Source organism: Chiloscyllium punctatum, chromosome 8, assembly GCF_047496795.1.
Source record: "Chiloscyllium punctatum isolate Juve2018m chromosome 8, sChiPun1.3, whole genome shotgun sequence".
NCBI classification, from domain to species: Eukaryota; Metazoa; Chordata; class Chondrichthyes; order Orectolobiformes; family Hemiscylliidae; genus Chiloscyllium; species Chiloscyllium punctatum.
This window is the reverse complement of record NC_092746.1, coordinates 84,574,654-85,728,086: the sequence shown is the minus strand read 5'-3', so window position 1 is coordinate 85,728,086 and position 1,153,433 is coordinate 84,574,654. Positions and strand designations below refer to the sequence as shown.

Here is a 1,153,433-nt window from a genome sequence, read left to right as displayed (position 1 = left end):
AATAGTGAACAACAGGAGGAGGAGGCTTCACAAATATCTCCATCCCCAATGGTAAAGATAAAATCATCATAATCACAGTGGACCGTAAGGCTATTTTGCCGTGTGAGAGAGAGAGAAAGAGAGAGAGAGAGAGACAACTCATGGTGAGTTTAACCTAAGTGTTATCACACGTCAGTGGGAAGCAACATTGGGAAGACAGGACCTTCATGGTGACCTCAGCTAGTGCATGAATTAAACCTGTGCTGTAGGCATCAGTCTGAATCACAAAGCAACCATCCACCCAACTGAGCTAACTGACCCCGAAGTGGTGCACACTTTACCATCCTCAAGAATGAGGAAGTCCAACGCATTAGTGCAAAAGTAAGGCTGAAGCATTACATTAATCGTCAGCTGGAAGTGCCAAGTGGATGATCCATCTCAGCCTCCTCAAAAGGTACCCAACATCACAGGTGCCAGTATTCAGACAGTTCAGTTCAACCTACATGATATCAAGAAATGGTTCAAGGCACTGGATACTGCAAAGACTATAGGCCTGCCAACATTCTAGCAATAGTACAAACAACTTGTGCTCCGGAAATTGTCACACCCCTAGTCAAGCTACAACATCTACCTGAAAATATAAAACATTGCACAAAAATGTCTCACACACAAGCAGTACGATAAACCAACCCAGCCTTTGACAGCCCATCAGTCTACACTGAATCATCAGTAAAGTGATGGAAGAGGTCACCAGTAGTGCTATCAAGTAGCACTTGCAAAGAAATAACACTGATGTTCAGTTTCACCCAACTCCTGGCTTTAGTATAGCCTTAGTCCAAACATGGGGGGAAAAAAGAATTGAATTCCAGAGGGGAAGTATGTGTGTCTGCCCTTGACATCAAAACCACATTTGACCACATCAAGGAGCTCAAAAAAAGCTTCAGTCAATGGGAAATGGGGAGAAAAGTCTTTGCTATGTGGAATGATTTCTGGCACAAGGAAGATAGCTACAATTGTAGGAGATCAGTCATCTCAGCTCCATGACATCTCTGCAGGAGTCCCTCAGGGTGATGTCTACACCCAGTCATCTTCAGCTGCTTCATCAATAACCTTCCCTCCAACATAAAGTCAGAAGTGGGGATGTTCACCAATGATTGTGCAATATTCAGCACCATTTGCAACTCCTCAGATAGCAAGAGTTGGACAATTTTCAGGTTTGTGCTGACAAGTAGCAATATTTTTGCCACACAGTGGCAGGCAATGACCATTTCCAATAAGAAAGATCCCTGTTATATGCATTCTGGCCCTGCCAGCAATACCACATGCTATGAATGAATAAAAATAAAATTCAATGAATTATTGCTAAGCCTCAGTTCTCACATTTCCTAGATGCTTTATTGATAAAGTTAATAGTTTATGTTTTAGGTGCTAAGGCAACATTATGCTCGTCCAGCAGAGCTCTTTCTCCAGAAAAAGAAAATGCTTTTGAAGTGAGTCCTTTTTTATTTACAGATGTTTGTGATTGAAAAAGGTTAGTCTTTTTAACATTTATTCAACATGTTTCAGTTGAGTGATCAAGAGCAATTAATTTATTTGGCTATTTATTCCCAAAGCATCTCACAGTAACATTATCAAGAAAAATATGACAGCAAGCTGCATAAGAAAACATTAAGTCAGATGATTGAAAGCTTAGTCAAAAGGTAGGTTTTAAGGAGTGCCTTAAAGGAGAAACGTGAGTTAGAGAGGGAAATGGGAATTAGGAATTTATTCCAGAGAGTTAAGAGCTGAGACAACTTCAGGCTTGGCCATCAATGGAGGAGAAATTATATCCAGGAATGTAAAAGAGACCAGAATTGGAGGAGCTTAGTTATCACAGCATGTTATGAGACTGGGGAGATCGCAGAGATATGGACATGTAAGGTTATGGATGACTTTGAAAACAAAGATGAAAATTTTAAAATCAAGACTTTCCTGATGTAGGTCAGCAAGAAATGGTTGATAGGGGAAATGAATCTTGCAGCAGGTTAAGGCATGAGTAGCAAAATTCTGGGTGTCCTCAAGTTAACAAAGGCAGGAATGTGACAAATCAGCTAGTAGTATATTGGAATAGTCCAACATGTTCAACCTTACTTCAGAAGATAAGCACTTTGTTCCAGGAATGAGTCGATCGAAACTTCTATGAATTGCTTCTGGACCTTTCACATCTTCTTTTTAAATTTGCTTGCCAAAACTATACACAATATTCCAGTTATACCCCAATGCCTTGTACAGCTGCAGTAAAATTTCCCATCTTTTATATTCCATTCGAATTATCATAAACATTTTTTTATTTACCTTCCTAATCACTGTATACTAACTTTGGGTGTTTCATGTACTAACAATTCCCTCTGTATCTCAAAGTTCTTCAGTCTCTTTCCATTTAAATAATCGACCGTTTTATTATATTTCCTGCCAAAATGGACAAATTCATATTTACCCTCGTATACTCCATTCGCCAATTTTTTGCCTGCTCGCTGAACTGTCCACATCCCTTTGCAGATTCCTGTATCCTCATGATAATCTATTTTTGTGCAATCAACAAATTTATTTACCATTTCTTCACTCTCTTCATCCAATTCATTCATACAAATTGTAAATAATTGGGGGCCCCAACATAAAACACTGGGGCGTACCATTCGTCATGACCTGCCAATACCAACGTGGACACAATTTATGCACGCACTCTGCTTCCTATCAGCCAACCAATTCTTTGTCCATTTTACTATGAAACAAGGTAAATGAGCTTATCGTGCAGATTGAAATTGGCAGGGACGAGGCTATTGGTATCACAGAGATATGGCTACAAGGGGATCAAGGCTGGAAACTGAAATTCCAAGGATATATGTCCTATTGAAAGGACAGGCAAATGGGCAGACTGGGGTGGAGGGGTGTTGCCCTGTTACTAAGAAATGAAATTAAATCAATAGAAAGAAGCAGTATAGGGTCTGGAGGGGCAGAATGTTTGTGGGTAGAGTTGAGGAATCACAAAAGAGAAAAGACCCCAATGAGCATTATGTATAGGTCTTCTAACAATAGTCAGGATGTGGGGCAGAAAATAAATCAGAAAATAGATAAGGCATGTCAGAAAGGCACAATTACAACAATAATGGGGGACTTCAATATGCAAGTGGACTGGGAAAATCAGGTTGTAGTGGATCCCATGAAAAGAATTTTTTGAGTAGCTTGCAGTAGACCCCACTATGAGAAGGGGCAGTTCTGGATTTGGTGATGTTATTGAGGCTGATTTGATTAGGGAGCTTCAGGTGAAGGAACCCTTAGGGGGCAGTGAACATAATATGAGCAGTTTGAGAAGGAGAAGCTTGAATCAGATGGAACAATAATAGAATTGAGTAAAGGTAACTGCAAAGACACGGGAGAGGAGCTGGCCATAGATGATTGTAAGGGAAGATGGGGCAGCTGCAATGGCAGGTATTTCTGGGGGTAATTCAGGGGGCACAGCAAAAATTCATCCCAAGGAAGAAGAAACATTCTCAGGGGAGGATGAGGCAACCATGGCTGACAAAGGAAGTCAGAAAAACAGGAAAAAAAGCATACAATGTGGTGAAGATCCTTGGGAAGCCAGAGGATTTGAAAGCCTTTAAAAACTAGCAGAGCTCACCTATAAAAAGCAAAAAAGGGGAATAAGATGACATATGAGGGTAAGCCAGCCATTAATATAAAAGAAGGTTGCAAGAGAATTTTTAGACATATATAAAAGGGAAGACAAAGGCGAGAGTGGGCTGATGGAAAATGAGGCTGAAGATATAGTATTGGGAAACAAAGGAACTGAGGAACTGAGTTGATACTTTGCATCAGTTTTCACAGTGGAAAACACCAGCAGCATACTAGGACTTTGAGAGCGTCATTGGGCAGAGGTCAGTGCAGTGGCCATCACCAAGGAGAAGGTGCTGGGGAAGCTGAAAAGCCAAATCCACGATGGAGCCAGTGTGTGCTGACATTTTGTGAGCTGTCTGCAGCAGATCTTATTCTTACACATTTTAATGATTCTGCTCATCTAAACCTCAATTATAAGTCTATCAGAATTACTAACAATGTTCTCTTAAACTTACTTTCAAGTTTGAGGATCTGCTGGCAGACGAGGCTTGATTACCGATGTTGGAATATAGAACATAGAATATAGAACATAGAAGAATACAACGCAGTACAGGCCCTTTGGCCCTCGATGTTGTGCCGATCCAAGCCCACCTAACCTACACTAGCCCACTGTCCTCCATATGCCTATCCAATGCCCGTTTAAATGCCCATAAAGAGGGAGAGTCCACCACTGCTACTGGCAGGGCATTCCATGAACTCACGACTCACTGAGTAAAGAACCTACCCCTAAAATCTGTCCTATACCTACCACCCCTTAATTTAAAGCTATGCCCCCTCATAATAGCTGACTCCATATGTGGAAAAAGGTTCTCATGGTCAACCCTATCTAAACCCCTAATCATCTTGTACACCTCTATCAAGTCACCCCTAAACCTTCTTTTCTCCAATGAAAACAGCCCCATCTCCAATGAAAACAGCCCAATGAAAAATGTTGCTGGAAACAAGCCTAGAGGGATCAGAGGCTTTCTGGCCTCTCGCAGGCCTAACTTCAAGATCCAGAACACAAAGCTTGACCAGCATGTGAACAAGACCTGACCCTATGGTGACCCAACATCAAAGGGGCCAGACCAGATAAATTACAAGGATCCCCTAGACCACGTGTGAATGCAACAGATCCCTCACACAGGCCTGACCTCCCCAAACCTGTGGAAACTAGGAACAAATTCCTACCCCATGGTGATCAGACATTGAGGAGGCCTGAACAAACTAGCCACAAGACCATCCAGAACACTCAAAGGTGGGACTAGTGTGCAGGACTCCATCGGGAGCATACACTTACCTCTTGGAGCAGCAAATGTCCCTCACTGATGCCCAGGATTGATTAGGGCAGCCACTACCTAGGAAACATGGGGGATGCACGGGAATTCAGATTAAACTGACACTTTAGGATTTCAAGTCCTCCCTCCCCAGCATTCTCCTGGCAAACATCCAAGCCATTGAAAACAAGATGGATAACCTCTTGATTTGTTAGACTCGCCTTCCAAAGAATTGAGAGACTGCTGTGTGCTCTGCTTCTCAGAGACATGGCTCACTCCTGCTACACTTGACTGTGTCTTACAATCTGAGGGTTTCTCAGTTCACTGAATGGATCACACAGTATCCTCGGGCAAGGCAAGGGGCAGTGGAGTCTTCTTCCTGATTAACACCCCCTGCAGCTCAGACATGGTAACCCTGGCAAGTTACTGTTCCCCAGATGTAAAATATCTTAGAATGAAATGCCATCTCCAATATCTACTGCATGAGTTCACTTCCACTATCCTGACCTCAGTCTACATCCCATCCCATGAAGAAGTGAGGAGTGTACTTGATGTCGTATACAACAATCTTGAGACAGAATGCCCTGAGGCCTTGTTCAGCATAGCTCATGACTTCAACAGGCCAATCTCAAGAACATCCTACCAAAATACCATCAAAACGTCTCCTGCCCCACCAGAAGTCCAAACATCTTTGACCGTTGCTCTACAACCATCAATGATGCCTACTACTCCATCCCCGTCCACATTTTGGAAAATCAGATCACAACGCTGTGTTCCTGCTCACAGCTTACAAACAGAAACTGAAACGTGAGGACCCAATACACAAAGTAGTACAGTATTGGTCTAAGACAATGGAAGGGCTTCTATGGGATTGCTTAGAGTCAATGATATTCAAGAACTCAGCAGCCAACCTAAATGAGTATGCCACTACCATTACAGACTTCATTCATAAGTGTGTAGATGACAATGTGCTGAAGAAGCTAATCCAAATGTTCCCCAACCGGAAACCATGGATGAACCAGGAGCTCCACTCCCTACTGAAGTCCAAGTCTGAGGCATTCAAGTCAGGCAAGCCCAACCTACATAGGAAATCCTGTAAGGCCATCAGCAAAACCAACAGACAAGACCAAACTCAGCTTGATTAGATTAGATTCCCTACCATGTGGAAACAGGCCCTTCTGCCCAACAAGTCCACACCGACCCTCTGAAGAGCAACCCACCCAGACCAATTCCCCTACATTACACCTGACTAATTCACCTAACACTACGTGCAATTTAGCATGGCCAATTCACCTGACCCGCACACCTTTAGAGTGTGGGAGGAAACTGGAGCACCCAGAGGAAACCCACACAGACACAGGGAAAATATGCAAACTCCACACAGACAGTTGCCTGAGGTGGAAATTGAACTCGGATCCCTGGCACTGTGAGGCAGTAGTGCTAACCACTGAGCCACCGTGCTGCCCCAGACTAACCACATGGACACCCATTGGTAGTGGCAAGGCTTACATGACATAACAGGTTACAAAGCAAAATCAAGCAGAATCATGGCCTACAGTACATCCCTACCAAAGAGCTCAATACATTTTGTGCTCACTCTTTGAATAGAAGGTCAGTGAAACAATGTTGCCTCTCCCAATAACCTCGGATGCATCTGTACCCACGGTCACCACTCAAGATCGGCTTTCTTGAGAGTGAACCCATGAAAAGCAACTGGCCCGGATGGAGGCCCTGGCCATGCACTCAGATCCTGTTCAGACTAGCTGGTGGAAGTATTTGCAGACATCTTTAACTTCTCCTTATTACGATCTGAAGTCCCCAACTGCTTCATGAAGACTACCATCATCGCACTGCCAAAGAAAAATCATGCAGCATGTTCAATGACCACCTCCTGGTGGCTCTGACCTCCATAATCATTCAAAAGTTTGAGAGGTCAATGCTCACATCTACTCCAGCCTGCCAAATTGCCTTGATCCTTTGCAATTCGTCTACCGGTGCAATAGGCCCATGGCAGATGCCATCTCCCTGGCTTTACATTAATCCCTGGAACATCTAGATAACAAGGATACCTACGCCAGACTCCTACTTATTGACTACAGCCCTGCCTTCAACACCATAATTCCAAACAAACTAATCTCTAATCTTGAAGACATAGGTCTCGGCTCCCCACTCTGGAACTGGATCCTCGACTTCCTTACCCACAGACTGCGATCAATAAGAGTAAGTGACAACACCTCCTCCACCATAAATCCTCAACATCAGTGCCCTACTGTATTCCTTATACACTCATATTCTATCCCAATCCCATTTACAAGTTTGCTGATGATACCACTCCCTTATCTTTTAACATGGATTGCTTAAACTTCTTCCACAGCCTTCTGTTTCTCTTTCTGACATTTTAATGAGGACAGTTTCCCTTTAACGGTAACCTTATATTAGATAAGTGCTCCAGGTAATCATTCTCTAATGCTACAGCTCATTGCTGCAGAGGACTGGGGAGGCCAAGTCATTGAGGGTAATTAAGACAGAAAGATAGGTTCTTGATTGGTAATAGGATCAAGAGTTATGGAGAAAAGACAGGAGAATGGGACTGAGAAACACATCAACTATAATCAAATGGCAGAGCAGACTCATTGGACCAACTTGTCTAATTCTGTTCCTATGTCCTATGGTTTTATGGTCTAAGTATTGTACATTTACTGGTCATGTTCATCATGTTTTAGATCCTCAAAGATCTATAATAAATAACATGGTCTGAATAAGAAAATGGAGGAGGAGGGAGGGCTGGGGCTTGAAAAGAAAAGAGATAGAAACTAGAAAAAGATGTGAATTCAGGTTTTGAGCCATTGGGGGCACTTTAAAGGAAGTTTTTTACAGTAGGCTAGTGGAAGTATGGTAAGTGACAGAGGTTACTGATCAAGTGGTCACACAGCCACAGAGTTCCCCACATCTTCTGTTGGACATGAGTGTGGGGAAAGTAGGGGCGATGGGTTTTTAAATCTCCAATGCCTCTCTTTAAACCTCCACTGGTAAGTGCAGAAAGTATACTGAAATACATAAAATAATGGGCCATGTTTTTCAGTCAAAATAACAATGTCTAACATGCCATTTGCTATTTATTTGTAAATGGTACAGGAACTTCAACTGAGGGATTAGAACAGAGGTACTTGCAAATATCCAGTTGTTGCTATCTGAACTTGATGGAAGCGACATTCCACATCCTGCCAAACTATTGAAATGAAATGAATTTCATAAAGTTGCAGTATTTTTGTTACAGGTAGTTACTAAACTAGCTTCAGAAAGTTAAGTCTTGCCATTACAAATACATGTACACTTCTAATAATTGGTAATCATTACAAGCAAGTGTCCATGTTGACTCTAGAAATTATTTAATAAATTAAGGTGCCTGGTCCTTCATGTCCCAAATGTTGTTGAAGATTTTTAAAACATTAAAGTTAAAATTATGTAAATGATTTACCTTTCCTGTCTCTTTTTCATCAACCCTTCATCAAATCTTTCTTTCCCTTTCTCTGTTTTACTTTCTGTATCAGATTTGATTCAAGTTTACCTTCAACGTAAATGTTCTTCTCCAACATTGTCTGCTTATTGCTCAATCTCACAGTCTGATTGATTAGGAAAATACACAGATACTTGCCTTCTCACTCAGGTCTAGATGTCCAGTACCTTTTCATTATTTCTAGGGCAACTAAGGATGGACAATAATTTCTGGCCCAACCAGAGATACTAATGTCCCAACAGTGAATCATAACATAATGTATTGCTATGAACCAGCTCATACTTTCAGCAACTTGCCACACATAAAATATGGAAACCTAAACATGCAAGAGCATGTCTAACTAATGACAGAACTGTGAATTGATATGCGATAGCAAAATCTGGACGAACAACATTCAAATCATTAAGGCATAGAGTGATGCAATTAATTAATAAAGTGGCCATACCTTTCTAGAACACAAATGGTCTAAATTGCCCAATATCTGCCACCTTGGAAATATTCCACATAAAATGAGGCTTATCATTCTCCACCTAGATTCTAATGAGTCTGTATTCACAAAAACCATCTGTCAATTTACCATGAATTGATGGCTTCTCTCAGTGATGTCAAATGTAATAAATAGAAAGGTTCACACTGATACATAGATACGCCTCTTATAGGGCTGGGACCACCTGAAGAAAACTGTGATATGGTGGCAAATTTGTATGTGACAAGAGCATATTTGTCTTATACGTGACATAACCATGTTTGTTCTCTATTTGATATGAATGTGTTTATTCTATACATCACACGGATGTGTTTTGTGCTGGACATGAGTTGCTGTATGCATGATATGAGTGTGTTTTTTTTCTACATGACACAGGCATGTTCATTCTGTACCTGATGTGATCCCAATTGTTCTTCACCCAATACGATGTGGTGCATCGGCCATATGTATTCAGTTCCAGAATTTCTTTATTCTTTCAGGGTGTGATGATCACTGGAATGCCTGCATTTATTGTCTTTCCCTAACTGTCGTTAAAAAGGAGGCTATGTACCACATTCCTAAATAAGAATAAGTGGCTTGCTAGGCCATTTCAGAAGACAGGGAAAAGCCACTTTACGTTGGGTCTGGAGCCGCAACCCGATAATAGTTTCACAGTTGTGCAGTGTTTCAGCCTCACCATTACTGATATTAGCTTCTTATTTGAGATGTATTTAGCTCGTGTTCCTGGCTAATTAGTTCCAGCTCTACATCATGAGTCCAGTAACATAAGCACTGTGCTTCCTTGTTGAGATGTACTTTATTTTGGTCTGATCATACCTCATACAGAAGGTGTTTTCTTTTGACAATGCCATTGAAGTGAGACCACTTTCTAGCTCACAACTTTGGCATAGCTGTTTATTGACACTAGCACTGGGGAACTTGTTAGGTTCACATTGAGGCTACCTCTGTCTGTGAAAGATCTGTAATTTGGGGAATCTGTGGTGCAAGCAGCCCTCAATGCTACAAAGCTGTTTAACTAATCCTGTGGTCTCACAGACCCTTAGGTTATCAGAGGTAATCACAGTTTTATCTAGAGTTAAAGCAAAAACAAAGCGCTGCAAAAGCTGTTTTCTAATCCATGTTTGAATTTTCCTTCAGCTAGACTCAGCTGTTACTAGTAACAATTACACTTCACTTAAATCATTTTAAGTTACCTCTGGAGCATTGTAAGTCTACCATCTGGGATCTTGGCATGCCAATACCATAGGTCTTTATTAAAATTATACTGAGACAATATTAGTGATGAATTGACAAATGGATCATGGAGGAGCCTCAATGAAGATTTCAACTTTGATTACTACTTCTAAGGAGATCCTGTCCTGGAAAGCATCTTGTAAATTGAAGGGATGAGAAATATGGTCATAGAAATGTGAATGAAACTTTGATAATTTAAAAAGATATCATCCCTCAATACAGTGATGACAATCCTGATAATGTTTATCCTAGTGAAGTAAATATTTTGCCTTTTATAATTTCACAAAGGACACATTTAACCATCTGTACATCAGTCACATTTTTACGGAAGCAGTTTTCTAGTGAAATAAATTACTTGCCTCAAGGTTACGGAATCCAGTATAACAACAGAGAGGAGGTCACTTCATTTGTTTACATTCACAGTGAAGTGAGGTAGCTTGCTTTACACAATTGTACTTTTCCCCAGAGACAATGTCCCACTATAATAAGATTAATATCGTAATAAACCTTGACATTAGTGTGGAGCAAAATTTCCTCTATTGTTAAATTAGAAATCCATTTATAAAGAACCTCCAACAGAGAGAAGGAATCAGGAATATGGTGAAAACATGGTACAATTGATTCATTTATCAGAAGAAGTTGAATTTTTTGGCATAATGATATTTTCATTTTTATAGAAAATAATAAACTACATACCTTTACAGAAAATGTTAGCATGACAATTCTAACCAACCAATTACACTGAATAGCAGTTAAAATCTACTGTATTTTGTGTAAAGATTTAACCACTTAAATTAAACTAAAACACATCTGGAATATCGTATAATCAAAATATTATAAAGGGAGCTATCATTCCTGTCATGGGTGTTTTTCGTTTGATTCTCTCTATAGTCCTTGAAAGCTGCTCATTAGAGACAGATTTATATGCATATTTTGTAAAGTTCCCTATGCAGTTATGTCATCAAGTTCCAGTCCAGTGACATTATGACAGGACAGAGGGATGTTCAGAATCTACCACCCTGTTCATGAAGTCATTGGAATAGAATGGAATTTAAGGTCACGGGAAAGAGACATTTTGCAGATTATCTGCTCCTGGAATGAGACCTCATCATGACATTTAAAATATATGAACACAAAAAGATAGGAAGACTGAGAGACTGATACCAGCCCAGATTTTCTACAATTAGCTTCTGGGTAAACCAAGCAGCTGGAAATGGAAATTTGTGAAGATTTAATTTCTAAACAACACCCAGTTTCAGGTGGACAAGGCCAGCAGCATTTCACTGCAGGCAAAGGAAATTCATGAGATTACAATCTGGCCAATAACAGTCTTACACAACATTCTGGCTTGCTGGACATCAAACATTAATCAGACTGGTGTCAAAGGAGAATCGTAAAGGAATAAAAATGACAACTTTGTTTCTTTCTCAACAAATGCTGTGAATCTGCTGTTTCTCCAGCACTTTCTGATTTTATATTAGGCAAGCAAGTATGAACTGACACGTGATTGCTAGAGAACACTTTTTTCTTAGCACCTCCTGAGATGATTCATTTCCACATTGGTTCAATGAATTCTGAAATATTGGTAAGTCCATTTGGTGATCTGTAGACCCTACCACGTGTAGGGCAGGTAGTACTTGGAAGGTTGGGTAGATGGTTTGGTTAGAGGCTTATGTCCTTAGTCTATGCCTTGGTTTTGCCTCTGTACATTCCTGATGAAGTGCCTTGTTCTATTTGTTTCCTTCCCAAATGAACCTTCTCCATATTTGTCATTCAGTAGCCAGGTGCTCCCATGAGTCAACACATGCCTTTGACATCTTCAAGGATTCTTTGAGGACATCCCTAAGTCATCCCTGCTGGCCTCCTGAGACCAGTTACCATCTACAGCAGTTGCTTTGAGGGCCTGGTGTCAGATCAATGAGCTACATATCGCATTCGGTAGAGTTGGGTTTAAGTGATTAGCACCTTAATGCTGGCCTTACTGGTTTAAGAGAGAACACTGCTGTTGTTCTTGCCAGTTGATTTGGAGGATCATGTGCTTTGAATTGCTTGCTGTGGTTATCCAAGTCTCTGAAGTAGATGGGTGGCAGTAAACCCCATGACCTTGGTCTATGTTTGAGATCCTGGATCTCAAATAAGCTTTTCCTCAGTTGACCAAAGACTGAACTTGTGCATTAATACCTGCTTTCATTGGGAAATATGGCCTAAGATATGGAAATGATCTGATCTTTTCAGGATGTCGCTATTTATTTAAGTTGATGCGGTGAATGCTGTGCTGTAGTTGCTAATTAGAAGAGCAATTTAACTTTCTGACTGTTTAGTGGAAGGCCCATTTTCTCATATGCTTCAGAGATGAAGTTAACAATGGCCTGGAGCTCAGTTTCTCTGTGAGTGGACACTGCAAGTGCCACCTGCATACTCGAGTTCAAAGACTGACGTTGCACAGATTGTACAGTTAGTGTGTTTTTCATCCACTGAGAGGCCCATAGACATGACCTTCACTCTGTAGGAAATTCAGAAAAAGTGCAAGAAACAGTGCCAAATGCTGAGCCTTTCCCAACCTCACAAAACCAGTCAAATATCATCTCAAACAAAAGAGATTTTAACCATTGTTCCCTGACGTTCAATTATTTCACCATTTCTATACCCACTAACTATCAACATCCTGGGGGGTTACCATTGAACAGAAATTGAACTGGACTTACCACATAAACACAGTGGCTACAAGAGCAGGTCAGAGGTTATGAGACCTACAGTGAATAACTCACAGCCCAACTCCCAAGGACCACCATCATTTACCAGACACAAGGCAGGAGAGTTATAGAATAGTCTCCACCTGCCTCATAGGTACAGCTCCAGCAACACTCCTGATGACATGTAAGCCATGATCCCTATCAACAGAACCACCCCAGATCCTTTCTCAGTGAAGAAATAAGACTGTCAATCCGATAACCCTTTTCTCCATATTCCTTATTACAAAGCTCCACCTGACAACCACCAAGTTATTGTGGGCATGGAGATAATCCACAGAACAAATGCTAAAAAATGCTAGCTATGCTGAAGGCACATGGTTTATATTGTTCAAGCTTTATATTATCTGTTTCCTTCAGCTTTTTCTTTATATCACAAAATGCATCAAGTTGCCTGAAGACTGGTATCTGAGATATTACAGACTCAGGAGAAGACTGAGATGAATCATACATTTCTTGCTGGAGATGATTGCAAATGCTTCATTCCAGTCCCTTGCACTAATGATTTGGGCTCCCCTGTCATTCACATTCAGGATATTTGTGCAGCATCCTCCTCTGAGTGATTGGTTAATTGCCCAACATTAATGACAACTGACTGGAGCAGAGCTTTGATCTGACCCACTGGTTGTGAGATTGCTAAGCTCTGTCTGTTCATTCAGTTTTCACTGTTTAGCATGCATGTAGTCCTGCATTGTAGCTTCATGAAATAAATTATTGCACCCATCAAACCACACACTTGCTCTGCACCCCCTGTTGAGAGTACAAGATTCTCCCTTCTCTCCAAATATCCATTTTTGTAGAAAAATGAAACTACATACCTCTACAAAAAAAATTTTAATGATAATTCTGACAAACCAACTCTACACTGAATAGCAGTATTTTGTGTAAGCATTTAATCACTTAACTTAAATGGTTAAGTGTCCAAAAGCCTTGGTGCATACTTTCTTCTATGGAGAATAACAATGTTTAGAATGCTCTCAACACTAGCTGTGTGGATGGGCAAAGGGATCTTGGAGTCCATGTACACAGATCCCTGAAAGTTGCTATTCAGGTTGATAGTGCTGTTAAGAAGGCATACGGTGTGTTAGGTTTCATTGGTAGAGAGATTGATTTCTGAAGTCACAATATCATGGTGCAAATATACAAAACTCTAGTGCGGCCACTCTTGAACTATGTACAGTTCTGGTTGCCGTATTTTGGGAAGGATGTGGAAGTATTGGAAAAGGTGCAAGAGGAAATTTACCAGGATGTTGCCTGGTCTGGAGGGAAGGTCTTATGAGGAAAGGCTGAGAGACTTGGGTCTGTTCTCATTGAAAAGAAGAAGCTAAGAGGGGATTTGATAGAGACATACAAGATGATCAGAGGATTAGATAGGGTAGACAGTGAAAGCCTTTTTCCTAGGATGTACTTGTACGAGAGGGCATAACTACAAATTGAGGGGTGATGGATTTAAGACAAATGTCAGAGGCAAGTTCTTTACTCAGAGTGGTAAGGGTGTGGAATGCCCTACCTGCCAATGAAGTTAACTCAGCCACATTAGAGAGATTTAAACAATCCTTAGCTAAGCACATGGATGATGATAGGATAGTGTAGGGGGATGAACTAAGAATAGTTCACAGGAAGGCGCAACCCAGATTTATACACATCTATCCCTCTGATTAGGTTTCCACTCTTATTGCAATACAGAAACTGTTCTTATCAAGTCACAATTGGCACCATGTGTTACTGTGACAGAGGTAAACTATTATTCCTTGACCCCTTTGACCTGACTTTGCTACAATTGATCAAACCGTCTCCCTCCAGCACCTTGCCACTGACATTTACCTCTGGTGCTCCCCTACCTCACGGATGTCATCCTGTGCCCCTTCTAATTTGTCACCTACAGCTCCTCCTCAGCAACATTGCCTGTAAACACAGTGGTTGATTTTCATGTTCACTCTAATAACAATACCTACTCTATCTTTATCACCACCTCGCTCAACTCCTCCACATTTTTTAAAATGATCAGATTGCCTTTCTGACCAGTATCAGGTGAGCTGAATTAATTAAGTACTGGGAAAGTTGAAACCATTATTCTCAGTTCCTGGCACAAACTCCACTCACTCGCCATTGATACCACACTTTAGCTTGGCTTGAGGCTGAACCAGACTTTTCACAAATTTGGTATCATTTTAACTTGAGAGAAGCTTCCAAACATATATCTGTGTCCTCAGTAAAACTGACTGTTTCCACATCAGCTGACTCAGTCACATCTCAGTTGCTGCTGAAAGTGACATCTTTGTTATTTTCAGACCATTCCAACATACACCAGGCCAACTTCTACCCTGTAGACCTGAGGAGATTTAAAACACATCTTGCAACAAGTTTCGTTCACTCATCTTCCATCTGACACACACCAGCCTCTTTTGTTAAACAATGGCTCCATTTTAAAGTTCTCGTAACTTTCTCCATGACCTTTCCTGTCACTAGATTAGTAACATTCTTCAGACTCAAAAAGTGTGGCGCTGGAAAAGCACAGCAGATCAGGCAGCATCCGGGGACCAGGACAGTCAACATTTCAAGTGTAAGCTCTTCACACAATCCTCTGAGGTATCTGTGCTCTTCTATTTCTGGCCTCTTAGATATCATTCCACCGTTGGTGGCCTCAGACCTCTCCACCACTCTACCCCACTTACATCCTTAATGTTTTTACATCAAACTTTCTTTCTTGACCAAACTTTTGATTATCTGCCTTAATATTTCCTTATGTGGCTTGAGGTCATATATTGTTTGATTATATGCCCTATAAAGTGATTTAGGTTTGTTTATTACTTTAAATGTGTTATATCAATATAAGTAGTTACTTCCATTGTTGTTGTATGTCCTTTTCAAGTGTTGGGCGTTGAAAAGCCCCTCTTGATTAAATGTTCGAAATCCCACTAAGGGTTAAATTGGATAATATCCAAAAATAGAAAGGGATAGATCTGTATAAACCTGGGTTGTGACACTATGTTCAAGGACCTTAGAGGGAAAAGGAAGGTTGTAAATAGGGCAAAGATTTGCAAGGAAGGAAAGGCCATGAAGTTTTATTTTTAGGTCAATGTTGATGACAGTAAATTTGAAGGGAAGAACAACAGTATTTGAGAAGAAAGAACTGTTATTATCTAAACAGAGAGAAACTTCAGAGTGCTTTGGTACACAGAGAATTGTGGAAAACTAGAATATAGATACAGCAAGTAATAAGAAGGGCAAATGCCTTGGTACTTATTATTCAAGGAATAGAGAATAAAAGTAAGGAAGTGTTGCTGCAACTGTACAAGGCATTAGTGAGACTGCATTTGGAGTACTGCACACAGTTATCATCGCTTTACTTGAGGAGGGATGTGGTTGTATTGGAGGCAGTTCAGAGAAGTTTCACGAGATTGATTCCAAAGCTGAAGGGTTTGTCTTATGAAGAGAAATTGAGCAGTTTAGGCCTATAGTCTGTGGAGTCTGTGAAGAATAAGAGGAAATATAATTTAGGTGTATAAGATGCTAAAATGGATTGAAACAGTAGACATAGAAAGATTGTTTCCTTATATGGGGCAATCTAGATTGAGAGGTCAGAGGTTCAAGACAATGGAACAGATTTAAAAACAGCAATGTGAAGAAATTACTTTTCTATAACAGTCATGAATCTGTGAAATTCTGTATTCCAGAGTCTGGTGGATGCCAGGACACTGAATAAATTTAACGAGGAGATAAAATTAATTGTAGGGTTATGGAGAGCGGACAGGAAAATGGAGTTGAGACCAAGATGAGATCAGCCACTATCCTATTGAATTGCAGAGCAGGGACAAGGAGCTAAATTACTTACTCCTGCTCCAGTTCTTATGCCCTTATGTGAGCAATATTCATGAACATGGGAGCTACGAAGGAAAGTTGGTGAACTGGCAGTTTGTTGGGAAGCAAATCAAGAGGTGGACTCATGAACAAGGTCATTGGGGGCATGACAGGAGATGGAAGAGAAAACAAAGAAATCTGAGCTCAGAGCTCAGTCAGTGAAGCCATCGAGGAAGTTTAGCCTATTGTGCTGGGGAAAGTAGAGCATGAGTGGAGGGGGATTTGGCAGGGGGATGGGATCCGGACTTGTAGTCCAGCAAGTAAGCTAGCTGTGTGTCAGGATGTCCAAGACTGTAGGGAGGCTGTGGAGAAGGTAGCACTGACAGGGACTACTTGCGGACACAGAGATGGGCTCAAGTGCGTATACTTCAATGCAAGGAGTATCAGAAATAAGGTGGGTGAACTTAAGGCGTGGATCGGTACCTGGGACTACGATGTTGTGGGCATCACGGAAACATGGATAGATGAGGGACAGGAATGGCTGTTGGAGGTTCCTGGTTACAGATGTTTCAGTAAGATTAGGGAGGGTGGTAAAAAAGGAGGGGGGGTGGCATTGCTAATTAGAAATGGTATAACGGCTGCAGAAAGGAAGTTTGAGGGGGATCTGCCTCTGGAGGTAGTATGGGCTGAAGTCAGAAATAGGAAAGGTGCATTCACCTTGTTGGGTGTTTATTATAGGCCCCCCAATAGCAGCAGAGATGTGGAGAAACAGATTGGGAAACAGATTTTGGAAAGGTGCAGAAGCCACAGGGTCGTAGTCATGGGCGACTTCAACTTCCCAAATATTGATTGGAAGCTCTTTAGATCAAGTAGATTGGATGGGGCGGTGTTTGTGCAGTGTGTCCAGGAAGCTTTTCTAACGCAGTATGTAGATTGTCCAACCAGAGGGGAGGCCATATTGGATTTGGTACTCGGTAATGAACCGGGACAAGTGGTGGGCTTGTTAGTGGGTGAACATTTTGGTGATGGCGACCACAATTCTGTGACTTTCACCTTGGTTATGGAGAGAGATAGGTGCGCACAACAAGGAAGTTTTTACAATTGGGGGAAGGGAAATTACGATGCTGTAAGACAGGATTTGAGGAGCATACGTTGGGAGCATAGGCTGTCAGGGAAGGATGTGGTGGAAATGTGGAACTTTTTCAAGGAGCAGATACGACGTGTCCTTGATATGTATGTACCGATCAGGCAGGAAAGAAATGGTCGTGTGAGGGAGCCTTGGTTGACGAGGGAGGTTGAATGTCTAGTAAAGAGGAAGAAGGAGGCTTACATAAGGTTGAGGAAACAAGGTTCAGACAGAGCAGTGGAGGGATACAGGATAGCCAGAAGGGACCTGAAGAAAGGGATTAGGAGAGCTAAGAGAGGGCATGAAAAATCCTTGGCGGATAGGATCAAGGATAACCCCAAGGCCTTTTATGCGTATGTGAGAAACCTGAGAATGACGAGAACGAGGGTAGATCCGATCAAGGACAGTGGTGGGAGACTGTGTATTGAGTCGGAAGAGATAGGAGCGGTCTTGAACAAGTACTTCTCTTCAGTATTTACGAACGAGAGGGACCGTATTGTTGAAGAGGAGAATGTGAAACGGACTGATAAGCTAGAAGAGATACCTGTTAGGAAGGAAGATGTGTTGGACATTTTGAACAACTTGAGGATAGACAAGTCCCCCGGGCCTGACGGGATATATCCTAGGATTATGTGGGAAGCAAGAGAGGAAATTGCAGTACCGTTGGCATTGATCTTCTCGTCTTCACTGGCAACTGGGGTGGTACCAGGGGACTGGAGAGTAGCGAATGTTGTGCCCCTGTTCAAAAAAGGGAATAGGGATAACCCCGGGAATTACAGGCCAGTTAGTCTTACTTCGGTGGTAGGCAAAGTAATGGAAAGGGTACTGAGGGATAGGATTTACGAGTATCTGGAAAGACACTGCTTGATTAGGGACAGCCAGCACGGATTTGTGAAGGGTAGGTCTTGCCTTACAAGTCTTATTGAATTCTTCGAGGAGGTGACCAAGCATGTGGATGATGGTAGAGCAGTGGATGTAGTGTACATGGATTTTAGTAAGGCATTTGATAAGGTTCCCCATGGTAGGCTTATGCGGAAAGTCAGGAGGCATGGGATAGAGGGAAATTTGGCCAATTGGATAGAAAACTGGCTAACCGGTCGAAGTCAGAGAGTGGTGGTAGATGGTAAATATTCAGCATGGAGTCCAGTTACAAGTGGAGTTCCGCAGGGATCAGTTCTGGGTCCTCTGCTGTTTGTAATTTTTATTAATGACTTAGATGAGGGAGTCGAAGGGTGGGTCAGTAAATTTGCAGATGATACAAAGATAGGTGGAGTTGTGGACAGTGAGGAGGGCTGTTGTCGGCTGCAGAGGGACTTAGATATGATGCAGAGCTGGGCTGAGGAGTGGCAGATGGAGTTCAACCCTGCCAAGTGTGAGGTTGTCCATTTTGGAAGAACAAATAAGAATGCGGAATACAGGGTTAATGGTAGGGTTCTTGGTCAGGTGGAGGAACAGAGGGATCTTGGGGTCTATGTACATAGATCTTTGAAGGTTGCCACTCAGGTGGATAGAGTTTGTAAGAAGGCCTATGGAGTATTATCGTTCATTAGCAGAGGGATTGAATTCAAGAGTCGTGAGGTGATGTTGCAGCTGTACAGGACTTTGGTTAGGCCACATTTGGAGTACTGTGTGCAGTTCTGGTCGCCTCACTTTAGGAAAGATGTGGAAGCTTTGGAGAGGGTGCAGAGAAGATTTACCAGGATGTTGCCTGGAATGGAGAGTAGGTCGTACGAGGATAGGTTGAGAGTTCTCGGCCTTTTCTCGTTGGAACGGCGAAGGATGAGGGGTGACTTGATAGCGGTCTATAAGATGATCAGAGGAATAGATAGAGTAGACAGTCAGAAACTTTTTCCCCGGGTACAACAGAGTGTTACAAGGGGACATAAATTTAAGGTGAAGGGTGGAAGGTATAGGGGAGATGTCAGGGGTGGGTTCTTTACCCAGAGAGTGGTGGGGGCATGGAATGCGCTGCCCGTGGGAGTGGTAGAGTCAGATTCATTGGCGACCTTTAAGCGGCATTTGGATAGGTACATGGATGGGTGCTTAATCTAGGATAGAAGTTCGGCACAACATCGTGGGCCGAAGGGCCTGTTCTGTGCTGTATTGTTCTATGTTCTATGTTCTATGAGTGGAAGCTACTGATCACATTGTCTCAATCTTAGTGAAAAAGAGATCTGTGAGATTCCTGTATTTGGTATTGGAGATGAACTTGGAGGAGATGATGACAAGTATTTACAAAGAGATGATTAAGAAATGGAAGGTTTTTATAGGACACTGAAAGCATCATGACAACATACTTTGAACATATATCCATCACAAATAATTAGGACAATTTATTGTTAGTATAAGGCAGATTAAGGCAATAACAGAAAGATACTGTTCTGAAGAAGGGTCACTGGACCCAAAACATTAATACTGTTTCTCTCCACAAAGGCTGCCAGTGCTGCTGAGTTTCTTGAGCATTTTCTGTTTTTGTTACAGAGAATACTCACTCTGGCAACTCATTCCATACGCTTTGCATGAAAATATTGCCCCTTTAGGTCCCATTTAAATCTTTCTCCTCTCACCCTAAACCTATGACCTCTAGTTCTGGACTCCCCCGCCCCAGAGAAAATACCTTGTCTTGTTACCCAATCCATGCCTCTCAAGATTTTGTAAACTTTTATAAGGTCACCCCTCAACCTTGGACACTCCAGAGAAAAATGCCCCAGACTATTTAGCCTCTCCTTATAGCTCAAACCCTCTGACCCTCTGACCCTTGTAAATCTTTTCTGAACATGTAGAAAGAACTGTTATAGTCTAGTTGGATTATGAAGTTAACTGACAGTGTTTTCTTTTAAAAAGGCTGCATTATCACAGTGGGTGATTGGTCACATATTTGCACAGAAGTGTCTTCTGGCTGTTAGTCCAGGTCATCCATGAATGGTAGATGCTTATTCCACAGCTTGTTCTATGTTAAAATCCTCTCATAGAGAGAAATCATTAAAATCACAATGGCATAATATAATTTGGAACATCTTTCATGACTGTGCTGCGACACTGCCCTAAATTTGGTGCAGGCATCTGAATCTTCAAGATACCATGCAAATATAAAAATAATATCCCTTCCCTTTACGGTACACAGCCATAATCTTAGTGTCTCTGTAAATATGTATTGAGTTTTCATGGCCCTTAAAATAATAGCAGAGTGATACATTGTTATGAAATTAATTATTCAATCCCATTGCCAGGTTAGCAAGCGGGAACACTTTTAGTCATGTTCCAGTTGCATAGTGTGTATGAGACATTATTATTACATTTTTTGAACAGTCATGTTTATCAGATTGTAGATAATGGGTCATTTGGAGTGCTGAAGTGGGTCATCAGGATTTTTAGTTTTTAAAGGCATTGCTAAAAGATCATTGGTTGGAAATCACATAGCTTAAGTCAATTGCTTGGACTTATTTACTAGAAATCAAATTCATGGGTTTATGGCTATTAAGAGTTAAGATTTCTTTTTCTCTTGTTTGTAATTCAGTGGAGATACAGCCTGCTAAGTGAGAGAAACTACCCAGTTAATCCTCTGCTGTTCTCAGCAAACCCTTTTTGAAGAGTCCTGTGTGAGACACGTAAAACCAATGCAGCTGTCCCAAAAAATTACGCAATTCTTGAGAATTTCTGACTAAAATGCATCAGCAGAATTCACAATGACAACTGTTTAGTGACACCCATTTATCTGTGCCAGCACACTTACTGAAAGTTGCCTGTAACTTATCGTTTTTTTCCATCAAAAGCTAACCATTATTAGCCAAAGTGTTTCATTGAAGTTAACCTCTGCAAAGAAAGTTAAAAATCACACAACACCAGGTTCTAGTCCAACAGGTTTAGTTGGAAGCACTAGCTTTCGGAGTGCCGCTCCTTCATCAGGTGGTTGTGGTGCTCTGAAAGCTAGTGCTTCCAATTAAACCTGTTGGACTATAACTTGGTGTTGTGTGATTTTTAGCTTTGTATACCCCAGTCCAACACCAGCATCTCCAAATCATGTCTGCAAAGAAAGTTCTTTCTTTCAAATTACTGTTTCAAACTGTGCATTAAACAGCTTTATATTGGGCAGTATAACTTATACTTTAACAATAAACCAATAATTTTATTATTTAGATGGACCTTTATATCTTAATTTGGTTTGGTATTTACATTGTGACTAGTTGAGTGGTGGATCTAGGAAAGGATAGTACCGTCCTCCAACCTCGGTCATAACAAGTGGAAGTCCTTTCTGAAAGGGTTGTCTCTGAGACAGAGGAATGCCTGACAGCACACGCTATCAGTAATATCAATCAAATTGTAAAAAAGCAGATCCAGTGCTGCATGTATTTTATGGGGAAGTCAGCGGACAGAGATGCTCAGGCAAGAAACACAAAAGTGAATTGATTGTAATACCAAGTATGTGATTGGAGGTGCATCCTGTTGTTACTTGTTACATTTCCATTCTGTGAAATTCCAAAGCTGCGTCCAGCTCTGAGTGCAGCCAGCAAAGATGTCCCAGTCCTGAAAATTAAGTTCTTTCCTGGTTTGGCTGCAGGAATATTCAAGGTTTAGTAATGGCCTTTTGAAGATGTTTTGAGGCAAATATTTATCTTCATGCTTTGAATGTGATCTTTTGAAGTGTTTTATTACTCCGCAATTCAACTCATGGAGGCAGCTCAATCCAACGTAATCTGAGAATTCAGAATACCACCCTACCTGCCAAACTTTATTCATCTAACTCAAAGAAAGTAAGGTAGATAAGTCCCCAGGGCCTGGTGGGATCTATCCCACATTACAAAGGGAGACAAGGGAGGAGATTCCTGGGAATTTGACAGAGATCTTTCTATCCTCTTTAGCCTCAGGTGAGGTCTCAGAACATTGGTGAACAGCCAAGAGATAATCCAGGAAATTATAGGCTAGTGAGCTTTACATCAGTGGTATGGACATTTTTGGATTAAATCCTTAGGATTGGAAAATTGCATTTGGAAAAGAATGGACTTAGAGTCATAGAGTCATGGAAGCAGACCCTTCGGTCCAACCCGTCCATGCCTGCCCATTGCTGATTAATTCCTGATGAAGGGCTTTTGCCCGAAACGTTGATTTTGCTGCCTGAACTGCTGTGATTTTCCAGTACCACTCTAATCTAGACTCTGGTTTTCAGCATCTGCAGTCATTGTTTTTACCTACCCAATCTAGTCCCACCTGTCAGCACGCGGCCCATATTCCTCCAAATCCTTCCTATTCATATACACATCCAAATGCCTCTTAAATGCTGCAATTGTACCAGCCTCCACCACTTCCTCTGGCAGCTCATTCCATACACGTACCACCCTCTGCATGAAAAGGTTACCCCGTAGGTCTCTTTTATATCTTTCCCCTCTCACTCTAAACCTATGCCATCTAGTTCTGGACTCCCCAACTCCAGGAAAAAGACTTTGTCTATTTATCCTATCAATGCCCCTCATAATTTTGTAAATCTCTATAAGGTCACCCCTCAGCCTCCAGTGCTCCAGGGAAAACAGCCCCAGCCTGTTCAACCTCTCCCTATAACTCAAATCCTCCAACGCTGGCAACATCCTTGTAAATCTTTTCTGAACCCTTTCAAGTTTCACTACATCCTTCCAATAGTAAGGAGACCAGAATTGTACGCAATATTCCAACAGTGGCCTAACCAATGTCCTGTACAGCCGCAAAATGACATCCCAACTCCTGTACTCAATACTCTGATCACTATTAGGGATAGTCAGCATAACATTGTGCAGGGGAGCTCTTCTCTCATAAATTTGATTGAGTTATTTGAGGAAGAGTCAAAGATGATTTATGGAGGAAGCGCAGTGGATGTATTCTACATGAACTTTACTAAAACATTTGACAAGGTCCTTCATTGTAGGCTGATCCAGAAAGTTAAGTCACATGAGATCTATGGTGAGTTAGTAAGTTGGTTACAAAATTGGTTTGACCATGGAAGACGGAGGTCCATGACCAATGGAATTTGACCAGGATCAATGCTGGAACCTCTGTTGTTTGTATAAATGATTTGGATGAAAATGTTGGTGATCTGATTATTAAGTTTGCTGATGCCACAAAAATTGTTGGAGTTGTGAATAGTGAGGAATGTTGTCAAAGGATAAAGCAGGATATATGTCAGCTGGAAAGTTGTGCAGAGAAGTGGCAAGTGAAGATTAATCAAGCCAAGTGTGAGGTGATGCATTTTGGGAGGTTAAATGCAAGAGGAAGGTATACAGTAAATGACAAGACCCTCGGGAGCATTGCTCTCAATGCCAGCAAAACCAAAGAACTTATTATTGACTTTCAGCGGGATGTTACTCATGCCCCTCTACACATTAACAGCACAGAGGTGGAACGAGTGGAGAGTGTCAAGCTCCTGGGAGTGGTCATCCACAACAAGCTTTCTTGGAGTCTTCATGTGGACGCACTGGTTACAAAGGCCCAACAATATCTCTTCTTCCTTAGGCAGCTGAGGAAATTTGGCATGACAGTGAATACCCTTGCCAACTTTTATAGGTGCACCATCAGGAGCATTCTGTCTGGATGTATCACTACCTGGTATGGCAACTGTACCATTCAAGATCAGAGACACTTACAGAAAGTGGTGAACTCGGCCCAGACAATCACAAAGGCCAACCTCTGATCTACAGAATCCATCTACCAGGCCCGCTGTCAAGGAAAGGCCGCCAGCATTCTCAAAGACACGCCGTGACATTGAACAATTCTTCCGTCGCCTCCTCCTCCGAGCTTACTTTCACAATCAGGACTCCCGCCCACCTTCCGAGGACCCCTTCGCCCACCTCCAACACACTGCATCCACCTGGACACTCCGCGCTGGCCTATTACCTGCCCTCGACCTCTTCATTTCCAACTGCCACCGGGACATTAACCGCCTCAACCTGTCGACCCCCCCTCCCCCACTCCAACCTCTCACCCTCACAACGCGCAGCCCTCCAATCCCTCTGCTCTAATCCCAACCTCACCATTAAGCCAGCGGATAAAGGGGGCGCAGTGGTAGTCTGGCGCACTGACCTCTACACCACTGAAGCCAAACGCCAACTCGAGGACACCTCTTCCTACTGCCCCCTCGACCATGACCCCACCCCCCATTACCAAACCATCATCTCCCAGACCATACAGAACCTCATCACCTCAGGAGATCTCCCACCCACAGCTTCCAACCTCATAGTCTGGGAACCCCGCACTGCCCGGTTCTACCACCTTCCCACGATCCACAAGCCTGACCAACCTGGCCGACCCATTGTCTCAGCATGCTCCTGCCCCACTGAACTCATCTCTACTTACCTCGACACTGTCCTATCCCCCCAGTCCAGAAACTCCCCACATATGTTCCAGATACCATCCACGTCCTCCGCCTCCTCCAAGACCTCCGTTCCCCGGCCCCCAACGCCTCATCATCACCATGGATATCCAATCCCTCTACACCTCCATCCGCCATGACTAGGGCCTCCAAGCCCTCCATTTTTTCCTCTCTCGACGTCCCCAACAGTACCCTTCCACTGACACTCTCATTCCTCACCCTTAACAATTTCTCCTTTGAATCCTCCCACTTCCTCCAGACCAAAGGGGTAGCCATGGGCACACGTATGGGCCCCAGCTATGCCTGTCTCTTTGTTGGCTATGTAGAACAGTTGATCTTCCGTAATTACACCAGCACAACTCCCCATCTCTTCCTCCACTACATTGATGACTGCATTGGCGCCACCTCATGCTCTCGCGAGGAGGTTGAGCAATTCATCAAATTCACCAACACATTTCACCCTGACCTTAAATTTACCTGGACCATCTCTGACACCTCACTCCCTTCCTGGACCTCTCCATCTCCATTAGTGATGACCGACTTGACACTGACATTTTTTACAAACCCACCGACTCCCATAGCTACCTGGATTACACCTCTTCCCACCCTATCTTTTGCAAAAATGCCATCCCGTATTCCCAATTTCTCCGCCTCCGCTGTATCTGCTCCCAGGAGAACCAGTTCCACCATAGAACACATCAGATGGCCTCCTTCTTTAGAGACCGCACTTTCCCTTCCCACGTGGTTAAAGATGCCCTCCAACGCATCTCGTCCACATCCCGCACCTCTGCCCTCAGACCCCACCCCTCCAACCGTAACAAGGACAGAACGCCCTGGTGCTCACCTTCCACCCTACAAACCTTCGCATAAACCAAATCATCCGCCGACATTTCCGCCACCTCCAAACAGACCCCACTACCAGGGATATATTTCCCTCCCCATCCCTTTCCGCCTTCTGCAAAGACCGTTCCCTCCGTGACTACCTGGTCAGGTCCACACCCCCCTACGACCCACCCTCCCATTCTGGCACTTTCTCCTGCCACCGCAGGAACTGTAAAACCTGTGCCCACACCTCCTCCCTCACCCCAATCCAAGGCCCTAAAGGAGCCTTCCACATCCATCAAAGTTTTACCTGCACATGCACTAATATCATTTATTGTATCCATTGTTCCCGATGCGGTCTCCTCTACATTGGGGAGACTGGGCGCATCCTAGCAGAGCGCTTTCGGGAACATCTCCAAGACACCCGCACCAATCAACCAAACCGCCCCGTGGCCCAACATTTCAACTCCCCCTCCCACTCTGCCGAGGACATGGAGGTCCTGGGCCTCCTTCACCGCCGCTCCCTCACCACCAGACGCCTGGAGGAAGAATGCCTCATCTTCCGCCTCAGAACACTTCAACCCCAGGGCATCAACGTGGACTTCAACAGCTTCCTCATTTCCCCTTCCCCCACCTCATCCTAGTTTCAAACTTCCAGCTCAGCACTGACTTCTTGACTTGTCCGGACTTGTCCGACCTGCCTATCTTCTTTTCCACCTATCCACTCCACCCTCTCCTCCTTGACCTATCACCTTCATCTCCTCCCCCACTCACCCATTGTACTCTATGCTACTCTCTCCCCAACCCCACCCTCCTCTAGCTTATCTCTCCACACTTCAGGCTCACTGCCTTTATTCCTGATGAAGGGCTTTTGCCCGAAACGTCGATTTCGCTGCTCGTTGGATGCTGCCTGAACTGCTGTGCTCTTCCAGCACCACTAATCCAGTATTCTCAAAGATCCATCCCACCCTGGCAATGTTTTTCTACAACCTCTACCATTGGGGAGGAAGTACAGAAGCCTGAACACATGCAGCAGCTGGTTTCGCAACAGTTTCTAGCCTACTGTTGTTAGAATACTGAATGGACTCACAAACTCTTTACATTCACCTGTAGCTGTGTTTTTGTTTTTGCCGCTGTTTGCCTATTATTTAATATCTATGCTACTTAACTATGTGATCTGCATGTATTGCTCTCAAGACAAAGCTTTTCACTGTGCCTCGGTACATGTGACAATAAATTCAATACAATTCAATTGATATACAGAGGGATCTTGGAGTGCAAGTCCATTGATCCCTGAAAGTGGCATCACAAGTGCATAAGGTGGTAATGAAGTTGTATACATACTTGCCTTCATCACTTGGGACATTGAGTATAAAAATTGGTATGTCGTGTTGGAGTTGGACTGCAGATGCTTGAGATCAGAATCAAGATTTAGAATGGTGCTGGAAAAGCACAGCAGGTCAGGCAGCATCCGAAGAGCAGGAAAATCGACGTTTCGGGCAAAAGTCCTTCATCAGGAATGCTGATGAAGGGCTCCTGCCCGAAACGTTGATTTTCCTGCTTCTTGGATGCTGCCTGACCTGCTGTACTTTTCCAGCACCATTCTAATCTTGTGTAAAACCTCAGTTTGCCCATACTTAAAGAATTCTGTGCAGTTCTTTTTACCATACTCTGGAAAGATTGCGGAGATTTTGGAAAGAATGCTAAGAGTTTAACTAGGATATTGCTTGGATTGGAGTGTATTAGCAATAAGGAGAGGTTGGACAAACTTGTATTGTTTTCACTAGAGCGTCAGAGGGTGAGGAGTGACCCGATAGAAGTTTATAAAACTATGAGAGGTATCGATAGGGCGGATAGTAGCCATCTTTTTCCTAGAGTAGAAATAAAATAGGTTTAAGGTAAGAGGGGGAAACGCCTAAAGGAGACAACGTTTTTTTTACACAGAGTGTGGTAGGTGCCTGGAATGTGCTGTCAGGGGAGGTGGTAACAGCAGATACAACAGCAATGTTTAAAGAGGCATTCTAATGATACACAAACAGACAGGGAATAGAGGGATATGAACTATATGGAAGCACATGGGTTCAATTTAAAATGGCATCATGGTTGGCAGAGATATGGCGGGCTGAAGGGCCTGTTCCTGTGCTATACTCTACATTCTACATTCTATATTCTAATATGGACAGGTGTGAATGACTAAGATAGCGGACTGAGGAATGACCCTCATTAATCTTACGAATTGTAAATGCACTTGACTGTCACCCCTCCTGTGATTCGTTTCCTTCTCCATAAAATACAAATAGTATTAACATAGGGCCATGGTCATATAGATATACAGCACAGAAACAGACTCTTCAGTCCAACATAATGATGGAAGCAGAGGAATACATTCAATAAACTTAAAGTTGTCAGTTTCTCCAATAAAATGACAAACCTCCCTCAGCTCATAATCACAATATCACACACAAGAGTGAACAACAAACAATGACACATCAATCTTACAATGGTAATGCAACTTTAGCAAGCACTTGACTGAAAGCTCCTTTTATAGCATTGCTGACTTGCAGCACAGCTCAAGATGCATCATGAAAGCATCCTGACATTAAAAAAATTGGCCTTGGTGAGCCCAACAAGCATTGTGTAACTTTATAATCTCCACATTGTGCATCAGGTATTTAGTTAGCCTCAAGCCTCAACTTCCCATCATGAAATAAACTGGGCTGCCACTTGCCAAAGATTGTATTTTCAGTTCCATGCCCCTCATGACATCTCTCAGGTACATTGTAAAGTATTTCAAATTTCAGAGAGAAGTGCTTTTCTTCCAATTCATTTTGTTGTAATATTGTACAGACCTGTGTGCATTCCAAAAAGTTGACATTTAATAAACAGTTCAACTTATAAAGTTTAATTGCAAGTAGACTTCAGCTAAAAATGGAAATCAAAGTTGAAATGGGTCTTTTAATATCAGGGAAAATAAAATTACGGATTAGTTTCCTTTAATTTTGTATTCTTAATATAGCAGCATAATATGGATCAATCTCATGTCCTAAATACAAGCTTGATTCGTATCATGCAATATGAAACATAATTAGATAATAGTGAAACTTGTTTTGCTGTTAATTTAGCCATTGTTGTCTGTGTTTTTGATTCTTTAACTAGCTTATGTATTTAAAACACTTTACCAGATTGGTGAGGCAGGCAAAAGATCATAGAGTGCAGTTTGCAGTTCAATTCAACTTTATGAACAAAACATTCCTCATTAAAACATTATATGTGGATCTTCCAAATTCTTACAACATATACTCTCTACCTAGCTCTATCCATCAGAGAATGTATATAACCCACAATAATTCATGTGTTCGAGTTGAGTCATTGAGTTTTCCTTCCTCTTCAAAGTACGACTGACTGTCTTCAACAAAGATGGTTTCGCATGTCAGGGCGGATCTTCTCCCTGGGTTTTCTTGTGTTGCTGAATGGTCTTCTGCCATGAATTTTCATGGAGTTTTCTTGAAAGGCTGGCTTCTAGGTGTGTGTGTTTTTATCCCCCCTTGCACCAGATCTTCCAGAATGTTCTGTGGCCTTTGTCCAACAGTGTCATGAGCTGGGTTCAAATCATCCAATGGGGTCATGCCAACACCCATCACTGTTGTCATGCTGGGAGGTGTAAAGTTCACATACTCAGGCAGTCAAGTTGCCAGAATGTCTGATCAATACCTTCAGGTTGGTTGCAACTGGTTTCCCTTAAACCTTTATAATATCTTTGATATTGGTTTCCACTGTTCTCTGTCAGCCGATAGCTGCTGGCTATTGTTTAAGTTAGTTTGTCCAATTTTCTGTTAGACCTTATTTCTCTGGCTGTGGATCAATTTAGAATGTCCAATTTTGGGCTCATGGTCAGTTCTTTTTAAGAATCTGCTTAGATGCTGCATTAATAATGGAGAAAACCAGTGACAAACAGTAGTGATTGACTATAATAATGAGTACAATGGGGTTAAATTTAAATTTAATTCATGTTGTTTTTGATTATCTGTCACTCACATATATGTATTGCAGCATTGAAGCAATGAGTTTTTGAGGCCTGGTAAAAATATAGCCAAACAGGGGTGATATTTTTACATCTTGCCAAGAGTCCGCTATTTTCATAAATCAATAACAGAATGTTGAATGTCACTAGGATCACTGCTGGATCCACTGCTTTTTGTCATTATATAAATGATTTCAATGTGAACATAGGAGATACAGTAGGTTCTGATATAACATTATAGGTTCGTTCTCGTGCCCTTGTAAGAAAATCACACAATAGTCACATCATTTAAACCAACAGTAAGGAAAGTTCAAGTTCTACAAATAACGGTCTATCTTCTTCAAGCATGTTAAAGAAACATGTAATAGCAGAACCAACTATACGGTTAGTAACTTTGCAGATGACACTAAAATTGGAGATGTAGTCAACAGCCAAGAAGATTACCTCAGAGTACAATGAGATCTTGGTCAGATGAGCTGATGGGACGAGGAGTGGCAAGTGGAGTGTACTTTAGATAATTGTGAGGTGCAGCATTTTGGAAAGACAAATCAGGGCAGGATGTATATACTTAATGGCAAGGTCCTGGGGCATGTTGCTGAATAAAGAGTTCTTGGAATGCAAGTTCATAGTTCCTTGAAAGTGGAGTCCCAGGTAGATAGGATAGTGAAGAAAGCGTTTGGTATGATTTCCTTTATTTAGGAGTTGGGAGGTCATGTTGCAGCTGTACAGAATATTAATTAGGGCCACAATTTAATATTGCATGCAATTCTGGCCTTTTTCCTATAGGAAGGATGTTGTGAAACTTGAAAGGATTCAGAAAAGATTTACAAGGACGTTGCCAGGTTTGGAGGATTGGAGCTACATGGTGAGGCTGAATAGACTGGTTCTATTTTCCCTGCAATGGTGAAGGCTGAGGGGTGATCTTATAGAGGTTTATAAAATCACGAGGGGCATGAATAGGGTAAATAGACAAGGTCTTTTCCATGTGGTGGAGGAATCCAAAACTAGTGGGCATACGTTTAAGGTGAGAAGGGAAAGATTTAAAAGGAACTTTGGGGCAAATTTTTTACGTAGAGGGTGATGAGTGTATGGAATGAGCTGCCAGAGAAAGTGGTAGAGGCTGGTATAATTACAACATTTAAAAGGCAACTGGACTGGAAGGGTTTAGAGAGATATGAGCCAAATGCTGGCAAATGGGACTAAATTAATCTTGGATATTTGGTCAGCATGGATGAGTTAGACCGAAGGGTGTATGTTCGTGCTGTAGACCTCTATGATGCTGTGATTCTAATGAAACAGGAACTTTGAGAGTAGCAAATGAAACAAAACAGATTTGGATGGCAACTGTGAAAATCAATCTCAGAGTGCCTCCCTCAACAAAGACAATTCTTGTCTAATTAATTAACCGCTAGACAGAATAAGGAAAGCACAGCTACTTTAAGATTTTCGCACTTTGGAACTGTTCAGCGTTACACAGATCGAGCAGCTATAATTTGTTGGTATTTGCTGAAGTTGCAAAAATTCTGAAATACAGTACACATATAATTCTATTTTCTCCTTTGGCAAGACAGGCAGGCCTTTCCTACACTTAGTTTTCGAAATTACTCATGTACTGTTTCAAGAGGAAGAATAACTGAATTGCTAGACATGGGTGATTACTGCACAATGTGATTTGGGAACATTGCAGGAAAATAACCACAGTATGAAGAATGGTTAATATATTCATAACATTTTAACCTCAGAATTCAGAAGCTATCTTTATGGAGGTGCATTGAACACAGCAAGAAAATCTGAAACAATACTCAGAATGATCCAGGACAAGAGAGCACTGGTTCAAGACAGCGAAAGGCCTGAAAGTGATTTCATCAACTCATTTCCAAAAATGTCAAGATTGGTGGGGCTGCAGCCACAGAATAAACATTACACCCAGATGTCCAGATGTATAGCTTGTGTGTCTAAGGTTAATGAAAATGACTTTGGTACCAACAAATCTTAACACAGCTTTTTTAAGAGGAAGAGTTATTGCAACAGTTGCATAGTTTGCATGTTTTCCTAGCTGGTTAACATACCAGTGCCTCTGTTTAAAATATAATACCTGGGTGTGGATTGTCACATGACTATGACTTTGCTAAGTGGTATATTTATTTTACTAGTGTCAACTTGGTCTGGTGATATCACTCCCACATTGGAGTCAGTTTGAATGCCACTCCAGAACTTCAGCACATTATCTAGGCTATCATTTCAGTTCAGTAAGGTAAATTTACCATACTCTTACCTGATGAAAGGGCTGCATGCTCATTAGAGAGAGTGGATTACTAATGGTGGGTGGTTTAAGCTGAGGGTCACCACAGCTCAAGCATGGGGGAAGGTTGAGAAGTAGAGACCTTCATAGTTACCTAAGCCAGTGCAGGAATTGAACCCACACTATTGCCATTACTCTACATTGCAACCCTGCCATCCAGTCAACTGAGTTAAATGTCCCAGTATATTGTGAATGGAGTAAGCTTGCATCACATGGGTTCCCTAGGTGATGGAACAAAATAGTCAAAAAGTGTAGCTCTGGAAAAGCACAGCAGGTCAGGCAGCATCCGAGGAGCAGGAGAGTCAACATTTCGAGCATAAGCTCTTTATCAGGAATGTGGGGGGAGGCCCAGGGGCTGGGAGATAAATGGGATGGAGCTGACGTTGGGGGAAGGTAGCTAGGAATGCGATAGGTAGCTGAAGGTGAGGGGTGATGGGGATAGGTTGGGGCGGAGGGTGAAGCGGATAGATGGGAAGGAAGATGGACAAGTAGAACAGTTCAAGAGGGTGGTGCCGAGCTGAGGGGTTGGATCTGGGTAAAGGTGGGGGGAGGGTGAGATGAGGAAACTGGTGAAATCCAAATTGATCCCATAAGGTTGGAGGATCCCAAGGCGGAAGTTCTTCCTCCAGTCATCGGGTGGCTAGTATTTGGCAGTGGAGGAATCCCAGGACTTGCATGTCCTTGGCAGCATGAGAGGCGGAGTTGAAGTGGTCAGCCACAGGGCACTGGGGTTGTTTAGTGTGTGTGTCAACAGTTCAAGATGGCAGTGTGGAGTTGGAGGATTGGATCTGGGATAAGGTGGGAGGAGGGGAAATGAGGAAACTGGTGAAATCGACATTGATTCTGTGTGGTTGGAGGGCTTCCTCCACCACCAAATCCAAGCCACCCGATGACTGAAGGAGGAGCACTTCATCTTCACCTTGGCACCCTTCAACCACATGGAATCAATGTCGATTTCACCAGTTTCCTCATTTCCCCTCCCCCTACCTTATCCCAGATCCAACCCTCCAATTCAGCACTATCCTCTTGAACTGTCGCACCTGTCCATCTTCCTTCCCACCTACCCGCTCCATCCTCCACTCTGACCAATCACCATCACCCCCCAACTTCACCTACCCATCGTATTCTCAGCTACCCTCCCCCCAGTCCTGTCCCCCTCTCATTTATCTCTCAATCCCCTTGGACAGCACATACACCCCCACCCCCACTCCCCAACATTCCTGATGAAGGGTTTCTGCTCGAAACATCGATTTTCCTGCTCCTCGGATGCTGCCTGACCTGCTGAAATACTTTATGACTCTGATCTCCAGCATCTGCAGAAATCATTTTCTCCCAGATGGAACATAATAGGCCAGGTAGAAGGGGTAACTCTTGAATCACTTCTGAAATCCTCAGCTTATCTGCTAATTTTAGTGAGGTGTGATCCTTAAACCCACAGGTACTTGTGGGCCATCACATTAGTTATCTGGCCAAAAGTCCAAACCTAAAAATAATTACTTCAATGAGATTCCTGAAAAACAAGTCTTGCTTAATCCTGCCTAGACTGTGTGTCTGAAGAAATAGATTAGTACAGACAGCATTGAGGAAGCAATCTCAACAATACCTGTTTCTCCAGACTCAGGTCTGCATATAACAATTAAAAATTGAATGGAATGCCAGTATGATTACATTACAAAAATCAGAAAGAAATTTAATTATCACTCATCTTATCAATGTGCGTAGTCATGAAAGGCTATCATAAAGTCATCAAGTCATGGAGTCATACAGCACGGAAACAGTCCTTCGGCCCAACTCATCCACGCCGACCAGGTTTCCTAAACTGAACTAGTCTCACTTGCCTGCATTTGGCCCATATCCCTTTAACCCTTTCCTATCCATGTACCTGTCAAAATATCTTTTAAATGTTGTAATTATACTCACCTCTACCACTTCCTCTGGCAACTCAGTTGCCACTCAGGTCCCTTTTAAATGTTATCCCTCTCACCATAAAACTACATCTTCCCTTAACCTGGCAAAAGACATTAGATATTCACTATTCATGTCCCTCATAACGTTATAAATGTCTATCGTGTTACTAGTAAAGGTTGCAATCAACAATTTCCTGTCATGCTTACAGTTTCTAAACATGCACCCTTGATGATGAAAAGGGGCAGATGGGATTTGGTAGTTGAAGGCTGTTCTTTCTTTCATATATAAAACAAATAACTACAGATTCGGGAGGTCTGAAACATAAATTTCTTACTGACATCTCTTTCCCTAAAAGACATTTGTGTCAGACATGAAGTACATTAGTGAGCTCTTCATTATCTCTCTTCATCCACGCTTTCTGTAAAATCATGTGGGCACTTAAAATATCCCATTCCCCACATCATCCCATCTAGAAAAGAACTACATTTTTCTACTTAGTTCCTTTTGCGGAATCTCATCAGGCAAAGAGCACGACTAAGTCCAGACACAAGCCAGGCATGATTACCCATGATCAGTCATAAAAATTCCATATCGCCCACCCCCCAATTTTGATAATGCACTCATAGTGGGTACTGTTCCACCTTGGAAGACTAAACATGGAAAGTAACACACAAAATTCAAGGTTTGTATCAGTCTTCCTGGTGCAGATTCTCTGAGCAAATATTAATTGACAATGAAGGGATTGAAGAGGCTGCAGACTCTGAGTGCATGCCATTTCTGCTCAAGTGCCATGCACTAACCAAGCATGATCACTCAACTCACCAAAGCTGCACAGCCTGTCCAACTGAAAACCAACAAGTTATTGATAGTGACAAATATCCTCTCAAACGATAATGCTGAGATCATGTTCAAATGGCTCCCAGCCCTTTATGGCACTATTGCGTTTTTTCAATGGTTTGTCTAACAAACATTGCAGAAAATTCCTTCTCTTGACCAAGAGACAGGAGGAGGAGTGAGTCCACCAGACCAAACAGGTCTGGATGAGATTGTAATGTCACAGAATCACAGAAATATTATGGTGCAGGAGGAGGCCATTCAGCCCACTGTGCCTGCACTAACTCTTCAAACAAGCATCATCAGCCGGTACTAATCTTCTGCTTTGTCCCCAGGGCCGTGCGCACATTTTGATCCAAATAATCATCAAATGCCTCTTGAATGTTTTAACAGAAACTGCCTCCACCAAACTTTCATGTGTTATGTTTGAAAGAGAGGCACTAGTATGTTAACCAGTTAGGAAAACATGTGAACTATGCAAGTTACTCAGTAAGTATTCCTCTTAAAAAGCTGTGTAAAGATTTTTTGATACCAAATCATTTTCATTAAACATTCACACACGTTGCACATTTGGGCATCTGGGTGTGATGCTTATCCTATACCTTAAATATTTTTTTCTCAAATCACCCTTGCATCTTTTGCACATCATTTTAAACCTTAAAATCTCTTGCCTTGTTCTTCTGAAATGAGGAAAAACGTTTCCCTATCTTCACTTTCCAGCCCACTCATGGTTTTGAAATTCTCTATCAGATCTCCGCTCAACTTTCTTCTATAGGAAGGATATAATTAATCTGAAGAGGGTTCAAAAGAGATTTACCAGGATGTTGCCAAGTATGGAAGATCTATATTATAAAGAAAAGCTGGATAGGCTGGGACTTTTTTCACTGGAGCATAGGAGGTTGAGAGGCGACCCGATAGTAATTTGTAAAATACCAAGGTTTAGATAGAGTTAATGGTAGCTGTCTTTTCACTAGATTAGAGGAATTTCAAGACTGTGGGGCACAGTTTTAAGGTGAGAGGAGAGAGATTTTAAAAAGACATAAGTGACCATTTTTTTACGCTGAAGGTACTTGGCATGTGGAATGAACTTCCTGAAGATGTGGTGGATGTGGGTATAATTGCAACATTTAAAAGACATTTGGATTGATAGGGGTATGGGCCAGGAGCAGGCAGGTGGGACTAGTTTAGTTTGAGATTATGTTCGGCTTGGACTGATTGGGCCAAAGAGTCTGTTTCCATGCTGTATGACTGTATGACTATTACTCTATAACAGTCTCAACTTTTTCAATCTATCCCCATGACTGAAGTTTCTCAGTTCCTAAACCATTCTCATAAATTGTTTCAACACTCTCCAATGTATTCACACCTCTGCTTTAATGTGGCACCTACAACTGCATACCATTCTCTGGTATGCTGAGGTCTAACCAGTGTCTTATATAAGTTCAGCGTCATCTCCTTGCTCTTGTACTCTATGCTGCTATGAATACCTTGAGGATACCTTATCCATTTATTATCTAGTTTTCCTGCCACCCTCAATGATCTGTGCACAGTTGATCAGCAGACTTGTGGCCACTCACTGCCTATACATTTAAAAGACATTTGCCCAGTTACATGAATAGGAAAGGTTTAAAGGGATATGGGCCAAATGCAGGTAAATGAGACTAATTTAGTTTCGGAAACTTGGTCAGCATGGATGAGTGGGACCAAATAGACTGTTTTCATGCTGTATGACTCTATGACACGGGACATGGCCACAAGCTGTTAATGATCTCCTTTGCTCCACTGAGTTGCCTTCATTTTTGAGGCTTCCATTAGGCAACGTGTGATGTTGCATTTGGTGGGGAGGGGCTCAGATCATGTCAGACAATTGCATGTTAGTGAAAGGCGGCCGATTGTCTTAGCGCATCTTGGTGAAACTCCATCATTGTGTTTGTGTTAGTCTTTATGGGGGAAAATTACTGTGTTTTCGTCTTTACAGGAGAAATGGACACACACTATAAAGAGATGCACAAAACCAATGGAGGCATCCCTGATGTGGACCTCGACAGAGGAGAAGGCCTTTCATAAGATGCTTTTCATAAAATTCAAGCTACTTGAAAACTATGTTCAAATTATTTTGATGTTCCACTGCATTGTAGCACTGTGCCCACTGATGAACGTAATCTTCAAAGACAATGGACTGTGTGTTATGATCCTTTGGATAAGTGGTGGTTCTATTGAATTTTACAGTGGCTTTCTTTCATCAGGCCTAGTGGGATATCTCACCGTATTATCTGGGACTTGCTTCATTAACCACCCATCATGCCCTCAGGTCTTTACTGTTTTCTGGTGCTAATCTGACTCTGCCATCTCTCCAGAGATAGATGAACTCGCCACTCATCTGAGATCCTGAAACAGAGCGGCATCCCTGGTACCCGCCATCTTTAAAATGCTGTTGCATACATGGACAAGCACTGGCATTCCAGCACTGCCCTGCACCATTTCTCACATTTCCCCCAGACATGGTAGACAAAAGAAAATTAGTGCCCTCCTGATAGACGTGGTGTTGCAAAGGAGGGACATCCTCTTCCCCAGGATTGACTGGGGGAGGTGGGGGGAACACAACTCCACATTGTGACAACCTGGTCTGAAGTTACTACCTGGGTCAGTGCAGTCTCAACTGTCCAGAAACATGCTCAGAAATGTAATAAGAAGATCAGTAACCTTCTCTGTTCCACCACAGTAAGCACCACCACCTTCACTTTACTACCTGGCCCCTATTTTATCTGTGTACCGGCCTCAGCCGCCCCTTTCCTTCCACTTGATTTCCCTCCACCTCCCCAAATATCAATCTCCCACATGACTAACCCTGCTTATCTTCTCCACTGCCTACTCATTCCCCGTGATACCTTGCTCCCACCTGCATCAGTATTATCAGCTCTGCCAGCTGCTTTCAAATCACACAATCCCTCCCTCGCTCCCATTCCAAGAGAAGACAGTCCACATGAGAGCAGAAAGAGCATGGACGGATGGTGGGATGCCAAGAAGGTGCAGGACTGCAGCCACACTGTGGGACCTGATTGCCATAAGTATGCAATCGTCTGGCTGTGCCCAAGGGGAGGTTATGGCTGTCATGAAGAACCAGGTCGAACACTCTCAGGATCTGATAGAGATGTGTACACTAGCCATTGGTCCTCACGATGATCAGCAATATGACAGAGGTGGTTGGGTCATCTTGTATATCATAAAGATGCAGGACACTGCCAGCTGCCAGCTAGCAGGAGGAGGAACCATGTACAGGCTCCTCGGAAGTCTCCTCTTGCATGGAATTGTCGTCAATAGTTGGATCTGGGCCTGAGAGGTGTGTAGCACACAGTGAGGTCTGGGAGTTCTGTAACACACAGTGAAGCCGAGGAGGTATGTAACATACAGTGGTGTCTGGGAAGTATGTAACATATAGTGAGGCCTGAGAGGTATGTAATAAATAGTGAGGCCTGGGGAAGTGTGTAGCACACAGTGAGGCCTGGGAAGTGTGTAGCACACATTAAGGTAAGGGAGGTATGTCACACACAGTGAGACCTGGGAGGTGTGTCACACACAGTGAGGTAAGAGAGATATGTCACACACAGTGAGATAAATGAGGTGTGTCACACAGTGAGGCCTGGGAGGTGTGACACACACAGTGAGGCCTGGGAGGTGTGTCACACACAGTGAGGCCTGGGAGGTGTGTCACACACAGTGAGGCCTGAGAGGTGTGACACACACAGTGAGGCCTGGGAGGTGTGTCACACACAGTGAGGCCTGAGAGGTGTGCAGCACACAGTGAGGCCTGGGAGGTGTGTCACACACGTGAGGCCTGGGAGGTATGTCACACACAGTGAGGCCTGAGAGGTGTGTCACACACAGTGAGGCCTGAGAGGTGTGACACACACAGTGAGGTCTGGGAGGTGCATCACACACAGTGAGGCCTGGGAGGTGTGTCACACACAGTGAGGCCTGAGAGGTGTGCAGCACACAGTGAGGCCTGGGAGGTGTGTCACACACAGTGAGGCCTGGGAGGTGTGTCACACACAGTGAGGCCTGAGAGGTGTGTCACACACAGTGAGGCCTGAGAGGTGTGACACACACAGTGAGGTCTGGGAGGTGCATCACACACAGTGAGGCCTGGGAGGTGTGTCACACACAGTGAGGCCTGAGAGGTGTGCAGCACACAGTGAGGCCTGGGAGGTGTGTCACAAACGTGAGGCCTGGGAGGTATGTCACACACAGTGAGGCCTGGGAGGTGTGTCACACACAGTGAGGCCTGAGAGGTGTGTCACACACGTGAGGCCTGGGAGGTGTGTCACACACGTGAGGCCTGGGAGGTATGTCACACACAGTGAGGCCTGGGAGGTATGTCACACACAGTGAGGCCTGGGAGGTGTGTCACACACAGTGAGGCCTGGGAGGTGTGACACACACAGTGAGAGCGGAGAGGTGTGTCACACCCAGTCAGGCCGGGGAGATGTGTAGCACACTGTGAGGTAATAGATAATGGTTGCTATTGTTGAAAGCCAGCAGGCATGTGTCCTCCGCAGTGAATGGGTCAATGTGGAGTGTTGTCACTCCATGAAGGGTCTTGCACCACTGGGTTTGCAGCCCCATCCCTACACAGGTCAAGGTACATGTCCTGTCCACTCTGGGTACGGTAGCGGTCAGTTCCTTTCTAACAGAAACAAAGGAGTAGAAGATGGCCATTCAACCGGTCGATCCTGCCCCATCATTTCAATAAGTTCATGGCTGATCGAACACTTCAGTGCCTTGTACACACTGAAATAACCCTTTGGAGTCTGGCATCCCATCACCTAGCACTCTTTATTTACAGTTTAATAACCTTTGACTGCCTTTCACTGAGTCAGGTATTCAGGGATTCAATATCATTGACATTCACCCTTTTATGTCAGCCAGGACTCCTGATTGGACGTGATTAACTGCACTAATCAGGGAACTCATATTCTATGAGGTCCAGCTGGCTGACCTCATTCCAATCACTACACACACCTCATTCCCTTAACCCCGTGTGCCACTAGTCATCACATTGTCTTCCTGCAAACTGCAAAGATGTGCTTATCTGAGCATTTGGGAAAGCTATTTGCTGAAAACCGGCAGGGTCCATCTTTAAGAAGCAGAGTAATGTATCCACAAGTTCAACCACGTAGTTACACCGTTAACTCATTCTGTCATTCCCTTCAAATCAAACAAATGAGGAGAGGCCAGAAGATTTCAAAAAAACTTCTGTTGAAGCCAGGAAGGGCCAAGTTAGGCCCTCCTGCTCTGTTCATCTCCCCACCCATGCCCAAACAATAAATAGGTCCTCCAGCAATCTTAGCCACCACCTTACCTTCAAGTAACACATTGCATTGCCTTTCTGTTGGTCCCAGGGTGACCAACTGAATGAGTGCATATTAATGAAACTTGTTTTAAAATGGTCTCGGCCTCATGCTGCTAAAGCCAGCAGTTTGATGCTGCGCACATGCCCAGTCCCATTTGCCTGATTCTTAACCCAAGGGAGAAAAAGATGGATTATGATGTCACTCTTTAGGAAATTCTTTTAATATTTTAAGACACATTTGTCAGTCATTAATAGTTGTTGTGGCAGATTGTGATGCTAATACTGTACAGGGGCAAAGTTGGGGCGAAGATTAGAAAAAACTAATGCAGTATTCAATTTTCTCCATTGACCTGAAACATTTAACCCTGTTTCCTTCTTCACACCTGCTGCTTGACCGCTGTGTATTTCCAGAATTTTCCATTTTTTTTGTTGGAGCTTGCCAATAACTGCAGCTTTTCATTTTTGATTAGTCTGACCTCATAACTGTTTGTAAATAAGTGGACAGTGTTAGAATGAATTTGCTGATTGACTGTCTTCTGATGGTGCTGCTGTTTGGGCCAGAATTGTGGAATCAGACCAATCAATATACCGAGGAAAAGCTGGATGCTTTCAACAGCAGATGCTCAAGAAAGGTTCCAGAAATTAATACACAATACAGAACAAAGAAATGGGAGGAATCAAATAACAGTGGAGTGGTAATATGTTCTGCATAGTTTAGCCATGTGATAATAGGGAACAAAAATTAGACTTGCAAAAAACACTTGGCAGAATACCAGGAGATATAAGATAAGGGTACGTTGACAGACACCTGGCTGAGAATAATATAAAACTCTCTCCATCGGGAGGATGATTCAAAGCTGATGCGCTGGTGTTTTGCAGCCAGATGTGATGGCACCCTACAATGGAATGTGTCTTAAGCAACTAAAACAGAAGAAATGTAGCTTAATCTTTAACTGTTGTAACTGCATATGGAAATCGTATAACCTCCTCTGGCCAAATATGCCTGAGAAATGTGAACGTCATTTTCTTAGTGTGATTGGTTAAACATTCACTTCTGGGACACCATATTTTCCTAATCTCGACCACACCTACTGGGGCCCTGTTCCCTAAATCCCCAATACTGTTTCACCTAAAAAAAAATGATTTAGGAACTTAGAAACATCGCAAATAGGAGCAGGCCTAGGCCATTTGACCCATCAAACCTGCTCCACTATTCCACATGATCATGGCTGGTACTCTAACTCAAAGCCATGCTATCACCCTCTCCCCATACTCCTCCATACCTTTACCTCTTGAAATCTGCTTCTTTCTTAAATATATGCAATTACTTCACCTTCGGAGGCTTCTGTGGTATAAAATTCCACCGATTCACCATCCACTAAGTGAAGGAATCTCTCCTCATCTCAGTCTGAATTGGTGTGCCATGTATCCTGAGACTGCGACCTGTAATTATGGACTCCTGGGCTAGGGGAAACATCATTTCTGAATCTTATCTGTCTGGCTGTGAAAAATATTATATGTTCCAATGAGATTTCCTCTCATTCTTCTAAACCCCAATGAATACAGGTCCTGACAATCCAACTTCTCCTCATAAACAAGCCTGTCTCTGAGCTATCAGTCTGGTGAACCTTTGCTGCATTCATTCTATAGCGACTACATCTTTTCTTAGGTATGGAGAACAAAACTGCATGTAATACCCCAGGGAAGATCTCACCAAAACCCTGTAGCTGCTGTAGTAAGATTCTTTGCTCCTGTATACAAACCTTCCAAGCAATGAAGGAGGAGAAAGTGAGGACTGCAGATGCTGGAGATCAGAGCTGAAAATGTGTTGCTGGAAAAGCGCAGCAGGTCAGGCAGCATCCAAGGAACAGGAGAATTGACGTTTCGGGCATAAGCCCTTCTTCATGAATCTTCCTGAAGAAGGGCTTATGCCCGAAACGTCGATTCTCCTGTTCCTGGATGCTGCCTGACCTGCTGCATTTTTCCAACAACACATTTTCAGTTCCAAGCAATGAAGGCCAAAGTACCATTTGCCTTCCTAGTTGCTTGCTGCACCTGTGTGTCAGATCTCTTTGTACACCAACCTTGCCAAATCCATCAACATTTAGTTACTAATCTACCATTTTGTTTTTCCAACTGAAAAAGACAACTTCACATTTATCCACTTCGAAAGCAAATGTGGATCTATATTACACTTGATTCCCACGTGCAAATCAGTAACATATATTGTGTATAGCTGGGACCTAAACACTAGCAGTACCCCATTTGCACTTGCTACTCCAAAAATGACCCATTTATTCCTACACTTTGGTTCCTGTCTGCAAATCAATTCTCAACCATGTTAGTAAACTGTTATCAATTCCATATATTAATACGCTTTGAAATTTTATTATGGCCTATTATGCAGGTCTTTGTCAAAAGCTTTCTGAAAATCCAAGTACACCACATCCACTAGATCACCCTCATCTCCCTCCATGAGTTATATCCTCAAAAACTCCAGTAGATTTGTCAAGCACATTTTCCTTTTCATAAACTCATTGTGGCTTTGTCTCATATCATTGGTATTTTCTAAGTGTCCTGTTGTTGCATTCTTTATAGTAGACTCCAGCATTTTCTCTGTCGCTGATATTCAGCTAAGCAGCCTGCAATTCCCAGTTTTCTCACTCCTTCCTTTTTTAAACAGTTGGGTTATATTCATCATGCTCTAAATTGCTAGGACAGTTCCAGAATCTATAGAATTTAGAAGGTGACAGCCAATGCATCTATTATTTCCATGGTCAACTCTTTTAACACCCTGGAATGTAAACGAACAGGCACAAGGGATCTGTTACTTTTCAGTCCCTTTAATTCAATGCCATTGTTTTCAATAATATTAATCTCCTTCAATTCCTCTGTCCCAGTGGATTCCTGTTTTCCTTGTGCTTCTGGGAGGTTATTTATTTTATTCCAAGAATACAGACCTAAAGTAATTGTTTAATTGCACTGCCATTTCTTGTTTACCATTACCATTTTTCCCATTTCAGACCGTAAAGGACCCACAATTGTCTGCACTAATCTTTTACATTTAATATACTTAATTTCTTACAATCTGCTTTTATGTTCCTTGCAAGTTTACTCTCAAATTCTATTCCCCACTTAACTAACTTTCAGGTCCTCCTTTCCTGAATTCTAAACTCCTCCCAGATCGCAAGCCTGATACTTTTTCGAGTAACATTATAGAACTCCCATTTGGATCTATTATGACTATTACTGTTAATTCTTTTGTTAGCCATTGTTGAGTCACCTTTCCTATTGTGTTCTTTTGGCTGGAAAGAATTTGTAACTATTGCAATGCAACTAGTCACTCCTTAAATACAAGCCATTGCTCATATATTGTTCTGCCTTTTAATGAAGTGACCTAATCTATCACAACCAAATTATCCCTCTTACCTTCCCAGTTCACTTTGTTTAAGTTTAGTATCCTACTTTCAGATCAGACTACTTCACTTTCTATCCAAACAAAGAATTCCAGTGTGTTATGCCGTCATAGTATAATACAGTTCAGAAACACACTTTTCAGTCCATTTCATCTGTGCCGATCAGATATTCTAAACTAATCAATCTCATTTGCCAGAATTTGGCCCATATCCCTCTAAACGTTTCAGATTCATATACCCATCCAAATACCTTTTAAATGCTGCAATTGTACCAGGCTCCACCAACTCCTCTGGCAGCATATTCCATACACGCACCACCCTTTGCATGAAGAAGTTGCTCCTCGGGTCCCTTGTAAATATTTTCACTCTCACCTTAAACCTATGCCCTCACATTTATCTCAATTAATCTCCATTTGCTACTCCTTGGCCTTTTGGCCCATCTGATCAATGTTCTGTTGTATTCTGAGTGGTCACATCTCACAACAAGATTAATAACTAACCCTGTCTTATTACACAATCCAAATCGCAGATAGCCTGTTTCCTATTTGGTTCATCAATGTACCATTGTAAAATAACATCTTGTAAGCATTCCAGGAATTCATCCACCACAGTTTCCCATATCTGAGTTGATAAAAGTCACTCATGACTACTATAGGGCCCTTACTACTTACTAATCTTCTGTTAAATGCCAGCCCCTACCCTTCCAGTAATATAAAGGACCATTGGTAATTCCCAATACTCTTTTCTGATCCTTTTTGCTACTCGGCACCACCCTAACTGAATCCACATCTAAATTTCTGCACCATATGCTTTTTCACTATCAATGCCACCCTACCTCCTTTCTGCCTGTTCTTCCTGAACAACAAAAGGTCGAATACCATTTGTTGTTCAGTTCCTAGACATGGTCACTTTGCATGTCTTAATGATCTCAATTATATTGTGCCCATTTTCGATATTTGTGCTGTTAATGCTTCTATTTTATTGCAAGCGCTTTGCGCATTCAGATAAAATACCTTTAGACTTGTCTTTTTGACATTTCACACATTTATTTGGTACAATGGCCCTAATGGCTGCTAGCCTTTCTTTCCCCTGTCATCCAATTGCTCTTTCTACTTTTCTATCTTACACTTCTACCTTTGTTTCCCTCAATCTTGTCTTTCTGCTTGTCATAGCTTCCTGCTACTCTACTTTAAATCATCTACCACAATACTAGTAAACATTCCTGTGAGAATATTGGAGTTTTTTTTCCTGTTGGAGTGCATCCTGGTCAATCTATATGGATCACATCTTCCCCAGAATTGGACCCAATTTCTCAAGAATCTAAATCAGGAATCTAAATCTCAAGAGTCATAGAGATGTACAGCATGGAAACAGACCCTTCAGTCTAACCTGTCCATGCCGACCAGATATCCCAACCCAATCTAGTCCCACCTGCCAGCACCTGGCCCATATCCCTCCAAACCCTTCCTATTCATATACCCATCCAAATGCCTCTTAAGTGTTGCAATTGTACCAGCCTCCACCACTTCCTCTGGCAACTCATTCCATGCCTGTACCACCCTCTGTGTGAAAACGTTGCCCCTTAGGTCTCTTTAATATCTTTCCCCTCTCATCTTAAACCAATGCCCTGGCAACATCCTTGTAAATCTTTTCTGAACCCTTTCAAGTTTCACAACAACTTTCTGATAGGAAGGAGACCAAAATTGCATGCAATATTCCAATAGTGGCCTAACCAATGTCCTGTACAGCCACATGATCTCCCACCTCCTGTACTCAATACTCTGACCAATTGGCCCATCTGGTCAAGATCCTGGTGTAATCTGAAGAAACCCTTTTCGCGATCCACTACACCTCCAATTTTGGTGTCATCTGCAAACTTACTAATTGTACCCTTTATGCTTGCATCTAAATCATTTATGTAAATGATAAAAAGTAGAGGGCCCAGCACTGATCCTTGTGGCACTCCACTGGTCACAGGCCTCCAGTCTGAAAAACAACCCTCCACCATCACCCTCTGTCTTCTACCTTTAAGCCAGTTCTGTATCCAAATGGCTAGTTCTCCCTGTATTCCATGAGATCGAACCTTGCTAATCAGTCTCCCATGGGGAACCTTGTTGAATGCTTTATTGAAGTCCATACAGAACACAACTACTGCTCTGCCCTCATCAATCCTCTTTGTTACTTCTTCAAAAAACTCAATCTAGTTTGTGAGAGATAATTTCACATGCACAAAGCCATGTTGACTATCCCGAATCAGTCCTTGCCTTTCCAAATACATGTACATCCTGGCCCTCAGGATTCCCTCCAACAATTTGCCCACCACCAACGTCAGACTTACCGATCTATAGTTCCCTGGCTTGTCCTTACCACTCTTCTTCAACAGTGGCACCACATTTGCCAACCTCCAGTCTTCCGGCACCTCACCTGTGACTATTAATGATAGAAATATCTCAGCAAGAGGCCCAGCAATCACTTCTCTAGCTTCCCATAGAGTTCTCGGGTACACCTGATCAGATCCTGGGGATTTATCCGCCTTTACCCATTTCAAGACATTCAGCACTTCCACCTCTGTATTATGTGCATTTTTCAAGATGTCACCATCTATTTCCCTACAATCTATATCATCCATATCATTTTCTACAGTAAATACTAATGCAAGATACTCAATAATATCTCCCCCATTTTCTGTGGCTCCACACAAAGGTCGTCTTGCTGATCTTTGAGGGGCCCTATTCTCTCCCTAGTTACCCTTTTGTCCTTAATGTGTTTGTAAAAACCCTTTGGATACTCCTTAATTCTATTTGCCAAAGCTATCTCATGTCCCCTTTTTGTCCTCCTGATTTCCCTCTTAAGTATACTCCTACTTCCTTTATATTCTTCTAAGGATTCACACGATCTATCCTGTCTATACCTTACATATGCTTCCTTTTTTTTCTTAATCAAACCCTCAATTTGTTTAGTCATCCAGCATTCCTTACACCTACCGGCCTTTCCTTTCACCCTGACAGGAATATATTTTCTCTGGACTCTCGTTATCTCATTTCTGAAGGCTTCCCATTTTCCAACTGTTCCTTTACCTGCGAACATCTGCCCCCAATCAGCTTTTGAAAGTTCTTGCCTAATACCGTCAAAATTGGCCTTTCTCCAATTTAGATCTTCAACTTTTAGATCTGGTCTATCCTTTTCCATCACTGTTTTTAATCTAATAGAATTATGGTCGCTTTCCCCTAAGTGCTCCCCCACTGACACCTCACTCACCTGCCCCTGTCTGATAGACTAGAACAGATTGAGGAAAGGCCTCAGGAACACTTTGGCTGAAGAACAGAATGCTGTTTTCATAGTTTTAATCAGATTGACATCTCCATACCAACAGTCAAAAAATGTGGTGCTGGAAAAGCATAGCTGGTCAGGCAGCATCTGAGGAGCAGGAGAGTTGACGTTTCAACCTTAAGCTCTTCATTAGGAATGGCATTTGTGGCTGTGCTTTTCCAGCTCCACTCTTTTTGACCCTTATCTCCAGCATATGCAGCCTTCACTTTTTCCATCTCCGTGCCAATAACCTGTTTTCCAATGATGTCAATGAACCAGCCTCAATTGCTATCGGTCATAATTTTTTTTTGTCTAATTAATAAATCTTTGCTATCTAAACCGCTGTTTCTTTGACATAATATTAAAATTAGAATTAGACCATTCAAGGATGACATCTGTATGGACATCTTTATAAATAGAGTATTGTGTATCTGGAACCATCTTCCTCTGAATGTCCTCATGGCTAAATGAATTAAAATTACAAAACTGAGACTGACAGACTTTGATGAGGCACAGATATTAAGACTTACAGAGCCAGAGAGGGCAGATGCAGTTGAGATGCAGATCAGTAATGACCTAATTGTTTGGCAGAATAGGCTCGAGGGGCTGAATGGCCTACTCTTCCTTCAAACTTAACAGGAGAGAAAGAAAAATTTGATCAAACTAGTATACATACTGCTTCCATTTTTCATACTGAGATTTTTTTTGCATCAGACTCACTCAAGCTAATTGCGCACTAAAAGGTTTATTTTTTAAGTTTTATTCATGCATTCACAAGTGTGCTTTGATCTATAATGTATCAGTTTCCATCTAAAGATATATTCACAAATCCTTTGAGGCACACATACACTTACATCAGAAAGTACTGCTTAATGCTGCACATTATTCTGGCAAAGGACATTCGCTAGGCTTGGGATGTGGTGTTTCCTTTCTTTCAAGTTAGTTTATGTATATGAAATGCAGTCGATATCAGGAAGCTGCCAGGTCCAGCAGATTTATTAAGGATTGAATGTTCTTTCAGTCCATCATGGGTTCGTTAGAAGTGTTTGGATAAGAGGCTTCTCTGAAACTCATATGTTACACATTACACATCTGGATATTACAACATGGTGGTGTCACTTGATGCCAGGAGGTTTTTTTTTTATTTTTTCCAGCTCCACATGTTTGCAAAGTCCTTCAGCTCTACTTTTGAGACAACATTTCATCTTTTAAAAAGTTAGCTCGTTTCCACGTCAGAGATTTTTTTCCTCAACAGCAACTTGGGCTAATTTTCTCCAAGATTTAATTTTGTGGAATACTCTTCCAGCTGCCAGGAAGCTCAGCAAAACACACTTTATTTTAGATGATGGAGACAGCCTGATGATCTGAATAAGATGTCCAGAAGGTTGTGTGAGGTTGCTGGGGAATTGTTTACATTAGGTTACTGGCAATGGAATTTCCTGAGAGTTTTTTGGAAAAGTTAGTGCAATTTTACATACTGCGAAAATTAGAGCAGCTGATTGGGTAGGTTCCAAGGAACTTCCTGGTGTTTGTCTGTGGAGTTTGTCTGATTGTTTTATCGAGGTAAATTCTAAGTGTTCTAAAGGAACATGCTTATGATTTTGACAGAAACAGCAAGTGGAGGAAATTCTTCCCAAAATATTTCTGGTGTCACTAACATATTGCGGTCAGGATACTTCTAACATGTACTTGTGTTGTGGCAATAGCAGCAGAGTATTAACTCTGGTGACCCCTGAGAGAATTAAAGTCAATCTATGTATGAGAAGGTGTCACATATTGGTCAGTCACTAATCGGGTTTGGGAATGTTGGTTTGATTTTGTTTTCAGTTGCTAGTTTGTGGATGAAGATCTTGTATCCAAGCCTCTAATCCAGAAGCTTTGGGTTCACGTCCCACGTGAGGACCGGATGACTAAGAAAGACACATTCACAACACATCCAAAGAGGTTGGCCCTCTCCAAGGTAGAACTCATGTCACTGCAGAGAATTGAATCACAGAAAAGTGCCAAAGGAATGCCATTTGGCCCATCATGTCAGCACTGGCTCTCCAAATGAGCATTACAACAGTGTCCTACATCTACCTTTTCTCCAAAACCCTGCACATTGTTTATTTTTAAATATCATCCAATCCCTAAGTGACTACATCAACTTAACTGCCTCCATCACACTTCCAGGCAGTGCACCCCTCAAACTTGTGGTGTGAATGTCTTTTCTCACATTACATTTACTTCTTCTGCAAATTACATTATATCTGCGCCGCCTCATTCTCGATCCATTTACAGTGGGGAAAGTTTCTCCTGATCTATTGAAATCCTTCATGATTTTGAAATCTATCAATTTTCCTCTTAACCTTCTGCTATACAAGGAAAACAGATCTAATTTCACCTATTCTTCCCCATAATTCATGTATCTTATTCCTTGAACCATTCTTGTAAAGCACTTTTACAATCCCTCCCATGCAGTTACTGTCTTCCTGAATTGTTGTACCCAAAACTGTACACAACACTCCAGCTGAGGTCAAACTAGTGTCGTATACATATGTTCAGCATGATCTCTTTGCTGTAATTCTCTCAGCCCCGAAGGCTGCTTATACAGAGCTTCCAAACCCACAATGACTGCCATTTGGAAGGACAATGTTGGTGCTTTAATGGGGCATGTCTTCACCTATGCACATGGGGTGAATATGGTCATTGTCAATAAACCATCCTCTGGGATGCTGGTGCTGAGTGTTGAAGATGGTAATCCAGAAAGGCAAGCAACCAGTTGGATTTGCCAGGTAGTAGCTCTGACTTTCATGTCAGGAATTCTCTATTTTCTATCTAGAATGGCATCCTGCATATTAATGAGGTGAAATTCATTGGGATTAAGGATAATCTCTGTTATTAGGCCTTTTGCTGCTCACTACCAAGACTCTATTCTTCATGCCTGGAACTCTTTTGGAAAAGAGACTTGTTGCTCCCAATGTCAAGTCTTGGTTCTAGATCTCGATGGGAACAGTTATAGAGTCATAGAGATGTACAGCACGAAAACAGACCCTTCGGTCAAACTCATCCATGCTGACCAGATATTCCAACCCAATTTAGTCCCACCTGCCAGCACCTGGCCTATATCCCTCCAAACCCTGCCTATTCATATACCCATCCAGATGATTTCTAAATGTTGCAATTATACCAGCCTCCACCACTTCATCTGGCAGCTCATTCCATACACATACCAACCACTGCTTGAAAAAGTTTCCCCTTAGGTCTCTTTTGTATCTTTCCCCTCTCACCCTAAACCTATGCCCTCTAGTTCTGAACTCCCCCAGGGGAAGAGAGACTTTGTCTATTCATCCTTTCCATGCCCATCATGATTTTATAAACCTCTGTAAGGTTACCCCTCAGCCTCCAATGCTCTGGGGAAAACAGACCCAGCCTACCCAACCTCTCCCTATAGCTCAAATTTTCCAACCCTGGCGACATCCTTGTAAATCTTTTCTGAACCCTTTCAAGCTTCACAACATCTTTCCGATAGGAAGGAGACCAGAATTGCATGCAATATTCCAAAAGTGGGCAAAAGTGAGGACTGCAGATGCTGGAAACTAGAGTTTGGGTCAGAGTGGTGTTGGAAAAGCACAGCAGGTCAGGCAGCATCCGAGCAGCAGGAAAATCGACGATTCAGGCAAAGGCCCTTCATCAGGAATGAAGGTTCCTGATGAAGAGCTTTTGCCCAAATTGTCTATTTTCCTGCTCCTCGGATGCTGCCTGACCTGCTGTGCTTTTCCAACACCACTCTGATCTATATTCCAAAAGTGGCCTAACCAATGTCCTGTACAGCTGCAACATGACCTCCCAAATCCTGTACTCAACACTCTGACCAATAAAGGAAAGCATACCAAACACCTTAGTCAGCTTTACTTACCATGTCCAACTAGTCAGTGCAACTGTGATCAATTTTTATCATACACTGATTACATCTTGCTGTTGGGAAAAGTGCCCCTTCTGGTAAAGACTTACATATGGTTTATCGTCTATTCCTATTAACTGAACAAGCTCTTCAGCTCAGTAGAAAGAAGAGTATCGGTGGCATTTTTCTAGCCTATTACAAGCAGTCAGTGGCTAGCTCTGAAAATATATGACATGGTGATCAGTGGTGTGTTCATTGCTTAAATATATCAAGGTAAAAATGAATAAAAATTAATTTGACCCAGGATGAAAATGGTCTAGAGGACAAATAATTTTACCACTTAAAAGCCATCAAGCTTTATGAATACTCAGTCAGCAGCAGCAATTACTTAAACAGAAATCAGTCTGCAGAACTTGAAAAGGAACAATAGCACAAAAATAATACTCTTGACAAAAACGTTCACCTCAGAGCTAGTATGAAATGTAGATAGTGCAGGCTATAAAAAGAATAAAATGACTAGAAGTGTTATGCAGTTACAAGGTCCTTAGAGGAGAGGGCATTGTGGGGGCAATCCCAATTAAAGGTTTGGCTGGGAAGCAATCATTTTCCTACTCCAGATATAAAGTTGAAGATCCGTATTGACAAACAGATAAAATCTTAAAATAACAGCCCAAATGGCCAGGCCATAAAGGATAAAACTAAAAGAGAAACATTTACTAGTTATCTTCAGCATTGTTACCTCGATGAGCACCCTTCACAGGTTACAGATGCAGCAATTAAGTCAAGGGCTATTATGTTTATTTATACCAAAGCCACAGCTTTGAGGATATTGTGAACATATTGGTAGTGTCAAATGGGTGATATAAAAGATTTGTAAGACCAAAGAGTAACTGAAGAAAATAAAAAGACTTTATATGTACAATAGAATTTTAAGATTTATAACTTAAACTGCAGATTTGGTGGGAAATGTATTAAGGCGACAGATATTACAATTTCTTTGAAAACCATGAAAAGACGCATACATTATGTTTGAACACCATGAAAGATGGAAAACCATCCACCTTAAACTGCAGAAGGTAGGAAAATTTCAGTTAGCCTGCAGAATGTGCAAGTCTACAGTTGCTCACAAAAAGGCAGAGAAATTCATAGTAAGCAGTACAGAAACACACAATTGTTATTTACTAGAAATGAAAGCCTTTAAAAAAGTAGAAAATAACAGCATTGTCAACAATACCATTTTTAAAGCTTTTGTTTAAAAGTAAAGAAATTATCATTGTGCAACACAGACTTTAAAAGCTTGAAGAAACGTCAATACAAGTGGGCTACAAACAGAAATGAAATACTGTAAGATTAAAATCTTGAAATCCAGCAGATCACAAGCAATATTTTGATGCTGCAAATTTAATCAGGTCTAAAGAACAATCACATTTGAAAGAAAGGGCATGAGAAATAATATTTCCATCAAGATTTAAAGTCAGAGATGGATCAAACAGAACACAGGAAGGGACATCTTAAAGAAAACAATTCCTAAGAAATGGGATTGCTTCAAAATTAAACTCAATACATGATGCTGAACAGACATTTTTGCTACTGTGTTTAGTAATCCTATAGTTTACATATTTAAATAGTCAAAATATTTAAAAGACAATAATGCATTGAGTACAATTTAACTGCTTTCAATATGACTTTGATCTGAGAAGAAGAGTATGAATTAAAGAAGAGTTCAGTATCCAAGGAAATCCATGGATAATTCCATAACAACATTTACAGGTTAGAAGCCGTCTGTGACAATGGAGCTTTGAAAGCAATATTCAAAAGAATTGGATTTTTTTTTGTAATTATTGATATAGTACAAGAATTAGAACAGAATCCCTACAGAGTGGAAGCAGGTCATTCTGCCCATCAAGTCCACACTGACCCTCCAAAAAGCATCCCACCTAGATCCACACCCCTACATTATCCCTATAACTCTGCATTTCCCATGGCTAATTCACCTAACCTGCACATCCCTGGACACTATGAGCAATGTAGCATAGCCAATCCACTTAACATACACATTCCTGGACACTATGGGCAATGTAGCATGGCCAATCCATCTAACCTGCACTTCTTTGGACTGTGGGAGGAAACTGGAGCACTTGGAGGAAACTCACACAGACACGAGGAGAATGTGCAAACTCCACATAGACAGTCACCCAAGGCTGGAATCAAACCCAGGTCCCTGGTACTGTGAGGCAGCAGTGCTAACCACTCAGCCACCCTGCTGTCCTACTGGGCAATTAATGGCAACCCAGGAACTTAACAGCAAGTTTACAGTGGTTGGTACATCAAACATATGGCAATTTATTTCAAAACTTAACAAGGTGCTTGAGGAAGTATGGTTCAAAGGTGTTAGGTAGATACTCAGGTATCAGACTTGAGAAATTCACCCAATTTTAGGATAAAAGAAAGCAGTAGATATGTTTGGAATAAATATATTTAATAGCTCTGAACTTTCTTATCATTGCCTTTCCCAAATATTTCTGAGGTACCTGGCTAACTAGATGAGGGATTGTTCATAAACCAATAGTGTGTAAAGAAGTGAAAACAAAGCTGTTTTGTCTAGGAACTATATGGTAAACAGGTTATATACAATTTATTTAATATAAACAAAGACAAACCCATTTCAGATGGAAATAATAGAAACTCTTTTGGAATTCACCTATTATTTACAAATGTGCTTATATGTTGTGAGCATCACTGATTGATCCAGTATTTATTGCTTTCTTGGGCTACTGCAATCCATGGGGCTAGGTACACTCACAATATTATTGGAAAGGAAGTCCCAGGATGTTGAGCCAACAACAATAGTTCCACGCAGAATAATTTGTGTCCTGGAACTTGCAAGTGCTGATATTTCCATGTATCTGCCACATAGGTGGTAATGATCACAGATTTGGAAGGTGCTGTCAAATGATCAGTGGTGAGTTGCACCCGCGCATCATGCAGATGATATATACTGCTACCACTATGTGTCTATGTGGAGCTAGTCAAACATATAGAGATAATATATAACAACTTTTATCATCAAAGATGCTATATGAACCTTGTTGTTAAATTTGAAAGGGTTCAGAAATATTTCCAAGATGTTGCCAGAGTTGGAGGGTTTGAACAATAGGGAGAGGCTGAATAGGCTGGGGTTATTTTCCCTGAAGCATCAGAGACTGAGGGGTGACCTGATCGAGGTTTGTAAAATCATGAGGGGACATCAATAGAGTAAATAAATAAGGTCTTTTCCCCAGGGTAGGGGAGTCCAAAATTAGAGGTGAAGGTGAGAGGGAAAGATTTAAAAGGGACCTGAGGGCCAACTTTTTCACACGGAGGGTGTTGCGTGTATGGAACAAGTCTTTTGAATGAGACATATAACAACTAGTAAGTCATTGAGTGTTTTGTAGTGGAAAGACACATTTCGTCTCTGATTCAGCCTCTCACAGCAGGGATTAGTTCCTGCCATATACCTTTACTATCAGAAAAATTAACTTGCTGGCCAGACAACAGATTCTGTCTCTTGGATTTGCTCTCTCAGGAGCAGGAACTCCTCTTTGCTGATGCACTTACAGCAGAGCCAAAACTGTGGTTTGTAAATGCTAATTTTCATTCACAAGCAGTCTACATGAACAGAGTCTGTGGTTCTGGTTTCCTTCCCATCTTGTTTACTGTGTATTTCTGTGTATTGTTTTACTTCAATGTCACAAGATGGATTTATTCTTCACTAAGAACACACGGCAATCCCAACAAAATAGAAACATACTTCTGTATTTAAATGATGACATGTAAACTCCAGTAAATGCACACAACTTTAAGGCTATCACCATTTTGTATTCTTTGAGGAATGTTTTAGTTCATCTAACTTTAATCGCAAGGGAAAAGCTGGAAGTCCAGTTTCTGGATTTCTACCATAAGTGATTCATTCGTCAGCCACCAGAGTAGACACAATACTTACATATGCTCAGTGCCTAAAACAAGGTTGTTTTAGAAAGCATCAATTGAAAAAGAAAGAACAAGCCTTCCTTGTGAGGATCACTATAAAAGAATAACATGCATACAACTGGAATTTAGGCAGGAGTCATGGAGGTGAAGTTTGGGGTTAGTTACAGCGTATAAACTAATACATTCATGGCGCAGTTGATCAGACGAATGGACAAACACTGGAGCTTCAAGCACAGTGAGGATATACCATTGATACATTTTTCTGAATTTCACAAGAAATAGGGTTTCACATAAAAAGCAAAAACCAATTTTGATGTATTAACATCCAAATGTTATTTTCAACTGTTTCATTTTTAAACTCAAAAATAGCGCAGCAGCCAAATCATGTCTAATAATGGATAAACTCCCAAATGAGAGATGAGGTACCAACTGCCAGGAACTTATATATATCACCCTGCCTAGCATCCATCTGAACTGACCCTCAGATAAAGATTGGACATTTTTAGTCGTGGGAGAGCACAGCAGCTCTTGGGTGTTAGCCTTGGCTTACCAATCATAGGAGAAAGTGAGGACTACAGATGCTGGAGATCAGAGCTGAAAATGTGGTGCTGGAAAAGTGCAGCAGGTCAGGCAGCATCCAAGGAGTAGGAGAATTGACATTTCGGGCATGAGCCCTTCTTCAGGAATGAGGAAAGTGTGTCCAGCAGGCTAAAATAAAAGGTAGGGAGGAGGGACTTGGGGATCCCTCCATGACTCTCTCGTCAGGTCCATACCCCCCACCAACCCAACCTCCACTCCCGGCACCTTCCCCTGCAACCGCAAGAAATGCAAAACTTGCACCCACACCTCCCCCCTTACTTCCCTCCAAGGCCCCAAGGGATCCTTCCATATCCGCCACAAATTCACATGCACCTCCACACACATCATTTACTGCATCTGCTGCACCCGATGTGGCCTCCTGTATATTGGGGAGACAGGCCGCCTACTTGCGGAACGTTTCAGAGAACACCTCTGGGACACCCGGACCAACCAACCCAACCACCCTGTGGCTCAACACTTCAACTCCCCCTCCCACTCCACCAAGGACATGCAGGTCCTTGGACTCCTCCATCACCACACCACAACAACACGACGGCTGGAGGAAGAGCGCCTCATCTTCCGCCTAGGAACCCTCCAACCATAAGGGATGAACTCAGGTTTCTCCAGTTTCCTCATTTCCCCTCCCCCCACCTTGTCTCAGTCCCAACCCTCGAACTCAGCACCACCTTCCTAACCTGCAATCTTCTTCCTGACCTCTCCGCCCCCACCCCCACTCCGGCCTATCACCCTCACCTTAACCTTCTTCCACCTATCGCATTTCCAACGCCCCTTCCCCCAAGTCCCTCCTCCTTTTATTTTAGCCTGCTAGACACACTTTCCTCATTCCTGAAGAAGGGCTCATGCCCGAAACATCGATTCTCCTACTCCTTGGATGCTGCCTGACCTGCTGCGCTTTTCCAGCAACACATTTTCATCGCTTACCAATCATACTCTAGCCTTTAACTCAGAAGATTTATGTTCAACTTCCACTCCAACGTCTTCACCAATAATCTGTGTCATATGAAGGAGTGAAGAAGTGCATTTCAAATTTAAAAGGTCAAACTGAAATACTTTCTGCCCTCAGGTGATCATAAAGAGTAATATTTGAAGACAAACAGGTAAGGTACTCTGGCTGATGCTTACTCTGAAAACATCAATCTTTAATTTCATTGTTATTTATGGGACACTGCTGTGAATAAATTGGCTGCTAATTTTCTGCATTGCAACAATAACTTCATTAGTTAATAGTAGTCATGATTTGGAGATGCCGGTGTTTGGAGATCAGAGCTGAAAACGTGTTGCTGGAAAAGCGCAGCAGGTCAGGCAGCATCCAAGGAGCAGGAGAATTGACGTTTTGGGCATGAGCCCTTCTTCAGGAATGAGGAAAGTGTGTCCAGCAGGCTAAGATAAAAGGTGCATAAAGTTAAAAATCACACAACACCAGGTTATAGTCCAACAGGTTTAATTGGAAGCACTAGCTTTCAGACTACCACCTGATGAAGGAGCGGTGCCCCAAAAGCTAGTGCTTCCAATTAAACCTGTTGGACTATAACCTGGTGTTGTGTGATTTTTAATTTCATTTGTTGAAGATGATCACTAGGCTGAAAAGGATGTATGTATAAATGCATGTCATCTGTTTCATTTTTTTAAAAGGAGGCTTCAGTTCATTTTTTATTCTTCTTCCTATCTGCAAAAGACAGATTTTATCATATTTTCTATTTTATATCAGGTTCAATTTATCAAATCATCCACATTCACGAAATAGATGTACCCGAGAACTCTGTGGGAAGCGAGAGAAGTGATTGCTGGGCCTCTTGCTGAGATATTTGTATCATCGATAGTCACAGGTGAGGTGCCAGAAGATTGGAGGTTGGCAAATGTGGTGCTACTGTTTAAGGGCAGTAAAGACTAGCCAGGGAACTATAGACCGGTGAGCCTGACCTCAGTGGTGGGCAAATTGCTGGAGGGAACCCTGAGGGACAAGATGTACACGTATTTGGAAAAGCAAGGACTGATTAGGGATAGTCAACATGGCTTTGTGCGTGGGAAATCATGTCTCACAAACTTAATTAAGTAGATGTGATCTGTATGGACTTCAGTAAGGCGTTCGACAAGGATCCCCATGGGAGACTGATTAGCAAGGTTAGATCTCATGGAATACAGGGAGAACTAGCCATTTGGATACAGAACTGGCTTAAAGGTAGAAGACAGAGGGTGGTGGTGGAGGGTTGTTTTTCAGACTGGAGGCCTGTGACCAGTGGAGTGCCACAAGGATCAGTGCTAGGTCCTTTACTTTTTGTCATTTACATAAATGATTTGGATGCGAGCATAGGAGGTACAGTTAGTAAGTTTGTAGATGACACCAAAATTGGAGGAGTAGTGGACAGCGAAGAGGGTTACCTCAGATTACAACAGAATCTGGACCAGATGGGTCAATGGACTGAGAAGTGCCAGATGGAGTTTAATTCAGATAAATGCGAGGTGCTGCATTTTGGGAAAGCAAATCTTAGCAGGACTTAATGGTAGGGTCCTAGGGAGTGTTGCTGAACAAAGAGATCTTGGAGTGCAGGTTCATAGCTCCTTGAAAGTGGTTAGATAGGAGAATGAAGAAGGCGTTTGGTATGCTTTCCTTTAATGGTCAGAGTATTGAGTACGCGAGTTGGGAGGTCATGTTGCGGCTGTACAGGAATTGGTTAGGCTATGTTGGAATATTGCGTGCAATTCTGGTCTCCTTCCTATCGGAAAGATGTAATGAAACTTAAAAGGGTTCAGAAAAGATTTACAAGGATGTTGCCAGGGTTGGAGGATTTGAGCTACAGGGAGAGGCTGAACAGGCTGGGGCTGTTTTCCATGGAGCATCGGAAGCTGAGGGGTGAACCTTATAGAGGTTTACAAAATTATGAGGGGCATAAATAGGATAAATAGACAAAGTCTATTCCCTGGGGTCAGGGAGTCCAGAACTAGAGGGCATAGGTTTAGGGTGAGAGGGGAAAGATATAAAAGAGACCTAAGGAGCAACATTTTCACGCAGAGGGTGGTATGTGTATGGAATGAGCTACCAGAGGATGTGGTGGAGGCTGGTACAACTGCAAATTTAAGAGGCATTTGGATGGGCATATCTATGACTCAATGACTCTATCTGATGGCACGCCATATATTCAGTCATTAGGTTTCAATTCCATCCAGGGTAATTGCTATTGAATTGAATTCTAGCTCTCAACTCAGAAAAATATCATCAAAGTATAGTCACACCCATGGTCAAATCACAATTGCTAGTACAGTAATTAGTCAAAGCATAAAAACAACAAACAGATTGGCTAAATGGAAAAATTGAAAAACATAAAAGCATGCATAAGAAGTCAAAAATGTTGCTGCAAATGTTACTGTAGAGCTTCTAAATGCAAATTCATTAGCAGCACTCATTAACAGCATTAGGTATTTGTTTATGTGATTGAGTAAAGGAGTGGTTGTTCTGAACACCCTGTAATTCTGTGCATACCTAAATTGCATTCCTGAGGATTCCTTTTAACATAAAGAGTTGGAAACTGTTTGGAACTTCCTTTATATAATTAAAGCAGAAAACGAAGTGTGAGGCCAAAAAAAATGTGAGTTTTTGAAAGAATGGATGGCCTTGATCAATGTAACGCCATGCCTCTTGGATTGAAAAATGCACCAGCAATTTGTTGATGATTAACCAACGAGGTCATTAAAAGATTATGCAACTGTGTGATATACTAGATGGCTTTGATGTAGTCAATTAAACCTGGGAGGAATGTATGCAACAATTGAATGAACTGCTTGATTTGTTACAAAGTGCCAATTTGGTCATAAATCTGGCCGAAAGTGAATTTGCCAACGGAAAAGTGACTTATTTCAGCCACACCATGGGATAAGGTCAGCTAGCACCTAGAGAAGCAAAACATAAGGGCTACCTTGGATTTTTTTTAAATGGATTCCCTACAGTGTGGAAATAGGCCCTTCAACCCAACAAGTCCACACCAACCCTCTGGAGTAACCCATCCAGACCCATTCCCCAACATTTACCCTTGATTATTGACCTAATCTATAGGTCTGTGAACGCTATGGACAATTTAGCATGGCCAATTAACCTAATCTGCACATATTTGGACTGTGGGAGGAAACCTGACCACCCAGAGGAAATCCACACAGACACAGGGAGAATGTGCAAACTCCACACAGACAGTTGCCCAAGGCTGGATTCAAACCCAGGTCCCTGGCACTGTGAGGCAGCAGTGCTAACCTCTGAGCCACCATGCCACCGACATTCTCCATGCTTCAAACAAAACAAAAAGTTTTGTGATCTATTGACATGAGCAGATTTTATTCAAAGTTTGTTCCTAATTTCAGTACTGTTGCAGATATCTTTGATAAATTTTTGACAGAAAGGCAAAAAAAGTGAATGGTGAAAAGAGTGTCAGAATGCCATTTTTTTATTCATTCGTGAGATATGGGTGTCACTGTCCAGGCCAGTATTTATTGACCATTCCTAATTGCCCAGAGGTCAGTTAAGAACCAACCACACTGTGGGTCTGGAGTCACTGTAGGCCAGGCCAGGTAAGGACAGCAGTTTGCATCCCTAAAGATGGGTTTCTTCTGACAATCAATAACATGATCATTATCAGATACTTAATTTCAGGTTTATTATTGAATTCAAATTCCACCATCTGCCACAGTTGGGATCCAAACCCAGGTCCCCAGAACATTACCTGGATCTACTGGATTAGTATTCTAGCAATAATACCACCAAGTCATTGATCCCCATTAAGTTGAAAGCTGTGCTGACTAACGCACTTGTTTTGACAGCACCAAATTATGTTAAGCCATTTACTGAATATGTTTGCAAGAGATATCACTGTTGGGACAATATTATTACAGGACAATGAGATGGGGGACAAATAGTCAGTTTTTCTTTTCTCACGGATTGAATGCATGTCAACAGAAATATTCAACTGTAATAAAAAATATGTTTGTCTGAATTTTCCCCAAATTTGGCTCAGTGTCAATTTTAGGGAGTTTCATGCAAGGTTTCTGCCTGTGAGCTCAAGTAGTTTTTCTTGCATAGTTTTACAATGCTCACTTCATTCCCAATGTACTCACTGTGCTACTCTTGCACTATCTTGTGCTCACCAGTAGTGGAAGTGTTCTCTGCTACCAAAGTGTTGTATTACCAGAGTTGTAGTTCTTCAGGCAATAAGAGTGTACAAGTTTCTTGATCAGCTAGAACTATGCAGTCGTTACCCATAAGAAAATTCTATGAACTGGCTTGTGTCATGAGTAGGTGTCATCTTCATTTTGACAGGCTTCCAGAAAGAGACAAAGTCAGGGAGACAAGAAAATAGAGTTTGTCTTGAGCAGCTATGATGGGCTGTTTGTAACAATTCTGTAATTGTTCGTGATCAAGAAACTAGTTGCAAAGAGGCAATAGCAAGATCAAGGGTTTGTTGAAAGATATCTCTACGGGAGTTTTAATGAATGGTAAAATTGTCTGAGTACTAAAGGCCAATGAAATCAATGAGGAAAGAGAATTAAGGGCCAAGTAGACATTACTGAGATGGAGAAAGTGAAGACTGCAGATGCTGGAGATCAGAGCTGAAAATGTGTTGCTGGAAAAGCACAGCAGGTCAGGCAGCATTCAAGGAGTAGGAGAATCGAAGTTTCGGGCATGAGCCCTTCTGAAGAAGAGCTCATGCCCAAAACGTCGATCCATTACTGAGGTGGAAAACTCATTGAATGTAAGCAAAGAAAAAATAATGGATATCTTGATCAGGAAACTGATATGGAAGAGCGCTCTCAGTTTCTACAATTATTTGATATATTCTTTTACATAAAGAAAGTAACCAGTGATTGTTTCCCTGGAGGTTTCCCAATCTCCATCTTCTATAAACTCAAATTATCTAATACAATGCTGCCTATCTTCTATACACCCCCCCCCCCAGTCCTAATTCAACCGTCACACCTGACCTCACTGTCTAATTAAGTATGCCAAACTTGTGCTTAAAATTCATCATTCATTTCCCTTCCCTATTTCTGCAGCACTCCCACACCCACAAAGCTGCCTTTTCCACAGCTCCCTCCTCTCCCCCCTACACTCCCTTCCACCACACAAACTTGTCATTCCTCTGACTCCGGTCTCATATTTCAGTCTATCGGCATCAGCTATTCTTTTAACTGCCTAAGTCCAACCCTCTGGAACTCTCTCTTTAAACACTTCTTCCATACTACATCCACTACTTCTTTCAGATCCTTCTTAAAACCTACTCTATTACCCGTAAAATCTCCTTCTTTTCATAGGCATGCATTTTGTCTTGAAAATCTCAATGTAGCAGTTTGGTAGTTTTTTTTGTACAAATCTACGTTGCTGCTGTAGGATCAGCAACAGAGTCTCATTAGATATCATGAATTTCAATCATCTATATTTATAGAGTGTGTACATTTTAGTGTCAGTTTTTGTGATGGTACAAGACCATTGACTTAGTTTTCATTAACAACAGCAACATATTATAAGCTCCTACATCTTCATAGTTTCTGGTGAAGATGTACGGCAATAATAGCTAGAAACAGCAAAGGGTTCATTTTGTAAGGGAGCAGCTGAGAGTTTGAGAATTGGGTGTCTGTTGTGCATAACTGATTTGCAGTGCACACAATGTTTTAATGAAAGGGCAAGTAATTAGATTCTGCTACAGCCCCGTGCATGGTTTCATTTTAGTATGAGAATGCTGCTAATTGCATGCTTGGGCAAGTTCTGTTCAAAATACAAACTTTGCCCATTAAAGTAAACATGGTTAACTATAAGATCAAGCTCATATTAATTCTACATAATTTGCTCCATTCTAATTTTGCTAGATATTCCTGTAGTTTTGCATTCTTTTTCCACAGCCATTTTCTTTACTCTACCATTTTTGGTTACTGTTGGTCTTCAATTGAATATATTTGTCCCTTCAAGGGAGTGAGATGGAGATAGGAGGAGCTCAAGAGGGCCAGGGATTTTAAGAAGCTGTGACCGACATTAATAAACCCCTCCACATGTACTTGCACAGACCATAGAACACTCTTTGACGAGATCTGTCTTTGCTGTCTGTGAACCTATAATAGACTGCCAAAGAGTTCTGCCATCTGCTGCACAATGACCTGCGAATGATTTTTGGATCAGAGACAACTCCTGCTGTGTAAGGTTTTCTGCAACATGAAGCTTTCATGCTAATGAAGCCTTTAAAGCCATCCAGAGACATGTGCCATAGCAGACAGTTTGCAATGTGAAGATATATCAAGCAGGTGCTTCGTCCTTTTTTAAACGTCAGGGCAACTTCATCATCACTTTTCCTGTGGAAAGGAAAGCCAGAGTTTCCAGGGATCTTAGTAGGGTGGGCAGGTGGAAAATATTCTGTTTCTTGACAGTGGGTTAAATAATTGGTATGAAGTTCTCAGAACATTTCAGGAGGGTCGGGTTTCCTATTTGACATTCATTGAAATGTTATGAATCCTAATTAACACCACAGTCTGCTGGAATTATGTTCATGGGTGCAACTTTGTTAGCCAAAAATGAGAAACACATGTATTCAGAAACTCAACTGTATATTCGGATACCTGGCAGGGTCAGCAGTTTTCTCAGCTCCGGTGAGTAAACCATTAATCATTACTTGGCTCCTTCAGAAACAAACTATTTCATTGAGCAAACACTTCTAGTTTCAGGGCTGAAGGCTGTTGATGTTTTCAGCAGCTTATTAGAAGACACTTTCACATACAGTTTATTCGTGAAGACTTTTCATGTGCAGTTGGTCATGAGATGACACATGCATAGGCTGTCAAGTTATTGCAATGAGCTTGTGACAGTGTTGGGTATGAAGGCTCTCCATCTTCAACAGCTATTGACAAAACAACAATAGAGAAAGCAATTTAAAGAATGTAGTTGTCAGGGGCCATGGAATGAATCCAAGGAATGGAGGCAGCAAACTCTGTTTGAGATGAGAGAGTGTAGGTATTAAGTGCAACAAGGACAACAAAGAAGGTTAGCACGTCGGCCATTAGGAGAGGAGGATTGCGGAATGGGGTTATTCTTGTGGGGAACAAGAAAGACCAATGGACTAAATGATTTAGACAAGTTAAATGAATGGGCTGATACATGGCAGCTGCAGCATGTACAAATATGAAGTAATTATTTCAATATATAAAAACCAAAATGGCGAAGTATTACTGAAATGATGGTAGATTTGAAAATGTTGGCAACTGGGAGTCCTTGTGCACAGGTCATTGAATGAAAGCATGCTGGTGCAGCAAGCAGTCAAGAAGGCAAGAGGCATGATGGCCTTTATTGGAAGAAGCTTTGAGTCCAGGAGCAAGGATGTCTTACTGCAGCTGCACAAAGCCTTTTATGACCACATCTGGAGTACGGCATGTAGTTTTACCTAAAAAGGGATATACTTGTAATGGAGGGAGTGCTGTGAAGGTTCACCAGATGAATTCCTGGAGTAGGATTATCACTTCAAGAAGGATTGGGTCAACATGGTCTAGATTCACTGGAGTTTAGAAGATTGAGAAGGGATCTCCTTGAAATGTTGACGATTCTAACAGGGCTGGCAAGGGGAATTATGGGAAATGGTAAAAGGGCCAATATTAAGTGGGGAAATTGCAGGAGAACAGAGGGGAAAAGACAAGGGCAATCACAGTAATGGGCACAGAGTGGGACAATGGGTACGGTGGATTTGTATTCAAATGGATGAGGGTGAAGGGGAAATAATCAAAGGAAAAGTGTACAAACACCATCTTTCCAAAGCTGAAATTCCAAACGATGGACCCTGTGAATTTGCAATGTAAAAGGAAAGGGGTCTGGATTTGTTTGCACCTGATACTGCAAAGTGAACACGCACAAAAAAAGAGCAATTGAAACCGAAACTGAAATACAGATTAATTTCCTCACATTGAGACAAAGCTATCAATGCACATTAAAGGCAAATAAGGTATAAAAGGTATACCATGTCCAGAAAGCCAAAAGTCTTTTACCTTTCAAAAACAAAATTAAGCTTGACCAGCTGTTGTGTTGGCGGGGTGTGGGAAGTGTGGGTTAATCACATAGGAAAGTTGTAATCACAAATCCCCTTCATATGAAAGTCGGCAACATAGCAAATGAAACAATGATGTTTCCTGATCCTTCCAATGTGCAAGGGCTGTATCAAATAAAGGGCAAATACCTTTATATTATGCTATTTGGTTTGTATGAAAAACAATGTTAAGGTAAAGAGCATAACTATATTTCATGTGGCAGCATCAGGAAGAGGGGAGAACCAATCACGAGTTATGGTAGTTGCACCTCTCCAGTACAAGTGAGGATAGGACAGGCTTTCGTCCAGGACAATGGCTGCCAAATAAAGGCCCAAATTTGCATTGAATATGACAGAGATGCCAAATGGAAAACAAACATCTAATTCTTATCATGAATTCACAGATAAATAATTCCATGCCACACGTTTGAACTACTGAATCCAACATTCTGAATTAGTGGTGCTGGAAGAGCACAGCAGTTCAGGCAGCATCCAAGGAGCAGTAAAATCGACGTTTCGGGCAAAAGCCCTTCATCAGAAATAAAGGCAGAGAGCCTGAAGGGTGGAGAGATAAGCTACAGGAGGGTGGGGGTGGGGAGAAAGTAGCATAGAGTACAATAGGTGAGTGGGGGGGGGGGGATGAAGTTGGTAGATCAAGAAGGAGGGTAGAGTGGATAGGTGGAAAAGAAGATAGGCAGGTAGGACAAGTCATGAGGACAGGGCTGAGCTGGAAGTTTGGAGCTAGGGTGAGGTGGAGGAAGGGGAAATGAGGAAGCTGTTGAAGTCCACATTGATGCCCTAGGGTTGAAGTGTTCCGAGGCAGAAGATGAGGCGTTCTTCCTCCAGGCATCTGGTGCTGAGGGAGCGGCGGCGAAGGAGGCCCAGGACCTCCATGTCCTCGGCAGAGTGGGAGGGGGATTGAAATGTTGGGCCACAGGGTGGTGTGATTGATTTGTGCGGGTGTCCTGGAGATGTTCCCTAAAGCACTCTGCTAGGAGGTGTCCAGTCTCCCCAATGTAGAGGAGACTGCATCAGGAGCAATGGATACAATAAATGATATTAGTGGATGTGCAGGTGAAACTTTGATGGATGTGGAAGGCTCCTTTAGGGCCTTGGGTGGAGGTGAGGGAGGAGGTGTGGGCACAGGTTTTACAGTTCCTGCGGTGGCAGGGGAAAGTGCCAGAATGGGAGGGTGGGTCGTAGGGGGGTGTGGACTTGACCAGGTAGTCACGGAGGGAACGGTCTTAGCAAGAGGCGGGAAGGGGTGGGGAGGGAAATATATCCCTGGTAGTGGGGTCTGTTTGGAGGTGGCAGAAATGTCGGCGGATGATTTGGTTATGCGGAGGTTGGTAGGGTGGAAGGTGACAACCAGGGGTGTTCTGATCTTGTTATGGTTGGAGGGGTGGGGTCTGAGGACAGAGGTGCAGGCTGTGGACGAGATGAATTGGAGGGCATCTTTAACCACGTGGGAAGGGAAATTGCGGTCTCTAAAGAAGGAGGCCATCTGGTGTGTTCTGTGGTGGAACTGGTCCTCCTGGGAGCAGATACGGCGGAGGCGGAGGAATTGGGAATACGGGTTGGCATTTTTGCAAGAGATAGGGTGGGAAGAGGTGTAATCCAGGTAGCTGTGGGAGTCGGTGGGTTTGTAAGAAATGTCAGTGTCAAGTCGGTCATCACTAATGTAGATGGAGAGGTCCAGGAAGGGGAGTGAGGTGTCAGAGATGGTCCAGGTAAATTTAAGGTCAGGGTGGAATGTGTTGGTGAAGTTGATGAATTGCTCAACCTCCTCGTGGGAGTACGAAGTGGCGCCAATGCAGTCATCAATGTAGCGGAGGAAGAGGTGGGGAGTGGTGCCGGTGTAATTACGGAAGATCGACTGTTCTACCTAGCCAACAAAGAGATGGGAAAAACAATGACTGCAGATGCTGAAAACCAAATACTGGATTAGTGGTGCTGGAAGAGTACAGCAGTTCAGGCAGCATCCAATTAGCAGCGAAATTTCGCTGCTCGTTGGATGCTGCCTGAACTGCTGTGCTCTTCCAGCACCACTAATCCAACAAAGAGATGGGCATAGCTGGGGCCCATACATGTGTCCATGGCTACCCCTTTGGTCTGGAGGAAGTGGGAGGATTCGAAGGAGAAATTGTTAAGGGTGAGGACCAGTTCGGCCAAACGAATGAGAGTGTCGGTGGAAGGGTACTGTTGGGGACGCGGGGAGAGGAAAAGACGGAGGGCTTCGAGGCCCTGGTCATGACGGATGGAGATGTAGAGGGATTGGATATCCATGGTGAAGATGAGGTGTTGGGGGCCGGGGAAACGGAAGTCTTGGAGGAGTTGGAGGGCGTGGGTGGTGTCTCGAACGTATGTGGGGAGTTCCTGGACTAGGGGGGATAGGACAGTGTCAAGGTAGGTAGAAATGAGTTCAGTGGGGCAGGAGCATGCTGAGAAAATGAGTCAGCCAGGGTGGTCAGACTTGTGGATCTTGGGAAGGAGGTAGAACCGGGCAGTGCGGAGTTCGCGGACTATGAGGTTGGAAGCTGTGGGTGGGAGATCTCCTGAGGTGATGAGGTTCTGTATGGTCTGGGAAATGATGGTTTGGTGATGGGGGGTGGGGTCATGGTCGAGGGGGCGGTAGGAAGAGGTGTCCTCGAGTTGGCGTTTGGCTTCAGCGGTGTAGAGGTCAGGGCAGGTAATAGGCCAGCGCGGGGTGTCCAGGTGGATGCAGAGTGTTGGACGTGGGCGAAGGGGTCCTCGGAAGGTGGGCGGGAATCCTGATTGTGAAAGTAAGCTTGGAGGCGGAGGTGGCAGAAGAAGTGTTCGACATCACGGCGTGTATTAAATTCATTGATGCGTGGATGGAGGGGGATGAAGGTGAGTCCTTTGCTGAGGACTGATCGTTCGTCCTCAGTGAGGTGGAGGTCTGGGGGAATGGTGAAAACTCGGCAGGGCTGGGAGCTGGGATCTGGTATGGGTGTGGAGCTGGGAGTGGGGGCGGAGCCTATAACTGGAGTGGGTGTGATGGTGGGGGGAATGGGGGTGGTGTCATGAGCAAGGGTGGTGTTCTCCTCAGGGTTCTAGGGGCCGGGAATGGTGACAGTGGGATCTGTGGGGGGTGTGTCAGCAGAATGCAGGTGAGTGGCATTGGTGGGGGCGGAAGTAGTGGCAGACACGGCAGTAGGGGTGGCGGAAATCACTGAGCGTGTGACATCAGCGATGATGTGAGGGGCAGAAGTGATGTCACGTGTGATGCATGAGAAATTGTGAGGGGCGGAAGTGGCTGTGGGAGTGGCCATAATGGGGGCGGAAGTGACATCATTAATCAGCGTGGGGGTGGCAGCTGCACCAGCTGCATGGCTAATGGCATCCGAGCAGTTCCAGAGGCTGGGGGAATCTTCTGGAATGCTTGAGGAGCGCTAGTTATGGAGGTGGGTAGATAAAAGTTTGTTGTACTTACAGTTTTTGATGTTTGAGATGGAATTGAAATACTGTTTGTTGAGAGTATGAATTCTCCTGAGGATGTAGTACAGAGTGGGTCCTTTGCAATTCTGAGAGAGTATGGCCCTCAGCTGAGGCAGGGCCGACTGTAGAGAGGTTAGGTGCCGGCGCATTGCTGCAAGCGTGGAGCGGAGGATCTTCAAGGAGAACCATTTCTGGTGTTTTTGAATTTGTAGTCTGTACTGAATCCAACAGCCCATCTAGTATTGCATATTCTAGTTATGGGTGAACAAGCAGTGTGTGAAGAGAGGGATCTCAGTGATGTGAAGCAACCTGCCTATAGAGAAAGACATTGCAACCACCTAAAGATGAATGAATGACAGTGCAGGAGATGCCACTGCAAGTCTAGGGACACTGTCGTTGATATCTGCCACTTTCTGCAGGAAGACCTTCAGCTTTTAGGTTTGATCACAGGCAATAATTCGTGGAGGCGTACACCCGCAATCCATGGAACTGTTATGACATGAACACTTCGCTCAACAGGCACGGTCATCAAATGAACTCTCCCCCACTCCGTTTTCTCCAAGGCTAGCTTGTGAACAGCAAGGTGCACCTATAGTTAGTATTGGTAACGAGCCCCAGACAGATGGCGAACAGCGCAACAATGCAGTATATCTATCCATTTTCAGTCTTGGATGCAGATAAAGCACTTCAGCACTCACTCGTCAGTTATTTCCAGGATAGCCATTGTTTGCTGTACCGTGCACAATTTCACCCAATAACAGGGTAAGAATTTAGAAGAGGAGAGAATGGAGAAACCATCTGAAATGATTCCAGACAGGCCAGTATCCCGTCACCAAGTCATCCTTTATTTATGTATGGAGAATCCTTGACAGTGGTCCAGTTCCGTCAGTGCCAACTCTCAGAGTGAACAGAGTGAACCTCTGTCATTCCTGTTTATATCTGTTAGCCAGGGCTTCCTGATTAGACCAGGTTAACAGCTCCAATCAGGGAACTCATGTTCTGTGAGGTTCACTTGGCTGACCTAGTTACAATCACCACATCCCTTCCCCTCTAAGTCCAGAGATGTAGGCCTCTTCTTTTTCTTGTAGCCTCTCCTGGGGGCATGTTCACAGTGGGTCCATTTCTTCTGACTCACACTCGGGTATGGAAGGTATCAACCAGGCCATAGCTCAACTCTTGCACCAAGAAGAAATTCATTCTTTTCGTCAGGCAGTAAAAGACTGCGACAGCCGCCGTGTCCATCTCAGCCTCTGAGGTTTCTTTGACACCAGAGGGAGGGGGAGCCGAGGAGTTCCATCAGCCTTTCAGGCTGTTCTGAGGGGCTGGGTATGTTTTGCTCCCGCCTCGTTTGTGAGTTTGCAGCTTTCATGTGGTCCATGTGTTTGTTCAGGACCACTTCAGGAACCTGAACTTTGTAAGTCATGGCATCTGATCTTGTGTCTAACATGCAACTTACGTATGCTGAGCCATTTCCACCGTTTTGGCACCGAACTTCATCCCCTGAAGTAAATTTTCTCGCGCACTTAGAGGAAGTATGTGGCTGGCACTGGCAATACTGATGTCACTTCATCCTCACTTCCCAGGTCTCAGAAGAATGGATTTAACTCCGTGCAGAGTCTTCTCCCCATTAGCAATTCTGCTGGAGCTATCCCCGTAGTTGCATATGGGGTGGATCTCTAATCAAAAAGGAACTGGAACATATTGGTATTTAGTCAAGCTGTAGCCAGTTTCCTTAAACCTGTCTTCAAAGTTTGGACTGCTCTCTCTGCCAGACCATTGGATGATGGATGGTATAGAGCTGTCCTTATATGTTGAATGCCATTCAACTTTAGGAAACACTTGAATTCCCTGCTGGTAAATGATGGCCTATTGTCTGTGACCAACACTTCCGGGAGTCCATGTATTGCAAAAGATGGTCGCAACTTTTCTAACGTTGTCCCCATGTTTGATTAATTAACTCTCTGCACATTGAACCCCTTTGAGTGGACATCCACAATGACAAAGAAAGTTGAGCCGATGAAAGGTCCAGCATAGTCCAGCATTGCAATAAGTCCAGTGTTTATCCAGCCATTCCCACGAACGTGGGGGAGCCGCTGGCAGTAATTTTGGTCCTTGTTGGCACTCTGGACACTGTCCAACCAACACACCTATGTCTACATTCAATCCTGGCCACCAGGCATAACTCCTCACAAACGTCTTCATTTAGACACCACTGGATAATCCGGGTAGAGTTCAGCCTGTATCTGACAGTGGCCTTTGCTTGGGACAATCACTGTTGCTCTCCATAATATTATGCCATCCACGACGGTGATCTGACCTTGGTGGGTACAGAAAGATTTTAATTCTAGTTGTGATGGCCCTTTTGTTTCCCCCATTACCACCAACTGTCATAATTTTGCCAGAACCAGATCTTGTTGCTTCCACAGACTGGTATTGTCAGCAGTAACTGGAAGGGTATCCAGAAACCAGAACGGACTCTTCCAGTGGTGGCACCACCGATGGTATATCTGCCAATGGGATGTGGCTCAAGGCATCCGCATTTGTGACTTAACCTCCCAGACGATGTTCCAACTTGTAATTGTACGCACTGAGAATGAGAGCCTACTGCTGAATTTGACCTGAAGCTATGGGCAGCACAACCTCCTTGCCTTGTCTTCTTTGAGTAGCCCTAGCTAGGATTTGGGGTCCATTATTATTACTAAATTATCATAAATTTATTGGTGGAACTTTCTCACACAAAGACAACCACCAAACCTTCCTTCCCAACGTGAGTGTACTAATGCTCTGCATTAGTGAATGACCTGGATGCATAGCAATTGGGTGTTTGTCTCCACTGGGCCATCTCTGTGTCAACATTACCCCAATTCCACAGGGGGAGGCTTTGCATGTCAGCACCAGATCTCACTTAGTATCATAATGTGCCAACACCTTAGACGATGATAGCTATTTCTTCACTTATCTGAAGGCTACGTCTTGGCTACGAGACTATTTCCAAGGTTGACCCTTTTTCAAAAGCAGATGCAAGGATGCCAGGATGGAAGTCAGATTACATATGAATTTTTCCATAATAATTCACCAATCTAAAGAAAGACCTAAACTCCAGTACAGATGTGGGAACCGGGGCACCATTGATCACCCTCCTCCACCGAGTGTAATCCAGTCTTGTTGACTCTATAGCCAAAATAAGTCACTTGAGGTGCATGGAACACTGATTTTTCCCTTCCAAGGCACACACCTGCCTTGGAAAAATGTCTAAGGACTATGTCCAAGTTCTTTGAGCACTCTTTATTGGTGTTACCTGTTATTAGCACATCATCCAGATAAATGGTGACCTAAGGTAGATACTGTAAAATGTTGTCCACTGTCCAATGAAAACTGGCACAGGCTGATGATATGATGATACCCCAAATGACAATCACATATATTGGTACAAACCCTTATGGGTATTAATTGTAGCATACAATTAGTATATGAGGTCTAGCTTTGTGAAGGACAGTACACCCCCCCCCCCACCTCCACCAGCTTTGTGTACAAGTCCGTCACGCAATGGATTGTGTATTTATCCAGCTGCAAGAAGTGGTTAACTGTTTGTTTAAGGTTCCCACAAAGGCGAACTGATCCATTGAGCTTCACAATCAGTATGACCAGTGCTGACTATTCTGCAAACTGTATCAGTTTGATGATTCCTTTGCTTTCAGCTTCCTGATCCCTGCCTCTACTTTTTTCATTTGGCAGGCCTTGCAGAATCATGGAATTGTTTCTTAGTCAGCATTCAAGTTGAGGAGAAAGTGAGGACTGCAGATGCTGGAGATCAGAGCTGAAAATGTGTTGCTGGAAAAGCGCAGCAGGTCAGGCAGCATCCAAGGAGCAGGAGAATCGACGTTTCAGGCATATGCTGCCTGACCTGCTGCGCTTTTCCAGCAACACATTTTCAGCAACATTCAAGTTGACCTTGGCTCATTTGATAGTCGCTAGACCTTCTGAAAAAGTCTGGATATTTAAATAGGACTTCAGTCAGGCAGCCATTTTCTAATTGAAAAATGTTCAGCCAATCAAGGTGAATTTTTCTCAACCAATTTCACCCCATCAGGCTTGAGCCTGGGCCTTTTACAATAATCAGTGGGAACTGAACCAGCTGCTTCTCATAAGAGACAGAACCGAAGTTGTACTCTTAAAGGTTTCCCAGTGTAGGTTCTCAGTCTAGCCGAGAACTTACACAGACTTAAGGGTTGGAGTCCAGAGCAAATCTTGTTAAAGACTACAATCACTGATAAAGCCAGGCTGGTATCAACCTCCATTAGAACTGGATGACCATTTAACCAGACGCTTAGTTTGATTGGTTCTGATTTGGGTGTTGTGAAGTAATTTAACTGTTCCAAGCCAGATGTGGACTCATCTGGATTCAGGCCTATGAGTTCTTTTACTCAATTTAGTACTCATGGGACTCTTTTGTTCTCCTGAGTCTGAATACCAGCAGAAACTACAATGGCTTGCTGGTCCAGATCCTGAAGAAAATGTTAACTGTTTGGCCACGACTTGGCTTTGTTTTGGGGTTTTGCTTGGGGCTGACCTGGAGTCTCTCTGTTAAGGATATAACCTGAGTGAGGCTTTGCAATTGCCTCCACTTAAGTAGTGTTCCCCAAGCTCAGTCAGACAAGTGATGGTGTCCACTTCCATTGGTATACACTATAACTCATATGTTCCACTTATTGCATTTTCTAAAGACAAAGCCAGTTGTAGTTGTAGGACCTGTTCAAAATCCAATTGGGCTTCAGCTAGTAGATGCTTTTGCATAGTTACATTATTAATCCCTCATACCAGACAGTCTCTTAGTATCTCACTCAAGGTTAAACCAAAATCCCATGCTTCTGCCAGTCATCTTAACCTCATCAAAAATCCCAATATGGATTCCCAGGTTCTTGAACTGCTAAGTAAAACTGATAGCATATCAGATTTAGTGGTGGCTTGGGGTCATAATATTCCTTAACTAAATCCATCAACTCTCAAAAGGCTTTAGTGTCTGGTGCCTCGGGAAATGTTAGGGTCCTAATAACCAAAACAGCTGTCAGGAGAATTTCTCATCGCTTTTCATCTGCCACAATGTCATTTGCCTGGAAAAACTAACATATTCTTTCCACATACTGGGCCCAATCAAGCTTCCCAAATAACAGCATGATGTCAGAAGTGTTACCCGAATTCAATGATGACTGTTGCATGCGAATTTCTGCAAGAGCATTTTTTTTCTCTCATCACCATTGAAATAACTCCACAGAAGCTCCCTGCTCGGACCAGGTTAACAGCCCCAATCAGGGAACTCATATTCTATGACGTCCACCTGTCTCCTTGGAAAAAGAAGAAGCAGGTCTGATGGAGACGCAAAGGGAGCCGATGCTGATGCTGAGGATGCTTAGGAAGCCAGGATAGTACTGAGAGGAGACACAGAGACCCATGAGAACTTGATAGCAATTAGTTTTGAGAACAAGTGACTTTAATGACCATTTAAGGATACTCAGGAATTAAAGGAAATTGTGATGCTGAGATGTTGTAGCTCTCAAGGAAATGTTTGTTTTCTGTGAAACATGTTCACACTCTTCCTGTCTTACATTTTGCGTTGTATTGCTCCTTTTGTACCAAGGAACCCCTTTTTGGTTTTCTGGCCAGCTCATTAGTATGGAGTTCAGCAGGGTTACTTGTGGGCTTCACATGGAAAACACAAAGTTTAGTTAACAAGGATCATTCATATATTAAGGCAAAGTAAAAAGCCAACACTGAACTATCACCATGTAGCTTATATTCTAGCTCACTCCCAGGTCACAGCCTCAAGGCTCTTCACAACACTGTACCTATTGCACATGTTGATGTCTAAGGTCTTCGTGACCACTCAAGGTCATTTACAATGAAATGATAACTGGTTAGAAATCTAACAGATAGAATGAGGCCAAAGGAGTGTAGGTTATATTTGTTATAAGGTCCTGCTGTTCAGATGGTTTATGTACATGCACCAAAGTGACTTTAATATGCTCTAATCTTTCTGATCCTTACATTACAATGTGGTGCCAGTTTGGCAGCTGCAGGTGAGCTTATGGAGGCCTGTTGACTACTTCGTTGACTTGTCTCAGATATCTTTGGCAGACGTGCTCTCGTGGCCTGGACCCCAGAGTGCTCTGGTCTGTTCGAAGTGTCCTGTATGGGTGAAGTTTCAACATCCTCAACCTCAGCTGATAGAGTAGTCTGAGTCACTGGCTGTGGGGAATTGGTGCACCAAGAACCACTGGACTGTCCCTAGAGGATGTTTTCTTTGCACCTGTCTACTGCTTCTCACTCCTGTTGGAGTGCAATGGCACTGGCCTTTCCTCCTGACCTCAGAGAGAGATCAAACTCCTGTAGCCCTTGTCACTGAGCCAACGAGTGAATGCATTCATGGCTCAAACAATGCAGTGAGGTTTACAATTCAAATGGCTGAAGTACCCCCCTCTTTCACCATGACCCGTACAACGTCTTCTTCAGGTAAAGACAAGTGCAAAGTATTCATTCAGTAGCTCAGCCATGCTCGGTACCTCCATGTGTAAATCCACTTTTCAGTCCATAATCAGCCCCAGTCCTCTTCTTATCACCTTGTTAATTCATGATACGTCTGCGGAATATTTCTTTTTCCCCTTTTCTCTTCCCACATAGACTCTCTTTGCTTCTCTTATTTTCTTGTCAATTCCCCTCTGAACACTGTGTATTCTGCCATTGTTCTGGGCTTTATTATCCATGTGACATATCTCATATGCACACTATATCTTTTTCATCTTGCTCTCCATCTCTTCTGTCATCCAGGGAGCGCTGCATTTCCTTTCATGGAAATATTTTTTGATTGTGGCCGTTCCCAATACAACTCATCACAACTGGAATATACCACCAATCTTTGATGCTCACTTCCACGTGCTACTAATGTAATCTAGAGATTATTACTTTTGAGCTCCTCTTTGATAATTTCCTACCTAACTTTCTAAACTCCAAAAGCAGAACCCCATCCCTGTGTCCAACGATATTTTTGATATTTGTAATGCACTGTGACCGCTAACTGTTCATACTCCTCACACAGGGGGCTCTGCAGCCATTCAGTAACATTTTTGCTCCCAGCATCAGAGAGGCAACATGCCATTCTGACTTCAAGTTTGCAAATGCAGAAATGCTTGTTTGTTGACCTAACTTTTGAATCTCTGTCTCATTGTTCCTCTTCTAGTCTTTTTCATGCACCCACCCTGCCCTGTACAACTGAAACATCTGTGGTATCATTTGTATGACTCATCTCCAGATAAGCGTGGTTTGGAAAAATGGTTCAGAACTGAATTCTGGAGAGTGGGATACACTCAGGGGAATTACGCACCATCTTGCCTGTTTCTTCTTGGCTGTTGGTGGTCATCAATTTCCTGTCTGCCTGTGTACATCTTCAACCTGTCCCTGCAGGCCACTGTCCCTGCCTGTTTCAAGAGGGCCATCAACATCCCTGTGCCTAAGAAGGCTCATGCAGCATGTCTCAATGACTACCACCCAGTGGTCCTAACTTCGGTGGTCATGAAGTGCTTTGAAAGGCTGGTCATGGCATTAATCAACTCCAGCCTCCCCACTACTCTTGACCCACTCCAGTTTGCCTATCGGACCAACAGATCCACATCAGATGCCATATCACTTTCCCTTCACTTCTCCCTCAAACATCTTGACACCTAGAACAGCTACGTAAGAATCCTACGCATTGACTACAGTTCCACCTTCAACACTATTATCGCCTCGAGACTGATTACCAAACTTAGTGATTTTGGACTAAGCCCCACTCTCTGCAACTGGATCCTCAGTTTCCTGACCCACCGGCCACAATCAGAGAAGACTGGGGACAATATTTCATCATCAATAACACTAAACACTGGAGACCCCCAGCGGTGCATACTCATTCCTTACTGTACTCACTGTATACCCATGACTGTGTCATCAAATACCAGACTAATGCCATTGACGAGTTCGTTGTTGACACTACCATAGTCAGTCAAATCTCAAATGACGATGAAACAGACTACAGACGGGAGGTGGAAGACCTGGAAAAGTTGTGCAACCTAGCTCTCAATACTGGCAAAACCAAATAACTCATTATTGACTTTCAGCGGGATGTTACTCATGTCCCCTACACATTAACAGCACAGAGGTGGAACGAGTGGAGAGCATCAAGCTCCTGGGAGTGGTTATCCACAACAAGCTTTCTTGGACTCTTCATGTGGACACACTGGTTACAAAGGCCCAACAACGTCTCTTCTTCCTCAGGCAGCTGAGGAAATTTGGCATGACGCCGAATACTCTTGCCAAGTTTTATAAATGCGCCATTGAGAGCATTCTGTCTGGATGTATCACTACCTGATATGGCAACTGTACTATTCAAGATCGGAGATGGTTACAGGGAGTGGTGAACTTTGCCCGAACAATCACAAAGGCCAACCTCCCATCTATAGAATCATCTATCAGGCCCACTGTCAAGGAAAGGCCGCCAGCATTCTCAAAGATTGATCCCACCCTGGCAATGTTTTTCTACAAACTCTACCATCAGGGAGAAGGTACAGAAACCTGAACACACGCATCAGCCGGTTTCACAACAGTTGTTAGCCTACTGTTGTTAGAATACTGAATGGACTCACAAACTCTTAGCATTCACCTGTACCTGTGTTTTTGTTTTGCCATTGTTTACCTGTTATGTACTATCTATGCTTCTTAACTATATGATTTGCCTGTCTTGCTTGCAAGACAAAGCTTTTCACTGTGCCTTGATACACGTGACAATAAGTTCAATTCAATTTAATGCTCTTCGGCTATGCTTTGATTACATCTACAGAGGTGCTAACTACAAAACTCGCAACCTCACAGATGCACTTCAATGGCTGCTCATCTCCAAATCAAGCACTTCCTACTCTTACACTTTGCATATGAAATGACCTGGAGTTCCCACATGTTACAGGAGTGCACTCAAGAGGTTCTTGTTCTCTGATTCCTGTACCTATTAGAAAAGTTAACTCCTTACTTAAAAAAGAAAAACTCATCTGTTGCACACTTCTCTCCTACTGACAACACTTAAAAATCACACAACACCAGGTTATAGTCCAACAGGTTTAATTGGAAGCACACTAGCTTTCGGAGCGACGCTCCTTCATCAGGTGATTGGAGTGTCGCTCCGAAAGCTAGTGTGCTTCCAATTAAACCTGTTGGACTATAACCTGGTGTTGTGTGATTTTTAACTTTGTATACCCCAGTCCAACACCGGCATCTCCGAATCATGCTTAAAATTTAAAGATGTTCACTGAACTGCTTTACTCAATCCTTATTATGTAAGAAGTTTTTAAAATTTTAGTTTTTTATTCCTTAGAATAACTTTAGAGAAAGGGAAACAAAACTGGAATATTGACCAACTAATCAATCACAGCCTGTGATGTCCCAATTTGATGTTCTTTACTCTCACTTTTCAGGCTCCAATGTGCCATGATCTTTTCTGCTGTCTCCAATGCCTCCTTCTCCTGCTCTTTCTCTTTGATCATCATCTGCTGCTGCTGTCTCCAATCAGGTCCTCTCTCAGTGGAAAGGCTTCCAGAAGTAATTATCCAGAATAAAATTAATAGTCACTTGGACGTATGCCTCTACTGTCAAGCATTGTACCACAAATCAACTGAATAGAGAGTGCAGTGTCCAAAATATAATTCTGTGGATGGTTGCACTGTGCCTGCAGTTAAAATATGATTCCTTTTACTTAATGCAACCTGTTATGTGGGTAATACTTAGCATAAAAATAAAATAAACTAGTTTTGCCAAAGGCTGTGATGGATTCATCGTGCTTTATAAAAACTGAAACCATGCATTAACAACAAAGCTGCGATTTTAACAACCTTACCTGGCAGAAACCAGATGATTAAAAGCAAGCCAGTCATTTGTGCACACTGACCCAATTTTGATATGCTCCTTTTCTGAGTCACAACTGATGCCGTTTAAAGAGGAAATTCTAGGAAGCAGGACATGCAGGTGATTAAGAATCTGCTGCACAAAAGGCTGGAGTTATGGTGTTGCACAAAAAGGGCTACAGGAAGTTAAACAAGAAATGCTGCAGCATGGTCCTAAAGGAAAAGGCGAAGATAAACATCTTAAACTTACCATTTTGGGAAATAAGGTAGAAAAATAGAGCAGTGAGATCAAAGGATGGCAGATGTTTAGGATTTAGAGTAGGATTTTTAGGCCCCATCAATGATGCCATGAGGTGGACAAGGTCTGAAAATAGTAACTGTGGCTTGTCAATTTCCCAACATCATTTCCAAGACAGTCATTATAAGACAGACAACCCATTGAATCTATCTGCACTAACACGAAGGCAAGTAGTTAATTAGGCTCATTCCACGTCCATTTCAGAATAATTAAAGGAGTTGAACTGGGATTTGTCAGATGGCCTTCAGTTTCCTGACACAGTGAGGTGTGTGTGGTTCTTCAACTGACTGGCAGCAAGCCACCCAGCTGGGGTTCCAGCTCTCCATGCAGGCCCAGAGGCCTTCCCTTCCCGCCTGACTGTATTTGCAGTCAGGCACATAGAATCATAGAGATGTACAGCATGGAAGCAGACCCTTTGATGCTGAACAGACATCCTAAACTAACCTAGCCCCATTTGAGAGAGATTCCTTCACTCCAGCTTCCAACAATGGTGGCCTGGCTAGGATAGATGGCCATTTCCTTTCAAATAAATCTTTCCTGTTTGAAGGCTCAAATCGCAAGTTTCTAGATAATGCAGGAGAACAAATGGAATCATTCAGATCACAAAAGCCACTGCAGTTACAACATCAAAAAGCTCACCACAATGATATACTTTGCAGCACTCCCACAACTAACCATTGATTTATTCATTATGGCAATAGACTACACTTCCTTCACTGACACCAACACCCCTGCAACTCTTCATCTCCTGCTGCCTCCTCTCCACTTTTCTAAAGATCTATTCTAGACTCTACCTTCCATTTCCACACCCACATTCAGCTCCTGGGTGTTGCCATCCACAAACATTGAATTACCTGCATGGGGTGGCACTACTTCTCTCAGTCCCTCAACTGCCTCTGAGCTTGCCTGGCATCCAGTCTTAGATGAATCATAACTTCCACTAACACAACATGGAAAAACACAACTATTCTCCTTGACCCCTATCCTTGTCCTTGTTCATAGTCTCAGATCCAGCCTATTTGCAATCTTCTTGTCCTCTTCCTCAAAAGGAGATCTAAATCCTTTTCAATTACTTCTATCTCTACATCACTGTCCTTCTACATAGAACACAGAACAGTACAGTATAAGAATAAGCCCTTTGATTCGCTATTTCTGCTAAATTAATCTCACCTGTAGATAGTCCATATCCCTCTATTCCCTGCCTATACATGTGCCTGTCTAAATATCTCTTAAATATTGCTATCTTATGCACTTCTACAACCTTCACTAGGAGCGCGTTCCAGGCATCTATCACCCAGTGTGTGAAAACATACCTCACACATCTCCTCTAGGCTTTCTCCCTCTCATGTTAAACCTATGCCCCCTAGTATTTGACACTTCCACCCTGGGAAAAAGAATCTAACTATCTTTCTTATCCATGTGTCTCATTATTTTATATATCTCAACTGGGTGAAAACAATGCCACCTCTAGTGAAAACAATGCCACCTCTCCTTACAGCTAATACAAATTAATCCAGATAACATCCTGGTAAAGCTCTTTTTCACCCTGTCCAAAACCTCCATATCCTTCTTACCATGTGGTGACCAGAACTGCATGCAGTACTCCAAACGTGGCCTCACTGAAGCTTTATACAGCTGCAACATAACCTGCCAAGTTTTAGCCTCAATGCCCCAACCGATGAAGCCATACATGCTATATCCCATCATCACCATGTCCATACTACGGCATTTCCCCTGCTGAAGCCCTTATCATCACCATAAAACACAACTACTCAAATGTACTCTACTTTGGCTGTCCATCTTCCAATCTCCACAAATTTCAATTTGTTCAAAGTTTTGCTAACCTATCCTGAACTAAGTCTTTCTCATCCATCATTCATCCACATGTTGACTGACATTTGCTTCCACCCTCAAAATATTAAATTTGAAATAAGTATCCACGTCTTTAAATCATTCCATGGTTCTATCCTATTTTACAATCTCTTTCAGCCTTTTTCCTTTCTTCCAAACACTGTTCTAACTTTTTGTACATTCTTTCTCCTTGCATCCTATCTTTAGTGATGTAGCTTTAGTCTCTGGAATTTATTCTTTAAACATCCTTGCATCTCCCCATCTCTCTTATTCTTTAAAAAGAAATTCCTCCTTATCTATGCCTTGAAATAAGTTTTTGGCTCAGTGTCTTTTAATGATAATATGCAAAGTATCCTGGGGTGCTTTTCTATATTAGATGTGCTTCATATGTAGAAGATGTCATTTTGGAACAATTTTGGAAGGTTCAGACATCTGACGTTCTTCAAAAGTGCTTGAAAGCATCATAATTGTGCATGTGTTGTAGAATCATACATCAAAAATATGAGTTGTATTTCTATTGTACATTTTGTGAATATTAGATTCACTGGTTTGAAGACTAGATTTTCACAATGATTTAATTATCACATCAAGATGACATTGAAGAAAGGAAGCAAACTGAGATACAAAACAAGAATGAATTAATAATCTGAACTGAATATTATAATTTTTATGCCAAATCTCCAATAGAATTGATCATAATTATCATTTGAAGTAATGTTGTGTATTTTGTTAAATGCCTATTAATAGGCTCATTGACTTCCTACAGCAGAGACTTGAGACAGTAAATAACATTAAAGCTTGCATTAAGTATAACTGCTGGTGCCAAATGCGTATATTCACAACTATGTGCCTGTCTGAAACAATTTTCATTTTTTTTAGCAATAATAACATTAAAAGTACAGATTCAACAATGTGCTAAGTTTTACATGCAGCAGAATTGAAGCACTGTTTTTAAAGCACTCTGCTAACAGATCAGTTTCGCTTTTCAATTACCTTAATGCGATGTTATAAACAGTGGTTCAATTGCCTGTTGAGTCAGCCCTATAAACAGTAACATAGGTGTGGTCCAAGGTTTCACAGTGAGGAATAATCCTCTGGGTTCATATGCTTTCATCCCATTATCCATAACAGAGTCATCCATTTATCCAAGGCAAATCAAAGTTGCCTTTTGAGTGAAGCAATGTTGATGTTTAGCACTGCATTTGGAAAGAAAGGTGACATATAAACAATTGCTCCACCCTCTGAAATTCATGTCTGTGTGATAGAGTGACTTTAAAAAAGAAGTGGAGTGTGATATTAATGTAAGGATTTGCAAGATGTTTGATACTCCAATATGAGCATTCCTATCAAACATAAAAATGATACGCAGCCAAAACATCTGCTACGTCTTCCAAATCATAGCTCGAACTTGAGGAATTCTCAATCAGCTCCAGGTGGATATTGATAAAATATACAGATAGTCCTTGATTAATGCAAAAATAATGTTCCTGAAAATCATTGCATTAATGAAAGCATGTTACTTGAACACATATTCCCATAGAGACACGTGTAAATGTTTGGATTATATTCTCGGAACATCAAGCAATTACAGTGTACAAGCAAAAGTTAATAGAAAACACCAAAAAAAGACATTAAAATATCCAAAAAGAATATTTTTCAATATTTCTTTTTTCAGGTACAGTATTCCTTATTCAGAGGTGTAATCGTGTAGACAGTTTTTAAAATCTTACCCAGCCTTCATTGAGGCATGCAATGGCTGAAACAGCTGAATGATAGGAATTTGCTCAGAAATGCTGAGGTTTGGCATACAGGTTTATTCCTTACTCTGCTGGGAATCAAATAAGCAACACGTTATCATGAATTAGATGGCATTATTGGAATGAGGAGTAGTAGATAAAATACCATGTTATGGAGAAACCACATTAATCGAAACGACATCAAACAATAACTACCTGTACACAAATCCCATAAGACTTTGTAATTTTAAGTTCAAGAAATATATCTTGACTACCACTACTTGAGCAAACAGTTCTGCTCAATGATAAGAGCAGTATCCCGTACCTCTCCCTTATCTATGTCTATAGGCCTTTCAGTTATTGTGCAACTCTGGACACTAGGTCATGGGAATTTATCATTTTCTATCAGCCAAGAACAAAGATTCCATTCTGGAAAAGAAAAGGTCCAGTTTATGTCTATTTCCTCCCATGCAGCTTGCAAAAGCAAATGGAGCCTTTGCGGGGATTCCTTTCATTTCTTGAAGGAATAATTGCTCAAACAGGTCAATGACCATGGCTAATGCTCGCCCAGGATGAATGTACTCATGACTAATTTCCTTAAGCAGATTACTCCACATGACTCTCCCTCACTTCTCTCGTCCAGCTCTCTAATGCAATCTTTTGAGGTACTGATGCTTTGATGGCAGCACGGAATGAAGGAACGTATATTAAGGTCCTTGTCAGGGTGCTTCATGGTGGCACAAGATCAAGTCCTCCATCTTGGACTTGGTTAGAGTTATGTGACCATTCCAAGGGACCCTAGTAGTCTTACCCAATCCTGCCTTCTTACCAAGAATTTGCTGCATTTGATAAAATTGCAAATACAGCCCTTTCTTCCACATGGCAAATACCAGAATTTCAAAACCAGATTTTGTGTTTCTTTTCTTCACTGGCAGTCTGACAGGATTGTTGACAACTTCCCTATTTTTTTCAAGGAGGTTTCATGGTTTGACTACTGTTTTTGATGTGCTAATGACAGAGATTTTTGCATTTCATAATTTGCACAGGGCACGAAGCTTGGAAGCATATTGAGCAGCAAGCAAGTTATCAATGGATGTCAAGAGGGGCTGGTGGAATCATTGGCACTTGGCAGATGATATTTAACATGGAGCAGAATGAGAAATGAAAGTAAATGCAAAATGGTGTAAAAGCAGATTTAGATGGATGCGGTTATGCACAATTCTTTGCAGGTGGAAGAATCTAACTTATAATTTAATAAAATAAATTAATTTTACAGTTTAAAAATCTGTTAATAAAATTTAAATAGAGGCATAGAGTACAAATGCTAAAATGTTAAACTAAAAGAAAGATAAAATATCCAGGACCTGGTCAAGTGTACCCTAGAACTCTGTGAGAAGATAAGGAAATGATTGCTAGGCCTCTTGCTGAGATAACCATAGGTGAGGTGCCATTAAGACTGAAAGTTGGCTAATGTGGTGCCATTACTTAAGAAAGGTTGTAAGGAAGGTCCCGGGAACTATAGACAAGTGAGGCTGATGTTGTTGGTGGGTAAGTTGTTGGACGAAATCCTGAGGGACAGGACTTACATGTATTTGTAAAAGCAAGGACTGATTAGGGGTAGGCAACATGGCTTTGTGCATGGGAAATCATGTCTCACAAACTTGATTGAGTTTTTTGAAGAAGTAACAAAGAGGATTGATGAGGGCGGAGTGGTGGATGTGATCTATACGGACTTCAGTAAGACATTCGACAAGATTCCTCATAGTAGACAGGTTAGCAAGGTTAGATCACATGGAATAGAGGGAGAACTAGCCAGCTGGATACAGCACTGGCTCGAAGGTAGAATACAGAGGGTGGTGGTGGAGGGTTGCTTTTCAGACTGGAGGCCTGTGACCAGTGGTGTGCTACAAGGATTGGTGCTGGGTTTACTGCTTTTCGTCATTTATATAAATGATTTGGATGAGGAGGTATAGTTAGTAAGTTTGCAGATGACACCAAAATTGGAGGTGTTCTGGACAGCCAAGAAGGTTACCTCAGAGTACAACAGGACCTTGATCAGATGGGCCAATGGGCCAGCGAGTGGCAGATGGAGTTTTGTTTAGATAATTGTGAGGTGCTGCATTTTGGAAAGGCAAATCAGGGCAGGACTTATACACTTAATGGTAAGATCCTAGAGAGTGTTGTCGAACAGAGAGACCTTGGACTGCAGGTTCATAGTTCCTTGAAAGTAGAGTCGCAGGTAGATAGGATAGTGAAGAAGGTGTTTGGTATGCTTTCCTTTATTGGTCAGTGCATTGAGTATAGGAGTTGGGAGGTCATGTTTCAGCTGTAAAGGAAATTGGTTAGGTCACTATTGGAGTACTATGTGCAATACTGGTCTCCCTGCTAGAGGAAGCATATTGTGAAACTTGAAGGGGTTCAGAAAAGATTTACAAAGATGTTGCCAGGGTTGGAGGGTTTGTGGTACAGGCTAAACAGGCAGACCTTATAGAGTTTTATAAAATCATTAGGGCCACGGATAGGGTAAATAGACAAGGTATTTTCCCAGTGGTGAGGAAATACAAAACTAGAGGGCATAGGTTTAAGGTGAGAGGGGAAAAATTTAAAAGGAATCCAAGGGGCAACCTTTTCATGCAGAGGGTGGTGCGTGTATGGAATGAGCTGCCAAAGGACTTGGTGGAGGTTGGTACAATCACAACACTTAAAAGGCATCTGGATGGGTACATGAATATGAAGGCTTGAGAGGGGTATGAGCCAAAGGCTGGAAAATGGGACTAGATTCATATAAGCTATTTGGTCAGCATGGATGAATTGGACCAAAGGGTCGGTTTCTCTCCTGTATATCTCTACAATTCTAAACCTATACTTATAAAATAATAGTGTATATAAAGAGAAACTGAGTTGCGAAATTGTGATGATTGGCAAAGAAACCAGAGGAAGGAAGAGGAAAATCTTTTTCACACAATGGACAATTAGGATTTGGAATGTAGGTAAGTGGATTTAGATTCATTAATAGCCTTTGCAAGGAAAAGAGATAAATACTGAAGGAGAAAAACATTTAAACATTATGAGGAAAGTGCAGAGGGACTATTTGAATCACTCTTTCAAAGAGCTCATGGAAACTTGATGGGCTGAGTAGTATCCTGCTGAGCTGTACTGTTTATGAATCCAAGAGAAGGAAGATTTATCTGAAAAGCTGAGTGAGTTTAGGAGCAGACAGCTGCTTCATTCAGCTAAAATTGACAGTGGGATTTAAATTTGGTTTCAATTCACCAGCATAGAACTAGTTTCAGTGAGGTCACCTGCAAAAGAAAAATCCCCTCAGAACCCTGGGTAACTAACTTTAATGATTTACAAAGTGATTAGCAATTGTTTGATTAGGCTCTTGGAATGTGACTCCAAGTGCACAGTTTCCCAGGCTTCCTGGAACTCACTGTTAAAGTTAAGACAGGAGGAGAGCAGGCACTAAGAGGCCTGAGCGATTGGCATGGGGATAAAAATCCTCCACGTATTCACTATTCACTACCTTTTTTTAAATTATCCCATGGGACATGAGCATCGCTGGCTGGCCAGAATTGTCTGTACCTAATTGTCCTTGAGAAGGTAGTGGTGAGCTAACTTCTTGAACTGTTGCAGTCCATGTACATTGATCCATAATTCTGTTCGGGAGGGAATTGCAGGATTTTGACCCGGCAACAGTGAAGGAACAGCAATATATTTCCAAGTCAGGACGGTGAGTGGCTTGGAGAGGAACTTGCAGGGTGTGGTGTTTTTGCATGTATCTGCTGCCATTGTCCTTCTAGATTGAAGTGTTTGTCAATCTGGAAGGTGTTGTCTAAGAACTTTGGGAAAATTTTTGTAGTGCATCTTGTAGATCATACACACTGCCATTATTTTTCATGGAGGGAATGATTATGAATGTTGTATCAATCAAGCAGGCTGCTTTATTCTCAATGATATCAAGCTTCTTGAGTGTTGTTGGAGCTGCACTTACCCAGGTAAGTGGGCAGTATTCCATTACACTCCTGATTTGTGTCTTGTAGATGGTGGGCAGGCTTTTGCAAATCTTGAGGTGAGTTACTTGCTGCAGTTTTCCTAGCCTCTGACCTGCACTTGTAGCCAAAGTATTATATGGTAAGTCCAGCTGAGTTTCTGGTCATTGGTAACCTCCAGGATGTTGAATGTCAAGAGGCAGTGGTTAGATTGTATCTTATTGAAGATGGTCATTGCCTGGCATTTGTGTGGTGTGAACGTTACTTGTCAGCCCAAGGCTGAACATTTTCCTAGTCTTGTTGTGTTTGAACTGTTTGTGTATCTGAGGAGTTGCAAATGGCACTGAACATTGCACAATCATCAGTGAACATTCCCATTTCTGACCTTATGATGGAAAGAAGGTCATTGCTGAAGCAGCTGAAGATGGTAACCTAGAACACTACCCAAAAGAACTTGATTAGATTTCCTACAGTGTGGAAACAGGCCCTTCAGCCCAACCAGTCCACACCCACCCTCCAAAGAGTAACCCACCCAGACCCATTGCCCTCTGACTAGTGCACCTAACATTATGGACAATTTAACCTGGCCAATTCACCTGACCTGCACATCTCTGGATTATGGGAGGAAATGGGAGACTGACCTTCAATGACCACATCATCTTCCTATGTGGCAGGTATGATTCCAACCAGCAGAGATTTCGCCCTCTATTCCCATTGATTCCAGTTTTGCTAGAGCTTCTTGATGCTGCATTTAGTTGAATGTGGCTTTGATATCAAGGGCTGCCACTCCTAACTCGCCTTTAGAATTCAACTCTTTTCTGCATGTTTGAACTAAGGCTGTAATGAAATTAGGGGTTAAGTGGCTGAGGCGGAACCCAAGATGGGTGTTGCTGAGCAGTTGCTGTTTGATAGTACTGTTGATCACCTCATCACTTCACTAATGATTGAGAGTAGACTGATGGGGTGGTAATTGCTTGGGTTGGATTTGTCCTGCTTTTTAGTGTTCAGGACATATCTTGGCAATTTTCCACATTGTCAGTTGATGCTAATGTTTGTAACAGTACTAGAAGAGTTCAGCTAGGCGTGCGGCAGGTCCTGAAGCACATGTATTGCTGAAATGTCAGGGCCCATAGCCTTTGCAGTATCCAGTGCCTCCAATCGTTTCTTGATATCATATGGAGTGAATCGAATTGATTGAAGATTGGCATCTGTGATGTGGGGGACTAGTGGAGGAGGCTGAGATGGATCATACACACAGCAAGTACAGCCGGAAATTGTTACAAATGCTTCAGCCTTATCTTTTGCACTGATGAATTGGGTTCTTCCAACATTGAGGATGGGAATACTTGTGGAGCCTCCTCCTCCAGTGAGTTGTTTAATTGAAAACCACCATTCACAATTGGATGTGGCAGGACTGCAGAGCTTAGTTCTGATCTGTTGGTTGTGGGATCATATAACTCTTCCTATCACTTGCTACTTATGCAATTTGGCATGCAAGTATTCCTGTTTGGTAGCCTCACCAGGTTGACACCTCATTTTAGATATCTTTGATGTTGCTCTTGGAATGCTATCCTGAGTTCTCTATAGAACCAGGGTTCATTCCCTGGCTGGATGATAATGGTTGAGTGGGGAAATACCAGGCCATTAGGTTGCAGATTATGTGAGAGTACAATTCTGCTGCCGTTGATAGCCCACAGTGCCTCATGGATGCCCAGTTTTGAGCTGCTGGGTCTGTTTGATGTCTGTCCCATTTAGCACAGTGACAGTACCACACAAAATGACAGATGCTGCCTGACTCGCTGCACTTTTCCAACACCACTCTAATCTTGACTCCAATCTCCAGCATCTGCAGAACCCACTTCTGCCTAGAAAACTGGAAGATGTTAAGTTCATGCTTGTTACTAATGAAATGAAATGAGAGATTAGAAAATAGTGTTTTTATCTGCAAGGGATTGTTAGGAGTAAAGAAAGCCTTATCAGAAGCTAATAAGGTAACCTTGATGCTATGGTAATGGATTGAATAAAATTTGCTCATTTGTGAATGAGCACCGGAAAATGGCCATGATAACTGTTGGTTTATAATAATGAATTGCTGACATCCTTCATGGAAGGGTTTCAATGTTCACCTCTAATTGATTTGAGGTCATTAAGCATTTGTCTTGTTTTACACAGCCAATCTTTTAATTGACACCCAAAGACTACATTTTTCATCTGCTATCCACGTAAATTCCTTTATTTTGTTTCTGTTGCTAGATCAAAATAATTTTTCACATAAAATGTACTAAATCAGAAAGCTATGGCATGACTGGGGGCAAGTTACAACTTCCAAAGAGAAAATCGATATGGCTTCCCCTTCCAATATCATGTGCTTATGTGATGCAGAAAAGCTCTTACTTTAGATATTGGTCAGTGCAGGTGCATTTATGAAGGAAGGACATTCAGACTAGCGATGGGGATGGCCCAAAGGTTCTATATACGAGTCTGGTCATATGGTGTAGAGTAGTGATGTTGTGAATTTGTGAAAGGAGTGGTAAGAGTTTTATATTTTCAGAGTTAATCTTAAGGGTAGAATCTAGGATTGCTTACCTGCAATTTAGCATTTTACTTCAAGATCCTGTTATAAAGTCTCTTAAAGAATTAAGGCAAGAATAATCAAGCAACAAACATATCTGCTGCACAGCAGGAGATAGCAGCCAATTAAATGACTGGATTAATTGGCTTTTCTAACTGCATGTTAAGTGACTGATTGGAATTCCAATAATTTAGAGAAGTTAAATGCTCTGGTACGGAGTTGTAACACTGTGAGTTTGATGAAAGGGGAGTTCAGTGAACAGGGGAGGAAGACACTCTTTCCTTGTCTCCCTGTAAGTTCAGCTTCAAGGAGACCAAGAGTCAGATAGTTGCAAAAAGGGGATGAGTTTGGAAATATTGAAGAGTGGCATCACAGAGAAACCATAAGCTCATCAAGTGGGACCAGGGGCCAGCATGGGAAGAGTAGGGTCTTGGTAAGTAAGCATAGGTCGATCTTTCTGCTATCCAGCATTTAAAGTAAAATTTAGTCTCAGGTATAATTTTACAATATAAGCAACAAAGTGAGGCCCCTGATTTTCATTTAAGATTTGTTCGACTAAATATATGGAAAGAGAGTCATTTAAGGGAAAGTCATAACAAGACATCTCAGCCTGTTGTGGTGTTCCCCCTGTGCAATGTGGAAAGTCAGGGGCACTTCCAGTGGCCCGGGTCAACACAAATGCAGGAAGTATCTCCAATTCTGTATCTTATGGTCTTGCTCTACAGGCACCTGGTGAAGGAGCAGCACTCCGAAAGCTAATGTTTCTAAATAAACCTGTTGGACTATAGCCTGGTGTTGTGTGATTTTTTTACTTTGTCCACCCAGTCCAACGCTGGTTCGTCCACATCATTTGTATTCCATGACCTGGCTAACGAAGGCAAACATCCCATACACCTTCACTATCCTGTCGACCTGTGCTAACACCATCAGGGATCTATTTACTTGACCCTTTGTTCCTCAGTATTTCCTATGGACCTAGTATTTTCTGTTATATCCTTCCAAAATGCATGACTTTATGCTTATTGAGATTAAATTCCATCTGCCATTGCTCTGCCCAATTTGCCAGCTGATCAATATCAGACTGCAGCCTGACACCATTCTCCTCACTATCAACAACAAGCACCAATTTTCATGCCACCTGCAAACTTTTTGATTATACCTTCTACATTCATATTCAAGTCATTAATATAGATGGCCAAGGTTCCAGCCCCATAGTACACTGCTGGTCACAGGCTTCCAATCACAAAAACACCCTCCTCTGTTGCCCTTTACCTTCTATGTGTATGCCAATTTTGGATCCAGTTTGCCAACTTGCCTTAGATCCCATGGGCTCTTATCTTCTGGATGAGCCTTCCATGTGGGTCTTGTCAAAGGCCTTACTGAGGTTCATATAAACCACATTAACTGCACTACCCTTGCCCATATATTTAGGCACCTTTTCAAAACACAAAATTAAAGTAGTCAGACAGGATCTCCCTATAACATGTCTGTGCTGACTATCCCTGATCAGTCCCTGCATTTGCAAGTGTTGATTAGTCCTATCCCTCAATAATTTCCCTACTACTGACATCAAACTAACTGGTCTGTAATTGCCTGCCTATCCCTTCTGCCCTTCTTGAACAACGCAACTACATTAACTATTCCTCCAGCCAATTGGCACTTCACCTGTGACCAGCAAAGTATTAAATACCTGCCAGGGCCCAAATAACCTCATCTCTTGCCTCTCATTACAGAATGGGATTCTTGGACAAAATAACACAACAAGAAAAGTAGCTCACCTGTGGTTAACAAAAGAAATGAAAGATCCAAAGAGATGTCATATAAAATTTCTAAGGAGCAATTTAAAATCCTACAAAGGAAGACCTAGATGTTGATAAAGAGGGAAAAATAGAGTAAGAGAGTAAAGCTGCAGGGAAGTTTTAAGCAGACGATAGGAGTGTCTACGAATATATAAAAATAAACATTAGTGCAGACAATTGTAAGTCATCAGAAACAGGAAAACAGAAAATAGAGAACAAGGAAATGTCATAGCAATTAAACAAATAAATACATGGCTGGAGAAACTCCGCAGGTCTGTCAGCACCTGTGGAGAGAAAAGAGTTAACTTCTTCAGTCCTGTGACCCTTATTTCAAACTCACTGGACTTGAAATATTAACTGTGCTTTCTCTCCACAGATGCTGCCATATCGGCTGAATTTCTCCAGCAATTACTGTTTTTGTGCGTTTCAGATTTCCAGAATCTACAGTTCTTAGTTTTATTTTCTCAATTAAACAATTACTTCATTTCTGTCTTCCCGAAGGAGACACAATAGCTTGCCAGAAATGCCAAGGATACGAGGATCTATTGGAAAGGAAAAATTGACAGACATTAACATTAGTTTTAGAAAGTGCTTTAGAAACTAATGAGACTGAAAACTGATAACTCCATGGCCTGATAATCTGTATTGAGGGCAAAGTCTAAATGTGTGGTGCTGGGAAAGCACAGCCGGTCAGGCAGCATCCGAGGAGCGGGAGAGTCAATGTTTTGAGCATAAGCTCTTCATCATCAATGTCAGTAGACTTCATGGTGGTTTTGGTAGGGGTGGTCCTTGCAGCAATCGTGAAGCTGTATAGTCAGCATTAGCTATTGTCTGTGGGGTGGTGGGGTGTAAGTGATGTTATCGTTTGCTGCGGTGGTGGTGGCTGGAGTGATCGTGTGGTTAATGGTGTCCGAGCTGTTCCAGAGGCCAGAAGAAGGTTCTGGGATGATTGAGGAATCCCAAGTTTGGAGGTAAGTACATGAAAGTTTGGTGTACTTACGTTCCTTGATGTCTGATATGCTGGAGAAAAAGCGGTTGTTGAGTGTATGGATTCTTTTAAGGATGAAGAACAACAAAGGTCCTTTGCAGGTCTGGGAGAGTGTGGCCTGAGCTGGGGCAGGGCTGACTGCAAGGAGAGTAGGTGGCAGAGCATGGCTGCAAGCATGGAGTGGAGGATCTGGAGAGAGAACTGTTTTTAGAGGATTTGGATTTGTTGTAGATAGTGGTTGTCTTAGTCAGGTCCAAATTGTGATATCTGAATGTAGTCTGGAGTCCATGCAGGATCAGTCAGTTCTATAGATGGGTGCTGAGGACGGAGATGCGGCTGTAGTAGCAGGTCTGCTTCAGGATGTGGCTGAAGAGCTTCAGGGCAGAAGAAATGACCTGGGGAGTGCAGTGCGAGGGACATCCTTGTAGAGGGAGGAGAAGAACTTCTTCAAGGTGGGCAGCCTTGGAAGACGTTTCACAATAAGGTTATAATCAACTATGAGAAGGTGAGGACCTGCAGATGCTAGAGATCAGAGTCAAAAAGTGTGGTGCTGGAAAAGCACAGCCATCAGGCAGCATCCATGGAGCAGAAGAGTTGATGTTTCAAGCATAAGCTCTTCATCAGGAGAGCTTATAAACTCTTCCTGTTGAAGAGCTTGTGCTCGAAATGTTGACTCTTCTGCTCCTTGGATGCTGCCTGACCTGCTGTACTTTACCAGCACCACACTTTTTGACTCTGATCTCTAGCATCTGCAGCCCTCACTTTCTCCTGTATTCAGGGCAATAAAGGGAGTGACCATGGAAATAGTGAATATGTTGATAATAAAAATTCTATGATTCTGGAACAGTCACAGAAATTTGCAGGGTGACAAATGCAATATTACTATTTAAATAACAAGGAGAGAAGAAAACCAAGAATTATAGACCTGTTAACCTAACATCAGTAGTAGGGATAATGTTGAAGACTATTATACACCATTTAATAACAGAATATTTAGAAAATACCAATGGGATTACACAAAGTCAACATAGATTTGTGTGAGGGAAATCATGTTTGACAAATTTTCAAAGAGTATCTTGAGGTTGTAATTTATGGAATAGATGAGGGAGAAACAGTGGATGTGATGTATTTGTACTTTCAGTAGGCTTTTGATAAAATGCCACATGAATTTATTGAGCAAAATAAAAGCACATGGGACTAATGGTAACAAATTGACACAATTGGTTAACAAACAGGAAAGAGTATGAATAAAATGGGTCATTAACAGCAGTAACAAGTTGGATAATGCAGGGTTTAAACAGATAATACTTCCATTGACTGTAGGGTCCAGAACAAGGAGTCATGTTCTTAGGATACACTGATACCAGTTTGAACTGAAAGGACAAATTTGTTCATTGTGGGTGGTGAACTGTAGAACTCTCTTACCACAGATGGCTGTGGAGGTAATGTCATCGCATATACTTAAGATCAAAATAGATTTCTAGAAGATAGAGGAGACAAGGGGTACGGAGAGAAGGGAATATGGTGTTGAAATAACGGTTCAGCCATGATATTGTTGAATAACAGAGCACGGTCAATGGGTTGAATGGCCCAATCCTGCTTCTTTTTTCTATGTTTCTATTTTCTATGGAAATGTTTAACTTGGAGCAAATAAAGAGGACTCCTCATCCTAATACTGTCACTGAGAGTGAAGAAAAAATTTTGGAGAAATTTGTTTCCTTGCTGAAAAAAAACAAAATTTGTAAGAATAAATTACAGAACATTTTCACTTAAAGAATTACAGAAATTGCAATGAAATTCAGCTTGTCTCTATAAAGCATGTTTCCCTCTTAAGTGGTTAAATACAACAGTAATAGTCTTAATATTTACAATATAAATTGTATGTTTCAAGGGCAAAATATTTCAAATTGAAAATTACAGAACATGTAACAGAAATAAACTTTTCTCTGCACACCATGTTCTACTCTGAGCTGCCTCAATACAATTTCAAGGTGCTTGACATTCTTGATGCATACTTTTTGTTAAGCATACAGCCCAACACGAAGTAATCTACACAGTTTGCAATTGTACTACGGCTGAAAAACATCAAATAGCAGCCTTTCACCATTGCATGGCAGCTGCTCTGAGCTTTAGTGTATCCCTCAACAGATCACCCTGGCCTTTTGAATGTGCCAGTCTGCAATTCTGAGTTCAGTTGCATTTGATTACCAGTCAGTTTCATATAGTGTCATTTGTAAAATTAATGGTCCATCAGATACAACTAATGTGTGTGGCAATCACCCAACCCATCTCCTTTCAACTTGGAGACTGAAAATGGACTTTGTTGCAAGAACACAATAACAAACTTTTAGATAAGGGGGGAACAACAGTGCCGTCATCATTAGGGCCACCTTTGTGTGCAGTTGCTAGAGCCTGTGCACAGACCTTCAACATATGAACACCAAGTATCACCATTTGTTGAATCTCTACCTGTTCCTTGCTTTGCAAACATTTGTTGTGAAATGGTCCTCTGTGCTGTATCATCTATTCCTCATGGTACAGTTTATGTTTGAACCACAAGTCCATGAGGCAGTAATGAACATGTTACAGAATTGCAGAATTGTTACTGTGCAGAAGGACGACATTTCACCCATCATGCCTGCACGAACTTTTCAAATGAGCATCATTACCCAGTGGCAATCTCCTACCTTTTTTGCTATGCCCTTGTACAATGTTTCTATCCAAATAACAATCTGCAGCCCAACTCAATTGAACATGCATCCTCCACATTTACCAGCAGTGCATTCCATATTCTAATTACTTATTGCGTGAAATAGACCTTTTCTCACATCACCCTTGCTTCTTTTACACATAATTTTAAATCAATGCCCTCAAATTCTTGTTCCTTTCACAAGCAAGAACAGCTTCTCCTATAATACATGAGCCTCAACAGCAATAAGACTGATTAGTATGATCTTTTGTGCAGCTCACTGGTCTTGGGACATTTCCACTGCAGCCTAGAACTTCTAACATATCTTTACATGCAAAGGTTACTCTGGTTCAATCAAAGGGCTGAAAAATTATCAAAAGTAACTATCTAAAATTGAGAAAGGTTGAGCAGTTCATGTGTCTTCCATATGTGTTTTGTTTCGAATGGAGCGTTATAGGGATGTGGTGGGAGATTGGCATTGTTGTGCAGGAATCCCTGATCATCGAATGAAATGGTACAAGATCAGAGGTCCAGCAGGCTTATTCCTGCTCATCTGCTTGTGTTATATCATAGTGGCAATCATGGTCTCATCCACCATTAAGACGTTAGTGTCATGTTATAGTGGCCCAGCGATCTAAGATGCTGGTGGTATTCCTCTGTCTTTATTATTTAAGCTAGTGGAAGCTGTGGATTTGGGAGGCACTGTTGAAGATGCCTTAGTGAAATTTCCTGGGCTTAAATGCTACATATTTGAAACAACTCTATGTATTAATGTGTCTTGTATCAGGGAATAGTGTTAGCCTATGCTGTACCTGTTGAAAACCTGGGACTAGTGGAAAAAAATCTCCAAAACCAAATTTCAGCTTTATTTCATTGCCATTGCACAGAAGTAGAATTTCTGTGTCCCATATTTGCTACATTATTTACAATGCTCAATTTCAGTTATTAGATCTTTTAAATATTATAAGTGCTGAAAACTATTTTGACACATCCAGAATTAACTGTAATGATCAGGTTTCTTTGTTTTGTGAATTTACAAAACAAAAGCACAATTATCCATTACGAAATGCATTACTATTTTGAATTGTTTTCTTTGCTTACTTGTTTAAACAGCAGAAGAAAAGATTTTCTGACTGCAGAACACAGGATTGTTGAAATCTGATGGAGTCAATGATGATGAAGAGGAAAGTAACAATGAAACAGAATGAGAAATGGAATTTTGATTAAAGAATATTAAGGTAATAATAATGGTCCCCACTGAAAGATTCTGCTGCTTTTTCTCAGACAATAAAGCGGTATTCAAAGCTTTAGTCAGTAATCCAACTAACTTTTAAAGCTTTTTCCAAATAAGCATTGAGCAACAGGGCATACAGCAGACACAACACAGTTCAGGAGACAAAATAACTACAATGCAAATCAATACAATATTGTATTTATGCTTGCAGTCATTAAGTTCAATGTCATTGTTGGGCGTCTGGTAATCATTTCAAGATCATATGTGGTCCCAAGATTTCAATATTTAAAATGCCCAAAATTCTACTGCATATTTATGATCAATTGTTTGATTTAATAATCCATATATTGCACAAGAGCACAGGTGCAAAGTATTGATGTTCTGCTGTTTTAAAGTTTTTACCAATGGCAAAGCTTAATTATCTTCTTGGCTATTTGCTAAGATTTAAGTTGCAACTAAGCCTTTGATGAGCATATATATGGATAATGCTTCATTGTCCTGACCAAATAATATTGTGGAATTCACAGAGTTACCCAACACAGTCAGCTCAGTATCAAAATTTAGAACAGGTATACCTACTTGCAATAAAGCAGAACAATTACTGGCAATAGTTTCAGTGTATTATTCAATGTAAGCGTGATTGTATTAGATCTAAATCTCACTATAATGTAGCTTTGAATTTCCTTTTCAGCAGGAGATTGACAAGCCTTCAGTGAAAATTGTGGAATGCCATTATTTCAAGAGTCATGATAAATTTACAAGGGGCAATCTGGTAAACCGTAGTGAAATTCCAAGTGTCTATGTGAATATATTGATTCAGCAATCGAGGCTGTGATGCTACATTGTAATATTCCCATAGGACTTTGTGCAACCTGCACACTATGCTAACTTATTCCTAGTTCAGTGAGGTTGTCCAAGTGGTATAGGAATGCACTTCTTATCGAGGTAGAAATTTCTGATTATCGAAGAACAGAACTTCTTCTGCAGAGCATTGCATGTTAAAGGGACACTGTTCCTGTTTCGAATTAGTTTGTTTTCTGAGTGAAACAAATTCGCAAGGCCTACAATGGAGGATTGCAATGAGTTCAGGCAGTACAGCCCCCTTTTAAAAGTTGTAATTGTACCAGCCTCCCCTACTTAAAGAGAGTTTGAATATTCCCTCAGAAGAAACTTTGGAACGTTGTACAGTTATCATGCAAATTACCATGTTTAAAGGCAGAAATGATCAGGATATCTGACCACCTCAGGCAAACCCTCTCACACATACTCTGAATTTCTTCGGGAACAGCTTAGATACATCCACTTCAGTATGATTTTAATAGATAGACTGCAAAAAAAAAAGTAATTGGTGAGGTGTACCACAAGGGAGAAAAAACAAATAAGTTAAAAGATCTGAGACTCCAATTTGCATGAAATTCTCAGTTGTGGATTGAACAATTAAATACTTGCAATTGGATTGAAGATTGATTTCACACGACAAAAATGATTGAGTTTTTTTGAGAAAGTAATGAAGAGGATTGATGTGGGCAGACCAGTGGACGTGATCTATCTGGACTTCAATAAGGCATTTGACAAGGCTCCTCATTGGTAGATTGTTAGTAAGGTTACATCACACAGAATAGAGGGAGAACTAGCTACTTGGATACAGAACTGGCTCAAGAGTAGAAGACAGAGGGTGGTGGTGGAGGGTTGCTTTTCAGACTGGAGGCTTGTGACCAGTGGTGTGCCACAAGGATCAGTGCTGGGCCCACTGTTTTTCATGTTTATGTAAATGATTTGGATGTAAACATAGGAGGTATGGTTAGTAAGTTAGCAATTTACACTAAAATTGGAGGTGTAGTGGACAGAGAAGATGGTTACCTCAGAGTACAACAGGACCTTGATCAGATGGGCCAATGGGCCAAGGAGTGGCAGATGGAGTTTAATTTGGACAAATGTGAGGTGCTGGAAAGGCAAATCAAAGCAGGCTCCCAAGCACTGAGGATGTCACCTGGACAGGGGAGGAAACGTTTGCAAGACAAATTCCCAGCTCGGTGAACAGAACCACAACAACGAGCACCCGAGCTACAAATCTTCTCCTAAACTTTGAATGACTTATACACTTAATGGTAAGGACCTGGGAAGTGTTGCTGAACAAAGAGACCTGGGAGTGCAGGTTCATAGCTCCTTCAAAGTGGAGTTAGATTAGATTAGATTAGATTAGATTACTTACAGTGTGGAAACAGGCCCTTCGGCCCAACAAGTCCACACCGCCCCGCCGAAGCGTAACCCACCCATACCCCTACATCTACATCTACATCTACCCCTTACCTAACACTACGGGCAATTTAGCATGGCCAATTCACCTGACCTGCACATCTTTTTGGAGTGTGGGAGGAAACCGGAGCACCCGGAGGAAACCCACGCAGACACGGGGAGAACGTGCAAACTCCACACAGTCAGTCGCCTGACTGGTTTCTGGTAGATAGGATAGTGAAGGAGGCATTTGGTATGCTTGCCTTTATTGGTTAGTGCATTGAGTATAGAAGTTAGGAAGTCATGTCGTGGCTTTACAGGACATTGGTTTGGCCAATTTTGGAATACTGTGTTTAATTCTTGCTTCCCTGCTATAGGAAGGATGTTGTGAAACTTAAAAGGGTTTGGAAAAGATTTACAAGCATGTTGCCAGGGTTGGAGGGTTTTTGTATCGGGAGACACTGAATAGACTGGGGCTATTTTCCCTAAAGCATTGGAGGCTGAGGTGTGACATTATAATGGTTTATACAGTCATGAGGGGCAGGATAGGGTAAATAGACAAGGTTTTTTCCCTGGCGTGGGGGAGTCTAAAGCTACAGGGCACAGGTTTAAGGTGAGAAGGGAAAGATTTAAAAGAGACCTAAGGGACAACTTCTTCACGCAGAGGGTGGTGAATGTATGGAACAAGCTGCCAGAAGAAGTGTTGGAGACTGGTACAATTATACATTTAAAAGACATCTGGATGGGTAAATGAATAGGAAGGCTTTAGAGGGATATGAGCCAAATGTTGGCAAATAAGACTAGATTAACATTGGATATCTAGTCAGCATGGGCAAGTTGGACCAACGGATCCGTTTCCTTGCTGTATATCTCTATGACTCTACGACTCTATGATGATCTGCAACTTGTGGTTCCCTAGTCATCCGATCTATGTCTGTGTGGGTTTCCTCCAGGTGCTCCAGTTTCCACCCACGGTCTAAAGAAGAGCAGGTTAGGTGGATTGGCCATGCTAAATTGCCCATAGTGTCCAGGAATGTACAGGCTAGGTGGATTAGGCATGGGAAATGCAGGGTTACAGGGATTATGTAGGGGGTTGGCGGTGCATGGGATGCTCTTCGGTTGGGGGGGCGGGGAGGTGGGCAATGTGGACTCAATAAGCTAGATGGCCTGCTTCCACACTGCAGGGATTCTATGATTCTATGATCCTGAAGGTACACTCAATGGTTTGGTCATGATAGATGGAGACAAGAATAATAACTCGCAATTGAATATTCTATCCAGCTGATCTCAAAGGGCCCTTAAACCGTCATATTGAAGAAAAGAGCAGTCAACCTGATCGAAATACAAAGTATTGACAATAACTAGGAGGCCACAGACAGAGATATATGAGGTTATAGCTCTATCTTTAGGCGTTCATTTATCAAGACGACAGGAAGATTGTTGATCAGTATGTGACCGCATTGATAGATTGAGCTAAATCAAAGGTAGGATTGTCCTGTCATGAAGGTGCATCTGCTAAAAAAGAAATATATTCTAAAGAACAAATGTAGAACATATGCAGAAGCTCTAAGATATTTGACAATCAGTATCTTTTTATTCACTTGTGGGACATGGACATCATTGGCTGGCCAACATTTTATTGCCCATGGAGAAAGTGACAACTACAGATGCTGGAGACCAGAGTTGAAAAGTATGGTGCTGGAAAAGCACAGCAGGCCAGGAATCCTGAAGAAGGGCTTATGCCCGAAACGTCACTTCTTCTGCTCCTCAGATGCTGCCTGGCCTGCTGCGCTTTTCCAGCACCACACTTTTCAATTTTATTGCCCATTCCTAGTTGCCCCTGAGAAGTGAGCTGCCTTCATGAACCACTGCAGTTCACATGCAGTAGGTTGAGCCGCAATGCCCTTAAGGAGAGAATTCAACAATTTTGATCGGGTCATAGTGAAAGATGTTGGGAAGGTGCTTGGTTTGGAGGAGAACTTGCAGTGGAAGGTGTTCCCATGTATCTGCTGCCCTTGTCCTTCTAGATGGAAATGGTCATGGGTTTGGAGGGTGTTGTCTAGGGATCTTTAGTGAGCTTGAGTATATTAAAGGGAGACTAAATGAGACTTTGTGTCAAGACATTTCAGGTCAGGCAAAGTAATATATTGGAAAAAAGGAAAGAAATATTTGCAGAGATGCATGCAGAGAGAACAAAGCAAGAGGCAAGTGAATATTGTCGAGGACAGCACACAAAAGAAAAGAAAACATGTACATTAATTTGCACATGAATTCTTCACTAGAAAGACAGAAAGCAAGCTTAAAATGGTGTCTGCTGGAGGGATGTCATTTGACGATTCTGACAACACCATACAACAATTTGGCAACATTAGATCTGAAGATGATAATGCATTTCTGATTGTTAGAATTGTCTGTGGAGGGAAAGCATCACGTGAACATGATGTTTCATGTACACACAGGTGGTTCATGCACCATCATGAGCTTCATGGACCTGTGCAAAGTGGCTCCAAGTGGTGGCCAAAAAATGAAGTCTTCAAAAGTAGGGCTGAAACTATGTAATGGAGTGATCCTGATGCCAAGAGAACAAATGAAACTGAGAGCCAAATACAATGGGAAGAATGACCATCTGGAGATCCATACGGTAAACATCAGGCAAAGTTCATTCATCTCAACTGAAGGAAGTCTCAATCTTGGACTCAATCCTAAGCATGAACTACGAAGCCATTGACTGCCAAGCAACCCTAGGAAAGTGCAAAGATATTTTAGCAGGTCTTGAACATCTTCCTGGTGATTATCACCTTGAATGTGTGAGACCAGCACAGCATCTGCCCTCAAGTCCAGCCTGAAAGAAAAGATAGAAGAACTGAAAAAGAATGATATAATCAGAAAAATGACTTATTTTATAAGGTGATAGTGTGAAAGGATTAATGCTCATGTTACATTGGCTTCATTCATTTTACTGATGTCGCGCACAGTCTGTGGGTGAAAACGATAGAGTTACAGAGATGTACAGCAAGGAAACAGACCCTTCGGTCCAACTCGTCCATGCTGACCAGTTATCCCAACCTAATATAACCCCATTTACCAGCACTTGGCTCATATCCCTATGAACCCTTCCTATTCATATACTCATCCAGATGCCTTTCAAATAATGCAATTGTGCCAGCCTCCACTACTTCCTCTGGCAGCTCATTCCGTACACGCACCTCCCTCTGTGTGAAAACGTTGCCCCTTAGGTCCCTTTTAGATCTTCCTCTCTCACCCTAAATCTATGCCCTCTTGTTCTGGACTCCCCCACCCAGGGAAGAGAGACTTTGTCTATTTATCCTATTCATGCTCCTCATGATTTTATGAGGTCACCTTTCAGCCTCCAATGTTCTAGGGAAACAGCCCGAGTCTATTCAGCCTCTCCCTATAGTTCAAATGAGTTTTGCTCTCGCTTTCAGAGGAGGAAGATGCATTTGTTCAATAGCCCTAAAGTTCTAGTAATTATGCCTCACCAAAAGTAGTTATACTTATTGCTATCATGGTATAAAAATTATTGTCATCAAAGAATAGTGACTCTCTTGCAAATGTTCTTTAATAACGTGCCTTCTTACCTCTAACAACATAAAGGTCCAAGAAAACAGAGGATTTGTGACAGTGCACTACCTCAAACAATCCTTCCCTAAATATCGTATGCTAACAAGTTAGGAACTAGTGCAAGGTACTGTATTATGGCTACTCCAAAAAGAATGTTCCTTAATTTGCAGAGATGTATCATCCAGACATGATATACAAGCAAGAGAAATGAAGTTAAAGTGCTGGCATGCTGTCAACAGCAGCACTAACTGTAAATGTCGATGATGCTAAGTCAGAGTGTGAAAAATTCGAGATTCAATTGGAAGCATTTTCAACATGCCCTTTAAGTCTGTAGAGAAATTTAATCTGAAAATCTTCATTTGTTCAAATGAAGCAAACTATGCAGGAAGAAGCAATAGTCTAAGTGTTGAAGGAAGTAGTGATAAAAAGATGGCATAAAAGCATCAAGAACATATCTGTTGCTATGAGAGTATATTGGACATCTGCAGGATTAGGGTGTCCCTAGAAAGGCCAGAATGTAATGCCCATCACTATTTACACAGAGGGCAGTTAAGAGTTAACCACATTACAATAGATCTGGAGTCACATGCCAGTCAGATTGGGTAAGGATAGCAGCTTTCTTCCCTAAAGGCCAAATGGATTTTCCCTGATAATTAGCAACAATTTTATGGTGATCATTCCAGATTTTTGTTGAATTCAAATTCCACAACTGCCATGGCAGGATTTGAACCAAGGCCCCAGAACCATTACCTGGATCTCTGGGTTAATAGTCCAATGATAATGTCACTAGGCCATCATCTCTCTCTCTCTCTCTCTCTCCTCCTTCCTCCCCCCACCCCCCCCCCACCACCCACCACCCCCCACCCCTCCAAACGTTAGTCTGATAAGGTTTTAAAAAGTGCTGTAGTTGCCAAATACAAGCAATGCGATTCAGAACTACATCATACCATGCAGTGTTTGTAATGAGTATCAAGCTAAAGAGTGTTTATATCACATAACATTACAGACAGATCATATGTGGAACTTGAAGTCAACATTTTCATACACACAGGAGAAATGGTTATCTCATCATTGTCAGTGACTAGTATTTTCTAATCTGCCAGTCTAACAATGATATAACACACCTCTGGAGCATTTGGGATTTGAACCTAGATGTCCTAGCTCAGGGGTAAGGACATTACCACTGCAACACTAGAACCTTCACTGCTGACTATTATTCTGATGACTGGAAGTTAGACCAGTTAACATCAATTATTACCAATAAGAGTGTTGAATGCCTGACGGTACACTTCAGTTATTACAATGTTCCAAACTTTGTAACAATGGCCCTGAATTCACAAGTGAAAATTTCAAACGCTTCATAAAAAATACTGTATGATATCTCCACACTACTCTCCTTTGAACTGAAAGACAGAGACTGCAGTGAAGATCACCAAATGGATAAAAAATGAGTTGAACAAGTATAGCACCAAATTGCCATAAGGCAATTCTTGAGTGGCAAAAGACAATTACTTAAGGCATGAAGAGTGGTTCAGTCCAAAGATGAATATCACAGTGCATTCAAACTATTGTTCCAAAAGTGAAACACTACAAAATTCAGAAATAGTAACCAGTAATAGTAACAGAAATAATTAATGACAGACTGTAAGGTTTAAAACAAACCTTTCTCCCTGTAAGCTGATTTGAAATATAACTTTTCAGCATTTTAAACAGTAGTCACTTATTTCCCTACTCCCTCTCTTGGTGGATTTGGACTATGTCAGGACTACAACAACATTGTTGTAAAGATGTATCAAAAGGAGGGTTTATTTCACACGTTCTTAGATGCTGAATGTGAATAATTTGCAACATAGCACATTCACAAACACAAAGAGAGATTGAATCAAAAAGTATAAAGAAATAATTAAATCAGGAACTTCTTATGTACAAGACAACTAAGGGATAAGAATTTTTTAAAGCTCTTCCTTTAAGATGGAGTCCAAAAGTCCAAAGATTGAATTAATCACCTGCAATTACTTTATGGGAATGATTGATTGGCTAGCCAAGGGTTCAAAAGTCACAGATTTTTCACTTTAAAATTCCTTCAATGATCTTCTGAGGAATATTGTCGAAATGTAATTCTGGCTTTGCTGTTTTGATGAAAGAAAGTTGATACTTGAAAAGAGCACAAATACAAATTGTTGGCTGCTTTTCACAGGCCAGAGGTATTTCTATTAATGCCTCTAATTAAGGGTTTTATATGATCAATAGATATTGTATGAAGCAGTACTGACCCTTTAAATCATTGCTATTTCAAAACTACCTGATTAAAAGGCAGTTGGGTTCAGCACTGTGTGTATCAGTGGTGTTAAAGCATTTACTATTTAGATAAATGTATACAATGCAAGTAAACAATTGTCTATGGTTAAGGTGGAGAGTCAATGATACATTTTGGAATAATGGTATCTTGCAATTCTATTGTGTAGGGATTTTTACTTAGAGAGAATTGGTCCCTTTGCAGTTTATAATATAATTGCTAGCATTCTGATCCTAATAGAAGGTACATGAGATGTTGATTGTGATTTCTGAGAACCTTCTGGAAGGTTGATGTTAAATCCAGTCACAGGATTATGTTAGTCAGATTATTTGAATGTTTAATGATATGTTTAAGACAGTTATGAAACTTATATTGATATGTATTAAAATTGCTTTTTAAAAATCTATTCATGATATGAGTGAAAAAATCAGGATGGAATGATAGAAAGCCAATTTCTCATTAATAAACTACAAAGTCATTGATAGAGCTAAGCACTTCAATGCAAACATTCAATATTAGACACATCACAACTTGGGACTTCTATTATGCAGTTATGACCTCAATCATACATGATGAGGATGATTGACCAGACTATCTTTGCAACAATAAATACCGATGTACAACTGTGCCTACTCTGCAGGATGAGGAATAACATCTCATCACCAAATGACCATCAGTCCCAGAAGTCCAGCATTACTTAGTGACAGAAGTGGATCAGTGACAAAAGTTACTGTGGCAGCAGCACTTGTCAAGGGAAGGAAGATCACAATTGGAATGGTACTAGAGAAACAACCAACAACAATGCATTCGCATGCCACTTAGAGATGTACATGGTTGAAAATCTATGCGTGCTGTACATCTGCAGATATTGTTTAAAGTAGAACAGATTAGTGTTTAAATGCTGTTTTAATGAATTATAATATCCTTTGTAATAATGTACATTGAGTAACTTATAGAATCATAGAGTCATAGAGATGTACAGCATGGAAACAGACCCTTCGGTCCAACCCGTCCATGCCGACCAGATATCCCAACCCAATCTAGTTCCACCTGCCAGCACCTGGCCCATATCCCTCCAAACCCTTCCTATTCATATACCCATCCAAATGCCTCTTAAATGTTGCAATTGTACCAGCAACCACCACACCCTCCGGCAGCTCATTCCATATACATAACACGCTCTGCATGAAAAAGTTGCCTCTTAGGTCTCTTTTATATCTTTCCCCTCTCACCCTAAACCTATGCCCTCTAGTTCTGAACTCCCCAACCCCAGGGAAAAGACTTTGTCTATTTATCCTATCAATGCCCCTCATAATTTTATAAATCTCTATAAGGTCACCCCTCAGCCTCCGACACTCCAGGGAAAACAGCCCCAGCCTGTTCAGCCTCTCCCTGTAGCTCAAACCCTCCAACCCTGGCAACATCCTTGTAAATCTTTTCTGAACCCTTTCAAGTTTCACAACATCTTTCCGATAGGAAGGAGTCCAGAATTGCACGCAATATTCCAACAGTGGCCTAACCAATGTCCTGTACAGCCGCAACATGACCGCCCAACTCCTGTACTTAATATTCTGACCAGTAAAGAAAAGCATACCAAACGCCGCCTTCACTATCCTATCTATCCACTTTCAAGGAGCTATGAATCTACACTCCAAGGTCTCTTTGTTCAGCAACACTCCCTAGGACCTTACCATTAACTGTATAAGTCCTGCTAAGATTTGCTTTCCCAAAATACAGCACCTCGCATTTATCTGAATTAAACTCCATCTGCCACTTCTCAGCCCATTGGCCCATCTGATCCAGATCCTGTTGTAATCTGAGGTAACCCTCATTCGCTGTCCACTATACCTCCAATTTTGGTGTCATCTGCAAACTTACTAACTGTACCTCTTATGCTCGCATCCAAATCATTTATGTAAATGACAAAACGTAGAGGGCCCAGCACCGATCCTTGTGGCACTCCACTGGTCACAGGCCTCCAGTCTGAAACCTGTCACAACCCTCCACCACCACCCTCTGTCTTCTACCTTTGAGCCAGTTCTGTATCCACGTGGCTAGTTCTCCCTGTAATCCATGAGATCTAACCTTGCTAATCAGTATCTCAAAGGGAACCTTGTCGAACGCCTTACTGAAGTCCATATAGATCACATCTACTGCTCTGCCCTCATCAATCTTCTTTGTTACCTCTTCAAAAAACTCAATCAAGTTTGTGAGACATGATTTCCCACGCACAAAGCCATGTTGACTATCCTTAATCAGTCCTTGTCTTTCCAAATACATGTACATCCTGTTCCTCAGGATTCCCTCCAACAACTTGCCCACCACTGAGATCAGGCTCACCGGTCTATACCACTCTTGTCTTTACCACCCTTCTTAATCAGTGGCACGACGTTTGCCAACCTCCAGTCTTCTGGCCCTCAACTGTGACTATCGATGATACAAATATCTCAGCAAGAGGCCCAGCAATCACTTCTCTAGCTTCCCACAGAGTTCTCGAGTACATCTGATCAGGTCCTGGGGATTTATCCACCTTTACCCGTTTCAAGACATCCAGCACTTCCTCCTCTGTAATCTGGACATTTTGCAAGATGTCACCATCTATTTCCCTACAGTCTACGTCTTCCATATCCTTTTCCACAGTAAATACTGATGCAAAATACTAATTTAGTATCTCTCCCATTTTCTGCAGCTCCACACAAAGACCACCTTGCTGATCTTTGAGAGGCCCTATTCTCTCCCTAGTTACCCTTTTGTCCTTAATGTATTTGTAAATACCTTTTGGATTCTCCTTAATTCTATTGCCAAAGCTATCTCATGTCCCCTTTTTGCCCTCCTGATTTCCCTCTTAAGTATACTCCTACTTCCTTTATACTCTTCTAAGGATTCACTCAATCTATCCTGTCTATACCTGACATATGCTTCCTTCTTTTTCTTAACCAAACCCTCAATTTCTTTTGTCATCTGGCATTCCCTATACCTACCAGCCTTCCCTTTCACCCTAACAGGAATATACTTTCTCTGGATTCTTGTTATCTCATTTCTGAAGGCTTCCCATTTTCCAGCCGTCCCTTTACCTGTGAACATCTGCTCCCAATCAGCTTTCGAAAATTCTTGCCTAATACTGTCAAAATTGGCCTTTCTCCAATTTAGAACTTCAACTTTTAGATCTGGTCTATCCTTTTCCATCACTATTTTAAAACAAATAGAATTATGGTCACTGGCCCCAAAGTGCTCCCCCACTGACACCTCAGTCACCTGCTCTGCCTTATTTCCCAAGAGTAGGTCAAGTTTTGAACCTTCTCTAGTAGGTACATCCACATACTGAATCAGAAAATTGTCTTGTACACACTCAAGAAATTCCTCTCCATCTAAACCTTTAACACTATGGCAGTCCCAGTCAATGTTTGGAAAGTTAAAATCCCCTCCCATAACTACCCTATTATTCTTACAGATAACTGAGATGTCCTTACAAGTTTGTTTCACAATTTCCCTCTGACTATTGGGGGGTCTATTATACAATCCCAATTAGGTGATCACCCCTTTCTTATTTCTCAGTTCCACCCAAATAACTTTCCTGGATGTATTTCCAGGAATATTCTCCCTCAGCACAGCTGTAATGCTATCCCTTCTCAAAAAATGCCACTCCCCCTCCTCTCTTACCTCCTTTTCTATCCTTCCTATAGCATTTGTATCCCAGAACATTAAGCTGCCAGTCCTGCCCATCCCTGATGAAGGGTTATCCCTGAAACATTGATTCTCCTGCACCTCAGATGCTGCCTGACCTGCTGTGCTTTTCCAGCACCACCCTCTCAACTTTGATCTCCAGCATCTGCAGTCCTCACTTTCTACTGGAAGAATCCCACTGTGAAGTAAGTCAGGGCCACAGTCCCCTTCACAGCCACTGGCAGTGCAATCAATGTCTTGTATTGAGACTAGAAGCCTCATTGTAAGAGGTTGCAAAGTTTGGTGAGCATTTCAATTGTGAAGCAAAAACATACACATTATCCAACTTAAGGAGGAGAAAAGATAAATGCTTCTACAAGACCATTGGCAGAAGGGCTGCCTCATATGTTTCAATTAGTGTGTGTTGCTACAGATTGCACACAAAGGCACTTAAAGCAGAGGTAGTGTTCACTTGACTATGGCAAGACAACCAGTTCACTAAACATTCTGCTTTTTACAAAAGATGAATGCAATATGTGCAATTTGTAAACAAGTGGCTGTGAAGGGGACTGTGGCCTCATCACTCATCAAAAGTACAGTTGGCTTATAACCATTGTAGACCCATTATGAAGGTGAGTGCACACTGTCCTGGCTGTCCTGGCTGCTTTAATTCTGCACCAATTCACTGTCCCTTGATTAGTTAAGTCAACTAGTCAAATCTGATGATGGCTGCTAGACAACAAAGACCATCCACCCGATGTTCATCACTCTGCTCTCCAAACCCAGGCACATGTGGGCAACATGAGAGTATTGAGAGCTGGACTACAACACAAAGCATCATAGAGCAGTCCACTGAAGCATGATTCCATCCTAGCCTGCAGGTACTAGCTGCAGCATGTATCCCAATTCATGATAGTCTGTTGCATCCTCCACAATCTAGCCATCATGAGGACACACCCCTTTTCACCAGGGATACAGTGAGGTGTTAAAGAGCAGGAAGTGAAAGAAGAAAAGAAGGAGTGGCAAGAGGGGAAAGAGGATCTGGAGGAAATGGGGAGGCAACCAGCATATCATCTTACTGGCTAGGATATCTGCAAAAATCTCATTCTACCACAGAACCATTGAACACAATCCAGAATCCAAATGTACACTTTATTCTGTCATTGTTGTAGGCCATCATAATGTCTTTGTGATCACAATTCTGAAATACAAGCCACCATAAAACAAGCATTCTGAAGCAGGTTTTGAAACAAGCCATCCAATATTCCATGCAAAGCTTCAAACAAGCATCTATGCATATTTCTTTAGTGTCTGCCTGCAGTGTGCCATTGCTCAGTGTGTGTCTAATGCTCCAATGCTGTTCTATCCCAATGGCTGCAACATGAACAGTCACAGATTTCAAAGGGGGAAGCTGCAGTTGGCCCTGAGCAGATAGTTGTAGTCTGAGGTATCTGATTAATGGACAAGAATAAAGACATTGGTGAAGTGGCAATGGTGAGAGCATTGGTTTTGCCAAGGGAAAAGACAACATGCTCATTTTCCACTAGCCACTGCCACTCTTTATAGGTGGCATCTAAGCAACCCTGCAATCTGCTGGAGCACAGGTTACTGGGCTGCAAGCCTAGTGAGGAAAATGTATCAATGAATGTGGTGTAAGAAAACTATGTAATGCTGCACCCTCAGATCCCTTCTTACCCATCAGAAGTGAAAGACTGCTCCACAGCAACAGAAGCTTTCTGTTCTTTTGGTAGGCTTCCATGAGATCATAGTGTTTGTTCCTTCCAAGCAGGAACCACCATAATTGATCAATGCATAAACAATTGAGTAAACAGGAACATCATCCCTTAGTAATACCTAAGGCTCCCTTGAGTCTGTTTCTGAGACGGTACACACTCATATCCAGACCTCTGCCTCACAGTGTGTGATGAAGCATCTGCCTTGCTGCCTTGTCATCTCAAGAGCTTCCCTTTCTTTGGGTGTCAGAATGGCTAGAAGTGGAACCCTGCCACTCATCTGGTTCTTTCCTTTGATATTATGGGCTCTATGTATCCTGAAGATAGAATGTACTATTAGATGCCTGACAAGAACAGGCATAATGTTTAAGTGGCTGGCTCCCAAGTTATTGAATTTGGGTTTCTGGAATGCATGTGACACTTGTCCACTCTGGAGTGGCTTAACAAGGATCTCCACTTTTATTTTTTTCACAGGAAATGCTACAGTCTCACCCCATTGTCAATGACACAGTGACTCACCTTCCCTAACAGTCATACCATCACAAGTATATGTGTTAACTCCCAAAGGACACAAGATGTGACACTACCTTGGGGTAATGGAGAAGGACACTAACATGATGGCAGCACTACACCCAGGATCTTCAAAGAACCCCTTGGCTTCTGACTTCTGCTGTGACCTCTGTCCAGCTTGTTTGGTTATTCAGAGCGATCTCCTCTTTATATTGCTCAGCTAAAGGATTTTCTTCCTTGCCCAATTGTCCAAAAGAAATCATGCAGGGAGTTATCATTCAACTGTGATGCCATCAGAGATTTTTCTTCTGCCATGTTGAGAACTGTTTCATTCCTCAGTCTTTATTATCCTTTCTATGGTGACTGTTTCCCCCCCTTTTCCCAATGACTGACAAAGGCTATTGGTTGAAGATCTGGAAAGACTTGACTGAAGCAGATGTGGAAGTGGGGCAGGAAGTAGGCCATTTTGCTAGAGACCCTTAATGTCAGCTGATGTCTTTTCAGCTCACATCTCCAGCCAATGAATGGACATCCACCTGCCCGGTAGATGCTAGTTGATCAGCTGGTACAAGACTCTAGAGAGATCAAGAATTAGAATGGAATCACTAGTACCACCCATTTCCGATCCTGCCTTCATCATTCTGCTGATTCTTGAAAATGTTTGGCCTGGAAATAGGATTTGAAACTGCAACTTCCTGACTTTAAGGCATCAGTGCTACCAATTGATGCATGGTTGACATTTAAATAGAAACACACACAAGTATAGTGCCACATTGAAACCAAAATAGGAGACTGGTGTCAGGAATAAGATTGAGCATGGTGTTGGAGGGAAATAAAGAATTTTACAAGGGGCTGATGGGTATGAGAAAAGTGACAACAGGTTTTTTTTTTGGAAATGAGTTGGTCATCTAGGTGATCAAGAAGCACAGAAAGGTCTGACCGGCTGTGTTTGAGGGACCCGAAAAACAAACACATTTTCAAACTGATATGAGATGCAGTAGCCAAACAAAACAGAGCATTATGTTCCAGTATTACTGATTGTATGCAAATGAGCAGTGCAAATGGATTGGACAGTTAGAATATATTTTTGATTTGATGTGGAACCAGTTTGAAAGAGCTGAATACAATTAAGAATAAAAATGTGGCTCTTGCTTCAAGACATCCAAAAATATGACTCATTGAATTAAGTGACTCACAAATTGAGCCCGTTGTTTACTCAGCTGAGTCAGTAAGGCGTGCTCTCTGAATGTCTGGTTATGCTCATGTTATTTATTCAGTATTGCAATGTAACAATTAAACAGTTCTGGATTATTTTAAAAGTCATTTTTTTATTATGTAATTCAAAGAATTAGTCCAAACACTAAGCTGCAGAATAGAATTCATGCAAGAATATGGAAGCAGACACAGCATCTTTTACTCAAACAAAATATTATTCTTGGAAGACAAGTCTTACATTTGAAAGGTTTATTAAATGTTTTTATTTTATTTGCCTCACAAAAGGTACTCACTAATATTGTATAAGTGATTAGTTTTTATTCTTTGCAAAGAAAGAATATCCTTTCAAAAATAGAGATTGCTGGAAGAGCTCAGCAGATCTGGCTGCATCTGTGGACAGAAATCACAGTTAACTCAGTTCTGAAGAAGGGTCAATTGACCCAAGACATTAACTGTGATTTATCTCCACAGAAAATGCCAGATCTGCTGTGCTTTTCCTACAATCTCTATTTTTGTTTCTGATTTACAGCACCTGCAATTCATTTGATTTTTATTAAGGATATCCAATCACTGCCTAATTGTGTTTATTTTTTGCTTTACTCATTCAGCGATAAACTGGATTCTGAAGGTAAGATGACAGTGATGGTCCTTAACATGTTCTTGCCCTACATTTGACTGTGTGTGGCAATAAGGGGACTGAGACAAACTAGAGTCCATGGAAATCAGGGGGAAATCTCTCCACTGGTTCAAGTCATACTTTGTATAAAGGAAGATAGCTGTGCCTATTGGAGGCTAGTCATATCAGTTCCAGTACATCTTTACAGAAGTTCATTAGACTATATTTAATAAGCAACCTGTTCAGAGATGTTATTTCACATCTTTGGAGCCGATGGAACTTGAACCTGGCTCTCCTGGGCTAGATGTAGGGACTCTACTAGTGGGCCACAAGAACCCTCCAGTTCCTCAGGCTAATGTCCAAGCCCCAAGCCCTCATTGACCCTCTTTCTATTCTAATATCAGAAACAGGTATGTTCATTGATGATTGCACAATATTCAGCATCATTCATGATTCCTCAGATTCTGGAGCAGTCTGTGTCCAAATTCAGCAAGACTTGGATGATATCTGGGGTCGGGGAATGACTGTCTCCAATAAGAGACAACCTAACCATTCATCCTTGACATTCAATGACATTACCATCACTGAAAGCCTCACTGTCAACATCCTGGTGGCAACCATTAACCAGAAACAGAACTGGACTGGACATACAAATGTTCTGGTTGCATAAGCAGAAATCTTGTAGTGAGCAATTTGTCTCCTGACTCCACCATCTAGAAGGCACACAGTTTTTAAACCTTCCTTCACTGGATATGGCTGCCACTTTTGGGCCAGCATTTATTGCCCACTATTGCGATTTTGCTGAGAGGTGCGAGGGAGGAGCGAAGGACTTTTGGGAAGTCATATATTTGTGTGGTTGCGTTACCCAAAATATAACTCGGGTAGTGTCTCCGACCCATCCTCCTCCTCTAACCAAAAAAAAGGTTCTATGCGCCAGATTGGTAAGGTAATGAGTTTATTTTTTATTCCTTATTTTTCAACAGTCTCTTTGGGAATTTAGAATAGTGGGAATGGAGGTTGGCAGTTGAATGTTCCTCCTGCAGAATGTGGGAGGTAAGGGTCACCACTAGTGTCCCTGCTGATTACATCTGCGGGAAGTGCACCCAACTCCAGCTCCTCGAAAACCGCGTTAGGGAACTGGAGCTGGAGATGGATGAACTTCGGATCATTCGGGAGGCAGAGGGGGTTATTGAGAGGAATCACAGGGAGGTAGTCACTCCTCAGGTACAAGAAAAAGGCAGATGGGTTACAGTCAGGGGACGGAAAGGGAACCGGCAGGCAGTGCAGGGATCCCTTGTAGCCATTCCCCTCAACAATAAGTATACCGGTTTGGATACTGTTGGGGGGGATGACTTACCAGGGGAAAGCAGTGGGGCACAGGGGTCTGGCTCAGAGTCTGTCCCTGCTGCTCAGAAGGGAAGGGGGAAGAGAAGCAGAGCAGTAGTCATTGGGGACTCCATAGTTAGGGGAACAGATAGGAGGTTCTGTCGGGATGGGAGAGACTCATGGTTGGTGTGTTGCCTCCCAGGAGCCAGGGTTCGTGATGTCTCTGATCGTGTTTTTGGGATCCTTAAAGGGGAGGGGGAGCAGCCCCAAGTCGTGGTCCACATAGGCACCAACGACATAGGTAGGAAGAGAGATGGGGATTTAGGGCAGAAATTCAGGGAGCTAGGATGGAAGCTTAGAGCTAGGATGAACAGAGTTGTTGTCTCTGGTTTGTTGCCCGTGCCATGTGCTAATGAGGCGAGGAATAGGGAGAGAGGGGAATTGAACATGTGGCTACAGGGATGATGCAGGAGGGAGGGTTTTGGATTCTTGGATAATTGGGGCTCTTTCTGGGGTAGGTGGGATCTCTACAAGCAGATGGCCTTCATCTGAACCAGATGGGTACCAATATCCTTGGGGGGGGGGCGAGGGGGGAGATTCGCTCAGGCGATTGGGGTGGGTTTAAACTAATCCAGCAGGGGGATGGGAACCAAAATTGTAGTTCGAGTAAAGAAAAGGTTGAGAGTAGAGAGGTCCTAAATCAAGTTTCAGGGACACAAGATGGCACCAGCAAGCAAGAAGTTGGTTTGAAGTGTATTGACTTCAATGCCAGGAGCATCCGGAATAAAGTGGGTGAACTTGCAGCATGGGTTGGTACCTGGGACTTCAATGTTGTGGCCATTTTGGAGACATGGATAGAGCAGGGACAGGAATGGTCGTTGCAGGTTCCAGGATTTAGATGTTTCAGTAAGAACATAGAAGATGGTAAAAGAGGAGAGGTGTGGCATTGTTGGTCAAGGACAGTATTACAGTTGCAGAAAGGATGGTTGGGGACTTGTCAACTGAGGTAGTATGGGCTGAGGTTAGAAACAGGAAAGGAGAGGTCACCCTGTTGGTGGTTTTCTATAGGCCTCCGAATAGTTCCAGAGATGTAGAGGAAAGGATAGCAAAGATGATTCTTGATAGGAGTGAGAGAGACAGGGTAGTTGTCATGGGGGACCTCAACTTTCCAAATATTGACTGGGAACACTATAGTACGAGTACTATAGATGGGTCAGTTTTTGTCCAGTGTGTGCAGGGGGGCTTCCTGACACAGTATGTATACAGGCCAACAAGGGGCGAAGCCACATTAGATTTGGAACTGGGTAATGAGCCCAGCCAGGTGTTAGACTTGGAAGTAGGTGAGCACTTTGGTGATAATGATCATTATTCTGTTATGTTTACTTTAGTGATAGAAAGGGATAGGTGTATACCACTGGGCAAGAGTTACAGCTGGGGGAAAGGCAATTACGATGTGATTAGGCAAGATTGAGGAAGCATAGGATGGGGAAGGAATCTGCAGGGGATGGCCACGTTAGAAATGTGGAGCTTATTCAAGGAAAAGCTCCTGTGTGTCTTGGATAAGTATGTACCTGTCAGGCAGGGAGGAAGCTGTAGAGCGCAGGAGCCGTGGTTTACGAAGGAAGTGGAATCTCTGGTCAAGAGGAAGAAGAAGGCTTATGTTAGGATGAGATGTGAAGGCTCAGTTAGGGTGCTTGAGGGTTACAAGGTAGTCAGGAAGCACCTGAAGAAAGAGTTCAGAAGAGCCAGGAGGAGACATGAGAAGTTGTTGGTGGATAGGATCAGGGTAAACCCCCTAAGGCTTTCTATAGGTATTTAAGGAATAAAAGAATGACGAGAGTAAGATTAGGGCCAATCAAGGATAGTAGTGGGAAGTTGTATGTGGAGTCAGAGGAGATAGGGGAAGCACTAAATGAATATTTTTCGACAGTATTCACTCTAGAAAACGACAATGTTGTCGAGGAGAATACTGAGATACAGGCTACTAGACTAGGTGGGATTGAGGTTCACAAAGAAGAGGCATTTGAAATCCTGCAGAGTGTGAAAATAGATAATTCCCCTGGGCAAGATGGGATTTATCCTAGGATCCTCTGGGAAGCCAGGGAGGAGATTGCCGACCCTTTGGCATTGATCTTTAAATCGTCATTGTCTACAGGAATAGTGCCAGAAGACTGGAGGATAGCAAATGTGGTTCCCCTGTTCAAGAAGGGGAGTAGAGACAATCCTGGTAATTATAGACCAGTGAGCCTTACTTCAGTTGTTGGTAAAGTGTTGGAAAAGGTTATAAGAGATAGGATTTATAATCATCTAGAAAAGAATAATTTGATTAGGGATAGTCAGCACAGTTTTGTGAAGGGTAGGTCGTGCCTAACAAACCTTATTGAGTTCTTTGAGAAGGTGACCAAACAGGTAGATGAGAGTAAACCGCTTGATGTGGTGTATATGGATTTTAGCAAGGCGCTCGATAAGGTTCCCCACAGTAGGCTATTGTATAAAATGCGGAGGAATGGGATTGTAGGAGATATAGCAGTTTGGATCAGTAATTGGCTTGCTGAAAGAAGACAGAGGGTGGTGGCTAATGGGAAATGTTCACCCTGGAGTCCAGTTACTAGTGATGTACCGCAAGGGTCGGTGCTGGGCCCACTGCTGTTCGTCATTTTTATAAATGACCTGGATGAGGGCATAGAAGGGTGGGTTAGTAAATTTGCGGACGACACTAAGGTTGGTGGAGTTGTGGATAGTGACGGAGGATGTTGTAGGTTACAGAGAGACATAGATAAGCTGCAGAGCTGGGCTGAGAGGTAGCAAATGGAGTTTAATACGGACAAGTGTGAGGTGATTCATTTTGGTCAGAGTAACCGGAATGCAAAGTACTGGGCAAATGGTAAGATTCTTGATAGTGTAGATGAGCAGAGAGATCTCGGTGTCCAGGTACACAGATCCTTGAAAGTTGCCACCCAGGTTGACAGGCTTGTTAAGAAGGCATACAATGTTTTAGCTTTTATTAATAGAGGGATTGAGTTCTGGAACCATGAGGTTATGCTACAGCTGTACAACTCTGATATGGCTATAATTGGAGTATTGTGTACATTCTGGTCACCACATTTTAAGAAGGATGTGGAAGCTTTGCAAAAGTTGCAGAGGAGATTTACTAGGATGTTGCCTGGTATGGAGGGACAGTCTTACGAGGAAAGGCTGAGGAACTTGAGGCCGTTTTCGTTAGAGAGAAGAAGGTTGAGAGGTGACTTAATAGAGACATATAAGAAAATCAGAGGATTAGATAGGGTGGACAGGGAGAGCCTTTTTCCAAGTATGGTGTCAGCGAGCATGAGAGGGCATAGCTTTAAATTGAAGGGTGATAGATATAGGACAGACGTCAGAGGTAGTTTCTTTACTCAGAGAGTAGTAAGGGTATGGAATGTTTTGCCTGCAACGGTAGTAGATTCACCAACTTTAAGTACATTTAAGTCGTCATTGGACAAGCATATGGATGTACATGGAATAGTGTAGGTTAGATGGGCTTCAGATTGGTGTGACAGGTCGACGCAACATCGAGGCCGAAGGGCCTGTACTGCGCTGTAATGTTCTATGTTCTATAAGGGCAGTTAAGAATCTACACCACTACCACCATCTCCCACATACTCCCCACTTTTTAGGGACCAGTGCAGCTCTGTGAAAACTTATACTCCTTGACACCATCCAAGACAAAGTAGCTCACTTGACTGGCACAACATCCACTCCCTCCATCACTGACACATTGTCGCAGCACTGTACATGATCTATAAGATGCACTGCAGAAATTCACCATGGCTCCTTAGACAGCACCTTCAAAACCCATGACCATTACCATCTAGAAGAACATGGGCAGCAGTGACATGGGAACACCACTGCCCGCAAGTTCCTTTCCAAAACATGTAAATAGAAAGCTGTTCTTTCAGTGGCACTAGATAAAAATCCTGGAACTCTCTCTCTAATGACATTGTGGGAGTGTCTATATCAAAGGGACTGCATCAGTTCAAGAAGGCAACTCATTATTTTTTTGAAGAGCATCTAAAGATGGGCAATAAATGCTGGCCCAGCCAGTGAGGTCCACAAACCCTTAATGAATTTTCTGTCTAAAAATCTGTGTTGTTCAGTGTTGGCTGCAGGAGGAATGCTGGGAAGGGCATTGCAAGAAATCCTGCTCTTCATAGAATGGTACTTAGGCATTTTAACTATCCATCTGACGAATTGTCCATGTAGGTACCAACAACATAGGTAGAAGGAGGGATAGGGATGTAAGGCAGGATTTCAGGGAGCTAGGGTGGAAGCTGAGAGCTAGAATAGAGTTGTTATCTCTGGTTTGTTACCCGTGCCACATGATAGCGAGGCAAGGAATAGAGAGAGATATCAGCTGAACACGTGGCTGCAGGGATGGTGCAGGAGGGAGGGTTTCAGGTTCTTGGATAATTGGGGCTCATTCTGGGGAAGGTGGGACTTGTGCGAACAGGACGGTCTTCACCTAAACCAGAGGGGTACTAATATCCGAGGTGGGAAATTTGCTGGTGCTTTTTGGGTAGGTTTAAACTTGCTCAGCAGTGGGATGGGAACCAGAGGTGTTGTTGCAGTGCTCAGGAGGATGAGAATAGGAAGCATAGGGACAGGATTTCAGGGTCACAGGAATGTGCTGGCAGACAGCGAAATGGTTTGAATTGTGTCTACTTCAACGCCAGAAGTATTCGAAATAAGGTAGGTGAGCTTGCAGCATGGATAGGTACCTGGGACTTCGATGTTGTGGTCATTTCGGAGACATGGGTAGAGCAGGGTGAGGAATGGATGTTGCAGGTTCCAGGGTTTTCCTGACACAGTATGTCGAAGGGCCGACAAGAGAGGAGGCCACACTAGATCTGGTGCTTAGTAATGAACCAGGCCTGATGTTTGATTTAGTGGTAGGTGAGCACTTTGGAGACAGTGACCATTATTCAGTTACTTTTAGTTTAGCGATGGAAAGGGATAGGTACATGCCGCAGGTCAAGAGTTATTGATGGGGCAAGGGCAATTATAATGCAATTAGGCAAGAATTAGGATGCATAGAATGGGGTAGTAAAATGCAGGGGATGCAGACAATGGAAATGTGGGGCTGGTTTAAGGAACAGATAGTGTGTGTCCTTGATAGGTATGTCCCTGTCCGGCAGGGAGGAAGTGATAAGGTAAGGGAACCATGGTTTACAACAGAAATTGCATCTCTTGTTACGAAGAAGAAGGAGGCTTATGTGTTGATGAGGCAAGATGGTTCAGATGCGGTGATGGAGAGTTACAGATCAGCTGGGAAGGATTTAAAGAGAGAGTTAAGAAGAGCAAAGAGAGGACAATAGCAGTCTTTAACAAATAGAATAAAGGAGCACCCTAAAGCTTTCTTTAGGTATGTGAGGAATAAAAGGATGACTAGGATAGGAATAGGGTCAATCAAAGACAGAAGTGAGTAGTAAGGATATGGAATGCATTGCCTGCAATGGTAGTAGATTCGCCAAGTTTAGGTTCATTTAAGTCTTCATTGGACAGGCATATGGATGCAAATGGAATAGTGTAGATGGATGGGCTTCAGATTAGTAAGACAGGGCGGCGCAACATCAAGGGCCGAAGGGCCTGTACTGCGCTGTAATGTTCTATGTTCTATGTTCTATGAGAAGTTGAGTGTGAACCCCGTGGAGATCGGAGAGGTGCTAAACGAATATTTCTCATCGGTTTTCACTCAGGAAAGGGAGAATATTGTAGAGGAGAAGAATGAGGAACGAGATTTTAGACTAGAAAGGATCTAGGTTAGTTACAAACAGGTGTTATCAATTCTAGAAGGAGTGAAAGTAGACAAGTCCCCTGGGCCGGATGGAATTTGTCTGAGGATTCTCTGGGAAGCTAGGGAGGAGATAGCAAGCCTTTGGCTTTGATATTTGAGTCATCATTGTCTACAGGTTTGGTACCAGAGGGCTAGAGGATTGCAAATGTTGTGCCTTTGTTCAAGAAGGGCAGTAGAGATGACCCAGGTAATTATAGACCAGTGATCTTTACTTCTGTTGTAGGAAAGGTTTTGGAAAGGATTATAAGAGATCAGATTTATAATCATCCAGCAAGCAACAATTTGAATTCAGATAGTCAACATGGTTTTGTCAAGGGCAGGTCATGTCTCACAAACCTCATTGAGTTTTTTGAGAAGGTGACCAAGCATGTAGATGAGGGTAGGGCAGTTGACGTGGTATACATGGACTTCAGTAAAGCCTTTGATAAGGTTCCATATGGTAGGCTGTTGGAGAAAATGCAGAGGCATGGAATTGAGGATAATTTAGCAGTTTGGATTAGAAACTGGCTTTCTGAAAGAAGTGGTGGTTGATGGAAAATATTCAGCCTGGAGTCTGGTTACTAGTGGTGTGCCACAAGGATCAGTTTTGGGATCAATGCTGTTTGTAATTTTTATAAATGACTTAGACGCAGGCATATGTGGATGGATTAGTAAATTTGCAGACGACACTAAAGTAGGTGGAGTAGTGGACAGTGTGGAAGAATGTTACAGGTTGCAGAGGGACTTGGATAAACTGCAGAATTGGGCTGACAGATGGCAAATGGAGTTCAATGCAGCTAAATGTGAGGTGAAGCACTTTGGGAAGAATAACAGGAAGGCAGAGTACTGGGTCAATGGAAAGATTCTTGGTAGTGTGGATGTGTAAAGGGATCTTGGAGTTCATGTACATAGATCTCTGAAAGTTGCCACCTATGTGCTGTTAAGAAGGCATACGGTGTGTTAGGTTTCATTCGTAGAGGGATTGAGTTCCGGAGCCGCAATATCATGCTGCAACTATACAGAACGCTAGTGCAGCCACATTTGGAATATTGTGTCCAGTTCTGGTTGCCATATTTTGAGAAGGATGTGGGAGCATTGGAAAAGGTGCAGAGGAGATTTACCAGGATGTTGTCTGATCTGAAGGGAAGGTCTTAGGAGGAAAGGCTAAGAGACTTGAACCTGTTGTCATTGGCAAGAAGAAGGCTAAGAGGGGATTTGATAGAGACATACAAGATGATCAGAGGATTAGATAGGGTAGACAGAGAAAGCCTTTTTCCAAGGATGATGACGTCAGCATGTACAAAGGGGCATAACTACAAATTGAGGGGTGATAGATTAAAGACAGATGTCAGAGGCAGGTTCTTTATGCAGAGAGTGGTAAGGGCGTGGAATGCCCTACCTGCTAATGTAGTCAACTCAGCCACATTAGGGAGATTTAAACAATCCTTAGATAAGCACATGGATGATTTGGAATAGTATTGGGGGACGAGCTGAGAATAGTTCACGGGTCAGCGCAACATTGAGGGCCAAAGGGCCTTTCTGCACTGTATTGTTCTATGTTCTATTCTATGAATGAAGAAAATAGTATGTTTAAATATTCCCAAAAAACACAAAATTATGGATTCTGAAATCTGAAAAACAAGGTGAAATTGCTAGAAATTCTCAGCTAGTCAGGTAACAATTGTGGTGAGGAAATCAGTTACCATTTCAAGTTGACAGCCTTCTGATGAAAGGTCATTGACCTAAATCATGAACTCTGTTTCCCCGTCCACCAGAGCTGCTGAGTATTATATTTATACATCTCACCTGCTAACAATACACCACTCCCTAAATCCTGCAATGGATTTTCAGCCTGGGTTATGTGGTGAAGTTTGGAGTATAAAGATAAAGCCTGACTCAGATAAATTTGTTGCACAACAGCCACCAGACTGGCAATTTATTCCTTCTCAGTGAAATCCTATGTGACCAGCCTTCTTGAGTGATACAATATAAAACTGATGTAGGTTTTCCAGAAGTTGTGAGATCAAAACCTGCTGAGGTAATTGATGAAAATCAGTTCAATAAGTCTGGTATTTTGTGGTGTGACATCAGAAACAACGGTTAAGAACACAGCTGACACCACAGCTTAGGATCAGCGAGTAGAATAGAATACAGAGGCAGAAGACATCATGTGTGTGGGACATTGACAAGAAGAAAAAATAAGTTCATATGAAAGGAAACAAGTATCATGAGTCAGGAACAGAATAAAGTAATAAATACACTGACTTCGTCTTGTGGCACTGCCCCATACATAGGCAGTAAGTGGCCACATAGAATCCTTACCATGTGGAAGCAGGCCATTCAGTCCATCAAGTCTACACCAACCGTCTGAAGAGCATCCACCCAGCCTGTACATCCTTGGACACTATGGGCAATTTAGCATGGCCAGTCCACCTAATCTTTACATCTTTGGGCTGTGAGAGGAAACCAGAGTGCCCAGAGGAAACCCGTGCAAACACAGGAAGAATGTGCAAACTCCACACATACATACATACACACACACACACACACACACACACACTTCCCTGGTGCTGTGAGTCAGCAGTGCTAACCACTGAACCACTGTGCTACCCCAGAGCAAAGCAACTATTCCTCTCAGTGTATTTTAACTAATCTGTTCTGCGGCATTATTATTTGAAACAGGTGAGACTTGAACCCATGTCTCCAAGCTCAGAGATAGGGACATTACCACAGTATCACCATAACCCTACTTAACTTCTCCTCTCCATGCATCCCCAACTAATACACACTATTAGAATGCAATTAAATACACAATTAACATATAATTAACAGCAGCAGCCTAGAAAGAGTTCCTGAGTCCATGGACCATGCATATATTAATTATGGGCAATTGCACCCCTTTTTAGTAATTTGAAAAATCTTTTGTTGTGTTGTTGGTTGCACTTCAGCCCATGCTCCTGATCTTTGGGCATCCGGTGCCAGGTGGGTGCAGGCAGATCAGAGGACCTTCTCATGACTCTGCTCCTGGGATTGGCCAAATTGGCTATTAGCAGGTCTAGGCAGTGGGCTGTGGAGGGCATCATAGCTACTGCATGTCTGCCCCTCTTCCATAGGCTACATTCATGCTCAGGTGTCCTTGGAGAGGGAGCACGAGGTGTCCGCCAATACTCTCGATGTCTTGAAAGAGAGGAGGGCACAGCAGTGAGTAAAGTGCTTTATCTCTCCCTCCAACTCCATTTAGATTCAGCCTACCCCCTCACCTTTAAGGGTCAGCATTGCCTTTTGTGTAAATTAATCAGTTGAAAAACACAAATGATTTACTAGTGGTGGTAAATAGGTGATAAAATAGCATGGGTGATTTGATGAGAGGGGAATTGGTGAGTTCTGTGCAAGAGTACTTTGGATATAAAGAAAGAAAGAAAAATGGTTCAAAGGAGAGTCTTTACTTATCATAGTAGGCTGAGGGAGTAGGATTTTACTATTACTGAATGCTGTAGCTGTTGATGCTAGCTCAATTGTTAATTTTAAATCTGAAATAGATTTTCTTTATTAAACAAAAGTATTAAGGAAGGCATATAGAGTCAGATCACAGATCAGCAATGATTTCATTAAATGCCAGAACAGGATTGAGGGGCTGAATGGCATACTCTTGTTCCTATGTGTGGATTTTAGGGAAATTTGCTGAGCGATTCAAAATGATGATGGCACTGGATATTTAGGTCAATTTATATTTAGGGCAATTATCTGAATCTGTTACATTAGGTGGAGAAACTATTAAAAAAAAGTTGTGTAAATGTAGAATCATTGACTTTTCAAATAGTTTGTCAGCTTGTGTAATAGGTGCAGATTTTGCTGCAAATATTTAAAATGGAATCAGACACATTTCCGGAGGAGGCTAACATAATTTCCCAAGCACTCAGCTAACCGTGCAATCTTGATACAACTACAAATTAAAAATGACAAAAATGACAATCAAAATCCTTGCAAACAGAAGGACCTGCAAGCAGCTCACATGTCTCCTATGCCCACTGCTGGTGGATGGTCTCAATTTCCAACATCCCCAAATGCTGTAGGACCCTCCTTGGAAATGCAAGCTAAGTTTTATGTTTCTTCTTTAGAATCAGTACAATGTATTTCCTTCCAACCTCTTCTTCAACAGGGAAATAGAATTTCTAAAGAATGAATTGTCACTTACCTTAAACATAACATTGCTGTTGAAGTAACCTTTAATCTTCAATCAATAAGCAATAAAAGATTTGTAAGTTAATGAAAACACACTAAAAGACTTGTTTTGAACTGGGTGGTACAGGGAGTTAGTACATAGTCCTCTGTCCTTTGAGAGCCTGGCTAAAATCCAGATCAGACAAGGGTTGCAAGTTTTTTCTTTCCTTTAATTATTGCAGTGCTGAAGTGAACAGAAACTGGCCTACTTCAGTCAGGAATGATTCCACATCAGAAAAGTGAACTTCACATTCTATGAAAGTTAGCACTGCTGCACCATGTTTTTTGCACAAACATTTACCACTCATTGTAGTATGTTACAACTGCAACTTTCAGGTATAACAGTCGGTCCACCTGATCTTTTTAATCATGATCACAGAAGAACAACATATACCGTAACTACAGAAACATCAACGAAAAGCAATTTTATTAGTGGATTTCATAAAACAAAGCTTATTGATTTTTTTGCATCATTAAAATGGCCTAATGAAAATAAATTTAATACAGTACATGCCACTCTGCAATACTGATGCGTGTAATGTATTCATTTTTTGTAAAAAGAAAGTTATGCCGTCGAGCCTAATTATCCTATAATACAATGTAACTTAAGAATATTCAAAATCCTTTTTTTATGCTAACTGACAGTTTTAATAAATGTCAGTACATAAAATTTAAAGGACCATAAATATTAACATCATTTCAATTTTTAATGAATATTCTATGGGAATAGAATTGATATCTAGAAAGAGATTTATTCAGAAAATCAATATCTTGAAGATGACACAGCACCAATTGCAAAACATTACAAATCCTGAAAAATGACATCTGATATGGAACTTTTCTATGTTATGTCTTTCCAAATTTTTGAATTTCAAATTAGCTAGGCCAATGTACATAATACTCATTTTCTGAATAAGGTTTTCACTAATCACACCAAATTTATTATCATCCTTTTCATAACAGTCATATACAATAAGCAATATAATATGTACTTGAAAACATTCACCAAAATTATTTCCTCTTATTAATATTATCAGTGGCCTTTTCAGTTGCTTTAAGATTTTGGGGGCGGAGGGAAGGGCTTTTTCTGTTAACTTAGTTGTGCTGTCACAAAAACGAATATCAGATCATCTGTTGGTTAAGGACCTTGCTATGCACAGCTTGGGTTCTGCTATGCTGTAATAATAACCACATAACAAAATTAGCGATGAAGTGTTTTGGGATAACCTGAGCTTGTGAAAGGTACTATTTCTATGCAAACTATTAACAGAAAAGTTGCCCATTCAGTCCATAAAGTTTATGAAGTGTTTATGCTCCATACAAACCAAGTCCAATCTTATGAAATTCTTCCTCCATCAGGTGTAATCATCCCCAGCCTCACCATCCCTTTAAGATAATAAAGAAGCTAAAACATTATTTAAACTTGTTTTTTTAAACAAACTTTATTGTCACTCATTACATAACTATGACAAAAATGAAACATTTTTATCTTGGAATTGGTTTGATACTGCAAGATAGCGCATAGGGGATTAAAACTGACCTCAAGAGATCTTATCAAACACTAACTTATGCAGTCATCCATTAAAGAGTCAATTTGTCTGAGAGAGATCCAAGAGAAGGGTTCAGGAATTAATTCAAACATAAATCTCCTTGAAAGTTCAACAATATTTTTGTATTTTTAATCTTATCAGTTTTTATTTAAGTTTACTCCATTCTGTCTTTTTCATGTGAGAGAGTCTGTTTGCCCTATTTCAAGAAAGTTTGTCCACAGAGCTTTCATTGACAATGAGAAAAGAAAAGAGCCATTAAGGAAATGATTTCATAGTTCAGCTCAGCAGTCGTGACCAATTTATTGTTTACTATGATGACGAGCCAGTTAAACTTGGTGAGTATCACAAAAAATATGCACTTTCTTATTGTTACACTCCTTGTTTACTTATTGTTTAATAAATTTGTTTATTTGTAAACCTTACTCAGTGGCTGCTCAACTAACTTCAAGTAATAAGAAAAATGTGACTTAAAAAGAAACTAAAATAAACTGGCTTCTTTCTGTTCTTTCCCTGTGAATTGTATGACTTTATCTATATGTTTGGCCAAGCGCCTGACAAAGAATTTCCACTGAGGTTGCACTGCCTCCTTGATATCATTCCAGAAGATCACAGAATTCTTTAGACATCATTCACTTTCTTCTCATGCTCAAACACGACTTTTGGACTTCTTACTGAAGAGGCAAAGATGCAGAAAATTTCAATCCAGTCAGTGTGGGCATATTCAAAGACAAAATAAATGACTGGAATGTATCATCTACTGTATTTCCTATAATTTGCTCTGTAACAATTTTGGGTGTGCGTTCACCTGTGTATTCCTGGTCTTCAGCATGGTTATAACCTGTGAATTGAGGGCAAATATTGAAGAGCAGCAAGACTCTTCCAAGACTTTATCATGACCATATCCATGCTGATCATGGCCAGGGCCCTTGGATAAATTCCACCTTCTCCCTTTGGTGGGTTGCTCTTCTGAAATAAGTGCTGATATTGAAACACCAGAATACTGGGACAAGTGGAAGCACAAAAGATGGCCTGTTCAATTTTGATCCCCGATTCTTTTCATTTCAATGTAAGAGTATAAGGTACAAGTATGAATATTGGCCAGTAAAATTAATGAATATTCAAGAATGTTTTGTCTCCATATTGAGAGCATGAGAATGACTAAGGAAAGAGTTGGTCCCTTCAGAAACGTACTTGGTAAATTGTGCCTGGATGCAGAAGATGTGGTCAGGGTTCTTACTGAATACATTATCTCTCTTTTCACAAAGAATAACAGCATTGTACAGTGCAGAAGGAGACTGTTCAGCCCATCATGTCTGTACCAGCTGTTGGACATTTTAACTTAATGCCAAATTCCTGACTTTTCCCCATAACTCTGCACTTTGTTTCTATTTCATGAATCATCAATGGCTCTCTCGAATGCTTCAGTTGAACTTATCTCCACTACAATTCCAGGGAGTATGTTGAAGATCCAGACCACTTGCCATGTGAAAAAGATTTTTATCACACAGCATTTGCTAATTTTACAAAGCACTGGTTCACAATCCATTTACAGGTGGAAAAAGCTTTTCCCTCTTTCTATCTAATTTCCCACAGCAAGAAAAACAGTCCCAACTTCTTAAATGTAACTTCATACAAATTTCTCATTCTTGGAGGCCTTCTTTTAGACCTTTTTGGCACCATTTCCAATGCATTCACATCTTTCCTCAAGGCACACAGATCTGTACATAACTGTGGCTGAGGATGAGGTCTAACCTATATCCTATATAGGTTCAGCCTAACTTATTCTTGTACTCTATGCACTTATCAATGAAGCCTCGAGTACTGAATGCTTTATTAAAGCTCTCTAGCTGTCCTACCACCATTAATGACTTATATATAGATCCACTTATGTCTCACTCTTCCTGGACACCTTTAGAATAGGACCTTTCATTTTCTACTGTCTGTTTATGTTATTTGTACCAAGATATATCACCTCACACTTCTCTTCATTGAAGTTCATCTGCCATCTCTGCGTTCACTCACTATTGTTTCAACATCTTTTTGAAGTTTTATATTATCACTAGTTTACAATCCTTCTAAGTTTTGTTTTATCCACAAGCACTGGAACGTTTCCCCTGCACATTATCTCGATCATTTTTATATACATAGATACACACATATACATAAAAGGAAAATCTAAGAGCCAATACAGACCACTGGGAAACTCCAATATAAATTTTTCTTCAGTCTAAAAATTACTCATTAACCATTACTGTCTATTACTCTATTATTTGTATCCATTCACCCTTTTATTCCAAGGCCTATCACTTTCCTCATAAGTCTGTTGTGTGGCATTGTATCAAACACCCTTTGGAAGTGCAAGTACATTACATCAATAGCCATACTCTCATCAGCCCTCTTTATTAGCTCTTCAAAAACTTGAACAATTTACTTACATTCAACTTATCCAAACAAATCCATACAGATTCTTCATCCCAATAACCTCTTTGAGCCCTCCAACTCACCTAGACCTTTGCATTTATCCAACTCTGGCCAAACATGCACTTACCCACTCCCTTTACTCCACCATTGTCAGCAGGGCTTTAAACATCTATCTCTTAAGAATTGAAATTTCTTCACTAAATTCCTACAACACTCTCTCTCCTCCTCTTTCAACAAAGTATTTGATCACTTCTAAGTTCCCTTTCCAGTCTTGGGAACAATACTAAGTTGTTTGATTGGGAGGCTCAGATGTTTTACCACATTAAAGGTGCTACATAAATGCATTTGGTTGCTTCATGGCAACTGTCGAGTCTGTTGAAATTGGGCTGCAACTCCTTTTGATGATGGTGTTTTTACTTTGAACTACATGCACTTAGGAAGGCAGCTCACCATCACTTTCTCCGGGGCAGTTTGGGTTGGGCAATTAATTCTAGCCTGGTCAGCTTTTCTCACATTCCCATGAATGAGTAAGAAAAAATATTGTTTCATCTGCATACATGTGTAAACATGTAAACTGTGTAAATTCACTAACAATGAAAGTGCAGCACGGAGAACAGATCTAGACCACTTCCAGTGCTGCCAAATACAAACAGATATTTACCCAATGCCTTAGAGCATTGAGATAAATTAACACTCTAACTGACCACCCTGGCATTCAAAGCTGATCCACTACAACACCCTGCATTGCAATATTCATTGTGCATAAGACTGGATATTGATAAATATCAGTTGCTTTGTGTTTGTTTTCAGAAGAGAGAAAGGGCAGCACAGTGGCTCAGTGGTTAACACTGCTGCCTAAGAGCAGCAGGGACCTGGTTTTGATTCCAGCCTCAGGTGCATGGAGTTTGCACATTCTCCCTGTGTCTGGGTTTCTTCTGGGTGCTCCGGTTTCCTTCCACAGTCCAAAGATGTGCAGATTAGGTGGATTGGTCATCCTAAATTGCTCATAGCATCTCGGGATGTGTAGGCTAGGTGAGTTAGCTGTGGGAAATGCAGGGGTAGGTTAGGGGGTAGGACTGGGTGGGATGAGCTTCAGACAGTCAGTGTGGACATGATGGGTTGAATGGCCTGATTCCATACTGTAGGGAAACTATGAAGTACTGTATTTCTAAAAATCAGAGAAATTTTGTATGAACGTGCTTATCCCAACAGAAATTTTTAGAATTAATTTACATTGCATCCTCATTATTCACCCTAACAGACAAGCTGCCCATTGCTCTGTATCTATGCTCAGAGTCCATTCCATACATAAACTCAAAAGTCATATAATATTTACCACATTAATAAATAATAACATTTTCAAACATTTAATATACCGCTACTGGCTCAGCAATTGCTTTATTTCTAATGTTTTAGACCTATATTTAGTAACTGGTAAAGCCTAATCCGCAACGGTTTATTTAATTTGATACACGCATCATAATTGATTCTGGCTGTTGTGCGACCACTGAAAGTACAATCAAGAGCTGAAAATCAGGCCACCTCCTTGTTATGTTTCCTTTCTCCTGTTTCCCCGCTCCAACAGCCAAAGCATTATAGTCCACTGTTTATATCTGCAGGATCATTATGATGTTTTGTTACTGTTAACAATTCTGGATAAAATGCCAAATGTTTTATGCCTCTTCCAATTAATTGAATTTCATTATTATTGTTTATCCTCATACTCACAATACAAATACTGTAGATGTTAACAGATTTTAATCAAGTCGCAGAAATTTTGATTCAGATAATTATCAAAATAAGAATAGCTTAGACATTATTAGTGACTGTAGCTGTACCACATTTTGTTTGGTTTCCCCATTAAAAGTAATTAAACAGGAGTACAGCAGTAATGTACTGATGAGACAGGATCTTGCTTTTCAGTACTGCAAGTTTAATTGTTGAGGTGGGTGAACCAGCTATTGTCTAGGTCAAACCGAGCTCAAACCAGAGTCTGGTTTGGCTTTCACAGTCGACACTTGTATTGAGCCAATTAAAAAAAAACAAAGAAAAGCAAATCCCTCTGGTAAAGAGGCTGTACTGAGACTCTGATTGGCCATGTTAAACCATGACTCATTCCTGGTGGGGAGAAAATATTAACCCTTTCAGAACTGCAGCACCACAACATTACAAAATGAAAAACAATTATTAAACTGCAAACAAATGGTGAGTCAAGTGTAGATTAAATCGGGAATCGATGACTGAACATACATAGGAGTGTACGAAAAAGATGGGGGAACGCCAGGTGGAATATAAATGCATTTTTGATTCGTTTAATCATTTTGGGTGGGAGATATTATTGGAATTCATGTTTATTGATTTTTGACCAAGCTTGGTATATTGGAGTTCTTTCAAATAGTTTTTAGGACTTGAGTTTTATTCTCTATCGACAAATTTCTGACCACAGTATATTGTTTTTTAACTGAGAGGTAGGGCCGTATCAGTTCTAGATCTGTGTTGCTGTTGTCAGTAGACTTCAAGGCAACTGAACAACCTCATGCTTTGGTATCAATGCTACTATGTTAGTAAGTAATTCAACATACCTCATGAATGTTTGCCTTAAGAATCATCATTTTTAGATTGACATCCCACACATATAGGCAAGTCATACAATTTTAAAACTCCTTTATGAGTCTTCACTTGATAAGCTTCCTTCATCTGTCAGGGAGTGTAACACACCATTTGGCCAATCAATAAAGAGATATGTATCATGATCTAATATACTAACCATGCAGTTGCAGTTTGATTTGACTGTTCTGTATTTATGGTGCCTTCTTCTGAAGTGGATACTTGCCCTAGTGACTTTGAGCTCATGTCCATTGCCAATTTCAAAATAATGCTTATTGAGCTGTCATAGAGTCACAGGGTAATAGAGCTGTACAGCATGGAAACAGACCCTTTGATCTAACAGGTCCATGCCGAACAGATATCTTATATAAATCTAGTCCCATTTGCCAGAATTTGGCCCATATCCCTCTAAACCCTTTCTATTCATATACCCATCCAGATGCCCTTTAAATGTTGTAATCCTACCTGCTTCCACCACTTCCTCTGGCAACTCATTCATACATGCATATGGAATCCTCTGTTTGAAAAAGTTGTCCTTAGGTCCTTTTCAATCTTTTCCCTCTCACCCTAAACCTTTACCATCCAGTTTTGGACCTCCCCATCCTAGGGAAAAGACCTTTTCTATTTACCATAGCCATGCTCCTCATAATTTTATAAACTTCAATAAGGTCACCCCTCAGCTTCTGATGCTCCAGAGAAAATAGCTCCAGTCTATTTAGTCTTATGGCATTATTCTTTCCTTATAATATGGACATTTTTCAAGATTTCACTATTTATTTTTCCACATTCTATATCTTCCATATCCTTCTCCACAGTAAACACTGATGCAAAATACTCATTTTATTATCTCCCCCATCTCCACACATAGGCGGCCTTGCAGATCTTTAAGGGGTCCTATTCTCTCTCTAGTTACCCTTTTGCCCTTAATGTATTTATAGAATCCCTTTGGATTCTCCTTAACCCAATTTGCCGAAGCAATTTCATGTCTCCTTTTGGCCTCCTGATTTCCCTCTTAAGTATACTCCTACTGCTTTTATGCTCTTCTAGGAATTCACTCAATCCCTGATGTCTATATCTGACATATGCTTCCTTCTTTTTCTTGACTAAAACCTCAATTTCATTAGTCATCCAGCATTCCCTACACCTCCCAACTTTGTCCTTCACCCTAACAGGAACAATCTGTCTTTGGACATTCGTTATCTCATTTTTGAAGACTTCCCATTTTCCAGCCATCCCTTTACCTACGAATATCGACACGCAATCATCATTTTGAAAGTTCTTGACTCATACCATAATAATTGGCCTTTCTCCAATTTAGGACTTTAACTTTTAGATCCAGCCTATCCTTTTCCATCACTATTTAAAAACTAATAGAATTATGGTTGCTGGCCCCAGAGTGCTCCCCCACTGATACCTCAGACATCTGCCCTGCCTTATTTCCCAAGAGTAGGTCAAGTTTTGTACCTTCTCTAGATGATACATCCACATACTGAGTCAGAAAATGTTCTTGTACACGCTTAACAAATTCCACTCCATCTAAACTCTTAACACTATGGCAGTCTCAGTCGATGTTTGGAAGTTAAAATCCCCTACCATAACCACTCTATTATTCTTACAGATGATTAAGTTCTCCTTTCAAATTAGTTTCTCAATTTCCCACTGACTATTGAAGGGTTTATAATACAATCCCAATAAGGTGAACCCTTTCTTATTTCTCAGTTCCACCCGAATAACTCTCCAGGACATATTCCCAAGAATATCCTTCCTAAGTACAGCAGTAATGTTATTCCTTATCAAAAATGACACTCCCCTTCCTCTCTTGCCCATCTTTCTATCCTCCTTCTAGCTCTATACCCAGGAAAACTAAGCTGCAGTCCTGTCCATCTCTGAGCCATGTCTCTGTAATTGCTATGATATCCCAGTTCCAAGTTCCCAAACATGCCCTCAATTCCTCTGCCTTCCCTGTTAGGCCTCTTGCATTGAAATAAATGCCGTTTAATTTATCAGTCCTACCTCATTCTCTGCTTTATTCCTGCCTGCCCTGACTGTTTGACTCGCTCCTTTTCCTAACCGTATCAGTCTCCAAATTATCATTTTCCTCACTATCTCCCTGCATCTCACAACCCCAGCTTACTAGTTTAAGTCCTCCCGAGCAGATTTAGCAAATCTCCCTGCCAGTATATTAGTCCCCTTCCAATTCAGGTGCAATCCATCCTTCTTACACAAGTTACTTCTACCCCAATGATCCAAAAATGTGAATCCTTCTACCCAGCAACAGCTCCTCATCCATGCTCTATCCTCCTATTCCTACCTTCACTAGCTCATAGCACTAGGAGTAATTCAGATGTTACTATGCTTGAGGATTTCCTTTTTAAATTCTTGCCTAACTTCCTATATTCTCTCCTCAGAATTTCATCCTTATATTTTCCTATGTTGTTAGTTTCAATGTGTACAACGACCTCCTGCTGGTCCCTCTCACCTTTGAAAACTTCTTCAGCCTGGATATCATTGATCCTGGATCTTGGGAGGCAACACACCATTTTGATATCTTGCTGTCGGCCAAAGAAATGTCTGTCTGTGCCTCTGACTGGAGAACCCCCATCACAATCAATCGCTTGGATTCTGGCATACCCTTAGAGCCAGACTCAGTACCAGAACTTGGCTGTTCATGCTACATTCCCCTGAGAGTCCATCACCCCCTACACTTTCCAAAACAACATACATGTTTAAGATGGGGATAGCCACAGGAGACTCCTGCCCTACCTGCCTCCCTCTCCTATCTTTCCTAGAGGTCACCCATCCACTTGACCGTATCTTCAATTTAACTCCCTCAGGAGATAAGGAACAGCTGTTACAGCCACAATTTCTTCCGATCCTCCATCTTGGATTACCTAGAATCCTATATCTGGGTCTGTTTCTGTGCTGTACGTCTCTATGACTCTAAGTGAAATACATGTCCAGAATGCCTCATCATAAAGAGACCCTTGGTGTAGACGTATAAATGGTCATTTTCAGACAATTGCTGGACCTACTCAAACCAATATAGCTTCATCTGTGACTTGTGAACATTCGTTCTTTCATTGATAAATATAAAGTCCGGTCTTGGCATTGATAAGAATCAGTATTTCCTCCCCACCTATGTGAATTTTTTCACATTCACATAGTATTTTAAATATTCACTAAGCTGAGAAACCTGATGCAAGTGACAGATAATTTTAAGACTTGAACTAGTAACTGATGGAATTAAAACTCACTATCCCTTGATTTAATCATCCAGAAAAAATTAATATAAATCAAACAACTGCATAGGCCGGAAACAAGAAAAACAGAAATTGCTGGCACCATCTGTGGAGACAGCAGAGTTAACATTCTGAGTCCAATGACTCGCCTTCAGAACTGTTAGTAGCTTGGAAAAGGTGGCATTTGTGGTGAAGACAGGGGGTGGGGTGGGGAAAGAATAAGCAAATAAGTGGAGATGGAGCCCAGAGAGTGGGAAAGACAATTAGGCAGACAAAAGGATGGATAGTGGTAAGCCAGGAAGAAAGAAAAGCGAAGAGAGGGAAATTTTGTCTCTTTTTAAGGAGTGTCCTGCCTGATTATCTGCAGAATGGTCAGTAACAAACGCCTGTCAACTTTGCCTACGGTAGCATAAAGCTGTGTTGAAAATCTAAAGACCGAAACTGTGAGCCGAAGAGGGAAGGTTGTTGCCAAAAAATTCAAAAGGAAAATGTTTGTACAAATAACAAAAAGTTAAAATTTAAGTAGAAAATGAACTTTAAAATAACACAGAAGTAGAGGAGAAAATAACAAATTAGAGCTGATGAACAAGAAATAACATATTTTTATTTTTAGCCATCAACTTCGATATCTGCCTTTGTCTTACTCTAATCTTCTGTACCTGTGTATGTGGATAGCTTCTTTGTTTTCTTTGTTTCTCTTTTCCTTTCTCTTCAAATTTTGCAAACTCGGACATACACAGATGTTGCTGGCAAAACATACAAACAAGCAATGCTGGCAGATTTGTAACAAATCGTCTTGAGACGGAGTCAGTTTCTGTTACTGGGTTACACCACCAGAGTAAGATAAAAAGTCTATTATAAATGTACACAATGGTTGAAATTTAAAATGCATTCCAACATCAAATTAATGATAATTTCCAAAGAAAATATTATCTTTAACATTTTACAAACCTTCAGTTTTAAATTTGGTTTCATTGGTCTTTTTCATACACGTGGTACAAGACTCAGATATTGCATGAAAGTAATGACTTCAATGTTTTAAATGTTTCAAGTGGTTTCATGGAATCCCTATAGGCACAGCTGGATATCAAGTTACATAATGTACTAATAAGATCGATGACCAACTACTGGCTTAAAGAGATAGGCTTTAAGGAGTTTGTTAAGGGAGAAAAGTGCTTTTGAAAGATGGAAAGTTTTAGGGGGGCAAATATAGTTTCAGGCTTTACCAGCTGAAGAGATGATTTCCAAGGTGGAGTGATTAAGATTATGTCCACACGAAGACAGGAACTCATGATATAAAGCTTGATTAAGCCATTTGGCTCCTCAAACCCTCCCAGTCATTTACCGGGATCATGGCTGAAAATCTGAACATGCTCAAGAGCTCAGAATAAGGTAAGGATAGATGTTTCAAAATGATTTGGGGTGTGCTGGAGAAGAAAATGGAGTGGAGAGGCAAGGCTATACAGGCTTGGTGGGGTGTGTGATTTGAAACTGGATGAGAATTTTAAAAGTACTGTACTGCTTGACCAGCAGATAGTGGATATCAGTAAATAGAAGAGTGAACAGAACTTCATGTGAGTTAGGACATGGAAAGTAATTTTGGAGTACCTCAAGTTTATGGAATGTTAAATGTGGGTCAGCCAGCAGAGTGTTGAAATAGTCAGATCAAAAGTTAAAAAGCAATGACGGAAGTTTCAGCAACAGATGAGCTGAGGCAGACGAGGGCAATGGTATGAAATGGGAATAGGCAGTCTTATTGATGGCATGAATATGTTCATGCCAGAAATTCATCTCAGCCTCAAGTATAACATCCATATTGCAAACAATATAGTTCAACTCTTAGCAATTTCCAGAAAGAGATAAAAAAAACTGCAGAAATTGGAATCCAAGGTAGACAAGCAAGAGGCTGGAAGGACACAGCAAGCCAGGCAGCATCAGGAGGTGGAGAAGTCAACATTTCGGGTGTGACCCTTCTTCAGGACCGGGCCCCAGTCCTGAAGAATGGTTATACCCAAAATGTTGACTTCTTCACCTCCTGATGCTGCCTGGCTTGCTGTGTTCTTCCAGCCTCTTGCTTGTCAATCCAAAAAGAGACAGGCAGAGTCGGTAGCCAAGGAAAGGAGATTGTAGTGGGAACCATTGTCTTTGCTTTTCTCAACATTTAATAGGGGAGATTTCTGCTTGTGCAGTACTGCATGTCAGCTAAGAGATCTGATAATTTAATAACAGTAGAGGGGTTAAGAAGGGCAGTGATAATGTAGATCTGCATGTTGTCAGTTTACATGTGAAATAACACTGTGGTTTTGGGATGATGTCATCAAGATGAGGTGGAAAATGTTTCCACCTTAAAAAAGGATGGGAAGTGATTTTTAATTTATGCAAACTTTTTTATTTCCTGTATTTGTGCAATTCCTGCACATGTTCAATGTTTTGATTTTAGCACATTCATTGGTATGACACTAGGCTGGAGGAGCTAAATTGTTGGAACAGATTGCATAAGCTAGACTTGTATTCCATCAAGAAAAGCATAACAAGTGCTTTAATAGGGTTATCAGAAAATACTCCTTTATAGAAAAATTTGTAGAAATCGGGAGCAATCCTTAGGCAGCTATTGGCTTTGATTGAAAATTTCAAAGCTGGGATTGGTGAAAGTGCAAGAGTAATAAAGATCACAGAACAAAAATGGGCAAATAGAATCAATGCACATTACAATCAGGATCAAAGTAAATGGCCAAGCAGGCTCGAAGGTTTGAGTAGTCTAGTTCTGTTCTAATGTAACCTGATAGAGATCATCCAAACAATTATCAGCTTAACATGACATTATTTCATATAGACAGTCAGAATAACTCAAATAGACATGTGTTTTAAATGGGTGATTGAAAATCAGGTTCAATTTAATGATCTGGAGATTGGATGCTTCTGTCCTGTAAATTGCATGTGAGCGTGTATGACAGACTTTCAAAACAGCATTCATAGCTAAATGATAAGTCCTAAAGGAAAGTGTTCCACAATATGAATTGCTATTTTATTGACTGTATGCTGACAGAACTATGAAAAAAAAATCAAACCTAAAGCTTAAGTTTTACATTCTAGTCACAAAAACGCCTTTACAAACTGCAAGGCTAAAGATGTACAAATTGAAAGGATATCAGTGTTTTCACTAAGTACATACAGTACAGCTGTTTGAATTATACTGGATCAACTCTGTGTCACTTGACAACAGCTGCATGAACACTGAAGTCATCCACAATTTAAATCATGAGTGTGATGCCCTGTTCACACTGTCTTTCGCAAACTGGAGTTCTTCCCATTTCCTGCATAAGGCAATTTGTGAAGCACAGTATAAATACGTGGACTCTTCACAAAGCTGTCCAGAATAATTTCTGTGAGACCTCTTTTTTTGCCTTAGTAGTTTACATATATGGGAGGAAATAAGATTCACTAAAACTGATTAATGCTCTTTGCATAGTTATTTGCAGCTGGATCGTTTACTTTAGAAATTGAATGTAGTTATATAACTTTGTGCTTCTATATTATACCTATACTCTAAGTAATAATATTAAATTATTACTATTAATAATTCTTTCAATACATTGAGTATACAAGTTCAGTTTTACCTTCTGCAATAAACCAAACAGTATGATTTTGGACAAGATTTGCGGTGTCTTATGACCAGTCCCTGGGCAAGGTTCCCAAATTCCCTAACTGGTTTAGTATCTGGGTAAGGAGGGATGGACTGGTTCCCCTTTATTCACCCAGCTCCTCTGTTGGTTGCAACAAGGTTAATTTAAGAAGGATTCCTTGTAGTTACTTTTCTCCCTGACTATGTTCAAGTTTGATATTCCAGAATTTCTGTCCAGAATTTATATTTGCAGTCATCTTGGCTGTATCCGTTCTCTTTCAAACACAGATTTTGGAATTTAAAGGTCAACATATCCATAGCTGATCCAGAATCATACAAAATGCATCAAATGGTTTATTCTCATTTCATTACAAAAAGAAAAGAAAAACAAAACATAAAATGACAGACACACTCATTATTCATTTTCATTCTCTTTGACTGGTCAATATTATTTCTTCAGTTCTGGACAGGGTGCCTACAGTTGTATTCAATTTCCTAGCAATGTGGGTGATTTTGATGTGATTGAAGGGATAAACCCCAATGGAATAAGCTGGCATTCTGGGTCTTAAACATTTCCACAAAAGTTATCACGCTATGGTCAATATAGACTGGAGTCTCTCTGTACCCATTTTGCATTTTGAACATATATCACAAAGTGTTTGAGAGCCAGTAATAAACCAGGGGTTCCTTCTCTATTGTGGTATACCATCTCTAATTCTTGTTTAAGTTTCTGGTGTGATGATGCTGTCGCTTCAAAAAGGTTATTTTGTCCTTGGATTTTTTTTCAAGAGAGGTCGTAAAGGCAGAGGTGCCAAAATGTCCACTTTAACAATGGCAGGGGAGTGGCCAGCCTCCCAGTTCAGTTTTTTTCTAGTTTGGTTTAACGGTAACAAGTGAGAAGCTGCTAGTTTAGCTGTAGCAGGAACTGCTGCAGTGCAAAAGTTTCCATGCTTCAGTAGGTGTTTCTTGACTGACTTTTCTCTCTGAAATCTCTCCTGCCTGCAAGAACCTGTATTTGAATTTACTTTTTGCCAAGGAGTGTGTTTGTGGGATGTTATGGGAATTGGAATAGCTCCTTAGTTAAGTTGCTGTGTGGGGTCAGTTAAGCTTTCCAATGATTAAGTTATTCTAAATTTGTCTTCTTATGTTTGTGTTTCAACAGTGGTGTTTAAATAAATTGTTTAGCTTAAAGCCCAGTGGTTTGACCAGGTGCATCAAACCTGGAATATCAGTTTCACGTCTGCCTTTAAAATAAGAAAACGTTAAGGTCTGGGCTACCTTCTTAAAATATTTTGAGGGGAGGTGGCCTAGTCACTAACATTGGAGAAGCACCTGATTGGTGTTCCTGTTCTGGTTTTGTCTTCCTGAAGCTTTTTGGTAGTTCTGAGTCAATATTATCATTTTGTTTCTGTAGTTAGTTTGACAGCACCACAGTTACTGTGCTGAAGTTTGGTAGAACCAACAAATCCCTAGGAACCTCAGGATTTGTAGCTTTTTGAGGAAATGGAAAACTTGTGCTACTGCCTCTAAACTTTGCAGACTTGGATAGGATTCAACTTAGATTAACTCAATGTTCGAAATAGGTCACTTGGGCCTCAGTGAACTTACTGTTTGCATGTGTGACCACCAGGTTTTAAATGCGTCTCCCAGGTGTCACTGTACACTAGGGGGTCATGTAGGTAAACAATATAATTATATAAACCTGCAACTATCTGGTTCATCAGCCTATGGAATATGGCTGGGATGGAAGCCAAATGCCATTACTTGACAGTGGTATAATCTGTCAGGAGTTATCAAGGCAAAGATTTGCTTTATGCATGCAGTCAAAGGAATCTGCCAGTAGCCCTTGAATAAACTACATCAGTAACATAGGCTATTCTACCTGTCCTATCTATGTAGTCTTCCAGCTGGGGTTATCAGAAATTGGCCCTGGTCACTGCATTAACTTCACGGTCTTCATTGCAGAGCATTGTGGAGCCATCTGGCTTAGGCAAAAAACACAACTGTGGAGCTTCTGCTACTGTTGCTCATCTTAATGAGGTGGTGTCCCAGCATGTAGTTAATCTCCTCCTGGACCAGGTTTTTCTGGGCCCAGCCGATTTGGATATTGCCTTATGGGAGTAGCCCCTCTCGCATCTTGTTTCTGCGTAAGTCCTTAAATGCTCTGAGTAAATTGTTATGATGGCTCACTGCATCTAGGTAGGTGAATAAGAAGCCTCAGTTTGCTAGTATTTATCTATTAATTAGTCATGTATTACAGTGTTCAATATAGGCCTTAACTACATCTCCTACCAATTTATTCCCATTGCTATCCTTGTCCACTAAGTCAGTGACAACATGATAGCTTATGAATAGTGATCCTTATAATGTTGTCTCATGTTGACAAGACTGAGCCTTTGCAATTTTCCCTGTTTGCGGGAAGGGGTTTGTTGATTCATTCAGCTTCCAATAGCTGACAAAAGCGGGGCTGGGGTAGTCTGGAGGTCAGACCTCTATGTTGCAGAGTCCAAACCCCAACTCTCCAATATCACATCCTATCTCCCCTTTGACCATGACTCCATTATGGCCCATCAGGCCAAAATCACTCACAATGCCTGTGATTTCATCATCTCCAGTGATCTCCTCTCCAATGCCTCCAACCTCATAATCCCCCAGCCCTGCAATATCCAGTTCTACTTGCTTCCCAAGATCCACAAGCCTCATCATCTCTGCATGCTCCCGCCCACCAAACTCATTTCTTCCTACCTTGACTCCATCTTCTCCCCCTTGGTCCAGATATTTCCCACCTACATCTGTGACACTAACCACACCCTCCACCTTTCCAGTAACTTCCAGTTCCCTAACCCCTAGTGCTTTATCTTCACTATGGATGTGCAGTCCTTTTACATATCCATACCCCACAAGGATGGCCCTCACCTTCTTCCTCTCCAACAGACCCATTCAGTCTCCCTCCACTAATGCTTTCCTCTGTCTTGCCGAATTAGTCCTCATCCTCAATAACGTTTCCTTTAACTCTTCCCATTTCCTTCAATACCAGGGTGTGGCCATGGGCACTTGCATTGGCCCTAGCTACGCCTGCTCCTATCTCCATTATGTCGAACAGTCCTTCTTCAGTACCTACACAGGCACTGTACCCCAACTCTTTGCTCTTACATCGATGACTGCATCTGTGCAGCATCTGCACTCGGGCTGAACTGGAGAAATTCATTGACTTCGCCAACAACTTCCACCCTGCCCTTAAATTCACTCAGTCTAGCTTGGAAATCTCCCTCCTCTTTCTTGAGCTCTTTGTTTTCATCTCCGGCTACAGTCTACAGACAGACATTTATTATAACCCACAGACTCGCATAACTACCAGGATTAGACCTCATCCTGTTCTCCCAAATCCTCCGCCTCTGTTGCCATCTGTTCAGGCTAGGAGACATTCCACTGCCAAGCATCCCAGATATCCACCAATTTTGAACAACATGCTTTTCCCCCCTCTGTCATCCAGACAGCCCTCCACTGCACCTTCTTCTTTCCCCGTTCCACTGCTCTAACCACCCCCTCCAAATGTAATAAAGGCAGAGTCCCCCTTGCCCTCACTTTTCACCCCACCAGTCTCCGCATCCAACGCATCATGCTTAAACACTTCTGCTAACTCCAACTAGACCCCACCACCAAGAACATCTTCCTCTCCCCATCCGTCTCTGCCTTCCGCAAGGACCATTCCTTTCACCAATCCTTGTTTGCGCCACTTTCTCCACCAACCATCCTTCACCCCCGAACCCCGTGGTACTTTGTCCTGCAACCATAAAAGATGCAAAACCTGCCCACACATTATCTCCCTCACCTCCATCCAGGGTCCCAAACAGTCCTTCCAGGTGATAGAGAGATTCACCTGCCTCTCCTCCAACCTAGCTTACTGTATCCAGTGCTCCCGATGTGGTCTTCTCAAAATTAGGAAGACCAAACATAAACTAAGGGCACATTTCACTGAGCATCCCACCTGGGCCAGGAAGGGCAACCTGACCTCCTGGTCACCACCCATTTCAATTCACCTTCCCATTCCCTTTCCGATATGACCATCGTCGGCCTTCTCCATTGGCACAACGAATCAGACTGCAAATTCGAGGAACGACACCTCATCTTCTGCCTGGGCAGCCTTCAGCCCAGAGGACTCAATATTGTTCTCCATTTTCAAATAACCTCCCTTCCCATCCCTCAACTCCCTATCCAGCCCCTCCCCCTCTCTTCCATTCCTTTGACTGACCCTTCCTTCCAGCCGCTGAAAATGTGTTGCTGGAAAAGCGCAGCAGGTCAGACAGCACTCAAGGAGCAGGAGAATCGATGTTTCGGGCATGAGCCCTTCTTTAGGAAGAAGGGCTCATGCCCGAAATGTCGATTCTCCTGCTTCTTGGATGCTGCCTGACCTGCTGCGCTTTTCCAGCAACACATCTTCAGCTCTGATCTCCAGCATCTGCAGTCCTCACTTTCTCCTTCCTTCCAGCACCAACCAAATTCATTCCAACCATCAACCAACCGGATCATACCCTCTACCTGTGTTCACCTATTACTACCTCACCACTTCGCCCCTCTCCCCACGCAAAACCCTCCCCAACTCCCACATTTCTATTTGCAGCTCCCCTTACCACCTCCCTCCCCCCACCCCAAAGTGCTGAAGTAGGGTTACACTCAAAAGGTTGACTTCTTCACCTCCTGATGCTGCCTGGCTTGCGGTATTCTTCCAGTCTCCTGCTTGTCTACCTCCAATAGCAGCACTGCTTTTCTTTCCCATTCATCTTTTTCATTGTGTCATTTCCTCTGAGAAACTCTGGCCCACTCTTCATGGAAAACAGAACAAAGAACAATACAGCACAGGAACAGTCCACCATGTCTGTGCCAATCATGATACCATTCTGAACTATCCCAGCTGCCTGCACATGGTCCGTATCCATCTATTCCTTGCTTGTTCATGTATCTGTCTTCAGTCAGCTCCAATACCTCAGATCATTACTAAAAAAAATCTCCTAATATAAGTACAAGCACTGCAATAATTTCTCTCTTATCTCCTCCCCATTATACAGGCCTCCAAATTGTCCATAATTATGGGGAGTTGGCCACATAGACCATCAAGTCTACTTCAAAATTCAATACATCATGGCTGATCAGATTGCTCCACATTACACCTACCTTGAAACTTTCATCCACTTATTATAAAAATATTCAATGACTCTGCCTCCATTGCCTTTTGAGGAAGAGTTCCAAAGTATCACCACCCTCCGTGTGAAAAGGTTTCTATTTATCTCTCCCCAAAAGGGGCAAGTCCTTATTTTTATAAAATGAACTTTAGTTCTAAATTCTCTCACTAGGGCAGATACATTTCTATTTTTACCTTGTCAAGATCCCTTAGGATCTTATATGTTTTGAACAAGGGACCACTTGCCCTTCTAAACACCAATGGACATAAACCGAGCCTGTCCATTCCTCATTAGGTAACCCCTCCATTCCCGGTATTAGTATACCTTCTCTGAACAGCTTCCAACACTTTGACATCCTTCTGTAAATACTGTACTTTACACAGTACTCTACATGTGCAGAGGGATTGAATTCAAGAGTCGTGAGGTGATGTTGCAGCTGTACAGGACTTTGGTTAGGCCACATTTGGAGTACTGTGTGCAGTTCTGGTCGCCTCACTTTAGGAAAGATGTGGAAGCTTTGGAGAGGGTGCAGAGAAGATTTACCAGGATGTTGCCTGGAATGGAGAGTAGGTCATACGAGGATAGGTTGAGAGTTCTCGGCCTTTTCTCGTTGGAACGGCGAAGGATGAGGGGTGACTTGATAGAGGTTTATAAGATGATCAGAGGAATAGATAGAGTAGACAGTCAGAAACTTTTTCCCCGGGTACAACAGAGTGTTACAAGGGGACATAAATTTAAGGTGAAGGGTGGAAGGTATAGGGGAGATGTCAGGGGTGGGTTCTTCACCCAGAGAGTGGTGGGGGCATGGAATGCGCTGCCCGTGGGAGTGGTAGAGTCAGATTCATTGGCGACCTTTAAGCGGCATTTGGATAGGTACATGGATGGGTGCTTAATCTAGGATAGAAGTTCGGCACAACATCGTGGGCCGAAGGGCCTGTTCTGTGCTGTATTGTTCTATGTTCTATGTTCTATGTGGTCTCACCATTGCCCTGCATAACAGAAGTATAACCTTCCGACTTTTGTATTCAAATCCCCTTGAAATAATGTGTAATTCCAATAGCTTTCCTAATTACTTGCTGTCCCTGCAAACAAACCTTTTGCAAATCATGCATGATACCTAAATCCTTTTGCATTTCAGAGCTCTGCAATCTTTCACTATGTAGATAATATGCCACTTTGTAACTAAACCTGCTGACAATTTCACATACTCCCATGTTGTATTCCTTTTGCCAGATCTTTGCCCACTCACTTCGCCTATATACATCCCTTTGTATCCACCTCGGGTCCTCTTCACAACTTATTCCAATTAAAAGATGTTGCTAAGGCAACCCTATAGGTCCTTGCTATGCCAATCTCTTTGTGAGATAAGTAGAACATTCCTTGTTCTATTATCCTTCTTTCATTTTGTGATTTAATCAGTCCTGTCTTCCACCCTATTAGAGACATTCCCTTTGAATCTTTTTTCTTCCCTTACCACTTCTGTACTGCTTAAAACAAATCTCTTGTGGCCATCAGCTTTAGAATTTTGGCTCTCTGTACACAAACGCTGCCTGACCCGCTGAGCACTTCCAACATTTTCTGCCTTCATTTCAGATGTCCAGTATCTGCATCACTTTGCTTCTTAATGTTATCCAAAGTGGGATATATTGTTTTTATGGGAGTCTGCTTCTACGTGATTGTTATAAGACCTACTTGAATCAGAATTAACTGCAAAATTAATTTGAATCTGAGGAATGTGACAGGATGCTGTACAAATGTAAATATTTCTTTAATTATTTGCCAAGTATTGTGCAATTATAAAATAATAATTTCAAACAATTTTTCATTGTGAATTTGTGAATTAGTTAATAAAAGGGCCATTAATTTTAATAATAGTCAATACAGTAAATGACTAACTAAGCATAAAATATTCTTCTTTTGAGCTATAACCATTCAATTGATTTGTAGAATGAACAAAGGCAAGGGAGTGGAACTAGCTGAGTTGATCTCATGGAAACACATCAGCGATATGATGGGCTGAAAATCCACCTTCTCTGCTGCAACCATTCCATGATTCTATAATGCCCATGTAGTCCAATAATGCATATTGTAAATGTATCTGTGGTCCATGAGACAATGATTAGTAACAAGACTGTGTGATAAACAAAATTAAATTATTCATGAATCATAGATACAAAATGAAATCATTCAGGAAATTATTCTTTTTCAGCACGTCTGTTTAGCAATGTTAATATGTTACTTTTTAATACAAATATCTGCATCATGCACAGGGTGGATGCTGTAGGATCTCATAATTCAATGTTTTCTTGTGAGGAAGTGAGCAAAAAGCATAAGTTTACGTCAATGAATTCTTAAGACGTCTCTGTGGAAACGAATGTGAAAAATCGCCATGTGTTGACTCCTTACTGAAACAAGAATTTCACAGCCAATCTGTAAGAAACAAGAACGTTTCATATCAACAATAAATATGAGATCATTTGTTTTATTTTAATAAGGGTAATTCCAAGATACAGTCTCTCCCTTAACCAGACACAAGTCCTAGTGGAGCTGCTTCTATGTCAATGCTGCGTCAAGTCAGGTGCTATGAAATGACCAGTGACGGCTCTCTGTGTGATTCCACTTCACCATAGTGACGAGCACCTGGTGTTGCTTGACATTTACTCGTAATAACTGAGATCAAAAACTTCTATATTTTGATGCTCCAAATTATTACATCACTGGCTTCATTTTGTGAAAAATGGTAGTGATTCCATCTTGCCTGAAATATATGTTGTCATGAAATTAAGGGAAGAGAAACACTAATGTTAGATTGTGGAAAGAAGTAATTATCAGAGCAAATCAAGAAACAAAAAAAGGCACTCATGGAATTTTGTTATAGGCAAAGTGATAATCATGTAGGAGAAAGAAAACATTGTCAAAATCAACACATTTATTGTAATTGGAAATTTCACAAAGATTTGTATTATGTTGACTAAGTATGAAGATTGGAGCAATGCTGCAGCTAAGTATTCAAAAAACTAAAAACTTACCACAAGAGAAAGCCTGTCAAAGTTAAAGTATAATGAATTAATTTTAAATATGAGGATTCGATTTATCTCCCTGGCTATGAGGTACATACACATTGCAACAAATTGGTCTAAGAGATCAATTCAAATCACTAAAACAACACGTGAGGATTTATACAGATATTTGTGAGAAATGCGTTCTAATTGTATTCCTTGACAAATAATATTCACTACGAATCTTATAAAAATATACAAATCACCCAATCTTAAAAGTTCACCCTCCCATGATGTACAGAAGAGGCTGGAATGACAGGTCTGAAGGGATATTAGAAATTAAAACGAGGAAAAGATTTCCAAACCATTTTAGTGGTGGTAGATTTCTTGGCATGCAAAGCTTTCACTGTTGAGAGGCCAGATGTTTCATTAGCATATTTAAATCTGGCTTCCATAGTGAAATTCAGAACCTGATTAAAATCTAACAGTTGCCACATACAACCACATCCTGGTACCAGTCAGGAAACAGAGTAATTTAATGCTAAGAGCTCCTGTCATTATATTCAACAGAGACTTACTTTCGCCAGCATTTCATTGATTCACTTGCTGGCTCAAAATCCTGGATTTCTGTTCCTTATAGCATTGTAGTTGTACCTCCACCAAACGGACCATAGTAGTTCTAGAAGGCAGTCACCACCCCCTTCTCAAGGGCGATCAGGGATGAATGACAAGTGCTGGCCTAGATACCAATGCCCACACCCAGGTAATGAATAAAAAATAAATAATTACTAGGTTTCCCTTGTCAAACACATGCTCCAATTCCCTCTCTGCAAGTATTAGGGTAGTTTACCTTGTTTCTCTCTCTCCAAAAATGCTCCTTGGCTTGCATAGATTTTATCGTATTTTCTGCTTAATTTCAAATGTGCAGCATTTGTTTTTGTTTAAAAAACTGCAGAACTGTACAAATGAGATTATTCTAAAAACAAAAGGTTGAATGTTGTTGTTGGAGGCCAATAATCTTAACCCTCGCTGTTGAAATTCTTTCGGCAAGTATTCTAGATATTTTAATCAAATTGCTCAGATTTGTTATGACTTGAATGCAGGCTTTCCAATCCTGAGGCAGGGACACTACCATTCTGCCACAAGAGTTCTTAGGTTAGTGTTGTAGGCCCATCCATCCTCAGTTGCTTCTTCATTAACCTCTCGCAATCAGAGGGTCAAAAGAGTGTTGTTTGCTGTTTATTGTATATAATGTATATATTGTTTACAGTATAAAATGTTATCGATTGCATAATGAGACATTCTACACACACATGAAACAAAACCTGGACCATACTGAGGCTCGGGCTATTAAAAGGCAAGTAACATATCATAGAATCCCTACAGAGTGGAAACAGGCCCTTTGGCCCAACACGTCCACACCTACCCTCCGAAGAGTATCTCACCTGGACCCATTCAGCTGTCCTATTACTCTGCATTTACCCTGACTAATGCACCTAACACATACATCCCTGAATACTATGGGCAATTTAGCATGGCCAATTTACCTAACCTGTACATCTTTGGACTGTGGGGGGAAACTGGAGCACCTGGAGGAAACCCACACAGACATGGGCAGAATGTGTGAACTCCCCACAGACAGTCGCCTGAGGGTGGAATTGAATCCGGGTTCCTGGTGCTGTGAGGCAGCAGTGCTAACCACTGAGCCATTGGACCATCGTGTAATGCTGATGTAGATTGCAGAGGAAAACAGAAATCAATGAAAATGTTGATAGTCCATTATTGAATTACTATTGTAAAATGGCTACATTCATCCTTGTATTGTCTGCACTGGCTTTCTGCAAGAACCACTCAACCTGTTCCATCATTGAATTGAATTGAATTTATTATCACGTGTACTGTGGCACAGTGAAAAACTTTGTCTTGTGAGCAATACAGGCAGATCACTGAGTAAAGGAGCATAGATAAGTAAATAATAGGTAAACAGCAGTAAAAACAAAAACACAGGTACAGGCGAATGTTAAGAGTTTGTGAGCTCATTCAGTATCATAAGTCACTCCATTAGATGATGTAAAAGATCCCATGGAACTATCTTGAAGGGCATGTAAGTTATTCCGTGTAGTCTGGCCACTGTTTAACCTTCAATCTGGTCACAAAACAAGATATATACCACATAAGTGCCAGATAATGACCATCTCAACAATTACAATTACTGAATTCCTAGCATCAACATCCTTGGTTACCATTGTCTAGAAACTTACCTGGACCAGCCATACCAAAGAGCATTACAAAGTGGATCAAGGTGCTGTGAATTCTTCAGACAATAATTCCCAGCCTAACTCCCCGAGCTCAAACTTCAAAACAAAAGGGGCAGACGTAAGATAGTTGTGAATAGAAAAGCCTTTTCATGCAGCAAGTGACTTAAGTCTGGAATGCACCATCTGAGAATGGTGGAGGAGGGTAAACTCAAAGCGCCAAAGAGGGAATTAGATGATTATTTGAAAAAGAACATCATGCAGGGCAATGATGAGAAGACAGGGAAGGGGCACTATTGCTCCTTGGGGATCTGGCACAGACATGATGGGCTGAATGGAATTTTTTTTTATAATAGAACTCTGCAATTCAAGTTTGAAGACATTTACTGTAACAAACTAAAATGACTAGCAGCTAAGCACTATTTTAGTTGTCACTTCAGACATAATACTTATAACCTAAACCACAAAGATCTCCATTTAATTTTTAAAATGACTGAAAATCACCAATGTTGTCCTTACCATGTCCTCTTAAGTAGAACCTTCGGCTGTGGGGGTAGAGTCCTTGTGTATATTTAAGACTGAGATAGATAGATTCATGATCAGTCGGGGAATCAAATGTTACAGGAAAAGGCAGGAAAGTGGATGTGAGGAGTGTTATCTGTACAGCCATGATCCTATTGAATGGCAGAGCAGATTCGAGGAGCTGAATGGCCTAATACTGTTCCCATTTCTTATGAATGAATCCAAAACTATTGTCAGCTCCCAATAGTTTGCTTACCTTTTCCTTTTGAGCCGAATAATTTCTTAAGCCCTCAATTGACTTTCATAACCAAAGCTACATAAATCTTCCAGACTGTTAAAATCAGCATAAGATTGATCTCTTCAATTTGATCTTCGTTTCCCACTCACATTCTTCTGGATGCTTCTATCCATAAGACCATAGACATTTCAGCCAAATTAGGTCATTCAGCCCATCAAACCTGCTCTGCTATTCAATGCTATTCATAGCTGACCCAATAAACCTCAAATCCATTTTGCTGACTTTTCCCCATGATCCTTGATTTCCTTATAGATTAAAAATGTCTCTCTCAGACTTGAATTTCATTCACAACCCAGCCACACCAGTCCTTTGCAGTAAACAATTCTACAGATTCACCATGCTCTGACAGAAGAAATTCCTCCTCACCTCTTTTAAAAGTGTGGCTCCTTATTCTGAGGTTACACCCTTTGGATCTAGACTTTCTCACAAGAGGAAACAACCTTTCAGCATCAACCCTGAAATATTGTCTCAGAATCTTATAGGTTTTAATTAATTCAGCTTTCATTTTTCTAAATTCTAATGAGTATAGGCCCAACCTACTCAATCTCTCTTCATAAGACAGTCCCTCCACACCCGGGATTAACCTAATGAATCTTCTTTGGACTGCTTCCGATGTCAAAATTGGAATTAACCTTTATTGTCACGTATACACAATGAGTATTGTGAAAAGTTTATAACGTTGTCACTTAGAGCACCAACTTAGGTACAAAGGTACCTAGGAACAGCTTCTTTAGTTACAAGATTTTAGGCAATAGAGAAATAAAATGTCCAGCAATACAGAAATAAAAGCTCAGAACAACAGACCACATTGGCACCTCGTTTCTATTCCGCACTGGGCCCTGGCTCCAGATCATGCTGGGCCTCAGCTAGAGGATCTTGAGATGAGAAAATCACTTCAGACCATCACGCTGGGCCGAGGGAATGCCATGCCATGCCATGAGGACTGCTGTACCAGATTGGGAGGTCGCCACACCAGGAGGTCACTGCGTCAGGCTGGAAGATCGCAACACCACACTGGAAGGAGCCTGCACCAAGTTGCGAGGTCACGATCCCACACCAGGAGGCTGCTACAGAAGGTCACCATGCCACACCAGGAGGCCACTATGGGACGTCACTACGCCACACTGGAAATTGCCACTGGAGGCCAGAAAAGAGAAGAAAAGGAACATTATGTGGAAACAAAGACAAGAAAAGAAGAACAGGCAGAGCAGACAAACTCCGGCTGGAGTGTCCTACTCCCATTGCCATCTTAGATCCAAGGCGTAATATATCTTTCCTTAGATAAGAGGCTTGAAAATGTTGACAGTATTCCAGTTCTGGTCTGACTAGTGCCTCATAAGGTTTTAGCAAAACCTTCCTACTTTTATACTGCATTCCCTTTTAAATAAAGGCCAACATGCTATTTATCTTCTCTATTACTGGCTAAACTCGGATGCTAGGTTTTTGTGATTCATGGACAAGGCCTCCCAATTCCTTCTGTCATTTAGCTTGCTGCAGACTTTCTTCATTTAAGTTATATTCAGCTCCTTTATTCTTCATGCCAAGGTGTACAATCTCAAACTTTCACACATTATTTCCATCTGCCAAGTTTTAGCTCAGTCATTTAATCTATCTCTATCCCTTTGTAGACTCTTTCTGTCATCTTCAACACTTGCCTTCCCACTTATTTTCTGATATCTGCAAACTTGGCTATAATATATTCATTTTCCTTAAGCAAGTCATTGTACATTGTAAATAATTATGGCCCCAGTGCTGATTCCTGTGGTTAGGTAGAGGTTGCTATTCTGAAAATGCCATCATTGTCCTAAATCTCTATCTTCTATTAACTAGCCAATTATTTATCCATCCTCTGTGGTCGTTCTCACTCAGACTTTTGTTTGTGAGTTTCAGTGATATTTTGTGAAATCCTGCAAACCAATGCATTGGCTTGCTATGGACTCTTTCTCTTCACAATACTCATCTCCATGGCAATGTGACTCACATTCTATTTAGTATCCAGATACAAATGCTAATTAACTAATCTCTTGAAACCCATATCAGTGTGTCAAAAAATCAGAAGTGAGTTTCAAGTAGAACCATTTATAAAACCTGTCATTCTTAACAGCTTCCTGTGGAAAATGGAGTGACTGTGTACTCAAAGTTAAACCAGATTTTCTTGCAAATATGAAGGTCATACTTATTCTCAGTAAAACAATCAGGGGCCCCTTTTATCTTTGCCAATCAATCAGCCAACCTTGGTGTCAGGCAAAATTCAGCCCAGTCCCATGAACCCCTTCTTTCCTTCTTTACAGTCCAAAATGTAACAAACGTAAACTTAAAATTTACAATAAATGCAAAAAGATATTTCAGCCTATCAGTTCTTTCTATGGATTTGTATTTACAAACCACTTCATACTACTTAATTTCTTCAGTTCTGATTCTCAAATATAAATAAGTACAGGCTCAGAATAGCCACCTAAAACACTTTTTAGCCACTGCTTGCTGCACTATACTGATAAATAACCATTATGCACAGTAGACTAAAAACAGAATGCACCACAGAAACTCATCAGGTCTAGCATCACCTGGGGAGAGCTAAACTTTGAGTCCAATAAAACTCTTTTTTGGAACTGAACAGAAGAAGGAAAATCATGAGTTTTATTTTGAAGTAAAAGGAAGTAGAACTGGAGTGATGGTCTAAGGAAGCTTAGAGTGAGGGAGATTACAGATGCTGTCTGACCTATTGAGTATTTCAAGAATTTTCTGCTTTTTTTTTAAATGGATGTAAGTTTGCTTGCTGAGCTTGAAGGTTTGTTTTCAAATGTTTCATCAGTATACTAGGTAACATAATCAGTGAAGCTCTGGTGAAGCACTGGTGTTAGTATATTACTTTCTATTTATGTATTTAGGTTGCCTTGAATTGATGTCATTTCCTGTGGTTGTGATTTGCTGTAATGTCATTTCCTGTTCTTTTTCTTAGAGGGTGGTGAATAAGGTTCAAGTCGATGTGTTTGTTGATACGATGTGTTTGTTGATAGAGGTCTAGTTGGAATGCCATGCTTCTAGGAATTCTCATGCATGTCTCTGTTTGGCTTGTCCTAGGATGGATGTGTTGTTCCAGTCGAAGTCGTGTCCTTCCTCATCTGTATGTAAGGACACTAGTGAAAATGGGTCATGTCTTTTTGAGGCTTGTTTACGTTCATGTATCCTGTTGGCTAGTTTTCTGCTTGCTTATCCAATGTGGTGTTTGTTGCAGTTCTTCCAAGGTATTTAGTAAATGACATTAGCTTTGCTTCTTGTCTGTATGGGTTATTTCAAGTTTGTTAGCTGCTGCTTTAGTGTGTTGGTGTGTTTGTTGGCTACTATGATGCCAAGACGTCTGAGTAGTCTAGCTGTCATTTCCAAGATGTCTTTCTTGTATGGTGACTAGGGTTTCTGTATGTGTTTTTTTTTGGGTTGTTGCTGAGCAATTGGCGGATTGTGTTCATTGGGTACCCATTCATTTTGGATACACTGTATAGGTGATTTTTGTCTGCTCTTCATAGTTTCTCTGTGCTGCAGTGTGTGGTGGCTAATTGAAATAATGTTCTAATGCAGCTTCTTTTGTGGGTTTTGGGATGATTACTTCTGTAATTCAGTATTTGGTCCATATGTGTTGTTTTACTGTAGACGCTGGTTTGAAGTTGCCCATTGACTGTTTGCTCTACTGTGACATCTAGGAATGGAAGTTTGTTGTTGTTTTTCTCCTCTTTAGTGAATTTTATGTCAGTAAGGATATTATTGATAATCTTGAAGGTTTCATTCTAACTTGTTTCATTTAGTGATGACAAAGATGTCATCCATGTAGCAGATCCAAAGTTTGGGTTGGATGGTTGGCAGAGCTGTTTGTTCGAGTCTCTGCATTACTGCCTCTGCTAAGAACCCTGATATCGGATATCCAATAGGCGTTCCATTGTTTTGTCTGTAGATTTTGTTATTGAAAGTGAAATGGATGTTAAGGCATGGGTCCACCAGCTTGACAATGTTGTCCTGGCGAACAAATTGGTGGTGTTTTGTGTATGTGTGTTTGCTTCAGCAGAGGCTCACTGATGATGTTACCTAGTATGGTGACAAAATGTCTGAAAATGAACCTTCCAACTCAGCAAGCAAACTTACATCCAGAACCTCAACATGAGCTACAAATCTTCTTAAAACTCGCTTTTTTTCAAATGTCAGATTTCGAGACATTGTTTTGCTTCTGAAATCGGATGAAGCAGGCCCTTGGATCATGGAATGAATCCAAGGATGAAACATTGCAATTGTATGTAAGGAGTTAGTGAATGTGACAAATATCAAAGATTAGGAATAATTCTTTGAGAAATTAGGACTTGCACTAGATTAATACAGAGAAAGTTCACAACTCTGTAAAGAACTAGAAAGAGTTTCACGACAAATTGTTCGAGTAATAAGCATTTGTTGGAAGAAATTTTTTCGGGAGATGTATAGCAAATAATAGAGGATTTGAAAATCGCTGAAAGGGGCAAAAACATAATAGTAATAAATAGAGGTGATGTAGTTCGACGAACGAGTAGAGGATATCTCATCAAATAATGACTTTTAAATAATTGTGAGGGATGGTTTCGAGAATGAGCTTCACCACGAATTACCGTCAGTACTTCAGGATCAATCGATTAAATGCTGCACAGCACTACCAAAGCTGCCTCTGTTCTGAACTATGATCGGATCGAAGTGGTTAGGGAGAAGCTCTCTAGATGACATGTGGCGGGGCCTTTTCAAGCTGTGTAATAATTTTCCTAACACCGCAAACCACAAGTTCGACAACGGAAATAAGCGATCAGCCAACTGGAGTGGCGGGCCAGCAACCCCTGCGTTTCATATCTGTGCAGTTCACATTCTACAGAAAATCATGGCATTGTACACATCCCACCACCCTCCAACAGCCTGTGTTGTTGTACCCTCGGCGTTTCCTATATATTCCTAAGAGAGAGTGTGATGTGATGGGGAGAGCAGAAGCACTGGGAGGGTATAATCCTGCACCGGGCCACCGCAAGCGAACTTGCAAAGACTGGGATACCGAAGCAGAGGAGCGCTCCCGCCACCGACGCTGCTCTCCTGGATGTAGCGGCCGTATGAATGGGCTCGTGGGGAGAGCGGCAGCGCCGACGGTGATTGGCTGGAGGCGCCTCGGCTTGACGGGGGTGGGGGGGTGGGGAGGAAAGCCGCTCGATCTCATTTCCGATTGGTCAAGAGTTGGGAACGATTGCGCGAGGGGGCGGGGCAGAGTGCGCAGTGGATGCAACGTTCGGTCCGATTGGCGGAGAGGCGCAGCCGTGATTGTAATCCGTCTCCGGATTGGTAAAGCGCTGCTGGCCGGCTGGGAGGAGAGGTTTTATTCCCTGTCTCGGGTTTTCCATGTCTTCTCCCCCACTCCTCCCTCCTCCACCTCCATTTTTCACGCGGCTTGTGCACTCGGAGAGAGAAAAAAAAATAACGACGGGAGATAGAGGGAGAATGATGTTGGCAGAGGCAGTACTGGGCCGGGCTTCGGAGTCCGGTTAACCCGGCGCAGGAGCCGGTGGGACTCGAAGGAGCGGCGACTGACAACTATCGAGCGGGAGAACGGGGGAGGCGGGGAGAGAGAGAGAGAAACCCCTGAGGAGGAGGAGGAGGGAGACATGGCGGTGGCGGTGGCGGCCGAGCGCGAGGAGTTGCTGCTGTTATTGTCGTTGTCGGAGAGAGTGCGGCCGAGACTGGGGGATAACAGCAGCCGGAGCCTCCGGGATTGAGGGAAAGCTAGGCCTCGGCTCGTTACCAGGTCTGTTTGAGGAATGTGAGGAGAAAAGGGTCCGATAATTATTTTTTTTGTGTTTAAAAACATCAGCCCGTTAACGGGGAGTGGCGGATGGCCGTGGTTCCTCCACTCCGTCCGTGTTGCTGACTGATGGGGAAGGGAATCCTGCCCAGAACTGGGAGATGGCAGACTGGTTCTGATTACTGTACGTGGGATCAGCTTATGTTTTTATTTTATCTTGGCGTTCTCTCTCTCTCTCTCTCTCTCTCTCCCCTTCTCCACCCCGCTTCCATACCTGGTAGGTTACAGTGAGGAGGGAGAGTGTACTGTATTTGTGAGTGTTTGGGATATAAGGAATAATTTCCACATCTCTCTCCACTCCTCGCTCTGCGACTCGATACTTGGGGTGATTCTATCAAACAGTGACACCCAGCCGCAAATTGTTAGTTGTCAGGAGCCATTCCCGGCACGTCGGGGAGCAGTGTTAAAACCTGCCTCCGGACGGGCAGCTGTCCCGTCGTCTTCCTTTTTTTTTGAAACAGTTCCCCCGCTCCGGATATTTTATTTCATTTTTTTTTGTTTAGTCGGGAAAGCATCGGCTTTATCGGGAAAGAAGACTGAAATAAACTCGGCAGAGAGGAGTCTCCGGTGCAGATTGCATAGGAAAAGCGAAGTAAGAGGAAAATATTTTTCTCTGAAAACGGGCGTTTCCTTGTGTGATGGAAGAAGGAGGTTGAAGCGCCTGTTGGGAGAATTGACTTGTGGTCTGTCGGTGCATTTTTTTGACCACTCTGTTTCAGGCGGGTTGATAATTTATATTATGGTACGAATGCGATTTATTTATCGGAAACTGACGCGCTCTATTCATTTATTTCCCAGTTTCATTGAGACACGATGAAGAAGAACGGGTAGACCGGCAAGTGGTGGCTGCGGTGTTTTGTTTTGTTTTGTTACTATTCATGACTGGATTTTTCAATGTACCGAATGGAGAGTGTGTTCTCCTGGTGTGGATTCGTTTTAAATTGAAATGAAATAATGGCGACACGAAGGACTTGTCCAAGTGAAGAGGAGGATGGAGATGCAAATGGGAAAAAACATCCATCTGCTAGAAAGGATGAGGTACGTTTAAGATCAGAATCGGTGTCTTTTTAAAATAAAATCGCTAGGAGGTTTAAACCTTTACATAACGCCGTGTACAAAGGGATCAGCAATTGATTTGTGGCTTTTGATTTATTGTCTGTCTTACTGTATTGGGCGCAATGCCCGGTAGGCTCAACAGATTATACCTCAGAGGTTTAGTCAGGGCTTGTGTATTACAGCTTTAAGCTTTTCCACGTAAGTTGTCTCAGCTGTAATTATGCACGAGGGTGATTTGCTGTCCTTGGATTCGTATTGCAGCAAATGCAAAAGCACATCTTTCCGACTTCCCTGTTTTTAATTTAGCAATGTGAAAATTTAATTAAGTACTAACTATGAAGTGGTTTTAGGCTGATTCTGGTTTAGTCGTTTATAGCAAGGAAAGTTTGAATTATAACATGATTTATGTAAAGTCGTTGAACAAGTATTCTGTAATGTCTGGCAAACGAAATCGATGACATTTAAAGTTAAAGACACCTTTTTGGGTTGTTTTAATTCTTAAATGGTCCAAGAACCTGAAGAATATCTACAGATAATGCTTATTTATGTATACAAGTAGTGTTCTGAGCAGTGTAGATAGTTCACTAAATGGGTTAATTATTTGTGGAGAAAATGGTACAGTAGGGTGTTACCTACTGTATTTTTTTACTTGAGGGTGTAATGCTGGTTAGAAATTGGATCGTTGAGGGAATTCATTCATTGTAAAATTTCTGTTAAGATCAATTTTTGTTACAGCTGTGTATGATACAATGATCATCTGTATGTTCCAGAAAAGATTTCTGTAGTAATGCAAAGGTTAACTGCATCTCAGAATATACACAGGTGAAAAGCTTTCATCATTGCCATTTCATGAAATATAAATAAGACTGAAAAATGTTTGGTTTGAAAGTTACTATATTTGACTTTTGATCATGTTGTATTGTTGAAATGTTTTTAATGTAAGGTGTACATGTACTGTACTGGAAAAGTTTAATGTGTAGGTAGTGCCAGTGAAATGTACCAAGTGTATTTTGTTTTGGTTTGGATATTTAATATTTGCTCAAAGTTTTTCTCAACTGTTTTTATCCTACTTCAATTACTTTTCCTCATTTTAATTGTTGAGGCTCAAGTAAGTTCATGCAGAGGTAGATGATATATAATCGGGAGATAGTGAGGACTGCGGATTCTGGAGACTCAGAATAGATAAGGGTCATGGAGACGTACAGACCCTTTGGTCCAACTCATCCACGCTGACCATATATCCCAACCTAATCTAGTCTCACTTGCCTGCACCTGGCCCATTATCCCTCTAAACCCTTCCTATTCATGTACCCATTGAGATGCCTTTTAAATGTTGCAATTGTACTAGCTGCCTCCACTTCCTCTGGTAGCTCATTCCATACCCGTACCACTCTCTGCTTGAAAAGTTGCCCCTTAGGTCTCTTTTGCATCTTTCCCCTCTCGCCCTAAACCTATGCCCTTTAGTTCTGGACTTCCCCCACCCCAGGAGAAAGGCCTTGTCTTATTTTTTTCTATCCATGCCACTCATGATTTTATAAACCTCTACAAGGTCACCCCTCAGCCTCTGACACTTCAGGCAAAGCAGCCCCAGCCTATTCAACCTCCCCCATAGCTCAAATCCTCCAACCGTAGCAACGTCCTTGTACATCTTTTCTGGACTCTTTCAAGTTTCATAACATCCTTCCAATAGGAAGGAGACCAGGATTGCACGCAGTATTTCAAAAGTGGCCTGACTAATGTCCTGTATAGCTGCAACATGACCTCCCAGCTTAATATTCTGACCAATAAAGGAAAGCATACCAAATGCTGCTGTCACTATCCTATCTACCTGTGATTTCTACTTTCAAGGAGATGTGTACCTGCACTCCAAGATCTTTGTTTAGCAACATTTTCTAGGAACTGACCGTTAAGTGTATAAGTCCTGCTAAGATTTGCTTTCCCAAAATATACCTAGCATTTTTTCTAAACTCTGTCTGCTACTCCTCAGCCCATTGGCCCATCTGATCAAGATCCTGTTGTAATCTGAGGTAACAGTCTTCGATGTCCACTGCACTTCCAATTTTGGTGTCCTCTGCAAACTTACTCAAAGTAACTATACCTATTATGATCACATCCAAATCATTTACTGTATATAAATGATGAAAAGTTGAGGACCCAGCACAGATCCTTGTGGCACTCCACTGGTCACAGGCCTTCAGTGTAAACAACAATCCTTCTACCTTCGAGCCAGTTCTGTATCCTCATGGCCAGTTCTGCCTTATTCCATGGGATCTAAGCTTGCCAACCATTCTCCCATGGGGAACCTTGTTAAGCACCTTGCTGAAGTCCATGTAGATCACATCCACTGCTCTGCCCTCATCAATCCTCTTTGCTTTTCTTCAAAAAACTCAATCAACTTCATGACATGTGATTTCCCACGCACAAAGCCATGTTGACTGTCCCTAATAAGTCTTTGCCTTTCCAAATATGTGTAAATCCTTTCCCTCCGGATTCCTTCCGATGAGTTGTCCACCACCGATGTCAAGCTCGCTGCTCTGTAGTTCCCTGCCTTGTCCTTACCACCTTTCTTAAATAGTGGTACTGCATTAGTCAACCGCCAGCCTTCTGGCACCTTACCTGTGACTATCGGTAATACAAATATCTCAGCTAGGGGTGCAGCAATCGCAGTGTCCTACAGAGTTCTAGGGTGCACCTGATCAGGTCCTGGGGATTTATCCACCTTGATGCATTTCAAGACATCCAGCACTTCCTCTTCTGTAATTTGGACATTTTCCAAGACAACGCCATCAATGTGCCTACATTCTATATTTTCCGTATACTCTATATATTGTCCTTGTGGCACTAGAAAAAGCACAGCAGGTCAGGTAGCATCTGAGGAGCAGGAGAGTCGACATTTCAGGCAGGACCCTTCTGTAAGATTTGACTTTTATGGTTATCATTGGGAAAATGTAGAATATCAAAATCATAAAATCTGTACAGTGTGGAAGGAGGCCATTCAGCTCATCTACATTTCACTGACCCCTGAAGAGCATCCCATTTTGTTTTTAAATTATTCGATGAAATAAGACATGCTCTTCTCATTCATTTTTAACGCAAGTGATATATTACATAAAGCTTTCTTAAAAGAACAAGAAATATAATCAGTTCACTCCAATTAATTATATTTTCCAGATTTAATATTATAAAATTGAGGTATAATCATATACCATTTGTGGATGAGGGTTTGAATTATTTAATATTTTGTTCCAATATTCAACTTTATATGTATTAGCTGCATATTTGCAATTATCCAAACACCAAAGTTTTTTAAGACCTACAGTTGTAAAACTGCAGCATGTAAAAGTTTTTGTGCTTAAGGCATGTAATGAAAGGTGGAGTTAAAGCAAATTACTGGGTGTGAAGTGACTCTTGATTTTGTAGAGAACTCCTGTTATCGGATAATTAGGTGGAATTACATGACTGAAATTTGAAGAGAAATGTTGTGGATGCTTAAAATGCTGGAAATACTCAAGACTAACAACCATCTATAGGTCAACAAAAAAAACGTTTTCAGGTTGATAGGATTTTTCTTTGAAATGTAGAGCTTAGTGGAAGTAGGCAGGGGGTGCCAATAGGGGCTGGAAGCTTGTGTCCACCACCACGGTGCAGGTTCCCTTGCTGTTTTCAGTGTACATTATTGACTGCTTCAGAGACACAGTATGGTTTATCAGTAAGCTGACACAAATTAGCACTATGGTAAAAAGCGAGGGTAAAAACATTCGATTACACAAAGATTGACTGGCTAGTCAGGTGCGCAGAACAGTGGCTGATAGAGCCTAATCATGAGAAGTGTGAAGTGATATATTTTGGGAGAACCAACAAGGCAAGTGAATACATGAATTATGGAACTCTGAGTAGTACTGAGGGTCAGTGAGACCTTAGTGTGCATGTTCATGGATCCATGGAAAGAATAGGACAGCTGGACATAGTGATTAAGAAGATTTAATGTGATTGTTAGTTGTTGAATTGAATATAAGGGTCAGGAGGTTATAATGGGCTTGTATAGGACATAGGTTAGGCAACAACTGGAGTATTGTGTGCATTTCTGATCACCATACTATAGGAATAATATGGTTATACTTGAGTACCCAGCAGATTCATGGTGTTAGGAGAAAGTGAGGACTGCAGATGCTGGAGATCAGAGCTTAAAAATGTTTTGCTGGAAAAGCGCAGCAGGTCAGGCAGCATCAAAGGAGCAGGAGAATCGACGTTTCGAACATAAGCCCTTCTTCAGGAATGAGGAGGGTGTGCCAAGCAGGCTAAGATAAAAGGTAGGGAGGAGGGACGTTGGGAATATGATAGGTGGAAGGAGGTTAAGGTGAGGGTGATACGCCGGAGAGGTCGGGAAGAAGATTGCAGGTAAAGGAGGCGGAGTGGAGTCTGAGGGTTAGGACTGAGAAAAGGTTGGCGGGGGAAATGAGAAAGCTGCAGAAATCTGCATTCATCCCTTGTGGTTGGAGGGTTTTTAGGCGGAAGATGAGGCGCTCTTCCTCCAGGCGTCGTGTTGCTATGGTCTGGCGATGGAGGAGGCCAAGGACTTGCATGTCCTTGGCAGAGTGGGAGGGGGAGTTAGTGTTCAGCCATGGGGCAGTTGGGTTGGTTGGTGCAGCTGTCCCAGAGGTGTTCTCTGAAACGTTCCGCAAGTAGGCGGCCTGTCTACCCAATGTATAGGAGGCCACATCGGGTGCAGCGGATGCAGTAAATGATGTGTGTGGAGGTGCAGGTGAATTTGTGACTGATATGGAAGGATCCCTTGGGGCCTTGGAGGGAAGTGAGGGGGGGAGGTGTGGGTGCAAATTTTGCATTTCTTGCGGTTGCAGGGAAGGTGCTGGGAGTGGAGATTGGGTTGGTGGGGGGTGTGGATCTGACGAGGGAGTCGCGGAGGGAATGGTCTTTCCGGGACTAGGAGAAAGTGAGGACTGGAGATCAGAGCTTAAACATGTGTTGCTGGAAAAGCGCAGCAGGTCAGGCAGCATCAAAGGAGCAAGAGAATCGACGTTTCGGGCATAAGCCCTTCAGGAATGAGGAGGGTGTGCCAAGCAGGCTAAGATAAAAGGTAGGGAGGAGGGACTTGGGGGAGGGACGTTTGGAATACGATAGATGGAAGGAGGTTAAGGTGAGGGTGATAGGCCGGAGAGGGGATGGGTTCATGGTGGGTTCAAGATTCATGGTGTTGCCTGTGCTGGAGTGTTTCAGCTGTGAAGAGAGATTGCATCGGCTAGGTTTGTCCTTGGATGAGAGAAGGTTGAGGGTTGGTTGACCTGATGAGATTTGCAAAGTTATACAAGGCCTAGCTATTGATGTTAGGAATAAACCTTTCGCCTTAGAGAGGTCAGTTACAAGATGGCAAAGATTTCATGTAAGGGGCTGGTGGTTTGAGATTCTTTACACTTACCAAGTGCTGGGTATCTGGGGTACCCTGCGCCACAAAAGGAACCATTACTCCAGTTAAGCATTTAGATGAGTATGTGAAATGGCATAGCCTATAAGGCTATGGACCAAGTGCGGTTGAGAAGGTGGATGCTGATGACTTTTGTGCATTATGATGGACCGAAGGGCCTCTTTCTGTGCTGTCAGGCTCTGAATCTATGACTCATGATTAAAATAGCTTTTGTTCTGATAATTCATTTAAAAATGTATAAATCAGTATGGCTGAAATATTTTGCATAAAGTGCAATTCTGTTTCTGGTTACTATTTCCTCTTGTTTTTACAAAAAGTAAATTGAATTCCTTTGCATTCTGATTAGTGTCTAATTAATAGCTTGTGTAGCATTTACTCAAAAGAAGTTGGTTGCTAAATATAATCTGGTAGTTTGAGAAATGGATTTTTTGTTTTTCCCAAGATTTGGGTTGCCAAACCATACAACAGAAACAAGTTTTTGTCTGTTTTAAGATGTGGTTTAAAATAATAACACTCGATAAGACTTGATTTGGAGTTTTGCACTTAGAAATTCATTAACCTGTGTCATTTGCTCATTAAAATTGATGAAGAGAAAATCTTTAGCTGGTGAGCATACCAGAGGAGGACTTTATTGGCTAACTATTATTAGCCTATACAGTGAGTGAAATTTGTATACTTTAAAATTTGAAATGTTCTTTAAAATTACCCTAGGTACTATGCAGTCATAGCATAAACTGAATGTTGAGAGAATTTCAGCATCATAACCTGTTTGTGCATAGAGTTTATTATGAATCGTTTGGCTGTAAGCATAATTTAAACACTTTTTGTTTGAAAGATCCACATCCTGCCTATGTTGTGAAATGAATTTCTTTTAAGGTATGTATTGTTTTGCAATCTATTTCATAATGAGGAACATTCTCATCAAACCGAGCATGGAATTATTACGGTGCAGAAGGAGGCTATCATGCCTGCGCTGGCTGTATTATCTAGTGCCAATCTCCTGCCTTTTCCTGTATCCCTGTGTACCATACAATCCAAAAAAAAAGCTAATATCGTCTTGAATGCTTCAATTGAACTTGCCTCGACCACATTTCCAGGCAATGCATTCCATATCCTAACAACTTGCTGTGTGAAAGTTTTTTGTTTACGCTAACCTTGCTTCATTTTGACATCACTCTAAATCTATGCCTTCCATTCTTCTTTCTTTTTCAAGTAGAGACTGATTTGCTCTGTCAACCTCTCCATCTAGCCTGCTCATGATTTTGTAAACCTCAATCAGATAATCAGATCTCCTCTCAGCAGCCTCCCCCCCGCCCCCGACAAGGGAGAACAGCCCCAACCATTCTAGTAAACTATCACCATTCTAGTAAACTGCTTTTACAGTGTCTCCAATACATTCAATTCTTTCTAATTAGTGGTGCCCACAACTGTACACTGCTCTAGCTAGATCTAGTTCAATGTAGTTGAATTGTTCAGTTTTGATACTAAATGAAAAAACTATACTGCAGATGCTGGAAACTCGTGACCAGACTCAAAACATTAACTCTGCTTTCTTTTCACAGATGTCAGATCTGAGTTTTTCCAGCAATTTCTGATTGTGTCCAGATTTGATGATTTTGTAGAATGAGCAGCTGAAACACTCTTGCTCATCTTTATTGGAAATGAGATGGTTTGTTTGTATGAACTATGTAATCATTTTGAAGCTACCATTACTGAAGCAACAGTTGCGTAAGTTATTTAGGCCAATGAGCTATTTTATGTCTGGAACTGAATTGGAGGATTTCAGATTTGATGATGACTATATTTTTAAGTATCTTTGCTTCATGTGATATTAATATTATCTGAAAAGTTACCTACTTCGCATGCGCACCTTTAAATGTGGAATTGTCAGTCTGATTTTAGAAATCTAGTTGTTCGATACTGGCAAGTAATATTATTCTTATTTTCCTGTGACTAGCCTCTTTCTGAAAAGATAGTTTCAGAACTTAGTCTTCCATCAATATTGGTTATTATTTAAGACTGTGTTTAATATGTGTATGATCGTGTAGTGTTTATGCTACTGGACTAGTAATGTAGAGGAAAGTGATTTCAGTCTTGCCATGCCAGTTTAAGAACTTGAATTCAGATTCTTTAGAAAAGAAAATTTGCAAAGCTCTTTTGGTAAAAGTGACAATGAAGCTATCAGATGGCTTTAAACTTGCTAATGCTCTTTAGTAAAAGAAACTTGCTACCTTTACTTCATCTCGGCACTATGTGATCCCAGGACCACAACAACATGGTCTTTTCATTGCCTTTAGAGGTGATCAGGCATGCTGATCATGTGCATCAAACCACTCCTGTTATTGGGCTATAAAGGTTTAAGAAAACAATCCACTCAACACTCTCTCTCTCTCAGGATATTTAGAAGTCGTCAATTAGTGCTAGCTTTACACACACACACACACACACACACACACACACACACACACACACACACACACACACACACCTTAATATCTGTAACTTTTCATCCCAGATGTTTGTGACAAAGTGGTTTAGATTCCAAAAATCACTGAACTGACATTTATAATTCCAGGGTACTTTTAGAAAACAGTTTTGCAATACTGGATCTGTACTTTCAAAGTTGTAGGTAGTTGTCCCTTCCCTCTTCGAGCAGAGCTTGCATTTCTTCCATAGTGGCTGAAACAGATGCACAGAGTCATGGAGTCATCAGGTCATAGATGCACAATATGGAAACAGATCCTTTGGTCCAACTCATCCACGCTGACCAGATATCCTAAATTAATCCCGTACCATTTGCCAGCACTTGGCCCATATCCCTCTTAATCCCTTCCTATTCGTATACCCACCCAGATGTCTCTTAAGAGTTGTATAATTGCAACATTACTACCTCTGGCAGCTCATTCCATACATGCATTACCTTTTCTGTGGAAAGGTTGCCTCTTGAATCGCTTTTTAGATCTTTGCCCCCTCGTTCTAGACTCTACCATCGCAGGGCAAAGACCTTGTCTATGTACCCTATCCTTATAAATCTTTATAAGGTCACCCTTCAGCCCATCGCTCCAGGGAAAACAGTCCCAGCCTTTCCCTATTGCTCAAACCCTCCAACCCTGGCAGCATTCTTGTAAATCTGAACCATTTCAAGTTTCACAACATCCTTCCTACAGGAAGGAGACCAGAATTGTACACAATATTCCAAACGTAGCCAAACCAGTTTTCTATATAGTTGCAACATGACCTCCCAACTTCTATACTCTGTGCTTTGACCAATAAAGGGAAGCATACTAAACGTAGTCTTCATTAACCTATCTAAATGCGTCTTCATTTCCAAGGAACTATGAACCTGTACTCCAAGGTCCCTCTCTGTTCAGCAACACTCCCCAGGACCTTACTGTTCTCCAGGAATGGCACAACTCTCTTGATGAAGTGGGCATGAGATAAGCACAACCAAAACCAACATGACTGACTCTACAGGGCGAAGTGAATGCTTCTGTTATTAAAGGAGATGTGTAACATCATATCTCTGTAGTATTTATGGTCTCTCACTCTATCCAGTATTAAGTTATGAACACAAGCACTGTAATTTTGTTTAAACTGTACATGTTGGTACCTTGCTGTGGCTATTTGAAAAAGATGCCCTTGAAAATTGCAAAAGGTGCAGCAACTCATTTATTAAAAGAGCCACAACGATTGGTCCCATGTTACATGATCTTCAAGTTAATCCAAATGTATCTTTCGCTACTTAAGTGCAATGCTGGTAAAGGAACAAGTGTTCCTAACTTATACTGTTACAATGAAAACATTTCCATTAGGAACTTAATACTGTATTGCTCAAAACGGATTTGAATTATGTTGAAGATTTATAGTGCATGTGAATAATACATAGAAAGTAAGTCTCGTGTATGCCATCCACCTTGTATTCTGGTTCTTGCCATTTTTGTGCTCTATTGTAACTGTCGTTGGTGTCTCCTGGTCTTGCTGCTTTACAAAGCAAAACATTCAGCCTACAGTGCAACATCTTAAATAGCGCTCACTCTGGATCTTAAGGCTTCCTACTCCCATGAGGTGTTCTTGTGACTTCAACCCCAACACATTATTCGTTCCTTCACCAACCTCTTCCACTGCACTGCTACTATTAGGGTTCATAAGGGTGGTACACTGGCACAGTGGTTAGCACTGTTGCCTCATGGTGCCAGAGACCTTGGTTTGATTCTAGCCATGGGTGACTATCTTTGTAGAGTTTACATGTTCTCCCAATGTCAGCATGAGTTTTCTCAGTGTGCTCCAGTTACCCCCACCTTAGTTCAAGATGTGCAGGTTAGGTAACTTGGCAATGTCAGTTTGCATCATGATGTTCAGTGCAGTGAGATGGATTAACTACCATTAATGCAGGGATGTGGGGATCCAGGTGGGTTATTTGGAGTGCTGAATGGCTTTTAGCTGCACTGCTGAGATTCTATAATTCTAATCTATTGGTATTAGTCAACCTATTCTTATTGATCTGTTATTCATTCTTTTGCATTTTGTGCCAACTTCAGTTCTGCAAATTTGATACTGGAGCTTCATAACTGCTTTCTTATTTTAAAAAAAAAGCTACTACATGTTGGTGACTGAATAGGACTGGGGAATGAACAGAGTTGTGTGGGGTGCTGGAAAAGCACAGCAGGTCAGGCAACATCTGAGGAGCAGGAGAAGCGACATTTTGAGCATAACTGTTCATTCCTGATGAAGAGCTTAAGTATCATAGAGCAAAACAGTGGATGATAGAGGGGCACACTCATTTGGCAACGGTAATGAGAGTTGAAGAGCAAGACAGAGGAGAGGCTGGCAACAGCAACTGTAGGAATTAGTCGGGTGACCCTGAAGGAAAATAACGTGTATTTGTGCAAGACATGTGAATTAGGGTGAAGTGGAAGATTTTAGAATCTGTAGTTGAACAGAGAGGGATGTTGAAGTCGTGGAAATGAAAGGGATATGTTATCGAACCCCTACAGTGTGGAAACTAGCCATTCGGCCTGTCATGTCCACACTGGCCCTCCGAGCATCCCACCCAGTTCCCTATCCTATCACTGCAACCCTACATTTCCCATGGCTAATCTACTAACCTGGATAATATTGGCAATTTAACATGGTCAATCCATCCAACTTACACATCTTTGGACTGGGAAGCAACCAGAGTACCTGGAGGAAATCCACGCAGACACTGAGAGAATGTGCAAACTTCATACAGTCTTCCCTGGGTGGAATTGAACCCAGGTCTCTGGTGCTGCTAGACAGCAGTGCTAACCACCGAGCTGAAAGTGAGGACTGCAGATGCTGGGGATCAAAGCTGAAAATCTGTTGCTGGAAAAGCACAGCAGGTCAGGCAGCATCCAAGGAACAGGAGAATCGACGTTTCGGGCATAAGTTTCTTGAACAAGGGCTTCTGCCTGAAACGTCGATTCTCCTGTTCCTTGGATGCTGCCTGACCTGCTGTGCTTTTCCAGCAACACATTTTCAGCGCTAACCACTGAGCTGTCCAATAATGAAGGCTGCAAAGGCATTGTTGAGGAAATTGTAAATTAATCTAAGTTGCAAACCAAATGCTACTGAGAGATGTCCACACCACAAAAAAGCACAGAATTAAACCATGAAGAATTTCAAGTAATAAATGAAGCATATCAAATTTCCCATGAATATATGCCAGAGGAATCGCTGAATGTCTTTCAATCATATGTTAAAGCTTTTGTTTTAATGGGCAGTTGTTAAGTAGCTCTCAATTACTTCGCTCATTCACTTTTTAGGGATAAATACCACTTATTACATTTGGTGGAATGTTTGGATTGTTACTTTTTCTATATACAAATAAATTCAGTCATCTATATGCAAATATTTAAAACTTTAATGAACTGCTTGGAAGAGTGAAACAAGCAGACCAGGAAATGGATTTGGCTGAAAGATGAGGTTTGGTGCAAAGAGGTCTGAATTAGTATGTTTTGGATAGAGAAAGAACAGTGTGGAGAAACCTTAAGATTAAAGAATTGCAATCCAGTGTTGTAGATAAGTCTTTCAAAATTGGAATGCAGGCTTTTTTTTAAACAAAGACTGGAATTCATTGTTTTTCTAATCCACTGAGTGCAGAAGAGGTGATGTTAAATTTGCTCACAATGTTAATTAGGTTGTGGTTGATGTATTGTAAACAATTTGTAACACCTCATTGCATTGAGAATATTGAAACTTTAGAAATGGCAATCTTATTATGAATAATTACGATCATGATCTTTCACGAGCAGAGAAGACTAAGAAGGAGTCTTATAACGGTTCTCAAAATTGTGAAATATTTTGAGAAGGTAATCTCTCTCAAACATTGTTTCTGATGTTTTGCAAGTTGCCAACACAAGACTTGGGACTGTCGGAAGAACGAAGATTGGGAATGATTTCATCCAGCTACTCGTTACAGCATGGACTGGAATAAACTTATTACAGTTAAAAAGGGCACTAGCATTTGTAAAACAACAGCATGCTAAGGTGCAATGGCAATAGGACTAAAGGCCAGCACTGTCATGATAAGTCAAGTTGCCTGTTTCTTTAATTTGATGATCCCTCTTGCTGTTATTTTTGTGATGATCTGTATGTATTTATTTTCAATATATTCACTTCAAATCAAATTTAGTTTTTACTAAATAATGCTGCAGGTAACGTTTTAAAACAAAAATAGTTGTGCTAATCTGAGTACACAACTCTCAGCCATCCCTCATACACCTCTTCAATAGTTTGAAGCTAATCTTTGTAAGCAACATGCTTCATGTGATTTATTATGCAACTTTAATTTTGGGAAATAAACTGTAGAAAATGGGAGAAATGCAATTGAAGCGTAGGAAAGCCTATGGCATTTAAAGTAACATGACTCTGCTTTGAAGAGGTTAACAGTTACAAAGGTAGAAAGGAAAGATTGAATTATTGAATTGAAGACATAGTGTCCATATTGCTTGCAGTAATAATAGTCCACAGAGATTTTGTTTGTTTGGATTTAAAGACATTCAGTGGACATTGAAGGGCTGAAAATCACATTGACTCTATCAAATCCAAAGTTTGAATTGTAAATAAGTGATGTGTAACCTGACTTAACCTAAAGGTCAGGTTAAGGATAAGTCAGAGGAAGCTATGAAGGATGGTGGAGCTTAAATTTCTATGGCTTCAGTGCATCTATATGTGTTCCTTGAGTGGAATTTAGTTGCAGTTTAAAACTGGAAAACTACAGGATTAGATTAGATTAGGTTAGATAGGGTAGACAGTGAAAGACCTTTTCCTAGGATGATGACATCAGCTTGTACGAAAGGGCGCAACTCCAAATTGAGGGGTTATGGATTTAAGGCAGGTGTTAGAGGCAAGTTCTTTACGCAGAGAGTCATAAGGGTGTGGAATGCCCTACCTGCTAAGGTAGTCAACTCAGCCACATTCGGGAGATTTAAACAATCCTTAGATAAGCACATGGATTTTGGGATAGTGTTGGGGGACGAGCTGAGAATAGTTCACAGGTCGGCGCAACATCGAGGGCCGAAGGGCCTGTTCTGTGCTGTATTGTTCTATGTTATAGAACATATGAATTAGCAACAAAAAGGGCTATTTGGTCCTCCATGCCTGCTCCGCCATTTAATAAAATCATGGCTGATTTTGTTTGTGTTCCAAAGTCCACAATCTAAAGCCCCAATTATTTTTCTTCCCTTGTCTTTACCAAGATTCTATCTACTCTTGCCTTCAGAAGGTCAAAGGCAAGGCTTAGGTGTAGGAAATGTTGGATGACCAGAGAAATTGAGGTTTTGGTCAAGAAAAGGAAGGAAGCATATGTCAGGTATACACAGCAGAGATTGAATGAATTCTTAGAATATAAAGGCAGTAAGAGGGAACTCGGGAGGGCCAAAAGAGGATGTGAGATCGCTTTGGCAAAAAGGGTTCAGGACAATCAAAGGGAATTTTATAAATACGTTAAGGATAAAAGGTAACTAGGGAGAGACTAGGACCTCTCAAAGATCTGCAAGGCAGCCTACGTGTGGAACTGCAGGAGATGGGGGCGATATCGAGGAGTATTTCGCATCAGTGTTTACTGTAGCGAAGGTAATGGAAGATTTAAGATGTGGGGAATACATGGTGACGTCTTGAAAAGCCTCTATAATACAGACGAGGTGGTGCTGGATGTTGTAAAATGCACAAATATGGATAAATCCCCAAGACCTCATCATGTGTCCCTGAGGTCTTTGAGGAGCTAGGGAAGTGATTTCTAGGCCCCTTGCTGAGATATTTGGATCAGTGATAGTCACAGTTGAGGTGCTTGTAGACTGGAGGTTGGCTAACGTGGTGCTACTACTAAGTAAGATTTGCAGGGAAAAGCCAAAAAGCTATAGGCTGGCAAGCATGACATTGGTGGGCAAGTTTGTCGGGATATGGACCAAGTGCTGGTCCATTGGAGGGAATCCGGAGGGACAGGATTTACATGTACTGTATTTGGAAAGACCAGGACTGATTCGGGATAGTCGACATGGCTTTGTGTGTGGGAAATCATGTTTCACTCATTTGATTTTTGTTGTGAAAGAGTAATAAAGAGGATTGAGGGCAGAGCGGTGGATGTGATCTTTATGGACTTCCGACAAGGTTCCTTATGGTAGAGTGGTTAGCAAGGTTAGGTCATGTGGAATAAGGCAGAACTAGCCATTTGGATACAGAACTGGCTCAAAGGTAGAAGACAGAGCGTGGTGGTGGAGGGTTGCTTTTCAGACTGGAGGCCTGTGACCAATGGTGTGCCGCAAGGATCGGTGCTGAGTGCATTGCTTTTTGTCATCTATATAAATGATTTGGATGTGAACATAGGAGGTATAGTTTATAAGTTTGCAGATGACACCAAAATTGGAAGTCTATAATGGACAGCAGAGAAGGTTACTTCAGAGTGCAACGGGATCTTGATCAAGTGCACCAACGGGCAGAGGAGTTGCAGATGGAGTTTAACTTGGATAAATGTGAGGTGCTGCCTTTTGGAAAGGTAAATGAAGGTAGAACTTATATACTTAATAGTAAGGTCCTCGGGAGTGTTGTTGAACAGAGACGTTGGAATGCAGGTTCATAGTTCCTTGGAAGTGGAGTCACAGGTAGATAGGATAGTGAAGAAGGTGTTTGGTATGCTTTCCTTTATTGGTCAGAGTATTGAGTATAGGTATTGGGAGGTCATGTTGCAGCTGTACAGGAAATTGGTTAGGTGATTTTTGGAATACTGTGTGCAATTCTGGTCTCTCTCCTATCAGAACGGTGGTGTGAAACTTGAAAGGGTTCAGAAAAGATTTACAAGGATGTTGACAGGTTGTGAACTACAGGGAGAGGTTGAATAGACTTCGGCTGTTTTCCCTGGAGTGTCGGAGGCAGAGAGGTGACCTTAGAGGTTTATAAAATCATGAAGGGCATGGATAGGGTAAATAGACAAAGTCTTTTCCCTGGGGTTGGGAGTCCAAAAATAGAGGGCATAGATTGTGTGAGAAGGGAAAGATAGAAAAGGGACCATGTTTCCACAGAGGGTGATGTGTGTATGGAATGAGCTGCCAGAGGAAATGGTGGAGGCTGGTACACTACCAACATTTAAAATGCATCTGGATGGGTAAATGAGTGAGAGGGGTTTGTCAGGATATGGACCAAGTGCTGGCAAATGGGACCAGATTAACCTAGGATATCTGGTCTGCAGGGATGAGTTGAACTAGTCTGTTTCTATGCTCTACATCTCTATGACTGTTCTAAAGCAGCCCCCCCTAATTTAAAAAGTACTCCGTTTTTCTGGACTCTGCCATAATAGCAGAATTAGTAGTGAAAGCAGAATTAGTGTAGGTTTGTCAGTGTAGATGTAGTGGACCAAAAGGCCTCTTCTGTGCTGTATGATTGAGTAAGCATCCTGTCCAACTTGTTAAAACCAGAAACTTCAAAAACCACCCCTTGCTCTTCTAAACTTCACTGAAAGTAAGTTGAACTTATCCAGTGTTTCCTCATGAGATAAGCTCCTTATTTCCGGTATCATGTAAATAAATCTTAAGGCAGAATAAATAGTTAAGCAGTATCACTACAGCTGTTTGCAGACTGCAGTTAAAGGCTCAAGTCCCAGTAAGTGGCATCCTCATGCAATGGAAAAATATTAGAGCTAAAAAGATGCTCTCGCAGCCATAGTTCAGGTAATCTGACCAGTAGTCTTAAGGAAGTCTATCAGTAATATTTGCAGTTGGAATAGCTGTGAGTCAAGAGGAACTCAGCAGCGACTTGGTGAAATTGTGCTGATAATTAAGGCATTTGGGAGCAGTCTTGAGTACTGGGGAGTTTGGTCTCAAAAGAGATTGCACTATCAAAACCTACCAATCTTTAATATGAACTTTTGGGATGTTTCCAAGGCTAAAAGTTAGGAATTGGAAACCCTTGCAAGGAAGATTTTTAATATTTGGTGATCCACTGTCTCTGACCAATTTTGGGATTTGTCTTAATCACATTAACCATTTAAGGTGCAGTCTCTGTGGTGGTTTCCACAGTTTGTCTGCTAACTCATTTGCCTCAAACTGTAGTAATTAGGATTAATATAAACTGAGTCATTCTCAAACATGTTCAATATGTCTATTTACCATTGTCACTTATGATTGAAAACCATATGAGCTCTAAGTTATAAGAAACTCTTGGCTAAACATCCAAATAAATTGAAACCAGAGAGCTTGTTCTGAACTATGCCGCACAACATAATTTGACTTGCTCCAGGATGTCTTTAAACTGTTCATTACATTATTTGCCCAGTATTTCTATTATTTCTTGTAATGAAATGGGTGTTTTATAACCTTTTTCATAATTCACTGAATGCTTTTTATATGGGTTTGCGTTTTTGGAAGTTAAAGCTGAAATTGACAGAGAGCAGTTGTCCTGTCTTCAGCTCTTCAAACCCATTTATAGCTTCAGCTTTTCTAATTTTTATTTAAGAAAAAGTGGGCATTTTTTTGAATTGCTTTATTTGTGTTCTGGCAATTTAGTGGGGAGATGAAAGTAGTGGTAAAGCCACTGGACCAGTAATCCAGAGCACAGGATAATGATCTGGGAATATGGGTTCCAATCCCACCATAGCAGCTGGTCAAATTTTAATTTAATAAATATCTAGAATTTAAAACTAGCCAATGACAACCATTTAATTATTGTCGATTGTTTGAAAAAATTTAATTAGTTCACTAATGTTCTTTATGGAAGGAAATTGTTGGTTTTATTCCATCATGGGAAATGGGCATCGTTTGCTGGCCAGCATTTTTGCCTGGCCCAGTTGTCCTTGAAGTGAGCTGCCTCTTTGAACTGTTGCAATCCATGTGCTGTAGATAGACCCACTTTGAGGGAATTCCAGAATTTTGACCCAATGACCGTGAGGGAATGTCAATATAATTCCAATGTGTAGGTTTGCTTGTTGGGCTGGAAGGTTCATTTCCAGACGTTTTGTTACCCTACTAGGTAACACCTTCAGTGGGCCTCCTGCAAAGCACTGTTGATAATTCCTACTTTCTACTTATATGTTTGGGTTGGTGATGTCATTTTCCGTTCTTTTTCTCCGGGGTTGGTAGATGAGGTCTAACTCGATGTGTTTGATAGAGTTCTGGTTGGAATGCCATGCTTCTAGGAATTCTTGTGTGTGTCTGTTTGGCTTGTCCGAGGATGTTGTCCCAGTCGAAGTGGTGTCCTTCCTCATCTGTATGTAAGGATATTAGTGAGAGCGGGTCATGTTATTTTGTGGCTAGTTGATGTTCATGTATCCTGGTGGCTAGTTTTCTGCTTGTTTGTCCAATGTAGTGTTTGTTACAGTCCTTGCATGGTATTTTATAAATGACATTAGTTTGCTTGTTGTCTGTATGAGGTCTATCAAGTTCATTAGCAGCTGTTTTAGTGTGTTGGTGGGTTTGTGGGCTGCCATGATGCCCATTAGTCTGACGGTCATTTCCGCGATGCCTTTGATGTAGGGGAGAGTGGCTAGGGTTTCTGGATGCACGTTTTCTGCTTGTTTGGATTTGTTGCTGAATAGGGTGATGAAATGTCTGGAAATGAATGTTTCAGCTCCACAAGCAAACCTACATGCATAACCTTAACCTGGGCTACAGATCTTCTCAAAACTCTCAATATAATTCCAAGTTTGGATGATGAGTGGCTTGGAGGGGAACTTGTTGACAGTGATGTTCTGACATTACCTGCTGTTCTTGTCCTTCTGAATGATAGTGGTTGAGAGTTTGGAAGGTGCAATCTAAAAATCTTTGAATCTCATAGTGCATACTGTTGCTACTGAGTCGGTGATGGTAGGAGTGGATTCTTGTAGATGTTTTGCCAATTAAGCAGACTACTTTTTCTTGGATGGTGTTAAGCTTAAGTTTCCTGTGTCCTTAATGTGCCTTAATATTTCTGAGGTTGATTTTTAAAAATAACTTTTTGATATATGTAGCCTTGTCCTTAACTGGACACTTTTTATTGATTTTTTTTTTCTGATTTGAGAACTGGTGCGGATGTGTGTTTTGCCCGACCTTTTAGATTCCTCTGAGTAGAGTTGAGTAAAACATGGCCACTGATGCATCAAAGTTTCCAATGGAAGCAGTTGTAGATACAATGATGATCAGAGACTGGAGATGGTTGGTTCGGTGGGGACTGCATTTGAAAGGGCATCAAGAGTAGTGTAAGGTGAGTGTGCATTCAAGATTACTGCAGTTTAGCTTTATATTGTGAATTTCCATATTCTTCACCTGAAATTGCTGATTCTTGTTGAGGTGTAATGTTATGGTTCTGGCAGTTATTCATTAGGAATGGCTGCTTGGCAAAGGAAATGTGCAGGCTTGTGCAATGAACATTAGCAGTTGGTTGACACTGTAGCCAGCTGTTATCTTATCCAGAGCTAATGCCTGCGTTCAAGCTTGTCTAACTACCATTCTGTTCTTTCCTGTCTCGTCTTGGTTTTGGTCAGATGTGCATCTCAGGCTCCCAAGTTGAAGCTGGAATATTCACGTTTCTGTTTCAGTATTACTATACTGAGAAATGTCATAACCCACTAAAACAATTATAGGTCTATATCTAAAATTTACATATAGTTGGAAGTTTTCTTATATCTCGCTAACCTTACACATCAATGTTTTGTAAATGCACTTATGATGATGCTAGGGATGAACAACTTCAAAGGATAAGTGAGAAGTTGCTCTCTTTAGAGCAGGGAAGGTTATGGATAGATTGAACACCTCTAATCAAAGTCATGAATATTGATTAGTGAATGAGGAGAGATTGCTTCTGATAGAAAATACTTCAGAGATGAGGACAATGATAGAGTGGTCAAGAAGGCATATGGTATGCTTGCCTCCCTCAGACGGGGTATTGAGTATAAAAGCTAGCAGGTAATGTTAAAATTATTCAAGACTTTGGTTTGGCCGCATTTAGAATACTCACCACATTATGAAAAGGATGTGGACGCTTTAGAGAGGGTGCCAAGAAGGTTTCCAAAAATGTTGCCTGGTATGGAAGGTGCTAGCTATGAAGAGAGGTTTAGTAGTTTAGGTCTGTTTTCATTAGAAAAAAGGAGATTTGGTGGGGGACCTGATTGAGGTCTACAAAATCATGAAGGGTATAGATAGGGTGGATAGAGATGAGCTTTTTCCCAGGGTGAGGGATTCAATAACGAGAGGTCACACGTTCAAGGTGAGAGGTGAAATGTTTAAAGGGGATACATTTCGAAAGTACTTTACACAGAGGGTGGTAAGTGCCTGGAACACGTTGCCAGTAGTTGCAGGCACGTAAATTCATTTTAAGTTGTCTGGAACAGATGCAGGAGTAGGTAGGGACCAGAGGGATACAGATGCTTCGGAGTTGGGCCATAGATTTAGACAATGGATTCGGATTGGCTCAGGCTTGGAGGGTCAGAAGGCCTGATCCTAGGTTGTAAAGTTTCTTTGTTCTCTGGCAAACAGATTTTGAGGTAATTGGTAGAGAACCTGAGAGTGGTAGATTTGTAGTTGCCTGGGAAAAACAGATGCTGGATAAGGAAGGATTGAAGTAAATAGTCTGAGTCCCAAGATAAGAATTCTCCACAAAAATTCTACAACTAGCCCTTTCACATTAATGTTTGGATCCCGGCAAACTACATTTTAAACATTTTTTGCATTCCCAAGATTTGGATTTTAAAAAAGAAACATATCTCCTAACAACTGTGTGGTTAAGTTAGTGTCACTGTTTTATCTTTGATTATAGTGTGGTTTAATTCGGTCTGCAATTTGAGAGGGAGAATCTTGAATCAGATGTAACAGTATTACAATTGAGTTAAAGTAATTACAAAGACATGAGGGAGGAGCTGACCAGTATTGATTGGAACAGGATCCTAGTAGGGAAAATGTTGGAACAGCAGTGATGGGAGTTTCTGGGTGTAACTCGAGATACAGCAGAAGTTCATCCTAAGGAAAAGAAAAATGCTAAGTGAAGGATGAGACAACCGTGGCCAACAAAGGAATTCAGGGACAGCATAAGAGCAAGAGAAAGTATGCAAAGTGGTGAAGATCTATGGGAATCCTTTAAAAGCCAGCAGCCGACAAGTCAACAAAAGGAGAAGATGAAGTTAGGAGGGTAAACTAGCAAGTTGTATTTAAAAAAAAATTGCAAGAGCTGCTTTAGATATATAAAAGGTAAGAGAGGCAAGAGTGGACATTGGGCTGCTGGAAAGTGAGGCTGGAAAAGTAGTTATTGGAAATAACAAAATGTCAGAGGAATTGAATCGGAACTTTGCATCAATCTTCATGGTGGAAGACACCAGAAGCAGACTAGAATTAAGTGAGTCGGAGGCAGTGTTGAGTGTAGTGACTACCACTAAAGAGAAAGCGCTGGGGAAGATGGATAAATCATCCAGACTGGATTGACTGAACCCCCTGAGTTCTGAAAGTGATAGTTGAGGAAGTTGTGGAGGCGTTAGTTATGATCTTTTAGGAATCACTGGAGTCTGTCAGGACTGGAAAATGAGTAATGTAACACCCCTATTTAAGAAAGGAGGAAAGTAGAAGACAGAAAACTATTGACCTGTTAACATGGTCTCAATTGTTGGTAAGTTTTGGAGTCCATTATTAAGGATGAGATTGTGGAGTATTTTGCTGTGCATTTGGAATGGTGCATGGTAAAAGAGGGCCAAGTGAGCATGGCTTCATCAAGGGGAGGTCATGCATGACAAATGTTAGAATTCTTTCGGGTAACAAGCAAGTTTAGATGAAGGAGAGCCAATGGGTGTGATCTATTTGGATTTCCAGAAGGCCTCTGACAAGGTGCCACATAGGAGACAGCTAAATAAGATAAGGGCCCATGTTAGGGGCAAGGCATTGACATAGGATTGGCTCACTGGTAGAGGGCAGAGCTTTGGGATAAAGGGGTCTTTTTCAGAATGGAAACTGGTGGCAAGCAAAGTTTCACAGCAATCGGTTTTTGGACAGCAGCTATTATACATTAATGATCTGCTCAAAGGAACTGAGGAGATTGTGGATATGTAGATGACACACTGATGAAATGACAGGCAGTACTGAAGAGGCAGGCAGACTGCAGAAGGATTTAGACAGGCCAGGAGAGTGGACAAAGAAGTGGCAGATAGAATGCAATGTGAGAAACTGGGGAAAGGAATCAGAAATCTGAAGCACAAAGTAACTTCATAGAATCATGGAATCCATGCAGTGTAGGTAGAGGTCATTTGGCTCAGTCTCCAGAGAGCATCCCATCCTAAACCTATAACCTCTCGTTTACCATATCTAATCCACCTAGCTTGCACGACCCTGGACACTTAACAGGCAATGTAGCTTGGCCAATCCACCTGACCTGTACATCTTTGGACTGTGGGAGGAAACTGAAGCATCTGATGGAAACCCACATAGATACTGAGTGTGTGAAACTTCACACAGATGGTCACCTAAAGCTGTAATTGAACCCAGGCCTCACTGCTGTCCGGCAGCAGTGCTAACCACTGTGCCACCCTGAGACTTAGGAGTCCAAGTTTAGGATTCTCTTCAGTTTAACATGCAGGTTCATTTGGCAGTTAGGAAGGTAAATGCAATGTTAGCATTCATTTCAAGAGGACTAGAATACAAGAGCAGAAATGTACTAGTAGAAGGGACCATGACCCCAGGAAACAGCTTCAGATGGCATTTCCTTTAGAACTGAGATGAGGAATTTCTTCAGCCAGAGGGAACTCCTTTCTGCAGAAAGCCAAATCATTGAGTGTGTTTAAAACTGAGAGATTCTTGGGTTGGTAAGGAATTAAAGGTTACAGGGAGAAAGTGGCATGATCGCATGACTGAGCTGACTTGGTGGCTCAAAGGCCTCGTTCTGCCCCTATGATATGGTCATGGGTTGGGTACTCTCCCCTCGCCCCCTTCACCCCTGTGCCCACTACTCCAGCTGTGGCTTTCTCTTGGGCTCTGAGAATCAAAAATCACATGACACTGAGTTATAGTCCAACAGGCTTATTTGAAATGGCACACTTTTGGAGTCCCCACTCCTTCCTTCATGCAGCTAGTGAGAGAGAATACACTAAACACAATTTATAATAAAAGATCAAAGGGTCATACAACTTGTGCGAGCATGTTGAACAAACCTAGATGGCTGTTACGTCCAATCAGTTAGAATGGAGGTGCAGGTTTTGATTTAATATGCAAATCCCTGCCCCAAGATAACTTCACGTTTTATCAGAAGAAAGGTGACACCATAGGTCAGACATGCAGTTTAGGTGTGAGGCCATGTTTCAAGTCTGTTTGAATGTCGACCTGAAGCCACATCATAGCTCTGTTACTCATGACCGTACATTACTTTTCTCTCTTGAATTTGAATTGAAGTTTTGGGCTCCATCTAGTGGCGGAAGTCAATAAGTGCAGTTTGTCCTGCAGGGGCTCAGTTGCACAGCCTTAGATGGAGCCTGGTCAGTTTAACAGTCTGTAGAATATAACATTGTAACTATTTTCTATTTTAAATGCTTTTTGTTTTAAGTTATTTCTTTTATAAGTGCAGAAATTTAGACATTTAAAGTGTTGGTTGTACTAATTCATCTTGGAGCATATAGGTCATAGAGTCATAGAGACGTACAGCATGGAAACAGACTTTTCAGTCCAACCAATCCATGCCGACCAGATATCCCAACCCAATCTAGTTCCACCTGCCAGCACCCGGCCCAAACCCTTCCTATTCACATATCCATCCAAATGCCTCTTAAATGTTGCAATTGTACCAGCCTCCACCATACCCTTTGGCAGCTCAATCCATACCCGTACTACCCTCTGCGTGAAAAAGTTGCCCCTTAGGTCTCTTCTATATCTTTCCCCTCTCACCCTAAACCTATGCCCTCTAGTTCTGGACTCCCCGGCCCCAGGGAAAAGACTTTGTCCATTTATCCTATCCATGCCCCTCATAATTTTGTAAACCTCTATAAGGTCACCCCTCAGCCTCCGATGCTCCAGGGAAAACAGCCCCAGCCTGTTCAGCCTCTCCCTGTAGCTCAGATCCTTCAACCCTGGCAACATCCTTGTAAATCTTTTCTGAACCCTTTCAAGTTTCACAACATCTTTCCGATAGGAAGGAGACCAGAATTGCACGCAACATTCCAACAGTGGCCTAATCAGTGTCCTGTACAGCCGCAACATGACCTCCCAACTCCTGTACTCAATACTCTGACCAATAAAGGAAAGCATACCAAACACTGCCTTCACTATCCTATCTACCTGTGACTCCACTTTCAAGGAGCTATGAACCTGCACTCTAAGGTCTTTGTTCAGCAACACTCCCTAGGACCTTACCCATTAAGTGTATAATTCCTCCTAATATTTGCTTTCCCAAAACACAGCACCTCTCATTTATCTGAATTCAACTCCATCTGCCACTTCTCAGCCCATTGGCCCATCTGGTCCAGATCCTGTTGTAATCTGAGGTAACCCTCATTCGCTGTCCACTATACCTCCAATTTTGGTGTCATCTGCAAACTTACTAACTGTACCTCTTATGCTCGCATCCAAATCATTTATGTAAATGACAAAACGTAGAGGGCCCAGCACCGATCCTTGTGGCACTCCACTGGTCACAGGCCTCCAGTCTGAAAAACAGCCCTCCTCCACCACCCTCTGTCTTCTACCTTTGAGCCAGTTCTGTATTCAAATGGCTAGTTCTCCCTGTATTCCATGAGATCTAACCTTGCTAATCAGTCTCCCATGGGGAACCTTGTTGAACGCCTTACTGAAGTCCATATAGATCACATCTACCATTCTGCCCTCATCAATCCTCTTTGTTACTTCTTCAAAAAACTCAATCATGTTTGAGAGACATGATTTCCCATGCACAAAGCCATGTTGACTATCCCTAATCAGTCCTTGCCTTTCCAAATACCTGTACATCCTGTCCCCCAGGATTCCCCCCAACAACTTGCCCATCACCGAGGTCCGGCTCACCGGCCTATGGTTCCGTGGCTTTGCTTTACCACCCTTCTTAAACAGTGGCACCACATTTGCCAACCTCTGGTATAATGTCTAATTTTTTTCTCACTAAGGAAAGCTCTATGGCATTTATAACCAACTTTAACATTAATTCCCATGGGAATCAGTGCTACCTTTTAGACTTTTCACTGAAAGTTGTTTTTATCAGGAACGCAGTCCCAACTTTGTGAGGTCACTCTGCTTGCTTCACTTAATTTGTTACAAAGTGGTGCAGGAAATCCCTGTTTTGTTTGACACCACTTGTATGCATTTGGACTTTTTTCTTACTGAAGTATAACAAGTGTTTCTGCAGGTCCCAGTTAACTGAATAGCAATGCATATCCTTATTGTCAGCTTCCACAACAGGATTGATCCCCTGTTGTCACATCTTGCTGGAGTAACATGCTGGAAATTTGAGGCCTGCTATTACCAGAGTCATCTGAAAAGTTAGATTTTTTTAAAAAAATACAGAATTCTTAGATTCACCTCGATTATTCAGACCTAGTTTGATAGACACCACAGGCCAGGTTTCTGGACTTAACAAGAAACACTTGCAAATAGTCAGACTGTAGCTACAAATAAACTTTGAGTTCGTTATTATTTAAAGCTCTAACCCCTTCAGTCTCCTCCTCCTTCAATTCCCCCCACCTCACAACCCACATTCTGCATATTTTCCCACAGCTTGTCATGATCTAAATCAGTTCCTTATTATTTTCCCCCTTACACAGACTGGCAAAAATGGTGATATAGATGGAGTGAAAATTGGAAAAGCAATACAATTTTCATACTCTGTCCTCTGACTGAAATATTTGCCCAGCCCTGCCTTAAAGCTGTAGAATCTAGGAGGCCAGCAGTCTGGTGTTGCAAAGTTCATGTGTATTGTAAGTTGGTTGCCAGTGTTGTAATTTTGGATGAAAATGCATTTTTATATATTCAGATGGTGTAAAATGTTTATTGAATGAGTGACACTGAATTAGTAGCATTAATTTTATTCGCTTTTCTCACTTTTTTTTCCCACATTGAGCCTATTTTTACACTTGCCAGGGCAAATATTGCACTTTTTTTTTCCCCCATACTTTCCCATATTTTATCGCTATCTAAATAATGCATAGCATAATACTGATTTCTTTTGTAAGTGCATGGTTGACTCATGGAAACTTTAACAATCCTGTAGCATCTTTTGTGTTCTCTCCCAGTTTTAATGACAGGCTTCCATTTAGTCCTAGCCATTTAATGAAGAAATTATCCCTACAGTGTATAGAGCTGGTAAAGATGTTGGTTATCATTAAAAATGAAATAATTGACTGTTTTCTTCAGAAGAAAATGTTGTAAGTGGTAGCCAAGGTCTTGTAAGCCTTTATTCTGCCCCCATATAGCCTACAGGCTAACAGTGAATTGATGTGTCTGGTTTATTTTTTCCCATGACACACCTGTAGAACAGTCATACAGTAAATGTGCCAGGGGAATAGTGAATGTGCATCCGTCCTTATATTATGGTTTTTGAGCCCTGAATTCATTTTATAGTATAAACAGTGCAGCTGCATAATGTACCAATTTTTTTTGTATCAATCTCCTAAATGATATTCAGTGTAATAGACCAAAACACATGCTCACTCATTGTCTCTCGACCTTCTTTTGCCTTAGTTGACTATTATCATCCTTCACCGTGTCTCCACTGTTATCACTGCACTTAAGCTGGTTCCATTCGTAGCTATCTAACACTGCCTGAGAATAACCATAATGGCTTATCTTCCTGCTGTGTCACAGTTACTTTTGGTGTCCCCTCTCAATTTCTCCATGCTGTCCTTTGATGGCATGAGAAAAAGGTATTTGTTTCCAAAAGTTCATAGACATCACTTACCACAACCTTGGTCAGCTATTCCGATATCTCTAACTTAACAGATTGCTTACAACATCCAATATGGAAGAGAGGAAAATTCCCTGTAATTGTGGAAAATCAAACCACTGTCTTCAGTCCCCAGTACAAACTCTGTTTTTCAGCCAATTGTTCGAGCTTATTTCACCTAACAGCCTTTCACGTTCTGAACTTTATGACACCTGAGCCCTTGCCCATATTGTTACTTAAAGTCAACCCCTGTGCCCAGTGACTTTATTGGTTACTGGTCAAACAAGTTCTTGATTTTTACATTCTCACGATGGATTCCAAATCCTCATTATGGCATTGATTGTCCATATCTTTATAATCTCTCCCAGCCTCTGACTGAGATACTGTATTTACAGTAATTCAGACCTCTTGCGTATCCCTGATGTCAATTCTCAACATTGATCATGCTTTCAGCCCTAAAATACTGAATTTCCTCCTTAAATCTCCCCCTCCCTTCCACTTTAAATTGTTTCTTTAAACTTATCTGTCTGATCAACCTTTAGTATTTGCTTTTGTGGTTTGTTGTCTAATTTTGATTTGTAATGTTGGTGTGAAACAGCATGGGATCATTTTTTTTATTCTGCTTCAGGTGATATCAGTGCATTGAACTAGTTTTGAAACAATCTGCTATATAACTGCGGTGTAAATATACAGATTCACATTGACTGTGAAGTTCAAGCTCAAATTTATCAAACTTGTTACGGTTGTGAAGCAAGTTGGGAAAATAACAGTATTCCTTCCAGCCTGAAAATGATTGTGTCACTACTTGTTGGAGCAATATTTCATCCTACAGCCCTTGCATGCTTGTAAGGAATGCAACTCATTTTCATAATGCAAATTGTGCATGAAACAATATTTTAGCTCTTGCTTATCTTGCACTTCATAGTGAGTGTTATGCACAGGAAACCCATGTAACAGTGCAGGATTATCTAATGACACACTTCCACTGGAATTGATTAATCAATAAACATCTCCATTTATTTTGAGGTCCAGTATAATATAGATGTCACTGGGTGTAGTCAGTAGTTGCATTGCAGCTGTGCAGCACTTGGAGCATTCCATCTTGGCAGGTTACCAGCCACAAAAAAAACACTATGGAGGTTAGAATATTGTACACAGTGTTCACTTTTATAGGAAATCACAACACAGATTGAAAACTTAAAATGAATGAATCATTCCACAAGTAAGTGTAGCTTCTTTCTTAAACAAAACACAAAAAACTACGGAGTGATGAAAAATTATGGATGTGAAAAGGTAGTTTCCTTTTTGTGGGAAAATCTAGGACTGAGGATTACTGTTGAAAATAAGGTGTAGCACATTTTAGGCACGAGAAATGTTTGGAACCCCCTCCCTCAAAAGATGTAAGAAGCAGAGCTTTTCAATATTTTTTGAGGTAGAATTCAATAGATTCTTGATGGACTAGGAGATGAAAGGTTCTTGATACGTTATTCTCACACATCAACTCTGACTTTCCAGCACCTGCAGTCCTCACTATCTCCAAGTTGCTGAAAACCATACTGTGAAGCCTCTGCCAAGAATGCCCACCTTGAAGAGGTTTTCCTCCTCTCTCCGCAAAGATCTCAGTGGGTGTCTCTTTCACTGTAATCCCCTGGTCATCTCCTCCTCCACTCTGAAGCTCTTCCAACACATCCTGAAACAATCCCACTACTACTCCTACCTGTATCCACTTATCACCATCCCACCTAATTTTCTCCCAGCCTCACCCCCTCCCTCTCTCTTTATTTCTCAGTCCCCTTCCCCCTCCCCAGTTTTGATGAAGGGTCCTGAAACATTAACTCTCCTGCTCCTTTGCTGTGCTTTTTCCAGCTCCACACTTTATCAACTCTGCTTTAGCAACTGGCCAACTCAATTGACAGAGTACTCAGTTGATGAATCCAGTCCTGAATGTTTGCACTTCTGCAATCATTGTCTTCGGTCTTGCTATACTTCATGGCCACAATCACTGGCTTGGGTGTGATGACCCATGGATTTTGTCGGCTGATCCCACAAGGGCTTGCAACCCACATTGTGAGAGCCGTGTTTGAGAGAGTGATAATGGGAGTTAACAGTAAGTAATAAGGAAATGGTTGTTTCTGTCTTCAATACACAGGAAACAAAAACCTCCAGTAATTCCTGTAAATTAGGAGACAAAAGGGAGAGGAGAACTTAAGCAAAATTACAACCAGAACGGAAGTAGTATTAAGCAAGCTGATGAAGCTGCAGGTTGATTAGTCTCTGGTGTAGATGGACTTCCACCTAGGGTCCTAAAAGATGTAACTACTGTGTAGTAGATCTGTTGGCTTTAATTTTCCAAAACTCCCTAGGTCCAGGAAATGTGGCACTGGGCAGTAGCCTCGGACAATTCCAGCCTCTGGTGACTGTCTGTGTGGAGTTTGCACATTCTCCCCGTGTCTGCGTGGGTTTCCTCCCACAGTCCAAAGCTGTGCAGGTCAGGTGAATTGGCCATATTAAATTACCCATAGTGTTAGATGCATCATTCAGAGGGAAATGGGTCTGGGTGGGTTACTTTTCGGAGAGTCGGTATGGATTGGTTGGGCTGAAGGTCCTGTTTCCACACTGTAGGGAATCCAATCTAATCTAATCTCAAGCAGGTGAACTTGAAACTTGGTCTCTGGCTCAGGTAGAGGCATTACCACTGTCTACAAGAATCATACGAGTATGGGCAATGGTCTCTGCAATGCCACATAGTCTGAGGTGAAAATCTAGCCCCACGGTTTTGCCATCTTGGGTTTTTGTCAAAGCAATAATTTATGTTCTTCCCATAGGTGTTTTTGGCAGGTTAACGTAAGATGTGTATTGTGGCGATATGTTCCCAATTGGACTCTGCCTGCAGCTTTATAATTGGTGACTTGATGTCCAAAAGAATAGTACTTCAAAATAAATTCTGTTCCTAGTGAAATCACAAGAACAGATAAGTCAGCCTTGTTTAGCAGGATGCTTCCTTGCATATAGTGAGAGACGATTGCAATTTGAGTGAGTTTGAGTCTACCCATCCAGCAGAAAATGGCAGTGTCTGAGATTCTTATCCGCTTGGAAGTTGGTAAGATATTGCCTACTGCCACCTTTAAATTGACTATTGAAAACTGACTGCTAAATCATCCTTGTGTATTGCTAGGGACATTTTAAAGAGATGCACATTGGAACCAACATAATTGTGTCGGAATCTTTTTAGAGAAAGTTCACTCCTTATTAAAAACTGAAAGAACTGTGTATGCTGGGAGTCAGAAACTAACAGTAATTGCTGGAAAACCTCAGCAGTTCTGACAGCATATGTGGAGAGAAAGCAGAGTTAACATTTCAGGTCCAGTGACCCTTATAGCAATTTTTGTTTTTGTCACTTGATTTTTTCCTGGCATGCAGAGCTTTTCTTGCGAATAAAGGTTGAACACTGCCTATGCCGATTGCAGATTAGAAGAATGAGAGATGATTTTATTGAAATGGATATGATCTTGATGGGACCTTATCATCTACGTACTTGTAGAATGTTATCTTTAGCACGGGAAGGCTAGAACTAGACAAGCGGTCTTCCATTTATGTCAGCAGTGAGGATGGTTTTATCAGGATTGTTATTCTGTCGAATTCTTTTCCCCAGAAGGCAGTGGAGGGTGAGTCATTGAATTTATTCAAAGCTGACTTAGAATTGTCATTAGAGAAGGCAATCAAGAATAATGGCGACAAGACACAAAAGTGGAGTTGAGAACAGAATCAGTCAGCCATGATGTGGTTGAATAGGTGTTTTCAAAATTTAAACTGCCATCTCATGCTTGTATGTTCTATATTCCGATGATGATATCAAAGTTCACTTGAGCTTAGACAAGAATAGTGGTGTAGGTTTTGCCCAAGAGTATAAAGTGCAAAATGACAGTTAAAATTGTTTTGTGGGGCTAACCAAAGTAGATGTGTCCCTTTGGTCCTTAGATGAAAACTAGCAGCCTGGACTGAAAAGAAAATACTGGGGATGCTGGAGATCTGAAGTAAAATCAAAGTACGAGAACGCTGCTCTATCATCTGAGCAGATGAAGACAGTTAACATTTCAAGCCAATTTATGATTCTTGCTTGAACACAAGCCTCACTTCTTCCCTTCTTTGAACTGCTCCTGGAACTCCCTTCACTACACTTGTCAGGGTCTACCATATGTTTTTCAAAGGCCAGCTGGTGCTGCTGCTTGGATGGCAAATGGAAGTGTTTTGGGATTTAAAATAGAATGAGTTTTGAACTATGCCTGCTCCTGCTTCTATACCTGTTCCCGAGTATTGCAAATCTATTTTGCGCTTTAAAAAATATTGAGGATTTAGTTTTTTTAATAAAAGCAACAACTTGTCAAAAGGCTGTGTCTCTCGTATGTATAGTGTGTGTATATATATCTAAAAATATACTAAAGTGCTTCATGATCAATTACATATCTTTGAAATATTGCCTGTTATTACATTTCATAATTCCAGTTGAGTCCACTTTACAAGCTATCAGCACACTCTTCTCATTCAGTTCAAATTATGGATTTTCTTTGAGATTTGATACTCCCATTCTGTCATGATGAGTGGAAGATGAAAAGCTTCAACAGCATTTTTATTTCAGCGATGCTCAAGTCCTGTACTACCAGGCAACAACTTATATTTAAGGAGAAGTTAGACATATTTTTAATTTTGGTAATGGGTTGAAGAGTTATGGGGAGAAGGCAGGAAAATGGTGAGAAGCATATCAGCCATGATCGAATGGTGGAGCAGACACAATGGGCCAAATGGCCTAATTCTGCTTCTATATCTTGCGCACTTATTTCCTGAAATTGTAGCACAAACTACCACAAATAGCAATGTCGAGTGATATGGATTAAGAATAAATATTGACCAGATCACTTGAAAAACTCTCTGCTTTTGTTTTGAAAAGTCCTTTCAGTTCTATCTTATCCATCTAAAAAAGTGAGGCCTCAGTTTAAACTACTTTCTAAAAGATGCCATTTTGGAAAGCGTTAACAAATTTAGGACAATACCAATGAATTTTGCTTCGTGTGTTGAGCAGTATATAGTATGGACTTTCAAACAGTGAAAAGGGATCAAAAACCCTGGAATCATGTTCGAAATCATGGGAAGAAACTTGTGGGATATTTTTAGGGTCTTTCTGATGAAAGAGTTGAAATATAAGTAACCTTCCTCATAAGCTGGGTTGTAAGCACCACCACTGCACTGTCACCATATTTGTTGATGGCTTAACTACCAAGTTGATGTAACAAACAGAATAAAATACAAATGGATTGAAAAGCTCGTCGTTAAGTTAGATAAATCAGGTAAAATTAAGTTTGGAATTTTTTGGAACAATATAAGTGACAAGCTGCATTCCCTCTGATTTTGTTCTTTCGCACTGACCCCCAACGACTTCTGAAACTGTAGTCAATGCTGGAAAGGTCATGGCATGCTAATCAGTGCGTTTTGATCCTCTGCACAGCTTAGAATGTTAGTGGCAGGTAACATTCATACCTCAAGCACCAAATAATAACCACTGACAACAAGAGAATTTCCCTATCATCTCTTGACATTTAGTAGCATTACCATCACTGATTTTGCTATGATCAATATACCAAGATTAATATTGAGCATAAACTGAGCCTGCCATATAAATACTGTGGCAACATGAGCAGGTCGGACTAGGAATTCTTTGCAGAATAATTCAACTCCTGTCCCCCCAGTGCATGTCTTTACGAGATACATGTCATAGTGTCCATTTACCTAGATATATACAGTTCCAAGAATACTTGAAGCTTGGCAGTATTCAGGGCAGAGCAGCCTGCTTGATTGGTACCTCATCCATCACATTAAGCATTTACTGTCACCATGATTGAAACATTGGCAACAGTTCATACCATATTTGAGATGAACTGCAACAACTTACCAAGGCTGCTTTGATCATATCTTCCCATTCTGCAACCTCTGCTGCCTAAAGAACAAGGGCAGCAGAAGCATCTGCAGATTCCCCTCCAAGCCACACATTGTCCTGACCTAGAAATAAGCTGTCATTCACCTGTGTCACTGAATCAAAAATTTGGAACTCTCTCCCTAATAGTACTGTTGTAACAGATGGACCATAGCATTTAAGGTTGGATTGCTGTCACTTTCTCGGGTAATTGGGGATAGGCAACAAATGTAGGCTTTGCTAGTGATGCCTGCGTTCATGAAAGAACGTCGGCACAGTAGTAGGCAATTCAGTTTGTTTGTTGGGTATACTCTGGCATGGAATATAGTCATGCCTAATGAAACACATCAGTGCTTTTTTATCCACACTATCCCCACAATCCTTTGTGCCATTGATATCAAACATTTATCAACCTTTATTTTAAATAATCTCTAAGACTGAGATTCTACAGCCCTCTGAGGTCAGGAATGCCACTGATTCACCAGTCTGAGTTTGTGAGACCACCCCTCATTCCTCAAAACTCTAGACAATGCAGGTTCACTTTGTCCAATTTCTCTTCACAGGATAATCTAACCATCTTTCCTAAGTGAAGGAGACCAAACTGCACCCAGTTTCCATGTGAGATCTAACCAAGGTCTTATATAATTGAAACAAGACATCAGTATTCCATACTCAAAGCCTCTTGAGATAAATATTGTATTAGCCTCTCTGATAGCTTGCTGCACCTGCATGTTTGCCTTCATTGATTATTTACAAGGGCACTGAAATCCCTTTGTCCATCAACACTTTTCAACCTCTCGCTCCATTTTTAAGAAATATTTTGCAGATCTGTTTTCTACCTAAGTGAGTAACCTCCCATTTTTCCACATGACATTCTATCTGCCATGTTCTTGCCCAACCACTCAGCCTGTCCAAACCTTCTTTGAAAACATTCTCCATTTTTCTCACAACACTGGTTTCTTGCTCAGCATTGCATCATCTGCAAAGTTGGAATTACATTTGGACCCCATATCTAAATCATTGATTATAGGAAACAATGAGGCCGAAGTGCCAATTTATTTAGTATGCCGTTAATCGTCCTCTGCCAATGGGAGAATGACCTATTAATTAAAAAGAACTTCAAAAAACCTTTCCCATGTTACCTGGAACACTCTTCAGCAAGAACCTGAGAAGCTAATTTCACTTCTGAGATTTGTGACTTTCATATTCAAACAGTGTGGTCAGATGCTTTTACATCTGTGATTGTAAATCAGTGTGGCAGTTTTTGAGTGCTTATTTTTTTGGAGATGTGCTACATTTGTATTAATTTGAAAGTCACAAAGTGCTAAAACCTTGAAGGAAATCCAACTTTACTTGCTTTGGAAGCTCCGGAGCTGCTGCCAACTCCCTCAGAAGGCATTGTCTGCATTGCTATCAATTGAGCTGGTCTGTAGTTACAGGGAGCCACATAAATGCATTCTGTCAGGTTTAAAGGGTAAAAAACTGAGATGAGTAGAAGTAGGCCAATTGCCCCCTTTGAGCTGCTGCCTTTCATCTACCCAACCCCCCCCCCCCCCCCCTCCCCCAAATACAAATGCAATCATGGCTGGTCTAAACTTCACTTTCCTGCACTATTACTGCTTCAAATGTCTTTGCCTTTGAATATACTGAATGACTGACTGACAATTCAGTCCTTGGAGCTCTATACTTCTGCTATCCTAGACCTAAATAACTGATCCTTTGAGTCTCTGATTCCCCCCCCAGTTCTAGAGTTCTAGGCTGAGCATTTTTGCAGCAATTACCTTATCAAACCTCTTGATCATTTTATATATTTCAATGGAATCACCTCTCCCTCTTCAAAATCATAAGGAATATTGTTATTTTAAATTAACCTACTCAGACATTTTGTGAATTAACTCTGGAGCGAGTGGGGAATAAACCCAGGCCTCCTGAGGCAGGAAAACAGTCAGTACATCTCAAGACCTAGTTTACCCAATCTCTGCTCATAGTACAATCATCGTATGATAGGAATCGGTCTTTGCATGAGCTCAATACTAGGTTAAGAACTCTTAAATTGGATTCTGTCAGTGACCTAACCAATGTCCTGGACAGCTGCAACATGACCTCCCAACTCCTCTACTCAATACTCTGACCAATAAAGGAAAGCATACCAAACGTGCCTTCACTATCCTATCTATCTGCGACTCCACTTTCAAGGAGCTATGAACCTGCACTCCAAGGTCTTGTTGTTCAGCAACACTCCCTCTAACCTTACCATTAAGTGTATAATTCCTGCTAAGATTTGCTTTCCCAAAATGCAGCACCTCGCATTTATCTAAATTAACCTCCATGTGCCACTTCTCATCCCATTGGCCCATCTGGTCAAGATCCTGTTGAAAGCTGAGGTAACCCTCATTCGCTGTCCACTACACCTCCAATTTTGGTGTCATCTGCAAACTTACTAACTGTACCTCTTATGCTCGCATCCAAATCATTTATGTAAATGACAAAAGGTAGAGGGCCCAGCACCGATCCTTGTGGCTGTCCACTGGTAACAGACCTCCAGTCTGAAAAACAACCTTCCACCACCACCACCCTCTGCCTTCTACCTTTGAGCCAGTTCTGTATCCAAATGGCTAGTTCTCCCTGTTTTCCATGAGATCTAACCTTGCTAATCAGCCTCCCATGGGGAACCTTGTCGAACACCTTACTGAAATCCATATAGATCACATCTACTGCTCTGCCCTCCTCAATCTTCTTTGTTACTACTTCAAAAAACTCAATCGAGTTTGTGAGACTTGATTTCTCACGCACAAAGCCATGTTGACTATCCTGAATCAGTCCTTGTCTTTCCAAATACATGTACATCCTGTCCCTCAGGATTCCCTCCAACAACTTGCCTACCACTGAGGTTCGATTCACTGGTCTATAGTTCCCTGGCTTGGCTTACCACCCTTCTTAAACAGTGGCACTACGTTTGCCAACCTCCAGTCTTCCGGCACCTCACCTGTGACTATCGATGATACAAATGCCTCAGCAAGAGGCCCAGCAATCACTTCTCTAGCTTCTCCGTTCTTGGGTATGCCTGATCAGGTCCTGAGGATTTATCCACCTTTACCCGTTTCAAGACATCCAGCACTTCCTCCTCTGTAATCTGGACATCTTGCAAGATGTCACCATGTATTTCCCTACATTCTATATCTTCCATATCCTTTTCCACAGTAAATACTGATGCAAAATATTCATTTAGTATCTTACCCCATTTTCTGTAACTTCACACAAAGGCTGCCTTGCTGATCTTTGAGGGGCCCTATTCTCTCCCTAGTTACCCTTTTGTCCTTAATATATTTGTAAAAACCCTTTGGATTCTCCTTAATTCTATTTGCCAAAGCTATCTCATGTCCCCTTTTTGTCCTCCTGGTTTCCCTCTTAAGGATACTCCTACTTGCTTTATATACTCTTCCTAAGGATTCACTCAATCTGTCCTGTCGATACCTGACATATGCTTCCTTCTTTTTCTTAACCAAACCCTCAATTTCTTTAGTCATCCAGCATTCCCTATACCTACCAGCCCTCCCTTCCACTGACAGGAATATACTTTCCCTGGCTTCTCGTTATCTCATTTCTGAAGGCTTCCCATTTTCCAGCCGTCCCTTTACCTGCGGACATATGCCTCCAATCAGCTTTTGAAAGTTCTTGCCTAATACCGTCAAAATTGGCCTTTCTCCAATTTAGAACTTCAACTTTTAGATCTGGTCTATCCTTTTCCATCACTATTTTAAAACAAATAGAATAATGGTCGCTGGCCCCAAAGTGCTCCCCCACTGACACTTCAGTCACCTGCCCTGCCTTATTTCCCAAGAGTATGTCAAGTTTTGCACCTTTTCTAGTAGGTACATCCACATACTGAATCAGAAAAGTTACTAAATGATGCAATTACAACTTTATTTTTTTGGAGACTTAAATGTCTGCAATATCTTTTGAGATTTCCTAACGTGCTAGTCACAATTTTGATTTATTCAGTGTTACTTGGCGAGCACTTGTAAAAATCTGCAAATGCATCAGTCCTATTAAGTCAGGCACTAGAGAACTTGAGGAAGCACCATGGGGTGCCAGTCTACAGAAGTACATGATTCTGATAAAATTGACAGCTGCTTTATTGTCAAACTAGTTATTTAAAGCTAGTGCTGACTGTTAATTTGCATAACTTTGCATAAGATAGGCATTGCGCTAGATGCACTGATTAAGTATGAAATAGTTTTACTCAATGAACAGATGGGAAGCCATTTTAATATTTATGAAACGAGGCTGCAAAGTATATGAAATTAGAAATTTGACATTGCTTGCTGTCAAATCTTTTGACACAAGTTAATTTCTGCTGATATGTCTCTGACTAGATTGAAAGCATGATTTATCCCACCTTTTGAATGCTGAAAATATTTTCTACTAACTTAATGCTATGCAATTTCCAAATTTATTTAAATTATTTTAGTATCCATTGAGTACAGTACCAATGATGAAATTACAATTGTAAGTTGGGACCAAGTGGAAAGTGTTAGGAAACGCTGCTGTTTTCTGCCTGCACGCGAGTAAAATGTTTTTAATGCATGTTTTGTGAATGTTCATTGTATGAATTTACTATTTCTGGTGACATGGAACAATTGGTAACTATACTGGAATAGGTAGAGGAATTGAATGTACTATGTTGTAAAATTACTAAAACTACAGGTTTTAATTGCAGATTTGAGTTTAAGAATCCGATTAAGGAGTAGCACATACATTTTTTTTTAAAAATGTGCTGCAAAAGCCCTGGTATAACTTTATTTAGTACAATGCCATTCTTTATTAATCAAAGGATGTGCTGTTGTGAAAAACAAGTCTGCCAAGCCTTGATCAGAACCATCTTCCATTCCTAGCAGAATCGAGCTAATTCCACTCTCTGGTAACAGCAATGCACTTTCTGCCATTTCTGTCTAACTAGCATCAATACTTTAACTTGTTATCTAGAATATAGCAGATAAGATAAACCGGAATTCATTTGTTGGAAAAAGATTGAAATTTGCCATCTTATCCCACGGTCTTTTTTTCCTCCTTTGTCTCCTTACTAGTATTGTATAATCCATAGAGAATTTAAATCTCTTAAGAACAGTGTCAAATATTCCAGAACTTCATATCTGTAATACACTAGTCATTTTATATTCTGAACTTCACTTGTTTTTAAGAAATATTTATGGTCTAAACTAAGACAGCAAGCTTATTTTTTTTGTATTGTAGTTTCAATCAAATACTGCCTTCTGCTATGTTTGGCGTTGTTTATCTGTTGCATGTCTTTGGGTGTGGAGGGAAATGCTTTTATGTCCAAAATCAAGATGCAGATAAATCTTCTGGGTTATGTTAAATGAAATTAATTATCTTGGGCATTGCATTGTGAAAAATTTGCCTAAGGCCAGTGGGCATTCTCACAGAACACTTCAGGGTTACTAGGAGAGTGTTGATTTTATTTGTTTTGTCGGTTTCAAATTTCTTATTGCATTTTGTTCAATACTGTAACAGTATGTAGTTTGAATTCAAACATAGATAATATTATGAATTTGATATAGTTTTAGTGATGGAGAGAAAATGTTGGGTTGTAAACTCAGCTTGGGGTTAAATAGGCTGTACAAGTTGTGAATAGTCTGGCTCCACCTAAGCCTTAGGGGAATAGAATCACCAACCTGGGAAGGGATTTGTTGCAGTTGGGGAGGTTTAAGGAAAAAGCAATGGTCTTCCCTGTTTAGTTGAGGAGGATTTTGTTCATCCACTTCTGGACGTCTAGCAAAAAGCCTGATTAGTCATCAAGAGACCTGGTGAAGAAGTTGAACTGGGTGTTAATTGACACCCATGTGGACCCAAGCTGAAGGCTTGGCCACCAGTAAAGGATCTAAGATCGGTGGTCAGGAGTCCAGCATTGGGTGAGTCCAGATATCTGCAAGTGATGAGACTGCAGCACATATTGAAGATGTGGGGCGGCCATGACAATGGGTGTGGCATGCAGCGACAGAGAAGCATTGAAATGCTAATTAATTACTTAAAGCCACCTCCATTAGTGAAATATGTCATTCAGATGCCTAACACTAGAATCCCAAAGTGACTGTTGTACTTGGAACTTCGTATAATCTTAAAGGAGAGGCTCAATGCTTTCGGGATGTCTTCAAATTATCCCTGAAGAGATCAGACAGTGCCACTAATTCATGGGAAACTCTGGCTTGGCTCCAAAATGGAGGTTTATGTGGGAAGGCATGAAATACATTGAGAGACTTGTTGCGAGACAAAGTTTGATAGGGAGCATGTAAACATCACATCTGTCTGACCTTAAATGCCATCTGTCAAACATGTGATTGAGCTTGCAGATTGTGCATTGAAAGGATAAAATCTTGGAGAAAGGAATGGAAGCAACAGACGCAGCTGGGTCAAATGATTTTGGCAAGTTGTTGAAAGAATAACAATATTGTGCCAGGTCAGGGTGATGTGATAGTGTGCAGAAACTTGAGGATTGTGGGGCTTGAAGAGTTTTTAGAATTACAAAATGTCTGAGCCCATGGAGATGAGAAAACAAGGATGGGAATTTTAAAAACTAGATTGCTGCTTGACTGGGAGCCTAAATCATCATATCAACAAGATATGACAGTGTCACTGAACTAGTAATCCAGAAACCTAGGTAATGCTCTGTGGAACTGCGTTAGGATGCTACCATGATGGATGGTAGAATCTAAAGTAGTCAAAAAAAACAATCCATTGTATCTAACCACTAAGTGACTCAAAATACTAGACAGACCACTTGGCATTGACTTAGGCACTGTAAATGACAATGGCAAACTTATCCATCAACACTGCAAAGTCCTCCTCACTAACATCTGGGGCTCGTGCTAAAATTAGGACAACTTCTCAAAGACCATTTGAGTAGTAGCCTGACATTGCGAGATATGATTCCATGAGTATAACTGTTAAAATCAGCTACCGGAGCCAGTGATGGTGTGTCCTGCCTCACCAGTAGGACAGACCCAGTGGAGGTGGTGGCACAATGATATATAATCAGGAAGAAATTGCTGTGGAATACTCAACATTAAGTTAGGGAATACGGATGAAATCACTGAATTGGAGTGCGATGATGAAGGTGGTGGTCTGTGAACTGATGAGCAATACCTATAAAATGGTCTCCATTTGCCTGCCTCTACAGTAATTATCTTTTAACCCTATTTTTTTCTAGGCTGCTGAAGGCTTTGTCCCTGTCCCAATCCAATGAAGTCTCATGACATCAGATCCGAAATAGGCAAGGAAACTTGCTGCAAACTACAATGAATTGCATTGGTCTTGGGTGATGAAACAATAATCCTCCATGTCAGGCACTGCTTGGAGAAAGCACTGAGGGTGTAAAGTGCCCGTATTGTACTCTGAGGAATTTTAATGTTCTTAATAAAGAGCAACTTGGCAATATCACTACTGACCAAGCGGTTGATTCTTAAATGACACATCTAGACTGGGTTTACGTTAAGTAGTGAAGGAACCAACAACATGAATCTGCTTCAGTATATGAGGAGCTATTGATGCGACTGAACATTGTGCAATCATTAGTGAACAAACCTACTTTTGACTTTGATGGAGGGAAGGTCATTTGAAGCAGCTGAAGATCGTTTGTTCAAGACACTACTCTGAAGACATTGAGCACTTGTTATCCTTGTGATATCTTTATCTCTGATCAAGTTGATTTTTTTTGCAAAAAATTAATTCCCTGAGAAATTTCTGCAGAGTTGTTTTGGAATTGACTGGCCTTCAACAATCTTAACCATCATCATTGTGTTGGTTTGATACCAACTGGCATGGAGTTTACGTCCAATTCCCATTTACTCTTAGAGTCATAGAATCATCGAGATGTACAGCATGGAAACAGACCCTTCAGTCCAACCTGTTTGTCATGCTCAGACCCAATTGGCTTGCGAAATTGTCATCCTATAGCCCAAGCAAATTGCTCAGTATCCTTTCCCTGATGATTTGTAATTTTCTGATTTCCTCTATTTCCTAATTGACATCTGTTTTTGGGATGTTACATGTATCCTTCTATATAGTGAAGACCGAAAGGGATGGAGCTCTGTATGAGGAAATTTCAGCAGATGGGCTGAAACAGATGAAGTTGAGAGATGTGACGGATGTGGGAATGGATAGGTTTTTTTGTCATAAATCTGAAGTCAAATGCTCATTTCAGGATCATTTGTGACACTAAAATTGCGAACAGATTGACTTAAATTTAGACTGTTATCAGTGACAGAAATGGAGTCTCTAGTCAGGGAATAGATTTTAGAGTAGAAGCTCTAAAGCAGTGGATTCAGACTTCTCACTATTGATTTAATCCCCTTGATCATTGACATTTAGAGATTGGAAAAACAGGAACATCAATAGAGGAGGATTAATTGGAGCCAGTTCTAGAATGGATGGATTAAGAATGAAAGAAAAACAAGCAAAAAACTATTATTTCCAATTTTGAAAATTTTTCAGAATCTTGTGCATCCTGCAAAGTGACCCAATAATGTTATTTCCTGGGCTGCCAAGATTAAGCCATTGCATTTACAACTGCCAAGATGTGGGCAGTTGAGGATAGATTTATACTGGACCAACTCATACCTACATCTTATCAGCAAGTTCTGGAGATTTGCTGTTTATGCTTTATCTCCTTCCCTAAACTGCTTGACTTCCATTTTGATCTGTATTGAGAACTTGCCATTATTCCACAAGATTTTAGTCCATTATTTATAAACAGGCCTTAATTCTGTAGCATATCAAATCTAACTTTGGTTCTAATTTCAGCTGCAAAAAGTTGTAAACCCATTATTCCTTAGTGCTGTTTGAAGATTTTAAAAAAAAATGTTTTGCTGACTGCCACTAGAGAGAGAGACCTTTTGTGGTTAATGTTCTACTGGTGCAATAGCGCCAAGGTGAAAGGCAAAATACTCTCTGGGGCAAGTCTGAAATAAAAGCAGAAAATCCTGAAAATATATACAAACATACAAAATAGGATAGAAGTGGGCCATTTTTCCCTTCAAACCTGTTTTGCTGTTCCAGAAAGTTGTTGTCAATCTGTTTGTTATAAATTCCCAGCTATTCCTGATGATTTTAGGTTCTCCTTATGTAAGGGAATCTATCCATCTCCGCCTTTTAAAAATATTTGGTTGCCCTCAACTGCATTTGTTTCTGAGCTGGTGTTCTAAAGTCACACTACCTTCTGAGAGAATAAAATCCGCCTCATCTGTCCTAAAAGGGTGACCCAAAATTTAAGATGAGAATAAAAAAATGCTGGAAATCATGGCAGGTCAGGCAGCATCTATAGAGAGAGAGAGAGCAAGCTAAAGTTTGAATCGACTCAAAATGTTAGTATGCTGTCTCTCCATGGATGTTCCCTGACCTGTGATTTCCGGTATTATTTTCATTTTCAGTAAAGATTCATAAGTTCATAAGGGAGGAGCAGAATTGGCTATTTAGTCCATCAAATCTGCTCTGCCATTTGATCATGGCTGATATGCACCTCGGCTTAAAAATGTGTTGCTGGAAAAGCGCAGCAGGTCAGGTAGCATCAAAGGAGAAGGAAGCTTCCTCATTTCCCCTCCCCCCACCTTTTCTCAGTCCCAACCCTCAGACTCAGCACCGCCTTCTTAACCTGCAATCTTCTTCCTGACCTCTCCGCCCCCACCCCCTCTCCGGCCTATCACCCTCACCTTAACCACCTTTCACCTATCGCATTCCCAACACCCCTCCCCCAAGTCTCTCCTCCCTGCCTTTTATCTTAGCCTGCTTGGCACACCCTCCTCATTCCTGAAGAAGGGCTTATGCCCGAAACGTCGATTTCCCCTTCTCCTTTGATGCTGCCTGACCTGCTGCGCCTTTCCAGCAACACATTTTTAAGCTCTGATCCCCAGCATCTACAGTCCTCACTTTCTCCTAGTTGATATGCACCTCATCCCCATTTACCTGCCTTCTCCTTGTAACCCTTTAACCTATTACCAATTAAAAACCTGTGTAACCCCTCAGATTTACTCACCGTCCCAGCATCCACCACACCTTGGGCTAGCAAATTCCACAAATTGACAACCTTTTGGGAGAAGTAGTTTCTCCTCAGCCCTATTGAATTTGTTACTACTTATCCTAAGACTATGACCTCTCTTCCTAGAATGTCTCACACGAGGAAGCATCCATTCCATGTCTATTTTCTCCACATCTTTTATCATCTTGAATACCTCGATTTGATATCCCGTCATTCTTCTAAATTCCAGAGAGTATAGGACTAAACTGTTCAATCTCTCTTAATGTGGCAAACTCATCGTCTCTTGGATCAATCTAGTAGACCTCCTTTAAACTGCCTGCAATGCCAGTAAATTTTCCCTCAAATAAGGAGTCCCGAACTCCCCTCAATACTGCAGGTGTGGTCTCGATTCCCAGACCTGGTCTGTATGTAACAAAGTTGAACTCTTTTTTTGTTTCTATTTGCACCATTAACTCATTAATTTTGTTTTGAATGCTTCGTGCATTTAGATACAAAGCTTTTAAATTTGTTCCCGTAAATTTCCCTACTGTTTTATAATTCCTTGATGTATGAAGGCATTCACCTGTTCTGTCCTCTACCTTTTTATTGTCTGGTAACCATCCGTCAGCAGGATACTGATTCCTAGTTCTGGACTACCATCCAAAGTGAACATCCTCTCCATATCAACTTTGCCAAGAGTATTAATGATCTTAATTAGGATCAAATCACTCTGCTGTTCTGAAATTTAGTGGAAAGAAGTCCAGTTGATCCAATTTTTCTTCATAAGATAATCTACTCAGTTCGTGTATCAATCTAGTAAACCACCTCTGAACTGCTTCCAATGCATTTACATTCTTCCTTAAATACGGAGATCTAAAACTCTGCACAGAATTCTAGATGTGGTCTTGCTAAAGACTTGTATTTCTGAAGCATAAACATCCCTCTATTTACATTCAATTCCTTCTGTAAGAAGATAGTTTTCCTGATTCCTCTGTCCCTGCACACCAACCTTTTGTGACTCATGCTTTAGAATACCTAGATCCTTCTGCACCTTGGAATTCTGTAACAGTCGTCTGTTTAAATAGCGCTCTGCTTTTTCTTCGTTTTCCTGCCAGAGTGAACAACTTCACATTTCCCATATACTTCATTCGTCACATTTTGGCCCACTCAGAACTGGCAGCGTCTGTGGACAGCATAACAGCATTAACATTTCAGGTCTGTGACCTCTCGTCAGAACAGGATATTTCCAATTTTAGAGTCTTATTCAGGCACAGAAATAGGTTTTTAAAGGAAAGAATGAAAAAAAGATTTTAAATAGACTGGAAAGCGAGAATGATTTAAATGACAAAAGGGAACATATTGTCATGCAAAATAGAATGATAATAGCAGAAGAGACAAAATATCAGTCTAGTAGTACATTAGGTCTTGCAGAAACGTTGCCAGCACCTAAAGTAGGAACAAAAGTTGTGATACTGATCCGATATTATTGAAGTTGATATTGGAGGTTACTACAGTGCCCACTGACAAGATGAGCTTCATTTGAAGGGCATAGGCTAAAGACAGATCAGTGAATGAAAGACAGAATCTAATAACAAACGACTGACAGTTTAGATCACATGTCTCTATTGTAAGTCAAACATGAAATGTCATCGGCCTGAAATATTAATGCTCTAAAGATTTCATTCTGTTTCCAGAAGTTGTTTTTCAGTTTCCAGCATATGATTATTTTTCTTTGGTTCAATTAATCTTGCTTCTATAATCAGGATCTGTTTGTTTCTCAAGCCATTGCAATCCCCAATCAGATTTATAAGCATGAGCATTGAGGCAGTAAGTCTGATTAGAAGTTAGGGACTTGTTATTCTCCATGTGATTTATTTTCCAGAGTGGATAAAGTCTGGAGCTTTGGCCAGGATTCCTTTCTTGTTGCTCAGCTGTTGACACCAGTAGCTGCAATTTGACAACTCCTTCTGACTTTACAACTGGTATCACAGTTGGTGAGATGGTAGGTGATAACGCAACTCCCAATTTTGGTAGATGTGCTGTAACCATTCTATGATCCTTTTAGAGTCATAGACTTGTACAGCACGGAAACAGAACCTTCAGTCTAACACGTCCAATTCGACTGGATATCCTGAATTATTTAGTCCCATTTGCCAACATTTGGTCCATATCCCTCTTGAACCCTTCCTGTTCATGTACCCAAACAGCTTTTAAAATGTTGCAATTATACTAGCCTGCATGACTTCCTCTGGCAGCTCATTCCATACATGCACCATCTTCTGTGTGAAAAAGTTGTCCCTTACATCCCTTTAAATCTTTGCCCCCTTTACATTAAACCAATGTCCCCTAGTTTTGGACTGCCCTACCCAGGGAAAAAGACATTGGCTACTCACCCTATTCATATCCCTCATGACCTTTTAAACCTCCACAAGGTCACCCCCTCAGCCTCTGACTGTTTTGGGGTTTAAAAAAAGGCTCCAGACTATTCAGCCTCTCCCTATTGCTCAACCCTCCAATCCCAGCGACACCCTTCTAAATCTTTTCTGAGCCCTTTCAAGTTTAACAACATATTTCCTATAGCAGGGGAATCAGAATTGTGCTGCAAGCAAAAATGTTGGAGATCACAGCGAGTCAGGCAGCATCTATGGAGAGAAAGCTAATGTTTCAAATTCAGATGAGCCAATGGGCTGAGGAGTGGCAGATGGAGTTTAATTGAGGTGCTGCATTTTGAAAAAGCAAAGCAGGACTTGTGCACTAAATGGTAAGGTCCTGGGGAATGTTGCTGAATGAAGACCTTGGAGTGCAGGTTCAGAGTTCCTTAAGTGGAATTGCAGGTAGATAAGATAGTGAAGAAGGCCTTTGGTATGCTTTCCTTTATTAGTCAGTGTATTGAGTACAGGAGTTGGGAGGTCATGCTACAGCTGTACAGGACATTGATTAGGCCACTGTTGGAATATTGCATACAGTTCTGGTCTCCTTCCTATCGGAAAGATGTTGTGAAACTTGAAAGGGTTCAGAAAAGATTTACAAGGATGTTGCCAGAGTTGGAGGATTTGAGCTGTAGGGAGAGGCTGAATAGGCTGGAGCTGTTTTCCCTGGAGTGTCTGAGGCCGAGGGGTGACCTTTTATAGAGGATTATAAAATCATGAGGGGCATAAGGAGACAAGGTATTTTCCATGGGGTGGGCAGTCCAGAACTAGAGGATGTGGGTTTAGGATGAGAGGGAAAAGATTTAAAAGGGATCTAAGGGGCAATGTTTTTACGCAGAGGGTGGTGCATGTATGGAATGAGCTGCCAGAGGTGGTGGAAGGCTGGTACTATTACAGCATTTAAAAGGTATTTGAATAGGAAGGGTTTAGAGTGATATGTGCCAAGTGCTGGCAAATGGGACTAAATTAGGTTAGGATATCTGGTCAGCATAGACGAATTGGATCATGGGGTCTGAATCCATGCTGTACATCTCTATGACTCTGACTCTTCAGAGTTGATGAAAAGTGGAGGAGACAGCATTTATACTACTGTGAATGGGTTGGTGTTGGTTGAAGTGCTGGGGGAGAAAGGGAACTGATAGTTCAGTTTAAGTGATTGGAGTATGAGAATGGCAGAACAATGTTACGTCTAACTGCCAGGCATGTAAGAACAGACAGGCCCACTGGGGTTGAGGGAGGGGGGAGATGGCATGGTGACAGAGAATATAACAAGCAAAGCTAAAAACAAAGGGAAGGAATGTTTCCCAATCTGAAGATATTGAACTCAATATTGAGCTCAGAAGATTGTAAAGTGCCTAGTCTGAAGATGAGATGTTGCCCCTCCAACTTAACCTGTGATTTGCTGGAACATGCTGAGGACAGACAAATGGGCATGTGAGCAGGACGCTGTTAAAATGACAGGTCGGGGGTCATGCTTGTGCAAGGACCTGAGGTGTTCCACAAAGTAGTCACCTGGTCAGTGTTTGGTTTCTCCAGTGTAGAATAGGTACAGTAGGTGCAGTGCATACAGTACTCAAAATTGGAGAAGGACAGGTGAACTGCTGCTTCACGTGGAAAGATTGTTTAGGCCCATGAATGGTGAGTAGGGAGGAGAAGGGGCAGGTGTTGCATCTTCTGCAATTATATGGGAAGTTGCCTTGGGAAGGGAGGATAGTGTTGGTGGTCAAGGAATGGGGAGCAAACAATCCCTGAAAAATACAAACTGGGAGTAAGGGGAAGATGTGTTTGGTGATGGCGTTCTGCAATTTTTTTTGTTTTCAGTAAAGATTCCAACATTTGCAGTAAATTGCTCCTACCAGAATTGAGCGCACTATTCCAAAGGTGGCCTAACCTATGTCTTGTACAGCTGCAGCATGACATCCCAACTTATGTACTATTTTATGCTTAAGTTATTTTGCCTTACATGAGTTCATCTATCAGGAATTAGTTTTCCACTGTTAAGCGGACTCTATCGTGGAGCTGAATTAGGACAAGTATAAGAAGCAAATTGAGCTTCGTTTTCCCCCCGTCTCTTGATGTGGATTTTGTTTCTCCACTCCCCCACTCCAAACAAAAAAAAACTGTTGCGGTGTCCAATTTTAACATGACCTGCAACAAGCTCTCTTTAGGGTTAAATGCAAGGTTATTTATCCATCCAGGTGCCTAATGGTTGCAAGATGCACCCAGACAGAAGCATACCAGAAAGAAGAAAAAAAGGCAATAGTACAATTAAGATTAAGTTAAATACTGAACTGGATGTTAGAGTATTAAATTGTCGGTCGGGAGAGTTAATGTTCGGCAGTACAGAATTTCTCTGAAGTTGGTGACAACATAGCAAGATGTTTGTAAATAGGGGATGTCTGCTTCGTGGGTTTTTTCTTTAGAACTAGACTTTTGAGAAAGCTTGCTTGTACTTGAGGCAAGTTTACCCTGGAAGAAAGTGGGGTCAAAAAGTGTGGTGCTGGAAAAGCACAGTCGGTCAGATAGCATCCAAGGAACAGGAGAGTTGGCGTTTTGAGCATAAGCTCTTCAGGAATGTGGGGGGTGGTCAAGGGGCCTGAGAGATAAATGGGATGGGTGTGGGGCTGGAGGGAAGGTAGCTGGGAATGCAATAGGTAGATGAAGGTAGGGTGTGACGGTGATGGGTTGGAGTGGAGGGTGGAGCGGACCAGTGGGAAGGACGATGGATGAGCAGGACAGTTCAAGAGGGTGATGCTGAGTTGGAAGGTTGGACCTGGGATAAGGTAGGGGGAAGGGAAATGAGGAAATTGGTGAAATCCACATTGTCCCCATGTGGTTGGAGGGTCCCCAGGCAGAAGATGAAACGTTCTTCCTCCAGGCATCAGGTGGCTAGAATTTGGTGGTGGAGGCCCGGGACTTGCATGTCCTTGGAGTGAGGGGGAGTTGAAGTGTTCGGCTACAGGGCAGTGGGGTTGATTAGTGTGTGTGTCCCAGAGATATTCTTTGAAATGTTCTTCAATTTGGCGCCCTGTCTCCCCAGCCTTGAGGAGACCCTATCGAGAGCAACAAACACAGTAGATGAAGTATTTGGAGGTGCAGGAAAATCTGTCTGATGTGGAAGGATCCTTTTGGGACCTTGGATGGAGGTGAGGGGGGGAGGTTTTGCAAGGGAAGGTGCTGGGAGTGCAGGATGGGTTCATGGACTGAACAACGGAGTCGCGGAGGAAATGGTCTCTACAGAATATGGATGGGCTGGGGAGGGAAATATATCTCTGGTGGTGGAGTCTGTTTGTAGGTGTTTAGCCTGGAGTCTGGCTGCTGTGTTGCCACTTAGTTAATTAGACTGAGGCACAATTTCAGAAATGTATTATTAGAAGACTAGAGGAATTTTGGTTATGTCAGACCCTTGGAAAAAGGCATTTTCAACTGATGCTTTAGTTTGTAATTCTCTGACGAAGGATCCATTATTCACCTTCAGTCATAGATGGAACTGTTTCCACCTCTAAGTATAATGTGGTTCAACGATTCTCCTTTTTGTATCACTTGCTCATGGAACACTGACCTCTTTTCTTTTGTTTGTTGTCTGCAACACTCACACATTGAAAAGATGTTAGATTCCAGAAGGATGATGCCTTCTATTCGCTCCCTGGTAATTGCAGTTAAGCTTTCGGTTTAGTTGGCTGGAATGAAATGCAGAGTGATGCCAACAGCATGAGTTCAATTCCTGCATTGGCTGAGGTTTCCCTGAAGGATTCTGCTGAGTCGCTCCTTTTGCTTGAGGCATGGTGATCCTTGGGTTAAACCACCACTAGTTTCTCTCTAATGAGAGCTGCCCTATGGTCCATTAAAACTATGGCGACTTGACCTTACAACATGTCATTGGTTTTTAAACCTTTTTTCTTGAGATTTATCAACCTGACAATATGATAAACTGAGAAAAGTGCACAAAAAGCACTTACACTTGAAATGAGGTGGAGGTGCCAATGTTGGACTGGGTCGACAAAGTCTGCAGTCACACGACACCAGGTTATAGTCCAACAGGTGTATTTGAAATAACAAGCTGTCAGGGGGCTGATGATAGAGCTGCGCTCCGAAAGCTTGTGATTTCAAATCAACCTGTTGGACGATAACCTGCTGTTGTGTAACTTCTGAATTTGTACACCTGCAGTGAGTGTTTGGGACCTCTTAGATAAGGCCATAAGAAATAGGAACAAGATTAGGCCATTTGGTGCCTCGAGCCTGTACTGGTTTTTTGGTAGGATCACGGCTGACCTGACATTCCCACACCCACTTTCCTGTCTTTTTCTATAGTATTCTTGAACCTCCTGATGACAAATCTACCTCAGCCTTAAATTTATACAAGGACTCTGCCCCCACAGCTCCCTGTGGCAAGGAGTTCCAAAGACTCCACTCTCAGTGAAGAAATTCCTCCTTATCTGAGGGAAAAGCAGGTAGCTAAAGGCCAAGTGGCCTAACATGTATTGCAGCAAAAAATGTTGGAATGAATTATTAAGGAAGAGCAGAGAGGAGATAAAGGGGTAGGCATTGCAAGCACAAGATTTGCATGGAAGGCTGGGAATTTTATCAGCAGTTATCATCGGTTATGACAGCAATCATAAAGGTCCTTGAATAATGTTTTTTGTAGCTTTAGAAAATATTTGTGTGAAAAGTAAAATAGATTATCTTTTTCCTAGGGGTGAGATGACATGAGCACTTAGAATCCTTCTTAACACCACTTAGAAGAACAGTGGCAGTAGAGTCGTGGGAACACTGTCACCATGTGAGCTTCCTATTTTTAGCTTCTCATCACTCTGACTTAATATTATATTGCCATTCCAACACTGCTGAGCCAAAATCCTGGTTACTAGTTTTGGCCTTTCTAAATCAAATTTATGAAGGGAGATTATAACTGCCTTCTTGAGAGTAGCTAGGGATGGGCAGCAGCAGTGAGGCTTACATTCTATTAAATAAGGGGAGATAAGAGTGTCTTTCTAAGACGTAGTAAAGTGGTGTTGTACGAAGAGTTTGAACAGATGAGTAACTTCAAAAGTACATTGTTCAGATATCTTCTTTTAATGGTGTTCAAAGTGCTAAGAATGCCAGGGCTGATCTATGACATAGCCACTATTATGAAGAAATATCATAACACGATGAGCTGATATGTATTATAGCTGCCAGCATAAATGTTTATAATGGAAATATAACAAATTACGCCAGATTGTCAGTTTGCATTTTAAAGATCAGGCAGAGTTCTTGACTTACGGATTACTAGTTTTGGCCAAGCTTTGACTAGAATCCTAGAATCCCTAAAGTGCAAAAAGAGGCCATTTGGCCCTTCAAGACTGCAGCAACCCTGTGAAGACTATTTCACCCAGAACCACACTGGAAGTCCAAATGAATGCTGAGGGCAAAAGGTCAAATCCCACTATGACAGATGGTGGAGTTAAATTTAAGTTTGAAAAATACCTAAAAGTGAAAACTAGTCTCTATTATTACAAAACCATCACTGATTTTTGTAAAAGCCAGTCTGATTCACTAATTTCCTTTTCTCAGATGTCGCTGCAAGGAGATAAAGACTGGGAACTAAATATCAAGGATATGCAAACTATCAAATGGGCGGCACGGTGGCACAGTGGTTAGCACTGCTGCCTCACAGCGCCAGAGATCCGGGTTCAATTCCCGCCTCCGGCGACTGACTGTGTGGAGTTTGCACATTCTCCCCGTGTCAGCGTGGGTTTCCTCCGGGTGCTCCGGTTTCCTCCCACAGTCCAAAGATGTGCAGGTCAGGTGAATTGGCCATGCTAAATTGCCCGTAGTGTTAGGTAAGGGGTAAATGTAGGGGTATGGGTGGGTTGCGCTTCAGCGGGGCGGTGTGGACTTGTTGGGCCGAAGGGCCTGTTTCCCCACTATAAGTAATCTAATCTAATTATCGATAGGCAGAGGGGCGAGGTTGTCTTGTTACTAAGACATTAAATTGAATTGATTGTAAGAAGTGAGAATCAGAACACATAGAATGTGTGGGGATAGAGTTGAGTAACCACAAAGGAGAAAAAACTGAAAATACAATCCTCCTAACAGTCGTCAAGATGTGGGGAAGGAAATAAATCCGGAGATAGAAAAGGCATATAAGAGAGGCAATCTAGGAGAGACAATACTTGTATCTGAATAAAATCTGAAAGAACTGTGAATGTGGGAAAAGCTCAGCAGGTCTGGCAGCATCTGTGGAGAGAAATCAGTTAACGTTTTTGATCCACTTATCTTTCCTCTGATCCTAGTAAGGTCATTCTGAATTGCCCAGCAGCTCTTGAACCAGATTAAAACAGAAGTTGCTTTCCTTAAAACAAGTTGATGGATATTTTTCTCTCCAATTCGGAGAGTCTCCAATAGGCTTCTATTGGACACTATAGGAGGCACAAACTGGTTTAAAATCGTGGTTCTGGAAAGAATGACCTGGTTAATTTTTAACTCCCTTCACAAGAATAGACTATAACCCATATACCACTAGTTTAAAGTATAAACTCTTTTCAAAAATAAAAATCTGATTAGATTCTCTCATAGATCATTGCCTGGCACTGGTTAGTTGTCAGCCTAAGTTTGGATATTGTCCAGGTCTTTCTGCATTTGAACATGGACTATTTCAGTATCTGAGGTGGGGTGAGTGGTACTGAATATTGTGCAGTCATCACTGAATGTCTTTATTTCTGACCTTGTGGTGAAGTAAAGTTTGTTGGTGGAGCAGCTGAAATGATTAGGCCAAGGACACTATCCTGAGGAGTTCTTCCACGCTTGCCCTGGTGCTGAGATGACTGACCTCTGACAACAACCATCTTTCCAAGTGGTAGGTATGACTTCAACCAGCAAAGAGATTCCTTTTGATTGCTATTGCCTCCATTTTTGATCAGGCAAAAGTGAGGATTGCAGATGCTGGAGATCAGAGTCTAGCTTAGTGATGCTGGAAAAGCACAGCAGGGTAGGCAGCATCCGAGGAGCAGGAAAATTGATGTTTCGGACAAAAGCCCTTCATCAGGAATGAGCTATCGATCAATCCATTTTTGATCAGGCTGCTCAATGCCACACTTGGTCAAATGCAATCTTTAGGTTAAGGGCAGTTGCTCTTGCCTCACCTTGAGTTCGACACTTTGGTTTCTGTGTGAACCAAAGCTGTAATGAGACATTGGGTGAACAGGTTATTTCCTAGGGAAATTATGTTTGATAGCACTGTTGATGACTCCTTCCATCACTTCCCTGGTGATTGAGAGCATAGAGATGGGGCCATATTTGGCTAGGTTGGATTTGACCCACTTCTTTTATGTGCAGGAGATACCTTGGCAATATTTCTTAGTAAATGCCTCTGTTCTAGCTGTCCTGGAACAGGGTGATAAGGGTTCTGGCAAGTTCTTGCAGCACAGGTCTTTGACACAGTTGCAGAATGTTGTCAGGGCCCAAAACTTTTGTGGTATCCAGCACGTACAGCTGTTTCTTGATATCACATGGACTGAATAAAATTGGCTGAAGACTGGCATCTGATGCTGCAGATCTTCAGGAGAGGTTGAGATGGCTTATCAACACGCATTTCTGGCTGAAGTTTTTTGCACATGCTTTTATTTTGCACCTATGTGCTGGCTCCTCAATCATTTGAGGAATGGGGAAATTTGTGCAACCTAATTCTCCAGAAGATTGTTGAATTATTAACAACTGTTCACAACTAGATGTGGCAAGTCTGCAGAACTTCTGACCCATTGGTTGTGGAATTGTTTACTCTTGCCTATCAGTTGCTGCTTATGCTGTTTGACATGCAAGAAATCCTGTGTTATAGCTTCAGTGGTTGTCATTTTTTTGATATAGCTGTTGTTACTCTTTACATGCTATCCTGTACTCCTTTGAACCATGGTTGATCCTCTAGCTTGATCATAACGGCAGAAGAGTGGTTGGTATACCATTCCATCAGGTTACAATTTGTATTTGAGTGCAGTTCTTTTGCCGATGCCCCTTTCTAAACCATGCCCAGTCTTCAATTGCTAGATCTGTTCAAAGTTTATTCCATTTTAGCATGGTGGTAGTGTCACACAACATGGGTATCGCAGTGTCAAATTGGGATGCCACAAAGACTGTTTGTGAGGTCACACTTATGCTGACACAGAAATATGCATGTGCCGTGGCCATTTTTATAAGAATGAAGTCATATGTTTTCCCCTCTATCTCCATCATCATCTGATACAGATGCAGTCTATCAGCTATTGTCTTTAGGACTTTACTAGTTTGTTTAATGGTGGTGTTGTTCCATTCTTGATGGGTATTGAAGTCCCCCACTTCATTAGGGTCATTCTATGTGCTTGCCAACCTCTGTTCTTCTACCAACTTCTTTCAACATTAGAAGAGTTTTGATTTATTAGTACAGAGGAGTGGTAGGAGGGATGGTAATCAGTGGAAGATTTCCTTGGCCATGTTTGACCTAATGTCATGGAACCTCTTCTGGTCCGGAGTCAATATTGGAGACTTTCTAGGGGACTCCCTCCTGAGTGTGTGGTGATGCTGCCACCTCTGCTGTTACGACATATCATACCAAGGATAGTGATGGCACTGTCTGGGGCATTGCTTGCAAGGATCAATTCATTAAGCATGACTGTTAAGCTGTTGCTTGCCTAGCTTGAAAATGCTCTTCCCGTTGTGGCAAATCCAGATGTTAGTGAGGAGCAGTCGGTGCAGTTAACAGGGCTGAGTTAGCAGTTCCGGCAGATAGGTCAGTGCGAGTTGACCTGTCTTGTTTTTAATGACTTGATATAACTTGAGTAGCTTTTACTTCAGACAGTGGTTGAGTCAAAACAAGTGCTGTGGACCTCAAGTCACCATAGACCAGACCAAATAAGGTCACTGGACAACTGGAGGAAGAACGCTTCATCTCCAGCCTTGGGACCCTTCAACCACCCTACATCAACTTTGACTTCATTAGTTTCTGAATCTCTCTTACCCTCTCCTCATCCCAGACCCAACCCTCCAACTTGACACTGTCCTACCTACTCACTCCCACCCTCCCCTCTGACCTATCACAATTTCCCCCCACCTACATCTATCTATCACCTTCCTTCCCCCAGCCCCACTCCATCCCCCTATTTATCTCTTCTCTCCCTTGCCCTCCACATTCTTGATGACTGGCTTATTTCCGAAAAGGTGACTCGTGCTTTTCGGATGCTGCCTGATCAGCTGTGCTTTTCCAGCACCACTGTATTCGACAAAGACACCGGCTTTCCCACTCGAAAGGGTGATAAATGCTAATAGTTTCATGGTAAGCATTAGATTTTTAATTCTAGATTTTTAAAAATTCAAACTTCATCTGCCATGGGTTCTAATCAGAACTGTCAGAGCATTACCTGCGACAATACTGAAATACCATTGTATCCCCTTAAATAGACTAACAATAATTGTAAAAGGTCTTGCAACTAACACAGGTGGTGCGTTGCTATTAATATATGGATCCTATCGCATCTTTGTGAAGGTGACAGAATCCTTTGCAGTTTTTGTTTTAAAAAAAAAACTGGTATACTCATTCATATCTACTTCATGCAGTAACCCATTTGCTGCAAGCAAAAATAATATTGAAGCTTTGCATCTTTTTCAATATTGTAGAGAAAAGATCCATTTTACCAAAGTATTTTGTTTTGCACTAATTAAGGCAATTTGCAGGAAAACCAGAATCGAGGAAAAAGATTGGTTGGCAAGTGGTCTCTGACGGAGGTGTTATTATGTAGAATGCACTGGGTAATGATGACTGACAGCTGACAGGCTTTGTTTAAATTTTAAGCCAGCGGTTTGAGCCTTAATTGGTCAAGGCACTGCCATGAGAAATGAACCAGCGAATGACTCTCAACTAATTTGTTGAGCTGATCCACTGGCCAACCTGTGCTTGTAAAACCTGTAACATGTTTAACATTATATGTAATTCCTTGACTGGAAACGCATCTTAGATAATACTGTGTGAGAAGAATTAACTATACCTTCTAGTAGCATACAAATACCACTGTCGAGGACGGTCAAAACCCATGATATATGTTACTCCAGGAATGCATCCAATGAAAAAGAACTACTTTTATCTTGTCTCAAAGCTTGCTCCCTTTTAACTAATTTTAAATCCAATTAGTTACCTTCCCCACTATATCTTCTAAAGTGCATATCATGTTTTTCTCTACTATGGTACCTTATTGACAGCTTTCACCCTGTAATGCCTTCTCAAAGTGGAGTGGGATTAATCATGATCAAAATCATAATTAACTTCCTTTTGACCCAGCCTCCAGCAGCAGTAAAGTCTTTGTTTAATGCAATAGAGCAAGTACTATTATAGCACATCCCTGCCCTTTCCAGGAAGAGGTACCACTAATTTGCAAAGTACTTGCTGAAAATAGGAATTTGCTGAACCTGTTGATGCATGTAGGATGGTCACTTGAGTGAAATCCATGAATCTCTCATTACCTAAGCTTATACATGAACATAAATGAACATCTTCAGGAAATCAGGGTGTAATATTTGGCAGTAATGCAGGAAAAGAGCAGAATTAAATGTGCTGTAAAACCTTGGTCTTATTGGTCTGTAATCTGTAGCATCAATTTTAAATTAGCTTTTTCTGATTATTTATGTTTAAATGCACTTTGGAAAATCTAAAATATTTTTTGTTATTTTCTTAAAGCATATGATTATAGCAATTGATTCTAAGTATAATTGAAGACTTTATCCATGAAAGCTGATCAATTTTTTTAAAATGCTGGATTACTTTTGTATTATGTTCAGTGTAAGACAATAACTTATCCACAACTGTGTTTATTATTTCTATTAAATCTTATTCCTGCAGTGTGACAAAATTATAAGCTTCCAGATTTTTGTGTCTGGGTACTTGACACTTTGCTTCAGTTTGAGTTCAGTATTAGTTTTGAGTTGCAGGCAGCAGTCAGGTGATGCACAGGGTCAGGAAATGGGTGGGGACAAAGGCTCTCTTTCAGTTAAGAATTTCATCACAGGACCGGCTCTGGTGCAGAGACGCAGACTGCAACAAGGACAAACATGGCCCAGTTCAGTGTGTTTGACTGTGTGATTAACCACAACTGGAGTTTAATTTGTAGTCTGTATTGTGGCTGGAATACTCAGGTTTGTTAGTTTTATTTGTTTTGTGTTGTCAGTTTCATTGTAAGGAAATTCTGGTTCAGAAATGATGAGGGCTTTTCGCATAGAGCTGCAATATTCTGCATTGATATGATGCAGTTGTGCTGCCATGCACTCTTTTAAGCACAAGCATTTGCTCAAAGAATATAATGAAAAACATGTTTGTTACTGTGGAAATTACAAAGGTGTAGATGAGCTTTGTGCTTTTAAAAAAATGGGAGTCCTTGATACATTGTCAACTTCATTCAATGTTCTATAGCTTAGTTCACCATTATTCTATTTGAAATACATATAGCACAATCTTTTTAATGAATCAAGTGGTCAGTGATTTTCATGGTTACATTTACTGAGTCATTGAATATTTGTAATTGGGTCATCTTAAGCGATAAGCAATTTATCTTGTAAGTGTGGATATTATTTATGAATGGACTTGTTCCAAATATTTAAGAAAGCTGTTAAATAATTTATCTCTAATTTTCTGAAGCAGTAATATCTTTTATTCAGTCATGTGTATGGTTAACAGATTGTACATTTATTTACTTTGGGGTGGCATTGTGGCTCAGTGGTTAGCACTGCTGCCTCACAATGCCAGGGACCTGGGTTCGATTCCAGCCTCTGGTGACTGTGTGGAGTTTGCATATTCTCTCCGTGTCTGTGTGGGTTTCCTCTGGGTGCTCTGGTTTCCACCCACAATCCAAAAATGTGCAGGTTATAGGTGAATTGGTCATGCTAAATTGCCCGTTGTGTTAGGTGAAGGGGTAAATGTAGGGCAATGGATCTTGGTGGATTGCTCTTCGGAGGGTCGGTGTGGACTTGTTGGATCGAAGTCTGTTTCCACAATATAGAGATTCTATGACCTGTGTGAATACGATGCTGGCATGGCAGAGTTTTGGAGTGAATTAGTAATCCAAGAGCATGCTTCCTGAAACATGTTCACGTTCATGTTTATTTAAACACTAACATTTTTGTTTGTACTGACTAGCATGTTCTGTAGAACCTATAGCTAGTTTTTATTCATCTGTTCTTGAGTAATGTAACTGAATTGGAAATTGATCAAACAAGAAATACAATGTTTCCTGTAAAACAACAAATGTGGGCAATTTCTTTTAAATATGCAATACCTTAAGCTTAAAATTCTTGCCTGGGTTGTGTGCAATTGGCCAGGCTAGCATGCTCATCCCTAATTAACCTTGAACTGAGTGGTTTGCTAGGTCACTTCAGAACGCAGTCAAGAGTCCTCTACATAGCTAGGGTTCTGAAGTCAGTCATAGAGATGTACAGCACAGAAACAGACCCTTCAATCCAACTCATCCATGCTCACCAGATATCCCAACTTAATCTTGTCCCACTTATCAGCACCTGGCCCATATCCCTCCAAACCCTTCCTATTCACATACCCATCCAAATGCCTCTTAAATGTTGCACTTGTACCAGCCTCCACCATATCCTCTGGCAGCTCATTCCATACCCGTACCTGCGTGAAAAAGTTGGCCCTTAGGTCTCTCTTATATCTTTCCCCTCTCACCTTAAACCTATGCTGTCTAGTTCGGGACTCTCCGACCCCAGGGAAAAGACTTTTTCTGTTTATTTTATAAACCTATATTATGTCACCCCTCCGCCTCCGACGCTCCAGGGAACACAGCCCCAGCCTATTCAACCTCTCCCTATAGCTCAGATCCTCCAACCCTGGCAACATCCTTGTAAATCTTCTCTGAACCCTTTTAAGTTTCATAACATCCTTCTGATAGGAAGGAGACTAGAATTGCATGCAATATTCCAACAGTGGCCTAACCAATATCCTGTACAGCCGCAACATGACCTCCCAACTCCTGTACTCGATATTCTGACCAATAAAGGAAAGCATACCAAATGCCGCCTTCACTATCCTATCTACTTGCGAATCCACTTTCAAGGAGCTATGAACCTGCACTCCAAGGTCTCTTTGTTCAGCAACACTCCCTCGGACCATTTAGTGTATAAGCCCTGCTAAGATTTGCTTTCTCAAAATGCAGCACCTTGCATTTATCTGAATTAAACTCCATCTGCCACTCCTCAACCTATTGCCCCATCTGATCAAGATCCTATTGTAATTAGAGGTAACTTTCGCTGTCCACTACACCGCCAATTTTGGTGTCATCTGCAAACTTACTAACTGTACCTCTTATATAAACAATTTGGAGGTAAGTATAAGTGATGAAAAGTAGTGGACCCAACACCGATCCTTCTGGCACTCCACTGGTCACAGGCCTCCAGTCTGAAAAACAACCCTCCACCACTACCCTCTGCCTTTTACCTTTGAGCCAGTTCTGTACTCAATATGTAGATCAGATGAGTTGAAACAGCAGATTTCCTATTTTAAACTACATTAGTGGACCAGAGTTTTGTTTTAGAGCACTGAATAGTTTCTTGGTCACCATTATGAAATCTTAATTTCTATTCTGGTTTTTATTAATTCTGTTTGAAGTCCACCAGTTAGCGTGGTACAATTTCAACCGGTATTCCCAGAGAGTTATGAACGGGCTGCTGGATTATTGACGCTGTTGCTATGCCACCATCTTCCCCCATAGGAGAAGTTAGGACATATAACAATACAGCGCAGACAGGCCTTTTGACCCTCTATGTTGTGCCGACCTGTAAACTAATCTGAGCCCATCCCCCTACACCATCCATAGTGATCCATGTGCTTATCCAAGGATTGTTTAAATGCCCCTAATGTAGCTGAGTTGACTACATTGGCAGGCAGGGCATTCCATGCCCTTACTACTCTTGAGTAAAGAACCTGTCTCTGACATCTGTCCTAAATCTATCGCTCGTCGGTGTATAGCTATGCCTCCTCGTACAAGCCGATGTAATCATCCTAGGGAAAGGACTGTCACTGTCCACCCTATCCAATCTTCTGATCATCTTGTATGTCTCTACCAAATCTCCTCTTAGATCTGCTCTCATTGGAGAGAAGGAGGCTAAGTCCTTCAGCCTTCCCTCCAGACCAGGCATCATCCTAGTAAATCTCCTCTGCACCTTTTACAATGCTTCCACATCCTTCCTGTAATGAGGCAACCAGAACTATACACAATATTCCAAGTGCAGCTGCACTTTGTATTGTTTTGTACAGTTGCAGCATGACATCATGGCTCCGGAACTCAATCCTTCTAACAATAAAACCTAACATACTGTATACTGCCTTAATAGCACTATCAATCTGGGTGCCAACTTTAAGGATCTATGTACATGGACACCAAGATCCCTCTGCACATCCATACTACAAGAATCTTTCCATTGACCCAGTATTCTGCCGTCCTGTTATTCTTACCATCGTGGATCACCTCCCATTTATCTGTATTGAACTCCATTTGCCACCTCTCAGCTCAATTCTGCAGTTTATCCAAGTCCCCTGTAACGTACAACATTCTTCCACACTGTCTACCACTCCACCGACTTCTGTCATCTGCAAGCAAACCCATCCACCTATGCCTGCATTGAAGTAATTATATAAAAATGACCAACAGCAGTGGTCCCAAAGCAGATCCTTGTAGCACACCACTAGTAACCAGTACCAGGCTGAATATTTTCCATCAACCACCACTTGCTACCTTCTTTCAGAAAGCCAGTTTCTAATCCAAACTGCTAAATCACCCTCAATCCCATGTCTGTACATTTTCTCAAATAGTCTGCCATGTGGAACCTTATCAAAGGCTTTACTGAAGTCCATGTACACCACGTCAACTGCCCTACCCTCATCCACATGCTTGGTCACTTTCTCAAATAATTGAGGTTTGTGAGACATTACCCGCCCTTGACAAAACCATGTTGACTATCTGAAATCAAATTGTCGCTTATTAAATAATTATAAATCCTATCTCTTATAATCCTTTCCAAAACTTTTCCTACAACAGGCGTAAGGCTCACTGGTCCATATTTACCTGGGTTGTCTCTACTGCCCTTCTTGAACATGGGCACAACATTTGCAATCCTCCTGTCGTCTGGTACTAAACCTGAAGACAATGACGACTCGAAGATCAAAGCCAAAGGCTCCACCATCTCCTTCCTAGCTTCCCAGAGAATCCTCTGATAAATCCCGTCTGGCCTAGAGGACTTATCTACTTTCACACCTTCTAGAATTGATAACATCATCTCCTTACTAACCTCAATCCTTTCAAGTCTAATAGCTCGTATCTACAATATTCTCCTAAAGAGAAAACAGGTGAGAAATATTCGTTTAGCACCTCTCCAATTTCCAGAGTCCAAGCACAATTTCCCACTTCTGTCTTTGACTGGCTCTATATCTGCCCTAGTCATCATTTTATTCTTCAATACCTGTAGAAAGCCTTGGGGTTCTCCCTAATTCTACTTGCTAAAGACTGCTCATGTCCCCTCTTTGCTGTTCTTACCTTGCTCTAAATCATAGCTAATCGTAACTCTCTATCGCCTCATCTGAACCATCTCGTCACAATGTCAATAAGCCTCCCTTTTCCGCTTAACAAGATATACAATTTATTTAGTCAACCATGGTTACCTTATCACCGCCTCCTTGCCTGACAGGGAGGGACACATAATATCTATCAAGGACACACAATATCTGTTCCTTAAACCAGCTCCACATTTTGATTGCCCCCACCCCCTGCATTTTGCTGCCCCATTTTATGCATCCTAAGATTGCCTAATCACATTTTATTGCTCTTGCCCCAATTAAAACTCTTGCCCTGTGGCATGTATCTATTCCTCCCATTCGCTAAACTAAACGTAATTGAATAATGGTCACTCTCTCCAAAGTGCTCACCTACCACTAAATTTAGAACTGTCCAGAACTTTGAGAGGTCCTTATATACAAAATGAGTATCACTGAAGGTATTGATTTATTCATTCACAAGTTGTGGGCATCACCAGCACAGACAGCCCAACTTTGAGGGTCAACCACATTGCTGTGGGTCTGGAATCCCAAAGGACAAAAAACAGTCCAGCACAGGAACAGGCCCTTTGGCCCACTGAACTGTGTCAACACATGATGCCTTTCTGAGCTCAAACCCCACTGTCTCTGCATGGTCCAAATTCTTCTTCTTCCTGCATATTCATGTAACTGTCAAGATGCCTGTTAAACATTTGATATTGCTTTTGCTTCTACCATCACCTCTGGCAATACATTCCAGGCACTTACTACCCTCTCTTTTAAAACAAAACTTGGCTCTCACATTTCCTTCAAACTTTTCTAACTACTTGCTGAGTGAAAAAGATTTTTCTCACATTGCCCTTGCTTCTTTTGCACGTTACCTTAACTCCAAGCTCTCTCTCTTGTTTTTCTTTTACAAGCAAATCAGCTTCTACACATCTCCTCTATGCAGCCTCTTCTTTTTTTTAAACCTGTAAAATATCCTCTTAGCCTTTTTCTGTCCAAGATGAACAGTTCCAGTTTCCTCAATCTCCCCCCTCCCCCCAGATAGAGTTAAAACATTAAAACAAAATTTGGATGAGTTCATGAATGGGAAAGGTTTGGAGGGATCTGGGTCAAGCTCAGGCAGGTTTAGTTTGGGAAGGTAGTCTGCATGGCTTGGTTGGATAGAAGGTTTTGCTTCCATGCTGTATGACTGTGACTCTGAGGTCAACATTACCTAATTTGACATGTACTCCATGCCCTTATTAGTAAAGCTGAGGACAGTGAATGCTTGTGTAACTGTTCTCACCATTTATCCTCCCACCTTCAGTGATCTATGGACATATAGGTCCAGACTCCCCTGCACCTATACCTCCCCGAGACCTCCCTTTTAGTGCTGTACCCTCTCTTTTGTATTGTCCTTCCATGTTCTTCCTACCCATAGTGTATCACCTTGCACGTCTCTAGATTGAACCTTACCTGCCATCTATCTGCTCACTGCACCAACTTGTCAATGCCCTTTTTGTGTTCAGCACTTCTCCATTGGTTATAATTTTTCCAAATTTCCTATAGGCTGTGCAGGTCCCTGGAGTGTCAGAGGCTGAGGGGTGATCTTTTATAGAGGTTTATAAAATCATGAGGGGCATGGATAGGCAATAAGACAAGGTCTTTTCCCTGGGCTGGAGGAGCCCAGAACTAGAGGGCATTGGTTCAGAATGAGAGGGGAAAGATTTAAAAGGCCATATTTTTCATGTAAGAGGGTGGTGCGTGGAATGAGCTGCCAGAGGAAGTGCTGGAGGCTGGTGCAATTACAACATTTAAAGTGCAGCTGGATAAGTATATGAATAGGAAGGGTTTAGAGGGATATGGGCCAGGTGCTGGCAAATGGGACTGGATTAATTTAGGATATTCGGTCGGCATGGACGAGTTGAATCAAAGGGTCTATTTCTGTGCTGTACGTTGTTAATGACTTTGAAATTGTCTCCTGAACTCCAAGATGAAGATCATTAATATTATAAGGATCCCAGTGCCAATCCTGGGACGCTCCATTACAAACTACTTCTGGCCCAAAAAAAAATCCGTTGAGCATTATTTTCTGTTTTCCATCACTCCGCCAATTTTGCACACAAGTTGCTACTATCCTTTTTATACCATGAACACTAACTTGCCTCAAGTTGGTTATGTGGTACTGTCATAAGTCTTCTGGACAAACAAAGGGTTTTTACAGTAAATTATAGGCTACCACTGCCATGATCACACAGAATAGTTTCCCAGATTTATTAGCTTAATTTCAACTCCCCTGCTGTAGTCATGGGAATTGAATTTATTTCCCCCAGAGCATTTGAAGTAACTCCAGTGACTGGTATCCCACCCCCAAGTCACACTTTATTTACACATGTCTCATTCAGAGTCAGGTACTAGTGTTAGTATCTCTGATATTAACCCTTTTTTAAATGTCATCTAGGGCTCCCTGATTGGAGCAGATTTACAGCTCCAATCTAGGAACTCATTCTACGACGTCCAGAGCTGACCTCACTAAGTCACTATAGCATTAACCTGGGATCTCTGTATTACTAGCCAACAGACCTTACGACTGCACTACCATTCACATTTTTAAAAAAACTGTTGACGCCATTATTTCATATTTTTAATCATTTTTGGTTTGGAGCTGTGAAAAGTGAGCTGAAAGTAACTTTTGAATTGTGAGCAGCAGCTTGTTTTCTACAAGGAGAACAAACAATCTGGTCAGGCCTGAAAGTCAATTGCAGGTTGTTTCTTGTTTTAAGAAGTGCTGTGTGGATACTTCAGTTCCAAAAAGACCTTCTGCTCAAACAGATTGCACGTTGAATGTAAACTGGCATCTCTTGGGGAACAGTCAGTCTGGCAAAGAGAACTGGTTTTTGGACTGTCTGGGTCAGAAGGATTGTGCCTGTGAAAGCTACGTGACAGAGGATTTATTGCTCCCTGGTTGTCCACTCATCAATTTACTGTTTGTTCAGAGAATAGAATCTCAGTTATAAGAATTAAATTAATATTCTTTGGAGCCTACTGGAAGCTGGTTCATAAATCTGAGCCGGATATAATCCCATATGCTGATGATGTTGCCTATGTTCGAGACTGCTCAAGTGTACTGATAATCACATCTTGTTTATTTTCCCTTTGATTTATTTCTTAACTATGTCTGTTCTTCTGTCTTTGTGAGAGAATGGGGTTTAGAATTAAAAAGGATTGAGTTTAAATTTTAAATATGAACTGGAGTACATTGTGGTTTAACTTTGTTTTGCCAAAGCTACCGTACTACTAATAAACTGTTAAATCCTTTGCTTACACTATAAATCTGGTATCTGTGGTATTGGTTATTTACAAAGTCTGGTTATAAGTAGTTGGAGTCAGTTTTGAGGATCATGGGGTATTTTATTTCTACTGTGTTGTGCATGCAACGATAGGGAGGCTGACTTGATTTGGCCATCTGTCTCCATGGCATAACTCTGGATGTTTGAGCCAAAGATCCTTGAATGCAGACAACGAAGGCTTGAATTTAGATTTTGGTACTTAGTGGGTAATCTGATATTAGGTTTGTACGCAGACTTATGATGTCACTGATAATTTTTATAAGGAATTTTGGAAGTGTCAGAAGGTTCCCTGGTGCAATTGCACAGTATGAATAAAGTTCCACTAGCAAAGTTAGCCAGCAGACTGGACATGAAGTTGCCAGAGCAAGCTAAGAAGGCAAACATTATAGATTTAATATCAGGGCAGTTGGGTCTAATAGAAATAGAGGGCCTAAATGGTACTGGTATGCATAGAGCCATAAGAAATATGAACAAGACTAGGCCATTAAGCCCCTTGGGCCTGCTTCAGCTTGCAATAGGATCATGGCTGATCCAACATTTTTCATGCTCATTTTTCTGCCCTTTGCCCTTGATTCTACTACTGATGAAGAATTTATCCTTTAACCTGCGCTCAAAGCTCTCTGTGGCAAGGATTCCAAAGACATTCAGCCCTTTTGAGATGAGATTATGCCATATGGTCCTAGACTCTCCTGTGAGGGGAAACATCCTTCAGTATTTACCCTGTAACCAATCTCCTTAAGAATCTTGTACATCTCAATGAAATCACCTCTTGTTCTTGTAAAATCTAGTGAGTAGAGTTCTAGCCTGTTTAACCTTTGCTCATAAGACAGTCCCTCCATTCCAGGGGTCATTCTAATGAACCTTCTCTGAACTGCCTCAAATAAAATGATAGCTTTCCTCATAAGGCAACCAACACTGCTCACAGTTCTCTGGATGTGATTTCAGCAGCGCCTTGTACATTTGCAGTGAGACTTCCCTACTCTAATACTTCTACCTCTTAAAGGCCACCATTTCATGAGCTTGCCTGATTATCCACTGTGTGCTAGCTTTCTGTTTCATGCAGAAGTACCCCCAGAACCGAGAGGAAAGAGAAAAGGGAGGAAAAAAAAGAGAGCGGGAGGGGGAATTTACATGACCAATGATACAACTAAAGTACATGATTGGAACAATTTAAAGTAGAGGGCTAGTCATAATTCATGGTTCACTCTGTTTAAGGTTGAACAAACTTTGCCAATATTAGAAGAGAAGAATGTGGAAGCAGTTTTCATCATTTGAGAAGGTCATAATCTAAATTTTAGTTGTATTTAAAAAAAAATACATTTATTCATTCATGTGATTATGGGCATCACTAGCTAGGTCAATGCTTATTACCCAGAGCAGTTAAGAGTCAACCACATTGCTGTGGGTTTGAAGTCACATGTATGCCACAGCAGGTAAGGATGAAAGTTTCCTTTTCTAATGGGCAATAGTGAACCATTTGGGTTTTTACAACAACCGGTGGTGGTTTCATGAAATTACATTTTTATTCATTTTAAATTTCACCATCTGCCATGGTGGGATTCAAACCAGTGTTCATGGGTATCTGGATTAATAGTCCAGTGATAATGCCAATTGGCCATTGCCTTCCCATGTTGTTGGCCAAAAGCAGATTGGACCATGCCCAAGCAAAAGCAATTGATTAGTACACCATAAGATTTATGCATCCCCATCGGATAAAGGTTCCAGAAATTATGAAGAAGTGAAAACTGATCTTCTAAGCATACACAAGCAGCGATTTCTGAATGTACAGTAACAGCTTGGAAAACTAATGTTGAGTTTGAGAGAGTTAAACAAAACAGTTTTGATGGGGTTGTTATGGACCAGGTCAGACTCCCTCAAAACATTTTTAAGGAGGTAGCCCAGACCCTAATTTTTCTAGTTTTAGGCAGATGTAAGGTGGATATCCCAGGAGTGATGCAGCTGGTCAAACCACTTGGCTTCAAGTAAAATAGAATTTATTTACAAGCCACTGAATGAAACGCAAACAATAGAAAACAGAATTTAGAATACCAATGATTTGAAAACCCAACTGACTCTATTGTAACTTAACGCTGTTCCAATTTCCTGCAACATCCCTGTAAACACACTCCTTGGCAAAAAAGGTAAATTCAGACCCAGGTTCTTACAAGAGAGATGTTAGGGATCGTTTTCTGAAGCATGGAACCTTTTTGCTATAGCTGCCTCTCTGTACCCAGGACTTTGTAACTGTTAAAACTAAACCAAACTAGAAAAATCCCTGAACTGGGAAAACTGGCCACTCCTTTTTCATTATGCAACTGTTTTTTTAAAAATAAAAAACCTAAAAGCCTTTTCCCTGATTGCTGCCTTAGGCAGTATCTGTTAGGTCCCTAAACCCAGACAAGTCGGAACCGCTACCTTTTACAGCCCCTTTTGGGGGAAAAAACATAACCTTGTCAAAGGAGCAGCATCGTCACAGATTGATAAAAGCAGTGAAAGCTGAAAATACATATGCTCTCAAACATTAATATTTTAGAAGAATTTAAAATTTCCCTACCATCTGCAATAAGGACTCATGTAGAGCAAAGAGTAGCAAGGGAACCAAAACTACTTTACCTACTTTGAAACTTCTAATAGTTGCATGTTTATCTGTCCACTGTCACTTTGTTTTGGGAAGTTATCGATGTTCCTGTGTAACTCTGTACAGCTCCTGTTAACTTCTTGACAAAGGTAGACACATACTTCAACATTGAAGATTCCGTTTTCTGACTTAAGTTATCTCAAATCTGTTTTAATGATACCATTATTTCATGGACATAAACTAAAGTCAATAGATTCATTTGTATAATCTCTGGTCTCAATTTCAACAATTAATGAGCAGTTATAGATGAAGCATCTAATTATGTAATCTACTTGAATGATATTGTATAGGATTATATGGAAGGAATATTTAGATCAGTTAGGAAACTTGTTTATATTACATTTGGCTTGGTTGGTATTCAATCTAGCAAAAAGTAAAATTACAGAAGGAAAGAAATAACATTCTTCGTCAAGCTGGAGGACAACAAGAGCTTTGGGCTTCCCCAGTCTTGAAGCAAAACAAGATTTTGAGATTTTTGAAAATCTGTAGATTTAATTAAAGTTTATATCAAATTTTAGCACAATAGCCATACCCTTAACCAACTTATTACTCAAACCAATGAAGAGGACGTAGTCAACCGAATGCTAGGTCACCTTTGAAAAAGCTAAAAGCATTCTTAACGATTGAATGTTTTATTTTAGCTGTGTTGTAAATCCAGTGTTAGTGAGTCTGAATTTGTCTGTTTTGCTATGCAGTAACACTTCATATACAGTTCTGATCACCACAGTATACAGTACTCCTATTGTAGTCTAATCCATATTTTGTGCAGTTGCAGCATAATTTCCCTCCACTTGCCTTTATTAGCTGAGGCGTAGAATAGAAGTATGAATCTTTATTCTGTACTTTGGCTGATACAGTCAACTATTCCATATGCTGACTATAACCACCTTATCTGCTTGCCCTGTTGCTTTCAACAATCTGTTTTGCATATTAAGTCCCTCTCATCTTCATCCCTTCCATGGTTATACCATTTTTGTTTCCTAAGTTTTCGAAGTTTATATAATCAAAGTTTGTGAGAAGATTTGTAGCTCGGGTGCTTGTTGTTGTGGTTCTGTTCGCCATACTGGGAACTTGTGTTGCAGACGTTTCGTCCCCTGTCTAGGTGCCATCCTCAGTGCTTGGGAGCCTCCTGTGAAGCACTTCTGTGCTGTTTCCTCTGGCATTCATAGTGATTTGTATCTGCTACTTCCAGTTGTCAGTTCCAGCTGTCGGCTGCAGTGGCCAGTATATTGGGTCCAGGTCGATGTGCTTATTGATTTGAATCTGTGGATGAGTGCCATGCCTCTAGGAATTCCCTGGCTGTTCTCTGTTTGGCTTATCCTATGATAGTAGTGTTGTCCCAGTTGAACTCATGTTGTTTGTCATCTGTGTGTGTGGCTACTAAGGAGTGTGTGTCTTACCGCAAATTCAACCCAAACTCTGGGTCAGAAATGTAGATGATACCTTTGTAATCATTAAAAACACAGAAATAGAGAACGCACACCGGATCATCAACTCCACACTCACAGGAATCCAATTCACTAGAGAGGAAGCAAAGGACAACCAACTCCCATTCCTAGACGCATTCCTGGTACAGAGAACACTGAACGGAGAATTCACCACAAAGGTATACAGGAAAGCCATTCACACAGACCAAGTCCTAAATTACAAAAGCAGCCACCCCAACACACACAAAAGAAGTTGCATCAAGACACTGTTCAAAAAGGCCACAACACACTGCAGTACACCAGAATTGCAAAAAGAAGAAGAACAACACCGATACAATGTATTCGCCAAAAATGGATACCCCCACAATGTCATCAACAGATGCCTAAGGGAAAGACAACGGAATGAGGACATGCCACAACCCAAAGGACTAGCCACGCTACCATACATAAAAAACATTTCTGAACTGACAGCCAGACTACTGCGACCACTAGGACTCATAACAGCACACAAACCAACAGCCACTCTCAGACAACAACTCACCAGAACGAACGACCTGATACCCAGCATGAGCAAAACCAATGTAGTGTACAAAATCCCATGCAAGGACTGCACAAAGCACTACGTAGGACAAACAGGAAGACTGCTAACGATCTGCATCCATGAACACCAACTAGCCATGAAACGACATGACCAGCTATCCTTAGTAGCCACACACACAGATGACAAGCAACATTAGTTCGACTGGGGCAACACTACTATTATAGGACAAGCCAAACAGAACAACCAGGGAATTCCTAGAAGCATGGCACTCATCCACAGATTCAATCAATAAGCACATCGACCCGGACCCAATATTCCGGCCACTGCAGCCAATAGCTGGAACTGACAACCGGAAGCGGCAGATACAAATCACTACAAATGCCGGAGGAAGCATCACAGAAGCGCTTCACAGGAGGCTCCCAAGCACTGAGGATGTCACCTAGACAGGGGACGAAACGTCTGCAACACAAATTCCCAGCTCGGCGAACAGAACCACAACAGTTTATGTAATGGTTTTCAAAGACACCCTTTCACTCATCAAACCCAAATGGCCATTAGATATCCCTCTGTTCTAATCATATTTTCCATCACTTTTCTATGCTATGGCCTTTCAGTTGCTCATCTGTTTAGTTCTTAAATATCTTGAGAGCTCCTGCTTCTACCAACATTTTAGACAGTGAGTTGCAGAAGCCCACAACATTCTGGGTGAACTTTTCTCCCCCCTCAAATGTTGTGCAAACCTGCTGCTTACTATAAAACAATGTCCTAGTTATTGACCCTGTTACTATTGAGAAAGTTTAGGATAGTGGGAACTAATATATGCCCCTTGCAGCTTTGCACACCCCAACATCCACCTGCTGCAGCTTCCAAGCTTTTTTTGGGGCTGGTTTCCTTAGAACAATCTAGTGTCACAGTGAATTGCACCAGCCCAAGGAATGTCATCTGCATCCTTGACCATCAGTCGTTGCTCACCTAAGTCTATCTCTGCCAACCAGGTCACAATGGCCTATTGTTGGGCAGAGCTAGTACGAGGTCACTTGATTCACTTTGAGTTAAGAGTTCAAAATGAAAATCTTCAACATGATAAAGGATGAAATGCTCGTGCTCAGGTTACAAGTATGCCTACATTTTGTATTCAGTAATTTAATCTGGAGTGTAGCTTAACATTCCAGAAAAGTGGCTGTTGCTGCCTCGGAAATCTCAATCTCACCCTGACCCTTTGGGAGGACTTGGAGTGAGTTATTGATCAGTTTAATTGCTGTTTCACCATTGCTTTTTATGACTGAAAGTATGAGTGTCAGAATTGTATATACCTGTCCATGTGTGGTTAGTTGTACTTTATAGAGATTCATAATTGCTTTAGTCCTTTGGTAAACTTTTCCAAAATCTGGAGTGCTTTACCGAAGCAAAGCACTATGGATGTTGAATGAATGTTGAATGAAAAACCAAAAATGCTGCAGATACTTGGCAGATGAGGTAGAACCCATGGAGAGAAACCGTTTCTGGGCTAGCCTTCATTGCACTTGAGAAGGAGGTGGAGAGCTGCCTCCTTTAACTGCTCTATTTGGTGTAGGTACAATGGCACCTTTTTAGTGGCTGTTTCTTTTTTTCTAATCATTGATGGGTGTGTGCTTTGCTGTCTGGGCCAGCATTTATTGCCATTTCTAGTTGCCCTTGAGAAGGTTAGTGGTGAGCTGTCTTCTTGAAATGCTGCAGTCCATTTGGTGTTGGTACATCCACGGTGCTATTAGGAAAGAAGTTCCAGGATATTGATCCAGCATCACGTTTGAGTTGGTGGTGTGTGGCTTGGAGAGGAACCTGCATCTAGATGTGTCAGTGAAGTGAGTTGCTTTGTTATGAATGGCGTTAAACAGCTTAAAGGTTTTTGGAGTTGCACTTGTCCAAGCAAGTAGGGAGTACTCTGTCACACTTCTGACTTGTGCCTTGTAGATGTTGGATAGGCTTTGTGGGGCATCGGGAGATGAGTTACTTGCAGCAAGATTCCCAGCATCTGACTTGCTGCTGTAGCCCCAATATTTATTTGACAAGTTCAGTTCTGTTTCTCATCAGTGGTTATCTCCGGGATGGTGATAAGACCATAAGACATAGGAACGGAAGTAAGGCCATTCGGCCCATCGAGTCCACTCCGCCATTCAATTATGGCTGATGGGCATTTCAACTCCACTTACCCGCATTCTCCCCGTAGCCCTTAAATTCTTGATGTCACAAGGAATTATCAATTTCTGCCTTGAAGACATTTAGCGTCCCAGCTTCCACTGCACTCTGCGGCAATGAATTCCACAGGCCCACCACTCTCTGGCTGAAGAAATGTCTCCGCATTTCTGTTCTGAATTTACCCCTCTAATTCTAAGGCTGTGTCCACGGATCCTAGTCTCCTCGCCTAACGGAAACAATTTCCTAGCGTCCACCCTCTCCAAGCCATGTATTATCTTGTAAGTTTCTATTAGATCTCCCCTTAATCTTCTAAACTCCAATGAATACAATCCCAGGATCCTTAGCCGTTCCTCATATGTTAGACCTACCATTCCAGGGATCATCCGTGTGAATCTCCGCTGGACACGCTCCAGTGCCAGTATGTCCTTCCTGAAGTGTGGGGACCAAAACTGGACACAGTACTCCAAATGGGGCTTAACCAGAGCTTTATAAAGTCTCAGTAGCACAACGGTGCTTTTATATTCCAACCCTCTTGAGATAAGCGACAACATTGCATTCGCTTTCTTAATCACGGACTCAACCTGCATGTTTACCTTTAGAGAATCCTCGACTAGCACTCCCAGATCCCTCTGTACTTTGGCTTTACGAATTTTCTCACCGTTTAGAAAGTAGTCCGTGCTTTTATTCTTTTTGCCAAAGTGCAAGACCTCACATTTGCTCGTATTGAATTCCATCAGCCATTTCCTGGACCACTCTTCCAAACTGTCTAGATCCTTCTGCAGCCTCCCCACTTCCTCAGTAGTACCACCTAACTTTGTATCATTGGCAAACTTCACTAGAATGCCCCCAGTCCCTTCATCCAGATCATTAATATATAATGTGAACAGCTGCGGCTCCAACACTGAACCCTGCGGGACACTGCTTGTCACTGGCTGCCATTCCGAAAAAGAACCTTTTATCCCAACGCTCTGCCTTCCTCAATCCATACCAGTAGCTTACCTCTAACACCATGGGCCCTCACCTTGCTCAGCAGCCTCCCATGTGGCACCTTATCAAAGGCATTTTGGAAGTCTAGGTAGACCACATCCACTGCGTTTCCCCGGTCTAACCTACTTGTCACCTCTTCAAAGAACTCCAACAGGTTTGTCAGGCACAACCTCCCCTTACTAAATCCATGTAAGAGGGGGATTCAGTGATCATGATACTCTTAAATGTCAAGGGACAATGGTTGTATTCTCTTGTTCTATACAAGTAACATTACCAATGTTATTTGGCACTTATTATCCCAAGCCTGGAGATTGTCCAGGTCTTGTTACATTTGGCCTGAGACTGTATCAGCATCCGAGGATTCGTGAATGGTGCCGAACTTTCTGCAATCACCAGTGAACATGCCCATTTCTAACCATATGATGGAGAAGAGGTCACTCCTGAAGCATTTCTGTTTTTTTTTTGCATCCTCTCACTGAAATTACATTTAAAAGGAGAAAGGCCTGGCAGCGGACCACATGGCACTGCAGTCCAAACACCACACTCTTTTCCTACCCCCCCCCCCCCCACCAAACAAAGAGACGCAGAGCCTGAAATTTCACTAGGGGACTTTTAATCCCTTTCTCACTGAACTCCGCATGGGGGCTCGAGCCCCAGTTTCTCAGTGTGTCGAGGGCTCGAACCTCGATTACACCCCCCCACCCCAATGCAGCGCAGAGGACTGGAACCTCTGTTTGTCAGCGTGCTTATGAAACTGTGTCTCTCGACACAACTAATTTGAGGAATCCATAGCATAGATAGTGATCGAATGAGGGGACTGTCTCTGGCACACAGGATTATTGAGAGGGACCAAGGTTTAAAATCTTACCTAGTTAGCCCATCTGTCTCAAGATACCGATGTTCCCGGTGATCGCTGACAGTCCAATCATAACTATTCATTTGGATTCTGCCATCTATACCAATATTGTCATTCCATTTTCCCCACCTCAGTTGAAGCAAAACGCTCAGATACAGTATAGTTTTACCACCTCCATCTTTATTCTGGGCCCTGGAGGGAGAGAGAATGATTGCCCCATGTGCACAGGGTCACGAGTTCTTGGACTTCTCTCTCGAACAGCAGTTTCTTAACGAATTATATAGTCATTTTACAGGAAGGAGCATCCAGATAAGGCAACACATTTTGATTGGGTGACCATTTATAATCAGTGAGTGTCCATAGTAAAGATTAATCCATCTGCTATACGATGAATAACTGGCTTCACATATGAAAACTTTTCACCTTGTTAAACTGGCCTTACATACTGAATGCTTCCAATATTGTTAAATGACTCTGTATTATGAATGCTTTTCCACCTGTTAACCCATTACCCTTGCCTCCAGCACTCCATTGCTAACTGCAAGTTCTTAATTGATCTGAGTTATACTTAGCCGAATCTCTTGTTTCACAAATCTCAAAACTTAATTCTTTCCCTACCTGCTCATACCCTGTATACATTCTCAGAATGATAAGGGGGGGGTGGGTGGGCGGCACTTCTATTGCCTTAGTCTTTTGGTGGTTTTGTGTGGATCTGAAGCTACTATGGAATCTATAATCTGATTATCTGAAGAATCTGAACGAAAACCTACTCTTAATATTGTAACATTCAGAGTTCATTAATTAATTCAAGAAAAACAGCCCCGTGTAAAATGTCCTTATCTATGTAAGAAATTGCAGCTGTACATCCTATGTTGACCAGTAACTTTGGTTAAACAACCTTGCTATTATTCGACTTGCTGAGACTACATTATATTTAGCAAATATTTTCCAAGATGTTCTGTCTACTGTCAGCCATATTCTGTTGCATTCCATTGGCCATTTTCTGTTCAGTTATGGGCAGCCGTCGGCTGTTTTGTGCTACTTCATTTCAGGCAGCCCTAACCAGTAGACTATCAAAGGTTATAGGTGAAGGCGGGGGAATAGGGTTGAGAAACATATCAGCCATGTTTGAATGCAGAGTGGATTCAGTGGGCTGAATGGCAATTCTGTTCCCAACACTTATGGTCTTACAGTGATGCTGGTGATCTCTGGAGGAGGCCAAAATAGACCATCCACTGGCTGAGGACCACTCTGACTGCTTTAATCGTATCTTTTCCATTGATGTGCTGGATTCTTCCATTATTAGAGAAGGGATGTTTGTGGAGCCACCTTCAGTAAGTTGTTTAATTGTCCAGTATTGATGCTAGATATGGCTAGACTAGGGAAATTAAACCTGATCCCTAGGTTGTGGGATTGGTTGGTTCTGTCTATCACTTGTGTTCTTTGGCAGGTGAACCGTCATGGTTTGTAGCTTTACCAGATTGACACAGTATTTTTAAGTATGTCTCGTACTGCTCTTGCCATTTCCTTCTGCACTATTCATTGAGCTAGAGTTGATCCCCAGGTTTGATTATAATGGTAGAGTAGAGATGGACAAAGAGGTCGTAAATTGTGTTGATTTGCAATTCTGCTGATTGTCCACGGCATCCCATGGACGTCAAGTCTGAGTGCTAAACCTGTCCAATTTAGCATGGTTATAGTATTACACAGCATGATTGAGTCTATTCTCAATGTGAACACTGGTCATCAACTGCACAAGGACTGAGACGGTCACTCTTACTGATGCTGACATGGATGGGTCCATCTGTTACACGCAGATGGATGAGGTTAAATACGTTCTTTCCTTTCTTGGTTCCTCACCATCTGCAGCAGACCCAGTCAAGCAACTTAGACTTTAGAATTTGACCAGGTCAGTTTTTTGTGACACTGGGTAAACCCCTCTGCTGAATTAAACGAGCCACATAGAAAGGATTGACCTCCTTCTGTAATCTTTTAAAATTGGAGAGGCAAAGAACTTTCCCAGAGGTCACTATTTAAAGTAAAAATTAACAACTTTAAGTCCAACAGAGAATATTAAAACCAGCAACTATTTACAACTCCTTTCTCTTCAACCTATCTATTCCTCCCACTCTACAATACTAGTCTGGTTAAAAAATCCCGATTGGGGGATCTAAGATGGCGATCTGAGAAGATCACACTGCAGAGCTTTGCATCGCAGCAGGAGCAGGACGGTCCTTTAACCCGCCCAACCCAGGTCATCAGGATTTCTTGGGGCGTTGGAAAGATTGTGGAGCCCCAAGAAACTTTTTAAAAATCGACTTACCTATATTTTCAGCTGTCCAGAAATGCCTAAAAAGGGAGGAGGAGCATCCAAGGCCAGGTCTGCAGCTCAGCCTGCAGCAGCCTCTGAGCCCATTACACTTCAGGACCTGGTGAACCAGCTCTCGAAATCTCGCGAGATGCTGGGGAAACAGATTGAAGAGAAACTGGCTCCAGTCTCTCTCCTGCTGCAGAAGCATGAGCAGTAGCTGGGAGACCTGGAGAAGAGGACGGATGAGGTGGAGCACAGGTTCACAGTGGTGGAAGCTGATGCCAGTTCATTCAAGGATGAGATCAAAGCCCTGAAGACACAGGTTCGTAATTTGTGTGACCAAGTGGATGATCTTGAAAACGGGCAGGATAAAAAACATTCGGATCATCGGTCTGCCTGAGGGTAAGGAAGGTGAGTGGCCTGCGGAATTTGTTGAAGACTGGCTTCTGAAACTCGACTTGGAGACTGGCATGAGAGCATTGAAAATAGCGAGGGCTCACCAGGTCGCAGCGCGGAGGTCGGGTCTGGGTCAATGCCCTTGTCCTTTCCTGGTGTGGTTCCATCATTACTGAGATAAGGAGAGTGTCATGGAGGCTTCCAGACTCCAGGGGAAGGATCCAAAGGCCCTAATTTACAAGGGGTCTAAGATCATTTTTTTTCAGGACTTTTCAGCAGCTGTGATCCAGAAACGAAAATCGTATGATAGTGTCAAGAGAAGACTGAAGGAGCTTGGGATTCAGTACTCCGAGATATCCGGCAGTGCTTCGGATCACCTTAGATGGATCCATGCATCTCTTTGACACGTTGGAGAAGGCAAGAGACTTTGTGGACAAACTAACCTAATTTAAACAATTGTAGTATGTATAAATATTGTTGCTTGGGTATATGTTTATCATTCTGTAAAAGAAATGGAGGAAATCCAGTTGGAGCTTTGTTTTTCCCCCTTTTGTTTCCTCTATTGATGATCATTTGGTTCAAACTATGTCTGGCGGTGGTTAAGATGTACATTTTAAATTTCTAAGTTAGGACATACCAAAGGATGGGTGGAATATTTATTCACCCTTCTTTTTATAAGTGTTTTTTTATTCATATTGATATTCTATGGGGTGTTTATTCTGTTTAGCTTGTGCTTGCGATGTGGCTCTAGCTGGGAGAAGTGAAGGTGGTTGGGATAGTTAGATGCCTATTTATGGGCAGTTTGGGATGGGTAGTTGCCCCCCCTGGGCAGGGGTTGAGTTCCCCTAATCAGCGCTATTGGCGCTTTTATATGTTGGTTTGTTTTCTGGTTTTTGTTTTTTATTTTTTATTTTTAATAATTTTGTATGTTTGTTAAATGTAGTGGTTTTAGTTTATGTAGTGTTTATATTTGGTGGACCATGTGATACTAAGGTTCAGCAATTTTATGGTTTGGGTTCCTCCTCTCTGGAATTTAAATGTAATGGCAGAAGATTATGGCTAATGATTTGATTAAATGGTGCACCTGGAATATCAAGGAAAGTCACTCACCAACTAAGAGGAAGAAGGTACTCTTGAGTCTTAGAAAGGAGAAGGCGGATATTGCTTTGTTACAGGATACACATTTCGATGACAAGGAGCTTCTGAAATTACAGCAGAATGGCTTTGACGGAGTTCATTTTTCATCATTTAATACCAGACGTAGGGGAGTGGCTATATTGGTTAGGAAAAATCTCTCACTTGCATTGTTGGAATGTGTTAAAGACACACCTGGGCGGTTTGTAATTCTTAAAGCCTTGATAAATGGGGAAGAATATGGTATTTTAAATGTTTATTGTCCTCCAGCTCATCCTCTTAAATTCTTGGTAGATGTTTTTTCTAAACTGATAAGTCTCAAGTCTTGGCACGGCATTATAGGGTGAGATTTTAACTGCCTCATAGACCCCAGAGTAGACAGGTTGTTTAAAGGTCCTTCGATACCCTCTGCACAAACTAAACAGTTATTGGGTTTGTGTGGTGAATTAGGGTTGGTGTACGTCTGAAGGTGTCTGCACGTAGGGATTTCACGTTTTTCTCCAATCTGCATAGATGTTACATGAGGATTGATTTTTTTTTCTGACCCCTGCGGTAACCCTGGATCTGGTGGCATCCTGTACGATTGGTAATATTGCCATCTTTGATCATGCTCCATAGTACCTCCTGGTCAAGATTAAGGATGTTACAGTGGATTCAAGGTACTGGCGAATGGACCCCTTTATTCTCATGGACAGTAAGTTTGTGGACTATTTCTCTAGGGAATTTCGGGCATTCCTAGACATCAACATAGGCTCGGTTGATAGTTCATCTGTTCTCTGGGAAACTGCCAAAGCTTATGCCAGGGGGTTAGTTATTCCACCAGTAGGAGGCGGCAGAAGGGTGAGCAGCAACATCTCCTTGAAGCACAGTTGAAGGCAGCCGAGAAGGCCTATTTTGACAGACCCTCGTTGGTCAAACTACAGAGGATTACGGCACTGCGGTCTGCACTAAATTCCGTGCTCACGCAGACGGCAACGAAGGAGCTGTCTTTTGCAAAGTAAAGGTTATACGAGCATGGTGACAAGCCAGGCCAAATACTTAGCATACCTTGCCAGAAAGAGAAGTGTCCCACAAACCATTACAGTGACTAGGGAGGAGTCTGGAAACCTAACATGTGATTCTAAAAAGATTAATGTGGCATTCCAGAGATTTTACTCTTAAATTATACTAATCTGAGGATTATGAGGAGGGGCAGGGCCAAAATGGAATCTTTTTTTAGAGATCTGAAGCTCCCAGGTGTGACTCCCGAACAACAGTCCTTTCTCAATGCCCCATTATCAGAGCAAGAAGTGCAAGAAGCTGTGAGGCAGCGTCAGAGTGGAAAGGTGCCTGGTCCTGACGGATTTCCCAGTGAATTCTATAAGGAATTTAGAAGTATACTGTCAGGCCCGATGCTGAATATGCTTAATGATTCATAGTCATGATTGTCTCCCACCATCTCTGAGAGAGGCCAATATTTCACTTATCCTTAAAAAAAGGGAAGGATCCGGAAGACTATGCTTCACACAGGCCCATCTTGCTCCCTCTCTAAGGCTCTTGCGTTAAGGCTAGAGACTGTGTTACCCTCTATTATTAATGAGGATCAGACTGGCTTCATAAAGGGTCGCAGATCCTCCAATAATGTTAGGAGGCTGCTTAACGTAATTCAAGCATGCCAACAGCAGTCAATACAGGGATTGGTGGTTTCTTTAGATGCAGAGAAGGCATTTGACAGAGTTGAGTGGCCATACCTTTTCTATACTCTAGACCGGTTTGGTCTGGGCGAAGTTTTCATAAGATGGGTAAAGGTTCTTTACAGTGTACCTCTCACGGCAGTCATTACCAACTGGGTACGATCAAGCAATTTTAATATTTCTAGGGGCAGCCGGCAGGGCTGTCCCCTTTCAACCTTCCTTTTTACATTGGAGATTGATTCGTTGGCAAAGGCCATTCGTGGGGGTCTCAATATATCAGCTCCAGAAGTGGGGTCAAAATTACATAAGATCTCGCTGTATACAGACGATGTTCTAGTTTTCTTGACAAATCCAGCAGTTTCAGTGCCTTGCCTGATACAATGCATTCACGCATTTGGCACTTTTTCAGGGTATAAGATTAATTTTGCTAAATCAGAGGCTATGTCTATGGGTGGTCTTATGAAAGAGCTGGCTCTTGAGAGTGACTATAGATTCCCATTTTGGTGGTCACAGGGGGGTTTTGTGCATTTGAGCATATTCATTACTCCAGTTCTGGATTGGCTGTTCAAAGCCAATTTTACTCAATTATTTGAAAAAATTAAACAAGATCTCCAAAGATGGGAGGCACTTCTAGTCTCATGGTTGGGTCAGATAGCACTTATTAAGATGAATATTCTCCCTTGTTTGCTATACCCTATACGGATGCTCCCCCTGATTTTCAATAAACAAACACTCAGGAGACTGAACGATTGGTTCAGCTCCTTTATCTGGCACCATAAACGGCCCCTTATTAAATTAGCCAAACTGCAGTTGCCTCACAGATTGGGGGGAGTAGAGCTTCCGGACACTAAAAAGGACCAATTAATTTCGCTTTTGACCTACGTGAGTGATTGGGTTTGTGGGGACCGTCTTTCAATATGGCTAGATATCGAAACCTCCCAGGCAAGATGCCCCCTTACCAGTTTGCTGTTTTTGGACAAGGTGAGGACAGTTAGGGAATATTGCCATAACCCAATAAGTCACCAATACTGTTAAAGCATGGAGGGCAATTCAGCAGAGGGAAGGTAATATTGGCAAAACATCTTTGTTTACGCCTTTAGTGGGTATGCCGGGTTTTCAACTGGGTATGATAGATTCAGGATTTAAGCGTTGGGTAGCTAGTGATATATCTTGCATGGGTGATTTATTTGAGGGAGATGGAATGATGTCCTTCGATCAGTTAGTACGGACGTATGAGTTACCTAATAGAGACCTCTTTTGTTTTTTTTCAAGTTAGGGATTTTATTCAAAAAAAGACCACACTTCTAACCCCTACAAATCTGACATAGAAAGAGGGGTACTAAGGGCCAAGAGTACACTCTCTGTCAGTACTTTATATCACTAATTGGGGGGGTGCCACCTCAGATGAGTCTGATCGACTCTGCAAAATCTGGGAGAGAGAGCTGGGTGTTGAAGTCTCCTGAGAGGCATGGGAGGATATTTGGGAGAATGCAAGGAAGACATCAATTTGTAATAGGACCCATGCTTTACAGTTGAAGATTCTCCACAGGATCCACTTGGCCCCAGATCGTTTGTCAAAATTTAAACCAGGGATATCTTCAGCATGTCCCAAGTGCAAGGTCTGTACGGGCACTCTTACCCATTGTCTTTGGTCTTCTGACAGACTTCATACATATTGGAGCGCTGTGGTGGGTGCAGTGGAGAGGATTTTAGGTGTAGGAGTGGAGAAGGACCCTATTTCTCTCCTTTTGGGCCTACCCATTGTATTTTCTGCAGACGCGCGTAAGAAAAACCTTTTCAATATTCTTATGTTCTTGTGGAAGGAAGAATATCTTGCTAGGTTGGATATCCGAAAACCCTGTCGGGTTGGCGGAAGATTGTTATGGAGCATATTCCCCTGGATTTTTTCACAAATATAGTACACCACAAAACTGAGAATTTTTCCAAGACATGGCAACCCTTTTTGAAATATCTGGACACATATTTATCTGCCACACTAACAAGGGCTTTTATATAGCCGGAACGATTGTGTTTCACAAGTCCAATATCCATGGAGGAGGAACTGTGAATGTATGAGTGTTTTGTTTGGCTGGGCTGAGTTATTACTATTTATTTATTTGTTATTTATTTAGTTAAATAGCTAGTTTAGGTTTTTTAAATTTTATACTTCTCTATATATGTTTATACATTCGTATAGGAGGGTGGGTTGGGGAATTTTCTTTATTTGGGTTTACTTTTGTACTATTTTTGTACTGTTTTGAATTGCATTGTTTTGTACTTGTAATATTTAAAAATCTATTTTTTTCTTAATAATATATTATTTAAAAAATCCCAATATAAGATTTACAAAAAAAAATTCAACTTTCAAAACTAGTCAGCTGTCGAATCTTCTCTTTGTATCTTCCTCAGCAGATTTTCCTCTGTCGCCTTTTCGATGCTCTGCCAAGCTAACTTATAGGCAGGTACCTTTCAGAGAGCTGTTCTGTTGGCAGTCTGAACTTGTTGGTGGCTTGGCAAATTTCCTCCTAACTGTTCAAAATGTCGAGTTTTATACCCCAAAACATTGGATCGTTTAATTGGTTTTAATATGACCAAAACACAAAATTCAAATTTGATTGAATTTTGGCATCTTGGGCATAATTTTTAACTGGTCAAATTTGAATTTGTTTTTGTAACATTGCACTATTGGTTTCACAGTCAAATGTTGCATTTTAAATTCTTTTCGCACACTGTGGGCGTCTCTTAAAGGTACAGTATACGCCTACACCTTCATAACAAGTTGATCAATGTTGATGTTTCCAACCCACTCTTGGTGTACACTGAAGGTTCCCCCCCCTTGACACCCTTGGTGCTTCTTCCAAATGCAAGGAGGAGAGCTAATCTATTGCGGAGAGGAGAGGGGAAGAGTGCTATATGATAGTTGGCACATTATTTATCTTGATGCCATGAGACTTCATGGTGGCTTGTTGAGCACTCTTGGGGTAGCTTTTTCCAGTTTGTCAGCCCCCTGCTGGGTCTGTCCTGCCAGTGGGATGTGACACCACCACGGATGGTGGGTGGTGTCAGTCATTAATTCTATGGGTATGACTTTCGAGCTGTTACTGTGAGATAGTTCTCATAATTTTGGCATTAATCCCTAGATGTTGGTAAAGAGGACTTGGCAGGGCTGACAGGCTTCATTTTGCTGTCATTTCTGTGCCTAAGTCGATGCCATGTAGCCCATTCAGTTTCCTTTTCTAGCAGTTGATGCAACTGACTGACTTGCTAGACTATTTCAGAGAGCAGTTAAGAGTCAACCCCATTATGGATCTGGAGTCCAATGTGGGTCACTCCAGATAAGGGCATCTCCTTCCATTAAGGCCATCAGTGAACCAGATGGATTTTTATGACAATTGGTGATAGTTTTGTGGTTGATTAGTAGATTTTTAATTCCAGGCATTTTTGTGGAATTCAAATTTTACAATCTGGATTACTAACATGAAACTACCACGATGCCACAATTTCCTCTTAATGGCAAGATCCTGGAAGTTGTGGATCAATTTCTGTATCTTGGGAGCCTTCTATCAGTAAAGGTAGACGCAAATGACAAAATTTAAGTATGCCAGCTCAGCCTTTGACTGAGTAATGGAGAAAAGCTGTTTGAGTGCCACGATCTAAGCTTGTGGTTTACCAAAGAACAGTAATTCAGATGCTCCTATGTTTTTTTTAAATCTTGGATGACTAACAGCAGGAAGTACAAGTTGCACTGGAACAGTTAGTGTTTCTAAATAAACCTGTTGGACTATAACCTGGTGTTGTGATTTTTTAACTTTGTCCACCCCACCCCACCCCACCACTGTACCTCCAAATCATGGAAAAGTATCATCAGTAATGTCTCCAAGAACCTGCAAATGTGGCAAATAAGCTGCTCCAACAGTAATGTCTTGTCATAAATCAAATTTCCCAACATAATGCTAACCATTCAAAATCAACTGTGCTGGGTAGGACACGTTATTGTGCCTGACACCAGATTCCTAAATTAATTGCTCTATTGGGACTTGATTGTGACAGGAAACTCTTCAAAGGACAGTAACTGTTTTTCAAACATACCTGAAGTGGTGAAACATGTCTCCTGACGCATTGCAGAGGCTCGCTTGTGACCAACTGAAGAGCAAAAACAAGCTGTTTTGGTAAAGCACTCGACATATTGAGCGGTTTTGTTGGAAGCTTGTGCAGCCAAAATTGAGGCACCAAAGGGAATATAAAAATCTATAAGTTGCCCAACATATGGTAGAATCTGCAGATCAAGAATTGCACTTAGCAGTCTCCGGTTGAACCTGAGTGAAATCAAGTCATCCTCAATTGTTGTCACTTCCTACTTGTGACTTTTTTGCACATCAATGCAATTCCATTTATAGCTATTGTTCACTTTTTTGATTTTGTGAATTTTCATTCCACTGTGGAAGTTTGTTTCCTGTACTCCTCTTTCGTCCCTTGATGAAATAATTGCTTGTGTGTGTGATGTGACATTGTATCAAAAGCCTTTCTGCATTCATAAGCCTATTAACGTTGACAAACTTTTTATTGTCAACGAGGTTGTCAGTTTTGGTTTTGAAGGGCTTCATTAAATTTGTTCAGCAAAAATGAACTCTTTAAAACTCTGTGCGACTTCTTATCTGTTCACTATCACTTTTTAACATACTTTACCGATCTGAGGTATGAGTTCATTATTAACCTCCTGTTTTCTGGGTCATCCTGATGCTAGTTTTCATAAGCTTGGTTGAAATGTTACTGGTTTTCCATCCTTGGTTACTATTCTTCCTTCAATGTCTTAAAGTGGTGGCAACAATTTTATTATTTTGGCATAATAGTTTGTGGTGTCTGAGCTATGGTGCTGCTTTGGGTAGACTGTGTAACACACTTGCCAACAATCAAACATGTTTGTCCAGATAAATCTTAGAAAAGATGATTTACTTGCTTACTATTAGTGTTTTTATCATGGCATTCCTTAATTCGCTTACAACTGTTCCGTCCATTTCTCATGACAAAAATATGCATATCCTGTGACAAATCTTGGGAGTTTTTTGTCATAAGTGATTGAGATTTTCTTCATTTGAAGTCTGCCATTGTATTGACAAATGAGTAAAATGAGAATAGTCAGGTGGATTTTGCTCAAATTGAATAAAATGATCCAAAATTATTTTAAAGTAAACATGCTGCTTCTGTAACTTTGTGAACCAACTATTGACATGTAATAGTAATTTTCAACAAAAATGTTTGAAGATCTTAATGTATGCGAGTTATTGTGTTAAACTGTTCAACATTCTGTGTTGAAAGACAGTGTCAGGAAGGAAATTTTGGATAAAAATGCATGAAGTTGAGTCATATGTATAGCTCAAGGTCATTCAACCGAACTGATGTATGCTGATATTTATGTTCCACATAAAACTCCTCTTCCTAACCCTATCAGCATCTCATTGCATTCCTATTTATCATGGTGCTTATCTGCTGCCCCTTAAGGACACCTGTGGGTTTGTCAACTGTTTCATATTGTGACAAGCTCTGTAGTCTTGCTGCTATTTGAGTCTTTCCTCAGTTCTTTCTTGGAAGTGGTGACTACCTTGTGTCTATGATGTCCAGTTTCACTTCACAAGTCGCATAGTCGCAATGAGTTGATTCCACTTGCCAAGTATCAATAATATATGTAAGTGTACAGTGTCATATGGAATACCCTGTCAATAGCCATTCTCTAATGCTTAACCCAAGTAGGTCCACTTCCTGATGAAGGGCTTTTGCCCAACGCGTCAATTTTCCTGCTCCTCAGATGTTGCCTGAACTGCTGTGCTTTTCCAGCAGCACTCTCATCCACTTAACATGAAAGTCAAGGCAATTAAACCAGAAACACTTTTCAAATGTGAGTGACTTCAGCTGAATCAAAATACATCCCCAAATGCAACAAGACTTAATTTTATATAGTGCCTATAACCAGGGGAGCAGGATAGCATTTTTCCCAATGTCCTTTGTGCAGCGTTCCCTGCTTTTTGATTTTCATGAGCTGCTTTTCCACTCACTCTAATTCAGAGTCAGAGATGTACAGCATGGCAATAGACCCTTTGGTCCAACCCGTCCATGTCGACCAGATATCCCAACACAATCTAGTCCCACCAGCCAGCACCCGGCCAATATCCCTCCAAACCCTTCCTATTCGTATACCCATCCAATTGCCTCTTAAATGTTGCAATTGTACCAGCCTCCACCATTTCCTCTGGCAGCTCACTTCATACATGTACCGCCCTCTGTGCGAAAAAGCTGCCCCTTCGGTCTCTTTTATATCTTTCCCCTCTCACCCTAAACCTATGCCCTCTAGTTCTGGACTCCCCGACCCTAGGGAAAAGACTTTGCCTATTTACCCTATCCATAATTTTGCAAACCTCTAAGGCAACTCCTCAGCCTCCGATACTCCAGGGAAAACAGCCCCAGCCTGTTCAGCCTCTCCCGCTGGCTCCAATCCTCCAACCCTGGCAACATCCATGTAAATCTTTTCTGAATCCTTTCAAGTTTCACTATATCTTTCCAATAGGAAGGAGACCAGAATTGCACGCAATATTCCAACAGTGGCCTAACCAATGTCCTGTACAGCCGCAACATGACCTCCCAACTCCTGTACTCAATACTCTGACCAATAAGGGAAAGCAAAGCAAACACCTTCACTATCCTAAACACCTGCGACTCCACTTTTAAGGAGCTAAGAACCTGCACTCCAAGGTGTCTCTGTTCAGCAACACTCTCTGACCTTACCGTTAAGTGTATAAGTCCTGCTAAGATTTGCTTTCCCAAAATGCAGCACCTCGTATTTATCTGAATTAACCTCCATCTGCCACTTCTCAGCCCATTGGCCCATCTGGTCACGATCCTGTTGTAATCGGAGGTAACCCTCTTCGCTGTCCACTACATCTCCAATTTTGGTGTCATCTGCAAATTTACTAACTGTACCTCTTATGCTCGCATCCAAATCATTTATGTAAATGACAAAAAGTAGAGGACCCAGCACCGATCCTTGTGGCACTCCACTGGTCACAGGCCTCCAGTCTGAAAAACAACCCACCACCACCACCACCCTGTTTTCTACTTTTGAGCCAGTTCTGTATCCAGATGACTAGTTCTCCCTGTATTCAGTGAGATCTAACCTTGCTAATCAGTCTCCCATGGGGAAACCTTGTCGAACGCCTTACTGAAGTCCATATAGATCTCATCTACCACTCTACCCTCATCAATCCTCTGTTACTTCCTCAAAAAACTCAATCAAGTTTGTGAGACATGATTTCCCATGCACAAAGCCATGTTGACTATCCCTAATCAGTATTTGCCTTTCCAAATACATGTACATCCTGTCCCTCAGGATTCACTCCAGCAACTTGCCCACCACCAATTTCAGGCTCACTGGTCTATAGTTCCCTCGCTTATCCTTACCACCCTTCTAAAACAGTGGCACCACGTTAGCCAACCTCCAGTCTTCCGGCACCTCACCTGTGACTATTGATGATACAAATATCTCAGCAAGAGGCCCAGCAGTCACTTTTCTGACTTCCCACAGAGTTCTAGGGTAGACCTGATCAGATCCTGGGGATTTATCCACCTTTACCCGTTTCAAGACATCCAGCACCTCCACCTCTTTAATCTGGACATTCTGTGCGATATCACCATCTATTCCCCTGCATTCTATATCTTCCATATCCTTATCCACAGTAAATACTGATGCAAAATGCTCATTTAGTATCTTACCCCATTTTCTGTGGCTCCACACAAAGGTCACCTTGCTGATCTTTGAGGGGCCCTATTCTCTCCCTCGTTACCCTTTTGTCCTTAATGTATTTGTAAAAACTCTTTGGATTCTTCTTAATTCTATTCGCCAAAGCTATCTCATGTCCCCTTTTTGCCCTCCTGATTTCCCTCTTAAGGATACTCCTCCTTCCTTTATACTCTTCCTAAGGATTCACTCAATCTATCCTGTCTATACCTGACATATGCTTCCTTCTTTTTCTTAACCAAGCCCTCAATTTCTTTAGTCATCCAGCATTCCCTGTACTTACCAGCCTTCCCTTTCACCCTGACAGGAATATACTTTCTCTGGATTCTCGTTATCTCATTTCTGGAGGCTTCCCATTTTCCAGCTGTCCCTTTACCTGCGAACGTCTGCCCCCAATCAGCTTTTGAAAATTTTTGCCTAATACAGTCAATACACTGTCAAAATTGGCCTTTCTCCAATTTAGATCTTCAACTTTTAGATCTGGTCTGTCCTTTTCCATCACTATTTTAAATCTAGTAGAATTATGGTCGCTGGCCCCAAAGTGCTCCCCCACTGACACCTCAGTCACCTGCCCTGCCTTATTTCCCAAGAGTCGGTCAAGTTTTGCACCTTCTCTAGTAGGTACATCCACATACTGAATCAGAAAATTTTTTTGGACACACCTAACAAATTCTTCTCCATTTAAACGCTTAACACTATGGTAGTCCCAGTTTATGTTTGGAAAGTTAAAATCCCCTACCATAACCACCCTATTATTCTTACAGATAACTGAGATCTCCTTCTAAGTTTGTTTCACAATTTCCTTCTGACTATTAGGGGGTCTATAATACCCAGTAAGGTGATCATCCCTTTCTTATTTCTCCGTTCCACCCAAATAACTTCCCTGGATGTATTTCCAGGAATATCCTCCCTCCGCACAGCTGTAATGTTATCCCTTATCAAAAATGCCACCGCCCCTCCTCTCTTGCCTCTCTTTCTATCCTTCCTTCATATGTAAAGCAGTTAAATATATTTTGTACTATACATACTCGTGTAAAAGTGAATTTTTAAAAGTATTTTAAGAGGTTCAATTTATAGGGTCGACTAATACACAGGTACTAGTTTTGAGGGCTGAAATTCACGCTGCAGTTTGAAATACCATGCTATTAGCAGAAGCTGATTTGATCACTCAGCTCATCCCAGGTAAAGAAGAAAAACACAATGTATTACAATAAAGGTAATTACCGGATAAAAGCAAGCGAAACAAGAATGAATTACTGGTAGTAAATTTTATTTATATATGCTGGTATGAATATTGGACATGTTAAAGATTCATTGAACTCCTGCAAAATCACTGTTCAACAAGATCATGGCCTGGTACAATGCCACACTAAAATGAAACATTTATTAAATTCTGAATGTGTAAGCATGCTGAACTTTCCTGACACATTCTTCAGTTACCCTCCCATTTACACTTGTATATGATGAACCTCAGCAACATTAACAAACTTGGCAAAGAATTGAAGATAAATGTAGCTAATATATCTCTTTTATTCAGATGTAATGGTACAATTAGATTGATTAACTTTTCAACTTTAATAACTTTTGGATGTATCGTGAACTGATAGACTTAGACTTAGTACCAGTCTGAATGACTGAATCAAAACGTGCTATAATAAACCAAATGGGCTAAGTAGAGTTATGAATAAATAGAGATGCAATCTAGCAAACCAAGAGCAATGAGTAGAGTTACTGGTGTGAATGCGAATTTTTAAAAAGTGGGTTAATGGGAATGTGCAGTTTCCTTTTGTAAGAGGTTTATAATGTGATTTGTATGGTCGATTTTTGCACATGATATATGGAAAATACAAGATTGTTTGGCCAAAAATAAGGGGTCGACTTTATATCGACTTTTACATGAGTATATACGGTATTTGTATTATTCTAGATTTTTTCCTGTTTAGTTAAGAGGACAGTAATACCAAAGACTCTGTATGCATTTTAAAAAAATCTAATACAGGGAAACCTTGGTTATCAGAATATTGGATTATCGGATGGGGATCTCAAGTTTGAGCCAGTTCTATATCCAGATGACTAGTTCTCCCTGTATTCAGTGAGATCTAACTTTGCTAATCAGTCTCCCATGTGGAGACCTTGTCGAACGCCTTAATGAAGTGCATATAGATCACATCTACCACTCTACCCTCATCAATCCTCTTTGTTACTTCCTCAAAAAACTCAATCAAGTTTCAACTCTGATCAAGTCTTTTGTTTACAGATACAATGATTAAAAACAAACTTGGCTCACAGCAATGCTGAGAACAATCCTGGACAGTCCAGACAATGTCTCCAAGTGACTGACCACCGTATAATCTTTTTCTTTTTTTTTCCTCCCTGTCTCTCCCCCCCCCCCCCCCCCCCCCCCCCCCCCCCCCCCCCCGCATCCCCAGACATTCCACTCCTACTGTTCGGGGAGGGGGTCCGACAGTGGTTGTGGGTTTGGGTGGGAGAGGGCAGGGTTGGGGGGGCGGGTGCTGAGCAGTGTCTCGCACAGTGTGCTCCTGCCTAGTCTCCTGAATGGAGAGTAGACTTCACAGAGAACGGAGTCTCAAAGGAAATCAGTTAACCAAATAGTCAATGGTGCCCACCCATCTTGTTTGGATAATCAAGGTTCCTCTGTACTGTATATGATTTGCAAATAGTGCCAAACATGGAGGACATAGAGAAATAATAGCATTGAAATAAACCCTTTGGTCCAACTCGTCCGTGCCTACCAGATATCCTAACCTAACCTCGCCCCATTTGCTAGCACTTGGCCCATACCCCCCTCAGCCCTTCCTGTTCATATACCCATTCAGATGCCTTTTAAATGCTGCAATTGTACCAGCCTCCAACACTTGTTCTGGCAGTTCATTCCATACATGCACTACCCTCTGCATGAAAAAATTGCCCCTTCGTGCGCTTTCACATTTTTCTCCCCTCACCCTAAACCTATGCCCTGTGTTTCTGGACTCCCCTACCCTGGGAAAATACTTTGTCTATTTATCCTATGCATATCCCTCATGATTTCATGAATATATATAATGTCACCCTCAGCTTCTGATGTTCCATGGAAAACAGCCCCAGCCTATTTAATCTCTCCCTGTAGCTCAAATCCTCCAACCTTGGCACCATCCTTGTAAATCTTTTCTGAACTCTTTCAAGTTTCCCAACAACCTTTCGATAGGAAGGAGACCAGAATTGCACGCAATATTCCAACAATGGCCTAACCAGTGTCCTGTACAGTTGCAAAATGACTTCCCAACTCCTTTACTCAATACTCTGACCAATAAAGGAAAGCGTACCAAACACCACCTTCACTATCCTGTCTATCCGCAACTCCACTTTCAAGGATCTATGAGCCTTCCTTGTTTCAGACCTTAACGATGGAGGGAAGACTTCTGTTGAGGCAGGTGCAGATGATTGGGTTCACTTCCACAGTTGCCTTGACTATACTTCCTCTCACCCTGTTTCCTAGATTCCATTCCTTTCTCCCAGTTTATTCTCCATTGTATTTAATCCAGTGATGCAACTTCCACAGGAAGCCTCAGACATGTTCTCTTTTTGCATCAGCCAAGAATCCCCACGTCCATCCACTGGTTGACATGGTCCTCAGCTGTGTCTAACTCATTTATTGCACTGCTGCCCTTATCCCGTTACATCCCTTGAGAATAAGGATAGGGCTCTCCTTGTCCACATTTTCCGCTCACCAGTCTCTAATCAAAGGGTCATCCTTGTCATTTCTGTAACCTGCAGGATGCCACCACTAAATAAATCTTCCTGTCTATTCCCTTGTCAACATTCTGTCGGGAGCATTCCTTCCATGACACTCTGGCCCACTTCTCCATCAATGTTGAATGTATTTTCACCAAAATAGAGCTTTAGTTCAGCATTGTTAGAGATGCAAAAGGCTTAGAGGGCTTATTTCTTTCGATAAGGATGGATATCAAAGGCATGTTCAAGGTGTCTGGTTTTTTTTTTGAAAACTTGGCGGATTCTTTATCAGGAGCAATGTAACATGGCATCTAACTTTAATCTAACTCTGTGACTAACTGGCCAATATTTTGATCTTGTAACTCTGAAACTGCCAATTGATGGTCCCACAGAATAACCTGCTGCCCCATGTATTTTGAGTACGGCCTGTAATGAATTAGTTAATGCACTATGATTGCAAAGAGCATATAAACTCTCAGCAACAGTACATATTTATATGTGGTTTCTTCCTGAGGATTAAAAGACTGGAACTGAAGTGTAACTGAAGACCATGGATGTATTTTGCCCTCTAATGGTGAAGAATGTATTAACCGATTTCTCTGTCGATTTTGGAAAAGTCCTTGGATTCACAGCAGTGCTATGACCTAAACTCTGTGCCATCCTAATACGTCTGTAATCATAAAATGCAACTGAAATACATTTACCCAATTAATATCTCTTTTTGTATTTCTGTAATAATTATCTAATGTTTATATGGTACCTTTCTCAATCTTGGGAGCTCCCAAAACTGCTCATAGCCAATGAATAAATATTGAAGTACAATCCCTATTGTATTTGAGAAATCATGCAATCATCTTCTCCTGTTTGATACTCTCTCTTCAGCAGAAATTACTGTAATTTATAATGAAAATAGAAGTTACTGGAGAAGCTCAGCAGCTCTGGCAGCATCTGTGAGGAGAATTCAGAGTTAATGTTTCTGGTCCAGTGATCCTTCTTCATTCACTAATTTATTTCTGATTATAATCAGTTTATTTAGATTCAAAAATAGGTTAGGAATAGAGCATTCTATTTTCACTTTCATGGTGGGTATAACCCAAGCACACTCGGCTAGAAATTTTAACCTGGAAACATTTGAAGTGCTCACCTGCTAGGAGTTGATCATCGATTTCTAAGCTTAAGCTTACTAAAATCTAGATCAAATTACTACAAAAATAAAAACTTAGAATTTACAAACTTAATCAACTCATGGTTATTCTCAAGATCTAGTACACTAGCAACTTGCACTGAAAATTAAACTAAATACTTGTTGTTGAATTCAGAGGGCAGATATGTTAACAATTATGCAGTGATTTATTTTTAGCACATCCCACACTTTTACCAGACCTTAGGGCTGATCTGAAAGGAGATGACTACACATCAAAACAATTATGGCTGAACACACTGGATTTGAGAGAAGGCACAAATTTCTTAGCATATGTTCTGATAATTTCTGCAGCAGATTACTTGCATCCAGAACCACCTCTAGTCACATTCAAAGATCAGAAGTAATTTTACATAGAAATTTCTGCTAACACGCAGTGTATTTTACCAAGTGGATCAGATGAATTAATTTTATTTTTGAGCCTACATATTTGCAACCATATTGTATTCAAGTCATCCGAATATCTTTCTGCTTGCTTTTGATTAGCGCCATTATGTTCAACTACATAGATAACAACATTTAGAAAGCTTAGGAAAGCTTTCTACTTCATTTAAAAGAACTTGCAATGCATACAGATATTTGTTTCTCACACAAGTAGCTTTCATTTGGTTGCGTTCCATAGTGTACTAACCAAAGAACATGATGAATGGTTTGACCTTGCATAGTACTGAGGATAGAAGGATCTTGGTGTACATGGTTCCTTGAAGACAGCAGAATGGCAAGTTAAACAAATAGTTATATTTGAAATTGTCTCTTTGATTTCAAGATGGAATGAAGTTGTGAAGCGAAAGATAACTAACTAACATTTTCACTTGGATCTATAACCCATGGACTTTACATGGCCATAGCAGTGAGCCTTGAGAATGTAAGGGTCCATTGAAAGTGGTTGTAAATACTGCCAGAAAAAAATTGTCACGAGAATCTAAGAGAAAGACCGTACTGAGATGGAGGCAGCTAGTTCTGCATCTGCTGTGTGCAATGCTGTTTATTCACTACAAATTGTGAAGGTTGGGAGTCTGTACTCAAATCGAAGAGACAAAATATGTGTGGGTTTAAAAGAGTTTGGAAGATCTACCCCTCCTTTTCCCCATAACGCAGCTAGAAGAAAGTTGATTTGGAGATTAAGGGTTACCTGTTTGGGAAAAGAAAAAAAAAATCGGGTCACCAGGAGTCAAGTGGGCCTTGGACTGATTCTTGATGAATAAGATGTTCACTAAATTAAAGAATATCTGTGGCATTAGATTGTTAGTCATTACCATAGTTACACTGGCGATATTTTCTGTTTAGAACAGACTTACAAGGATGTTGGACGATTTGAGCTATAGGGACGGTTGAATAGGCCGGGGCTATTAACCTTGGAGCACTGGAGGCTGAGGGATGACCTTATAGAAATTTATAAAATCATGAGGGATGTGGGTAGGGTGAATGGGGAGTAGGGGGAGTCCAAAACAAGAAGGCAGAGGCTAAAGGTGAGAGGGAAAAAAATATAAAAGGGACGTAAGGGGCAACCTTTTCACGCAGGGTGCTGTTTGTATGGGATAAGCTGCTAGAAGAAATGGAGGTTGGAACACTTATAATACTTAAAAGACATCTGGATGGGTATATGAATAGGAAAGGTTTAGAGGGATATGGCCCAAATGCTGACAAATGAGACTTGAATTTAGGATATTAATTTATTGATTCTTTAATGTTGCTTATAGATTGTTATATTAAAGGTCTGTCTTGTGTGATCATTCCACACAGTCACTGGAAATTCAAGCAAAAGTTTTAAAATTACCAAACTTATAATAAATTTGATTTGGCTACTTCCAACATCTGTAATTGAGCTATTGAATATTAAGGGGAAAAAGATCACAGTATTAATCCATTCTTACCACCTGCTTACAATGTAGGCATACTTAATTAAGCAGTTTTGTTTTATTTCCTGTTATCACTTCCAATACCTCTTCAAAAGCTACATTCTCGTATATTCTCAGACTATAATCAGTAAAGATAAGTATAGTCCACTCGCTTCTTCACTGACTGAAATTGGTTAAGTTGGCACACTAAATTAATTGATTTTGAATTGTAAAATCCCTATGGTTCAGGAAGGGGCCATTTGGCCCATTTGAGATTGCATTGACCCTCCAAAATGCATCCCACCCAGACCTATTCCTTGACCCTATCTCCACCTAGCCTACACATCCCTCGACACTACAGGGCAATTTAATGTGGCCAGTCCATCTAACCTGCACATCTTTGGACTGTGGGAGGGATCCAGACCACCCGGAGGAAACCCACGCAGACATGAGGAGAACATGCAAACTCCATGCACAGTCATCCAAGGCTGGAATTGAACTTGATGCCCTGGCACTGAGGCAGTAGTGTTAGCTGCTGAATCACTCTGCTGCCTTTGGGACCATGAAATGCGCAAACCAGCTGCCAAATTTTCCTACAGTTAGTTTTATTATATTAGGTTGATGCAAGAATAATCCTGCCTGGTGTGAGGAACTGCAAATTCTTGTCTGAAGTACAGTCTAATATTCTACATGAAACAACCTGACAGTACCTCTTAATGCATTGAACCTTTTTTATTGTACGGGCAGGTTGTGTTGAACATGGAGAGGGCATAAATGACTTCCTCAGTCTAACATTTGGGAATATTAAAACTGTTGTCTTGGGCACAGGTACAAATGTTGCTGAACATTGCCAGAATTTTTGTTTTAGTTTGCTTTTCAGCATCTACAGTATTTTGCACTTCTATAAATCGCCTTCACTGATTCAAGCCTGCATGGTATAAATATTCCACCTGTGTGCCTGTTTGAGTGTTATGCTTTGCTACAGGCTGGAAATGCACTCTTTTAGAGGTAGTTGTTCTGAGATTAATCCAGGCCGAATTATGTCTTGAGATATTTTAAGCTCTCATGTTTTTGGTGGCCGTCTTTATTGCTGCTGCAGTGGTCTCTAAGAGTTGGGCAAGAGCAAAACATGAAGCAAGTTCACTGATCTGGACAAAGACAGTCTAGTATTTGTAAGTCTAGTATATGCAAGGTAATGCACTTTGGAAGAAGGAACAAGATGGGAGAATATTTTAATGAATGGCAGCACCCTGAGTAGCTTAGGGGAACAGTGGGATCTTGGGGTAATTATTCATAGTTCTCTGAAGAAGGCAAAGCAAGTGAATAGAATAGTTAAGGCATATGCTTTCATCAGTTGTGGCATGGAATATAAGAGCAAGGAGGTAACGTTGGAGTTGTACACGTTGGTTAGGCCACAGCTGGAGTACAATATGCAGTTCTGGTTATCGCAGTAGGTGGCACGGTGGCTCAGTGGTTAGCACTGCTGCCTCTCAGCACCAGAGACCCGGGTTCAATTCCCGCTGATTTTCAGATGTGGAGTAGAGTTGATAGCCCTTGTCATCAAACCAGCATTTGACTTGAGAATGGCATCAAGGTGGTCTTGCAAAACTGAAGTCAGTAGGAAGTAGAGAAAAGCTGTTTGGAGTCATATCTAGTGCAAAGGAACATGGTAGTTGATGGAAATCAGTCATCTCAGTCCCAGGCAGAAATTCCTCCAAGTGTTTTAGAATCAACCATCATCAACTGTTTCATCAATGACATTCCCTCTATCTGAACTCAGATCCGAATTAGGAATATTTGTTGAGAATTGCACAATGTTCATCATTATTTATGACGATTCAGCTACTGAAGCAGTTTTGTGCACATGTGCCGCAAGTTGTGGACAATATATAGGTTTGAGCTGACAAGTGACAAATAACATGAATTTCGAAACCAATTTGCTACAATCTCAGTTTAAGTTAGAATATTGGCATGAGGATGAAAGATGGTAAAATGGTGTTGTAATATGGATGAACATGATTTAATTGTTCTCTCATGCAATATAAATACTGTTCATTTCCTCTTTTGTATTCTTGTCAAATGTCCTGATGAGTGCAAGGTTAAGTGTTTTTAAAGTATTCATTTTCTTTTGTGAATATTCCTTTTCTAGCATTTGAGGAACAAATGACAATTCTGGTAAACACCAGACTAGTCTCCAGATCTGGAATAATCTGTGCAACACTTTTTGCTGTAAGGGAACATTTTTTTTAAAAAAAGACTGCTGAATCTGCAATGGATGTGTACTTTTGGTAAAGAAGAGAAAGAAACTTATATTTGGAAGGAAAGCTCCTTTACTGAAAATATTTTAATGATTCTTTATTTGTATTCGAGTAAAACTTGCTGTTGACGGTTCTTAATTGTTTTCTTACCATAGGGAAAAAACAAGAAGAACGGAAGTCGGCAAGTTGACACCATCTCTCCATTGGTGGAAGACATTTTCTCGTGGCCAGGCCCAAAAACTATTAGTCTACGACGAAATTCACAAGGCTTTGGATTTACACTGAGACACTTCATTGTCTACCCCCCAGAGTCAGCTGTGCATACCAATATAAAGGTTAGATACTTAAAATAATAAGCAGCTCTTAGTTACTTTCCAAAACTATTTTGTTGAAAAGTTGTATTTCCTTTTCATTTAGTATTTTAATTGAACAGAGTTATGTCAATAACTACAAATCTGATTAGAATTTTAAGTTGCTGTGGACAGCTTTTAAGCAACTTAATGTAATGTTGAAAATTGTGTTAACAAGTTGTATGCACCGAGATAGGAATGTAACGCAAGCTGTTTTTGGAATAGTCTGTAATGTTTGTAACACAAGTTGTATGCCAACCTGTGCTTCTAAATTGAAACCTTTTGTAATTTGCGGTTGTCTTAAATTAATCCTTCATTTAGCAACAAAGTGATGCTTGCATCTATAGCATTTCAAAGCTTTATTTAAATACATTAAATATTTTTGTGGTTCTTTAAAGCTTAAGGATTTTACTAATTGTGAAAAAAAAATTCCACTTTCTAGTTGAAGGTTTAGTTGTTTAAGTTCAGCCTCTTAAGGTGTCATACACTTTTAATATCCTGGCTGTGGTTAAGGTGTCAGTTGGCTTTCTTTTCTGGTCTTAGTATTTGTAAAAACTGGCATCCATGGTAGGTAGTGCTCATATCAATGAATCATTTCAGAATGTTTAATATGATCCTTTAATTCAACTGCAATATATAGGCTTATTGGAAAGTCCTTTGTTCTTTTAAATGTTCACAATTGTAGTTGTAGTTTTGATTTCTGTCTTAGGTCTTGAGCTGTCAAAGCTGCGTGCTTCAAATAGGAAAAGAATTGCTTCCTTAATAACGCAGATGCTCAATTTTCTGTTAAAAGGGATGTTGTGAACTTGGGAACAAAGGTATGCCATTTAGCATCTCCAGCTACAATGGCTGTTGATTCTGTCATGACTCTTCTGCAATTTAACCTGTTTTTGCCATATATACAATGATCCATATAATTTATCCAAATCTATTCATTCAGAATGCAAACTATCTTCTGATGTAGCATTAACTACCAATTGCAAAAGGGAGTTTAACTCTTTTCTAAGTTTCCTCCTGAATAGTCTGGCTCTGATTTCCTTTGGATGATTCCTTTGTGGTTTAGATTCCCCAGCCACTTGAAATAGTTTCCCACTATGTACGTAATCTGTTCTTCTTACCAGATTAAGTTTCAATTATAGTGGAACCTTGATTATCCGAATGTGATGGGCGGACACTATTTCGTTTGGATAATCGATTATTGGGTTAATCGATTAAATGCCTTTCCTCTGGGGCTTGGAGTTTTTAAAGTCTGCTCACCTTTCAGGAGGTAAGGCAGCATGACCGCTCACAAGATCCCGCCCCAACACTGTCTGTCTGACACCGCCCCCCCGCCTCCACGCATCGCCACCCCTGCTCCCAATCCTGTTTGACACCACCCCCGCCCTGTGCAACACTCCCCGCCCCCAACCCTGTCTGACACCGCCCTGCCCCCAGCATCATCTCCCACCCCAATCCCTTCTTGACACTGGCCCAGCCCCGCCTTCCCCCAAGCATCATTCTACGCTCCCAAACACATCTGACACTACCCCCCCCCAGCCCTTGTGCAACACCCCTGTCTGACACCACTCCCGCCCCCAGCCCTGTCTGACACTGTGCCCTCTGTACACACCCGCACACTCTTTGGGGCAGCTGGACTGGGCACCAACGACAAGACCGCTGCAGTTGCCTTTGTGGGGTAAGTCTCCAAATAGCATGCACGCACGCAACTTTTTCCTGCAACGTTTTGACAGGTTTCGCGTTTGCCCTGTACAGGACAATGCTGGAGAGATTATTTGGGGAAGGGGGATTTAGGGTACACCCCTCTGGAACTCCACGGAAAGTGTGGGGAGAAAGAGAGGGTGGGAGGTCAGTCATTTGGAGACGGTGCCTGTTTAATCCCTGTAAACAAATGACTCGATGACTGTTGGAAACACGTCTTTGATGTAATGTTTCCATTGGGAGCTAGAGATCTCCTTCGGATAATCTGATTTTTGGATAATTGGTATTCGGATAATTGAGGTTCCTCTGTATGTGCAGTTGACTTTTTAACTACTCTGAAGTACTCTAGCAAGCCACTTTGTTACAAGTACTGTGAAGTCTAAAGAAAGGAATGAATCAGATGGGCTGTCTGGCATCAAATAACGCACCGGAAAGGAACCCAAAATTCACAAACCTGACTGCCCCAGTCGACCCATCGTCTCAGCCCACTCCTGTCCCACTGAACTTATCTCTGGACACCTTAGAACATAGAACATAGAAGAATACAGCGCAGTACAGGCCCTTCGGCCCTCGATGTTGCGCCGATCAAAGCCCACCTAACCTACACTAACCCACTATCCTCCATATACCTATTCAATACCCGCTTAAATACCCATAAAGAGGGAGAGTCCACCACTGCTACTGGCAGGGCATTCCATGAACTTACGACTCGCTGAGTGAAGAACCTACCCCTAACATCAGTCCTATATCTACCCCCCCTTAATTTAAAGCTATGCCCCCTTGTAATAGCTGACTCCATACGTGGAAAAAGGTTCTCACTGTCAACCCTATCTAACCCCCTAATCATCTTGTACACCTCTATCAAGTCACCCCTAAACCTTCTTTTCTCCAATGAAAACAACCCCAAGTGCCTCAGCCTTTCCTCATAGGATCTTCCTACCATACCAGGCAACATCCTGGTAAACCACCTCTGCACCTGTTCCAGTGCCTCCACATCCTTCCTATAGTATGGCGATCAAAACTGCACACAATATTCCAGATGCGGCCACACCAGAGTCTTATACAACTGCAGCATGACCTCAGGACTCCGGAACTCAATTCCTCTACCAATAAAAGCCAGTACACCATATGCCGCCTTCACTGCACTATTTACCTGGGTGGCAACTTTCAGAGATCTGTGCACATGGACACCAAGATCCCTCTGCTCTTCCACACTACCAAGTATCCGACCATTAGCCCAGTACCCCATCTTTTTGTTACTCTTACCAAAGTGAATCACCTCACACTTAGCTACATTGAACTCCATTTGCCACCTTTCTGCCCAGCTCTGCAGCTTCTCTATATCCCGCTGTAACCTGCCACATCCTTCCTCACTGTCTACAACTCCTCCGACTTTCGTATCATCCGCAAACTTGCTCACCCAATCTTCTAACCCTTCCTCCAGGTCATTTATAAAAATGACAAACAGCAATGGTCCCAAAACAGATCCTTGCGGAACACCGCTAGTGACGGCACTCCAAGATGAACCTTTGCCATCAACTACTACCCTCTGTCTTCTTCCAGCCAGCCAATTCCTAATCCAAACCTCCAACTCACCCTCAATGCCATATCTCTATTTTCTGCAGTAGCCTACCATGGGGACCTTATCAAACGCCTTACTAAAATCCATATATACCACATCTACCGCTTTCCCCTCATCTACCTCCTTAGTCACCTTCTCAAAGAATTCAATAAAGTTTGTGAGGCACGACCTGCCCTTCACAAAACCATGCTGACTATCCTTGATCGCATTATTCTTATCCAGATGTGCATAAATCCTATCCCTTACAATTCTCTCTAAGACTTTGCCCACAACAGAAGTGAGACTCACTGGCCTATAGTTACTAGGATTATCCCTACTCCCCTTCTTGAACAAGGGAACCACGTTTGCTAGCCTCCAGTCCTCCGGCACTACTCTTGTAGACAAAGAGGACACAAAAATCAAGGCCAATGGCTCTGCAATCTCCTCCCTTGCTTCCCATAGAATCCTAGGATAAATGCCATCAGGCCCAGGGGACTTATCTATTTTCACCCTTGCCAGAATTTCCAACACCTCTTCTCTACATATCTCAAAGCCATCCATTCTACTTAGTCGTGCCTCAGTATTCATATCGACAACAATGTCCTGTTCCTGAGTGAATACTGACGAAAAGTATTCATTCAGTGCCTCCCCAATCTCTTCAGCCTCCACACGCAACTTCCCATTACTATCCTTGATTGGACCTATTCCTACCCTAGTCATTCTTTTATTCCTAACATACCTATAGAAAGCCTTAGGGTTTTCCCTAATCCTACCAACTAAGGACCTTTCATGTCCCCTCCTTGCTGCTCTTAGCTCTCTCTTTAGATCCTTCCGGGCTACCTTATAACTCTCAATCGCCCCTATTGAACCTTCACGCCTCATCTTTACAAAGGCCGCCCTCTTCCATTTAACAAGGGATTCCAATTCCTTATTAAACCACGGCTCCCTCACACGACCCTTTCCTCCCTGCCTGATAGGTACGTACTTATCATTGACATTGTCTTGTTCCCCTTGGTCCAGGAACTCCCCACATACATTCGAGGCACCACCCACACACTCCACCTGCTTCATGACTTTCGTTTTCCCGGTCCCCAACGTCTCCTCATCTTCACCATGGACATCCAGTCACTGTACATGTCCATCCGCCATGGTGAACACCTCCAAACCCTCTGTTTCTTCCTCTCCCGCTGACCCTACCAGTACCCCTCCACCGATACTCGATTGGCTGAACTGGTCCTCGCCCTCAACAACTTCTCCTTTGAATCCTCCCACCTCCTGCAGACCAAAGGGATAACCATGGGCATCTGCATGGGCCCCAGCCTTGCCTACGTCTTGGGCAGATGCATGGAACAGTCCATCATCTGTAGTTACACTGGCACCATTCGCTACCTTTTCTTACAGTCATCAACGTAGCTTATCAATGCCATCTCATGCTCACACAAGGTTGAACAGTTCATCAACTTCACAAACACATTCCATCCTGATCAAGTTCACCCGAACATCTTGGATACATCCCTCACCTCTCCGTCTCCATTTCCAGTGACCATCTCAACACTGACATCTACTTCAAACCCACTGACTCCCACAGTTACCTCCAACTCGACACTGCCCTCTTGAACTATCCCAACTGTCCATCTTCCTTTCCACCTATCCGCTCCACCCTTCACTCTGATCTCTCACCATCATCCTCCATCTGCATCTACGTATCGCTTTCCAAGCTACCTTCCTCCCCCCTCCACCCCATTACATCCCACACTCCTGATGAAGGGCTTATGTCTGAAATGTAGACTGTTGTGCTCATCCGATGCTGCCTGACCCACTTTTTGACTGGAAAAGAAATTGACGATGCACTGTCATTTTTACTAACACCTGGAGGCCAATGCTGAAATGAGTGCTGTCTCACATGCTAATCAAGGAACAGCCTGACATAATTGTACTCAGGATTGCAACCTACTGTTGCATGGAGTAACATTTTGTATCACCATACTTGAGTTGGTTGCTGAATCAGAAAGCCACCATGTTGAACACCACTTGAGGATGCACTGGGGACAGCAAGAATGCTTTGAGTGAGGAATCTTTTGTCATTACCAGGAGTGGCTCAGCAGCATCCTACGGACCAACGTGGTCAAATTCTAAAAAGGACATAGCTGTTATACTGGGTTTGCATCAGGGAACCATCAAGAGGGGAAGACACTTGATCTACCCTCAACAGTCTGCCTCCTGCAGATGTCCCTTTTCACGACTGGATCAGTAAGAATAGCTGTTGCGCATCAGAGCCAAAGACCCATTTTCACTTTGAGGATATCATTGCCGTGCTAAATGGGATACACTTTGAACAGATCTAGTAGTTCATAACAGGGCAATCATGAACTGCGGTGGGCCATTAGCAGTAGCAGAATCATATTCCAACACAATTTGCCACAATCTACAATTGGAAGTGCTGAGCAGATAATTCACCAGCACCACCATCTTCACTCACCAGCATCGCAGATGGCAATTTTCAATCAGATTCATGCAGTGATATCTAGAAATGACTGGAAGCACGAGAGACTGCAAAAGCTAAGGGCCCTGACAAATGTCCTAAAGATTTATGCTTCAGAACTTGCTGCACCGTTGTAAAGCTGTTACCCAACAGCTACAAGACTGGCATCTACCAGTGGAAATATGGAAAATTGTTCAGGTATCTCCTGTATGTGCAAATAGATCAAATCTAACCCAGCCAAATACCATCCTTTCAATATACTCCCCATTAGTAAGGTGATGGATGGTGTCGTCAACAATGCTATTAAATTCCATTTAGCAATTTCCTCTACCTGACACTTTGGGTTCCTCCAAGACCAATTAACTCTTAACCTTATTACAGCCTTAGATCAGACATGGACAAAAGAGCTGATTTTCAAAGATGTGATGGCTGTGACAGTCCATGACCATCAAGGCTACATTTGATAGTTTGTGGCATCAAGGAATGCTTTGCAAAATTAAAGTCACCTGGAATCGTGAGTGGGAGAACGCAAGTAAACCTGGCACAAAGGTAGATGTAGTTGTTGCAGGTTGGTCAACCAACTCTTGGACCTCTTGTCAGGAGTTCCTTGGGGGATTGTCATAAGGCCAAGCATCTTCAGCTGTTTCATCAATGAACTACTTTCTATTATAAGATCAGAAGTGGGGATATTTGCTGCTGATAGCACAATGTTAAGCATTATTAAGATACTGAAGCAGTCCTTCCCCAAGAGTACGGCACCCTAGACAACAACCAGGTTTGGGTAAGCAAGTAACATTCTTGCCACACAAGTGCCAAGCAATAGCCATTTCCAACAAGAAAAAATCTAATCATCACCCTTGATATTCAGCAACATTACTATTTCTGAAGTCCCCACTGTCATCATCCTGGGCGAGACTGTTGATCGGAGGATGCACTGCAGAAATTCACTCAGCTCCTGCAATAGCATCTTTCAAACTCATGGCCACTACCATCTCGAAGGACAATGGTAGCAAATACATGACAACACCATAACTTGCGAGTTCTCCTCTAAGCCATTTGTCTTCCAGACTTGGAAATACATTGCAATAACCTTCAGTTTTGCTGAGTCAAAATCCTGAAATTTCATCCCTAGTGACATACAAAAAATGGATTGTAGCAATTCAATTGATCAGACCACCACCACCTCTAGGGAAATGGAGGTTGGTCAACAAATGCTGGTCCAGCCGACAACGTTGACATTCCATGAGTCAACAAAAATAAATGAACAAAAATAGTGGGACATGGTAAACAAAGCCACGTATGGGAATTCCTAGAGGCCTGGCATTCAAACCGGAACTCCATTAACAAGCATATTGATTTGGATCCCATTTACCAGAAAAGAACTGGAAGTGATATCACCCACCACAACAGACCAAGACAGATAAATAGCAAATGGGACAGAATACCAGCGTTTTGCCGAAGGCTCGCTGTTTCCTAGACAAAATTTGAGTATAAATCTACCAGCTCAGCAAGCAAGTTTACGACTAATAAATGACTCTTAATTTCTATGTTTTCTTAAATACACCTTCATTTTATGTAATCTTGCCTTGTATTTTTAGCCTTGGGGGTCAGTGTATCATTCTGTTTGTTCTACTCTTCATTCCTTGCAAGACCAATGTATCCGTCCTAAGATATAGAACTCAGCTCTGCAGTGTTCAAATATGATGCAAAGTCCAGCAGCCCATAGCTGTATTGATTATTTTCAGTACATGTTCATAATGTCATAATTATTCTGTTTCTGGAACCCTGAGTTTCTTTGTGCCTCTATTGTTTCTAGCTTTTCAGCAATTATAAAATGAGTTGCTTATCCTTTTAGGTCCAAAGTAGATTGTCTCATTTGCTTACGTTAAAATTTATTGGCCATGGGTTTTTGTTCTTTCACTTAATCTATTAATAACACTTTTTTTGCATCTAGTGACACTATAATTGGACCAAATCTTTCCAGAAGTTATGCTATTGCTGTTTGAGTTAGCTGATAATTGTAGAGTTCTAAGTAACTTGTCCTCTTGTATCACTTGATGATGAAGGTCATGACTTGTAGTTTATGCAAGCCTTCCATTTAAGGAATCTGAGGTCTGAACTTGTGTGGGAAATCCTAGGAGAAACACTAGGATAATTTTATGCTGTACTTTTTGGAATACTAATTTATTATTTTTGTGGGCTAATGGGAGTGTAATCTTCGCAGTTTGCTTACAAACATTACTGTTCAATACTATATAAATAATTGTAATTTTTTTTGTCAGGATGAAGAAAATGGAAATAAAGGGGGTGGTGAGTATGGCTGGTCTTATTCAAGTATAGTTTTGTAATCCCATTCATAGCATTAAGCATTAGTTTAACATGACATACGATACTTCAACACATTAGGCCCTGAAATTGTGGTTTTCATAGTTGTATGTTATGTATGTACAGGCAGGTATATTTACAATTTATTTGCATAAAATGTTTAAGTACTGTGCATGAAAAAATTTGCACTTCAGTTTTGCGGATACATAAGTAAATATTTAAAGTCTGTGCTCCCCTCTAAAATGTACCTGCTAAATTGGAATGAATGTTTTTGTTGTCAGGTAGAAGCACATAACACATCTTACTCAATTTGGCGAATTCTCAATACTGCAATTTTGATTTTGAGATAAACTTAAACTTATTCTTACACAGCATTGTAAATGCTGTGAAAGCTAGAAATCCAAAATAAAAATGTATTAGACATATTTAGGTCTAGCAGCATTTGTGGAAAGCAAACAAACTAAACTTTTATCAGATGAACTTTCATAAGTTTTGATGAAAGATCATTGATCTGAAACAACTAACTCCTCAGTTTCTCCCTCCAATAGGTAATGATGGACCTAATGAATGGTTTCAGTGTTTTCTTTCATCAAATGCTTATGCTACCATGTACTTTTTTGAGGGTCAGATCAAGAAGCTGTTTAATTTTGTTTTGTTGCATTCACATACTTGCAAATTTTGTTGCATGTATTTCTTGCCATTGCCCAGAGATGAGCTAAAGTTCACTTTCTGATTACTGAAGAGTAACTTGCACTATGCTTTTTGTGCTCAATGAAATAAGTGACGGACTCTGGTTCAATTTCAGCCTCGGGCGACTGTCGGGATGGATTTGCACCCTCTTCCCGTGTCTGCTTGGGTTTCCTCTGGGTGCTCTGGTTTCCTCTCACAATCCAAAGATGTACAGGTTAGGTGATTTGGCCATACTAAATTGCCCATAGTGTTTAGGGATGTGTAGGTTTGGTGCTTTAGTCAAGGGTAAATGTAGAGTACTAGGGTAAGGGAATGGGTCTTGGTGGGTTACTCTTTGAAGGGTCAGTGTGGGCGAAGGGTCTGTTTCCACACTATAGGGATTCTATGATAGAAACAAATCAACTGACAGAAATATTCTCACCTGTGTACAGCATCAATAGAAACATGTTGGTGAAGATGAGAAGAACTCTACTTTTAATCCTGAAGTGATTTTTGTGGGCACCATTTTATCTGTATTCAGAAGCTAGAGAATATTTTCTGTAGCTCCACAGTTTACTTCCCTGTTTCAGCTTTAAGGCTTATCTCTTGGTTCAGCAGAGGAAAAGAAAGAGCTTGCATTTCTACAATGCCTTTTATGATCTCATGCTGTCAAAACTTACTCCACAGCAAGTTAAGTACCTATATACTATAGGGGAAACATGGCAGTTAACTTGTGCACAACATTTTCTATAAATAAGAATTAAGTAACCAGTTAGTTTGAGTTTGGTTTAGGGGTAGATGTTGCACAGCTGTTTTGGTTCAGATGAGCACAGTCTGTTGAACTAGTGACTACTTCTGTTCTAAAATGCTGAAGTTCTGTAAGAGAAGTCTGAATAAAACTAATGAATTCTAAATTGGTGTGTACTTGAGGCTGTGGCAGTGCATGGATGAAGAAGTTCAATTAAATATGAAAGAAAGATTTTTAATGTATTAAGGAGAAATTTAGCATTTTATAGGACTAAGTAAAAAGTGAAAATGACTTGTGACAATATGACATCCCAGGAAAGTTTGCAAAAGCCCAAAGTCGTGTGTACTTATTATGTTGTCCCATGAAGTTTTACACACAATTTCCAAGAGGTGTTTTTGATTTGTTCTGGTTGACAATTTTTTAAACAACAGCCTCAAGTGAATGATATTTTAAAGATCCAAACAACACCCTACAAACCATTTTTAAAAAGATATTTGATGCCCAAGAAACAAACATCTCTGGGGAGTGCACTAATTAATGTTCAATTTCTGTTGCAATACGTAGCTGTATAAAAAGCTTATTAAACATAAAACTAATTGTGCCTTCTGTTGCGCTAGCCCCCCCACACACACTCTAGAATTTGCTTCCCAATTACTTTTTAGGAATCTTAAATATTCATGTTAAATTTGGAGCACATTCAAAGTGACAGTTTTTAAATTGGCACTAAATTTTGCTGATCCCCCTAGTTGCTTTACTCTCGAACTGTATTGAAAAATGTGTTGCTGGAAAAGCGCAGCAGGTCAGGCAGCATCCAAAGAGCAGGAGAATCGAAGTTTCGGGCATAAGCCCTTCTTCAAAAATGAGGAAGGTGTGCCAAGCAGGCTAAGATAAAAGGTACGGTGGAGGGACTTGGGGGAGCGGTGTTGGGAATGCGATAGGTGGAAGGAGGTTAAGGTGAGGGTGATAGGCCGGAGAGGGGGTGGGGGCGGAGAGGTCGGGAAGAAGATTGCAGGTCAAGAAGGTGGTGCTGTGTCCGAGGGTTGGGACTGAGATAAGGTGGGGGGAGGGGAAATGAGGAAACTGGAGAAATCTGCATTCATCCCTTGTGGTTGGAGGGTTCCTAGGCGGAAGATGAGTCGCTCTTCCTCCAGGCGTCGTGTTGCCATGGTCTGGCGATGGAGGAGGCCAAGGACCTGCATGTCCTTGGCGGAGTGGGAGGGGGAGTTGAAGTGTTCAGCCACGGGGCGGTTGGGTTGGTTGGTGCGAGTGTCCCAGAGGTATTCTTTGAAACGTTCCGCAACTAGGCGGCCTGTCTCCCCAATGTAGAGGAGGCCACATCGGGTGCAGCGGATGTAGTAAATGATGTGTGTGGAGGTGCAGGTGAATTTGTGACGGATATAGAAGGATCCCTTTGGGCCTTGGAGGGAAGTGAGGGGGGAGGTGTGGGTGCAAGTTTTGCATTTCTTGCGTCACGTACACACCCCCCACCAACCCAACCTCCACTCCTGGCACCTTCCCCTGCAATCCCTCTCTCTAGAACTGCATTATCCATATTCTTTAATCTAGTATTGTCTTTAAGTTTCTACTTAAAGGATAGAAACTTTAAAACCATGTCATCATTTCTGTATCTTGTTGCAATCCAGTTACCTCTGAAATCTGTTTTTCACGATGATTAACGACATTTATTGCCTCAATAAATATTCTCCATTCTCCCATTGATAGAATTAGTTGTACTCCGCATTGGGTCACTGGTCCACCTTTGGCATCCAGCTCTGGACATTGGAATGGGCAATGACAGCCTTTTTTTTAAAACAAAGTGGTGACGTTTCTATGAGGTGGAGGATGTTAATTTAGCGTAAATCAGTCATTTTCCTGGGAGGGTGGGAGGTGCAGCCAAAGATATTTGTTTTGTGGCTCTCACTTGAACCTTTAGGTTTTTAGGAGTGAAATTTAAAATGCCTTCTGTTTTCAACTCCTAGCTTTTTGACTTTCAGTTAGCAAGAGTATCTTATCTGTTTGTTTAGAAATTGACACTCTTGTTCAAGTAACTGGTTTAAAAAAAATTATCTGGTGTTGTATGCTGTGTACGTTAAATGTTGTTTCATTGCTGTTAACTCTTCACCATCCTTATGGATGAAGCAAAAAGCTAATAAATGATCTGGCAGTATTTCTTATGCTACATATCTGAAACAGGTACATGGATGGATGCTTAAGCTAGGATAAATGTTCGGCACAACATCGTGGGCCGAAGGGCCTGTTCTGTGCTGTATTGTTCTATGTTCTATGTTCAGGGCAAATGCCAGGTTTATGCAGTAACATCTATGGAGAAGACAGACCATTTCAGTATTTGAATCAGCCAATAAAGTTTGTGCTGCATTTTGTGAGCAGTCTGGTAGATTCTTTCTAAATGGATAAATCAGAAAGGGACCAATGGATGGCACAGTGGATCACTAAGTTGCACTGTTGTCTCTCCATGCCAGGACCTTGAGTTCCATTCCAGCTTTGGTTGACTGTTTTATGGAGTTTGTACATTCTCCCCGTATCTGCGAGAGTTTCTTCCGGGCCCTCTGGTTTCCTTCCACAGCCTGCTCATCTTTGGACTAAGTGGATTGGCCATGGGAAGTGCAGGATTAGAGATAGGATAGAGCGCTGGGTGGGTTGCTGTTTGGAGGGTCGGTGTGAACTTGATGAGCCAAATAGACTGTTTCCACACCATAGGGATTATTACATTTGTGATCTATATCTTGTAAAATCTTCTGCAAATGTAGGAAATCAAGTACATATTGAGAGCTCAATTTGCACTCCTTTTTAAGTTATACATCAAACTGAGTTGAACATGTGCTGCTGCTATTTTTGTTTTAGCTGGGCCAATATCTGACAGCTTCCTACTTAACACCAAAGCAGAGCCATTGTCAGAAGAACTGCAATGATTCAGTGAGAATCCCCAGAATTCAGAATGGGCATGAAACATTGCCTGACCAGTTACGCTGAAATCTTGTAAATTGTTTTACATGAAGTTTGCATTCAGAAAAATGAAACTGCGGTAGTGACTTGGAAACAGGTGAACACCTCAGGGTTTGGTCAACTCCACAGTTTACGGTCTTCTGCAGTTATTCTTAAGTATAGTTGTAATTGCCAGATACTGTATATTTCCTCAGCTCTTTCTGATATGGTATAATTTGCAACTAATTGTTTTTTGTGATTTTCAGATATTCCTATTATTATGACTTGTTCTGTTTTGTCATGGTTAAATAATGATATTAGGGCTCAGGAGCTCTAAATGAACCATGAGTGGAGGAAAGCACTTGATCAAGATTCTCAATGTTTCACAAGTGTATGGATGATTTTTTTAATACATCCAGGGCCCTGTGTAGTAATTATTTCCTTCTTGCATTTGCTGCAACAATCTAAATCTGATGTACATAATATTCAAGTAACTGACTCAAAACTGTCTTCAGTTAGAAAGTCATACCCTTTTCATATGTTCCTAAAAAATATATGGCAAATCATGATTAAAGTGCCAATCTTGAAATCAGAGGGTCAAAGTGGAAAGCTACATTTTTTAAAAATAATTAATTCATGCGGTGAGGAGGTTGCTGGCTGAGCCAACAATTGGTGTGCATCCCAAGTTGTCCTAACATGCTAGGGTTAGAGCATGTGCAATTGGTAGACTTACAATGCCATTATGGTGAAAATTCCTGGATTTTGAGCCCAAAGATGCAGAAGGAATGGTAATGATTAGATTAGATTAGATTAGATTACTTACAGTGTGGAAACAGGCCCTTCGGCCCAACAAGTCCACACCGCCCCGCCGAAGCGTAACCCACCCATACCCCTACATCTACATTTACCCCTTACCTAACACTACGGGCAATTTAGCATGGCCAATTCACCTGACCTGCACATCTTTGGACTGTGGGAGGAAACCGGAGCACCCGGAGGAAACCCACGCAGACACGGGGAGAACTCCACACAGCCTGAGGCGGGAATTGAACCCGGGTCTCTGGCGCTGTGAGGCAGCAGTGCTAACCACTGTGCCACCATGCCGCCCAAAATGCTTTCAAGTCAGGATGTTAAGGGACTCAGAGGGCAACTTGCAGTGGTAATTTCCCATGTTTCTACTGCCCTTGTCTGAGATGAAAGTAGCTATAGACTTGAATGGTTAAGAGGCTTTGGTAAATTTCTGCAGTGTGTCTTGTAGATGCTGCTACTGAGTGTTGCTGGTGGAGTAGTTGTTCATGGATGTGAGATTCTGTGGATGTTGGACTCTGGAATTCAGTCAGACAGGCTGTTTTACCCTGGATGGTGTTAAGCTGCTTGAGTTTGGAGCTGTGTTCATCCAGGTAAGTGGAATGTATTTCGTCGTACTCCTGACTTATGTCTTGTAGATGGTTGACAGGCTTTGGGGAGTCAGAAGGTGAGTTATTCACTGCAGCATTTCTAGCTTCTGACCTGCTATTGCAGTCACTGTATTCATATGGTGAATCCAGTTGAGTTTCTGGTCAATGGTAATGCCCTGGATGTCAACAGTAGAAGATTCAGTGATAAGTAATGCCAATGAATGTCAAAATGCTATAGTTAGATTGTCCTTTACTGGTAATAGTCATCACTTGACATTTGTATGGTACAAATGTTACTTACTACTTTTCAGACCAACCCTGAATATTGTCCAGGTTTTGTTGCATTTGAACATGGACTCTTAGGAACCACAAATGGTGCTGAACATTGTGCAATCATTGGTGACCATTCCCAATTCTGACCTCTATGATGGAGGGAAGCTCATTGATGAGGCAGCTGAAGATGGTTGGGCTTAGAACACAATCGTGAGGATTTCCTGCGGAGAAGACCTGTAGCTAAAGTGATTGACGTCCAGCAACTTTAATCATCATCCTTTGTGCCAGGTCTGAATTCAACCAGTGGAGCATTGGACACTGATTGCATTGACTCCCGTTTTATTAGGGTTCCTCGATGCTAAACTCTGTCAAAAGTGGTCTTGTTGTCAAGGGCATTCACTCTCCCGTCATCTCTGGAGTTCAGTTCTTTTGTCCATGTTTGAACCAAGACTGTGAGGTAAGGAGATCAGTAAGTTTTGCGAAGATTCTTAGCTCAGATCAAGGTTCTGGATGTAGGTTTGCTTGCTGAACTGGAAAGTTAATTTCCAGACGTTTCTTCACCGTACTAGGTAACATTTTCACTGGGCCTCCGGGTGAAGCACTGCTGATAATTCCTGTTTTCTATTTATATGTTTGAGTTTCTTTGGCTTGGTGATATCCTTTCCAGTTCTTTTTCTCAGGGGGTGGTAGATGGGGTCTAGTTTGATGTGTTGTTGATAGCGTTCCGGTTGGAATGCCATGCTTCTAGGAATTCTCATGCATGTCTCTGTTTGACTCGTCATAGGATGGATGTGTTGCCCCAGTCGAAGTGGTGTCCTTCCTTATCTGTAAGGATACTCGTGAGAGTGGGTCGTGTCTTTTTGTGGCTAGTTGATGTTCATGTATTCTGGTGGCTAGTTTTCTACCTGTTTGTCCAATGTAGTGTTTATAACTGTCCTTGCACGGTAATTTGTAAATGACATTAGTTTTGCTTGTTGCCTGTATAGGGTCTTTCAAGTTCATTAGGTGCTGTTTTAGTGTGGCGAGTTTGTGGGCTACCATGATGCCAAGGGGTCTCAGTAGTCTGGCAGTCATTTCTAAGATGCCTTTGATGTAGGGGAGAGTGGCTAGGGTTTCTGGACGTGTTTTTTTGTCTAGTATTTCCTGGTGGAACTCATTGGGGTTGGTGATCAAGTGCTACTTAACACCACTTTTGATGACACCTTTCGTCATTATAGTAATGTTTCAGTCCAACTGGGCAGTAACTGGCTGAGTTAGGTTTGTCCTGCTTTTGTGTATAGGACTTACCTGAAATGTTCCACATTGTTGGGTAGATGCTAGTATTGTAACTGTATTAGAAGAGCTTGGCTAGGAGTGTGGCAGCTTCTGGAGAAAATGTCTTCACGACTATTGCCAGAATTCTCAGACCCCACAGCCTTTGCAATATCCAATGCTTTCAACTGTTTCTTGATATGCGGAGTAAATCAAATTAGATGAAGACTGGCATCTGTGATGCTGAAAAATGGATCATCCACTCATAGTTTGTGACTGAAGATTGTTGCCAATGCTTCAGCCTCATCTTTTGCACTGATTTGCTGGGCTCTCCCATTGTTGAGGATGGGAGATGTCTCCTTCGTTAAGTTTAATTATCCATCATCATTCCATGACTAGATGTGGGAGGACTGCCAATTGTGGAATTGATGAACTCTGTCTATTGCTTGCTGTTTCTGCTGTTTAGATTGCAAGGACAACTGTTTTATAGCTTCACCGGATTGACATCTCATTATTAGCCTCATCTTGCTGCTCCTGGCGTGCCCTCTTGCACTCTTTATTGAGCCAGGACTGATCCTCTTTGATGCTAATGGTAAAGTGGGAGATTGTGCTGCTGTGCAATATTGATGCTGCTGATAGCCCACAGCATTTCATGGATGTCCAAAATTGAATGGCTGGATCTGTTTGAAGTCTGTCCCATAGGGCATGGTGATAATGCTGCACGACACATTTTCAGTACAAAGGTGTGACTTTGTTTCCACAGAGACTGTTAATGATGATGTTATGGACATTTGTGCCTGTGACAAGGAGATCAGTAAGAATCAGTTCAAGAAAGTTTCTTCCATCTTGGTTTCCTCACCACCACCTCACCCCATCGAACAGCAATATCCTTTCAAACCTGAACAGCTGTCAATAATGTTGCTTTTGAATGTTGGATGTTGGAATTTCCCACCCAAAGTACATTCTATTCCCTTGCCACGCTCTGTGCTTCCTCCACATGATGTTCAGCATGAAGGAGTACAGTATGTGGTAATCAGCAGATGGTTGCCTTGCCCATGCTTGACCAGGTGCAATGAGACTTCATAATATCCACGAGTCAATACTGAGAACTCACAAGGCAACACACACTCAGCTGTATATCACTGAGAGGCAGGACCTATTCACGGATGATGCTGGTGGCTCTGAGGCATTTTAAGGACTGATTGAGTATTTTGATGTTGGGCTGTTGTGTGGTTACTCTTGTGAGACACCTTTTGGTATTAACCTTCAGATATTACTAAGGACAACTTCAGAGATGTGAGGTAAGAGTTGACAGTCCTTGATATCAAGGCTGCATTTGACTGACCATGGCATTAAGGAGCCCTACCAAAACTGGAACTGTGAATTGGGACAAACACTCCGCTGGTTGGAGTAATGACTGACACATACCATTTATACTTGTGTATAGGTTGATCTCATATACAGGTTGACCCCTTATTTTCGCCAAAAAGTTTGGTATTTTTCATATATCCCATGCATAAGTCGACCCTAGTTTTTCAGGGGTCTCTTTCTGACCATACATGCAGCCTGGATGACTGCAATGAATTATTCACTGGTGCAACTGATGATGGCAGTGAATATGAAGGATTGTAATGGACTTTTGCATGTACCAGTAACTTTTGTTTTAAACAGCTATCCCATAATATTTGTGATCTACTGTGAGAAGAGTTATTTGCTGTGAATATCAGTTTTTTTGATGAAAAGTGTTTATCGTATATTATTAACGATTTCATGCGGTCGTCTTTAAATAAAATACTAACAGTCTTTTTTTTTGTTTTGTTTTTACTGCTCTGTTTTATTTTATGAATTGTGTTGCACAAATACCCCCGGTAGATGGCCTGACCACCTGCTGGTATGCCTGTTAACCTTTGTACATGTGTGTAGCCGTACATGGACTTGACATACTGGCAACTAGAATGCGGTACAACAGTACTGTTCTACTGTGGCAGAAAGAATGGAGATAGTTATTTTGTAGATAAATATTCAGTAATGGCAATAATTCTTTTTCCTTTCACTGTTTATTTTATATAGTGATCTGGCTCTTGTTTGTCCTTTTTTTTTAAAATCATGCCAAACATGAATTTCATCCCCTCAAAAACAATATCTTGTGTATAAGTCGACCCCTAATTTCAGCTTAAATAAATGATCTTCAAAACTCTATCTATACATGAGTATATACAGTAAGATAATTGTGGTTATTTGAGATCAGTCATTTCAGCTCCAGATCATCTCTCGGGACTTTCTTAGGGCAGTGTCCTTGGCCCAATCCTTTTCAGCAGCTTCATCAGTAACTTTTCCTTCATCATGTAAGTGGGATATACGGCAATAATGGCAGAATGTTCAGCATCATTTGCAATGACTCAGATACTGAAACATTCCATATTCAAACTGCAACGAGTCCTGGAAAATGTCCAGACTTGGGCTGACAAGTGGCGGATAACATTCGCAGTACACAAATGCCAGGCTATGACCATTTCCGATAGAGACAATCTAATTACTTGCCCTTGACATTCATTGACATTACTATTATTGGATTCTCCACTATTAACATCCTGGGGTTACCATTGAACAGAAGCGCAACTGGACTAGCCACATAAACACAGTGGCTATAACAGCAGGTCAGAAGCTAGAAATACTGCAATGAGCAACTCACCACTTGACACTCTAAAGTCAGGGGTATGATGGAATACTCCTCACTTGTGTGATTGTGTGCAGCTGCAATAGCACTCAAGCTTGACACTATCCAGGACAAAGCAACCTGTTTGATTGACCCTATATTCATATGCATCCACTCCCTCCATCACTGGAGCTCAACAGCATTGTGCACAATCTTCAAATGCACTGCAGAAGTTCACCAAAGATCCTTCAGCAGCACCTTCCAAGCTCATGACCACATCTGCCTGGAAGGACAAGGGCAGCAGATAGATGGGAACACCACCAGTTCTCCAAGTGACTCACCATCCTGACTAGGAAATACAATGCTGTTCTTTCACTGTCAGTAGATGAAAATCTTGTAACTGCCTCCCTAAGGGCAGTGAGTCTGACTGCAGCCAAGAAGGCAGTTCACCCTGTACCTTTACCAAAGCAACGAGGGACAGGCATTAAATGCTGGCCCAGCTAGTGATGCTCATGCCCCACAAATGAATAAAGCATGGGCTGGCTTTACATTGTTGTTTCTAGTGTCTTTGATGCCATGTGATGCACCAATAAACGATTAAATGTTGGGCATGTGGCAGTGTGATAGTACAGAGACACCTCTGGGTTCAGGTACATAATTCTTTGAAGTTTGCATCGCACAGAGAGAAGTTGGTTAAAGCATTTACCATGCTTGCCTTCGTTGCTTAGACCTTTGAATATAGGAGTTGGGGCATTATGTTGAGGTTGTACAAGAAGTTTATGAGGCCCCTTCAGGAGTACTGTGTTCAGTTCTGGTCACTGTGTCTGCTCTGCCATTCAATCATAGCTAATATGCTCCTGACCCCCATTTTCCTGTCTTCTGTCTATATCTCTTCAACCCATTATCAATTTCTTAAAAACTGTCTTGACCCTCCTTTCCAGCATTCGCCAGATGTAGGATGTTGCTGGGAATGGAGGATTTGTGTTAAAAGGAGAGGCTGGGACTACTTTCGCTAGAAGATAAGAGGTTGAGAGGTTCCTTTTATAGAGGTTTATAAAGCAGTGAGGTGGAAAAATAAGGTGAATAGCAGGTGTTTTTTCCCTAGGGTAGGGAAATTTCTAGACTATGGGGCACATTTTAAGGTAATTCTTGTGTGGCTTGTGTATGGGATGAACTTCCAAAGGAGGTGGTGGATGCATCAACAGTTACAATATTTAAAAGACATTTGGATAAGTACATGAGTAGGAAATGTTTGGAGGGATATGGGCCAAATGTAGGCAGGTGGGTCTAGTTTAGTTTGGGATTATGGTTGGCATGGACTAGTTGGATGAAACAGTCTGTTTCCATGCTGTTTGACTCTAAGACTTAGTGGCTGAGTGGCTTGCCATTTCAGAGGGCAGTTAAGGGTCACCCATATTGCCATGGGTCTAGAGCCACATGTGAGCTAGATAAGGCAGTTTCTTTCACTAAACAAAATCAGGTAGGTGTTTTTGACAGTAAACTTGACCTACTCTTAAGAAATAAGACAGGGCAGGTAACTGAATTGTCAGTGGAGGAGCACTTTGGAGCCAGTGACCATAATTCTATTAGTTTTTAAAATAGTGATAGAAAAGGATAGACCAGATCTAACAGTTGGAGTTCTAAATAGGAAGAAGGCTAGTTTTGATGGTATTAGGCAACAACTTACAAAAGCTGATTGGGGATAGATGTTCGTTGGTAAAGGGACAGCTGGAAACTGGAAGCCTTCAGAAATGAGAGAACAAGAATCCAGAGACAGTATATTCCTGTTAGGGTGAAAGGAAAGGCTGGTAGGTGTGGGCAATACTGGATGGCTAAAGCAATTGAGGGTTTTCTTAAGAAAAAGAAGGAAGCATATGTCAGGTATAGACAGGATAGATCGAGTGAATCCTCAGAGTATAAAGGCCGTAGGAGCATACGTACGAGAGAAATCAGGTCGTCAAAAAAGGGACATAACACAGCTTTGGCAAATAGAGTTAGAGAATCCACAAGATTTTATAAATGTATTAAGGACAAAAGGGTAATTAGGAAGAGAATAGGACCCCTCAAAGATCAGCAAGGCAGCCTATGTGTGGAACCATAGGAGATGGGGGAAGATACTAAATGAGTACTTTGCATCAGTGTGGGGAAGGACATGGACATACACTGTGGGGAAATAGATGGTGCTAACATGGTGTCACTGTTTAAGAAAGGGGGTAAGGAAAAGCCAGGGAACTATAGACTCATGAGCCTGACGTCGGTGGTGGGCAAGTTGTTGGAGGGAGTCCTGAGGGACAGGATTTACATGTATTTGGAAAGACAAGGACTGATTAGGGATAGTCACCATGACTTTGTGCATGGGAAATCATGTCTCTCGAACTTGATTGAGTTTAATTTTGAAGTAATGAGAGAATTGCTGAAGGCAGAATGATGGACGTGATCTATGTGGACTTCAGTCAGGTGTTTGATAAGGTTCCCCATGGGAGACTGGTGAGCAAGGTTAGTTCCCATAGAGTACAGGGAGCACAAGCCATTTGGATACAGAACTGGCTCAAAGGTAGAAGACTGGGTGGTGATGGAAGGTTGCTTCTCAGAATGGAGGCCTGTGATCATTGTGCCCCAAGGATCACTGCTGGGTCCAATGCTTTTTGTCTTTTGTATAAATGATTTGTATGTGAACATAGGAGGTATAGTTAGCAAGTTTGCAGATGATACCAAATTTGGCATTTATAGTGGACAGCAAAGAAGGTTACCTCAGTCCAACAGGATCTCGATCAGATGGGCCAATGGGCTGATCAGTGGCAGATGGAATTTAATTTAGATAAATGTGAGGTGCTGCATTTTCGAAAGGCAAATCAGAGCAGGACTTATACACTTAATAATAAGGTCTTGGGGAGTGTTGTTGAACAATAAGACCATGGAGTGTAAGTTCATAGTTCCTTGAAAGTGGAGTTTCAGGTAGATAGGATAGTGAAGAAGGTGTTTGGTATGCTTTCCTTTATTCGACAGCGCATTGAGGAGAGGAGTTGGGAGATCATGTTGCAGTTGTACAAGACATTGGTTAGGCCACTTTTGGGATATTGTGTTAAATTCTGGTCTCCTTCCTATTGGAAGGATGTTGTGAAACTTGAAAGGGTTCAGAAAAGACTAACCAAGTATGTGTCAGGGTTGAAGGGTTTGAGCTACAGGCAAAGGCTGAATAGGCAGGGATTGCTTTCCCTGGAGTGCTGGAAGCTGAGGGGTGATGTTACCAAGGTTTATAAAATCCTGGGAGGTTAGAATAGGATCAGTAGACAAAATATTTTCCCTGGGGTGGGAGAGTCCAGAACTAGAGGCATAGGTTTAGGGTGAGAGGGGAAAGATATAAAAGAGACCCAAGGGGCAACTTTTTCACGCAGAGGGTGGTGCATGTATGGAATGAGCTGCCAGAGGTGGTGATACACATTGGCACAATTACAGCATTTAAAAGGCATGTGATTGGGTAAATGAATAGGAAGGATTTAGAGGGATATTGGGGGGGTGGGGGGCATCCTCAATGGCGGCAGTCTGAAACACCTGCTCTGCTGGGATCTGCACCACAACGTGGTGCTTTTGTCCTCCACACTTAAGTTATTTAGGAAAAATTCTAGAGTTATACAGTTGTGAAATCATTATAGGGGAATATGGGCCAAGTGCTGACAAATGAGACTAGATTAGGTTAGGACATCTGGTCGGCATGGACGAGTTGGACCCAAGAGTCTGTTTCCATAGTGTACATCTCTCTGACTCTAATAGGATTAATCAACAAGGCAGCATTGGTCAGGGTTAGCACAGATTTGTTGGAGGGAGATCCTGTCTGACTAATTTAATTGAGTGCTTTGAAAAGTTGAGGGTAGTGCACTTGAAATGATTTACGTGGATGTCAGTAATGCCTTTGAAACGGTCCTATATGGAAGGCTGGTCCAGAAGGTAAGCATCCATGGGATCCAAGCATTGGCAAACTCTATCCAAAATTGACTGGCAAACTGGATACGATGTGAGATAGTAGAGGGTTCTTTTTTTGATTAGAAGCCTGTGACCAATGATGTACCACAGGGATTGATGCTGGGACCTTTTGCTGTTCGTCATGTACATTAGTGACTTAGATGTGAATGTAGAAGGTATAATTAATAAGTTTGCATATGACACAGGAATTGTTGATTATTGAGTAGGATGATCTCAAGCTGATACTAATCAACTGGTGAATTGGCGGATCTCTGACAGATGGAATTTCATCCTGATAGGTGAGAGGCAATGTATTTTGGGAGGCCTTAAGGATTTACACCATGGATGGAGGTCCTTTGGGAGTCCTGAAGAACAAAGGGACCTTAGTGCACAAGTCCATAGAGCTGTGATGTCAGCATGTATTACCATGGTGGTGAAAGCATACATGGTGCTTGCCTTCATTGCCAGGTCACAGACTGTAGGAGTAAGGCAGTCTTATTATGACTGTATAAAACATTGTTTAGACCACAGATGTAATACTGTGCACGTTTCTGGACATCACACTATCAGAAAGATGTGATTGCACTGGAAAGGATGCAGAAGAGATTCACTAGGATGCTGCCTGGAATGCAAAATCTCCATTATGAGGAGAACATGAGTAGACTGAGTTTGGGTTTGTTTTGCTGAAGCAGACGATGCTGAGGGTGGCAGAGGCAGTGTCTGATTTGAGGTATACAGAATTGAGAGGCATAGATAGGGTAGATCGTGACAATTGTTTTGCCATGTCAGATGTGTCTAAGACCAGAAAGCGCACGTTAGGAGATAAATAGTTTAGAGGGGATATAAGGAAAAATGATTTCACCCAGAGGGTGGTAGAGGTTTGGAATACAGTGTCTACATGGGTGTTGGAGGCAGGTACTCCAGCAATATTTAAGAAGCATGTGGATGAGCACTTAAACTGCCAGGGCATAGTCGGCTAAGAACTAAGTGCAGGTAAATGGGATCAGTATAATTTGGTGTTTGTTGGTTGGCGTAGACATGGTAAGCTGAAGGACCTCTTTCTATGCTTTATGATTCTGACTGCATGAACTAGTTCATCCTAGACAGTGGCTAAAATGTCAGTCCTACTTCATTGTCACTCCTATTGTCTCTCAGTCAGAAGATTGTGCACTTAAGTCTTGTTCCATAGACTTAAACAATTACAGATAATCTACTTTTTATTTCAGTGCAGTGCTGATGGAATGTTGCATTGCCATGTATTGTCTTTTAGATGAGGTATCAAAACCTCTGGACTCATGTTTTCATCCTCCTGAAAATGCAATTTTCTATCACTAGGTAATCTAATTTCAGCATGTTTTTGCACAATCTGTAAGATTATACAGAAATGAGTGCCATGTATAATTACATGAATTTTTTTTAATAAAGGGACTTTAAAACCACCACACCACTTGGTCACACGACGTTCTTGGAGACAAAGTGTGGTGCTGGGAAAGCACAGCAGTTCATGCAGCATTTGAGGAGCAGAAGAGTCGACGTTTTGGACATAAGCATTCATTAAGAATGTGGAGGGGGCAGGGGGCTGAGAGATAAATGGGGGGTGGGCGTAGGGTGGGGGCAAGGTAGATGGAATGGTGATAAATGGATGCAGATGGGAGGCAATTGTGATAGGTCGGTGGGGAGGGTAAAGCGGATAAGTGGGAAGGAAGATGGATAGGTAGGTCAGGTCAAGAGGGAGGTGCTGAGTTGGAGGGTTGAATCTGGGATGAGGTGGAGAGTGGGGAGATTTGGAAACTGGTGAAACTGGTGGGGGGGGGGGGGGCGATGAGGAGGTGTGGTTGCAAGACTTAGTTGTACTAATTTGCTGCTGTTATTTGTTGAATAGTTGGATTATCTGTTACCTTGATAGTGACTATTACAGTTATCTGTTTTTGTTTCAAAATATTGCAATTTCACCCATTATAATTTGTGCAACTAAAGTGACAGTTTATGAAATTTGAATTGATCCATTAGTGGCCCAAAATGTGTTGTTCAGTTTTAGTTTTTTGGGATGATTAGATAATCATTGTATCGAAGCATATGCAAGTGATTCTTGCTGCATGACAGTATTCATGAGCTCCAGCCTTTTAATAAAATTGTCCCATCAGCTTGTTTCATCTTCTCACAGGTAAAGGAAACTTTTTCACAAAAGAAAGAAAAAGGAGTCACAGAGGTTATTTCCTCTGCTGAAGGGTATGCAAGTACTGCATGAAGTAGAAAAATGAACTGCCCTTGGAGGATTAATTTATCCTCCATATTCAAGCATATATAGTAACCAGTTTGGTTTGGCTTGTACTAGTTGGACCCATTAACAGCATCCATCCCTTGCAGCTCAAGTAACTTTTCAGTAAAGATGCTAGCTTAGGTTTATGTAGTGATATCCTGGCTGGTAAGCTGATTTTTGAAGGCACTTTAATATATTTTTCCCTTTAAGTCACACTTGTGTTTTAAGCACAGACCTGCTACAAGCCACAATATTTTTTGTGCATGTTCATTTCGCAGGAAATTTAAATTCATCCTATTGTATTTTCTTGTGCTTTAGAAAATGATTACACTGTGCTAATTTGTAAGCATGTGGATAGTTTGGAAAGTAAACACAAGCAAAGTTTTTGTGACAGCACAGATGGTTTATCACAATGGGTTCTGATTTAATTTTTAAAAGTTCACATTGTTTTGAAGCAATATTTTTCTGTACATGTGTTGCTTGTGAAGCTGCATAACTTGTTCAATTTGAATTGTTTTTGAGATTGCACTACAAAGCTGAAACACTAACCTGCTTATGTTCAAACTATAAAATTTTAACTAAAGTTTGGCTACTATTACCATTTAAATTTGAGTTGGAATTGACATGCAGCTAATTTTTTTTTCCATCTGTTTCAATCGTGTACTTGTGATGTGAGTTAAATAAATTATACATTGGCAAAATAACATTGAGTAAATTATACAACAAGTGTGTAGAAGACATGGAGTTATGGGATTAAATAGAAGATATGCCTGTTAAAGATCCATTTTCCTGATTGGTTGTAACTGAATAAGATTTAACAGGTGAAGTGAATGCTCTCAAATTATGGAACTTCATTGGTTTCAATATTCCATGTAGTGATGTTATTAATCTTGGAAAGAACTCAAGAAACTTGCTTTGCTTTAATTTCCTTAACTCCTCTTTCTAACTGACAATAATATGACTTTGAAAATCCAAAATGTTTAATCCTAAATCAAGTTAAACCATGGTAGAACATAGAGATGCCAAGCCTATTGTTATTTTTCTTTTTAATTTATTCTATTCATTGTGTATATTTGTTGCATGTTTTCTTTTGCCTAACATATGTTAGCATGGTAAAAATTCTTCTGTCAAAGAAGAAACCAGTCTCTCTCTCCCTCTCTGTCTCTCTGTCCAATCGAACCATGATGATGAGATTTAAGCTTTATAAAAGAGGATAGATGTGGATACGTAACATTTTAATGAATGGACTGATCTGTCTGGGTGTTTAATATGTGGTGTCCAAGCATGTTATGGTGAAAATTCACTCTCTGCCCCCAACTATCAATGCCACAACTCCATATCCCATCCATGAATTGGATATGTTGTGGGCAAGTTAGAATCTTTTATTTTGTGATTGCAGCCCAGTTCAAACAAATGCACTCAAGATTTAGTGGTGGCTCATTTGTATACACATGAGTGTCCTAGTCTTCACTGTCAGAACTTTGCATGCAGGCACTTTTTGTAGCACTTAACATCCTTATCAGATGTGAGGATTTTTATGCATTGAATTTTGCTAAGCTTAAGTTTAACATCTCCAGCATGAGTTTTCTGAAGCTCAGAAGTCTGAATTTGTTGTTCAGATAGATATTTAAAGTTGTGATCCTGCCATCGAAATAAAATGCTCAGTTTTATTGAACAGTAAAAGTTTGGGGAATTCCTGTAATTTTCAGAACTTTGGAGTAGTCAGTATGGAATATTTTTGATAATACATTGGAAGAGAAATACCCTCACTTTTGGAGCAGCAATTACAAGCTGTGATATGATCAGGTGCTCAGGAGGGAGGTAGTCATTGCAGGGGATACTGCCTGCATTACAGGGTATAGCAACATACGCTGAGCTTCTGCAGTTCCTCTAGAATACCCAATCCGTTAGCCCTGGTATCTCCACATTATCAGTTGCCCTCAATTTAATTTATTTTGGTTTCTTTTTGAGTGCTACCAGGGATTTATCATGGCATATGGGGGGGCTGTTGAGGGCTGTGGGTCTGTGCTCAGTGGAGTTTAGAATGATGAGGGAGGAAATTCCATCGACATTTAGAGAATACTGAGAGGCCTGAATAAAGTGGACGTGGAGAAGATGTTTCCACCAGCAGGTGAGACTAGGACTCTAGGGCACAGCCTCAAAGTGAAGGGATGACCCTTTAGAACTGAGATGAGAAGGAATTTCTTGAGCCAGAGAGAGGTGAATCTGTGGAACTCATTTCTGTAGAAGGTTATGAGAGGGACAAGGCGGAAGATTGGGTTGAGAAACACAGCAGCCATTGAATCATGGAGCAGACTTAAAATCATAGAGAGGTACAGCATGGAAACAGACCCTTCAGTCCAGCTCGTCCAGGCCGACCAGATATCCCAAACCAATCTATTCCCACCTGCCTGGCCCAAGTCCCTCCAAACCCTTCCTATTCATATTCCTATCCAGGTCCCTTTTAAATGTTGCAATTGTACAAGCCTTCCCCTGGCAGCTCATTCCATATACGTACCACCCTCTGCGTGAAAAAGTTGCCCCTTAGGTCTCTCATATCTTTCCCCTCTCACCCTAAACCTATGCCCTCTAGTTCTGGACTCCCACACTCCAGGGAAAAGACCTAATTCTGCTCCAGTATCTTGTGGTTGTACATAAATGCATTAGACACTTGCTGTAAGTTTTAAACTATATTTCAAGTCTCCTGTAATGAGTGGGAACTCTGATTCACCTTTCTAGGTGAGAAACATCACCACAACTAGGTCCAACCAAAAGAAGAGGTTGAAGCAGCTATGGATCAGATTTCCTGGGAACTGTCGTGAGGGACTCATACTATGGTTGTGTAGCATTCTAAACTTTTCATTCCAGGAATTAAATTTGAGGATTGCCCTTGGAAAATGAGAAATATGCTCCCTTCCGATTGGTTCATAACACCTGTGAGGTGCCCTGCCACTGAGGCAAAGCAGTACCAAACAATCATCAGCAACATTGCAGAGCAAGTTGTTAGCTTGGTGCAGATGTGCTTCTAGGGTTACCCTTTAGTCCTCGCTGGTGACGGTGCCAGGAGTCATAGTGATTTGCCACATCGTTCAGAAGAAAGGATTGTAGTTTGTGAAATTTGAATAGGGTCATCAGTTAGCTTCAGAAGAAGAGGAACATGAAAATCGGGAACCTGCGAGATCAGCTATGTACATTGCTACTGTGGATACCATATTACTGCAGAGGTTCATAAATAAAATCATATGACTTGTCCCATCACCAGCATAAACCCACCCTAATCGATTGCACTCAGCAGTCCTTTAGCCACACATTGTAGGCCTATGAATTCTCAATGAGTTTTTAATTTTTTTTTCCAGGGGATGTGGTTTTTGGTGATTTGTCTTTCACTCATTTTATATGAATACTGAGTAGATACTTGATGGAATATTTTGCAAGGTATAAAAATGGTGCAGTGAGATCACTTATATGAAATAGAACTTCCAACAAAACATTGACACATTCCCAAATGCATATCCTTGGTGAGTTATCAGTTTTCTCTTATACTTATCTCCTAAATTGTGTAACCCCTGTCAAGGTGAATGCCAGCTGCTCTCTTTCAGCTTTAACAACTGAAATTCTCAAGGACCTAGAACGTTCAGGTTTTGGAGCCACTGAGGGTCCTGAAAGATCACCAAATCTGAAGCAGTCAGTCAATGAGAGAACCAATTGAATATGGTCTTCAGTTGGGGTGAGAGATGGGGGCCATTTTGCATATAGTCCCCACTTCCATGACCCCATTTCTGTCATTAACATCCTCCAAGTCTAGTGATAGTGCATCCTGCTGTAATGTAGCTTAATGGTTGTAAGGCTATGAATAATGTATCTATAATCCTGTTTAAGAGGACCGGTTTTTGACATCCAAATTCTGCACAAACCTGCAAGAGGCATGGATTTATTTGAGGACTGTGACTTAAGCTCCGTGGGTATAGATTCTATGATAATTGTGAGGTCCAGAAAGTCAAAAGAAAGAAGTATAAATTAGTTGTAGCGAAAACCACTGCCTTGATAAAGTTCTGTATACTCATTGTTCAGTCATTGATATAGTCACCATACGTGTGTTTAAGATTTATGTAGTTCTGACACCGCCTGTGAACTGGTTGGGGGGATCTGGTTGTTATTTCTGATCTGTTCTTGATACAGGATAGGGTGACCAATCAGAAATTACAACCAAACTCCTATGACCAATGAGAGTCATGGTAGCACACCAACACAGCTACACTGTGCCAACTACTCAAGAAGAATGAAAGACCTCATACCCACAACATGCAAGACCAACAGAATATAAAATCCTACGTAATGACTGCAATAAACATCACATTGGACAGAGCGGCAGAAAACTAGCTTTCCGAATACATGAGCAGAGCAGCAAAACGGCATGACCAACTCTCCTTCATCTCAATGCATACAGACAAGGAAGGCCATCAATTTGACTGAGACAATGTAACCATCCTAGGACAAGCTAACCAGAGACATGCACAGGAATTCCTAGAGGCCTGGTTTTCAACTCGGGATACCATCAATAAGTATATATAAGTAGACACCATATACAAACCACTGCAGAAAAAAACGGAAATAACAACCCCCATCTTAATGGACAAGATCATATAAATATCAAGCAGAGTAGAACAACAGTGCTTCATGAAAGTTGCACTGATGATATTGTCTAGCATGGTGACACAATGTCTGCTTGACAACCCACCAGCTTGACAAACAAATCACCAACCACATTAAGCACCCAGGCGAAAGTGATGGTGGGCTGACTTTTGAACTGTTTCCGAGTCCATGGGGTGTAGGACACCCACAGTGCTGAAAGGAAAGGAATTCTAGGATCTTGACCCAGTGGTAGTGGAAGATTGGCTTTATCGTTCAAATTGGGATGGTGTGTAGCTTGGAGAGGATCTTGCAGTTGATTATGTTCCCGTGTTTCTACTGCTCTCTTGTTTCTAGGTAGAGGTCGTAGATTTGGAAGGTATCGTTGAAGGATGCTTTTGAGAAAGACAGTTTCAAAGACGTATGAAACACAAAAGAAAACGTCTCCTATTTGTCTTAAATGGGTCCCCTTAATTTTAATCCTGGCTCTAAATCTTGTCAGAAGAAGAAACATCATCTCCATGTCTCTTGTCAAGCCCACAATCTTGTTTTTCAATCAAATGACCTTGTACTCTTTTGAATTGATTGGCCAAGGAGTTGCAGATATAGTTTAACCTAGATAAATGGGAGGTTCTACATTTTGGTAGGGCAAATCAGCATAGGACTTGTATACCTTAATGGTAACATTCTGTGGAGTGTTACTGAACAAAGGGACCTTGAAGTACAGGTTCATAGTGCCTTGAAAGTGGAGTCACAGTTGGACAAGGTACTTGCCTTTATTGTTCAGTGTATTGAGTATAGGAGTTGGGAAGTCATGTTGCAGCTGTACTGGACATTGGTTAGGTAAAAACAATGACTGCAGATGCTGAAAACCAAATACTGGATTAGTGGTGCTGGAAGAGCACAACAGTTCAGGCAGCATCCAATGAGCAGCGAAATCGACGTTTCGGGCAAAAGCCCTTCATCAGGAATAAAGCCAAGTACTGTACTGGACATTGGTTAGGCTACCTTTGGAATATTACATTCAGTTTTGGCCTCCTTGCTATAGAAAAGATATTGTGAAACTTGAAAAGGTTTAGAAAAGATTAACCACAGTGAGATGCTGAATAGGCTGGGGCTATTTTGCCTGGCACATTGGAGGCTGGGGGATGATCTTACGAAAGTGTATAAAATCATGGGAGGCATGGATAGAGTGAATAGTCAAGGTCTTTGGAATTCTTTGTGAATTCCAAAGCTAGCAGGCATAGGTTTAGGGTGAGAGGGGAAAGATCTAAAAGGGTCCTAATGGACGACTCTTTCATGCAGAAAGTGCTGCGTGTATAGAAAGAGCTGCCAGAGGAAGTAGTGGAGATTGGTACAGTTACAACATTTAAAAGGCACTGATTTAAAAGATGCTGATTTGCCCTTGCAAAAGACCCATTTATATGTACTGTTTTTTTTTCTGTTAGCCAGCCAATATACTACTAATATCAAAGATCAATGCTGGGACCTCTGCTGTTTTTAATGTATATAACTGACTTGGATGAAAATATAATTGGTCTGATTGGTAAGTTTGCAGACAATACGAAAATTGATGGCATTGTGGATAATGAAGGTTGTCAAAGGATGCAGCAGGATATCTATCAGTTAGAAAGTTGGATGGAGAAACAGCATAGAATTTAATTCAGCGAGGTAAAAACAATGACTGCAGATGCTGAAAACCAAATACTGGATTAGTGGTGCTGGAAGAGCACAGCAGTTCAGGCAGCATCCAACGAGCAGCGAAATGCCTGAACTGCTGTGCTCTTCCAGCACCACTAATCTAGTATAGAATTTAATTCAGACAAGTGAGAGTTGAAGCATTTTGGAAGGTCAAATGCAAGAGGAAAACGTACTGTAAATGGGCGTTCCCTTAGGAGCATATACAAAGGAATCTTAGCGTGCAAGTCTATAGCTCCCTAAAAATGGCAACACCACTAGATAAGGTGGTAAAGGAGGCAAATGGCATACTTACCTTCAGTCAGGACATTCAGTATAAAACTTGGCAAGTCATGTTGCAGGTGTATAAAACTTTAGTTTGACCACATTTCAAATAGTGTGTGCAGTTTTGGTCTCTGGCTCAAATAGATTAAAAACTTTTGATAACAAAAGCTTATCTACCTCAAATTTAAAATTAACAACTGATCCAGCATCCATTGCTGTTTATGGAGGAGAGTTCCAAACAACATCTACCCTTTGTGTAGAAGTGCTTCCTAACATCTTTCCTGAGTGGTCTCTTCAATCAGTGGAATAGTTTTTAATTATTTCCTCTGTCTTTTCCTGTTAATTTTCATGAAGACTTTGATCAGAACACCACAACCTTATAAATTCTGGAGAAAACAGGCTTGATTTTTGAATCCCTCCTCATAATTTAAACCCTGTCAAATCCCCGTTTCAGTCTTGGAAACCTATGTTGTACTCTCTACAATTCCAATATATTCTGGATGTAGGTTTGCTTGCTGAGCTGAAAGGTTCATTTTCAGACGTTTCGTTACCTTACTAGGTAACCTCTTCAGTGGATCTCACACGAAGCAATGCTTGAAACTTCCTGCTTTCTATTTATAAGTTTGGGTTTCTTTGGGTTTGTGATGTCATTTCCTGTGGTGAAGTCACTTCCTGCCCCTTTTCTCAGGGGGTGGTAGATGGAGCCTCCATTCTTCCTAAAGTGTAGCGTTCAGATCTGCTCTCACTAATCCAAGTAAGATCGAGCCAGTGTTTTTGATAACTGCAGCGTAGCATCTGCACACTCAAGATATAAAGGCCAGCTTTCCATTAGCTAGCTTGATTACTTTCTGTAGCTGTTCATGGCATTTTGAAGATCTAAGCCCCCAAGTCTGCTTGGACATCAACTATTTAACTTGGTAGCATCAAGAAAGTACCCTGTTTTATACTTTTTCAGTCCAAATGAATAATCTCTCACTTACTTTGTACTCCATAAACTACAGTTTACCTATTTATCTGGTCTATCAATATGCCCTTATATATTTATGCTATCATCTACATTGTTTACAATGTTGTCTAACTGTGTCATTAGCAAATTTGAATAGACGCTTTTCTGTGCCATTATCCACGTCGTTAGTAAATAATATGAATAGTTGAGACCCTAACACAGATTCTTGTGGGACACCACTGGTGTCAATTTGCACACCTACCCATTATCCCTAACTTCTGCCTACCACTCGATCAATTTCCTAGCCATGTCAGTAATTTGTGAGTTCTGTGAGCTTCTACCTTAGTAACTCTCTTGAGGGACTTTATATCGAATTGCAAAAGACATTTGATAAACAATGTCCATGGACATTCCCCTATTCACTACCATAGTCAACTCTTCAAAAATAAATTCAATGAGGTGTATTAGGCAAGTGCCGTTAAGAAGGCATACGGTGTGTTGGGTTTTATTGATAGAGCGATTGAGTTGTGGGGCCGTAACGTCATGCTGCAACTATACAAAACGCTAGTGCAGCTGCACTTGGAATATTGTGTACAGTTCTGGTTGCCCCATTACAGGAAGGATGTGAAGCACTGGAAGAGTTGCAGAGGAGATTTACCAGGATGTTGCCTGGTCTGGAGGGATGGTCTTATGAGGAAAGGTTGAAGGACTTGCGTCTTTTCTCATTGGAGAGAAGATAGCGAAGAGGGGATTTGATAGAGACATACTAGATGATCAGAGGATTAGATAGGGTAGACAATGAAAGTCTTTCCTAGGATGAGGGGGCATAACTACAAATTGAATGGTAATCTATGTCAGAGGCAAGATCTTTACTCTGTGGTAAGGGCATGGAATGCCCTGCCTGCCAATATGATTAACTCAGCCAATTAGGGAGATTTAAACAGTCCTTGGATAAGCACATGGATTATGATGGGATAGTGTAGGGGAACGAACTGAGAATAGTTCAGAGGTCGGTGCAACAATGAGGCCTGAAGAGCCTGTTCTGCACTGTATTGTTCTATGTAGCCTTCATGAATCCATGCTGACTCCCTGATCAACTGGAAGTTTGAGGAGTTCAGTTATCTCCCCTTTGATTATAGACTACAACTATTTTCCTACCACAGATGTTAGGCTAACTGGTTTGTAATTCCCTGGTTTTCATTTTTTTTGCCCTTCTTAAAGCAGAGTGACATATGTAATTTTCCAATCCAGAGGGATGACACCTGTATCTAGGAAACTGTAGATGCCTTAAGTATAATTTTCATTGTGCTCCCCTACTTCTTTTAACATCCTCAGAAGGAAACTGTCACATATTGGGAATTTATCATTCTTGTTAGTCTGAGTAGCAGCAGCAGCAACAACAGAAAAGGAGAGGGGGTCAACGGCAGCAGTAATAGGATAAATACCTGAAGTGTTGGCCTAGATCGAGGTCAGTCCACACAGTGACAGCAGCAACAAAAAAGGTGTGCAAACTTTAGGGTGAACAGCAACAGCATTATGATAAATACCTGAGGAATGGAGGTCAGTCAAATTGAGTGTGGATCTGAGTTAAGGGGCGACAGCAAAGTGGCTTGACTGCTCAGGAAACCAAGTGTGCCGACAGTGAGCAGTGTCTGGAGAGAAACTACTGTTTGTAGTTGTGGCCTGCTAGGATTGGAGAGTGGGGGTGAGAGACCTGAGTTTTGTGACTGGGGGATTATGTTGTGTAATCAATTTCTGAATTATTGTCTGTAGTTGATGAAGTAGATTTAGCTGATAAGGTTTGAAATGGCAGGAGCATTTGGCCTGTGGAATACCTTGGAATTAATTTAGAAAGACATCATGAATTGGCGCTGGTGGGCTGAAGGGCCAGTTCCTATACTGTACTGTTCTTTGAATTACATTGATTTCCTCATTATTAATATTTTATCTATATTAATTTTATTCTTTCCCTGTTTCCAATACTTAATTTTCTTAGGGCTTCTGGCAAACTGTCCTCCTGTCCTACTGTAAATACTGAGGAAAAGTAATTAATCAAAGTAGTTTTCTACTTTGTCTCCCTTTCTGAAAAAAGTGTTAGCAATACTATTTTAGTCATAGAGACATACAGCACAGAAACAGGGCCTTCGGCCCAACTCGTTAATGCCAACCAAGTTTCCTAAACTGAACTAGTCCCATTTGGCTGTATTTAGCCCATATTCCTCCAAACCTTTCCGATTCATGTTCCTACCCAAATGTCCTTTAAATATTATAATTGTACCTGCCTTCTCTGGCAGCTCGTTCCATATACAGAAGAACCTCGATTATCTGAAGGATACGGGCAAGGGGTATTTCATTCGGTTAATCGAATGCTGCATAGCATAGTTTAGGCAAGCATTGGAACCTTGCAATCTTGCCGGATAATCGAATGCTGGATAATCAAAGTTCCTGTGTACACATCACCCTCTGTATGAAAAAGTTGCTCCTCAGGTCCCTTTTAAAATCTTTCCCCTCCTACCTTAAAGCCTATTCCCTATAGTGTTTAACTCCCCTACCTTAGTGAAAAGACCTTGGCTATTCACCTTATCTATGTCCCTCATGATTTTGCAAACCTTTTACAAGGTCACCCCTCAGCCTAAGCTCCAGGGAATAAAGTTCCAGCCTCTCCTTGTAACTCAAACCCTCCAGTATCAGTAATGTCACTGTAAATCTTTTTTGCACCTTTTCCACTTTAATAGCGATCTTACTATATTAGGTCAACCAGAATTGTATGTAGTAATCCAAATGTGGCTTCACCAGAGTCTTGTACAGCTATAACATGACTTTGCAACTCCTGTACTCCTTGCTCTAACCGATGAAGGCAAGCATGCAAAACGCTGCCTTCACCAATCTGTCTACCTGTGATGCTACTTTCAAGGAACGATGTACCTGCACCCCAGGTCTGTCTGTTTGACAACATTCCCCAGAGTCCTACCAGTAATTGTCCTCATTTGTCTTACTAAAGTGCAACACCTTGCATTTATCTGAATTAAACTACATCTGCCATCCCACTGGCAATGTAATACTGTAGAACTGTTCCTGAATCTAGAGAATTCTGAAACATTTTGGAAGAAATAAAACCAATGCATGAACCACCTGACTTACTGACTCCTTTTAAGAGGCTCAGATGAAGTTCATCAGGATTCAGTGGCTTAGTTTGCAACTAGGACATTTTCCTCAGCACTACTTATCTGTTGATTGCAAATTTCCAGAGTTCCTCACTTCCTCTTAGTTCATATTTTAACAGCTATTTCTGGGATTTTACTTGTACCTCTCTAGTGAAGACTAATGCACAGCACACATTCACCAAATCTGCTTTCAGCTCCTTTTCTACTAGTAATTCTCAGGCTCACTTTCCATAGGAAAAAGACTCCTGGTGATAACTTTTAAAAAGCATTTATAGACACACACCACATTTCTGGTTAGCTTTCTCTCAAACTCTATTTTTCCTTCTTGATTAATCTTTCAGTCATTCTTTGTTCTTATTTGTCCAATCTTTCTGACCTGTCACCTGTCTTTGCTTTGTAAGTTTGATTCTAATTTGATGCAAGTCTGATCCTAGAAATTTCCATGATTCTGAATTCTAGTTTTTAATCCTTGTACTAATGGGAATCGTTTCTATCTATATACTTTTGCCCAGTGCCCTCATGATTTTGAATACTTCTGTCAGATCCCCACGACCTTATCCAAAGAAAACAATCCTGAACAAACCCCAACTCTTCTAATCTATGTAACTAGTCCCAAGGATGACAAACTATTCTCGTGGATCGTTTCTGCACCCTGGCTCATGTCTGTCTCTCCTTCCTGAAGTGTGCAGCCCAGAACTGGTCATAATGTTACAGTTGAGACTGAACCAGTGTTTTATGCGAGTTGATTGTAACCTTTTTGCTGTTTGTAATTGATGCCTCTATTTATAGAGTCCAGGATCTTGTGTGTTTTATTAATCTCTCACGCAACCTTTCCAGCTAGCATCACTGGTTTGTGCACACCTATCCCCATATCCTTCTGCTTCTGCATCCTGTTTGGAATTATATCCTTTATGTTGTCTCTTTGCATTGTTCTTATCAAAGGACGTTATTTTACACTTATGCATTTAGTCATGCCCTTGTCCTCCTATTTCAGCAACTTGTCTGCATTTAAGTCTTATGCTGTCTTGTAGGTTACAGTACTTCTGAACTTTGTATTTGCAACAAATATTGAACTGTGTCCAATGTCTATGTGGGTTTCCAGCGGGTGCTCCGGTTTCCTCCCACAGTCCAAAGATGTGCAGGTTAGGTGGTTTGACTGTGATAAATAGACCATCATATCCAGGATTGTGTAGACGAGGTGGGTTAGCCATGGGGAATGATGATTTATAGGGGTAGGGGGTGGGTCTGGGTGGGATGCTCGTCAGAGGGTTGGTATGGATCTGATTGACTGAATGGCCTGCTTCCACACTGTAAGCACTCTATGAAAAAAGACAATTGCTGTTAAGCAGTCTATTTTTACATTTCTGACTAACTTCCCCTCGTGACAATTTATTTAACCTGATTAAACCTTTTTGTTGTTATTTTAGGACTGAGATAAAGGAAAACTTTTCTCTTAAGGTTGTGTAATGATTTGGAGGTTTCGGTATTGGACTGGAGTGTGCAAAGTTAAAAATCACACAACACCAGGTTATAGTCCAACGGGTTTATTCTGACGCATTAGCTTTTGGAGTATAAGAGTTTGACTTACAATCTTATGAAGATGATGAAGGAGCAGCGCTCCAAAAGGTAGTGCTTCCAAATAAATCTGTTGGACTACAACCTGGTATTGTGAGATTTGTAAGGTTGTGTAACATTGCAATCATGTCTGCTGAGGTGGAGGTCACTAAATATTTTTAAGGGTAAGGGAGTGTCTAGTGGGGGCAGGTGGTGGTTCTGTGGTAGTGCTATTGGACTAGTAACCTAGAGACCCGGCTAATATTCTGGGGATATATTAGTTCAAATCTTACCAAGGAATTTGAATTCAATAAAATTCTAAGCTGAAAGTCTCGCTTGATATCAACCATGTAGCCACTGATGATTATTGTAAAACTCACCAAGTTTTTTAATATCCTTTTAGGGAAGGAAATTTCCTATTTTAGCCTGGGGTGTTGTCTATCTCAGACTGCAAAGCAATGGGCAGCATTGGGCAATAGGTGCTGGCTTGCAGCAGTACCAACGTCCCATAAATAAAAAGAAGTCAAAGGTAATCAAGGAGAGATGCGAACGTGGAATTCGGAACTCATTTTATTGTGGAGCAGGTTGAAGGACCAAATTGCTGACTTCTGGTTCTAATTCATATGTTGGGGTTGTTGTTGCAGGCATTGGAATATTTACAGTTTGCCAAGAGCAAATAACTTGATAACATTGTTTTGTTGTGCATGTTTCAACAGAATTATTTTTAGTGGGTTATTTTTGGATTGTAGTAATCTGTAAACCTTAAATCCTCATCGAGCCAGAAAACAGCTGATGTTCTGTGCCTAATAAGGTTTTGATTACTGTTATTTAATTCATTCAGATGAATCCCCTAACTTTGATGTTAGATGGAATTAAGTGGAATTTGTTTTAAATAGTCTTGATATTAATTAATTAATACTTTTTGAAAAAATATTTTCAGCTTGAAAATTTCACAGTCTAGTGTGAAACAAGCTCTCTTAAATTGACTAATGAGCCTTCCTTTTTTATACAGGACAAACTAGAGGCAAGCTGGAGCCCATGGACACCATCTTTGTTAAACAGGTTAAAGAAGGTGGACCAGCGCATGGAGCTGGATTATGTACAGGTACTAAGATGCTCGTTTAAGAACACAGTTCATGAAATGAGTGTTATGCACTGGGCTTTTAGAAATGTTGACTCAGTTTCATATTTAAAGGCATAGCTGGAGCATACAGAATATGGAGTCATAGAGGTGTACAGCATGGAAACAGACCCTTCGGTCCAACCCGTCCATACCGACCAGATATCCCAACCCAATCACCAGGACCCGGCCCATATCCCTCCAAACCCTTCCTATTCATATACCCATTCAAATGCCTTTTAAATGTTGCAATTGTACCAGCCTGCAGCACATTCCATACTTTGAGGAAGCATTGCGGTTCCTGTTCTGTATTCCTAAGATATATTCCCTGAGTGGCAGGTCATATCTAATAATACTGTAGTTGTGCTGGCTGTTGCATAAAGGTAGTCATGCAAAATTTATTTCCTCTACCTGAATGTCTTTTTAACCAAACTCTTATTATATATAAATCCATTTATTGCTTCTCACGTTTTCAAGAGTACCATTTTCTGTTCCTGGAATTCATCATTTTTCATTGGGTTTGACATATCATTGGCTTTTTAATGGCCTGAATCATAGAGCGAACAGTATTCTGATGTAGGATGTGGGATTTAGGTTGTCACTGTTTCAACTCTCTGCACTCTGAAATTTGTAGTTTGCAAGTGGTATTTACATCAATGTTTGAGCTTACTGTTTAAAAAAAGACCAGGATACTGTGTTGCCCATTGTGGGGAACTGGTTGCGACCCCCTGTCAGTTCCAGGGGGGCTGCTCAATGAAATCCTTAGGCCCTCACTATGCCTTCCTGGTAATGAGGTCCTTGCCAGTCACCATCTTGCCCTCTGAAAGTTACCAGCCGGTCGGTAGACTCATGCGGTGACCAATGTTTCAGTTCCATTGTGACGTTTCTGATTTTCTTTCAATCTATACTAGTATGGTTTTCCCAGTCTCATGTACTCTAATTTTATTCACTGGGATCTCATCATTCCTGATGAAGGGCTTATGCCTGAAACATCGATTTTCCTGCTCCTCGGATGCTCCATGACCTGCTGTGCTTTTCCAGTGCCACACTCTTCGACTTTTATGAAAAGCCATCTGAAAAATCCAAATACACTGCATTCTTTTGTCAGTGTGACAGGTAGTATCCTAAAAAGAAACTCCTATCAGGTTTTTCAACCATGATTTTCCATAAGACCATAAGACATAGGAGTGGAAGTAAGGCCATTCGGCCCATCGAGTCCACTCCGCCATTCAATCATGGCTGCTGGGCACTTCAACTCCACTTACCCGCATTCTCCCCGTAGCCCTTAATTCCCCGAGACAACAAGAATCTATCAATCTAACTTTCCAAACCTACTGTCTGGTTATCGCATTTTTTAATAATTGATTCTCACATTTTTCGAAGCGCTGATATCAAACTGACAGTCCTGTTGTTCTTCACTCTCCCCTTTCTTCTCTACAATGGAATTCACTATCACAGAAAGTGGCTGAGGCAAAAACATTGTGTTTTTCAAGGACGCGGTATATACAGCTCTTGTGGCTAAAGGCATAAAGGGATATGAGGAGGGCAGTATTAGGATATTAAGTTTGATTATTAGCCATGAATGGCAGAGCAGGCTCAAGGGGTCAAGTGGCCTACTCTTGCTCCTATCTACTACATTATACATAAATAGTTACATTTTCTTTCCACTTGCGCTTCTCAGCCCCAAGGAAACATTCCAGAATCTAATGATTATTTGTTTGTTTGTACAGAACTTGAATATTGTTTGAAGGAAAAAGCTACATCTTGTCACAACTTTTCACCTTGCATTCATCAGGGCAATTTGCAAGACTTGCAAGATAAAGAGCCACAACAATGTATCTGTTTTTAAGCAATGAGCTGAATAATTTTGAAAGCTAACAACCAGCTCTCCATCTACCACCTTCAATGTTATAGGACTGAATTGGTCTAGTGATTTTATCAACTTGGTTCAGTATTCTTCATGAATATTAATTTCTTTTAGTTCCTCAATTTCACAGCGCCTGTGTTTTTCTAGTATTTGAGATGTTTCCTTTATCTTCTGTGAAAACAAAAGCAAAGTTACTGTTTAATGTAGTGTTTCATCAGTAGCGAATAGCCTACTAAGGAGATTAGTCCCAGTTCTAGTAAGATGCAGTTTGTCCATCGTGCACAGGTCCTACTTGCCCTTTAACTGGGCAGAAAACCTCACAAAAATTGCTCCACATTTATTCTTCAGCCACATGGTCAATCGCTGAGTTCTCCCATTTCTGTGCTCACTAGGCCATTAGACTAGAAGTAAAGATTAATGCTTTAGATGTCCTGCTTTCATTCCTACCTACTCAAAATTAGCTTTAGGGGCCTTTTTCATCTGATCTCTCGATATTCGCCAGAAGAATACCCAGCAGCAACTCTGAGACATCCTTTGTTCTGGTGCCAGGAAAGTAACAGACCATTTTGGAGTTTTCGAGTCATTCAGCTTGAGAGTCAAAAAAGCTTGTCCATTCCCCTAACTAATGAATCCCCTATCATTACTCCGCTTGTCTGTTTCTTTCTCCCTTCCTGTACAGCTGAGCAACTTGACTTTGACTGCACTCCTCTGACGATCCAATATTCTCACTCCAGTAGCCAAAATGACAAACCACTGAGCAAGCAGAAACTAACAGGCATCCTGCATCAGGACTGGCACATGGAGTTTAATTTACATAAATGTAAGGTGCTTCATCTTGGAAAAGCACTTAATGGGAACCTCTTGGGGAGTGTTGCTGAACAAAGAGACCTTGGAGTGCTGGTTCATTGTTCCTTGAAAGTAGAGTTGCAGGTAGGTAGATTAGTGAAGGAGGAGTTTGGTATGCTTACCTTGATTGGTCAGAGCATTGAGTATCGGAGTTGGGCGGTCATGTTGTGGCTGTACAGGACATTGGTTAAGCCACTTTTGGAATACTGCATGCAATTCTGATCTGCCTCCTTTGGAAGGATGTTGTGAAACTTGAAAGGGTTCAGAAAAGATTTACAAGGATGTTGCCAGGGTTGGAGGATTTGAGCTATAGGGAGAGGATGAGTAAGCTGAAACTGTTTTCCCTGAAGTGTTGGAGGCTAAGGAGTGACCTTAGAGGTTTATAAAATCATGAGGGGCATGGGTTGGGTTGGGGGAGTTCAGAATTAGCGGGCATAGGTTTAGTGTGAGACGGGAAAGGTTTAAAAGGGAGCTAAAGGGCAATGTTTAAACGCAGAGAGTAGTGTGTGTATGGAATGTGCTGCCAGTGGAAGTGGTGGAGGCTGGTACAATTACAGCATTTAAAAAGCATCTGGATGAGTATATGAATTTGAAGAGTTTAGAGGGTTATGGGCCAAATGATGTCAAATGGGACGATTCAGATATTTGGTTGGCATGGACAAGTTGGACCAAAGGGCCTGTTTCCGTGCTGTGCATCTCTATGACCTACCTGGTTTTCTTGGACTACCGAGCAGTTACCCATTTCATTTCTACCACTGTGTTCTTAGCCTGTGGTGTGACCAGCTACCTGAGCATGCTGTCCATGTAGCTATCTGCCTCTTGAATTTCTGCAGCATGTGACACTTGCTGCACAAGTGGTCAGCTGCGTAATAGCACAACAGCCCAGATGCTACAGAAAACGTTCCATGTCTTAACTATATTTTACTTCGCTTACTTATCGAACGGCCACATGAACTATCAACAGTTGCTTCAGTTTTGAGTCAGTTTCTCCATAGCTACCAGGACATACACTAGTAGTAGGTAAGGCAGATGAACTTGGGGCTTGGATTAGTACCTGGGAATATGATGTTATTGCTATTACTGAGACTTGATTGAGGGAAGGGTATGATTGGTAACTAAATATCCCAAGATATCGATGCTTCACGCTGGATCAAGAGGGAGGTAAAAGGGGTGGAGGAGTTGCATTATTGGTCAAAGAAGATATCACAGCTGTGCTGAAGGAGGGCATTATGGAGGACTCAAGCAGTGAGGTAATATGGGCAGAGCTTAGAAATAGGAAGGATGCGGTAACGATGTTGGGGCTGTACTACATGTCTCTGAATAGTAAATGTGAGATAGGGATATAAATATATAAACAGATCATGGAAAGATGAAGGAGCAACAGGGTGGTGGTAGTGGGTGATTTTAATTTTCCTAACATTGACTGGGAAATCCACGTTCGATATGTGGGAGGCTTTTAAACAGAGGTTGATTAGAGTTCAGAAGAGATATGTTCCTGTGAAAATTTTGACTGGGATTCACTTAGTGTTAGAGGTATGGATGGAGCAGAATTTGTAAAGAGCATCCAGAGGGTTTTCTAGACCAGTATGTAAATAGTCCAACTCTGGAAGGGGCCATACTGGACCTGGTGTTGGGAAATTAGCACAGCCAGGTGTTTGAAGTTACAGTAGGGGATTACTTTGGGAATAGTGACCATAATTTCATAAGTTTTAGATTACTCACAGACAAAGACGAGAGTGGTCCGAAAGGAAGAGTGCTAAATTGGGGAATGCCAACTATACTAATATTCGGCAGGAGCTAGGGAATTTAGATTGGGAGCAGCTGTTGAAAGGGAAATCCACGTTCGATATGTGGGAGGCTTTTAAACAGGGGTTGATTAGAGTTCAGAGGAGATATGTTCCTGTGAAAATTTTTTTATTTCAAAAATATACTTTATTCATAAAATATTTTGATGGTCTGTACAGTTGGTCATGCCATACATACGTAAACATTCCATTCCTTTGCATACAGAGATCAGAATTTATCATTTGTATATACAGGTCTATACATTTATCAATCGTATGTCCATATATTTAGCTGAGGCGTCAGCAGAGCCCAAATGACTGTGTGGGCCCCCTGTTCTTCTTTAGGCAGGCAGATGTTACACGGTGGTCTTTCCCCACCGCACCTTGGTGGCAGCTGCCCCAAGCTTCAGCACGTAGTCCTGGACCTTGGAATGTGCCAGTCTGCAACACTCAGTCGGGGTCAATTCCTTCAGCTGGAAAATCAACAGGTTTTGGACCGCCCAGAGAGCGTCCTTCACAGAGTTGATGATCCTCCAGGCACAGTTGATGTTCTTCTCTGTGTATGGCCCAGGGAACACACTGTAGAGCACAAAATCCTGCGTCACGGCGCTGCTCAGGGCGAACCTTGACAAACACCACTGCATTCCTCTCCAGACTTCTTCGTAGGCATGTTCCAGAAGGAGGTGTGTGACAGTCTCGTTCCCCCCGCAGCCACTTCAAGGCAGCGTGCGGTGCGACTGAGTCCGGACGTGCATAAAGGATCTCACAAGCAGAGCCCTTCTCACCACCAGCCAAGCCATGTCTTGGTGCTTGTTGGAAAGTTCTGGCGATGAGGCATCCTGCCAAATGGCTTTGACAGTCTAACCACTCAATAGGATCCGCCCTCTCCTTTTCCCGAAGGGTCTCAAGGGCACTACGTGCTGACCACTTCCTGATGAACTTGTGGTCAAAGGTGTTTTTCTTCATAAACCTCTCCATGAAGGACAGGTGGTACGGAACGGTCCAACTACTCTGAGCGTTCCACGGCAGCGAGGCCAGGCCCATCCTTCGCAACACCGGGGATAGGTAGAACCTCAGTATGTAGTGACACTTGGTGTTTGTGTACCGGGGATCCACGCACAGCCTGATGCAGCCACACACAAAGGTGGCCATCAGGGTGAGGGTGGCATTGGGTGTATTTTTTCCCCTGTTGCCCAAATCTTTATACATTGAGTCCCTTCGGACCCGGTCCATCTTTGATCTCCATATAAATTAGAAGATGGCCCGGGTGACTGCAGTGGCACAGGTTCTGGGAATAGACCAGACCTGTGCCACATATAACAGCAGTGACAGTGCCTCACACCTGATGACCAGGTTTTTTCCCGCGATGGAGACCGAATGTAGCTACCATATACCCAATTTCTGCCTCACTTTGCTGATACGTTTCTCCCAAGACTTGGCGCACGCCCCCCCCCCGAACTAAGTACCCAACACCTGGTGGTCGGTCCTGACAGTGAAGGGGATCGCGGATTGGTCGGCCCAGTTCCCGAAGAGCATGGCCTCGCTCTTGCCTCTGTTTACCTTGGCCCCCGAGGCCCATTCGAACTGGTCACATATGCACAGGACTCTATGCACGGACAGCAGATCTGAGCAGAAAACGGCGACATGATCCATGTACAGGGAGGCCTTAACCTGCAGGCCCATGCTGCCAGGAATAGAATCCCCTCTCATGCTCGCATCCTTCCTGATGGACTCGGCAAATGGCTCCATGCAGCGCACAAACAAGGCAGGAGAGAGGGCAGCCCTGCCTGACTCCAAATCTGACTGGGAAGCTATCTGATTCCCACCCATTGATTGAGACTGCGCTGACACTGTGTTGGTGTAGAGCAGTCTGATCCAGTTGCAGATTCCCTCCCCAAAGCCCATTTTGGAGAGAACATCTCTCATATACCTGTGTGATATCCTGTCAAAGGCTTTTTCCTGGTCCAGGCTGATGAGGCAGGTGTCCACCCCTCTGTCCTGCACGTAGGTGATCGTATCCATGAGGTGTGTGAGACTCTCAGTGATCTACCTGACCCGGTTGGCGATTACCTTTGATAAAATTTTGTAGTCCACATTCAGTAGTGAGATTGGTCTCCAATTTGAATTCCTCCCTCTCCCCCTTCCACTTGTAGATGAGGGTGATGATGCCTTTCCTCATGGATTCACGCGTGCTACCTGCCAGAAGCATACTGACATACACCTCCAGCAGGTCCTAGCCAGTCAAGTCCCACAGAGCAGAATAGAGCTCGACCGGTAAGCCGTCGTTTCTGGGAGTTTTATCCTTTTGGAAGGACTCTAGGGCCTTGGTCAGCTCATCCAGAGATACCGGCTGGTCCACCCTCTCCCATGTTCTGTCGTCTAAGACCTCCGTGGTAGAGGACAGGACCAACTGGGAGGCCGCGCTGTCGATTGGCTTCGCGTCATACAGACTGGCATGGAAGGATTTGCTGATCCTCATGACATTAGCCTGAGATGACGATATTGAGCCATCTTCTTCCTTCGGGCTGCTGAGCACGGAGCTCTCTTTGTGCACCTTCTGGAAGAAGAAAGGTGAGCACGTCACGTCCTGCTCCACCGAGCGGACCCTGGACTGGAAGGTTATGTTGAAGGCCTCCAAGACAAAGAGCGAGGCTTGCTGGCCCTTCACCTCCTTGTGGTCCTCTGTGACATCGACCCCCATCGTCTGCAGCAGGAGCAGGTTCTGCATACACTCCTGGAGCTGGGACAGTTTACCCCGCCTCTCCTTCCTGTGAAAATGAGGAATAGAAATGGCAAGATTAGGGAACCATGGATAACAGGTGAAATTGTGAAGCTAGCTAAGAGGAAAAAAGGATGCATGCATAAGATTTGGTGACTGAAGACAGATGAAGCTTTGGAAGAATAAAAGGAACATAGGATCAATCTGAAATGAGGAATTAAGAGCGCTAAAAGTGATCATGAGATATCCTTAGCGAGCAGGGTTAAGGAAAACCCCAAAACCTTTTATTTATATGTAAGGAGCATGAGGGTAACTAGGGAAAGGATTGACCCACTCAAGGACAAAGGAGGAAAGATCTGCGTGGAGTCAGAGAAAATGGGTGAGATTCTTAATGAGTACTTTGCATCGGCATTCACTGAGGAGAGGGACATGGCGGATATTGAGGTGAGGGATAGATCTTTGATTACTCTAGGTCAAGTTGACATAAGGAGGGAGGAAGTGTTGGGTATTCTAAAAGGCATTAAGGTGGACAAGTCCCCAGGTCTGGATGGGATCTATCCCAGGTTACTGAGGGAAGCGAGAGAGAAAATAGCTGGGGCTATAACAGATATCTTCGCAGCATCCTTGAACATAGGGGAGATCCCGGAGGACTGGAGAATTGTTAAAGTTGTCCCCTTGTTTAAGAAAGGTAGCAGGGGTACTCCAAGTAATTGCAAACCTGTGAGCCTGATGTCAGTAGTAGGGGAGGTGAGGGATAGGATCTATTCCCATTTGGAAGAAAATGGGCTGATCGTTTTTTTTTGCAGGGAAGGTCATGTCTTATAAACCTGATAGAATTCTTTTGAAGAAGTGACCGTTGAGGGAAGAGATGTAGATATCATATACATGTACTTTCAGTAAGGCGTTTGATGAGGTTCCCCATGGTAGGCTGATGAAGGTGAAGTTGCATGTGTTCCAGCTAGAAGGATAGAGAACTGATTGAGCAACAGGAGACAGTAATAGTAGAAAGGAGTTTTTCACTGTGACCAGTGGTGTTCCACAGGGATCTGTACTGGGACCACTGTTGTTTGTGATATACATAAGTGATTTGGAGGAAGGTGTAGGTTGCCTCATTAGCAAGTTTGCAGATGACACTAAGATTGGAGTAGCAGATAGTGAAGGGGACAGTCAGAGGATAGAGTAGAATATAAATTGGAGAATTGGGCAGAGAAATGGCAAGTGGAGTTCAATTCGGACAAATGCAGTGCAATACATTTTGGAAGATCCAATTCAAAAGTGAACTATACAGTAAATGGAAAATTCCTGGGGAAAATTGATGAACAGAGGGATCTGGGTGTTCAGGTCCATTGTTCCCTGAAGATGGCAATGCACGTCAGTAGAGTGTTCAAGAAGGCATACAGCGTGCTTTGCTTCATTGGACTAGGTATTGAGTACAAGTATTGGCGGATCATGTTACGGTTTTATAGGAGCTTGGTTTGACCACATTTGGAATACTGCATGCAGTTCTGGTCGCCACATTACCAAAAGGATGTGGATGCTTTGGAGAGGGTGCAAGGAGATTCACCAGGACATTGCCTGATATGGAGGGTGCTAGCTGTGAGGAGAGGTTGAGTAGATTAGGATTATTTTCATGAGAAAGACAGAGGTTGGTGGGGGGAACCTGATTGAGGCCTACAAAATCATGAAAGGTGTCGACAGGGTGGATAGCAAGAAGCTTTTTCCCCCAGAGTGGAGGATTCAGTTACTAGGGGTCACAAGTTCAAAGTGAGAGGGGGAGGGTTTGGGGGGATAAGTGTGGAAAGTTCTTCACGCAGTATGTGGTGGATACCTGGAACATGTTGCCAGCGGGAGTGGTAGAGGCGGGAACCATAGTGCCATTTCAGATGTATCTAGACAGATACATGAATGGGTAGGGAGCAAACGGATACAGATCCTCCAGAAAATAGGTGGCAGGTTGAGATAGAGGATCTGGGTTAGTGCAGGCTTGGAGGGCCTAAAGGCCTGTTCCTGTCCTGTAATTTTCTTTGCTCTTTGATGCCCAAGTAGTCAGTTGAGGTGAGTGAGAAGGCTGTCTGCCAGTAAGTTTAAGGAAAAATTGTTTATTTAAATTAACATTTAAATTATTCATTTACAGTATAAAGTACACTAGTGATGTGCATACCCCATATTACATTTCTATTACTTAGTGTGTGTTTTTACATTGAACATGTGGATCTCTTGATTATCTGGAATATTTGATCAACTGGCACACTCCTGCTCCCACAGGTGCTGTTAATAGGATATCTACTGTATCTCTTTCCCTGTACATTGAATTTAACCAAGGTAATTTAACTTAGTTGAAGGTTGTGAAACCTATGTTTGACTCTTAATTTATATTTAAATTGAAAAAGACTCACCAGAATTTACATTTGGCCCTAATTCACTGTTGATTTGAACTGCAGGTCACTTGGACATAGTCTCCTGACCATGCGTTAGTCTCCTTATTTTGAGGAGGGATGTTCTGTCTGTGGAGAGTGTGCAACAAAGGTTTACCAGACTGATTCCTGGGAAGGCAGGACTGACGTAAGAAGAGATACTGGATTGTTTAGGACTATATCCATTGAAGTTTAGAAAAATTAGGCGAGGTTTCATAGAAACCTGTAAAATTCTAACAGGACTAGACAAAGTAAATGTAGAAAGAATGTTCCTGATGACTTGGGAGTCAGAACCAAGGGTTACAGTCTAAGGACAAGGGTAGGCCATTTAGCCATTTGAGATGAGAAATATCTTCACCCAGGGAGTGGTGTGTCTGTGGAATTCTCTGCCAAAACATTTGATTGAGGCCAAAACATTTAATGCTTTCAAGAAGTAATTAGATATTTTTTTAGGGCTAGAGAAATAAAGGGTTATGGGGAGAAAGCAGAAACAGAGTTCTGAGCTGGATGATCAATTTCGATAATATTGAATGGTGAAAGACAATCGAAGGGCTGAATAGCTTAATCCTCCTATTTTCTACATTACTATACGCTTTAACTGATTACAGAGGAACCTCAATTATCCAGCATTCAGTTATCAGAATTTTGGGTTGTCCGAACAAGATCGTAAGGCCCCGATGCTTGGCGAAACTGTGTTATACCCATTTGGTTATCTGAACAAAATACTTGCTGCCCTTGTTGCTTGGATAAATAAGGTTCCTCTGTACTTGGACTCAGAAGTAGAATTCATCAGTCTCCTTGACATTTAGCAGTCCTCCATTAAACTTAAAGCCACACATTAGGAAAGCATTAATTTCTTAGACACTGAAATTGACAATAAATGCATAAATAAAATAATTGATGCACACTTCTGCACAGAATCATCATCCTTCTACAATCTGGCTGAAGTTAATGTGTTTCCATTGTAATAGTACAGTGCCAGAAGATTTTAAACACGTTGCAGGCTTACTTTCTACACATCTCATGCAACCCTGTTCCTCACCACCATCAGCCCTCCATTTACTAGGAGCTTCCTTCTGTTTCAAGGAAAATGTTCTCCCAAATGCAGCAGACAAAACTCCCTGAAGACAGTATACTCAGCTCAGGTAAAAGGTTTTCCAACCTTGGCTTTTACAACAATTGCTCCTTGGCAAAACTCTTTCCCAATTCACTCACTTGGGTACTTTCTTACAAACCGTTCTAATCGTAGGGTTGCACTTTCTTGCAATTGCTGCTGATAGGTTGGCTGAACAAAAGACATCTATGTATTAGTTGGAGGAGAGATCCCTCAGTGAATCTCCCTTCTACTTATGGAGACTTTTCTCAGGATGCCCCCTTGATTTGAATTTTCTCAAGTATTTTCAGTGCGTTCAGATCTGCCTGCTGTCATGTGTTTTCAGCCATGGTATGATGGATCATTTGATAACCTCTCATTTCCATCCACATGTTGGACCCATAACAGCTTCTGAGTAACATCTATGACTGCTGACTATATTCATTGGAGCTATTGCTCCTCCACACTGACCAGATGACTGTGGACAAAAAAAAATTTTTTTTAATCAATTTTTAAGGATTACATTGTCCTAACTGTATTAGACTTGCTCTATTTCCAAGTCTTGAGATTGGCATCGCCTACCTTAGCTGGTGGTTTGACCAATTGCTGAATATTGCAGGGCCTCCAATTGACCCAACTGTATGTAAGCCACCCTGCCTGGCTTTTGGAGTCCTGACCTTTTTATATGCCAGGAATTATTAAAACTGTAGTGGTGTGATTGAAGCATACTGTACTGGGTCCAGACTTGGACTGGCTCTGGAATCCAGCTCCCATCTCCTCCACAAATCCAGTGCCATGTCCATAACATCAGGTTAACAGTAAAGATTGTTAAAGCAAACCATTCAACTTAGCTAGTGAATCTGTCAAAGCATTTATCCACCAATTGAGCAAAAGCTCTAATCTTGTTTGATAGTATTCTTGTCAAGTACTTTGGAGTGTTTAGTTGCATTAACAGTGCTACGTAAATGCAAGTTATTGTCACAAAATTTGCAAGTTGTTTTCCTATCCCTTATGAACGAAAAGAAAGTTGAAAGGTATAAGAACAGACTTATATGAAGAATAAACACCAGCATGAACTATTGAATCAAATGGCCTATTTTCATGCAGTACCCCACAATATTTGGATCTAAAAATGTCAATTGTATTAACTATTAGTATTAGTTATCCTGGACCCCAGTCTAATGTTCTTGGAAATTGCATTTAAATTTCACATTGGGAAATAGTGGTTTTTAAATTCAGTAAAAATGTAGAAGTAAAAGTTAGCTTAATGGCATCTATGATTGGCAAAACTCTTGTTACATACCCATGCAGTTCCTTGAGGGAAGGAGCTTCATGTGACTTCAGACCCATAGACATTTGGTTGAATCTTAGGTCAATGAAGGTTGATCAATAAATGCTGGTCGAGCTTTGCTGCCAGAAATGTTGACATCACCTGAAAAAATAAAATAACCTGCTAGGTAAAACATAATTCTATCCATAGTGTTTGAAAATCAATGCAATAATTATTCAAACTGTTTTCACATTGGAGCTTATTATCTTCTAAGCAGTTATTGAGGCTGATTTCAAAAATTATGATTTGTTATAGTTTCTGGTGTTTTCATAATTGCATCAAATATTTGACTGATATTCTTACTTTCTGTAAACCAGGTGATCGGATTGTCAAAGTAAACGGGGAAAGTATTATTGGGAAGACATATTCCCAAGTTATAGCCTTGATTCAAGACAGGTAGGAATGGTGTTTATTTTTGTAATTCAACATGTTTATCTCCATTGATAAAGCAGAAATCTCTAAAAAGATGTAATGTTCTACAGCTGTTGATACTACTGCTATCAAATGAGCATGCATCAGGGCCAGGTGTGTGTGTGCTGGCAGCCACAGTGCAGATCAAGTGCGCAAGTGCAACTGGTTCTGATGTCTTCCCAGTTGGTGACAAGAGTTGATATTTTTGTCAACAATTATGTTTAAACAGACCACCTGTAGGATTTTAATATTGCATTAAAGAGACAAATTGTCAGTTGACAACAAGTACGAATGTAGATGCTATTTTCTTCAATTGCTCTTTCTTTTGAAATGTCCTAATGAGTGCAAGATAAACAGCGTCAACAAAATATCCTTTTTCAACATTACCCAAGTTCTTTACAGCCTAACGACTATTGGGTTTAAGAATATGATTTTATATTGAACTAGATTTAGTCCTTTAACTGTATAATAGTAGCAGCAACTTATTCTATGCTTGGTGCAGCTGAACAGTTGGAGAGGCATGAAAGTCTGTTCTAATAATAAAGACTATTTTCTGTAGGAGTTGACTAATGTTATTTCTGCCAATGTGCATAAACTTCACAGCCTTCAAAATGCTCGTAAATGATGTTCTGATGTCTTCAGTCATAATATGTGAGAAACAAATTAGTGTTATTTCATAGCAATCTGAAATATGATTATCGCCATATTTTTGTAATGTATTAAAGTAAATGTGGTGTCTCTTCAAAGTTTGCAACAAGGTATGTTCTGAGTGGGTTAATGTCATAGATTGCATTAAGCTCCAACCCATGTAGTGGTGCCATACTGACTTGGATGGGGAAGTTCAGTCACATAGGTTGTCGCAGAATGAAGACCTATTTCCAAGGTCTCATCGAGTCATACAGCATGGAAACAGACCCTTTTAATCCAACTCCTCTGCTCTGACCAGACCTTCTTCTGACCTGCCCTAGTCCCATTTGGTCCATACCCTCTAAACTTTTCCTATTCATATACCTTGTAAATGTTGCAATTATGATTAGATTAGATTTCCTACAGTGTGGAAATAGGTCCTTCGGGCCAACAGGTCCACACTGACCCTTGAAGAGCAACTCACCCGGACCCATTCCTGTACGTTCACCCCTGACTAATGTACCTACCACTACCGGCAATTTAGCAAGGCCAAATCACCTGACCTGCACTTCTTTGGACTGTGGGAGGAAACCGGAGCACCCGGAGGAAACCCACGCAGACACTGGGAGAATGTGCAAATTCCACACAGACAGTTGCCCGCGGCGGGAATTGAACCCGGGTCCCTGGCGCTGTGAGGCAACAGTGCTAACCACTGAGCCACCGTGCTGCCCATCTCTGTCAGAACGTTCCACATAGGTACCACACTCTACATGGAAAATGTTACCCTTCAGGTCCTTCTTTAAATCTTTTCCCTTTCACCTTAAACCTATGCCCTATAGATTAAGGCTCCTCCACCTGAGGGAAAAGACTTGGCTATTCGACCTATCCATGCCCTTCATGATTTTATAAATCTCTATAAGGTCACCGCTCAGCCTGCGATGTTCCAAGGGATAAAGCCCCAGCCTAACAGCCTCTCCCTATAACTCAAACCTGCCAGTCCTGATAATATCCTTGCAAATCTTTTTTGCACCCCTCAAACTTAACAGCCCTCTTCCTGTAGAAGGGTGAACAGAATTCCTGATGAAGAGCTTATGCTTGAGGCATCGATTGTCTTGCTCCTGAGATGCTGCCTGGCTGGCTGTGCTTTTCAGCACCCCACTTTTTGATAGAACTCCCTTCTTGTCGAAGGGTGAACAGAATTGTATGCAATATTCTAAAAGTGGCCTCACCAATGTCCTGTACAGCCACAACATGACGTCCCAACTTCTTAAACTCTGTGCTGACCAATAAAGGCAAGCATACCAAATGTCACCTTCACCACCATGTATACCTTTTGACTCCACTTTCAAGGAACATTGCTGTTTTATTACTAATGTAATTCTCTATCATGCAATAAATGCATCTTCTTTAAGACTAGAGTCTCTTATTCAGACTCGCGTCTTTGCGATTTCATTGCCCAAAGTATTCTAGAGTGAAAGAAGATCTCAAAATATTATGAACGTTAAAAAATTAAAGTATAACTTTTGTTTACCTCAAACTTTTCTTTTTGGTATAATGTAACCTGACTTGAAAATGGCTTCCATTTTTGCCCTCCATGGCAGAGGAAACCACGTGCTTTGTATCTAACTAGAAATGCTTAATATTTATTTTTTAATCCTAGGTCCTTTTCATCTTAGAAGTAAATTGATATTTTACAGCATCACTCTTTATAATTTTATACTAGAACATCTTTTTAGAACTTTGAAAGCTTGGATTACACATTATAAACTTAAACAATGTTGTCATTGTTTCCAAACCTTGAAAAACATGCAGCAAATAATTGGACCCCTTCGATCTCTAACAACTAAAGAATCCAAATCTACATTTTGGCAGCAAATCAAAAGCAAAGTATTGTGAATGCTACAGATATGACATTTTAAAATAAAAGCTCTTCAGATGTGGAAGTATCTGTGGAGAGAGAAATAAAGTTAATGTTTTGAGTCCAGTGTGATTTTTCTTAGAAATTGAGAGTTTATGCATTTGGGGTGAGTTGTATTTGGGGAAGTCCAATGAGGCCAGGGAATACATAATAAATGATTAGAATACCAGGAAGTGTAGAGCAACAGAGACCTTGGAGTCCATGTCCACAGATACTCATGCAGATGGCTGGATGGATAGATAAGGTGTTGAAGAAGGCAAATGTAATGCTTGCCTTCATTATCTGAAGCTTAGCATACAGGATCAAAAAGGCTCCAATGAAACTATATAAGACATTAGTTAAGCCATAGATGGAGGTTTGTTAATTTTATGAAAGATTTGATAAGCTGGGGCTGATTCCTTTGAAACAGAGGAGGCCAAGGGAAAATCTGATCAACATATACAACATTGACACTAACTGGCATGGATAGTAAGCCCCTCTCCCTTTGGTTTAGCACTGCCTCAGTATCAGTCGAGATTGCATTCATATCTCTGGAAAGGACATGAACCCATGGTACTTGAATTCAAAGCAGGTATGTGATACCCATTCAAATGTGATGCCCATTGAGATGTGACTGACCCCAATTAATGCCTTCATGTAGCTTTGTGATAGTTGCCTTAACTGTTTACTTCATGCTTCCATGACTAAGAGAGGAAATCATGGTTGAATGAGCATAAATGAATGAAAACTGTGTTTGTGTTCCTTCCCTTCCCTCAAAGTAGGACATTTACTTCTGAAAGGGCTCCATTTAGCAACCCAGATGGGGAATGCCAGTTGAGAAGTTGGAAACAGAGACCTAGAATTAAATATCCACAAGCTCATCTATTACGCTGCTTAACATTGACAGACAGAAGTAATGAATACAACAGTGTATCCTGTTTTTCTTTTACAGTGATTCTGTGTTGGAGCTTTGTGTTATGCCAAAAGATGAAGACATCCTGCAGCTAGTAAGTTTACTGTTTAATTTGTTGCTCGCAAGCTGGATTTAATTGAGTTTAAATTACATTGTTTTACAGATTTCAGAATTAGCAGATTATTCAGATTTTTGGTCTCAACTGAGTTATTCCCAAACTCCAGTTTAACTTCAATATTCATCTTTAGCTTTTTTATTATCTTTATTTGAACATCCAGAGTCCAGCTTTATATTTCAATTATAGTAAAATGGAACTGGTGCTTTATTCAAAATGCTGTGCACAAAAAATAGTTTCTGGTGTTTCCTTTATCTGTGTCCTTTATCATCTCAAAATGTCTTGTGAATAATGGGGAATTAGGAGAAATTGGGACTGGAGTAGATTTTCCTCTAGCTTGCTTCTTGCTGACTAAGAGCACCCTGATAAATCTGTTTTCGGCTCTAGTGGTTGGATTTTCCATAATACTGAGAACCAGCAACAAATGTTTTCATTGGAGTGGAAGTAAGCCATTTATCCTTTCAGTCTGTTCTGCTATTCACTCATATCCTGGCTTGACCTGTACCCTAATTGAAAATACCTATCTTTTGAATCTTTGAATTTTGTTGTTAAAATTGACTGATTAAGAATTAGTTGTTGGCTGTAAAGAATTGCAGATTTCAATCAGCCTTTTTGTGTGCAGAAGTGTTTCGTTGTTCATCCCCAAAAAGTTTAGATATGATGTTGCGACTATGCACTATTGTCTTGAACTCTCCAATCAACAGAATTAGCTTATTTATATCTGCTGCCTTTGTTGTACAGACTTCGATCAAATTGTCCTTTAAACTTCTAAATTCCAGGAAATGAGATTTTTACATAATTCTGGTAAATTGACTTTGCACTGCATCCAAGACCAACTTACTTTTCCTGAGGTGCTCTGTGTCGTCTAACCATGGCTGCGTATTGCTGAGACATCTTTTACCTCATATTTTAGTCCACCAACCAGAAAGGCCAGAATTCCATAGCTATAGTTTTGCCCAGTCATCTTGATTTATTAATTGTATCATTGTAATTTTGAACCCATTGTAATTTTGAACCCATTTACACTGTTTCCAGCGGCACCTTTTTTTATTCTTGTCAACCTTTGAGATGTGATTTTTCCATCTCGTTCGAGCTTCTAATAATTACACTGAATAGTTTATGCCCAATGCATGTTAGACATCAAGTCACCGAGAACCATTCCTTAACCCTATTTTCTAGCTCTTGCTAAGTATCATTTCCATTTCCTAATTGATCATTTGCTTTCATTTCGATGAGGTTTAGCTTTAATGAGCTGTTTCTTATGAGATACTTCATCAAATACCACCCATGGATATTCCTTGATTCCTCCCTTTAGTCACTTCTTTATTAGGGATGATCTACCTTTTACAAACCTGTCCTGACACCGATTTTTAAAGTGTTCAGTCAACCTATTCTTAATTAAAGACTTTAGTAATTTTCAAACAGTACATAAGGCTAACTGGTTTCTAGTTCACTGGTTATACTGCATCAGCTTGTGTACATCAGAGTGAGATGTGCTGTCTTCCATTCCAAAGATCAGTTGCCAAATTATAAGTTTGGAATCTTCAAAACTTTTCTTCGAAACTTTAGTTCGAAAAGCATTTTGTCCGTAGGGAAGAGTTTCTGTTTAATACTATTATTTTCTTTTGACATTGTTGATTTAGGTATCTTAATTTTGTTGAGTGTGTGTCTCTGATTCAATATTAATTGCCTTGGGTTGATGCAAAGTAATTATTCAACATATCTGCCATTTCTTGATTTTGGTATATGACATCACTGTTATCACTATTTTCAAGGAGTTCACTTTCCTCCCAAGTACTTTTGTTGTTTTTAATGTAATTGTAACAAAAAATGTTGATTCTGACACCCCATATTCTCTTGTAGATTTTTTTTTACCCGTTTTGTCACCCTTTGTGGATCCTCCCTTTCGCTAGGATCTGTTTTTATGCTCTGTTGTTTAGTTTTAAGTTGCTTTATCTCTTCAGTTATCTATCAATGGTTTTGAGGAGTAGATGAGTAGAACTCTTGCCCCTTTGAGATATTGTCCAATTTTATGTACAGGTCATTCTGGTATAATGTATGTTTTGTCAACGTGAATTGGCTATAATGCGATTGATGAATTGTGGACATTGTTTGGATAACGCAAATGTTCTACTGAATGGGTATAGTGATTTCCTGTGGTGGTTTTTGATGGAGCAAGATTGCAGAGGAATGTCATGTTATAGCACAAAACCTTCACTCTTGAACACCTCCAATTGAATTGCCCAAATGCCAGTTATATTTTGAAATCCTAACCTTTTACATCTGCTTTACTTGGTAGTTTGTTACAAATATATCGGAATTTGTAGTATAGAAGCCAAGACTTCTGAGACTAAAATTCCTGAACCCAAGCAATAGTTTAAAATTTCCCATCTTGTATCTTCAGCTGTCTGGTTTCTGCCATTCTTGTTCCTTTTTTAAAAACAAAATGTAGAGTTTCTGCTGAATCCTTCTTTGTTGTTTTGATTTTTTTCTTGGATTCATAGACTCAAAAATAAGTCTGTTACCCTTTCCCTTTTGTTTTCTTCTTTGTATCTCCAAAGCAAGGCCATCTTGACGTTGAATACTTCAAATATGCTGTGCTCTGTATGAGTTCACAGGGACTTTCATTTGTTTGCTTATATACAACCTCTACAGAGGTTGTAGAGTCATAGTCCTAGAATCCCTACAGTGTGGAAGCAATCCATTTGGCCCATTTGAGCCGACATCAACCCTCTGAAGAGCACCCCACCCAGAACCACTTACATCTCTGTAACCCTGCGTTTCTCATGGCTAATCCACAAATCCTACTAATCCCTGCACACCATTGGGCGATATAGCATGGTCAATCCACCTAACCTGCACATCTTTGGACTGTAGGAGGCACCCAGAGGTAACCCACGCAGATGTGGGAAAAAACGCAGACAGTCACCTGTGAGGTAGCAGTGCTTACCACTGAGCCACCGTGCAGCACAAAAATATTAGATTAGATTACTTAAAGTGTGGAAACAGGCCTTCAGCCCAACAAGTCCACACCAACCCTCCGAAGAGCAACCCACCCAGACCCATTCCCCAACATTTACCCCTTCACCTAACACTACAGGCAATTTAGCATGGCCAATTCACCTAACCTGCACATTTTTGGACTGTGGGAGGAAGCCAGAGCACCCAGAGGAAACCCATGCAGACATGGGGAGAATGTGCAAACTCCATACAGGCAGTTGCCTGAGGCGGGAATTGAACCCGGGTCTCTGGCGCTGTGAGGCAGCAGTGCTAACCACTGTGCCACCATGCCGCCCAGATCCTTCAGTCCAACCAATCCATGCCAAACATAATCCCAAACTATTCTCACTTGCCTGCCCCTGGCCCATATCCCTCAACCTTTCCTATTTATTTACTGATCTAAGTATCTTTTAAACGTTGTAACTGTGCCTGCATCTCCCACTTCCTCAGGAAGTTATTTCCACACACAAACCACACTGTGTAAAATATTTGCCCCTCATGTCTTTTTAAAATCTTCCTCTCACTTTAAAAATTTGCCCCCAGTCATCAAATTCCCCATCCTAGGGAAAAGACACTTCCCATTAACCCGATCTATACCTCTATAAAGTCAACTCTCAACCTCCTATGCTTCAGTGAAAAAAAACTCCCAGCTTATCCAGCCTTTCTTTAAACTCAAACCTTCCATACCCATCAACATCCTAGTAAATCTCTTCTGAACCTTCTCTATCTTAATATCCTTTCTGTAACTGGTTGATCAGAACTGATCACTTCATCAGAAGAGGCCTCACCAATGCCCTGTACAACCTCATCATGACTTCCCATCTCCTACACTCAAAGGACTGAGCAATGAAGGCAAGTGTGCTTATGCCTTTTTAACTGCCTTGTCTAAACATGATGTAAACTTCAAAGATTTAAGTACCTGAACCCCGAGGTCCCTCTGTTCTATAACCGAAGGGCCCCCATTAATTTTAAAAGTCCTGTTCCTGTTTGTTGTACCAAAATGCAATACCTTGCATTTATCCAGTTATCTTCAGTGAGTTCTTTTTTCAAAATCGCTGTTGAATAATGTACTGATGAATTTACTGTATTCTTCATGATTGCCATCAAGTCATCTTCCGTAATGTAATCTATAATTTGTAACTCATTTTTTGTCCATCTCCCTATCTCTTCTCCCCCAAAAACAAAAACACCTTGGTATAATTGAACACCTTCCTGCTCCTATCTCCCATACCCCTCTTCCTATCTAAATCCAATCGGTATTTAGAGTCATAGAGTCATAGAGTCATAGAGTCATGGAGATGTACAGTATAGAAACAGACCCTTTGGTCCAACTCGTCCATGCCGACCAGATATCCCAACCCAATCTAGTCCCACCTGCCAGCACCCGGCCCATATCCCTCCAAACCCTTCCTATTCATATACCCATCCAAATGCCTTTTAAATGTTGCAATTGTACCAGACTCTACCATTTCCTCTGGCAGCTCATTCTACATGTACCACCCTCTGTGTGAAAAAGTTGCCCCTTAGGTCTCTTTTATATCTTTCCTATCTCACCCTAAACCTATGCCCTCTAGTTCTGGTCTCCCCGACCCCAGGGATAAGACTTTGTCTATTTATTCTTTCCATGCCCCTCATGATTTTGTAAACATCTATAAGGTCACCCCTCAGCCTCCGATGCTCCAGGGAAAATAGCCCCAGCCTGTTCAGCCTCTCCCTGTAGTTCAAATCCTCCAACCCTAGCGACATCCTTGTAAATCTTTTCTGAACCCTTTCAAGTTTCACAACATTGTTTCGATAAGAAGGAGACCAGAATTGCATGCAATATTCCAACAGTGGTGTAATGTATCTATTGTTTCCTGTTTTCTATTTCTCTCTTTCATACCTTTACACAAAAAAAAATTGGTTATTTCCAAATCACTGAATTCTTCCAGAAACTAAGGAATTTTGCAAGGTTGTAACCAATTGACTCAACTGTATCTGCGCTCATTTCTGTTAAAACTCTAGGATATAGACCAGCTGGTCCTTGGGACTTTTTAGCCTTTAGGTCTGCTAATTTTGTTTGGCATTGTTTGCCTGGTGATGGTAATTGCTATCTCCCGTTCTCCTCTTGAATTTCAAGCATCGTTGGGAAATTTTATAATTCTGGTATGGTAACCACAGACTCAAAATACCTGTTTAACACCTCCACTATTATTAATTGTTTACTATTATTAATTTCCCCAGACTCGCTCTGAGAATCAACACTAGTTTTAATTGCTAATTTCCTATTCACCTACTTGTGGAAACTCCTATTGTCTGTTTTTATATTGAGTTGGCTTAGTCTCCTCTTATTTTCTCCCCTTTTTAGTCATCTTATACTCGTTCTTAAAATCTGTCTATTTATCTGACCTAGCGACTAATCCTTTCTGATAAGTACAATATTTCTTACGATTTGACATTATCCCTTGTTTAGCCAGGCATGATGCATCCTTTTCGAAGAATCATTCTTTTTTGCTGGAATGAATCTTTGTGGGAAGTTATAAAATATTAAGTCTGCATTTCTGCTGTCCTAATATTTCTGTTTTTCAGTTCACTTGCTCTGCCTTGTAATTGCCTTTATTCATGTTTAAAATATTAGTCTTAGACTTACACCACCTCCCTTCACACTGGATATGAAATTTGATTATGGTCATTTTAAATGTCACTTAAAGACTCCTTTAGCATGAGTTTATTGATTTGTCTGATTGCCTCGCTAGCAAGTTTAGAATAGCCTGCTTGGCTCTAGAGAATGTATTGTTATAAGAGTTTGCCCCAGACACACTTGATGAAATCTCTGTCCATCCCATACCTTCAGAACAACATCGTTGTGGTACTTTATCAAAATGATTGCTGTGCCCTTATTCATGGTCTTTCATTCATATGGAATTTTCAGATAAGCCTTCCATCTCCCAAAACCCTCTTTGATGTCCTTATTAATTCATGTTTCTTTGGTTGCTCGATTATTTTCCTTGTCTTGATACTTTCCACGTTAGATGGCAATGTTATGGATTTATTTCTGTATAAATTTGTATTGCATTTGTCTTTTTTGATATGTGAGGCTATAGTTCTTCAGTTAAGCCCAATAAATACTTATGAGGATGAGTGTTATTTTATCAATCAATTCTTAATGGGTAATTTTGAGAGAAGTCGCAAGCTTCTTATTATATAATCTTCCTGTTTATGTGAATTCATTGAGTGTTATATAGACATAATACAGCCATAAGATGTTCAAATAATGTACTCCTCATACGATGGTCACTAGAACCTTTGAATGAATTTACATCTTGATCCAGTTCAATGTCCGCTTTTTAAATATGCAAATTGTGATATAATATGGGAGTGAGAAAATAAATTTGAGACAAATAAGGAATAACAGTATGATTTCAGTATATAGATGCTAAAGTTTGTAAATTAATAGAAACCTTGAGGCTCAAATGCAATTTTGTGACAGTGCAAGCACAGCTAAAGTCATAGTAAAGAACTGGAGCATTTTGAGTTTGAGAAGTAGAGGAATGCAACACAAGACCAAAGAAGTAATCATAAATTTGAACATAGTGACATTCATTTAGGTGCCCTATTATAGAAAGGGTGTCAAAATAAGAGAATATCTCAAAAGTATACCTGGAGTAAGAAGACCAAAACACACTGCAGTAATTCAAGTGCAATCTCATGAATGCGCAGTACAGATTTAACAACAAGAATTTCTTGAAATTTATTCCACTTTTTCGCAATAGATGCAAGTGTTCAATTTGCCTTCTAAATAACTTATGGTCTCTGCATATTATGAGGAGACCCAAATCTCCCTTCATTTGAGTCTACCGACCAAATTCACACTTCCTATATTATAATGGAATCTAGCAAATTGTTGCTAAGTTACTTAAATCTTTATCCCCTTGCACACTTTTGTTTTCCTCAAACTTAGCTTTTCTACCTACTGTTGTATTGTCAGTAAATATGGTAACAATATAGAGTGCTCTTTTTAAAAAGACAATAATATAGTTTGTAAATAGTTCAGGACCCAGCTGAGCTAAAATTATCCATTTATCTCCACTTTGTTTTCTGTTGGTTTGTCATTCCTCCAGTTACGCTCATTATCGAGCATACTATGGCCTCTTGTGCAGTATCCTCCCTGATTATTACGTCCTCAAAATGCTGTAGTATTTTCTTTGCATAAAACCGTGTTGGTGCTGCTGGATTTTTATCATTTTCTCTATTCATCTTGCTACTTCCTCCTTCATGCATTTCAGCATTTTGGAACTGGAGCGACACGATGGCTCAGTGGTTAGCAATGCTGCCTCACAGTGCCAGGGACCCGGGTTCGAGTCCCACCTCATGTGACTGTGTGGAGTTTGCACATTCTCCCCATGTCTGCGTGGGTTTCCTCCGGGTGCCCCGGTTTCCTCCCACAATCCAAAGATGTGCAGGTCAGCTGAATTGGCCCATAGTGTTAGGTATATCAACCAGGGGTAAATGTAGGGTAGGATTAGGGGAATGAGTCTGGGTGGGTTACTCTTCGGAGAGTCAGTGTGGACTTGTTGGGCAGAATGGCCTGTTTCCATACTGTAGGGAATTAATCTAGTCTAATTTTTCCAATGATGGAAAGGAGACCATGTGGTTATAGTTTCTTGATTTCTGCCCCTTCTCCTTTCTTAAATTGAAGTGTAACATTTACATTTTCCCAATCAGCTGAGACCTTTACAGAATCTAGGGAATTTTGGAAGATTATAATCAATTAGTTTTCTGTGCAAACACCTTGTTTAAGACCTTGAGTTGCAGGCCAATGTTTCCAGGGCACATGGCATTTTTTAGCCTGCTAGCTTTCCTAGTACATTTTCCTCTAGTGATTAAATATTTAAAGTTTTTTTCTTTCCATTGCCTCTTGAATTTCTACAATGCTGGAGATACCTTTTGTTCTTTCTACCATGAAGATGTATATAAAATACTTGCTCAGTATGTCTGCTATTTTCTTGTTTTCCATTATGAATTCATCAGTCTCATCCTTTTAGGGGACCAAGATTTAATTTTTAGCTACTCTTTCTTTGTATATGCATGTAGAAACTTAGGCTGCTTTTATTTTTTTTTTGCAAGTTTACTAATTTTAATTTTACTTTAAGACATCCTTTACTGTTTTCTAAAGACTTCCAGATATTCTACAATATTTGCAGTATTGTAATTTTTAAAAAAATTTGTTTTCATCCTTAACTTCCTTAGTTGCCTCAGTGTTTCCATTTTAGAATCGGAGCCTCCAAAGTGCAAAATAAAGGCCATTTGGCTCATCGAATCTGCACCAACCCTCCTCAAACTCTGTATTTACCATGGCTACACCCTCCTTTCAAAATGGGATGCATATTCATTGAACATTATTAAATAAATCCTTAATTATCTGGCACCTATTATTTACCCATCTTGCGTTAGCCTCATTACCCAGTGAGTGCATTGTAGCAAGCTCAATCTTCTGTAATTTTATTTATTTATTTGGTATTACAGAATTTGAGTACTGTTGAATAAGGACAGATTTTTGTCAAAACGTTTCAGTGCAACTGCCTTTGCACTCAGGACAATTTGCAAGAAATACCAATGTAAAGGAATAGCAATATTTTATATTGAGCTCTTTCAGCACAGCTGGAACTTTGACATTTACCTGGTGATATGGAAAATTAGATTTGAAAGATGCTGTGTCAAAGGTTATTATGGAAAATAATAATTCATGGTATATGGGGTAACACTTTAGTATGGATAAAAGATTGGCTGGCTGGCAGAAAACAGTGTATGCAGAAGGATCCTTGTCTGATTTCCAGTATATGTCAAGTGGAGTCCTGCAGGAGTTTACTGCGCCTCACTGTTTTACAATTAATGTCAATAACGTAAATGAGGGCAATAAAAATATGACAGCTAAATTCGCAGATGATACACAAGTAGGAATGTATATTGTGAAAATCTGAGTTGACAGACATGTACAGAGGAATCCCGATTATCTGAACGAGATGGGCGGGCAGTATTTCGTTTGGATAATCTATTATTCGGTTAGTTAGAATCATAGAGATGTACAGCATGGAAACAGACCTTTGGTCCAACTCGTCCATGCCGATCAGACATCCCAACCCACTCTAGTCTCACCTGCCAGCACCTGGCCCATATCCCGCCAAAACCCTTCTTCTTCATATACTCATCCAGATGCCTTCTAAATGCTGCAATTGTACCAGCCGCCTCCACTTCCGCTGGTAGCCCATTCCATACACGTAACAACCTCTGAGTGGAAAACGTTGCCCCTTAGGTCTCTTTTATATCTTTCCCCTCTCACCCTAAACCTATGCCCTCTAGTTCTGGACTCCCCCACCCCAGGGAATAGACTTTGTCTATTTATCTTATCCATGCACCTCATAATTTTGTAAACCTCTGTAAGGTCATCCCTCAGCCTCAAACACTCCAGGGAAAATAGCCCTGGCCTATTCAACCTCTCCCTACAGCTCAAATCCTCCAAACCTGGCAACATCCTTGTAAATGTTTTCTGAACCCTTTCAAGTTTCACAACATCTTTCCAATAGGAAGGAGACTAGAATTGCACACCATATTCCAACAGTGGCCTAACCAATGTCCTGTACAGCCGCAAAATGACCTCCCAACTCCTGTACTCAATACTCTGACCAATAAAGGAAAGCTTACCAAATGCCGCCTTCACTATCCTATCTACCTGCGACTCTACTTTCAAGGAGCTATGAATTTGGACTCCAAGGTCTTTTTGTTCAGCAACACTCCCTGGGACCTTATCATTAAGTGTATACGTCCTGCTCAGATTTGCTTTCCCAAAATGCAGCACCTCACGTTTATCTGAATTAAACTCCATCTGCCACTTCTCAGCCCACTGCCCCATCTGATCAAGATCCTGTTGTAATCGGAGGTAACAGTCTTCACTGTCCACTACACCTCCAATTTTGGTGTCATCTGCAAACTTACTAACTGTACCTCTTCTGCTCACATCCAAATCATTTATATAAATGATGAAAAGTAGTGGACCCAACACCAATTCTTGTGGCACTCCACTGGTTTCCGGCCTCCATTCTGAAAAACAGCCTCCACCAGCACCCTCTGTCTTCTACCTTTTTGAGCCAGTTCTGTATCCATGTGGCTAGTTCTCCTTGTATTCCATGAGATCTAATCTTGCTGTCCAGTCTCCCGTGAACCTTGTCAAATGCCTTACTGAAATCCATATAGATCACATCACATCTACTGCTGTGCCCTCATCAATCCTCTTTGTTACTTCTTCAAAAAACTCAATCAAGTTTGAGAGACATGATTTCCCACGCACAAAGCCATGTTGACTATCCCTAATCAGTCCTTGCCTTTCCAAATACATGTACATCCTGTCCCTCAGGATTCCCTCCAACAACTTGGCCACCACCGATGTCAGGCTCACTGGTCTGTAGTTCCCTGGCTTGTCCTTACCACCTTTGTTAAACAGTGGCACCACGTTAGCCAACCTCCAATCTTCTGGCACATCACCTGTGACTATCGATGATGCAAATATCTCAGTAAGAGGCCCCGCAAACACTTCCGTAGCTTCCCACAGAGTTCTAGGATACGCCTGATCAGATCCTGGGGGTTTATCGACTTTTATGCATTTCAAGACATCCAGCCCTTCATTCACTGTTATATGGACATTTTTCAACATGTAACCATCTATTTCCCTACATTCTATATCTTCCATGTCCTTTTCCACAGGAAATACTGATGCAAGATACTCGTTTATTATCTGCCCCATTTTCTGTGGCTCCACACAAAGGCCGCTTTGCTGATCTTTGAGGGGCCCTGTTCTCTCATTTGTTACCCAAAGCTTTATCGTGTCCCTTTTTTGCCCTCCTGATTTCTCTCTTAAGTATACTCCTACTGCCTTTATAGTCTTCTAAGGATTCACTCAATCTATCCTGTTTTTACCTTTTTCTTAACCAAACCCTCAATTTTTTAAATCATCCAGCATTCCCTATACCTACCAGCCTTTCCTTTCTCCCTATCAGGAATATACTTTCTCTGGACTCTCGTTATCACATTTCAGAAGGCTTCCCATTTTCCAGCTGTCCCTTTTACCTGCGAACATCTGCCCCCAATCAGCTTTCGAAAGTTCTTGCCTAATACCATCAAAATTGGCCTTCCTCCAATTTAGAACTTCAACTTTTAGATCTGGTCTATCCTTTTCCATCACTATTTTAAAACTAATGGAATTATGGTCGCTGGCCCCAAAGTGCTCCCCCACTGACACCTCAGTCACCTGCCCTGCCTTATTTCCCAAGAGTAGGTCAAGTTTTGCACCTTCTCTAGTAGGTACATCCACATACTGAATCAAAAAATTTTCTTGTGTACACTTAACAAATTCCTCTCCATCGAAACCCTTTAACACTATGGCAGTCCCAGTCTATATTTGGAAAGTTAAAATCCCCTACCATAACCACCCTGTTATTCTTACAGATAACTGAGATCTCCTTACAATTTTTTTCTCAATTTCTGTCTTGACTATTAGGGGATCTATAATACAATCCCAATAAGGTGATCATCCCTTTCTTATTTCTCAGTTCTACCCAAATAACTTCCCTGGATGTATTTCCAGGAATATCCTCCCTCCTTACAGCTGTAATGCTATCCCTAATCAAAAATGCCACTCCCCCTCCTCTCTTGCCTCCCTTGCTGTCCTTCCTGTAGCATTTGTATCTTGGAACATTTAAGCTGCCAGTCTTGTTCATCCCTGAGACCCGTTTCTGTAAGTGCAATGATATCTCAGTTCCATGTTCTTAACGATGCCCTGAGTTCATCTGCCTTCCCTGTTAGGCCTCTTCAATTGAAATAAATGCAGTTTAACCTATCAGTCCCACCTTGTTTCTCTGCTTTGTCCCTGCCTGCCCTGACTGTTAGACTTCCCTTTGTTCTCAACTGTACCAGTCTCAGATTGAAATCGTTCCCCACTATCTCCCTTGGTCCCCCCCTCCCCACCTTACTAGTTTAAATCCTCCCGAGCAGCTCTAACAAATCTCCCTGCCAGTATATTAGTCCCCTTCTAGTTTAGATGCAATCTGTCCTGGTACAGGTCACTTCTACCCCAAACAGCTTCCAATGATCCAAAAATGTGATTCCTTCCCCCATATACCAGATCCTCAGCCATGCATTCATCTCCTGTATCCTCCTATTCCTGCCCTCACTAGCTCATAGTACCAGGAGTAATCCAGATATTAATGCTCTCGAGGACTTTTTAAATTCCTGCCCAACTCTCTGTAATCTCCCTTCATAATCTCAACCTTTTCTCTTCCTAAGTTGTTGATTCAATGCCTTTCCTCTGGGACTCGGAGTTTTCTGTTAAGTCCGCTCCCTATTCAGGAGATGAGGCAGCAGCACACTGCAGCTATGAACCTGCACTCCAAGGTCTCTTTGTTCAGCAACACTCCCTAGGCATTACCATTAAGTGTATAAGTCCTGCTAAGATTTGCTTTCTCAAAATGCAGCACCTCACATTCATCTGAATTAAACTCCATCTGCCACTTCTCAGCCCATTGGCCCATCTGGTCCAGATCCTGTTGTAGTCTGAGGTAACCCTCTTCGCAGTCCACAATATCTCCAATTTTGGTGTCATCTGCAAACTTACTAACTGTACCTCTTATGCTCGCATCCAAATCATTTATGTAAATGACAAAAAGTAGAGGACCCAGCACCGATCCTTGTCGCACTCCACTGATCACAGACCTCCAGTCTGAAAAACAACCCCCCCACCACCACTTTTGAGCCGGCTCTGTATCCAAATGGCGAGTTATCCCTGTATTCCATGAGATCTAACCTTGCTAATCAGTCGCCCATGGGGAGCCTTGTCAAATGCCTTACTGAAGTCCATATAGATCACATCTACTGCTCTGCCCTCATCAATCCTCTTTATTACTACTTCAAAAAACTCAATCAAGTTTGTGAGACATGATTTCCCACACACAAAACCATGTTGACTATCCCTAATCAGTCTTTGCCTTTCCAAATGCATGTCCATCTTGTCCCTCAGGATTCCCTCCAACAACTTGCCCACCACTGAGGTCAAGCTCACTGGTCTATAGTTCCCTGGCTTGTCTTTACTGCCCTTCTTAAACACTGGCACCATGTTTGCCAACCTCCAATCTTCTGGCACCTCATCTGTGACTATCCATGATACAAATATCTCAGCAAGAGGCCCAGCAATCACTTCTCTAGCTTCCTACAGAGTTCTCGGTTAGACCTGATCAGGTCCTGGGGATTTATCCACCTTTACCCATTTCAAGGCATCCAGCACTTCCTCCTCTGTAATCTGGACATTTTGCAAGATGTCACCATCTATTTCTCTACAGTCTATATCTTCCATATCCTTTTCCACAGTAAATACTGATACAAAATACTCATTTAGTATCTCCCCCATTTTCTGTGGCTCCACACAAAGGCTGTCTTGCTGATCTTTGAGGGGCCCTATTCTTTCCCTCGTTACCCTTTTGTCCTTAATATGTTTGTAAAAACCCTTTGGATTCCCCTTAATTCTATTTGCCAAAGCTATCTCATGTCCCCATTTTGCCCTCCTGATTTCCCTCGTAAGTATACTCCTACTGCCTTTATACTCTTCTAAGGATTCACTCGATCTATCCTGTCTCTCCCTGACATATGCTTCCTTCTTTTTCTTAACCAAATCCTCAATTTCTTTAGTCATCCAGCATTCCCTAAACCTACCAGCCTTCCCTTTCACCCTGACAGGAATATACTTTCTCTGGATTCTTGTTATCTCATTTCTGAAGGCTTCCCATTTTCCAGCCATGCCTTTACCTGCGAACAGCTTTCGAAGGTTGTTGCCTAATACCGTCAAAATTGGCCTTTCTCCAATTTAGAACTTCAGCTTTTAGATCTGGTCTATCCTTTTCCATCACAATTTTAAAACAAATAGAATTATGGTCGCTGGCCCCAAAGTGTTCCCCCACTGTCACCTCAGTCACCTGCACTGCCTTATTTCCCAAGGCCTATTTTCTCTGGTCTTTAGAAGAATGTGGATGAGGGTAGAGCAGTGGATGTAGTGTACATGGATTTTAGTAAGGCATTTGATAAGGTTCCCCATGGTAGGCTTATGCGGAAAGTCAGGAGGCATGGGATAGAGGGAAATTTGGCCAATTGGATAGAAAACTGGCTAACCGGTCGAAGTCAGAGAGTGGTAGTAGATGGTAAATATTCAGCATGGAGTCCAGTTACAAGTGGAGTTCCGCAGGGATCAGTTCTGGGTCCTCTGCTGTTTGTAATTTTTATTAATGACTTAGATGAGGGAGTCGAAGGGTGGGTCAGTAAATTTGCAGATGATACAAAGATAGGTGGAGTTGTGGACAGTGAGGAGGGCTGTTGTCGGCTGCAGAGGGACTTAGATATGATGCAGAGCTGGGCTGAGGAGTGGCAGATGGAGTTCAACCCTGCCAAGTGTGAAGTTGTCCATTTTGGAAGAACAAATAAGAATGCGGAATACAGGGTTAATGGTAGGGTTCTTGGTCAGGTGGAGGAACAGAGGGATCTTGGGGTCTATGTACATAGATCTTTGAAGGTTGCCACTCAGGTGGATAGAGTTTGTAAGAAGGCCTATGGAGTATTATCGTTCATTAGCAGAGGGATTGAATTCAAGAGTCGTGAGGTGATGTTGCAGCTGTACAGGACTTTGGTTAGGCCACATTTGGAGTACTGTGTGCAGTTCTGGTCGCCTCACTTTAGGAAAGATGTGGAAGCTTTGGAGAGGGTGCAGAGAAGATTTACCAGGATGTTGCCTGGAATGGAGAGTAGGTCGTACGAGGATAGGTTGAGAGTTCTCGGCCTTTTCTCGTTGGAACGGCGAAGGATGAGGGGTGACTTGATAGAGGTTTATAAGATGATCAGAGGAATAGATAGAGTAGACAGTCAGAAACTTTTTCCCCGGGTACAACAGAGTGTTACAAGGGGACATAAATTTAAGGTGAAGGGTGGAAGGTATAGGGGAGATGTCAGGGGTGGGTTCTTCACCCAGAGAGTGGTGGGGGCATGGAATGCGCTGCCCGTGGGAGTGGTGGAGTCAGATTCATTGGCGACCTTTAAGCGGCATTTGGATAGGTACATGGATGGGTGCTTAATCTAGGATAGAAGTTCGGCACAACATCGTGGGCCGAAGGGCCTGTTCTGTGCTGTATTGTTCTATGTTCTATGAAAGGAGGTCTAATCGAGGTATGTAAGGATACATAACATCAACTAGACAAGGTAATTTTAGAAAGGATGTTCCTGTAAGTGGGACAATCTAGAACAAGAGATCATCATTTTAGGATAAGAGATAGCAGGTTTTAATCCTTTTTCTCAAAGCATCGTGAATCTACAGAATTCACTACCCCAGAGTATGGTAGATGCTGGGACATTGAATAAATTTAAGGAGATTGAAAATTTTTAATTCCAAATGGGATGAAGGGTTATGGAGGGTGGGCAGGAAAATGGAGTTGAAGCAGAGACTATGACCAGTCATGATCAGATCCAAAGGTAGAGCATGCTCAACGAGCTGAATCGCCTATTCCTGCTTCTAGTTCTTATGTTCGTATCTCATAACTTTGCTTTTTTTTTTCATGGATACTGCTGTACATTTTCATTTTATTTATTGCTGTACAATATCTGAGAGCCTGCTTATAGACCAGTGAGCCTGACATCGGTGATGCGCAAATTGTTGGAGGGAATCCTGAGGGATGTAAGTGTCTGGAAAGGCTAGGACTGATTAGGGATAGTTAACACGGGAAATCATGTTTCATTAATTTGGTTGAGTTTTTAGAGGATTGATGAAGGTAGAGTGGTGGAAGTGATCTATGTGGATTTCAGTAAGGCGCTCGCACGGTCCCTCATGATAGACTGGTTAGCAAGGTTTGATCACATGGAATACCAGGAGAACTAGCCATTTGGATACAGAACTGGCTTGAAGGTAGAAGACACGGAGTGGTGATGGAGGGTTGCTTTCGGACTGAAGGACTGTAACCAGTGGTGTGCCCAAGGATAAGTGCTCAGTCCACTGCTTTTTGTCATTTATGTAAATGACTTGGATGTGAACTTAGGAGGTATAGTTAGCAATTTTGCAGATGACCCCAAAATTGGTAATGTAGTGGACAGCAAAGAAGGTTAGCGAGTTTTGAGAAGACTTGTAGCTCAGGTTGAGGTTCTGGATGTAGGTTTGCTCACTGAGCTGGAAGGTACATTTTCAGATGTTTTGTCTCCATACTAGGTAAAATCTTCAGTGAGCTCCAGGATGAAGCATTGTTGGTGTTTCCTGCTTGCTATTCATCTGGGTTTCCTTGGGTTGGTGACATCATTTCCTGTTCTTTTTCTCAAAGGGTGGTAAATGGGATCAAGTCAATGTGTTTGTTGATAGAGTTCTAGTTGGAGCCTTTCTAGGAATTCTCATGCATGTTTAGTGCAACCCTAGCTGCTCCCCCCTACATCAAAGTCATTTTGGAAATAGCTGCCAGACTACTCCGATCCCTTGGCATCATGGTAGTCCACAAACCCACCGGTACACTAAAACAGCAGCTAATGAACTTGAAAGACCCCGTACAGATAACAAGCAAAACTAATGTCATTTACAAAATACCGTGCAAGAACTGTAACAAACACTACATTGGGCAGACAGAAAACTAGCCACCAGGATAGATGAACATCAATTAGCCACAAAATGACGTGAGTCTCTCTCACTAGTATCCTTACGTACAGATGAAGAAGGACACTATTTTGAGTGGGGCAACACATCCATCCTAGGACAAGCCAGAGACATGCACGAGAATTCCTCGAAGCATGGCATTCCAACCGGAACTCTATCAACAAACACATCGACTTGGATCCCATTTACCACCCCCTAAGAAAAAGAATAGGAAATGACATCACCCAAGGAAACCCAAACTTATAAATAGAAAGCAGGAAACACTAGCAGTGCTTTGTCTGGAAGCTCACTGAAGATGTTACCTAATATGGTGACGAAACATCTGGAAATGAATCTTCCAGCTCAGTGAGCAAACCTAATCCAGAGTAAAGAAGGTTACCTCAGAGTACAATGGGAACTTAATCAGATAGGCCAGTGGGTTGAGGAGTGGCAGATGGGGTTTAATTTATATAAATGTGAGATGCTGCATTTTGGAAAGGCAAATTAAAGCAGGACTTTTACACTTAATGGTAAGTGTTGCTGGAGAGTGTTGCTGAACAAAGAGACCCTGGAATGCAGGTTCATAGTTCCTTGGAAGTGAAGTTGCAGGGAGATCGGATAGTGAAGGCGGCGTTTGGCATACTTTCCTTTATTGCTCAAGGCATTGAGTATCGGAGTTGGGAGGTCATGTTGCAGCTGTTCAGGATGTTGGTTCGGCCACTTTTGGAATATTGTGTGCAGTTCTGGTCTCCCTGCAGTCGAAGGATGTTGTGAAACTTGAAAGGGTTCAGAAAAGATTAACAAAGGATTTTGCCTGGGTTGGAGGCTTTGAGCTCTAGGAAGAGGCTGTATAAGCTGGGGCTATTTTCCTTGGAGCTGAGGGGTGGCCTTAGAGGTTTATAAAATCATGAGGGACATGGATAGGGTAAATAGGCAAGGTCTTTTCCCTGAGGTGGGGGAATCTAAAACTAGTGGGTATAGGTTTAGAGTGAGGGGGAAAGATTTAAAAGGGACCTAAGGGGTAAAGTTTTCACGCAGTGAGTTGTGCGTGTATGGAATGAGCTGCCAGAGAAAGTGGTGGAGGCTGCTACAATTACAACATTTAAAAGGTATGTGGATGGGTATATGAATAGAGAGGGTTTAGAGGGGTATGGGCCAAGTGCTGGCAAATGGGACGAGTTGGACCGAAGGGTCTGTTTCCGTGCTGTTCATCTCTATGACTGTAAGTGCTATGGTAGAAGTATGAGCAAAGTTGTATTTTATAGCCTCATCCAGTCTTGGAGATCCCTTAGATCTGTTCTCACGTCTACAGTGAGTGTGTTTTGTTTACTAATGAGCTTAAATGACGGTTGGGACATGTTTTTGGATGATATCTGTGCATGTTGGGATTTAAACAGGAAACTATGTAACCAGAAGCTATATCTCAAGTGAATTAAGAACGAAGTTTATTTTGTTCTTATGGTTGGACACAGTGATTTTATCAGTATATTTGAATATTAGCATGGATCAAAGTAGGAATGCTCAAGTTTTTGAATTAACATACCATTTGTTAACTCTTTGTAAATTTCATGTATGATTTAAAATGATTAAGGTTTCCTGTGCAACAAAAAACAAATTTGGCAACAGTTTATCAAAGAAACCAAACCTTGAAACATAATGTAGATGAACGTTACTATTAGTTAGAGATTTTCCACTTCGTATTTCATATCCTGTTATTCTCTGAGAGACATATTCTTTGTTTAATAATAAAGCAGGTTTTACTTAATTTAGAAATGAAAAAGGTAAACATTTGAGATGATTTGTCGAAATCCTGATTTTCATCATTGCTTTAATACACTCACTTTTGTTAATGTGGGGAAAGGTTAATTTACATTGGTGTATTTTCTAATTGGAATCTTGAATTGCACAAAAATATTTGGCACTTGTAAGTAGTTTTGTAAATTATTCTGCAAGTGGAAATAAGATTTTAACCATTTAATTTATTTTGCAACCTTTGATAATCACTTTTTGAATGAACCCAGGGCATTTTAGCTGTATTAAGGCAGCCAGTAGCTTCATCTACAGTTTGACTCGAGCAGATAGTGGCTTAGAGGTAACTGGACTAATAATCTAGAACGCCAGTCTAATATTCTGAAGACATGAGTTTGTTGTGGACCAGATCAATCCCTCAAAATATAAAAAGATAGCCTAGACCCTAACTTGTTCTTTTTTTTAAAGGCAAGTGCCAGGAGCTGCATACCAGATGCAACTCGATTGATCAAGCTGCTAGTTTTGAAACCAAATGCACATTATTCGTATACTATAATTAAAGTACAACAAAACAAAGATGAAATTAGAATGACTTTACTAGAAAATGTAATAGAATAATGGATTATTTAATTACTAAGTTCTAATATAATAACATCCCACAAATACATACTTGGTGAAGGCAAATTCAGTAATAGATTTTCTTACATGAGATCTACAACAGGAAGAGAACCCCCCAGCTTTTAGCTATAACAAGAAAATCAGCTTCAGGACCCCAGCAGCAACTACTACTGAAGGCTGAAAATTTAAGGAAAAAAAAGTCCTGATTCTGTGGGAGGATGACCTCACCCATTCAGGCTCCTATTGTTCCAACTTTTGCAAAAAAAAAAGTCCCCCAAGACCTCACAAGCTGTTGACTTTATTAGCTTTTGGAGCAGACTGCTCGCTGTCTCTGTCTCAACCCAACCTTCCTTCAATTAAGAAAAAAATGTAGTACCAAACACACCACTACCTGCTCCTTGGATGCTACTTGACCTGCTGTACTTTTCCAGCACAGCACTCTGGACACCTCCTTAAAGCCATAGAATTGTCAGATGTTTGACTAACCGCTATCAATTATCGCAAAACTTCGTCTTTCAGGGAAGGAAATCTGCTATCCCTACCTGGTTTTCCCTACATGTGACTCCAGACCCACATTTGTATGGTTAACTCCTAACTGTCCTCTGACCAATCGCAAATGAGCAACAAGTGCTGTCCTACCCCCCAAAAAAACCACTCCCCGAAGGAATATTAAGAAAAAAACAAAACTTGTGTCCAAAGTTTAATACCTAGCTTGCACTGGAGTTCTTTAGGTTGCTGACTTAAATTTAATAGTTTAATATTTCATTAAGGGAGGGATTGAATCAGAACAGTAACTTGGTTTCCCCTCTTCAAGCACGCCACTGCCAATGGCAGAAATTTGTAATTCTGAGAAATCTTGTGACAACCATTGTCCTGGTTGAAACAAAAGCAAGATAATGGGCTTTGTTAGTCTTAATAGAAAGTAGAGGGCCAATAATGCAAAGGTCAGCTTGTTCAAATAAAACTCTATAATTCAGGTGCATAAATTTAGGAAACACCCTTTAACAAGCAGCATGATATATATTGATATTGGCTTCAAGCAAAAATCTATTGCATTCTTTTTTATTTTAAAAATAAAGCTTTAAGAATATTAATAAAAGTTGATAGGTTAAGAATAAAGGTATGATATCGAACAACGAGTTTGATTCCTGTGGTAGCGGAGCAATAGATATACCATATGTGGGATTCAAGAGGTCAGGATAAATTTATATTGATCCCTTACAGTTTAACTTAGGTAGTTTCAGGAATAAATTTAGGCTCTAATATTTACGAAGAGAAGGCAGTGATTGATAATAGCTGAAGAACTCAAGTTTGTAGAAAACATCTTTGCTTTTTTGATCTGTTTTCTGGGCAGCTGCGTACGCAATTGGGATGATTGGAAGGAACACTAGTTGTCAGGAATTTCTGCTTGGCTCCTTGAGTGGTTCTATGAAATGAAGAAGTTAAAGACTACAATCAGGAGGGCTGGGAGTTGTCACCAGTTAGTTTAGGAATTTGAGGGATGGCTTAAGGGTTCCTTGAGCGATCTGTGAAATAGGAGGAGTACACTGCAAGGAGTGATCAAAGAGCTGCTGACCCTTAGTACCAGTGTCTACCACCTAAATTTCACTGCCGAATTTCCGAACCCTTGTAAAACCAGAGTAAATTTTAAATTGGAGCCCCTTGTTAATTGCTGTGGAATAATTGGCAGGTAACATCACCATATTTCACTTGACAAACTCTCCACCTGCAATAGGTTGAGGGCAAGGGTGGGTCAATATCAGTAATATCAGAGCTTAATATCTCAGGAAAGCGATCATCTGTGGCAGAATCACGTTAAGGGAACTAGGATGAATATAAATTTAATGCTTCATGTTCTTTAATTTGTGGGACATAAAACCGTTTGATAGCTGTTTCCATTATGATTCACTGTTTTCATTGGATAATGGTTGCTGAAATAAAATGGTGCCTGTTGTATTTGTTTATTTTCATAATGCATTATATATTTCATCCTTTTCAGGCATATTCCCAAGATGCCTACTTAAAAGGCAACGATCCTTACACTGGCAATGCCCACAATATCCCTGAACCACCACCTGTTTGCTACCCTCGATTGACCAACTCCAGTTCACCTGGGGCTCAGCCCATGGAGGTTTCACCACCAGAGCCTTCTCGAGGGAGGCAACAAATTAATAGGTCGGTACGAACCGTTGCTGCATCCGATAGAGGATGTTGGACTGAAGTGCAAGTTCCATCTTCAGATATTGCAAAAACTAATACTGCTGTGTGTGTTTGCAATGAAACAGTAAGGACTGTTATTGTGCCTTCAGAGACGGTTGCTGATTTTGCACCTGGTAGAATTAATCATTCAAGTTCAATTCTCAGAACAGAAGAAGTACATTATGGCTTTGCTGACCATGCCATTGCGAAAGCAAGAACGAGGACAACCACCTCTTCAGCTGTTTTAACTAGTAATACGATTCATCAAGTTACAAGTGGTAGGGTAAAAGACACTACAACAACTACCTCTACCACGAATGCTGGTAAACAGACAATCTATGGATCATATTCAGATGCTATTTGCAGTAAATCTACACCTCAAACTACAGACTGTTCGATCCCAAATCACCATTCACCTTCAACTGTTACTTCGCACCAAAATATAGACTGGCGTAATTATAAAACTTACAAAGAATATACAGAAAATAGACGTTTGCACATGTATGGTAGTAGGACAATACAGGAAAGATTAGATAGTTTGAGAGCAGCAGCTCAAAATTCAACAGATTATCAACAAACCTCTCCAACCTGCATAACAACTCCAGCAAGACGTCGGAGCACATCACATGATCGATCTTGCCAAGCTGCACCAATGAGATACCGTAGTGTGTCTCAGGAACGGTTAGGAGAATCTGTTCTAATGAAAAATTGGCCACGAAGTGCTTCACAGGATGCATTAACGTCACCAGTAATTGGACCACAGAACCATAGGACACGGTCCTGTGATTATCTGGGAAAACAACCGGAAATGTTGGGCAGTCTACCTGCAGATATTGGAACAATAAATTCACATGATGCGGCTGAGAATGGGGTGCAGCGAATATTTAATCAAACAGCTAGAATTAATGAATTGGATAACAGATTTTGTTTACGCGAAGGATTCCGGCAGCCTGCGAGACATGTTGGGCATTCAGCAACTCTCATATCTACCAGTAGTACGGCACAGTCTCAGAATAATAGTCTTCCTTCAAGTGTTCCCAGCGCTGATGTTATAAAGGTGCGATCCAACGTTCGAAGCAGTGCACGTTCTAGTCCTGCCCTGCCAGTTTGGAAGGTTGCTACTGATATGAAACCTATTCAGCATTCAAGGGATCACCAGTCCATTTATACAGGGCAGCAACCTCTGGTTCCTTCTCAAGAAAAATCTTATTTACCAATGTCCTTTCAAACTACCCTACCAAGTTCTTTGTTAACCACCACTGTCACCTGTGCAACATCAGTTTTTTCTCCTACCCAAAGTATTGGTATTGATGCATTAAAAGATCCAAGAATGGTAAATCATAGTAATCTATGTGGCCAGCATTTAGAGTCGAGGACAAGAGCTGAAAGTGTGCCTGATCATCCAGCAGAAATTGCTGTTGCTGTAAGATCAGCTTCATGTTCAGCACCAACATCTGCACAGCCTTTTGTGCAGACTAATAGGATATTAAAGGCTGCTGCTACCTCCAGTGTTACCAATGCATCAATTAGACAAAAGAATAAAGAATTGGAAAAACTGAAACCTGAAAGTAAACTAGAAGAGAAAGTTAAGTTAGATGAAGAGAATTGTCTAGAACAGATTGATCTTAGATCTGGACTTAAAGAGCAGGACCCTTCAGACATAAAAGAGACTGTGATTTTGCGAGAAAAACTTGCCTCAAGTAAATTAGCACCGCAACCACTAAGACATCAGTCATATATTTTAGCTGTAAACTCACCAGATACAGCAGCAGACCCGACCTGCTGGCTACCTAATGATACACGTCGCGAGGTAAATATTAAACGGATGGGTGATCAGAGGAAAGCATCAAGTTCAAGCCCACAGGATGATTCATTGGCCTCTATCCCCTTTATAGGTAAGATCAGAAACCGACTTTCTCGAATAAATTAAATGTAAAGAGTTCATTCTACCAAAATATCAGAGCAATATTTCAGGAGAAAAATTGGAAAAAATTGTACTTGTTTCATAATAATCATTTTATTATGTGTAAAAATAATTTATTATAAAATAATCTTTCATACAAATAGTGATGATTTTAGCAAAAGTAACTTGAATATAATTTGCATTTTCAATACCTTGTTTTTTTTTTTCCAATCACACCTTGAATTGTTGCAAGTATTATAAGTTGTGATATTTTTGGGAAGGAATAATAGTGATTCTTCTTTCTTGTATAGCTTGAATGTTAAGTGCAAATGCTGCCCTAAATAAAAATGTGGAAGCGAAAAAATAAGTATAACAGAAGATATTTTCGTGTAGATTTATTGAGCTCGGAGTGTTTTCAGGTTTACTAAGCAGTATCAGAATGTAGCCTAGATGTGTATTAAGCATTTGTACTTTACAGGAAACATGTTTTCTGCTAATTCCCTGTTGCAGCCATAGAGTTGTACAGCATGGAAACAGATCCTTCGATCCAACACATTCATATCCCAAATTAGTGGGCGGTATGGTGGCACAGTGGTTAGCACTGCTACCTCACAGCGCTGGAGACCGGGGTTAAATTCCCACCTCAGGTGACTGACTGTGTGATGTTTGCACATTCTCCCCGTGTCTGCATGGGTTTCCTCCGGGTGCTCCGGTTTCCTCCCACAGTCCAAAGATGTGCAGGTCAGGTGAATTGGCCATGCTAAATTGCCCGTAGTGTTAGGTAAGGGGTATATGTAGGGGTATGGGTGGGTTGTGCTTCGGCGGGTTGTGCTTCGCCCGAAGGGCCTGTTTCCACACTGTAATGTAATCTAATCTAACCTAGTCCCATTCCTATTCATATACCCACGCAGATGGCTTTTAAATATTGTAAATGTACCAGCCTCCACCACTTACTCTGGCAGCTCATTTAACATGTTCACCACCCTCAGCATGAGAACGTTGCCCCTTAGGTCCCTTTTAAATCTTCCCCCCTCTCACCTTAAACCTGTGCCCACCAGTTTTGGACTCCTCCACTCTTGCGCGGTGGTTGGGTGGAGGGGGGGGAGGGGGGGGGGGTACCTTGGCTATTCACCTTATCCATGCCCCTCATGATTTTATAAGCCTCTGTAAGGTCACTCCTTAGCCTCTGATGCTCCAGGAAAAAAGAGCCCCAGCCTATTCAGCCTCTCTGTAAAGTTCAAACCCTGACAACATCTTTGTAAATCTTTTCTGAGCCCTTACAGGTTTAAGAACATAGTTCCTACAGCAGGGAGACCAGAATTGCACACAGTATTCCAAAAGGGGCCTAATCAGTGTCCTGTAAAGTCACATTATGACATACCAACTCCTATATTCAATGCACTGACCAGTAAAGGCAAGTGTACCAAACACCGCCTTCACTATCCTGTCTACCTACGATTCCACTTCCAAGGAACAATGAGCCTTGCCCCCAAGGTCTCATCGTTTGGCAACACACCCCAGGACCTTACCATTAAGTGTATAAGTCCGGCCCTGATTTGCCTTACCAAAGTGCAACACCACCTATTTATCTGAATTAAACTCCACCTGCTATTCCTCAGCCCCTTTGCCAATCTGATCAAGGTTCCATTGCAATCAGAGGTAATCTTCACTGTCCACTACACCACCACTTTTGATGTCATCTGCAAACTTACCAACTATAACTTCTGTATTCACTTGCAAATCATTTATATGAATGACAAAAAGCAGTGGACCTAGCACCAGTTCTTCTCGCACAACGCTGATCACAGGCCTCCAGTCTGAAAAACAACCACAACCCTCCACCACCACCCTACCTTCAAGCCAATTTTGTATCCAGATGGTTAGCTCTTCCTGTATTCGACATGATCTAACCTTACTAACCAGTTTAGCATGTAGAACCTTATCAAACATCTTGCTGAAGTCCACAGAGAAAATGTCCACCGCTTTGCCTTCATCAATCTTCTTTGTCACTTCCAAAAAAATCTAATGTTGGTGAGACATGATGCCAGTCTTATCACATCAAACTTGACATATTCTTAAACAAATGACCAAAAATTGTTTTTTTTTCTGGTAAGGTTCAAAACAATTCATAGATTTAAATGCAAACTAGTTTATTATAGCTTTATATCTTAAGCTAATTGTTGTTATACATACTTAAATTGAGTGCCTGGTGAATTCTTTTGATTCTTTGAACACTTTGAGTATACATTACTGGTTTAATGCAATTAAATATTAGAACATGTCCAAGAAAACCATTAACTCAAAAGAAGTATTTCTACTGCCATTTTGCTATTAATGGATGCTTGTAGTACTTTTTAAGGAAGTGAAAGAGAGTAATTAATTTTTTAACAACTACACAAATGTCTAACCCAGCGATGTGGAAAACTTTAAAAACCAGCAAAGGATGACTGAAAGAAAAATGTGGAGGAAATTAAAATGAATGAACTACTAGAAGACATAAAAAACAGACAATTATAACAGGGATATAAACAAGGAAAGGAATACCTAAATGTTGGAGGATGAGATTAAAGCATGAAAAGTGGGAAACCAGGGCATGGCGAATTCTTTTGAAAAAGTATTTTGCACCTATCATTTTGGTGAAAGCATTCCAAGAGATAGAAAATCAAAGGGTAGAAGGAGGGAGAAACTTTTAAAAGAAAATTTTATAACTCAAAAGTGAGAGGAAAACTGATGGCCTAAAAGCAGACAGGTGTCCTAAAATTGATTACTTGTTTTCTAGGATCTTAAAGGGAGTGTCTGCAGAGATGGAGGATGCTCCCCCTAGATTCTGGAAAGATTCCAGCAGATTGGAAAATCTCTATTCCAGAAAAGAGGGTGACAGCAAGCAATAAACAATAGGCATCTGCTACCCAAATAGATAAGTTATCTGATTGTCATCTGTGTTCCTGTATGCTCCATACCCTTAGATTCTTAACATGCAAGGAAATCAACCTAACTCAGCCTTAAAATGTTCAGTGACCCTGCCTCTTCTACCCTCTGCAGAAGAGAACTCTGCAGATAAGTGACCTTCCAAGAGAAAAGTTTTGTTTTTCCTCCCCTTAAATGGGATGCGCCTTGTTTTTAAACATCCCCACTTCTGACCTTTATTGAGGCAAGGTTACTGAAGCAGCTAAAGATGGTTGGAGCTAGGTCACTACCATGTTGAAATCCTGTAGAGATGTCCCGGAGCTGAGATGACTGACCTCCACAAACCATGGCCCTCTTCCTATGTGCCAGGTATGACTCCAACCAGCAGAGAGTTTACACCTGAGAGCCATTCATCCAATCTTGCTAGGACTCCTTGATGCCACTCAAGGATGCTTCTTGGTCAAATGCAGCCTTGATGGCAAGGGCTGTCACACTCCCCTCATCTCTGGAATTCAACTCCTGTATCCATGTTTGAATCATCGCTGTAAAAAGGTCAGGAACTGAGTTGCCATGGCAGAACCCAAACTGGATGTCAATAGGTGCAGTTTGATAGCACTATTGATGACCACCTTTCATCACTTTAATGATCAACAGTAGACTGACAGGGCAGTAATGGCTGGGTTGGATTTGTCCTACACTTTGTATACATTGCCCAGGAACGATCTGTCCATGTTGTTGTGAAGATGCTAGTATTATAGTTGTACTGTATTGTATGTAATAATGTCTCTGAGCAGGCTAATTAGAAAATATAAGAAAGATCTGGATTCATGCCAAGCATTTCTATGTAATCCAGAATGGAGGACAGAAACAAATTGTGTCCGTAAGGCTGTCCCTTGTTTTTGAGGTATTTCAGGAGTAACAGTCACTGTTTTATACGCTGTTGCATTGTTTTGAAACTTTGGGAGGAAAAAAGATCAAAACAATGGCATTTTAAAATGAAGGAAGACAGACAAAGGCCGCAACCACATGCTCATTGAGGGAAAAGAGAGAAAGAAACCTACAGTGCTGACTGACACGGCAGTGAATTTGCAGAGTTACTGCCTTTGCTGTTTGAGTTAATGTACCTCTGGACATCAGAGTGCGTCTCGGAAAAATGAACCAATAGTGAAATTCACAGCTGACCTTGGAGAACCCTTTGTGGGAGAGCTCACAGCACAGGAACAGATAAGTGCATAGTTTTTACATGTAAGCTTGCTGTAAATCTACAGTTGGGAGTAGAGTGGGTTATTTCTTGATTATATGTTTTATTGAGGTCTGTCTTTTGATTAAAGTTTAAAAATATAAACCACAAATACTAAGTTAGCCTGGAGCAGTGTTTTTGAAGAGCAGTAAGATGGTGTTAATTTTCTGGGTCTGTAGATTGTGAAGGAGCAAAGAAGGCCTTTAGAGTAATATGCTCTTCCTGTCAGGTGTGGGAGTTTAGAGAGTTTCCATGTAACTAATGATTATGACTGCAGGAAGTGTCTTTGGTTGTGAATCCTATCATATTGCATGGATTGGTTGGCACGGCAGTTAGCAACAGTGAGGAATTTACAAGCCCTTTGCGGTGGGTGGGGTGCCTGTAATGGATGGCAGTTAAAAAGGAGGGTAGTAATATCAGAATTACTCCCAGTGCTACAAGCCAGTGAGCGTAGGTATAGAGCAGATTAATGCGTGGCTGAGGAGCTGGTGCAGAGAGAAGGGTTCACATTTTTGTAGCTTTGGAATCTCTTCTGGGATAGAAATGACCTGTACAGGAAGGATGCATTGCACCTGAACTGAAAGAGGAATAATATAGTGGCAGGGAGATTTGCTAGAGCTGCTCGGGAGGATTGAAACTAGAAAGGTGAGGGAGTAGTACCCAGAGAAATAGTGAGGAAAGAGATCAATCTGAGACTGGTACAGTTGAGAAAAGGAGCAAGTCAAACAGTCAGGGCAGGCAGGGACAAAGGTGAGAACAAAGTAGGACTGATAAACTGCATTTATTTCAATGCAAAGAATATGTCAGGTCTCGACAGGATAGATTGAGTGAATCCTTAGAAGAGTATAAAGGCAGTAGGAGCATACTTAAGAGGGAAATCAAGAGGGCAAAATGAGGACATGAGATAGCTTTGGCAAATAGAATTAAGGAGAATCCAAAGGGTTTTTACAAATACATTAAGGACAAAAGGGTAACTAGGGAGAGAATAAGGCCCCCGAAAGATCAGCAAGGCGGCCTTTGTGTGGAGTCGCAGGAAATGGGGCAGATATTAAACGAGTATTTTGCGCTAGTATTTACTGTAGAAAAGGACATGGAAGATGTAGAATATAGGGAAATAGATGGTGACATCTTGAAAAATGTCTTGAAACGCATAAAAGTGGATAAATCCCCAGGAGCTGATCAGGTGTACCCTAGAACTCTGTGGGAAACTAGGGAAGTGGATGCTGGGCCTCTTGCTGAGATATATGTATCATCGATAGTCACAGGTAAGGTGCCAGAAGACTGGAGGTTGGCTAACGTGGTGCCACTCTTTAAGAAGGGCGGTAAAGACAAGCCAGGGAACTATAGACTGGTGAACCTGACCTTGGTGGTGGGCAAGTTGTTGGAGAGAATCCTGAGGGACAGGATGTACATGTATTTGGAAAGGCAAGGACTGATTAGGGATAGTCAACATGGCTTTGTGCGTGGGAAATCATGTCTCACAAACTTGATTGAATTTTTTGAAGAAGTAACAAAGAGGATTGATGGGGGCAGGGCAGTAGATGTAATCTATATGGACTTCAGTAAGGCATTTGACAAGGCTCCCCATGGGAGACTGGTTAGCAAGGTTAGATCTCATGGAATACAGGGATAACTTGCCATTTGGATACAAAACAGAAGAAGTGGACACAGAACAGAGGTTGGTGTTGGAGGGTTGTTTTTCAGACTGGAGGCCTGTGACCAGTGGAGTACCACAAGAATTGGTGTGGGGTCCACTACTTTTCATCATTTTATATAAATAATTTGGATGTGAGCATAAGAGGTACAGTTAGCAAGTTTGCAGATGACTCAAATTGGAGGTGTAGTGGACAGTGAAGACGGTTACCTCCGATTACAACAGGATCTTGATCAGATGGGGCAGTGGGCTGAGAAATTGCAGATGGAGTTTAATTCAGATAATTGCGAGGTGCTGCATTTTGGGAAAGCAATTAGCAGGACTTAGTTGATGGTAAGATCCGAGGGAGTGTTGCTGAACAAAGAGACCTTGGAGTGCAGGTTCATAGCTCCTTGAAAGTGGAGTCACAGGTAGATAGGATAGTGAAGGTGCTGTTTAGTATGCTTTCCTTCATTGGTTAGAGTATTGAGTAGAGGAGTTGGGAGGTCATGTTACGGCTGTACAGGACATTGGTTAGGCCATTGTTGGAATATTGCGTGCATTTCTGGACTCCTTCCTCCTAATGGAAGGATGTTGTGAAACTTGAAAGGGTTCAGAAAAGATTTACATGGATGAGCTGTAGGGAGAGGCTGAACTGGCTGGGGCTGTTTTCCCTGGAGCGTCGGAGGCTGAGGGGTGACCTTTATAGAGGTTTACTAAAATTATGAGGGGTATGGATAGGGTAAACAAACAAAGTCTTTTCCCTGGGATCAGGGAGTCCAGAACTAGAGGGCATAGGTTTAGGGTGAGAGGGGAAAGATATAGAAGAGACCTAAGGGGCAAATTTTTCACGCAGAGGGTGGTAGGTGTATGGAATGAGCTGCCAGAGGAAGTGCTGGAGGCTGGTATAATTGCAACATTTAAGAGGCATCTGGATGGGTATCGGAATAGGAAGGGTTTGGTAGGATATGAGCCGGATGCTGGCAGGTGGGACTAGATTGGGTTGGGATATCTGGTCGGCATGGACGACTTGGACCGAAGGGTCTGTTTCTAAGTTGTACATCTCTATGATTCTATGAACCTGGCATGGTTAGGAACATGGAAAATCATAGCAATTAGAGAAATATGGCTCAGGAATGGACAGGACTGGCAGCTTAAAGAGGTCCTGGGCCTCCTTCACCACCACTCCCTCACCACCAGACGCTTGGAGGAAGAACGCCTCATCTTCCGCATCGGAACACTTCAATCCCAGGGCATCTATGTGGACTTCAACAGTTTCCTCATTTCCCCTTCCCCCACCTCACCTTAGTTCCAAACTTCCAGCTCAGCACTGTCCCCATGACTTGTCCTACCTGCCTATCATCTTTTCTACCTATCCACTCCACCCTCCTCCCTCACCTATCATCTTCATCCCCTCCCCCACTCTACTATTGTACTCCATGCTACTTTCTCCCCACCCCCACCCTCCTCTAGCTTATCTCTCCACGCTTAAGGCTCTCTACCTTTATTCCTGATGAAGGGCTTTTGCCCGAAACGTTGATTTTGTTGCTCCTTGGATGCTGCCTGAACTGCTGTGGTCTTCCAGCACCACTAATCCAAAATCTGGTTTCCAGCATCTGCAGTCATTTGTTTTTACCTAGCTTAATGTTCCAGTATTGAGGAAGGATTGGTGGGGAGGGTGGGGTGAAAGAGGAGGGGGAGTGGCGTTTTGATAAGGGATAGCATTACTGCTGTACTTGGGGAGGATATTCCTGGGAAGACATGCAAGGAAGTTGATTGGGTGGAACTAAGAAATAAGAAAAGGATGATCACCTTTATAGGGATTGTATTACAGTATAGACCTCCTAGTAGTCAGCGGGAAGTTGGGAAACAAATTTGTAAAGAGATCTCAGTTATCAGTAAAGATAATAAGGTGGTTATGGTAGGGGAGTTTAACTTTTCAAATGTATGAAGGGTTTAGGTGGAGAGGAATTTAAGTGTGCAAAAGGAAATTTTCTAATTCAGTATGTAAATGTATCTACTAGAGCAAAACTTGACATGCTCTTGGGAGATAAGGCAGGACAGATGAAGTGTCAGTGGGGGAGCACTAGGACCAGTGACCATAATTCTATTAGTTTCAAAATAGTGATGGTAAAGGATAGACCGAATCGAAAAGTTGAAATTCCAAATTGGAGGACTGCCAATATTGACCGTATTAAGCAACAACTTTCTAAAGCTGATTGGGGGCAGATGTTTGCAGGTCAGGGGACAGCTGGAAAATGGGAAGCCTTCAGAAGTGAGATGAGTCCAGAGACAGTATATTCCTCGTATGAAGAGAGTAAAGGCTGGTAAGTGCAGGGAATGCTGGGTGACTCAAGAAATTGAGGGTTTGATTAAGAAAAAGAACGAAGTATATGTCAAGTATCGACAGTAGAGATTGAGTGAATCCTTAAGAGTCTAAAGGCAGTAGGAGTATACTTAAGAGGGAAATCAGGAGGGCATAAAAATAACATGAGATAGCTTTGGCAAATAGGTTTAAGGAGAATCCAAAGGGATGTTATAAATACATTAAGGACAAAAGGGTAACTAGGGAGAGAATGGGGCCCCCTCAAAGATCAGAAGGCAGTGTGTTGAGCTGCAGGAGAATGGGGGAGATACTGAAGACTATTTTGCATCAGTGTTTACTGTGGAGAATGACATGGAAAATAAATGTGGGAAAATACATGATGACCTGTTTGAGAGAGGTCATAGCACAGAAACAGATAAGTGAATAGTTTTAAGTATAGCCTTGCTGTAAATCTACAATAGTGAGTAGAGTGGGTTCTTTCTTGATTTATATGTTTTTTACTGGGATCTGTCTCTTGATTGAATTTTAAGAATATAAACCATAAGTATAAAGTTAGTCCCGAGCAATAAGACGGTGCTGTTTTCTGGGTCTGTCAATTGGAAGGAGTAAAATGGCCTTTAGGAGAGTGATCTGCTGCTGTTGTCGGATGTTGGAGTTTCAGAGTTTAAGGGTTACTGAGGATTATATCTGCAATAAATGTCGTTTGTTATGAATCCTGTCAGATCGAATAGATCGGTTGGAACGACAGTTAGAGGTATTAAGTTTTCAAGAGTTAGGAGGTGTGATGGGTGGCAGTTATAGGAAGGGAGAAAGGCTGCAGATACAGTCAGGTGGATGGGTTAACTCCAAGAAAGGTAGGAGAGGTAGGCAGGTAGTACAGTAGTCTTTGGCTATCCCTGTTTCAAACAAGTATGCTGTATTGGAAAATGTAGGGGTGATGGACTTTAAGGGGAATGTAGCACAAACAGCCAAGTTTCTGGTATCAAGACTGGCTCTAATGAAATGAGGGATACATAGGGTTCATAGTGATCGATTGTGTTAGGGTGCAGTCTGGTCAGAGAGACATTTCTGCGTCCAGCAGCGAAAAAGCGGAATAGTGTTGCCTCCCTGTTGCCAAGATCAAGGACGCCTCAGAGGGTGCAGAATGTTCTCAAAGGGGAGAGGGACTGGCAGGAGGTCATTGGTACGAACGACATAGGAAGTGAAAAGGAGAAGATTCTGATGGGAGAATATATTAAGTTAGGCAGGACTTTAAAAAGGAGGCCCTCGTGGGTGATAATATCTGGATTACTCCCAGTGCTACTCCCGGTACTAGTGAGGGTAGGAATAGGAGGATAGGGCAGATGAAGGCATGGCTGAAGAGCTGGTGTATAGGAGAAGGATTCACACTTTTGGACCATTGGAATCTATCCTGGTATAGAAGTGACCTGTACAAGGAGGGTGGATTTCACCTGAATTAGATGGGGACTAATATACTGGTAGGTAGATTTGCTAGAGCTGCTCAGGAGGATTTAAACGAGTAAGTGGTGGGGGTGGGGATACACTGAGATACTGAGGAAGGAGATCAATCTGTGACTGATACAGTTAGGAAAAGCAGCGAGTCAGTCAGGGCAGGCAGGAGCAAGGTAGGACTGATAAATTAAGCTGTATTTATTTCAATGCAAGAGGCCTAACAGGGAAGGCAGATGAACTTGGCATGTTCGGAACATGGGACTGGGGTATCATAGCAGTTACATAAACTAGATTAGGTTATGATATCTGCTCGGCATGTGATGAGTTGGACCAAAAGACTTGTTTCCATGCTGTACATCTCTGCGTCTGACTCTATTTGGTTGGCTTCTCGGCAGGAAAAGTGTCCAGAATGTTTGTGCTAAATTATAGATTTACAATAAACCCCAAGTTTGGTTGGTGTGCGGCTTAGAGTCACACTTGCTCTCAGTTGTGTTCATGTGCGCCTGTTAATCTTGCGTTTTCTGGTGGTAGAGGATTTGAAAAGTGCTGTCAAAGGAGACTGGGGGAGTTAGTGCATTGCATATTTTAGATGTTGCATAGTGCTGTACTGTGCTTTGGCAAGTTGAGGAAGGGGAATGGTTAGCGGATAGGTGGAGATGGAAAACACCCGGAGGGAGAGAGATGAAAGGAGTAGAAAATAGATTTCAGATAGCAGGCCAGCACAGGAGAAAAGTTGAATATGAGCTAAGGTTCGGAGAGAATGGGTAAGCTGCATTGAAAGGAACCCATATAATGTTATAAATGGTGTAGGAGCAGACGCGAATGAGTGACTGCTAAAAAGCAACTCCTGTCATGACAGGACTGGCTATGGGGTGGATAAAAGACATGGAAGTATGGAATCAGACTCAAGTTATTGAACTCAGTGTTGAGTCCAAGAAGCTGCAGGGTCTTAGTGAGGAGATGTTCTTCAAGCTTGTGCTGAGACTTGCTAGAACACTACAGCAGGCCTGTGATGCAACTGTTGGTGTGTTGAAGTGGCAAGTGGAAGTTATGTGTCTCTTGTGGGGTAGGTGTTCCAATCCTATTTGTGTCCCTCCCCACAACTTTTTCTCTGGTACATCATTGTCATAATCAGTGCTAGTTCACGCTGTTGTTCTGAACTACAAGATTCCTTGCCTGTAATCTGCTTTTGGAGTCAACAGTTTCGGTTCAGTGATCCTCCTTCAGAACTGACTGTTCTGAGAAGAAATTCGAGAGCTTAGCTTCTTGTCAGCTGAAGACATCATCTCCACAGGTGGAATACTTAAAAATTGGGGATATTGTAAAAGTCCAAATAACTGGGAGGGTTTTAAGGTTGGAGGTGATTACAGAACTAAGGAGGGGGTGAGGCCTTGAAGCATGGATAATAATTTCTAAACTGAGAACTAATATAGTTAAATTGACTGAACAAATTGGTTCAAAGTTGCTGACTATTAAATTTAAGAATGTTTGTGAATGAATGGATTTTTTTGCCAGATGATGGTGGGATTCAGTAGTGTTTGAATACCTTTTCTACGCAGAATGAAAATTAAAACTGATTGCTATCATATACAACTGACTGTTGTATATGATAGGTAAAAACAATGACTGCAGATGCTGGAAACCAGATTCTGGATTAGTGGTGCTGGAAGAGCACAGCAGTTCAGGCAGCATCCAAGTAGCTTCGAAATCGACGTTGCGGGCAAAAGTCATGAAGGGCTTTTGCCCGAAACGTCGATTTCAAAGCTACTTGGATGCTGCCTGAACTGCTGTGCTCTTCCAGCACCACTAATCCAGAATGTTGTATATGGTATGCTGATTTTCTAAGTTTGGGTCATTAATTATTTTATGATCTTACAAAACCAGTTTTATAATGTTAGACAATTAACAGATCCTTACTTATGGTAAGTTTCATGCATTGGTTTTGAATTTGCAGCATTATTTTACTTTACTTGTGATAGGAAGAGACTGTTTTGGTTCCATATATTTTATATGAATTGAACAAGCCCATATTTTAATATCTTGTCATAATTTCTGCCTTTGTTTTGAATCTAATAAATTGCTTTTACTGTATTTTTTTTGGAGGGGTGTGTGTGATATTTTGAGAGTTCTTTAACTTCGGTGTCACAGGCCATTCCAACCAGTGAGCCCATGTGCCTTGCATCTGTACTTTACTTAGTACCTCGTACACCAAGTATTGTCTAAAGGTGAAGAGCTTTTGCCTCAATTTTGCAACTTACTGGATGTATCATCTACTCTCATGAACTAACATATAATCTCTGGTTTAAAACCAATGTGCCTAATATTTGACATGTTGGTTTCCTGTGCAAGATTGTTTGGTCAATTTGTAGGAAGTGAGATTTGAGGAAAAAATAGACCACAAAGAAGGTGAATTAAAGTTGGATTATATTAAGGAAGAAATAATTTGGAAATGTTTGGATAAAAAGGGAGAAATGGAAAAATGTGCCAATTTAAACTTGTTGAAATTATAAAAAATTTGCTACTTTCTTGAATGAAATCCAGCAGTTTATATCACTTTTGGATCAGATTATTCTCTGGCAGAGTCCAGGGAATTGGTGAAAACAATGAACAGGATGGGAGAAGTATAGAAAGGGTAAGACTCTTTCACCATTCCTTCCCCACTACTCCCCTGCTGTCACAACAGCAACAGATGTACAGAGAATGAGAAAATTGGGAGTGATACTGTGATGGAATTAAAGCAGCCAATTCTGGTAACTTGCTGGAAAAAAATGTAAAAAGCTGGGGTGAAGAATAGAAACAAGAATGGTAGGAAAAAAGTGGTCATAAGGAGTTGAAACCAGCCAACAAATGGTCATAAATCATCACAAGAGACTATCTCAACCGAGGGGGTGATTTTTTAAGCATTGTGCGTTTGTCTGCTTTTTGAAAGTGTTATCCAATTAGTCCCATTCCTATGTTCTTTCACCATAGCATTGCCATTTTCCCCTTTACAACTATGCATGTAGTTGACTTCTGAAAGCTAACTGTCATGCATCCCTTAATTGGTCCACCATTGCTGGTCTTGCCTTTAGCTGCCTTGGAAAGGGAAACAGATGAAACTTGAGGTGGCTTCTGGAAATGCTTCATGTTGGATTTATAAACTTTTTATTTTGGTTTTGGGCCTTAGATTAGATTCCCCACAATGTGGAAACTGGTCATTTGGGCCAACAAGTCCATACCGACCCTCTGAAGATAACCCACCCAGACCCATTTCCCCCTACCCTATATTTACTCCAGACTAATGCACCTAACACAATGAACAACTTAGCATTCACCTGACCTGCAGGTTGCGGCATGTCCTCGGAACCCAAAGGACTAGCCACACTACCATACATCAAAAGCATTTCCGAACTGACAGCCAGACTACTGCGACCACTAGGACTCATAACAGCACACAAGCCAACAGCCACTCTCACACAACGACTCACCAGAACGAAGCACCCGATACCCAGCATGAGCAAAACCAATGTAGTGTACAAAATCCCATGCAAGGACTGTACAAAACACTACATAGGACAAACAGGAAGACGGCTAATGATCCGCATCCATGAACACCAACTAGCCATGAAATGACACGACCAGCTATCCTTAGTAGCCACACACAGGTGACAAGCAACATGAGTTCAACTGGGACAACACTACTATTATAGGACAAGCCAAACAGAGAATAGCCAGGGAATTCCTAGAGGCATGGCACTCATCCACAGATTCAATCAATAAGTACATCGACCTGGACCCAATATACCGACCACTGCAGCGGACAGCTGGAACTGACAACCGGAAGCGGCAGAGACAAACCACTATAAATGCCGGAGGAAACATCACAGAAGCGCTTCACAGGAGGCTCCCAAGCACTGAGGATATCACCTCGACAGGGTACGAAATGTCTGCAACACAAATTCCCAGCTCAGCGAACAGAACCACAACAAAAAGCAAAACAGTTTAGTTCAACAACTATTTGAAAACCTAACTGACACGATATCCCTCGCAACTTAACAAAGAGCTGTTCTGATTTCTCGCAACATCCAATAAACACACTGCCTTAGCAAAAAGGTAAATTCAAACACCGGTTCATACAGGAGAGGGAGTTTGCAGAGAGGATCAGCCAGGGATTATTGGCTAACACATGGAACCTCTTTTTTTTTTTTCCCCCCCAGCAGCTTCTTGGGGCCACCAACTAAAAACTAAACCAAACTAGAAAAATCCCTGAACTGTGAGAACTGGCCACTCCCCTTTCATTGTACAAGTGTGTTTTTTAAAGAAAACCTAAAAACCCTTTTCCCTGATTGTTGCCTTAGGCTGTTCCTGTTAGCCGTAATCAAAGTGGCCAAACCCAGACAAATAGGAACTTCAGTCTTTTATAACCCCTTTCGAAAAACACCAAGGGCTACATAACTTTGTTAAAGGAGCAGCAGCATCACAATAGTTCATTGGAAGTGGATTTGTAGATGGATAGGATAGTGAAGAAGGGATTTGGTACGCTTGTCTGCATTGGTCAATGCATTGAGTATAGGAGTTGCGGCTGTACAGGTCATTGGTTAGACCATTTTTGGAGAATTATGTTCATTTCTGCCCTCCCTGCTACCAAAAAGATGTTGTGAAACTTGAAAGGATTCAGAAAATATCTACAAGGTTGTTGTCATGGTTGGAGGATTTGAGCTATAAGAAGAGGTTGAAAAGATTAGGGCTGTTATCCCTGGAGTGTCAGAAGATATGGGGTGACCTTTGATAGGGGTTTATAAAATCATAAGAGGCTTGGATAGGGTGAATAACCAAGGTCTTTTCCCTATGGTAGGAGATTCCAAAACTTAGAGGTCATAGTTTAAGGTGAGGGGGAAAGATTTAAGACAACCTTTTCATGCAGAGAGTGGTGCATGTATGGATTGAGTTGCCAAATAAGTTGGTGGAGGTTGGTGCAATTACAACATTTAAAAGGCATCTGGATGGGCATATGAATAGGAAGGGTTTGGAGGAATATGGGTCAAATGCTGGCAAATGAGACTAGATTTAATTTAAGATATCTGGTCGGCATGGATGAACTGGATCAAAGGGTCTGTTTCTATTGCTATACATCTCCATGAGTCTGTGCTTTTTTACAATATTTAGTGTAGTATTTTACATTTGCATGTAGCCCCCAGCATGTAGGAAGCTCCAACCTTGGTTCTCCATATTTTCCTGGGATTAAATTTGTAATGCACTGTAGTGCACTGAATATGAAGTGAAACAACAGCAATTTGTGATTTATTTCAAAGATAATACCTGCCAGATTTGCCAAAACCCATAATTGTTATACACAGTGCTAAATTAAAATTTAAAAACAGGAATGTTATGTTCATAAAGTATTGACCTCTTGTTACCCGCAAGTTTGTGCATGTTGTGCTATGGATCCAGAGAGCTACTCAAAACTGTAATCATTGAAATATGTAGAAAGATGAGAAATTAATCTCAAGTGCAACATTTAATGAAGGGATTGGAACTTACTATATGACCTGTTGTGTTACAATCATGAGACATTGAGCTAGGACAAAATAATTCAGTTCATGAGTTTTTTCATGTAGCTGAAAAATATTCTATGATGTAATTGTCATAAATAAAATATATCATAATAATCCTAATATGGCCAAATGTGTCTGTCCTTAATCATTCGCTAGCAAGTAACCAGAAAACTAGCATGAGTTGAGAGAAATGGCTGCTGTTGCTGTTCTCATTAGTAGGTTGAACCTGTAATTAACATTTTAACGGTTTTACTGAAGGTTTCAGAGGAACATGATCAAGGAAACTTCATAACTACAGTGTATCCTAGTTAATACAAGCTAAGTCCGCCATTAGTTTGGTGCAAAATCAGAAAGTGCAGGGAAACCTCAGCATGTCTGGCAGCATCAATGGAGAGAAAGCAGAGTTAATGCTTTTGGGTTCAGTGACCCTTGTTTGGAACTGATTGTAGTTGGAAAACAGTTGATATAGATGCTAAAGTTTGGGGGAGTTGGGGAAGGAGTAAATGGCAGTTGGAGATGGAGCCCAGATAGGAAACAGTTGGGCACACAAAGGAATAGATAAATGGGAGAACAAATAGCTGCTAATTGGGACCATTAGAGGCTGACAATGGGTCGTATATGGTAGCAGTCCATGTGATGACTGCCCTGTGTGTAGGGGTTCGGGTAAGGAGATGGGCAAAGGTGCTCGGGCCCCAAAATTATTAAACTCTGTATCGAGTCCAGAAGGTTGCATATTTCTCAACTAGAAAATAGGGTGGTATTCTCTAGCAGTGAAAATGGCTGCTAATGATCCTTTGGATGTAGATGTTGGTGGGATGGTAGGTGAGGATGAAGGGACACTACCGCTGTTGCAGGAGGAAGGAGAACTAGTTTTCTGTAGGAGTTTTGGAAAATTAGACAAATGTATGTAATATTTAAGTCAGGATAATTTTTAACCTTGCGCATGTGGGAAATAGTTAAAGTTTGTTTATGAGCACCTCTAGTACAGTCTGGCAGGAATGTCTGAAATCAAACTAAACTAGGGAACAAGTAAGAGTTATATGTTAATAAATAAATAATTGGATAATAACTGTGGGAGCAGGTGCCCAAGGGAACAAGTAATCATTCTCCTTAAATTCTTGTGCTCCCTCAATTCCACCAGCATGTGACAAGAGGGGAGAACACAGTAGATCTCAATGGTAGATTCCCCAATGCATACAGGGCAGAGACCCAGCTCCTCGGGCCATATCTCTGATCTGCTAATCCCAGCATACAGACCACTAGTCAGTCGTGTCAAACTGGTGAAGCAGGTGAAAACATGGCCAGCTGGAGCCATTTCTGCTCTCCAAAACTGTTTTGAGCGCACTGACTAGCGTGTGTTCAGAAGCAGCAACCAATGGCGATGCCATCAACTCAGGAGTACACAGCAATGGTGATTTGCTACATTAGCAAGTGTATTGATAACATCACTGTGTCCAAGACTATCACTTCTCGCCCTAGCCAGAAGCCATGGATGACTACAAAGATATGTGCGCTGCTGAGGACCCGTGATTCTGCCTTGAGATGACAAGGCAGCCCTAACAATAGCAAGGGCCAAACTGACCCAGGCCATCAAATAGGCAAAGCATGCACACATACAGAATACGCAGCCACCTTCAGGACAGCGCCGATACGCCGAGCATGGGGAAGAATATTCAATCCATTACCAACCACAGAACAACATTGCGTGCTTGTGTTGGTGATGCCTCCCTCTTGGATGAGTTGAACAACTTTTATGCATGGTTTGAGGCACAAAACAATTTGGCAGCGGAGAAATCCACAACCCCTCCCAATTACCAGGTGCTGTGTCTTACCAGGGACGACGTGATTAAAAACCCCTATGTTCTGTCAACCCATATAAGGCTGCTGGACCAGATAACAACCCTGGCAGAGTGCTCAGGACGCTTTGACGTACTGGCAGATATTCTCACAGACAGCTTCATCATCTGATGAGTTTTGAGAGATTTGTAGCTCAGGTTGAGGCTCTGGATGTAGGTTTGCTCGTTGAGCTGGAAGGTTTGTTTTCAGACATTTCATCACCATACTAGGTAACATCAGGTAGCCTCTGGATGAAGCATTGGTAGTATGGCCCACTTTCTATTTGTGTTTAGGCTTCCTTGGGTTGGTGATATCACTTCCTGTGGTGACAAGTTTCCTCTGGTAATGTCATTTCCTGTTCTTTTTCTCAGGGGGTGGTAAATAGAATCTAAGTCGATGTGTTTGTTGATAGAGTTCTGGTTGGAATGCCATGCTTCTAGGAATTCTTGTTTGTATCTCTGTTTGGTTTGTACTAGGATGGGTGTGTTGTCCCAGTCGAAGTGGTGTCCTTCCTCATCTGTATGTAAGGATACTAGTGAGAGTGGGTCATGTCTTTTTGTGGCTAGTTGATGTTCATGAACAGACACGCACGAGAAATCCTAGAAGCATGACATTCCAACTGGAACTCTTATCAACAAACAGTGGGGCTGCACGGTGGCTCAGTGGTTAGCACTGCTGCCTCACAGCACCGGGGATCCGGGTTCAATTCCTGCCTCAGGTGACTGACTGTGGAGTTTGCACATTCTCCCTGTGTCTGCGTGGGTTTCCTCCGGGTGCTCCGGTTTCCTCCCACAGGCCAAATATATGCAGGTTAGGTGAATTGGCCATGCTAAATTGCCCATAGTGTTAGGTGTATTAGTCAGGGATAATTGTAGGGGAATGGGTCTGGGTGGGTTGCTCTTCGGAGGGTCGGTGTGGACTAGTTAGGCCAAAGGGCCTGTTTCCACACTGTAGGGAATCTAATCTAAAAAAACATCTTTTTAAAAAAAAAGCATTGGCTTGGATCTCATTTACCACTCTCCGAGAGAAAGAACAGGAAATGATGTCACCAACCCAAGGAAGCCTAAACCCGTAAATACAAAGCAGGCAATGCCACCATTGCTTCATGCAGAGGATCACTGATGAGGTGACCCAGTATGGTGATGAAACGTCTGAAAACGAACCTTCCAGCTCAGTAAGCAAACCTGCATCTAGATCTTCAACATCTCCATGAGTTGTGTTGTAATTCCAACGTGCTTCAAGGCTGCTACCTTCATCCCTGTGCGGAAGAATTCTTCAGCGTGCTGTCTTAACAAATATCCCCCCTGCTGAGCTTACGCCCATCATCATGAAGTGCTTCGAGAGGCTTGTAATGAGGCATGTTAAGACCCTACTGATGCCCTCACTGGACACACTGAAATTCGCATATTGATTACACTGCTCAGCAGATGATGCCATTTCCACCACCCTCCATCTGGCCCTCACCCATCGGGAGAAGGACACCTACGTCAGACTACTGTTCATAGACTTCAGTTCTGCATTTAACACTCTCATTCCTCAGTACCTAATTAGAAAGCTGCGTCTGCTATGCCTAAATACCTCCCTTTGTAACTTGATCCTGGAATTTCTGACTGGGAGAATCCAGTCTGGATTGGGAGCAGCATCTCCAATGCCATCACACTGAGCATGGGGAGCCCACCAGGGCTGTGTACTCAGTCCACTGCTGTTCACCCTTCTGACACGTGACTGTACAGTAATGCACAGATCAAATCACATCAGCAAACTTGATACAATTGTAGTGGGTCTCATCAGTAGGAACAGGGTCAAGCTTATAGTGGTGCTGGAAAAGCACAGCAGGTCAGGCAGCATCCAAGGAGCAGGAAAATCGACGTTTTGGGCAAAAGCCCTTCATCAGGAATGAAGGGCTTTTGTCCGAAACATTGATTTTCCTGCTCCCCGGATTCTGCCTGATCTGCTGTGCTTTTCCAGCACCACTCTAATCTTGACTCACATCTCCAGCAACTGCAGTACCCATTTCCGTCATCAGTAGGAATGATGAGTCAGCATACAGAGAGAAGGTGCAGTGGCTAACGGACTGGTGCAGAGCCAACAACTTGTCTCTGAATGTGTATAAGACGAAAGAGATGGTTGTTGACTTCAGGAGGGCGTGGAGCTGGACATCGATAGCTCCCCAGCGGAGATCGTGAAGAGCACCTAATTTTTTGGCGTACACCTGGCAGAGAATCTCACCTGGAGCTTCAACACCAGCTCCATAGCCAAGAAAGCCCAGCAGTGTCTCTACTTTCTGTGCAGGCTGAGGAAAGCCCACCTCCCTCCCCCATCCTCACCAGGTTCTACAGAGGATTCGTTGAGTACCCTGAGCTGCTGCATCACTGCCTGGTTTGGGAATTGTACAGTCTTGGATTATAAGGCCCTATAACGGATAGTGAGGACAACTGCGAAGATCATCAGGGTCTCTCTTCCGTCCATTACAGGCATTTACATCACACACTGCATCCGAACGTCTAAGAGAATTGTGGAAGACCCCACACTCCCCTCACTCAAAGTCCTCTTCCTTCTGCCATCTAGCAGGAGGTACCAGAGCATATGGTCTCTCACAGCCAGACTGTGCAGCAGTTTCTTTCCCCCAAGCCATTAGGTTTCTTTAATACAGTATAATCGGACTCTTTCCCATCTGAAATTCTGTAATGTTGCTGCTAGCAAAATGTCTATTATTCGTCATTCTTCTGTTACAGTGCAACTTGCGTGTTTTGCACTTTAAGCCATGTGCAAGTGTGTAGTTTGTACTGTCCATGTAGCACCCTGGGTACTAGGGGTAGAGTTGTTGTATGTGGTAGAAATGACAAATAAAAGCTCCTCTACTCTACTTTCTGCTTCAATCGGGCTTTTGGACCTCTGTGATTAAAAATTTAAGTTGAAATAAAATGAGAAAAGTTAAATCTTTGCATTTAGTACTTTTGTTGGCAAGTGTGTATTCTTTACAAAAAATATTGTAATACTTTATTTCTGGTAAATATGAAATAATGGTAAAGATGTCTCTTTATGGTTAACAGTAGGGATTTAATGATTGACATTAATTTACTTCCTAGATGAACCCACGAGTCCTAGTGTTGATCATGAGTCTACCCACATTCCTGCATCTGCAGTAATTTCAGCCGGAATGTCTGAAATACTTGCAATAACTACAGTACCCGCTAGTCCTACTAAGCCATCCCCTCTTATTCGTCGTCAGTTATCACATGACCAAGGTAGGTGCTTAAGTACAAATTTGAACTTAACAATTCTAGCTTACGTTCAATAGACTACATACCATGACTAACTTCTTATAATTAATAATGTAATAATCTTCAGATGCCATTAGAACATCTACTGAATCTCAGCCTTGTGCAAAAACTGAGCGATCAAAGTCATATGACGAAGGATTAGACAACTACAGAGAAGAAAAATTGTAAGTTGCTGATATGCATGCTTTGTCTTTTATGCATATTAATTTTCTAATTAGTTATTTACTAGATTAATTAAAAAATATTCTTTTTCCTCAGAAAATCAATGAAGCCAATGCCGAGCCTGCAAGGGATGAAGGTTTGTAACTTTTTTTTATTAAATAATGTACCTATCATTCTTCTCAATCCCTTTTCCCAATTTGTTAACTACATAGGGAAGTTTCAATCTACATTCAGGTCATTGGTACACTTGAAATTCAATTAGTAAGCAAATAAAACTTGTTTAAAGCAAGCTGACCTTTTTAAATGAATGTTTGTTAACTTTCTATTATTCTTTCAGCTTTTTATCCCTACTGGTCAGAACATTTCTTGGAATTAACTTTTATAAGTGTATATGTAAATGATTACGCCTGGTATCTGATGTGTTTGCAGTAACAAAGGCCCTTCAGAAAGTAAAAACAAGGTTCACTATCACAGTGGTGTCTATGTAGGCAGAATACAGTGCTACACTGTAGCAAGTGAATGCAATGCCAAACAATCTTTGCAATATTAATTTAGTAAGAACATTACTGTAGTGGGCTGGTATGTTCCTTGCATGGCTAATTCCAGCCAGTTTTGTTTTATAACTTGAGCTAAAAGTCCATCTGGAAGCATGATGTGCAGTTATTGTATTATTCTTTAAGTTTGAAACATAACTGCAGTAATATTTGTGGTAAAGTGATTGTTGGACTCTTGCTCTCTTTATCAATCCATTAGAAATGATATGAGAGATTTGCAGTGGAATGTGTTGCACTGTAACTCTGATTTTCTCTAGGCCCCAGACAGCCTGAAATTTTCGGTTGATGTGAGCCCAAGAAGGGACTCCTCATCAGACAGCTTTGGTGATGCTTCAAAGGAAGGATGGCTGCAGTTTCGTCAGATCCTTACAGAAAAGGGAAAGGTAATAACTTTTAATTGGTGCTCTTACTTTTTTTTAAAAAGTGATAAATTATTTAATGGTGTTCATAAAATCCTTTAATATTAAAAAACATTGGCTTAGCAATGTCATCTAGTGGACACTTATTCAGAGCTATAAACAATTAACAGAAGGAAGTTTTGTTTACCAACTATCCTGAATCCATCAATAATTTAACTTGTTTTAAAACATTTGTGAATTATTTATTCCATTTGAATGCTGATATTTTCAATTTAACATTAAAAATTTGTCAATATAGTGAAGTTTAGAATGGCCCTAGTCCCCAATGGCAAATATTGCAAAAAGGTTCCATTTGCCTCTTCCCCTTACGCTGTTTGCATATGAGCAATTTGCTTTGCAAAGGACTGAGAGTGTATTGAAGTGAGAGTCCTTGTCAGAATAGTGTTGATCTCATCAGCAATTATGTAGTTCAGAATGTTTGTTTTACTATGGGAAGCTGCGCACCATTCATGATGCAATTAGTGATTTTGTAAGGGCTGGTACATTTGAATTGATTCATTTAGTTTAGAGTAGTTGGAGTAGGAATATTTCTTCATGTTTGTGCAATTGTATGTATTTTTGGAGCTGCCCTATATTTGGGAAATAATTGAAGAGTTGAAAGGGAGAAAGGTAATGCTGAAATACTAGGGGCATTCTAAACTTCATTACAGTGCAGGAAAAGGTACTTAGCCTGGCCTATTGTCCAGGCCCATTTTCTGTTCATTTTCATGACATGATAATTATCAAAGGTCTATTAGATGCTGCCCTGTATATTTGGAGACCACACTGCAAGGGGGCGCTTATCATATTTCAGATATACAACTTCAAAGCAATTCTGGGCACCACATGTTAAGAAGGATTTGTTGACCCTGATGGATGTAAGATTTACTGTTTGATAGTTAGATTCATAGTTAAGTTACAGTGAGAGATTGTGCAAACTAATATTTTTTTCCTGGAATTTAGAAGGTTAATGGGTGATTTAATTGAAATTTTCAACATGTTCTGGGTTGAGATTGTTAGGGTAGAGAGAAATTGTTCTATGTGCTGTGCAGGTTTAATGCTTTATTTTATTCTTTAAGTCTGAGAACTAGCTCTTTCAGAAGTGAAATTAGAAAATTATTCTTGATGCAAATGGTGGTAGAAGTTTGGAACACACTCTCAAAATCATTAATTTTAAAACTTGAGGTTGTTAGCCTTTTTATTCACCAAAGATGTTAAGGGAAAAGGGTCAAAGACAGATGGAGATGAGTTGCAGGTCAGCCATGATTATCATGATTGTCAGAACAGTTGTGAGGGGCTAAATGGCCTACTCCTACTCCTTTTGTTCTTGCTGTATTTGATCAAAGTGAAACTTTGTCAAAGCACATAACTTTTATGCTTAATCGTGCCTGCTAATCTTAGTTATTTCATGTGGAATCGCCAAGTTGCATTTTCATACTTAAATGGTTGTCTAATCATCTATTCGTGTCCAAGCTACTGTTGAAAAGCATTTGGCAACCTTGTGAATAGATACCCCTTTTTCCATTTTGTCAGACATTGACCAGTATAAATTTTAGTTTAAAGTTTGACTAATATTTCAATATAATCTAAACAAATGCAGTTCCTAAAAACTGTAATGCGTCGGTGTGTCTAATGTACATGAAATAGAAGTCAAATATATTTTTAATTTTGGTTTTATTCATGAATAGTTACATTATTCTTTATTTCCTACAAATCTTGTGATTGTATCCTTATGATTGAGTATTAATTCCAAATTTCAGAAGCCAAATACAAACTATCATCGGTCATGATTTTCTTGCATGGTGGTAAAAGTCAAAGGGGAAACTGAATGCATTTGTTTGTTTACCAGGCAGCCACTACATTCAATTTGGAGCACTTAGATCAGGACTTTTTGGATGGTGGTCTTTCCTGTTCCACCAGCTGAAGAGTCAGTAAGGAATGTAACTCCATAATCCAGATTGGATTTGGGAATTCTATCCTACACTTAGATGCAAGACCTGCCTCAAACAAAAAGCAGCTAATCTGATTGACTAATAGCTCTGTGGTTGCAGTACAAGTCATTACTAGCACTGGAAACAGTCCCAAGATTCTAAGCTCCTGAGTTTGAGACCAGGTAAGCATGGGGAAATCTCATGGTAGGAAGAGGTGGTGAGACTCGGGTTGGAGAAAGAGGAATTAAGCACTGTGAAACCACAATGGGGGGAAGGCCCATCAGATGCTAGTTTTGGGGGGACATGGTGGTTTATGTGGGTAAAACCCATGTGGAAAGCGACCCTTAAGAAATGACCACCTGTTCTTCCTATTCGAGACTTAAGTAGGCTTCCTTTTTGCACTGAATTCTCCCTTCACACTCAAAATTGAAGCTGGGCAGCAAGAGGCCTTGAGGGCTTCATTCAGGGTGAAGTGAGGGCAGGCTGCCTATGCTTTGTCTGCCTGTATAGAATTATGAACAGGCTGAGGGCTAAAGCCACCACCATGTAGATAGGAAATCATCAAAATTCTTCCCTTGTAAACTGTTCATGTAAATTTGCATTGTTTATTTCTTTTGTAAGAAGCTTCTTGATGGAATGTCACAGGAATCAGTTCTGGGGCCACGCTTGGAAATGAATTTACTATTGCCAAGTTTGTGAATGTCAGTGATGAAGATGACAGAGTCCACACAGGGATATAAACAGGTTAAGTGAGTGGGCATAAACTTGTTATAATGTGCAAATATAAGAGGTTAGGCACTTTGAGAGAAAGACTGGAAGAGCTAAATGTTATCTAAATAAGGAAAGGGGGTCTTTATACATGAATCTCAAAGTTAACAACAGGTTCAGTTGGTAATCAAAAAGGCAAACTGAATATTGGATTTTATTTCAAAGGGATTGGAATATAAAAATACTGTTGCTAAAACTGTACTAGGCAGTAATCAGACCACAGAGCAGGAGAATCGATGTTTTGGGCATGAGCCCTTCTTCAGGAATGAGGAAAGTGTGCCTAGCAGGCTAAGATAAAAGGTAGGGGAGGCCTGACCTGCTGTGCTTTTCCAGCAACACATTTTCAGCTCTGATCTCCAGCATCTGCAGTCCTCACTTTCTCCTAGTAATCAGACAACATCTAGAATGCTGTGAACATTTTTAAAAATGTTAATAGGAAAGATATACTGAGGTGGGAGACAATCTAGAGAAGGTTTACAAAGTTGATTCCAGGCATGGAGGGATTTTCTTATGAAGAGCGGTTGAGATGTTGGGCATGTAGTCATTGCAATTTCGAAGAATGAGAGGAAAGCTTATTGAAACATAAGATTCTTAGCGGGCTTGACTGGATAGATGAGGATAATCATTTGCCTTTTGGGCGCATTTAGAGCCAGAGGGTATAACCTCAGAGTAAGAGGTCACCTGTTAAAGAAAGAGGTGACGAGGGCTGTAAAGGCTGGAACACTAAGTATATTTTTAATTAGTAAGGAAATCAAGGATTATGGGGATGAGTCAGGAAAATGAAGTTGAGAATTATCAGATCATTCAATGATCTTATTGAATGATGGAGCAGACTTGATGGGCTGAATGGCCTACTTCTACATCTTATGGTCTTGTACTTGCTGGAGCTTTTCTAAGAAAACAAAAGTCAGGCTTAAACAAACCCACAGAATTTTTCATTTATTTTTTCTGAAGGAATATAAAATGTTAAAATAATGTTTTACAAATGCAAAAGTAAAGTGATCAATTTCTATTGATTCTTCATTTTTAAATATTACAGCGTGTTGGTGGTAGTATTCGGCCATGGAAGCAAATGTATGTGGTTCTTCGAGGATACTCCTTATTTCTGTACAAAGATAAAAAGGACAAGGTCGTTCATGCATCTTGCCCAAATGAAGAAGAACAACCAATCAGCATCAAAGCCTGCTTGATAGACATTTCCTATAGTGAAACCAAGCGCAAGCATGTATTTCGATTAACTACTTCTGAATGTGAATACCTCTTTCAGGCTGAAGATCGGGAAAATATGTTGGCATGGATTAAATCCATACAGGAAAACAGTAATCTAGATGATGAGGTAAGTGAATAGTGGAAAGTGGCAATTTAGTATAAGAAAATGCGTAGCGTTCTTTTGCTGCGCATCTAAATCTTCAAAAATAAGTATATGATGTGTAATTGTTTCAACTTTAATTTGTACTTTACATCAGAAGCAGCCATAATTTATTTAAATTTATGTAAAATTATGGCACTGAATAACAATCATTGTTTTAACTGGCAAGCAATATTTCATAAAAGTCCATAAATGTAACTGGATGCAACATTTACCTAAATTTTGTTGCAAAAGAATCTTCAGTGCTTTATAATGTATTATAATTTTGAATTTTGTCAGGTTACAATATATTTACAGTAGAATCATTATTATTTTGTTTCAATCATTTTTAGACCAACATTATATAATTGAGTCCTTTCAACTGCCATGTTCAACTTCACCTTAGCTTAGTTGGTGATATTTTATCTTAAATCCACAAACATAGATACAATTCTCACTCCCAAGGGTTTGGGTGTTAATTAGTTGAGCGTGAGATTGCACAACAATAGATGAAAAGACTGGACTTTGCAGGAGTGAGTCATTTGCTCATTGTATATGAATTTCTTGTATGCCTAATTACACTTTCCCCTGGGTCCATCAGCAAAATGTATTTGCTGTTAGTTGCTGAAAGTGCAAGGCAATAACAGCACCAGAAGGACAACAGAGCGTCTGAGACTTTGATATGTAGGTGAGGCAAAGCTGTATCTTATCAACCAATTGGATTTCAGGATCAAGAAGTAAATAGAAAGAGTTGTTGGGAGGAGTGTGCGTTAGGTTAATTCAATATTTAATTTGAGAGTGTGATAATCAAGAGAGAAAAAAAGATTGTCTTTCTGTTCAAAATCAATAAATCAAAACAGAAATGGTGTGGAGGTACTGGTGTTGAACTGGAGTGGACAAAGTCAGAAGTCACATGACACCAGGGTATAGTCCAACAGGTTTATTTGAAATTACAAGATTTGGAGCACTGCTCCTTCTTCATGGTGTTGTGTGACTTCTGACTGAAAACAAAGGTAGTAACAGTAGGGAAGTATAAAAGGCACTGGTTTACTTAAAAAATCTGGAATTTGAAGGTAGTCTCATTCATGGTGATCATGCCAATTGTCATTAATTTGTAATAAAAACACATCTGTTTTGGTTTGGGGAGGGACATCTGCCACCCTTACCCACATGAACTCCAGAACAATGGCTGTATTTTTACTGTAGAATGCCTAGCTGGACACTTCGATCAAGGTCAATTAGTGATGGGTAACTAATGTTGACATTGCCAGTGACACCATTATCGAATGAGAAAATAAAAACAACTTACTCTTGTCCATTTTCCACCCATGTAATGCAACATATAAAGTGGTTTATCCTTTTTTGCTGTCAAAAATATCTTGCATTGTACTTGCATTATACTGTCATAGCTCCCTTGCTTTTATGTACTCTCTGAGCTTATATGGTTTGATTAAGACTCGAGATTAAAGCTGTTACTCCAAACTATGGTAGAGTTTTAGGAATGTTGGGGCAATTGCAAGATCATCATTTTCCTTTAAAAATAAACCATGCAAGTGGAATTATCCTCTTTATAAGTCCTCATTTCGTAATGCACTCTTAAAAGAACTTGTCAGTTGTAATTTTTTATTACAACCTATTGAATGTAATTTTAATGCACAAATGTCCATTTGCAGAAACAAAACAAACTTGCTTTGTTTTAACTTGTAGGACACAGGAGTTACAAGCAGAGATTTAATTAGCAGAAAAATTAAAGAATACAATACCATGATGAAGTAAGTAGTATTGATATCCTTTGCTTAGACTGTGATTTCAGAGTGTACCAACATCCAATTTTAAGAAAAAAATCTAAGCAGATGGTACATCATATATTGTGCTTAGAGATCCAAATTTTCTCCTTTGGTGTTACATATTCAATCAGGGATTGTTGGGAACTAGTGAGTACTATACTTATTGTTGACATTGATCTGAAATTCATTGATCATGATATCGGGAAGGGAAGAAAATCTAATTTTGGTCTTAGTTTAGGAGTGTTTAAGTATATACGCGATAAATCTAATGAGTATTGAGAAGATTTGTAGCTCAGGTTGAGGTTCTGGATGTACATTTGATCACTGAGCTGGAAGGTTAGTTTTCAGATGTTTCATCACCATACTGGGTAACATCAATGAGCCTTTGGATGAATGACCTGTTTTCTATTGTGTTTAGGTTTCCTTGGGTTGGTGATGTCATTTCCTGTGGTGATGTTATTTGGCATGTTGACAGCATGGCATTCCAACCGGAACTCTATCAACAAACACGTTGACTTGGATCCCATTTACCACCCCCTGAGAAAAAGAAACAGAAATGGCATCACCATCGGAAATGACATCACCAACCCAAGGAAACCGAAACACGTAAATAGAAAGCGGGCCATACCACCAGTGCTTCATCTGGAGGCTGACTGATGATGTAACCTAGTATGGTGACGAAATGTCTGAAAATGAACCTTCCAGCTCAGTGAACAAACCTACATCCAGAATAAATCTAATAAAATGACCGTTAATTGGAATATCTTTTGTTTCAGTACTTCTGGCAGTAAGACGGAACCATCTCCTAAAACACCTCGCCAGACACTCAGTATTAGACAGACCTTTTTGGGATCCAAAACTGATCCAAAGAGCCCACATTCTCCAAAGCAAGAGCTGGAAAGAAAACTTATAAGTAATACTTCATTGTGTAATCACACCTGTTAAATACTGATTTCCTTTTAAAAAATTCTCTACTGTACATTCATTTAATTTAAGTTGGTGCTTACTTTGTAAAAGTTTAATAGATTGATTCTGGTAAATTGGTCGAAATTAACTTGTCCATTTAACTTGTGCTATTCTATAAATATAGTACTTTGAAAGACATTTTATGTTTTTCTACTACTAGCTCTTTCTTGTTATACTTTGCTTTTATATTGAGGTATTGCAGTAATATTAGCAAAAGATGTCTTAAGCACAACTTAAAAATTTGCAGTTGACACTATGGTGGGAGGTTTAGTCACTGCAAAGGAAGAATACAACAAAATCCAGAGAGACATATTGCAGAATGGATATATATTTAGTCAGTGAATTTCAATATTATTAAACGTGAGATGGTATATTTAGTCAGAATGGAGTGAGGCAACAAAAGGATCTCGGGATACAGCTCATTGGTTTAATGTCTGTCATGGGGAAGTTAAGAGTCAATGATTAAGAAGCGTATAGCCAGGCATGGAGAAAAACTCTATAATCAGGAAGAATCAACATGATTTTGGGAAAGTGAAATTATATTTAATAAATTTATTGCACGTCTTTGAAGGAGTAACATGCATTGTTGATATAGAGGAACCTGGAGACATTGTGTGCTACAAAATGTTGTGCAAAGTAGGAGCTTTTCACACTGTTTCAGAAGCTCCTAACCTCCTTCAATCTTTCCTGTTTATGATGCTGGTGTCCCCAAGGGAGAAAGGTTCATGTTGGACTTGATATTAGCTCTTCAGAACAATTGAACGATACCTAGACTCAGTGGGTTTTCTCTTGACAAGAAGGTTTTGCAGACTAGGTTTGTCTCAGTTGGAGTTTAGAAGAGTGAAGTGTGATTTGATTGAAGTTGGGAGTCCTGGTGAATGTGAAAAGGATGTTTCCTCTTGTGGATGTATCCAGAACTGAAACTGTTCAAAAAATTAAAGATTGCCTTTTTAGGACAGAAGAATTTATTGAGTGTTGTACAACTTTGGAATTCTGCCTCAGGAGACAATGTCAGTGAATATTTTTAAGGCAGAAGTAAATTGATTCTTAATAGGCAGAGGATTCAGATGTATCCAAAGTAGATGAGAATATGGAATTTGAAACCCAAATCAACTGTGATCTTGTTGATTGGAGGAACAGACTTGAAGACTGAATGGCCTATTTCTGTACGGGAGACCAATAACTCATTAGTTAAAATTCAATGCATTACTGGTTAAATGAAAATTTAGGTAAAGTTTTGCAAGCCATACAACTGACTTAGTTGAGGTTGTGTTGTAGCACCTGCTGTGCATCACTTAGGAATCTTCACTGAAAAGGTTTTGAACCTTTATGATGAACTAACAAGATGTACCAAATATGTTAATTCATCAAGTAATAATGTGTGCGTGCAATTTAACCACTTACTTGAAAGCACGTTGATTATAAACATTTTTATTACCGCCAAGAGCATAGCTAGTATTATTACTGAAGTTATTTATTTTCATAAGGATCTAAACAATAAATTAAACCTGCAATAATTGTAACCTATTGTCATTTTAGATAATTCCTGTTAATGTTACAATTGTTGACGAATAATCTTTTTTCCAATGTAATCATACCAATGGAAAATTGTTTTGCCATTCAGATGACACAAGTCCACCAAAAGACAAGGGAACATGGCGAAGAGGCATTCCTAGCATAATGAGGAAAACCTTTGAAAAGAAACCAGGTCCTGGTGGAACATTTGGTGTCAGGCTAGACGATTGTCCACCAGCTCTTCACAATAAGGTATGCTGAGTCCAGTGAAGAATCATGAGGTGTGCAAGTGCAACTTTAATTTGTTTTAATGACTGAAGTAACAGTATCTTACTACAAAGGACATTATTTGTTTCATAGATTCTCTTGAAAATGGGATCACTAACATTTTGCTACCCCTATTTTGGGCATTTGAACTCCTTTTCAACCATTTAGGCATAGAAAATTGTGAAACTCAAATTAGTTAATACCCTTAGTTCCACCTAAATCCATAAATATCATTGTGGCTTTAGGCCTCCCACATGCGTGCAATTTGCGCACACGCAGGCACACACGCGCGCGCGCGCGCACACACACACGCAACAACATTTGTTCTCAAATTTGCCTGTGCAATTATTCAGTCGTTTTAATCTCTCCCATTGCCCTTGAGAGAAGGAAGTAATTCAATCTACGCAGCTTGTTGCATCTTGCATCGCAATTGGTCAAAGTGGGAAAATTTCAAGTGTTTTTCTATTGGGGAGTTGCTTCTAATACTTTTACATTCATAGACGTCATCTGATTTATAGTCTATTTTCACTATTAACTTTTAGTGTGTTATTCTTCTACATTGGTGTAGTCTTTTGTCTTGGACTTTCCCTTCTTGATCCTAAGATACAAATAATAACCATTCATTTTAACATTTCATGTTTTCAGGACTAACTTTGCAACCTTCCATTTGCATTTCTTTTTTCAAAACTTCTTACTCCCAACCCCTCTTTGAGTTAGATTTTCCGTTGGGTCTGCACTTGTCCAGGAGTGGGATTGGCGCATCAGTCTCTTGAGAGAGGGATTTCTCATTTGTAGCCTCCAAGGTATTACCCTATTTGGGTGTCACTTGAAGCCTAGTCAAATGACATCAGCTACAAGATCCTCTGTAGTCCTACTATGACAAGTTGGTTTTGGATTTGGCAAGTCAGAAATGTCTTGCTAGCATTGAATAGGTAAACTGCATCTAGACTGGAAAATCTATTGGGTTAGAGGTGAATACTCTGTACTTGGATTAAGCTCAGCTGCGACTGTGGTCTGTCATTGTTGTGGCCCCATCAGTGTGGCTTGGAGCCCCCAGCAAGTACCAGTATAGTTATAGCACCGAATTGGAGCCTTAGGCAACATAATTGTTTGCCCATTTTGGACTGGCAGCAAATTCTACTCTCTCAAATCTCCCTTAAGTTCCCAAAATGCACCACCTGGTGTTGTTTTTTTTTCTCCCAATTTTCTTTGATCCTTCCTTACCGTCTTAATGGTATCTTAGAAACTATCTTCAGTTCTGATCCTTTATGCTGACTTTTTGTTTAAATGTGTTCCTAATTGGGAGACTTTTTTTACATTGACCTGGATCTTTTGAAGAGCAGCAATGATAGCTAGACTGCCACTGCACTTGAAAAGTTCCTGATTTGAATCTGCTGCACATTTGTTTGGGATGGGGTGTCTTTTGAGCTCTTTGCACAAAAATTCGCAGCACATCATCCATTAGGAACTCCCTCAAAGTTTGGGGAGTATGAGATGGACCGTTCTTTCGTGGCTTTGGATATTAAATAATATTAGATATCCAGTCTGAATGATAGTGGATGGATGAAGACAAGGATGGTATAATTGAATGGAAACGGGTGTGAAGAAGTCAGTTGTGTCGGTGCCCATATATAAGATTAGATTTTGATCTAACAATTCCCATTGCCTATCAGTGTAAGTACTACAGAACTGCCAGAGTCTCTTACTCTAATGCAGAGGAACCGGGGCACACAGGATTTATCCCTCAAAGTTAAAACTTTCAGTGCACTTCCCAAGTATATCCATGCATCAGGATTTGGACCAAGCCCTAATGATTATCTTTGGTTGTACATCTGATCGGCAACCATCTAAGAGTTTCATTAAGATCTCGCTCCATATTTTTATTGCATTTTTAACCTGAAAACTGGCTTCCCAACTGCTACATCAATAACCTTCTCTCCATCATGAGGTTAGAAATGGGATGTTTGCCAATGTGGTGATGGTGCTCTTTTAATAAGGTTGTGTTGTCCTTGACTTTTTAAGAGAGATCGCAAAATACACAGAATCCAAAAAGTCTTAAGTTTGGAGGGTTTTTTGGGCCTGTTTCTTAATAGCTAAAAGTTACTGCCTCAGGCAAAGGCTTTGAAGTTTAGAAAAAGCACTTGTACAATGAAAGGAGAGTGTCCAGGTCTCTCTGCTCACCTTTCTCATGTTTGATTTGGTTTTGGCAGTCTGGCTATTTACTGAAAGCAGTCAGGCAGTTTTGAGACTGCTGATCCAAGAAACAGCTACACAGAAGAGGGTGTTCCATGCTGCCATCTCTGACATATCTCCTGAAAGACCCTGTGTTTGATTTTACCTTTTGTGCCAAGGGGTGGTTATGGGGATTGTTGCAAGTATTGGGAGCAGCATCATTAACCTGATTTAATCTGTTGAGATTATAAGTTAAATTATTCAGCTCAGCACCATCCTCATGACCTGTCCTATCTGCCAATCTTCCTTCCCACCTACCCGCTCCAATCTCTTCTCTGACCTAGTACCTTCATCCCCACTTCCATCCACCTATTGTACTCTTTGCTACCTTCTCCCCAGCCACACACCCCCTCCCATTTATCTCTCCACCCCAGAGGCTCCCTGTCTTCATTCCTGATGATGGGCTTTTGCTCGAAATGTCGATTTTCCTGCTCCTCGGATGCTGCCTGACCTGCTGTGCTTTTCCAGCACCACTCTAATCTAGACTCTGATCTCCAGCATCTGCAGTCCTCACTTCTGCTAAGTTATTTAGTATTCTGTCCTCTTTTGTCTCTGTTTCATTTGGTAATCTTGTAAATAAATTCTGTTTTGTTTAAAACTATGGTTTGACAAGCTGCATCCCTCCTGAAATGTCCACTTTACACCTGCTTAAAACAACTAGCAAAGTTAGGGTCTGGGCTACCTTCTTGAAAAGTTTTGAGGGGGTCTGGCCTGTTCCATAACACCGATGATTGCACAATATTCAGCACTATTTCTGACTCCTTAGATACTGAAGCAGTCCATGTTCAGATGCACTAAAATCTGGACAATATGCAAGTCTGGACTGAAAAGTGACATTTGTGCTGCTCAAATGCTAGGCAGTGATCATTGTCAATAACAGACAATCTAACTACTGTCCCTTGACCCTCAATGGCATTACCATCACTGAATCCCCACAGTCCATATCCTGAGGGTTACTATTGAACAGAAGCTCTACTGGACTTGCCAAGTAAATACAGTGACAGTGTGTGATGGAATCCTCCCCACTTGACTGGCTGAGTGCAGCTCGAGAAGCTTGGCATTATCCAGGACAAAGCAACCTGCTTAATTGTGTACCATCCATGGAGTGTAGTGCTGAAATTTGCCAAAGATCCTTAGGTATTTAAGGAACAAAGTGCTGGCCTTGGACTTGGCCCAGATACTAGGAAAGAAGAACTTTTTGTGAGAGTAACAATTGAGGACTCTGGGTCTGTACTCAATGGATTTTTGAAGAAAGAGTGTGGAGGATCTCAATGAAACTTACAGAATGTTAAGAGGCCTGGATAGAGTGAACACAGCCTCAGAGTGAAGGAATGGCTCTTCAGAACTGAGATGGGGAGGAATTTCTTTAGCCAGAGAGTGATGAATCCATGAAACTCATTGCTGCAGAAGGCCGTGGAGTTCATTCGGGTAGTTGACTCGATGGGCTGAATGGCCTTGTACTGTTCCTGTATATTATGGTCTGAGACCTTCCAATCTCATATCCACTCCTCCCTAGAAAGATAAGGGCAATAGATATATGGAAACGCCACCTGAAAGTTCTCTTCCAAGCCACTCATTATCCTGACTTGTAAATATATTGCCATTCCTTCACTGTCACTGGAATTCCCTCCCTAACAGAATTGTGGCTCTACCTACGCTAAATGGACTTCAGCAGTTCAAGAAGGCAGCCAACCGCCACCTTCTCAAGGGTAACTACAAACTAGCAATAAATACTCGTCCAGTCAGTAATACTCACATCCCATGAGTGAATTAAATAAAAGGCTTCGTAATGTAAATTAACTTTATGCAAAAACAGAAGACTGTGGATATTGTGTGATAATCTAGCATGGTAATTATTTTTGATGGTCTTGATTCTGCCTTGGTTTTTCTATCAGAACTGACGTCATTACCATTGACTACAGGGTTTGGCAAAAAAATATTCTTGCATCACCTTGGAGTAATTATAAATTAAGAATAAATGTGCTTTTGCTAGCATCATGAACAGAAAAAGAAATTCTAGATCGCCTAAGTTAAATATTGAATGGACCCTGGTAGTACAGAATTTGAGTACTAGTTTGGGGGAAATGAACCATGTTGACATTTTTAAAGACACTTATCAGGACAGAGCATAAGAATACCAAATTTCAGAGAGAATACAACAAGCGGTGCTGATTGGTTGGCAAAATGGACTCTGACAAGCTCTGTGATATCAAATGGCTGTTATCTAAGTTTTTTTTTAAAGCTATAAAGGTGCAATGTTTGGGCATGTCCCTTCTTTTTGCAGGAAAGGACATGTAAATATGTGTAAGCGAGTCATGCTGTGAGCCTGACTGATAATCTTGAATTGATTGGTGTAATTCTCAGCATAGTTGAGATTGTTGAGCACGTCTTGTCTAATTGTGGAATCACATCTCTTGTTGGACATCACTTAGTATTTTCATAGTAATAATAGTAAGCAAGTACTATTTTCAAATAATATGTTCCCACAAATGATTGGGTCTCGGACCAGAGGGCAAAGTCCTGGAATAATTCTCTGAGGATTGAGCCTTTGGAACTTCTTGCTGCAGAGAGCTGTGGGGGTGGAGTCCTTGCATATATTTAGAGCTGCAATGTATTCTTGATCAGTCAATAAATGTGGATTATGGGAAAATGCATGAAAGAAGAAATGAGGAATGTTGGATCAGCCACGATCCTATTAAAGAGTAGAACAGGCTCTAGAGGCTGAACAGTCTACTCCTATTTCTAATTCTTATGGTCTTAAATTAATGTATTCTGCAATTTATGGTAATTTAAAGTTGGTAACTTCTTTTCAGCAATATTCAGACTTTAATATATGAAGAATTGTGGAAGGGAACCACAGTGCAACTGAGTAGCACTGAAATGGTTTTAAAGCCTGTCAATTTGTTACTTGGACTAAATACAAATAGAAACATTGTGTGGCATCTTTAAAAAATTATTTCATTTTTTGTTTTCTAGTATGTACCACTGATAGTTGAAGTTTGCTGCAATTTAGTTGAAGAGAAAGGACTTGAGTACACTGGAATCTACAGAGTCCCTGGAAATAATGCTGCTATCTCGAGCTTACAAGAGGAGCTGAACAAGGGAGTGACTGATATTGATCTTTTGGATGATGTAAGGTTTTTCAACACGTCGCTTTTGAATGCCTTTGGAAATATTTGTATTAATGTGTTTTAAAATTAACAGATATAAAATTGTTTCCCTTTAAAATGTTTTAAAATACAGAAATGGCGTGATCTGAATGTTATCAGTAGTTTACTGAAATCTTTCTTCAGAAAACTTCCAGAGCCCCTCTTCACAAATGGTGAGTAAATCACTGACTGTTGTCTTTTTTTCTTCTATTTTGATGTGCAAGGATATTGATGGTTACAGGGGCTACATAGGAAAATTAAAATAAAATCTATGATCTTTCTTTTATGGATGACTCCAAGATTGGTGGTATAATGGACAGTGAAGAAGGTTATCTAAGTATACAAAAGAAACTTTATCAATTGGGCCAGTGGGAAATTTGGATAAATGCGAGGTATTGCGTTTTGTTAAAACAAACAAGGACAGGACTTGTACAGTTAATGGAAGTACCCTGAATAATGTTGTCAAATGGAGAAACCCAGGGGTTCAGGTACATACTGTTACTATACAAAGGTCAAACCCCTCTGCTAATTAAAACAAAAACACCCAAGAAATTACTTAGTAAGTTGCTGAAAGGGTGAATGAAAAAATACCTGATTTCCATTCTTTTAATGAAAAAACAACAACAATTTCCAGAGTGATGATTTGATTAAATCAGTCACCGTTTAAACCTTTCTCCTCTCATCTTAATGATCTGAGCAATGAAGGCAAGCATGGTAAATGCTTTAACAATGTGTCTACCTGTGACGCAACTTTCAAAGAACTATTGTTACAAAGTTGAAGAGTACTCTTGGAGAGCTGCTTTTTCAGAACTGAGAGATTGTGACAGCACGTGTCTGTGAGTAGCTAACAGGTGCAGAGTGTGTTGCAAATTGATAATACGTAATAATCAGTTTGGGGTTATATTTTGATGTTAATAGTCCATCACACTGCAATGGTAATGTTGAGCACAGTTTATATCAAGAAATTAAAGACCCAGTAACATGGGTCATACAGTAATACCGGTTGTCTTCAGTTTGCATGGTGACTGTTTTCGGGTTTTCCATAGCAAGGTCTTCTACAGTGTGATTTCTACAGCGGTTTCCCATTGCGCGAAGTTGCAGAGGAACACATCTGTTGCGTTATAGCAGAATGACCTGTACATTGTCTGCAATAGATGTCCATTCCACTATAGTACAGACACTCAAAGGGAACAGTAAGGAAACTGTAACTAACAAAAGAAGTTATGGATTGCATTAGATTGAAGGAAATGGCAACCTGAGGATTGGGAACAGTTCATTACTCAGCATAGGAAGACAAGCAACTGATGAAACAGAATTTAGACTGAGATGACTCACAGTCAGCATTGGAGTGAGGCAGTCTGGGAAGAGATTGCCATGAAGCAATCTGGGGAGGAGTATGTGCCACCTTCAGAATCGCAGTGTCCTGTTGCAGCATTGCAGTGAAGCAGTCGAGAAAGGGTTTTCTGGAACAGTATTGCCGCTTAACAGTCTGGGAAGGGAGTGTCCAACAGTCAGCATTGCAGTCAAGCACTCTGGGAAGAGTATCCAACAGTAGATATCGTAGTGAAGCCAAAATTGAAATTGCTGGAAAAGCTCAGCAGGTCTGGTAGCATCTCTGGAAAGAAAGCAGAGTTAGCATTTTGGGTTGAGTGACCCCTCTTCAGAACTCCAGAACTTGTAGTGAAGCAGTCTAGGAAGTGTCATTTAAGTGATGCAGGGCAAGAGAAAGCAGCTGATTGGGTGAGGCCTCTTTTATGTGCTGTAACCATTCCATGATTCCATTCAATGGCATTTAGCCTCTTTAATTCCAGCGGTTATTTCAGTAATTGGTCATTAGGTGATCAAAACTCCTATTTCACCTCTGCAATTTGAGGACACTTGACCTAATGTTGAGTGCAGTTCAGATAAAGATTTATTAATGATATAAATGCTCTTAGTTTTAAATTGTGCATCATTGTTGGGGATCTCCTTTTGAAGCTTTTCAAAGCCTCAGTTAATCAGCATGGATACGAGCAGTTTTCTAAATGTGTATTAAGTAAAGTATTTGACAGGGACACCACAATCAAATACTATTGCCTTGGTGTTCTGCATATGGAGGTCTGATAGGTACATTCAGTCACCGTTAAAAGCTAACTTGATTATTATTAGTCTTCTCACTGGTGTTTGTTTAAGGAAAGTCATGAAGGGCCAATGGATTGAGGAGTGGCAGACAGAGTTTAATTTAGGTAAATGTGAGGTGCTGCACTTTGGAAAGTCAAATCAGGGTAGGACTTATCCACTTAATAGTAAAGTCCTGAGGAAAGTTGCTGAACAAACAGAACTTAGAGTGGAGGTTCATGGTTCTTTGAAAGTGGAATCGCCGGTAAATAGGATAGTGAAGAAGGTGTTTAGTATGCTTTCCTTTATTGGTCAGAGCATTGAGTACAGGAGTCGGGAGGTCAAGTTGCAGATGTGCAGGATGTTGGTTAGGCCAATTTTGGAATATTATGTGCAATTCTAGTTTCCCTCCTATAGGAAGGATGTTGTGAAACTTGATAGGGTTCAGAAAAGATTTACAAGGATGCTGCCAGGGTTGGACAGTTATAGGGAGAGGCTGAATAGGCTGGGGCTATTTTCCCTGGAGTGACAGAGGCTGAGGTGTGACCTCATAGAGGTTTATAAAATCATGAGGGGAATGGATAGGGTAAATAGACAAGGTCTTTTCCCTGGGTTGTGGGAGTCCAGAACTAGAGGGCATAGATTTAGGGTGAGAGGGAAAAGATTTATAAGGGACCTAAGGGGCAACTACTTCACACAGAGGCTGGTGCGTGTATAGAATGAGTTCCCAAAGGTACTGGTAGAGGCTGGTACAATTACAACATTTAAAAAGCATCTGGATGGGTATATGAATAGGAAGGGTTGAGAGGGGTATGGGCCAAATGCTGGCAAGTAGGACTAAATGAATTAAGGATGTCTGATTTGGCATGGGCCAGCTGGACTGTAGGGTGTGTTTCCGTGCTGTACATCTCTATGACTCAATATTAGGCTTAGAATTGCTGAAGGGGTGTCAGTGGCTATGATATGTTTGAACCTTGAGAAAGCTTTTGATAATCTTCCATGACACATTTTGGCAAAATAAAACACATGGGAAAGAAGCTAATGTACTGGCATGAATTATAGATTGGTTAACTGACAGAAACAGTAGATTAAACAGGTCATCCTTCCTTGGCAGACTGTGACAAGACAAAATTATTGGTCAGTGTTGGATATCATAACAAGTACTTTGGCCTCAGCTGTTCATGTTCATTATACATATCAATGGATTTGATGTGGGGATTCAAGTCTCATTATCTCCAGAGGTGTGTAATAATATCACTGAACAGGTATTTTAGAAAAATAGGTTAAATTAAAGAAAAAACTTGGATGTGAGGATTGACTTAGTGAGTAAACAAGAACATGGCAGATGTAATAAAATGTGAGTTTATCACTTTTTGTTTGAAAAAGAGGTGTAAACCATTTCTCAAATAATAAGAGGTTAGAAAATGTTGGTGTAGAAAGAGACCTGGGTTCTCCATCAGTGAGTAACTGAAAGTTAAATGCAGGTGCAGCAGGCAAGTAGAACAGTATATTAGCCTTTATTACACAGCAGTGACACAACCTGCAGAAGTTTCTTGGGGGATAACTCTTTTAATAACCGAGTGCTTGATTGAGAGAACAGGAATGGAATAGAGGACTGGTTGCTAGAAGCCAACTCCGCCTCTGCCTATGCCTTCTCTACCCTCTTCCTCTCACGCACACACACTCCTTGTCCCTTGGCAAGTGGGATATCTGCCCCGGGTCTTGAATCCTGAGGGAGATCTGTTAGTTACCTGACACTGTATAGTCAAATCAGACCTTTCCCTCCAGCACAAAATGGGTATACCGTCAGTTCTGCAATCAATGAGCTGAGCTCATGTCAATTACATTCAACACCTTCTAAGGTGTTTAATAGCATCAAGTCTGTTTACTGGGCTAGTAGGACATTTCCCTTTCCCTTTCTGTCTTTTCATGTGTTCACTGTGTTTGTTTTCTACTACATTGTGTAGTTGTGCAAGTTTATCTGCAAATTTAAAAGTAATGCACCACTATTTTATTCTCGTGTAATATTTGTCTTCATTTCACCTTAATAAAAACAAATGTTTTCATAGACTACTTCTAATCAGAAATTAGTTGAAGAAATTTGATTTTTTAGTGTTTAAGTTACCAAAAGCCCTATTTAATCAATTATTTTTGCAAAATAGCCATTAGGTTCAAGTAAAGCTCCTACTCTGAAACAGGTAATGCAGCACTTCAACTGAAGAGTCATTCAAGTACTCTTTTACTTTCAAAATCCAATTAGATTATTGAATTTACAATTTGAGCTTAATTTTAGTTCAGTGAATTGCTTTCTAAAGAAAATGTGTTGGGATTCGTGACTCGGTGGAGCCAATGTTGGACTGAGGTGGACAAAATTAAAAATGGCACAATGCCAGGTTATAGACCAGGTTATAGCTCCTTCATCACCTGATGAAGGAGTGGCGCTCCGAGAGCTAGTGCTTCCAAATAAACCTGTTGGACTATAACCGGGTGTTGTGAGATTTTTCTGTGGTGGAATTGTTATTTCAACTGTGGAAAAATTGATCAAATGTGGTCCAGACTATTACGACCTTTCCCACAAATTCACAACAGGGTGTGTAATTCCTATTTACTATAGTCTGATGATTTCAAAATTGGAGAATTCTTCAAAGAATATATATAGGCATTGTCTTTGGCACCATGTTGCCAATTTCACTGTGTATTTATAATTGACACCCTCAAACAATCTATTACAGACAAATATGCTGACTTCATAGAAGCCAACAGAAAAGAGGATTCAGTGGACAGACTCAGGACCCTAAAAAAATTGGTAAATTCTCATTCATGACTGGCATTAAATTACATATATAATTAATATTAAACCTGTTGTCCATATACTCATTTTTTTGTTGATGTTGAAATTATTTCAGATCCGAGATTTACCAGATCATCACTACGAAACATTAAAATTTCTTTCTGCACATCTGAAAACAGTAGCAGAAAACTCTGAAAAGAACAAGGTATCTCTTCAGATTCATCAATACGTTGAATGTTTGTGTATATTTTTTAAAAACGTGAAAATTAAAATGTGATTTCTGTTGCTTGAGAATTTGACTTGTAGCAATGATGGTCAACTTGTTGCCAGTGATTAGAATTCACTTTTTAAAATGTTCTTTTTATTCATTCAGTGGATATGGGTTTCACTGGTTATGTCAGCATTTATTGCCAATCCCTAATTAACTGAACTTGAGAAAGTGGTGGTAAGCTGCCTCATATCTCTGTAGTGTATCTGGTATAGGTACACCCACAGTACTGTTAAGGAAGGTACTCCAGGAGTTTGATCCAGTATTAGTGAAGGAGTGGCAGTATATTTCTAATTCAGGATGGTCAGTGGCTTGGAGGAGAACTTACAGGTGATGGCATTCCAATGTATCAACTTCCCTTGTTCTTTTTGGTGGTATTTGCCTTGGAATTTAAAGATTGTCTGAAGAGTTTTGGTAAATTTCTACAGTGCATCCTGTGGGTGGTATACACTGCTGCTACTATGCATCAGTGGTGGAGGCAGTGAATGTTTGAGAATGTTAGTCCAATTAAGCAAGCTATTTTGTTTTGGGTAGTGTCAAGCTTCTTGTGTTGTTGGAACTGCATTCATCCAGATACATTTCTGACTTCTGCCTTGTATATGATGGACAGGCTTTGGGGAGTCAAGAAGTAAGTTACTCACTGCAGAATTCTTAGCCTCCCAACTGCTCTTGTGGCCAAGGTATATATATGACCAGTCCCATTCAGTTTCTGGTCAATAGTAACCCCTGGGATATTGGTAGTAAAGGATTCAACAGTGATAATACTATTGAAATCCATAGGGCAATGGTTAGATTATCTTTTGTTAGAGATGGTCATTACCTGATGCTAATGTTATATGCTATTTGTCAGCCCAGGCCTGGATACAATCCAGATCATCTTGCATTTGGGGTTGGACTGCTTGTGTATCTGATGAGTTGTGAATGGTGCTGAACATTGTGCAATCATTAGTAAATATCTCCAATTCCGATCAAATGATGGAGGGAAGTAATTGAAGGTGGTTGAACCTGGATCACTACCCCAAGGAACTCCTCCAAAGATGCCCTGGAGCTGAGATGACTTCAACAATCATGACCATCTTCCATTGTGCTTAGATTCTAACCATTGGGGAACTTATCACCGATACCCATTGTCTCCAGTTTTGCAATGTCTCCTTGACGCCATATTCTGTTAAATGCAGCCTTAATGTCAAGGGCAATCATTTTCACCTGTCCTCTGGAGCGCAATTCTTTTGTCGGTGTTTGAATTCAGCCATTGATGAAGTCAGGAGCTGAGTGATCCTTTCAGAACCCAAACTAAGCAATACTTAACAGGTTATTGCTCGGCAAGTGCTGTTTGCTTGTACTATTGATGGCCCCTTCCATCAGTTTACTGATGTTTGAGAGCAGACTGAAGCTGTAATTGACCTGATGAGATTTGTACTGCTTTGTGTACACACCAGCACAGCTTTGCATCTCATGGGATAGATGTCAGGGTTGTAGCTGAAAGGTGTGCTGATGAACAAATTAATATCTCGCAATGTAACTCACTTAACCATGGCATAATGTTAAATGATATGTAATTGTACTTCCTTGTTTCTAATGATGTTTCAAATTATGAAGTGCATACATTGTGATTTTCAACAAATCATTTATCATTAATCTCAATGTGTAATTGGTGTGACATGATATTGTGCTGCAATGCTTTCATGTTGTTTGTTGCTTTGAAATATATAAAAGTATTATGTCCTCAGATGGAGCCCAGAAATCTGGCCATTGTATTTGGTCCAACCCTCGTCAGAACATCAGAAGACAACATGATGCACATGGTTACGCATATGCCGGATCAGTACAAAATTGTGGAAACACTAATACAACATGTATGTTTATTTTATGTATTTTACTGAATGTTATAATTGGACTTCTAAAGATTTTTTTGAATTGGCAATTAAACTAAAATAAAAATTGGTTTCCCGTTTCAGTATGACTGGTTTTTCACTGAAGAAGGTGATGAAAACGCAACCGTAAGTAGTAATAACTTCAAGGTATACCTAAAGATGTACAACTGAACAAACTGGAACTGATGTCAATCCCACTCAGTATCCTTATTTTTAATAATGGTTGTAGTAACTCTTTTCAAGGTTTTTTTTGTTAGTAGTTTTTATTATAGATGAGTTTATTTTGTTCTTTTTAACACAGCACACTGTTGTACTTGTGACAGCAAGCTAATAAAACTGAATTTCAATCAATGTAATGTTCCCTCAGTACCTATATTAAAAATATAAATGTTATGATATTGAAATTGACTGGTTTGGTATATATGAGTCATTATAAATAAATCAAGTTTGGAAGTACAAGATCTATTAAAAATTCAAAGTTGCAGTGCTGCTGTTTGTAAATATAAAGGCAATATGAACAAAACGAAGATGTGCTAGACCAGTTAAGGGAGAAACTTGCAGCATTCATTGGTTTGGTTTCTAATTTTCCAAATTTGAATGAGCATTATTCAGAAAGATGATCATACTGGCCCTTTAAATGCACATTGATACAATAGAACACTGATTTTGTGTACAGCAAAGGGATGAGGAAATTTTTATTAATATTATATGCATTATATGAAATTACAAAGCCTAATAAAGCTAATAACTTCCTTTATATGAATAATAAATTGAGTTATGAGGTTATTAAAATCTGCTTGTTCTACTGTACATGTTCTCAACTGAAATCTAAATGAAATCCCTTGCTGCATCTTTTTAAGCCATGCTTTGATCTTTTTCCTGTCATCAGTATTAATTATCAATGTGTGATGCTTCACTGTGAGAGAAAAGTAAGCTTTTTATTAAACAGACTGTCATTATTTTGGAAGAATTACTTACAAACAATTGTGATTCATGACTTCAATTGAAGCAAAATGACTTGTACAAAATCTGAAAGCCAAAGGTTACAAGCATTATAAAACTTAGTTTCGAAGTGCCTAATTTTTATCATGGTGGCAAAATCTGTAGCAAGTTAATAAGAAATGCAATCCTGGTGCTACTTGTGGCATCATTATCTAACATTGGCTACAAAGAAACATCATATAATTATAAACAACTGTTCTAATGCTTTTGGGGTGTGAGAGGGATGGAGTAGAGAGATGTGGAAGGTAAGCCACCATCTTGAAAGTGAGTGCTTGATAATCAGCTCCACAGTTTAATAATCATTAAATACCATGTTGGATCTGAAATATTTCCCCAGACTGGAGAAAATTATGAATTTATTGGTGAGACAGTTGAGAAATAGTGCATCAGACCTTCCTTCTAGCTAATTTCCTGGAGGCTATGCTGTTAGCAAAGCAGTTCACTGCAGCATTGTCACTATGCAAACTGTCAATCAATCTTGCATGTTTATAAATGGTCTGTTGAAAAGACAGAGTTGTTTCCAGGATTAGAACCAGTCCTTAAAACTTGTCAATTGGGATCACTGCTTTGATCTACATTAAATAGGTGAAAGAATTTAAAACTTGATACAGTGCACATCTGGGCTGGAGAAATTGTAATTTGCACGATATCAGTGCCAGATTTTTTCAAAAGAATTTGGAAACAGAGAGCATATCCTGTCCAAATTAGTAATTCCATTCTAATTAAAGGTGCATTTGTGCATTTTCATGTACAATAAATTGATTTAGCAGCCATCTCAAAGCCCCCATTTCAAATTTGATTTATTTGATATCTAAACTTGGATTAGAATGTCTCTATTAATGTTATTGTTGCTAGAGAATGAGTTTGCAAGCTAGTGAGCAAGCATGTATAGTATATTTCAAAGCTTATTTTAGTTCCACCCCATTTCCCACAGCCATATAATCATCTTCGTGAAATTTGTTCAAAAATCTATATTTTCCATTTCATGTGTAAATGCTGTCATTCCCTAGTATGGAGTTAAATAACATAACTGACATTTTTATCTTTTCTGGTTTTAATTTCAGCACAGTTGTCAAAACCAAAGATGTTATTTTGCTAATTGGCCATGTGTTTCCTATTGGAAATCTTGTTTTGTCAGCATGCTATGAGTTTAGTTTTAGCATAGTAATGGAAATATCCTTCTATTTGTTAAAAGGGAGTGGGTCTTTGCAGAATTCAATACCAAATGCATTAGAAAATGCTAAATTTAATTTTTGGAAAGTTGGCTTTTAGAAGACAAATGAAAGTGGACTTCTGATGATAAATACCCCAGCGGCCCTTCTCAGCTGTCAATTTACTTATTTGTGGAATAAACAATCACTCAAGGTTTAGTTATTGCTTTAAAAGACAAGCAACCTACCTTTTCAAACTTTGGCTGGGGTATTTCATTGATGGAGATGTACTAGCAAGTAACAATCTTACCATATTAACCAATGTAGAAGTTTAGTATTCATTTAGACTTGGGTTACTGGTGTGTTTTTTTTCCAGTAAAAGGAAAACAACTTTCTGATCTTCTTACTCTTGTGAATGTAGACACCAGTCCAGGAAGAAAGCACAGTTGATACACAGCCAGTGCCAAACATAGATCATTTGCTAACCAACATTGGGAGAACAGGAACTACTCCAGGAGATGTTTCAGGTAACTGCCTGAACAAGACACTACAGAGTCCGGTAACAGACAGTGTCATTGTTACTGACCAGCTTCCTACAGAACTAGACAGCTCACGATTGAAATGCTTGTATTTGCCCATTCAAAGCTGCAAATACTTGTAGGGAGGGAAAATATTGCTGTATTTTGTGGAACAACTATAACCTCAAATGATTTATATAAGTGTTCTTCGTTATCCATGAATATAGTTTTTTGAAAGACAAAAGGTTTTTATAGTACTGTAACATTGAATTTCTATACATAAATCTATATAAATCTATAGTGAGCTATGCACATTTTTTTAACCATAGGACTGAAATGTTTTCAGGAGTTGCAATTTCATTATGTACGTGGTGACATACTTTATTGGTCGTTATTGCAATACTAACTGAAAAATTAGCTTTTCATTTGAAGTCTTAAAAAGTAAAGAGCTAAGACTTTGTGGCTGGATGGTGTTTTTTGTACTTTTGTCTAATCTTGTTTGTGGAACTGTTGTGTGAATGTGTTGGATAGTAACACTTTTTTTTGTCATGTCCTGAGCTGAATTTAAATTATCATGTCAAATCTGCATTCTGTTATTTAATTTCCATTTGCCAGCCTGTCTTAACCTAACTGAATCAAATAACTCTTATTTTGGACTGATGATTTCACTGAGTTTACAGCAAGTGAAAACAAAACAATAGAAATCTAAAGCACTTTAAATGAATATTGTATTTATTTAATGCTGAAATGCACAGTGCAGTTGGAGTGAGAAAAGAGATGCTGATTCTTTCAAGCAAGCTATAAATGCACTTGAAATATTTGATTCAAGTAATGTGATCCCAGCTGAGCTTTTATCAGAGAAATGTTAGATAATTTATATATAAAAATGTGCAAGTTTTGTGATCGTATTCTATAAATTGTTATTAAAATTGCACAATAATTTGTACTTTAGTGTGATACTTCTTAGTGTATGCTCTGCCATTTCTTTTTATCTTCTGACCTTGCTTTCAATATCATTAACCAAGGCCGATTTGGAGGGTGTTTTTGTCCATTAGTGTGACCGTGTCATCTACTCACTGTCGAACTTACTAACCCAGCATGTTCTTTTCCCAAACTTGTCAACTTTGTCACATAGCTCCTGTCTGAGTGTTAAAGGGTTTTTTCCAGCATTTACACAATACTGATCTTGAAACAGGCGAAGTTGGAGGAGTCTATCACACTGTGATGTCACTGATGGATTCTGTGATGTCACTGATGGACAGCTGGAACTGTAGGAAGGAGGAGGACTGTTGCCCTCATTGTAGCTGCCTAGTCTGCAGAAACCCCCGTTTCTTGTAAATGGAAAATTATCGTCTGTGATGTAAATTTGCTGTTACGATTATTTTAAAAAGACCAGTACTACTTTCTTAAAGTCTTTCTGCTGTTTCTTATCATTTCTGAAGCAGACCCTGAGGAGAAATAGCATGGTATGGTCTATTAGTTTTTATAGTCATGTAGCATAAACCATGTTTCAAAAGGGGTGTGGCTGGGGGCTTAGCTCTTAGTCTGTCTCACAGACTTGCAAAGTGAATTGCAGGAATAGTATTAATCTATAGTTTTAAATATTGAAATAAATTGTCAAAAATAATTGGCATTTTGCTAGCCCCTTTCTGCCCCCTCTCATAATTTTATAGCCTCAGCTGTTGCCCCATAGTGAATCTCTTTTTGCAGCTTTCATTCTACATTTCATGCCCCTCTTATTAAATCCACGTTAGATGCTCTTAGATGGATTATAAGTAATTCAATTGAATTTGTATGGAATAGTTCCATTATAACTAAAAAGGCCAGATGATTATTTTTGTGTTTGAGTTCTGTGCATTTTTGTTTAACTCTGCAATTGTTTGCCTTACTTTTCTTTGATGTGTAATGGTCATATAGTATCTTTTAATGTGGCATTTTACAGTTGCAAACCCCTTAGACTGTTAACTGGTATTTGAGTAGATGTAATTCATAAAATATGTATTGAGGGGGTATGAGTGCATAATGCATATAACAATCATAATTAGTTTTTAATAAAATGAAAGAATGAGTTCTGCAAATGGATACAAAATAAATTGTTTAATATGTACTGATGTTTAATTAGTACTGATGATTAATTAGTATTTATCTTTTTTTAATGAGAACAGGGTCCCTTTGCCATCCCTCTCATTGAGCTGGTTTTACCCACAATTTCACAGCATACTTTCATGGTGGTGGCTGTCTGTGCTGCTTTTCATCTCAGTGAGCTATAATTCTCCACTCTGTGCCCTTTTTTTCTATTGCAGTCATACAATTTTCTATGATTATAATTTGCTCCATAATTGCAGTGAATATTTCTGTATTAGATTGTGTGTAACACAAAGTAACATTATTTATCTTGTCTGTTTTAGATTCAGCCACTAGTGACTCAGCAAAATCTAAGGTGAGAAGTTTAGCTGTATTGAACAAAGTAATAGAAACTAATTTGCTAATTATCAGTTATTACAACAGTGCACAACAAGAATGTGTGGCTACGATTTTTATTTCACAACTTGGGCATTTCTCTGAAATTCATTTGTATGTACTGTGTCCCCAGAGGCAGGCGTTTAGCTCATTGCCTGCTGATGCTTAATCCTGAGCTGTTTTCTCAGTCATTCTCATAATGGTGGTTTATCATTGCCATCCACACTCTAAAGCAGGGAAGCAGGTCCCAGGTCTTCCTCTGCCAAAACAGGAATTGAATCTTTGTTGACATTATTTAACGATGAGCAGTATGGTTCTCCAATGTCCAGGCCAAAGTTATTCACAACCAACATCATTAACTCAGGCAATTAAGTCAGTTATATAGATTTTTGTAGAAATTTGTGCAGACATTTGCTGTTAAATTTTCCGATTCTCTAATTGGGACAAAACCTTGTTAAATGACTTAACAAATTGTAAAACATTATGATGTATGAAAATCATAGAATCCCTACTGTGCAGATAGAGACCATTCAGCCCATCGAGTCCGCACTGACCCCCTGAAGAGCATCCTATCCTATTCCTGTAGACTTTGCATTTGCCATACTTGACCTACCTAGCCTGTACCTCCCTGAACACAGTGGGACAATGTAGCATGGCCATTCTGCCTAACCTGCACATTCTTTTGCCTGTGGGAGGAAACTGGAACTATTGGAGGGAACTGACGCAGACACCAACAGAATACACAAATTCCATATAGACAGTTGTCCAAGGCTGGAATCAAAGCTGGGTTCCTGGCCCTGTGAGGCAGCAATGCTAACCACTGTCACCATGTTGCCCTTGAATAGTGGTATAAAAGCTTTTTTTTTTTGAAGAGTCATTTGAAGATTCAAAAATATCAATGTATTCTTTTCATCCAAATGTAGCCATTCGATTTCATTATGCTTGCTCTTTAAAAGTCATTAGCAGTTGCTATTCTCTGGCATTGAATTCAAGGATGTAATGTAAATATTGTTCTTGACAACCATTGATATTAGGGTTAGGTTCAGTATTATTAGGTTTTATGTCCACCCAGTGCCTGCATTTGAATTTGAATTTGATCTTTTGTTCCAGTAACCAGACACTAGGCAGTGACACAAACTGCTTATACAGGACTCTTTCTGATTGTCCCTGCTGCCTAAAAATGGTCTGGGTTGAGAATGGACTGTTCCCAAGTTAGCCATTCAGTTGCTCAGGCCTGATCTACCATTCAATTAGAACAGAACTGATCTAGATTTCAACTCCATTAGTATGTACCTTTGATATGTATTCCTTAATACTCTTACCTGATAAAGATCTGTCAACCAGAGTTCTGAAAACTTATTACTAAAAATCCACAATAGTTTGTAGATTTGCACAATCCTTTGCATGCGAAAATACATCTAAATAACCTAACACTTCCTGTGGATTTCTCCACCATAAGAAATAACTTTTGAATTGCTTTATTGTTTTGGTGTAGAGGTGCCAGTGTTGGACTGGGGAGGACAAAGTTTAAAAATCACACAACATCAGGTTATAGTGCAACAGGTTTATTTGGAAGTACTAGCTTTCAGAGCGCTGCTCCTTCACCAGGTAACTAGTGGGGCAGGATCATAAGACACAGAATTTATATCAAAAGATCACAGTGTCATGCAATTAAAACGAATTATTAAATAAACCTAGATTGCTGTTAAGTCTCTCATCTTTTAGCATGGGTTGCAGGTTTTGGTTCATTAATATGTAAATTCCAGAATTACTTTTACATTCTCAAGATAACTTCCGGTTTTATAAAATAAAAAGTTGACATCTCAGCTCAGTCTATTAAATGTGTGAGGTTAGAGTCTGTCTGGATCCCAATCTAGAGTCAGACTGGTTCTATTTTCCAAAGTAGGAATTTATAAAACATTATATGAATTAACTGCCTGCAGGTTGTGTGCTGTTTGAGCAAAAATAGAGTGTATCTGCAAATACAATTCTGCAAATGCAGATTCACCTCTCAGACTTGTGTGTGTGTGTGTGCGCGCGCGGAATGGAGTATTAGCCTGTCTGGGTGTGTGTGTGTGTGTGTGTGTGTGTGTCTGAGAGAGACAGTGTGTATGAAAGAGGGTCTGCGTAAGTGTGTGTATAGTATAGTGGGGTCACCTGTAGTGTGTCATGAGCCCAAGGTCCTGATTGAGGCCACCCTCACGGGTACCAAACTTGGCCAAATTCGGTACTCAGATAGCTCCACTACACCATTTCCCCTCTCTCTCTCTCTCTCTCTCTCTCTCTCTCTCATACGTTGCCTCTCAGATGTACAAACATGCCCTCTTGCAGGCTTATACTCTGTCACACACTCATGTGCACACGTAAGCGCACTCATATGTGCACTCACTCACTCTTTCTTTCTCTGTCTGTCTGTCTCTCTCTCTTCTCTCTTTCCGCCCCCCCTCAATGCACGCGCACACAAGTCTGTGGGGTGAATTTGCATTTGCAGATACTTACTTTCTATTTTTACTCAAAAAGCATACAACCTACAAGCAGTTAATCCATATAACATTTATAAGTTCCTACTTTGGAAATAGAACTAGTCTGACTCAAGATTGGGATAGAGACAGACTCTAACCTTACACCTTTAATACGTTGTCTGAGCTGAGATGTCACTTTTATGATAAAACCTTAAGTTATCTCAAGAATGTGACTTAAAAGAAGTTCTGGTATTTAATATCCTATTGAACTGGAACTTGCAACCCATTCTAAAAGATGGAAGGCTTAACAACAATGCCGGCTTATTCAGTATATCATTCTAATTGCATGACACTGATCTTTTGCTATAATTTAGTTCAGTGTCTTATGATCCTGCCCCACTAGTTACCTAATGAAAGAACAAAGCTCTGAAAGCTAGTACTTCCAAATAAACCTGTGTAACTTTTAATTTTATTGTTTTAAATATCTTTATAATCTCGTGCCTATACTGAATGGACTGCAAGCCAAGACATATGCAGCCTGTCCTCCAACTTTTTAATTTAATCTGTTTTTCTAATCAACTTGTTTAGGGATGTTATGACACACCTCTGGAGCAGGTCAGACTTGAGCCTGGGCTTCTCGGTCCAGGGATAAGGACACTTCTACCATGCCACAACGGTCCCTTCTCCACATTAATTTTTAAAAATTTAATCTATTTTTTTTCTAATCAACCTGTTGAGAGACGTAACTACATACCACCTGAAGCAGGTCAGTCGAACCCAGGACTCCTTGTCCAGGGATAGGCATGCTACCAGAGACCACCCCCTCCACTATTTAAAAGTTGAGGCAAATTCTTTCAGGTGTCCTGGCAAATCCTTATTGCTCAATTAATTTTTTTAAAAAAGTATTTAGTCCTTATCACGTTGCTGTTTGTGGAGCTTGCTCTGTGGAGATTTGTTGCCATGTTTCACATACTAAAACAATGGCAAGTCTTCAAAAGTACTTAATTGGCAGTAAAACATATGGGAGCCTTAACATTATGAAAAGCACTATATAATGTAAGTTTTTTTTTCTCTTTCCTGATCTCATTCTTGTTATTAATGTTAATAGCTCCCTCTCCCCAGCTGCTGACTGCCTTCCTTACATGTCTGCCTTCATCCCAGGCAGTTCTTTTAATTGCTTTGGATCAAGAACAGTATTTACTACCCATCCCTAATTGCTCTTTTGGAGGTGGGAACAATGTGTAGGTTTACTTAGAATGCTGTTAAGAAATGCAAGGATTTGGACTCGTGTCAACAAGGTGATTTGATTCCAAGTCAGGATGGTGTGGGATGTGGAGTTGAAATTGTAGGTGGCTCTGTTCTAATATACCAGCTGCCTTCTAAGCCATAGAGGTTTGAATGATGGTATGTTGCTTAGTTTCTTTCATGTCTGTTCAGTCATTTTAACAGTTCACTACAATTATCTCCCTTTCTTCTCCTCCCCCATCAACATTTCTGTCAATTATTTGGATGAAAGGATCAGAGTTATGGTTGTTAAATTTGCTGTTGACATAAATATAGGTGGGAAAGTAAGCAAGAAATACTGTGAATGCTAGGAATCTGAAATAAAAACAGGAAGTGCTTGAGAAGCTCACCAGGTCCTGTGGCATCTGTGGAGAGAGATGCAGGGTTAATGTTCAGAGTCTGATGCGTCCTTTTGAAGAAGTGTAAGTTATGAAGAAAACATGAGGCTACAAAAGGATATAAATGAAGGAGTGAACAAGTCAGGCTAGTGTGGGAAAATCTGTCCATTTTAACAGTAAAACAAAAGTTATTTAAATTGAGTTATCTCCAGTACAGAGAGATCTGGGTTTCTTAGTGAATGAATCACAAAATGTTGATATACAGGGTATGGCAACAAATAAGAAATAAATTTATCATTTATTATGAGGGGAATTGAATACAAAATAGCAAGTTCACGTTTTAGCTGTACAAGATATTGCTTTTTAATTTATTCATGGAATGTGGGCATCATTGGCTGGGCCAATATTTGTTTCCAAGCCGAGTGTCCATAAGACATAGGAGTGGAAGCAAGACCATTTGGCTCATAGAGTCCATTCCGCCATTTAATCATGGCTGATGGATGTTTCAATTCCACTTACCCGCACTCTCCCCATAGCCCTTAATTCCTTGCGTGATCAAGAATTTATCAATCTCTGCCTTGAAGACACCCAGCGTCCTGGTCTCCACTGCGCTCCGTGGCAATGATTCCACAGGCCCATCACTCTCTGGCTGTAGAAATGTCTCCTCATTTCTGTTCAAAATTGACCCCCTTTAATGGGGTCCTGGTCTCCCCGTCTCATGGAAACAACTTCCCAGCGTCCACCCTTTCTAAGCCATGCATTATCTTGTAAGTTTCTATCAGATCTCCCCTCAACCTTCTAAACTCTAATGAATACAATCTTGGGGTCCTCAGCTGATCATCATATGTTAGGCCTACCCTTCCCGGGATCATCCGTGTGAATCTCTGTTGGACATGCTCCAGTGCCAATATGTCCTTCCTGAGGTGTGGGGCCCAACATTGGACCCAGTATTCTAAATGGGGCCTAACTAGAGCTTTATAAAGTCTCAGAAGCACATCGCTGCTTTTATATTTCAACTCTCCACCTTGTGGTCCTCCTTACAAGCTCCATTTGTCTCTATATCCACTTTGAGGTTGAACCTCTGACCCATTCCCAAGACCAGCAATTTCCACCTCTGTAATAATGCTTGTAACTGCCTCTGCTTCAGTTCATCGACTGCTGAAGCCCTCATTCAAATCTTTGCTGCTTCCAGTGTCAACTATTCCAGTGTTTTCCTGACTGACCTCTTACCTCACTCTCTAAACCGTCCATAAGTTGCTACCTTTACTATAACTAACTGCTCATCTACCATTCTGTATGCGGATCTGTGGTGTCTCCCAGTCCAATAATACCTCAGTATTAAAATTCTCAGCATTGTGTTCATAGTCCTCCATGACTTTGATCTTGCCCCAACCTCCATCTATCTTTTTCTGACCTTGTTACTTTGTTTGGTAACGTGCCTGTGAAACACCTTGTGACATTGAGATTTTTAACTCATAAAAACAACACCAGGTCATGGTCCAACAGGTTTATTTGGAGGCACTGGCTTTCGAAGATGATTCTGCTCCATAACCACCTGATGAAGAAGCAGTGCTTCGGAAACTAGTGCCTCGAAATAAACCTGTAGGACTATAACCTGGTGTTGTGAGATTTTTAACTTTGTCTACCTCAGTCCAATACTGGCACCTATGCTTTATTCCTCAAGTACATCTTTCGCAGATGACCAGAATGCAGTACTCCAAATAGGATCTGACCAAGACAACATGAAATGAAGCATCATACAGCTTGAGATGAAAGACCTTTATTCCATTAGCCTTTTTGGTTATAATGTCAAGGTGGCTGCCACATGAAACTCTTTCAATTAAACTGCTCTCTTGGAAGTTGAATTCCTAGTTGAGAGAACATACTGCAGCCAATTTTTACTTTTTACATTACTTTGTGATTGGACTACTTGTCTGTATGTTAAGCTCAAGAAGCAATATCTATCTCTGTTCATCATTCCTCTCACGATCAATTTACTTCATACTTGTTTGAAATTTATCCATGTTGTTTTGCACAGATGTCATCAGAATCCAAGTGTACATTCCAGGTTTCACTTGTATTTTCATGATCCCTTATTCGTTCAAAAATTAAATCACCCACAACACAAGACATCCCCCAGGTCAAAATGGCGCATTTAGACTGGTTACACCTGTTTGTGGATTTAATCACATTTCACCCAAAATTTAGGGTACATAGGAACCTATAGTCTGATTTGTATAATTTCCATTATTTAGCACCTATTTCTAATTAATCAGTGTAGAGATGTTGGTACACGTGTCTGGAGCAGGTGGGATTTGAAGCTGGGCCTCTTATACCAGAAGTAGGTACACTCTCATCAATGGTCATGTTACTTTACCATTAATGGTCTGCTGGTGTGGTGAGCAGCTGTCAATTGAAGTCAAGATTAGAATCGTGCTGAAAGAGCACAGCAGGTCAGGCAGCATCTGAGGAGCACAAGAATCGATGTTTTGGGCCGTAGCCCCCCTCCAGGAATGAGGCAGGAAGCCTCTGGGGGTGGAGAGATAAATGGAAGAGGGGTGGGGCTGGAGAGAAAGTAGCTGAAAGTGCAATAGGTGGATGGAGGTGGGGGTAAAGGTGATGGAGAGAAGAGTAGAGCGGATAGGTGGGAAGGAAGATTGACAGGTGGGACAGATCATGAAGGCAGTGCTGAGCTGGAAGGTTGGAACTGGGATAAGGTGGGTGGAAGGGAAATGAGGAAACTGGTAAAGTCCACATTGATGCTCAGAGGTTGAAAGATCCCAAGGCGGAAGATAAGGTGTTTTTCCTCGGGTGTCGGGTGGTGAGGGAGTGCGATGGAGGAGACCACGAGGTGGTGGGGTTGATTTGATGCAGATGTCCCAGAGATATTGTCTAAAGCGCTCTACAATATTGTATCTGTTGCTCCCGATGCGGTCTCCTCTATATTGGAGAGACTGGATGCCTTCTCGCTTTCGAGAACATCTCCGGGACACCCACACCAATTGACCCCACCACCCCATTGCTGAACATTTCAACTCCCCCTCCCACTCTGCTGAGGACACGCAGGATCTTGGCCGCCTCCATTGCCACTCCTTCACCACCCGATGCCTGGAGGAAGAACGCCTTATCTTCTGCCTTGGGACCCTTCACCTCATGGCATCAATGTAGACTTCACCAGTTTCCTCATTTCCCCTCCCCCTACCTTACCCCAGTTCCAACCTGCCAGCTCAGCACCGCCCTCATGACCTGTCCCACCTGTCTATTTTTCTTCCCACCCTCCTCCGACCTATCATCTTTACCCCCACCTCCATCCACCTATTGCACCCCCCAGCCCCACTCCCCTCCCATTTATCTCTCTACCCCCGAGGTCCCAGCCTCATTCCTGATGAAGAGCTCCAGCCCGAAATGTTGATTTTCCTGTTCCTCGGATGCTGCCTGACCTGCTGCGCTTTTCCAGCAACACACACTCAGTCCTTATCTTTACACTCCATTCCCTTTGAAATAAAGGCACGCATTTGATTTGCCTTCCCTATAAAACAGATGAACTTACATACTAGCATTTCTGTGATTCATACATTGACATCTAAATCCCTCTGTGCTGCATCTGTGTGCAGTCTTTCTCCATTTAAATAATTCTTCCTTGGCAAAGTGCATAACCTTACATTTTCTGATATTATGTTTCATCTGCCAAATTTCTGTCAACCCATTTAACTTATCCTTATCCCTCTGCAGATTGTGTCATCCTCACTACTTGACATACTACCTATTTTTGTCATCTGAAATATTGGCATTAGAGCATTCACTTCATCCGTCCATAAATAATTGTAGCCCCAGTACTGACCTCTGTGGCACTTCTTTATCTCAACTTTGTCTTCCATAAGTTGACCAGTCCTCTGTCTATGCTAATATACAATCCCAACACTGCAGCCTCTTATTAAGTAGTTAACTTATTTGTGGTACCTTATCAGAATCTTTTGGATATCCAAATATAATTGCATCTACTGGTTCTCTTTCATCCACCCTGCATTTTATCTCCTAAAGAATTATACAAATGTCTTTGGTATGATTTCCCCTTCATAAAGTCATGCTGATTCTGCTTAATTATATTATGTGTTTCTAAATGCTCTGCTATTGCATCCTTTTTAATTGAATTAACAGTTTCCAAATGATAAATAAGATTTCTGTTCACTGGACTAAATTCACCCTTTTTTTTGTTTTGATACCTTTTTTGGTAAGGTATTATATTATCTACATTATAATTTGCATCATTGTGTACATCCTAAACCCAAGTATAAATAGTGTGATCTGTAAGGGCCTATGCAGTCACGTAGGAGCCTCCAGATCATGTGCAAAATTTGAACGAGTTTGAACAATGCAGAAACTGATGTTGCTTTTGCAAAACTACCTTTTGGCACCAGGTTACGAATTATTAAAGGGCTATCCAAGCTAATGGGGAAATATCAAGCTTATGAATTTGAAACGTTTGCAGTGTCATCTGTTTGTAACATGAGTCTGTAAAAGTTCCACAATTTTAAGTTATCTTCAAAGGTTTAAGTAAAAACTGTTTTGCCATAATCAGTTCATTGCTGTTTAACTGTAACTTTATTTGGAAAGATATTCCAGAGACTGTAAGAATTAAATATTGGATTGTCAGGGATGACATGGTGTAACTGTATCTTCTGCATCTATTTATAGTTGATCCCTGGAGCAAAATTTGGTCCAAAGAACTGTCCTGTTTATACTGTGACTGTTTCTGTAAACCAAGAAACACCGGAAAAGTGCTCTTGCTTCTTTCCTTCCTCTCTCCTCACCCTTTCATCCTTCCCTCTCCAAACTCCAACGTAACTGACTCTTCAGTTGCTGCTTCTGTCACTGGTGTATTCAAATTAAAAGAATTACACAACACCTAAAAAAAAGTAGAAACTGGGGCTGGCTTCCATTGCATTCTTGCTTATCTTTTTAAGATCTGAACAATACTGTGAAATGATGTCAGAGAATTCTAAATTGTGTTTTTTATTCAATGTGGCTATTAGGACAATATTTATAATCATGGTTGTAATATGTTTGTAAAGTGCCATTGTTTAGTGTGCCTAACAGGGGAGAAAGGTTGTTTAATAAATTTCAATTTTTGTCTCTCCTTGACCCCCCCTCAACACACCCAAACAAAAACTGGCCTTTCCATTTAACAGGGTTCTTGGGGATCCGGGAAGGATCAGTACAGCAGGGATTTGCTTGTGTCATCCATCTTTGCTGCAGCCAGCCGTAAAAGAAAGAAAAAGGATATAAAGCCACAACAAAGCAGTTCAGATGATGAATTGGAAAATGTATTTTCCAGGAAAGAACTATCAAACCATTCCAAAACTGCTGCAACTAAGAAACCAGGGAGTAAAGGAGAACCTGAAAATGAAATTGACTTTGCTGAACAGAAGGAAAAACAAAATGACTGGTACGTTGAGCTGCAAGAGAAAGACAGTAAAGATGAAAAGAATCAGACCTTTTCTATGGCCTTGATTGAAAAGTATGGAATGAGAGAAGCAGTCACAGTAGATGAAACAAGCCCCAGAAAGCAAGACTTCCCAGCATACTGCCAAAAATGCACAGATTTGCCTAATGTTAGTTGTCTCAGTTCACAATTAATTTCAAGCACAATGCCTATTTCTACTGCTGAGGTTTCTGCCAGTAATATGAACTCTCACATTGATATGACTTTCTCAGCTTCCACAATCAGCAATTCACCTCTGGTCTCTCTGCAGCAAGCTTACTTAAGTAAGTCAAAGAAGTCAGAAGTCAAAAACATCGATGCAGCATCTGCGGATGTAAGTTCCATCACATCAGACTATTCCACAACTTCTTCTATAATGTACCTTCCAGGTATAGACTCCCACATACTGAATGCAGAAGTCCAGTCAGTGATGGAAAGCAAAGGTGATGAGGCTGACGATGAAAGAAGTGAACTTGTTAGTGAAGGACACCATGTAGAAACAGATAGTGATAGTGACTTTTCTGTTTTTGCTGCAAGTTGTGCACCTGAAAACGTTCTACATGTAATGAAACATAATACAGCAATGAATATCAGGAGAAATTCTGAAGGAAGTGATAAGACTGGAACAGAAGAAAGTTCAACAACAGGGCTGGATGCTAGGACAACATTCAGTTCACATAAGCTAATTGAATGTGATACACTATCAAAGAAAAAGTCTCTTCGATTGAAGGGTGATAGTGAGGTAACAAGTGATACAAAGGAGCAGAAAGAGTCAACTAGACCATACAAAATGTTTGATGTGATGAAGAAAGGGAAATCTACAAGCAGTCTGGCTTCATTCATAAAAAATGAACATGATAAGGTTGAGCCTGCTTGGAAGCTGAAAATCACAGAGCGTTTAAAACTACGGCTAAAGACCTCTGCAGATGACATGTTTGGGGTTGGCCTACAAAAGTCAAGCTCTTCAGAGACCAGTAAAAGAAAAAACATTAGACGAAGACACACCATGGGAGGAAATAGGGATTTTTCAGAGCTCAGTGTTCTAAATGCGTGGAAAGCACAAGAACAGTATTCTCAAAGTAATGCAGGGAGTGGGGGAGATGAGTCACACTTATCAGCAGTGGACCGTCTGAAACCAAAATGCCAATCCCAGGATCTCTCCATTACAGAGTGGCTCGCACGTGAGCGCTTACGAACTAGCACGTCAGATTTGCACACAGAAAAGGCCTCTGAGCCAAGAACTGTGGACATTAATTTAGACAAAGGAACAAACTCAAAGTTGCATGCATCATCCAAAGAAGATGCAGGCAACTGTAGTAGTTTGCCCCAACTCAGCCAGCCTTCTCCTTCGGCATCATCGAGCCCACTACCTTCAATAGGCCAAGTGAACGGTGAAAGCCTCCAAAGCAAGGGAAAAAGCAATTTTAGTACAACTGTTGATGCTCATCCCCATAAAATATCCAGTAATCAAGTAGTCAAGTCTCGCTTCTATCAGTACTTGTAGGTCTGCAATTATTTATGTCTAGTGCTGCGAAAAATTGTACAGCAAATTGCTCATCAAACAGTATACTGCTTTTTTTTTTATGACTCCTGTACATATTTCTCTACTTAAATTCTGAAATGGTGGATGCTCTGCCTATAATACAGGCTGGTTTCTGTGCTGGATGCTGTGGAAGCTCTTTACAGCAGATACTGATGGCTAGAAAAATGATAAACTTTTGTATAAAATGAATTTATGAATTCAGTACAAAAGAGCATCAAGTGCTGAAACCTTCCAGTGTAAAATTCCATAAACTACTCACAGCATGATCAGTAATTCCTACCTTCATCTTACGTGCTCTACAATTGGATACTGCTGCATATATTTTGCATCGGCTTATAAAGGCGAGCAAATCAAACATTTATTGGAACTTAATTGTTTGAACTTCAGTTGCTTAAGAAAGTGCCTCATCTCACAAAAGAAAATTGGTTTAGATAGGGTGCCATATTGTCTTTTAGTTCAAAAATACTAGAAATCTACTGTGAACAAATGAAGTTTTATCTATAAACAAGACAAAAAAAATTAAGATAATTTTCCAGATTTTATTAACCGAACAAATAGAGCTTCCACATGATAGGCATTCCAGTTGAATCTTAACATTTTTTTTAAAATCAGACTTTTAATACAGTCTTTGTATTGGACTTGAATTTTTAAAGTTTCTGTAAAGATACTTAAATGTGTATATAATTTCATGTGTAGCTTTTTCAAATTTGAGATTTGAGAAAAGCTTTGTAACATAGGCATGTAGATAGTGGTCTCTGGAGAAACTGCTCCCTTGCTCATTTTTCATCATCTCCAAAGAGAGTCTTAACTGTGCATGAGAACTGTTTTCTCAGATTCAACATTGTATTTAGCCTGTGTACAGATAGAGACAAATGGTTTGTAAATGTCCCTGGAAACACTGGAAATAAATTTTTTGTTTCTGTGGATTTGGTTTTATTGAATTCAGAAGCACACTTTCTTGTTTAATTTTTTATTGTTTGTCTTAATAGAACTTACTGGTCATTCCTGTTTTTTTCTTCTGATACAGGTTGCTGAAATGGGTAATCATGTGGTAAAGTGTGAAACAATTTACTTTTGTAGGTAAAGGAATATAAAATATAGGGTACAATTCTAAAGTGGATGCGAGAACTGAGGGTGGTATACGTGCCTATTTCATTGAATATGACTAGAGGTTGAGAAAGTGTTTAACAAAATATATATGGTATCTTGGGCTTTGTCAGTCGGGGTATCGAGTACAAAAAGGTGAGGAAGTTGTGATCTGAAGAATTTTGTACAGTTCAGGGCAGCATACTTCAGAAAGGATGTGAAAGTATGAAAGCGTGCAGAAATTAATCTCAAATTGCTCCAGTGGTGAGGAACTACTATTTAACAATAGATAGACTTCTCTTGAAGAGAAATTTGTGTGTGTCTATTTAGTAGAGGTATTCAAAATCGTGAGAACAGAGCAGGATAGAGAGGAATCATTGCCATTGGTGGTTGAATTGAAGACCAGAGGATACAATTTAAGGTGATTTTCAAGAAGGAATGGCAACATGGGAGGAAGACTTTTAAGGCAATGAGTGGTTAGGATTTGGAATGCACTACCTGATAGTGTGGTGCAGCCATATTTAACTGTATTTTGAAGGAGAATTGGACCATTAACTGAAGAGGAAATTGTGCATTTCTCCCAAAATTGTGCATTCCTCATTCTCTTCAGGCAACAGTTTCACAAACATGCATGTCTGCATAACTACAGAAAGAGTAAATCACAAAACGTAATGTCATTGAGCACACTGCATCATAATGATTACTGACAGTGTAGTAACACATAAGATCACCAATAACTTTCAGGAATATAAGGTGCCTCACGTGAGCAATATTGCACGTTATAATGCTAATTTTGTCTACTAATCATCTTAGGAAAAATGAAGAATGTAAAATTAAAACAGGTGGTTCTGTAACACAGTTTAATTATTCTCTTGTAATCACGAAACTCCAGATAAGCTATAATTTAATAGTTAGTTTATTCAACCTAAAATTTCCCATGCGGGTTTTGGAAAGAAATTTGGTGTTTCCGGGTGTTATTCTCCCATCCCAAATAATTTTAACTGGTCCTGCCTGTTGCATGTGAATGGTTATAATTAGACTTGTATCGTCAGCCTGATCACAATGGGAATTTTCTAATGGAACATTTTCCTGAACAGTAAACATGTTGGGATCTTTTATTACTATAATATTTAAATGAATGACCTGTCTGAACTTTTGAACATAAGCATTTATATCCTTAAACTTGTCTGCCCATATCCTTTAAACACACATTAAAGCCTACTTCTTTGATTGTACATTAGTCACTTGTCCCAATATCACAGTACCAAAATTTCAGATTATTCCATTATAATGATCCTGTACAGCATTTTGGGACTTTTCACCGTGTTCAAAATTTGTATAAATGTAAGTTGTTATTGAATTTTTTTTTTTTTGCAGTTGAGTTAACAACATGGGAGGCAGTTAAGATGCCCTGGTGTGGGACAAAATTTGAATAATTTTTCAACAGTGAGCTGTAGGAGGACGCCTAACAGGCAACTGTGCTCTGATACAAATGATACTACAGGCCCAAAAACAGCAGTTTATATAGAGATTTTAACATAGTAAAACATTCTAAGGTGCTTCACAAGCATTGTCAAAATAAAATTTAACAGTAAGCCAAGTGAAATATTGGCGAAGCTGACTAAAAGCAGAGTGAAAGATGGGTTTTAAAAAGTGACTGACTTAAACCAGAGTAGGGATGTGGAAAAGGTTTAGTTTTGCAATTCCAGGATTTAGGATCGAGGCAGCTGAAGGCATTGTTTGTAATTCCTAACATGGGTGATATTCAGGAGGCTAGAGGATGACAGATATCTCAGGGTTGTGGGGCTGGAGGAGATTGGAGATTAAGGAGGTGACAAGGCCATTAAAGAATTTTTAAATAATCAATATTTAAAATTGCTTAATTTTGAACCAATGTAAATGACACTTTTCCACTATCTGATTGGAAACTAATTTCCTTTCTCAATTCTATAATAGTTGTTATTGTCAAAAATCATCTTTTTAAGGCATTATCTTCCTCTTAAAACTGGCTGCTACCATCTTGCAAAATAGACAAAGCAACTTTGTCCTATGAATTTCAATTCCTTGGAGCTTTTATTTTTCTCTCATTCTAAAGTCCCTGGTTTTGAGTTGTAACCTTGTAGCCCTGTCCCTTTTATCTTATTTCTGTGACCAGGCTGAACTATGGAGTCTCTCAAATTTTAAATACTTTGATTTTGGCTTTTGGTTCTCTTGGCTGTTCCTTGCCTCATAGATCCTTTATTCTATCATTCAAGATTCAGCTGCCCATTACCTCAGCAGTCGTCTTCAAATCTAAATTTGTCCATATTTTAAATCCTATCCCTTGTGAACCCATTTCCTGACCAAACTGTTCCACCCTTCCTAAACTGTTGTTTCACGGCTTTTCTGTTCTGCATTATATTGTCATTAACATGTCCAAGACACTATTTGAAATTGTTTTTAAGTAATTATATTCACGTCACCCACCCCTTCTCACAGAGCTCCTGTTGTCCATTCTCTGCTACAGCTGTGGCCAAATATGAAGATTGACTAAAATATTTAGTGTGGGCATCCATTTAAAGATGATCAATAAATGTTTGTGATGCTCACATCTCCTGAATGAAAACTTTAAAAGTGGCACTTGTGGTGTAGGCCTATAATACTGAAGTAACCATAGTAAGTTAGGGAAGGAGCTTCACAGTTACTCATACACCCTAACTTTAGCCTGTTATTCACAAAGGAGCTATTTCATAATGACAAAAATTTAATCAATACCCTGTGGGGTTAATAGTCTAGTCCCTCCTCTATTTTGAAAAGTCCAAAATTGTTCTCTATCAGCTGGTCTCAGCACACAGGGCTGTCTCAAGGGTTTTTGGAGAGCTAATCGATAGTATGCACTTGTTGTCATTAGCACAGTGGAAGGGTCTTATAGTTTGCAGCAGCAGTAGATAAGATGGAACAGCCTCAAGTTGAGCAGCTGTGAGATGCTGATGAAGGGGCTAGGTCTGGTGAGAAGTAAAAGAAAACACACTTCAATCAACAGTCCCATTCTTTACACATTCCGTGTCCTTGAATCCATTTGCTAGCTTTCAAAAATAAGTTGGTTTCAGCTTTTGGCATGGTGATGTTGGAAACAGACCCAATGGCTATAGAAGCAATGGGCTGAAAGCATAAATAAAATATTGAAAATTGAGGTCTAGCAGACAAAGTAAAACAATGGCCACGAGGGGAACCAAGATGGTGGTGATCAGAGTAGATCTGTCTTGCTGAGCTCTACGTCAACAGTAGTGATATTTTAACGCGCTTCCCCCACCCCACCCCATACATACACACACACACACACACTCACTCACTACGTTTTTTTTGGAGAAAATTGATATAAAACAGTTGTGACACCGTTTAAATCCATTTGCAGTGGAGCCTTGATTGAGCGAGGTGGGCGGGAAGTTCAGGTGGCTGGAAACGTGGTAATCCACGAGAGCGGGTTGTTCAAGTGTCTCTAGATTATCCGGCAATTCACATCATGGTGGCAGTTAGCCGATAGCTGACTGAGTGCCAGTTATCGAACATCTCTTGGTTATCTGGCAGTGCACGTCATAATGCTATTTAACTGATAACTGAATGCTGGGTTGCCTGGTGTTATTTTGGCAGGGCCTTGGGACGTTGTTCAGATGGTCCAGGATTCGGATGATTGATGTTCATATAGTAGAGGTTCTACTGTAAATCCTTTTTGAGTGAGTGGGGATGACAAAAGGAAAGCATCCAACAGCAGTTTTAAAAGGGAGAAGAACAGACAAAGGAAGCACATGGTGAGGACAGTGCAGGAGAGAGAGAGAGAGAGAACCTGCACAGTTACTGCCTTTGATGTTTGAATTCATGTATCGCTGGATATCGGAGTGCATCTGGGAAAATTAACAAACAGTGAAATTTACAGCTGATCTTGGAGGAATTGTTGGGTGAAGTTCACAGCACAGAATCGTGCAGTTCTGGTCTCCTTCCTATCGAAAAGATGTGAAACTTGAAAGGGTTCAGAAAAAATTTACAAGGATGTTGCCAAGGTTGGGGGGCTTGAGCTATAGGGAGAGGCTGAACAGGCTGGGCCTGTTTTCCCTGGATCGTCGGTGGCTGAGGGGTGACCTTTATAGAGGTTTACTAAAATTGAGGGGCATGGATGGGTAAACAAAGTCTTTTCCCTGGGGTCAGGGAGTCCAGAATTAGAGGGCATAGGTTTAGGGTGAGAAGGGAAAGATATAAAAGACCTAAGGGGCAACTTTTTCGCACAGAGGGTGGTACATGTATGGAATGAGCTGCCAGAGGATCTGGTGGAGGCTGGTACAATTGCAACATTTAAGAGGCATTTGGATGGGTATATGAATAGGAAGGGTTTGGAGAGATATGGGCCGGGTGTTGGCAGGTGAGACTAGATTGGGTTGGGATATCTGGTCGGCGTGGATGGGTTGGACCGAAGGGTCTGTTTCCATCTGTACATCTCTATGACTGATACAGCCAAGCCCCAAAACATGGGACACTTGCCAAAGACATTGGGCAAACCCGCGACTGCGAATGCAGCAGCTGCTCTCTCGGCAGCCGAGGAAGAAGGACCTGCGCAGCGGAATGTCACTGAAGAACCCGTGGCGGTCTGAGGAATGATCAAGAAATTGTTGGAAGACAATCATACTTGGCTAGAGCCGATTTCGTTCATGCTACAAAAGCATGAGAAGGAGTTGGAAGAGCTCAGGAAGCGAGTTGAAGAGGTTGAATAGTGGGTCGCAATGTCTGAGACAGGTCAAGTCCTTGGCGTGGCAGATCAAGACCCTCACAAAACAGGTCCATGCCTTGACTGAACAGGTCAATGATTTGGAAAATCGAGGTCGGAGGAAAAGAATCTAGGTGGATGGGGTATCTGAGGGAGTGGAAGGTGGGCAGCTAGCAAGCTTTTTTGAAGACTGGCTGCCAGAGTTTCTTGGCTGCAATGCCGAGGCAGACCGGGTGAAGGTTGATAGAGCTCACCGGGTTATGGTGCACAGATCAGGTCTGGATCAGTGCCCTGGTCCTGGTACAATTTCAAAGTTACAGGAGCAAGCAGAGTGTCCTGGAATCTTAGTCATAGAGATTGAAACAAACTCTTCGGTCCAACTTGTCCACGCCGACCAGATATCCCAACACAATCTAGTCCCACCTGCCAGCACCTGGTCCATATCCCTCCAAACCCTTCCTATTCATGTACCCATCCAAATGCCTCTTAAATGTTGCAATTCTACCAGCCTCCACCACTTCCTTTGGCAGCTCATTCCATAGGAGAAAGTGAGGACTGCAGATGCTGGAGTTCAGAGCTGAAAAATGTGTTGCTGGAAAAGCGCAGCAGGTCAGGCAGCATCCAAGGAGCAGGAGAATCGAAGTTTCGGGCATAAGTCCTTCTTCAGGAATGAGGAAGGTGTGCCAAGCGGGCTGAGATAAAAGGTATGGTGGAGGGACTTGGGGGAGGGGTGTTGGGAATGCGATAGGTGGAAGGAGGTTAAGGTAAGGGGGTGAGGGGGTGGGGGCAGAGAGGTTGGGAAGAAGATTGCAGGTCAAGAAGGCGGTGCTGAGTCAGGGTTGGGACTGAGATAAGGTGGGGGGGGGGAGGGGAAATGAGAAATCTATATTCATCCCTTGTGGTTGGAGGGTTCTTAGGTGGTTCCTAGGAAGATGAGGTGCTCTTCCTCCAGGTGTCGTGTTGCCATGGTCTGGTGATGGAGGAGGCCAAGGACCTGCATGTCCTTGGTGGAGTGGGAGGGGGAGTTGAAGTGTTGAGCCACAGGGCGGTTGGGTTGGTTGGTGCGGGTGTCCCAGAGGTGTTCTCTGAAACATTCCGCAAGTAGGCGGCCTGTCTCCCCAATGTCGAGGAGGCCACATCGGGTGCAGCGGATGCTGCATGAAAAAGTTTCCCAGTAGATCTCTTTTATACCTTTCCCCTCTCACCCTAGACCTGTGCCCTCTAGTTCTGGACTCCCCCACCCCAGTAAAAAGACTGTCTATTTATCCTATCCATGCCCCTCATGACTTTATAAACCTCTTTAAGGTCACCCCTCAGCCTCCGCTCCACGGAAAACAGCTCTAGCCTACTCAACCTCTCCCTGTAGCTCAAATCATCCAATCCTGGCAACATCCTTGTAAATCTTTTCTGAACTCTTTCAAGTTTCACAACATCTTTCTGATAGGAAGGAGACCAGAATTGCATGCAATATTCCAACAGTTGCCTAACCAATGTCCTGTACAGCTGCAACATGACCTCTCAGCTCCTATACTCAATACTCTGACCAATAAAGGAAAGCATACCAAATGCCGCCTTCACTATTCTATCTACTTGCGATTCCACTTTCAAGGAGCTATAAACCTGCACTACAAAGTCTCTTTGCTCAGCAACGCTCCCTAGGACCTTACCATTAAGTATGTAAGTCCTGCTAAGATGGATGGGGAAAGATCCACAGGCCCTGATTTATCAGGGAACTAAGATAATGTTTTTTCCAGGATTTTTCTGCTGCAGCGATCCAATAAAGGAAATAATTTGAGGTCAAGAGAAAGTTAAAGGACCTTGGTATTCAATATTCAATGAGATACCCAGAAGTGCTTTGTACTATTAACGAAGAGATGGCGTGATCGTTTGACTTCTTAGAACAAATTAAAAACTTCTCACAAACTTTAAACTAATTTGAATGGATTTATAGACATGGAAAATGATTTTTTTTCTCTTGCTATGTTTCTTGTAATGTTACCCTTGAACAAGCTGTTGGTGTGTTTATTTTCCTCGGATTAGAATTGGTATTCGTATATAGTTGGGGGTGGGCAGAGTGGCGCACTGACCTCTACACCGCTGAAGCCAAACGCCAACTCGAGGACACCTCTTCCTACTGCCCCCTCGACCATGACCCCACACCCCCCCCCCCCCCCCCCCCCCATCACCAAACCATCATCTCCCAGACCATACAGAACCTCATCACCTCAGGAGATCTTCCAACCTCATAGTCCGGGAACCCCACACTGCATGGTTCTTCCTCCTTCCCAAGATCCACAAGCCTGACCTCCCTGGCTGACCCATTGTCTCAGAATGCCCCTGCCCCACTGAACCCATCTCTACCTATCTCAACACTGTCCTATTCCCCCTAGTCCAGGAACTCCCCACATACGTTCGAGACACCACCCACACCCTCCACCTCCTCCAAGCCCTCCATTTCCCCGGCCCCCAATGCCTCATCTTCACTATAGATATCCAATCCCTCTACACCTCCATCCGCCATGACTAGGGCCTCAAGCCCTCCGTTTTTTCGTCTCCCGATGTCCCCAACAGTACCCTTCCACCGACACTCTCATTCATTTGGTCGAACTGGTCCTCACCCTCAACAATATCTCCTTTGAATCCTCCCACTTCCTCCAGACCAAAGGGGTAGCCATGGGCACACGGATGGGTCCCAGCTATGCCTGTCTCTTTGTTGGCTACGTAGAACAGTCGATCTTCCGTAATTACACTGGCACCACTCCCCACCTCTTCCTCCACTACATTGATGACTGCATTGGTGCTGCCTCATGCTCCTGGCGAGGAGGTTGAGCAATTCATCAACTTCAACGCATTCCACCCTGACCTTAAATTTACCTGGACCATCTCTGACACCACCCTCCCCTTCCTGGACCTCTCCATCTCCATTAATGACGACCGACTTGACACTGACATTTTTTACAAACCCACCGACTCCCACAGCTACCTGGATTATACCTCTTCCCGCCCTACTTCTTGCAAAAATGCCATCCTGTATTCCCAATTCCTCCGCCTCCGCCGTATCTACTCCCAGGAGGACCAGTTCCACCACAGAACACGCCAGATGGCCTCCTTTAGAGACCGCAATTTCCCTTCCCACATGGTTAAAGATGGCCTCCAATGCATCTCGTCCACATCCTGCACCTCTGCCCTCAGACCCCACCCCTCCAACCGTAACAAGGACAGAACGCCCCTGGTGCTCACCTTCCACCCTACCAACCTTCACATAAACTAAATCATCTGCCGACATTTCCGCCACCTCCAAAAAGACCCCACCACCAGGGATATATTTCCCTCCCACCCCTTTCCGCATTCCGCAAAGACCGTTCCCTCCGTGACTACCTGGTCAGGTCCATGTCCCCCTATAACCCACCCTTCCATCCTGGTACCTTCCTCTGCCACCGCAGGAACTGTAAAACCTGCACCCACACCTCCTTCCCTCACCTCTATCCAAGGCCCTAAAGGAGCCTTCCACATCCATCAAGGTTTTGCCTGCACATCCACTAATATCATTTATTGTATCCGTTGCTCCCAATGCGGTCTCCTCTAAATTGGGGAGACTGGACGCCTCCGAGCAGAGCGCTTTAGGGAACATCTCCGGGACACCCACACCAATCAACCACACCGCCCTGGGGCCCAACATTTCAACTCCCCCTTCCACTCTGTCAAGGACATGGAGGTCCTGGGCCTCCTTCACCGCCGCTCCCTCACCACCAGACCCTGGAGGAAGAACGCCTCATCTTTCGCCTCGGGATACTTCAGCCGTAGGGTATCAATGTGGACTTCAACAGTTTCCTCATTTCCCCTTCCCCCACCTCACCCTAGTTCCAAACTTCCAGCTCAGCACTGTCCCCATGACTTGTTCTACCTGCCTATCTTCTTTTCCACCTATCCACTCCACCCTCCCCCTGCCCCTGACCTATCATCTTCATCCCCTCCCCCACTCACCCATTGTACTCCATGCTACTTTCTCCACCCCCACCCTCCTCTAGCTTATCTCTCCACGCTTCAGGCTCTCTGCCTTTATTCCTGATGAAGGGCTTTTGCCCAAAATGTCGATTTTACTGCTCCTCGGATGCTGCCTGAACTGCTGTGCTCTTCCAGCACCACTCTTTCACAGTGCTTATTTTGTCTGTTTCCTTCTATTGCTTGGGCCTGGGGTACGGCTCGAGCTGGATGGGAGAATGGAGATGTGTAAGCACCTTTTGTGTTTTGTAGTTAGTTTAGTGCTCTGGTTTTTCATAAATAGACTTCAAGTCTTTTGTAAATGCCCAGCGTGCTATAAGTTGACTTCTTCCTCTTGGCAGGTCAAAGGTGGTTGTAAGGATCATGGCTAGCAGTGTTCTTAAATGGTGCACCTGAAATATTACAAGAATCGATTCGCCAGTTAAAAGGGAAAAGTGTTGTCAAGCCTTAAAAAGGAATGCATGGACGTTACCCTGTTGCAGGAGACTCTCCTTAATGACAAGGAACACTTGAAGTTACAGCATGGTGGGTTTGATCGGGTGTTTTTCTCGTCCTTTAACACTGGCTGGTGGGGGGGGGGGGTGCTATACTAGTCAGGAAGAATCTTCCATTTACTTTAATAGATTGTGTTGAAGATGATTATGGTCGATTTGTTATCCTTGAGGCCCTAATACATGGCGAGGAATATGGTCTTTTGAATGTCCTCTGACCCAACCTCTTAAATTTCTGACTGATGCACAACTAAGCTGATAGCCTTTGCATTGCGGGATATTATTATGGAGGCGGGGGGGACTTTAATTGCCTTATGGATCCTGTGCTGGACAGAAGGTCCAAAGGCCCCCCCAAAGTTTTATCCACAATTTAAACAGTTGGGTGATCTATGTGTGGAACTGGGGTTGGTAGACTTTTGGAGATGTTTCCACCTTACAAGCAGGGACTTTTTATTCTTTTCCAATCCTCGTAAATGCCACAAGGATTTTTTTTTTCCCCCTAACTCCTGCGGCTCTCCTAGATTTGGTATTTTGTTCAGTTGGAAATATTGCCATCCCTGATCACGCAGCGGTATATTTAGTGGTCGAGATTAAGGGGAATGCAATGAGCTCACAGTACTGGCGAAGGGATCCCTTCGTCCTCAAGGACAACATGTTCGGTGAGTACTTTTCTAGGGAATTTTTGAAGCATTTTTGGCCACCAACTCAGGTACAGCTTGTAATCTGTCCATTCTTTGGGAGCCTGCTAAGGCCGATGCTAGAGGGATGATCATCTCATACTTGGCCAGTCAGAAGCAACGGAAGGGTAGCGTGTCTGCTCGAGGCATGAATGGAGGCAGCTGAGATGGCATATTACAGAAGGCAGTCAGGGACTAAGCTGCAGTGGTTCACAGCCCTTTGATCCACCTTAAACTCCATGCTAATGCATACAGCCAGGAAGGAACTTTCCTTTGCAAAGCAAAGATTGTTTGAGCATGATAGGCTGCTGGATAAATATTTGGCATATCTGATTAGGAAGAAGAATGCCTCTCAATCTATTGCTTCTATTAGGGAAGGGCATGGGTCTCTGCATTGTTCTTTTTAACATTACAAATAAGTGTTTCGGAGGTTCTATTCTGAACTGTATCAGTCTGAATATTAAAGATAGATGGGATAAAATTGAGTCTTTTTTTCAGGAACTTGGATCTTCTGGGGGTGTCTGCTGAGCAGACATCTCTCCTTAATGCTCCATTAACAGCACAAGAGATATAGGAGGCAGTGAGGCAACTTCAGAGTGGAAAGACACCCGGCCCTGATGGTCTTCCCAGTGAGTTTTAGAAAGGATTTGTAAACATACTGTCAGGACTGATGCTAGACCTGTATAGCTACTCATATAGCCGTGACTGCCTCCCGCCATCCTTGAAAGAAGCTAATATCTCTCTTATCCTCAAGAAAGGGAAGGCCTCGAAGGGCTGTGCTTCTTATAGACCTATCTCACTCATAAATTCTGATTATAAAATTTTGTCTAAGACTTTGGCATTGAGATTGGAAAGTGTGTTGCCCTCTATTGTTAAAGAAGGTCAGACTGGCTTTATAGAGGGTTGCAGACAAGCAGTGGTTCAGTGGTTAGCATTGCTACCTCACAGCGCTAGGGACCTGGGTTCAATTCCAGCCTCTGCTGACTGTGTGTGGAGTTTGCACATTCTCCTCACGTCTGAGTTTCCTCCGAGTGCTCCAGTTTCCTCCCACAGTCGAAAGATGTGCAGGTTAGGTGAATTAGCAATACTAAATTGCCCATAGTGTTCAGGTATGTGTAGGTTAGGTGCATTAGCCAGGGGTAAATATAGGATAGTAGGGGAATGGGTCTGGGTAGGTTCGTCTTCAGAGGGTTGGTGTGGGATTGTTGGGCCGAAAGGCCTGTTTCCACACTGTATTAGAGAATTTTTTAAAAGAATCCCTAATGTTAGGTTGCTTAGCATGATTCAAGTCTGCCAGCAGTGACTGGTTCAAGGATTGGTGGTCTCTTTAGATGCATTTGATTGGGTGGAATGGCTGTATCTTTTTTATACCCAAGAGCAGTTTGGCTTGGGTGAAACGTTTACTAGATGGGTAAGGGTCCTTCTTTAGCAGCAGTTCTCATCAATGTATAAGGTCTGACAATTTTAGCATTGGTAGGGGCAATCAGCAAGGCTGTCCCCTTTCACCTTTTGCTTTTCATATTGGTGATTGAGCTGTTGGTGGAGGCCATTCATGAGGGCCCTAATATAGCTGCACCAAAGATGGGCTTGAAGGTGCATAAGGTTACATTATATGCAGATAACGTTCTTATTTTTCTCTTGAACCTGCTGGTCTTGGTGCCCTGTTTGATACCCTGTATTAATTCATTTTGTTCTTTCTCAGGTTACAAGATCAATTTTTCAAAGTTGGAGGCGATGCCTATGGGGGGTCTTGGGGGGAATACCTGATGTGGAATGTGGGTTCCCCTTTAAGTGGGCACAGGAAGGTTTTCTTTACTTGGGCCTCTCTTATCCCTAACTTCGATCAGTTATTCAAGGCTAATTTTGTTCATTTGTTTGACAAGATTAATCAAGACCTTCAAAGATGGGGGGGTCCTTCCAGTATCGTGATGGGGTTGAGTCGCTCATATCAAAATGAATGTTCTTCCTTGCTTATTGTACCCTTTGCAGATGCACCCTTTGCTCGCTCTTAGGCAAGCATTTTGGAAACTGAATGGCTGGTTTAGTTCTTTTATTTGACTGCGTAAGCAACCCCTTATTAAGCTTGCGAAACTGTAGTTGCCCCAGGGATTGGGGGGAGGTGGACCTCCCAGACATTAGAAGATATCAACTGAGCTCATCCTATCTTTTGTAAATGACTGGGCCTGTAGGGACTTGATGTCGACATGGTTGGACATTGAGGTCTCCCAGACAAAGTGTCCTCTTATCAACCTGTTGTTTTTAGATAAAACGAGGACTGTTAAACATTGCGGTAATCTAGTAGTTGCTAACACTGTCACAGCATGGAGGGCAATGAGACAGATGGAGGGTACTATATTTAAAACATTTATTCTTCCTCCCGTAGTTGGCATGCTGGTTTAAACTTTGGGCAGATTGGGGAGTCTCTTGTTTGGGTGATCCGTTTGAGGGTGAAATGTTGATGTCGTTTCATCAAATAACTCTGAAATATGAGTAGGGATCTTTTCCATGTCTTTCAGATTAGAGATTTTTTCTGAAAGGAGACCGTGCTGTTGACTGAGTGTTGTAGATCTAATAGGAAAAGAGGGTGTTTCAGGCGAAGAGCACTCCTTTAGTGAGTACTGTCTATCATTTGTTGGGGGGAGGTTCCTCTGGTGAGATCGAGTGTCCGCATGAGATCTTGGGGGGGGAGTTGAGATCACTTTGGAAACATGGGAGGACACTTGTGAGAATGCGGGGAGGATTTCGATTATGTAATAGGACCCATGCTATGCAGGTAAAATTCTTCATTGGGCTCATCTGGCCCCAAATAGCTAACGAAAGTTAAGCAGGGGGCATCTTCAATGAGTGAGAGTACCCGTGTTTGTGGTCCTGGCACAGGCTCCGTGCATATTGGAGTACTGTGGCAGGAGTAATAGAGAGGATCTTGGGGACCAAAGTCAAGGTGACCTGGTCTCTTTGCTCCTGTGTTTGCCAAATTTACCTCCCTTAAATGTACATGGGAAAAAACTTTTTAACATTCTCACTTCTTGTGTGAGGAAGAACATCCTGCTGTGCTGGGTGTCTGAGAACCCCCCCCCCCCCCCCCCCCAGGTCTGACGAGGTAGCGTAAGTTAATTGTGGAATAGATTCCTTTAGACTTTCTTACAAATATGGTGCACCAGAAATCGGACAACTTTTACAAGACATGGCAGCCCTTTTTGAATTATTTTGAAGCAGATCTATCCGCTGTTTTGATTAGGGCTGATGTTTTAGTCTGATAAACCTAATGTCATGAGAGGAAAAATTTCATACAAATGTGGGTTTAATAATTGATGGTCTCGAAGGTTGAGAGCTATTGTCTTAATGTGCTGAATAAGTGTAGTTTTGATTTCTTTTGTATGCTATATTTTCATATTTTTGTAATGTTTTAATTTGGTAACAAAAAATTTTTCAATAAAAATGCTTTTTAAAAAAAACAGTAGGCCACGAAAGATGTTCAGAAGTAACAGGGACCTAAAACAGAAAGATTTCTGATAGGAATTTGGAAATCAACCCATGAAACTTGTTCAAGGCTCACAGCAAAGATATATTTCAGGTGAGGAAGAAGGACTCGAGGGAAGGGATAAATCATCATTGTTAAACAGGGAACTTAAGCGTAGCATATTGGAAAAAAAGTAGAAAGATTAGTGGTAAACCAGAGGATTGTGAAAGTTTCAAAATTATAAAAGTGAATAATAAATTACAGGAAATAATAAGCTTTGAGGCTGAACTTGCAAGTTATATCAAGATGGATAACAAAACCTTATTAAAATTCATGAAACAGAAATGAGATTCCACATAGGTTCCTTAGAGACCAAAGCTGGGATAATAATGGGAAACTAGCAAAGTGCAAGCAGTTGAATAAGTACTTTGCATCAGTCTTCACAGCAGACAATGCTAGCATTCCAAATTTACTAAATTGTTCAAGGATGAGAGGAAATAAATATAACTGCCACTGGAGAACAAGTGCGAAGGAAACAAAGGGACTAAAGACTGACATCCTATGGACCTAATAGGATGTAGCCGGGGATATTAAAGAAAGTAGTTACAGAGATGCCGGGATGCAGTGGTCCTTCACCGGAAAAGTCCCAGAGGATTGGAAAAACTTTATTCAAATAGGGAATGATCTATAGGTCAGTTAGCTTAATGGCTGTTATTGGGAAAATGTTTGGCTCTTGTGGTGCAGTGTTTGAATCTGGAGGTCTGAGTTCAAGTCCCATCCTGCTCCAGAAATTTGTAATATCGCTAAACAGGTTGATTTGAAAATATCTGGAGTCTAATATAAAGGATGTAATAGCTCAGTTGACTGGATAGCTGCTTAACAATGCAGAGTGATAACACAGCATATGTTCAGTTCCTGTACCAGCTGATGTTACAATGAAGGTGAAGGTCTCTCCATCTCAAGCTCTCCCTTATCTGAGGCATGGTGACCCTCAGGTTAAACCACCATCTCTCTTTAATAAGAGAGCAGCTTGATGGTTCCAGTATTGTGACTGTTCATAACAGAGCAGTTAGAAATATATAATATGATCAGAGTTTCAGCATGTCTTTGAGAATGGAAAGTTTTGCTTGATGAATTTACTAGGATTCTTTGAGGTAACAAGCAGGATGCGGGGAGGTGATGACATAATTGTATTAATATTAGACTAACTATCCCGAGACCGAGATCATGATGTGGGGACCTGGGTTTGAATCCCACTGGTAGAATTTAAATTCAAGATTTTTAAAAAATTGAATTAAGAGTCTAATTGTGACCATGAAACAGCCAATTATCAGGAAAACCCCATCTGTTTGACCAATATCCTTTTAGGGAAGGAAATTGGCCATCCTTACTTGATCTGGCCTACATGTGACTCCAGACCCACAACAATATGGCTGACTCTTAAGTGGCCTCTGGGCAATTAGGGGTGGATAAGAAACGCTGGTGTAACCAGTGATGCCCACATCCCAAGGATGGGAAAAAGGGAAAGGAGAAGCTGTAGTTAAGTTTACTTGGATTTTCAGCAAGTGTTTTGTAAGGTACCACACATTAGGCTACTTAATACAATAATAGTCCATGGTTTTGGAGATAGCTAACCAATCCTCTAGTCATGCATATATAATGACAGAAGACAGATATGGCATGGGGGTGTTGGTGCATTTTCAAGATTGCAACAAGTAAGTAGTGGAGTGGCACAGTGCTACCACCATAATTATTTACAATATATAATGACTTGGACGAGTTAAGTGAAGGTACCATAGTCAATTTGGCAGATGACACAAAAAAGGATGGAAAGGCAAGTGATGAAGATACCAAGTCTGCAGAGAGATTAGATAGGTTAAGGGAGTGAACAGAAATCTGGCAGGTGGAATGTAATGTGAGATTATGCACTGTGGCAAGAAGAGTAGAGGCAGTGAATATTATTTTAATGGAGAAAGAATGACAAATCTAGGAACAGTACACTTTGGAAGTCATTGTGCCCTGAAGTCACAAAAAAAAACCAACATCCAAGTTCAGCAGGTAATAAGGGAATGTTAGCCTGGATGCAAGTTTGCTCGCTGAGTTGGAAGGTTCGTTTTCAGACATTTCACCCTCATACTAGTTAATATAATCAGTGAGCCTCCGGCTGAAGCACTAGTGTTAGTGACCCACTTTCTATTTGTGTTTAGGTTTCCTTGGGTTGGTGATGTTATTTCCTGTTATTTTTCTCAGAGGGTGGTAAATGGGGTCTAAGTCAACGTGTATGTTGATAGATTTCCAGTTGGTATGCTATGCTTGTTGAAATTCTTGTGCGTGTCTGTTTGGCTTGTCCTAGGATGGATGTGTTGTCCAAGTCAAAGTGGTGTTCTTCCATATCTGTATGTAAGGATACTAGTGAGAGTGGGTCGTGGCTTTTTGTGGCTAGTTGATGTTCATGTATCCTGGTGGCTAGTTTTCTGCCTGTTTGTCCAATGTAGTGTTTGTTACAGTTCTTGAAAGGTATTTTGTAAATGATATTAGTTTTGCTTGTTATCTGTATAGGATCTTGCACGTTCATTAGCTGCTGTTTTAGTGTGTTGATGAGTTTGTAGGCTACCATGCTGCCAAGGGGGCTGGGTAGTCTGGCAGTCATTTCCAAGATGTCTTTAATGTAAGGGAGAGTGGCTAGGGATTCTGGACACATTTTGTCTGCTTCTTTACTCAGCGAGTCGTGAGTTCATGGAATGCCCTGCCAGTAGCAGTGGTGGACTCTCCCTCTTTATGGGCATTTAAATGGGCATTGGATAGGCATATGGAGGATAGTGGACTAGTGTAGGTTAGGTGGGCTTGGATCAGCGCAACATCGAGGTCCAAAGGGCCCGTACTGCACTGTATTCTTCTATGTTCGAGTTTATCACTGAGAAATCCAGTGGACTGTGTTCATTGGGTACCTAGTCTTTTTGAAAACGCTGTACATGTGATTTTCCTCTACTGTTAGCCTGTATTTCAAATGGAATGGAGTTGTAGAAAAAAAAACTCCTTTTGTACTTAAGGTGGTACTAGTCAGCCCACAGCTGGAATGCTATGAATAATTTAGGACCTCTTCTATAAGATACTGGGCTTGGAGGCAGTCCAGAGAATACTGATAGCAGGATGGTGGTCATACAAGGAGAAACTGAGTAGGTTGGACCTGTACTTGAATCTGGAAGGATGTATGTTTCAACAAGTTTCCTCACAAGTAAAACAGGATGTGACCAGTGTGATTTGGAAATGTTACTTCTCTCCCTGTAGGGGAGTCTAGGACCAGAGGACATAATCACACAAAGGGTTACAGGTTTATAAAGCGGAGTAATTTTTTTCTTGGAGTTTAGTAAATCTGGGGAATTCTTTATCAGAGGGCTACTGAGGCAGAGATAGATTCTTTTAATCAACAAGAGAATGAGAGGTTATTAGAAGAAAAGCAGGAAAGAGAATTCAGGATTATCAGATCAGCCATGACATTGGCCAAATCGGCTCGGTCATTGATAGTTTGCCCACACTCAGGACCTGAGGCACGGAGCATGTGAGAAAATTGGCAGGGAAGTTACACTTTATGATTTCTGTAGCTGAGTCACACTCAGCTCTGCGACTTGTGGCAGAGGGAGAGGACTGGTTATATTCTTTAATAACTTGATCTGACTGTTCCCCAACCCACTTAAACCACCCGCTTACCTGAAAGGCTTTGGAGCTTTAATCCTATTCGCTTTAAAAGAGGAGTCTGTCCTGGTCTAAACTTTTCTCATGCACGGTATGGTAACGACTACTGAATATTCTGAACCCCCTTCAATATAAGTAAGTGCTAGCAAAAGCGTCAGTTCTGCACCAGTGATGCTTGAGAGTCAGCATAACCACTAGAGGGTGCACACAGCCCACAGCTAGAAATGAGCCTGCCTTATATTTGCAACAAACCAAAATCTGTGCACGGTGAACCCACACAAAAACAGAAACAGCTGGAAGAAACTGAACGCGAAATATTACCTCTGCTTTCTCCTCTGTCGGATGCTACCAAACCTGTTAAGTTTCATCAGCTATTTATTTTTTTCTTTCCAGCATCTTCATGTTTTTTTTGCAGTGAACCCAAACCCACTCCAGATGCATGTAATATGACTGGTTTTTAAAAATATTTTAATATCAACCAGAGTTATTATTTCATCTCAGGCTGGATGCGACGTTTAGGGGGTTTAAGATCTGGCAGATACAGTGACCAAATTATTTCCATTTGAGCTATAAACATCCTGTTCTTACAGCACCCAGGATTGGTAGCATGATTATTATATTAGTTACCTGAAAATAGGAGTTCAAAGTCACCACAGTATCTGGACTAAAAAAATCTTTTAATCAAAATCGACCATGTAACTATCAGACCATCATAAATAGAGTGAACATTCTCAAGGAGAATTATGTTACAGTTGCACCAGTGAAGTCACATTTAAAAAAACTTCAATGGGCAGAAATTCAACTCCAAAACCGCCTATAGTGCAAAAATAAATATTAAGAGGATTATTTGATATTCTTAACTGAAACCAGTAAAGGGTATGATTATTTTGAAATGTCAACGATATGACTGTAAATAGCACATTTTTCATTCTCACAAATGAAATGTGAAAGAAAAGCAAACTGTCTCTCCACAGACTATCCACCAGGTGACTCAACCAATCAAAAGAAATCAAGCCCTTTCACAAAGAGCCACAATTTTATATCCCTTTACCCCTCCTGAAAAATCCCAAGAAACTTCGAAGAGATGTCATTAAAAAGCATATCAAGCAAGAAAACAAAAGCGATTAGACAATAGGTGCAGGAGTAGGCCATTCTGCCCTTTGAGCCTGCACCACCATTCATTATGATCATGGCTGATCATCCTTAATCAGTATCCTGTTCCTGCCTTATCTCCATAATCCTTGAGAGCTCTATCCAATTCTTTCTTAAATGAATCCAGAGACTGAGGCTCCACTGCCCTCTGGGGCAGAGCATTCCACACAGCCACCACTCTCTGGGTGAAGACGTTTCTTCTCATCTCTGTCCAAAACGGTCTACCCCGTATTTTTAAGCTGTGTCCTCTGGTTTGGGACTCACCCATCAGCGGAAACATGTTTCCTGCCTCCAGAGTGTCCAATCCTTTAATAATTTTATACGTCTCAATCAGATCCCCTCTCGGTCTTCAAAACTCAATGGTATACAAGCCCACTCGCTCCAATCTTTCAACATAAGATAGTCCCGCCATTCCAGGAATTGACCTTGTGAACCTACGCTGCACTCCCTCAATTGCCAGAATGTCTTTCCTCAAATTTGGAGACCAGAACTGTACACAATATTCCAGGTGTGGTCTCACCAGGGCCCTGTACAGCTGTTGAGAACCTCTTTGCTTCTCTACTCAATCCCTCTACTTATGAAGGCCAGAATGTTATTAGCCTTCTTCACTACCTGGTGTACCTGCATGCTTACCTTCATTGACTGGTGTACAAGACACCCAGATCTCTTTATATTGCCCCTTCGCCTAACTTGACTCCATTTAGGTAGTAATCTGCCTTCCTGTTCTTGCCACCAAAGTGGATAACCATACATTTATCCAGATTAAACTGCACGTGCCATGCATCTGTCTACTCACCTAACCTGTCCAGGTCACCCTGTAATCTCCTAACATCCTCCTCACATTTCACCCTGCCACCCAGCTTTGTATCAGCAAATTTGCTAATGTTACTATTAATACCATCTTCTATATCATTAATAGATATTGTAATGAGCTGCAGTCCCAGCACTGATCCCTGCGTTATCCCACTGGTCACTGCCTGCCATTCCGAAAGGGAGCTGTTTATCACTACTCTTTGTTTCCTGTCAGCCAACCAATTTTCAATCCAAGTCAGTACTTTGCCCCCAATACCATGTGCCCTAATTTTGCTCACTAACCTCCTATGTGGGACTTTATCAAAGGCTTTCTGAAAATCCTGGTACACTACATCCACTGAAGATGGACGAGGGAGATCCAGAGTTACATCTTCAAAAAGTTCCAGAAGATTAGTCAAGCATGATTTCCCCTTCATAAATCCATGCTAACTCTGACCTATCCTGTTACTGCTATCCAGATGTGTCATAATTTCATCTTTTATAATTGACTCCAGCATCTTTCCCTCCACTGAGGTCAGACTAACTGGTCTATAGTTTCCTGCTTTCTCTCTCGCTCCTTTCTTAAAAAGTGGTACAACATTAGCCACTCTTCAACCTGCAGGAACTGATCCTGAATCTATCGAACTCTGGAAAATGATCACCAACGCATCCATGATTTCTCGAGCCACCTCCTTCAGTACCCTGGGATGTAGACCATCAGGCCCCGGGGACTTATCAACCTTCAGACCGAACAGTCTCTCCAACACCAATTCCTGGCAAATATAAATTCCCTTCAGTTCAGGTCCTTCAGCCACTGTTACCTCTGGGAGATTGTTCACTGGGGATGACACAAGCACAGATCTGCAGTACCAATTCAACTCTTCTGCCATTTCTTTGTTCCCCGTAATTATATGCCCCGGTTTCTGTCTTCAAAGGGCCCAATTTTAGTCTTAACCATTTTTTTTCCCTTTCACATACCTAAAAAAAACTTTTATTATCCTCCTTTGTATGCATGCAGTTGGCTCTAACATTTGGCTGCATTGACCCTGAACACAACCATCATAAAAGGCATTCGTGAATTAGGTGAGGTTTTAAGGGAATGCAATATCAATAGATACGTCACTCAACCAAATAACTGGGCAGGTTGTGTGCTTGCACTGTAATACAGGGCAGTTTGTGGCCAATGAGACTGACCTAGGAAAGTATATTTGCAGATGTCCTCTCTATCTTAAATTTCTGCAAGTAGCATCAACAATGTCAAATGGATGCTTGCTGGCCTGTTGCCAGTACTTCTAAAACACATTTGATCTAAAGCAATATTAGAGAGGTAGGCATATAATTCAATTGCAAGGGGAAACAACAATTGGGAACAGTAGAAAATCCTATTTGGACAGTATCAAGACCCAAGAACTGAAAAAAGTAAGATGATCTCCAGAGACATTGAACAACCTTTGCTGTGGACAACAGTACAATGAGAGTCCGGAGGCTCCACTTGCCAACAGCAGTACAAACACTTTGGGGGTGGATTAATCACAGGGTTGGGTGTTTGGGAGCCAGTTTTTGAGAGATGGTGCCTCTATCCCAGATTGCCTCCCTGAAGTTGATCAGGGCTCAGTCTCCATACATGGGCAGGGTTGCATTTTCATCTCTGGAAAAATACTGCAAGCTGGTACCATTGCCCTTGACTGGTGTCTTAAAATATCTAAATTGGCCACCCTGCTGTATATAGCCAACACACAGTACTACACTTTTGTTTGCTGCAGCTCACTGATACTTTCCCAGCCATCCCACTGCTACCACCTTCAACCTGCCTTCCAAAGGCTAGGAAAATTTAACCCTTAATAACCAGATTATTACTTGAACCATATGCAAACTTGGTAGGGAATATGGGAGGTGAATAGAACATAGAAAAGTACAGTACAGGACAGACCCTTCAGCCTACAATGTGCTGAGGATTAATCCTAATGTAAAATAAAATAACCTAACCTATGCACCCCTTGATTCACTGCTGTCCATGTGCATGTCCAGCAGTTGCTTAACTGTCCCTAATGACTCTGCTTCCACCACCACAGCTGGCAATGCATTCCATGCATTCACAACTCTCTGCGTAAAGAATCTACCTCTAATATCTCCTCTATACGTTCCTCCTAATATCTTAAAACTATGACCCTCTTGTCCCAGTCAATCCTGCCCTGGGGGAAAGTCTCTGGCTATTGACTCTATCCATGCCTCTTATTACCTTGTATACCTCGATCAGGTCACCTCTCTTCCTCCTCCTCTCCAGAGAGAAAAGTCCAAGCTTAATCAACCTCTCTTCATAAGGCAAGCATCTTCTTTGCACAATCTCCAAACCCTTCTGTTTCTTTCCTATAGAAGGGCAACCAGAACTGGACACAATATTCCAAGTGTGGTTTCACCAGGGACTTGTAGATCTCTAGCAAAACCTCATGGTTCTTAAACTCAATCCCCCTGTTAATGAAAGCCAAAACACCATATGCTTTCTTAACAACCCTATCCACTTGGGTGGCAACTTTGAGGGATCTGTATACTTGAACACCCTCTGTTCCTCCACACTGCCAAGAATCCTGTCTTCAATCCTATATTCAACATTTGAGTTCGACCTTCCAAATGCATCACTTCACATTTATCCAGATTGAACTGCATCTGCTATTTCTCAGCCCAGCTAAGCATCCTATGTCATGCTGCAGCCTGCAATAGCCCTTGATACTATCAACAGCACCTCCAAACTTTGTGTCATCTGCAAATTTACTAACCCACCCCTCAATCTCCTCATCCAAGTCCTTTATCAAAACTACTAAGAGCAGAGGCCCAAGAACAGTGTCCTGCGGGACACCACTCAACACTGACCTCCAGGCAGAATACTTTCCATCTACAACCACTCTCTGCCTTCTGTCAGCCAGCCAATTCTGAATCTAGATAGCCAAAACTCCCTGTATCCCATACCTCCTGACTTTATGAACGAACCTAGTACAGGGAAAGTCACCAAATGCCTTGCTGAAGTCCATAAACACCACATCTACTGCTCAACTTTCATCCACCTGCCTTGTCACCTCTTCAAAGAGCTCAATAAAATTAGTTCGGCATGACCTACCCCTCACAAAACCATGCTGACCACACTTGGAATATTGTGTCCAGTTCTGGTTGCCCTACTCTAGGAAAGATACAGAGGGTTTGGAGAGGGTGCAAAGGAGGTTTACCAGGATGCTGCCCTTAATCACACTATGCTTTTCCAATTAGTCATAAATCTATCACTCCGAATTCTTTCCAAAACTTTGCTGACCACAGGCGTAAGACCGACTGGTCTGTAATTGCGAGGGATTTCCCTATTACCTTTTTTGAAAAGAGGAACGACATTCAGCTCCTTCCAATCCTCCGGTATGACTCCCGTGGAGAGTTAGGAAGCAAAGACTTTCACCAGCGGCTTAGCAACCTCCTTTCTCACTTCCTGGAGTAACCGAGGAGAAATCTGGTCTGGCCCTGGGGGCTTATCAATCTTAATGTTCAACAGAATTGCCAACACATCAACTTCATCAACCTTGATCTGTTCAAGTCCATATCCCAGCTTCTCATTCACAACAAGATCCCTTTCCTTAGTGAAAACCGAAGCAAAAAACTCATTTAGGGCCTCTCCTATCTGCTCAGACTCCATGCAGAGGTTCCCTCCACTATCCCTGATCAGCCCTACCTTCTCCCTGATCATTCTCTTATTCCTCACATATGAGTAAAATGCCTTTGGGTTCTCCCTAATCCTCCTGACAAGTCTTTCTCATGCCCCCTCCTGGCTCTCCTCAGTCCATTTCGGAGCTCCTTTCGAGTAAGCCTGTAATCCTCTAAAGCTGGGCTCGATCCTTGCTTCCGCCACCTTCTGTAAGCTGCCTTCTTAGTTTTGACGAGAAGCTTCTCTGTTCTCGTCATCCAAGGCTCCTTAATCTTACCCCTTCTTGCCTGTCTCATAGGAACAAATTCGTGCATCACTCGCAACAACTGCTCCTTAAACAGTCTCCACATGTCTGCTATGCCCTCTCTGTGGAACAATTGCTCCCAGTCTGTACTTCCCAACTACTGTCTGATAGCGTCATAATTTCCTTTTCCCCAATTAAAAGTCTTTCCAGGGTAACTGCTCCTTTCCCTCTCCATGGCTATGGAGAATGTGAGGCAGCTGTGGTCACTGTCAAGAGTGTTCCCCCACCACAACATCTGACATTTGTCCTGGCTCATTGCCAAGCACCAAATCCAAAATGGCCTCTCCACTCGTTGGCCAGTCTACATACGGAGAAAAGAAACCCTCCTGAACACACCTAACAAAATTGGCTCCATCCAAACCATCTGCACTAAGGAGGTTCCAGTCGATACTGGGAAAGTTGAAGTCACCCATAGCAACCACCCTGCTACATCTGCATTCTTCCAAAATCTGCCAGCTTATCAATTCTTCAATCTTCCTACTGCTGTTAGGGGGTCTGTAGAAAACCCCCAAATGAGGTGGCTGCTCCCTTGCTGTTCCTAACTTCCACCCATATTGACTCAGTAGACAAACACTCCTCAATAACTTTCATTTCTGTAGCTGTGATGCACTTGCTGATTAGCAAAGCTACACCCCTTCCTCTTTTTCCACCCTCCCTGTTCTTTTTAAAGATTCTAAATCCTGGAACATCTAGCAACCATTCCTGCCCCTGTGAAACCCACATTTCCAATATGGCCACAACATCATAGCCCCAAGTGCTGATCCATGCTCTAAGTTCATCACTCTTATTTCTGACACTCCTTGCGTTAAAGCAGACAGACATTAACCAATCCTTTTGTTTCAGCATGCGAGAAACCTTCCCAATAGATTCACTACATCCTGTCACTGTCCCATCTATAACTACCCCCCTCTCAGATATGTAGATCTGATTCCCACCCCTTGCCAAACTAGTTTAAACCCTCCCGAACCACACAAATGAATCTCCCACCCAAGACATTTGTACCCCTCCAGTTCGAGTGCAACCCGTCCTTCATGTCCAGGTCCCACCTTCCCCAGAAGGTATCCCAATGGTCTACGTATCTGAAGCCCTCCCTCCTACACCAGCCTCACAGCCCTGTATTAAACTGCATTCTCTGACTGTTCCTTGCCTCACTGTCTCGTGGCACCGGTAACAAACCTGAGATCACTACTCTACTCGTCCTGCTCTTCAGCTTCCACCCTAACTCTCCGTAGTCACTTTTCAGGTCCTCAATCCCTTTCCTGGCTATATCATTGGTGCCAATATGTACCACAATTTCTGCCTGCGCGCCCTCCCCCTTCAGAATCTTGTAAACCCGATCGGTGACATCCCAGAGGCAACATACCTTCCATGAGTCCCGTTCCTGACCACAAAATCTCCTGTCAATCCGTCTAACTATCGAGTCCCCTACCACTAGCACTTTTCTACTTTCCCTGCTTCCCTTCTGAGCCGCAGTGCCAGGCTCAGTGCCAGAGAGCTGACAACTATGATTTTCCCCTGGTAGGCCGTCCCCACCAGCAGCATCCAAAACGGTATACTTATTGCTGAGGAGAACGGCCACAGGGGATCCCTGCCCTATCTGTTGGTTCCCTTTCCTTCCCCTGACTGTAACCCAGCTGTCCTCATCCTATGTCTGGGGAGTGACCACCTCCCTTTACGTCCTCTCAATTTCTTCCTCAGCCACCCACATGATCTGCAATTCATCCAGATCCAGTTCCCTAACTCTGTTTTTGAGGAGCTGGAGTTGGGTGCACTTCCCACAGATGTGGTCAGCAGAGACATGTGTCGTGTATCTCACCTCCCACATTCTGCAGGAGGTTCATGCAACTGCCCTAACAGCCATACTCCGCTAATCTGAAAGCCCACACAGGACGAAACAAGAGAAGGGAAAAAAAAAGAAAACCTGAAAATTTACCGAGTTTACAGACTCTTAGCGAGGTTAGAGGTGGCGGGTGGGAGGGAAGCCCTATCGTGTAGGATCTCAGGTTTAGATCTCACCTACTTAAAAACTTCCCAGCAACCCTTGTTTCTCTCCACCCTCTCTCCTCACCGCTCTGTTCAAAACTTTTGGTTTTTTTTAAACTTACCTTCCCAGCAGTCCTCCACTCCTCAATCGCACTTCTCAGCAAATGGAGGCCCCGATGCGAGAGGTAAGTATTTTAAACTGTTACACTCACCTTCCCAGCAGTCCCCCACTCCTCCCTCACACTTCTCAGCAAATACATGTCTGGAAATGGAAGTGAGAAAGAGAAGTTCCATTTCACAGGACATTGGCATCAGCAGTGGGACAGCAAGAAATTGGGAAGTGCTCCACCTGATCTACGGTAAGATCGCAAGGTAAAGCTGGAGGCAGCAAGCAGAGGGACTCAGGTATTAAACATAGTAGAGATATGAAGCCAAAAGTTTTTCATCTAGCACTCAGGAGTAAAACTCAAGAAAAATCAAGGGTAAAAAGGAAGCAACAATTTGTACAGCACAAAAGGACATCACAATTGATTGAATAATGCTTGGCACGGAGAGCTGTAGGAACTCTACATTGTATTATTTAACCAATTAAATTTAAACCAAGCAGGTTGGCTGACTGGTCAGGGCTTTATCATGGTGGTGCAGCAGAAGTGGATAGGCTCCACACCTCTGATTGGTGAAAAGGGTGCCATGTGTGGACACATTCTTTGCCAAGGGCCTAGTGTGAAAGTAAATGGACCTTTTAGCACACATAGATGAATCACATTGCTAGCCTGACAATGTTAGAATTACACCAGAACAAAATTTAAAAGTCAAGGTTACTTTGTAGATATTATCCAACAGTTGAATCAAAGCCTACAATAGATACAACGTTGTGTTTTGCAAGCGGAGACTGATTGAGCCCCATACTATATATGAAAAGAAACTTGCTAATGTTTTCAAAGTTCAAACTTCCACAAAATACATGAGGTACAAGAGGGTGGTGAGAAGCAACAAAGGATTCACTAAAAATTGATTTTGGTGACGTTGTACATGATAGACAGAGCTATGTGGTCTTGCAATCAAAGGAGAAACCAAAGCTCTGTCATGTGGCCCATATTCAGTACTGAATTGTGGTGGACAAAGATCTAACCAGAGGAAAAGGCTCCACAAGTATTACAAACCTCAACAATGGATTAGGTCAGCACAAATGCTGAAGCATTTGCAACTACCTTCTACCAGACCTAATAATCAATGATCCAGAGACCTCCAGCATCACAGATTCGATTCACTCTGATATCATTAAACAGATAATCCTACAAGATAGATAAAAAGCTATAAGCTGTAATACTGAAGACCTGAACTCCAGAACTAGCCACACCACTATTCAATCTGTTCCAGTACAATTACAAAACTTGAATCAATAACAAAGAGAAACATGAGGAGATATGACCTGTCCACAGAAATCAACACAACATAATCCCATCAAAAGGATTCTGGGTAATCCAAGATGGAGGATGGGAAAAATTTCTGGCTGTAACAGCTGCTCCTTTATTGAGGTGCTGTAGGTGTTGGAGGAGATTTCCTTGAATTCCTTGAGTAGCAATTACTTTTGTATATGCTGTTGCAATGTTTTGGAACTTTGCTGTTTGAATTTGTGTATCGCTGGACATCGGAGTGAGTCTAGAAAAATTGAAAAGTGACATTCAAAACTGATCTTGGAGAAACTTGTTTGGGAAAGGTCACAGCACAGAATCAGACAAGTGGATTTTAAGTGAGGCCTTAAAATAAGTCTGCAGTAGTGAGTAGAGTGGGTTCTTTCTTGATTATATGTTTTATTGATTTATGTTTCTTGATTAAACTTAAAATATAAGCCAGAAGTATTAATTTAACCTGGAGCAGTGTTTTGCAGAGGAATAAGACAGTGCTATTTTCTGGGTCTGTAGATTGAAAGAAGCAAAAAATGGCCCTTAGTAGTGAGATGCTCTTTTTGTCAGATGTGGGAGTTTAGGGAGAATTTATGGGTTACTAAGGATTATATCTACAACAAGTGCCATTGGTTGCGAATCCTACCAGATCGAATGGATCGGTTGGAGGGGCAATGAGGAATTTACAAGAGCAAAGGGGTGTGATAGATGGCAGTTATAGGAAAGGGGAGGGTGAAGTCTCAGATACAGTCACATAGATGGGTTAACTCCAGGAAAGGCAAGAGGGGTAGGCAGGAGTCTTCTGTGGGCAGGGAGATAGTGAGGAAAGATTTCATTCTGACACTGGTACGGTTGAGAACAAAGGTAAGTCAACAGTCAGGGCAGGCAGGAACAAAGCAGAGAAGGTAAGACTGCATTAAACTGCATTTATTTCAATACAAAAGGCCTAACAGGGAAGGCAGATAAACTCAGGAATATGAGTTAGGAACATGGGACTGGGATATCATAGCAATTACAGAAACATGGCTCAGGGATGAACAGGACTGGCAGCTTAATGTTCCAGGATACAAATGCTACAGGAAGGACAGAAACGGAGGCAAGAGAGAAGGGGAAGTGGCATTTTTGATAAGGGATAACATTACAGCTGTACTGAGGGAGGACATTCCCAGAAATACATCTAGGGAAGTTATTTGGCTGGAACTGAGAAATAAGAAAGGGATGATCACCTTACTGGGATTGTATGATAGACCCCCTAATAGTCAGAGGGAAATTGAGAAATAAATTTGTAAGGAGATCTCAGCTGTCTGTAAGAATAATAGGGTGGTTATGGTAGGGGATTTTAACTTTCCAAACATAGACTGGGACTGCCACAGTGTTAACGGTTTAGATGGTCAGGAATTTGTTAAGTGTGTACAAGAAAATTCTGATTCAGTATGCGGATGTACTGACTAGAGAAGGTGCAAAACTTGTCCTACTCTTGGGAAATAAGGCAGGACAGGTGACTGAGGTGTCAATGGAAGAACACTTTGGGGCCAGTGACCATAATTCTGTTAATTTTAAAATAGTGATGGAAAAGGACAGACCAGATCAAAAAGTTGAAGTTCTAAATTGGAGGAAGGCCAATTTTGATGGTAATGGGCAAGAACTTTCAAAAGCTGACTGGGGGCAGATGTTCACAGGTAAAGGGATGGCTGGAAAATGGGAAGCCTTCAGGAATAAGATAATGAGAGTCCAGAGAAAGTATATTCCTGTCAGGGTGAAAGGAAAGGTTGGTAGGTATGGGGAATGCTGGATGACTAAAGAAATTGAGGGTTTGGTTAAGAAAAAAAAGGAAGCATATGTCAGATACAGACAGGACAGATCGAGTGAATCCTTAGATGAGTGTATAAACAGTAGGAGTACACATAATAGAGAAATCAGGGAGGGCCAAAATGGGACAGGAGATAGCTTTGGCAAATAGAGTTAAGGAGAATCCAAAAGGTTTTTACAAATACAGTAAGGACAAAAGGGTATCTAGGGAGAGAATAGGGCCCCTCAAAGACCAGCAAGGTGGCCTTTGAGTGGAGCTGCAGGAGATGGGGTAGATACTAAACGAGTACTTTGCATCAGTATTTAATGTGGAAAAAGAGAAGTGAGAAGTGGCTGATAGAGTTTAATTCAGATAAATGCGAGGTGCTGCATTTTGGGAAAGCAAATCAGAGCAGGACTTATACACTTAATGGTAAGGTCCTAGAGACTTTGGAGTGCAGGTTCACAGCTCCTTGAAAGTGGAGTCGCAGGTAGATAGGATAGTGAAGGCGGTGTTTGGTATGCTTTCCTTTATTGGTCAGAGTATTGAGTACAGGAGTTGGGAGGGTGGGTGAACTGTGAAGAGGATGCAGAAATGCTTCAGTGTAATTTGAACAAGTTGAGTGAGTGGGCAAATGCATGGCTGATGATACATAACGTGGATAAAAGTGAGGTTATCCACTTTAGTAGCAAATACAGGAAGGCAGATTAACAAGTAGTGGTGATAAGATTAGGAAAAAGGAAGGCTCAACAAGAGCTGCTTTTCTTGCACAACATTTGGTGAAAGTTAGCAGGCAGACGTAGCAGGTGAAGACAACAAATGGTCTGTTGGCCTTCAGAACAAGAGGATTCAAGAATAGGAATAGGCATGCCTTGCTGCAATTTACAAGGCCCTGGTGAGACCACACCTAGAGTATTGTGTGCAGCTTTGGTTTCCTTATCTGAGGAAGGATGTTCTGGCTATGGAGGAAGTACAACAAAGGTTGCCAAACTGATTTCTGGAATGGCAGTACTGACGAATGAAGAGTGACTGGATTGATTTGCACTATATTTACTGGAGCTGAGAAGATTGAGGAAGGATCTCAGAAGTCTATAAAATTCTAACAAGACCCGACAGGGTAAATGCAGGAAGGAGGTTTCCAATGGCCAGGGATTCAGAATCGGGAGTTTCAGTTTAAGGATACAAGGTAGACAATTTAGGACTCAGCTGAGTAAAAACTTCTTCACCCAGAGTGGTGAGCCTGTGGAATTCTCTAGCACAAAGCAATTAAAGCCAAAACACAATGTTTTCAAGGAGGAGTTAATGAGAACAGGTCTTTTGGCCCAACCAGTCCACACTGACCATCTGAAGAGTAACCCACCCAGACCCATTTTCCTCTGACTAATGCATCTAACACTACGGGCAATTTAACATGGCCAATTCATCTGACCTGCATATCTTTGGTCTGTGGGAGGAAATCGGAGCACCTGGAGGAAACCCACGCAGACACAGGGAGAATGTGCAAACTCCACGCAAACAGTCATCCAAGGCTGGAATTGAACCTGGGACCCTGGTGCTGTGAGACAGCAGTGCTAATCACTGAGTTACCATGCCGCCCCTTTTAATCTTTGATCCATTTACTTGATGAACTAAGAGGAGAAAGCAGGAACAGGGTACGGAGTTGGATGATCAGCCTTGGTCATATTGACTGGCAGACCAGGCTCAAAAGGGCTGAAAGCCTACACCTGCTCCTATTTTCTAAGCTTGTGTTATTGATTTAAAGGATAATCAAATTTATTGGGATCAGTTTACTTCCATTAAAGTAAATTATCACTTTGTAATATACGTTAAAGGTGCTTTCAAAGCTTTTCCAACAATGGCAGCGACATGTTGATGCTCTGTTGTATCAGTTGTTATGCGTTTATAATTGGAAATCTGATTTTCCCAAAGTGCTGAATATTCCCTTCCCAATTATCGGTTTCAGTAGGATAGTAGTAGTATTTCTGGAGCAACTTGCCTAATAAGTCACTTCAAACAAAAATACCAAAGCAGTCAGATGTAATAATGATTATCTTTCATCTGCTAACCATAAGCAACAATTATAACATCCTTCAAAAGGAAATTTGCTAAGTTTATTATTCATCAATAAAAGAAACAGAACTACAAGCATGCAGCCTTTTATTTCATTGCTTCTTCACAAGGCTAGAGTCTGCAGTTCACCACAATGCTATATTTTACAATATAATATGTTTTACAAATAACAAAACTTTGTACAAAAACCTCTGGATGTGCAAACATGCCCCATCTTATAGATCACATATACCCATTTGTTTCTTAAAATATATCTTCTAATAAAAAGGCATGCAAATAAACAAACTTTGGTACTAGAGTGAAAACTATAAGCATCCCTGCAGATTTATAAGCAGATATATGTGTGTATGTATATAATTATATATGTATAGCTTAATATATACACACACACACACACAAAATATACCAGTTTTACACACTCAGTGTGGGTTAACAATCCTTAATAAGCAACTGCAACTAACAAACTATCATTGACTTTCCTGAAAAATAGGCAAAATCAGTTTTAGAAAACAATTTTACAACTAGATTTTAAAGACTATTAAATGGGGTAGAAAAACACAACTTTGGAGAAATTAGAAAGTAAAGTCAGTTATACATAAACATTGATGCAAAATAGGAAATAGTTTTTCACCCATCACTCTTAAAAAAAGCAATACTTATGTCTTTATTATTTTTTGAGGGAATGGCAGTACAAGAGAAAATATCTACAACAATACACTAGTCTCACATTCATCCAAATCATATGTTTAAACTGCATTACCTGCCCCTTTTCATCGCCATGTAAAACATTAATTATTTATAAGCATTTTCAATCATGGAAATTGCTGACTTATTTGGAATATTGATTACTTTTTTGCTTCAATGAAATGTGTGGCTAAGTATGGTTATTAAAAAATTGCGAAAGATCATACATTAAGCAACAGGCAGCTACTCTTGACCTAGTATTCTTAGCTGCAGAGGTAATGCAACTGCCAACGGTTAAGAAACAACCATTAAATAAAAGCGTTTATACCATATTAATATAGGTGAGATATCCAATAACAAATATGTTGAGTAGGTATAATTCAGTGCAAACTATGTATGTGCAGTTACCTTTTCACCTTTAGACTTATACTGAATATCATCTTAAATCTGGTATAATTCTTCAGGTTTTTCCATCCATATTCTTAAGGTCTTGGTGTGGAATAGTTTATATGTGAGTCTTGAGTCACCACCCCAAATGTTCATTATTCAAACTTTACAATAGTTAAAGCAATATCAACTGTGCAAATTGAAAAAGTACTCTGTATTCAAAACAATGTGTTTGAAATAAAATTGCCAGCAGATGAATGCCTTCGCTATTAGGTTCATAATGTCTTAATGTGCAACTTTTTATTATACCACCTGATTTTAAATCTGGTTAGGTAGAACAATTATTTACAAGAGAAACAATGCAGGTGTCCTTCACAATTCCTTGCATGATTTCAAGGAATATCAATTGGCATTTGCAGTGTACAAAGACCTGTTAATTCTGACTCTGCTGAATGCACACTGAGGAACTTTACAAAATCATAATGAAATTAGTAGCATCCTGCTGCAAATTATTGAAAACCAAAAGAAAATGAAAGATGGACGGGTTCCAACGTGCTGCCTCTATGCCGTTTCTTTGACAGCGGCCATGGTGAATTTGCTCTGGTTCACGTTCTGTTGCTTGTAGCTTGCGAAGCTAGCGGTATGGATTGTCCGGATGCTCTTTGCACCTTGAGTCAGTGAGGTGGGAGAAACTGGGGAGGTGGAAGGGGATGAAGATGATGGAGAGGGCCTACCATTTGGAGTGTGTAGTGGGAATGAAAGAGGCTGACCTCTGCCTGTTAAGGCAGAGTTCTGAGCATGAAGCTTAAGGGAGCCATTAGATGTAGAAGGGATATGGGACACAGATGGAATTTGAACATTACGGCCAGCAGTTGGAGCGACAGAATTAGCAGTAGATAAGGGATATTTACTGGAAGTATTGAGATGGTTAGTGTTGTCATTGCTTGGAGCAGGCACAGAGCTACTTTTCCCAGAGCTAGAAGATAGGGCAGGGATCTTAGAAGCAGGTAAAGTAGGAGAGGTAACCTTACTCTCCCCACCAGCTTTCTTAGCACTTCCATTAGCCTGCAAACAAAGATGGCAGGAGATAAAGTTTGTCAGAAAGCCAGCAACATTTTAACCATGGGGCCTCCACAATAGCCCCAGGCAGACAAAAGAATTAACAGTGCAGAACCTTATTATCCTCGTGAGCCTTGCAGGAGTTTAACGGACCTGGTAAATCCCACAACATATAAATGTGGAAAGGAAGAAAATAAAAGAAAAAAGTATGAATATTAAGGATTATTAAAACCATGCTTTTCTACTATTAGAATGCAGGCATGAAAAGTGTCTAATTAACCAGTAATTCATACTCTAAATCATTCACTTGATATAAATTTCCACAGTAGTTAGTTCAGATGAGTCAGTACTGGTTATGGTCCGGTTAATTCAGCCATTCTAATTACATGCTAAAATCCTCTTAGAAAATAAATTGGAAACATTACAATAGCAAAATAGCAAGTTACTTGTTAAATAGTTTACTGCACAGAAGGATACAGACATACATCACCAAGAAGTTACTGACAGAGGAATGGGAAGATACAGCATTACAACAATGACACAGAACATATCACAGAGTTCATCAGGATTAAGAAGCTGATACCAGGTCCGGGTTCATAATTTAATTCAACAATTGAAATGAGATATAACAACATGGAAATTTAATGTCAACAGATGTAATTAAATTGACAAGTATTATAATTGCTTCATTATTTTCTGGACAGATTGCTAGAATAAAACTACCTGTCGGAACTGTCGCTGGGGGTCCTGAAGCTTCTGTTTTGTCACCTTTTCAGTAGTTCCTTGTTGATGCCTTAGTTTTGATCCTACGGAAACTGGCATTCTGCTGCTTGGGGACATCAGATGTGAACTCTGGAAGAAAGTTAAACATCATATTAAAACATGGCACAGTAGGCTCTTACTTCTGTGAACTTTTATGAATCACGATGAGGATTAGCAGATGTCCAGAAGATCAGAAAACACAAAGATTGGTTATCTTGTAGTATCTACACTGATCACCATTATCCTGTTAGGAAAAACAATTTGCCTTCCCATGCACAGTGAACAGAGTTACAGTTCCCATCTCTACCAGATGTAAGCTTGATTAGAGGGTGCAGAGGCAGAAAACCAGAAGTTATTTTGTAAGAAGCTTACATTACCTGAAGTTCAAACACCCAGTTAGACCAAAGCGTCAAAATACTTTGAAATCAACAAAAATCAAATTGCAATCAGATTAATTAACAATAGCTTTTCCCAACACCACTGTCCACCAAACCATTAAACAGTTATGCTTCAGCTGTTAGATGCCAGAAAGTGAAGTCACATCACCCGCATGAAGCAGATAATAAATAATGCGATAGGACACCTGTGATTCACTGGTTTTTGTGGAGATTTTTGGAAGTAGTGGTGGTTTGGTCTTGGTGTTTTGAGGTGCCTTTGCAGAGGAAAGCAATAGTTGTTCAGTAGATTTGATTTCATTCCATGACATAGCCCCTTGAGATAATTCAGAGCTTTGAAAAGGGCAGGTTGTGTAGTCTTCTTCCTGTTCTGCTATCTTTGGACTCATTTCACTGATTGTTGTTTCTAATTGTTTGATAGTTTGTTCAAGACTGTCTAAGGTCTTGTAAGTATTCTTTCGAATCTGATCAGTTCTGAAAGAATTAGGTATCACATCAGTGGAGTTATGTTGCTTTGATTGCATGGTTTTGGTAGAGGCTTCACCTTTGCAATTTGCTTGTACAATCTCAAAGCGTTTAGCTTCTTTGTGCTGTTTCACTGTTCCATCAAGTTCTTCTTCATCTTCATAAACCACTACCTGCAGGGTTTTCTTCCCGGTCTTTGTACCGGTTTTAATAGCTTGGGTCAGAGCTGCAAGTTGTTTTTTAGGGAATTTGAATTTAAACTTCTTCTTGTTATCTGCCTTATTTGTAAGCAAGCTTTCTGCACAATCTGATTTGGTGTCATCACTTTCTATTGGATCAGATTTACTTTCTTTCGGTGCATTAATTTCAGCAGAACTAAGTTGGATATCGTGGTCGTGACCACTGGATTTATTACATACTGAATTATTTGCCAAATCCAGAGTGGAAGAAATTCTGTTTGAATGTAGTTCATTATTATCCATTCCAGATTCGGATAATGTTTTTGTATCATTGGAGTGTTCCGCAACTTCACTCTCCTCGTCTATTCTCTCTTCTGCCATCATCCTCTCTAAATCTTCATCACATTCCTCAAATACTGTTGACAATCTTTTGTAAGCTGATCGGATATCCATTGGTTCATCAAAGATAATAATTACTGGCTTTTTGTCTGTGAAAAGCATGGAGTCTTCACACCCGGCCTCCTGACCTGCTGTCATTTCTCTATTTGCATCCACATTCAGAGTCTGTATGTCTTCTCCTTTCTTATTCACTAGATCAATGACTTCTCCACTGGACAGAGCCTGGACCTCAGTGTTTGTAATCATAAATGCTATGTTATCACTTGATGGTGAATCTTCTCCAGAGGAACTTGAGGAATCGACATCTTCCAAATATCTGACTGTACCTTTGTTCTTTGGTCTCAATATCACCTGTTGGCTGTAACTTTCCTTCTGATAACTCGGGTCTGCAGATGGCATTTCCCATCTTTGGTGACCAAACTTATTAGAAACTGAATCATGCTGGTCCAGAATTGTAGTGCAATGTTGTACTGCAGGTACTGTCATGTGTGTTCTCATAAGTGGGGAGAGAATGTTCTGTCCAACAACCTCCTCAGATGCTGAAATATTCACCTGTGGAGTTGACAGTTTGGTACATGGTGAAATAAAATGTTTGAGCTCACTTTCTGTTTTAAAATCTGTATCAGATTCTTTTTTTTCCACAGTAGGCACGTACTCTCTCTCTCGAGTGGAATCTTGCTCCTTTACAACAGATTGATGAACATGCATTTTGTTTGGCATAGGTCTCTCTTCATTTTCTAGGTATTTTGATGTATCCTTTGGGTACGTTGAAGGCACTGAAGTGTCATTGTGTGACTGCAACTCTATTTGAGAATGAACATTATGAAATATGAACACGTTGGAAGTCATCGGTGCATCATTAGGAATCTGAAAAAACAAAGAGAAAGTCTACAAATTCAAGAATATTTTGCATTTTCTTCCAATCAAAGTAACGATGGAACATAACAGAGGTTAGTAATTTATAATATAAAAATTTCTTAAGTATCACCATTTTAGGTTACTTACCACTGTAGAATCCAGCAGTGCCTGGTCTTCACTCTCTGTGGGTATGGCTTGTTCATCGACAATGCCTGATCTCTGCTAGGATATTTCATTTTAACAAGTTATTGCATAACAAATGCTCTGTATTTTAGACATTAACTGTACTTAAGCAATGCAGCTTACCTACAATTTAAGGTCTGCAATGCATATTGGACAGCCAGCCACTTATAACACACCTGTTGTGCTTCACACTAAATGCATTACATCACATAACTGAAAATCTCAAACCAACCAACGAAAATGGCTTAGAGCCATTATTCTTTTAGACGTGCCAGAACAAGCATGTGAGTTAAAATTGGTGTTGCAAAACAGGTATATCATAACTGAAAACCCCAAAATTATGTAAAGACTGGCAAAATCAGTGATTGCAGAATAAGCAAGTCTTTCATTAGCCACCGCAATCCAAAATCCAAACAGCCCTTAGCATTAGGTCTTCTAATACAATGGCAGCACCAAATATCACCAATAGTCAAAGCTCTGAAACCAAAACAGTAATTGTAACACCTTGGCACTCAACTGCCAAGCTAACAGAAGCAAATAAAACAAACTTCCTTTAAAAGTTACATTTTGTAATAGGCCATCTTCATAGAAATTTGTATTGTACCACATACAGCAAGCCAAATTATGATGCAAGTTTGAAAAATTGTTAGACATCTGTGATAACACTTTAGAATAAAATTGAGTCCTTTAGTTTACAAATGTTTTCCTATTTAATATTGGTTAATCATTTTATCATTATCTACATTACCTATCACCAGAAATGTAGGCAGAAATCAGTATTCAGTAAAAGGCATTGGTAGACTAATCTAACACAGCTGATAGTTATTCTTGATTTTGGATGAATGTCATTGAATTTTCTGTAACAATCAATAAAACCTGGTTTTTAGGCACCCAAAATCCTTCCTTTGCATTTTCTATAGTGACTGCACCTCTTACAGCAGTAATTTTATGCAGCAAACAGAGACGCTTGAATAGAAGCATCTTTTAATGTCATATATATGTATATAATAAAACATTAAAATACTTCAATTTATATTCCAGCATTTTATATAAAGTTTGTTCAAAATTGAAAGCACAGATGTTTAAAAATACATTACAAATGCAAAACTCCGCACTGAGATCAAACAAGCATCATTTTAAATGCCCATTATCTGAACTAACAAAACGACAAAGTTAAGGTTTTGTTTTGAAAATAAATGTGTAGGCTTCCAGAATTAGATTCAGTAGCTATTTTGTAATACAACTTGAACGCATGCTGTGCAATATAGCACTGTCATGTTTTTTCAGATAATAGGCATTGCATTGAATTAGTAGCCATGATTATCACTAACTTCCCACGAATTGCAACAAGTATAAGAATCAAAAGTAACGTGTTTTTCTTAGATTAAAATTGAAACAGAGAAACCACAGACAATACCAGTTTTATAGTATAGTCTCCTATTGCATACTTCATTTAATTCATTCAGCATTTGCGCATGGTTTTACATTTTATGCAGTTAAGATTGAGCTAAAACACATTTTGATACACTAAGTGTTTGATTTCTAGCATAATTACTTGGTTTTATTTTGAAAATCTTCACTTTCTCATATTACTCTTCTGATTTGCATGAGACAAATCAGAATTTCTTGCTAATGCTCGGAGTACAAGACTCCTCTACATCATTACCCATGATCGAGTGATTCAGTGAACACATTACTGTAGAATTTAAATTATATAAACTGAAGTGTAAATCAATTTTATATACATTTTATCAACGTTCAAACTCATTTAATAATGAACGACTGGTGCCTCTATCTTTCAGTGATAACAATAGACAAATTGGTTCAGAAAATAAGTAAACAAACTTTATTTAAAACGAGAAGGTTAATCTGATGTGCATTTCCAGTATAAATCTGGAGTGGACCACAAAAGAGGAGAAGAGATCGCCTGATCAGCCAGAAAAATCAAGGTTGTTTCCAATATAAAATTATCCCCAATTCATACAGCTTCTTTGGGATCATAGAAAAAGAATTTCAAACTCTATAGCATCTTGGCCAAAATAAGAATTTATTTTAGGAGCAGTTTAGTATGTTCTACCATTCTAAGGCATTAGAAAACAAAGGGCTAGTGCAATTAAATTTGCATGCTTGCAATGGAATGTAATTCACTGAGAAAACCAAAAGCAAAGATTCATGTTGATACTCAGCATTGATCATTTTTTGATCCCACAAAATCTCAAAAGAGCACTGGCAACAAAGGAACAGTCAGCATGAGCAAATGAATTGTCTCAAATAAGTACAATGATATTTTACACTACCTTAATTAAATCATCCATGTTGGAGATTGTCATAAGAATGCCTCAAAATATTTGCTTTTGTGTAACATTTAATTCTTGATGTGTGTTATGGAATTAATATATCACAGTTATGATATTCAAGAAAAGACTACAAACTGGATGCTTTGAACTCATGCAAACATTGTGCTCCATTATTGGATCCACAGTATTCCAAGGGTTCAATAATGTACAATATTTCAAAGCAAAACAATCTCTGAAACACCACATCTTTTACTTTTTTTTTGATTACTGATTGGTTTATGCAATCTGGTTGCAGATGCTAGAAGTGGTTAGCCAGGTGGCAAGCCTCTGACTCCTGGGCAAAAGGGAGGACTGCAGATGCTGGAAACTAGAGTTTAGATTAGAGTGGTGCTGGAAAAGCACAGCAGGTCAGGCAGCATACGAGGAACAGGAAAAAAAAATCGACATTTCGGGCAAAAGCCCTTCATCAGGCATCTGGTTCCTGGGCGGGTGAGTAGCTTGTGTGTTTACAATACAGGGAGAGAAACCTTCAAACTGCAAAGTCAAGTCTCTCTTTCTCTTCGACCCAGAAGATATCTAGATATTCTCTCCCACCAATTGATGCAAGAACAAAAGAACTAGGAGCAGAATCAGGCAATTTAGCCACTCTAAATTGTTCCATCATTTACTGTGATCAGGGCTGACCTCTGGTTGATCTCAACTCCATTTTTCTGACTGCTTCTCCTAACTATGCAACCCATTACCAATTAAACATCCTCTGTATCTCCTCCTTAAATTTGCTAAATGTCCAAGTTGTTGCCTCCACCTAGTGATGCCAACTGCCTGATATTTTCAGTTCTTTGCAGAAAACAATCTGGAAAGAAGAAGGTCAAGAACAGAAAATTTTAGGAAGTGAAGTGGAAACCTGATTGAATTCTATGCACCGGCACTATTGAACTGTGTTACACAGTACCTCTGCAATCTACAAAACTCATGTTTGTTTGTTTATGTCTGTCTACGTATGTACGTAGAGGTTTAGGAAATACGTTACAGCTTAATACGTACTATAGCAATGTTAATAATTCGCAATTTGTTTGCCTGAATAGTAGTTTCTTGTTAATTACAAAAAACTGGTCAGTATTTTCAATAAAACTGAGTCCATAAGGTAGGTAAATTGCAAACTTTGAGCACTTTGATTAAACCTTTAAATTTTTGTGATGGCGCTGGGAGTAGTGGGGGGCTTCAGAATCAGCAGACTTTCCAAAGTGGGTTGTGACACACTATCCTTTGCCAATTTAATAGGATTGTAGCAGAGAACTAGGAAAACTGCCCGATAAAGAAAATTGATAAAAGAATATTTCAGGCAAATAAAACAGTTCTACCTGCTGACAATAAAATCCCACAAGTTTAGTGTGTTGATTGCTGGCAAACTAGCAGAATCCTTTAGGAAAAGTAATATGATATAATTATCAGCACATGGGGAATATAGTGGGCATGTCAAAGCAGGGTAAATTTTAAATACAATACTTGTGGATTTACTTTATTTATTATTCCACTATGGATGTTTTCATTTTTTTTTAAAATGCTCAAACAGCTCATTAATAAAGTAAAGTCACCACACAGCAGTTGCTCCCTCATTACACAGAGACAACTGGTTGTGATTTAACCTGAACCAGTGTGGGAATTGAACTCATGCTATTGATACTAGTCTGTATCTCAAACGAGCCAATATGACTGAATGGATCCCCATGCAGAGTTAATAAACAATAAAAGGCAACATCCTTGCTGATGAGCTACAAATGAGGAAGACTAAAACTACTCACATGGAAAACCTTTTCTTGTTAGCATTTTATGCAATTTCACAAAGTGGTTTGAAGTAACTAATAATTGATTAGTAGAATAGAATGTAAGTACTGTTGAATAAAGAAATTTTGTTGAAATTTTTTATCTTGTATACATCAGGAGAATTCATTGATATTTCTTATGAAAAGAGACCAGTGTGTTTTATATTCTAGAAGAGTGTTTTGATTAATGGCAAGTGGACTATTGGCAGAGGTCTTGCTATGGAGGATACACCACTTAGATGATGACTACAGTTAAGTACCAAACTTTGTTCAAATTTAAACCTGGCATATTGGCTCTGATTGGCTCTGATTTAACCTACATGAAGGAATATAGTTGCAGTTGTTGGAAGTCAGTCATCTCAGCTCCAGTACCTCACTGGAGCAGTTCCTTAGAGTAGTATCCTAGCCCCAACCATATTCAGCTGCTTCATCGTTAACCTTCCCTCCATCATTAAGTTAAAAGTAGGGATATTTGCTGCTGATTAGACAAAATTCAGCTCACAACTCATGCTAAAAGAGGTCATGTACAAATATTCAGGCTTGAGCTAACAAGTAGTAACATTTGCACAACACCAGTGCCAAACAATGAGGGTCTCCAGAAAGAGAATATCTAATCATCATTTCTTGAAATTCAATGGCATTGCCATTTCTGCATCCCCCCTCTCATCTTTGGTTAATCATTGACCAGATATTGGACTGGACTAGCTATATACGCTATGGTTAGAAAAGCTGATCAGAGACTGAATCCTGCAGTAAAAATTCATTTCATGGCGTACAAAGGCCTGTCCACATCAATAAGGCACAAGTCAGGAGTGTGATGGAACATTCCCCACTTGCCTGGATTACAGTAGCTCCAACAACACTAAAGAAACTTATACTATTCAGGTCAATGCAGCCCATTTAACTGGCACTATCTCCACAAACATCTAAACTCTATCACTCCACTCATTGGGAGTTCAGAACGATGCGAGGAGATCTCATTGAAACATTCAAGGGGCTTGACAGGGTAAATGCTGAGAGGATGATTCCCCTCATGGGTGAGTCTAGGACCACAGAAGATAGTCTAAGAAGGGGTGCCAATTTAAGACTGAAATGAGGAAAACTTTCTTCTCAGAGGATTCTCTCTCTTTGGAACTCCTTGCCACCGTGAGCCTTTAGGGTGGAGTCCCTGTGTATACTTAAGGCTTTGGTAGTTAGATTTTTGATTAGTGGAGGAATTAAGGGTTACAGGGAAAATGCAGGAAGTGGATATGAAAAATGTCGTCAGATCAGCTTTGATCCTATTTAATGGTGGAGCAGCTCAAGGAGCCAAATGGTCCACACCAGTTCCTTTTTTGAAATGGTCTTATCCACACCCTTTGCTGCTATTAAGCACCAACTGTAATATGTATTATCTAAAAGGTGCACTGCAGAAATTTACCAAACCCACGTCCATCATCTAAAAGAAGGTGGCACGGTGGTTCAGCGGTTAGCACTGCTGCCTCAGTGCCAGAAATCAGGGTTCAGTTCATGCTTGGGCAGCTACGTGGAATCCAATGGGATTCTTCCAGGTGTTCCAGTTTCCTCTTACAGTCCAAAGACGTGCAGCTTAATGGATTGACTATGCTAAAATGCTCCACAGCACCTTTTTGATTTGATTTATTGTTGTCACTTGTACCCAAGCACAGTGAAAAGTTCTGTTTTGAGAGCGGTACAGGCAGATCATAAAAAAAACAGGGACATATTGATCATAGGGTGCTTAGACACAGCTGGGCTTATAAGGTTATGACTGCACAGGAGATACACAAAAGCAAGATTTGAAATTAGAAAGTGTGTCCAGGTTAGTGAAGACTAGGTAGTTTAGCCAAGGGTAGAGGTGTTTGGGTCTGGGTGGGATGCTCTTCAGAGGATTGAAATGAACTTGATGGGCTGAATAGCCTCTTTCCACAATGTAGGGATTCTATGATTCTATTCTATTCTATGACAAGGACAGCAGATACATGGGAACACCACCTGCAAGTTCCCCTCCAAGCCACTTACCATTCTGATTTAGAAATATATCACAGTTTGTTTAGTGTTACTTGGTCAACATCCTGAAACTCCCAGTCTAACAGAGCAGACCTGCACAAAATGGACACTAGCAGTTCAAGAAAGCAGTTCACCACTCCTTAATGGCAACTGGGAGTTGGCAATGAATGCAGTGCCAGCCTATGATGCCCACATGCTGTGAATTATAGTTGAAAAAATTAATCAGAGATTGGCTGTCCCCTGTTTTGTGGAGCAGGAACAAACCAACGTGTGTTTGTCTTTTCTCCCCTCTGTCTACATAGTAAACATTATTCTTAGCACACCCAATTTAAGACCTACAGTCAGGCTCATAGTTTGATGCACTTGCTTATTGTGGAAGCTGTATATATGAATTCACACAGTCCTCTCCTTTGCAGAGAGAAAGAACAAGGTCACACATTGTGAATATATTTAAACTCATCAACACAGGGATTAGCCATTCCCTGATTCATTTCACCAGGTAATGCATTGACCAATTTAAGATAAGTCGTCTATTTGAATTCAAACCAAACTTGGCAATGTAATTGAAGCATTTTACATGGCAATACCTCAGTTAGAGTCAATTTGCCAATTAGCTCTTTCTTCAAATACAATATAAACATATTGTTTTCTCTTTACTGAAAGCAACAATTGCTGGAGATCACAGTGGGTCAGACGACATTCATGGACAGAGAGCAAGCTAATGCTTAGAGTCTAGACTTTTTATCAGAGCTGAAGGGAAGTGTGGAAGGGACAGCGTTTATGCTACAGTTTGAGGCAGGGATGGGAAGAGTGGTGTGACGATAGAGGAGATGTAGGGTGCTGGTGGAGAAAGGATGTTGATCATTTCAGATTAACTGGCTGGAATGAGAGAAATACAGAACAATTGTGTGTTTCCTGCCAGACTGGCAAGGACAGTAACTGGGCTAGGGGGAGGGGCGGACATGCTAACAAACTAAAAGAAAAAGGAAGAAATGGTTCACAATCTGAAGATGTTGAACTCAAAAATAAAAGTGAAGGTAGTAAAGTGCCTAGTCTGAAGATGGGATGTCGTTCATTCAGTTTGCGCTGTGTTTCACTGGAACACTACAGAATGTCGTGGACAGACATGTGGGCAAGTGAGCAGGATGCTGTACTAAAATGACCAGTTATGGGAAGGTTTATGTCATGCTTGTGTGCAGACTGGAGATATTTTGCTCAGCGGTCACCCAGTCGGTGTTTGGTTTCTCCAATGCAGAGTAGGCCACATAGGGTGCAGTGAATACAATGCACAAGATTGGAGTGCTGCTTCACCTGGAAAGGCTGTTGAGGCACTTGGATGGTGAGCAGGGAGGAGGTGACAGGGCAGGAGTTTCATCTTATGCGGCTACATGGGAAGGTGAAGTGGAGAAGGGGAATGATGTTGGTGATTGTGGAATTAGACTCGGGTGTCCAGGAGGGAATGATCCCTGTAAAATGCAGACAGAGGGACTGAGGGGAGGATGTGTTTCGCGGTGTCATTCAACTGGAGTTGGCTGAAATGGTGGAGAATGATCCTTTGAATGCAGAGGCTGGTGTGATGAAAAGTGAGGACAAGAGGGACCTGATCACGGTGTTTAGTGTGATGGGAAGGGGAAAGTGTAGAAGCATGTGTGATAGATTGGATGCGGTTGAGGGCCACGTCAACCACAGTGGGCAGGAAACTATGGTTATGGATGAAGCAAGCCATGTCAGCAGCTGAGTTTTGGAAGGTGGCATCATCCAAACTGATGCGACACAGGTGAAGGAACTGGGAGAGTGGGATAGAATCCTTACAGGATGTGGGTGGGAAGAGCTGTAGTGAAGGTAGCTATGGGAGTCAGAAGCTTTGTATGGCAGTGGTCAGATTATTCCCAAAAATGGACACAGAGGTCAAGAAAAGGAAGTGATGTGTCAGAAGTGGACGATGTGAAAGTTATAGAGGGGTGGAAATTTGAGGCAAAATTAATGAAGTTTTCAAGGTCCTGGCAGAATCCACGTGGGTGCCCATAGCCACTTGTTTGACTTGGCAGAAGTGAGATGAATTAAAGGAGAAATTGTTCAGTGAGAGAATAAAGTTTACCCAGGCAGAGGAAAATGGTGGGGGATGGGCAGTGCTCAGGTCTCTGGTCGAGGAAGAAGCTGAGAGCCTGCAGATTGTCCTGGTGGGGGTTGGAGGTATAGAGGGATTGGACATCCATGGTGAACAGGAAACAGTTAGGGTCAGGGGAACTGTAAATTGTCAATATGGTGGCGTGCCCATCGGAGGAATTGCAGATGTAAGTGGGCGAGGACTGGACAAGTGGAGAGAGGATGGAGTCAAGTTAGGAGGAAACAAGCTCAGTGGTGCAGGAACAGGCTGATACAATGGGCCTACCAGGTGCAATCCAGTTTGTGGATTTTGGGAAGGAAGTAGAAACCGGAATTTTGGGACTGGGTGACTACACGGTTGGAGGCAATGGGACCAAGATCTCTGGAGGTAAGGAGGTCAATGGCAGCCCTGACAACTATGGCTTGATGTTTGGATGTGGGATCATGGTCTGGGGGTGGGGGGGGTGGGGGGAGAGGTGGGGGGGAGCAGTAGGAAGAAGTATCCGAGAGTTGGTATTGACCCTCCGTAGGAAGAACATCGGTGCGCTAGACTACAACCGCACCACCTTTGTTGGTGGGTTTGATAACAAGGTTAGGGTTGGACCCAAGAGTGAAGTGCGGCAATTTCAGAAGGGGACAGGTTAGACTGGGTGAGAGCAGCAGATAAATGATACAACCAATGCCATGTGAACAGCTTTTAATGAAGAGGGATTGGTTATTTCTTGCAAACTGTCTAATGAGTAAAAGATAAACAGCTTCAACAGAAGCAACTAAATGCATATTCAATAGTGTTGGTCATTTTTTGTACTCAATAAATAAATTCTATTTTAATAGACCTAGAAAAACTTGTACATTCCATTTTGCAATTACTGCACCATTTCCTTTAAATAAAAAATGAAACATGGGAGTTAGAGAGCAATAAGTCTGGAAGCTTCCTTGTCTTACCACCATATGGAATTGTAAGGCAAGTATAATTTGCTACTTATGTTTGTATCATAAATAAAATCAATGTAACTGATTGAAGGGAAGAAGGTGGAAGAGAAAAGTGGGTTCATACAATAGATTTTACTGCCCCAAACCCACAGAGCTGGGCCAACTTCTACCTTCTCAGCAGTATTATTTTCTGCCTCAATTTGGAAATCTGTTTCTCTGGCCAGTGTTCAGAATTAAAATAAAGCATTTAAAATCATTTTATTTTAGTATTTAATCCAATTTTAAAGGAGAAAAATTTAATTAACACTTAATAGAAAAAAAATTAATATCTGGTAAAGGGTAGTGTTCCTCAGCATTGAAATGTTCACAATCACCTTAGAGCTTACTTAAAGCATATAGGAAAACATATAGGGTTCAAAGAATGTTAGAAATCAGAGCACAGAGATGATATTTGATTAGTATTGAAGCAGAAAAGATTGGAACACAGCAAGATCATAATCTGTAACCATTGATGTTACCTTCTTTTCTTTGGCTGATAATAAAGCTGTGGACTTTACATCTTTGGCTTGGATTTCAACTTTCGGTTGTTCAACAACTGTTTTTGAACTTACATCCGTAACTGAACATTTCTGGAAAGCCTGAGAGATTAAAGTACATGATGTTAGCTAAAAATCATATAACTTTAGTGCAGAATCTAGGAATTCCACTACTGAAGCTCAGGCACAAAAAGAAATCAAAATCTGAGGTCAAACCTTGCTGTGAGGTTAAAAATTACACCCACTTCCAAAAACTTAAATCAACAAGCACAGGGTACATATCACCAATTCAACAGCAGACTGCTCAACGTCAACAATGACCAAGTTTGTGAAAAGTTTAATTGCAAAGATAGCAGTTTTAAGTTTACTGAATACCAACAAAGTCTGCAAATGATGTCAGCTGTGGCTCAACTGGCAACACTCAGAAGACTGGCTTTAAGAATGAAGCTCCTATACAGCAAACTCAGTTTTCATTATTTGCAAGAGATAGAAGCAATGGACTTCCTGCAGATAACAAAAGATATCCCCCCAAGTTCTGCAAAAGACCAAAGCTGGTCAGATGAGACAATAGGAATTTCAAAAAAAAAAGGTGGCGGGGGGGGGGGGGGGGGGGGGCCTCGGGGTTTGGGGCCAACATCCTGAATACACAGATATGTGGGTAACAAATTAGCAAATAATGAGGACCTTAGCTATTGACAGATGACTATATTGTTGGAGGTCATTTCGTTCAATGAGATGTAAAACTGAGCCTCTGACTGTCCTTTCAAGTAGATGGAAAAAGCCCTGTGACTTTTATCTCTAGTATCCTCACTAGTATTTATTGGTTAACCAGCAACTCTAAAACAGATAAGGTGGCCATTACTGCATTGCTGTTTGGGAGCAGTTATGCCGATATTTACTGATGTGATTCCTGCAATACAACAACCCTTCAAAAGTACTTAAGCAAATGTATAGCACTTTGCAGTAACCTGATGTCACGATAAATACTTTATAAATGCATTTTTTCCCCAGAGATCAACTTCCAATTGGCAATTACTTTTAATAAAAACGGAATAGAACACAAGCTTTGGGAAGGTTCACTTCTACTGCAGAGAGTGTGTTGTTGAGACTATATCTGGAGTAGTGTGTAAGTTTTGGTCTCTTTATTGGGGAAAAATAAAACTGCTTTAGAAGAAGTTCAGAGAAGGCTCACTCGGATTGTTTCTGTGATGAAGGGTTTACATTTAGAAAAGTTGAAACAGATTTGGCCAATATTTACTGGATGTGGCTGTTGATCTTATTGAAAACTAAAAGATCTTGAGGGTACTCGATAAAAGGTATCTTGGGAGGATGCTTCCTCTTGTTGGGCACATTAAAACAAGAGGACATAACATAAAAATGAAAGGTCTTACTCCAAAGTTAATTACATTTTGGAATTCTCTTCAGAAAGTATTGAAGGCTGTGTCTTTAAATAAATTCAAGGCAGAGTCAGATTTTTAATGGACAAGGGAGTCTATGTCTTTTGGGTGCAGACAGGAGAGAATGAACGGAAACCAAAACCAGACCAGCCATAATCTTATTGAATGGTGGAGCAGGCCTGTATCACCAAATTAACTACTCCCGTTCATACAATTTACAACAGACAATAGGGCAAATTTAGAGTTTGCCTCAAAACTACAATTTGTTTGAAAAAAACTGATATCACAGATTGGTGTAAAAGCTGTACAGGGCCCTGGTGAGACCACACCTGGAATACTGTGTGCAGTTCTGGTCTCCAAATTTGAGGAAAGACATTCTGGCTATTTTAGGTTCACTAGGTCAATTCCTGAAATGGCGGCTCTACCTTATGCTGAAAGACTGGAGCGACTGGGCTTGTATGCCCTTGAGTTTAGAAGACTGAGAGGGGATCTGATTTAGACATAAGATTATTAAAGGATTGGACACTTTGGAGGCAGGAAACATGTTTCCGCTGATGGGTGAGTGCCGAACCAGAGGACACAGCTTAAAAATACCGGGTAGACCATTTAGGACAGAGATGAGAAGAAACTTCTTCACCCAGAGTGTGGTGGCTGTGTTGAATGCTCTGCCCTAGAGGGCAGTGGAGGCCCAGTCTCTGGATTCATTTAAGGAGGAGGAGTTGGATAGAGCTCTCAAGGATAGTGGAATCAAGGGTTATGGAAATAAGGCAGGAACAGGATACTGATTGAGGATGATCAGCCATGATCATAATCAATGGTGGTGCAGGCTCAAAGGGCAGAATGGCCTACTCCTGCACCTATTGTCTAAAAAAGGTTACTAAACAGGCAGGTTCTTCCTTTCATTCGTAGGATGTAGGCATTGCTGGCTGGGCCAGCATTTATCACCCATCCCTAGTTGGGCTTGAGGTGGTGGTGATGAGCTATCTTCTAGAACCATTGCAGCTCATGACTGTTGTGGGTTGGAAGGGAGAAAGTTACCATTTATAGAATACACCAAGTTGCTGAACTAAGTACCAAACAATGTTAAATTCATGTAGGACAGCTAAGTGGGTCACCTTCTTACAACAGATTTGTATACAAATAGAATTTATGCATTAAGTGTTACATTCAGAACGTCACAAATTCTGTTAAACATTTTATTTTTTATGGTACAAACTGTACATAGGTGCAAAATGAGATACTTGGCAACAATATTGAATAACAGTCTCTATAGTGAGGTATCCCTTTTTGGCAACAAATAGAAATCATTCCACAATGAACCAGAGTTGAATCATTCATAATACTTCAAGCTTTTAGTGTCACAGACATTTGTAAATATTGTCTAATCTGTAAATGTTTGCAGTTATTCTAAATCAGCATACCCTCTGACTCATCTTGATCAACATATGGGATCACATTGAAAAGCACTGGACATAGGTTCGCTAACATCTCTCCCAAGCTGACCCCATTGCTATGGGACCTGGAGAGTCCTCTTTGAATTCCACGTTTACACATTCTATAGTATTTTCTACACAGGTAACAATTTAGCTTTAGATTTAGATTTTTTTTTAAAAAATCACTTTACAAATTGAAATATAGATTAAATTTGTTCAGAATCATTCTTTTAGAAATGAATAAGATTTCTGAAGTCCACTATTAACACATGTTGTTACCACATCTGATCAGGATACAAAAAGGTGTTTCCCTCTCCCTCACCCCTCACTTCATACCCATTGCCTGTAGCTCAAAAATTCCTCAAGTGCACAGATTGCCTTCTGTACAGGACTTTTGTAAGCTTTTTAAGTTCAATAAAGAGAATTAAAGTTTTTTTTTATATAAGCAGCAGAGAATTAACTGCAACAAGTGTAGAGTCAGAGTCATACAGCACTGAAACAGACCCTTTGGTCCAACCAGTCCATGCCAACCAGAATCCCAAACTAAACAAGTCCCACTTGCCTGTGCTTGGCCCATGTCCCTCCAAATATTTCTTATTCATGTCTTTTAAACATTGCAACTATACCCACATCCACCATTTCCTCTAAGTTCATTCCACATACAAACCACAGCATAAAAACAAGATTGCCACTTACGTCCTTTTTTAAAGCTTTCTCCTCTCACACATGCCCCCTAGTCTTGAAACACTCCAACCTAAGGAAAAGACACCTGCCATTAACCATCAACCTCATGATTTTATAAAAGGTGACCACTCAATCTCCTACGCTCCAGTGAAAAATGTCCCAGCCTATCCAGCGTTTGCCCATAACTCAAACCCTCCATTCCCAGCAACGTCCTGGTAAAATCTCTTCTGAACCCTCTCCAGCTTAACAATATCCTTCCCATAACAGAATGACCAGAACTGGACACCGTACTCCAGAAGAGGCCTGACTAACACCCTCTACAACCTCGACACAATAACCCAACTCCTATACTCTAAAGGTCTGAGCAGTGAAGGCAAGCATGCTAAAACACCTTCTTTAACACACTGTGTACATGTGATACAAACTTTAAAGAATTATGTACCTGAACCCCTAGGTCTCTGTCCTACAAAATTACCCAAGGCAATACTTTTAAGTGTACAAATCCTCCATTTTTGTGTTTTACCAAAATGTATTACATCACATTTACTCAAATTAAAATCCATCTGTTACTCTTCAGCCTAGTGATCCAATTGATTAAGATGTCTTAGTAATCTTCGAAAACTTACTTCAATATCCACTACCATCAACCTTGGTGTCATCCACAAACTTAATAACCACGCCTCCTATATTTTCATCTGAATCATTTACATAAATGACAAACAACAGTCGATCCGGTACTGATCCCAGTGAAACACCACTAGTCACAGGCCTCTAGTCTGAAAAACAACCCTCCAAGGCCATGAAATGACCTTGGTAAGTAGGGTTAAAGAGAATACCAAGGCATTCTATAGATACATTAAAAACAAGAGGATAACTAGGGGGAAGGTAGGACTACTCAAATGTAAAGGAGAGAACTTGTGCTTGGAGGCAGAGGACGTGGGTGAGATTCTAAAGGAGTACTTTGCATCGGTATTCACCCTGGAGAAAGACATGGAGGATTGTGAGATGTGTGTGGAGCATGCTAATATGCTTCGTAGATTAAGAAAAGAGGTATTGGCTCTCTTGAAGAGCATTAAAGGTGGATGAGTCCACACAGCCCAATGGTAACTCCCCCAGGCTCTTGAGAGAGGCAGGAGTGGAGTTTGCTGGGGTTTTGACCAAGATCTTTATATCCTCATTAACCACTGGAGGGGTCCTGGAGGACTGGCAAGTAGGTAATGTTGTACCTCTGTTCAAGGAGGGAAATAGGATAATCCAGGAAACTACAGACTAGTGATCAGTGGTTGGGAAGCTATTTGAGAGGATTCTTAGGCATAGGATTTATGCGCATTTGGAAAAGCATGGCCTAATTAGAGAGAGAGTCAGCATGGCTTTGTGCAGGTCAGGTCATGTCATGTCCTACTAACTTGACTGTCACCTCCTCGAAAAATTCAAAGGTGATCAATGAGGGTAGAGCGGTGGATGTTGTCTACATGGAGTTTAGTAAGGCTTTCAACAAGGTCCCTCATGGTAGGCTCAGCACAAGATTAAGATGCATGGGATCCACATTTTGGCTGCGTAGATTCAGAATTGGCTTGCCCATAGAAGGCAGAAGGTTGTGGTGGGTGTTATTCAGGCTGGAGGTGAGAGACTAGTGGTGTCCCACAAGGATACATACTGGGACTTCTGCTGTTTGTGATATACATAAATGATTTAGATGAAAATGTCGATGGGTGGGTTAGTAAGTTTGGTAAAAACAATGACTGCAGATGCTTGAAACCAGATTCTGGATTAGTGGTGCTGGAAGAGCACAGCAGTTTAGGCAGCATCCAGGGTTTGTAAGTTTGCAGATGACACAAAAATCGGTGGAGTTGTGGATAGTGTAGTAGGTTCTCAAAAGGATACCACGGGATATAGATCAGTTGCAGATATGGGCAGGTATTGAGGTGCTACACTTTTGGGAGATCAAATATCAAGGAAATGTATACAATTAATGGCAGGACTCTGAACCTCATTGATGTGCAGAAGGATCTTGCGGTTGAAGTCCATAGCTCCCAGATAGCAACCACACAAGTAGATAGAGGATAGTAAAGAAGGCATAAGGCATGCTTGCCTTTATTGGTCGGGGAATTGAGTACAAGAGTGAGGATGTCATGTAGCAGCTTTAGGAGACATTGGTTAGTCCACACTTGGGGTACTGCATTCAATTCTAGTCACTACATTATAGGAAGGATATGGACGCTTTGGAGGGGGTGCAGACGTGGTTTAGCAGGATGCTATCTGGAGTAGAGGGTATGAGCTATAAGGAGAGGCTAGAAAAACTTGGGCTGGTTTCGTTTGAGCGGTGGAGTCTGAGGGCGGGGGGGGAACTTGATAAAAGTCCATAGAATTATGAGAAACATAGATAGGATGGACAGTCAGAATAATCTTTTTTTAAAACTGGAGTTGAAATGTCAAATGCATTTAAAGGTTAGCAAGGAAAATTCAAAGGAGACGCAAGGTGCACTTTTTTTTCCACACAGGGTCTGATAAGACTCTGGAATGCATTGTCAGGGTGGTGATGGAGGTAGATACATTAAAGGACTTTTAAATAAGCACATGAATATGCAAGAAATGGAGATATGGATCAAGGGCAGGCAGAAGGAATGTGTTTCATTTGGCGTCATGTTCAGCACAGCATTGATGAGTGAAAGGCCCCTTCCTGTGCTGTACACTTCTATGTTCTACATTCTATCACACGGTCTGATTTTGATTTGGAGATGCCGGTGTTGGACGAGGGTGTACAAAGCGACGCTCCAAAAGCTAGTGTGCTTCCAATTAAACCTGTTGGACTATAACCTGGTGTTGTGTGATTTTTAACTTTGTCTGATTTTGTTAAGCCAATTCTTTATCCAATTAGCAAGCTCACCCTGAATCCCATGTGATCTAACTTTACTAATTAGTCTACCAATTAGTCATAGGCTTTAGTAAAGTTCAAGTAAACAATGTCTACCGCTCTGACCTCAAATCTTCTTGGATAAGTGGGAGGGCAAAAAATGCTAGTTTTTAAAAAATAATTTGGAGAGGCACAACAGCTCAGTGGTCAGCACTGCTGCCTCACAGCACCAGGGACTCTGGTTCAATTCCACCCTTAGGTGACTAAACGTATGGAGTTTACACATTCTGTGTCTGCATGGATTTCCTCCGGTTGTGCCAGTTTCCTCCCACAGTCCAAAGATGTGCAGGTTTGATGGATTGGCCATGCTAAATTGCCCATAGTGCCCTAGGTGAGTTAGCCATGAAAAAATGCAGCAGTAGAGGGATGGATCTGGGGTGGGATGCCCTTTAGAGGATTGGTGTGGACTCGATGGGCTGAATGGCCTGCTTCCATACTGTAGAGATTCTATGATTTCTATGAAAGCAGAAAATAGCACTGCAGATGTATGGCCTCATTTGTGCCACAAAAGGCAGATCCATTTCTGTATAGTTCAGGCTTTATGACAGTGCAAAATGTTAACTATGTGGATTGTTTGAATGACACGGTCTTGTGAAAGTGAAGTTTTCCAAAAACTGTATCTTCAAACAGGTTAGGTAAATTTAAATTGTTGTGCATTGTCCTTTGTCTAATTCTTCCATATGTAATATTATACCAAGCTTCAAGTGCTAGTAGTTTGCAGACCAATCTTCTAAGACAATGTAAATTTATATTAGTGAACACAAATTCAATATTCAGAGAAAAAAAATGAAAATTGAATTTAATACAAATAAAAATACCAACACAAAGCATAAGAAATGCAAATCTGACACACAAATCAGGAAAGCATTAGAAGTCATAACATAGATTACAATCATACTGCACTGCATTTGGTGGAATTTCTAGAGAGGTTCCATCTAGGATTACAGTATTCTAGTAAATAGCTACACTTCCCTTTGTGACAGGTTTACTGCAGAAGTTTTTTTCCCCCAGCTGCCTGTGAGCACTTTAAATCAGTCTTGACAACACTTTTCACCAAAATGATACTATTTGAAAGGAAGGATTTTACTTTTAAGACAACGTGAATACAAAGGCTCCATTATCTTTGTTCATCCATCGAATTGTTGGAATCAAAGTCTGCACAGCTTCCAGTCAGTGATACTTTTGTCCAAGTGTTTTGCTTTGCATTTTGAATGACAGCCATTTTTATAACATCTTTTCTCCAATTTTTATATTTTGAAATAATTATATTTGTCTGTAGTTCATTTTTTGCTCCAGTTTGATGATCATATTATTAACCTCTGAATCGACAAGATCACTGGGTTATAGCTGCCTAACCTGTTTCTGGGCATCATCCAAAGCGACTTCAATATCAGTGCTCACTCCCTGTGGGCAAAGAATCTTTGTCTACTCAATGCCATCAAAAAGCACAGCTTCCTGGAAGAAATCCAAATCTGTGGAGATACTGGCACTCTCCCGTTAGAGTACCTGTGCATTTTAGATTAGATTAGATTCCTACAGTGTGGAAACAGATCCTTCGCCCCAACGAGTCCACACTGACCCTCTGAAGAGCAACCCATACGGACTAATTCCTCTCTAACTAATGCACCGAATACTACTGACTTGCGTTTCTTGCCATTTCTAACTCCCCTGGCTTCTGGTCATCTTGACAATTTGTCAACTATATAAATTGGTTTCAGTGACTTTTTTTCAAATATACATAATATGTTTCAACAGTTCATAAATTCAACCTTCATATAAAAAAATATTTTGCCAGAAGCAAGGCGTGGGCTCTCATGTCACAAATTGGCAGGTTATACAACAAAACAAACTCTCACTGATCAAGAATATCATTTTTCAAAGCTCTCAAAGGCATCATTGCATAACCTGCATTTAAATTGTTTTTCAAAAGATATTTCTATATCCGCAAATTGGTAAAATAATTATTTTAATTAAGTAGGAGTTGAAAACCCTCTTTAATGACTTATTTTAGAACATTTAAGTGAGAATTTTGCAGTGAGGGTGAACTCCCCACACAGCCTGTGCAGACTTGCTTCTCAGTCTTACAAGAAACTTTTTATCACATCACTCACTGTTTTTGATTTTGGGATGGAATCAGAAATAAAATGCATTTGTGTATGTTCTAACCATAAATCCCAGTGTTGCTAAGTACTTCAAAAGGCATTAATAATGTGTATTGTTTGATATCTTCATCATATGTAGAAACGAGCAGCACAATGCTAATGAAATGCTACCAAGTCATTTATTAGATTAACTCAACCATAAGCATTCATTCCAGCTTCTTCATACACAGTGCAAAATAGCCAGTTGAGACTTTATTCACACCACAATTTGGCTTTCTTTACAAAAGCATTCTGTACCTAGTACACTCAGACAGACAGGCATAACAATTTTGCCATCAAAGTAAAGAAAGGGATACAACACAACAGGTGCTGCAAACTTCTTATTCACATCAGCCAATACACCAAAGACCCACTGCAGGTAAATTGGGCTGACAGGCATTTCACAATACAGCATTCAAATGGAGGTCCCAGCTTGCCTTGTCATGTTAAGCAGCAAACAGCACTTGTCAAGTAAATCGCAGCACATGTGCCAGGAAGAATAACGTGCAATAAAAAAGTTTGTGAAAACATCCATGAATAATTCATAATGATGTTGCATCAAGTGTGATCAAGTAACCAGCTGACAAACAAGTTCTGATGTGGACATCCTTTCAAACACATAGCTAATACAATTCCCCCACTCTAAAGTTAGACTGTACCAAAACTACTCAATGTACTGACATTTCTTTGGAAGCACATTTAAACAGCACAATTCATCATTCACAAGCAGTTTGCTTTTCTCAAACTATCAGCACGGTGTCTGACTGAACAAAGGAAGATACATTAATAAAAATTTGTAACTGAGGAATAACCAGTTTTTTTAAAAAAAGTAATGTCTGTAAGTGAACATACTAGTTGGACTGGAGCTCCATTTTGAAATATACAAGACCAATCAGCTCACTAATGTCTCTTTTACAGGTTTCAGGGTTTCTTCTCTCTTCTGGGAAAATGGAGCAGTTACAAAAGCTTTTCTTTTCCCTTTCCCATTCCCATATTTTATCATTGCTAAAACCTTACTAATGCCGATTTTCATTATTGTTCTGTCTATATTAGAAGATGGTTCTTTGAAACAGGCATACAGGATTTACAAGTTCAGGTCAGAAGCAAGGAAGTTACAATAAATGTTTTGTATAACACTTTCAGCCTCAAATCGGCAGATTTTTTCTGACTCTGGGCATCAGTTGTTTGAAAGGGTGAGGAGGCTTTGGGAAGTGTTCAGAAAGATTGATGGGAATGAAAGAAGGGATGAGGGTGTGGGTACACAGGAAAGGATGGGGCTATTATTTTTGAGGAAAGAAGGTTGAGACAAGATTTGACAGATGTTCAAATTAATGAGGGATCTAGGTGAATTACACAAAGATAAACTGTTCCCACTGTCAGAAGGATCATAAAGACAGTGGAAAATGACTTACGGTTAAGAACAACTTTTTTTAATGCACAGAATCATTAGGTTCCAGAATATACTGCCTGCAAGCAAGGTGGAGGCAGTGTCAACCATAATTATCAAAGAGGAATGGGATCAGTTCCTGAAAAGGAAATTGTTGCAGGGATATCAGGAAAGGGTGAGGGAGTAAGATTGAGGTGCTTGTGCTGATGACCATCTTAGACATGACAGGCCAATCAGTCTGCGTTGATGCTGTATCCCTTCAACAGTTCTACCTGACCTATTGTTTTGCTGCTAAATGTATGCTTTATATTGCAAAGAAAAAGTCAGCAATGATGGATTAATTGTGCCTCAAAGTAGCAAAGCAATCACACCAGCATAGAAAGTCAGCTTTCTAAATTCATAAACATGACCAAAGACCCTTACTTGATGTTAGTGAAAGATTATTTGCGGCCAGCCCATTAGTAACCTAACCCAAGATCCAAACTTGGCTGTCATCATGATTTGGAGATGCCGGTGTTGGACTGGGGTGAATTGAGCCCTCCACTACTACCTGAAGGAGCGACACTCCGAAAGCTAGTGTGCTTCCAATTAAACCTGTTGGACTATAACCTGGTGTTGTGTGATTTTTAACTTTGGCTGTCATCAGTAACTCATCAAAAGGGACCCCAGGAAGCTACCCCCTAATAGTTGTTTTGATGCCTTCAACAGCTCTGTTATTGGTTTATTAGATTGCTGGTTTGTCTCTATACAGAGACTGCTTGGTGCAATTCAATTTGATACTTTGGCTGTTTCTGATCCTGAAGTCTTTAAAATTATACAGGAGAATCAAAGCAAATTATACAGGAGAATTCATGGTAAAGCACAACATTCCAGGGGCCACATAGGACTCCATAAGTGTTCAAATTGATGCAGTTTAGCACTTAGTTGCCATTTATACACCCAGACAGCCGCTCTAATGTAAATGGCAATGAAATGTAGTGAATTACTGATGTGATCCCAAGAAGGTGATGTGCACATTTGGCAGCATTACCTCCTTCCTTTTCACAAAAGTGAGAAGAACAGGGTGTTAAAATGTTATGCCAACTATGTTTGTTAGTTGAGTCAGTTGAATAGTTTAACCTCCCGAACTAGCCTATCAATTTTATACCAGTTACCACTGAATCAAATTTGCGAGCCGAAAGCAAATACCATTTAAAAATAAGCATGCCCATGTAAACTTATTTCTACTGTATTCTCTTGTTTTCAGTTAACTCCATTGCAATGGATTTGATTGTTCATCTATACATCAGAATAATTTCCACCACACTATGACCTGAGACACGACTGCAAAATAAAAACATCAGCTGCTGAAATAGCAATGTTACTTTAAATCTTCTAAAGACCCATCATGAAATGATTTTATGCATAAATACAATGACAATGTTTCTCATTTTATAAATTTTAGGATAAGTTACTTTTGTTTTGCCCCTTTGATCTCCTCCATGGACCAACTGAGATCGATCACTTCTCAGCCTGTTGTCAATGCTATTCCCAAACTCAAAGCAACCTTCTCCAATTTTTTTTAGCACTCTTTATTCCACGTTCTGTCTCTTCTATCAGGTGCAGTCCACAATGCTAGAACTGACCCTGGGAATTTGAAAACTTTCTGTCTAGCTTTGGATTTCGATTATGCAGCATCAGATTAGAACATAATAGCGCAGAACAGGGCCTTCGGCCAATCTGCAAAACCAATCTAAAAAGCCCACCTAGCCTACACTATTCCATTGTCATCTATATGCCTTTCCGATGACCATTTAAATGTCCTTAAAGCTGGCGAGTCTACTACTGTTGGAGACAGGGCATTTCGTGCCCTTACTACTCAGAGTAAAGAAACTACCACTGATATCTGTCCAATATCTATCACCCCTCAATTTAAAGCTAAGTGCCCTTGTGCTAGCCATCGCCATCCGAGGAAAAAGGCTCTCACGGTCCACCATATTTAATTCTCTGATCATCTTATATCCCTCTATTAAGTCACCTCTTAACCCTCTAACGAAAACAGCCTCAAGTCCCTCAGCCTTTCCTCATAAGACCTTCCCTCCATACCAGGCAACATCCTGGTAAATTGTCTCTACACCCTTTCCAAAGCTTCCACATCCTTCCTATAATGCGGTGACCAGAACTGTCTGAAATAATCAGAGTGTAGCTGCACCAGAGTTTTGTACAGCTGCAACATGACCTCATGGCTCCAAAAACTCAATCCCTCTACCAATAAAAGTTAACACACCATGCGCCTTCTTAACAACCATATCAACCTGGGCTGCAACTTTCAGGGATCTATGCACATGGACTCAGATCTCTCTGCTCATCCACACTACCAAGAATCTTACCATTAGCCCAGTACCCTGTATTCCTGTTGCTCCTTCCAAAGTGAATTACCACACTGTTCTATATTAAACTCCATTTGCCACCTCTCAGCCTAGCTGTGCAGCTTATCTAAATCCCTCTGGAGTCTGTAACATCCTTCAGCACTGTCCACAACTCCACCGACCTTAGTGCCATCTGCAAATTTACTAACCCATCCTTCTACGTCCACATCCAGGTCATTTATAAAAGATGACAAACAGTGGACCCAAAATAAATCCTTGCAATACACCACTAGTGAATGAACTCCAGGATGAAAATTTCGCATCAACCACCACCCTGTCTACTTTCGGTTAGCTGATTTCTGATCCAAACTGCTAAATCTCCCTCAACTCCCATGCCTCTGTATTTTCTGCAATAACCTTACCAAACGTTTTACTGAAATCCGTATACACAATTGCTTTAGCCTCATCCACTTGTTTGATCACCTTCTCTAAGGACTCGACAAGGTTTGAGAGGCATGACCTACCCTTCACAAAACTGTGTTAACTATCCATAATCAAGTTATTCCTTTCTAGATGATTATATATCCTCTAATAATCCTTTCCAAAACTTTGCCCACAACAGAAGTAAGGCTCACTGTTCTATAATTACCAGGGTTGTCTGTACTCCCCTTCTTGAACAAAGTGACATTTGCTGTCCTCCAGTCTTCTGGCATTATTCCTGTAGACAATTACAACATAAAGAGCAAAGCCAAAGGCTCTGCTAACTCCTCCGTAGCTTCCCAGACAATCTTAGGATAAATCCCATCTGACCCAGGGGACTTATCTATTTTCACACTTCCAGAATTGCTAACACGTCCTCCTTATGAAACCTCAATCCAGTCTAGTCTAATAGCCTGTATCTCAGTATTCTCCTCGACAACATTGTCTTTTTGCTGTGTGAATACTGACAAGAAAAATATTCTTTTAATGCCTCTCCTATCTCTTCAGACTCCTAGACTTACAGTAATGTTTTCTAGCCACTTGGTCTTATCATTAATGTCTGAATTATCCATAACCTCAGATTCATTATTTGCATTGCAAAAATACTGAGTACTCCAGGAAAAACTTTAAGCAATTTGACAACATCTGCACTGGTTTCTTAAACAGGTTACAAAAAGTTTTTGCACTGTTTTATTTCTACTGATAGTTATTATTTACCTGTAGTTCTGCCATTATCCGGTCTCCCTCATCCTCATCTTCCTTGACAGCAGAAGCTTCTACTGGGGCAGAAGTCAAAGCCAATTCTTTCACTTCCACAGGACTTCTTGGTGACTTCAGGGGTGCTGAACTATTCTCTTCAGGCTATCAAATAATAAAAATGACATTGTTCTATTGGAAATTGTCATATGCAACAATCTTACTCGGAGAATGACGGGTATGGAAAGTATCACACAGGTGCAGGAGGTGATGCTCTTCTGAAGTTAGACCTCAGGTACACAGTACTGCAGCAAGTTGCAGGAGCCTTTACTCTGCATCTAGCTCCACCCAACTCTGGATGTCTGAACTGGATGTGCTTACTCCAGTCCCTACATATCTTTGCCTAACAGCACAAAATTCACAGCGAAAAACAAAGAACGAACATTTCAAAATGAAAACTCTCTCAATTATTTTACACATTACCATATCTATGACAGTTCTATGGTACACTCCAAAAATTCAACAAATCTATATCCTGAACAAAACGCTGAAGTTAGAAAAAATGGTCCAGAAACAAAAAATACTAGAAAGAATCAGCAGATTTGGCAGCATCTGTGAAGAGAGAAAAACAGTGATCATTTCAGGTCAATGGCCCTATATCAGTAGGTTCTAGTGTTGGGTCATCAACCTGGAATACTCACTTGGTTTCTTTCTCCACGGATGCTGCCAAACATACATTACTACAGAGGATGCGACAAACATTAGTCATAGAGGTAGTCAATGTTACCCCATTGCTTAAAAAGGATAACAGGGATAACTGAAATTACAAGGCTTTGAGCCTCAGATCAGTGCTGAGAAACTATTGGAAAAGATTCTCAGGGACAAGATCTATATGTATTTTGAAGTGAATGGACTTATTAACAATAGACGGTATGGTTTTCTATGAGAGAGGTCATACCTCACGAACATGACCGTGTTTTTTGAGGTGACAACGAAGATGATTGATGAAGGAAAAGCAGTTGTTGTTTTCTACATGGACTTCAGTAAAGCCTTTGACAAGGTCCCTTATGGCAGACTGGTACAAAAGGTGAAGTCACATAGTATCGGGTTGAGCTGGCAAAATGGATACAGAACTGGCTTAGTCATAGGAGACAGTGTGTAGTGGTGGAAGGATGCTTTTTGGAATGGAGTGTTGTGACTAGTGGTGTCCCACAGGGGTCAGTCCTGGGACCTTTACTGTTCATGGTCTACATAAATGATTTGGAGGAAAACACAGTCTAATTAGTAAGTTTGCAGATTATACAAAGATTGAGGGAGTTGCAGATAGTAAAGAGGATTGTCAGAAGACATAGATCAGTTGGAGGCCTGGCCAGCAAAAACGGCAGGTGAAGTTTAATCCAGACAAATGTGAGGTGATGCATTTTGGAAGTTCCAGTACAGGTGGAAATTATACAGCGAATGGCAGAACCCTTAGAGTATTGATATGCAGAGGGAACAGGGTGTGCAGGTGTACAGATCATTAAAGGTGGCAGCATGGGTAGGTATGGTAGCAATAAAAGGCCTATGGCATGCTTGCCTTCATTGGCAGGGGCATTGAGAAGGATAGACAAGTTATGTTGCAGCTTCGTAGAACTTTAATCAGGCCATATTTTGAATATTGTGTACTGTTCTGGTCACCATACTACCAGAAGGAATGTGGATGCTTTGGAGAGGGTACACAGAAAGGTTTACCAGTATGTTGCCTGGTATGAGGGATTTTAGCTATGAAGGAAATGTTGAATTGACTGGGTTTGTTTTCACTGGAATGCAGGAGGTTGAGAAGCAAAAAGACGTGAGAGGCAAACAGTGCCTGGAATTCACCGTCACAGGTTGTGGTGGAAGCATACACAAAGGCAGCATTCAAGAAACACCTGGACAAAAACATGAATAGAAAAGGAAGAGAGGGATATGGATCCTGTAAGTGAAGACAGTTTTAGTATGGAAGGGCAAAATGTGTTGGGGCAGGCTTAGAGGACTGAAGGGCCTACTCCTTCGTTGGTAAATCAGGAAGGAGGGAGAGGGGAGATTGGTGAAATTATAAGTCAATAGGGAAGTGATACTGAGCAAACAATGGAAGTGCAAGCTGACAAAACTGGTGAATTGCAAGCCCTGGTCAGCCATCTGTTTTGCTTTGGCATTCCCACTGGGCAGTTCCCTGGAACCGGCCTTCTTATCCAGAGTTAATACTGTTTAATTTGATTATTTTAAAACTTGAAACATAACTCTTTTTCTCTCTTCAAGTTCAATGTATCTCTTCTTGGGATCCCAATCTGAAGAATCATGTTTGACTTGAAACATTAACTCTGGGATGGATTTTATAAGTAGTTTGGGCCAGGATCTGGAAAGGTTAGAATTAGGGTTAGCCACATAGTTAAACATAATTTGTCCTGGAAAATCTAACAGAGTTCTTTGATGAAGGTTAATATTTCAACCTTCTGAAAATCCCTGCCTTCAATGAAAGAAAACTAGCATCAACTCAGAAGATATGATTCAGCAACAAAACTAATCAGCCAATACATCAAGATGTGCATGAAAAAGATAATTTAATCTAATGAAGCGACATCTTGCCATGCTTCTGTTCAGCTAGGGATAGGAAAACCCAAAAAGATGTGCCCCAAATATGTAACCTGTTTATTAAGATGGCGGTGGAATAGGACACTCCAGCCAGAGCTTGTCTGCTCCACCCATTCTTTTTCTTTATTTTCTCCCTCTCTCCTCTCGGCCTCTGACACCCAGCCCCAGCTTCTGAAGCAGGCTCGGCAATTGGCAGCCCAAAACAGTGATCACAGCAAATGGAGCCGGTCCACTGGTGACCAGCGGCCTGAGTGGGAACACTGCAATCAGAGCAAGGAGGCCAGAGCCAGCAGTAGTCAGTAGTCAGACCATGTGGAGGCCTCCCATGTTGGTCTGCAGCAGAGAGACACTGATGTTTGTCTTTTTAATTTTGCTTCTTGTTTTTCTGATCTATATACTGTACTTATACTGCGTATAGCTGTAACATTTTTTTTTTCATTTTTCTATTCAGTAACTAAAGATTGTACCTAGGTACCTTTGTACCTAAGATGGTGACTTATAAACTTTTCACTGTACTATGAGTACGTGACAATAAAGCAAATTCAATTCAATTCATTACATTAACGTGGTGTACAAGGATTTCCAAGAGGCATTCGAGAAGGTGTCACAATACAGACTTGTGGGCAAAGTTTGAGCTAAAAAATTTGGAAAATGGAATTGGCTGAGTGGCAGGGAACAGTAGTGGTGAACAATTTTAGAATTTAAAATGTTTTTAAAGGAGTTCCCCAGAATTAATGTTAGGAATTCAGTTCTTCCTCATAATATATTAAAGAGACTAATGAACTTTCAAGAATTTGTGGATGACATTTGGGATGGCACGGTGGCTCAGTGGTTAGCACTGCTATCTCACAACACCAAAGATCTGGGTTCGATTCCAGCCTTGGGTGACTGTATGTATAGGGTTTGCATATTTGCCTTGTGTTTGGGTTTCCTCCCACAGGCCAAAGACATGCAGGTTAAGCAGATTGGCTATGCTAAATTGCCTACAGTATCTTGGATGTGCAGGCTGGCTGGATTAGAGTCATAGAGATGTACAGCATGGAAACAGACCCTTCGGTCCAACCCGTCCATGCCAACCAGATATCCCAACCCAATCTAGTCCCACCTGCCAGCACCCGGCCCATATCCCTCCAAACCCTTCCTATTCATATACCCATCCAAATGCCTCTTAAATGTTGCAATTGTACCAGCCTCCACCACTTCCTCTGGCAGCACATTCCATACACGTACCACCTCTGCGTGAAAAAGTTGCCCCTTAGGTCTATTTTATACCTTTCCCCTCTCACCCTAAACCTATGCCCTCTAGTTCTGGACTCCTCGCCCCCAGGGAAAAGACTTTGTCGATTTAACGTTCGTGAGAAGATTTGTAGCTCGGGTGCTCGTTGTTGTGGTTCTGTTCGCCGAGCTGGGAATTTGTGTTGCAGACGTTTCGTCCCCTGTCTAGGTGACATCCTCAGTGCTTGGGAGCCTCCTGTGAAGTGCTTCTGTGATGTTTCCTCCAGCATTTATAGTGATTCAGAGGTACGATACTTTGTCTCACTGTTTTTGTGTCTCTTCTGTCAGTCCATTGTTCCCGAGTGTGCGTTCTAGTGCTGCTAGGAACTCTGCTGTCTTGGCGTCCCTGTGGTTGTAGTCGAGTCCCTTGGCAGTATTGCTCTTTCCGTGTCTGTGAGCTGTCTATGGGAGAGGTTTCTAACCCAGGTGTGTGTTGGGACGTCCTCTCTGCTGTGTGTTAGTTTGGCCATTTTTTTCTTTTAGTGACGTTTTCTTGCGGTGTGTGGTCCTGTTCTGTACTATGGTGACGGCCTGTTCTATGGTCCGGGTCCATTCCTGATTGGTGGTTTTTGAAATTAAAGATTTTTGGCGTGCAATTTCTTGTCTGTATTTGTGAAGTCTGTTGTGACCGTCTGTAATCATTACCTGGATCATCCTGAATCCATTCTGTCTGGCTGTGTCCCTGGCTTGTGGGTTGTTGACTGGTGGTCTGTATCTGACATGGTGGAAGGATTCGATTCTTTCGGCATTCATGCAGGAACTGGAGTTGTTCGTATCACTACAAGTCACTATAAATGCTGGCGGAAACATCACAGAAGTGCTTCACAGGAGGCTCCCAAGCACCGAGGATATCACCTAGACAGGGGATGAAACGTCTGCAACACAAATTCCCAGCTCGGCAAACAGAACCACAACAACTTTGTCTATTTATCCTATTCATGCCCCTCAATTTTGTAAGTTAACCCCTCATCCTCCGACGCTCCAGGAAAAACAGCTCCAGCCTGTAGCTCAGATCCTCCAACCCTAGCAACATCCTTGTAAATCTTTTCTGAACCTTTTCAAGTTTCACAACAACATCTTTCCGATAGGAAGGAGACCAGAATTGTACGCAATATTCCAACAATGGTCTAACCAATGTCCTGTACAGCCACAACATGACGTCCTAACTCCTGTACTCAGTAGCCTGACCAATAAAGGAAAGCATACCAAACACCTTCTTCACTATCCTATCTACCTGTGACTCTACTTTCAAGGAGCTATGAACCTGCACTCCAAGGTCTCTTTGTTCAACAACACTCCCTAGAATTACCATTAAGTGTATAAGTCCTGCTAAGATTTGCTTTCCCAAAATGCAGCACCTTGCATTTATCTGAATTAAACTCCATCTGCCACTTCTCAGCCCATTGGCCCATCTGGTCCAGATCCTGTTGTAATCGGAGATAACCCTCTTCGCTGTCCACTACATCTCCAATTTTGGTGTCATCTGCAAACTTATTAACTGTACCTCTTATGCTCGCATCAAAATCATTTATGTAAATGACATCATCCCATGATTAGCCATGGGAAATGCAGAGATACAGGGGAGGGGCTATGTGGATGCTCTTCAGAGGGTCAGTGTGGATTTGATGGGCTGAATGGCCTGCTTTCACACTGTAGGGATTCTAAAAATAAAGTGTTTCCTGAAAGAATGAAGTAGTTAGAAATAGTATATTTTTCTTTATCGGTATTACTTTCGATTTATTTGATAGTAAATGTGACAAAAGTGGGCCTATTGTTCTTAAATATTGTTTGAGAGAAGTAGCACAGCCAGGACCATCTTCAATATTTATAAACCTTTAAGATTACTGGTAATTTATTAATTGGGAAACTCTAGATATAACTGTTGCTGAGACGTGTTGGATACGTTTATTTCCACACTTTAAAAATATTGGTATGCATTGTGGCACTGTATAGGTGCTAAGGCAAGATGAGCGTGGTGCTGGAAAAGCACAGGAGGTCCGGCAGCAGGAAAATCAACGTTTCGGGCAGGAGCCCCTCATCAGGAACCTTCCTGACTAAGGGCTCCTGCTCAAAACGTCGATTTTCCTGCTCCTCGGATGCTGCCTGACCTGCTGTGCTTTTTCCAGCACCACTAATTTTGTCTCTGATCTCCAGCATCTGTAGTCCTCACTTTCGCCTGTATAGGTGCTTACACTTGCTAATAGAATGGTAGGGTGTTGCAGCTACATTACCTTCTCAAGATGGTTCTCAAATCCAGCTGGGGAGTGGAGAGAAATCTTCAAGCAAAGATTCCCACAAGGGAGCAAGAAATAGATTTTGTCAATACTTTCAGACAGGCCTAATGGCCAACCAAAAGAAACAATGACTTAATTGAGAGAGCAGATTACTTGCAAATTCTGTATGAGAGAAAGATTAAACTACACAACAATGGGGTTGAAAGTACATCTCATCAGATGTTACAGACTTAACAGGAGATAATTATAGTTCGCTTTGAGAGGATCCCTGGAGTGAAAGACAGAAAAATAACAGTTTGAGCCCTCATCTATGTGTGATATATAGATACTCAATAGAAGCATCTGTAACTGGGTTGAGATTACTTTCATGCATCAGGAATTTCCCCACCCTGTTCAATATTTCGATTCACAGAATTATTTATTACCCAGAAGCAAATACCTACAGTAACAGGGTTGCCTTCTTTCCTTGCTGTAAATATAACTTCTCCTGATCTTGTAGTCGTCAGGCCAGAACCAGGTGGATAGAATCTGCGAGGGGGTGGAGGTGGTGGTGGAGATTTCATGGATTTCTCATTTCCTAGTTCAGGCAGTATTATCTCTTCTGCAAAAGACAACGCAGAATGCGTCATTATACTAGATTCAAAATCAGTACTGACTGCATGTAGGCAGATTGACGTCAAGAATCATCATCCAGGGGTCAGACTAAAACAGGCTTAAATATTACCCTTTTGTTGTTGTTAGGTCTTTAAAGACTTGGAAAATAAGCAGTGCTGTCAGTATGTAATCCTGTGCATCACTGGTTCTTGAGATTATTTCAAACCTTTATTTACTTCCAACTGAGGTAGATATTAACGGAAAGTAGGGTAATTTTATTTAATGACACTTTATTACTTACAGAACAACTTGTTACTACTCTACTCGGAACCTTATCCTTTAATCGCCTATTATTTCTGTGAACAGGCCAGTGACTTTGATGTTGACTGTTCTTAGATCGTGTTCAGGAAAATTTCCTCCAGTCCAACAAGATCTGATATTTCGAAACAAAGCAGATCAAGTGTCAGTGGGGGATCAATGCAGAAACAGTAACCAATGAATCATAAGAAAAAGGAAAATGGGCAATGCAGAGTGAGAAGTAGTAATAGAATGGAGGCTCAGTGGTTAGCACTGCTGCCTCACAGCACCAGGGACCCGGATTTGATTCCACTCTTGGGCAACTGTCTGTGTGCAGTTTGCCCATTCTCAGTATGTGTAGATTTTCTCTGGATGCTTGTGTTTTCTCCCACTGTCCAAAAAAAGTGTGTAGCTGAGGTTGATTGGCCATGCTAAATTGCCCATAGTGTTTAGGGATGTGCACACTGGGTTAGCTATGGGTAGTGAATTCTGGGTGGAATGCTCTTCAGAGGGTTGGTGCGGTCTCTATGGGTTGAATGGCCCACTTCCATACTGTAGGGATTCTATGGAACGTAACTGGAGGACAGCCAACTTCAGCAGGACAAAAACAGTTAGATTAGATGGATTGGAGCCAAATGTTGACCAGAGCTATGGTAGTTTGTTAATGGGCTATCTTCAAAGAGGGCACAGTCAAAGAATATGCCCTCAAAATGAAAAGGTAGGATAAACATATCACAAATTTCACGGATGACAAACGAACTAGAAATTAAGTAGAAAAATTACACTCACCACAGATGACAGGAACAAAATAGAATTGAGAACCAAGCTGAACACAATGCTCAGCAGGGAAGTTAGAAAACAAATAAGAGCAGCAAAGAGGGATTTTGAATAAGACTGGCAGCCAGCAAAGGAGAATCCCAGTCTTTTTAGGCACATGAATAAGGAAAGGATGTAAAAAAAGGAGCAATGCTGATTAGAGACCAAAAAGGAGATCTACACTTGTGACTGAAGTATTAAAATCAATATTTTGCATTGTTTTTAAACAAAGGAGCAGACCTTACCCAGGCTACGGCACTGAGGACAAAACTCAGTTAGGTGAAGAGTTCAAAGCTGATAAGTAGAAAGCATTAACTAAGCTGTTGGCACTTATAATTGACAAGATATCTTGCCCAGAGGAGATATGTCCAATTATCACATGGACATACCCTATATACTCAAGTAATAGTTGAATTATTTTGACTTCTTTTTAAGGTTAAATTTATGGTGTTGATGACTACATGGATCATACTTTTGAGGGACTGAAATTCATGCCTGTCAAAATTCATACCATATCATTAGCAGAAGCCCATTTGATCTCTAATCAAATAAAGAAAAACAACAAATTATGGTGTTCCACTCTGGGTTTGCAGAATTACAACAGCCAGCGGACTGGAAGACCAGGAGCAGAGTGGGGTGGAACAGAACAACCGGCAGACTGGAAAGCTGGAGTGAGATGTGATGGCCAGCAGACTGACTCAAACATTCATCGGTTATCTATGAAGAACTAGGGTCAACTTTTACATGAGATTGCCAATTACTGGAGTATATACGACATGTGGGTTAATTAGGGATCCAGCATGGAATTTTTTTCAAGCAAAATCATGTTTATCCATCTAGACTTCCATGAAGTGGGAAACAGAGAGGGTTGATGAAAGTTAACACTGTTGATGTGATTAGCATGAACCTATAAAAGTCATAAAATTCAAAGCCACACAAAAAAAAAAGTGACGACTGCAGCTGCTGGAGATCAGAGTTGAGAGTGTGGTGCTGGAAAAGCACAACAGGTCAGGCAGCATCCGAGGAGCAGAGGCATAGACGTTTCAGGCATAAGCCCTTCCTGATGAAGGGGTTATGCCCGAAACATCAATGCTCCTGTTCCACGGATGCTGCTTGACTTGCTGTGCTTTTCCAGCACAACACCCTCGACAACGAAAGCCAAACAAAACACTCAAGAAAGCAACAGCTCATGTAATGAGAGAGTCAATAATAACATGAATGCAAAATTGACCGAATGATAGAAAACAGAATAATAGATATTTTTCAGTCTGAAAGGAGGTTTGAAGCGGTGTTCCCCAAAGATAGATATTAGAAGCTTTGCCTTTCCCGTTATATATTAATTATCAAGATCGTGTGGAGGGGACAATTTTAAACTTAATGGATCATACAACATTTGGAAGCATTGTAGACTGAGTGGAGCATAGTATTAAACCTTTAAAAAGAAAATTATGAGGTGATACATTTTAGTGCAAAGAATCTGGAGAGACAATATACAATAAAAGGCATAATTCAAAAATGTGTACAAAAGCAGAGAGACCCAAATGTATATGTGCATAAGTTATTAAACATGCAGGAGAACACAAGAGAACGTATAGAAAAGCACATAGTAAACTCAGCTCTATTTATAGGGGTATGGAATCCAAGAGTAGGGACGCATTGCTGAAGCTCTACAAGATATTAGTTGAATGGCTGTGTGCGCACAGGTCTGGGTATCACACTTTAGGAAGGATACAAACGTATTAGAGAGAGTGCAGAAAAGGTTTATGAGAATAGTTTCCGAGATGAGAAACTTCAGTTGAAGGGAGATTGGAGAAGTTAGGCCTGTTTTCCTTCAAGGGAAGTGGGCTAAGAGGCAACTTTTAAAACCTCAGCCAAATTATGAAAGATCTGGACAGAAGAGACAGGGAGAGAAACTTTTCCCTCCAGTGAAATGATCAAGAGCAGGAGACACAGATTTAAAGTGATTTGTGAAAGTAGTTAGTACAATGCAAGAAAACCTTATGTAATGACTGCTTCAGTTTTGGAACGTACTTCCTGGAATTGTGATGGAGCCAACTTCAACCAAGCATTCAGAAGGGAACCCAAAGATTATTTAAACATAAGTAAATGTATTGGGTTACAAGGAAAGGACAGGGAAACGTACTAAGATATGATGTACATACGGAGAGCTATTTCAAACACAATGGATTGAATGGCCTCTCCTACAACACAACAATTCTGAGATCAGCTAATTAAAACACCTCAACCTACATTTTTTTCAATCAAGATGTTAATCTGCATACCTGGTTGTTTTAACCCATCTGGTTCCTCTAGCTTTGTAATTGATTTCTGTTCAGGTTCTACTTCCAAGCTTGGGATTCCTTTCATCATGTTTGCCTGTGCCTCCTCTAGGAGTCGCTCAAATTCTTTTTCATCATACTGATTCATATTTTGTCTTTTTTCTTCCCACTCTCTCTCTGCTGCCTATAGTCAAAAATAAAAAAATGTAGCTTCTGAGCTTTAAGTACAATTCAACTGGGTTAAAAATATACAAGGATAAAGCAAAGGAAAAAAACTCAAAAAAAGGACCCACAAGGTAGAGGCCATTTAATAACCAATTCAGAAATTAATCACAAGAATACCTCTATGGTCATTTTCCGGTGAATGCCCTTTTTGGTACTTGCAGCATGAATTTCATCAATGAAGAGATTTTGACCAGAAGAAACTTGAGTAGTTGATGATGAGCTCTGAAACTGGTGACCTGGAGCACTTTGGATTGGAGGTATTCCATCTGTTGATTCTTGGGATCGTTTTGTCACTGCTGGAGAGGATTGAACCTGTTGAACTGGTGCATTTTGGGATTGTTTGGGCATAATCAGAGGGCCCTGGGTAGGGTGCAATAACACTGAGGAGTGATGAGATTGGTGAATTTGGACAGGAGAACTTTGGACTTGGTGGACGACCATGTGTGACTCTGATTTCACCACAGAATTCTGCACCTCATGCAGTGACCCTGAGGGGCTTTGAGGCCCAGTTGCTTGTATGAAATTAGTATACTCCTGAACTTGCAAGGGAGAATCTTTGGACATTTCGGACTCCGAAATGGTGGTTACAGTTTCTATGATGCTTTTCTGCAATGAAGGTTTGGATTCTGTTCCTCTTGAAAGGTCTTCAGTTACAAGTCTGTGAACAAAGTGAAGCATTTTAAGACCTAAGCATTTGGTTCAATGTACATTTACACAAACCAAATTAAAAAAAGGCATTCTTAAAAGAATACTGTTGACTCCCTTAGGGTGCAACTTCAACATAATCAAACTTTACATTTAAATTGTGAAATGATATCTATTGTATTTCTTTCAACTCACCATAGGTATTGATGGACTAATACTTTACTCAGCATATGACAATTATCAATGGTTGTGATCAGTTGAACAACTCATTGAGGGAACAGGTTCTACAAACATCCTCATCTTAAATAATAGGATTGCCCAGGACATCAGTGGAAATGTCAAGGCTGAAGCATTTGCCAGGAAGATAAAACATCGCGGCCTCCTCCAGAGGTCCTCTGCATTACAGATGCCAGTCTTCAGCCAATTTGATTCACACCATGTGATGTCAAAAATGGCTGAAGTCTCCAGACACTACAAAGGTACAGGCCATGATAACACTCCAGTAGCAGTATGCAGATGTGCACTGCTGAGCTAGCTGCATCTCTCGTCAAACTGTTCCAGCTCTGCTTTGACATTAAACCTAACCAACAATGTGTAAAGGTGCCCAGATATGTCATGTCCATAAAAATCATGACAAATCCACACAGAATTACCATCCATCAGTCTGTTCTCAAACCTTAAAATGATGGAAGGTGTCATCAACAGAGCTATCAAATGGTAGTTACACAGCAGTAATCTGCTCACTAAGGTTCAGTTTGGGTTCTGCCAGGGCCACTTGACTCCAGTCCAAATACTGATGCAAAAGCTGAACTCCAAGAGGTGAGATGAGAGTGAGTAGCCTTGACATCAGTGGATCATTTAACTAAATATGGCCACAGGACGGCCTGAGCAAGACTGAAGTTAATATGATGTGGGAGAAACTCCCCAATGATTGAAGTTATATCTAGCACAATAAAGGAGGACTATGGATGTTGGATTTCAATCAAGTTCACCCTGAAATCTAATTGCTTCTTCAGGGTAGTGGCTGAGGACATACGTCTTCAAATGCTTCATCAGTTACCTTCCTTCCATCAAAAGTGGGGATGTTCTCTGGACAATTGAGCAAGTCTCAGCACCATACACCATTCCTCAGAAACTGAAGCACTCCATGACCACAAGCAGCAAGATTTGGACAGATAAGTGGCAAATAAGATTTGAGACACAAAAGCACCTGGCAATGACCATAATCAATATGAGAGAATTTAATCATTTCCCCTGGACACTCAATGGCATTACCATTACTGAATCCTCTCTTGTTAACATCCTGGGGATTACCATTGATCAGAATCTGAACTGGACTAGTAACATAAATCCTGTGGCTATAACAGGTTGGAGGCTGGGAATTGTGGGTCAAGTAATTCAACTCCTAGCTTCCCAAATTCTGTCCACCATCTTCAAGGAACAAGTCAGGGAATATGAAGGATAGTCCATACTTGCCTTCATGAGTGCAACTCTTCAGACTCAAAGTGGTCGACAGGAGTACATTAACACAGAAGAAAAAAAATCAAATTTGCAACCCAATGAGCCTAAACAGTATAGCATCTAACCAAGTTAATGGCTACAAAGAGGGTGTGTTCCTCCATAAAGTAGACAAGAGGCTAATTTATGCAATATTCCAGGACTCCCTCTTCAACGACCTGGTTTTCCATAGGAAACAACATAAAAAATGAACCAGCAACTAATGCATCGACTGTGTTTAGAAAACATTCAATACTTAGAATATTAAAAAAGTGAGGAACTGTTGGGAAAAGTTCACAGCACAGAATCAGATAAGTTAATTATTGTTTTAAGTGTGGCCTACAGAAAGTCTGCAGTAGTGAGTAGAGTGGGTTCTTTCTTGATTAAATGTTTTTGGAGATATGTTTCTTGATTAAACTTAAAATACAAGCCATAAACTATTAATTTAACCTGGGGCAGTGTTTGTAGAGGAATACAACAGTGTTATTTTCTGGGTCTGTAGATTGTGAAGGAGCAAAAAAATGGCCTTTAGTAGAGTGATGTGTGCTTGTCAGATGTGGGAGTTTAAAGAGTGTTTAAGGGTTACTGCAGATTATATCTGCCATAAATGCTGTTGGTTGCTAATCTTATCAGATTGAATGGATCGGTTGGAGACACAGTTGGAAGCAATGAAGAATTTGCAACAGCAACAGTAGGTGATAGACAGCTGTTATAGGAAGGGGGGGGGGGGGGGATGTCTTAGATACAGTACATAGATGAGTTAACTCCAGGAAAGGTAACAGAGGCAGGCACCTAGGGCAGGAGCCTTTTGTGGCTGTACCCATTTCAAACAGGTATGCTGTTTTGGAAAATGTAGGGGGTGATGGATTCTCAGGGGAACGTAGCATGAACAGCCAAGTTTCTGGTATCGAGACTGGCTCTAATGCAACGAGGGGTAAGTCGGGTTCCAAGAGAATTGTGTTAGGAGACGGTCTAGTCAGAGGTACAGATAGAAGTTTCCGTGGACAGCAGCGAAAAATCAGAATGGTATGTTGCTTCCCTGGTGCCAGTATCAAGGAGGTCTCAGAGTGGGTGCAGAATGTTCCCACAGGGGAGAGGGGCTAGCAAGAGGTCATTGCCCACATTGGAACCAACAACATAGGAAGGGAAAAGGTTGAGATTCTGAAAGGAGATTACCAGAGAGTTAGGCAGGAATTTAAAAAGGAGGTCCTCTAGAGTAGCAATATCTGGATTACTCCCAGTGCTACAAGCTAGTGAGGGCAGGAAGAGGAGGATAGAGCAGATGAATGCATGGCTGAGGAGCTGGTGTATGGGGGAAGGATTCACATTGTTGGATCAGTGGAATCTCTTTTGGGGTGGAAATGACCTGTAAAGGAGGACGGATTGTACCTAAATTGGAAGGGGACTAATATACTGGCAGGGAAATTGGCTAGAGCTGCTCAGGAGGATTTAAACTAGTAAGGTGGTGGTGGGGGGGGGGAAGGAAGGAAGGAAGAAGTGGAATTTTTGATAAGGCATAGCATTACAGCTGTGCTGAGAAGGATATTCCTGGAAAAAATCCAGAGAAGTTATCTGGGTGGAACTGAGAAATAAGAAAGGGATGATCACATTATAGATCCCCTAATAGTCAGACGGAAATTGAGACGCAAACTTGTAAGGAGATCTCAGTTATCTATAAGAATAATAGTGTGGTTATGGTAGGGGATTTTAACTTTCCAAACATAGACTTGGACTGCCATAGTGTTAAGGGTTTAGATGGAGATGAATTTGTTAAGTGTGTACAAGAAAATTTTCTGATTCAGTATGTGGATGTACCTACTAGAGAAGGTGCAAAACTTGACCTACTCTTGGGAAATAAGGCAGGACAGGTGACTGAGGTGTCAGTGGGGGAGCACTTTGGGGCCAGCGACCATAATTCTACTAGATTTAAAATAATGATGGAAAAAGATAGACCAGATCTGAAAGTTGAAGATCTAAATTGGAGAAAGGCCAATTTTGACGGTATTAGGCAAGAACGTTAGAAAGCTGATTGGGGACAGATGTTTGCAGTAAAGGGACGGCTGGAAAATGTGAATCCTTCAGAAATGAGACAATGAGAGTCCAGAGAATGTATATTCCTGTCAGGGTGAAAGGAAAGGCTGGTAGGTGTAAGGAATGCTGGATGACTAAAGAAATTGAGGGTTTGGTTAAGAAAAAGGAGGAAGCACATGTAATGTATAGATAGGCTGGATCGAGTGAATCCTTAGAAGAGTATAAAGGAAGTAGGAGTATACTTAAGAGGGAAATCAGGAAGGCAAAAAGGGGACATGAACTAGCTTTGGCAAATACAATTAAGGAGAATCTAAAGGGTTTTTACAAATACATTAAGGACAAAAGGGTAACTGGGGAGAGAATAGGGCCCCTCAAAGATCAGCAAGGCAGCTTTTGTGTGTAGCCACAGGAGCTGGGGGAGATACTAAATGAGTATTTTGTATCAGCATTTAATGTGGAAAAGGATATGGAAGATATAGAATGCAGGGAAATAGATGGTGACATCTTGAAAAAGTTCATATTACAGAGGAGGAAGTGCTAGTTGTCTTGAAATGCATCAAGATGGATAAATACCCAGGACCTGATCAGGTGTACACTAAAAATCTGTGGGAAGCTAGAGAAGTGATTGCTGGGCCTCTTGCTGAGATATTTGTATCGTCGACAGTCATAGGTGAGGTGCTGGAAGACTGGAGGTTGGCAAACGTGGTGCCACTGTTTAAGAAGGGTGGTAAGGACAAGACAGGAATCTATAGACCACTGAGCCTGATGTCAGTGGTGGACAAGTTGTTGGGGGGAATCCTGAGGGACAGGATGTACATGTATTTGGAAAGGGAAGGACTGATTAGGGATAGTCAACATGGCTTTGTGCATGGGAAATCATGTCTCACAAACTTGATTGAGTTTTTTGAAGAAGTAACAAAGAGGATTGATGAGGACAGAGCAGTGGGCATGATCTATATGGACTTCAGTGAGGCATTCGACAAGGTTCCCCATGGGAGACTGATTCGCAAGGTTAGATCTCATAGAATACAGGGAGAACTAGCCATTTGGATATAAAACTTGCTCAAAGGTAGAAGACAGAGGGTGGTGGTGAAGGGTTGTTTTTCAGACTGGAGGCCTCTGACCAGTGGAGTGCCACAAGGATCAGTGCTGAGTTCTCTACCTTTTGTCATTTACAGAAATGATTTGGATGCGAACATGAGAGGTACAGTCAGTAAGTTTGTAGATGACACCAAAATTGGAGGTGCAGTGAACAGTGAAGAGGGTTACCTCCGATTACAACAGGATCTTGATCAGATGGGCCAATGGGCTGAGAAATGGCAGATGGAGTTTAATTCAGATAAAATGCGAGGTGCTGCATTTTGGGAAAGCAAATCTTAGCAGGACTTTTATCCTTAATGGTAAGGTCCCAGGGAGTGTTGCTGATCAAAGAAACCTTGGAGTGCAGGTTCATTGCTCCTTGAAAGTGGAGTTGCAGGTAGATAGGATAGGGAAAAAGGCTTTTGGTATGCTTTCTTTTATTGGTCAGAGTATTGAGTACAGGAGTTGGGAGGTCATGTTGCAGCTGTACAGGACATTGGTTAGGCCACTGTTGGAATATTGCATGCAATTTTGATCTCCCTCCTATCGAAAAGATATTGTGAAACTTGAAAGGGTTCAGAAAAGATTTACAAGGATGTTGCCAGGGTTGGAAGATTTGAGCTATAGGGAGAGGCTTAATAGGCTGGGGCTGCTTTCCCTAGAGCGTCAGAGGCTGAGGGGTGACCTTATAGAGGTTTAGGGTGAGAGGGGAAATACATAAGAGACCTAAGGGGCAAATGTTTCACACAGAGGGTGGTACGTGTATGAAATGAGCTGCCAGATGAAGTGAAGGCTGGTACAATTGCAACATTTAAGAGGCATTTGGATGGGTATATGAATAGGAAGGGTTTGGAGGGATATGGGCCAGGTGCTGGCAGGTGGGACTAGATTGGGTTGGGATATCTGGTCCAACCCATCCATGCTGACCAAAGCGTCTGTTTCCATGCTGTACATCTGATTCTGTAGCACCCATATAAGCTTCGTAATCCTGTAGAGTAAGTAGTAAACTACCAGTCTGCTTCGTTTCTGTAGCCACAGTGTATGTACCTGCTGCAAGCAATTGTAAGTGACTGAAGGAAGAGAGCAGATCACATGCATTAAACTATGGAAGAGCATGATCCAAGTCTAAGGGAGTTGGGAGATGGGAAGATGGTATCAGTGCTGTCTACAAACTCAGAAGTGTTGGTAAAAGCTGTTCTGAAATCATTAATGTTATTTCTGTGCCTGTCTGAACCCATTAGCCTCCTCGATAATAACTCAATTAAGTTACAAATTCCTAAATGCTAGGATAGCATGACCCTCAGATATCCTGACAGAGATTAGGTCTACTGTTTCCAATACAGAGGAAATAGATGCATTCAGGACTGTACAAATGTCTTGAAGATCTACTTTTAAGATTTGACGAAGAAATTCTGCAGTCAAGTTTAAAAGCTGTATAACACACAAGATCAGCATAAACACGTTCCTGGCTATTAAAAGAGTATAAAGACTTTTAAGATGAGAAATAGCAATTTTCATAAAGACTAGAAATAGTTAAATTTGAAGGAATTCTTAGATGCTGGAGTTCGTGAGCAGGGTTGGGATCAAAGACTAACTACCTTGTTTAATGACTCAAAGTATTAAAGAAATCCCCATTCAGAGTCTTCCATAGAACATGAAACATTACATTACAGCACCGTACAAGTCCTTCGGCCCTTGATGTTGCGCCGACCTGTGAAACCAATCTGAAGCCCATCCATCCTACACAATTCAATTATCATCCATATGTTTATCCAATGACCATTTAAATGCCCTTAAAGTTAGCGAGTCTACTACTGTTGTAGGCAGTGCATTCCACACTCCTACTACTTTCTGAGTAAAGAACCTACCTCTGTCCTACATCTATTACCCCTCAATTTAAAGCTAAGTCCCCTCGTGCCAGCCATCACCACCTGAGGAAAAAGACTCTCACTGTCCAACCTATCTTATTCCTCTGATCATCTTATATGCCTCTATTAAGTCACCTCTCAACCTCCTCCTCTCTAATGAAAACAGCCTCAAGTTCTTCCACTTTTCCTCATAAGATCTTCCCTCCATACCAAGCAACATCCTGCTATCTCCTTTGCAGCCTTTCCAAAGCTTCCACATCCTTCTTATGATGCGGTGACCAGACCTGTACACAATACTCCAAGTGCAGCCGCTCCAGAATTTTGTACAGCTGCAACACGACTTCATGGCTCCAAAACTCAATCCCTCCATCAATAAAAGCTTACACACCATGCGCCTTCTTAACAACCTTATCAACCTGGGTGGCAACTTTCAGAAATCTATGCACATGGACAATGAGATCTCTGCTCATCCATACTACCAAGAATCTTACCATTAGCTCAGTACTATCTATTCCAGTTACTCCTTCCAAAGTGAATCAGCTCACACTTTTCCACACTAAACTCCATTTGCCATCTGTCAGCCCAGCTCTGCAGCTTATCTTTGTCCCTCTAACCTGCAACATTCTTTGGCACTGTCCACAACTCCACTGACTTTAGTGTCATCTGCAAATTTACTAACCCATCCTTTTACACCCTCATCCAGGTCATTGATGAAAATGACAAACAAACAGTGGACCCAGAACAGATCCTTGCAATACACCAGTAGTAACTGAACTCCAGGATGAACATTTCCCATCAACCACCACCCTCGGTCTTCTTTCAGCTAGCCAATTTCTGATCCAAACTGCTAAATCACCCTCAATCCCATGCCTTTGTATTTTCTGCAATACGCTACCATGGGGAACCTCATCAAATGCTTTATTGAAATCCATAGGCACCACATCAAAGGCTTTACTCTCATCTGCCTGTTTGGTCACCTTCTGAAAGAACTCATTAAGGTTTGAGAGGCACAACCCACCCTTCACAAAACCATGTTGACTATCCCTAATCAACTTATTCCTTTCTAGATGACGGTAAATCCTATCTCTTATAATATTTTCCAACAGTTTACCCACAACTGAAGTAAGGCTCACTGGTCTATAATTACCAGGTTGTCTCTACTCCCCTTCTTGAACAAGGGAACAACAACATTTACTATCCTCCAGTCTTCTGGCACTACTCTTGTAGACAACGATGACAAAGATCAAAACCAAAGGTTCTGCAATCTCCTCCTTAGCTTCCCAGAGAATCCTAGGATAAATCCCATCCAGCCCAGGGGCCTTAACTATTTTCACATTTTCCAGAATTGCTAATGCCTCATGAGCTTCAGTCCCATCTAGTCGAATAGCCTGAATCTTAGTTTTCTCCTCCACAACATTGTCAGTATTCACACAGGAAAAGGAAAAAAAAAATCTTTAAGAACCTCACCCATCTCCTTGGACACCACGCCCAACTTCCCACCATTGTCTTTGACTGGCCCTAACCTTACTCTAAGCATTCTTTTATTCCTGACATACCTATAGAAAGCTTTAGGATTTTCCTTGATCCCAACTGCCAAAGACTTCTCCTGTCCCCCTCCTTGCACTTCTTAACTCTCTCTTTAGGTCCTTCCTGCTAACTTGTAACTCTCAAACACCCTAACTGAGTCTTCCTTACGTAAGTCTCCTTCTTCCTCTTGACAAAAGATTCAACTTTTTCAGTAAAGCACTGTTCCCTCACTCGACAGGCACATCCTTATCAAGGACACGGAGTAGCTGTTCCTTGAACAAGCACCAAATTTCTATTGTGCCAGTCCCTGCTGTTTCCTTCCCCATCCTATGCATCCTAAATCTTGCCTAATTGCATCATAAGTGCCTTTTCCTCAGCTACAACTCTTGCCCTGCATTATACACCTATCCCTTTTCATTGCTAAAGTAAACGTGACTGAATTGTGGTAACGATCACCAAAGTGCTCACCTACCTCCAAATCTAACCTTGAGTGCAGGTTCATAGTTCCTTGAAAGTGGAGTCGCAGGTGAAGGCGGCGTTTGGTATGCTTTCCTTTATTGGTCAGAGTATTGAGTACAGGAGTTGGGAGGTCATGTTGCAGCTGTACAGGACATTGGTTAGGCCACTGTTGGAATATTGCGTGCAATTCTGACCTCCTTCCTATAGGAAGAATGTTATGAAACTTGAAAGGGTTCAGAAAAGATTTACAAGGATGTTGCCAGGGTTGGAGGATTTGAGCTATAGGGAGAGGCTGAACAGGCTGGGACTGTTTTCCCTGGAGTGTAGGAGGCTGAGGGGTGACCTTTATAGAGCTTTACAAAATTATGAGGGGCACAGATAGGATAAATAGACAAAGTATTTTCCCTAGGGCCAGGAGTCCAGAACTAGAGGGCATAGGTTTAGGGTGAGAGGGGGAAGATATAAAAGAGACCTACGGGGCAACCTTTTCACTCAGAGGGTGGTACATGTATGGAATGAGCTGCCAGAGGATGTGGTGGAGGCTGGTACAATTACAACATTTAAAAGGCATTTGGATGGGTACATGAATAGGAAGGGTTTGGAGGGATATGGGCCGGGTGCTGGCAGGTGGGACTAGATTGGGTTGGGATATCTGGTCGGTATGGATGGATTGGACCGAAGGGTCTGTTTCCATGCTGTACATCTCTATGACTATTTAGCTGGGTTCATTACCCAGTACCAAATTCAAATTCAATGCGGCCTCGCCCCTTGTTGACCTAAATACTGTGTCAGGAAACCCTCCTGTACTCATTGGACAAAAACTGACCCATCTAAAGTACTCAAACTATTTCCAGTCAATATTTGGAAAGCTAAAGCCCTCATAACAACTACCCTGTACTTTCACTCTAATCTAGAATCATCTTTGCAATCCCTTCCTCTACATCTCTGGAACTTTTCGGATGTCTACAGAAAACTTCCAGCAGGATGACCTCTCCTTTCCTGTTTCTAACCGCAGTCTATACTACCTCAGTAGAGGTAACCTCAAACATCCTTTCTGTCACTGTAACATTGTCCTTGACTAATGCCATACCTCCCCCTCTTTTACCACCTTCCTTGTTCTTATTTAAACATCTAAACCCCATAACCTGCAACATCCATTCCTGTCCCTGCTCTATACACGTCTCCAAAATGGTCACAACATCTTTTTTGTGACAATGTACAAAAGATTCATCAGAATAGATATATTTCTTCATAGCTAAGTCTTCACAATATAGAAGGACTCAAAAGACAACTAAACGGGCAATCAATAGTCAAATAAAAGCAAAATGCTATGGAAGCTGAAAAATCTAAAACAAAAGCAGAAAATACTCAAGAAAAAAAAATTAACAGGTCTGGCAGCATTTGTGAAGTGGAAAACAGAGACAATGTTTCAAGACTTCAGAACTGAACAGTGCAAGAAAATAGTGATTTTTATGCTGCTGAAAGAGAGGGAGGAGCAGCAAGTGGAACAGTTGGTGAGGGTACCCAGACCACAGGACAAGGGAGGTATTTATTATGGTAAAGGCAAGTTGCAGATGTAAAATAACTGTGTATAGGAGAATCTCCCATCTCCTATTTTTCATCTCTCCCTCTATATTAACACAAGCTTTGTCTTTGGCTTTGGCTTTTGATGTGGCACTGACTAGCTGCTCCTCAACTGCAAAAAAATTGCCATTTCCCAGCCCTCTTCAGATATAAAGCATTATATCAAAATGTTAATAAACAGCCTGTAATCAAATAGTAATATTTCTCAGCAAATGAAAAATATTTTGTTAAACAATGGTGACCACAATACAATAAATATAACAAAGATTTTGTTCTTTTAGCAATTACCTTCTTAAACCTGTGAGCACCTCAGTCATACTTTTGACTCTCTTTAGTAGACTCTCCAACTTGTGAGGCTCTTCCTTTAAGAACTTCACCGCTTCTACCTCCACACGGAGTACTGCCCGCATTTTATTCTGCAAAGTGGGGAACTCGGCTGGAATAAAGACACAAGCCGAAACTTTCAAACCGTACGTACACAAGGAACATTTCTGGTACTTTACAAATCAAGAACAAGGTCAAAGGAATGCTTCTTACATGCAGCTGGTTTTCTGCCTTCCCAACATTAACAGTTGTCTTTACCCAACTATTCTGCCCAAAGCTTGTGGGCAGAATGGCCTATTTCTGTGCTCCAAGTACAGCATAATAATATCAGAGATTGTGCAGCTTATTCATAAAGTATGATGCCAATAGCTACTTACCACACTTACTTTGACAACAGCACAACAAAATATCACAAATGATATTTGATGATTCACAATGTTCTACAATTTTTGACAAGGTCCTTTTCGAATGCAAGTTGTATTTAGAAAAACAGGAGACAACACCAACAATGCAAGTAACTGTACATATTAGTGGAAAAAGAGTACAAAACAAACTCAAGAGTCTGCAGATGCTGAACTCTATAATAAAAGCAAAGTGCTGCAGAGACTCAGCAGGTCAGGAAGCTTCTGTTGAGAGAGAAACAGAGTTAACATTTCAAGTCGAATCAGACAATACTTCAAATCCAGATTTGAAGATGCGATACTCAACTTTAAGTGTTAATGGTTTCTCTCTGTATTGATGCTGCCAGACCTTTTGTGTTTCCCCAGAACTTTGTCATCTACCTAATAGAACTCTAAACAATTTAGGTCATGAAACATTGTTAGAATTTGAATTTATAGAATACCTTTGACACAGAAAAACATCCCATGCGTTTAATGAAAGCATAATTATAGGAGGCCAAATTGGTTCAGGGATGTTTGTTAAGGAAGCTGGAATTTTGGGAGTGGGTGGTTATCAGCAGTGGGAGAAGATAGAAATTGAAATTCAACACATTAACCCTATGAAGCTGATGCATAACTACTACCAGTGCAGTGAAAGAAGCATAAAAGGGTTAAGAAAGAAGAGTACCGTGGAGGTTGTTGTCCAGTAGGAAGGGAGTGGTGAAGGTATGAAATAATTGAAATACAAGGCTATTTTAAATACTTCTTGTGTTTTGGCAGAGATATTGGCAGATCAAGCACTGATGTAGGTCAGCAATGAATGGTGTGGTGGGTATGCATCATTTTACCTCGTTGCTTTTGTCAGCATTCCCAATGTTCTTATACAGTACCTTACCTTTTAGGCCTGCCAGACATTCTCCAACCTGACGCAGAGCAACTGCACCCTCCTCCACATCTTTCAATGTGATTGTTTGCTGGGTTGAAGAGGCATCCTTACTCAGGCCATCTATGGATTTCTCTAAACCACTGTACATCAAAAAAAAAAAGAAATTAGAGCAGTAATAATTCTGCTTTTCAACTTTCGATAATGAAGCTGCTTCGATGTTCTCGTTGCCTATGTGAAACATTTTCCCACCATGTGCAGCAAGTCACTGGTTTCAAGGAAGGTGAGAAAAAGTGGTGTGCTTTCAGAAGCCTTCAGGATAAAACCATTAAGGTTCCATGTTTGAAACACTACTTGGTCTGTTTTCTTCACAGACACTGCCTGACCACCTAAGTGTTGAGTACTTTGTGTTTTTGATTTTCAGCAGTTGCAGTTCTTTGCTATTGCTAAAGAGATTGACCATTCTGGCACTAAAGTCAATGGGGGTAGGAGTATCTTGACTAACCACATAGAAGTATTTGTAGGAATTTATAAGAACCAGAGTTAGCAACTTTGAGGGAGAAAATCCAAGAGGAGAAAGTAAAATTTTTCATTGAGCACAAGAGGGCAGCACATGATCAGAAACAAATCTGAACTCAAATGCCGCATTTCAACATAAATAAGGAACAGTCAAAACACTGATGCAGATTAGGCCTAACTGCAAAGTCAACTTTAACCATTCTTAACTATATAATTTGTTGGCTAAATTGATGCAGTGATTAGATAGTGAAATTTCCACCTGCAGGAACATTTTCTTTCCTCAATTTGCTCATTATCACAACTAGTGGGCTCTGCCTTCAAACACAATGCTCTGATACCTGTTATTTGCTGAAGCTGGTTGATAACCAGTTCCTTCCAGGGGGTATATTTCACTGCAGTAGGCATTCCATTCTGTCAGTTTTAACAAAGCATTGCTCTTAGCAATGTCCCGTCACATCGAGACAGCATTGATTTCTTTGGGAAAAGTCTTATTTCAAGCATGACTGTCCTTTCCTTACATCTGGCTCTAGCTCCATGTCAGTTGAACTTAATTAAAATTCTGCTCAGTTAGCAACTACTTCAAACAAGGTTATAATTTGCTTCATTTAGCACACACCTGTTATTTACAGCAGGATGGGAGGGTGAGGATTGGTACTTTAAGTTTATAATTCAACTTGTTTTAAAAAGAGAGTTAAACAATGCTTTAAAAATAATGCTTTAAACATTTGCTTTAAAAAACAATTTTACGCATGGAGCTGATTGAACTAGAAACTGGTCTACACAGCTAAGATAACATCACAGACATCCAGTTTGTCCTGAGTCCAATAACCTGAGTGAGGATTCTGGGCAAAGCATTTGGTCTCATCTCCCCTCTTGCCTTTTTTCTCTGCTGCTCCCATTCCAGCCCCAAAGAGCAAAACACAACTCAGGTTGGGCTCCCTCTACTGGTCACTATACACAAACCCTGGCCAGAAAGTACATATAGGCACATGCAAAATATCAGGAAAGGGCAGGCTTTTATTCCTGATGAAGGGCTTTTGCCCGAAACGTTGATTTCGAAGCTCCTTTGATGCTGCCTGAACTGCTGTGCTCTTCCAGCATCACTAATCCAGAATAATGTCCATGCTGCCAATTATTGTCAAAGCTCAAACATAAATAACTGCTTGCAGCTGGCAGTGGTGGGTGGAACACAACAATGAATCAATATTGTCAGAAGAAAATACTATCAAGAGTAAAAAGCACTTCTTATTTGTACTTGAATAGGTTTTATTAATTATATCAGCCAGAATAGGCCCAATATTTGCAACTGCTAGTATTCATAATTTGTTCTTTCAGGTGCTTGGTTAGTTTACATACAAAGTCTTCAAGCATAGAGAACACAATGTTCGTCGACACAGCAGCGTTATTCAATTTATGCTATAAAACAGAGACAGAAACAAATCAGTGCTGATATTAAAGCTCCCCTTCGTTCCATTTAGAAATCACAATTTTGACAGTAAGGAGAGAGTGAGCAGTGCATTGATTGCAGGCCTCTTTCTGGTTGACTAAGTTTCACAGGGTTATGCTCTATGACCCAGGAACATTGGAAAAACATCCAAGGTCATTCTTTGGCAACAGAGTTTGTAAAACAGGCATTTGAGTCCATCATTAGTGTCTGATAAAGGGCCCCAACATTCGTTTTAGCTAGCATTTGAGAATTGAGGCTGCTGTTCATTGACTGTATCCAGACCCAGACCAGGTAGAATGCTGCGTCACTCAGATTTTACACAGATGCAGCCTGGTCAATGAAATAACAAGTTGCAAAACATTTCTTGTTAAAATCACAGAGCCAAATTGATCAGGAATGTCCCTCCCAATCCCGAAATGCTCCTCTTGCTAGTGAATGGACATGATCCCCAGCATTTACCAGAGAGCTGGCAAGCAGAGTGATCCAGAATTAACGTGCTGCAAATGGTGCCAACGGTTTATCCAAATAAGTAAAATTCAAAAGAATAAATTTTAGGTTGGCCTTGGGCCTCCCGGTTGGTTTTTGTATAGTAACAATTCTGTGTGTTGGGGCAAAGAGGGTAGAATTTGAAATTTGTCCCAATCACCTTACCATGTACACAAAAATGTCATGGTAAAAAATACTCCAGTAAATACATTGTGTAAAAAGGGTAGGGATAACATCAAAGCATTGCCACACATTTGATTTGATTTGATGGAAAAAGTAGGCTTAATTCACGGATTTAGACTTGTAAAGAAAATAACATTGGTTGAAATGAACCTCAGATTAGCAAAAGATTCCAAGCTCAAAATACAGGATAAGTGAACTGACTCAAGATCAAGAATGTATTTTTAATATAAAATCACAACATAAGAGATAAGGAAGCCCATTCATCTCATCCTAACTGACCCATACAGTAAGATCATAACATACCCTCTTTGCAGCATCCAATGGTTGCATTATTGCAGAGGGATACCCTCCAGAATGACATACAGTGATTATGTTACGCCCGTATCATGAGAAAGTGGGACTGGATACTGTAGTACTGGTGAATCCTAAGACATTTACTACAACAGACAACAGGCACACAAGTGTCTGTACCAAGAATAAGTGATTACGTTTATAGCAGAGAAGCCACTTTCAAGCGAGTGTCATGCTTCAAATGATCAGAGGCAAGATGGGGTTCAGATCTTCATACAGGTCATATGCTATGACACAATAATGATACCTCAAAGGTAGACTGACATTCTAACTATAAGACATAACACAAGAGACCAAAGCTTTTGTGGAAATTAAGGACTGGATTTTCATAGCCCACTAGAGCTTAGCAGACAGCTTCTAGACTTGGCTCAGTGGTAGGGGTAAGGACTCCAAGCAAGCCCCACCGAACTTGTCTAGGATCGGGATCATTCATAAATCACCGTACGCAACAATCCTTATATTGGTTGCCAGGCTGTAAAATCATTTTTATGTAGAAAACAAAAAGGTTGGAGAAATGGCATCTTCATCTTGACATGCCACTTCTCTAGCTTTTTTGTTTAAAAATGAACTTTACAGTCTGCTGCTTCTTTCACACTGGAAGATCGGAGATTGCTCGACTCATGTGTGACTAATTTATTGAGCTTTTTTTAAAGTGCGTTTTAACCAGAGTGGATTATAGGGGAACCAGAAGATGTGTTGTCCTTGGACTTTCAGAAGGCATTTGCCAATGTATCTCACAAAAGGTCTGGTGATAAGAGAAGAGCCCATAATGTTAAAAGTGGTAAACTGGCACAGATAGAGAACTGGCTAACAGGCAAGAATCAGAAAATGTGGATTAGAGCTTCTTTTTCAGGCTGGTGACCTGCAACCAGTGGTGTTCCACAGATATCCATACCTGGCTTCAGCTACTTACAATAAATATTCATGACATGGAGGCAGGGAGTGGACACCTACAGCAAAATTTACAGACAATACTGAAATAAGTGGAAGAGCAAGTGATGAGGGGAATACCAACAGTTTACAGAAATACATTGATGGGTTAAATAAATGGACAAAAGATTGGCAAATAGTGTGTATGGTGGAAAAATGCAAATTTGTTTATTGTATGAGGCAGAACAAAAGAACAGAATATTATGTAAATGGAAAAAACTGCAAAAGGCTGCAGCAAAGACAGGAAGCTAGCACACAGGGGCAACAGGTAACCAGGAAGGCTGATGGAATATTGTTTAGAGTGGAAGGGTCGAGAAGTTCAACTGTATAGAGTGCTGGTGAAACCACATTCAGACAACTGTGAGCAATTTTCATTCCCTTATTTAAGGGAAGATAAAATTTCATTGGAGGCAGTTCAGAGAAGGTTCACTACAATGATCTCTGATATGGAGGGATTATTCTACAAGCAAAACTAAAACAAAGACTAACGGGATTTTACAAGAATGAGAGGTGATTTATTTGAGGCAGACAGGATTCTTAAGGGGCTTGACGCAAATGCTGAAAGGATGGTTCATCTCATTCAGAATCTAGGACCAAGAGCACAGTCTCAGAATAAAGGGGCACAAATTTAAGACAAAATTATTCATTCACAGGATGTAGGCACGACAGGCTGGCATTTATTGCTGATCCCTAATTGCCCAGAGGGCAGTTAAAAATCAACCACATTGCTGTGTATGCAGAATCACATGTAGGTCAGACCAGGTAAGGATGGTAATTTCCTTCCCAGATGTTTTCTTCCTGACAATCGATATTGGTTTCATCAGTAGACTCTCAATTTAAAATTGAATCTAAATTTTAGCATCTGCTAAGGTGTGATTCAAACCCAGGTCCCTGGATCATTAGGAAAAGATGGGGCAGAAGAGACGACCTGGGTGGGTTGCTGTGTTTTGCACCTCTTGTGGTGGCAGTGGAAGGTGCCAGGAGTGGAGGGTGGGTTGGTGGGGGGCGTGAGCTAACAAGGGAGTCGCGGAGAGAATAGTCTTTCTGGAACTCAGATAGGGATGGGAAAGGAAATATATCCCTGGTGGTAGGATCTGTTTACAGGTGGCAGAAATAGTGGAGGATGATGTGATGCATCCAGAGGTTGGTGGGGTGGAAGGTGAGGACCAGGGGGGTTTTGACCTTATTACAATTGGAGGAATGGGGTTCAAGGGGGAAAGGTGTGGAAAGTGAAGGAGATATACTGCAGGGCATTGACGACCATGTCGGAGGGAAAGTTGTGGTCTTAGGAGGCGGCTGCCATCTAGGGTGTTCTATGGTGGAGTTCATCCTCCTAGGGACAGAGGAGTTGAGAATAAGGGATAGCATTTTTACAGGAGGCAGGGTGGGAGGAGGTGCAATTCAGGTAGCTGTAGAAGTTGGTGAGTTTGAAGTAGATGTCCATATTGAGTCGGTCGCCGGAAATGGAGATGGAGAGATTCAGGAAGGGGAGGGGAGTGTCTGAAATAGTCCAGGTGAACTGGAGGTCAGGGTGGAAGGTGTTTGTAAAGTTGATGAACTGTTTAACTTCCTCATGGGAGCACGAGGCAGTGCCAATACTGTCATCAATGTAGCAGAGGAAAAGGTGGGTGTGGTGGTGTAGCTATGGAAGATGGACTGTTCCATATACCTGACGAAGAGGGAGGCATAGCTGGGGTCCAAGACTATCTCTTTGGTCTGAAGCAAGTGGGAGAATTCAAAGGAGAAATTGTTGAGGGTGAGGGCCAGGTCAGCCAACCGAATGAATGCCATTGGAAGGATACTGGTTGGGTCAGCGGGAGAGGAAGAAACTGTGGGCTTAGAGCCCTTCATTATGGCAGACAAAGATGTACAGGGACTGGAGGTCCATAGTGAAGATGAGGCATTGGGGGCCAGGGAAATGAAAGTCATGCAGGAACGGGAGAGCATGGGTGGTGTCCAAAACGTGCATGGGGAGATCCTGGACAGTGTCAAGCTACGCAGAGGTAAGTTCACATGCTAAAAAACCCAACTGCCCTGTGACCGAACACTAACTCCCCCAACCACTCCACCAAGGACATTACTGGGCCTCTTCCATCACTATACTCTAGCCAGAATACTTCATTTTCTGCCTTGGGTAAAGTGATCCCCACAGCACCAGCGTAGCTGCTTTCCTTCATTCAACCGTCTCCACCCAGATTTAAATTGGTCCGGTGTCCAAAATAGTCAGGTATTGCATTTCTCTTCACTGCCATGAAGAAGGGCTAATGCCAGAAACGTCAATTCTCCTGTTCCTTGGATGCTGCCTGACCTGCTGCGCTTTTCCAGCAACACATTTTCAGCTATTGCATTTCTCTGCACTAGTTGAGACTTCCTCCCACAAATCAGGGGGAAAAAAAAAATGCAGAAAACAAGATCTATAACTAGGAGAATCATTATAAAGGCAAGTAACGGTACATTAGCAGGTTAAAGGATAATTCCAGCTAATTATTTTCAAGTATCATGATTAGTGAGATTCGAATGAGAAATGAACAGTAGATTACTGCCTTCGAAGCCTGCCAACAAGGAGACCTTCTTACAAATAGCTGCACTGCCAGTTACAGAACTGGAATGCTACAGCTAAATTCTATTTTTAATGCATATATATATTTGCAGAAAAATGTAAACAATGCAACAAAACACTTAACTTTAGTCAAATCATCACCCAGATTATTCTCAACAAGTGACCGACTCAAACTACGAACTCCAATTTTGACAATGTTGCCTATTGAACTGGGGATGGTCACTGTTACAATGCATCACTTGGTTCCTAATATTTTCCATGTTGCTGTGGGAAGTGATGAACACAAGCTTCCCACCAGAGAGTGGAGAGCAAAGGCAGGGCTGTCCCAATCGCCAGTTAGTGGCACCATTCTTTTCTAAATTAATTGATCACTATTAGTACTTACTGGGTGAGGATATTAAGATCATGGTGGCCTGGCCAGAGAACAGCACCAAGTTAAGCTGGAATAAAGTATGTCCAACTGAATAAGTTTGGACTGTGGGAGGGAATAGACTACGTATAGGTTGGCCCAAGATGCGACTAGCCTACTGGGTAAAAATGGGTAAATGGGTAAAATCATAATTCTTCGAATAAAATGCCTGAGGATGTTAAAGTTTTTAAATTTAGACTTCCAAAAGTACTCATTTTATCTTCCAATCCAGTTGCTTAAAAGCAAACAACAGGAGAGATATTTTTGAGAAAAGGCTAGAATCACTTCAGTTCAGTTGTATTTTTTGCTCAATTGTTGAATCATCTTTGGATATGCCTTTTGCATTTCTGGTTCCTCCTTTTCCCTCAAGAACACTTTTCAACTAATACTCCCACTAATGTCCTCCATTTGAGTGCTCATCTGCTGCATGCCTCACCGATGGCCAATTCAAAAATGTTTTTCAACCCCCAAATCCCACGTCTCTTGGATCTGTTACCTAATTGCCAGCATATGTTTATGTGCAGATTCCAGCTGTTCTCTTAACTGAGAAAGCTTTTTACATCAAAAGCATTCAGCCATCCTGTCATTGACACTGGAATGCGCAAGTGGTTGCAAAAGTCAGAATAGTGTTAACATCTTCTATCAAGTAAAAACAAGGTCAAAGGCGGAGCCTAGTCACATGATGCTGAGCAGCCATGGCTCCCACTGGTCTTCTAAGTTCAACTTTCCTGGCTCCACTGAGTTCCCTTCTAAATACTCCCAAATTGCAAGCCACTATTTATACATTTAATTTATGAGACATGGTAAAAGTATAAAAGCATTTTACATACATTTGTTTCTTGAGCTAAATAAAACTGAGACACTAATTGCAGTTAGGTTAAGATGTTGAGGAAAAAAAGGTTTTATTACAATTTTTATAAAAGTCACTGAATGGAGTAAATTTCATGCACTTGCATCCCAATTAGCTAAAGTCACTTATTTCTTTGCAGCTCCCAATTCTCCTCCTCCCTAAGAAACTAGACTGCACTATCTCCCTACATGGCAGCTGGACTGGCTACCCGATGGCAGTAGCTCACCATGTGGTTCTCTGGACTTTCAGAGAACTTCACCTTCTCCATCACTTTCCTGCATGTTGCATGGATGCCCCATCCTCTTCCAGCCCTCATACCTGCAAGTCAGCATTGCCAAACCATCAACCTCACCACATTTTCATGGCTGCTTTCAGACTGACCTTTGCACTACACTAGCCCAACAGGGCTTCACTTTGGAGCACCAGGACACTTACAATTTACATCCTTCTGCCAGGTTGCTTTGCTCACATGTGCATCTCATTGTAACCATACTGACTGCATCAGATTAGTGTTTTTTGGAAACTACCAGCCTCTATGTCGTTGTATTATTTTTTAGTACAAACGGAAAGGCAGGCAACTTAGTACAATTTGGAATTCTGAACAGTCAAAAGGAAAAGGATATGCAGCGGTAGGGTTGTTGCAATATCAAATTCACATTTACAGTACTTGCCAGCAACTCACTTGGCAAAAGCACAGCATGTGTTTTAAACAGCTAGCCATGTCTGAAAGTCAATGATCAGTCCTTGGTGCAGTCAAGGTGCAACTAGTCAGTCAGATAAGGGGTACCATCACAGTCAATCAAGCCCTCATTAAACCCCAATCTAGAGTTCAGCTATAGTCAGTCCTGCAGGTCAGGTGCAATCGATCCTGGTGCTGTGGAGATATCAGTCGGGATGTAAGGCAACGAAAACACATTTTTTCCTGCAAAGAGATGTAATGGATGGAAGAGCAGCTAGTGGTGCTGGTGAGCACAAGAGATAGTGAAACATCTCCACTGAGTGAGTAGGAAGTGCAGAGGCCAGGAACAATTTATTAATTGGGAAAGTGAGGTGTGCAAGGGCCATTGAGCAGAGGTGATGCATACAATAGTGAGAGTATTGTCCGTGAGTCTTGGTGAGATGAGTGGGCAGTGGCAAGGTTAGAGTGAGTGGGCGGCTGACGAGAAGCTGGCAGCACTTAATGTTGCAGAGGACTGAAGTTCTTTGGCCTTCTCTCTGCAGGACACTGCCCTGAACTAGGCTGCCATCTTGGTCCAGACTAGCTAAGTCTGGTAGCATGGTCTTTTTCAACAACCAGTAGGAGAAGCAGCATCAGCACCTCCCGGTCTGTGTTGGTGAGCTGAGGAGCTAACTTCTCTCTGTGCCATTTCATTGGGGATAACAGTACAGGACCATAGCATGTGGGGCAATTCCTGGCTTGCGGTGTTTCAAGTGCTGCGGAGCTGGGGCTTTGGATGTGATTCCAGCAACATGATCACAAAGTCCGATCCTCTGCAAGCACTTCCATTTCTCGTGCCACACAATTCTGAGATATAGGCATCGCAGAGCAATGGTGCACAATGAGTTGAAGAATGAAGAATTGAATGAGAATAGATGGCATGGGTCATGGAAGCCAGCTCACCACGAATTGCAATAACAAGAACAATTTGCCAGAACGAGAAAATGACACCACCAGTTTGGAAGTTATAAACTCAGAACAGAAGTTAGTGAACTCATATGGATTTTCAAACCCTCACTTCAATCAAACTGTGTAAATCCATTTTCCAACACAATGCTGAAATAGATCAGGAAGGACTTTGGTTGAGGATATAATTTTCAGTGAATTAGCAAACCACATGTGAAACAGCTACTGAGTTCTCCAACTGGTACCAGTGCCACAGATGCAGAATTTATGCTCCTGAATTTTAGAGTGATACCTGCTGGAGTGCATTTGACATTTGTGTGTGCTTATTAATACGGGTTTGGGGTGGAGTATGAATGGGGGGAGTGGTGTTGATAGTGTTTGGGGTGGGTTGGGGGTGCTGGGTGGGGAGAGGAGGAGATTAAGTATAGGATTGCATAGAGTGGAGCCTACCGTAGTGCAATAGCGTGCCAGAACAGTCTACAGTTCTTGTGAAAGAATGGTTGCTTGGGTGAACTTCGCCAATGACATAAATCATCCAGAGCAAGAAGTTTTTAGTAAATGAGAGAATGGGGGGAGGAAAATTAAGGGCGATCCCATTAACACATGAGGAAAGGAAAAAAAGATGTGAAGAAATTGAGTTGTACCTTCATTAAGAAACTTGCACAAGAACTAAAGCAGAGGTTGTAAGAATGAAGGATCAGATCAATGGAGTGCATACCACATAATTATGGTTTCTCAGGTACTCAGCATTAAAAAGAAAACAAGCCAGCCAGGACTGCATGACTCAACAAATACAGAAAGGGAGAGACTGACTGATGATGTAAACTTCAATCTTAGTAGCTCACTTCAAAGCAAGATGGAACAAAACCAATTGGCAACACAGAGAACAAAGTCTGGGAAGTCTGCCGAACCTCCTGTATATTAGCCACAGAAGGAAATACTGCACCACCCATCAAATGCTTGAGTGTGCAGCATTTTGAAATTTCCATCAACATCCTGGCACATCCCACAACCTGAAGTCATTTTCATTGTTTCCGAAATAGACAAACAAACAATGGGCTTTACACAGCAGCTTTCTGTAAAATTGAGCTCTCATACATGGACAACTTTTATAATCTCCAAAGCCTGGTGGTGAAGGATAAAATGGAAGCTAATCTTTATAAACACTTTAAGCATTTACATCAAGGAGAGGTAGACCTTACAAAAATTCCTACCCTAACTCACCGGTTTCAGTGTGTTTCTACTGGCTAAATATAAGTGAAACCACAGTTAATGTCAACCGTCTGTATACAACTAAAAATTGACTCACTTGATTTCTAATATGCTCATTCTATTCCTAGAAAGATGGTTATGTTTAGCTTTCGCATTGATTTATTGTTGTTTTTGCATCAAATTTTCTAAAATTACAAGAGTTGCTGTCAACTCCCACCCAAAACCCACCTGTTGTCAGCCAGTGAGATTTTTGAGCTTTTGTTGACAGTGCTATCTGTCTGTCTCCCCATTTCATCTGGTTTAGATTGGGGAAAGATTGGAATTCATAGTGTCTTGGGTCAGTTTTTTTGAAATAAATTAGTGATTACACTAGGGCTTAGGGAGTACAACATTGGAATTTGCAGCAAAACAATTTGCATTTGGATAGAAGAGAAGGAGGATTGTTAGAGATTCCAGGAGAACATAGAAAGTGGAATGGGAAATGTGTTTCCGGAAATTTTTTAAAAGTACCAATTAATACAAAGGCAAGTCATTAAGTTAGACAAAAAAAGATACAAAGATAGAAAGACAAAGCAAAAATGATGTAATTATTAAGGACAAAGTAATGGTAATTGAAAGGTGTAGACTACAGGAAAAACAGATTGAGGGATACTTACAAGAGGAAGCAAAAGACAGATATCATTTAGAAAAAAAAAGATCCATACAAAAGATCATAAAATTTGAGATGCAAAAACAAACAAGTGTAAATTTTTAAAATTAAACCCCGCTCTCCCATGAAGTGGTTGAATAATAAATGATTCCAAGAAAGTTGGATGTGCACTTGCAGGAAGAGTATGTGCAGGGCTATAGATATAGACAATAGACAATAAGTGCAGGAGTAGGCCATTCAGCCCTTCGAGCCTGCACCGCCAGTCAATATGATCATGGCTGATCATTCCTAATCAGTATCCTCTTCCTGCCTTATCTCCATAACCCTTGATTTCACTATCCTTGAGTGCTCTATCCAACTCTTTCTTAAATGAATCCAGAGACTGCGCCTCCACTGCCCTCTGGGGCAGAGCATTCCACACAGCCACCACTCTCTGGGTGAAGAAGTTTCTCCTCATCTCTGTCCTAAATGGTCTACCCTGTATTTTTAAGCTGTGTCCTCTGGTTCAACACTCACCCATCAGCAGAAACATGTTTCCTGCTGCCAGAGTGTCCAATCCTTTCATAATCTTATATGTCTCAATCAAGCAGGAGTGTAGTTTTAAAGAGACTACTCAATGGAGAGATACATGGACTTGCGTTAAATGATCTCCTTCCAAGTGCACAACCAAAATTTCAAAACAAAGAAAAGATCTTCCGTTCATTCTTTGCAAGCATTGCACTGGGAGACATCTGTCTTCTTAAATGCCCAGCAATTTGCTGTGTTTCTTTTGCAAATTGTATAGTAGCTGAAACTGCAGCCATCCATTTAAATGAAGACGAGATTTCATTTCACTAAAGCATTTGTTTCAAGCCAGCAGTCAATCTATCACCTTTTTCTCATGTCCATATTTCATTGGGAGTCTTTTATGTCACAATGTGTGCATTCAGTGCCTCCAGTATGTGGCATCTCACCTAAAATAGATCTATCTCCTCTCACCACTGTCTCCACAAGTGCCAGTATTTTATTCACTAAAGTACTTTTAACAGTCTCTTTATTTTCCTAGCTTTTCAAGTTAAGGATAGCATTTTGCGTTCTCACGCCCATCCAAAATATTGTGGAACCAGCTGCACGATGATATGCAACAGGAAGTATATGATGTATCATTAAAAATGATTAGATGCATGTTTTTTTTGAGACTTCCAGGGGCAGGAAGGTAATGACACATTTCTGTAGATACCACCTTTTTAATGCTTGTTTACCCCGAAAATATTCTCTACTTTAGAGGATTTCATCATATTTAATGCCAATACATCAAACTAACAATTGGTCTGGTCAACAAATTCACACCTAATTGAATTGGTGAAAGTGTGCAATTGTTCTCTTTTCCTTAAATGCAACAAATTTCCATGATGATCTTGAATAACTAAATGGGTTAATACTGTTACAAACATTGTTATAACAACTTTCTAGCTCTGATTAACTATATAAAGCTACAAATTTAAAAACACAAAAGCCTAACTTCAAAACTTAAATTCTGTTTTAATCTAAGATGACATTTTTCAAATTCCACAGAACCAGCCAATAAGTAATCTTCAGCATGCACCAGGCAGATGCCTGAAACTTTACTTCATGATATCAATTAAAACAAAAGTAGGATCTTTTGTTAGTTAGACATGACCTTTTGTTTAAGGGCAATGCATTCACTGAAAAATAACCTATTATTGAGACCACAGACCCATTTGTTATGTTTCAAAAATTTCCTTCTGTATCTGTTGTCTTTGTCAAGTTTTACAACAACTTCACTCTAAAATACCGTACAGAAATGCACCTATGTTCATTGACCTGCATCCCCAAGAACATGGTCAAGGGGCTGAAAAGATTTTTAAATTTACTTTTTCAACAGTGGGAGAAGCTACTAAAATCTGCATCATTCAGTCACTGTTCAAACCACCTAATAACTAGCTTGGCTTGAGCCTTTTAAGTCCAATCTGTAAATACTTTGTCAGCACAAATTCATTGATGAAACAGAGCTTTATCCAGTAACTAAGAATAAACATCACACTCTCTCCAACTTTAACTCCCTTTGTTTCACCTCTCAGTTTAACCTCAAGTTTGTTGAGAGCATTCTAAGCTTCATGGTTATGAAGACTTCGAACGCTAGTTCTGTTCTAAAACTTTACTGTGACCTTGTTGCTATCAATGAAATGATTTGATAATTGACATGATTCCTTTCAAAGACCATCATGAATGACTTTCAGCTGTGCTGTTCATGACCACAATGTTCATATTTTCACACAAGACTCACCATGGGCTAACTTCTCACAGTTATTAGTCAGAAATTGCACCAGCACCCCAGGCTAAGATTTTGTTTGTAATAATCATTTTATTTTTGCTTTGCGTTACTGAAGCTGCTTTTCCAGCAACACAACTCTGATCTCCAGCATCTGCAGACCTCAATGTCTCCGTACTGAAGATGGACCTGATGACCATATTTAATCTATCAGATGCAGAATGAAAATATCCCCATTTTTGTATGACAACTTTCCACCCATTGTAAATAACTCACTGAGGTAATAAGTCATTGGACCACTTACAAAGTACACTGCACTGGGTTTTGATACTACTTGTTTTATACAGATTTCACATTTCCCTAAAATAAATCTCATTAGCCTCATACAATCTTAATGCATCACACCTGCATTTTCTATCAGGTTATTTAACTTTTGAAAGTGAGATATTAAGTAAGCTTTCATCATCAGTCAAGGAAAATTGTTTTTTTCTAATTCTCTTGGAGTTATGGAAAAACTGAGGATAATAGAAATAGAAATTGACAAAAAGGAAGTTTGTTGGAATAGATATCATTAAAAAGATATATTCCTGGTAAAATAATTATTCACTTCAGTCTTCAGGGAACAAAGATACTTTGCAGTAACACAAGAAAGAAAGATTCAATAATAACGAGCTTTTAAAAATGCCCAGCTACTTAAATGATGACAAAAATATTATGAACAGAGATACACTGAATGAGAAAGAAAGCAACTTTAGCTGACTGACTGTTCGTTCCAAAAATAAATGTCTCATCATGCTCCATATCAAGTCATAGAGATGTACAGTATGGATTCAGACCCTTTGGTCCAATTTGTCCACACCAACCAGATATCCTAAATTAATCTATTCACATTTTCCAGCATTTGGTCTATGTCCCTCTAAACACTTCCTTTTTATACACCCATCCAGATGCCTCTTAAATGCTATAATTGTACCAGCCTGCACCACTTCCTCTGGCAGCTCATTCCATACATGCACCACCCTTTGTATGAAAATGTTGCCCCTTAGGTCCCCTTTAAATCTTTGCCCCTCTCGCCTTAAAGCTATGCCCTCTAGTTTTGGACTCCCCTATCCATGCCCCTCATGATTTTATAAACTTCTAAACTCACCCCTCATCCTCCAACACTCCAGGGAAAACAGCTCCAGCCTATTCAACCTCTCCCTATACCCTCGTTATAGCTCAAACCCTCCAGCCCTGGCAACATTCTCAAATCTTTTCATTGTGCCTTTATCAATATTCAACTTGAATAGACTATATTGTTACTTATAAAATGGCTAACATCAACTACTGTATATTACATGAAATTACAATGTTTTTTAGAAAAAAAAAGTGTGCTGCTATCAGGAATACCAGAGCAAATAGTACTTTTATATTACTTAACCTTGCAGTGATCTTTACAACGTAATTGAATCAACATCAGCATTGTAATCAATTTGTCCCACATACTGTTAATGTACAAGTATTATCCAGTGCTGCACAGTTAAAGTAGTTCACAAATAATATTCACCACAAGACTAAACTCATTATGACTAGTACAATTTGACCAGATTCATCATTATCTTCAGCCACTTCCTCAGAATTCTTTTCCTGGATCTGGTTCTGTTTGTTTGCTCTAGGCAATTATACCTGCAGATCATTAGCTATTCTATGGGCATTCCTGGGATTCATTTCACTTTTATTTTTGTTCCAGCTTTTCTTTCTGCTGCAACAGCCGATGAGCTAAAGTTGCTTTCCTTCTCATTCGGTCTATCTCTGTCCATGATTAAGTAGCTGGCAATTTTAAACGCTGGTAATTAGTGAGTCTTCCTTTCTTGTGTCACCGCAAAGTATCCCTTTGTTCCACGAAGACTGAAGTGAATAATTATTTCCCCAGGAGTATTTTTTTAATGATATCTATTCCAACAAGCTCTCCTTTCCTGAGAACTGAAGCCAGTTACAACCAGTTGCCTCTCTCGGAGGTATCGTAACACAATCCAATAATTTAAATGCCAGTACCAAGTCATGGATCTCAAACTGAATTTATAAAATAAACAAAATTCAATTTGATGCTCATTATATGTTCTTCCGTAGAATGGCCATGTTTCCAAAATCTATCAAATACTGATCATGCCTCATTCTCATTTAACAAATCATTCTTGTAGATTTCAGCCATAAACCCTCAAAGAAGGCCCTGATCTTAATTATTCACTTGACAGGCATCCGCCTCAAAAATACTTTATTTCCAATTTCTGAACAAAGTGACAATGTCAAAGTTGTAATGAATAAATAAAAAACATGGATGCTGAAGAAATTCTTTCTCTCTCCATAGATGTTGCCAAATCTGATATAACATTTTGAGTCCAATAACCTTTCATCATTTGTAGAGAGGTAATCCATGTTTCATACATACTTCATTTCTCCACTGGACTTATCGTACAGACTTGGAGAATATTGGACAGTAATCACGTCCAGACATTTTACACTGGCTTTAGCATTTTCATTTGCCATTAGGCAGGGCTCTCTTCTGCCATATTCTAAACCAGAAAATCAGGTGGTGCAGGATTGAATGAGAACTAAGTGTGACACACATGCAATTTTTTTAATAAACAAACAGACAGAGTAACACTGTATAAACATCCACTTCCAAACCCAATAACTAATTTGTTTATTCCTATATTTAGGAGCATTAGTTAATCTCACATTAATGTCTGCAACCTGTAAACAACTAAATACTATTAATAAATAATTAGCAGATACAATTAAATGGATAAGGAGCAGAACAGAGCAAAAATTGTGGATAAAGACAAAGTTATTTTAGAATTCTATTCATCTCTAACATTTCAGTTTTTGTTAAGTGCCATCAACAGCAAACATTAATACTAATTCTGTTTCCAAGGATGCTGATACCTGCTGAGTATTTCCAGTATTACATTTTTATTGAAAACAAACCTGTGGAATGTATGCTGAAGATACAAATTAAATCAGATTCCTGTTTGATGACCAGAGTTTTGATTTCTTTTTGCCATTTCAGAAGTGGCATGGGATCACTGAGCCCCAGCTTTTAAGTAACTATAGTTTTGCAAAGGTAAGGCCCAAGTATACTTTCACATCTGGTCAATTCCAATACAGTAGCTTGGTCAACACATTGATAATATTGATTATATTGATCAATCTCTTCCCAACATGGTTTCTTTGCGAGACTGGCGGAATAATGTTAGTAACAAAAGGTAGAATGTGACCAGAATGGGAGATAGACAATTCAGTTATATTCAAAACTCAAAAGCAACAAAATACGTGCTTTGAGCATGACTGAACAGGCATTTTAAGCCTCCAAATAAACAGAGCATATTATATGTGACCCAGTAGGCACATGGATTACCAACAGGAAATCCCATGATTGCCAGACAAAAATACATCAACATGCAAAAGATAATCTGAACAAGCAATGAAGATGCAATGTTATACAAGTTCTAAATAATAAATAATTAAAAACTGCTACTGAAGGCACTTTTTTCTTTGCATTCCATAATCCATAATGACGCCTGCTGCTGATGCTGACGAGCTGATTCTGTCTCATAATCTCCACCCCCAGGAAAAGGCAGACATTTTGATTGATAACTGCATTCAAAACATGGAGAGATCTTCACACATCACAGTAGTATGTCATTTAATAAAAAAAATCAAGATTTAACAACCATGGAAATGCTTAAATGCAACAAATGAATCAAGGTTCATTGATGTTTGGAGCTTCACAAGTCTGTCTTTGTTCAAGTCTAACATTTACACAATGTTTTTTTTTACATGCACTTCAATTAGAAGCACTTGCATAAATAGCTTTAGTTGATGTGAGTAGTATAAGATTATGTGTCCGATGCAATAGAGGAAATCTAAATGGGCAAAGATCAATGCCACTGCTGCAAATCATCTTCTCAAAGTTATCATGTTTAAAAAGTTACTAAAACTCCATATTTCCTTTTTTGAAACTGACTTTCAATGGTTTTTAACAGCACCGAGTTATACCTAGAATTTAATGAAAAATAAAGTGCAGAGATGAACTCAATTATATTACTTTGGCACTGTTTGCATTGTTAACAGCTTTGTGGGGAAAACTTAAACACATTAAAAACAAGTCTAATTCATACAATACAATTCCACACAAGAACAGGACCTTTGGCCCACCAAGCCTGCACCAATTCCTAATCCTTATTTAAACCCACTATTTTTTGCCAATACGTGGTATCTATCCAGTTGTTCGTCTCCTGTTCAGGTGTCTATCAAGACATGTTGCTAACGTACCTGCTGCCACCACCTTCATTTGCAGTACATTCCGGGCACCCACAAGCTTCTGTGTGAAAACATTTACCCCTCTTAATTTGAACTTTTGTTGTTTGGTAATTAACCTTCAGATCTTAGGAAAAAGCCTCTGACTATCCACTGTACCTATGCCTCTCATAATTCTGTAGACCACTATCAGGTCACCCCTCAGCCTCCGTCTTTCCATGGAAAACAGCCCAAATTTAGCCAGTCTCTATTCATAACTAAAGCTCTCCAGGCATAACCAAAGTTACCAGGCAACACCCTGGTAAACTGTGCCGTCTCTAAAGCATCTATGTACTTCTAGTAGTGTGGTGATCAGAACTGCATACAGTATTTCAAACGTGGCCTAATTAAAGTTTCATTTGGCTGTAACATAACTCAGCAAAAGTGAGGACTGCAGATGCTGGAAACCAGAGTTTAGATCAGAGTGATGCTGGAAAAGCACAGCAGGTCAGGTGGCATCAGAGGAGCAGGAAAATCGACGTTTCAGGCAAAAGCCCTTAAACTGAACCCTGAATCCATGCGACTCTACCATTTGTTCAAACCTACCATGAGGTACCTTATTAAAAAGTCTTACTAAACTCTATGCAGACAATAGCCACTCTCCTTTCCTCAATCATTCTTGTCACCTCCTCAAAACATTCAATCAAGTTGATGATACATGACCTTCCCCACACAAACCCATGCTGCCTATCACTAACAAGTCATTCTCTGGCCACCGTCCAGTCCTATGGAATCTTGCCTGAGGCTAAAGTGGGTGCAAAGATATCTGTTAAGGCCCTAGCCGTTTCCTCCCTTGCCTCCCACAGTATCGTGGAATAATCCCTTCTGGCCCTGGGGACCTGTCTACCTGAATACTTTCATGACACCCAACATTTCCTCTTTTGGCTATGACCACCAGCCAAAGTATTCACACCTTTTCCTGACCTCAGTATTCCTCATATCTCTCTCTTTGATAAATACGGATGTATTAAGGATCTCACCTATTTCCTCTGGCTCCACACACAACCTCTCTCCTTTATCCCAGAGTGGGCCTACTCTTTCCCGAGCTACCCTCTTGCTCCTAAATAAATGTATAAAATACCTTGGGAATCTCTTTAACCCTGCCTGCCAAGGAATTTCACCCTCTTAATTCCCCATTTGAGCTCCTTCCGACCTTCTCTATATTCAAGGACTTGGTCTGTCTTTAGTTGTCTAGACCTTAGGTAGGTTTTTTCTTGACTAAGCTGATAAATTTTCGATGTCATCCAAGGTTCCCGAATCCTGTTACACCTGTCCTTCATTTTCACAGGAACATGCTTATCGTGCACTCTAATCAACTGGTCTTTAAAAGACTCACATGGCAGATGTGAATTTACCCTCAAACAGCTGCTCCCAATCCACATTCTCCAATTCTTGTGCAATTTAGTTATAGTTGGCCTTCCTCCAATTTAACATCTTCATCAAAAGGTCCACTCTTGACCTCATCTCCCCCACTGACTTGGATCACGCCCAGAGTTACATCTTTCCAGAAAAATCTAGCCAATTATATCAGTCATTCAATCTTTTGATCCATTCAATTAGCACCAAACACCCTGGTTAGATTTGTAAATAATACACCAGATAATATGGCTAGAAAACTATCACTGTAATATTCCATTGTTAAAGGCAGCCCTGCAGTTTTCCTAACTACAAATAGCGCTGGAGAAGAACAGTGAATCCATTGGGTTATAACAGGAAAATTTGCATCCTATTTCAAGATACAAGGAAGCATGCATGCAAATGGATTAACATTTAGTATTTTCACCAAATTCAACTGTGCTCAGTAAATGTGAAATTATGTTATTTTCAGCAACAAAATTCTGGCTTTGACTAAGATTAAGGTCACTAAATTCCTGCAAAAACAATGCATGTGGCTTGTTTAGTTTTGAATAACTTCAATAGAAGGCAATACAAAGGTCACAACTACTTGAAGCCAATGAACTGAAAAAAAATAATAATTTTCTCTGATGTCAAATACGTTACTCAAACTTTATGTTAACTAGGGAGGTTCAGCTTCAATCTCCCTGCTCCCCCACCAACTGCCACATTTTCTTTTCTTTCTCGATTCCTACTAGGATAGGCCTCCTCAGTTTTCTGATTGCTACCCCAACAATGAAACACCAACCACAAAATTAAAAACTAAATCCAGAATCTTGGAGATTGGCTTAAAGTCAAACTTTAAGTATCACGAGGCTCGCAATTCTGCTGTTGGAGATGCTGTCTTTTTGGATGAAACACTAAACCAAAGACTGTATCTGCTTTCCTGGGTTGATATAAAAGATCCCATTGAACTACTTCATACAATAGTGGAGGACTAATCCCTGATGCTTTGGTGTATATTTATTCCTTAAGAAGCATCACAAAGATATATTAGCTGTCAGCATTAGGCTTTTATTTGTGGGAGATCACTGTGTGCAAATTAGCTGTTGTTTCTTACATTAGTTACTTCAAAAGTTCATTGTTGGCTGTAAACTGCTGCGAGTATTCAGTGGTCATGAAAACTGCCAAATAAACACAAGCCTCTTTTTCTCTATTCCCATCTGAAATTGAAGCAGAGCCCAGATGTTCTTCAACTTAATCCAGGACAATAAGACCAGTCAAGGCATCCATATTCCTATCCCATTATCAAATCAGCTAAGGAGGCACAGACCAGATATTGAACAGCACCGGAACATCACCTTTTGCCTAGTTCGGGCTCCACAAGATTAGGTAGTTATTCACTGTCACTTGTCACTTCAATCTCAATTCCATTACAGCAATAACATATTCCTTCAAAGGAAATTTAGGCATTCATGAATTTAAATCAAAAGTATAATTTCAAATTTGAAACAAGAGACACCAACTCCCACATCTCCAAAACAATACAGGATAGGGTGCAAATAATTTAAAAACAAAGTTTAAAACAAAACGAGAGAACATCCTAAAACACAATGCAATTATAAATGACTGACAACAAGTTGACATACCATAGTTGCTGTATTATTTTCTCCTCATCAACCAAGTACTTCTGTCTCTCTTCTTCCACCATTATACGCTGTCGCTGTAATGGATCCTCTGTTCTCTTCATTGCTTCAATAACTCTGCTGTTGATTTCAGACTCTGCTTTCTTGAACATTGCTCTGAGTGTCTCCTGGTTCTCGAGCTGTCAGCAGAAAAGAATTCAGTTCAATTTTCTCTGCCTGCCTAATATCCCTGAAAATTAAATTGCTTTACTGCCCCTAGAAGCCAATCCTAATGAGCACCCTCTACAGTTGGATCTTCATTTGATTCACACTCTGAATTGAATTGTTATGTGACAATTCTATGAACTCAAAAGCCACATGGTCATTTCACTGGTAAGAACTGATGAAACAATTACTAGTCAGATTAGTTTCCAAATGTCATGTCAGTAATTAAAGTTGACACCTATAATTCTGTTTCATTCAAGTATTGGAGTCCCCTGTCAAATTGATTAATTAATCTTAGTTATTATAGGTGCACTGAAGAGAGAGGAAGCCAATATTGGATTTGTAAAGACAACATTCATGGCGAAAACTGCTTTCCCAAACCCCAAGATCAGAAATTTAGTTTTCTCAAATTTTGCACGATTCCAGAAATCATTCGAGTATTTGCTTCATATGCAAGCACACCAACTGGCCACCTGTTAGTTAACAAGATTGTTATAAAATGAATGGGGAATATTTCTTATTCAGTTTTCTAAACAAACAGGAAAGATCACCAGACCTGAAACTTTAACACTGATTTCTCTTCACAGCTGCTGAGTTTTTCCAGCAATTTCTGTTTTTGTTTATGATAAAACAGGTCTTTTTAAATCACCCAAACAAGGATTGCTATAATGCGTATTATTTGAGACACACTGTGATTCAGCAAGTGAGAATATTTTAAAATAATAACTCAGTATTCAGGGCCTAGCACACTGCAAGAGATGCATAAAACTTAACTTTCAAATCAGCAATGATTGTCATGGTTCACATGAATGGTTCATAAGTCTTACTTAATAGCATAGCATTTAGGGAACTCATCACAACATTTGACACTGACTAAAAATAAAAGAACAGCTTTTCCTATTGCTAGATATAATTTTAAATGCAGCACCATAACATTTAATTCTTTTCTGGCTTGGTTTATCTTAAAATAATTAACCTTTCATTATTAGTCTGAATGGCTACATAAGCCACTGTGCAGCCTCTCTGTTAATCTGATGATTAAGTAAAGGTGAAGGAAGTGCAATATAAAGGAATTTTTAGAACAAGCAGAGTGATTTCAATGGCAGCTTACTTCCAGGAAGCGAGTGCAAAATTCCTCGAGTCAGAAAGAATTAACCTAGGCTGACACAAGCAGGCACACCAGTGAGACTTAGAGAGATTTATTTGGAAAATGAAATACTTGCGCCGGTACCTTTAGGTGTCACACCTGCCCATGGCATATTTTTAAAAGCTTATCTATGGAATTAAAGGTTTTCAAACTCTAATTATTCTTGAAAATATAATGAGAGGCATTGAATCTCAGAGAAACCAGAAATGACAAGAAAATACCATGATTGGTTCAACTAATTACCATCCTTTCAGTTCCCAAATACTGCAAAAAGAGACCATTTGACCTTTCCAGTCTGCATTGACCCTCCAAGGAGCATCCCACCCAGGCCCAGTCCTCACCCTATTCCCAGAATCCCACATTTACCAAGGCTGATCCTCCTAAATCTGTCTAGAGGCAGTTGAAGAATACCACGTGCTTGTGCTTTATGGATTTCTTAATTTAAATTTAAATGTGAGACATATTTTAAGGGGTATTGTTTGGAAATGCTGATGACAAAAATGACTGGGTAATTGTGAATGAAGAGTATCGCTGTTGACTCCAAGAAGATATTAATGGTTGGTGGACTGGGCAGAAAAAAAAGGGGCAAATAGAATTCAGTCTGGAGAAGTTTATTTGAGATGGACAAAAACAAAACAAGGGAACACACAATCAAGGAGAGGATTTGAGGGAGGTACTGGAAGTGAGAGACTGTCAACATGTCCACCCTGAAGGTGGCAGGACAGGTAGGTAAAGTGGTAAAATGAGGTGTGTGGAATGCTTTACTTCATTGGGTGAACTATTGAACACAAGAGCAGAGATGTAATGTTGGAAAGATATAAGACACTGGTTAAGCCGCAGCTGGAATTATGTTCATACTTTTGGTCACCTTACAGGAAGGATGTCATGGTCCTCTCGAGAGCAAAAGCGATTTACAAGAATGTTGGCAGTGTTTAAAAATTGCAGCTATAACGAGAGAGTGGATAGACCAGGGTGATTTCCCTTAGAACCAAGGTGGCCTAGGGGTGACTTAATTGAGGTGGATAAAATACTGGAGGAGCTCAGAGTGGATGAGAAAGGTCACTTATGGTGGGGCAAAGATTTAAAACAGAAGGGAGTTGAAGATAAGCCTTCAGGAGGTTGGGGGAGCCTAGAATTTGCTGCCAAGTTGATGACTAAGTAGGAAACCCTGAGCTCATTTAAAAGGAACCTGGATCTGCACCTAAAACAATGTAAACTGCAAGGCAATGGTGCAGATCCTGATAAATTGGATGATAACAGGTGGAAGTTTATTCAACCAGTACAGACACAACACATTTAATTGCCTCTTTCTGCACTGCAACCGTTTTATGGTTGGATTTCATTAAAAAAAACTTTCCCTAAGTCACAATCAGCAGAAATAAACTGCAACTTTTCTAATGCTTTCTGCCAACTCCATTTTGAAGACCAACAATAATTGTGTTCTTTTCCTAAGTCATGGTTAACATTGTAATTCCATGTCATGCTTAATTATCCCATTTACAAGCCGAGGATTCCATTGAAAATCTACAATTGAAATCAATTTTTAACTAACCATTGATCGACTTCAAGATTTGCTGCTATGTTGACTGAAGTGTATTCTAATTATTTGTTCCTGCAGATTGCACAATGAATCTGGCACTGAAGGATCAGGAAAAATAACATGCTGTTTGCCACAAATTCACCACTGCAGCAATTTCCAGATCAATCCATTCAAATTCCGAATCACATTAAAAAGCTACCATTCAGAGTAACTTTTTAAAAAAATCAAATTGTTAAACATTTCAGTTAGCTGGCTCAAGCAGTTAAATAGATCAAAATTAGAGCCAAATTGTCTTCATAACATTTTTCAATTGGTCTATGAACTAACCATTTTGTTACTGGTTATCATTCAACATGTAACATTTGGAATCAGTATTTTGACAGGCTCTTGTGATTTTGCTCTTTTTCTGTAGCTTTTCTTTTCCTGTAATATACAAGTTACTTTTTCAGCTGTGCAAATGCATTTGTTTCGGCCTCTCATGTCTGAGTGCCTTTGGCATTTCCATAATTGCTGAGCCAAATCTTAAATCAAGCTAATCCTCCTACTAGTATGGCATTTATTGTATTAAAATGTTGTTGTTCTGAGTGCTCCACAGTGGCAGACAGAGACAGAGACTTTGGCCCAACTCATCCATGCCAATCAGATATCCTAAGTTAATCCACTCCCATTTGCCAGCATTTGGCCCATATCCCTCTAAACGCTTCTTATTTATATACCCATCCAGATGTCTTTTAAATGTTGTAATTATACTAGCCTCCATCATCTCACCTGGCAGCTCATTTAATATGCACACCACTCTCTGCACCCCTTAGTCCCTTTTAAATCTTTCCCCTCTCACATTAGACCTATGCCCTCTAGTTCTGGACTCACCCACCCCAGATGAAAAACCTTATCTGTTTACCCGATGCCCCTCATGATTTTATAAACCTCTCCAAAATCACCCCTCACCCTCCAATGCTCCAGGGAAAACCGCCTCAGCCTCTCCCTATAGCTCCAACCTAGGCAACATCCTAGTAAATCCTTTCTGAACCCTTTCAGGTTTCGCAACATCTTTCCGATAGGAGGAAGACCAGAATTGCAAACAATATTCCAAAAGTGGCCTAACCAATGTCCTGTACAGCTGCAACATGACCTTCCAATTCCTATATTCAATGCTCTGACCAAAAAAAAGGCAAGCATACCAAACGCTTTCTTCACTATCCTATCTCCCTGCAACTCCATGTTTAAGGAACTAAGAACGTGCACTCCAAGGTCTCTTTGTTCAACAACACTCCCCAGGACCTGACCATTAATTGTATAAGGAGAAAGCGAGGACTGCAGATGCTGGAGATCAGAGTTGAGAGTGTGGTGCTGGAACAGCACAGAATGTCAGCGAGCCCCCAAGGAGGAGAATCTATGCTTTGGGCATAAGCCCTTCATCAGGAATGAGGCTTGTGGGCCGGGGAGGCTGAAAGATAAATGGGAAGGGGGTGGGAAGGCTGCTGAGAACACAATAGGTAGATGAAGGTGAGGAAGAAGGTGATAGGGGTGTGGAGCAGATAAATGGAAAAGGTGATGGGCAGGTCAGGAGAGCGATGTCGAGTTGCAGGCTTGGGACTGGGACAATGTTGGGGGTGGGAGGGAATGAGGAAGCTGTTGACATACACATTGATCCCGTGTGGCTGCAGGGTCCCAAGGCAGAACATGAGGCTTTCTTCATCCAGGCATCGGATGGTAACAGTTTGGCGGTGGCAGTGGTCTAGGACCTGCATGTCCTTGATGGAGTGGAAGGGGGAGTTGAAGTGTTCAGCAACGGGGTGATGGGGTTACTTGGTGCAGGTGCCTCAGAGATGTTCTCTGAAACAATCTTCAAGAAGGCATCCTATCTCCCCGATGTAGAGATGACCACATTGGGAGCAACAGAAACAGTAGTTGACATTGATAGAAGTACAGGTAAATTTCTGTTGGATGTGGAAGGATCCTTTGGGGCCTTGGACAGAGATGAGGAGAGTGGTGTGGGCGAAATATATCTCTGGTGGTGAGATCCATTTGTAGGTGGTGGAAGTGGTGGAGGATGATGCGATGTTTGCCTTTTCCATCTGTTTGCTCCACCCCCCTCTCCGACCTATTACCTTCTCAGCGACCTACCCCCACCAACCCCATCCCCCGGCCCACAAGCCTCATTCCTGAGGAAGGGCTTATGCCGAAATATCGATTCTCCTGCGCCTCAGATGTTGCCTGACCTGCTGTGCTTTTGCAGCACCACGCTCTCATCATTAAGTGTATAAGTCACTTGAAAGCATACAAGAAAAGGAGAATGGGTGAGCAAGTTGCAGAAAAAGAATACATGTGGGCTAGCTTGTGTTCCAAATGCTGTCAATTTATACTCTGAACCGAATCATAAATGATAGCTTGACTGGAGTAAACTAGATCAAGACTCCAAAGTTCTGAGCTGATTGTTCAAATAGCTTAGACTTACAAATGAATCCAATTACCATTTGCCACATAAATAGAGCATCAAGTTCCAAATGGGCTGCAATTGATACAATGCGCTCCACACAAAAACTAAATACATGAGTAACACTCCTCACGTGTACGAACTGCAAGATAAATTCTCCATTGATATGACAACTTGTTTACATATGTCCAAATACCAGCATCCACATGGAATGCCACCCACCTTTGAGAAATTTCACAGTTGGGTCGTCAAGGATAGAATGTGCCTTAAGCCCTAAAAATTGTGCAATTTCCAAGATTTGCTTTGCTCAAAACAAACCACATCTCCCAATTTGTCATGGAATGCTGTCACAATCTAAAATATAATACTGTCAGACTGTTAGGTATCTCTCTCCAAGCATATCTAAAATGATGTACACATCAATTCTATTGTTAAAACAACCACCGATACAGGCTGCAGATGATGAAATACCATTCTCACACAAGCAAAGACTTCATTGCAAATTTCACATCTTGTACAACTCTTCATTGAAACATGGTGCATTTCTAGTCAAGTAGAATCGAAAGCACCAATACAAGGTCATTACATATGTTCAGATAAGTACTTGCAAAATCATTCTTGGCCCTAGTTAGAGTTACTCAGTGTCTTAATAAAGATCTGGAATACTCAGGAACATGACTGACTCTACATTTTTTTTTGCAAGGCTGTCATTACATGCTATCTGAATGCAGATCTCTCCAATGGCTACCAGCTACAATTAACTAAATTAAGATTGGAAAAGACGAGATCTAATAGTTCAATTCCATTTCTCATCAATACAATAATTAAGTTCACATGATTGTTAAACTTTGAACCCAGAAAGCATAACTTTATATTTGTGTAACTTGATATTTAACTTTGAATGATTGATTGCAAAACTTACTTCAATTCAGCCTTTGGTCCCACCGGAAATTGATCTTTAAATAAAACTTTTATGACAATATTGACGATGATTGTATTTATATAGCACCTTTAACATTGTAAACTGCTCCACAGAGCTTTATAGAAGCAATTATCAAACATAATCTGACACCCAGCCATATAAGCTAACAATAACACAACAGTTGGCAATAGTCTAGTCAGAAGGAGGTCTTTAGGAACTATTTTCATTTAAGGAAATGACAGGATCACTAGTAAGGGCAGCATGTATTGTCCATTTCTAATTGCTCACAAAGCGGTGGGAAGTTGGCTTCACAAATTGTTGCAGTCCAAGTGGTGTAAGTGCACCTAAAGGGCTATTAGACATAGAATTCCAGGATTTTGACCCAGAGATATTGAAGGACAGTAATACAGTTTCAAGGCAGGATTTTGTCAGTTCAAGTGGAATTTGCATGGGGCTGTGTTTTCACACACTGCCCGCCCTTGTCCTTCGAGGTAGTTTTTGTAAGTGCTGTTGAAAGAGTCTTGGTGAGTTGCTACAATGCACCTTGCAGATGGTACACTACTGCCACTGTGCATCAGTGTTGGAGGGAGTACATGTTGAAGATGGTGGATGAAGTGCCACGAAAGCAATTACTTTGGCCTGGATGGTATTAAGTATTGTTGAAGCTTCACTAATCAAAGCCTGTGGAAAGTATTCAAATGCACTGTTTGTTTCAGCACCCAAGTAGTATGGAATGGTACTGATACTCCATATCAGCAAACATCATCAGTTAAGATAATATGTTGGAGAGATAGTCATTTATGAAGCAGCCTTAAGATAGTTCAGCCTGGGACACTATCCTGTGGAGATGTCCTGGGGTGAGATGGCCCCAGTGGTTGAAGGCCAATCATTTGCCTATGTGCTAGGAATGACCTGCTAGATGGTATGATGGTAAAACATGTTCCCAGAGTAGAATTTTGCTCAGTTCCTTGATACCATGCCTGGTCAAACACTGCCTTCTTGTCAAAGGCAAAAGCAATCACCTTTACCTCACCTCAGAATTCAATTCAACAACTGGCAAATGCCAGATGAATAGATCTATCTCTGAGTACACGCTATTCTATAGCATTACTGATAATATTTATTGCAATTCCTTATTGAGTTTGATTGGAGTGGTTTTCTGGGCCTTTTCAGAGGGCAGTTAAGAAGCAATCAGATTTTTGTGTATTCTGAGTCATATGTAGATCAGACCAGGTAAGGACAGCAGATTTCCTTCCCTAAAAAGGGCATTAATAACCAGATGAATTTATATGATAATGGTTAAATGATCATGATTTGGCCAATTTTTATTCCAGATTTTTATCGAGTTCAACGTTTACCTCTCTGCCATGGTAGAATTTGAAACTACATCTTTAGAACATTAGTCTGGATTTGGGGTTACTAGTACAGTGACAATACCACTACACCATCACCTTCCTCCAATGATTTTCCTGAACAGTGTCGAAGCTAGTTTTAATAATGGAATAGCTTAGTTTAATGGGGCAGCCAGAGATAGAGGCATTTAGGCAATGGTTTTCAGAACTTAGGCAGATGAAGACACAACCACCAATGGCGGAGCGAATAAATACAGGAATGTGTAGGAGCACACAATTGGAGGAATGTGAAGATGCTGCATGTTTGTAGAATTGAATCAGGTTGTAGGTGGAAAGACAACGCCATAGATAGAACAGAATACCAAGATGATTGTTTTTAAAGCCATGTGTTGTCAGGTTAGGACGCAGTGTAGATCAGTGAGTACAGACACTTCTCAAAATAACACATTAGAAATTATAATTCATTGGTTGTCATAATTGTTTGGGGTATGCCAAGGATATGAAGGATGTTGATCAAGTATTATTCTCTATACACAGCACACACATTTTTCACAACTGCTATTTCACTCCACATTTGTATGGTTTTGTTTAAAATTCTCTCATAGACCTGTGCATTTCTTGCCTATCCATAATTTCCCTTAAGATGATGGTGATCAGCCTTAACTTCATTTTTCCTTGAAATTCCCTTGCAATGAATAGTTCTGTATTGATCAAAGGACAAACCTTTGACTTAAAAGCAACAACTTTCAGATTTATAATTCAGCATTAATTGCACTGTACAACTCAAACAGGTTAAGTTAATGAAGAATTATTGTGGTCATCATTTGCACCCTAATGCACATTGATGAAAACCTTGTCAAGGGTTGACATTCAATTAGATCAGCAAATGTGTCAAAGGATTGTTAACATTTATTACAACAGACAGCAAGGTGAATTAATTAACTTGGATCACAGTGTCAGTTGGTTATTGATTTCACAGTACAATTTAAAGTAATTATAGAGCATTATGTTGCAAAAAAGGTTAAGGTCCTTAATTTTAACAACTGGCCAACTTTTCACGACATGCATTATCACCATTTCAGAATTATTCATAAGCAATTACTAAAAATTAACCAGCCATAGCCTGTAAGATCACAACAACCAAGGACAAAAAAAGCCATGGAACCTAGACACGGTTGATTCAACAGCATGTGATGAGCTAAAAGTATTTTACTATTCATTCATATGCATTATTGTTTTGTTTTCACTAAAAATATTTACAATAGTACAGCACTCATACTCAGAAAACAATGCATTTGACCTTGCCACCTTTCCGCTATGATCAGATTTTGCAGTCCAAACATGGCTGACATCATCGATTCATTCAGACTAAACAAAATTCCAGTTGAAGTATATAATCAAACGTAATGATTTCTCTTCTTTTTGACTCCTGTCTAAAGTTTAAGATTTTTCTAAGGAGTTTATAAAGAGTATAGGACTATGTTAACTTTGAATGCAACAAAATCATTTTAAACTGAAAGCCAGAGTGCTAATGGCAAGAAATTATTGCTGTATTTGAAAGTTGTTTCACTTGCCATAATATCCTTACAAATAGTTTATAACACAACAAATCTCAGGTTGATTAATTTTCTTATTCTTCAATTAAATGGTAAATTTGCATAATTGTCAAATCAATAACAAGTAAAATTATGTAACACATTTGTAAAACAATTACTTTTGTATTTTGATTTTCTCCAATCATCTTCTACCATCGAAATTTGGGAGATGAAGTCAATGCAACTAGTTCCCCTCCACATGCACCCAACTTCATTCCTACCACTCCTGAATTTTCATGCAGTTTTACTCTTCGCTGGACAGCCCAGTGTTGCTTCATAATTACAACGTAATGCTTCTCATTTCCAACCTAAATTGCCTAGCTCTTATACAGAGACTGCAGCCTCCGTTCTAGAGACTCCACATCCACACCAGGGAAAACAACTTTCCAGCATCTATGCTGCACAGTCCTTGAAGACATTTGTTTGCTTCAATGGGATCACCTCTCATTCTTCTAAACTCAAAAAGAATATATAGGAGAATATATAGGCCCTGTGTCGTGAAACTCTCAGAACAATCTCATCTTCGCAGGAATCAATTCAATTGTTGCTTTTTTTAAAATATGGACTGAAAGCCAAAAATACAAAGGCTGTTCTGGAAATACAAAGATGATCACCCAAAAGGTTAATATCACTACAGATGCACTCTGACCGACTAAACATTACCAGTTCCTCCTCAAAATGATTTCTTTGGAATTTTTGAAGTTTCTCGTAGCATCAATTGCAGTGAATTGTAGAGGTGAAGCAAGAGTTACTTACCTTGATGTCAAGGCAGCATTTGACTGGGTTTCACATGGCGATGCAGTGGTTAGCACTGCTGCCTCACAATGCCAGGAACCCAGGTTCAATTCCACCCTTAGGTAACTGTGTGGGGAGTTTGCGCATTCTTGCAATGTGTGTGGGGGTTTCTTCCAGGTGCTTCAGTTTTCTTCCACAGTCCAAAGATGTGCAGGTCAGGTTAGGTTGATTGGCCATGCTAAATTGCACATAGTATCCAGAGGTGTGCAGGTTGGGTTGATTAGCCATGAGAAATGCAGGGTTACAGGGAGAAGAGAGGAGTGCTAGATGGGATACTCTTTGGAAGATCAGTGTGGGTGGCACAGTGGTTAACACTGCTGCCTCATAGTGCCAGAGACCCGGGTTCAATTCCCACCTCAGGTGGAAATTGACTGTGGAGTTTGCACATTCTCCCTGTGTCTGCGTGGGTTTCCTCCGGGTGCTCTGGTTTCCGCCCACAGTCCAAAAAACGTGCAGGTTAGGTGAATTGGCCATGCTAAATTGCCCGTAGTGTTAGGTGCAGGGGTAAACGTAGGGGAATGGGTCGGTGTGGACTTGTTGGGCCGAAGGGCCTGTTTCCACACTAAGCGATCTGATCTAATCAATGAGCTGAATGGCCTGCTTCCACACTGTAGGGGTTCTATGAACTTCCATATCACTTTGTAGACTCCTAACATCTTTTTCACAGCTCAGTTTCCTACTTACCTTTGTGCCAACAGAAAATTCAGCTATTATATTTTCATTTCATTCATCCAAACCATTTATCAATTGTAAAGAGTTGAGACCTGAATATCAACCCCAGAGCCATGCCATTAGTGATATCCTGACAGGCTGAAAAAGATACATTTATTCCTACTCTCTGCTTCTAGTTAGCTAATCAGTCTTTTAACCATGTCAACAGGTAGGGTAGGGTGGTGGGATGCTCCTCAGAGCACCAGTGTGGACTCAATGAGTCGAATGGCCTGCTTCCATACCGTAGGGATTATATGATTCAAGCAGTCAGATCAAAACTGCAGTCAAACTGCAGGAGGAAGTAGTTTACTGGAGTCATAACTATCAGAAAGGTAGTTATGATTGGTGGAGGTCAATTATCTCAGCCCACCACATTGTTGCAGAGTTAGAAAAGTCATTGCCCTGAGAAAAGATCTTCTGCTTCTTCATCAATGGTCATCCCTCAATTGCACAATCCTAATTGATTAGGAGAAAGTGAGGACTGCAGATATTGGAGATCAGAGTCAAAATGTGTGATGCTGGAAAAGCACAGCCGGTAAGGCAGCATCCAAGGAGCAGAAGAATTGATGTTTCAAGCACAAGCTCATCAGGGATGGATGCTGCCTGACTGGCTGTGCTTCTCCAGTACTACAATCCTAATTGATATTTGCTAATGATGCACAATGCTCAGTACCATTTACAACTCCTCTGATATTGAAGCAATTGTTCATACAAAGCAAAATGTTAAGCAATATACAGACTTCAAATAACATTTGTGCCCAGGCAATGAATGTTTACAAGTCAGAATTTAACAATCTCTTTGATGATCAAGTACATTATGGAATCCTTTACCACCAACATCCTGGGGTCACTGAAAACTAACTGGTCCAACTAAACTTGCTACAGGAGCAAGTTAGAGGTTGGAAAAGTTTGTGGAGTGTACCTCGCCTCCTGCTCCCCAGTTCTTTACACCCTGTTCGAGACACAGATCAAGTATTAATGCAATACCCGCTACATTCTTGGACAAATGTAGCTCCAACAACATTCAAGGAGCTTGACATCGCCCAAGATGAAGCAGTTCACTTCAAAAGCACACCATCCACTGCCTGCAACACTCACTCCTTTCACAACCAGCACATAGCATCAGAAGTTCTATTTACAAGTAAAGTTGCCATAGTTCCACTGTGCCATAGGGCAGCTCTCTCTAATGAGAGAACTTGTGGTGATTTAACCTGAGGGTCACTGCACCTCAGGAAACGGGAGGAGAAGTGAGGAAGGACAGTTCTTCAGGATAACCTCACCTCGTGTGGGAATTAAACCCACACTGTTGTTTTCACTCTGCGCCAAAAACCAGCTATTCAGACAACTGAGCTAACCTACCCCTAACATTATCTGCAAGATGCAGCACTACAATTTACCAAGCTTCCTTCACAGCACCTCCATCTTCCAAGCCTGTGACCCTGATGGCTTTGTAGGACAGAACACCACCACATGGCAACACCACCATCTGCAAATTCCCATCCAAGCCACACACCATCCGGACTTGGAACTATATTGCCATACTCTGGGTACCTCTACAACACCAAACTGTTGCATTTCGAGAAAGAAGATCATTATCTTAAAAGGTGGGCATAAAATGCTTTTCAGGCCAGAAACTGTTAAATCTTAAATAAAACATAAAACAGGGAAAAATATCTAATCAAAGATAAATGTGCAAAAGCAGCCATATTAGAAAATATAAGATAAAGAATTAAACCATTCAGGGAGTTCTGAGTGATGCACATTGCTTGCTTGAGAGCATTCATAACACTTCAACTATTGCACAGAACCTTGCCACTCCTCCTCAATTATCCACGAAATCTGGAACCTACAGATGACTAACTTTGACTAGTTGCAGTCAGGTATCTAACACAAAGTAAAGAACCTGCCAGCCTGGTTATCCACTTAAATGCTTTCCAATTATGCGCTGATCAGTCCAAAATATTCTAACAAGTTAAAACTCAGTGAAAATAACCATGGAAATGATCATTGTTGGGCACTCACAAGCCACTTGGCAACAGCAAGAAACAAAACAGGCATGTTCTACCACAATTCTCATATTTCATCTTTCTTCCACAATCTAATGGTGATTGGCATGTTGCACATTTTGGTTTCAATATCCCAAGGATTTAATGCATCATGTGTTGCTATACAATCCTCACTATTTAACTATTTCAATCTACATGGCTGTCTTAGCAGTACACATGTTGTGACTACGTGTAATGCATTCCAGACAATTAGGGACAGGATGTTTAATAGCCTATTCACCAGCCTTACACAACTGATTCTAAACCTATCAAATTTAATGTTATTTAACTGCTTGAAATTTTAAAATGCTGTTGATCAGGAAGCACAGCTCACCAATGAGTGAGATGTTATTACTATACAAACAAACCAATATGATTATGGTCTTAAGTCTCCATACTACAAACCATATGTACGCTCTCTGGAATAATTGGATAGTTTGAGAATAGCTGTGATTTCAACCAAAAGCAGTAATGTTTCACCTGAGGAAGGAAATGAATTTTGCCACCATGAAACTGTACACTTACATATATTTAATGCTAGACAATTACAATTTGTTAATAACAGAGTGGTTAGGATCTGGAATGCACTGCTAGACAGTGTGATAGAATCTGTTCATTGCAGACGTACAAAAGTTGAAAAGAGAGACGAAAGAATGTGCAGGATTACGGCACCAAGTGAGTTGTTCATTCAGAGAACTGGTGCAGAAATGATAAGCTATAACAAGTCTGTGATTCTAAGACACTTTTCTCTAAGTTTCTCTAAATTTCTACAAAGGATTTTGAGGGAGGTCTTTGATTGTGGAAGGGAGAAGTGATCCACCACACAATATCTGGGCCTCGTGACAAATACCACCATTACTGACTTTCAGAATGACCTGTCAAATGTTACAAACAATGAATATCTATACACAGGCAAAAATACAAACAACTCAGCAAATCAAACAAAATGACAAGGACTAGAAAAATAGCAACATGACCTCCCAACTCCTGTACTCAATACTCTGACCAATACCAAACGCCTTCTTCACTATCCTATCTACCGGCAACTCCACTTTCAAGGAGCTATGAACCTGTACTCCAAGGTCTCTTTGTTCAGCAACACTCCCTAGGACCTTACCATTAAGTGTATAAGTCCTGCTAAGATTTGCTTGCCCAAAATGCAGCACCTTGCATTTATCTGAATTAAACGCCATCTGCCACTTCTCAGCCCATTGGCCCATCTGGTCCAGATCCTGTTGTAATCGGAGATAACCCTCTTCGCTGTCCACTACATCTCCAATTTTGGTGTCATCTGCAAACTTACTAACTGTACCTCTTATGCTCGCATCCAAATCATTTACGTAAATGACAAAATGTAGAGGGCCCAGCACCGATCCTTGTAGCACTCCACTGGGAACAGGCCTCCAGTCTGAAAAACCCCCCACCACCACCTGTCTTCTACCTTTGAGCCAGTTCTGTATCCAAATGGCTAGTTCTCCCTGTATTCCATGAGATATAACCTTGCTAATCAGTCTCCCACAGGGAACCTTGTCAAACGCCTTACTGAAGTCCATACAGACCACATCTATGGGTCTGCCCTCACCAATCTTCATTGTTACTTCATCAAAAAACTCAATCAAGTTTGAGAGACATGATTTCCCACGCACAAAGCCATATTTACTATCCCGAATCAGTCCTTGCCTTTCCAAATACATGTACATCCTGTCCCTCAGGATTCCCTCCAACAACTTGCCCACCACTGAGATCAGGCTCACCGGTCTATACCACCCTTGTCTTTACCACCCTTCTTAAACAGTGGCACCATGTTTGCCAACCTCCAGTCTTCCGGCACCTTACCTGTGACTATCGATGATACAAATATCTCAGCAAGAGGCCCAGCAATCTCTTCTCCAACTTCCCACAGAGTTCTCGGGTACGCCTGATCAGGTCCTGGGGATTTATCTACCTTTAACCGTTTCAAGACATCCAGCACTTCCTCCTCTGTAAGCTGGACATTTTGCAAGATGTCACTATCTATTTCCCTACAGTCAATATCTTCCATATCCTTTTCCAAATGCTGATGGAAAATATTCATTTAGTATCTCCCCCATATCCTTGTGGCTCCACACAAAGGCCGCCTTGCTGATCTTTGAGGGGCCCTATTTTCTCCCTAGTTACCCTTTTTTCTTTAATATATTTGCAAAAACCCTTTGGATTCTCCTTAACTTTGTTTGCCAAAGCTATCTCATGTCCCCATTTTGCCCTCCTGATTTCCCTCTTAACTATACTCCTACTTTCTTTATACTCTAAGGATTCACTTGATCTATCCTGTCTATACCTGACATATGCTTCCTTCTTTTTCTTAACCAAGTCCTCAATTTCTTTAGTCATCCAGCATTCCCTGTACCTACCAGCCTTCCCTTTCACCCTGACAGGAATATACTTTCTCTGGATTTCTGTTATCTCACTTCTGAAGGCTTCCCATTTTCCAGCCGTCCCTTTAACTGCGAACATTTGCCTCCAATCAGCTTTTGAAAGTTCTTGCCTAATACCGTCAAAATTGGCCTTTCTCCAATTTAGAACTTCAACTTTTAGATCTGGTCTATCCTTTTCCATTACTACTTTAAAATGAATAGAATTAGGTCGCTGGCCCCAAAGTGCTCTCCCACTGACACCTCAGTCACCTGCCCAGTCTTATTTCCCAAGAGTAGGTCAAGTTTGGTTGAAAAATGTCGTGCTGGAAAAACACAGCAGGCCAGGCAGTATCAGAGGAGCAGGAGAATCAACATTTCGGGCAGAAGCCCTTCTTCAGGAATCCTGGCAATTCTGGTCTCCTTCCTATCGGAAAGATGTTGTGAAACTTGAAAGGGTTCAGAAAAGATTTATAAGGATGTTACCAGTGTTGGAGGATCTGAGCTACAGGGAGAGCCTGAACAGGCTGGGGCTGGTTTCCCTGGAGCGGAGGCTGAGGTGACCATAAGACATACGAGTGGAAGTCAGGCCATTTGGCCCATTGAGTCCATTCTGTCATTTAATCATGGCTGATGCGCATTTCAACTCCACTTATCTGCATTCTCCCCGTAGCCCTTAATTCCTCGAGACAACAAGAATCTATCAATCTCTGCCTTGAAGACATTTAGCGTCCCGGCCTCCACTGCACTTTGCTGCAATGAATTCCACAAGACCACCACTCTCTGGCTGAAGAAATGTTTCCTCATTTCTGTTCTGAATTTACCCCCTCTAATTCTAAGGCTGTGTCCACGGGTCCTAGTCTCCTCACCTAACGGAAACAATTTCCTAGCATCCACCCTTTCCAAGTATTATCTTGTATGTCTCTATTAAGTCTCCCCTTAATCTTCTAAACTCCAATGAATACAATCCCAGCATCCTCAGCCGTTCCTCATATGTTAGACCAACCATTCCAGGGATCATCCGTGTGAATCTCCGCTGGACACGTTCCAGTGCCAGTATGTCCTTCCTGAGGTGTGGGGACCAAAACTGGACACAGTACTCCAAATGGAGCATAACCAGAGCTTTATAAAGTCTCAGTAGCACATCGCTGCTTTTATATTCCAACCCTCTTGAGATAAGCGACAGCATTGCATTCACTTTCTTAATCACGGACTCAACCTGCATGTTGACCTTTAGAGAATCCTCGACTAGCACTCCCAGATCCCTTTGTGCTTTGGCTTTACAAATTTTCTCACCATTTAGAAAGTAGTCTGTGCTTTTATTCTTTTTGCCAAAGTGCAAGACCTCGCATTTGTTCATGTTGAATTCCATCAGCCATTTCCTGGACCACTCTTCCAAACTGTCTAGATCCTTCTGTAGCCTCCCCACTTCCTCAGTACTACCTGCCTGTCCACCTAACTTCGTATCATCTGCAAACTTCGCTAGAATGCCCCCAGTCCCTTCATCCAGATCATTAATATATAATGTGAACAGCTGCGGCCCCAACACTGAACCCTGCGGGACACCGCTCGTCACCGGCTGCCATTCCGAAAAAGAACCTTTTATCCCAACTCTCTGCCTTCTGTCAGACAGCCAATCCTCAATCCATCCCAGTAGCTCACCTCGCTCAGCAGCCTCCTGTGTGGCACCTTATCAAAGGCCTTTTGGAAGTCTAGATAGACCACATCCACTGGGTTTCCCTGGTCTAACCTACTTGTCACCTCTTCAAAGAATACCAACAGGTTTATCAGGCATGACCTCCCCTTACTAAATCCATGTTCACTTGTTCTAATCAGACTCGGCTCTAAGAATTTAGAAACCTCATCCTTAATGATGGATTCTAGAATTTTACCAACAACCGATAGTAGGCTAATTGGCCTATAATTTTCCATCTTTTGTCTTGATCCTTTCTTGAACAAGGGGGTTACAACAGTGATCTTCCAATCACCGGGACTTTCCCTGACTCCAGTGACTCTTAAAAGATCTCAACCAATGCCTCCGCTATTTCTTCAGCCACCTCTCTCAGAACTCTAGGATGTGTCCCATCAGGGCCAGGAGATTTATCGATTTTAAGACTTTTTAGCTTTTCTAGCACTCTCTTTTGTAATGACAACCATACTCAACTCAGCCCCCTGACTCCCTTTAATTGTTGGGATATTACTCATGTCTTCCACTGTGAAAACTGATGCAGAGTACTTGTTAAGTTCTCCTGCTATTTCCTTATCTCCCATCACTAGGCTTCCAGCATCAGTTTGAAGTGGCCCAATGTCTACTTTTGCCTGTCATTTGTTTCTTATGTATTGAAAGAAACTTTTACTATCATTTCTAATATTACTGGCTAGCCTACTTTCATATTTGATCCTCTCCTTTCTTATTACTCTCTTTGTTATCCTCTGTTTATTTTTCTAGCCTTCCCAATCTTCTGATTTCCTACTGCTCTTGGCCACTTTATAGGATCTCTCTTTTTCTTTAATACATTTCCTGACTTCCTTTGTAAACCATGGCTGTCTAATCCCTCCCCGGATAATCTTTCTTTTCTTGGGGATGAACCTCTGTACAGTGTCCTCAATTATACCCACAAACTCCTGCCAATTTTGCTCTACTGTCTTCCCTGGTAGCCTCTGCTTCCAGTCTATTTTTGAGGTAAAAACAATGACTGCAGATGCTGGAAACCAGATTCTGGATTAGTGGTGCTGGAAGAGCACAGCAGTTCAGGCAGCATCCAAGTAGCTTCGAAATTGATGTTTCGGGCAAAAGCCCTTCAATCAGGTATTCCTGATTGAAGGGCTTTTGCCCAAAACGTCGATTTCGAAACTACTTGGATGCTGCCTGAACTGCTGTGTTCTTCCAGCACCACTAATCCAGAATTCCAGTCTATTTTTGTCAGTTCCTCTCTCATGCCCTCATAATTACCTTTATTTAACTGTAACACCATTACATCCGATTTTGCCTTCTCTCTTTCAAACTCCAGACTGAACTCTACCATATTATGATCGCTGCTTCCTAAGGGTTCCCTTACTTGAAGATCTTTTATAAAGTCTGGCTCATTGCAAAGCACTAGGTCCAGAATAGCCTGCTCCCTTGTGGGCTCCATGACAAGCTGTTCCAAAAAGCCATCCTGTAAGCATTCCATGAATTCCCTTTCTTTGGATCCACTGGCAACATTATTTACCCAGTCCACCTGCATATTGAAGTCTCCCATGATCACTGTGACCTTGTCTTTCTGACATGCCTTCTCTATTATGCCTTCTCCATTGAGACCTTATAGAGGTTTACAAAATTATGAGGGGCATGGATAGGATAAATAGACAAAGTCTTTGCCCTCGGGTCGGGGAGTCCAGAACTAGAGAGCATAGGTTTAGGGTGAGAGGGGAAAGATATAAAAGAGACCCAAGGGGCAACTTTTTCATGCAGAGGGTGGTACGTGTATGGAATGAGCTGCCAGAGGATGTGGAGGAGGCTGGTACAATTGCAACATTTAAAAGGCATTTGGATGGGTACATGAATAGGAAGGGTTTGGAGGGATATGGGCCGGGTGCTGGCAGGTGAGTCTAGATTGGGCTGGGATATCTGGTCAGCATGGACGGGTTGGACCGAAGGGTCTGTTTCCATGCTGTACATCTCTATGACTCAAAGTCAAATCCAGAGACTTTTGCATAATTCCATTCCAGTCGAGCATGAAATGACTACATGATAGCAGACAGCAATTACATCATAGAACATAGAAAAATACAGCGCAGTACAGGCCCTTTGGCCCTCGATGTTGCGCCGATCCAAGCCCACCTAACCTACACTAGCCCACTATCCTCCATATGCCTATCCAACGCCAATATGCCTATCCAATGCATCACTACTACTCATTTCATATAGTTTTTAATGCAAAGTCTGAGGAATTCAACAATAGATCAGAATCTGCCTTTCAGGTGACTAACTACTTATTTCATACTGCCGGCTCGGTTTGGAGTTAGGATAGATTACATAAATTTATACTTTCAATTTAATCTCAAAAAGAAAATGGCAGAGGTATATCTTTTCTCAACAACTGCATTGAACAAGACTTTTTGTCCAATTTTAGTATTAAGGAAATCCAAATAAATCCATGGATACAACAGCAAAAATATCAAGAGACAGGCATTGGCTTCATGCTTACACCCATTCTCAAACAGCAGCAACTCTTATTTATATCATACCTTGATATAATGAAACATTCAAAGTTTTCCAACAGGAGAATTATACACTGAGCCCCTGAATATCAGATACACAAGTTTAATCAAAGTGATAGGTTATATTGAATGTTTTGAGTATATTGTAGGAGGCAATGGCATGGAAGGATTTGAAAATTGTAGTAAGACTTTAAAATCAAGACGCTGCTCAACTAGACTAGAAGACTAGAAGAATAACCAGGTATGTATTGCAAGGGAAAGCATGTTTATCAAATTTATTGGCATGCTTTGAGGAAGAAAGGTGTGCTGTGGGTAAAAAGGGAACTAATGGAGGTACGGTGCTTCGACTTCCAGAAGACATCAATCAGGTACCACAAAGGCTTATTGCAGAAAATAAACACTCAGTGTAAGGGTAGCATATTATCGGATATAGATGTCTGACTAGCTAACAAAACAGCAGTCATAAATAGGTCATTTTCTGGTTGGCAAGATGTAACCAGTGGCACATCACAAGATTCAGTGCGGAGGTCAGATTTTTTTTCTGTTTACAATTTATATAAACTTGGATGAGGGCTCTGAAGGTATGGCTGCCAAATTTATTGGTGACAAAGATGGGTAGGAAAATAAATCATGAAAAAGGACATAAGGAGGCTACAGATGGATATACATTAGGTTAAAGGTGAGTGGGCAAAGTCCTGGCAACTGGAGTAGAATGTAGGACAATATGAAATTGTCCCATTTTGGCAAGAAGCATAAATAAAATGTCTGAATAGTGAGACTGCAGAGCTCTGAGATGCAGAAGAATCTGGGTGTCCTGCTGCATATATCATAAGGTTAGTCTGTAGGTACAGCAGTAATTGGGAAGGCTTAATGGAATGTTATATTTTGGAAGGGGAATAGAGAAGAAAAAATATAGACCTTACATTCCAGTTACATGGGGCATTGGAGAGACTACATTTGGAGAATTGTGTACGGCATTGGTCTTAAGAGAAAGATATCACTGCATTGGAAGTAGTACAGGGAGGATTTTCCACACTAATTAGAAAAGGTTGGAAAAGTCAGGCTTGAATCTGGAGTTTGAGAGAGTAAAAGTGACCTGATTAAAACATACACAATGCAGGTGCAGAAAGAATGTTTTCACTAATGAGAGAGAAAAGAGCTATGACACACTATTTAAAATTAAGGTGTCACCGATTTAAAATAGAGAGGAAGAAAGATTTCTCTAGAAAGGGTCATTAGGCCTTTGAAAACTCTCCCTCAAAAAGGTGATAGATGCAGAGCCTTTGAATATATTTAATGCAACAGATAGTATTTCACCTGTCACCTATCTTGGATAGGCAAGAATGTGGTGTAATTGAATCAGGCATGATCTTATTGAATGGTGAAGCAGGCTCAAGGGACATACAGCCTACTTCTGCTTCATATGTTCGGATGTGATATTTCTAGCAAGCATATTGGGCACAAAATGCAGTACAATAAACATTCCTAATATCAAAACCATAATTTCATTACAACCAAAAAAAACAAAAACGGTTAAACACAGTAGCATAGTAACATCTATTCACTTAGAAACTGAAGATACCTGCGACTGTCTCAAATGTTGAAGCTGCTGCCGCAGATCAAAAATATTTCTCCGTAAATCAAACACATTGTTTTGAATTTGCTGCTGACATGACGAAGAAGGTTGGACAACACTGGAAGAATCTGAAGTAATCCCAGAGCTCTTCAATGCTACTGCACTTGTTGCACCTGCAGTGAAGATCACCTCATTAGCATTAACAAACCTCTTCAGGAAAAGATCCAAGTATGGCTGTTAATGATTACAAATTTGATTCATAAAATAAATCATAACTGTCTAAAGGAACACATCCACTTGGATGCAAGTTCCAATTTATCATTAATCAAATATAAAATTAAATAATCAAAACACAAATATCCCTTTAAATGTCAAATGTCTCACACCAGACTGCAGAACTAGTCACAATTCAAATCGCTCAGATTTGAGAGTGACATTTAGTAATGCAACCCATTAGAAGAGGAAATTGCTATATACCTTATATGGAATTACACCAAGTGACTTGAAATAATTAGTACCCAAATGTTACATTTGTAGATATTTTGCAGTAACAATTGGAATTATTTCAACACAGTAACATTTTGAACTAATCTCGTGCTCAACGTGATACTAAAAAGATTTTATATGCCATCTAAGACTTGGAAATAATTTGTAAATCTTGCTCAAGCATGCAAGACTTAACCATGTCTGATTTTGGAAACAACTAAAAATGGAAAATATATTTCATAATGATTTATGATTGGAGAATAATATCAAAATTAAAAGCACCATCATCGCAACCACTCTTCAATCAGTTTCACCATTATTTGATGATAATCATCTGATATACCTGAGCTTCAAACTAATCCAGGCAGAAAGTCAGCGGTCTCTTTCTAATGGCTGCTAAGATTCCCAAGTGAAATCAGTTTGGCCTAGAAACCCTTCATGAGCTTGAGCCCACAGCTCAAAATACCCATAAATCTAATATTAAGTTACATTTAGTCTCATTGACAAATTTACAAGGCTGTTGAATCAGGAACTGAAAATACAACAATGACAGCAGAGCAGAATGAAACTGGATCTGGTTTATATTATCTCACATGATGATTTGATGGGGAGAACATTTGAGACATTAAAGTAGTCTCTCACTCTGGTAAACAGGACAGTCATGGAATCAGAGCTATATAGCACAGAAACAGATCAACCCAGCCACATTGACCAGACATCCTAAATTAATCTAGTCCCATTTGCCAGAATATGGCCCATGTCCCTCTAAACTCTTCCTACTCATGGACCCATTCAGATGCCTTTTAAATGTTGTAATTGTACCAGCCTCCACCACTTCCTCTGGCAGCTCATAAATTCACCAACTCTGCATGAAAACATTGTCTCTTAGGATCCTTTTAAATCTTTCCCGTCTCCCCTTAGAACTATACCCTCTAGTTTTTGGTTCCCTTACGCTGGGAAAAAGACTTTGGCACTTCACAGTTTTATTAGGTCACCTCCTCAGTCTCAGATGCTCCAGAGAAAACAGGCCCAGCCTGTTCAGCCTCTCCCTATTGCTCAAACCCTCCAACCCGGCAACATCCTTGTAAATTTTTTCTGAACCCTATCAAGTTTCACAACATCTTTCTTATATCAGGGCGACCAGAATTGAACACAGTATTTCAAAAATGGCCTAACCAATGTCACAAACAACATCCCAACTCCTACACTCAAGTCACTGACCAATAAGGGCAAGTGTACCAAACACCGTCTTACCCTGAGTACCTGTGACTCCACTTCCAAAGAACTGTGAACTTGCACCCAAGGTCTCTTTGTTTGGCAACAGTCCTCAGGACCCTACCATTAAATATTTAAGTCCTGGCCTGATTTGCCTTTTCAAAATGCAACAGCTCACATTTATCTAAATTGCATTCCATCTGCCACTCCTTGGCCCATTTGATCAAAATCTTGCAGCTTTATCTCGTTAAAACATTGTCTTAAATACATAAAATACACCCACTTTAAGCCTCCACTCAGACTCCGATGAACTGCACAGAAAGAGACCCTTCAGTCCAACCAGATATCTTAACCTAATCTAGCCCCATTTGCCAGCACTTGGTCCATATCCCTCTAAACCCTTCCTATTCAGATGCCTTTTAAATGTTGTAATTGTACCAGTCTCCACCACTTCCTCTGACAGCTCATTCTATACACACACCATCCTCTGTGTGAAAATGTTGCCCCTTAGGTCTCTTTTAAAATCTTTCCCCTCTCACTGTAAACCTCTGCTGTCTAGTTCTGGACTCTTCCACCCCAGGGAAAAGACCTTGTTTATTTATCTTAACCATGCCCCTCATGATTTTATAAATCTATGAGGTCAGCCCTCAGCCTCTGACACTCCAGGGAAAATAAACCCAGCCTATTCAGCCTCTCCCTGTATCCCAAATCCTCCACCCCAGCAACATCCTCGTAAATCTTCTCTGAACTCTTTAAAGTTTCACAACATCCTTCTGATAGGAAGGAGACCAGAACTGCATACAATATTCCAAAAGTGGCCTAACTTTCATGATCTAATGGAACATACATGTTTGCATTTATGATACACACTTCAAAGAGCCACACCTCAAACTATCTGCTCGTCAGCAACTTAACAGCAAATCTTTTACTCATAATGCAGTGAATGGCAAAGGTCACTTCTAAAATGAGTATAACTGAACATACACGAACACAGAGAAACTGACATTTTCTCCCATTAGAGTAGGATTAAGAATAAATCAAAGAGGCATTTCAGAGGGATTTAGTAGGGCAAATAGGGGGCTGGGCAAAACCAAGTGATGAGTCAGTAATTGAAAGACAAATACAATATCATCATCCACAGAATGGGAGGGGAATTCAGCAGGATTTATTTTATCTGTGTTTGTACATGGACATCCTATTAGGAACAGTGGTGGAAGCAGAATACATATGACTTCTAAAAACAAAAGTAATTTGATATTATAGAAAGAAAGAGATGACGTACAGGACTAAGTTGGTAACCTCACTCCTGACAGGCATGAGGGGTGAAGTGATTTACCTCCTATACTGAACAATTCCATAATTACAAGAAAAACGGATTATTGAACCCATCAGATCTGTACTGTATTCTTCCCCGCACACCACCACCACCCCCCAACCCCCCCACCCACCGACAATTGTTTTACTCTAATCGCAATTAAAAATATAAATAATGTTTCTTTGGTTTCCAAGTCCAGGTGATTTGTGGTAATAATAACAACTGAGAAAAATCTCAATACAAGACCCCATTTAATTTTAATCATGTCATTTTCACCTATGTGTTTTGACTTTTGTTCTCCACTTATCTCCATATTCATGTGACCCTACATTAACTTCAATGCATCACTACGCCTATTACAAGTCTCTCATTTGGGACATTAATAATTTTGAAAATACATCAACTACATTACCCTCAATTAGATTCCCTACACTATGAAAACTGGTCATTTGGCCCAACAAGTCCATACTGACCTCCGAAGAGTAATCCGCCCAGACTCAATCCCCTACCCTATATTTATCCCTGACTAATGAACCTAACACTATGGGCAATTAAGCATGGCAAATTCACCTGACCTGCACATCTTTGGATTGTGGGAGGAAACCGGAGCACCCAAAGGAAAACCACACACATGGGGAGAATGTGCAAACTCCACATAGACAGACCCCCGAGGCGGAAAATGAACCGGGGTCCTGGTGCTGAGGCAGCAGTGCTAACCACTGAGCCACAGTGCCGCCCTCCATCTATCCTCTGTTAGAGTCAAAAGGTGTGGCACTGGAAAAGCCCAGTAGGTCAGGCAGCAACTGAGGAGCAGGAGAATCAACATTTCGGGCACAAGCCCTTCATCAAGAAGGCTTTTGCAGAAACATCGACTCTCCTGCTCCTCGGATACTGCCTGACCTGCTGTGCTTTTCCAGCACCACACTTTTCGACTAACTCTCCAGCATCTGCAGTCCTTACCTTCTCCTATGCCCACTGTTATTTCAACAATGAAACCTGTCAAAAATAATGAGGCAATCTACCTCAGCAAAACACTGCATTACTCTACTTGTAGAAAAGAGTACTTGAACTAGTCTTTCACTGATCCAGTTGTTGTCCATTTGCCTGACTCTTTTGCTCCATTTGTGGGGCCAAGGATCACCACGTTTCACGACAATGTTGTAGCTGCAGATTCTTAGTTTTCCCATGGGGAAAAAGTTTACAAGTAAACATATATCTATGGATCTTAGTAACTAAATGTAAAGGATATTGGAAACTTAGCAACAAACACATATACAAATAGGTCAGTGTTCTTCCTATAAATAAATCAAAACGAAGTGCCAAGTGCAACCAAACTTTGGACAATATTAAATTCTGGTATTAAATTAGCAATACTTTCATCCCAAACCAGAAAAACAAGACAGTAATTTATGCTGTATTTTATTAAATTTTCAGGTTACTGTCATCTGCATGTTTACTAATTGTGCTGCAGCGTCAAACAGGGTGAATAAACAATGACAGTTGGGCTGATTTCAATGTCATGGAAATAACCTAAACTTTGTCCTGGTCAAATTCCGAGACACTTCAATAAAAACTGATGCTCAAACTAAGAAAAAAAGCAATTTCACACAAACAGTGCAAAAGCATCTCTGCAACATACAATCTTGATTTTATTTTCTTTAAAACCTTGGAAGTAGCCCATTTCCAGGATGGGAGGTCTTGCAGAGATGCTTGAGACGGTTAGGGATGAGGGATAAAAAGGAATGAGGACAAAATTAGAACATGTTGAGTGATTAGCCATGACGACATTGAATCAAAGCTAAATGATCTACTCCTGCTCTTATGTTCTATGGTTTTGATGGGTGTGTATATATTTTTTTATTAAGCGACCAAATCTTTTTATCCAGTTTACTTGCCTAACTGGAAGAACATACCTAACCTGCACAATTGTGCATGATGTTTTGATAACTACTGTCAAGTTCAGTCAGTTAGTTACACTTGAAATTCTTTTAGGATTTCAGCACAGAATTCAGCCTAATGCTTCAATACAGTACCAACGGGAGTACCAGATTATTACATCAATAGTTCTCAAATGTTACATTAAACTAAAACCATGTGACACAGCTCTGGCGGTTTAGACAAAATAGTTGAATATTTCATATATTTGTTCATGGGATGTGGATGTCACTGGAGAAGCCCTGGAGAGGGTGGTGATGAGCCAATTTCTTGGCCTGCTTTGATCCAATAACAGTGAAGGAATAATGATATAGTTCAAAGTCAAGATGGTGTGGCTTTGGAGGGGAACTTGCAAGAGATGATATTCCCACGTATCAATTGCCTTTGCCCAGGTGGTAGTGTTTGCACTTTGGAAGGCTCCAAGAAGCTTTGATGACTTATTCAATGATTATGAACAAGTGTTAGAAGATATTCCAATGACTGTTGTCAACCTGAAACACTAACAATATTTCTCCCTGCTGCCTGTCCTATTCTGTATTTTCAGCATTTTCTGTTTTTGTTTGTATTTGATCATGTTCATCTCCTGCATTAAAATTATAAGCTGAAAATTTTAACCAGCCAGGTTTTCATTGGGTGCCAAATGTGGGAATGCACAACAATGCACTTATTCATGTTGAACAATACCTATACAACATTACAAACATTTTTGAAAACAGTGTAGCTTTAAATATTGCAGAATGAAGAAAAAATACCTTGTGCCTCAGAACTGCTAAGTGGTGTAGCTTTTATCTTCTCACTGAAACAGAAAAAGGGACATAAATTGATATATCAGTTTTATTTTACGTCAACATACAATTGTCACAATTCTTTAAGGTGTGGAAATCATTACATAAACAACAAAATGTACAAAATCACTCCATTTTCTTACCCAGGAACTTCTTTGGCATTATTACCCCCTTTGAAAAGCGCAGACTGAACAAGACCAGTCAAACTAGCAATCTGCTTCTCCATAGCCTTCATTCGCTCCCTAAAAAGAAAACCATGATTCAGTTCAGTACTAACAGTACAACACCCATTTGAGACTACAATCTATGAAAAGACCTATCCCACAAATATATACTTACACTACAATTTTGAATAATAAGTTTGAGTACCAAGTTTAAATAATAAGCCATATTTTAAACATGAAGATTCAGAAGGACGTGATACCCTGAACAAGTAAAGCTCATTGCCTTTATATATTTTAACAAAAGCCTGTTAAGATGTAGACAATCGAGTAAATCCGCATTTATTATTTATTTATCCATTCACTGATTGAGGGTGGTATCAGTTAAGTCAACATTTATTGCCCATCCCTAATTGCGCAGAGGGCAGTTAAGAGTCAACTGTGGATTTGAAGGCACATGCAAGTCAGACCAGACAAGGATGACAACTTCCTTCCTGAAGGGCATTAGTGACCAGACAGGTTTTTCTGACAATTGACAATGATTTCAAGGTCATTCGATTCTTAATTCCAGGTTTTTATTTAATTCAAATTCCACCATCTGAGGAGGAGGGATTCAAATCCAGGTCCCGACAATATTACTTGGGGTCTGTGGGTTAATATCCAGTGATAATGCAATTAGGCCATCACCTCCCATACCTCTAGCTGCCTCGAGGTTAGTAGCATTTCCCTTTTGAGTGCTGGTACGGATGGTATTAATACGATAGGTAGTGCTTGGAGCAAAAATAGTTCTACAAGTCTAACAGGTTGATAAAAGCACTGGGTTTGTAACTTTGTTGAAAGAAGTAACTCAAACTATTCAGAGTACAAACAGTAGTCAGTTCGTTGCATGAATATTTTAGCAAAATGTAGCAAAAATACATGAGGTAACTCGATTGGGAAAGCTGTTACATACATGATAGGCAACAGTAAGGAGAAAAAGTTTGAGCAGCAAAGGACAATCAATATTTAAACATAAAAATCTCTATACAGGTGTTACTTTAAAAAATGATAGTTGAAAAAAGTATTATCATCATTCCAATGGCAATTAGGATGATGGAGATGGGTCATATATAAGAAAATCCAATCACAGCTTGAAAGTAATAGGCCTTTCATACTTCTGAAATCATCATATAAATCAAGTCTATCCCAGGGAAATCCAATCATGTGGAAACGGCCCACCTGTGGGACATTGGTCTGATGGTTTATACTGTTTTATAATAGAATTTTGTACACTCTGGGAAGTGATTTTGAGTGAATTTAATGCCTTTGACAGATGGAGAAAATTGGTGGTTTACTGCAAGATGCAAAGATAATTGACAAATCCAGATTCTTTTATACGCATTGACGACAATAAACATTATGGAAAAATAAAAACGGAACATACACTTTCATATCAGGTGGTGTTCATGTCTATAGTGTGCTCAATCAAAACCTTGGAACTGCCTCCCTAATGGCACTGAGAAGTATACCTCCACCAAATCGTTTGCAATTGTTCAAGTCAGCAACTCACCAACTTCTCAAGGGCAACTGACAATGAATGCTGGCCCAGCCAGTGATACCCACATTCCACGAGTGAATTTAAAGAATCACATTTTCAAAGAGCAGAAAAATTAAACATCCTACCCAGTTTTGTTTAATCTAATAACCAAGAATCAATACTTTTCTAATTTTGTTTTTATTCATTCATGGGATGTTGGCATCACTGGCTAGGCCAGCATTTATTGCCCATCCCAATTAACTGTAAACCTCATAGCAGTGGGTCTGGAGTCCAATGCAGAGCAGACTAGGTAAGACAGGCAGTTTCTGCCTATAAAGGTCACAAGTGAACCAGATGGGTTTTTTGACAGTCAGTCAGAATTAGACTCTTACTTCCTGAATTTATTTTTGTTGAATATAAATTCACAATCTGTCATGGTGGGATTCGAACCCATGTCTCTACAGTATTGCAAAAACAAATTGCTGGAAAAACTAAACAGGTCTGTGGAAAGAGCTGAAAAGCGTGTTGCTGGAAAAGTGCAGTTGGTCAGGCAGCATCCAAGGAGCAGGAGAATCGACGTTTCGGGCATAAGCCTGAAGAAGGGCTTATGCACGAAACGTCGATTCTCCTGCTCCCTGGATGCTGCCTGACCTGCTGCGCTTTTCCAGCAACACATTTTTCAGCTCTGATCTCCAGCATCTGCAGTCCTCACTTTCTCCTAGGTCTGTGGAAAGGAAACAAACTTGTCGTTTAGAGTCCAATGATGCTTCTTCAGAAAGAGAAAATGTTTGCCAAATCATCCTGCAGTGAGAGAGATAAAAATGTGCCTTTTCAGTAATACTCATTCTCTACATCTGACTGCTAACTACATAGTGGGAGCTCGATCTAAGTTGCCTCCATCAAAAACATCCAGGTAGCAGATTTTTTTTTGCACTCTACACACTTAATCTAACTCCCTCCTACTAACTATGGTTGGATTAAACTCAAGGACCTTGTATCCGAATTACAAGATACATCATTGCATATGATCAGGCAATTACCAATGAACATTTATTGCTCACCAGACAGTGGTTTATGCAGAGACATGCTCACCACTTACTCAAGTTCTCCAAGTATGTCATGGATTATTAAAAACTTTTAGTTCAAGGAAGTAAAGTTATTTTCAAAAAAAAGACTAAGATGAAAATAAAAGGATAAAACAAAATGCAATTTGGGAAACAAGACACACATTTTAATACAGCTACTATTATACTGCACAAAACATAAAACCTGCTTGGTTCCTCCTATGGTTTGACTCAATATTGTGCTGACTTCAAGATGAAGGAAAAGTTGATCAACTGAACAATCTTTTGGGTACTATTATTCTGGGTTGTCAGCATACCAAAGCAAAGGTCATGACTCCTCAGATCACATTCACTAAACAAGAAAATAAAAGCCGAGAGAGAATCAGAAATTGCTAATACAAAATGAAGGAACTCAAATCCATTATAAATGGAAACAGTCAAATTTATCAAAGATGACAAAGAAAAATTTAGTCTTAACTTGGGAATGAAGACTAATCACACATCTAAGTATGTTCCTCTTGACACTAGGGGATAGTTTGGAGGTTTGGACCATGCCTCAACTATCAATGGTTCTGTTCCACAAATGCCAGAAGGTACAGGTCTAGAATGCAAAATACGTCTGTTCAGTGATTTTGTATATTTTTCAAGTTATGGCAAAGGAGCAGAAAATTCCCTCATGGAATCTCACCATTAGATTGCATTAACACAGCAAAAGGAGAAATGGAAGTGGAATGATAATGTCACTGGGATAGTATCAAGGCCCAGGCTAATTGCTCTGGAAACAGATGTTCAAATCCCACAGCAGCTGATCGAATTGAAATTCAATTGCTACAATCTAGAATTGAAAACAAGTCTCAGTATCGGCGACCATGAGAATACTGTCAAGGAGGTGCTTGCGGTGTAGTGGTACTGACCCTCTCTGAGTCAGGACGGTGAGGTTCAAGTCCCACCTGATAAGAGGAGTTACATCTCACACTAGGTTGAATAAAAATAATCAAAGCTATCATTGACTTTTGTGAAAACCCGTCCACTCAAAATCCATAAGGGAAGAAAAACTGACCTTATCTGGTTTAGCCTACATGCAATTCCATCTTCTTTGTAATGTGGTTGACTAGTAAACTTTTAGCTGCCTTCTGCAATGGCCTAGCAAGTCAGTTAACTCAAAAGCAATTAAGGAAAGGCAACAAACATTGGCCTTACCACTGATGTCCATATTCCATCCAAGAATAGAAGAAACAAACAAAAACCTGATACAACTCAGCATGTTAGTCTCATCAATGGCTTGCACTAAATCACCTTTACACTACTGAAAGCTTCTTCACGTCCTTTAACTGGAACATTTATTTGAATTGGGACCAATGTCATTGCCTTCTTTTACCTCAATCATTAGAACATATAATATTGCATTTATCACTTACATGTTGAGAAATACTCCACAGTGTAGGGATTCTATTATATTGAAGACATAGTGACTGCATGGTGCGTAGACAAAGGAAGCCTCATGTTTGTACCCTGATCTTTGCTAAGTTATTTCATTTATTCTACAACAATGGTGATGGTACTACCAATTGACTCAGTGTCCCTGAACTGTTGAATAAACAAAGGCAGGTAGGGTGGGAGGAGGAATCAACGTGTTGCTGCTTGCTGAAATCCAATGACTGTGTTGGAGTGCATTGGTCTGTAACTCAGCTATGTACAGGATCAATTCACTGAAGCAACCATTGGGAAAACTTAAAAGATCTAGTTCAGTGAAGCTTGCAGCCCATCAAATCCAATGACTATATAGTTTAAACAATTTATCAGTTGAGCACTTGCATGCAATTCTCCACATGATCGTCCGAGTTAAATTCAAGTATCTTTAACCAAGAATTTGAAACAATACTAAAATAAAGTCTTATGAGGCCACGAGTTCATCGTTTATATTGCTGAATATTTTATACTTCATTCTCTTCTGGAGTATGCAAGAGATTTCCTAATTTATTTTAGTTTAGAAGATGCTGTTATGGATTTTCATATGGAAAAGTTTATAGCATACAAATACATTAAGTAGTTGAAGCAACATTGATAGAACATTTATACTGGCTAGACTGTCACTTATGATTAATGAGCTATTAAATGGCTTTCTTTCAGTGAACATTTATGAGCATGGTTATTAATCTCCTGAGCTATTTTTGTGCATACTTGAAACTTGCCATCACCATTATTTCTTTCAACAGACTTCAGAGAAGTAGGAACAGAGGCTTTTATGAACCTGCACATTGCAGTATCAGCATTTAAATCTCAGCCAGCAGCGACTTACACTTGGCCTGAGTGTTTTCTTCCTGGTACAATATCAAGACACAAAAGAGAGAAAATAATCCATCAGCTTGGTATATTTATCTTCATCCCTTTCTCCCTCACTAAGTGCACAGTTGCATTTAGAGATGTTAATGCTTTATTTACTGCATTTCATGAGGATAAATTTAGAGTTTGTCCAGAGTTAAATAAAGATGATGACCTCTGGGATATTGTTACAACACTAGTGTACTTTCCCTCATAGCTACTATCTCAACTACAGTAACCTTCATTTAAAGTTCCACGACTGCATGCAGTTTTGATTTAACATTGTATTTTTTATGTTCCGCATCCCCAATTCAGATCACATCCCTCTCTTAACATCTGCCGCTTCCAGGTTGTGTGCGCATCATCAGGAATGATAGCAAGGTCAGACCAAATGATTACACCGTCAACACCAGGCCTTATGATTCAATTATGTAATCAAGGAACCTTCTGTTCTCAGAGAAGAATTTTCTGCAGGCAAGTCTACCTCTTTGATTCACCCTTCTTCACTGACATTGATTTGGATTGTGGGTTGCACACAGATGAAACGAATTTGCTTTCCTTGTCTTGGTGCTTGGTTGAGTGATAAATAACAGTACTTGTTTGCAGCAGGTGAACCACAGGAACCATTTTAAAGTGAGACAGCAGGAAAGACAGAGGAGGTATTTCAAAGCCCTAAACCCACACTTGATTTAGTGTTACAATTCCTTTTGAACATAAGCCAGAAATGCCCAATGAACCAGGTGCTTCAAACAAAAAGATCAAGGAAAACCATTATCCTCTCAGTTTTAACATGCTTTGAAGCAGGAAAATGAATAGTTAACCTACACACTACCCCATGGAGAGTTAAAACAATCCATGGCAATATTCACAAAATCAAGAAGAGTGCCAAGTGTTACACCTTTTAAATGCTGGCAAGGTGAGTCACCTATAAGTAGGAAGAACAATATCATGGCAAGATTTTTAGATCATAGATCAAAACAAGTGGCAGACTCTTTTTGATTTGATGGCCATCCAAAAAAAAAACTCATTTGAGGGCAGCTATTAAAGGTGATTACATAACGAACAAATTTACAATGTTAACAAACCAGCCTTTTTTGGGAAACACATGTCACAGAGAATGGATATTTCACAAGAGGAGGATAGGACCATAAGATACAGGAAGAGTAGAAGGCCATTCAGCCCATCAAATCTGGTCTGCCATTCAATGAAATCATGCCTGATCTGATTATCCCCAGCTCTGCTTGCCTAACTTTTCCCCACTACGCTCGATTCCTTTACTGATTAAAGATTTCTAACCTTAGCCTTGAATATACTAATGCCCTAGCCTCTAAGTCCGCTGCAATAAAGAATTCCACAGAGCCACCACCATGTGAGAGAAGAAATCGCTCCTTATTTTAGTCATAAATGGGCAACCCCTTACTGAGATCTTGCTCTCTGATCCTAAGTTCTCCCACAAGGGAAAACAACTGTTTTGCAACTATGTTAAGTCTCCTAAGCATTTTGTAAGCTTCAACAAGGTCACCACTCATTCTTCTAACCTCTAATTAGTTCAGGCCCAAACTACTAAACTGCGATAAGAACACTCTCTCAAAAGGGCACTCTCTCAAAAATGGTTCTCTTTCTGAAGGGAATATTGTGCCAAAGAAAATTTTGCCTTCAATAAGTATATTGCTCCTGTTGGATAATTGCAAAAATCACCCCATCAGTCTTGAAGATGTCTCTTAAAATGGTAAGTTATATTGGATGGAAGGAACTTAAGTCTTAAGCCTACAGTTCACAGATCGGAGAGCCTGAGCAGTATGCAAGGTCCACTACCTTTGATGAGATGAGAGAAGGTACAGCAATGATGAGAATGCACGTCAGGGAATTTTGACTTTGTTACAACATCCATAATGATGTTGCCAATTTCGCTAATTCTCAAGATTAAGTCACATCAATGTGACTGAACGGCATGTGGTAGAGATTGTAACCAGAACATGTCAGTGGTCAAGAAGAATGTCATGATGCACTCTCCCTGAGGATAGCTACGTGTTGATGGTGCTGTTGAATCTACAAGAAGAAAAATTACTGAAGAGTCGCCGAAGTGTTTTCGTCACATGGTTCAAGTGGTTGACAGGACCACCACTGGTGGAGATCAGTGGGTAGTTTGTTACCCTATCCCAAACCATTACACCAAGATAAAGTAAATAATACTTTATGATAGAAATAAGTTAAATTGTTTGCTTAGCACTTTTGTCTATTAAAAGTAGTTAAAGTAAAAAATACAAACCACCCAAACTGTACACAATGTGATCTAGTCAGTGTTCTGACTTTCAAAGTAATTACATGTCACAAAGTTTCACTGTACATTATGATTGGAGTAAAGGTTCTTGGTAATTATTTGCTCCTTCTGATCTGGAAGATGAAGGTGTAATGCTACAATTAAACAATTTGGTGATCAGAGACAGTACACAACACTAGGCACACACTCTACCATAAAAAGTTCCAATCTTAGTTTAATCAAGGTTTGACCAAAAATTTATTTATAATATTGGATAAGGCTAAAGATATTAGGAACTGATAAGAGGCTTTACACTGCGTTGTGGGTGGAATTATGCTCAGTCATTCAGGTCTGTTAGGAGTTAAAACTAATCAGTAACTGCTGTTTCTACTAAATAAAGCATGCATTTTGACAAAATATTCAGAATTGGTCACATGCACGAATAATTCCAAATTAGGCAAACACTTGGCACAGACACTGGTGTATAAAGCAACCCAGAAAACCCCCGATTGTTCAGCAAAACTTCAAAAGATTAACGCTGCAAGTATCCCATATGTCAGGAGGTATGGTAAAGACAGTTGAGCAGAGTTCCAGCCTGGCCAGCTGCCAACTCTCCCAGAAAATAACATTTGGCGATAGTTACAAAAATCAGGGTGGTGAAAGATAGTGGTTGAGATATCTCTGGCAGTTAAAAAAGTGTGTTATTTATTTAAGTACTTAATAAATTAATTGTGTTTTATACAGATCTAAGTGTCTGTGCTATATCTTCATGCACTTGCATTTTATAGTCAGTCAGGGATTTTGAAAGAACTGTTTGCGAATGTGTATTCCTAGATCCATTTGCCCTCCACCCTAGAAACTCACAGCAAGGCATAGCCTTCTTTTCTTCCCACTGAAACGTATTATCCCACACTTGTTGACATTGAAATTCATTTGCCCATTCTGAACACTTACAAATATATCACTTTTTGTTTCAGTTTTCCTCAATATTGACCATGCCCCTCTAATTTGGTGTCATTCACAAATATTAAAACTATATTTATGAAACCCAAGTACAAATCATTTATGTAAAATTAGTCAAATCACCAATCCATGTGAAATGCCGATTTTTAAAATCAATTCATCCATGGGATATGGGCAATGCCAGCATTTACGTTTCATCTCTAGCTGTAGTCCATTTGATACAGATACTCAAATTAGCAAGTATAATAGAGGATGTAACGAATTTTAAACCCAATTTTTTTTTTGTAACCAGCTTGCCAACTACTAACACTGCAACTTTTCACCTTGATAACACAGTCAACTCAAGGCTCAGGATTACATTGCCATCATTTAGTCTGCGTCTTCTGAATTCAGTAAGGTTGACAAAACATGCATAGTATTAAATAAATGTACTTAAATTTGAATCACAGTAGTAAAGAAAAACTAACTTGTTTTGTTAGTTTATTATTTCACAATACATCTGCAAGCATGAAATTTACCGAATCACACAGTCATCAGCCTCCACAGCTTATCTGCAATCATTTATCTGTTCCCCCTTACCTGGTTTCTGGGTCATTCGGTGTTGCAGAAGTGCTGCTGTACCCAGACATTTGCTTGTCAGCTGAAAACGGGATGACATCTGAAACAGAGGGCGAGGAAGCAGCACTGCGCGCCTTGATAGCTGCTGCTTCCATAGCTATAGATGTCCCAGAATCCTTCCTAAGGGAGCTCCGTATGGAAGAGGACCTATCAAGTTGAACAGGATGACTCAGATGGGAACTCTGTCCATGGATATCCATGATTCGCATTTCACTGATCTTCTGAGGAGAAGGTGGGGGTGTTTTGGAGACAATTGATGGAATATAACTGTCAGAATATTTTCTTGGCTTTATTCTATATAGCGACTGCTCCATTAGGTCAGCCTGCACATTGGTGCTTGGATATGTATTGCCAGACCTCAATGAAGGGCGGTGATATAGGATATGGTCTGGGACATCCCCAGGAATTCCAGTGCTGGATGAAGCAATACTCATTCGCCCATCAAGATACATATAAGGATCAGCATACAGACCTTCATTTCTGAAAAGGGCAACATTTTTACCGCTTAAATCCTCATCTGGTTTTACATCTCTTCTTTCCAAGATGGCACTTGGACTGGGGGAGATGGACCTTGATGGTGGCATATTGGACAGTCTGTCCCTGGGAACAGTGGCACTGCCCGGCATAGGTATGGTTCTCCCTCCGTTAAATGGAATTCTAGATGGAGACGGTGGCATTGATTGAGGTATTGGTGGTGAACTTGGTGGTCCATGAGGAAGAGGCCCATGGTGTCGAAAGGATGGAGGGGCATCTTTTGTGTGAACCATCTCCCTTTGCATCTGAAATAAAAGAAAATACATAATTTAGCTTGAAATAATCTTTTTTTCATTGTATGGCTGAGAGATTTTATTCAAAAGAAGAGAGAGGTGTTGAAGGGTTATATGACACACAGCTATTCTTGTAACATACAGTACGAATGGATGCAGATTTGAAGCCTGGTCATATTTCAGTATGACCTGCAGCAAACAGGATGCAACATTTACCTCGTTGCACAGCTGCCCAACATAATGTGAGAAAATTAAAGCAGAACATAATACAAAGGAAATTTCTGAAGTTACAGGAAGTATCAGAAACATTTAAAAATATTTGTTAAACTGGCTATGGGCCTCAACCATTGATTGGGGACACCATGAATGTTGGAACATAAAGGGAATTAAAAACAAAATCCACACTGTCTAGTATCCTCAGCAACCCTGCACCAAATTCTCCCAGCCTCAATTTTTTTTCTCTAGTTATTTTCCATCAAATACAATTTAATCAGATGCTACATCTCAAATTTCCATAACTGTCCAACTCTGGTACTTACCACAAGGTTTTCCACCTCCCCATTGCCCAAACATTTACATACATTGTCATTCATTTAGGTCTCTCCACGTTACTGCTGACACCAGGTTCCCTCCAGTGTTACTGTGCCCAAACATCTTCCTGCAATGCTGTTGAAACCCAGATCATCTAACATCCATCACTCCAATTTCCTGGGACATCACCCCCTTGCCTACTGCTGCCAAACAATAAGATTTCACCTCCCACAAAAGAAAACAACCACATCACAAAAGTCCTCTAGTAATACTTCAGATTCTGTCCCAGTGGTACTAAACGCTAAGCTATCCTTACAAATCACATCCCAATGCCAACCATACCCAGCAGATTTGCTTAATTGCTCCAGAAGTCAATGCATATGTCAGTGGTCAAATAGCAAATTCCTCAATTTCCTCCAATTTACTTGTGTTACGGCTTGTGAAAAACTTGAAGTAAACATGGTCTCCATGTTTACTCATTCATAGTCAATGGGTGAGGCAGCACAGGAGCTTCCTCAAATAGCAATCAGGAGCACATTTACAAGTTACCCAAAAATAAAATCAAAAATTATATGAGAAGATTCTCAAACACTAAAGCAGCAACTCGAGAATCCTGCTTTTTAGCACTGAATTCACCTTTTGTAATACAGAGGAGCATATCAGTGACGCTGTGACTTTAACAGCTTCTTGATTTAAACTATCCTCTGATTCACTAAAGTCATGTCAGGGAATTCAGTAATAACTGAAAGTGTTTAAGCCACATAACAAATTAACCATAATTCTTGGATCACAGTTCTTATGTATCATTCATCTCTGATACTTAAGTGTTGTTCGCTCATTGACACATACTCCAATTTTTTCTAAAATGAGACGACAGGAAAACTTAATGGCAATTGAAGCACATACAAATACCTCAGCAAAAAAGGTGAACCATCAAGATTTATGGATTAATAGCTTAAAAAAATGTATTTCAATCCATCTTTTCCCCATTTCATTTTGTTGGCTAGACGCAGATGACATTTTCTGACAAAAGAACAACAGTAAAAATATACATTTCAAAGTAACAATTAACTCATTATAGCATTTGTGTGCCTTTGATCGTGTCGGTACTTGGACGTGGGATAGCTCAGCATTTTAAATAGCATCGTTTGCAATCAATATTAAGAATAATCAAATTTGTGAAAATTAATTCACAGGATGAACATGTAAAAATACAATGTTGCTTATATTCCCCTTTTTAGATAAGCAGGAGACTGGAAGAACACAGCAAGTCAGGTAGCATCAGGAGATGGAAAAGTTAACATTTCACGTGTAACCCTTTTCCAGGACTTGACCGGAACATTGACTTCTCCACCTCCTGATGCTGCCTGGCTTACTGTGTTCTTCCAGTCTCCTGCTTGTCTTGTCTACCTTGGATTCCAGCATCTGCAGTTTTTTGTCTCTAACCTCATTCCCTTTTGGCAACAGTGGAAAGACCTTCTGTATGAACTATCATTCCCATGGTTATGTTCGACAGGTACAGGAGGCAGTTATGCCAAACAAGAAATATTAAATTTCAGCAAATTACAAAGTGATTACAGCCTACAGAAAATATATTCTTCTCCTAGCTTGGACGCTGAATTGCATTTGCCTTCATGTTTTCGCAGTATTTGCATCTGTTCTAACAGATGCTTTCATGACCAGCCAGAACAGCACTTTTTTGGTAGTTTGATTTCAAAACCACTTCTGAACCCTTTAAGTCAGGGTTTAGCTCATTAACACAAAAGTAACTGATTGCACAGAAGCACTGGTGCTTTCATGTAGAATTGCAAAACAATGATTTACATACAGTTTTAATTATACAGTTGTACTATTTCATTGCACCAAATCTTCAAAGAACAGAAGAAAAACATATTACATTGTATCATTAAAACTTAAAAGGTTATCAGGGCTTTGTGGAGTTTTAAGACCCAGTCTCTCAAGCTGAATAGGATATGCTCAAATCTAAATGAACCGAACATTTGAAAACGGTGGTGTTACTTCAAGCTCATTACCAAATATAGAAATTATATTACTAAATCTTGTAATGATAGTCAGAGAAAGGAAACCACACTGATTACTTATATTGGTATTTTAACCTTTATAATTACATGAAATAGAATACCTGGCAGAAATTATATTGGAAGCTAGTTTAGTTATCCTGAATAATTTCATCACAAGAACTTGTAAACATGTTAAATGATAGGTAGACTTAATGAAACTTAAATGTTCACATGATTCCAAATATTTTAATTGGTACTGACAGTCTAGGAAATTACTTCAACTGGTCAATTAATCAGATTCTGTAAATGTCAAGATGCATTTGCATTCAAGGAAAAATACCAAGGAGGGGCAACATTAAGGCACGGGAAGGCTGATTCCCCAACACCTGTCACTTTGTTGACAATTGCCTTTACAGTGAGCCAACCTGTCAGCTCAGCACCATCCTCATGGCCGGTCCTACCTGCCAATCTTCCTTCCCATCTATCTGCTCCACCCTCCTCTCCGACCTATCATCTTCATCCCCACCTCCATCCACCTATTGCACTCTTAGTTACCTTTTCCCCAGCCCTACCTCCTTCCCATTTATCTCTCCTGATGAAGGGCTTTTGCCCAAAACATCGATTTTCCAGCTCTTCGGATGCTGCCTGGCCTGCTGTGCTTTTCCAGCACCACTCTAATCTAGACTCTGATCCTAGCATCTGCAGTCCTAATTTTTGCCTTTAGTGAGCTCCTAATGCCTGCTCATGATCCAGTGGGAGGGTCCAACATCACTTAAAGCACTTCCCTCAAAAATGTTCAAATAAATCAATGTGAAGAATTGCTCTTTGCCACTAATTTCTTAAAGTGCTTCATTAGTTAAGCACATTGGTAGGAGCTCATGCCCAACACCATATTCTGTAGAACTGGACAAAATAAATGTGTACAATTCTATGCAGATTGGCACAATTTATGGGGTGGAGAAGTACATACAACCATTAGAATAGATACAAACATCTTCCCAATGTCAAGCTTAAGTCACATGAAATATGTGAAGTTAAAAGGCAGTGTGTATCACTACATGCATTTATAGACTATTTCAGCAAACAGTTGGTGATTGTAGTAAGCCTCAGCTTGTGATCATACACCTTGCTGTGCCCTGGAGTGCAGAAGTAAATTGTTTTCTCTGCTGCATACTAACCTCCTGTTGAATAAATACTTGCTCAAACCAAGATTTAAAACCCGTTTTACACCCAGATGAGCTCATTAGATTACTCTGAATCAACAGTTAAGTTTCATGCTTAGTATCCTTTCCTGAGTGAAAGAACAAAAACAAGCCTGTCACAGTTCAACAAACTAATTCTTGGAGCTTAGACATTCCACAGTGCTTTCTAGCCAATGTTGTAATACACAAAGAAGCATCACAGCAAATACCCACAAGCTACAGTGCAACTATGATCAGACTGATTTCTTTTAAAGCACTAATGCTGATTAAAGATGATCATTGACTACGACACTGGGCTAATTCCCTTGCATGTCTTTGAGGAACTGCCATGACATTCTTCACATTGACACAAGTGGACTTCAGTTTGAAATTTCATCTGAAAGATGGCTCCTCTGACAGCGAAGCACCTCGCACACGTCAGTCCATACTTCTGTGCTCAATGGAATAAGACTTGAATGTGCAGACTTCTGACTCAGTTGAGGATGCTACCAACTGAACATCAACTAGTAGACAGAGTGCAGTAGTAATGTTGTACATATTTCTGGTAGTCAAAAGGCGTAATGCAATTGTAAAACAAGATGGTGCAGAGACCACAACAACATAGCTTTTACACTATGTTTGCTTTACTGGAAACCATTACCTAAGGGTTTTAACTATTGTTAAATTTAAAAGAATTGCTTAGTGTTATCCATTTTAAAATTTGTTGATACTGTGTAGGCAATACTAGCAAGGCCAGCGTCCTTTGGAAGATCATGTGCAACTTCAAGGTGATGGTGTTCCCATGAATTGGTTTCCATTATTCTTCTGAGGTGGTAGAGGTCAAAGCTTGGAAGGAGCTGTGGAAGGCAATTCCTGCAATGCATCTTCTAGGTGGTACACACGGCTGCCACTGTACCTCAGGAGGTAGAAGTGAATGTTGAAAGTGGTGTATTGAAGCATCAGTATTTCCCATTTATATGTAGAGTTCCAAAATAATGATTTGCATATAGTTTTAATTAAACAGCTGTTCTATTGCACTACATCACAGCCCAAAATCTTCAAAATAACAGAGGAAAACATATTATTACATAATACAATTAAAACTTAAGTTTTTTTATGGCTTTGTAGAAGAAACACAGTCGGTTGTACCCTGGATGCTTTCAAGTGTCTTGATTATTGTTGCAGCTGCACTCATGTAGACGAATGGAGAGTATTCTTTCATACTGCTGTCTTGTGCCTTGTAGTTGGTGGACAGGCATTAGGGGAGACAGGTGGTGAGTTACTTGTTGCAGAACCTCTTGCCTCTGACCTGTTCCTTCTTGTAGTCAGTGCATTTATACGAGCGATCCAGTTCAGCTTCTGCTCAAATGGCAGGTCCCAGATTACTAATAGTGGGGGTTGCAGTACTGCTAATGCCAATGATAAGATTTTCTCTTAATGGAGACAGTCATTGTCAGACACTTGTGCAGCATGAATATTATTTGCTATTATCGGTCTACGTCTGGATATTGTCTAGGTCTTGCTGCATGTGGACATGAGCTATTTCAGTCTTTGAGATGTAGTAAATAGTGCTGAAATAATAACAATATTTACTGATGATTGTGATCTTCTGATCTTATGATGGAGGGAAGGTCATTGATGTAGCAGTTCAAGATGGTTGGGCCTAGGACACTACACTGAAATTCCTTGGACTAACATGATTGAACTCCAGCAGCCACAATCATCTTCCTGTGTCGCCAACCAGAAAGTATTTTCCATCCGATTCCTACTAACTCCGTCGGCTAGAGCTTCATCATGCCTTACTGTCAAAAGTAAACTTGATATCAAAGCAATTCCTCTCTCCTCGTCTAGGGAATTCAGCTTTCTGTCCACAATTGGCTCAAAGCTCTAATGGAGGTGACATGATGACTGGCCCTATCATGTTGATTCCAGGATAGATAGTAACCAAGTCACTGGGGATAGTTTCCTTGCTCTTCTTCAAAACAGTGCCCAAGAGCAGCAGCTAGGGTCTCAGTGTTATGTCTTATCTGAAAGAGTGCACCTCAGACACCCCGTGGATTGCACTGGGCCACAGAGGACACTTAAAAAGGATCAGTACTGTGAGTTGAACAATTACTTTCCAGAATTCAAATTTCTGTATTGGAAGAACAAATTCATGGTGGAAGACATGGACTCCTTCAACAGCACCTTCCAAATCCATGACCTCTAACACCGAGAACTACAAGGGCTGCAGATACATGGAAACACCATCATCAGTGGTGAAGGAGAGGACCTCCAGCAGTAGCAGCAGCAATACCAGTACCAGTACACTGCTCCACCCAACTCTGGGGATCCCATTGAGCGAAGAGCAGGTCATCTGCTGAGTCACCCAGCCCTGACTCTCAAGTTGGGCTGAGGCTGCAGGTCTGCAACTAGGCCCGGACACCTGAAGGAGTAGAAGCATCGGTGAAAGGGACAGACTGCGACTGGCAGCAACAGCTGGAGGACTGTTGAATGGGGAAAGAAGAGGTTTCTGCTGCCCTGCAATGAGGTGGCTTCCTGTAGCCTGGAGTGGCAGTCTCATCCTAACTGCATCTTCAGGGTATCCCATCATTCTTTAAATCGGCTTTCCCCGAGCCCAGGAACTGTTAACTAAACAGTCATGAACTTTGCCCTAATTTTACTTGTCTTCGATAGTGTATGACTTCTGTCATTAATATAGGTGTCATGGTGTGACAACCTGAAAAATACAGTGAAAAGTTTTATTTAAAAATATATGTGACAATAAATTTCTACTCTATAATACCTGCAGGTTCTCCTCCAATTCACACATCTTGATTTCGAATCTTATTGTTCTTTCTCCATCACTGGGTCAAAATCCTGACACTTCCTTCACAAATTGATTGAGGGGATATCCCTGCACCCCAGGACTATGGCAGTAATATGGGTAGTAAATACAAACCCTGAAATGATACCTACATCCCAAGTATCAATTTTTTTAAAAATTATACAAAATTGATTGCCCATTGCCCTCATTATAATCTTTAAGAGCATTCCATCAGCTGTAGTGTGGCTTTGGACATCCCAAATTCATGAGTCTTGCAAAATAAATACAAAGCTTTATTGATTTTTGGTCTATTACTCAGTATAACAATACAATGCTTATTAAATACCCTTAAAGTGAAAATATGTAAATTTCACATTGTTTAATATAAAATACAACACTCAAAAAGAACACAAATGAACTTGCAAGTCGAGAGTGTGTGCAAAGATCGCCAAGTTTTGGGAGAAAAGCCGGTCTTTTTTTTTTAAAAAGAGCCTACTTGAGTGGATTGAGAATATCCATGATTGGCAAACTTTGTGATAGAGAATACTGAGAGTTCCAACCCTTTCAGTGAAGAATATTTTCCTCATCTCATTCCCAAATAGATACCACCATTACATTCGCACCCCCTCACCCCACCCCCCATGCCATCCTTAAAATATAGCCAGATCTCTGTGCTCCATCACCCTCTTCAGAACTGTATCTCTTATTTTGTATTATTTGCCCATGTTCTTCCTATCAAAATCCATCACAGCACACTCATTGGCATTAACGTTCATCTGCTACCTATCCACCCACTTCAAAAGAACTTACACAAGTTTGGAGGAATTCCACACTGTTCTTCTCTCAGTTTATAAGTTTTCTATCATTTAGAAACTTTGAAGTTGTTCCCGACTTACCAAAAATCTAGATCATTCATATAATCGCAGGAGTAGCAACAGATTCAATGCCACTCCCTGGGGACTTCACTACAAACCTTTCTTCAGCTCAAAAAATATCCATTGGCCATTACTTGGTTTCCTATTAATCAGCGAATCTTGTATTCATTTTGCAACTGTCCCTTTAATCCATGGCTTCTCATTTTTCTCACGTGTTTATGAAGGTGTAGAAGTGAACTGTACCTTTAAAGAGAGTTAAAATCTAGCAGAACTACCTGACAGCATCAAGTATTCTGAACAAGATACAATGTAATCTTTTGGTCCAGCAGTGTGTAGTTGGTTGCCTAGAGACAAAAATAAATTCCAATTCGACCAATTTAAATTATACACCCAAAAATCCAAAACTCCAATCAAGTTTGAATTTAGTATACTGACAATATTAAAAACCAACAACACAATTTGATGCTTTGGGGGTATAAGACCAGGAAAACGTGAACAGTTCAGGGAGAACTGCCAAGCCACCAACGTCTGCAGACTGCCCGGAAAATCAGCTCTCTTAAAAAATAAATGTATCTGTCAACAACCAGTGAAACAGAAATCCTAAGAAGAAGAAAACTACAGAGGAAGATACAAAGCGAAGATTCGACAGCTGCCTGGTTTCGAAATTTGATAAATCTTACTCAGGGGTTCTATTGCACTAGTATTATAGATGAGAAAGTAAAGGATAGGTTAGAGGAAGGAGTTATAAAAAGTTGGTTGTTAATTATTGTGTTATACTTTAAGAAACAAAGTTGTTCAGTTTTTACTTTAAATAGTTTTTGGCCTCCCGAATTTTCAGATTACTGCATGGGACAAATCTTTGTGTTACTCGTTTAAATTAGCGGGGTGGGGGGGATTTACCCTGTATTGTAACAAGTCTGTTGTTCAATATTATGCCACACATCTTCTGAAAGACCATATCAACAACCATGTCCTCATCAACACTCTTACCTCTTAAAAAACCTACAGCAATTTGTTAAACACCATCACACCTTGAGAAATTCATGCTTGCTCTTCCTAATCACCTTTCTCCAGATGACTATTAATTGTATCCCAAATAATTGTTTCTAAAAACTTTCCCCACTATGCAAGTTAAATTTTTATGTCTGTAGTCACTAAGCGTATCCTTACAACCTTCTTTTAAATAGAGGTGTGATGTGCACATCTTCCTGTCTTCTGGCATTTGAGATTAAGGAAGGTTGAAAGATTATGACTAATGCCTCTGCAGTTTCCACTCAATGCAAAATTCGGACCGTATTCACATTTCCTGGAGGCCCCTTCACAACAAGATAATTAATTAAACCTCTCTCATTTTGGCTCTAGTATTGCACACTTTCCTGCTCCAGAGCTAGATCCCAGAAACATAGATCTCAAAAACCCATTTCTATTTCTGCATATTTGGTTGGCCTAGTTTGAGAATTTAAATACCCCCCACCCCCACGATTGCTGTATTATCCGTACCCCTAATTTCCTGATATATCTGTGGTGTAGAACAGTACCTGTCACGAATGTCTGAACAATAAACATCAAGTTTCTGCTCCATTTTGTTTAGTGTCAATCAAAATGATTCTCCTACTTAATTTCCTGATCAAAGATCCTTTCTCCCCACTGTCATTATCCCATCCACTATCATTAAGTCCACCCATCATCCTTTTCCAGTTTGCCCATCTGTTCTAAAAAAAAAAATTTACTTTCTGGAATATGCAATTCCTAAACTTGGTCACTCTGCAGCAAGTTCTCACGATTACTATTAGACCAAATTAAAGGGTGTCACCGGGCTGAGTTGAGTATGGTTGCCATTACGAAAGAGATAGTGCTAGAAAAGTTAAAAAGTCTTAAAATTGATAAATCTCCTGGCCCCGATGGGTTACACCCTAGAGTTCTGAGAGAGGTTGCTGAGGAAATAGCAGAGGCATTGGTTGAGATCTTTCAAGAGTCACTGGAGTCAGGAAAGGTCCCGGACGATTGGAAGATGGCTGTAGTAACCCCCTTGTTCAAGAAAGGATCAAGGCAAAAGATGGAAAATTATAGGCCAATCAGCTTAACCTCGGTTGTTGGTAAAATTCTAGAATCCATCATTAAGGATGAGGTTTCTAAATTCTTGGAAGAGCAGAGTCTGATTAGAACAAGTCAACATGGATTTAGTAAAGGGAGGTCATGCCTGACAAACCTGTTGGAATTTTTTGAAGAGGTAACAAGTAGGTTAGACCAGGGGAACCCAGTGGATGTGGTCTATCTGGACTTTCAAAAGGCCTTTGATAAGGTGCCACACGGGAGGCTGCTGAGCAAGGTGAGGGCCCATGGTGTTCGAGGTGAGCTGCTGGGATGGATTGAGGATTGGCTATCTAACAGAAGGCAGAGAGTTGGGATAAAAGGTTCTTTTTCAGAATGGCAGCCGGTGACGAGCGGTGTCCCGCAGGGTTCGGTGCTGGGGCCACAGCTGTTCACATTATATATTAATGATTTGGATGAGGGAACCGGGGGCATTCTAGCGAAGTTTGCCGATGATACAAAGTTAGGTAGACAGGCAGGTAGTACTGAGGAAGTGGGGAGGCTACAGAAGGATCTAGACAGGTTGGGAGAGTGGTCCAGGAAATGGCTGATGGAATTTAACGTGAGCAAGTGCGAGGTCTTGCACTTTGGCAAAATGAATATAGGAATGGACTACTTTCTAAATGGTGAGAAACTTAATAAAGCCAAAGCACAAAGGGATCTGGGAGTGCTAGTCGAGGATTCTCTAAAGGTAAACATGCAGGTTGAGTCTGTGATTAAGAAAGCGAATGCAATGTTGTCTCTTATCTCAAGAGGGTTGGAATATAAAAGCAGAGATGTACTACTAAGACTTTATAAAGCTCTGGTTAGGCCCCATTTGGAGTACTGTGTCCAGTTTTGGTCCCCACACCTCAGGAAGGACATACTGGCACTGGAACATGTCCAGCGGAGATTCACACGGATGATCCCTGGAATGACAGGTCTAGCATATGAGGAACGGCTGAGGATACTGGGGTTGTATTCGTTGGAGTTTAGAAGATTAAGGGGAGATCTAATAGAGACGTACAAAATAATACATGGCTTTGAAAAGGTGGATGCTAGAAAATTGTTTCTGTTAGGCGAGGAGACTAGGACCCGTGGACACAGCCTTAGAATTAGAGGGGGTCATTTCAGAACGGAAATGCGGAGACATTTCTTCAGCCAGAGAGTGGTGGGCCTGTGGAATTCATTGCCACGGAGTGCAGTGGAAGCCGGGACGCTAAATGTCTTCAAGGCCGAGATTGATAGGTTCTTGTTGTCTAGAGGAATTAAGGGCTACGGGGAGAACGCTGGCAAGTGGAGCTGAAATGCGCATCAGCCATGATTGAATGGCGGAGTGGACTCGATGGGCCGAATGGCCTTACTTCCACTCCTATGTCTTATGGTCTTATGGTCTTATAGTAAATTGGTAGAATTGCTAGAAATGAATCAATTACTAGAGAAGGTGCAAAACTTGACCTACTCTTGGGAAATAAGGCAGGGCAGGTGACTGAGGTGTCAGTGGGGGCCAGTGACCATTATTTTAAATCTAATAGAATTATGATGGAAAAGGATAGACCCGATCTAAAAGTTGAAGTTCTAAATTGGAGAAAGGCCAATGTTGACCGTATTAGGCAAGAATGTTTGAAAGCTGATTGGGGGCAGATGTTCACAGGTAAAGGGATAGCTAAAATATGAAGCCTTCAGAAATGAGATAACGAGAATCCAGAGAACGTATATTCCTGTTAGGGTGAAAGGGAAGGCTGGTAGGTATAGGGAATGCTGGATGACTAAAAAAAGAGGGTTTGGTTAAGAAAAAGAAGAACGTATATGTAAGGTATAGACAAGATAGATTGAGTGAATCCTTAGAAGAGTATAAAGGAAGTGGGAGTATACATAAGAGGGAAATCAGGAGGGCAAAAAGGGGACATGAGATAGTTTTGGCAAATAGAATTAAGGAGAATCCAAAAGGGTTTTTACAAATATATTAATGGACAAAAGGTGAACGAGGGAGAGAATAGGGCCCCTCAAAGATCAGCAAGGCTGCCTTTGTGTGGAGCCACAGAAAATGGGGGAAAGATACTAAATGAATATTTTGCATCAGTATTTATTGCGGAAAAGGATATAGAAGATATAGACTGTAGGGAAATAGATGGTGACATCTTGAAAAATGTCCATATTACAGAGGAGGAAGTACTGGATGTCTTGAAACGCATAAAGATGGATAAAACCCCAGAACCTGATCAGGTGTACCCTAGAACTCTGTGGGAAGTTAGAGAGTGTTTGCTGGGCCTCTTGCTAAGATATTTGTATCATTGATAGTCACAGGTGAGGTGCCAGAAGACTTACGGTTGGCAAACGTGGTGCCACTGGTTAAGAAGGGTGGTAAAGTCAAGCCATGGAACTATAGACCAGCGAGCCTGACCTCGGTTGTGGGCAAGTTGTTGGAGGGAATCTGGAGGGAACAGGATGTACATGTATTTGGAAAGGCAAGGGCTGATTAGGGATAGTCAACATGGCTTTGTGCATGGGAAATCATGTCTCACAAACTTGATTGAGTTTCTTTGAGGAAGTAACAAAGAGGATTGATGAGGGCAGAGCTGTAAATATGATCTATAAGTAAGGTGTTCGACAAGGTTCCCCATGGGAGACTGATTAGCAAGGTTAGATCTCATGGAATACAGGGACAACTAGCCATTTGGATACAGAACTGGCTCAAAAGGTGGAAGACAGAGGGTGGTGGAGGAGGGTTCTTTTTCAGACTGGAGGCCTATCACCAGTGGAGTGCCACAAGGATCTGTGCTGGGTCCTCTACTTTTTGTCATTTACATAAATGATTTGGATGTGAGCATAAGAGGTACAGTTAGTAAGTTTGCAGATGACAACAAAATTGGAGGTGTAGTAGACAGCGAAGAGTGTTACCTCAGATTACAACAGGATCCGGACCAGATGGGCCAATGGGGTGAGAAGTGGCAGATGGGAGTTTAATTCAGATAAATGAGAGGTGCTGCATTTTGGGAAAGCAAATCTTAGCAGGACTTATACGCTTAATGGCAAGGTCCTAGGGAGTGTTACTGAACAAAGAGACCTTGGAGTGCAGGTTCAGAGCTCCTTGAAAGTGGAGTCACAGGTAGATAGGATAGTGAAGATGGCGTTTGGTATGTCTTTCTTTATTGGTCAGAGTATTGAGTACAGGAGTTGGGAGATCATGTTGCGGCTGTACAGGACATTGGTTAGGCCACTGTTGGAATATTGCATGCATTTCTGGTCTCCTTCCTATCGGAAAGATGTTGTGAAACTTGAAAGAGTTCTGAAAGGATTTACAAGGATGTTACCAGGGTTGGAGGATTTGAGCTATAGAGAGAAGCTGAACAGGCTGGGGCTGTTTTCCCTGGAACATCGGAGACTGAGGGGTGACCGTATAGAGGTTTACAAAATTATGAAGGGCATGGATAGGATAAATAGACAAAGTCTTTTCCCTGAGGTGGGGGAGTCCAGAACAAGAGGGCATAGGTTTAGGGTGAGAGGGGAAAGATATAAAAGAGACCTGGGGGCAACTTTTTCACACAGAGGGTGGTACATGCATGGAATGAGCTACCAGAGGATGTGGAGGAGGCTGGTACAATTGCAACATTTAAAAAGGCATTTGGATGGGTATATGAATAGGAAGGGTTTAGAGGAATATGGGCCGGGTGCTGGCAGGTGGGACTAGATGGATTTGGGATATCTGGTTGGCATGGACCGGTTGGACCGAAGGATCTGTTTCCATGCTGTACATCTCTATGACTATAATACGATGCCTTAAGACTGGAAGTTTTTCTAATTCTCCCTGACACTGTCTTAACTATTAAATAAAGAAAATTTACAGACCAGGAACAGGCCCTTTGGTCCTCCAAGCTTGTGCCAATCTAAATCCACTGTCTAAACCTACCGCCCAATTCCTAAGGATCTGTATCCCTCTGCTCCCCACTTACTCATGCATCTTTCTAGACGCACCTTAAATGAATCTGTTGTGCCTGCCTCTACTACCTCTGCTAGCAACGCGTTCCAGACACCTACTACCCTGCGTAAAGTACTTCCGCGTGTATCCCCCTTAAACTTGTCATCTGTCACCTTGAATACGTGACCTCTCATTATCGAATCCCTCACCCAGGGAAAAAGCTTCTCTCTACCCACCCTATATATCCTTCATGATTTTGTAGACCTCAATCAGGTCGCCCCCCCCCCCCCCCCACCCCACCCCACCCCACCCCAACCTCCTTTTTTCTAATGAAAACATCCTAACCTACTCAATCTCTCTTCATTGTTAGCATCTTCCATACCAGGCAACATCCTCGTAAACCTTCTCTGCACCCTCTCCAAAGCGTCTACATTGTTTTGGTATTGTGGTGACCAGAACTGTACACAGTATTCTAAATGCAGCTAAACCAAAGTCTTAATATGACCAATTTTAATATGACCTGCCAGCTCTTATACTTAATACCCCGTCCGATGAAGGCAAGCATACCATATGCTTTCTTGACCACTGTATCCATGTGCACAGCCACTTTCAGGGGTACAATGGACCTGAACTCCCAGATCTCTCTGCTCATCAACTTTTCCCAAGGAGCTTCTGTTTACACTCTTTTGTCACACTCTTTGCCCCTTCTTGACTTTATTAGTACCCAAAGCATTGCTCTGTTCTAGAGCCTTGACATTTCCTTTAATTTTGATTTTTTTTTCCTGAATCTCCTTTAAACGTTTAAAGCTGTGTCTTCCCAAGGAGGGGGCAAGGGGATCTTGGCTAAAAGTTACAGATCTGCACATTTCCTTCAATTTTAACCTCTTTAGTCCAAGAGTCTAAAGAGCTAGTTGGTAAAGGATTAGAAGACAACATTGAGCTATTGACCAGAGCAGTTAGATGGAAGTAGAGAGACATCCACTTCTGACTCAATAAAAGTGATGCTGGGATTGGGCCTATCAAAAGATACAGGCCCAGTTATAAATCCCAGGGAAGGGAATTAAGAGTTTTTCTGACGTCCTGTACCTGGGAAATGTGAACTAGGTAGAGGAATACTTGTCCTGTGGAGCAACATACAAGATTCTCTTTCATGATTTACTCAAGACAAATATTGGGAAATTAATAGGTTTTTTTTCTATGACAACACCTCCGCCACGCCATGCACCACCACATGCATAATCATGCATACACACATACACGTGTCAGAGGTTGTGTTCACTTTAGGAGCTGGCTCTGAGCTACTTGAATCAGTAATTTACTATGCACATGTAAAGAATGGCTGTATAGAATAAGCTGTATAGTCACTTGTTGATGAGGATATTAGCCTTTGTGGAGTTATTTCACTTTCATAATGAATTGATCACATTTAGTGGTTATAAAAATGAGAAGGAGTGGAGGATTTTCTTGGCATCATTCCAAATTTTTCATCCAATTCAAACTTGAGCACCTAAGGCACTCATGCCTATTGATAGAATGGATCAGTCACTTAACACATCACAGAAAACCTACTTTGTTAAGCGGTCACTTAAAATAATTAACATTTAGTGAAACCTTACAACAACAGCAGTAGCCTTTGTACCTGGAAATTCATACAATCACATATGTTAATAAATATTTCAGAAGGTATGTTTGGTTTAGAAGGTGCTACTTTAGAGCATCAGTTTTGCCACGGTTGTTGGGAGTTCTCCAGCACAGAGGTTCCTGCTCTAGGTTTTCCAATTCTCCACAGCATCTACAGGAATTGCTACGGCCTGGTAACAGTGACCTTAATCTTGGATTTTAAATACACTTTTCCTCAGTTGGTCAAAGTTGTTCGATTGGAAATGATAATGAACTCTGTCATCTATATCTGCTTTTAAGGGGAACTCTCAAGGTATGGAAATTGGTCCATGCTTTCTTGAATCTCATTTTAGATCATAAATCGATGGAAGATATGTTGAGCTGTGGGCTGAAAAATGTGTTGCTGGAAAAGCACAGCAGGTCAGGCAGCATCCAAGGAGCAGGAGAATCGACGTTTCGGGCATAAGCCCTTCTTCAGGAATCCATGTTGAGCTGTGGGAAATGGTTTGAAGAGGCCTTTTGTAAAAGGCTTATTTTCTTCATGTGTCTTAGAGCAAGAGTTGCCAGTGACCTGGAACTCTGCTAGAAAGGATTACGGCTTGCATGTCATATAGAAGACAGCTAAGTATAGGGAGGATATTTCTCAAGGTAAAAACAATGACTGCAGACTGCCTTTATTCCTGATGAAGGGCTTTTGCCCGAAACATCAATTTCGAAGCTACTTGGATGCTGCCTGAACTGCTGTGCTCTTCCAGCACCACTAATCCAGGATATTTCTCAAGTTCTCATGTTGACTGGGTCAAAGGCTTTCTTGAGGTTGTAAAAGCAAATATAGCAGTTTGTACAATTCCTTACACAATGTGAATTTACTGTGCAGCAAAAATTATGTTAATGGCATCTCTTGGATGGTGAAGACTGTACTGCAACTCTGGAAGGACTTCTTCAGCCATTGGGAGAAGGCAGTGGAGAGGATCTTCCATGATCTTCCCTCAATAGACAACAAGGTGATTTCTTTATTGTTACAATAACCATACATGTCTCTTTTCTTGAATATAATCACAATTACAGCACCCCAAAATCCCTAGCAGGAGTTTCTTTTCCCAGGTGAGGGACAGGAGGTTGCGTCGCCCTACCCAGAGCATGCCTCTACCAACACTTCAGCATTTTGACTATACCAATGGACACCTACTCAAACTCATGTATTATGCCACCCTAAATTTCAGGTCAATGAGACAAGGCAAAGAAGATTTCTTTCCATTCATTAAAACTAGAATGCAAAAAGGAAACTTGAAAAAGGGGCAGAATTTTATCCAGAGATTCCCTACAGAGTGAAGCAGGCCATTTGGCCCATCATGTCCATACCAATCCTGCAAAAAATGCATCCCGTCCAAACCCATCCTCCCATGCTATCCCTGTAACCCTGCATTTTCCTGGCTAACCCACATGTCTCTGGGCAATTTAGCATGGCCAATCCATCTAGCCTGCAGATCTTTGGACTGTGGGAGGAAACTGGAGAATCCGGAGGAAAAACACACAGATACAGAGAATGTGTAAACTCTACACAGTTGACCAAGGCTGGCATCGAACCCAGGTCCTTGGCGCTGAGAGGCAGCAGTGCTAACCACTAACCCACCATGCTGCCCCAATGTATAGCATGAGAAGGGTATATTGATTAACTGGACAACTGTTGCATAAAGATTCAACAAGACTAGTTAAAACGTTCATTTCAGCTCTCAGACCAGACAGGTTTGGTGAGGCTATCACCATGAAATGCAAAGATTACTGTTTACAACAGCAGAGTTCTACTGCAGAGACTCTATAAAGGCGTTGATCAGAAAAACTTTGGGCCCCATATCTAAACAAGGATGGGCTGGCACTGGAGGGGTTCCAGAGGAGGTTTACAGAAATGATCCAGAGAATGAACAGCTTGTTTTATGAGGAACACTTCCAGACCCTGGGGGTCTGTAATCGATGGAGTTTAGAAGGATGAGTGGAGAATCTCATGGAAGCTGATAGGCCTGGATAGGATGCATGTGGAGAAGATGTTTCCACTAGTAAGAGACTAGAATCAGAGGACACGGCCTTAGAGTGAAGGGACGAGCCTTTAGAACAGAGATGAGGAGGGATTTCTTCAGCAAGAGGGTGGTTAATCTGTGGAACTCATTGTTTCCATAGCCTGTTGCGGCAAAATCATTGAGAGCTTTTAAAACAGAGATGGATAGGTTCTTGTTTGGTAAGGATTACAGGAGAAGGCAGGAGAATACTTTGAAACATATCAATCATGATCAAATTGCAGTGACGACTCAATGGGCTGAATGGCCTAATTCAGCTCATATTTCTTATGATGGTCTGGTTGAATATGAGCTGTACTCTGCCTATTAGGAGCGAAGGAACATGCTGCTTGATTTGTCAGCTCCAGCCTACAGTTGGGACAAATGGCTTACATACCTGGAATCACATTGGTACACACTAATACGTAACATTGCTCACTGGTGTGGTAGGCAGATGTATTTTTGGGCTGAAGGCAGCTTCGTGCCAGTGGAAAATATCATTTGGATAGCCATTACACAGTAGCAACTTGAAACAGCTTCATTAACTCATGATTCAAAGTTTTGAGATACATTGTCACACCAGTGTAACCGGAATAAAAACTGGGTACATGTCAGGTTCAAAAAGTGCTTAAACCATACTTCTACATTTAAATCCTACTTTACTCTAGTTTCAGCTCCTTCACATTTCTCATGCAATCAGCAATCTGTGTACATACTAATACATCAGTGAGATAACAAGTTAATCAGGTGAATTGGCCATGCTAAATTGCCCGTAGTGTTAGGTAAGGGGTAGATGTAGGGGTATGGGTGGGTTGCGCTTCGGCAGGGCGGTGTGGACTTGTTGGGCCAAAGGGCCTGTTTCCACACTGTAAGTAATCTAATCTAATCTAATCTAACCTAATTTCTCAAGTTCAAAACACCTGTTTTCAAAAGTAGCTTGGAGTCAAATGAATTAACCCATAGCAGGAGAGAGAGATTGACTGAATTCTTATTTCTTGGTCATAAATTAATTATAATCTTCAAAAGTAGTTTGTACAAAATGTTAAATCTTTAATATAAACACCAGCTATTAGTTTTGAAACAAGTTTGATGATTAAATGGAATACATAAATTATGCCAAAACACATGCAAATTTAAGTCCTTGTAAATGTGAAAGGATTTCAAATTAATGCCAATAGCTGGTAAGGTGAAGTTTTAGAAACCCACTGTGCCATAGAATAAGAGAAGAAACATCAGACTGAACAAAAAGGTATGGGTTTTGGCAAAATTGTTTGTCTGTCTGAAGGCAGCAAACTTTGGCAAAAACTGCAAGACGACAGCCAGAAAATTAATGGAACTGGTCCAGCTTTATACTGCAGTGATAACTAGAATCACACCACAAAATATATTGTGACCTACAGTACATTCATTACCAGAAAGTTTTAATAAGCTTGTCACTCAATATGTCCTTGAACAAAAGAAGCAACCGTGGTATAAGCAGGCAACTGTTAATACAAAACATGAACATACAGTAAGACTTATTGCTTTGACACTTTCAAATTTTGAAAGGTGTCAAATGAAGACATCTTTAAAACTATGCAAAACAATATTAGCTTCAATGTTTGCAGAGGGAGGAAGAGCCTGCCATAGCCCAATTAGTCCACGTAGCTTTTTCTCCAAAGCCCTGCACGTTTATTTTTACCCTCAATTTATTTTCAAAATCACCAATAGTGTCAGTGAATTCCATGTCATTATCAAACTGCCTCAAAATATATTAAGAAGATACCTTTTTAAAATAAGAAAACATTAGGACCTAGGTTAAGTGTAAGGCATAGCATTCCAGATGCAATTTGATTGGTCAAATTACTCAAATTTATGCAAAGTTAAAAATCACAACACGAGGTTATAATCCAACAGGTTTAATTGGAAGCCCACTAGCTTTCAGAGTGTCTTTATCAGGTGATACCCCAGTCCAACACTGGCATCTCCAAATCAAATTTATGCAAAACACTTTATTGTGTTAAAACACTGATAAAATAACACTCTTTTAGAAGAATTAGCTTGATTGTAACTCTACCAAAATGCTTAACACACTAATGATATATATTATATTAACTGTTCCAATATAGTAACATCCCACAAACTAATACAGTAACATCCTTAGCAGAAGTAAATTCAGAAAAAGACATTGCCTTTCATGTAATTCTAACAGCAGAAAGATAAAACAAGCTTTTAGTTGTAACAGAGAGGAATAAGAGCTTCCACATCCAACCTCAAGATCCCAGCAACTGCTGAAAGTTAAACTAAACATCCTGGTATTGTGGGAGTTCGACCCCACCCATTTAGGCTGCTTCTATTCTTCCAACTTGAAAAACCCAAGGCTCACAAGCTAGTTACATTTTTGGCTTTGAGCATACCACTTGTCACCTCTGTCTCAACCATTCTTCATTTTTTAAATAAAGGACAAAATACACCTCTTAAAGCCACAGTATCACAGTTGCACAAACAGGTTATTTTTCATTCCCCATATTAGAGGTGCATATTGCTGGCAAGTCCAGTAATTTTTGTCCATCCAGAACTATCTCAAATCAAATGGCTTGCAAAATAGACGGCAATTAAGGGTCAACCTCATTGCCATGGATCTGTTTTTACATGTAGGCAAGACCAGATAAGAATATTAGATTTCCTTCCATAAAGTGAACTAAATTGTTTATGACAATACTTCACCATCATTGAGCCTGGCTTTTAATTTCTGATTTTACTAACTAACCGAGTTCAAAATCTGCTGTGATGGAGCATGAACCTATGGATTACTAGATACTACACGACACCACCAACTTCCCTATTGCTCTTGCCCAAAACTTTAAACCCTGATGTTACACCACGAGCTAATAGCAACAGTTTTTCTCTGCCATCTCAAACTTCATAAATAAGCTTCTACTCTGGGAAAGAAATTATCTTGTCCTCATATGTTTTGTGTCTATCTCAAAGCCCAAATCCTTTGATTAATTCACCTTTAGACCAGATCAAACTTTTACTGGAATTTTGTTGCATTATATTAGCTATTGGCAAGGATGTGCGTGGAAGACTAGGCATAACTATATGAAACTGATTCACAGTGCCAGGCAGGAACGGAACACACATACACAAAGGGAGATGTATGGAGAGGTCAGTGGGAAGTTAGGGAAGAGATTGCCGGGCTCCTTGCTGAGACATTTGTATATTTCATCATCACAGGTGAGGTGCCAGAAGACTGGTGGCTGGCTAACATGGTGCCACTATTTAAGAAAGGGTGGTAAGGACAAGCCAAGGAACTATAGACCGGTAAGCCTCACGTCAGTGGTGGACAAGTTGTTGAAGGGAATCCTCAGGGACAGGATTTATATGGATTTGGAAAGGCAAAGACTGAATAGGGTTAGGAGAAAATGAGGACTGCAGATGCTGGAAATCAGAGTAGAGTGTGCAGTGGTGCAAAAACATAGTAGGTCAGGCAGCATCAGAGGAGCAGCAGAATCGACATTTCGAGCATAAGCTCTTCATCAGGAATCTAATGCCCTTTGTCTGATTCCTGAAGAAGAGCTTATGCCTGAAGTACCAATTCTCCAGCTCCTCTGATGCTTCCTGACACTGAATAGAGATAGTCAACATGGCTTTGTGCATGGGAAATCATCTCACAAACTTGATTGAGTTTTTTGAGAAGTAACAAAGAGGATTGATGAGGACAGAGCAGTAGACATGATCCACATGGACTTCAGTATAGCGTTTGTCAAGGTTCCCCATGGGAGACTGGTGAGCAAGGTTAGATCTCATGGAATACAGGGAGAACTAGCCATTTGGACACAGAACTGGCTCAAAGGTAGAAGACAGAGGATGGTGGTGGTGGTGGTGGTTGTGGTGAGGTGTTGCTTTTCAGACCGAGGCCTGTGACCAGTGGAGTGTCTCAAGGATCGGTGCGGAGTCCACTACTTTTCATTATTTATATAAATGATTTGGATGTGAGCATAAGAGGCATAGTTAGTAAGTTTGCAGATGACACCAAAATTGAAGGTCTAATGGACAGCGAAGAAGGTTACCTCAGATTACAACGGGATCTTGATCAGATGGGCCAATGGGCTGAGGAGTGACAGATGGAGTTTAATTTAGATAAATATGAGGTGTTGCATTTTGGGAAAGCAAATCTTAGCAGGACGTAGACACTTAATGGTAAGGTCCTAGGGTGTGTTGTTGTACAAAGACCTTGGAATGCAGGTTCGTAACTCCTTGAAAGTGGACTCTCAGATAGATAGGATAGTGAAGGCGGCGTTTGGTATGTTTTCCTTTATTGGTCAGAGTATTAAGTACAGGAGTTGGGAGGTCACGTTGTGGCTGCACAGGACATTGGTTAGGCCACTTTTGGAATATTGCGTGCAATATCGGAAAGATGTTGTGAAACTTGAAAGGGTTCAGAAAAGATTTATAAGGATGTTGCCAGGGTTGGAGGATTTGAGCTATAGGGAGAGGTTTAGAAGATTTGGGCTGCTTTCCCTGGAGCGTCGGAGGCTGAGGGGTGACCTTATAGAAGTTTACAAAGATATAAAATAGACCTAAGGGGCAATGTTTTCACAGAGGGTGGCACATGTATGGGATGAGCTACCAGAGAAAATAGAGGAGGCTGGTACAATTGCAACATTTAAAAGGCATTTGGATGGGTATATGAATAGGAAGGGTTGGGAGGGATATGGCCGGGTGCTGACAGGTGGGACTAGATTGGGTTGGGATATCTGGTCGACATGGACGAGTTGGACTGAAGGGCCTGTTTCCATGCTGTATATCTCTAGGACTCTGACAAGAAAAGAAAAAAGATGACACTGACACAACTGAGAGAGATGCAAGTAGGAGTGAGTTAAAAAAAAGAGGTCCAAGAGAGAAGGTCCAAAAGCAAAAAAGAAAGAGAGGGGATCTCTGGAATAGTGATGACTGGTGTGGTCTCGCAAGATAAGTCTAACATGCCAGAACTTCAGCCCATCAAGCACCATAGTAACAATGTAAATGAAAAGGTGCCAACAGGTTTGCCAGAGAGTTAAATCAAAACTTCAATAATAAACCAGGTGGAAACAATAAACTTGCTTCCACTTGTGGATCTCCCAACCATAAAAAAATGTCCAAAGCACTTTGTGACCAATTAAGTGCTTTTAAAGTGTAGCCCTGTAGTAGAGACCTACACCACATTTTATTTAACACATTCAGACAATCAGTCTTAATCAAATTTAAGATATGCTAATGCAAATAGTTCAATTTCAGTCAGTGCAACTGGAGAGTTAAACTGTTAAAATGTCTAATGAAGTGTGTAATTGCAGACAAAGGCGGGGTGGGGGGGGGGGGGGGGGGGGTGGAATAGCGGGAAAAGATCCGTAGCAAAAGAAAATTCCTTGGTTATGTACTTAATTTGCAATTTACATCATCATATTAATTCCTGGATTTTTGAGTGAGAAGAAACACAAGGAACTCCATCTGAAAACTCAAACTGTGAAAACTTTCAAAAAAAAGGTAGAATTGTTATCTCTGAATTTGCTGTTATTTCAGCAAAAAAAACTCTGATGCTCTAGATATATATTATGAGTCATACTTCAATGTTCTAATAAATTTGTGTATATTTTTGTGAGCACCTCAAAATCTCAAAACGAAAGATGCAAACCTCAAAATAGATGAACAGAAAAATAAATCTATCCTACTTCCTGAAGTTCACTTATCCACTATTGCTGCTTATTTTGCAGTTCAGTATATTAGATTTTAAGCATCGTAGAACAATTCTAATACGTCCTTTATTTATCAGCAAGAGACAGAGCGCGAGAGTGCAACAGGCAGACACACAGTCACAGAGACAAAAAAAAACATCTCCTTGACCTATCCACAATAGCTAGCTACAAACGGAGAACCTGGCTGTACAAGATCAACTACTGAAATTTTTGCTGCATATTTCTTGCTTCAATAAAGCTAAAAATGAGATTCAAAAGAAGAACCAAATTGTTCAAATGTAATCTTGGATCAAAACATTGCAGATTACGGCTCCATGATCCCTTGTTCCAATCTCTAACAGTTTATTCCTCCCACATTTATTTCTCTATTTTATTTCCATGGTGATGGTGATTCATGCCGAAAATGGTTTTACAAGTATTGACAACTGTTCCACTCCTTTCCAAAGTAAACATTGTTCCAGTGTGAACGCATACACTAAAAGGTCACAAATGTATACCACCCACCCCAGCAATGGTCACTGGCTACACATCAAAAAGCAATGGCTGAGCTGATATGTCCCCCTCGAAAGCTCCAGGTCATGAAAGTCATTTGTAGCAAGTCATCTGTTGTTGCACAAAAAAAAAAGCTAACTTAGAACAGACCAGAGTTCCATGCTGGGACACTTTGGCTTCTATGGCTTTATACTGTATTACTCACCACCCCGTCAAGGAAACCACAAGTATATTCAATAAAAGTTTTTAAATACTTAAATTCTAGTGACACTCATCACAAAAATACATCATTTTTCATCTTAAATGGAATTCCCATCATTTTGACGAGTGTACCTGGGGTTCTAATATGTATTGAATCAGACTGATGTAGTACATTTATTCTCTCACACTCTTAAGTTAAGCTGATGAATTTATTATTTATAAATCAGTGGCAATGTGATGAATCCACACTGAATGTGGCTTGCTGCCTGCCAGAAATGCAGGCTTGGACATTTGGACACACGCCGCCCATGATTTTTCTATCTATTAATAGTAATACAAAAGTTGTACTTTCAGGTGTAATGTCTGTAAAATACCCTCCCCTCCCCACCCTGAGGTTTCTTACCCTTAAAGCACAACCCATGATCAGTAAAATTCATAACCAGCTTCAAAAAGTTTGATAGAAATGTGCACAGAAGAATTTTACTATAAAAAGACAAAAGCCGATACAAAAGTAGATTTCAAAAGAAACAGATGGAATTCTCTCCCCACAGACCAACAGATTCATAGTACTACTTAGTTAGTGGATTGGACCATTCAAAACAAGCTAAGTTGCAAGAGAGGCAGTGCCAGACAAACTGTAATGAGCCAAGAATCCCCCAAACCAGACAAATGTTTGGTATTGGCTACGCTTTAATTATAGTAAACATACCAAATTATAGAATTGAACAGGAAACTATTTAGCACTTTGGAATGACAAAGTGAACAGATTTAAAGTGGCAAGCTAATAAGTAGGCTTTGAGGTACCAGTACAAAGATGATTGCAACAGATGGCAATTAGGGGGATGCATGCCACTCTGCACTACTCGATTAAATCAAAACCACAGGATGCAACTGAAAATACATTTATTCAAATTCTTAAAAATTGGGCTAAACAAACTGCTTTGCGGGAAAGGGTGCATTTTAGTAATTCATTGAGGTATTTAGAATAATCAGCTAACCATTCAACCCAACTAGTCCTTGCCAGTATGCATACTCCACTTAGCCCCACCCAGCTCTGGAGGCAAAACCTAGTTTCTTTTTTGTGTATGTATCTTTCCTATAAATCAGTATGCCATTGATCCTATCTATTCCTTGTGATGGTGATTTCCACATTCCAATCAGTCTTTGGGCAATTATTAATGGTTTTATTAGTTATCAAATTATTTATGCCATCCACATAGACCCCCAGCACAGCCTTCCAAACTCAAGCCCTCGAGGCATAAACTCCAGCACTTTATTTGCATTTTCTAATGAGTTCATTAATCTATCTTGCTCGTTTATGATGTTTACATCTGAACCTTTTGATCTCTTTCACTCAGCACAGATAGGAGGAGAGTTGTCAAAAGGATGGATGGAGGGGTTTTGGCACAATAAACAAAACGTCCTTGTGGATACATGGTTGAGGTATTCTGCATCTGTCTTCACTAGAAATAGGATTTTTACTGATGCAAAAGAAGAGGTAGAAGTGACACAGGATAAAGGCAAAAATGGATGAGAAGAGACACCTAAAAGGTTGATAATCCTCAAAGTTGAAAAGTTCCAACTGAAACATTTGAAGATTAAAAGATAAGAGTGTGTGGAAATTGCAGAAGTGCCAGCTACCATACTGCAATTCTCCTTGGATGTGGGGGTGGCAGAGGAGGATTGCAGAACTGCGTTGTCACACTTCTTATAAATAGCGGGTAAGAAGGATAACTCCAGCAGCAAAAAGGTGAGTAAAACGGCCATTCAGACAATCGGGAAATTCAGACAATAACCCAGAACAAAATTAATTCATACTTAGAAACGCATGAACCAAGAAATAAAAGTCAGCATGGATTTATTAAAGGCAAATTATATTTGATTACCTTAACTATTCATTAAAAGAATGGAATCAAGTCAATCGATGACAGTGCAATTTATACAAAAGCGAATTACTTCAATTCTTGGAAATTCGTAACAAAAGCAGAAGAGGAGATAGTGTTACAGTGTTAATGACAATGTTACTGAATGGGAGACATGGTCCAAACACTAACATTGAATTTACAGGGTGCTTGTGGTGCAGTGGTAGGATCCCTACCTCTGTGTCAGAAGGTTTGGGTTCAAGTCCCACCTACACAGGAAGTGTATTATAGCATATCCCAATAATGATAATCACAGAATCATTACAGTGCACAAGAAGCCATTTGGCCCATCGTGCCTGCACCAGCTCTTCAAACAAGTATCATAATATCCTACCTTTTCCCTATATCCTTACACACAAGAATAAGAACAGAAAATGCTGAAACTCACTCAGGCAGTGAAGTGAACTAAGAAACAGAATTAATATTCTTGGTCAGAGACTTTTTAAAATCAGAATTATATTCATGCAGTCAATATTTTGGCTTTCACATGATGGAAAATTTAACCCCATAGCAGTGGAGAGTGAGTGGCTAAAATACAACACAGGAGGTGCTCCAAGGGATTGAAGTTATGACCACTCAATGGTAGGAACAATTTTGTTTTACTTCATTAGTGGAATATTAACTGGACTAGCATTTATTGTCCATCATGATAGCCATTGAGATGATGATGCGAGCTGACTTCTTGAACAATTGCATTTCTGGTGGTGTAGAAATAGCCACAGTGCTGTTAGAAAGGGAATTCCAGGATTCTGACCCAGCAACAATGAAGGAACTGCAAGATTTTTTGGGACGCCAATCACGTAGACTGATTTGTTCTGGATGGCATCGAGTTTGAAGTGTTATTGCAGCTGTACCCATCCAGACAAGTGGAGAGCTCCATCACAGGCACCTGCCTTGTCGGTGGATAGGCGTAGGAGAGACAGGTTTCTCAGTGCAGAATTCCCAACCTCTGACCAGCTGTTGCAGTCATTGCATTCATGTGGTCAATGGTTACCACTAGGATGTTGATACCAGGTTTTACTATTGGATATGTAGAGGATAGTAACAGACTTCAGGAAACTGATAGATTGATGAAATGAGAAACTCTTGGCAGATAAAATTTTACGTAAGGAAGAATGCAGTGGCATTCAAAGTAAATGGTAACATTTTACAGGTATTCAAGAGGGGAGGAAGCTTCTATTTGTACACTGGTATTGTTAGGTCCCAGTGTCAAACCTGTTGTTATGTCTCAGTGAAAATGTCAGTGTTCCTTTAATGGATCTGTTCACAGTATCACGTTTGTCACATTTGAGTTAAGTGTATAAAAGATCAAACTCCATCTTAGCTCAGATCACTTGAAGCAAGACACTACTGAAATCACGCTCCTCTACTGTAACATAATAACCTATTAGATCAGACACTTATCAGAAGAATGTTTTGTACATTACAGCTGTAATAAATACCTGATGGATTTTTCAATTCCATGATCACCATTATGTGGAGGTGTTGGAGTGGGGTGGATAAGGACAGAAGTCAGACGACACCAGGTTATAGTCTAGCAGGTTTATTTAAAGTTTGTTAGACCATAAACCTGGTGTTGCATGATAACCACACACTCAGTTTATGATGTTACAGGAAACAAAACAACCTCTACAACAGTTCTAATACTACTAGATATATAGAAGACAGTAAGAGACTTCAGGCAAACATAGGTGGATGAGTGAAATGCAAAACACCAGGCAATAAAACTGTATGCAAAATATGCAATGGCATTTTTAGGAGGAAGATAAGAATTCAATGATTCAAATTAAAGAATGTTTAAAAGAGGATACAAGAACTGAGGAATACTGTACTTAAGCATTAAGGCGACATATTAGCAAGGTTACTTAAAAAGCATCTGGGATCCTAACTTTTAATAAGAATGAAGAAAGTGAAATATCAAGATTAGTCTATAGTGGAATAAGGTGTTCTTTTATAAGCAGCATATTCAAACTAGAATGTCAAAGTGTAAGAGATTGTGAAAAAGGTTGGAGTAGATTGGTACCAGGCACGAGGGAGTACAGCAGAGCAGTTAAGGAGATTTGACAAAGATCTTCAAAAGCACTTCGATTTTTTTTAAATCTACTGTCTCCAGGAGGAGGATCTTTGGTAACCTGAGGACACAGGATCAAGGTGACTGACAAAAAGAATCAGAAGCAACAAGTTTTTTGGTTTTATATAATAAACCTGGGTTTAGGAATGCACTGTCCGAAAGGTCACTGGATACAAATTGAAATGTTACATTCAAAATCCAATTGGAAAAATATGAGAAAGCATCTTAAAATAAAGGGGCTATGGGGCAACAATGAGAAATTGGATGTAGTTGGATAGTTTTCTGGAAGAGGCGGGATTGGCTGTGTCATTCTATGAGTCAACCACTGACCTTTAATTTCAGTTCACTGTTTTTGTCAGCTTGCCATCATTATTGTTGTTGTCACCACCTAAATCTAATTGCTTTAGCTTTGGTCAGTTTTACTATTTTGAAAAAATACTACTGTAGTCCCCTGTCGGTCAGGGGTAGATAGTATATTTGGATGTCAATTAAAGCATCATCGTCTTGTCCCTTTTTCTATCATATGATGAGGGCATTGATGGCTAGGACAGCATCCACTACCCAACCCTAATTGCCCAAAGGGCAGTTATGAGTCATTCACACTGCTCTGGATGTGGAATCACAGTCCAGACTAAGTAAGCAAAGCAGATTTCCCTAAAAGACAGATGGGTATATCTTGAGTCAACCATCAGATGGTCTCTACACAGACAACAAGCTCAATCTTGAAATCACATTGGGTAAGATTGGTCAGTAGGAAAAATAATAAAGAAAAGCTGTTTGTTAGCTCGTGCCACACCTGGAATAGAAATGTGTGGGTCAGTGTTGAATTGGGACTGCCTAAAATTATATTTCATGGGACTGTCACACAATTGCCATTGAGTGTGGGTTGTGAATTTGAATCCAAATTATACAGGTGAAAGCTTGGCCAATGCACTGCTCAGCTCATTAATAGCAATATTTAGTGATTATTTTAATTAATTATTTTTAAACTGGCTTTGACCTATATCAATGACATGTCTGTATTGCGTGTCATTAAATGCTTGCAACAGCTTTGGGCCTCCCTAGGGTCATGTTAAAGCAGTATAAAAATGCAAATTCTCTCATTCACACATCACTGTGTTTAAGTCCAGAACACCAAATTAGTTCAAGTCCACCTCTAAATCATTTCATCTATTTGTTGCCATGAAGTGCCATTCATTCCTGAGTATATTTGCCAGTAAAATACTTAGCCAATTGCAGCCAGTTCCATACAAGCTGGTCTGACATGAAAGGTTCCACTGAGATTCAATACTTTGATGTTTATACAAGTCTTATCTTCTACATCTGGACTAAATTCCTATTGCCAAGAGTTGTAACTATAACATAGCAGCATTTTTGCACTGAAGGCTCACAGTCCAAATATTAAACTACATATTATACATTGTGCATGTCCTGATTACATTTTAAACTTTTGAATATGTTGTTTCTCTCTCAGCAGTACAAAAAAAGTATTTGGTTAGTCTAAAATTCTGTTAAAATTATGTCAAGCAACATTAAAAATTCAACACAATTCTCAGACAATTTGCTGACCAGCACTTTTAAAATCAAATACCACCACTGCTGAGCAAATCCAATTGAAAATACGACAATAAGTATATTAAAGAAAATCATACAGAATCCATTCCAGGGCACAGACAGATGTTTCCTTCAAGAAAATACTCTACTTCAATATTTGGTCTAGCAAATACACCAGGTTTTTCTGTCAAAGTCAATGCAAATTTGCGTCAGTGTAGAACTTTTCATACTCTGCTGTGTCAGGTGAAGTCACTTTCCCCATCCATAATAATAGTGTCATTTTAGTTTCATCAATGCTAGCTGGTAAGTTACATCTGTTCTGCCATCATACTTGATAGTTAGAACACAAAATCAATGCAACAAATGAAAAGAAATAAGAATGCAAACTGATTAAAGGCTAGTTAAGTTTGACAAAAGCAATATAATGATTGAAAGGCAAAAGTGATGGAATTATTTAGAACCAAAAGAAATAACAACTGAAAAGGGAAGGACTGCAGGGAAAACAGCAGGAAGGGACAGTACAATGGCTCGCAGTGCCTGGGACCCGGATTCAATTCCAGCCTTGAGCAACTGTTTGTGTGGAGCTTGCACATTCTGCCTGTGCGGGTTTCCTCCCACAGTCAGAAGATGTGCAGGTTAGGTGAATTGGCAATGCTAAATTGCCCAATGTGCAAACTTGGTGAATTAGCCGTGAAAAAATGTAGGGTTACGGAGATAAGGCGGATCTGGGTGTGATGGTCTTCACAGGTAGAGTGTGAACTCAGAACGTAGAACAAGCCCTTCGGCCCTCAATGTTGCACCGACGTGTGAACTATTCTCAGCTCGTCCACCTGCACGATCCCAAAATCATCCATGTGCTTCTCTAAGGATTGTTTAAATCTCCCTCAAATGGCTGAGATGGGTCAAACGATTGACTTCTACACTTTAGGGATTCTATGGTTATTAGAGAGGGGGGAGGGAGATTGTGCAAAAGGGGAGAGCAAGCCTGAAAAATTTTCAGGGTCAGTTTTAGAAATCTAGTCAAGTCTCATTTGCATTAGACTGAAATTTACTGGAAGTTTATGTTTCTTCCACTGAGGAAGCTGTAATTAATTAGTTAGCTAGTTTAATCCAATTTCCATTGCTTTTCTTCAAGGTTCAGGTAATTGGGAAAGCAGATAATATATATAGTTATGGATTAAGAATTAGTTAACTGGCAGAAAACAAAATAGGAATAGAAAGGTCATTCTCAGGATAGCAGTCTATTAGTGGATACTGCAAGAATCCATCCTGCACCACATGATCATAATATACTGTTAATCAAGAAGGGTGCAAGAGATAAATAAGGAAAGTACAGACTGGTTAAGCCAACCTCAGCTTTGTGAAAAGTATTGGAAGCAATTCTGAAGGACAGAATTAATTTGCACTTGTAGATTCAGAGATTAATCAAGAAAAGTCAGTATGGTTTTGTAACTTGATTGAATTTTTCAAAGAGGTGACCAGGAGTGTAGACGAGGGCAATGCATTCAACAGTCTACTTGGATCTCAGCAAGGCTTTTGTTAAGGTCTCACATGGGAAACTGATAAAGGTAAAAGCCCATGGGATCGAAGGAATTTTAGCTAATTGGATTCAGAATTGGTTGAGTGGCAGGAAGCAGAGAGTAATTGTCAAGAGCTATTTAGGTGACTGGATGTCTGTCTAGGAGGGTGCTGTAGAAATCAGTGTTGAGGCCCCTTGATGTTTGTCACTTATATGAATGATTTAAACTTGAAACATAGGAGGGTTGATCAGCAGATTCACAAATTGGTTGGATGGCAAATAGTATGAAACATAACCTTAGATGACAGAAGCATATAGACAGATTGGGCAGATGGACTGATCAACAGCAAATGGAATTTAATCTGGATAAGAATGAGGTGATGCACTGGGGCAGAACAATCAAGGCAAGGGAATACATTATGTACAGTTGGATCCTGGAAAGCACCTAAGGATCAGAGGGAGCTTACTGGTCCCTTAAGGTAGCAAGTCAGGTAGATAAAGTTGTCAAGATGGCAAATGGGACACTTGCCTTTATTAATCGAGACATAAATTGTAAAGAGTTGAGACCCCAGCACCAACCCTTGCAGTACACCATTCATGACATTCTGCCAGCCTGAAAAAGACCCACTTATTTCTATCCTCTGCTTCTAATTAGTCAACCAATTTCTATCCATGCTGGTGTCACCCTCAACATCATGAGCTCTTTCTCGCCACAAATAACTTTGATGTAGCCCTTATCAAATGCCTCTCAAAATCTAAACATAACACATCTGCTGATTCTGCTTAACCTATAGTGAAACTTACTTCTTCAAAAGAACTCTAATAAATCAATTAAAACAGGATTTCCCTTTGACAAGGCACTGCTGATTAGCTTGATCTTATCCAATTATTCCGTTGTAATGACTTTAATAATAGCATCTTATGTTTTCCCTAACGTGGTATGTTGACCTTCATTGTAAGACAGCTGGAGTACATGAGCTAAGAGGTTTTGCTGCAGTTACATACAGCCTTGGTACACGCTGCACCCAAAACATTGTACGTAGATTTATTTTCTCCTTATCGAAGGATGCACCTTACATACAGGAAGTGAATGTTCACAGACTAATCCCTGGAATGGCAAGATTTCTTATGACAAGAGGCTGGGGAAAAAAAAGCCTGCGTTTGCTAGAGTTTTGAAAAAAAATGGGAGGTGATCGCGTTGAAAGTTACAGAATTCTCACAAGCTATGACAGGTGACGTAATAAGAATTTTCCCAATTGATGAAATACAACCAGAGGACATAGGCCCAAGATAAGGAGTAAGTCACACAACTGTGGTGAGGAGAAATTTCTTTACCTGGAGTGGGGTATCTTTGAAATATCCACCTCACTTTCAGAGCATGTTCGAGAAAGACATTTAACATATTTCTAAATACCTGTAACAACATAGATGTGGAGATTGTGCTGAAAAGTGGAATGCAGTAGATGATCAATCATGATCTAATTAAATGATGGAGCAGGTTCAACAGGCCTACTCCTATTTTACTCCTCAAACTAGAGAAGATCTATAGTACTGTAAATTGGGAAAGTGAAATCAGGGGAACATTCAAAAAAATTGAACTCTGGCCATCCAGAGCTGGTGGGAGCACAAACAATCAATGATTTCACAAAGAAACTGGACGGGCACTTTAATAAACATATGCACAGGGCTACAGACATCAGGCAAGTGAATGCAAATGACTGGATTTCTCTATGAGAGCTGGCACAGACGCAATGGGATGAATGTCCTCCTGCCCTGCTGCGAGTGAGTCCAAGAGAAAGAAAACAGTAAATTGCTTCCAAAGGTGGTATGAATACAGCAGAGGTTAGTACCTAATCAACCTGCAGAATCCTCCTCACTAACATCTGGGGACTAGTGTCAAGCTTGGGAAAGCAATAACCTGACATATTCATACTCATGGAATCACACCTTACAGACAATGTCCCAGACACCACTATTACCATCCCGACAATGTTCCAACAGAGTTCCAGGACAGATCCAGCAGAGGTGGCAGCTAAGTGGAATAAACAGGATGGAGTTTTCCCTAGAGTCCTCCGCATTGAATCTGGACCTCACTAAGTCTCATGGCTTGAGGTTAAACATGGGCAAGGAAACCTCCTGCTAATTACCAGTACTGTGCTCCCTCAGCTGATGAATCAGTACTCCTCCATGTGGAGTAAGCACTGAGGGTGGCAAGGGTGCAAAATGTACTGTGTGGGGGATTTCAATGTCCATCACCAAGAGTGGCTCGACAGCAGCATTACTGATTGAGCTGGTTGGTTCCAAAGGACAGTGCAGACCCAATCTAGCAGCAGGTGGTGAGAGAAGCAAGAGGGAAAAACATTTAACCTCATCCTTAACAATCTACCAGCTGAAGGCGCATATTCCCATGACAGCAATGCTAAGAGTGAACACAGTACAGTCCTTGTGGAGATGAAGTCGTGTCTTTACAATGCCATATTGTGAGACATTACCACTGTACTAAATATGACAGACGTCGAACAGATCTGGCAACACAAAACTGGGTATCCAGGAGGCATTATGGGCCATCAACAGCAGAATGGGATTCCAGCACAATCTGCAACCTTATGGCCCAGCATATCCCCCACTCAACCATTACCACCAAGCCAGGGAAACAACCCTAGTTTAACAGAGTGCAGAAGGGCAGGCCAGGCCAGGAGCAGCACAAGACATACTTGTGGATGAGGGGTCAACCTGGTGAAGCTATCCAACAGGATACAAAACAGCATTAGCAACAACTGACAGACAGAGCTAAGTGATCCCACAACCAACAGATCAGATCTAAGCTCTGCAGTTCTGCCACATCCAGTCGTGAATGGTGGTAGACAATTAAAACAACTCACAGAGGAGGTGGCGGTTTCACAAACATCCACATTGATGGAAAAGCCCAGCACATCAGTGCAAAAGATAATGCTGCAAATGCTTCAGCCATCTTCAGCAAGAAGTGCCGAGTGGATGATCCATCTCAGCATCCTCCAGTAGTCCCCAGCATTACAGATACCAGTCTTCAGCCAATTCAGTTCACTCCACGTGGTATCAAGGAATAACTGGAGACACCAGATACTGCAAAGGCTGCATTCCAGCGATAGAATTGAAGTCTTGTGCTCCAGAACTTGCTGCTCCCCTAACCAAACTCTTCCAGTACAGTTACAATACTGGACTCTATCTGACAATGTGGAAAATTGCCCAGGTAGGTCATGTACATAAAAAGTAGGTCAAATCCAATCCAGCTAATTATTGCTCCATCTACTTTTAACATCAGTAAAGTGATGGAAGGTGTCATCAATAGTACTATCAAGCAGCACTGGCTCAACAATAAGTTGGTCAGTGACACCCAGTTTGCTTTCCACCAGGCCACTCAGCTCCTGACCACAGTACAGTCTTGGCTCAAACATTGGACAAAAGAGCTGAATTCCAGAGGTGAGGGGAGAGTGACAGTCCTTGACATCAAGGCTGCATTTGACCAAGCGTGGCATCAAGGAGCCCTAGCAAGACTGGAATCAATGGGGATCAGGGGCAAACTCTCCACTGATTGGAGACATGGCACATAGGAAGATAGCCGTGGTTTTTGAAGGGGAGTCATCTCAGCTCTAGGACATCTCTGCAGGAGGTCCTCAGGGTAATGCCCGAGGCCCAACAATGACCTTCTGTCCACCATAAAGTGGGGATGTTTCCAGGTGATTGCACAACAATGTTCAGTATCGTTCTTGGACTGCTTCAGTATCCAAGGAGTCATGTTCAAATGCATAAAAATGTGGAAAATATCCAGGCTTGGGCTGATAAGTTGCAAGTAACTGTCGCACCACAAAAATGCCAGGCTAGAACCATGACCAGAGACTGAGACAATCTTACCATCATTGAATCCCCCACGAATAACATCCTGGTGATTACAGAAACTTAACTATGCCCACAACATAAACGCAGTGGCTGCAAGAGCAGATCAGAGGCCAGGAATATTGTGGCAAGTAACTCACCTTCTGACTCCTCAAAGCCTGCCCACCATCAACAAGGCACAAGTCAGTAGCGTGATGGAATACTCCCATTTGCCTGAATGGGTGCAGCTCCAACAACAGAAGAAACTTAACACTATCCAGGACATAGCAGACAGTTTGATTGACACTGCATCCACAAGCATTTACTGCCTCCACCACTGACACGCAGTAGCAGCCCCAGCATGTACTACCTACAAGATGTACTGCAGAAAGCGCTTCACAGGAGGCTCCCAAGCACGGAGGATGTCACCGAGACAGGGGACGAAACGTCTGCAACACAAATTCGCAGCTCGGCGAACAGAACCACAACATTCACCAAAGATCCTCAGACAGCACCTTCCAAACCCAGGACCACTTCCATCTAGAAGGACAAGGGCAGCAGATACATGGGAACAATACCTCCTTCAAGCTCCCCTCTAAGCCACTCATTATCCTGACTTGGAAGTATTTATGTCACACTTCTTTCACTGTCACTTTGATCAAAATCCTGGAGGCAATATGGATACATCTGCAATGTCTTCTTCCTCATTGTCCAGGTTCAGGATTTACTTTCCTGGCACTCTGGACATTGTTAAGTCAGGTGCCCTCATACTCCCACAGAGAAACAGTTGCTATAATCTCCCAACAGCCATTTAGTGAAGAAACGAAAATCTGACACAAAGTATTATTTAAAACAGAAGTTGTACAGTTTCAATTTAATTACAATATATGAATTATTAGTTAATTGTCTTCAAAACATATCTTTTCCAAAAGCTTATTCACTGTGCAAGGACACTACTCTATGTAACTTAGGGAAATCACATGGCAAGACAACTAGACTTTGATGGGAGCAGAAGGAGCTAATAATATCATCTAAACCTAAAGCCAATTCTGTTGGGCATGAAGGGATGAGGAATACAGAAGGAAGATTAACCAGGATGAAACATACCTCATAACACACAACTATGACCTACAAACAGGTGCAGATTAAACATACTAGCTTATAACAGAATTGCGCTCTTATAAAAGAACACAAGTAGGAGGTGGAGTAGATCATACAGAGTCATACAGCATGTAAACAGACCTTCGGTCCAACTCATCCATGTCAACCAGATGTCCCAACCCAATCTAGTCCCACCTGCCAGCACCCAGCCCATATCTCTCCAAACCCTTCCTCTTCATATACTCATCCACGTGCCTTTTAAATGCTACAATTGGAGCAGCCTCCACCACTTCTTCTGGCAGCTCATTCCATACATGTACCACCCTCTACGTAAAAAAGTTGCCCCTCAGGTCTCTTTTATATCCTTCCTCTCTCACCCTAAACCTCTGCCCTGTAGTTCTGGACTCCCCCACCCCAGGGAAAAGACTTGTCTATTTATCTATCAATGTCCCTCATGATTTTAAACCTCTATAAGGTCACCCCTCAGCCTCCAACGCTCCAGGGAAAACAGCCCCAGCCTGTTCCACCTCTCCCTGTAGCTCAAATCCTCCAACCCTGGCAACATCCTTGTAAATCTTTTCTGAACCCTTTCAAGTTTCACAACATCTTTCTGATAGAAAGGAGACCAGAATTGCATGTAATATTCCAACAGTGGCCTAACCAATGTCCTGTACAGCTGCAACATGACCTCCCAACTCCTGTACTCAATACTCTGACCAATAAAGGAAAGCATACCAAATGCCTTTTTCACTATCTTATGTACCTGCAACTCCACTTTAAAGGAGCTATGAACCTGCACTCCAAGGTCTCCTTATTCAGCAACACTCCCTAGGACCTCACCATTAAGTGTATAAGTCCTGCTAAGATTTACTTTCCCAAAATGCAGCACCTTGCACTTATCTAAATTAAACTCCATCAGCCACTTCTCAGCCCATTGGCCTGTCTGATCAAAATCCCGTTGTAATCGGAGGTAACCTTCTTCACTGTCCACTACATCTCCAATTTTGGTGTCATCTGCAAACTTACTAATTGTGCTCACATCCAAATCATTTATATAAATGATGAAAAGTAGTGGACCCAGCACCGATCCTTATGGCACTCTACCGGTCACAGGCCTCCAGTCTGAAAAACAACTCTCGGTATTCTACCTTTGAGCCAGTTCTGTAACCAATTGGCTGGTTCTCCCTGTATTCCAGGAGAGCTAACCTTGCTTATCAGTCTCCCATGGGGAACCTTGTCGAACACCTTACTGAAGCCCATATAGACCACATCTACGGCTCTGCCCTCATCAATCCTCTTTGTTACTTCTTCAAAAAACTCAATCAAGTTTGAGAGACATGCTTTCACATGCACAAAGCTATGTTTACTATCCCTAATCAGTCCTTGCCTTTCCAAATACATGTACATCCTGTCCCTCAGGATTCCCTCCAACAGCTTGCCCACCACTGACGTCAGGCTCACTGGTCTATAGTTCCCTGGCTTGTCTTTACCGCCCTTCTTAAACAGTGGCACCACGTTAGCCAACCTCCTGTCTTCCAGCACCTCACCTGTGACTATCGATGATACAAATATCTCAGCAAAAGACCCAGCAATCACGTCCCTAGCTTCCCACAAAGTTCTAGGGTACATCCAATTAGGTCCTGGGGATTTATCCACTTTTATGTGTTTCAAGACATCCAGTGCTTCCTCCTCTGTAATATGGACATTTTTCAAGATGTCACCATCTATTTCCCTACATTCTATATGTTCCATGTTCTTTTCCACAGTAAGTACGGATGCAAAATAGTCATTTAGTATCTCCCCATCTCCTGCGGCTCCACACAAAGGCCACCTTACTGATCTTTGAGGGGTCCTGTTCTCTCCCTTTTGTCTTTAATGTATTTGTAAAAACTCTTTGGATTCTCCTTAACTATTTGCCAAAGAGATCATCATTCTCCAATATTCAACACAATTATCATTAACTGTGTACTCCAACACCACTTTCTGGTCAGCTCCATATATGCCTCAATTCCCTGAGAGATCAAAGTTCTGGCTATTTCAGCCTTAAATGCATTAATTGGAAGCAGTGAGTATGTGGTAAGGTCATGGGACCCGTAATCCTGAACCCCAGGTTAATCTGTTGTGGATATGGGTTTGAATCCTACCACACCAGATAATGAAATTTGAATTCAATAAAAATTCTGAATTAAGAAAAATGCCTAGTCAATGGGAATCATGTAACCACTATCGATTGTCATTTAAAAAAAAACATCTGGTTCACTACTGTCCATTAGGGAAGTAAACCCAATAAACTCATCAGGTCTACTGCCCTCTGGAAAATTAGGGACAAGCAACAAATGCCATTGAAAAATATATATATATCCCATTAACAAAAAAAATGGAGGGAGCGTGCAGTACTTTCTGCATTAAGGACTTTGATTTCATTTTTATTTCTATTTCCTCCAATGTCATTCATCACTTGTGCACAACTTATGCTTATCTCCGCTCATTTCCTGTCCTCCTCTGCTTGGTGTTTAACAATAACATTGCTGAAGAATTCAGGTGCCTTGAACTCTTCTGGATTTTCAAATATCCCTTCCCCAGATTCCTTTAAAGACTTGTGCTCAGCACTAGTTATGTGATTGGCCTGGAATCTGACCCCGGCCTGGTTTAATCTGAACATTTCAATATTTCCAGTGTTCCGTGAATTGAAACAACTTCTTCCAACTCATTCTTGGGCCTCAAATGTAAATTCTAATCTGCACTGCACATGCCAATTGGCACATGGCTCCACTAATAAGCAAATATGGTTTCCTTTGATGGTCAGCATTTTAATTTGGAACCCAACTCAAATTCTCAACCAGAGCATCATTGCTAGCTTGATATATGTCAAGGTTGCCCACATGGACCATTACAATTGGAATGGGACAGGGAGGATCCAGACTCCTCTCTAGCCTGAAGCTCTAATTTTGGAACTGGACAGATGGTCACATTTACAGAGAACTGTATTCATCTTTCTGACCAAAATGTCTCCTAACGCTGTCACCTTCCTTTTCTATCCCCTCAGTTGCAACGAGTCTTCTACCTTGGTGCTCTGGTCAGTCCTCTTTCCACCCAAAGATTCCCCTCATTCACAAAAGTAGCACAGTGTGTGTGTGTATTGAATACAAATCGGGGATTGAGGTTCCTCTATCACTACATACAGAGGAACCTCGATTATCCGAAAATCAGATTACCCAAAGGAAACATTACATCAAATAAGTGTTTCCAATAGTGATCGCATCTTTTGTTTACAGGAATTAGACAGGCACAGTCTCCAAATGACTCACTTCCTGCCCTCCCTCTCCATCACACTTTCCCGGGGTTCTACATAGGGGTGTACCCTAAACATCCCCCCCCTCCCCCCTTCCCCAGATAATCTCTCCAACATTGGCATGTACAGGGCAGAGATGGAAGCTGTCAAAATGTTGCAGTAAAATGTTGTGGGGGGGGGGGCTGTGGCTGTATGCATGCGCTATTTGGAGACTTACCCCACAAAGGCAGCAGCAGTCTTGTTGGTGTCCAGTCCAGCTGCTCCAGAGAGGGCACGGGTGTATACAGGGTTGAAGGGTGCTGCTGCTGCTACTCTCCTGACTGGGGAGCAGACTTTAAAAACTCGAGTCCCAGAGGAAAAGCCTTTAAATCTATTAACCAAACAATGGATTATCTGAATGAAACAGTGCCCGCCCATCACGTTCGGATAATCAAGGGTCCCCCTGTACAGGTTTCTCATTGGCATGGCTCAAATACTCCCGTCACTCACCACTGACCAACTCTGAAATTGAGTAACCCGAGGGGCTCAACTGCCGCCTGGAACAAAGTTTTCCAGTAACTCTAGCCATACCCAATGACCAGTTAAATATGTATTTCAGACTCTAGCTCAGCAACTGAGCCAAAATTACAAAAGCTGCAGAAATTTAATGCAAATGCAAATTTAATTGCAGTGCATTCCATAGATTCCCACATTCTGTAGTCACAGTACACCACCACTCCTGCCAGGTTTCCCTAATCTTATTTTATTCACCATTCGTCACAAAAAACCTACACTTTACTGTATTGTATGAAAGTAGAAAATGCTCAAACACTGAGGTCTGTCAATATCGAGTGAGTTTTTCAACTCATGATTTTTCATAAAAGCTGGGAAGCGTAGAGTGATACACAGAAGGGTGAAAATGAGACAAGGAAAGTTTATCATAAGGCAGGACTTGAGGTTTTAAACGATAAGACAACTGGCAGGGCAGAGGCAGGTGGGAGTAGAGAAAGAAATAAAGTCAGATCCAGAGGACTTAGAAGTGGCAGGATAATGAATAGCTGACAACTGAAACCAAAACAAAACAAATCAAGGTCAACACATGCAAAGACTACAGAACAAAATGGCAGCGTGAGAGTTATGCACAGATTATGTCTTCAAGCTGCTGATTTCAATTTCTGGTCCAAAAGGCAGTAACAGTGCCACATCGAAAGATGAGACCTGGCTCCCTCAGCTTGTGGATGTCACCTATCATTTTTCTAATGACTGTCCTTTCCTTTTCATTTTCTCCTTCCCACTCCCCATTTCACCTACTTCAAAATTTCTCATTACGAAAAGTCAAAACCCTTAACTTGAGAGAGAACTCGATACTGCCAGACCTTGAACTTCAAGTTTCCATTTTAATTTCCAACTTTAAGCAGTCATTGCATTTTGCTTTCCTTTTCACTACAGGCTGGCTTACTAATTAGTTATTAACTAGCCAAAAAAATTTCAATTTTAAATATATCACAAGCCAAAGTAAACTTGCACAGTAAACATCAAATTTACTCAAATTCTGAAAAAGACTCTGCTTATGTTGCCAACTAGAACCTATCCCACTATATGACAATGCATTTGAAATTTCACATATAAAGAAATCAGTATGATCAAGAATAATTCTACACAGCGAGGATCAAATTGATATCAGGTCTCCCTCAATGACTTTGCAAGTTTAACAAGACCACAGCTGAATCACAGACTGGGGAGGTCCTTGTGTTGATTTATGCTGAGCTACTAAAATTCACTTGCTGCAAGATTACTGTGATTGGATTTTATTCTACCACGGTCAAATACTATTTGCTGATGCCAGTGAAGCATCTCGCGATGTTTTACCAGGTCATAGATACTTGCATAAATGCACATGATTCTGAATAATGGAACAAGAGAACTAAACAGACTATCTCAGTTAATATTCATTACCCAGATCCAAATGCAAAAAATGGCCACTTGAGGGAAGCAAGAGAGCACAACTAGGTATGTTAGAGTTAAATGTATTTTAAAAAGGGCTAAAAATTGACAGAGTATTAATAAGAGTAAGAAAATCATTAGTCTAGATTCAAGCTAGTACTGAATGTCTGCCAAATGAGACATCCTGCCAACAATGTTAGAACGTTAATACAATGTGATTCCCTCCCCCCCACCTTAAAAAGCAAGTCACCAAAAAGACAAACCTGGAACATTTCAAAGGAGCACAAAGTAATTTTACTTTCTCCTTGTCTCATTTAGTTCAACTTCTTCAACTGAGCACATGGTCTATTATAGAACTCCTACATTATCTCTTCAAGGTATTTACATTGATGACAATCTTGCAAAAACAACAAATCAAAATAACATCAACTATACTAGCTGAACATAAATTGAAAATATATCCCAAGTTTTAATTCAAGTTGTTAGTAAACTCCACAAGGCAAAGATTTCAGCGTGAGAACCGCATACAGATGCCTTGACAAATTGTTGTTAGCCCCGATCAAAGACATTCATGATCACTTTAATTTCTCTGCAGACTCTTGTGCAGGTACTGTAACAATCTACTGCTACTGCCAAGCCAATGTGAATATAGACCGTCATTCAGATAGATTTATTTAACCTTGCCACCCCCTCAAAACAGAAACATCAATTCGGTTTTCGACAACTGCCGACTTAATTTCATAAGTGCACATACCTTCACTGACTGGCTCTTCTGGTTGCTAAATCTTCATTTTAAAATGGACTGCAGATGTAAAATGAAAAAAAAGTGTTTGTTCTTTCACAACCAGATTGCGTAGGAGCAGATTCCAACAATAACTTCTGGAATGTTCCTTTCAGAAAACACAATCAAGGTTGTGGTAAATGTGCAGAAAACTCACCTCTGAAGCCAGCCGATGAAAGCAGTTCACTGCTGCTTACCACATATGAATACAAACATGGAGCAAGAAGAAATGATATGTTTATGGTCTTGAAATAGCTACAAGACCACACCTAAAATCTATTGCTGAACACACATTTAAAAAAGCCAACGAGCTCTGACTGCTCCACATGTTTCTATCTGGCAAGGAGTATCAGTACATGCAATATCAGAGAACACAAGGGCATTTGTGAACTCAATACACACTGATGTAATCACTTCGGATTCTGATGAAAAGAAAACCTGCATACAGTGCTGCTGGATATATTAAAGGGGGTCTTTGGCTCTGCTTGTTAATTAAATATAATTTGCTAACTGATTTTAACAAAATTAATTTGTTAACAAAACGACCTTAATTGATTTTTACATGGAGAGAAATATTGACAAGTTCACATACACAAGTTACAAAACGCAGTTGAGTTTTCACACAGTTGTCAATTAGGCAGGCAAGATAAAACTAATTAATACATTGCCAGCTAACACTGCACTCTGGCAGCTACTACACAATGTCTGAATATATATTCTTTGCCACATACATTAACTTACTGTACTGTTATTAACCTCAGTACTATTACCAAATTTCAGAAAAGTCTAGTGGAAATTACCCTGAAGGTTAAAAGTCGGCAGTGATTGCTAATGTTATTTGCTACACCTTGTCTAGAACAATTCAAACCTCTCACTGTTCTTCCTTCCCCTTCACACTGAACAGGTGGCTGACATGTCAACTAGTTTATGTAGTGCTTTGTAATGCAATGACTCACAGGACTAGGCATTAGTGTAAAATCAGTGGCATTCAAAACTAGATAAACTTAAGGAAACTTCTTTTCATAAATGGAATAAACTAAAAAGACATGTCTCTGTAATAGCTCCACCAGTTCAAAAAGGGGTAGTTTACAAACCAGCTTGCTCTCAACAAAAAACCTGTTATCATTATCACAAAAGTGGAAACAGATGCAGTGGGAGTGGAGTTACACAATATCCAAAGGACGGAGAAAGACCAAAGCTTGCAAAATGATATTTTTGCATTGCCCAGTCAACCATTCGCACATAAATACAATCTTGAGTGAACTTTTAGCCAGCTGAACTTCACACAAACATCCCAATGAGATCAGTCAGGAAGTTTAAGCAAATATTTCTCTCTCAGACGTACAAACACATTAGTTATATAACCACAATTGTACTTACCCTTACATCTCCATTGACAGCCCTCGAAGAATGATTCAAAGAAATGTGGGCAGGATCCTTGTGGTAAACCTTTAGAAGTGCACGATCTTGAATGCTCCTAGAATCAAATACATCAATTATTATGGAAGATGACAGAAGATTGAAACAAATGACAGAAATCAAAAACCTTGAACTCAATTTCAATACAAAATGGATACCACAATAACATACTTCACTAATAAAATATTTTATTAGAAATCCACGCTCTCCTGAGCTGTAGGTAGAAAAGTTCTACCTTAATACACTTCTCCACCCACAAGGTCACATGGGAATTATGACTAAACAGAGACTTAACAACACAGCAAGTAATTCCTGACTAGGTTCCAATGTCCACAATAAATAGACAGCAATAACCAGCAGACATAGTGCAATCCTTTGAGTAGCAACACACTTATCATTTTTTAACAATGCTTAAAAATGGCACAATGGCAAAAGGCAGCACCAGAAAACCAATAAGATTTGGATACTTGAGTGGAAACACACATTAGCTTTAAGGATAAGCATTCATTAAACAAAAACAGGTGGGGATCTGACAAATTGCCCCAATCACCCACAGACTGCCCATTATTATAACTTAATTGGTACATTTGTTAAATAATGCAAGTAGATAAAGTGAAAGAATTCTTAGCAAAAGTTATCCAAAAGAAAAACCACTTCTAAAATTGCAGTTCTTTTAGAGAAGAGTGGCAACTGTTAAGCCAATCATGGGGTAACTGTTTGTGCAGAGCCATGAGCACACTCACATTGACACTGTACACCACCAGTATTGTCCTGCATGTCATTTTTTTTTTCAAAACAGTACTCATCAAGTAGCTATCAATCTCCTTGGCTGTTGTTGTATTTGATTCAAGTTTATTGCACCACCAACCTGGGCGGCACGGTGGCACAGTGGTTAGCACTGCTGCCTCACAGCACCTGAGACCCGGGTTCATTTCCCGCCTCAGGTGACTGACTGTGTGGAGTTTGCACGTTCTCCCCGTGTCTGCGTGGGTTTCCTCCGGGTGCTCCGGTTTCCTCCCACAGTCCAAAGATGTGCAGGCCAGGTGAATTGGCCATGCTAAATTGCCCATAGTGTTAGGTAAGGGGTAAATGTAGATGTAGGGGTATGGGTGGGTTACGCTTCGGCGGGCGGTGTGGGCTTGTTGGGCCGAAGGGCCTGTTTCCACACTGTAAGTAATCTAATCTAATCTAACCTGGGGTCACCGTTACTAACCTTTGCACTCCCACATTAACATTGCTCTAAAAGAGAAAATGACTGCTATAAGATTTTCTTTTGAGGCAATCAACAGTCAGAAAATGCAACCTGAACAATTAAAAGGAAATTCACTTCCTTACCCAATATGGTAACTTTTTTAGCCTCTTGCTCATCAAGAAACCATGTACCCCTTCCTTAAAATTATCTAGCCTTAAAACTCCATTGCCTTTTTAGAACACATTCCAAAGATCCATGACCTTCCAAAATAATTTCTCCTTCTCTCAAATTGGTGACCCCTTATTTTTAAATAATGATCCACAATTATAAACTCTCCCACAAGAGGAAGCATCTTTTCCACATGCTTCCTGTCAATACTCTTCAGTATAAGTTTCGATCAAATCACCTCTCACCTGTTCTGAATTCCACAGATATGAGCCTGTCTACCTTTTCCTCATAAGGTAATCTGCCCATTCCAGATATTAGCCAAGTAAACATTCTCTGAACTGCCTTAATCCCTCCTTAAATAAGGAAACCAATGCTGTAAAAACATTCCAGACCTGGCCTCATCGAATGTCCTGTACAAAAGAATAAACTCCCCACTTTTGTATTTAATTCTTCCTGTAATAACCAATAACATTTTATTAGCTTTCTTAACTACTTGCTGAACCTGCATACCATTCAAACATGAGGACACTTCTTACTCAACTCAGAGAGATTGGCAATATATCACCATTTCATTAACATACTTATTTTTCATTCTTCCTAGTAAAAATGGACAATTTCACAATTCCCCACATTCAATCCTATTTGCTACATCACTGCCCACTCACTTAATCTGTTATATCCCAACATATCCTCTTTATATCTTGTTCACAACTTACTTTCGTACCCATCTTTGTGTTAACAGGAAAGTTAGCAATCATACTCAGTCCTTTCATGCAAATCATTCATATAAGTTGTAAGAAGTGGAGGCCCCAGCACAGATCCCTGTGGCACAGTTTTATTCCAATATTTTTTGCCTACTGCTTCCTATTAGCTAGCCAATCTTCTATCAAAGATCACTTCCCACCAAACTATAAGCTTTCATTTCCTGCAATGACCTTTGATGTTTAACCATGTCAAATGACTTTAGAAATCTATGTACAATATAACTGCTGGTTCCGCTTTAGGCAGAGATGTTACTTAGAGCCATCGAGTTACATAGCATAGAAACAGACCCTTCGGTCCAACTAGTCCATGCCGACCAGCTACCCTAAACTAATCTAGTCCCGCTTGCCAGCATTTGGCCCATACCCGTCTAAACCCTTCCTATTCATGCACCCATACAGATGGCTTTCAAATGTCATAACTGTAATCAAAGAAACTCCAGTAAATTGGTTTAACATTATTTCCCTTTCACAAAACCATACTGACTCAAAAAAAAATCAATCTGATTTAAACAAAGTGCCTTGTTACAATGGATTTGATATTAGCTTACTGCATCTTCCTCATGATAGCAATGGTAAGATAGCTGGCCTGTAGTTTCTAGTTTTGTCTCCATTCCTCTTTATTAAAAAAAGAGTCCATTTGCTATTTTCCAATCCAATGTAAACTGCCTCAAAATTAGAAATTTATCAAATTAAATCAATGGAGAAATACTTTCATTAGTCACTTGTTTTAAGGCTGTAGGATGATATTCGTCAGTACCATAAAACTTGTCAGTCACAGCTCCAACAATTTGCATTGTACCACTTCTTTGGTGATAGATCTTATTGAATTGTGTCCCCCCTTCTGGTTCCTGACTTACAGGTATTTGAGATATCACTTGTATTCTCTACGCAAAATACCTATTCACATGCCATCTCCTTACTTACATTATTAATCCCCAGACTCACTTGCAACACAATCAATCACACACACTTCACTGGTCATCTTTGCTTTTTAAAAAGTACATATCCCATTGAAACCCCTAACCTGCTCAATCATCATTACACAATTATTTGTTTTTCTTGTAGTTTAATATTATCTTCAACTTTTTTTAGTTAACCAAGGATGAAAGGTTCTCTCGATAGAATTTTTAAATCTCATTGTAAGGCATCTATTTGGGGTATTCTGAATTATCTTCTGAAATGTCAGCCAATGCATCATTGTGGATCTTTCTATCATTTAACTTGCCAGTTCATTTTAGCACACACTAATTGCTCCTATTTAAACTTTAAATATTAGCCCTGTATCCACTGTTTGTTCTCTCGGGCTAAGTGTAAAATTCGATCTTTTATGATTATTGTTACTTAGGGCCTTAATGCCTTCATCAGAATGTCTTTACCTTATCCAATCTCATTGACAATATCAGGTCTAGTACAGTCTGCTCTCTGGTTGGCTCCAGACAATGCTGCACCAAAAATCTGTCCAGTAAACATTTTATGAGCTCCCCATCTAGATTACCTTTGCCTTGTGATTTTTACTCTATTTGTAAAATAAAGCCCCCAATGATTATCACCATACAGTTCTGACGAGCTGCCATTATTTCTTTGTACACCATTCTACCTTGTCATTAATGTTAGGGGTCTGTACACCATTCTCATCAATGAAAAAGACAAGAAATCAATTATCTCAACCCGAACTGTTTCCACATCCTGGTATCCGGAACTTGGGTCATTCTTCACAACTGAGCGAATACCCTCAGAAAATACCAGAGCTATCCCCCAATTTTACATAGCACCTTGTCCTTTCTAAATGTACCCTTCAATATTCAGGTCCCAATCTATGTTACCCTGCAGCCATGTCTCTAGTGCTGATCTTCCTTCCAGTCATTTGTATCAGTAAATGTTACCCCATACAACATGGGGGGAAAAAAAAGTGTTGGAGAAAGAGAATTAAATGCTGATAATATGAAGTATAAAAAAGTCCGATCTTTGATTCTGTGGGTGAAGACATCATGCAAATCTTCAAATGCACAACTGCTTTGCAGGAATCGCACAGCTATATTATTATGTACATAGTTACTAAGTACATACGAGAGAGCTTTTAGTTGCGTCCCTGTAAACATCAACACTAATGCAGCTTAAAAACAACCCAAAACATTTTAGATGGATTTAAAAAAACTTACCAAATTTGCCACAATACAGTCAACTGAAGCAGTCATCTGGGAAAGGCTTTAAAGCTTTAAACAGAGATCTGCCTTGAAGACCAACATGCCTGCTTGTTCATTTGCCACTGTACTTTATCTGAGTGAATGAATCCCTTTTAAAGGTGGGTTGAACTTTCAGCAGTAATTACTTAAAAAGCAAGTGAAATGCAAAATTACAGGGTTGGCAAGCACATTCCTTCTCTACCCTTCATCATGAATTATAGGATTGCTCTCAATTATCTGCCAGTCAGAACATGCAGTTGCCTACAGTAATAGTAAAAACCCAATCCTGCAAAAGTACATACATTAACACATCAAAAGCACAAGTACAACTATATTCTGGCAGGTAATCAAAGACAGATGCCACTTTCAAGAAATTGTTATGGATGAACTCAACCAGCACAGACAAAACAATCCTGCAAAATTCTACAAGTAAATGTGATGAAGTGAAAGTAGCAAGGTAAAGCATTGAGCAAAAGTCACGTTCAAACCCTGTGGTCTGATAATTTTAAAATGTCTTACAGCTACAGCTGAAATGAAAATAATTTGCACCAATTTTTCAAAAAGAAAAATCAGCTTTAGACAAAAATTAGAGCTATCCCTAAACTCAGCAACCTTTACCTGCCTTTTAAATCTGCTCAGGAACACCGAAGAGCTCCAGCTCATTATTTTCATTAGTAACTCCTGCAGTTATTAATGTGTACACATTCGCATCAGACCAAGCCGTTCACACGGAAATTTATTTAGTTATCAGAGTATTGGGAAATAATATGAAAATAAAGTTGGGAGAAAATCTGAAGAGTCAGAGTCACTGAGGTCTACAGCACATGGACATGTCCTTCGGCCAATTGAGTCTGCTTCAGTCAAAAACCACTTAACAATTCTAATCCTTATTTTTCAGTGTTTGACTCATAGCCGTGTATGGCTTGTAATGCAAATGTAAATCTAAATACTTTTAAAATGTTGAGAGTTTCTACAGCTACCAACCTTATAAACAGCAAGTTCCAGATTCCCACCAACCTCTGCAGGAAAAATAATAGAAACATTGAAGATAGGAGCAGGTGGTGGTCATTTGGCCCTTTGGGCCTGCTCTGCCTTTCATCATGATAATGGCTGATGATCCAACTCAACAGCCGAATCCTGCTTTCTCCCCATAACCTTTGATCTCATTCACCCCAAGTGCTATATACATAGCTGCCTCTTGAATATATTCAATGTTTTAGCATCAATTATTTCCTGTGGTAATGAATTCCGCAGGCTCACCACTCTTTGGCTGAAGAAATGTCTCCTCATTTCTGTCCTAAATGGCCCACCCCAAATTCTCAGACTGTTACCCCTGGCTCTAGATGCACCCACTGTCAGGAGCATTTGCCCTGCATCTACCCTGTCCAGTCGTGCTAGAATTTTCTAAGTCTTGATGAGATCCCCCCTCAAGCATCTTGGTACATGTGACAATAAATTCAATTTAATTCAATACAAAACTCCAGCAAAAACAAACCTAATTTGTCAATCTCTCCTCATATGTCAGTCCCGCCATCCCCAGAATTAGCCTGGTAAACCTTTAATGCACTCCCTCCAGAACAAGAGCATCCTTTCTTAGAAAAAGGAGACCAAAACTGCACATAATATTCCAGGTGTGGCCTCACCAATTCCCTGAATACCTGCAACAACACATTGCTGCTCCTGTACAGAACCGCTCTTAACGAAGGCGAACATATCATCTGCATGCCTGCTGCACCTACACGTTTACCCTCAGCGATTGGTACACAAGGACACCCAGGTCCTGCTGCACACTCCCCTCTCCCAATTTACAGCTATTCCGGTGGTAATCTGCCTTCTTGTTTTTGCTCCCAAAGTGAATAACCTCACATTTATTCAAACTTACACTGCATCTGCCATTGGTTTGCCCACACACCCAATCTGTCCAGATCATGCTGAAGCATCTGCGCATCCTCATCACAATTCACCCTCCCACCCAACTTGGTATCATCTGTAAACTTTGAGAGGTTACATTTTGTTCCCTCATCCAAATCATAATATATATTGTGAATAGCTGGAGTCCCAGCACCGATCTCTCTGACACCCTTCTAGTTACTGCCTGCCAATTTGAAAAGGACCCAGTAATTCTTACTCAGTTTCCTCTCTGCCAACCAGTTTCCTACCCTTCTCACTTGCCCCAATCCCATGTGCTTCAGTCTTGCACAATAATCTCTTAGAATTCTCTTTATGTCCCCTCTAAACCTCCTGCCCCTTATCTTAAATTTATGCCTTTGGAGCATAGTGCTCGTGCTCCAAACTCTGACCTGCAATACCTGGGTTCAAGTCCCATCTGCTCTAGACATGTCTAATGACATTGCTGATCAGTTTGATAGAAAATATCTCTCATATACTATCTTAACCTGTTCTGCTACCTTGGAGGAACTAGTGGACATGCTTACCAAGGTCTCTCCTAGGTGCTTCCTGACCTCATTTATTTCTTTGCCTTGTTTGTCCTTCCAAGAACATCAGATTGAATTCCAATTTCTACTCATCAGTCCATTTGACCAGATGGCTAGATCCTGCTGTGTAATTTAAGACTAACATCCTCCACTCTCCACCAATTTTCAGATCATCCATGAACCTACGTGACAGGCTCCCAGTCACAAAAACAGCCTCAACCATCACCCTCTGCTTCCTCAGTCAATTCTGGATCCAATCAGCTGGATTTCCTTGGATCGCATGGGCTCTTACCTTCACTATCTTACTTCCATGTGGGACCTTAACAAGAGCATTGCTGAAATCCAAGTAGACTACATTAGATGTGTCGCCCTCATCTATACATCTGGTCACCTTTTCAAAAGGTTCAAATAACTTGGTCAGCTAGGAACTCCCATAAGCAAAACCAGCCAATACCCCATCCACCCCTTCCCATGACTACCACCTGCCCCAGTCTGACAGAGCCAACAGTAGCTGCATTGATCTATTCAGTCACCAATGGCCTCACAGAGTGGAAGGGAGTCATCCTCTTCTGCGAGAAACCACTAATGGTTCGTGATTGGTAAGGGGATGAAGTGTTATGGGGCAAGGCAGCAAAATAGGATCGAGAAACATATCAACCATGATCAAAATGGTGGAGCAGACTCAATTGGCCGAATGGCCTAATTCTGCTCCTATTTTTTTTAAATAGTCTACCTATGCCCTCTGGTTCCACACACAATACTATGGTGATCCTAAATGTGCCCTACTCTATAACTAATCTAGTTATCCTCTTATTCTTAATGTTCATCAAAATTAATTAGGATTTGCTTTTATTTTACCTTCCATTATTCTGTCATTCCCCCTTTTTGCTCTTCTGATTTCCTTTTTAAGTTTTCTTTTGCACATTCTAGATTACTCAAGGGCTTCTGCTGTTTGCAGCCCTCAGTATCTGCCATAAACCTTCCTTTTCATCTTTATCCAATCCTGTATATCCCTTGATATCTAGGGGTCACTGGATTTGCTGGCCCCACCTCCTTTTTATTCACTGGACCATGTTGACCCTGTCTCCTTATTTCCTTCTGGACTGTGTCATACTATTCTGACACAGACTTACCCAAAAGTATCTGCTCCCAGTCTACTGTGGCCAAATCACACCTTATCTTATTAAAATCACCCTTCACCCAGTTTAGAACTTTGATTGCAGGCCCATCCTGGTCTCTCCATGGTAATCTTAAATCTAACACAATTATGATCACTGTCTGCAAAATGCTTCCAGATTGATACTTCAACCACTTGCCTGGTTACATTTCCTAAAATTACCATGACTTTGTTGGACCTTATTTAAAAAAGCTCTCCTGGATGCATTTTAAGCATTCTGGTCCCTCAATCTTTCACCCTGTGACTAACCCAGCTAATGTCAAAGTTGAATTCCCTTACTACCTTATTACTTGTACACTTCTCAGAAATTTGGTTGCAGATCTGCACATCTCTCTCTCTCACAGACTGCTAGGGAGCCTATATACACTCCCAGCAATGTAACTGCTCCATTTTAGATCAGGTTCTACCCATATGGTTTCATTTGAGAAGCTTTTGAGAAGTTATCCTTCCTCACTGCTGTGATCAATTCCCTGATCAATATCGACATACCCTCTACTTTGAACTCCTTCCCTGTCATACCTGACAATCCTTTATTCTGGAATATTGTGCGGCCAATTCCGCCCCTCTCTCAACCAGGTCTCAGAGATAGCAATTACATCATACCAGCATGTTTTAATTAGTGTCTCATTTGCCTTTAAAACAAATGCAGCAAATCTTTTATTAACTGACACTTACAGAACCAGAAGTGTGCCGTTTGATCAAATAATAAATCAAATTAGTCTATATAATCAATGGAAAACACACACTACATAATAGAAATGTAATGCAGAGCGTACATACACTGATATACTTTACTTACAGGATAAATTACTTAAATAACAATGCAACTTTGCATTAAATACTTATCAGCAGAGAGCTTTCTTACTTGCACCCTCAACTGACTACTCAGACATCACGGAGTCTGCGATAATACAGTAAACCTCTGGTAGTTCAGATATAATTTTTGTCAGTTTGAAAGATAATGACATGATGCGAACATTGGTGGAATGATTAGTAAATCCACATTATAGGAAGGACATGGAAGTTTTGAAAAGGGTTCAGAGGAGATTTATTAGGATGTTGCCTGGTATGGACGGAAGGACTTATGAGGAAAGGCCGAGGGACTTTAGGCTGTTTGCATTAGAGAGGACTTTGAGACGTGACTTAATTGAGACAGAAACAACAATCAGAGGGTTAGATAGACAGTGAGAGCCTTTTGGCCATGGATGGGGATGGCTAGCATGAAGGGACGTAGCTTTAAATTGAGGGATGGTAGATATAGGACAGATGTCAGAGGTAGTTTCGTTACTCAAAAGGGGTGAGCAACAGTCATAGACCCGCCAACTTTAAGGGCATTTAAATGCTCATACGGATGAAAATGAAATAGTGCAGTTGAGATTGGCTTCAGTTTGGTTCCACAGGCAACATAGAGGGCTGAAGGGCCTGTATTGCGCTATAATGTTCTATGTTGTTTGTAGATGACACCAAAGTTGGTAGTAAAGGGGGACAGCAAAGAAAGTTACCTCAAGAGTACAATGAGGCCTTGATCAGATGGGCAAGTGGACTAAGGAGTGGCAGATGGAGTCCAAGACATAGGTTTAAGGTGAGAGGGGAAAAGATTTAAAATGGATGTAAGGGGCAACATTTTCAATGCAGAGGTTGGTGTGTATGGAATGAGCTGCCAGAGGAAGTGGAGGCTGGTACAATTGCTACATTTAAAAAGCATCTCGATAGGTATATGTTTAGGAAGGGTTTAGATGAATATGGGCCAAGTGCTGTGAAAACCGGAATAGATTAATTTAGGATATCAGATCAGCATGAATGAGTTGGACTGAAGGGTCTGTTTCCATGTTGTACATCTGAGTCTATGAATGTAAGATGCTGCACTTTGGTAAGACAAATCAGGGTAGGATTTATATACTTAATGGTAGGGTCCTGGGTATTGTTGCTGAACAAAAGGACTTTAGTTCCTTGAAAGTATAGTCGCAGGTAGATAGGATAGTGAAGGCAGCATTTGGTAAGCTTGCCTTTATTGGTCAGTGCACTGCAGTATAAGAGTTGGGATGTTACAGCTGTACACGACATCAGTTAGGCCACTTTTGGAATACTGCGTGCAATTCTGGTCTCCCTATGATAGAAAGGATGTTGTGAACTCAAAATGGTTCAGAAAAGACTTACAAGGATGTTGCCAGGGTTGAAGGATTTGAGCTATAGGAAGAGGTTGAGTAGGCTAGGGCTGTTTTCCCTGGAGCATCAGAGGCTGAAGGGTAATTTTGCTGAAGTTAATAAAATCATGAGGAGCTTGGATAGGGTAAATAACCAAAGTCTTTCACCCCAGGTAGTTTCAAAACTAATCTTAAGGTGTGAGGGAAAAGATTTAAAAGGGACCTAAGGGGCAACATCTTCACACAGACAGTGGTGCATGTATGGAATGAGCTCCTGGGGTGGTGGTAGAGGCTGGTATAACAACATTTAAAAAGCATCTGGATGGGTATATGAATATTTTACTCAAATATTTACAATTTTGCCTGCATTAAATGACACTACATTTCAGATAATTGCTTGATTGACTGCAGACCATTTTAGGAATGCCCCAAAAGATAAGAAATAGCAAGTTTGACTTATTTTCCTACTTTTAGGATTGAAGATAATCCTCCCCAAAACCTGGTTAAGAGTCCACAATCATCCCTAACAGCAGAAAAATAAATCCCAAGCCAGCCAGTTTACAGATGTTTCCATAGTTGTCGGTGGTTTTGACATATTAGGTACCATGACTCAGTGTGCAAAACAGTGATGACCAGCACAATTCCTCAAGTTGCCCAGACAACAGTGGAAAAGTTTACTCTAATAAGCTCATTAGCAAATATGATCTCTGCCCCATTTCAGTTTTTTGACTTGAGGAGAAATATTCCAGCTGCAATCTCATGTTACCAGATCTTAAAGATATTTAGATGTGAACATTATTCTTAATTGTTTTTAAATTAGTACAAAGTATCTGGGCTAGATTTGACACCATTTATATTTAGCACACCTATGTTCAGGTAATGCAACTATTTATACAAATTCTAATCCACTTTACTGATTGCATCATCCCATCCCCTTCCCTCGCCATGATCCCAAACCAAACATTTGGGTTGATTTTCCCTCAATCTCTTGTTTCTGTATTTCCCCAATACTCTCAATCTCACAATGCTACTGGACCTTGAACTGAGGTTCGAATCCTATATAGTCTCCACTCAGACTGCTCACAGTTCTGTTTACCAAACAAACCATTAACTTTTTAAGAAATTTGAACTTCTACTGAAGAGCTGAAAGGAAAACTCAAATTTCACATTAAAAAATGTCTACCATAAAAAAAAGCAAACTTAAGGCAACATTAGCTAAACATTGCAGTAAGCAACTTGCATTCTAAATTACAGAAACTATCCTATTTTTAACATTGAAACGGACCAAAAATCTGCTGCTGCAGTTATACTTTACTTTCCTGCAAGTGCATAGTCTATGTCCTGGAAAGCAAATCTTAACTCTTCAGGTATTTTTCCCCAATTCCTTAATCAGCCTGGCAACTCTTAAATCCAAAGCTGGCTATCAGTACAAGAAAATGTTAAGATTCCTCCAAGTAGCTAAAGCTAGACAGATTTTCCAGTCTTTTAAATCTTCATAAACTTGGCCACTTCAATCTGAGCATGCACTCCCATCCACATGGTAAACGATAAAGACTGGCTGGCTCGCTCACTCACTCTTCCCTAAAACCTGGAATACTGATTTGTCCATGAAATTCAGTGATATCCTCTCAGAAGATTATGCAGTCCAATAGTATCTTACGTATGCCTAGTTCTAGATTCTCCAAGAGAAAACATATTTCCTACATTCGCCTGGTCAAGTCCCCTCAGGATCCTTCTGTTTCAATTAAGTCATCTTCGACTTTAAGCTCCAGAGGACTCAGGCCTGCTTGTCTGGTATTTCCTCATCCCAGGTAATAGTCTAGTAAATCTTCTGAATAGCTTCCAACACTTGTAAGGACTGTGCCCTGTACTGCACGATATTCTAGATGCAGTCTTACATTGCCCTGTATACCAACATCGACGAACTGACCACCTATCAAAGGCTGTGATGGCCTGGGCACATCATCCGCTTGATGGACACGAGATTCTCCAAGCTGGTGCTCTACTCCCAACTTCAAAATGGCATGTGAGCCCCAGATGGACAGAGGAAGTGCTTCAGTGATACCCTCAAGGTCTCACTGACAAAGTGCAGCATGTCCAGTAACACCTAGAAATCACTGGTCCAAGACCATCCAAAAAGTAGAGGAGCAGCATCTGGGAAGGTATGGAGTATCTCAAGACATGCTGTTGATAAAAAGTGGGAGCCAGGTGTAAATAACAGAAGGGGTACACAGCCACTCCTATGCTCCACCCACCCCTACCCAACACCACCTGCCCCAAATGTAACAGAGCCTATAGAAGCTGCATTGATCTGTATAGCTACCGGTGGCCTCACCCTGAATTGAGAGAGTCATCGCCAATGAGAGGGGGACTGCCAATGACAACTGATTGTATAACTGAAGCATAACTCCCCATCCTTGCACTAACTCCCCTCCCAATAAAAAAATTCAGTTAGTTTTCCTGATTACTTTCTATACTTGCATACAAGCCTATTAGAACACTTACACCCCTCTGCATTTCAGACCTCTGCAACCTCTCAACATTTAGATAATAGGCATCTTTATTATTCTTCCAAAATAAATGATTTCCCATTTTTCTACACTGATCTCCATTTGCCAGATCTTTGTCTACCCAACCTATTGTTAAGGCCTTTATCTTTGGTTTGGAACTGTGAGCTGCAGTTGAAAATTGAACTTTTAACTTTGAGCAGCAACTTGCATTAAAAACAGAGCAAACAAACTGATGTTTGTTTATGAGAACTGGCCTGGAAAGACAATTGCAGGTTAATTACTGTCCGAAGAACATGACAAGTGTTTTGGCTCTGAGACGTTCCAGACTCAGAGCTGGCAATGATTGGTCAATCAAGGTCAGGTTGGTGCTGGCCAGCCAATTACACAACATTAGTAGAAGAGAGGAAAAAGAAGAGTGAACCAGTTCTGACTGCGATTTCGAAGCCATGAATGTGCTTTACAAAAGCTTCTGGATAGTTCTGCTGTTTTGCTCTCTATTTGGTTTTCACTGCAGTTGTCTACTCGTTAGTTGTTTGACTAAGAAAGTACCCCTCTAAGCAGTGGTGAATAATCCTGGAAAGCTACAGTTTTGCATGAATTGTCTTTGGAATTCAATCATAACCTAGAGTTGGAAACAAAACTACAGGAGAAACTCAGGTCTGGCAGCATCTGCAGAGAGAAAGCACAGTTAATTTTTTGAGTTGAGTTCAGTGACCCTTCTTCAGAACTCTAAGAAGGGTGACTGGACTTGAAATATCAACTCTGTCAGATGCATGGTGGTTCCCCACCAGTTTCTGGTTCTGTTACAGATCTTCAACATCTACTGTTCTTTATTCTACTTTAACACCTAGAGGGATTTACGACAGAATTTGGATAGCATGTCATCAAAGCAGGTTAGTACACCTCCTCTAGTGAATGCTTCTAAAAATATTTACTATTTCAGTTAATTGGTTTATCTAACTTATCCAAGTACTTTCACCTGCTTGCAGGAAGCAAAGAGCAACTGCTTCATTACTTCACATTTATAATGTCTTTGATTTATTGGTTAAAAGTCACAGTTTACAGAAACTGGTGAAGGGAAATAAAGTGGCTTCCTTCAGGGTCGAGGCATTTTGTTTTTACCGCAAAGAACTAATGGAGCTTTTCCTTTCCAGAGGTCTGGTGGCTTCTGCGCAAACATCTGTACTCCCACATGATTCAACTGTCTGGGAGGCAGAAGGCTTTTGTGTTTGATAAGTGGTCACCATAACACAGATTAATCAGCTATATCTTGCCTGCCAAATCTTACTTTGTATACATCTGCTAACTTCAGCACCATCTGCAGTCCTTCCCCCCCACAACTGCAGCAAGCAAAGGTCTGAACAGCATTTAAAAGTTAGGGTCACTTGCTGCAGTTTTTAAAAAGCAAGTCCATCAACAGCCCTTGGTTTTCAATACAATTCTTTTCCCATTGCAATTCACAATCAAAAATAGAGAATATACAAAGTTATGGTCTTCACGACCTGTAATTTAAAAAAAAATCTGTCTAATAGTGACCATGTAACTATGTTAATTGTTGTAAATACCCATTTGATTTGCTGGTATCCTTCAGGGAAGGAAATGTACTGTCCTTACCTGGCCTGGTCTGCATGCAACTCCAGACCCAATACTAAAATCCCTCTGAAATAGCCCAAACAAGCCACTGAGTTCAAGGGGCAATTAGAGAAAGGCAATGAATGTAGATCCTGTCATCAATAGCCAAACCCATGAAGAAATATTGGGAAAAAAAAACTGATCGCCCTGGACTGACAACTTGATTCTCCTGTTAGGAGCAAACTGCTTTTCTTATAAATTCAACTTTGGATATTTCTGACTGAAGACAAAAGCTAATCCAATGGCCTCTGAGCTGTTGTAAACTTAGTATTCATTTTCCATCTATTAGCACCATCGTATCCGGTCAGACATCTGACTGAAGTCACAATGCTTACTAGAAATGACATATTTAGGTCACTGTTCTAAATGACTAACCTTTTTAAAAACAAAAATAAAAATCACCTTCACAGTTGACCAAAACCAAAACCTATCTGCTCATCTTTAACATCCAAATTATATACAAAATAAAGTTTTTATAGTTACTTCTACACTCAGCTATTCCAATGCTGGCTGACCTCCCACACATCACCTTCACACTTAAAATCATTCAAAACTCTGCTCCTAGTATTTTAACTCACTGCAAGTCCTGTTTCCTTGTGCCTTTCGTGGTCTTCAGTTAAAAATTCTTATTCTTGTTTTCAAATCCCTCCATGACATCGCTCGTTGCGATCTCTGCATTCACATCCAAACTCAATATTCACCAAGGTATCTGCACTCTTCACTGTAACCCTCTGTGCATTTCCAGTGTAACTGCTCCACTAATGGTATCCATTCTGTTAGTTGCCCATGTGCTAAGCACTGAAATTCCATGTCTACACCACTTTACTTTGTCTCATTTAAGATACTTCTTACAACTAGCTTCTTGACCAAGCAACCAATATCATATAGCTCAGGTGATGTCATGTTTTGTTTTACAATGCTCCTGAAAGGCATCATGGGATGTTTTATTACATTAAAAAAGTGCTATTCAAGTCACTGTTGTCATTGTTAACATCCAGGATCTTCTTGATACTTCTATTTTTACAAACCAGTTCAAACAGATTCCTATTATACAGTCATAGAGATGTACAGTATGGAAACTGACCCTTTGGTCCAACCCGTCCATGCCGACCAGATATCCCAACCCAATCTAGTCCCACCTGCCAGCACCCAGCCCATATCCCTCCAAACTCTTCCTACTCATGTACCCATCCAAATGCCTCTTAAATGTTGCAATTGTACCAGCCTCCACCACATCCTCTGGCAGCTCATTCAATACACTTACCACCCTCTGCGTGAAAAAGTTGCCCCTTAGGTCTCTTTTATATCTTTCCCCTCTCACCCTAAACCTATGCCCTCTAGTTCTGGACTCCCCACACCCCAGGGAAAAGACTTTGTCTATTTATCTTATCTATGCCCCTCAATTTTGTAAACTTCTAAAAAGGTCACCCCTCAGCCTCCGATGCTCCAGGGAAAACAGCCCCAGCCTGTTCAGCCTCTCCCTATAGCTCAAATCCTCCAACCCTGGCAACATCCTTGTAAATCTTTTCTGAACCCTTTCAAGTTTCACAACATCTTTCCGATAGGAAGGAGACCAGAATTGCATGCAATATTCCAACAGTGGCCTAACCAATGTCCTGTACAGCCGCAACATGACTTCCCAACTCCTGTACTCAATACTCTGGCCAATAAAGGAAAGCATACCAAATGTCCTATCTACCTGCAACTCCACTTTCAAGGAGCTCTGAACCTGCACTCCAAGGTCTCTTTGTTCAGTAACACTCCCTCGGACCTTACCATTAAGTGTATAAGTCCTGCTAAGATTTGCTTTCCCAAAATGCAGCACCTCACATTCATCGGAGTTAAACTCCATCTGCCACTTCTCAGCCCTTCTTTTGAGCGGTCGTTTCTTTTCCCATTTAATTGTGCCATTCATCTGAAGATTTCTTGTATAGTTTACATGTATTTTTCTTGCCTATCTTTTCATCTTGTACATTCACTAGTGTGGTTTATAGAAACGTTTTACTTTTTAACCAAGTATTTCATAGTTTGTTGCTTTTACTTCTTCTCTCAAGAATTCTATTTTGTTTACAATCAACATCATCCAATCCTTTCATTTCACTCTATCTCAGTCTGAAGAAAATGTTGATTAAACCTACTTATTCATATTGGCAATTAAAACAATTAATGGAATAGACCCACTAGGCTGGGTTCACATTGGAGCACATCAGATCGGATTGTGGATAGTTTCAGAGACAATTTAAATCTTTGCTCATCAGCATAGCCACAGTATACTTATATGGAGATCAAATCAAGTGATAAGGCTTACTGAAATTAGAGTACTTGCCAATATACCCAGGCCAAAAATTCAGGTACTTTCCAATTTACCCAGGCCCAAAACAGAATATAGCAAGTTCAAATTCCTCATCGTGTGATAACCTCACAGCACAACTGGTTATGTACAAGCACAAAATCTCCAATACACGTTCTAAAGAATAATATATCCCAATGTACCTGGCTCAGAGCATGAGACTCAGTTATTCCTCACAGTTTGATTATAATTATTTTACTCAACATCACAGGCAACAGATTATTTCTCATCTGTAATGAGAAGCCTTGGCTTCAGTTCAATTTCAAAAGAGTCATAGTGCTCAATGAGATGATATTCAAGGCAAAGGACATCAAATCTGTTCAAATAAGTCTATGCTTTTGAAATCCAGATATTTTCACATAAATAATGTAGAAATATTTAGGACTTTGTCATCTAAAAAGTTGACAAAATACTTTTAAGCTGTGAATATCTGACAGGATTCTAAACATTCAAATTATGATTAAAACAAACATTCTTTTGCAGAATGCATAGCTAGGTGTCCAGTGATTAGAATCTGTTTCACATTGGGTTGAGTAATGCTGTGTCATTTCATGACAAATAGACAGCCTTCTGATAATCTTCCTATGTGTTGTTCATAACATTCACAACTTACTTTAAAAACCTTAGTGGACAGTATTGGATTTCACAATTTTTTATATTAAAGTAGCAAAAATTAATCTCAATTTTCCTTTCTGGGTGCTCATGACTTAAACTAAGCTCAATTATGCAAGGAGATAAAAAGAGGAAAAGGGTTTCCTACTGAGGAAAATTAATTAATTCTTAGTTTTGGTCAAGTACATATCAGAATAGACTTTTGGTGTTTGTCTCTAATTAACTACTTATATCAATGATAGATGTTAAAAAGCAGATATTACATGTCACTGCAAATATAACTCCTGTCTACAAAGAGGGAGACAGAAATCAGTAAGCTACAGGATGGTTCATCTAACATTAGTCACAGGAAAATGCTGGAATCTATTCTTAAGGATGTTAAATCAGGGGTGCTTATTGAAACAAAATCAGGCAGAGTCAACATGGTTTTGTGAAAGGGAAATGGAGCTTGACAAATTTATGAGAGCACTTTGAAGTAGTTACAAGCAAAATGTAAAAATGGTGTACTTGAAGGCATTTGACTAGATGCTATACCAAACGTTACTAAACAGAACAAGAGCTTGTGGTATACAGGATAATATGTTACCATGGAGAGAAGATTGACTCTTGTTTCTTGTTAGCTAACCAGAGTGTTAATTTGAGTCAGAATAAGTTGGCAAGATGTAATAAGTAGAATGCCACAGGCATCAGGGGATTCAACAATTTACAATCAATATCAACAGCATGGATAGGATAAATCGGCAAATTCTTTTCCCTGGGGTTGAGTCATCCAGAACTAGAGGACATTGATTTAGGGTGAGAGAGGAAAAGAGACCTAAGGGGCAACGTTTTCACACAGAGGGTGATATGTGCATGGAATGAGCTGCCAGAGGAAGTGATGGAGGCTGGTATAATTGCAACATTTAAAAGGCTTCTGGATGGATATATGAATATGAAGGACTTGGAGGAATACGGGCCAGGTGCTGGCAGGTGGGACTAGATTGGGTTGGGATATCTGGTCAGCATGGACAAGTTGGACCGAAGGGTCTGCTTCCATGCTGTACATCTCTATGACCCTATAACTTTGTTGACTGAGTGGCAACTAAACTGGCTGACAACAAAGTAGAAAAGTAAGTTGTGAAGAGGACATAAGGAGTCTACAAGGTGAGTTAGAAAGATTAAGTGAGTAAGCAAAGATTTGATAGTAAAGTAATATATGGGAAATGTGAACTTGCTCTCACTTTGGCAGGAAGAATAGAAAAGGAAAATTAAAATTGGAGATACTGCAGAACTGAGGTGCAAAGGGATCTGGATATCCTGGAGCATGAATCAGAAAAAGTGAGCATGCAGATGCGGCAAGTGATTTGAAAAGCTGCTACTTATTAGAAGGACAATTGGATACAAAAAGTAGGATGCTGTACAGGGCAATGGAAACACAACTTGAATAATGTATACAATTTTGTTGCCTTATTTAAGGAAGGATATTTTTGCATTTGAAGCAGTGTGGAGAAGGTCTATTCCTGTTATGTGGGAAATGTTGAGCAGGTTGTGCTTCTATCCAGTGGAGCTCAGACGAATGAGAAGTGATTTTACTGAAACGCACAAAATCCTGATGAGATTTCACATGGTAGATGCTGAAAGAATAATTTCCTATCTGGGTTGCCAGAACTAAGGGGGACAGTTTAAAAATAAGCAGGATCTCATTTAATACGGAGATGAGAATTTGTTTTTGAGGAAGCAGAGACTAGAAATTCTTTTTCAAGTGATTAGTGGAAGAGCAGAGGATCATTGAATATTTTAAGACAGCAGTAGATTGATTTCCTAGTTAGTAGATTCTAGATTAGAGTGGTGCTAGACAAGCACAGCAGTTCAGGCAGCATCCGAGGAACAGGAAAATCGACATTTTGGACAAAAGCCCTTCATCAGGGCTAGATTTCCTACTTAGTCAAAAATACAAGGATATTGAAGGTAGGCAAGAAAGTGAAGGGGAGATCATCAGACCAATCATGACCTTGTCAAATAGCACAGTAATCTTGAAGGACCAGTAATCTTGCCATTAACGTGTACAGATTACATATTAAAACACAGAATGAATTTCCCAACCAGCCAGTTCAAATTCTCCAGCATACTTTCTGAAAAAAACTGCAATCCATGATTTTCATTGTGAGCATGCATTTCTGTATCTTTAGAGTTAACCCTGTAAATTAGAAACACAGAGGACACAATATGCATCAGAAGAGGTTCACTTAGTTGTCAAGAACATGGAGTTGGACATCCAAAACTTTGTTACAACTTGTGCAGCTTCTAGAGCTTAGCAATATCATGGTGAGAAGCTGAAGGATTTGCAAATAGGCAACAGGAAATGAATGAAACAAGAAAACTATGAAAATAATTCGAGCAATTGAGAAGGATTGGATAAAGGTTGGAAAAATGGCTGCACCAGAACAAAGAGTCTGAAGGCTTAGCAATGCCTCCCGAAAGTAGGAGGTAGTCTTTTGGTTTTGTTACATTTTGCTGGGAATCTTGGAATTTGGCAAAACTGCAGCGCAGACAGTTTGTCAATACTGTGAACACAGAAAAATGAGGTAAGTATTCCATGGGATCCAGCAGTAGTGATGGCCTAGTGGTTTTATTGCTGGACTGTTAAATCCAGAGACCCAGCTAATATTCTAGGGATCCAGGTTTGAACTCTACCAAGACAAATGGTGGAACCTGAATTCAGTAAAAATCTAGAATTAAGAGCTCAATGACCATGAATCCATTGTCAATTTTTGGAGGTTCACTAATGTCGATGAGAAAAGGAAACTGCCATTCTTACCTGGTCTGGGGTGCCTGTGATTTGGTTAACACTTAACTAGCCTCTGGGCCAATAGGGATGGGCAATAAATACTGGCCTAGCCAGTGATCCCCTCATCACAGGAATGATTAAAGGAAAAGATCTAGGAGCTTTGTAGGGGAATGAAGAGGAACAATTCCAAAATTGGACTTTTTTTGTGAAAAATTGCATAAATAAATTATTTTGAAAGACACCACTAGGAATGGGTGGGATCACGGACAGCTTTCATAAATTACATACACAACTCTAGCTCAAGCTATTCTTAAATCCAAAATATTTCCTCAAAAAAATTTCTCAATTTCATCCCTGAGACAGTTTCTATCAAGTGCTGCAGAATGAAAGGGGAAAAGAGAGAGATGCCCAACTTCAGTGAAGGAATTTGTTTTATAAGTTGTATTCCCTTTAGCAAGAGAACTTAATTAAGCTTAAACTTAGAAACAAAATCAGACACCAAGCAAAAGAAACAATCTGAGAACCAAATAGAAAATATATTCATTTATTTTATAGTAGTTTCTTTGAAATCACTTTACAGTTTTCCATTTTACTGGGAGGTCCAGGGATTCAAATGCAAAATTGTACTTAATAAAGTCCAGATTTTCTTTTTGAAAGGCTGATGCCTGAAGCTGAAAACTTAGGAGGATACTAAAAATAAATGAAAGAATTCCATATATAAATATGACAATGTTGTTGTGAAGAAATGTTTAATATGCAGTAATTAAGTATTACTCTGGACATTTTAAAGAATTTAACTGCTGAGGGGAAAACAATGAAGACAAAAGGCAGTTGTGTGCGCAATATGGTTCTTTCCTTGTAGATTCTCCTAATTGGCCATTTAGATCTGATTATTTTCAGCTCTTAAATGGTTTCTCAATGGCAATTTTTTAAAGGCAGTTCTCACATTTGCAAACCTCCTCTACCACTAATTGATTGGTGCTTTATTTTGAGCTGTGGGTAGAATAACACAATAGAGAAATTCAAGAAAACAACAAACTGTGCACTATATGCAAGTCTTCAAATTGCATCAATTAACCTACCATGGAATTACACTAGGAGTCATGGAACAAATTTGACCTTCAAAACAATCAGAGTTAGAGATTAACTGGACAATGACAAGCAGATGAATTTTAGAGATGATGATTTGAAGGCTGTAGCATAAGGAAGAGTATCCTTTGAAGGATTTTGTGGTGCAGTGGTAGTGCCCCTACCTTGAGTTCTGCTTCAGACACATGTAATAACATCTCTGAACAGTCTAATTAGGTAATATCACCTAGGCCTTGAAGTCACTACTAGTTGTCCTAGATTTTTAAAATCCTTTTATACAAGGAGTTGATTTTACTTATTGTACTATAGGACAAGTCTAAACAAGTAGTTTCCATTATAATAAAACAAACAACTGCACATGCCAGAGATCGGAAAACAAAAAAAAATATAGAAATTGCTGGAGAAACTCAGAAGATCTAGCAGTGTCTGTGGACAGAAAACAGAATTTAGAGTCCTTCTTCAGACCTAGAAGCAGCTAAAAAAATGGTGTTAAAAGGAGAAATAAGTGGAGACAGGGCGAGAACAAATGGTAGCCAGACAAATGGATTGTTGACAGTCAACCTGGGAAGAAGAGAAACTAGTTAGATGATAATGGGGTGTATGAGTAATTGAAAATGGATTGGGTACTTTGAAAGCAACCCATTCATGATGGGACCTAGGGTCATGGGTATAAGTAATAGACAATGAAGTGGGGGGGGGGGCGTTCATGCTCTAAAATTGTTAAACTCAAATGTTGAATCCTGAAGGCTGTAAGGTCACTAAGCAAAGGATTACATGTTGGTCTTCCAGCTGCTCAGAAATACAATGAGAACATGCAAATATTACAGTTGCATCATCAAATACTCCAAGGTTCCCTCATGAAAAAAAAAGATCTGATTAGAACTTGTGCTCAGCCTGGTAAGGAAACAAGACATAAAGGCAATTGAAATGTAAAAAATTAAACAAAATGTCAAGGGGACAGACATATAAACTAGTGAAAGGTAAAAATTGCTTGATATCACAATGTTCTTCTTTATTCAGCATGACTAGCATACACAACATGCATCCAACTGCAGTGATATAGATTTGATAATACACCAAAGATCACAGGACCTTCATAAATGAATGAATTTACTTGGGCCAAATAGATATCCTTCTCTGTAACTTAATTAACAAAAATAATTGAACACTTTGATGTATGTTGAAAGTCATTAAATAATTCACTGCATTATTTTTCCCATTTATTTCAAAAGCCATCATGTACCGGAAGGTACTCAGAAGGATATCAGTAAATTCAAGTCAAGTCATCTGTGACAAAAGTTGATAGAATTTTATAAAATGGGTAATACAAACAATGGTTTGTTTAGTAGCAATGTTTTGTGCTACTCTAAATGAATCATTTCACCAAAGAAAGCAAGACACAGTTATGCCTGCCAAAGCTGATGAAATTCTAGGTGATGAATTATCAGACAAAATGATGAACTAGTCATTCCCAAATTGAAGCCCTGTGAAGTCTGAAGTAAAAGAGAAGGGAATAGCATTGGCAGGTGAGTGTGGCAAGGGACAGCAGAGATAAACAACAGTGATTGATTTTGTGGCAATGGAAGAGGTGAGGGAATAATTGAGTCGTTGAAATGTTGTTTTGAAAGGGTGGAAGATCAGAAGAGAATGAGAATGAGAACACCTGGGGAGGTAGGGAAGAGCAAGCTAGGAGTAAGAATTTATAAAAAACCAAATGAATGCAGTTTATAATGCTCCTCCACAGGTAGGTTTTCTCAGGCATCAGGAACAAATCTCTAAGTAGGAACATACGATCACAAGTTTTCCATTGTTCATGTTTAAAGAGTTCAGGAAGTGAGACAAAGTACATAGGAATAGCTCAAGGCTATAATCAATTCCTCTTCCCTCTTGAAGGCAAGGGTGTGAGGAGATTTTAAGAGCTATGGCTGGTCTTAATTTACCAAGTTTGATCAACAACTTGCCACATGGGAACCAAAGGTCACGTAACACACTGTGTGTCACATAGTTCTGGGTTTTATCAATTCATAAAAGTAGCTAATTTGCATATTTTTATTTTGCACTCCACTTTGTCACACAGCAAAAATCAGTACTAAATAGAACAGAACAGAATAATCTCAGAAAAAATTCCTATAGTCATGGATACACTTGACCTGTAGAATTCAATAACTCAAATGGTATATTTCCTTAACTTAGCAATTGAGGAATACAAAAATTCAAATCTTTTGTCATGTTTGTTAATTCTTCCTTTATATAGCTTTTTAATAGGAGAAAACAGATGGCAGCACAGTTTCAATAAGATACCCAGGAAGCCACTGAAAGTATTTAGAATTAGCTGATCATGAGCGTGGGTGTGTTGGTATTCAAATAGACACACCTGAACAAGAAAAGTTTGCTGAAAGCATCCAATGTATTTTACATGGAATCCTAGAATTAGAAGGACATTCATGTCTGTATGAGCTCTTGGAAGTACTACCCAGCTAGTTCCATTCTCCAGTCTTATCTGTGGCCCTTTTAATCCAATACTTTCAAATATATATCCAGCTGTCTTCTGAAGCCTCCTATGGAATCCACCTCTACCACTCTCCCATGTAGTGAAGTCGCCCGTAGCTCTCTTGCTGAATCTTGAAATTGTGACATCTAGTTACTGACAATGAGTGGCATCAGAACTGTCAAAACTGTTCATAATTGTGAACATCTCAATAGGTCCCCTCTTAATCTTCTCCACTCCAAGGAAAATAAGCTCCATTTCTCTAATCTTTCCTTGTATCTAAAATCCCACATTCCTGGCATCAGTCTAGTAAGTTTCCTTTGCATTCTGCAGGTGGCATGGTGGTTCAGTGGTCAGCACTGCTGGCTCAGTGCCAGGGACATGGATTCTATTCCAGCCTCAGGTGACTGTCTGTGTGGAGTTTGCACATTCTCAGTGTCTGCATGGGTTTCGTCCGGGTGCTCAGGTTTCCTCCCACAATCCAAATCTATGCAGGTTAGATGAAATGACCATGCTAAATTGACCAGAGTGTTCAGGAATGTGTATTAGTTAGGTGCATTAGTCAAGGGTACTGTAGTGTAATGGGGAAGGGGTTTAGGTGGGATACTCTTCAAAAGTGTCGGTGTAGACTTGCTGGGCCGAAGGGCGTGTTTCCACACTGTAGGGATTCTATACGTTCCTATTTAATGTAGGGATTCTTTAAGGCCTTTAATGTCCTTCCTTAAATAAGATACTGAGAACTGAACCCAATACTCCAAATGTGATGTGACCAATGACTTGTAGGGGTGTGGTCTCACATCCTAGCTTTTATACTCTCCACCCTATGTATAAACCCAAGAATCTTACAAGCTTTCTTAACAACCGTTTCCATTTGCCAGAGCACTTTCAGAGAATTATGTACCTGAACCCCACGGTCCCTCTGCTCCTGTACTCCCCTCAATTTTGTACAATTGAGCCTGTACTTTTAATCAAAATGCATTATCCCACATTTCTCTGCATTGAAATTCATCTGCCAGGTGTCTGCCCATTTGGGCAATTTGTCTAAGTCCCTCTGAAGGTGCTCAGCATCAGACTCATAATTCACTATTCTCCCTCGCTTAGTATCGTATGCAACTCAGAGATCTTAACCCTCAATACCAATCTGATTAGATTCCTACAGTGTGGAAACAGGCCCTTCGGCCCAACCAGTCCACACTGACCCATTTCCCTCTGACTAATGCACCGAACACTATGGGCAACTTAGCATGGCCAATTCACCTGACCTGCACATCTTTGGACTGTGGAAAGAAACCAGAGCACCCGGGAGGAAACCCACACAGACATGAGGAGAATGTGTGTGTGGAGTTTGCACAATCACTCAAGGCTGGAATCAAACCTGGAACCCTGGCACTGTGCCACTGTGCCTCCCCACTTATAGAAAAATGCTTCAGCACATTTCCAATCAGTGAGATTTGATGGATATCCCTATTCATTATACCACTACCTCTGAAAACCTCTAAAATATTAAGATGTTCAAAAATGGTTTCCATTAGATGGAAAAATATTTATAACCTGCTGAGACTGTAACATTAACACCATATGAATGGTTTATTAGCAAGAGCACACTTCATGTACACAACTTAGTCTGTGCTACACTAAAAGTCCTATACTTCAGCTGGAATTTCTACTGTTTGCCCAGATTCCAGGACCATCTGGAAGTGATGTTTGAAAGGGTTCCTACTTAAAACAAACTGTTGAATCAGATGAATATAAGGAGGCTTAGAGTGTTAAAGTATGTACTCTAGGGTGAATCTCGAGTTTCTGACTTCCGTTTGTTTACATGGGGTTTTATTTGTTTACTCTGCAATTCACAAGCATTCATCAAAGCTCTATTTATGTGAGGTTTGGTCTCTCACCCTTATGTCCAAATACATGCAGCGACTTGGACATTATGGTGGTCAGAGTGTATTTACATCTTAATGGAACTTTTACAAAAACAACTTGTATTAACAGAGCACGCCGTACATCTTTACAAAGCAGTGAATAAGGTGCAAGGAAAAGAAAAAATTTCTCCTTAGCTCCATTCTGCTAAGTAAAACAAAAGCTTAGCAAGCTTTTGAATAGTGTTTCTGTGCAGGGTGCACAGTGGTTGAGCAAACTTACAGGTCATACACACAGGAATGATTATGGTATTGAGAGGGGGCAGGAAAATCATATTGATGCAGCAAAGCTTTTTATTAAAAAAGTGAAACGGAAGGTTTTGATAGTGAATTAGTAGTGGCATGCATTAAAGTCCTGGTGGCAATGCTGAAGAGATTGAACTCAAATGTGGCTAACTATTGAAAGAAGAAAGTTCTGTTCACAAAAGCGGTCAGAGATGCCGGAGATTCAGCAACATGTGCAAGTTCCAGATAAGATTACAAGGTCAGGTGGTTGGTTAATCAAGAGCCAAATACAAGCAAACAGGAGCCACTGGGATATCTTCAGTCGGGCTACCCTGAACTGAAAACATCTTTACGTTCACCTGCAAATTCTGGACAGCTGTCCTCCAAATAGGCACCTAAAATTCTATAAACCCCTGTGCTGAACAATTGCAAATAGCAAAGAAAAGGAAGAGCACCCAAGACAGAGAGGGATGGAGGCGGGAGGAATGGGTAAAGGTCATCTTGGGAAAATGAATAGCTGCTCATAGGGACCGTTAGTACCTGACAATGAGTTGGTTATCATAGCAGCCCATGTGATGCCCTCACTGCATAAAAGGTTTGAGGTAAGGACATAGGAGAAGGTGCTCAGGCCCTAAAATTAGGGAACTCTATATTGAATGTATCAAAGTGGCATGCCACACTGATTGGTGCTAGGTCCACTGCTTTTTGCCATTTATATTTGTGGTTTGGTTCAGAATATAGGATGTACAATTAGTATGCTTACAGATGACACCAAAATTGGCAGTGTAGTGGACAGTGAAGGAGGTTACCTCAGAGTAAAACTTAGAAGGGAAAATGGGTCAAGGATTGACAGAAGGAGTTTAATTTAGATAAACACGAGGTGCATGTTGGTATGGCAAATCAGGGCAGGAATTGTACACTTACTTTTAGGGTCCCAAGGACAATTGGCAAACAAGGGTTTGAGCTACAGGGAAAGACTGAATAGGCTGGGGCTGTTTTCCCCTGGAGCATCAGACACTGAGGGGTGAGCTTATAATGGTTTAGAAGGTCATGAGGGGCATGGATAGGGTCAACAGCCAAGGTCTTTTCCCCAGATTAGGGCAGCCAAAACTAGATTTAAGGTGAGAACGGAAAGATTTTAAAAGGGACCCAAGGAGCAATTTTTTCATGCAGATGGTGGTATGTATATTAAATGAGCCACCAAAGGAAGTGGAGGAAGTGGTGCAATTACAACATTTTAAAAAACATCTGGATGGCTACATGAATGGAAGGGTTTGGAGGGGCATGAGCCAAATGGTACTCAAACTAATTTAGGATATCTGGTCACCATGAAGGAGTTAGACCAAAGGATCTATGACTCAGTCATGAAGCCCTTAGGGTCCCCAAGCAGAAAGTGTGATGCTGTTCTTCCAGCTTGCATTGGCTTTGCTGAAGCACTGCAGCAAGACCAAGTCAGAAATATTGGCAGGGAACAGGAAGCTCAGGGTCATTTTTGCTGACAGAATATAGACTGATCACTTTGCAGAGCACCTATGTTTTGATTCCCCAGTATAGAGGAGGCTACATTGTAAGCTGTGAATATAGAAGGTTAGATTGAATAAAGTGCAGGTAAATTATTGCTTCATCAGAAAGATGTGCCTGGGGCATTGGATAGCAAGGAGTGAGCAAGTAAATGGGACCCCAGGCCATGAAGATGAAGTCAAATATTTAAGCAATTTCTTTTTATTCTTTTATAACTGAAAATGGTGCCAGGTTGTGGTGACAGAACACACTTCTGCTTTATATCCCTAGTCAAATGTGACAATTAATCAGTCATTGATCCCAATATTTTTAGGATGCTATTCTTGTACTCCTTTGTGAAGCCAGAACCAAAATATGTATTTAAACTTGTCTGCATCACTTTTCTCCCCCATTATAACTTCCCTGGTTCCTGACAGCAAGGTACCTGAATTGTGACTAGAGGTAGTACAGAGATATTGTCAATTTCAAAGACTAGGAAGATTTGTTTAATTCAATTGTTTACTGAGGGTCCTATGGAAACATAATCTATGATATCATAGGAATTCCAAAGTTTGGGACATTTATATTGACAATGTTTTAAAAAAATGGAAAATTATTGCCTCACCAAGACTTCATGGTAAAGCTGATTAAAGGCTTAGTTAAACGGATTCCAAATGTAAACCATTGCAAACAAATCCCAAAAACTTCACATTCAGCCTCAAATTGTTACGTTTTCAAGCCAAGCCAAAATCAGTTGATTCCAGTCTAGTGTCTTGAAACTACAGGATCCACAAAAGGTTAACACTTCACCAAAGAAAAGGCACTTTGCAGCTTAATACAGTAGAGGGATACTTTGTCACAGTTAAATGCAAATAGACTTTGGCATTAATTCTTTAAAATTATGCTATGACAGCTCTGGAAACTTCAACTGAAATTTCTAAAAATAGGTCAGACCAGTTTGATCAAAATAAATTCCTACTTGTGTATCGAAAGATTTCATATAGAGGAAAACTTCAATAATGATAAGCAAGACAACCGAATCCAAGCGACATGATAAGAATGCTTTTCCTAACATTCAGATGCCGATTTCATGGCCTGAATAGCATACTTCAAAAGATTGCAACATGTCTGGATGTGTATGTTGTATCCTATGCGAACAAAAACATTTGACACCATTTGCTTACCTTAAATCAGATAGTTCATAGAAGACATTTCTGGCCTCATCCTTAATATATACAGCTACATTTTGAGATTCCAACATTTTCATTGTGAGCTGCTTAGGGAAGGCACGTACGAAGAGTGCATGAACTGTATCCATAGTTGTGATTTCATTTGGCATTGCAAACTGTGTCACTTCATCTCCGTATTGAAGATACAGCACACCTAAAAACAACAAAAAAGTATTAATCATGTAGATGGAGTCAAAAATAGGCACATTGTAATTGTTCAAGTGAACAGCAGTAAAAGATAAATATTTCACCACACTGATGGTTCAGCCGTGGAGCTTAAAACACGGAACTGCACGAAAAGAAAAAGATCCTAAATTCCAATTTGTAACCTACTTTTTCTCAGCCACAGTTTACATTTGAATTTCAATAGTTGGCTTTAATTTCCTTTAATAAAGTGAGGGAAGAGGGGAGAGAATGGTCTATGAAGAATCCGGTTTTCAGTAGCTGTCCGATTAGCATGTGGACAGGGGACTGTGCTTATCTAAAATGCTACATGCATTCAATATGATCTGGCAGATAGCAGCTGTCACATCTTAGATATCACAAATGCAAGTGTGGCTAAGATACATGCTGTAAATCCAAAGACTATTTTAATTTTCTTCTGACAACTTTTATACAAGAAACCCTTGAGTGAAACACAAGATGCTGGAAATACTTAGCAAGTCTAGCACCATCTGTGAAAAGTTAACATTTCAGGTTGACTGTTGCATGAAATACAGAAATTAAAATACATATTTATGAGAAACTGAAGCAGTCCATTCTGATACATAATGTGCACTGTGTGGACCATCAAGCAGTTCAGTCAGACTGCTCTGACATGCAGTCTCTTGATGGACTTGCAAGTATCTTATTAACTATTGCTTATGACATAAGCAAGCCGAAACGTTTGTGCAAACTGCTTTCATTTATCAAAAAAAAAGTTTCTTCTGCAGAGGTGGATGTATGATCCATCGTCCACATTGACATCAAAAGCTCCCTATACTGAAACATAGGAAGGATGATAGGTGGCAGCCAAGTATAAACCATCAGTGGTTTAGAATTATAGAATCCTTACAATATGGAAGCTGGCCATTTGACCACACTGACCTTCCAAACAGCGTCCCAGCCAGACCCACCACTACCCTATTCCTGTAACCCTGCATTTCCTATGGCTAATTCACTAACCTACATGACCCTGGACACTATGGACAGTTTAGCATAGCCAATCCACCTAACCTGCACATCTCTGAACTGTGGGAGGAATCCCATGCAGACAGGTGAAAATGCAAGCTCAACACTGATAGTCCCAAGAGGCTGGAACGAAACCTGTGACCCTGGCGCAGAAAGGCAAAAGTACTAACCACTGAAAGCAAATATCACAGAATAAGTCTCAGAACCGGTCTGACCTGAAACCATATGATATTCTGATAAAAAAGTTATCAACTTGTTTATCTTGCATTCACAGTGTGCTTATAAATTCCTGATTGAATTGTTTTGAACTAGTAAATTGGTTTAGTTGCTATTAAAACCAAGTGATTGCACAATTTTCTTATGCATCATCTAATGATTAACATAGATTTTTCTATGATTGGGTATAATTCTACACCCAATCTGACAATGCAGTAAAAAGGAGCTGTGTGGAGAAGGGCAGAATAGTTTTGCATCTTGAAGGAGCCAGATCTAAAATCTAGGTATCCTCAGAGTTTCTAACTCTAATCCGATTGCTGCAGTTAGCTACATTAGATTAGATTACTTAGGTGACTTACAGTGTGGAAACAGGCCCTTCGGCCCAACGAGTCCGCACTGACCCTCTGAAGAGCAACCCACCCAGACCCATTCCCCTGCATTTACCCATTCACGCAACATTACAGGGCAATTTAGCATGGCCAATTCACCTAACCTGCACATTTTTGGACTGTGGGAGGAAACCAGAGCACCCAGAGGAAATCCACACAGACACTGGGAGAATGTACAAACGCCACACAGACAGTTGCCAGAGGTGGGAATTGAAACCAGGTCTCTGGTGCTGTGAGGCAGCAGTGCTCACCACTGTACCACCATGCTGCCCTACATCTTGCCTAACAGCCTCCATTCATTAGACTGCATGATGGTTTTTCTCAAAACAGGAGACAAAGCAGGTGTCTCAGATCCTACAATTCCTCACCCGAAACATAAAAGAGAACAGTGACAGCAAAGCTAACTAATGGTGACCAAAGGTTTTGTTAGCTCACACAATAAAAGGTGCCAATGGCGAGTTGCTGAGGATTGAATTTAGGTGTACTGTTGTGACAACATTCACTAATACAGGATGTAGTGTGGCAGTCCCATGACTCTGCACTCAATACTGCAGCAGTCGTATAGGGCAGACGTGTACAGAGCCTCCTAGTTAACACTGCGTACACTCTTATCTTCAAATAAATAAGATACAATATTGTTCAACTAAAAATCACATAACTGGTAATGTTAGCAGAGGAATGTAACTACACAGAATCAGGTCATTTAATCCAATTGGTCTTTGCTAGTTTTAATCATCAACATCAACTACTTCCCAACCTGCTTGACCTAACTCAATCAAAATACTCTGCAGTTTGTTTCTCCCTTGTGTTGATCTCACTTCCCCTCAAGTGCATTAATGCTATTTGCTTTAACTACCTCAGGAAATTAGCAAGTTCCACATTTGAAGCACACTCTGAATAAAGGAGTCCATCCTGAATTCCTTACTGGATTCATCAGCAGCTGCCACTTTGATTCCTAGTTTGGACTCCCCACAAATAGAAACATTTTTTCTACGTCCGCCATACCCTGTTACAACTGGATGAGGAGGGTGGAGTGAACTCATTCTTCCTTTCAGAGAGCAGGAACAAAGGCTTATCTTCTTTTCTCACATGTGGTTATATCTCTCTCCAATTAAAACAATTAACTAAATGGTTCAGCAGCAGTAAGAAATCCATTACAAAGGTTTTCTTGAAGAAAGGCCAGTTTTATTATCTGAGAACAAAATGTCATGCCACGTATGCAAATGCAGGTGCACAGTTAAACAGGGATAGTGTCCAGTAAGGTTAAAGGAATGTACAGTTTAAAATCCTTAAGGCACACTTGTGATGTCAGGTATTAACCTGAAACTACAGAAGCTTATTTAGTATTTTGGATCATCATCAGTGAGTGCTACAGTTGCAGGAGCTTCAGTCCTACAATTACAAAAAGAACTTGCCTGCTCTGCCAAAAACAGTTCTTCGAAATACAAGTTTGTTTTTGTGCATTTCATCTGTGGAGGTTCTTTTTACAGTTTGCTAATAGAACCTTGCTTACAATTCCAATATCTGAAAATTCTCATCAGGACATAAATCAAATAGAGAATGAGGCCATTCTCATTCCTGATGGAGAAGATTAGTTTTTGTGTCTTTAACTAAAAATGTTGATTTTAGTTCAAATGGATTTCATGACGCTTGACTGACCTGTGGGATCAGGCCACGGCTATGGTCATTTCAAGTTGGTTTTGTCCCTTTCAAAAACCATGGCAGACTAAGTTTTTATAAAACATATGATCAAAAATCAAAAGGTTTACTTTTATCATCGTGACAGTCTTAAACAATTCCAATAGGTCAATCTTGCCTGACAAGAATTACTTTGCTGTCCAGGTATTAAACTTATGAATTGTTCTGGTTATGTTTAGAAATTAACCCCAGTGCTTCTATTTCATCATCTGTATTAACCCATAATCTGAACAATTTATCCATACCCTGGATCCCTCTGTTGCACTTGTTCTTCAAAGACATTTCCTATTAGATCATTTTCCAAATTCTTGACTTTTGTTACAATTTCCTCAGTATTAACTAAACCTCACAAATTTGGAAACTTGAGGTACTGATATAACAAATTATTGGTGACAGCAGTTACAATCCAAAAATGTGCCAGATACCTCTGCTTTCTGCAGAAGAGAAAAGGACCCTTTCTATTAGAAATCAAATATGTGAATGCAGGGAAAACATTAATCATTTAATATTACACACACACACACAAACACAAAAGATAGTCTCTCAAGGGACCATTAAAAAAAAAATCACCAAAACAGCACACTTTAGGTGAAATTAATATTAAACAAACACCAAATAAATTGCTGTGATACTAGAAATTGAAAATAAAAATTCAAAACTTGTGGACTAGTCAGAGTCAAGCACCATCCATATAGAAAGAAAAATAAAGCTATAATTTTTGGTAAATAATTTTATTCTGTATTAGTATTTACATGATGTGTCAACAGGAACTTACATAAGAGTCAGGCAAAAGGTAGGAGATGAATTGGTGCCAACTTGTTAGTGGAGCTTTGCAACTTTTGCTGGAAAGGATTCATTTCAAAAGTGCAGCCTACTGAAGCCAACTTATGGGCATATAATCAAGCAATGTTGTTAGGTGCATTGTCTCAGATTTCTCTGGGTAGGCTGGCAAGTGTTGCAGAAAATCCACTTTCTACTTGTATCAAGATATCTTACAAAGCATAGAGACCATTCTGTCCAATGAAGTAAATTCAGATGGCTTTCATAGCGACCGTAACAGCGCAGGGGAAAATTACTGTTGACAAGAGATTACAAAATGTCACCTCACTCCTGCATACTGCTTTCAAGCAAAACTGCAGCCGTGCTGAAGCCCAATCTCAGAAGTATGAACTTTCCACAAAAGAGGTACCTGGACTGAGTGCAGGGGGAGTCTTCCCCAAATAGTTGCTGTGAATTCGTTTCTTGCACAATGGCCTCCACCTCCTCTCTCTTGTGGCAGCTGCATCTGCTCTATTCTTTACTGTTTCTACTTGTCATCCAGCCCTCAAGATAACTTAATGAGACCACCCATGAGTCCAGTCAAAGTATTTACGAATCAGCAATCAACAATCCAACAATGCAGACAAATTGTACTTTCGAGAATGACAAAGCACAATGTGATATCCAGAAATTAACCAGCAGCCTAAAAATGACAAGGCAACTAAACCTTCCAGTTGTGCACATTTAAAATATCTCTAGTGACGAATTGCTCCTCCAGATGTCACTGTGCAAGTTCAGCATGGAATGAGTCTGGAAGAAACATTAAAATCAGGGTAGTTCCTGTGTACATGGCATTCTATGTTTTGAATACAAATGCTACTGGAGAGATGTGATTCATTACGATGGATAACATCTTGCCAGCCAAAATGGACATGTTACCTGCCCACCAGATTTGAGGAGAGGGAATTCATCAGGTGCCCAAAACATGGATGCATTACCTTGGAATTTCTAGGCCATTGTTCTGATCACCTGGGTGGTCTTCATTCCAGATTCTGTTGTGCAGTTTCACCTTCTACATGGAAGGAACAAAATGTACTTGCCAATGGCAGGCTTCCAATTTGTACAGAGGGACATGAAAGTCTCTAATCAACTTAAATTAATTCCAGCTTATGGAGTCTTCCTCTTCCCGATCACTCCCCAAAATAGTGCTCTCCCCAATCATCGTCAAATCTTCATTATGTACATGGCAATACCAAATTGTAAAATATTGACAGGGAGGAATTAAGAACAATTTGTTTGACGTGCAAGCATGAAGTTGCTGTGAATAATAAGTGACAGTCTCTGGCTTTAGGCAGGCTTCCAAAAAAATGATAAGTACATTATTGAATTGCACACAATAACTAAAAATACCCAGTGGTCTACATAACTTACCTATACATCATAAAAGGTCAGGAGTGATATTCACTGTTTGCAGAGTTATTTCTTTAGAACCTCAGCTCATGAAGCAGTCCACATCTAAATACAGCGAGATCAGTGTGAGCCTGCATATTATCCAAATAAATGCAGAGAAATATCTGTGCTCCACCAGTACCCTGCATTGCTCTTCTCCAAAGAAATTAACAATTTCCCCTTGATATTTAATGCCACATTTATTTGTACTGTTAGTGTTAAAAGGTGGCATCTCTTCATCTCCTCTGTTCAGGCCCCTTAATGACGTTTAATGCCTTTATCTCCTCTCCTCTCTGCCTCCTTCCCTCCAAGGAAAATACTGACTTCTCCCAATTATCTTTGGGACAAAATTCCTAATCTTTGCAAACACTTTTTGAATTGATTTTGCACTCTCTCCAAACCTTCATATCCTAACAAAGTGTGGAAATCAGAGTTGGATATAATGCAAAAGAGGTTTAGAGTTTTATGCAAGTTCCGCATAACCTCCTTGCTCTTAAACTCCATTCCCATTAACCTTCCAATTACATACAGTTTATTAACTACTTTCCCAACTAGGCCTGCCATAAAATGGCTTAATTACCTATAGAGGGGGTCAATTTAGAATGGAAATTAGGAGACATTTCTTCAGCCAGAGAGTAGTGGGCCTATGGAATTCACTGCCACGGAACGCAGTAGGACATTAAATGTCTTCAAGGCAGAGATTGATAAATTCTTGATCTCGCAAGGAATTAAGGGCTACAGGGAGTGTCCAGGTAAGTGGCGCTGAAATGCCCATCAGCCGTGATTAAATGGCAGAGTGGACTCAATGATCCAATGGCCTTACTTCCACTCCTATGTCTTATGGTCTTATATACAATCAGGCCAGTGTTCTTGACCTGCTTTGGAGAACTGCACTCTTTAAATATTGCCATTCAATTTTCTTTCAACCAAAATAAAGCATTTCATGTTACTTTGTATTGAACTTCATCAGCCAGCATCAAGTTAGTGGAATGGCTGCCTATTTGCTTCGCGGAGATCACAAAGCTTCCACGTTTTGTGGCATTCAAAAATTTTGAAAAAAATTGTACCCTGTACACTGCAGTAGAGTTTTAGGAAAAGCAAGGGTCACTTGGGGTACTTCACTACAAAATTTGTTACCATTTCAAAAAGCACCCATTAACCAGTACTGCATTCTGTTTCTGGTCATTCAGCCAATTTAGCATCCATGTTGCTACTTTTCCCTTTATTCAGACATCTGCAACGAGTGTTGAAAGTTTTGTATACATCAACTGCAGAGCACATCAATCCATTTTACATAAAACCTTCAGCAAGATAACATGGTTTTCTTTAATTAATCTGCACTTGTCCTTACGATTACCAATTTTGTCCCATGTTGTTGCCTATAAAAGAAAAAAGCCCCTTACGTAGATGTTAAACTGACTGATTTGCTATGCTCATCTTTAAAAGACGTATGAAAACACCAAAGTCACCAGGTTTCCTTACAACACTCACCATTCTGACTTGAAAATATAAAACAGTATGTTCTTCATCATTCCTAAGTTAAACACCAGCATGTCACTACCCAAGGGCAAATTGTGAGCACTTTCACTACGGGAACTGAAACTGCTCAAGAGACAACTCAGCACCACTTACCTAAAAAAGCAATTAGTCAGAGTCAGATTCTTTTTAAAAAGAAGAGAGAGATTAGAAAGGGTTACAGTTAGGATGCAAAACTCTAGTTGTGGCATAACCAGTCTTCTATAGAAGTAACATAACTTCCCTAATTTTATACTCGAACCATTATTTAGAGTCCAGGATTCCATATGTTTTGCTGCAACCTTCAATGATCTCTGCACACGAAAGCCCATGTGCCTCTGTTCCTGCATATATATTAGAATTGCACCAATAAGTCTACATTATCTCCACTTATTTATTCCCTCTTTCAAAGAGCATCACCTCACCTCTTTGTATTAAAATTCCAATTGCTATCCTATGTCCTGTTACAATTAATCAGCATCACCCTCACTGTCTGCAATGCCTCCAAAATTTATCAAGTCACCAAAATTTTGAAGCTTTTCTCCAAAGTATAATTATTTTTATTTTCAATTACATAAGATTATCACTACACCTTGGGAAACGCAACCATCCACCACCGTCTAGACTGAAAAATAAACATTTACTCACGACTCACTGTTGTCTTTCTTTAAGCCACTTCAGGTTACACCTGAAACGTCGATTTCTCCACTCACTGATGCAGCCTGGCTTACTGTGTTCTTCTAGCTTCCTGCCCGTCTATCTTGAATTCCAGCATCTGCAGTTTATTTTGTCTCTTTATGTATCATGATAACACACATTTGACATCAATGAGGCTAAAGAGAAACTGGGCCATTATTTAGACTGAATCTCAAACAATTTTATTTACACACGCTTTGCATTTATTACTCATCCTTAATTACCCTTGTGACAGTAATGGTGAGCTGCTGTTTTGATCCACTGCAAACTTTTTGATGTAGAAACACCCAAAAGGCTGCTAGGGGGAAGTGTTCCAGAATTCTGACCCAACAACAGTGAAGGATGGTGAGATGGTTCCAAGTCAGGATGGTGAATGGTTTGGGTGGAAACTTGCAGGTATTGGTGTTCTTGTGTATCTACTGTCCCTGTCCTTGCCCTTCTACAAGATTGTGGCCATAGGTTTAGAAGGTGCTGCCTTGGTGAATTGTTGTATTACATCTCATAGCAGCAGTGTGTCTGCCTACTGTTTGTCAGTGGTGGAGGGAGTGAATGTTTGTTTTGTGGATGTGTCAAACAAGCAGGTAAAAACAATGACTGCAGATGCTGGAAACCAGATTCTGGATTAGTGGTGCTGGAAGAGCACAGCAGTTCAGGCAGCATCCAAGGAGCAGCGAAAATCGACGTTTCGGGCAAAAGCCCTTCATCAGGAATAAAGGCAGAGAGCCTGAAGCGTGGAGAGATAAGCTACAGGAGGGTGGGGTGGGGAGAAAGTAGCATAGAGTACAATAGGTGAGTGGGGGAGGGGATGAAGGTGATAGGTCAGGGAGGAGAGGGTGGAGTGGAGTGGATAGGTGGAAAAGGAGATAGGCAGGTAGGACAGGTCATGGGGACAGTGCTGAGCTGGAAGTTTGGAACTAGGCTGAGATGGGGGATGGGGAAAATGAGGAAACTGTTGAAGTCCACATTGATACCCTGGGGCTGAAGTGTTCCGAGGCAGAAGATGAGGCATTCTTCCTCCAGGCGTCTGGTGGTAAGGGAGCGGTGGTGAAGGAGGCCCAGGGCCTCCATGTCCTCGGAAGAGTGGGAGGGGGAGTTGAAATGTTGGGCCATGGGGCAGTGTGGTTGATTGGTGCGGGTGTCCCGGAGATGTTCCCTAAAAACGCTCTGCTAGGAGGTGCCCTGTCTCCCCAATGGAGAGGAGACCGCATTGGGAGCAACGGATACAATAAATGATGTTAGTGGATGTGCAGGTAAAACTTTGATGGATGTGGAAGGCTCCTTTAGGGCCTTGGATAGAGGTGAACGAGGAGGTGTGGGCGCAGGTTTTACAGTTCCTACGGTGGCAGGGGAAAGTGCCAGGATGGGAGGGTGGGTTGTTTGGGGGCTTGGACCTGACCAGGTAGTCACGGAGGGAAAGGTCTTTGCAGAAGGTGGAAAGGGGTGGGGAGGGAAATATATCCCTGGTGGTGGGGTCTTTTTGGAGGTGGCAGAAATGCCAGCAGATGATTTGGTTTATGCGAAGGTTGGTAGGGTGGAAGGTGAGCACCAGGGACATTCTGTCCTTGTTATGGTTGGAGGGGTGGGGTCTGAGGGCGGAGGTGCGGGATGTGGACCAGTGTCAAATAAGCAGACTGCTTTGTCCTGGATGGTGTCAAGCTTTGAGTGTATTGTTGAAATTACACTTATCCAGTCAAAATGGGGATTATTCCGTCACACTTCTGACTTGTGCCTTGTAAGTGGTGGACTGGTTTTGGTGAGTCAGGATTCTGGAGTATTTAACCTGCTCCTGAAGCCTGAGTAGGTATATGGCAAGTCCAGTTCAGTTCCTGGTCAATGGTAACTCCCAGTGATGTTGATAATGAGTGTTGCAGTGACAAACATTATTGAATATCGAGACAACGGTTAGGTTTTTTTTTGTTGGAGATGGTCATTGTCTGACACTTCCTTAACATTTGTCAGCCCAGGTCTGAATAGTGTTCAAGGCTTGCTGTATTTGGATGTGGATTTGAGGAGTTGCAATTGGAAATTATCCAATCATCAAGTAATAGCCTTCTAACCTTACGATGCAAAAAAGTTATTAAAGCAACTATGTGTGTTTGGTTATCCTAACATTATCCTAAGGAGTCTCTACAGTCACCTGAGTTGAGATGACTAACTTCCAACAAACACTACCATCTTCCTTTGTGCCAGGTGTTACTCTAGATAGTAATTTTTCTTTTTTTTCCTTTGACTCCAATTTTAAAAAGGTGTTTTATGTCACACTTGGTCAAATATGCCTTTGATGCAAAGGACAGTCACTGTCACCTCCCATCTGGAGTTTAGCTATTTGGTCCATATTTGAACCAAAGCAGTAATGAGGTCCAGAAGCCAGAGGTTCTGTAGCATATTCATTTATACTCTGGATTCTGCCTGAGTCACAGGCTTTGAGAGCTTGAAAAAGGTCAGGTTACTGCTCCTGTCTGCATTTACTTTTAGACTTGTTTTGATCATTTCCTCAGTGCTACTTGATGGACAGAATTCACATTTGTAATTCCAGACTCTGGTTGAAGGAGTAGGAGTTTTGCAATGACTTTCCATTTTGCAGGAAATTGGGAAACCTCTCTGTAGTTACTACAATCAGGTTTTGTCTCCTTTCTTGAAGGTAACAACAACTATGATGTCACATTGACCTATAGTTCTGCTGAACTCCTTCCAGATAAGAGGAAAGAAGCCATGTATCTATGCAAAGATTCCATGTCAGGATTCCACCTGATCAATGGCCTTGATCTTTCTAAGCACTCAGGTGGTCTTTTTAATGTCATTCAGCTTTCATGAATGGAGCACTGAGTTTTCATCAACAGCTTCACCAAGCCAGTACTGCCATTCAAATTTTCCAGAGCTCTAATCTTGCTTGGTTGAGCACTCTCACGCTTTTGCTTCCCTTTTGCTAGGCAGAATTCCCTGAAATTCTCTTCCGAGTCACATTGTGGGTGACTTACAGCAGGTGGACTGCAGCAGTTCAAGAAGGCAGCTCACCATCACCAAGAGCAACTAAGGATGGGCAATAAATGCTCTGAGCCAAGAAACCCCAAGTTCGGGTCCCACCTGTTCCAAAAGGTGTGTAATACCATCCTTGAGCAGGTTTTTGTTTAAATATCTAGACTCAATTTACTCATCAAGCAATGGAACTAGAGAAGCTTCATGAATTGGACAGAATAACCAAATTGAAGATGAAATTGCAACTAAAATTTTATTTTTCCAAGTAAAACCCATACAAAATCAAGTAGTAAACTATGTGGAAGGAAGACTTTGTATTTATTATAGGAGAAAGTGAGGACTGCAGATGCTGGAGATCAGAGCTGAAAATGTGTTGCTGGAAAAGCGCAGGTCAGGCACATCCAAGGAGCAGGAGAATCGACGTTTCGGGCACGAACACTTCTTCAGGAATGAGGAAAGTGTGCCAAGCAGGCTAAGATAAAAGGTAGGCAGGAGGGACTTGGGGGAGGGGCAATTGAAATGTGATAGGTGGAAGGAGGTGAAGGTGAGGGTGATAGACCGGAGTGGGGGTGGAGGCGGAGAGGTCAGGAAGAAGATTGCAGGTTAGGAAGCCGGTGCTGAGTTTGAGGGTTGGGACTGAGACAAGGTGGGGGGAGGGGAAATGGGGAAACTGGAGAAATCTGAGTTCATCCCTTGTGGTTGGAAGGTTCCTAGGTGGAAGATGAGGCACTCATTCCTCCAGCCGTTGTGTTGCTATGGTCTGACGATGGAGGAGTCCAAGGACCTGCATGTCCTTGGTGGAGTGGGAGGGGGAGTTGAAGTGTTGAGCCACGGGGTGGTTGGGTTGGTTGGTTCGGTGTCCCAAGAGGTGTTCTGAACATTCCGCAAGTAGGCAGCCTGTCTCCCCAATATAGAGGAGGCCACATCGGGTGCAGCAGATGCAATAAATGGTGTGAGTGGAGATGCAGGTGAATTGTGGCGGATATGGAAGGATCCCTTGGGACATTGGAGGGAAGGTGTGGGTGCAAGTTTTGCATTTCTTGCGGTTGCAGGGGAAGGTGCCAGGAGTGGAGGTTGGGTTGGTGGGGAGGGGGAGGTTGGGTTGGTGGGGGAGGGGGAGGGGGGGGAGCGGGGGTGGACCCGACAAGGGAGGTCACGGAGGGAGTGGTCTTTTCGGAACACTGATAAGGGAGGGGAGGGAAATATATCCCTGGTGGTGGGGTCCATTTGGAGGTGGCGGAAATGACGGCGGATGATATGCTATATATGGATGTTGGTGGGGTGGTAGATGAGGACCAGTGGCGGTTCTGTCCTGGTGGTGGTTGGGAGGGGTGGGGCTCAAGGGTGGAGGAGCGGGATGTGGTGGAGGGCATCGTTGATCACGTCTGGGGGGGGAAATTGCAGTCTTTGAAGAAGGAGGCCATCTGGGTTGTACGATATGGAACTGGTCCTCCCTGGGAGCAGATGCGGCAGAGACGAAGGAATTGGGAATATGGGATGGCGTTTTTACAGGGGGCAGGGTGGGAGGAGGTGTAGTCTAGGTAGTTGTGGGAATTGGTTGGTTTATAGTAAATGTCCGAGTTGATTCGGTTGCCCGAGATAGAAATGGAAAGGTCGAGGGAAGGGGAGGGAGGAGTCTGAGACGGTCCAGGTAAATTTGAGGTCGGGGGTGGAAGGTGTTTGTAAAGTGGATGAACTGTTCACCCTCCCTCGTGGGAGCACGAGGCAGCGCTGATACAGTCATCGATGTAGCGGAGGAAAAGGTGAGGGTTGGTGCCAGTGTAGTTGCAGAAGATGGACTGTTCCACATATCCTACAAAGAGGCAGGCATAGCTGGGGCCCATGCAGGTGCCCATGGCTACTCCTTTGGTTTGCAGGAAGTGGGAGGATTGGAAAGAGAAGTTGTTCAGGGTGAGGACCAGTTCAGTCAGTCAAAAGGAGGGTGTCAGTGGAAGGGTACTGGTTAGTACGGCGGGAAAAGCAGCAGCGGAGGCTTTGAGTCCTTCGTGATGGGGGATCACCACAAGAAATGCAAAACTTGCGCCCACACCTCCCCCCTTACTTCCCTCCAAGGCCCCAAGGGATCCTTCCATATCCACCACAAATTCACCTGCAACTCCACACACATCATTTATTGCATCCGCTGCGGCCTCCTCTATATTGGGGAGACAGGCCGCCTACTTGCGGAACGTTTCAGAGACACCCGGACCAACCAACCCAACCACCCCGTGGCTCAACACTTCAACTCCCCCTCCCACTCCACCAAGGACATGCAGGTCCTTGGACTCCTCCATCGCAGACCATAGCAACACGACGGTTGGAGGAAGAACGCCTCATCTTCCGCCTAGGAACCCTCCAACCACAAGGGATGAACTCAGATTTCTCCAGTTTCCTCATTTCCCCTCCCCCCCCACCTTGTCTCAGTCAAATCCCTCGAACTCAGCACCGCCTTCCTAACCTGCAATCTTCTTCCTGACCTCTCCGCCCCCACCCCCACTCCGGCCTATCACCCTCACCTTAACCTCCTTCCACCTATCGCATTTCCAATGCCCCTGCCCCCTACCTTTTATCTTAGCCTGCTGGACAACTTTCCTCATTCCTGAAGATGGGCTCATGTCTGAAACGTCGATTCTCCTGCTCCTTCGATGCTACCTGACCTGCTGCGTTTTTCCAGCCACACATTTTCAGCTTAAAACTATGATCTGCCTGGTCACCTCTTTTCCCCTTTTATACATTCCTTAAAAGCTCATTCTTTGATCAAATATCCAGTATCAAAAGCTTAAAGTTGAGAGATTCAACTGACAAATTTTAAAGACGACTCAGCATTTATTTTCATTTTGCTTACTGATGTACAGTGATTATCTTTATAATAGGCAATTAAATATTTGCACGTTTTCCTGATCATCGATGTTAGCATTTCAACAACAGTAAATAGAAAGAGTCATGAAAGGACAAGTTTTACATTATTACCTGGAAGCTACTAAAAACAGCATGACATGAATCAGACGCACTTCAAATGATATTCGATAATGCTATGTAGCACTTTAGGACTACATTAAAATATGCTGAATGTTGCTGCTATTGAGGAAAAACTGCACATTAATCCCAAACATTTAAAAATGGATTTTAAGACATTACTTCATACTTAGATTCTCTTCATACTTTTTAATTTTAGGAAAAATGTTGAGTTCATTCCCCCAGTGAGTAAGCCAATAATTCAGAAACAGTGAATTAGTGTCAAAATCGGTATTAGACCGCATGCCCTAGGAATCAGGCCAAGACTAAACACACTTCACTCAGAATCCTTTAAGAATGAATCCTGTCTCACATACACTTTTTAAAAAAGAGATCCAGGCCTGAAAAGATGACAAAAAAATGCTGTAGCCACTAAACTAACCAATTTTCAAGAAAAGCGATTTTTTTTAAAACCACATTTTTAAAAGTCAACATGTATTAGTTAGTATCCTAGTAATAAGATATATTGCACCCTCAAATAATACTTTGAGATGTTTCAAGTTCTCTAATTGGGGCCAGAAATAGTGTTTCTCATCTGTATAGAGACATTGTTTGTTTCACCTCTGCATCCTTTCCCAGAACAAACTGCACGTTTTACTAGACAGCATCCCAAGGATGAAAGCCACAACTAATGCTGTTGATTTCAAAATAAATAATAACCTCAATGTAATGGTGTAATCTAAAGACAGGCACACTCTAGACTGAGTTTTCTAGACATGAAAATATTCGCTCTTGCATAGTTGCAAGCTCAGACTGCACAGAGGGTTGCCCCAGGATAGAGGGGGTTGGCGGCTGGGGTGGGGGAGAATGGAGTTCGGAGCAACATCAAAAACAAAACAGGAGTGGAACAACTGTCTGTCAAGCATGACCTATACTTTTATAAAGATCATGGCTGATCTACTCAGGTCTCAATTCCTCTTTCAGCCTAGCTCCTCACAGACCTCAATCCCTCGGTACTTCAAAAGGTTACAATTCATGAGAGTTTGGGTTAAAAGCAACATTGCAGTTTTAAATCACAGAGAGGTTGTGAGAAAACATATATCCTGAAATTGGATACTTCTCACTCACTTCAGAGTTGTTGGATTCAAAGCAATTCAGTTGAATGATCCCATCTGGAAAGTATCTGTTGACTTTTCTGCACTCTGCCTCTAGTGAAACATGAAGCTACCCACCCAATTAAACGTTGGAAAATACCTTATGGGTTAATGTGATCTGCTAAGCACACTTTTTTAATCTCCAAAGCTGGTTTCAGATCCAACTTAATTTTAAAGTTTAATTTCCCTACATTCGCTACAAATAATTCAGATGAAATGAGCTTAGCACTTTAGCACCTTACTAAAAAAAAAAGGGAAAATTCATATATTCACATCTTGGTTCAAGCATCATTACCACAAATAGTTGGAAAGTTCTTGGAACACTACTTTTCTACATAGTACTTCTATAACAGGAGATTACCGGAGTCATGTCATTAAGCCTCTTGTTATATTTCCCAGTAAAAGTCTGCATTTTAATAGAGACAACAGGAGTGTCACCTACTGGCTGGAGAGTTGACAAAAGCCCTGCATGTCTCTTGCAAGACAGGTACATGACATTAAGTGGCCTCTCCACTGCAACAAGAAAAACAAGGGTTTTTATATGACTATCCAATTCATCACCATGTTTATGTAACTTGGAAACAAAAATAAACATAACCTCTGAACATCATACACTTTCAGAAGTAACAGCATTTCATGTTAATCTACCTGCAGCCTTGCTCCTCAATCAGATTGAATTATTATCCTTTCGAATTAATTAGGATACTTGGGGGGGGGGGGGGGGGGAGGGGGGGGGGGGAAAGAGAGAGAGAGAGAGAAAGAGACCATCTTATCTCATTAAAATGAGCCTCCCCCATAGCACAGGGATTTAATATTGACCAACAAATCTGTTTATTCAGAAAGTCAAATAAAAAGATTTAGTACAACAATTAAACTTGAGAAATGAAGGTCAAAGGCATGTCACAGGTGTCAGTTACCAAGCTTTGCTGTTTTTAGCTCTCCAATGACATCTTACATCAATCAAAAAAGGTTTCACTCTGCATCAGTGTTACACAAGTGTCCCTTCTTCCTTCTCTAAGCAGCCTATATAAAACTCAACACTAAATTTTTTCAGAAGGCAGGCAGGTTCGTTGGGATAAAAATATAGTCAATTAAATAGGACATCCATGCTTAAAAGTGGAGTGCAAATTAAGGCATGGAATGGCATGACCAGGACAGGAACAGTGTAGCACAGCATGAAAATTCAAACTGGATGCAAAAATATTTTGCTATAAAAATTCTCAACTCATTATTATCCACTTTCCCAATTTGTATTTGGTAGTTTTGGTCCAACGTGTTGCTGCCACACAAGTTTGCTCTTTTAGTAAATACTACAAATAATTAATTTTAATGACTTAAGAATGGCAGTGCCTTCAAAACCTATTACTATAACATACTAACATTAACATCTTTCTTTGATGATTACTTCAGGTGTTGCTATGACAATACTAAGTCCTAACATTTCAGTTACATTAGGCTTAGATAGTCATAGATCCGTAGGGATATGGTTGAACGTGTAAGGGGTAATTTTAAGATAATTTTGCAGGTCACAGCAATTATTCAGTCTTGAAATGGATTTTTCTTAATGGACTTCAAGCTTGCCAATCTAATTACAGAAGATATATCATTTTAAATTATGGTAATACAATTGTTTCAAGATTCACATAAAACCAAGCCAAGTTTTGCCCACTTAAGACTAATAGACCTCTCCCAACTTGAATACCATTCACTTTAAAAGGCCTCATTAGCTTTCAAAGAGAAAAAAATGTTGGCATTTCTTTTCACAAAGTACTGTATAGCAGCACAGTGACATTACAGAACTTCTCAATTTGAAGTAAAGAAAACAATGGCATCCACCCATTACCAATTACACCCTATCAGCATTTTGCGCAACTTGCGTGGAATCTAGTAATACAGCCCCCTGTTGGTTTAATCCTGACTTTATGTAACAAAGAATCATTGCAAACATACAATACAATATTTTCGGCTGTCATGATGAACAGTGGTACATAATTCATTTCAGGTGGAATGGCAAATAAAATGCACTACACAGAGCTTGATCTACAAAGGAACCTTACCAACGATCTGTCCTTTGTCTGATTAGTTGATCGAACAACTGGTAGACTTGCTCGCAAACGGGTCCCTCTGTTAAAGGGTTTGACGCTTCTGGTTCCGCCATTGCCTCGAAGGAATCTGCTGAGGCGACAGAAAGATGTTCAGCCTGGTCCCCGAGACCAGACTGGGAGCTCTTAAATGTTTCGGGCTTCTACTCTGCAAAGATAAACAGGGATTTTTTTTTTTAAACTTACTATAAAAGTCACACTACAAAAGATCTTCATGTAACCAAAGTTCAGATACAAACCTGAAATAAGACAAGCACAATTTCTGAATAGCATGCACTGTTAGAAGTGACAGCATTTCATGCTAATCAACTGCAGCCATACTCTTTATTCAGATTCAATTGAATATTTTTTGAATGGATATATTTTCACAATAGCAGACAGCAACTTTGGCAAGGACTGTAGCAGAGTTCGACCTTACACTAAAATCTGCAATAGCAAATCTATAATCCAGAAGTACCATTACTTACAAAACCAAATGCCCTTCCCCTTTACTGGATGAATTGGTCTAACGAGTGAAAGGTGAATGTTATAAATACTGGGAGTATGCTTAGACATTAGTCTGTACTTCTCTAAGACTAATGCTTGATTGACCATTTGAATTAACTTTATGAACCGTGAATCTCCAATCTAGGCAAAGGGTCGGTGTAGTGATTGAAATGAGGTTAACCAGGTAGATCACATAGATTTTAGATTAGATTACTTACAGTGTGGAAACAGGCCTTTGGCCCAACAAGTCCACACCAACCCTCTGAAGAGCAACCCACCCAGACCCCATTCCCTATACACCTTAACACTACAGGCAATTTAGCACGGCCAATTCACTTAAACTGCACATTTTTGTACTGTGGAAGAGAATCCGGAGTCAAAACCCACGCAGACCATGGGGAGAATGTGCAACTCCTGAGGCGGGATGATGAACACGGGTCTCTGGCACTTGTGAGGCAGCAATGTTAACCACTGTGCCACTCACAGAGTAGGAGTTCCCCGATTCAGGGTGTTAACTTGGTCCAATCAGGGAGACCTGGCTAACAGATATAAACAGTGAGCGTAAGTGGTCCAGGCAGCGGGCCGTGGAAGGGGGGTCATTAGGGCAGACTGCCTGCCCCTCTTCCGGGGTTACGTTAGAGCCCGGGTGTCCTTGGAGAAGGAGCACGCGGTGTCCACAAACACCCTGGAGTCGTTCAGGGAGAGTGGGGCGCCGCAGGGAGTGGAGTGCGTCATTTCTCCCTCCAACTCTATTTTGATTTAGTCCCTACCCTCCCTTCACTGTTTTGATCACACAGCATTGCCCTGTGGTTTGAAGGGCAGTGCTTGTCACTGGGCCACTCGGGTGTTTTTCATATCTTCCTGGTGGTGGCAATTGAGTAAAGATTCGTGCACCTTGTGTCTCACATCTACACACACACACACACAATGGGTGCTGGGGAGAAAAATGAGCACTACCGCACTTAGGTTGGCTAGTGTGGGGGTTAAATAAAATATTTTTAAAAATAAATAAAGAAAAAAAATAATAATAAATCTAAAAATCCCCCCTTCACTATTTTGCATCACACAAAAAAAAAGAGGAAAAAAAAAAATAATTCAGAGGGAAAAAAACTAAGCACTACCGCACTTAGGCGGTAGTGTGGGGGTTAAATTTTGAAGTAAAGAAAAAAAAAATTAAACAGGAGATCCACTGCAAAAAAAAAGAGAAAAATAAAAAAAGAAAAGAAAAAAAAAAAGAGAAGAGAAAAATAAAAAAAAATAAACAGGAGCGTAAGAGGTCCAGGGCAGCAGGCCGTGGAGGGGGTCGTTAGGGCCGACTGCCTGCCCCTCTTCCGGGGTTACGTTAGAGCCCGGGTGTCCTTGGAGAAGCGAGCACGCGGTGTCCACCCACACCCTGGAGTCGTTCAGGGAGAGGTGGGCGCCGCAGGGAGTGGAGTGTATCATTTCCCCGTTCCAACTCTATTTGATTTAGTCCCTACCCTCCCCTGTCACCTTTTTGATCACACAGCATTGCCCTTTGGTTTGAAGGGCAGTGCTTGTCACTGGCTACTGGGGTGTTTTTCCTATCTTCCTGGTGGTGGAAATTGAATAAAGATTTGTGCACTTTGTCTTTCACTGTGTCTCACACCTACACCTACACACACACACACACACACACACACCATGGGTGCTGGTGAAAAAATAAGCACTACCGCAGTTAGGCGGTAGTATGGGGGTTAAGACTAAAAAAGGGGAGTGTCTTTGATGTGAAGGGCAGTGCTTGTCACTGGCCACTCGGGTGTTTTCCTTTTGAGAATTGGATCAAAGAAAAAAAAATAAACAGGAGCGTCATAAAGATGTATAAACCTGCTGTCTTTCACTTTCTCTCACACCTGCACACATCATGGGTGCTGGGGAAAATATAAGCATACCACTTAGGTGGTAGTTTGGGGGGGGGGGGAAAACAAAAAAAAAGATATATACCTATGAGATTAAAAAAAAGAAATGTATAAACAGGAGTGTCAGAGGTTCTACCCCTCTAGGAGCCGGCTCTAAGGTAGCAGGGGCAATGGACACGGAAGTGAAAGGTGACTTGGTGTTGGGATACTGGCCTTTGACGAGTTATTTCAGATAGCAAGACTAAATAATAATGGAAAGACATATTTCTACAATCACAAGACTTTGTTTTCCTGCTCTTTTCATCAAAAGAAACTGAACCATTAAAAAAAAGAATGGAATAACGAACTACTACATCTGGACATCTCTGAATGCCATTTTGAAAGCTGTTCAACAGATGGTGTGCATGTAGTGCGATTGACCTTGGCTATTATCTTGTTTCTCTATTTTCAGTAAACCATACAATCTCTACTGCCTCAAAGCGTGGCTGAAATAAAAGAAATTATAACAAGGATTATGTCCAACTATATAGTTGACGGAAAGGAACATCACGTGGATGTGGGAATAATGAAGGTAAATATAAAATTGGCCAATCTGATTTTGTACAAAAAAGGTAAAGAATTAGCTGGTTTGTGTTGCAATTTCTATGTACTTCTATACAACAGCAAAGAATATGCCAAGGAACTACATCAAAGGCCTGCATAACATTTCACATTTTAAATTCCCTGTCATGTAGTAAATAAACATCATAACCTAAGCTGACACTTTTGGAAATCAATGTGCTATTCAGCAACTGCATGGACAATCAGATTATTTCTCATTTAAATTAGTTCATGAAATTTTAAATTGTTCAATTATATTTTCATTATTGTTACACAGCTATTGTGTGTTCCCAAAATAGAGCTTTACAGCTTATTCATATAGGAATAACCTTTCTGAAGGGCAATTCTCTCCACCTTTTACCAGGACTTCAGTGCAAATGATTGTTGTTGCAGAGATTCACAACTGGATAAGAAGTGTACACTTTAAACAAACAGTCACACAACATCACAACATGACAAGTTCTCATTTAAAAGGGTACCTGCCTTGCTCTCAATTATTCTGTAAATACAACAGAGTCAGTGTGGCATGTTCAATCGGTTATGCTCAAGTAATATATACCCACAACAGTAAGCACAGAACCAGATGATATACAGGTCTGAGATATTATAGGGGTATTATAGAAATGCAAGTTTTTGCTAATAAACTTCAAGACACTTGTCTCAGTCATGAACTAACAAAGGGCAATACTCAGGCCCTATCATACTGGCAGTTTGGCATAAACGACCATTAGTTTTTTTTGCTGAAATTGTAGTGGGGTTGGTAGGGGGAGGTGGGGGGGGGGGGGGGGGGGAGGGGGTGGTGTAAGAAAGAAATCAGGAATAGAAATTCCAAGCAACAGTATTTTTTATTCAGTATATAACTCCGTTGACAATTACAGTCTTCAAGTCATCACAACCATAGTTGGCGTTAGAAAGTGGACTGTTTTATCATTTCCCGTTCAAGATGATCAATGTTGGATACACATAATTGCATCCAACACAAACTGGGAATGGGAAAATCAATCAAAAATAATCTTGCCTATCATGTTACAAATTGTCATTCATTCATCCAGCCAGTATTGGTAGAACCCTCAACTACTGTTTGCAGCTAAGTAACTTTTAAAAAATGAAATGACTGTGAAAGATGATCATGTTGGTTCAAATAATAACTACAGATTCTAACTAAGTTTCACCCGTATGAAAGAAATTGAAGGGGACAGAACAATGATTCAACTGATCTGCTTATAATTCATTGCCAAGAAACAATGGCTATTGAAATGAAAATATGGATAGCTCTTAAAACAAATTTTAAAAGTCACTCAAAATCTAACTCCTCCTGAGGCCAATCCCCAAAGAAGCAAGCATGTTTAACTCTCACATGCATCTCAACACAAAAATCAGATCACTCATGAGTCCTATCATCCATGTTTAGTAGGTTAAATTAGTTAGGACTAAAAAGAGAAAACATAACACTCCTTCTGGATTTGAATTATAGTTTGGAACTACAAAAGGAAGTAAAGATGTATCAGTCTGAAATATAATATTCCCTGTTTTGGTTCAAAATATACACTTGGCTCCCCGCCTTCCATGCCATTGCTCAAATGACAACACTACGTTGGTGGCAAAATTCCTCCAGACCTTGGCTGCTGGTTAGAGCACCAGCATCAGACAATTCCTTCCCATCTTTTAGACTACCACTCAGGGTAGTGCCTAGTCCCCATACAGAATGCTAAGCTGACAGCCCAGTTGGAATTTGAGAAATCCACAGGTACAAATCCAAAACTTCTAATCCATGCAAGTTAGTGTTCCAAAGTTAACTGTTTTATCCTTACAAGTCTAGTTTTAAAACTGAAGTGTTTCAATCTATTTTGCAAAATAAAATCAGACCATTGGAGGCTGTAAGTTAAATTGCCAGACATTAATGTAATCCTGTGGAGCTTACATCAGTCGTTAGGCTCCAATCAGACAAGCAGACAGTTCCAATCCAAAGTGCAATTGTTTTGACAATTTTAAACTGTGTTAGGAGATGCAGGCACACTTACTGTCAACTGAAAGCAAAAAAAAGGAAATGAAATACTAACTCGCTGAGATATCTCAATTTTCATCAAGAATGTTTGCATATCAAGCTCTGACTGAAGAGAGGCCAACATGCATTGCAAAGTCTGTGATTGACAAAAAGAATAAAAAATGAGGGTTAGGCAGAAAAACATTTCTAAAATTAAATCTGAGAAATGAATCCTGTATAAGTGATTTTAAAAATGTAAAATGTAACAAATACATAGTGTTTCACATCAGCTTTTTGTACAGCACTTACCTACAACACACCGTCTCGATTTTTATAAAATTTAGATTCACAACCAAAATACGAAAGTTTTTGTATTGCATTATCAATTCTATTAATTGAACAGATGAGCACAGAATGTGCTATATTGAATAAAAACATAAAATGGAACCAAATGCAAAAGTACAAAAATGGAATCAAGAAAGTTATTTTCCCTGAAATACAATCAAACTTTTAGGAAATGACATTTCAATAGAGATGGGCACAACAAACAAAAACTCTCCTTTTGACAATAAGAATTAAAGTTATCCAGCAGAACAGATATTTAAATAAGACATACTCTTCCAGGTCACAAGTCTGTACAAGGAAAATTTAATAAAGCAACAAAATTTCAACACATACTTTTGCAAACTGATGGTTAAGTCAGTTAATACAGTGTCTCTGTGCATCAATAACAAGTTTCCATCAAAATATTACAACAATGACTTTCATGGGAAAAGATATTACTTATATAATTCAGCCTGCATAAGCTTGTACACTTAAAACATATGGTCTATGAACTTTGAATCATGTTTGCATAGAATTAAATAGATGCCTGCAAAAAAGTCTTTTCTTGAGAACTTTTTCCTCAATGGGAATGATGTCAAGTTCTGAACAGTGTATGGATGACAATTAGTGTTACAACCAATAAATTGATAGATACAATGACAGCAAAGTAACCTTCAGCATGTGATGCGGACTGTCTTTCAAAATGCATTCACTTGGTTAATCATCCTACCTGCCTTGAGAACGTGATGATCTTTGTTCTAAAGCTGGATATAACCGAACAACTTACTCAGCCTCAGCTGGCAGTAAAAAGCCAAACAAATTTGATTTGATTTATTGTTATCACATGTACTGAGATACAGTGAAAAGAATTGTTTTGCATTCTAACCATACAAATCATACCTTACATAAATACATAGGGTAATAGAACAGAATGTAGGATATAGTGCTACAGCTAGAGAGGTCTATTCCAATAAAAGGAGGTCTGTTCACAAGTCTGAAAACAGATGGGAAGAAGCTGTTCTTGAATCTCTCAGCTGAACATATTCATGTGGAACTCTACAAGCCTGCAGTCTTTCACATGCTAACAAAAGAAGTCACGTATACCCTCCATATGTAGTCTGGTTTAAGTATATAGTCCAGTTGATGCAACATTTTTTTTGTCACTTCACACCAGAAATGTCAGTTTTATATAAAAAATGCAATTTAAAATACAAACGATGCAAATGTATAGTTAACCAAAAACAAAAAAAAAATGCCAGAGATCACAACAGGTCAGGCAGCATTCTATGGAGAAAAGCAAGCTAAATGTTTCAAGACTAAATTACTCTTCTTCAGAGCTGTGACCTCCAGCGTTTTTGGTTTTCATTCAGATTCCAGCACCTGTAATAATGTGCGCCTGCATAGTTAACTAGTCGGGTTCTCTGATCAATTAGCATAACCACTCAACTGCCATACCACTTTCAACATCATGCTCTTTAGAGGATGATAAGCTCTGACTTAACCTAATGTATTGCATTTAAAGAAATGTGTAATTAAGAATAGGAGTGGACAATTCACCCCATGAATCTGCTCTGCCATTTAATTAGTTCACAGCTGATTAATATCACAAATCTACCTATTACCTTGACATCCAGCAAAAAGAAAGAACTTAGCCTTAAAATGTCAGAGCAAATTTCTTGGCAATTACACAAATTTCATCATTCAGGATACTTCTAATCATTCCTGTTTGTGCATGTTTGTCAGATAAGAGTAATTCGAAGAAACTTGTGAATAGATCAACTGAAAACTTGTATAAAAATTGATTCAGTATAAGATAACCCAGCAATGTGTTTTTGTATTGAAATGGCAGGCAGGAAAAGCCCACCTAATCCATTTCCTTGCCTGCTGTACACCTGTGATGGACAGAGCAAACAACCAGTCACTGCCATCACTGCCCCATCCCACACACACCTTCCCCCCCCCCCCCATGCCAGTTCTCATACCATCTGCCAGGAGAGACAAAGAAAAACCCAAAGTCAACATTCATTTGCCTGCAGGATGTTTGCACAACATAGGGACATTAGCAAAGGAATTGTGTTATTATGGTTAACAACAGAATCAGAGCTACATGACAGGCAGAATAATCTGCAAGTACAGATGTTCATAATGCTACAGTACTTTTGTCAGATATGCAAACAAACAATGCATGGTTTCATAATATAAAAATGGTAGATAAATCATCAGGAGCTGATGTAATGTATCCCAGAAAGTCATGGGAAGTAAGGGAGGAAATTACGAGACCCCTCACAGAAATATTTGCACTAACTATGGATGAGGTGTCCGATAAAGCTATAACATTAGCCACCGTCCAGTTAAGAAAGATTGCAAAGAGAAACTGGACAACTGTAGACCTACGAGTCTGACTTTGGCTATGGGTAAATTGAGAGGTGATTATGAAAGATAGGATTTACGGACATTTAGACAGGCAAAAATTGATTAGGGATAGTCAGCATGGTTTTTGGTAAGGAAAATCATGTCTTACAAACTTGATTGAGTTTCTGAGGAAGTTACCTAAAAAGATTGATGATGGCAGAGCAGAAGATATTGTTTATTGGATTTTAGTAATGCCTTAGACAAGGTTCTGCATGTTAGTTTAATTACTAAAGTGGAGTCAAATTGGATTCAGGATGAGTGTGCCAATTGGATACGTAATTGGCTTAACGACAGAAGACGGTAATGGTGGGGGATTGCTTTTCAGACTGGGGGCCTGTGACCAGCAGTATTCCACAGCGACTGGTTCTGGGTCCACTTTTGTTTCTCATTTATGTAAATGATGTGGATGAGAACACAGAAGTCATGGTTTGCAAGTTTGCAGATGGCAAGGTATAGTAGACAGTGAAGAAGATTTTCTAAGATTACAGAGGGATCTTGATTAAGTGGGTCAATAGACTAAAAAAGGCAGATAAAATTCAATCTAGGTAAATGCAAAGCAATGCATTTTGACACAATAAACAAGGGTAGGGCTTAGACAATTAATGGTAGGGCCTTTGGTAATGTTGTAGAACAGAGGGAGTAGGGGTGTAGGTGCATAATACTTTGAAGTTTCCATCACATTTAGACAAGGTGGTTAAAAAAGGAATTTGGCACAGCTGTCTTCATTGCCCAGTCCTTTGAGTACAGTTGTGAAAGTCATGTTGAGGTTGCATAGGACATTGGTGAGGCCTCTTCTGGAATACTGTGTCCAGTTCTGCCCTGTTATAGGAAGGATATTATCAAGCTGGACAGCGTTTAGAAGAAACTTACCAAGATGCTGCCGGGTATGGAAAGTTTGAGTTATAAAGAAATGTTGGATAGGCTGGGACTTTTTCCACTGGAGAGTAGGAGGTTGAGAGGAAACCTTATTAGAAATTTATAAAATAATGAGAGGTATAGATAGAGTTGAAGGAGAGAGGATAGAGATTTAACTTTGCTTGTTGTCTGAATGGGGTCCTTCAAGTTCATTAGCTGCTGTTTTAGTGTTTGGTGGGTTTGTGGGCTACCATGATGCCAAGAGGTCGGAGTAGTTTGGCAATCATTTCCGAGATGTCTTTGATGTAGGGGAGAGTGGCTAGGGTTTCTGGGTGCATTTTGTCTGCTTGTTGCCCAAGATATTGGTGGACTGTGCTCATTGGGTACCCGTTCTTTTTGAATATGCTATATAGGTGATTTGCCTCTGCTCTTTGTCGTTCCTCTGTGCTGCAGTGTGTGGTGGCTCATTGAAATAATGCTCTAATGCAGCTTCATTTGTGGGTATCAGGATGATTGCTTCTGTAGTTCAGTATTTGGTCCACGTGTTGTTTTCCTGTAGATGCTGGTTTGAAGTTTCTCATTGGCTGTTCGCTCTACTGTGACATCTAGGAATGGCAGTGTATTGTTGGTTTCCTCTTTAGAGAATTTTATGCCAATAAAAGGATATTATGGATGGTCCTGAAGGTTTCCTCTAATTTGTTTTAATGACGATGAAAGTTTTATCCACGTAGCAGACCCAAGGTTTGGATGGCTGGCAGAGCTGTTTGTTACAGTCTCTGTCTTAATGCTTCTGCTAAGAACCCTGATAAATTGGAGATCCCATGGGTGTTCTGTTGGTTTGTCTGTAGGTTTTGTTGTTGAAGGTGAAGTGGGTAGTAAGGCATAAGTCCACGAGCTTGATGACATTGTCCTTGCTGATAAAGTTGGTGGTGTTTGGTGTATGTGTCTTTGGTTCAAATGTTTTAGTCTTTGGTGTAGCTCCTTGGCGAATCTGTACATTGGTGCTCCAGGTAGTGAGAATATGGGTCTGAGGGGGGCTCCTGGTTTCCGAATTTTGGGTAATCCATAGAAACGTGGTATGTTGGATCTGTCTCATTCCATTTTTGGGAAGCCTGTCTTATTTCTGAATTTTTATTTTGAGTAGCGCTGTAATTTAGTTCCCTAGCTGTGGGGTCAAGTCTATCATCACCTGTTGGTAAGTGTTCATATCTGCAAGCAGTGCATTTGCTTTCTCAATGTAGTCTCTTTGGTTTAAAATGGCTGTCAAGTTTCCTTTGTCCGCAGGTAAAATAACAATGTTTTTATCTTATTGAAGTCCTTCTAGTGCTTTCTTGTGTGTCTGGAGTGTTTTTCCTTCCTTTTTACTGGTGCGATTATCTGGGTAAAAACAATAACTGCAGATGCTGGAAACCAAATACTGGATTAGTGGTGCTGGAAGAGCACAGCAGTTCAGGCAGCATCCAACGAGCAGCGAAATCGACGTTTCGGGCAAAAGCCCTTCATCAGGAATAAAGCTTTATTCCTGATGAAGGGCTTTTGCCCAAAACGTCGATTTCGCTGGTGCAATTGTCTGTCTAACCTTTCTCTCTCTCTCTCTGGGATCCATCTCCAGATATCATTTCTCCTCCTCCCACAACCCCATCTCTTCACTGGCATAAACACACACCATTTCCTTGCTGCCTTCAGTTCTGAAGTGGAGCACTGGATCGAAACATTAACTTTCTCCACAGATGCTGGGTTTCTCCAATTTGTTTTTCTAAAAACAGATTTCAAATAACGAATTCACTATATTGAAAACAATACAGCACTTAATGATGTTTGATGGTGTGAATACACATTACACTCACATTTCACAAATGTTCCAGACTCCACTGCAGGATTCCAATTCATTTCCAGACTTATAATTCTGGTGTACTTTCAAGAGGTTTCCAGAACACTACATTGCTAGTCACAGAATGCAAATGAGGAGCAGAGATAAGTCATTTGGCCCTTTGAGACATTCAAAAGCATCATGGCTGACCTGTTGACTTTCAAAATTCACAGTCTCATTTACCTCGGATAACCTTTGATTCTTCTGCCTAACAAGAATCTAGCTCAGCATTGAAAATATTCAATTATCCTGCTTCCACTGCCTTCAGAGGCAGAGTACAGAGGAACCTCAATTATCCAAATTTCTGATTACCCAAAGCTGATCTCAAGGTCCCGATGGAAACACCTCTTCGATTATAATGTTTCTAACACTGATCGCATTCTTGTTTACAATGATTTCTGCTTCTTGAAATGCTGCTGAGAACAGTCCTGGACATCGATGGGAACTCAGGCACCATCTCCAAATGTCAGACTACCTGTCTCCCCCCCCCCACTTTCTCCCCACACTTTCCATGGACTTCTACATAGGGGTTTACCCTAAACCACCCTTCCGCAGATAATCTCGCCAACATAGTCTTGTGCAGGGCATAGGTGGAAGTTGTCAAAAAGTCGCAGTAAAATAAGTGTGTCTGTGTGTTATTTTGAGACTCTCCCCTCAAAAGGCAGCAGCCATCTCACAGTTGGTGTCCAGTGCGGGAAGGCCGGGGCCGGGGCCCACCCTTCTGTATTCCAAAATCAGACAGAAAGAATTTCCTCTTACCTTTGTCCTAAAATAAAGTGACCTCTTCAGGATTTAAATGGTGCCTGTAGTTCTACATTGACCCATAAGAGGAAACATCATTTTCCAATCCATTTTGCCACAACTGTTCAGGATCTTACATATTACAATTAAGCCATCTTCACTCTTCTAAACTCCAGTGAAAACATGCCCAGCCTGCTTAACCAAACCTCTCTAGACAGCCTGTGCATTTCAAGACACTAGCCTAGATCTTGAGCAATGGCTATGTTCATTGAATTACCAACACACATGTCTAGTCCAGAAATGTGCCCCATGGCATTCCTGTAGAGAATCTGATGTAGTGGAAAAGAGCGAGGGGAAAAGAGGCCATGCCCACTCTAAGGCTCTACTTGGCATATGGTAATCACAGATGTGTCATGGATTGGTGGCGTAGAGGTTTGACACAATTATACAGCTACACAGATTCTAGACTCAGATTAAAACAAAACTAAATTTCCTTGTTAACTACCAGAGTTAAATATTACAGAACTGTCTGATATTGCAGACTTTAGCCTGGAATAGGGACATTTGTGGAATGTCCATTAAGCAGGGGAGCTGCTCAACAGAATTTTAAACTTCCCAGGTAGTTCCATCATCAGGGTTCCCAAAGTGTCCTATTTGGTCATAGTTTCAGTCTCCAAAGGATCCACAAAACAAAATGAAACATTTGCCCAATACAAAACGTTCCCAACTATCACAAATGTGACTAAAATTGTCTCTCCAACACATGCCCCATTTGCAAACAACCTTTATTTATATAATTTGCATTTGCTTCTAGCCCTAACTGAAGGTCTCCTTTTATTACAAACTCCATTCAAGCTCTGGTCTCTACTTCTATTTGGATGTGTTTTGAGATTCCTCTGTTGTATCATAGCTTTTCTTGTGCAAGAATCACTCAGACTCACTGTTAGCGCTCACACATTCTTACTGTCCACTCTTGTATCCCATCCCATTCCATCTGTCCATGGATCTCGCTTCTTGACCATCTTGAATATTTACCCAATGTTTAAATTACCAATACCATTTCTTGGTACTCTCATCCCTCCATGCTCTTGACCCTTATGAAATATATATCACACGTCCCAATTTAAACAAATGGCCTTTGGGCAATGATAGCCCTTTCTATGCATCATGACAACTCAGCCAGTCAGTCTGTGATCCATGTACAGAGAGTCTCAGAATCTGAATAGCTGGTAGGAGGCACAGTTTGTAAGCAATCTCAATTAACTAAGAGAAACAGTTTAATTACCATGTTGGATAATTACTACCTAACCATCACATCCTATTAAAAAGTGCAGTTAAAAAAAATGGAATAAAACATAATCCCCTCTCAGGCAGGGATCAATCACCAAAGCATAGATGATCATTTGCAATCTTTCCCAAAGACTAATTGTTAGGGCAAGTGTTCCTAAAAACATTAATCATGACCTCTGATGGTATTTCAGGATGTGATTTTGCAGTCAAGAGTTCCAAGGCAATGACAGCTGCCAAACAGATCAGACTGCACGTTAACAATGGCGAGATTCCTTTAAATCCTAGTGTTTCTTTCTAATGGAAGGCATGTCTTACATGGACAGAACTTTCAAGACTGATTGCTGTCATGAAAAGGGAGATACTTGTTTTAAAATAAAACATCTGCAATTTAAACAATTTCTACCCTTCTAAATGTCTCTGTCTCACTGACATCCCATATTTAGCAGCTGAAGCAATTCTGACCACGTCCTCCATCTCCACCCATCCCTTTCCTGAAGTCACATGAAACTGTATCCTCTAACCACCTGAAACAAATCCAACTGCCTGTGCCAGTGCAGTCATTAACTTGCAATTTGATTGATCTGGTAAGATTTTATGCAGCATTTCATCCATCACATTACTCTTTGTGAATATTGCAACAGAAAGTCTTTTCATGAAATGAATTTTAAAACTGCAATGTTCATGTTTTCACAGGTCTCTGAACTTGCCATTAGTAAATTTCCCCTCCATGAATAAGAAACTCAATCTGGACTCAATCCATTGTTACATTACTTTATTGACAAATCACCCTTTTCACCCTTACCATGTTTTGCTGTGGAAAGACTAAATTTTGTTGCAACGTTTTAAAGTGTAAAGTGAAAACATTTGTATTCCACACCATTAGATCAATGACAATGCCTTCATTCAACACATTTCCATTGGAAGCCTTACAATAGGAGATGGCCACGTCCCCTGATCATTGTTACATAGAGATTAATGCAAAAATGTGAACTAAGATAGACCTTCTTTAAATTTTCCAAGTTTAGGCAGCACAGCCTTAAGATTGTTTTTACACCTAGAAGTGCTCTTACACACAATGGCATGATTTGTTTTTCCCCACCACCAAATCACACTGATACTTTTCAGTTATTATCCATGACCACTAAAATCACCTGTGTTTCACATTCTGATAAGGGCAATGTAGATTTTTTTTTAAATTAACCTGCTCAGATATGTTACAACATATCTCTGGAGCAGAAGGGACTTGACCTTCGGCCTCCTGGCTTAGAGGGACATTATCACTGTGCCACAACAGGATTTGCAGTAGCTTGGATTTTTTGGTTTTAAATTGAATTTGAATATCACCATCTGCTTTGGTGGGGTTTGAACCAATGTCACCCTGAGTCTGTGGATTACTAGTCCACTGTCATTAACGGAGACAGTGGCACAGTGTAAATGGTTAAAGGATGGGGACACTTCACATTGACTTGGAGATTTCCTCAACCTGTTCAGAATTATTATTGCACACCTCTGGAGCACATGAAACCTTCTGGCACTCATGCCTCAAAAAGGTAGGGACACTACCACCGAACCACATGAGCCCCCATAACAAGGGCAAAACTGATATTTCTAAATAGAACTGTTCATGCACATTGTGAAATGATTGGGGCTGGTCTGACGTGAACCCAAACTTCTGGCTCAAAAAGGTAGTGCACTACCACTGTGCCACAACAGCCTCCTTAACAAGGGCAGTGCAGATTAACCTGTTCAGAGATATAACAAGGACAATGCAATATTTTTCTTCTGAATTCTCATCACTTGATGCCATAAATACTTACCTAACATTCTATTGAGAGTGTCTTTTTTAAATTGAAGTGCAATAAATAGCTTAGTTGGATAGCCAATAAAATCCTTGACTTTCCAAAAACAATTACCTTTTTGTAAAATAATCTCTCAAGACAGTAAGTCAGTACTAAGGAACCAGCTTACCCATTTGAATAATCATTTTTAGCGACCTCAATGTGCTATCTTCTGGAAAGCTAAAACAAAGAAAATTTTAATATTCCTTAACTTTATGTAAATTCTCACTTCTGAATTAATCTAGATAATATCCTAACCAAACTGCACAACACACTGAGGTTCAATCACTATTCACACAACAGTCAAGAGAAACTACAACTATAACATTAACACCAGATTGAAGTTTCTTGTTGGTAGCTCAACTCCTTCAGGCTGCTCATCATAACTTTGAAATACTCGGCATCATGAGACATTTTAAAGAATGCTGCCGTCCCAACGGAAACGGAAAATTGGAGAAGTTGGCCAATTGAGTTGAGAGTGTGACGCTAGAAAAGCACAGCAGGTCAGGCAGCATCCTAGTAGCAGGAGAAAGTGTGTTTTGGGCAAACGTCCTTCATCAGAATTCCTGATGACTTTCCTGCTCTTTGGATGCTGCCTGCCCAATTTGCCCTTAGAGCTTTCCACATCATTCAATAGGATCAACCAACCTAGTGCCCAACTCCTACATTGCTGTGGGTCTGGAGTCACATCTTGATTAGAGTAGGGGAGAATCGCTGATTTCCTTCCCATTTGCAGAACCCAGAAAGCAGGTTAACTAACCACTTTCTTAGCTGCAGACATTGATGTAGTTCAATACAAAAATGGGGAGGAAAGAGTGTCAGTTTGCTCTGCACTTTTCATAGGACATAATGATACTTTGTAACTTAATGAAGGGCAGAGGGGGAAGGGCAGAGGGGGAAGGGGGAAGGGCAGAGGGGGATAACTGTATTCACACACTTGCATCCTAACAATTTAAGTTGCTTGGGTATCAAGCATGTAATACATCATGGTTAGCCTTTGGAACACCTCTTGGCTGGGGTAACCAAAATGAAGTAGCCAAATATAGGAGACAGTAAGGATTGCAAATGCTACAAGTCTGAATCAATAGATGTGAATCTGGAAGAGCACAGCAGGCCAGACAGTATTGGAGGAGGAGCAGGAAAGTCAAGGTTTCAGGCAGAAACCTTGAGTCAGAAATGGGGAGGGGAGCCCAGAAATAAATGGAGTGGGTGGGTAGGTAGGTGGGATGGGATGGTGATAGGTGTATGCAAGTAGGGAGTTATTGTGATTGGTCAGTGGGAAGGGTGGAGTGGATAGGGGAGTTGGAATCTGGACAGGTTAGGATAGGTCAGGGAGGCAAGGGGGAGGGTTGGGGCTTGACATGGGATAAAGTAAGAGGGATTTTGAAGCTGGTGAAGTCGATGTTGAGGCCATTGGGCTGTAAGCTTCCCAGACAAAATATAAAAATGTGTTATTCCTCCAGTTTCTGTTTGGCCTCACTGGCAGTGGAGGAGGCCAAGGATAGACATGTTGCCGGGGAGTGGGAAGGGAAATTAAAATGGATGGCAACCTGAAGGTTGGTTAGTGCATACAGAGCACTAATGCTCCATGAACTAGTCCCAGAGTCTGCATTTGGTCACCTTGACATGGAGGAGACCACATCTGGAGTAATGGATGCAATAGGTGATATTGGATGAAGTGCAGGTGAATCTGTCGGATCTGGAAGGATTGTTTAAAGGTCTTGGATGGAGGAGAGATGGAGAGGTGTGGAGGCAGGTGTTGCAACTCCTGCGGTTGCAGGGAAAAGCTATCTGCTGCCCGAGAAACACAACCACCACATTATGCACGTACACCAAATGATATCACCCAAATTTACTCTCCCAACATGTCAATTTCCTCCATTGTTTTATATTTGCTCATCTGACAATACTGAACAATCTGACAATCAGAAGCTCTCCTTCAACTAAATGTGAAGGAAAAGTAAAAAGGCAAAGGCATAGTCTTCTATTGATACTACAAACTCAGCTCCCGAGCCAGTGACTCTATCTGCCTCCCCCAGCAAATGTCCAAATGCTGAACCAGTCTCCATACAACATGTATTTAACAAAGCTGAATTACCAATCACATAATTGCTATCCCCTCATAAAAAGGTTACTTATTTCCACACCTTTAACACATCCAATTTTACTGCTGCCTCAGCTCAAATGCTGCTAAAAACCCTCATCTAGTCTTTGGTCACATCCAGGCTCTGCAGATTCACTACAGTGCTGACCAATCTCCCATCTTCAAACCTCCAAAGTGGAGGTCATCAAAAATACTCTGCCTACATCTTAATCATAGCAAGTCCCATTTTACCCTGTGCTTGCTATCTGCAGTGGCTCAACAATGGAGACATTGCTGAATTGTAAGGCAGATGCAGAGTGGTTAACAAAAGGAATCAACAAATACAGGGTAACCAGGGGGAAAAAAAAAGTGGTCAGGGTCACAGACAGACCAACCAAAATCTTATTTAACAGCAGAACAGGCTCAAGGGATCAAATATCCTGTTCCTAGCTTGTGTGTGTTCAAGTGTCAAGTGTCTGTCTTTTGAAATAAAAAATTATCCAGAATAAGTTCAAAGATCCAAACTTGTTATCGATATATTTAACTGATACATACATCAGTAAAATGTTTGAATAAAGTGCCCTTATGTATCTAATGGAAATCTATAATATTCATTTCATGATTGTTTTCCTTTAATTCATTAAGGATTACATTATATACACACATTAGAAAATCTGAAAAATAATCACATCTGGAAATGTTGAGTTTGCACTGTAACAGATGAGCATTTATTAAACTCCAAATGTTACTAAGAAAACAAACAACTTCACACTAAGAATGAAACAATATTATTTCAAAGTGGCAGACTTCTAATTCGGAAAAGTCTCTGAAATTAATGGTAATGTTAACAAATACAAGTGTATTAACTGCACAAGCAAAAACTGAACATACTGGAAATCATTGGAGTAAGAAAATGTGAAATACATATAGAGATAGAAGCAATTTTACAGTTCTGCCCAACATCACAAGTCCCTGTATTTCTGATCATCGTGTTGCATCTTAGTGACATATTTGAGGTGCCAGCAAGATTTTCCACATGCCTGCAGATAATATTCAGATCCTCCTCTTCACCACTTCTTGCTCATTTCACTCCAAAAAGTCACGATGCTTTACGGACATGCCTTACCTGGACAAGAAGAAGTTTCCGCTAATTAAATATTGGGAAGACTGATTTTTTTTTCAGTCCACATCAGAAACTCCTTTCCACAGCTCTTGAAACTGAGGATTAATCAGACTATTTACAATCTTGGTAGTATTATATCTGACTTTGCAGAGCTCCTGACTACATAACTGCCCTGTCTCAAAACACCTGTTGCTCTCATTTATACCTTTGCTCATCAACTTTACTTCTGGCTGACCAGAGCCAGGTCTTCAAGTTATGATTGTCCAAAACTCCACTGTTAGAATTTTTTTTAAAATTCTTTCATGGGAAATGGGTGTTGTTGGTTAGACCAGCATTTGTTCCTATACCTATTTGCCTTTGAGGCCTTCAGTAGCCTTCTTTAACTGCTGCAGTCCATGTGCTATAATGCCATTACCAAGTGACACAGAAGGAACAGCAATAGATTTCCAAGCCAGGTGAATGGCCAGAATGGGAAATAAATAGATGGTGGTGTTGCCATGTATCTGCTGCCTTTGTCTTAAAATGGTAGTAGTTGAGTTGGAATGCTATCTAAAAAGTGCTTTGGTGAATGTCTGCAGTGAATTCACAGACAGCACATAAATATCTTAATTCTCACTACGTTTCACATTCCTATTACTCCCACGATCGCTTACGTACATGGGTTTTCAGTCAAGCAGCACCTAAGTTGACAAAGTATCTGCAATGCGGAGTGTGGTGCTGGAAAAGCACAGTCAGTCATGCAACATCTGAGGAGAATCGATGTTTCGAGCATAATCCCTTCAATATTCCTGAAGAGTTTATGCCCAAAACACCAATTCTCCTGCTCCTCAGATGCTGTCTGACCAGCTGTGTTTTTCCAGCGCCACACTCTTCGACTCTGATCTCCAGCACCTGCAGTCCTCACTTTCTGTGTTGCCAAATCCAAAAGTGCCAGGATTTGTTAAATCATTTTTAGATCAGAAAAGGTAATATAAGTGAAATTCAGAAGAACTAAAAAAAATCAACTGGTGACAAGCAGGGGTGTGTGTGTGTGTGTGGTGGGTAGGGAAGCAGGGAAAGGCATGCATTAGCTTCTTGAGTTCGAAATTGTGAACAGGGTCTGGGAGATGAGCTAATTTGTGCTTCCTCTCAAATCTTACAAAATTCACAACTTCCACTCCAGAATGTTTGACCTTCATGTGAAGCAGTCTCCAGTGGTCCTTTTCAAGAAAGCTGGATTAGTCATCATTAGTTGGCACAAAGGGACCGACCAGATACAGCACATAGGATTCAAAGCATGGCATAAATGAATTCTATGTATGGAAAAGGTGTCTACTGTACATTGTGTACTTTTTTAAAAGTCAGCATAAAAATTGTGTCACAAACATTGGGCTTCCACGGTGCCCTAATTGCTAATCTTCCCCTGGTAGGTGCATTCAGCCAGTATCCCATAAGTACCATTGAAAGCAGACTGTTGAATAAAACTTCATTTTTTGTACAGTGCTGAAAACAAACTGGTTCTTCCTTTGGTAACTTTACTTGTTGCTGTCTCAGACAAGTGTTTTGACTACAAAAACAAACTGAGTGCAGATTAATGAGGTTCTCCTGGCTTGCATCCACCAGTGTTCTGAAATAGACTTACCAAACAAAGATGCCAGGGAGAAAAAAAAAGTCACGAGAGAGAGAAAAAGGGCACAAAACAAGAACACCCTGCCCAAATGGCCCACATTATACAAGACCCCTTTCATCCTTCATTTAATTCTAACGTATCCTTCAATCTGCATAGCTTTCACTTCAGTCTAAATATGATATTGACCTGGAAGAAGTAAATTCAATATTCTAAATTGCTCTGCATAAAGGATGTTGTACAAAGGCTTCAAGAGTCTAGAGAAACCTTATGTCATCGTCATGGGGCTGCAAATCACTGAACATAAACCGCATACAATAGGCAATAATTGTTTTTTTTAAAACATAGAGACTTAGCAATGGAGTTATGAAAGTCTGCATTTGTTATTCAAGCCAAGAAAATACAAAGTTTTATTCAGCAGCTAAAGTTTAAAAATTGAATAAAGATTATGAGTTTGATGGTACACAGTTTTGAATTTGATGCAAAACTACTTTGAATGCAGAAAAGTTGACATAAACAACATTATGGCAACATCTTCACATGTCTTCACTGGAACTTATTGAGTGAAGACATCAAGAAAGTTCTACCCACAATTCTTTTGGAAACAAAATATCTTCATTCATCTCTATTAAGATATTGTATTGATCAAGGAACAACAAAACTTTACTCTGAAAACAGCTGAAACATTTAAACAGTTTTCAGTCCTAGCATTGCAATGCTTTTATTTGATCATGGGTTGTAGGAATCTCTGGCTAGGCCAACATTTAGTGTCCATTATTAATTACCCTTGAAATTGGTGAGTAGCTCCAGCACAGCTGGCGGACAGCAGGGAATCCCTCTGTAGTTAGTGCAGTTGGTCTAGCTTCCTTTCTTGAAGATGGTCACAATTATGGAATCTTTGAGGTATGGAAGCAGGCTGTATTTTGTCCAGCTGAGGCTATACATATATTCCAAGCGTACTTCTCTGCCATATTTTAAATATTCCAGCAGGGATCCCATCTGTGCTGGTAACCTTCTTGGTTGTCTGCTGCTGTCAGGTGGCCTTTTTCACATCCTGCTGGGATAGGGTCATGTGGAGGTGGCGACAGGTACTGTAGTGAGGGAGGTGTTGGAGAGCACCCACATAAACGGCTGATTCTTGACAGTGGTGACCTTTAACATGCCCCCTCTCTGCTTTTGACAACTCCACTCTGTTCTTATCTCAGTGGAGTAGGTCCTTGGATAGTTCAGCTGTAAACAGACTTGATGTGGGGAGATTTAAAAAAACAAAAAAAAAGACTCATGTCATGGCTGTTGGCCAGTTTCTGGATTTTGTGCAATCTCCATCCACCATCTGTTCTTTAGGTCAATGAGTTTCATTGGATCTGGATACTTGTCTGGAACCGGTTTTCCTTCCTTTGCATGGGAAGGTCATTGTGAGAAATCTTAATCACCTCTCAGTGGCCAAAAAGATTCCTCTTGGAGTTGCAATGCAGATTGAGTAGATATTATCTTCATAACAAGATAAGCCAAGCCAAATCCAAGCAAAGCGCGGAGAGCAGTAGCAATCTACATGGTTTTATTAGATCAAAGGAGGCCAATGTCAACTAGGAGGAACTATGGACCATTTACCTCAAATTTGGCTGTTTGTAGAAATTAGTCACAATCTGTGCAATAGCATGCAAATTAGGATCCCTACCAATTCGTCCACCATTGACACTGAATGCAAAACTGGAATCAAACAAGACTGGGTCATCAAACCTCTCCTGCAAAATTCCTTGTTGCAAATTTCCATACTATGCCCATAACGATTCCTGCTGGAGTGGAATTGATCTACAGAATGTGGGAAGCCATTCAAACTGCACTACCTCCACTCCAGAACCAAGATCATCCCAACCTCAGTCATCATGTTGTAATGTGCAGATAACACTTGCATGTGCACACCATGGCAGAAACATAGTCAACACATTCACAAAATGTATAATACAGAATGCTAAACAAACATCCAGGAAGCAAAAAAAAAAGTCTATCAGGCTATTCTCATGGCACCTCAGCTATCAACATCACCTGGCATCAACCTAGGCACCAGAAAAGACAACAATGAACAGCCCCGTCAATCCTGCAAAGTTGTCCTCACTGGCATCTGGGGGCTCATACCAAATTGGGAGAGATGTCTCAGACCAGTCAAGCAACAGCTCGATAGTCATACTCATGCTCATACCTTACAGACAATATTTCATATCCAGGGATAGTGATGGTGGTGTCTATCTTATCCCAGGTGGCAGGATGGACCCAATAGAGATAGATCCCAGTCAGGAGGGAGTTGCCGTGGGAGACCTCAACTTTGACTCTAGATCAATCTGGTCAGGTCCTTAAGGATATAACTTCTGCAGTCAGTCTGTGACAGGTAGTGAGAAAATCAAAGTGAAAAACATACCTGACCTCACCTTTACCATTCTGCCAGCCATTGATGCATTTCACCATGACAACATCGATAAGAACAACCATCTCAGTCCTTGTGGAGATGAAGGCCCACTTTTACATTGAGAATAACATCAATCATAATACCAAAATGTGATAGACTTCAAACAGATCTAGCAACTCAAGACTGGGCATCAACACCACTAGATTTGTACTCCAGCATTATTCGCAATGCCATGGCCCAGCATATCCCACATTCAACCTTCACCATCAAGCAAGGAGCTCAACCCTGGTTCAATGGAAAGAGCAGGACAGCATATCAGAAGCAGTATCAAGCATACCTAAAAAATGAAGAGTCAACCAGTGAAGCTACCAAACAGGCCTAAGTTGCATGCCAAAGTAGTAGACTTAGATAGACACAGTTAAACAAACAAACAAACAACAGATTAGGTCTAAGTTGTGCAGTCCTGCCACATCCAGTCAAGAATCGTGGTGGACAATTAAAGCAGCTGATTGGAGGATGTGGCTCCACAAATATCCTCATCCTCAAAATGATGAAAACATCCAAGACATCAGTACAAGACATAAAACTGAAACATTCATTGCAATCTTCAGCCAGAAGTGCCAAGTGGATGATCCCTCTTGGCTCCTCCAAAAAGGTCCCTAGCATTACAGATACCAGTCTTCACTTCATGCAATATCAAGAAAAGGTTGGAGGCACTGGATACTGCTAACACTATACACCCTTACAACATTCCAATAGTACTAAAGATTTGTGCTCCAGAGCTTGCTGCACCTCTAGGCAAATTGTTCCACTACAGTTACAACACTGGCATCTACCTTACAATGTGGAAAATTTCCTAGCTAAATCCTGTCCACAAAAAAAAGGGACAAATCCAACCCGCCAGTTACCGCCCCAATTATTTTGGCCATCAGTAAAGTGGTGAAAGGTGTCAGGAACAGTGCTGAGCAGCACCTACTCAGCAATATCACTCAGCTCCTGACTTCATTGTTGCCTCGGTTGAATCATAGACAAAAGAACTGAGTTGAGAGAGAGAGAGAGAGAGAGAGAGAGAGAGAGAGAGAGAGAGAGAGAGAGAGAGAGAGAGAGAGAGAGAGAGAGAGAGAGAGAGAGAGAGGCGCAAAGTCTCTGCTAGCTGGCATCAAACCTGGCATACAGGGAGATGGTCAAGATTGGTGGGAGGTCAGTCATCTCAGTCTGCAGGATTTCCCCAGGGTGGTGTCATTGGCTCAACAGTCTTCAGCTACTTCAATGAGCTTTCTTCCTTCCACCAGTAAAGAAGGTAAAAAGGGAGGATGTCCAGTTCAGACCCATTCACGACTCCTCAGATACTGAAGCAGTCCATGTTCAAATGCAAAAAGGGCAGGCCAATAGCCAAGTTTGGGCTGACAAGTAACATTCATGTCACACAAATGCCAGGCTAAGACAATTAGCAATAAGAAACTACTGCCCCTTGGCATTCAAATGGTGTTACCATTACTGAATCCCACAAACATTTGATGAGACCACTGACCAGAAACTCAACTAGACTTGCCACAAACAGTGGCAACAAGTGTAGGTCAGAGGCTAGGAACGGCTGCTGTGAATGCTTCATTTCCTGACTCCCCAAAGTCTGTCCATCATCTAGTCCTGATTTGCTTGGCTGGGTGCTGCTCTAACAACACTCAAGAAGCCTGTTACCGTCCAGGACAAAGCAGCTCACTTGATTGGCATCACATCTACAACTGAGGCTCAGTAGCAACAATATACACTATCCATGCACAGCAAAAATTGACCAAAAGATTCTTAGACAGCACCTTTTCAATCCATGACCACTTCCACCTATAAGAAAAAAAAAGTTATAGATAGCAGATGGACAGAAATGCCACCACTTGCAAGTTCTGCTCCAAGCCAATCACACTGTAAAGTAATCTAATCTAATCTAATCCTAAACTTGGAAATATACTGCTGTTCCTCAACATCATTGGAACTAAATCCTGGAATTCCCTCCATAAGGGCATTGTGGGTCTATCGGCAGCACATGGATTGCAGCAGCTCAAGGGAATCTAAGGACAGGCAGGGATGCCACATCCCATAATTGAATAAATTAACATTAAAAAAAAACAAACATTCAACCCAGAGGCCATCTGAATTACAAATGGAAAAGTAAATGTAAAAGGCAGCTTACTTATGAAGCCAACATGAAAAAAAGCATTTCACTTTTGCCAGTACTAATCCCTTGCCTAGGAATGCTCCTAACACTTGTAAATACCATTGTAGATACTGTTCGCAAGTTACAAAAGAACATTACCAACAAGTCACATTCATTTTTGGGGCAACAATCAAAACATTTGATACAAACATTAAATAAAGCTTGTATAACATTACATCATTTAAGGCATTTTACTAGCATCCATAAAAATTCCAGCACATTATAAATCAAAGCATCCAAATGGGAATGACAAAGAAATTAAATGATATTCATTTGTCTTTTCTTATTTCATACATGAGTATTTAAAACATACCAGACACCAAAGTAAACCCTTCCACTGCAGACAGGTACTTCAACACGAATAGTTCTTTGCTTGTTGCAAAGAAATTCCAAGTCCATGGTTTTTCCAAAATTAATTCAAAACTGTTGACAAACAACAGCCAGAAATGGTCAAAATGCTTTCAAAAGTAATCCCATGATAACCAGAAACTTAAAACGTACAACTTAATGTCATGGTGAGGAAACACTATACAGTTAAAACAGAGAATAGAAATTCAGGTTCGGAGGAACAACCAGCTCTCAGAATTACAATCTCCTTTTATGGCGTGATACCCAGTCAGCCCAGTATTTAACTGTTGAACAGGGAAGATTTATAACTAATATTGCATCATATTACATAGTACATAGAAGCGCTGTTAGGGAAGTCAATGGTTTAAACACCTTCAATGCATAAGACAATTTCTGTTTTCCCTTGCATATAACTATACAAATCTAAAGGAGAAACATCCATCTCTTGTTTACCTTGCCCTAAATGCAACTATTAGTCTAACATAGGCATTGTTCAAATTGAGCTTCTCTGGGACATCATTGCTCATTTCGTTTCTGTACAGAAGAAAATAACATCCTTGCTGATTTCAAATTTCAACTTACTAATGCTGCCATTTTTCCTTTGATTTTACTGCCTACCTGCTTGACCTTCAAATTCTCCATCTATACAAAAACTTTCCTAAACCTTGCTCATTGTCAAATGAGCAATCTCTGACCAGCCACTCCTATTTGTCACTGTTCACATCCTTCTAAACCTACTTTTTGCATTCATCCCAAATTACAACATTTTGAATCCAACATCTAGCTTGTGGCATTCTGTTACCAAGGTACTACTGCAGTTAGTGATGTCCTCAATTACTCCCTTTGAAATCCTTGTATCCAGTAAAACCTTACTTTTTCCTGTTTATTCTCAAACATGCCACCTATCTCCATTCCTTCAAATCTGAGGCACAGAAACTGCAGTGTTTGACACAAAATTGGCATAGCAATCCAATGCCCATTTGGCTGGATATGGAGTACAATCACACCAAAAACTGTGTCAGTTATTCCAAGTTCATCCTGGACAGTAAAGACACCATAGTTCCATAAGTAATCATCTCCTGCTGCTGATGCATTTACCTCCAAGAATCATATAGGCATCTTTGCCATCAAGATGCAGACTACGCATTCAAGTTTCCTCTGGTTCACTCACTAATCTACCATAAACCAGCATCCTTCTCATCTATCATCTCTTATCCCCCAGTAAAGCTCATGAAATCCACCTGCTGCTCGCCACTCCATTCTGAATTGTTCATTTGTCCCATTACTAGGTTCCTTACATTACAGAAGGAGTCCATGCCTCAGGCAATAACGTACCCTATCAAGAGGGTCAGCCTTGCTCAGAAAAGCTTTGATCTGCATCATCCCCAAATTGACTGCTTAATCATCAAAATCATACTGTGACCAAAATATATCTGCATTTTCCTTCCAATTCCACATTCAAACCACTCCAAATCGAATTTCTGCTGAGACCATGGCTTTACTTCAGTTTAAAGTAAGGTTAGTAAGTTTGCAGCCATCACAAAAGATCAGTGGAGCTGTGGATAGCGTAGAAGGTTGTCAAAGGATACAGATCAGTTGCAGATTTGGGTAGAGAAATAGCAGATGGAGTTTAATCTGGGTAAGTGTAAGGTGTTGCACTTTGGGAGATCAAATGTTAAGTACACAGCTAATGGCAGGATTCTGAATGGCATTGATGTACAGATAGATCTTGAGGTTCAAGCCCATTGCTACCTGAAAGTGGACGCACAAGTAGATAGAGTAGTAAAGGCGGCATATGGCATGCTCGTCAGGGAATTGAGTAAGACAGTCATAATGCAGCTTTAGGCCACACTTAGTATTGCATTCAATTCTCCTTGCCTACACGAAGGATATGGAGGGTTTGAAGAGGGTACAGAAGACGTTTACCAAGTTGTTGCCTGGATTAGAGGGTATGAGCTATAAGGAGAGCCTAGAAAAACGTGGGTTGTTTCCTCTGGAGCAGAGGAGGTGAAGGGAAGACTGGATAGAATGCCACAAAATTTTGAAATACAGAGAGGGTTGATAGTCAGAATCTTTTGCCAGAGTTGAAATTCTAATACCAGGGGCATGCATTTAAAAAGGAGAGAGGTGGAAAGTTCAAAAGAAGATATGACTGGCAAGTTCTCTTTTTAAAACAGAGTGGTAGGAGTCTGGTATGTGCTTGGTCAGGGGTGGTGGGGCAACAGGGGTATTTAAGGTACTTTTAGATAGCCACATGAATATGCAAGCAATGGAGGGATATGGACCAAAGGGCAGAAAGAAGAGACCAGTTTAATTTGGCATCACGTTCAACACAACATTATAGAACATAGAATATCACAGCATGGTACAGGCCCTTCAACCCTCAATGTTGTGCCAACCTTTTATCCTACTCTAAAATCAAACTAACCTACACACCCTTTGTTTTACGATCATACATGTGCCTATCCAAGAGTCGCTGAAGCGTCCCTAATGTATCTGACTCCAATACCACTGCTGGCAGTGCATTCCACACACCCACCATTCTCGGTTTAAAGAACCTATCTCTGACATCTCCCTTAAACCTTTCTCTAATTACCTTAAAATTATGATCCCTTGTGATAGCCGTTTCTGCGCTGAGAAAAGGTACCTGGTTATCCATGCTATGCCTCTTATCTTCTACATCTCTATCAATTCATCTCTCCTCCTCCTCCTTCACTCCAATCAGAAAAGCCCTAGCTCCCTCAACTTTTTTTTATAAGACATGCCCTCCAGTTCAGGGAGCAACCTGGCAAATCTCCTCTGCAACCTTTCTAAAGCTCCCACATTCTTCCTATAAATGAGGTGACCAGAACTGAGCACAATGTTCTAAGTGTGGTGTAACCAGGGCTCTATAGAGCTGCAGCATAACCTGGCAGCTCTTAAACTCAATCCTCCTGCTAATGAAAGCGAACACACCATATGCCTTCTTAACAATCCTATCAACTTGGGTGGCAACTTTGAGGGATCTACAGACATGGACCCTGCCTTTAACCCTGTATTCTGCATTCAAATTTGACCTTCCAAAAACGAATCACTTCACATTTTTCCTGGTTGAACTCCATTTGCCACTTGCAGCCCAGCTCTGCATCTATCAATGTCCTGTTGCAACCTACAATAGCCCTCCATACTATCCACAACTCCAGCTGTTCTATGGTCTATGTAAACAAAGTCTCAAATGATAGCAACTTGGGCTACTATGCACAACCCCTTCTCTTTCGGTTAACCACTTTTCAGCATTTCACATTGCTAGCAATCCTTCACCACATTAACTCCATCTCCAGCTTAATGGGACGCATCTTATTTGTTTCTACGTTTAGATAATCATAGTCAGCATATTTCCACCAATTACCCCAAACACTTGTTTATCTCAGAGTCTGTGAAGGAACTGTACTTGACAATGCCTTTCCCCATCTTTGTTTTTGGATGATATTGAACAGAGAATAGAGCGAAGCACAAATGCCCAATACTCAGCTCCATCTGTCCATGATGCAGTTCACCAAATGTATGTGTTGACAGCCTGGTGGCCCAATATCCTATACTGGAAGGTTGCTACACCCTTTAGTTCAACAGTGAGAAAAAAAATTACCTTCAGCCTGTCACAAATTCCAAACTGTCAACACTGCTTGCACCGCCATACATGGTTACCATCATACATTGAACCGGACTATGTGTAGCCTCAGAAACCAAATTAACTCAAGCCTCAAACCTCATCCTTGCCAGAAAGAAAGTCAACTTGCATATCTGTAATATCATCCAACTCTGCATAAAACCTAAGTTATTCTGCCATTGAAACAGTTAAGGAAGAGATCAAGGTCCTGATCAATGTCGTCATATTAGCCTGCTCATTTCTAAAATTGAGCTCAAAATTCTCCGGCTCACATCCTTCCAATTGCTGCTGGATGACTAAACTGTAACTGGACAGTAAATGAAAGAAGGAAGTGATGCCATGTCTCACCCGGTCCAGGATTTACAGGCATAGTGCATATGTTGTGTGCGTTCATGTTATGGAGAATCCACAAATTCACTATAAATTGTCTGACTCCCCATGACTCTAACACAAGGAGTAGATCATATAACACAGACACAGAGTTGCATACCTGTCTTCACTGATTTACATGGTCAGGCCCCCAGAGCATCAATTTTGCCATCATACCAGTTGTGTTTAAAACCACACCCTTTCCTTACTCTAATGTTTACCAGCCTTACAACCTTCTGAAAACTACAGTTTCACTAACCCTAACCTTGAGTATCCCTCAATTCTTTTATTTTTCATGGACAGTGAATGGCACAGTTGTCAAAGTTCCAAGCTCTTCAGCTCACTCCCTAACACACTCTACCACTAAAACCTCCTTATAACACACTGCTTTGATCAACCTTTTAGTCAATCTTAATATTTTTTAAAAATTGATCGCCATCCCATTACACTTAGGACCTTTGGCTATATTAAAAGCTGCATACAACAAAACAGAAATATCAAATTTAGAAAATGTTCTATTCATTGCCCAAATAGCATATCCTATAGTAAGCAAGACAGAATTTCAAAGCGGTACAATTACACACAAAATCAAAATTAACTTATGCTCTAAAAGGAGAAAAAACAAAACAAGTTATAAAAGATGCACCCTTCAAATAACAGTGGATTTCAAAAAAATGGTACAGACGCTGCCTTCATTTTGTATGCACCAAATCTTCAAAGAGGTTTTAGTACATAAATGATGATCATTTAGTGCATGAATGTCATTTTTATTGGCAGAAAATATAACAGATTGCTTTCATTACTCTCTTATACCAGGTTAGCTTGAGTTATTAAAAACATATGAAATTTGTAATGGGAGTGTTGAAAGCAGAGGCTAATATCATGCACAATTCTGGCTAATACCTCATACACTTATTAGTTACTATTGTGGACTATTTACAAAATGTTGTGCTCACAGCAAAACATAATATACTGATATAAATCGATGTGTAAACTATTTTTTATTTAGCTTCACTAATGAAATAAGAGGTAAGCGTACCAAACACATGTATTACTCCATAAAGAGCAATGTTTCCCAACTATTTTCTCTCTGACCCCATTTCAAAGCTTCAAAATTATCTCAGATTTTTTTTTGGGGGGGGGGGGGGAAGGGAAGATGAGGTGGATGTGAAGTGGTTATTGAGATTGGTGGGTACGGCAGAGGCAGACCATGAGAGAACACAACCTCAGGTCTGCTGGACCACTAATAATGATGATGATGTGGTTACTTGACATTTCTGTCTATCTTCAGAAATTTTTTAACCCTTAGTTTATAAAAGAATCTATTAAAAGTATTCACAAACTTTGTTCCTATCACCTTGAGAAGGAGAGAGTGCCAAAATCATGTCACCCTCTGCAAGAAACAAATTTCCCTTCACTTTTGTCTTAAACAGGCTAATCCTTACTTCATAATTCCCCTTGTCCTAAACTTTCTCAAAAGCCATAACATCATTTCTATCTACCCTGTCAAAGCTCTTCAGTCTTAGAAATTTCAATCTTTCCTCATAAGACAAGCTATCCTTTCCATGTATTAATCTAAAAAACCTAATCTAATAAGTAGGATAAAAAGGTAGATTTAGACACCCAAGCCCCTCTGCAAACTTTTAGTGTTGATATAATATGCTTCCTTTTTATTCTTGTCAAAAATGGAAACCCACATTTTATTTCCAAATCTTTGCCCATTCATTCTCTCTCCCTTTGTAATAACTTTACATCCTCTTCACAGCTTAATTTCCTGCATCAGCAAATTTAGTAATTGAACTTTTGGTCCCATCATCCAAGTAATTTGCATAAATTGCTAAACTTTGAGACCCCAGCAAAACACCCTGGGGCACACCATTACTAAAGCCTAGCTAATTGAAAAAGACCCATGCTTCCTGTTAGTACAACCAGCCCATTACTTTCTCAAAGAACTCCTATAATTAAACTTGAATTACCTTTCTTAAAAACACGTTGACTCTACCTGACTACCTAAATTTAAGTGCCCTGCCAAAATATTTTTAATAACAATTTCTAATATTTTCCCTGTGACATGTTAAAATTAATTGGTCTTTAACTTCCTATTTTCTGTCTGTTCCTTATTGAATAAAAGGGAGTTGCATTTGGTAATTTCCAACGTAACGGAGCTTTCCCTGAAATGAAAGAATTTTGGCAAATTTAAACAAATATATTAACTCTCACTAGCCATTTCTTTTAAGACCCTAAACTGAAGTCCATCAGGCCCCAGGGGCTCATCAGCCCACAGTTCCAACAATTTGTTCAGAATCACATTTTTGGTGAATGTTTTTTTAAATGCAGTTTTCTTGCCCTCCCATTTCCTGATTTACAGTTATTTCTAGGATGTTACTAAAGTCCTCCACTAGTGAAGCCTGCTGCAAATTGTCCTAATTTTCCTTTGTTGAATCCCCACACTCATTCGATAAGACGAATGTCCTTTCTTTAAAAATGAAAAGATTTAAACAATCTTTTGAAACTCGTACTGTTTTAAATATTTCCACCTATCGTTTGCTCAATTTTTCCCCTTCTTTTGAACCTTTTGGTTATTCATTTTTTTTATCATGTCTAATCTTCTGACATGCACAAAATGTGTTTAAAGAAAGATAAATCAATTACTTTTTAAAACTTTGTTTGACTGACTATGGATGATATAATGTATTTATGCTACATTTTCTGAAATACCTGCTATCACATCTCAAATTACATAGGACTTTACTTAATTTGTCAGTTCCCTTTAGCTAGGTCCGATTTCATGCCCTTAGAATTGTCCTTATTCAAGTTTAAAACATTAGTTTTGGACACTCTTCTGTTCCTCAAATCTGAACATATAATTGAAATTATATTGGATTGCTGTTACTGGTGAGATTATTACATATCATACCTTACTACACAATACCAGGTCTAGTACAGCCTGCTATCTGTTTGGCACCACAACATGCTATTCTACCAAACTATTCCAAAAACATTGTATGAACACATCTAGACTACCTTTGCCCATTTAGGTTTTTCCAGTCTATTGGTAAATTAATATCTCCCATGATTATCACTGTACCTTTTTGACAAACCCCATTAATCTCCATCTGACAGAGTACTTGCTGTCAGGGGTCTGTACATGAGCCCCATAAGTGGCTTTTCTTTTTATTTTTTCCAGGTATATTCGAGATAGATATCAGATTTCAGTAAGATAAAAAAAAATTGGTTTGACAATAGGAGATGCAAACTTTACTCATCTCTCTTTTTTGAGATTATTCCTAGTTTTTCCATGAACAGGGTCATCCTTCCAGCTTTCCTATCCTTTTTAAATTTCATGTGTTCTTCAGTATTCAGGTCCTAATCAAGATCATCCACAGGTATTTCTCTGTAATGGCTCTCAGATAAATTTTATTTCTATTTGCACTAGTTATTCATCTGTTCAAATATTATCTGCATTCAGATACAGAGTCTTTAGGTATTTTTTAGATTTTGTAACTGTGATGCTGTTCCTTTAACAAGGTTATGTTGCCCTTGGCTTTCCGCCCCCCCCCCCCCCCCCGAGAGATCGTAAAAGGGTTTTAGGGCCAGTTTGATTATAGCTAACAGATACTGCCTCAAAAAAAAAAGGCTTGCGAGTGTTTGAAAAAAAAGCACTTGCACAATGAAAGGGGAGTGGCCAGTTCTCCCAGCTCAGCTTTTCCCTGGTTTGATTTGGTTTTGGTAGTCTGGCTATTCACTGAAAGCAGTCAGGCAGATGTGAAGCCGCAAATCTGAGGCAGCACGGTGGCTCAGTGGTCAGCACCGCAGCCTCACAGCACCAGGAACCCAGGTTCGATTCCAGCCTCAGACGACTGTGTGTGGAGTTTGCACATTCCCCCAGTGTCTGCGTGGGTGTGCTCCGGTTTCCACCCACAGTCCAAAGGTGTGCAGGTTGGGTGAATTGGCCAAGCTAAATTGCCCATGGTGTTCAGGGATGTGTAGGTTAGGTGCATTAGTCAGGGGTAAAACATAGTGTAACAGGGAATGGGTTTGAGTGGGATACTCTGAGGGTCGGTGTGGACTTGTTGGGCCGAAGGGCCTGTTGCAACACTGTATGGATTCTATCAAATTCTTCAATTCTATTAAATAACCTGCAGCCTTATATTGGTTTTCTCTAGATTGGTAGTTTCCATTCCTTCTTGTCCCAATGTGTTTATCACATCCCTTACAAATAAATCTTGCCTTTTCTCTACTCTTTAATTTATTACATTCACCATATTTGATCCCTTGCTATTTTCAAACCCTCTTCGCTTCAGTATTTATATGGCTCAATAGGCAAGGACTGTTTAGGGACAGTCAACATGGCTTTGAGCAAGGGAAATTATGTCTCACGAACTTAAATGAATTTTTTTGAAGATTGAAGAAGACAGTGGAAGAAGCTGTCTTTATGGACTTCAGTAAAGCATTCAACAAGGTTCCACATGGTTGGCTGGTTATTAAGGTTAGATCGCATGGGATCCAGGGGAAGCTAGCCAATTGGATATAAAATTGTCTTCAGGTAGAAGACAGAGGATGTTGGATGGTTGCTTTTTGAACCAGAGGCCTGTGACGAGTGGTGTGCCACAAGGATCGATGCTAGGTCCACGGTTTTTCATCATTTATATAAATGATTTGGATGTGAATTTGGAGATATGGTTAGTAAGTTTGCAGATGACATCAAAAACAAAAACTGGCATTGTAGACAGTGGAGAAGGTTAAGACTATAACGGGACCTTGATTAGATGGGCCAATGGGCAGAGGAGTGGCAGACGGAGTTTAGTTTAGATATATGTCCTATCCTGATTTGCCTCATTTATACTTAATGGTAAGGCCCTGGGAACTATTGCCAAAATTGGAGACTCAGCAGTGCACGTGCACAGTGGAGTTGTAGGTAGACAGGGTGGTGAAGGTGAAGTTTGGCAAGCTTGCCTTCACTGGTCAGAAGATTGAATATTGGAAATGAGATGTCATTTTGTGGCTGTACAGGACATTGGTGAGACCCCTTTTAGAATACTGCATATAATTCAGGCACCCTTTTATAAGAAAGTCGTTGCTACACTTGAAAGGGTGCAGAAACGATTTACAAGAAAGTTGGTGGGACCGGAGGGTTGAAGTCACTGGGACAGGCGGAATAGGATGGGGCTTTTTCTCTCTGGAACTTAGGAGGCTGAGGGATGACCTTGTGGTGGCTGAGGTCATGAGGGGCATGGATAAAGTGAATAGTCAAGGTCTTTCTCCAAGGTTCGGGTGAGTCCAAAAGTAGAGGAGATAGGTTTAAAGGTGAGAGGAGAAAAGATTTAAGACCTGACAGGTTTTTTTTTTAAAAACAAAGAGGGTGGTGGGTGTATGGAATGAGCTGCCAGTGTAAAATGGTGGAGGGGTCACAATTACAACTTTAAAAAGGCATCTGGATTGGTATCTGAAGGGTTTAGAGGAATATGGAAATAGATCAGATTGGGATGTCTGGTCAGTGTGGACAAGCTAGACTGAAGGGTCTGTTTCTGTGCTGTGTGACAATATAAGAAAACACAAGCTTCAGCATACTTCAAGTACAGATCATCCCATTGGGATAGGCCCCATTTTCCCGAGGATTGCTACATCTGCCCTATAAACCAGAACCCATTACTCCCAGTCTTTGAATCATACATTCATTTCTCTAATCAGACTTGCCCAATGGCAATTGACAAGTGGTTCAGGTAATAATCTAGAGATTCTGACTATTGAGTGCTGATCGCTTAATTTGGCCATTAGCAACTCATACTTCTTACATAGAACATTTTCCTTGACTTGCCGAGTGTATCAGTACCTACATGAACCATGTTGATTGGGACCTCCCCTATCTGCTCTAAGTTCCTCTCTAGCCATGAGCAACAATGCCTTCTGGACTCTTGCTCTTTGGGGAGAGGAGAGAATGGTGTCAATACCCCTATTGGACTATCTCCCGATACCACCACATTAAATTTGCTCCCCCATCTGCATGAACGTAATACCGTACAGGAAACCAGTTAAATAGTTCATCCAAACAACCTGAAAGAATTTCAAACTTATTGATCAGTTGCAAAAGTTTGAGGTTCCTGCAATCCTGGTCCCCTCAGCTGCTTCACTAAGCCAAACCCCTGGTGTCCATTTAAATACCATCTCATGACAACTCAGAACATTCCAAAGGGTTTCAGATTCAATTTATTACATTGAGAATAATAAAATATTGAAGTGTGAAAACAGACCAGACAGTTTTACATACAGAACATGAACTTTAAAAAATCTGGTTGGAGGCGTTGACAGAGGTCACAAGTGAATTTTAAAAAAAAACATACACCATTATTCTGTACTAGAACTACTTGTTGCCCCTTCACTTTTCCAAAGCAAGAATCAGACTGTAAAGTTAACTCTGTTCCTCTCTCCAAAGATGAGATTGGAAGTGACATGGCACCAGGTTATATTCCAACAGGTTTACTAACCTGTTGGACAAAACCCTTGTGTCATGTGACTGTGGACCTCATCCACCCCAATCCAACACCGGCACATCATCTCCAAAGATGCTGGCAGTTCCTTTGAATTTCTTCAGCATTTTCCATTTATGTTCACATTTCAAAATATTTGAACTTGTTAACTTATGTTAAAATGATATTTTATGGATTTCCTGGAACGATGAGATGATGTTTCCTCTCATGGGAGAGTCCAGAACAAGAAGACAGTCTCAGAATAAAGGGGCGTCAATTTAAGACTGACATAATGGAGGAATTTTCTCTCCGAGTTGCATGTCCTTTTTGGAACTCCATGTCACAGAGATCTCTGGGAGCAGAGTCCTTCCATCCCGGAGATGGATAGATTCTTAATCAATAGGGCAATCAAGGGTTATGGGGAAATTGCAAATATGGTCTTTTAATACAGAACAATTAGTAATGAATAATCAGCTATGTTGCTTCAATTACGAATCTTACACCAATCTTGCAAAAATGAAAAATCTTTTGGGATTAATTTACATTTGAAATAAAATTCAGCTCGTTAGAGAAGGGTCAAAAGAACAATTTTTATAACTGTATCCAAAAAACTAAGTGGTTGCAGGGTAATCAATCTTTCAGTTCAAAAACCAGTAATCATGTTAACTCAGATTTACATAGGCTGTTATTACTCGTTAGCCATCATAAAGAGTACAGCTTCAACTGAAGAATTAGTGATGGAAATTAAAGTATCATACTCTGCACCACTGGGTTAATTTTGTTTTCAATCATGCTTTGTGATCTCCAACCACAGATTTAAATGAAAAGCAACTGTCTAAAGAAAGAGAAACATGAAATAGGTTCCTGATGACTTAAGTGAGCACATGTACCACCCAGTATGATACTAGCTCACAGATTACACAGGAGCAGACTCTATCCCTGCACGTTAGATAATCTCAGCTGAGATTTTAGCAATATTAGTCTTGTTGCCCCTCTAGTATACAGTACAAGAAATCCAAGTCTTCCACTCAACTGAAAAACAGAAGTTAAATGATGAAAAATGTGCTAAATGGATTAGGTTTGACTATGATATTCCTTCAGAATGGAATTTTGACGTCGTAAAATTCATTATTTAAGAAAAACATGAAAAAAAGCCAGGAAATTAAAGAAGTGTCAGTTCAAGATCTCGTAGGGAAGTTGTCAAAAACCTATAATTAAGGACAGAGTACATATCCACGAGACATTAAAGTTAGATCATGAATTGTTTTAGAAGCTGTACATTTGTGTTTAAATTTTAGAATATATTCTGCTGGTCTAAACCTTTGTCACTGGTACAAGTTGACTGGAATTTCTGGAAAGTTCCAATCAGCAGATAGCAGGATACAACTAAAACCACAATCCTCCTGCACTGCATGAACCATGCAATCAAACACTAAAGACAGTAGCGTTTGGAAACGAAACCACTTTAAAAAAAAACTCTAAAAGGTTTTCTAAATTTGGGCATTTCAAGGTGCTGCGCTCCATTATTGCTTTGCTAGACTATACAGTTCTTATACCGTACAGATGATATATGAACTCAGACAGTTAAAACAAGCACATGACAGGCAAGCTCAATTTTCAGTTCAAACAATATGGTTGCGCACACGTTTTGTATTAGCCAAGGGTCATATTTTCAAGAGATACAGAAAGCAGCACTTCTTTTACATTTGAAGCTACAGAGAGTGTGTGTATTACCTGCATTCCTTCAGTAAAGTACCTAGATAGATTCTACATTTCATATTGTAATTAAATTAAACCCTTGTAAATAATTGATACTAAAACGTTTTCTTGAACATGTACCAGAGGGGAAAAAAAAGGAAAAATCAAAAATGTCAAGCAGCAATGTGCAATTAGTAAAATAGACTTTCGTACACTAAAAACTATATAGGATTAGTTATCTGTTGCAATTTAACATCACTGCTTCGCAACCACACCTGCCAATTTTAAAATAAAATTTAAACAAATGTTTCTTTCAGTACAATGGCATTTACCCTACACACTAAGCACTGAAGCCCATAATGTTAAAAAAAACTGCAGCTCCGAAGTTGTAAATCCTCCTATTATGCACGTCCACGTTTCATGCAGCCTGGAGACTTGTACAAAAACAGAAGTATCACAGCTGTCAGATAAATCACCTACCGGCTTATAGCTCCAACAAGGAAACACAGACTCAACATTTTACAGGAATGGGGATATTATCTTGGAGGCTTAAAACATGTGAACAAAATACCAGAAGTAACAGAAGTATCTTTCCACAAACCAAAAACATCGCTGGATGTACACAAAGTTATTCCACGAGATCTTAACAGGACAGAAGGTGACTATTTAATCCATCTAGACAGTGTTACATCTTTGAGAGAGATATCCAATGAACATCATTTCCTCACACTTCTCCATAGCTATTTTCAATTACTTAAACTTCCTTTTGAAAGTTATAACACATTTTCTACCCAACAGGCTGCATGAATTACAATAACTCAACACTGCAAAGGAATTCTCATCTCCCTGTCGGTTCTTTTGAACAAAAGCACTGCTTAGCAAACTTTGCCAGTGGCAACCATTTCTTCTTTTTTGCCCTCTCAGAGCTTGAGAATTTTGAAAGTCACTTCATTCATCTTTAACATTGCCTGCTTTCAGAATAATCCCTGCTGTTCTGATCTTTCCACATAGTTGATGCCCTATCCATCTGAGAAAAAGAGAAAACACTAGAAAATGTTCAGGAAGCCAGGCAGCACCTCTAGAAGGCAGAAACAAAGTTAAATGTTGCAGGTTGATGACGGGTGGACAGGCTGTATATTATTTGACTGACATCAGAAATACTTGCACATGAACCTGTTCAGAGATGTTATTACATTTCTGGAGCATGAACCCAAGCCTCCTGAATCAAAGGTAGGGAAAATACCATTAAGAGCCCTTAAATGACATCCACAACATGGTTTCAGGAAATCACAGCCTTGTTACCCCAAATTGCCCATCTATCAACTCCAACAAGAAGACATTTTCAGGCTACAAATGGTGAGGAAGTGTTGATAATTTGATTTTAGCAGTTGAAGGGACTTGTTGTAATTTTGCTTTCACATCAGTTAAGATGAGAAATGATCTAACACCCACAAATTGTAGTTATTCATCATAAAATACATTTTCATGCTTCTGCAGAGTCCAAGATATGAATTGGGAGTAAGAGTAGACCATTCACCCCCTCTTGCCTACTCCACTTCAAAACCACAGCTAATTTGATTATGTAGCCAACTTCACACCCCCACCTACCCTCAATAAATGCTTAGATCAAAGGTAGAGTTATTTATGCCTAACTGAAAATTAATCATAATTTGAAAAATCATGTAATAGTAAACACACATTTGTTAAAAGGCCTGCAATAACCAACAAAGGTGAAGATTGCTGATGTAGTGTAAATGGCATCAGGTATAGATATTCAGAAAGCATTTGACAAAAAAACCATATAATTAAAGTTTAGGTCTAGAATCTATAGCAAAACATTCCACTTCATCTGAAACTCAAAACAAAATATGAAGTTCATCTATTAGTACATGTAAATTCATTTCATCCACCACACAGGATTAAAAAGTAAACAGATGCAACCATCCTTCATTTCTTACAAGGCAGGATTCATTTGACCAGAACTTACCTCTTACCATTTACAGGTCAGACCACTTTCTTGCTGATACTACCAGTTCAGGCAGAACTAAGTTTTTTTTTATAGTTTTTACATCTCCAAACATAAGTTCAAACCAATGAAAAATCATTGCACTGATTTTTTTTTAAATCCCAAAAACAAAGAGGCTTTTTCATGCCACCATTCCAACACTACTAATCCCTGAAACAACTATGAAAATTCACATCATTCAAACAAAGACACCTATTATTACAACAGGTTCTCTTTCTCCCTCTGGGGAACAGACAACACAATTCAGGTGACAACAAATCAATGATTATGAATGCACATGGGTGATCCAATGGGAAGAACCCAATTACCAGATCTGTTGGTTGCTCATCAAATGAACCCAGTCACGGACAATTCATGAAGACAAGAAGTTACGATTGCTATTTCTGCATTAAAATATGTTCAATAAATTTCCTCTTAAATGTAAAACATCCAAACACTAAAGTATATCCAATAACCTGTCCATATAAATTTCTTCCTTGAATCTTTTTACAGATTTTTAATGAAATGTTCAAGTTCATATAAAAGTACACCAGTAATTGTATGCGCCTAACATTTACATTAATTCTTATGTGTTGTCTATAAGTGAGAAAACTTGTTTAACAATGTTATTTTATACTCATAATGTTAAACAGAATGTTCAATATCATGAATACTGTGAATAATTCCTCCTCAAGGTTTGAGTTAGGTTTCCAAACCACTTGCATTAACTCTCCAACTTTGACCAATTTCAGTCAGTTATCTGGTAATCATTCATTTAACAGTGATGATACTACTTTGCAATTCAGTGAAATGACCATTCAAAAATATCAAAACCTAGTAAAAGCTGTGTTGTTCATGTCCAGTAAGGAACAATTAATGTATTAACATCATAATAATTTCATTAAGAAGGCTGTTGCAGAATATTCAATTTTTTCTTCTAAACTTGGATTTTCCTTGATATGCACAGATGATGGTAACACTATCAAATTGAGAAGTTGTGCAGACTTTAGATTAGAGGGTGGTCCTTGTGGGCAGTTGAGTGTACTTGAATATTTCAATAACAGGAACTAGCATCTCATTGGTCAACAAGGGCTTAGGTTTCAGTTCCTTCTGAAACATTGGAGTACACATTATGCTCTTCAAAATGATATACATATCTCTAGATAGTACAGCAACCAATTCACATCCTTAATACATGACCTTTCCGACAAAAAAAAGTTGAGCAATCATCTTAACTAGCACCAAGTCCAGTTCACCATCACCGCAGAGTTTACTGATCTATATTGGCCCCTAGACCAACACCTAAACTCTGAAATATTTGTCGTTAAGTTCAAACTTCCTCATGGCCTCATTCTGTCTCATCTCTGTAAACCCCTCCAGCTCTACAACTCATATCTGCTCCCATCTAGTTCTGGCATCTTTTACATCCATGATTTTAATAGCTCTATGGGTGGTTATGCCTTCAGCTGCTGAGGCCTAAGATCTGGACAAAAACAAAGAACTGCAGATGCTGGATATCAGGATCAAAAACTGAAATTGCTGGAGAAACTCAGCAGGTCAGGCAGCATTTATGTAGAGAAAGCAGTGTCAAAATTTTGAAAGGTAGGGACCAATATTCTAAAGATGGATCACTCGACTTGAAACATGGATTCTGTTTTCCCTCCACAGATGCTGTCGGAACTGCAGAGCTTCTCCAGTCAATTCTGTTTTGTTGCTTAAGCTCTGGAGCTTCCTTCTGAAACATCTAAGCAAATCTAATTTTCATTGCTCCTTTAAGATGCATGTAGAAATGCAAATCATTACTTTTATTATTCACAAATTATATGTTAATTCCATGATAAGTAAGTGTACAGTAAGTACTGTACTGGAATGAATAATATAACTAAGAAGAATATGAGATGCTTTCCTGTTGCCTTCCTCACATGTATTTAAAGGAAGTACAATTCCTCTGCTTGGAGGATCCTCCATTTGTAAGTAGCCACAGTCATTTGATATTTTGACACTTCCAATATTATCATTGAAAATCCATGGCTTCCAATTCTTGAACTTGGAACCTTGAACTTGGAACTTTTACATGGACCTAGGCGTATTTAGAAAGGGGCAGAGACAATCATTACCCCAAAGTCTTAAATGATTGCAACATTCTGTCTTGCTATATGTGGCCTGCAATAATCAATCTCAAATAGTATATTCTTTCTTGTCTTTCTGCAACAAATTACAGTTTTTTCTTCATAAGATGTGGGCAAGGACAGTGTTTGTTGCCCATTTGTAATGTCCCTTGAGAAGAAATAGAGTACTTTTTTAAATCAAGAATTAATAATGTTATTCTGGGTCTGGAGTCATACATAAGTCAGACAAAGGATTGTTGTCGTGTTTACCGAATGTACCAGGCAGAATTTTATGATAATTGTTAATAGTTTCATTATCACTATTACTGAAACAAGATTTTAACTTTGATTTATTTAAATAAAGTGATTAATATTGAAACTCAATTTCTATCAGCTACTATGGTAGAATTTGAATTAAAAGTCCTAAAAGCATTAAACCAGCCTTCAAGTCCTTGTTGACCTGAGCTTTCAAATCCCCTTTCAACTGTACAGTTGAAAAAGAAACCAAAGAACAGAAAATACTTTAACTATACTAATATCGACAGGGTTTCTAACAAATGTGAGGGGCATTGAAGTTCTGTGCTGTGCTGTCAAGGCAATTCCTTTCTGAGGGGGACATGATGGCTCAGTGGTCAGCACTGCTGCCTCACAGCACAAGGGACCCAGGTTTGATTTTAGCCTTGGTTGACTGTTTGTGTGGAGTCTGCTTCTTCTCCCTGTGTCTGTGTGGGTTTCTACCTGGTGCTCTGGCTTCCTCCCACTGTCCAAAGATGTGTAGCTTAGGTGGATTAGCCATGTTAAATTGCTCTGTAGTGTGCTAGGTTGATTATCAGTTAGGGTGGGTTAGCTCTTTGGATGCCCAGTGCAGACTCAATGGACCAAATACCCTCTATATGCACTGTAGGGATTCTAATTGAATCATATTGATGGTGTCTAGAATGGCCTGAGTTTGAGGTTCAGTTGAGATTTGCCTAGGACTTAAAGGTCAGGCTCAGCCAAGTAGGGATAATAAATATGCTTAACTATTTCTAAACTAAGTTATTAAGGAATTCACATTACTTCTTCCTATACTCATTTACTTTGACATTAAGAATTAGGCTGCTTGGAGCTAAAGTTACAAGACTCACAAGTTTGCTCAAGAATTCTGAACGCTGTTGAAATTTAACCAGGGGCTTCCCACCACAGGCTTGAAACATTGCAAGAGCAAACAGCTCTGCCCTTGAGTTTTATTCAGTTGGGATCTGTTTTAAGATAAATATTCAATATTGTGTATTTAAAAGAAGCACCTTTCTTGTGGGTTTTTGCAAGTACTGAAGTAAAGGGCTTGCTTTTGTCAGAGTTGTGACACCACAGAACAGAAAAGATCAGGCTAGCCTCTACAAGCAAATGCCTGCACTGAAGCTTTTGTTTCTCCCCTGTCTAGACAACCTAGAAATTGTATTAGGATGAACTACATACACATTTCCTGCAACAAAGCTTAACAACCAGCTGTATATGTAGCAGACAGACATCTAACAATCCGTGCAATATGGTCAAATTTTACAATTATTTTCTATGAAAGCTTGGCACTGTCTTTAAAAATGAACTGTTATTGGCAAATCAATTAACACGTTCCCCAACTATTATTCTAGATTGTGAAATAACATACTCTTAACAATTAACTACTTAGATACCTCTGAAAAGTCTTTTGTTTTCTCTTTAGATTCTCTTTGATCTCATCAATTGAAGTAGGCAGCTTCCAAGTTTCTGCCACTGGTGATCTATGACTAACCACTAGGAGGTGCAAAAGAGCAGTCTGGAATCTTGGTCGTTAATTTCCCCCTTCCTAGATAACTTACAAAAAAGGTATTTGAAAATCACAGCCTACCTGCCTTGTCTGACATTAATCAGCTAGCTATGATTGAAAGTTAACAGATTCAATTGCCTCTCCATGCCAACCAATCAGCATCCTCTTCTCATACTATATATGTTGGGGTTCCCTTTCAAAGGAGAAAGTGAGGACTACAGATGCTGGAGATCAGTGTCACTGGACAAGCACAGCTGGTCAGGCAGCATTCGAGCAGCAGGAGAATTGATGTTTCGGGCATAAACCCTTCATCAGGAATTCCCTTTCAAACTTTGTTTCTTGAATCCTTGTTCTGATAAATGCAAGACTACATTTCTTTTTAGTGATGTTTATTCACTCTTTAAAAAATATACACTATTGTCTTGCAAAAGTGACCACTTTCCAAAAACATTTCAAAGTCTCCAAGTGGAGGGAACAGAGTTAAAGGAATATTGGAGATCATTCAAAATTCCAGGGATGTGATGATAGCACATAAACCTGAAGATCCAAGTATTAGCCATCCAAAAAAAATCAAGACACATGATAATTTGATTTATAGGATTTATTAACTTAATTTATAAACTATGAAAGTCAACATGTGATCTGACACAAACTCATTGCCTTTCTATTCTATTGTGACAACTGTCATCACCTGGTTTCAAGCTCACCTAATCCTCATTTCTCTGTTGGAATTCCATTAATCCAGTTTTTGCCCTTTAAACAGCAGCAAGGTGACTCTGGTTAAGTCACCAAACATTGTCGTAAATATTGGCCACTGTTCACCTCAGTGTAGCATTTGTAATAGTGGACCTCCATGTTCCCCCATCACCACTCATCCATGGTTCACTTCCAATGGACCATCCCCATGTCTCTCTGCTTCTACCTGCTCCAAGTCAGCCAGAATATCTTCAGAATGGTGAAATTCACCTCCCTGCACATTTATACATAAAAAAAACATTGGTGGGCTCTCATTTATATGTTGCCCCATAGGCATATAGTTGATTACTATCTACTATGAACTTTCCATCAGTCCCTTTCACTCCACAGCCTCCGAGGGCATCCATCCTTGATCAAATATAAGTCTACAGAAGTTATAAGCAACATATTGATGTAGATATCTTGGCAAAGTCTTGAAATTCAAAGACAAGTTTCAGTGTGGACCAGTGTTCACCTCTGGAATTCTGCTAAGAATTCTGCCATGAAACAATTAATAACAGGTTTACTATCCAAACAATTTTTGATTTACAAAATAATTTTGGCAAGAAGGATCCAAAGCAGAACCAAGAAAGGTCAGTCCCACTTACTAAACAGAAGAGGAAAGGAATTTAAGGAGAGGAACATGGTCAACCTGTGAAGACGTGGATTAACAGGAATGATACATCAAACTACATATGATTAATTTGTGACTTGAACATATGAACATAGATGAAAATGTACAAATTAAAAAGATTAGGCTATTCAGCTCCATCATTGAATAAGATTATGGCTGATCTAATTGTGATCTCAGTTTCACTTTCCTGCCCATTCCCTACACGCTATGACTCTGCTTTTAATCAAGAATGTAGTTCTGACTTTAAAATATTCAAGACCCAGCCTCCACTGTTCTCTTGAGAAGAAAATTTCACAAACTTGCAACTCTTAGAAATAATTACTCATTACCCTCCTAAATCAAAAAGCCCTCATTTTTAAACTGCCTTCTTTTCCATTCTTTCCCGCAAGATGAAATATTTTTCAGCATCAACCTTGTCAAATTTTCTCAGGATCTTATACTGTACATGTTTGAGCAATATTATTTCTCATTCATCTAAATTAATATAGATCTAAATTGTCCACGCTTCCTTCAGAACATAAACCATTCAAACCAGGAATCGGTTAAGTGAATCTTCTCACAAGTCTGAGGTCTTGCACTTTGGAAAAAAGAATACAGGCATGGATTATTTTCTAAACAGTGAGGAAATTCATTAAGCCAAAGTACAAAGGATCTGGGAGTGCTAGTCAAGGATTCTCTAAAGGTTGACTTGCAGGTTGAGTCTGTGATTAAGAAAGCAAATGTAATGTTATCATTTATCTCAAGAGTTGGAATATAAAAGCAGCAATGTGCTATAGAGATTTTATAAAGGTGTAGTTAGGCCTTTTATAGAATACTGTGTCCAATTTTGGGCCCCACACCTCAGGAAGGACGTATTGGCACTGCAGCGTGTCCAGCGAAGATTCACAGGGATGATACCTGGAATGGTAGGCCTAACATACGATAAACGGCTAAGGATCCTGGGAATGTATTCATTAGAGTTTAGAAGGTTGAGGGGAGATGTAATAGAAAGTTACAAGATAATGCATGGGTTAGAAAGGATGGATGCTGGGAATTTGTTTCTGTTAGGTCAGGAGACTAGGACCCACGGGCACAGCCTTAGAATTAGAGGGGGTCAATTTAGAACGGAAATGAGGAGACATTTCTTCAGTGGTGGGCCTGTGGAATTCATTGCCACGAGCACAGGGGAGGCCGGGATGTTAAATGTCTTCAAGGCAGAGATTGACAAATTCTTTATCTCATTAGGAATTAAAGGCTATGGGGAGAGTGCGGTTAAGTAGAGTTGAAATGCCCATCAGCCATGATTGAATGGCAGAGTGGACTCAATGGACTGAGTGGCCTTACTTCCACTCCTATGTCTTATGGTCTTCTCTGAACTGATTCCCTAGAAATGATTAGCTTTCTCAGAACCGCACACAATTGTGTAAATGTAGTCTCACCAATACCTGGGATTAAACAGCCTTCTCTTCTTCCTATGCTTCTAGAATCAAAGTTTCGGCTTCAGATTATAGACATTAATTAGATTACCTTGTTGTTTATCTGTACTCTGCTAAAATTACATTATTAATAATACACTTTTAAATTTTGTTTAAGTTATAAACTTGGTGTCCAAGTTCTACTATTCATAAAGTCTGGTTAGGAACAATTGAGCAATTTTGAGGGTCATTGAATGCTTTAATTTCACTATGTTGCAAATCCAATGATAGAGAGGTTGATTTGGTTTGCTTATGAATGGCAAGTATTTAATTTTGACTGAATACACATCTGCAAAGAAATTCTGAGATAGGAGGAGATGTCATGGTGGCAGAATCCAAGAGGGAAATGATGAATGGAGTGAATGGAGCAAGCCAGGAGTCATTAAGATAATCCCCCAAATATGGTCAACTGTAAAGATGTGAATGAAGAGGAATGATACATCAAACCAGAGAAGATTAACTTGTGATTTGTATTTAATTATTTGTAATCAATAAACACTGGAAAAATTAAAAACTCTGAACATAACAGTAAATGGTGCCTCAGGATAAATGAAAAGTAGTAGGTGTATTGTGTAGAATTCTCAATTTGCAATTATCAGATATATAACCCATCTTCCACTTGCACTTTTGCCTGATGTTTATCGATTTCATTCCATATTTTAATAACTTTCTATGAATAAATTTTACATTCTTGCACACCCAGCATGGAGCCTTGCCTCACAAAAAAAAAGGCCAGATGAGACATTCAAGCATGGTGCGTCAATTAGGAAAAATGGGAGGATTACAAATCAGTGTCTTCTGCCTGACCGCAAAATTCGCCCTCTATTGATTCAAAACCCAGCCCAAGGGCAATAGCTTGCAAAATATTCTTTTCCCACAAAAATAGTTGTATACATTGCAAGCTCTGATTATAAAACCCTTTGATTCAATAAGCACACATGAAAACAAGATGCTATACAATACAAAAAGAAAGGAAAGTCATTCAATTAAAAAAGATCCATTCCAATGAAGGGCAATCACTCATTAACAAGTACAGTTGCCCACTGTGTCATTGGTCATGGGTTCTATAGGTCCTTGAGTGACTGATGAGCCTGATCCTACTGCTGCTTCTCTGATGCAGGTGTTTCTGAAGGGTGGAATTGGACCTTGGCCTTGAAATCACTGCCATTCCTTTTTCTGGTTGCTTTTCCATATTTCCTCTTCCTCAAAGAATTGTACCCCTTCAACAGGAGCTTCCTCCAAAGTCAGTTTCATCTGAACAAGGGTTTCCCACATGTTGACATTAATGTTGCATTTCTTGACTGAGGCCTTCAGGGATCTTTGAAACACCTTTTTCATCCTCTCATTTGTGTGCCTTCCTTGAGCTGGGCGAAGGAGGTTTGTTTCTGGAGTTGGAACGCAGGTGTCTAGCGCAACAGGGCTGCCTTCAGATGAATTATGGCCTCAATGCTGGTGATATTGGCTCCTTCAAATACGCCATTTATACACCACCTATAATACACCAGCTGATGCAGAGCATTCTTTTCAAATACAATACTTCTCAACGGCCTTGACGTGGAATCTATATAAAATCAATCCTCTTTTGAAGCCATAATGAAGACTTGGACAGATAATTGCCCTATGCGCAATTAGCATAGTATTAGCATGGAAGTCATAGTCAAAGGCGCTCATCGTTAGATGAGTCCATAGGTGATGCTGGCAGTTTGGACACAGAGCTGAATCTCTGTATCAATGTCAGCCTTAGATGAGAGGTAGTTCCAAAGATACGCCAAGAGTTAACCGTGAAATGCTATCCTCCTTTTTCACATTATAGGTGCTAACTGATCTGTTGCACTGCAATGTTTTGTTCTTGCTTTGATTACCCTCCAGACACTAGTAGCAGTTTCAGGCGTCAGAAGCAACTTGCTGATAGGAACATTTCAGACTGATCTGTCACTCCTCATGTCTAGCAAGCAGCAAAATAAGTCAATTTCTTCAACACTTAAAATTCCCTTTTATCGCTAGGCTTAGCTACATGTCAAAACATTTCAACAGATTCCATTCAAAAAATACTGAAAATCCATTTCAGGTCTCAATCTAATGAATGATCAGCTCCCGGCCCATTTCAGTTTTTTTTACTTATTGTGCCATTTCATCAACCCAATACCATCGAAACAAAAATATACTTGACATCACTCACCAACCGCCTTCCAAGACATTAGTTCAACCGAACATGTATGTGGAATGAATAGATAAATTATAGAAACTCTTATTGACACTTGCCATTTATGCAAGGAATGGTAAATAGCCTTGTAAACTTAGCTTTACATCAAAGTGTTCAGTAAATTCAATGTCAGAATAAACAGTAATTAAAGTACACTTCGTCCTTTACAAGTTATTGAAACACACTAAAAAGTGAGAGTTGAATCTAATGATACTTTATAACATGAAGCTAGAAGTCACAGCCAACAGATGTCCATGACCTTATCGCTCCTTCACAACTTTAAATGTAAACAGTTCCCATTACCGAGAGCACTAGAGTGCCAAATTATATCGCCCTCACTGCTGTGTCATAATGCTGACGAGCTAATGATCACTTATTCACATTCACATTCACAAAATTCACCTTCTCATAAATGTAGCAAGATCATCTGTTTACTCTTATTAATGGTCAATCTTTTCCAAGAAAAGTGCTCTCTATCCCTTAATCATTTTGAGCTGACCCCTCTAGTACAGAGGACAAAGAGGTAAAAAGGCAGCCCACTGCTAAGTTTTTTTCTGATGCTGCTTCCAGCAGGGTACTTTCACCTGATTCAACAATATTTATGTAATCTCTTGTAGCATAATAAACTAGGTTTAAGATTTGCAGAAATATCTGCATCGTCTATAACTACGGGCGAGGTGCCTGATGACTGGAGGGTGGCTAATGTTGGACCTTTGCTAAGAATGGTTGTAAGGAAAAACTGGGGAACAAGAGATCTCTGTGAGCCCTGACTTCTGTTGTGGATAAATTGTTGGAGGTGATTCTAATGGACAAAATTTATAGACAGGTAGGCAAAAATTGATTAGGGAAAGTCAGCATTGTTTTGTGCAAGGAAAATCATGTCTTACAAACTTAACTGAGTTTTTTGAGGAAGTTACCAAAAAGATTGGTGATGGCAATTGTTTAATTGGACTGTAGTAAAGCCTTTGACAAGGTTCTGCATGCTGGACTAATTAGTAAAGCTAGGTCACATGGAATTCAGAGTGAGATATATAATTGGCTTAATGGCAGGAGACAGAGAGTAAGGTTGGAGGATTGCACTTTAGACTAGAGGCCTGAGACCAGTGGTGTTCCACAGGGATCGATTCTGGGTCTCTTTTATTTGTCATTTATATAAATGATTTAGATGAGAATATAGAAGGCATGGTTAGTAAATTTGCAGATGATACCAAAATTGGTGGCATAGTAGACAGTGAGGAAGCTTATGCCTGAAACGTCAACTCTCCTGCTCCTCAGATGCTGCCTGACCTGCTGTGCTTTTCCAGCACCACACTTTTTGACTCTGACTCTCAGTATCTGCAGTCCTCACTTTCTCTTATTGAAGAAGGTTTTCCAAGATTATAGAGGGATGTTAATCAAATGGGTCAATGGACTGAAAAATGGCTATTGGAGCTCAATCCAGATATATGTGAAGGATTGCAACAAGGGCAGGACTTATAGGATTGATGGTAGGGCCTTGGGTGATGTTGTAGATCAGAAGGACCTAGGGGTTTGAGTACATAATTCTTTGTAGATTGTGTCACACATAGATATGATGGTTGGAAAGGATTTTAGCACACTTGCCTTCACTGATCAGTCCTTTGAGTATTGGGATTAGGAAGTCATGTCCAGGTTGTAGAGGACATTGGTGAGGCTTCTTCTGGTTTACTGTGTTTAGTTCTGGTCTCACAGTTGTAGGAAGGATATCAAGCTGAAGAGGGTTCAGAAGAGATTTACCAGGATGTTGCCAGATATAGAAGGGTTTGAATTATAAAGAAAGGCTGGATAGGCTGGGACCTTTTCCACTGGAACACAGGTGGTTGAGAGGTGACCTTATAGAGGTTTATAAAATCATGAGGGGTATAGATAGAGTTAATAGTAGGTATCTTTTCTCTAGCATGGGAGATTTCAAGACTAGGGGGCATATTTTAAGGTGAGAGGAGAGAGATTTAAAAGGATGAGGGGCAATTTTTTTTCACAGAGGGTGGTTCGCATGTGGAATGAACGTCATAAGGAAGTGGTTGATGTGAGCATATTTACAATGTTTAAAGGAAACTTAGATGAGTATATGAATAAAAAAGGTTGTAGGGATATGGGAAGGGAGCAGGCAAGTGGGACTAGTTTACTTTGGGTTTATGTTCCGATTGTGGACTGGTTGGACCGAAGGATCTGATTCCATGCTGTATGGCTCTATAACATAGCACTGATAACATTCACAGATACACAAGTGTCTAGGATAGCACAAAAGTGCATTCTCCAAGTGAGAATCCCAATATAATGGTGTACGAGACTTTTTAATACTTTCACACATTATGAAATAGCAATGATATCATTAGCATGTCTCTTAAAAGTATACTGATTGTGAGGCATAACATGACAACCACCCGAGCTAGAATGACCTCCATCAATTTCCCTACCTGTAGGAAATGACACAGGTGCAGATTTTCACCCCTTGCTGCTAAAACATGCTTTTGTGAATTGGTGGGATTGAACCTGCCTGTTTTCACTTCAGCGAAAAGTTCATGCTGTAATGCTCAGTGCCATTACAAGAATTACACAATGATAAAAGCAATACTTCATCTCACCATCCAGAGATGGAACAACTCTTTCTCTTGTGTTATTTGTTTGATTGATGATAAACAAGCTTTCAGCTGGAACATGTAATCAATTAACACAATTGCAAAATAGACATTGGACGTGCATAAAACTCCTAAAAATGTGCATTAATGATTGGAGAAGAAACATGTTCGAGGCATTGTCTTTTCTGGCCTATCTAGTCACATTTCATGGAAGTACTGTATTTGTTCAGACATTTGAATATGTTTGCTTCAGTACTTCCTTGATGAAATACTAAGCTGAAGGTCTCATGGCTAACTGACTGTACTGAGTCACCAGACCTCACCAAGGGCACCAATTGAAGTAAAACTGGCATCATCACCCTGGGTTGGAAATGAAGCAAATTGCCATTATTCATGTTCCTGATCACTATCCAGATAATCTGGAAAGAGCATCCAGGAGGTACATATGAACATAGAGTGAATACCTCCACCTTATACCTGATACCTGATATAGCCAACTTGCTTAAATTTCCCATGTCACAATGGACGAATGGTCATTTGGGTGTAGAAACAGAAATACTTATGGAAATAAAGGATCAGGACTATTAAACAGGGAAATAGAAAGATTCCTGGATGTTGCACAAAAAAAAGCTTTCATATTGTGTAGCACAAGTTCCAAATAAAGATAATTTCACCATGCAACTATAGGTACAGTACCAATTCAGTAGTTTTTTTTAAATCAGTCTTCCAGAGAAGGAAATTTGCCATCCTTACCCAGTCAGCCTACATGTGACTCAAGATCAACAGAAATATGATTGACCCTCAACTACCCTTTGAAATGGCCCGGCAAGTCACTGAGTTCAAGGGACAGTTAGGGATGGACAGCGAACATTGGTCTTGCCTGCCTAGATCCCATGTCAGAATGAAAAAGGTACCTAAGCAAAATATATTTAAGGCAGACAAGATATGAGAATTGGACATATTTAAACAGAATCTTTTTCAAAGCATGATTTGTCTTTGGTGTGATTTTAGAATAAAATCCTTACTCCTCCAGAAGGCAGGACTTGAACATTACTGTTATGGAGAAAGATTCGGTGGACTAGTTGTTTTTCCTAGAACAGAGGAGGCTGAGGAGAGACTTAATTGAGCTAGACAGAATAATGAAGGTCTGTGATAGAGTGGACAGGAAAGACCAGTTTCCCCTAATGGAGAGGTCAAGTATTAGGGGTCACAGTGATTAGTAGAAAGACAAGAAGAAATATTTTTTCACCAGCGGGTCTGTGATGTGCTGTCCAGTATGGAGGTTGAAGCGTAAACATAATTAATTAGAAAGGAACCTGAATTTGTACCTGAGGCACTTTAAACTGCAAGGCTATGGACCAGGTGCTGGAAAGTAGGACAAAAATGGGTAGCTAATTTTTTCAGCCAGTTCAGACTTGGCGGGCTGAATGACGTCTTTTAGTGCTGTATTTTGTCTGTGGTTCAATGGCTCTAAGCGCTAACCCAGCTGAAAGCAATCTCATTCCAGATGAACTCGTCAACACCAGTCCTGCCTTTTGGTGTCTCTGAGGAGCCCAAAAGGCTGCTCTTTAAGTTTATTAAAGTTACACAATCAAGATGGTTAATCCTCAGCTCTTCTCTAAACAACATGGTTAAAAACAAAACTTACTCAAACTCTGTTAGCTTGTAGTTGTTTAGTCCATTATTGCTAGTGAGCTATTATACAAGATTACAGTGCATAAAAGTTTATGTAAAACAAATATTCAACCTTCAGGCAGCACCTGAGGAGCAAGAAAATCAATGTTTCGGGCAAAATCCCTTCATCAGGAAAATCAACGTTTCGGGCAAAATCCCTTCATCAGGAATACATGAAGGGCTTTTGCCCGAAACGTCAATTTTCCTGCTCCTCAGAAACTGCCGGACTTGCTGTGCTTTTCCAGTACCACCCTGATCTAAACTCTAGTTTCCAGCATCTGCAGTCCTCACTTTTGCCTAAGTATTCAACCTTGTCTCAGTTTCCAGTGCACGAACATTAGGAAATAACATATACAGCATTTGCCCCAGAAATGCACCAACTTATCAGGTGTACTATGGATGCACTGGAAGTGCTGCTTTATTGCATTAGAGTAGAACTGGAGTTTGGTGAAAGTGGGAGAGAGGAAGGTGATCAGTACACCCTCTTTTCTTATTGGTTAAAACTTCTGCTCTTTCATATCCCAGACAGGTCTCAGAGAATTTGAGGCATAACGGAAAACAGAAGCCAGCAGGGGTGCGTACTGAGATAGAGCAGGAAATAAAAATAGAGGCCATGGCTCAGGCCTACAAATTCAATGAAATCCCAGAGAGACAGTGAGGTGGCAGAGGCAGGAGATGGGCTGGTGGACAAGTGACTCTGAGACGAGAAACAGTGTAATGAAACAAAGATTTACATCACAGAGAAGTTGTTCGTTCATTGATTAGTAACTAAGTAAGTAGCTATTCTAAATTGCTTTCAGATTAAAAGGTAAATTGCAGAAATATTTTACAGCTTAAACACTAAAGATGAGTAGGGAATTTACAAATACAAATACAAATTAAAAATGAATTAAATAATTTGGAGATGTTGAGCCAGGCAAGCTGGTGTACTTGATTGTAGTGCATAGTGACCATATCAGTCGTGGATGTTGGTTATTCGAGAAATTCAGGCTCAGTTAATGCGCTCAAGTCTGAGCTTTGAACACTGAGACACACCAGGGATGGGGAGAGTCACCTGGATGCTAAATTTCAAGAGGGCATCACACCCTGTAAGTTATGTACTTTAAATTAAAAGTGGAGTCATAGAGTTGTGTAGCACAAAAACAGACTATTCGGTCCAACTCATCCATGCTGTCCAGATATCCTAAATTAATCTAGTGCCATTTGCTAGCATTTGGCCCATACCCCTCTAAACCCTTCCTATTCATTTCCCATGTGGATGTCTTTTAAATGTTATAATTGCACCAGCCTCCACCACTTCCTCTGGCAGTTCATTCCATACACATATCATCGCCTAAAAAAAGTTGCCCCTTCGGTCCATTTTATATTTTTCCCCTTTCTCCTTAAACCTATAACCTCTAGTTTTGGACTCCCCTACCCTGGGAAAAAGACCTTGGGTATTCACCCTTTTCATGCCCCTCTTATTTTCTAAACCTCTATAAGATGACCCCTCAGCCTCTGACACTTCCGGGAAAATAGCCCCAGCTTTTTCAGGCTCTTCCTACAGTTCAAACCTCCAACTCTGGCAACATCTTTGTAAGTATTTTCTGCACTTTTTCAAGTTTAACATCTTTCTTATAGCAGGGAGACCAGAATTGAATGCAGTATTGCAAAAGTGGCCGAATTACTGTCCTGTACAGCCACAACTTATATCCCAATTCCAATACTCAATGCACTGACCAATAAAGGAAAGCATACCAAATGCCTTCTTTAATACCTTGCCTATCTGTGACTTCACCTTCAAGGAACTATGAACCTAAACCTTTAGATCTTTTTTTTCTGTCCCCTTTGTTTAACTTGCTCATTTTCACCTCAGAGAGACTAACTAATTTCAGGCATGATCATCCCTTGACGATCCATCATCTGCCTCCCTTTTTAAATAAGCGATTAGCAATTTTACAGTCCTCTGGGACCCTCACTGAAAAGTAATAGCAAATCTGAACACAGCAAGGTCCCACATACAATAATATTATAAAGATCAGATAATCTGCATTTGTGATCTTTGCTCAAGAAATAAATATTGGTAAGTATTAAAATTGTGCCACTTTACAGTAGGACCTGTCAGAATAGTCAAAAGACATAATTTGCCTATTGCTAAGAAAATACATGTCTTTTATTATTGGAAGGCAGATTGTTTTGATTTATTGTTACATATATACGATATAGTGAAAGGTGTTTTGCGTGGTGTACAGGCAGATCAATCGATACAAATGAAAATTGGTTCAGGCTCAGCTTTAAAGACCCCATCATCAAACAGCCTGCGAGTCTGTACAATCTCACCTTGATACAGTCAAAGTAAAAAGTGGCCACAACAACTAAACAAGGATCAAAAGAATCAGCTACCTGTTGAATCCTACAAAACACAAAACCTTTCAGAAATGTAGGAATAATCAAGGAAAATGTGGAAAAACTAAAATCCACATTGCCCATCATTTGAAAACTGCATGCATTGTCTGTTTAACATTCTTAACACCACAGTGAAAGCCAATGACAAACTTACCAACAATTAATCAATCATTCATGTAAGTTATCATGTGCTCATTACTCAGTAAGCAGTAACAGTAAAAGGGAATGATATGTCCCAAACACAAGCATAGTGATTCCGTAACTACAATGTCCAGTCACTGATTTCAAACTAGTAATTCGATGGTACAACACGTTATGTATAATGTACATTACAGCAGTTTTACACGGGACAGAAAATGCAGTCGTGAGGAGACAATAATTTTTAACACATGGATTATAAGGCAACAATTCAGCTGCGGCAGAATGGTACCAAGACTGACCAAGTAGAAAGTAACAAAATAAATCAAATAACTGCGATTATGAGATAAATGAAACAAAAACAGAAATTGCTGATGAAACTCAGTCGGTCTGGGAGCGTTTGTGAGAAGAAAGCAGAGTCTGGTCTGATGAAGACTCATTGGACTTGAAATTTTATTTGTGCTTTATCTCGAGACCAGTATTTTGTTACCTTCTAAAACCAAAGCAGAGATTGCTGATGAAACTCAACAGGTCTGGCAGCATTTGTGGGAAGTTAAAATTTCAAGTCCAGTGACTCTTCATCAGACTTGACTCTGCTTTCTTCCCACAAATGCTGCCAGACCAGCTGAGTTTCATCAGCAATTTCTGCTTTGATTTTAGAATGTAACAAAATACTCATCCCAAGAGAAAGCACATCCTGACAGGTGTGAAGGTAAGGTGGTAGCAAAATATTCAGATATTGGAAATCCAACAGCAAGAAACCCACACATGGGATGCCAGATATTGGGCTATCCAAAATGTCCCATTGTAACTTTGTCTTCCAATAGTCAAGACCTCCAACTCACCCTACCCCAAGCTGGTGTAAATGGAGCCATGTATAGGTCAGCCCAGCCAAGGGCAGAATATTTCCTTCTCAGACCTGTTAGTAAATCACCTGAAATGCTTTGTAGCATTTAAGAGATAAATCTAGATGTTATACAAAAAGTAAATTTCTTTCTAAAATTAAACAAAGTTAGCACCTACTTTGATGCCAATTGATACACCGTATTTCATAAGACAATTCTAATCATATCTATTGTGGGCGGCACGGTGGCACAGTGGTTAGCACTGCTGCCTCACAGCGCCAGAGACCCGAGTTCAATTCCTGCCTCAGGCGACTGACTGTGTGGAGTTTGCACATTCTCCCAGTGTCTGCGTGGGTTTCCTCCGGGTGCTCCGGTTTCCTCCCACAGTCCAAAGATGTGCAGGTCAGGTGAATTGGCCATGCTAAATTGCCCGTAGTGTTAGGTAAGGGGTAGATGTAGGGGTATGGGTGGGTTGTGCTTCGGCGGGGCGGTGTGGACTTGTTGGGCCGAAGGGCCTGTTTCCACACTGTAAGTAATCTAATCTAATCTATTCTAACTTAATTGTTGCTGGAGGACAAAAACATTCCTCATACCACATGGTATTAGCTGCTTTGAAGGAAGATCTTAATTTATTACTTAGCCCTTTTTTTAGGATGAGTGACAGATAAAAAGTGCAATCTGAATTTTTTGTCACTACAGTGGAGATTCTACGAAAATGAATAGACCTCTGTTATAGCTGGTCCTCTGTTTAACACTATACAAGACAGGAAATAGGTACACTGTTGGAAGAACAACTGTCTTCCTTTGTAGCTTTTACAGTTAAGTGATTATCAGGAAATGTTTCTTCCTTCTTAAAAAAAGTACTGACACTTCTGAGTTCCATATGCTCCATTAAATTCATTACATGAGAGGTTCCAGTGAGTAAAATGGACATCATGATACTGTTAACAGACACACTTGACAACAGTAGAGCTCTAAAATCTAATTATTTGATTAGACCATAAACATCATTTGCCTGAACTCATGGATAAATATACAACTGTAGATCTGCAATTCACAACACTCGCTAACAAAAAAATGTTTAATATTGCTAGAGTATTGAATGAAAATGGAAACGCTTATTTCCAATTTGACTTCTGAACTATATCCATAACTAAAGCAATAGGTGTCCCAGTTTGGGAATGAAAATTCTAATTCTCTTCAGGGATTTGCTTTGCAAATTAGCACAGCTTAGATCCTCTGGTGTATGTTACAACAAAGAACAAAGAAAATTACAGCACAGGAACAGGCTCTTTGGCCCTCCAAACCTGCACTGATCCAGATCCTTAATCTAAACCTATTTTCTAAGGATCTGTATCCCTCTGCTCCCTGCCCGTTCATGTATCTGTCCAGATACACCTTAAATGATGCTATCGTACACACCTTGACCACCTCCATTGGCAATGCATTCCAGGCACCCACAATCTTCTGCGTAAAGAATTTTCCCGGCAAGTCTCCCGTAAACTTTTCCCCTCTCACCTTGAATTTGTAGCCCCTAGTAATTAATCACCCACTCTGGGAAAATGCTTCTTGCTACCCATCCTGTCTATACCTCTCATGATTTTGTAGATCTCAATCAGGTTCTCCCCTCAACCTCCATCTTTCTAATGAAAATAATCCTAATGCTCTCTTCATAGCTAGCGCCCTCCATCCCAGGCAACATCCTGGTGAACCTCCTCTACAACATCTCCAAAGCATCCACATCTTTTTGGTAATGTGGTGACCAGAACTGTACGCAGTATTCCAAACGTGAACGAACCAAACTTCTATACAGCTGTAACATGACCTGCCAACTCTTGTACTCAATACCCCGTCTGATGAAGGAAAGCATGCTGTATGCCTTCTTAACTGCTCTACTGACCTGCTTTGCCACCTTCAGGGTACAATGGACCTGAATACTCAGACTTTTCTGTACATCAATTTTCTCCAGGGCTTTTCCATTTACCGTATAGTTCACTCTTGAATTGGGTCTTCCAAAATGCATCACCTCACATTTACCCAGGTTGAATTCCATCTGCCATTTCTCTGCTTAACTCTTCAATTTATCTATATTCTGCTGTCCTCTCTGACAATCCCCTTCACTTTCTGCTACTCCACGAATCTTAGTGTCATCTGCAAACTTGCTAATCAGACCATGTATACCTTCCTCCAGATCATTTATGTATATCACAAACAACGATGGTCTCAATACGGATCCCTGTGGAATACCACAGGTCACAGTTCTCCATTTTGAGAAACTTGCTTCCACTACTACTCTCTGTATCCTGTTGCCCAGCCAGTTCTCTATCCAGTTAGGTAGTACATCCTGGACCCATGCGATTTCACTTTCTCCATCAGCCTACCATGGCGAACCTATCAAATGCCTTACTGAAGTCCATGTATATGACATCTACAGCCGTTCCCTCATCAATCAACTTTAGTCACTTCCTCAAAGAATTCTATTAAGTTGATAAGACATGATCTTCCCTGCACAAAATCATGTTCTGTGTTCCAAATTATATTTTATCAATAAGCTAAGACCACCATCAAGACATGAAAAAAATTTGTAAACAGCGTGCATGATGGAAGATATCTAGCTGGGAAACAAAATAATATGAACCTTCTTGGGAGTGGCTGCTAGCTTCATTTTTAATAAATAGTAAAATTTCAACACTTCCAAAAAAATCAACAACTCTGGGTAGCCAATCAAAAGACCATAAGATGTAACAGCAGGAGTAGGCCTTTTAACCCATTGAGTTTAGTCTACCATTCAATGATATCATGCCATGCACAGTATTAATTAAACTCTCTGCCATTTCCTGGTTCCACATTATTATTTCTTCAACTTCATTCTCTTAAGAGTCTATGTTCACTTTGGCTTCCCTCATCCTTTTTACACGTTTAAAGAAGCACTTGCTGTCCATCTTACTAGCACTTTCCCATTTACGCTCAAAGTTTATCTTCTCCCTCATTATAGTTTTGCTTGTCTTTCATTGGTATTTTAAACATTTCCAATACTATGGCTTACCATTAATCTGTGCTGCATTGTCGGTTTATTTTTCCTTTCAATTTGATGCTATTCGGGACAGACAATGACTTAGTGGAATTATTGCAAGACTACTAAGCCAGAGACTCAGCTAATGTTCTGGAGAAAGTGAGGACTGCAGATGCTGGAGATCAGAGCTGAAAAAAGTGTTGCTGGAAAAGTGCAGCAGGTCAGGCAGCATCAAAGGAACAGGAGAATCGACGTTTCGGGCATAAGCCTTTGTTCAGGAATGAGGAGGATGTGCCAAGCAGGCTAAGATAAAAGGTAGGGAGGAGGGGCGTTGGGAATGCAATAGGTGGAAGGAGGTTAAGGTGAGGGTGATAGGCCGGAGAGGGGGTGGGGGCGGAGAGGTCGGGAAGAAGATTGCAGGTCAAGAAGGCGGTGCTGAGTCCGAGGGTTGGGACTGAGAAAAGGTGGGGGGAGGGGAAATGAGGAAGCTGGAGAAATCTGCATTTATCCCTTGTGGTTGGAGGGTTCCTAGGCGGAAGATGAGGCACTCTTCCTCCAGGCGTCGTGTTGCCATGGTCTGGCGATGGAGGAGGCCAAGGACCAAGGCATGTACTTGACAGAGTGGGAGGGGGAGTTAAAATGTTGAGCCACAGGGCGGTTGGGTTGGTTGGTGTGGGTGTCCCAGAGGTGTTCTCTGAAACGTTCCGCAAGTAGGCGGCCTGTCTCCCCAATGTATAAGAGGCCACATCGGATGCAGTAAATGATGTGTGTGGAGGTGCAGGTGAATTTCTGATGGATATGGAAGGATCCCTTGGGGCCTTGGAGGGAAGTGAAGGGAGAGGTGTGGGTGCAAGTTTTGCATTTCTTGCGGTTGCAGGGGAAGGTGCCAGCAGTGGATGTTGGGTTGGTGGGGAGTGTGGACCTGACAAGGGAGTCGCGGAGGGAGTGGTCTTTCCAGAATGCTGGTAAGGGAGGGGAGGGAAATATATCCTTGGTGGTGGGGTCTGTTTGGAGGTGGCAGAAATGACAAAGGATGATACGATGTATTTGGAGGTTGGTGGGGTGGTAGGTAAGGACCAGTGGGGTTTTGTCCTGGTGGCGATTGGAGGGGCGGGGTTCAAGGGCAGCAGAGCAGGAAGTGGAAGGGATGCGGTGGATAGCATCGTTAACCACATCTGAGGGGATATTGCGGTCTTTGAAGAAAGAGGCCATCTGGGTTGTTCAGTATTGAAATTGGTCCTCCTGGGAGCAGATACAGTGGAGGCGAAGGAATTGGGAATATGGGATGGCGTTTTTACAGGGGACAGGGTGGGAGGAGGTGTAATCTAGGTAGCTGTGGGAGTCGGTCGGTTTATAGTAAACATCCGCATTGAGTCGGTCATCCGAGATAGAAATGGAGAGGTCTAGGAAGGGGAGGGAGGAGTCTGAAACGGTATAGTAAACGTCCCCCTCCCCTTCCTAGACCTCTCCATTTCTATCTCGGACGACCTACTCAACACGGACATTTACTATAAACTGACTGACTCCCACAGCTACCTAGATTACACCTCCTCCCACCCTGCCCCCTGTAAAAACACCATCCCATATTCCCAATTCCTTTGTCTCCGCCGCATCTGCTCCCAGGAGGACCAGTTCCAATACCGAACAACCCAGATGGCGTCCTTCTTCAAAGACTGCAAGTTCCCCTCAGACGTGGTTGATGATGCTTTCCACCGCATCTCCTCCATTTCCCGCTCCTCCGCTCTTGAGCCCCGCCCCTCCAATCACCACCAGGACAGAACCCCACTGGTCCTCACCTACCACCCCACCAACCTCCAAATACATCGTATCATCCTTCGTCACTTCCGCCACCTCCAAACAGACCCCACCACCAAGGATATATTTCCCTCCCCTCCCCTATCAGCGTTCTGGAAAGACCACTCCCTCCACGACTCCCTCGTAAGGTCCACACCACCCACCAACCCAACCTCCACTCCCGGCACCTTCCCCTGCAACTGCAAGAAATGCAAAACTTGCGCCCACACCTCCCCCCTCACTTCCCTCTAAGGCCCCAAGGGATCCTTCCATATCTGTCACAAATTCACCTGCGCCTCCACACACATCACTTACTGCATCCGCTGCACCCGATGTGGCTTCCTCTACACTGGGGAGACAGGCCGCCTACTTGTGGAACGTTTCAGAGAACACCTCTGGGACACCCACACCAACCAATCTAACTGCCCCGTGGCTCAACACTTTAACTCCCCCTCCCACTCCACCAAGGACATGCAGGTCCATGGCCTCCTCCATCGCCAGTCCATGGCAACACGACACCTGGAGGAAAAGCGCCTCATCTTCCGCCTAGGAACCCTCTAACCACAGGGATGAATGCAGACTTCTCCAGCTTCCTCATTCCCCCTCCCCCCACCTTTTCTCAGTCCCAACCCTTGGACTCAGCACCGCCTTCTTGACCTGCAATCTTCTTCCCGACCTCTCCGCCCTCACCTCACTCCGGCCTATCACCCCCACCTTAACCTCCTTCCACCTATCGCATTCCCAACACCCCTCCCCCAAGTCCCTCCTCCCTACCTTTTATCTTAGCCTGCTTGGCACACCCTCCTCATTCCTGAAGAAGGGCTTATGCCCGAAACATCGATTCTCCTGCTCCTTTGATGCTGCCTGACCTGCCGCGCTTTTCCAGCAACACATTTTTCAGCTAATGTTCTGGAGACCCAGGATTGAATTACACTATGATAGATTGAATTCAATTTTAAAAATTTGGAATTAGGAATCTACTGGTGATCATACAACCATTGGTGATTAAGGAAAAACTCCACCTGGCTCAGTGATGTCTTTCAGGGAAGAAAATCTGCCACTCTCACCTGGCCTCGCTTTCGTGTGATTTCAGACCCACAGCGATTGATTCTCAACTGCCCACTGAAATGGGCTAGAAAGCACCCAGTTGTATCAATCACTACAAAAGACTCAACAACTAAATGAAATCCTACAGACCACTTGGTGTCTACCTCAGCACTGGAAAAGATAATGGCAGAAACAGCCCTGTCAACCCTGCAAAGTCCTCCTTCCTAACAGCTGAGGGCTAGTGCCAAAATTGAAAGATCTGTCTCACAGGCTAGTCAAGCAACGGAGTTTAAAAGTGTGGCATTGGAAGAGCACAGCAGGTCAGGCATCATCTGAGGAGCAGGAGAATTGATATTTCGGGCATAAGCCCTTCATCAGGTCATTCATGACGACTCTCCTGCTCCTTGGAATGCCCCCTGACCTGCTGTGCTTTCTCCAATGCCACCCTTTTTGACTCTGTCTCTCCAGCATCTGCAGTCCTCACTTTCGAGGTAAAAACAATGACTGCAGATGCTGGAAACCAGACTCTGGATTAGTGGTGCTGGAAGAGCACAGCAGTTCAGGCAGCATCCAAGTAGCTTCGAAATCGCCTTTTTATTTCCCGAAACGTCGATTTCGAAGCTACTTGGATGCTGCCTGAACTGCTGTGCTCTTCCAGCACCACTAATCCAGTCCTCACTTTCTCCTAGTCAAGCAACAGCCTGACATAGCCATACTCACTGTATTATACCTTGAAGACAATGTCACAGATACCGCCATCACCATTCCTTGATATGTCTTGTCCAAACGGCAGGACCAGCAGAGGTGGCGGCACATTGGTATACAGTCGAAAGGGAGTTGCCCTTGGAGTCCTCAATATTAACTCATGACATCTCATAGCTTCAGATTAAACAAGGGCAAGGACATCTCCCGCTGATTACTATGTACGGTCCTCCCCCTGCTGATGAATCAGTGCTCCTCCGTGTTGAACAGTGGCAAGGGCACAAAATTTGCAATGGTGGGGGTTTTCAATGTCCACCAACAAAAATGGCTCACCAGCCGTTCCACTGATTGAGCTGGTTGGGTCCTAAGAGGGAAAAACTTAACTGACCTCATCCTTACCAATCTGCTGGCTGCAGATGCATTTGTCCATGATAGTTTTGGAAAAAGTGACCACCACGCAGTCCTTGTAGATTCAAAGTCCTGCCTTTACGTTGAGAATAACCTCCATCATGTTGTATGGTACTATCACCATGCTAAATGGAACAGACCTCAAACAGATCTAGCAACTCAAGACTGGGCATCCACGAGACGCTGTGGGCCATCAAGAGTAGAACTGTAACCAGCACAGTCTGTAAGCTCATGGCCCGGCATATCTTCCACTCAACCATTACCATCAAGCCAGGAGATCAACCTGGTTCAATGGAGAGCATGGGAGAGCTTTCCAGAAGGAGTACTAGCCAGACACAAAAATGGAGGGGTCAACCTGGTAAAACTACTCACCAAGACTACTTGCATACCAAACAGCATAAATAACAGATGATAGACAGAACTGAGCAATCCCATAATAAAGGATTATGTTTAAGCTCTGCAGTGCTGCCACATCAGGTCATAAATGGTGGCAAAAATTTAATAACCCAGTGGAGGAGGAAACTCCTCAAATCCCCATCCTCAATGATAGAAAAGCCCAGCACATAGTACAAAAGATAAAGCAGAAACATTCACTGCAATCTCCAGCCAAATATTCTGAGTGGTAATCCATCTTGGCCTCCTCCAGTAGTCCCCAGCATTGCAGATATCACCCTTCAGCCAATTCAATTAATTCCATGTGATATCAAGGAACATTTGGAGGCACTGGATAGGGCAAAGGCTATGGGCTTTGAACACATTCCGCCACAGAACTGAAGACTTGTGCTCCAGAACTCGCCACTCCTCTAGACAAGCTGTTCCGGTTCAGTTACAACACCGGCATCTACCCAACAATGTGGGAAATCACCCAAGTATGTCCTATACATAAAAACAGGACAAATCCAAGTCAGCCAATTACTGCACCATTAACCTATACTTGATCATCCTCCTTACTAACAGCTGAGGGCTAGTGCCAAAATTGGAAGATCTGTCTCACACACTAGTCAAGCAACGGAGTTGAAAGGTGTGGCACTGGAAGAGCACAGCAGGTCAGGCATCATCTGAGGAGCAGGAGAATTGACATTTTGGGCATAAGCCCTTCATCAGGTCATTCCTGACGACTGTCCTGCTCCTTGGATGCTGCCTGACCTGCTGTGCTTTCTCCAATGCCACCCTTTTTGACTCTGTCTCTCTAGCATCTGCAGTCCTCACTTCCTCCTACTCAAGCAACAGCCTGACATAGTTAGTAAAGTGATAGAAGGTGTCATCAACATGGCTATCAAACAGCACCTGTTCAGTAATGTCCAGTTTGGGTTCTGTCAGAGCCACTCAGCTCCTGACCTCATTACAGCCTTGACTCAAACATGGACAAAACAGCTGAATTCCAGAGGTGAGATGAAGTGACAACCCCTAACATCAAGCCCACATTCAACCAAATGTGACATCAAGGAGCCCCAACAAAATTGGAATCAATATGAATCGGGGGCAAACTCTCTGCTGATTAGAGTCCTACCTGGCACATAGGAAGATGGCTGTGGTTGTTGGAGGTCAGTTATCTCAGCTCCAGGACAACACTGCCAGTGTTTTTGTCCTAACCCATCTTCAGCTGCTTCATCATCGACTTTCCCTCCAAATTAAGGTCAGAAGTGAGGATGTTCATCTATGATTCAGCACCATTCACAACTCCTCAGATACTAAATCAGTCCATGCTCAAATTGCAATGAGGCGAGAACAACATCCAGGCTTGGGCTGACAAGTGGCTGGTAAAATTCACACCACACAAATCCAGGCAATGACCATCAGCAATAACAGACAATCTAGTCCCTTGACACTCAATGGTGTTACCATCATCAAATCCCCCACTAACAACATCCTGGTGGGTAGGGTTTGCCATTGACCAGAAACTCAATTGGACTAGCCATATAAAAACAATGGCTATTACAGCAGGTCAGAGGCTAGGAATACTGCAGCAAGTAACTCATTTTGTGACCCCCAAAGCTCATCCACCATCTACAAGGTAAAAACAATGACTGCAGATGCTGGAAACCAGATTCCTTATAGAGAGAGGAGGAAAACTTCTACAAGGCCAAGCCAGGGGCGTGATGGGATACAGTCCACTTACCTGGATAAGTGCAGCTCCAACAACACTCAAGAAGCTTGACATCATCAAAGACAAAGCAGCCTGCCTGATTGGCACCACATCCAAGCATCCAATGTTGTTCATTAACAGCAGTGTGTATTATCTCCAAATTGCACTACATAAATTCACCAAAAAAATGTTAGGCAGCACCTTCCAAACCCATGACCACTTCCATCTAGAAGGACAAGGGCAGCTGATACTTAGGAACATTGCTATTTGCAAAATCCCCTCCAAGGCATTTCCCATCCTGACTTGAAAACATATTGTTGTTTCTTTACTGTCACTGGCTCAAAATCTTGGAATTCCCTCCCCAGTGCAAGAGGGCAGCTCACCAACACTTTCTCAAGTACAATTAGAGACAAGCAACAAATGCTAGCCAGCTAGTGACGCCCATATACCACAAATTAATTTTAAATATCCTCAACTTCCCTGGTTAACTTATTCCCTTCCTAGGATCCCCTGCCGAACTGGAATATGTCTTTACTGGGGGATATGAGCTATTTTCATAAGAGTCTGTCATTGTTCCTCAACCATCTTTGTCGCTAAACTCATTTTCCATTCCATCTGCTCTCATTTCTTTGTAATTAGTCTTATTTAACCTTAGCACAGTTGTTTCTAACTTATGTTCCTTCCTCTCAAACTGACAGTGAAATGCTACCACATCATGGTCACTATTTCCTGTGGGAAATTTTACTCTGACATCATTTATTAAACCTGCCTCCTTACACATAACCAGATCTAAAATAGCCTGATGCCTGGTTCAATCCACAACTTATTGTTCTAGGAAATTGTCCTGAATACACTCTTAAGAATTCTTCCTCATGCTCTTTGGATAAGTTTTTTATATCTATATACACACAGACATATTTACAGCCCAGTGGAAAACAACAGCCCTCAATATAAATCTGCATTTCAGTTACTGTTACTTTTGCAGACATGGTCATTATTTATAATTGGAGATGCAGACAGGGTTTGTCACCATACAATTTTAAAACAGATAGTTGGGATTCAGAACCGGCCATTCACAAGCATCTAAAATATAAAATCAGATACCAAAATGTCTGCTTTGGAAAATAATATCCTATTATTTCTTCCCACATGACCATTTGCCTTATTACAGGGACACATGCAAGCTCAAAAGGTGAATATGATTTTCTATGAGTTTTCATCAGCAACAGAATAAAATCCTTCCTCCATCTTGCCTGGCTTTAGACCTGGAAAATCCATCAACCAGAGAGTCGACACAATATCCTTTGCAGAGCCTTTGACATGAGAAATATCACTGAGCCTCAGCACTTTAATTATGTTTTTGCTGGAGTCAGGGAAAAAATAATCTTTGAAGTCTGATGATGGGCATTGCAGATAAGCCACGCTGTTCATACAAACCATTTACATCAAAACAGACAAGGTCATTGCTTGCAATTCATCATGATACACATTTCATTTAAATAGATGCTTTTATAAACTATATATTCTACACAATGGCAATATAAAAACTTCATTAAAATTCCAACAGAATTGCAAGGAGCTAAAATTAGCAGTTGAACAAATTTAGTATAAGGTGACCTCTGCTCTAATCTGAAAAAGGTCCCCATCAAAAACATCATAACTTATGTTTGCTTTCAATAGATACTAACCAAAGCAGCATATTGCATTTATACAGTGGTTTAACATGATAAAATATGGGACCTTATAGAAGTGTTGTTAGGCATAATTTTGACACTGAACCACATAAGGGGATCAAAATCTTGCAATGCATTTTGATCATTTTGTACATTGTGAAAAGAAGATTTATCTTAAATCTGTGTTTTCCCTTGTATCTTGGAGCATCTAGGTGGCTAATTCCCACAAGATACTAACAAACATGAAGAGGCCTGCAGTTGGTTTTGTCTTAGACATCACTTCCTTTCCTGAAGGTAAATATCCCACTCAAAAGGTGGAACAGAGTCATCAATGCTGGATGTGAGATCTGCACCCGTAAATAGATAAGGGAAAGTGTACACGGGTTTCCAGGTGGTTCATGATCATTTAACTCCAGATGCTGCAGTGCTTTACACATTGTTCATTACTTAAAACTCACAGTTATCCAGGTAAATACAATGTGTAATTTTCAAAAAGGAAGGTTTTACTGACAGAGATGATTGACCAACTAATCCGTACTTTTCTTTGGTGATGCAGGTCCGTTAGTTATATCGAGCACATCTGTGTTATCATGGTTATCAATAACATAAGATGCAAGGTAAAACGTGCAAGGCTTTTCAAATTTTAACCTGACAGTCAAAACATAGTAAACTGATGAGAATCCAGATTCATGAAATTTAATTAAACCACACTTGCTTGCTGCTGCAATTGAAACAAGTATTAACTCAGCAGTAATAACTGGATTAAGAAGCTAAGGTAATCATACCTTAATATACGAAGAATTTGTTGAACAGCTCAATCTGTCCAAACTAGCTTTTGTTTTTAAAGCCATGCCTTTGTCACTCCCATAAATGATTCCTGATGCAGGGCTTATGCCCGAAACATTGACTCTCCCGGTCTTCAGATGCTGCCTGACCTGCTGTCCTTTTCCAGCACCACATATTTTGACTCTGGTATAAAAACTGCCTTCACTAGTTGAGGACAAGCACTAGAACAATTATCTGCTACTTTTATATTTACAGCTTATAGTTCTAGTGGAAATATTAATTGACACAATGCCAAAGAGGGAAACAGGTGACATGACCATCATTGGCAGTGGCGTCTTTCAGACTCTGGCACCAAAGATCTCTGGATAGCAGCAGGAAATCCCAAGTTCTACTCAGGTATTTTGTTTCTGAATGGTCTTCTTCTGGCAGTTCATTCCAGACATGTCTACCTCTGCATGAAAATGTTGCTCCTTCGGTCCCTTTTAAATCTTTCCCCTCTCACCTTAAACCTATGCTCCCTAGTTTTCCCCAACCTAGGGAAAATACTTTGACTATTCACCCTATCCATGTCCTTCATAATTTTATAAATTCTACAAAGGTCACCCTTCAGCCTCCGATGCTCCAGGGAAAAGAGCCCCAGTCTATTCTCCCATAAGGTCAAACCCTCCAACTCTGGTCACATTCTTGTAAATCTTTTCTGAACCCATTCAGTTTCACAACATCTTTCCTATAGCAAAGAGACCAGAATCGAATAAAATATTCCAAAAGTGGCCCAACCAATGTCCCGTACAGCTGCAACATGACATCCAAACTCCCATACTCAATACACTGACCAATAAAGGAAGCATACTAAACACTTCCATCACTATTCTGAATGCTGCAAAGGCAATAGGCATTGAAAAATTATCGGCAGCAGTACTGAAGACATGTGCTCCAGAAGCGGCCACAACATAACCAAGCTCTTCCATTAGAGCTATAACACTGGCATCTTCAAAATTATGCAGGTATGTGCCATCTACAAGATGCACTGCAGAAATTCACCAACACTTCTTAGACCATGTCTCCCAAGTCAGTAACTATTACCATTTACAAAATGCAATGCATTAACTCACCCAGATCACTCTAACTGCACCTTGCAAAATCACAACACCTACCATTTAGAAAGATAAGGGTGCATATACATGGGAATATCACATCATGCAAATCCCCTTCAAGCTGCTTACCAACCTTATTTGGAAATTACAACACTGTTCCTTCAGTGTCACTGGGTTAAAATTGTGGAACTCCCTCCCTTTGTGGGTCTACCTACTGTAGTGGTTTATCACATAAGGTTGCCCTGGCTGTTGAAACCAACCTTCAGAGCTTGCACGTAGGTTTGGAGGAAGCAAGATAACATTTGCAAGAAGAACTGAGTTCACCACTACCCTTGCGAGGGCAGTCAGGAATTGTTACTAAATGCTGGCCCAGCCAAATGAAGTCCATATCCCATGACTGAATGAATGAATTAAAAAAGTAATCTCCTGAATCGTTACTCCTTGTGAATGCTCCTTAAATCTACACAATGGCCAACTGTCCTCATATTTCCTATGTGCCTTAATGTCAAGTTTTATTTGATACAGGCCTCTAAAAACTTTTGGGATGCTTTATGAAAGTTGTTTTGCCACAAGAACAATGATGCATGTCGTTACCGTAACCTGCAACATACCAATGGTAAATGAAGGCACAGTACAAATTATGACTACATGACTCAGTAATATATTTAATGTAAAAGCAACAGCATTTCTGGTTTCACTACAGAATGGCAAGAAGTCCCACAGCTAACCCAGTGCAGTGAAAACACTCTCTTTTTAAAACAAGGGGGGTGCCAAGATAGTGAAATAATAGACATCAAAATCAGATAATTTGTGTGGAGCCTTTTGATCTCACTATCAGGGCCATTGGCATATAGAGGCAATCTTCCCAACTGATTTTGAGAATAAGTCATTTCATATAAAATTGCTAAAACTGTTTTAAATATTGCTTTAATGCCAATAGCTCCCAACATGCTGTTCTTACTCAGCCAGCCACAGCAAAATTAAAGGTACAGATTCACAAATGCACAACTTCCAGTTAGAACCAATTGAAAGAAAATGATATTTCTAGCCCAATGCTAGGTTAATCCAGCTTTAGTACTGCTCAAGAATGTACAAAAATTGTACAAAGACCAGATCCACAACAAGCCTGAAAGCAATAAAAGTACCTTAAACTAACAAATGTTAGTGTGTTTGAGTGTTACAAGGGGACATAAATTTAAGGTAAAGGGTGGAAGGTATAGGGGAGATGTCAGGGATGGGTTCTTTACCCAGAGAGTGGTGGGGGCATGGAACGCGCTGCTCGTGGGAGTGGTAGAGTCAGAATCATTGGCGACCTTTAAGCGGCATTTGGATAGGTACATGGATGGGTGCTTAATCTAGGATAGAAGTTCGGCACAACATCGTGGGCCGAAGGGCCTGTTCTGTGCTGTATTGTTCTATGTTCTATGTTCTATGTTCTAACTGCTTGATTGTGACTGATCATTCAATTGCTATTTGTACACTTGTTGTGTAGTACACAGAGCTAAAGACTGGCCTCACCCACGATTATTCTTAAAAATGCTTTTTGGAAATGGCTCAAGAAAAGCTTCATACATCCTCACCAAATTTTTGTCAATCTTGTCCCTCCCAACCCACACCCCCCTCCCCCCCTCAACACACACAAGAAGATGGGCCCAATGTTTAGACAGGCAAAAATGAAGATTATTGCAGCAGCAGCTCAAATTTCAAGAAACAGGTCTGGAATTGTTTCCCTGATCTTCACCAAACATTACCACTGAGCTCTTGAGCAATCTAGTCTTCTCTTTCTTCCCTCTACTCAAAATTAAACTTGTCTATCAAAAATGATCAAAACCACTTAAGCCGCATGAACTGGAGGAGCCAAACATTCGGAATCTTAGAACGGCATAATTCTAGCATCTACATTTTCAGACATTCAGGAGCCACAAAACATTGACAACAATGGGACTTTTTATGCACACACTTGTATGAGGAAATATTTTTATCAAAAATAAAAGGGCAAACAATACGTGCATATTATATATAGACATACACACACACACACACAAGAATGTTTACTAATTCATTTAGTTCCCCACCCATAGCTTGTCCTTCTTGCAGTCCAGCATTCCTTCCCCAGTCTAGCTTTAATCTCTGCATTATACTCCAGCATATGACCAACTTCCTTCTTCACCAGCCCCACTGCTTGCAAACATGCACCTGGACAATGACAGACTCCATGCCTTGCTTCCACTGTTGGAACACCCTCTGTTTACATCAAGAAGTGCATTGTATTTAGGTTGCTGCTAAAAGTTTTGCATTCACCTCTTCAAACCTCAAAGCCTATCCACCATCTCTAAAGGAACACATCAGGAGTGAGATGGAATTATCCCCACTTTAGAGTGCAGCTCTAAAAACACTCAAGAAGCTTGATATGATCCAGGACAAAGCTGCTCATTTGACTGGATTCACATCCATAAATATTCAATCACTCCATCACCACACTCTGTACCAGCAGTATGTTCTTGCAGAAATTCACCAAAGATCCTTAGCACCTTCCATTCCCACAAAATACTACCATCGAGAACTACAAGGGCAGTAGATATGTGGGAATACCACCACCTGCAAGTTCCCCTCCAAGCCACTCACTATCCTGACTCGGAAATATATTGCTTTTGTTTCACTGTCACTGGTTCAAAATCATGGACCCCTCCCTACCGGCATTGTGGATCTACCTACAGACCATGGACTACAGCGGTTCAACAAGGCAGCTCACCACTGCCTTCTCAGGTGCAACAAAGCACAGCAATAAAATCCCGACCCAGCCAGCGATGCCTACTTCTTAGGAGGGTTTTTAAAATTGCGTCTGTTGAACACTTAACGAATGAACAAATCACAAACACAAGAAAAATGAAAGGATTCCAGGCACAACTGTAAACAGTGTGTGGTAGACAATCAATTTGCTACAATCACTTTAAAACATGGGGTCACTCCATCAACTGTACATTCATCTTTCTCACCCCATTCACTGCAGCACTGGTCACTGCAGCATATATTCCATGAGGCCTGGTTGGCCACTTGGGGCAATACTAACCTTTCCCAGCTGGAGGAAACACAGCAGGGGGGACAATGAAAATGCACAGTTCCATTTGCTGCTAATTTCAAGTCTGGTTTTGGCAGTAAATGCAATTCCATCAGGAGTTCCAGTGATAAATAAAAATGACAGTTCTGCCATGGTCTGCATGTCACCCCATATGGCATTTCAAATCACTGCCAGCCCTCTGATAAAAACTGGCAGGATGTTGAAGAATCCAACCAGAAATCCAAGATAATTTATTAAAAACACTCATGTTCAGACACCACAAAGCAAGTCCACTTTGTTACCACCACAGACACTTCAATCACATTCTCCCCACCCCTAAACATTACGTCCACAAAACATTTCTCTCACATCATTCTTGCTGTGTATGTCACTTCCTTTACAGCTGTGACAAAACTTTCCTCCAAATACTAGGAATATTGAAGCCATTACCTTGTCCCTGCTCCAAACTCCATTTGCTCGATACCAGTTCCATGCACCTTCCTAGCAACCAGCCGAGGATAAAACCAGACTGTTCATAACCCTCGTGTCACATTTGACCCAAACAAGACCGTCCAACCACACATAGCATCACAACCTATTTCCATTTCATAGCATCACCCAACCTAGTCACTGTTTCAGTTCATTTGCAGCTGAAACCCTTATGTGTTCCTTGTGTTATTTCTAGACTAGACTATGCCCAATCAGTAAAAACTGGATTCCTATACTTTGCCTTCTAACTCTCGAAGTTTCGAAACCATAACTGCCTGTGTCCTTCCTTAATCCATGTTCTATTTACCTATCATGCTTATTTCACTAATCTACACTATCTCCTGGTCAAGCAATGTCTTGCTTTTTAAACTCTTTTTCTCATTTTCAAATCTCTCCAAGACCTTGGCCTCCCAACCTCTATACTCTTCTCCCAAGATACCTGCACTCCTCTCATTCTGCCCTCTTGTACATTCGTCATTTCAATTGCTTCATCCATGGAGGCTGTGCCTTCAGCTGTCTAGGTCTTAAGTTCTGGAATTGCCTACATAAACCTCTCATATCAACTACCTCTGTTTCCTCTTCTAATAAGCTACCTCACCAAATATTTCATTATATGACTCAGTGTCTAATTTTGCTTTGTGAAACTCCAATTAAATATCTTGTCACATTATATGATGTTATGCAACTAGCAATATATAAAAGTAAATGGTTGCTTTTGTGGACAATAGTTTCTTTTGATTATTAATATTCAGTTTCTCATCCACATAAGTTTGGTACAACCCCACAACTTCATCATTAACAACTTGAAGGAGTTTTCTTCCAGTCCTTCACGATGACAATAACTTGTCCATCTATTTAATTTACCCCATATGTTCCAACACCTTAATGTTGAGACAGAGCAGTAGTAGAGAGGGAAAGAAAGCAACAACATTCTGCAGTACAGATTACATAACATATATATTTTAAAAAATCTTGATCAATTGGGTCAATGGACTAAGGAGTGGCAGATGGAATTTAATTTGGATGTATGTGAGGTATTGCATTTTTGGTAAAACAAACAAGGACAGGACTTATACAATTAATCTTAGGGTTCTGGGTAATGTCACAAAACAGAGAGACCTAGAGGTTCAGGTACATCATGCTTTGAAATTTGCATCACAGATAGATGAGGTAGTTAGGGCATATAGCATTCCTGCTTTCATAGCTCAGATCATTGAGTATAGGAATTGAAATGTCATGTTGAGGTTGTGGAGGACATTGGTGAGGGCTCTACTACAATATTGGATGCAGTTAGCTGTTATTGAAAGGATATTATTGAACTGGAAAGGATTCAGAAAAGATTTACCAGGATGTTACTGGAAGGGAGGGTTTGAGATGTAAGGATAGGCTGGGACCTTTTTCACTGGAGTGTAGGATGTTGAGGGGTAACCTTATTGAGATTTATAAAATCATTAGGGGCATAGATAAGGCAAATGACAAGGATCTTTTCCGGAAGGTGGGGCAAGTTCAAAACTATGGGGCATATCTTTAAGGTGAGAGAAGAAATATTTAAAAATGACATGGGGGCAACCTTTTTACACAGAGAGTGGCTCATGTATAGAGTGAACTTCCTGGGAAAATGGTGGATGCAGGTACAATTACAATGTTTAAAAACATTTGGATAAGTTCATGAATAGAATAGGTTTGGAGGGATATGAGCCAAGCGCAGGAGGGCAAGATTAGATTAGTTTGGGAACATGGTCAGTGTGGACTGGTTGGACCAAAGGATCAGTTTCCATGCTGTATGACTTTATGACTCTATATCCTGTTACATGCACCCAAAGAGACTCATATAAAGAAACTTGGTAGAAAACTGCAACCCTGGCTAAATATCATTCTTGAACCAAAGGATAAGAAATTGCAACAATCTTCCACCAAAAATGGCCAAGCAGTCAAAAATTGTCAGGACTCTTGACGCAGTCTCATGCTGGATTGTCATCGGCTCCCACCAGAATTAAGTTAATTCATTATGTTAAATTCAGTTCTTTCATTGGTACCAAGTTATTCCATTAGGTTTACAATTGCAATTTGATGCTTGAATAACAAAAGAGAGGTCTTGCTCCATTATGAATGTGATTATTTCAAGAATTTATAGGTAGGAAACTAAGTTGTGAAATAAGTTGCAAACAAGACATGAAAAAGGTTACAGAAAGGAATAGATAGGTTATATGAGTACACAAAGAGGTGACAAATGGATTATAACGTATTAATGCATATCATAGTGAGATAGTCAGCTATCAGATCTCACAGCTCTGAAATGCAGATGGATTTGAGTGTCTTTGTGCATGACCTGCAAAAGCGTGGTGTGGAGTTGTAGCAAATAATCAGGAAACCTTGTAGAATGCCATCATTTTCACAAGGGTAACTGAATTCAAAAGTAGGAAGGTTATGTTTTAGTCATACAGAGACATCGGTGGTGGGCAAGTTGTTTGAGGGAATCCTGAAGGACAGGATTTACCTGTATTTGGATAGGCAAGAATTGATTAGGATAGTCAACATTGCTTTGTGCATGGGAAATCATGTCTTACAAACTTGATTGAGTTTTTTGAAGAACTAACAAAGAGGATTGATGATGGCAAATTGGTGGACGTGGTCTATACGGATTTCAGTAAGGTGTTCAACAAGGTTCCTCATGGTAGACTGGTCAGCAAAGTTAGATCACATGGAGTACAGGGAGAACTAGCCAATACAGAACTGGCTCAAAAGTTGAAGACAGAGGGTGGTGGTGAAGGATTGTTTTTCAGTCTGGAGGCCTGTGACTACTGGTATGCCATAAGGATCAGTGCTGGGTCCACTGCTTTTCATCATTTATATAAATGATTTGGATGTGAATACAGAAGGTTTGGTTAGTAAGTTTGCAGATGGGAAAGTTTTAAAAGGGACATAAGCAACACCTTTTTCACACAAAGAGTATATGGAATGAGTTACCAGAGGGAATGGTGAAGGCTGGTACAATTACAACATTTAAAAGGCATCTGGATGGGTATATGAATAGGAATGGTTTAGATGGATATGGGCCGGGTGCTGGCAAATGGGACTAGATTAATTTAGGATATCTGGTTGGCATGGATGAGTTGGACTGATGGGTTTGTCTCTGTGCTGTACATCACTGTAACTCTATGACTATGACCACTCATGAGAGCACATTTGCAGTACTGTGTACAGAATTGGTCACCTTATTGGTACAAGATGTGATCTAAGAAGGATGTGTTCTAATTTGCTTCTTTTCAAAGCAAGTGTTGTAAGCTTGAAGCAGAGCCATCTGCTCTGAGCCCAGCCAGCTTGTATTGTTTTTAAAGTTAAAACAATAGAAGAAGCATTAAAGAGTAGGGGTCAAGGTCCCACAGAACTAGGATTTCAATTTTAGCTTTCAGCAGTTTCTGGAGTCTTGAAGCTGGATGTGCAAGTTGTTATTCCTTTCTTTGTTACAGCTAAAAGCTTGCATTCTATTCTTGTTGCTAGAATTGCATACGAGACAATGTATCTTACTGAATTTCCCTTTGCCATGGGTATATTTACAGGATGTTACCGTATTGGAACAGTTGCTGTTTAGTGATAAAATAATCTATTAGTCTGTTAAGATTTCCAGCGGACTTAAGTTATTCCAATTCTTCTTTCTATTGTTTGTATTTTAACCATTTTGTAAAATTAATTGTGTTTTGTTTCAAGCCTGGTAGTTTGACCAATTGAATTGCATCCAGAACACAACACCTTACATTTGTCTTAAAAATAAAGAAAATTTGGAGTCTAGGCTATCTTAGAAATGCTCCTTTATTATTAGAATCCCTACAGTGTGGAAACAGGCCCTTCAGCCCAATAAGGCCACACCAACCCTCCAAGAAGTAACCCTCTTCTTAATATATTTTGAAGAGGTTTGTTCTGGTCCATAACATTATTTAAGGAACAACGTAAATAAGTCGTAAGCAGCTCAGAGAAGATTTAGTTGACTAATACCTGGAATGGACAAGTTGTTTTATGAGGAAGTTTGGACAGACTAGGCTTGTATTCACTTATTTAGAAGAGGAAAAGTAAGAGATGACATGCTTGGAACATAAAAATCTCGAACTGTCTTGATAGAGTAAATCTGGAGAGAATATTTCTTATCGGAGAATCTAGATCTCGGGATCACTAAAAAATCAAGGGTCTTTGTCTCCACCATCCTTTCAGGAAGAGAGTTTCAGAGTCATTGAATTTTTTTAGGCTGTGCTTGCTGACACCAGCACTGTGGGTAACACATGTACACTCAGTGGGATCGCACAGTTCCAAGCATAGACGTCATCATGTAGACCTATGTATCAGCAAAAGCAGCTCATTCTTAAGGCTGAGGTAAATAGATTCTTGGTAAACAAGGGGTTGAAAAGTTATCAGGGGAAAGAGGAACATGAATTTGGAGGTTAAAATCAGATTAGCCATGATCTTGTTGAATGGCACAGCAGGCCTGAGGGGCTAAGTGGCCCACCCCTTTCTTAATTGTGTGTTCATATGCTCTACAAGCTGTTTTTAAATATTGCAAATGTCATATAAATGAAATCAAGTGCTCCAACTACAGCAACTGGTGTGAAGATATTTAATGTACCTTTTCTCACATTCATAATTTATCTCTTTGAACACTCTCCTATTATGCAAGTGATCATCACATATATTTCAGATGTATGCCTGTACAGACATGCTAACTTTTATAAATAACTATCACACAATACTAGTAAGATGGGTAATTTGGCAGCTACATCCTTGTTTTTTTTCACTTTTTCCCATGTGATATACACACCCATGTAGATCTGTGAGTATTTGCAGAGTTTTGTAAAGAGCAAAACAAAATACTCGAAGTGCAAAATTAACTCAAATGTTCATCCCAGTCTCCACACTGACAGTGATTTACCAAATGGCTTAGATAATTATAGCCTACAGTTAAGCCTTTTGATTTTAGGGTAAAGGGAAAAAAATAAGTTGACTGAATACTTTGAGCACATTTCAAGACTTCCCAGAGTGCATTAAAGGGACAGCAGTTTTGTGTTTTATCACTGTTGTGATTTGAAGGAACTTAGCAGTCAATTTAAGGACTGAAATATGCCAGAAACAAGAACGCAATATATTATCAGATTATTTGTTTTTTAATGCAGTTGGTTGAGGATTACATGTTGGACAGACACCTAAAGAATGTCACAGCATGTCTATGGAGAGTGCCTTGGGGTTTTTCCACATTAGGTGCAAGGGGGCATCTGGCAGACAGGGCAGACTGTTTAAAATTTTTTATGAAAGAAAGATGATTAATACTAACAACTGATCTCGGAAAGATAAACTCTAAACTTAGAACTTAGTAAGTATTTGGGGAGATGCTGGCATAGCGGTAATGTCACTGGAACCCCAAAGGATTAGCCTGATGCTCTGGTAACTTGGATTCAAATCAGTTGACAGAGATTAAATTCAGTTGATACATTTGGAATATTTGCTCAATAATGATGGCATGAAACAATCATTGATTGTTGTAAAAAACCAACTCATTCACAAATGTATTTTCGAAAATGAAATCTGTCAACATGACTTGGTTTGGGGTAAGTCTGACACTAGAACCACACAATATTGCTGACATTTCACTGCCCTTTGAAATGGCCAAGCAGCCAAGGCAAGTAGGGATGAGTAATAAATGCTGGCCTTGCTAGTGTCACCCTCGTCATCTGAAAGAATTTGAAAAAGCCAGCATTTTGAAAATATCCATTTCATTAATGTCCTTCAGGAAAGGGAATCTGCTTTACCTAATTTGGTCTACATGTGACTCTAGACCCATTACAATATGTTTGATTCTTAACACCCGTCTAAAATTGCCACATCATCTCATTAAAGGTATGATGTGGAGGTGCCGGGGTGGACAAAGCCAAAAATTACACATCAGGTTACAGTCCAACAGGTTCATTTGGAAGTACAAGCTTTCAGAGTGCTGCTCCTTCATCACGTAGCTAGTGGGACAGGATCATAGGACACATAATTTATCATAAAAGATCAAAGTGTTCTACAACTAATCTAGGTTTGTTCGATACATCACATCAGTTGCATGACACCTTGATCTTTTACTATAAATTCTGTGTCCTATGATTCTGTCCCACTAGCTACGTGATGAAGGAGCAGCATTCCGAAAGCTTGTAATTCCAAATAAATCTTAGACTATAACCTGGTGTTGTGTGATTTTTAACTTCATAAAAGATAACACAAGTTTATGAGGACTGCATTTAATTACCATACAGATTAGAGAATCCGTATTGATGGTGAAAGCCCTTCTACGTGTCAGTTCATCCACAAACATGAGTGGAGTCAACAAATCATTTAGGGGAAAACAAACAAAAGAAAACATATTTGCAATTGCTTTCACAAAATATAATATTAAAAAAGGGAGTTAGACAGCTGTGACATTCCTCATTTTTGAGCAAGGGACATCATCACTTTCTCCCTGTTTGACTCACAGCATCCAAATGGAGCATACCTTCATTTAGTTGAGAATAAATTTCCTTGTGTGTGAGGGTGCTAAGAATGCAGCATCATCTCATTTTAAGACCATACTTTCTGAAATTAAGTGTGTTTCGGTTCCACTCAACTTCCAAAAAGATTTGTACACCTTCCAAAAGAATTTTGGCTGACTACAACCAAAAAACATCGATTCCCAAAAATTCGCCCTAAAAACACTTAGTTTGTCCCTGACTGATTTCACAGATCTTGACCTGAATGTCAGAATGTCTGTTTACGATCTCTTTTGGTTTTCAAATATACATAATAATCAAATGCACCCACACAAGGTCTCTAGCTATGTAATCGATTTCCTTTGTTACCATAAGGTTTAATTCAAAGCTTTGGTGAGCATCAAATAGCACTGAGGCTATTCTAAATCAGACACTTGGACTGAATTAAAACAGAAATGGAATTTCACAAAAGGCTGGGCTGTCATGTGCTTTCAATTGCTGCTGCCAGATTCACAGCTTGTGCAATTAGTGCAACAATTTGTGAGGGAGAATTAAAAAAAACAATGTGTGCAGTCAAGAGACACAGATGGAGAGAATACATGGACAGAATACAGGGACAGAAAAAGAAGTGATAATACTTTTTGTTCATATGATATTTCAAATGTGAGCATAACTCCAATGTCAACTTTATGCATGGAATTTGATTCTGTTGATATTCTGCTGCTCCCACCTACCACTCTTGATGTTACTTCTGATGGTGACTGGTGCAGCAAAGGTGAGAGGTGGAGGATACAGCAAACATAGTCTTTTATTGTGTAAATAAGGCCTGAAATAAAAGTAGCTTTGGCCTCACACTGAGCTCCCATGGTGGGTTTTTTTTTATCATCTGTCAGAACATGTTCCCAGTTAAAATCAAGCTCATTGTTCTTACTTACGGTGATAAATTGGCATTCTCTAGCAAAACAAACAAACAGTCTATATTCCCATCTCCAGCACTGCTAATTAAAAATGAAAATAATTAAGACTAGTTCTTACCCTGTAATTACACCGCTTGACAGAATAGGGGAGAGCAATGAAAGATGATTTAGCAGTCTGCAAAATTAATGTTGAGAACAAAAACATATGTGTTCACATAAACAAGGTTAATAAAAGGACCATTAATTATAAAATACTGTTCTCAGAGAACACTGAGAAGCTACCATGTCATTTAAAAATAAAAAAAGTGTAAAAATATATGTGCCATTCAATATTTGAGATTGACAATGGTACACTATTACATACAACATTGCTTGGATGGATGTATTGGACCACACCGAGCATGGCCTGAGAAGCATAAAACTTAAATTCATGTATATTCTTGTTTTCTACAGTTCAGACTATACAAGTACAGACCCCACTGCAGAACTAAGGAATACAATCCATACAGACACTTCAAAATATTGTTCCTACATTGCAGGAGATGTTATCATTCAGTTGAAATACTAAATGGATGTCTTATCAATTTAATGGGTCTACACAAAGAGGAACACTGAACCTTCCTTCAACAATTTCAACAATTATTTGACCCTGAATTTATACAGCAGTATTAGCATGGAAATGGTATCCTGATGCACTTTACAATCCCATTGGCAATTCTGGAATGGGATGATTCAAGGAGGAAATTCGAGAGAGTGCAAACTGGGTAACTGAAAGCATGGTTTCTGATGGTGGGGAGAAAAGGTGGGACAGGTACAAGAGCCCAAAGTCACAGGAATGGATAGTTGGAAAGGAGGTAAAGAGGGCTGCAGTGGAAAGGAGGACATGACAAGGCTGCTCATCCATTATTACATAGAACATAGAACATAGAACAATACAGCACAGAACAGGCCCTTCGGCCCACGATGTTGTGCCGAACTTCTATCCTAGATTAAGCACCCATCCATGTACCTATCCAAATGCCGCTTAAAGGTCGCCAATGAATCTGACTCTACCACTCCCACGGGCAGCGCATTCCATGCCCCCACCACTCTCTGGGTGAAGAACCCACCCCTGACATCTCCCCTATACCTTCCACCCTTCACCTTAAATTTATGTCCCCTTGTAACACTCTGTTGTACCCGGGGAAAAAGTTTCTGACTGTCTACTCTATCTATTCCTCTGATCATCTTATAAACCTCTATCAAGTCACCCCTCATCCTTCGCCGTTCCAACGAGAAAAGGCCGAGAACTCTCAACCTATCCTCGTATGACCTACTCTCCATTCCAGGCAACATCCTGGTAAATCTTCTCTGCACCCTCTCCAAAGCTTCCACATCTTTCCTAAAGTGAGGCGACCAGAACTGCACACAGTACTCCAAATGTGGCCTAACCAAAGTCCTGTACAGCTGCAACATCACCTCACGACTCTTGAATTCAATCCCTCTGCTAATGAACGATAATACTCCATAGGCCTTCTTACAAACTCTATCCACCTGAGTGGCAACCTTCAAAGATCTATGTACATAGACCCCAAGATCCCTCTGTTCCTCCACCTGACCAAGAACCCTACCATTAACCCTGTATTCCGCATTCTTATTTGTTCTTCCAAAATGGACAACTTCACACTTGGCAGGGTTGAACTCCATCTGCCACTCCTCAGCCCAGCTCTGCATCATATCTAAGTCCCTCTGCAGCCGACAACAGCCCTCCTCACTGTCCACAACTCCACCTATCTTTGTATCATCTGCAAATTTACTGACCCACCCTTCGACTCCCTCATCTAAGTCATTAATAAAAATTACAAACCGCTGGAGATGGGAATATAGACTGTTTGTTTGTTTTGCTAGAGAATGCCAATTTGGCGGAACTCCACTTGTAACTGGACTCCATGCTCCAGGCAAGTTCAAAGGACCAAATGGGAAACTCTTGCCTATCAACTTTGAATGTTCTAGTGGGATTGAAAATTTTACACTAGAATAGTTAGCAGAAAATAAGTTAATGGAGCTTAATTAGAAAGAATAAAGGTATAGGACTGTAAATATCAGTGCAAATCTAAATAAAGGTGAGAGTTTTCCTGGAGTGAGAGTTATGGAGGACAAAAACTGATAACTTTAGAAAGACTGTTAGAATAATTGATATTAAAGGTGATGATTTCAGGATGAACGTTTCAGACACTAATGTGCTGAAGTGGGAAATGTTACGGAGATGGATATAGGCAAGCTAAATAGTGGCGATGAAATAGGGTCGGAAGCCCAGCTCAGGCTGAAATTTGTAAATAATTTGAATGAATGAGATATGGGTGGAGATTAGGAATGGAATCAATTGTCAGGTCATGCTAAAAAATATTGCTTCAATCCTTATAATAGGTATATGGTAAGTTGGCTCAACTGGGCTGAATGGCCCAAACCTGTTCTTGTGTTCCTATCCAGGATTGGATGTCAGACAAGCAGTCTGAAAATGTAGATGTAGTGGACAGGCCCAAATAGGGGTAGAAAGGAAAAATGAAAAGAGAAAATGCTAGAAATACTCAACAGATTGGGCAACATCTTTGAGGACAAAGCTGTTCTAATGAAAAATCATCGACCTGAAACATTAACTCTCGTTCTCTCTGCACAGTAATGTTCAGACTGTAGTGATTTTAATGAGGTCATCTAGATGGACCTCATAGAATGAGTTCTCAGTTAACACCAGATTAACAACCCCAATCAGGGAGCTTTGGTTGACTGACATAAACAGGAGTGTCAGACATCCTGTTCACGCTGAGAGCTGGCTCTGAGGCTGCTGGACCAGTGTCAAGTACTATTTCTGTGTAAATAAAGGGTGACTTTGTTACGGGATACTGGCCTCTGTGCAGTTCACAGATCTGCTCAGTATTTCCAGCATTCTGGATGTAGGTTTGCTTGCTGAGCTGTAAGGTTCATTTTCAGACATTTCGTCACCATACTAGGTAACATTATAAGTGAATCTCCGGATGAAACACTGGTGGCATGGCTCTCTTTCTATTTATATGTTTAGGTTTTCTTGGGTTGGTGATGTCATTTCCTGTAGTGATGCCATTTCCTGTGGTGACATCATAACCTGTTATTTTTCTTGGGGGATCCAAGTCAATGTGTTTGTTGACAGAATTCCGATTGCTTCTAGGAATTCTCATGCGGGTCTTGTTTGGCTTGTCCTAGGATGGATGTGTTGTCCCAGTCGAAGTAATTTCCTTCCTCATCTGTATGTAAGGATACTAGTGAGTGTGGTTAATGTCTTTTTATGGCTAGTTGATGTTCATGTATCTTGGTAGCTAGTTGTCTATCTGTTTATCCAATGTCTTATGTTTTTACAGTTCTTGCAAGGTATTTTGTAAATGACATTAGTTTTGCTTGTTGTCTTTATTGGGTCTTTCAAGTTCATTAGCTGCTATTTTAATGTGTTGTTAGGTTTGTGGGATACCATGATGCCAAGAGGTCTGAGTACTGAATTGGTTGGCTAGCATTTTATTGCCCATTCCTTGAGAAGTTGGTGGTGAGCTGCCTTCTTGAACCATTACAGTCCATGTACTATTGACAGACCCACAATGTCATAGAAAAGGAATTCCAAGATTTTGATCCACCAACACTGAAAGAACAGTGATATATTTCCAAGTCAGGATGGTGAATGCCTTGGAGGGAAACTTGCAGGTGGTGATGTTCCCATCTATCTGCTGCCCTTGTCTTCTAGATGGAAGTGATCATGGGCTTGGAAGGTGCTGTCTAAGGATCTTTGGTAAAATTTTGTTCTGCATCTTTTAGAGAGTACACATTGCTGCTACTCAGCATTGGTGGAGGAAGGAGTGAATGGTTGTGGATGTGGTGCCAATTAAGCAGGCTGCTTTGCCCTGCATGGTGTCAAGCTTCACTCATCCAGGCAGTATTCCATCATACTCCTGACTTGCATCTTGTAGATAGTGGACAAACCTTGGGGAGTCAGGAAGTGAGTTACTTACTGCAGTATTCCTAGCCACTGACATGCTCTTCTAGCCATAACTATCTCTTATTGAAGGAGATGGTTATTGTCTGGCACTTGTATGGAGCGAATACTATTTGCCACTTATTAGTTCAAGCCTGGATATTGTCCAGTAATTGTTGCATTTGAATATGGACTGCTTCAGTATCTGAAAAGTCACAAAATATGTTGAACATTGTGCAATCATCAGTGAACATCCCCAGTTCTGACCTTATGTGATGGAGGGAAGGTTATTGATGAAGCAGCTGAAGGTGGTTGGGCCTAGGATGCTATCCTGAGGAAGCTCTGCAGAGAAACTCAAAACCATCTTCTTCTGTGCCAGTGCAGAGTTTGCACCCTGATTCCCATTGATTCTAGTTTTGCAAAGGCTCTTCGATGCTACACTTGGTCAAATGTAGCCTGGATGTCAAGGGCTGTCACTCCCTCATCACTGCTGGAATTGAGCTCTTTTGTTCATGTTTGAACCAAGGCTGTAACCAGGTCAGGAGCTGAGTGGGCCTGATAGAAATCAAACTGGACATCAGTGAGCAGTTTATTGCTGAGTACATGCTGCTTCTTTGTATTGTTGAAGCCAACTTCCATCACTTTACTGATGACTGAAGGAGACTGAGGAGTTGAATTTGTCCTGCATTTTGAGTACAGGACATACCTGGGCAATTTTCCAGAACGCCGGGTACATGCCAGTGTTGTGACTGTACTGGAAGAGCTTGGCTAGGGGAGCAGCAAGTTCGAGAGCATAAGTCTTCAATACTATTGCAGGAATGTAGTCAGGGCCCAGTATCCAGTGACCCTAAACAAACTGGCTGAACCCTGGCATCTGTGATGCTGGAAACCACTGGAGGCATAACCTGCAAGCATACTTTCAGCGACTGGTGCATGAGGACACCCAGTATAATGTAGTTCCTAATTGAGCATTCCTCAGTTTAAGTGCATTCAAATAATCTCCCTTCTTATTTTTGCTACTGAAGTGGGTAACCTCACATTTATCTACACCACACTGAACCTATATTCAAAGACTTTGAAGAGGAAAGGAAGATTAGACATGGAGGGGTAGTTTGTACAAACACAGAATTCAAGGTCTGATGATGATAGTTTGGAGAAAGAATGGCCAGTAGCTTAGAAGAGGGAGCCATTGTTGAGTCCTGATGAAGGGCTTTTGCCCGAAACATTGATTTTCCTGCTCCTCAGATGCTGCCTGACCTGCTGTGCTTTTCCAGCACCAATCTAATCTAAACGCTGGTTTCCAGCATCTGCAGTCCTCGTTTTTTGCCTAGCCATTGTTGAGGCCAGGATCTGAACTTGGAATGGTCAGCATTGAGTAGGTAATGGGAATATAATGTTACTAAATCACATATAAAATGAGATGCATATTAAATCTTGTTCATATAGAAGCATTCATTTTTAGACTATAGCCAAAACAAAGTTTGCACCATCAATGTTACAGCAGCTCATATAGGCCAGCATTTCACACTGGCAGGCAACACTCAAGGGCACAGTGCATATGACAATGTTAGTTAAGAGAAAAACACATTGTCATTGATGATGTTCCTCTTTACCAAAGCTTTTTCATACCCAAATCCTTTTGCCACTGGAAATGTTTGGAAGTTCTGTGCTGCGAATAGAAAATCTTATTGGAACATTGACCCAGAACCATTTTCTTCAGGAACTTCACTCAGATTAAAGCCGCAACAGGGAGACAGCAGAGAAAATGAATAGCATGAAGAGGAGGAGGAGCATGACAAATGCTAGGATTGATGATTTGGAGGACAGGGAAACAAAATCTGTGCATACCAGGAGAATGGGGAGGATGGAAATATAATGAGACTAAATGAAACAGCATCTCCTTACAGAGAATGCAAATATTTCAAGTTCTTGAATCTGAACCACAGTATAATGTAGTTCTCAATTCCTGATTCAGGGCAGCATTAGTGGATGCCAAGCACAGGACACCTGCTTGGGTGCACCTGTTGGTTGAGGCAAAGGGCAGCAGGTAGTATGTACTGGAACAGAGATATTATTCAACAATTAGAAGGGACTATCACTGAAAGTTAACATAGATCTGGCAGGCAGAAAAACACCTCAAGAAGGTCCCATTGTCAATTGCATCAATAAGACCATAAAACATAGGAGTGGAAGTAAGGCCATTTGGCCCATTGAGTCCACTCCACCATTCAATCATGGCTGATGGGCATTTCAACTTCACTTGCTAGCACTCTCCCCGTAACCCTTAAATCCTTGCAAGATCAAGAATATATCACTCTCCGCCTTGAAGATCTTCAACGGCCCGGCCTCCACTGCGCTTGGGGCAATGAATTTCACAGGCCCACCGGTCTTTGGCTGAAGAAATGTCTCCTTCATTTCCATTCTTTATTGACCCCGTCTAATGTTAAGGCTGTGCCCACAGGGGAGCAAAACAAAATAACCAGCCTACAAGTGCAACATAAAGAAAATAATCATGGGACAGTCAACAGAATAGAGACAAAATACGGAAAAAAATACATTGAGTGAAATCCAGCTTCAAGAACGAAACCATGACAAAAATGACATATTTTAAGAAATCAATTTTAAAACAGATAATGAATTGAACCGTAAAACTGTTAAGTCCTAAACATACTGATCACTTAAGCGTAAAATTGTGTCTTATCTATGAGGCAAGAGCATTCTTGATTGCATTTGCACCAAGTAACTTAAAGAAAAAGCAACTTACATGATAACTTTGCCTGTGTCTCATTAGTCTTGACACAGACACACCCAGCAGAGAGAACTTCCTACGTGAACTGTGAATGTGTACTCGACTGTGCAAACTAACAAGGAATGTTGTTACTCATTGCTGACTAAACAGAACACCACCTCCACAAAGGGTTCAATCAAACTCTGTCTACAGCCAAAACAAACCTGTGATAGAAGTAATGAGATTACAAAAGGCAACAATGTGCCTGGTATAGCGGATTGGTGCAGTCAGCTAGTGACACACACAAGCACAGAAATAGGTTCTCATCACACTGATCTGCTTTTATTATTTCTCAGAATAAATACAGATTGAGGCAAGGGAAACCAATCCTTGTAAACATACTTTTTTCTGACAAGCATGTGCACTTCCCGAGTGCAATTTCCTGCACTGAACTGGTTTTACAATTAAGGTCACACTTAATCCAGATAGAGCCAAGACCAGTGGGAATTTAACTGAATCTGGTAAACCCTCGCAACACTGACGGGCTTTACTGTGTTCAAAGTTTAATCCAAGCTGTCACGTAACACTTTAATGAAACAGATTAAAAGGGACAGTTCTCCAAGAATTCTTGTATTAAAAAGTATAAGGTGGAGGCTTTAATTTAGTGGTGGACTGTTACCCCTTTACAGTCTTTATTACAAGAGAGTTTAATTGGATACTTGCTCAAGTACAGGATTGCAGCCAAATTGCACTTCTCCACTATCTTCCGCAGCACTAAATCAGTGATATGAGGATGGTAATCTCTTAGCTCGCTAACAATACCTCAATGTTTATTCTAATTGTGCTGACTTCCCAATCTCCACTGTTTTGCTCTGTCTTCAAAAGCCATTCCAAACTGAAGAAATCATCTAGTTAACTGCAAGTCAATTCCTGATGTAGACCACAGGTACAAACATATATTCTAACATCCCTCACTTTTTACACATACTGTTGACAGTTAAATTTTTAGTTGTACTACTTCAATGTAGTTACTTTTTTTTTTAGTGTTGTAGAGGCTTCTGTGACATTTTTATAGTAATTATCATTTCTGCAACAAGCCAAAATTCTTGATTAAAAGTAATAGCAGAATCTTGCCTTTATCACAGTCCTGCTTGTCAGAATGTAACAGAGATATCTGACTCCCTGTGCTCTAAACTTATAAGTCCACTGAGACAGTTAAATTTGAACATTTTTAAGGTTTGGATGGACCTAATTTTATTCAAGACTGAGTAAATGCAGTAAACTGTTTAAAAATCCTTTGTTCAGACTAGGAATTGATAAACTGAAGGGTTGTTAGTGGCAATAGCTCCACCTTCACCAAGCTTCTGGTTTTATATGCTATGCAAGAATGGAGAGAAGCAAGATGTCTAACTCTTTTGGTAGCCACTCCCTTTGGTGTGTTTAAACTGCTGTTAGCAGAAGTCTTGTCTTACAATTCTGCTTGGGAGAAGAACTAACTGGAAGTGCAACTAAAGTAAAAGAAAAAATGACAACAGAATCTGGTTTAATTTAATTGCAATCTGTTAGAGTTGTGACGCATGTCAATGAAACAATTTGGTCAATCATTTAAAATATTTTTAGCACTCCCCAGGAGGGATAACAAACTGGGACATTAGCTTATGACCTTGACATTTCTTCTCTTCCCATCTCCTGTTTGGTTTTGCCTTTTGAAGCTTGAACTTCCAAAGTCCACATTTGCGCTATATTCTAAGATCTGCAGTACAGATCTGAAAATACCAAATTCTGCAGTTCTCCTGTGATGAATAGATTGAAGTCAAATCCAGGTAATGCTGCTAAGTGGCAATGATGAAGGTTGCAATACTGAAGGTTGTGTGTGAATGCATACTGCATAAGCCATGAAAAGTAATATCTGAAGCAATGAATACCTCAGAAAATTAACTCTTTTAGATGTGGTGAAAATTTCTACAATACAGGAAGTTAAATTAAAATTTGAGTTACCAAGCAGAGAAAATTAAACGAGGCTCAAATGACAACATCCAAATTGCTCCGAATCACAGTGTCTTTGTATAGTCTTCCATTTTTGGCTCATCTAGGTCAAAAGAGATTGGATCTACATGCAGTTCACAAACAGATATCTCTTAAAAGCAAGCAAGCAGCATTTGGGGATCATTAAAGCTTGCAGCTAATGAATGGTTTATACAGTGTCCTGTGCCATCAGGTCTGGCAGTATCACAAAACTGGTTGTACCAGTTTGATTTTGAAACAAGAAATGCTTCCCCTAAATGTATTTGTAAGGCATGGGTACAGCATGGGGGATGGGTGGTGGGGAGACGTTAAGAAAACAACTGGATGACGGGGTAAAAGAGGAAATTCAATAAAATAGTGGCAGAAAGTTAACCCAACAGATGTTCATTCTTGTTTAACTTGTTAGATGTGCTGGTCACATAGACAGTAAGTGTCTGTAAGGTGTAGTCACATCTAGAATTGTGATAGACATCACATTAATTATTTCAGATGCCTAGTAAAGAGGAGCTGTTTGGAGCAAGAGGAAGATCTGTTTTTACATGCATTTGATGGGGAAAAAAATTTAAAAGCTTTTTCGCAGGCTTTAATGCAGTCAGAAAGTTTAAAGCCAAATACAGCTGGTTCATTCTCTTCACTCAGTATTAAAGGGACACCTGTCCAGGTGCATCCTCTATGCATCATAGAAACTAACCACCATAAAAGTTAGTTCAGTTCAAATGTTTCCATTCAGTTCTGCGGCACAAGACACCTTTGAACTGTTTATTTACAGGCATTCTAGAGGACTGTTTGACTAACTGAAGAAGGTCTTTTCAAAAGCAAATTTTGAAAACATATGTAAGCAATAGTCTTGGCCTCATTTTTAAAAAAAAAATCACATTCAGTTCAATGTATTTTGTTTTGAGGAAATGGCTGGAGGGTTGGAGGGAACCCAGGATCAGAGAGCGAGCAGTTCAGCAGCACTGTCAATTGAGGTGGCATCTTCTTGAGGTTGCCATGATATGGAGGAGCCAGTGTTGGACTGGGGTGGACAAAGTTAAAAATCACGCAACACCAGGTCGCAGTCCAAATAACCCTGTTGGACTATAACCTGGTGTTGTGTGATTTTTAACCTTCTTCTTAGGTTACAAGAGGAATAAATATTGGAATTTCCATGTTGAAGTTCCCTTGCAAGGGACCCTAACTCTAACCTCGACCCTAACTCTAACCCCAACCCAAACCTGATAGCTTAGCAGTAAATTTTCTATGACCGTGCTATGGTTAATACTTAGAAAGAATGTTTGAAAATGAGAGATTCTCAATAGTAGTTCTAACATTGGTCACCACACCACTAAGAGGCGAAAATAAGGACTGCAGATGCTGGAGATCAGAGTCAAGATTAGAGTGGTGCTGGAAAAGCACAGCAGGTCAGGCAGCATCCAAGGAGCAGAAAAATCGACATTTCGGGGAGGAGCCCTTCATCAGGAACCACGTCACTAACAGCCTTGTAAACACTGATTTGTTGCACTGCTGGGCATTATGAGTTCCCATTGAATTAGACATCATGAATACTGTCTGAATCCATAATATTTCATCAAATAACTGTCTCTTCACTCCAAAATTACTAAATTGACTCAACACACAATCAGACAAAAATCAGATCACAATTAAAAATCAAAATCTTAAATTCACAATTTATAAAATAAAAGAATGTTTTGTGGTTGATCTTACAGATAACTATTCTACAGCATTGACTGGATATTGCAAATGTTCTGTGTTTCATTATTGCTTGTGTTCCATCTGCTCCCACAATAATGATTTCTAGCTTATAGATACAGACAATAGACAATAGGTGCAGGAGTAGGCCATTTGGCCCTTCAAGCCAGCTGATCATCCACAATCAGTATCCTGTTCCTGCTTTATCCCCATAATTCACTATCTTTAAGAGCGCTATCCATCTCTTTCTTGCAATTATCCAATGCCTTCACTGCCTTCTGGGGCAGAGCACTCCATATATCCACCACTCTCTGTGTGAAGAAGTTTCTCCTCAACTCTGTTCTGAATGGCCAACCCTGTATTTTTAAACTGTGTCCTCTGGTTCTGGACTCCCCCATCAGCAGGAACATGCTTCCTGCCTCGAGAGTGTCCAATCCTTTAATAATCTTATACATCTCAATCAGATCCCCTCTCAGCCTTCTAAACTCAAGTGTTTACAAGCCCAGTTGCTCCAATCTTTCAGCATATGATATCCCTCCATTCCAAGAATTGATCTCGTGAACCTACACTGCACTCCCTCAATAGCTAGAATGTCCTTCCTCAAATTTGGAGACCAAAACTGCACTCAACTCTCCAGGTGCGGTCTCACCAGGGCCCTGTACAGCTGCAGAAGGACCTCTTTGCTCCTATCCTCAATTCCTCTTGTTATGAAGGCCAGCATGCCATTAGCTTTCTTTACTGCCTGCTGTACCTATACAGGAAAAATAACGTCTCGGACATGAGACAAACAAATTCTATAATTGTTTTATTATGACAAGTCTCAGCAATTGAGGCATTTCAAGTTGGGCCTTACTGTGAATTCTAAAAAGAGGTCAAGGCAATTCATATTTTTGTACCTGGATGTTTTTCAACTTCATAATTAATTAATAATGTAAATCCAAGGAAATAACAACTACCATTTTTCAGCATATTTTCTAATCTTGAAACAGTCTGAAAACTAATAAGTGACTTTCTGTTATGACAACATACATTTCCCGACAGAAACGATTCACAATAAAGCGATTACGTCTTCCTAATTTGATTGTCAATACAATTCAGAAAATGGACCACTAAATGTGCTTTGTGTTTGTGTTGAAAATAGTTGACTTCCAGTGCTTTTGAACAGCCAATCCATTGCCAACATTTTAACAATTAGAAAATGCAGAGAACAGCTCAATGTTGTTTGCAAAAAGTAAATTGCACCTTGGCAAAGTTTAATTCTTCTTGTTCAATGCATATGTTCCATATGATTTCAACACCACTTGCCAGTGATCCTAGCTCCCACTAATTCATATTAACATGATTAATAATGATTATTAATAGAGTATTCTAGGTGGAATGCCCTACAATTGTTTTAATTACTACACACTAACGTGTGAGTGGAGGTTTAGCGTTTTTTTTGTATTTCTCAAATCTAGTCATAAGCCTGAGGCATTGAAGGAGCACATTTTGGTGCTCAGCTTCCATTCTCTACAATATAAACTTCTCTTCTTTTCAAAACAACAACTAGGAACTACAAATGAACACAGGAAAGTCAGCTTTAAATCTTTAAAAATCATTTCTCCAAATGTCAGGCCCAGTAACAAAATAATCAAAAACAATTTGTTAAATTAGGAAGGGCTTAATCTAACAAACAAAGGACAGTATAGCAAAGGAACAGGCCCTTCAGCCCACCAAGAGAAAGCTGACACATGATGCCTTTCTAAACTAAAAACTTGTTGTCTCTACACTTTTTGCATCCCTCTGTTCCCTGCTTATTCATTTTTTTCTGTCAAGATGGAACTTAAACATTGTTATTTTATCCATATCCATAACCTCCTTTGGCAGTGCATTCCAGGCACTTACCACCCTCTGTGCAAAAAAAATTTGCCTCTCACATCTCCTTTAAATCTATCCCCTTTTACTTTAAACCTATGTATCCTAGTAAATAACATTTGTACCTTGAAAAAAACGCACTAACTACACATTGTATCCTCACTTCTCATAATCTGGTAAACTTCTATTGAGTTATCCCTCATTCTTCAACATTCAAATAAAAACAAACCAAGTTAGTCCAATCTCTCCTCATAGCCAATATCCTCCCATGCAACATACTGTTTCTGTACCTTCCCCAAAGACTCTGTGGCAACGAGAACTGTACACAATATTCCAATTGTGGCCTAACTAAAACTATTCAGCTGCCAACTTTTGCTATATGCTCTGCCTGATAAAGGCAAGCATGCCATATGCCTTCTTGCCATTTGCATGCGTACTTCCCATCTGCATTAGATCTCCCAAATTGCATCACCTCACAATTGCTCAGATTAATTTCCATCTGCCATTTTTCTGCCCAAGTCTCAAGCCTATCCATATCCTCTGGCAATCCTAACAATCTGCATCACTCCCAGTCTTTATGTCATCCACAAACTTCCCGATCAGACCATCTACATTCTGCTCCAAATCATATTATATATCCATATACTATAACCAACAGGGGTCTTAGCACTGATCCCTGTGGAACATCATTGGTCATAGATTTAAAAAACACCCTTCCATTGCTATTTTGTCTTCTAGAAAGTACACAATATGGTGAAGGTTAGTGGGAAGTTTTTAAAACCTTTTACTATTACTGAAATGCTCCCCCATTTGCCTGGCTTATTTTCCTATAATTAGGCCTAGTATTGCTCCCTCTGTTGTAAGACTTTCTACGTGTTGGCAGAAAAAAATTTCCTAAGACCATAAAAAAAGGAACAGAAGTATGCCTTCTGACCCCTCAAGCCTGCTTCGCCATTCAATAGGATCATGGCTGATTTGACCCTCCTTACGTCCATTTTCCTGCCCTTTCCCCAGAACCCTTGATTTGCTTTGAGGAGGAAGTCCTCCATATTTCAGTAATAGTAACCATAAATCAATATGGATAAGGATAAAGGTTCTAATCTGGGGAAAGCTGATTTTAATAAGGTAAGGCAGGATCTGGCCAAAGTGGATTTGAAGCAGATACTTGCCAGAAGATCTACATAAAATAACTGGTGGATAACATTATGGCAAGACCACAGGCAGTTTAGAAGTATATGAGGGACAGGAGAAAACCAGGGAAACAGCAGTGCCCCTTAGGGCCCAAAACAGGAATCACCATAATGCCAATTTTTATGCCACGTGTGAACTGAATAATTGCGGAGCTGGGAGACAAAGGTGAAGTTTTAAATGAATACTTTCCATTTATATTCATAATGGACGAGGTTGGTTGGTCTAGGAATCAGGGAGGGGAACTGTGATATACTTGAATAAATTAACATTGAGAAGGAAGAGATATTAGCAGTATTGGCATGGGCACAATAGTGATACCACAAATATAGATGACAATGCTTTTTCTTTTAAAAAATACATATGTACTACATGATATCATCTGCAATGAAAATTGTTAAGTCTTCAAATCATGTCTCTTCAACCCTTGTCACTGCAAGCTAATATTGATCATCGTTTGAACAATCTAGTCTCTGTATTAGTATCCAATTTCTTAATAAGTCATCAAAATATATCAATTGTAACTCCCTGCCCGATATTAACTGCAATGTACCCTTACATTGATAGTTTTGCATTACTATTGCTTTCATGATCGCTTATTATCATACTGACCAGCTTACTGACAAACAGAGCACCTACTGCTTTCAGAGACATCTCCAGTAATATAAAGACACCTACTGAATTTTAAAAATCCAAGATTTTAAGTCGAACAATTTTTACTGTTATAACAACTGCAAATTAGAGCAGCTAATTGAAAAACAAAACGTCAACAAGGAATCTGTGCCTACACTAAACAACAAAAAACACAACCTCTCACCTTTCATTAATTCAGTTCAATCAAAGTATCGCATTAAAATATGCAATTTGAATCTGAAATATAGTTCAGGTTAACAGCATACTAACCAAAAAAATCTAACAGCCTTTTAAATTTTACCTGATCATTCTCAGTTCTGTGATACAAAACTAACTGACTCAGAACAGAAAACATAAACTTACTTGAAGCCAAACAGCTGAACACATCCGCAGATCATCAAGTGACCCCCCACTGCAGAGGAAACAACTTACTTATTTCCACAATATACAGCAGTTATCTAATCAGAAAAACACATGAAAGGAAGGGGCAAAAGCTCAAGGGGGTCCTTCTTTGTTAAAAATAATCAAAAATACACTATTTTATCTCAATCCACTACAAAAAACAAGTCCACCATAATAACAAGAACATCATTGATCTTGCAAAGGAACTGAACCATTTTTGTCTTGTCTATTTTAGTAAGTAACAAAATTTGCTGACAAACTGAAATCAATGTATCACATTAAGATATGCAATAGCGAATTTGAAATATAGTTCTCAGGTCAACAGCTTACTTTGCACATCACATGAAACATGCCATTTTAAACTGAAGTAATATGAATAGGCTTAGATATCAGGAAGCTCCAAAACATGCTCCATTTTGATAATATCTCACAAATTCACTATCAATACTAAAATAATACATTTCCAAATGTGTAAATTGGCCACACAACACAGACTGTGGAGGGAATTGAAGTATATCAGTGTAAATGGAATCCTAATTGGACTGAAATATAATCAGAGCTGCAGCTGTTCAGTTTTTAGGTCATTGATCAAATCCCATAACTTAGATGGAATCTCTGTACTATCCATATAATCACAAAAGATGGCACCAGCCTAGATCTTTTTACCACTGCCAGACTTCAAAACAATCCTGAGACAGCTGCTTCTATGAACTTTACCACTGAAAAAATATAACTTGTGACTTACTACTATCACTGTCTTCAATTCATCCACTTTGCACTTTAAGCAAGTCTAAGTGAAATTAAAATGGCTAAAATACGTGGCATCAATCCAGGCACTCACCTCGGGGAGTTTGCATACTGCTGATCAAATTTCTACGTGGTGTTTCTACTCCACAGGTGTCTGTAAACTGACTTTTTTTAATTTTAGAACCTCAGTTATCTATTGCTAGACCCTAATTACTCAAACTCCTCCCATTTGGCCTTGAAGTAACCTTTTAACACGATAACCAACAGAGTTAACACTCCAGCACAACTTATAATCAGAATTGCCCAGTAGGGCTTCATCACTGGAATGAAGTTGTTTGCTTGTTGTGAATTCGAGTGGTAAATGAGAAACGCAAAAGGAAAGTCATTTAACATTTCTAGTTTCTACTTGACGACGGAAAGCAGTTTACTTTTGAAAAAACAGTAATGCTACTTTGTCTGTAAGCACAGCTTGTGACAATAAGTCCGAATGTTGTTGAGAAACATCTTCAAAAGGACAGAATGCAAAAAATGTCTAACAGAAAAAGTGCCTGAAGTACTTCAAAGCAAGCAAATTAATTATACTTCAAAGCACTAACAACCAATCTCTCTATACCTGTAACTTCTTTGTGATATCCTGATTGATGTTCTGTATCTCCAAATGCTTCAGAATACTTCCATGTATTTCAGGGTAATCCTACAGAGGACAGAAATTTCACCTACTACATGCATGAAACGAGCTAACTACTTTGGCAATCTGAAGGAACATGCTTGTATTAACTTCCCTCCCAGCCTACAGGGCTTCCTCACAGGCACAAATGCAACAAACTGCACCAACATGCCCTTTCAACTGTGACATCAGCAGAATCCATGGTTACTAGCACTCCTCTACCTGAGTGCATGCCAAAGCCTACCTGTCAGACCGGCTTCTCCACTTAAAATGACAAAGCACACTGTTGAAAACAAGCTGCACATCCTCTGTCTCTTTACCCTGCAGAATAATATTATCAACTCAAATTGAAAGAATTGTTATATTATTGCAAGCAAGTTAAATAAACAAGTTTTGCATTTTGGTATCCGATAGTTTTGGATAATTCAACACCTAGTGGGAAATAAATAGGTGTGTGAGAAAATTAACATGTATTGCTTACACTGAAGTTGGACAGCTTGTCATAACTTGTGGAAATGATTCTGGTTGGAGCTATGATGAGCTGGTGGATAATAGGGGATTAATTTTTTTGAAAAAAATCTTTGCCTTTTAGAAACAATAATGAACACATTTTGTTAATACAAAATTTTGCTCTGGGGATATGTGAGGTATTTTCTTAAATTAAGCCAAATAAGCAAACAAGCTTCTTACCAAATCTCCTCATAAATAGTCCTTTAATGGTAAATGCTGATCTGGCCACTTGAGCCTGTCTGCCATTCAATAAGATCATGGCTGATCATTATGTGGACTCAGCTCCACATACCCACCTGCTCACTCTACCCTTGATTCCTTAACTGTTCAAAAGTTTATCCATCTTTGCCTTAAAAAGATTCAAGGAGGTAGCCTTAACTGGGCAGGGAATTGCACAGATTCATAGCCCTTTTGGAGAAGAAGTTCCTCCTCAAGTCAGTCCTAAATCTGCTCTGCCTTATTTTGGAGCTATGTCCCCGAGTTCCAGTTTCATGCGCCATTGGAAACAACCTGTCTGCTTCTATCTTGTTTATTCCCTTCATAATTTTATGTTTCTGTAAGACTCACCCCCATTCTTCTAAATTCCAATGAGTATACTCCCAGTCTACTCAATCTCTCCTCATAAGGCAGCCTCAACTTTGAAACCAACCTAGTGAACCTCCTCTGCTTCCCTTCCAGTGCCAATACATCCTTTCTCAAAAAAGGCAACCTAAACACCACACAGTAGTCCAGGCGTAGCCCACATCAGCATTCTATACAGCTGCTGCATAACCTCTCTGTTTTTAAATTCCATCCTTCAAGCACTGAAGGACAAAATTTGTCTTGTTAATTACCTGCTGCAACTGCAAACCATGTTTTGAGAGTGATGCACAAGGACACCCAGGTCCCTCTGCACGGAAGCATGCTGCAATTTTTTAACCATTTAAATTTTAGTCTATAAATAGATGACCTGTATATTTGATATTGAAATCCAAGTCAAAAATCTCAGGTTAGTATTAAACACATTGGGCTGAACCTTTTGACATTGGGTTTTATGGAAGCTTTTTCTCCACTAAATCTTTTCGTACATTATTGTTCTAAATTTGCCTCATTATCTACTTACTCCAGCTTCATGGCATCCCTCTCATTTGATGCTAGCTTGATTGTCTCACTCAGCAGAAGTAATCGTACTGTCAGGATATCCTGCTAAGTGAATGAGCATCAAGTGAACAACCTTAAATGCAGCCTGAACGAATCTGTGAGGTGGGTACCTGTCATAGAGTCATAGAGATGTACAGCACGGAAACAGATCCTTCGGTCCAACTCATCCATGCCGACCAGATATCCCAACGCAACCTAGTCCCACCTGCCAGCAACCAGCCCATATCCCTCCAAACCTTTCCTATTCGTATACTCATCCAAATACCTTTTAAATGTTGCAATTGTACCAGCTTCCACCACTTCCTCTGGCCGCTCATTCCATACACGTACCACCCTCTGTATGAAAAAATTGCCCCTTAGATCTCTTTTATATCTTTTCCCTCTCACCCTAAACCTATGCCCTGTAGTTCTGGACTCCCCCAACCCAGGGAAAAGACTTTGTCTATTTATCCTATCCCCATGCCCCTCATAATTTTGTAAACCTCAATAAGGTCACCCCTCAGCCAACGACGTTCCAGGGAAAACAGCCCCAGCCTATTCAGCCTCTCAGTATAGCTCAAATCCTCCAACCCTAGCAACATCCTTGTAAATCTTTTCTGAACCCTTTCAGGTCTCACAACATCTTTCCGATAGGAAGGAGACCAGAATGGCACATGATAATCCAACAGTGGCCAAACTAATGTCCTGTACGGCCGCAACATGACCTCCAACTCCTGTACTCAATACTCTGACCAGTAAAGGAAAGCATACCAAACACCTTCTTCACTATCCTATCTATCTGCGACTCCACTTTCAAGGAGCTATGAACCTGCACGCCAAGGTCTCTTTATTCAGCAACACTCCCTAGGGACCTTACCATTAAGTGTATAAGTCCTGCTAAGATTTGCTTTTCCAAACTGTAGCACCTTGCATTTATCTAAATTAAACTCCATCTGCCACTTCCCAGCCCATTGGCCCATCTGGTCAAGATCCCATTCTAATCTGAGGTAACTTTCTTTGCTGTCCATTACACCTCCAATTTTAGTGTCATCTGCAAACTTACTAATTGTACCTCTTATGCTCACATCCAAATCATTTCTATAAATGACAAAAAGTAGTGGACCCAGCACCGATGCTTGTGGCACTCCACTGGTCACAGGCCTCCAGCCTGAAAAACAACTGTCCTCCACCACCACACTCTGTCTTCTGCCTTTGAGCCAGTTCTGTATCCAAATGGCTAGTTCTCCCTGTATTCTGTGAGGTCCAGCCTTGCTAATCAGTCTCTCATGGGGAACCTTGTCGAACACCTTACTGAAGTCCATATTGATCACATCCACTGGTCTGCCCTCATCAATCCTCTTTATTACTTCTTCAAAAAAAACTCAATCAAGTTTGTGAGATATGATTTCCCACGCACAAAGCCATGTTGACTATCCCTAATCAGTCCTTGCCTTTCCAAATACATGTATATCCTGTCCCTCAGGATTCCCTCTAATAACTTGCCCACCACCGACGTCGAGCTCACCCGTCTATAGTTCCCTGGCTTGTCTTTACCACCCTTCTTTAACAGTGGCACCATGTTAGCCAATTTGGCACCTCACCTGTGACTATCGATGAAAGAAATATCTCAGTAAGAGGCCCAGCAATCACTTCCCTAGCTTCTCACAGAGTTCGAGGGTCCACCTGATCAGGTTCCAGGGATTTATTCACTTTTATACATTTCAAGACATCCAGCACTTCCTCCTCTGTAATATGGACATTTTCCAAGATGTTACCATCTATTTCCCTACATTCTATATCTTTCCTGTCCTTTTCCACCTGCAGAAACATTCCAAAGATAATTTCTGCTCTGCTCCAAATTGTTGTAGTAAAGTGCAAAGCCATACTGTAAGTGGATTGGAGATGTGCTATGATAATATGGAAAGAATACAACTCAATCGATGCCAGTGTCCATGGACATGGTCTATCTGACCATAGAACATGCCATGATAGGCTGGTGCTGAGTATCCAAGATGGAGATCATAAATGACCACTCTCCACTGGACATTGACAGCTACCCCGTGGAGATCGTGAAGAGCACAAAATTTCTTGGCGTCCATCTGGTGGAGAATCTCACCTGAAGGTCTCAACATAAGCTCCATAACCAAGAAAACCCAGCAACATCTCTACTTTGTGTGTTGACTGATGAAATCCCACGTCCCACTCCAAACCGCACCACATTCTACAGAGAGTTCATTCAGAGTACCCTGAGCTGCTGCATCACTGCTTGGTTCAGGAATTGCTCTATCACGGATCGTACAACACTACAATGGATAGTGAGGACAGCTGAGAAGATCATCAGGATCTTTCTTCCCTCCATTACAGACATTTACACCACACGTTGCATCTAAAAGGAGCATTGTGGAAGACCCCACACACCCCTCACTCAAACTCTTCTCCCTCCTGCCATCTGGCAGAAGAGACCAGAGCATTCAATTTTTCATGGCCAGACTGTGCAGCAGTTTCTTCCCCCAAGCCATCAGGCTCCTTTAACACTGTGTGATAGGACTCTTATCCATTGGAAATTCTTTGCACGACTTTGAACTGCTGTTAGAATAATGTCTATTAATTATCATTCTTCTATTATTCTGTAATTTGCATGTTTCGCACTTCTTATGCATATTATGCCCCTCTGTGTATGATCGTGTAGTTTGTGTTGTTCATGTAGCACCTTGGTCCTAGAGGAACGCTGTCTCGTTTTTTACTGTATTAGTTGTATATGGCAGAAATAACAAATAAAAAAATCTACTCTCTGTAAAGTAGTAAGTGCTGAGCTGGAGTCAGCAGGTAACTACACTGACTTTCACATCCAGAAAACTTGACACCTAGTTTTATCCAGAACGTGGTAGAATATAAGACTGCATATTAATAAGGTGAGATAAATTTGTGGGCGGCACGGTGACACAGTGGTTAGCACTGCTGCCTCACAGCGCCAGAGACCCGGGTTCAATTCCCACCTCAGGCAACTGACTGTGTGGAGTTTGCACGTTCTCCCCGTGTCTGCGTGGGTTTCCTCTGGGTGCTCCGGTTTCCTCCCTCAGTCCAAAAGTGTGCAGGTCAGGTGAATTGGCCATGCTAAATTGCCCATAGTGTTAAGTGAAGGGGTAAATATAGAGGAATGGGTCTGGGTGGGTTGTGCTTCGACAGGTCGGTTTGGACTTGTTGGCCCAAAGGGCCGTTTCCACACTGTAAGTAATCTAATCTAAAAGTAGTAAGTGGAGTGATAACAAGCAAAAATCCTTGTTAATGTTTCTCAATGTCCACAAGATGAGAATGTCATCTCAATGTCCATAACTTAGTTGGAAACGTGACTTCCCAACATTGAGAAAGAATTCTCCCAAATTTCCCACCATACCCAATTATCATTCAAGGCCTAGGAAGATGCTAACCAATATGTGTATTCGCTTAAGGACCAGGGTTAGGACAATAAGCAAAACTGAGCCCCAGCTTTCCTTTTGAAAACACTTCTATCTTTGCTGGACTTCAAATTAATCCTACAGTGATTCACAGAATTACAACATCATCAGATTTATAGTGGAGATACAGTCCATTCAGTAAAACTTGTCTGGGCCTTTTTTAATGTAGCTCATTAACCACCTCTCACCCAGCTTAATCTCAAAATATCTGCCTGACATTATTCATTTACAGAGACATAGGGCCAGAAGTAGGGCATACCGTCTTTGAGTTGGTTTCACCTTTCACTTAAGTTTCGGCTAAGCTGTACCTATACTCCAGTCATCTGCTCCGATTCATAATATTTCTTAATATCATGGCCGAACAAAAATCAAGCAACTTCAGTTTTGAAACTTTTAATTGGAAGAGTCTCTTTGGTAGCTTGTAGGGACAGTTTTTCAAATTTCCACGACCCATTCTGTTAATAAATGCTTTCTGATATGAACTCTTAACAGGCTGGCTCTAACTTGAAGGCGCTGTCTTCTGTTCTGAACACACACACCATAGAAAATAATGTCATTCTATCTATCCTATCAAATCTTTGAATCATCCCAAACACTTCCATTAGATCATCCCTTAATCTTCTACATCCAACAGAATACAAGGCTTGTCCAGGCAACCTGTTCAGATAATTTAATCCTTTTAGCAACAGTAAATCTGCATTGAATCCCCCTGTAAAGGTATACATGCCATTTGCCTCAATCACACCATATGGTAGCAAATCTAATATTTTAATCATTTACTGGGTGAAAAATCTCTTCTTGGATTTATAAGTATGACTTCTAGTTTCAAACTATCTCACCAGTGATTTTTCTTTGTCTACCTTTCAGAATTTAAAAGATAATGAGGCTGTTTAACAAAGGCAATACATGCATCATGAGAAACTTCAATCTGGATGTTGATTGAAATAGTCAGATTAGCTGAGGAAACCATGAGAAAGAACTTAGACTGTTTCCTAGAACAATATTGTGGATCCACCCAGGCATCAAGCTATTTTGGATCTGGTGATATGTAATAAGGCAGATTAAATAAATGATATCAGAATAAATGATCCCACAGGAAATAGTGACCATAATATGGTAGAATTTAGCATTCAGTTTGAAAGGGAGGCACTTGGGTTAGTAACAACTGGCTAAGCTTAAATAAGGGTAATTGCAAAGAATAAGGGCTGAGCTGGCTGGAGTTAACTGGGAAAGGAGTTCAGTAGCAAAGAGAAGTAATGACAGATTTTTTTAATGAAAATAGTTTCATTCCATCAAATACTTGAATGATCCAAAACATTTCAATTAGATCATCCCTTTTCTCACTGCAAAGACATATTCCAGTGAGGAAGAAGGAAGTGAATGACCAACCATGGTTCATCAGGCAAGTTAAGGATAGTGCCAAATTGAAAGAGAAAAACACACAATTGGGCAAAGATTAGTGGTAAGCCAGAGGATTGGAAATGTTTTAAGAACCAATAACAGACAAATAAAAAAGGGAAAAAAGTAAACTTTGATGGTAAACTTGCAGGAAATATCAAGAAGGAAATATAAAAGAAGCCAAAGTATACATAAGACCCCTAGAGAATGAGAATGCAGAAATAATGGAAAACTAGGAAACTGCAGAGAAGCAAAACAAACACTTCGCAACAGTCTTCATAATAGCTTTCTAAAATAATCAAGGGGCAAAAGTGGTCAAGAAATAAATTCAATAACTATCACCAGTGAAAAAATAAAGTGCTAGGGAAAGTAATGAAGCTAAAGATAGATAAGTATCCTGGACCTAATGAGATATATCCTTAGATATTAAAGGAAATAGCTCCAGCGATCGTGTTGCCCTGATTGTAATTTTCTAGGAATCATTAGATTCTGAAAAAGTCAGAGAGCATTGGAAAACTTTCAAGATAACATCTTTATTTAAAAATGAAGGAGATTTAAAAAATTACTTTAAGCCAATTAGTTTAATTATTGGGAAATTGTAAGGGTGTAATGATGGAGCATTTAGAAGTGCATAATATGATCAAGCAAAGACAGCATAGCTGCATGAAGGGGCAATTAGACTTTATTAGGAAAGTAACAAACAGGATAGATAAGGGGAAGCATCAAATGTAATATATTTGGATTTGCAGGTGGCTTTTAACAAGATACCACACATTAGGCTATTTCATAAGATAAGAACCCATGGTGGTGGAGGTAGTATATTAGTCTAGATAGAGGATTGGCCAATTAATAGGAAACTGAGCTGAAATAAGAGGGGCATTTTCAGGATGGCAACCTGTAATTAGTGGATTGCCACAGCTATCAGTGCTGAGGCCACAATTATTTACAATATATATAAATTACTTGGGATTTGATTGAAGAAAGCGAATGTACTATTGCCATGTTTATGGATGATATAACAATTGGTGGAATGGCAAGAGGTGAGGATGACATAAAGAGTCTGCAAAATGATACAGGCAGGATAAATGAAAGCAAAAATTTAGAAGATTAAATATAATTTGACAAAATGTGAGGTTATGCAGGAAGATTAGAGGAGCTGAATATTATTAAAATGGAGAAAGACTACAGAAAACACAGCACAGGGAGATTTGAGAGTCCTCAAATGGAATGTTGGTCTTTATTCCAGTTGAATGGAATATAAAGGGAGGGAGGTTGCTAAAAGAAGGGAGGTTGCTAAAATGAAATGAGGTGCTAGTTAGATTTTCACTGGAATATTGTGCACAATTTTGAGGCTTATCTGAAGAAAGATATACAGGTATTGGACATAGTTCAATGGAAGTTCACTAGACTGATACCAGACATATTGCCACTACCTTATGAGGAATAACTGGAATTAGAAAGGACCTTATTGAAACACACAAAATTCATAGTGGACTCGACAGTGTAAAAGCAGAAAAACTGTTTCCCCTTGTAGGACAGACTAGCACCAGAGGGCATAATCTCAGAACAAGGGGTTGAACAGTCAAAACAGAGTTGAGAAAGAATTTATTTTCTCTGCGAAATTCTTTGCCATTGAGGGCTGTCAAGGACGGGTGATTAAATATATTCAAGGCTGAGACAAACAGATTTTTATCAGAAATGGAATCAACAATTATAGGGAAAGGCAGGAAAGTGCAGTTGAGGTTTATCAGATCAGCCAAGATCTCATTGAATGGCAGACCAGAGTCATTGGGATTTACTACTTCAGTTCCAACATCTTATGGTCTCTAACTTCTCCGGAGATAAGAATCCAAGCTTGTCCAGTTTTCACTAGTTGCTTTGCAAAAAAGCCTTTCCTTTTCATGCTGTATTAATGACATTGATTGTTGCTGCTCACACTACTCGTCTACAAGAAAAAAAACTCAGCATTCAGCTGCTACTTGAGGAAACCGGATAAGCCTGCAAGTTATACGCCTAAAGGGGCAAGATGAGAAAGTGGAAGAAAAAGGGAAGGAGAGGGGGAAAGGCGCAAGGATGAAAAGAATCAAAGGCGAGAGAAGAGGCAAAGCGGAGAAAAGGGGGGAGATTAGAGGAGGGGGAGGAAAGATCAGAGAAGGGCAAAAGGGGGAAAGGTGGGGCTAATGGGGCTGGAGAGGAAGAATGAAGGAGGAAGGAAGGAGAGGATGTGAGGGATAGGGGGTAAAGGGGGGAAGTGGGAGAAAGGAGGACAAAGAAGGAGAGGGACAGAGAAGTCAGTGGGAAGAAGAGAGGTCAGAGAATGGAAGAGCGAGCAAGGTCTTTAGGAGAATGAGATTAGAGGAGGGAGAGGAGGGAGAGAAGGGATGGAGTGGAGGGAAGAAAAGGGATTGGGAGAAGTGGGAGAAGGGGAGGGCAAGAATGACATGAGAAGAGAGGACAGGAAGTGAGAAAAAGAGAATGAAGAAGAAAAGAGGAAAGGGTTGATTTGATTTGATTTATTATTATCATGTGTCTAGGTTCAGTGAAAAGTTTTGTTTTGCAAACAGTAGTACAGACAGATCATAACATACAAAGACACAAATATCACAGAGTGATTGAACAGAGAGAGGAATACAAAGTTACAGCTGCAAATAAGGTATACAAAAAGCAAGGAGAAAGTGAGGACTGCAGATGCTGGAGATCAGAGCTGAAAATGTGTTGCTGGAAAAACACAGCAGGTCAGGCAGCATCCAAGGAACAGGAGAATTGACGTGAAGAAGGGCTCATGCCCGAAACGTCGACTCTCCTGCTCCTTGGATGCCCTCATACAAAAAGCAAGATCAACATTAGATTGGAAATTTGAGAGGCCATCCAATAGTCTAATAACAGCAGAGAAGAAGTTGTTCTTGAAATTGTTGGTACATATATTTAAGCTCTTGTATCTTCTAGGAGAAAGTGAGGACTGCAATGCTGGACATCAGAGTTGAAAAGTGTGGCACTGGAAACGCGCAGCAGGTTCGGCAGCATTCGAGGAGCAGGAGAATTGACGTTTCAGGCATAAGCCCTTCATTGGGAGTGATGAATTCCTGATGAAGGGCTTATGCCCGAAATGTAGATTCCCCTGCTCCTTGGATGCTGCCTGACCTGCTGTGCTTTTCTGGCATCACATTTTCGTCTTTTGTATCTTCTGCCTGACAGAAGAGTTGGAAGAGGTTATAATTGGGATGGAAGGAATCTTTGATGATGTTGGCTACCTTTCCGCAGCAATGAAAAATGTAGGTGGAGTCAATGGATGAAGGTTGGCTTGTGTCATGGTCTGGGCTGTGTTTACAACTACCTGTAGCTTCTTATGTCATGGGTAGAGCATTTGCCGTACCAAACCATGATGCATCCAGATAGAATGCTTTCTATAGAACATCTGTAAAGATTGTTGAGGGTCCTTATGGACGTGCAAAGTTTCTGTGCCATCTTGACCATGGCATCAACATGGGTGGTCCAGGACAGATTGTCAGTGATCGTCACTACTAGGAACTTGACGCTTTCGACCATCTCCACCTCAGCTCTGTTGATGTGTGTCCTCCTCCTTGTTTCCTGAAGTCAATGATCAGCTCTTTAGCTTTTCTGACATTGAGAGAGATTGTTGTCATTGCACCATGTCACCAAGTATTCTATCTCTTTCCTATATTCGATCTCATGATTGTTTGATATCTGTCTACAATGGTGGTGTTGTCAGTGAACTTGTTGATGGAGTTTGGATGACATTTGGCCAGAAAGTCTTGAGTATACAGGGAGCACAGTAAGAGGCTGAGTATGCATTCTTGTGGGGTGCCAGGATTGAGGATTGTCATGGGGGAGGTGTTGTTTCTATCTTCACTGATTGCAGTCTGTGGGTTAGCAAGTTGAGGATCCAGTTGCAGAGGTGGTGAGGAGACATAGGTCTCAAAGTTTAGAGATTAGTTTGGCTAGGATTATAGTGTTGAAGGCAGAGCTGTAGTTAATAAGTAGAAGCCTGACATAGGTATCCTTTTTATCCAATGTTCCAAGAAATGAGTAAAAGGCTAGGGAGATGGTGTCTGCCATTGACCTATTGCAACAGTAGGCAAATTGCAAGAAGTCAAGGCAGGCTGGGAGGCCAGAGTCGATGTAAACAATAACTAACCTCTTGAAGTACTTCATAATTGTGGAGGTCAGAGCCACCGGGCAGTAGTCATTGAGACACATTGCATGTGTTTTCTTTGGTACTGGTGGTCTTCTTAAAGTAGGTTCAGATTTCACATTGTAGTGAGGAGAGATTAAAGAGGTCAGTGAATACAACCACCAGCTGATCCACACAGGATCTGAGTGCACAGCTGGGCACTCCATCTGAGCCAGTCGCTTTCCATGGGTTCATTCTCAAGAAGGCTGATCTCCCGTCTGCAGCAATGACTGAGGGAACAGGTGCTTCTGGGGCTATTGGAGCAGGTGACACTGTCTCACTGACCTTCTGCTCATACCGAGCATAAAAAGCATTAGATGCACAAAGGAAGATGTGTTTTTGACTACTACTCTGGGTTGGGGAAGATAGTGAGAGGGTAGAGAATGGTTGAGAAATGGAAGACAGGTGAAAAGGGAGGGTGGAGAAGAAAGAGGGAGGGTATTGGGAAGGAGAGGGAGAGGGGGCTGGGGTTAGAGAATGTGAGGGATAGGGATAGAGGTGGATGTGGCAGTCAAAGGGGTAGTAGAGAAGTGGAGGTGAGGGGTGGGAAGAAAGGAGAAGGGAAGAGGAGAAGCAAAGGAAGAGCTGAGGGCGGTGGGATGAGTCGGGCGATGAGAGGACTAAGTGGGAAGTGAAGGAGAGGAGAAAGGAGAACGCATAGACCAGAATGGAGCTGGATAAGAGCAGGACGGATGAGAAAGCAGAGGGTCTGGGGCTCAGAATTTGGAGAGTGGGAGGGACAGCAGAGTTGGATGGTAAAAGGGGGAATAGAGCAGAATGGGTTAGGATGAGAGAAATGGAATGGAGGAAGAGAGTGGGAAACAAGGTGGGAGAAATGGGGAGGCGAGAAAATGTGGATTCAGGACAAGAGAAGAACTGGAATGGGTGGGGGTGGAGTGAAGAAGGGAGAACTATAGCAATACACAACAATAGAAACACTATTATATAATAACTAATTATAGTAGTTACAGAAGGCATTGTAACCAATACGAATGACACTATAATGATTACTGCAGTGATTTGTTTACATTAAACAATTACACTTACAACTGGGACTTAGAAAAATGTTGGACACTTGTTTATGTTCTTCCATTTCATGCTTAAATCACAACTATGAGTCATAGCTACAACTTGAGAACAATTCTGACCTCTTGAGTTTTCTTCTCTTGATCGCTTAATCATTGATCAAGCTTTTGTTTCAGCGTACCTTTTCTTTAGCTGAGTTCTAATTATTTTGTTGAATGCAATAGAGCATGTTAAAGCAAAATAAATGTTTGCAACTGAATGTCTTTGGTGTACAGTGTGATTTCATTTTGTGGTCATTGATTTCAATAGATCACTACTAGATGTCAGGTAATCAATGAATAAATGCTTTGCATCTCATATTAAATGCTTTTGAATTCAGATCATCACAAATAAGTGCTTTGGAGTGAAAAATGATGTCAATTTTTTCTGGTAGACTTCATACACAGAATACCTACTAAAGATGCAGAATAAAAGCCGAAAGAACGGCGAATGCTGTAAATCAGAAACAAAAACAGAAGTTGCTGGAAAAGCTCAGCAAATCTGGCAGCATCTGTGAACAGAAATCAAAGTTAACATTTCGGGTCCGATGACCATTCCTCAGAACTGATCATAGACTGGGTGACTGCTTCACATTTACATTCTGTCCACAAAAGCTTCCAGTTGCGTGCCACTTTAACGGCTTTTGCCCGAAACGTCGATTCTCCTGCTCCTCGGGTGCTGCCTGACCTGCTGTGCTTTTCCAGCACCACTCTAATCTTGACTCTAATCTCCAGCATCTGCAGTATCCACTTTTGCCCACTTTAACACACCACCCTGTTGCCTGGCCATTATCTCTGTCTCAGCCTTGCTGCGGTGCTCCAGCAAGCTCAGCGCAAGCTGGAAGAAAAACACACTCCATTTTCTGCTTGGGGACCCTGCACTCCTCTGAATGCAAAATTGAGTTCAATAATTTTAGGGCCTGTATTTCTCCAGCACTAAATGTTTTTATTTCAGATTCCTAACATCCACAGTACTTTGCTTATATGCCAATGAACAGATATTATCCATAATTTTAATGCAGAGAATAGGAAGCAGTCATTTCCTAATGCGTGTTACACAATATACAATCTACACACAGGCTTTAGCAATCTACTTCTACAGCCTACTTCTTTTCTGTTCTGATTACACTTCTTCTGCAATACGAGCTCATATTAAAAAGTGATTAACTAATGGCTAGCTGATAAAGTGGGGCAAGAAGCCCAACAGCAATAAAACATTGACTGCTGTTGCTTGGGTGCAATTTAAGATAAGTCAAATTAAATCTTAGTAAGAGACTCTGACATTATTAAAGTTACCTTCAATTTGGACTAAAAATCCATCATGAGTTAATTTTAAAATTTGTAATTGAAGATTGCATGGGAACATTAATTACACCAATCTACATCCAAATTTACAATTCCAAGTTACTCTTAGCCCAATGTGCTTTTATCATAACTGCTGATGATTAATGCAATGGAAGCTTGAAAACTGGTCCAAACCATAGACCTTTATCATCTAGTAAAGGGATGTGTAATTTACAGCTCACAGACTGCATGTCTGCACAATTTACAGCTCATTCACAGATTTTGCAAGGTGCTACCCCAGCAAACAGAAACCCTTTCTCTCCCTTATGTGCTGCCCCACGCTTATTATGAGCCTATTACTGTAGAAAATCTAGGAGAGAACCAGCGTGTGACGGCAGTGAGCAGCAGGAGACCTGGAGCTGAGGTAGTAAGACTGCAGGCTGGCTCTGGTTTCTGGTTTTGTTTCAGATGTCCAAGGGTCACTTTATTTCACAGACAAAAAGGAGTAAGATTTGGAGTTGGAGGGGGTGGTCCTCTCACCCAGATCATGCTTGTCCCTGGGCACCTTCATGAGAGACGGTTGTTTAGGGGCGGATTGTGGAGGATGGGGGTTCTGCCAACCCACCTTGCCCTTCTTACTTCCTGGGAAGTTCTTGGGCACAAAGTGCACGAGGGTCATCTTGTCTGGAACATCATGGATGGCCACAACAATCAGAGTTGAGTAAGACCAAAGGAGGCTACTCCAGGTTAAGCAGCTCTTCTTGACTGGTCAAGGACAGCCAGCCCAGATCATTGCCACTGCTGAAAGCCAAAGATGAGGCAGGCAGGAACTACTTCCAGGGGCTGCCATTGGAAGGCGCCTGGGCTTTGGCTGTACAGAATGGGCAACCCAGTGAGGGTTGGCATCTCGTGGACACTTGCCTAGCAGGTAGTCAGCCTGGTGGTACATGTTGAAGTTCATGCAGTAGACTGCTAGGTCGAGGACCTGTGGTGTTGTCATGGTACAGAACTTAGGCTACAAGGCTTTTTCAACAACTTGCTGAAGCAGTTTTGTTGTTAATGGACATTCATTTCCCTAAAGAGATTTGTTTTTTGAAAAAAGTTATTTTTAAGATCAGTGAATAAGACATAGGGAAAGGGTTAAGAGAGAGGCAGAGGGAAATAGAGATGGGGAAGCAATGAGAAAGAGAGAGGAAGGGTTAAGAGTATGGGTGAGGGAGCGGGAGAGGGGAAAAACAGGCTATGGGAGAAGGGATCACCAAGCTGAACGTCAACTCACTTTAAATCCCAACTTCCATGTGAATTCCAGTTAGGCTAACTTACCAAAGGTGACCTAAGATCTGTGTTAGTTAAACTTAACTTCAGAGCTCAGCGCTGTCTCTGTCCCCTCCATAGTGATCATGAATGCGGGCTGATTCTCTTTCACTCTTTGGCTCTGCTTCTTAATGTGTCTAAGACCGGAGGGCAGACATTTAGGGTGATGAATAAGCGATTTAGAGGGGATCTCAGTGTTTCTACCCAGAGCATGGTAGAAACATGAAACACACTGCCTGAGAGGGTGGGAGAGGCAGATATTCCTGCAACATTTAAGAAACATCTGGATAAGCACTTAAAATGCCAGGACATCGTAGGCTGTGGACCGATTTCAGGCAAATGAGGTTAGTACAGTTTGGTGTTTGTTGGTCAGCATAGACATGGTGGGTTGAAGGGCAATTTTGTATGCTGATGACTCTACGACTCTAAAAAATGCAAATCTTGGCTTCATTATTAAGATCTGGTACTTGGCAATTTGTAATGGTCATTTCTATCAATTACTTGGCTTTATCAATTTCTTGGTTTTGAAATTTTTTTGATCAAGTTCACATTTCCTGATGTGATCCTGGAGGATGACAGAACTTCAAATTACCCAGCCCCACTTCCATGCAAAGATTGGCCATGACTGACTTAGAAGGATTGGGAGAGAAGATGCATGGGAATAGCATCCACAAGTTTCCCTGCAAGACACATGCTATTCTGACTTGGAGTTACATTGTTGTTCCTTCTCTGTCACTGGGTCAAAACAATGTGACTTCCCTTCCCAAAAGTACTGTGGGTGTACTCCAGGGATTGCAGAAGTTCCAATAAATACAGGTCTAGTGAGCATTGCTTATATCTCATGAAAGAATACAAAAACAATCTATTTATTGGGCAACAAAAAACACAATATTAAAATTAACATCACATATTGACTCAGTTGTTAACTTTATTTATAATTTCATTATCACAGAAAGGAAATAACTTGCTCAATGGATAACAAAAATTACTAGCAACAGAACTTTATCCCAGGAACGCTTTGGCAGTTACTCAAAATTATAGACATTTTAAATCAAAATGCCACTGAATAACACATGGACTGACAATTAGTGATCTAAACCATTTCCAATTATCCTTAATAAAAGCAAAATACTACAGGTGCTAGAAATCTGAAACAAACACAAAATGCTGAAGAAACTCAGCAGGTCTGGCAGCATCAGTGGAGACAGGCAGTTCATATTTCAAGTTCAGTATGACTCTTCTTCAGAAGAGAAGCTGAAGACATGAAATGTTAATTCTATTTCTCTCTCTACAGAAACTACCAGACCTGCTGAGTTTCTCTGTCTTCATTCTCTTTGTCTTCATTCTCCTTACTCTATAAGGAATTTGTGTACTAGACAAGTTGATGAGGGTCGAGCGGTGTATATGGACTTTAGCAAGGCATTTGATAAGGTTCCCAATGGTAGGCCCGATCAGAAGGTCAGGAGGAATGAGATACAGGGAAATTTAGCTGTCTGGATACAGAATTGGCTGGTCGACAGAAGACAGTGAGTGGTAGTGGAAGGAACGTATTCTGCCTGGAAGTCAGTGGTGAATGGTGTTCCACAGGGCTCTGTTCTTGGGCCCCTACTCTTTGTAATTTTTATTAATGACTTTGATGAGGAGATTGAAGGATGGGTTAGCAAGTTTGCAGATGACACAAAGATTGGAGGTGTCGTTGACAGTATAGAGGACTGTTGTAGGCTGCAGCGTGACATTGACAGGATGCAGAGATGGGCTGAGAGCTGGCAGATGGAGTTCAACTTGGGTAAATGCAGAGTGATTCATTTTGGAAGGTCAAACTTGAAAGTTGAGTACAGGATAAAAGACAGGATTCTTGGCAGTGTGGAGGAACAGAGGGATCTTGGTGTGCAGGTACATAGATCCCTTAAAATTACCACCCAAGTAGACAGGGTTGTTAAGAAAGCATATGATATTTTGGCTTTCATTAACAGGGGAATTGAGTTTAAGAGCCATGAGATCTTGTTGCAGCTCTATAAAACTTTGCTTAGACCGCACTTGGAATACTGCGTCCAGTTCTTTTCGTCCTATTATAGGAAAGATGTGGATGCTTTGGGGAGGGTTTAGAGGAGGTTTACCAGGATGCTGCCTGGAATGGAGGGCTTATCTTACAAAGAGAGGTTGACTGAGCTCGGATTTTTTTCATTGGAAAAAAGAAGGAAGAGAGGGGACCTAATTGAGGTGCACAAGATAATGAGAGGCATAGATAGAGTTGATAGCCAGAGACTTTTTCAGAGGACAGAAATTGTTAACACGTGGGGTCATAGTTTTAAGCTGTTTGGCGGAAAGTATAGAGGGGATGTCAGAGGCGGGTTCTTTATACAGAGAATTGTGGGAGCATGGAATACATTGCCAGCAGCAGTTGTGGAAGTGATGTCATTGGGGATATTTAAGAGACTGTTGGTCATGCATATGGTCACAGAAATTTGAGGGTTCATACATTAGGTTTATTTTACATGAGGATCAATGGTCGGCACAACATCGTGGGTTGAAGGGCCTGTTCTGTGCTGTACTGTTCTATGTGTAATATTTGAGCCTGTTAAAGACATTTATAATGTTAACATCAAAAACAGAAATTGCTGGAAACACTCAGCAGATTTGGCAGCACCTGTGGAGAGAAATCAGAGTTAACATTTCAGTTCTAGTGACCGTTCTTCAGAACTGATGGTACCTAGGAAAATGTTGGTTTTTATGCAGAAGGTGGGATGGGGAAAGGGGTAAGGACTAAATGATAGGTAGGATAAAGCCCAAAGAGAAAGAAGACCAGTTGGATGGGCAAAGGAGTAGACAATGATCAGGCTAGAAGGGTGAATAGCTGTTAATGGAGGCTATTAGTGGCTAACAATGTGTGATGTGTAATAACAGACTATCTGGTAACAAGGCCTAGGGTGGAAGGATTGGGGTAAGGACATGGGAGAAGCTCAAACCCTAGAGTTGTTGAACATGATTCAGAAGAACCTTGATTATCCAAAGGACACAGACGGGGAATATTTAGTTTGGTTAATTGAATGCCAGATAATCGAATGCCGGATAACATAGTTTAGCCAAGCATCGAGACCTTGCAATCTTGCCGGATAATCTGATATTCGTATAAGCGAGGTTCCTCTGTATTAAGTCCAGAAGGTTGTAGAGTTCCTAAATGGAAAATGAGGTACTGTTCTTCCAGCTTGTGCTGAGCTGAGCTTCACTGGAGCACTACACCAAGCCTGAGACAGAAATGTTGGCCAGGGAACAGGGTGACGTATTAAACTGGCAGGCAACTGGAAGCTCAGGGTCTTTTTCGCAGACAAAATGTGGAAGATCTGTGAAGCGGTTACCCAGTCTATGCTTCATTTTGCTAATGTAGAACAGAACACAGTGTAAGCAGCAAGTGCAGTAGACTGGATTGAATGAAGTGCAGGTAAAGCATTGGGCCCTTGGATACTGGGGAGGGAGGAAGTAGACCGACATGTTATACATTCTGTGGTTGCAGGGGAAAGTGCCATTGGGCTGTATGGAGGGTGTTGGGAGTGAAGGAGGAGTAGACCAGGGTTTCCAGAGGAAACAGTCTCTGCAGAAGGCTGACAAGGGACATAATGTCAAAATCCAAAATAATTATTCAAAGAAGAACAGTAATATGCAAATATTGTCATGATTAACCATGTTTACTAGATATTTAAATTTTCTAATTGTATACTACAGTATTTGCTTGATTGCATTCTTTCTGGAAAATTGATGTATTCAGTTTACATACTTTATAAAGTCTGACTGTAACAGTCAAAAAATAGACTAAATGCTAACTCAAAAGGGAATGGAGTTAAAACCTGAAAGAAACTTTCAGCTTAAACTGAAACTCCCTGCACATCTACACACTAACACACACAGACAGACAAATGATCATCCTCAAATGAATTAGTTCATAAACTTTCCACAGATGCTACCTGACCTTGAATATTTTCAGCACTTTCTGTTTATATTGCAGATTTCCTGCATCTGCAATATCTTCAGAGTCAACACTATATGAAAGTGGAAATGTCTGAGATAGAATGTCAGGAAGTCATAGCTTTTCTTTCCCGACAAATTGGTTGAAATCAAGTTCAAACTAGAGAGTTTCCCATAATGTAATTTTACGTGCCTTGGGTCAGAGAGGTAACCATACCATTGCTTCAATGAAGATATAAGCCTCCCAGGAGCTTATATAACCAAAGAAAAAGAAGACAGAATATTAATCCAGCTAATACTACTGAATGAAAACCAGCTAATATAAATTTTAAATCTCTATACACTCAGTAATGTTGTTGAACATGAAAAATATTCAGCTTACTCCTGATTGCAGTTAAAATTGTACAATGTGCATACTTGGAACCTATCTCCTGAAGCTACCTCCCCTCATCCCACTATATGCTGCCCCTTAGTGACATCATCTGAAATCACAATCCCAGGTTCCACATGTACATTCTACTGTCCCATACTACCATCTCTCTCTACCATCCAATGTTTTTAAACCATCAATAGACAATAGACAATAGGTGCAGGAGTAGGCCATTCTGCCCTTTGAGCCTGCACCACCATTCAATATGATCATGGCTGATCATCCTTAATCAGTATCCTGTTCCTGCCTTATCTCCACAACCCTTGATTCGACAAACCTTGAGAGCTTTATCCAACTCTTTCTTAAATGAATCCAGAGACTGGGCCTCCACTGCCCTCTGGGGCAGAGCATTCCACACAGCCACCACTCTCTGGGTGAAGAAGTTTCTCCTCATCTCTGTCCTAAATGGTCTACCCCGTATTTTTAAGCTGTGTCCTCTGGTTCGGCACTCACCCATCTGCGGAAACATGTTTCTTGCCTCCAGAGTGTCCAATCCTTTAATAATCTTATATGTCTCAATCATATCCCCTCTCAGACTGCTGGTGCTGGGTTCAAAACTCAAGGAGGTAAATTTTCTTCCAACTCAATATTGGGAAAACTGAGGCCAGTGTCATTGCTGACTCCAACCCTCTGCCTGGCAGTTACCTGAAACTGAATCAGACTGTTCACAACATCGGTGTCATACCTAGATTCGGGATGACTTTCCTATAAATACTTGCAATCATCAGGATCATGTATATCTACATCTAGAAACATTGCTCAACTATGTTCTTGCCTCAGCTTGTCTGCTGTTAACACACATTCATGCCTTTGTTCAGTCCGGGCATGACTATTCTGATGTTCTCCTGTCCACTTCCTATAATCCTGAGATCATTCAAAGCAATGCTGCCCACATCCTAAATTGCATCAAATTGCACTCACCCATCATTCATTTGCTGATTTACCATGGGTCCTATTCATCACGACCTCAATTTTCAAATTTTGTTTTAAACTCTTTCTGAAGAAGTCATACTGGACTCGAAAGGTTAACTCTGTTTCTATTTCCCCAGATGCTACCAAACCTGTTAAATTTCTCTGGCATTTTCTGTATTGGTTTAAATTTTCTCCATTGATTTTAAATCCACCAAGGCCTCACCTCTCCCCATCTCCGTAATCATCTTCAACCCTGCCACCCGCAAACATATTTACACTCCCTCAATTCTGGCCTTTTATGCATCCTCTATTTTAAATCCTCCACCTTTGATAGCCAGGCTTCAGCTGTCTAGGTCCTAAAGCTCTCTAAGTCTCTATCCTTCTCTTCAAATATAAGTCTTTCTTTAAAAAAAAACTTGATCTACGAGTTAGTATTTAAAGTTACACCTCTAACCTCTAAGTTACGCCTCGTAAATGGTTCCGTGTCAAATTTTGTTTCATAACTTTTTTTCAAAGTGCCTTGGGACATTTTAGGATGCTAAAGTTATGACATAAATAAAAACTGTTGCATTGTAGAAAAAGGTGAATAATAAACATCCAATAAGATCCAGTTAGATTGCCAGAAAATCAATTCTGCCTCTTAGCTTGCCTTCTGGCTAAATAAAGAACAATGAAATCAACTCATAGTATAACTGACAACAAAAGCAAAAACTGTGGGAATTGGAATAACAACCAAGAACACACGTCCTTAATACAAAGAAACATTCAATGTTCATTCCAAAAGGGACTGAGATGCTAGGTGACAATTTCTAGTAGAGTTCAGGAAGGTAACAAAAAATGCCTTGAAGCAGCAAAATTTGAGAAAACGTTTGAAGGTGAGAGAAATGTAACAAAATGGATAGATTTGGGAACATTACTATAGAATGGACAGTGAAATAGTTGAAGGCACTACCATCAAGGCTGGGGTGCAGTACAGAATCAAAACAGAGGGAAAAAGTGAGGACTGCAGACGCTGTAGATCAGAGTTGAGAGTGTAATGCTGAAAAAGCACTGCAGGTCAGGCAGCATCCGAGGAGCAAGAGAATTGGCGTATTGGGCATAAGTCCTTAATCAGGGACTCATCATTCCTGATGAAGGGTTTATGCCTGAAACGCCGATTCTCCTGCTCCTTGGATACTGCCTGACCTACTGTGGAGATACAAAACAGACCCAACATTGGAAGACTGAAGGCCGAAAGCAAAGAATTAGGGCTAAAACAGTTTGCAGAAGTAGGATGGTGCAAGGTTGTGACATTAATTTTGCATCTGTCAAAATTTCACTGGGTAATATTTTGTTTGAACGTAAATGAGTTTTATATTTGTTAAAAGAAAATGTTAGGAAGCTCAAATTATTAGGTAATTTGAAATAATGAAGCAGTGAATTCTCATGTCTTCAGTTCCTTGTCTGTCAAAATATTCCAGGATGTTTTCCAAAAGAAGGGTATTAGATATTGAGCCAATACTGTATTGGGCAAAAAAAGTGAGGAGAAATGTTTTCTCTGCCATTTTACTTCTGTTTTATTTTCCTGTTTCTCAGAGCACTCTTAGGTCATTGAGTAGGTTTCTTCAGGGTGCCAGACTGAACACAGAGATATTACAGCTCAGTCTGGTTCCATTCCAATATCTTAACAGCAGACCAAAAATTAGTTTTGCTAGTAAAGAATGGATTTGTTTTCACTTAAAGGTTATTAGTTGCATTTGTAATTGGATAAGCGAGGACATGCAATATTTTCTGGTTTTATTATTTGGAAAGAAACTTATGACTAAATATTGAAGAAAGATCATATAAAAGGCATTGATTAGGAATGTTGTGAAAACCATTCAATGGAGAAAAATAAACCCAGATAAATATCACAACAAAAGATAATCCAATTTGGGGGGGACAAAAATCAACATTTTTAAAACCACCGAATATGTCAGTCATTCATTCAAGTTTTCATGCAGCCTTTTTAAATATGCAATATGATAAACCCAAGTACTTGCCATCTTAGGCACAAATAGGAATATATTGTATAAAACTTGTCAACATGGGTGAGGTGGAAAAAATAATATTTAGCACAATAAACATAATTTAAAATGAAAGCAAAATATTGTATTTCTAGTCTGAGTTTAAGTAGCCATTTTGTAGTTTGACCCCTCAGCTAAATTTAAAGGTTCTTAGTACTTCTGTCTTGCTTTGCTGTGTAGCTCAGATACAAAGCCAGGATCTAGATTAGAGTGGTGCTGGAAAAGCACAGCAGGTCAGGCAGCATCCGAGGAGCAGGAAAATCGACGTTTTGGGCAAAAGCCCTTCATCAGGACCGAAGGCAGATACAAAGCTAGTTTTCTTGTCCTGTTTGACATCTGTGATCAGTCAAAAGAGGGGCATGTTGCTGTACAGCACTGTGCAATGACAATCTCATATCTCTTCCACGTTCCAGCAACCTACAAGGCAAATACACATCGTATGCTTCAACCAATGGAGATTAGACCTCAGACAGCCCAAGGGAGACAGCCTTCAGTCAGGGGATCCAGACACAGCAAGTCAAAATCAGCATCCACTATCAGTTCAGGGGCTTGGACATGGTGAGTTAGCTTAGACAGTCAGGGTCACAGAAATCCACCTCTACATTCTAGGACTGGGCTACAATCATTCAGGGAGTTGAGTACAGGTCAATCAGGAGTCTGGTCAGTCAACAGTCAGGGCTGTTCTTTCAAATCAGTCCAGATGGTGGGGCACAATCACTCCTGGTGGTCAGGTCAATCTAAGTCAAAGGGGGTTACAAGTGGGAGGGGAGGGTGATAGTTACAATGGAAGTGGGGATCATTGATGGTCACATCTGCCCAGGCCTTGACAGGCTGGTTGTGGTTAGAATAACTAAATTGTAGGTTATACTGAACATTGATAGTAGAGTAGTACTTATGCAGGGTCAAAAGATGGAATGAGGGTAAGGATGGGTAAGCTGTGTGGATTGTTTCTTAAATAGCAATATATTTGCAAATGTGTACTTGCATTTGCAGTGCATTATCATCTATGCCATCTTTCTACCCTCTGAAGTATCTTGTATTTGTTTCCCTCCCACTATGTGCATGGTGAAGGGCAACTCCTAGCTGGCAGTGTTTGACCTTCTGCACAACTGAGCTTTAAAAATGTGCCATGGCCAAGAATTCCAGGAAGTCCAGGCAGTGGCAAGTGGAAAGGTAAGACAAATGGGGCATGATGCATAAATAATGAGGCAAGTTTTGGAGAATTGTGAGAGAAAGCCCACTAAGACCCACGAAGAGATATGCTCCAGGAAACTTGCCAACTTTGACATAAAGCCAAATTCTGGCAAAATTTACCTTGTAAAAGAGGTATTGTTACACTTTACATGCAGATGCACAGAGTCCACATTCTCCTTTAAATTTTATCCAAGTCAAAATAAATAAGCATCGCACATGTCACTAAAACAAAACTATTTGCAGGAAATGTTTGCAACCTTACTGATTATTTTAAAATGACATATCATATTAATTAAATTTGGAATAGTTCTTATGTCACAACTTCACTGGTTAGAAACGTTCATAACTGGTGGAGGGGGAGGGTGGGGGCGCAGGCACATTCCAACACCAAGAAGGGCCACAGGAATAAACTTCCTAATATCTTCAATAATCTAATGAGCACAGACAAGATAGAGATGACTAGGTGTGGAGGAGTCACAGATTCTGCAGGTAATAAATTGAGAAGGGGGTTAGTAATACATCAGTACAGACTGTAGCGTATTTCTGAGTGACTGGTGAGAGAGGATTGTTCGAGACTTTCAGGTGCTCAGTCTTCTGGATGCAGCTGAAGTTTAATGAAATAAGAGAGATAATGAAGAAAAACAAATGAATGTAAGAGACAGAAAATAATGGACAGAAAACAGTATGACCGTGGTAGTTTTGATTGTAAAAATCAATCATGACATACAAACAGTGCTTACGGGGACCAACGTGTTCTACAGTAAGGTGTCAATCCAGACTTGTTACCTGTGAACAACACTTTCAACACAATTTTCACTGGAACTTGGAAATTTTGAGCATAGACTGTTGAGAGGTCATATTACTCATCTCTGATTTGGTAAAGAGAATCTTTTTTTGCTTTGGTTTGAAGGCAATCCAACATTTCAAATGCATCACTTAAATGACCAAAGTCTTTGAACCAATGACTGCTCCTAGATCCACACTTGGCTCGAACTGAACATGAAGATTTTTGTTACTATGATTCAAATAATCCATTCCTTTGTATTAGAAACAGTGTACAGATTGGTCAGACAAAATAATATGGCAGCTACTCGATCAATGTACTCAATAGTAAAGTGAAATTGTTGTATATCACGTGTGATTTCTTTGTTTTAATACAAACGTATCCTGTTCACTTGGTAGTGCACCAGAAATTTCTCCATAAACCTGGTTGGATGAATTCTAACAGTCAAAGTTAACCTGCTTTGTTTAGTAGAAATTAGGCTTTCCCAGGATTGATCCCCAGTCTGTCAAGTTACCTGACATCAGCCAGAATAATGCCAGTTCCACAACTACAACTGAACTGGTGGCCATGTTGAGGAGAAGGAAACTGATCCCCACTACTGCTCACTATATGGATATAAATTTATAAACATAAGTAATTCACATTTATTCTGCTATAAAACAATCTAAATGACAAAAGCTGTCACCGGAGCTCCATAGGGAAGTCAAGATAAGAAATGAAAGGCTTGATTGCAAAGATAAAGGAAGGTCATAAACATAAGCAGTAAAGTAGTAATGAGGTTTGCTTTTGGGAGGAATCTCCACAAAACAGGGCCATAAAATCTGCAAAAGTGGTGAGGGTGAGAAAGCACAAGATGAAGCAAAAGCCATGGATCAGGGGACACACAAAGGAATATACAACAAGTCAGGCACAATTCCAAAATTTGTGAAGCTTGTGTAAACTGTTTCAAAGCCCAAACACCCAGAAAGAAAAAGAGTTACATTCAAACAGCACTTCTCACAATCGCAGAAGATCCCAAAGTGTTTCATGATGAATATGGTTACTTTGAACAAGATTGTTGAGGGACTCAAGAGGGCATTGGATGATTATTTGTATAGAAATAATGTTAAGGTTATGGGGAGAGAAAGCAAGAGATTGGTACGAGGTAATGAAGCTTATTTGAAGAGTTGGTGCAGGCATGATGCAGCTGGAAGCCAAATCAGGGATTCTTGAAAGGCTGGGAGAAACAACTCTACACTTAGTACTCAGTAACAAACAGGCCCGTTAGAATCTAGGAATAATTTCAGAATGATTCCTGTGATGACTATAATTCTATAGAGAATGTGAAGTAACATATAAATGGGAATTGGGACATTAGTCATGTTAAGAATGAAAGATGTCTGCAATAATATAGAATTTTATTAGCAGTACTACATAATGTTTAGCTGATACAGATTTTATTTTCTTGGTTACAAGAAAAGTCTTAAAACTTGAAATTGTTTTGTTCAATTCATTTAAGCTGGTCACTGAGTTCAAATTTATTTTTAACTGGTCTCTATGGGGATTGTAACAACATAGACAACAAGATAATTGTTTTTATAATATTGGTTGACTGATCAATGCTGACTGGATGCAGGGACTCCACTCAGTGTCAAAGTGACAGATGTGTGAAAATGAGTTTCAGGATCAGGTAAGTGCAGTGCAGAGTAATGTTGCAGAGAGAAAATTAAATGACAATAAAAGCAAAATACAATGGATTCTAGAGATCTGAAATAAAAACAAACTGCTCATCAGCAGATCCATCTGTGGAGAGAGAAACAAAGTTAATGTTTTGTGTCAAATATGACTTCCACAGAATTAAATGAAGGTAGAAATGTGAAGAGTTGAAAGTGTGGGGAGGGGGGGGGGGGAAGAAGAACAAAAGTAATGATGGCCTTGGATAGAGTAGACAGCAGGAAAGATTAAATGAAAAAGATGTCATGGAACAAGGGGACTGGCAATGGATGTAGTAAAACAAAGCAAAGCATGGAGTGATTGAGAATAGCAGAGTAAAGAACAATTCCTCACAAAAGCAAAACATGAAAAATAAAACTCAGAATGGCACATGGCAAATATAAAGAAAAACAGTAGGCAAAGTTCATGGTCTGAAATTGTTGCAATCAATGTTGAAGTTAGAAAGCTGTAAATTTTCTAAAGGAACCAATCTTACTTTTCTATCAAATGTGAGATTGCCATTCAAGCCTGAGTTGAACAAGACACCAAGGCTGTGTACACTCATTTACATAAGTAAATAATGAGGGTGGATTTTGGAGTCTGTGGCATCAGTGCATCACAGAACACTTTTGGTGAAAAAATAAGTTTGACAAATAGCTTGCTGATGATTGCCATCAAAACTGATACATAGACAATAATTAATTGGACAGATCCTGGAGGGAAATTGGCACCATACCTCAAGGAGAAATTTGTGCCTTCAAAGGGAGGGGGTGTGGAATACCGAAGGAAGATAATTAGCAACAAAGTGGACAGTGTTTTTATACCTGTTCTTTAAGGCGTTCCTGTTGCCCCATGATCGCATTTGCATGATGGGGATATTTCTGTTTCAGATGTTCCAAAAAAGCCTCTCTTTTCCTATCCATTTCTGATGGCTGCATTCCTAGTATTTCTTTTGAACTGCGAGCTCCACCTACAGTGTGTCTTCGTGGGATGTTTCGAACAATTTTAGTAGTTGAAGTACGGTTATTTCCATTAGCAAAGTTTTGCTTTGCTTTAATGCGTTCAGCATCATCTGCTGATGTTACACGCAAATTTGTCTTCCCATGATCTGAAAAATAAAAGGAACATAGTTAAAATAATAAGCAACAGCATTGTTAATTTTCTCCCAGCTACAAAGTACTTGTCATTTGTCTCTTCTCTCGTGTTTAACCAGAAAAGATATTATTTGCACATTCCAAAGATACTGTTCTCACTGTGGCATCCTTGACACCACTCCATCATCACCAGCATCTGCCCCCACTTTCCATGGTACCTGCCTGTGCAAGCACATACAACACCACTTACTCTTATACCTTCTCCCTTCTCATTGTCCAAGGCTTCACACACTCCTATCAGATGGAAACAGCAATTTATTCTGCTTCCTTCAGTATAATAAACTCCATTCATTGTTCATAATGCAGTCTTTTTTACATTTGGGAGACAAAGACAGATTGACTAACACCAGATCAGTTTGCTAGAGTAATCCCAAAGGTCTGGTTCTATAATTTTAATCTTCCATTTCAATCTAATTCTTAATTCTCAGGCATCAATCTCATACTCAACAGAAGCTTGAAGACGACCACGTTTTATTGTATTTAGACATTCTGTTGTTACAAGCCTCTAGAATCATTATCAAGTTTAATAATTTCAGATTATAGCCATTGCTCATGATTTTTTGGGACAGCAGGTCATTGGTATTAATTCTGTTGTTTATTCAGCCATTTGAACCTTCCACCCTATCACAAATCTTTTGTCTTTTTTTCCTCCTCCTGTGTCAGACTTCCTCCCCCTCACAACCTTTTCACTCTGTGCTTGTTTAAACTCTATTCCATCTGTAATATTTTCAAATGCTAAAGAAATGTCACTAGCCTGAACTAATAACTCAGACTCTCCACAAATGCTGCCTTACCTCCTGAATATTTCCAACATTTTCTGCTGAGATGTTGTATATACTGAGAGATGAAGTGTTCCATTCTCAAGAGAAGAATCTCACGAGACCACATTTTAGTCCCATCTCCCTCCCCTCAAAATTTGTCTTGGGTGTAATACAAGTCCCTGAAGGTGTCGATACCAGTTGGACACGGTGATGAAGAAAGCATATGAAATGTTTGCCTTCATTAGCCAGGGCATAGAATATAAAAGCAAGGAAATTTTGTTAAAACTTAATAAAACAGATGGAACACTGTGTACAGTTCTGGTCACCACATCCTTCCAGCCCCCAATTTTGTCTGAGAAAAGTCTGGGATGGTGAGGGGATTGGAGGTGATTGTTCAGATTGACTGGGACCTTGTTCTTGCCTCTGGGGTTGGGAGTTGGTGGGTGAGGGGTTTGCTGTAGGGTCTGGAACTGGAATGGGAGGGGGTGTTAGTTATTTTGTAGAAGGTGCTGAAACTGCAGGGTTTTATCTTCCTTCTTAACCTTCAGGGTGAGGATAACTCCCCTTTATTTATCATTGTTGCTTGTGGGATATCAACCAGACGGAGAGAGAGAGAGAGAGAGAGAGAGAGAGAGACGCAGAGTGGATGTGAGTGGGGTGGAGGGGAGAGAGAAAGATCTAGACAAAGAGAGGGAGAAAGAGCGTGAGACAGAGAGAAAGACTCCCACAATGGTTCCAGAATGAGAAACATCAGTGATGAGGATGGATTGGAAAAGTTGGGACTGTTGTCCTCAGGGGAGGAGAAGGCTGAGAAGAGTTTTCAAAATCTGGACAGAGTAGATAGGAAGAAGCTGTTCCTGCTTAGAAAAGGACTGAGAAGCAGAGGACACAGATTTAAACTGATATGCAAAAGAAACCAGGGTAAAGTGAGGAAAAACACTTTCATCCAGCAAATAGTTAGGGTTTAGAATGCACTGCCAGAATTATGGTGGGGACAGATTCAATTGAGCCATTCAAGAGGGCATTGGATGGTTATTTGGATAGAAATAGTGTGCAGGGACATGGGGAAAAAGTCAGGAGATTGGCAATAGGTAACAAGTTTCTATTGAAAAGTCAGTGCAGGCACTATGGGCATGATGGGCTGAGTGGCCTCCTTCTGGGCATTGGAGAGTGTTGTTGATCAGAGAGACCTAGGGATTCAGGTACGTCATTCCTTGAAAATGACCTCACAGGTAGACAGGGTGGTATGGATGCCCAATGATGATATCGATGGCACTAACTTCCTGTTCACGTGAATTGGTAAGAAATACACCCTTTAAGCAAACAACGTTTACAATACCAGACTTAAAAAACAGCAAATACCATGCATAATATATACTAACATCCAAGATTAACATGAATTAAACATGAATTAAGAGGTTATTTATGGTCAAATGTAAACTACAAATTACCCTTAAATGACAGACAGGTAGATATTTCAAATTGAATCAGCAGTGCACTTAGATCTTCCTAATTCATGGTGATTAATAAGATCTTTAAACTCTGCATTCCTCATGAAGATTTCATGATTCCTCTGATTTCCCTTTGAGAGCAGCTGTAACACAGCCTGGGGACCCTCTTGTTTCTTGCACCTACAAGGTGCTATCAGGAAGCTTTAATTAAGTTCCACTAGTTTACTCCACTCATGAAACAGAAAGACCTCAAGTTCATTTCTCTGGCGAATTTCTTATTTTATGTAATTGGTATCTATTTTGACATAACACATGATCCAAAATAAATATTACATAGAACATAGAACATAGAAAAATACAGCGCAGTACAGGCCCTTCGGCCCTTGATGTTGCGCCGACTGAAGCCTACCTAACCTACACTAGCCCAAGAACCTCCATATGCTTATCCAATGCCCGCTTGAATGACCATAAAGAGGGAGAGTCCACCACTGATACTGGCAGGGCATTCCATGAACTCACAACCTGCTGAGTAAAGAATCTACCCCGAACATCTGTCCTATACCAACCTCCCCTTAATTTAAAGCTGTGTCCCCTAGTAACAGCTGACTCCATACGCGGAAAAAGGTTCTCACTGTCAACTCTATCTAAACCCCTAATCATCTTGTACACCTCTATCAAATCTCCCCTAAACCTTCTTTTCTCCAATGAGAACAGCCCCAAGTGCCTCAGCCTTTCCTCATACGATCTTCCTACCATGCCAGGCAACATCCTGGTAAACCTCCTCTGCACTGTCGGATTCAATGTATTATGTGCCAGTTTCAGAAAATGGTCAGATTTTGTTAATTAAATCAAAGGAAAGCCTCCATTCGCAAACTATGACATTAGAAGAGTTAGTTTCAGAAACCAGGATAAAAGGTAGAAACCCACATTGAAAAGCAATATCAAGACCACAAGTCACAACATGTCAGATTAGAAAATAAGGTGCATTTGTCCTCTCGAATTTAGAAGGTTAAAGGGTAATCTGATTGAAGTCTTCAAGATATTAACAAGGAAACTCAGAGTAGATAAAAGAGAAACTATTTCCTCTGGTCAGGGATTCTAGAACATTGTCTAAAAACTAGAGCCAGACCATACAGGAGAAATGTTAGCAAGCACTTCTACACTCAAAGGGTGGGAGATATTTAGAACTCTCTTCCTCAAATGCCAGATCAGTTGTTAAGTTTATATCTGAGGTAGAGAAAATTTTGTTAGGCATAGGTATTAAGGAACATGGGCTAAAGGCAGATATGTGGAGTTTAGCCACAGATCAGCCATGGTCTCATTGAACAGCAGAACAGGCTCAAGGAGCTGAATTGCTTACTCACATTCCTATACTCCATTTTGCCTCCAGCAAGCAAGTGTACTTACCTAACACGACAACGCTTACGTTAACCTAAGAAACCTGACATGAATAACATTGTATTGAAGAATCCAGCATTTATTACAGCTCATGGGTAGTATTATCACAAGACTATTAATCCAGAATCCCTGTTAAGGTTTTGGGGACCCAGGTTCAAATCCTGCCATGTCAGAAGGTGGACTTTGAATTCAATAAAAATCTGCAATTAAGAGTCAAATGATGACCATGAAACCATTATCAACTGTCAGAAAAACCCATCTGGTTCACTAACGTACTTTAGGAAGTGCCATACTTATCTGATCTGGCCTACTTGTGTGACTCCAGATCCACAGCAATGTGGTGGACTCTCAACTTTAATCTGAGCAATTATGGATTGATTTTTTTTTAACAAGTACAATCACAGATACATCAGTGTCTGGGTTTATATCAAATTATTCAGCTAAAAATTGCAGAACACATTTTGTAGCATGTGTGTCATGCCTCAATGTTAAGATGAAACATGCAATCTACATATCCTCAGGTCACATGCCATGAAACAGGAGTATCATGTAGGAGTGATAACAGTGAGGGAAAGAAAATAATAAAAGGAAAGAGCTTCCTGAAAAACCTTGAAAAATAGCAGAGGTGTGGATTTCCAGCTGGTGTCAAAGGATATAAAGCCAAGAGTATTGAAAGCGGACAAAGAGGTGATAATTGTTTGGTTATTTCTGAATAAGACAGGAACAACTTGAGTTTTTAACAAACTGAATGAAGCAAGATTTTCAGTGGCCTGCTGTTACATATGGAGTCGAACAAAACAGTTAATCAGACTAAATACTACAAGATCATTGGAGCTCACAGCCATTGATCTGAAGGAATTTGAGTCATGTAAATGCAATAACCATTAAAAGAATAAATAACATTATACAGGTTGTTCTGCAAAAATGCGTGTTTCGTTAACGCGACTGATCAATTGAAGAAGTAAAAACAATGACTGCAGATGCTGGAAACCAGATTCTGGATTAGTGGTGCTGGAAGAACACAGCAGTCCAGGCAGCATCCGAGGAGCAGTAAAATCGACGTTTCAGGCAAATGTCGATTTTACTGCTCCTTGGATGCTGCCTGGACTGCTGTGATCAATTGAGGACACTGTTTCTAAAATGCAAACTGTTAAAACATGTTGGCCAACAATTAAAGCACGATTTTTCTATAATGTGGGGTTACACAAGAACACAACCACCGTGTTATAGATGAACTACCTGTATAATAAACAGGAGGCAAAATTGATTGAGAGGATCAGAGCAGGTGGGGAATCAAGGTAGAAAATAAGTTATCAACCAATGCCAACAATTTCAGGTAAATGGATGAACATAAAGATTGATGAGATGACTTGTGATGGTAAGTAACTTACCTCCTAACTCCTCAGTGGGTCCAACATTTACAAAGACATGTCAGGAATGTGATGGTATACTTTACATTTGCCTGGATGGGTGCAGTTCCTACAACACTCAAGAAACTCAACCCATTCAGAACAAAGCATCTCATTCGAATGGCACCTCATCTACTATATTGATCATTCACTCCTTTCACTACTGACGCACAGTGTCACCAATGCATACCATCTAAGTGATACATTGCAGCACCTCATCCAGGCCAATAGATGCATGGGAACACCATCTTTGCAAGTTCACACCAACTGACACATCATCTTGACTTGGAAATATATCAATGTTCCTTCACTGTCACTGGGTAAAAATCCTTGTACATGCTCCTAACTGCATTGTGAGTTTACCTGATGTGCTTTCTGGCTTTTTCATTTTTTAGTCTGCATAACATATCCTAGAGGGAGTCAGCTTGTTTTTGAGACGGATGTCTCAAAGTTTATTGACGATACTAAATATTTACACAGTTACAGAGTCATTGACCTAGAGACACAGTTTGGATTCTGTGTTGACTAATGTTACTGTACAGGCAAAAGTGAGGATTGCAGATGCTAGAAACCAGAGTTTAGATTAGAGTGGTGCTGGAAAAGCAAAGCAGGTCAGGCAACATCCGAGGAGCAGGGAAAATCAATGTTTTGGGCTTTGCCCGAAACATCGATTTTCCTACTCCTCGGATGCTGCCTGACCTGCTGTGCTTTTCCAGCACCACTCTAATGTTATTGTACATCCCACCCACATAAGTGGCAGACTATGCTGTTACAGAGACAACATCTGAAAGAAAAGCAGATACCTTTATACCAGAAGGTCACACATTGTGATGTCATGTAACAATCTTAAATATGCAGGTCTATCAGGCCTGAAATCTATGCCATACAATATCAGTACACACACCCCAAGGACTGTGGTGGTTCCAGGTGTCAGCTCACCACTACCTTGTCAAGGGCAACTAGACATAGACAATAACTGCCAGCCTAACCAGTGATAACCCTATTCCATGATTTTAAAAGAGTCGTGGAATAGATTTCCAATTAAATGTCTCTATGTTTTAAAAAAGTGATTTGAATCAAATTATCAAAAGGGTGAATTTTTGAATTTCCAAGTTGAGTGGGCAAATTGTAACCTTGGGAACTGGTGAAGGATATACTGCACACAAATGTAAAATCTGAGGTCTTTACACTGAAATTTTCCTCAATTCACCTTGACGAATAGGAAATATAAATTCTCAGAATCTTGCTTTAAGAATAGACTGGGTAGACCTTTCAATAAACAGGTTGTCTGCGGCTTTCTGTATTAAATTTCAACTGGAAAATTCAGACTTTCTTTTTGGAATTTTAAAATAAAACATAACTCTACAATCTTTGCTAAACTTTGTTCTTCCATCTAATGAAAACAGACATAGGAGAAGCAGATCTCTTTCAATACATCATTCATGTGACCATTTTACCCTATTAAATGATATATAAACAACCTAGTTGAGGTATTGCTTTTTGTATAAATATTGTTTTCAATAGTAACTTACCAGATATTCAAAGTGAAATTTGGTTGGAGACTTCTTCCTTCAATATTTCCATTAAAATAATAAAGGATTTAATACTGGAATTTTAAAGCTCTGTTGTTGCATGCAACTTACTGGAGCTGGTTCAGAAATATTTCTGTCATTTGAAGCTTTCGTTCATGAAACAAGATTGCATTATAGAATGTCCAATGCTTTTCAACATTGAGATAAAGGCGTTTTAGAGGCCATGGATAATGGATTGCTGGGTATAGAATGGACTGTTCTGGCAGCTGTGTTTGCATTTGTGCACCTGGATGCAGGGGGAGGGGAAGAAGAGAATGATTTAACTCTGTTAATGAAGTGAATATAGAGCAAATGCCAAAGGAAAATGAGGGATTGGTGATAAAGTACACCATGTCTTAAGGAAGTTATTTGAAAAAATGTGTAAACCTGATCAGTAGTATATGAACATTGTTACAATTCATGAACTAGTGAACTGTGAACCAAAATAATCAAATTTACCAAAAAGACCTCCACCATGCAACAATTTAAGAAATTACCAACAAATTTTCACACTTTCGAACATTTATTTAACGCAAGTGCAGATCAATTTAAATTAAATATTATTTAGCAAGTGACATAGAAACCAAACTACAGATGGATTTGCAAAGGTAACATCTCACGACCTTACAAGCATTTGCATCACTTCTCACATATATACGACACCACGTGCAACCTCAGTCTTTCAAATTTGGCTTCCAATACATCAGGTTTCTCACTCAATGGAATTGGTCCTCAGGTTATCTGCTACAGTAACTCCGCTCCTTCAGAGTTTCCCAGAGACAACCATCGCTCAAACTGGGCACTCCTTAAAAATCTCCTTAGCTAACATCAAAACAGCCTTGTGTGGGCAGATTTCCCAAAGACACCTATATCTGACTTTTAAAAATGGTCTGATTGCTCTGAAGCGGAGGCATGAAATTGTCCAATTCACAATCTTAGCTTTAATCCTATTTTCTACTTTTTGTCTTGCTTTGATGTATCATACACACAAGAGCTTCTTATAAATATACCTTCTCAGTCATCTCTCTGCTGCCCCTCAAATCTGCAGCTCTCTCTACTGGTGAAAACAGCAGCAATATCTCAGTTTCCTGCATGTTGGTTACAAACTTTGGATCAGTCTGACGAGAGGGCATTCTCTCCGACAAAGAAGTTGATGAGAATGATATCTAAAACCATAAAGGTACAGAAGAAGCAGATCATTCAGCCTCTTGAGTCTTCTCTAGCATTCAATTAGGTCATGACTGAACTGATAATCCTCAACTCTGTTTTCCTGCCTTTTCCCCATAACCATTGATTTCCTTATTGATTAAACATCTGTCTGTCACAGCCTTTATATATTCAATGAACCAGACTCAACAGCCCTCTGCAGTAAAGAATTCCCTACCTCCAGATTCATTATCCCCAGAAAAACAATCCTCATCTCTGTCCTAAAAGTGTGACCCCTTCCTAACATTGAAGAAGCTCTGCCAATGTAATTCAAGGCAGCTCAAGCACAGAATGTTCCCAACTCAGGTTTAATCCAGCAGGAAAGGAGTTATTCCAGCAAAAGAGTTGGATCACCTGCAGCATTGGATGGCTGAACTGATTTAAGTCCAGGCACAGTGTCATCCACTGAGTGGAACGTGGGGAAGGTGCAATAGTTATGGCAGGAATAACAGATGATTCGACAGAAAAGTGGTCCTCAGGCAACTTGAACAAGTAAGGAACACTTCTATCATTTATTATGGACTATTTAACCAGATCACTGTTCAATGTTTAAAGATGAAATGTGTAATGGAGGAAAGCAGAGCAAGGAGAATGCCACTACTATGGTCAGTACCACGCCTCATAATTTTTTAATCCATTACTAATTAAACATCTGTCCATCTTCCTCTTATATTTGTTCAGTATCCTGGTAGCAGTAGTGAATTCTACAGATACATGACCTTTTAAAATGGATTAATTTCTCCTCATTTCTGTTTTAAACCTGCCATCCCAAGCCTAAAATTATGATCTCCCATTCTAGATTGCCCCACAAGGGGAAATGTCTGCTTTACGTCTACTCTGTTAATCCCCTAGCATCTTATGTAACTCAATTAGATCTTTCATTCTTCCAAGCTCTAGTGAGTATAGGCCTGACCTGCTCAATCTCTGCTCATAGAGGTTATAGATGTTTATAAAATCATGAGGGATATGGATAAGGTAAATAGACAAGGTCTTTTTCCCTGGGATGAGGGAGTCCAGAACAAGAGGACATAGGTTTAGGGTGAGAGGGAAAAGATGTAAAAGGGGCCTAAGCGGCAACATTTTCATGCAAAGGCTGGTTCCATGAATGGAGTGAGCTGCCAGACGAAGTGGTGGAGGCTGGTATAATTGCAATATTTAAAAGGCATTTGGGTGGGTATATGAATAGGAAAGGTTTAGAGACATATGCTGGAAAATGGGACTAGATTAGTTTAGGATATCTGGTCAGCATGGACGAGTTGGACCGAAGGCTCTTTTTCCATGATGTATATCTCTATGACTCTAAGGGAAGCCTTGGGATCTGGAATTGTTATCTGGATTTAATTCTTGGCTCTCAAAAATCACTACCAATGGATCGGGGTAATTAGCAATTTAAAAACCTACTACTAAAGGCAGCTAATCTCTCACACTGTTGAGATGATTGATAAGAATCAAACGTACAACCCTGGAGAGTATGGTCATGATGGAGGTGTGGAAGACGCTGACAAAACCATAACTACCAACAGCTTCTGCTATGCTCTATTCAAACTGACATCAATTGTGCAAGAGACTGAGGATGAGGAGGATCACAGTGATGCAAACTAGCTTGATATTGAGGCTTTCTTCCCTCACCTATTTGTGGCCAACCTTGAAACTCCAGCAAGAAAACCATGGAAACTGAAACCATAGTGACACCACTACCGGTGCCATGATGATTCAGTGATCAGCAATGCTGCCTCACAGTGCCAGGGATTTGGGCTCACTTCCAGCCTTGGGTTACTATCTATGTGGCGTTTGCATGTTCTCCCCATGTCTACGTGGGTTTTCATTAGATGTTCTGGTTACCTTCTGCAGGTTAGTTGGATTAGCCTTGATTAATGTGAGGTTATGGGGACAGGATGGGGATTGGATCTGACTGGAATGTTCTTCAGAGGGTCAGTGCAGACTCAATGGGCCAAATTACCTCTTTCCAAACTGTAGGGACTTAATAATTCTACCATACACCACACATCGGAATTAGGATAGACAAGGCAATTATAGATGCAACAGTTCTTCAGCCAAGGAAATTAATTATCCTGAAGTGTTCAATGAATGCCCACTCACCTGCCCGTCCCAAGCTGAAGCTGCAGAATCTCTAGACATGCTGCAGCACAAAAACACAAAAAAGATATTGGTCCTGCACTGATAATATGGTGGACTATACTGCATTCATTTGATGACAGCACTCAAAGCAATAAAAAATTACTGAGTTTCTCCAGATAACTCTCAACATTTTTCAAGATCTTTCTTTTATAACAAGATACTGTGTCTTTGCAATTTCATTTTATTTTATGCGGAGGTACTGGTTATAGACCAACAGATTTATTTGAAATCACAAGCTTTCAGAGCATGGTCCCTTTGTCAGGTGAAGTGAGAGGGAAACACACAGAAACAGAAATTATGGGCAGAGAGATCAAGGGCAGAAAGAGCAAACGATTATACAAATGGTGTGAGTGGACTGTCAAATAATATGGCTCCGCAAGTGACCAAGAGTGTTAGACGGTGTTGATTTAAGATGAATAACAAAGTGAACAGATGACCTACAATCGGATTAGATGGGGCAGAGAGATAATTACAAAAAATTAAAAATAAAGTGGTGCTGGAGACAAACTAAATGACTGAAATAATATAGAACAAAAACAGAAGCCGCTGGAAAAGATCAGCAGGTAAGGCAGAAAAACTAGAGGAAGGCGTGGAGAAAAACTAGAGGAAGGGTCACCGGACCAGAAACGTTAACTCTGATTTTCTTCACAGATGCCACCAGACAACTGAAACCCCGAGCAAACCTGATCCTGATTTACAGCATCCACAGTTCTTTCGGTTTTTATCTGACTGGAATAACACAATAGGTATAAGAGTCGCATGCCAGGGGTCTAACCAAAGCAATAAGTAATCCAAAACTGAAGAAACTAATTAAGGTAGAGAGATCATAATAATTTATCAACGTAGTGGTGTCAGAACAGGACAGTAGAGTCATAGAGATGTACAGCACTGAAACAAACCCTTCGGTCCAACTCGTCCATGCCAACCAGATATAGTTTAGATTACTTACAGTGTGGAAAGAGGCCCTTTGGCCCAACAAGTCCACACTGATCCTCCGAAGAGCAGCCCAGCCAGACCCATTCCCCTACATTTACCCCTTCACCTAACACTATGGTCAATTTAGCATGGCTAATTCACCTAACCTGCACTTTTTGGACTGTGGGAGGAAACCAGAGCACCCGGAGGAAACCCACGCCGACATGGGGAGAATGTGCAAACTCCACACAGACAGTTGCCTGAGGCGGGAATTGAATCCGGGTCTCTGGCACTGTGAGGCAGCAGTGCTAACCACTGTGTCGCCCCAATCTAGTACTGCATATTCCAACCCAATCTAGTACCACCTGCCAGCACCTGGTCATATCCCTCCAAACCTTTCCTATTCATATACCCATCCAGATGCCTTTTAAAAATTGCAAGCATACTAACCTCCACCACTTCCTCTGGCCAATCATTCCACACACATACCACTCTCTGGGTGAAAAAACTGCCCCTTAGGTCTCTTTTATATCTTTCCCCTCTCACCCTAAACCTATGCCCTCTACTTCTGGACTCCACCACCCCAGGGAAAAGACTTTGTCTATTTATCCTATCCATATCCCTAATGATTTTATAAACCTCTATAACATCACCCCTCAGCCTCTGACGCTCCAGGGAAAACAGCCCTAGCCTATTGAACCTCTCCCTGAAGCTCAAATTCTCCAGCCCTTGCAATATCCTTGTAAATCTTTTCTGAACACTTTCAAGTTTCACAACATCCTTCCAATAGGAAGGAGATCAGAATTGCATGCAATATTCCAACAGTGGCCTAACCAATATCATGTACAGCCACAATATGACCTCCCAACTCCTGTACTCAATACTCTGATGAATAAAGGAAAGCATACCAAATGCCTTCTTCACTATCCTATCTACCCGAGACTCAACTTTCAAGGAATTATGAACCTGCATTCCAAGGTCTCTCTGTTCAGCAACATTCCCTAGGACCTTACCATTAAGTGTATAAGTCCTGCTAGGATTTGCTTTCCCAAAATGCAGCACCTCACATTTATCTAAATTAAACTCCATCTACCACTGCTCAGCCTATTGGCCCATCTGATCAAGATCCCATTTTAATCTGAGGTAACCTTCTTCACTGTCCACTACACCTCAAATTTTGGTGTGATCTGTAAACCTACTAACTATACCTCTTAGGCTCACATCCAAATCATTTCTATAAATGACGAAAAGTAGTGGACCCAGCACTGATCGTTGTGGCACCCCACTGGTCACAGGCCTTCAGTCTGAAAAACAACCTCCACCACCATCCTCTGTCTTTTACCTTTGAGCCAGTTCTGTATCCAAATGGCTAATTCCTCCTGTATCCCATGAGATCTAACCTCACTAACCAGTCTCCCAAGGGGAACCTTGTCGAATGCCTTACTGAAGTGAGGAAGAACTTAATATGAACACTGTGAGTAGGTTATTTGACTTATTGTAATGTACGAGTCCAAAATATAATTTCAGTCTTGATTGCTTCTACCAATTTCTGCTCATTTTCTATGTTTTTTTGGTTCTATTCTATACTAATGAGCATCTTCTGAAATATTTCTTGAGACCTCCACATCAAGCAGAATTCTTTCACATACTCCTGAATTTGCCATGAACAGGACAAGCTTCATATCTCTCCACAACCATACAGTACAATGTGGCTGAGTTAGTAACAACAAATTTCAGTATCGTTAGATAACAATTGGGAAGAAAGGAAGGTCTCTACAAATGATAAAACCAGTTTAAAAGTAAGAGCAAAGGCACGTTAACTCAGGCTAGTCACCTTTAGACATACATTTGGTCAACTTTGATTTATGTTGACACTACATTCCAATTGGACCCTTGTTGCCAAAAGGTCTCAGTCTTCTTAACGACTTGAGTTTCCAATTGCTTGTCTCATATTACGCGCCTAAGATTTCACTCTACTATTGATCTTTGCCTTTATTTACTGAATTTACAGTTCTTTGGGTGCTTGGGGAGTGTTATATTAGCTGATGAAAAATTTTATTCAGTGATCAACTAACTGAAAGCAGAAGTATCAGACGTGTTCTTTCACCACTGTTTGTAACATGGATACCGATCACACGATACCAGGGTGCACTTGGCTCTGCATAATGCTTTAATAATAGAAGTATGTTAATTATGGGATGGCTGTTGCAGCTACAAAAACACTCAAAACTTTTGCTGGCAGGGACCTTCAGTCTACTGTCAGTCAGGTATTGTGCTTTAATTCTACAGTCTACATAGTTATTCTGTTTTTTGCCAATGTGAAGACTCTGGATACAACAAATACAGTAGTATACGTCCTGGGCTCTGGAGTGCAACGACCAGAGTCATATTCATTTATTCAAACTGGAGTCCTTATTGAATTCACACTGGAACCAAAGAATCTGAAAATGGATTTTAACCAAATATTTATGTTGGGAAGATAGTGTGAAATGCTCTCAGTAAGTGCAACTCAATTTCACAAACATCGAGATTAAAACTAAATCAGTATTTAGATCAAACAATTTTTTTTGTATTAGACAAAGGTAACAAATAACTCTTGAGAGGACCCCAGCATTCTCAACTTTCAAACACAACCTCATGGAAGTATTGTAATATGGTGCCTTTCTGTGTGGATTTAGCTGCACTGAAAATAAAAATATTCACCATTATGACAACGTCCAGTTAAACCAGCTACACAGATTAAAATACGACTAAAGAGAAAATGCCAATGAATTTTCTGGTTTATAGATTTTATATAAGAATCAAATGTTCTTCAAATAAAATGCATTAATTCTGGGAGTCAAATATTATCAGTAACTCCAAGTATCACGTGGCCAGATGGAGTTAAATAGTTTACCCAACTTTCCAAAGTTGATATGGTGCACCACCTACTGGACCTTGCAAAATATGTTACTGACTGGAATACAAAATCTACAATTCCATATAATGTACAGTATAGTAAACCACTTATTTCCTTTCCTCTCCCAAAGTTTTTCAACATGTTCTCATCTCTCAAATTCATGCTCAGTTTCTCTGAATGTCAAGTCGAAACCCACTAATCAAGATGTCCATTATTACCACTGTTCCAAAAATGCTCACATCAAAGCCATAAATGACATATTATATGACTGTGCCAAAAGGTAAAGTATCCCCCCTCGTTCTTCTTGAACTGTCAGCAGAATTTGACATGGTTGATCAGCTTTCTCCACTGACTCCCTGCCCTTTCCAATCCAATAGAGCTGCATTAGTTTTGCTTCATTCTTAGGTATTTAACTTGAAGAGGATCACTTATATTTGCATTTTTGCATGATGCCAAGCATCTGTTTGTTTCTTTCCATTTTTTCTCTCAGCCATAGGGCTGCTCTGTTGTTAGACAGAGTTGACTGTTGGTAGTTTAACACAAAGGTCACCACGCCTCAGGCGAGGAGAAAGATTGAGGAGGCTCCTTCATGGTAATCTCAGCCCTTGCAAGGGTTGAACCCATGCTGCAGGCATCACTCTGCTTTGCAAACCAGTCATCTTTGAACTGAGTTAACCTACCCTTGTTCCATCTGACACAATCAATTTCCACAGGTACATTCAATATGCAATTCTATCACTCCGCTACCTCTCTAGAACTGGAGGAACAATAATCTCCGCCAATTAAACATTATGAAGACTGAAGCAATTGCTTTCAGTGGCCATTACAAATTCCCTTCTCAACAGTGACTACAATGATTTCACAGGCAAGTGTGTCTGAGGTTACAGTTTGCAATCCTGGTGTTATATCTGATTCAGAGATGGGCATCCTACCACATATCGATGTCAACACTGAGGTCGCCTATTTCCATCTCTTCAACATTGACCAACTCTGCCCGTCCCACTGATCTGAACTGGTTCCACTTAAGCAATGTTTCATTTTTAAAATTCTCATTCTGGTCTTTAAATTCCTCGATCATCATGTCCTTCCTTAATTCTCTAAACCTCTCCAGTTGCCTATGGATTTGAAATGGCCAATATAGAAATGTGCCATCTGCACCACCAATATGACGATGCCACATGGACTTGCACAGAACACCATAGGATCTAAGGAGTTAGATCTAATTGGGTCTTTCTCAACTTATCTGTAATAATCAAGAGTGTGGTGCTGGAAAAGCACAGCAGGTCAGGCAGCATCCTAGGAGCAGGAGAATGGACGTTTTGGGCATAAGCACTTCATCAGGAAGGACTGATGAAGGGCTTGTGCCCGAAATGTCGATCCTCCTGCTCCTTGGATGCTGCCTGACCTGCTGTGCTTTTCCAGCATCACCCTCTCAATTCTAATCTTTAACATCTGCAGTCCTCACTTTCTCCCATCTCTGTAACAATAGCTATATATTGACTAAACCTATAATTAGTTGCTCACGTGCAATAATCCATATCTGGTTAGTTACAAAAGACTCTTTTAGTTAGACCAGTATGTCATCTCCTCTACTGCATTAAACTGAGCAGGTCTTGCAATTTCCTACACTTAAACAGGGTGGTGGTAACATCCTGCAGTATGAGGAGTTCATACAGAATAAGCAGGTGGGCATGACCGCACAAAAACCCTCCGATATCGCACTCCTCCAATTCTGGTGTCCTGAGCATCCACAGTTTTAGTTGCTCCACCATGGATAGTCCTTTTAGTTGGCATAGCCCTATGCTCCAGAATTCTTACTAAATCTCTCAACACCGCTTTCCTCCTGTAAAACAATAGTTAAAAACTTCTTCTTCAACCAAAATCTTGGAATTCCCTTCCTAAGAGCAATGTAGGTGCACTGATCCCAAATAGTCTGCAGCAGTTGAAAGCTGTGGATGACCACCAACTTCTCAAGGGGCAATTAACAATTAACAACCTCACATCAGTTTCAAAAAATAGCATCTCCTTCATATCGCCTTTTTTGGTTTGGTGCGAAACTTTGGTTCATACTCATCCTGAGAAAAGGCTTGGATGTTTTCCTAAATTAAAGGGGCTCCATAAATATTACAAAAATATATGCTGTTGTTGGACGATCTCTATTTAATGAGATCTCACTGATACCTCAAAATTATTGGCTGTAAAGATTTTTTGGATGACGTGAAAGCTGTCATATTAATGCAAGTCTTGTGTCTTGTCTGACAGAACCAATAAAGTACTATGCTTAACAAAGGAAAATAGAGATTTATGAGAACCATTAGCTTGGTATTCGAATCATAGAATCCCTATGATGAGGAAGCAGGCTATTCGGCCCATTGGTTCCACACCGACACTTCAAAGAGCATCCCACCTCGACCCACCCATCCTGTAACCCTGCATTTCCCATGGCTAATCCACCTAGCTTGCACATCCCTGGACACTATGGGCAATCCACCTAACTTGCACATTTTTGGACTGTGGGAGGAAGCTGGAGCACCCAGAGAAAACCCATGCAGACATGGGGAGAATGGTCAAACTTCACACAGACAGTTGCCGAGGGTGGAATTGAACCCAAGTTCTGATGCTGAGGCAGTGGTGCTAACCATTGAGCTACTGTGCCAACCAATTGGTTATTTCAGATGTATTGAATGCTAATTGAGACATATTGAATGAAAAATTGTGATGTATCTCACCCATAACTGAATTGTTTCAGTTTTTTGGTGAGTGGTTCAATATGACGTTTGTGGGAAAGGAACAATCTTATGTCTTTTTTAGATCTATTTAGCTGTCATGCAAGTATCTAGTTAATGACCATCTACCTCACACAGCATCACTTCTGCGCACTACAACAATCATGGTAAAGCCAGTCTAGTGATTAAATCTTTGGCCTTAAACAATGAAGAAGAGTGTTCACTTAATTATGAGTATATGGATTTAAAAAGTATGATTACAGAAGTGATTGGAACATACAAAATATAAAAGAAAAGCTCATTCAAGTCTTATCAATCAAAATCCTCTCTTTTAATGTCACCGATCAGGCTACAAAACTATTGATCTGTAACTGGATTAGTGGTGCTGGAAGAGCACAGCAGTTCAGGCAGCATCCAACAGGCAGCGAAATCAACGTTTCGGGCAAAAGCCCTTCCATGCCCGAAACGTTGATTTCGCTGCCTGTTGGATGCTGCCTGAACTGCTGTGCTCTTCCAGCACCACTAATCCAGTGTTTGATTTTCAGCATCTGCAGTCATTGTTTTTGCCTTATTGATCTGTAATTTCAAGGCATTAAAGCTTTTAATTTGATGTGGAGTGTAGGTTTCGGTCTTTTTAAGTTCAAGTCTGGTTTCAGTTAAAAATGAAATTTGCTGATAGCTCATCTTCTAACCCACTGACAGCTACAGGAATGTTTTTGCTTTTGGTAATCTTAGATTCCTCTAACAGTGCCCTATGGCAAAAATTCAGAAAAAAACCGCATGACACAAATTATAATGCAATGTTTATTAAAAGGTCAGAAAAGCAGCCAAGCTTCAGGAGGACATTGTGAGCTCTCAGTTAATTCCTCAGCACATAGAAAGTTTCTTTAAAAAATCAGAATGAAAGCAATCAGTTGTCAGATTGCTGGAAATAAGGACTGGTTAAAGCCTCTCTGCACAAAAGGGCATTTGAGGTGGCTGGCCATAAAATTAAGGTGTTCTGTAAGACTCTGCCTATGAAGGCAGCTGTCGGTACTGCATGGAATCCATCATATCTGCTGTTCATTCTTTTTGCTAGAAAATAATAATAAAATACCTTATTGAAAATGTTTGTACTGAACCCTGCCCTGATGAATCAATATTGTACAACAAGGCATGCTACTGAACCCATAAGATCATGAAGAAAAGGGAGGCAGTCATTTGACCTCTCGTGCCCAATCCACTATACTCAATAAGATCACAGCTAATCTAGTTGTGGCCTGAATTTAACTTTCCCACCTGCCCCTCATAACCTTGACTCCCTTGTCAATCAAAAGTTAAACATATTCAAGGTAGTATTTGACAATGACCTGGCCTCCACTGGAGTAAAGAATTTCAAAGTCTATTGGATTCTCAAAAGCAGGGATATATTCCTCATCTCCATATTAAATGGGAACCCTGAAATAAAAATAGAAAATGATGGAGAAAATTAGCAGATCTGGAACATCTGTCAAAAAATGAATAAGAGCTAAAATTGTAAGTTTAATGTGATTGTTCTGTTTTTACTTCAGATTTCTAGCACCTGCAGTCTTTTGCTTTTGGTTAAATTGAAGACCTCTATTATTAAACTCTGCCCCAGACTGTTCTGGACATACACTCAGTCTTTTTATCATGCCATTAATTCAAGCTGTGTGTAGATGAGGCCCCAGATCTAATCCCTGTGGCACTCCCCTACTAAATTCTGTAAATCCAAAAGTGACCCATTTATTACGTGCCACTTCTTCAGAACTGATTTTAGCTACAGCATGGCTGATATATATGCTGAAGATGGGGTGAAAGGAGGAAGGAGCAGTAAACAATATGTGGAGATGGAGCCCAGAGAGAGGAAAAATAGTTGGGTAGACAAAGGAATGTGTAAAAGTCAGTCTGTGAGAATGAATAGCTGCTAATGGGGACTATTAGTGGCTGACCATGGATTATTTGTGGTAGTAGCCCACATGATTAGATTAGATTCCCTAGTGTGGAAACGGGCCCAACAAGTCCACACCTACCCTCCAAAGAGTAACCCACCCAGACCCATTTCCCTCTGACTAACGCACCTAACGCTATGGGCAATTTAGCATGGCCAATTCACCTGACCTACACATCTCTGGACTGTGGGAAGAAACTGGAGCACCTGGAGAAAACCCATGCAGACACAGGGAGAATGTGCAAACTCCACACAGACAGTCACCCAAGGCTGGAATTGAACCAGGGACCCTGGTGCTGTGAGGCAGCAGTGCTAACCACTGAACCACCGTGCTGCCCAAAAGTCCGAGTGTGGGGCTTGGGGTAAGAACATGGGAGAAGATGCTCAGGCCCTAAAATTATTGAATTTAATATTGAGTATGTAAGCTGTGAGGTTCCCCAAGTGGAAATTGAGATGCTGTTCTTCCACTTGCGCTAAGCTTTGTTGGTGCACTGCAGCAAGCCTGAGACAGAGATGTTGACCAGGGAACATGATTGTGTGTTGAAGTGGGAGGCAACAGGAAGCTCAGGGTCATTTTTGTGAACATCACATAGACGTTCTGCAGTCACCCAGTCTACATTTTGTCACCCCACTGTAGAGCAGATCACATTGCAAGTGTTGAATACAGTAAACTATACTGAGTGAAATGCAGGTAAATTGCTAGTTCACCTGGAAGGTATATTTGGGGCTTTAGATGGTGAGGAGGGAGTAAGTAAACAGGCAGGTGTTGCACCTTCTACAATTATATGTAAAGGTGCTGTGGATTTTGGGGACAGGTTGGGAGTGCACTAGGTGTAGACCAAGATGTCCTGAGGGAAACAGCCTCGCAGAAGGCTGACAATGGAGAGGAATGTGTAGCTGATGGCTTCCCATCGGAGGTGGCAGAAATGGTCGGGATTGTGGATGCTGACGGGGTGGTAATTGAGGTCCAGAAGGAACTCTGTCACTGCTGTGGGAGGTAAGACCTAGTGTAGACTTGGAAGATTTGTGATGCATGTTCAGGGTATGGCTTCTCCAGATATTAAGTACATTTAAGCCAACTTTAAGTACATTTAAGTTGTCATTGGACAAGCATATGGACGTACATGGAATAGTGTAGGTTAGATGGGCTTCAGATTGGTATGACAGGTCGGCACAACATTGAGGGCCGATGGGCCTGTACTTCGCTGTAATGTTCTATGTTCTATAATCACTAAATTACGTTGATTCTAATATGTGGAATTTTGGTTTCCACATTCAAGGTAAACAGTGCTTATTTCAAGTAAAAAATCACACAACTTCAAGTTATAGTCTAATAGATTTATTTATAAACACCAGCTTTCGGAGCTCTGACCCTTGATCTTGTCCAACCCAGTCCAACACCAGCACCTCCACATCTTGCTTCTTTCAGGCAAATGCCTCGGATACTTAGAAGTTTTTGGCTTTCAGTCAGTGGTGAGTGCATTTTTGGGGAAGTCAGGCCTGAGAGTTCACGATCTGATAATCAACATCATCGGGGTCACCTTTGACCAGAAACTGAACTGGACCAATTATATACATATTGTGGCTAAAAGAGCAAGTCAAAGACTAGGAAATCTGTGGTGATTTGCTCATCTCCTGTTTCCTCATTGCCTGACCATCATCTACAAGACATAAGTCAGGAGTATAACGGAACACTCTCCATTTGCCTGCATTGTATTTGGAGCTATATCAATCAAAAGCTTGACATGACCCAAAACAAAGCAGCCCAATTGATGGGCACCTCATGAATCGCTGTGAACTTTCACTCCTTTATCATCCAATCACGGTAGCAGTAATATATACATATACATCACAGCAACTCAACTAGGCTCCTTTGATACCATTTCCAAACACAAGATCTCTACCATCTAGAAGGACAAGGGCATCAGAGGCCTTGGAAACCATCACCTACAGATCCCCCCCTAAGCCACATACCATCCTGATGTAACAAGAGATTTGAATACATGGACTGCCCCAAAATCATGAAATAAGGATTCTTTATCAGACTGGAATCAGGTCATTACAAGCATGAAGGGAAATTGAGTGTAAACAAGGAAGTATTTACATGGAATGAAGCCCATAGGCTGAGGAATCCCTAGTCTGTCTGACCCCTTTTGCTATCAGCCCTTCTTCCCGAGAAAGACATTTTTTTATTCCAGCGAGGGTCCATTTGACTTGTTGTGTTACTCTTCCTCACCATTGCCACTGGTTGGTGAAGGTTCTGACAGCTGCTTGAGCTTCATACACAGTGCCCTCCTTCACCAGCGCCACCTACTGCTGGAGATCATGTTAAACTAATTCGGAATTATATCTCTGCTCTTTCCTAACATCACTGTGGGTATTCCTACACACAGAACAGCAGATAAGCACTATTTTATTCAAAGTAATTACAGCTGAGCAATAAACGCTGATACTGCCAGAATTACCCACGTTCACTTAAACACACAAAAGAAACTGAAAAACTACTCACCTTTTTATTCATTCATGGGATGAAGGCATTGTAGGCTAGGGCAGCATTTATTGCCCAGTTTAGAGTTAACCATATTGGTGTGGGTCTGGAGTCACATGTACACCAGCAGTTTCCTTCCCTGAAGGACATTAGTGCACTTGACAATGGATTCATGGTCATCTCTAGACTCTCAATTCCAGATTCTGTTTTCATTGAATTCAAATGCCACCATCTGCCATGGTGGGATTCGAACAATTATCCGGGTCTCTGAATGAACAGTCCAGCTATAATAAACTAGGTCATTGCCTCCCCTTGACCTTATGTGATTTGTAGTTTATTTTTTGCACTAGCCATCCTGTTGGATTTTGAATTTGGTTTGTTCCATGGGTCTGTTTCTGCCTGGAACTGTACTGAATCTTTCAAAAATAAAGAGCTTTAGATCCACGTTTTGTTCAATATGAAAACTTACACCCTAAATTACTTATTCCATTAAATTTTCATTGGAATTGTGCACAAAGAAAATGTATAGTACTTTTTATTGAAAAGGAGCTGAACTATATAGTTATACAATCATGTAAAGATTTATTTTATTTGGGAGTCACAAAATCCTGCACTATAATCGAATTTGCTGTATATTGATCCATGTTATATTGAACTTGCAGTGTGAAAGGAAGCAAAAGCAAACACAAATAAACACGTTTTGATAAAGCAAGTGGTTAATGTCTGAAAGGCATTGCTTGAGACTGTGGTCGAGGCAAGTTCTACTGAAACAGTCGAAAGGAAATTAGACTATTATCTGAAAAAGAACGATGTGATGGATTTTGGGGAGGTGGCAATAGAATAGCATCAAATGCATTGCTCATTTAGACAACTGGTGCAGTCATGATGGGATAAGTGCTACCACTTCAATGAACATTTTATACCAAGCTGCACAGTGACATATTAAACTGGGGGGGAATCGAAGCAGAGAGGTTTAAAGAGGGCATTGCAGAACAAGTTAGCTGAAGGCAGAGTCATCACTGCTGGAATGATTAAAGTTGAGGATGCTCGGGGGGCCCAAATTAAAGGGATGTAAAGGTTTCAAAAGGCTTTAGGGACCATGGAAGGATTAGAAAATAAGGATGACAAATTTTAAAATCAATGCATAATTGGTCTAGGAGCCAAATTACATAAGTCACACAAGAGTGATATAGTAATTAGCTACCTAGAAACATTATTTTTCTCCTTTCTTGTTTTTGCAAAAATTAGCCAGAGTATGACCAGCTTTTTGAATAAGGAGGAAACTGCAATGTGTTCCTGTTACGATAGGGTATTTCCAAATGCAGGAGTCACAGCCACTTGGCACCCCAGATTTAGACAGCTATTACATACAAGTGGGGAGGGGTGAATCAGCTCCCCTTTTTTTAGCACTTTCAGCTAGCTGCAACATGATTTCTATGTTAAAAAGCAGCAATATCATCCTTTAACCAAAACGTAATACTTGTTCAAATTAAGGAGCCAATCATAAGGTTTTCCTGAGTGAAAGGAAGAGGAATGTTATTACTCAGTACATAAAGACAGAATTGTCACAGTGCAGGAACCCATTCAGGCTATCATGCCTGCATTGGTTCTTCGATCCGTATTACCTCACTCCAAGAAAAATGATAAAATACAATACCAAAAGCAAACAAAGATTAAGTTTAAGAGGGGGAGGAGTGTCTAGTACAAAATAAAAGATCAAGAAATGTACAGTACCTTTAAAAAACCCTCACTGAGTCTTTCATGTGCTATATTTTAATCTAAGGCTATGGTTATTTAATTGATGACTTGTGCCCTCAACAGTGGCAAAAATTGTCAATTCTTTTGAGTTTTCAGTGAATGGATGTTTGTCCAATTTTCATCATCACAAAGCGTTAGAGGGAAGATACAGAAGGAGGGATGGCAGTGGGGGGGGGGAAGCGGGGGGAGGGGAGGGGGGGAAGAAGGGATGCAAAGATGCAAAGAGGGGGGAAGGAGGGCAAGAGAGAGGGAGAATAGGTGAAAGAAAAAAGGGGGAGATTGAGGCAAGGAAGGCATGTTGGAGGAGGGGACAGAAGAGTAAAGAGAGACAATGAGAAAGGAGAGCAAGAGGGTGAGAGAGAGGAGAACAAGAGTTAGAAGAAGAGGAAGATGAGAGAGAGGGTGAGACGGAGAAAGAGAGGGAAAGAGAAAGAAGGTGAGAGAGAAAGCAAGGTCTAGAGAGTGTGGCTGAAAGACAAAGGCTGAGAGACAGATGGAGAGAGGGTTTCAAGAGAGGGGGAGGATCAGGAAACACGAGGGGAATGCCAGGTCTATATGTGACTCTATGTCCTAAGTCACATCCAAGGGTAGTTAATGGCCTAATGGTATTTTCCTAGAGTATTAATCCAGGAACTCAGGTAACATTCTTGGAATCTGTAATGGTGAAATTTGAATTCAATAATAATCTGGAATTAAGAATCTGCTGGTGACTGTGAAACCATTGTCAATTGTTGGAAAATCCCATATGGTTCACTAATGTCCTTCAGGGAAGTAAATCTGCTATCCTCACCTGCTCCGGCCTACATGTCATTCAAAACCCACAGAATGTGGTTGACTCTCAACTGACCTCTGAAATGGCCTGAGCAAGTCACTCAGTTCAAAGGCAACTAAGGACGGGCAATGAATGCAGATCATGTGAATTTAAAAAAACTAATAATGATTAACTTTCAATTGAGTTTTTGGCAAAATCTAGCATGGCAACATGGCAAATTGGATCTAAAATTGGCTCAGTGCAGGATCCCTTGCTGTTTACACTGTATATTAATGATCTAGACATGAGGTTCAGATAGCTTCAGTGTGGGTAGGGGCTGCCGTCAGGGATGTCCTCTCTCGCCATTGTTATTTATGCTAATAATTGAACCACTAGCAGAAGCTATACGAGCTGACCCTAATATAACGGCTCCAAGGATTGGTACAGGTAAACATAAAATTACCCTTTATGCAGATGATGTTCTTCTATTCCTTAGTAATCCTCTGATGTCCGTACCTCGCCTAATCCAAGTTATTAATACATTTAGCACATTCTCAGGCTATAAAATTAACTTTTCAAAATCGGAGGCTATGCCAATGGGTGGCCTTGCTATGACACCCCACTTAGGAGGATCCCCTTTTCCTTTTCGTTGGTTCCTGGAGGGCTTCTTATATTTAGGCATTTTTATTACCCCAGTATTTCGTCAGTAGTAGAAGGCTAATTTTGTGCATTTACTGGAAAGGATAAGGCAGGACCTCCAGCGATGGAGAGACCTTCCAATTTCCTGGTTGGGTAGAATAGCACTAATTAAAATGAATGTCCTACCCCATCTCCTATATTCTATGAGAATGCTTCCGGTGATGCTGCCGAGGATGGCACTACGTAAATTATATGGCTGGCTGGGTTCCTTTATCTGGAATCATAGACGTCCCCTCATTAAGCTGAAGAAGCTACAGCTTCCACAGACAAGGGGAGGATTGGACTTCCCAGATTTTAGGAAATATCAGTTAAGTTCCCTATTAAGTTGCATAGCTGATTGGGTCTTGTCTGATCCACAATCAATCTGGCTGGACATCAAGGCTTCTCGAGTAAAATGCCCACTTATTAACCTTTTATTTTCAGACAAGAGGAAAATCATTACAGATCACTGTAAAAACCCTATAATACTAAACACAATTAAGGCTTGGAATATAATGCGGCAAAATGAGGGGAATTCACATAAAACATCCCCCATGCACCGATAGTGGGAGCATGGGGATTCCAACTAGCGTTTACAGATGCCACTTTTAAACTCTGGAGATCCAGGGGTATCTCATGTCTAGGGGACCTATTTAGGGATGGGGTCCTGATGTCTTTTGAACAGCTGCGTCAGAAGTTCGGATTACCTAATGGAGACCTCTTTCGATACTTCCAAATTCAAGGCTATATACAGAAGAAGACTACGTTATTAGATAGTCTTTATAAATCAGATAGAGAATGTAGTGTCCTACGACCAATGGGGGTATCCTCCATCAGTACTATTTATCATTTACTACATGATGAAATATCGGGAGATATGGACAAGCTGCTTAAAATATGGGATCAGGATTTGGGACTAGAAATCTCTATAGAAACGTGGAATGATATTTGGGAAAATGCTAGCAGAATTACTATCTGTAACAGAACCCAGGCTATCCAGCTGAAGATACTTCATAGGGCCCATATAGCACCGGTTCGATTGGCAAAATTTAAGGCAGGAGCATCTCCAGTGTGTCCCAAATACAAAATAGAGGTGGGCACTCTTGTACATTGCCTATGGACCTGTCGTAAGATCCGTAGATATTGGACTAAAGTAGCAAGTACCCTGACAGAAATTCTAGCAACGGAAATTAAAATGGACCCTGTCTCTCTCCTTTTGGGCTTTTCGAACTTACCCTCCCTGGATATGCACGGGAAGAGATTATTTTCTATTCTCTCTTTCTGTGCAAGGAAAAATATTTTGGTGAACTGGGTGGCTGAGGGCCCCCCCCGGACTTTCAAATTGGCACAGATTAATTATGGAATGTATTCCCCTTGACCTCCTTACAAATATGGTGCACCAAAAGACCGAATTATTTCATAAAATATGGCAGCCCTTCTTGAATTACATAAATACAGCTATCCTAACAAGGGCTTTTATTTAATTGAGATTACAAACCTAGCTGGTCCGGGGCCCCTTAGGAGAGGAATCCCGCACGAATACGGGTTTTATTACATCTGATGTTAACACATTCCGAGCATGTAAGAGATTTAAATAAACACTCTGGTTAGATGTAGGTTAGATTAGTAGACAGTTGAGTTTTGTTTTTTTTTCTTTTTTGGTTTTTTTTTTCTTTTATTAAATTTTGGCTATTGTAAATTTGATTTAATTGTATATCAATGTTTGTATATGAGAGTTTTGTTTATTTTTGTAAACTTGTAAAAATGTTAAATTTCTAATAAAAATATCTATTAAAAAAAATGATCTAGACATGAATGCAAGAGGTATGATTTATAAGCTTGCAGATGACATACAAGTTGGTAAATTGTGAGGTGGAAAGGCTTAGACGACACATGATACAATCTGAGCTGGTCACATAGCCTGAACAGTGGCAAATGGAATGAAAAGTGCAAACTGATGTATTTCAGGACTAACAAGGCAAGAGGGTACATGTTGAATAGTAAGACCCGTGGAACCACAATTTTTCAGGGGCCCTTGTTGTGAACATCCATAGATCCTTAAAGGAAGTAAGACAGGTTGATAAGTTGGTTAAGACATTTGGTGTATTTGCCTTTACTAGTAAAGGCATTAAATTCAAGAACAAGGAAGTTATGATGGAGCTATATATGATGTTTTGAAAGCAAAATGCTGAAGATAATGGAAATCTGAAACAAAACAGAGAACACTCGAGAAATTCAGCAGGACTTGCAGCATCTGTGGAGAGCGAAACAGAATTAAAGTTTTCAGCCCAATAAGACTCTTCTTCAGCACTCCTCCTAAAGTTACATTAGACTCAAAACATTAACTCTGTTGCTCTCCACACAGATGCTGTCAGCAATGCTGAGTTTCTCAATGTTTGTTGTATATAATATTAGTCGCAGCTGAAGTACTGTGTGCAGTTCCAGTCACCACATTATAGGACAGATATGACTGCACTTGAGATGGTGTTGACTGGGTTGCAGTGATTGAGCTTTGAGTCATAGAGATAAACAGCACGGAAATAGACCCTTTGGTCTAACTCGTCCGTGCTGACCAGATATCTTAAATTAATCTAGTCCCATTTGCCAGCACTTGGCCCATATCCCTCTAAACTCTTCCTATACCCGGCCAGATGCCTTTTAAATGTTGCAATTGTACCAGCCTCCACTACTTCCTCTGGCAGCTCATTCCATACACGCACCACCCTCTGTGTGAAAAAGCTGTCCCTTAGGTCGCTTTTATATCTTTCCCATCTCATCTTAAATCTATGTCCTCTAGTTCTGGACTCCCTCAAACCAGGGAAATGACCTTGTCTATTTACCCTATCCAAACCCCTCATGATTTTATAAACTTCTATAAAGTCACCCTTCAGCCTCCGATGCTCTAAGGAAATCAGCTCCAGCCTATTCAGCCTCTTCCTATAGCTCAAGCCCTCCAACTCTGGCAACATCTTTGTAAATCTTTTCTGAATCCTTTCAGGTTTCAGGTTTTAGTTTAGCAGGAGACTTGAAGAAATATGTTTTCACCCAGAGGGTTGTTGTTAGCTGAAACTCAATATCCCAAAAGTTAGAGATATGTACCCTCAAGACATTTAAGAACTGTTTAGAGAAGCATTTGAAACACCATAGCATACAAGTCGAGGAGCCAAATGTTGGAAGTGGGATTAGAATTGATATGTGCTTTAATGGCTGACATGGACACAATGGACCAAAGGGCCTTTTTCCATGCTATAAAACCTCTATGACAAGACATCCAGTTCTGTTCTTACAAATCCACTTGCTTCTGTCTGCTTTTCCCCAAAAGCTAGTGCCAAAAGTACAATTTCTGTGTGTTGCTGTGCCTTACAGGGACAGCACTTTATTCTCAGAGTTGTCACAGAAGTTGAAGACTTTAAAAAGTAATTTGAAAAGACTTTAAATAACAGAAAATATCATAGAATAATAGAATCCCTACAGTGTGGAAACAGGCCATTTGGCCCAACAAGTCCACACTGACCCTCCAAAGAGTACTCCACCCAGACCCTACCCTGTTACTCTACATTTACCCTGACTAATTCACCTAACCTACTTACCTTTGGATAGTGGGAGGAAACCAGAGCACCTGCAGGAAACCCACACAGACATGGGGAGTACGTCTTGTGGAGTTTGCACAGTCACCCGAGGCTAGAATCGAACCTGAGTCACTGGCGCTGTGAGGTAGCGGTGCTAACCACTGAGCCACCGTGCCACCCATAAATCCAAGAAGTTGAGCATTCCTTAAATACCCTGAGCCTGACGTGATTTGAACAGGGCTGGAAGAATTACTATTAATTACAAACAAATGGACTCTAGCTGCAGGTAAACAATTATTAATTATATCCCACAAACAATGGATCACATCTAAGCTCTGAAGTCTTGCCATCTCCAGTTGTGAATGGTGGTAGATGATTAATAATTTGTGGAGGAGAAGGGTCCACAAATATCTCCATCCACAATGATGGAAGACCCCAGCACAGCAGTGCAAAAGGTAAGGCTGAAGCTTTCACAGCAACCTTCAGCCAGAAGTACCAAGTGGATGATCCATTTCAGCCTCCTCCAGTGATCCCCAGCAATACAGATACCAGTTTTCAGCCAATTCGATTCACTCTACTTGATATCAAGAAATGATTGGGGGTGCTGGATACAACAAAGGCTACAAGCCCTAACAACATTCCAGCAATAATGCTGAAGACTTGTGCTTCAGAACTTGCTGTTCCCCTAGCCAAGCTGTTCCAGTACAGTTACAACACTGACATCTCCCCATACTTGGAAAATTGCCCAAGTATGTCCTGTACATAAAATGCAGGACAAGTCCAACCCAACCAATTACTGCCCTATCAGTCTACTGTCAATCATCATAAAGTGATGGAAAGTGTCATCAACATGGCTATCAAACAGCACCTGCTCAGCAACAACCTGCTCAGTGATGTCCAGTTTGGGTTCTGTCATGGCCACTCAGCTCCTGACTGCATTACAGCCTTGGTTCAAACATGGAAAAGAAAAGAGCTGAATTCCAGAGGTGAGGTGAGATTCACAGTCTTTGACATCAAGGCTGCATTCAACCATCAAGGAGCCCAAACAAAACTGGAATCACTAGGTATCAGGGGGCAAACTCTTTGGTGGTTAGAGTCGTACCTGAGACATAGGAAGATAGTGGTGGTTGTTGGAGGTCAGTCATCTCAGCTCCAGGACATCTCTGCAGGAGTTCCTCAGGGTACTATCCTCAGCCCAACCATCTTCAGCTCCTTCATCAATGACCTTCCCTCCACCATAAGGTCAGAAGTGGAGATGTGCACCAATGATTGTACAATGTTGTGGACCATTCACAACTCCTCAGACACTGAAGCAGTCCATGTTCAAATGCAACAAGGTCTGAGAAGTGGCAAGTAACATTCACGCCACACAAATGCCAAGCTATGACCACCACGAATAAGACACAATCTAACCACTGCCCCTTGGCATTCGATGGTGTTACCATCACTGAATCCTCCATTATCACCATCCTGGGGGTTAGCGTTGACCAAAAACTCAACTATATTCATCACATAAACACAATGGTTACAAGAGCAGGTCAGAGGCTAGGAATACTGCGGTAAGTAACCCACCTCTTGATTCCTCAAAGCCTGTCTACCATCGACAAAGCACCAGTCAGGAATGTGATGGAATGCCTCCCATTTGCCTGGATGAGTGCAGTCCCAACAATACTCAAGAAGCTTGACATCATCCAGGACAAAGCAGCCTACTTGATTGGCACTCCATCTAGAAGCATCCACTTCCTCTACAGCTCAGTAACATCAGTTAGTACTATCTACAAGATGTACTGCAGAAATTCACTAAAGATCCTCAGACAGCACCTTCCAAACCCATAACCACTTCCATCTAGAAGGACAAGGGTAGCATATACTGTATATGGAAACACCAAGTTCCCCTTCAAGCCACTCACCATCCTAACTTAGAAATACATTTCTGTTCCTTCAACGTTGCTGGGTCAAAATCCTGGAATTCCCTCCCTAATGGCATTGTGGGTTAACTCACAGCAAATGGACTGCAGTGTTTGAAGAAGGCAGCTCACCACCACCTTCTTAAGGGCAATTAGGGACAGTCAAATGCTGGCCATACATAAAACTACTAGTTAAAACTCTTAATCCCCTTATAACCTTCTCCTCTATACGCACACACACTCACAAATAAAACATGGGTGATATGAGGGGGGAGGGGAAGAATGGAAGGGTAGTTCAAATGTCCCTAACTCATGAGGTTGATGATGACGACATGATTCTTGTGCTGATCAGAACATTGCTTCTCGGTCTTAGTTCTTGAGATGCTTTCACTTGTTTTCAGGAGATACAGGGTGACTGGTTCACATTTATAAAAGGTCTCTGACTTGTTATTTAAAAGTCAGAGTTTACAGCAACTGCTGAAGGAAAAATCAACTGATTTTCTTCAGGCTTAAAGCTTTTACTGAAGAAAACAATGACAGCTCCGAAAATGAAGATCTGATGGCTTCACGAAACCATAAGGCCACACAATATCAGAGCAGAATTAGGCTACTTGGTGCATTCCATTATGGCTGATATGTTTTTCAACGCCATTTGTCTGCCTTCTTCCCGAAACCCTCAATCCCCTTACAGTACAATAAACACATGAACCAAATCTTTATTCACAGCAGTTTGTGATCAATAATTTTAATACAAGAGACCTAATGCTCAAAGCAAAGTTGCAACAAATTGAGAATGACTAGTATGCAGTTCCATCACTGTGGGGTATGTTATGTGGTCACTACTTCACACAGCTTGTTCCTTTCCCTTGCTTTCTAATTTTGCACATCCGTAAAAAAATTGAGATAACCCTCAAAGAATTTCCTTCATTGGTGGAATATAATCCACAATTCTTAATTTAACAAATCTGTATAAACTGCTTCATAAATTAATTCCTATGCCTCATGCCTTGGGACATTTTGCTACATACAGAAATTCAAGCAGCATCATTACTTTAGATAATAACATTTTCTTCACTCGGTAAATAAGTAGGTCTAACATTTCAAGTATTCTAAATATTAAAACAGAATTTCTTTACTACTGTGTAGATACAAAATTATACACACAATGAAATGGCTCCAGACACAAACTTCAAACTAGCTCTGCTGATAGCATTGTTAGTAAAACTTAAACCAGAGTACTAAAAGTAGAAACCCTGGTCACAGATCTTTGCCAAATTAGCTATACTCAACTAGAGCTATATGCTCAATGCCCCTGAGCTAAAGAAAGAAGGGGAAATAAATCTGCCAAGCTTGTATTTCTAGTCACTGCTGCTAGAAATTACAAATAACTGGCATTGCTCACCCCTACATTTACGTTCAGAGACAATGGGCTGAAATTTTACATTTTTTAGACTAAATCCAAGTTGCATCAAGTGTTTGAGGATTTTTCACTTTGAGGCTGAGCAAGTTTTCTCACCATATCTCACCAAACACATTGGTTAATTACCTACTAGGCCTCTATTTTAAATATCACACAGGTATCCAGCCCCATTTTACCAAGCACTGTTCCCAGAGCTCGGCAAATATCTGCTGAAAGTCTGGCATCTCTTCCATACTGTGCCACATGTGTGGCAAGTGATATTTGAAGAGGCAGGTAAGTAAGATGCTCTGGATTTCAAGCACATCTATGGTTTAATGCTTAGTCACCATCTGAGCCTGTCAGAAATGTTTGAAATGGTTAGCATCCTCATGGATGTTTCTTCTCAAGTTTGGGTTGGCTTAGGCAAGAGATTTTTTTCAAGTCAGTGAAACAGTGAAGCTCTGAGGATGCCCTTGAAACATTTCCTTTGCCCTCCCAATAACAGCATGTGTTGTGAAGCTTGTAGTAGAGAGCTTGTTTCGGATGTCTTGTGTTAGGTATTGGCCTATCCAATGCAGCTGATTGACAGTAGTCAGTGCCTTGATGCTGGGGTTGTTAGCCTGAAAGGGGGCATGGATAGTGGAATGCCTATCCCATCACTGGATTTGCAGAAGCGTTGCTCATGATGGCAAGATCCACCATGCTACTGCAAAACTCATGGCTCAAGCATTTGAAACCACTTTTAGCTACAAGCACAGAGAGAACCCAACCATCACAGAATTCAGCTTCCTCCATTTTGATTAATTCCTCATGACAGGAAACAGCTGAGTACACTGGATACAATAAACACGACGGACACTGATAACGTACTGGCAAAAGTGCAGTGTTTCAAGCCACTTCTTCCTGCACATCAAAATACTGGTGTCCCTACCCTACAAAATGAAAAATTACCAGCTTATGATCTGTCCACAAAAAGCAGGTAATATCCCTTTACTGAACCATTGGACCATTCTTGATCATCCACAGTATGGCAGTTTAGGCGAAGTGGATAGCAAGAATGTCATCAATTGATATTTACTTCCCAATGGTTTGTTCACCTGTGCTTAGTGACAGCTGTGCTAGGACCAAGCAGCTGCAAATGTCATTACTACTTTGGTCCCAGTATGGACAAAAGAACTCAATTCCAGGCATGAGGCAAAAGTGATTGCCATTGACCCAGCTTGGCACAAAGAGAGCTAGTAAAATTTATGCTCACCAAAATTAAAGGGTAATACACTCAAACTGGCGTGTTTCATCATAATATAATAAAAGATTACCATAGTTTTTGGTGATCAATCAACTTGTCTTAGAATATCACTGTAGGAGTTCTTCAGAGTTGTGTTCTAGGCTCAAATTTCTTCAAATGCTGTATTAATGATCTTCCTTTCAACACACAACCAGAAGTGGGATGCATTTTGTTTCCATTTTGCATATCATCAGGTAATGGAATCTTCAGAGATTGCATCCGACAAGACTCAGACAACATTCAAGCTTGGACAGATAAGTGACAAATAATATTTATTCCACACTTCATGACTACCTCCAGCAAGAAGAAGGTAACCATCTTCATTTTACATTCATTGGTACTACCATCATCAAATTCTCCTTCACCAAAATCCTGGACACACCATTGACAAGAAACTTAACTGCATCAACCACGTAAATGTTGTGGCTACAAGAGTACATCAGAGTGTGGAAACTCAGCAGCAAGTGACCTATTACCAGATTCTTCAAAGCTACTTCACTGCAATTCCAACAGCCAAGAAACACAACACCACACACAAAAGGAGCCCACTACATTGCTGTCCTCTCCATCACATGAATTATACACTCCTTCCATCACTGGCACATGATGGCAGTAATGTGTGCAAGATGCAGTTCAGTAACTTGCGAAGTCTCCTTCTACAGCTCTTGCCTAACCCTAGACTTATACTGCTGACAGAATAAGGGGAGCAGATACAAAAAGACCACCAGCACTTGAACAATTCCCTCCAAGTCAAGCATCATCTTAGGTTGGTAATAAATCACCATTACATCATGGTAGCTGGGTCAAAATCCTGAATTTCCTCCCACACAGCAAAGTGGGGAATAATGTTCACCACATAAGACTGCTGCAGTTAAAGAGATTGGCCTACCACCACTTCTCTGAGACAATTAAGGAAGGGAAAAAAATGGTTGGCCTTGCTGGTGATGGCCATATCCCATGAGTGAATTAAATAAAACACAATAAATGTTACTGCACTCTATTCAGTTCAGTCTAGGAATAAGTGTGTGCATTTATTAGTTAAAACTGTATGAATCTTTATTTTGCACAAACATAAGTTAGCTGAATCTTGTTTGTAGTTTGAAGTTAATATTAAACTGAAATCAAAGTTCTGCAGTTGGCAGCCTTAAGTAGAGGTTTTAGATTAGATTAGATTCCCTAGAAAATGGAAACAGGCCCTTTTGGCCCAACATGTCCACACTGGCCCTCTGAAGAGTAACCCACTCAGATCCATTCCCCTAATCTATATCTACCCTAACTAATGCACCTAACACTATGGGCAATTTAGCATGGCCAATTCATCTGACCTGTACATCTTTGGATTGTGGGAGGAAATGGGAGCACCTGGAGGAAACCCACGCAGACACGGGGAGAATGTGTAAACTCCACACAGAGAGTCATCTGATGCACGAATTGAACCCGGGTCCCTGGCACCATGAGGCAGCAGTGCTAACCACTGAGCCAACATGCCATCCCAGTTTTGTTTCCAAGTGTTCCAGAGAAACAGCAGCTTAATGAAGAACCCAATGAAATTGGGTCTTCATTGTCACTTGGATAGACCTTTTGTATTGGGAGCAATATATAAGTAGCTAACAAACCTGAATGTGACTTACAAAAGAGTGCTAGAGTTGGTCACCTCAAGCAAAAAGAGGTGGTTGATTGCTTTTCCCTAATCAGAATAGGATTGATGATTACTGATGGACTTTAAAGCAAAAGTATTGTCTTTAGATGGGTTCAGGTGTCCCACCTTTATCTTCTCTCTTTTCCTAAAAATACCTTCAGTTTCAGAGTGAAAAACTTGGGACAGAAACAATTGTGCTCAATTTAAATATGGTTAACTTTAGAGTATAAGGACAGAGTCAGTTGGAGTGAACTGGGAAATCAGTTTAGCAAAAAGAGACAGTAGAAAGAACATTGGCAGCCTCTTAAGAAAATAGCTTGTAGTAGTGAGGAATAAAGATTCTAGGAAGGGGATAAAATAACTCTGGTGAACAAACAAAATTATGGATAATATCAAACTGAAAGCAATCTCACACATTATGGTAAAAGGACAATAATGAGCCAGAAGATTAGGAAAATTTTAAAGATCAAAACAAGATGACAAAAAAGAAAGAGCAAGAAAATAAACTTTGAGGGCAAATTAGCAAGTAATATAAAAATAGACAGTAAGAGTTCCTTTAAATATCTAAAAAAGGAAGAAAGTGCTCAAAGTGAACATTGGCCCCTGGTAGAATAAGTTTGGGGAAATAATAATGACGAACTATTAATGGCAGCAGAGTTGAATAAACGCTTCACATCAGTCTTCATGACATGAAAAACTAATGGCATGCCAAAATTACTAATTAATCAAAGAGCAAAAGAAGGAGACGAAATAAATGCAATGACTAATATTAGAGAAAAAGTACAAGGGATGCGAAATGTGTTAAAAGCTGAAAGGACGTCTGGATCTCATGAGGTGCATTCTAAGATATTAAAGGGAAATAGCTCCAGAGATAATGGATACACAGGTAGTAATCTTCCAATAATTCTTAGATTACTGAAGAGTGCAACAGGATTGGCCAGAGGCCAATATAACACCCTTATTCAAAGAGGCAGGAATACAAAATAAAAGTAACAATTGTTTAATATCTACCATTGGGAAAAGATTAGAATCCACTATAAAGGACGTCAGAGCAGAATATTTATCATAAAGGGAAAATTATGCCTGACAAATTTATTAGAATTCTTTGAGGATCAAATATCAACATAGGTAAAGTGGACCTAACAGTATCTGGATTTTCAAAAGGCATTCAATAAAGTGCCATACATAAGGCTATGCAATAAGATGAGAGGGGATAGTGTCAGGGCATCGCAATAAGCTAACTAATAGAATAAGGAATGGGGGTTGAGGAGTGGGGGGTGGTATACACGCTCTCAGGATGGCAAACTGCAACTCGTGCCAGTGTCACGTGCAATGCTGGGACAATTACTAACTACATATGTTAATGACTTGGACAGGGAGAGTGTACGTACGATTGCCAGGTTTGAGGATGACACAAAAATAAGTGGGAATGCAAACTGACACAAAGAGTGTACAAAAAGAGATATCTTCAGGTTCAAAGGTTGAACAAAACTTGGCAGATTGAATATTATGTGGGAAAATATGAGGTAATGCACTTTGGAAGGAAGAATAGAGGTGCTGCATATTAGTTAATTGGAGAAAGATTGCATAAAGCTGCAGCACAGATGGATTTGGGGGTCGTGGTCCATGAATCACAAAAAGCTAGCATTCAAGTTCAGCAGGTAATAAGGAAGGCAAATGGAATGCTGACCTTTATTTCAAAGTATAGAATGAAGTATAAATGTAGGGAAGTTTTGCTGAAATTATACAAGGTACACATCAGACCAGACTGAGAATATTATAAGACCATAAGACCAGAAAGGACCAGAAGTAAGCCATACAGCTGTCGAGTCTGCTCTACCATTCGATGAGATCATGGTTGATCTGATAATCCTCTACTCCACTTTCCTGCCCTTCCTCATAACCATCGATTCCCTTAAAGATTAAAAATCTGTCTGTCTCAGCCTTGACTATTCTAAATTACCCAGGACCTCTGCGGTCAAGAATTCCATTGATTCACCACCTTTCAGAGAAGAAACTCTTCCGTATCTCTGTCTTAAATGGGTGACCCCTTAGTCTAAGATTATGCCCTCTGGTCCTACACTCTCCTACTAAAGGAACCAACTCTACTACAGCTGTCCTGCCAAATTTCAGAAGAGCCTTGTATGGTTTAGTAAGGTCACCTCTCATTCTTTGAAATTTCAACAAATACAAGCCCAACCTACTCAACATCTGCTTATAAAACAGCCGCTCCATATCTCATATCAAGCTAGTAAACCTTCTCTGGACTGGCTCCATTGTTTTGGAAAAATAGACACTAGGAGCTGGCCATCCAGATCTTTAGGCCTCCTCCGCCATTCAATATGACCATGGCTGATCAACCAATTCAGTACCCCATTCCTACCTTCTCCCCATACCTTTAGATCCAAGAACAAGATTTAACTCCTTCTTGAAAACATTAATTGTTTTGGCCTCAAACAATTTCTGCGACAAAATTCTACAGGCTCACTGCTCTCTGGGTGAAAAAGTTCTCATCTCAGCTCTAACACATTTTCTTAGACTGTGACCCCTGGTCCGGGACTCCCCCCCCCATTATTGAGAACTCCCTTCCTACATTTAGCCTGTCTAGTCCTGTTACAATTTTACACGTTTCTGAAATCATCCTCATTCTTTGAAAGTCCAGTGAATGTAGCCCTAACCAACCTAGTCTGTCTTCATACTTCAGCCCTGCCATCCCAAGAGTCAGCCAGGTAAACCTTCGTTTACCATAGCCAGAAAAATCCTTCTTCAGATAAGAAGATCAAAACTGCACATGAATATTCCATTTGTGATCTCACCAAGGCCCTGTATAACTAACTGCAGCAAGATATGGGTGGCATGGTGGCACAGTGGTTAGCACTGCTGCCTCACAGTGCCAGAGACCTAGGTTCAATTCCCGCCTCAGGCGACTGAATGTGTGGAGTTTGCACATTCTCCCCGTGTCTGCGTGGGTTTCCTCCCGGTACTCCGGTTTCCTCCCACAGTCCAAAGATGTGCAGGCCAGGTGAATTGGCCATGCTAAATTGCCCGTAGTGTTAGATAAGGGGTAGATGTAGGGGTATGGGTGGATTGCGCTTCGGCGGGTCGGTGTGGACTTGTTGGGCCAAAGGGCCTGCTTCCACACTGTAAGTAATCTAATCTAATATCTCTCCTCCTGTATCTGAATCTTATCACCACGAAGGCCAATAAACCTTTTGCCTTCTTCAACACCTACTGCACTTGCCTGCTTATTTTCAGGAACTAATGTACACTAGATCTCATTGCACATTCCCCTTTCCTAATGTATCATCATTCAGATAATAATATGGTTTTCTGCATTTGCCAGGAAAGTGGATAACCTCACATTTATCCACAATGTAGTTCATTTGTCAAGAATTTTTTCACTCTGCTAACTTTTCCAAATCACACTGAAGAATCTCTGCATCCTCCTCAGAGTTCGCACTCCTATCCAGCTTTGTGTCATGTACCAGTATATTTTTACTTAAAAAAAGAGACCCAAAACACAGTTCACAGTATTCCAGCTATGGCCTGGCTATTGGCCTTGTATAGTTTAAGCAAAAATTCCAAAACTAAATACTCCATTCCCTTTAAATAAAAGGGCGACATTCCTTTTGTCTTCCCTACTACCCATTGATCTTGTATACTAGCTTTTTGGATTCATGGACAAGGACTCACAAATGCATCTGTTCCACAGTTTTTTGCGGTCTTTTATCCATTTAATAATATTCAGTTCCCATATTCCTCCTGCTAAAGCAGATAACCTCACATTTTTTATGTTCCATGTTCCCTATATTCTTTTCCAATGGACAAGCTTTTGTCCACTTACTTAACATGGGGACATAGGAACAAGAGCAGGCCATTTAGCCCCTCAAGCCTGTTCCACCATTCATTGAAATCTTGGATGATTTGTGTCCTATATCTAAATTTTGGATTAGTGGTGCTGGAAGAGCACAGCAGTTCAGGCAGCATCCAAGGAGCAGCAAAATCGATGTTTTGGGCAAAAGCCCTTCGCCCGAAACGTCGATTTTTCTGCTCCTCGGATGCTGCCTGAACTGCTGTGCTCTTCCAGCACCACTAATCCAAAATCTGGTTTCCAGCATCTGCAGTCATTGTTTTTCCTATATCTAAATGCCTGTCCTTGTCTTATATTCAGCTTTTCGCATCAGAGAGCGGCGGGAGCTGGGCGAAAGTGAAGGCAGAGCACAAAGCCGGTTGGGAAGGTAAGTGATTGTTATTTAAGAACTTACCTCGACGCCAACGGTCTTTTCGCATCAGAGAGCGGCAGGAGCTGGGTGGAAGTGAAGGCAGAGCACAAAGCCGGTTGGGAAGGTAAGTGATTGTTATTAGAGTGGGTGTGTTCTAGACCCCAGGTCCTACAAAGTAGGGCCTCCCTCCCTCCCTCCTCCTCTAACCTAAATTAAAAGTCCACAGACTTGCCCCAAAAAGAGGGTCCAAGGAAGTTCATGTGGATTGAAGAGTGAGGCTTTAGCTCAGGAGTCTTTGACAAGGAGGTTGAGTGAAGTGATTACGCCACAGTTGAAGAGGGTGAAGACATGACTGCCAAGCTGGTTCAGTGTGCTACGTGCTTGATGTGGGAGGTCAATGACTCTGGTGTGTCTGGCTCGTATAAGTGTGGAAAGTGTGTGCACGTTCAGCTACTGACAGAGCATATTGCAGCACTGATGAAAGAACTCGAGGACCTTAGGCTCATCCGAGAGAATGAGATCTTTCTGGACAAGACCTTCAGCGAGGTTATTACACCAATTGTACCAGAAGAGAGCAGACGATGAGGAAGGCAGAGAGGAGACAGGTGCAAGAGACCCCGGGGGAAGTACCTGTCAGGAAGAAGTTGAATCTTTTGGAAACAGTAAAGATAGATGACACTGCCAGTCCATGAGGCCGCCAGGTCTGTCAATCAAAAGTTGGCGTGGAGGCAGAGCAGAAGATTCGGACATCGCACAGAGCCGCGGTAATAGGGGACTCCATAGTGAGAGGAACTGACCGGGGTTTTTATGGCAGGAGACAGGACTTAAGGATGGTATGTTGCTTTCCTGGTGCCAGGGTTAAAGACATCACAGACAGAGTGCAGGAAATCCTCAAGGACGAAGGTGAAGAGCCAGAGGTGGTGGTACATGTCGGCACAAATGATGTCAGGAAGAAGAGGAAGAGCATACTACAGTGGGACTTCGGAGAACTAGGAAGAAGGCTGAAAAGCAGGACGTCCAAGGTGGTTATCTCCGGTTTGCTTCCAGTTCCTCAGGCTGGTGAGGCCAGAAACAGGGAGATAATGGACTTGAACGTGTGGTTGGGGAACTGGTGCAGGAAGCAAGGATTTAAATTTTTGGATCACTGGGGTATGTTTTGTGGATCACTGGGGTAAGTCAGTGTGGATAGAGCTGAGAAATACAAAAGGTAAAAATACTCTCTTGGGAGTTATCTACAGGCCCCCAAACATGGATGTCGGATGTAAGTTAAATCAGGAGCTGAAATTAGCCTATCGCAAAGATGTTACTACAGTTGTTATGGGGGATTTCAACATGCAGGTAGACTGGGAGAATCAGGATGGTATTGGACCTCAAGACAGAGACTTTGTGGAGTGCCTCAGAGATGGATTCTTAGACCAGCTGGTGCTGGAGCTGACCAGGGAGAAGGTAATTCTGGATCTGGTATTGTGCAACGAACCAGAATTGGTCAGGGACCTCGAAGTGAAGGAGCCATTGGGAAGTAGTGACCATAATACAATAAACTTCAATCTACAATTTGAGAGGGATTTCTGTGTATAACGCAGAAGTTGCAGGATCAGTTCATTCCAAAAAGGAAGAAAGATCCTAAGAGGAGGCATGGGTGGCTGTGGCTGACGAGGGAAGTTAAGAAACATATAAAGATAAAAGAGAAAAGGTATAACATAGCAAAGTTAAGTGGGAAAATGGAGGACTGGGAAGCTTTTAAAGAACAACAGAGGATTACTAAGAAGGAAATACGCAGAGAAAAAATGAGGTATGAAGGTAAACTGGCCAATAATATAAAGGAGGATAGTAAAAGTTTTTTTAGGTATGTGAAAGACAAAAAAATGGTTAAGACTAAAATTGGGCCCTTGAAGACAGAAACGGGAATATATTACGGGGAACAAAGAATTGGCAGAAGAATTGAATTGGTACTTCAGATCTGTGTTCACTGGGGAAGACACAAGCAATCTCCCTGAGGTAACAGTGGCTGAAGGACCTGAACTGAAGGGAGTTTATATTTGCCAGGAATTGGTGTTGGAGAGACTGTTAGGTCTGAAGGTTGATAAGTCCCCGGGGCCTGATGGTCTACATCCCAGGGTACTGAAGGAGGTGGCTCGAGAAATCATGGATGCGTTGGTGATTATTTTCCAGAATTCGATAGATTCGGGATCAGTTCCTGTGGATTGGAGGGTGGCTAATGTTGTACCACGTTTTTAAGAAAGGTGGGAGAGAGAAAGCAGGAAATTATAGACCAGTTAGTCTGACCTCAGTGGTGGGAAGTCTGCTGGAGTCTATTATAAAGGATGAAATTACGACACATCTGGATAGTAGTAACAGGATTGGTCAGAGTCAGCATGGATTTATGAAGGGGAAATCATGCTTGACTAACCTTATGGAATTTTTTGAGAATGTAACTCTGAAGATGGACGTGGGAGATCCAGTAGATGTAGTGTACCTTGACTTTCAGAAAGCTTTTGATAAAGTCCCACATAGGAAGTTAGTGAGCAAAATTAGGGCGCATGGTATTGGGGGCAAAGTACTAACTTGGACTGAAAGTTGGTTGGCTGATAGGAAACAAAGAGTAGTGATAAACGGCTCCATTTCGGAATGGCAGGCAATGACCAGTGGGGTACCACAGGGATCAGTACTGGGACCGCAGCTTTTTACAATATATGTTAATGATATAGAAGATGGTATTAGTAATAACATTAGCAAATTTGCTGATGATACTAAGCTGGGTGGTACGGTGAAATGTGATGAGGATGTTAGGAGATTACAGGGTAACCTGGACAAGTTAGGTAAGTAGTCAGATGCATGGCAGATGCAGTTTAATGTGGATAAATGTATGGTTATCCACTTTGGTGGCAAGAACAGGAAGGCAGATTACTACCTAAATGGAATCAATTTAGGTAAAGGGGCAGTACAGAGAGATCTGGGTGTTCTTGTACACCAGTCAATGAAGGTAAGCATGCAGGTACAGCAGGTCGTGAAGAAGGCTAATAGCATGCTAGCCTTCATAACAAGAGGGATTGAGTATAGAAGCAAAGGAGGTTCTTCTGCAGCTGTACAGGGCCCTGGTGAGACCACACCTGGAGTACTGTGTGCAGTTCTGGTCTCCAAATTTGAGGAAAGACATTCTGGCTATTGCGGGTGTGCAGCGTAGGTTCACGAGGTCAATTCCTGGAATGGCGGGATTACCTTACACTGAAAGACTGGAGCAACTGGGCTTGTATACCCTTGAGTTTCGAAAACTGAGAGGGGATCTGATTGAGACAGATAAGATTATTAAAGGATTGGACACTCTGGAGGCAGGAAACATGTTTCCGCTGATGGGTGAGTGCCGAACCAGAGGACACAGCTTAAAAATACGGGGTAGACCATTTAGGACAGAGATGAGGAGAAACTTCTTCACCCAGGGAGTGATGGCTGTGTGGAATGCTCTGCCCCAGAGGGCAGTGGAGGCCCAGTCTCTGGATTCATTTAAGTAAGAATTGGATAGAGCACTCAAGGATTATGGAGATAAGGCAGGAACAGGATACTGATTAAGGATGATCAGCCATGATCATATTGAATGGTGGTGCAGGCTCGAAGGGCAGAATGGCCTACTCCTGCACCTATTGTCTATTGTCTGTTATTCCTTAATAATTTTGCTAAACAAAAGTCATACAGCTGTACAGCTCAGAAACAGAGTCTTCGGTCCAATTCCTCCATGCCGACCAGATATCCTAAATTAATCTCATCCCATTGCCAGGATTTGGCCCATATCCCTCTAAACCTTCTGATTCATGTACCCATCCAGATGTCTTGTAAAATGTAATTGTTTACCCCTGTCAACAACATGCTTTTCTCCCCTCTATCTACCAGACAACCCTCCACCTCACTGCCTCCATTCCCCGTTCCACTGCTAAACATCCCCCACGCAATAAAGGCAGCATTCCCCTTGTCCTCACCTAATACCCCAGCAGTCTCCGCATCCAATGCATAATCCTTAAACACTTCCGCCAGCTTCAACTAGACCCCACCATCAAGAACATCCTCCCCTCCCCACCCCTCTGTGCCTACCGTAAGGACTGTTCCCTTCGCCAATCCTTGGTTCACCCCACTCTCTCCACCAACTGCTCACGCCATCCCCTGCAACCGGAAAAGATGCAAAACCTGCTCACCTCCATCTAGGGCCTCAAACATTCCTTTCAAGTGAGACAAAGGTTCACCTGCCTCTTCTCCAATCTATTTTACTGCATCAGATTCTCCCGATGTGGTCTTCTCTATAGCAGGGAGACCGAACATAACCTAAGGGAACGTTTCGCCGATCATCTCAACTGGGCCTGCAGGGGCTGACCGGACCTCCCAGTCAGTACCCATTTCAATTCCCCTTGCCACTCCCTTTCCAACATTACCATCCTTGGCCTCTTCCTTCGCCACAACGAATCAAACTGCAAACTGGAGGAACAACACCTCATCTTTCACCTGGGCAGCCTACAGCCCGGAGGACTCAACATTGAGTTTTCCAATTTCAAACCAGAGGGATGCCTCCTGGATCAGGTACCTCTGAAAGATCATAGTTAGGGCAGCTACAATGTACTCCCCTACTTCCTAACACCCTCGGATGGAAACTGCCAGGTTCGGGTGATTTGCCACTGTTTAGATTAGATTCAATACCCTTCAGTATGGAAACCGGCCCTTAGGTCCAAAAAGTCCACACCGACTCTCCGAAGAGTAACCCACCCAGACCTATTACCCTACCCTAAATTTACCCCTGACTAATGCATCTAACACTGTGAGCAATTTAGCATGGCCAATTCACCTGACCTGCACATCTTTGGATTGTGGGAGGAAACTGGAGCACCCAGAGGAAACTCATGCAAACAAAGGGAGAATGTGCAAACTCCACACAGGCAGTCGCCCTCATTATTGATGTTTCACTGATGTCAATTTTATTTAGTCCCTGTTCTTGATTAAATTCCTCAGGGCTTCCAGCAAGCTATCCTCCTTTTCTATTGTTAATACTGAAGCAAAGTAATCTTTCAACATGTCTGCCATTTCCCCACATGCATTGACCTGTCTATATGCCTTTGCAGAGTCATTGTGTCACCCCACCACCACTTTCCACTGATTTTTGTGTCATCTGTAAACTTTGCTACTGTAAATTAAATTTCCTCACGAGTCATTAATATATGCTTCAAATAACTAGCCTCAACTCTGATCCCTGTGGCATACCACTAGTTATAAGTTGCCATTCTGAAAATGCAGCTGTAATCCGAACTCTGTCTTCAATTAGTTAACCAATCCATGATCACATAATGAAAACCAAAAAGTACTGCGAACACTGGAAATCAGAAACAAAATAAAATTGCTAGCAAGACTCAAGTCTGGTAGCATCCGTGAAGAGAAATCAGAGTTAATCAGAGTAAACATTTCTTCAGAACTGACGGTAGCCAGAAAAGGATTGGTATTTATGCAGAAGATAGGGTGGGGGGAGGGTGAGAGTAAACAATAGGTTGAGATAGAATCCAAAGAAAGAGGGAAAACAGTTGAACAGACAAAGGAATGAGTAAAGGACAGTCTAGGAGAATGAATAGCTACTAATATTAGTAGTTGACAATGGGTTGTGTGTAACAAAGCCTGGTGTGTGGGGATTGAGGGAATGATGGGGTGGTGTCGCCGGGCTGGGTGGGGGTGGGGGGGGAGGTGGTGTGCTTAAGCCCGAAAACTGTTGACCTTGTGATTACATTCAGAAGACTGCAGAGTTCCCAAGGGGAAAATGAGGTGCTGTTCTTCAAGCTCATACTGAGTTGCACTGGAGAGTTGTTGGCAAGTAATGTGCTGAAGTGGCAGGCAACTGGAAGGTAAGGGTCTTTATGATAATATACTCCCTCCAAAACAATGCGCTGTTTTCTTGTTAAGTAGCCTAATGTGTGAAGCCTTATCAAAAGCATTCTGAAAATCCAAATATATTAAATTCATTGCCTCCTGTTTAGGTACCCTGCTTGTTACCTCTTCAAAAAAATTGCTGGTAAATTTGTCAGGTATGATTTCCCCCTCATGAAGCCATGCTGACTTTTCTTATGTAATTCTCATTTGCCCTGCTATCACATCCTTTACAATATATACTCATGTAAAACTCAATCTCATGTAAAAGTCGACCCCTTATTTTTGGACAAAAAATCTTGTATTTTACATATATCTCATGTAAAAGTCGACCCTACTATATCAAAACTATAAACCTCTTACAAAGGAAACTGCATGTTCCCATTAACCCACTTAAATGAAATAGCATTCATTCACACCGGTAACTCTACTCATCGCTCTTTGTTTACTATTGCATGTGTATCCATCTATTCATTCATAACTCTACTTAGGCATAAAATCATAGTGATGTATAGCACGGAAACAGACCCTTCTGTCCACCTCATCCATGTCGACCAGATATCCCAACCTAATCTAGTCCCACCTGCCAGCACCTGGCCCATATCCCTCCAAACCCTTCCTATTCATACACCCATCCAAGTGCCTTTTAAATGCTACAATTGTACCAGCCTCCACCACTTCTTCTAGCAGTTCATTCCATACACGTACCACCCTCTGCATGAGAAAATTGCCACTTAAGTCTCTTTTATATCTTTCCCCTCTCACCCTAAACCTATGCCCACTAGTTCCGGACTCCCCCACCCAAGGGAAAAGAATTTGTCTGTTTATCCTATCCAGGCCCCACATAATTTTATAAACCTCTATAAGGTCACCCCTCAGCCTTTAACGCTCCAGGGAAAATGGCCCCAACCTATTCAGCCTCTCCCTATAGCTCAAAATCCTCCCAACTCCAGCAACATCCTTGTAAATCTTTTCTGAATCCTTTCAAGTTTCACAACATCTTTCTGATAGGAAGGAGACCAGACTTGCACACAATTTTCCAACAGTGGCCTAACCAATATCCTGTACAGCCGCAACATGACCTCCCAACTCCTGTACTCAATACTCTGACCAATGAAGGAAAGTATACCAAATGCCTTCTTCACTCTCCTATCTACCTGTGACTCCACTTTCAAGGAGCTATGAGCCTGCACTCCAAGGTCTCTTTGTTCAGCAACACTCCCCTGGACCTTACCATTAAGTGTATAATTCCTGCTAAGATTTGATTTTCCAAAAAACAGCATCTCGCCTTTATCTAAATTAAACTCCATCTGTCACTCCTCAGTCCATTAGTCCATCTGATCAAGATCCCATTGTAACCTGAGGTAACCTTCTTTGCTGTCCACTACACCTCCAATTTTGGCGTCATCCACAAACTTACTAACTGTACCTCTTTTGCTCACATTCAAATCATTGACATAAATGTTGAAAGGTAGTGGACCCAGCATCAATTCTTGTGGCACTCCACTGGTCACAGGCCTCCAGTCTGAAAAACAACCCTCCACCGCTACCCTTGTTCTTCTACCTTTGAGCCAGTTCTGAATACAAATGGCTGGTTCTCCCTGTATTCCATGAGATCTAACCTTGCTAGCTAGTCTCCCATGGGAAACCTTGTTGAACGTCTTATTGAAGTCCATATAGATCACGTATACTGCAGTGCCCTCATCAATCCTTTGTTACTTCTTCAAAAAACTCAATCAAGTTTGAGACATAATTTCCCACGCACAAAACCATGTTCACTATCCCTAATCAGTCCCTGCCTATCCAAACATATGTAATTCCTGTCCCCCAGGATTCCCTCCAACAACTTGCCCACCACCTACATCAGGTTTACCAGTCTATAGTTCCTTGGCTTGTCCTTACCACCTTTCTTAAGCATTGGCACCACATTAGCCAACCTCTAATCTTCCCGCACCTCACCTGTGACTATCGATGATACAAATATCTCAGCAACAGGCCTAGCAATCACTTCCCTAGCTTCCCACAGAGCTCTCCCGTCCACATGATCAGGTCCTGGAGATTTATTCATTTTCATGCATTTCAAGACATCCAGCACTTCCTCCTCTGTAATATGGACATTTTTCAAGATGTCACTATCTATTTCTCTAAATTGTTTATCTTCCATGTCCTTCTCCGCAGTAAACACTGATGCAAAATACTCAGTTAGTATCACCCCCATTTCCTGTGCCTCTCCACAAAGGCTGCCTTGCTGATCTTTGAGGGGCCCTATTCTCTCCCTAGTTACCTTTTAATCCTTAATGTGTTGGTAGAAGCCCTTCGGATTCTTCTTAACCCTATTTGCAAAAGCTCTCTCTTCTGTGGCTATTCCCATTTCAAGCAAGCATGCTGTTTTGGAAAATGTAGGGGGTGATGGATTCTCAGGGGAATGTCGCACGAACAGCCAAGTTTCTGTTATTGAAAATGGCCCCAATGGTACGTCGGGTTCCAAGAGATTGATTGTGTTAGGAGATTCTCTAGTCTGAGTCACAGACAGATGTTTCTGTCACCAACAGAGAAAAATCAGAATTGTGTGTTGTCTCCCTGATGCCAGGATCAAGGATGTCTCAGAGAGGATGCAGAAGGTTCCACAGGGGAGAGGGACCAGCAGGAGGTCATTGTACACATTGGAACCAATGATATAGGAAGGGAAAAGGATGAAATTCTGAAGGGAGAATAGAGAGAGTTAGGCAGGAATTTAAAAAGGAGGCCCTGGAGAGTAGTAATATCTGGATTACTCCCGACACGATGAGCTAGTGAGGGAAGGAATAGGAGTATGGCTGAGGAGCTGGTGCAGGGGAGAAGAATTCACATTTTTGGATCATTGCAAGCTCCTCTGGAGTAGAAGTGACCTGTACAAGAAGGACGGATTGCACCTGAATTGGAAGGGGACCAATATACTGACAGGAAGATTTGCTAGAGCTGCTTGGGAGGTTTTAATCCAGTAAGATGGGAGGGTGGGACCCGGGAGGGTGGGACCCAGGGAGATAGTGAGGAAAGAGATCAATCTAAGACTGATTGGGAAAAGTTGGGAAAAGGAGCGAAACAAACAGTTAGGGCAGGCAGGAACAAAAGCACGGAACGAGGTAGGACTGATAAATTAAACTGCATTATTTCAATGCAAGAACCCTAACAGGGAAGGCAGCTGAACTGAGGATATCATTAGGAACATGGGACTGGGATATCATATCAATTTCGGCAACGTGGCTCAGGGATGGGCAGGATGGGCAGCTTAATGTTCCAGGATACAAATGCTACAGGAAGCACAGAAAGGGAGGTGAGAGAGGAGGAGGTTGGGGGGGGAGGGGTGCGGTGTTGGTGCTGTTTTTGATAAGGGATAGCATTACAGCTGTACTGAGGGAGGATATTCCTAGAAATACATCCAGGGAAGTTATTTGGCTGGAACTGAGAAATAAGAAAGGGATAATCACCTTTTTGGGATTGTATTATAGATCCCTTAATAGTCAGTGGGAAATTGAGAAACAAATTTGTAAGGAGGTCTCAGTTATGTGTAAGAATAATAGGGTGGTTATCATAAGCGATTTTAACTTTCCAAACATAGACTGTGGCTGCCATTGTGTTAAGGGTTTAGATGGAGAGGAATTTGTTCAATGTGTTCAAGAACATTTCTGATTCAGCATGTGGATGTACCTACTAGAGAAGGTGCAAAACTTGACCTACTCTTGGGAAATAAGGCAGGGCAGGTGACTGAGGTGTCAGTGGGGAAGCACTTTGGGGCTCGTGACCATAATTCCATTAGCTTTAAAATAGTGATGGAAAAGGATAGACCAGATCTAAAAGTTGAAGTTCTAAATTGGAGGAAGGCTAAATTTGACAGTTTTAGGCAAGAACTCTCAAAAACTGACTGGGGATGTTCGCTGGAAGGGACAGCTGGAAACTGGGAAGCCTTCAAAAGTGAGATAACGACAGTCCAGAGACAGTATATTCCTGTTAGGGTGAAAGGAAAGGCTGGTAGGTATAGGGAATGCTGGATGACTAAAGAAATTGAGGGTTTGGTTCAGAAAAAGAAGGAAGCATATGTCAGGTATAGAGAGGATATATCGAGTGAACCCTTAAAAGACAGTAGGAGTATAAATCAGAAAGAAATCAGGAGAACAAAATGGGGACATGAGATAGCTTAGCTCACTTGGTTTACTACAGCACGCTTTGATTCATTGTTCATTCAGACCCTGACTCAGTCTATCGGCACGTTGGTCACTATACGTTCAAAAGTTAATATCATTAAAAAGTGAATCATTTTAAGTATGCCATTATATCTGAATAAAAGTGAGACATATTAGCCACACGTATCTTTAATTCTTTGACAAATTTGTTAATGTTGCTGAGGTTGATAACATACGAGTAAATGGGAGGGTCACGGAATTTGGCAGGAAATTTCAAGATGCTTACACATTCAAAATTTAATAAATGTTTCCTTTCTCGTGTGCCATTATACCAGGCCAGGACAATGTTGAACAGTGTGATTTTTGCAGGATTTCAATGAATCTTTGACACGTTAAATTTTCGTACCAGAATGTATAAATAAAATTTTCTACCAGTAATTCATTGTTGTTTCTCTTGATTTTAACCGGTAATTACCTTTACCGTAATTTATTGTATTTTTCTTCTATACCTGGGATTAGTTGTGCGATCAAATCGACTTCTACTAAATAATATGGTATTTCAAACATGCAGCATGAATTTCAGCTCTCAAAACTAGTACCTGTGTATTGGTCGACCCTATAAATTGAACCTTTAAAAATAGTCTAAAAATTCAACTTTTACACAAGTATATATGGTAGATTTTAACATTTTTTCAATAACAGAAGTTAAGCTAACTGGTCTATGGTTATCTTTCTTTACCACTCCTTCCCACTATTACATTCGCAGTTTCAAAATCCTCTGGGACATTTTCAGAATCTAAGGATTCTTAGAAGATTACTGCCAGTACATCCACAATCTCTGGAGCTATTTCCATTAATATTCCAGGATATATTCCATCAGCTCCAGAAGACTTAATGATCTTTGTACACATTAGTTTCCCCTGCACTTTTTCTCTAAGGATGGTTATTGTTTTTGTTTCCTCTCCTCCTTTTGCCCCTTGAATATTTAGTAATGTTGTTAGTTTCTTCTACTGTGAAGGCTGATAAAAAGTATTTATTTAACTCCTTTGTCATTCTCTGGTTTTCCAATATTATTTCCAGTCTTCATTCGCTCAGGAACTTTTACTTCTAATACACTTAAAGAAGCTTCTGTTGTCTGTCTTGAAACTACTTGCAAGTTTATCCGCAAAGTTTATTTTCTCTCTTTTTATTATTTTTCGGTCGTCTTTTGTGGTTTAAAAATATTTTCCCAGTCCTCTGGTTTACCGCTAATCTTTGCCAGGTTATGTTTCAATCTGTTGCTGTCCCTAACTTCCCTGGTTAACCATAGTTGGCGTATCTCCTTCTGAGAATCCTTCTTCCTCACGACGTTCTATCTTTGCTGTGAGCCATAACTATTTTTGTAAAAGTCTGCCATTGTCCCTCAGCCATTTGCAATGGTAAACACCTTTCCCAGTCCACTCCAGTCAGCTCTGTCTCATTCATTTGTAATTACCCTTACTTCAGCTTAGCACAATTGTTTCCAACCTAAGTTCCTTCCTCTGAAAATGAATGCTCAATTCTATGATGCTATGGTCACCACTGCTGAGGAAGATCTTTTACACTGACATCATTCATTAAACCTGCCTCATTACAAATCACCAGATCGAAAATCGCCTGATCCCTGGTTGAATCCACAACATACTGTTCATGGAAACTATCCCAAAACTATGAATTCTTCCTCATGTCTCCTCTGCCTATCTGACTATCTCAAATCTACATAAAGATTAAACTCACCCATGATTAATGTACTGCATTTGTTAACAGCTCTGTTCCTTTATTTGGCATTGGAGGCAGCCCAGAGAAGGTTCATGAGGTTGACATTGGGTATGGAGGGATTTTCTTTCTGGGGAGAGGTTGAGTAGGTTAAGCCTGTGCACAAAGGAATTTAGAATACTCACAGGTAACCTTAATGAAGCATAAGATTTTTAGAGACCTTGAGAGTTAGACATAGATAGGTTGTTTTCCCTTGTGGGAGAGTCTAGGACCAGAAAACATAATCTCAATTTAAGGGATCACACATTTAAGACAGAGATGAGGAGGAATTTCTTCTCTGAGCATAGTGAATCTGTGGAATTCTTTACCAAAGCATAGTAGATGATGAGACACAGATTTTTATTAGTATTGGAATCAATGGCCATAAGGAAAAGACAGGAAAATAGCATTGCGCATTACCAGGTCGGCCATGAGTTCATTGAATCCTAAAGCAGATTCAATGGTCCAAATGGCTGTTTGCTCCTACGCTTTATGGTTTTACCAAAAGTACATCCAAAATCTGAAACTACTACCAACACATCTAAAAGGGTATAACGTGTCTGCTGAACAGAATGGAGTATAAGATTAAATGTTTAAATCAGGTTTAGTGTTTTAGGAATGTAAAACCAGATTTAATGGAGCCACTCTGCTCCTCCAGACTACAAAATAAACCAGTAAATTATTTGGCACTAATCCAGGTGAAGCTCAGTCACAGCTCTTTTACTTGTGTTGAAAAAGATTTCCCTGATTTTATCATCTTAGGTTGGAGCATTGGTTACTGTATTCATTCGCATGTCACATAACGCACACGATGCAATGCAATAGTTAATGCTGACTTCAACTGCTCACTTTCCTTTAGTTTGGAAAGCACAGCCACTGCTCACTATCTCATTTGCTGTGCATGTTACTCAATTTACACTCTGACATCACCATGAACATGCCATATACCGTTCAAGCTATTTTAAGATAGCTTCCTACTAAACAAACAACTCTGGCATACAGCTAGAATCCGTAATCAGCAAATTACTAGTACTTTTGAAGATCATTTCTGAATTATGTAGGACTGAACTTTGGTGCTTACAAGAAAAATTGCTAGTAGCATAATACCGTAGTCTATGCATATAGGGAATTGCTTTCTTACCCACAACGTGTCTGCTGTCTGGCTCTTTCAGACACTCCTTAGGCTCATAGTTTGAATTCTGCTCCATTTTGTCCAGACTGGAACAAATGTTTTACGGAAACCTACACCTCAGAAACATAGTTTACTTTTCTCAAGAACTTTATAAACATAGCACTTCGTCAAACTATCTGACCAAACACGTAAAATAAACTGGCTATCGGCAGTAATAAGTATCCTTTATTTAACAGTAATGGCCCTCAGTGGAATAGTTGGCTTCAGTATTACTGAAAGAAGCTACTGGTTGACTAATCCCTGTACTGCTCTGTTAGCTGTGCAACAGGTGTCTATCTTTTCAACACACCCAACTCTTTCCTGGTTTCCCACAGCAGTACCTCACAGATCAACAATCAGTCTTGCAACTTGAACAACAAAAGCTAAAGCAAAGTCTGCCTTTAAACACAGTTAAGAAACAAAGTACCAATTAGTTGCAACACACTAAACGAAATGAAGATATTTAAAAGGCTACTTTGTCACGTTCTGAACATAAGGCTTATATCGATTATCTATGACATGTAAAATGCCAACTGAAGTAACTCCAGCACAACAGGTTTATGTGTGAACTAAAGCCAATGTTACATTTGTTCAGTCCTATTACGCTTTACTGACAAACTGCATTTTTCTTTCAGGGTAACTATGTTTTTTGCATTGTCAACATTTATTTTATTTTTGGCAAGAATGGAACATTTCTTTGGATTTGAGTCAACACATGGAATAACTAGAAATAAACACAACTGCATCACAATTGCAGCTCATAAAATTATAATTTGTGACTCAACGAAAAGGAATTTTTTTTCAATCATCTGATTTGAACAGATTGCCTTAGCTGCATAGAAATAATTTACTGCTTTTCAGAAAGTATTCCTGCCAAATTATACACTTTTTGGGAATATTTCCTTTGTGCATTGTGTGTAGCTAAATTATAAATTGCTTTATGGTCTCTTGAAGTTTTCATTAATTTCCCCCAATGTATGAGTAGACTTTTGAAAGATGGACCTGACCAATAAATTGGTGGATTTAAAGTTAGAAGTTAAAATTATATTAGGCTTTTAACAGAGTTATTAGAAATTGTGTTGTACACAGTTGCAATTAAATCTCCACTAAAAGAAAGCCAAATAATTTTAGACAAGAATGAATGCCTTCCTTCAAATTCAGTTCCATTTTCTCTTTTAGAATCTGCACCCACCCAGCAGGCGGTGATTTCCTCTCAGAAAATGTAAACAATATGTGGTTTTGTCATTAAAGCATCTGGTTGACATCATTGAAGATTGTAAGTTGCGCATGTAGTTTACCTATGGTCCCAAAGCAGTAATTAAGAGTTAATGGACTGAGCAGTGCCCACATCATATGCTCGTTTATGGCTGAGGCTGTAACAAGCAACCGTCACGTGCAATTCCATTGAACAGTAGCTTCTTATCATATATACAGAGTCATTTCCTGACTCTTAACGGGGAAACTTCAACACCCTCCTCCATATATTGACAATCATCGAGAATTGTTTCATCAACAGAAAGGGGTTATTCTCAGGTTGGCAGGCTGCGACTATGTAGTATTACAAGAATCATAAGCAGATGGTGGCTAGCGATTTACAACCTATATCAATGTCGTTGATGTAGGGAACAAGCATTACACTTCAAAGTTTGCTGATGGTGCAAACCTCTCTGGAAATATCAGTGGTGCGGAGGATGCAAAGAGGTTTCAAGAGAACTTAGACAAGCTGAGTGAGTGGCCAAGAACATTGCAGTTAGAATTCAAATTGAAAATATGTGCCGTTGTCTGACTTAGTACAGAAAATAAAGCTGCATAGGACTTCTTAAATGGTGAGAAACTGGGAAATGCTGATGTCTAAAAGAGCCGGGTGTCATTCTTCACAAGTCTCCAAAAGGTAAAACACATGTGCATGTGTAATCCTGAATCTCTGTCCCTGCATCTCCTTGAAAATTAAGACCATTTAGTTCATATTATCTCTCCTCTTTCTTCTTCCTAAATTATTTCATTTTACACCTCTCTATATTAAATTCCATCTGGCATGTGTCTGTATATTTCACCAGTTTAGATCCTCCTCAATTATTACCATCCTCCTCACAACTGACTTCTAGTTTTCTTCAGCATTCCCTCCCATCTGCAAGAAAACATCATATGTGCAATGCCCAGAAATGCAAACAAAACCAGGCCCTGAAAACAAAGGCCTCAAACTTATATCACAGAACTACAAGTCAGTTCCATGCTGTTCACGGCACATTTTGAGTTAGCAGAATGAGACTGCTTTCACTGCGTGTAGCGAGTTTTGCATCAAGAGACAAGATTGCAGAATTTGCTATTTATTTCCAATATTATTTCAAGGTACTACTAAGTATGACTCCAAGCAACCGTCATGTACCTGACAATATGGGTCTTGCAGGCTCACGGAAAATGCTAGGTGATGGTCTTAACTGGTCTCTGAATGAACTTAAGCCCAGCTGCCACTTGCAAGCAGGTAGCCATCCAACCTGACATCAGAGGAAATGCTTTGGAGGGTGTAATGATGCCTGCAAACTAGCACACGACAAAATCATGTGACTGCCTGAGTCCACTCTTTCCACTTAGCTGGTTAAAAAAATCAGATCCTCATTCACATCATAAATGGTGCTGTCCCAAGCCCTCCAATGTGCTCCAGCTGAAGCTTGTCCACCCCTTCGGTTTATTTCTCGTTTCCATCCCTTTTCCTTTCTTTTTCTCTTGGTTTCTTCCTGACCTCAGTGTGGATTTGGTAAGGCACCCATGGCGGTGTTTCAGCCTGGTCTTTTGGTAGCTCAAGGTAAGTCTCAGCCTTATCTCTTGGTGGCTCGTGGGGTTATATCAGCCTGGTCTCTCAATAGCTCATGGCAGGTCTCTGCCAGGTCTCTTGGTAGCTCATGGAGGGTCTCAACTTGCTCTGCCTGGTGTTTCGGCGGTCTCTCGGCTCAGCAGGCAAGTGGGTCCTCTCTGGGCACATTCCTGAGGCATCTGCAGAGACTGTGAAGGCGGCAGCTTCAGTAGCAACAGCGAAGGCATCGCATCCCAACAAGGGCAAGCATTGAGGGAGGTTCCCCGTACCTACGGTGACAGTGTCGAGAACAGGCAGCTGAGGTTGCCCAGGCAGCAAGATAAGTGAAGGACTCAAAAACTGCTGAACTTTTACTTTAATTCCTTTATTAACAAGTTTAATAGAAGGCTTTAATGTTAACCATTACCTTTTTTCTTTATTTTTTTCTACTTATTCTATAAAGGTAATGCTTAACTTTTTAACTCTGCTTCTAATACTACTTTGAACTTAAGCTTTTTGTACCTCGGTACCTTTGCACATAAAATAGCAGCTTGTGTGGCAATATTATACACTTTTCACTATACTCCTGTACTTCAGTTTACATGACAATAAAATCTAAATTTAAAAATCATTACTGTAGCCAACCTTGGATAAATCGGTAGGTAAGTAAGTTTACAATAAAGAAATAAGAATTCACAAATGCATATGGATAGGTGAGGTGAATGGGCCAAACACTTGCAGATGGAGTTTAATTAGGATAAGTATGAGGTTATCTATCTTGGTTGGAAGAATAAAAAAGCAATTTATTACCTAAATGGAGAGAAACTTACAAATGTTTGAGTGCACAAGGATCTGGGTGTCCTTGTGAATGAGTCACAGAAAACTTGTATGCAGGTACAGCAGGTAATAGGGAATTTTGGTAGTAATTTAGCAGAGTATAAAAGCAGAGAAGTATTGGTGCAATAGTATAAGAAGTTGGTGAGACTGCATCTGGAGTATTGCGCATTTTCATCCCATTACTTGTTGAAGGGTGTTATTGCATTGGAGGCAATTTAGAGAAGGTTCACTAGATTAATCCCAAAGATGAAACACTTGATTTATGAGGAGAGATTGACCAGTTTAGGCCCATACTCGCAACAGTTTAAACAATGAGAGGAGATTTAATTGTGGTATATAAGAAACTAAAGTAGATTTAACAAATTAGACAAAGAGTGGACGTTTGTGGGGCAATCTATAATGAGTGGTTATAGTATTAGGCTAAGGGGTAGAGGATTTCAAACAAATAATAAAGGAATTACTTCTCTAAAAAGGTCATGAATCTACCTAAGGAGGAGATAGACAGGCTCTTCTTTAATACTGTGTTAAAAGGCTGTGGGGAATGGACAAATAAGTGGAATTGAGACCAAGATGAGTTCAGCCATTGTATTAAATGGCAGTGCAGGCTTGAGGGGCTAAATTGCCTTTAGCTGCTCCTAGTTCCTGTGTTCTTATTTATCCTGCTAGTTACCTCCTCAAAAAACTCTAGCAAATTTGCCAGGCATGATTTCCCCTTCTTGAAGCTAAACTAACTCCATTTGATCATATTGTGCATTTGTAAATACTCTGCTATTATATCCTTTATAATAATGTCTAACATTTTCTCAGAGTTAATTTCCACTAAATTTGTTGAGATGTGAATGACACACTTCTGGAGCAAGTGGACTTGAGCCTGGGCCTCCTGGCTCAGATATAGGGACACTTCCACTGCATCACAAGAACCCTAACCAGCTTGTAGTTATCTGTTTTTGTCTCTTTCCATTTTTAAATAAAATGTCCTCGTGACGGTTGTGATGAACTTCCTTCCTGAATGGCTGCAGTTCATGGAAGGTGGCTACGTCATAGTGCTGTTAGGAAGGGAATTCAAGGATTTTTACAAAGTTTCAGTGAAGGAATTACGATACAACACCAAGTCAGGAAGGTGGTGGTTTGGAAGGAGAATCGCAGTTTTTGTTTTCCCCCTTCACCTGCAGTCCTTCTCTTTTTAGGTGGTATTTGTGCTGTTGAGGCAGCTTTGGGGTGAGTTGTACAGTATCATCCAATCTTGATCATAACCTATCATACCAACAAAGGTCGCGTACAATTTAACCCGGCAGGAGGTCAACATCTAAGACTTCCACAACAGAACTGGTGATTAAATGACACTATTGTAAGGTAGGATAGGCCACTGAAGGATATACGTGTGTGTAATAAACAATTTGATGACTTTACATAGAAAAGAACGAGTGATACCATAATCTTGTGTTCTCTTTGATCATTGATTTTAAATTTGAATTCACTCGTTGTTCGAATTGATGAATTAGATATCGTAAATGCAAAACAGAATTTACATTATATCAAACTAAGCACCTATACTAAAAGTAATCAAAGTCTTCTGTATACTTACAAGATAGAATTTTCACTTTAGGCACAATTCTTAAAAAGTGAACAGTTCAGTGCCTTAAAAATGGTAAAACAGAACTGTGCTGCCGCTTGCCAACAGGGGTCAAATGACATGCAGAGAAAGGCAAACAATCCAAAATTGCATCTGGTCTCTGTGCCATATATATCAGAGAGCAAAGATTGCAGGAATTTTAGTTTAGGAAACTCTTCTAGTTACTCAGAAGTTGAAATCACAGTGGGTTTAGTTTATTTGTATTGGTTACCATGGGAGGAGATATTAGCTGAAGTCAAAAAATATATCTTGGGACTGCACAGAATTCTGTCAAAAGGAAACATATGACCGTTGTACCAGCCTTTGCCCAAACAATGAGTTTTAGTGTGGAGAAAGTGGTAAATTTTCAATGAGTTTTGGGTGTTTGTAAGGATATTGCTGGGACAAAAGAAATAATGTGATTTGAATCCTTTTCTGATATCTATAATGAAATCATTCCAATCTTTGTGAGTAAGTATGTTTTGTTTTGTCTCATGCAATGTAATTCATAAAAGTAATTCCTAAAAACATAGCAAATACAGTAGGAGGAGGAGTGGGCCAAATGGCCCTTCAAGCCTGATCCACCATTCAATAAGACCATGGCTGATTGTCCAAATCAGTACCATCTTCCTGCTTTCTCTCCATATCCTTGGATCCCTTTAGCCCTATGAACAATATCTATCTCCTTCTTGAAAACATTTAATGTTTTGGCCTCAAACACGTTCTGTGGTAACGAATGCCACAGGCTCACCACTCTCTGGGTGAAGACATTTCTCTTGGTGAGAAATGTCTCTTCATGTTTTTCTTGTATAATAAATGTTTTATTCGGAGCATTAAATGCACAAAGGGAGCCTGTTGTAAATGTATTCAGTATCTGACCTCCACAATAGAAAATAAAAAGTTCGGATCTAACAAGTGAGGTTTCATTCTAGGATCTGACCTGTCCAATGTTAACATTCGCAGGGGTCATAACATTATGTTCCAGAACCCAAACCAAAGATGATATTTTTAGACAGACTATTCAAACTCCATATTTTTAAAACTGAGCAGAGTTCTTTTGAAAGTTCCTAGAGGCAAACAAGTTTTATGCAAGAAATCAGAGTTGCCCACGTTGAATAATTAATAGATTTTTTGTTAAAAGAAATCCTCACATTGAAAGCTCTCACAAAACATAAAGAAAACCTTGGAATAACTGAACATTTATTTCAAAAAGTAAACTGATACCACTCAGACTTCCTTCTGGCCAGAACTGAAACCAAATACTGCAACCCAAATTCTAGGACTTTCAAGGTCCACTAAACTGAGTGCTGAATTGGGTGCAAGGATCATGACTTTCAAAGGAAAAGGTCATGAAGAACCATTAACCCTAAGTAAACCTGATCTTCAGTGTTGCAAGTCACAGCACATGGTGAAGCTTCTCTGCCAGAAGTTACATCAATTCTGTGTGATGATCAAACAGTTGCATGTATGATGGTTATGGCCAATTTGTTTTTGATATGCAAGGGGAAGAAAGTTTCACAAGGATTTGTGTGCTTGAACTTTTAAATTTTTATATTCATGTTAAACATGATTTTCACATTCAAACGAAATGCTACCGATCCGAGTCAGATCACAGCAGTGTGTGAGGAGTCTGAGCAATCTGGCCTACAGTGAGATATGTAGCAGAATCAGGCAACACATGTGACAAGGCTCATCCCAATATCTTGCTCCAGCATTTATACCTTACACATGTGATGCAGTGAGACATTCACTAGGCAGCACCAAGATGCCAAATGACAGGGATTATTGCTTGTCAAATACCCTTTTAAGCTCCACAACTCAACTCATTAATATTCAGACTCCTTTGCTGCCAAACAAGCTAGACGTTGAGAAATCTTGACAAGAAAACCAAAGTGATCACCTGGTGCATTCAGCTCATCGTTTGCTCCAAATGACCTCCATCGTGGAAACTGAGCATGGACATTTCAAGGGATCTCCATGGGAACAGGCCACATGCACCTTGTCCATGGATATTGGCATCTGACCAAATGCACCCTCAAACATCCCTCATGGCATATCTCTAATCAACTTACAGGTTACTTCTGTACCTCAACGCTGCAAATGATTTTGTTTCCTTTCTTCTCCTTTAAATTGTCAATGGTTTAAAAAAATTTGGCAGAAAGTGGGCGGCACGGTGGCACAGTGGTTAGCACTGCTGCCTCACAGCGCCAGAGACCCGGGTTCAATTCCCACCTCAGGCGACTGACTGTGTGGAGTTTGCACGTTCTCCCCGTGTCTGCGTGGGTTTCCTCCGGGTGCTCCGGTTTCCTCCCACAGTCCAAAAATGTGCAGGTCAGGTGAATTGGCCATGCTAAATTGCCCGTAGTGTTAGGTAAAGGGTAGATATAGGGGTATGGGTGGGTTGTGCTTCGGCGGGGCGGTGTGGACTTGTTGGGCCGAAGGGCCTGTTTCCACACTGTAAGTAATCTAATCTAATCAAATGGGAACTATAATTGAAATGCTTCAGCAAGGGCTTGTGCACTCATTAGCATGCTTCCAGCTCATGGACTGGATCAAGTCATATCTCAAGGGTCTTTGCTTTCTGTCATGGTACTCACTCACTCTGCACCCACCTGAACGCTAACAGCGTCCTTACTTTGCTTTTTTGCTCTTTGCCCCTTCACCTGGAGATACCAGGCCCTTATTACAGCTATTGTGGCTGGCCATTTGATGCAGACAGAAAGCTAGGAAGCATATCATAGCTGTCTGCAGGCCTCAGTCAAATCAAAGTGAATAACCATGATGTAGAGTAGCTGGTGTTGGATTGGGGTGGATAAAGTTAAAAGTCACATGACACCAGGATTCAGTACATGTTTATTTGAAAGTACCGTATAAGCTTTCAGAGCGTTGCTCCTTTGTCAGGTAGCTTGTGGGGCAGGATCATATGACACAGAATTTAGAAGTAAAATATCACAGTGTCATACAATTGATGCAATGTATTAGACAAACATAGATGGGTGTCAAGTCTTTAATCACTTAGAATGAGAATGCAGGTTTTGACTGATTAATATGTAAATCCCAGAACTTCTTTCAAGTCACTGCCCCTGAGGTAACTTAAGGTTTTTTCAGTATAAATAAAAGATGACATCTCAGCTCAGGCGATGCATTAAAGGTGTAAGGATAGAGTCTGTATTCCAGCCTGGAGACAAATTGGTTTTATTTCCAACGTCGCATTAGCTACCTACAGATTGTGTGCTTTTTGAACAAAATAGAATAAATCTGCAAATAAAATTCTGCAAATGCAAATTTACCCCATAGACTTATATATTTCTTGCACACACACACACATATATACGTTTTTGAGATGCATCTGCATTTGCAGATTTGTATTTGTAGATACATTCTATTTTGTTCAAAAAGCACACAATTGGTAGTCAGTCAGTCAATGTGATGTTTCATAAATTCCTACTTTGGAAATGAAACCAGCCTGACTCCAGATTGGGAAACAGATAGACTCTAACCTTACACCTTTGATGCATTGCCTGAGCTGAGATGTCATCAATTTTTTTATAGTACTGAAGAAACCTTATGTTATCTCAGGGGCAGTGACTTGAAAGAAGTTTTGGGATTTACATATTAATCAATCAAAACCTGCATTCTCATTCTAGGTTATTAAAGACTTGACAGACAGCCTGTTTCCACACTGTAATCTAATCTAATCTAATTTAAGTGTGTCTAATACTTCCAATCAGTTGTATGGCACTTTGATCTTTTACTATAAATTCTGTGTCCTATGATCCCACCCCAATAGCTACCTGATGAAGGAGCAGCACTCCAAAAGCTTGTACTTTCTAATAAACCTGTTGGACCATAACCTGGTGTCGAGTGAATTTTAACAGAATGAATAGCTTTTCCGCTTGAAATGAAAGAGACACATGAATATAAGCAGATGAAAAAGGCTGATGAAAATGAAAGTGCTCATCTTTGAAAACTGAGATATTATTTGTGTAACTAATATAACACATGAACGTAGCACAATAAATGCTCCAATATCATCATCAAATTAAACAATTACAAACACTTAACACCTATTACCAGCTTTAATCATCCCCCAAATATTCATGTTTCTTCAGAACCGCCTACAGTTTCACTTCTTGGTGTCACTTAAAATCTTTTTTATGATTTGGCATAAAATGAAATATGACTTTGTCTGAAGAATCAGACATTTAGAATGCTACTTCGAATTTAAACGCACACAGCTTCCCCTCATTGCCAGAATGGTTCCTGAAATATTTATAAACTGTACATACTGGAAATGCCTCAGGAAGTGCCAGAATTGAAACAACTTTGCCAAAAGATACTCAACAATTACTATGAATAGAGATACTTAATTCTATGTTAACCGTTACCTCTTCATGACCTGTGTTGAACGGATAATTAAGTGGTTATTATTTCACTATTTGTGCAGATCAAATTTCAAGTAATAGTGTGAAAGTCAAGTTCATGGAATGCAATGAAGGTAGGTTTTTATAATCAGTTTATCAAGGAACTCACAAGGAAACAGGCTATTTCAAATCAGGTGGGTGGCCAGATTGTCTAAGGCCTGGTGTGTCAAAAAGTTCAGAGAGATAAATAATATTTTTACTGCCAGAGACAGCCCACTCCTAATTCTTACTGCTATGGGTCAGGATAGGGCTGCATGAAAAGTTAAGACTGTATTCTTACTAGGATGATTAGAAGGTCAATAGCTGTCATGGCAAGAATAGCAGAGGCAGCACTATTCTACCATTTTAATAATTCCTGTAACTCTGTTCTTAGCAAGTGATTCAGAGTGGGTATTAAAAGTAACGTCAATCAAAAGCCAGCCTGGTATCTATACAGCCCTTGTCAAAATAGCACATTTTAAAATACCAAGACAAATCACTAATGATTAAGTCATTTAATTACAATCAACTACATTAGTCTTCTGGTAAGCCATCCAACTCATCAACCAGGCATCTCAATGTTAAAAGGTCAGCATCCTACAGTGTATGTTAATAATTAAATTAAAACAGAATTAAAATACTTGAAATTATGTAAACTCCATCCATCATGTCAATATTCACTGTTTCCTAAAGATTTCCAAAATTAACCCCATTGCTCTGAGTCTTCTACTATGGGAAATGACACAATATTCAACAAAAGTCACGAATGTGGCTTGGGACCCTGAGAAAGCCCCTTCGCTGCACACTGACAGTATTTATGCAGAATGTTTAAATCATCTGCTGGCTAGCTTCACTGTGCTCAGGCTGCATAACAAATGAGATTAGACTTCCAGAGCCATGGAGATTTGGGCTGTTTCCTGTATATGTATCTGGCTTTTACACAGCTTTACTTTTCCTTGCAAAAACAGAAGTTACTGGAAAAGCTCAGCAGGTCTAGCAGCATCTGTGAAGAGAAATCAGAGTTAACATTTTGGGTCCCTTCCTCAGAACTCACTTTTACTTTTCCTAGACCTGTTGAGTTTTTCCAGCAACTTCTATTTTTGTTTATTTTCCTAGAATGTGTATAGCTCGTTGATGAGCACAACCTGAAGTAAGTTAACCAGAGTGGACATTGTCAAAGGACAATGCTGACAGTGACTGCCCTGTGCAACAACAATACTCATGGCCAACCCTGCTCCATACAATGCTCATGCCTCCAAATCCATCCTCTCCTTGACCATGGGTTCCCCCTCCCAACTTGTCTACTGGAAGCTGAGTTACTATCCAGCTGATGTTGTAAACATTAGCATTGTCAGAGTGTGTAAGAGGTGAGCCAGACAGTGAACACAGTTGGCTAGCGTGCAGGGAGAGGATTAACATTATAGGAATTACAAGTAAGAGGGCTAACATTGTTTCAATGTTGGGGGAGGGGGCGGGGGTATGGTGGTTTGCCCAAAGCCAGAAAGATGGGGTGGGTGGGGTTAAACTGTAGGGAGTTACAGAGATAACAGCCTGGTGTTAGAGGTGTGGAGGAGTAGCAGTGAGAACCACCAGGGTGTGAGAGGAAATGGCTGAGAATTGCAGGGAGTTCAGAGGAAATTCAATGCCATCAGGGTGCCTATCCCTAATCAAATTATTCTTCAGTTGTTGGCAAAGTATTGGAAAAGGTTATAAGAGATAGGATTTATAATCATCTAGAAAAGAATAATTTGAATAGGGACAGTCAGCACGGTTTTGTGAAGGGTAGGTCGTGCCTCACAAACCTTGAGTTAGATTAGATTCCCTACAGTGTGGAAACAGACCCTTCGGCCCAACCAGTCCACACCAACCCTCCAAAGAGTAACCCACCCAGATCAATTTCCCTCTGACTAATGCACCTAACACTATGTGCAATTTAACATGGCCAATTCACCTGAACTGCACACCTTTGGACTGTGGGAGGAAACCCACGCAGACCTGGGGAGAGTGTGCAAACTCCACACAGACAGTCACCCGAGGCTGGAATCGAACCTGGGACCCTGGTGCTGTGAGGCAGCAGTACTAACCACTGAGCCACCATGCCGCCCTCAGATTAGATGATTTACAGTGTGGAAACAGGCCCTTTGGCCCAACAAGTCCACACTGACCCTCCGAAGAGCAACCCACCCAGACCCATTCCCCTACATTTACCCCTTCATCTAACACTACAGGCAATTTAGCATGGCCAATTCACCTGACCTGCACATCTTTGGACTGTGGGAGGAAGCCGGAGCACCTAGAGGAAACCCACGCAGACATGGGGAGAATGAGCAAACTCCACATAGACAGTTGCCAGAGGCAGGAATTGAACCCGGGTCTCTGGCACTGTGAGGCAGCTGTGCTAACCGCTGTGCCACCGAGTTCTTTGAGAAGGTGACCAAACAGGTAGATGAGAGTAAAACGGTTGATGTGGTGTATATGGATTTCAGCAAGGCGTTCGATAAGGTTCCCACATTGGGCTATTGTACAAAATGCAGAGGAATGGGATTGTGGGAGATGTAGCAGTTTTGATCAGTAATTGGCTTGCTGAAAGAAGACAGAGGGTGGTGATTGTTGGGAAATGTTCATCCTGGAGTTCAGTTACTAGTGGTGTACCGCAAGGGTCGGTGTTGGGTCCACTGCTATTCATCATTTTTATAAACGTCCTGGATGAGGGCGTAGAAGGGTGGTTTAGTAAATTTGCAGACAACACTAAGGTCGGTGGAGTTGTGGATAGTGACGAAGGATGTTGTAGGTTACAGAGAGACATAGATAAGCTGCAGAGCTGGGCTGAGAGGTGGCAAATGGAGTTTAATGTGGACAAGTGTGAGGTGATTCACTTTGGTCGGAGTAACCGGAATGTAAAGTACTGGGCTAATGGTAAGATTCTTGGTAGTGTAGATGAGCAGACAGATCTTGGTGTCCAGGTACACAGATCCTTGAAAGGTGCCACCCAGGTTGACAGGGTTGTTAAGAAGGCAGACAGTGTTTTAGCTTTTATGAATAGAGGGATCGAGTTCCAGAACCATGAGGTTATGCTACAGCTGTACAAAATACTGGTGCGGCTGCACCTGGAGTATTGTGTACAGTTCAGGTCACCACATTAAAAGAAGAATGTGGAAGCTTTGGAAAGAGTGCAGAGGAGATTTACTACGATGTTGCTTGGTATGGAGGGAAGGTCTTACGAGGAAACGCTGAGGGACTTGAGGCTGTTTTCATTCGGGAGAAGAAAGTTGAGAGGTGACTTAATAGAGACATACAAGATAATCAGAGGGTTAGATAGGGTGGACAGGTAGATCCTTTTTCCAAGTATGGTGACAGCGAGCATGAGGGGGCATAGCTTTAAATTGAGGGGTGATAGATATAGGACAGACGTCAGAGGTAGTTTCTTTACTCAGAGAAGGGCTTATGCCCGAAATGTTGATTCTCCTGTTCCTTGGATGCTGCCTGACCTGCTGCGCTTTTCCAGCCACACATTTTCAGCCCTTACTCAGAGAGTAGTAAGGGTATGGAATAGTTTGCCTGCAACGGTAGTAGATTCACCAACTTTAAGTACATTTAAGTCGTCACTGGACAAGCATATGGACGTACATGGAATAGTGTAGGTTAGATGGGCTTCAGATTGGTATGACAGGTCGGCGCAACATCGAGGCCGAAGGGCCTGTAGTGCACTGTAATGTTCTATGTTCTAGGGTGTAAATAGTGTGGAGAGGGGGGAAAGGGCAGTGAGCACTTCGAGGTTGGTGGGGTTAACAGTGATGGCAGAATGTGTACCATCAGATTGCGAGAGGAGAGAATGAGCACTGCCAGGAAGAGAGTATGATGAACAGTATTGGGGAGATTAGACCATATGTCCATTAGAAATGTCAGGAGGAGGCCATTTAGCCCCTTGAGCCTGCTCATCTATTCAAAATGATCATGGTTGATCTAACATTCCTCACATCCACTTTCTTGCCCTTTCCCTGCAACCCTTGATTCCCCTATCGATCAGAATCTACCTCAGCCTTAAATATTATATAGAGGAACCTCGATTATCTAAATGAGATGGGCGGGCACTATTTCATTCAGATAACTGATTAATCATTAATTGGTTCAATGCCTATCCTCTAGGGCTTGGAGTTTTCTAAAGTTTCCTTTTTCCTCGCTCTGTCTGCCTTGCTCCCCCTCTGGCTCAGGGTTTGTTTTTGAGCAGACACACACTTTTGTGTAAGAGACCAGCAGCATTGCTGAAGCCTCTCTTACCCCCACCCCCACCCCACACCCCATCTAGTGCACAGTACAATGTTGGAGAGATTATCTGGGGAAGGGGGGTTTAAGCTACATCCCGTGTAGAACTTCAGGGAAAGTGTGGGGAGAGACATAGGGTGGGCGGTCAGTCATTTGGAGACGATGCCTGGGCTCCCATCGATGCCCAGGACTGTTCTCGGCAGCATTTTAGTAAGCCTGGTAAATTTTTAATCATTGTAAACAAAAGATGCGATCAGTGTTGAAAACACCTTAATGTTTCTGTTGGGACCTTGAGATCTTCTATGGATAATCCGAAATTCGGAAATTGATATTTGAATAATTGAGGTTCCTTTGTACACGAGGACTCCTGCCCCCACAGCTCTTCGTGACAAGGAGTTCCAAAGATTCTCAACACTCTAAAAGAAAAAAATTCCTTCTCATCTGAGTCTTATATTGGCACCCATTTATTCTGAGACTATACCATCTAGTCCTAGACTCTCCGATGAAGAGAAACATCCTCTAACCATTTACCCTGTCAAGCCTCTAAAAAATCCTACACGTTTCAATGAGATCACCATTTATTCTTCTGAACTCCAGTGGGGAGCGTTCCAATCTATTTGACCTTTGATCTTAAGACATTCCCTCCATACCAAGAACCATCTTAGTGAACCTAATGAATTGATATCTTTGCTTAAGTGAAGGGACCAGAATTGCTCACAGTACTCCAGATTTGGTCTCACCAGAACCTTGTACAAATGCAGTAAGACTCGCAACTCCTATATTCCAATCCTTTTGAAATACAGGTCAACATTCCATTAACCTTCCTGATTACCTGCCGCACCTGTGTGCTAGCTTTGTGTTTCATACACAATTCCACCCCCCCCCCACCAGTCTCATTGTGTTGCAGCATTCTGTAGTTTTCTCCATTTTAATAATATTCTGTTCTTTTGTTCTCCATTTCAAACTGAACAACTTAGCATTTTCACATTGCCAACTTCTTGCCCACTTAGTTAATCTATCAAAATCTCTCTGTAAACTGTATCCCTGTCACAACCTGCCTGTCCACCTATTTTAGTGTTGACTCCAAATATGGCTGCAGTACATTCACTTTCTTCATCCAGGTCATTAATACATATTATAAAAAAGTTGTGGTTCCAGCACTGATCCCTGTGATATCACACTGGCCACGGTCACCAACCTGGCAAAGAACTAATCATAAAAACATACAAGATAGGAGCAGGAGGAGGCCATTTGGTACTTTGCACCTGCTCTGCCATTTACCACATTCATGGCTGATCATCCAACTCAATAGCCGAATCCTGCTTTCTCCCCATAACCTTTGATCCCATTCACCCCAAGTGCTCTATCGAGCTGCCTTTTGAATACATTCAATGTTTTGGCATCAACTACTTCCTGTGGTAATGAATTCCACAGGCTCACCACTCTTTGGGTGAAGAAATATCTCCTCATCTCCATCCTAAGTGGTCTACTCTGAATCCTCAGACTGTGACTTCCTGGTTCTGGACACACCCACCATTGGGAACATCCTCCCTGCATCTACCCTGTATGATCCTGTTAGAATTTTAAAAGCCTTCATGAAACTCCTCCTCCCCCCCCACACCCCCCCACATTTGCCTGAACTCTAGCGAAAACACTCCTAACCTCGTCAATCTCTCGTCATATGTCAATCCTGCCATTCCTGGAATCAGTCTAGTAAATCTTTGCTGCATTCCCTCGAGAACAAGAACATCCTTCCTCAGAAAAGGAGAGCAAGACTACACACAATATTCTAGGTGTGATCTCATCAAGGCTGTGTATAACTGCAACAATACATCCCTGCTCCAGTATTCAAAACCCCTCACAATGAAGGCCAACATACAATTTGCCTCCTTTACTGCCTGCTGCACCTTCAGTAACTGGTGTACAAGGACACCCAGGTCCTGCTGCATAGTCCCCTTTCCCATTCATCCCCACTCACTATTTCTAATCATAAGCCAATTGTCTATCCATGCCAATACATCACTTCCAGCACTACAGACTCTTTCCTTGTGACTTGACCTTTTGGGTGGCACAATGGCTCAGTGGTTAGCACTGCTGCCTCACAGCACCAGGGCCCCAGGTTCAGTTCCAGCCTCAGGTGACTGTCTGTGTGGAGTTTGAACATTCGCCCCATGTCTGTGCGGGTTTCCTCCCACAGTCCAAAGATGTGCAGGCTAGGTGAATTGGCCAAGATAAATTGCCCACAGTGTCAGGTGCATTCGTCAGAGGGAAATGGGTCTGGGTGGGTTACTCTTTGGAGGGTCGGTGTGTGCCGAAGGGCCTGTTTCCACACTGTAGGGAATCTAATCTTATGAGATACCTTGTTGAATGCCTTCTGGAAGTCCAATAGCACGTAACTATACATTTCCCTCTGTCCTCTCTGGTTGAAACTTCCCGAAAAAAACCCTTAATATGATTTGCCTGTGCACTGATATGGTGCTGAGTACTTTATCTCAGCTGGACTGTCAAGGAAGGAGATATTAAGAACAGGTGAAGATAACATTTCTTCCAGTAAGTTAAGCATGCGTTGAAGTTAGAGAAGGTTAAAATTCCTTCAGGTCTATTTTCAAGTGTCAAAGGTGGACTCCTTAAACTGGACCAAATTCTTCATTAAAGCTGCTTGGATGAGATCCCAAGGAGACAGTCACGTTTTATTGATCTTCTAGATTAACTAGCTAGAGGATATCATATAAATAGAAATCATTATTGTGATATCTGTAATCTTGAAATCTTAATTAGTTAAATACAACTTGCTTTGGACCAGCCAGATATTGTCCCCACCCCCCCGTCAACTCACCCACCCAAAATAGTAAAGAGGTAACCTAAACCCCAACTTTTATTAAAGAGAAATGGATAGTCCTATTTTCCAGATGCGATTCAATTGGTCCATCACTAAGCTTTAATCACACCATTTTTTATGCTTACGACACTGTTAAAAATAAGAAAAAGAATTTGCATAACTTTAATTCTATTTAAATACTTAAATGAGATTATGTAATAATTAACCACTAATCATCAACTGTTCTAATATAGCCTGCATCCCATAAACACAACCTCAGCAAGGTAATTTTGCAAAATGGTTTAAGATTCTCCTGTGCTGCCTTTCTCCAGTCCAGCAGAATGAAACACTGAAAGTAACAGACTGTCTCTCCTTATTTCTAAGAGGAAGCCTCTGGTCTAAATCCCTAGCAGTACAGAACTCAAGCTGTTAGCTCAGCAACAGAAACCTTCTCACTCGCTGAAAGCAAAAGTAAACACCTTCCTGGGTGTATGTGAGCCCTGACTCTCATGTTTCTTTTGCCTAACTAAAGAGAAACACTCTGGGATAACTCTAAGCTGTTTACTGACTGCCTGTCTAAAGCAGACATCCCAGTACCAATGTGGAAACACATCTCTGCAAAAGAAGCTGCACAAAAAGAACAGCTCTCTTGAAGGCACAGTACCATCACAACGTAATGAATATGGTAGGGCAGAGGATGTGTTGCAACTATAATATGTGGGATTGCTGAACACCACTGTGATTCACATAATTACATCTTAAACTCCAAGTTAATGAGCTGGAGTCTGAACTTCAGACATTATAATGCATCAGGCACTGGAGCCAATATTGGAGAAAGACAGAGCTGTACCACTGGGTGATCCTTTATGTCTTCATTTGTACTGCCCAGGGATCCTGGTTAATAATATGCCTGGCTTTAAATCCAAAAGCATGAGATAGGGCAGGGTTCACATAAGAGGAGATTTTAGGAATTTAAAGAGAAAGGAAATGACAATACAGCAGAGTAGCAAGAGCTGTAATGGTAACCAGAATATAGCATGAAGGGACAGAGCAAGAATAGGAATGTGCCAGCAATTCGAGTCAGAGTAGAAAAAAAATGGCAAAAAGATAGAATATAAGGCACTTCATGAATGTTGCAAGTGTTCAGATAAAAAGATGGATAAATTGGCTGCATAAACTGAAATTAATGGGTATGATATGATGGCCATTACAGAGACTTGGTTGCAAAATGATAATGGTTGCAAACTGAATATTTAGGGGTATTTGATATTTCAGGAAGATAGGATGGAAAAAGAATGAGGTAGGATATCAGTTAAGAAGGAATAACATCAGCATGGTAGTGAGAAATTATCTTCGCTTGAAAGGTCAAGATGCCAAATCAATTTGAGTAAAAGTAATTAGAAAATGAAAGTAGTCAGTGATGGCAGTAGCTTAAGGTTCCTCCAGCCACTTTCTTTAAGAACTTGGCATGCAGTGATACTGAATGCATTAGTTCATAGATTCTGGAAATGTGCCAAAGCATTGGAAAATTACAGTTCAGGAAAGTAGGGAGGCAAAAAGCACAAAACATTTGACCAGATGCCTTAACATTTGTTATTGGAAAATGCTAGAATTTGTTATTAAGGTAGTAGTAGCATGACATTTAATAAAAAAACACTGTGGTGCAATCAGGTAGAGTCAACCTAGTTTTAGAATTAGAATCCCTACAGTGTGGAAACAGGCCTTTTGGCCCAACAGGTCCACACCAACCTTCCAAAGAGTATCCCATCCAGACCCCTACATCTATTACTCTACATTTCCCCTAACTAATGCACCCAGCCGACACATCCCTGAATGTTATAGGCAACCCGGATCCCTGGAGCTATGAGACAGAAGTACTAACTACTGAACCATTGTGCCATCCCTTTTATGGTAGGGAAATAGTTTTTGTCAAATCTGTTAGAGTTCCTTGAAGATGTAACACACAGGGTTGATAAAAGGCAACTAGTAGATACAGTGCACTTGGATTTCCAAAAGGAATTTCATAAGGTGCCACATGAAAGTCCACCATATAAAATAAGAGCTTCTGGTGCAGAGGGTAATATATTAGCATGGATAGAAGACCAACTAATAAAAGTAAACAAAATCAGGGTAAATGGGTCACTTTCAGGTTGACAAACTATAACTTGTGGAGTGTTATAGTGATCAAAGCTGGGCCACAATGAAGGAGTTGAGTATATATATGGTAGTTACATTTGCTGAGATATTTGTATGAGATGGCACACTTTGGCAGGAAGAATAGAAAAGCTAAATTATTTAAATAGAGCGACTGCAGAAATCCATGGTACAGAGGGAGCCAGCTGTCATGTTACATGTCACGGTGGCACAGTGGTTAGCACTGCTACCTCATAGCACCAGGGTCCCAGGTTCGATTCCAGCCTTGGGTGACTGTCTGTGTGGAATTTGTACGTTCTCCCTGTGTCTGCGTGGGTTTCCTCCGGGTGCTCCGGTTTCCTCCCACAATCCAAAGATGTGCAGGTTAGGTGGATTTGCCATGCTAAATTGCCCACAGTGTTAGGTGCATTAGTCAGAGGAAAATGGGTCTGGGTGGGTTACTCAGAGGGTCGGTGTGGACTTATTGGGCCAAAGGGCCTGTTTCCACACTGTAGGGAACCTAATCTAATCTAAATGTTAACATGCAGGAAGTGAATGTTAACTCGTTGGCGCAACATCAAGGGCTGAAGGTGCTGTAATGTTCTACATTCTATATTCTAAATAAGTCAGACATGTCCTCCTGACTCTGTGATTAGATTATGATTTTCCAAATGGTCTATTATGACTTCTTAATGATTGATCCCCAAATCTTTTCCAACAATAGATGTTAGCCTAATTGGGCTGTACTTACTTGTTTTTTCCCCCTCCCCCACTTCCAGTTTCAGTAGGGGGGTCACATTAGCAGTTTTCCAATTCTCCAGAATCCAATGATTTTTTGGAAAATTATAACCAAAACATCCACTATGTCTGTTGCTACCTCTTTCAGATGCTAATTTTACATATCAGCTTACATATTTTAGATTAGATTAGATTACTTACAGTGTGGAAACAGGCCCTTCGGCCCAACAAGTCCACACCGACCCGCCGAAGCGCACCCACCCATACCCATTCCCCTACATTTAACACTACGGACAATTTAGCGTGGCCAATTCACCTAACCTGCACATTTTTGGACTGTGGGAGGAAACCGGAGCACCCGGAGGAAACCCACGCAGACAAGGGGAGAATGTGCAAACTCCACACAGTCAGTCGCCTGAGGCGGGAATTGAACCCGGGTCTCTGGCGCTGTGAGGCAGCAGTGCTAACCACTGTGCCACCGTGCCGCATCTTCTCAACTTTTATCTTCCTCCTGGGAAAAAAACTCTGTCAGTTTATTCCACATACGAACCCACCCTCTACATGAGAAAGTTGCTCTTCAAGTCAGTTTTAAACCTTTCTCTTGTCATCTTAAAAATATGCACCTTAGTTTTGAACTCCTCCATCCTCTGGTAAAAGACCTTTGCTATTCACCTTATCTATTTGACTCATGATTTTATATTACTCTATAAAGGTCACCCCTCAATCTCCTATGTTCCAGTGAAAAATGTCCCAGCTTCTCCTGATAACTCAAACACTCTAGTCTTGGCCACATCCTGGTACATCTTTTCTGAAGCATCTCCACTGCAAATAATCTACCAAATTGGACAAAATGTAAATCTTTCATGTTTTACAAAGGCCAATGATGACCCTTCTGAGCCTGTCTTTTCTCTAACTCCAGTAATGCCTATTATCCTGATGCTTTTGATTACCAAGACAGGATACATCATTGGATAAGGAAAGGGGAGACAGAGTCTTAACATTCCAGTCATGTAACAAATACTCATTACAATACTCCAAGTACTGCTGAGTCAAATGCTGATGCAGCTTGAGTAGGTCTTAGCATTATGTTGACCTGCCTTTGTAATGCGCTTTAAAATCATATTTGCCAATTCAATGCCCTTGTCCTGATAATTAAGAATCAAAACATGCAGCTCAAGAAAACATGTTCTCCCGTTTAGTTTCCTTTGGTCTGGCACTGCAGAGGAACAGAGATTGAGGACAGATGATAAACTGCTGCCGGGCCTCTGCTAAAATTGTTGGTATCAACCAAAAAGAATTGCTTGCAGATATTCCTCTTCACTATTCATCTCTCTTCACAAGGGAGCAGTGAGTCACATTTGCTTTCCAATTTGAATATATGAGAACATCTCACTAAACTGAAAAGCACAATTAATAAAAAATGATAACTAAAATATTTATCAATTCACAACAACTCAAGTATACTTCAACAGAAAGAGATCATGGGGGCGACACGGTGGCTCAGTGGTTAGCACTGCTGCCTCACAGCGCCAGGGACCGAGGTTCAATTCCAGCCTTGGGCGAATGTGGAGTTTGCACATTCTCCCAGTGTCTGCGTGAGTTTCCTCCAGGTGCTCCGGTTTCCTCCCATAGTCACAAAGACAAGCGGGGCAACTACAGACCGGTGAGCCTGACCTCGGTGGTGGGCAAGTTGTTGGAGGGAATCCTGAGGGACAGGATGTACATGTATTTGGAAAGGCAAGGACTGATTAGGGATAGTCAACATGGTTGTGTGCATGGGAAATCATGCCTCACAATGTTGATTGAGTTTTTTGATGAAGTAACAAAGGAGATTGATGAAGGCAGAGCAGTAGATGTGATCTATATGGACTTCAGTAAGGCATTCGACAAAGTTCCCCATGGGAGACTGATTAGCAAGGTTAGATCTCATGGAATACAGGGAGAACTAGCCATTTGGATACAGAACTGGCTCAAAGGTAGAAGAGGGTGGTGGTGGAGGGTTGTTTTTCAGACTGGAGGCCTGTGACCAGTGGAGTGCCACAAGAATCGGTGCTGGGCCCTCTACTTTTTGTCATTTACATAAATGATTTGAATGCGAGCAAAAGAGGTACAGTTAGTAAGTTTGCAGATGATGCCAAAATTGGAGGCAAAGTGGACAGCGAAGAGGGTTATCTCAGATTATAACAGGATCTTGACCAGATGGGCCAATGGGCTGAGAAGTGGCATTTGGAGTTTAATTCAGATAAATGTGAGGTGCTGCATTTTCGGAAAGCAAATCTTAGCAGGATTTATACACTTAATGGTAAGGTCCAAGGGAATGTTGCTGAATAAAGAGACCTTGGAATGCAGGCTCATAGCTCCTTGAAAATTGAGTCACAGGTAGATAGGATAGTGAAGAAGGCATTTGGTATGCTTTCCTTTATTGGTCAGAGTATTGAGTACAGGAGTTGGGAGGTCATGTTGCGGCTGTATAGGACATTGGTTAGGCCACTGTTGGAATATTGCGTACAATTCTGATCTCCTTCCTATCGGAAAGATGTTGTGAAACTTGAAAGGGTTCAGAAAAGATTTACAAGGATGTTGCCAGGATTGGAGGATCTGAGCTACAGGGAGAGGCTGAACTGGCTGGGGCTGTTTTCCCTGGAGCGTCGGAGGCTGAGGGGTAACCTTATAGACGTTAACAAAATTATGAGGGGCATGGATAGGATAAATAGACAAAGTCTTTTCCTTGGGGTCGGGGAGTCCAGAACTAGAGGGCATAGGTTTAGGGTGAGAGGGGAAAGATATAAAAGAGACCTAAGGGGTACATTTTTCACGCAGAGGGTGGTACGCGTATGGAATGAGCTGCCAGAGGTTGTGGTGGAGGCTGGTACAATTGCAACATTTAAGAGGCGTTTGGATGGGTAAAGGAATAAGAAGGGTTTGGAGGGATATGGGCCAGGTCCTGGCAGGGGGGACTAGATTGGGTTGGGATATCTGGTCGGCATGGACGGGTTGGACCGAAGGTTCTGTTTCCATGCTGTACATCTCTATGACTCTATGTGTAAGTCAGGTGAATTGGCCTGCTAAATTGCCCATAGTGCTAGGTGCATTAATCAGAGGGAAATGGACCAGGATGGGTTACTCTTCGGAGGGTCAGTGTGGACTTGATGGGCCGAAGGGCCTGTTTCCACACTGTAGGGAATCCAATCTTTAAAAAAACCCTGGATTTCCCTCTCTAATGGGACTGTGGGTATAACTACACAATGTGGACTGCAGTGCTTCAAGAAGGCACATCATCAGCACCTTTCCAGGGCAATTCAGAATGGGCAATAAATGCTTGCCTAACGAATGACACCCACATGCCATAAAAAGGCTCCACATGTACACTGATTTCATTTGGTTTTAACTCAAGTTCCCTCCTCTTGACCCCTCCACTCTCTTTAAATTGACAAACTGCTTGTCCAACATCCAGTAATGGGCCATCAGAAACCACATCTCACTAAATATCAGAGGAGCCAGTTGTAGTGAGAACTGTGTCTGTGTGTCCACAGAGACAGGGTACCTGAAAGAATCTTCCAAGGCCATTCTCATGTATCTTGCTTGAATTGAAGTTAAAGTTATTGTCACATGTACCAAGGCACAGTGAAAAGCTTTGCCTTGCGAGCAATACAGGCAGATCACAGAGTTAAATAGCATAGATAAGTAAATAATAGGTAAATAGCAGTAAAAACAAAAATACAGGTACAGGCGAATGTTAAGAGTTTGTGAGTCCATTCAGTATTCTAACAATAGTCGGGTAGAAACTGTTTCAAAACCAACTGGTGTGTGTTCAGGCTTCTGTGCCTTCTCCCCGATGGTAGAGGTTGTAGAAAAACATTGCCAGGGTGGGATGGACCTTTGAGAATGCTGGCGGCCTTTCCTTGACAGTGGACCTGGTAGATGGATTCTATAGATGGAAGGTTGGCCTTTGTGATTGTCCGTGCTGAGTTCACCTCTCTCTGTAACTGTCTCCAAACTGGAATGGTACAGTTGCCGTCCCAGGTTGTTATAAATCCAGACAGAATGCTCTCGATGGCACACCTATAAAAGTTGGCATGGGTATTCGCCGTCATGCCAAATTTCCTCAGCTGCCTGAGGAAGAAGAGATGTTGTTGTGCCTTTGTAACCAGTGCGTCCACATGAAGAGTCCAAGAAAGCTTGTTGTGGATGACCACTCCTCACATGACCTGCCAAAAGCACCTCCATATGTTTTATTTGGTCAACCAGCTCATTTTTGAATCTCCAATACTTTAGTTAAAAATGTCCAATGATATAAAATAATTTTCCTTTGAATTATCTCAGTATTTGCTCATAGTGATATTCAAGAGATCATCCTTAAATTCCAGGAAAATCTCACAAGATTGGCAACCCCAGCAAAGCTGGTATAGTAAGTTGAACAGAGAAAATATTGATGAAGGGCTTTTGCCCGAAACGTCGATTTCGAAGCTACTTGGATGCTGCCTGAACTTCTGTGCTCTTCCAGCACCACTAATCCAGAGAAAATATTAAGTTTTTCACAAAAAGAATCCTTTTTGAATCCTTGAAAATTCCTTTTTTGTTGCAGGTCTAGGAAAACTTGTAAAAGAACAGAAGCTAGTGTGCAACACAGCTGCATTTAAATTGGTTTTGTAGTAGCTCTAACTGACTTGAGAAGCCCCTAATTTCCCATCCTTTCCAGCATTTGTTTTCAGCAATCACTTCCTAAAAATAGATAGTCCATGGCTGCAGCCAAATCAAAATATATATTCGAAATGGAAATTTAGTCGGTGTACAAATCAATAATTAACTTCTGGGTAACATTTTGCACACAGATAAAATCATTTTAACAGAAAATAAGGTATCCTTTATATTAAATCAAAATATTTCTTTTTAAAAAGCAGTACATGTGGCTGTTTGAAAAAGGAGTATATATACGAGGATGTTCTTCATAAAACCCATCTCCTGCACATTGCAAAATATTAAATTTATTTCTGGAACAGCATAACACGTTAGTTTAGTGTTAACCATGAATTTAATAAAGTGAAAATATTTTTTGAATTGCAACGTCTGTTTGTGTTTATTCACCAAACAAGCATAAATAACAGATTTCAAAAGTTCACATTATTATGCAAAATATTTATTATACGTGTCATATAGGAGAATAACGTATTGCTGCTATGGCCTTTCCACAACCACTCCAAATAATGTCTATGAAACTTCAAGTGTCTGATTTTGCAAAGCAATATTTAGTCAAAATTACTATTATCTGCTCACTATAGTGTACCATTACATTGACTATATTTACTCACTAACCATATGAGAATTTTTCCAAATTATTTTCATTACGTGGGTGCTGCTGGCAAGGCATTTTTTTTTAAACTGAGAAAAACAAAAATTGCGGGAAAAGCTCAGCAGGTCTTGCAGCATCTGGGGAAACAAATCAGAGTTAATGTTTTGGATCGAGTGTCCCTTCCTCAGAACTGATGTAGCTAGGAAAATGTCAGTGTTTATGCAGACGATAGGATGGGGGAGGGGTAAGGAGTAAACTGATAGGTGGGGAAAGACCCCAAAGAGAGAGAACAGTTGGCTAAACAAAAGGAGTGGATAACGATCCACATAGGAGGGTAAAAAAGCGACAGTCCCCATTGATAGCTCTTCACCCTCCTAGCCAGATCATTATCCACTCCTTTGTCTGTCCAACTGTTCTTTCTTTGTGGGCTCTATCCCCACTTACTCATTAATCCTCCCCGCCCCCCCCCCCCCCCCCCCCCCCCGCATCCTATCCTCTGCAGGTAAAGTGACATTTTCCTAGCTACCATCAGTTCTGTGGAAGGGTTACTTGACTCAAAATGTTAACTCTGCTTTCTCTCCACAGATGCTGCCAGATCCGTTTAGCTTTTCCAGCAATTTCTGTTTTTGTTTCTTATATACACCATCCGCAGTTCTTTCAGTTTGTATTTATTACTGAGCCCTGGTTACGCTATAGGTAATGACGGCAGGCCTTCGTAAATGTTGCAAATCATAAGAGCGTTCCAAGATGTTGGTGCAGTGATAAAAGAATAGCAGTATATACCCGAGTCATAGTGGTTTATGGTTTAATGGGGTACTTGGATTTGTTCCCATCCTACGCCTGTTCTTGCTATTTTAAGTAGTATGGGTCAAAGGTTTGGGAACAGATAACCTTGTTAAGTTTTGGAATGAATCATGTCTATAGTGCACACTGCAGCAAAAGTAAGCTATTGGTAGATACATTACTTCATTGCTATTTTGCAGTAAGGTACCGTTAAGGTACAATTTAACACTGTGACATCAAGAAACCTCAGTAAACAGAAGTCATTAATAAGTAAATGACTTGAATTCATAACTGATACAAAAGAAGAGGGTTATTGTATTGTTGGATGCCAATTATTGCTGCCTTAGGAGTTCCTTCTGACAGGGTCAAAATTCAACCATCTTCAACTGCTTCATCAATGTCCGTCCCATCACAAAATCAGAAAAACAATACTTACTCATGGTTGCAGGATTCAGTTCTAGCTGCAAATCCTCAAACAATGAAGCAAACCTTACTGGCAAATAAAGGCAAAATACTGTGGACGCTGGAAATCTGAAACAAAGACAGTGAATGTTGGAGAAACTCAGCAGGTCTGGAAGCATCTGTGAACGGAGAAACAGAGTTAACACTGAGTCTGGCATGACTTGAAAACTTCTTCTGTTTGGAACAAGTCATAGCAGACTCAAAATGGTAACTCTGCCTCTCTCTCTCTCTCTCTACAGTTCCTGCCAGACCTGCTGAGCTTCTCTATGTCATTACCTCATTCCTCCAGACCTTGCACCGTTCACCATTAGATTGATAATGTTTACACCACATGAGCAATGGGCAAAGGCCATCTCCAAAGAGTTTTTAAAGAACTGTCTTGACATTTGTTAAGATGGTGTCTTTTTTATTTTGTATTTTCAAAAACTGTGGACTGAAATGAAAAAGAACTTTGGCTGCAGTTTTCAAAGCAAGTAACCCAATGGCAGGCATTGTAAACAACTGTTATAACAAATAGTAATGGAGGTTCACCTTGTAAACAACCTGGAGCTGAGTGCATGTACTGATAGAGCTCATGGGGTGGCACGGTGGCTCAGTGGTTAGCACTACTGCCTCAAAGCACCAGGGGCCCAGGTCTGATTCCAGCCTTGGACGATTGTCTGTGTGGAGTTTGCATATTCTCCCCATGTAGAGCAGTAGGGGAATGGGTCTGGGTGGATTATTGTTCAGATTGGTTAATAAGTCTTTTATCATTGCATTAAATAGAATCATAGAATCCCTGCAGTGTGGAAACAGGGCATTTGGTCCAATGAGTTAACACTGACCCTCTGAAGAGCAGCCCATCTAGACCCAGACCCAATCCCTTCCCTCTCTCTGTAACACTGCATTTCCCATGGCTAATCCATGTAGCCTGTACATCCTTGGACACTGTGGGTAATTTAGCATGGCCAATCCAGCTAACCTGCACATCTTTGGATTTTATTGGACTGTGGAAGGAAACCAGAGCACCTGGAGGAAACCCACATAGGCATGGGGAGACCATGCAAACTCACACAGACAGTCATTCGAGGTTGGAATCGAACCTGAGCCCCTGGCACTATGAGGCAGCATTGCTAAACACTGTGATGCCCCATCGAGACAGCAACAGTTATCAATGACAGTGACATTTTCCTTGTCAACAACTGTTTTTGATTGAATATCTTCAAGTTGGAAACAAGTTATAGAGACAAAGAGAGAGAAAAGGGAGTGTACAGATCTTGTCTCAGCACAGAAGATGTATCTGCTCTGCAGTCAAAAACAGTTTAAGCCTGAAGAAACTAGTGACCTTTTCAAGAACAGTTGCTGTAAGATGCGACTTTTGAATTGATAAGTCAGTGACATTTCCTAAATGCATTAGTTACACTGCACTTCCTACAAACTGTGGAAGCATCCAGTGAAAGACATCTGAACAACAAGGAGGTGAGCCAGCTGAAAAAAGATCATCTCAACACTGGAACTGGGAAGCCAAGATGACTGAACTGATTTTTCTATATTTCTACTTCCAGTAATAATCTATTTTCCCCATTTGTTTACCTGTGAGTATGTGTGTATGTAAAGGGAATTTATAAGTGGATTAGAGCTTTAGTTAGTAGTGTTGTATACCAATGGTTTATATCTGATTACCTGGAGCAATAGTCTAATTGCTTGAAATAAATAATAATTTTTGGATTGTACAGAAACCTGGCCCATGCTTTCTATAAATCTTGGTCAGAAAATCAGGAAAATTGGGATGCATACGCATTTAAAATCAAACCTTAGTATTTGGTACAACTCCAGGATTACTGTGGCTCGATTTATGGCATGCTACTCCAATCATTATTTCAGTACTTAATTGTTTGTGAGATTTCATAATAAGTAACTGAAATAAAGAAACCTTATAAGATTTACTCACAATACCAAGTTAATGCTTGAGGTATGTAAACAAATGTTCTTGAATTTAAGGAAGTAACCTAGGCATTAAATTCGAAACGTGTGGCGCTGGAAAAACACAACAGGTCAAGCAGCATCTGAGGAGCGGGAAAATTAAAGTTTCAAGGCATAAGCCCTTCATCAGGAATGTGGCTTATGCCTTAAACATCGACTGTCCTGCTCCTCGGATGCTGCCTAACCTGCTGTGCTTTTCCAGCACTGCACTTTTTGACTCTGATCCCCAGCCTCTGCAATTCTTACTTTCTCCTAGGCAGGGAATTCAAAAGTGTTAGGCAGAGCAGTTTTGATGGTGGACAAAAGAATTAGAAGCTGTCTGAGAAATTATTCTCTTTGAGGAATTTAAAAACTCACTACCTTCTGTAATAAAGAACCTCATATTGAGGACAAAAGAGTTGCAGCTACTACCGACAGGCAATAATAATGTTGGATGATTATGAATTAATCCATAAAATTTTCCATCCCCTTAAATTCCACAGTGATAGAAAATGGAAGAGTGAAAGGAAAGCAAGCAGCCAAGGTAAGGAATGGATAAAAAAGGAATATGCCAAGATCTTCTCCTCAAATCAAGAAGGAAAGTACTGATGGTGGAAGTGAAAGCCAGAAGCCAAAATGTTTCCACTGGTAAGGTCCTGGGGAGTGTTGCTGAACAAAGAGACCTTGGAGTGCAGGTTTAGAGTTCCTTGAAAGTGGAGTCGCAGGTAGATAGGATAGTGAAGGAGGTGTTTGGTATGCTTTCCTTTATTGGTCGGGGCATTGAGTATAAGAGTTGGGAGGTCATGTTGCGGCTGCACAGGACATTGGTTCGGCCAATTTTGGAATATTGCATGCAATTCTGGTCTCCTTCCTATTGGAAAGATGTTGTGAAACTTGAAAGGGTTCAGAAAAGATTTACAAGGATGTTGCCAGGGTTGGAGGATTTGAGCTATAGAGAGAGGTTGAATGGGATAGGGCTGTTTTCCCTGGAACATCAGAGGCAGGGGTGACCTTTCAGAGGTTTATAAAATCATGAGGGGCATGGATAGGGTAAATAGACAAAGTCTTTTCCCTGAGGTGGGGAGTCCAGAACCAGAGGGCATAGCTTTACGGTGAGAGGGGAAAGATATAAAAGAGACCTAAGGGCCAACTTTTTCACGCAGAGGGTGGTATGTGCATGGAATGAGCTGCCAGAGGAAGTGGTGGAGGCTAGTACAATTACAACATTTAAAAGGATATATGAATAGGAAGGGTTTGGAGGAATATGGGCTGGGTGCTGGCAGGTGGGACTAGATTGAGTTGGGATATCTGGTCGGCATGGACAAGTTGGACCGAAGGGTGTGTTTCCGTGCTGTACCTCTCTGACTTTATGACTCTATGTAATGAGGTGGGTCACATCCTGACAGAACTGATCTGTAAAATCCACAAACTACCAAGTAAACAAAACTAAAATCTTTACTGAACCTCATCTACATCAAGAAACACTTGAGAGAATTCACACCACTGTCCTTCAGAAGGCCAAGCCTGCTTTCACAGAGTGATTTTGGAGTGATCCCACAGATTCAAATGTGGAAGCACCCAGAGAGAACAGTAACAGAGAAGGTATCAAACAATAGCCATTTCTCCTTTTCAACTAAGCAAGATTACTGTAGAAACTCAACAATTCAACAAGGATTTTCCTGGGAAGGAACCAAGGGATCAGTTAAAGTGTGTTTGCTTTAACGCAAGGAGTATCAGGAATAAAAGTGATGAACTTAGAGCATGGATCAGTACCTGGTGATATGATGTTGTGGCCATAACAGAGACATGGGTTTCTCAGGGGCAAGAATGGTTGCTGGATGTTCCAGGGTTTACAGCATTTAAAATGAATGGGGGGGGGGGGGGGGGGGGGGGGGGGGGGAGAAGAGGAGGCGGTGAAGCACTACTAATCAGAGAGGATATCACAGCTACAGAAGCTTCCATTGTTGAGGAAGATCTGCCTACTGAGTCAGTATAGGTGGAAATTAGGAACAGCAAGGGAGCAGTCACCTCATTCGGGGTTTACTACAGGCCCCTCAATAGCAGCAGGGAGATTGAAGAAAGCATAGGTTGGCAGATTTTGGAAAAGTGTGGACGTAGTAGGGTTGTGAAAGTGGGTGACTTTAATTTTCCCAATATTGATTGGAACTTTCTTCGAGCAGAAGATTTGAATGGAGCTGTTTTTGGAGAAAGTGAGGACTGCAGATGCTGGAGATCAGAGCTGAAAAATGTGTTGCTGGAAAAGCGCGGCAGATCAGGCAGCATCCAAGGAGCAGGAGGATCGACATTTCGGGCATGAGCCCTTCTTCAGGAATGAGGAAAGTGTGCAAGACAGGCTAAGATAAAGGGTAGGGAGGAGGGACTTGGGGGAGGGGCGTTGGAAATGCAATAGGTGGAAGGAGGTCAAGGTGAGGGTGATAGGCTGGAGTGGGGGTGGGAGCGGAGAGATCAGGAAGAAGATTGCAGGTTAGGAAGGCGGCGCTGAGTTCGAGGGTTGGGACTGAGACAAGGTGGAGGGAGGGGAAATGAGGAAACTGGAGAAATCTGAGTTCATCCCTTGTGGTTGGAGGGTTCCTAGGTGGAAGATGAGGCACTCTTCCTCCAGCCGTCATGTTGCTATGGCCTGGCGATGGAGGAGTCCAAGGACCTGCATGTCCTTGGTGGAGTGGGAGGGGGAGTTGAATAGTTGAGCCATGGGGTGGTTGGGTTGGTTGGTCCGGGTGTCTCAGAGGTGTTCTCTGAAACATTTCGCAAGTAGGCGGCCTGTCTCCCTCTATATTGCTGACTGACTTGCTGCGCTTTTCCAGTAACACATTTTCAGCTCTGGAGCTGTTTTTGTAAGGTATGTTCAGGAGGGTTTCCTAACTCAGTACGTTGACAGGCCGACGAGGGGAGAGGCCATCTAGACTTGGTGCTCGGAAACGAGCCAGGGCAGGTATCAGATCTTGTGGTGGGAGAGCATTTTGGTGATAGTGACCACAACTGCCTCACATTCTACATAGCTATGGAGAAGGAGAGAATTAGGCAAAATGGGAGGATTTTAATTGGGGAAGAGGAAACTATGATGCGATTAGACATGAGTTAGGAAGCATGGACTGGGAGCAATTGTTCCATGGTAAAGGCACTATAGACATGCGGAGACTGTTTAAGGAACAGTTGTTGCGAGTGATGAATAAATATGTCCCTCTGAGACAGGCAAGAAGGGGTAAGATAAAGGAACCTTGGATGACGAGAGCGGTGGAGCGTCTTGTCAAAAGGAAGAAGGTAGCTTACATAAGGTGGAGGAAGCTAGGGTCAAGCTCAGCTCTAGAGGATTACAGGCAAGTGAGGTAGGACCTCAAAAATGGTCTGAGGAGAGCCAGGAGGAGGCACAAGAAAGGCTTGGCAGAATGGATTAGGGAGAACATAAAGGCATTTTACACTTATATGAGGAATAAGAGAATGGTCAAAGAAAGAGTAGGGCTGATCAAGGATAGCATAGGGAGTCTGAGGAGGTCAGGGAAGCCCTAAATGAGTTTTTTGCTTCTGAATTTACGAAAGAAACGAACTTTGTAGTGAATGAAACCTTTGAAGAGCAGGTGTACATGCTGGAATGGATAGAGATAGAGGAAGCTAATGTGCTGAAAATTTTTTCAAACATTTAAGATTGACAAGTCGCCAGGCCCGGACCAGACTTGTCCTCGGGAAACGAGAAATGCGATTGCTTTGCCACTTACGAAGATCTTTGCATCCTCGCTCGCCACTGGAATCGTACCTGAGGACTGGAGAGAGGCAAATGTAATTCCTCTCTTAAAGAAAGAAAATAGGGAAATCCCCAGCAATTACAGACCAGTAAGTCTCACGTCTGTCGTCTGCAAGGCGTTAGAAAGGATTCTGAGGGATAGGATTTATGACCATCTGGAAGAGCATGGCTTGATTAAATGCAGTCAACATGGCTTTGTGAGGGGCAGGTCATGCCTCACAAACCTTATCGAGTTCTTTGAGGATGTGACTAGAAAAGTTGATGAGGGTCGAGCTGCGGATGTGTTGTATATGGACTTTAGCAAGGCATTTGGTAAGGTTCCCTATGGTAGGCTCATTCAGAAGGTCAGGAGGAATGGGATACAGGGGAACTTAGCTGTCTGGATACAGAATTGGCTGGCCAACAGAAGACAGCGAGTGGTAGTAGAAGGAAAATATTCTGCCTGGAAGTCAGTGGTGAGTGGTGTTCCATAGGGCTCTGTCCTTGGGCCTCTACTGTTTGTAATTTTTATTAATGACTTCGATGAGGGGATTGAAGGATGGGTCAGCAAGTTTTCAGATGACACAAAGGTTGGAAGTGTAGTTGACAGTATAGAGGGCTGTTGTAGGCTGCAGCGGGACATTGACAGGATGCAGAGATGGGCTGAGAGGTGGCAGATGGAGTTCAACCTGGATAAATGCGAGGTGATGCATTTTGGAAGGTCAAATTTGAAAGCTGATTACAGGATTAAGGATAGGATTCTTGGCAGTGTGGAGGAACAGAGGGATCTTGGTGTGCAGGTACATAGATTCCTTAAAATGGCCACCCAAGTGGACAGGGTTGTTAAGAAAGCATATGGTGTTTTGGCTTTCATCAACAGGGGAATTGAGTTTAAGAGTCGTGAGATCTTGTTGCAGCTCTATAAAACTTTGCTTAGACCGTACTTGGAATACTGCATCCAGTTCTGGTCACCCTACTATAGGAAAGATGTGGATGCTTTGGAGAGGGTTCAGAGGAGGTTTACCAGGATGCTGCCTGGACTGGAGGGCTTATCTTATGAAGAGAGGTTGACTGAGCTCTGACATTTTCCATTGGAGAAAAGGAGGTGGAGAGGGGACCTAATTGAGGTATACAAGATAATGAGAGGCATAGATAGAGTCGATAGCCAGAGACTATTTCCCAGGGCAGAAATGGCTAACACAAGGGGTCATAGTTTTAAGCTGGTTGGAGGAAAGTATAGAGGAGATGTCAGAGGCGGGTTCTTTACACAGAGTTGTGAGAGCATGGAATGCGTTGCCAGCAGCAGTTGTGGAAGCAAGGTCATTGGGGACATTTAAGAGACTGCTGGACATGCATATGGTCACAGAAATTTGAGGGTGCATACATGAGGATCAATGATCGGCACAACATCATGGGCTGAAGGGCCTGTTCTGTGCTGTACTGTTCTATGTTCTATCTGTGTTCTATTCTGAAAAATAGTCATGGCTTGACTAATTTGTGGCTTCTGTCTAACAGACATGAGATTGACTCTCTTACTTAATTAGGAACAGATAACAAATACTGATCTTGAGGATGGCACATACTGCTGCTACTGAACTTGAACACATCTCAACCATGTATCTCTAAGAATGAACAACATCAATTCAACATACGTTTGTGGCCGATTCGCTGAAGGTAACAAATGGTGAATGAAAAAGGCGATACTGTTCTGGAAGAGGCCTTTGCCTGTATAATGTTACATTCACTTTCCAGCATTAGCAGTAAGCCTCTGCAGGCTGCGCACTTCCCTCTTAAATCAGAATTCAGCTGCCTGACCTCTAACTCACTCCTTATGTGGCAGCTGGCCAATTATATGAACAATTGTAGTGATGACTGCCCACCCAGCATGGATCTCTGCTAGATAATTTCCATTAAATGTGCATGCACAAATAACAGATGTGAACCCCTGCTGGAATTGTCTCTGTATGTTAATCAATTTGACTCAAGTTAATAAGGATAACAATCTTCATGGATGTCCCATTCAGTTCTGGAGCGCAAAGAGATGGCTCCCTACTGTCCAAATGGTTTCAGACCCAATAAAAATGGTGTTTAGAATCCTGGAATATAATTCTGCATCAAGACGATCTTATTGTATAAATAGAAAATTGTTCCTGTGCAAAACAGACAGAACTCCCAAAAACTTGTTAAATAGTTGCATTTCCCTCAGGTAAAGTCACCATTGTGCCAGAGGACAAAAGGCCCAGTCTCTCATTAGCGAGAGACAACTGGTAGTGAGTTTAACTTGAGCATCACAATGCCCTGGGTGAAGGCGAGATTGAGAAGTCATTTACCTAAAGCCAGAATAAAGGGCAAATATCTTTAATGTAGCTTCCACTATAAGCCTACCCTATAGAACAAACTCACAAAATTTATTGTATCTAGGTATGATAGATACTTAGAAAAGCATTTGTGTCCTGTGGAAAGAACTGGCCAGAGAAATGGAGAAAGTACAGCCTTTCCAAACTTGATCCTGCAATACCACCATGCAATTAGATCACTATAAATTGACAGCTGTCAAATCTCACTAGTCCATGGCCTCCGTTTCCAGCCACTTGGAAGAACATTGTCATAATTACTGCAGTCACTGAAGATGTTTTATAACCATTAGTTCTAGGCATGTGGTGTACCGTTCTAAAAATAGAACCTAAGCAAAAATAATTCAATATTTCATTAAAAAAACTTCAGCATCAAATTTGGCCAAAAGAATAAAAAGGAAATGGCATTTCACCTGAAATATTGATGCAAACATAAATGCATTTCAAAATAGCTAATATTTATGATTCATTTATCAAAACATACCAATAAGAAATCACAAGTTCAGATATTCCAGGAACACTTTACTGAAGTAGTTGGTTAGTTTAACTTTAAAATCTATTGCATAATTTCTTACAACAGTGGGTCACATAACAGAACATTTGGTACAGGGATATAAGCTTATTGCATTACAGCAATTGGACAAGTCAAACAAGAGTATTGAGTATAGGAGTTGGGAGGCCATGTTGCAGCTGTACAGGACATTGGTCAGGCCACTGTTGGAATATTGCGTGTAATTCTGGTCTCCTTCCTATTGGAAAGATGTTGTGAAACTTGAAAGGGTTCAGAAACGATTTACAAGGATGCTGCCAGGGTTGGAGGATCTGAGCTACAGGGAGAGGCTGAACAGGCTGGGGCTGTTTTCCCTGGAATGTTAGAAGCTGATGGGTGACCTTATAGAGGTTTACAAAATTATGAGGAGCATGGATAGGATAAATAGACAAAGTCTTTTCCCTGGGATCGGGGAGTCCAGAACTAGAGGGCATAGGTTTAGGGTGAGAGGGGAAAGATATAAAGGAGACTTAAGGGGCAATTTTTTCATGCAGAGGGTGGTAAGTGTATGGAACGAGCTGCCAGAGGATGTGGTGGAGGCTGGTACAATTGCAACATTTAAGAGGCATTTGGATGGGTATATGAATAGGAAGAGTTTGGAGGGCCAGGTGCTGGCAGGTGGGACTAGATTGGGTTTGGGTATCTGGTTGGCATGGACAGGTTGGACTGAAGGGTTTGTTTCCATGCTGTGCATCTCTGTTACTCTATTCTTTGACCAGAAGAAGAAAACAGCAATATTTTAGAGTTCACATAATGAATTACTGGCTTGTGAATAGTGACATGAATTTTAGAAATGTATTAAAATTTACAAAAATGACCATGATTTAGGAGTAAAGAAAATAACATCTTTCCCTTCACTACTTTGTCGGGATAAATTTAAATGTCTGTCCATTAAGTACTTTGTGGATATAATTGCAGAGAGAAGGCTGGGAGTCATAGAGATATATCGCATGGAAACAGACCCTTCAGTACAACTTGTCCACGCTGACCAGATATCTTAAATTAATCTAATCCCATTTGCTAGCATTTTGCCCATATCCCTCTAAACCCTTCCTATTCATGTACCCATCCAGATGCCTTTTAAATACTGCAATTGTACCAGCCTCCACCACTTTCTCTGGCAGTTCATTCCATATGCGCACCATCTTCTGCGTGAAAAAGTTGCCCTTTAGGTCCCTTTCAAATCTTTCCCCTCTCACCTCAAACCTATGTCCTCTAATTTTGGACTCCCCCAACTCCAGGGAAGAATGCCTCCGCTATTCACCCTATCCATGCCCATCATAATTTTATAAACCTCTAAAACATCACACCTTAGCCTCCAATGCTCCACGGAAAATAGCCTTAGTCTATTCAGTCTCTCCCTATAGCTCAAATCCCCCAACCCTGGCAACATCTTTGTAAATCTTTTCTGAACAGTTACAAGTTTCACAACATCCTTCTAGGGAGACCTGAAATGAATGCTGTATTCCAAAAGTGGCTTAACCGGTGTCCTGCAACCCAACTCTTATACTCAATACTCTAACCAATAAAGGAAAGCACATTAAACATCTTCTTCACTATCCTATCTACCTGCAACTCTAGATTAGATTACTTACAGTGTGGAAGTTGGCCCTTCAGCCCAACAAGTCCACACTGACCCACCGAAGCGTATACCACCCAGACCCATACTCCTACATTTACCCCTTCACCTAACACTACGGGCAATTTAGCATGGCTAATTCACCTAACCTGCACATCTTTGGATTGTGGGAGGAAACCAGAGCACCCGGAGGAAACCGACGCAGACACGGGGAGAATGTGCAAACTCCACACAGAGAGTCGCCTGAGGCAGGAATTGAACCCGGGTCTCTGGCGCTGTGAGGCAGCAGTGCTAACCACTGTGCCACCATGCCGCCCACTCGCAAGGAACTATGAGCCTGCACACCAAGATCTCTTTGTTTAGCAACACTCCCCAGGACTTTACTTTTAACTGTATAAATCTTGCTCTGATTTACCTTTACAAAATGAAGCAGCTCACATTTATCTAAATTAACCGAGGACTCCATAACTATGGCTCACAGTCAAAGGACATGGAGAAGGTCATTTATGACTGAGATGAGAAATTTCTTTGCCCAGAGACTGGCGAGTCTCTGGATTTCTTTGCAACACAAAACTGTTAAGGCCAAAACACTTAATGCTTTCAAGGTGTTAGATACCGTTCTTAGGGCTAAAGGGATCAAAGGGTATAGAGAGAAAGCAGGAACAGGGTACAGAGTTGGATGTTCAGGCATGAACATATTGCTGGAGCAGGCTCAAAGAGCCAAATAACCTACTCCAATTTTCTATGTTTCTTCTTCATTATGGGTGAAAAATCAAAGTATTCAACCACAACTATGTATTGCCTAGCCCCAGCATCATCTTCTCTCATATTCCTGCAGACATCAGGCTATGAGCAATACCACTGCAATCATTTTGTCATTCATCAGCTGATACAGTCCATTCAGCAAGGCCAAGAAAACATTCAGGCTCAGACAGATATGTAGCCACTAACATTCGCACCACATTCAACAGGCAATCTCCCATACAGGAGAATCTAATCATCTTCAACAGCATTGCCATCATTGACTCTCTCAATATCTGGAGGGAGAGTGGGTGGAAAATTAACTGAATAAATACCGTCACTCCAAAAACAAGGCAGAAGTTTGAAATTCTACAACAAGCAACATACCTCTGGGCTTCCCAAAGCCTGTCCATCATTTATTTGAATTTTCAGGAGCATACATTTGAGAGAACATCAGAATACTCTCTACTTGCCAGGATTAGTGCAGCTTAAAAAGCACTGAAGAAGCTTGGCACTAGTACGTCCTCACTTCAACGATCTTTAGCTGCCTCATCATCAACCATTTTTCTATAGTGAAGTCAGAAGTGGGAATGTTCACTCATGATTGCAGAATGTTCAGCACATTCACGAATCCTCAGATTCTGAAGCTGTCCATGTCTTATTACAGCAAGACTGGGCAGATAAACTAGAATCGAAGTCAAAAATCAACTGTGATCCTAATGAATGAGGACCAAAGTTGACGGTCTACTTCTGCTATTAATCCATAACCTGACTCTCACAAATTCACAAAGGAGATTCTCCTGCTCAAGTACGCTAATATGATCTTCATGACAAGTTCAATGAAAGCAAGTAGGCTTTTTTGGAGCCAGTATTGGAAATCACACCTTTATGGAAATTCCTAATCAGGTGTGAAAATGTATCACAGGTTCTAATCACCTTATAGTTCAAGGGCAATACATGTCATTAACGTTTTGGGAGGTGATAGAAATTTGATTCCACGGTTTATAAAATCTGTGTATACAAGTTCACACATCAACAGCAGACCAGTGAAGGCTAAGCAACTATTTTTGATTCAAAGACAAAAACATTAAAATATTCTCAAACATACAAACTGTAAACTTGGAAGTTGGTAGACAAGCAGGAGGCTGGAAGAACACAGCAAGCCAGGCAGCATCTGGAGGTGGAGAGGTCAATGCTTCAGGTATAACCCTTCTTCAAGAATGCACATGGGAGTAGGGAAAGCTGCAGATAAAGTGGGGGTAGGGGGAGGGGGTGGGATGGGTTATGGGTCGGGAGAGGGATAGAATGTTCAGGTAGGTGAGCACCGGTGGTGGGTATGACCCAGTTGATCGAATGGGAGGAATGAATCCAGTTGGCATCTGGAAGGAAGGGTCAGTAGGAGGAATGGAAGGAAGGAGGCGGGGCTAGAAAGGGAGTCATGGAATGAGTGGAAAGGTTATTTGAAATTGGAGAACTCAAATGTTCAGTCCTCCGGGCTGTAGACTGCCCAATTTCACTGTGGCAATGGAGGAGGTTGAGGGTGGAATGTCGGAAGAGGATGGGAAGAGGAATTAGAATGGGCAAAAGCCAGGAGATCTGGCTGGCCCTTACAGGCCTGTCTGAGGTGCTCGACAAAACATCCCCTTAGTTTATGTTTAGTCTCATTGGTGTAGAGAAGACCACATTGGAAACACCAGATATAATAAGCTACATTGGAGGAGAGGAAGGTGAACCTCTGTCTCACCTGGAAGAATTGTTTGGGGTTTTTCACTGTGGCAATGGAGAAGGCTGAGAGTGAACATATCAGACAGGGATGGGTAGGGAAATTAAAATGAGCAGTGACTGGGAGGTCAGGTTACTCCATATGGGCCCGGCTGAGATACCTTGGCAAAACGTTCCCTCAGCTTACATTTGGTCTCATCAATTATTTTTCACTGTGGCAATGGAGGAGGCTGAGAGAGGCTGAAAGAAGCAAAATTCTCAAATCATATTAAGCACAAATTTTATGAATATCATGGATGTGCAGTTCCACTAACTTGGTCTTTGTCAACTTTGTATGTCAAGTTGTTGAAAAGAAACACCTTTTGACAGCTTGTGTACTGTTACCACTATGACTTTTGACAGAGGTTAACTTGATAATGAGTCAGTTGGACTCCTTTCGCAAAACCGTTCCCTATTTCTATTTCTGAATCGGTTTGCTCTTTGGACCTTGTCAAAGAGATTATGTTTGCGCATTTGAAACAAAATCATCAATCATTTTAAAAGAAACAAACTCATGAAAATAGACAGGAGTGCTAAATTTACGCTTCTAGTTTCTGGTTTGTAGTCCATTATATACCTCACCAGTTTCTTGCAGATGTTGACCAAGCTAATATGAATTTTATATTCTATCCTCAATTACTGCATTGTAAGAGAAGGGATTCCATTACAAATGCAATCAAAAATGAAAAACATGTCTCAAAGTTACAGCAACAAATTGACCACTGGTACAAATTGCATACTACACGTGTAACTTATCAAGTTAAGTATGACAACACTTCAGGTATAATGTCCTAAACTGTGGAATCCGCATTCTTTCTGCCTTTATGACATTCCTTAAAATCTACTTCTTTGACCAAGTTTTTGGCTATCTGCCCTTACGTCTCCTTCTGTGTTTCATTATCATATTTTGTTTTATAGTGCTTCTATCGGCATCAGGCATTCTTATGATGTTTAATTACATTATGGATATAGTTAAATAGAACTTCTTGTTGCTACCATGTGATAAATGCTACATACCAATTTTAACCACATTTATCCATTGGATATTTGGACATTTCATCCAAAGATGTTCAGGTTAGGTGGATTGGCCATGGTAAATTACCCAGTGTTCAGGGATATATAAATTAGGTGGATGAGCCATGGGAACTGCAGGATTACAGGACAGGGTCGGGGGATGGGTCTGGATGGGATGCTCTTCGTGGGTTCAGTTTGGACTCGTTGGGCCGAATGGTCTGTTTCTACAATGTAGAGATTCTCTTATGTGAAGCTAGCTTATGGATCTCTAGATTAAAAATCACAGATCCAATATTTGCACAATACTAATGGTTCTGTCAAAATTACTTTTCCCATGTAGCCCTATATCACAGAATCATTGTATGGAAAAAAAACACAATAACAAATTTATTAGTGCATTAGGAATAGTTTTCTTAGAGTAATAGGGCTTAGAGGCAATAGGGAGCAAGCTACCTTTGATCTAGTAATGGATAATGATATAGATTTAATGGATTACCTCAGGTTAAAAGATCCACGAGGAAGCAGTGATCATAACATAATAGAATTTAATACTCAGCTTGAGTGTGAGACTGTTGGTTCAGAAACACTTGCGTTCAACGTAAATAAAGAGTATTGCAATGAAAAGGGGATAGAGTTAGCAAACGTGAGCTGGTCAGATAGATTAGCAGGAATGATGTAAGCAAGCAGACATTTAAGGAGGTAATTCGTAATTCTCAGCAAAAAATACATCCTAGTAAAAATGAAAGATTCTAAAAGAGGGATAAACCAATGAACTATGGCTAACCAAGAAAGAGAGTATTATGTTGAAAGGAAAAATATTTGTGGAGGACATAGCCTTGAAGACTGGTATAAATTCAGAATCCATCAAAAGATGACGAAAAGATAATAAGATAGAGAAAATAAACTACAAGGACAAACTAGCAAGGAATATAAAAACTGACAAGAGCTTTTTAAAATATATAAAAAGGAAATTAAAGGTCAATGTGAACATAGGCCCATTACAAAATGAATCTGGGCAGATTATTATCAGCAACAAGGAAATATTAGAGATGTTAATAGATATTTTGCATCAGTCTTGACTGCGGAAGATAGAACATACAACAGTAAATCAAAGGAACAGGCCCTTTGGCTCACCACATCTGGGCAGATCATGATGTCATCCTAAACTAACCCATCTGCCTGTACATGGTCCATATCCTTCCATTCTCTGCTCATTCATTTGTCTGTCTAAATGTCTTTTAAATATTGCATTATATCTGTTTCTACCACCTCCTCTGGCTGTGTGTTCCACGCACCTACTAAACGGTGTAAAAATACTTGCATCGTGCATCTCCTTTAAACTTTCCCCCTCTCACTTTAAACCTATGCCCCCCCAGTACTTCACAGTTCTACCCTGGGAGGAAGACTCCTCCTATCCACCCTATCCATGCCTCTCGTAACTTTATATACCTCTGTCAGGTCACCCCTCAGCCTCCAATGTTCTAGCAGAAACAATCCAAGCTTGTACAACCCTTCCTTATAGGTAAACCAGGCAAAATCCTGGTAAACTTCTTTTGCACACTCTTCCTACATCCTTCCGAAGTCTGGCAACCAGAACTACATACAAATATTCCAAATATGACCTAACTAAAGTTTTGTACAGCTGCAACATGACTTGCCAACTTTTATACTCAATGCCTCAACTAATGAAGGCAAGCATGCAAAAGCCTTCTTGACCATCGTATTGAGTTGTACTGCCATTCTGGGAGCTATGGACCTGCACCTCAAGATCTCTTGTGTATCAAAGCTCCTAAAGGTATATTTTCCTCTCGCATTTGACCTCCCAAACTGCATCACCTCATATTTGGCTGGATTAATAGCAATCTGCCATTTCTGCAACAAACCTTCCAACAAATTGTATCCTTTAGCAACCTTCCTCACAATTCCATCAATTTTCACATTGCCCACAAACTTATCAGACCATCTTCAATATTATCCAAATCATTTCTATTTATTTTACAAACTACAAAGGTCCCACCACTGATCCTTGTTGACACTTCAAATATCCCATTAATACGAAAGAATACAGCAGAGGAATTAAGAACCACTAAAGGAGTAATATTAGACAAATTGATGGATCAAAAGGCAGATAATTCCCTGGCCCTGATGCCTTACATCTTAGGATCCTAAAAGAGAAATTTTACAGAGATAATAGAAGCATTGCATGTAATTTTCCAGAAATTATGGGATTATCAAAAAGAGGATTGGAAAACTGCTAATTCAACACCCTGACTCAAAACAGGAGAGAGACAAAAAGAAGGTAACTGTGGGCCAATTAAGCAAATATTTATTGTTGGAAAGCATTGGAATCAATTATAAAGGAAGGAGTAGCAAACCTTTGGAAAATCTTAATCTAATCAAGCAAAGTCAGCATGGTTTCATGAAAGGGAAGTCATGTCTGACTAATTTAATAGAGATTTCTGAGGAAGTCTCAACTGGAGTGGATAGAGGGGAACCAGTAGAAGTGTTGTATTTGGATTTCAAAACGCCATTCAACAAGGCACCTCATGAAAAATTAATCCTGTGATAAAAGCCTATTGCATTGCAGGTAGTATGTTATATAGATAGACAATTGGCTCATAGGCAAGAAACAACAAGAAGGGAGAAGAGATTCTTTTTCAGGTTGATAAGCTGTTACTGGTAGCATTCCACATGGTTCAGTGCTGCAACCACAGCTGTTTACAAAATCTATTCATGACTTAGAAGAAAGAAGTGATTGTCATGTAATCAGATTTGCAGACAATACAAAAATCGACGGAAAGGCAGGATGCTAGACAAAGACAAATAGTTTACACAAAGATATCGATAAATTAGGTAAGTGGGCAAAATGTTGGCAAATGAAGAATAATATGAGAAAAAGTGAAGTTGTTCATTTTGAAAGGAAGAACAAAAGAATGGGATATTATGTAAATGAAGAAAAACTGCAGAAAGTTACAGCACAAAAGGAACTTGGGGGTACTTGTCCACAAATCACGGAAAGCTAGCTCAAAGATTCAGTAGGTAATCAGGAAGGCTAATGGAATGCTGGACATTATTTCAAGAGGGCAGTAATATATAAGTAAGGAAGTCTTACTAAAACTGCACAAAGTGCTAGTGAGACCACATCTGGAATACTGTGAGCAGTTTTGGTCCCCTTATTGAAGGAATTATATTATTTTATTTCAAACAACAACAAAAGAAATGCTGTAACTGAAATGTTAACTCGTTTCTTCCCACAAATTCTGCCAGACCTATTCTGCTATCAATTTCTGTTTTTATTTCAGACCTCCAGAATACGCAGTTCTGTTTTATTCTCATTTCATCGGAGACAGTTCAGAGAAGATTCACTGGGATGATTCCTAGTATTCCTGATGAAGAGCTTATGCTTAAAATGTCAACTCTCCTACTTCTCGGATGCTGCCTGACCAGCTGTGCTTTTCCAGTACCATACTTATTGGCTTTGATCTCCAGCATCTGCAGTCCTCACTTTCTCCTGATTCTTAGTATAGATGGATTGTCTTATGAGCAAAGGCTGAGCAGGTTGAGACTCTACTCACAGGAGTTTAGAAGAATGAGAAGCAATCTCATTGAAACATTGGATTCTCAAAGGGTTTGATAGGGTAAATTCTGAGATGACTTCTCCCTTCATGGGAGAGTCTAGGACCAGAGGTATAGAGTCAGAATAAAGGGGTGCCAATTTAAGACTGAGATGGGTCTGGGTGGGTTATTCTTCGGAGAGTTGGTGTGGACTTGTTGGGCTGAAGAGCCTGTTTCCATACTGTAGGGAATCTAATCTAATCTAATCTAATGAGGAAGAATTCCATCTCAAGAGTTGAGAGTCTGGAACTCCTTGCCAAGGAGAGCTGTGGGGGGTGGGGGTGTGGGGGGTGGGGGGCGGGGGGGGAGGTAGAATCCTAGTATACGTTAAGGCTGAGCTACATTGATTCTTGATCAGTAGGGGAAATTGAGGGTAACAGGGAAAGGGCAGGAAAGTGAATGAGAGGAATGTCAGATCAGCCATGATCCTACTGAATGCTGGAGTAGGTTTAAGGCGTTGAATCGCCTACTCTGGTTCCTATTTCATATGGTCATATCCATTCAATGATATACTAGCCGGAATGGCACAATACACAACCTAGTGGAGTGAGCATTCACAGCTCTGCTCACAGTTGTATCCTAACTTTAATATGCATTGCAACCTATTTTTCAGAGAAGGTTTGTCACTTATCATAAAAGGTACAAGAACAAAATACTAGAAAAACAAGACCAGAGTGACTAGTGCTCAAAGTGATAACATTTTCAAGAAAGGAACAGACAAGTTGAGAACAAATGATGAAAACAAATCAAGTTTCATGGACATATTTTGTTATCCAGATAGTAACATGAATTCCACAGTATAACTGGGTCTAACAGTAATTAAAAATCTTACAATAATTGAGCCGAACATGGACAACAGAAATAAAAATGCTATAAGTATGCTGTAAAATTGCATTGTGCTCTTGCTGTCACGGCACAGGGAGAACATTTTGAATTTATTGTCACGTGTACTGAGGCACAGTGAAAAGCTTTGTCTTGTGAGCAAGACAGGCAGATCACATAGTTAAATAGCATAGACAAGCAAATAATGGGTAAACAGCAGCAAAAACAAAAATATAGATAGAAAATAAAAGTGATTAAGTTTGAATAAAACACTAATCATGGAACAGAAGGGAGACCCCATTTGTGGGACTATGGGATAAGAATTAATCGGAATGTTAGCAAACATTCAACTGATTTCACAGTTTGCCCTTTGTGACTGACTGCTACTTGGCCATTGTAGTTGCTGACAGAGCCAAGCATGGCCCAAGTGCCTAAACAAATTGTCCACTGCCTGCACCACTGGGAACACAGCCCCATGCTCCAAATTCTAAGGGTGCCATTCACATATACATATGTATAGAAAAATGCACTGCCTTCCAGTGGGTATTTAGTCTGGAGCCGTGGTGCAAGCACTTCTGAGAGATTATGACATTCTGTACTTCGACATGGTGTGAGATTTATTGCTGATTTTTAAAAACCAGCTGACAGTAGCCAGCACCATCACCATGGTTTACAAAGTAAAATTTTTTAAAATTCTTGTCATAACATACTTTTCATGTGACATTTTCTTAAATTAGAGGGGAATCTCAGAAGCAAAAAAAAAAATTGCTCATTATTTTTTGATAGCATACGCAGATTCAACTATCAATTAATTCCATAAAAAATCTTTCACTATTACCACACTTGTAAAAGAAAAACAGTTATCCTTCCCAACATAAACAGGTTGTTGCCTGAAGTAAAACTCTACCACAGATTCAAAACATCTAACTGCTATCTCCTCAGCTTTTACTGTTAAATCTAATATTCATCATGAACCCAGGTATGCAGCACTATGTTATTAAAAACTATATTATTAAATGACTCCTTGTGAAATCAAGTTTGTATATCATTAGTCACTATAGTTCAGGATTAATAAGGATTATCCATTCAGCATGTCAAGTTTTAAAATTACCATCTGCACTCAACATCATTTCAGTTGATTAAACAACATAGGCTTTTTATTTATCACCACTGGCCATACAATATCTTAGTGCTCCAGAATTAAGCAATTCAAAGTATCAGATTTTCAAAGCAATATTTGAAGCAGTGAAGGGCATAGGACTTGGAGGAAAGAACAAGGCAGCAGGATTAGTTTTGGATTGCTCACAGAATCAGTCCAAAAATTATTTAGCTGTGCAGATTTTTTAAAATCAAATTCAGGACGCATTGAAAAAGATAAGGGAAAGCTTGGTCCCATGTTGATTGAAATGTTGAGAAACCAATGGCAGGAGTCTGGGTGATGTTGTAATGTAGGGGGGTCAAAATAATTTTTCTTTCAAGGACTTCTCTTGAGAATTTCATGCATTATTTCCTTGATTTTCAGGAGCTATCTTTTGATTTGAGAATTATTTTTTCATTCTCATAAACTCAATTAACACATAGGTAGTGTTCTAATATTTTTTGTTGATTCATTGATGGATATGAGCTTTTCTGAATGTGACAGCACTTGCTGCCCATCACCACTTGAGAAGTTAGTGGGGATGAACTGCCTTCTTGAACCACTGCAGTCCATTTGGTGCCTGGCCAGTTCGCATGACGATGCCTTTGTCGATACCATTGAATACTCACAGTAATCAATGACATTGTATGTCATTGTTAAGGACAAGATACTGGAATGGATACAGGATTGGCTGACTGGCAGAGAGTCAGGAAAATTAGGACTTTTTCAGGATGGTAGCTGGTGAATAGTGGGGTTTCGCAGGGGTCCATGTTGGGACCATAGCAGTTCAAGTTATACATTAACAATCTAGTCAAGGTAATTGGCAATGGCCTAGTAGCCTTATCACCAGAATATTAATCTAGAAACTTAGCTCATGTTCTGGGGATCCAAGTTTGAATCTCACCATGGGATATGGTGTAAAGTGAATTTTACCAAAAAAAATCTGGAATTAAGAATCTACTGATGACTATGAAACCATTGTCAATTGTCAGACAAAAAAAAACAATGTGGCTCAGTAATGACATTCAGGGAAGGAAATTTGTCATCCTCACCTTGTCTGGCCGAATTGTGACTCCAGACTGCATTCTCGTTCAGCACAGCAATGTGGTTGATTCTCAACTGCCCTCTGAAATGGCCAAGAAAGCCACTCCATGATATCAATTGCAATAAAGACTCAACAAAGAGGTAAAACTAGACAGACCACCTGACATCGACCAAGGCACCAATAAAGACAATGGTAGAAACAGCCCTGTCAATCCTGCAATGTTGTCCTCATTAACGTCTAGACTAGTGCCAAAATTTGGAGAGATGTCTCACAGACTAGTCGAGCAACAACCTGACACAGGCATACTCACAGAATCATACCTTACAGATATTAACATCACCATCCATGGAAATGTCCTGTCTCACTTGCAGCAGAGGTGTCAGCACAGTGTTACACAGTCAGGAGGGAATTGCCTGGGTGTCCTCAACATTGACTCTAGCCTCCATGAAGTGTCACAGCTTCAGGTTCAACAGCAAGGAAACCGCCTGCTGATGAATCAATACTCCTCTATGTTAAGTACCATTTGGAGGACCCTGTGGAGGGGCCAGGGTGCAAAATGTACTGGGTGGGGTGGAGGGTTCAGATTTCAAAGTCCATCACAAAAGTGGTTCAACAGTGTACTACTGATTGAGTTTGTTGCGTCCTAAATTACAAAACTGCTGGTTTAGGTCGGCTGTAGATGGTGAGGTAACCAACAAGAAGGAAAAACATACTTGACCTCATCTTTATCAATCTACTGGCTGCGGATGTATCTTCCATTACAATATCCATAACAATAACCAATTTAGTGTTCTTGTGCAAATGAAATTCCGAATTCCCATTGAGAATAACCTCCATTGTGCTGTGTGGCACTATCACTGTGCTAAATGAAACACTTCAAATTGAACTAGAATGCAAGACTGGGCATCCATGAGGCACTGTGGGCCATGAATAGCAGCAGAATTGTAGTCCACCATAACCTGTAATCTCATAGCCTGGCATATCCTCCACTCAACCATTACTATCAAGGAGGCAGTCAACCCTGGTTTAAAGGAGAATGGAGGGGGACATGCCAGGAGCAGCACCAGGCATATCTAAAAATGAGGTGTCAACCTCATGAAGCTACCAAACAGGAGTACTTGTATGCCAAACAGCAAAAGCAACAAATGATAGACAAAACTAAGTGGTCTCACAATCAATGGATCGGATCTAAGTTCTGCAGTCCTGCCATATCCAATCATGAATGATGGTGGACAATTTACCAATGAGTGATTGCAGTTTCAGGAATGTAAAAAAAAACACAGATACAGGTAGTTAATTAGTTACCTCTAGGAAAGGTAAGAGAGGTAGGCAGGTCATGCAAGAGTCTCCTGTGGCTATCCACATCTCAAACAAGCATGCTGTCTTGCAAAATATAGGGGGTGATGAACTGTCAGGGGAATGTAGTACTGACAGCCAAGTTTCTACGTCTACTGCAATGAGGGGTATATCAGGTTCCAAGCGATTGATTGTGAGGGGGGACTCTCTAGTCAGAGGCACAGATAGATGTTTCTGCAGCCAGCAACAAGAAATCAGAATGGTGTGTTGTCTCCCTCAAAGGGTGCAGAATATTTCCAAAGGTGAGAGTGACCAGCAGGTGATTGTTATACACTTTAGTATCAATGACATAGCAAAAGAAAGGGACAAGGTACTGAAGAGAGAATAGAGGAAATCAGGCAGAAGGTTAAAAAGTAGGTCCATGAGGGTAGTAATATCTGGATTATTCCTGATGCCACATACTAGTGAAAATAGGAATAGTAGGATAGAGCAGATGAATGCATAGCTGAGGAGCTGGTGCAGGGAATAACAATTCACATTTTTGAATAATTGGTATCTCTTCTGGGATAGAGGTGACCTGTATAAGAAGGACAGTTTGCACCTGAATTGGAAGGGGACCAATATCCTGGTGGAGAAATTTGCTAGTGCTACTCAGGAGGCTTTAAACTAGTTGGGGGGGAGGGGGGACGGTTGGGACCCAAAGAGATAATCTTTCTGCACTAAGTCTGAGGCTGGTACGGTTGGGAAGAGGAGCAAGTCAAATAGTCAAGGCAGGAAAGAGCATGGCAGAGAAGAAGGCAAGACTGATAAATTAAATTTCATATATTTCAATGCACGAGGCCTGACAGGTAAGGCAGATGTCTTTAGGGCATGTTTGGGAACATGGGACTGAGATATTACACCTATTTTGGAAAAGCAAATAATGTTGTATGTGGGTACTTTTAGAAGAGCTCATCCTTAAGAACTCCTTGTGCTGAATATATACAATGTTGTGACTGTGCATGGCAGTTGGTCTGCTGTAGATCTGCATGCTACACACATAGAAACTAGTTGGCTTACTGTAATATTTGCTTCATAATTTATAATGTGATTTACTGTTTTAAATAAACTAAACCAGAATAAATCAAAATAAAATGGGAAAGAGGAGCAGACCAGGACATTCAAACTGCTTTAAGGAAATTGTTGGGATATCAGGCTATTTAATTAAAAACCATGGCCATCCCAGTAAAAAAATGATTTCTGGTCATCCCAGGAATGATGAGCCAAAGTCTACTGAGTTTCAATATTATAACCAAAACACTTTTCCCCTTACATTTCCAAGCAGCTAATCTTTTGTGATTTACGAAAAATAATGCCTTGAATATCTTCTACAAGATGAGTGTTAATTTTGTGGCCTATCCCCCTGAAGAGACTTAATAAAGCTCCCAGGCAATTAAAGAAATTTTAAAAAGAACAAACCTCATGCAAAATGTTACACAAGCTGTAAAATGCAGAATGAGGCAACAGACACCATAATGATAAATTATGCTGAGGAGCTCTACAGCAATATCATAACATCTTAAGTCAGATTCCAGGTGCTGGTTTACAGCAATCCTTACACATGCATAAATCAACTTTCAAAAGGTAGTAAAGAAACTACAAGCCACCTGGCTCCTTGTCTACGAGAAAGGAAGATGTAAATTGGCAAAAAGCCCAATTTTGGAAAAAATTGGTGGATAGAAAGTGTGGTGTGACAAGGTAGAGGGAAAAAAAATCTTCTGCAGACAAAAAGACATATGTCTACATCAGGAATTAAATGTCAGATCATTATGTATAATAAATATAACTTGTTTCCTTTTCATTTAGAACTATAAATCATCTTTCTCCTCCTCCAAAAGATAAATTTCATACATTAAAGTGCTGTCTAAAAGAAGCTATTCATTACTTTTTAAACAAAGCAATGTTCAGACTTTCTGAACACTTTCTCTGTCCAGCCACTTGCTATTGTGCAAAACACACATGTGAACTTTCTCAGTGTTCTCTACTCCAAAGCAGTTCTCCACAGAGAAGTGCTTTTCATGTGTTGTGTGTAGCTCAGCCCCACACAGTTAGAATACCAAGTTAGAATTTTATTTTTGCTTCCCAATAGATAATGCATAGAGGAATTTCCATCCCCTATGTCTGTATTGCCTCAAGATAATTCTGGATAGTTGATTTCACAAAAAAGGAGAAAAATTAAAACTGTGTAACTAAGTCTACATCCAACCATCCACAAACAGCAAATCAATAAAATTACTCAAAAACTGATCTAATATGATGATATTGGTTTACTATATTAGTGCAATAAACAATGAGCCATAATGTGTGGACCTCATAGTTAGAGGTGTATCTGTATTTTGTTAATGCTTCGATTTCAGCTAGGTGTCCTCAATAACCACCCAGAATGTACTCATCATACTTGTGCAACTGGAGACTTTTTTTTAAACAAACTGCATGTGTTTAGAGGAATTTATTTGAACAGAAGGTGGTTTAACACAAGAGGAAACAATTTAACTCATCAAACCTCCTCCACCCAGAACCCCATAATTATTCAATCTGGCTTCCGAGCCACACCACATGTTACCCACTTCTTCACAGAAGGAATTTCCTTCCTGGCTGCCTCAGAAATTGTTTGAACAAAGTCAAGCAGTGTTAAATATTTCTATAATCCTCAATTCTATCTCAGAACAAATATCAACAATGCTGCTTTGTAAAAGGTATCAATTAACTCAGAAAGCACTTAATTCAGTTTGTTGTACATATTCGCTCTTCGGCAGGGGAGAAAATGGTTTTTCTAATCACTAGCTGTGCCAATGTTTCTGAATTTCCCCATTCCAAGATAAAAATCCCAGGATAAAAATTTGTCAATTCCACCTTATCCATTCATTTCACTATTTTCAAACCTATCACATTTCTCCTCACTTTAAAATGTGTTTAGTCACAAGCTTAAATGAACATAGAAGAGGATAAACACAATTTATCAAAATGCCTCCTTACATCTCACTTGAGAGGTGCTATAATTCTTGTCAATAAAGTACCGGACTTGGAAGATGTAGATAGACAAAGTTATTTTATGACAATGTACATTCATATGTAAATGACGATGGCTCCAAAAAATATAACATGACAGTTTCTGTCTGTAATATTGGACAACTTTCCAACAGCTCCCTGCTAAATGTCAAATGAAAAGTTACAAATGGCTTCCAAAGAATATTTTTCCTGTATCCTACCACCTTTAGTACCATGTAATGGTTTGAAGATACATTGACATTGTGGTCATACACTTTGGCAGAAGAACTGGCTCTACATCTAATAGCATATTCAGGAAAAATTCAAAATTACAGTTCTGAGCACATCAGGTTAATCCCAAAAAATCCCATCAACAACGTATTGCTGTCCTTCAGTTCAGGATGATAGGTGTGGTTCATGTCCATTCTGACCTCCACTTCTATCCCTATCAATGTGTTGAAAAATGTTGTATAATCTAAGGTGGTCACATATTCTTTAGACACTGAACTTGGTCAGTGGTTGGTCAGCATATCAAGAACATTTTCAATATCATTCTTAAATCAAGGATGGAGTGTGGACTCCATTTAATCTAAATAGGTTAATTCCCAAAGTTCTGTGGCACAATCAAAATTCATCAGACATTGTCAGTGGGTAGGCAAGTCAATACCTCTGCTTCTCTCTACTCCCTATCACCTACAAATCCAAACTAATCAGTAATTACTAATTATGAAGTATCATGGATGGCATGTCATGCATATGATTAGTCTAAATATACTATGCAATTTACTTTAACTAAAACAGCAATGAATAACTAATAGCATAATATTGTAGCAAATTGTACTGACAACTAATTGCTTTCTTGCTCACCTTTGAGGTTTTAACTATTCTGCCTCAGCAAACTTCAAATCTCACAATTCAGAAAATTATCACTGAGAATGATTTAGTGGTTGCCCAGAGATCAGGGCTTCTGCTTTTTACATATGGTTTAATTCTCATCATGGCAACCTGGGTGACTTAAATTCAGTAAATTTAAATTAAAATCTGAAATTAAAAGGAATAATACTGTTCATCATGCAACTACTGTATTGTTGTGAAAAATAATTCCTCTCTGGCCTCAGGTGAGATGGCAGAGGACTGGAGAACAGCTAATGTGCTTCCACCTTACAAGAAGGGAGGTAAAGATGGACCAGGGAATGAAACAGCAGTAAGTCTCATATCAGTAACAGAAAACTTATGGAGAAAATTCATCTCCATTTAAAGAGGCCAGATTTGATCAGGGGTAATCAACATAGCTTTGTCAGAAGGAGGTCATGCCTAACATATCTCATTGAATTTTGAGGAGGTGAACAAGTATGTATATGCATTTCATCAAGACCTTCAATAAGGAGACCTTCACAGGAGACCGATGAAGATAAAAGCATCCTGGATCCAGGGTAACTTCGAAATTGAATCCAAAATTGTTTTTGTGTCAGGAGACAGAGGGTGGTTGGTAGTGAGTGGAAGGTTGTTTGTGTAAGTGGAGACCTATTCTCCAGTGCTGGGTCCCTTCTTGTTTGCGATATATATAAACAATGTAGCTGAGAATTTCAGAGGCATGATAAGTAAGTTTGCAGGCAACATGAGATGTAAGGAGGCATTCAGGTGATGGACAGTGAGAAAGAAGGCCTTTGGATACAAGAGATATAGTAAGTGGGCAAAAAGTTGGCAAATGGAGTATAATGTGGGAAAATGTAAAGTTGTTCGTTTTGGAAGGGAGAACGGCATATTACTTAAATGGTGAAAAACTGCAGTCAGCTGCAACACAAAGGGACATGGGTGTATTTCTGCATGAAACACAGAAAGCTAGCACATAGGACTTTTGGCGCTTATTTCAAGGGAGTTGAAGTAAAGGGGTAGGGAAATCTTACTGTAACCGTACAAGGTGCTAGTGTTTTGGTTCCTCTTTTTAAGCAATGATAGCATTTCATTGATGGCTGTTCAGAGAAAGTTCACCAAGGTGATTGCTGGTGTGGAGGGACTTTCTTATCAGCAAAGGCCAAATAGATTGGGATACTACTCACTGGAGGTTAGAAGAATAAGAGGTGATTTCATTGAAACATACAGGATTCTTAATGGGCTTGACAGGGTAAATATGGAGAAGATGCTTCCTCTAATGGGAGAGTCTAGGGGCAGACAGCATCATCTCAGACTAAAGGGGTGCTAATATAAGACTGAGTTGAGGACTTGAGTTGAAGAAAGAGGGTTGAGAGTCTTTTGAACACCTTGCCACAGAGAGCTGTGGGCACAGTTCTTGTGTTTATTTAAAGTTGAGATAGATAGATTCTTGATCAGTAGTGGACTCAAAGTTACAGGGAAGGGGCAGGAAAGTGGACATGAGGAATGTAGGATCAGCGATGCAGCAGGCTTGAAGGGCTGAACATTCCAATCCTGTTTTTATTTCTTATGTTGTTATGTTCTTTTGGATATAGTAAGATTGATCAGATGGTCATGTAGAACTTAACTCTGATAAGTGGGATGTGATGCACTTTGGAAGAAATAACAAGTCAACGGAGTATTCAATGAATGGCAGGACACAAGGAAACTAAGAAGAATAGAGGGATCTTGGAGTGCCTGTCCACAAATCCCTGACTGGCAGGGCAGGTTAATAGGGAAGTTAAAAAAGTGTACCGAACACTTGCCTTTATGAGTGAAGGCATAGATTATGAGAGCAGGGAGGTTATGTTGGAGCTGTACAGGACTTTCATTAAGACACAGCTGGAGTACAGTTTCTGGTTTTGGTCACCACATTATAGGAAGGATGTGTTTACATTGGAGTGGGTGCAGAGGAGATCCACCAGGACATTGCCTGAGATGGAGTATTTAGTTATGAAGAAAAGATGGATAAGCTCAGGCTGTTTTCTTTGGAGCAAAGAAGGTTGAGAGGGGACCTGATAGAGGTGTATAGGGTTATAAAGAGGCATGAGTAATAGGGTGAGGCAAACAGAATGTTGGTCTTTATTTGAAAGGAAATGATATATGAAAGTAGGAAAGAATAGCTAAAAGATACGAAGCGCCAATTAGCCCACACCCAGCATAATGTGAACGGTTCTGGTCCCTTTATTGAAGGAAAGTTAAGGCATTGGAGATAGTCTAGAGAAGGTTCATTGGGTTGATACCAGGTATAGAGAGATTTTCTTATGAGTATGTTGAGCTTGTACTCTTTGGAATTCAGAGGAATGAAAGGTATGTTTGAATAAGGTCACAAGATTGTTCGGGGCTTGATAAGGCATACGCAGAGAGTCTGTTTCCCCTTGTGGGAAAGTCTAGGACCAGAAGAGACAATCTCAGAGTAAAAGGGTCACCCAGTTAATACAGATGAGAGGAATTTCTTCTCTCGGAGGGTAGTAAATCTTTGGAAGTCTTTTCTGGAGATAGGTGTCAAGGACAGATGCATTTAAGCTGAGATGGATTTTTAATCAGTAAGGGAATCAAGGGTTATGGCAGGATAATGGAGTTGAGGACTTAGATCAGCCATGATCTCACTGAATGGCAGAGCTAACTCATTGGGTCAAATTGCCTAATTCTGCTCCTACGTCTTTTGGTCACTCTTCTGTCTTGATTTCATATATACCAAACCACTGAATGGGCACTGACAGGTCTCTTGAAAATGTTGCTTTCATTGAAGAGACTTTTTTTTAGATTAGATTACTTACAGTGTGGAAACAGGCCCTTCAGCCCAACAAGTCCACACCGCCCCGCCGAAGCGCAACCCACCCATACCCCTACATCTATCCCTTACCGAACACTACGGGTAATTTAGCATGGCCAATTCACCTGACCTGCACATCTTTGGAGTGTGGGAGGAAACCGGAGCACCCGGAGGAAACCCATGCAGACAAGTCTGACAGTGTGCAAACATGAAAATGTTTCTTAACTGCAGTTTTATAGAACGCCAGTTTTAGTTCTCCCTTTTCCGATCTGGACCCTCATTCATTCGCAGTAAAATGCTAAAAATTCAAAATTTTCAGGTATTCCACACACCCCCCCTCCAATTTTCCACATACATAAGCAAGAACTTGCAATACAGATATAGAAATATAAAAATTGACAAGACAGTTTGGGGATTAATATCTTGTGACATCCACTATCAGACCACCCTCAATCTGGTGGAATTTTAAAAATACTGCTTATTGTTATTTTCAATGCATCCAATACAAATAACATGGCTTTGACAGAATAACAATGTGTGCACAGTTTGAATGTTCCAAGTGTTATGGAAAATCAAAAGCATCGTAAATTGTACTTTATTTTATGATCATTTAGTGGTTTTTCTCTGCACGATACCCAGTTACCAGATACAAAAAATGCTTAGGGCAGTCAAGGATGCAAGCATCAGGAGAAAACAAGAGAACAAAATAATCTTTACCTTTCAGTGACCACTTGCCAGAATCTTATAAAATACAGAAATATGAGGCTTGAGAATGGCTATGTAGTACAAGGCAATACATTTTTCTTTCCTTGAGTTTGGGGAAACTCAAAGGAAATCTGGTCAAAGTTATATTTTGTTTGTACCTTGCAGAAAGTTTTAGTTGACATAAATATGGTAACAATTTTCATAAATGCTGGCAGATTTAGCACATAAAAATTATATATTCAGAAAATCTAATTTAGCATTTCAAAATCGCAATTTTGGAGTAGTTTCATGTCATGACTACTACACATTTAACATAAAACCAATTTGCCTTTTCCCTTGAATTATAGTTTTAATAAAATATAAAGATAGCCCTGCTTGAGTTAAATCATAATACTTAGTGGCATGTTCACTACTATTTACAACAGCAACAACTCATATTATATAGTTTATTTTATATTGTTAAACAGCCCAAGATGTTTCACAGGAAAATTATCAAACTCAATTTAACATCGAGCACAAGGGGGATAGTAGGAAAGCTAAAGATTAAGGTTTTAAAGGAGCATCTTAAAAAGGGGAAAGTGACTCAACAAAAATCTTTGGAAGGAATTCCAGAGCTTAGGAATTTTGTGGTTGAATGGATGGCTGTTGAAGAAATCAAAATTAGGATGCTCAGGAGGCGAGAATTTTTAGGTTGAAATCTACAGATTTGATTGATAGCTCAGTTGTGATAAGACTAAATATCTATTCACAACCTCAAAAATGTCCATAAATTCATACGTTCACACATTTGGAGATCATATAACTATTGGAAGGAGCATTTACTTCAGCAATTTTGTTCTGTAGAACGGCAGCTTTTAAGTAAACTTTCTATTTTCCCTTTGTAGTCTAGTATTTCTCACTTACAAAAGAATTCAACTTTTGATCCTGGAAAGCAGATGTCTATGTTGCATGCCAAGTGTCTGTGCTACAGTGTAATCAAAAACATAGGAACATGGAACAAGAGTACATCATACAGCCCTTCAGCTTGTTCTGCCAATCAATGAGAACACAGTTCATCTGTGACCTAACTTCACATACCTCAAGTGACCTGTACAAGAAGGACGGATTGTACCTAAATTGGAAAGGGAACTAATATACTGGCAGGGAACTAATATACTGCTAGAACTGCTTGGGAGGGTTTAAACTAGTAAGGTGGGGGGGTGGGACCCAGGGAGATAGTGAGGAAAGAGATTGATCTGAGATGGGTACAGCTGAGAACAGAAGTGAGTCAAGCAGTCAGAGCAGTCAGGGACAAGGTAGGACTAATAAATTAAACCGTATTTAGTTCAATGCAAGGGGCCTAACAGGGAAGGCAGATGAATTCAGGGCATGGTTAGGAACATGGGACTGGGATATCATAGCAATTACGGAAACATGGCTCAGGGATGGGCAGGACTGGCAGCTGAATGTTCCAGGATACAAATGCTACAGGAGGAATAGAAAGGGAGGCAAGAGAGGAGGGGGAGTGGCATTTTTGATAAGGGATAGCATTACAGCTGTGCTGAGGAAGGATATTCCCGGAAATACATCCAGGGAAGTTATTTGGGTGGAACTGAGAAATAAGAAAGGGATGATCACCTTATTGGGATTGTATTATAGACTCCCCAATACTCAGAGGGAAATTGAGAAACAAACTTGTGAGGAGATCTCAGCTGTCTGTAAGAATAATAGGGTAGTTATGGTAGGGGATTTTAACTTTCCAAACATAGACTGGGATTGCCACAGTGTTAAAGGTTTAAATGGAGAGGAATTTCTTAAGTGTGTACAAGACAATTTTCTGATTCAGTATGTGGATGTACCTCCTAGAGAAGGTGCAAAACCTGACCTGGTCTTGGGAAATAAGGCAGGGCAGGTGACTGAGGTGTTAGTGGGGGAGCACTTTGGGGCCAGCTACCATAATTCCATTCGTTTTAAAATAGTGATGGAAAAGGATAGACTAGATCTAAAAGTTGAAGTTCTAAATTGGAGAAAGGTCAATTTTGACGGTATTAGGCAAGAACTTTCAAAAGCTGACTGGAGGCAGATGTTCACAGGTAAAGGGATGGCTGGAAAATGGGAAGCCTTCAGAAATGAGATAACAAGAATCCAGAGAAAGTATATTCCTGTCAGGGTGAAAGGGAAGGCTGGTCGATATAGGGAATGCTGGATGACTAATGAAATTGAGGGTTTGGTTAAGAAAAATGAAGCATATGTCAGGTATAGACAGGATAGATTGAGTGAATCCTTAGAAGAGCATAAAGAAAGTAGGAGTATCCTTAAGAGGGAAATCAGGAGGGCAAAACAGGGACATGAGATAGCTTTGGAAAATAGAATTAAGGAGAATCCAAAGGGATTTTATAAATATATTATGGACAAAAGGGTAACTAGGGAAAGAATAGGGCACCTCAAAGATTAGCAAGGCGGCCTTTGTGTGTAGCCACAGAAAATGGGGGAGATACTAAATGAATATTCTGCATCAGTATTTACTGTGGAAAAGGATATGGAAGATATAGACTGTAGGGAAATAGATGGTGACATCTTGCAAAATGTCCAGATTACAGAGGAGGAAGTGCTGGATGTCTTGAAACGGTTAAAAGTAGATAAATCCCCAGGACCTGATCAGGTGTACCCAAGAACTCTGTGGGAAGCTAGAGAAGTGATTGCTGGGCCTCTTGCTGAGATATTTGTATCATCGATAGTCACAGGTGAGGTGCCGGAAGACTAGAGGTTGGCTAACGTGGTACCACTGTTTAAGAAGGGCGGTAAAGACAAGCCTGGGAACTACAGACCAGTGAGCCTGACCTCGGTGGTGGGCAAGTTGTTGGAGGGAATCCGAGAGACAGGATATACATGTATTTGGAAAGGCAAGGACTGATTAGGGATAGTCAACATGGCTGTGTGCATGGGAAATCATGTCTCACAAACTTGATTGAGTTTTTTGATGAAGTAACAAAGAAGATTGATGAGGGCAGAGCAGTAGATGTGAGCTGTATGGACTTCAGTAAGGTGTTCGACAAGGTTCCCCATGGGAGACTGATTAGCAAGGTTAGATCTCATGGAATACAGGGAGAACTAGCCATTTGGATACAGAACTGGCTCAAAAGGTAGAAGACAGAGGGTGGTGGTGGAGGGCTGTTTTTCAGACTAGAGGCCTGTGACTAGTGGAATGCCACAAGGATCGGTGCTGGGCCCTCTACTTTTTGTCATTTACATAAATGATTTGGATGCGAGCATAAGAGGTACAGTTAGTAAGTTTGCAGATGACACCAAAATTGGAGGTGTAGTGGACAGCGAAGAGGGTTACTTCAGATTACAACAGAATCTGGACCAGATGGGCCAATGGGCTGAGAAGTGGCATTTGGAGTTTAATTCAGATAAATGCGAGGTGCTGCATTTTGGGAAAGCAAATCTTAGCAGGACTTATACACTTAATGGTAAGGTCCGAGGGAGTGCTGCTGAACAAACAGACCTTAGAGTGCAGGTTCATAGCTCCTTGAAAGTGGAGTCGCAGGTAGATAGGATAGTGAAGAAGGCATTTGGTATGCTTTCCTTTATTGGTCAGAGTATTGAGTACAGGAGTTGGGAGGTCATGTTGCCGCTGTATAGGACATTGGTTAGGCCACTGTTGGAATATTGCGTGCAATTCTGGTCTCCTTCCTATCAGAAAGATGTTGTGAAACTTGAAAAAGGGTTCAGAAAAGATTTACAAGGATGTTGCCAGGGTTGGAGGGTCTGAGCTACAGGGAGAGGTGGAACAGGCTGGGGCTGTTTTCCCTGGAGCGTTGGAGGCTGAGGGGTGACCTTATAGACGTTTACAAAATCATGAGGGGCATGGATAGGAAAACATAGACAAAGTCTTTTCCCTGGGGTTGGGGAGTCCAGAACTAGAGGACATAGGTTTAGGGTGAGAGGGGAAAGATATAAAAGAGACCTAAGGGGTAAATTTTTCATGCAGAGGGTGGTACGTGTATGGAATGAGCTGCCAGAGGCTGGTACAATTGCAACATTTAAGAGGCGTTTGGATGGGTATATGAATAGGAAGGGTTTGGAGGGATATGGGCCGGGTGCTGGCAGGTGGGACTAGATTGGGTTGGGATATCTGGTCGGCATGGACGGGTTGGACCGAAGGTTCTGTTTCCATGCTGTACATCTCTATGACTCTTTGACCTCATAACTCTTAATACTTTTGCTTGAGAAAAAACCCTCAAATTCAAAATTAACAACTGACCTAATATCCATGACCAATTGTGGAAGACAGTTCCAAATATCTACGACATTTAACATTTAGAAATGCTTCCAAACATCTCTCCTGAATAGTCTTGCCCTAATTTATAAGTCTGTTCCCACTAGTTCTAGAATCCCCAACCGGTGGAAACAGTTTATCTTTACCTACCCTGTCTTTTCCTATTATTTCTGCATTTCAACTTTGTCTACACAACAGAACTATGAATGAAGACTTTCCTTCCTAGTGAAGTCATCAGAATGTAAAGTTGGACTGGAATGTATAATGGACAGCCAAATCCATCGTACCAAGTTTTACACCTACATTCAAGATGAAATATTTATTCTCTATTTGCCAAAAAGGAATCATCTGGAATTAGCTACTTCTAACATCCCAAAAATGCACTATCACAACTACCCAGCCACATGACCTGGGCTTTTATAAACAAGACTGCAATTCACACACGAAACTAAAACAAGGTGACTTTGGCTAGTCACCAACTGATCTCTGTGCCATTATTAATAAGCATCAATACCAATTTACACAGCACCTTTAAGGCAGAAAAAATTGTTGAAAACATTTCAGCGGAAGGAAGGAACAGGCGCCAGTCAGTGCAGGAAAATTCAGAGTTATCAAAAGCTTGACTGGAGGTGAGATTTTTTAAGGCTTTGGAATACAGGCACAGTTAGCAAAGCAAAAGGGATGCACAGAAACCATTTCCTTTATTACCACCTTGCTCCCTTGCCTCATCTTCTCTTTATTAATTAAATCCTCCAAAACTTGTTCCCTCCCCTCTACCTTATTATTTTGAATCAAGTCCTCTCAACTGCTCTAGTTATACAACTTGTCAGAACAACAGCTCAAGCAAAGACCATCACAATCATATAGATCCCTTGTTCTCTGCTACTGCTTTCAGTGTTCCAAGAATATTTTTACTTTTGTTTATTTCCTTGTGGTATTGGGCGTCACTGGCTGGCCAGCATTTATTGCCTGTCCCTAGTTGCCCTTAAATGATCCAACTGAGTGGCTGAGCTGGCTAGGTCATTTCAGAGAGTATTATTTTTAATAAATATATTTATTATCAAATTGATTTTAACTTTACAAACATATAAAATTATTCAAAAATATAATCAATAACAAATATCAGTATAATAAAAAGAAAACAGACGCAAAAACAATACAACTACTGTCTCCTAACTATTAACCTACCCTCTGATACAAAACAAACCTTAACATTGTGCAAAGAAACACCAAAAAAAAAGCAAAAAAAAACCCCACAAAATTCAGAACAGCTATGCTCGGCGCAAAGCTCCCAAACAGAGGAACGGGAGCATTGTATATATACCCGTATTAACTCAGGAGACTCCCTCCAGGGCCCAGAGCCCATGGGCGGCACGGTGGTTAGCACTGCTGCCTCACAGAAGTTCAATTCCCACCTCAGGCAACTGTCTGTGTGGAGCACATTCTCCCCGTGTCTGCGTGGGCTTCCTCTGGGTGCTCCGGTTTCCTCCCTCAGTCCAAAACTGTGCAGGTTAGGTGAATTGGCCATGCTAAATTGCTCGTAGTGTTAGGTGAAGGAGTAAATGTAGGGGAATGGGTCTGGGTGGGTTGCTCTTCGGAGGTCAGTGTGGACTTGTTGGGCCGAAGGACCTGTTTCCATGCTGTAAGTAATCTAATCTAAAAAAAAATCTAACCATCCTGGTTAAACAAACGCCCTAGTTACGACAACTGACAAATCTGTTTCCAAATAACTCAAGTTGAGCTGCCATGTCTTATAAAAATGGTCTGTTGCGTGGTGCACCATGTTTGTAAAACAGTCCAAGGGAATGTGCTCCATAATTAATTTCTGCCATCCCAGCAAGCCCAGCGGTTTCTCAGACACCTAGCTCATCAGAATATTCTTCCATGCACAGTATGCAAGAATATTAAATAGTTTCTTCCCATGCCCGTCTAAAGATGGTAAATTTGGTGACCTAAGGGGAGAGATATCGGGTCTATTTTGACTTCAGTCCTCAATACCCTCGCTATCTCTCCCGTCACAGCGCTCCAGTAAACACGGAGCCAGTGGCCTGAGTCCATCATACCTGGTCGGAACCCTGGCATGCCAACTGTAGGTGTAAGTGGCGAAGTCTTGGATAAACAACCCTCACCCTGATGCATCGCCCTCCATGCCTTGACTGTACTAATGACAATGGGGTTCCGGCAGTGGTCCATAACCGTCCTCATCTTATCCATGAACAACAGGTTAATAAGAGGGCACTTTGCTTGGGAGGCCTCAATATCCAGACATATTGAGTTTGGATCGTTACCTACCCAAGGACAGGTAACTCAATTGATACCTTCTGATGTCTGGGAAATCAACTCCTCCCCCTCCTTGAGGCAACTGCAATTTAGTAAGTTTGATGAGGGGCCGCCCATGATGCCAGACAAAGGAACCAAACCACCCATAAGCTTCCGCAGCGCTGACCTGGGGGAAACATTATAGGGAGCATATGCATGGGATAAAGTAAAAGAGGGATCTTAATGAGAGATATTCCGCCCAGCCATGAAATTGGAAGAGCCTCCCACCTCTGGAGATCTCACCTAATATTGTCGAACAAGTGAGCAAAGTTAATCCAAAATAACAGATCAAACTTGGGGATAATAAAAATGCCTAGGTACCGGAACCCTGCCCGTGACCACTTAAAAGGGAACTTAGAGCGAACCTCCAACTTCTGGCACATCCTTAAGGTTCCCCAAAGGCATTGCCTCTGATTTTGCCAAGTTAATCTTATATCCTGAAACAGCCCCAAATGAATTGATACGTTGCACCAAATGGGGTACAGAGGTCATCGGGTTCGATAAAAACAGAAGGACATCATCTGCATAAAGTGAAATCTTGTGTGCCCTCGATCCCACTTCTGGAGCGATTATGTGGCTATTCTGACGAATGGCCTCTGCCAGCGGCTCTATCACCAATGTAAACAACAACGGTGAGAGGGGGCAGCCTTGCCGACTACCCCTACCAATTCTAAAATTCCCAGACTTCACCCCATTGGTGATGACTGCGGCCAGAGAGTGGCGATATAAAACCTCCACCCACCAAGCAAAGACTCCACTCAACCCAAACTGTTCTAAGACATAAAAAAGATATGGCCATCCCACCCGGTCAAATGCTTTCTCTGCATCTACGGAAATCACCAACCCCTGAATCGATCGTTGCTGACAAACTTGAACAGCATTCAGCAACCTTCTAATATTATTAGAGGACCTACGGCCCCTTATAAAGCCTGTCTGGTCCTCTTTAATAATATGGGGCAACACCCTTTCCAATCTCAGCGCCAGGATCTTGGACAGAATCTTGAAATCTGAATTTAATAGAGAGATGGGCCTGTATGAGGCACAATCCTCAGGAACCCCCTTCTTAAGAATTAAGGAAATATTAGCTTCTCTCAAAGATAGTGGTAGGCATTCATGCATATAGGAGTGATTGTACATTTCCAACATCGGCCCTGACAGAATCCCTATAAACTCCTTATAAAACTTACCCGGAAGACCATCAGGGCCAGGTGCTTTCCCACTTTGGAGTTGCCTAGCTGCCTCCTGTATTTTCTGAATTGTCAAGGGGGCATTAAGGAGAGAGGCCTGCTCCAAGTTTACCCTTGGGAGGTCCAGATTCTTACAAAGTGTCTCCATTTTAGCCCTCCTGTCTTTGCAACCTTCAGACTGATACAATTCAGAGTAAAAGCTCCAAAAAGCCTTATTAATCTTTTTAACATCGTGTGTAAGGACCCCGGCGCTGTCTCTGATTGTAGTAATGGATCGGGGAGCACGCTTTTTCCTAGTCAGGTATGCTAAATACTTCCCTGGCCTATCCCATATTCGAGGAGAAAGTGAGGACTGCAGATGCTGGAGATCAGAGCTGAAAATGTATTGCTGGAAAAGCGCAGCAGGTCAGGCAGCATCCAAGGAACAGGAGAATTGACGTTTCGGGCATCAGCCCTTCTTCAGGAAGCCCTGAAACATGGGGAGGAATATGGCATTTTAAATGTCTACTGTCCTCTGGCACATCCCCTCAAATTTTTGATTAGTACTTTTTCTAAGTTGAGTGCTTTTGGAACAAGGCACATTATTATGGTGGGGGGGGATTTTAATTGTCTTTTGGATCTGACAGTGGACAGGTTGCCTTGGTGGGCCCCCAACTATTTCTTCGTAGGTCAAGCAGGTGGTTGACTTATGCGAGGAGTTGGGGCTGGTCAATATTTGGAGTTGTCTTCACCCCACCAGCAGGGACTTCACCTTTTCCTGAAGAAGGGCTGATGCCCGAAACGTCGATTCTCCTGTTCCTTGGATGCTGCCTGACCTGCTGCGCTTTTCCAGCAACACATTTTCAGCTATCCCATATTCGAACAGCCTTTGTCTAGCAAAAGCAAGTTCTTCCTTTGTGTTTTGTGTCAGTATTGAATTCAAGGCAGCCTGGAGGGCTGTGATCCGCTGTAGCTTAGTCACCGTGCAAAATGTGCTGCCTCCGCGGCTTTCAACCGCGTCTCAATTAGACGCTGCTGTTCCTCCTTCTGTCATTTCCGGCTAGCCGAATAGGAAATAGCTAATCCCCTAGCAAAGGCCATAGCAGTCTCCCATAGCATGGACGGTCTACTAGCCGTGCCTGAGTTGATAGTCAAGAATTCCTGAAACTCCTTCAAAAAGTATTCCACAAATTTGGAATCCTTAAGGAGAAAAAGGTCCAAATGCCAATGCCGCAAACCTTGCCCTTCACTCTTGGCCTTAACCAACAAATACATTGCCGCGTGATCAGAGATAGCTATATTCCCAACTTTACAACTCATAATCAAATCCAGAAGGGCCGAGGGAGTCAGAAAGAGGTCAATCCTCGTGTGACATTTATGTGGGCTTGAAAAAAAGGTGAAGTCCCTGCTGGTAGGGTGAAGACATCTCCAAATATTGACCAGCCCCAACTCTTCGCATAAGTTAACCACCTGCTTGACCTGCGAAGAAATAGTTGGGGGCCCACAAGGCAACCTGTCCACTGTCAGATCCAAAAGACAATTAAAATCCCTCCCCCCCATAATAATATGCCGTGTTCCAAAAGCACTCAACTTAGAGAAAGTACTAATCAAAAATTTGAGGGGATGCGCCAGAAGACAGTAGACATTTAAAATGCCATATTCCTCCCCATCTATCAGGGCTTTAGGTATCACAAACTGTTCCTGCACATCTTTCACCTGATCTAATAATGCGAACGGAAGATTTTTCTGGATAAGTACCGCCACTCCCCTACTTTTAGTGGTAAAGGATGAAAAAAATACCCGGTCATAACCACCCTGTTGTAATTTCAGGTGTTCCCCATCAAGAAGATGGGTTTCCTGCAATAAATTGATTTCAACCCTTTCCGTCTTAAGGCTAGAAAGCATTTTTTTCCTTTTAAAAGGCAAATGATTTCCCTTAATGTCCCAGGTGCACCATTTAATAAGACACTTAGCCATATCCCCTTTCAGAAACCCTTGAACCCCTCAGAGGGAGAATCTTGCTTACAAAGCGCTGAACATAAGTAAATAAAGACTCATAGAATCAAAAAAAACTATGTATACAAAAACTACTCTATGATAACTACAAACAACTGTTACTACCCAAAAAACTACAAAGAAAACCAACTAGAAAACCTTAAATGGAAGACTCTTCCCTCTGCCCATAGGGGGCACTCACCCTACCCATCCCCTCCTTCACAGTTCCTTCAACCCCAGACTGTATCCCAGCCTTAGGCCAGAAAAAAAAGATGATCCTTAAATCAACAGAAAAAAAGACAAAGTCAGGATGAGCACTCCACCCATCCCTGGCTTCATGTCACCTACTTGTAACTAAAAGAGAAGCAGAACAGACAAAAAAGAGAGAGGCAACAAAGAACATCCACAAAATTTCCTATCAGAAAATTCAGTTGTTAAAAAAAGGAACAACTTATTCCAAAGTCTTTTTCCCCTTTTCCAAAAAGGAAATTATTAGGGAGAAAGAAAGGAATAAACAAAAGGAAGGGAAAACATGAGGAAAGATAGAAAAGAGAACAAACATTAACCATATTCTTCAGGTCAGTCTGTCTATTTTATAGTGTCCACAAAGTTTTTAGCCTTATCCACCGAGTCAAATGTATAAACTGAAACGAAGCACTGTGGGGTATCTTATGGAGTACTGGATGTCCAGGTTCCTCAGCCTCTTTTTAACTTCATCGAAGGACTTCCTCTTTCGAATTACAGCTGCTGTAAAATCCTGGAAAAACATGATTTTTGACCTTTTGTACAGCAGTGCCTGTGGATCTTTGCCCAGGGATCTGGAAGCTTCTATGACTTTTTGCTTGTCCTTATATGAGTGGAAGTGTACTACAGGGTGCTGCACTGGCCTGACCTGTGCACTGTAACCTGATACGCCCTTTCAATCTGCAGCCTGCTGGACTCGATGTGAAGGCCCAAAAACTTTGTAGTTTTCTTTGTAGTTTTTTGGGCAGCCAGTTTTCAAAGAAGTTGACTGGCTGCTCACCTTCCTCACCTTCAGGGAGCCCGACAATTCGGAGATTTATCCTCTGACCTCGATTTTCGAGGTCGTCGATATGGTTTTGCAAGGCCCGCACCTCTCGCTCCATCACCTGGATCCAACTGGATGAGGACTCCATTGCAGCTTCCGAAGCCTTAGTTCGACCTTTCACCTCCTCCAACCTCTCCCCGAGGCCCTGGATCTCCTGCTCATGCTTTTGCAGCATGGATGCAATAGGTTGGACCTGGGCACGAATCTCCCCAAGGATTTCCTCAATCGCAGCCGCAACTTTCAAGGTAAGTCTCTCCATCGCCGCAGCCAATTCCTGTGAGTCTGTCAGGTCCCGGGGTGGTTCAGGAGAGGCTACTGCTGCTGCAGTCTCAGGTATGCCTGGTGCTGCAGAGGAGTGTCCTCCTTCTGCTGTTTGCTCGCTTCTTTTCCCTTTGGCATCTTTCCCACTCCCAAATATTAACAAATACGTGTTCTGTAAGTTTTTAAACCAATAATTCCACCACATAAGTTGACCAGGGATGGTAAAAAACACCAGTATGCTTTGGCTGTTAGGCAGAGCTGTCCACAGCAGTTCTACAGAAATGCCATCATCTTGTCGAGTCTTCAGAGAGTATTTGAGAGTCGGCCACATTGTAATGGCCCTTGTGTCAAATGTAGGCCAGACTAGATATGGATGACAGATTCCTTCTCTGGAAGAGAATCCTTAGTGAACCTTATGTTTTCTTGCCCGAAAATTGACAATGGTTTCATGGTCATCAGGAAATTCGCATTAAACTCACTGATGTCCTTTGAGGAAGGAAATCTACCATCCTCACCTGGTCTTATCCATGTTATTCCAGACCCACAGCAATGTGGTTGACTCTCAACTGCCCTCTGAAATAGCCTAGCAAGCCACTTAGTTGTTTCAAATCACTGTGAAGTCTCAACAAACTAAGCACCAGTAAAGACAATGGTGGAAACAGCCCTATCGACCCTGCAGTGTCCTCCTTATGACACCTGGGAACAAACATCAAATTTGAGAGAGCTGTTCCATAGACTTGTCAAGATAAAGCCTGACATAGTCACACTCTCAGAATCATACCTGACAGACAATTGTCAACACCAGGACCACCATCCCTGGATATGTCCTGTCTCAACAGCAGGACAGACCAGTAGGGGTGATGGCACAGTGCTACACAATCAAGAGGGAGTTGTCCTGGGAATCCTCAACATTGACTCTGAAGCCCATGAACTCTCATGGCTTCAGGCCAAACATGGCTAGGAAACCTCCTGCTGATTACCACGTACTGTCCTCCCTCAGTTGATGAATCAGTGCATCTTCATGTTGAACAACACTTGGAGGAAGCACTGAGGGTGGTAAGTGCGCAGAACATATTCTAGGTGAGGGATTTCAAGATCTACCACCAAGAGTGGCCCAGCAGTAGCATGACTGATTAAGCTGGTTAGGTCCTGAAGGACACAGCTGCTAGACTGTGGCTGATGTTGAGGGAACCAACAAGAGGGAAAAATATACTTGATCTCATCCTTGACAAACTGCCGGCTGCAGACACACCTATCCATAACAGGATCTGTAAGAATGCTCACTGCATAGTTGCCGTGGAAACAAAATCCCACCCTCACATTAAGAGCATGTGTCGTATAGCACTGTCATAGAGTCATAGAGATGTACAGCACGGAAACAGACCCGTCGGTCCAACTTGTCCATGCCAACCAGATATCCCAATCCAATCCAGTCCCACCTGCCAGCACCCAGCCCATATCCCTCCAAGCTATTCTTATTCATATGCCAATCTAGATGCCTTTTAAATATTGCAATTGTATCACTTCCTCTGGCACCTTATTCCATACACCATCCTCCGTGTGAAAAAGTTGCCCCTTAGGTCTCTTTTATATCTTTCCCCTCTCACCCTAAATGTATGCCCTCTAGTTTTGGTCTCCCCCACCCCAGGGAAAAGACTTTGTCTAGTAAACCTATCCATGCCCTCCATGATTTCATAAACCTCTATAAGGTCACCCCTCAACCTCTGCGTTCCAGGGAAAACAGCTTCTAACCCTGGCAACATCCTTGTAAATCTTTTCTGAACCCTTTCCAGTTTCACAACATCTTTCCGATAGGAAGAAGACCAGAATTGCACGCAATATTCCAACAGTGGCCTAACCAATGTCCTGTACAACCGCAACACGACCTCCCAACTCCTGAACACAACACTGACCAATAAAGGAAAGCACACCAAACATCTTCTGCACTATCCTATCTACCTGCCACTCTACTTTCAAGGAGCTATGAACCTGCATTCAAAGGTATCTTTGTTCAGCAACACTCCCACTATGCTAAATGAGACAGATTTTAAACAGAGCTAGCAACACAAGACTGGGTATCCATGAAGTGCAGTGGGCCATTAAGATTGTTCGCTAGCACATTCTGCAACCTCATGGACTATCATATCTCCCACTCAACCACGGATAAATCCTCATTCAATGGACAGTGCAGGACGGCGTGCCAGGAGCAGCACCAAATGTACCTAAAAAGGTGTCAAACTGGTTAACCTACCAAACAGGACTACTTCTGTGCCAAACAGCATACACACCAAGTGATAAACAGAGCTAAGCGATCCCACAACCCATCCATCAGATCTAGGATTTGTAGTCCTGTCACATTCAATCATGAATGAAGTTGGACAAATAAACAACTCACCAGAGGATGAGACTGCACAAATATCCCCATCCTCAATGATGAAGTGTCCAACACAAAAGATGAAGTTGAAGCATTTGCTGTAATCTTCAGCCAGAAGCACTGAGTGGATGATCCATCACAGCATCATAAACACCAGTCTTCACCCAATTCGATTCACTCCGTGTGATTTCAAGAAAAGATTGGAGGCACAGGATGCTGCAAAGACCATGGATCTTGACAACATTCCCAATAGTAATGGGTCAAAATTCTGGAATTGCCTCCTTAATGGCTTTGTGGCTCAATTTACAGTATGCAGACTGCAGTGGTTCAAGGCACGACCTTCTCAAGGGCAGCAAGGGACCAGCAATAAATGCTGGCCAGCCAGCTGTGCCCATGCCAAGAGAGAACAAAAACAAATTCTTAATTCCAGAATTTGTTTAATGAATTTAAATTCCACCATCTGCTGTATTGGGTTTCAAACCTTGGGCTCTAGAACATTAGCTGAGTTTCTGGATTAATGGTCTAGTGATAACACTGCTAGGCCATAACCTCTCTGATTGAAAACTATTTCTGCCACACTAGTGCTGAGCCAAGCATGCTCTCTTAACGTATATACTGTAAGCCATTTTGCACGTGACGCAGATAATAAAGCAAGTATTACTCACCTTAAAATTCTGCCTTTTAATGTAACCCTAGCTGCTCATGTTCTCTCTCTAGGACCTTGTTCCTAGATCTAGCCATCTCACTGGTACAATGACCATTTACTGTATTATATTATTCGTACTATATTATTCATACTATATTGTACTATGATCACTGTATCCATCCCCTTCCACTGCTATCACCCATAAAGGCAACAAGATTACTTCAAACCTGATGGTCAAATGCAGAGTCAAATGTTGCTCCATTCTGACATAAATAACCCTCTTAACTGGTTCATTTGTAGTTGCACAGCGCCAGAGACCCAGGTTTAATTCCCGCCTCAGGCGACTGACTGGGTGGTGTTTGCACATTCTCCCCGTGTTTGCGTGGGTTTCCTCCGGGTGCTCTGGTTTCCTCCCACGGTCCAAAAATGTGCAGGTCAGGTGAATTGGCCATGCTAAATTGCCCGTAGTGTTAGGTAAGGTGTAAATGTAGGGGTATGGGTGGGTTGCGCTTCGGCGAGTCGGTGTGGACTTGTTGGGCCGAGGGGCCTGTTTCCACACTGTGAGTAATCTAATCTAATCTAATCTTTCCCCAAACACGAAACAAGTTAGAAGACCCTATTTTGAAGGCTATGACTGGGAATACAGTCTCTGGTGCTGTCACACTGTTTATGAATCTTTACTGCAGTCCTCATTAATCTCTCAGCTATTGAAAATATCTAAACGTTTCTCTCTTGTATACAAAATATATCTGACCCTTTCCTCATTACTATTACATTTTAGAGAACTATTCAATGGCAATCTGCACGTCTGCTTAAACTTTTGAAATACCTCCATGACGTCAATTTGCCTCCTAATTCATCTTGGGCTCGAGCTGCGCACTTAAGTACTATAGTCATTGCCTTTGCATTTTTGCACAATTCATTATTTTTCCTTTCTTGCATGAATTCGGATTGATTAAAACAGCATGCTGAGATAATGCACTGTGATTCAGCCTGAGTAAACAGTAAGGGATATCATGAAATTGAAGGTTTGATTTTTAATGAGGAATGGGAAGGGGCAAGCAATGGCTGCATTGAGTGCGAAACATAAATTTACTCTAGGTGGGGATTTCAATACCCATCAGCAAGAGTGACTCAGAAGCATGATTAATGAACTAAAGGACATAGCTGCTAAACTGTAACTAGCAGGTGGTGAGGGAACAAAAAAAAACTCACTTGCCTTCATAATTTATCTGTTATAGATCATTGTTATTTTTATGGGATGTGGGTGTCACTGGATAGTCAGCAATTATTGCTCATTCCTAATTGCCCAAAGGGCAGCTATGAGTCAGCCACATTGCTGTGAATCTGGAGTCACATTTAAGTCAAATCTTGTAAAGGGGACTTTAGTGAATCAGATGGGCTTTTCCGAACAATTGACAATGGATTTAAAATTCGAATTTCAGGTTTTATTATCAAATTCAAATTCCACCATCTCCATTGGTGGGTCTCAAACCTGGGTCACAGGATTAATAATCTAGGGATAATACAAAGAGGCCATCACCAACTATCTAGGACAACATCAGTAAGAGTGACCACAGCATAGACAATGTGGGAATAGCCTCCAGCATGGGCGGCACAGTGGCTCAGTGGTTAGCCGTGCTACCTTACAGCGCAAGAGTGCCGAGTTTGATTCCACCCTTGAGTGACTGTCTGTATGGAGTTTTCATGTTCTCCCCATGTCTGTGTGGGTTTCCTCCCACAATCCAATAATGTGCAGGCTCGGTGGATTAGCCATAGAAAATACAGGGTTAGAGGGATAGGGTAGGAGGGTGGGCCTGGATGGGAAGCTCTTCAGAGGGTTCGTATGAACTCAATGAGCCGAATGGCCTGCACCCACATTGTAGAGATTCTAGAATTCTATGATCATGTTGTGTCACACTACCACTGTTGTGAATGGAAAGACTTAAAACAGATCTAGCAACTCAAAATTGTACATTCATGAGATGTTGTGTGCCAACAGCAGCTTTGTACTCACCACAATAGCCGTATTACCAAGCTGAAAAATCAATCCTGGTTCAGTAAAGCATACAACAGAGCTTGCCAGGGACACCACAGACATACCTAAAAGTAGGGTATCAATCTGATTGAGCTACAACATGGAATTACTTGCATAATCAGTGGAATCAGTAATGGACACGGTTAAGAAATCCCACAATCAATAGATTAGATCTAAACTCTGCAGTGTTGCCATATCTAGTATTCAACGGTGGTGGTCAATTAAACAAATAACGGGAATTGAATTGAATTGAATTGAATTTATTGTCATGTGTACTGAGGCACAGTGAAAAGCTTTGTCTTGCGAGCAATACAGGCAGATCACATAGTTAAATAGCATAGAGAGTAAATAATAGGTAAACAACAGCAAAACAAAAACACAAGTACAGGCGAACGCTAAGAATTTGAGAGTCCAAGAATCAGCTTCCATAGATAGTCTTGTCCTCACCAATAATGGAGTCTAGCACATCAGTATAAAAGACAAGGCTACAGTACTTCTATTCATCTTCAGCCAAAAATGGCAAATGAGTGATCCATTTTAGCCTCCTACAGAGGTCACTAGCTTTACAGATACCAGTCTTTTACCAATTTGATTCACTCCATCTGATATCAGAACAGCCCAAGGCACTGGATACTGCAAATAGTACTGAAGATTTGCACTTCAGAACTACCGATGCCCTCAGCCAACTTGTTCCAGTACAGTTACAACACTAGCATCTACCTAACAATGTGGAAAATTGAAGAGCTGTTTCCTGTGCACAAAATGCAGGACAAATCGACCCCAGCCAATTATCACCCTATCAGCTATCAAAGTGATGGAACAGGTTGTCAACACTGCTTTCAAGTGGTATGAGCAAAGGGAATCACTGACAGTCCTGGCTCCGTCAGGACCACTCAGCTTTTAAACTCATTTTAGCCATTGTTCAAATGTGGATAAAACAGCTGAAATTCAGAGGTGATATGAGTGTTTGCCATTGATATCCAGACAGCGTTTGAACAAGTGTGGCATCAATAAACTTAGCAAAACTGATGGGTATTAAGGGGAAAACTTGCTGCTGATTGGAATCATACCTGCCAAAAAGAAAAGGTGGTTATGGTTGTTGGGGGTCAATCATCTCAGCCTCAGGATATCATTGCAGATGTTCATCAGAGAAGCGTATTTGATCCAACCACGTTCAATTGGTTCATCATTGACCTTCCCTCTGTCATAAGTTCTGAAGAAGGGTCACTGGACCCTAAACATTTGCTGATTTCTCTCCACTGATGCTGCCAAATCTGTTGAAATTTCCAGCAATTTCAGATTTTGTTTCAGTTTTCCAGCACCCACAGTTTTTTCATTGTTTTATCCCTCTATCATAAGGTCAGAAGTGGGGACTTGGTCAATTAATGCACCATGTTCAGCATCATTTGTGATTCCTCAGATACTGAAGTAGGCATGTCCTGTTTGTCCTTCCTAACAACACTGTAGGTGTAACTACAATTCAAAGTCTGCAGGGATCAAGAAGACAGCTCACTATCACCTTGCCTAGTGCAACTATGGATTGACAATAAATGCTAGCCCAGCCAGCTCATATCCCAAGAAAAAAGAAACATTGACCTCAGTAGCATGAAAGCTGACTGATTTTAATTCCCTGTACACACCCCAGTGATATGTTGATTTGAAGTGACCAAGAGCTGTAACATAACCTTGGGCAAATGGAGATGATATCATGGGCAATATACTTAGAGGAGAGCTTCACTGTCTTCAGAGTGGCTTCCTGGTGTCCCTTTCAGTGTCATACACATAATGACAATGGACATACTGTTGTAGGAACTGAGACTTGGTAGAGGTTGGTGTCCTTAGCATTCATATAGAAAATGGATATCATGTCGTTGAGCAGCAGTGTGTAAGTAAGGAAAACCCTGGATCAAGGAGACCTTACAGATTGAGCAATGATCCTCTGGGAATACCTTTGGGATTTGGGTCCAAAACCAGTACAAAGTGATGTTATAAATGTTTGTTATATCACTTGTAAAGGAGTTCAGAAAGACCAATTGACTGGTGTGGGAAAAGTATCAAGTGTGACATGGGAGGTAGGGGATAGGAGCGGGGAGGTTGAAGTGAGTGCACTGTTAGGTTGGATTTGAGATAATTTTCTGGGGTAGAAAATAAAAGAACCTTGGTCTGTAGAATAACTCCACAAAGGCTGGTGTCCCGTTACCCTGTATTTACATGTGCATAGTACGTGACACTGACCCAGCTAGTTCAGAACAGGCTCCTACAGCGAGCAGAAACCCCGACACTCCTATTTATATCTATCAGCCAGGACTCCCTGTTTGGACCAGATTAACAGCCCCAATCAGGGAACTCATATTCTACAGGTCCAACCTGACTGATCTCGTTCCAATCACTACAGTCTGCATCTCCCACTGCTGTACCTAATCTAGGAATTCTTTAATGCAAAATGTGTACCTAAATAGATTTCATAACTCAAGGGCTAATAAAAGTTTAAACAAAAAACTTGTACATTTATGCCTCCACAGTCAACATCTATTTAGCCCCCATTATCATAACACATTATGCTGACTCTAAATTCAATTATATATCTTGCTAATGGCTCTTTGATTGCACTTAAAAGAGAAGGAAGATTATTTCTCCATTCAGATGTTATGGGAAATGGAATCAGATGCCAACCATCAGTTTCTCTAATAAACACAATGAAGGTACAGCAGGCATCTGCTGCAAAGGTGCAATGTTCCATTTTTGCATGAGAACTTTGCAGGCATGGTTAAATTAAAAGCTACAGGAGATAGATGTTAATAAATTCACCTTTTTTGAGATAATGAAATGCTGCTTTGTATCATGGGTAGCCCTTGCTGATGGCAGTTAGCACTACTCAGCACCATCTTTGTCTAATATAGAAAATGCACTACTCCAAATCAGCTCTGAGAACACATTAGTGACAACTACTCAAGAATAGGGTGAATACCTAACGTGTTTTTCCCAGAGGAGGGGAGTCCAAAACTAGAGGGCATAGATTCAAGGACAAAGGGGAAAGGGACCTAAGGGCAACTTTTTCATGCAGAAGGTAGTACTTGTATGGAATGAGCTGCCAGAGAAAATGGTGGAGGCAGGTATAATTACATTTAAATGGTGGCTGGATGAGTACATGAATAGGAAGGATATAGGCCAAATGCTTGCATTGGGATTAGATTAAGTTAGGATATTTGGTCAATATGGATAAGTTGGACCGAAGGGTTTGCTTCCATTTTCTATAACCCGATGACTCATTGTCCTTACATAACTAACACTGCTCATTTGACTATGCCTCAGTCACAATTGCCTTTCCCCAGGCACCAGCTCTATACTGTACCCTAGCCACTGTCTTGTGGCTAACCTAGATCATTCACAATCCTGCTGTCCTATTTGGCCCAAGATAGGCTCTATATCTGCTTCAAGACCGAAACCACATTCTTCAACCTTCTTAACATGGCACTTTTCTATCTAAAGTCAATTCTTCTGCTGCTGAAATTCTCATCCTTGCATTCATCAGTTTGATCATTCCAATGTTCGCTTGGTCAAACATACATTTTCCAATGTTCACAACCAACAGCACACCCATGACGGTGTTGCCTTCATCTTAAGTTGAACCAAATTGACTCATCCATCATCCTGGGCTCACACTGTCATCCAAAAACCAATGTCCCAATTTTAAAACCTCTCACCCTGGTCTAAAAATCCCATGACTTCACTCCTTCCTCTTTGTAATCTCTCCCAATCTTACAACCATTGGAAGCCTCTGTTCTGCTACTCACCTTGAAGTAATTATGTGGTTAACACGATCCTTGGACACTAAGCTTGCAAAGTACAAAAGCAACAAAGCGATTTTATTGCAGACATGAATCACATGATTTGTTCCAATAACAAAAATCACAAACATCTCCTGTGGACATCCTGCTAGTTATTTGGCTTTTAGCACTTGCTTTGATCTTGAAAATCTGTTCTGGACAGACACTCAGTAACTGATGTTGTTTCTAGAACTGAAACAGTAAGGTAAGGTATCCTTGACGCACAGCTGATCTTAGAGTCATAGAGATGTACAGCATGGAAACAGACCCTTCGGTCTAACCCGTACATGCCGACCAGATATCCCAACGCAATCTAGTCCCACCTGCCAGCACCCAGCCCATATCCCTCCAAACCCTTCCTATTCATATACCCATCCACATGCCTCTTAAATGTTGCAATTGTACCAGCCTCCACCACATCCTCTGGCAGCTCATTCCACACATGTACTACCCTCTGTGTGAAAACGTTGCCCCTTAGGTCTCTTTTATATCTTTCCCCTCTCACCCTAAACCTAGTTCTGCTCTCTAGTTCTGGACTCCCCGACCCCCTTAAAATAAAATATTCTTTCTCCTTCTTGTGACTGAAGTGAATGGATGTTGCCTGGAGTGTTTGGTTGTGACAATGGCATCCTCTATTTCTTACTTAGATTACATGTGGTGGTTATCCCATGCCATTGTTGTTATGCCCTAAATTCCAGTCAGTCATTCTTAATAGTACCAATCCTGTTGGAGGCCCCACTGTCATTGTAACACAATTAGAACAGTATTTAAAACTGCTTGAAATCCTGGACTGTTGAAGAAGGCTCCTGGTTTACCAGCAGAGGTTGTCTATCCACTGATATAAAGTAAAGGCTGCTTGATATTTCAATGAAAGATCCTTTGTTTAAGATTGGTTTAAAATAATAAAGCATTTTAGAGGTGCTATACAAACATAAGTTGATATAGTCTGCCTGCACCCCAGGATAGAAGTTCTCTTGCAGTCTCTTATCTTTCCCGTCTTCCTGCAACACACTGCTATCCAATGGTAGTGCTAGTTTTAGATGAATGGAGCCCCTTTCTTCAATGCCTCAATTCCTGTACACTACTCCATCGTAAACCTCCACAAATCCACTTTACAGTTTATCCATTCCATTGCTTATTGCACATTTTCCCTCTTTCTCCAGTAGCTTAATCTATTCCTTATCTGTACAAGAGAAAATCTTCAGATACGGTCTTATTAGACAAATGGCAGTTTTCAGTCTGCATAAAAACACTTCATTATTTTGAAACGTCTAGAAGATGATTAAACTATGAGAAATTTGCTACATATAAAAGCATGGCTTATAAAAGGAGGAAAAGAAAAACCAATCTACCTACGGCCAAATAAGTTGTTGCAAGATTCTGTTTCTGTTTACTCTATTCATAACTTTCTGAAGAAACCATTACAATGATTCAAATCTACCCATGCAAGGAAGTTATTTCAAGAGCAGAGGGGTACTGTAATTTATCTGATCACAAACAGTAACTCTAAAAATTCTAAAGAAAGGTCACTGGATTCAAAATGTTAACTCTGCTTTCTCTCCACAAACGCTACCAAACCTGCTAAGTTTCTGCAGCAATTTTAAACGCAGTAACTCATCTAACCAAAACCTTCTCAACCTCTCATAAGAAGAAAGAATGAGATACATGAATGTGATAACTTGTGTGCAGTTAATTTCATTAGAAATAGGTATTTATGCAGTACTTTTCATGACCTCAGCATGTCCAAAATGCTTCCAGCTGTTGAAGTACTCTGAAGTGTTGTTGACATTTTAAAGTAGAAAATATAGTAGTTAATTTCCCCACAGCGATCTCACAAAACAAAATGACATTGACCAATAACAGGTCTGAAAGCAGAATTAGTTTAATTGTTTAATAAGTACACATTACGTATTGTCTCAAGAATATAATTACTCAGATATTCACCCATTAATATGGTGTAGAGTAGATATATAGAAAAATGTTAAAATTCGTCCAGGAGGCCATGCCAACATTGAAAACACTCCCCATCTTAATTTCAACAAAAAAAAACTATCCAAAAGAAAACAGTGCTATAATTGCACAAAATACAATGGATATAATGCATCAACAAAGCATGCATTTTTAAAATAATTACTGGGCGATTCTCCTGCTTCCCTTCACATATATCGTCATCTAACTTAGAGTCATCGGACACTTCAATAATACTTAATAGATAGCTACCCAGGATATGTTAGATTTAAATCTAGTCCAATGCCTAGGCAACTTCACAACTGAGTCCCCAGTCAAACCCACAATCTTCCTTTCATCTCCACCACACCCTGAACTTACTACTCCACCTGACCAACTACTCACCATAGTAACTAGCTCATCTATCCCACACTAACCCAAACCTCCACTCACCCATCACTCATTCATTACCATTCAAACACTGCAACTTTAAACATACCATAAAGCAACTGATGCCATAAAAAGTGGGCATGTTCTGTCTTCTTCTTGACTCTGCTATGCTCCAGCAGAGTTTCCAGAGGGACGTTATGCTGGTTATTTCTTTGAAAATCAAGATTGGAAGACCCTGCACGAAATGCACCACAGTGTTGAGTGGGGAGAATTTAAGAATACACGGCAATCTACTTGTCATTTCTGCTGCTTGGAAGATTCATACCATTCAGTAATCAGGCACCATTGAGGAATCCATGCTATTCAATTGCATAAAACAGCATGAAGTCCGACAAATCTACCAACGTGAGTGCAACTACACATTACAGCCTTAATATCCATACCAGAAACGGGTGATACAAAGCAAGCCAGTGAACTGCAACTATCATTGGAACATTTTGGATCAGAGAATGCTATCAGAATTTACAAGGCAAGCACCAGAACTCATGGGACTTGCTGACTCATCTGTTGTTTGAAAGACTTGTCTGATTTGATGAACATAATCATTACCAGAGCAATCTTGAGGGAAGGGATAATCATAAATGAACTGAATTCCAACATCTATTTCAAGGATTGCCCTGGAAGGCTGAAGAGAAGTGTTTTTTGATTAGAAAAAAATGCAGTCATGTCATTTGTAATTCTCAATAAAACTAAGAAGCTCATTATAAAACTATAAGAGTGCGAATATTAAAGCTATCACTTAAATATCTGCATCCCACAATTAAAAAGTACTTGCATTTATGTAACATTTTGCATAACCTCCAGGTGTCCCAAAGAGCTTCATGCGCTTTTATAAATTAGTCACTGTTGTGGAGAGATTCAGCACTCAAGAGCCCAATAACAACAATGTTCCAGCCAAACTTATTATATTCTTGTAACAAAAACACATATTGCTGGAGAAATTCAGCACATCTATCAGCATCTGCGCAGAGAAAGTAGAGTTAACATTTTGACTCCAGTGACCTTCTTCAAAACTGATTGTTGATAGAAAAAATGGTATTAATGCTGAAAACAGAGGGTGGAGGTGGAAAGGAGTGAGAGGATCAGTGGAGATGGAGCCCGGAGAGAGACAGAAAGTAAGTGAGGCAAACAAAGGGATAGTTAGCCAGGGAAGTAGATAAGATGATAATGGTGACAGTAAGTAGGTAAAAAGGGGTTGGCTGTGGTGAAAGCAGATAAAAACAATGACTGCAGATGCTAATGACTGCAGTGGTGCAGTGGTGAAAGCAGCCCAGGGCTTGTCCACAAAAAAAAGACCCTGAGCTGCCAACTCAACACACCACACACCACTGTATTCCCTGACGAACATTTCTGTTCCAGGCTGCTGCAGTGCTCCATTAAGGCTCAGCACAAGCTGGAAGAACAGCATTTCATTTTCCACTTGGGGACCCTGTAGCCTTAAAAACTCACGATTCAATTCAATAACTTTGGGCCTTAACACCTCCTTCCATATCTGTTACCCATCCCCACACCCTATCATGATATGGGCTGCTTTCAGCACAACAAACTTATTTTCAATATTGACACCATTAGGGAAGGAGTTTCAGAGTTATCAGAGTCTCCATAGTAAGCTTTTCTCCTTTGCTGACTCACTATAAACCATCCTTTTAATCCACCTAACCTTCTCGCTCTCTGGGCTCCCTATCTCGTCATTCCTTTTCACCTTCACCCCCATCATCAGCATAAATACCACCTTTTCCTCACCATTATCAGTTTGAAGGAGGGTCACTGAACTCAAAACATTAACTCTGCTTTCTCTGCAGATGCTGACAGACCTGTTGAGTTTCTCCTGCAATTTCTGCTTTTGTTTCAGATCTTTAGCATCCGCTGTTCTTTGTTTTACTTTCTTGTAAAATTGGGTTCAGAAATAAATGCTAGTACGAACACCAGGAGTAAAGCCTTACTTTCCATTGAGTACTACTAAGGGATCTTTTACAACCGTTTTACAATCAATCTTTTACATCTTGTTGATATGACTGCATGCTTAAAATGCGGCACTCTCAGTGCTATAACATCACCAGAGCTCATGTACTTAAAATTTCTTGAATGGGAATTAAAATACTGGCTGAGAGCTAAGAATTACTAAAACTGAGTGCTGGGCAATACTGGAAATCAGAAAGTGATATGTCCTTATACTTTAAGAGATGCAATTTATCCACAGATAAATATCTTCACTTTTCCACCTCCTTCCCAATATTTCCAACTGACAAGACATCCCAGCATATAGTCCCCTACCAACTTGGATTTGAAAGTTTGGAACCTCCACAAAATCACATCAAATAGATAGTTAAGTTGGATACTTCAATTCACTCAAATACGTGCAAAATTACAATCTTCACCCTTTGGTGCCATTATTATCATGGGCTGTTAGATTAAGCCATTCACTTTAATTTACATGACTTGTTTTAATGCAATGGTTGGCGAAAAAACAACCCTCATTGAACAGGGTTACATTTCACCCTTTCACCACTTCAAATTGCACTTACAGAATACTTACATGATTCATACCAAGTCACCTCCAAGTCATGATTTGGAGATGCTGGTGTTGGACTGGGGTGTACAAAGTTAAAAATCACACAATACCACATAGTCCAACAGGCTTATTTGGAAGCACTCGCTTTTGGAGCACTGCTTCTTCATCAGGTGGTTGTGGAGAAAAAGATTGCAAGACACAAAATTTATAACAAAAGTTTACAGTGTGATGCAACTGAAATTATATATTGAAAAAGACCTGGATTGTTTGTTAAGTCTCTCATCTTTTAGAATGACCGTGTTGGTTTCAGTCCTTTCATATGTAAATCGCAAAAACTTTTTTTTCAAAAAAGTTACATTCTCAAGTGAACCACAACAATTGGTGTCATGTCGGCCCAGATACTGTATTTAAAGTGTAAGCTTCCCTGTGAGATTGTCTGTGCCACAATGGTCAGACTGATTCTAATCTAAAAAAGCGGATCTACAAAATCACATGGATTCATATATTTTTTGAGCAAAGTAAAATGTAATTCTGCAAGCACAAATTCACCCCACAAACCTAGTGTTTGTGTGCACGTGGCTGTGTGTGTGTGTGTGTGTGTGTGTGTGTGTGTGTGTGGGGGGTGGGGGGGTGGGGGAGGGTGAGGGGTTGAGTGTCTGTGAGACAGTGTGTATGTGAGTGCAAAGAGGTATACGTCTGTGAGAGGGTGTGTGTGGGAGTGTATGTGTGAGTGTATGAGAGACCATCTGCATGAGTGTGTGTGTCTGTGTGTGTTTGTGTGTCTGTAAAATACAATGGGGTCACCTATAGTGTGATATGAACCCAAGGTACCAGTTGAGGCCATCCCCCTGGGTACCGAACTTGGCTATCAGCCTCTGCTCAGCCACTTTTCGTTGCTGCCTGTCCTAAAGTCCACCTTGGAGGTCGGTCACCCGAAGTACTGAGGGTTGAATGTCCCAGACTGCTGAAGTGTTCTCCGACTGGGTGGGAACACTCCTTTCTGTTGATTGTTCTGCGGTGTCCGTTCATCCGTTGCCATAGCCTCTGCTGGGTCTCGTCAATGTACCATGCCTCAGGGCATCCTTGCCTGCAGTGCACGAGATAGACAACGTTAGCTGAGTTGCCTGATTACGTGCCAGGTACATGATGGGAAGTGTCTCCCCACGTAATGGTGGTATTCGTATCGACATTCTGACACGTCGTGCAGCGTCTACCGTGACAAGGTTGTATTGTATCGTCCTGAAAGCCGGGCAGCTTGCTACGAACAATGATCTGTATGAGTTTTGGTGGTTGTTTAAAGGTGAGAAGTGGAGGTGTGGGAAGGTCTTGGCGAGGTGCGGGATTCTGGCATAGAGATGTCTACACCAGCATCCTCCACAATGATGGCATTGCGGCACCAGCCTCAGTACTCAACACCAACAACTGCCAATCTCCGAACACCGTCCTACAGCTCATCTGCTTTATCCTCGATCACAACATCTTCACTTTGACAACCAGTTCTTCATCCAGACACATGGAACAGCCATGGGGAACCACACTTGCACCCCAGTATGCCAACATTTTTATGCAAAGGTTCAAACAAGACTTCTTCTGTACATAGGACCTCCAACCAACACTATACACCAGGTACATTGATGACATTTTCTTTCTCTGGACCCATGGCGAGGGGTCACTAAAAAAACTACACAGTGGTATCAACAAATTTCATCCCACCATCAAACTCACTGTATTATCTGTCTCATTCTTGGATACATGCATCTCCATCAAGGATGGGCACCTCAGCACCTCATTCTACTGCAAACCCACAGGTAACCTCATGATGTTATACTTCTCCAGCTTCTACCCGAAACATATTAAAACAGCCATCCCCTATGGACAAGCTCTACGCATACACAGGATCTGTTCAGATGAGGAGGAACATGACAGGCACTTGGACGTACTCAGGGATACCCTCATAAGAACGGGATACGATGCTCAACTCATCAACGGCATTTCCGATGTGCCACAGTGAGGAACTGTCATGACCTCCTCAGGAGACAGACACAAGCTGTAACCAACTGGGTCCCTTCATTGTCCAGTACTTCCCAGGAGCTGAAAAACTATGCCATGGTCTTCGCAGCCTGCAACACATTATCAATGAGAATGAGCACCTCGCCAAGACTTTCCCCACACCTCCACTTCTCGCCTTTAAACAACCACCAAACCTCAAACAGATCATTGTTCGTAGAAAACCGCCTGGCTTTCAGGATGATACAATACAACCTTATCACGGTAGATGCTGTAAGACATGTCAGAACATTGATATCTCCCACCATGTACGTGGCAGGTACTCATGCAACTCAGCTAATGGTGTCTATCCCATATGCTGCAGGCAAGGATGCCCTGAGGCATGGAACATTGACGAGACCAAGCAGAAGCTATGGCAACGGATGAACGGACACCGGAGAACAATCAACAGACAGGAGTGTTCCCTCCCATTCGGAGAACACTTCAGCAGTCTGGGATGTTTGACCTCGGACCTTTGGGTGACCGTCCTCCAAGGTGGACTTTGGGACAGGCAACAACAAAAAGTGGCTGAGCAAATGTATAACCAAGTTCGGTACCCATGAGGATGGCCTCAATCGGGACCTTGAGTTCATGTCACACTACAGGTGACCCCATTGCACTATACCCACATGCAGACAGACACACACAGACAGACGGACACACACACAGACAGACACACACACACACGCACACACATATACCTAGAGGCACACACACTCATGCAGACTGTCTCTCATATGCTCACACATACACTCCCACACACACCCTCTCACAGACTTATACCCCTTTACACTCATAAAACACACATTCTCTCACAGACACTCATAACCGCCACTGCCACCACTACCCACCCACCCACCCCCCCACCCCCACACACACACACATCTAAGGGTGTGGGGTGAATTTGTGCTTGCAGAATTACATTTTACTTTGCTCAAAAACTGTATCACATCACACTGTAAACTTGTGCTATAAATTCAGACAAAAGGGTAAGTAGGGAGAAAATAGGGCCCCTCAAAGATCAGCAAGGTGGCCTTTGTGGGGAGCTGCAGAAAATGGGGGAGATACTAAATGAGTATTTTGCATCAGTATTTACTGTGGAAAAGGATATGGAAGATATAGTCTGTAGGGAAATAGATGGTGACACCTTGCAAAAATATCCAGATTACAGAGGAGGACATTCTGGATGTCTTGAAATGCATAAAAGTGGATAAATTCCCAGGACTTGATCAGGTGTACCCTAGAACTCTGTGGGAAGCTAAAGAAGTGATTGCTGGGCCTCTTGCTGAGATATTTGTATCATCGATAGTCACAGGTGAGGTGCTGGGAGACTGGGGGTTGGCTAACGTGGTGCCCCTGCTTAAGAAGGGTAGAAAGGACAAGTCAGGGAACTGCAGACGCCTGTGGCAGGCAAGTTGTTGGAGGGAATCCTGAGGAACAGGATGTACATGTATTTGGAAAGTCAAGGACTGATTAGGGATAGTCAACATGATTGTGTGTGTGGGAAATCATGTCTCACAAAGTTGATTGAGTTTTTTGAAGAAGTAATAAAGAGGATTAATGAGGGCAGAGTGGTAGATGTGTTCTATATGGACTTCAGTAAGGCGTTCAACAAGGTTCCTCGTGGGAGACTGATTAGCAAGGATAGATCTCATGGAATACAGGGAGAACCAGCCATTTGGATACAGAACTGGCTCAAAGGTAGAAGGTGGTGGTGGAGGGGTCGTTTTTCAGACTAGAGGCCTGTGACCAGGGAGTGCCACAAGGATTGGTGCTGGGTCCTCTACTTTTTGTCAATTACATAAATGATTTGGATGCGAGCATAAGAGGTACAGTTAGTAAGTTTGCAGATGACACCAAAATTGGACGTGTAGTGGACAGCGAAGAGGGTTACCTCAGATTACAACAGGATGGGCCAATGGGCTGAGAAATGGCAGATGGAGTTTAATTCAGATAAATGCGAGCTGCTGCATTTTGGGAAAGCAAATCTCAGCAGGGCTTATACACTTAATGGTAAGGTCCTAGGGAGTGTTGCTGAACAAAGACCTTGGAGTGCAGATTCATACCTCCTTGAAAATGAAGTCGCAGGAAGATAGGATAGTGAAGAAGGCGTTTGGTATGCTTTCTTTTATTGGTCAGAGTTCTGAGTACAGGAGTTGGGAGATCATGTTGCGACTGTAGAAGACATTGGTTAGACCAATGTTGGAATATTGCGTGCAATTCTGGTCTCCTTCGTATCAGAAAGATGTTGTGAAACTTGAAATGGTTCAGAAAAGATTTACAAGGATGTTACCAGGGTTGGAGGATTTGAGCTACAGGGAGAGGCTGAACAGGCTGGGGCTGTTTTCCCTGGAGCGTCGGAGGCTTAGGGGTGATCTTATAGAGGTGTACAAAATTATGAGGGGCATGGATAGGGTAAATAGACAAAGTCTTTTCCCTGGGGTGGGGGAGTCCAGAACTAGAGGGCATAGGTTTAGGGTGAGAGGGGAAAGATATATAAGAGACCTAAAGGGCAACTTTTTCACGCAGAGGGTGGTACGTGTGAGGAATGAGCTGCCAGAGGAAGTGGTGGAGGCTGGTACAATTGCAACATTTAAGAGGCATTTGGATGGGTATATGAATAGGAAGGGTTTGGAGGGATATGGGCCGGGTGCTGGTAGATTGGGTTGGGATATCTGGTCGGCATGGACAGATTGGACCGAAGGGTCTGTTTCCATTCTGTACATCTCTATGACTCAATGAATCAAATAAACCTGTTGGACTATAACCTGATGTTGTGCAATTTTTAACCTCCAAGTCGTGATTCATATCATTTGGCAGCTTTGTTCCTTTCAAGTCGAAATGTGACTTTTCTTCTGTAGTGAAAGGGGTTGGACAGCCAATTCTCCCCAAAATCTTGTAGAGTCCTACTCTGATGATGTTGAATGCTTTATTGAGATATAAAAGTTAGCTAAAGTAGTATAGCTGGTTATCTGCACTTCTCTTTAGAGAAGTTGGCTTATGGTGAAGATCGTGTTAACAGTAAATCTGCTGGCATGAACTCTGCAGTGTGCTTCCAAATATACTTGTTCTTTTAAGAGTGATTCTTTTGAATATGATCTTGGCAAAATAAATTCCCAGTGATGCTAAAATTCCTAACCAGTGTTAGTGGGCTGCATCCTACTGTGTGGGATAACGTGCTATAAGAATCACAGCTCTGAGATGAGCCATTTAAACAGCCTGCACTGCAGGTGAAGAAAAGAGAAACACCTCCATCTCACTGGCTGTTAGCTAAGAGAAGCAGGACAAAAGAGTTTTAATCAATCTACAAAACCAAGAATCTCAAAATTGACTGTTCAATTACCAACTTCAATGTGACCAGTTACATTCATTCCAATGGGTACACTGTTCAATTATCTTCAACTTCATGGGCATTTCAAAGACTGAGCTGTATATATTTTTAAACATTTTTTTTGATTCACCTCTTATTTCTTGTGTGTATGTGTGAGATGTTGCATTTATTAATTAATAAGCTAACTATTTTTGAATAGTTATATTGAATAAAAGTTTATTGCTTGATTTTACAGCAATTGAATTAAGGTTTCTTGTTTAGTATTGTGTGGGCGTTCAGATAAGTCTGGTATGGATGCTAGGGCAGTTGCTTGCTTCTCCTGCAGAATGTGGCAGGTGAGAGACATGACGCATGTCTCCGCTGGCTACACCTGTGGGAAGTGCACCCAACTCCAGCTCCTTGGAAACCATGTTAGGGACTTGGAGCTGGAGCTGGATGAACTACGGATCATTCAGGAGGCTGAGTGGGTAATTGAGAGAAGTTACCAGCAGTTGGTCACTCCTGAGGCTCAGGATAAGGATAGATGGGTTACAGTTAGGGGGAGGAAAGGGGACAGACAGACAGTGCAGAGATTCCCTGTGGACATTCCCCTCAGCAATAAGTATATTGTTTTGGATACTGCTGGGGGGAAATGACCTACCAGAGGAAATCCATAGTGGTCAGTTCTCTGGCACTCAGGCTGACACTGTGGCCCAGAAGGGAAGTGGGCAGAATAGAAAAGCGCTAGTGGTAGGAGACTCGATTGTTAGGAGAATTGACAGGAGATTTTGTGTGCAGGATCGGATTCCCGGAAGGTATGTTGCCTCCCTAGTGCCAGGGTCTGGGACATCTCTGATCGGGTGTATAAGATTCTGAAAGGGGAGGGTGAACAGCCAGAAATCATTTTACATATTGGCACTAATGATATAGCCAGGGAAAGGATTGAGGATATAAAAAGTGATTCCGGGAGTTAGGGTGGAAGCTGCAGAGCAGAACGAACACAGAGTAGTGTTCTCGGGTTTACTACCGGTGCCACGAGACAGCGAGGTGAGGAACAGGGAGCGGGCGCAGCTTAACACGTGGTTGCGCAGCTGGTAGAGGAGGGAGGGCTTCAGATATGTAGATAATTGGGATGCCTTCTGGGGAAGGTCGGACCTGTACATGAAGGACGGGTTGTACCTGAACTGGAAGGGGACCAATGTCCTGGGTGGAAGGTTTGCTCAAGTGGTTCAAGAGGGTTTAAACTAGTATGGCAGGGGGGTGGGAACCTGAGCTATATACCGGTGGTGAGAGTTGATGGAGATGAGGCAATAACAAGAGGTAGTGCAGCCAGTGGGAAGGAATTTCCTGGGAAAGAACCAAGGGATTGGTTAAAGTGAGTTTGCTTTAATGCAAGGTGTATCAGGAATAAAAGTGATGAGCTTACGAGCATGGATCAGTACCTGGTGCTATGATGTTGTGGCCATAACAGAGACATGGGTTTCTCAGGGGCAGGAATGGTTGCTGGATGTTCCAGGGTTTAGAACATTTAAAAAGAATGGGGGGGGGGGGGAGAGGAAGTGGTGTAGCACTGCTAATCAGAGAGGGTATCACAGCTACAGAAGTTACCATTGTTGAGGAGGGTCTGCCTACAGAGTCAGTATGGGTGGAAATTAGGAACAGTAAGGGAGCAGTCAATCTCATTAGGGGTTTATTACAGGCCCCCCAGTAGCAGCAGGGAGATTGAAGAAAGCATGGGCCAGCAGATTTTAGAAAAGTGCGAATGTAGAAGTTTTGTTGTAATGGGTGACTTTAACTTTCCCAATGTTGATTGGAACCTCCTTCGGGCACATATTTGGAAGGAGTTGTTTTTGTAAGGTGTGTTCAGGAGGGTTTCCTAACTCAGTACGTTGACAGGCCAATGAGGGGAGAGGCCATTTTGTATTTGATGCTCAGCAATGAGCCAGGGCAGGTGTCAAATCTTGCGGTGGGAGAGCACTTTGGTGATTGTGACCATAACTGCCTCACATTCTACATAGCTATGGAGAAGGAGAGAAGCAGGCACAATGGGAGTATATTTAATTGGGGAAAAGGAAACTATGATGCCATCAGACGTGAGTTGGGAAGCATAGACTGGGAGCAATTGTTCCATGGAAAGGGCACTACAAACATGTGGAGACTGTTCAAGGAACAGTTGTTGCGAGTGATGCATAAATGTATTCCTCTGAGACCAGCAAGAAGGGGTAAGATAAAGGAACCTTGGATGATGAGAGTGGAGGAGCTTCTCGTCAAAAGAAAGAAGGCAGCTTACGTAAGGTGGAGGAAGCAAGGGTCTTGCTCAGCTCTAGAGGATTACAGGCAGACGAGGAAGGAGCTCAAAAATGGTCTGAGGAGAGCCAGAAGGGGCACAAAAAAGGCTTGGCAGGAAGGAGTAGGGAGAATCCAAAGGCATTTTAGACATATATGAGGAATAAGAGAATGATCAAAGAAAGAGTAGGGCCGATCAGGGATAGCATAGGGAACTTGTGTCTGAGGAGGTAGGGGAAGCCCTAAATGAGTTTTTGCTTCTGTCTTTACTAAAGAAAAGGACCTTGCAGTGAATGAAACCATTGAGGAGCAGATAAGCATGCTCTATAAAACTTTGGTTAGACTGGACTTGGAATACTGTGTCCAGTTCTGGTCGCTCTATTATAGGAAAGATGTGGATGCTTTGGAGAGGGTACAGAGGAGGCTTACCAGGATGCTGCCTGGAATGGGCTTATCTTATGAAGAGAGGTTGACTGAGCTCGGACTTTTTTCATTGGAAAAAGGAAGAAAGAGAGGTGACCTAATTGAGGTTATCAAGATAATGAGAGGCATAGATAGAGTTGATAGCCAGAGATGTTTTCCTAGGGCAGAAATTGTTAACACGAGGGGTCACAGTTTTAAGCTGTTTGGCGGAAAGTATAATGGGGATATCAGAGGCGGGTTCTTTACGCAGAGAGTTGTGAGAGCATGGAATGCATTGCCAGCAGCAGTTGTGGAAGTGAGGTCATTGGGGATATTTAAGAGACTGCTGGACATGCATATGGTCACAGAAATTTGAGGGTTCGTATATTAGGTTTACCTTACATGAGGAATCAATGGTCAGCACAACATCGTGGGCTGAAGGGCCTGTTCTGTGCTATACTGTTCTACATTCTATGTTCTTCTATGTTCTATTTTTGTTAATTTAAGAAAAGCTGGTTGAAGTGGCTCCTTTCAAACCTAAAAGAATGAGAGGAAACCTTACTGAAATGCAGAAGATTCTTAGGGGTTGACAGAGTAGATGAGGAGATGTTGTTTCCCCTTGTGGGTGAGACAAAGTCTGAAGAGCATAATCCCAGAGTAATGATACATCTGCTTAAGTCAAAGATGAGGAAAACATTCTCCTCGGGGGGGGGAAGGTGAATCTGTGTAATTCTTTACTATACAGAGCTATAAAGATAGGGGTGTTAATCAATTTCAGCCTTGAATATACTTACTAATCATTAAGATTAAGGAAATCAATGGTTATGGAGTAAACTGGGAAAGCGAAGTTGAGGATTATCAGATTAACCAAGATCTCATTGAATAATGGAGTGAATTTGATGGACCAAATGTCCTATCTCTGACATGATCTAGATATACATTATTCATACCCCATACTTGCAGTAATTTATGCAGACTTGTGTAGTGTTGTTAAATTATTAAAATGGCAGGTATTGTAAAATGTACTCATCAATTATATAATAATTAATAAATTTTTAAGATACTATATTTTTTGTGTATCTGTAATGAAAACGAATAATGAGAATACCTGTAATCTGTAAATCACCTTCAGTAAATACTGAAGCATCGGAGGTTGAGGGTGACCTTATAGAGGTTTATAAAATCATGAGGTGCATCAATAGGATAAATAGACAAGGTCTTTTCCCTGGGGTGGGGAAGTTCAGAACTAGAGGGCATAGGTTTCGGTTGAGAGGGGAAGGATATAAAAGGGACCTAAGGGGCAACTTTTTCAGAGGGTGGTGCATGTGTGGAATGAGCTGTCAGGGGAAGTGGTGGATGCTGGTACAATTACAGCATTTAAAAGGCATATGAATGGGTATATGAATAGGAATGGTTTAGACGGATATGGGCCAAGTGCTGGCAAATGGGACTAGATTAGGTTGGGATATCTGGTCGGCATGGACGAGTTGGACTGAAGGATCTGTTTCCGTGCTGTACATCTCTATGACTCAATGACTCTACAACTTATGATTTAGTTCAAGTTATTGCATTCATTCTTTTCTTGACAATATTCTTAACATTGCGCAATTAATTCTGGTCACTTTTACTCCAGCATCTCCTCAATATTATTCAAGACCATAATTTTTCAGAATGTATTCTCCTCCCTAACAGCATCGATGTCAAAACCAACATTTTTAGATTATTTACTTCTCATCAACTAGTATTTCACACAACTTTAAGATAATATAATAGCACATATCAATCACTTGCCTTTAAACATATTTGAATACATTAACCGTATAACATTTGAGAAACAACCAACAATATCTGATTCTAACAACTACAAAAAGCTATTTCAGATGTACATGTCAAATGAGATTTAATTCGTTGAATTAAAGTCTTCACAATAGAAGAAGCCAGCTTCTGTTAAAGGAAAACTTTACCGAAATCAAGGAGACCATTTCTAATTTAAGTTTACAAATCAATCTATTGTGATATCAAAGAAAGCCTCTGAACTTAAAGCAAAAGTGTTAAACTCTTCAGTATCAATCAGGAAACTAAGAAACTTTCCACAGATCACGGAGGTTGATATAAGCAACTAAAAATGACTCAATTGAAATGACATAGTTTCCAATCTTACCCTCTGACAGTGATACTTCCCTTGCGCCAGAGTGAGATTGATTATATGACGTTCTTCATACAACTCTATCTTCAAAAGTTTAGAATCCGGTGTATAATCCAACAACTCCCTTTTTAAACCAAGTGCCATAGTTTCATCTAAAACCAAAATGGTTTAATAGAAGTATAAACAAAGCGACAGCTGTGTTTGGAATTGTTAAATCTATTTCTCAGATTTCAATGCATATCAAGCCATTTTTCTAATTGCTATTAATGCTAACACTGGTTGATTTGTCATGCTGCTAATTTGAAAGCGAGTCCACATATTCAGCAAACCATATGCGTTGCATTCAATTTTTCAGTAACAAAATGGAGTTGTAATTGGTAAGATACCTTCAAAGAGAAAGGAAAAAATCATGAGGGCAGCATATGCAAACAGTAGGAGTATATTTTCAACATACAAAGGGCTCTTTTCCAGTTTAAAATCGTACATTTCAATGTTGTTGAAAGGGCGTAAGCAGATGCAATCGTTTAATTCCAGGAATATTTCTTAGGGCTAGTCACTGGATTTTCCCATCAAACTATTCCAGAACAACACTAACATGAACTCAACAATGTGGAAAATTAACTTGGTATGTCTTAGACACAAAAAACAGGATAAATAAAGCACAGTCTTTGTAAAGACCTAATAAAAAATTGTCCAAAGAGTACACTCAATCCTTAATAAAGTGGTGAAGGGATCACTGTTCACTTGTTAACTTGATAACTTGTTCACTGATACTTGGCTTAACAAATGAGAGCATCACAGCTTTGGTTCATAGATGGATAATTGGACTGAAGTTTAGGTGGTGACAGCAATTGTCCCAGATATCACAACTGCACTTGACCTAGTATAGCATTAAGCAGACCCATCAAAACTAGTGCCATTGGAAATCTGGGAGAAAACTCTCCACTGCTAGAGTCTTACCTGATGCAATGGAAATTTTTTGAGACTGTTGGAGGTCAATCTACTCATTTCCAGGACATCTGTACAGCAATTCCTCAGGACAGTACTCATCTTCAGCTACCTCATCAATGACCTTTCTTCCATCACAAAGTCAGAAGTGGAGATCTTTGCTGATTGCACAATGTTCAGCCCCTTCATAGCTTCTCAGATGCTGAAGCAGTCTATGCCAAATCCAACAACATCTGGACAATATCCAGGTTTGGACAGACAAGTGATATTTGTGCCACAGAAGTACCAGACAATGACCATCTCCGACAAGTGAGAACGTAATCATCACCCCTGAACATTCAGTGGCATTACTATGGCTGAATCTCCACTATCAACATTCTGCAGATTATGATTGGCAAGAAACAGAATTAGATTAGTCATATAAATATTTTGGCTGTAACAGCAGATCAAAGGCTAGGAATTCTGCAGTGAGTAACTCACTTCCTAACTTACCAGTGCCTGTCTACCAAGTTCAAATAACAAGTTTGGTGTGTGATGGAATACTCCACACTTGCTAGAATGATTTGTACCTCCAACAATATTCAAAGCATTACACTATCTAGCACAAAGCTGCCTACTTAATTGGCACTGACATCACAAATACTCATGCCCTTCATCACCGATGTTCAGGAGCAGCAGTTCACCACACCTTCACAAGGCCAACTAGGGATGGGCAATAAATGCTGGCCCAGCCAGCAACATGCAAATCCCTTAATGAATAAAAAAGTAAACACATTTAATATAAGGCGAAGTCATCGTGGTGAAAAAATCTTATTTGATTACACTGAACAAATTTACAGCAATTTAACTCACTTTCAAAAGTGAACTATGTTATTTACTAAATATGGACAATGTTACCAATGTCTTTGGTTCAAAAGTTGGTTGATTGCCATCTAGGCAATCAAAACTAATATTTACATTGATATTTCAAAATTATGCAAGAGACAAAAAATTACTGGGGACTCCAAGAAATTATTTTATTTGAACCATCTTGCTTCTAAAAGATATCATTACATTTTGTCTTTATTATTTAAATGTTAATATTTGCCCTGCACAATGATGACATTTTCTTAAGGGAAGACTAAACTCAGCTTCCAATAGCTGCATATAAAGTTATTAAAGTTATGGTGAATTCTTATTTGAATTTCAAAATAATTCTGTTTCATTTCTGTAAGATAATATTTGTCCTTTTTATTAGTTCCTGGGGAGCAGATAGTCCAAATGGATTTAACATTCTAGAAGAGCAACATATTTTGCTGACTTCAAATATTCCTTTTAAAAATAGTGAATATTATTCAATTTTTCATGTTTCTGTGACAAGGATAGTAATAATCTTCAAAAAGATAATGGGGGCTGGAAGCAGTAGTCAGGTGACAAATAAAATTTAATGCAGAAAAGTGTGAAATGGTAAAAGATGATGTGAAGAATGAGAGGAAGTAGTATAAAGGGTACAATTTAAAATGGGGGAAACACAGAGGGAATCAAGTGCAGGAGTCATCGAAGATAGCAGGGCAGGTTGACAAAGCAGTTAATAAAACATAAAAATTCCTGGACTGTAAATTAGGGTGTAGGATGGAAAAGAAAAGTTACAATGAACCTAAGTAAAATGCTGCTTGGACCACAACTTAAGAGTCAAAGAGTCATAAAGATGTACAGCACGGAAACAGCCCTTCAGACCAACTCTTCCATGCCGGCCAGATATCCTAAATTAACTTAATCCTATTTGCCAGCACTTGGCCCATATCACTCTAAATCCTTCCTATTTATATATCCATCCAGATGCCTTTTAAATGTTTCAATTGTACTAGCCACCACCACTTCCTCTGGCAGCTCATTCCAGACATGCACCACCCTCTGCATGAAAAGGTTACCCCTTAGGTCCCTTTTAGATCTTGCCCCTCTCACCCTAAACCTATGCCGTCTAGTTCTGGACTCCCCCGACACAGTAAAAACATCTTGTCTATTTACCATATCAATGGCCCTCATGATTTCATAAACTTCTTTAAGGTCACCCCTCAGCATCCAATGCTCCAGGGAAAACGGCCCCACCCCCTATTCAGCCTCTCCCCAGAGCTCAAATCCTCCATCTCTGTCAACATCTTTGTAAAGCTTTTCTGAACCCTTTCAAGCTTCACAACATCCTTCCAAAATTCACTTCTGGAATATTGTGAGGCATGCAAAATTCCAAAAGTGACCTAACCAATGTTCTGTTCAGCCGCAACATGGCCTGCCAACTCCTGTACCCAACGTTCTGACCACAAAAGGAAAGCATACCAAACGCTTTCTTCACTATCCTATCTACCTGCTACTTCACTTTCAAGGAACTATGAACCTGCACTCCAAGGTCTCTTTGTTCAGCAACATTTCCTAGGACCCCTTACCATTAAATTCTGGATTAGTGGTGCTGGAAGAGCACAGCAGTTCAGGCAGCATCCAACGAGCAGCGAAATCGACGTTTCAGGCAAGAGCCCCGATTCCTGATGAAGGGCTCTTGCCCGAAACGTCGATTTCGCTGCTCGTTGGATGCTGCCTGAACTGCTGTGCTCTTCCAGCACCACTAATCCAGAATTTGGTTTCCAGTTTCTGCAGTTATTGTTTTTACCTTACCATTAAGTGTATAAGTCCTGCTCTGATTTGCCTTTCCAAAAATGTAGCACCTTGCATTTATCTAAACTGAACTTCATCTGTCACTCCTCGGCCCATTGGCCCATCTGATCAAGATCCTGTTCGCTGTCCACTACACCTCCAATTTTGGTGTCATGTGCAAACTTACTAAGTATACCTCCTATGTTCATCTCCAAATCATCTACATAAATGATGAAAAACAGTGGACCCAGCACCAATCCCTTGCAGCACAGCACTGGTCACAGGCCTCCAGTCTGAAAAGTAATCCTTCACCACCACCCTCGGTCTTCTACCTTCGGGCCAACTTTGTATCCAAATAGAATCATAGAATCCCTACAGTGTAGAAACAGGCCCTTCAGCCCAACAAGTTAACACCAACCCTCTGAAACGTAATTCACCCACACTCATTCGTAAACACTATTATCCCATATTTACCCCTGACTAACACAGGAAAAAGTGAGGACTCAATCATGGTTGATGGGCACTTCAACTCCACTTACCCGCATTCTCCCCATAGCCCTTAGTTACCCGAGACAACAAGAATCTATCAATCTCTGCCTTGAAGACATTTAGTGTCCCGGCCTCCACTGCACTCTGCGGCAATGAATTCCACAGGCCCACCACTCTGGCTGAAGAAATGTCTCCTCATTTCTGTTCTGAATTTACCCCCTCTAATTCTAAGGCTGTGTCCACGGGTCCTAGTCTCCTCACCTAACGGAAACAATTTCCTAGCTTCCACCCTTTCCAAGCCATGTATTATCTTGTACGTCTCTATTAAGTCTCCCCTTAATCTTCTAAACTCCAATGAATACAATCCCAGGATCCTCAGCCGTTCCTCATATGTTAGACCTACCATTCCAGGGATCATCCGTGTGAATCTCCGCTGGACACGTTCCAGTGCCAGTATGTCCTTCCTGAGGTGTGGGGACCAAAACTGGACACAGTACTCCAAATGGGGCCTAACCAGAGCTTTATAAAGTCTCAGTAGCACAATGGTGCTTTTATATTCCAACCCTCTTGAGATAAGCGACAACATTGCATTCGCTTTCTTAATCACGGACTCAACCTGCATGTTGACCTTTACAGAATCCTCGACTAGCACTCCCAGATCCCTTTGTGCTTTGGCTTTACGAATTTTCTCACTGTTTAGAAAGTAGTCTGTGCTTTTATTCTTTTTGCCAAAGTGCAAGACCTCGCATTTGTTCACATTGAATTCCATCAGCCATTTCCTGGACTACTCTCCCAAACTGTCTAGATCCTTCTGTAGCCTCCCCACTTCCTCAGTTCTACCTGCCTGTCCACCTAACTTCGTATCATCTGCAAACTTCACTAGAATGCCCCCAGTCCCTTCATCCAGATCATTAATATAGAATGCGAACAGCTGCGGCCCCAACACTGAACCCTGCGGGACACCGCTCATCACCGGCTGCCATTCCGAAAAAGAACCTTTTATCCCAACTCTCTGCCTTCTGTCAGACAGCCAATCCTCAATCCATCCCAGTAGCTCACCTCGAACACTTTAAAGAAGCTGGAGCTATGCTCACAACAGAAGATTAGTAGGGTGAAAACAACAAACACTGGAGATCACAGCGGGTCAGACAGCATCCACACAGAGAGAGCAAGTTAACGTGTCGAGTCTAGATGACTCTTCATCAGAGCTGATCTGAAGTGTGGAGAGGACAGCATTTATGATATGGTTTGTTGGGGGAGGGGTGTGGGCGTAGTGGATGTTGGGTGCTGGTGGAGAAATGATATCGATAGTTTCAGATTAAGTGACTGGAATGTGAGAATGACAGAACCGTGGTATGTCTCCTGCCAGATTGAAAGGAGACACAGTCCCACTGGGATGGGGTAAGGGGAGAGAGGGCATGATAATAAAATGTAACTAGCTAAAGGAAAGGAAAGAAATAGTTCATAATTTGAAGGCGTTGAACTCAATATTATGTCCAGTACGCTGTAAAGTGCCTCGTCTGAAGGTGAGATGTTGTTCGCTTGTGCAAGTGTGGTGTATTCCGTCACACATCTGACTTATGCCTTGAAGTTGGTAAACAGGCATTGGAATGTCAGGAGGGGAGTTACTCACTGCAGAATTCCTAGCCTCTGATCTGCTATTGTAGCCACTAAGATTTATATAACTAATCTAGCTCTGTTTCTTGCCAACTAACCCCACACCCTCGTCCCCAACCTATAGCAGAAATGCTTCCCCTTCCATACGACATTTTAGCTCTAGACTCGAAACATTAGCTTGCTCTCTCTCCGTGGGTGCTGTCTGGCATGCTGTCCAGATTCTAGCATCTGCAGTAATTTTCTCCTAAAAATTAGTAGGCTATTTCACTGATGCTTTCAAAATCATGAGGAGTCTGGAGACAAGCGATATAAAAAAACAGCCCCGATTGGCAAAGCGTCACTACAGAATGGTCACTAATGGCTTAAGACAATTGGCAAAAGAAGAAACAGTGACATGAGCATGTGGTTAGGATTTTCCCAGTGTGTGGTGGAGGCATACTCAATGAACACCTTCAAAAGCAAATTGAATAATTATCTGATGGATACAAATTTGCAGGGCTACAGGGAGAAGATGGGGGAATGGAATTAGGTGAGTGCTCTTGTAAATAGCCTCCTTTCATACAGAAATATTTTTATAGTTCTATAAATAAGAGCACGAGAAACAGGAGCAGTTTCCTTTAAAAACCTTGGATGCAGGCCAACAAATCCTAGCAACTTGCCTGACTTCAGTCTCATTAATTTGAAAATTACTTTGTGTCTTATGATAGAGGCTATTACACAACCTTGGTTTTCATTAGCACCTTGCTCATCTGATACCTTTGGGATGTTTACAGTGTTTTCTACCATAAATGCCAATGTAGAACATTGGTTTAAATTATCTGCTATTTCCCCATTATTAATTCCCCAATCGTATCCTCCAAGGGCCCCACACTCACTTTAGCTATGCTCCTTATATAGCCAGTGAAGCTCTTCCTGTTCATTTTTATCATATGAGCAACGTGTTAATGAAAACAAAGGTTGTGTAATACTTGTGGAAGGTAACAGAAAGATTGAATATCCATTAACACATCGCCAGAAAATTGAACGAGTTAACAGTGCTGGAGGCAACTAGGTTTCCACACAAAATACTATACTTTGCAGAAAGCTCACTCATTTCAATAATCAGATTACCAGTCACTTTTGAAAACTGCAATCGTTTATAAATTCTAGCCCTGTTGCAGCAGTTACTATAAATTTGCATTGTTATATTTCAGCTACACTAGCACCTTCCCAAACAACTTTTTGAAAACAAGACTGAATTTATATGCAGCATCTGTTGCTAATATCCCTATCTAGCTTAGACAATCTGATTTATAGATTGCACACATTGTTCAGAATAGTGACACCATGTCTCTACTCATCTTAATTATATCTTGGCATAAGAAAAGCTGAAAAAAAATGCTTTCTGTATATTTTCCCATAGGAAGACTTTCAACACAGATTTGGTAATCAAAGTGTACACTGCACTGAAGGTCTTGCTGTTCTGTTCAGTAGTAAAAGCTGGGAAAGATACTTTGAGGCAGTTCTGTCTAGGTGTGTCAGGTTTAAAAAAAGAGCTGAATACACATATTTCTTCAGTAAAACAAAATGTTTTACAATTACACCACATTTATAAAGGGACCAACCAAATACTGTTGAGTTAATAGTCCTCACATTATGCTAGAAGAAACCATTGCTGATGGAATTTCTAGGGGAAAGTGAGGATGGCAGATGCTGGAGAGTCAGAGTTAAAAAAGCATGACGCTGGAAAAGGCACAGCAGGTCAGGCAGCATCCGAGGAGCAAGACAGAGCAATAACTCTTCTTCAGGACTGGGGAAGGGGACGGGGGCTAAAAAATAAATGGGGTGTGGGGCTAGGGGAAAAGGTAGGTGGGATAGTGATAGGTGGGCAAAGGTAGGAGGTGATTATGATAGATGGGTGAGAAGGGTAGAGCAGCTAAATGGGAAGAAAGGTGAACAGGTAGGTCATGTCAAGAGGGCAGATCTGAGTCAGAGGGTGGGATCTGGGATGGGGTGAGAGAGGGGAGATTTGGAAAGTGGTAAATTCAATGTTCATGCCATGTTTTTGTAGGCTCCCGAGATGGAAGATAAGGTGTTCATCCTCCAGTTTACAGGTGGCCTTGTGTAAGTGGTGGAGGAGGCCCAGAATGGACATGTCATCAGGGAAGTTGAAGTGGATGGCCACAGGAAGGTGAGGTTGGTTGGTGCATACAGATCAGAGATGTTCCTTGAACCATTCCACGAGTTTGTGCTTCATCTCTCTGATCTAGAGGAGACCACATTGAGAGCATCAATGCAATAAATGAGGTTGGAGGATGTACAAGTAAATCCCTGCCAGATTTGCAATGATCCTTTGGGACCTTGGACAGAGGTGAGGGGGGAGGTGTGAGCACAGGTTCTGCTCCTTTTATGGCAGCAGGGGAAGGTGCCAGGTGTGGAGAGGGGGTTGGTGGGGAATGTGGACCTCATGAGGTAGTCGTGAGGAACCGGTCCCTACAGAATGCTGTTTAGGGGTGGGGAGGGAAATCTGGTTTTGGTGGTGGGAGTCTGAATGTAGATGGTGAAGATGGTGGAGGATGATGCACTGGATTTGGAGATTGGTTGGGTGGAATGTGAGGACGAGGGGGGATTCTATCCTTGTTGTAGTTAGGGTGGGGGATGGGGATCGCAGGCAGAGGTGCGGGAAATAGAGAAGACACAGTTGATGGCACTATTGATCAAATGGGAGGAAAATTATGGTTCTTGAAGTAAGAGGACATCTGGAATGCCCTGGAGTTGAATCGCTTATCCTGAGAGCAGATACAGTAGACGCAGATGAATTTGTAGTAGGGGATCACATTTTTACAAAAGTGGAGAGGGAGGAGTTGTAGTCAAGGTAGCTGTAGGAGTCGGTGGGTTTGTAGTAGATGTCACTATTAATGATGGGGTTGGTCGCTAGAGATGGAGACAGAGAAGTCCAGGAAGGGGAGGGAGGTGTTGGAGATGGACCAGGTAAATTTGAGGTCAGGGTGGATGGTGTGGGTGAAGTGAATGAACTGTTCAAGCTCCTCGTGGACTCCAAGATACAGTCATTGATGTAGAGGAGGAAAAAGGTGGGGGATGGTGCCAGTGCATCTATGGAAGAGGGACTGTTCCACATGTATAATGAAGAGGCAGGTATAGCTGGGACCCATACAGCTACCATAGCCATCACTCTGGTTTATAGAAAGTGGGACAGTTGAATGGAGAAGTTGTTAAGGGTAAGGACCAGCTCTGCCCATCAAATGAGTGAGTCAGTAGAGAGGGATTGGTAGGGTCAGTGGAAGAGGAAGAAATGGAGGGCTTTTAGGTCTTCCTCATGGGAGGTGCAGGTGTAGAGGGACTAGATGTCAATGGTGAAGATGAGATGTTGGCGGCCAGAGAATCGGAAGTCATGCAGGAAGTGGAGAGTATGGATGTTGCCTTGAATGTATATGGGAAGTTCCTGGACCAAGGAGGACAAGATGGTGTCGAGATAAGTGGAGAGGAGTTCAGTAGGGCAGGAGCAGGCGGAGACAACTGGTCAACTTGGGCAGTCAGGTTTGTGGATTTTTGGCAAGTGATAGAACCAGGCGTTGTGGGATTGGGAGACTAAGAGATTGGAGGCTGTGGATGGGAGATCCCTAAAATGATGATGGTTTGGTGATGGGAGGGGAGGTTGTGGTTGAAGTATAGAAGGAGGTGTCAGTGAGTTGGTGCCTGGCTTTAGCAATGTAGAGGTTGGTGCACCATACTACCACCATGTCTCCATTGTTGGCTGGTTTAATGGTGAGGTTGGGGCGGAGCAGAGGGAGTGGAGGGCTACATATTGCAAGGGTGGGAGGTTGGAGTGAGTGAGGGGGTGGAGAGATTGAGGCAGTTCATGTCGTGACGGCAGTTGGAGATGAAAAGATTGAGGGCAGGTAGGAGGCTGGAGCAGGGTGTCCAAGAGGCTGGAGAATATTGGAAACAGGAGAAAGGGCCCTTGGAGGGTGGGGTGGGGGGGGGGTGGTTGCCACCGGAAAAGTAGGCATGGAAGCTGAGGCAACAGAAAAATGAATTCAACATCGTGGCGCTTACACAATTCGTTGACATGGGGGCAGAGAGGACGTGAGGACAGACCGAATTTCTCTCATGATATCCATTCCTTGCTATCGTATTTATTCAAATGCATATCAACACTGCTACTCAATCACCCTTTCCTTTCTGACCTGTCCTTTCAAAGAACTACATAGTCCTGAATATTTAGCTTTTTTTGTACTTGTGCCCTTAATTCATTTATTTTTATCTGAATCTAGGCTCATTCAAATAAAGAGCAAATAATTTTGCCTTTTCACAATTCCTCCCTCTTTTGACCCCATTTAGTGGTATTTTTCTATGTTTGTATGCTCTGTCCCTCCCTGTAGCACTCTAAATATCATCCAAACAGTTGTAATGTAATATTGCCATATCCTTCTTACATCCAAGCATGTAAATGCAGGTTAATGGCTACGATCATGGAGTCATTACATAAGTATGGCTACAAGTAGATCAAAGCCAGAAAAGCTAAATATTAAGGGATATGTGATTTTTCAAAAGGACAAGTAGGAAGAAAAGGGTAGTGAGATAGCATTGTTGGTACAGGATGAAGTAATACGACTGACTGCGTGGAGTTTGCACATTCTCCCCGTATCTGCGTGGGTTTCCTCCGGGTGCTCCGGTTTCCTCCCACAGTCCAAAGATGTGCAGGGCAGGTGAATTGGCCATGCTAAATTGTCCGTAGTGTTAGGTAAGGGGTAGATGTAGGGGTATGGGTGGGTTGCGCTTCGGCGGGGCGGTGTGGACTTGTTGGGCCGAAGGGCCTGTTTCCACACTGTAAGTAATCTAATCTAATCTAATACGATATTAAGAAATGATCTTGAATCAGAAGATGTAGAGTCTATGTGGATGGAGGCAAGAAATAAAAAAGGAGAAAAAGACTGTTGGGGGAAGTCCACAGAACCCCTTTCAGCAGGTGTATAATAGGACAGAGAATAAGTCAGGAGATAATGTGGGAACGTAACAAAGGCAGTACATTAATCATTTGTGAAGTTAATCTGCATGTAGATTGAGATAATCAGTTAGGAGAGGAAGCCATGAAAAATAATTCATAGACTGTATTCAGAACAATTTCCTGGAACAATATGTTGTGGATCCAACCAGGGATGAGACCAGCTTGGATCTGGTGATGTGTAATGAGAGAGGTTTAATAAATAATACAAAAGATTCCCTTGGAAATGGTGATCATAAGATGGTGGGTACTTAGCATTTAATTTGAGAGGGAGGAACTTAAGTTGGGAACAATTGTGCTCAGCTTGAAAAAAATGATGTCAGTGGTGGCTGGAGTGGACTGAGCAGCAAAGATAGTTGAGAAATAACAGCAAATGTTAAGAAAACAGTTCTTGGCTCATAGTAAAGACATACTCCCCTAAGGAGGAAGGATTCTTGGAAGATAAGTCAACCATGGTTAAACAGGGAAGTTAAAGGTAGCATCAGATTCAAAGAAAAGGAAACCTTCAATGTGACAAAAATTAGTAAGCCAGAGGATTTGGGAGAGTTTTGAAAACCAAAAGACAAAGACATTAATAGAGAGAAAAAACACTGAGGGTAAACTTGCAAGTAATATCAGGATATTCAAAGGAGTTTCTTATATTTATTTAATATATTTATTTAATATAAATTGAATATTTATAAAAAGGAAGAAAGAAGCCAAAGTAGACACACGCCATTTTGAGATTAAGGCTCGAAAAAAATATAATGGGGATCCAGGAAATGGCTGAGAAATGGAATAAGTACTTTGCATCGTTCTTGGCAGTAGAAGATACTATTGGCATTCCAAAATTGTTCAATATTAAAGGGCAAAAGGACAGGAAATCAATACAATATCTATTACCAGTAGAAAAATACAAGGGAAACCAATGGGGTTAAAGACCAGTAGGATATTAAACAAGGTAGAACATAGAGCATAGAACAATACAGCGCAGAACAGGCCCTTCGGCCCTGGATGTTGTGCCGACTTGTGAACTATTCTCAGCTCGTCCCCCTACACTATCCTATCATCATCCATGTGCTTATCTAAGGATTATTTAAATCTCGCTAATGTGGCTGAGTTGACTACCTCAGCAGGTAGGGCATTCCACGCCCTTAACTTCTCTGTGTAAAGAACTTGCCTCTGACATTTGTCTTAAATCTATCACCCCTCAATTTATAGTTATGCCCTCTTGTACAAGCTGATGGCATCATCCTAGGAAAATGTCTTTCATTGTCTACCCTATCTAATCCTCTGATCATCTTGTATGTCTCTATCAAATACCCCCTTAGCCTTCTTCTTTCCAATGAGAACAGACCCAAGTCTCTCAGCCTTTCCTCATAAGACCAGGCAACATCCTAGTAAATCTCCTCTGCACCTTTTCCAATGTTTCCACATCCTTTCTGTAATGGGGCGACCAGAACTGTACACAATATTCCAAGTGTGGCCGCACCAGGATTGTGTATAGTTGCAGCATGAAAAGGTAGCTAAAGAGATGGTGAATACAATGGCAGGAATTTTCCAGGTCTCCTTAGATTCTGAAAAAGTCCAAGAAGATTGGAAAACAGCCAATGAAACACCTTCATTTAAAAAGGGAAGGAGTCAAAAACAGGTAGCTTTTGTTATAATCTATTATGAAGGACATAAATAGCAGGGCATTCAGATATATAATCAAGCATGGCTTCATGAAGAGGAGATTATGACTGACAAATTTACTCTAATTCCTTGAGCAGGTAACAAGGAGGATAGATATGGAAGCAGCAGGGACTATAATATATCTGGATTCTCAGAAGGCATTTGATAAGATGCCACACATCAAGCTACTTTACAAACAAGAGCACAGTAGGTTGTAGATAGTGCATTTGTATGGATACAGGGTTGGTTAACTAATGGGAGAGAGGGAGTTGGATAAAGGAGGGACGGACGAATTTTCAGCATGGTAACCTGTAAGTAGTTTCTGGATTAGTGGTGCTGGAAGAGCACAGCAGTTCAGGTAGCATCCAAGTAGCTTCGAAATCGACATTTCGGGCAAAAGCCCTTCATCAGGAATAAAGGCAGTGAGCCTGAAGCGTGGAGAGATAAGATAGAGGAGGGTGGGGTTGGGGAGAAAGTAGCATAGAGTACAATGGGTGAGTGGGGGAGGGGATGAAGGTGATAGGTCAAGGAGGAGAGGGTGGAGTGGATAGGTGGAAAAGAAGATAGGCAGGTAGGACAAGTCCGGACAAGTCAAGGGGACAGTTACTGAGCTGGAAATTTAGAACTAGGGTGAGGTGGGGGAAGGGGAAATGAGGAAGCTGTTGAAGTCCACATTGATGCCCTGGGGTTGAAGTGTTCCGAGGCGGAAGATGAGGCGTTCTTCCTCCAGGCGTCTGGTGGTGAGGGAGTGGCGGTGAAGGAGGCCCAGGACCTCCATGTCCTCGGTAGAGTGGGAGGGGGAGTTGAAATGTTGGGCCACGGGGCGGTGTGGTTGATTGGTGCGGGTGTCCCGGAGATGTTCCCTAAAGCACTCTGCTAGGAGGCGCCCAGTCTCCCCAGTGTAGAGGAGACCGCATCGGGAGCAACGGATACAATAAATGATATTAGTGGATGTGCAAGTAAAACTTTGATGGATGTGGAAAGCTCCTTTAGGGCCTTGGATAGAGGTGAGGGAGGAGGTGTGGGCGCAGGTTTTACAGTTCCTGCAGTGGCAGGGGAAAGTGCCAGGATTGGAGGGTGGGTTGTTTGGGGGCATGGACCTGACCAGGTAGTCACGGAGGAAATGGTCTTTGCGGAAGGCGGAAAGGGGAATGGGGAGAGAAATATATCTTTGGTGGTGGGGTCTGTTTGGAGGTGGCGGAAATGTCGGCGGATGTTTTGGTTTATGTGAAGGTTGGTAGGGTGGAAGGTGAGCACCAGGGGCGTTCTGTCCTTGTTACGGTTGGAGGGGTGGGGTCTGAGGGCGGAGGTGCGGGATGTAGATGAGATGCGTTGGAGGGCATCTTTAACCACGTGGGAAGGGAAATTGCGGTCTCTAAAGAAGGAGGCCATCTGGTGTGTTCTGTGGTGGAACTGGTCCTCCTGGGAGCAGATCCGGCGGAGGCGGAGGAATTGGGAATACGGGATTTCCGGCAGTAGTGTGCCACAGGGTTCCATCATGTGGCCACAATTATTTACAATACGTATTCATGAGTTAGATGACAAAAGTGAATGTACTATAGCCAAAAGTAGTGAGAAGGCAAGCGGTGAGGGTGACACAAACAGTTGACAGAGTGATATAAACAGATTACACAAGTGGGCAAAAACGTGACAGATGCAATATAATGGGGAAATGTGAGGGTTATTCACTTTGGTAGGAAGAATAGAAGCGCTGAATTTTAAATAGAGATGGACTGCAGAAATGCATGGAACAGTAGGATTTGGGAGCCCTTGTCCATGAATCACAAAAAGATAACATCCCTGTACTTCACGTAAAAGGAAAGGCAAATGGAACGTTGGCATGTATTTCAAAGGAGTCTGAGAGCAGGGAGATTTTTCTAAAATTTTACGAGGCACTACTTGGATGACCGCTGAAATACTGTGAATGGTTTTGGTATCCTTATCGAAGGAAAGATGTACAGATATTGGTGGAAGTCCAGAGTAGGTTCAAAAGGCTGCTGATATCAGAGATTGGAGTGGCTATTTTATAGGGAGAGGTTGAGTAGACTGGGTCTGTACTCATTGGAATATAGGAGAACAAGTGTGACCTCACTGAAACAAAGAAGATTCTTAAGAAGCTTGACAGGATAGATGCGGAAAGGCTGTTTCTCCCTTGTGGGAAACTCAAGCACCAGGGGGCATGATCTCAGAGTAAGGGATCACACATTCATGACAGAGATGAGGAGGAATTTCTTCTGCTAAAGGGTGACAAATCTGTGGAATTCTTTACCATAAAGGTCTGTTGAGACTGTGTTGTTATGTAAATGTCTATCTGGAATAGATAGATTTTTAATCAGTAAGGAAATCAAGGGTTACGAGGAAAAGGCTGGAAAATGGAATTTAGGATTATCAGATCAGCCACGATGTCACTGAATGTACAGCAGATTCAAAGGACTACTTCTGTTTTCTTTTTCTTATGGTCTGTGTGTCACTGACACAGCTCAGATCCCTGTACAGTACAAGAGTATGATGACAACATCTTCTCAGCATACCTAGAGTTTTCTAACTTGCAGAGGTCTTTACTGTCACAGTTTGTAAAAGACTGAACTAGCTGCCCCCCACCACCCAGAGAAGAGACTTTGTCTATTTATCCTATCCATGGTTAAAAATCACACAACACCAGGTTATAGGCCAACAGGTTTAATTGGAAGCACATAGCTTTTGGAGCAACACTCCTTCATCAAGTGATAGTGGAGGGCTCGATCGCAACACAGAATTTATAGCAAAAATTTACAGTGTGATGTAACTGAAATTATACATTGAAAAATTGATTGTCTGTTAAGCCTTTCATCTGTTAAAATACAGTGATAGTTTCAGTTCTTTCATGTGTAAATCACAAAACCTTTTTTAAAAGTTGCATTCTCGGGTTAACTGTTCAACAATGATGATAGCTAGACAATATGTTGAAGGAAGGTGTTAGCCCCATGTGTTCTCTGTCTATGCCATGATGTTTAGATTGATTCTAATCTAAAAAGTGAGTTAACAGAGTCTTACATGAATTCATGCAGTTTTTGAGCAAAGTACAATGTAACTCTGCAAGTACAAATTCACCCCACAAAATATATGTGTGCATGCAGGTCTTTGTCTGTGTGTGTGTGTGTGTGTGTGTGTGTCTCTGTCTGTCTGGGGTGGGGGTTGTGAGTGTGAGAAAGTGTGTGTGTGTGTCTAGTGAGTGCAGAGTGTGTTAAGTCTGTGAGGTGGTGCATGTGTGAGTGTGGGAGTGTGTGTGTCTATAAAGGTGTGTGTGGGTGTCTGTGTGCGCGTCTGCGTGTACCTGTGTCCATGTGTATGTGAGAGTGTGTGTGTGTAGGAATATCTGTGAGTGTGTGTATAGTGCAATGGTGATCACCTGTAGTGTGACATGAACCCAAGATCCCGGTTGAGGCCCTCCCTATGGGTACCGAACTTAGCTTTCAGCCTCTGCTCGGCCACTTTTCTCTGCTGTCTGTCCCGAAGTCCACCTTGGAGGATGGTCACCCGAAGGTCCAAGGCTGAATGTTCTGGACCACTGAAGTGTTCCCCAACTGGGAGGGAACCCTCCTGTCTGTTGATTGTTGTGCGGTGCCCATTCATCTGTTGTCGTAGCCTTTGCTCGGTTTCCAAATCATATCCTATCCACGTCCCTCATGATTTTATAAACCTCTATAAGGTCACTCATCAGCCTCCGATGCTCCGGGGAAAACAGCCTATTCAACCTCTCCCTATAGCTCGAATCCTCCAACCCTGGCAACATCCTTGTAAATCTTTTCTGAACCCTTTCAAATTTCACAACATCTTTCCAATAGGAAAGAGACCAGAATTGCACGCAATATTCCAACAGTGGCCTAACCAATGTCCTGTGCAGCTACAACATGACCTCCCAACTCCTGTACTCAATACTCTGACCAATAAAGGAAAGCATGGCAAACGCCTTCTTCATTATCCTATCCACCTGCAACTCCACTTCCAGGGAGCTATGAACCCGCACTCCAAGGTCTCTTTGTTCAGCAACACTATTTGAGAATGGCTTGTAAATCTGGTGCAGAAAGGTAAAAACAATGACTGCAGATGCTGGAAACCAGATTCTGGATTGGTGGTGCTGGAAGAGCACCAGTATGAACTACTGTGCTCTTCCAGCACCACTAATCCAGAATCTGGTGCAGTCAGCTATGAAGTCTGCATACTGCAGATCATGAGAGTCTATTGTGAGCAATTGTGTTCTGGCAGAGAGAAGACATAGATTAAAGAGTGTTACATCTAAATTTGTTTCAGAACTCCCACTTAATGCAGCTGCAGTCATATCAAGAAACAATCATAAATTTGCGATGAAGTTTGTTGCACATCTAAATCTTTGGAACACAATCATCAAGGCTTCAATTTACTTATTAAGGTTAATAAATTTAACTTAAGAGTTTCTGGTGCGTTTCTTGACATTTTGCTTGGATTTTACTGACAACAAACACCGAGTCAGAAGGTCCTTTGGAAGGTCTAAAACTGCATTCTGAAGCAACAGGAAATAGATATTCAGGAGAACGTGCGTTAGGATTTTCACTGCTATGAACAAGAATGATATACCTTAATAGTTTCCACAATATGATTAAATTCTCTCTTGAATGCTATTTTTCTTTCTGAAGATGGGTCCATAAGCATTCAAACAAAAATCCTCCAGAGTAAAATTTAGTGGACTAGAAACTGTGATCAAAAATCTGAAAACCATCTACTCCACCAGGTGCATTCTCTCAAAAGTCCAATATCACAGGGAGGACAAAGAAAATGCTTCAAAGACTCTCTTTGAAAGACAATGGCATGGAGTTTAATGACCAGGAGGAAATGGCTACTAACAAAAATGGCAGCTGTCCAACAAATTGTATCAAACATTGAGTTGCATAGCCCTATTGATGAGACAAAAGTGATGACAGAGAAGGCAAGGACTGGAAAGGAAGGAAATCTGGCAGCTCAGATCCCTGTATCCTGTGGACTATCCTGCCCTTGTTCCCTTAAGTCAAGAATCAGTCTGTTTCTTTAAGTGAAAACCCAGGTAGAAACTCTTGACCCTGAGGAGATAGTATTCTCAAATTACAGGACAGCTGACAAATTAATATAATATTAACTGACCATTTTACCAACTAGAAGAACTGACAAGTTTTGGAAGTGTTTAAAACATGAACACAGCACTCAAATGCACCGACAACAGCTTCACGTTCTATTGGGTAGCATAATCTATTTGGAGAAATGCAAACCATTAGTTAAAGTGGCAGAAGCCTTGGAAAAATGATGGAGTTAGGAGAAAGTATACTGTGACTCTCCCCTCAGAACATCAGTTCTTAAACATTTTCATTCAAAGCAAAACAATAATTCAAAGAGTTTATGACAATCCTACTACTTGCAAAGTCAAACACTAAAATAATAAAACAAATGTGCTCCTCACTGCTGAAGCTGAAAAGGTTTGTAATTAAATGTTCTGGTTCCATCAAAAAGTTAAATATTAGCACAGTTGGACAATTTGCAAATAATCAAAGCTAAGAATCTTAATGTGCTCAAAGGGGCATGCAATTCTAAATATTTCTGTTAACTAGTCGACAACATGCACAATGACAATATTCGCATCAATTACAAATTGCTTGACTGGAGCCAATTTTCAGTGCTTGCAGCCCAGTCTTGACTAATGTTTGATAGTTAATTGTACATTCCATGCATGCAATAAATATGCTGGGAATGTATCCCTAATGTGAACAACTTCTTCCTGTTCCCCTTTAGCATGCTGAGAGCTCCTCCCCCATCCCACAACACACACTGCACTGTTCCCTGTTTTACATCCTCAAAGACAGAACATTCTACTCAAGAGATTTCCTCAAGAGATTTAGCACTCATTAGGCACAGCATTCCAAGGCTGTGTCCCCTCTCAGCAAACATAAAGAAATGTGCTAGAATTATACATATTTCCTGAAAAAAACAATTCAAGCCTAGCACTTCATTTACATTTGATTTGTGACACAAAAGGCTGCAGAACAAAAAGATTTCCTACAGTGCATTCAACCATAATTTAATGTGCTACATCCTTTATGGATAGTAGGATGGAATGGTACATTCAGACTCTCAAATTCCAGTTTATTTCTCTATCAGCTTAAAAAATCTGTAAGGCAGTAGTCCACAGATAAATAACAGAATCATTACACGTATGCCCTCTCAAAGAGTTCCTGGAACAGCAGTTTAGAAAGATACTTTTTTTTTCCCAGCCTATATCAGTAATGCAATCGGATTACTTACTCATCATTTCTGCAGAATTTGCTTTATGCTTCGACTTGCAGTCAAGCTCCAGTCACTGCAGGATCACTAGCAGTTTTTATGCCGTTGCTGTGAAAGTCACATGTAAGTGCCAGTAAAAGCAAATTTCAGGAAGGTGAATTTCTACCTCAGTATACTGCTTTTCTATCTTTAACTAGCAACGGAGTCTTCATTGTCTGCATTTTGAAACTTTATTACAAAGCCTTTAAGCCACATTAATTTGGCCGCTAACTTTAGTTATATTTACTCCTTTGCATTTACACCAGCTGAAAATAATTACATACAGAATGTAATTATAGGTTAAGCCCAAAACAGTCAAGACACTCCTCTTCATAAATAGCTAACAACTAGGTTGATGAGGCAAGTCTTCAAATAAGTAAGCCGATGGAAGCATGCCTTATGTCTCACTTTCACAGGCTGCTTTAGTTTCCATTCCACGTAAAGGATGTCAGTAGTTCTGGAAACATTCCTGGCAAAGCTAATACCAGGGAGCTCTGTTTAAAAGCCCGGACAAATCAGACAGGAAGCAAGATTTTTTGGGGGGGTGTTTCTGGCAATGCAGTCTGTGGAAGAAATGCTGTCTCATTTAAAAGTCTGAGTAAATCCAGATGATGTGCATAACTGAAGGCCTTTGCGAGCATCACAGAGAAAAGTAAATACACTATGCCTGCTCAATCATTGTATAAATATTTCAGCGGAAGAAAGAATGCAACTTTTAGTCAGGTCATCGGCAAGAATATAAAAGGCTAAATAGGTTAATTACATACCCACATTCCTGGAATAGTTTAAGAATGTAGCAGACAAGCTGATAGCGTTTAACTTCCACAGCAATCTGGAAATGATCCCCAAAGACAGATTTTCTCTGCACTTTGAAAGGACCACAGGGGCAAAAGATTACAGATTTCTTTTCGTCTGAGGCTTCTATTACAATCAACGTTGTTACGCAGTTGGTTAAACCAAACTTCATTGAACAAGGTCACCATGCCCCTTTGAAACTCTTCCTTCTGACAAGGTGCATTATTATCCAGATAATATTAATTCACAGCAAATAAAGGAACTTTTAAAGGAACATAAAATGTCCTTGGGAACTCAGGTTAGAAGGATCACGGAGGATTTCACTCAGTGCTTTCCCATGAAGGCATAAATTGGAATAGGTGAAAACTGTGTTAAATTCCTAAGTCCACTGGTTGTAAACAACTCAAAAAGGAGGACCCGCTCCAGATGAATAGGCTCATTAATGCTTTCCAATCTACTGATCACATCCACCATGAAACAATTGCTGATCAAAGATTTACTCTTGAGACTACAAATCTGACAGGAAGCAGGTTGAAGGCATCTATTGTTACTTTGGCTTTGAGGTTGAAGTTTGAAACTCTATTTGAGTCAGACTCTAGTGGGTGACTCATTAAAGAGGCACCAGGCAAGCCACAGGGGAGCAGTTCAGACAGGTTATTTTTGTCTTGTTGGAGTTTAAAATACAGCAATGTATTTAGACTAGAGTTTCTATACTGTAGCATTTGAAACAAAACAAATATATTCATAGGTTTACATAATTCTGTATTGAAGCTGTTATTGTAAAACAAAGGGTGATGATGATTTCACGAATATTTCCCATTCTTTACTGATGTTACAAGCAATTTGTCATTCATACGAATCTCAAATAACTCCTGAAGTTCATACAAATTCAGCTACGTGAACCAACCTTTCACACACAAACACATCTTAAGTTATTTTGGCAGGAAAGTTGTAATTTTTGAGACATCATGAATTTCTTTAGAACTTGCTAACACATTTTCTATTCCAAGCCCCTGTGTTAATATGAATTATTAGACCACAACGAAAAGTGAAAATATTTTATTCTAGAACAAACCACTGCGAGTGACACAGGAAGACATTTCTAAGACAATAGGTCAAACTGCAGGGTTAGATGAAGGGGGTTGGGGGAAGCAGCGCAGACACCAGCAAGTGAGCTGTAGAGTCTTTGCTTAATACAGCCGGAATTAGGACAAGCAGGAGGCTGGGAGAACAAAGCAAGCCAGGCAGCATCAGATAACATAACCTAGCGTTGACAAAGGCAAACCAGTATTACAATAGACTACCTTGAATGTCAAAAGAAGTGCATTCCTGTATATGGGGAATTCAAGTCATTAGCTGACAAGAATATATATTCTAAGGGTGGTATCTCCAAAACAAAGTTGCAACAGGAGTTTAATCAGTATGGGAATTAGTTGCAGATGGGGAAAGGAAATGGTACATTACATAAATAAAGGAGCTACAGTAATTAATCAGAGACCCAAGGAGCATGTATACAGTACAATTGTGATAAGCACATGACAAAACTTAAAGAGAAATCTTGAAGATGCAAAGTCACAACCAGCCTAGAGAACAGAACCTAATGATTATTTACATGTAATTCAGGATAAGCATTTAGATTGCGATTTTAGAGAATGTTTGTAGCTCAGGTTGTGTGCTTGCTCACCATGCTAGGTAACATCATCAGTTATGTCTTTTGGTGGCTAGTTGGTGCACATTTACCAACCTCTCAGGAAAAGAACTGGAAATGATATCACCCACCACACCAGACCAAGACACATAAATAGAAAGCGGGACAGAACACCAGCGCTTCATCGGAGGCTCAATGATTGTGTTACCTTGCATGGTAACACAAGGCTGTGATGAAACTTCTGAGAACAAATCTACCAGCTCAGCGAGCAAACGTACAACCTGATATTCAGTGCTTACCATCACCAAAGTATTGCATTCATTGGTTTTGTGTTTTTAATGATTAACTGGTACTTTAGTGGTCAGAATTTGAGTGTTTAGCTCAACATTTAGCTGAACAATTTTAAAATATTCTGAGTCAAAATCCTGGAATTTCCTCCCTACAGGTGTTGTGGATCTACCTACAGCATATGGACTGCAAGTTCCAGAAAGCAACTCACCACCACCTTCTTAAGGGCAACTAGGGACAGGTGATAAATGCTGACAGAATCAGTGATGCCCACACTCTAACATGTAAACTAAACAAATGCATTTAGCTATTGGGAAGGCACCTGGAACAATGTATACAATTTTGGCTTCTTACTTGAGGGAGATAGTTATATTTGAAACAACTCAGATAAAGTTCATTAAGCGTCCTGGGATGAAGGGATTGTTTCATGATAAATGATTGAGCAGGTTGGGTCTATACTGATTTAAATTTAAATAAAGAAATAATGAGACTTCATTGAACCATATATGATACTGAAATGGCTAAACAAGGTAGATGCTGAGAGGATGTTTTCTCTCATAAGGGAATCCAGAACAAAAAGATACAGTTTAAAGTAAAGTGTTTCTTATTCAAGACATGGATGAAGAGGACTTTCTTCTGTCAGAGAATTGTTCATGAAGAAATAAATGTAGTATGTAAGAAGGATTCTATAATAAGGAGAAAGTGAGGACTGCAGATGCTGGCGATCAGAGCTAAAAATGTGTTGCTGGAAAAGCGCAGCAGGTCAGGCAGCATCCACAGGTTCTATAATAATCCTGGGTTACATTAATAAAGTTGTACACTGGATAAATCAGATTGGTAAATGTAGCCTGAAAAATGAGTTCACAGAGCACATTTGAGACAATTTCATAACAATAGGAGAAGGCCATTCATCCCATCAAGCCTACTCCATATGTCAAGTGCTTCAATAAACTTGATCAGTTCCTGGAGATTTATCCACCTTTATGTTTTTTTTACAACCTCCAGCACTTCCTCTTCTGTAATGTGGACTGTTTTGAAGACATCAAATGTATTTCCCTGAGTTCCCTTGCCTCCACTTCTTTCTCCACGGTAAAAACTGATGTGAAATATTTGTTTAGTATCTCACCCACCTCCTGTGGTTCCACACATTGATGGACTTGTTGATCTTTAAAGTGCCCTTTTCTCTCTTTTGCTCTTAAGGAACTTGTAGAATCTCTTTGGATTATCCTTAACCTTATCTGCCAAGGCTATCTCAAATTCCCATTTGCCCTCCTGATTTCCATCTTGAGAATGCATCTTAATAACCTTACACTCTTCAAGAGATTCACTTGATCCCAGTTATCTATACTGAATGCATGGCTCCTTCTTATTCTTGGCCAGATTTTTGCCTCAATATTTTGATTTGGTTTATTATTGTCACATGTACCTAGGTTCTGTGAAAAGTTTTGCATGCAGTACAAGCAGATCGTAACATACAAAGATCATAGCGTGGTTGAACAGACCGAAGAATACAAAGTTACTGCTGTAAAAGAGATGCACAAAGACCAAGATCGATATTAGATTTGAAATTTGAGAGGACCATTCAGCAGCCTAATAACAGTGGGCAAGAAGCTGTTCTTGAACCTGTTGGTACATGTGTTTAAGCTTTTGTATCTTCTGCCTGACAGAAAAGCTCAAAGAGATTATAACCAGGGTGGGAGGGGTCCTTGATGACACTGGCTGCCTTTCCAAGCACAGTACTGAAACAGACGAGCCTTTTTCCTGATAATCAATAATGGTCATTAGACTCTTGATTCCAGATTTTTATTGAATTCAATTTCCACCATCTGACTTTGCAGCATTTGAACCCACGGCCCCAGAACATAATCCAGTCTCTGGATTATTAGTCTAGTGTTAATACTGGACCATCACCTCCTCAATGGTTTCCAGGTACAGCCCATTCAGTGCCTGCTAGATGCACACATGAACCTATACTTCATCACCCTGGTCATTGGTGTTCAACAACTCACATGATACAGGACAGTGCCCATGGTCAAGTGTACATTGAACCAGGATTTGTAGTCTGCACAGTAGTTTAACATCTAAGGTTCTCTTATTTAATGACTTTTACCTGTACTATATGACCATATGTTTAATTCTATTACCATTTGAAGGGCCTCATGTTGCTCCAAAGTAAGGCACACTCCCTCACATTGTTAGAATGAAACAGATGACCCACTTGGGTATAGTCGCAGCCATTTGGCGCTCCATTGCACACTGTCACGTTTCACACTGAGAGTCTCAGGATCAACCTCTTAACACTTAGAGAGCCTCCATTTGCTTCTTGGGAGCATTCCCTGCCAAACCTATTGGTTTTGCACTTCCCCACATTCCAGGTCAACCTGTCAACTACCCATCTCCCCACTTTACCCTTGAGCCCTAGCATACCATGTTGCCATGCCAGGCATAGTAGTGCACTGTCCCTCTCCAATAAAGCAAGGGTGGTTAATGACTACCACTCTACCGTATTAAAACTTTCCCTCGTATTTTGTGTTATCTTCTCCCATGTTCTTACCCCAAGCCCCACACTAGGACTTTTGGACGGCACGGTAGCTCAGTGGTTAGCACTGCTGCCAGGGTCCCAGGTTCGATTCCAGCCTCAGGCATCTGTCTGTGTGGAGTTTGCACGTTCTCCCTGTGTCTGCATGGGTTTCCTCCAGGTGCTCCGGTTTCCTCCCACAGTCCAAAGATGTGCAGGTCAGGTGAATTGGTCATGCTAAATTGCTCATAGTGTTAGGTGCATTAGTCAGGGGGGAATGGTCTGGGTGGGTTACTCTTTGGAGGGTCGGTGTGGACTAGTTGGGACGAAGGGCCTGTTTCCACATTGTAGGGAACCTAATCTAATAGTGAGTAGAGTGGGTTCTTTCTTCATTATATGTTTTATTGAGATCTGTCTCTTGATTAAATTTTAAAAATATAAACCTTGAGTACTAAGTTAGCCTGAAGTACTGTCTTTTACAGCAAAACGATGGTGCTATTTTCTGGGTTTGTGGATTGTAAAAGAGCAAAGGTGTCCTTTAGTCGAGTGATATGCCCTTCCTGTCAGTCATGGAAGTTGAAGGAGAGTTTCCATGTCAGCGATGATTATGTCTGCAGGAAGTGTCTTTAGTTGTGAATCCTATCAAATGAATTGCTTGGTGCAGCAGTTAGAGGCAATGAGGAATTTTACAAGAGCTAGGGGGTGTGACGGATGGCAGTTTTTGGAAGAGAAAAGCTATAGATACAGTCAGGTAGATAGGCTAACTCCAGGGAAGGTAGGAGGGGTAGACAGGTAGGGCAGGAGTCTTCTGGATATCTCCATTTCAAACAAGTCTGCTGTTTTGGAAAATGTAGGGGTTTGTGGACTCTCAGGGGAATGTAGCATGAACAGCCAAATTTCTGGTATTGAGACTGGCTATAACATAATGAGGAGTACGTCAGATTCCAACCGATCGATTACGATAGGGGACTCTCTAGTCAGAGGCACAGACAGACGTTTCTGTGGCCAGCAGCAAAAAATCAGAATGGTGTGTTGTCTCCCTGGTGCCAGAATCAAGGATATCTCAGAGGGTGCAGAATGTTCTCAAAGGGGAGATGGACCAGCAGGAGGTCACTGTACACATTGGAACTAATGACATAGGAAGGGAAAAGGATGAGATTCTGAAGGGAGAATATAAAGTTAGGCAGGAATTTAAAAAGGAGGTCCTCAAGGGTAGAAATATCTGGATTACTCCTGGTGCTATGAGCTAGTCAGGGTAGGAATAGGTGGATAGAGCTAATGTGTGGCTGAGGAGCTGGTGTAGGGGAAAAGGGTTCATATTTTTGGAACATTGGAAACTCTTCTGGGGTAGAAGTGACCTGTACAAGAAAAACAGATTGCACCTCAATTGGAAGGGAACTGACAGGAAAATTTGCTAGAGCTGCTCGGGAGGATTTAAACTAGTAAGGTTGGGGGGGGTGGGGACCTAGGGAAATATTGAGATAAGACATAGAACAGAGAACAGTGCAGCGCTGAACAGGCCCTTCGGCCCTCAATGTTGCACTGACCTGTGAACTATTCTCAGCTCGTCCCTCTACGCTATCCCATCATCATCCATGTGCTTATCTAAGGATTGTTTAAATCTCTCTAATGTGGCAGAGCTGACTACATTAGCAAGTAGGGCATTCCACGCATTTACCACTCTCTGTATAAAGAACCTGCCTCTGACATCTGTCTTAAATCTGTCATCCCTGTCATCCCTCAATTTGTAGTTATGCCCCCTCAACAAGCTGATGTCATAATCCTAGGAAAAAGACTTTCACTGTCTACCCTATCTAATCCTCTGATAATCTTCTTTGTCTCCATCAAATCCCCTCTTAGCCTTCTTCTTTCCAATGAGAACAGACCCAATCTCTCAGCCTTTCTTCAAAAGACCTTCCCCCCAGACCAGGCAACATTCTGGTAAATCTCCACTGCACTTTTTCCAATGTTTCCACATCCTTCCCGAAATATGGCGACCCAAAACTGTACACAATATTCCAAGTGTGGCCGCACTAGCGTTCTGTATAGTTGCAGCATGATATTGCAGCTCCGGAACTCAATCCCTCTACGAATGAAACCTAACACACCATATGCCTTCTTGACAGCACTATCAACCTGGGTAGCAACTTTCAGGGATACGTGTACATGGACTCCAAGATCCCTCTGCACATCCACACTACCAAGAATCTTTCCATTAACCCAGTACTCTGCCTTCCTGTTATTCTTCCCAAAGTGCATCACCTCACATTTAGCTGTATTGAACTCCATTTGCCACCTCTTAGCCCAAGTCTGCAGTTTATCCAAGTCCCCCTGTAACCTGTAACATTCTTCCAAACTGTCTACCACTTCACCGACTTTAGTGTCATCTACAAATTTACTAATCCATCCACCTATGCCTACATCTAAATCATTTATAAAAATGACAAACAGCAGTGGTCCCAAAACAGATCCTCGTGGTGCACCACTAGCAACTGGACTCCAGGCTGAATATTTTCCATCAACCACCACTCACTGCCTTCTTTCAGAAAGCCAGTTTCTAATCCAAACTGCTAAATCACCCTCAATTCCATGCCTCTGCATTTCCTCCAACAGCCTACCATGTGGAACATTATCAAAGGCCTTAATGAAGTCCATATATACCACATCAACTGCCCTACCCTCATCTACATGCTTGGTCACCTTCTGATCAATCTGAGACTGTTACAGTTGGGAAAAAAGCAAGTTAAACAGTCATGACAGGCAGGAACAAAGCAGAGAACAAGGTATGACTGATAAATTAAACTGCAATTACTTCAATGCAAGAGGCCTAACAAGGAAGGCAGATGAACTCAGGGCATGGTTAGGAACATGGGACTGGGATATCATAGTAATTATGGAAACATGGCGCAGGGATGGACAGGACTAGCACCTTAATGTTCCAGGATACAAATGTTGCAGGAAGGATAGAAAGGGAGGCAAGAGAGGAGGGGGAGTGATGTTTTTGATAAGGGATAGCATTACAGCTGTACTGAGGGAGGATATTCCTGGAAATACATCCAGGGAAGTTATTTGGGTAGAACTGAAAAATAAGAAAGGGATGATCACCTTATTGGGATTGTATTATAGACGCCCCTAATAGTCAGAGGGAGATTGAGAAACAAACTTGTGAGGAGATCTCAGTTATCTGTAAGAATAATAGAGTGGTTATGATAGCGGATTTTAATTTTCCAAACATCAATTGGGACTGCCGTAGTGTTAAGGGTTTAGATGGAGAGAAATTTGTTAAGTGTGTACACAAAACTTTTCTGCTTCAATATGTGGATGTACCAACTGGAAAAGATGCAAAACTTGACCTACTCTTGGGAAATAAGGCAGGGCAGGTGACTGATGTGTCAATGGGGGAGCACTTTGGGGCCAGCGAGCATAATTCTATTAGTTTTAGAATAGTGACCAGATCTAAAAGTTGAAGTTCTATATTGGAGGAAGGCTAATTTTGACGGTATTAGGCAAGAACTTTCAAAAGCTGATTGAGGGCAGATGATCACAGGTAAAGGGATAGCTGGAAAATGGGAAGTCTTCAGAAATGAGATAATGAGAGTCCATGGATAGTATATTCCTGTTAGGGTGAAAGGAAAGGCTGGTAGGTGTGGGAAATGCTGAATGACTAAAGAAATTGAGGGTTTGGTTAAGAAAAAGAAGGCTGTATATGTCAGGTACAGACAGGATAGATCGAGTCAATCCTCTGAGTATAAAGGCAGTAGGAGTATACTTAAGAGGGAAATCAGGAGGGCAAAAAGGGGACATGAGATAGCTTTGGCAAATCGGGTGAAGGAAAATCCAAAGGTTTTTATGAATATGTTAAGGACAAAAGGGTAACGAGGGAGAGAATAGGGCCCCTCAAAGATCAGCAGGGCTGCCCATGTGTGAAGCCACAGGAGATGGGGCAGTTACTAAATGAGTATTTTGCATCAGTGTATGTTACTGTGGAGAAGGATAAGGAAGATATAGAATGTGAGGAAATGGATGGTGACATCTTGAGAAATGTTCATATTACAGAGGAGGAGATGCAAGATTTCTTGAAACACATAAAAGTGGAAAAATCCCTAGGACCTGATCAGGTGTACCCTCAAACTCTGCTAGGGAAGTGATTGCTGGACTCCTTGCTGAGATATTTGTATTCTCAATTGTCTCAGGTGAGGTGTCAGAAGACTGGAGGTTGGCAAACGTGGTGCCACTATTTAAGAAAGATAGTAAGGATAAGCCAGGGACTATAGACTGGTAAGCCTGACATCAGTGGTGGACACGTTGTTGGAGGGAATCCTGAGGGACAGGATTTACATGTATTTGGAAAGGCAAGGGATAGTCAACGTAGCTTGTGCGTAGAAAATCATGTCTCATAAATTTGATTGAGTTTTTTGAAGAATTAATAAAGAGGATTGATGCGGGCAGAGCGGTAGATATGATCTATATGGAGGCTTTTGCCCGAAATGTCGATTTTCCTGCTCCTCGGATGCTGCCTGACCTGCTATGCTTTTCCAGCACCACTCTAATATAGATTATGATCTATATGGACTTCAGTAATGCATTCGACAGGTTCTTCATGGTAGAGTGGTTAGCAAGGTTCGATCTCATATAATACAGGGAGAACTGGCCATTTGGATACAGAACTGGATTGAAGGTAGAAGACAGAGGCTGGCAGTGGAGGGTTGTTTTTCAGACTGGAGGCCTGTGACCAGTGGACTGCCACAAGAATTGGCCCTGGGTCCATTGTTTTTCTATGAATGACTTGGATATGAACAAAGGAGGAATAGTTAGTAAGTTTGCAGATGACACCAAAATTGGGAGTGTAGTGGACAGCGAAGAAGGTTACCTCAGCACAATGGGATCTTGATCAATTGGCCAATGGACTGAGGAGTGGCAGATGGAATTTAATTTAGATAAATGCAAGGTGCTGCATTTTGGAAAAGCAAATCAGAACAGGACCTATACCCTTAATGGTCAGGTCCTAGGGAATGTTACTGAAACAAGAAACCTTGGAGTGCAAGCTCATAGTTCCTTGAAAGTGGAGTCACAGGTAGATTGGATAGTGATGAAGGCGTTGGGTACGTTTTCATTTATTGGTCAGAGCATTGAGTAGAGGAGTTGGGAGGTCATGTTGTGGCTGTACAGGACATTGGTTAGAACACTTTTGGAATATTGCGTACAATTCTGGCCTCTTTCCTATCGGAAAGATGTTGTGAAACTTGAAAGGGTTCAGAAAAGATTTACAAGGATGTTGCCAGGGTTGGAGGATATGACCTATAGGGAGAGGCTGAATAGGCTGGAGCTGTTTTCCCTGGAGCATTGGAGGCTGAGGGGTGATCTAAAAGAGGTTTAGAAAATTGTGAGGGGCATGGATAGGGTAGAGACAAGGTCTTTTCCATGTGGTGGGCAAGTCCAGAACTAGAGGGCATAGGTTTAGGATGAGAGGGGAAAGATATAAAAGGGACCTAATGGGTAACCTTTTCACACAGAGGGTGGTGCATCAATGGGCCAAGTGCTGGCAAATGGGACTGAATTAGGTTAGGATATCTGGTCAGCATGGTCAAGTTGGACCGAAGGGTCTATTTCTGTGCTGTACATCTGTATGACTCTATGTTGCTAGTGATGGGCAATAGCTGACTGCCCATATTTGTCTCTCCATGTGCACAGTGATTTAAATTTAACGAATGCTGGGTTTTCAGCTGATATCGAGGAACAGCCGGTAGTAAAATGGGGATAGAATCAGAGATGAGGGATGCTATAGGGCTGAGTAAGTTACTTAATGAGGTGGATTTTGTAAGATACAGCCAAAGATCTCATTTGTCCTCACAGCAATAAGCCTTCCAAAAACTCAATGCAACAGGCACTGCTTACAGTTTCCAATTAGAGGCAGCTACTTAAAATAAGTAGGAAACTTTCTCTAAAATTGTATACTCTCAACCTCAACCATTCCCTGTAGCAAAGGGTTCTATTATCTGAAGTTACATTTATATAGCATGGTGAACCCATGTTGTAAAGCATTTTGCAAAGGCATTAAAATTGAAGCCCAAACCAACATATGAAGGCATGAAACAAGAGAGAATGGAAAAGAGGTGAAATCAAGAATGTTTTGCTTTATATGCTGAATGATGAAAGGAAAAGAATTGTACTTTCGTAGATGTACAATGACACCTAGCATGGGATGAGGAAGGGAAGTTAGTGTTCAACAATTTAATGTGAATAGGGTTAAGCAGGTAACAAGTCTGATTCAGGAACAAAATGAATTCAGAGAAGCCATATGGTTAGGTAAAGAAAACATAAAAAAAGGTGCGAGTTTAGATGTAAGGCAAATTTGTTTAGAAAGGGGAAGCATTGTTGAGAGACTGATTATATTCCCTACAGTATGGAAACAGGCCCTTCAGCCCAACAAGTCCACACTGACCCTCTGAACAGTAACCCACCCAGACCCATTTCCCTCTGACTAATGTACCTAACACTATGGGCAATTTAGCATGGCCAATTCACCTAACCTGCACATCTTTGGACTGTGGGAGGAAACCAGAGGACCCAGAGGAAACCCACACAGACACAGGGAGAATATGCAAACTCCACACAGACAGTCACCTGAGGCTGGAATTGAAACTGGGTCTCTGGCGCTGTGAGGCAGTAGTGCTAACCATTGAGCCACCCTGCCTCCATATGGCAATGGGTCCTGCAAGTAGGAAACATTCCTCTCAATAGTGCAGCTACTTATTAATTACTTATATTGTTTTCTATTTTCTAAGATAAGAAGAGCTTGCCTACCATTTTGTTTAGAAAAGCCATTGCTTCAGTAGGGACACTCAGATCTTTGAGTCGAGACTTAAAAGTTCAGGTTTAATTCAATCCAGGTCCACACTGCAGGCAGTAATGAGAAAGTAAAGCACTGTTGGAAGTGTGTCTGTCAGTTGAGATATAAAACTGAGGCTCTACTGAAAAGGAACAAAGGAGAAAGTGAGGACTGCAGCTGCTGGAGATCAGAGTCGAAAAGTGTGGCACTGGAAAAGCACAGCAGGTCAGGCAGCATTCAAGCAGCAGGAGAATCGAGATTTCGGGCATAAATCCTTCATCAGGGGAATGTGGTGGGAGGGAAGGGGGCTGAGAGATAAATCTAGGGGGGTGGGCTTGGGGGAAAGTAGCTGGGAAGGCAATAGATGGATGCAGGTGGGGGGGGGGTTGATGATGATAGGGCAGAGCAGAGGGTAGAGTGGACAGGTGGGAAGCAAGATGGACAGGTAGGACAGTTCAAGAGGGCAGTGCCGAGTTGGACGGTTGGATCTGGGATGAGGTGGGAGAGGAGAGATGAGGGAACTGATAAAATTGACTTTGATGTCCAAAAAAAAACTGATGCCATAGAATGAAGATTGCAAATGAGGAAAATGAGAAAAGATTTTTTAAGCTGGGGCTGTTTTCATTAGAACAGTGGAGGATGACGGATGACTAGTTGGGATATACAAAACAATGAGCAGGCAAGAAAAAGTAGGCAATAAAGACTCCAAGTTGAGAGATCAATTATTAGGAGCATTGGTAGAAGAATTAAAGGGGAATCAAGGAAGAAGCTTTTTACCCCAGGATAGTGTGTGTCTGGAATTCACTACATGGTTTGGTGAGAGAGGCAGAAACTCAGTTCATTAAAATAAATCCCTGGATCTGCACCCAAAGTGTTATCATATGCAAAACCACAGACTAGGTAGATGGGATTGGAATGGGCGGCTAGATGTTTTTCAGACAGCACAGATGATGGGCTGAATGGCCTCTTTCTGTGCCACATCTTTTCTATCATTTCGATCATTTTTCTGATGTTTTGTGGTGGGAGGGAAGGGGGCTGAGAGATAAATAGTAGGGGGGGTGGACTTGGGGAAAGTAGCTGGGAAGGCAATAGGTGGATGCAGGTGGGGGGGGGGGGGTTGATGGTGATAGGGCGGATCAGAGGGTAGAGTGGACAGGTGGGAAGCAAGATGGACAGGTAGGACAGTTCAAGAGGGCAGATCCAAGATGTATTGCCTCTGGGTACTCTGGTTTTCTCCCACAGTCCAAAGATGTGCATGTTAGGTGGATTGTTTATGGTAAAATTGTCCATTATGTCCAGGGATGTGCAGACTGGTGTGTTAGCCATGGTAACTCCACAACAAGATGTGTTGCCAGAGAGTGTAGATTTTCAAAAGGTTGAGAAACCACTAACATGTTCGAAGTTACACAACTCCATGAAAAATGCCAATTGCAGAACACAAACGTGGGTTGATTTAACCAAAATATTTCACACGGTCAGCATGAGGAACTGTGGAGGCTATGAAAAAATTGGCAACCTTGAGAAATTCATCATAACAATTTGGCAGTCCCATGACAGCTTGCTCATGCATATCCTGGATGTTGGTGGCTTTTCTGATCCATGCTTCAGTTACTGAGGAACTTAAACACAGCTGCATGCCACATTAACTTTCTTTAGTACGTTTTTCTCTGCATGCTCTCTGACGCTGTCATCGAAATCAGATATTATAGTGACAGGAAGCAGTTCAATCTGAGAATACTCCAAGCAAAGGCCAAGGATTCCCAGGACACACTTTGCAATTTCCTGTTTGCTGATGACTGCCTGTACACGAATCAGCAGCCAGGACTCAACATAGCATGAATTTATCTTCAGTGCATGTGACCACCTCAGCCTTTTGATAAGTACAAAGAAAACTGTACCAGTCAGTTTACTCTGCTCTGAGCAAGCAAGACTTGGACTGTGTACAATCATCATATCAAGAAGCTCAACTAAATTCACTTGAGCTTCCTCTCAAAGCCTCTGAAGATTAGCTGGCAGGACAGAATACCATACACTAAGATGCTCACTTCAGCTGACCTGTCAAGCGTCCACACTGTATTGAAACTATCGCAACTGAATTGGGCTGGTCATGTAGTCAGAAAGACTGACATTGGTTTACAAAGTAAATTCCTGTGGAAAGTTTTAGTGTGACGTGCACTCTGATGGTAGTCAAAGTAAATGCTACAAGGACATTCTGAAGGCTTCTTTTATAAATTTTGGTATTGACTGAGCCTTGGAGAAAATTCATCCAGGATTGCTGCATTTGATGCATACAAATAAAAAAAACACAACAACCAGTTATGTATATTTTTAGTTCTGTAGTTTCTTAAAACTGTGGACTGGAGTGAAAGAAACTGTTTAAACTAAGGATTTGCATGGATGGCTGCATGCTTTGCAAGCAAGCAATTTGACATCTATTAACAAACTGGAACCAAGGGGTTGTTTACATGTGAAGCAGATTGATAACTGTTACTAGCCCACAATGGTGGCTCAGTTACCACTGCTGCCTCACAGCACTAGGGACCTGGATTCAATTCCAGTTTCAGTTGACTGTGTGTGGAAGTTGCACGTTCTCTCCATATCTGCCTCTGGGTACTATGGTTTTCTCCCACAGTCCAAAGAGGTGCATGTTAGGTGGATTGTTTATGGTAAAATTGTCCATTACGTCCAGGGATGTGCAGACTGGTGTGTTAGCCATGGTAACTGTGGGGTAATGGGGATAGGATGGGAGGTGGATTTGGGTCTGGGTGGGATACTCTTCAGACGGTTGGTGCAGACTCGATAAACTGAATGGTCACTGTCAGGATTTTATGATTCTAATGATAAAGGTCCATTGCCTGCCAACAACATGATTGGTTGCCATTTAGTTGAACCAGCTTGGGCTGCGAATACAGAGAGAAACTAATCAGACCAGAAGAGAAACCAGGTCTGCAGTAAGTCACTTTAAATCTGAAGAAAATGAGATTATCTTTCTCTCAGCTGGTGTTGAAGTTGTGACTTTGAATTGAATAAGTGAGAGACCTTTCATAAGTAAACAAGTTGGGTTTTGCCCCTTACAAAGCAATGGAAGCATTCACAAAAATGCAAGTCATGAAGAAACCTTCAGATCAAAAAGAACCAACAGATCTTGTGAACAAAGATGGTGGAACTGCTTTCCCAGATTTCCCTCAACCTACTCTCAAATAGTAAGAGAGGTAAGTAATAATAAGGGCAAGCAATAGTAAGAGAACAAATATGTGAGCAAACCTCAAAGAAGCATAAAAATATTAAGGTAATAAAGAATATTTAACTTCCTAAATGTTAACTGGGATAGATAAAGTGTGAAAGTTCTACAAGAAGTGGCAATGTTGTTCCTAATATTTGGGACTGTGGTCAGGCAAGTGGCAGAAATATCAATGGAAGAGCATTTTGTAGGTAGTGACCGTAAATCAGTATGAACAAGGTAGTCACGGAAAAGGACAAAGATTAACCAGAAATAAAGGTTTTTATTTGGAGGAAGGCATGCAAATCCCAAAAGTGGACTGGGAGCAACGTTTTGGAAAATCTATATCCAAGACATGGGAGACTTTCAAGAAGTAGTGGAAATGTAGAGCTAACACGTTCCTGTAAAGGTAAACTGTGGGAGGAAAAATTCCAGAACACCCGAGGTGTGACATTGCTATGGCTTTATTTTGTCCTTTTTTTGTGAATGAAGAGTGGCTAATACAGAGGTGCAGTATGGTTTGCTCCAAAGCCAAGGAAGTAAACAGCTTGGGAAACCTTGTTTTTTTTTAAAAGTTGAAACAACAGAAGCAACCTGAATAGGTAGGGTCAAGCTCCCACTTGACATTTAGTTTAGGCTTTCTGCAGTTGCTGGGATCTTGAAACTGGATGTGGAAGCTCTTATTTCTCTCTCTCTGTTACAGCTAAAAGCTGGGGTTCTCTTCCTGCTGCAAGAATTGCACGTGAGACAATCTATTTTAGTGAATTTGCCTTTGCCAAGGGTATGGTCATGGGATATTCCTATATTAGAACAGTTAACGAGTAGTTTACTATTTTGTTAAGAATTTCAATAGAGTCACAGTTAAACCAATTCTTTTCTTTTAATTTGTCTGCATTTTAACTATGATATATGAATAAACTGTGTTTTCCTTCAAGTCAGATAGTTTGACCAATCGAATTTCACCCAGAACACAAAGCCTGGCACTTGTCCTTAAAATATGAAAAGTTAGGGTCTAGGCTAACTCCTTGATGTGTTTTGAGGAGGTTTGGTCTGGTCCATAACACTAGATATCAAGAAATGTACAGGATTGGATTAGGAAAGAAAAGGGAAGCTTGTTGTAAGAGCTTAGAACACTAGAAACCCTGAAGACATATACAAAGGGCAGAAGGTTACTTCGAGAAATCAGGAAAGCAAAACAATGCCATTAAAAAAAACACTAGCAGGTAAAATAAAGGAAAATCCAACTTTTTTTAAAAGTGTATTGGGGTAAGAGAAAAGAGGGATCCATCAGGGATCTAAGTGGCAAATTGTGGGTTGAGCTGGAAGACAGGTGAGGCTCTAAATAACACTCTGCATCTATATTTATGGTAAAAAGGATGGTGTAGATATAGAAAAATTGGAAAAATACTGTGATAAACGTGAACAAATTACAATTGAGAGGGTGGAGGTACTAGTGGTTTAAGCAGGCTTAAAATTGGATAGGTCCCCAGACCCAGTGAGATGTTTCCCAGGTTGCTTTTGAAGGCAAGTACGGAGCTTATAGTGCCTCTGACATTAATTTTCAAATCCTCTCGAGATATAGGAGAGCTGTCAGAGGACCGCAGGACAGCTAATCTGATGCCATTATTTCAGATGGATAGTAGTTATAAACCAGGCAAAAGTAGTCAAGTGAGTCTAACATCAGTGGTAGGAAAATAACTGGGAAAATTTATGAAGGAGAGAATTAAACTCCTCTTGGAAAGGCAAGGATTAATCAAGGATAGTCAGCACGGGTGTCAGGGGACATCAGTCTGACGGCTTTGAGTGAATTCTTTTGAGGAGGTGACTAGGAATGTGGGTTAGGGTAGAGCAGTGAATGTAGTCTACATGGACATCAGTAAGACTTTTGTCAAGAAGTAAACAGCCCCTAGGATCCAGGACAATTTGGCAAATTGGGTACAAAGCTAGTGTAGTGACAGAAGCAGAATGTAAAGATTGAAGGTTATTTTTGAGTTTAGAAACTTTATGTCCAGTGGAGTACTGCAGGTGTTGGGTCCCTTGCTGTTTGGTGCATGTTATAATGATCTAGATATGAACATAGAAGCTTTGATCAGTAAATTTGCAGGTGACAGAAAAATTGGCGGTGTGGCAAAAAGCAAGGAGGAAAGCCGTGGACTACAGAACAATATAAACGGGCTGGTCAGATAGACTGAACAATCACAAATGGAATTTAATCCTGAAAATTGAGAGATGATGCATTTTCAGAGGATGACAAAGGCAAGGAAGTACAGAATAAATGGCAGACATTAGGAGGCACAAAGAGACAGAGAGACCTTCGTTTCCATCTCCACAGATTTGTGTAGATAAGGTCGTTTGAAAGGCATACAGAATACTTGCGTTTAATTGTCAGGCACTGAATACAAGAACAAGGAGCGTTTAATGAAATTGTACAAGATGTTATTTAGGCCACTGCTGGAATAATGTACATTTTGGTTGACACACATTGAAATGATAAAAGTATACTGGAGAGGGTGGAGGAGAGAGTCACCAAGTTGTTGCCTGGATTGCGTTTTTCAGCTATAAAGCAAGATCAGATAAAATGGCGTTCTTTTTCCTATAGCAGAGAAGGCCAAGGGAGGGTCTGACTGAGAAGTACAAAATTATGAGCTACATAGATAGGGTTGACATGGAGAAACTTTTCTCCTTAGTAAACGGATCAATAACCAGAGTGCAGAGATTTAAGGTAAACTGCTGGAGGTTCAGAGGGAATTTAAAGAAGTATCTTTTCACCCAAGAACTTTCTTCCTAAAATAGGAGAGAAGCAGGAAGCATTACAATATTTAAGTATTGACATGATCACTTGAAGTACCATAACATATGGCCAAGTACTGGAAAATAGGACGAGAGTAGATAGGCACTTGACGACCCTCATAGACATGATGGTCTGAAGGGCTTCTTTCTGTGCTGTAAAAATCTATGACTCTCATGCAGTCTCCTTTGAAAGCAACCTGTGCCAGAGGGAGAGAGAAAGCATGAGGTGAAATCACAAACCAGCAACTCATCCAAAACCCAACCATCTGTACTCTGCTGCCTTATATTCAGAAGAACACTACAGGAACAGATTAGCCTCAGCAGTGCAGAAACATTACATACATATCTAAATTTTACATAAGTAAGTAAAATTATATTATAAATAAATGGGCCATACATACATAAAACAATTTGCAAACATTTAAATAGTTATGCAAGTGAAAATTCAATCGGTCAGGAAAACACTCCAAAATCAATTTAGTGATTTTTTAAAAACCCAGAGAACTGCAGATGCTGGAAATCGGAAACAAAAACAAAAATTACTGAAAAAAAACCTCAGCATCTGTGGAGAGAAATCAGAGTTAACGTTTTGGGTCTAGTCACCCCTTCTTCAGAACACAGCTTGCTCCTTTCTCTCCATAGATGCTGCCAAACCTGCTGAGTTTTTCATACAACTAGTGAAGATGTACTCCAAATCAAATGCGAAGCACAAGCATCTGCCAAAACCATGGTTTTAATTCAACTGATGTTTACCAGGAGACTCTAGCAAAGACCACAGCAACATTTTGATTTGATATGTCTCATTGTATTTACTGTCACAAATAATATTAGCAAACTCAATCAAATGCCAATTTGTGAATATAGGAAAAGAAGCAGATTAATTTAATTAATATTGATTTAATTTAGTTCAAGAAAAATTAAGCATCATAAATGATGCAATTCTAATTGATACAATATGCTTTCTTCCACAAAGATTATAAAGCAATAAACATAGGAAGAACACAGTTCCTAGCTTCTTATTACTTAAAATGGACATTTGAAACATTTAAGTTAGAAATGAAGAAATGTTCTTACCCACTGAGGAATCAAAATCCTGTTGACAGAGGCCTAATTAAGCTGTATCAGTGAAAAAGATTGGAAAATATTGAGAAAATGCCCTACATAACAGTCACCAAGCATACTTCAACTGTAACCAACTGTGAAGGGCTTTATGACATTTTGGCACAATATGGTGCTTTTGTATGTAGATGAAAGCATTTGTATAATTACTGAATAAAGGTAACTGGAACTATATCAATCTATTTTAGTCTTACATATACTCACATTCAGGAGCGAAAACGTGAGGACTGCAGATGCTGGAGTACCAGAGTTGAAAAATGTGGTGCTGGAAAAACACAGCAGGCCAGGCAGCATCCGAGGAGCAGGAGAATCGATGTTTCGGGCATAAGTCCTTCTTCAGGAAGAAGAGCTTAGGCCCGAAACATCGATTCTCCTGCTCCTCAGATGCTGCCTAGCCTGCTGTGTTTTTCCAGCACCACATTTTTCAACTCATATACTCACATTCAGTCAAGTAATATTTAGTTTCTCTAACATGTTGTGTCACATTATTCAGGTACTTCAGCTGTAACACTGAGGGAGTGCTGCATTATTAGAGTTGCTGTCCTTCAGATGAGATGCTAAACCAAAGCATCATCCGTCTATTTCAGAGGATGGAAACATACATGGTTCTATTTTGAAGAGCAAGCAAATTATCTCCAGTGGCCTCGGCAATAGCTATCCCACAATAAACCTCAGACAAACAAAAACAGAGTTTCTGGGAATAATCACATTGTTGTTTATGTGCATTTGTTTAAACAATAGTTTATCTGGAGCTGTTGAACTAAAGCACTATATAAATAGAAGTCTCTATTCATGTTACTTACTTCTAACTGCTTTGCCAAAATTAATGCATAGAAGACATAGGATGGTGGTGGAAGGCTGCTTTTCAGACAGAAGGTCTCCGACCAGTGGTGTGCTTTTTGTCATTTTATATAAATGATTTGTGTGTGAACATATGGTTAGTAAGTTTGCAAATGACACCAACGTTGAAGGTGTAGTGGACAGCGAAGGAGGTTACTTCAGAGTATAAACTGATCTTGTTCAGATGGGCAAATGGGCAGATGGAGTTTAAATTAGCAAAAATGTGAGGTATTGCATTTTGAAAAGGCAAATCAGGGTAGGACTTATGCACTTAATGGTGAGGTCCTGGGGAGTGTTGCTGAACAAAGAGACCTTGGAGTGCAGGTTTATACTTGCTTGAAAGTAGAGTCACAAGTAGATTGGATAGTGAAGAAGGCATTTAGTATGCTTGCCTTTATTGGTCAGAGCATTGAGTATGGAAGTTGGGAGGTCATGGTGGGACATTGGTTAGGCCACTATTGGAATACTGCATGCAGTTCTAGTCTTCCTGCCATAGGAAGGATGTTGCGAAATCTGAAAGGGTTCAGAAAAGATTTCCTAGGATGTTGTCAGGTTGAAGGGGTTGAGCTATGGAGAGAGGCTGAATAGGCTGGAGCATTGGAGGCTGAGGGGTGACCTTGTAGAAGTTAGTAAAATCATGAGGGGCATGGATAGGGTGAATAGCCAAGGTCATTTTCCCAGGATAGGAGAGTCCAAAACTAGAGGGCATGGGTTTAAGGAAAAAAGGGAAAGACTGAAAAGGGACCTAAGGGGAAACTTTTTTAAGCAAAGGGTGGTGCGTGTATGGAATGAGCTGGCAGAGGAAGCAGTCGAGACTGGTACAATCACAACATTTAAAGGCATCTGGATGGGTATATGAATAGGAAGGATTTAGAGGGATATGGGCCAATTGCTGGCAAATGGGACTAGGTTAATTTAGGATATCTGGTGGACATGGACACGTTGGACCAAAGGGTCTGTTCCATGCTGTACATTTCTATGACTCTATAAACTCATAGCCAGTGACAATAACTTACTTGACAGGCTGCACTGTTGCACCTTCAAAAAAGTGGTGGCACTATCTACACCACTACCCATTTCAAAATCTCCTAAAAACTGGCCACAAGGTTCCCTCTCCCGCCATTGCTATCTTTCACCCTTTTGTGATGTCTGCTTGCTCAACCATGGTCCAAATCCTACCTCAAAGCCCAAGAACCACTAATATCCACCATAATGACAAAAGTAATATTCTGAGATATTGTCCCGAACTGGCCACTAAATTCGAAAATGGCTTTGATACTCCAGAAAGACAGAGGATCAGAAGGTTCCAAAGTCAATTGATGGAGTAAAGGGAGAGGAACACCATTTTGGAAAAGGTAATACATGGAAAGCTAATGTAAATACCAGTTATTCAAATAAAACACACAGCATAATTAAATAATATAGGTTTCCCCAACTCATTACTCAGAAAACCTAAAATGCTAGATTTTACTGTATCAATGTCTATAACAGCGAGCACCGGTATTGCTTCCTCCCCTCCCTCTTGCCACCAACACAATGATGGTCAGTTTGCTTTTCTCCTATGACCAACTTCATTGAGAAAATCTCCATTACCTTGTCACCAGACAAGTAATTTCCAGAGACAAAATTTCAAATCCCACCATGGCAGCAGATGGAATTTAAAATCCAATTGATGAATTAACCAGGATTGAAAAGTTAGTCTTAGTAATGGCAGCCCTAACACCATCAGGTTTTGTTTTAAAAAGAACCATCTGGTTCATTAATGCCCTTCAGAGAAGGACATTTATAGTTCTTACCTAATTTGGTCAAAGTGAAATTTCAGCAATGTGGTTAACTACCCAACTTCAGTTCGGCAAAAGTAAGGACTGCAGATGCTGGAAGCCAGAGTTTAGATCAGAGTGATGCTGGAAAAGCACAGCAGGTCAGGCAGCATCCGAGGAGCAGAAAAAATTGATGTTTCGGGCAAAAGCCCTTCATTAGGAATAGAAGCAGGAAGCCTCCAGGGTGGAAAGATAGTCTTCCTGCCTCTATTCCTGATGAAGGGCTTTTGCCTGAAATATTGATTTTCCTGCTCCTCGGATGCTGCCTGACCTGCTGTGCTTTTCCAGCATCACTCTGATCCAATACCCAACTTCAGTTGTCAACTATCCACCATCCATCACCAACTGCTTCACCAATGACCTTCCATGTCCATATTCAGTTAGACCTGAATAATAGTTAGGCTTGGGTTTGTAAGTGACAAGGAACATTCTTGTGACGCAAGTGTCAGGCAATGACGATCTCCCACAAGAGAAGATCTAAGTCAACCCCCTTGACATGGCATTACCATTATCAATATGCTGAGGGTATCAATGAACAGAAGTTGAAATGGACCAGCAAATAAACACTGTGGTCAAAACTGCAGGTCAGAAACAGGATACTTGTGGTGAATTACTCACTTCTTGTTTCTTCAAAGTCTGTTCCATGCACTGAACATTGATCAAGTGTGTGATAGAATACACCCCACTTGCCTGAATAACTGTAGCTCCAACAACACTCAAGAAGCTCAATGCCATCCAGGATAAAACAGTTCATTGATTGGTACCCAATCTAACACCTTCATCATTCACTCCTTTCACCACCAATACAACAGTACCAGTGTGCCTCACCTACAAAATGCACTGCAACTAATCAAGGCTCCATACCTGTAACGTCCAACAGCTGGAAGGACAAGGGCAGCAAATAAAAGGGACACGCTCCAAGGCACACTCTATACCAATTTAGAATCATATTACTTTTCTTTCATTGTCACTAGGTCACAATTCTGAAACTCCCTCCCAAAAAATAATATGGGTATATCTACACAACATGGATTGTAGTGATTTGAGAAGACAGTCTACTACCACCTATTCAAGGGCAATTAGTGACGCACACTTAGAGTTGGCTGAGCCATGTCACAGGCTCCCCATAAACAATTATAAATATGAACAATCAAATCAGCTGCAATGGCACCCCACAGACAGTGTACTGATATAACGAAAGCCAACTCACCTCATACTTTATCTGAAACAAACAAAACAGTGCCCAGTTCTGAAATTTTAACAAAATGCTCCATTCCTATCTTGCTCTGGTGACCTGACCCATCTCAAATCACAATACCATCTAGTTCTAATCTGATTCAAATCTTTCAAGATGATACCATGATAACTACAACAGTAGAAAAGGATGTAAAGTTTTGATGACATTATTTCTAATGGATAATGATTTCATAACTTAACTCCAACTATTGTTGAGATGTGTTCAAATAAAGTAGCTAATTAGATCATATTGGACTTTTCACAGGCTGAGCTGGGAAAGATATTACCTAAGGAGATGACAAAGTTCAGCTGTTGCCTCTAGCTTTTGGGACTAGCTTTTTTTCTTTAAGAGACAAATGGTCATGATTTAAATTAATCTTGCTTCTCTGGAAAATATGCAAATTACAAGGATAATCACAAACAATTAGAGAACTACTGATGTAACTGGAAATTCTTTGCTATTCTTTTGTTCTGCACGTCACCAATTTCATTAGGTTTCCATGGAGATGTCACTAAATGCACCATCAGGAGGATGTTGCACTGAAAAACAGCAACTGAAAAGAAAATGAGGTCTGAAGCAATTACCTCCAGTGCTAAAAACTAGAAACAAATTGACGCTTTACCCAAGGGAACCGGAACTGCAGTTTTGCATTAAAGGGAGTGAAGCACGTTGTTCAAAAAGACACACAGGTATAATCTGATATTATACAACTAATCAAAGGCACAATGTGACCAATATGCAAAAGTAGCAGTTTGGGAACTAATTATGAATGAATTTGTGAAGGAAGACATAAAAGCACTTCCATTAGTGGTTTAACATGGTTTGTTGCGAAACAAAAAAAAGAGCTTCTGGACTTTACAGCTAAACTTTGTAGAGGATTTGAAGGTATATACAACTCAGCATTATCTTTTAACAGCAGGTTCCCTTCTGGGCTATATACTTCCTTCACTTGATATTTCTGCATTAAATTTGGTGGATTAGCGCTAATTGATGAATTACGGCTAAACACCGCATAGGGTAACCTACCAGTATGCAGTAACTGTCATTGCCCAAGAGTGCAGAGCTTTCTACATCTTACCAAAACCAAGAAGGTATGTCCCAACAAGTTGTAGATATCCAATATTCCTGCCAGAACAGGGAAGATCATGTGAGAATATAGACAGGAATATGCAAACAGATAGGTTATGCCATATTGGTATATCTATTCTAAGTCCTTTATAGTAACTATTTATGTCTTTTCAGGATTTCCTTAGAGTTTAAATCTGATTCTTCATAATAGCACCTGAAGAATTAATATCGCTTCCATTACTGCACACTCAATCTCAGAAGGCACAGATAAACAGCAGAAGTGTCAATGTCCTAAATTTAAATTTAATTTGTGTGACAGTTGATCAGACCAGCAATGTCCCTATCTTAGTACTTAATTATGATCCATTTCACTTGCAGGAAATGTATAAAAGGAGGAGATATTGTAGATCCGAAATAAATAACAGATGCAACAAAAATAGTTTATAAATTGCTACCTATTCATCAGAAATACACAAAAGTAGAAAATAAAGATTTTCTCCTTGTCCAGTAAAGGAATCTTCTTTAACGTTTCAGATATTCACAGTCAGAAAGTATATTGTAAAGTTGCAGGAAAATTCTGCATCCAACCTCTGTTTAATATAACTAAGGTGCACATAAGTTAAAATTATTTTGCAGACTATAGGTAGCTTTCTCGATAATCTGTTCACAACAAGGCAGAGGAAAAACAGTTGTAATATGTTTCATGACCACAAAAAAGGGATTAAAAGTGTGCCATTGGTGTGTGTGTGTGTATGTATTTGTGAGTAATCATTTGAGAGTGTATAGGGCTAGTTCAACGATATTACAAATATTGAATCTGCTACGAACATCACCTTGTAGGTTACCACTGACTCAAAATTGAACTGGTCCAAGCGTATTGATATTTTCGCTGCTGCATTAGTGCATAGTGCTTAGAAAGGCACTACGACTTTAAGACAGCAAGATGTCATCACAGTATTCGACATTCTAATATAAGTGGCTACTAGCATACTTTCCAATCATTCAATAAGTCAGAAGGCAGTCAACGAGTTATCATATCAGCCAGTCAAACATACTGTGTAATAGTAATCTAAGGCAAAAGAGAGGACTGCAGATGCTGGAAACCAGAGTTTAGATCAGAGTGATGCTGGAAAAGCACAGCAGGTCAGGCAGCATCCAACGAGCAGGAAAATCGACGTTTCGGGCAAAAGCCCCCGCTGAAGGGCTTTTGCCCGAAACGTCGATTTTCCTGCTCCTCGGATGCTACCTGACCTGCTATGCTTTTCCAGCACCACTCTGATCTAAACTAACAGTAATCTGTCTATCACCCAGACTCAAGCTCAGTGTCAAAAGGTGTGGAGAACAGCTTCCTGGTCAGAACACTGAGGCCAAAACACAATGTTTTCAAGAAGGAGTTAGCTATAGTTCTTAGGGGATTAGGGGAGAGAGCAGGAACAGAGTAGAGTTGGATGATTAGCCATGATCTTATTGATTGGCAGAGCAGTCTCAAAAGGGTGAATGGCTTACTCCTGATTTTTCTTTAAAAATCATCTTCACTTTAGTGTTCAACAGATAGCTAATAAAGCTAAACAGGCAGTCAAATGTATTAGTGCTTTGGGAAACAAAGGGTTGCAAAGAATCAAATCCTCCGATCAATTATCCAGAGTCAACTTCAGGATAAACAGACTGGTGTTCAAGTCATACCAGCAACAGCCAGATGAAACCATTGACAAATTCAAAGCAGAATGTTGCCAGAAATGGATGAATTCAGATTCAATAAAGCCAAACGTATGACATAGAAGCAGAAGTAGGTCATTCAGCCTGAGTCCATGTTGCCATTCAATGAGATCATGGCTGGTCTGATCATTCTCAAGTGAAGTTGCAATATAATTCTCCAGAGCACCATGTAAAAAGGAGCCAACCAAGGAATGATGTCAAATTTTCATCCATTGCATGCAATTCGTATTTGAGGTTCAACTGTTAACGATAATTTTACAGTTTGTAGACTCCAACCTGTCAGTACATGTATTCAATTTAACACAACCCTTTATATGCTGTCAGAAAAGCTGAAGTTTGTGATTTGATTTAGTTTGATTTATTTATTGTCATGTGTACCAAAGTACAGTGAAAAGCTTTGTTTACAAGCAGTACAGGCAGATCATAGTAATCAGGGATGTACAGATCAGAAAGTCTTCGATAGAGGCACACAGGCTACATTGTACAGGGTATGCACTAGGTGAGAGCAATGTTAGCATGGTCAGAATTATTTGAGGCTAGAGAGTCCATTCATCAGTCTAATAATGGCTGGGAAGAAGCTGTTCCTGATCCTGCTGGTGTATGTGGTTTCAGGCTTCTGTATCTTCTGCCTGACAGCAGAAGTTGTAGGAAATCAGTACTGGGGTGCATTGGATCCTTTATGCGACAGTGAGCTGTGTAAATGGAGTCCATGAATGGAAGGTTGGCTTCTGTGATGGTCTGGGCTGTGCACTCCACCTTCTGTTGCTTCTTATGGACCTGGGCAGAGCAGTTGCCATACCAGACTGTTATGCATCCAGACAGTGTGCTTTCAATTGTAGAAGTTGTATTCAGATATGAACAAAGATCTCTCTCTATGCTACAAAAGGATATTGTTAAATTTGAGTTAGATTAAAATCTTCATATTGATCTGTATTTACAAAGCTTGTATTTTTGAGATAGATCCTAATTGAAAAATGAACATTGAAACACAAACACTGGCCCTCTCAATTTTTAAGAAAACCTAGTCTCTGAACCAATTCTTGTTAAAACTGTACAAATCGAGGTAGAGCCATCAGTGCTTAACAAATTATTATTGCAGTGCAGTATTGAAGACAACAGGATAGATTCATGAAGCTGAGCATAAGCAAAAATATAGTTGATGGAGCTGTGCATTACTTGAAGATAATATTGGTAGATCTATATCATCCAGAAATCATAAACAAAGTTCTATAGACATGTGCTATTTGCGGTGAAGACTGTACTCATGTTTTGAGGGAATTTGTGACCAAGACTGATGTCATACATGGTGTTGACCGGTGAACCAATTCATAAGATCAATCTTAGTTGTGCATGTCATTAAATGTGTAATGTATTGTTTATCAACCACCAGAAATTTATCTGTTAATTAATTTTATTTCATTCTGATCTGATTTCAAGCTAATTCTGGATTATAGACTATAGGAAGTACCCAAGGTAGCATTTAGTATTCTGAAACAAAAACAAATTGCTGTAGAAACTCAGCAGGTCTGACAGTGTTTGTGGAGAGATAGCAGAGTTAATGTTTCAAGTTCAGTGACCTTTCTCATCGGATTCAAAATGTTAACTCTGCTTTCTCTCCACAGAAACTGCCAGACCTGCTGAGTTTCTCCAGCAATTACTGTTTCTGTTCAGATTTCCAGCATCTGCAGTTCTTTGTTTTATTTTCATACTTCGCATTTGCTTTGTTCAAATCTCATTATCTCTTTCTTGATTAAACATGGAATCTTGAGGCTTCATTCTTCGAGGAGAAAGTGAGGACTGCAGATGCTGGAGACCAGAGTCGGGAGTGTGGTGCTGTAAAAGCACAGCAGGTCAAGCAGCATCCGAGGAGCAGGAGAATCGATGCTTCAGACATAAGCCCTTCATCAGAAAGCCCTTCACTAGCGCCATCTCTCCCCCCCCTCACCCCCCACTTCACCCTTATAGTAAATCATTGAAATTTCAAAATTCAGATTTTTAAGACGTTATTGCTCTCAACTGAGATCACAAATTTATTCTCTTACGTTTTGAAAGATGTGATCCAAATATTAATTAATATATTTATGGCTCCACATTTTTTTTGTGAACTTTTCAACAAAGGACAATTTGCTAAGTAGGCACTGGGTACCACAGGAATAATATTGTACCTGCAAGGAGCATGGAGTATGCATTAAGTACTGCCTGAAGAAGATTCAGAGAAAGATCATAAGGCTCAGTTTGAGAGTGAGATAAGACTATTGCATTAAAAACCAAAAGAACTCAGGTGCTGTAAATCAGAGACAGGAGTAGAAATTGCTGGAAAAGCTCAGTGAGCTTTTCCAGCAATTTCTACTTCTGTCTAAGAGTATTGCATTTTTGAATTCAGTAAGAGAGAAATTGAGACCTGCCTGAGAAGCAATAGAATGCAGCACAGCAAAATTTAAAATGAAGATATTTAAATGTAAGGGGTTCCCATTTAAAAGAGGTGAGATTTTTTTATCTCTGTCAATCGTGAGTCTGTGGAACTATATTCCACAAAAGACATTCAAGCACAGTCTATGAATATGTTTAAGGCATAGGTAGAAAGGTTCTTTATAAAGATAGGGATAGACCAGAATTTGGAATGATCAGACCAGCTATGATCTTAATGAATGACAGAGCAGGTTTGAGGGGCTGAATAAGCTAAACCCACTTAATATGCATGTTCTTATGAATGTAACAACTCACCAAGTTCATTGCAACAGTGGCGAGCAGAGCGATATGTAATGTTGAAGAATAGTACTGACTTTGAGTGAATGTGGTGTGGCATAATTGGCAAAGTTACAGAGAAAAGAAAAGATGGAGTAGAGGTGCCAGATGTGATCTTAATGGGAAGGGCAATTGTAGGCTTGAGGAAGGTTACCAAAAGAGGATTGGAGGAAGGGGTGTCAGACAGAAGCAGCATAATGAATCCAGGAGTATTGAGAGTAGAATTCTGAATATGGTAGTTGTTGGAAGATGGACTTGAGTTGCAAAAACACATTGTGATAAATGGCTGCATTTGGGAGGATTTCTGAAAATAACATTAAAAGATTAAATCTAAAGTCTTGGCATCAGAATGTTCTTGGCATCTCAATAATCTTTAACTAATACCTATTTCTCAATTATTTGTTCCAACAACTTAATAATTTATTCCCTAATTGCAATCGTGAAGTATTCAATTGCTGGAGAAACTATATAATTTGAAGTAGCTCGCTGTCCAAAAAGTCTTTCTTTTTGAGCTGTCTTGAACAAAGAACAATACAACACACGAACAGGCCCTTCGACCCTCCAAGCCTGCACACATTTTGCCCTTCTACATGAAAACTGTCTTCACTTACAGGATTTGTATCCCTCCATTCAAGTATTTGTCCCAGTGTTTCTTGAATGCTGCTGTTATGTTTGCTTCCATCACCTCCTCTGGCAGTGCATTCCAGACATTCTCCATCCCTTGAGTGAAAAACTTGCCTCACATATCTCTGTTAAACCTCCTACCGGCACATTGAACCAGTCATTAAAGGCACAAGTTCTTTCCTTTTTCTGTGATATTTGAAGCTGAGAAAGGTTTCACTGGTCAGAAAGATAAGACTCCTTGAATGACAGCTAAAAGTGGAATTCATTTAATAACAGTTAAACCAAAGCTCTTTTGTTATTTTAATTTCTACCTTTCAAGTAACATAACAGAAAATAGAGATATAACTTGATGGAACATTGTTTTGCATTGTACAAACCTTCAAGTAGTTATTTATACACAAAAAAGTAACAACATTGTGCAGGGATAACATTCTGATGCCAAGTCTTTAGATTTAATCTTATGTTCTATCATTTGCATTGTGCTTGATTGGTTCATTAACAACCAAAATGACATGAAAGCTTTTGTTCACTCCTAGACACATATTTCCATTTAGAGTTGATCACAAGGTTTGATAATACGTTGGTCATACAATTGTACCTGAATATTTAAGTAACTAATTTAAGATGCTCCTAAGCACCAGAAACAATTACGTTCTATTAAAAATTCACTTTTAACTTTTAAAATCCACCATGTATGCAATCAGCATAAGGATTCTCTCAGATTCAGATTCAAAGGTTAACAGCACAAAATGAATAAGCAGTGAATGAATAAAACTCCTTTAGTCAACCTAGCCTTTTCGCTTTAATTAACATTCACAAATTTACAGGGACACCCAGCAATGCCCACATTCCACAAATGATGAACAGGAAAAAAATATTCTGATTGTATCCTGTGCTATCATTTGAAATCTCCTCCAATACAGGGGGATTGTGTGAGATGAGTGGTCATTGCATGTGCTCTAAAATAATCAACTTAAATAAGGATATTCCTGACAAAAATGAGGGAAAGTAGGGTTATTTTGTCTTTTTAACCTATTTATCAAATCAACCTATTCAGAGATGTTATTACACACCTCTACAGCAGGTAGGACTTGATGTTGTGGTTCTGTTCGCCGAGCTGGGAATTTGTCTTGCAAACGTTTCGTCCCCTGTCTAGGTGACATCCTCAGTGCTTGGGAGCCTCCTGTGAAGCGCTTCTGTGCTGTTTCCTCCGGCATTTATAGTGGCCTGTCTCTGCTGTTTCCGGTTGTCAGTTCGAGCTGTCCACTGTAGTGGCCGGTATATTGGGTCCAGGTCAATGTGTTTGTTGATAGAGTCTGTGGATGAGTGCCATGCCTCTAGGAATTCCCTGGCTGTTCTCAGAGGCATGGCACTCATCCACAGACTCTATCAACAAACACATCAACCTGGACCCAATATACCGGCCACTACAGCGGACAGCTCGAACTGACAACCGGAAGCGGCAGAGACAGGCCACTATAAATGCCGGAGGAAACAGCACAGAAGCGCTTCACAGGAGGCTCCCAAGCACTGAGGATGTCACCTAGACAGGGGACAAAACATTTGCAAGACAAATTCCCAGCTCGGCGAACAGAACCACAACAACGAGCACCCGAGTTACAAATCTTCTACCAAACTTTGAAGGTAGGACTTGAACCTAGGCCTCTCCAGTCCAGTGGCAGGGATAATACCTTTGTACCACAAAAGGGTCCTCTTCATCGTTATCACAATTGAACAAGGATTGTGTGCACCTGTGCCTTGTTTTTTGATAACTGAAATTCCACCTCCACTACACTGTCATGCAGAATACAGCATTTTAGAGTCTTACAGCATGGAAACAAGACCTTTGGTCCACCATGTCAATGCCAACCAACAAACATCAAACTTCATTGATCCCATTTACTTGCACGTGGTCAATTGCCTAAATTGCCATGGCATGTTAAGTATTCATCCACACACTTCTCAAATGTTGCGAGAATACCTGCGTCCACCATCTGCTCAGGCAGCACGTTCAGTACATTTGAAAATGTTGCCTAGTGGTATTGTCGCTAGACTGTTAATCCAAAGACCCAAGTAATGTTCTGGGGACCCGGGTTTGAATCCTGCCACTGCAGATAGTAGAATTTGAATCCGATATAAATCTGGAATTAAGAGTGCAATGATGACCATGAGTCAATTGTCAGCAAAACTCATCTGGCTCACAAATGCTCTTTAGAGAAGGAAACTGCCATCTTTACCTGGTCTGGCCTACATGTGACTCCAGACTGATAGCAATGTGATTGCCCACTGGGCAATAAACGCTGACCTTGCCAGCAGCACCTTTGTGAATGAATTAAAAAAATACATCTACCACCCACTGGGTGAAAAAAAACGTTTCCCCAAATCCTGTCTAAACCATTTACTCCTCACCCTAACCTCATCCCCTCTGCTTTTAAACATGTCTGCCATGTGGACAGAGATTCTCATGATTTACTCTGTCTGTACCTCTCTTAATTTTGTATACCTCAATTAGATCCCCCATCAGCCTCCTCAGCTCCAAGGAAAACAAACCCAGTCAATCCAGTCTCACCTCATAACTGAGATTTTTCATCCCAGGCAACATCCTAGTGAATCTCCTCTGCACCCTCTATAGTCTAATCATATCCTTCTAATAAATGTGGCAACCTGAACTGCATACAGCATTCCATTTGTGGACTAACCACCGTTTTATAAAATTATAACAAAATTCCCTTGCTCCTATATTCTATGCTTTGGCTAATGAAGGCAAGTTGCATGTGTGTTCTTCACCCCCTCTCTACTCAAACTGCCACCTTCAGGGATCTATGGACTTGTATGCCAAGGTCCCTTTACTCCTCAGTACTCCCTCAGCACCTGCCATTCCAGTGTATATCCTTCCCATATTAGACCTCCTAAAATGCATCACTTGCATTTATTGGGATTAAATTCCATCTGCCATTGCTCTACCAATTTATGAGCTGATCAATGTCAGACTACACTTTGAGACTGCCCTTCTCACTATCAATGACACCCCAATTTTCATGTCATCTGCAAACTTACTAATTATACAATCTACATTCACATCAAAGTCATTAATGTACATAACAAACTATAAGGGTCCCAGCACCGAACCCTGTGGTACACCACTGTTCACAGGCTTCCAATTACAAAAACAATCCTGTACCATCACCCTTTACCTTGTATTTAATTGCAAATTTTGGACCCAGTTTGCCAACTTGCCTTGGATCCCATGGGATCATATCTTTTGGACTAGTTTTTCATGTGGGATTTGTCAAATACCTTAATGAAATTCATATAAACCATATCAGCTGCACTATCCTCAATCAATATATTTAGTCACATTTTCAAAAACTCAATTAAATTAATCACACAGGAAATCCCTCTAACAGATCCATGCTGTCTATCCTTGATCAATCCCTGCATTTCCAAATACTGATTAATCCTGTCCTATCCTGTCCTGGTTGGGACGGTGGCTCAGTGGTGAGCACTGCTGCCTCATAGCACCAGGATGCCAGGTTTGATTCCAGCCTCAGGTGACTGTGTGGAGTGTGCACATTCTCTCTGTGTCTTCGGGTACATCAGTTTCTTCCCACAGTCCAAAGATTTGCAGGTCAGGTAAATTGGCCATGCTAAATTATCCATAGTGTTCATTGAGGTGTAGGTTAGGTGCATTAGTCATGGGAAATGTAGGGTTATTGGTTAAGGGGATGGGTCTGGGAGGGATACTCTTTGGAGGGTCGGTGTGGACTTGTCGGTAAAATGGCCTGATTTCAGGTGTTTTACACATTTTCCAATAATTTCCAGACCACTGACATCAGACTAACTGCAATTACCTGACCTATCCCTGCTGCCCGAAAGCAACCACATTAACTATCCTCCAATCATCTGGAACTTCATCTGTGGCCAGCAATGTCATAAATGCATCTGCCAAGGCCCCAGCAATCTACTCCCATGCCTCCCATTGCAGCCTGAGATATGTCTACAGGTCCTGTAGTTTTATGCACATATATATCTGCTAAAACATGAAATACCTCCTCCTCTTTATTCTTAACATGTTCTTGAACCTCACCATCCTAAATGATATTCCCCAGCTGCAATGTCTAACTTGTCTGTGAATACAGATGAGAAGTATTCATTTCGGACCTCACCCATGTTAACTGGTCCATACACAGGTTGCACTTTTGATCTCTAATATGTCCCACTCTTTCCCTGGTAGTCCTCTTGCTTGTAATATACTTAGAAAAAGCCTTGGGCATTTCTGGAACCCCATCTGTTAAAGTTATTTTGTAGCCCCTCTTTTCCCTCCTAATGTCCTTTGTAAGCAACCTGCTATATTTTCTGTACTTTTGAAGGACCTACCCTTTCTTTAGTGTACTGAAATATGCTTCCATCTTTTTCTTTATCAAGCTCTCGATATCCCTTGATATCCAGTGTTCCTTTAAGAGGAACACACTGGCCCTAAACTCTCAGTATAGACCGTAAGATCATAAGACATAGGAACAGAATTAGGCCATTTGGTCCATGAAGCTTGCTCCGCCATGTGATCATGGCTGATAGGCTATCAACCTCATTCTTATGACTTCTCCCGATAACCCTCGATTCCCTTTTCAATTAAGAATCTTTCTATCTCTGAGTTAAGCACAGTCAATGATTTGGCTTCCGCAGCCTTCTGCGGCAATGAGTTCCAAAGATTAACTACACTCTGGCTGAAGAAGTACTTAGAACATTACAGCGCAGTACAGGCCCTTCGGCCCTCAATGTTTCTCATTTCAGTTCTAAAGAGTTGTCCCTTCACTCTAAGGCTGTGCTCTCGGATCCTCATCTCCCTTACAAGTCAAAGCATCTTCTCATCCACTCTATTCAGTCCTCTCAATATAATGTAAATTCCAATCAGCTCCCAACACACCCTTCTAAACTCCATCAAATACAGACCCAAAGTCCTCACCACTCTTCATATGACAAGCCCTTAATTCTCAAGATCTTTCTTGTAAACCTCCCCTGGAATCTTTCTAATGACAGCACATCCATCCTTAGATACAGGGCTCAAAACTGCTCACAATATTCCAAATGCATCTCTTCCCTTGTATTCCTGCCCTCTTGAAATGAATGCCAACATTGCATTTGCTTTCCTAATTGCCAACTGAACCTACTGCACAGGAGGAGGGGGGGGGGGGGGGGTGTGGGGCAGAGAAAATTCACCAGGATGTTGCCAGGGATGGAATGCCATGGAAAGGGGGCTGGAAAAGCTCGTATTACTGTCTTTGAAGCTGAGAAAGTTGAGGGGGAAATCTGTTTGTGGCATATAAGATGGGGATGGTTAGTGGGGAGCTAGAAAGGGTGGTTAGAAAGCAGATGTTCTCTTTGTTGGACAGTCAGTAACAAAGGGACAGTGGCTCAATGGTTAGCACTGCTGCCTCACAGCACCAAGGTCCCAGGTTTGATTCTAGTCTCTGGAGACTGTCTGTGTGGAGTTTGCACATTCTCCCTATGTCTGCGTGGGTTTCCTCCGGGTACTCCGGTTTCCTCCCACAATCCAAAGGTGTGCAGGTCAGGTGAATTGGCCATGCTAAATTGTCCCTAGTGTTAGGTGCATTAATTAGAGGGAAATGGGTCTGGCTGGCTTACTCTTCAGAGGGTCAGCGTGGACTGGTTGGGCCGAAGGGCCTGTTTCCTCACTGTAGAGAATCTAAATTGCCCGTAGTGTTCGGGCTAGGGGAATGGGTCTGGGTGGGTTGCGCTTCGGCGGGTCGGTGTGGACTTGTTGGGCCGAAGGGCCTGTCTCCACACTGTAAGTAATCTAATCTAATCTCATCTAAAGGGGTTAAGGTGGAAGGCAAAAGGTTTAGAGTGGATTTGAAGACCATTATTTTCACCCAGAGGTCATGGAGTTCTGGAATGCATTGCAGGTAAACGCTCAACATTTAAAACTTATTTTGCTGAGCACATGAAACATCATATTGTGAGAAAGTGGGCCCTTTGTAGATTTATGTAGTTTAGATGGTACAGAATTGATGGGCTGAATGACCTCTTCTGCAATGTATGATTCTGAGAGTTTATGAAAGTTCAAAGCTAGAACTGTTCATTTATTTTTAACTGTGAAAGCAAAGTATCAATATTATTTCCATTATCTATGTATTTCAAGTCCAGTGAGTCATCCACTGCTCTCCACCCAACTCTGAACCTCAAATTCGGAGTATCAAAACAGGCCACATTAGCTAGTGTAAGCTTCAAAACTGGAAACTGTACTCACCAGTGGCATACTCTATTAAGCTTTCATATAGTCAACAAATTTAGTGACCCCTGCAACTTAAATTTCAGCAGGGTAGAGGACAAATAAAGGAATAGCAGGTACAGTATCAATGGCGTGTAAACTCAGTTCAGCTATAAATTTAATCAGCTTTCTGTACAGTTTGCAAAATGATTGGATGACATCCTTTATTTTCTGTAATGTACACATTAAATAAATTGAAGTCACAGTAGCAAAGGTTACCAATGAATATCTAAGATTTGGGTTCAGGAGGACAGTGTGACTCTGGCAAAGACTTCCTCTGCACAGATGGCCACATAAAAATGTCACAAGAAAATTGAAATGGAAGACATTAAACAAGAAAGAAACTAATCAGTACTTAATTTACCAAGGACTTCATGATTTATATTGCTGACTCAACTTGCATCAATAAAAACAAGAAGAAAGATGCACAGATCAGACAGCAGTTCTGGAGAGAACAGGCAAGAACTCAAAAGGGTTGGTCTCTGAAGAACTGACATTGTCTCCATAGATGCTTCCTGACTTTATACATATTTAAACATCTCTTCAAGCTTCTGTTTGTTTCAGAGTTTTCAGCATCCAGACATTTCACTTACATTTTGTTAACACAAAAGCTAAACTACTAATGATCCAGCAAAGGATGAACATATAAGTAACTAATCACACTTGCTTGTGTTCGGAGGAGGATTTGAAAGGGAAAGTAAAATGCTGCACAGCTGCAAACAAACAAACCTCAAATCCCTATTCCTGCTGACTTCTTATAACCTTTCATCCTCCTTTTTAACAAGAAACTATCCATCTCTGCTTTAAAAATATACAAGGACTCTGTTTCCACTGCCTTTCAGAAGAGAGTTCCAAAGACTCTCAACCCTCAATCTTTTGCCTGACTGCTGCTTCCACTGACATTGAGGACCACATGACTGCAGGCATCATCGACCACCGGGTTACTTCCGCTTCTGTTCATGCGACTCCTCCAGCTCACACACCCACTCCGGAGAAGTCTCCACCCCTGCTACTGGCCCCAGCTCCATGCCCAAAACCTGCTATCCCCACCGGACCTCCCCCTCACTAAGGCTGAGCAGTCAGTCTTCAGTAAAGGGCTCATCTTAATTGCCCTATGGCCACACATAAACGAATTCCACACACGTCACAATGTTGAGCTCTTTTTCTGCTGCCTCCGTGCCTATATTTTTGAGTGGGAGTCCCACTCTCATCCTCCCTTGACTCTGTTCTTTCCACTTTGGTCCAGGAACTCCCTACCTACATTCGAGACACAACCCATGTCCTCCACCTCTTCCATTTTCCGGCCCCCAACACCTCATCTTCACCATGGACATACAGGCCCTTTACACCTGTATCCCCCACACATAGGGCCTAAAAGCCCTCCGTTTCTTCCTCTTCCATAGACCCAACCAGTTCCCCTCCACCAACACTCATTCGCCTGGCAGAACAGGTCCTCACCCTCAGCAGTTTTTTTCATTTGATTCTGCCCACTTCCTACAAACCAAAATGGTAGCTATGGACATCCACATGGATTCAAGGTATGTCTGTCGCTTTGTAGGATTCACGGAACAGTCTCTCTTTCACAACTACACTGGCACCATCCCGCACCTCTTCCTCCACTATATTGATGACTACTTCGGTGCTGCCTCATGCTCCCATGAGTTTGAGCTGTTCATCAACTTCTACCCCATCCTCAAATTCACCTGGACCATTTCTGACATCTCCCACCCCTTCCTGGATCTCTCCATCTCCACCTCCGGAAACGGACTCATCACTGATATCAATTTCAAATCCACGAACTCCCACAACTACCTTAACTACACTTCCTCTCACTCACCGTCCTGCAAAAATGCTATCCCATACTCCCAATTCCTCTGCCTCCGCTGCATCTGCTCCCAGGATGAGGCACTCTTCTCCAGGATATCCCAGATATCCTCCCACTTTAGGGACCGTAGTTTCCCCTCTTCAGTAATTAAGGATACCCTCAATGGCATCTCCTCCATCTCCCGCACTGCTGCCCTCAAACCCCCTTCCCCCAACAGCAATAAGGATGGAGTTCCTTGAGTTCTCAAGTAGCACCCCACCAGCCTCCGAATTCAATGCATCAGCCTCTGACATTTCCGCCACCAAAAATGTATTTTCTTCCCCACAGGGATCACACACTCTGCGACTCCATCATGAAATCTACACTCCCCACCAACTTCTTTACCACACCTGGTACCTTTCCCTGCAACTGCAAGAGGTGCAACACCTGCCCCAACACCTCCCAAGGCCCTAAACAATCCTTCCAGATCCAACAGATTCACCTGTACTTCATCCAACACCATCTATTCCATCAGTTGCTCCTGATGTGATCTCCTCTATTTCAGGGACACCAAAAGTAGACTTGGGGACTGATTTGTGGAGCATCAGCGCTCTGCACCCGCTAACAAACTTTCCGCTTGCCATCCACTTTAATCTCCCTCTCACTCCCCCGGCGACATGCCCATCCTTGGCCTCTTCCACTGTCAGAGTGAGGCCAAATGGAATCTAAAGGAACAACACATTTTATATTTCACCTGAGAAGCTTACAGCCCAATGACCTCAACATCAACTTCACCAGCTTCAAAATGCCAACTCCCCCAGCCTTATTCCATGTCTAGCCCCATTCCGCCCTTACCTCCCTGACCCGTCCTAACCTGTCCGTCTTCCAACTCATCTATCTGCTCCACTCTTTCCACTGACCAATCACAATAATGCCCTACCTGCATCCACCTATCATCATCCCACCTATCCTTCCCCCTGCCTCACACCCTCTCTCTCATCCTGAAGAAGGATATCGGCCCAAAACATTGACTTTCCTGCTCCTCAGATGCTGTCTGATCTGCTGTGCTTTTCCAGCTTCATATCTATTGACTCTGGCTTTCAGCATCTGCAGTCATTACTGTCTCCAACTTTTGCCTCATCTCTGTTTTAAATGGGCAACCCTGCCTTTGAAACAGTGACCTCCAGTTCCATTTTCTCCCATTTGGAGGAGACATCCTTTACACACCTAACTTGTCAAGATCTCTCAGGATCTGGTATTTCAATCAAGTCATCTCTCTTCTGAATTCCAAACCTACAAGATACAAGCTTACCTGTCTATCCTTTCCTCATAAGACAACATGTCCATTCCAGGGCTCAGTCCAGTAGACCTTTACTGAACTGCATTCAATGCAGTTACATTCTTCCGTAAGTGAAAGAAACCAATACTGCACACAATAGTCCAAATGTGATCTCACCAGTGCCTTGTATAACCTCTTAACATTTTTATTCAATTCCTCTCCTAACGATTGTAAAGATTCTATTAGATTTCCTAATTACTTGCAACTTGCACACTAGCGTTTTTTGAGATTTATGTACCAAGAAACCCAGAACTTTCTGCATCCCAAAGAAATGAAATCTCTCACCATTGAGATAATATGCTTCTTTTTCATACTTCCAGCCAAAATAAACAATTTCATATTTTCTCATATCATCCAATTGCTTTGACCACTTACTTAACTTATCAATATCCCTCTGTAGCATCCTATATCCTTTCACAATTTACTTTCCTACCTATCTTTATGTCACCAAATACCTTTGTCCCTTCATCTCAGTCATTTACATAAGGTGCAAGCAGTTGGAGTCATAGCACTGATCCTTATCACATGCCACTTGTTATATTTTGCCAACCTGAAAAAGACCAATTTATGCCTAATCTCTGTTTCTTGTTAGCTAGTCAATCTTCTGTGCATGCCAATATGCTGCTCCCTACATCATCATATTTATTTTCTGCAATAATCCTTGATGTGGTACCTTATCAAATGCCTTCTAGAAATCTCAACACAGTACATCAGCCATTATCCTTTTATCCAATGTGTGTTATCACCTCAAATAACTCCACAAAAATGGTTAAACATGATTTTCATTTCATAAAACTGTGTTGATTCTGCCTGATTACCTTGAACTTATCCAAGTGTCCAATTGTGACTTCTTTAATAATAGTTTCTAAAAGTTTTCCTATGTCAGATGTTAAGCTAACTTGCTGGTGGTTTCCTGATTTCTGTCTCCCTCCGTTTTTGAATAAAAGAATTACATTTTCTATCTTCCAGTCCAACGAGTTTTAGAAAGTTTAAAACAATCAACTGTCCCATTAGTCACTTCTTTATGACACAAATGAAGTCCATCTGGACCCTGGCACTTATCACCATACAGTTCCAACAATTTAATCAGTACCACTTCCCTGATGATTGTCATATTCCAAAGATCATCGTTCCCTACCTATTTCTTTGCTGCTTCTAGGATGCTACCCATATTCTCCATTGTGAATTGAACAGGTGTTTTGCAGCTGTTTTGATTTGCCCATTTTCCATTTTCCACCAGACCAATACTCATTTTGTAACTCTTCTCTTTAAATGTTTACAGACACTCTAAATTTTTTTCATACATCAGATCTGCTTTTTCTCAGATTTTAATCTTTCCCTCTATTAATTTTTCATTGTCCTTTGCTGTGCTTTTTATATTATATTCAATATTCTGACCTATGACCTTTCTTTGCACATTTATAGGTATTTTTAATCAACTTGGCCAGATATGTCAAGAACAAGTGGAACCTGAACCCCCAGACCTTCCGGTTCAGAAGTAGGGATACTACTTCTCATTTGATTTGATTTGATTTATTGTTGTCACATGTACCTAAATACACTGAAAAGTTTTGTTTGGTGTGCAGTACAGGCAGATCATAACATACAAAGACATACAGATCATAGGGTGTTTAAACAGAGCAAGGCTTACAAGGTTACAGCTACATAGGAGGTTCATAAAAGCAAGATCAACATTGCATTTGAAATTAGAGAAGGCCATTCAGCAGTCTAATAACAGCGGGAAGAAACTGTTCTTGAACCTGTTGGTACATGTGCATAAGCTTTTGCCTTACAGAAGAGGTTGTAACAGAGTATAACTTGGCTGGGAGGAGTCTTTGATGATGTTGGCTGCCTTTCCTCAGCAACGAGAAATGTAGATGGAGTCCATGGATTGGGTGGGAAGCGGTGGGGGTTGCTTGCATGATGGTCTGGGCTATGTTCACAACTTTATGTAGATTTTTACGATCCTGGGCAGAGTATTTGCCGTATCAAGCCATGATTGTATTTGGATAGTATGCTTTCTATGGTGCATCTATAAAACATTGATAAGGGTCCTTTTGGACATGCTGAATTTCCTTAGCCTGCTAAGGAAGAAGAGGTGTTGTTGTGCCTCCTTGACTGTTACATCTACGTGAGAGAACCAAAACAGATTGTTAGTGATATTCATTCCTACGAACGCGACACTGTCAACCTTTTCCACTTCAGCTCCATTGATGTCGGTAGTGGCGTGTCCTTCTCCTTCCTTTCTGAAGTTGATGATCAGCTCTTTAGCTTTGTTGAGGGAGAGATTGCTATCTTTGCACCACAACACCAAGCATTCTATCTCCTTCCTATACTCTGACTCCCGATACCGGCCTCCAACGGTGGGTGTTGTCAGCAAACTTGTAGCTGGTGTTTTGATGAAATCTGGGGACATTGTCATGAGTGTAAAGGGGATACAGTAGGGGGCTATTGTGAAGGATGTGCTATTATCTATCTGCACTGATTGCATTACAAGTCATACAACACCAGGTTATAGTCCAGCAGGTTTATTTGAAATTACAAGCTTTCGGAGCGATGCTCCTTCATCAAGTCACCTAATGAAGAAAAGCACAGTCCTCAAGAAATTTGCTCACAACAGTCATCTTTGCATTGAGTTCAGCATTTCTGGCATCATCCAGTTATTTGGTAAGATTTACTCATTTGATCCTGATGTTAAAGGCTGGGACCAGTGTGTGGAAAGAATGCATCATTTTTTCCAGGCAATAACGTTGGGGCAGATGAAAACCAATGAGAGATTCTCCTGACACCTTGTAGACCTGGAGCTTTTTCAGTTATTAGGAGAGTTACTTTCCCTGAGGCACCAAATATTAAAACCTTTGAAGAGTTGACGGATTTAGTTAAGGAACATTACAAATGGCAGAAGACAGAAGGTGATGGTGGAGGGTTGTTTTTCAGACTGGAGGCCTGTGACCAGTGGAGTGCCACAAGGATCGGTGCTGGGTCCTCTACTTTTTGTCATTTACATAAATGATTTGGATGCGAGCATAAGAGGTACAGTTAGTAAGTTTGCAGATGACACTAAAATTGGAGGTGTAGTGGACAGTGAAGAGGGTTACCTCAGATTACAACAGGATCTGGACTAGGTGGGCCAATTGCTGAGAAACGGCAGATGGAGTTTAATTCAGATAAATGTGAGGTGCTGCATTTTGGGAAAGCAAATCTTAGCAGGACTTATACACTTAATGGTAAGGTCCTAGGGAGTGTTGCTGAACAAAGAGACCTTGGGGTGCAGGTTCATAGCTCCTTGAAAGTGGAGTCGCAGGTAGATAGGATAGTGAAGAAGGTGATTGGTATGCTTTCCTTTATTGGTCAGGCTACTGAGTATAGGAGTTGGGAGGTCATGTTGCGGCTGTACAGGACATTGGTTAGGCCACTGTTGGAATATTGCATGCAATTCTGGTCTCCTTCCTATCAGAAAGATGTTGTGAAACTTGAAAGAGTTCAGAAAAGATTTACAAGGATGTTGCCAGGGTTGGAGAATTTAAGCTATAGGGAGAGGCTGAACAGGCTGGGGCTGTTTTCCTTGGAGCATTGGAGGCTGAGGGGTGACCTTATAGAGGTTTACAAAATTAGGAGGGGCATGGATAGGATAAATAGACAAAAGTCTTTTCCCTGAGATCAGGGAGTCCAGAACTAGAAGGCATAGGTTTAGGGTGAGAGGGGAAAGATACAAAAGAGACCTAAGGGGCAACTCTTTCACGCAGAGGGTGGTACGTATATGGAATGAGCTGCCAGAGGAAGTGGTGGAGGCTGGTACAATTGCAACATTTAAGAGGCATTTGGATGGGTATATGAATAAGAAGGGTTTGGAGGGATATGGGCTGGGTGCTGGCAGGTGGGACTAGAGTGGGTTGGGATATCTGTTCGGCATGGATGGGTTGGACCGAAGGGTATGTTTCCATGCTGTACATCTCTATGACTCTATGACTCACTTTGTATCTTCATCACAACACATTTCGAACCTAGCTTTGTATCACCTGCAAATTTGGAAGTATATTTAGTTCCCCACTAAGTATATTTAGTTAAAATAATTGATGTATGTTACAAACAGCAAAGTCTTTATGGTGCCGCACTAGTTGCAGCCTGCCAATGTGAAAATGACATTAAAATTTAAAAAGGAGAAATATGAGAACGTGCAAATGGATCTTGAAATAACTCCACAGAGGCCAGTATCCCATCACAAATGCAACCTGTATTCACATCTGGAGAGTCCTTGATACTTATACAGCTCCCTTAGAGCGACCAAGAATGCTAACACTCCTGTTTGTTTTTAATTTTTTTAAAAAATTCTTTTTTTCTTCTTCTTTTTCTTTTTTTTTCAACACTCCTGTTCTTATCTGTCAGCCAGGATTCCCTGATTGGACCAGATTAAGATTCCCAATCAGCAAAATGCATATTCTGCAAGGTCAACCTGACTGACCTTGTTACAATCACTACATTTCTTCCCCCTTTGAGTCTGAGAACATGGATCAGTTTTTTTTTAATAGCTCCTCCAGGTGCATTTTAGTACAGGCTCAGGTTCCTCCAACTCTGCCTCTGATGTGGGTGACAAGGCACAGTGGCTTGCTTCTTGGGCCCTCAGCATTTCGGAAGAAATTCATCCTGTTCAGGCAGCAAAGGCATTGAGGTGGCAATATCTGCCATATCCATCTCAGATTCTACAATCTCTTCAACGCTCGAGGGAGAGAGCAAACCCAAGGATTCCAGAGCAGTTGGAAAGGCTGCCAAGCACATGCTGCTCCTTCACCGTTTGCAAATTTGCAGATTTCATTTGGCCCACATGCTTGTCTAGGACCATCACGCCTACCCGAACTTTATACATCTCTAGATCTGACCTCACATTGACCATGCTCTTACCCATGTGGTGCCATTCCAATTTTCCTACATCAAATATCAAGTAAACTGTCTGTGTTGCTTAGCTGAGTCTTGTATCTGATATTTGGCTTTCCTGATGCTGTTTCACCCTCTTCCCCTTGAAAATAGTCACATAGACAAGCCCTACCTTTTAGGGAAGTGAAGAAACAATTATCATTGTTTAAGGTGTTGGCACAGTCTATCCCAAGCGAAACCTGGTATTGAAGTGATGCAACACCGTGTGGAATCAGGGTAGTATAGCTCATATATGAAGAGGAACATCCAATAGTGTATGCATCCAGGACTTTAACATCGGTGATAGCTGAACCAGCTGCTTCCCATAAGTGACTGGAAATGAAATTGTGTCCTTAATCTGTAAAGGTTCCCCGGTATAGGTTGTCAGTCTAGCCAAGGTCTTGAGGGCTGGAATCCAGAGCGAATTTTGTTAATCACAGTGATCGCAGAACCAGAACCAGCCATGCCAATATCTACCTCCATTAGAATCGGGTGACCAATTAACCAGACGTTTATTTTTGGTTCTGATTTGGATGTAGCTAAGTAATTTAACTGTTCCAATCCAGATGTAGGTGAGCTTTCCAGGGTGTGCACTCTCCCTGATACTGGCTGAGTTCTCTTACACAATTTGGGTCTAGTGGGACATAGTTGCTGTCTCAAATCCATATACGAGTAGAAAGAATAATGGCCTGCTGTCCCGGATCCCGAAGAAAATATTAACTATTTGGCCAAGACTTGGCTTTGTTTTGGAGTTTTGCTGTGGGCTAACCTCGAATACCCCAGGATATGTTCTGAGTGAGGCTGTGCAATTGCTTTTTCTCAAGTAGTGATCCCCAAGCTCAGACAGGCGAGGGTGTCCACTTCCACCCTGCAACTCATATGCTCAATTGCTGCATTTTCCAATGATTAAGCCAGTTGTTGTTTGAAGTCCAGTCGGCCTTCACTAGAAGGCACTTTTGCCTGGTTACATAATTAATCCTACATACCAAATGGTCTGTCAGCATCTTATTAAGGGTTAAACCAAAGTCACATGTCTCTGCCAATCATTTAACCTGGTCAAAAATTCAGGGTGGATGCAAGTAAGATATTTCCACTGGTTGGGGATTCTAGAACCATGGAACACTGTTTTTGAGTATGTTGAAATAGAAATTGACAGATTTCTGATGACCAATGGCATAGCGGTTTATGGAGACAGTGTTGATAAAAGGCATTTGATTAGCCATGATCGTATTAAATGGCAGAACCAATTTGAGTGGGCTGAATGGCCTTCTCCTACCCCTGTGTTCCCACGAATAGTTTTGATAGAGTAAGCAAACAGAAACAAACTTCTGGTAACAGAAGTAGCAGCAATCAGAAAGGCAAGAGTTAAAATGATTGACAAAACAAGCAGAAGTAATGAAGATTTTATTTTCAGCTCCACATAATATAGCCTTGAAACATTAATTCACCACCTAAATTAGCAGATCAATCTCAGCATGTAATTATGCTCAAAGAAATCAGCCTTGCAGTAATGATCTATCTGATCTTCTGGAGGAACTGGCAGCAAATAAACTGAAATTAGACCTGCTTGGTTGCACTGTGTCCACATTACAGTTAAACCCTTGTTATTGCTAATTCATGGAGAACAGTAAAATATTTTTCATTTGTTGATCTTTCCATGGTTTGAACTACCCTACTGTAGTCAATTGCCAGCCCGGAACAACTGCACAACTGTTTTAATGAATTAATAATAGTTTTCGACTGTGTGCACATTTCTGGATAACTTCATCACTCCTCATGTTTTCTCCTTCCTCTCCCTTTATATGCAATATTAACTAAACCCCTCTACGAAATGGGAATTTTGAGAAAAAGAACTAACTGCCATCAAGTAACTTTGGTTAGAGGTTTATGTTCTCCCCGTGTCTGCGTGGGTTTCGTCCGGGTGCTCCAGTTTCCTCGTACAATCACAAAGATGTGCAGGTTAGGCGAGTTCGCCATCCTAAATTGCCCATCGTGTTAGGTGCATTGGTCATGGGTAAATGTAGGGTAGGGGAATGTGTCTGGGTGGGTTACTCTTCGGAGGGTTGGTGCAGACGTGTTGGGCTGAAGGGCCTGTTTCCATACTGTAGGGGATCTAACCTAATCTAAAAAAACCTAATCTGGATTCCTCAAAACAGTTTATAATATTCAGCTCTTATTTTTCATCTGACGTTTTAAATGTAAAATTTAAAGGTAGTAGCTCATGTATAAAGTGCCTTTGCAGCAGAACTGCAGTCTACATTTTGATGAATACTGGAAAGTTTAAAACTGCCCCAGACAATGGTCCTTCTACAGCTAACCCTGACACAGAACTGAAGTCTTCTACATTTGCTCATGTCCGATAGTGATTGGTGATATTAGGTACAGGAAAAACTGCAGTTACAGTTCCTTATTAGAACCACTGACTAATAAAGTTGAAACTAAAATTAATTCGGCTAACAGACATTTATTCATTCAGAACAATTTGCAGAATTGTGAATTTTTCATGGAATTTTTCAAAAAGTATTTTGCAATCAGTACTGAGTGATAAAGGAAAAGTTAAGACTTAAAATAAATTGACATGCCTTTTGATTACAAACCCCACTTGTCACTTTCAATGCATGCAATCAACATAAAGTTTGTTTTATAAATGATATTAATGGTTATAAAGCCAATATTCTACATAGATTCAAGCTAATATGAAACATGGCAATTATCCAAAGGAAACATAAAAACATAGAAAATAGATACCAATCGGCCCTTTGAGCCTGCACCACCATTCAATATGACAATGGCTATCATGCAATCTTCGTATCCCACTCCTGCTTTCTCTCCGTTCCCCTTGATCCTTTTAGCTGCAAGGGTGGGATATAGCTCTCTCTTGAATATATCTGATGAACTGGCCCCAACAACATTCTGTGGCAGAGAATTCCACAGGTCCACAACTCAATGAAGAAATTCTTCCTCATTCATGCCTGAATGGCTTAAACACTTATATTTAGACTGTGACACGTAGTTCTGCAGTTCAACAATGAGAACATACTTCCCACACTCACCCTGTACAGGATTTTATATGTTTCTATGAGATTGCCCTATATCCTTCGAAATTCCAGTGAGTACAAGCCCTTTCAATCGAATCTTTTTTCATGTGTCAGTCCTGCCATCCCAGGAATCAGTCTGGTGAACATTCGCTGGATTCCCTCAATAACAAGAGTGTCCTTCCTCAGACTAGGAAACCAAAACTGCACACACAATATGTAAGTTGTCGCCTCACCAAGACCCTGTACAACTGCAGTAAGACATCCTTACTCCAACACTCAAGTCCTCTCGCTATGAAGTCCAACATACCAGTAGCTTTCCTCACCACCTGCTGCACCTGCATGCCAACCTTCAGTGACTGTTCCACCAGGACAGACAGGTCTCACTGCACTTCACCTTTTCCTAAACTGCTACCATTCAGATAATAATCTTCCTATTTTTGCCACCAAAGTGGATAAACTCACATTTATACACATTATATTGCATTTGCCAAGTTGAAAATATAAGCATACATGCCCTGTCAGCTGGCTACAAAACAATAAGAATTAGGAAAAGGAGTAGGCTGTTTGCTCTTCATGCCTGGTCTGCCATTCACTAAGATAATGTCTGATCTGACATTCCTCCTATCCAATTTTCTGTCTTTTCCCCATAACTCTTGATTCCCTACTGATCAAGAATTTGTCTATCTCAATGTTAAATATACACAAGAACTCTGCCCCCACAGCTCTCTGTGATGTGAAGTTCCAAAGAATCTCAACCCTCCAAGAGAAGAAATTCCTCCTCACCTCAGTCTTAAACTGGCACACCTGAGATGATAAGATCTGATCTGAGACTCTCCCATGAGTGGAAACATCCTCGCAGCAGTTACTGTGTCATTGACATTTCTCTGAAATGCCAATCCAATTTCCTCTGCACTTTCTACTTCCATTACTTCGCTGGTTCCCACTCTCCCACTATGATTATGATCCCAGCTGTTGGTACTACTGGAGATGGATGTAAGTTTGGATGTTCTGGAAGGTGCATTTTCAGACATTCCGTCACCATACTAGGTAACATCATCAATGAGCCTCCAGTGAAGCACTGGTGTTATGATCCGCTTTCTATTTATGTGTTTAGGTGCCCTTGGGTTGATGACGTCACTGAATCTGATGATGTCATTTCCGATTGTGATGTCATTTTCTGTTTTTTTTCCCAGAGGGTGATAGATGGGATCCAAATCGATGTGTTTGTTGATAGAGTTCCGGTTAGAATGCCACGCCTCTAGGAATTCTCGTGTGCGTCTCTGGATGGCCTAGGATGGATATGTAGACCCAGTCAAAGTGGTGTTCTTCCTCATCTGTATGTAAGGATACTAATGAGAGTGGATCATGTCTTGTTGTGGCTAGTTGATGTTCATATATCCTGGTGGCTAGTTTTCTGCCTGTTTGTCCAATGTAGTGTTTGTTATAGTTCTTGCAAGGTATTTTGTAAGTGACGTTTACTTTGCTTTATGTCTGTATCAGGTGTTTTAAGTTCATTAGGTGCTGTTTTAGTGTGTTGGTGGATTTATGGGCTACCATGATGCCAAGAGCTCTGAGTATTCTGGCAGTCATTTCTGAGATGGCTTTTATGTAGGGGAGCGGCTAGGATATCTGGATGCATTTTGTCTGCTTGTTTGGGTTTGTTGCTGAGAAATTGGTGGACTGGGTTCATTGGGTATCCATTCTTTTTGAATACACTGTATAGGTGACTTTCCTCTGCTGTTTGTAGTTCCTCTGTTCTGAAGTGTGTGGTGGCTCTTTAAAATAATGTTCTAATGCAGCTTTGTTTGTGGGGGTTGGGATGATTGCTTCTGTTGATTATTTGAGAAAACAACACATACAGACTAAATACACAACTACAGAAAGTGGGGCATAACACCAGTGCTTCACCGGAGGCTCACTGACGATCTTGGATTTTGGATTAGTGGTGCTGGAAGAGCACAGCAGTTCTTGGGTTTTTGCCCAAAACGTCGATTTTGCTGCTCCTCGGATGTCTCCTGAACTGCTGTGCTCTTCCAGCACCACTAATCCAAAATCTGGTTTCCAGCATCTGCAGTCATTGTTTTTACCTCACTGATGATCTTACCTAGTATGGTGACAAAACGTCTGAAAATGAACCTTTCAGCTCAGCGAGCAAATGTACATCCAGCACCTCAACCTGAGCTACAAATCTTCTCTAAACTCGCTAACTGCTGGAGATGTCAGATCCCAGAATGAAATCTGGCTCGAGATATCTTTTAAAAGGTTTTATAACTGGTCACTTAAAATCCTTCATAGAAATGATTCACAGTCATTGGCATCATGGTAAAATTTACCTTCCAAAAATGATATTAATATATGTGAATGATATATCTTTCATCACATAACCATTGGACAAAATGCTTGAATTTAATGCCTATACTCCCCATTCTAAACTTGAGCCTGTACAGATTTTGTGGCATGTCATTGACAGGGTAAAATACAAATGCTTTGTTTCTGAACCTACCAGAAATAACTCCAAAAAATAACTCTATATTCAAACTATTAACATATAATAAGATGGTTAAGAAATACATTCCAATGCTCATGATTGGAGATGAAATTGTCATACAATTAAATAAAATGGTCTGGATGGGAAAAAAAAGCTGAAAATATTCAAAGTCTTGATATCATAATAAATAAGGTTTATTATCTATATTAGTAATCCTTCAGATTAAGCTAGGGGAAACTTTCATCCAAAAGAGTCAGTAATGCCAGAAATAAATTTAATTAAAATATTAAAATTCCTAGAGTGAAAGGGAATTGAACATTTTGCTTTTTTCTGTTAACACAGACGTTTAATTTCATAACTATAGAGTGTACTTTATTTCACAGAATGCCAAATTCCCTCTCCTCCAATCACCTAAGAATTCCACAGTACTAATACTCACTATATGTTCAGGGAGTATTAAATTTAATTATTGAAAAGTAGAAACTGGAATGAATATTGGTGACACAGTTTACCTAATTCAGCAGTTAGCCCACTGATGATCAGTATTAGAGCCTTAATTATTTGGTTCATTGTCATCCTGATATACTTAGGACAATTAATAGTAATAGAATTAAGTAAATTTCATAATGTTAGTGATAATGTAATGGTAATGGTTATGTTGTTTAACAGTCTTTGAGAGGTTTTGATCTACTCTTCAAAACCACATTTTGGCACAGATCATGAGTCAAAATTTAATCACCATCCAATTTCGTATTCTTCCAGGAGATGGAGAAATTCAATTATTCTACCACAAATTTGACAAGACACAGCCAATAAAGCAACTAGAAAATTCTGCTTGTGAAATGCTGCAGTGCCAGTTATTCTATTGAATTTAGACTAAAAATATATTTAAAATGCTGTATGATAACAACTTTAAGCACAGATTTAAGAAACTGATGTCAACCATTATGTGACAGTAGACTGACACTTAGATATGATTAGATTAGATTCCCTACATTGTGGAAACAGGCCCTTCAGCCCAATAAGTCCACACTGACCCTCCGAAGACTAACCCACCCAGACCCATTTCCCTCTGACTAATGCACCTAATATTATGGGCAATTTAGCAAGGCCAGTTCACCCGATCTGCACATCTTTGGACTGTGGGAAGAAACCAGAGCACCCGGAGAAAACCCATGGAGACACGCGGAGAATGTGTAAACTCCACACAGACAGTCGCCCGAGGCTGGAATCAAAACCGGGTCCCTGGCACTGAGGCAGCAGTGCTAACCACTGAGCCACAGTACTGCCCCAAATGCTGTGCATTCAAGCCCAAATCTAATAATTTAAGCATATAATATAGGCAGGAGCTTAAGGAACAACACTAAGGGAGTGTTTGGCTTTTTCAGGTACAATCTTTTGGATAAGATGTAAAGCGAAGACCTCATTTTCTCAGATGGATGTAAAAGATGCAAAGAAAGTATTCAAAGAGGAGTGTAAAACTCTTCAGGCTAACACATCCCTCAAATCAATATTTAAAATAAATAATTTGGTTGCTTATTTCATTGAACTTTAGAAGGAGTTAGGTGTATGCAAACTGGCTGTTACATTTCTTAGAATAGGAGCAATACTTCAAAAGCATTTAATCGTAAAGTACTTTGGGGCACAACAGTTCTGAAAGGCACAACATAAATGCAAAACAACTGCAACTTCAGCATTAGAAACAATTACAAAATGCATTCTACTTTCTTATTACCAACAAGAACATCAGAAAATATATGAATAATGGAATGTCATACAAAATATAACAATTACTAATCTAAGAATATTTCCAAACATTTGTAAACTAACTTATGTATTTTGGAATGTTTGTACAGAAATGTAGTGCTTTTAAGCACACTTCTTAAAGTACTATAATTCAGCTAGAATTTAGACTCCTATTCTCAGATGGTTTATATTTCAGAGTGAATTTCACAGCATGAAAACAGACCCTCCACTCCAAGCCATATTCCCAAGAGGCGCACATGGTCCATGATGTCAGCTGGCCATGACAAGCAGCAAAGATCAACAAAGGGTTGCCAAAAAATGTAATAAAAAGAGCAAAGGTAAATTATGGAAGAAATCCAGCGCAAAACACAAAAACAGAGAGCTTCTGTAAGTAAATGAATGGGAACAGTTTAGCTAAAGTGAATGCTGGTCCTTGGAGGATGACACTGGGAGTTAATGGTGAGAAGCACAGAAATGGAGGAACCACTAAATCAATATTTTGCCTCAGTTTCATGGTGGAGAACCCTAGTGCCATCCCAATAGGAACAAGGAATACAGAGGTTATAGATAAGGAGGAACCAAAAACAAAGTCATTACTTGGGAAAAAGTACTGAGCAAACAAAATGACATTGAACAGACAAGTTCCCAGGACCTGATGGCCTACATCCTAAGGTCTTAAAAGAAGTGGCAGCAGAGATCATGGATCCATGCTTACAATATTCCAAAATTCCCTGGATGCTTAAAAAAAACTTCAGTAGATTGGAAAAATGCTAATATTATACCTAATTCAAAAAGGGAGGGAGGCAGACAGTAGGCAGCTATAGACCAGTTAGCTCAATGTTTTCCATTTGGAAATTGTCAGAATCCATTGTTGAGGAAATAATAACAGATCATTTGGAAAATCAAATCGTAAGCCATCAGAGTCAGCATGGATTCGTATTTCACTAATGTGCTGAAGTTCTTCAAAGATATAACTAGCAAAGTGGACAATAAGAATCCTGTAGATGCACTATAACTGGACTCTAGAATGCATTTGATAAGGAAGGCATTTGACAAGATAAGATCACATTGGGTTGGAGTAATTTATTAGCTTGGACAGAGGATTGGTTAATCAACGGAAAGTAGACACTCAGGATATGTGCGTCTATTTCTGTATGGCAAGGTGTAACTCTTGGGATGCCACAGGGTTCGTTCCTCAAACGCAACTATTTACTATCTATATTAATAAGTTGAACACCGGGATAGAAGATACTATAGCCAAATTTACAGGTGACACTGAAATGGGCGGAAAAGTAAGTTGCAATAAAACAAATTCAAGTGTTCATAGACAGGTTAAGTGAATGGGCCAAAATTTGGCAAATGGAGTTTAACATGGATAAGTGAGAGTTTATCCATTTTGGTCAGAAGAATAGAAAGATAAATTAATATAAATGGAGAGAAACTTGAGTGTTTCAGTACAGCGGGATCTGGGTGTCATTGTGCATGAATGTCCGAAAACTAGTATGCAGCTACAGCAAGTAATAAAGGAAAGGAAATTGAATTTTGGCATTTATTACTAAAGGAATAGAGTATAAAAGTAAGGGGATATTGCTGCAGTTGTACAAAGCATTTGTGAAGTTGCACAGGGAATACTGCATTTGTTTTGGTCCATTTAGTTGAAAAGGAATTTATGTTTCATGAGAGGCAGTTCAGAGATTCCCTAAATTACAAGACATAGGAGCAGAAATTACAATATTCAGCCCATTGAGTCTAATCCACCATTCTATCACAGCTGATAGGTTTTTCAACCCTATTTTCCTGCTTTCTCCCTCTAACTTTTGATGCCCTTGGCAATCAAGAATTGATCTATCTCTGTTTTAAATATACTCAATGACCTGACCTCCACAACTTCTGTGGCAATGAATTCCACAGATTCATCATTCTCTGGTTAAACACATTTCTCCTTATCTCCATTCCATAAGGTCTTCCCTTTACTCTAAGACTGTGCCCTTGGCTCCTCACTTCCAGACAAAGGAAACATATCCCAGTGCCCACTCTATCCAGGCTGTTAAATATTCTGAAAGTTTCAATCAGATCCTCCCTCGTTGTTGTGGTTCTGTTCGCCGAGCTGGGAATTTGTCTTGCAAACGTTTCGTCCCCTGTCTAGGTGATCCTCCCTCACCCTTTAAAACTCTATGAAGAATAGACCCAGAGCCCTCAAACGTTCCTCATATGTTTAAGCCTTACACCCCTGGGATCATTCTTGTGAACCTCCTCCTTCCTGTGACATGGGGCCCAAAATTGCTCACAATACTCTAAAAGTGGTCTGAACAAAGCCATATCAAACCTTAGAAGTACATCCTTGCTTTTATATTCTAATCCTCTTAAGATGAATGACAACAATGTATTTGCCTTCTTAATTATTGACTTAACCAGAAAATTTACCTGAAGAGAATCCTCGACTAGGACTCCCAAATCCCTTTGCAATTTAGCTTTCTGAATTTTCTCCCCATTTAGAAAATAGTCCATGCCTCTATTCTTCGTACTAAAGTGCATAACCTCATGCTTTCTCATGTATTTCATCTACCACTTATTTGCCCACTCTCCTAACCTGTCTAAATCCTTCTGCAGCCTCCCAGTCTCCTCAATACTACCTGCCTCAACATATCTTTGTATCATCTGCAAACTTAGCCAGAATGGTCTCAGTTCCTTCATCCAGATCATGTATGTAAGAAAAGTTGTGGTCCAACACTGACCTGTGTGGAACTCCACTAGCTATCGGCTTCCATCCTGAGAGGGAGAGGGGTAAGGGAAGTATGTGAACAGGAGGATGAAAATTGTAGGATCTGAAGGAATTGATAAATGTAGAGACAGAGGATTTGAACAGGATTGAGTTCAGAGCTGAGGGGCTTGTCTTATAACGAGAGATTGAGCAGTTTAGGCCTATGATCTCTATGAATGAGAGGAAATCTAATTGAGGTTTACAAGATATTAAAGCTGTTTGACAAAGTAAATATAAAGCAGATGTTTCCCCTTGTGGGAAAGTCTCGTCATAGCTTTAGGATAAGGGGTTGCAGATTTAAAACAGAGATAAAAGATAACACATCTCACAGAGTCATGAATCTGTGGAATGCATGACCTCAGAATGAGGTGGATGCCAGGACACTGAGTTAATCTGAGGAGGAGATAAACAGATTATTCATGGGTTGAATGGTTATGAAGAATGGGCAGGAATATGGAGTTGAGGCAGAGATAAGATCAGCCATGAGCGTATTAAATAGTGGAGTAGGCTCAAGGGCTGAATTGCTTAGTGTAGTATTGCTAATCAGAGAGTGTATCACAGATACAGAAATGAAGGTTGTTGAGGAAGGTTTGTCAACTGAGTTAGTATGGGTGGAAGTTAGGAACAGCAAGGGAGCAGTCACCTCATTGGGGGTTTTCTACAGAGCCCCTAATAGCAGTAGGGAGATTGAAGAACTCCTAGGCTGGCAGATTTTGGAAAAATGCAGATGTAGCAGGGTTGTTGTTATGGGTGATTTCAACTTTCCTAATATTGACTGGAACCTCCTTAGTGCAGATGGTTCGGATGGAGCCGTTTTGGTCAGGAGTGTTCAGGAGTGTCCTTACATATTATGTAGACAGGCCAACGAGGGGACAGGCCATTTTGGATTTGGTGCTCGGCAATGAGCCAGGGCAGTGATCACAACTGCCTCACATTTACCATAGCATTGGAGAGGGAAAGGAGCAGTTACCAAGGGAAGGCATTTAATTGGGGAAAAGGAAATTACAACACTATCGGACATGAGTTAGGAAGTGCAGACTGGGTGCAATTGTTAAACAGAAAGGGCACAGCAGACATGTGGAGACTGTTTAAGGAGCAGTTGTTGCGAATGATGCACAAATTTGTTCCTCTGAGACAGGTAATAAGGGGTAGGATTAAGGAGCCTTGGATGATAAGAACAGAGGAGCTTCTTGTCAAAAAGAAGGCAGCTTATGAAAGGTGGAGGAAGCAAGGATCCAGTACAGCTTTAGAGGATTACAGGCTTGCTAGAAAGGCACAAGAGAGGATTAGGGGGAACCCAAAGGCATTTTACTCATTTGTGAGGAAGAAGAGAATGATCAGGGAGAAGGTAGAGCCAGTCAGGGATAGCGTAGGGAACTTGTACGTGGAGTCTGAGCAGATAGGGGAAGCCCCAAATGAGTTTTTTGCTTCGGTTTTCACAAAGGAAAGGGACCTTGTTGTGAATGAGAACTTTGAGGAGCTGGGAAACAGGCTTTTCCAGATCAAGATTGATGAAGTTGATATACTGGAAATTTTGGCGAACATTAAGACTGATAAGTCCCCAGGGCCAGATCAAATTTATCCTAGGCTGCTCCGGGAAGTGAGAAAGGAGGTTGCTAAGCCACTGGCGAAGAGTTTTGCTTCCTCACTCTCCACAGGAGTTGTACCGGAGGATTGGAAGGAGGCGAAAGTTGTTCCTCTTTTCAAGGCGGCAAATTGGGAAATCCCTGGCAATTACAAATCAGTCAGTCTTATGTCTGTGGTCAGTAAAGTTTTGGAAAGAATTCTGATGGATAGGATTTATGACTATTTGGAAAAGCATAGTGTGATTAAAGGCAGTCAGCATGGCTTTGTGAGGGGCAGGTCGTGCCTCACAAATATTATTGAGTTCTTTGAGGTGACAAGACAGGTCAACAAAGGTTGAGCAGTGGATGTGGTGAATATGGACTTCAGCAAGGCATTTGATAAGATTCCCCATAATAGGCTCATTCATAAAGTTAGGAGGTATGGGATACAGGGAGATATGGCTATCTGGATTAGAATTGGTTGGCTGACAGAAGGCAGAGAGTGGTTGTAGATGGAAAGTATTCCAGCTGGAGGTCAGTGTTGAGTGATGTCCCACAAGGCTCTGTTCTTGGGCCCCTGTTCTTTGTAGTTTTTATAAATGACTTGGATGAGGAGGTTGATGGGTGGGTTAGTAAATTTGCAGACGACACAAAGGTTTGAGGTGTCGTTGATAGTATCAAGGGCTATTGCAAGCTGCACACAACATTGACAGGATGCAGAGCTGGGCTGAGAAAGGGCAGATGGAGTTCAACCTGGATAAATGCTATGTGATACATTTGGAAGGTTGAACTCAAATGCTGAATATAGGATTAAAGTTAGGATTCTTTGCAGTGTGGAGGAACAGAGGGACCTTGGTGTTCAAGTACATAGATCCCTCAAAGTTGCCACCCAAGTTGATGGGGTTGTGAAGAAAGCATTTCATTAACAGGGGGGTTTCATTAATAGGAGGGTCGAGTTTAAGAGCCTTGAGGCTTTGCTGCAGGTCTACAAGTCCCTGGTGAGACCACATCTGGAATATTGTGTCCAGTTCTGGTCGGCCTACTATAGGAAAGATACAGAGATTTTGGAGAGGGTGCAAAGAAGATTTACCAGGATATTGCCTGAACTGGAGGGCTTGCCTTATGAAGAGAGGTTGACTAAGCTCAGACTTTTCTCTCTGGAGAGAAGGAGGAAGAGAGGTGACCTGATCGAGGTATACAAGATAATGAGAGGCATGGATAAAGTCAATAGCCAGAGACTTTTCCCCATGACAGGATTGACTGGCACGAGGGGTCATAGTTTTAAGATATGAAGAGAAAGATATCGAGGGGACATCAGGGGAATGTGAATGCATTGAATGCTTTGCCAGCGGTGGTGGTGGAAGCAGAGTCATTAGGGATATTTAAGCGACTGCTGGACATGCATATAGATAGCAGTAAATTGAGGGGTGCGTAGGTTAAGTTATTTTGTTTTACATTAGGATTAATCCTCGGCACAACATAGTGGGCCAAAAGGCCTGTTCTGTGCTGTACTTTTCTATGTTCTTGCCCCTAGTTCTCATATTCTTATTGAATCAGATCAAACATGGGCAAGGAAACCTCATATTGAATAGCCACCAACTGCAGAATCACCCCATCACTACCCCCGCCACACACACACACACAGCTGATAATCAGATTTCCTTCATGCTGAACATGGAGGATGGCAAGAGCATAGAATGTACTCTAGGTGGAGTCTTCAAATCCCATCATGAAGTATAGCCCTGTAGTACCACTAGTTGCTAGACTAGGCCTGCAGCAGGTAATGAAGAACCCACCAAAAAGGAAGAACATAAATTCTCTTCCTCACCAATCTGCTTGTAGCAGATGCATCTGTCCATGACAGTATTTGTAGGAGTGCCTACTGTACAGGCACATTGAAGTTACTCTCTGTGTTGTGTGGGATTACCACTATGCTGAACAGGATAGATTTCAATCATATTGAGCACCTCGAGACTGAGCATTCATGAGGGGTTGGGGGCTACCAGCGGTAGAATTGATATTCAACCACAATAAGTAATCCCATAGTCAGGAGATCAAACCTGGTCCAATGAAGGGTAGAAGTCAAGCAAGGAGCAGCACCTAGGCAAACCTAGGTATAAAAGCCAACTACTTACAGTCATAGAGTCATAGAGATGTACAGCATGGAAACAGACCCTTTGGTCCAACTTGTCCATGCTGATCAGATATCCTAAACTAGTCTTATTCCATTTGCCAGCACTTGGCCCATATCCCTCTAGACCCTTCCCATTCATATACCCATACAGATGCCTTTTAAATACTATAATTGTCCCAGCCTTCACCACTTCCTCTGGCAGCTCATTCCATACACGTACCACCATCTGTGTGAAAACGTTGCCCTTGGGTCCATTTTAAATTTTTATCCTCTTACCCGCCAGTTCTGGACTCCACCACCCCAGGGAAAAGACTTTGTCTATTTATTATATCCATGTCCATCATGTAAGAGTCTGTAAAACCTCTGTAAGGTCACCCCTCAGCCTCCAACGCTCCAGCGAAAACAGCCCCAGCCTATTCAGTCTTTCCCTAAAGCTCAAATTGTCCAACCTTGGCAACATCCTTGTAAATCTTTTCTGAACCCTTTCAAGTTTCACAACATCCTTCCTATAGCAGGGAGACCAGAATTGCACACAGTATTCCAAAAGTGGCCTAATCAATGTCCTGTACAGCCTCAACATGACCTACCAATTCCTATAACTCAATGCTCTGACCAATAAAGGAAAGCATACCAAACACCTTCTTCACTATCCTGTCTACCTGTGACTCCACTTTCAAGGAGCTATGAACCTGCGCTCTGAGGTTTCTTTATTCAGCAACATTTCCCAGGATCTTACCATTAAGTATGTAAGTCCTGCACTGATTTGACTTTCCAAAATGCAGCACCTCACATTTATCTAAATTAAACTCCATCTGTCAATCCTGGCTCATTGGCCCACCTGATCAAGATACCATTGTACTGGATCCCGCTGTCCACTGCACCTCCAATTTTGCTGGCATCTGCAAACTTACTGCCGAACAATCTAAGCAGAATGAATAAACAGGGATAACTGATCAGGTCTGAGTCCTACTGAGCTGTCACCGCAGTCATAAATGGTGGTGGACAATTAATAACTAACAGAAGGTGAAGTTGCTACAAAAGTACCTTGCCTCATTGATGAGGAAGCGCAGCATATCAGTGTAAAAATTCAAGGCTCAAGCATCAGGCAGAATTGCCAAGTGGATAATCTACTTTGGCCTTCTCTGGAATTCCCCAGTTTCATAAATGCCAGACTTTAGCCGACTTGATTCACTCCATACGATAACCAGCAATGATTAAAGGCACTGTATGCTGCAAATATTATGGGCCCCGGCATCATTCTACGCATGGCACTATGGAACACTTGTGCTTTGGAGCAAACTACACCCCTAGCCAAACTGTTCCAATACAGCTACAATACATCATCCACAACAATGTTGAAAATGGGCACAAAAATGCAGGATAAATCTGACCCAGCCAATCCCTGCCCTGTCAGAACACTCTCAATCATCAATCAAGTGAATAAAGGTTTCATCAATGGTGCCGTTGACGAAGTTATCCATTTCTGAAGAAGGGTCACTGGACCCAAAACATCAACTCTGATTTCTCTCCACAGATGCTACCACATCTGCTGAGCTTTTCTGGCAAATTCAGTTTTTACTCCCAGCTCAGAACTGGTCAAAGAACACCAGGAGACTAGCAGAAATATTTCAACGATACCCTGAAAGCTTACTTGAAGACTGACTTTGACATCAACATCTGGGATCAGGGTGCAGAGGACTGCCCACACAGGCAAAAGAAGGATGGAGATGGACAAGCAAGAATGCTCAAGAGGGTGAGTAACCTCTCATCATCCACAGACTAACCAACAGACTAATTAATGATCACTGCTGATGCGGAATATGGGCTCTGAATTTTTAAAAGTCAAAATACTTTTACTTTCCATTCTTTTTCAATTGCTTTATACCAATCTCCTAAAACAGGGAGAACTAGCAATTTGGATACAGAACAGGCTCAAAGGTAGAAGACAGAGGGTGGTGGTGGAGGGTTGTTTTTCAGATTAGAGGCCTTTGACTAGTGGAGTGCCACAAGGATCAGTGCTGGGTCCACTACTTTTCGTCATTTATATAAATGATTTGTAGTAGACAGTGAAGAAGGTTACCTCAGATTACAACGGGATCTTGATCAGATTGTTCAATGGGCTGAGGAGTGGCAGATGGAGTTTAATTTAGATAAGTGCAAGGTGCTGCATTTTGGGAAAGTAAATCTTAGCAGGACTTATATTCTTAAGGGTAAGGTCCTGGTGAATGTGACTGAACAAAGAGACCTTGGAGTGCAGGTTCATAGCTCCTTGAAAGTGGACTCGCAGGTAGAGAGGATAGTGCAGAAGGTGTTTGGTAAGCTTTCCTTTATTGTTCAGTTTTTTGAGCACAGGTGTTGGTAGGTCATGTTGTGGCTGTACAGGACATTGGTTTGGCCTCTTTTGGAATATTGCATGCAATTATGGTCTCCTTCCTATCGGAAAGATGTTGTGAAACTTGAAAGGGTTCAGAAAAGATTTACAAAGATGTTGCCAGGGTTGGAGGATTTGAGCTATAGGGAGAGGCTGAACAGGCTGGGCCTGTTTTCCCTGGACCGTCGTAGACTGAGGGGTTTATAGATGTTTATAAAATCATGAGAGGCATGGATAGGGTAAATAGACAAAGTCTCTTCCCTGGGGTGGGGAGTCCAGAACTAGATTTATGGTGAGAGGGGCAAGATATAAAAGAGACCTAAGGGGCAACTTTTTCACTCAGAGGGTGGTATGTGTATGGAATGAGCTGCCAGAGGAAGTGATGGAGGCTGGTACAATTGCAACATTTAAAAGATATCGCAATGGGTAAATGATTAGGAAGGTTTTGGAGGGATATGGGTTGGGTGCTGGCAGGTGGGACTAGATTGGGTTGGGATATCTGGTTGGCATGGACGAGTTGGACCGAAGGTCTGTTTCTGTGCTGTACATCTCTATGACTCTATGGCTCTATTCTCCCTTTGCCTTTCTCTCTCTCTCTCTTTACTCAGACTCCATGGTAACCATCCATCTCACACCAAGGAGTCTACAAGAGAAAAAAGGACAGGATAGATGTAGAGTGAATCCATTATAAATACAGGAGTCATTAATGAATCCAAAAGTAGAGAAAAGATACATTCTTTACAAGCTTAAAGTGGAACACATGCATGGTTAGAATAAATAGCTTAGATACTTTCAAAAGTAAATTCAACAAGTTCATGATAGAAAAATAGATAAATATATATTGAAAGATGGGGACAAGACAGATGGAATAGGTAAATAGCACAACAGTTTGATGCCTGATTGGCCTCTTTGCGCTGTGTCTTCTATGTACGCAAGAGTACAAGATAACAACTAATGTAATTACAGACAGGAAAGTTAAGACCAAACATAGTTATCAGGCCACAACAGCAGATTGGAAGTTCAGAATTCTGTGACAGGGAACTCATATCCAAGGATGCAGTGTTCAAGAAAATAGTGCACCACCAAAGTCTTCAGGGAAATTAAGGATAGGCAATAAATGCTGACCTAGTCAATGACACCCACATCTCATGAAAAAAAACCTGTAAAGTAGGTTGAAATCAGAAGATAGTTGAAACAGAAAGTGATGATGATCCTGGAAGCCAGAACTTGGACCTGGCAGCAAATCACGTCCAGTCAGAAGACAACTGAACTGTCCCCTCGAGCAAAACCTCATGCAAAGATTCTCTATGAACAACGAGCAGGTACAGATGGGACAATCCTCAGATTGCAGGAGAATGGTGGAATTCTGGTTTGTCTTCTGGTTTGTAAGGAATGTAAATGAAAGACAAAATTAGCTATTTAAAATCTATTCAAACTCAAATTAATGAGACACTGGAAGTGACAAATAGCTTAAATTAGGAGATTCGTTTGATCAGAAAAAGAAACAGTTACAGAATCAGGTCGCATTTTTGATCTACAAACTCCCATTAAGACAAAAGCTGCGAAGTTTGACATTCTAACTAGCTTCAAGAGAAAAGGTCTACAGTGGACATTCAAAACAAATTAAATGCAAGGTTCAGCTTTTCAATTTCCTTGCCTGACCCATCTCTAGATTTATGCTATATCGTACAGAATAAGATGTTCTGCCACAGTTCAATAATTTGTGAAAGGCTTTAAAAATGCTCCAAGATGCATTCTTTAATCACTTTCTGTGGAGAAGTCTCCAGAGGACAAAATACTGCAAGAATGGACCTTGGGAAACTTAATGTGTAAAACACGAAGGTCACTCTAAAAAAGCATTAATGAACAAGGTGAAGAGGTCATGCAATAATCAGTATAGATAGATTAAAATTAACATAATGCATGTATTTTGCGCTGGTAGCAATGGTCTAGCAATGAAGATGTATTTCTTTGAAAATTCAACAATGTTTTGAAAAAAATATGCTTGGTAGCTGTTGACAGTTTAGAAAATCAGGCCATATTCTTCATAGATGATGATTGGATATTTGGAAAATAATTGCCTGATTGGACAGAATCAATGTGGATTTAAGAAAAGGTTAATATGTTTGACAAGCTCGACAGACTATTTTGAGGATGTTGCCAGCAGAGTTGTAGTGTTGGGGGTGTGGGAAACAGTGGATGTGTTGTTTTTGATAACAACCCACAGCGAAGGTCAGTAAATAAAATTAAAGCATGTGGATTGAGGGTAATATACTAACATGGATGGAGGATTGGGTTAAGAGGTTGAAAGCAGAGAATGGATCACTCTCAGGTTGATAGGCTTAAACCAGTAGAGTACCATGAGGATCAGTGCTTGGGTTCGACCTGCTAATAATCTAGATCAATGATTTGGATATCAGGGCTAATTGTAACATTTCCAAGTACACAGTAGATCCAAAGCTTTGTGGGAAGGTGAGTTGTGTGAAAGATGCAAAGACACCTCAAGGAGTGCTCAAGAGCATGACAATGGAATATAATGTGAATATTAATTCATTTTTGGTAAGAGTAAAAGTGTAGTGTATTTCTTAAATGATGAGAAATTGGAAGATGTTTGATGTCCAAAGGGACCAGAGAATCCAAGCTCATAATTCATGGAAAGCTAGCATGTAGGCGTAGCAAGCAATTCAGATGGTAAATGTATGTTAGTCTTTATTGTGAGATTATTGAAAGATGGGAGCAAGAGTCTGTCATTTGTACAGAACACTTGTGAGGCTTCATCTGGGGTATTGTGTCCAGCTCTGGTCTCCTTGTCTGAGGAAGGACATACTAAACCATAGACGGAGGGTACAATGGAGGTTCAAATCAACGAGGTAAAAACAATGACTGCAGATGCTGAAAACCAAATACTGGATTAGTGGTGCTGGAAGAGCACAGCAGTTCAGGCAGCATCCAACGAGCAGCGAAATCGACGTTTCGGGCAAAAGCCCTTCATCAGGAATAAAGCTTTATTCCTGATGAAGGGCTTTTGCCCGAAACATCGATTTCGCTGCTCGTTGGATGCTGCCTGAACTGCTGTGCTCTTCCAGCACCACTAATCCAGTACAATGGAGGTTCACCAGACTGATTCCTACCACGATGGGATATTCCACCAAGGAGAGATCATGTAAACTGAGCCTGTATTTCCTGGAGTTTAGAAGAATGGGAGGTGATCTCAGAGAAACTTACAACATTCTTAAAAAGATAGACAGAATAGATGCAGAAGATTCAACCTCTAGTGTTGGAGTCTAAATTCGAGGGGGACAATCTCAGAATAAAAGACCAATCGTTTTGTAATGACAGGAGGAATTACCTCTCTACTCTGCTGATGATGAATCTTTTGAATTTTCTACCCCAGAGGATTACGGAGGATCAACCATTAAGTTCAAGACAGAGACTGATACATTTCTAATTACTAACGACACCATGGTATATGGGGATATTACAAAATAGGGTTCTAGAATGGTTTACTCCTGTTTCTACATTTCAATATTCCCAGGTTTCTGATTTCACTTAAGTCTTTGTGGGTTGAACATATCTTCAGCATGAATTAATAATCAGGAGAGAGAATTGATTGGTAACACAACTCAGTTCATCCTTGCATATTTGAATCATCAACTATAGCAAAGGATAGAATGCCTAATGTGAAAGAACATACGATAAACAGTCATTTCAAATGGGCATGTGCGTGTTTTCAAGATTTTTTTTAACATTCCTCGCTGAATGCCATAACTGGATCAGTTAAAAAGTAGATTTAGCTTCATACTTAAATATTTGTACAGCCTGTGAACATAAGTAGTAATTTGATTGAAAAAAAAACACACAGAAGACAGGAAAACTAAAATTAAATGTCAGGTTTGTTTTATTCAGCTATTTGTTTTGGAGTCCAAATTTGAATCATAGTACAAATATCAAACCAGTGACTCTGTATTCAGTAAGTTTAGCATTCATTACCCTTAGAATGCAGCCAAAAATATCTACCGCAATGGTTTAGTAGCTTCTCAGGAACAAATTGAATTTTGGATTTTTGTATTAATAAAAACACACAATTATGTTAAAATAATATATTTTCTACTCGAATCATTTCTTATCAGACCATTATGGTACTATTTTTATTTTCATGCTCCATTACCTTTGAAGTAAAGACAAAAATTCCATTTGTCTCCCCTATTATCTGCTAAACTTGAAAACTAGCTTTTTGTGATTGATGCACAAAATTCCAGTATTGCAGTATTCTGCGTCTTTCCCCAATTTAACGATATTCAGTTCCTCTATTCTTCCTGTCAAAGTATATAACCTCAACAGTTTCCTGCAATATATTCCATCTGACAAGTTATTGCTCAGTCAACTAATCTGCCTATACAGAGGAACCTCGATTATCCGAATTTCGAATTATCCAAGAAGATTTCAAGGTCCCGCAAAAACGTTACATCAAAGAGGTAAGTGTAATTGATTTGCCTGTACTGAAGGACATGTGAAAACGCTGGCAAAAACAAAGAAACACAAACAGCTCAAGCGTCAGCGACCGGATACTTTTTAGGTAAGGGTGGTTACACAGCCCTTTGCAGAACTAAGTGTTTTACAAGGTATTCCCGTCACTTTACCGGGCCATTCATGAAAAAAAAGGCTGAGAACGTAAACGCATGTGCAAGGAGGTGCTTCTGCCTTTCTGTCACGACACTGAGTTCCCAGAAACTGACAAATGCTCTTACAATTGTAGAAGATGTTCGGGACCCTGTTTACAGGTAATGGTGTCTTCACCAATCCTTGCCAAATGCTAACTACTGCTACATTTTAAAAAAGTTTTCTCATGTTATCATTGCTTTACTTTGTGAAATTTGTGTCATCTTGCGCTAAATACATTAAAATTATAGATTTAAGCACATTCTCCAGTACAGCCCAGCATTAGATCAGTATGGCTTCCCTTATTTAAGGTAAAATCGATTATCCAAATAATCAATTATCTGAATGAAATAGTGCCCGCCCATCTCGTTCAGATAATCAAGGTTCCTCTGTATTCCTCTGCAGATTCTTTGTCATCATCAACACTCACCTTCCAATTTATTTTTATATCATCTGCAGACTTAACAATAGTACATTCACAACCCTCATCCAAGTTACAAATACATATTGTCAATAATTAGGGCCCCAGCATTGATATCTATGATATTTCACTAGTTACAGTCTGTTATCCTGAAAATGTCTCCTTTATCCAAACATTCTGCCTTCTATTAGTTAGCCAATCCTCCATCAGTGCTGAAGTATGACCCTCAACATCATGGGCATTTACAAGGCACCTTTAGGGCGGTACCTTATTAAATGATATGTATTGCATTAGATGCATTTTTATAAGCATTACAGCCAATCATCTTTCAGATTTCAGTTTTCAGCACAGCATTTGTTTTTGTATTTTGACTTACTGCCATACTGACTTTATCTCTGCTCCCACCAAAACATTTAGTCCACTTTTTTTATTAATGAATCTTATTTGCTCCTTTAAAGCATTTTTGCAATTTTAGCATTTGCATGAATACTGCATGTATTTCAAGTTCAGCAACTTTAATCTCATTTCTCACACAATCACAATATCCTGCCGTGGGTGACTGTCTGTGTGGAATTTGCACATTCTCCCTGTGTCTGCGTGGGTTACCTCTGGGTTCTCCGGTTTCCTCCCACAATCCAAAGATGTGCAGGTTAGGTGAATTGGCCATACTAAATTACCCATAGTGTTAGGTGCATGAGTCAGTGGTAAATATAGGGTAGGGGAATGGGTCTGGGTGGGTTACTCTTCAAAGCTGATTATAAAGCACATACCTCATTGTGAGCAAACACCTCAGCTTTGATTAACATAAAAGGGTTATAACAGACTGAAGAAATGAAAAACTCTCCTGTTGCTGCTTGACGATTTTGTCTTATTCATTTATGGGAAGTGAGCTTCATAAGACATAAGACATAGGAGTGGAAGTAAGGCCATTTGGCCCATCGAGTCCACTCCGCAATTCACTTGCAGAATTTATTGCCTATTCCTAGTTAACCTCGGGAAGCTGTTGGTGATAACCTTCTTAAACTGCTGCAGTCCACTTGGTGTAGGTACACCCAACCCCTTTAGGGAGGGAGTTTCTGGATTTTGATCCAGTGACACTGAAGTAACAGTGATATAGGTCCGAGTCAGGATGAGTCAGAGTGAATGTTTTGGAGGGGAACCAATAGGTGCTAGTGCTCCCATGTTTCTGCTGCCTTTGTCCTTCCAGATGGCAGAGGTCATGGGCTTGGAAGCTCCTGTCTTAGAGAGCCTTGATCAATTTCTGCAAAGCATTTTGTCGATAAGACACTTTGCTGCCACTGTGCTTTGATGGTGAAGACAGTGAGTTCTTGTGAATGTGGTTCCAAACAAGCAGGCTGCTTTGTCTTCAAAAATGAAAAACATCTTGCATATTGTTGGAGGATTTAGCAAAAAATGGGTTATAATTCTTGTCTCCCTCTGAGTTTGGTGGTTAAGTATCTCCCCCTCTGGATATGGTGGTGTTGATCTGTCTAAATTCCAGTGTTCCAGTGGCAGATGGATAAATACCTGAGGAGCAGGGCCTCGACCAAAATTAGTCCAAGCAGCATCAGCAACAGTGCAAAAGAAAGCAAACCTGGGCTTGAGTAGCAGCAGCGGCAGCAGGATAAATATCTGTGGAGTGATGTCAGTCAGAGCGAACAGGGAACTGAATCTAGGGGTGGACTCCAAAAGTGATGTCATGACCCAAAAGTAACATAGACTTGGCTGCTCAGGAACAAGGTTTGCAGATGGGGTGAATAGCATCTGGAGAAAGATAAAGTAGGGGCGCCATGGTGGCACAGTGGTTAGCACTGCTGCCTCACAGCGCCAGAGACCCGGGTTCAATTCCCGCCTCAGGCGACTGACTGTGTGGAGTTTGCACATTCTCCCCATGTCTGCGTGGGTTTCCTCCGGGTGCTCCGGTTTCCTCCCACAGTCCAAAGATGTGCAGGTCAGGTGAATTGGCCATGCTAAATTGCCCGTAGTGTTAGGTAAGGGTTAAACGTAGGGGTATGGGTGGGTTGCGCTTCGGCGGGGCGGTGTGGACTTGTTGGGCCGAAGGGCCTGTTTCCACACTGTAAGTAATCTAATCTAAAAAAAATGTACTTACTTTTTGTAGTTGTAGTCTGCTAGGAATAGAGAGTAGGAATGAGAGACTATAGTTTGATGACTAGTGGATCAGGTTGTGTAATCAGTTCCTGGATTATTGTCTGTTGTTGGCAAGGTTGATTTAGTCAATGAGGTTCAATTTAGCAGGAGAATTTGGCCTGTGGAATGCATTTTGTGGGAAATCAGGCACACTTCCACTGTCCATGGTGACTACATATCCAGGAAGTGTGTTCAGCTGCAGCTCCAGTTTTAGCTGCATGAAGCACCTGGAGCTGCAAACTGACTCACTATGGAGCATCCATGAGGCTGAGAATGTTGTGGATAGCAGGTTTAGTGAGTTGGTCATGCTACTAGTAAGGGCTACACAGATAGAGATGAGTTGGGGGACTACCAGGAAGACAAGAAATCACGGACAGCTATTGCAGGAGACTGTTGAGGCCATTTCCCTCTCAAACAGATATACCATCTTGGATACTGTTGCGGGGGTGTGAATGTAAAAGAGTTGAGGGAGTTACATTAATGATAAAGGGAGGGTATCACAGCCATACTGAGGGTGGGCACTTTGTAGGGCTCATCCATTTAGCCCATAAAGGTAACAGGAAGGGTGAAATCACTTCTGATGGGATTGTATGATAGGCTTCCCAACAGCCAGCAGGTGATAGAAGAACAGATATGTTGACAGATTATGGAAAGAATGTGAGAACAAAAGGGTTGTTGTGATTCGTGATTTTAACTTCTCCCACATTCACTGGGATTCACTTAGTGCCACATGCTTGGATGGGGTGGAATTTGTTAGGTGTCCAGAATGAATTTTTGAATCAATGCGGAAATAGTCCAACTAGGGAAGGGACCATAGTCAACCTGGTATTGGTGAATGAGGTGGCTAGGTGATTGAAGTTTCAGTGGGGAAGCATTTTGGGAACAGTGACCATAATTCTAAATTTTAAATTACTTGTGGACAAGGATAAGAGTAGTCCTCCTGTAAAGTATTAAATTGGAGGAAGGTTCACTATGACAATATTAGACAGGAACTGGGGAATGTAGATTAGTGATGGCTGTTTGAGGATAAATCTACAAATGGCTTGTGAGAATCTTTTAAAGGCCAATTTATTAAGTTCAGGACCAGCATGTTCCTGTGAAGGATAATTTCAACAAGATTCAGGAACTTTGGATCACAAGAGAAATTGAGAGCTTTGTCAAAAACAAAAGGAGACATATGTAAGGTTTTGAAAACTAAAGGCAGACATAGCCCTCAAAGGTAGCAGGAAAAGACACAAATAAGGAATTTGGCAAAAAGGGGCCATGAAATGTCTTTGCAAACAGGATTAAGGAAATTCCAAGGTATTTTATACATATACAAGGAGCAAGAGTGTAGCTAAGGAAAGGGTAGGTCCACTCAAGGACAAAGGAAGGAATTCATGCGTGAAGCCAGAGGAAGTCAGTGAGGTCCTTAATGAATACTTTGCTTTGTTATTCACGGTAGATGGTGAGCCTTGGGAGGGTTATGCTAGGGTATTACAATATTAAAAAATGGCATAGGGTGTTTTGAAAAGCATTACTGTAGACAAGTCCCCAGGGCATAATAGGTTGATCTCAGAATGCTAAGTCAGGCAGGTGAGGAAATTGCTGGGGCTTTACCGAGGGCGGCATGGTGGCTCAGTGGTTAGTACTGCTGCCTCACAGCACCAGGGACCTGGGTTCAATTCCCACCTCGGGCAACTGTCTGTGTGGAGTTTGCACATTCTCCCCGTGTCTGCATGGATTTCCTCCGGGTGCTCCGGTTTCCTCCCACAATCCAAAGATGTGCAGGTTAGGTGAATTGGACATGCTAAATTGCCTGCAGTGTTAGGTGCATTAGTCAGGGGTAAAATAAACATAGGGTAGGGGAATGGGTCTGGGTGGGTTGCTCTTCGGAGGGTCGGTGTGGACTTGTTGAGCCGAAGGGCCTGTTTCCACACTAGGAAATCTAACTTTTATATGAAATCCCTGTATCCTCTTTTGTCACTGGCATGGTCGAACAGGACTGGAAAATAGCCAATGATTTTTGTTTGTTTAAAAAGGGCAACAGGAATAATCTGGGGAATGACAGGGTGGTGAACCTTATGTCAATGGTAGGGAAATTACTGGAGAAGATTCGTAAGGATAGTGTTTACTCATTTGAAAAAATATTGACTTATTAGCAATAGGTAGCATGGCTTTATGCAGAGAAGGTCATGTCTCACAAACTTGATTGAATTTTTTGAAAAAGTGACCAAGATAATTATGAGGGCCAGGTGATAGATGTTGTCTACAGACTTTAGCAAGGCCTTTGACAAGGTTTATCATGGAAGGCTAATACAAAATGTGAAATCACATGGGATCTGGAGTGAGCTGGTAACATAGATACAAAGCTGGCTTAAATTGGAAGACAGAGTGGCATTGGAAGTGTATTTTTCTGACTGGAGAGCTGTGACCTGTGGTGCTCCACGCAAGGATAGTGCTGGGACTCCTGTTAATTGTAATACATATACAACTGAGTTGGAGGAGAACGTAGGTGACCTGATTAGTAAGTTTGCCAACAACACAAAAATTGGGGGAACTGCGAAACACAAGGAAGATTGCCAGAGGGCACAGTAAGATATAGATAGGCTGGACACCTGGCAGAGAAATGACAGATAGAGTTTAATATGGACAAATGTAAGGTGATACATTTTGTAAGTTCTAATGCAGTTGGGAAGTATATAGTAAATGGCAGAACCCTTTAGTAGCATCAACATACAGAAGGATCTAAGCATACAGGTCCACAGTTCCCTTAAATTGGCAACACAAGTGGATAGGAGAAAGTGAAGACTGCAGATGCTGGAGATCAGAGCTGAAAATGTGTTGCTGGAAAAGCGCAGCAGGTCAGGCAGCATCCAAGGAGTAGGAGAATCGATGTTTTGGGCATGAGCCCTTCTTCAGGAAGGAGGAAAGTGTGCCAAGCAGGCTAAGATAAAAGGTAGGGAGGAGGGACTTGGGGGAGGGGCTTTGGAAATGTGATAGGTGGAAGGAGGTCAAGGTGAGGGTGATAAGGTGAGGGTGACAGGCCAGAGTGGGGGTGGGGGCGGAGAGGTCAGGAAGAAGATTGCAGGTTAGGAAGGTGGCGCTGAGTTTGAGGGTTGGGACTGAGACAAGGTAGGGGGAGAGGAAATGAGGAAACTGGAGAAATCTGAGTTCATCCCTTGTGGTTGGAGGGCTCCTAGGCAGAAGATGAGGCGCTCTTCCTCCAGCCGTCATGTTGCTATGGTCTGGCGATGGAGGAGTCCAAGGACCTGCATGTCCTTGGTGGAGTGGGAGGAGGAGTTGAAGTGTTGAGCCACGGGGTGGTTGGGTTGGTTGGTCCGGGTGTTCTCTGAAACATTCCGCAAGTAGGTGGCCTGTCTCCCCAATATAGAGGAGGCCACATCAGGTGCAGTAAATGATGTGTGTGGAGGTGCAGGTGAATTTGTGGCGGATATGGAAGGATCCCTTGGGGTCTTGGAGGGAAGTAAGGGGGGATGTGTGGGCACGGAGTCTGTGCGGGGTCAGTCGGTTCCAAAGGCAGGTGCTGAGATGCTAGACTACACCTCCTCCCACCCTGCCCCCTGTAGAAATGCCATCCCATATTCCCAATTCCTTCGTCTCCGCCGCATCTACTCCCAGGACGACCAGTTCCAATACTGAACAACCCAGATGGGCCTCTTTCTTCAAAGACCACAATTTCCTCCCAGATGTGGTCGACGATGCTCTCCACCACATCTCCTCCACTTCCCGCTCCTCTGCCCTTGAGCCCTGCTCCTCCAATCGCCACCAGGACAGAACCCCACTGGTCCTCACCTACCACCCCATCAACCTCCATAGACATCGTATCATCTGTCATCATTTCCGCCACCTCCAAATGGACCCCACCACCAGGGATATATTTCCCTCCCCTCCGCTATCAGCATTCCGAAAAGACCACTCCCTCCGTGACTCCCTCGTCAGGTCCACACCCCCCACCAACTCAACCTCCACTCCCGGCACCTTCCCCTGCAACCGCAAGAAATGCAAAACTTGCGCCCACACCTCCCCCCTTACTTCCCTCCAAGGCCCCAAGGGATCCTTCCATATCAGCCACAAATTCACCTGCACTTCCACACACATCATTTACTGCACCTGATGTGGCCTCCTCTATACTGGGGAGACAGGCCGCCTATTTATGGAACGTTTCAGAGAACACCTCTGGGACACCCGGACCAACCAACCCAACCACACTGTGGCTCAACACTTCAACTCCCCCTCCCACTCCACCAAGGACTTGCAGGTCCTTGGACTCGTCCATCGCCAGACCATAGCGACACGACGGCTGAAGAAACAGCGCCTCATCTTCCGCCTAGGAACCCTCCAACCACAAGGGATGAACTCAGATTTCTCCAGTTTCCTCATTTCCCCTCCCCCCACCTTATCTCAGTCCCAACCCTCAAACTCAGCTCCACCTTCCTAACCTGCAATCTTCTTCCTGACCTCTCCACCCCCACTCCCACTCCGACCTATCACCCTCACCTTATCACCATCACCTTAACCTCCTTCCACCTATCGCATTTCCAACGCCCCTCCCCCAAGTCCCTCCTCCCTACCTTTTATCTTAGCCTGCTGGACACACTTTCATCATTCCTGAAGAAGGGCTCATGCCCGAAACGTCAATTCTCCTGCTCCTTGGATGCTTCGCTTTTCCAGCAACACATTTTCAACACAAGTGGATAAGATAGTCAAGAAGGCATATGGCATGCTTGCCATCATCAGTTGAGGTGTAGAGTATAAAAATTAGCATGTCATGTTGCAGCTGAATAGAAATGTAGTTGGGCTATATTCGGACTTTTGTGTACAGGTCTGGTCACCACATTACTAGAAAAATGTGGTGGCCTTGGAGAGAGCACAAAAATGGTTTACCAGAATTTTGCCTGGTTTGGAAGATAATAGCTAAGACAAGAGATTGGACAAACTTGATTTGTTTTCACTTGAACACCAAAGGATAGGTTGCAACCTGATGGAAGTTTACAATATTATGAGAGGCATGGATAGAATAGATAGCATCAGACTTTTTCCCAGGGTAGAAATATCAAGTACAAGGTGATCTAGATTTAAGGTAAAAGGGGATAAGTTTAAAGATGATGTGAGAGGCAAGGTTTTTTACTCAGAGGGTGCGAAGTGCCTGGAATGTGCTGCTAGAGATGGTGGTGGAAGCAGATACAAAAGAGGCATCTCAACAGAAACATGAATAAGCAGGGTTTAGAGGGATATGCACCGCATAGAGGCAAAAGTTTTTAGTTTAGGCAGGTATCATATGTTGATGTCATTTTGCTGTACTGTTCTTTATATTTTGTGTTTCAGGTTTCTCTTCCTCACTGGCTGGTCCCTCTTTTCATATAAGCTTATCTTTCCAATTGAGTTTATGTCATAAATGTTATGACAAAATCATCAATGGCAACAAAACTACAATGGTAACTGGTATCTACAGCCCCATTCCCCCATCACCCATATTTTGCTTCTTATACTGTCACATCTGATACCAAGTGTGGTATAGACTTTGCTACAGAGTTGACGACAACTAAGTAGATTTCTTGACCACATCCTACAAAACCATCTCTTTCACCTGAATTCACCTGTTCCAAACATAAGCCAACAAACTGTAGCTCATCATGATAATGGATCACAGCTCTGAATTACTGACAGGCATATTGAACTTCAGTAAAATATGCTATTTTGATTTGCTTTTAAAAGGAACTTTCAAACCAAAAATGGCTGAGGATAAAATGCAGTGACTACCTGAAAAATTCCTTTGTGGATTACACTTAGCTTTGAAAGAGACCATGGAACATCACACCCAGAACCCAAAATCTCCAGACCAGCTGCTTAACTACCAGAGACAACACAACCCAAGCATCCAACTTAATGGCAGCAACATTTCACCATCTCCTCCACATGAACAAACCAAGGACTGATGTGTAATCATTGTTAGCAGTTATATTTTTACTCACTTCTCATTTGCAATTTGTGCATATCAAATCTTACATTTCCTCACGTTTTGTTCATAAACTCACAGATGCTCTAACTCAGAAAAACCAGGTTAAATTGTTTTTTTTTAAATGGATACTGTATATTTTAATTGTGAAAGGTATCCACAGGGGAAGGGATCCTTTGCTTTAAGTTGACTTTATTGTGATTGAAAAGAGAGGGAAAAATAAAGAAAGGGAACCAGTTCCTGCCTTCTTATTTGGGGTCATGATGAATTGAAGTCCCTCATCTGTGCAGTAATAATAATATGATTCATCTTTATCTTTGTCCAGCCCTAACCAGTCAATTGCCAACCAGTACATTTAGCATTTATGTTCAGCTCCCAACCATACAGCAGCAACTATCTTAGCTTAAAGTGCATAATTTTGTCCATTGCTTTTTTAAAGCATTGTTCACAGTACCTTCAAATGTACTTTCGTCTCTTCCTAAAATGGCAACTCTGGAACACTGACAACTAATGTCCATTGCACAAGATCACTAAAAGCATGTTTGTTTTACATTTCAATAGTCAGCATTTTCCTTACAAATGCTTCCAGATCATCCGACTTCAAAGCTGAGATAATTTATTCATGATCAAGGAGTCAGACACCATCCAGTACAAAGCACCTCACTTGTTAATCTAATCGCTTCACAACCAGTTCACAGTGGCAACAATGCTTACCATATATAGCGTGAATGCAGCAAATCACCAAAGGCTTCTTTGGAAGCACCCATATCTAGGCCAAGATCCACAGACAGGATTACCACATCCTGTTTGTTCTCCTCCAAGACTGAACTGGGAAATAAATCACCATTCCTTCACAGTTCCGGAGTTCAAAACTTCAAATGTCCTCACTAACAGCATTGTGGGTGTACCGACACCAACAATGGGTCATGATGGAGCTCGCCATTTTGTTTTGAAGGGCAATTAAGAATGGGTGAAAATTGCCAGCCTTGACAGAGATACACATATTGCATGAAGGAACAGAAATAAAAAAACGATAGTCTTCTTAAGCACTTAAATTCCTTTAACATCGGTAATATTGATAACTTTAATATTAACTATAATATCTATCAGAAAGACTGTCTATTCCACTGCTGTAAAATCATCCACCTCTATTCCTTCCTCACACACACAAAATTGTATACACTTATATCCAGCAGTTCCACACTAGGTGGGTATGATATACTGTGTAGTAATAAAATAAAATAAAAACAACACATATATAGAGCTTGAGGGGTAAGGGACAGCACTGTGAGGAAAAAAAACAGAGTTGACTATAAAGGCCATACCTGTATCATTAATCTTGGGCATTAACGGATGGAACAATAAAAAGGTGATTCTGGAAAAATTCCAACAAATTGGAAAACCACAAGTGTAACACCACTATTTAAGGAGGGAGAAAGACAGAAAGAAGGAAACTAAGGGCAGCTAACCTAACATCTGTCATTGGAACAACTGTTAGAATCAATTTTTAAGAATAGTCACAGGATATTTTGAAAATCATTATATGATCAAGCAGAGTCAACATGGTTTTATGAAACAGCAATTTATTAGAGTTCTTAGAGGTTACAACTGGCAGGGTGAATGAATGGGAACCAGATGTAGAAGGACATGCTTGCACAAAGATATAGATAGTTTAAGCGAGTTGACAGAAATTTGGCAGATAAAGGTTAATGTGAGAAACCATGAGGTCAGAGGGAATAGTAGAAAAGCAGATTATTCAGGTAGTGAGATACTGCAGAATGCCACACTGTAGAGGAATCTGGAAGTCCTCAGCCACAAATCACAAGACATCAGCATGCTGATAAAGCAATAATTATGAAGGCAAATGGGATTGCTAAGCTTCTATTGCAATATGGATAGAATGTAAAAATAAGTACTGCATTTGCTACAACAGTATAGGCCATTGGTGAAGCTACAGCAAGGTACTGCATACAGTTTTGAAACATCCTTTACTGAGGGATATGGTTGCATTGGAGATAGTTTAGCAAATGCAAAAACTTATGCTGAATTAATAAATGTTTGCCAAGCATAATGTTTTCAAATTCACTATAAATGTGCAAAGCATAATAAAACATTACTTCTCAATATGATGTGAGAATAAATCAGCTCAAATTATTTATATTATCTGCTTTAATGACATTCAATGTATTCAATAAATAATCCTTTTGAGTAAATGGAATCCATCTGATTTTCCTTATTACTCAAGCTTTCTAATGTTCAACTTGTGTTATTTCCATTATTTGCACACTCCAACATATTTTGCTTTTAATACTACATAATCGACTGCTGTACATTTACAGGTCAAGTATCTTCTATTTTTAGTGAGCAGTGCTCAATGTAGTCTCTTAAACAAAGCCCCTCTGGTTGTGCTTTGAAAACACTCACCACAGTAAGATATCGAAGGCCAAGCGCAAGACCATATTTACCAGAATCAACATTTGAAATGCAGGCGCAAGCCGTAAACATTTTTCTGTTTGTTAATTCTAAAGGATGGAAATTTGGTGGCAGCAAATGATCAAATTTCTATAACATGCTCCTCGCCAGTGTAATTCTTGTGCTGGAATGTTGAAAAACATGTCAAACCACACTTCAAAAAAATCAAGGATCTTAAGAAGAGGGAAAAGGAGGGAGAGGGAAAAGAAGGGAAATAATTTCATTAGCCTGAAATCAAAATTAAAAAGTACATTCCAATCTGTAAAACTCAAAAATAGCAAAACAAATACCTTTGCTTACAAAACTACCTTGGTTCTCACATATTTGAGGATTACAAAAAAAAGACCTAAAACACAATCTTGGTTAAAACTATCATGACTGTGGTCACAGTTGTCCCAATAAACCAACAGGATTAATTGGAAGCACACTAGCTTTTGGAGCGCCACTCCTTCATCAGGTGATAGTGAGGACACAACTGTAAGGCACACAATTTATAGCAAAAATCTACAGTGTGATGTAACTGAAATTATACACTGAAAAATATCTTGATTGTTTGTTGAGTATTTCATCTATTCAAATACCATTATAGTTTCACTTCTTTCATGTGTAAATCACAAAACTTTTTTTTAAAAGTTGCATTCTCAGGTTAGCTGTAACAATTGGTGTTAGCTAGACAATATGTTGAAGGAAGGTGTTAGCCCCATGTGTTCTCTGTCTATGCCATGATGTTTAGATTGATTCTAATCTAAAAAGTGAGATAACAGAGTTGTACATGAATTCATGCAGTTTTTGAGCAAAGTACAATGTAACTCTGCAAGTACAAATTCACCCCACAAACGTATATGTGTGCATGCGGGTCTTTGTGTATGTTTGTGTGTGTGCCTGTCTGTCTGGGTTGGGGGTTGTGAGTGTGAGAGAAAGTGTATATGTGTGTGTAGTGAGTGTAGTGTCTTAAGTCTGTGAGGGGGTACACGTGTGAGTGTGGGATTGTGTGTGTATGTCTGGAATGGGGGGTTGTGAGTGTTCTGTGAGAGAGAGTGTATATGTGTGTGTATGAGTGTAAAGTTGTCTAAGTCTTGCCAAGACACTGCCCACACCTCCACTGCTTGCCTTTAAACAACCGCCAAACTTCAAACAAATCATTGTGCGTAGCAAGCTGCCCAGCATTCAGGACAACTCCATACAACCTTGTCACGGTAGGTGCTGCAAGATGTGTCAGAGTGTGGATATGGATACCACCATTACACGTGGGGACACCTCCCACCATGTACAAGGCAGGTCATCATGTGACTCAGCCAACGCTGTTTATCTTATACGTTGCAGGCAAGGATGCCTTGAGGCATGGTACATTGGGGAAAGTGAGCAAAGGCTATGGCAACGGATGAATGGGCACCGCACAAGAATCAACAGACAGGAGTGTTCCCTCCCAGTTGGGGAACACTTCAGCAGTCCAGGACATTCAACCTCTGACCTTCAGGTGACCATCCTCCAAGGCAGACATCGGGACAGGCAGCAGTGAAAAGTGGCCGAGCAGAGGCTGATAGCTAAGTTCCATACCCATAGGGAGGGCCTCAACCGGGACCTTGGGTTCATGTCACACTACAGGTGACCACCATTGCACTATACACACACACAGACACTCCTAAACACACACACACGCACACACTCCTATATACACACATACACACAGACACGCACACAGACACTCACACACACCCTTACAGACACACACACTCCCACAGGCATCCTCTCAGAGACTTAGACCACTTTACACTCATGCACACACATATACACTCTTTCTCACAGACACTCACAACCCACCATCGCAGACACACACACTCCCACGCTCACATGTGCACCCCGTCACTGACTTAAGACACTCTACACTCACTACACACACATGTACACTCTCTCTCATACTCACAACTCCCAACTCAGATAGACACACACACAGGCAGACACAAAGACCCACATGCACACATAGTGGCATGGTGGTACAGTGGTTAGTACTACTGCCTCAAAGCACCAGAGATCCTAGGTTCAATTCCTGCCCCAGACAACTGTCTGTGTGGGTTTCCTCTGGGTGCTCCAATTTCCTCCCACAGTCTAAAGATGGGCAGGTCAGGTGGATTGTTCAGGGATGTGTAGGTTAATGTACCCACTTCTGATAATAGCTCATACCATTCTCTGTGTAAACATGTTATCCCTCAAGTTCCTTTTGGGCGGCACGGTGGCACAGTGGTTAGCCAGAGACTAACTGGCTGCCTCACAGCGCCAGAGACCCGGGTTCAATTCCCGCCTCAGGCGACTGACTGTGTGGAGTTTGCACATTCTCTCCGTGTCTGTGTGGGTTTCCTCCGGGTGCCCCGGTTTCCTCCCACAGTCCAAAGATGTGCAGGTCAGGTGAATTGGCTATGCTAAATTGCCTGTAGTGTTAGGTAAGGGGTAGATGTAGGGGTATGGTTGGGTTGCGCTTCGGCGGGGCAGTGTGGACTTGTTGGGCCGAAGGGCCTGTTTCCACACTGTAAGTAATCTAATCTAATATATTTTGTGGGGTGAATTTGTACTTGCAGAGTTACATTGTACTTTGCTCAAAAACTGCATGAATTCATGTACAACTCTGTTATCTCACTTTTTAGATTAGAATCAATCTAAACATCATGGCATAGACAGAGAACACGGGGGCTAACACCTTCAACATACTGTCTAGCTAACACTAATTGTTACAGTTAAACTGAGAATGCAACTTTTAAAAAAAGGTTTTGTGATTTACACATGAAAGAAGTGAAACTATCATGGTATTAGAATAGATGAAAGACTCAACAGACAATCAAGGTATTTTTCAATGTATAATTTCAGTTACATCACACTGTAAATTTTTGCTATAAATTCTGTGCCTTACAACTGTGTCCTCCACTATCACCTGATGAAGGAGCGGCACTCCGAAAGCTAGTGTGCTTCCAATTAATCCTGTTGGACTATAATTTGGTGTTGTGTGATTTTTAACTTTGTACACCCCAGTCCAACACCGGCATCTCCAAATCACGTCCCAATAAATCTTCAAGATGTTTAATAACATTTTTGAACAGGTTGACTTGAAAATATCTACAATTTCTGAAGAAAATTGGTCTTGTTATATGCTTAATGTTTGACAGCAAGGCTGTAGCTAGGGAATAAAAACACAGATTATTGGAGTTTCACATTACTCTTTAGGTTTTCCACTTCTAATTTGATGTGGTTTAACCTGTAAATCCAAACCTCTACATCTTAGCTGTAAAAACGTTCAACTTATCAGCTGACTGACTTTACTTTTTAGCAAGTCATTCCTTCTGCCTTTCTAGACAGGAATACCATGCTGTCAACCCTCCCTTAGCTCAAGAAAATAGCATGGCATGATTATGTTATCTCAGTAAAAATAGATAGGACTGCAGGAACAGAACTGAAGACAAGTTGCTTAATGAAACGATAAGATATGATGGCTGCACACACACAGAAGTATTCTTTAGCTTTCTTAATAGTTGCTGAAATTCTGAAAGTGGTTGTTAACGCTCAAATTATTCATCAGCTTCAATGTTCTTTCATGGCAGGAATGATTAGCAGCATATCTTGCAGCACTGCTTATCTTACTACCTGTGTTGCCCATTTTTCTCTGATCTATAATGCCTGTGAGTCTTCCACATCATAAAACTTGGCACATACATTTCCCCTTATGTTATTATATGCTGCCCAATTATCTAGTTTCCACTCAAAGTTTCCGTTGTTGTGCCTGCACAACAAATAATCATGTTTTTGGACTCTAGCTGTTCATTTTGAACCAAGGAGGTCCGTGCTTGTAGGTGTTCACAGATGGAGTTAACTCTTTGCAGTTTGATATGGATGAATACATGCTAGTTTTTATGTAAAATTAATTCATGAGCTGTAGGTATCATTGGCAAGGTCAGCATCCCCAACTTTAATTTGCTTTCAGTTGCCAAGGAACCCAACGGCTGGAATTCCCTCTCTCAATATCTCTTCCTTTTTTTCAAGGATCTTAAATACAACCCTCTTTCCCAAATCGGCTCTAACATTTCCTTATCTAGCTGGGTTAGATAACACTCCTGTGAATTACATTGGAAGGTTTTACTTTGGAATATTAAAGACACTATATAAGTGTAATATCTTGTTGTTTTAATTTAGAATCAATCAGGATGGAGCCACACATGTATGAGATGAGGCAAGCTACAGGTTTCCATGTCTAACACACATTTTAAAAAAAAGTTGTTTCACGAATGACACTCAGGCAACTGCGTAGTAACTTTTGGTACCAGGTTTTGCTTCATTTTGTTTCAGGGTTTCCAGCTTTAATTTGCAACAATTAGGAAGGGCACAGAGCAAGAAGGTTTGAGCAGGAAAGCAGACCCTGTGGAACAAAAATAGGTATCTTTACAGCAAGAAGATTCAAGGAGAATGGGAGAGCAGATAGATGATTTCTTCAACCAGATGGAAACTACAGGCTTAATTCCATAAAGGTTCTCTGTTTTCCTAGCTTAGCCTTTTCTTTCCAAGCATGAAGGGAAATTATGATTCAAGTGGAATAACAAAACCTTGCTTTATATTCTTTGGGACATCTGTAGGCTTAAATCATATATTACATTTCAAAATGGAATTCAAGTTCTCTAAAAATGGGATTTGAACTTACATTTTCTGTGATATTTGCTTAAGACTATGAAGAACTTGTCCAGCATCAAAATGACATGACTGAACAGCTGACCCACCATCTTTCCCTCTTTCCAAGAACTTCTGAGATTTCATGACTGCTTCTCCTTTGTATAAATGACAAACTTTATTCATTATCTGGTTGAAGAGTGTGGTGCTGGAAAAGCACTGCCAGACAGGCAGCATCTGAGGAGCAGGAGAGTCTATGCTTTGAGCGTAAGCCTCATTCCTGATGAAGAGCTTATGCGCAAAACATCAATTCTCCGGCTCTTCTGATGTGCCTGACCAGCTGTGCTTTTTCAGCATCACACTCTTCTACATCAGTTATAGATCAGAGGCAGTAGCATAGTGGTAATGTCGCTGGACTAATAAGCCAAAATCCCAGAATAATGTTATAGAATCATAGAGATGTACAGCATGGAAACTAACCATTCAGTCCAACTTGTCCATGCCGACCAGATATCCAAAATTAATCTGGTCCCATTTGCCAGCACTTGACCCATATCCCTCCAAACCCATTCCACTCATGCACGCATCCAGATGCCTTTTAAATGTTGTAATTGCACCAGCCTCCTCCACTTCCTGTGGCAGCTCACTCCAGACATGCATCACCCTCTATGTGAAAAAGTTGCCCTTTAGGTCATTTTAAAATCTTTCCCCTCTCACTCTAAATCTATGCCCTCTAGTTCTGGACTCCCCCACCCCAGGGAAAATATCTTGTCTATTTACCCTATTCATGCCAATCATGATTTTATAAACCTCTATAAGGTCACCCCTCAGCTTCTGACATTCCAGGAAAAACAGCCCCAGCCTATTTAGCCTCTCCCTACAGCTCAAACCCTGGCAACATCCTTGTAAATCATTCTGAACCCTTTCAAGTTTCACAATATCCTTCTGAGAGCAGAGAGACAAGAATTGCATACAATATTCCAAAGTGGTCTAACCAATGTCCTGTACAGCTGTAACATGACCTCCCAATGCCTACATTCATTGCTCTGACCAATAAAGGAAAGCATACTAAAAGCCTTCTTCATTATCCTATCTACCTACGACTCCACTTTCAAGGAACTATGAACCTGCACTCCAAGGTTTGTACAGCAACATTCCCCAGGACCTTATCATTAAGTGTATAAGTCCTGCCTTGATTTGCCTTTTGAAAGTGCAGCACCTCACATTTATTTAAGTTAAACTCCATCTGCAACTCCTCGACCCATTGGCCCATTTGAGTAAGATCCCGTTATACTCTGAGGTAGCCTTCTTTGCTGTCCAGTACACCTCTAATTTTGGTGTCATCTGCAAACCTACTAACTATACCTCCTATGTTCTCTTTCAAATCATTTATATAAATGATGAAAAGCAATAAACTGAGCAGCAATCTTTGTGGCACACCATTGGTCACAGGCCTCCAGTCTGAAAGGTAATCCTCCACCACCACCCTCTGTCTTCTACCTTTTAGCCAGTTCTGTATCCAAATGGCTACTTTTCCCTGTATTCCATGTGATCTAACCTCGCTAACCAGTCTACCATGAGGAACTTTGTCGAACATCTTACTGAAGTCCACATAAATCACGTCTATTGCTCTGACCTCATCAATCCTTTTCATTACTTCTTCAAAAACACTCAATCAAATTTATGAGACATGACTTCCCATGCACAAAGCCATGCTGACTATTCCTAATCAGTCCATACCTGTCCAAATATATGTACATCCTGTCCCTCAGGATTCCCTCTACTAACCTGCCCATCACAAATGTCAGGACTGCCAGCCTACAGTTCTCTGGCTTTTCCCTAAATCTTTCTTAAGTAGTGGCACCACGTTAGCCAACCTCCAGTCTTCCGGCACCTCACCTGTGACTATCAATGACCCAAATATCTCAGCAAAGGGCCTAGCAATCATTTCCCTAGCTTCCCACAGAGTTCTAGGTACACCTTATCGGGTCCTGAGATTTATCCATCTTTGTGAGTTTCAAGACATCCAGCACCCCCTCCTCTGTAATATGGACACTTTTCAAGACATCACCATCTATTTTCTCATGTTCTGTATCTTTCATGTCCTTCTCCACTGTAAACACTGATGCAAAATACTCCTTAATATCTCCTGCGGTTCTACACATAGGCTGCCTTGCAGATCTTTGAGGGGTCCTATTCTCTCCCTAGTTACTCTTTTGTCCTTAATGTATTTTTGGAATCCCTTTAGATTCTCCTTAACCCTATTTGCCAAAGCTATCTCATGTCCCCTTTTGGTCCTCCTGATTTCCCTCTTAAGTATACCCCACTGCCTTTATATTCTAAGGATTCACTCGATCTCTGCTGCCTATATCTGACATATGCTTCCTTCTTTTTCTTGACAAAAACCTCAATTTCTCTGGTCATCTAGCATTCCCTACACCTATCAGCCTTGCTTTTCATCCTAACAGGATTAAGAGTCTTTCTTTCTGAAGGCAGGAGTAGATAGAATCTTGGTAAGATAAGGGAAGAAAAAATTAATCGGGGCTTTAGATTGTGGACTTTGGAACACAAACAAAATCAGCCATGATCTTATTGAATGGTGGAGCAGGCATGAAGGACCAAATAGCCCATTTCTGTTCCTAATTCATATGTTCTGTAGTCTTCCAGTTTTAAACTGCAACTAAATTCCATCCAAAGAACACATATGTTCTGAGAACATGGATCCGAATCTGCAATTCAAAAAGCTACCAATGGCTACCACATACTGGCTGTCGCTAAAAACCCATTGAGTTAATTGATGCCCAATAAAGAAGAAAACCTTCCATCCTTACCTGGTCTGGCCTATATCTGTTGCCATACGCATATCCATTTTGGTTATCTCTTAACTGTCCACTGAGATGGCCTCGCAAACTATTCAATTTGATGGGAATTAGGGATGGCCAACAGCCAGTGCACTGACATCACATTAATGAATTTTACAAATGCTGTGAAACTTCATGGTTAAAAGCACAATTCCATTCAAGCTCTCAATCTTCATGTCAGGTCAGTGAAGCTTATGATAGGATTAAAATTCAAACCCATCATGCAATTGCTTTCTTACTCAATCTCTGGTCTCAAGTTTCACTACTTTGCAAAAGTCTCATTTATGCACATCTTAAGTTTATGATTTTTTCCAAGTTGCAAACGTCCATTCCACATACTCCTCTGCTTTTCAATTTCTAAGGTGGTACCAGCATGGTAGGTACGTGTCATCAGAACCCATCACTCCAGGCCAGCAGCATTGTTTTCTCCCTGTAGCTTTTGCGTTTTTACTTTTCTTTTTCATTTCTTCTTCCTCTTCGAGGCTGGAGTGGTATTGGTGGTGCAGTGGCTGCAGCATCAGCAGTGTGGACCTGGAATCCTGGTGATGCCCAGAGCATGGACCTCTCGCAGCATAGGCCCAGAGTGTTGCTGTTCCTGGAGTGGGGACTCCTTAAGGACCAGAACAGCTTGCAGAGACCTTGTAAAGCCCCTGGAGCCATTAGATTAGATTAGATTAGATTAGATTCCCTACAGTGTGGAAACAGGCCCTTCAGCCCAACAAGTCCATACTTACCCTCTAAAGAGTCACCCACCCAGACCGTTTCCCTCTGACCAATGCACCTAATGCTATGGGCAATTTTTAATATGGCCAATTCACCTGACCTGCACATCTTTGGACTGTGAAATCATTTCTTTTTATCTTTATTGCATTTCAAAATGGCACCGGATTATGGCGACAATACACTTTTCACTGTATTTTTGAAATATATGTGACAATAAATAAATCATTATCTCATTCTTCATATTCTTGCTATAACAGAATCAGGACTCATCACAGCATTTTCTACTCTGCCTTAGGGGTAGAGCCTGATAAGTATGGAACTCCTCACCCTTCTAAAATATTTAAGGTGTTAAACTCCAAGCATGACACTGTCTAACCAACTACCACTTCTTTAATTTGGTTCCAGTTGTTCTTTATCAGATTATAGCGTCAATCTTCTGCATTCTTCAACTATTTTAAAACTTGATTACTCTTATTCTATCCAGTTCAACATGCTCATCAATTCTGTTCTTACTGCCCCACATTTGTTGCCACAAAGTTTGAGGTTACTTTAATCTAAAATGCCTCCTTACCTCGGAGCTACTAAACATCTTAATTTCCTGAAACCTGCTGTACCAGCTGAAAACAGACATTTTTAATAGACCTTCCTTACCTCTCTTCCTCATAAATCTATAAACACTTTGAGGGCATTGTGTGTTAAAAAGTTAATAAATAAATGAAAATGGGTGCTGTTTTTCAAAGATTTCAGCTTTGGAACTTTCCAGCATTACAAGCCTGGCTCTTTGTTAGATTTTTCAACAAACAGTTGGGGCAATTTTCATTTTAAAACCGATGGATTGTGATGGACCAATTGCTTTGCACAGTAGAAATTGTTCCATAAAATGATTGAATATTGCTGAAAGCATTCACCTAAGATAGTCACAGCAAGTTTAAAATACCACTAGACGATAAAGACTTTATACATTTTAACCATTCAGTATGCATTTAAGTTATATGTAAGAGTATATTTAATTTCAAATTGCTCTTGGATCAACTTCTGCAACTGCAATCAATTATGAGTATGTGTGGAAACAGGGCATAGGTGAAATATGTTTAAAATCCATCGAAAGTAACAAAGTTTAGATGAACATACTTTAAATTTAATTTTATACTTAATAAGTTATCATTGTTAAATTAATGGAAAACTATTTGGAAGTACTTATTAACATGCCACTAAAAATGAAAAAGATCCAAAGAGCCATTTGATGATTCAGCAATAACTCATAAATGAATCTCAAAGTGAAAGGTATAATTAAATAACTTCTCTGTTCAATCTAAAAATATTTTTTGTGAAAGAACAGAATTATCTTTTCACCTTTAAAGTTTCAAAGATAAAAACCTATGTTAAAAAACCTCATTAAACGAGCAGCATAGGGCACTTGCCTAGATGCCTTAATAACAGCAAGTTTAAAATATTGAGTTACTAAAATATGTTGCAGCATGCTAGCATTCCTCAGTGTTGTGAAATACATTTTACAGTTGTAGTGGGTCTATTCAACAAAGAAAATCGCCAGTCTTTTAATACAAGTTAATAGAAAATCCACTGTCACTCTATGTAGTTATAAATAAATGATCAATAATTCCGATCAATTCCTTGCACTCACACAATTAACTCTATCAAAGACTGCTATCAAACAACTGTGTGAAAGGAAAGAATTTCCAAATTATCCAGTTTACTTCTTAAATATTATTAAGACTTATTGCAGTTGAACCACTTAATGAATTATGATGTATACTTACATCAATTAAATATTCATTTACTGCAAAATTCAATTATATTAATACAGTTTTACTAAGTCTATTCACTGGCATTTTCATCTAGTTCCACAGAAATTAACTTATCTTAAATATTAACTTCTAAATATCTTTAATCATCTTCAAAAGATAATTCTGAATATGACCTCATTCTCTCCTTCCTTCCATTTCAACAATTCTACCTTTTAGAGTGCAACTTTTCTTCTGTGCAGTAACATGTGTTACTTGCACTTGCTGTGCTTTATTCAGGGTACCTTCACTCCCCGTCCTCTGCAGCTTTTCACCCAAGCTGCCTGTCTTTGATCTGTAGCTGGAATCTTCTTTATTTATTGCAGATAGCTTAGAAGTTGTACTGACTGATGAAGGTCTGGCCAGTCGCGATGGCTTGGACATTGTTCTCTGTCCTACTCCTTCTATCCTTCAATACGCTCTGTATACAAATTTTACCATCCAGAAAAAAATCCTGCAGGCATCTGCTAGATGCAAGCCATCAGCGTAGTGTGTATGGTTCAACTGAGCTGAAATGCAGTGGAACAGTTCAACATCACTAACAGAAACAAAAAGGCACTGTGTGATTTCACAGACAGTTTATCAGACCTGTGGAATGTGGATGTATTGAGATGAAGCCGATGACTTGTCTGCTGTTGGTGGGTTTCACCACGCACCACGAACAGATGCTCTGTCAGATATTATTAAACCCTCCGGCAAGTAGAGACTAGACACTGGGCAGCACCAAAGCATACCAGAAATTTCACCTTCACCGGCCTCCTCAGGTACGACAGGAAAAATAAACCAGATGTAAAGTCAGAAAGCAATGGATCATCATTTATTTTGACAGTCCAGCTCTCACAATCAGCTACAAAGTTGTTCAAAATATCTTCTGTTTCTGTAATTGGCAGTTAGGATTTAGTCTATAATTATTGAATGCTTGCATCTGTCAAGATTCACTTGCTGACAGTTACACAAATGCTATTGAATGTAGCCATACTAGTCATTCCAGATCAATTGAAAACATTTAGTCAAAACCATATGCAGTTAGACTTTTAAGACAAAGAATCATAATTGTTCTACTGATCACACAATTATTTTCTTAATGATCTGCTCTGCAGCACAAAAATCTCTTGGAAAACTTAAAGAAAGTTGCAGAATTACAGAATTGCTATCACACAAAGGGAGGCAGTTCAGCCCATCTCGTCTGCACCAGCTCTCCTAATGAGTAATTCTCCTTCTTTCATCCTGTATTCCTGAACATTCTTTCTTTTCAGATAAATGTAGTGTCCTTTTGAATACTTCAACAAAAACTGCCTTTACTAAGTTGTGTGGAAATTCAAGCACTCTGAATTTATAAACTTTTGACACAAGGAATGTCAAACCATCAAAAGTAACAGTTTCATCATAAAGCCACAACTTCGTACACCTATATTGTATAGATCAAGTAGCACCACCTATTAATAACATATAAAATTCATAACAGCTGTAAACTCATGGAAAATGAATGATTGTCCAAAATTACCACAGTGGCAAGGTGGGCTTCATAATAACGTAGTTCAACAAACTGTATCGCAAACTGTTGAAAACCAACATCATCATAGTGTCTTTCCAGATAGCTTCAGAGTGCCATCTGGTTTCTAATAGTCAATTTTTGCTTCAAGGCTTCAGAAACACATAAATAAAATAAAAACTATTGTTATATAAAATATTATAAGAACATCTTTCAGTAGAGAGAGTTTTATTATTTGTGATTTTTTGAGGAAAGTAATGATCCAGGTTGTTTTGAATAACAACATTGCATCAACTTTAATGTTCAACTCCTATATTTTAATACTGCACCAATAGTTTGCTTTAGATTAGATTCCCCAGTGTGGAAACAGGCCCTTCGGCCCAACAAGTCCACACAACCCTCTGAAGAGCAACCCACCCAGACCCATTCCCCCACATTTACCCCTGACTAATCCACCTAACACTACAGGCAATTTAGCATAGCCAATTCACCCAACCTGCAGATCTTTGGATTGTTGGAGGAAACCAGAGCACCCGGAGGAAATCCACACAGACACGGGAGAATGTATAAACTCCACACAGACAGTTGCCCAAAGTGGGAATTGAACCTGGGTCCCTGGCACTGTGAGGCAGCAGTGCTAACCACAGAGCTACCATGCCACCCTAAAGTAACCAGCATTGATTCAGCAATCCAGTGTAGACTTGAAATGCTGGTTTCAGATGATGGGGCAACAGAAGCAAAGAAAATCATAATTCACACAAGATGTTTTGAATTCACTGAAATCTCAAAACTAAGTTTCAAGACTAATTTTCATTTCTACTCATTAAAATACATCAATCTCAGCTCCTTGTATGAAATACTGCTTTTGTGAGGTGTGGAAGGCAAACAAAGTCCAATATAGAAAAAAAAATTATACTCCCTGTTTACTTTTAAGAAAACATAACTTGAAAGGGGAAGAATGTTTTTTTTTAAAAAAGCCACAAATGTAAGAATACAACCTTTTATCAAATGCACTCAAATGAATTGCTGCCTTCCTATGCTGCACCAGAAACTTGTCATTGCTCATTTAACAATCATAAATGTATTTTTAAAATTGTTTTGCATGTCAAGTAGATGTTTGATAAATACTAATTGAAAACTGGCCCCTTTCGACCTTCCATGACTATTTTCAAATATTTTACCAGGAAAAGGTCACAGGAGCAATTCCATCAAATAGGATGTGACTGACTAAATTTTAAGAACCACTGTTGCATGAAGATAGAGAAACTAATTTATTTTGTAACAGATTAATGTTGAATCTTGGCATGATTGCACAAGAATGTTCATAGAAGTCAATAACCTGAGCGATTTCCTTGTCATCAATATTAGCATGACATTAAACGGTCAAGACAAAAATATTCCACAAACATCTGTTTCCATGCTGTACATCTCTATGACTCTATATGCAAATCAATATAAACTTAGACCTGCAAGCACAAAGACAGAAACATGAATGAACAGCTGACGACTGACAATGGATTTCTGAGGGTTTTATGCACTCATAGCCTTTTATCATTAGTTTGAAGGGCTGCCAGGACTTTTTTAAATATATCATTAAATGAACCAATAAACTGTATTACTGGAGGGATGCAGAATGTATGCTTGACTGCACAGCAACCATTCCTTCAAGGGTCAGGAAAGAGCAAGAGTTAATGATGTAAATACAGGTTAATGTGCTTTCCTTTCTGAAGATGAACAGTACCGCTAAATGTATTAGAAATATGCTTTAAAAAGAAAACCCATGACATTAGTTAGATCCAAAAACTATTCCAAGTATCTCCTTTTAAATAAAGCAGAGAGAATGATCTTCAGAGCTGCTCCCTTGCAAGGCAGCATTATGTTTTGGAAAATGATCAACTTCTTCTCCAAGTAAAAAAAATCAAATATTTACCCAAATATTATTTTATAATTATTACGAATAAGAAGGCCTATTTTCCAATTTGGAAAATATAGTGTTAATTCTGACAATGGTAACTTAACATAGAACATTACAGCGCAGTACAGGTCCTTCGGCCCTCAATTTTGCGCTGACCTGTCATACCAATCTGAAGCCCATCTAACCTACACTATTCCATGTACATCCATATGCTTGTCCAATGACGACTTAAATGTACTTAAAAGTTGGCAAATCTACTATCATTGCAGGCAAAGCATTCCATACCCTTACTACTCTCTGACTAAAGAAACTACCTCTGACATCTGTCCTATATCTATTACCCCTCAATTTAAAGCTATGTCCCCTCGTGCTCGCCGTCACCATTCTTGGAAAAACACTCTTCCTGTCCACCCTATCTAACCCTCTGATTATCTTGTATGTCTCTATTAAGTCACCTCTCAACCTTCTTCTCTCTAACGAAAACAGCCTCAATTCCCTCAGCCTTTCCTCGTAAGACCTTCCCTCCGTACCAGGCAACATCCCCAGTAAATTTCCTCTGCACCCTTTCCAAAGCTTCCACATCCTTCTTATAATACGGTGACCAGAACTGTACACAATACTCCAAGTGGGCCACACCAGTGTTTTGTACAGCTGTAGCATAACCTCATGGATCCGGAACTCAATCCCTCTATCAATAAAAGCTAAAACACTGGTTGCCTTCTTAACAACCCTATCAACCTGGGTGGCAACTTTCAAGGATCTGTGTACCTGGACACCGAGGTCTCTCTGCTCATCTACACGACCAAGAATCTTACCATTAGCCCAGTAATTTGCATTCCGGTTACTCCGATCAAAGTGAATCACCTCACACTTGTCCACATTAAACTCCATTTGCCACCTCTCAGCCCAGCTCTGCAGCTAATCTATGCCTCTCTGTAACCTACAACATCCTTCGTCACTATCCACAACTCCACCAACCTTAGTGTCGTCTGCAAATTTACTACCCCACCCTTCTACACCCTCATCCAGATAGTTTATAAAATGACGAACAGCAGTGGACCCAACACCAACCCTTGCGGTACACCACTAGTAACTGGACTCCAGGATGAACATTTCCCATCAACCACCACCCTCTGTCTTCTTTCAGCAAGCCAATTACTGATCAAAACTGCTACATCTCCCACAATCCCATTCCTCCACATTTTGTACAATAGCCTACTGTGGGGAACCTTATCGAACGCCTTGCTGAAATCCATATACACCACATCAACCGTTTTACTCTCATCTACCTGCTTGGTCACCTTCTCAAAGAACTCAATAAGGTTTGTGAGGCACGACCTACCCTTCACAAAACTGTGCTGACTATCCCTAATCAAATTATTCTTTTCTAGATGATTATAAATCCTATATCTTATAACTTTTCCAACACTTTACCAACAACTGAAGTAAGGCTCACTGGTCTATAATTACCAGGATTGTCTCTACTCCCCTTCTTGAACAGGGGAACCACATTTGCTATCCTCCAGTCTTCTGGCACTATTCCTGTAGACAATGACGATTTAAAGATCAATGCCAAAGGCTCGGCAATCCCCTCCCTGGCTTCCCAGAGGATCCTAGGATAAATCCCATCCAGCCCAAGGGACTTATCTATTTTCACACTCTGCAGGATTTCTAATACCTCTTCCTTGTGAACCTCAATCACACCTAGTCTAGTAGCCTGTATCTCAGTAATCTCCTCGATAACATTGTCGTTTTCTAGAGTAAATACTATTGAAAAATATTTATTTAGTGCTTCCCCTATCTCCTCTGACTCCACACACAACTTCCCACTACGATCCTTGATTGGCCCTAATCTTACTCTCGTCATTCTTTTATTCCTTAATTACCTATAGAAAGCCTTAGGGTTTTCCCTGATCCTAACCGCCAACAACTTCTCATGTCTCCTCCTGGCTCTTCTGAGCTCTCTCTTTAGATCTTTCCTAGCTACCTTGTAACCCTCAAGCGCCGTAACTGAGCCTTCACATCTCATCCTAATATAAGCCTTCTTCTTCCTCTTGACCAGAGATTCCACTTCCTTCATAAACCACGGCTCCTGTGCTCTACAGCTTCCTCCCTGCCTGACAGGTACATACTTATCTAGGACACACAGTAGCCTTTCCTTGAATAAGCTCCACATTTCTAATGTGCCTGTCCCCTGCAGTTTCCTTCCCCATCCTATGCTTCCTAAATCTTGCCTAATCGCATCGTAATTGCCTTTCCCCCAGACGTAACTCTTGCCCAGTGGTATACACCTATCCCTTTCTATCACTAAAATAAACATAACAGAATTGTGATCGCTATCACCAAAGTGCTCAACTACTTCCAACACCTGGCCGGGCTCATTACCCAGTACCAAATTTAATTTGGCTACACCCCTTGTTGACCTGTCTACATACTGTGTCAGGAAGCCCTCCTGTTAAATAAAAAAGGACTACTCGCTGCTAATGTAAAAAATGACCAATATAGTAAGAGCAAATAGTAGTTCTCACCAATTCACGGGTTAATTTCATGTGCAAAAGGAACCTACATTCTTGTTTGTCAAAACAGGGCTGAGTTTCTCAACAGTACTAAGCATCCACAGCACCATTCTGGATAATCACACTGTTGACTTACATTGATATAAAGGATGTCACAACAACGAAACATAGAAATGTATGCAATTTCAGCTGTTTACAGCAAGTCATCAATGAGTAGAATTTTTAACATAGTACAATGTTTTAGTTCATAAATTAATTAAAAAATTCAAATAAACGTATCATTCTATTGGATGAACTACAAAAGGTAATTACAAGCCACTGAACAAATTGCATTCTCTTATGGAATGCATGGCATGAAAACAGAAGCTAGTATAAAGTGGGAAAGTAATGAGATGTTCTTTTCAGAATCTTCCTGTAGGCTACGAAGAGAAGAAAATCCCCCTGGGCTTTGCTTCTTACAATAATCCTTGTACATAGATTAATGGAAGGAAAATCCTGCTTCGCCCTCAGTCAACGTAGCAGAAGTAATTGAACATACCAAGAATGTATTACAAATTTAAGATCATTATGCTTCAGTAGGAACCTGACACAAGTCACAAATTTACCTTGGTTTCCAACCAGAAGGAAAGAAACATACAACCACAGAAAGCAAAACTGAAACTGTTTTAAGTAAATCTGGTGGATGGATTGAATGCTTTTCCTCATCATTTTGTTATATGTAATCAGAAAAATAATTCATAGCAACTTGTTTTATTATTAGGTCACAGTGTGTAGGCATAACTGGCTGGGCCAGTATTTACTGCTTATCCCCAATTGCCCTCGAGAAGGTGGTGGTGAGCTGCCTTCTTGAAAGACTATAGACTTACAGTGCTGTCAGAAAGGTAATTCCAGGATTTTTACCCAGAGTGAGAGTGAAGAAATAGTGATATATCTCCAAGTCATGGAGGGGAACTTGGTGGTATTCTCATGCATTTGCTGTCCTTGTTCTTCTAGGTGGTAGAAGTTGCTGGTATGGAAGGTGCTGTCAAAGTAGCCTTGGTGACTTGTCTTACTGCTTCATGTAGATGCACACTGCTGCCACTGTGCATCAGTATTGGAAGTGAAGTTTGAAGCTACTACATGATGTGGCAATTAATTGGGTTGCTTTGCTCTGGATTGTGTTAAGCTTCACTCATCCAGGCAAGGGGAAAGTATTTCATCACAATCTTGACGAGTGCCTTGCAGATGGGTTGTGGGTAGCCTCTGATGAGTCAGGATTCCTAACCTCTGACCTTTCTTGAAGCCTCAGTATTTACACAGCTGATAGACTTCAGTGTTTGATCAATGGTAACCCCCAGGATGTTGGGGATTCAGTGAATGTAATGCTATTGAATGTCAATGGGTGATGGTTAGATTCTCTCTTGTTGGAATTGCTCATTTTGCCCAGGCACTTGTACAGCAAATGTTTCTTTCCACCTGTCAGCCCAAACCTAGATATTGTTCAGGTCTTGCATATCAGTTGCTTCAACATCTGAAAAGTTGCAATAGCACTGAACATTGCTTAATCATTAGCCAGCATCCCCATCTCTGACCTTATAATGAAGGTAAGGTCTTGTGAAGCAGTTGAAGATGGTTGAGCCTCAGACACCAACACTAAAGAAGACTAGCAGTGACGTCTTTGCCTGAGATGGTTGACAACTAACAACCAGAACTATCTTCAATCATGCAATCATGGAGACTTGGCTGAAAGAGGGACAGGACTAGCAGCTGAATGTCCCAGGATTTAGATGTTTCAAGTGTGATAGAAGGGCATGTAAAAAGGATGGGGGGGGGATTGCACTATTGGTAAAGGAATATCTCATAGTTGTACTGAGGGAGGATACATCAGAGGATTTGTGCAGCGAGGCAATATGGGTAAAAGTCAGGAATAGGAAACATGAAATCATAATGTTGGGGGTGTACTACAGGCCTTCCAACAGCAAGTAGGCGATAGAGGACGGGATATGTAGACAGATTTTGAAAAGATGTATAAGCTGCAGGGTTGTTGTGGTGGGTGGTTTTAACTTCGCCAATATTGACCAGGGCTCACTATGTGCTAAGGGCTTGGATGGGGCAGAATTTCTAAGGTCATTCAGCAGGGATTCTTGACACAATATGTAAATAGTCCAATCAGCGAAAGTGTTATACTGGACCTGGTTTTGGGAAATGAGCCTGGCCAGGTGAGTGAAGTTTCAGTGGGGGAGCATTTCAGAGGTAGTGACCGTAATACTGCCAGTTTTAACATACTCATAGATAGGGATAACAGCAGTCCTTGGGTGAAGGCAAACTACAACAATATTAGGCAGGAACAAGAGAATTTTGATTGGAAGCAGCTGTTTGAGGGTAAATCCACAACGGGCATGTGGGAGCATTTCAAATGATAGTTGATAAGAGTTCCTGAGCGGCACATTCCTGTGAGAATGAAGGATAGGTATGGTAAGTAATGTGAACCTTGGAGAACCAGGGATATTATCACCCTGGTCAAGAAGAAAAAGGAAGCATACAGATAGTCTCGGGGGATGGGAACTGACAAAGCCCTTGAAGTATATAAGGAAAGTGGGAAAGAACTTAATCAAGGAATTAGAAGGGCTAAAAGGGGTCATGAAAAGTCGTTAACAAACAGCATTAAGGCAAAACACAAGGCTTTGTGTACACATATAAAAAGCAAGAGGGTAGCCAGGGAAAGGGTTGGCCCACTCAAAGACAAAGGCGGATATCTATATGTGGAGCCAGATGAGGTAGGTGAGATCCTAAACAATACTTTTGGCAGATGGGTATATGAATAGGAATGGTTTGGAGGAATATGGGCTAGGTGCTGGCAGGTGGAACTAGATTGGGTTGGGATACCTGGCTGGCATGGATGGGTTGGACCGAAGGGTCTATTTCTGTGCTGCACATCTCTATGACTATTCACCACAGAGAAAGAATTGGTGGAGGATGATCTCAGGGAAGGGAGTGTGGAATTTCTAGCCAAGTTGCTATTAAAATGGAAGAGGTGTTGTGTCTTACAAAATATTAAGGTAGGTCGATCCCCAGGTCCTGATGGGTTCTATCCCTGAACATTGAGGGAGGCAAGAGAACAAATTGCTGGAGCATTGTTAGACATCTTTGTATCCTCTTTGGTCACAGGTGAGATCCCAGAGGACAATGTTATCTCATTGGTTAAGGAGGCTAGCAAGGGTAATCCAGGAAATTGTACACCTGTGGAGTCTCATGTCGGTGGTAAGGAAATTATTGGAAAATGTTCTCATATGCATTTAGAAGCAAATGGACATATTAGTGATAGACAGCATGGTTTTGTGCAGTGGAGGTTGTACTTCACTAACTTGTAGGAGAAAGTGAGGACTGCAGATGCTGGAGATCAGAGCTGAAAATGTGTTGCTGGAAAAGCGCAGCAGGTCAGGCAGCATCCAAGGAGCAGGAGAATCGACATTTCGGGAATGATTCCTGAAGAAGGGCTCATGTCCGAAACGTTGATTCTCCTCACTAACTTGGTCAAGATTTTGAGGTGACGAAAATGTTTGATGAGGAAAAAGCAGGTTAAAGCCATCGACATGGATTTAAGTAAAGCCTTTGACAAGGTCCTTTGTGGCAGACTCGTACAAAAGGTGAAGTCACATAGTATCGGGGTGAGCTGGCAAGATGTATACAAAACTGGCTTAGTCATAGGTGACAGAGGGTAGCGGTGGAAGGATGCTTTTCAGAATCGAGTGTTGTGACTAGTGGCTTTCAGCAAGGATCAGTGTCGGAACCTTGACTGTTTGTGGTCTACATAAATGGTTTGGAGGATAACGTGGCTGGTCTAATTAGTAAGTTTGCAGACGATACAAAGATTGGTTGTGTTGCAGGTAGTGAGGAGGATTGTTAGATGATAAAGCAGGATGTAATTCAGTTGGAGGCATGGGCAGAGAAATGGCAGATTGAGTTTAATCCAGACAAATGTGAGGTGATGCATTTTGGAAGGTCAAGTACAGGTGGACAGAGTGAATGGCAGAACTCTTAGAATTATTAATATGCAGAGGGATCTGAGTGTACAGGTCCACAGATTGCTAAAGGTGGCAGCGCAGGTAGATAAAAGGTAGTTTAAAAAAAAAGCCTAGAGTGTGCTTGTCTTCATTGGAAGGGGCATTGAGGATAAAGATATGGAAGTTATGCCAAAGCTTTATAGAACTTTAATTAGACTATACTTGGAATATTGTGTACAGTTACAGTCATCACACGACCAGAAGGATGTGGATGCTTTGGAGAGGTACAGAAAAGGTATACCAGGATGTTGTCTCATATGGGGGATTATAGCAATGAAGAAAGATTGGATAGACTGGTTTCAGTTTTCACTTGAATGCAAGAGGTTGAGGGTTGACTGGATAGAATTTTATAAGATTGTGAATAACATGGATAGAGTGGAAAGTACATGACTTTTTCCAGGATGGAGGGGTCAATTACTGGGGGACACAGGTTCAAGGTGCAGCGGGGAGGGAAGGAAGGTATGGCAAGGAGGGGAAGAAGTTTAAAAGAGATGCGCAAGGTAATTTTTTCACACAAAGAGTGGTGAGTGCCTGTCAGTCTGCAACACTCAGTCGGGGTCAACTCCTTCAGCTGGAAGATCAACAGGTTTCGGACCACCCAGAGAGCATCCTTCACTGAGTTGATGATCCTCCAGGCACAGTTGATGCTCGTTTCGGTGTGCGTCCCGGGGAACAGCCCATACAGCACAGTGTCCCACGTCATGGCGCTGCTCAGGACGAACCTCGACAAACACCACTGCATTCCTCTCCAGACTTCCTCTGCATAGGCACATTCCAGAAAGAGGTGTGTGACAGTCTCGTCCCCCCTGCAGCCACTTCGAGGGCAGCGTGCGGTGCGGCAGAGAGTCTGGGCGTGCATAAAGGATCTCACAGGCAGAGCCCTTCTCACCACCAGCCAAGCCATGTCTTGGTGCTTGTTGGAAAATTCTGGCGATGAGGCATTCTGCCAAATGACTTTGACAGTCTGCTCAGGGAACCGCTCGATAGGATCCACCCTCTCCTTTTCCCGAAGCGTCTCAAGGACACTGCGTGCTGACCACTTCCTGATGGACTTGTGGTCAAAGGTGTTTTTCTTCATACATTTCTCCAAGAAGGACAGGTGGTACAGAACGGTCCAACTACTCAGAGCGTTCTGCGGCAGTGAGGCCAGGCCCATCCTTCACAACACTGGGGACAGGTAGAACCTCAGTACGTAGTGACACTTGGTATTTGCGTACCGGGGATCCACGCACAGCTTGATGCAGCCACACACAAAGGTGGCCATCATGGTGAGGTTGGCATTGGGCGTGTTTTTTCCCCCAATGCCCAGGTCTTTATACATTGTGTCCCTTCGGACCCGGTCTATCTTTGATCTCCACATGAAGTGGAAGATGGCCCGGGTGACTGTGGTGGCACAGGTTCTGGCGACAGGCCAGACCTGTGCCACATATAACAATACTGACAGAACCTCACACCTGATGACCAGGTTTTTTCTGGCGATGGAGAGTGACCGTTGCTCCCATCTGCCTAGTTTCTGCCTCATTTTCCTGATCCACTCCTCCCAGGTCTTGACACACTCCCCAGCCCCACCAAACCAAATACCCAGCACCTTCAGGTGGTCAGTCCTGACGGTCAAGGGGATAGAGGATTGGTCAGCCCAGTTTCCGAAGAGCATGGCCTCACTCTTGCCTCGGTTTACCTTGGCCCCCAAGGCCCGTTCGAACTGGTCACAGATTCACATGAGTCTGTGCACGGACAGTGGATCTGAGCAGAAAACGGCGGCGTCATCCATGTACAGGGAGGCCTTAACCTGTAGGCCCCCACTGCCAGGAATAGTCACCCCTCTCAGGCTCGCATCCTTCCTGATAGACTCAGCAAATGGCTCTATGCAACACACAAACAAGATCTTACTCTATGCTACTTTCTCCCCACCCCCACCCTCCTCTCATTTATCTCTCCACCCTTCAGGCACTCTGCCTGTATTCCTGAGGAAGGCCTTTTGCCCAAAACATCAATTTTCCTGCTCCTCGGATGCTGCCTGAACTGCTGTGCTTTTCTAGCACCACTTTACTCCAGAATCTGGTTTCCAACATCTGCAGTCATTGTTTTTACCTAGGAGAGAGGGGGCAGCCCTGCCTGACTCCAAATCTGACTGGGAAGCTATCTGATTCTCACCCATTGATTGAGACTGCACTGACAATGTTGGTGTAGAGCAGTCTGATCCAATTACAGATTCCCTCCCCAAAACCCATTTTGGAGAAAACATCCCTCACATATGGATAAAAGCAGAGGGTCAGTTAGACTCGAAACGTCAGCTCTTTTCTCTCCTTACAGATGCTGCCAGACCTGCTGAGATTTTCCAGCATTTTCTCTTTTGGTTCCTCATATATGTATGCTATATCCTGTCAAAGGCTTTCTCCTGGTCCAGACTGATGAGGCAGCTGTCCATCCCCCTGTCCTGCATGTAGGCAATTGTATCCCTGAGGAGTGCGAGACTCTCAGCGATCTTCCTGCCTGGTACAGCAGAGGTTTGGTCAGGGTGAATCACCGACCCCAGAGCAGACCTGACCCGGTTGGCGATGACCTTGGACAAGATTTTGTAGTCTGTGTGTAACAGTGAAATTGGTCTCCAATTTCTAATTTCCTCCCTCTCCCCCTTCTGCTTGTAGATGAGGGCGATAATGCCTTTTCTCATGGATTCACTCATGGTACCTGCCAGAAGCATACTGACATACACCTCCAGCAGGTCCTGATCAATCAAGTCCCAGAGAGCAGAATGGATCTCGACTGGTAAGCCGTCGCTTCCGGGAGTTTTATTCTTTTGGGAGGACTCAAGGGCCTTGGTTAACTCATCCAGAGATAGCGGCTAGTCCAGCCTCTCTCGTCTTCTGTCGTCTAAGACCTCCGTGATAGAGGACAGGAACGACTGGGAGGCCGTGCTGTCAGTTGGCTTCGAGTCATTCAGACTGGTATAGAAGGATTTGCTGATACTCATGATGTCAGCCTGAAATGACGTTACCGAGCCATCTTCTTCCTTCAGGCTGCTGAGCACGGAGCTCTCTTTGTGCACCTTCTGGAAGAAGAAACATGAGCACGTCTCATCCTGCTCCACGGAGCGGACTCTGGACCAGAAGATTATCTTGGAGGCCGCCGAGGCAAAGAGCGAGGCTTGCTGGCCCTTCGTCTCCTGGAGGTCCTCCGTGACATCCACCCCCATCATCTGCAGCAGGTTCTGCATACTTTCCTGGAGTTGGGACAGTTTTCCCCGCCTCTCTCTTGCCTCCTGAACACCTTTGAGGATGAAGAACCTCTTGATGTTCCCTTTTACTGTTTCCCACCAGTCCGCTGGGGACTCAAAGAGGGGCTTCACCGTTCTCCAACCTCCGTAGTCCCTCTTGAGCTCCTCAATGTTTCCCGGGGTCAACAGCTTAGTGTTCAGTTTCAACGTTCCCTTACCAGCCCGCTGCTCGTCCTGTAGGTGACAGTCAGCCAGCAGGAGGCAGTGGTCAAAGAAGAACACAGGCTTGACGTCGGTGGATCTGACCGAGCGCGTTTGGGACACAAACAGGTAATCTATCCTTGAGCGGATAGACCCATCTGCCCGTGACCAGGTGTATCTACACTGCGCTCCGTCTGCAGGTGTGCTGAAGACATCATGCAGCTTGGCATCTTTGACTGTTTCCATCAGGGCTCTGGACGTGGTGTCCAGTTTACTGTTCCCCCCGACAGATCGTCCATCTGCATCAATGATACAGTTGATGTCTCCAGCCAGAACGACCAGCCTGGACATAGCCAGCAACAGTGGAAGCTGCTGCAGGACGGCTAACCGTTCACTCTTACCCGCTGGGGCGTACACGTTGATTAGTCTCAAGGGAGCATTTCTGTACATAGCATCAGCGACGAGGAGGCGCCCACCCACCACCCCCTTAACCTCAGAGATGGTGAAGTTGCCTCCTTGCAACAGGATACCAGGCCTGAGGAGCGGTTATCTTTGCCCCCTGATCAAACTGATGGCCCATGGGCCCACAAGCTTGACCATTTCCTGTAACTGCTGAGGTGTGGTATCCCACACTCATGCAGGAACAGGACATCGGCTTTGACGTTGGCGAGGAAGTCCAACGTTGAAACACATTGTGCAGCTGATTTTATGCTGCGCACATTAACACTTGCAATTTTTAACCCCATTTTTAACAGGTTGTGAGGTTACCAGTGTCCATTTGCCTCTGGTCCTGCCCCTCTGCTGTAGCTGTCTGCATCCTCGTGGTGAACGCAAACTGCTGGACCCTGGTGGGGCTGAGGTAGCTGTCCTGCTCCTCACTGGGCCCATTTGCTGGCTCTGGTGTCATCGGGCTGGGGCCAGGGTCCGCGCAGTCTGGTTCTATATCTGACAGTGGGGCTGTCAGAAGGTCGCTGCTCCCAGTAACCTGGGGCTGTGTGGCGGTGGGGGCCGGTCTTTTCCCATTGCCTCAGGAGGTTTGTCCTTTCTTGTTTGGTAGGTGCTGCCCTCCTTTCTCCCCGCAGTGCTCTGTCTCTTCTTTTGGTGACGACCCTCCTTGCGCCCGTCTTCACTATCCGAAGAGCTGTCCGTGTCTTCCCTGTGCAGCTGCCGTTTCCCCTTTTTCTGGGAGGTTATGGTGGCCTGGCAGGTTTTCTTCCTCCTGTTTTGTACAGGAATCCATTGAAGAGGCGCCTTCGTTCCTTCCTCCTCGTCTGTCTCTCCTGTGGGAGCTTCGATCGGCAGCTATACCTCTCTGGTGGCTGTCATCTGCTCCGCTCCGGTCTGTCCTTCCTTTTGTGTGCCCCCAGACACCGTTCCCTTGCTGTTCTTTTGTGGTCCACCCCCAGCCATCTGCGCATAGGTGGTGGCCCCTCATCTTGGGCAGGCCTTGTACATGTGGCCCGTCTCTCCGCACAGATTGCAGTTCTTGGCCTCCTTGCATTCTTTGGTCGGGTGATCCCCCTGCTGGCAGTTTCGACAGATCGTGACCTTGCAGTCCGCCGCCATGTGGCCTGACCTCCCGCAGGTTCGGCACACTTCCAGCTGCCCTCTGCTCCCTCCAATAGCAAAGCTGGAGGGTGGGTGGAGGATGTTCCCACTAGCATCAACCCTCAGGGTTACCTTGACCTGTCGTTTGCTGGTCCAGATCCAGAAAGGGTCAATCGCATCGGTGCTTTCTCCTTCAACCCGTACAAATCTTCTCAGGAACGTCAGGACATTGGTTACTGGAACATAGGGGTTGTACATATGGATCTTAACAATCCGACTCCTCTGTGCAGGATGCACACACAATGGGACCGCCGACAAGATGGAGAACAGCGGCTCCCCTTCCTTTTCTTTGAAGACCTTCAGGAGCTGCTCACATTGCTTCACGCTCCTGCAGGTGACATCTAAGTAGCCTGCCCAGGGAAATGCTGCAGGCAGTTTACGTCTGCTGCGGCGCACCGACAGCACTCGAGCAAAATCTTCTTGACGAACACCGTCCGATTGACAGGTGTACGCTCCTCCACCTTCCTGACAGTCACCCTGACTGTGTTGCGAATGCCCTGGCTGGGGCTGCGGGCAGCTGCTGAGGCCATAGCTCTGAGGTTGGCTGGTCCATGAATTGGCATTAGGCTGAAGCCAGCATGAAGATCCACCAAGAGCAGGTCAGCACAACCAAACAATCCTCCATCGTCCGATCATGATCCAGCAATGATCTCCACTAGCTCTGATGACTCGCAACTCGGCACCCATCCTGATAAGAACAGACACTTGATCTTAGCCAAAAGGCCATTAGATAGAAGATGGACTAGGAGAAGAAGAAAATGAATCAAGCAACGCTTCAGCTGAAGGCACGATAACTGCCTTCAGCATATCATATACTTTTCTGTCCAATTAACTAATGCATCATCCAATCGATGGAAGTCCTTGGAGAGGGAGCACACTAAGTCCACCATTATACTTCAGATCTACCTTGCTCAGAGAGTACCACAGGGGCTGGAGTACATTACGTCTCCCTAAATGATGTGTTAAATTACCAAGTTTATTTTGATATTTAGATTTTCATTACAGTGGCCCATAGAGTCTTATTAGAATCATAGAGTCATAGAGATGTACAGCATGGAAACAGACCCTTCAGTCCAACCCGTCCATGCCGACTAGATACCCCAACCCAATCTAGCCCCACCTGCCAGCACCCAGCCCATATCCCTCCAAATCCTACCTATTCATATATGCATCCAAATGCCTCTTAAATGTTGCAATTGTACCAGCCTCCACCATATCCTCTGGCAGCTCATTCCGTACACGTACCACCCTCTGCATGAAAATGTTGCCCCTTAGGTCTCTTTTATATCTTTCCCCTCTCACCCTAAACCTATGCCCTCTAGTTCTGGACTCCCCGACCCCAGGAAAAGACTTTGTCTAGTTATCCTATCCATGCCCCTCATAATTTTGTAAACCTCTATAAGGTCACCCCTCAGCCTCCAACACTCCAGGCCCAGCCTCTTCAGCCTCTCCCTATAGCTCAGATCCTCCAACCCTGGCAACATCTTGGAAATCTTTTCTGAATCCTTTCAGGTTTCATAACATCTTTCCAATAGAAAGTAGACCAGAATTGTATGCAATATTCCAACAGTGGCCTAACCAATGTCCTGTACAGCTGCAACACGACCTCCCAACTCCTATACTCAATACTCTGACCAATAAAAGAAAGCATACCAAATGCCTTCTTCGCTATCCTATCTACCTGTGACTCCACTCTCAACAAGCTATGAACCTGCACTCCAAGGTCTCTTTGTTCAGCAACACTTCCTACGGCCTTACCATTAAGTGTATAAGTCCTGCTAAGATTTGCTTTCCCAAAATGCAGCACCTCGCATTTATCTGAATTAAACGCCATTTGCCACTTCTCAGCCCATTGGCCCATCTGGTCCAGACCCTGTTGTAATCTGAGGTAACCCTCTTCACTGTCCACTACACCTTCAATTTTGGTGTCATCTGCAAACTTACTAGCTCTACCTCTTATGCTCACATCCAAATCATTTTTGTAAATGACAAAAATTAGAGGATCCAGCACCAATCCTTGTGGCACTTCACTGGTCATAGGCCTCCAGTCTAAAAAACAACCCTCCACCACCATCCTCTGTCTTCTACCTTTGAGCCAGTTCTGTATCCAAATGGCTACTGTCTCTGGATTTTGAGATCACACTGTTAAAAGCCTCCCATTTGCCAGTCGTTCATTTTCTGGCTCCGAAACTAGGACTACATTTAGACACCACCTCAAGGCCTTTGAGAAGTACCATCAACTCTGCTTGAGATGGGCTCTCTGCAACATCCAGGGGGACAGGTGTACTAACATCAAGGTCATTGAAGGAGCAATAGCACCAGCATTGAATTCATAATCATCCAAAACCAACACCACTGGTACTTTGGATGCCTGCATTCTGACTCCGAAAGCAAATCTTCTTCACCCAGTCAAGGGAGGCATTCAAACGAGAGAAGAACTAACGAAGCACTTCAAACACTCCTGAAGGCTTTCCTCAAGGAATGCAACATAGATATCAACACATGGGACAGCCACTTCCAAAAGAAACTGACTTTGAGGAAACCCCTACGTGAAGGGACACGATTCTTCAAGAACACATGTCAGCAAGAGAGATTATGGGAAAGGAACCGGAGAAAGGAATGCCAATGATCTCAAGGCTAAGGATCTCCTGGAAACTCCTCCCAACTGTGTGGTTGGACATATGGCTCTAGGATCAGGCTCATCAACTGTACTAGGACCCAGAGATCCTATGACCAGTGAGCTGGAACTTCCTAGGCAGACAAACGTACTCACAAGCGAGTGATTGCTAACAATGACAATTGTGTTCACCTGAAATTGAGTTGCTGGTAGTAACTGTAAAAATGCAAGATCTACATTTGTGACTGAACATTAATACTTTTTACTAAACTAACTATATACAGAAGTTAGTAAGCAAGGATATCTTATCTGAGGAATCTTCTCTGGAACCCCACATATTCATGTTCCAGTTTCATGCAAACTGACGTTGCTATAACCTAGCTCAATGCTTCCACACGTGCTCAATATGTCAAAATTAGAGATGTACAGTTCCCTTCTCTCTACAATGTACATAGAATCTCTACAGTGTGGGGATTCCTACAACTCTCTACAACGAGTACACACTGACCTGCAAAGAGCATCTCAGCCAGGCCCATTTTTACAGTTACTACCAGCAGCTCAATTTCAGGTGAACACAATTGTCATTGTTAGCAATCACTCGCTTGTGAGTACGTTTGTCTGCCTAGGAAGTTCCAGCTCACTGGTCATAGGATCTCTGGTCCTAGTACAGCTGATGAGCCTGATCCTAGAGCCATATGTCCAACCACCATATCCCTGTAATCTAGTTTTTCACATGGCTAATCCTGCACATTTCTGGACACCTTGGATAATTTAGTACGGCCGAACCACCTAAGCTGCACATCTTTGAACAGTGGGAGGAAACCCACACAGACAGAGGGAGATCTCTAAACAGTCACCCAAAGCTGGAATCAAATCCGGGTCCCTGGTGCCATGAGGCAGCAGTGCTAACCCCTGAGCCACTGTGTTGCCACAGTAGTATCGGCTTTCTGAGAATGGTAAGGGATCGTGGCACCTCTATCTGGAATACATTTTCATGCATAGTACTAGGGTAACTGTTAATGTTTTTGGGCCCATATGGATTTTAACATTTAATTATGTATCAGAAGACAAATATGAAGCATTTCATGTTATTATTCTTAAAAAAGGACGTCAGAGCTAAATCAGTCAATTCACTGCCTATTTAGTTGAACAATAATATATGTTCTGTGTTCACATACGCTGGAAAGTGTGGAGACTGCCTCAGTTGATACCATGTAAAGTCTTTATAACAAAGAGGAAAATATATTAGTTCACATTGGTTTGGAGCATAGGTTCCTGCTACATAGTCTCCCAATGTTATTATTTTAACAGCACTATATGAATTTTTAAAAAATTTGATTGTAAATTTTTTATTCCCAATCTGCCAGAAGACAGACAGAGATACATAATTTACATTCTAATAAGTCTAAACTATACAAGGAAAACAGTCTAATGACTGTGCAAATCAATAAATAACCAAACATATATATTGTACCTCATTACATGCTGGAATAAAACAAAAGCTTGGCATCACTGGTATGCTTACAAATAGATCACCACTTCATTAGGTGCAACAGTTAGAACTCCATGAAAAGATAGATGGCATAAAAATAGCAAGAAAACAAGATATGATTAAGATTCAACTGCTTTCCTCTTCTATTCATACTCTAACAGTTAAGATTGAAAATTAATTACATTGTCACAGTAAATTATCAAAGTACAAATTTTGGAAGATTTCACTTGTTGGATTTAGAAATAGATCTGCACAACTATGCATTTATAATGAGATCTTGATTACTACATGCAAACTAAGTCTGCTACCTTTAATGATTTCAAGTTGATTTGACTTTAAGCAGCAGCTATTGCTTGATGTCCTGAAAAAGCTGACAATAAAGGCAACAGCTAAAAACTGTAACTAAATGTATCAAATTGTCTATTTTACCTGCTGCTCTTGATATTGAGTATGCTTGTACGGTTGCATGAGAACAATCTAATAAGATAGCTAGCAATCTCTAGTGGTCTGATGCAATGTAAAGGGACTTTCAGGCGTTCAGCAACAGTTGATGTCAAAAAGCAGAGTGAACAGCCCATCATGACATGGACTTGACGAAAGCATTCTCAGACAAGTAATCAGGAAGCAAAATATATAAGGATATTAATAAGCTGGAGAGGGTTCAGAAGAGGTTTAACAGGATGTTGCTGGTTATGAAAGCTTTGAGTTATAAAGAACGGCTGGATACGCTGGGACTTTTCTCACTGATACATAGGAGGTTGAGAAGTGACCTGATAGATGTTTATAAAATAATGAGAGGTATAGACAGAGCTAATGGCAGTCAGCTTTCATCTAGGATGGGGGATTTCAAGACTAGGGGAGTACGTTTTTAAGGTGAGAGGAGAGAGAATTAAAAAAAGACATTTCTTTACACAGAGGATAGTGCATGTTTGGAATGAACTTCCTGACTCTATGACTCTGTAAAAGTGCAGACTAGTCAATGTATGAAATAAATGATGGAAGTAAACACATAGGATTAAGGTAGAATCTGAAAATATCAAACTTTTAAGAACAATTTTATAAAAGTACAATATATTAGAATGGAGACATTTGACTGTCCGCAACTAGGGAGGTGATTACCTAGTGGTGTTATCACTTGGCTATTAACCCAGAGATCCAGGTAATTCATAGAATCCCTACAGTATGAAAGCAGGCCATTTAGCCCAACAAGTCCACCCAGACCCATTCCCCTGCTCCATTATTCTACATCTTCCCTTGACTAATGCACTAATTCTAGGAATCTGGGTTTGAATGCCACCATGACAGGTTGTGGAATTTGAAGTCAATAAAAATCCAAAATTAATAGTGATAATGATTGTCGATTGTCAGGAAAATCTTAACTGGTTCACTAATGTCCTTTAGGGAAGGAAACTGCCATCCTTACTTAGTCTGGCCCACATGTGACTTCAGATCCACAGCAATGTGGTTGACTCTTAACTGCCTGATGTGCAACAATTGCTGGCTTAGCCAGCCATAGCCATGATCAAATGAACAGAATAAAATGATAAGATTTTCAGAGCTGGAGAGCCTGTTTTGAAGTAACTATGAGCTCTAAATGTCATTGGAAGCTCAGCTGCACTTCACTCAGCAAAGGTAACTTTTTTCAAAGATTGTTACAACAAAACTAATAAATAAATTGGCAAGCTCTCATCAGTTCTAATTTATAATTTATTGTGTACCCAGTGGAAAAACTTGAATCATGATACTGCAGCAACTTCTGGATTTCTGGATTTAATTTTATATGGTCATCAGATATGCCAATTTGCTTTATAGACAAAGTTTATGAAAGGTGTAATACAAATACAAGTTCATACTTTACATAACTGTTTTCATGCTTCTTATTGCAGGTTCAAATAGTGAACTTTACTGTAAAAAATAATTTGTATGGGTAGGTGAAGACAGCAGTACTTAGAGCATGGAAATAATTATAGCATTACATTATGGGAAACTGCAGGATAAATCTCCACTCTGGTGTATTAATAATAGCAACATAGATGCCAAACCACGTTTGCACATGTTTGGTGAGGGGAGGAGAGTGGGCAACTACATATTATGGCTTCTGCAAAAGCAGAAAAGGGACAAAGAACAGAAAAAAGAAATTGGCTTATCTAGAAATAAAATATACTGAATTGGTCAGTTGGTAAGGAGCATAAATTAAATATGAACAGAAGTACTGGTAAGGAGATAGTGATGAATGACTGTACAGTTTAAATGATACCGTTCTTTTTGCAGCTGCACACACTGGTTTTACTGAAGAATAAAATTCAAGGTAGGCATTGAAGAAAAAAAGATTCCCAAAACTCAGACAAACGTATAGATGCCAGAAAAACATGGCACATTTCAACAGATGCAACTCAAAATAATGCAATTCTAAATTTAACAGGTCCATCTGTTGAAGCAGTCAATCAGAAATATTACCAAATGGTTAGGATAGCATTTGTGCCCATGAGCACGTGAATCTTAATGGATCAGTCAAACATGTTACATAACGTTTTTGAACAATTATACATCAATGCAAGTTCTTTTACACTAAATAGATACACTATATTGTATTTCAATTACTTACATTTTGAATACAGATTAGTACATGCATGGAATTAATATTAGTTGTAGAACTGAAGCAACTAAAACTCGATGTTATTAAATATGAAAATTTATTTCTTGCAATCCTATCTGCAAGGTTCAATAATTCTAAATTGAAAGGCTTTTAAAGATATCTTAATTAAGTTTTGGCCAACCTGGTTATTGATGAGGGTCAAAATCAGGTCACTTTGAAAAGCAGACCAGGATGGGTGAGTGGGAGAAGGAAAGGAAAATATATTCTTCTTGTTACAAGTTGCTCAGAACATGAAACTATAGTTTCTGCTTTGTGTTTTTTTTAACCAACTTATTCATTACTGACTAGAGGAATTTTACTGCTAATGATGACTGATCATAAACATTGAAGGAATTTGTTTTTCAGGACATTCTGGTCTCCTATTCTGTAATTGAGAGTTAGATTTTTTTTGTCAGATTTAAAAGTATGTTTTGAGAACCAGTTAAGTTGGTGAAGGCTACATGGTAGATTAATTGCCAAGGAAGAGTTAGTGTAAGAACTGTCAACTCTAAATAAAAATCACATTTGTACTAGTAAATCAGCCAGGTATTCTTCATTCAGGTGAACAGATGAATTTTGAAGAAATTGCTCCTGGGCTCAGCATGCATGTGCATATACAAAGTATTATAGAATGGACACAGCATAAAAGGAGATCACTCTGTCTTTTGTTCTCACTCTCTGCAGTAACTCAGTTAGATCCATTGACCTACCTTCACTTCCTTTCTTCTTTAGATATGATCCAATTAATTTTTTAAAGCCACAGTTAAATCTGATGTACTACACTTTTGGGCTCTGCATTTCAGATCCAAACCATTCACTGCACAAACAAGTTTTTCCTCACATTGCCTTTGGCTCTTTTGCTATTTACTTTAAACAGGTGACTTCTGTTTTTTAAATATTTGGACAACGTAAACTGTCACTTCCCGTTTATCCTATCCAGAGCCATCATGGTTTTGTTCACCTGTACCAAATCTTCGGTCCTGTAAGCGAAAGCAACCACCGATTCTCCAGTCAAAATACCCAAACCCCCTAATCTTTGGAATCATTCTCTCTAAAGCCTCGTCCCAAAGTATGCAGCCTGAATTTGATGCAATCCTCCAGTTAAACCAATGTCACATAAAAGGTTACCATAACCTCTTTGCTTTGGTTCTCTGAGCATCCATTAATAAAGCCCAGGATTCCATTTTACTTGCTTTCTCAACCTTTTTACTTGCTTCCTCAACCTATCCTGTTGCCTTCAATAAATCATATACAATTACTCGTAGGAAAGGTCCCTCTCCTTCTGCATCCTATCCAGAACTGTTTCTTTTACTTATTGGCTAGAATCTTATGTAGATCTGATGAAAAGTCACCTAGACTCAAACGTTAGCTTGCTCTCTCTCCATGAATGCTGTCTGACCCGCTGTGATCTCCAGCATTCATTGTTTGCAGTGGATTTGAGCAACATGAGTTATGGTAAGGCTTGTGGTAGAATTGGGTGAAAAATCCTAAGAGGTCTCTCTCATCTTCAGGAACATCTCACCGTACCTTTTACGCTTTTACTATGGAGCAAAGAGAGTTGATAATGAAGGAGGATGAAAGTTTCTAAAACACAATAGATGGAGTAACTCACCTCATTAATATTCAGCTTACTATTTTACAAAATGCGTTATACAAGCCTGACATTGAGTATTCTTGACATGGCAACCAGAGTGTGTACCCAGTGACTTCAACTCACCACTGGCTGAGGAGCCTCGATGTTGTTCAGCACCAAACAGCATCTCAAAGCAAGACATATGGCCAGCAGTCACATGCATGTCTCATCCACAGACACAGACAACTGACAAATGCAAAAAGCACACAAATAACACTCCTCCAATCCACTAGCTGGCTGCTTTTTAAAAAAAAGTCCTCTCATAGAATGTGGACATATCTGGGTGACTAGCATTTATTGCCTATCCCCAGTTGGCCTGGAGAAGTTGGTGGCGAGCTGCCTTCTTGAACCACTGCAGTCCGTGTGCTGTTAGTAGACCCACAATACTGTTAGGTGAGAATTCCAAGATTTCAACCCAGCAATAGAGAAGGGTATGATTAATTTTTAAACTTGCTGTCAGCTTGGCAGAATTTTAACCAGTTTCAGAGTTTTCCTGTACCTGGTGTGCCATTATCAGGAAAGCTGATAAATTGGGGAATTTTACTACTTTGATAAAACCTTTAAAGATTGTGATGATTGAGAATAGCAGGACTTTATTTTCAGTGCACTATCCCAGCAGGCATGACAATTGTGAAATTTAAAATCCGTACTGGATTTAAAATTTACACTATCCCAGTCAAGCAGTGATTTTTTTTTGTGAATCAGAAACTTAGATTGATAACAATTAAAAAAACAGTGATTTTCATTTTAATGTGATTGACAGTTCTTTATCAAACATTTCAAAAATGGCCTGGTCAGCTGCCAGGTTGGGTATATAAGACAAAATGCTATTTTACAAAATGACTGAAATATTAAATGAAAAACAATGTTTTGTGATATTTTTAATATTCATTCTTCCAACTCCTCTTGAACCAGGATTTCAGTTTGTAAAGAAGATGGCTTCTATATTTTCAGAATCAGAATGAGATGCTGAACACTCATTCTCTGCAGGTCTGTGGATCAAATTCTTTTCAATCAATATGAAGTCACTACTATCTTGGCTTTGTCAGGCCTTGTGAATCATCCTTGGGATGTTCGAAAATGGAATAATGAACATGGGAATGTCTTCTCTCTTAGGTGATCAATAGACTGTTGGAGTGAGACTACTCAGCTGTTCCAACGACTGCAGCAAAATATTAACCTTTATTTCTAAAGGTCACCATTAGATTATTCTCTGAGTAACTTAATATTTCAAGGGTGCACCAAGAACATGGACATACATCAGTGAATAAAATAATGTACTTCACCCCTGTTGAAGTTATTTCCAAGAGATTCTGTTATGCTTAAGTATAAAGTTGTGAAGGGTTGGCATGACCAGCATCAATTCTGTATTATTCTGTATAAAAAGTTGAAACAGATTCTTGTTGCCGAGCATTTACTCTTCTGAATATCTTGTTTATTTTTCCTTACTTGTTAGCTCTTGATTGTTAACTTGTTCATTGAGTAATAGTGACATTGCTCGGTATTCAAGACCATTCAGTTTCCAAATGGTAGATTCAGACACATTTTGCCCAAGTCCCTGGAAGTGGATGCAATAGTCAGGTTGGTGTATTTTATCTTGTAAACTGTTTTAAAAATGATGTCCTCTTCTGAGGAATAACGTAAGTTAGATTAACTAGAGACCTAGTCAATAACTTCATCGGCAAGGAATGGTTGATTGTTGTAATCAGCAATAAAAATCTCATGTTGCATTTCTGCCTTAATGTAAACATTCCTGCAGTCCAATGACAGTTGGACTTCATGATTTTTAAAAGCAAAGACTAATTTGCAAATTGGAAGGTAAGATGTTTCTTTCACCAAGGAAAATCAATTTCCTAGTTTAACTGGAGCCTACTTAGTGAAACATCTATGATCTCATTCCTGAGAAAGTTTCCTTTTGGTCAAAACAATTTGACTGGATTCATCTCTTCAGAAGGTTCTGAGTTTTGATGCAAGTGCCAACAATGGTACATCCAATGGAATTTGATGTGAAGACATAGCACAATACAAGGCTAAATATCAGAAGTGTAAATCGTTGTGACAATTTATTTTTTTGTTAATTTCAAACAATTTAGTCATGCTTCCTTTAAGATAGTGCATGAAATAAACATTCAAAATGAACAAATGCCACATTGGGTTGATGCAGTGCCTTTAATGTGGTGAATATGCCAAAGGAACTTCAAAACAGCAACAAAAATGTGACAGAACCACAGGGCAAATGATCAATAACTTATGGTCAAAAAGGATGATTTTAAAGAGAATACTAAAAGGATGAAGGAGAGTAGCTAGGTAAAGAGACTTACAGAAGAAATTCCAGAACTTAGACCCTTGGCAGCTGAAGACAACACCGCCAATGCAAGCAAGTAATAATTAGGGATAATCAAGATACCATAATTACAGAATGCAGATGCCATAGAAAACTGAAGAGCTGTAGGCTAAAGATTAAGGGAGGAGGCAGGTTATAAGTAGGTACAAAAATACTGTTTAAACTTCAAGGCAATCCCTTGAAAAATGAAGTGTTAAATCCTGTCTCACAGATCAGTGAATTGACAGGATCCTACTTATTCACTAAACGTTTGCATGCAATCCCTCGTAAGTTAGTTAAAGCAACAGTTACCAGTTCAGTTCTGAGGCACAAAGCAATAAATCCAATTCTTTAGTAATAAACATGTTTACTGCTAAGGTGAAACTTTGTGCTGCCACTGAAATAAGCACTGTCTCTCAAGGGTTGGCACCTGACCTTCCATATCACCTCTCAGCTTATTGGCGATATTTCTTTGCCATGATTAACTGCAAGTCAAAAAACATCATCCTTTGAAGTGACTGTGGCAGATTCACTTATAGGTCCATTAAGAAAGTTCAAATTTGAAAACAGATATGAAGTGGAGCTTTGAGCTAGACATCATAATGCTTCTCTGGTTGCAAAATGTTGCAAGGATTTGTGATTGGAGTTTATTCAAAGAGGCAAGTTATAATAATAGTCAGACTGATGATTTCAAGTTGTATTATTACCTGCCAATAAACAAACTTTACCATTCGCATGAACTTTTCTGGCATAATTCTAAATTTTCTCACAGCAAAGATTTTTTTTAAAGAAGTATTTTGTCATTCATCAGCCTTAATCGGTGCTAATGAAATCTTTCCAATGTATTCACAAACTAATGTTGTGCTACAAACGTAGAAAAGAAGGGAGAATACATCCATATAGGAGCAGAAGCACAAGTTCAATGAAGGACTCTGTAGGAATGTAGAATATAATCAGCATGTCCACAGAATCAGATACACAAGGGTTTAAGTGAGTTGGCAACTTTAGAGCTTGAAGTATTAACCAAACAAAGGGATTTCTACATCTGCACTGTACTTGTTTTAATGAACCAGGACTTTGGAGCAACATAGTGATGTCACAGAGTTGCAAAATTACTGAGTATAATTAGCAATGAGGGCAGAGTTGGAACACATTAGATAGTCTGGAAGATACCATACCAGTATACAACATGGACACAAAGATAGATAGATTAATCATTACCTAATGTAACTATAAGACAAAGGCAGGTATATCTAGGATTACAATTTATAGCAGTATTTAGTACTAAGGAATAACAAATAGTCCTACTTGCAACCTAAGCCTGAAAATCTTAACTTTGCTTTCTCTTCAACCAGTCTGACACAAATCCAAATTCAGTGTGGCAGCAAGCTATGTGATTGAAAAAAAATCATGAATTTAGTTTCCAGTGATTTCTAAACAGCGATCATAACTATAAAAACAAACTCTTACAATTTGCCTGTTTGAATCAAAATAGCAGCTGATGATGGGTTAGAACTGGTGACAAACATGGGAGGTTTTAGTGAGGACCTAGAAATGCGTCTATCTTCTCAATGTTCAATCTGAAGAAACTGTGGCCCGCTTTAGCATGGACTCTGGACAACTTTGGAAAGATGTTGGTGAGGCAGAACTTAATGTTGCCACTATTTATCTGGTACCAGAGTTTATACCTGCAGAGAATGTGACTGAGGGGCAGAATGGAGGTAAGAAGCAAGAGAATGTTAATGGAGATATTAAGAGAAGCAACAATAAAATTCAGGATTTGGAGATGCTGGTGTTGGTGTGGGGCACATAAAGTTAAAAGTCACACAACGCCAGGTTATAGTCCAAAAGGTTTATTTGGAAGCACAAGCTTTCAGAGTGCTGCTCCTTCATCAGGTGGTTGTGGAGTATTCACATCATTCTCAATTGATAGAATACATTCTGAACGTTTTCATGATTGAACTTACAGTTAAGATTTTATACCAAATATTAACCTTTGGTTTAGTATCTCTGATCAATCACATTGGCAAGCCTCATCAGTCATACTATGGAATTTTCTGCTTGATGTCTATGTGATGGACAGTAACTAAAGATTTCCATCTGTAAATCATTACTGTATTTTGGCTAAAATAACCTTAAGGAACTGCTGATTCTGAAAATCAGAAACTGCAGGAAAAACTCAGAAGGGTTCTGAAGAAGGGTCACTGGACATGAAATATTAACTCTGCTTTCTCGCCACAGATCCTGCCAGACCTGTTGAAATTTTCCAGTAATTTCTCTTTTTGTTACTTTATTTTGTCTATTGGTTTTACCACGCATTTGTATCATCAATAGTCACAGGTGATGTGCTGGAAGACCGGAGATTGGCTAACATGGTGCCACTGTTTAAGAAAGGTGGTCAGGACAAGTCAGAGAACTATAGACCAGTGAGCCTGATTTTGGTGGTGGGCAAGTTGTTGGAGGGACTCCTGACGGACAGGATGTACATGTATTTGGAAAGGCAAGGACTGATTAGGAACAGTCAACATGGGTTTGCGCGTGGGAAATCATGTCTCACAAACTTGATTGATTTTTTGAACAAGTAACAAAAATGATTGATGAGGGCAGAATGGTGGACATGATCTATATGGACTTTAGTAAGGCATTCAACAAGGTTCCCTATGGGAGACTGGTTAGCAAGGTTAGATCGCATGGAATACAGGTTTTGGAAAGGATTATAAGAGATAAGATTTATAATCATCTAGCAAGCAACAATTTGATTTCAGATAGTCAACATGGTTTCGTGAAGGGCAGGTCGTATCTCACAAACCTCATTGAGTTTTTTGAGAAGGTGACCAAGCATGTAGATGAGGGTAGCGCAGTTGACGTGGTATACATGGACTTCAGTAAAGCCTTTGATAAGGTTCCATATGATAGGCTGTTGAAGAAAATGCAGAGGCATGGAATTGAGGGTGATTTAGCAGTTTGGATTAGAAACTGGCTTTCTGAAAGAAGGCAGCAAGTGGTGGTTGATGGAAAATATTCAGCCTGGAATCCGGTTACTAGTGGTGTGCCACAAGGATCTGTTCTGGGACCACTGCTGTTTGTCATTTTTGTAAATGACTTAGACACAAGTATAGGTGGATGGATTAGTAAATTTGCACAGAACACTAAAGTCGGTGGAGTAGTGGACAGTTTGGAAGAATGTTACAGATTGTTGGGGGAGTTGGATAAACTGCAGAATTGGGCTGAGAGGTGGTAAATGCAGTTCAATGCAGCTAAATGTGAGGTGATGAACTTTGGGAAGAATAACAGGAAGGCAGAGTACTGGGTCGATGGAAAAATTCTTGGTAGTGTGGATGTGCAGAGGGACATTGGTCCCTGAAAGTTGCCACCTAGGTGAATAGTGCTGTTAAGAAGGCATACGGTGTATTAGGTTTCATTCGTAGAGGGATTGAGTTCTGGAGCCGCAATATCATGCTGCAACTATACAAAATGCTGGTGCGGCCACACTTGGAATATTGTGTACAGTTCTGGTCCTCATATTTCGGGAAGGATGTGGAAGCATTGGAAAAAGTGCAGAGGAGATTTACCAGGATGTTGCCTGGTCTGGAGGGAAGATCTTATGAGGAAAGGCTGAGAGACTTGGGTCTGTTCTCATTGGAAAGAAGAAGGCTAAAAGGGGATTTGATGGAGACATACAAGATGATGAGAGGATTAGGTAGAGTAGACAGTGAAAGTCTTTTTCCTAGGATGATGATGTCAGCTTGTACGAGGGGGCATAACTACAAATTGAGGGGTGACAGATTTAAGACAAATGCCAGGGGCAGGTTCTTTTCACAGAGAGTGGTAAGGGAGTGGAATGCTCTACCTGCTAATGTAGTCAACTCAAACACACTAAGGAGAGTTAAACAATCCTTAGATAAGCACATGGATGATTTTGGAATAGTGTAAGGGGACGAGCTGAGAATAGTTCACAGGTCGGCGCAACATCGAGGGCCAAAAGGCCTCTTCTGCACTGTATGTTCTAACTAGCCATTTGGATACAGAACTGGCTCAAAGGTAGAAGACAGGGGTTGATGGTGGAAGGTTGTTTTTCAGACTGGAGGCCTGTGACCAGTGAACTGCCACAAGGATCGGTGCTGGGTCCACTACTTTTCATCATTTATATAAATGATGTGATTGTGAGCGTAAGAGGTAGAGTTAGTAAGTTTGCAGATGACACCAAATTGGAGGTATAGTGGACAGTGAAGAAAGTTATCTCAGATTACAACGGGATCTTGATCACTTGGGCCAATGGGCTGAGAAGTGGCAGATGGAGTTTAATTTCGATAAATATGAGGTGCTGCATTTTGGGTAAGCAAATCTTAGCAGGACTTATACACTTAATGGTAAGGTCCTAGGGAGTGTTGCTGAACAAAGAGACCTTGGGGTGCAGGTTCATAGCTCCTTGAAAGTGGAGACACAGGTAGATAGGATAGTGAAGAAGGCATTTGGTATGCTTTCCTTTATTGGTCAGAGTATTGAGTACAGGAGTTGGGAGGTCACGTTGCAGTTGTACAGGACATTGGTTAGGCCACTGTTGGAATATTGAGTGTAATTCTGGTCTCCTTCCTTTCAGAAAGATGTTATGAAACTTAAAAGGGTTCAGAAAAGAGAGGTTGAATTGGCTGGGGCTGTTTTCCCTGGAGTGTCGGAGGCTGTGGGGTGACCTTATAAAGGTTTATAAAATCATGAGGGGCATGGACAGGATAAATAGACAAAGTCTTTTCCCTGGGGTGGGTGAGTCCAGAACTAGAGGGCATAGGTTTTGGGTGAGGGGAAAAGATATAAAAGAGACCTAAGGGGCAACGTTTTCACGCAGAGGGTGGTACGTGTATGGAATGAGCTGCCAGAGGAAGTGGAGACTAGTACAATTGCAACATTTAAAAAGGCATCTGGATGGGTGTATCAATAGGAAGGGTTTGGAGGGATATGTGCCAGGTGCTGGCAGGTGGAACTAGATTGGGTTGGAATATCTGGTCGGCATGGATGAGGTGGACCGAAGAGTCTGTTTCCATGCTGTACATCTCTATGAATCTATGACTCAAATCTTCCTCAACTTCATAAAATCACAGAATAAATACTTAGTTCACCTTAGCTTAGGTTATAAGTTGATAAAAGATTTAGTAAGCAGCAGATATACGAGGCAGAGGTAATTACACACTTCGTTACAACTAACTTGAACTTTTTGGGAGGTTTCTGTTCTTCTGTGAGATGAAATACACATCTTCAAGCTATTATTTTCAGAACCCACAGTAGATATGATGACCAGATAATAGTGTTCAACTGGATAGGTGTATCTCAGTAGTTGGAAAAATCAGAGAGTAGACATTTTCATCTCAAAATCATACCATATAATCATAAACTTTCCTGTGAATAAACTAATGGTACTTTAATCAGACCAAAGGAGTAGCCATGGGCACCCGCATGGGCCCCAGCTATGCCTGCCTCTTTGTAGGATATGTGGAACAGTCCATCTTCCACAGCTACACTGGCACCACCCCCCACCTTTTCCTCCGCTACATCGATGACTGTATCGATGCTGCCTCGTGCTCCCACGAGGAGGTTGAACAGTTCATCCATTTTACCAACACCTTCCACCCCAACCTCAAATTTACCTGGACCGTCTCAGACTCCTCCCTCCCCTTCCAAGACCTCTCCATTTCTATCTCGGGCGACTGAATTAACACGGACATTTACTATAAACCGACCGACTCCCACAGCTACCTAGACTATACCCCCTCCCACCCTGCCCCCTGTAAAAATGCCATCCCAATTCCTTTGTCTCCGCCGCATCTGCTCCCAGGAGGACCAGTTCTAATACCATACAACCCAGATGGCCTCCTTCTTCAAAGACCACAATTTCCCCCCAGACGTGATCGACGATGTTCTCCACTGCATCTCCTCCACCGCATCTCCTCCACTTCCCACTCCTCCGCCTTGAGCCCCGCCCCTCCAACACCACCAGGACAGAACCCCACTGGTCCTCACCTACCACCCCATCAACCTCCATATACATCGTATCATCCGTCGTCATTTCCACCACCTCCAAACGGACCCCATCACCAGGGATATATTTCCCTCCCCTCCCCCATCAGCATTCCAAAAAGACCACTCCCTCCGTGACTCCCTTGTCAGGTCCACACCCCCCACCAACCTCCACTCCTGGCACCTTCCCGTGCAACCGCAAGAAATGCAAAACTTGCGCCCACACCTCCCCGCTTACTTCCCTCCAAGGCCCCAAGGGATACTTCCATATCCGCTACAAATTCACCTGCACCTCCACACACATCATTTACTGCATCCGCTGCACCCGATGTGGCCTCCTCTATACTGGGGAGACAGGCCGCCTACTTGCGGAACCTCTGGGACACCCGGACCAACCAACCCAACCACCCCGTGGCTCAACACTTCAACTCCCCCTCCCACTCCACCAAGGACATGCAGGTCCTTGGACTCCTCCATCGCCAGACCATAGCGACACGACGGCTGGAGAAAGAGCGCCTCATCTTCCGCCTCGGAACCCTCCAACCACAAGGGATGAACTCAGATTTCTCCAGTTTCCTCATTTCCCCTCCCCCCACCTTGTCTCAGTCCCAACCCTCGAACTCAGCACCACCTTCCTAACCTGCAATCTTCTTCCTGACCTCTCCGCCCCCACCCCCACTCCGGCCTATCACCCTCACCTTAACCTTCTTCCACCTATCGCATTTCCAACGCCCCTCCCCCAAGTCCCCCCCCCCTGCTTTTATCTTAGCCTGCTTGGCACACTTTCCTCATTCCTGAAGAAGGGCTCATGCCTGAAACGTCGATTCTCCTGTTCCTTGGATGCTGCCTGACCTGCTGCGCTTTTCCAGCAACACATTTTCAGTACTTTAATCAGATTCTAGTATTAATACTTCAACTTTCAATTGAAATTCACTTGGTCCCCAAATAATTTTAAAACATACATTCATTCAATATTTTTGAAACATTTGAAGTAAAAGCTTTTGACATTTGAATTGGCCTTCAATTTATGATTTGCCTTATGATATTAAATGGCTCTAAATACATTGAATGCTGCTGTGCTTAAACAATCCAGTTCCAACATTATCCCCTTGGTTTGTACTCAACTGATGTCCACAAGGTCATGTTTTACTGAACTAATTCAGACTTGTTTTCCCTACAGACACGAACAGAATGACCAACATGACCCCAATATGCCTCAGTGATCACAGAGAAAGAGGCAGCAAAGATACTCACTCAAACCAGTAACAAATCTATCTTATTTTAAAGGGGTAGACTTCTCTTAAATATTTCATGTCCAGACTAATAAATCTGCATGATAAGAATGATTTCATACTTGGTCGTTTGTACTTTCAAGTGCAGACGTGGAATAACTTCAGATCAAACAGAAATTTGTACCTGCTCAGAATGAGTTGCAAGTCTCCATTGGAGGTGCAGCTCCATCTAGTGTAATAAGAAGTAAACAATCTTCAGTGACTTTCAACACTGCCTTCATAGACGAGGGGAGAGTAGAATTAGCAACCATCTCAAACATCTCATAGAAGCTTGAAGACTTTTCATTCTAAATTGACTAAACCCAATAAAATGAAATTCAGGTCAATTTTAATTTTGAAAATGGTTCACAGGTCATTCACCAATGAAGGCAGATTTGAAGTATTAATTGCTTCCACCACTTCTCGTCAAAAGACCTGAGTCAACTTTTTCTCCAGAGATGCTGCATGAATTGATTTTTTTCCATCATTTTGTTTTCAATTCAGAATTTGAGCAGCCATGGTGTTTTGTTTTTTGTTAACTAATTTTAATTCCACTTCATATTTGAGAGTCAAAATTGTCTCATGACTATAAGCTCTAAATAAAATCTACCACAAATCACAAGCTTGTATAATAGTTAAAACAAACATACTTTTCAAATGCCATTGAGCACTTGACTTGACACTATTTGGGGAAGGGCATTTCAAGTTTAAAGTTGATTATTGAATAGAAAAGCTACTTTTGAAAAATGTTTTCTGGAACAAAAACTGTAACCTCAGAAATCATTGCTGGTAAATTTAACTAAATCTTACATCAATTTATGAACATTGGTTCTCCCACAGTATACAAGTACTAACAGAAGATGATGGATACAATAGATCCAGTTACAGTCTTCTGCTTTGAATGTTGTGAATTTCCACCTCTCCCACAAACTTAGCCAGCAAACATTTGCCTACATTGTAATGAATATTTAACATTCGGTGACAGCTCTAAATTAAAATGCTTTTAAGACATTTCATTTGAATAAGTATGAACCTCAGTGAGCTACAGATCATGCTACTTGACTGGTGAACTATAACAGCGAAAACTATTTTTGCACATGTAAATGTGAATATCACATCTATCTATTGGGTTCATTTTAAGTTCAAAATAATAATTAAGGCTATTCATGGAAAGAGATTTGTATCTCAGTAGCTAAAACCTAGATGACTTTCTGTAGCAACTTGATGCAAATTATGCATAAGCAGGCAAACCTGCAACTGCATTATATTTTCATTCCATAAATATAGCTATACGAGGAATCACTTAAAAGCTGTGCAGTTTGTAATTAACATTTTCTTTAAAAAATAATTAATGGACATACCTTCACTTCCTGATTAAAATAAACTGACACAGCATTGGTAGTACACAGCAAATGAATGAATAAAAAAATTAAAAATATACCTAAGTCTGGTAAATTAATTCGCAGCAAAATACTGAGGATGCTGGAAATCTTAAATAAAAACAGAGAATTCAATAAAATGTGTGCAGTTCAGGTAGCATTTGTAGAGAAAGAAACGTAATGAGTATTTCAAATCAATTAATTTCCACTATCCACAAATGCTGCCTGATTTGCTGAGTAGTTTCAACATTTTCTGGTTTGTTTGACACATATGTAAATTTGTCTTTGAAATGGTAAAACTGGGAAAGGAACACACACAAATCAAAACTATATTTGTACTGCTTCTGCAGAGGCTTCAGAGTAAGTTCACCTTACAATTTAGTTCAATTTGATGTATTATCAGTTAGCTAGTGTGGATGCCAAGTTTTGTTTCACTTGTGCTCAGCTTGCTGTTTCTAATGCATTGGTAATGCAAGTTGCCTGCTGATATCATTTGGATAAAGTAAAATCCTAAACGTTAGCAAGGTTCTTTTTAAATTAAATCTGCCTGTGGGGAGGAAAATTGATATTTAAACTAAGGAAATCAATTGACAGAATTCCAGGGAAGATTGGAAAATTCAAGGTTATTTGAATATTGAAAACAGACTACACAATGAAGTCATTCCTCTGTAAAAAGAACATCATCTCAGGCTGTAATCCTGATTCTAGAAATTGCACAGAAGTCACAAATTATTGTTATTTTTAAAATGCAGCACGGTTGCTCAATTGGCACATCATAGTTTTCCTTCTGAATTCAAAATTAAGCAGTGTTTTGCTTGAGGTTGGGAAGGAGATAAAGATCTCATTTTTCTAGTATCTATTAACTACTTTGTTCAGTCACTCGAGGTGGAAGGCAGCCGGTCATGAATAAGGTCAACATCCAAGTAGATTAATGTTTAACTTGTGGGATAGTTGATAGAAGTTTTATGCTTCTAGGTTAATGGTTTTACCAAACACCGAATTCTATCTTTTAAGGCATCAATTTTGCATACCAGATCACCAGTAAATAATCACTGAGTAGGAGATCAAAAATTGCTCCTAAGCAGAGCAAGTGCATTAAAAAAAAGAAAAATTGAAAAAGTAACGGGCATATTCAGCAAGTCATTGTGAAGCTAACATTCTTAGTGACCGAACATAGCAGCAACAAATTTGTCCGATTGATTGTTAATTTCTCTCAACTCAAACTCTCCAGGACTTGCCATAGAAATACAGTAGCTACAAGTGTAGAGCAGAGGCTAGGAACACTGATGAGTAACTCACCTCCCGTGTCCCCACCATCATTTAAAAGGCACAAGTTAGGAATGTGATAGAATACTACCCACTTGACTGGATGACTGCAGTTCTAACAATGAAAGATATTAGAGTCATAGAGTCATAGAGACGTACAGCACGGAAACAGACCTTTTGGTCCAACCCGTCCATGCCAACTAGATATCCCAACCCAATCCTGCCAGCACCCAGCCCATATCCTTCCAAACCTTTCCTATTCACATACCATCCAAATGCCCCTTAAATGTTGCAATTGTACCAGCCTCCACCACTTCCTTTGGCAGCTCATTCCATACACGTACCACCCTCTGCGTGAAAAAGTTGTCCCCTAGGTCTCATTTATATCTTTCCCCTCTCATCCTAAACCTATTCCCTCTAGTTCTGGACCTTACCATTAAGTGTATAAGTCCTGATAAGATTTGCTTTCCCAAAATGCAGCACCTCGCATTTACCTGAATTAAACTCCATTTGCCCATTCTCAGCCCATTGGCCAATCTGATCAAGATCCTGTTGTAATCTGAGGTAACCTTTTCGCTATCCACTACACCTCCAATTTTGGTGTCATCTGCAAACTTACTAACTATACCTCTTATGCTCACATCCAAATAATTTATATAAATGATGAAAAGTAGTAGACCCAGTACCGATCCTTATAGCAGTTCACTGGTCACAGGCCTCCAGTCTGAAAAACAACCCCCCACTACCACTCTCTGTCTTCTGCCTTTGAGTCAGTTCTGAATCCAAATGGCTAGTTCTCTCTGTATTCCATGAGATCTAACCTTGCTAAGCAGTCTCCCATGGGGAACCTTGTCGAATGCCTTACTGAAGTCCATATAGATTACATCTACCATTCTGCCCTCATCAATCCTCTTTGTTACTTCTTCAGAAACTCAATCTAGTTTGTGAGACATGATTTCCCACGCACAAAGCCATGTTGACTATCCCTAATCAGTCCTTGCGTTTCCAAATACATGTACATCCTGTCCCTCAGGATTCTCCCCAACAACTTGCCCACCATAGCATCTGCAGTCATTGTTTTTACCTTGCCCACCACAGATGTCAGGCTCACTGGTCTATAGTTCCTGGCTTGTCTTTACCACCTTTCTTAAACAATGGCACCACGTTAGCCCACCTCCAGTCTTCCAGCATCTCACCTGTGACTATTGATGACACAAATATCTCAGCAAGAGGCCCAGTAATCACTTCCCTAGCTTTCCACAGAGTTCTAGAGTACACCTGATCAAGTCCTGGGGATTTATTCACTTTTATGCGTTTCAAGACATCCAACACTGCCTCCTCTGTAATATGGACATTTTGCAAGATGTCACCAGCTATTTCCCTACATTCTATATCTTCCATCTCCTTTTCCACAGAAAATACTAATGCAAAATATTCATTTAGTATCTCTCCCATATCCTGCGGCTCCACACAAAGGCTGCCTTGCTGATCTTTGAGGGGCCCTATTCTCTCCCTAGTTACCCTTTTGTCCTTAATATATTTGTAATAACCCTTTGGATTCTCCTTCACCCCAAATCTATCTCATGTCCCCTTTTTGCCCTCCTGATTTCCTTTTAGATTAGATTACTTAGAGTGTGGAAACAGGCTCTTCAGTCCAACAAGTCCATACCGACCCACCGAAGTGCAACCCACCCATTCCCCTACATTTACCCCTTACCTAACACTACGGGCAATTTAGCATGGCCAATTCACCTGACCTGCACATCTTTGGACTGTGGGAGGAAACCGGAGCACCTGGAGGAAACCCACGCAGACACGGGGAGAATGTGCAAACTCCACACAGTCAGTCGACTGAGTCGTAAATTGAACTCTGGCGCTGTGAGGCAGCAGTGCTAACCACTGTGCAACCTTGTCACCCACTTTTTTAAAAATATGATTTAAGACTATTTGTTACTCACAGCAACTTCTTAACCAACCCCTGAATAATGGACAGGCACTGGTGAAGTGATAATGCTCTCCCCTTAAGTATACTCCTACTGCCTTTATAGTCTTCTAAGGATTCACTCGATCTATCATGTCTATTCCTGACATATGCTTCCTTCTTTTTCTTAACCAAACCTTCAATTGCTTTAGTCATCCAGCATTCCCTATAGCTACCAACCTTTCCTTTCACCCTAACAGGAATATAAAGTCTTTGGACTCTCATTATCTCATTTCTGAAAGCTTCCCAGTTTCGAGTAATCCCTTTACCTGCGAACATCTGCCCCTAATCAGCTTTTGAAAGTTCTTACCTAATACCGTCAAAATGGGCCTTTCTCCAATTTAGAACTTCAACTTTTAGGTCCTGTCTATCCTTTTCCATCACAGTTTTAAAACTAATAGAATTATGGTCGCTGGTCCCAAAGTGCTCCCCCATGGACACCTCAGTCACCTGCCCTGCCTTATTTCCCAAGATTAGGCCAAGTTTTGCACCTTCTCTAGTAGGTACATCCACATACTGAATCAGAAAATTTTCTTGAACATAGTTAACCAATTCCTCTCCACCAAACCCTTAACACTATGTCAGTCCCAGTCTATATTTGGAAAGTTAAAATCTCCTACCATAACCACCCTATTATTCTTACAGACAACTGAAATCTCCTTACAAACTTATTTCTTAATTTTCCTCTGACTATTAGGGGGTCTATAATACAATCCCAATTAGGTTATCATCCCTTTCTTATTTCTCAGTTCCACCCAAATAACTTCCCTGGACGTATTTCCAGGAATATCCTCCCTCAGCACAGCTGTAATGCCATCCTTATCAAAAATGCCGCTCCCCCTCCTCTCTTGCCTCCCTTTCTGTCCTCCCTGTAGCATTTGTATCCTGGAACATTAAGCTGCCAGTCCTGTCCATCTCTGAGCCATGTTTCTGTAATTGCTAAGATATCCCAATCCCATGTTCCTAACCATGCCCTGAGTACATTTGCATTCCCTGTTAGGCCCCTTGCATTGAAATAAATGCAGTTTATTTATCTACCTTGTTCTCTGTTTTGTCCCTACTTATCCTGACTGTTTGACTCGCCTTTGTTCTCAAACGTACCAGTCTCAGATTGATCTCTTTCTACATTATCTCCCTGGGTCCCATCCTCCCACCTTACTAGTTTAAATCCTGCCGAGCAGCTCTAGCACATCACCCTGCCAGTACATTAGACCCCTTCCAATTTAGGTGCAATCTGTCTTTCTTGTAAAGGTTACTTGTACCCCAAAGCAGCTTCCAATGATCCAAAAATGTGAATCCTTCTCCCATACACCAGCTCCTCAGCCACACATTCAACTGCTCTATCATCCTATTCCCACCCTCACTAGCTCATAACACTGGGAATAATCCAGATATTACTACCCTCGAGGACCTCCTTTTTAAATTCCTTCCTAATTCCTGTAATCTCCTTTCAGAATCTCAATCTTTTCCCTTCCTGTATTGTTGGTTCCAATGTGTACAATATTCTGAATAAATACTTTCCATACAGACCAAAGCACCTGCAAATTGTTATTGAACCATACAGTCACAAAAAGGAAGCAAAATATGAATGAGTTGCACCTCTTTTCAAGTTGGCTGAAATCAAGACTGACATCAGCAGCAAGTTATCCAGAGTTTCATGTGTGGATCTCAATATCTTATTTGACAGGTACCCGGGAAGTAGGCATCTTTCATAATTTGCATAATTTAATACGATGGTGAATTGACTTAACTGTGAGGTGTACATTTTTGCTGAGCCCAAGTGACTTAGGAGTCATTTAAAATGTGCAAACAGTACCTGATTCTGAAATTTTCACCTATATTCAGGGGAAAGTTTTCTGCTGGGAGGAATTGCACCTCATCCAAATGAAAATGGCTGAGTTTGCTGGAATTCAGTCATCTCAGCTGAAGGAAATCTGTGCAGGAGTTACTCAGGGTAGTGTCCTAGCCCCAAACGTCTTTTGCTGCTTCTTCGCTTACCTTCTCTCCATCATAAAGTCAGATGTGGGGATGTCTACTGATCACTGCAGAGGTAAAAACAATGACTGCAAATGCTGGAAACCAGATTCTGGATTAGTGGTGCTGGAAGAGCACAGCAGTTCAGGCAGCATCCAAGTAGCTTCGAAATCGACGTTTCAGGCAAAAGCCCTTCATCAGAAATAAAGGCAGTGAGCCTGAAGCGTGGAGAGATAAGCTAGAGGAGGGTAGGGGTGGGGAGAAAGTAGCATAGAGTACAATGGGTGAGTGGGGGAGGGGATGAAGGTGATAGGTCAAGGAGGAGAGGGTGGAGTGGATAGGTGGAAAAGAAGATAGGCAGGTAGGACAAGTCCGGACAAGTCAAGGGGACAGTTACTGAGCTGGAAGTTTAGAACTAGGGTGAGGTGGGGGAAGGGGAAATGAGGAAACTGTTGAAGTCCACATTGATGCCCTGGGGTTGAAGTGTTCCGAGGCGGAAGATGAGGCGTTCTTCCTCCAGGCGTCTGGTGGTGAGGGAGCGGCGGTGAAGGAGGCCCAGGACCTCCATGTCCTCTGCAGAGTGGGAGGGGGAGTTGAAATGTTGGGCCACGAGGCGGTGTGGTTGATTGGTGCGGGTGTCCCGGAGATGTTCCCTAAAGCGCTCTGCTAGGAGGCGCCCAGTCTCCCCAGTGTAGAGGAGACCGCATCGGGAGCAACGGATACAATAAATGATATTAATGGATGTGCATGTAAAACTTTGATGAATGTGGAAGGCTCCTTTAGGGCCTTGGATAGAGGTGAGGGAGGAGAGAGGTGGGCGCAGGTTTTACAGTTCCTGCGGTGGCAAGGGAAAGTGCCAGGATTGGAGGGTGGGTTGTTTGGGGGCGTGGACCTGACCAGGTAGTCGCGGAGGGAACGGTCTTTGTGAAAGGCGGAAAGGGGTGGGGAGGGAAATATATCCCTGGTGGTGGGGTCTGTTTGGATGTGGCGGAAATGTCGGCGGATGATTTGGTTTATGCGAAGGTTGGTAGGGTGGAAGGTGAGCACCAGGGGCGTTCTGTCCTTGTTACGGTTGGAGGGGTGGGGTCTGAGGGCGGAGGTGCGGGATGTAGACGTGCTGCGTTGGAGGGCATCTTTAACCACATGGGAAGGGAAATTTCGGTCTCTAAAGAAGGAGGCTATCTGGTGTGTTCTGAGGTGGAACTGGTCCTCCTGGGAGCAGGTACGGCAGAGGTAGAGGAATTGGGAATACGGAATGGCATTTTTGCAAGAGGTAGGGTGGGAAGAGGTGTAATCTAGGTAGCTGTGGGAGTCGGGTTTGTAAAAAATGTCAGTGTCAAGTCGGTCGTCATTAATGGAGATGGAGAGGTCCAGGAAGGGGAGGGAGGTGTCAGAGATGGTCCAGGTAAATTTAAGGTCAGGGTGGAATGTGTTGGTGAAGTTGATGAATTGCTCAACCTCCTCACGGGAGTACGAGGTGGCGCCAATGCAGTCATCCATTAATATCATTTATTGTATCCGTTGCTCCCGATGTGGTCTCCTCTACATTGGGGAGACTGGGCGCCTCCTAGCAGAGCGCTTTAGGGAACATCTCCGGGACACCCGCACCAATCAACCACACCGCCCTGTGGCCCAACATTTCAACTCCCCCTCCCACTCTGCCTAGGACATGGAGGTCCTGGGCCTCCTTCACCATCACTCCCTCACCACCAGACGCCTGGAGGAAGAACGCCTCATCTTTTGCCTCGGAACACTTCAACCCCAGGGCATCAATGTGGACTTCAACAGTTTCCTCATTTCCCCTTCCCCCACCTCACCCTAGTTCTAAACTTCCAGCTCAGTAACTGTCCCCATAACTTGTCCGGATTTGTCCTACCTGCCTATCTTCTTTTCCACTTATCCACTCCACCCTCTCCTTACTGATCACTGCAAACTGTTTAGTGTCATCTGTGTCTTCTCAGATACCAAAGTGGTCCATATGGAAATGCAATAGAACCTGGACAATATCCAGGTCAGAATTGACAATTGACAAAAAATGTTCACGCTGCACAAGTGCCAGGTAATAAGCATCTCTAATAAGAGATAATCTAACAATCTTCCCTTGACATTCAATGGCATCACTATCGCTGAATCTCCTGTTATGAACATCCTGGTGTTATAATCCACAGGAAACTAAACTGGACTATCAATATTAATACTGACACTACAAAATGACATCAAAAACCAGGAAAACTGCCATGAGTAGTTTCCATTCTGATTCCACAATACCTGTTCAAGTCAGAAATCTGATTTAATACAGGAATGGAAGGTTTAAGCTATAAAAATAGGCTGGATAGGCTGGGACTTTTTCCACTGGAGCAGAGGTGGTTGAGGGGTAACCTTATAGAGGTTTATTGAATCATTGGCGACCTTTAAGCAGCAATGTCAGAATCATTGGCGACCTTTAAGCAGCAATTGGATAGGTACATGGATAGGTGCTTAAGCTCGGACAAATGTTCGGCACAACATCGTGGGCCGAAGGACCTGTTCTGTGCTGTATTGTTCTGTGTTCTATGAGGAGCATAGATAAGGTGAATAGTAAAGGTCTTTTCCCCCAAGGTGTGGCAATTCAAAGCTAGAAGGCATATTTCTAAAGGAGAGGAGTAAAATTTAAAAAAGGATATGAGGGGCAACTTTTTTTATACAGACAGTGGTTACTGTGTGAAATGAACCGCCAGAGGAAGTGACGAGTGCAGGTACAGTTAAAATCTTTAAAAAACATTTGGATAAGTACATGAATGTGAAAGATTTGGAGGGACATGGGTCAAATGCAGGCAAGTGGGACTAGTTTACAGGCATCACAAAACGTGGCTGCAAGAGGATTTGGATTAGGAGCTGAATATTCAAGGAAATCAATCCTATGGAAAAGATAGGCAGGTGGGCAGAGGGGTTGGGTCACCCTATTAGTAAGGAATGAAATTAAAGCAACAGTAAGAAACAAATTAGGGTCAATTGGTATAGGATCTGTGTGGATAGAACTAAGGAACCACAAAAGCTAAATAAACCATAGTTGGAGCTGGATACAGGCCTCCAAACAGTAGTCAGGAGCTAGGGTGCAAGATCCACCAGGAGATTAAAAAAAAATGTAGGAAAGGCAAAGCTATAGCAATCATTTCAAAATGCAGGTAGACTTGGAAAATCAGGTTGGCAGTGGGTGGCAAAGAAAGGAATTTGCAGAATGTCTACGAGATTGCTTTTTGGAGCAGCTTGTGGTGGACCCCCCTAGGGGGCATACAATACTGGATTTGGTTTTGTGCAGTGAGGCAGACTAGATAAGGGAGTTCAAGGTGAAGGAATCCTTAGGAGACGGTGATCATAATATGATAGAATTTACTCTGCAATTTGAGAGGGAGGATAGAATAGAATCAGAGGTAATGGTATTATAGCTGAATAAAGGCAACTACAGTGGCATGAGGGAGGAACTGGGTAGATTTGACTAAGTGAGGAGCAACAGCAGGAGTTTCTGGAGTAATCCAGGAGACACAGATTCATCCTGAGGAAAAAGGAGCATGGTAAGGGGGGATGACGCACCCATGGCTGACTAGGTAAGTCAAGGAATGCATAAAAGCAAAAGAGAAAGCATATAATGTGGCAAAGGGCAGTGGGAAACCACAGGATTGAGAAACTTACAAAGACCAACAGAGGGCAATGAGAAAAAGAAATAAGGAGGCAGAATATTGAATGAGGGTAAGCTAGCCAATAAATATATAATAAGACTGTAAGACTTCCTTCAGATATAAAAAGGCAAAAGAGAGGCAGAAGTGGAAAATGACACTGAAGAGATAGTGTTGAGGAACAGGAAATGGCTGAGGAATCGAATAATTACTTTGTGTCAGTCTTCACTGTGTAATGCCCCAAAAATTCAAGAGTGTGAAGGGGGCAGAGCTGAGCATGGTGGTCACCACCAAGGAGAAGATGCTAGAAAAACTGAATGGCCCAAAGGTGGCTAAATCACCTGGACCAGATGGACTACATCTAAGAGTTCTAAGGGAGATACCTGAAGAGATAGTGGAGACACTAGTGGTGATTTTACTGAAATTGCTAGAATCAGGGAGGGCCCCAGAGGACTGGGAAATTGCTCATGTAATGTCCCCATTTAAAAAGAGAATAAGGCAAAAGACGGAAAATTACAGACTGATGAGCTGAACTTTGGTCGTGAGCAAGATTCTGGAATCCATCGTGAAGGATGAGATTTCTGAATACTTGAAAGTGTTTAGTAAAATAGGGCAAAGTCAGCATGGTGTGATGCTGCTGCTTCTTTAACAAGGTTATGATGTTCTTTTTTTTTCAGGAGGTTGTAAAAGCACAAGTTCCAGAAACTCTGGAGTTGAAGGTTTTTAGGGCTAGTTTGATGATAGCTAACCGATAATTGCCTTTTGTCTATGGCAGTAAGTTTGAAAAAAAAATCACTTACACAATGAAAGGGGAGTGGCCAGTTCTCCCAGTTCAGCTTTTTTTCTCATTTGATTTGGTTTTGGCCATCTGGCTATTCACTGAAAGCAGTCAAGCGGTTGTGAAGCTGCTGGACCCAATGAAGCAACTCCATGTTGATCCTCCTCTCTCTCTGACATCTCTCCTGTAAGGTGCTGTGTTTGATTTTACCTTTTGTGCCAAGGGGTGTTTATGGGGATAATTGCAAATATTCACAACAGCATCATTAAGTGGGGATGATCTGTTGGGTTTTCAGATGGATTAAATTATTAGGTTTGTGTTTCATTTAGAAATCTTGTAAATAAATTCTGTTTTCTTTGAAACTGAGTGGTTTGACCAACTGTATCCCTCCTGGAATATTCGTGTTATACCTGCTTAAAACAACTGGCAAAGTTAGGGTCTGGGCTACTTTCTTGAAATGTTTTGAGGGGGTCTGGCCTGGTCCATAACAATGATTTCATCTAGAGGCCATGAATCTGCTAGAATTCTTTCAGGAAGTAATGAGCAGGTTAGACCAAGGAGAGCCAATGGACTTTATTTACCTGGATTTCAAGAAGGCCTTTAACAAGGTGTCACATAGGAGGCTACTGATTAAGATAAGGGCCCATGGTGTTAGAGGAAAAATGATAGCATGGATAGAAGCTTGGCTCTCTTGCAGAAAGCAAGAGTGGGATAAAAGGGTCCTTTTCAGGATGGCAGCCGGTGACAAGTGGTGTTCTGCAAGGCTCAGTGTTGGGACCACAACTTTTTACTTTATACACTAACGATCTAGATGAAGGAACTAAGGGCATTCTGGCTAGGTTTGCAGACAATACAAAAGATAAGTTGAGGAACCAGTAGCATTGAAGAGGCAGGGAGGATATAGACAGGTTAGCAGTGTGGACAAAGAAGTGGCAGATGGAGTACAACACGGTGAAGTGTGAGGTCATGCACTTTGGGAAGAAGAAGGAGAGGGGCACGGACTATTTCCTAAATGGGGAGAAAATTCAGAAGTCTGGAGTGCAAATAGACTTGGGAATTCAAGTGCAGGATTCTTTCAAGGGAAACTTGCAAGTTGAGTCAGTATTAGGAAGGCAAATGCAATGAAGGCATTTATTTTGAGTGAATTTGAATTTAAAGGTAGGAATGTACTTCTGAGGCTCTATAAGGCTCTAGTCAGACCAAATTTGGAGTATTGTGTGCAGTTTTGGGCCCCACATCTCAGGAAGTATGTACTAGCCCTGGGGCACGTTCAGAGGAAGTTCACGAGAATGGTCCCAGAAGTGAAAAGCTTAGTGTGTGAGGAATGTTTGAGGACTCTGTGTCTATACTTAATGGAGTTTAGAAGGATGGATGGGATCTATTTGAAACATACAGAATACCAAATGGCCTGGACAGAGCAGATGTTGGGAAGACCCAAGGGCACAGCCTTTGTGTAAAGGGATGACCTTTTAAAACGGAGATAAAGAGAAATGTCTTCAGCCATAGAGCAGTGAATCTATGGAATTGACTGCCACAGAAAGCTGTGGAGGCCAGGTCATTGCATATTTTAAGAATGAGGTAGATAAGTTCTTGAGTATCAAGGGGATCAAGGGTTACTGGGAGAAAGTGGGAGAATGGGGTTGAAAAACCAATCAGCCATGATTGAATGGTGGAGCAGACTCGATGAGCTGAACAGCTTAATTTTTGCTCCTACATCTTATGGTCTAGTTTGGGAACATGGTCGGAGTGGGCCAAAGGGTCTACTTCCATGCTGTTTGACTCTATGGCTCTATAGCACACAAGGTACTGGGCACCATTCAGCATAAAGCAACCCTGCTTGATTAGCACCACATCCACAAGCATCCACTCACCCCATCATGGACGTTCAGTATGTACTATAAGGCGCATTGCAAAAATTCACCCATGTTCCTCAGACAGAACCTTCCAAATCCATGACCCCTTCCATTTAGAAGGACAAGGGCAGCAGATATATAGGAACATCGCCACCTGCATGATCCCCTCCAAGCCACTCACCATCCTGACTTGGAAATATATTGCTGTTCCTTCACTGTCGCTGGGTCAAAAGTCTGGAATTGTGGGTCAACCTACAGCACATGATCTGCAACAGTTCAAGAAGGCAGCTCATCAGCACCTTCTCAAAATGCAACTTAAGATTGTTAATAAATGCTGGCCAACCAGGGACACTCACATCCCATGAGAGAATTTTAAAAATTGGTATACTCAAAAAGTTGCTAGCTCTACAGAATAAAGATAAAATCATAATAATGATATACATTTTGAAACGCAGCATTTGAAGATAAACATTTTTTTAAGAAATGTATATACATCAGGTAAGAGACAATGTATGATTGTGCTGCTATGATGCAGATATGTTTAATGTAATATGGTGCTTCCATGCACAATGTCTACTGTATTAGGTAAGCATGAACTTATTGAGCAAAAGGTCAATTACCACTTAATCTCTGTTGGTGAAGGAGACCTGGCAATTGCAATAAACATTATGGAATTTCTATTTGTAAAATAAAATGGTTGAGGGTGCTTGTGGTGTAGCCAGGAGACCCAGGTTCAAATGCTACCTGTCACAGAGGTTTGTCATAACAGGTCCAAACAGGTTGATTAAAAATTCGTAAAATGGTTGAGGGCTGTTATTTGTGTTAGCAGACCTAGGTTCAAATCCACCTGCTTGATTGATCAGAAAATATCCAAAATAAATTGGTTCTCGACCATTTTGCTACTTAGCACCTCTTCCTACATCACAAGCCTGTAGTGTCACAAGTTTTTTTTCCTTGTATACATGAGTTATACTATTTTTAAAAAAGCAACATTGCTTGACGATATATATTCCATGCCTTGAAAATTTAATGCATTTGTAATATGGAAGGTTTCAAAAGATTCATTGGTTAGAAATTATGCCAGTGCAGGATCAATGGGCCAAATTGTTTCTTCCTACCACTGTTTTATAATTTGTAGCAAAATTTGATCTTGCAGTTTAGGCCTACCTCCACTTCCAGTACAAGCAGAATTGAAATCCAGGTAAATGTCTTCAAATTTCCTGAATTAATGGAATTATTGCCATTTTTATTACAAACCTTTCACATATCTGATTAACCTTGATCCTCTGACTCACAGTACTACAAATTGCCACAGAATCACAGCACAGAAGTAATTCATTCAGTCTCCTGTGTCTGCAACAGTTCTCTATAGTAATAATGTACCACACACCCCTTCTCCAATAGCCCAGTACCTTCCACTCTTTTTGATGCTGTGTAAAAAGATGGTAAGATAGTGGAAGTGGCAATGTCACTTGAACTAGTTATCTAGATACTCAGGTTAATGCCAGAAAGGTCAGAAGTTGTATGACACCAGGTTATAGCCCAACAGGTTTACTTGAAAGCACTAGCTTTCAGAGTGCTGATCCTTCATTAGGTGGTTGTGGAGAGAAGCACACAGGCACAGAATTTATAGATGCAGAGATCATTGCAAGACAATTCCAGGTAATTAAGAGTGTCAAAAGATAGTACAAGTGGTATGAGTGGAGTGTTGACAGACTAAATAACAAGCCTTTGCAGCTGATCAGAATTGTCAAACGGTGTGAGTAGGGTGTCAACAGCTGGATATGATTTGGAGATGTCGGTGTTGGACTGGGGTGTACAAAGTTAAACATCACACAACACCAGGTTATAGTCCAACAGGTTTATTTGAAAGTGCTAGCTTTCAGAGTGCTGATCCTCCATAAAGTGGTTGTGGAGGTTAAGATCATAAGTCACAGAATTTATAGCAAAAGCTTACAGTGTGATGTAATTGAAATTATACATTGAAAAAGACCTGATTTGTTTGTTATGTCTCTTATCTTTTGCAATGAACATGTTGGCTTCAGTTCTTTCATATGTAAATCGCACAACTTTATTAAAGTTACATTCTCAAGTGAACTTTAACAATTGGTGTCATGTCAGCCCAGATAATGCATTGAAGTTGTGAAGTGCCCTGTGTGAGACTGTCTGTGCCATAATGTTCAGACAGATTCTAACAAAAAAAGATTTATAGAATCTGACATGGATTCATGCAGTTTTTGAACAAAATGTAATTCTGCAAGTACAAATTCACCCCACAAGCGTAAATATTTGTGTGTTCATGTGTGTGTGAGTATGTGTAGTGCAGTGGGGTCACTTGTAGTGTGACATGAACCCAAGGTCCTGGTTGAGGCCATCCCTCTGCTCAGCTACTTTTCATTGTTGCCTGTCCCAAAGAACGCCTTGGAAGACAGTCACCCAAAGGTCTGAGGTTGAACGTCCCAGAACATCCATTCAACCATTGGCGAGATCAAGCAGAGGTTATGGCAATGTACCATGCCTCAGGGCATCCTTGCTTGCAGCGTATGAGATATAAAACATGAGTATCTACCATGCACATGGTGGGAGGTGTCCCCACGTGCAACGGTGGTATCTGTGTCGACATTCTGACATGTCTTGCAGGTTGTATGGTGTCATCCTGAAAGCCGGGCACTTTGCTATGATCAATGATCTGTTTGAGGTTTGGTGGTTGTTTAAAGGGGAGAAGTGGAGGTGTGGGGAAGGTCTTGGCGAGGTGCTCATCCTCAATGATAATGTGTTGCAGGCTGCGAAGAACATGGCGTAGTTTTTCAGCTCCTGGAAATTACTGGACAACGAAGGGTACCCTGTTGGTTGCAGCTCCTGTCGGTCTCCTGAGGAAGTCATTATGGTTTCATGCTGTCGCACGTCAGAACTGGCATTCAATGAGTTGAGCATCGTACCCCATTCTTATGAGGGCACCCTTGAGTACATGCCCATCATGTTCCTCCTCCTCTGAACAGATCCTGTGTATCTGTAGGGCTTGTTCATAGGGGATGGCTGTTTTAATAGGTTTTGGGTGGAAGCTGGAGAAGTGTACCATTGTGAGGTTATCAGTGGGTTTGCGGTAGAATGAGGTGCCCATCCTTGATGGAGATATACGTGTCTAAGAATGAGACAGATAGTAGAGAGTAGTCCATGGTGAGTTTGACGGTGGGATGAAACTCATTGATATCACTGTGTAGTTTTTTCAGTGACTCCTCGCTATGGGCCCAGAGAAAGAAAATATTGTCAATGTCCATGGTGTATAGTGTTGGCTGGAGGCCCTACATAGAGAAGTCGTCTTGTTTGAACCTGTACATGAAAATGTTGGCATATTGGGGTGCAAATTTGATCCCATGGCTGTTGTGTGTGTCTGGATAAAGAACTGGTTGTAAAAGGTGAAGACAGTGTAGTCGAGGATAAAGCGGATGAGTTGTAGGACAGTGCTCAGAGATTGGTAGTTGTTGGTGTTGAGTACTGAGGCTGTTGTTGCAATGCTGTCATTGTGGGGGATGCTGACGAGGAATGTTCCCAGTTCGACAGATATCCCTCCACTTCACCTGAAGGAGCAGCTCTCTGAAAGACTGAAATTTCAAATAAACCTGTTGGACTACAACCTGATGTTGTGAGACTTCTGACTTTGTCCACCCCAGTCCAACACTGACACTTCCACATAATGTCCTAAAAACATGGATTCAAATCCCATCACGGTAGCTGGTGGAATTTGAATTCAATTAGTAAATCTGGAACATAAAGCTAGTCTCAGTAATTATATCAATTGCAATTATTAGTTGTTAATTATTATTTTAAAATAAAAACTCTTTTGATTCACTCATGTCCCTTTAGGTGGACACCCCTCCAACCTTCCTTGCTTAGAGAGAGATGTGATTCCAGAACAGCAGAAGTGGAACTGATTTTTAAATGCCTTCTGAAACAACATAGCAAACTGTTCAGTTCAAGAATAATTAGAACCGGGGTGGGGGGGGGGGGGGGGGGGGGGGGGGGAGTGGGGGTGGGGAGGTGGGAAGATGCTGACACCAACATGAAAGAAAATAGATAAAGCATTTTGTCAAATCTGGGAATTCTATATAGGGCAGCATGGTGTCACATTGGTTAGCACTGTTGCCTCACACTACCAGGAACATGGGTTCGATTCCAGCCTCAGGTGGATGTCTGTGTGGAATTTGCACATTTCCCCTGTGTCTGCGTGAGTTTCCTCTGGGAGCTCCAGTTTCTTTCCACAATCCAAAGATGTGCAGGTTAGGTGAATTGACCATGCTAAATTGTCCAGTGTTCAGGGGTGTGTAGGTTGGGTGCATTAGTCAGGGGTTAAATATAGTGGAATGGGTCTGGGTGGATTACTCTTCAAAGGGTCAGTGTGAACCTGTTGGACTGAAGGGCCTGTTTCCACACTGGAAGGATTCTATGTTTTGCTTTTAGCATCTAACAAGCTCTCATCCCAAATCATCATAGGGCCCATCTCCCAAGAATCAAATACTTATTGAATAATTTATATAAGTGATTTAGATGTAAACATAAGTAAGATTGCAGAGCCAAGAAGTTACCTCCGAGTACAATGGGATCTTGATCAGATGGGTCAGTGGACTAAGAAGAGGCAGATGGAGTTTAAGTTAGATAAATGCGAGGTGCTGCGTTTTAGAAAGGGAAATCAGAGCGGAATTTATACACTTAATGGTAAGGTCCTGGGGAATGTACCTGAACTCAGGGACCTTAGAGTTCAGGTTCATAGTTTCTTGAAAGTGGACTCACAGGTACATAGGATAGTGAAGGTGTTTGGTATGCTTCCTTTTATTGGTCAGATTATTGAGCACAGGAGTTGGGAGGTTATGTTGCAGCTATACAGGACATTGGTTAGGCCACTTTTGGAATATTGTGTGCAATTCTGGTCTCCCTCCTATAAGAAGGATGTTGTGATACTTGAAAGGGTTCAGAAAAGATTTACAATGATGTTGCCAGGGTTAGATGGTTTGAGCTGTAGGGAGAGGCTGATTCGGCTGTTTTCCCTGCAGTGTCAGATGCTGAAGGGTCAAATTACACAGGTTTATAAAATCATGAGAGACATGGATAGGGTAATTAGACAAGGTCTTTTCCCTGGGGTGGGGGGAATCCAGAACTAGAGAGCATAGGTTTAGGGTGAGAGGGGAAAATTTAAAAGGAACCTGAGGGGCATTTTTTTCATGCAGAGGGTGGTGCATGTATGGAATGAGCTGCCAGAGGAAGTGGTGGAGACTGGTAAAATTACAACATTTAGAAGGCATCTGGATGGGTATATGAATAGGAAGGGTTTGGAAGGATATGAGCCAAGTGCTGGAAAATGGGACGAGATTAGGTTTGGATGTCTGATCAGCGTGGACAAGCTAGACCGAAGGGTCTGTTTCCATGCTGTACATCTCTATGACTCTATATCACTGGCCTCAATCAATTAGTGAGTATAGGCATTACATCTCAACCTTAAATTGGGTCGACATAATTTATTTGACATGGATGAGCAAATCATGAGAACCCAAATAGGTGAACAATGAAAGAAATAACTCAGTTCCTTCTGTTTGTCTATTCTTTCTCCAACTTTTGATCATCTTCCTTTATGCAGATTGTTATGATAATTTGCTTTATACCTCCCATAGGTATAAAGCTATACACAGAGGAACCTCGATTACCCGAAGGACACCATCATGGAATAGTTTGTTCGGTTAATCGAATTCCAGATAATTAAATTCTGGATAACATTGTTTAGCCAAGCATCCTTGCGATCCAATATTCAGATAATTGAATGCCAGATAATTGAGGTTCCTGTGTACAAATAAGACATTAAATACCCAAATCTAGTGGATGGCAAAGCTGCTGAGCCAGCCCTCCTACATCACAGATTATCGGAGAGACTTCCTGCTAATGACTGAATAGTGCTCTGGAACAGCAAATCAAGCTAGTAGGAGAGGCAATGGCCTAATTGTATTATCGCCAGGCTGTTAATCCAGAGACCCAGATAAGGTTCTGGGGACCAGGGGTCAAATCCCATCACAGCAGAAGGTGGAATTTGAATTCAATTAAAAGAAAAAGCTGGAATTAAGGCGAAGACCATGAATCCACTGTCGATTGTTGGAAAAACCCATTTGGTTCACTAATGTCCTTTAGGGAAAGAAACGGTCATCCTTACCTGGTCTGGCCTATGTGTGACACCAGACCCACAACAATGAGTGCCCAATGGGCAATAAATGCTGCCTGGCCAGCGATGGCCTCATCCCATGAATGAATAAAAAAGTAGGTAGCAGAACCTGTGTCAGAGGTCAGAAGTAGAGAAGAGGTAAAAACAATGACTGCAGATGCTGGAAACCAGTTTCTGGATTAGTGGTGCTGGAAGAGCACAGCAGTTCAGGCAGCATCCAAGTAGCTTCGAAATCGATGTTTCGGGCAAAAGCCCTTCATCAGGAATAGTCCATGGTGTAAGTCAACTAGGAGAAAGTGAGGACTTCTTCAGAAGAAGGGCTTATGCCCGAAATGTCGATTCTCCTGCTTCTTGGATGCTGCCTGACCTGCTGCGCTTTTCCAGCAACACATTTTTCAGCAAACGCCCATGGTGTAACTCATCTAGTTAAGTGTCAATATTACCAACATCTAAAAAATAGAAAGTTAGTGGTACTTATCTCAAAATTATCTACTTGCTCCAGTGAGTTCCTAAGACTAATCTTATACTTTACAGTCTGTCTTCATATGTTTGTTTCATCTCTATGTGGCTTGGTAACAGCTTTCTATTTCAAACATCATGCTGCTGTTGATAACTTCCAATATGAATTCACTCACCTGTGACCATACTGTATACTTTCTTTGAAATAAAAACTCATTCATGGGATGTGGGCATTGCTGGCTGAAGAACATTCATTACCCATCCCTAGTTGCCCTTGACAAAGCGATGAGACCTAGGCAAAAGTGAGACCGCAGATGCTGGAAACCAGAGTTTAGATCAGAGTGGTGCTGGAAAAGCACAGCAGGTCAGGCAGCATCTGAGGAGCAGGAAAATCAATGTTTTAGGCAAAAGCCCTTAATCAGAAATAGAGGCAGGAAGTCTCCAAGGTGGAGAGAAAAATGGGGGAGCGGGGGCTGGGGAAAAGGTAACAAAGAGTACAACAGGTGAATGGGGGTGGGGATGGTGGTGATAGGTCAGAGAGGAAAGTGGAGCGGATAGGTGGGAAGGGAGATAGGCAGGTAAGACAGGTCATGAGGACAGTGCTGAGCTGGAAGATTGGAACTGGGGTAAGGTGGGGGAAGGGGAAAATGAGGAAACTGGTGAAGTCCACATTGATGCACTGGGGTTGAAGTGTTCTGAGGCAGAAGATGAGGCGTTCTTCCTCCAGGTGTCGGTGATGAGGGAGCGGCGGTGAAGGAGGCCCAGGACCTGCATGTCCTTGGCAGAGTGGGAGGGGGAGTTGAAATGTTGTGCCACGGGGTGGTGGGGTTGATTGGTGTGGGTGTCCCAGAGATGTTCCCTGAAGCACTCTGCTAGGAGGTGTCCAGTCTCCCCAGTGTAGAGGAGGCTGCATCGGAAGCAACTGGTGTAACTATGGAAGATGGATTGTTCTACATAGCCAACAAAGAAACAGGCATAGCTGGGGCCCATACGGGTGCCCATGGCTACCCCTTTGGTCTGGAGGAAGTGGGAGGATTCAAAGTAGAAATCGTTAAGAGTGAGGACCAGTTTACCCGCCCTCGATCTCTTCACTTCCAACTGTTGCCGAGACATTAACCCCGCCTCAAACTGTCTACCCCCCTCCCACTCCAACCTCTCACCCTCAATGCACAGCCCTCCACTCCCTCTGCTCCAATCCCATCCTCACCATCAAACCAGCAGATAAAGGGGTGCAGTGGTAGTTTGGAGCACTGACCTCTACACCACTGAAGCCAGACGCCAACTCAAAGACACCTCCTCCTACTGCTCCCTTGACCATGACTCCACCCCCACCACCAAACCATCATCTCCCAGACCGTACAGAACCTCATCACCTCAGGACATCTCCCACCCCCAGCTTCCAACCTCATAAAACCAGGCAGTGCGGGGTTCCCAGACTATCTCCTGCCCAAGTTCCATAAGCCTGACCACCCTGGCCGACCCATTGGCTCAGCCTGCTCCTGCCCACGGAACTCATCTCCACCTACCTTGATACTGTCCTATCCCCCCAGTCCAGGAACTCCCCATACATACGTTTGAGACACCACCCAAACCGTCCACCTCCTCAATGACTTCTGTTTCCCCGGCCCCCAAAGCCTCATCTTCACCATGGAAATCCAATCCCTTTATACCTTCATCCGCCATGACCAGGGCTCCAACCCTCAGTTTCTTCCTCTCCCAACGACCCAACAGTACCCTTCCACTGACACACTCATTTGTTTGGCTGAACTGGTCCTCACCCGTAACAATTTCTCATTCAAGTCCTCCCACTTCCTCCAGATCACGTGGTTGAAGATGGCCTCCAATGCATCTCATCCACATTCCGCACCTCTGCTCTCAAACCCCGCCCCTCCAACCATAACAAGGACAGAGCCTCCTTGGTCCTCACTTTCCACCCTAGCAACCTTCGCATTAACCACATCATCCGCCATGTAAGACACCTTAATGAATTTCTCCAGTGCATCTTGTAGATGGGATACACTGCAATGACTGAACAGTGATGGAAGTAATAAATGCTTATGGATGTGGTGCCTATCAAGCAAGCTGTTTTTTTTAAGATATTGTCAAGTTTCTTGAGTGCTATTGAAGCTGCACTCATGCAGGCAAGTAGCAAGTTTTCCAACACAGTTCTGATCAGTGGACAGGCTTTGGGGAGTCAGGAGGTGAATTACTCACTGCAGGATTCCTAGCCTCTGACCTGGTCTTGTAGCTACGTATATGGCAAGTCCAGTTCAGTTTCTGGTCAATGGTAACCCCTCCAGTATGTTGACAGTTGGGCATTCAGTGACAATAATACCATTAAATGTCAAAGAGCAAGAGTGAAATGATCTCTTGTTGAAGATGGTTAGTGCCTGGCCTCTTGTGTAGCTTTGTTCATTTATATGTACTGTGGAATGTTGAATTCGAGAAGGGATATCACCATATTTTGGTAGGGTAAAATAAACATATTACTTTCACCAAGATATTCCTGAACCTCTTGGTATCTGTTTGACCCTCAAGTTAATCCCTACTTTGTAGTTTTCAGCTTTATTCATCCTTTACACCAATTATTAAACACCAGCACAAGAGGAATACTATTAAAGTTTGCAAATACTAAATTAGAAAGGCACACCAACAAGCTTGGTTCATGTTTGGCAGGTACAGTCCAATGGAACTGCAGAGAACGGAACTGTAAATTTCTGGCGGAGGAATAATCAGGCAATTCTATGTTGTTTAAAAAAAAAACACAGCGTAATTACAAACCAATGATGATTTAATATTTCAAAGTACATTGAAACTGTTCTTTGCTTCCAGTAATTTTATGCTTGCGGTGAGATGCCTTTTAAAAATATTAATGTTAAGTTGATTTGATTTATTCAATTATAGACTGTCTTTGGCAAAGAATGAAGCCCTTCAGTGAATTCTGACAAATGCATAATGAATCAAACCTTAAAACTGTTTCACTCCCACTCTCTTAAGACAACACTTCCTCTAAAAATTGTCCATCTAATTGGTTCAGTTGCTGTGAAATGAATCACAGCCTTGTTGGGAAATGCTTAGTTCAACAAATCAGCCAAAACTTGTAGAAAGGGAATGGTGTTAATAAAATCTGCTCCAAGTACACCCCAACAGCATATGTTGACGCTTAATATATTGTGCTTGAATGAAGCAGTGTGCTGGTCATCCATTTTGCAGAAGATTCCCTGTGCAATAAAATGTTAATCATTGCTGAAACAGCAGCCTGTTGAATGTTACATAAGTTGCTCCCTGCCCTCTTTGGTTTGGATCTGGTCAGTGAAGCAAGACATTCCAGAAGTATCTAGCTGTGCAACATTTGAAAAACTCTTTTTCATTTACATCCCATTCCTCTTCATGAATTGTGATTGCCATTAATTTATCCCCAGTAGTTATTGTACAGCACAAAATATTTATGCTTTAATGAAACATATTCATAGAACAGTTCAAAATGATGGAGGTGACAAGAGTAGGTGGTTTTTGGGTTCTCAGCCTGACTGCTCTCTTATACATGACTGATTGCATCCATTTAGTTCAATTTTTCTTCATTTAATTTTTGAATCAAATTCATGTTTTCTTCTTTCTGTGACTATGGTAGTGGAAAGAGGTTGCAGGGAATGGTTATGCAGCAGATCCAGTTCAGTCCTTGTGGCTATGGTAGTCACAGGCTGAGCAACTGTTTCAGCACTGATAGATTGGGGTTGGTTCTTTTGCAACAGTGTTTCAGTGGCGTTTACAATGGCAGCGGTGTGAATGATCCCTCAATCCTCAGGAGTTAATTTGGATGGTCCATTGTTCCAACTCTGGAGGACCAGTTTCCTGGTAATGGTGGCAGTTGGCGTATCGGTGGCGATGAGCTTTGGCAGAGGTGACATTCTGGGTCTGGTCAGCAGCAGCAGGGCCTGCTTCAGCGTGCTTCCTCCTTAGTGTTGCAGCTTCAGGGACAGCTTTGATGGCTGTGGAGCAAGGAGTGTTCCAGAGCCACTTATGAAATCATGGAACAGAAAGTGAAATCTGTCTTAACTTTTTGTGTTTTTATTTATAATTAATGTAATTAAAATGATGCTGGATTAATTATGATGACAAACACATTACTGTATTTTCAAAAATACATGTAACAATAAATTACTATGCTATACTGGTTAAAAAAACCCTCCTTGAACAAACTCCAAGAATTCATCCACCACTGTGGTTTGCCTATACTATTTGTAGACTGAAGTCAGCCAGGATTACTGTAGCACTCTTGTTACTCCAAGCCTTAATTTCCTGTTTCAGATTATCTTCTGCCTTACAACTCCCATTTGAAGGCCCTAAGGCAACATTGATGAATGCCTTCCACCCCTTGTGGTTTCTGAGCTCCACATTTACATTTTAGAACCAAGATAATTTCTCACTCTTGCACTGATTTTATCCTTTAATAACACATGTTACCTCACCACCTTTTCCCTTTTGCGTGTCCTTCTTAAATATTGAATATCCTTGAATATTCAATTCCCAGTCCTGGTCATCCTGCAGGCATGTCTCCATAATCAACATCATATCAGTCATTTATAACTATTTGTGCTGTTGATTCTTCCATCTTATTTTAAATGCTCCAGGCGTTGGATATTTACTCTTAGATTGATTTGTCTTAACATTTTTGCACTTTATGCAGTATGGCCCTATTTGCTGCTAGCTCTGGTTTCCCCTGCTTTCTATTTTTCTTTCATTTCCATCCTTGTTTCCCTCACTCTTGTCCCCTTACTCAAGTACCTATCCCCCCTATCACTCTGGCATAAACCTTTTCTCCTCAGTACTTGTGAATATCCTTGCAAGGTTAATGATTCTGGTCCTGATAGGATGCAACTCTTCCAGCTTGGTTAGGTCCTAGAATCAGTCACAATGCCTCAGGAATTTAATCCCACCCCCTATACCATCTCTCCAAACACTATTCTATTACAGCATGTGACATTGGCAGTAATCCTGAGATTACCATCTTTGAGGTCATCTTTTTATTTTATTCTCTTGCTCATGAAACTATGCTTATAGGGGTTCCAAGAGATCAATTGTGTTAGGGGACTCTCTAGTCCAAGGCACAGATAAACGTTTCTGTGGCCAGCAGCGCAAAATCAGATGAGCTGGTGTATGGGAGAAGGATTCACATTTTTGGATCATTGCAATCTCTTCTGGGGTAGAAGTGACCTTACAAGAAGGACAGATTGCACCTAAATTGAAAGGGACTAATATACTGGCAGGGAAATTTGCTAGAGCTGCTCAGAAGGGTTTAAAGTAGTAAGTTGTGGGGGTGGGACCCAGGGAGATAGTGAGGAAAGAGATCACTCAGACTGGTACAATTGAGCAAAAAAGTGAGTCAAACAGTCAGGGCAGGCAGGGACAAAGCAGAGAACAAAGGTAGGACTGATAAATTGAACTGGATTTATTTCAATGCAAGAGGCCTAATAGGGAAGGTAGATGAATTCAGGGCATGGTTAAGAACATGGGACTGGGATATATAGTGATTACAGAGATGGACAGGACCAGCAGCTTAATGTTCCAGGATACAAATGCTACTGGAAGGACAGAAAGGGAGGCAAGAGAGGAGGGGGAATGACGTTTTTGATAAGAGATAGCACTGAAGGAGGATATTCCCGGAAATACATCCAGGGAAGTTACTTGGATGGAACTGAGAAATAAGAAAGGGATGATCACCTTATTGGGATTGTATTATAGACCCCATAATAGTCAGAGGGAAATGGAGAAACAAATTTGTAAGGAGATCTTTGTTATCTGTAAGAATAATAGGGTGGTTATGGTAGGGGAGTTTAACTTTCCAAACATAGACGGGGACTACCATAGTGTTAAGGATTTTGATGAAGAAGAATTTGTTAAGTGTGTACAAGAAAACTTTCTGATTCAGTATGTGGATGCACCTATTAGAGAAGGTGAAAAATTTGATTTACTCCAGGGAAATAAGGCAGGGCAGGTGACTGAGATGTCAGTGGGGGAGCACTTTGTGGTGAGTGACCATAATGGTATTAGTTTTAAAATTGTGATGCAAAACGATAGACCGGATCTAAAAGTTGAAGTTCTAAATGGGAGGAAGGCTAATTTTGACGGTATTATTCAAGAACTTTCAAAAGCTGATTGGGGCAGATTTTTGCAGGCAAAGGGATGGCTGGAAAATGGAAGTCTTCAAACACGAGATAATGCGAGTCCAGAGACAGTATGTTCCTGTTAGGTTGAAAGGAGAGGCTGGTAGGTGTAGGGAATGCTGGATGACTAAAGAAATTGAGGGATTGGTTTAGAAAAAGAAGGAAGCTTATGTCAGTTATAGAGAAGATAGATCACATGAATACTTAGAAGAGTGTAAAGGAAGTAGGAGTATACTTAAGAGGGAAATCAGGAGGGCAAAAAGGGGACATGAGATAGCTTTGGCAAATAGAGTTAAAGAGAATCCAAAGGGCTTTTACAAATACATTAAAGGACAAAAGGGTAACTAAGGAGAGAATAGGACCCCTTAAAAGATCAGCAAGGCAGCCTATATGTAGAACTGCAGGAGATACTAAACAAGTATTTTACATCAGTGTTCACTGTGGAAAAGGACATGGAAGATACATAATATAGGGAAATAGATGGTGATATCTTGAAAAATGTCCATTTTACAGAGGAGGAAGTGCTGGCAGTCTTGAAACGCCAAAAGTGGATAAATCCCCAGGACCTGATCAGGTGTACCCTCGAATTCTGGGGGAAGCTAGGGAAGTGATTGCTGGGCCTCTTGCTGAGATTTTGTATCATTGATAGTCACAGGTGAGGTGCCAGATGACTGGAGGTTGGCTAACATGGTGCCACTATTTAAGAAAGGTGGTAAGAACAAGCTAGGGAGCTATAGATCAGCGAGTCTGATGTCAGTAGTGGGCAAGTCGTTGGAGAAATCATGAGGGACAGGATGTATTGTGCATGTATTTGGAAAGGCAAGGACTAATTAGGGATAGTCAACATGGCTTTGTGCATGGGAAATCATGTCTCAAACTTGATTGAGTTTTTGAAGAATTAACAAAGAGGATTGATGAGGGCAAAACAGTGGACATAATCTATATGGACTTCAGTAAGGCATTCGATCTAAGGTTAGATCTCACAGAATACAGGGAGAACTAGCCACTTGGATACAGAACTGGCTCAAAAGGTAGAAGACAGAGGGTGGTGGTGGAGGGTTATTTTTCAGATTGGAGGCCTGTGACCAGTGGAGTGCCACAAGGATCAGTGCTGGGTCCACTACTTTTCGTCATTTATTTAAATGATTTGGATGTGAGCATAAGAGGTACGGTTAGTAAGTTTGCAGATGACACCAAAATTGGAGGTGTAGTGGTCAGCAAAGAAGATTACCTCAGATTACAATGGCATCTTGATCAGATGGGCCAATGGACTGAGAACTGGTAGATGGAGTTTAATTTAGATAAATGTGAGGTGCTGTATTTTGGGAAAGCAAATCTTAGCAGGGCTTGTACACCTAATGGGAAGGTCCTGGGGAGTATTGCTGAACAAAGACCTTGGAGTGCAGGTTCATAACTCTTTGAAAGTGGAGTCTCGGGTCGATAGGATAGTGAAGAAAGTATGCTTTCCTTTATTGGTCAAAGTATTGAGTTCAAAAGTTGACAGTCCAGCACAGACCACTATGGCATTCCACTCATCCTAGGGTTAGTTAGTATTAGTAATGCTATTGAAAAAAGGACAAAAAACAGTTTGGATTCTATCCTGGTGGAAATAGTCATTGCCTTATACTAGTATGGATTGAATTTCCATTTATCAAATTAAATCTCAATGTTGAAAGGTCTTGCTACATTTGGACATGGATGAAGGAGTTGTAAAAGGGGCTGACCATTGTGGAATAATCAGTGGACATCTGCACTTCTGGCCGAAACCTTGGAGGGAAGGTCATTAATGAAACAGTTGAATATTCCTCTGTAAACCCCTCACAATTGTGACTTGACAATATATCATTCCTTCAGTGTCATTGGGTCAAACTCCTGGAATGCTCTCCCCAAACATATTCTGGAGTTGGCTACAGAAAAAGAATTGAGCAATTCAAAGCGGCTCTCACCACCATGTTTGAGGACGAGCAATGAGCAATATACATTAGCCCAGCCAGCAATGCCCAAGTCCTGTGAATGAATTGAAAAGAAAAAGAAAGTGGAGAGAGCAGATGGGCTTGGGACACTACCCTGAGGAATGCCAGCGGTGATGTCCATGCAAGGAGATGGTTGACATCCAACAATCACAATCTTCTTGCTTCATGTTCAGTGAGACTTCATTTAGTAGTTAGGTCCACACCCAAGTCCCATAATTCTCATTGACTTCAGTTTGGCTAGGGGTCCTTGATGGGATAAAGTGAGGACTGCAGATGCTAGAGGTCAGAGCCAAAAAGTGTGGTGCTGGAAAAGCACAGCAGGTCAGGGAGCATCCAAGGAGCAGGAAGTCGACATTTTGAGCATAAGCTGAATGATAAATGAGGGGCCTGGGGGAAAGAAGTAGCAGAGAATGCAAAAGGTAGATGAAGGTGGGGGACAGTTCAAGAGGGCGTGCCAAGTTAGAGGGTTGGATCTGGGATAAGGTGGGGGGGGGGGTAGGGAAGAAGGTGACATAAGGAAACTGGTGAAAATCAATATTGATGCCATACTCTATGAAATGCTGCCTTGATTTTAAATGCAGTCATACTCAGCACAACTCTGCACTTCAGATCTTTTGTCCATGTTTGGACCAAACCTGCAATGAGATCAGTAGTTAAGCAACCCTGAAGAAACTCAGTTGATTGAGCAGCATCTGGGGAAAGAGCAACAGAGCTAACTCAGAGTCCAATAATCACATTTTCAGATCAGTGAGCAGGTTAGTCCTTCGTAAATACGGTTTGATAGGATCAACAACAGTCCTTTCCATTACGTTATTGATGATCAAGAGTACACTGATAGGGTGGTAATCGGTTGGATTGGATTTGTCCTGCTTTGTGTGCAGAACATGCCTGAACAAATTTCCACATTGCTGGATACCATTAATGTATTTTGGATCCAGGTCACAGCTGTCCCTTTTATTTCATGGATTATAACTTTGCTCATAAAGGTCTATTGCACAGTACTTTAATTATGACCTGAAGAAACTTCAAGTTAGTTAAACATAATTTGCCTTTTAATTACAATTAGTAACTGAGGTGATCAGCATAGTTGTACTTCAGGGAATGTTAGATAAGATCACAAGGGAGAAAAGGATATGTTTATGGGTTTGAATGAATAAGGACAGATAGGTTGTGAGTGACAGCTTATTTCTGTGCTGTAAATACCGTTGAATGATATCTAAATGTTCAATGGATTGTTGCAGACAAGGAAGAATGGAGCAAATTTAATTTATGTTAGCTTTGAAATTGCAATGGGAAGATGGACGTATTGTTTGATCTAATCCTTTCCCTTTTCACTTCTGTCCTTTTACTGAGGTAGGCTGAAATCCTGGTTTTCAGATTTTAGATTCCAATTTTTGAAATAAATCCACAGCAAAATGCTTTACAATGAAAAAAAAATAGTATTTATTAACAAGTTGAAAACATAAACGTGCTTTGGTAGTCCATTCACATGTACAAGCCCTCCAGAAATTCAAGGATGAGAGGACAGGAGATAGGTTGCAAATTACAAATGTTGGTAAATGCAGTTAAAAATCACAACATCAGGTTAGAGTCCAATAGTGTTATTTGGAAGCACTGGTTTTCGGAGCACCACTCCATCAGTGGTTGTAGAGGTTAAGATCATGAATGTATAGCCAAAGGAGTCCAGTGTCATCGAGATGTGATAGAGTAAACAATCTTTGATTAAAACTTTCATCTTTTATAATGGGATATATTGGTTTCTGTTCTTTGATATGTGAATCCCAGAACTATTTTTAAATTACATTTTCAAGATAGCTCAGCTTTTTAAACAATAGGTGTGAAGTTTGTCTGTAAGAAACACGTGGGGACACCTCCCACCATGTACAACAGAATACTCATGTGACTCAGCCAATGTGGTCGACCTCATACGTTGCAGGCAAGGATACCGAGAGGCATGGTACATTGGCGAGACCGAACAGATGCTATGACAACTGATGATTGGACATTGCACAACAATCACCATGCAGGACTGTTCCCTCCCAATCGGGGAACACGTCAGCTGTTCGGGACATTCAGCCTCGTACCTTTGAGTAACCATGCTCCAAGGCGGACATCGGGACAAGCAACAACGCAAAGTGGCTGAGCAGAGGCTGATAGCAAAGTTAGGTACCCACGGGAATGCTCTCAACCAGGATCTTGGACTCATGTCACACTACAGGTGCACCAACTGCATAATACACACGCGCACACACACACGCACACACAATCTGTCACTCCTACATGCACACGTATATAAGCTTATGGGGTGAATTTGTTTTTGCAGAGTTACATTTTATTTTGCTCAAAAACTGCATGAATCCATGTGAAACTCAAAAACTATAAGAGGGTTTGTCAGTCTGACAACATTGGGACACAGACAGACTTCACACCTATTGTTTAAAAAGCTGTGCTATCTTGAGAATTTAAGTTAAAAGTAGTTCTTGGATTTATATATCAAAGAACAGAAACTAGCATATCCCATTATAATTCTATGAGCATGATCTTAACCTCGACAACCACCTGATGAAGGAGTGGCGCTCGAAAAGCTAGTGCTTCCAATATACTTGTTAGACTATAACCTGGCGTTGTGAGATTTTTAACTTTAACCACCCCAGTCCAACACTGGTACATCCAAGTACTGGTAAATGCAATGGTATTTAAAATTAGTTCAATGAAGTTAAAATTTCAGAGGCCAGTGTCCAATAATAACTTCCTCAAGTAGTTTTAAATCCAAGAGGTCAATGTCCAATAGATTCCTTGTTGAACTGGGCCAAGTCATTTTCCTTCTACAGGCAAAGTGAAGGCTTCTTTCCAGCCAGCAGCTTGGAGACAGATGTAGGATCTGCTGCAGGCTGCCAACTCAGCTCCTGCTCTCTCTCTGGAGGAGAAACAGCAACGGACGTAGAAATCTAGAATTGGATGCTTAAGTAATTCAATTACAGAAGAGCCTCGATTAGCCAAACGAAATACTCCTCGCCCAAGTCCTTCAGATAATCGAGGTTCCTCTGTATATTAGATTTCAGTGATCAGACAAAGACAAGCACATCATGTATGGAGAAAGTGAAGACTGCAGATGCTGGAGATCAGAGCTGAAAATGTGTTGCTGGAAAAGCGCAGTAGGTCAGGCAGCATCCAAGAAGCAGGAGAATCAACGTTTTGGGCATGAGCTCTTCTTCAGGAATGAGGAAAGTGTGCCAAGCAGGCTAAGATAAAAGGTACGGAGGAGGGACTTGGGGGAGAGGCGTTGGAAATGCAATAGGTGGAGGGAGGTCAAGGTGAGGGTGATAGGCCGGAGTGGGGGTGGGGGCGGAGAGGTCAGGAAGAAGATTGCAGGTTAGGAACGTGGTGCTGAGTTCAAGGGTTGGGACTGAGACAAGGTGGGGAGAGGGGAAGTGAGGAAACTGGAGAAATCTGAGTTCATCCCTTGTGGTTGGAGGGTTCCTAGGCAGAAGATGAGGCGCTCTTCCTCCAGCTGTCGTGTTGCTATGGTCTGGTGATGGAGGAGTCCAAGGACCTGCATGTCCTTGGTGGAGTGGGAGGGGGAGTTGAAGTGTTGAGCCACGGGGTGGTTGGGTTGGTTGGACCAGGTATCCCAGAGGTGTTCTCTGAAACGTTCCACAAGTAGGCGGCCTGTCTCCCCAATATAGAGGAGGCCACATCGGGTGCAGCGGATTCAGTAAGTGATATGTGTGGAGGTGCAGGTGAATTTGTGCCTGCTTGGCACACTTTCCTCATTGCTGAAGAAGGGCTCATGCCCGAAACATCGATTCTCCTGCTCCTTGGATGCTGCCTGACCTGCTGCGCTCAAGCACATCATGTATACCATGTAGACCAATTGGAAAGTCATTAAGCTAACGGTGTGGCTTTACCTCCCTTATTAGGCATTCCATTATGAGGGGAAGAGAAAACTAAGCATCAGCACTCATTTTAGCACAATGAATATTGATGTTTACCATTGTCCAGAGCTGGCTATAAGCAGAAAGCTCATCTGCAGCCCCTTTGACTAAGGGGATTGAGGATTACAGGCAAGAGAATGGGTTGAGAAACAAATCAACCCTGTGTCCAAAGTTAAAAATCACACAACACCAGGTTTAACTGGAAGCACAACCTGGTGTTGTGTGATTTTTTAACTTTGTACACCTGAGTCCAACACCAGCATCTCCAAATCAACCCTGTGTATTGATTGTAATGAGGTCAGCCAGGTGGACAGAGAATAAGAGTGTCCTGATTGGAGCAGATTAACAGTCCCAATCAGGAAGTCCTGGCTGACCGATAAAAACAAGAGTGTCAGACATCCTGACACTCAGAACTGACTCTGAGGGAACTGCATCAGTGTTTCCATGTATAAATAAAAAAGGTAACTTGGTGACAGGATATCAGCCTCTGTGGAGTTATTTCACCATGACCAAATGGCAGAGCAGACTCAATGGGCCAAATGGCCTAACTCTACTCCTATACCTTATGGAGTTATGAATATCTATGCAATCTAGGGGCTTCAGAAACTTCTAAGAATACAATCTTTTGATTAGATTCATTTCTGTGAGACTATTTTAAAACAGCAACAGAATCTAAGCCTAAAAATATAAAAAGGAGAATATGGTTTTCTTTGGGATTGCTCTTCATGCCCTCTGGTCATGACAGGACGCATTCATGGATTATGTATGTATTATTTAAAACATACAGACAAAGATGTTGAATTCTGCTGACCTGTAGTAGAACCTGTTGTCCATTATGACTGCCTAAGGTGCAAAAGTAGCAGCTATTACGTATTATAATTCACATTCAAGTACAGCAAGAGCCTTTCATTATTGCAAACTTTAAGCAGTGTGATAGCATCAGTTCAATATTCAAACATCTATGTAGCAGAACACATCCATTTTCAGTGGATAATATTAACCAGATCTTACCAAATCTTTAGGTCTGCCATTAACAACAACACATTCTAGAACAGAGAGAAGACATGCCATAAAATGGCACTTGACAGTAGTAATTTTTCTACATTGGGAGTCCTTTGAAAAAATGAAAGGAAAGGAGAACTCAGGAGGGGTTATTAAAGTCTCCAGCATACAAACCGGGAATCAAACTTCAAGCATGCTGGATAAACGAATGACAATGAGAAGAGGTACGGTCAATACAGGACTGAAGTTGTTGTATCTGAATGTGTGCAGAATACAAGATAAATGAGCTTGTGCCGCAGATCAAAATTGGCAGGAAAGATGTGGTGGGCATCACAGAGACATGGCTGCAAGGGGATCAGGATTGGGAGTCAAATATTTCTACTCTTTGTCATTTACATAAATGATTTGGATGCGAGCATAAGAGGAACAGTCAGTAAGTTTGCAGATGACACCAAAATTGGAGGTGTAGTGGACAGTGAAGAGGGTTACCTCAGGTTACAATAGGATCTGGACCAGATGGGCCAATGGGCTGAGAAGTGGCAGATGGAGTTCAATTCAGATAAATGTGAGGTGCTGCAGTTTGGGAAAGCAAATCTTAGCAGGAATTATACACTTAATGGTAAGGTCCTAGGGAGTGTTGCTGAACAGAGACCTTGGAGTACAGGTTCATAGCTCCTTGAAAGTGGAGTCGCAGGTAGATAGGATAGTGAAAGCGGCATTTGATAGGCTTTCCTTTATTGGTCAGAGTATTGAGTACAGGAGTTGGGAGGCAATGTTGCGGCTGTACAGGACATTGGTTAGGCCACTGTTGGAATATTGCGTGCAATTCTGGTCTCCTTCCTATTGGAAAGATGTTGTGAAACTTGAAAGGGTTCAGAAAAGATTATAAAGGATGTTGCCAGGGTTGGAGGATATGAGCTACAGGGAGAGGCTGAACAGACTTGGGCTGTTTTCCCTGGAGCATTGGAGGCTGAGGGGTGACCTTATAGAGGTTTACAAAATTATGAAGGGCATGGATAGGATAAATAGACAAAGTCTTTTCCCTGGGGTCGCGAAGTCCAGAACTAGAGGGCATCGGTTTAGGGTGAGAGGGGAAAAAAAGATGTAAAAAGAGACCTAAGGAGCAACTTTTTCACACAGAGGGTGGTAATTGTATGGAATGAGCTGCCAGAAAATGTGGTGTAGGCTGGTGCAATTGCAACATTTAAGAGGCATTTGGATGGGTATATGAATAGGAAGGGTTTGGAGGGATTTGGGCCGGGTGCTGGCAGATGGGACTAGATTGGACAATAGGTGCAGGAGTAGGCCATTCTGCCCTTCGAGCCTGCACCACCATTCATTATGATCATGGCTGATCATCCTTAATCAGTATCCTGTTCCTGCCTTATCTCCATAACCCTAGATTCCACTATCCTTGAGAGCTCTATTTAACTCTTTCTTAAATGAATCCAGAGACTGGGCCTCCACTGCCTTCTGGGGCACAGCATTCCACACACTCACCAAGCTCTGGGTGAAGAAGTTTCTCCTCATCTCTGTCCTAAACGGCCTACCCCTTATTTTTAAGCTGTGTCCTCTGGTTCGGAACTCACCCATCAGCGGAAACATGTTTCCTGCCTCCAGAGTATCCAATCCTTTAATAATTTTATACGTCTCAATCAGATCCCCTCTCAGTCTTCTAAACTCAATGGTATACAAGCCCAGTCACTCCAATCTTTCAACCTAAGATAGTCCCGCCATTCCAGGAATTGACCTTGTGAACCTACGCTGCACTCCCTCAATAGCCAGAATGTCTTTCCTCAAATTTGGAGACCAGAATTGCACACAATATTCCAAGTGCGGTCTCACCAGGGCCCTGTACAGCTGCAGAAGAACCTCTTTGTTTCTATACTCAATCCCTCTTGTTATGACGGTCAGCATGCTATTAGCCTTCTTCACTACCTGCATGCTTACCTTCATTGACTAGTGTACAAGAACACCCATCTTTGTACTGCCCCTTTACCTAACTTGACTCCATTTAGGTCATGATCTGCCTTCCTGTTCTTGCCACCAAAGTGGTTAACCATGCATTTATCCAGACTAAACTGCATCTGCCATGCATCTGTCCACTCACCTAACCTGTCCATGTCACCCTGTAATCTCCTAACATCCTCCTCACATTTCACCCTGCCACTCAGCTTTGTATCATTAGCAAATTTGCTAATGTTACTATTAATACCATCTTCTATATCATTAATAGATATTGTAAAAAGCTGCAGTCCTAGCACTGATCCCTGCAGTACCCCATTGGTCATCGCCTGCCATTCTGAAAGGGAGCTGTTTATCACTACTCTTTGTTTCCGGTCAGCCAACCAATTTTCAATCCAAGTCAGTACTTTGCCCCCAATACCATGCGCCCTAATTTTGCTCACTAACCTTCTCTGTGGGACTTTATCAAAGGCTTTCTGAAAGTCCAGGTACGCTACATCCATTGGATCTCCCTTGTCCATCTTCAGAGTTACATCCTCAAAAAATTCCAGAAGATTTGTCAAGCATGATATCCCCTTCACAAATCCATGCTGATTCTGACCTATCCTGTTACTGCTATCCAGACGTGGCGTAATTTCATCCTTTACAATTGACTCCAGCATCTTTCCCTCCACTGAGGTCAGACTAACTGGTCTATAATTTCCTGCTTTCTCTCTTTCACCTTTCTTAAAAAGTGGCACAACATTAGCCACCCTCCAATCTGCAGGAACTGATCCTGAATCTATCGAACTCTGGAAAATAATCATCAACGCATCCACGATTTCTAGAGCCACCTCCTTCAGTACTCTGGGATGTAGACCATCAGTCCCCGGGGACTTATCAGCCTTCAGACCTAACAGTCTCTCCAACACCAATTCCTGGCAAATATAAATTCCCTTCAGTTGGGTTGGGATATCTAGTTGGCATTGAGGGGTTGGACCGAAGGGTCTGTTTCCATGCTGTACATCTCTATGACTCGATGTATACATTCTATCAAAAAGACAGGCAGGTGAGCAGAGGGGGTGGGGTTGCTTTATAAGTAAGAAATGAAATTAAGTCAATTGTAAGAAACTAAGTAGGATCAGATGATGTCAAATCTGTGTGGGGAGAGTTAAGAAACTGAAAAAGGTAAATAAACCAATAGTTGGACTTATGTACAGGCCTCCAAACAGCAGTCAGGATTTGGGGCACAAGATACATCAAGAGACATAAAAGGCGTTTAAGGTAAGGTTACACTGAGCAGGAGGGATTTCAATAAGCAGGTATACTGGGAAAATCAGGTTGATAGTGGATCTCAAGAAAGCAAATTTGTGGAATGTCTAGGAGATGGCTTTTTGGAGCAGCTGATAGAGCCCATTAGGGAACAGGCATTTCTGGATTTAGTGATGCGCAGTGAAATAGACTAGATAAGGGAAATTATGGTTAAGAAATCCTCAGAGGCAGTGACCATAATATGATTGAATTTACTCTACATTTGCTTCCACCTTCTACTTCTCAAATTGCAATGGGTATTACAATTGAATGAAGACAACTACAGAGACATGAGGGAGGAGCTGGGTAGAACTGACTGGGAGAGGACCCTTGCAGGAAAGACAGTGGAACAGCAATGGCAGGTGTTTCTGGGAGTAATTCAGGAGACACAGCAGAGATATATCCTGAGGAAAAAGAAGCATGGTAAAGGAGGATGAGGGAACCATGGCTGACTAGGGAAGTCAGGGGATGCATAAAAGCAAAAGCAAGCTTAAAATGTGGCAAAGGGCATTGGGAAGCTTACAAAGACCAACAGAATACAATAAAAAAAGGAAGAGGATTAAAGATGAGGGTAAACTAGCCAGTAACATAAAAGATTGCAAGAGTTTCTTCACATATATAAAGGGCAAAAGAGAGGCAGAAGTGGACATTGGACTACTGGAAAATGATGCTGAAGAAGTAGCAATAGGGAACAAAGAAGTGGCTGAGGAACTGACTAAGTACTTTGCATCAGTCTTCACAGTGGAAGACACAAGTAATATCTCAAAACATTGAGAGATTCGGGGGCAGGTACGGTGGTCATTACCAAGGGCGTGGTGCTAGAAAAATGTAAGGAACTGAAGGTGGATAAATCACTTGGATGAGATGGGCTACAACCAAGTGTTTTGAATAAGATAGCAGAGGAGATAGTGGAGGGATGAGTGGTGATCTTTCATGAATCACTGCAGTTAGGGAGGATCCCAGAGGACTGGAAAATCGCTAATGTAACCCCCCTGTTTAAGGGACTACTTGAGTAAAGGGTGGATATTTAAAAGCCACAAGCATCTGTGGAACTGGATGCCAAAACAAATTGTCGCAAAGGAGAGGCCAGTGCATTATTGACAGCATTTATTGTACAACCCTCATGAAGCTTCTATAAAACTATTAGCTACGATATTTATAACAGCAATTTAATTTCAAACAAAAAGAACGCAAAGGGGTAGCAAAAATGTAAATTATTTTGGTATAGAAATACCAACACTATAAAGTATTTTTACTCCACTGGTTGTGAAAGAAGCTTTTACATCTAATGTTGTATTCGAGAATTTATTTCTTGTTACTGATAGTTTAGAAGGGAGGTTTTAGAAATGTACCACCCAATGGACTGGCAGATTCATCTTATAATTTCCTACATAATACACTCTTACTTCTAAATCTTATTTCCTTGCTCTGAAGGCACAGGAAAAGGTGAGTAAGGAATTACCATTGTATATAATTTAAGTGCTAGTTCAAAGGTGGAACTAACAGAAATAGATGGCAATTCCTCAGTTTATCTCTTGCGAACATGGGATTAATTGCAATGTATGAGCTAAACAACCTGCATCCAAACTTTTATTATCTCTATTTACAAATGTACAGTGTATTCTAGATGTTAATACTACTGGAAGTGGTAATGTTATTTTGTCCTGTAGGTTAAATACAAACATAAATATTGGACATGGGAAAAAAAAGCTAAGCATAATGAACTGCAGTATATGCAGGGAACACCAGGGAACTATAGACTAGTGAGTCAAACATCAGTGGTAGGGAAGCAATTGGAGAAAACGGTGAAGGAGAAAATTAATGTCCACTTAGAGAGGCAAGGTTTGAACAGGGATTGTCAGCATGGCTTTGTCAGAGGGAGGTCCCACCTAACAAATCTGGTGGAAGTTTTTGAGGTGACTAAATGAGGGTAGGGCAGCTGACATTGTTTATATGGATTTCAGCAAGACTTTTGACATGGGAAACTGATGAAAAAGGTAAAAGTTCATGGAATCGCTTAGTGATGGTGGTGGTGTAACTGGGGCCTAGTTTGTGGTGGAGTACCAAGGGATCAGTGCTAGGACCCTGTTGTTTGTGATATTCAAAAATGATGCAGATGAAACTGTGGGGGAGTGAGGGAAGTGGTAAAATAATAAGCAAGTTTGCGATGGACTCAAAAGATTGGTTGAGTAGTTGACAATGAGTAAAAGATATTAGGTTACAGGAGAAAATAAAAAGATTAGTCACAAGGCTAGATCAGTAGCAGATGAAACTTAACTCTGATGAATATGATGTGATGAACTCTTGAAGAAGGAACAAGACAAGGGAGTACTCAATAAATCGCAGGACACTAGGAAGCACAGAGGAACACAGGGATATTGAGGTGCTTGTTCAAAGATCCCTGAAGGTGGCAGAACAGGTTAATTGGGTAGTTAAGACAATATACAGGACACTTAACTTTAAATTAGTCATGGCATAGATTATAAGAACAGGGAGTTCACATTGGAGCTATACAGAACTTTGGTTAGGGTACAGTTGGAGTGCTATGTGCAGTTCTGGTCACCGCACTGCAGAAAGGATATGGTTGCATTGGAGGGGGCGCAAAGGAGATTCACTCTGATGCTGCCTGGGATGATGCATTTTAATTATAAAGGGAGGCTGGATAAGACCATAAGACATAGAAGCAGAAATTAGGCCATTCAGCCCATCGAGTCATTCTACCATTCAATCATAGCTCAAGTTTCTCAACCCCATTCTCCCGTAACTCTTGACCCCAGTGATACCTACTCTATTCCCGATGAAGGGCTTTTGCCTGAAACGTCGATTTTCCTGCTCCTCAGATGCTGTGTTTTTCCAGCACTACTCTAATCTAGATGCTAAAGAACCTGTCTATCTCCATTCTTAAATATACTCAATGACCTGGCCTCCACTGCCTTCTGTGACAGTGAATTCCATAGATTCACTACTCTCTGGCTGAAGAAGTTTCTCCTTATCTCTGTTCTAAAGGGTCATCACTTTACTCATAAGCTTGGATTGTTTTCTTTGGAGGAGAGAAGGTTGAGGGGGAACCTGATTGAGGTGTACAAGATTATGAGGGGACTAGACAGGGTGAATATAAAGCAGCTGTCCCTCTTCGACAAAAAGGTCAATAACAAGGGGGCATAATTTTGAAGTGAAAGATAGAAGGTTTAGAGGGGATTTGACAAAAAAAAATCACACCCTTTAAAAAAAAATGTACTTGGCTGAGCACATGAAGTGTCATAAGATTCAAGGCTATGGGCCTCAGGCTGGGAAGCGGTAAAAGGAGGTGGCATCGTATTTTCAGCAGTACAGTTTCGATGGTACAAAGGGCCTCTCCTGTATCATATGATTCTGAGTTTTATAGACAGAATCACTGCAAGAAACAGAATGCTGATATTCTAATCTAAACTGAAATAGAAACTCCTTTGCAGTAGTTATTCAATTTCTACTGCAGACTCTACATCCTAGACTCTACATCCTAGACTCTACATCCTAGACTCTACATCCTAGACTCTACATCCTAGACTCTACATCCTAGACTCTACATCCTAGACTCTACATCCTAGACTCTACATCCTAGACAGCCAGTTGGCGAACAATACTAATTTTTTTTCCTCAGTCTTAAGTTTATTTATAGATAGAAATATTACAAGCATACACCTTGCAACTTAACCCCCACCAAGAGTATTTGAAGTCTGTGATTTTTAAAAACCTGAAACATTAATTCGGTTTTCCTCTCCTTATTTGCCGTCCAAACCCAAAACACTGTTTTATTTCAGATTGCAGTATGTGCAATATTTTTTAGTGCTTCTATTTATAATTCTTCAATGTATGTTGTTACTAAAATGCACAAGTAAAACAATTTAATCTAATTTAACAGTTGACGTACAAAACCCTGCGAGTTCCATTTCATTAATGAAGGAAGCCAAAGTGTATGCTTCTGCAGAAGTTTCCAGTGGATTAATCTACCCAAAGTTTTAACTGGAAGAGAGATCATACTAATTACCATAAGTAATTAGTTATCATAGGATGTGCTGACCATATTAATGGGATAAATATATTAAATAACCGCAGTCATGTAGGACCAGAGAAAGCAATGATTTCAGTGCTTTTGTTTATTCACAAAATCAAAGTTTAAATGCAATTCTAGAGCTGTAACTGAAATGCAGTTAATAATGACACTATTGAATTGAATGTAGTAATACTGTAATGCATTTTGGATTTCTCTGCTGCATATGTTATTATGCCTCAATTGTCTTAATCCAATTAGATTAACATCTAAAACATTCTTTATGTTAGACTAATACTTTAAGCACATAAAGACCCTTTCCTTTGGCAATTTAGCTTTGTCAATGAGGCATGATTACATTTTCTCACACACATTCACTTTTGTTCACTTCATATTCCTGAGCTTGAAAATTGATGCTCTGTTCTTTCTCCATTATAAATTATTTGATGAATTTTTGCACGACTCACATTAACACATCAAGGAGATATCATTTCAATTTTCATCCATGTGCTAAAGACCATTATTTCTGCTAGTGCATTTGAACAGTTTTCACTTTTTTTAAATTAACTATTAAAAATTTAAGCAACTTGCAATGATTTCTTCGACATGAATTCACCAGCCTTGATAATAAAACTAAAAAAAAACACAGCTCCAAGCTGGTGTCAGAAATTTTTATTGTCAAAAGTAAACATTCCAAATGCACCACATGCTATAATTTCAAGAAAAGTGAACATTTTGTAAAGCTAAAATCATGCCTTCTTCAAGTCTGTATAGTTGTGAAAATGTCAAAGAATTTTTAAAAACATTTTCCTAAATTCACGCTCTCATTCTCAGAATCAAGAACTAGATGAAAAATGCCATGAAATGTTATTATCATATATGAAGAGACTGTTGTCAGATTTGCAGCTAACCAGAGCACAGATTTAAGAAAATTCACACAGCGAGTCAGCAGGATTGGCATATCACTATGTGAATGAATGACAGAAACTGATTCATTAATAACTTCTGAGAGGGAACTGAATGATTGCTTTGGGTAGTGTTTAATGGCCTGCCCCGAGGGAGTTTAGATGCAGATGGAGGCCTGTGATCAGTTTGCAGGCTGCCTTCCTGCGTAAATGCCAATTGAGGCCTTTTAACTTTGCAAGTAAGGCCCACTTAAGGGCATCGTCCAAGTGCCGTTGGTATTCAATCCCTAGGAGCAGGGAGAGGATTCCCACCAAACAGGAGGCCATCCAAGAAACCCTGGTGAGTTTGCTGGTGGCCTAATGGTTGGGGAAGAGGGACATGGGGTTCATTCAAAGCTATTCTGGCCATGGGTACCAGCCCCAAGAAGAGGGAAAGCCTTTTGACAGTCAGCCCATCTTGTCCTATAATTATTTCCCTTTCTTCAACAGCATCCTTTACCTCCACGACCCATCCAGTTCTTGCTTACCTTTTGCTCCAGTTCTGACAATGATATCTGGCCTGAAGGAATGAGCAACAGCAGCCCCTGCTCCTGATGGCACTGCCAGAAATAAACAAACACTCAGGGTAGGGACCCCTGCTCTACTGAGGGACATACAGCACTTCAGTGCTCCACCCCAGCTTTCCCAGAGACATAGTGTCCAATGCCAATTAGGGACTTAATTCCCGGAGGCTCCCATAAATCATGTCAGCAGGAGCACTGCTGGATTTGATGGCACTCATCAGCTTCTCACCCACATGAGACAATTTGCAACATACATATAAATACGTTGAGTTTAAAGCAATACCCAACAGTCCCACGATCTCAAAAATCTGATGAAGGTAAGTTACGGTCTGTTGGGATATTTGTTTGTAAAAAAAGGGCTTGTATTTATATCTTGTGTTTCAGAAGTAGTGAGCCTCTCAAAGAGCTTTACAGTTAATTACCAAGTTTCAGCACCTTGTAATGTCGACAGTGTTGCAGACCATAGGGGTGGAACGGTGGCTTAGTGGTTAACACTGCTGCCTCACAGCGCCAGGGAACCAGGTTCGATTCCAGCCTCGGGCAACTGTCTGTGTCCATTTGGATTCCCTCCACAATCCAAAGATCTGCAGGTTAGGTGAATTGGCCACGCCAAATTACCATAGTGTAGATTAGGTACATGAATTAGGGGTAAATGTAGAGTATGAGTGGAATGAGTCTGGGTGTGTTACTCTCTGGAGGGTTGGTGTGGACTTGTTGGGCCAAAGGGCCTGTTTCCACACTGTAGGGATTCTATGATTCTAATTGTTACAACTCAAATAATCACAAATGTTAAACCATATCTTTAGTTAAAAGTAATTGCAAGTTTATTTCTTTAGAGTTTTATTCGATCATGAGAAATGGGCAATGCTGGTTAAGCCAGTATTTATTAGATTCTCGCTTTGATTCTCGCTTTTATTTATATGGCACAAAAGTTATTATTACCCGGCAGTCTGAGCCTATGTTGTCCAGGTCTTGCTGCATTAGAACAGAGATTGTTGCAGTATCTGAAGTGTTGCAAATGGTGCTGAACATTGCAGTGAATATCCCTAACTCTATCTTATGATGGAAAGAAGACAGTTGAGCCTAAGTAACTCTACTAGTGATGTTCCCAGACCAAGATGACTGATCTCCAACTACAAACATTTTCCTTTGTGCTAGGTTTGACTCCAAACGGCAGAAATTTATGTCCTGACACCCCCTCCCAACCCAGATTCACATTGACTCGAGTTTTGCTAGGGCTCAATAATGTTGTACTCAATAATGTCTGCCTTGATGACAGTGAGGAGGTTATATGACTAATGACCCCTTCCAGCTTTTTGTTGATGATCAAGACTAGACTAATAGGGCAATAGTTGACCAGGCTCGATTTGTGTCAAGATTAGAGTGGTGCTGGAAAAGCACAGCAGGTCAGGCAGCATCCAAGGAGTAAGAAAATCAACATTTAAGGCAAAAGCCTTTCATCAGGAATTATTTTCGTGCTCCTCGGATGCTGCCCGACCTGCTGCGCTTTTCCAGCACCACTCTAATCTTGACTCTAATCTCCAGAATCTGCAGTACCCACTTCTGCCAGGTTTGATTTGTCCTGCATTACATGCACAAAGTATATGTAGGCAATTGTCCCATTGTCTTGGAGATAACAACATCTTAGCTGCACTGGAACAGCTTTGCTAAGACCTTGGCTATTTCTAAAGCCCACGTCTTCAGCACTGTTCCTGGAATGTTGTCAGGTCTACAACCTTTGCAGCATCCAGTGCCTTCAACAATTTCTTGCTATCATGTCAAATTGGTTAAAGAACAGCATCCGTGATAAAACAAAAGTAAATACCAAGAGAAGGAACCTCAGCAAAGCGAAATGCAGTAACAAATAGAATACAACTTTAAACGTAAAATTGATGAAATTGGTTCAACTTTTGCTGCCCAAAACATCTGGAGATCCTGAAGCATTTTCAGATTCTGATGTAAATGGAATATAATGTAATAAACAGTGCTCATTGATCATCAGGGGAAACATAAGTGAATCACCCAGGAAAGTTAGCAATTCAAAGTGGGAAAACAAAAGAGCATCATGATGAAGGTATTGCCTAACTATCAGCTAGCAATGAGCCACAAACATTCCTGCTCCCTCTGACCCCACAAAGACTCCTAAGAAAATGTTCAATAGCAATTACCAGTGATCCTGAAAAGGACCATTGGTTTGATTCTATAACCAAATGTTTCTTTAAATGATCAGTAAGATCTGTCTCATTCTATCTATAACAGCATTGAAGTTAAGCTATTAAAAATTTAATACTGCAGAGCCCCATTAGTCCACTCCCTTCCCACACAACCCATAATCCCACTGTGCAATGTTACTAGCTACTAGTGATCTTTGGAGGATTGAGGAGAGCAGAGCAGTGGACGTGATTGATATGGACTTCAGTAAGGCATTCGACAAGATTCCTCATGGTATACTGCTTCGCAAGGTTAGATCACATTGAAAACAGGGAGAACTGCCATTTGGTTACAGAAAGGGGAATCCCTTTGAAAAGGACCTAAGGGGCAACGTTTTCATAGAGGGTGGTACGTGTATGGAATGAGCTGCCAGGTGAAGTGGTGGAGGCAGGTACAATTACAACATTTAAAAGGTATCTGTACGGGTATATGGATAAGAAGGGTTTAAGAGGGATGAAGGCCAAATGCTGGCAAATGGGACTAGATTTATTTAGAATATCTGGTCGGTATGGTCAAGTTGAACTGAAGCATCTGTTCCCCTGCTGTACAGCTCTCCAACTCTGTAGCTCTATCACTCCTAAGCTTGATGCGACGACTTCATCATTACCAGAAGGAATAACTATTATATGGGGTAACAGGCATTTTTCAGCAATTTTCCTTCTCCATGATCCAAATCCTTGATTTTTGTACATGTTGGAAGGTGGCTTGACATGACTACGAGGACAGAGAGCATGATCTACAAACCATCCAGACAAAGTGAAAACAAAAATACAGCACACCTTGGGAAAAGCACACTGTTGACGTCGTGCTAGTCACTTGCATAGAAACTCAACAAAGGCTCATGGATCATTTCTCCCATATCTGTAGCTTGTTCTGCTCAATGATTAATCATCAAGACTATAGTTATGGAACAATACATCAAATACCCACTCTTGATCACAATTAAAAAAACATGCTGCTGAAAGAGGTTAAGAAATTCTGTCATTGTGGGTCCATGGTGACCAAAAATAAACTGAATGCATATAAGCAGCCACCACCTTTGGACGCCTGGCGAAACACGCATGGAACGAGTAGCATCAAGCTGACTTTTCGGACAACCCCGTTTGACTACCAAATATATATGATCTACAGCTCAAATTCCACCTTTTCTGCAGACAGCAAATTCATAATATCTGGTGAAAGGACAATGTCAGGAGTGCAGCAATCCTTACAAAGGCAAAGTTCCCATGTATCTTATCAAGTGAAGGAGACTTTGCACTCTTGGTCACACTTACAGGAGGGAAAGGGTTGCATACGTAGAAATTTGCTTTGTAACCAGAGCCAGCAGACAAGTAGGATGTCCAAGCTCTGCCTCAAAGGTGCATGGCATTAGGGCCTTAAAACATTCATTTTCATGCTTGGGAGACACTAGCTGAGGACAGAGGAAAATAGCAAAAAAAAAAAATCAGCTGAGAGCTAACATGGATCATCATGCTGATCAACTATTATAGCAGCTTGGCAACAAGTGCCAGCATCCAAAATCACAAACAACATCACCTGATGACTATTTCACATACAGCATTTATGCTCAGACCAATTTTTCCAATTGGTCTCTTCAGCCATAAGTACAAGTGCACTATACATTTGCAATACATTCACAATCTTACATAAATGGAAAGATGCTAAAAATTGAGATTGAGATTGATCCACCATACTGGTTTTCAAAATTCTGAACCCAGTGTATTCATAGAATCCCTGGAGTGGAAACAGGCCATTTGGCCCAATACGTCCACACTGACCCTCACCTTCACATCCCTGAACATTATGGCGCAATTTGAAATGGGCAATTCACCTAATCTGCACTTCTTTGGACTGTGGGAGGAAACCAGAGCACCTGAAGGAAACCCACGGAGACACAGGGAGAACGTGCAAACTCCTGCAGACAGTCGCCCGAGGCTGGAATCGAACCCGGGTCCCTGGCACTGTGAGGCAAGGAATGATTGTTAGCATCTTTCCATTTATGCAAAATTATGAACATATAGCAAATGTATGGTGTACTTGTACTAATGGCTGAAGAGACCAATCAGAGAAATTGGTGTTGGCATAAATGCAGTATGTGAAATAGTTCAGGTGACATTGTCAGTGATGGAGAGAGAAAGAAACCTACACTGCTAACCAACACAGCAGTGAATCTGCACAGTTACTGTCTTTGCTGTTTGAGTTCATGTATCTCTAGACATCGGAGTGCACCTGGGAAAAATGAACAAACAGCGAACTTCACAGCTGACCTGTGTGGGAAAGCTTATAGCACAGGAACAGATAATTGCTTAGGTTTTAAGTGTAATCTTGCTGTAAGTCAACAGCAGCGAGTAGAGTGGGTTCTTTCTTGATTTTATGTTTTATTGAGATCTGTCTTATTAAATTTTAAAAATATAAACCATGAGTACTAAGTTAGCTTGAAGCACTGTTTTTTAGAGCAAAAAGATGGTGATATTTTCTGGATTTGTAAATTGTGAAGGAGCAAAGATGGCCTTCAGTAGAGTGATATGCTCTTCCTGTTGAATATGGGATTTTAGGGAGTTTCCATTAATAAATGATTGTGTCTGCAGGAAATATCTTTGGTTGTGAATCCTATCAGATCACATGGATCATTTGGAGCGGCAGTTAGAGGCAATAAGGAACTTGCAAGAGTTAGTGGGTGTGATGGATGGCAGTTATACGAAGGGAGAAAAGCTGCAGATACAATCAGGTAGATGGGCTAATACCAGGAAAGATACGGGGTAGGCAGGCAGTGCAAGAATCTTATGTGGCTATCCCCATTTCAAACAAGCATGCTGTTTTGGAAAATGTAGGGGTTGATGAGGGGTACGTTGGGTTCCAAGTGATCGATTGTGATAGGGGATTCTCTAATCAGAGGCACAGGCAGACGTTTCTGCGACCAGCAGTGAAAAATCAGAATGGTGTGTTCCCTCCCTGGTGCCAGGATCAAGGATATCTCTGTGAGGGTGCACAATATTCTCAAAGGGGAGAAGGACCAGCAGGAGGCTATTGTACACATTGGAACTAACAATATAGGAAGGGTAAAAGATGAGATTCTGAAGGGAGAATATAGAAAGTTAGGCAGGAATTTAAAAGGGAGGTCCTCAAGAGTAGTAATATCTTGATTACTTCCAATGCTACAAGCTAGTGAGGGCAGGAATAGGAGGATAGAGCAGATGAATGCATGGCTGAGGAGCTGGTGCAGAGAAGGATTCACATTTTTGGATCATTGGAATCTCTTTTGGGGTAGAAGTGACCTGTACAAGAAGGACAGATTTCACCTGAATTAGAAGGGGACTAATATACTGGCAGGGAGATTTGTTAGAGCTGCTCAGGAGGATTTAAACTAGTAAGGTGGGGGGGTGGGACCCAGGGAGCTAGTGAGGAAAGAGATCAATCTGAGACTGGTACATTTAGGAAAAGAAGTGAGTCAAACAGTCAGGGCAGGCTAGAACAAAGCGCAGAACAAGGTAGGACTGATAAATTATACTGCATTTATTTCAATGCAAGGGGCCTAACAGGGAAGGCAGATGAACTCAGGGTGTGGTTAGGAACATGGGACTGGGATATCATCGCAACTACAGAAACATGGCTCCGGGATGGGCAGGACTGGCAGCTTAATGTTCCAGGATACAAATGCTGTAGGAAGGACAGAAAGGAGGCAAGAGGGGAGAGGAGGGGGAGTGGTGTTTTTGATAAGGGATAGCATTACTGCTATACTGAGGGAGGATATTCCTGGGAACACATCCAGAGAGTTATTTGGGTAGAACTGAGAAATAAGAAAAGGGATGACCCCCTAATAGTCAGAGGGAAATTGAGAAACAAGCTTGTAAGGAGATCTCAGCTATCTGTAAGAATAATAGGGTAGTTATGGTCAGGGATTTTAACTTTCCAAACATAGATTGGGTCTGTCATTGTGTTAAGGGTTTAGATGGAGAGGAATTTGTTAAAAGTGTAAACAAGAATATTTTCTGATTCAGTATGTGGATGTACCTACTAGAGAAGGTGCAAAACCTGACCTACTCTTGGGAAATAAGGCAGGCAGTGGGGGAGCACTTTGGGGCCAGCAACCATAATTCCATTAGTTTTAAAATAGTGATGGAAAAGGATAGACCGGATCCAAAAGCTGAAGTTTAAATTGGAGGAAGGCTAACTTTGACGGTATTAGGCAAAGATGATTGAGGGCAGATGTTTGCAGGTAAAGGGACGGTTGAAAAATGGGAAGCCTTCAAAAATGAGATAATGCAAGTCCAGAGACCACGTATTCCTGTTAGGATGAAAGGAAAGGCTAGTATGTGTAGGGAAAGCTGGTTGACTAGAGAAATTGATGTTTTGGTTAAGAACAAGAAGGAAGCAAAAGTCAGGTTGAGACAAGAGAGATTAAATAAATCATTAGAAGAGTATAAAGGTAGGAGTATACTGAAGAGGGAAATTAGGAGGGCAAAAAGGAAACATGAGATAACTTTGGCAAATAAGGTTAAGAAGAATTCAAGGGGATTTTATAAATACATTAAGGGCAAAAGGGTAACTCAGGAGAGAATAGGGACCCTCAATGCAGAGTTCCAGGTCAATAGGATAGTGAAGGCGGCTTTTGGTACGCTTTCCTTCATTGGTCAGAGTACTGAGTACAGGAGTTGGGAAGTCATGTTGTGGCTGTACAGGACATTGGTTGGGCCACCTTTGGAATATTGCATGCAATTCTGGTCCCTTTCTTATCAGTAGAATGTTGTGAAAATTGAAAGGATTCAGAAAAAATTGACAAGAGTGTCGCCAGGGTGGCAGGATTTGAGTTATAGAGAGAGGCTGAATAGGCTTGGGCTGGTATTCTTGGAGTGTCGGAGGCTGAGGGGTGACCTTATCGAGGTTTATAAAATCATGAGGGGCATGGATAGGATAAATAGACAAAGTCTCTTCCCTGGGATAGTGGAGTCCAGAACTAGAGGGCATGGGTTTAGGGTGAGAGGGGAAAGATATAAAAAGGGACCTAAGGGACAATGGTGGTCCGTGTATGGAATGAGCTGCCAGGGGAAGTGGAAAAGGCTGGTACAATTACAGCATTTAAAAGGCATCTGGATGGGTATAGAGGGATATGGGCCATGTGCTGGCAACTGGGACTAAATTAGTTTAGGATATCCGGTCGGTATGGACAAGTTGGTCTGAAGACTCTGTTTCTGCGCTGTATATCTCTATGACTCTATAAACATCTGTCATTGGATCCTCACCTACATCTCCTTTCAGGATTGTGTTTCTTCGATTAATCCTGCCACCTCTCTCCAGTCTTCCCTCACTATCTCGCCCAAGCACATTGTGGCCAGAAAGAGTTCCTAATATTCTCCTTTTTGGAGCCAGCTTTGTTCACAAAATTAAAGTAACACATAGCAATCTATACCCAGCACATTTATCACATTGTGTACATTAACAAACATGTACTCAAACATTTTTACTGCCTTGCATTTGCCCCTTGTCTACTCCCTCTGACAATCTGAAAATGTATTTAAAATTTATTTACTCTCGGGCTATTTTTCTCTCCTCAGTCTTCTATGCATTATGAACATCCTGTCAAGTTCTATTCTTGTGCCCATCCCCATGGCAAATTGGAAAAAATAGCAATTGCTAGAGAAACTTAACAGGTCTGGCAGCATCTGTGGATAGAAAACAATGTTAATGTTTCAAGTCTGTAACCCATAGCAAATTAGCAACCTTCTCCACTGTGTCAGGTAGCTTCCTCACAGGGAATTAGTTTCCAGTTCTAAAGGTACAACTTGTTCAAATTGGCCAGGTCTCTCCTGTCCCAGAAAGCTTTCCTCCTTTCACCATTGCTGCAAACACCTTTATTTTACCTTATTTCAGTGCTCCTATATTATCGCATGTTTGCGAAGTAATGGCCTTGAAGCTGTATATAACTAATTGCCCCTCTTTAATGGAAAGGGGCACCAACATTCCTTTGTAAACTATGACCAATTACTAAACAACATTCAATCTTCACTAGCACATTGCAAGGGGATGAATCCAAGGATTACTAGGTTTGGGGTCCAATGTTTTAAACCTCCTCTCTAGTACCCAAAACTGATTTGCAGGATCCAATTCTTTTTTCTTAGAAAGTCATTAATTTGAATGTTTGCCAGAGAGATGAGCTGCTCTCCATTAAAATGTTCTATTTTATCACAATGCTGTCCTAGAACCAGGTAGACAACGTAGCACGTAACATGTATATCAGACACTGCAGCACACCCTGTCCGTCTGTCTCACCTATTGAATTGCCGAGAACACTGCATTCCTATACTATTCTATCCCTCTGCATAAAATAATTTACTCAAGGTGCCCTATGGACTGCAATCCTTCAAGGCAGAGTCACCCTCACATCAATAGTGAAAATCAGTTAATAAACATCATGTTACAGTAGGATTCCTGAACTTCTTGCCACCTCCTACCCCTCAAAAAAAAAAGCTGCCTACTTCTGGTCCTGAACACTTTATAGGTGTCGGTTGTCCATCTCAGAAAATGCACAGCCTGTCTTGCAAACGATCCCAACCACTAAAACTCAAACTCAAGGTGAAGTTCAAGCAGCAGGAGGTGTTTATTGCATACATGGTTATACAATTCCCATACAGTTTAGGAATTGCAGGGATTGATCTCAAACATTCCACCAATTTATGGTGATCCAAGGTAAAAAAAAAGCATTATATATACCAGCAGAACGATTCAAGCCTCAAAAGGAGCAAAGCAATTAAAAACAACTGGATTTGCACCCAAAAATGTCAAGACACAGTAAATGAATTTCTTTTAAAATACAGTCAATGGTTTGTAGGTATCCATGGCAGCTAGCCCCCACAAATAAGATGCAAAAACCAGATAATTTTTCTCAAAAAGCAAAGTGTGTTAGTTGAAGGTGAATATTGTCAAAGATTCAGAAAAACACCTGCTGTTTTTAAATTATACTATAGATACCTTTGCCTACACCTGTGCAGACAAACAGGATCTTGATTAAAGAACTTGCATGGAAGATAAATTCCTACCCAAAAGATGGAAGATATGCATATCTATTCTTTATGAAATTTGCTTAAGCACCAAGTAATTTTTCTTCCCTTCTAAAGCATTGAATTTTCACTCATTCTGAAGCATTTATCATTTGATCCATTTTACCCAAGTAGATTTGATGTATTTTCCGTATTTTTGCTGCAACTTTCCTCTAGAACTAGGTGACACATTTAAAAAAAGGATTCTCCCGTTCTAGATGAATACAAACAGAAATATTTTCTTAGAGATCATTCCTTTATTGAATTCTCTTCCCCAAATAGCATTGTGGGCTGCGTCATTGAATTAGAGGCGGAGTTAGAGAGATTTGTTTGATTGGTAATGGTATTGAGAGTCATGAGGGACAAACAAGAAACTGCTGTAGAGGCCACAATCAGATCAGCCATGAAGTTATCAGAGCAGGCTCCTGCTTTGTTTTTTTTTGGTGCAACAGTAATTGCATCCAATATTAAAGTTGCAACCATACTAGAAACCCCATTGATTGAAATGGTGTTTTGAACTCATGGGTGCTCAGCATACAGGCATATAATTAATCATTAGATTGAGTGCAGTACTGTTGTTTCTCCTTTTGAAAGCAATCTCTTATGAAAAATCAGCTTGAAGGACAAAAGAATATCACTGAATTATTTAAAACTCACTTTCCAATGCATTAAATCTCCCACTAAAGTTGCAGTGACATGAGAACTTCAAATTTGTAGCTAGGTCTAGCCTTTTGCGATAATAAAAAAAAATAAAAATAAATTGCTGGAGAAACTCACAAGGTCTGGGCAGCATCGGAGAGGAAACAGACCTAACATTTTGGGTCCAGTGACCGTTCTTCAGAACAGCTTGTTACTGTTAGTTGAAAACGATTAGTCGTAAACAGACTAACACTATCATTTCTGCTTCTGTTGTGAGGAGGATGTAGTGTAGTGACCTCTACAGTAACAGTTTTAGATTAGATTAGATTACTTACAGTGTGGAAACAGGCCCTTCGGCCCAACAAGTCCACACCGCCCCGCCGAAGCGTAACCCACCCATACCCCTACATCTACATTTACCCCTTACCTAACACTATGGGCAATTTAGCATGGCCAATTCACCTGCACATCTTTGGACTGTGGGAGGAAACCGGAGCACCCGGAGGAAACCCACGCAGACACGGGGAGAACATGCAAACTCCACACAGTCAGTCGCCTGAGGCGGGAATTGAACCTGGGTCTCAGGCGCTGTGAGGCAGCAGTGCTAACCACTGTGCCACCGTGCCGCCCACTATTTTATTGATATTTGTAGATCATGGCATGCTTTTGTTTGCCTAAAAGTAATTTTCTGCTCCAAGATCTGACCTTAGTCTACAGGTGCTGTGCTGTGGCATCTGATTGGAAGTGAAAGGTACTGTGGTGCACGTTTATTGAAGCACCTAATATGAGTGGGTAGGTTGCAGAAGAGATTCAATGCAGAGAAGTGTGAAGTGATTTATTTTGGTCAGAAGAACATTAAAAGACTACAAAATGGGGGTACAATTATAAAGGGTTGCATGAACAGAAAGACTGGCTGTATATGTGCACATATTGGATTAGTGGTGCTGGAAGAGCACAGCAGTTCAGGCAGCATCCAACGAGCAGCAAAATCGACGTTTCTGGCAAAAGGTGAAGGGCTTTCGCCCGAAACGTCGATTTCGTTGCTCGTTGGATGCTGCCTGAACTGCTGTGCTCTTCCAGCACCACTAATCCAATATTTGGTTTCCAGCATCTGCAGTTATTGCTTTTACCTTGTATATGTGCACAGAACATTGAAGGTGACAGGACAAGTGGAGTCAACAGTAAATGATGCATAGCATTCTTGACTTTGTCAATAGGAACACAGTGTACAAGAGCAATGAGATGATATTGAAATTGTAAAAGATCCTTACTTCAGCTAGAATATTGTGTGCAGTTGTGGTCACCACATTATAAGAAAGATGTGAATATATTGGAGATGGCATGGAAGCAATTTACAAGGATGGTTCTGGAATTGAGAAACTACAGTTATGATATTAGATTGAAGAATTTGGGACTATTCTATCTAGAGAAAATGCATTTGATGGGAGATCTGATAGACATCTTTAAAATCATAAGCAGGCTGGATAGAATAAATAAAACTTTTTCTCAGTGAAGAATTAGGATATGGAATGCACTGCATAGAAATGCTGTGGAGGCAGGTTCAATTTAGGCATTTGATAGGGCGTTGGATGATTATTCAGATAGAAATAGTGTGCAGGTAGTTGGTTGGCATCAGATAGTAGAACCAAGCAAACACAATGGCCGAATGGCTTCCTTCAGCACTGTAACTATTCTGTGATTCTATGTCAATTGCAATTTTAGGTGGTCTTTTGAAAGCATCACTATAAAGCTATATGGCTCCTGATCGAGTGAAGCCTTAGAAGAGTATAAAGGAATGATGAGTATATTTAAGAGGGAAATCAGGAGGGCAAAAAGGGGACATGAGAAAGCTTTGGCAAATAGAATCAAGGAGAATCCAAAGAGATTTACAAATATATTAAGGACAAAAAGGTAATGGGGAGGCAGGGGGGGGGGTGGGGAAATAGGGCCCCTCAAAGATCAGCAAGGTGGCCTTTGCGTGAAGCCGCAGAAAGTGGGGGAGATACTAAATGAGTATTTTGCATCAGTATTTACGATGGAAAAGGATATGGATGATATAGACTGTAGGAAATAGATGGTGACATCTTGCAAAATGTCCATATCACAGAGGCGGAAGTGCTGGATGTCTTGAAATGGGAAAAGGTGGATAAATCCCCAAAACCTGATCAGGTGTACCCTAGAACTCTGTGGGAAGCTAGGGAAGTGATTGCTGGGACTCTTGCTGAGATATTTGTATCATTGATAGTCACAGGTGAGGTGCCGGAAGACTGGAGGTTGGCTAACGTGGTGCCACTGTTTAAGAAGGGTGGTAAGGACAAGCTAGGGAACTATAGACCAGTGAGCCTGCCGTCGGTGATGGGCAAATTGTTGGAGGGAATCCTGAGGAACAGGATGTAAATGTATTTGGAAAGGCAAGAACTGATTAGGGATAGTCAATATGGCTTTGTGTGTGGGAAATCATGTCTCACAAACTTGATTGAGTTTTTTGAAGAAGTAACAAAGAGGATTGATGAGGGCAGAGCAGTAGATGTGGTCTACATGGACTTCAGTAAGATGTTTGACAAGGTTCCCCATGGGAGACTGATTAGCAAGGTTAGATCTCATGGAATACAGGGAGAACTAGCCATTTGGATACAGAACTGGCTCAAAGGTAGAAGACAGAAAGTGGTAGTGGAGGGTTGTTTTTCACACTGGAGACCTGTGACCAGTGGAGTGCCACAAGGATCGGTGCTGTTTCCTCTACTTTTTGTCACTTACATAAATGATTTGGATGAAAGCATAAGAAGTACAGTTAGCAAGTTTGCAGATGTCACCAAAATTGGAGGTGCAGTGGACAGCAAAGAGGGTTACCTCAGATTACAACAGGATCTGGACCAGATGGGTCAATGGACTGAGAAGTGGCAGATGGCGTTTAATTCAGATAAATGCAAGGTACTGCATTTTGGGAAAGCAAACCTTAGCGGATTTATACACTTCATGGTAAGGTCCTAGGGAGTGTTGCTGAACAAAGAGACCTTGGAGTGCAGTTGCATAGCTCCTTGAAAGTGGAGTCGCCGGTAGATAGGATAGTGAAGGCAGCATTTGGTATGCTTTCCTTTAAATCGGTCAGAGTATTGAGTACAGGAGTTGGGAGGTCATGTTGCGGCTGTACAGGATAACATCGATTTTCCTGCTCCTCGGATGCTGCCTGACCTGCTGTGCTTTTCCAGTACCACTCTAATCTAGACTCTGGTTTCCAGCATCTGAAGTCCTTGTTTTTACCTGTACAGGACATTGGTTAGGCCACTGTTGGAATATTGCATGCAATTCTGGTCTCCTTCCTATCGGAAAGATGTTGTGAAACTCGAAAGGGTTCAGAAAAGATTTACAAGGATGTTGCCAGTATCAGGGGATTGAGCTATAGGGAGAGGCTGAACAGACTGGGGCTGTTTTCCCTGGAGCATCAGAGGCTGAGGGGTGACCTTGTAGAGGTTTACAAAATTATGAGCGGCATGGATAGGGTAAATAGACAAAGTCTTTTCCCTGGGGTCGGGGAGTCCAGAACTAGAGGGCATAGGTTTAGGGTGAGAGGGGAAAGATATAAAAGAGACCTACGGGGCAACTTTTTCACACAGCGAGTGGTAGGTGTATGGAATGAGCTGCCAGAGAAAGTGGTGGAGGCTGGTACAATTGCAACATTTAAGAAGCATCTGGATGGGTATATGAATAGGAAGGGTTTGGAGGGATATAGGCCGGGTGCTGATAGGTTGGACTAGATTGGGTAGGGGTATCTGGTCGGCATGGACGGTTGGACCGAAGGGTCTGTTTCCATGCTGTACATCTCTGTGACTCTATGACTCTATTAGTTACAGGACTATTTCAAGTACAAACACGTTTTCACAAGTTTTATAGAATCTATGCCAAAGCGAACGTAGATTCCCCAGAGAATGAGGCTATAGAAATGAAATGGGGACTCAGGAAATGGTACAAGAGTTATTGTAAAATATTTTGCATCAGTCTTCACAGTTGAAGATAATAACAGCATTACAAAATTACTATATATTCAAGGGCAAAAGGAATCGAAGAAATAAATACAATAGCTATCGCTAAAATAATAGTGTGAGGAAAGCTAATGAGGCAGAAGACTGAGAAATCCCATGGACCTGATAGGATACATTCAAGGATATTAAAAGGAAGTGGCTACAAAAATAAAGCAGCACTGGTACAGGTGCATAATCCTTTATCGGAAATGCTCAGGACCAGCTGGTTTTCTGAATTCAATTTTTCAAATTTCAGACAGTTTCATAGTGAAATTTTTAAAACCTTGCTGGAGGAGCAGAGCACACTCACTGAGTAAAACACGCCCTGAAACAGAATTAAGGCCTGCCAGTGCTAGGCCATGCCCACCCACGTCGCATCTGAGTGACATGCATTGAGTGGGTGTCAACTTGGGTTAACTGTTTGCACTCCAAACAACCATGCTAATGAGAAAAAAAACTTCACTAAAAGACCTTCGGACTTTGGAGCTTTTCAGATTTTGGATAAAAGGTTGTCTACCTGTCGTAATCTTCTCAGAATCCTTAGATTCTGTCAAAATCCCTGAGAATCTTAAAACTGCCAATGCCTTTATTTGAAAGGGAAAGGAGAAATAAAACCTGGTAATTATAGACATTACGCTAACTGGCCTATTATCTGGAAGATGTTCGAGTCTATTGTAGAGGATGTAATGGCAGAACATCTAGAAAAGCATACCAGAGTTGGTATGACTTCAAGTAGGTGGAATCTTGCCTGGCATATTTACTAGAATTGTTTTAGGTAGTAACAAGGAGACTAAGATATATGTAATTTGTAATTTCAGAAGGTGTGTGGTACCTTATCAATCATTAAGCTACTTAATACAATAAGAGCCCATGGTGTTGCAGATAGTATATTAGCATGAATAGAGGATGGGCTAACTATTTGAAGACAGAGTTGGCATAAAGCGTTATTTTCAGGATGGCAACCTATAACCAGAGTGCCACAGGAATCAGTACTAGGGTTACAGTTATTTACATTAATGACTTGGATGAGGAAAAATGTACTGTAGCCAAATTTGTCAACAACAAAAATTTGGCGGTAGGAAGGCAAGTGGCGAGGATGACACAGTCTGTACAGGATATAGATAGGATGACTGGTTGATCAAATATGTGGGAAAATGTGAGGTTATGCATTTTGACAGGAAAATATAGAGGAACTGGACATTATTTAAATGGAGAAAGATTGCAGAAGACTATCAAACAAAAGAAATCTGGAGTCCTCACTAATGAATCACAAAACGCGTTCACCTAATTTCAGCAGGTAAAAACGAAAGCAAATGGAATTCTGGTCTTTATTTCAAAGGGAATGGAATATGAAAATAGGGAGGCTTTGTTAAAGCCAGTTAAAGCATTAGGCAAATTTGGGTCCATTAACTAAAAGGAAGAATATACTAGCATTGGAGGCAGTCCAAAGAAAGAAGGTTGAGTGGATTGGGTCTGTACTCATTGGAATAGAGAAAAATGAGAGGTAACCTTATTGAAACATACACAATTCTGAGGACTTGACAAGGTAGATCCAAAAGGCTATTTCATCATGTGGGAGAGTCTCGGACCAGAAGGCATAATCTCAAAACAAAAAGGTCACACCTTCTTAATAAAGATGAAGAGGAATTTCTTCTGAGGTTGTGAATCTGTGGAATTTTTCACCACAGAGTGCTGTTGACATTAAGTTGTTATGTATATTCAAGGTTGAGAAAGATGTTTAATCAGTGGAAAATGGAGGGTTATGGAGAAAAAAACCCAGCAAAATGGAGTTGAGGAGTATCAGATCAGCCACAATCTCATTAAATTTGGAACAGACTTTATTGACTCTCCTTCGTCTTATGATTATTATATCAAGTACAAACGGAATGATAATGTATGAAAGCACGACATTCTGCTTATCCACTTTGGGATGCTAATTTGCGACACTGGATGACTGGGCACAGGTCTCCTGCTCTGTTGATTCATGAGTGAGGACCCCAAAATTCTCCTTTTGTCTTCTCATGCGTCAAACTGTTAAAACCCATACATATTAACCCTAGTCACCCACTCCCCTCTAAGAATGATGAGGCACCTTGAATTATAATTGGCTTATTAGTGTATGATCAACTCAGACAATCTTGTAAAACCAAACTCTTGCAGATATTGGAAACCTGAAATTCAAAAAAAAAGAGGTAATACAGAAGAAACTTACCAGTCCTAGCATTTGCAATAGGTATCAATAATTTGGATGGAGGAATTAAATCACCATTTTTCCAAAGTTTGCTGATGACACTAATCTAAGTGAGATTGTGAATGATGAGGAGGATGTAGAGTTCAGGGTGATTTAGACAGATTGAGGAGTGGGTATTCACTTCTCAGATGTCAGATAATGTGACTAAGTGAGAAGTTGTCCACTTCAGGAGGGAAAAAAACAAGAGTGCAAGAGTATAATACGAGATGTTGAAGTACAAAGGGACCCTGGTGTCCTAGTGCATCAGTCACTGAAAGATTAGATTAGATTAGATTAGATTACTTACAGTATGGAAACAGGCCCTTCGGCCCAACAAGTCCTCACCGCCCCGCCGAAGCGTAACCCACCCATACCCCTACATCTACATCTACATCTACCCCTTACCTAACACTACGGGCAATTTAGCATGGCCAATTCACTTGACCTGCACATCTTTGGACTGTGGGAGGAAACCGGAGCACCCGGAGGAAACCCACGCAGACACGGGGAGAATGTGCAAACTCCACACAGTCAGTCGCCTGAGGCGGGAATTGAACCCGGGTCTCTGGCGCTGTGAGGCAGCAGTGCTAACCACTGTGCCACCGTGCCGCCCACAAAGGAAGCATGCAGGTACAGCAAACAGCTCTGGTGTTTAGGAGAAGAAGAGGGGATCTCTCAAACATTTAAAGTTCTGACAGGACTGGATAAAATTGACAGAGATAATGTTTTCCCTGGCTAGGAGGTCTAGAACAAAAGACTCTGTCTTGGGATTTGCTATATGCCACTGTGGACTGATTGGGAGAAATTTCCTGACTCAGATGGCTCACCTGTGGTATTCTATACTGCAGAAGGCTGTGGAGGCCAGGTTACTGAATATATGTCTAAGAAATAGATGCCTGGAATCTGTAATTGTCATGGAGTATGGACAGATTGTACCCCCTAGTTTGTGAAGTCTTTTAATTGCCATATTGAATGGTGGAATGGGTTTGATGGGACGCCTCGTCTTCTCCTGCTCCAATTTTAAAATGTTTCTATTTTTAATCTGTGTGTCGAACTAAGTAGAAAGAATTCTAGCTCCATGCGCAACTATCCCTTTGTTTCCTTCTACACCATGGGATTTCTAATGAATGTTGCTACCTGGTCAATCTTGAATAGGGGTCTGGAGTATTACAAATTGTTTATTTCGTATGATTACAATAGCGTTTGACTTCAGTTCTAAATCTTCTATCATCAGTCATGTCCAAGCCAACCTAATGCTGTTTACTTATTAGCAGATAAGTATCATTGGTGACCAGACAACTGAAAAATGGAGATAAGTGGCGAGGTTGAGAACAAATTTTGAGGGACTGCTGCATAAAATGTGAACATTTTACTTGTTTCTATCCAAACTTGGTGAAATGGCAATTCATTAGATAGAACTGCAAATTATCAATGATAATTTTCTCTTTGCCATCCCAATAAATGGACAGTACTAAACCTTGAAAATATGATTATATTCTTTTGTAGAGCGCACAAAACTGTCTCAGACTCCAGAGACTGCTTGTTTTTAAAGGGGCGCTCTAGACATGGACATCCCATGATATTTATGATTACTCTCCAGTTACCTAAATATGCTTTTAGGTACTTGATGGTAGGTTTATGACCCTATCACTGTTTGGAACACCATACATATTCTACTTATTTGCAAAGAAGTGCTTCACCAAGGCTTTTCTTTTTATAACTTTATTGCTGTTCCATCTAAATGTGTTCCTACTATGTACTGCTTAATGAGGAAAATTGAAATTCAATATAAATCTATAACAAATCTGAAAAGATAATATTGACTGTAACTTTTGAGAAAAGTGGACTGATTCTTCAGTGTAAATTGAACCATCCTCCCACCAGCTACCTGTCAAGTCCACTCAGGAATTTGGCATTTTAAAAAGATCACATCCCCATCTTCTAAACATGAAGGAGAATCAGCCAAAACTTCTCAACCTTTCTTCAAATTAACTCCTTAATCCCAGGATTCATTTGACAGCCTTCTCTGGATGGCTTTTAATGCAATTACTGCACATCCTTTCTTAACTAAAGGTGAGCAAAACTGCCAATAGCAGTTCGGATTGTCGAAGACCCTGCACAGTTGTCGCAAATCTTCTCCATTTAATTCTGTGGTATAGTGAGGGTTCTTATCCATGATAATGTCCCTTCATCTAAGACAGGATGCCTGGTTTCAAATCCCATCTATACAATAACATAACTGAGCAGGTTGATTAAAAAATATATTTTGTGGCACAGTCATAGTGTCCTTAGTTCTGGACTAAAATGTTCAGACACAAAACCAATCTGCCTCTGACAGTTGTCATAATATGAAAAAACAGGTTGGTTAAAAAAAAATTAACCTCTTTCACTTTCTTTGTTATAAATGATAACATGATCTTCCTAATGTTCATTGGAAGATGGTCGTTGTTGTAGGAGGTCAGTCATCTCAGCAGGAGTTCCTCAGAGTAGTGCCTTCAGCCCAGTCATCTTTAGCTGTTTCAACAATGAACTTCCCTCTATCATAAGGTCAGCAGTGGGGATATTTTCACGGATGATTGCACAATGTTCAGCACCATTTGCGACTCCTCAGGTACTCCTCAGCAGTCCACATTCAAATGCAACCAAGATCTGAATTATTTATCGCCTTGGGCTGACAAGTAATATTCACGCCACACAAATGACAGGCTATGACCATCACGAATAAAAGACAATCTAATCACCGCCCCTTGGCATTCAATGGTGTTACCATCACCGAATCCCCCACTAGCAACATTCTGGGAGTTCCCATTATCCAGAAACTCAACTGGAATCATTATGTAAACACAGTGGCTACAAGAGTAGGTCAGAAGCTTGGAATACTGCTGCGAGTACCTCACCTCCAAACTCTTCAAAGCATGTCCACCATCTAGGGGACAAGTCAGGAGTGTGATGAAATACTCCCCAATTGCATGGATGAGCACAGCCCCAACAATACCCAAGACACTTGACAGATATATGGGATCATCACCAGCTCCAAACTCCCCTCCAAGTCACTTACTATCATGACCTGGAAATATATTGGTGTGCGCTGGGTCGAAATCCTGGAATTCCCTCCCTAATGGCACTGTGGGTCAACCCACAGCAGGTAGACTCCAGCAGTTCAAGAAAGCAGCTCACTACCACCTTCTTAAGGGCAACTAGGGAAGGGCAATAAATATTGGCCAGCCAGCGATGCCCACATCCCACAAAAAAAATGAATTTAACAAGAAAAAAAAACTTGCTGAGCCTGCATACTAACTGTTGTGACTCATTTAATTGGTCACTTCTGTACCATAGATTTATGATGTTCTTTCCATTCAAAGAATACTGCTTTTCTATTTTTTTTGCTAAGGTGGATAAGTTCATATTTTTCCACATTCTGCTCCATTTGCCTATTCACTCAACCTAATTATATCTCTTTGCAGACCCCTTATACCCTCTCCACAATTTAATTCATCCAAGTCAATATCTTAAACCAGGTCATGTTATCACTGGTGCCCTTGCCAATATTTATCTTTCAATCAACACCCCTAAAAGTCTATCTGGTTTAGTTTAATTTGCTGTTTGTTGAAGCTTGCTGTGGCAACAATTGTGTCTTTTAGTACAACAGCAGTTACACTCAAAAAGTGTTCCAATGAAGAATCACTAAACATGAAACATTAACTCTTTCTCCCCACAGATACTGCCAGACCTCAGCTTTTCCAGCAATTTGTTTTAATTTCAAAGTTCTCAATTACTTTGAGACACTTTGAAGTTGTGAAAGATATTACTTAAATGCATGTGTTTCATTCTCCTATACGTCATGCAAATTTTTTTATTTGAAAGATTAGCAAGAAACCAAGCAACAGTTTTAAAATTTTATTAATCAAATCCAGCTGTATAACAGGTATTCAAAGCTGGCATGAAGTGAGGAGTTTTCAGATGCTTTAAATGAATTTGATTTCTATCAAATTAACATAATCTATTGGAGCAAAGTCATTTTCCATATCCTTCAATATCTGGCTCCACTTTATCACCATTTTTAAAGTTCACCATCACCATTGTTCAAGGTGATGACATGTCCAACTAATCAAAGTTATTTTGCTAAGCTCCTGCTAAAATCTCAACACAAATAGCTCAGACTGAACAAGACAAGGAGCAGCCTCAAATGCCAAGATCCCAACCCAATTCATTATCAGCAGCATCTAACACCAGTTCTGCAACATTACCTCACTATCGCTCCATTCAAATCACTACTGAACCTCTCATTGGATCTCTAAACTTCCTCAGCATTCCCAGATGGACAGACATATGCTTATTATGTTATCACAATTGAAATGATGTGCCTTTAAGAGATCAACATACAAATGAGACAAGTCCCCAAATGTTGTAACATGCTACAGGCTTTCTGCACTGCAACACTTGAGCACAGACTTCTTATGAAGATTACTCTATATTCGACGTATTTAGTTTAGCTGCAAATAAACCTACTAGAGATCTTCAAGTAAATATAATCTACATATCTCATTCGTTTTGCATTTAAATTACACAAGAATATTATCACAGTGCTTTCAGCTAGTGTAGGAACAGGTTAAACACAAGAATTCAACTAAAGCCCAAGGTGATATTCATAGCCTACCCATGTCAACTTGCTCAGCATTCAACCATTGTATAACTTTTGAAATATTAAACTCTCAGCAGTGACAAGTAACTGAAATAGTTGAGCTATTAAGACCACTATTTAAAATTTCAGAACCAATATATAACAATTGCATAATGCTTATATGTTCATACTGGACTTTTCATTTGATAGTTATTTCCTATTCATAGTGTGAGCAGGTCGTTCTTGCAGTTAATATGAGCCTAATTCTCTAATCATTACACATTGAAAAAAATTTACATGCCAGTGAAGTAGAAATGAATTTACATATCATACATATTTAAAAAGGAAAAACGTTCACAAGCACTGAATTACAGAACTGTGTCATGAGCATCACGATCCCAAAGTACAGGATAATTGTTTTTAACTTTCAATTTAAAGAGAGGGCTGATACAGCTAAAAGTGGCTGTGAATATAAATTAAGTGGTTGTCTGGACAGAGAACCCCATGGAGTATACAGGCTATGGATGCAAAGTGAACATCAAGCAACAGCATTTTAAAAAAGGTGCAGGAGGAGGAGTGAGAGAGAGAAGACAGCCAAGTCAAAACAGACTGAATTGTGATCTTGCGAATGCAGAGATAATGAAGGGCTGCTGACACACTGCTCAACAGCAAGCCACTCCCTGAGGATTATTTTCCAAAATACAAAACACATTGTGTGTTTTCTTTTAAGAACAGGGATTAAAGCATCAGTTTCAGTCCCACTACAGTATGCTAGTGGACTGAATGGCTGTGTGCACCATCCTGTATTTGAGCATTATTGTGCCGTGAAAGTCATAGGTGAAGAACTATCCGAAAGTCACCCACATTGCAGACTCACTCTCAATGCTAAAGGTAAGCTAACTAGCAGCCAGACGAGAGGAAATAGGCCAAAAGGACTTTTTCCCTCAGCCTGAATTCAATCATTGTCTCTAAGTTCATAGAGCATAATAGTGCATTACAGGACCTGGGGCCCTCGATGTTGCACTGACCTGTGGAACCAATCTGAAGCCCATCTATCCTACACTATTCCATTTTCATCCATATGTTTATCCAAGACCATTTAAATGCCCTTAAACTTGGCAAGTCTACTACTATTGCAAGCAGGATGTTCCATACCCCTACTACGCTTAGTAAAGAAGCCACCTCTGACATCTGTTCTATATTCATCACCCCTCAATTTAAAGCTATATCCTCTCATGCTAGCCATCACCATCCAAGGAAAAAGGCTCTCACTGTCCACCCTATCTAACCTTCTGATTATGTTATATGTCTCGTTTAAGTCACCTCTCAACCTTCTTCTCTCTAATGAAGACAGCCTCAAGTCTCTCAGCCTTTCATCATAAGACCTTCCCTCCATACCAGGCAACACCCTCAAATCACGTCTGAACACTTTCCAAAGCTTCCACATCTTTCCTATAATGCAATGACCAGAACTGTACACAATACTCTGTTTAATGCCTTTCCTCTCATTACCACTTGGGCGTCTATATACTGCCCCCAATGTCATTTTCTGCAGCTTGATATTTCCATGCTCTATCCATACAGATTTCAGTTTACTAAAGAGCCAACGTGACCAAGGATCATGATGTACCAGATAAGTTTCCTGCTGATCACTAAGAATTGAATACTTCCTAAATGAAAATGACTACATCGCTCATTCCCTCCAATAGCTCACCACGTGTCTCTAATGACTAGTTAAAATATGAATGTAAGGCTGGTTCCAAGTTCAATTCTGACTGCTGTTTGTTGATGTCACGGCAGCTGGTAAGGGACATTAAATCAGTAGCAGCTCCCTTCAGTTAGGGAATAGAGCAAGGAAGAAAGAAACGAATATAAGTACTAATATTCCTGGTACCAAGCAGTAAGATATAGGAGCAGCCCATCAAGTCTAACCTGATAGGTTCTTCATTGGTAATGGGATCATGGGGTTAAGGGGAATGGGTTGAGAAACCCATCTGTCTTAAATATACTCAATGAACCCTCTTCTGCAATGAGTTCCACATATTAACACCTTTTGGCTGAAAAGATTCTTGGTCATCTTAGTTCTAAAGGGTCATCCATTCACTGAGGCTGTGCCCTTGGGACCTAATCTCTTCTCTAATGGAAATATCTTCTCCATGTCCACTACACTCAAACCTCTCAGTATTCTGTAAGTTTTTATCAAATATATACCCAGATCCCTCAACCACACCTCAATGACAAGCCCTTCACCCACAGGATCATTCTTGTAAGATGGGCCAATGGGCTGAGAAGTAGCACATAGAGTTTAATTTAGATAAATGTGAGGTGCTGCATTTTGTTGAAGCAAATCTTAGCAGGACTTATACCTTTAATGGTAAGGTCCCAGGGAGTGTTACTGAACAAAGAGACCTTGGAGTGCAGGTTCATAGCTCCTCGAAAGTAGAGTCACATGTAGATAGGATAGTGAATGTGACGTTTGGTATGCTTTCCTTTATTGGTCAGACTAAAGAGTACAGGAGTTGGGAGGTCATGTTGTGGTTGTACAGGGCTTTGGTTAGGCTGCTTTTGGATTATTCCATGCAAATCTGGTCTCCTTCCTATTGAAAGGATGTGTGAAACTTGAAAGGGTTCAGAAAACATTTACAAGGATGTTGCCAGGGTTGGAGGATTTGAGCTATAGGGAGAGGCTGAATAGGCTGGGGCGGTTTTCCCTGGAGCACTAGAGGCTGAGGGGTAACCTCATACAGGTTTATAAAATCATGAGGAGCATGGATAGGATAAATAGGCAAAGTCTATTCCCTGGGATAAGGGAGTCCAGAACTAGAGGCCATGGGTTTAGGGTGTGAGGGGAAAGATATAAGAGAGACTTAAGGGCAACTTTTTCACTCAGAGGGTGGTACGTGTATGGAATGAGCTGCCAGAGGAAGTGGTGGAGGCTAGTACAATTGCAACATTTTAAAAAAGGCATCTGGATGGGTATATGAATAGGAAGGGTTTGGAGGGATATGGGCCAGGTGCTGGCAGGTGGGACTAAATTGGGTTGGGATATCTGGTCGGCATAAATGAGTTGGGATCGAGGTGTCTGTCGCCATGCTGTACATCTCTACAATCCCCTCGAATACCAATGCATCCTTCCTTAGAATTGGGGCCCAAAACTGCTCACAATATTCCAAATGCAAACTAACTAGTCCAATGAGCTTTGATAGAATTGTACTTACATGTGGACATTAAGGATAGGACTGAGCTTAGCTGTGATTCCCTCATGACAAAATGCATGAGGGATGCACAAGTTTAAACATGCAATATAACTTTTTTTTCTACTCATGGGACATGGATGTCACTAGCCAGGCCAGCATGTATTACTCATCGCTAGTCACCCTTGAGAAGGTAGTGGTGATCCACCATTGTGAATCACTGCAGTCCATTGATGGTCGATTTCAAAGTCAGGATGGGGAATGGCTTGGAGGGGACTTTGCAGGTGGTAGTATTCGTATGTGTCTGCTGCCGTTTTCCATCTAGATGGACATGTTCATCAGACTGAAAGATGTTGTCTGAGGAGCCTCTGTGAATTTCTGTACCTTTTAGATGGTACACACTTCTGCTACTGAGTCAGTGGTGGAGGGAGTGGAAGTGGTGTGAATCAAGCTTTTGGCAAAATAACAGAGATAGCATCTAGTTGTGAGGCTGTACTCAATTCAAAAGTCAATATTTTGGAATGGGGAAACAAGAGGGACAAGATAGTAAAATAATGACAAACGCATCATGGAGGTACACACCAAGTGTGCCAATTTTGCTTTAGTCATAATGCTAGACACATCTAGAAGACAAAAATGGACAAGAGCAGCATTCTATGGAAACACCCAGGAAATGCTTATACAGTTCAAATAACTACATTGATAAATGCAAACCCAACTACTTAAAGTGTCAACATTTATTTATTTTCTACATAGTATAACCTCTTAAAAAAAACAATTTCTAATACTTTTGCAAGCAACTAATAAAACAAACAAGTGATGATTCATCGCAATATGCTGAGTATTTGTTCCAGTATAGTTTTCTCTGGGGAAGTATTAGAAAACAGCTGTTCAACATCTCAAATCAGGGCCTCCCAAATCAGAAAATGGATGGCGATGAACCAATTTATATAAACTGGGTGAGAGGCATGAAGTTTACATAATAAATATATTGGTATCTATGCGAAATAGCTGTATGATTCTTCAATGTACATTTTGGAAATTTCTGAAATTAGTTATTGAAAGATGCAAGTTCTCAGCACAGAAGTTACAAAAGACCTTCCAGAACAACCAAGATCCTCAAAAAATAAACAAATTTCATGCATCTTCACAATTTATCAAAGTCAGGTTGGCATAAGACATTTCAGAGCATCTTCTGTTCTTGTCCTTCAAAAGGTGGTGAAGGTCAGTCGTTTAAGGATACTTTTGAAATAGCTGCAATAGTGAGTTGCTGCATCACATGTTTAAAAATTAATATACAAAGGAGAGACTGAACTGATCATGTGGACTACTTTGTACTGAATAACGTCAAGTGTCTAGCATATTGTCACAGCTACACTCACCTAGGCAAGTCAAGAGTATTCCATCATGTGCCTGACTTTTGATGAGTGGATGGTTAAAAAGTCACAAGGAAGTGACAAGTGAGCCATGGAGTAATAGCGACATACGCATGGAAATAGACCCTTCCGTCCAACTTGTCCATGCCGACTAGATATTCTAAATTAATCTAGTCCCGTTTCCCAGCACTTGACACACATCCCTCTCAACCCTTGCTATTCATATACTCATCCAGATGCCTTTTAAATGCTGAGATTGTACCAGCATTCACCATTTCCTCCGGCAGCTCATACCATACAAGCAAGACCCCTGTGAAAACGTTGCTTCATATGTCCCTTTTATATCTTTTCCCCTCTCACTCTAAACCCATGCCCTCTAGTTCTGGAATCACCCACCTCAGGGAAAAGATCTTGTCTATTTACTCTATCCATGTCCCTCATGATTTTATAAACCTCTGAGTTCACCCCTCAGCCTCTGACATCCAATGGAAACAGTCCCAGCCTGTTCAGCCTCTCCCCCCAGCTCAAATTCTCCAACCCTGGCAACATCACTAAATCTTTTCAGAATCCTTTCAACATTTATCCAGAATTAAACTCCATCTGCAATTCCTCGGCCCATTGGCACATCTGATCAAAATCCCATTGCACTCTGAGGTAAGCTTCTTTGCTGTCCACTCCACCTCCAATTTTGGTGTCATCTGCAAATACACAAACTATTTCTCCTGTGTTCACATCCAAATCATTTATATAAATGACAAAAAGCAGTGGACCCAGCACTGATCCTTGAGGCACACCACTAACCATAGACCGCCAGTCTGAAAAGCTACCCTCCACCACCATCTGTTTTCTACCTTCGAGCCAGTTCTGTGTCCAAATGGCAGGTTCTGCCCGTATTACATATGATCTAACCTCGCCAACCAGTCTACCATGAGGAACTTTGTTGAAGTCCATATAGATCATGTCGGCCACAGTTCCCTCATTAATCCTGTATTTGCCAGAGTATCCAATCTCTGACCTGTTGTAATCATTGAATTTCTGTAACTGTTTTCTTCATCCTTTGATCAATGGGGTCATGCTGGATATTGATGGTGGGAGCTTGGTGATGGTAATGTCACTAAATGTCAAAGGATTTTAGTTGAGTTTTATTGTGGGGAATGTCATTGCCTGAAAATCAAGTGGAAGTAACATTTATAACACTAATCTCAAGCTTGTGCAAGACAAAAGAAAACGGCAAATTGTCTTTTTTTCCTACAAATTAATGGTCAGGTATTGGTCCTGAGGTCTGTTACGTTATAATGAATGAAAGATGCGCTACGAATAGGTACAGAAAGTTTCTTTGCTAGCTTCATGACCCACAAGTGTTTACATTTAAAAACATAAAAGAAAACTTGATTCATAAAAGCAAACAATAATTATAAAAGTGGAAGCACATGGGGAGAAAAACAAGCTAACACAAAGCATTCCAAACTGACAAAGAAACTTCTACATATTATTTTACACACTCAGGGAGTTCCATAAATCCTTTATAGCAGTGAGGTACTGTTGTAGCATATTTACTGTATTATTTTGGGAAAAATAGGCCAACGTTTCAGTCAAAGTTTCACAAATTAACAGACCAGCTCATCTGTTTCAGATGTTAGTTAAGCAATAAACTTTGGCCAGCACAGAAGAAAAATGCCCGTTTTTTTTGCAAACAGTACCAGGAAATAGTTTGTGTCCACCCAAAAGGGCAGACAAGCTTTGGTTTAATGTTTAAATCAACTCTGGCAAGTGCATTAGTGAGTGATTGCTGCACGAAGTGTCAACCAAGATTATGTGCCAAGTCTCTTGAAAAGAATTTAAACCCATAACTTTGTGATTTATGAATGAAAGAGGAACTCAGGAATGGTGAGCAAAAATTTTTTAAAAAGTGAACTTCAATTCATTGAAAGCCTGAGATGCTATGCCAATTTCACTGTGCATTTCTTTACCAGTAAGAATGACATCATGCAGTTTCAGCAAAAAACAAACTACAGTATATGCATTCTTCTAAGAACTTACTAACCCAGTAGTGGACAGATTCCAAAGTATTAAGTTCCAAAATTCTGAATAGTACTGAATTTTGCAGAAACATTTTTGAATGGTGTGCATAACTAGATCTGAAGTCAACTTTGTTTCTCAGAAAGAAAACAGAAATGCTGGCAAGATCATAACAGTTAAAAGGAATAATTCATGATTATCCTTCCCCAATGATTATAGTCAATTCTTAAAAACGAACTCTTTGCATATATAATTTTTATCCAACTTTTTGTACTTCACACATACAGGCTAGTTGGCATCTTTAAAAACAAAAGATAGCTTAATATTTTAGAAATATACATTTCACGGTTTTAATGTTACTAGTTGCAGGACCAGCCCTGCTTATAATACAAACTAATCTTGTAACTTCAAACTTCCTTGAAATTAAAGGTTGCATGTCCCATGGCCTGTAGAGAAATTTGTAAAAGGCTTCTTCGATTTGCTCATTTGCACTCAGTTGGCTTAAAAGCCCATATGAAAATGAACACAAACAAAATAACTAAATGGAAATTTCTGTGCAGCTTAAAAAAATGAGTTCAGCATGCAATCTTCAGGTGTAGATTGGGGAACAAATTGATTGGAGGGATCGTGCACAATTCTCATTTTCTAATATTATTGCATGTCTCAACAATACTACTACGATGCTTGTATAGCAACTGACCATACATTTGCAATCTGTACCAAGATAGTTGCTCTACATCAGGAAGAATGCACAACATTCCAAATGTAGACCTCCAATCTTTCCATGTTCAAAACTAAAGGCAGACATGGTGTGGGAATCATCCTGCACAAATGTAAATCACGCCATCTGCAGGGAATCTTCACAAAATACAAACTCTCTCACACACAAAACTTGATCACTGCTGCTGGAAAAGAGTTCAACAACCTCATTACACTAGTGCTTTCTCCCCTCCCACTCTTTTTCCATACTTGCGACCAGGATACACTGACTCTTAGACAGTGTGGGTTAATCACCATAGGAATAACAAGTATAGTTTGTCACCTCGATGTCATCCATTTCTTTGATTTTCTTCACTGCAAAAATTAAAGGTGAGCCAAATATCACAGGCTTACATTTTTATAACAACCTCTTTCTCGTCAAGTTTTAACCTTGGATGATCCTTGGGTATTAACTGAACATTAAGTGGAATAAATACTCTTTCATGCAGACTTTATTCAATCTTGAACGTAAGCATCACTGGCAACACCAGCATTTATTACTTATCCATAATTACCCTTAAGAAGGTGGTGGAGACGAGCCAGCTTATTGACCATTGCTATCCAGTGGTCCATGTGCACCTAAAGTGCTTTTAAAGGAAGGAGTTTCAAGTTTGAGCAATAACTGTGATATCTCCAAGTCAGGGCAGCGAATGACCTGAAAAAGGAACTCTAAGCTGGAGATGTTTCCTTACATGGGTGGATACCTCTATGCCATATAGATGGCTTGCACTTGATTCTTGGGAAATGAACGATCCCATAAAGTTGTACAGTCCTATCCATACTAGACTTCTTGCTCCACTGAAGTTCACGTGCTGTAGTTAGATGTTGTTCGGGACAGAGTTCCAGTATTTGACTCTAAAGGAATGGTAATATGGTTACAAGTCAGGCTGATCAGAGGCTTAGAGTTTCCCACTACCTGCTGCTTCGAGATGGAAGTGGTTTTGGGTTTGGAAGATTTTGTTTAAGGAGCCTTCATGAATTTCAGCAGTACATCTTGTAGATGGTAAACATTGCAGCTGAGTGTCAATCATGGAGGAAGTGAATATTTGTGGATGTGGTGGGCTGTTTTATCCTGGATGGTGTCAAGCTTCTTGAGTGTTGTTGGAGCTGCACTCATCCAGACATGTGGGCAGTACTCCATCACAATCCTGACTCATGCATTATTGATGAGGAGGAGTTAGGAAGAGACTTACTTGCTGCTAAATCTCTAGCCTCTGATCTGGCCTTGTAGCCCCAGTATTTACATGGTGAATACAGCTCATTTTCTGGTCAATACAGTTCATTTCTGGTCAATGGTAACCCCATGATGCTAATAGTAAATTGATGGCTTAATGATAACCTGACACTGATCTGAATGCAATGTCTATACGTGACTTTTAGCTATAATAGTAACAAGTGTTATGGAACTTTGATTTCATGATTCATGGGCTTTGGGAATAGAACTTTTAATTAGATAAATGAGAAAAAGCTGGGTAAGAAAACACGAAACACCACTTACTGCCTGGCTTACTATAACACATTGCTAATAGAGATGTAAATATAGTAAACAATAAGTTTCATTTTATTAATAAATCTTTAGTAACAATATTTACATCTAAATTTATGTTACTTGAGATAACCTACAGTTGCTACATCAAGTAAAATATTGGAGACATCTTAAATGCCATACCAATGCATGAACAGTATATGATTATTTTCAAATTGACTAGCCATTGTGAGATTAGGTTCTTAAGAGTTCAAGATTATCTTAACTGATATCAGTTCCTATTTTCTCCGGATTGATTCTCCAAACTGTCACTTTAAAAACAGCATCATCTTTTACAGTCTTCCTTTGTCCTCCAGAGGTAGGTATCATATAACATGAGTCTCCTCAACAGACTATACCACAATATCAGGAATCAAATCTTACCAATTGTCAATCTAAATTAAGAAATTATATAAAGCTAATTATATAATTTAAATATCAAGTGTTGCAGTTACAAAACTAAATTAATTTAAAAGTTTTTCCCCCAAGACAACTTTTAAGTCAAATGAATTGTAAAAAGCAAGTTCCTTCAGCAAGGAGTCTATTAACCTGGGGCCACATGATCTATCCTTTCTTTGACAACACACAGCGACAGGAAAAGACCCACATGCTTTTGACACCAGCATGTTTTGTTCGCAATTGAACAGAATATACAATAAGCCCTTTCATGCTTAAATGTGTCACATTACTAAATTCAAGCTTGCCGAACATGCCTTAAGAGAAATGCAAAATGACTAGTGGAATACAAAAGCTCTTAGAGTCAGAGATGTGCAGCATGGAAACAGACCCTTCGTTCCAACCTGTCCATGCTGACCAGATATCCCAACCCAATCTAGTCTCACCTGCCAACACCCGGCCCATATCCCTCCAAACCCCTCCTATTCATACACCCATCCAAATGCCTTTTAAAATGTTGCAAATGTTGCAACGTCTCTTTTATATCTTTCCCCTCTCACCCTAAACCTGTGCCCTCTAGTTCTCGACTCCCCAACCCCAGGGAAAAGACTTTGTCTATTTATCCTATCTATGCCCCTCATAATTTTATAAACCTCTATAACGTCACCCCTCAACCTCCGATGCTCCAGGGAAAACAGCCACAGCCTGCTCAGCCTCTCCCTGTAGCTCAAATCCTCCAACCCTGGCAACATCCTGGTAAATCTTTTCTGAACCCTTTCAAGTTTCACAACATCTTTCCAATAGGAAGGAGACCGGAATTGCATGCAATATTCCAACAGTGGCCTAACCAATGTCCTATACAGCTGCAACATGACCTCCCAATTCCTGTACCCAATACACTGGTCAATAAAAGAAAGCATACCAAACGCCTTCTTCACTCCTATCTACCCATGACTCCACTTTCAAGGAGCTATGAACCTGCACTCCAAGGTCTCTTTGTTCAGCAACACTTCCTACGGCCTTACCATTAAGTGTATAAGTCGTGCTAAGATTTGCTTTCCCAAAATGCAGCACCTCGCATTTATCTGAATTAAACTCCATCTGCCACTTCTCAGCCCATTGGCTTATCTGGTCAAGATTCTGTTGTAGTCTGAGGTAACCCTCTTTGCTGTCCACTACACATCCAATTTTGGTGTCATCTGCAAACTTACTAACTGTAACTCTTTTGCTCACATCCAAATCATTTATGTAAATGACAAAAAGTAATAGACCCAACACTGGTCCTTGTGGCACTCCACTGGTCACAGGCTTCCAGTCTGAAAAAACAACCTTCCACCACCACCCTCTGTCTTCTACCTTTGAACCAGTTCTGTATCCAAATGGCTAGTTCTCCCTGTATTCCATGAGATCTAACCTTGCTAATCAGTCTCCCATGGGGAACCTTGTTAAAAGCCTTACTGAAGTCCATATAGATCACATCTACTGCTCTGCCCTCATCAATCCTCTTTTTTACTTCCTCAAAAAACTCAATCAAATTTGTGAGACATGATTTCCCATGCACAAAGTCATGTTGACTATCCCTAATCAGACCTTGCCTTGCCAAATACACACACATCCTGTCCCTCAGGATTCCCTCCAACAATTGTCCACCACCTACGTCAGGCTCACTGGTCTATAGATCCCTGGCTTGACCTTAACACCCTTCTTAAACAGTGGCACCACGTTAGCCAACCGCCAGTCTTCCGGCACCTCACCTGTGACTATCAATGATGCAAATATCTCAGCAAGAGTCCTAGCATTCACTTCCCTAGCTTCCCACAGAGTTCTAGGGTACAACTGATCAGGTCCTGGGGATTTATTCACCTCTATGCGTTTCAAGACATCCAGCACTTCCTCCTCTGTAATATGGACATTTTGCAAGATGTCACCATCTATTTCCCTACAGTCTATATCTTCCATATCCTTTTCCACAGTAAATACTGATGCAAAATACTCGTTTAATATCTCCCCCATTTTCTGCAGCTCCACACAAAGGCCACCTTGCTGATCTTTGAGGGGCCCTATTCTCTGCCTAGTTACCCTTTTGGTCCTTAATGTATTTGTAAAAACCCTTTGGATTCTCCTTAATTCTATTTACCAAAGCTAGTTCATGTCCCCTTTTTGCCTTCCTGATTTCCCTCTTAAGTATACTCTTACTTCCTTTATACTCTAAGGATTCACTCGATCTATCCTGTCTATACCTTACATATGCTTCCTTCTTTTTTTTTAAACCAAACCCTCAATTTCGTTAGTCATCCAGCATTCCCTATACTCACCAGCCTTTCCTTCACCTTAACAGGAATATACTTTCTCTGGATTCTCGTTATCTCATTTCTGAAGGCTTCCCATTTTCCAGCCGCCCCTTTACCTGCAAACATCTGCCCCCAAATCAGCTTTTGAATATTCTTGTCTAATACCGTCAAAATTAGCCTTTCTCCCATTTAGAACTTCAATTTTTAGATCTGATCTATCCTTTTCCATCACTATTTTAAATCTAATGGAATTATGGTCGCTGGCCCCAAAGTGCTCCCCCACTAACACCCGAGTCACCTGCCCTGCCTTATTTCCCAAGAGTAGGTCAAGTTTTGCACCTTCTTTAGTAGGAACATCCACATACTGAATCAGAAAATTGTCTTGTACACACTTAAATTCCTCTCCATCTAAACCCTTCACATTATGGCAGTCCCAGTCTATGCTTGGAAGGTTAAAATCCCCGACCATAACCACCCTATTATTCTTACTGATAGCTGAGATCTCCTTACAAGTTTGTTTCTCAGTTTCCCTCTGACAATTACAGGGTTTATAATACAGTCCCAATAAGGTAATCATCCCTTTCTTATTTCTCAGTTCCACCCAAATAAACTTCCCTGGATGTATATCTGAGAATGTCCTCCCTCAGTACAGCTGTAATGCTATCCCTTATCAAAAACGCCACTCCGCCTCCTCTCTTGCCTCCCTTTCTATCCTTCCTGTAGCATTTGTATCCTGGAATCCTTCTCCCAAACACCAGCTCCTCAGCCATGCATTCACCTGCTCTATCCTTCTATTCTTGCCCTAATTAGCTCATAGCACCGGGAGTATTCCAGATATTACTACTCTCAAAGACCTCCTTTTTAAATTCCTGCCTAAATCTCTGTAATCATCCTTCAGAATCTCAACCTTTTCCCTTCCTATGTCGTTGGTTCCAATGAGGACAATGACCTCTTGCTGGCCCCTCTCCTCAGTGAGAACATTCTGCACCCTCTCTGAGACATCCTTGATCCTGGCACCAAGGAAGCAACACACCATTCTGCTTTTTCACTGCTGCCCACAGAAACATCTGTCTGTACCTCAGACTAGAGAATTCCCTCACATAATTGATCTCTTGAAACCAGACGTACCCCTCATCGCATTAGAGCCAGTCTCAATACCAGAAACTTGGCTGTTTGTGCTACGTTCCCCTGAGAATCTGTCACCCCCTACATTTTCCAAAACAGTATATTTGTTTGAAATGGGTATAGCCACAGAACACACCTGCACTAGGTGCCTACCTCTCTTACCTTTCCTGGAGTTAACCCATCTATGTGACTGTATCTGAGACATTCCCCCCTTCCTATAACTGCCATTCATCACATACTGTTGCTGTTGCAAATTCCTCATTGCTTCTAACTGTCTCTCCAACCAACCCATTCGATCTGATAAGATTCGCAACCAATACCATTTATTGTAGATACAATCTGCAATAACCCTTAAACTCTCTTTAAACTTCCACATTTGACAAGAAGCACATATCACTATACTAAAGGCCATTTTTGCTCCTTCACAATCTACAGACCCAGAAAATAACACCATCTTAGCCCCCTCAAAACACTGCCCCAGGTTAGATTAATAGTTAAGGCTTTATTTTAAGTTTAATCAAGAGACAGATCTCAAAAAACATACAATCAAGAAAGAAGCCACTCTACTGACTACTGCAGACTTTCTGTAGGCCACTTAAAACAACTTATCTGATTCTGCGCTGTGAACTTCGCCCAAACAGTTCTTCCAAGATCAGTTTAGAATTTCACTGTTTGTTAATTTTCCCAGAAGCACTCCGATATCCAGCAATACATGAATTCATACAGCAAAGGCAGTACTGTGCAGGTTCACGGTGGTGTCAGTTTCTTTCTCTCTCTCTCCTGCACTGACCTCACCATGTGCTTCCTTTGTCTGTACTTCTTCCTTTTAAAACTGCTGTTGTTTTGAATTTTTTTCCCCCAAAGTTCCAAAACAATGCAACAGCATATAAAACAATAATTACTGCTCCTAGAATTCGAAGAATCACCTCCAGCATCTAAAATACCTCAAAAAAACGAGCAGCTGTTACAGCCAGAAATTTTTCCCGTCCTCCATCTTGGATTACCTCCTCCATCTTTGATTACTTGAGGTGTAACATCTCACTTAAAGGCGTGACATAAGTTTTGCTAACTGCTGAAGATTATATATGACCCATCCATCACAATCTTAGTCCTTACCCCAACAGTTGAAATTGTAGACGGTTACAGATCAGAAGACGGTGCTTCCCACTGCATCTGTGCTGGGTTGCCAAAGGAGTAAATCACTTGATGCGGTTTCACAACATTTTATCTTTAACCCTGGAAACATCTCCTTTTCTGCTAATAACTAATTTCTATTTGAAACCCTCAACTAACTGTCTACATCAATCCGAGCATCGCACTCCAGATCCTAACCATATGTGCACGAAAGAAAGATTTTCCTCATGTTATCATTGGATCAAGAATCAATGACCTGAAAATGTGTGCCCTCTGGTGCTGGATTCTTCCACTAAGAAGTAAAGCTTTTCTCCCTATCTACTCTATTCAAACCCTGCCTCCCTCCATGATTTTCAATATTTCTATCAAACCCCCTCTCCTCCATGGAGGACAGTGTCAGTTTTTCCAACCTTTCCTAACTGAAGTTCCTGATCTCAAATAATTCTCATGAATCTTTTCTCCACTCTGTTGAACACAAAGCTTTTTGAAAGCATGTTTCCCAGTGAGTGTTAATATTCTGACCCCTTTATGAAAACTCAGTTTATTAAATATTTTATTAGAAGCTCTCAATCAGACTTCCAATCTTCAAAGGTTTAAATACATTAACAAAGTCCCTCTGTTTGCATTGGTTCTCTGAACCTGTGATTTCAAGGTGAGAGCATTAACACTCCCAATTAATGGACTTAAGTTTGCCCACTGAGCTGGAAGGACCGTTTTCAGACATTTTATCACCATACTAGGTAACATCAGTGAGCCTCCTATGAAGCACTGGTGTTATGTCCCACTTTCTATTTGTGTATCTGGTTTCTTCAACACACTGCAGCACCCAAGAACCATGAACAGAAGAAAAATGCCTACACAGCATATTCAAGAAGAACAGGTTCCCAATAAACACGGTCTGCCGATTTCTCAACACCCCAACAAGCAGATACAACACGCCCAGAAACTCTAGCCATATTACCTTACAAAGGCATCTTTGAAATGACTTTCAGACTACTCTGACTCCTGAGCATCATGGGAGCCCACAAACCTACCAACGTGCAAACATCAACTAATGAACCTAAAAGAATCCCATAAAAACAAACAGCAAAACAAATGTTATTTACAAAATACCATGCTAGGACTACATGAACAGCAACCAGCCACCAAAAGACATGACCCACTATCACTAGTATCCTTACATACAGACAAATATGGACACCACTTTGACTCGGACAACACAACTATCCTTGGACAAACTAAACAGAGACACACACAAGAATTTCTAGAGGCCTGGCATTCTAACCAGAACTCCATCAATGTATACATTTATTTGGACCCATCTACCATCCTCTGAGAAAGAACCGGAAGTGATATCACCCACCTTGAGAAACCATGACACATAAATAGAAAGTGGGATATAACACCAGTGCTTCACAGGAGGCTCACTGATTATGTTATTTAGTATGATGACAAAACATCTGAAAATGATCCTTCCAGTTCAGCAAGCAAACTTACATCCAGAACCTCAACCTGAGCTACAAGTCTTCTCAAAAATCATTAATTCCACATTTTAAACTTTGTTTTTTACTGTAATCAGAATTACATAAGGCTAGTAATATTTTGATTTAACATGACATTTTGTTAACATATTTCAGCAGAATGTTTAACGTATCACCACTTTGCATTCGCCTCGTTAGTTTTCCTATATATTCCAGCATTGAGGAATGTGTTCCTTCCCCTGAGGCAAGGTGTGGTAGCACTCTCAAGAATTCACTGCTTCTCTTCAGTTGTCCAATTGCCTTAAACTTCAAGGGGTCACTTTCTCTGCAAGTATTCCATTGTTGATCTGTGAATTTGGATCTTCATTTCACAGATGGACTTAATAATAATTTCTGCTTACCAAATTCAACTCAGGAAGTTTCTAATGGCCTTTATACCCCTTGGCCTTGACTGCTGGAAGAAACAGCCTCCTCAGTCTTCCAACCTTGCCTTACAGGGAAAAAAAACACGATAAACCCAAAACAATACTACTTCTATGTACCTTGCACTTATCTGCTTTAAACTCCAGCTACCACTTGTCTGTCTAGTCAACCAACCTGCTTATATCTTTTTGAAAGTTTTGTACTATCCACCTCATAGTTCATAATATTTCCAAGTAATTCAAAGTTCCACATCATGTGTGCTTTTTCAGCACCACACTCTGATCTCCAGCATCTGCAGTGCTCACTTTCTCCTAGTGTCTTCCTACTTTGAGTCAGTTTTTTTCTCCCCGGTCCAGTCCTTGCCCATATAAATCCATGATTCCTCTGATGTTTTATGCCATTTCCAGAATTTCCAGTTTGCAGACTCCTCTTTACAATGGATATTGTACATCCATCCCTCACTAGGTGGGTCTCAAGGCTCTCTACTCCTACCTGGAGAAGAGGCCTGAACCGTCCCTATCCACCACCATCCTCTTCCAACTGGCCAAGCTCATCCTCACCCTCAACTTCTCCCAACTCTTCAGGTCATAGGGTGGCCATGGGTACCCACATCAGCCTCAGTTATGGCTATCTCTTTGTGGAGTACTTGGAACATTCCTTGTTCAGGTCCTATTCCGGCCCCCACCCACAACTCTTTCTCAGATATATTGATATCATCAGTGCTGCTTCCCTCTCTCCCCAAATTAGAAGGGTTTAATTGAATTTGTTTCCAATTTCGAGCCTGCCTTCACTTTCACCTGGTTCATCTCTGACTCCTCCCTTCCTCAACATTTGTTTCCATTTTGGAGGATAGACTGGTCACAAATATGCACTATAAACCCACTGACTCCCACAGCTACCTGGACTATACAGGAAATGGGGTACAAGGATGTAAAGACTCCATTCCATTCTCCCAGTTCCTGTTTCCATCGCACATGTTCTCATGAGGCCAACTTCAACAAGGAAGCCTCTGTGATGTCCACCTTCTTCCTCAACTGAGGATTTCCCAACACCATTGTCGACAGGACCCTCACCCGGATCTGACCCACCTCCTGCACTTCCCCCCTCACCCATTGTCTTCTCTCCTGCAACAGTGGAGGGATTCTTATTTTCCTTAGCTACCATCCCACCAGCATCCATATCCAGAAGATCATCAGCCACGCCACCACCAGCGAGATGTCACCACCAGACACATATTCCTTCCCTCTCCCTCGTCTGCCTTCTGCAGCAGGGGTGTTCTGGTCCACTCTTCCCTCACTCCCAACACCCCATAACAGCATCTTCCCCTGCAATCGCTGAAGATGTAACCCCTGCTCATTTATCTCCGACCTCGTATGTATCCATGGGCCTAATATACCTTCCACATGAAGCAGCGCTTTACCTGCACTTCTCACAATCTAGTCTACTGCATTCACTGCTCACAATGTGGTCTCCTCTACATTGGGGAACGAAGCCTAGACTGGGTGACCGCTTCGCAGAACATCTATATTCTGTCCGCAAAAAAAGACCCTGAGCTTCCAGTTGCCTGCCACCTCATTCTCTGGCCAACATCTCAGTCTCAGGCTTGCTGCAGTGCTCCAGCGAAGCTCAGTACAAGTTGGAAGAACAACACATCATTCAATAATTTTCAGGCCTGAACCACCACACATACTAAGTCTTGTAATCAGAGTCTGCTATTGCACACTACCTATTGTTAGCCACTAACAATCTCCATTAATAACTATTCACCCTCCCAGCCAGATTGTTACCTACTCCTTTGTCTGTCCAACTGTTCTCCTCTCTCTTTGAGCTCTATCCCTACCTATTGTTTGCTCCTTATCCCCTATCGGCTGCATATAAACAGACATCTTCCTAGCTACCATCAGCTGAACAAGGATCACCGGACTGAGTCATTTCCTTTGATTTCTCTTCATAGGTTGGCAGGCCTGCTGAGCTTTTCCAGAAACTTCTGTTTTTGTTTCTGATTTATAGCATCAGCAGTTTATTCGGTTTTTATTACAGATGGTGATGCTGCGCTTGACCTTCAAAATGGGAACGGTCATGGACTTGGAAGTTACTGTCTCAGGAGCTGGATGAATTTCTGCAGTGCATTTTGTAGCTGGCACACACTGATGCGATTTCGCATTGATAAATGTTGGTGGATATGGTGCCAATGAACAAGCTGCTTTGTTTTGGATAGTGTCAAGCTTATTGTGTTCTTAGAGCTGCACTCATACATGCAAGTCAGGAATATTCTATCACATTCCTGACTTGTACTCTGTAGATTGCGGATAGACTTTGGAAACTTACTCACTAAGATGCTTAGCCTCTGCCCTACTTTTGATTCAATTCACATTTGGGTCATCCATGATCATCTTTACATTTCCTGGGGGTATGTGCCTCCTACCTTGGTTGCTGTCACAATGCCTATATCCTGGAGCACTCTCTTGTCGCTGTGTTCGAGGGTCCAGGTGTCTTAAAAGGATAAGAGCTGCCCGCTGCAATCACAGATCTGACACTAATTAAAACAAAGTGCAGATGCAATGTGCCGCCGATGCTTCGACTAGGGCCATGATGGAGCAGACAATTGGGATGCTGAAGAGGCATTCCTACTGCTCTGACCGGTCTGGAGATGGGCCTCCTCAATAGTCTAGAAAAAGCCTCTAGATCCTCCTCGCATTTTGCTCACTCCAATTGTGCGGGACACAATGAGGCAATCTGTGTTGAGGAACTGGAAGGGGAACGTTCTCCTCAATAGAAGACGGAGAACATTGTCATTGGACACTACAAGCCAGGCAGTACATGATTGAGAGGTGCTTCCAGTAGATGCAAGCAGAACATCATGGGATGTAAAATAATACTTAGTCAAGTATTTGGTCTGCATTGTGGACAGGACTTGCAGCCTCTATTCACTTTGTTTTTATTTAATTTTGCTGGCTGTAAATAAACATTCCTGTTTGGAATTGACCATCTGTTTGCCTGAATGTGATATGTTCCCTTATTGGACAATGACAAGATGCAGGCTGTGGGTAAGAGACTGTGTAGTAGGGACGTAGACAGGGTGTTTAGTTGAAATGTAGCTAATGACAGATACACTGTCTGGTGTAATGATTAAAACTAATGCCCTTTAGGGAAGAAACTGCCATCCTTACCTGGTCTGGCCTACATGTGACTCCAGCTCCATAGCAACGTGGTTGACCCTTAACTGCCCTCTGGGAAATTAGGGATGGCCAAGAAATACTGACCCAGCTGACAATATCCTCGTCCCATAAATGAATAAAAGAAAGCAGTGGCAAGGGAGGGAGAATAGGGCTGTGTGTGTGTGCAAGTCAGCCATGCCAGCTATGTGCCACAAACAGAGTGCCTTTGTGATTGAATATCATTATAATGCTGGTGATGGGCAAAAACAAATTGCCAACATTACAAACAGTGCTTTTTAAAAGATAGAGCAGGCACAAGGGACGCTAGTCTTTCAGAGATCTTGTGAGTGGCAAGTTCTTCCAGGAATTGCATGTGGTAAGGTGGGGATAGAATCGGATGAGAAGGGTACCATACCAATATGGTAGGTTCTTCATGAGATGAGTTTGCAAAGATCCAGAGATTTTACTCAGAGTCATAGAGCTGTACGACACAGAAGCAGACCTTTCAGTCCAACTTGTCTATGCCGACCAGATATCCTGAATTAATCTAGTCCCATTTTCCAGCATTTGCCCCACACCCCACTAAACTCTTCCTTTTCATATACCCATCCAGATACCTTTTAAATGTTGTAATTGTACCAGCCTCCACCACTTCCTCTGGCAACTCATTCCATACATGCACCACCCTTTGAGTGAAGAAGTTGCCCCTTAGGTCCCTTTTAAATCTTTCCCCTCACCCTAAACCTACGCCCTCGAGTTCTGAACTCCCCTACCCCAGAGAAAAAAAGATGCGTCTATTTAACCTATCCATCCCCATGATTTTACAAACTTCGATAAGGTCACCCCTCAGCCTCTGACACGCCAGGGAAAACAGCCCCATCCTATTCAGCCCCTCCCTATAGCTTAAACCCTCCAACCCTGGCAACATCCATGTTAATCTTTTCTGAACCTTTTCAAGTTTCACAACATCTTTCCTAAAGAAGGGAGACCAGAATTGCACACTGGGTTTCATGGCATGATCCGTCCAAAAAAACTCAAAGCAATTTGCACTTAAGGAAGCACAAACCCATGAAACATTGGTACAGAAGTAAGCCATTTGACCCCTCAAGCTTGCTCCACCATTCAAGATGATCATGGCTGATTTGACATACCTCATATCTACTTTGCTGCATTTTCCCCAAAATCTTCCCCTACTATCAAGAACGAATGTTGGACCTATTATTTCTCTGATTGAACAAGTCTTGGGCAGTTAACATTAGATGACTTCAGTGCTGGAGATTCCAACATAAGGGCCTATTGTTACAAACTGGTCTAGGAATCCACCATTTCAGCACTGAAAAAATTAACTATGGAAACAATACCAACTTTGATATCAATAATGCATCATATTCTATGATTTCAATGTCCAGCAGCATAGTCATGTTGACAGTTCCTGTGAAAGGAAAAGTAAAGCAAATGAGGGATGAGTTGCCAGATAAGTGGCTGAATGCTCGGAGTTTTCTTTAAAAATCATTCATGGGATGAGTGCATCACCAGCCAGCATTTATTGTCCCCATCCCTAATTGTCCAGAGGTTGTTAAACACTAACCATATTGTTGAGAGTCTGGAGTCACATGTGGGCAGTTTGGGTAAGGATGGCAGTTTCCTTCCCTAAAGGACAGTAGTGAACCAGATGGGTTTTTTTTCCAAACAATTAACAATGGACTCATGGTGATCATTAAACTCTTAATTCCAGATATTTATTGAATTCAAATTCCACTATCAGTCATGCATTTCAAATCTGGGTTCTCAACATTATCTGGGTATCTGGATTAACAGTCCAGTGATAATTCCATTAGGCATTGCCTCCTTGGTGGTGTGAGACCAGCAGAATTGAGTAGCTGTTGGGTCCAACAGCATGGGATGTCACACAGAAGGGTCAGGTTAAAAGCCATCCCAGGACAATGTGGAATTCTGTTTGCTGGGGAACGGGGATCTGGTCAGGAGGGTTATTGTCAGAGGTCACTAGAGGATGTAGTCAGGGAGTGAATAGCAAGTGGGGTATTCAGTTCAATAGTTACTCAGGAGTTACAGTAAGTTTTGTAATCCTCTAGCCTTTCCTGGATAACTACTTTCTTAACTGAACTGGATCTCCGCAATTTTAAACAGACTTTCTTGGCTGGTTCCAAAAACAAGTGAATTTCCCTTTGGAATCTCCAATACCTGGGAAATTCCCATGGAGTCTGCTACAGGGATTCTGCATAGTCCCAATGCATAACTCTAGTCCAACAACTGTTGCCATCGCTTTTATAGCAGATTATAGAAGAGTTTGGAGGGGTTTACGAGGGGGAATTCCAGAGCCAAAGGCAATCAGTTGAAGACATACCATTAGCTGTGGATCAGTTGATACTACTCACCTGAGTCACAATGTTCAAGCCAGAGATGGACCAATATTTAATGGGTAAGGGAATCAAGGGTTTTGGGGGAAAAAAGCAAGAAAGTTGAGTTGAGCATTTTCAGATCAGCCATGGTCTAAATGAATGGTGCAGGCAGATGCAGTGGGCCAAATGGCCCACTTCTACTACGACATCTTACGGACGTAAGTTTACTTTCATTGCGATTACATAGAATGTCATTCAAGATTGTCAAAAAACAAACTTTTGCTGCTTATTCTGAAATGTATGGAATTCTATACAGAACATAATTAAGTACAGGGATGAATAAAACACTTGTCTTTTAAAAACATGTACAGCTTTTCTTTCAGAACCTTTTTCAGGCTCTCTGTGATGCTTGTGTTTAAATTACTTTAAAGTTAATCCTGTTGGTTCATTAATTCATAACTCAAATAGACACATGCAATGTACAGTCTGGGCGTTTATTGTTCAGGTCAACAGGAAAGATTCAAAACCACAAATGTAACCAGGATGTATTAAAAAAAACATGCCACTACCACATGGTTATTTTTGATTTTGCTTTCATGCTGCATGCACTAAATTATAAATCCTTATTGAACACTTAAAGACTTGCACCAATGCAGTTATTGACTAAGATAACAGAAAAAGTTTTAAAATTATAATATCACCAAGATTTATTTTAAAATTAAGAATCACGAAGACTTTAAAAAGTGCTCAATTGTTAGATACGCTCTGCTAGAAAAATGCCATGGGTTTGGACTTTGCCTGGATGCAAATTAGCAGTAACTTCCCTATTCCCATGACAACAAGCAGTTCTTTGTCAAATGAGATAGGCAGTTTAACAAATATGACAGTCAGACCCTGGATATTGTTGAAATCTGCATACAACTCCCTTCATCTTTTCTCTTAGTAGGGCAGAGGATGAATAACAAATGTTCAATGTGTTACAAGTCAAATAATGAGCAATTCCATATGTCAGGATAAGTGAAGTCTATTTCCTGGAATGTATCATCAACAAAAATAGATAAACGCTACTGAAAAGTCCCCATTTGGAAGCAAAGTCAGTCCTTTCTATTAAAAGGAAAGGGGATGCCCTTGTACATCATCAATTCAACAGGACTTTAGGCCAGAAACTATTATATCTTGGTGGAAATTTCTCAAAAATAATAAAACATTGCAGATAACGTACTCCAAATATTAAAAGTTTTGTAAGGGCTGCCATACCTGCTGAGTTTTTCCAATAAACAGATTACCTGACCAGTCATATTTCCATTTATATGAAGTTGCCATATGCAAATTAGTTGCTGTATTTCCCCCTTTACAACAAAACATTCTGTCATGGACAAAATGTGTTTTTGCTTACTGTGAAGAATGTATATTAAGTAAGGGGTGTTATTTCCTTGTCCTCAGAGTGACTGTCAATTAAATAATTTACAGCAGAAAGCTTGACTTCCAAGATTTTTTTAAAAATCACACATGTTTAAACTGTGATATCTTATTCAAAGTATCACAAAATTAGATCCCGATGACTTTAAAAGAAAAGTTATGAGTCTCTTTTGTGACAAGCTTGTAGTTTTAGTTCATGGTTAGCATGAATCATTTTGGGCCAAAGGGCCTTGTCTCCGTGCTATAGGACTCTAAGACTCTAATGCTTTAATTAAAGTGAATGATCTTTTAAAGCAGACAAGTATTAGTAAGCCACAAGGCTTTTAGTAGCTGAATTTCTAAGAGCATGATTTACGGGTGAACTCGAAGTTGGAACAATTTGAGGTGGGGTTGGGGTGGGAGGGGTGAGATGATGTAGTTGTGGGAAAGGAAACTTTTCTCCTGCTTTCAAGGTATTACTGTTTATTGACTAACTTGTCTAACCTTCGATGTCAATGATGGAACTCCACAGAGCAGATTATTGCTTTTACTTTAAAAGCAGGCAACAAAATGACTCTTCGTGTGACTTGTAGAAGTTCGTAGTCTTTTTTCCAGAGGAAAAAAAACTAGCATAGATTATAATTCCTGTGTTGACCTTCAGCAGTTTGCAGTTCACTCAATCTAGATTAGTGGAGGGAAATCACCATAAATACGTTGAGTTTTGATGTTTCTTTTCTCCATGATGAAACGGAAAAATAAGCCAGCTGGTATATTGTATCACTTTTGTTTCCTGGATAGGTCACTAAAGATAGATGCGAATTTCTCAAATGTGAATGTCGCCACTTAATTAGGTATTTGCCAGAGTCTCAGGACTGTTTGGAACTTAGAATGCCGAAGGAGGGCTCTTGTGGTGCAGTGGTAACATCTCTACCCATTGACTAGGAGGCCTAGGTTCAAGTACCACCTGCTCCAGGAGGTGAGTAATAACATTCTGAACAGGTTGATTAGAGAGTAAAAAAGAATACTGAAGGACCTGTAGTTAGAGTAGTCATTTTATTCAAAATGTTAAAGTACGAACTGAAACTGTACTATGCTTAGAATGTTCCATTCTTTTCCAGAAGTTTCACACACAAGGTGCAATATGCACACACCAACTTCTGCAAACAGTTAAAGTTTATTAAAGCTTGTACAAGCTAGGTGATCCCTTTGACCCTCTTCATAACCGTGTGAAGTTGAGTCAAAGAGGCCCCGAACATAGAAAACATATCTCCTTTAGACAGGTCAGTTGGTAATACTCACAGATACTCTGGCCAGCTCCCCCCACCCCCCCCCCCAACCCCCCCCCCCCCCCCCCCCCCCCCCCCCTCCATAACCACATGTTACCCCAGGTATAATGGTAGGATAAGGTCATCCTCAGAGATAATATAAATGTGAATGCCCTAATCCTGGGGAATCATAACGCAAACAATTTCCTCACCCAGTGATTCCTTAAGACATCTCTCAGTATTCAAAGTTTCAAATCATTATAGTGTCAAAGTCAAAGAGGCCTACAACATAAAAACAGGCCCTTGACTCAAGTTGCCCATGCCGCCTGGATTTCACAATTTAAACTAGCCCCATTTGTCTGCATTTGGTTCATATCCTTCCATATCTATCCCATCCACGTACCTGTCTAAATGTTTCTTAAAATGACAAAGCTGTACTCACTTCCACCACTACCTTCAAAAGCCTATTCTAGACATTTCTCATACTCTGCGTGAAAAAACTGCCCCTCTAGACCCCTTTGTATCTCTCCACTTTCCCCTTAAAACTTACGCCGTCTAGATTTAGACTCGCCTACCATATGAAAAAGCTGCTGGCTATGCCTCTTATGATTTTATCGACCTCTACAAAATCACCTCTCAGTGTCCTATGCTCCAGGGGAAAACAAATCCCAACCTGTGCAACCTCATAACTCAAACTTTCCAGTTCCGGGTAGCATTCTAATAAATCTTCACCACCCTGTCTACTGTGGCTCCACTTTCAAGGAGCTATGAAACTGTACCCCTATATCTCTTTGTTTTTTAACACTCCACAGGACCTTGCCATTGACTATATAAGTCTGACCCTGGTTTGACACATCAAAATGCAACACCTTACATTTATCTAAATTAAACTCCATCTGCCAATCCTCAGACTGCTGGCCAAGTTGATCAAGATCTCACTGCATTCTCAGACAACCTTCTTCACTGTCCACTATCCTACCACTTTTGGTGTTATCTGCAAACGTACTAACCATATCTCCTAAATTCTCATCTAAATCATTTACATAGATGATGAATAACAGTGGACCCAGCACTGATCCATTTGGCTCATAGGCCTCCAGTCTGAAAAAACAAACCCTCGCCCACTACCATCAAGCCAATTTTGTATCCAATTAGCTAGCTCTCCCTAGATCCTGAGACTTAACCTTACTCAATAAACTTACCATGCAGTACCTTATCAAAGGCCTTGCTAACGTCCACGTAGACGATATCTACTGCACTGCCCTCATCTTTCTTGGTCACCCCTTCAAGAAAACTCAATCAAATTCGAGAGACAAGATTTCACATGCACAAAGCCATGCTGACTATTCCAAATGAGTCCTTGCCTCTCTAAATGCCTAGAGATTTTGTACCTCAGAATTCCCTTCTAACAACTTATCCACCACAGACTTTAGGCTTGCCAGTATGTAGTTCCCAGGCATTTCCCTGCAGCATCTCAAATATTGACAACATTAACCACTCTCCAATTTTCACCTGGGGCTGTCAATTATAAAAATATCTCTGCTAGGGGCACCCCAATTTCCTCCCTAGCCTTCCACAGGAGCAATACACTTCATCAAGTCACGGGGATTTATCTACCTTAATGCATTTTAGGACTTTCAGCAACTCTTCTGTAATGTAGACTCTCTTCAATGCATCACTATTTATTTCCCCAAGTTTGCTAGCATCCATGCCTTTCTCGATGGTAAATACTAACAAGAAATATTCATTTAGGATCTCACTGATCTCTTGAGGCTTCACACAGCCTAGCTTTTTGATTTTTAAGTGGCCCTATTCCCTCCCTGGTTTCTCTTTTGCCCTTCATGTACTTGCAGAATCTCTGGATTCTTCTGTACCTTATTTACCAAAGCTATCTCATGTCCCCTTTTAGCCCTCCTGATTTCTCTCAAGAGGACTTTGACATCATCTATACTCCAAGGAATTCACTTGATCCCAGCTGCCTATACATATCAAGTACCTCCTCCTTTATCTTGACCAGGGCCTCAATAACTTGAGTCATCCGAAGTTCCCTACTCCTGCCAGCCTTACTCCTCACTAAGAGGAACATGCTGGCACTGAACCCTCATTAACTCACTTTTGAAAGCTTCCCATTTACCAGAAAACCTTTGCCTACAAACAGCCTCCCCAATCAAATTTTGAAAGTTCCTTTCAGAAACCATCAAAATTGGCCTTGCCCCAATTTAGACCTTTAACTCGTGGGGCAGACCCATCCTTTTAGTCACACAGTCATAGAGATGTATAGCACAGAAACAGACCCTTCAATCCAAATTGTCCATGTCAACCAGATATCCCAACCCAATCTAGTCCCACCTGCCAGCACCCGGCCCATATCCCTCCAAACCCTTCCTATTCATATACCTATCCAAATGCCTTTTAATTGTTGCAATTGTACTAGCCTCCACCACTTCCTCTGGCAGCTCATTCCAAACACATACTATCCTTTGCGTGAAAAGGTTGCCCCTTAGGTCTCTTTTGTATCTTTCTCCTCTTAACCTAAACCTATGCCCTCTAGTTCTGGAGTCCCCCACCCCAGCGAAAAGCCTTTGTCTATTTATCCTATCCATGCCCCTCATAATTTTGTAAACCTCTAGAAGATCACCCCTCAGCCTCCAATGCTCCAGGGAAAAAAGCCCTAGCCTATTCAACCTCTCTCTATAGCTCAAATCCTCCAACTTTGGTAACATCCTTGTAAATCTTTTCTGAATTCTTTCAAGTTTCACAACGTCTTTCCGATAGGAAGGAGACCAGAATTGCACGTCCATAGCTATTTTAAAACAAATGGAATTACGATCACTGGTCCCAAAGTGTACTTGCACTAACACTTTCATTACATGCCCTGCCCTATTTCCCCAAGAGGAGGTTAAGTATTGTCCCTACACTTGTCGAGCCATCCATATACTGTGTGAGAAATTCTTCCTGAATCTGCTGAACAAATCCATCTCCATCCAAGCCCTTAACACTATGGCAGTCCTAGTCAGTGTTAGGGAAGTTAAAATCTCCTATTATAACCTTATTACTCTTCTAACTATCATTGATCTCCCTATATATTTGCTCTTCAAATCTCCTGTTGACTACTGGGGGGCTGTCAAAGTGATCTCCACCTTTTTCTCCCCAACATCAGTTCTACCCATTTACACTCAGTGGAAGAACTCTCAAAAATGTCTTCTCTTCGTACTGCCGAGATGTTCTCCCTAATCAAAAATGTAATTCCCCCTCCTCTCTTGCCTCTCCTTCTATCCTTCGTATTGCATCTGTATCCTGGAACATTGAGCTACCAGTCCTGTCCCTCTCTTAGCCATACTTCTGTCACAGTTACAATATCCCAGTCCCATGTATTCATCATGCCCCAAGCTCATTTGCCTGTCAGGCCTCTCGCTGGTTAACCCAGACTTCCCTTGCTTCCTGCTGTGCTCTTGCCTGCCCAGTCTTACACAAGGATCACTAACACTGCCTTTACTGTTTAACTTGCTCTCATTAACCTCTGAACTGTCCTGAACCGTCTCTTTTGTCTCCCTATTGCTTTGGATCCCACACCCCCTACCAAACTAGTTTAAACTCTCCCGGGCTCTAACAAATCTCTCCACTAGAATATAGGTCCCCATTCAGTTTAAGTGCAACCCAGGTCACCTCTATACCAGAAGAGAACTGAATGATCCAAACATCTGAATTCCTGCCCCCTGCACCAGCTCTCATGCCACGCATTCACCTGCCAAATCCTCCTATTCCTACTCTCACTAACATGTGGCACCAGACGTAGTCCCGAAACTACTACGCTTGAGGTCCTGCTTAAACCTTTTGCTTAACTTCCTATAATCACTCTTCAGGACGTCATCCCTTTCCCTACTTATGTCATTGGTACCATAATGTACAATGACCTCTGGCTGCTCACCCTCCCACTTAAGAATTTCATGCAGCCACTCCTTGACCCAGGCATCTGTGAGGCAACTCTCCATCCATGGGTCTCAATTGCGGCGACAGAAGCATCTCACTGTGGCCCTGACTAGTGAGCCCCTGATTAATGCATGCTTGGATTTTTCCAGACCCTAGTCTACAGAAGAGCCAGTTATGGTGCCATAGCCCTGGCTACCACTCCAAACAGTATGGAAAATGGTAAACCATAAAGCAGGGAACAACCACAGGAGACTCCTGCACTATCTGCCTGCCTCTTCTGGCAGTCACCCATCTACCTCATTGAACATATCACTATAACTAGTGTCTATCACACTGTTCCCTGTATACTCCTCTGTATTGGACCTCTGGGTCCAACTGTCTCTCCAACCAGAATATGTGGCTGGTGAGTAGCTGCAGCCGGTCACATATTCTGCAGACATAGTAGTCAGGGACACCAGATTTCACCCTGATCTCCCACAACTGACTGGAGGACCATGCTGCTGCCCTAACTGCCACCTCTGGCCCTTCACAATAAGACAAAGAACTGAATTTTACCTTAAGACAATCCTGAACTAGAGAAACTCAGCAGGTCTGGCAGTATCGGTGAACAGACAGACTTAATGTTTCGAGAGATAGGATAATTTTCTTTAAAACATGCACATGCTGAGTTGGAAATCATGGGAGATGACATGGGTCTTTTTCTTGTCCTCTGTCATATTGGCAGCCGACTCCAGGAACTCAATAGCAGTCAACTAGGTAGGGACAGCATCCTTGATATACTGACTCTTGTGCACTAGCTAATGAATGCAGACGTGCAGGTACTAGCTGCTGAGGTTGCTGTCAGTCAGGGAGGAGCTGCTGTTGGCTCTGCATTCTGTCCTGCATTTGTTCCCTTGATAAATTTGTTCAGTAACTTTGTACTTTGAATTGACATTTCTAAAAAGCTGCCATAAAGCACAACCGATTGACAAGCATGTTTTTTGCACTGCACTTTTGAGGAAAAAAATCCAAGTTGTCAGTGACTTTCTGAACTGGAATACAACATGAAGTCTCATTCCTTATGTTAACTTTTTCTGTAGATTTTACACCATGCTGTTTTGCTTATAGCTGAGCAATTTATATTTCATTGTGTCAAATAATTAGAATTTGAGATGAATCTGATCTTAGTTTATTATTGTAAACTGGAAAATTTACTTACACTCCAAATTTGAGATAACCTATGAAGGAACTAGGGGACAAAATAGTATTATGGACTCTCTATATAATAAGATTTTTAAAAAGTCCCAAAAACCAAAAGTAGCTCTCAAGAAAACCTTAAGCATCCTTGGGGGAAAACCACTGACTCCTGCTCTTTTACTTAAAAAACAGTTACTACACTTTAGAATTAATCCATTGCCTATGAAGCATGTTGGTACAGGTTAAGGACCTGATAGCAATATAAATTAACATGATTTATTTCAAGTAATTGCACAATCTAAAAAGGAAATCCATACATTACTGATCTGGTTGTGGTCTCAACTCTACTTTCCTCCCTGTCTTCATTTAGACCTAAACTCTCTTGTAGATAAAAATAAACTAACTCTGCCTCTGCACTTTTTTTTATTATTCATTTCCAAGATGTGGATATTGCTGGCTGGGCAGCAGTTATTGCCCTTGAGGTGGTTACCTGCCTTCTTGAACTGGTGCAGTCCACCTGCTGTGGGTTGACCATGAGGGAGGGAATTCCAGGATTCTTATCCAGCAACAGTGAAGGAATGATGGTGAGTGACTTGGATAGGAACTTGAACATAGTGGTGTTCTCAGGTACTTGTTGCCCTTGTCCTTCTAGATGGAAGTGCTCATGGGTTTGGAAGGTGCTAGCTGAGGATCTTAGGTGAATTTCTGCAGTGTATCTTGTAGCTAGTACATACTGCTGCTTCTGAAGTGAAGGAAGTGGATGCTTGTGGATGTAGTGCTAATCAAGCAGTCTGCATTGTCCTGAATAGTATCATCAAGGTGTTTCTGGACATTGTTGAAGCTGTACCCATCCAGATCATATGAAGATCGTATGAGGAAAGGCTGAGGCACTTGGGGTTGTTTTCATTGGAGAAAAGAAGGTTTAGGGGTGACTTGATAGAGGTGTACAAGATGATTAGGGGTTTAGATAGGGTTGACCGTGAGAACCTTTATCCACGTATGGAGTCAGCTATTACGAGGGGGCATAGCTTTAAATTAAGGGGTAGTAGGTATAGGACGGATGTTAGGGGTAGGTTCTTTACTCAGCGAGTTGAGAGTTCATGGAATGCCCTGCCAGTAGCAGTGGTGGACTTTCCCTCTTTATGGGCATTTAAGCAGGCATTGGATAGGCATATGGATAGTGGGCTAGTGTAGGTTAGGTGGGCTTGGATCGGCGCAACATCGAGGGCCAAAGGGCCTGTACTGTGCTGTATTCTTCTATGTTCTATGTTTTATGTAAGTGGAGAGCATTCCATCACACTCCAGACTTCTGCTTTATAGATGACCGACAGGTTTTCTTTGGGGTGGAGATGGGTGCCAAGTACTGGCATAGTATTTGTAGACTCTGACCTGCATCTTGTAGCCACTGTGTTTATGTGGTGAGTCCAGCTGAGTTTCTTGTCAACAGCAACCCTCAGCATGCCGATAGTGCGGAATTCAGTGATGGTAATCGACCATTGAATGTCAAATTCCTGTGGTTAGATTATCTTTTATTGGCGATGATCAAAGTCTGGTATTTGTGTGGTGTAAATGTTACTTGCCACTGGTCAGTTCAGGCCTGGATATTGCCCAGATCTTGTTGCATTTGAACATGGACTGCTTCAGTATCTGAGGAGTCATGAATGGTGCTGAACATGGAACATAGGACATAGAACAATACAGTGCAGAACAGGCCCTTCTGCCCTCAGTGTTGTGCCGGCCTATGAACTAATCTAAGCCCATCCCCCTACACTATCCCATCATCATCCATGTGCTTATCCAAGGATTGTTTAAATGCCCCTAATGTAGGTGAGTTAAATACATTGGCAGGCAGGGCATTACATGTCATTACCACTCTGAGTAAAAATCCTGCCTCTGACATCTGTCTTAAATCTATCACCCCTCAATTTGTAGTTATGCCCCCAGTACAAGCTGACGTCATTGTCCTAGAAAAAAAGACTTTCACGGTCTACTCTATCTAACCTCTGATCATCTTGCATGTCTATATCAAATCCCCTCTTAGCCTTCTTCTGTCCAATGAGAACAGACCCAAGTCTCTCAGCCTTTCCTCATAAGACCTTCCCTCCAGACCAGGCAACATCCTGGTAAATCTCCTCTGCATCTTTTCATTGCTTCCACATCCTTCCTGTAATGGGGCGACCAGAACTGTACAAAATATTCCAAATGCAGCTGCACCAGCGTTTTGTACAGTTGCAGCAAGACATTACAGCTTTGGAACTCAATCCCTCTACCGATAAAACCTAACACATCATATGCCTTCTTAACAGCACTATCAACCTGGGTGGCAACTTGCAGGGATCTATATACATGGACTCCAAGATCCCTCTGCACAACCACACTACCAAGAATCTTTCCATTGACCCAGTATTCTGCCTTCCTGTTATTCTTCCCAAAGTGCATCACCTCAGTTATCTGTGTTGAACTCAATTTGCCACCTCTCAGCCCAATTCTGCAGTGTATCCAAGTCCGCCTGCAACTTGCAACATTCTTCCACACTGTCCACTACTCCACCGACTTTAGTATCACCTGCAAACTTACTAGCCCATCCACCTATACCTGCGCCCAAGTAATTTATAAAAAAAATGACAAACAGCAGTGGTCCCAAAACAGATTCTTGTGGCACATCACTAGTAACCAGATTCCAGGGTGAATATTTTCCATCAATCACCACTCGCTGCCTTCTTACAGAAAGTTAATTCTTAATCCAAACTGCTAAATCACCTTCAATCCCATGCCTCCGCAGTATCTCCAACAACCTACCACGTGGGACCTTATCAAAGGCTTTACTGAAGTCCATGTACACCATATCAACTGCCCTACCCTCATGCACATGCTTGGTCAACTTCTCAAAAAACTCAATGAGGTTTGTGAGACATGACCTGCCCTTGACAAAATCATGTTGACTACCTGCAATCAAACTGTTGCTTGCTAGATGATTATAAATCTTATCTCTCATAATCCTTTCCAAAACCTTTCCTACAACAGATGTAAGGCTCACTGGTCCATAATTACCTGGGCCATCTCTACTGTCCTTCTTGAACAAGGGCAACATATTTGCAATCCTCCAGTCTTCTGGTACTAAACCTGTGGATAATGACGACTAAAAGATCAAAACCAAAGGCTCCACCATCTCCTCCCTAGCTTCCCAGAGAATCCGGTCGGGGACTGGTCTACTTTCACTTCTTTTAGAATCTATAACACTTCCTCTTTACGAACCTCGATCCTTTTAGTCTAATTGCCCATACCTCATTCTTCTAATCTACAATATTCTCTTTTTCCTGAGTGAAAACCAATGAGAAATATTCATTTAGCACCTCTCCAATCTCCACAGAGTGTACACACAACTTGCAACTCGCCTTTGACTGGCCCTATTCCTACCCTAGTCATCCTTTTATTTCTCACAAACCTATAAAAAGCTTTAGGGTTCTCCTTTATTCTACTTGCTAAAGACTGCTCATGTCCTCTCTTTGCTCTTCTTAACTCTCTCTTTAAACCCTTCCTCGCTAGTCTGTAACTCTCCATTGCCTCATCTGAACCATCTTGTCTCAACGTCACATAAGCCTCCTTCTTCAGTTTAACAAGAGATGCAATTACTTTAGTAAACCATGGTTCCCTTACCTTATCACTTCCTCCCTGCCTGACAGGGACATACCTATCAAAGACATGCAATATCTGTTCCTTAAACCAGCTCCACATTTCAATTGTCACCATCCCCTGCATTTTGCTACCCCATTCTATGCATCCTAAGTCTTGCCTAATCGCATTATAATTGCCCTTGCCCCACCTATAACTCTTGCCCCGTGGCATGTACCTATCCCTTTCCATCGCTTAACTAAACATAACCGAATTATAGTCACTCTCTCCAAAGTGCTCACTTACCACCAAATCAAACACCTGGCCTGGTTCATTACCAAGCACCAGATCCAGTATGGCCACCCCCCTCTTGTCGGCTCTTTGATATACGTGTCAGGTAACCCTCCTACAAACATTGGACAAAAACTGATGCATCCAACGTACTAGAGTTACAGCATTTCCAGTCAATGTTGGGGAAGTTAAAGTCCCCGTAATGACCACCATGTTCCTTTCACTCCTAATCAGAATAGTTTTGACGATCCTCTCCTCCACATCCCTGGAGCTCTGCGGAGGCCTCTAGAAAACTCCCAGCAGTATGACCTCTCTTCTTCTGTTTCTAACCTCAGCCCATAACACCTCAGTGGATGAGTCCTCGTCAAAAGTTCTTTTAGCCACTGTTATACTGTCCTTGACTAACAAGGACCTCGCCCTCTTTTACCACCTTCCCTGTTCTTCATAAAAGATCTAAACCCTGGAATGTGCAACATCCATTCCTGACCCTGCTCTATCCATGTCTCCAAAATGGCCACAACATCGAAGTCACAGGTACCTATCCATGCTGCAAGCTCACCTACCTTATTTCAGATGCTACTGGCATTGAAGTAGACACACTTCAAACCAGTTTGCTATCTGTCAGCACATTCCTGTTACTGTAAAATCCTGTCCATGCCCTCCCTACTCTCACCCTCCTGTGCACTGGAATTACACCTCAGGTTCCCATTCCCCTGCTGAGCAATCATTGGCAAACATCTCCTGTTTTGACCTTATGGTGGAGGGAAGGTCATTGAAGCACTGAAGATGGTTGGGTCTAGGACACTATCCTGGATGGCCTGGAGCTGAGATCACTGACCTCCACTACCATCTTACTGTGTGCCACGCATGCCTCCAACCAGCAGAAAGTTAGCCCCTGATATCTATTGATTCCAGTTTCGCTTCCCGGACGAGCCCTCATTTGGGTGGCATGGTGGCTCAGTGGTTAGCACTGCAGCCTCACAGCACCAGGGTCCCAGATTCGATTTCAGCCTCGGGGAACTGTCTATGTGGAGTTTGCACATTCTCCCCGTGTCTGCGTGGGTTTCCTCCAGGTGCTCCGGTTTCCTCCCACAGTCCAAAGATGTGCAGGTCAGGTGAATTGGCCATGCTAAATTGCTCCATAGTGTTAGGCGCATTAGTCAGAGGGAAATGGATCTGGGTAGGTTACTCTTCAGAGGGTCAGTGTGGACTGATTGGGCCGAAGGGCCTGGTTCCACACTGTAGAGAATCTAATCTAATCTAATCTACAGCTTCTTGATGCTACACTCATTGAATGCAGTATTAATGTTAAGGGCTGTCATTCTCATCTCTGGAATTCAGCTCTTCTGTCTATGTTTGAACCAAGGCTGTAATGAAGCCAGGAGCTGAGTCGCCCTGGTAGAACCGCAACTGGACATCACTGAGTAGGTTATTGCTGAGCAGGTGCTGATTGATAGCACTATTTTGGATACCTTCCGTCACCTTATTGATGATCAAAAGTAGACCAACGGATCAGTAACAGGCTGGGTTGGATTTGTCCTGCTTTTTGTGTACAGGACATACCTGGGCAATTTTCCACTTTGTCAGATAGATACTAGTGTTCTAACGGTACTGAAAGAGCTTGGGTAGGGGAATGGCAAGTTTTGGAATGTCATCAGGGCCCTTGGATTTGCACTGGTCAGTGCCTCCAACCAGTTCTTGATATCACGTGGATTAATCTCCTTGAATTAACTCAGTGATGCCATTGCTTTCTAGGGAGGAGAATTCCTCCTTTGTTATTTTAATCTGTGTCCTCAATTCTAGTTTTGCCATCAGTGGAAACATCTTCCTGGTATCCACTTTAACAAGATCCTGAAATTTAAATGTTTCAATAAGCTTGCCTCTTATTCTCTTAGCAACAATGCGTGCATACCCAACTTATTCAAGTCTCACTCCAGGAACAAGTCCAGTGAACCTTCTCTGAACTGTATCTAATGCAATTATCCTTTATTCAAATAAGGGAGTCAAAACCATGCATGGTACTCTTGACATGATCCAATTCTTTACATATTCCTTCACTTTAAATCATGGGAAATGGCTGGCATTACAATCACGGCTGCATAAATAAAATAATTACTTCCAGTTGGAGTGATCAGTCAAATGGATATTAGATGTGAGATGAAAAATAGCATGAAATAAGACAACTATATATTTCAATATTTGAAATTCTTGAATCTCCTTAAAAAATGTAGTGTTACAACATTTGAAAAAGACATTTAAAAAGTACATGAATAAGAATGTTTTGGAGGGATATGGGCCAGGAGCAGGCAGGTGAAACTAGTCAAGTTTGGGATTATGCTCAGCATGGACTGGTTGAACCAAAGAATCTATTTTCATGGGATATGACTGCATGGCTATGACTGTATGACTTCTTGCTGGTTGTTTAGCAGTTCAAAATACAAAGTTTTAAAAGCTTAGGTAAAGGTAAACTCAGTAATGATGAAGCTGGTATGGAGTTAATTCTACGTGTAAGCACAAATCATTGAACAATCTCATTTCATTTCTTCATTATCTTGTCTTAACTTGTCCAAATAATAATAAATTAACTTTATTTTAGCTTCTTATCAGAAGAAAATAAAACTTTTCATTATAATTCCAGTAACTGTTACATACCACTAGTACAGGACCATAATAGTTACAAGCACCATACTGACTAATGAGTATTAAGTCAGTACATTATACACATTTTATCACCTTAACAGTCAACAGTTATATGATCATGAGTGACACATGCAACCCACAAGAGCAACTTCTTTCTGTACTTCAATGTTATAAATAAAAATAAAACATTCACACCAAATTCCATTCACCCATCAGCCCTGTACTCATTGACCTACAGTAGTCTTAGTTAAACAATACATCAATTTTAAAATTGCTATCTCAGTTTTCAAATCCTTCATGGCTTCACTCTGCCCCAACTCTAAGCTGCTTCCGTATCATAACCTCATATTGGCACTCCTCCGAATGTGGCCTCTTAAGCTTCCTTGATTTTAATAACTTCACTATTAGTAGCTATGCTTTCAACTGCCAAGGTCTGAAGCACTGTTATACCCTCCCTGACCCTTTGATTCTTATTTTAAGATACCCCTGAAAATCTATCCATTTGAGCAAGTTTTTTTATACCCACTGCAATACTGTGTTATGTTACTTGCTGTCAAATGTTTGTTTGCAGTGATCCTGTGAAGTACCTTGCAATATTACTATGTTAAGTATTGTGTAAAGAAGTACAATTTGGTGTTGTTATTGAAACAACTTTAACTTACAACAGTCACACAATATTTGGGAAGGCATTTTTTTCTTTTTCTATTGGGAAAAGTGGCTACACAGGCACAGAAGCTATCGAAAGAAATATTGGCAATTTGAAGCATAACTTACCAGGATGTTTGTTGATGAATGTGCATAAATCACAGGGGAAAAAATTATGCAGATTGGCATAGATACACAACATAGAAAAGGAACAGTCCCGGAAATGAGGATAAAATACCTTATGTTTTGTTTTCCAATAAACTTAAATTTGTCAAAGAGAGAATAAACTAAATGTAAAATAAATGTAAAACATGATAATATGTGTAACTTGTACATTCGGTACAGTAAATCATAGGGCTGAGGACAGATATAAATCTTAAACACTGGAATTTAAACAGCGTCTTTGAAAAGACCAGAACGCAGTGACAGACTGTTCAGTGTTAAAGCACTGAAGTAAAGTTAGAAGTAGCTCTCGGTCGATTAATTCTGCAAAAGCTCAGTAAAACACAATATCCTAAACCACCACCACTCCTTCAACCCAAATCCACTCGCTAAGGATGCGAGAAGGTCACAGGCAGGATTAACAGTTTTCTTTCTGCCAATAAAACATGCCTAAACTCAGAATAAGACAAAACTTTATCTTCTCCAAGAAAATACACTTACGTGCTACTCCGTGGCGATCCTGTGCATCTCTCGGAGGTGGTAGCCCTGCGAACTGAACTCGATTTCCAGACATGACCGTGGTGATTTTCTATATATATATATTATATATCACGGAGAAGTCGAGTGTTCTTCCACCCCGTCCTTTTTTGTTTGGTATTAAGTATATGTGGGTATTTGTGTGGGGTGTCAAGTCAGCAAGAAGCGAAAGAAACGCTTTGCGGAACTCGGGAGAATGGCAGTCCTGTCATCCTCTCACGTTATGCCTCATTCGGTCTCATTCCAGGAGCGGCTGCTGTCACAGTGCAGCGCAGCGCGCTCGCTTCACGCTAGGACTGCAGTCCCAGGCCCGCCCATTCAGCTCGCCGCCCGCTGCCCTCCCGGAAGCTGCCTTCATTCACCTGGCCAGCTGTTCACAGCGAGTGGGTTGCAGAGATGGGGGGCTTCGCGAGGTACAAGGGGGGAGGTGGGCACTCGCGCTCTGCTCAGCTGCGTGCTCTCACTAATTATTAATAACAGGATTGCAGTTGGACTGCGTCACCTTCAGACCAGTTGCTGTAAGCTTGTTCCACGTAAATGCAAAAAAAGGGCCTAGATATGTGTTTTTAAAAATTGTTTTTAATGTGTCTTTATTAAAAAGTGATAGGAAATGAAGAATGTAGGGCGTGACTTCAATGAGGCAGACAGTATGCATATTAAGTTTCTAGCGCGATAGCACGCACTTTAAAAAAAACTCCAAGTAAAATTGTAGCCTCATTGATATTCATTTCGAAATCTTAACAGTAGTTTCGTTCGAAATGAATTGATTCAGTAATTTCTATCGAAGGTGTCATAACATTTTTTTGTGAATATTGTTTTGGCCTTTTTGTTTACTTTTGGTTTTGTATTGCCGTGATTAAATTATCTTTCCTTCCATTCCGACTGTGTTCACCCAACTTCATTTTAAACATCAATCCGTTATTCATCTTGCTACACAGTACTGCTTAAAGGAAAGGAATATCAGGATGAGTAAGCAGAAGAAACCAGCAAGTTGAGAGAAATGTTAAGTTCTAAATTATTGTATGTTCAGGTACCAATGTTATCCAATTAAATAGTATTCTGCAAATATACATGAGGTCGAGCATATAAAATGTAAATAAAAGTTTTTGTGTGAAATGTAAACATTATTTTCAGGTTTATTTGGAAGGAATTATTATATATCTATTAAATGCCATTTGGTGCAGGTTCATTTTCAATGTATCATATTCATCACTGAAATTGTTTGACATTTTTGTAATGTTCCCATCATTCAAAATGATTTGATTCATTGTTATTAATTCTCTGGAGGAAATGCTGTCTCAACAAAATTGTGCTGTGCTTCTGATTTCTTTGTTATTAATGGTCATCCAAAATTATTTGAGGTCAATAATTAACTCTAGGTTCATACAATAGATTGGCATTAGTTTTGTTTCTTATACCTTTAAAGGATACTGACATAATTCACTGTTAAGTTGCAAATTTTTGTTCCACAATTTTAAAATACTTTTCTGTACCCTTCACCATCATTTCTAAAACCTTATGAGATATTCATGGATTTCTTTACCATGAAGTTTAAGATCAGCTAAGATTCTTCTGTCCACAGTTGCTTTTATTCTTTACTTTTATCCCTTCACATCAAAACTTCTTCCCTTGTCTTTTTTACTTTCCCCATTCTTTATTTGCTTTATTCCAGTTGCTTACTTGCTCCAGCTCTCCCAGAATCGTCTTCCAGTTTCTCTCATATATCTCCAATCTCGTCTAGCCCATTTTCCTATACACAGGTATTATTTTAGTTAATTCATAGAATGTGGGCATCACTGGTGGAACCAGCATTTATTGCCCATCCCTAGTTGCCCTTGACAGGATGGTGGTGAGCTGCCTCCTTGAACTGCTTTCGGTAGACCTACAAAATCTAGGGAGGGAGTTCTAGGAATTTGACTCAGCAAAATTGAAGGGATAATATCAGGATGGTGAGAGGCTTGGAGAGGAATTTGCCACATATCTGCCTTGTTCTTCTACATGGAAGTAATCATGGGTTTGGAAGGTACTGGCTAATAAGTCTTGGTGAATTCTTAGTGTATCTTGTTAAAGATATATACTAATTTGGTGGCACAGTGACTCAGTGCCAGGAATCTGGGTTCAATTTCAGCCTTGGGTGACTGTGTGGAATTTGCATGTTTTCCCCATGTTCAAACGGGTTTCCTCCAGATGCTCCAGTTTCTTCCCAGTCCAAAGATCTGCATGTTAGGTGGATTGGCTATGATAAATTGTCCAGCATTGTGCAGGCTGGATGTGTTGGCTATGGGAAATGCAGCGTTATGGGAATGGGTAGCAGGGGGCTCGATCTGGATGGGATGCTCTTTAGAGGGTCCATGCAGACTTCATAAGCTAAATGGCCTTTTTCTGCACTAGAGGGATTCTATGCTGAGTGTCAATTGTGGAGGGAGTGAATGTTTCTTTATAATGGGAGATGAAGATAATGGCATAGGTATTCCCTGTACTTAGCTAATCAGAAGTTGACTCTGCCGTGCCTAAGATAAGCAGTCTGACACCACAAAGGTGAATGGAGCCTGAGGGAAAGGGGAATATGGATGCAGCATATATTTAACAAAATTTATTCTGAGAGATGATGTAAAAAAGGACAACATGGAGAGGATTTAAGGACAAGTCAACTGATGACAATTGTATAGTAAGAGAATCCTGTGTTGGAAAGATGTTGGCTGTGTTTGAATTATTAGATAGGTAGGGTTGGTACCTCCTAGATTCTGGGAGTTTGGCTAACTGATCAGTTACAAGTGTCAGAGTTCTTATAACTTCAGAACTCTCGGCTACAGAGAGAAAATAATCATTCCTGGACAATATACCATCAATTGGCATGGCAAATTGCTGAGGCCAAAAAATGTTTTTCAACTGGTGTGCTGGGATAAGGTGTTAATGGGTTGCAAAATGTTTGGAAAGCGGCATTTTATCTGAGTGTTGAGGCTTCCATCTCTGGAGCCTTGGTTTCTATTAGAGAAGATAGTATTAGCTAATATCAAGTGCCCCTATCAACTGTATATGCATGAGCCTCCAGAGTCACGCATGCGTAGACTTCCAAAACCACACATGCATTATGATAAAAGCAAATGCACTGTGACATTGTTTGTCTCACTGAAGTGTAACTTGATATTGAAAAGGTTGGGAACCATTGATCTAGGGATGAGTGGCTTTTCTCAGTAATGAGGGAACTAGGTACTTTGATTGTCCAGGTTGCTTTCGTGGATGCAAATGAAAGCAAAACGCTATGGGTGCTGAAAACTGAAATAAGAAGAGAAACTCAGCAGATCTGGCAGCATCTGTGGAAAGAGTAACAGAGTTAACATTTAGAGTCTGATATGAGTTTTCTTCAAATCTAAGAACTTCTTTGTGGCACTTCTGAGTCAGTCTTCTTAGTGACAAAGAGTCATACTGCACTCAAACTGTTAACTCTTTGTCTCCCTGTGGATGCTGCCCAATCTGCTGAGCTTTTCCAGAATTTTATGTTTCTCTTATTTTGTTTCTCAGAGGCCTTTTTCACCTGACTACCAACTGGAACTGTGTGGAATGAGCATGGGTGTCCCATTGAGTACTAAAATGGTACTTCGTACATTAAGGAACGTTTGCCTGACTTGTACATCATTTGACCAGAATGGCAGCAGATTCTTTAACTATGACAATATTGCAGCAGAACCTGATCTCATAATCAAAAAAGGAACAACAACTAGAAATGAAAAGCATGAATTAATAAGTTGCATGATATTTTTAGCTGTTTTTAGATCTGTAATTGACCAACATCGTCAATAAGACTCTAACCAGGCTATTTAACTTAGTATAATGCCAAATAATAATTAGAACATAGAACATCACAGCGCAGTACAGGCCCTTCGGCCCTCTGTTGCACCATCCTGTCATACTAATCTGAAGCCTATCCCACCTATACTATTCCATGTATGTCCATTTGCCTGTCCAATGATGACTTAAATGCACTTAAACTTGGCGAATCCACTACCGATGCAGGCAAAGCATTCCATACCCTTACTACTCTCTGAGTAAAGAAACTACCTCTGACATCTGTCTTAGACCTATCTCCCCTCACTTTAAAGTTGTGTAATATTTTTAATCAATCTTTTTGGACATGTTATGACTTGCTTCCAAGCGCTGATGCTCAACACTGGTCATCTACACCATAAGAGTCCTGTTAATAAAGGGTTATAGATATTTATAATCAACCTGTTCAAGTAATTCTCTGGAACAGGTGAACTTGAACCCAGATCTTCTGGTCCAGAGGTAGGGACATGAATACCACATCATAAGAGCCATTTGAAACATGGTTATATCTGGGCTCTAATGAGTCCATATAGTTAAATACCAGATAGATTACTATTTTCCCAATGGAACCACTAACAAATAAACAATCAAAAGCCTTCAAATGAACAATTCATTCCAAAGGAAATACTTTCCAGTCGCAATTTTTTAAAAAAATATTTGGTTTCAGGTTGGGTGCTGTGCCTAAAGGACTGGAGAAATGTAAGATTGTTTTGATAATTTCTTGTGAATCTCCTGGTATTTCAATATATGTAACATGTCAAGTAAATGTGTGTGGAATTGATTTAAGTTAAATTGACATTGCAGTCAATTTTACTGAGCAGAAGTTTGACTCATATTAAATATTTGTTGAAATTAGATTATTGTTCTCAGCAACCAAAGGAAGGATTCTGGAAAATATATGAATTTAAAGAGATAAACTGATTAATTTGTGCAATCATTAGTATTACAAACTAGTGATTGTTATTGTACATATATGACAAACTTCTGAAATCCATAAACTGAGCTTTTTGAGTTCCATGTTCATTGAAGAACAATAGCATATTAAACAATGCTTTTGATCCCTCCAATAGAGCCAAGCAATTTTGTTTTGATAGGTTATTTAATATGATCAATAAACAGCAAATTGAATTCATGTTTTCCTTTAACACTGTAAAATAGCTTGGAGAGGAAATTGGGTGAATGTCAGTCCTTTGTTAGGAGCATTTGAACAAGTGGATTCAAATCTAGTTGGAGCTCTAAGACTATTTTAACTATAGGAAAGGAGGTCTAGAAGACCAGAGGTAATTGTGGTTGATGGTGCAGTGAAATTTGCAGATGAATCTTATGTTAAATCTTGGAAAATGGGAAGCCAATGTCATTAAATGAGGGAGAGGTGATGGATGAACAGGATGAAGGTGGTGGAAATATGAATAAACAAAATGCCATGGAAGTTAGAAGTTGGCCAAACATTGGATAAGAGTTTAAATGCATTATAGTTTTAATGGCAATAGGATGAGCACTGTTGTGAAAATATGTAGAATGACTTAGTTCAGTGGCAAATAGAATGGTTCGGTTGTGGAAAGTAGTCAAAGAAGTGCATGGAATCAATCATCTTGATGGTCAGTTAGGAAATTATGGTTCATCCATGATTTGATGTTCGATAGGTGGGCTGACAGAGTGAGGTTGATTTCAAAAAGTGATGAAGTAAGATTGGCTGTTTTTGCAAAATAGGAAGTGAGGCCCATGTTTTTGAATTGTGTCACTGAAGGGCATGAATTGCTGAAGTTGGAAAGGTGAGCTCATAGCTTGGAGGTATTTATATTTTCAATGAATTTAGACAAAATGGAAGGTTAAAGACTGTACAAGTTCAGAGTTAGCATTTTTTTTGGAAGAAACGGGGCAGAAATAGAGGGATGATGGTTGTTTTAAAAGTGACTGTCAGATGGGCATATCGCACAGTCCTGGATCAAAGCTAAGTAGTTAAATGATTAGATGTTGGTGTGGAAGCGTTTCTTAGAATTAAGTTTGAGGGAAATGTGAGATGAATTGTAAAGTAGCAGGGATCAGGAAAAGGATTGCATTGGCATTTTGAAGATGGGCAGCTTGGATAATGTGTCGGTATCTGAGATAATTTTAGTGTTTTGGAAAATACATCTTACTTTTATATGTATTACTTCTTAACTTTAGCAATGAACAGTTGGTGTTGTTCTCCAAGTTACTTGTGGAGTAACCAAAATATTTGGCTGTGAAGAAGAAAGTGTGGTTGTGCTTTACAAGATATTACCAAGTTTGGTATGTACTAATTCCGTAGCTCTTGGGCTTAGCGTATAAATGTGGAGGTTCCAACTAATGAAAGCTTGGAGTGAGAGATGGCGAGTGACTTGCTTCAAGTGAGGGTTTGAATGAGAGAATGTTTATAGAAGGCCCATTATGGAAATGCTGTCAGGAGAGTTATAAGGTAAATGAGGTGTGGTGGACATGGCTATTTAACTGAGGCATGAAAAGATTGAAGGCAGTGACATGCAGAGAGAAAAAAACTGCACTGATTGGTGTCAAACCTAGCACAGAGGAACATAGTTGTGGTTGATGGAGGCCTAACCCTAGATCCAGGACAACACTGCAAGAGTTCCTTAGGTGATGTATTTCAGGCCTAATCATCATCAGAAACCTTCCCTTCATCATAAGAAAATGAGAGATTTACAGTGATAAAGGAGGAGCTTTTTACGGTAGTTGTATCACACAGATTTGCTGCAAAAATATCAGACCATTGACCCCAGATTAAAATTAATGCATTTCATTTACATATTTGATGAGACTTTATAACTTGATCCTCTACTGATGCAGTTATTTTCATACAAGAATTATGATCTATTTAGTTTCACAACTTGTGTTCCGAAATAATTTACAAAATTCAACAACCCCTTTGTCTTTTTCTTTATTCATATTTTGTCCTCTTCAATCTCAATTCTTTCTGTCACCTTTTACTCCTCAATTTTTTTTTCTCTTTTCCATCTCTTGATGTTCTTCTCTCTCAAAATCAAAAGGGAAGAAACGTCATTCCTAGTTTTTTAAAACCCTGGACACAAATTTTTAAAAGAAATTGAGACCTACAAATTTTGTGTGACAATGCTGCTCCTTTAACAAGGTTATGTTCTCCTTGGTTTTTCTTTCAGCGAGGTCGTAAAAGACACAGAATCCAAAAAGTCTAAGTTTGAAGGGTTTTAGCGCTAATTTGATTGCAGCTAACAGATACTTTCTCAGGAAAAAAGGCTTTTAAGTTAAAAAAAACACTTGTACAATGACAGGGGAGTGGCCACTTCTCCAGGCTCAGCTTTTCTCTGCTGAAAAATGTGTTGCTGGAAAAGCGCAGCAGGTCAGGCAGCATCCAAGGAGCAAGAGAATCTACGTTTCGGGCATAAGCCCTTCTTCAGGAATCTTTTCAGCTTTTTTCTGGTTTGGTTTGGTCTAGCTATTCACTAAAAGCAGTCAGGCAGTTGTGAAGCTGCTGGACCCAAAGAAACGGGTCCAGGCTGATCCTCCTCTCTCTCTGACATTTCTCCTGTAAGACGCTGTGTTTGATTTTACCTTTTGTGCCAAGGGGTGTATATGGGTATTGTTGTAAGGATTTGGAACAGCATCATTGAATTGAGATAATCTGTTGCATTTTCAGATAATTCTGTATTCTGTTCTCTTATTGTCTTTCATTCAGTAATCCTGTAGATACATCCTGTTTTGTTTAAAACTGAGTGGTTTAATCAGTTGCATCACTCCTGGAATATCTATGTTACACCTGCTTAAAATAACTGGCAAAGTTAGGGTCTGGGCTACTTTCTTGAAATGTTTTAAGGGGGTTTCTCCATCTGGGATTTGAACTCACGTGCCCAGAGCATTATCTGGGTCTCTCTGTAACATTTGTCAAATCTTTTTTATGTTTCTGCCTGAGCAATGTTTCATTTTATATACTGTCTCCAAGATAACAGCATAATTTTTCCCCTTACCTACCTTCCAGATTTCTTCCACCTCCTTACCATATTACTTCGCACACGTACATATATATGCACCCATACACATATGCGTACAGACATACATTCAAATTAGAAATTCAAACTTACAAATTTGTCTGGAATATTAACAAATTCACTGCAGCTTTATCTTTAACAACAGTAAACTGCATGCACATGGGAATTTCATTTTTTATTGAATCAAAGAATGTGGGCATCTCTGTTTTCATGTCTTGTTTTTTAAGCTCGGCAGTTTTGCACATATAATTTTCTGTTTAAGTAGGCTTGTCTATTTGAGTGCGCCAACTAAAGATGGCAAAAAACTATCCTATGAAATATAAGTTCAAGTAAATGTGGTTTGTTACATTGCCTACAGAGTCATTGCAAATATTTCTGTTGATTTAATTGTCGCATATAATAATTTTGTATTGTTGGGGTATATGCAGACAAATACAGTTTTTTTAATCAATTCATGGGGTGAGGGCATTGCTGACTGGGCCAGCTTTCAGTGTCTATCCCTAATTGCCCAGAGGGCAGTTAAGAGTCAACCAGATTACTGAGAGTCTGGAGTGACACGTAGGCCAGACCTAGTAAGGATGGCAATTTCTTTCCCTAAAGGACATTAGTGAATCAGATGGCTTTCTCCATCTGGGATTTGAATTCAGATCCCCAGAGCATTACCTGGGTCTTTGGATTAACACTCTGGCAATAATACCACTAGACAACCAGTTCCTCGTAGTGCATGTATCAGCATCTGGCATATTGAACATGCTGCCTTTTTGTGTTTCCTTATTTTGAGCATATACTTATTTAAGATCAAAGTTTCATCAATGATGGATCAATTCTTTTTGCGTTGAAGGTTTGATATAAACAGAGTGTTGCAACATTAGTTACACTCATTTGTCAGTATTGGATGCAGTCATGGAGTGTGTTCAGTGAGAGTCAAGAAAACAAAGCCTTTGAGTCCATGAAAATACAAGAAATCGGATGCAACAGAGACTGGAACTTGAGAAGGCCAGAGGAATGGAGTCCAAATTGTTCTTGACTCTTTAGGACCATTTTCTACTCTTACATTTTGAGAATTCTGCATCATTAGGTAGCTTGCTATTGTACTTACAGTACTGTCTTGATACTTTGTCTGTATTCCAACTTGTGGAATCCTTAATGAAAATGAGTTGCCATAAACAAACTAAAATTTCAAAGTGATCGTTTATTTAGACAATGTATACAAACAAAAACATATTCAAGCATGTAATGTCTTTCTCAGCAGAGGATGGTTTTTGAAAACAATACTTTATGCAGGTTGTAAGTTTGCTCACTGAGCTGGTAGGTTTATTCTCAGATGTTTCATCACCACGCTAAGTAACATCATCAGTGAGCCACCGGTGAAGGACAGATGTTCTGTCCTGCTTTCTATTTGTGTGTCTTGGTCTGTTAAGGTGGGCGATATAATTTCTGGCTTTTTTTCTCAGAGGTTGGTAAATGGGGTCCAAATCCATGTGTTTATTGATGGCATTCTGGTTTGAATGCCAGGCCTCTAGGAATTCCTGTGCATGTCTCTGTTTAGCCTGTCCTAGGATGGTTGTCCCAGTCAAAGTGGTGTCGTTCTTCATCTGTGTGTAAGGACACCAGTGATAGTTGGTTATGTCTTTTCTATTACTAGTATCACTTAGTGTCCTTACACACAGCTGAAGAAGGACACCAGTTCAACATTTCCCTCTTAGGACTGGTTAAACAGAGATACACACAGGAATTCCTAGAGGCCTGGCTTTCAAACTGAAACTCCATCAATAAACATATCATTTGGACCCCATTTACCAACCTCTGGGAAAAAAAACGGCAATGATATCACCGACCATAACAGACCAAGACACACAAACAGAAAGCAGGACAGATCGCCGGAGGCTCACTGATGCTGTTACCTAGTATGGTGATGAAACATCAAAGAGCAAAGCTACCAGCTCAGCGAGCAAATTTACAACCTACATAAATTGCAGTATTTTATGCCTTTGTCAACCAAAAGAAATCCAATTACTTTCGAAACTCGATTATCCGAACACAATCTCAAGGTCCCGTAAAAATGGTATCAGGGAACTCAGCACTCAGTTATCAATTTGATGGCATTATGCAGTGCATTGCCATATAACTGAGAAATGTTCAATAACCTACAGTCAAATTACTGCTTATTTCCAATAGATCAGTTATCGGTTAAACAACGTTATGGCATGCATTGCCAGAAAACCAAGAAATGTTCCAATAACTGGCACTCATAAATTACTGTTTGTTTCCGGTAATCCGAATGATCAATTATCTGAACAAAATCCTCCCCAACCGTCTTGTTCAGATAATAGAGATTCTACTGTATTCATTTTCAATTTCCAGCCAGTTTATATCAAAGATTAGGAGAAGGAAATTAAATATGATAACTTTTCCATTAAAGAAAAACAGAATATATGCTTGTTCAAATTATTTTATTTTGATCTATAAAGGTCAATGAAATAATCCAAAGGTGTTAGTAATGACCAATAGTGTATAGTTTATATTGGGGAATAAAAGGTGATGTATTAAATTTTAAATGTTCTTGAAAGAAAGGGTGTTTTGTAGTCTCTTAGGAAAAGGAAAAGATCTTTGTCTGTCCCAATCTCAACATTTCAAAGTTCTATTTAAATTCAGAAAGTTATTGGCATGTACTGAAAATTTTCTATAAATCACACGTGCATAGATGCATTAGAGAAATTGTCAGTTGTTCCGTGAGAACAAAGCTTTGGCTTTGGTGACAGGTTACAATCGAAATAAAACACTTAGGGATATCTTTAAAAGAGACAAGTCAATTGAATAATTAAATCTAATTTTATACTGTGAAATATTTAACAATTTTGTTCAAATCATATTTTAGGCATTAGATGGCTCAGTTACTGAGAAATTGGTGCAATTGTTTCAGTATTTTGAATATGAAACACACATCTACTAACCCATTATTCTTTCTCAATATGAATAACAGAGCTCTTTTGTGCCTGTAACTTTTACAAACATCTAAACCAATGATTAATACTGTCTGAAATTGTAGCTTTGCTTCACTGTGTGTTTCACCACCTACCTAATGGACATGGTTCGAATATATTTTTTCCTTTCATCTTCAGTTGAACATTCTCTGTATACCTTTGCAGTAACATCCTACCTAAGCCTGATAAGCCAAAGGGCTAAATTGCTGGTCAGAAAGTCCTCCCATTCTCATATTCCAAATAATTCCAGAGGTTGGAAACCACCATCTGCAAGTTCCCATGCAAGCCACTCACCATCCTGACTGGGAAATATATTACTGTTCCTTCACTGTTGCAGGACCAAAATTGTGAAACTCACCCCCTCATGGCATGTGGGTCTACCTACAACACATATAATAGAGCAATTCAAGAGGCAGCTCACTATCACCTTCTCAAAGGCACCGAGGGATAGGCAATCAATACTGTCCTTGGTAGTGACGCCAGCACCCCACAAATGAATAACGCAGTGAATGGCATTCAGGGACTAATGTAAAAAGAAATTACCCTTTATTTATGCGTGGGATGTAGGTGTTGATGACTAGGCCAGCACTTATTACCTATCTATAATTGCTCAGAAGGCATTTAAGAATCAACCCACATTGCTGTATTCTGGCATGGTAGGGATGGCTAGTTCCTTCCCTAAAATACATTAGCTGGGATTTTCCCCTGCCAATTATTAATATCTTCATGGTCGTCATTAGATTCCTAATTCCAGAGATTTATTGAATTCAACTACCACAATCTGCTATGGCAAGATTTGAACACAGGTCCCCAGTGCATTAGAAGGGACTTTGAATTAATAGTCTCATGATAATAACACTAGACTTTGCTACCCTGAGGACATAATCAATCAGTTCAGACTTGTTATGACACACCTCCAGCACAGCTGGGTCTTGAACCTCAAACTTCTGAACCAGAGTTTGAGACACGACAACTGCACCATGAGACCTTTCCAAAGGGGTAATTCAAAATAAAAGGTATTTTAATGAAACGGTTTTGATGCACAACTTTAGCAGGTAGGACTTGAACCCAGACCTTCTGATCAAGAGAGGACACTACCACTGTGCTGCTCCCCAACACCTCTGCTGGAGAGGGAAAACACAGTGTCCAATTGTGTACTGGAGCTTCTATGACAATAGATTCTGTCGAGGCTGGAGTGAATTGTTAATAGCAGGAATGGTATTCTGATTTGACATGTTTCCTTTTATAATTTTCTTTCAATTGCTGTCATATCAAAATACCAGTTAAAGAGATCAGCAATGTTTATGTTTCTATATTTGATTATTAGTCTTTTAAAGAGACACTTATTGACACTTTTGGTTGTAATGTTAGAATATTTACATTTGTAATAATTGTGAAGAAATTTAAAACTGAACAACAATTGACTTTAGTCTTCTCTACCAACTCACTGTCATTGTTTAGCAGATTGCATTGTTAAACCTTTCTGATTTTTGTCATCAATTACAACACAGACTGCCTACCTGAACTGCTAAAAAAATGTCAATAGCTGCAAAAAAGGGAAACCTACGTTTCAATGACAAATTCATGTACAGTGAAAACAGCATTTTAATGTGTTATTATTACTTCTGTTAACAATCTTTGGATCTCAAGCAATGATAAGCCTCTATAATCCCTTTACGCATTTATTGCCTACAATATTGTTGAGCATATAATGAGATACTATTAAAGTTACCCAGGAGTATGGTATATTTTCTTTTAAATTAGAAAATTAATTCAAATGTAGTAGCGGAGCATTAAAGAGGAGCAAGAGGAATAAAACTTATATCTTTATTAACTGGTTGACTTGACAATTGACAAATGTTAGTGAGCAACTTGGATTGCATGGATTGAATATCATAGCAGATTATGGCCCTTCTTTATAGTATGATGATAAGTAACAAAAATGCTTCGACCAGAAACTGTACTGATGGATAGGTTGTGACTGAATATTTTTGTCCTCTGCAATGTTCTACGTTCTTGGTGTTCTCAACTCCAAGAAAAGCAAGAAAAAGAGTCATGGAATTGTGCTCCATTTAACTTTAGGTCTGCAGATTTATGTTTATGATATAGCTCAATAATTAAACTATGTGCCTAATTTGTCCATTCAGTCCGTACAAATAGACCATTACGTCCACAACCAGTTATTTAGTTCTTTTTGATGATTAACTGTTTTTGTTATTTACATTTATTCACTTAAAAAATCAGCCTAAATTATCCTTGCAATTTACAGTGATTCTGAGATGAAGTTTATTTATTCTTATGGAATAGGTATTTGATTTCTTGTCTTGCAAAAGCTGTATTCAAATAAGGGAATAAATTGTCATTGTTATAGCTGTGTCTCATTCATTCATGAATGCTCTAACCAAAGGTAATTCTTTTGCTAATTGTCTACTGATGCTTTTGAACATTATTTTAGGCAGCTTTATAATTAGTGGTTTACCATTCTTTTCCTCACCCAGAACAAGAATCAAACCCTTGCTGTTGATATTCAGAGCCACATATATGCCATCCAGCGAACCAGAACCCTATTGCACTGCCTGTCCATGAACTAAATTTCACCTTAAAGGTTGATTACTTTTCAGTGTTCCTTGAGGCTCACGGCATGTGTTTGAAATTGCATACATTCTGAAACCTTCAAAGAACCCAGCTGGCATTTTGTAGTACTCTTCAGCAGACAGAAAAGACCCCCTATATTGAATATCATCTGATTGTAGATCATTTGGTAATATGGCTAACATTTAACTTATTTTGGAGAATGCCTGATTTCTTTGTACTCCTCACTAAATCTAGAACCCAGTGAACCATCGACATCTTCCATAGCTTTTGAGGTGATCTCTTGTCAATGATGGGAATAAACTTCTTGTTATTTTAATGGCCAGTTGCTTCCAGACCAATCAGAATGAAAAGACCCTAACTGATGCTTGTTTTATCATATCCATCATAAATTATAATGTTCAGAAGGAACTCTTAAATGTTTTATACTTAATTTCAATTGCTAAAAATAAATGCTAAAGAGTTCATTTTGAAATGCATAAAACAGCACTAAGTAAAAGTAAACTTAAAAACCTGAACAGCCTAATCCTCTTTGTAATCAGTATATAATGTAGAGAGCATAGTGAGCACCTGTCCTTTGTTAGTTAACAACATTTCATCTTTTAAGTTTAACATTCTTTTATTTTATTGCAATCACTAGAAAAATAATAAGTTTTAAACAGACATATTAAACTTCAAGTGACCAGGCAATGTATTACATTAGAAGATATCACATTTTAAGACTTTGACGATAAAGACAAATTGAAATCAACATTAACTGGATATTATTTAGTTGGTAACTAATGCAATATACTACAAAAATGTTTTTTGCAAACTTAATACCAACAATATCTCCATTTACATATGCATTATGTCACTGAAAGATAGTCTTGTTTTAACACCTCAAACTCTTCCTGGCTTAATAGGATCTCTACTCCCTGTTCCAGCATCTTGAATCTTCCAGTATCATTTTAAACAAAGTTCCCCTCATCTAACCCACTGTAGCATGAAATCCACTTTGTGATTCTGTGGTAATTAACTTTCTGCAATGCTTGTTTCCTTTAACATGGGATCCTTCCACACCAGCCTTTTGAGAGGCGATTAACCCAAAATTAATCCTTTGTTTTCCAATTTGACATAGCAGAACATGCTGTAAATCATAACCTGGGTGACATCTCTCAATGTAACAGGGTCTAGACAGCAATATAGTCAGTTGCCACTTCCTTTGTGTCAAGGTATTAAGAGAAGAGGTCAATCATTTATAACTGAGATGTGGACACCCCATTTCTGAACACAGTTATGGTTGGGAATGACAGGTTTTTGGTATTAGGTAGAATTGAGGGGTATGAAGCAATGAGAACATGGAGTCCAAGGTTAAGATCAGCCATGGTCATATTGAATGTTGGAGGAGCTTCGAGGAGCCATATTATCTACTTCTCCAACTTGTGTTATTTGTATCTGTCTTAGATATAAGTTTCAGTTTGAATTTCCTTCTCCTTTACAATTAGCACAACTCACAATTAGCTTGGCTCTGGACAGATCATGTAGACGTTCCCATCCCAATCTCTAAATTACTCTATTTTATCTTGAATTAATGAAGACAGGTTAAAACTGAACTGTCTTTTATAATCCAGCATTCACAACTTAAGACTGTGTTTGTTCTGTGATACTTTGTCCATTAATGTGTGATTTCTTGCTTCACTATTTATTTGTTCTTGCATATTTATGCATTGAACTGCCAAATGGAACATGTTATTACTTAAAATAATTTACTGAATACTTGTACACTGTGTGGGATGAATTTGACAAGGCTTGTAAAAAGTGAAGTGTTTGCAGAGTACAAAGACAGCATGATTGGAATTAGAGGGCACTAAATAAATATGTAAACCCAAATTCATATTAATTTAAACCTGCACTTTTTTAAAATGGCAAACTGTTACTTGACTGAACAAGCAGCAGGTTTATACTTCCTTCAATGTTTTTTACAGATTAGCAAGCCTGTAGGGAAATTACTAAGTACAACAAAGAGACAAAATAGCAGGAAATCATGTAAAAAAGTATTAAAATGCATACTTTGCATAAAATGCTTGTGTTTTCTCAATCCAATGGAGAATGGTAAATTCTTGTAAGGAAGGATTCATGATGGTGCCAAATAAAATGGGTATTGATTTTTGAATTCCATTGACTGACTGAATTTAATTCCTGCTGCTTTAATCAATTGAAATGGTTTTGATAAAATGACAAATTTTAATTTTCACCTATCTGGCAAGTTTAAAATATTAGAAATGAAACATCACCTATGATTATCAAGATTGGAAACAAAGCCCTCAGACATGGAAACCAGCTTCTATTTATACCAAATACAAAATTAATACTAAATTTATTTACTCAGAAAATAGTGAGCCTATGGAATTCTCTGCCATGGAAAGCAGTTGTAGCCAAAACTTGACATGTTATTAAGAAGGTATTGGACGTAGTTCAGAGAGCTAAAGAGATCAAAATGTATTGGGAGCAAACAGAAATTAAGTACACAGTTGGATGATCAGACATGCTCACAGTGAATGGAGGAACAGGCCTGAAGGGCTGAATGGCTTATTCCTGCTCCTATTTTCTATGTCTATGTTTTAAGGAATTTGTTTTGGTAGTGCAGGGAGATAGATTTTTAACTGCAGTTAAAATCATTCGAGAAAGTGTTCTCTTGGCTTCTCAAGTAGGGAAAATCCCCAGTAATGAAATTGAATAAAAAGAAACATCATCACAACAGGAACTCAAAGGACAACTGTAATGTTAGCTATTGCTGATGGTTGGAGACATCAATTCGCAACTGTTATTCCACAACAAACTCTGATACCTTAAAGGCATCAAAAATTTTAAACTCTATATTCCTTTAATTTTCCTTCTTAATGAGTATTCTTTCACACAAAAACTTTATAATTGGCTCCTTACTGTTACAGTGGACATTGGTTAAGTATATTTTTATTCACAAGAGGTATAATCTTGTATTCAAAAAGAACAGTGACATGGTGGCTCAGTGGTTAGCATTAATGCCTCACTGCACCAGGGACCCGAATTCGATTCCAGCCTCGGGCTTTGTGTGGAGTTTGCATATTCGCCCTGTGTCTGTGGGTTGCGTCGGGTGCTCTGGTTTCCTCCCACAGTCCAAAGATGTGACGCCAGGTGAATTGGCCATACTAAGTTGCCATAGTGTTAGGTGCATTAATCAGAGGGTAATACTTGTGGGTGGGTTACTCTTCAGAGAGTCAAAGTGGACTCCTTGGGCCAAAGGGCCTGTTTCCACACTATAGGGGATCTAAAAAAACATAAAATCTTTGTTGCAGCTTAACGGAGAGGTTGAAAGGGCGTAACTAAGGGAGCAAAGAGAAAGCAACTTGACTAATTTAAATCTGATACTGAAAGCCAAACTTACTCTGAGGATCCCCTAACCTAATGTTTTTTTTCTCATTGTCTCTGACTTCTGATCATATCTTGTCCAAACTCCTCTCACCAATGAGACCTACCTCCTGATTTTACTAAACTGCTGACAACTCAACATTTGTGCTCAACCACCCATTTTTTATGAAGTCAAAAATCTACACTCTGGATGCTCTGTAACCTTTGAATATTAATGCATGTAAACACCTTCTGTCCTTGTACATTCTTTAGTCCATTTTGCCTCTCCCTATCACTTCAGTCAGAATATATCACATCACACCTTTCTGTACTAAATTCTATTTGGCACATCTACCCATTCTATACCCTATCTATGTTCTATTGCAGTCTTTGGTATCATCTTCAACGTCAAAGCCACCTTGAATTTTTGTATCTTCAGTGAAGTTTGAAATTTTACCCTGTATTTCAGTATGCAAATTTTATTCATAGGATTTGGGCATCAGGGTTGGTCCAGCATTTATTGTCCAACCCTAATTGCCCAGAGGGCTATTAAGAATCAACCACATAGAATCATATGTAGGTTAGGATGCAGTTTATTTCTCTAAAGGGCATTAGGGAACCAATTTTTTTTTTAGCCCCTGACAATGGTTTCTTGACCATTATTAGATTCCTAATGCCAGATTTTTACTGAATTCAAATTCCACCATTTGCCATGGCAGGATTCAAACCTGGGTCCCCAGAACACTACTTGGGTCTCTGGATTAACAGTCCTGTGATAACACACTTGGCCATTGCCTCCTACTGAACCATGGATACACCATTACTTAACATCCTTCTACCTAAAAAAACAATCATTTGTCATACTTTTCTTCAACTGATCTGATATTTATTCTGTTTTTAACATCTACTGTGGACCAATGCTTTGTCACTTCTCTACAACTATTACCACTTCCTTTGCGCTTTGTCCATGGCACAGTTTATTTTACTTTTCCCCCTGCCACACCTTTTCCTTCACTTCCCATTATTCAACCTGCCTCAACACCTTAAAGCCATCAAGTTTCCAACTCTCTTCAGATCCTAAGAGTCCTACTGGAAATGAAACATTAACTTGTTTTCTTACTCCATGGATTCTGCCAGACATGTGTTTCTCCAGCACATTCTGCTTTATTTTTCACAACGTGCTATTTTCTGAAATTGATACAATTTCAATTCCATGCTGACACTGGCTTATACTCTGTGTTTCAATTTTGTTGATGAGCCTTTGGTATGGTATTTTGTCCAAGGCTTTCTTAAAATCTATGGACAACATCTATTACAGTGCCTTCATTAAATATGTCTCTTATCCCATCAAAAAAATTAATTAAGTTAGTTAAGCATGATCTAGTTTTATCAAATCTATTAAACTCTTGTTAATTAATATACCTTTCATTATTAATTGTTGATTCCCCCACCCGTGATTGTTATTTCGAAGACCTTAGATTAACTAAGGTTTTAAATTAACTAGCCTGTAACGAGTAGGAATGCTCCTTCTCAAATGAGTGTGTCATTTTCCAACATGTCATTCCTATCAATTTTCAATCAATACATTACTTCTACCATCTCTATTTCTGCCAATATTTTGTTAACAGCACCCAAACAAAACATTCATTAAGCCTTGCCTTGCTCTTCTAAACATGCATTACCAGTTTACTATTTAAAAATCAGTAGAACATATTTTAGAACCATTAATATCCTTGAATATGTTAAGAGTTCACCTTTTATTATTTTTTAATCCATGATTCCATTGTTGTCACTACAGAAAGTTCACACATGGCTATTTGAGGCTTGACTCTCATCAACTTTATTCAGTTAAAAATCACACAATACCAGGTTATAGTCCAACAGGTTTATATGTGGAAGCATATTCATGATCTATCCTTGGAAAAATGAGATACAATTTCAAAATTTGTAAATTGCATGAAACGTGGGATCATTGCAAGCTATGAGAACAGTAGTGATAAACTTCAGAAGGACATAGACCATACAACCATAGAACAATAAAATACCATGCAAACTGTGCCACTTGAATAAAGCTGAATAAAGCTAGTGCTTCCAAATAAACCTGTTGGACTATAGACTGGTGCTGTGTGAATTTTAACTTTGTTCATCCCAGTCCAACACCAGCTCCCCCACATCAACTTTATTCAGCACATTTGTGTGTTTATATACATGCAAACAGTCCTTCTTAGTCTGCTCCTATTTAATAAGGAACTATTGCCTTCTGTAGTACTATCCAATGCATTTACTTTTTTATACATTGTATTCCTCCTTTTCTGATTTTATATGCTGGTGCCCAATCCCTGTGCCAATTTAGTTTAAATCCTGCTCAGCCTTACTGATGCACCTTACCACAACCATCAGTGCTCAATTATTTGGATTTCCATATTTGAATCCCTCTGGTTTCCATCCCTGCTAAAGCATCAAAGCTTTAGCAAAGTCACAAATTACATAGTTGGTGACGGTGACAAAGGAAAAGCATCCCACCTCATCTTTATTGATCTGCTGCAGCCTTTAACTTTATTGTCCTTCAATCTTCCTTTGATATGACGCTGCTGCGAGAGGGCTGAAGAAGTGAAATCTTAATCTTATTCTGAAAAAAATTTAAAGATATACCCAGCAATTATAAGACAATCAGTTTGAGGGCCATAGTGGGAAAGCATCAAGTTAAAGGTGAATTGCAACTAACTCAATTGAGTTTTTGACAAAGCTAATATGTTTGATGAGGGTGATATAGTGATGTTATGTACATAAACTTCCTAAAAGTCTTTTGACGAAGGGGCTCTATCAGCTGAGTGACAGGAAAGAAAAGTACAGTCATGATGTACATTTGTTTTTTAGATTGTAGAAAGCTGTACAGTTAATTCCTCATGAGTCTTTGGAGGACCATGTTTTTTCTTTATATATATTCGAGATCTATCCTTGGATATGAGTTACAATTTAAAAATTTGTAAATGACATGAAACTTAGGAACATTGCAAGCTGTGAGAGCAATAATGATAAACTTTAGGAGGACATAGACCATAGAACCACAGAAGAGTTACAGAACAATAAAAATCCACACAAACCATTGTGCCTGTGCCATCTGAATAAATTAACTACCCATTCTAATTACATCTGCTAGCATTTGATATGTAGTCTTGCATGTTACAACATTTCAGGTGGAGATTCAGGTTTGTTTTAAAGGCAACTAAGGGTGAGTAATAAATACTGGCCCAATCGGTGATGTTCACATTGCATGAATGATTTTTTTAAAATGTTGTGAGTTTGCACCTCAGCTACCAAACTGGGTAGCAAATTCTGGATGTGCACTGTTGATGAAAAGATTTTTTCCCTCATTTCCCCTGAAATCCTTCAACCAGTTACCTTCAATCTGTGCCCTCTACTAGGGGAAACAGGTCTTCCCTGTCCATTCTATCCAAATCCCTCATTATTTTGTACACCTTGATTAAGTTACTGTCAGTCTCCTCTGTTCTGAGGAAAACAACCCTAGCTTACTCTATGATTAAATTCCCTACAGTGCGGAAACAGGCCCTTCGGCCCAACAAGTCCACACTAACCCTCTGAAGAGTAACCCAGCCAGACCCATTCACCTACTCCCTACTAATGCACCTATGGGCAATTTAGCATGACCAATTCACTTAACCCGCACGTCCTTGGACTGTGGGAGGAAACCGGAGCACCTGGAGGAAACCCATGCAGACACGGGGAGAATGTGCAAACTCCACGCAGACAGTCGCCTGAGGCTGGAATCGAACCCAGGTCCCTGGCACTGCAAGGCAACAGTGCTAACCACTGAGCCGCCCCTACAGTGTGGAAACAGGCCCTTCGGCCCAAACAGTCCACACCGACCCTCCGAACAGTAACCTACCCAGACCCATACTAATGCATCTAACACTATAGGCAATTTAGCATGACCAATTCACATAACCTGCACATCTTTGGACTGTGGGAGGAAGTCCACACAGACACGGGGAGAATGTGCAAACTCCACACAGACAGTTGCTCCTGGGACCCTGGAGCTGTAAGGCAGCAGTGCCTACCACTGAGCCACCATGCCGCCTATGTTTGTTCATAACTACGATTTTCAAGACCTGGCAAGATTCTTGTAAATCTCCTTTGTATTCTTAAACAATATGTCCTTCTAGTAATGTGATCAATAGAACTGTAACAAAACAAAAGGTATGGCATAACCAAAGTTTTATATAGTTCCAGCATTACATCTCTGTTCTTTTATTCAAAATCTTGCCCAATGAAGGAAAGCAAGCTGTCTTTACCACCTTATTTACTTACCTTACCACCTTAAGGGACCAGTGGGCATACACTCTAAAGTCTATCACATCATTTACCTCTTTCAAACCAATACCCCCGCCTACCCTCATAAATTGTGTATTCCATTGCCTTAGATTCAATTTGTCTCTTTTCCACCCACTCAACCAAATAATTAATATCTCTTTGTAGTTGACAGCGTCTTCACTATCACCTGCCATTTTTATTTCATCTGAAAACTTCTCAATCATTTGAGTATAAATTTTAATTGCAAGGGACCTAACACCAAGCCCAATAGAACACTGCTGGAAATGTTTTCCATTCATAAAAAACCTCAGTTGATGCTGGGACCATTTTGTTTACTGGAGCACAGGAGTTTGAGAGTTGCCCTGATAGAAGTTTATAAAATAATAAGAGGTATAAATAAAATTAATGGTAAGTGTCTTTTCCCTCAGTGGGGGGGTGGGGGGGAATGCATTTCAAGATTAGGGGACATATTTTTAAGGTGCGAGGACAGAGATTTAAAACAAGACCTGAGGGGCAAATGTTTTACACAGAGGGAGGTTTACATCTGGAATGAACTTCCTGAGGAAGTGGTGGATGTGGGTGCAATTACAACATTTAAAAAACATTTGGATAGTTACATGAATAGGAAAGGTTTGGAGCAATATGGGTCAGGAGCAGGCAGGTGGGACAAGTTTAATTTGGGATTAAGTTCAGCAAGGACTGGTGGCACTGAAGCGTCTGTTTCCATGCTGTATGACTTTATGATCTATGACCTTTGTTTCCTGTCACTGGGCCAATTTTGAGTCTAACTCACCACATTCCTCTATCTCCCAGGGCTTTAAATTTTCCTAACTTTCTGCCACAGCTGACAGGCTGGTGGAAGACATAGCCATCAGGCCCCTGAACTTTAATGCAGAGAAGTAAGAAGTCACATATTTTGGTTGGAAGCAACATAAAATTTATTATCAGGATGATATGCTATGGTGCCACATCCAAATCACATAATAAACCTAGGCAGATATGACTATTCATCTGTATCCCACAGGGCTGTATATAATCAGGACATCATGCAGATGCTCAATGTCAAAATGAGGAAGTTAGTTTTTGTTGTATTTTTGACAGAGAATATGTAGAAAGAAAAATATGCAATGGTTAGACAAACTTCTGCAACTAGAAAAATCCCTCACTTGTTACTGACTTTAAGTGTTGTCAAATGCAAGTTTGCTAAACTGACCTTTACAGAGATGGAAATTTGTACAATACTGTATCTTAAAATTCATCATAAAACATTAATTTTATAGTTTTTCACAGTAAAAATGTAGTTCAAATTATTTTCAATGTCTCGAGGAAGCAACAGATCTTATTTAAAATTGCAGCATAAAACTACAGCAATACATTTCACAATAATAATCCAACTCTGGTTAATTTTCCTTTCTAACTGAGCCAAAACTGTGTTGTTTTTACATAATAGCTTTGTTGAGACTGAGATGTTTTGTATAATTAGAATAAAGTGAAGACATCTCTATGGAATTCCTTCTAATCTCAGACTCTTAGCAATGAATCACCTTACTTTTCAGTGTCACAAACTTTTATAGACCTTATTGCTATTGTTTCTTTTATTTCCTTTCAATAGGCCATTAACATCATTGTCACATTCCTGCATTTACACATCAACTGATGTGCGTTCTTTCTCTGGAAAACTTGCATCACCTGGGTATCTGAGAGAAATTCCAGTTCTTCTGGAATTCTTCTAGATAAATTGGCTCCTTTTAAAATACAAATCCGTTTGGTCTGGGAGAAAGACATCCACACATGAGGGATTTTTGAAAAAAACCTTATAACCAAACAAGGAGGGGTAAGTGAATAAAGAGGGGAGCTAGTTTATCCCACCTCACACTGGAATGTATTTGGGGTATCCTGTCTGGAACCATAACCAACTGAGAAACCTCACCCAAGGGTTGGTTGTAACATCAGTTTAGTTTGGAATTCAAGCTTAGCTTAGCTTGATTGTAGCCCTACCCAGTTTAGAATTAAAGCTAAATATTCGACACAGTAAAAAAGACAAAGAAGCAATTCAAAAATGAAAAGAAAAATTAGTAAGGATTATTATATATTTCTTGCTATCATTACAGGAAGCATTTGTGCATGATTCTGAGCAGTGACATTTTCTTTATTTTGCAGCTAAGAATATCAGGGCATTTATATTCCCTAGCTAGCATTCACCTTCCATTTCTGGTGTCAGCTTTGGCTCAGCTGGTAGAAATCTCACTTGTGAGTCAAAAGATTTATGTTCAAGTTCAACTTGAAAGGCTGGAGCACGTTTAGGCCACCACTCCAGTGCACTGCTGTGGGAGTGCTGTGTGCACTGATCAAAGAAAAGCACAGAGATTCTGTCTCTGGTGTCCTGGACAACAGTAATTCCTCAACCAATACTTGGTAGTTATTATTTTATTCTTTATGAAGCTTTGCTTTGTGCAAACAGATGATTGTTTTTCCCACAATACAACAGTAACTATACTTCAAAAATATTCCATCAGCTTTAAAGTATTTTGGAACATCCTAAGATTGTCAATCTGTTTTGCCACGAATCTCATTCGGATATATTTGTGGACAAAATCTGTTCATGATGCAACTGGCAGCTGATTTTGTAAAAGACTATCACTGAGTATCATTACATTCTTGTTATCATTCTTAAGAAACAAATACTGCAACCACCTTTGTAGGCCATCTAAGCTGTCTGATATTTGTTGTAATGCCAATCAGTTAAGGCTTTGAGTCTATGGTAGTGAACATGCTCTTGATTTCTTATGGCTATTCTCATAGTTATACATGATCCAACAGTTGTGAGAAATTTAAAGTGACACTGTATTTGGTTTCTGCCTTCATCTTGTGTATATTGCTTTGTTTACTTAATATTTTTGAAGCAGATTAATAAAGTTCACCTTCTGGCCAGCTCAGTCTACTGGTTTATTGGCTTCAGGTTAACTATGATGATACATTTGCGACTAAGTAGCATGGACAGCATGTTGCATTGAGAGGTCACAAATGAGAAGCTGGTGATTCAAAGTGCAAACAATGTAGAACAAAAGACATTAAAACTTATTTACACAAAGCTATGAGGTTGTACTTCTGAGGATGGTGGTTGAATCATCCTTGTTCAATCATGTGTTTCTTACTGTGAATAGAACTGCACATAGTACTCCAGCTGTGGTCCAATTCGTATTTTATACAGATCCAATATAGCCTCTCAGCTTTTATTTTCTGTGTGTCGGCTAATCAGGATGAATATTGTATACGCCTCCTTGCCCATAATAGCCACATTCCAGGATCCAACATGCACAACAAAGTACCTCTATTCCTGTACAGTTCTCAGTATCTTACCACTCTTGCCTTGTTAGCCTTCCATAAATGCATTACCTCATACATACCTTGATTCAAATTTATTTGCTACTATCTCACCCATCTATCTAATCTATTTATATGTTTCCTCAGCATTTAGCTTTAGAGTCAGAGTTAACCACAGCAAAAAAGGAGGCAATTTAGCCCATCAAGTCCTTGCCGGCTTTCTGCTCAATCTTTGTAGTTATATTTAGTCCACCTGTTTGGTCATATTATGCACATCTCCAGGTTAGTTGAGACATGAACCTGCACCTCTTGGCCTAGATACAGAGACACTACCATTGCACCACAGATCCTTTCTACCCTGCAGTTCATTTCTTTCAAGTGCCTATCCAAATTCCTTTTAAAATATTTGTTTCTGCTTCCACCACTGTTGTGGGTAGTGAATTGAAGGTCATTAGCATTCACTGTGTAAAATTTTTCCTCCTAAGTTTATCTCTGCAGCCCTTGCACAAAACCTTAAATCTGTATCTTCTCGCCCTTAGTATTGTCAATTAATTGAAACTATATTTCACAATGTACCTTATACAAACTTGTCATAATCTTGTACACTTCCATTATATCTCCCCCAATTTCCTTTGCTTCTCAATTATCAAGTATATGGCCTATTTTTGTATTGTTTTCAAACATTTTCATTGTATGCCTACATTCAAGTCCAAAACTTTGAAACATGTCACAAAAAAGGGACGTTAGTTGTGATTGTACAGAAATCCACTAGAAATAACTTTCCAGTTACAAAAACATCTATCAAGAACATAAGACCATCAGGAATAGGAACAGGAGTTGGCCATTTGGTCCCTCAAACCTGTTCTGCCATTTAATAGGATCACGGCTAATCTGATACTTCTCACATCCATTTTCTTGCCCTTTCCATATAACCTTAGATTCCTGATCAATAGGGAAATCAATCTATTGACAGTTCTCAAGAAGATCACTAGACCTGAAACATTAACTCTGCTTTCACTCCACAAATGCTGCCAGATGTGCTGAGTTTCATAGAATCCCTACCATGCAAAAGCAGGCCATTCAGCACTTTGCGTCCACACTGACCCTCTGCAGAGCATTCCACCCAGACCCACCCTATCTCTGCAAAAACCTTTTACCCGAAACATCAATTTTCTTGCTCCTCGGTTGCTGCCTGACCTCCTATCCCATCTAGCCTGTACACTGCAGGGCAATTTAGCATGGCCAATCCACCTAACCTGCACATCTTTGGATTGTGGGAGGAAACATGAGTACCTGGAGGAAACCCACATAGACAGAGGGAGAATGTGTAAATTCCACAAAGACAGTCCCCTGAGGATGGAATCAAACCTAGGTCTCTGGCACTATGAGACAGTAGTGCTAACCATTGAACCACCATGCCACCACATGGTCCAGAATTTTCCTGCAGTTTCTGATTTTTACCATCCACAGTTCTGAGTGGTTTATCTTTTATCTATTGACAATTATTTTCTTCTTATTTATAAGTGAATTTGGCACACAACATTTTTTTTAAGATTAGATTAGATTCCCTAGAGTATGGAAACAGTCCATTCGGCCCAATGAGTTCACAGCGACTCTCTGTAGAGTCACCCACCCAGACCCTTCCCCGACATTTACCCCTAACTAATACACCTTACACTATGGGGGATGCTGCCTGACCTGCTGTGGCTTTTCCAGCAATACATTTTCAGCTCTGATCTCCAGCATCTGCAGTCCTCACTTTCTCCAAGCAAATTAGCATGGCCAACCTAACCTGCACATCTTTGGACTGTGGGAAGAAACTGGAGCACCCGGAGGAAACCCACGCAGACATGGGGAGAATGTGCAAACTCCACACAGACAGTTGTCCACGGCTGGATGTGAACACGGTCCCTGGCGTTGTGAGGCAGTAGTGCTAACTGCAGCCACCATGCCGTCCCAATGATCTCATGGACTTGTACTTTATGACCAGATTATATATGAGACCTTGTCAAAAGCCTTGCTAAAATTCAACAGACTAATCAAATGCATTACCCTCATCAATCTCACTTGTTATTTCTTCAAGAACATATTTTTAAAATACTGGACCATTCCTTAAATAGTGCTGACTGTCTTCTCACAAGGAAAAACATCTGTGTGAGGTTAGTGGATGATTAGTGCCTGTCGAATTGCACCCGAGCAGCACTTTCAAAAGGTGACAGAGGGAGGAAATTTAGAATGCTATTTAACTATGCATTAAAGGATATTACCTACTTTTGTCATTGTAATTTTATAATGGAAACACTGGAAATGGGTCGATGAAGAGAATAAAAAATTCAGTTGCTTATGATGTTTAGGACAATTATTTTATTTCATAGGAATTCCAGAACAATCCTACAGAGTTGATACTTGTACTTTGTAGGATAATCAATGGAAATTGTGCAAACAATTGACTGGAGATGGTTAGAGGAGAATGAAGGTTAAAAATTAAAGAGAGAATTCTAGCAGAAGAGCTACTTTCCTACCCCTTTTCCCTCAATCTTAAATGTTGACTACCTTAGTGGAGTTTCCAAAACTTTACTGAGTTTCTGAGTTTATTAAACTCATTTGAGATACATTTTACTAAGATCACAATCACAGCAACATTTTTTTGCATGTCACATGAATACTTTGAAAAGAGTGTAGAAGTGTGCTCAGTGTTGTTGTCATGCCTTTAACCTTATCGTACAAAATATTTGAAATGTTTTGGTTTTATTAATGTTGATTACTTTCGTCAATTTACAGCATTGTTCTTTAAACCATTTTCCGAACTAAAGCATTGATATCGACAACTGAAGAGCTGTTTTCTAGAAATACATCTGTACTTAACACTAGCATTTAAATATATTTTCTTATTCAAAGCTGTGGCTTAAAAATAATTTGTGTTTGGTTTGAAAAAAGGGCTGCAGTCATCTTATTAGGAGGTGATGTATTGCAATTTATGTTTTAAATACATCCAACTCAATTATTTCAAAACAATGGAGAACAGTTTGAGATAATACATGTGCTAAGCAGTGTGAAATCTCAAATGTTTAGAACTTACAAAGGAAAGAAGGTCATTCTTCATATATAATTAAAGGAAAGAGTCCAGAGGGCAAATGAGCAACTCTGCTTTAATGTCACAAAAGCTACAGGCTATATATACTGAAAATTTGAAACCTAGAGTAGAAATAGTCAAAACACTCAACAGGTGAGGCATCTTATAATATTCTTGCATTTTGCAGATCTGTAGAACTTTGCTTTCACATTCTCCATCATATTAGCCTAGCATTATTCCACTAAGTTGGTTACATGTTCTAATCTTATTCTACTTTCCTCTGGCTACTCATGTGACTCATACTTCAGCTCTAGTAAATGAACAGCATGATTGATGGTACATGAAATTTAATGTCAATAAGTGTGAAATACACAGTGAGTAAAAATAGTGAGATGCCTACTCACTGTTAAAGTTGCCAACCCTTCTAGGCTGTCCAATGGTTTCCTAGAATGGATAATTAACTTTCTGGATACTTGAGGAAATAAAATACTTGAAGTTCAAGTTTGCAGCTGGAAAGAGCAAATGTCAATGAAACGTGATACAAACTCCAACAGTAGAGTATAACTCTGCAGAGATTATTTTGTAAGAACATATATGAAAGCAGGAATAGTATTTGTGTATTTGAAAGCTCAATAAACCATTTATTACTGAAGGAGATGTAATATCCTGCACTAAACAAATTAATGAGGTAGAAAGCAGTTAGTGGTAAATAGATTAAACTCTGTTAGAGGATTGGTGACTTCATACACTTGTACAGTTGTCTTGTGGATAAGAAAATCTTCTCAGAAACACAATGTATCTAGAACATAGAACATAGAACAATACAGCGCAGTACAGGCCCTTTGGCCCTCAATGTTGCGCCGATCCAAGCCTACCCAACCTACACTAGCCCACTATCCTCCATATGCCTATCCAATGCCCATTTAAATGCCCATAAAGAGGGAGAGTCCACCACTGCTACTGGCAGAGCATTCCATGAACTCCTGACTCGCTGAGTAAAGAATCTACCCCTAACATCTGTCCTATACCTACCACCCCTTAATTTAAAGCTATATCTTTAGACCTTCCAGAGGAAACTCCAACATGGTCTTTGTTACCAGCAAATCTAAGAAAAACGTCAAGAACAACACAAAGGTATATTCCATCATACTGGACTCAAATCATTCGTGATGAAGGGCTTTTGCCCAAAACGTCGACTTTCCTGCTCCTCGGATGCTGCCTGACCTGCTGTGCTTTTCCAACACCACACTCTCGACTGAAAACATTAACAGATGTACATTTAAAAGAGGAAAGACAAGTGGAGTGCTGAAGAGCTTTAGAGAAGAAATCACACAGCTTGAGGCCTTGGTTTCCGAAGGCACAGGTATCTGTGCTCGAATAATTAAAATCAGGGAAGCTCAAGAGTATACTTCAATACTCTGAATCATTAGATATCAGCCCATTCTCCAGGCTTTGGTAGCTGTAAAAGGAGTCCCTTGTATAAAATTTGTAGGTAATGATCCAAGACTCCACATCAAAAAGCATGATTACAAAAATGTCTAGATGGCTTTGATGAGGACCTGCAGAGTTTGAAGCACTTTCACAATAAACTATTGTTGTTTCTTCCCCTCTTACCTGTGTCTCACATACTTGATTTTTCCCCCACTTCTCTTAATTGCTCAAAGTGCCTGAGTAACTCATTAAATGATTCCAGGATTATCTTCTATTTAGAAGTCTCTTCTACCCAATGATGTGCAGTTTTTAATATTTAATTTTAAGTTAATGGTGCAGGACTTGGATCAATCAATTTTTGTTGTTGTAAGCAATGGAAATAAGTCTGATAGATTGAATTGAGTGTCAGAACAGTATTGAGGGGCTGAATGGCTGTTTCCTAGTTCCTAGTAGGCTCTAACTAGTTCTAATGTAGATAGGCCAATTAGAGGGAAGGCCATATTGGATTTGGTGCTTGGCAACAAACCATGTCAGGTGTCAGATCTCTCAGTGGGAGAGCATTTCAATGATAGTGATCACAACTCCCTGATCTTTACTGTAGTCATGGAGAGGGTGAGGAGCAGATGATATGGAAAAGTATTTAATTGGGGGAGAGGGAATTACAATGCTATTAGGCAGAAACTGTGAAGCATAAATAGGGAACAGATATTCTCGGGAAATGCATGACAGAAATGTGGAGATTGTTTAGGGAGCATTTGCAAGTGCTGGATAGGAAAAGAAGGGATGGTATGGTGAAGGACCTTTGGATGATACAAAATGTGGACCATCTAGTCAAGAGGAAGAAGGACGCTTACCTAAGGTTGAGGAAGCAAGGATCAGACAGGGCTTGAGAGGGTTACAAGGTAGCCAGGAAGGAACTGAAGAATGGACTTGGGAGAGCTGGAAGGGGGTATGAGAAAGCCTTGGTGGGTAGGATTTAAGGCAAACCGAAAGTGTTCTACACTTACATGAGGAACAAGAGGGTGGCCAGTGTGATGGTAGGTCCAATGAAGGACAGTGAAGGGAACTTGTACCTGGAGTTGGAGGAGGTAGGGTAGGTCCTTAATGGATACATCGCTTCAGTCTTCACTAGTGAGAGGGAACTTTGTGAGGACAGCGTGAAACAGGCTGATACGCTCAAACATGCTGATGTTAAGAAGGAGGATGTACTGAAACTTTTGAACAGTATAAGGATAGATAAATTCCCTGGGCCAGATGGGACATATCCAGGATTACTGTGGGAAGTGAGGGAAGAAATTGCTGCACCTTTGGATGATCTTTGCATCCTCACTGTCCACTGAAGTAGTGAGAGATGATTGGAGGGTGGCAAATGTTATTCCCTTGTTCAAGAAGGTGAATAGGGATAATCCTGGGAGTTATAGACCAACCAGTATTATGTTGGTGGTGAGCAAATTATTGGAGAGGATTCTGAGAGACAAGATTTATGATTATTTGGAAAAGCATAGTTTGATTAGAGATAATCAATATGCTTTGTGAAGGTCAGATCATGCCTCACATGCCTTGTTGAATTCTTTGAGGATGTGAAGGTAGATGTGGCATATATGGATTTTACCAAGGCTCCCCATGGTAGGCTCATTCACAAAGTAAGGAGGCAAGGGATACAGGGAAATTTTGTTGTCTGGATACAGAATTGGCTGACCTGTAGAAGACAGAGGGTGATAATAGATGGAAAGTATTCAGCCTGGAGCTCAGTGACCAGTGGTGTTCCACAGGGATCTGTTCTGGGATCTCTGCTCTTGTGATTTATATAAATGACTTTGATGAGGAGTGGAAGGGTGGGTTTGTAAGTTTGCCGATAACATGAAGGTTAATGGAGTGGTAGATAGTGTGGCGGGCTGTTAGAGGTTGCAACTGGACATTGGCAGGATGGGCTGATAAGTGACAGATGGAGTTCAACCTGGAAAAGTGTGAATTGATTCATTTCAAAATTGAATGTAGAATACAGGGTGAAAGCAGGATTCTTGGCAGTGTGGAGGAACAGAGGGATCTTGTGGTTCATGTTCATAGATCCCCCAAAATTGCCACCCAGGTTGATAGCGTTGTTAAGAAGGCATATGACATGTTGGTTTCAATTAGCAGGGAGATTGAGTTTAGGAGCCGTGAGGTTATGCTGCAGCTCTGTGAAGCTCTTGTTAGACCACACTTGGAATATTGTGTTCAGTTCTGGTTGCCTCATTATAGGAAGGATATGAAAGCTAGGGCTTTTCTCGTTGGAGTGAAGAAGGATGAGAGGTGACTTGATAGAAGTGTACAAGATGAGATGCATAGATAGAGTGAATAGCTAGAGACTTTTTCCCAGGGCGGAAATGTTTATCACAAAGGGGTATAATTTTAATGTGCTTGAAGGAAGGTTCAAGGGAGATGTCAGAAGTTGGTTCTTTACAGAACGTGGTGGGTGTGTGCTGTGCACTGCCAGCAGTGGTAGTGGAGTCAGATACATTAGGGACATTTAAGTGACTATTGGCACATGGGTGATAGTAAAATGAAGAGTGTGTAGGTTAGTTTGATCTTAGAGTAGGATAAAAAATCAGCATGACATTGCGGGCCAAAGGGCCTATTCTGTGCTGTACTCTTCTATGTTTTAAGTAATCTGATGTTAAAAAACATCTTGCCCCTGTGTCATTCGAAGTGTTCTCAAAATCTTTCTGGAACTGATGCATGCTCTTCAAGTAAGTATGATAGAACTGGTAATCACAAAAAGTAGACACCAATGCCTTTTATTTTAATGGAGCTATGCCTGCGATTGCCATTTTTAATATATATTAAATTGATTGATTGGTAAAAGATTTATCAAAACAATGCCATTCAGCAATAGTACATAACATTTAAAACTATTACACATTATCCACTTTAATTTGTTTACAATTGTCATTTTCTAATTGTCGTCAGCCGGCAGGGTAACAGTTGAAAGAGGATTTGAAAGAACCATTGGGATTCTGAAAATACAATGTGAATGCTATATTTTAAAACTGTGCCTCTTACAGATTTTCCATTGTATTTAAGAAGCGACAAAGGCATCATCCTGGTTCTTATATTTGATCCCTCGTATTTAGGGGAGGAGGAAGACAACTTTTTGTGTCTGCAATGCAAATTTATAATTGCATTGTCATCAATTCATACTCATATTTGGCTTGTTTCTGTACATTTGATTTTTGGAAATTGAAATATAAGCATCCTCTTTGACAACCAGATGATAATTAAGCTTGAATGGACAAAACATTCTTTTGGAAACATGAGTTTATTCTCGTAAGTTTGGTGTTATTAATCATTTAAAGTTGTTAAATGACAGATTAATTATAAATACTCCCAATGTCAGCAGATTATTGCCCTGAATAATATGCTGCTCCTATAGAGTGATTATACATTACAACAATTTGGATTTGAAATGTTTTGAAATAGGCTGAGTATGTGGAGTCAATCTGGCTTTTGCTCTGAATGATGAATGCACGGCACCAAATGCTTGTTTGATATGCCATTTTCTATTTCTTTGGAATATTTAATTGGTCAGCAATAAAGTACATCCATGCAGCCATTAGAGTTGCACAAGCCAGATAACAGCCCTCAGATTCTTGTTTTTAATTGATGATCTCCAGTCAAGTTGATGTCAGATTTAACCTCAAATAATGATGAGTATTTTCAGCTTCACTATGTTTACAGCAGAATTAAGCTCACTAAGACCACAAGATATAGGAGCAGAATTAGACTGTTTGAGTCAGCTCTGCAACTCAATCGTGGTGGATAAGTTTGTTTTTTTTATTCATTCACAGGATGAGCTCAATGCTGGTTAGGCCAGAACTTATTGCCTATCACAGAGGGCAGTTAAGAGACAACCATATTGCTGTAGGTCTGGAGTCACATGTAGGCCTGATCAGGTAAAGATGTCAGTTTCCTTCCTTAAAGGACATTAATGACTCAGATGGGTTTTTCCAACAATCGACAATGGATTCATGGTCATCATTGCACTCTTAATTCCAGATTCGAACCCGGTTGCCCAGAACATTACCTAGGTTTCTGGATTAACAATTCAGTGATAATACCACTAGGTGATTACTCCTCCATTCATAACCCCATTCTTTTGCCTTCTCCCTGTAACCTTGACCCCTTACCAATCCTAAATACAGAGCTGAAAAATGTGTTGCTGAAAAAGCGCAGCAGGTCAGGCAGCATCCAAGGAGCAGGAGAATCGACGTTTCAGGCATAAGCCCTTCTTCAGGAATGAGGAAGGTGTGCCAAGCAGGCTAAGATAAAAGGTAGGGAGGAGGGACTTGGGGGAGGGGCGTTGGAAATGTGACATGCAGGTCCTTGGCCTCCTCCATCGCCAGACCATGGCAACACGACGCCTGGAGGAAGAGCCTAGGACCCCTCCAACCACAAGGGATGAATGCAGATTTCTCCAGCTTCCTCATTTCCCCTCCCCCCACCTTGTCTCCATCCCACCCCCCGGAATCAGCACCGCCTTCTTGACCTGTAATTTTCTTCCTGACCTCTCCGGCCTATCACCTTCACCTTAACCTCCTTCCACCTATCGCATTCCCAACGCCCCTCCCCCAAGTCCCTCCTCCCTACCTTTTATCTTAGGCTGCTTGGCACACCTTCCTCATTCCTGAAGAAGGGCTTATGCCCAAAACATCGATTCTCCTGTTCCTTGGATGCTGCCTGACCTGCTGCGCTTTTCCAGCAACACATTTTTCAGCTCTGATCTCCAGCATCTGCAGTCCTCACTTTCTCCCAATCCTAAATACACTCAATGACTTGGTCTCACAGCCCACAACAACAATGATTTCCACAGATTAACCACCACCTTGTTGAAAAGATTCTCCTCAAGTCAGTTCTAAAGGGCCATCCCTTCACTTTGAGGCTGTGCCCTTGGAATCTTGTCTGTCCTACTACTGGAAACATCTTCTGCACATTTACTCTAGCCAGGTCTCTCAGTATTCTGTATGTTTCAATCAAATGCCCCCTCATCCTTCTCAACTCCATCGAGTACCGATCCAGAGTTTGAACCGATTCTCATATGATACACTCTTCATTGCCAGCATCATTCTTGTAAACCTGCTATAGACTCCCCCAATGCCAACACATCCCTCATAGATTTGAGGCCCAAAACTGATCACAATATTCCAAATGCAGTCTGACCAGGCCCTTTTTCAGCCTCAGCAGTACATCTCTGCTCTTGTATTCTAACCATCTTGAAATAAATGCTAACATTGCATTTGCCTTCCCAACTGCTAATGAACCCACATGGTAACCTTAAAAGAGTCTTGAATTAGGACTCCGAAGTAACTTTGTGCTTTAGAATTGCAAAGCCTTTCCCCATTCAGAATATATTTACACCCCTATCCTTCTTACCAAAGTGCTTAACCTCAATTTCCTACATAATATTCCATCTCACACACTCTTTGCCCACTTTTCTAGTCTGCCCAAGTCCTTCTGTAGCCACCCACTTCCTCAACATATTCTACTCCTCCACCTTCTTCATATCATCTGAAAACTTAGCAGTAAAGCCTCAGTTTCTTTATTCAGATTGTTATGGTATAACATGAATAATTGTGGTCCTAAAACGGTGGAATTCCACCAATCACTAGCTGCCATCCTGAAAAAGACTCCTTTATTGCTACTCTGCTTTTTGTCAGTCAGCCAATGCTCAATCCATGCTAGTACTTTGCCTCTTTCAGCAAGGGCTCTTATCTTATTTAGCAGTTTCCAGTGCGGCACCTTCTCAAAGGCCTTCTCAAAGTCCAAATAGATCATGTCCATTGGCTCTTCCTGTTTGTCACCTCCTCAAAGAACGTTAACAGATTTGACAAAGCTCTGCTGATTCAGCTTTATTTTATAATGCACCTTCAAGTACTTTGCAATCTCATCCTTAATAATGGATTCTAAAATCTTACCAACAACTGAGGTCAAGCTAACTGGACTATAGTTTCCTGTCTTGCACCTCCCTCCTTTCTTAAACAGAGGTGTTACATTGACCATTTTCCAGTACTCTGGGAAACCCCATGACTCCTGTGATTCCTGAAAGATCATCACAATGCCTCCACAATCTGCTCAGCCATCTCCTTGAGAACTCTGGAGTGTAGTCCATTTGGTTCAGGTGATTTATCCACCTTCAGCCCTTTCGGCTTCCCTAACACCTTCTACTTAGTGGTGGCCACTACATTCACCTCTAACTTGCCTCTCTTGAAGTTCTGGTATGCTGCTGGTCTCTTCCAATGTGAAAGCAAATGCAAAGTACCTATTCAGTTCATCTGCATTTCTTTGTTCCTATTACTACTTCTCCAGCCTCATTTCCTGCAATTCAATGCCCACTTTTGGCTCTCTCTTACCTTTTAAATATCTAAAAAAACTCTTGTAATCTTCTTTTATATTACTAGCCAGTTGACTTTCATATTCTATCTTCTCTTCCCTTAATTTTTTTTAGTTATCCTCTGCTGGGTTTTAAAGGCTTTCCAATCCTCTGACTTCCCAATAATCTTCACCACATTGAATGCTTTATCTTTTGCTTTTTTGCTGTCCCTGACTTCCTTCCTCATGGTTGCCTTGTCTTCCCTTTAATATGCTTCTTTTTCCTTGGGATGAATTTCAGCTGTGCTTCCTAAATTACTCCCAGAAACTCTTGACATTGCTGCTCCGCTGTCTTCCCTCCTAGGATCCCCTCCCAATCAATCCAGGCCAGCTTTGGCCTCATGTCTTTGTAGATATCGTTACTCAATTGAAATACTATTTCATCTGATTCCATCTTCTCCCTCCCAACTCAGGGTGAATTCTATCATATTATAGTCACCGCCCCTTTGGAGTTCCTTCAATGTAAGCTCCTTAATCAAGTCTGCTCATTGCACATCAACAAATCCAGAAATGCCTGCTCCTTAGTGAATGGTATCACAAGCTGCTACAAAAGACCATCTCGCAGACATTCCATGATTTCCTTTTCTTGAGATCTGCCCAAACCTGATTTTCCCAGTCCACCTGTATATTGAAGTTCCCTGTGATTATTGTACTGGTGCCTTTCTTACATGTCTTTTCAGTCTCCTGATCATTCCTGTGCTACATCCTCCCATACCATCCTGGTAAACCTTTTCTGTACTGTCTCCAAAGCATGCACATTCTTCTGATAGTATGGCAACCAGAACTATACACAATATTTCAAGTGTGGCCTAACTGAAGTTCGATACAGCTGCAGTATGACTTGCTTACTCTTATACTCAATGCACCTTTCAATGAAGGCAAGCATGCCAGAGGCCTTATTTACAAACTTATCTATCACCTTCAGTGATCTGTGGACCTGTACACACAGATCCCTCTTCATATCAATACTCCTAAACGTTCTGCTATTCATTCTATAATTTCCAACTGTACTTGACCTTTCAAAATGCATCACCTCACACTCCATCTGCTATTTTTCTGCCCATGCCTTCAACTGATCGATATCCTGCTGTATCATGTGACGGTCCTCCTCACTATCCGAACTCCACCAATCTTTGTCTCGTCTGCAAACTTACCAATCAGAGCAGCCATGTTTTCCTCTAAATCATTTATGTAGACCACAGACAGCAGATGTCCCAGCAGTGATCTTTGTGAAGCACCACTAGTAACATCATTTCATTCCGAAAAACATCCTTCCACTTCTACTCTCTATCTCCCACAACTAAGCCATATCTTGCCATCTCACCTCCGACACCATGTGACTTCACCTTTATACCGGTCTGCCATGAGGGACCTTGGCAAAGGCTTTACTGAAGCCCATATAGGTAACATCAACCACTTTTCCCCCATCAATCATCTTTGACACCTTCTCAAAAAACTCGATCAAGTTAGTGAGGCACGATCTCCCCTGTATAAAACCATGCTGTCTATTGCTAATAAGTCCATTTGCTTCTAAATGCATGTAGACCTGTCCCTGAGAGTCTTTTTCAATAATTTCCCAACCACCAACATGAAACTTAGATCTGTAATTTCCTGGATTATCCCTGCGACCTTCTTAAACAATGGGACAACATTGGCTGTTCTCCAATCCTCTGGGACTTTACCTGCAGTGAAAGAGGCTGCAACTATGTCTGTCAGTGCTCCAGCAATTTGTTCTCTTGCCTCCCTCAACATTCTGGAATAGATCCCATCAGGACCTGGGGACTTATCTACCTTAATACTTTTTAAGACTTCTTTCTTTTTGATAGCAACTTGGTTTAGAAATTCAACACTCCCTTCCCTGAGATCATCCTCCACCACTTCCTTTCTCTTTCTCTCTAATGATACAAAGTAATAGTTTAGGACCTCACCTACTTCTTCTGATTCCCTCCTTTGTCCTTGAGTGGGCTAACACTTCCCCTGTCTTAAATATATATAGAAAATTGGGATTCTTCTTAATCCTGTTTGCTAATGACATTTCATGACGCCTTTTAGCCCTTTTAATTCCTTGTTTAAGTTCTTTCCCGCTTTCCTTATATACTTCAAGGGCTTTGTCAGTTCCCATCCTCCTAGACCTTATGTATGGTTACTTTGACTTTTGACCAAGGCCATAACATCCCTGGTCAACCAAGGATCACCTAACTTGCCACAACATATATTGCATTCTCGCAGAAACTCTTATCAACTGCCATTTAAAAACTGCCACATGTCTGATGTGGATTTACCCTCAAATAGCCACCTCCAATCAAAATTCTCCTGTTCTTGCCTAATATTATTGAAGTTCACCTTCCCCAGTTTAACTCCTTTCACCTGAGGACTGCTGTTATCCCTATCAATGAGTATCTTAAAACTTACAGTATTATGGTCACTCTCGATTAAGTCGCTATATGTGCAATTTTTATGTTTCTAGCATCTTCTCTGTATGCTCACACAGTGTTTTTGCAGCACATCATAGAGTCTATTAATCTTCCAATAGAAAGTCAATTTAAAGAATTTTGATCATATAAAGTGACTTTCCTCAGAACTGATAAATATTTCTCTAAATTATGTTGCACAACTAAATATATGATAGAGCATCTATTAAGATTCTAAATTGAGGGCTGTGAAAAACTATTTATTCTAAAACTGCATGATTTAGTTTATCAGTCCTGTAGCTTCCTTTTGTGGTGACTGATATTTTGAATGTTTTTATATGTGTGCTTCAACATCTGGCTATATGTAGTAATTTTCACTGTCCCCTCAGTCCGTGCAATCCTACAGGCTGTTTGTGTTTCCTTAATTGTATGTGGTATAACCACCATAATTGACCAATTAAGATATATATCACTCTTCATTATGGCAAACAACAATTGTACAATGGCCAAATTTTAGATTACATTAGATTCCTGACAGTGTGGAAACAGGCCATTTAGCCCAACAAGTCCACACCAAGCCTCTGAAAAGCAACCTACTCAGACCCAGTTCCCTCTGATTAATACACCTAACACTATGGGCAATTTAGCATGACCAATTCACCTGACTTGCACATCTTTGGACTGTGGGAGGAAACCAGTGCACCCAGAGGAAACCCACACAGATGCAGGGAGAATGTGCAAACTCCATACAGACAGTTGCCCGAGGCTGGAATCGCACTCGGGTCCCTGGCGCTGCGAGGCAGCAGTGCTAACCACTGAACCACCATGCTGCCCCAATTGTTATCTCTATGTTGGTTTAGTCAATTGGTCCAGTACTGCAGAAAACTGCTTGATTTCCCCAAATGTGTTGGACAGATACAAACATAATAATCTTACTGTCAGTTCTGCCACACTCCATAATCCTGATGGCCACTACCACTTGATGAAGGAGTGATGCTCCGAAAGCTAGTGTGCTTCCAATTACACCTGTTGGACTATAACCTGGTGTTGTGATTTTTAACTTTGTACACCCCAGTCCAACATTGGCATCTCCAAATCATCTATGATCCTGGATAGCTATGAATTCTAATGCGATTTGTTAAATTTTGACCACATGACGCTCAGAAACTGAGCAAATTTTAAATAAGTGTAAAAGAAATTATAGTTTTAAACAGATTGTCAGTGGAACTAACAGTCTAACCCAAAGTTCTATGGAATTTTTCATCAACTTAATATCCCTAATGCAATGTACATTCTGTGTTTATATACCCTTGTCTTCAATTAGACTATACATGAGACATGCAAGTCTATAGCAAAGAAAGAAGTTAAGTAATTACGTGATATAAATTGAAACAAGAGTGCATCCAATTAATACTGGGAAGATTTTTAAGAGTCAATCTTTAATTTTAAGTATTATAAATGTTAACATTTCCTCTTAATTTCCTTATCAGGGATCATGGACCTTTGCTTGGGGTCTAGAAACTTGGTTGACTTGCCCTCAGATACACCACTTATCACACCTCTCTAGCACTGAGGTATTGGGCTATAATAACACTCATTATCAGGAAGGCTAAGATCAGCTAGTTTTGCACCAACTGGGATTGAATACGGGATATCTGAACTCTCTGGGTCAGTCAATTAATGTGACAAATGGGGAACAGCAATTATTTTTTTGCTGATCAAAATTTATTCATGGTTTATTGGAATGAACAAAAGATAGAGGAAACGAGATGTTTACACATTGTATCAAAGATTGAACTCACTATATTTTATTAGGTTGCTGTAAATGTGTCAGATAAACTATATGGTAAAAATAAGAAATAGGTGATCAAAATAATAAATATAAAAGATAAATTATTTTGAATCCCTTGTTAAACGAAAAGTAAGTATTGACATTTAAGAGTTTGTTCTTATTTGACATTCAGCTGAATCTGAACAACCTCTTCCTCACCTCCCCAACTCCATTATTGAGTTGAGCCCCAAAGTCGACTGGATCCTATTTCACTTGTGGATATGAATTGATGTCCACTGACTGAAGCGCACCTCAAATTGCAAAGATGTGACTATTTTCATGCTGGATTGGAACCATCGACAATGAAAGGTATTTAACTGTTTCAAATGTCTTCCTCTCATTGCATTCACTCAGTTTAATACAGGTAGTTCTTTTATAACGCCATAGTTCAGTTCCTGTGCGATCTCGCTTTATAAGAAAATCGTGCAATACCGGCACCATTTAAACTAATGGGGCCAGAATCGTGTTATAGTCAACAGAGATAAGGAAAGTTCAAGTTCTACAAATATCGGTCTAAATTTTGCAATCGTGTTAGAGCCAACTTGTGTTGTAGAAACACGTGCTATCGGTGAACCACCTGTAATGTATCCAGGATACCATAAATATGACAAAGCATGCTGCTCTGAGGTCAAGTAAAAAGTCAATGCTGGAAGGTGAGAATGACAACTTGTAGGGAATTATATCCAATAATACAAGTATGAGATTTGTAAAATGCTATGTATCAGAGATTGGAGAAATTTTGCAAGATTACATAGGCTAATCAGCTTAGGAAAAGACCATTTGGCCCAACCAGTGCAAGATAGTGTCCATGCTCTACTTGAGACACTTTTTCTTTGTATGAATATCAATCACAACCAAACAACCAAAGAGAATCAAAATAAGCAAGACAGCCATTTCACACTAAAATTATTTTTAAAAATGACTTGGAAGGAGATGAATACATCAATCTAATTGGTAGATTTATTTGTGTTTTCCATCTCTGGGGCACTGAAAATTTGTTTCCTCAAGCTATCATAGGCACTTTTTTTATGAGGAGAATCAACAAATCACCTAACTACAAATTGTGGAATGCTATCATACCTACCATTCCCTTCATGTTTTGAAATGTGATGGTAAGATTGGCTGTTCTCATTTAAAGATTTGATCCATATTTGCACTAATGGATAAGCACTGACTGCATGAAACAATCACCTTAGTTCTACAGCTATGGTAAGTACCTAATGCAAGAATAACAATTTTGACACCTCAGGAATGCCCCCAAAATTCCAAGGCAATGTGAAAAGAACATATTTGGAAAATATAGTCCACGGTCTCTTTTCCTGATCCTATCTACCAGGGAAATGAACAGTCTCCAGGGACAAAGGCCAAGAAAATTAATTTTTACATTTTGAGCATGGGTAATATGTTATTATTCTGTTATTCATGAAATATGTGGCTTTAATAACTTTGCTGTATTACAGCAATAGGCAACTCATAATTGTATCAGGCTACTTAGAATCATGGCTAAAAATCAAAAATTGTGCTCCAATTAGAAATACTATGACTATCACCATATGTGAACTACAAGATGATGTAGTCAGCCACGCTTTGAAAACTGAATGTTTTTTATGGAGATCTCCACAGATAACAGATGGTTACTGATGTGGATAAGAATATGATGATTCATAATGCTACAGGAAACATGAAACATGTGTACACAATGTGGTATCCATTAGCAAATGTGGAAAAAAAGACTAGGTGATTAATGTTGACAGATCATTTAAAGTTTCCAGTCAATGTGATGCCCTTGTTAATAGATAATGTCAAGGCCAAAAATCAGCTAATAAAATATAAATTGTTCATATAACAAGTAGCATATGTCAACATGGGAATGCAAAATAGAAGAAAATAAGAACCTCGTCCCAGAAGCATGACACTAATTACGCACCTGCGCTTCCACAGTTCTCCAGTGAAGTAGAGCTCAGTGCCCAAAAGGAAAGCAAGTGAATAGCACACACTGATCTAACTCATCATGTGTATTTCAAACTGGAGCTTCAGTAGGACCAGCTTATTAATTTCTAAGTATTGCTAATTCTTTTTAACTACTTTTCTTTCAGTCAGGGTGGGCAAGAAAATGAAATAAGTATCTGGAATTTCACACCATTTACCTCATTTACTGTCTTCATTAAATGTGCAATGTAAAAGTTAACTGTATGTAATCTAATACACTTGGATTGATTGTAAGAAGGATATTTTATCAGAGATCCATCTTAAAATGTTGGTTCTTTTCTCGTAGCATTACAGAACACCACAATCAAAAAAACATGTCTTGTCTGAATGTTACAAATTGAGCATTTGAAAGTATTTCAGAAATCATTTAATAGCAAATACAGCCAAGACGAAAGCCTATTTGAAAATAATGTGAAAAAATATGCAGCTAAGCACTTTGGCAGATAGAGGAGCTGAATATGATTTAAAAGCAGAAAGCTGCACTACAGAATGTTTTGGGGTTCCTCGCTTGAATGACAAAACACTAGTACAGTATACAAGTTCAGTGGCTTTTTGGGAAGGCAAATGGAATGTTGGCCATTATATCAAAATGAATGGAGTATCCAAAACAGAATATCTTGCTAACGCAATACAAGACATTAGTTGGACCACAGCTGGAATAACTATTTTCATTCACTCAGGGGACATGGACATTGATAGCTGGGAGAGCATTTATTGTCCAACCTAGTTCTTTATTCACTTATGGGAAGTGGCTAATATTTATTTCCTGTTCCTGGTTGCCCTTGAGAGATGGTAGCCAACTGCCTTCTTGAACTGTTGCAGTCCATGTATTGTGGGTTGACCCACAATGTCCTTAGGGAGGGAATTCCAAAGTAATGACCCAGCAACTTTGAAGTAATAGTGTGTTAAGTCAGTATGGTGAGTGGCTTGAAGGGGAACTTTCAGATAGTGGTGTTTCCATGTACCTGCTGCGTATATCCTTCCAAATGGTAGTGGTCTTGGGTTTGGAAGATGCTAAGGATCTTTGGTGAATTTCTACAGTTCACATTACAGATAGCACACACTGCTGCTTTTGAGAGATGGTGGTGGGCAGAATGGATGCTTATAGATATGATGCCAATCAAGCAGGCTGCTTTGTCCTGGATGTTGTCAAGCTTCTTGAAGCTGCACCCATCCAGGCAAGTGGGCAGTACTCCATCACACTCCTGACTTGTTCTTTGTAGACAGTGGATGGGCTTTAAGGTGAGTTACTCGCTACAGTATTCCTAGTCTCTAACCTGCTGTTGTAACCATTGTATTTATATGATGAGTCCAGTTGAGTTGGTAAGCTCCAGAATGTTGAAAGTGGGGATTCAGTGATGATAACTCCATTGAATGACAAGGGACAGTGGTTAGATTATCTATTATTGGAGATGGTCATTTCATGCTTTTGTATGGTGCAAATGTTATTTGCCACTTATCAGCCCAAGCTTGAGTATTGTCCAGAGCTTGTTGCATTTGAACAAGGACTGCTTTAGTGTCTGAGGAGTTGTGAATGGTGCTGAATATTATGCAATCATCGGCAAACATCCCCACTTCTGACTTTATGATGGAGCGAAAGTCATTGATGAAGCAGCTGAAGGCCGTAGAATCATAGAATCCCAACAGTGAAGAAGCAGGCCATTCAGCCCATTGAGTCCACACTGACCCTCCAAATAGCATCGCACCCAGATCCAGTCCCCTCATCCTATCCCTGTAACCCTACATTTCCCATGGCCAATCCACCTAGTCTGCACACCTCTGGACGCTATGGGCAATTTAGCATGGCCAATCCACCAAACCTGTTGTGGGAGAAAACCAGAGCACCTGGAGGAAACCCACGCAGACTTGGAGAGAACATACAAACTTTGCTCAGACTGTTGTCTGAGGCTGGAATCAAACCCAGGTGCTTGGTTCTATGAGACAGCAAGATGGTTGGGCCTTGGACACCACCCTAAGGAAATTATGAAGACATATCCTAGAACCAACATGACTGACTTTAAACAACTACAACAATCTTCCTCTGTGCCAGATATGACCCTAACCAGTGGAGGGAGTTTAAACCCAATACCTATTGATTCCAGATTTGCTAGGGTTTCTTGATGCCACACTCAGTCGAATGAGGCCTTGATGTCAAGGGTGGTCACTCACTTCACCTCC

General features: G+C 41.0%; 2 protein-coding genes across 5 annotated transcripts; one reads left to right on the top strand and one right to left on the bottom strand.

Annotated features, from left to right (window-relative positions):
* Window positions 1-152,376: 152,376 nt before the first annotated feature.
* On the top strand, window positions 152,377-384,516 carry LOC140480713 (rho GTPase-activating protein 21-like). 4 transcript variants are annotated; one of them, XM_072575979.1, is made up of 26 exons: window positions 152,378-152,816; window positions 153,672-153,911; window positions 248,082-248,261; window positions 256,300-256,327; window positions 285,767-285,859; window positions 298,245-298,323; window positions 301,815-301,869; window positions 322,929-325,023; window positions 345,049-345,207; window positions 345,311-345,407; window positions 345,502-345,541; window positions 346,217-346,342; window positions 350,096-350,392; window positions 352,112-352,176; window positions 352,968-353,104; window positions 354,782-354,924; window positions 360,148-360,303; window positions 360,415-360,493; window positions 365,150-365,223; window positions 365,324-365,413; window positions 367,207-367,332; window positions 367,435-367,476; window positions 369,925-370,030; window positions 371,464-371,487; window positions 372,430-372,461; window positions 381,755-381,836. In XM_072575979.1, exons 2-24 carry the CDS (start codon window positions 153,828-153,830, stop codon window positions 371,481-371,483), a joined length of 4,371 nt encoding a protein of 1,456 aa, XP_072432080.1. In that variant the 5' UTR covers window positions 152,378-152,816; window positions 153,672-153,827; the 3' UTR covers window positions 371,484-371,487; window positions 372,430-372,461; window positions 381,755-381,836. The 4 variants fall into 4 exon arrangements, with proteins under 4 accessions (XP_072432079.1, XP_072432080.1, XP_072432077.1 ...); XM_072575976.1 differs by lacking the exon at window positions 371,464-371,487 and having other exon boundaries at window positions 152,379-152,816; window positions 381,755-384,516; XM_072575978.1 differs by lacking the exons at window positions 371,464-371,487; window positions 372,430-372,461; window positions 381,755-381,836 and adding an exon at window positions 371,217-371,452 and having other exon boundaries at window positions 152,377-152,816.
* A 30,463-nt stretch (window positions 384,517-414,979) lies between these two features.
* On the bottom strand, window positions 414,980-1,109,937 carry LOC140480712 (sickle tail protein). The gene is given in 23 exon segments (XM_072575975.1): window positions 414,980-417,045; window positions 417,763-417,891; window positions 418,385-420,106; window positions 420,245-420,319; window positions 429,965-430,084; window positions 443,484-443,627; window positions 450,028-450,185; window positions 453,574-453,754; window positions 453,913-454,453; window positions 464,775-464,922; window positions 466,086-466,216; window positions 486,888-487,063; window positions 507,808-507,974; window positions 513,505-513,548; window positions 513,681-513,779; window positions 522,403-523,220; window positions 566,085-566,181; window positions 594,463-594,662; window positions 611,542-611,618; window positions 611,621-611,710; window positions 611,713-611,734; window positions 732,022-732,305; window positions 1,109,656-1,109,937. Coding segments are annotated over 23 exon segments (6,000 nt in total). The 5' UTR covers window positions 1,109,729-1,109,937; the 3' UTR covers window positions 414,980-416,541.
* Window positions 1,109,938-1,153,433: the final 43,496 nt, after the last annotated feature.

Excerpts from the sequence above, each read along its gene's own strand:
- LOC140480713 (XM_072575976.1), top strand. The coding sequence starts at position 153,828 with ATGGCGACACGAAGGACTTGTCCAAGTGAAGAGGAGGATGGAGATGCA. Across the intron at positions 365,414-367,206 it reads AAAACTCTGAAAAGAACAAG|ATGGAGCCCAGAAATCTGGC; the intron begins GTATCTCTTCAG and ends TTATGTCCTCAG. Across the intron at positions 372,462-381,754 it reads GTGACTCAGCAAAATCTAAG|GGTTCTTGGGGATCCGGGAA; the intron begins GTGAGAAGTTTA and ends TCCATTTAACAG.